Here is a 1,153,433-nt window from a genome sequence, read left to right on the forward strand (position 1 = left end):
ATGCTTTGCACACTGTCATGCTGGTTCCACACTGAAAATGCTTTATGCTCCATCTTTGCTCTCTCTTATCCACATCACCATCACGGTGGTACCAGATACCATCAGATCTGACTCAGGCACTCACTAAGAAGCAGCATGATAAGAGGATGGCAAAATCTTTCGATGAACCTCAGATTGTGCTTCAATGAGGGCACCTCTCAGGTAATTTTCAGACAGGATAAATTTCTTGGAGTGTAGGTCCTCTCTTTATCCTTTATAGGTTGTTTAGCAGTGGAGCAGTTTGGAATGTGACTGGATAAATAGAAGGCCAGTCATAAACTTAGTCCAGGGCTGAGATGTATTTATTATACACTTCCATCTTGAGGAGATGGACTTTGTTTCTCTCCTTTTGAAGAAACCAATTATATGATGGGAGAAATAATGGAAATACAGTTTTGTAACACAGAAAAACTCTCACAGCAGAACATCTGACAAAGCTCAGCTTCATACTTCAGTTCCTTGCCCTACGAATTTGCTATATTCGCCTTACTGAGGTATAGTCAGAAAGAAAATTATATGACAGCAGTAAAGCAAAGTCTAAAATCTATTATCACATTCTCTTATTTTTTAACAGAAGATACAAGTAAATTTATTCTTACTGTTCACATTCAATATGACACAGACCGTTTGCTCTCATAGGATAGAAACTATTTGGATATTTAGGAGGCTGCCCCGTGTTTAACAGCTTCACAGCCCTGCTGTGCTGTACTCAAGAGTTTATCCTGGAGGTCATTTGTTTCCCTTTGAATGACAGTGACATTATTGGGAGAGGCAGCTGAGCAATCTGTCCAGGCTCTTCTGTGTCACTGCTGAATCTAAGCCCTTCTCTATAATTCATAAAGATAAATTACCTATAATCTTTTTATTATTCTCTTGTCATTGAGTCAAGACAGGGATTTAGTGCTATTTTTATCAGTTTCTGACTGCTCTCCCTTCTTCTGCACACTTGGATAGCAGGCTGATTCAGTGAGACAGGGCAGAAAACTTTGCTGAATATGGCCATTTTAAAATCATCTTCACAAGGGAATCTCTAAGCTTCTAGGAAAGCTGCAGCATTAGTATCTCAGTCTCCATTCCACCTGCCTCCCTATTGCTTACTGACATAAAAACAAGCTAACTACAGAGTGGCTACAAAAATTGCTTAAGAGTGATTCAATATCATTAGCTTCAAACATGTATAGTGGTCAAAAGGCCCAGTGCTAGTCTATTACATGTCTCTAATTTTAGGGTGTAGGTGCATTTAATTCACTCTGTATTCTCCTCTTTGGAGCAATAGAGATATGCCCACCTGTAACAGCAGGTGCTCAGCTATCATGCTGAGGAATGCAGTATAGAAACCTAGAGAGGTTGGGTTTCATTTTACTATAGAACCAAATATGCCCATAGGGAGGAATCCACCTCTCTCCCCATTGGATTAGGGAGCAAGTCCCAGTGGCAGTTTTATTCAGCTGCTTATTTTGTATATATGCAGCAAGACACAAAATAACACAACTTCTAAGGTAATTTTAAACTAGGCATTTCCCTGAGACGACAACTTCACTCATTCATTTTTTGATGTGGTATTTGGTTTTTACAAGGTATTTGAACTCCATGTATTTACCCCTTCTGGTCACTTTTCAGTTGAGGTAGTTGTTTTCTGTTATCACTGACTACCAACAAAGCAATAAAAAATGCCAGCAGGTGGAAAAACATGCAGATAGTGGATATGACAGCAGCAAAACAGAATAGAGTGAAAAGCAGAAGGGATGAAAGCCAGTAGAGCACAACTCATTTGGGTGCTCAGTCCACAGCTCTCAGAAATCAGTAGTTTTTAGATGAGAGAAGAAAAGGAGGAAGAACAGCCTTGGTTGTCCCATGCATGATCTGTATTATCTGCCTGTCTTTAGCACAGAACATGTTAGAAAATGAGTTTAGAATGGAAAGGAGGAAAACTATCCAGTCCTACCTCTGTCCCATATGGCTCTCACATTCTGTATCCATACCTTGATAGATAGCAGCACCAGAGGGCTCTTTGATACATGCAGGATAAAGGGAATGTTTAGTGTCACTTGTCAGCATTACTCCTGATACAGTTGGCTGCATGCATTGATGAGAGGACAATTGTTTCTTCCATTAGGTTAACTACATGATGAGTCTGAAAGAACTTTTCTAAACAGAAGCAAGCTCTGTTTCACAAAAACTACTGCTGTGTGACTTATAAAAATTGTTTGAGAGAGATCTTGGTTTACTGATTAAATAATATTACTAGTCAAAGCTTTGATCAGTACAGAATTCCAAGGTGAGGAAAAGAATAACTGAGATAGAAAGGAAAGTGTGAGATCTACAGCAACGGAAAAGTTAGGAATGGGTGAGTTATTTGAGGGCCAAATCCTGTTCTTAGTTGCAGCAGAGGAAATCCAGAGTAATTCTGTTCAAATCAACAGTTACACTGGATTTACACTAGAAATCTACATGCAGAATGTTTGGTCTCCAAAACAGCAAATTGACTGTTTGGCTGGCAAATTAACCACCAGAGGGCACCCATGCAGTCCCATCAAAATATTGAACTGGACAGAAAAATTAATGTCACGATGTATAGGGGCCTATGAAATTCAAACAGAACGACTCCCTAGGCTCTAGACCAAATTGTGACTGGCTATAACACTTAACGACAGACAGATTTTGTATTCTATATGTATTGTTGCTTTGACAAGGATACCATGAAGCAAAATTGGGGCTTTTCTTCTCTTTAGACTGCATAGTGCCCTATAACTAGTCCCTTCATTTTTGTATGTTATGTTAGAATGAGAGCTCTGCCCTGTAAGATAGACAGCTACTAAAAGAAAACTTAATAAAAGTATGATTTCATGTGAAGATGAAGCCATGGTTTCCTACACCAAAGTTCAGTCACTTTGTTTTGGACTTATCATCATAGAAGCCTTACTTAAATACAATTAAAAGGTATGTTCAGTCTTAAATCAACTCTTCTGGTCCCAATGCAGTTGACGACGGAAATTTTGAAATATAAGTTTCTCTGAAATCAAATAAGTTCCTCAACTCAGAGCTTTCCATGAAGGCACATTTTCAGGGAAATCCAGTAAGAATTAATTCATTTTCCCTCACTACAGAATAGTCATCCAACTATTTGGCAATACACATCTCCTGACTCAGCATACCTACTAGATTCATTTTTTCCATATGATTTTAAAGTGACTCGGTCTATGCTAAAACACAAAAATAGTGACTACAGTTCTGAGGTTTTGAATTGCTATTGCAGCGCCCTATTTCCCAGAGAGTTTTGTCCTGTACTGATAGTAACAGTCATGCTTTTTTTTTTTTTCCTAACATGGCTGGGGAATCACAATCCTTAGGGATGTTAGTGATAGAAAGTTACTGTGAGTTTTCTCTCTCTCTCGGATCTTTCCAACATGTTGCTAAAAGACACTGTCACTAATTACACAGCTGAGCCTTTCCACTATACGAAATTGTTTTGCATGCAGCAGATTGACAGATACCTCATAGGAAATTCTGAAGGCCATCCCATCTTGTGTCAGATCTATTTACACTTTTCCCTCGTTCTTTATATGCATGAACACAGGATCTTGATGGCTTAAAGGGTGAATTCAGATGCTTTCTAAATAAATTAATACAAAAAGCTGTTCAAGATCCTAAATTATTATCAGGAAAAATGACTAGACTTGCAAACTACAAATGAATACATTTTAAAACAAAATATTTGATTGTTTCATTTCTACTGACATTCCAAGGATTCAGTTCAGGGTACAGTGTTTCTCTTGCCTCAGACTCACTGACTGCTTAAGGTGCATGAAGAAAGCAGCTCCCTGTTTTACGTGGTTTGTTAGTGATGCCATCAGCTATAACAAGTGAAATAGAACCCTGGAATCAACTCCTGGCTGAGTAGATCCTTACTCTTCTCAATCATGGCATACATCCCACATTGCCTCTCCCAAGCTGCCTTAGTTTAGGATATTAATCTCCTATTCCATATTATAAGTAGCTTTACTAGTTTTCTGCTGCAGCTCTGGCAGTTTTCTAAATGTCATGGGACATCAATGTCTTCAGTGCCTTCACTCTTCAGATTCTTTCACATGCTGGAACATGCCAGTATATTTCAATGGTTTAGGCATGGCCCACTTATAAAGAACAGGTGGTATCATTATTTATCTAGAGCCACATAGAAAGAAATATGCTCCCTGACCCCACAGAGATTAAATTCTAATGAAGGGTGATCGTCATGACATAGAAGAGCCATTCAGGAGAAGGAGAGAATTACTGATGAGCATGAAAGGGGGAGGATGGTATGAAGTGGTTGATTTTAAGGCGAGATCTGAAGAAGAGGGAGAGTGGTGGATGAGGACAGGGATGGGTTTCCAGGCAAAGTGAGCAGCATGATAGAACCAAGAAAGGTGATAAAAGGAGCCCTTCTGTTTAGAGAGGCATCACATGAGGCCAGTCCTGTCACAGAAGAGGAACTTCCTGCAATCAGCCCCATTCTCAAAATTCTAATCCAAAGTGAAATGGACCAAGCTAAGAGCAGGTACAATGCCATCCTACTATATGGTCATGAATAAAGGCATGTTGGAGGCCATGAATGTGCATCAAATTCTTTTTGCTGACGGCAAAATTCCCAGCTGGGAATACTGATGGGGCTGCGAGGCGTGTAGGGCTTTCAGAGGCACTAGAGTTCTGCACCCATGCCTGGAAAATCCATAATTTGGCTTACTTTTATTTTAAGCAAAAAAAAAGCATTCATGTATGTGCCAGTCTGTGGTCTTAGTGACCTGACTTACTATGGAGAGAGGCTTCTCAGCAGTGTCTATCCACTTTCTGCTGCTGTTGAGCCAAAGATAACAAGTTTTTGCCTTCCTCCATCCAACTTTCATCTGAACTAATGGACAGTTGTGAGGAACCATTTGCTCTGGTGTTGTGTACATGGTAAGAGCATGTGATCCGGAGTGTGAAAAGAGGCCTTGTTTAGCAGATTATTTCAGCAACTATACACCCTACTCTTCATTGGAAAATTGCCCTTGCACAAAGTATTTTTGCTAATATTAACTTAAGTTCCATTTCAGATGAATGGAGGGGAAAACTAGACGATCCCATAAATCCCACTGATCTTGTCAAAGCTGTCAGATTACCGCCTGATAAAGCTCCTAGCTCCTAATGATTACAGCCATCAACCAGAGAGGAAATGTATGTGGATAGGGCTTTCAGGGAGAGTGCCAGGGTTAGACATTGTTACACTGTTAATGTAGTATTATCTAGGGGCTCTTTGGCTTTAATGAAGGGTGAAGCTTTGATCAAAGTTCTTTCTTTAAAAAAAACAACAGCCAAAGATCTAGAGTTATACTCTACCCATTGTCCTATCACCAAGATTAATGCTGACTGCCAAATAGTAAAGGTTGTCTTTGGTTCCAGTTGCTGGTATTAGGAGTCCATGGAGAGAATGTCTCTTCACATATAAAAGATCCTATTGATTTCCTGTTACTGTTATCCCAAAATATGCACTGTGTGTCTATGGAGCAGTGACAGTCCTCCATCACTAGAATTATGGGAATAAAATGGTTACTGAATCTCTTCCTGTAAAATATAGTCTCTTTTTCTTCCAAAATTTGGCCGCCCCCCTGCGAATCTTTCACGTTATCTTTTTGAGCAAACTGATTTTTCATTTTCATTTTGTAGGTCTATTTTTAAAAAAATTTGGTTCATCTGTGATATGAAATTGTGTCTTTCTTAACTTTAGGTAAAGTCTGTTTTTCTGGAGCAATGTTATTGCCTCTGTCTCATAGACATAAAGTATGATTTTAAAATTCAGGACTTAAAAAGTAAAGACATTTGCATGTCACATGTCATTTCTTTGTGCAAGATACAGGCCCTGATTACTCCCTCCTTCCAGGCAGATCTTAGAGGATGTTGACAGCATTTTCAGCTGCATGCTGGTAAATATTGGGTTAATGCCTGGAATCAACATAGTGGAGGCTGATCAGAGAATTTCAACTGAATGCCTCTGTAGCAGAGGACACAGCTAGCAAAAAATAGCAGTCCAGGGAGGGATGATCTTCAAATTTGAAAAAGCAAATTAAATAAAATATTCTTTTCGCTCTTTGTGTTCCTCTGTGTTGCAGATGGAAGATTATGGAATCTTTTCATTTTAGTGATGAAAAAACAAGATGAATTCATATGTAACTGGTAGGATGCCAAAGCCAGAGATAGCACTCCTGAGGGAATGAGGGGCAGTAAGGAAGATAAAAGTTACAATTAACTGAGCTCCCTTTGGAGCGCTGGAGAATTCATCTGCCCCATCCCTCTGGCCAGACACTGTAGTCACCTTCCCTCCTCAGGCAGGTGGGGCATAGCTCAATGCATACACACTGTAGCTATTTCTTTTGCATTTCTTCTGCTCTTCAGGTGAGATGCCACCGTCCAAATGAGGAAGAATTAGTTTATCATTCAGAAAATACCCTCTTTGGTTCCCGACTAGGTCATATTGGTGTCCCTCGCTCCTGATCTGCAACTCACTCTCTCTCTCTCTCTCTCTCTCTCTCACACACACACACACACACACACACACGCTCTACTGTGCCATCGTCAGAGTTAGTAATATATATTTGCTCCACACAGTATAAAATGTTAAAAACTGGCCTGAAAACAGCAGTAAAAATTACTTTTTATGTCTCTGACACTTCTTTCTTTCTTTTTTAAACGTTTTATGTAAACACTTTTGAGATGCCCAATGGAATAATTTCTTATTTGCTATTTCATTCTGAAAAATTATAACTGCAGCAGGATGGTCCGCTTAGAGATTAGAAAATAAACAGCCGTAATCACACCTGCAGAAGACCAAATTGTGGAAGGGCCTTCATAATGGGCATCCAATGGCAACAGAAATAGCTGAGGCAACTGATAGGAAGCAAGAAAATCCTTATTAGTAATGTAGTCCTTGGAATATTTACATGCTTACTTATGGAAAAAATATTTTCATCTCACAAAAGTCAAAAGCAAAAGTTCTCCTTGAAAATATTCCAGGTGTGTAATAATTATCTGCTTTCTGTCACCCTGTGTGCCATCTCTTCTTGGCAGCAGGAGTGCAAGGCAAAGGGGCATTTCTGTGGTAAGCAAAAGATGTGAGGAGAAGAGAGACAGACTGAGGGCTGAAAGGCTTGGTATGTGTAAATAATAAGGATCCAACTTACTGATAGACCTCTTTGCAAACCAGAGCATCAATGGGGGACTTATCATAGTTAAGCTACTAATACCAGCTGTAACTTTTCCCTTTGTGAAACTATTTTCAGCCAGTGCATGGCCTGGTGCATTGCATGAAGAGGGACAAGAGGAGTCTACAATCTCTTCAAAGTTCTCCTTCCAGCATCAATTCTCTCCTAGAAATGAGATTGCTAGTGCAGTTTTGAGTATGTCAGAGGTGGTTTCTTCATCTTTAGTGTTACTAGCACGTCTGAAAAGTCCAGTAGCTCAATATGCACACAAGGTATCTGGGAAGGGAACTGTTGGCCTTTTGGTGACATCTGGCACCTGAAGCTCTGCTGATTTAGTAGTTTCCCACAAAAGTGCAATTTTTGCTGCAGTGTGGTATAAGCCAGTAAACCCATCAAGTGTCTTGAACATTTCAGCTGAATGGATTGACAGCCATAAAATGAACACTCGAATATACACTCAGATCTCTCTTTCTCCATTAAAACACTGCATTTAGCTGCAAGGAGCCTTTTTCAGACTCCATATAATTTATCATAAAACTAGCCTCATATTCTGCTTTGGAAGTGAGGAACATATATTTATTAATTGCTATGCAGATCTTATGTTCCATTTATAGCCCATAGGATTCTAGGATTTATTAATGGGTGAAAACTGGGCATTTGTGTTCACCTCCACACCCTCCATGTAACATTCAAAATTAGTCAGATTTATTCCTCCTGGGATTTACTGTCTTACCCCATGCTCCAACACAAACTGCCCCGCTCTGATTAGAAAAAATCTTCTACTCCATAGGAGTATTATCTGAGCATTATTGCAGTGTATTTTGTTTCCACTTGATAAATTACCTACACATTAGGTGCTCCATACAGTAGGTCCTGTAATTCTTGTTATATTTAAGGCACTTTGTGATACATGGGAGATAATTAACTTGCACCATTTTTAGTGCAAAAATATATGTTGATCTAGTCACATGACAAATGTAATCATTCAGAGTTTAAAATACTATTATTTAAAATTTATTTTCTTCTCAAAATGGTTTATGAAATTATCATAATTTGAATAATTCACAGCATAGTTAGACTATATTATATGTTGGTTCAGTTCCATATTTGGTGGTAACAGAGCTGAGATTGCAATTGCAGTTAAAATAAAAATTGAGTGACAGAAGAGATTTATTATAAATCCTTATTTTGGGAACTTGATAACTTTGCTGGTTTATATTAGGCTAAAATTCAGAATATACTCTGACTGTCTTGATGTATTTTTTCAGTTATTTTTATAAAATTCAGTACAAATCCATTAAATCATTTGTGAGTTTTAGAGCATTTTAAACTAAATCAAGTAAATGGTAAATCTCATAAAAATGAGGCACCAATAGTACTGGCTAGACAAAGAGAGGTATAGTTTCACCACACCATTCTGCCAATTTACCTCAGTCCTAATCTCCATTCCCCCCCTACACATACCCTATGCCCACTATTGCAGTCCACACTCTGCCAGGGCATGTCTTGACCTGCAGACTCCTACTATTCCAGTACTAGAACAACCTGTAGTATCTGGGAAAGGAGGAGGAGGTTTTTCAGTATTCAGCATCATTTTGCTAATTCCATATAGTTTCAAGAAATTTTACTACTCTTGCCACAGGAAACGGAATTTAAGGAAAAGACTTGGTGCTATTGCTGTCAGTCAGCCAATGGCCACTAGCCATGATCAACAATGGCTCTGCCAGCTCCAGAATCAGGGCATGTGCTGTCAAGTCAGCAGTGTTTGGAATACTCAGATATAGCCATATTTGGCTTCTGTATTAATCACTTATTCTGGCATCTAGGAGCTTTTTATGTTGCCAACTCTTTACTGTTTCTTCTGTTCTCCAGCTAGTGATATTATATATGACCCTTTGCACATACAGTTGCCTTTCAATAGCCTCCTTTTTCTCAAGACTTTGTCAGTCTTCAGTTCTTGCAGTTTTAGAGGAAGCATTAAATCTATACATTATTTTCACTGACTGTCGTGCTACTACTTATCTTCCTTGAATTAGCAAGAGAACACAGCACTAGGCAGCGGTCTGTTGATGAGCATTGAGGTGACGCAATCTGACTGTAGAAACTAAAAAAGGAGAAAAACTTTCATCAGTTAGTTGCCTCTAGTTGTTCAGTATTTTGTAGCTCTGTGTTATCATTTGTTGTGAATTATCTTGCTCATAGGTGAAACTCTTCAAAGTGCTTGATGTTAGGCTCATATGTAGCCCATGTGTCTCACAAGCATACAATAAAGAAATGTGAATGATTCATTTGTATACTTTGATCTTAATGTTCAGCCTGATTTCTCTCATCTTCCATAAACTATTTGTCAGTCAAAGTTTTAAGACATTGTATCTGGAGATTTCATCCTCAATCAAAAATACAAGATGGTTGCTGCCAAGACACATGAGGAGCAGCCTTTCTCCAACTTGGAAATATTTGGTGTGACATAAAATGTTCCAAGAAGACATGGACACAGGAGCTTTATAGATGAATAAGGTGACATTTTATTAAATAACTTATCCCTAATGAACTCTACATTTCTATTAGTACAAAGGATTCTGGAAGTACTTCCTCCAGGAAGTTACAGACATTGCTCATTAACATTGAGGAGTCCCTCAAAGCAGTCTTTCGCTTCAGTATTTGAGGTGTTGGCTCCAAATGTTCACTCCTGACAAATGTGCTATGAACCATTTAAGCATGTTTGCTGCAGATAAAATAGGAATATTGCCACTGAACATTCTAATTTGAAAGTATGAATCTGTGGAGATACTTTCCAATATATTAATACCTGCCTCATAACTTGTTTCCAACCATTCTATTTCTAAAAATAAATTACATTTCTTTCATAAACTGGCAGCTGATTAGCACAAGTGAAAAACAAGTCTTTTTTTTTTTTTTTAAGAGAGCCAGACAGACATAATGAAGCTTTCTCATAATGGATAGTGGATAACTGGTCCTCCTGCCCCAATGTCCATTGCACGAAACCAGGGGGCTAGATGAGTGATTGATTTATAATCATTTGATAAATGTGGGCTTTTGAAGTCAGTGCACAAGCAAGAAAAGTTAGAAATCCACAGAACTGGGAGTCAGACATTTTTCTCCAAATGCCATTGCACCAATTACTCCTGCCAAGGGGAGAACAGCATCTTCAGCATTTCTTAGTCATTGTTCCCTGTGTAGATCTTATTTTTAATGGGAATGCCTGCATGACCACTAGGGACGAAACGCTCAGAAAAATTCTGTCATTGGTTGAGGTATAATGGCCCTAAGAATCTAGTTCAGTAAACACGGGGTTCTTGTGTGCTATACTTTCCCAATGAAGTGCACACTTTGGGATTAATTAAATTCTTTTCTATCTGCATGCCACTGTAACCTTTCTTTTATGCATTTTAGGGATTGCACAATGTAAAAAGTCAAATCTATTATCTGCATGACTCTAAGGGAAAGAGCTGAGATAAAATTATGTATGTCCTTTAAATGAACAAGGTAGAAAACATTTAGTGTTGCATATTCATTTAGAACAAAATGCAGTTATAGAAGAATCAGGTTAAAAACCAGGAGGAAGCCAGGTAGGGTTAACCAACTGTTCCTACATACACCAAGGTGGTTGTGCCCTGTTGAGCAAACTTTGTTCTAGCCTAGCCTGAACTTTGTACGGGTTAAGCTGTGTAGTGATCTCACAGCCTGCAATTTCTTTCATCGTGCTCTCTATTGGGCATATTTCCTGTGGTTTGTTGTCAAATAACATTTTTTAAAGTATGTAAATTTTTTCAATCCATCAGTTGGATAAATAAGACACTCAGCCTGTTCAGGTCTTGGATTTGACACGTTTAAGTGTTATTATGAGCTAGTGGGGAGTGTCTTCTAGAGGCAGATTTTTTGAAAATTAATTCAGGTCTGTCTAACAAGACAATCCACTTAACAGCAGGATATCAAGAGAGGAAAGACAACTTTTGAAATGGTAATGAGAATGGTCCATTTCAGACAGTTAACAAGAAGGTGTGAGTAACAGTAGGGACACCATCAGATTAGGCCTGAATAAAGACTGGGAGTGGTTGGGTCATTACAAAACCTAAATCTATTTCCCCCAATACTAATTTCCCCTACTGTTACTTAAACCTTCTTGTCAACTGTCTGAAATGGACCACTGTCATTGCTACTTCAAAAGTTATCTTTCCTCCCTTGGTATCCTGCTGTTAAGTGAATTGTCTCGTTAGACCTCACACTTGGTAAGGCAACTTCCATCCCTTCATCTATTTATATCTGCTCCTGTATTTTCAACTCCATGCATCTGATGAAGTGGGTTCTAGCCCACGAAAGCTTATGCCCAAATAAATTTATTAGTCTCTCAGGTGCCACAAGTACTCCTCGTTGTTTTTGCTGATACAGACTAATACGGTTACCACTCTGAAACCTCAGGAAAAAGTGTCACAATGATGGTGATAGATAAATAACCTTCTCAACAAAAGAGCTCTAATTTCAAGGTCCTTAAGTAGCACAGGAAAGAAAGCAGTGTTTGCTAAGCAAACCAGTAACCACATGAACCAGGAAAAACATTTTAGTTCCAGATTTCTAAGAATATTACAGATAATGCGACATAATGTTTTTAAAATTTGAATCCCCTCACCCTGTAAATCCATTTTGATTCTGTACCTGGGATTTCTGATGATTAACCTGACTAAAATAGTTACTGCCAGATATTGCATTGCCATGAACAGGATCATGCTGTCACACATTGTAATTCAGATATAATTTAACTACCTTATCTACTGGTATTTATTTAACTCACCCCATTAGAAGTCTGTAACTGATAGAAAACACAGCCATTTGGATTTTGATGGGTGTCAGCATGTTTGAAGATATGAACCCAATCATGTTCTGACAGGATTCACCATAGGGGCTTATGCTGATTTTTCAAAGACAAATTAAGAAAGTTCTGCGGGCTATAACTCCTGACACTAATGATCACCAGTTGGGTTCACAGACAGACCTCACAGCATCAGTCCTGAAATGTGTCACTTTAGACAGTGGTTTATGTCCAACTAAACTCCTATTTAAATCAATGAAAATCTTTCTGTTGACTTCAGTGGGAATTTGATCAGGTCCTGATCTAGCTAGGATGCCTTCTCTGGTTGTGTGGAATCAGGAATGAAATCCCCTCCTAGCGTCTGTGGTTAAGACCTATGTTCATTCTGAGGCTTTTAACTGATTATGATTAATTAATTCTCCAGATGGATTAACTGTTAAGTTTATTATAAAGCTTTTAAAAATGCTTGGACAGGAAAAGATATTATACAAGTTTAAATTATAACACTTGGTCACAGGTTTCTCTGTGTGACCAGCAATGGCAGTTGAAAAGAGTCGTTATAAATATAAAAGTTAATTCTAATTTTAATAATTCCATCAGTTAAAATAACTAATTTTGTGCATAATTCTTATCTTTAACCGCACATGGTAAGTATGAGATCATCTCCCAATCCATGAAGTCAATAGAAGTTATTTTAAACAGATGTTTGTGGTTAGTGGAGCTGAATTAGTATTGTGTGACTAGCTCTTGGAGGATGCTGAAATGTTGCTGAGCATTATATAGAATTGCTTTTTTTAGCACCTCATGAAAGAGAAAGGTATGGTCATTCCGATCAAATTTTACAAATGTGCATACCAAGTTTTGCATAAAAGTAAACAATGTTAAAGTGAAGCACATATTTGTGTAGATATTAAGCTAAAGTTATGCTAAATTATTTTTAGAAGATATGGTACATTGTTTTCATGACAGAAACAGCCCTTTAGATAAATGTTAATATAGACAGTGCACATCACTTAAACAGTAAAAATGACAGTTCATAAGAATTTTTTTTCAATTTATAGTTCAATAAAGAAAAGTAGTCCATGTAGGTATATTTTGTCCATGCTCACAAAACCACTTTTATGATTTTGACAAGTTCACACTTCTGGTTTTACCTTTACACTGTCCCAGCCTGAAATATTTAACACTCTGTATCCGTAAATAATTGATGTGCCTGTCTTAGCAACTGAAGATCAGCAGCAAATTTTATTTTTGACAAGAGTAATAAGGTTCTTTTGCCTTCTTAGCTTTTTTATATTACATGCTAATTTTCACTGTGCTGTTAAGAACATGGGATTGACTTCTTCCAATTTAAAATAAAGAGATCTTCAGGGGAAAACTAGGATACCCTTTGGGCAATTCCAGCCATGGAGCATTACTATTTCTGCATTTCTGATGTCTGCTCTGAAATAATAATTGTAATGCTTAGGACAGTTTTAGACAAATCCACATCCACACAGTTGGAGGATATCTGTGTTCTCCTTGTTGAAGCAAAATATCTAACAAGTTCAGTTTGATTTACAAGAAACACTGCATGTGTGAACTGATGGAGAAGGGTGGTTCTATGTTTAATACACTGTGTTGGGACTCAGGAGCTTTGGGTTCAATCCTTCATCACAGACTCCCTGTGTGACTTCAGGCAAGTGATTTAGTCTCTGTGCCTCAGATGCCCATCTGTACCATGGGGATAATACTACATTTCCCTCCCCCATCAGCTGTTTTATATATTTTACTGTAATGTCTTCAGAGCAATAGCTCTTAATGTGTATTTCCGAAACAATGGGGCCCCTATCTGGGTTGGGAGCATTTAGGCACTGCTGTGATGTAACAACAGTTCCTAGTTTAAACACAGGAATTATATTATTTGTCAATTAAGTTCAAGTACTGCCTATGTGTATAGAATAGGTAACAGGCAAATCTGAACTACATGGCTAGACTACCATTGAGGAGGTTCTTTTATCAAGATAAATCTAGAGAGCAGAGCAAGAAAGTGTTGTATGTATGTCAGTTCTTTTGCACTATGGTTTTGGTTTATAATATGTGAGTCTACACTGTTTTTTCTTGCCTCTTCTATCTCATTTGTACTCTTCCCTCCCCTTCCATTTTTCTTTCTGTTCTTAACCTACTTCTCCTTTCTTTTCCTCTGTTCTTCTCTCTTCAATGTCTGAGGCCAATTTTTTTAAACTTGGGTACCTAATCCATATTTAGGCACATAAATAGAAGGTAGCCTCATTTTTCAGAGGTGCTGAGAAATCCTGGCTCTCACTATAATCAACAGGAGCTGCAGATGTTCAAAATAAGGACAGTAATTTAGATGCCTAAATAAAGATTTAGGAGCTTAACTTTAGGTGTTATATATTGAGTTTTGAACATTTTGCTCACAGGTACTTTTCCATGAGTGTTTAATTCAAATGCTCTTGGAGGACTGACTCAAACTAACCTGCAGAAAACAGTAAAAACAGTAACTTATACATGTTGAGATAGAAGAGTTGTAGAAAATCTCATTTTCCCAACATAAGGAAGAGGTTGATTACAATACAGAGTTTAAATTCATGTCTTAGACTGGGATTGAATAAACAATCTCTATGACATTTTTCTATTATCCCTTGGTTTTCCTTGCATAAACAGGGAGCTGTTCATTCAACACCACTGCTTCCATCAGCTATATGCCTGGAGCATAGGCATAATTCTCTAATATTCTAGGACCAACATAGCTACAACACTGCATAGGAGCATGAATGTTAGTTTTGTTTTTCTAAGGGACTTAATTTGTCCTCCAGTCCAAAGTATTTTGTTTAATGATGTAGGCTCAGGAGCATTGAGTCAGATTTGGCTCCACTGAAGACAAGGGAAGTTGCACTGTCTGTCCTCCCTAAATAGGATCACAGTAAAAATGGAAAAACCCCAAATGATAGATTACTGAGTTCTTCCTCTTGAAAAGGTAGGATATAATCCCCTTCAATAGGGGATCAACCCCATATTTATAGTTCCTAGTAATTTATATACTTTTCCAGCTCCTACAAGACAATTTTGGACTTTGATATTTAAGTTATTTGCATGACAGAGCCATATGCAGAGTATACACCTGTACGGAGCCCTAGAGAGGAAACATGTTTAGTTGTGTATTCACCCTGTCTTGCTAAAGTTGGGAAATGTGATTAAATACACAGAGAAAGTGCACTTTTAAAGTACCATGAAATGTAATGTTGTTTCAAAAAAAAGCCACCATGGATTTATACATTTACAGCGTTTGGTTAACTCTTTTACTCTATATCCAGATGAAAAGGCTAGTATTAATTCATTTAAAGGGAAAAGTAAAATGTTACATATAGTTTTATTGTAATCATATCATTTTTTAAATTAAGTAACTGTTCACTCTTTTAATTATTTGTAAGAACATTTGGCATCCTTAGTTTTAAATCACCTGAAAACTTTGCACACACAATACAAAAGAAAAAGGCTTCCACATTGTCAGTGTAGCCATTAAAACTGCATAAATCATTTTGATTTTTGATGCTTGCCATAGCAACTGTACCTGTGTGGTTTGTTGAATATCTATAGCAGGATGTTTGAATGCATTCTCTTCAGCTTTTCACTTCCGTATATAACTAATTGTGCCAAATCATCACATTAACCAAGCTAGTGCCACATCTAACATGGCATGATAATGAAGAAAGTATTTTAAAAACCTTTTCATACTTCGCTTTGCTCAAGAAGTTTTACAAGGAGAACAGATATTACATCGCTCCCACCCCAAAATCTGTATTACTCACCTGCTGGCAGTAAGAGCTTCTGACACATCAGAGTTCTTAATTCTTTGCAGCTTCAGATAAGTAGGTTTTCACATAGCTGCCCCATAAGGCTAAGACAAAGTCAAATCCCTTAACATGCATACACATCGGGTATTTTCTTAAAAGATACCTGAATATATAATTGTATTTAGAAATGTGACGATTGTGAACCTATGAGGTAGAAACTTGGCAGGATTAATTTTAAATGATAAAAGTCACTGGATAGCAAATTATTTAAATTCAAGCAATAGCTGTTTTATCTTGTTGCAAAATAAGTTACAAGGAAATAAATCATTTGTTGGCATTGTATTTGTGACTCTGGTGAAAACCTATGTTCATGTCACATTCAGAACACATTGCACAGGTCACATTGCAGACTATTCTTCTCTTCTGTTTTAGAGGAAGACACTCATCACTAGCATTCCCAGCTTTAGTCTTCTGTTCAAAGGTTGATTCAGTCATCAGTGAAAACAAACTAACAGGTCCTTTTAAAGAAGTTCCATCCTCCTGAGGATCTAAAGAAAAATATCCCTTTTGAGCATTTAGTCACACACCTAGAAGGAAACAACCGTTTCAATCTTCATTTGCATTGTACAGGCATTAGATGTGGTCCAGTTACACTGAGCTCTGCTTGAGAAGGCAGAAGTGCCAGTAATGTTCAAGCTTTAACAGAGATGAAGAGAAAACTCAGTCAGGCAAATAATATCTAGCTCTGCCAATGTATCTTCCCCTTTTTAAAAGGACAGAACAATTTACTTTGTTTCTGGAGAGATTCTAATAGCAAAAGTTCCCTAACATCAATTCTAGGGAGCTGGACCAGGAATTGATCCTTAGACCACTCTGCACCTAAATTGAGGCATAACTTGCAATGCCCAAATATAGAAATCTGCTCTTTGATCTTGGATATTCAGAGGCATAGTCTGCTGTACAGGGATGCCAAGCGTAGCTCTAGAGACACTCTTCGGAGCACGTGAGAAGCAGTAGTGATAGCTTTAGAAGGAAGCTGAACATCCTTCCCTTCTTTGCCAAAAGTAAGGATATCAAGTCTATGCATTTTAGGATGGAGAGGAACAGTAAAGTGCCAAACTGGGGTGGAATTATATATCTCAAGACTGAGAATCCCCTCTATAGAAAAAAGATGTAATTGGCAAAGTTCTTGGTTAAGGCACCACAAAGCTGAAAAGATGCAAATAAACTGCTGAAAACTTTCCTTACATTAAATCTTAAATACCATGTTTAACATGGAATCCTCTTTTCTCGGAAGGATTTACAGATATAATGTAACTATACAAGAATTTTTGTTAATCTAATAAGCCAACAGAAGCAGGTCGAATTGCATGCACTCCACTGGAACTCCCAAAACAATGCCTTAAATATTTATTTTAAAAAATTACAGAAAAAAATGCAGAAAAAAATCTGACTTGTAAGAATAATTCACTCTTTAGCTAGCACAAGTAGTTTCCGGTATCAATGTGTGTATACTTCTAAACAAAACATACTTTCCTACAAGTAGTTCAGAGCTCTCTCTGTTGAGTAAAAACCTACACACACTTTTATTAGATAAAAGGGGAAATAAAGCAGTGTAAAAAATGCAGTAAAACTGGTAGAAGGGATTGATCTAAAGCCTACTGAAATAAATTAAAAGACTTTCCTATTGACTTCATTGGGCTTTAGTTCAGACCCTAAGAAATAGGTGTTAAGAAGAGAAGGATAAATGTGAAAGGAAAAGAGCATTTTTTCATCCAATAATCAGAGTAGACTAAATGCCTTTACTCTTTTTTTTTTTAAACTGTTTTCTTCTGGTTCGACTGTGATTTGATTATGTCAAACCTGGAGTTCTTAATGTCCCATCTTGAAGACTGTTACTGCAAGGCAGGTTCAGTCTTGGTCTGAAAAATCTCAGACATATTGAATGATTAATCCAACTAAGTTTAAAAGAGGTTAGTCATATGCCAGTGCCCAGCCTCACCCACAAACATACAAAAATGGACAAGTGACATGACAAAAGAGTACATTGACTTTTTCCTGTTATTTTTTGACAAGAGAACTGTCCCTGAAAACAGCACTTATATAAATTTTGGGGAAAGTCTTCAGGACTGAAGACTTCTTCAAGGGGTGAATCTGAAGAAAAGGGCTCAGAAAACTGACTTCTTTTTCTTGTCATTAATAAATACTCTACAAAATAAGACTTCTCTAAGGGTGAGCTTTGCTTTCTCCATAAGCAAATATGACAAATTAGAGTAGTCTGTTAAAGTGCATGCCATGTTAGCAGTGCTTCTTCAAGCTGCATGCTGTGCCCAGTCTAACTTACTACAAGAAAGTTCAAAGCAGATGGACTCCACTAGTGAGAAAATGGGCTTTCATGGCTCAAGAAATATTTTTATGCTTCCTACAATTCAAGATCAGTAGTAGAGTATGATGCATTTTCCATTCTTGTAAAAGAGAACTAATGAGGAATTAATATCCATTAGTACTCACATTCAACCCTTGTCTTGCATAGCCTGATGATAAAGATCTACCCTAACTCTGGATACAAATTCATCCCCAGCTTGCTCAAGATAGACCGGTTTGTCTTTAATGTTTAATGGATTCAGGTCCACCATCTTCCCTTTGCTCCCATCCAGATGGCTGACTGGTTGAGTAAGGCTGAAGAAGAAATGGAGGGGGAAATTTGAGTTTGTTGTGCATTAGCTATAAGTGATTCATTCTGCATTAGATTTCTCTGTTTTCTAGCATATCTATTTATGACTGCCTTCCAGCATACCACTTCATGACCCTGCAGGTATATTTCACACAGCACCCCTTCATGTCCTTTGAGTTGTCACCCAAATGAAACTGGTTCAAACCATGTACCCCCTTCATGGGGCCTGATTTATTATGTCTTTCTACAAAGTATAACTCACTTTATTAGCTGCCCCAGTCCACCCCACTCTGTGTCCATATAAGAGTCCTGGTCAGCTCTAACCTCTGTTCAAGAAACCCTCTGCCACTTCCTGGAATGGGGGCTGTATTTCAAAATGGTAACTCAAAACATATCCTCCTTGGAGTTGGGTGGTAAGTAGTTAGACAGTCCCTCTGTCTCTCCTCAAACCAGGAGTACCCAGCTCTCCTTCTGGAGCAGAGTATTCATCAATGAAACAGTCATTCTGTCTCTTCTTACAGTAGGAGCCTCAGCTCTCGTCCTAGGGCTGGGTAAGTCAGGAAGTTATTTCCTGTTTCCTTAAAGCAGAAGTCTTCAGGTCTCATCGAGAGCTGATTTGCAATTTAGCCAGCTTTTCCTTCAGCTAGCCCCTTCCCCCTCCCCCACCCCCACCAGTCCTCAGATTGTTCAGCAAGTAGCCATCTCCAGTTATGTCGGTCCTCTTCTCCCAGCTCATCCCCCAATTGGTTGAGTGAGTAGGAGCCTTGCCCCTCCCATTCCGCAAGGCTCCTGGCCCCAGACCCTTAAAGATACAGTGATGGGATTTCCTCCCAAGCACCACTTATCCCTGGGATTGCATCTTTTCTATCAATATCTCCTATATGTGTATGTATATAGACAGATGGAGTGGGCTGACCCCTAGGAACCCTATGCTGAAGGGACAGACTACACCTTCACAAAGACGATTCTGGGATATCCGCTACCTAAGGAAACTTGTTTTCTGTTAATTTTCCAATGTCTTTGGTTGCTTTTATTTTAGCTCAGCAGTGTCTCGCTCATAAATTTGTTTCTTTAGATTTGTTTAAGATTGCCTGTTTAATTTGCCCTTTAAATAAGTTTGTTCAATTTAACTGAACAATAGCAATTCCAGTAGCATTTTCAACAATTATGCCTCAATATGTGTCAATATCCACAATATTTCTAAAGATTCTGTGGCTCTTTGCTACTCAGACATAGGCCAACAGATAAAAATGTGAGTTTCACACATGTAGAGATGACAGCCAATGAACATGCCAAAATCACTGTCCATGACAGTGAATAAGCATATCAGAATCAGTCTGAGACTAATAGCTCGCTTAGCAGTTATCACATGAAAAGAGGCACAATTTTATTCATACATTACAACAGTCTAGACCCCAGTGCAAAAAATCTAAAAGTAAAACGATGAACTACAGGTCTGTTGCATCTTACGCTGGGGTTACGTTCCACCATCAGCGCGTAAAGAAAACCGCGTATAGTCAGAATGACCCTTGAAAATCCCTTAAATCACCCATAAAGTACAATTTTGTGTATACAACCCTTTACAGTGCTATGTATTGTAGACAGCAATGTACAGTACATAACAGACTACATACGCAAAATATCATTTTACAGTATTTAATAATATGACAGAAGAATGAAATAATAAAAAATGAAAACAGTACAGTACTGTAAACCTGAACAGTCACCAGTCATCCTGGATATTCTTGCTAGTCTTGTACTGTACACACTACAGTGATTAGTCTTCTTCCCCTGACAACACTATTATTGAGTTGTCAGGGCTTGATGTCGATTCAGGAGAGGATGGGCCAAGCTTGGGTGATGGAGAGCGAGTCGTAGACGAAGAAGTAGTTGGCTCTGGTTCAGCTGGAGAAGTTGATTGTGTAGGCTCTGCTGCTGCTAGTTTTTTTTTCTTTAATAACATGGTGATTGGCAACTGTCGCTGTTGTCTTGAGCTCCTCAAACATTTCTTGGCACAGTCTCAAATCATCCGTAATACTACATGTGATTTTGAGGCTTCGTTCCATAGAGGAATCATATTCAGAAATTAAATCATTCAAGTGTTTTGCTGCTTGGAACACTTCCGAAAATTTATGAAGCTTCCAAGTTGCTGGCTCTTCCTGTTCGTCATCATCTCCGTTTTCTGTAGACAATTTTATCAGTTCCTCTAAACTCTTTGTTAGTCAAAGTTTTTCTATGGCCCTCAATTAATTCAATTTCTTCTGCGAGGATGCTGACGAAGCCATCACCACCCACTTGCCTGGCCACCTGAACAATGAGTTGCACTTCTTTATCAATGGTCAGGAAACCCTTAAAATCACTCTCACAGTCTTCCCACAGGTTTCTCCAACATGCATTGACTGTTTCAGGCTTGATTGCATCCATTGCCTGTTTAATATAAGCGACGCAATCAGCAATGTTGAAGGACTTCCAGCACTCCATCACATTAACATTGGGATCACTAGTCGTAGCGGTAAGGATCCGTGAGAATGTAAGCCTCGTGTATGTGGCCTTGAAACAGCTAATGACGCCTTGGTCGAGAGGTTGGAGGAGGTATTGTGGGGGAAGGGAAGATGACTTCAACGTCATTATGTGCAAACCGGGGTGCCGCAAGGTGGCCAGGAGCATTGTCTACGATCAGCAACACTTTAAAGTCAAGTCCTTTTTCTTCAAGGGACTGCTTGACCTCCAGAATGAAACACTTGTGGAACCAATCCAGAAATAATGCTGACATCACCCAAGCCTTTTTATTTGATTGCCAAAACACAGGCAGGAGATTTTTGTTCTCGCATTTTAGGGCATGGGGATTTGCAGCCCTGTAGAGCAAGCCCAGCTTTATTAAATGCCCAGCTGCATTGCCACAAAGCAACACAGTCACACGGTCTTTATCTGCTTTGAAGTCAGGGGCTTGTCTTTCTGATTTTGAAATGTAAGTGTGGGTGGGCATTTTTTTCCAGAAGAGCTCAGTCTCGTCAGCATTAAAAACTTGTTCTGGAAGATAGCTCCTTTCCTCTATGATTTTCTTTAATTGTTCGGGGGTAGGCTTTTGCTGCATCCTCATTGGCAGATGCAGCTTCACCAGTAGTCTGCCCATTTTTGAGGCTGAAGTGGCTCCTAAAACTGTTAAGCCAACCTTGGCTGGCTTTGAATTCCTTATCAGATGGCTGTCCCTCTTCGGTGGGAGGTTTGAACAGTGCATAGATGCTAAGAGCTTTTTCTCGCAACATGTTGCTATTGATAGGCACACGTTTACAGTTCATGTCTTCCAGCCATAAGTGAAATGCCTTTTCAGTCTTCACTAAAGTCTTATCACGCACTTGGCTCATCACCTTAGCAGTTACTGGAGCACTTGATGCCATGGCTTGATGAATTTGTCTCTCAAATCTTGATGGCATGGGTGCTAGATTTGTTGCGGCCGTATTTACACGTCATGTTGGCGATGGACATACTGTCTTTCAATAAGTCCAACACAGCCAGTTTTTCCTCCAGCGTTGGAACACATCGCTGTTTCTTCGGTTGAGCACCAGATGAAGTAGGTGCCTTGCGTTTAGGGGCCATGTTATACAGTATGAAAAATAAGTACTGTCTCTTTAAACAGTACAGGCACAGTAGAGTCTCACTCAGCGCAGCAAGATGCGCACAGTATCAGAGGCACAGGGGGACTGAGTAATGTAGTGGGAATAGCAGATTCGCTTCTCCCATCTCATATTAAATAGTGTGTCTGCCACTATTTTTTTTTTTGCCAACCCTCCAGGGTTATTATAGGGGAGAACCTTATCACAGTCCAAAAGACCTGCTGTTGCTGTCAAGTCCCCCGAAAAAAATTTCAATGGGAACAGCATATTCGCATCTCACGTTGGTGGAATCGCCAGGTTTTTGTTTTTTTTTCCTTTCTCCCAACCATGCAAAGCTGAAATCGCTCATGTTAAATGCGCGTAAGATGCGACAGACTTGAACAATGTTTGGCAACAGAACAGAATCCAAACATTACGGACATTTCTGACATTAATGGAATGATAGTAATAAACAGAACACTCCAATACCTAGATAGAAACCATGCAAGAAAAACTTTCTTTCAGATTAAAACAGTAAAAGTGCCCCACACTGAAAGAGAGCTCATCAAATGTAGTGTTCACACACTGTTTTACAGTAAAATATTTGACTACCCCAATGTCACCTTAGAACACTCCCTCTTTAAGCTGATGTGTGAAGTCAAGGATCAGTTGAAAGCAAGATCACCTGGTGTCATAAACAGATAAGTAAGAGTTAATGGAACAGAAGTACTTCATATCTCTTTTGCCTGGAAAGGGTTAACAAGATCAGTGAGCCTGGCTGTCACCTGACCAGAGGACCAATCAGGGGACAGGATACTTTCAAATCTTGAGGGAGGGAAGTTTTTGTGTGTGCTGTTAGTATCTGGTTGTTGTTCTCTCTGGGTTCTGAGAGTGACCAGACGTGCAACCAGGTTTCTCTCCAATACAGTCTCTTATATGTCCAGAATAGTAAGTACTAGGTAGATAAAGCGAGTTAGGCTTATGTTTGTTTTCTTTATTTGCAAATGTGTATTTGGCTAGAAGGAGTTCAAATTTGTATTTTGCTGAAAGGATTTTAATTTGTACTTGTATACTTAGGCTGGGAGGGTGTTCCCAGTGTTTATAGCTGAAAGACCCTGTAACATATTCCATCTTGAATATGCAAAGATAATGTTTACTGTTTTTTCTTTCTTTAATTAAAAGCTTTTCTTGTTTAAGAACCTGATTGTTTTTTTATTCTGGTGAGACCCCAGGGGACTGGGTCTGGATCCACCAGGGAACTGGTGGGGAGAAAGGAGGGAAGGGGGAGAGAAAGGTTAATTTTCTCTCTGTGTTAGGATTACTTTCTCTCTCAGGGAGAGTCTGGGAGGGGGAGAGAGAAGGAGGGGGGAAGGTGAATCTTCCTCTCTGTTTTAAGATTCAAGGAGTTTGAATCACAGTGATTTTCCAGGGTAACCCACGGAGGGGAAGCCTGGGAGAGGCAACGGTGAGGGAAAGGGTTTACTTTCCTTGTGTTAAGATCCAGAGGGACTGGGTCTCGGGGGTCCCCCGGCAAGGTTTTAGGAGGACCAGAGTGTACCAGGCACTGGAATTCCTGGTTGGTGGCAGCGCTACAAGTACTAAGCTGGTAATTGAGCTTAGAGGAATTCATGTTGGTACCCCATCTTTTGGACGCTAAGGTTCAGAGTGGGGGTTTATACCATGACACCTGGTCCTCACAAAAGCCAACAAGTAACTCAGCTGAACAGGGTCAGGGGAAAGAACCCAGAGCTAGATCCTCAGAATGACATTAGTGCCTAAATCCAAAATATAAGTGACAGTGAGACCTTCAAAACCCCAGCCTGGGTGCTGCCTAACTCTGTAGGCACTTACGTTCTCCTGCTGGAAAAGTCCCCTAGGTACCTTTTGCAAGTGAAAGTGTACATGGCCACCTTAGTCTAGGTGCCTCTCTCACATGTAGACCCCAGCAGGATTGTCAAACTAGGCACTGCCCCACCTCTCTTGCATGCAGGGCCCAATCTAGTAGATGCTGTCAGAGCACCCCTAACTCCACAGAAAACAGACAGAGGAGGAGGTGCTTCCCTTATAATTTCTATCCAAGAGGTTAGAGCACTCAGGATGAGGGAAACACACCTTCATTTCTCCTCTCTACCTGATGTGGAAAAGCTTAGGTCCCCCTTCATAGAAGGGCACCCTCACCAGTGGGCTATAGGGTATTCTGTAGTATGACTCGGTCTCTCCTGTGGAAGCTGTTTCACTGAGTATAAGTAATTAAATATTCATTAGAGCAGAGGGCCTTGAACTTGGATGTCCTATCATAATTGAGTGGTCTAATCCCTGGGCAATAGAGGCATTCTCACTTGCTCTCTGGGTCAGTGACTATTTAAATACTATACACAGTGGAATCACTTCATCAGGATAGACTGAAGTCCCATCCCCCTTTTGCCCAGTGGCTGCAGCACTCTTGTAGGAAAGCAGACTTATGTTCAAATCTCTATATCAGATGGATGGGAAACTGATCTTGGCTTTCACACATCCTGGAGGACTGCTTTAAGCACTGAGCTAAATATTATAAGGGGGAGCACCACCTCCTTTAGTAGTATTTCTTACAGAAGATGGCTTAGGGCACCTTCTCTAGTGGAGATTTAGGGCTTGTCTTCACTTAAAATGCTACAGCACAGACTAGTTATGCCAATGGGAGGAATTCTCCCACAGGCATAGATAATCCCTCTCATCAGAGACAGTAGCTAGGTTGATGGAAGAATTCTTCCATCAACATAGCACTGTCTACATGGGGACTTAGGTCAGCTTAACTATGCCACTCAGCGGTGAGGATTTTTCACACCCTAGAGTGATGTAGTTATGCTGCCCTAATTTTCTAGTATCAGAGGGGTAGCCGTGTTAGTCTGGATCTGTAAAAGCAGCAAAGAATCCTGTGGCACCTTATAGACTAACAGACGTTTTGGAGCATGAGCGTTCGTGGGTGAATACCCACTTCCTCAGATGCATGTAGTGGAAATATCCAGGGGCAGGTATATATATGCTAGCAAGCAAGCTAGAGATAACGAGGTCAGCTTGCCAACTACAGAACCAGTTTCTCCTCTCTTGGTTTTCACACCTCAACTGCTAGAACAGGGCCTCATCCTCCCTGATTGAACTGACCTCGTTATCTCTAGCTTGCTTGCTAGCATATATATACCTGCCCCTGGATATTTCCACTACATGCATCTGAGGAAGTGGGTATTCACCCACGAAAGCTCATGCTCCAAAACGTCTAATTTTCTAGTGTAGACCAGGCCTAAATTACCTAATTGCCTTTGAGAGATGAGTCTTATGCCACATCCCTCTCCTTGGCATTTCTTATTGGCTGGTTGAGGTGGCTCCCTACTTAGCAGGCTGGCTTTTGTAGATGCATTCTTAAGAACCTAACTCTCCCCCTGCACTGTATAGGGAGCCTAAGCACCTAACTCAGGGCTGTTGATTCCACTGGATGCCATGCTACCTGAAAGTTAGGCACTGAAAGCTGACCATTGCAACACCTAGGGCCCTTTGAGGATCTATCCTCCAGTGTAAATGCCTCTTAGGCAGATCACCTGGCAGTGTAGTCCTGTAGGTACTCTGGGGGAATTCTGCATCGTGTGTGTGGAATTAATGTTCTGCACAGAATTTCATGTTTTCTCTGCAGAATTGGGGTTGCAGGGCTGCTGGCCATTAGGGGCCGCTGGACTTTGCAGAGCCCAGCTCTCCAGATCACATTGAGCGGAGAGTCCAGCACTGCAGGGACGGAGGTTCTGCATGCTCTGACTGCCTGGCTTGATCCTCATCCACCTGGGGATGGGAGAGGGTCTGGGAGACCATGGTCTGGCAAAGGGTGAAGAACAGCAGAGCCACACTGCATCGCATTCCCTGGTGGTACAGTAAAGCAGCTGGGGGAAGTAAAAGCTCAGGGCATCCCCACAGCTTGGCTCTAGGGGAGGGATGTGTGCAGGTGTCTGGGCTCTGAGACGGGGAGGGAAGAACAGATGTCTGGACTCTGGGGGTGCCCTGTGACTGGGTTCTGAGGGGGAGGGAGGTGCCCCATAGTTGGGCTCTGGAGGTGGTGTAGAGGTCTGGGCTCTGGGGGGAAAAGAGGTCTTGGTGTTTAGGCTCTCAGGTGCCCCACGCAGCTTCGTCCAGCACCCACCAACTGTAACTGGCTTGTTGTAAGGGTTTCTTTAACTCTCTGCTCCTGGGGAAATCTTTTTGTTGGTGGTGTCTGTATTGCTGACAAAGTTGTTAACAGGTATTTCGAAATAAGTTACCAAAATAATTAAAACTGGAGTGATTATATTGGATTATTTTGACAAAGTATGAAAATATTAATGGATTTTTTTGTTCGTTTTTAAAAGTTTTTTTTAGGAAATTACATAAAATTACACTACAATTAATTTTGCAAAGTCAGCCACTCAAAAGCTAGGAAATGCTAGAATTAAGGTTGGCCCCTAAGTATTGTGATGCAGACTTTAATTACATGATCAAATTCTATGTTGCCCATAAGACCCCTGCCTCATTCAGTGCACAGGATGAATGGTACTCAGAGTATGAATTGAGACTGTATAGTGAATGAAAGGCTATTATCTGCTGTAGAAGTTAAAATATGTGACTTTAAAGAGGTAGGAGGACTGCAGGAAGAGAAAGAATGGTCTCATAGTTGAGGCAATTAAATGCCATGCTGCAAAACTGGATTCTATCTCTGCCTCTCCAACAGATTTCCTATGCGATACTGGGCAAATCACTTAAACCAAACTTGTCACAAGTAACCACTAATGGTGTGTTCTTCATTTTCGGGGTGCTGAACTTGAGGCACCTAAAACTTGGTTTATTGAATTGCTCGATACTCAGAGCTGCAGTTGAAGTCAATGGAAGTTGTGCTTTGAATATGTACAGAGCTATACAAATGCCAAGTACTTTAAAAAAAGAAAAGAAAAAAAAGCCCTAGATTTCTCAAATTCAGCACCCAAAAATACAGCACATCCTTTACAGGTTGGGCCATAAAAGGGATGTGCATCAGTTCTCCATCTGTAAAGCAGAGAACTTACCTCTGAGATGTTTAGTAAAGATAAAGTAATTTATGTGTGAAGCACTAAGCTACAATGCAGATAAGCGTCCATGACGAGAAAAGCTCAGGAGGAAAATAATAATCCTATAAGCGATGCAGGGTTTAATTGCAGTAAATTAGGCAAGGGCCACGCGCTGAATGCTGGTGAATGAAAATGAATACTGACCAACTCCCATTCAGAAAGCACTGTTCACCCTGTGCACTGACTGAGGCAGTGTCCTGTGGAAAAACAGTATATGATTAACGTAAGAACATAAGAGACTGCGGTCATGGGTCAGACAATGGTGTATCTAGCCCAGTATCCTGTTTCTGACAGTCACCTATACCAGAGCTTTATGGAGACTATACAGAAGAGAGAAATTGTGGAGTGATCCATGCTTGTGTTCCACTCCTGTTCCCAGGTTACGTAAGCCCCAATTTACGCAAATTCGCATTTGAGGGAAAAGTTCCGTAAGCCAGAAATAGGATTTTTGAGTTGCGGAAATTAGTGCGTAATGTACAGGTATAGGTTTCCAACTTATGCAAAATTTGAGTTATACAAGGCTTTCTGGAATGGAACGATTGCATAAATTGGGGAGCATCTGTATAGGTTTAGGGTGGCCTTGAGAATGGGATTGTGCCCTTGACTATCAATGCTAATGGCCACTGATGGACCAATCCTCCATGAACTTATCTAGTTTTTTTTTTTTTAAACCCAGTTATACTTCTGGCCTTCATAACAACCACTGACAATAAGTTCAACAGGTTAGTTTTGTACAAAACGACTTTTTCTTATTTGTATTAAACCTGTTGCTTATTAATTTCTATCAGGTAGTCCCAGGTTTTTGTATTGGGGGGAAGGGTAAATATCACTTATCTGTTCACTTTTTCCACATCACAATTTTATATACCTTCATCCTATTCCCACTTTACTCATCTCCTTTACAAGCTGAACATCTCCGATCTTCTTAATCTCTCTTCATGTGGAAGCTGCTCCATACCTTTAAACATCTGTGTTACCCTTCTCTGTATCTTTTCCAGTTCCACTATATCCTTTTAGAGACAGGGTAACCAGAACTGCAGTGATATTCCAGGTGTGGGCATATCATGGATTTATATAGTGGCATTATCGTATTCTTGCTGCAAAAAAGGCAAACATCATTCTGGGATGTATTAGCAGGAGTGCTGTCAGCAAGACAAGAGAAGCAATTCTTCTGCTCTACTCTGTGCTGATTAGGCCTCAACCAGAGTAGTGTGCAGTTCCAGGTGTCACATTTCAGGAAAGGTGGACAAATCAGAGAAAGTTGAGAAAAGGGATAAAAATGATTAAAGATCTAGAAAACATAACCTATGAAAAAATTAGGTTTGATACTAACAGATTTCAAGTACATAAAAGGTTGTTATAAGGAGAAGGGGTTGGGGAATTATTCTCCCTAACCTGTGAGGATAAGACAAGAAGCAATGGGCTTAAATTGCAGCCAGGGAGACTTAGGTTGGACATTAGGAAAAACTTCCTAACCTTCAAGGTGGTTAAGCACTGGAATAAATTGTCTAGGGAGGTTATGGATTTCCATCATTGGAGGTTTTTAAGAGCAGGTTAGACAAACACTTGTCAAAGATGGTCTAGAGCAGGGGTTCTCAAACGTCACTGCAACCCACTTTTAACAAAGATTACAACACAACCCCAGGAGGGGTACCAAATGCTGAGTTCAGCAGAGTCTCACCATGTTGGGTACGGGGGTGGTCAAAGCCCAAGCCCCACTGCCTCAGGTTGTGGTTGTGTGTGCAAATTCAAAGCCCCAGGGCCTATAACCTGAGTCCCACCAACCAGGGCAGCCCAACAAGTGTAAGGCCAAACCTGGGGTTGCAAAATGGGGTCACAACCCACTCTGGGGTCCTGCCCCCCCCAGTTTGCAAAGTGCTGGTCTAGATAATACTTAGTCCTGCCTCGAGCAGGGGCCGGGCCTGGCCTCCAGGACTGCTGCAGGCCCCTTGCCGGCCTAGGCCTTGGCTAGCCTGCTGCGCACAGACCTGCCCTTTTCAGAACAGATCCACCTGCCCCGCCGCGCTCTCCAGGCAGCAGCGCTAAGACAGGACCCCCCGTTTCCAGGGTGCCTCGCACCTACCAACAGCCACACTCAGCAGCCATTTTGTCCCCGTCCCCCTGCCCCCGCGAGCCGCGCTCCCCTCCGTCAGCGCGGCCCTAAGCGAGCCCGAGCGCGCTGGAGCTCTACGCCGCCCGCCCGCCTCGCTAGCAGGAGGCAGGGCCGGGCTCCGCAGGGGGCTGCGAACCGCCAGCCCGGAGCAGCGCGGCCAGGCCCGCGAGCACAGAGATACCTCCACCTCAGCGCGCCTCTTGGACTCGCCAATCAGGGCCTTTGTTTAGGGTTACGCGACGAGAAGGCGGTGACTGCCTGTTGGAGCCAATAGACAGAGCAGAAAGCCGAGGGACAGTTCTTCCAGTCTCGCCTCTCTCGACTCATTGATTGGCTACAAAGTCTGTCAGTTTAGCGTTATTCTTTTTCCGTTCGCTGGCAGAGCTGTCAGGGTTTTGTGTCCACCGTCAACGCCCGCTTCTTTTTCCCTATGATTGGCTTATAGAGCAGTCAATTAAACGATTCCGCTGCTTGATTGGTTATGGAAACTGTCAGTTAATGTCCTTTTTGACCTGTTCAGATCCGCCCTATGACTGGTGAGTGGCTGTAGAATGTGTCAGTGCAGTGTTTCTCTTCACTGATTGGTTTTGCGGGCTGTCAGTAGGGTCCTTTCTCGCGACATGGCCGCGCCCTGTTGTCGGTGATTGGCTGCAGGAAGTGTCAGTTTGTAGGCTCCCCCAATGGGCGGCCCGGGGTGTGTGCGGTGTGGCCGGCCCGGCGGCGGCGGCAGCGGGAGGAGGCGGCGGCGCGCGCCTGGATCCCGGTCGCGAGGAGGCGGAGGAGGATGTGGCGCGCGGAGGGGAAATGGCTGCCGAAAACAAGCCGGAAGGTGAGAGCGCGGCGGGGCCGGGCCTGTCCCCTCAGCCCGGCGGGGACCGGGGCGCATCCGCCCGGCAGGCTCCCAGCGCCGCGGCCGGCCGCGCAGCCCCGCGCCAGAAAGTTTGGCTGTGCCGAGCGGAGGGGGGCGCGGCCCAGTTCGGCCACGACGGGCGCCCCCGCGGGGCGGGGCAGGGTACCGGCCTCCCCAGCCCGCCGAGGGGCAGCGCAGCGCAGCGCAGCGCCCCGGCCTCTGCCGTGAGGGGAGCGAGTCTCGGGGACACCCGGCTCTTGTGCGCCTGGTGAGGGAAGGGCACCACGTCCCCCACCTCCGCCATCGGGCCGGGAGCACCCCACGGCGGGCACCCGGCCGGCCCCGGGCCTCCCCTGCGCCATGGGGGGAGGGGCGGCCACGGGCACCCCATCCCCCACTCCTCTGCTCCGCTCCATGGGGGGCGGCCACGGGTACCCCGTTCCCCCATTCCTTCCCTCCGCTCCATTGAGGTGGGGGGCGGCCACGGGCACCCCATCCCCCACTCCTTCCCTCCGCTCCATTGAGGTGGGGGGCGGCCACGGGTACCCTGTCCCCCACTCCTTCCCTCCGCTCCATTGAGATGGGGGGCGGCCACGGGTACCCCGTTCCCCCACTCCTTCCCTCCGCTCCATTGAGATGGGGGGTGGCCACGGGCACCCCATCCCCCACTCCTTCCCTCCGCTCCATGGGGGGCGGCCACGGGTACCCCGTTCCCCCATTCCTTCCCTCCGCTCCATTGAGGTGGGGGGCGGCCACGGGCACCCCATCCCCCACTCCTCTGCTCCGCTCCATGGGGGGCGGCCACGGGCACCCCATCCCCCACTCCTCTGCTCCGCTCCATGGGGGGCGGCCACGGGCACCCCGTCCCCCACTACTTTCCTCCGCTCCATTGAGATGGGGGGTGGCCACGGGCACCCCGTCCCCCACTCCTCTGCTCTGCTCCATGGGGGGTGGCCACGGGTACCCCATCCCCCATTCCTTCCCTCCACTCCATTAAGATGGGGGGTGGCCACGGGTACCCCGTTCCCCCACTCCTTCCCTCCGCTCCATTGAGATGGGGGGTGGCCACGGGCACCCCGTCCCCCATTCCTTCCCTCCGCTCCATTGAGGTGGGGGGTGGCCACGGGTACCCCGTTCACCCACTCCTTCCCTCCGCTCCATTGAGATGGGGGGTGGCCACGGGTACCCCGTCCCCCACTCCTTTCCTCCGCTCCATTGAGATGGGGGGTGGCCACGGGTACCCCGTCCCCCACTCCTTCCCTCCACTCCATTGAGATGGGGGGTGGCCACGGGTACCCCGTCCCCTCATTCCTCTCCTCCGCTCCATTGAGGTGGGGGGTGGCCACAGGTACCCCATCCCCCACTCCTTCCCTCCACTACATTGGGGTGGGGGGTGGCCACAGGTACCCCATCCCCCACTCCTCCTTTCTGCTCCATTGGATGTGGCCACGGGTACCCCGTTCCCCACTTCTCCTCTCCGCTCCATGGGGGTGGCCACAGATACCCCATCCCTCACTCCTCCTCTCCGCTCCATGGGGTGGGGGGTGGTCACGGGTACCCCGTCCCCCCATTCCTCTCTTCCGCTCCATGGGGTGGGGGGTGGTCACGGGTACCCCGTCCCCCCATTCCTCTCTTCCGCTCCATTGGGGTCAGGGGTGGCCACCGGTACCCCATCCCCCACTCCTTCCCTCCGCTCCATTGGGGTGGGGGGTGGCCACCGGTACCCCATCCCCCACTCCTTCCCTCCGCTCCATTGGGGTGGGGGGTGGCCACGGGTACCCCATCCCCCACTCCTCCTTTCCGCTCCATTGGATGTGGCCACCGGTACCCCGTTTCCCACTTCTCCTCTCCACTCCATGGGGGTGGGGGGTGGCCACGGGTACCCCGTCCCCCACTCCTCCTCTCCGCTCCATGGGGTGGGGGGTGGCCACGGGTACCCCGTCCCCCACTCCTCCTCTCCGCTCCATTGGGGGTGGCTACAGGTACCCCGTCCCCCACTCCTCCTCTCCGCTCCATGGGGGTGGGAGGTGCCCACAGGTACCCCGTCCCCCACTCCTCTCTGCTCCATTGGGGGTGGCTACGGGTACCCCGTCCCCCACTCCTCCTCTCCGCTCCATGGGGGTGGGAGGTGCCCACGGGTACCCCATCCCCCACTCCTCCGCTCCATGGAGGGGTGTCTGTGGTACCCCATCCCCCACTTTTCCACTCTGCTCCATGGGGGGGTGTACCCATGGGTACCCTGAGCTGCTCTGTTCCATGAGGGGGTGCCCACGGATACCCCATCCCCCACTCCTCCCCTCTGCTCCATGAGGGGGTGCCCACAGGTACCCCGTCCCCCACTCCTCCCCTCTGCTCCATGGGGGGGTGCCCACAGGTACCCTGTCCCCCACTCCTCCCCTCTGCTCCATGGGTGGGGGGAGGGTCTAGGCTGACCAGACAGCAAGCGTGCAGAATTAGGACAGGGGGCAGGGGGGTAATTGGAGCCTATATAAGAAAAAGATCCAAAAATTGGGACTGTCCCTATAAAATTGGCACATCTGGTCACTCTAGGGGGGCCAGCCAGGGGCACCCTGTCCTCCACTCCTCCCCTCTGTGCCATGGGGGGGCCGGCCAGGGGCACCCCAACCTTCACTCCTCCCCTCTGTGCCATGGGGGGGGCCGGCCAGGGGCACCCCAACCTCCACTCCTCCCCTCTGTGCCATGGGGGGGGCTGGCCAGGGGCATCCCATCCTCCACTCCTCTCCTCCGTGCCATGGGGGGGGCCGGCCAGGGGCATCCCATCCTCCACTCCTCCCCACCGTGCCATGGGGGGGGCCGGCCAGGGGCATCCCATCCTCCACTCCTCCCCACCGTGCCATGGGGGGGCCGGCCAAGGGCATCTCGTCCTCCACTCCTCCCCACCGTGCCATGGGGGGGTCGGCCAGGGGCACCCCACCCCTTCACCATGCCGAGGAGGATGGGCTGTGGATACCCCATCTGCATCCTCACCCCTATTCCCCTACGATGGGGGAAATCTTTGTCTAATAAACAATAATAATGTACATTCCCTAACCTCTTCTCTGAGGAGAGATTCTTGGGAAAGCATGTGTTCACCAGCCCTGGACAGGACATGTATACCACTTCACAATGAGGGAGTGGATGGCCGTACAGAATGAACTTCCTCACTTCACCATGTGAAAAAGTGTGGGATTCAGGTTCCACCACCATGGGGGAAGATGAGCTGGGCATCCTAACCCCACAGTGGGGGGAAGTGCAGAGCAACATTTGCTCCCAGCCCTGTGTGAGAAGATGACAGGCAATATATATGAGGCCCATGTAGGAAGGGGAGGATAGGGCAGGCACAGCTCCTGTTTCGGGTGCAAAAGAGAATGTGCACATGTACATACCCCTGTACAGGGGAAGGGCTGGGCATACGTGTGCCCTCCATTTGGGCCAAATAACAGAGCATGCTTTTGTGTGCACACACCTGTGGCAAAGGACAGGTCATGCATATGAACACTCTCCTGTTTGGGTGAGGGACTTATTTATGTTTTAACTATTTATTAAAATTAATCAATTCAAGTCTAGTTATTTATGCATATAACTGGCTTATATTAATGCGTTTTATTATTGTTGTTTTCTTCTCCTTCTCTTCCCTGATCCTTGTCATTGTGTGTTGCATCTTGTGTTTTACCTTGTATTGTACTCCTTGGGGTGGGAACTGTGTTTTTACTCTCTTCGGTATCGGTCACAGTGAGGCCCTAATTAAGGTGCTACTCTAATATAAATACTAAATAATCTGCGCATGTTTGTGCTTGGTAGTATCTGCTAATGGGAATGGTGTGGCATTTGGAAGGAACTTTCCTTCCAATCCCACCAACTGACATTGTATGTGCACACTCATTATACCCCCTCTGTAGGCAAAGTATAGCATTTCAGCCCTCAAGGGGATGGCCAAGTATGATGTGGTCAGTTCTCCACAATGTGGAGGGCAGGCCAATTAGAATTTGTGCATGTAAAGAAATGGTCTTGGCATATGTACACATTTTGAGGAAAAAGCAGATCGCCATATGGGGATGGGTCAGGACGTGTACTCCTGTCATGAGTTACAAGTCCTTTAGAGCAGTGACAACTGTTGATTTGTGCTTTGCTTCTCATAATGTGACCCTGCTCCCAGTTGGGACATCTGGGAGCTATCATAATATTCATAGCAATAATTATGTCCGCCTCGTGAGAAGGGGCAGGGCGTATGCCGCTCATGGGATGTAGAAAGCAGATGCTGTTCCTATGTTGTATAGTCCATGGGGAGGAGTCAGCAGATCATGCACTCTTTTCTCACTGAATGATGAAGGTTACCCGGTGGAATGAAAAGAGCAACTGTAGGAGGACCCTCCCATGTGAAAAGTGGTGCATCTCCCCTTATGCAAGTGCATGCACATTCTCCCCCCCACACACCCCTAGGGGGGAGGGACACCAGAAGTGCTGCAGTTCTTGTCCCCAGAAGTACTGCAATTAAAAGTGACTACATGATTGCTGAGAGGGTGAATATGTTCTCTGTACTGAATATACATTCTCTGTATATGTTGTTACTTATGTACACATATGCACTTGAGTTGGGGGTGCAGGAACCCTTTCTAAACTTTTAATATGTTCTTAATACACCTCACTCCATAGCAGGAGATTGTCATGTGCACTCTCCTTTCCAGCACAAGCAACTAAGAACAAAAATGCACATTCTCCTCCAGTAACTTGCATAATGAGTTGCGTGCATAGACCTTTACTGAGTAAAGCCCTGAGAGGAGAGCATGCTGATTACACACCCTGAGGAGTAGGCTACATGCTTCTCCCCAGCGCTGTTTAAAAAATGATGGTAAAGTCAATACATAGAAATCAAATAAATATGTCTCTCTTTTGGTTAATTAGGAAAGATAAATAACCTGTTTTTTGGGGATGCCAAATAGATAACATCATTTTTAGGAATTGGAACAGTTTAACTATTTTGTGAAAGGCAGTAGTGAAAAGGTATGCTGTCAAAGTTCCAGTCCTTTGGAAGGATTGTCTGTCCTGTCAGGTTTAGAGCTTCTGTTGTTTTATTATTGGAGCAAGCCAATAGGGGGTGATGAAAAGAAGTGGGCAAAGAGTGTGAATCCATAGAGTAGAAGGGGAAATATATTGGGCATAGAGAGAGACATGACAGTTATACCCTCTGATATAGAGAGATCATATTTTGAGAGAAAATAAAGAAGTGTTCAATAATACAATATTTCTGTATTGTCGCATTTTTTAGATTGTAGATTTATGCAAAGACAACTTAATTTTGCTATTGGATACCCCAAAAGAGATTGAAAGTTATGTGGATAACATCAAATAGTAGTTAACTTCATACTTAATCGCTTTTTGAAATTATTTTAGAAAAAAAACACAGTATATTTTACATATGAAGGAAAGAGTTAAAGCATACAAGTCTTTAGCTCAAAATTGTTCTATGTAATACGTTGTTGAAAAACAGAAGATCCAAGATAAGGATTTTTTTTTATGCATATCCACAAGGGGGTAGTGATGTACTGTCTAAGATATTTGTAGTAGAAGTGCTAGATAATCTTTTTTTGAAACACTTTAGATTTACAGATAAAGGTGGGGTATTTGCATGTTAACTTAATAAGATCTTCTTTTTAAAATGTTTATTGGCAAAATTCTTGAGTTTAACATGCTGCTTTTACATTTTGGAAAAATAACCATTTATTACTTTTGAATGGTGGAATGCACTTCCCACCACTGTGATTTACATATGCATATGTGATTGCCAGGATTTGAGTTCTAAATCAAAAGTGATTTTTTGATGTATTGTAATTTAAAACGTTGAGAAATACAAGTTGGAAGTTGGATCGAGCTGGGAACAGGCTTCGTGAAGTTGGTGCTGTGTTTCTAGATAAATTCATGGTGGATAGACCGACCAATGGCTGTCAGCCAGGATGGGCAGGGATAGTGTCCCTAGCTTCTGTGCACCCATTCCCAGCTTCTGGCAACAGGGGATGGATCACTTGATGATCACCAGTTCTGTTCATTCCCTCTGAAGCACCTGGCATTGGCCACTGTCAGAAATCAGGATAGTGGGCTAGATGGTGGCTTGGTCTGGCCTCATATGGCCATTCTTATGTTAGGTGTAGAATGTGAACACCTTACATAAAAAAGCCTTAAAGAGACATCTTGGAGTAAATTCATGTGAGCAGGTTTTTTTTTCCTGTTTTTTTTCATTGCATAGGTTTGTCAAAAACATGACATATTTGATACCAATTGTAATGTAATTGATCCACAGTGCCCAGAGGAGGAAAATAAATTGTGGTGCTAAAGCAGTATGCAGTATAATTTATTATTGTAGGAACCAAAGGCATCAAGAAGATTAGGACTGATAGTGCTAGGAGCTGTACAGATATACTACTATTCTTCTGTGACAGAACAATGAATGGTAATCCAGGTAGGGGCCTCCATTTTGCAGAGGAGGAAAGAGAAAAATAGTTTACCATTACAGGAAATAACAGGTTACAGCTTTCTTCCAAAGTGTAATATAAAACATTACATTTACTGTATCTAACTTAAACTTAATATCTGATAATATAAATTAAAATAATTTCATAAACCCTGCTGATTTGAGGCTATGGACAAAGTATATGCTTTGTGTTCAAGTCTACCTTGAGCAGACAGTGGTAAATACTCTTTACTTCATCACTTCTGACTCCTTAGTGCTCCATTTTCCCTGAGGAAAGTTGTCTTTATCTCTTTCAATAAATCTTAGCTAACTTAATGCGTGTCTTCTGGAATATTTTTTCCTTATATGCTACTGTAGCTTGGATTACTATCTTTTTGCTCTTTGTGTGTGCAGTACCTGGCACAATGGAGCCTCAATACACTACTGCAACATAAATATTAAATTACATAATACGTAAAATGAATAGGAGTGTGTTGTTAGCTTAATCTTTCGTTAATCTTTTTTGATGCTCCTGAATTCATTACTTCTGTCTGATGTGCTATGATCTAGAATAGACTGGGCTTTATTCTTTTCTCACTTACACTTGTGTAGATGATGAAGTCCACTGAAATAATAAAATCTAAACAATGTAAAACTGATGTAAATGAGAGGCGAATCAGACTCTATATCTTGACTTGAATATTAGAATTTCCTGTTTAGTAACCGTTAATTCATTTGTCCCCTTTCCCTTCAAGATTTTGTGTGGGTGTGTAGTAACATTTTTCCCACATACCCTGGTTTTACTATTGATAGTATGTAGTAGGTTTAGTAATTTCATATAGGCTAATAGTCATTAACTGTAAAGCTGTTGGAATGAATTGGGTTTTCATCTTGTCTGTATAGTGTGACTTTTTATTGTGTTTAGTACAGGTATCTTCTTTGATTTCTTATAGGCTGTTAAAATCTCTTCTGTTGAGATGAATGACCCACAAGGTCACTCATTCTTGTAACTTACTACTGTGTAAGAGCTAATGTAAATATCCTCTTTCATGTCTCATATTTGAACTTTTTGATTTTGATGTTGAAAATGAATGCCTTACTTTAGTCTGTATTATGCTGGTTAACTCCTATATCTGAGAATATATAATTAAGGTGGACTGAGAAGTCCATTCCAGGAACCCAAATGATTCTCAGTTAGTCAACAATTTGTGTACTTCTGACAGCAACTGTACGTTGTAATTCAGTGACTTGACCTACTTCTGTAATACATTTTTAAGGAGTCAAGGTATGAAATGTTCATTTATTAAATTCCTGAAATTTAAACTCTGCCTTTCAAAAGTTTAAATGTGAGCCCTTTAAAAACACAGTTGTATGAAGACAATTACAGCAGTGGTGCTGGTAGCCTGAGTATAGAACCCAAGTCTTATTCCCTTCTTTAAACTTTAAAATGATTTTTAATTATATATATATTGAATTAGTTGTGTCTGAAATAAGCTTTGTTGACAGCCTTGGTGGCTGAAATCCATGTCTGTACCACAGCACTGGTACAGCATCAGTATTACAAGCTTCTCCACACCGTGCTAACTTGAAAGGCCCTCTCCTGTGAAGATCAGAGGGCAATTCGTTCTATAGACCTCTTCTCATTCAGTTTTCCCTTGAGACTGATAGTAAGAATGGGACTGATGTGCAATTAGCTCATGTTATTAGTGAAAGAATGTTATCTGATAGCCCTTTGGAAGTGTACAATTGTCCACATCTGAAAACCATCACCATGGACATGCTTGTTAGTAAAAGAGAAGACACTGGTTGCCTTGGCGTGGAAACTGAGGAGCCCTCTGACTCAGATGTATTGTTTCTGGGGCAAGATTGAAGTATGCTGGAAGGGTGTGATCAGAATTCACTAAGTGCTTTGGTAATACAAATAATAAATAATAACATATTACAGCTGCTTCCTGTGCTGTATCTCTCCTATCGTTAAATGGAGAATTTGAGTCTCTAAATGTTAACATGGCACCTTCAACCAGCACTGAATTCACTTTAAAAAAAAACATGAACAGAGAACTGACAGCAAAACAAATATGTTTTTGTATTTGGTTATTCTTCTGAATAGTTGAGGAAATTGGCATATCCAAAATGCAGTAGAACAGTGGCTGTGTGTTAAATTTATCTGGCCTGTAATTAAACTAGTATTCTTACTCCTTGTCCCAGTTCAGTTATATTATCAAGGTGGTGATTATTGATTTTATAGCTATTAATTCAGGCAGGATCAGTAAATATGATTGTGATGGAGATATTATACTAGACAAAGTAACTCTTAGAATACTGTTACTTCCCTTACTGCCAGCTAAATGAATGTTTAGGAGAGTGGCTGCAGTAGTCAAAGGGTTTTCGCTTTTGAAGTATTTACTATGCAACCTAATATTTATATAAAAACATGAAAACAAAGAATACAGGGGCAATCAGAATCAGCAATGTTGTTAACGTGGATACAGATGATTGTGATAAAGGATTTTTTTTTTTAGGCAAGTGTCTTACAGTTTTGAAGTAATTTACTGCCAAATAGTTTCTTATAGTAACTGAACGTTTGTGTAGAAAAGTGTAGAATTATAGTTGGATAGTTACAGCCAAGAGGAGAACATCATCACTTGATCTTTCGTTGTTCTAGTATCACTTACTTTGGAATATGTTTCTTTTCAATATGTTGAACATTAGTTTTCTGACCAAGTTACCGTATATACTCAATCATAAGCTGGTTCATTTATAAGCTGACCCCCGCAAGATGGATAAGTAAAAAATGGAAATTTTTTATGACTCATAAGCCGATCCTATAATTCAGGGGTCGGCAAACTTTGGCTCCAGGGCTGTCAGGATAAGCCGCTGTCGGCTGAGACTGTTTGTTTACCTGGAGTGTCTGCAGGCATAGAGGTAAACCTAAGTAAACAAAGTGTCCTGGCAAGCCAACGGTTTACCCTGATGGGCTGTGACAGCACCTGGTGGGGAAATTTAGGAGGGGGGAAGGAGAAGCTGGGGGTCAGGGGAGTAACCCTTGTGACCACCACCAACATGACCCCATCCCATCCCATCCCTTCCCACCGTAGCCGAGGCAGGCCAAGTATATACGGTAATTTTACAGGCTATAAGATCATATTGTGATTACATTATTAAAAATATATTTCAAATATCTATTTTTAATCTTTTGTTAATGCTTTTGAAGTGATAAACACATGAATCTAACTGCCCTCTTGGTATAGAGATTGGATTATGGATAACAATTACTGTGGTTGCTGGACAGAACTGGTTTTGAATCAGTTGTCATTAAAATATTATAAATATCTGTTCTTCTGGAAGATCTGTTTACCACAATTAATTTAATGATTGCGGGCTGGGGGCTAGCCAGGGTGTCATTGGTGCATGGTCTTGTGCTGTGGCACTTGGGTTTACTGCTAGTCCACTGTAGCTGGTCTCTGAGGCCTTGGCTACATTGGCGCTTTACAGCACTGCAACTTTCTCACTCAGGGGTGTGAAAAAACACCCCCCGAGTGCTGCAAGATACAGCTCTGTAAAGCACCAGTGTAAACAGTGCCGCGCTCCCAGCGCTGCAAGCTAATCCCCATGAGGAGGTGGAGTACGTGCAGCGCTGGGAGAGCTCTCTCCCAGCACTGGCTCTGCAACCGCACTCAAACTTCAGAGCGCTTTGAAGTTTCGAGTGTAGCCAAGCCCTATGTGAGGCTTGTCTTTTTTCCTCATGCCTCTCACACAGGTGGATTGGGAAGATGGCAACCAGTGTGGTAAATAGTCAGTCTTCCAGTGTTAATACTTGTCAACAGGTTAGTTAAAATTTCAGAGTATTATTCTGTGTTTAAAGACTGTGGTGGATGCTTTTTGTAAATGCTTTCTGTAAATTTTGAAAACAAAAAAATAAGATTTTGTTCACTGTAATGTTAGGTTACAAAATACTTCTCTCTTGTCCTTGAAAGTATGACACAATGTTTTACTTCTTAAACAACCCTAGTTTATTATATACTTGTTCATGAATGCTAGGCTGCTGACTTTGATGGGTTTTTGTGTGTGTTTTCACTTAATTCACAAGACTGCCATCTTTACTTAAAATTAGACTGATGTTCTGAAAGAGTAGAGTTGAGCAGTCAGCTCAGTTCATTGTTTTTACCTCAGTTCTATCTGAATTTCAGTTTACAGTTTAATAACTACTTTGAAATTCAGATAAAATTCTAATGTAGAAACTGAACTTCTTTTCTTCTCTCTCCTGTCCCCTTCCCTTTCAGGCTTATTAACCATGTGATTTACAATCCAGGAAATGAAGTCACGCCACCTTTTCCAAAATATGGAAGACAATTAGAATTTACGTATGGGGACAATTCCTCTCACCCCATACAAAATTAGTTATGCCATGTCTACAGTAGAGCGCTTACAGCTGCACGATTTTCCCGTGCAGCTGTGCTACTGTAAGATTTTTCATGTAGCCACTTTATGTTGATGAGAGAGAGTTCTCCAGTTGACATAATTAAACTACACCCCAGCGAGTGGCGGTAGCTATGTTAGTGGGAGAGTGTCTCCCGGTGAAAAAGCGCTGTCCACACGGGTGCATCTGTCAGTGTAACTCGTGTCACTCAGGGGTGTGGGTTTTTTTCCACATCCCTAAGTGACATAAGTTATTCTAACAAAAGTGCTAGTGTAGACGTAACCTTAGTCTCGTAAGTGAGAATTGCATTGGAGAGGTAAAAAAAAAAAAAACCCTGCTAAGTTCTTCTTATAACTGAAGCTTTCCTATTTTCCTTTTGACCTGCTAGGTGTTAGAGAGGTGTTAACTTAATGTATGTGCTTCTCAGTCACTTCAGGCTGTTAGTTTTAAATATGCTCTTGTTGAGTGACTTTATATTGTAGTTAGATTTTTGAGATACTGTGAATAGAGCAGATTTAATCAGTTTTTGCTTTAAGGGATAACATCAACTTAAAATTTAGTCTATTTAAAAAAGTAGTTAAAAGTAGTTTCAGGTTCTGCATCTGCCCTTGAGTTCTCCTTTAAATGTCTGTGGTTTTACAGTCATCTTTTTTTAATGTTAAAAGTGTTTTTCTTTCCCCTACTACTGTATGAAAGACCATCCAGACAATAGGGGAAACAGATCCATTGATTGTACCAGAAAAACTGACTACAGTAGAACCTCACAGTTATGAACGCCAGAGTTACGAACTGACCAGTCAACCACACACTTCATTTGGAACTGGAAGTTCACAATCAGGCAGCAGCAGAAACCAAAAACAAACAAACAAAAACACAAATGCAGTACGGTACTGTTACATGTAAATTACTAAACAAAATAAAGGGAAAGCAGTATTTTTCTTCTGCACAGTAAAGTTTCAAAGCGTGTATTAAGTCAATGTTCAGTTGTAAACTTTTGAAAGAACAATCATAACATTTTGTTCAGAGGTGTTCATAACTCTGAGGCTTTACTGTATTTGCAAAGTGTTCACAAATGCATGAAATACACTAAAAATTAATGTTTTCTTCTCAGACCTTGGTTTTATAGTACTTCTACATGTAACTTTTAACAATAGTAGTTAAAAAGTTTCATTTTGAAATTTATCTCTGAGATCTGAAACTCTTGACCTCTCTTGGGTGGAGGCCTTCATCTCTCTCCCTCCTTCCTGGGGATTTTCCAGGCTCCACAGTTCCCTATCTACACTGTGAATTTCCCAGAGAGTCAGACTGCATAAGCAGGCCTGCTTTGCATTCTCCTTAGAGGCTATAAACTGTGTGATTGCCCACAGTTAAAAGTTACCACACAGCCCTTTCTAAGGGTACGTCTACACTACAGGGTAATTTCGAATTAACTTAAACCAGTTTTATAAAACAGATGTTATAAAGTCGATTGCACACGTCCATGCTAGGCACATTAATTCGGCGGTGTGTGTCCATGGTCCGAGGCTAGCATCGATTTCCGGAGCGTTGCACTGTGGGTAGCTATTCCGTAGCTATCCCACAGTTCCCGCAGTCTCCCCTGCCCCTTGGAATTCTGGGTTGAGATCCCAGTGCCTGATGGGGCAAAAATCATTGTCGCGGGTGGTTCTGGGTACAGCCTCACCCCTCCCTTCCTGAAAGCAGCAGACAACCATTTTGCGCCTTTTTTCCTGGGTGAACTGAAAGCAAATGCCATAGCACAGCAAGCATGGACCCTGCTCAGATCAATAGCGCAATTGTGGACGTTGTAAACACCTCACGCATTCTCGTGCAGTCTATGGTGAACCATGAACTGCAAAGGCAGGTGAGGAGGAGGCAGCTACGGCAGCATGGCGACGAGAGTGATGAGGACATGGACACTGATTTCTCCCTAACCACGGGTCCCCGCGCTTTGGAGCTCCTGCTGGTAATGGGGGAGGTTTTACCCATTGAACGCCGATTTTGGGCCCGGAAAACAAGCACAGACTGGTGGGACCGCATAGTTTTGCAGGTGTGGGACGATTCGCAGTGGCTGCGAAACTTTCGCATGCGTAAGAGCACTTTCTTTGAACTTTGTGACTTGCTTTCCCCTGCCCTGAAACGCCATAATACCAAGACGAGAGCAGCCCTCACAGTGGAGAAGCGATTGGCAATAGCCCTCTGGAAGCTTGCAATGCCAGACAACTACCGGTCAGTCAGGAATCAATTTGGAGTGGGAAAATCTACTGTGGGGGCTGCTGTGATGCAAGTAGCCAAAGCAATCATTAAGCTGCTGCTACGAAATGTTGTGACTCTGGGAAACGTGCAGGTCATAGTGGATGGCTTTACTGCAATGGGATTCCCTAACTGTGTGGGGGCGATAGATGGAACCCATATCCCTAACTTGGCACCAGGGCACCCAGTACATAAACCACGAGGGGTACTTTTCAGTGGTGCTGCAAGCACTGGTGGATCACAAGGGTCGTTTCACCAACATCCACGTTGGATGGCCAGGAAGGGTTCATGACGCTCGCGTCTTCAGAAGCACAGTTCTGTTTAAACGGCTGCAGCAAGGGACTTACTTTCCGGACCAGAAAATAACAGTTGGGAATGTTGAAATGCCTGTCGTTATCCTGGGTGACCCAGTCTACCCCTTGATGCCATGGGTCATGAAGCCATACACAGGCAGCCTGGACAGCGGTCAGGAGCTGTTCAACTACAGGCTGAGCAAGTGCAGGATGGTGGTAGAATGTTTATTTGGCCGTTTAAAGGCTCGCTGGCGAACGTTACTCGCTCGCTCAGACCTCAGCCAAACCAATGTCCCCTTTGTTATTGCTGCTTGCTGTGTGCTCCACAATCTCTGTAAGAGTAAGCGGGAGACCTTTATGGCGGGGTGGGAGGCTGAGGCAAATCACCTGGTCGCTGATTACGCGCAGCCAGACACCAGGGTGATTAGAAGAGCTCACCAGGAAGTGGTGCGCATCAGAGAAGTCTTGAAAACGAGTTTCATCACGGGCCAGGGTACGGTATGACTGCTGTTTGTTTCCCCTTCATGAACTTCCCGCCCTTTATTGACTCCTCCTGTAAGCAACCCACCCTCCCCATTTGATTACAGCTTGCTTATGGAAATAAAGTCACTATCGTTTAAAAAGCATGTATTCTTTCTTGAAAGTCATTCCCTGTAAGCAGCCCACACTCCCCCTTAGTTTAAAAAGCATGTAATTATAAAAAGAGGAAGAGAATTAACAAGGTATCCCGGGAGTGGTTTGAGAGGAGGATAGGAGGGAAGGAAAAGGCCATTAAGCACATTTCAATGTAATGACAGCCTTTTGGTTGGACTGTCCACGGGGGTGGAGTGGGCTGGTGCACAAAGCCTTCCCCCACGCGTTCTTACATTTCTGGGTGAGGAAGACATGGAACATGGTGAGCAATGAGGGTGGTTAAACATGGGCTGCAGCGGCACTCTGTGACCCCGCTGCTCCTCCTGAAGATCCACCAGACGTCAGAGGATGTCAGTTTGATCATGCAGCAGCTCCAGCGTTGCATCCCGCCACCGCTGACCTTCCTGCCGCCACCTCTCGAGCGTCTCTCCTATCCTCACATTCACTGGCATCTTTCCTGTACTTTGCTACCACGTCCTTCCACTCCCTCAGATGAGCTCTTTCATTGCGGGTTACTTCCATGATTTCTGAGAACATTTCATCTCGCGTCCTTTTCTTCCTCCGCCTTATCTGAGCTATCCTTGGGGATGGAGTAAGGAGGCTTGAAAAATGTGCAGCTGCATGAGTGGGGGAAAATGGGGAGAGAAGGATTATAAAAGATACATTTTACAGAACAATGGTTATACTCTTTCACAGTGAACAACACTATTCACCTTACATAGCACATGTGATTTCACTACAAGGTCTCATTTGGAATCTTTTAACATTGAGTGCCTGTGGCTGTGGTGTAACAGATCAACACAGACGCAGGTCTGGGCATCACAATTCAGCTTGCATGCTGTCATGGTAAGGCATACCTTCTACCTTTGCTGCTTCTTTCCTGTTAACAAGGAGCAGCAGACGCCAACCCCTCCCCCCCCAATCCAATTCTCTAGAATTGCTTTACCCCTCCCCCCACCGCATGGCTGGTATCATGGAAGATCACTGCTAATCACCAACCTTTCTCCCCCTCACCCCCATCGCATGGCTGGTAGCTGGGAAGATTCCTGCTGGCCAAACGCTAAAAAGCTCAGCGCTATCCTTCCTCCCCTGCCCCATCTCTCTGTCCCCTTACTTAAATTCCTTAATTTCAACCAGGTTACCGTGAACGATATCACTCTGCTGAGGATAACAGAGTGAGATAAAGAATGGATGTTTCTTGAATGCCTGCAGTCACCGGGACCATACGCAGCTAGGCTTTGTCATGCAATGATACCCGATTACTTGCTACATGCATGGTGTGGTAAAGTGTCCTACCATGGTGGACGGAACAAGGCTACCTTGCCCAGAAACCTTCTGCAAAGGCTTTTGGAGTACCTCCCGGAGCGCTTCATGGAGCTGTCCCTGGAGGATTTCCGCTCCATCCCCAGACATGTTAACAAACTTTTCCAGTAACTTTACTGGCTGCTAATGCATCCAGACCCCTCATGGCAAATCAATCATTAAAAAAACGCTTGCTTTTAAACCATGTTTTATATTTACAAAGGTACACTCACCAGAGGTCGCTTCCATAGCTTCAGTGTCTGGGCTAGTGGCTTGGGAGGGGTGGGAGGGTAATTCTGTCTGGGTCACAAAAAGCTCCTGGCTGCTGGGGAGAACGGAGTGCTGTGTGCTCTCTGCAGGCTCTTCCTCATCTTCACCCTCCGCTGAATCCTCATCCATGGGTGAGATTATTACCCCCACCTCGGAGTCCACGGACGGGGGGGGTAGTGGTGGCACAGCCCCCTAAAATTGCATGCAGCTCAGCGTAGAAGCGGCATGTTTTTGGCTCTGACCCTGATCTTCCCTTTGCTGCTTTGGTTTTCTGGTTGGCTTGTCTGAGCTTCTTCACTTTCACTCTGCACTGCACTGAGTCCCTGCTGTGGCCTCTCTCTATCATGGTCCTGGAAATTTTTTCAAAAGTTTTTTCATTTCGTCTTTTGGAACGGAGTTCTGTTAGCACTGAATCCTCTCCCCATATAGCGATCAGATCCAGTACCTCTCGTGCGGTCCACGCTGGAGCTCTTTTTCTATTCTCAGGAGACTGCATTGTTACCTGTGCTGATGAGCTCTGCGTGGTCACCTGTGCTGATAAGAGCTCCATGCTGGCCAACAGGAAATGCAATTCAAAAGTTCATGGGGCTTTTCCTGTATACCTGGCCAGTGCATTAGAGTTCAGATTCCTGTCCAGAGCGGTCACAGTGGTGCACTGTGGGATACCGCCCGGAGGCCAATAACTTCGATTTGCGGCCACACTAACCCTAAATCGATATGTTAATATCAATTTTAGCGTTACTCCTCTCGTCGGGGAGGAGTACAGAAATCGATTTAAAGAGCCCTTTAAATCGATATAAAGTGCATTGTAGTGTGGACGGGTACAGCGTTAAATCCATTTAACGCTGTTAAAATCTGTTTAACTGTTTAGAGTGGACCAGGCCTAAGCAAGGACATTTATTTTTAAGGTGAAAGTATTAGAGAAAACATATTAAAACAATCAATGAGCCTACACGCATGCTAGTAAGCTTACCAGAGATCATCCAAACCCAAACAAGGGCTCTGGTAGGATTCAGTCCTTCAAACCCCACCAAGTGGGGTGTTGCAGTGCTTTTGTTTTGTTTTTGAGGTCACAAGTTTATAACACCTGTTCAGAAGAACACTCATGAACTGTGCGTTGTTTTGTTTGTGCAGTTTGGGCCTTTGATATTTTCCCCATGAAACAGGTGATCGGCAGACAAAGATCTCCTCAAGCTGAAGGTTCAAAAGGCTGACCTGTGTCCTTCCCCTCTGGCTATGCTTTTGCTTACTCCTCCCCAGAGATGTCCCAGGAAACCCACTTAACTTAATTCCATAAGTATGGTCTTGTATGTCACATTGTTTCAGGTGTTCCTTTGAAGCTCATAACACTTCCCAGTGTTTACCTTGGTCATGTCTTCCCCAGTGGAAGTCAAATACAATTCCTTGATACATAAACTTTCCATTTTTTATACAATGGACTCCAAAGCTACTTGAACTTAATTCAGTAAGGTTTTTCACAGATATTGCCAGAAATTGCCCTGGATGTCACAGAATACATTTGTGAAATATTGTGGTTACAGGTGATTTCAATCAGTTTTTTGTTTTCAGTGTTTTTCTGTTTAAATTAAGAGTGCCTTCTGTTCAACACATTTTATTTTCTGTGTTTTTTTCTCAACTCTGCCTCACTCACCTTGTTTTCTTTTTCCTTCTCCTTCTTTTCCTTTCCTTCATCCTCCTTGTTGTGTATCTGCACTAAATTTAAAACATTTAGGGATGCCTATTGAGATTATGCTCTTCATTGCAAATACTCCTGCAGTTCTGTTCCTGAAGCACTGCTTGAGAAACCACTCCTCTCCCAACTCAGTATGCGTATGCTAAGGGTTTATTGGGGAAAACCTATGGGATCGGAAGATCAAAAGCAACATTGTATTTATTAATGGGGAGTTAATGCCTTTCACCTTCTTGTCCTTGAATGGATAACGACACCTTTCTCTCCTGATGGATTCTCCATTCAGATTGCTGAATCTGGAGTCTGTCTCTGTTTATTCACAGAGGAATTATTGACTAACGATTACAGTATAGGACTTGGAGTTATGAGAATAGATTTTCCTGAGTGACAAAAGGCAAAAAAGCATTTTGTTTTTTGTAGAGATTACGTTTTGCAAAACCTAAGACTAATAGAAATGTTTCCATGAATTTTTAAAACCAAATGAAACCAATTTACTGAAATCTTGGCAGCATGTTTTGCATTTTGTGTTGTGTGGAACCCTAAAAGAGCAGTTGATTAGCCCATTTTCTTTATTCAAGTTGGTAGTGAGTGCCAAATGGTTAAAATCTATTACTACAGACTACTGACCTCTTAACACTCTTAAAAAAATAATTTGTTTTAGAAAAGGTTAAAAATATTTTTGAAAAAAAAAAAATCTTCCAGTGCTCTTTTACCCCTGTGTGTGCTTCAGTTTCCTCATCTGTGAAATAAGTTAATGGTTCCCTTTCTTGCCAGAGTGTAAGGTCTGACTTGCTTTATTTTTTGTAAATGCTTTGAGATTTTTGGATAATTACTTGTACTACAGCAGCTTAGTAGAAGTACACACTACTGGAATATTAAGTATATTTATACAATTCATCCTGTTTGTTTTACCCCATTATTCCTAGTTATGTATCTTTCCTAAATAATGTCTCCTCCTCCTTGGTTTTAACACCTTTTAACTATTTGTAGGCTATTGGCTCTTATACAGTTGTCATTTAAGTAAAATATACATATTTAGTTCTTTTAATCTTCACAAGTCATTCCTTCCATTGTCCTGATAATTTTTGTCATTCTTCTCTGAACTCTCCTTCTAGTGAGTCATTTTATTGATCAAGAGTGCCCAGAAGAGACAATATTATTCCAAATGCAATTATTCCAACACTTTGTGAAGAGAGATTACTTATTTTGTGTTACAGTAGTGTCTTGGGGCCCCTGTCATGGATCAGAATTCTGTTGTGGTAGGTCCTATGAAAACACATCATAAAAAGATGGTCCCTCCCTCAGAGTTTTAAATTCAAGCTGAAGATGAGACAAGAGTGGACACTACAGATAGAGGGAGCACAAGAAATAACAGTCAGACAATACTTATTATCATAAAAAGAACAGAAAAATGGCCTTACTGGGTCAGACCAGTGGTCCATCTTGCCCATGATCCTGTCTTCCCTCAGTGACCAGTGCCAGGTGCTTCAGAGGGAATGAAATAGAACAAGGCAATCATTGAGTGATCCATCCACTGTTGTCTATTCCCAGCTTCTGGGCAGTCAAAGGCTAGGGACACCCTGAGCATGGAGTTGTATCCCTGACCATCTTGGCTAATAGTCATTGATGGACCTATCTTCTGTGAACTTATCTAATTCTTTTTTGAATCCAGTTATACTTTTGACCTTCACAACATCATCTGGCAGTGAGTTCCACAGGTTGACCATGTGTTGTGTGGAGTAGTACTTTTGTTTCTTTTAAACCTGCTGCCTATTAATTTCATTGGGTGTCTCCTAGTTCTTGTTATGTGAAGACTTAAATAATGTTTTTTGTTCACTTTGTCCATACTGTTAATAATTTATAGACCTCTATCCTATCCCCCCTTTGTTGTCTCTTTTCCAAGCTGACAAGTCCCATTCTTTATAATCTCTCCTCATAAGGACGCTGTTCTGTATCTTTAATCATCTTTGTTGCCCTTCTCTGTATCTGTTCCAATTCTAATGTCTTTTTTTTAAGTTGCAGTGATCAGAACTGCACACAGTATTCAAGATGTGAGCATGCAATGGATTTATATATTGGAGTTCTGATATTTACTGTCTTATCTATCCCTTTCCTAGTGGTTCCTAACATTTTTTTAGCTTTTTTGACTGCTGCTGTACATTGAGCAGATGTGGGGGATATGATAGAGGTATATAAAATCATGAGTGATGTGGAGAAAGTAGATAAGGAAAAGTTATTTACTTATGCCCATAATACAAGAACCAGGGGCCACCAAATGAAAATAATGGGCAGCAGGTTTAAAACAAATAAAAGGAAGTTCTTCTTCACACAGCGCACAGTCAACTTGTGGAACTCCTTGCCTGAGGAGGTTGTGAAGGCTAGAACTATAACAGGGTTTAAAAGAGAAGTGGATAAATTCATGGAGGTTGGGTAAGGAGTGGTATTCCTAGCCTCTGTTTGTCAGAGGGTGGAGATGGATGGCAGGAGAAGAGATCACTTGATGAGTTCCTGTTAGGTTCACTCCCTCTGGGGCACCCTGCATTGGCCACTGTGGGCAGACAGGATATTGGGTTACATGGACCATTGGTCTGACCCAGTATAGCCATTCTTATGTTTTCAGAGAACTATCTACAATGAGTCCAAGATATCTTACTTGAGTAGTAACAGCAAATTTAGATTCCATTATTTTTTGTGTAGATTTGGGATTGTTTTCCAATGTGCATTATTTTGCATTTATCAGCATTGAATTTCATCTGCCATTTTGTTGCCCAGTCACCCATTTTTGTGAAGCCCTGTCAGATTTATTTGTAGACTCTCGCATCTCCTCAGCTCTGTGTTTTCTGTGTGTCTAAATCCAAAACTGTATTGACATTTTTTGTTGCTTTATTGCTTTGCAAATGTGTTTTGTTTGCTGTCCACTATTACCTAGAGGTCTGTTTTTAGCATTATTGCTTTTCAGGTTTTTTCTTTCCACTGAGTTTTTGGAATTTTTTTTGCTTAAGTATTATTTTTATTTGTTCATCATGTTATTTTTTTACTCATGCTTTCCAGTTTACTAACTTGCTTTGCAATAGTTTTTTTCAATGGTGTTTTGCTGTTTCTTCATCTTTAGAGCCATCTAAAAATCCATGTAATGTACTTTTTAACTTCTAGGTAATTATTCATTTCAGGGATAGGACAAATGGAAAGTGATAACTGCAGTCTTAGTTGTCTGGGTTCTGGATCATGTTCTGGACTTTGCATAGCTTTAATATAAAGGTTGCAGTGACTTTCAAGGAACTAATTCCTTTAGGGAATTCTGGTGACAAATTATGATGTTAGAACTTGAATTAATTAGATAACTTGACTATGTCCTTATATTTGAGATAACTGTATGCTGGGTAAATAAACTCAGAGGCTGGAGTGTTTTTTAGGAAACCAACTTTGTGTTAAAGGTGTTTGTCCAATTCATAGGGAGCATTGCAAATTGTTTTGATTACACTATAATATACTCTTTCTGTCCTCTTGCCTGTGGCTTTTATTCTACATATTTCAGAACACTGACTCCCTCTGCTGCTTAGGGGAAGGATTGGTGGCTTCACCCATGACTAATTGTATGCTGTTTTAAATGCTTCAGTATTTTCCTGTTCTGAAGTTAATGGAAAACTGGATTTGGAGAGGGTATAATAACCTGACCAGTAATCAGGCTGCTGCTAAAGTTGAGATAGTATCTAAAATAATGTAATTTAAAGTTAGGGAATGGTTTAACTAAAGGTGAGATTTAAAAAAATAAAATAAATTATTTAGTTAAACTGATGCAGCTTTGTGCATGGATTAGTTTATATCCATAATTCACAGGTGAAAGTTCAATTGATATGACTGTATACATGTTTGTTTGCTGTACTTTACTTCAACTAAATTTGCTTTTAAACCGATTGAAGTTAAACCAAGTCAACTTCTTTGTAAACAGAGCTTATCTATTAATTGTTTGTGGCTTAACCTTCCTCTAGGGCAGGATGTTTGAGAAAAGTGGTTAAATGGGATAACAGAATAAGGGCTTGAGAAACAGAAGTAGCATTTTTGTCAGTATATGGCACTGTCCTTATGAGGACAGTAGCCAGACAGCACAAGAATTTGTGTACTTTCTACCTAGGAAGTAACTTGCAAATTAGATCCCTTTAGCCAGTCAGGATGTGAGGATTTGCCAAAATTCATTTGTGGGTTAGCAGCTGTCCAGCATGTCTGTTCTCTGAGACAATTCCATTTCAGTATAATTCCATTTAACTCACAGTGACCCACCAGTATGGATTCAAGACTGTGAAAGATTTAAAATAGCTGGAAAAAATTAAATAAAAGGCTTACTTTGGAACTGATTTGAAATTATCAAAATAGTTTGTATAGTGGGTGAGTGAGATTGAGAGAAAAAAAAACATAAACCTAACACATGCGAAACACATCTGTGCAATCATTTTCCTTTGCACACTTATTTACAAATGGTAAATATTTGCCAAATTCTTTGCCTAATTTTTTGTCTATTAAGATTGTGTTCTTTTAGGGCAGAGACCTTATCTTGATACATGTCTTTAAAGCATCAAGTACATTTTTGGCACAATGTAAATAATAAAAATAACCTCTGTTAAAACAATCATTGTCAAACTACTTATCTTACCTGAGTTGTCTGAAAATTCTAAAGTAGTCAATGCTTTTTTATGTCAGACAGGTGATTATTACTTTTGAAAAGTGTTCCTTAATATTTGATGAATAATGTTTCCACTGTTGCTTTCCCAAAGAGAGAATGGGTGCCATGCACTAGCAGGAGTAAATATTGAGCGACTGAGACCTCTTGGGGCCCAGCTTGAGCCCTGATTTGATCTCCAAGTATCTGCAAAAATAGTTGGTATAATCTGTCAACCTTAATAAAAGCTGTTTTATTTCAGGGGGCAATATCTCTGGACATATTTACTCAAATGACCTAAATTTTGGATCACTAACTTACCTCACGCACTTATGAGGCACACCAGATTTCAAGGAAATCTGAATAACCATGTGGAGTTGAGGGAACTAGGAACGTATTCCTTTAAATAGGAAAAGACAGTTAGCCTTTACTATATCAGAACTGGCGTGCCACCATAAAAAAATATATCTGGTGGACTGTACCTGGTAACTGTTATCTGACGGATAAGCTTACTAGCCAGGGAGAAAAATTCTGGGCTGCCTCCCCAAAAATCACACCCCAGCAATTTAAACATAAATTGGTTGTTTATTGCATACTGCATTTAATTGTAAAATGTCTGTCAAATTTCTTTTAAGTAAAATTTGAATAGCAAAAAAATTCTTGCATATGTTTCTCAACAAATATTAACAATATTGGTCAAATGATAGATTTACCAGATAGTATTTGAACAGGTATAAATCTGGTAGAACACCACCAAGTATTTGTCAAATTATTCTAGGAATATCTATGAAATTGATACAACAGTATATTAATTAAAAGTTATTTGACAAGTCCTTACTAGTTATATAGTTTGTTATACCTTCTTACCTTTCTTGTCTTTCCCATAAGTAAGTCATGTCATGTCTTGTCCTAAACTGTCTTGTCTGTTTCCTTTCTTCTTTCTTTGGCCGTTCACTCCCATCTTTTCTCTCTTTACTCTAGCCCACATTGTACTATACCTCCTCCAATACATTTTCCCTCTCCATTTTACCCCCCCCCCCCCAATTTCTCTATCGTATTACTTTTCTATCATATCCTATTAATGTCTTTATCTCTCACCTGGCCACCATAGGGTTTTGCAAGATATCTAGTAACCAAAAGACTAAACATACTAGCCACAGACTGACAGGGATTGGGGCAAACAATGTTTGTGCACAATACCCAAGTGGGAAGCCACCGCCCTTCAAAAGCAGGTCAGGGACTCTCATTTGGCTTGTAAACATCTGATAATTTTTGAACCACCCAATTCACCACCTCCTACTTCAGAACCTCCAGGCTGCTATGAAAATGAGAGTTTGAAGGACTCTTCTGTTTTACCCCTTCTCCAGACTCATGGCTAGTGAGGGGGGTGTGTGTATGTATACTACTTTGTTTTTTTGGCTGTGGTATTTACCCATACTCTTACCCACTCTCTCAAAGCCTCCTCCAGTGAACAATGCTGTTGACTTCTCTGCTGCTGCTCATAACCTTCCCAAGCAAGCAGCCTAATTAAACTGATCTGATTGTTGTGAATTTCACTGCTTCACCAGGTTCTGAGCAGAAATTCTGTAAACTGGCCAAATTTGGTTAGTTTTGGCTTTACCACGGCATAGGAAAACTGAGCAGCAGCAGAGATACTGGAACAGTTTATCTGCAGACTTAAGAAGGCAGTGTTACATCAGTTACACTCGTTCATGTTTGGAACATTATCTTTGCAATCAGAAGGACTACAGATTTCATTCTTTAAAAATAAAAGCTTAGTTTCTGGAGATCCTAATGGTTTTCACCCTGGAAAGCTTCCTACTTGTCCGGGGTGATTTAGCAAGTAGACCTTTTAAGCCTGTATGTTGGTGTGCAGGGTTATCAGTTATATTTATTAGCAGTACATATTCTGCAAAAGTTAAAAATAAGTAAAATAGCTTTTAAAAAAAGCAAGTTTAAATATATGAACTTATTATGCCTTTTTATATGATTATATCTTTTTACCTTGCAAAATACTAATACTGTGAAATATCTTGATGTTAGGTGGTTAGGTTATCTGCAATAGTTTGCAGATAGTTTGCTCAGAAAAGGTAACCTTGGTGTTAGAGGCCAGTTTGCTTTTTATAAGGGGCTATTTCTTTGATGGATGTGGTTTAAATATAGAAAGTGTTGTATCAACATGGCATCCAACATATGTATGCAGTCAAATAAACCCTTTTTTCCCATCTTTTATAAATAGTGTGTTTCTTTTCTGTTCACCAGCCCTTCAGTGTTTTAAGGGCAGACACAGTTATTACAGCAGTTATTCAGCTCTGCACCTTTTTTATTTTTGTGATTATGTTTAAGAACCTGTCACCTGTTTCAAATTTAAACAATAACCTTATGGTTCAAGGAGCTAAACATAAAGCTGATAAGTGCTGTTTTACTTGTATTATTTGATACCAAGTTACTGATCAAATTAGTTACCATGGAAATTTAGCAGTTTGAAACAATTATACTGAGTTTTCAGAAATAACCGCATATAGCGTTAGATATTAATATAATCAATATGATAGATTTGTGTCCAATAATTTTGTTTTGATTTATCTCAGGACTTCACAATTGGAAGAATGTAGATAGATTTGTTTGGGCTTAAGGAAGTCTTCATATCTATAGGGAATTCACAGATTTGAGTCTAAACTAATCCAAATTATTAAAATTTGGATAAATTATATAATAATATAATAATAATAATAATAATATGGAGATATACCTATCACATAGAACTGGAAGGGACCCTGAAAAATCATTGAGTTCAGCCCCCTGCCTTCACTAGCAGGACTAAGTACTGATTTTGCCCCAGATCCCTAAGTGGCCCCCCCTCAAGGATTGCTATCCCTCCCCCTACTGAGCTCTCTCTCCCCATTTACTGTGATTAAATGAAGTAATGTTGTAAAAATTCTCACTCTTTTTATAGTCAGTTTTTGGAAAATCAATGTCAAATGCTCAAAGATTCAGTTTTTAAGGTGAGCTTATTTTTTAAGGATGGGTCTTCAGAAGATTCTGAAGGATTTAGAACCACACATCCAACTGAGCATCAATGGGTTTTGTGCTCCTAAATACTGTAGGAAATCCTCTGAAAATCCCTGAATGTTACAGTGGTTCCAACACATAAAAACATTAACAGACATATGGGTTATTTTTCTTGTGAAGAAATATAAAATATTAATTTTTCAAGTAGGTGGGATAGCTCAGTAGTTTGAGCATTGGCCTGCTAAACCCAGGGTTGTGAGTTCAGTTCTTGAGGGGACCACCTAGGGATCTGGGGCAAAATCAGTACTTGGCCCTGCTAGTGAAGGAAGGGGGCTGAATTCGATGACCTTTCAGGGTCCCTTCCAGTTCTATGAGATAGATATATTTTCATATATTAATTAATATGTAGTCAACTGCTAATTACTTCAAACAGCAATGGTTAGATTTACCTTCACATATACCTAAGTACTATTACACTGATGGAAACTTCTGCAAGAATCGCTTTCTAGATAAATAAGGTTATCTCTTTATTTCAGTTTTATTCTAAAGACACCCATCCAAAAATCTGGATGCTCTTTACATACATTTTAAATACACAAATATGGTGATTAAATTTGACTGCAATGTTCAATTTTTGATATATGTTAAACAGCTTATTTGCAAAATTTTCCCTCCTTTTGCCTTCATACTGAGGTCCAGTTTCGAAACTGATCTTCTTTAAATTATATTTATTACTAGTTGAAAATTAAGTTTATAAAACATATATTTGTGAGTTTTATAGGCTTATTCTGTTTGTTTTTGTATAGTATAGAACTGTAGGCAATTCAGGAGTTGATCAACATGTATCCACCCGTTCTTGTATTCTGAAATTACACGTTGCACTGCAAACTCTGGCAGTTAAATTGTCTAGAGTTCCATATCCACTTTCTGGATCACAGACAATTTAAGAACCAGTAAAAAAGATGTGTTGGGAGGACAGGGGGGTAGTAGGAGAGAGGCTTATTGTGGTTTGCTCTTGTGTGCTTTAAAGTTTTATGATCCATGTTACCTCCCTTGAGAGGATGAAGTGCAAGGAGCATGAATGAGCCCATAAAATTGCAAAGGGTTTCTGGTGTATAATTAATACAGAACTTTCTATGAACTTCATATTAGTTTCACTTGGGCTTTTTTCTCACTAACAAATTTTTTTTGAACAAAGATAGTTTATAGAATTCAAATGTGCTGATTTTCTTATTGAATCATAACAAGAACTTGTAGGCTGTTTTATTATAATATATTTTCTTAGTTTTCTATAGAGGCTTTGTGTCTTAGGTTTTTGAGCAGTGGCCAGGTCTATACTAGGAGGCAAAAAAACTTTGTCAGTATAACTGCATCTAATACTGGGAGGGTTGGCTGGTGTAAAAAAATCATATCCTTGACTGGAAAAAATATGAAGCTAGTACGAACACTTATGCTGTATGGGGCAAAATTGTCTGGTGAAGCTTAACCCTCACTCTGGGAATTCTCTCTGTGCCATGAACTCTGAATTTGGGCTGATGATCACTTACTTGTGTCTCATTTCCTAATCTGTAAAAAAGGGGATATATGCTTACTTCATATTGGTGGTGTTTTGCTCGAGTTAACATTTCTGAAGTATTTTGAAGATGTAAAGCAGTATAGAAGTGTTGAATGTATCAGTAGCAATTTCATATTTAATAAATTGTCTGGTATTTGTTTTAAATTAGAACAGCAAAAAAATCTTGTTAGAAAGTTTGCAATGCCAAGATATGATTGTAAATGAATGAAAAATATTTGCCTGAGCAGTTAATCACTACTCTTCACTATGATTTCCTCAAATGAATATTAATCCATGATGAGTCTGACACCTTTTAATAACAGTACTATTCTGTGTTGCTGCCATTAAAAGTTGTTATGCAATTTAAAATAGTACTTTATGACTAAAAGTATTTTACATATCTTACTTTATTCAGGTGCAACAGAGGTGCATGCTTTGGTGCTACCTTTTAGCTAGCTATCAGCACTAGAATCCTGGTGGTGCAATGCTCCTGAGAAACTAGGTGTGATAACACTGAATGCTAGCAGCAGCAACCTGAGACCCAGTGATCCATGGGATAGCCCCCAACAGCAAGGGCTGATCTTGGGGTGTGCTTCGTAAGTCTTCATATAGCTCTATTAAGGGTGGAGAAAATAGCAGCTCCTCCAAATATCTTTGTATACAGGGTGGGGGACCAGCAGAAAATGAAGGGGGGTTACCTCAGGATGAGACGCAGAGATAAAGTTCTTGACACCTTAAATGACTGCTTTTTGAAGCAGCTGGTCCTGGAACCCAGAAGAGGAGAGACAATTCTTGATTTAATCCTAAGTGGAGCACAAGATCTGGTCCAAGAAGTGATTATAGCTGGATCGCTTGGTAATCCATAATATAATTAAATTTAACATCTCTGTGGCAGGGAAAACACCACAGCAGCCAAACACTTGTAGCATTTAATTTCAGAAAGGGGGACTACACAAAAATGAGGAGGTTAATTAAACAGAAATAAAAAGGTACAGCGAAAGTGAAATCCCTGTAAGCTGCATGGAAACTTTTTAAAAACACCATAATAGTGGCTTAACTTAAATGTATACCCCAAATTAAAAAACAGAGAACCAAAAAAGTACCACTGTGGCTAAACAACAAAATAAAAGAAGCAGTGAGAGACAAAAAAGCATCCTTTAAAAAGTGGAAGTTAAATCCTAGTGAGGAAAATAGGAGCATAAACTCTGGCAAATGGCATGTAAAAATATCATTAGGAAGGCTAAAAAAGAATTTGAAGAATAGCCAAAGACTTTAAAAGTAATAGCAATTTTTTTTTTAAGTACATCAGAAGTGGGAAGCCTACTAAACATCCAGTGCAGCCCCTGGAAGATCGAGATGCTAAAGTACTTTATGCAGGGGACTGGACTCAATGACCTCTCGAGGTCCCTTCTAGTCCTAGAATCTATTAATCTATAAAGGAGTGCTCAAGGACGATAAGGCCATTGCAGAGAAATGAAATTAATTATTTGCATCAGTTTTCACGGCTGAGGATGTGAGGAAATTCCAAACCTGAGCCATTTTTTTTAGGTGACAAATCAGGATCTATCCCAGCTTGAGGTGTCATTGAGGTTTTAGAACAAATTGATAAACTAAACAGTAATAAGTCACCAGGACCGAATGGTTTTCACCCAAGAATTGTGAAGAAACTCAAATGTGAAATTGCAGAACTACTAACTGTAGTGTGTAACCTATCATTTAAATCAGCTTCTGTACCAAATAACTGGAGGATAGCTAATGTGATTCCAATTTTTAAAAAGGGCTCCAGAGGTGATCCTGACAGTTACAGGCCAGTAAGCCTGATGTCAGTACCACGTAAAATGGTTGAAACTATAGTAAAGAACAAAATTGTCAGACACATAGATGAACATAATTTGTTGGGGAAAAGTCAACAGTCAGTTGCACACATACAAAATGGGAAATGACTGCCTAATGGGAGTACTGTGGAAAGGGATCTGGGGGTCATAGTGGACCACAAGCTAAATATGAGTCAACAGTATAATGCTATTGAAAAAAAAAAAGTGAACATCATTCTAGGATGTATTAGCAGGAGTGTTGCACACAAGACACAAGAAGTAATTCTTCTGCTCTATTCTGTGCTGATTAGGCCTCAGCTGGAGTATTGTGTCCAGTTTTGGGTGCCACATTTCAGGAAAGATGTGGAGAAATTGGAGAAAGTCCAGAGAAGAGCAACAAAAATTATTAAAGGCCTAGAAAACATGACCTATCAGGAAAGATTGGAAAAAAATGGGTTTCTTTAGTTTAGAAATGAGAAGACTGAGCGGGGGCATGATAGTTTTCAACTATGTAAAAAGTTGTTACAAGGAGGAGGGAGAAAAATTGTTCTTCTTGATAGGACAGGACAAGAAGCAATGGGCTTAAATTGCAGCAAGGGAGGTTTAGGTTGGACATTAGGAAAAGCTTCCTAACCTTCAGGGTAGTTAAGCACTGGAATAAATTGCCTAGGGAGTTTGTGGAATCTCCATCATTGGAGTTTAAGAGCAGGTTAGACAAACACCTGCCAGGGATGATCTAGATTAGTTTTTCTCAAACTTTTGTACTGGTAACTCCTTTCACATAGCAAGCCTCTGAGTCCCCTTACACATTAAAAACACTTCTAAATATATTTAATACTATTATAAATGCTGGAGGCAAAGCAGGGTTTGGGATGGAGGCTGACAGCTCGTGACACCCCCCCCATGTAATAACCTCATGACCCCTTGAGAGGTCCCGACCCCCAATTTGAGACCCCCTGGCCTAGATAATACTTAGTCCTGCCATGGGTGCAGGGGACTGGACTAGATGACCTCTCAAGGTCCCTTCCAGTTCTATGATTCTGTGGTTTTTGTAAAGGGAAATCATGCCTCACCATTCTACTAGAGGGTCAACAAGCATGTGGACAAGGGGGATCCAGTGAATATAGTGTACTTAGATTTTCAGAAAGCCTTTGACAAGGTCCCTCACAAAAGGCTCTTAAGCAGGGTTTCTCAAATTAGGAGTTGGCACCTCTCAGGGGGTCGCAACGGTATTATATGGGGGGGTCACGAGCTGTCAGCCCTCCACTCCAAGCCCCGCTTTGCCTCCAGCATTTATAATGGTGTTAAATATGTAAAAAAGTGTTTTTAATTTATGGGGGGGGGCTTGTACTCAGAGGCTTGCCATGTGAAAGTGAACACCAGTACAGAAGTTAAAGAACCACTGCTCTCAAGCAAAGTTAGCTGTCATGGGATAAGAGGGAAGGTCCTCTCATGAATTGGTAACTGGTTAAAAGATAGAAAACGAAGGGTAAGAATGGAGAGAGATAAATAGTGGTATCCCCAGGAGTCTGTACTGGGACCAGTCCTATTCAACATATTCATAAATGATCTGGAAAAAGGGGTAAACAGTGAGGTGACAACATTTGCAGATGATAAAAAACTACGTAAGATAGCTAAGTTCCAGGCAGACTGCGAAGATCTACAAAAGGATCTTACAAAACTCAGTGACTGGCCAACAAAATGGCAGATGAAATTCAATACTGATAAATGTAAAGTAATGCACATTGGAAAACATAATCCCAATTATACATATAAAATGATGGGGGTCTAAATTAGCTGTTACCACTCAAGAAAGAGATCTTGGAGTCATTGTAGATAGTTCTCTGAAAACATCCACGCAATGTGCAACGGCAGCAGTTAAAGCGAACAGAGAGTTGGAAATCATTAAGAAAGGGATTGATAATAAGGCAGAAAATATATTGCCTCTATATAAATCCATGTTATACCTACATCTTGAATACTGTGTGCAGATGTGGTTGCCCCATCTCAGAAAAGATAGATTGGACTTGGGAAAAAGTTCAGAAAAGGGCAACAAAAATGATTAAGGGTATGGAATGGCTGCCTTATGAGGAGAGATTAATAAAACTGGGACTTCTCAGCTTGGAAAAGAGATGACTAAGGGCGAATATGATATCTGTCTATAAAATCATGGTGTGGAGAAAGTAAATAAGGAAGTGTTATTTACTCCTTCTCATAACACAAACTAGGGGTCACCAAATGAAATTACTAGGCAGTGTTAAAACAAACAAAAGGAAGTATTTTTTCACACAATGCACACACAGTCAGCCTGTGGAATCCTTGCCAGAGGATGTTGTGAAGACCAAGACTAACAGGTTTCAGAAAAGAACTAAATAAGTTCATGGAGGATAGGTCCATCAATGGCCATTAGCCAAGATGAGCAGGGATGGTGTCCCTAGCCTCTCTTGCCAGAAGCTGGGAATGGGCAATAGGGGATGGATCACTTGATTACCTGTTCTGTTTATTCCCTCTGAGGTATCTGGATTGGCCACTCGCAGAAGACAGGATACTGGGCTAGATGGACCTTTTGTCTGACCAAGTATGGTCGTTCTTATATACTTATTTTCTTAATATGGTGCTTTGTTGCTGTCACAGTGTGCTTATGAACCTCAGCGTTATGAACACCAGAGGTATGAACTGAGCATTTGGAACCAGAAGTATGTAATCAGGTAGCCACCCACCCACACACACACACCCACACACACACAGACAGAGACAGAGACACCGTACAGTATTGTGTTAAATGTAAACTACTAAAAAAATTAAGAAAAAGTTTAGATTTTTTTTTGGCAAGGCAAGGAAATTGTTTGCTTGTTTTGTTTAAATTAAGATGGTTAAAAGCAGCATTTTTTTCTCCATAGTTAAGTTTCAAAGCTGTGTTAAGTCAATGTTCCTTCCTATGGACAAAGTAACATGTTTTCTGCTTTCATGCATTTCACAAATTGAACTGCCTAGCTGTGACAGCATTAGCTAATTTGCAACTGCATGGTTGTAACACAGTATTAGAAAGAGGACATTGTCCATTTGAAATAAAACCAAATTTTGTTGCTGCAGCAAGTAATCAGATTGTTTTTTTTTTTTTTTTACTTCAAAATGTACTTTGGGCTAGAAAATATGTGACTTACCTTTATGTCAAAAATAACTCTTTGAATTACTTGGTCTGTAGCTGAAAGGCCTTGTCCCAAACTCTCCCCTTTCCAGTCCCCTCTTCTCAGAGCACTAACAAGGCAGAGTTCTTAGGCATAGTTTAACGTGTATATTTGGACAGGGGGCACCTCCAGTCAAGCCAATGGGGCTGTGCATGGGGGCAAATTCTGTGCTGGTCCACAGGGGCGCCATTTCAGATTTTGGGGAGGAGGATCTTTAACTATGATTCCAAGGGCTACTTAGGCAACTGAAAACTATTTTTTTTTTTAAGATAACTTAGAAATTATCTGACTGGAGCATTGTATCTAATTCCCATATCGAGAAAGAAAATTAAATAAATACTAGACTCACTCAGCTCTAATACTAACATGATCTGATACCTTGTGACAAGTCACTTAAGGGACACTGGTTAGGTTTAAAATTGTAATGTATATTCTTTCTCAGATACACTTACTAAAATCAGAATGGACTATCATGATCATCTAGTCTGACACCTGCACGTTGCAGACCACAGAATCTCACCCACTCACTCGTGGTAAACCCCTAATCTTTGGCTGAGTTACTAAAGTCCTCAAATCATGGTTTAAAGACTTCAAGTTACAGAGAATTCACCATTTACACTAGTTTAAACCTGCAAGTGACCCATTGCCTCATGCTGCAGAGGATGTGAAAAACCACCAGGGTCTCTGCCAATCTGACCTGGGGGAAAATTCTTTCCTGACTACTCATATGGTGATCAGTTAGACTCTGCGGCCATGTCTACATCTAAAATTTTGCAGCGCTGGTTGTTACAGCTGTATTAGTACAGCTGTATAGGGCCAGCGCTGCAGAGTGGCCACACTTACAGCAACCAGCGCTGCAAGTGGTGTTAGATGTGGCCACACTGCAGCGCTGTTGGGCGGCTTCAAGGGGGGTTCGGCGAACGCGAGAGCAAACCGGGAAAGGAGACCAGCTTCGCCGCGGTTTGCTCTCGCGTTCCCCGAACCCCTCTGCAAACCGCAGGGAAGGAGACCTGCTTGCTCGGGGGTTCGGGGAACGAGAGAGCAAACCGGGAAAGGAGACCAGCTTCGCTGCGGTTTGCTCTCGCGTTCCCCGAACTCCCCCTGCAAACCGCAGGGAAGGAGACCTGCTTGCTCGGGGGTTCGGGGAACGAGAGAGCAAACCGGGAAAGGAGACCAGCTTCGCTGCGGTTTGCTCTCGCGTTCCCCGAACTCCCCCTGCAAACCGCAGGGAAGGAGACCTGCTTGCTCGGGGGTTCGGGGAACGCGAGAGCAAACCGGGAAAGGAGACCAGCTTCGCTGCGGTTTGCTCTCGCGTTCCCCGAACCACCCTGCAAACCGCAGGGAAGGAGACCTGCTTGCTCGGGGGTTCGGGGAACGAGATAGCAAACCGGGAAAGGAGACCAGCTTCGCCGCGGTTTGCTCTCGCGTTCCCCGAACCTCCCTGCAAACCGCAGGGAAGGAGACCTGCTTGTTCGGGGAACGCGAGAGCAAACCAGGGAAGGAGACCAGCTTCGCCGCGGTTTGCTCTCGCGTTCCCCGAACCACTCTGCAAACCGCAGGGAAGGAGACCTGCTTGTTCGGGGAACGCGAGAGCAAACCGGGAAAGGAGACCAGCTTCGCCGCGGTTTGCTCTCGCGTTCCCGGAACCACCCAGCAAACCTCAGGGAAGGAGACCTGCTTGCTCGGGGTTCGGGGAACGCGAGAGCAAGCCGGGGAAGGAGACCAGCTTGATTACCAGAGGCTTCCTAAGGTATGCTGGGATACCTGCTTATCCCACGGAGGTCAAGAAAAGCGCTGGTAAGTGTCTATACTTGATTACCAGCGCTGGATCACCAGCGCTGGATCCTCTACACCCGAGACAAAACGGGAGTACGGCCAGCGCTGCAAACAGGGAGTTGCAGCGCTGGTGGTGCCCTGCAGATGTGTACACCTCCTAAGTTGCAGCGCTGTAACTCCCTCACCAGCGCTGCAACTTTCTGATGTAGACAAAGCCTGAGAATGTGGGTAAGATCCACCAGTCACTCAGCTAATTCTCAGCATTTCCTGTTCTTTCCTGCCAGACCCGACTCTATTTTTCTTGGGCTTCTCTGCAACAGTGTTTTTCCCCAATCAGTTCTTAGTTCTTTACTTCCCATTTTATACTCTTAAATTGCTGTGGTTTTGTACGCATTTGTTTAATTTACTAATTGTTAGTAGAGTTTCAGATTTTACATAGATTTTTTTCCTAGTAAGACATTTCACTCTTAAAATGCTCATTTGTGCTGAAAAAGACAACTGCATGTATTCAAACAAAAGTGATAAGCAGTTGCCTGTGCTGATTTTGCCACCAATATCACCTTCTGATATACATTGAACTTTTACAAGTCATGAAAGCTGAAATGCTTCAAGTAGGGGATATACTTCTCAGGATTTGCAGATTGAAGTCAAGTGATTTAGGAGCACAAGTCCCATTAGGTCCTTTTGAAAATCCCAAGCGTATGTACCTAAATGTGAGTTTAGGAAACCTAACTTAAAGCTCCCATTTTTTGAGAATTTTGGCCTATGTATATTTTTAAAACAAGTGACTGACTTTGTTAGTGTATTGTCAATGCTGAAGAAATTTTGTTTTGAAGTGACAAATATTTTATATCACTAAGTTTGTAGCACAGATACAATTTTTGTTCCTGATACTGCAAACGTTTATGCACGTATTTAACTTCAAGTACATGAGTAGTCCCACTGAAGTTAATGGGACTATTCCTGTAGGTAAAATTACATACCTTCTTAAGCATTTATAGGTTCAAGGCCTTAATTTTCATTACTTGTGCATGTGACTTTGATTATTGTTTGTCAGTTAGTATCTCAAGGGGTGAATATACCCCATAGAATTTAGAGGGAGATTATCACAAGGAAAAGCTTTTTTTTTTTTTTTTCTTTTCTTTTGCTATTATCATAGTAGGTTCATGATCTGGTAGGGCAAGTTTTCCATTGTATTTATGGGATAACAAACCACTTTAACCTTACTGTAGGAGCTTACTCTGTGTGGCACAGAATGCCTTTTGCCATCAATTTCATGTTAACTTCGTCACAGTTCTTGTCAAAGTTGAATGGGTGAGATTTCTATTATCAATTAGATACAAAGAATTTTTTCATTATGTGGCATCTGCTAGGCTTAGAACTGCTGTCTAGCTTCTGCTACTGTGAGGCATCTTTACTTGATGGCTTAAAGTGTTTCTTTAGATCACAGGATAATAAATACTAAGGTAATAGGAGTGGGAATGCTAAAAGGTGAACTCATTTACCAAGTGAATATTGAGCTTAGGAGGAGATGAGGAAGCATGTATGTATCATTAAAGTAACACACTATTTATCGTTAGCTTCAGTGTCATTTGGTCAAATTTACCATTCAACATGGTTAAATCTGTTTTGGAGGTCATCAACTCTGAATGTCATCTCATGCAACAGTATTATTATTTGGATGGCTGGACCATTTTTAGGCCCTACCCTGAGATGGATTTTTCATTAGTAGTCAGTGTGGTAAAGCAGGATGGCAGCTACTTCTTCCACGCTGCTGATTACTTTGAACTGGTCTGGCTGAGTGGTTTTAAGGTTGACTGTAGCCATTTTTGGAGTTGTGAATGTGTACCTAATTATTAGTTATTCTTAAACTTTATTTTGGTTTACAGTGTGCTTATCAGATTTCCCAGTGCATGTGCAATATTCAAAAAAGCAATTTTAGAGTCTGGCTTATCAAATAGATTCTAACTTTCTCTCTTACCCCATTACTGAAAAGGAGAATTAACTTTAGACCCTTTCTAATATTCCCTCAAACAAAACCATGTGAAAATAAGCTCTGCAGTGTGCCTGTAGAGTCAAGGGTCCTGGTCTGAATGTGCCCTGTCAACAAGATGCCTTTTAATTTAAATCTGGGGGGTGCATAGTTGGTGGGCCCCATCTGATCTCCATTCACAGAGTATAATAGGAAGAGAAACACTTCATTTTAAAGTATGTGGATTTGAAGTGTTAGGATCTGAGGTCTATCAAGTATTTGTACCTAGTTGTTGCATAGGTTCAAAGCATCAAGTTGAATTAGTACCCTGCCAAACTTTGCCCCTCTCAGGGCTTGTCTACATCAGAAAGTTGCAGCGCTGGTGAGGGAGTTACAGCGCTGCAACTTTGAAGGTGTACACATCTGCAGGGCATCACCAGCGCTGCAACTCCCTGTTTGCAGCGCTGGCCGTACTCCCGTTTTGTCTCGGGTGTAGAGGATCCAGCGCTGGTGATCCAGCGCTGGTAATCCAATGTAAACACTTACCAGCGCTTTTCTTGACCTCCGTGGAAGGAGGAAGCCTCTGGTAATCAAGCTGGTCTCCTTCCCCAGCTTGCTCTCGCGTTCCCGGAACCCCTAGCAAGCAGGTCTCCTTCCCTGCGGTTTGCAGGGGGGTTCGGGAACGTGAGAGCAAACCGGGAAAGGAGACCAGCTTCGCCGCGGTTTGCTCTCGCGTTCCCCGAGCAAGCAGGTCTCCTTCCCTGCGGTTTGCAGGGGGGTTCGGGAATGCGAGAGCAAACCGCGGTGAAGCTGGTCTCCTTCCCCGGTTTGCTCTCGCGTTCCCTGAACCCCGAGCAAGCAGGTCTCCTTCCCTGTGGTTTGCAGAGGGGTTCGGGAATGCGAGAGCAAACCGGGGCGAAGCTGGTCTCCTTCCCCGGTTTGCTCTCGCGTTCCCCGAACCCCGAGCAAGCAGGTCTCCTTCCCTGCGGTTTGCAGAGGGGTTCGGGAATGCGAGAGCAAACCACGGCGAAGCTGGTCTCCTTCCCCGGTTTGCTCTCTCGTTCCCCGAACCCCGAGCAAGCAGGTCTCCTTCCCTGCGGTTTGCAGAGGAGTTCGGGGAACGCGAGAGCAAACCGCGGCGAAGCTGGTCTCCTTTCCCGGTTTGCTCTCGCGTTCCTCGAACCCCCCCTTGAAGCCGCCCAACAGCGCTGCAGTGTGGCCACATCTAACACCGCTTGCAGCGCTGGTTGCTGTAAGTGTGGCCACTCTGCAGCGCTGGCCCTATACAGCTGTACTAATACAGCTGTAACAACCAGCGCTGCAAAATTTTAGATGTAGACATGGCCTCAGATCGCTATTTGCAGAAGTCAGTTTCACCAGAAACTTTTTTCAGTCTTGAGAGAGTGGTTGTTCATCAAGGAAAACTTCAAGTATTTAAAGATTTTATTCTCTCATTTTATGCTTTGTAGGTTCTTAATAATTCCAATAGTTTTGGCTATATCCTTTTCCAAGTGAATTTGTACAGAAAACTGCATTAAATAAGATCTCAGAAGACATAGGACATACTGGATCCTGGAATAATATCAGACTGGGAAAATTCTTTCCTGTTTTGGCTTTGACGTTACAGCATGAACCAGTACCATCCAATTTCTTGTAGAAAAGAGCAAAATCGAAAGTGAAACCAATATTCATGCTAAGAGTTGCACTCAGATATGTTACCCTGAAAGGGCCATAAGAGCTGCTGTGTTACTCTGGAGATCAGCAGCTTATGTACATGGTTGCTAATTGCATGAATACAACCCATTAGAGTAGACATTTATTGTGGAGTTTATCATGAGACCTAATTAAAATCAAAAGATTCAGTGTATCTAGTTTGCTCTCTCAGTTGCACTTTGTCCTGATTGCAGGCCTAGTTGCACACTATTTCTTTTTTGCTCTCTCTGACTGCACCCTCTCAGGTATCTGGCCTTATGCCTTCAGCTTTCTGAGAGCTGGAATTTCTCAGTTTTCCCACTCTTGCCTTGGCCCCAGTACACTAGCTTCAGTACACTGTCTATTGACTGTGCTAACTCAGCAGGGCCAACTGGGTTTGATACCTGCAGTTCTTCCCTTTGCGAGTCTATGACCAGTATTAAGTATAATGGCCAGATGGTAGGGATGCCAACCCTCCAGGATTGGCCTGGAGTCTCCTGGGATTGGCATCGATCTTCCAGCAACTATTGAAATCAATCTGGGAGTATATTTAAATAGGATATTTAGAGAGAATGGCATTACGTTATCACGGGGGGGGGGAGGGAAGGGGAGGAGGGGAAATCTCCTGGAATAGCTTCAATCAGCATTGGCAGCCCTACCAGACAGCCTTGCATCAAAGAATTGTTTAATCTTAACAATAGGAATATAGCATAGTTTTAAAATCCTTTTCTCTATCTATCTATGTGCATGTCTCTTACCTAAAGCTCTACCATCCGGTGATGATCTAATTTGAGAGACACTAGTGGGTCCTGGATGTCAATCTAAACAGTTTCCTGACAGCAATTAATCTCCCTCTGGAAAAGAGTGTCTTTTTATCCAGTCTGAGTTCTTTTGTTGTTCTCAGTTCCCAGCGCTGCCCTGTGTGGCAAAATAGGTTTTGCACCTTGACTGGAGTCATGAGGTAGAATCCGCTCAGGCATTGTCTTTTAACTACTCTAAATTGTTTGCTGGGGATTTGCATAGCTTGAGTCATTTCCCCCTTCCTGCTTGTTTTCCCAAAAGTCCTGTTGATTTAACCCACTATAGTTATGTAGTAAATAGTAACCTGGCCAACATGCAGTAGTCATAAACTATTACAGAGCAGCTCATGTCTGTCACACGCATCACTGCATATCGTATAAAATAATCTGCTGTGCTTGCATGAGCAGTTGATCTAACAGGATGCAGATTGTTGTACTTCACATAAGAGAGCACAATCAAGCCTTAAAATCCTTGGGATATTCAGCTAGTAGCTTGCACCCAGGTTCTGCTTTCCAAAGTGATTTTTAAAATGCTCCTAATCTTGTATTTCTCATTTTACTTGTTATTCGGTTACTGTAGCTATATATTACTATACAGTAGGTTCTCAGCCATGTGTGTGTGTGTGTGTAACTTTCTATTGGTGGGGAGGTCCAGTTAGTTGGCCCATATTTGGGTGAGTGATGTTGCAACACCATGTGTCAGTTCACAGTACTGCTCATGGGATCACAATGCTACAACAAACATGCAGGTTAGTGTCTGAGGACCTCCTGGAGGAAGTGAGTCTCGGAGTGGTGGGGATTACTTACGCTGCCCTTGTGCATCTTTTCAGCTATTGTGTGGGGGTGGCCTCCCGGGTTAAAAACATACAAAAATGTTGAGTGGGTGTGTGACTGAAAAATAATTGAGGACCTCTATAAACACTTTGAAAATGACTTCCGGCATCATGTTGACTTCTATGTTATGAAAATAAAATGGACTGATATTTGAAACACAAATCTTTAGTATTTTATAAATATGGTCAATTTTTCAGACCCCACATACTTATGAGCCAAAGGCTGTTAGGAAGTTGATGTTGGTTTAAAAGGTACATAGAGTATATAAAAACATACAGAAATATATAAAATGATACATATTTTGACTATTCTCACCCTGTACAACATCTAGAAGAGAAGTGGTTGGGGTGTGATAGAACTAACAAAACTTGTGCCTGTTATTGTCCAGAGCACTTGACGGATGCTGTATCCTGCTCCTCTGTTAGTCTCAAACTTAGACAATCTAAAGACAGGCTCTTGCTTTGTGTATACAGTGTGCAGCACAAATGAGTTTGGATCTTTACTGGAGCCTTTAGAGGCTATTGCAAACAGATAATCATGAAAATCTTAATAGTACTGGGATTTCTACTAGAGTGTTGCCATGAATTCTGCTAATAAATTTGAAGACCCAACCCTTGTGGTTACTGGAGAAAAGTTAATTTTTGTCTCCCCATCACCCCTTTTCCCATTCTGCAGTCACTTGACTAATGCATGGGGCAAGACTTTCCATGACTCTACCCCAGTGCTAGCCCTCTGGGTACTCTGAGACCAGGCCTACACTAGAATCACAACATCAGCTGCGCTGCTGTAGTGTGTCTGGTGAAGAGACAATCTGCTGACGGGAGCAGGTCTCCTGCTGAAGTAGCACCAATGTGGACAAGTGCATAGATTGCTGTAACCTGCATCGCTTGGGGTGGGGGGAGGGGGAGGAGGTATCTTTTTCACATCCCTGAGTAATGTAAGTTAGATCAACTTAAGCAGTAGTATAGACCTGTCTTAAGGAACTGTGTGTGCTTTCCCAAGTGGCTGAAGAATAAAACTGACCTGATTGTGGTCAGATGATCTACTTCTCACAGAGATTTCAATAGTTAGTGGAAGTTGACGATTGAGTTTTTACTCTGCTGCAGCTTGGCAAAGTTGTTTCAGTAGCTGAAGAGATACTGGGAATGTCTGCAGATTTAAAGGCCAGGTATATACTAGAAGAGGTTTGCAGGAAAACCAAACTGGCAAATCCTCCCAGTGTAGATGCAGTTTATACTGGCAAAAAAGTGCTTTTTCCAGTGTAGCTTATATAACTTCCCTTAGTGAAATAATCTGTACCAGCAAACATGCAGTGTAGTTGTAGCCACGTCAGTCCCAGGATATTAGAAAGACAGTGTTTGAGATAGCAACAGAGAGTTGTATGGCACCTTATAGACTAACAGATGTATTGGAATATAAGCTTTTGTGGGTGAATACCCACTTCGTCAGACACGTGTTGAGATAATATCTTTCATTGGACCAACTTATGTTGGTGAAAGAGACAAGCTTTCAAGCTCTGCATCTTGTTTCTCTCGCTATACCAGCAAAAGCAGTTTTTTGCTGCTATAAAAATGTTGCCAGAAATGATACCCCAAGCAGCATTACTGTATTGCCACAATTCTAATGGATACCAGGCCTTAGAAAGCTGGCATTGCTTCAGTTTATATTCAGTTGGCATTCAGAAGGTTACCTTTTGTGATCATAAGGGATAGATATTTGATGTTTTTAAAATGAAATCTTAAATTCTCCCAAAGTTTATTGATTTTCCTACTGCCACTTGCCATGGAAAACTACCTGCTCCTCAGTGGCAAGTAGGCGAGTGGATTTTTCAGATCTTGTTAATTTGATTTTACTGTAACAATTTCCCCCCTCATGTTACATACATCATATGTATTCTTTTCCTTCTAGACGATCATGGGAACAGCAATGGCAGTCATGTAAAAATCTTTTTACCGAAGAAGCTGCTTGAATGTCTACCAAAATGTTCAAGTTTACCAAAAGAGAGGCACCGCTGGAACACTAATGAGGTAGCTAATTTTTTTTCTTTTAATAGCACTTTTCTTGGTGCTTATTGGCTGTTTTTCTTGTTCAAGAAAACTCAGGAAATATTGTAGGTGAAATTGTTAATATGGAAACCTGTGACCTTAGGTATCTAACAGAAGCTGACTTACTTTCTGAGAAGCTTGTGTTATTTAATGAGCCTTGAACTGTGCTTGTTTCAAAAAGAGAGAATGAGCATGCTGACTAATTTGGTAGGAGTCTGTTCTGTTTGTATACATTGCAGTATTTCTCAAAGGCGTGGTTAAATTCTACATGTGTCTGATTTAAATGTTCTTACTGTTATCAGGACTTAATGAAGATATGGCTTTGGTACTGTACTAAACGGTATTGTTTTGAAAATGTGAAATTACTGTTAAAATGGATAATGATAGACTTCCTAGCAGTAAAGCAATACTTATTCCTCCTTGCAAAATGAATTTGAGACTTAGCTAGCTTAGCAACTACTGAGAAACCCTTGTTAAGAGCAGTGGATGCAACTAATAAAGTGTTTCAGACCTGCAGTCCAGTTCTAAAAAGAAAGCAGGAGGTGATTCTCTGGCTGTGCCTGTGTAACTCTTATCAGAGGGGTAAGCCATGTTAGTCTGGATCTGTAAAAGCAGCAAAGAATCCTGTGGCACCTTATAGACTAACAGACGTTTTAAAGCATGAGCTTTCGTGGGTGAATACCCACTTCATCAGATGCATCTGACGAAGTGGGTGTTCACCCACGAAAGCTCATGCTCCAAAACGTCTGTTAGTCTATAAGGTGCCACAGGATTCTTTGCTGTGTAACTCTTATTAATCATAACAGGATTTTTGTGGTTGTTGTCAAGACAAGAAATGGACTCATTCCATTAATATTCAGTTGTTTAGGGGTACAAATTAAAACTTAAAATGCAGTCTGTGTGTAAACCATGACCTGTTGAGTCTCTTAGGCAGTAAGGGTGCAAGTTATATCTTAGTACCCTCAATATAATATTAGATATGAATTGGTTATTCACATAATACCTGTCATATTTATGGGAAGTCATTTTATAAGAAGTAGCAAGTTGTGGGGGAAAAAAATATTTTAGTGGATACCATAATTAAAATTTTTCTATCACTGTAATCAATTATTTGTATCAGACTTCAGAAGGTTTTAACTGAAAATGTACCGACAGAATGTACATGACAGCAGGTGGTCACTCAAGCACAAAAACAAAAATCTTAATTTGTAAAAATCTGTTTAGCAAAGTTGCTAACATTTATCACTTTTTGTCTCAAATCTAAATTTGATCTTGTAAATTGTAATTTACAAAATATTGTAATGAGATTAATTAGGTCAGAGTTTTTTTATTTTTTAAATGCCATCAAAAATTAAAAAATTTCTAGAGCAGTGCTCAGTATCATGCTTACATATGTGTTGTCTCACATGAATTTGGCTGTAATTTTGCAACTTAGTAACGAGATTTTTCTTTTTTAATTGACTTTCTTCTGTGATAGCATTTATATTTGCAACAAAGCATGAATTAGTAGCAATTCCTATGGTTTTAACAGAAGCTGGTTTTAGAGAAATATTTAGGCAGTACAACTCTTAATATGGCCGAAACAATAGAGCAGTATTTTATCTTGAACGAGCTTGGTGATTTCAGACACTTCTCTGGATGACAAAGCCATTAAAAAGTGTAAACTTTGTCTTTTTGTGTCGTGTCATTCATACAAGAATATCACAAAAATCTTCACATAATGCTGTCATTTGTGCACATAAATTGTAAACTTTAATTATATCTCATGCAGATAGCATCTATGGTTATAGGAATCCTGGGTAAAATTACACAGTAGTCAAGTTTGAGGGGGAAATGATTGAATATGGGGTGAACTATAAGGTGTGTGGAATATGATTTGTCTTTCTGGTGCTCTCGAGGTGTAATAGGCTAGGAGAAGAGATTGAGAGTATCGTCTGAATGTGGGGTATGTGTCAGTCAGTGTTGGAGCTGTGTTTAATTCTTTTAATAGTACTTGTGGTATAATTGATGCAAGTATGTCTTAAACTATTTGCCAATAAAATTAATTTTAGCTGCAATTACTGTAAGTGATTATGATAATCTTCTCAGCACTACATTGTCTGTGGAGAATCAGTTTAGCTTAGTCTTTTGAATGTGGACCTTGACACTGTCATCTGTACCTTTTTGTTACTTCTGAAAAGTTATTACCGCATACCATCACAAGTGATGTAACAATGAGATTCACTAGCAGCAGTCAAGGGACTAATTGTGGCATTGGATTAAGGCTCGTGGTTTCCATTAATTTCACTGTATATTGTACTGCTTTCAATTTATCTGTGAATGTAAATGGTTGACCTTTATGGGTGGTCATAGTGGCCTGGCCTGTATACCAAGAGAAGAGAATCTTCTGCCTAGATTAAGTTTAGCAGCATTAAATTTTCTTCAGCAGAACACAATCTTAAATATTGGTGTAGATGCACAAAATTATATACTAAGAATAATAAAATCAGTAGGATATGAAAACAATGAAAGTGGGGATCATGTCCCTTTTTCCATGACTGTGGTTCTTATTCTGAATTAAATAAACTTTGACATTATTGTATTTCTTGTTTAAGATTAACTGATTCTGTCACCAAACCTTAATTCCATATCATTGTATAAAATTGAGAGAGCATTGTGAATTGACAAGTACTTGGCACAACCAAAGATTCCTTTAGTCTGTTGTAGATTATCTTCTCCTGACTCTGTAACTGTATTTTTTGTACTGTTGCAAAACTACTTTGGGGATATTTAACTTAATTTTAAAGAGCGAAACACAGTTTCTCAGCTATTTAATGTTCAGTACATAGACAAACGTTTTTTTTTTAAACTGGGGTTTTGCAAAAAATGCAATAAACGGGTAGAGAAGTGGGGCATTTAAAAATGCTTAAAATTTTTTATTGAGATTTGATTTCAGATGATTCAGTTTTAACTAAAATGATGGAAATATTTTTGCTTATCAAAATCTCATCTATTTTTAAATCAACTTCATGGTGTTGTTATATTTCATAGTGAAGAAAGTGTTCCTTGTAAATTCTGTTTTTTACTAGAAATTGTGAAATCATCAGTTTAGCCAACCCATTTAATTATGGTTTTACATTTTTGAGATACTGAGACACTGTATATACATTGCTGTTTGGGATGGTGAAAGTGGGATTTCATATGAATTCTCAGTTAAGCCCAACGTAGCTATTTTTTAGAAAATGATTGAAACTGGATTTGAATAACAGTGTTTTTGACTATTAATATTTGTGAAGTAGAATTTCTGTTCCTCTTGTTTTTACTATACAAAGAGGCAATGTTTTCCCCTTCAAACTGATGTTTTTGTAGATGTGCTTGTTGTGTAAAGAGAGTTCCTCCACAATTAAAACTGAAGCTATTTTCCCATTATAAGACCAATTTTTTTAATACAATAAAATCCTGAAACGTCACACATTGTTATCCTTCGATAACTTTTTTGAGAAGTCTGGAAGAAATCAGAAAAGGAGGTTTAACGTTGTGATGCTCTGAAATTTTACCTAAAGTTCTGTTTCGGAGTATATTCATTTCCAAAATGGTTGGCCTAGAAACTCCTCCTCTTTCCACAGGGACATCAGCACTCAAGAGATGCTCCTGGGACTATGGATTGAAATAACTCTGAGCACCAGTTCTCACACCAGCTCAGGGCAGTTTTCTGAATTGTTGTTATGGTTATCACATTTGTCAGTGTGACACTGCACCCCATGAGGCTTTGTATATGTGAGATAACTGGAATATATGTTATGCTGCATATGCCATGTAACATCTCTCTGCAAAGGTTATGATCTACTGAATATATTCATCCTATTTATACGCATGTGTCATTTTTGTACTCAAAGTTATGAATATTGGCTTTATACTTGTTTAATTTTAAATAACCTCAGTGAAGCAGTTGGTCAGCTTCCTGAGAAAAGACTGTTCTCAGTAAGTGCCCAGTCAAGAAGCCCTTGAGCCAACAATGGACTTGGAGACGCCAGTCCACATCTGAGCTTTCCCAGGAATGTTGTTTGGCTGATAAGGAACTCAGTCATGCATGGACATGTGACTTGCCTATGTGACTCCAATACTCCATTTGGTAGCTGGATTCTACATGGGGGAGGGAGGGGTGTCCACTCACGAGAGTCTATTTAAATCCCTGGGAAATCCCTCCATTTTGTCTTCAGCTGGCTCAAGAGAGAGCCTCTCCACCCCAAATATTTCAGATGGCTCAGAGGACTTTTAAGGTGACACCATTTGAAAGAATAGATTTTTGTTTCCTTGATAGCTAGATAGATGTAGTGATGATACTTAACACCATTTTTCTTCATCAACATACTCAATTCAGAATTCTTTTGCTGTTCTTTTAATGCATTAATCAATTTAGAATGGATATGAATTAGTGTAAACTTAAACTGTGGTTATATTTTGAGCATTTATTTATGTATAGAAAGTGAGAGAGAATTATTGAGCCCTTAAAACCGGGTAATCTGGGAGAGAATATCTTCAGAGTGCACCAAAAGTATTCTGGTATTTTTATAATGTTTGAAAAGCATAGAGGCAACTTTTGTGGTTTTTTTGGCCTCTAAGTTACCAAAAATGGTTGCCTGTTTAAATTGTGGGTTTTTTGGGATGAAGACCATTTTGCTCTGTTTCTAATTTGAGATTCCTAGGGCACTTCCTGACCCTGAAAAATAAGAGTACTCGTGACCACCTATTCCACATAACCAGCTGTTAAAGCCAAAATCCTGTGAATGCTGCTCCAGTGTTTGATTCGTCAGCTTTCAGCTGCTTATTTTGTAGGTCTTTCTGGATTTAGTGTCTTGTGTTTTGTAATATTTTGTTATATTAGTCAAATTGCCTGTTGCTACATAATTTGCCAAGAGATTTTAAATGCTTTTAAGCTACATTTTCTAGTGCACAATAAATATATAGGAAAATCCATAAAAAAGTTGTTTGGGGAATTGGGAGAAAAAAGAAAGCCCTGATTAATATGCATCAGATAAAACACAGATCTAACGTAGACTTGGTATTTGTAATGTCTGTGTTTTAATAAACAAAAATACATGTAGGCCAGCTCTCACTGAACCTTAGCTATAACCACAATGCTACATATAACTACTTTCAGAGTTAGGTACTAGTCAAGATGAGTGGGAGCGACCGAATCTATCCCATTGTAACTTAAAATTCATCATAATCTTGGGGTAGGCAGTATTCTTAAATGGGATTTAGTCAAGATGTTGAAACACTGACAAAACAACAGTATGCTTCAGATATGAGGTATTTTTTACCATCTTTGATATAACTCAATTATGCCTTTTAACTAAAACTTAATGAAAAGTATGAAGTAGCTCAGATTGTTCCTTGTTATGTGTAGTTTGTTGAAACAGCAAGTTGGCTAGTGTTATAAAACCTTTTACATAGTTGTACAACAGCCAGTACTTACAGGACTGGAGTATTTTGACTACACAAACTAAATCAGCTCTGTAATCTCCTGAGAACAATGAGAATATTTATTTGACTAATTGCTTACTGCCTATGCAGTAAAGGCATGTAAAATGGCATTTGACAACGTCCAAGATATATTAAGGATAACTTAACATTGTATTCAGTATAGTCTTACGGTTTTTAAAGTTTAGTTTATCATGTAAAGTTAGGACTGCCACACGATTACAAAAATTAATCATGAGATTAAAAAAAAATTGAATTGACGATTTAATCGCACTAAACAATAATAAATTGCCCTTTAAATATTTTTGGATATTTTCTACATTTTCAAATATATTGATTTGAATTACAACACAGAATATAAAGTGTACAGTGCTCACTTTATATTTTTGATTACAAATATTTGCACTGTAAAAAAGATAAACAAAAGGAATAGTATTTTTCAGTTCCCCACATACAAGTACTGTAGTGTAATCTTTGTCATAAAAGTGCAATTTACAAATGCAGAAATTATTCTTTTACATAACTGCATTAAAAAATAAAGCAGTGTAAAACTTCAGAATTTACAAGCCCATGCAGTCCTCTTCTTGTTCAGCCAGTTGGTAAGACAAACAAGTTGGTTTACATTCACAGGAGATAATGCTGCCCCTTTCTTATTTAGAGTGTCACCTGAAAGTGAGAACAGGCATTTGAATGGAACCAGCATTGCAAGGTATTCTATTGTTTAACGGCGCAATTAAAACTGCGATTAATCGTGATTAAATTTTTTAATTGAGTTAATTTGTTTGAGTTAATTGCTTGAGTTAACTGCATTAATTGACAGCCCTGTGTAAAGTATTCCAAACTCTAACTTCTTATTGAATCAAGTAATCTACTGAGGTCCACTGTAGCCTTACGAGGAAGAAGTGGCTTCTAAAATATCAGTACCCAGGAGTGCTGTGCCTCTTGGCATGTAGAGTGTCTTCCTGTCTCTTCCTAGCAGAGCTCCTTAGGTTGACAGAAGCTGGGGATACCTGCTGTTAATCACAGAAACAGCTCTCTTGAAGCTGTCTTTGGAGTTGAATGCACCACAGAGAGAGTTATCTTCTTCAAGAGACGTCAGCCATAGACTGGCCATGTGTTCAAGAAACAGTGATATTTACAAGTACATATGTGCATCTTTCTTCAAGTAATACCAAAGACACTGTGCTATAAACTCTTGAATTTTTTGAATGCCAAACCAATTTGACTGTAAAGAATACTAATTTTCCCCCATAGAAATAGATTCCCCCAATTTCCTAACAAAATCCAGCAGTACCTCTCATATTTAACCTTTTCCTTCCTGCATGGTAAAGAACGTCACCTTATGTCACGTCTTTTCATCCCAGTGTTCAGGTGCTTCATGAATTACCACAACTCTGAAGATAATCTGGAGAAAGGGGTAAAAAGTGAGGTGGCAAAGTTTGCAGATGATATTAAACTGTTCAAGATAGTTAGGACCAAAGCAGATTGTGAAGAACTTCACTTAGCTTTGTGAGATCTTTTCGATTAGGCAACAGTACTTCCCAACATTGTGTCACGTAACTTTAATCTTCACAGTTATGTTCAAACATGTTAATTTTCTAGTGAAGCCAAGCCAATTGAAAGAGGAGATTCAAAACAGAATCCCAGTATACCTTGGGACTGGGAAAGAGACAAGAAATGCGATGCAGTTTCTGAGAAGGGAAAGACTGAAGGAAAGAACTCCTGCTGCTGGAGAGTGGGGGTGGGGGGTGGGGAAAGAATGGGCGGGGGGGGGGGGCAAACTGTATTTTGGCGCCTTCCGCTTAACAAGTCAGAATGGCGGGGAGGGGGAGCAGTATGTCACTACACTTCAATATCAAAACAATCCTCTAGACATCTTTGTCTAATAATAAAGGGACCATATTACCAATGTAAGCTGTGTCTATTTACTAGAGAACTGCATAAAACACTACTGTAGTAAATGCTGAAAAAAATCTCCAAAAATCTGTATGCATGTATGATAGAGCATTGAAGTAAGAAAAAATAAGCATTTCCCCCCACCCCCTGCTTTGCACCTGTGAGCTAGGCTTCAACTAAGAAGTCTTCAAAGGGAATTATCCTGCATGTTAATTGAAGAAAGTTAATTACAATCCCAATTTTTTTTTTATTTTTGGAGGCAAAGCTGAAGATGCTTTTAAAGATAACTCTAGTTAGCATTTTGCTGTTTTCCATGGCAAACTGCATTGCAAGAATCTGAGTCTGAATGACATTATTTATTGAGGGGAGTCTGGCTAGTTTTGTAATCTTTCTTGTCATAGACTTTGAGGCCAGACTTTGTGGGAAGCGGTGTGGGCCGAGGGATGTGCTGGCCACCACTTCTCGCAGCCCCCATTGACCTGGAGCGGCGAACTGCGGCCAGTGGGAGCCGCGATCAGCCGAACCTCCGGACGCGCCAGGTAAACAAATCAGCCCGGCCCGCCAGGGTGCTTTCCTTGACGAGCCTTGTGCCAAAGGTTGCCGATCCCTGATCTAGTCTGACCTTTTGCACATTGCAGGCTACAGAATCTTGCCTGCCTACTCCTGTAGTAGACCCCTGTCCTCTGGCTGGGATTCTGAAGTCCTCAAATCATGGTTTAAAGATGTCAAATTACATAGAATCCACCATTTACACTGGTTTAAATCTGCAAGTGACCCGTGCCCTATGCTGAAGAGGAAGGAAAAAAACCCTACAGGGACTCTCTGCTAATCTGACATGGGGGAAAATTCATTTCCTACCACAAATATGGCAGTCAGTTGGACCCTGGGCATTTTGGCAAGACCCAACAGCCAGGCTTCTCGGGAAGAATTCTCTATAATAACTCTGCCTTCCCCATCTAGTAGCCCATCACTGGCCATTGGGGATATTTGCTTTTAGCAGTCTCAGATCAGCTACATACCATCGTAGGCACTTTCATCATACCATCCCCTCCATAAAATTATCAAGTTCAATCTTGAAACTGGTTAGGTTTTTTGCCCCCACTACTCCCCTTGGAGTAGTGGATCTGCTTTTACAGATCCAGACTAACACGGCTACCCCTCTGATACTCCCCTTGGAAAGCTGTTCCAGAACTTGAGTCAGAAATTAGAAACCTTCATCTATTTTCAAGCCTAAACTTGTTGATGGCCAGTTTTATCCATTTTTTTTTCTTGTGCCAACATTGGTGCTTAACTTAAATAATTCCTCTCCCTCTAATGTATTTATAGAGAGCAAATATCTTGCCCCTCAGCCTGGGTTTGAGTAGGCTAAACAAGCCAAGCCCTTTGAGTTTCCTCTCCTAAGGTCAGTTTTCTATTCTTCTGGTCATCCTAATACTCTTTCTCTGCACCTGTTCCTGTTTGAATTCATCTTTCTTAAATATGGGAGACTAGAATTACACACACTATTCCTGATGAGATCTCCCCAGTGCCTTGTATAATGATACTAACGCTTCCCTATCTCTACTGAAAATGCCTCGTCTGATGCATCCTAAGATTGCATTAGTATTTTTCATGGCCGCATCACAATGGCTGCTCGTAGTCCTCCTGTGATCAACCAGTACACCCAGACCTTTCCAATCCTCTGTTGCTTCAAACTCATAAGTCCCTGGTTTATAGCAGAGGTTCTTGTTACTTGTCCCTAAGTGCATGACTTTGCACTATTAAGTGTCATCCCATTTCTATTACTCCAGTTTTCAGGATTGTTCAGATCTAGTATGATATTCCAGTCCTCCTCCATATTGGCAGTATCACCCAACTTGGTGTCATCTGCAGATTTTATTAGCGCACACTCACTTTTTGTGCCAAGGTCATTAATAAAAATGTTTGGTTTTAAGACTGATCCCTGAGGAGCTCCACTGATAACCTCCCACCAGCCTAAGAGTTCACTTTGAGCTTGAACCATTGTACAGTTGTCTCCCATTTAACCAGTTTCTTGTTCTTATATTAATCCACATCTTCTCCCATACTTAAGTTACTTGGAATGGTCAAGGCAGGCAAGAGATTTATCTATAATTTGTAAAGTAGTTGGATCTCAAATATTTGGTCATATCAAGCTTCAAATGAACACTCCTTCCTTAAATCCCAGACCACTTATCTTGGGGGCTAATTCTGTGTACTGCAAAACTGCACTTAAAGAAATTTATGTTAAATATCAGGGCTTCTTGGAGAATGTGAGTAAATAAAACTGGCTATCAAAAGATAATACTTAATGGGCATCCTTATTTGCCAAATGATTGCCCTTAGGACAAGAGCCTGTCTATTGAAAGTAGCCTTCTTTTGGACAGAATTCTGCAACAATGAGAAATGGAGCAGAAACCAGCTTTCCAACACTTCTCTGCTTCACTGACCTGAAGCAACCACCATGTGGCAGAGTAAGGCTTTGAAGAAGTTTTAAAGTCAGTAAAGTTTGAATGTCCATGAGCCTACTTGCTAAACTGTGGCCAGTTTCCTTTTGGAGACTTTATCTAGTCCTTCACGGACTCAAATTCTTTTCAGCCACTTGCTCTTGCTCCCTTCTCTCTTAAGAATATAAGACCATGGACAGATATTTCCATTTTCACTATCATGTTTCTTAAAGTGAACTTAAATCTATTGGTCTTTTATATCCCAAAACTTGTCAAGACACACTTTGCATGTGATTAGGACAATCACATTCTGTCTGCTTAATTAGAGACAGATTCTGATTCTGTTTCTAAAAGATGTAAAAAGATCAGAAGGTCTCCTTTTCAGTCATAGCCAAATTGATACCATTGTGTATCAGAGAAGCATATGTAGATGAAAGGCTGCCATGCTCATTTAGCCTCCTGTTTCATTCTGCAAGTGTATTTCCTACTCCTGGATGGAATGGGAAGCTTTGCCAGGCTGCTGAGTGATCCACAATCCACACATACTCACATTGTTATAATGTGTCATTAAGTGCTTTCTTGACTTTATCCATTACATTCTAGAACTGTAGACCAAGTCAGCCTATTTCTCCTTTTCACATGTGCCAATCTAGCGTGATTTTGTGATTGTTACTCATAGCCCATTTCCTAGGAGAGAGAGGAATTTCATTCCTACCTTGTAAATGGGTCTTCTACAAGGGTCCCAGCAATCCAGAAGCTTGTTCTATTGTGTGTTTTAGGTGCTAGCTGCAAAGGCAGTTAGCCTGTTCTGTTAAGGGAAGAGCTAGGTATAAAGCTGGACTTGAGTGGAACTATCACATTGACAAGGAGAGCCCATATTTTGGATTTGTGAACCCCCTTGCAAAAATTGGTCTACGTGGTAGGAACAAAACTTCCTTTACATGCCACAGGGTATTGGAATCTCTTGGATAGCATCTTCCCTGAAATTCATCAGAGGGGAAATAGGACAACGGAAGACTAATGATCTAAAAATGATATCAAGCAAAGGTTTATTTCCATTTACCCTGCATGTGTGAGAGTTGTCCTTCATGAAAGAAATTGAAGGTTTCTTCTAGATATTCTCCTTCTGAGCATCTTTCTGTGCAGCTTAATGGTTGACTTTGCAGTGCTTCTCATTGCTTCTGAAAACTGACAGTCTTGTGGCAACCCATGTGAGTACAGTGAAACTGCACAAAAGATCAGCCTTATTAGACAGCTTCCAAACTCTCAATGCCTTCCCCCCCAAAATCCTAACATGGTGTAAAACCCGTGCCACCTTCATTAGAGTAAATCCTATCAAGGAACTGACAAAAGTTGGTTACTTACAGGAGGTTGTATTGAAATTCTTCTGTGCTCTTCTAAATTTATGCCATACAAAATTTGCCGCTAATGGCTCTGCTGTATATTTCTGTCATGTTTACAAAATTGAGCAAATATCCAGAGCAGGCTTGCTGATTTCAAACAATTAAAACATTGTGTCTCTTGATTATCTTGAAACAAATAAAAGTATTAATAACTGATGTTTTATAATGCTGTCTTTGAAGTAAGGATTTGATAGGAAATTTTTCTTATCCTCTCCGTTATTAGCGTATGACCATGATGATGGTTGTATAGTGAAATTACTTTGAAAACAGATTGTTTTTGTAGTTGTGTGCAGCTAAGATATTGGAATCATGTGACCAAATTGAGCATTATTTAGAAACTACCTTGTCTTAAATATTGTAATCCCCCCAGTTCTTGAGCAATGAAATTACCTTTTGTACACTTATCACTGTACTTAAAAGTATTTACTTTTGTTATTTTGTGTTAGAGTTCACAACAAAGAATGGAATGTCTAAGATTCAGTGATATTTTGTTCTTTTAGAACAATAAAAAACCATACTGAGGCTGAGTGCTCTGCCAATTTAAAATTGCAAAATCAACTATAAATTTGCCAGTTCACCCTTTCTACAGCTAGCATCTCTAAAGATGAATAACACCTTAGCACTGTGTCCAGTACTTCTGACTCTCCTGTCTCACCTCCAAAGGAAAGGCAAAACACATGGATCATTGCAGCATACCCTAAAAATCAGTTAATCTGTTTTTTTTTCCCGGATAGGAGAGGATGACATTTTACGATTGAAGAACCTCTAATAAAATGTACAGAAAAAAATTAATCTCTTTTGTGATATGCTACAGTCAATTAACAGGCTTAGTTTACTAGTAATATGTGAGCGAGATACCTCTGAAATATAGGGTGTTTTTGTTTTTTAACTGTTACACAGTAAATATTTTTCATTAGTCTAATAGTCTTTAAAAGTTTTCTCCTACTGGTAAAAATGGAAAAGATCAGGTTTAGCAATGTCAGAGGGCAGGCCTCAAAAGACAGAGATTACAAATAATTCAGTCAGTTATCTGAAATAGGAAATTCTCTTTATATACAACACACAGGCTAAAAAATTAAATGACAACATAATACGTTAGAATTATGCCACTTCCTAAACTGGTTGACATCACCAGTTTTATTCACAAAATGAGAATCATTTTCCTGTTCTTTGCTTCCTTGACAACAGTTTTTAAGATGCTAAAGAATAGTAGCACCTTCCAATTAATGAAAGTGTATGGAAATGTTTTCTTTCTAAAAGTTAATTTAAAATGGAATTGATATCCAGATTTGTGAGAGTATTCATTTGGCCTTTCTTTTGTATTAGGTGTTTCTCTTATGAAAGTCTAGTTACTAACATACATTGAGATGATATTGTACGTGATTTACGAAGTAGTTAATCCACTTTCTGAATAAATTGATAAAGCTGACATATGTACAAGTGTGTTTGGGCAAAAGAATGATGTTCCACCAAAATAGCTATCTTTAAAAAAAAAAAGGGGGGGGGGAGGAGGTTTCATTACCATTTTGTAAATGCATGAAGTACCTGTTTTGCTAAAATTCTGCTAAAATGCTTGTACACTAAATGAAGAACTCTGGCTCTTTAAACTCTTTCTGTAGTAGTCTGAGGGTATGTCTGTACTACCCATTGGATCAGCAGGCAGCAGGGATCGATTTATCGTATCTAGTCTAGACTCGATAAATTGACCTCCGAGCGCTCTCCCGTTGACTCCTGCACTCCAGCACCATGAGAGGCGCAGGCAGAGTCAGTGGGAGAGCAGCAGCAGTCAACTCACTGCAGTGAAGACGCCATGATGAGTAGGTCTAAGTATGTCTACTTTAGCTACATTATTCACGTAGCTGAAGTTGTGTAACTCTAGATCGATTTCCTCCCTAAGTGTAAAAGCCTGAGAATAAAGCTTCCTACATCAGTAGGTATTACTGAGTCCTGGAGGTGCTAAAAATTTAGCCCCTTCCTTCAAATGTACCCATATGTAGTTCCATTGGTTTTAATGGGATTAGACAATTGCAAAAAAAAGAATGACTTGGACGATAACGTTTTGCAGTATTTGGCCCTTACTCTTTGTCTCTTGAATTCTTTCACAACTATAAAAAGTTAATTTGCAGAGGTGCATTATATGCTCCTTTTATATTTAAAATGAATGAATCTGCAGACTTGAAGTTGGAAAGAATAAATTGCTGTCCTTGTTCTAATGTGCAGGATTATAAATAACTCATTGATTATTTATGATTCATTGTGATGACATCTGATCAGTTTCAAGTTAATAGTGTTTAGTCTCTCTAAAGGGAGACAGGTTAAAAATCACTTTTAAAAAATTTCTCCAAAGGTAATTTTCATGCATTTGAAACTTAAATCTGAAATGTGCAGATAGCTTTTTTCATGCAAATGAAGCTGTATTGGCGGTGCATGGTATTTGTCAATTCTGTGTACCAGCTTGATGATGATGATGTACGCTTTCTGCCATTCATTTTACAAAAGAGTATAGTGTCTGATGGAGATATATGGCTGCTGTTTCTTCAGATGTGAATGTGTATCCTTGAAAGGATTGTCAGCATTAATGAAAACATTTCACTCTGCCAGTTTCCTGGTTTTAGTTACCATTATAACTTATACTCATATTACATAAATTGCCCCCTTTTCCCCTAGGCATGAGACTTGGTCCTTACAAGACGACTGTTTCTGTCTCAAAGGCTCCTGTTCACCTCCAATCCAGCAGTCTTTTTAACCAGCTTCCTGGTAATTTACATTAAATATCGGATTCCAATCTTCCATCAACCTGAATTAGGCTCCTGTGGTCCAGGAGTTCCTTTCCCTTTGATAACTTCCTCTGCTGTCTGTCTGCTTCTTAGCTAGCTTTTATATCACTGCAAGAGTGAAAGCTGGCTTGTAGCCAGCCAGTGGGAGCTTTAATTCTTGCAGTAGCCTTCTTTAAGGAATATGTTGTTCGTTTATTTTTCAAAGGGAGACTGAAACCTTATATATTGTTAAGATTGCTATGTATCAGCAAGAGCTGAAGAGACGGTATAGCCTATAGAAGGAGAGTTTCTTTCCAAAAGATTAGGAAGATATATATCTTTTTGTTATCATGACCATAACTTCATCTGAAAATATCAACAATGAAAAAATTGAAGGTTCATTAATAGGAAGTTGTGTGTGGGCAGAGCAAACTTCCTTATTTGTAATTCAGAGCTCATATAGCTCTGGACACACACCTGAATCCCCAGGATAAGAGTCAGGCTTTGCGCAACAAAATCTCTGTTACCATCTCTTTTGTTACATATGGATGCCATTCAGTATCTTAGGAGTTGATAGTCATGAACACTGTCTGTAGAAGTCAGTTCTGTCTCTGTGCTTGGAAGACAATGTTCAGGGAAAACAGTTAGTATTGGGGAAGGAAGTCACTTTGCAAAGTGCCAGAAACTTTGAAAACCCACAGAGTCATCATCAACATTAATGTCAACAGAACAGGATGTTGTGACTTGAAGGTGTAGACCTGGCTTGACATGAGTCACTGGGCTTTGGGGAGGCCTCATTTCTTGGGAGACCGGATTAGGGAGGTAAGTAGATCAGCAGCCTGGAAACAATGTCCGTGCTAACTAAGATAGGTAAATGCCCCATTAAGCTAAGAGACAGAATATCTCAACTAGCTAAGATAAATGGGAACATCAAGGGAACCTTTTATAATGGAAAAAATAGCAATGAACAAATAAGCCTGGAACTTAAGATGAGGTAAAGAGTAAGGCTGTGTCTACACTACGCAGATTTTAGTGACATGGCTGTGCTGCTACAGCCATGCTGTTAAAATGCGCACAGTGTAGCCACTGGTTTCAGAGTGGTAGCCATGTTAGTCTGTATCAACAAAAAGAACGAGGAGTACTTGTGGCACCGTAGAGTATTATTTGTCTGTTTTGAGAGAACTCTCCTGCCAACAAAAACTTCATCTCCGAGTGGCATTAGTGCTGTCGGTAGGAGAGCACTCCTGCCTACAAAGTGCAGTTCACACCAGCGCTTGTCATCAATAAAACGTTTGTCTTTCGGGGTGGGGGTGTATTTTTTTGAACACCTCTGAACGACAAAAGTTTTGTCTTTCACTTGCCAGTGTAGACAAATCCTAAATCATGTATAGACAAATTGTGCTGCATGGGGATTGGTTCCTAAGAAGTAATCAGGCCAGTCCCAAAATGTGTAAAGCAATGTGATGTGTAATTTCTCTGTAGCTTTGGATTTGTGTTATGCCCTGCCTCCACCCATTGTGTTTTGAGTCTGATCAACTCAGTATAGCTTTGCCGTAAGCCAAATAAAAATACTTGAGTGATGAAGTCTGGAGCTGAACTGAGTACTTGGAAAGCCAAGTAGAAAGAGTTCTCCAAGAGAATGCCAACACAGGCCTTTGACTAGAAATCACTATTCTTTTGAACCTTACAGCTAGGGCTGTCAAACGAGTAAAAAAATTAATCATGATTAATTGCGCAATTAAACAATAATAGAATACCATTTATTTAAATATTTTGGATGTAGTGCAATCTCTTTATCATGAAAGTAGAACTTACAAAGGTAGAATTATGTACAAAAAATAAGTACAATAAATAAAACAATGTAAAACTTCAGAGCCTTCAAGTCCACTCAGTCCTAATTCTTGTTCAACCAATTGCTCAGACAAACAAGTTTGTTTACATTTGAAGAGATAATGCTGCCTGCTTCTTGTTCACGTCACCTTAAAGTGAGAACAGGCATTCACATGACTCTGTTGCAGCCGGCATCACAAGATGCCATACGCTAAAGATTCATACGTATCTTCATGCTTCATCCACCATTATAGAGAACATGTGTCCATGCTGATGTTGGGTTCTGCTCGATAACGGACCGGCGCATGTTCATTTTCATAATCTGAGTCAGATGCTACCAGCAGAAGGCCGATTTTCTTTCTGGGTGGTTTGGGTTCTGTAGTTTCTTTATCGGAGTGTTTCTCTTTTAAGACTTCTGAAAGCATGCTCCACACCTCATACCTCTCAGGTTTTGGAAGACACTTCAGATTCTTAAACCTTGGGTCGAGTGCTGTAGCTATCTTTAGAAGTCTCACGTTAGTACCTTCTTCTCATTTTGTCAAATCTGCAGCGAAAGTGTTTTTAAAATGAACATGTGCTGAGTTGTCATCTGAAACTACTGAAATATATGACAGAATGCAGTAAAAGAGAGCATGAGACATACAATTCTCCCCCAAGGAGTTCAGTCAGAAATTCAGTGAATGCATTATTTTTTAACGAATGTTACCAGCGTGGAAGCATGTCCTCTAGAATGGCAGCTGAAGCATGAAGGGGCATACAAATGTTTAGCATATCTGGTACATAAATACCTAGCAATGCTGGCTACAAAAGTGCCATGCAAACGCCTGTTCTCACTTTCTGATGATCTTGTAAATAAAAGGTGGGCAGCATTATTTCCCATAAATGTAAACAAACAAGTTTGTCTTAGTGATTTGCTAAACAAGAAGTAAGACTGAGTGGACTTGTAGGCTCTAAAATTTTACATTGTTTTGTTTTTGAGTGCAGTTATGTAACAAGGAACCCTACATTTGTAGGTTGCGCTTTCATAATAGAGATTGCGCTACAGTACTTGTATGAGGTGAACTGAAAAATACTATTTCTTTTATCATGTTTACAGTTCAAATATTTGTAATAAAAATAATATAAAGTGAGCAGTGTACACTTCATATTCTGTATTGTAATTAAAATAAATGTATTTGAAAATGTAGACAAACATCAAAAATATTTAATACATTTCAATTGGTAGTCTATTGTTTAACAGTGCGATTAAAACTGCGATTAATCGCAATGATAGATTATCCCTCTTCTTGCTACACGGACAAGCAAGTCCTAAAAATCATAAAAGAATATACTCTAGAATCCGCAAAGATCTCTGAAGGACACATCTCACAGTGAAGTTCTCCAAGCAGTCCCCATATGAGCTCCTCTTAAATAGAGATCAACTGTTTACTGTTACAGTAAATAGAGCTTGTTCCCTACCACGAGAGATTCCAGTGAATTCATTCAGTTTTCTTTGTGTTACTCAAAAATGAGGCAGAAAAATGTGGGTATCCTGGCTCTGAAATACCTAAGCACATCTGCCAGGCCATGAAAATACAGAATGGAAGCCACCTGGCTAGCAACCAGTTGGGGGGCTAGCTTGAACTTTATCTGATGTTTGTAGACCCGAAGACAGCATCTTCACATGTTCTCATCTTTCTGTGGCTCAAAAATTTCCTCAGATTTGTCTGAAATTCAAAGTGCTACCAGTTTAAGTGTCTGCTCTTTGGTTTGGTGATCCTCCTCCTTCAAAGGTATTTACAAAAGATACACGTAGCCATAATTGTACTCCCAAGCATCCAGCACAGGCATATGTATCTATTGCTAGATTACATCCTCATCTGGGACTGCACGGATTAGCCACATAAGTGAAGACATCTGAGCGAACCCTGGCAAGCATTTCCTCTGCAGACAGAAAGACAGGAAGTTGCTATTAGTCTTAAGTCTCTGAGGATGAAGTATGCCCTTTTGGAGCCTCTTAGCTTGAAATATCCTAAGAAGGAGACAGGACCATGATAGTGTCTTACCTGAGGAGACAAGGAATGTAGGAAATCGGTATGAGTGAGATTATTCCAGTGGGCAGAGCAGAATACCTTGTGCATTGAGGTCATGCATGTCAGTCTTTGATTCATAAACTTACTGGCTGAGCCAGCAGTCCCAACAACTGTAGAATGACCGTAAACCATTTGTGAAACATATTCCTAATTGAATGAAATATCTTTAGTAAATCCTCTTGCATTAGCAGTATATACGAGTTATAAAATCTGTATATAGAGCATATGGATTAAATTAACTTTCAAGCAATATTTGAATGTGATATAATCACACAAGTAGCCAGATATACCAGATAATATAATATACTAGTTGGGAACTACTGGGTTGCTTGATGTCATCACCTGATAGGTAGAAGTGTCAATTAAATTGCAGAGAAAAAGAAATTGTGGAGGTCCTGTGTGCACAGATTGGTGCACCAAAAATATAGAAACATAATTTACAAGTACAAATTCAAATTTTTGTTTAGTTTGTAAAGGAGTCTTACCTTGATTTAAAAAAAAAATCACATTTTCAGTGGTATTTTTGTCATATGTAAAATAGTTAATCTGCACAACAGAAGAAGGTATATAAACTTTAGGTCCTTATTCATTTATATGTACATATAGAATAGTTATCTATAATTGGATTTCACAAAAAGTTACGCAACTACAGATCCTCCTGTTCAGCTGTTTTTCCCCTGAGTTGGTTTTATAGTGAGACTTTTGTACATACTTAGTTTAAATATGAATGCTCAGTAGAGACTGAAGCAGTGTGCCAATAGATTCAGTATCTTAATCTAGTCATAGAGAAATATTTATCTAGTGTTATTGATGTAATAAAAAGCATATACAGAAGTGGAATTAGATGCATTTTATAACAAGGTCATCAGTTGTAAAGTAAGAATGCAGTTTCTTAAAGGAAAGCTCTGCTGCTCCACAGGTTTGGTCTCTTTGGTGCATATTGCAAAGGAGCACCCTGGTCTGACATGATGTGAGTACTGAATTGAAAGTTAAACATAATTTGGGATGGATAAAATTATAGTTATCAACTAATTGCTCAGAAAACAAGTATAAATTTTGTCTGCTAATCAGGGGAGTGCCATTCCTTATTTTCATTATTTTATAGAGTACAATGAAGAGGTCATTTGAATGTGAGGGTATTTGTTTAATAAAACAATTCTGAACATGCCTGTCTCCTCTGGTATTACTTTCTGGCTCTAGTAATGTTTTTGTCAGTACAGTTTTGTGGGGAGGACTCGGGGTACCATTAAAAGCTATATACCATTATTAAAGTAAGCTGTCCCTAAATGGGTTTATGAATGTAGCCTACAGTTGGGATTTCTCTTCTATACTTTTAATAGTTGCTGTGCTCAATTGTTCAGTTTTAGGAGGATGAGAATTCCAAACAGAGATAGAAGGCAGTAGTAGAGAGATAAGATTGGCCACACGGTGAAAATTCAAAGATGGAAAATAAAATTTAAGAGTAACATCATAGAGTAGATAGCTAAATCACTTGGTATTAAAGAATTCACCCAACTGTAGAAATAAAGGGTATTGAGGAGGGAATCCTTTTTCTCACAAAGACCCGTGGAGCTGGAGCTCCTAGAAAAGATGTTGGCTCAGCCTCTTGCCTGATTCTTTTCTTGGTTTTCCATGTCTCTTTACTTTTTCCATCTGTTTTCTGTCCACCCGTATCTTTTATTTACTAAATTGTTCTCTACCTACTGCTCTGCGTTTTCTTTCCTTCTCCCACATGTCCCCAAAAACTTTCAATCCCTATCATACTCATAGAATGTAGAATCATAGAAGGTGAGGGTTGGAAGAGACCTCAGGAGGTCATCTAGTCCAACCCCGTGCTCAAAGCAGGACCAATCCCAACTAAATCATCCCAGCCAGGGCTTTGTCAAGCCAGGCCTTAAAAACCTCTAAGGATGGAAATTCTACCACCTCCCTAGGCAACCCATTCCAGTGCTTCACCATCCTAGTGAAATGTTTTTTCCTAATATCCAACCTAGACCTCCCCCACTGCAATTTGAGACCATTGCTCCTTGTTCTGTCACCTGCCACTACTGAGAACAACCGAGCTCCATCCTCTTTGGAACCTGCCTTCAGGTAGTTGAAGACTGCTATCAAATCCCCCCCTCACTCTTCTCTTCTGCATACTAAATAATCCCAGTTCCCCCAGCGTCTCCTCATAAGTCATGTGCCCCAGCGCCCTAATCATTTTCTTTGCCCTCTGCTGGACTCATTCCAATCTGTCCACATCATTCCTGTAGTGGGGGGTCCAAAACTGGACACAATACTCCAGATGTGGCCTCACCAGTGCCGAATAGAGGGGAATAATCACTTTCCTCGATCTTTTGGCAGTGCTCCTACTAATGCAGCCCAATATGCCATTAGCCTTCTTGGCAGCAAGACCACACTGCTGACTCATATCCAGTTTCTCGTCCACTGTAATCCCCAGGTTCTTTTCTGCGGAACTGCTGCTTAGCCAGTTGGCCCCCCGCCTGTAGCAGTGTATGGGATTCTTCTGTCTTAAGTTCAGTATTCTGCACTTGTCCTTGTTGAATCTCATCAGATTTCTTTTAGCCCAATCCTCCAGTTTGCCTAGGTCACTCTGGACCCTATCCTTACCTTACAGGGTATCTACCTCTCTCCCCAGCTTGGTGTCATCCACAAACTTGCTGAGAGTGAAATCCATCCCATCAAAAGATCTGCCTAAACAGGGCTGTAATTACATACCGTTTTTTAATGCCTTTTTTCCATTTTAGTAGTTTCATTTTTCCAAGTACTTGTTTTTTCCCCTTGATATTTTCCATGTAAAATAGTCACTGTGTGTGAGATTGAGAAGACAGGATTTTGATCACTTGTCAAATTAATAAAAACTGAGGATATTACATTTTGTAAGTGAACCAATTCATCTACACTTATATATGCTAGTCCCTTGCAAAAAGAGATTTAAATTGACTTTGTAAATTGACTTTGTTGGAAAACATTTTCCTTGTAAAATGCAGTGCAAAGTACAACTCACATTACACATTAATGCTGTGTTGAGTGCTGTGCATGTCAGAGGCCCAAGTATATGATGATGTAATAGTAGTTATTACCGCTTTTGTCCCTGTGGATCAGCAAGATACTTATTGTAATATTCAAGTTAAATTAATGCACCCTGGCAGTTTTCACGTACTTCAAAGAATGGGTTTACACATTAAAAATACTGAAATATTAAATACTTTTTTCTTTGATTGTGTTCTCTTTTGGTGGTACATTTTGGGAGTAGTAGTGTATTGGTGAAGAGGAATGAAGCCTGAAAATGTTATATTTTATGAAGAACAGAATAGGCTAATGAAAAAGTAACAGTTTTTTCTGAAGCATTTTTTTTGCTAGTTAAAATTTTCAGATACTTCTGTGCTAACTCAAAAATCGCTTTGAATTTTCTTTAACTTCATTTCTCAGCTGTGTGGGCCAAATAAGGAACGTGGTTTGGCTTTTTCAGTAAATCTTTTTTTTTTCTTTTTTTTTTTAATGTGCTCGTTGCTGAGAGCTTTCTCTTTGGCTGGGGCTCAGGCTTCTCATTCAGGCTTTCCCTTAGACTAACCATTATGGAGTTCTGCATGCCCGTAGTCTGATACATCATGTAATTGTAGTCTCTTATCAGACATGAAGAAGTGAACCAAAATAAGTCTTCTCCTCTTAAAGCTTTGTCAACAGATTACTATGGTCAGCAGCAGTTCCTGAGTTGGACCTCCACTTCTGTAAGAGGGGCCAGCTGGCAGGGCATTCTCTGGGAGAACCCCTCACTTTGAAACTCACTTATCTCTCTCCTTCTCCCTCCCTGCTTCCAGTTTGGCTTTCAGGGCATCTGGAAAGACCTTTCTGTCTTCTCCTATCTGTGAGGGATTGCGAGGACTGGTGGGAGATCGTAAATATCTAAAATACGTTTTCAGCTGCTGGGTTAAATGTTACGTATGAGAGGAAGGGGGTTCTTAGAATAATCTATATGTATAATTAACTATATGTTTTAAATGTGTCAGGAAGCATCCAGATCCTCCTTTTTGTGGAATAAGTATGCAAATCAAAATAAATGTCCAACTAATATTGCTAAGACAGACAAGATAGGTGAGGTAATATCACACTCCTTTCTAATAGCAGAACTCAGGATAGAGTGTGCTGCCTTGAAAGATTTTTCCTTTCTATTAACCCAAGACTTCTCAAGCTGCTTTCAAACCTAGTTTTTCTTTATGGTAGCATTATATCTTGAGATAATTAATCATTATTTGGGTAACAACCACCTTCCCTCTGTCTCATTCAGCTAAAAGCTGACAAAACATGACTACAAGAGTAATTTGAATCTTTTGAGTCAAACCATGAGTTGAAACTAGCATCTGTCAGAAGGGAAAAGCTAGGGCATTAATTCACTCTGCTGTCTAGTCCTATCAGCTATTTTTATACAAGTAAACTGCTGCTGGCTGGAAAACAATTTTTGGTGAAATTTTCATGTTATTTCCAAAAATGTGTACATGTGTGTGTATTAGAAATACATTTATAAAATGTAAATCAGTTAAAAATGCCTACATGCAAGTTCTTAAAGTTGATGTGCAAGTACATTTTCTTGTGGGGAATGATTGATTTTAGAATCTTACCATATGCAGTGTGTGTTGAATTTTCTAATTACAGGATATAAAAGCAAGTTCAGGCTAAGCCTACCGGTTATAGTTTGAAAGGAATACATGATCTGGCCTTGTGACTACTGCTTATGACCATGTAGGTAAAATCAATGCCTTTCAAGGCATTTCAGCCTCTTTCCTTTTTTCTCTTTTTTCTCTTTTTAATATAAAAAGGTGGTGGACTGGGTATTGGGATGAATCAGAATTGCCATATCAGCTGTCTTCTTTGGACATGCATGTGAGAAACAGATGTGATTGGTCAGCTGGTTTTGGAGGCACTATCTTGGCTGTATTACTAAAAGACAGGACTTGAAAATGTAACTGGACACCTGCTAGCTAGAGAAATATGCCTGTCAGCCATGGCCTGATATGGAGCATGATCGTGCTCAGGAGAGAGAGAAAAAGGGTCACTAGTGAGATTGACAAGCAACACCATCGTGATGAGCCTGGTGTCCTATCCTGGCTCTTTGGAGTGGGGAAGATGCTGGGATTCCCAAGTGGGCATCATCACTGGACCCTACTTGGGGTTTTGATCACAGATTCCTGCTATCCAGACACAGGTACAAAGGACATTTGAAGCATTGCTTCCCCACCAAAGCTGATAGTGTTACCAAGCATATTTGTGAATTTAAGTGCATCTTGTCAATTTCACTGATGCATACAAAGTTGAGAATAGTTGTTGAAAAACAAACTAAACATTGCCTAAAGATTTTTTTAAATTCAAAAACATTTTGCTACAAACTTTTCTAAAATAACTTATTTTGAAAATGTTGGAGGATTTTTTTTAACCATTTTTGGTTTTCAGTATCTTGGTTCAGCGTTTCCTCTTCTCGTTTTCTGTTTTTTCCATTTTTGTCACTGAAAAAGGAAATGAGGAAAACCAAAAAAGCCCAACAATGTTTTAGTTTAAAAGATTTTTTCACCAAATTAGCCTTTTCTCAAAAAGTCTTTTTTTAAAAAGTTTTCCTTCAAAAACATTAACTCCTGTAGTGAATAGCATCTGTGAAACAGACCTTTTGTTAATTTCACTGTGCCCAGAAAATAGTGGCTTAGCTTCCCACCTTCAGTATGCCCTAAAGAAAGGTTTTGTTTTGTTTTTTAGATTTCACTTTGAGTAGATTTTTTTCAATCCTTACTATGATGTACGTAACATTTTAAAGCAGCCTATGTTCTATTTTCAAAAGTGACCTACGCACTTAAAGTTCTATTCATATTGAATGGGCAAACTATTTTGATGAAAGTTATACGTATATAGAAATTATAGGATGTAAAGGGGTGGATTTTGGGATTTCTGGTCCATATTAGAAACTAACATATTTTAATTTGAATAATCAGTATCTGAACCTGGAAGTTCAGTGAAAAATTATCCTTAAAATTTACACTAACAACTCATAGCTACCTGAATATATTTTGCACCTTTGAAAACTTATTTCACTTATCTCATTAAGAAATAGTGCCATCTAAATTAGTTTAGAGCAGTAGTTTTCAACCTGTGGTCCACGGACACTTGGGGGTCCATAGACGATGTCTAAGATTTCCAAAGGGGTCCACACCTCCATTTGAAATATTTTAGAGGTCCACAAATGGAAAAATACTGAAAACTACTGATTTAGAGTAGTGGTTCTCAACCGTTCCAGACTGCTGTACCTCAGGAGTCTGATTTGTCTTGTGTACCCCAAGCTTCACCTCACTCAAAACCGACTTGCTTACAAAATCAGACATAAAAAATGAAAGTGTCATCGCACACTATTACTGAGAAATTTCTTGCGTTCTCATTTTTGCCATATAATGTACTAACTTCACTAGTGCTTTCTGTGTAGCCTATTGTAAAGCTTGGCAAATATCTAGATGAGTTGATGTACCCCCTGGAAGACCTCTGCATACCCCCAAGGGTATGCATACTCCTGGTTGAGAGCCACTGCTTAGAGGGTAGCTTTTATGGAGGTCAAGTCTATCCGTTTGTAACTGCTAATACTTGTTTCTTGCTTACTGCTTCAGAACTTCATTTCATTCTCAAGAAGATGGATTGGCTTAAAATCTTTCAGTTTAAAATAAATGCTGATTAATCAACCATTTCTTGTTAAATGGCAGGTGAATCAAATAACAAATATACCAATTATCATTTTAAATTGTGTGTACATTGGTTCACAAAAATATCCATAGCAGACTGTTCATTGTGATGTTAACTGCCCCCCTTCTTAAAAATTTATCATATAAATTTAATTTATACTTTTTGTTTGGAATCTGTGAGCAACTGGGGAATGTTACATATCCAGATACGTTTAATCATAGTACTTCATCTGAAGTGTTCATTTTTTTTCTCACAGTGATAGCACATCTACTGAGATGAGTCAGGAACTTTATCATCCTTATGCTACTTACCTGGGTTTTTACCTCACTGCAAAGAGTAGAATGCTATAAATAACATTGCCTCTAAAGGATTGTATGGCTTATACTGGCATTGTGATGGAGTATTGATTCTTTCTATAACGTTTAAAATTGCTTGTATGCCTTGTAGAAGTGAATACATATGATAGATTCAGTATGAGATGAGCATTCCAGTAGAAATGAAATAGTGGTTTACATTCCCATTTCAAGAGCTATGCAAAAACAAAAATAAAAAAAAACACGTCTTGTTTCTGAGAAACGGAGCCTTAAGCTACCAACCAATTTGTTTCCAATGCATGAAACGGCACGTTACTTTATTAAAGCCTAGTTTTGAGGAAAGCATCAGTTTTACTCTCATAAAGTTTTTCTTCATTGGTTGCTTTAAGCTAGCAGGATCTCCTTTTGTGCCCTTCTCATAAGATACATTTTGGCCTTGATCTGTTTTAATGTACAAATAGTTCGGAATTATATTCTAACAAGAGAAAATCAAATGTGAATTGAAACAGAGGGTTTATATAGAATTAACTTTAACATGGAAAATTGGAAGAGAGGTGGTTAAATTTTGATCATGAAGGAGTTTATTTGAAACTATTTAGTTATATCCCAATGAGTTAGAGATTACTTTAGCACCAGATTTAGCCAGTTGGTACTAATGAATACTATGACAGTAATCTAGAATTTGACACTTTCTCTAGCTGATTTTTCACTATGGTAAGAGAACTCATGTTTAATAACACATTTTTGTGGCACAATTAAAGAGAGAATTAAATAATTGCTGTAGAACATTAACTTTAAACTGAATTGTTTTGTTTCATTAGTGATCAGTTAGTTGTCCCTAGCTTGTTTTACCTAAAATTATATGTAAATTTTGATTGGATTTCTTGACTTAGATTTGTTCCAAATTTAAAATTATTTATCTCAAAGAAGTGAAAACCTCTTGAAACTTCTTATAGTAGGAAATGAAAAAAATATAGTGGACGAGAAACATGAATATAATCCTGTAAAGTTGCTGTTTTGCTTTTAAGACATGATGTAAACTTATCATTTCTGCGTAATTTCAGTAAGAGAATTAAGTTACTGCTTGTTGCTTGAGAGTGCATACCAAAGATTCTTTGTAGCTTCCATGTAATTGAAATTCTAGTGGGAAAGGCTTTTGTGTTGCAAATCACATTTAAAGGACTATTTTATTGTAGCGTTAACTGATACATTATGATTTTAGTATTTCTTGTATTTGTGTCAATAACTACATTATTTCTGTATTTATGCTGAACAAAAAAAAACTCTAAAAATATGGGAATAATTTTTACACTGAAAATGGATTTTAAACATATTTGTATCAAAACCCATTTGACAGTTATCTGTTTTTAAATAATGTGTTCCCTGATCAACATTATGAGCATGATTATAATTGCTACATTCTTTAACTTGGTGTCATATATTAAACAGTGGGATCATAAGTTGGCCTACCTGTGTTGCTTTAGTTTTCCTGACTTTTAATAAGAACATTTTGTAAGTTTAGGAGCAAAAACATTCTTAAATATTTCTTTGAATGGAAAGATTTGTATATAAGCCACTTTAGGCTGGGAAAAAAGGCAATGGCATTAAAGAGTAAAAATTGAGCTTAATAGCAACGTAAAGGTTACTACACGTTCAAACATCACATGGTTTACTGTATTCCGTTTGGAAAGAGGCTATTTTCAATAACTTTGATTTGATTCCATGAAAGGTATTAGTTTTACTTACTGTAGCTCCTTTGTTTTGCAGAGATCTTGATGCAGACGTCCTTTTGGATTTCTTTTTAATAATGTGTGACCCTTCACCTTTGATCCCTTGACCTGCATTACCTTGGTAACCATTTCATTTTTAATTTAATTTCATTTTTTAATTTTTGTGTGCAAGCTGTAACATTTCATCATCTTAAATTGTAACATTCTTTGACTTCCCCAAATATATAAATGTTCATTTTATCTATAAAGTTATATAATGCTGGGTTCATTTTTGTATTAAAATTCATTTCAGTTGTAAAAATAAAGTGTAAAAATCTCATTTTCATTTTCTTTAAGTTTAACAGTATGCATGTTTTTTGTATAGTGCATTACTTTTTCTACCCATGTCCTTAGAAAACTTAAAACTAACTTATTATTTGTTGTTTTTGTACTTCTTAAATGTTAACTTGCATTTCCTCAGTAGCTATCAGTATCAGTAGGAATTTCTCTGCATTTTGTCTGCTGTTTTCTTTCTATCCTACTCACATTTTAATAGTTTAAAATGCCATTGTGAGAACATTTAAAATATTATAAGGAACATAAAATAATAAAAAATTATACCATTTTTAATATTTCATTTATTCTGGAGGTTTTTTTCCTTTCACTTCTGCGGTAATATAAAAACAAGTAGTTAGTAAGTTGGGATATGATTACGGTTTTGGTTTCTCATCCCAGATATAAAGGCCAGCTATTTAAACAGTTGTCTGTTTAATCTAGTGATGCATTGGTACAATTGTGATGTTCTGATCTGACAGAGTTCAGAATTATCAGTACTAGAGGTGTCAGTATTATATGAACATCCTAAAGCCACAGTACTTTTTTGTTTTTTCTTTTTTCAAAAGATGCTGACATTTAAAGAAATTTGCATTCACTCCGGATACTAGCAATGCTTTTAGTAGGAATCTGTTTGTCTTATAAATTATCATATGAAATCTCTACTAAGCATGGTCCACTAAAGCACAGATTATTTTTTTTAAGTGTCTCTATTTTCTTCTCCAACATTTAATGCCGAAGTTTTAATTGCACACAGCTGAAGCTGCTGAATGAACACTGAAATGTACTTAAGTCCTCTCTGAGGTTTGTTGATACCTATAAAAGTTTATAATTAAAATTAGGGTTGAAGTGAGCTGTTTGAGCTCTTCCAAACTTGGCCATCCAAACTCACTGCTTTTGTCCATTTGGCCTGTGACTGTTGCTGAAATCTGTTGCTAAAAATGCAGACTATCATGAGAACCACCAAAGATGCTAAAACCATTACAGCATTTTCAAATCTGAAAAGTGAACCTGCAAAGGTGTCACTGTATTACAGATATGCTCCATATCTGTATTCCACTATACCTATTTACTTCAGAGAAGAAATAGTTTTACTGCTCTTTAATTCTGAAGGCATTGAAGAGCTAGTACAGCCCAGAGTGACTGAGCTGGATTCAGTTCTTTGTCCATCATCAACAGAATTGTTTACTTAAAATCCAGTTAGCTATGTGTGTGTTCAGCCGCATTACCTTAAATATGTTTCATATCCATCACTAAGAATGTTGAAAAAACTCATCTCCATTCTCAGAGTACAGGTTGGATTGGCAGAGATGGTAGTTAAAAAATAAAAATATTTTAACCTGTAGAATAGGTATGATCATTGAGACACAAAAATAGAATCCCTTGATGATTTTACCAGAGTGGTAGCCATGTTATTCTATATCCACAAATACAACGAGGAGTCCGGTGCCACCTTAAAGACTAACAGATTTATTTCTGCATAAGCTTTTGTGGGTAAAACCCCCCACTTCAGATGCCTTGATGATTTTAATCATTTTTCAGAATAGAACTGCACTTTGAAGTAGTAATAAAGTCTACTGCATTATTTCCTCAGTTTTAACACTTATTCTTGTGTCTTTTTACAATCCTAGTATTATGAGTTGAAATGGGAATGTTGGTTAAACTCCAGAAGAGAACTTCAGGTTCTCCACATCCCTCTCAGAAAACAGAGGACCCATCCTATTTTCTCCCTTTTCTCCCCATGGTAGCCTTAGTCATTCCAGAGCCAAGAAGCGCATAGTCTCTTAGCAGAAATTGTGTAAAGGAACCACAATTTTTATACGAACTTGTTGTGATGTTTTGGGTGTGTCTGTGACTGAAGGACACTTTCTGTGAGCAGCCTCTGCTACTTGACCTAGATATACACTTCAGTCAGTCAAATCAGCGTGACTTCTACTTGGAGTGCTTACATTCGACACAGATTACTCGTGATTTGGCTTTCATATCTGATGCCCAATTTGAGAGCAGTTTTGCAAGCCTTGTATTTGTTTTCCACAGACCCATCTTTTCTGGGGTTGTTACTGCTAATTTATCTCCCAAGTGTCCTTTATGTTGTGAATATTTGAAGGAGAAGGAAAGATTACTAATGTAGTAATTATAGCTCTGAGTAGTTTGACAGCATAGGTCCACACCCCCGTGTTCTTTCCCCACTTTGGAGTCTATACAGTAGGTTCTGATTCAATGGAAATGAACTGAAGTGAGATTGTCGCCAGTGCTTCTTGTATAATATGGAGTCCCTTCAAACGTGGTGTCATGAGAGAAAAGCATACATGCTTAAACAGTGCTGGTTTTCCTGAGGATTCTTGATCCAGCAGGCATGCCCGTGTAAAAGTGCAGATCTTTTTTCCTTCTGCTTGGAAAAACTACAGTAACTAAGTAGGTAATTTTTCTTCTGTTAAGTGTTTAAGATGCCCTCCTTTTCAGCATTTATTAAAACACATTTCCTGTGTAAGCTGGGAATGCTTTTACTAACCTCCAAGCAAGGCTGAATGCTGGAAGAAGAATTGATATTCTTTAAGGTAAATATGGAGATTTCTCATCCAGAAAATGCTGCTGCTGCCGCCACAGATGCTGCTGTAGGTTTTGACAGTGATGCTAATGAGTGGTGTGTAATAATAGTTCAAGATGAGAGGCTACCACACCGTGGAAAGCAATCCTTTGAACATGAATTCTATAACATGATAGCAGCAGTAAATGTGTTCTGTTCTGTTGTCTCATTGGAGTTCCCACAGATTGTTTCTTACCCCTCTGGATTCTCCTGAACAGATTTCACATTTTAGAGTTAAATCTTTTTGTACTTCCCTGCCTCTTATCCCCACACAATCACTTCCCATAAACTTTAATCCCCAGTACTGGAATGGCTTTTGTGGGTTTCAGTCATATCCCCACCTATCCAACTCAACAGGCAAGCTAGTGGTGCCTCTTGATTAGTATATCTTCTTTTCTTATGTCCTATTTGTTGAAGATTTCCTCCATGAGGGAGGATCACTTGACTGTTCATTAAGATTATCCTGTATTAAGAGGTCTGATCTGACTGTTTAAAATAAGGTGGGGTTGAGTGAGAGCCAGGATTTTAATTGTCCATAAGAGTTCACTATCTGCTGTCTCAATGTAGTGCTATTATTTTGTCTTAAGTTTAATGTTTCTTTTTGGACTATTTTATTTACATAAAAAGCCCAATAAGCATATCTTAACAAAGAAAGCTTACTCACAGGGCAGGTTTCCTTATTTTCTTTCAGTTCTAATTAAAATATGTGGGGCTGTATATGAATGACAAATGGAAAATTCAATCAGAAATTAAAATTACACTTACAGTTTTACTGCTGCAATAAATTTTTGAACTTCATGAAGGAAGGTTTTGATAGTATCTTTATAATAAAATGAAAATGCTTACCAACACCAGAGGTAATTTTTAATTCCGTTTTCACACTTGAATTGAACTTGTCATATGTATAATCTGAGATCCTCATGTGACAGTTTATTTTTGATTGATTATATGCTAAAATCAATCTTGTGCATCTTATTTTTGATTGATTTTTAGCAGATACAATCAATCTTGTATATCTTCAGAATTTCTATTGTTGAGAATGCAAAATAAACGTGTAGCACTTTTTGTTGAGGCTGTCCTTCCATTTGGAGAGTGAACTGGGGAGAACAAATGGCTTAAATAACATTGTAGTTTAATTTCAAGGGACCTGAGTATAAACCTTGTTTAAATCACAAATGAACAGCCACAAAGTAGTCTCATGTAGTTCCTACTAGACATGTTTACACCTAGATTGGCAGAAGTTATAGTGATGACAGTTATAGAAGTACCTAAAGAGGTAGTATTTTCTGGAAGAATGACTGGCAGGTCCGTAGTAAGATGCACTGGCATAGTTGTAGGAGTGCAGCAGGTTAGTTGTCTACCCACACTAACCCTGATTTTATCAGTGTTTCCCCTACGTTTTTGAAGAACCCATCATAGCTTCCAAAGCCATAGATAATTTCCCAGGGTAGAACAACGTAAGCTGGGACATTGTCAATTAATGAACACATTCAAAGGATTCCCTCCTCTTTCCACCACAGAAACCCAAAGCTCCTTGTGCTACACCTTCAGTCATGCTGCAAAGACACTGCAAAGCTCAACAAGTGAATTTTTGTCTGACCAATGTACTGGAGGGAATTTCGGAGTAGATAGTCCTCTACACAGAAGACTGTGCTCCAAGTATACAAATCTAGAATCTGTTTCTGAAATGCTGTAACCTACGCAATTGCATTGATAGGCTTTCTGCTTGTGCTCCTTCTTAAGACAGCAAGGACTCAGGTTATAATGGACTTTTAGATGAAAACCAGCACCTTAAATGCCCCTGAAAACAAATGGAAATCAGTGTAATCTTCAGGGCACAAATTAATATTCTCTTCTGTAAGAGACTGCTAAATAAGAGTACAGCAGTGTTGGCATTAGTTAAAGTAAAACCACGGATTAGGACCTCTCAGAATCCAACTTTGAATATTACTAATGTTATACTTTACTGAGTTGTCTTTTTTTTTTTTTTTTTTAAACACAGTTGGGCCCCTAAAGACGCTAATGCCGAGAAGCATTAGGTACTGTATTTATTATGATTAAGCTCTTAAGGAGTTGTCTTGTAGTAAAAATATAAAATATGCACACCTATGGAACTCTAAATTTTATCTGCATCAACAGCAAAATGAAAATTTTGCAATTTTAGTCTAATTTCATTTCTGTAACTCATGAAAATATAAGAAGAAAATTATTTTGCAATTTTTTATTATTTCTGCCAGGTGTTTTGGTGCACCATCTGCACAAAATCCTCAAGTATTTGAAAATTAGTGGGCATTTTGCATTGGGATAAGAGAATTGCTCGGTTCTTCAAATTTGAGTTCATTGCCTTTACTTTGGATTTATTACCAATATCTTCTTTACATTTGGTTTTATTGTTCAGTCTTGTCTCGGTATTAGTCGTTGAATTGTGAAGAGCATGGGAGAAGTAGATGTGTAATACTTGAAATTTTTTTTTTAAACTGACGTGTCCCCCTTTTTAATAAAATCACTTAAGAACTTAAACTCTTTGCTGGTGGGAGTTGGAAAGAAGAAACACTTCAAATAGTGTGATGACAGGGAACTTAAATTATTATACATAAGTCTCTACCATTTGAACAGAAGTAGAAGCTTCATAAGCTAGCAGTAGTACATTGTTATCCTCTAATGAAGCAGCCATTATAGGGGAATTTGATAGATTCTTCCATTGTAGTCCATACTCCTGTTAGAAAAAGTCTGTCTTAAGCATCTGAGGTATAAAGGAACCATGTTGGGCTCTTACAATCTGGTGCCTGGTTCTTTGGTGAGTTTTAAACCCAGGACCAAGACCTTCAGCATGGCATAGCTATCTGCCACTTGAGTTAAAGGAGTAGAGCTGTTAAATGGTAAAAGTAGTACATCTGGTACTTCTCTGCTGTCCCAATCTAAAGAGGACGTTGATACTGACGAAAAATATTTTCTCTGCACCTGTAGAAGAGATTTCTGCTGTCAAAAGCTGGTTTAGCACTTGAACTGGTTCTTAGGTGTCTTCTATCTGTTCAGTGGTTTGACCATCTTTAAAACTTAGCAGTAAACATGTATGACTTAATATTTTTGTACTTAATTTAAATGTTTCAATAGAAGTTTAAGCCTTAAAGTATATTGTCATAATTTCACATTTAATTTTAGATAGGATTTTAAAAAAACACATATTTAAATAAAAATCCGACTTTTTTAACAAAAGCATTGTTTTTTTCTCTCTCTCTTTCATTATCAGGAAGAGAAAAGTAATAAAATGTAACAATTGATTTGGCAATAGTCAGTTTTACAGCAAAGCAGGAACCCTATCCTGTCCTCCCTTTTTTGAGCAGAAGCTTTTTCTGGATCCTGTAAGATAGAACCTTATTTAATATCAGTCAAGCCAGTGTCTATATTATATAAAATGATTATATCAAATACTTTCACCAAAATTAGTTCTCAAGTGAACATTTTAAATTATTTTAATAATTTATTTTTATTAAAACACTACCAGGAAAGAATTTCAGTTAATAAAGTCAGTCGTCTCTCACATTCACACACACACATCCATCCAAGTATTTATGCTTAAAGATTTAAAGTCACTTCTCAATTTCTCTTGAAAATCATCATTAGAAATAACCATAAGCTACATTATCCTTAATGTTTAAATTTGCCATATTCTCCACTTATTTTAACTACATATCAGAAGCTTTCAAATTCCTCAGTAATGACTTCAGTTATTCAGTCTGTTTCTGTACTTGAGATACTGACAATTTTGGGTAATATCAGAGGTCACATATTATTTAAACAGTCTTGGTTGCAGTTGTGATGAAAAGTGCAGAGATCAGGCTTTACCTCTGAGCACTGGATAAATTAAGGTTAGGCTGAATTATCTTTCCTGGTTGATCTCTGCTTGCTAAAAAGAGGAGGAGGATGTTTCCTGTGCCTCTCACCTCTGTCTCCTCCCTCTCCATGTGGGCACCAAACCTCCTTGGGGAGGGTGCTGTGAAGGCAAGTAATTCACAAATGTTACTGGGACAATCTGGGCCTTTGTGACAAAACAATTACTATTGATAGGAAGGGAAGCACTTTTGAGTTCCAGTAACTAAAAAGTACAATATGTTCATTGTCTTTTGGGAATAGTTTGGATTGGAATTCTAGGTGCTGGGTTAATAGATTGATGACCCTGCGCAATGATATAAGATACATGACAAATGGACTGTATGGAAGACAAAAAGTTGAAATTGTAATATTGTTTAGGAACACCTGGATGGAAGCTGGCAAAATATGCTACTAATTCTTTCATTCTTCCTTTTATGATCAATTGTACCACCACTGATAAATTCAGGCAAGAGAGTTTCAGTCTCTGTTTGTCACCAGCAATCCTCTGTACTCTCCTTATGTCTGCTCACAATTCATCTACTTCGTTTTTATATATTTGCAATAAACACAATAAATATAAGTTGTAAATCCATTCAGCTGTGAGTAAAAACCATATAGAAATGTTTTAGGAAGCAAAATGAAATGGTGTTTCACCTGAGTTGAAGGGGAAAAAAGTAAACCTTCTTTAATTCTTATACTTAATTGATAGAATTGGTATAAACAAGGTTATTAAATTACCATAACTCAAGTAGATGACTTTTGTGTACAGCATAAGCCAGATATGCCCATTCTAAACACTCATTTCTCTGGGACAGAACCCTTTAAATTCTGTTACTATGTGTTGTTTGTCAGGGCACTGGGTCTAACAGATGGATTCTATCTGATTCTTTCTCAAAACAAAGCATAATATGTTAGGCTCAATTAGGACATCTTTTACTGAGCACTTCCTAATTCTGGTGATTTTCAGTTTTTTTGCTCATTAAAAAAAAAAAATCAAAGGTTTAAAACCAAAAGTTAATCTGGAAGACGGCTCAAACATAAATGTAAAGATTGAAACTAATTTATTTATTTATTTACAAAGGATACATGTTCTGGCTATTTCATTGAATAGCCGTTATATAAATGGATAGAGCTTCATGATTATTCTGTCTTGTTTTTTAATCTAGTAGTCATTAAATAAGAACACATCGCTCTTAAACTTGGCATCTAAAATCCTTGTCCATCCCATGTAATTCCCAAGGAGAATTCACCAATGGTCTTGTTAGTATGGATGCACATGCTGTTTCTTTGCATTATTTTCTGAGATCACATTTTTGGATAAAAGTCCACATCCAGCAGATAAGAAGGTTTACATTATATTGTGGTGGGGAGAGGTGTTGTCACTCACTTTTAAACTGTACAACTTGAGCCTTTTGGTGGGCCAAATAACCATGAGGTTTAGTTAATAGTGTGAAAGGATGGTGACAAATACTGATGTGTGAGGTTTGTCTTAGTAAAGGAATTGTATAATGAAAATCAAGCACTTCACCTATATTTATGAATTTTAAGTTAATTACAGCCCATTAGAGATAAATGGGTTTGGATTATATGATTATGTAAAATTGGAAGCTGCATCTACTCCACAGTGAATTTCTGCTCAGCAATAACCAGTTACCTTTTGGTAGCACTGTGTGCATCGACATTAATAATTTAAACTCATTCTCTGTACAGAAAAATGTTCACATTGCCTGGATGACATTTAACACAGTATTTAAACTGTCGTTAGAACCTTTACCTCATCTATATAGAACCTTTACCTGTGATATACAACTCCCCTCTATTCTCTTAAATAAAATAAAAATGAAAAAACATCTAAAATTAACAAGCAAAACACTAAGTAGAAACAGTATGAAAATATTTTACCAGTAAATCTGGGGCAAGAGCTGTCTTTTAAAGAAAGCCTATTAAACTTGGCAGTAAAAAGCTTTGGAAGGAGTTCTTTGGAAAATACTATAATTAAAAGATTTGTTCAAATGTGTTTTTTTTCCCCTTTTGAGGAGTTTAAAGAAATCCCTCCCTCCATAAATTGATTACCTCTCAACATGAGAACTCCTTGGCATTAAATACCAGTTAAGCTGCCACTGTGCTGATTTGAATGTTCCTTTGTGTTAAATGTAAAACAGGTTTTTAATCATATGATTTAGATGTTTTAATAGAAAGTAAATGTTTAACTTACTTTGGCTGCAGCTGAACCTTTATTTAATCCACAAGAACATTTACAATAAAGTGAGAACATGCCTTTATTTAAATAAAGCTTCATTGATGGGCTAGCTATTTTAAGCATTTCAGGATATACAGTCAAAAATAGGAATAATTTTTAAATAGAAATGACAGTTCACATTTACAGGTATGACTTGTATAATATTTTAAGCAGTGATCAAGCTCAGTTTGCAATATAAGGCCAGGCGAAAGGTAAAACTGAAATACTGTAATGGGTCAAAACACAGGGCTTTTAAGTGCCATATGGTTAGGTAAAACTGTTCTCTCTCCCCCACCCCCAAAGTGCCATTGGATTTTAAATGATTAGACATGGTCAGTGCCTCTGTTTGCTTCTGAATACCGTACTGGGACACTGGTTTAGTACTAACTTCAGGGGAAGAATGCCACCTTCTGAAGTGAAGCATGGGCATCTCTTTCTGAAGCATCCAGGTTTTCCTGGCAGAGCTTCAAGTGTTGAAACAGGCTTGACCTTATTTAGCTTGTGATCTCTTGATGCAAGATCACAGCTCAAGGTAATACAACTGCAGAGGATCAAGCTTATAGGGCAAAATTTCTCTATTGTTCCAAAGCTATTTTTTTCTTTAAAAAAATAGTGGGTGGGGAGAACTATCAGTGGCCTGTGGAAAAAAAATACTATAGAGGAATTCTGCCAATTCACTTCAATGTACTGTCTTTGCAGTTGCGCTGGGAATTAAGGATGCCAGATTTTCTTTTCCTGCTAACGTGGCAAAGTTTTATATACATTACCTACAATACAACATTCTCTGTTTCTTTGTACAAGTAGATCCATCAGATTGCTCAGGCTCCAGCAAATCTTTGCTCCTTCTAGAGGGGAGTTTTGCCCTAGAGACCCAATGGATAAGAAGATTGATGGGGCACTCAAAAATGTTTTTGATTACGCTGCTGCCTAGCTGGCCATGCATTCATTATATGCAGCTCATGCCCTAACAACATGGAGTGCACAGTTACAAGAGGAGCCCTCCATCTTTGTTTTAATTCCAGAATATTCAGAAAAGTTTTATCTGAGGGTAGTATCATTTGCAGTTTTTTATATATTTCCACCATCAGAAGACAGACTACTAGGCCTGTTAGTGTTTTAAGAAGTCAGTAGATTATAGGCCTCTGGAATTCTGTTCTGAAGAAGGCTAGAATGGCCATGTATGGCAGTGCTTTCAGATTAACATGTAACACTCATATCTTCAGTTTGCTTTTCCACAGCCACAACAAAAATTACAATGAAGGGGAGAAAGAGAGAGACAAGGGATTTATCATATGAGAAAATAAATCCAGCTGATTGTCTCAGGGCAGAAGAGAGGAAATTGAATTGCGTGGTTTTATTATGAGATTGGCAGTGAGGTGGGGATTGTAGCTGCTCAGCTACTGTGATGATGAGCAGTATAGACATGGAGTTGCAGACCTGGGAAATGCATCCAAACAAATCAGGGACTGGGGAAAGACCCCATGCAGTTCTGACATGGGTTACGCACACTGCTGAAGTTCATTGCCACTGAAGTCTGTAAAAAGGGAAGACAGATGATCATTTGTTTACAGGCACTGAGTCAAGTTGTTTCATGTCAGAGGTCAAAAGATAACTGTAACAGCCGGCAACTTATGCTGTGTGTGTGGCATATATATGTTCTAATGTGAATGTCTCTGGAAGGTTAGTGACCACGGGGCGTGATCTTGGCACACACTGTATCACAGGCCTCAGAGCGCTGCAGTGGTGCTAAAGCACAGGTTGAAAAGTGCATTTCTGCTGTTGAGTAAAACATTACTTCATACTCTTTTACTGCTGCATATCCTCACAGCCCTGTGAGATCAGCAGGTAGTGTTTAGAGGGTGCAGAGTGTAACCCATTTTTTTACAATTAATGGGTGTGTGATTGGGTGGGTAAAGTGAATTTTGGGAAAGCTGATAAGAGGGCCAGGCTCCAGAAATGAGAAGCGCCCTTATGCCTCAGATTGAAAAAGGAGGTATATTTAGAATTCCACAGAGCCACAAAGCAGCCTGCACTGGCTATAGTGTAGTTAACTGGAAACATAAACCACTACTTAGAAGAGATTAAGTGGCAACAAATTACAAACTTTTCAAATAGTTAACTGATTTATAAATTATTGACGTTTAGGTATAGGCATGGCTGCACCTTTCCATTCTTTGTCATTCCCTTGAATACAAACAGAGGAATAATGATATTCTAGCCCCCAAAGTATTTGGATCATTCATGTCTGAATCATTTCTGTTCTCTGTTTGGCTGCATTGATTTTTCAGTTTTGGATTTGTACTGTTTATCTTACTTTCAAGTCTGTAGGATTAAACTCTCTGACATTACTGCTTCAGACTGACGAATATTACTACCTTATTTCTAAAAACGTCTGGCTCCCAGTGATTGTAGAATCTGATTTTTTGGGGGAGGGAGAGGGAAGGGTAATCACATGGTAACTAAGTAGAAGGACCAGTTAAGTCTTTATGTGGGCACATTGGGAGTGGATATACCTTACCTGGAAAGAATACCAAATACTGTGTTGTGCAGTGTCTTCATTCTCTCTTTTTTTTTTCATTGTTATCAGCAAGATGTTTCTCCTTTTTCTACATGTCAGTGACTTTGAGGAATTGGGGGATAGCCCTGATTAACATTGTTTAAATAAAGCATTTGCTGAAATTTTATGACTGGTGCCTACAGTTTTAGTCACAGTTCTTTGCCAAGGTTTGCATTTAGAGATTATATGAATGTTATAATTAAAACCTTTTGTAGCTTAGGAGAGAAGGTTTGAAGCACTAGACCCTTTCCCAATAGAGATGTTTTTATTTGGAAATTACGATTGCTGTCCATTTCCTTCTCTAATGAACTTGTAAAGTGTTGTGTTTCAGCCCTATGGAGTGGATGGAGGATTCCCTTTTGAATTTATCAGCTGTGTTTGTTTCTTGAGACTTGTGGACACTTAACTTTTTTTTTCCCCATTTAAAAAGGCAACGCTGCCAAATTCTGGTTATGGAGCTATGAGTGTGGAACTGCTTTTATAGATCTGTATTGATTTTAGTTGGAGGTGATAGCAAAAGTGGATTGCTCAGCGTAACCCTCTTCACTCATTGGAAGGTCCCAAATCCATGACAACATCTTGATCTCTAGAGCCAGCAGATGGCTGGTGGAGTGAATTTGATTGTGCTGCTAGTGTGCCAGTGAACTGGCCAGGGATATTTTGTCACTTCTTAGGGCGACCAGGAGAGTCAGGCACCTTTACTACCACCTGCCCTTAATGTGAGGAAATCTTGTGTGTGCCTGCCAGTGGTCAGCTCCCTGACACCACCAGTCACAAACAGTGCAAGCACTCACCCCATGAGGGCTTAGGGTGACCAGGTGTCCCAATTTTATAGGGATAGTCCCGATATTTGGGTCTTTTTCTTATATAGGTTCCTATTACCCCCACCCCGCACTTGCTGTCTGGTCACCCTACGCGGGCTCCATTGTCCTGCCATAGGTTAGCAATAGGCACACACCAACCTCAATGTCTAATCTGCGTTCTGAGCTCTTTTTCCAAGGATTTTGTCAATTTTTCATTTTTGTGTAAGCCCCGTGCCCTCTTCCATCACTGAATAAATAATTTTATCTACAGTAACATTTAATGTAATTCTAGCTCTGCCTTACACAGAGCAGTTTTCACAGGGTGTTAATTTACATTTATGTAAAGCTTTATATCAAACTATTTCTAACTGCTTTACAAAAGGGTGGGTTAAATCCTCATGTTACAGATGGAGGACACATCCAAGCCCACCCAGTGAGTCAGTTTGAGAGTTTTGACTAAACCCCACAGATCCACTGCTATAACCACTAGACCTGTTGCTTTCCTTGTAAAAACAAATGGAGGGGACATTTTGCTTCCTGTTTGAGGCAGTGAAGCTGTTCTGAGATTAGGAGTCTAAACCTGTCTGTGAAACTTTGGAAATACTGGATCAACTCTTCAGTTTGTGTAGACTGACATAGGCCTACTGTCTTCTAATTTAATGTACTAATGTACACAGTCTAAGAATATGGCCCATTGTAATTCCTCAAGAAGCAAATATTGTTAAGAACACTAGCATGCTAGGTTATAAATTACTGAGGAGGAAGTCCAGGGCAAGTATAAATAGAAAATTTTTCAAGCTGGGAAGAGATTCCTTGTGTCAATTGCAGATCATGAGTGCTAATACATAGCTTTTTATTGTTTATATGAACTATCTAGATGATCAGATGCAAGTCAAGATTTGTAGCCTTGAAGCACAAGGAAAACTGCAATCAGCTTCTGAAGCATTTACAGTGTGTTCTCAATTAAGATGTGCTCCTGGGAGAGGGACACGTTCAGGGCAGCTGAATGAACAATAAGCAAGAAACAAAACAGAGGGAGTGTGACTGGGAAAAGGCTCTGGGCCTTGTGAGGAAGAGCTCCTAAACTGTGGCCTTGTTTTTAAAGGGACTAGGAGAAACAGAAACTGTGTGCAGGTGCAGAAAGTTACCCTATTGATTACTCAGGCTGTCATGCTAGGTGGGTCTCGTTAAATCTCACTCAGGCCTTGGCTACACTGGCACTTTACAGCGCTGCAACTTTCGTGCTCAGGGGTGTGAAAAAACACCCCCCGAGCGCTGCAAGATACAGCGCTGTAAAGCCTCAATGTAATCAGTAACGGATGTGGTTTACGTGCAGCGCTGGGAGAGCTCTCTCCCAGCGTTAGCGCTCTGACCACACTCACACTTCGGCAGCGCTTTGAAATTTCAAGTGTAGCCATACCCTCAGTGTAGGTAAGAGGCAGAAAAGTCCAGTGAAGGGAAAGCAAGAGGCAAGGATAGAAAGTCCTAGTAACAAGAGAAGCCTTTGCAACAGCTTGCTCAGAAGAAAGCTAGGGGCAAATTTCTGTTGATTTGTTTTGAAGTGCAGTCCTGCTTTCAAGACTGTTTAAGACACTGAGGAAGCTAAATAAAGACAAATACTGGAAAGCAGGTACGCTCCATAGTATTCTGCTCTGTTTGTGCTGTTGTGTTATGGGGTATGAAATGTGTCGTACTAGCTACAAAGTGTTGCAGGGTGCTAACAGGGTGAGTGATACTAGTGAAAATGAAAATCTGTTCAGTCATTCTGGTACGCTGCAATGAAAATAAAGGACACTACATCCCATAGCTAGGGGAATACAAGAGACCATGAATCATGTGGGTATCTGATTAGTATCCACTCTTGCTCATTGTGCAGCTGAAATTGCACTTTGGGGTTGGGGTAGGAGGTTAAAGTAAAATAGAATTAAAATTATTCCACATTTCAACATTGTACTTCAAAGTTAAAAATGACTTAATGTTGAAAAGACACCATTTTGTGGTGACCTGAACAGGGCTCTTCAAAGTGGGAAGAGAATTGTTAAAACTGACTCAGGCTATTTTTTGAAAAAGCAGAGAGGCTCTGGCATCTGCACTAGATATTGAAATTACATCTCTAGTCTTACCAAACAAATACATGTAAACAGGAGTAACCCCCCCGCCCCAAGAAATATTTTCATAGAAATTACTAAAAGGATCTATCAGGAACAAGTTCAAAATAACTTTTATTTTTAAGCACTAATGCATTGGAAAGTTATCAGGATCTCTCAGTTTTTCTTTTTTACTTTAACTTCAAAACTGGCTTTTCAGATCTGGATTTTAATGTGAAAAAATAAACTTGAGAGATGCATTCATTAACTTAATCCTATTTAATAGCTTTTATGTACAACCTACAGTTTCTATGTCCAGTCAGAATGACTGCAAATCAGAAAGTGTTATGTTGACTTAAAATGGTAACACAATTGTGAGTACATACAGTTAACAGTTCACAGAAATTTAAAATAACTTAAATAAATTCCTTGTGGTAAACCACTTGAAATTGTGCAACCTACAGTTAATTTTAAGTGGTGCTTCATGGTTTTAGAATGATGTCACATACATTGTGGAAACATGAGACACAAATATACTTTGTAAAGGAGTGGCCTTCAAAATTACAAAAGCTAAATGCTTTAATACAATGACCTGGGAGAAAAGACCTAATTTGAGTGAGTGTGTGTGTGTGTGTGTGTGTGTGTGTGTGTGTGTGTGTGTGTGTGTGTGTGTGTGTGTGTGTAGAGAGAGACACTGTGTGTGTGTGTGTGTGTGTGTGTGTGTGTGTGTGTGTGTGTGTGTGTGTGTGTACACAAAGCTTTTCTCATTAGTACAGAACTGTACTACAGTTCATTTGCTTAAGGCTCACATACAGTAAATGTAATTCTTCGTTTTAATTTATGTGTTAGCTTTCAAACATTTAAAACTATTATATTAATGCAGGTGATCATATCTGGATAGATTATGATGTTGCTATGTACAGGCTTGCACTGTAAGTTGTTGAGATCCAATTATGTAAGTGCTTGTGTGCTATAAATAGCTCATTAGTCTGAGAAGTTGATTCACCACACAGGCACTCTGCCTGTTTTTGTGCGTTCTGTAGTAAAAGTCTAGAGGATGGGTTTGTGAGAGTGTATTTGGGACAGATTAGCACTTGCTACATTTTGTGCCACTTGGAACAAAGGCCCTGATCCTGCAAATACTTAATGCATTTTGCTTACCTTTTGATTAGGTGAGTACTGCACAAATGTTTGCAGGATCGCAGACTAGGTATCTCCTTTTTTCACTCTGGTCTCTCTACCTTCTACCATGTCAACGTGTATACACCGAGTGACATCCCAACCCCAGTGCTCCAGGCCTGTGCCCCTTTCTCATTCGAGTCATTTCTGAAAGCACACTGCTTCTGTGAGCCTCTCAAATGGTAACTCCCATCATCATCAAATGCTGCCTTTCCATTCTTGCAACAGATAAGAGAGAACACAAGGCTACTTGCATGCAGAAAGTTAATGTAATCAAGGCCTAAATTACATTTTCTGTTGGTGCATTCTGTCTTACCTGTGCCAATCTTTGAGGCTTTGTCCACACTAGAAGATTTTGTCTCTGTTTAGAAGGTGTGTAGTATGGATGAAGCCGTAGTGTAGGCAGGATGCAGGCCTTTTTAATTCTTTATTACTTAACCTGCTTCTAATTGTAATGTAAAGCATTCCAGATTTCTCACTGATTTGTCCCCTAATGTACAAGAAGCTGAAATATCATTAAATTATAGGGCATCAGTGGATTGCTTGCTTTTTCCCCCTCTGCTTTACAAAACAAATACCAGAATATGTTTTATTAAATGCAAATCAACTTTTATGCATAATACTAAGAAAGCCAAAAAGATAAATTGTTTTATGATACATTGTTGCTTTCCTCTGACTTATATGTATATTATGCCCAGGTGCCTCTTAATTAAAAAAATGTCTTTGAGCTAAAACTTTTCCTAGCAGAATCAGACACCTGAAATCAGAGACAAGCACTGGAGCCCAGAGCTTCTCTAGTGTAGTTAACTGTGGAATGTTAATGTTTTAGTATTACATTTTGCTTTTTACAAATGGACTCCAGATCGGAACTGTCTTTCCTGTGGCTTTGTTTTTAGCAATGCAGTTTAGAAAGAATCCCATGAAACGTGCCTGTGCTGATCATCTCTCAAACACCTGAACGGATTGAAAATGTGACAGTTTCACCTCTCTGTGTATAAACAAAAAAGTTCATATTTGGTTGTGTTCTGCTAAGGTCAAGAAGAGGGAAAAATTGTGCTCTCATGGGTGACATGACACCTGTACCCTCTGTCCTAATTTAACATTCTCAAACTGCCTGAGGTAATGCACATGCTAATATCTTCACACCTCAACCCTCCCTTTAACTTGTCTACCTTTCAGGAGTTAGAACCTTCCTTTTTTTCCCATCAAGGTCCCTGCCTAGAACAGTAAAAATTTCTTTCTGGCTGTAACACGCTGGCATTTAAACCAGAAAGGCTAAAGCACAAAAAGTGTTACACCTAGCAAGGGACATAAAGGCAATAAGAAGATGTTCTTTAAACCATAAGGAGCAAAAGAAAGATGAAGGAAAGCATAGGCCCTCTACTAAGTGAGGAAGGAGAGCTAATAACTGATGATATCAAGAAAGTTGAGGGGTTTAAAGCCTATTTTGCATCAGTCTTCATTAAAAAGCTCAGTGGTGACCAGATACTCCACACAATATTAACGAGGGGGAAGGAATGCAAGCCAAAATAGGGAAAGAAGAGGTTAGTGCATTTTGGTAAGTTAGGTGTATTCAAGTCAGCAAGCTCTGATGAAAGTCATCCTAGGGTACTTAAAGAACTAGCTGAAGCGATCTCAGAAATGTTAGCACTTATCTTTGAGAACTCATGGAGGAGTGGTGAGGTCACAGAGGACTGGAGAAGGGCAAGCGTAGCACCTGTCTTTAAAAAAAGGAACAAAGAGGCCCCAGGGAATTATAGACCAGTGAGCCCTACTTTGATACCTAGAAAGATACTGGAACAAATTATTGCTTACAGACTTACTGTACACTCAGGGCCGTCCTTAGGCATAGGCAACATAGGCAGCTGCGTAGGGCACCTGAAAATTTGGGGCACCACTGGGTCTTAGTGTCCACCCTCTTGTTTTCCTATCGCTGTTCTGACCCTTCCTGCAGGCTCCCACAGATGGCTGCTCTAGCCTGGTGAGTCTTCCTTGGGAGGGAATCTAGTAGTTAAAAGTGAAAAAACCTCCAGCTTGCCAGACCTATTAGCACAATATTGAAACTGTTAAAGAGACATTCAAGGGGTAATAAAGCCATTTAACAGGCATTTGCCAACCCCAAGGTATATACTGACAGGTTTCAGAGTGGTAGTCCTGTTAGTCTGTATCAGCAAAAACAAGGACGAGTCCTTGTGTCACCTCAAAGACTAACAAATTATTTGGGCATAAGCTTTTGTGGACTAGAACCCATTTCATCAGATGTCCACGAAAGCTTATGCCCAAATAAATTTTTATACTGTCAGTTTCTGACTTTACTGACAAAAACAGTTGTGCATTAATGTAATATTTACACAGAACATGTCAGTCTACAGGACCTTAGTTTAAAATTTGCTTTAAAAATATTTCATGAGTGAGCTGGTGAAGATTATAAAATCACATTTCTAAAAAATGCTTGCATAGAGTTTTAGATGCACAATCATCTTTAACCTTAAATGTGTGGATCTTCACACATAGTTTTTTAAATAAATCCTTCAAAAGACTCCCTTATCTAAAATACACATTTTAATTACTATAGTTAAAAAAAAAATTGCTTCCAAGTCTTCCTGTCCTTTCTGTCCATCCCTTCACCACCCCTCCCCCCACTCCCCACTGAAGAGAGCCCTTAAAGGGACAACAGTCCTTCCCTTCCAGATAGCTGGACAAAGAGTTCCCTTTCTTTACTTCTGATTATCCGACAAACTAGTTTTAAAAGAACCCTCCAGCAAAATCAGTACCTTAGTAAGACAAAATCCTTGTTATACCTAAAATCTTTGGAAACATCTTTTTTTAAAGTTGGTGAAATTTCATAACCATGTCTCTTGTTATGGAGATCACACAAAGTAAATTACTGTTCCCTTTTTCTAAAAGCAATGAACATTGTTATGAACACACTAAACCTCTCTGATTAATTTAAAAGAATGTCTTTGTTTCAGTTAGTTAAATATGTAGTAATCTGGAATGCTGGTTTAAGATTTGAGTACATTTAAAATATAAATTCAACTTAGAAATACTGATGAAGAAAATGTAAAACAGAGAAGAGCTGCATCATGTATTCCATTATATGTAATGTTGTATTCAGCAGGAGAGCTGACTCACCCTTACTATGAAGTTTTTGCAAATAAATCTCTGACAAACTTCAGGGCATACCAAAAAACCTGTGACTGACATTTTTTATTCCCAAATTTTAGTGCTTTTAATTAGGTACTTTCTTCATGTCCATTCTGCATGAGGGAGAGTGCATGGAAGTCTCTGCTGGGAACTGTGACTCTCCGCCATCATGAGGCAGGCTGGGCATCTCATTATCCTTTGCTGTCAAGTCCCTCCTCCCCCTCCCCCACCAGGCTGTGAGCTTGGGCTGCCATCCGGCATAGGGGCACCAGTTTAATAATACTGCGTAGGGCCCCATAAATCCTAAGGACGGCTCTGTGTACACTGGGAGGATAATAGGTTTAAAAGGAACAGCCAGCATGGATTTTTCAAGAACAAATCGGGCCAAACCAACCTAATTTCCTCCTTTGACAGGGTTACTGACCTACTGGATAGGGGGAAGCAGCAGATGGAATGGACCTTGAAATTCCACAGCATGTACTTAGGCAGCCCAGCTATCCCTGGCCCATATCTGCTTGTTCAGAGTGCAGAAGAAAGGGGAATTGAAGACATACTCCAAATGAGGAGCCTCAATTATCAGTTATCAAGTGACATGATTACTAGGTGCCCAACTGATTCTCAGAGGTGTTCTCTCTGCTTGGGCACCCAGACTCACTCATCTTTGATAGGTTAGGTCTAAATTCTCCTAGTTCCTTGGCTCTGTAGTCCCTCTGCCTTCAGACTCTGCACAGCAACAGTGGGCCTCTGCTACAGGCATGGTGACTACCACCTACTTTTCTGGTCACACATGCTTCTATAGTAGCTGAAATGATCCCATGAGCTTATTTCTTCCTGTTTCCCCAAAACATGTCCTGACTCTTGACAGATCATTTGATTTCTGGGCAGACTGAGCCTCAGAATCAGCACCTGCCCAGCCAGCCATGTCCTGTCTTATTGGAAAATGACAGAAATAATGCTCCTGACTGGCTAGTGGCAACAGCTGACACTTAATGTGATTTAATGGAATCTTGTTCAGCAAGCTATTGGGGAAATCTTATCCACACGCCTAGTGAGATTGCAGCACCACAGAAAACAGGTCCTTCAATGACTATTAATTTTGTATGTTGTTAATCTGAAAGGGTGGGGAAAGCCCCAGTCACTCACTGAGCTGTAAGCAACATTCATTTATGTACATCTTAATTTAGAAGTAATTGCTTCTAGGGAGGTGCTGTAGAGACAGGGAAACCCTGAGGAGCTAGATTTTGGCTTGAGGGCTGATGTTTCAACTGCAGCAAGGAGTAGCCTTGGGAGGTTCTATGCCTCAGAGACCTCACATTGAGACAATTCCTCCTTGCTTACTGCTAGCCTGAACCAAAAGTTAATTAAATGTTCCCTCATGTACTGAGTTGGAAGTGGGGGAGCAAAGGCTCCACCCATTTCCCTCTCCTCCTGGACCACTTGTGCCAGCAAAGGAGTCAACAAATGAATAGCTCTGATTGCTCTTATGTGCCTGGACCTAAGATCTGGGTTAGTCCCTATGCAGATAAGGACGGTTCTGACTCTTCTTTACTCTCTCGCACAGACATGGAGTCAGAATCTAGCCCTAAGAAGCCCATAGTCCCTGAGTCAAGGTTGGGTAAGCACCTGACCCAGACTAACCCTTTTTGAATACTGTCTGAAGCATCTCCAATTGCTTTCCGCTTGATTCTTCATGTTAAGAAGCTATTAAAAGTCACAGTAAATGTATGAACCTGCTAAAATTTCCCTGATGATGGCATCCTAGAAATCACATTCACAGCTCACTTCCCTCTGGAATGAATGTGGTGGCTGGTTTTCAAAGCTCAGCTATTATGCAGTAGTTTGTAATGTTGTTCTGATAGGCATGTGCTTCCTAGCAGTTCACTGCCTTGTGTACAAACAATTTCGGATAAATTGCTGCTTTCATTAATATTTTGAATCACTTTCTCAGGCAAATATATTATTGTTGTAGTCCGAAAAATAAGCTAGATATATGCAGTAGCACAGCTCCCCATGGGGCCCAAAATAAAATTGTAAGAATTTGTGTGACTTAAGGTATCACTCTCATACCCTTTGATATAGTAGTAATGTAGTGTTGGAAAGTTAATTCTCTTAAAAACTGACTCTTCTGCTCCTAAGAAAAATTATGTATAACCACTGGCCTTAGCAGATCTGGAGTTATAAATAACCACGTGCCCATGCTTATTAGCAAAAAGGTCCACTACTAACTACTCCAGTAGTAGGTGTTATGGCAGGCAACAGGAAAATACATAAGGCAATGAGATGAAAAAATTGGAGAAATACATTTTTAAACTAAAGCTCTTGTCAAGCATTTAACAGACGAGTTTTCCTTTTGTTCCTGTGTACTTCAGTACTTGAATAATAAACTTTGTGAAATTAGTAATGTTACTGTATGAAAGCGTTTTGTTTTTTTTTAAATCTCAAATCCAATTATGTGTGTCCTGTTGTTGTACTGATCATTACCTATAATTGACCCTTTTTCATGGAACTCTTTATGCTGTAAAATGCTTTTAAACAGACCAACTTCCTGAAGTCCATTAAAAATTAAATTACAAACTGAAGTGAAATATTTGTGAAAAATTAATTCTGAAATTAAAAGTTTATTGCCTTTCAGTGCAGAAGAGGGGTCACATTGCTTGGGGTTCCTCATAAATAAATAGCTAGTGGTTGGAGTAGAGATACTGAAGAATAGTTTTCTACTGGTGGAGTGCACATGGAGATGGGTGTTCATGTTTTGTCAGTAATATAATATAGACCTTTACAGGATAAAAAAGAAATAGCCAGTTTCCTCTTAAGGGGTGTGTGAAAAGAATAATTTGGTCTCCAAAGCTGTCACAGCAATCAGAGTTTACTTATGATCAAATCATAAAGCTTTGTGGACGAAAATGGCACTGGAAAGCAACCAAAGTATTCTGGCATGTGGAAAACTCACTGACATTTGTGTCTGTGACAAAGTGGGGGATTTTCTTGTGTTTTCCTTGGTTTTCCAGTGGTTTGCATGCAGAGAGAGTGGGACTCAGTGTCCCTGGGTGTTACTGGTTTAACGAGGTGATGGGAGAGGGAGTTTGTTGTTACAGAGAACCGGAGAGGGAACTTGGGATCTGGAGGATGGATACCCCAGCAACTGGGGACCTGACGACCCGAGGACCCAGCTCAGGAGTTGCAGTGGGCTGTAAAAAGAGGACCCCATGACGTAACCAGCCAGTTTTAGCCAGAGGTGGGCTGAGAGGAGAGGAGGCCCAGGCGTCCCAGTTTACGACCCTGTTTATCTGGAGAGAAGACAATGGACAGAGGGAGCTTAAGGCTTGGGATATCGGAGGCCCAGCTGGGAAGCAGAGGGGCTCTGGGCTGGAGAGGGGGAGCAGGCAGAGCCCACCTGGATGCAGCGGAGACTTGGATGTGCTGTGCTGAGAGAGACCAGGCCTGAGGGCCCTGAGTTTCCTGTGCTGTGTTCAATGCTCAGTAAACCCTCTTGTTTTACGCTGGCTGAAAGTCACTCCAGTCTAGAGAACAGGGCTGCATCAACTCCTTTGAGGGAGGGGTAGAGGCCCTGGGGGTCCAGAGCAAGCAGACTCCCTGAGGGGGCCCATGGCGAGGGACAGACATGCTAAGGCTCAGAGAAGTGCAGCTCCAGGTGGTGGAGGGGCTCAACCCCGAGAGAGAGTGGACCCCTGGGAAAAGGGCTGTCTCACTGAAAGGGGCACTTCCCCACAGACTGCAGAGGGCCATGTGTGGGCTCGATCTGTGAGTCTGTGACAGTGTCATAATCTAGCGCTTCTTCCTGAGCAAATAAACACAAACGTGCATGTTAAACTGAATAACATCTAAACATTATGGATCAATTGAATACCAGTGTAATTCAATGGAGTTATAGCAGGGAGGTATTTGGACTGATCTGTCCAATTTTGTCATAGTTACTCAAGTATGGAGAGTTTTAGAGCACTCCTTCTGTTTGGCATATGCAGTCTGAACTTGTAAGAATGTGTTATTCATCACTTTAATCGGTGATCTGGTTGGGATGGACTCTGGGATTTTATTTTCTCATCCCATATTTACATTTCTTTCTCCACAGGAGAAGAATAATCCTGTAGGTTGAGATGTTCGAAGCCAGCTAGTGGATTTATTGAAATTTTATAGAAATGGTGTGACTAATTCCCTTGGTCAGAGTTGAAAATCTCCACTCTAATGCCTATTCCAAGTGAAACTTCATTTCCCACAATAGGAATTCCTTCCAGCCAACCCCACTGTTGTTAAGGAGCAGTGATGATGCCTTTGAAAGGAGAATGGTCCAGTTCTCCTTGGTTAGAGAGAAGTATTTGAGAGGTGAGGGATAAAGTGTAAAGAATGTGGAAGATCCTCCTGGCGGTGAGGAAGAAGACAGGAAGAGCTAACCCTTCCTGCAGGTTATATTCTCTAGTGATGTCTATCTGCGGCTCATAATCCAGCCCCCAGTTGCGAAGAAGGGCTGCAGAACCCATTAGTGTCTCAGGATAGGATATAAAAGAATAATACCCACCCTGTCTCCTCTCCTTGTTGAGCCATGCTTGTGGGCGCTTGAGTAGTTAGCATTTCAGGACTTTCCTATCTGCTGATAAACCATGTATGGTGCCTGTTTTGTAACTAGTCCTGTCCTGTCCTTGACCTAGGAAACAGGCTGTTCTGCTCTGTAATCTAAGTACAGTACTGTGTTCAAAGAATTGTGCTATCGTTTTGACTCCAGTAACATGCAGCACATGGAATCACAGCAGTTTTTTCTGATAATTTGCTTTCTAGTTTTAAACACTAAGCATCTTTGTCTGTATTTCTGTTACTGCTGCTAATTTGTTGGATTGTCCATTGAAGAAAGGAAACATTTGGAAACTATGATTTTTCTGCCTGTTTCTCATTATTCCCACCATAAGAAAGAAATCATTTTTTGACCGTAAATAAAATGTCAAGTAGCTGTAGGGTGCAGTACAAAGAACAAAATAAAATTTGTTCCATTTTAGACTTGTTCTACCCCTCTGATACAGAATATGAGGTTAGGCTGAAGTTACTGCAGGCAGTGTAATAACCTTGCCAATAATCTTTGTCATATAAATTAAAAAGTTATGCATTTTTAATTGATGTATTTAAATGAAGGTAAGTAAAACAAGATGATGATTTAAAATAGAAGAGCTCAGTATCCTGAACTAGGGAGAAAGGGCCCTTTTATTTGTGTTTCATGCATTTCCTCAGTTTGTGACATAAATATTTGAAAGGTTTTTGCATTGAATTAAAAAAAAAATCAAATGGTACTCAGTGTTTCTTCCTTCGACAAAAATGAAATCTCTTAGGCAGCATAATAAAACATACATTATTTGCCCAGAGCTATTCAAATCTCAGGTAAATAAACATATGCATTTTAGACAGTTTTTTTTCCCCCCAGAAGCTGTTCAGACGTCTCAAGTAAATATTTAAAATCTCTGGATTATTGTTTAGCTAGACTTTTATCTGCTTAGAGGACTTTTATTAATTTAAACCCATTTATTGTAACAATTTGATCCATACTGTCGATTAACATAACATTGTATTGCTACTAAAGAAAATATGAGAGAAGCAGATATTTATATGTCCATTCTTGACTTGTCCATTCTAATTGATTTCTTTTAATTGCTCATATTATGTCTTAGGACCAGTAAGGTTTCAAGGTATAAGAACACAGCAGTTGCACAAAACAAGTGTTAAACATTGTGTTTTTGTTTCTTTAAAATTGTTGAAAGGATTTTTATGTGGTTGGGAATTATGCCTAAAAGAAAAATGATTCTTATGCAGACATTCAGGCCAGAGTGAAATGAAACCCCATAAAGCAGGGGTTAATGGTTGAGGTTATGTGGCATACTTAGATGCTAGGGCTGCCTATGTGTTTTCCCAGTAGCTTGTATCAAAGTTCATTGATATTACTGTGTTCGGACTCAGCTCCCTGTTATTTTTCACAGTAAGCTTTTATTGACAGATAAGTGTGCTATATTTAATTTAGCAGCATTCAACCTCCTTAAAAATAGCACAAATATTGAGAAGTCATTGCTAAAAGTACTCAATCAATTTCAATGTAATTAAAAGGTATCAGATCAAAGCATAATTTGGTAAAGCACAATAATAACCACAGGTATGTAGATCAATGTGTAATGGTAAGGATTTTGGCTCTGGGCCTCACTGAAGGGCAGTGGGATAAAGAAGATAGAATCACATGTCAGAGGACAATGCCTGGTTTGCCATCTCTTTGGATAACCCAGTCTACTGGTTTTAAAGGATAGTCCTGAACCCCACAGGAATCCAGCTGTACTCTCATCTGCCTGCTTTTTATTTTGTCTGCATGTCTTTTCTAGCAGGAAAATCTCTCCATGCACGGGGCGCAGATACACCTTGCCCTGTCACATGCATCATCTGCATTTTAGAATCTTAAATTAGTCATTAAAAAAGTCTCTCCATCCCAATACTCCAGCATACGGGGCAAACCTGTGGATCTTGGATGCTTTAGGGAGATTAATATCTTCCGTTCAACGTTGTTTGTTTGTTTTAAACTCAGGGGCACAGAGCTGAGGTTGGGAGAAGAGGGAGTTTGAAATAAATAGAGGTTTATTGTACACAGAACTTGTGAGCCGTAACTATAATGTGCCATAACTTTATGGATTCACCCTTTGTGCTCAAGTGACCACAATCTCTTCGGAAGGCTGGGGTGAGTTTTTGTATAAACTAAAACCGTCCGTAGTCACTTTAATTTTTTTTCCCCAACAGAAAACCTGTAAAGGTTCTTGGTAGGTTTGCATGTTTTTTAGCCTTCTTTTTTATTTTGAGTTTTTCCACAGAGCATAACAGAAATAGTATGAGTAAAAAATACCTCTGAATAATCAGCTTGCTGGTAAGTAAGGTAGTCCCTTTGTTGTTCATAGATGTGTGTTAGTGAATAATCTTGAGCTTTTTGTTTTCCCACAAATGACACCATCTGCAACTCTGACAGTTTATTCATCAACAAAAACAATTTGGAGTTCAGTTTTTTTTTCTCTTTTGAAAAAAACCTAGCAGTGACTGTCCAGGGCGTTTGGTGTTTTATTCTTTTTATTGTGGCAGCCTCACATTTCTTAAAGATAACCTAAACTACACAGATACAAGTCTGGAATTATCTAGTTGGCTAACATAAGTCATCAGGGGCTTGCAAGATCCTCCTCCATTCTATAAACTGCCTATGTCACAAAGCGTTACAACTGCTGATAAAGTTTTGCTTAGGAGCTATTTTTATTAGTGTCTTGGGGACAGCTCCTCAGCTGGTGTCAAGCAGCATACTTTCATTAAATTGTGCTGATTGACACCAGCTGAGGATCAAATCATGGGTCTTTTCAATTGCCAGAATAGAAAAGATTTAGCTCAAAGGCAGAAATCACAAATCATACACAAACCGTTCCTTGGCTCCTAGAATGTTTTTCTTGGTGGCGCCTAGGCTGCTAATCTGTTTTGACACATTTTAAAACTCCTCTTTGGAGAATCAAGCAGTTGCTTAAAACAAAAAGCAGGATCTGAAATGTGTTTTTATGAATGAAATAAGAATTTTGTCTGATTTATATTTGAGCTGTAAAAAAATGATTCTACCGGAATCCTCTGCATTCTTCTACAGCATGTCACTGTCAAGAAGGTCATCCTGTCCCTTCAATCCATCTCACAGTATCTATGTTTACATAGCACTGCAGACAGGGTCATAAACTAGAGTGGAATATTTAATAAGGCACCATTTTAAAATTGACTTTTCATATCCTACTTTTATTGATTCCCAATTTTACCAACTCAAATTTCACTGGTATTTAGGAGCTGTACGTGCAGCACAAATTAGGGAATAGGCTTTTTTATTTTCCTGCAAACAACATTGTCGTTATAACTACTCTGCCTATAATAAAGCAAACGGTAATATGGTGTATTAGATGTTTAACAAGTGAAAAGATTCATCCTTGTTGCTATTGTACTCAGTGTCACCATAAACGGTAATCATTCTGTTATGAAAGTGACACCTAGAGAATGGAGAGGCTGTGTTTAATTTATACTTGCCCAGTCAGCATCTGTGCAAAACTGCTATCTTTTTAATTAAAACAAAAAATTAAAGTGAAATCCTTCTGTTACTGGTTCAACTATCCTTATGGCCAGTACACACAGGGGCAAAGCAACCTTCCTTAATATCACACACTCAGATGCTTCCAGCCTTATGTTGGAGGTACCTGCTCAAGAGGGTGAAAGAATATTTTAGTCCTATGTGTCTTCCCTGGGATTGTCCACAAGGGGCCAATACCCATTATTTATTGTTGTGGACACTTGCTCACTAGGAACTGGACTGGGTTCCTTCCAATTCATTTCATATCAGACACCCAACTGCCAGCAATTTGCAACCGTTACCAGTCAGGGTGGGATTTTAACCAGTAATCTGGAGGCAAAGGGATATTCCTCTCCTTTCCAGTTTCTTTTGGTTGCATCTTTCTTGTTTACTTGGATGGCTGAATTCATGGTTGTAAAAGACAAGGTATGATTCAGATCTCTGATGAAGAGGGTGACCAGATGTCCCGATTATACAGACACAGTCCCAATATTCAGGGCTTTGTCTTATACAGGCGCCCATTACGCTCCACCCTCTGTCCCAATTTTTCACAACTATCTGGTCACCCTACTGATGAAAAATGTTAGATCACAAAGCCCCTCAAACGGAAGTGAAGGAACAGAAAGGGACACCATGTCAAGTCAAGCACAAGGGTTTATTATGCACAGAGCTAGCAGAGTGTTGCTTTGCTTATTAGGCTCAGTGAGACGCTGCTAAGCAATTGATTACAATAGATTATATAGGGTGCTCATGGGTGGAGAGAAGCAAGGGGGTGAGAGTTCCCACTCCCCTGGATAGGTTCTAGCAGCAAGACAAGATTAGCACAATAAACCAATAGTCTAAAAGATTACATAATGACTCCACCCATAGCTCAGGTCAACATGTTGCTAATACACAGGTGTTTTCCCTCAAACCTTTCCTATTGCAATGTGTAGGTTAAATCCTGATTTTGGGTCCATAGGGATGAGGAAGCTCTTCCGGTTGGCCAACTGGTACATTCCTGGGGGTTTAAAGCAAAAGACAATGAAAAGTACACAACAATAGCGATTGTTTCGGCGTTCGCAGTTGTATTTCTGAGAAATAGAAGTGGCATCTGTGAAAGAGAGGATACATCTGTGAAAGGGAGGATGTCCTAACTGATACTAACATATCTAGTGAGGTAAATAGAAAGTTGCATAAACAGTGCCAAATTAAGTGTAAAGATTTAATAAGAAAAGCTAAAAAGGAGTTTGAAGAACAGCTAGCCAAAAACTCAAAAGGTAATAAAATGTTTAAGTACGTCGGAAGCAGGAAGCCTGCTAAACAACCAGTGGGGCCCCTGGACGATAGAGATACAAAGGATGATGAAGTCATTGTGGAGAAACTAAATGAATTCTTTGCTTCAGTCTTCATGGCTGAGGATGTTTGGAAGATTCTCAAACCTGAGCCGGCTTTTGTAGGTGACAAATCTGAGGAATTGTCACAGATTGAAGTGTCACTAGAAGAGGTTTTGGAATTAATTGATAAACTTAACAGTAACAAGTCACCAGGACCAGATGGTATTCATCCAAGAGTTCTGAAAGAACTCAAATGTGAAATTGCGGAACTGCTAACTGTGGTTTGTAACCTGTCCTTTAAATCTGCTTCTGTACCCAATGACTGGAAGATAGCTAATGTAACGCCAATATTTAAAAATGACTCTAGAGGTGATCCCGGTAATTACAGACCGGTAAATCTAACGTCAGTACTGGGCAAATTAGTTGAAACAATTGTAAAGAATAAAATTGTCAGACACAGAAGAACATAAATTGTTGGGCAAAAGTCAACGTGGTTTCTGTAAAGGGAAATTGTGTTTTACTAATCTATTAGAATTCTTTGAAGGGGTCAGCAAACATGAGAACAAGGGGGATCCAGTGGACATAGTGTACATAGATTTCCAGAAAGCCTTTGACAAGGTCCCTCACCAAAGGCTCTTACGTAAATTAAGCTGTCATGGGATAAGAGGGAAGATCCTTTTATGGATTGAGAACTGGTTAAAAGACGGGGAACAAAGGGTAAATTTTCAGAATGGAGAGGGGTGACTAGTGGTGTTCCCCAAGGGTCAGTCCTAGGACCAATCCTATTCAACTTATTCATAAATGATCTGGAGAACGGGGTAAAAAGTGAGGTGGCAAAGTTTGTAGATGATACTAAACTGCTCAAGATAGTTAAGACCAAAGCAGACTGTGAAGAACTTCACTTAGCTTTGTGAGATCTTTTTGATTAGGCAACAAAACGGCAAATGAAATTTAATGTGGATAAATGTCAAGTAATGCACATTGGGAAAAATAACCCCAACTATACATGCAATATGATGGGGGCTAAGTTAGCTTCAACTAATCAGGAAAAAGATCTTGGAGTCATCTTTGATAGTTCTCTGAAGATGTCCACGTAGTGTGCAGCGACAGTCAAAAAAGCAAACAGGATGTTAGGAATAATTAAAAAGGGGATAGAAAATAAGACTGAGAATATCTTATTGCCTTTCTGTAAATCCGTGGTATGCCCACATCTTGAATACTGCATACAGATTTGGTCTCCTCATCTCAAAAAAAGATATCCTGGCATTAGAAAAGTTCAGAGAAGCGCAACTAAAATGATTAGGGGTTTGGAAGGGTCCCATATAAGGAGAGATTAAAGAGGCTAGGATTTTTCAGCTTGGAAAAGAGGAGACTAAGGGGGGATATGATAGAGGTATATAAAATTATGAGTGATGTGGAGAAAGTGAATAAGGAAAAGTGATTTACTTTTCCTCATAATATAAGAACTAGGGGCCACCAAATGAAATTAATAAGCAGCAGGTTTAAAACAAATAAAAGGAGGTTCTTCTTCACACAGTGCACAGTCAACTTGTGGAACTCCTTGCCTGAGGAGGTTGTGAAGGCTAAGACTATAACAGTGTTTAAAAGAGAGCTGGATAAATTCATGGAGGTTAAGTCCATTAATGGCTGTTAGCCAAGAAGGGTAAGGAATGGTGTCCCTAGACTCTGTTTGTCAGAGGGTGGAGATGGATGGCAGGAAAGAGATCACTTGATGATTACCTATTCTGTTCACTCCCTCTGGTGCACCTGACATTGGCTACTGTCGGTAGACAGGATACTGGGCTGGATGGACCTTTGGTCTGACCCGGTACAGCCATTTCTTACGTTCTTACCACACGTTAGGTCTCTCCCTGAACCAGAGGGTTGGCATTTGTGTAGCGTGTCTGTATCTCCATCCTGCACCAGGGAGTAGACTTTGAGGCTCCTCTCAGTGCATTGTGTGCCTGTAACTCATGCTAAGCACACCCAGTTACTGCTCACCATCTGGAGTTATGCTGACTCTGCTTATCTAGTTGAAACAAAGCAAGGTTGTCTCCTCTTCACCCAGCTTTTCTTTAGCCATATATTGTCCATTGTTAGCTAGGCCTCATGCTGCAGACCAAGCTGTGGAAATTGGGCCTCTGTGAAAAATTCTTAACAGAGATTGTGGTCAAGATCTTACATACATATTATTAAGATTTTGGCCCTTTATGAAGCTGTGAAAATGCACCTACAGTTGCGGTACTAATTGATCCTGTGTGGCACTGCCCTTGTAAACACTTCTGTCCCCTTAATTATTTTGTTTTAGGTAAACTAGGGGAGATTTTCAAAGGTACAAAGGGCAGTTAAGCATTCAGCTTTCATTGAAAGTCATGTATATACACAGCCTGTAAACTTCCATTTGGAAGAATCACCAGCTGAACAGAGCCATGTTGAAGACCTGTGGCCCTCTAAGCTCAGTGTTCTCCCAGGATGGCTCTTCTAGGGCAATCGGGAGTGGCGCTCTTCTAAAGTTACATTTATTCCATAGAACATAGGGGATGAGGATATATGTAGTCCTGCTAATGGGACACTAATGCAGTCTTAAAAAGAGATCTTTTCCTGCCAGTCTGATGCAGTCAATTCCACCTCCTCTTCAGTTGACTCAACTTCAGTTCACTTTCAGCAGAAGCTGAATGCCTGATCCCAGAATCCCTTTCAAAGGCCCAGCCATATATGTTCTGTTTTGCTGTGACAATGATACAGTGTCCTACCTTTTGGCTGTGACCTGAGAAGCATTTGGGATAAGCACAGAATACAAGGTTGATTGTTTACAAGTATTGGTTGGGTGCCTTTTTGTGCTTTTTGTTTGTTTTTTTTTGCATCTCTTGTTGGTTCAGCTCATTTGATTTTGGCAAATGATTGTTTGCAAAGCCCTCTCTGTAGTATCTGTTTGTACCTTACATTGCTTGGATTAGAAGCAAATAACATTACCCAAATAAAGGAGTCCTGCTGTGGTGTGGTGTCTGGCACATTGACTAAGTGAGCTGTGATTCTTCTCTACAGGGTTTTATCTGGTGATCTCTATTTTATACCCTTAGATCCATATTCTGCTCCGATTGGTCTCCAGTTGCTGCCTGCATCCTAGACTTGTTTTCAAACCTCTGCATGGCGATGGTCTGCTTGTCCAACAAAGCTAATGCTTCAGCCGGTAGTTGCTGTACTTGGTTCTGTGCTACACAAAGGGCTTGTTGCACTTTATTTGTGCTTGGACACTTAAGCTTCATAGTCTCTTCACTTGGCAAGATAAAATGCTTTTTATCTATTATATTATTATTCACTTGGATTTTTTAAATGCAACTCTAGGCACCTATTCAGTGCTCTGGGTAAATGTCACATAATCGGCTCATAAATATGTCCACCTCTACCCACTGCCATCTCAACAGCCTTGGAGAAGACATGGGTGGAAAAGGTGGGCTTTGTAGTATTCCTTGCCATTTGTTTTATTGGGGTGTTCCCCAGACTTGGATCATCTCTGTGATAAACTAAGAGTTCTGGTATGTACGGCACTTGCTGGTGAGCTCCACTCTGCAAAGAGACACTCTGTGTTCCAGGACATAGTGCAGGATCTGGGTACTACCTGGGTGGTTGTTCTTCCTGGGGTACACAGGTATACTCCTGTCTTCCGGTACTGTGTGGTAGGTCCATTTAAAACTGCTCAGTGCACACTTGTCCAGGGAATGTAGTTATCCTGCTTCTGCTAAGCACAATACCTGGCTGCCGGCGAAACCAAGCTCCTTCTGCCCACTCTTCTGAAACAGTTTGTCTAGCTCCAACTGGCATTTGATACGAATTTGAGCCCACCTTTAGCTCCCATGAGGATGTACAGTAGGTCTGCCTCTAAAAGCTCCTCTGTGGTACAGATACAAAAGAGCATTGATGAGGAACAGGTATGAAATGAGAGAGACTGGAGAATTCAGGGACAAGGCCAATGTGACTCAAACAAAAGCTTCCACATTAGAATTTCTTTTTCATGACAAAGTTAAAGTCAATTAAACTTTCTGAAGATAGTGTTTTTAAAAACTTTTTAATGGAGGCTTATAAAGTGCCTATTCAGAGCTTTTCAGCTGCTTAGGCCTATTGGGTAAAGACCTACTTATACAGTTTGACTTTTAACATGTATGTACCTTAAATAATTTGCACCAAAAAAACCAAACCAAAGCAAAAAATTACCCAAGAGAGTCTAACAATCTGTCATGCAAGTAGAATTTAAATTAATTTCATGTTAGGAACACTTTAAAATGTATCCTGTTTTGTAAAGGGAGGTGTACTGTCACAGGGCCGGGTGGTAACTGTTCCCTTTTCTACAGTTCTGGTGTGACTTGCCAGAATGCTTCTCACACCTCAGTACAGGAAGGATTTAAACCAACTGGAGGAAGTTCAGGGAATAGCAAAAAGATACTGAAGAAAGAGCTAAATAGTGCTTTGCATGGCTTGCCTAAGCTATGCCTGGGGTGAGAGATGGGGAGTAACAGTTTAAGTATTTAAGAGGTGTAAACACTAAAATGGGAAATTAATTTTTGTTGGTCTTAGTATTAACTGTTTTATACAGAAATGCTTAAAATTGTTACACTCAGACAGAACCAAGTTCATAATCCATCTGTGTGTAACACCAAGTTTACATTGTTCCTGGCCCTCTATAGATGCAGTTAAATGGCAGGTGATGTTGATAAACGCTTGGCCACTGGATTTGGATCCATCCCACTTTTTCCGTTTTCATTTAGGCATTGACAGTGGGTTCTGCTCTGTAAATAAAGCTGTGGTTCCTGTTCACTATCTGAATTGTAGTTTATAACCTGTATATTTCATGAAACTAGCCCTCTGGTTCACCATGGACTGCAGTCCTCTCTGGTCATTTCTTAGAGTGGGGAGATAGAATTGCAGTGCATTATCTGTGTCAGTGATTTCTTTCAAATTAATAGTTATCTGCAGAATTGAATAAATTCAGATCTATTTTTGGGTAATCTTAATTCATATTCTCAAAAATTATGAGTAGAAAAATAAGCACTGCTTTATCTTTGGGGTGTGTTTTCTTTTTGCTCAAGTATCCTTTAGATTGAATTTTTATATTTTCCAAGAAAGGATGCTAATAAAGATGATCAAATTAAGATATGAAATGCCAGGAACCCAGTTCAACTGAGAAAGGAGAGGAGTTACTGTAAGACTTTCCCATTTACCATTTTCCATAATATGAATGATGAACATTTTACATATATCTGAAGGGAAATGATGCTGCTGATGCACTATGGGTTTGATCTGCAATTATTTGATTTATGGGCATATTAAAAACTTATTACATTTAATTTTCTGACTTGTAGTTACTGTAATTAATTTAATTTTTGAATTTGTGTGCGTGTATATATAAAATATAATTTTTTTGCATTGGTTTTGTTTTCTCTTTTTCAAGCGAAGTTGTGATGAAATCAAAACCTGCTCCCCTTGGGTGGATTTTTTTTCCAAAAAGGTCTTTATAGGCACCAGTCGCAATTACACTTGTGAACAAAGCTTCTACATGTAATTTTTCCAGATGAAATTGGTGTCAGCCAGTCCCACTGCTAGATGAATTTCCCTTACTGACTGACCAGTGAAAAATTGCCAAGCCAATCAGTGACTGGCTTATTCACAAGAATACTGTATTTTGTTTCTAAATTATGCGTGGCAGAGGCACAGAATGCATCCATTCTCTAAGCCAATAAAAATTCAGCATTTTAAAATAACACTCACAACTGCAACTTTCCTATACCAGCATTCGTCACAAACAGTGACAGAGCATACATCGTTAATCATTTGCTGTAATAGAAAAAAGTCATTGGAACAGAACATTGTTACAGGGTGAATGTCTCTCAGTTGCAAATAAATGCTTTGGTTTTCCTGCAATGTTTATATCTGAAAAATGCCCTGGCTTCAAAATGGCATTTACCTGGCATCAGGAGACCATTACCCTGAGACAATAGTCTGTTCTGTTGACAATCTCTTTTTTAATTGCTCACCAGGAAGCTTGGAATGTGCAGTGCTCTCTATACAGTCCTGCGGAGAAACGAGGGACTTCCTGTGTGCAGCAGAGGTCAAAAGCCAGAAGTTTGGTTAGGAGATAAATAACTTTATTATTGTCCTTGTCATGCTGTAATTTCACCCAATACAACGTGGTGGTCAACAATGGTAAAACATACATTTGAGCAAGTCGGAATGGTTCTGTTATTGCTTTACATGCTGTGGGTTTAGCAGGCAGTTTGCTCGGCAGTGTTTTGTACACAGCAGAAGTCCCAGTCCATGCACCAAGGAAACCTGCTCCAGAGCCCTGGTTGAGAACTACCCACCTACAGGTTGTTGATGTCACAATAAGAATAGGAAGGTCTATAGTTACTTGCTACACAGCGGGCACAACTTTATTGTATTTTTTTTCATATTGGGGAAAAATTCCAGATCTAAACACTACTACTTATACCTCATTTGTTTTTCAGAATTTTTCTTGAGACACTTGACCATGATAGAAGTACAGGTGATTACAGATTTGCTCAGACTTGACCATGATGCTGCATATGTCACATCACAATCAATTTCATTGCAATGACTATGAACTCTGTTCTGCAGGTTCAGACAGAAGGCTAGCTCAGAGACAACCAATCTCCAATCACAAATAGCTCACCTAATAGTAGAGGGAGAACATAAACTGCCAGCCAAATGAACTTATCTGTGGCACTGCAATAGATAATGTGAGTGCTGCTTTACAAAGAAAATGTAATTGAATCTGATCATCTCTTACTGAATTTTCCTGGATATTTTACCTTAAAATAATTTAATTTTTACCAAGATACTTCTTACAGTTTGCAGTGGGAACATGGGGTTAATCAGCTAAACTGTGCTTTTTAGGTAAACATTGAATAATTGTGCTAGCGTTTGCCACTGAAAAAAATTCAGGCCCATTTTTAAAATAGCAAATGTTAAAATCAGCTCTTTATCTGGCTGTTTGTGAAGAAATCCTTATTCATTACTTTTCAGTAGTAAATTGCAGAATGAAAACATTAGATCAATGTGAGATCACAACATTTATTCAAGAACACGTTAGTTTCTCTCTCTTCTAAAGATCTTAAAATTAAGTGTGTACGAGTAACTAATCTTGGTTTGAAACTGCATATTAGTGTTTGTTTCACTCCAGAAGATTAGGCATTTTATAGATGATGTTACTTGTTTTGAGCTGACAGTCATTTTTTCAAGGTTTTATGATTTGATAAGGTCTTGGTTTTGTTTGGCTTGTTGGTGTAGTATCTCCATTAGCTGTTTTGGCCTGAGAGGATAACCCTACTTACCTGAAAAATCATTTGAACATGGATGTAATCTAATTTCTGATTCTTTCCATATTGTCTCTTGTCAAAGGGTGGAATTTACAGACGTTCCATCCCATGAGAAGTCAGTGGGACTTGTGCTCCTAAATCATGCTTTTGAAAATCCCACCCCAGCACTTTGGGGAGCGGACTCTCTCTCTGTTATGGCATCCAGCACAATCAGATTTTGATCCTGACTGTGGCCTTCAGACACCACCTATTATAATTAACATAATATTAATAAAAAAGTTTACTGAGGGCTCTCAAGGCAGAAGAGTGGCTTCCAGAGCTTGTGCTAATGAACAGGCCACTATCACAATGATCCAGACAAGCATTGCCCCTGGGGAACAAACACCAGTCTGCCTAATTCATGATACCATGAGTTCTAAATACAGTGTGCTGTTAAGCAGGGTTTGGAGTTTCTCCTAAATAGTGTTACTAACCTGAAGCATAACAAAATGCTTTGCCACCAGTTTTATATCACTACAGAATGCTTTCATTCGGGTGGGGGAAAGGGGGCACCATGAAAATATTTACTGTCTTTGAGCTTGGGAGCTCCTAAGTGGAGGGGAAGGATAGCTCAGTGGCTTGAGCATTGGCCTGCTAAACCCAGGGTTGTGAGTTCAGCCCTCAAGGGACCTATTTAGGGATCAAGGTGGGGATCTGTCAGGGACAGTACTTAGTCCTGCTGGTGAAGGCAGGGGGCTGGATTCAATGACCTTTCAAGGTCCCTTCCAGTTCTATGACATAGGTATATCTCCATATGTAAGTGTTTGAATTTGGCCTTTTACAAGTTGAGATCTGTATGTTCTTTGACTCCTGTATTACTCACTTCCTTTGAAATGTGATGTGTACAAAACGGGAGTTTGCTAAGCTTCCACTGCCATTGGCCTCTGTTTGAAATTTAAACTTCTTTCTTAGCTGCTTTCTACTGCCTCTGCTTTAGTCTGAAGTATTCACAAGTAAAGATATGTGAGGAAATCTTATGCTATTATTTGAGAAAAAGGAATGTAAGAATGTAGGAAGTTAAAACATACTGAAGCAAACTAAGTTGCTTTAAGCCTGTACTGTCTAATTAGAACCTGTGCTATTTTAATTTTACGCTGTTGTATTCAGTTTTTAAAAATCTAAAAATAACACAAATGTAATGTGTGAACATAAGCACTTTACCAGAATGAAAGGCAGTGAAAGTGACCAATGGTCTTGTAGGTCCTGTCCAGCAGGTAAGTTGTTATAAGGGAGAAGTTATTGTGGATCTTCTTTCCAGAAGTTGGTTTGGTTGCTGCTGCCAGATGGTAGTTTATTAAAATTGAGTGTGGTGCTGGCCACATGAATTGGCAACAATCAAAATAAATTACTCTGGTATTGCTGTCTTGATGGTGATTGAACTAGAATCAGAACTTAAAGCAATGATGCATGTGTCCTGAAATAGACAAGGATTTGTACAGCATTCTCTCTGCACGGCTTCTCCTGGATTGTAAGCTCTTTGAAGAAGGTCCTGGTGTGTGGTGTGCATGTGTGTACAGTGCCTAGCATAGTGGGGCTGTAGGCACTCTCACAATACAAATAATAAGGTTTAATTTGTCAAGCCAACAAAGCTATTACCACTGAGCAATTGTGTCTAATTTCCCAACCTCAGAAATTGCCCCGTGAACTTAACCAGACTTGTTCTACCCCTTCTCTCAAAATATTCCTCCATCCTATTTGTCAACACAATGCTCCCATTGTAACTGTGCCTGGGATCTGTGAATGAAAGAAATACAAAGAGATTAAATCTAGCTTGTGTAAAGTACACAAGTGGCTACTTACTTAAAAAAATAAAAGTTGCAAAATCTCAGAAAGGTTTATGAAAAATATTTATTTGCAAATGATGGTAGAAATGGTTTGAGTTCCACTCAGTGTACAGTAGTGAATTGAAATATAGCATCACCTATGTATCATCAAAATAATAAAATATTATGAAACCAATAAGCTATGAGTTGCCCACTTGGCAGGTTAGAAGTAAAACCCTCCCTCCTTTACAAGGCCAAGTGACTCTTAATTCATCCCCTGAGATTTCATGTTAAAATGTGTTCACTGCCAGCTGACAAAAGAGTCAAGCCTAGATTTATTCCGCTGGCACCTGCAGTAAAAAAATGACGGATGAAGAAAATGTATTTAATTATCATTCACTGCCACATCTCTGTCTGCTTCAGTCTCAGTGCTGCAGCTGTTGGCATACATTTTATTTTAAAGTCAATGTGCTTATCTGGAGAAGAGCCTGATCTCCCTGAGTAAATTGACTTGTGGGAGAAAGAAAATGGTGAACTCTTTTAAGAAGCAGCTGAACAAATGCAGATTTGTATTATGTTCGCTCGCCTTAATTGTCTAATCCATTTGACTTTGTAGCAACTTCCTGCTTTGTGAGCAAAACATTTACAAGAAATAAAATTTAACATGTCCACTCTAAGCCCAAATAAATATATCGCTCATTCCTGTACAAACAGCTCAGGCTGTCTGTCTGATTTTGTCAACCTCAATTTGGGATACATTTCCTGGTGTGGAGTTGGGCTTTTCTGAGGGGTATGGCAGTTCTGGATATGGATATATATATATCATTGGATATGATAGTGATCAATGATCCATAAAATGTCTTTGGGAGGCCAGCTCGCTTTCCTAGAGGTCAGCCTCCAAAGAGTGGCATTTTCCTCTTAGTTCTTTGCTTGCAAATATCTTTTAAATAAATTCTCAAATCCTGGGAATGAAAAATATTCCTCCTTGGGGGCAGCCTTTTGTAGAATCCCGTAATCCCTGATTTTGCCATTCTGAGACTATCCCTGTAAAACTCTGCTTGAGTTGGATTGGTTTACAGTAGTTCAAAGTTATGCAATTTGTAACAAAAATACTTCCTATCAAAAATAGACAAAGCCTAATGATGATTCCCTTGAAGTTACCCTTATCAGAGTGGCCAGGTCCCATTGTACGCATTCATCTTACAAACACAATAGGATTATATTGCTTTGCAGAGGCTAATGTTGGGATTGAGGCAATAACTCACCTAGGAATTTTGGTTTTGGATAACTGGCAAGAGAATGTTGCAAAGTTCTATATGGAGAAAAATGTGGCATAGAGCAGAATTTTCAGACATGGGGTGTCTAAAATTTAGACACAAAATGCATAGTTAGACCCTGTCAGAGGGTGATTAGTCCTTTAGGGGAATTGGGCCCAGAGCCACGTGTGGCTAATCAGCTGCCTCCCAGCTGATGCTCTGAGTCCAGGGATTAGGAGAGAGCTTGAGTGTAGTTCAGTGGAGTTGTAAAACCTGCAGGTGGGCTCCTGAAGTAGTCCTTGGAGCAGGAAGAAGAATCCAGTTTGTATGTCACTTGCAGATAGTGGTTGCTGAGCGCAGTCGAGAAGGGAGCGGAGAGGCTCTCCTGGGCTGGACTCCCAGGCAGACGGCCTGTGGAGTGTAGCTCTGGAGAGGGTAGAAAGGCCTCTGCAGGACAGCCTGGGTCAGAGGGAAGGAGCATGACTGACAGATTGACCCTGTGTTTTATTATTAATAAATCACAAGTCCTGAAGAAAAGGGACTGGGATCCTGTGGCTGGAGAGCATTCTGTGGTGCTTGGGCCAGTGAATTAGCCACGGGCTTACAAGCATCCAAATCTGTGGCCTGATTTTCAGAGGCACTGAGCACCTGCATTTCAAATTGACTCTGAAAATCAGGCCATGAGGTTAGGTGCTGTGCTCTAGAACAGCTTGGCCTCGTTTCACAGCATTTGGACTCAGACCTGCTTTTCTAGATGATGGCTGAACGTACAGCAGCTCAACATGTAGCCCCTCAGACAGCACTGTAAACAGCCTTTCCAGACACCTTAGAATAGAGGTGCTGCCCTGCAAAGCTTTTGAGGAATGATCTGGAGTGAGTCATGTGGTTATTGGCCGCACCCATGCCAAGGACAGCATTCCAGGAGACCAAGCTACTCCAGCCTTCTCACAACTATCAAGCTAGTATGACAATATATCTTTTCAATGACCAGTGCTAACAAGTGTTGAGCCTAATGTGTAGTTCATAAAAGTTTGCCACTGACCTCTATGGCAATGGGACCAAGCCTACTATAGAAAACCTTAGGGAGCGCCTCCTTGCTAAGATGAAACCCCTGATGGCAGTGCTTAATTTGTGCCAGTTCAGCGCCCTGGCACTTCTTTCATTACGAATTAAGCCCTGCTTGATGAATTGTGTGTTCGTTCCCTCCCACTCCCTGTGCCAATGGAATCCCTTTTGGCTCTTTCCTTCTCTCCGACAGTCCCAAGGGAGGCTGCTGAGTGTCTCCAAAAGCCAACTCTTATCCCAGCCTCCTGACACCTCTGAGCCCATTTTCCACCTCCTGCAAAGCCATGCTGAAGTTGTATACTTTGCCTGCCAGAGTTTGCCATTGTTAGGTGTTAATTGTTTGTTCAGTTTCTCCATCTATGGAGGTTGGTTTCAGCCAGTCCTGTAATGACCCATTTAGTCCACCAGAGACAGTTACATGACACACACTGCATGTCTCCTCTGCTCCAGGAGCATTTAAACTCAATGTTGAGTCCAAGGGTAGGAATCCCTAGTCAGATAAATCACTGCCACGCATGCCATTCATAAAATATTACAGAAAATTTCTACTCCTCAGGCATCATCATCACCATCCTGGGGTCTGAGACCCCCTTTTCCTCTCCTTTCACCAACTGTACAGAATGTCTGCAAGCCTGATTGTCATTGTCTCCACTGACTTCCTTTGTTACAGCCCAGCCTGCTGAAATCCTCCTCCATGGCTTCATCTCTAATCCTGGCACTTCCGACACCGATCTCCTGGGCCTTCCCCAGTATGCAAGTGCAGAATACTGCTGACACTGCCTTGCACGCATGAAGAAGAGTCCCCCTGCCGTTCCTCTTGGCTCTGGGCTCATTCTAGGCGCCAGTGCCAGGTTGTCTTCCCTGGACTTGTCCCACCAGTTTTACAAACTTCGTCTCTCTCTTTCTGCTTCTGCTCCTCAATGCTCCCAGCCCAGCTCCTTTGTGACTTTGCTGGATTTTCACCAAAGCGGATGAAAAGGCCCCTATGCCATGCTCCCATCTGGAGCAACCTCTGGGTATCACTGAAATGGAGAGGCAAAGGAAACCCGGTAGTCTCTCCAGGAAATGTCTCTCCTCCATTGTGCTATGCCTCTGGTTCTCTAACCCTTCTCACTGGTTATTCAGCTGTGTGCAGATTTCTGGGATGCATTTCATTAATGTTGTATTAACGCTCCTCTTCTGTGCATCTTCTTACCCATTTCACTGCACACTCTTGTCTTTGTTCTTCCTTCCTTGCACACTCGTATGCCTGGAATTCCCTACCCCCATCCCAATGTGCCAGGTGCCCACCTCGTTTTTCAAATTTCTCCTCATTGCACCCCCTCCCTGCTTTCCCTTCCACAAAGCCACTGTCACCCACCCATCACCAAAAATATGCTAATCAGACAGTGTCCTTCTGGACACATCTCATGTTATCAGTCTGTTTATCTTACAGGCCCCAGGGAAGTGGGTACTGTCTTCTGTATCCTGCTGCAGTCAGGGCCAAGCACACTGGTAATAATTCCTTGTAAATAACTCTAATCTGGTCTCAGGGCTGCTGACAAGGCAACAAGCAAGAGAAGGGATCCCTTTCCTCTTAAGTCTTGTGTTCAGCGGAGGGAAATGGGACTTTCACTTTCAGCCTCTGTCACATTCAGCACCCTGAATTGTAACCTCATGTTTCTATCAGCTCAGTATTCACTGGAGAAGCTGTATATAGCTATTAAGGCAAGCTCCTCCTACATCTTTTTCCATTGTCTCATGGGCCTTGGTCCGTCAAAGACGACAAACTAAATATCCAGTTATAATTATCTCTGGATATACAGTACAGATCCCTTTACGCATGGATGTCGGGAGTCAAGCCATGATGACCACATGTTAACGGACCACAGGTTAAGATGGCCACGCTGAAAAAAGTGTCAATGATTCACTTAGGAAAAAAGCCATTATTTTCTGCTCTTTCTGGCTCCCATTTTTTTCTTTCGTATGAAGTCTGTCATTCGCCACAGATGAGTGATTTCGATATTTTCTGCATTTTGCTCCTCCATAAATCTGACAACAGTTTCTACAGCACTAAAGGCTTCTGTGGGCAAATTTTTGACCTTTTAAGCGACATCCGCGTCATCTTCATCATTTAGGCCTGCATTATTAAAATTCTCACCATCACTTTCGCGATCCAACGTAGCCTTACAGTCCGTTAATATTTCTTTCTCGGGCAGAAATTCTGAAGTCAGGCAATCTTCATCCATCTCCAGCCACTCAGTAATGATTTCCAGCAATGCATCCAAACTAAAATCTTTTATCATTTGAAAGAGAAGTTTATCTTTATCCTCTTTTGTCTGTGTGCGTGTTTGTAGGATGTCTTCTTCCGAAAATCCTTCAAAGTCTGGCTCTGAATCAGTGCCATTGCTGGAGTTTTCCGTGTCTGAGCCATCTTTGACAGAAAAGGCATCACCGAGAGCTGTCATCCAGCAATTTTCAATGGACTTTTGTTTTACTCCATCCCAAGCTTTTTTAACTAAATAAATTCCTTCACATTTAACTGTTTCAGGAATTCGGAAATGCCTGAAGACGTGAATGACACAATCGCTGAAATCAGCTCCTGTCAAGAATTGTTGTTAAAATTCTGAATAATGCCCTGGTCTAAAGATTTAATTTTTGATTTTGTGTTGAATGGTAGGTATAGCACTCAAATTTTTCCATTGCTCGATACCAGTGATTCAGCTGGAGGATGGGCTGGACAATTGTCAAGTATCACGTGTTAACGAGTCTTGCATGTTAAATAGGTTGCACTGGGAGGCAGAGCACTACCGTGCTTTAAGCAGATTCGTGCGTAAGCGGGTCTGTAGTGTATCCCCTTTTATCTCAGCTTACTATGACATATGGATAACACCAACAGCAGTAGTTATGAAGTGCAGGCAGATATAATTAAACAATCATATGGTAATAATTGGTTACAGTTGTTAAAAGATGAGCAGACATTTCATAAACAGAATTACAGATTGTATCAAGGTCAGAAAAGATGAAACACATCATTACGGGTTCATCATAGGAACTACAGCAGAAGGCATTCATAAGTCTGATTTCCAAATGAAGAAAGTTACACATTCCTCCCACATTAATTTTTATTAAGCATTTTATGTTTTAATACAAAACTACATACCATACTGTGCAAGTTTAGTATGTTTTATATGTGTAATATATTTTGCAGTTATTATATGGCCTGTGTTGGTTATGTGTTAATGGAAATCAGACATCTCAATTTAACATTAAAAAGAGATTAAGCCAATGATGAATTATCCCTAATGTACCTGCAGCTACAAGAATCTTTCCAGAGCAGTTGTGTGTCCTTTGAACTTAGTTATTGAGGAAGAGGTTAGTCTGGCAAATATGCTCCTTCAGCGCTGATGTGGCTATTCTGGCTATCTGTCTTGTGGTTCTGTCAAACATGCGGAGTCTGTGAATGCAGTGTAAGCAACTGATTCTTAGTAACCAGCTCAGATCAGGCAGGCATTTAGGTAGCTTTGCCAAGGTTTCTTACACAGCACTTTAGAAAGAATCCAGTCTCTCTCACTTTAAAAAACTCTTTGAACAGATTTTACAAGATATGGGGGATGCATTTTATATTGCATCAGATCCAATATGCTGTTTAATAGCTGGTTAGACCCATTTCTGACAATGATTGTACTTCTGTTGCCATTACTGAATTCAATAGCCATTACGACTCTCCCAAACAATTTCCTGGAATGAGCAAGCTGCTCAAGCAGCTACTAAACACCTAGATAAAAAAAGAAAAGGGAAAAAAATCCTAGGAGCAAGAAAACACTGAGGTTTTTCAATGGAGGCACAGAAATGTACATGGGATGCATGTCTTTGCAAAAGTGTAGCTGGGATACCTTCACTGTCCACTTGGGCGAGATGTGACAATGGGAAGGAGTTTTTGACTAATGTTTTCCACTGAAAAATGCTCATTTGTGGAAACCAAAACTGTTCACGACACAGGGACGGGTTCAACAAATTCCCCAACTCAAAAAAAAGTTGAAAAAAGTTTCAAAATTGTTGGGTTTTATTTTGACATTTTCAAAAGGAAAAACTTGTCTTTTCTGATGTGAAATGACTTCTTGTTTCTAAATTTAAGCTAATTCACTGATGCCTGGGTGAGAGAGATGGTGGGAGTGCTCTTGGAAGATAAAGGCCTTGAATGTCCCAATTCAGCCACTCTCATCACATGCTCCTCCCCCGCAACCGCAACAGACTGACCATCTTCTTCTCCCACAGCCCTCTGGGTGCCTCTTCCATTCTGTTCCTGTTATGTGAATGTGCTCCCCAAACTGGTCTGTGAGGCCAGAGCCCTCCAATCCCACCACAAGGCCCCCTCATTCTGTGACATCTGGGGTACTGGCCCACTAAAACATTCATCTCTTGCTTATTACTTTGAAAACCTTTTCTCCCCCATCCACTGCCCTCACCTTTGGAGAACAGCACATCCGTCTTGGTGCTGCCACTCCATTCCTCCATCTGCCTGCCCACCTGCTACCAGAGCTGATCTTCATGAAGGGCAGGGATCCTGTCTGTACACTGTGAGGGGCCACTACTGTAATTAACAACCTCTTGTCCTAACCTTTCCTACCGGCAAACTAGCAAGTTAGCAGAGGCTGTTGGAAATTACTCACTTCCCAATGGGCCGAACACCATCCCCAGCCGCACGTGGAGGAGAAGGGACTGACTCCAGCTGATCGGCTATTGCCTTGAGAATGGTCCCCACTTGGGGTTTGCACTGTGCCTGGGAGCCTGGCTTTGCTCTGCAACTTGGGTTTCAGTATCAATAGCCAGGGCCGCCCGGGGGGGGGGCAAGAGGGGCAATTTGCCCCAGACCCTGGGCTCCGCAGGGCCCCCCACGAGAGTTTTTCGGGGCCCCTGGAGCGGAGTCCTTCACTTGCTCGGGGGCCCCAGAAAACTCTTGTGGGGCCGGACCCAGGAGCTTCTTCCGCTCCTGGTCTTTGCTGGCGGGGGAGTCCTTCCGCTCCGGGGCGGAAGGACCCCCCACCATCGCATTACCGCCAAAGCGGGACCTGCCGCCGAAGTGCAACCTGGTCTTCGGCGGTAATTCGGCGGCGGGGGGCCCTTCCTTTCAGGGACTCGCCGCTGAAGTACCCTGAAGACCCGTGGCGGGGGCCCCCCACGACCGAATTACCGCCGAAGAGCGGGCTGCACTTCGGCTGCGGGTCCCGCTTCGGTAATTCGCTGGCAGGGTGCCCCCGCCGCTGGTCTTCGGGGCACTTCGGCAGCGGGTCCCTGAACAGAAGGACCCCCCGCCGCCGAACAGGGCCGGCTCTAGACATTTCGCCGTACGGGGGGCCCCCTGCCACTTGCCGGTCCCACGGCTCCGGTGGACCTCCCGCAAGCGTGCCTGCAGATGCTCCACCGGAGCCGCGGGACCAGTGGACCCTCCGCAAGCACGCCTGCGGGAGGTCCACCGGAGCCACCTGCCGCCAATGGCCCCAGGCCCCCGGAATCCTCTGGGCGGCCCTGTCAATAGCCCAGCACCGTGAATGTGCATCGAGGCTTCTCAGTCTCACGAGTGGCAACCAGCTTGGCATGGGAGCTGAAGCCTGGTGTCATGTCTGCCAGATCCCCAGTGACTGCCCTGCCTGCTGCTGCTTCCACCTTCCCGAGTGGTTTGGGATGGGGTTGGCAAAGGAGCTAATGGAGGTAGACACCTGGTTCCCACTGAAACTTGCTTGGACCATGTCTTGGGCCTGAGGAGTCTGTAAAAACTGCCCCAGTAGGGGGAAAGCTACAGGACTGACTGGGCAGCAAATGCAGAACATGAGCAAATGGAAAAGAACACAGGGACTTTACTTCCTTACCCCAAACTGCCAGTGAAAATTAGCAGCAGGGCTGGGATTAAAACTTGTGAAATCCTGGATCCAATTCCTGTGCTCAGGCCACCAGACTCTGCTGCCTTTGCATGTGTGTCCCCCGCTCAACACACTGCTTCCCAAAGGTACACAGATGCCTCACAAAAGTGATTATTTTAAAATCTTTATAACGGTTACCATTTGCAACTTGAAAAACAAAGATTTTACCCTTATTTATAGAAACTAATGATCTCTCCAAGAAGAGCTACATGGCGTTTGTCAGTGAATATGGTATGCACCCAGAGTATCAAGGGTATCTACTATCTACCGATATAGTACAGAATTGTGTGTTTTTATCTACGTATCCACTTCGTGTGTACGCGCGACGGAGAGGGTCTGGCATGACAGAGAAATCAACGGTAGGAGAATATGCTAAACTTCAGAGAAAGAAAAGAGGAATTCCTGTAGCTCTAAATCCATCATGTGTGTTCTGCTGTTCCTCTGATGATATATCTGTTTATCTTGCTATCCCTGTTGGGTTATCTGCACAGTTTTGTTTAGATAATGCAGTCAAAGACAGGACGTTCTTCAAAAGAGCACAAGAAGAGGGCTTCTGCTAAACAAAGATACATTGTTCACATCTAAACTTCTGTCATTTCGGAGATAGCTATGACTAATCTGGTCGCTATGATTAATCTGGTTACCCATTTTATCTTTAGAATTTATGATTAATTTAAATATGCTAAACTGATTGTTCACATCATAGTCTAAATGATAGGAAATGCTCCAGTGGGAAATCTGCAGGACTGGAGGAAAGTTCAGTTTATATTATAATTAGGGCCCTACGAAATTCACGGTCCACTTAGGTCAATTTCACAGTCATAGGATTTTTGAAATAGTAAATTTCATGATTTCAGCTATTTATATCTGAAATGTCACAGTGTTGTAATTGTAGGGGTCCTGACCCAAAAAGGTGTTGTGAAGAGGTCACAAGCTTATTGATGGGGGGTTACAGTACTGCAGCCCTGACTTCTGCGCTGCTGCTGGCAGTGGCGCTGCCTTCAGAGCTGGGCAGCTGGAGAGCAGTGGCTGCTGGACGGGAGCCCAGCTCTGAAGCAGTGCCATCACCAGCAGCAGCACAGAAGTAAGGATGGCATGGGATGGCATTGCCACCCTGACTGCTGTGCTGCTGCCTGCAGAACTGGGCCCTCAGCCAGCAGCTACTGCTTTTCGGCAACCCAGCTCTGAAGGCAGCAGTGCAGAAGTAATAGTGGCATGGTATGGTATTGCCACACTTACTTCAATGCTGCTGCTGGCAGGGTGCTCTGCCACCAGCCGCCTCTCTCCAGCCATGAGCCGCCACTCTCCCGCTTCCACTGCAGGCAGTGCAGAAGTAAGGGTGGCAATATCCAGGGCCAGCTGCCCCAAGCAGCGAAGAAAAAAAAAAAAGATAAATCCATGATCTGAGGCACTTTGATGACAGTTCTACCGTGCCACTTCATTCTTTGGCAGCAATTCGCCAGCTGGTCCTTCCCTCCGAGAGGGACTGAGGCAACCACTGTCGAATTGCTGCCGAAGAGCCGGACATGCCTCCCCTTTCCATTGGCCGCCCCAAGCACCTGCTTCCTGCGCTGGTGCCTGGAGCCAGCCCTGGCAATATCACGACCCCACTAAAATAACCTAGTGACCCCCGTTTGGATCAGGACCCCCAGTTTGAGAAACGCTGGTCTCCTCCATGAAATCTGTATAGTATAGGGTAATAAAAGCACACAAAAGACCAGATTTCACAGTGGAAGACCAGATTTCATGGTCCATGGTGAGTTTTTCATGGCCATGAATTTGGTAGGGCCATAATTATAATGCAGAACATGTATAATTAAAAGGAACAGTTTAACTGGCAATGTTAAATAAAATACCTTTACTTCAGCAAAGACATTTTAAGTTTAAAAAAAACCTGCAGAAATTTTGAATCTGGTCCAGTTTTTGACTGGCTTTCACGAGCCTCTGGTAGTGAGTGACATTCACTCCCAGAAATCCGGTTTGTCCTGTTTGCCGCCAGAAATATAGAGGCTCTATTAGACAATTGCTGTTTTTAGGCAGGAAGTTACATTTATAGATGTGACATTTATTGCTTTATAAAGGAAGCTGAAAGTAGTAATTTATACCATCTCAGGTAAGGATCCTTGCATGATGTAGCCAATTGACATTTACAGCTCTATTTTTGTATTAAGATACAAGGGCCTGGTAAGCCATTTTGCTTTTATCCATTTTCTAACACCCCACTCATTTTGTGAGCGCTCCATCGCATACATTGTGTCCTGTGCTGCGGGTTACTCTCCATGGAGAATATCAAGGGGACTGCGCTAGTCTTAAGATAAAAGGTGATTGTACTTGTATGGAAAGAGGATAGAAGAAGTGGTTTGACTTTGCTTGTCAGGGAGTATCAAACTATTGCTTAGGACGCAAGTGCAGTTGGTGAGACAAGCCCAAGGCTGGCAAAGCCCCTTTAGCTATTATTGCATTTTTGGCAATATTAGATTGATGGGAATGTTCTTTATCATGGTTAAGTTTAAGGCTGTGTGATTTCCCTTGGTGCCAGGGGGCTGAGGGTGTCATGCGATCTGTACTAAGCATTAAAACACTCCTGAACTCTTCCTTTCTCTCCTGCCCTGTAGCACATTCTCCAGTCCCGGCTGAATCGCTGGTTTCTGTCAGCAGCTGTTTTACAGGCATTTGTGCTCAGGGTGCTTGGGGAGGGAAAACATTCCATGAACAGGTACTGTAATAATGGAACACTTGAGCAGGAATATTTGTATTGTTACATTGATTATATTACACGTGTTCTGTGAAGAAGAGCCCTGTGCTCCTGCATGCCTGTCATCCAAGCCAGAAGAGAGGGGAGCTGTGGAACTGACTTGGTTTAAATTTAATCTGCAGTTTAGCTGTTAAAACGCAAACCTCTAGTGGTGTAGAGCAGCTAATCTCAGTATTGGCAAAGAATTCCCATGTGACTGTGTGTGATCGCTCAGGGGAGAGTTGTTGGTAACTCAGAGCTGACAGTACAGAGAGGATTTCCTGTATAGGATGCTGAATAGTTGAAAGGCTTCTGCCATTTAACAATTTAAATACTACTTAGAATATCGCAATACTTTTGCAAATTTAAAAATATCCCATTTAAAAATATATACTGCCAAGAAACTCCTGATCCCTGCTGTCAGGAGCTCAGGCACTTTGCCTGAGGAAGTGCTGCTGAGTTGGCCCAGCTTGAGATACTGCAGGTCAACTCCTACAATCGGTAGTTTAGCAAAACACATTTAGTGACTGTGGCATTTGCCTCTCTCAGATAACGGGTGACTCCACCTTACAACACTGAGCCTGAGAGAGTTTGTTCCTAGGGCTGTCTCCCATAGCTGAGACTGAAGTGGCTTGCTGCGTCCAGCAGGCGTTCACAGCGGCATTGAAAGTGCTGAGACTCAGCCTTGCTCAAGAGGAGAGAGGGATGGCAGCCTTGTTGAAGGAAGTGAGAAAGGTGACTTCGGTGTCTCTGTGCGCTATAAAACTGCTTCCCATCTAAGTGAGTGCTGCTTTCTGAAGACTGCAGCTCTTGTTAGTATTTCTGCAGTAGAGATTTTAATGTGCAAAGCTGAATTTTAAGTCCCCTCAATTGACTATTAAAATACAGGATTACACAATAAAATCACTGCTGCGCTGCTGCAGGAATACTTGCCAAAGAGGCAACGACACATTCCCTTCACTCAATGGAGTCTTTTGTCTGTACCCTTCCTCAGCTCAGCAAATCTTCTTGCTTTCTTGGACTAGGGTCAATATCATGGTGGTTTCAGGAGCTTCCAGGGATCAGTTTTAAAAATCAAGTTTTCCCTAGCAGGAAAGCAGCATAGTTAGGCTGATGTCACAGTCCTTGTTGTTTTGACTCGCTGCTTGATTTCTGCAAGTCATGGAGGTGATGAGAAACGGGAAGAGCCAATGAGAGCGTGTGATGGTGCATTAATTTATTCCAAGTGATCAATGATTGCACAGTCTTGAGCCATTGATCGCTCCTCTGTCTATCCATACGCCTGCAGTGCACTGTTACACTCCAATGACCCCAGTCCTGCCTGGTGACTGCTGCCAGCTCATGATGAAAAAGGCAAGAACTGAAAAGAGAATTTTAAGTTGAAAAAGTGATACAAAGGGAAAGGGTGAAACATCTGGGAAGCCATGAAAAGTCCTGACAAAGAACTTGAGGCACTGATACAGCCATGTGTGCAGGGTCTGCTTGAGGAGGGAGCAGGGCAGGGTAGTCGGTGGATGTGCTTATTCAGAGTGAAGTACCTCTTCTAATTTGTGGTGTGCCAGTGCAGAAGCCAAATAAATTTTAAACAGTTTTGCAAGGCCATTAATTTGTCTTGAAGCAATAATGGTTCTTGCAGCCTATTAGCCAGCTCCTGAGAGGATAATAGAAGTGGTTTTCCCAACTAGCTCCATAAAAGAAACTGCTTTGCATTCAGGGCCAGCTTTAGGCCGATTCCTCCAAATCGGGCCCTGCGCCTAAGGGGCCACGCGCCCTAAAGAAAAGCACTTCTAACTTAGGCACCTTTTTAATTTTTACTCACCCAGCAGCGCTCCGGTCTTCGGCAGCACTTTGGCAGCGGGTCCTTCACTTGCTCCGTGTCTTCGGTGGCTTTTTGGCAACGGGTCCTTCACTTGCTCAGGGTCTTCAGCGGCATTTCGGTGACTGGTCCTTCATTGCTGCGGAAGACCCAGAGTGAAAACCCAGAGCACCGCTGGGTGAGTCATCCCTGCCGGGGCCCTGTCAAAACTATTCGAATCGGGCCCCACACTTCCTAAAGCCAGTTCTGGTTGCCTTCCAAAGCCAGAAGGTATTTGAACCTTGCATTGTTTGACATCCATCCACTTCTTTGTCTTGTTTAAAGTACTACAGCCCTCTCTCACTGACTGCTAGGGAGGCGCTCAGCTGAGCAATGCAAGGGCCAGGCAGCCAAAACAAATGCTGTATTTGAACTGTGTTGCAACAACTGTGCAATTGGAGAACTACTAACTGTGGTATGTAACACATTGCTGGAACAAACCTATGGACCAGATGAATGGAAGGTAGCTAATGTAAAAGGGCTCCAGAGGTAATCCTGGAGTTACAGGCTGGTGACTCTAACTTCAGTACTGGACAAACTAGTAGAACTATAGTAAAGAATGGAATTATCAGACACGTAGATGAACACGATGTGTTGAGAAAGAGTTAACGTGGCCTTTGAGAAGGGGAATCATGCCTCAATAATCTATTAGAATTCTTTAAAGGTGTCAACAAGCATGTGCATAAGGGTGATCCAGTGGATATAGTGTATGTGGATTTTCAGAAAGCCTTTGACAAGGTCCATCACCAAAGGCTCTTAATGAAACTAAGTAGTCATGGGATAAGAGAGAAGATCCTCTCACAGATCGGTGACTGGTTAAAAGATTGGAAACAAGGGGTGGGAAGAAAGATCTTGGAATCAGCGCAATGCTCAGCAGTTGTCAAAAAGGTGAACAGAAGGTTCGAAACTATTAGGAAAGGGGTAAATAATAAAACATAAAATAATATAATGATACTATATATAAAATCCATGGTGTCCCCACACCCTGAATACTGTGTCCAGTTCTGGTCACCCAATCCTGAAAAGGATATAGTGGGACTGGAAAAAGTTCAGAGAATGGCAACAAAGGTGATTAAAGGTATGGAATGGTTTCCATCTGAGGAGAGACTAAAATAATTAAGGTTGTTCAGTTTAGAAAAGAAATGATGGAGGGCATGATAGAGGTCTATAAAATCATGACTATTGTGGAAAAAGTGAACAGAGTATTATTTACCCTTTCCCACAATACAGAAACCAGGGATCTCCTGGTGAAATTAATTGACAGCAGGTTTAGTACAATCATGAAGTACTTTCCTCACACAGTTAATCTGTGGAACTCATTGCTAGGGGATGTTGTGAAAGCCAAAAGTATAATTGAGTTCAAAAAAGAACTAGTTGAGTTCATGGAGGATTCATCTGTCAATGTCTATTAGCCAAGATGGTCAAGAACACAACCCCATTCTCTGGGAAACCCTAAACCTCTGACTGCCAGTAATCAAAAGGGGAAAATGGGGGAGGCTCACTCTGACTGCCCTGAAGTGATGGTACTAGCCAAGGTTGAAGATCGCATACTGGGCAAGATGGACCATTGGTTTGGCCCTGTCTGGCTGCTGTTATGTTTGTTCTGACTAGTCAACTTAGGGCATTTCAGAGCTCACTGGGTGTGTGTGTGTGTGTGTGCTGTATATGCCAGTTGTGGGAAATGGTTCTGCTTCTCACCAAAGGTCAGACTTGCCAAGTCAGAGCCCTTGTTCCCCAGCTCCCAGATACTTGGTCTGTTTTCATTCCCTCTTATGAAAAACTGACAGGCTTCAGCAACCTTGCGAGCTTCTGGGTGAAATCCTAGACTTGCTGAAGTCACTGTCGGAAGTTCCTTTGACTGAAATGGAGCCAGGATTTCCTTCTGTCCTAGAAATAGACCCTGGAAAAGCACCTAGAAAATCTGATCAAGATATCCTTAAAAACAGAGGGATCTGGAAAAGCCTGACCTGCGTGCGCACTCAGTCTTATTTTTTCTAACCAGCAGGGAGAGGAATGGTGGGTGCTTCAGCCAAGCTGACAGGATATGGGCTGAAAACCCAGAATCAAGCGACAGTGTGTCACACTGATTCTTCCAACACCTGAAAAGCAGACATCTCCACATACAGTGCTGTCCATCCCACTCAGAAATCCATGCCAACACATGGTTTTAGGTGATGGTAAACTGGAGTGTCTTAGGGCTGATTTACTTTAGAAAACTATAACCTGTTCAGCTAAAACGGATGCAAAGTATATGCACTCCCAAAGTATATGCACCTAAACCAGTTGGACCCTGCTTATATCAGGTTATCTTAATGTAAATCCAAATTAACCTAAATCGATATAAGTGAAGGTTAAGTCAGCTAAATGCATATGCGTTAGGGATTTGCACCAGTTTCGTTAGATCAATTGCATTAAACCAGTGCAACTTTTCCAGCGTAGACAAGCCCTTGCAGAAAGTGCTATAAAAAATTAGTTGTACTACCATCTCTATTTAGCCAACCCTAAATAATACTGAGTGAAGATTTCCTGCTATTGGTTGGTGGAAGTCCGAGGCAAAAGGCTTATCAAGACCAGCTGCTATGCTGATACTTTTTTAACCCCTTTGGGACAAGAGTTATTTTCCTGTGGGAAGCTCATTGCTACTAATGACTATGTTGGGGACTGGTAGTGTGAAGGGATTAATAAGACTCTGTAACTCTTAGGTAACGGAAGTATCCTGTCTGTGGAAACTGCCAAGGGACAAATGCTGTTTTTCATTGACATAATGCTGGTGCACATATTGTATGCAGGTTGTTGCATAATTCACTGCTGCTGTCTGGAGCTTACAGTAATTCACACATGGCCCTTTTCAAAAAATATAATTTTAATAAGCATGCATGTACTTAAAAATTCAATTGTTGGGGATGTTTATCCTCTGACTTTCGTGTCTCTACTTGTGTGTCCTTGTCAGCAGGGACAGCTGGCTACTTGTGGGCCCAGAGAAATGATTGGAGGAATCTCAGTAACAGGACTGGATAAAACACCATTACATACTTTTTTGTTGTGCTCTGCTTTGCATGGTTACCATCATTGTTCAGAGTTGTAGATGACTTTAAACAACTGCGCTCTGACTATGTTTAGATGCTGAAACTTTTTGATCTGCATGTTCTGAAAGGATATTCTTCTTTTCTTTCCTAGGTGAGAGCTCTTCATAGGCTACTGTATTGTCAAAGCCAAGGAGAGGCAAACAATCTTAGAAACATTGAAACAATATAATCTGATTTGTTTTGTTTAATTTATTCACTTTTTCAATCATTAGACTCTACAAAACTTTCATATGAATTGAAAAGTGCTCCTTTCCTGTCAGCGTCCATCTCCCCTTGCAGCACAGCCTTGTACACTAGACTATGGTAATTGCCGAACAAACCTGGTTACGTTATCTTCTTTTAAGTAAACCAGGCAATACTTTTTTACATGTCAGACAGAAATTCAGATCCCACCAGTGAAGGCTCTGAGACAGGCTATCAATGCTCACTTACCATCCAGAAGGGAGATGAGGCAAAGTCCATTAGTATGGGATAGGCGCTCTGACGCTAGGGTGATGAGTGCAAGGGAGATGCCTGAAAATTTAAAATAAAAATAATAAAAAAAATTGGACAAGCCCAGGGGAGGAAGATGAGGTGTTTGCACCTGAGAAGGAAAGGCATTTGTTTTTTTGTCTATGAAACAGCATGCGTGTATTACTGTTCCCTCACTCCCATTTTTTCCCTTCACCCACCTGTTCCATCCTTTTTTCAGCTAAGACTGTAAGGTCTTGAGGCAGAGATGCTCTTTTCCTATAGTCTGCACAGTGCCTGGCACGGCAGGGCTCTGAGATGATTTTGGGGCTCTGTCTGTACAACTTGTGAATTCTGGTTGATGATATGAGATTGTATCATGAAATTGCTGTATATTGGAAAGCCTCTGAATGTGTATCTACCATGAGCCGGCAAGACGGTGTCGTGTCCTCCTCAGACCAGGGACAATGAAAGTTAAATGTGGTGCTGTGAATGGACAATAGGTCTGCTAAGTGGGGCTGCTCAAGCTGGGAAAAGTTACTACTTCTTCTGTCTGGAGGAAGGGGGGTGAAAGGAGAGCAGTGGAAAGCGATCAAAACACCCAGCGAAGAAAGCCAAGCGTTGGTTGGGGATATATAAAAAGACTCAACATCACACAGGGGAACTTGGGGCACAAACACAGGAAGGGCAGGTAGGAAGAAGGAAGGGGTCAGACTAGTCAAGGACGGAAATGGGAAAGTGGGGAAGAGACTTAGGGAGAAGCAAGTCACCATCTAGGAGAGGCAGGAGGCTGGGGATCCTGCCTCCCTTGCTGAAAACAGATGGTCACCTGGGATCCAGAGGCTTAGGTCCACTCCCAACAGTCTGCCAGGCAGTGGGGACAGGGGAGGGGGATGTGAACTAACTGAATCTGTGACAGGCCCTCACTTTGTTGGGGCCCCAGAGCCCCCACTGTGATGCAATAATAGCAACTTTCCCCTAGGCAGGCCTTCCTCTTTGCCCTGGGGCTGGAGCAGGTGGGGGGACGGGCTGTTGGAAAAGGGAGGTTTCTCTCTTCTTGGGAGATACCAGAGGGGCTTTATTTTTAGTAAAATATTACAAATTTAAATGACTAATATGTACCTTTCAAGTAACTGGGGAATAGCTGCAGGTGTGATTCTGTCCCATAACAATGGGGTCTTGGTGGTGGTGTTCTGAGTCATTCCCGAATACCAAGGGAACATTATATTATATCCCAGTATTACAGCCGTAGACTGTGAACAGAAACAACCTATAAGGAGTTTCACTACAACTTTCAAAGTACAACAATGAATACATACATGTAAAGACAAGCAAAATTACCTTTCACTCAAAGACAGACACACGGGTCAATATCTTGTCACAGAGAATTACAAATTCCTCCTGTTGTACTACTACTGAATGTGCCTTGCCCCAGGGTAGTATGTTTGATAGGTTAGGAGATGGTTAGCAGCAGGCAATTCTTATTAGTCAACGTCAAAGTATCTATTTGTAAAATGTAGGTGTATTGTGGTTTTAATACAATTCCAAAATGGCTGCCCATGGGAAGATTCTCACTGGAAATATACCAGCAGGTTGCAATTGGGAAAATATTTCCAGCAGTTCAATAATGGAAAGTTGTCTTGCAAAGTGGAGACTAAAGATTTTCTGCAACTCTTGAGCACAGGGGAGACTTGGTAGAGGGGAGGGGTGTTTATCCCGTAGTTTTCCCTGGTAAAATGCAGCTCTTCTGGATTCCTCCTCTGAGCTCCAGCCCAATTGGGTATTAATATTAATTTGAGGTTCAGAACAACCAGTGCCTGTAGGTGTGTATGATGTACATGCATCATGCTTGAACTGTGCTTACTGGACTGGAGCTACAAGGCGGAATTGCAGAATGTACATAGCCATTAGAGAATAGAATAGCTTAGAAACCACTAGCAAGCACCCAAGGAGCCATGAAACATTCCACTGAGATGATAGGTTTTAGCTGGAGGTGGGAAGGAGCCCAGATAAAGCTGTAATGAAACAAGTAGGATTGAAAGTTCTGTTTGAATGAAGGTCTTTGGAAAGTCTGTGAAGGAGAAGGGAGGCCCTGCTGTGGATTCGAGGCTTCTGTAGAAGAGTGGGTAGCCACAGTGAGATGAGGCTGGTTAACCTCTGGAACAGACTTCCAAGGAAGGTTATAGAATCCCCATCACCGGAGGTATTTAAGAACAGGGAAGCTGTAGAATCCCCCTCAGCAGAAGTAGTTTGGACAAACACCTGTTGGGGATGGTCTGGGTTTACTTGGTTCTGCCACAGAGCAGGGGGCTGATCTTCATGACTTCTTGAGGCCACTACGTTTCCATCATTTCGTGATAAAAACAACATTTCCAAGGGCTCAGACCCAATGGACCTTTTAGCAGGCATCCATACATGTGGTCCAGGTTTGATTGTTTTTTGCAGCCACAGAAGACATTGGGCGTACAAATGGAAGAACCTGGATCTCTAATAACTTTGTCAGTCGCAGCCCAGCTGAAATGCTCTGCTCTGTGCCACGCCGCAGGCCTGGATTGCCTCCCCAGAAAGGGAAGCCGATCACTGTGAAAACTGCCCCCAAAGACCAGAGTCTGTCCAGTGTGTGTGATTTGCTGTAAATGAAAGCTGTTGCAATAGTGATTTGGCTGTTTCCTCTTCCAGAGATACTCTGTCAAGATGCTGCATTATTTTATCTCAATGGCTAGTATAAAAAAATCCCAAAGTACCCAGTTCCCTCTGCCCTTGAGAGAAAACAACATCTGAGATTTTAAACCGAGCAAATTCATATCGATGCAGTTCGGTGTTGCTTTTGAAATGCGTCAGTGGCTTTGCTGCTAGTGGAAGGTGCCAGGCGCTTCCTTTCAGCTCCAGGACAGGCAGAGCGCCTAGGCAGCACTGTCATAAACAGATAGCTAAGGGTTAATGTCTCTTTCACCTGAAGCACCTGACCAGAGGACCAATCAGGAAACAGGATTTTTTTTTCAACTCTGGGTGGAGGGAAGTTTGTGTCTGAGTCTTTGTCTGTCTGCCTGAGGCTCTCTCAGCTATGAGGAGTGATTTCTATTTCCTGCTCTCTAATCTTCTGTTTCCAAGTTGTGAGTACAGAGATCATGTATTTACATGTCTATAGTTGCTGGAGTGCTTTGATTTGTATTCTTTTTGAATAAGGCTGTTTATTCATATTTCTTTTAAGCAATTGACCCTGTATTTGTCACCTTAATACAGAGAGACCATTTGTATGTATTTTCTTTCTTTTTATATAAAGCTTTCTTTTAAGACCTGTTGGAGTTTTCTTTACTGGGAAACTTCAGGGAAATTGAGTCTGTACTCACCAGGGAATTGGTGGGAGGAAGAAGTCAGAGGGAGATCTGTGTGTGTTAAATTTATTCGCCTGATTTTGCATTCCCTCTGGGTGAGGGGGGAAAGAGAGATTAACTCTCGGTAATTCTGTTCTCCAGGACTGGAAAACGGGGATGGGGGAGTCCCTCTGTGTAGATTCACGGAGGTTGCTTCTGTGTATCTCTCCAGGAGCACTTGGAGGGGGGAAAGGAAAAAGGATTATTTTCCTTTGTTGTGAGACTCAAGGAATTTGGGTCTTGGGGTCCCCAGGGAAGGTTTTTTTCAGGTGGACCAGAGTGCCCCAAAACACTCTAATTTTTTGGGTGGTGGCAGCAAGTACCAGGTCCAAGCTAGTAACTAAGCTTGGAGGTTTTCATGCTAACCCCCATATTATGGACGCTAAGGTCCAAATCTGGGACTAAGATTTGACATGGTGGCAGAGGTGGGAGTTAATCTCTTTCCCCCCTCACCCAGAGGGAATGCAAAATCAGGCGAATAAATCTAACACACACAGATCTCCCTCTGACTTCTTCCTCCCACCAATTCCCTGGTGAGTACAGACTCAATTTCCCTGAAGTTTCCCAGTAAAGAAAACTCCAACAGGTCTTAAAAGAAAGCTTTATATAAAAAGAAAGAAAATACATACAAATGGTCTCTCTGTATTAAGGTGACAAATACAGGGTCAATTGCTTAAAAGAAATATGAATAAACAGTCTTATTCAAAAAGAATACAAATCAAAGCACTCCAGCAACTATAGACATGTAAATACATGATCTCTGTACTCACAACTTGGAAACAGAAGATTAGAGAGCAGGAAATAGAAATCACTCCTCATAGCTGAGAGAGCCTCAGGCAGACAGGCAAAGACTCAGACACAAACTTCCCTCCACCCAGAGTTGAAAAAAAAATCCTGTTTCCTGATTGGTCCTCTGGTCAGGTGCTTCAGGTGAAAGAGACATTAACCCTTAGCTATCTGTTTATGACAAGCACAAGTGCGGCTTGCTTGCCCTGCCTGGCCCACATGCCTGAATGATGACCTGGGGGGGTGGGATAGTTGCTACAGGGACAGGCCTGTTCAGTTTCTGTGATCCATTAAGCTCTTGGCTTCTCCTCAGATTGTCAACAGGAGCCAGTGATGATGGCCGCTTTGTGCTGTGTACACAAGTCCAACAGGAACTAGACTGAGATCCATCAACTGATTTCACGTCGGCCTTGCAGCCGTCAGACAGGAACAACTTGTGCATGCTACTGCTCCGAGCTGCATTAGCTCTGGTGAGCCACAGGCAAAGTGCTCAGTTCCCTTGGGGCAGCCACTCTCCCATAACCCATTCTTCTAAGAGACACAGTATGGGTCACACAGGCTGTGCAGTTATCACCTGAATGTGCCTGTATCCCCTTCACCAGGGCTGAACTCTACCCCTGTACAGAGGGATGGGAAGGGTTGAGCAGTGCCTAGTGTTCCATCTGTGCAGGCCTAGAGTTTGGGAAGGAAATATCATTCCCCCAAATCATATTTCAGGGTGCAAATGTAATTAGTAGCCACAGCACCTGGCAGGGGGCTGAAGTTTCCCATTATCATGCTGTGACTTTACTGTACTAATGGGCAGAATTTCTGATCAATGTACTTGTTCTAGACAATTGTTTGATTCATTACTTGTTAACACCGTCTTCGGCTGTGTCATACTTACTTTTTTGTTTACTGTTTGCTGTTCACAGTAATTACAGTATAGTTGTGAGATGAAAACATGACTAAATTATGACAGTGCTTGTGTAACAATCTCTTAGAACTGACAGGGAAGGCAACAGCTGCACAATTAGGCTATAAATTCTCTTAAATGAACTTGTCTGTGGAAATGGTACCTGTGTGGCCGTGTTTTGTAAGAGATAACTAGACTTAATGAGCTTGGTGAAGGAGCACCAAGAATAGCTTCATAAAAAAGAAACTTTGTTCTTTGTCATAAACCACTTGTTCTCTTATAAAAACAAAGGGCTCAGTGTTGGGCCATTAACTTTCTTGCTTTTGTTGTGGGACAACTGGCACCAGAGCATCCATTTGACAAGCATCAGGGATCTTTTCCCACTTCACTGTAATCTTCTCTTTGAGGGAAGCCAAACTCTAATCACAAAGTCACTATCGATGCAGAGGGAGATATGGATATAAAGTGGATTTATGCTGATGCAAACTCTGAAGTGGGCAATGATTTAGTTTAATCGCCAGAAGCTAAGGTGAAAGGGAAAGTGATAAAGCTCTAGAAATGTGAGTTTTAAATGCTACATATTTATTTTTAATTAAAAAGAGCAGTTTATACTTAATTGGTTATGCTATGTTTTCAACTCTGATTAGATTTTAAAAGCAATATTTCATGACTAAATTAAATGATGGTAATTTGAAGTTTTCATAAAATCTTTAAAAACTGATACAAATGCATTGAGAAGCTCTACTACAGTCCTGCAGCAAGCTACTCACATGCGTAAGAGTGCACAGGATTGGGCCCATAATGGCTGCTGATTGAATTTTTTTTAGAAATTCATTTCTCTGCATTTTCATGCTGTAAAAAGGTAAAGTTAGTGCTAGGGCCTCATTACCATTTGCACAGACTCCTTGTTCACAAAACAGCTTAAAAGAAGATAGAAGTTTTCCAATGGGAAGAAAACATTTCATTCTGGGCAGCCTCTTGACAACAGTCTAAACAAAAGCAATTTTAACAGTAATGCCAGCATTGTTTACACTTTGTGGAGTAAAGAAATCAAACACCTGGTGCTAGTTTAAGAAAAAAAAACTGTGTGTTTCTGTCAGAAAATGTTGATTTGTCACTATGTCTATTTTGACCAAATTCCATTTTGAAAAAAAAAATATTTTGACCTCATGAGAACAGAACATTTAGATTTTTAATTTCAAAATGTTTTATTTTATGCTATTATAAGTTACAATAGCAAATAGAGTAACTTGTGTATGCTTTTTCTGTATAGAAGGCCAGACACTGATTCCTCTCTTCCTCATCTCTGGCAGTGCCTTGCGGCACCTGAAGTCTTGCTGAATCAAATAGCGCCACTGCGCGTGTGGGAGGGGATCAGAATCTGGTAGCAGGTTTGTGGGCCTGGCAGATCAGTCTGAAGCAAAAAGTGGCGGATTTCCTCAGACTACCTGTGTCACCTTGGCAAGTGATTTACCTTCAGTCCCTTAGTATTAAAACTGGGAGATGATAGTTGTGAGGTCAGTATAATGTGAGGCTAAAATGACTTGGTAAAGCATGTAGGACAAGAAGTCATCAGCTTAATCTGCAACTAGGGAGGTTTAGGTTAGATATTGGGAGAAAAATTTCTAACGATAAGGGTAGTGAAGTACTGGAACATGCGTCCAAGGGAGGTTGTGGAATCCCCGTCACTGGAGGTTTTTAAGACCAGGTTGGACAAACACCTGTCAGGGATGGTCTGGGTTTACTCAGTCCTGCCACAGTGTAGCTGGCTAGACTTGGTGACCTCTTGAGGGCCTTTCCAGCCCTGCCTTTCTGTAATCCTGTGTTGGACTTGGATGGAAGGCAAAGTAGTTTTATTATAACACAGGATTCTCGGTGCCATCTCGCAATCAATCATACAGAGGTTGTGGCTACACAAGAGAGCTTACCGCTGTCCAGTGCAGCTACGCCGCTGTGAGCCCTGTAGTAAAGCTGCTTTAAGCTGATGGGAGAAAGCTCTTGCGTTGACTTACTTAATCCACCCCAAACAAGCAGTGGTAGCTATGGCAGTGGGAGAAGCTCTCCTGCTGACAGAGTGCTGTCCACACCAGCACTTAGGTCAGTATAACTTATGTCGCTTGGGGTGGGGGTGGGGGGGTTCTCACACCCTGGAGAAGCATAAATTATACCGACATATGTGGTAGAAAAGGACAAGTGATCTCCTTGTGTGTGGAACCCCAAAGCACACTGTGCTCCTCTGCTGCATATTGGCTTTGACTTTGTAAGTTTGTTATTAATAGGACTTGGACACTTTCTCAGGAAATAAGTGATAATGTAAAGATTGGGACTGTTCACATGGAGAAAAATCCTGCCCCTGAAATCAGCCCTGCTGTCTGCTCTTGAAGAGGTGATGTTCTGTGCATATCCCAATATATTGTTACAGACTTCCCCTCAGAGCAACCTGATTGTGGACAGCACGCTAATTTATGTGAGCATAACTCAAAAAAAGTGTACCTCTGTGTTTGGAGATAATCCACTTAGGTCATAATGAAATAGAAGGTGCGTGTGTGTAGAGATGCAATAATTCTTTCATGCAACACTTGCCACCTTTTCCGCTCCCTCTCCCCCTCCTAAAAACTGAGTTACCAGAGAGACCATCTTGTCCTTGTATTTTGCAAAATAAAAGCAAAGTACAAGGCTCCCACAATGCATGCGTCTGTCTGCAGGGAGGCAGCCAATTAGATTTTAAATTTCAAAATATTCCCAAAAGTTTCAGTACCTGAAGGGCACAGAGTCCCATGGCACACAGGACACACATCTGGACATTCATCAGATTGCTCTTCCTTTGTACCTTTCTTCTGCTGCTCACGGTCTGTGCACTGACCTGCCTGCACTCCAGATTTATGAGTATTGCACCGTAATCTTAAGCTGCTGTCCCATTATAGTGTGTCTTTCACCCAGAAAATCTGTTAACTGCACTGTTCTCTATGAACTTCGGCAAAACTTTGGTCATTAGAAGTAGTGCAATAAGCTAACAACAAAATGGATTTCTTAAACGTCTCCTTGAAGCATGTTGGCTTGAAGCAATGCCTGGAACAAATTCAGATTGGAAATATAGTGTAAATTTTTAACCAGGTAATTAACCGAGGGAACAATTTACCGAGTGTCGTGGTAGATTCTCCATCACTGACCATTTTAAAATCAAGATTGGATGTTTTGCTAAAAGTTCTGCTCTAGGGATTGTTTTGGGGAAGTTCTCTGGCCGTGCTATACAGGAGGTCAGACGAGATGATCACAATGGTTCTTTCTGGCCTTAGAATACACAATTCTGTGTTGTGCCCTAACCATTTTTTGTTCTGTGTCTTGCCAGTCAAGATGGAGGGACCAGGTGGCCAAATATAAACAACATTGCAACATTATTAACCCCTTAAAGATTTTGAATGTAGCATATTCTGTGTATGAGAGTTTTAAAATAATTATAGTAAAATTAAGCAGTTATTAGTATTCACGAAAAATGCTTGTGGCAGGCTTAGCACAAGTAATGAGAAGCCACCTGCAGTTCAAAGCAGTACTTGATAATGCTGTAATTAGATTTGAGATGCAAAAAAGCTCATTAAAATTAAATAACATATTTGTCACTGTTTTAAGAAGCACAGATTGCCTAGAACCATGCTGGTCTCTTGACCTTGAATATTTTGACATCGTCCTGGCTGTCAAGAATTCAAAAATAACATCAGCAATTCTTTAGAGAGTTCTGAAAGTGTGTTAATTCTTTATAAACTACAAGATGAACAAACTGATGTTTACTTGATCTTCATATCAGAATGTTTATACTATACCTGATATTCATTCTTATTGTCTGATAATGAACATTTTGTAGGATTTATTCCCAAACAAGGCTGGTTTTGCAGCTAGATTTGATGCAGAGCGGCTGCTTTGTCTCTTACTGGAGAATGGGTTACATGATAAGACATGCAGGTTGTGAATGTTGCTGGTATTTTGCTCTTATAGATGCATTTCTGCCCCAGGCAAGTGGTGTGCACAAGGCCTGTGCATCACTGGAGCCCTATGGTTTATAGCCTGTATGTCTACAAACCCCTGTGAATGGGTGAGCAGATATTTTCAGTGAGGTGGTAATTTCAGAGAAGTCAGGCAGTCACTGACTGAAGTGCCAGATGCTCATGCTGAAGACTGCTTTGCTCTGTAATGGTCCCACTGATTTCATTGGGACTGCTCGTGGGGTAACGTGCAACTTAACTAACATCAGGAAGAACTGGTCACTCAAGAGACCGAAACCTGCTGTTCCCTTCCTGCAGCCTCACGCTGATGGCCCTAATCAGTAATACCTGCCTGTACCCTTAGCTGGGTTGCTGTTTAAAAGACCCTTCTCTGCTACCAAAGAGTATCTGGTGAGTATCACTGAGCACCGCCTGGTCCCTCTCTTCACAAGGTGCCAAAAGATGACTGAGTCCCATTTCTGCAGCTGGCTCTTGCACCAAGATTCTCATGTTCCATTGGCACCAGTTTCCCAGGCGAGCAGAGTGGAGACTGCATCTGTGGCTGGGAGTCTCTGTGACTGTCCTCGCCTCTGGAGTCACCCTGGCATATTACAATTAGATGTCTATATCTGAATGTTTCCATCGTTTCTGATATTTATCCCCTTTCCACCTGTGCTTTCAGGGCCTGAGACCTAAACATCACTGGGCTCTGGAACTGCAGTTCCCATCTCTGAACCTGGTGTTTAACATCTGAGTACAGTGGCGTAGCTTTGTGGTGTACTGTACAGGGGAATAAAGACCCAATATCTGCCCCACGGAGCTTACAGTGCAAGCGGGATAAGAACTGACATGATGCAGGGGAAGGTGACTTTGGGCAAGGCGGGAGAAGTTCACGCAACATGAAGTGACTTTTATTTGTATTGCACAGGGCGTTGGTCCGGGGCTAAGGGACAGTTAGGGAGAGGTGGCTAGAAGGAGGGATGGGAATGAGCAGGAGGCTGCAGGGATTCCATTTCAGGCTTAGGGTCCAGTCTGGGAGAAAAATTGAAAAAGAGCAAGAAGGGAAGTGGAGTCAGCAGAGTGCCTGGCCTGCGCGGAGGTGCAGCAGATCTGCTGAAGAGTGAGCAGGAGCTGCAGTGTGCAGAGCCTTGAAGGTGAAGCCAAGGAGTGTGAATTTGACATGGAAGGAGATGCAGAGCCAGTGATAAGCATTGAGGGTCTAGAACTAATTATTTGAATGGATTTGCCACTGATTGAAATCCATACAATGTAAAAAGGACTGTGTATGTGTGTGTGTTTTGGTGTTTTGACTGTTCTAGCTTGTACAAAATCTCCTTACATTTACTGTGAGTTCTGCCTAGTAAGTGCCTGTCCCCTGTGAATACGGACCTAAAACTGAATAGAGGCTTGGGGAGAAATTGTTAGTTGGGAAGTGCAGATTTCAGGGCTGACAGGTTTTGCTATCACTAGGTCAGCCTCACCCTTCTCTGCATCCTCTGGGAACACTGAAGTCATTTCTTGTGTTACAAAATTACTATGATCTATATTAAACTCAATTGGAAATGCATTTTCAGATGTGTAATGAAAGCAACAGATTTTAATTCACAACAACGGGTGTTCTAGCTCCTATTGAAACATCCCTGAAAGTGAGAGGGTTCAAAGCTGCCTTCATCTTGGGATACAACGTGAAAAAGTGAAAACAAGTGTAAGCAAGATGGAGCTGTTGGTTGGTTTGTGTTTGTCCCGAGAACGTGACCTTTCTCTACTCACATGATCAACCTGTAAGGTGCAGGAGTTCATTGCATAGCAACAGCAAAGCTAAGGTGGTGAGGATTTCCCCATGGAAGCAGCGGACACACAGCGCAGAGAGAACCCATCTCTGAGGGGCATTTTGGTGCCATCCTGGACTGGAGAGTAAAAGTGCAAACAGTCAGCTTAGTTCCTGTCTGTGTGCTCATTGTGCTGTGTGACTGACTGTAAACTGGTAACAAAGGGACATTAGGGATTGCTTACTACCTGGGTTGGCTTCATGCCTTGTAAAAATCCTACTGCAAGGGCGTAACCTCTGTAGTGTCCTCCGGGGTCACTGCATGCTGAAGCTTTGAGAGAAATAAGGCTTCTCAGGACTTGGGAACAGGAGAGATTGGCATTTTTCTGGATGGCAAAGAGAATTCTCACCATATGGAATTTCCCAGGATGTCTCACCTGCAAATTGTTTACATATCTTCCAGCTCATGGTTAGAAGCTTTGTGCCCTCTCCTCTTCAGCTCAGAACCCTCGGTGCCCTGTCAGTTACTCCAGCAGGTATGCTTAGAGAATTCTCTTGATTTATGGCCTTAGCCTGGCAGACAGAAGTGACTTGCAGAGAAAGTGGAGACAAATCTATTCTACATGGCATTCTGACATCAGAAAAGGAAGGGCTGTGTCTCTCAGCTAGGAGAAAGCCTTCCCAACCTACACACAGGTTCCCTTTTTGCTGGAGGAGATCCTCCTGTTCATGTCTGCTGGGCTGACTCTTTTTATGGCACAACAGATAAGTATGTTTGCCAGCCTCTATTCAGGGGGGTTTGTCTCCTCCAGCTATTTTGCACACAGCTGATTTTGCTTTTCCTTTTATTTTTAGTGTTGAATCATCCAGTGTGGGGCAGCCCCAAATTTATCAACCCATGGTACTGGCTGCATGATGTTATTTAAGGAATGGAACTTACAGTTTAGCAGAAGCTTTGTTTGAAAAGCTTATTTGCAAGTTACAGATACACGCTAACAGTTTACATATTGGGGCTGAGACTTCTAGCCTTCTGGGATCTTGCAGGTGCCTCTGCAGAATGATCAGTTCAGATTTTCCTGTTAGAAATAGAATATAATTTTTGGGGGAAATGTATTTGCTTTTGACAGCTGCAGCACAGAATAACTAGAATGACCTGCAGTGTCATGGACTTAAGCGATTGAGAGAGATTGGGTGAGTTGAGTTTATTCTCCTTGGAAAAGAGACGATATTGTGATGACCTCTTCCACGTTTTTAACATTTCAAGCAGATTGATAAAATTGATCCAAGTAAATTCTTAACACTTCAAAGGACATGAAAGCAAGAGGACAGGACAATTTATAGATTGGAAGATTGGGTGCAGGAAAGCACTACGCCAGTGCTTCTTACACAAAAGGTAATAATAAATCTGGAGTCGGTTAATAGATGGAGGTGAAGGAGTCAAGAAGCCTCAGAGATTGATTCGGCTGCAATGTGCCAATGGCAGTGAGAGAGACAAAATAGTTCTTATAATGGACCGTATGGTGTACTCCACTTCCTAGTGCAGTTTGTGTGTGTAGGGATCGATGAAGAATTGCCAAATCAGATCAGACCTGTGTCCATCTAGTATTCTCCTCCTGGCACTGGCTAGTATCAGATGTTTCAGCGAAGATTGCAGAAACCTAGTGCTGGGCTATTAAGAAATAACCTTTCCAGAGGAGATGGTTCTTCCTAAACCCATCAAATAGAGTTCGTCTTATAGCCTGAAGCAGAAATGCTTGTATCCCTTAGAGAAGAAAATACTATCTAATGTAATTGTGGCTGTTCTCATTATCCTTACGATTCAGCCCTCTAGAATCTGTTTAAGCTCTTGGTTTCAGTGATATCTTATAGCAATGAGTTCCACAGGATAATTATGCATTATAAAAATGATTTATTTTATCAACATCAAATGTATTGATTTTCAGTTTGTTGTATGTCTTCTTGTTCTTGTGTTGCAAGAGAAGGTAAATAGAAGTGCTCTATTAAGCTCTTTGGTACCATTCATGATTCTGCATGCCTCAATCAGTAAGTATCTTAGCATGAGTATTTGAGGGTGTATCTGTGTGTAAAATCAGATTTTACTTCTTATAAAATCGCCCGTGGGTTGTGCTGTTGATTTAAGTTATTTAAAAATGGAGTTGGGTAACAATTTGTGGTTATTGGATTTAGGTTGTCTGAGTTAGATACTTCAGTCCCTTTTTAATTGGAAAAAAAGGAAGTATTTTAAAAGATGACTGGTAATTATTCTTTAGTATGGATATTTACCTGCCTTCCGATCCTGTTGGAGTCCTGAGGATTCCCTCCATTCCTCACTCTTCCTTCAAGGGAAAAATCTCTCTTCTTGGATCATCACTGGATGTTTCTTTATAAAGAATAATACAGGCTGTGGATGGTACTCTGCTGAAAGGTGCTAGGCTGAGCCCTGGCACCCAGAGTCTGTTTTTCTCCACAGAACAAACATGGCAAAGGCAGCTGCAGTACACGCTTCCCCATAACGCACTGTCAGTATGCCTCAGCCATGACCCTCTTATCTATTGAATGAGTCAGATCTCCTATGCTGGCCCCAGGGAATGCAGGGGCCTCCTCCTGGCCAATGGGGCAGATTGGGATGCAAAGGGAAATAGCAGGAAGGTGCGCACAGTCTGGCCCCATGTCCGAGCTGTTGCTGTGATTCTCAGCAGAAGGTCTATTGGCCTTTCCCGAGTTTGTGACTGTAGAGAGGGAGTGTGATTTACAAGAGGGTTTCTGTGTGACCTATAAACTCTTCTTTTTGGGGGTTGCCTGCATCTATTTTAAATGCCTCTAAATGGAGATTCTTTCTATAGAAAGTCATGTAGAAAGTTTTTTCTCTGACAGGGAACGTGACCTTTAAAACTTGAAGTACATGCCTGGAGAAATCAGAATTGCCAAAAAAAGACAACAGTGTATGACCTGCAGTTTCAGCTGCCTTGCATTGGTGAGCTTGTCTGCAGGAGCGAAGCAGTATTTAAATGTCTCCTGTTCCACTGGCTGTGCAGCTGCAAGAGTTGCCTGGGGACCCATCCCACAGATCCCATAATAAGGGTATTACCTTGGACTTGACACATGAAATGCTTCACCTTGTGAGAGGCTCGCAGGGGACTCAGAAGTATCTCTCCCTTCCTGTGCGGGAAACAAACTGGCAACAAATTGCATTGTGCGTGGGAATTTTGCTGCAGGCTTATTTAGCTTTTTATTTTAAATAGCAAACAATTGGCATGATATTGCCCTCCTGACTCCATCGCACGACATTGTGTCCTAAAGGGCAGCTCACATGGACACGTCTTTATAATGTAAAGGGCTCCCATCCAAAACCTCACCACAGGCCTGACAAGATGCTGCTAAGAAATACTGACATGTTCAAACTCCTCATGGGAATGTTGGGTTGGGGAAGGCAGTCAGTAAATCCAGATCAGCCCATTCACAGGGCAGGCACAGAGATAGCTCCAGTGCTTGACGCATGTAGTAACTAACCTCTGCTGGAATTTGCCGATGTGTCAGGTGGCACTGCGGAAGGGAAGAGATCTTACATGTCTCAGTGCTTGGATTCTGCTACAACTGCTCTTTGGGAGTAGAGGGACATACCTGTAAAGGACCAAGAGTTAAACCCATTCACCGCAGCTCTGTGCCTCCAAATGGCTGTGATTTTCTAAGCCTTGAGGAGTTTCTGGTGTTCATTTCCAGAGAGCAGTTATTTGTCACATAGTGAATTACCCAAAATTTGCAAGAAGAAAATGTTACTATTCATTTAGTAATTACATTTTGTTTGACATTATGTTTTGTTTGTTTTTTTCTCTATTTCTCCACAGGTAGGTCAATGCCCATAGACAGAAGCATCACTAGCATGACTGTTTTGATGAGAGAAAACTTGCAAACCTTTTCGGAGGCAAGTGTTCTGTTGCCTGCAATGAAGTGCAGAGAGCTTCCAGGATTGCATTAATTTTGGTTTAACTTCACCACTTTGTGTGTGTGTATGTGTGCATACAGGCCCATTTTTTGACAAATGAATTTACCTCACACATCTGCCATACAGTGTCTGCAAATCTGGCTTCTTAAAGATGGGTAAATCAAGTTTCTAGGCTGAGAAGTGATGGGAAGAACTGCTGTTTGAAACAGTATTACAGATGCTAACACGATGATTTACCTATATTGTATTTTACTTTTCAAACCTGATTTTAAATGCCAGTGTGAATTGGTTTTCAAAGCTAGCTCTGTTGTTTTGGGTTACTTGTTGGGACATGCCCCTGAGGTGGGCGGTTAGAATGTGAGATTGCACAGAAAGTGCTGAAGTTTAGAAGCACATGAAAGGGATTTTGCCCTTTGTCCTTTGGTTTATCCTTTCTAGAGATTGAGCAAACCCCAATATGATTATCATTTATTGCAGATTAAGCACATATGGTTCAACACGATGAACTCCATGGAGCCCCAGGTGTAGCAGGAAGAAATACTTCCAAGGGATAGCTTTTCTTTATTGCTTCTGCACAACTATCTTCTATTTCTATTTCAAGTAGATTTGCACATGGCTAATTTAAAACCCCAAAAGATTTTTTTTTCAAAAGAGAATAAAAGATTAGGCCAAGATGATGAATTTTATAATTCTTCTAAAGGTCATAAATATGCTGGCCATTGTATAGACCTTGCCGAGTCTCTGTGTATAGAGAAGCTACCCAAGGGATGGAGAAGCTTTGCTGCAAACGGGGGGTGAAGGGGAATTCCAGGATGAAAGGTGCTGTGCTCTGATCCTGTTTAAAAAATTAAAAATGGCTAATTTACAATGATGAGCGAGTCCTGACAACCATGAAACTCCCTGCTCTGACAACAAAAAGCATTTCATTCTCGCAGTTAGTGCAAAGCCATTTTCTGCCTAGTACCTGTGCTGGTGGCAGCATGACACAGCTGGGAAACTTGCTCTAGTTACCTATAAAGAGCTTTCCCAATATTCAAACGAACCTGCTCTGCTTAGTTACAATGCAATAATCACATTTAATTTAGATTTTGAATATATGGTATTGCCTTTGCACATGTTGCTTTTGGATTCTGGGACAGAATAAAGCCCCATTTAGTGTTCAGAGGGCCTACCACATACACAGACACTCTAGTCTGATTAGAAATGTAATGCTAACTATAATCATGTGTATGTATCTGCTTTGGATACACGTGTGTTATAGCACTCTCTCCTAGATGTGTTTATATTAAAGGCTGGTTTTTATTTTAATAACTGTCAAAAATAGGTTGCAGAGTAAAGGTAGTGGCCTAGGACTGCATATGAGGCACAAAGAGCACAAATGGGCTGGGCTTTGGAGGCAGAAAAGGAGAAACTTGAATTTGGTGTTTTTTTTATTTTGTGTGCTGTGCATTTGCAAAGTGCTGTGCATCTTGTGGAAGTGATGGTAGGACTGAGCCTCCAGTGTATAGGTGACAAGTAAAAGGGACATTTTATTAAGTAACAAAATACATTAAAAATAAAGCAAATGACAGGATTCAAAGTGAAAAGAGGAGAGTTTGTGACAAGTTGACAAGATCAATCAGTGCAGTGGGTTCTCTTCATAGCTAACATGGATTTCAGATCTGAATACATTTGTAGTTCTGCTGTGAATTTGTGCTAAGCAGAAAAGTGAATGTCCAGTGATATTTATCTCTATCTTTTCAATTTTCGATTAAATACAATAAAATGGGTTTTAAATGCCCCTGCTCACTTCAGCCTTAGAAATAATGTGTGAGACTCTAACACAGGGTCCATTAGCAAGACTTAATAATTTTCTAAAATTAATTTTTAATGATGAATTTGTCTTATTTTCAGATGTTATATAAAACATCCTTTGTTTAAAACACATTTCTTTCTCATCAATGTCATCATGAAGGAGAATCACGTTATTTCAGGATCTCTTAGTGAAATTGTTTATAGTTCAGCTGTTCCACGCTCACAAAATATTTTAGGCAGATGAATAATTGACTGTCACAATTAAATCAAAATTGTTTGGAAAATATTCCTGCCAAATGCCAGACACAAATGTAGGCTTCAAACAGGGTCTTTGAGTGACAGCCTCTTTGTAGGGTAAATAAGCCAAGCCAGCTATAGTGAGAACAGAAGGGAAGGTGCTCCCTTACCTGCTACTGTCTTTCCCGAAGGAGCTGTTTTTGAACTGAAATTACACACACAAACAGCATTACCTAGTAAACCCCTTCATGCTTTTCAGCAAAGGCTCAGTTTCCTGCATGCAATCAACACGCAATGGTGGTGGTGTTTAAGAATGGGCAAAAGGGTAGGGATGGGAAGAGTTGGGAGAATGACTTTGTGTTCTGCACTTGATGACTTGTTAGGGAATTGTTTTGAAGTGACTGTATTAACTGTGAGGGATGGAATCTGGAAAGTGAGCAGGTTTGGACGTCCTGGGTGGTGGGTGGGACAAGAGGCCAACAGAAAAGTGAATTTTTGTAGAGAATAAGGAGGAGAGGAAGGTCCGCAGAGCAAGAGTCAATGGAGCGTGCGCCGGGCAAAAGCCCAGTTTGGAGTACGCCGAGCTAATGTCTGTGTGAGGGCACATCTTTTGAGGCCCAGCTGCCTGCTGAGGTGAACTCCAATGCATGGAAAGAAATCCTTCTGGCCCCAAATCAGTGGCACATCTGATATCCCCTAACCCTCCCCAGAAGTGCAGAAGCCCTCCCAGAGTGAGGGTGAGGAAGGAAGTCAGCCTGTGTCATTTGCAGAGGGATATTACTCCAGGTTTAGATTTAGTTTTGACAGGTCTATCTCAGCCATGATGTTAACATAAAAGTGTAATCAGAGAGGCAGCATACTGCACTCATATTCAGAGCCTCCCTTCTGCGTTGCCCCTCTTGGAAGCCAACGTTGGAGGAGTTGTTGGGATGTCATTTCTGTGCAGTGTCTGCCAGTCGGGTTTGAACCCAGAATCTTCAGCCTCACAGCAAAGAGTGTAAGGAGTAACTCTTGTTAGTTTTAGCTGCTAAGAGTGGTAAGCCGTTCTCCTCAAGTGAACCTAGCAGAGGAGGGGGACAGAACACTCACTTTGACAGCGTGTACGTACAGTGTGGGCATAGGGCACATTTCTGTCGTCACTTTCCACTCACTTGATTCTAATTACGTTAATCCATGAGATGGGCATCATCCACATACAGAATGTGAACCTGACCAAGGTACATCAGTGAACTTAACCCAACTAAGTGCCCAGGTGCTGTAAATAATCATCTCCATAATGTGACTATGCAAACCTTACAGAAACCTGATTCGATTTGTAACATCAAGACATTACATCACTGTTAGTAACAAATGTTGTATTCTAAATATGCAAAATACTTCTACATTAACCTAAATAACACCAATAAATTCCAAAGCTTAGCATAAATCTGCAAACCGCTAATGGAAGGCCGTGCAGTTTGTTCCTCTTTGGAGCAGTCTGGAGTCATGCATAATGCAGTAGTGCAACCACTAACAGAAGCTCACACACAATCATTTACATTTCTTTTTATGTACCCGAGAAACTGATCTTTGAAGTGCTCCCTGACGGCCCCGGCAGCATCCTGAGGGAGCAGTCCAGTTCCCTCCTTCTGTCCACTGCAGACTACAGGGAGTGGAATAAGAACTGTCATGCTACTCCTCTGAATTTATGGTTTGTCATTATTTGGTGAGATGTTTCAGGCTTTGCCCACTTACGAATCCTCTCAGGGAGGCCGGGACCCTGCTGTGCAGTTGTATGTCAAAAGAGCAGAGCACATGAGATCTTGCAGACCTGCTAGGAGACTGTCATCCTCTGGTCAGAGCAAGCAATCCACCCAGGCCGCGGGAACAGCGCAGTCCCTGGCCTGCCCAGGCTCCGGTGCAGCAGGAACGTTACACCAGCATTCGGAAGGGGAGTCAAAGATGCTGTAGAGGCAAATAGCACTTTCTTCGTATAGAAGGAGCTATGTCTATGCCAAGTGTTCCTCGGTCCGTCTCGCTGAATTAAAACAAGCCCTGAATGATCATCCCCTGTGTCTCTTGACTGGACACTGTCTTAACTTTTATAGTATTTGCATTATTCCCAGAGATGCATTTAAAACTTGTATTTCTTATGAAAGCGAATTTCATATTGACTCCATTGCCCCGTGCCAGGAATGAGTGACGGGCCTGTCATTCAGTCTGTGCATAGCCATCAGTGTCCTGCTGGGAGTGTCTGCACCCCAGGGACCTTGCTGTTGGCCTTCAGTGTTCGGCTGTAACCACCAATCATTGCTCTTTTCTTTTCTTTCTTTTTTTTTTAAGTTAAAAATTAAAGCAAATTTCCATCATTCTTGGTCTATGACAGTGGGTCACTTTCCTACACAAGTATGATATTCTGCTGTGCGTGCCACAGGCCTCCAGTGCCAGGGTAGTAATGCGAGGGGAAGTATTGTCTGTGGCATCCCTGGTATGGGCTTATTCCTGTTGGGAAGGAGGTGACTTTGAGGGGAGATGACAGGAACATCAAAATTAAGAAATGGGATGGAGAGAAATTTGACACCCTGTGGGGAAGGAGACCAGGAACACAGTGTGGAAATTGGAAAGCCAGTGGGGAATCTGGGCAGAATGCCTGCATGCCAAGGGGCACAAACCACCTCTCTCTGTCATAGTCTTCACAAGATGAGTAGTTATGGAGTGAGTTAACATGGAAGGTGATTGAAGCAGAGGTATATGAGTTTCAAAGACTTCAGCTTTCATGTCTGAGAATGGGGAGATGTCTGGGTCTGGTTAAAATGGAGGAAGGAATCTATAAGAAGTTTTAAAGACTGACCTGTTAATGAGCTTGTAGTTAGATGACCTGAAACTATGTGTGTTCCCATGGTTTCTCAAATGCAATATGGGAAGGCTGGTTCTTCCAATCCTGGGTGCACTCAGAGGGTGAGAGTGATCTTGGCATCAGCCATAAAACTGAATGGAAACAGCCGACCCCATTGTGCACTATTCCTCAATAACAGAACATTCTAGGAGGTGGATTGATGAAAGCTCATGTCACTTCCTGAAGGCTGGTTGCAGTCTAGGGGTGCATCTACACAGGGATAAAAGCCCCGTGACTGGCCCAGATCAGCTGACTCAGGCCATGGGTCTGGCCAACATTCAAGCTCAGGCAGGACTCTGAGCTCTGTGACTCTTCCCCCTCACAGGGTCCCAGACATCTGCACAGCAGTTTTTCAGCCCCAGAGCTGAGCCCCACAAGCCCAAGTCAGCTGATGTGGGCTAGCTGCGGGGCTTTTATCCCCATGTAGACGTAGCCTGTGGGGCTTGTGTTCCTGATGAATCAGGCCCAAGCTTCTGTGCCTAATGTTTTCAGTGATTTCCTGCATTTGATGTTGCTCTCTCCTTTGTTGTGAACCTTGCTTTATATTTTCTTCTTCACTTGCGTTGCTGGAGATAGTTCTTGAACAGCTTTCTACATGCAGAGGAGAATGGTTTATTACAAAGTGCCCTGTGGTTTCTTTTCTGTTTTTAAGTCCCCTCTGAATATTTCCACTAGCTTTTCACATGTCTCTTTAGTTACTGTGCTCCTGTAACACTTCTCCTTCTGGGGAGTGTCAAAGGGTTAAAAAAGAGAGAGAGAGAGAAGACCTTGAAAGTAATTAATAGAACTGGTGAGAGTGTCTCCTGGAGAAGATAAGCACATAATGTGGGTTTTTTCTGTTTGCCTCCTCCTCACTCTTTGTGAGTAATTACATGTAGGTGTCTTGGGGTGGGAGTATTTATAGACACTCCACATTTTTGGAGTGTTGAAATTTTCCTTTTGTAGCACTCTCGTTATAAAAGGCAGTGAAAGTACAGTGTGTGCCAGGCACCCAGATTGCTTTTACTTTGTAGCAACTTTAATTAGAAATGACAATGGAATTTTAAAGGAATTTTAATATTGCTCAGATTTGTAAATAGAGCAATTACGGTAATTTTACTATTACTTTAGGGGTGTCTCAAAAGCCCCTTGATCCTTAAGATACTAGCTTTCTGGCTATATGAGGCTGGACCCCACTATTATAAGGTATTCAAAAGCAAACTATAAAGAAATCATAATTGGGCTTGTGGCTTTTTTTACTTGTTTGACGTAAGATCTGAAAATTTTTAATAAATGCCTTTCTACATTGTTTTCATTAATTCTCCAGCAAAAACATATAGAGTGTCCCTTTTGTGTTTGAAGGGCTGGGGCTATTGAGATTTTCACAGACAGCATTTTTCCTGCGTGTGTGTTAGACAGTGGAGTTTGATGAGTGTTTTAACAAGGCCTTGTCTATGCTGGGGGGACAAGCGTTGCGTTTACTGTATTTATGTTGGTGATATAAGTAGCATTCTGATATGGAACTTAGCAGACGGCAATTGCTGCTTGCACTCATCCCTGAGTCCCTCTCAGAATCAAAAGGTTAGCACAAGAGGGAAATTTAAAAAATGAATCTTTTCACTGGAAAGTAGAAAGGAAACCACTGTCACAGCTTTCAAAGGTACAAAGCCCTCTGCGTTTCCTATTTCCCTCAAGATGCCGTGCACACATGAAGCAGAAGAAGGTCCGTCCTCTCTGAAATATAGCTTTGATGAGCTGGAAACATTTTACGTGCAATTTTTGTAGATTCTATTATTTGGTGAGGGAAGGAGCTGCTTGAGGGAGCAAGAGGTGAAGTTATTGTAGATACCACTGAACTCAACACTAACAGATCACAGTAACTGCTGGTCTCTCCTATTCTGAACAGAGCAGCACCTGAGAGAATCTCCCAGATCACTCTTGTAACTGCTGGCGAATACTGACAGTATCGACAGTAAATAGTTTTAAGCCACTTGTCACCGTGGTATCTGAGCTCCTAATGGCAATAAGTCACTTTTTTATGAACGTTGGCTTTCTTTTGTCCCAGTCTCCCCTCCCCACCCCCCCCATCAGCTTGTTTGGAAGTCTCGGGTCAGTGTAGCAGTGTCTAGTAGTCTCAGAATGCAACACAACCCTGGTTAGTCAGCTGCCCTTAATTTCTGGCAGTTGTTGCATACTGTATTACAATGGCCCTGAACTGGGATTTTCACAGTCTACAATCTTTGAGAGGGTCTCGTAAAAACGTTAGCAAATGATGCCTTCAGAGGAGAAAGTGTTTATTGCTGTATCCTGTAGTTCCCCTCTCCTGATGTGTTCTTGTTTTCTGGGAACTGTAGGACAAGAAATAAATATGAATTTCTTTTAGCTTCAAGGAAAGGATGTCCCTGCAATCATATTGTCCTGAGGCCTGTCCCAAGGAGAGAAGCGGGAAACTTCATTTTACAGAAAGCCTTTTTACTTACAAACAACCTTTAAAAGCTCAAAGATCAAACACTGCTGTCTGTCTGTCTCTGTCTGAAACACAGTTTTGGGTTGGGATACACAGGCTTATTTGTTGTTTCATTAACAATTACGTGATATCTTTTCTTTTAAGATTCCCAGCACTATAATGAAACAACTTTAAAGGCTGCTCTGACTAATACTAACAAATGGTCACAAATTTGTGTTAAAAAAAAATTTGAGCTCAGACCTTTATTCCATCAGTTGGTAAGGGCTACAGACATTGCAGAGAACCCCTGTGTTAGGGAATATAGGAACTGCCATATATCATCAGACCAGTGATCCATCTAGTCCAATATCACACCTCTGACAGTGGCCAACACCAGATATTTCACAGGGAAGTGCAGGAAATCTTGTGATGGATAATTTTGAAATAATCTGTCAATGGCAGATTTTCTGTCTAACGCCAGTTTTCTCAGTTAGGTGGTGGTTAGTTTAAGCCAGGGGTGGGCAAACTACGACCTGTGGGCCAGATCCGGCCTGTCAGGGCTTTGGATCCGGCCCACGGGATTGCCACACCCATGGTGCCGCACGCTCTGTGTGCTGCCCTCGCCTGCAGGCACCAGCCCCCACAGCTCCCATTGGCTGGGAATGGGGAACTGCGGCCAATGGGAGCTTCGGGGGAGGTACCCACAGGCAAGGGCAGTGCACAGAGCCCTCTGCTCCCCCTCCCCCAGGGGCTGCAGGAACGTGGTGCCGTCCACTTCTGGGAGTGGCACGGGGCCCGGGCAGACAGGGAGCCTGTCTTAGCCCCACTTCACACTGCTGCCACCCTAGAGCTGCTCACCAGGCTGGAGTCTGCACCTCAAACTCCTGCACCCCAACCCTCTGCTGCACCCCTCCTGCACCCCAGCCCCCTGCCATGAGCCCCCTCCTGCGCCCCAACCTCTTGCCCTGAGCCCCCTTCTGCACCCTGCACTCCCTCCCGCACCCAACCCCCAGCCCTACATTCATGGCCCTGCATGCAATTTCCCCATCCAGGCCAAAAAGTTTGCCCACCCTTGTTTAAGCACTGGAAAGTTTAAGCCTTTTAAATATTTTTATCCTATCTGCTATAACTGTGGATATTCTCATTATCCACATAAATTTGGATCCTTTTGTGAATCCTGCTAAGATCATAAACTCATATATGTTAAGGCCAGAAGGGACCCTCAGGGTCATCTAGTCTGACCTCCTGCACATCACAGGCCACAGAACCTCACCCACCCATCCTGTCATATGCCCATAACCTCTGGCTTAGTTACTAAGTCCTTGTATCTTGATTTAAAGACTCCAGCTACAGAGCTCTTGGCCTTAATGATATCTTGTGGTAGTTCCATTGATTAATTATATCCCACGTAAAATAATTTTTGGTCTCTTTGCTACTAAAAGTTTTTAGTTTCAGGGGAAAAACCCTTCAAGCTTCAGAGATCTTCATGTTTCTTCCTCCAGCTTGAAGCAAAAGCCTAAAAGAGGCAGCTGTTTTATCCAAATAAAAACCTGGAACATGAGAAATAACACCCTGGTGTTTTTTTCCCAAAGTCTTCAAAGCATTCTGCTCCATCTCCCACTTTATATATTTAGTAAATGTATATGAAGGCTGCTAAATGCTGTCTAAAGCTACAAATTGATTGGAGTGTTTATTTTGGATTACATGAGCGTTGCTCAAGGTAATTGTTTTTCATTATGATGCTTACAAACAGGCTCTAAGAAATAGAAATTATTGCCGTTAAAGTGTGTGTGTATTTGTTAAAAGTTAAACTTTTATTCTCTTTATCAGCCTGTAAAGCTCTTTCCAGTAGCTTCCTGCTGGGGAGTAGGCTCTTTGCCCCATGCCATGTTCATCCCCTCACCTGCAGTTCTTGTAACCTGCACTATGCTGGGCTGTCACTCCCCCTTACATAAAACAGCCACACAAAGCAAGCTCTCCTGGGCAGGTTAGAGCAGGTCAGTGCAGCATTCAGATATTGAAGGAAGAATGCGTTCATCTTACTAATGCTAATATCTCCCCATTACGAAACTGAGTCAGTGGCCCACGGTGTATTAAACTGCTGTAGTTTCCTCATTTCATTCTTTTTAATTCCTCTTAATTCTTTGTTTTGTCTAGAATCCTGGAATTATGAGCTGGAATTTGCCACACAGTCCATTCCCTGCTGACCAGGCCTGGACTGTGGCAATCCCTACAACAGATCTTCTAGAGTTTTGTTTAGTCTAGTTTTAAATGATCCCATAATCTTCGTTCCTGTCTTTGGCACAGAGCAGTGGTTAGAATTCAGAAAAGGAATGACCTCCTTTTCATTAAATGATACTGACATTCTTTTGCCTTCAACATAAAATTCCTAACCAGTGATTAGGCGGAATATTAGAGGCAGATAAATGAGGAATTTAAATTCATTAAGATTTCCTTAATTTCTCTATTTTCAGGTTTCTTTGCAGTTTAATACATTATCTTGTACTGTGGCATCTGCTTTTGCTGATTCATTCAAACAAGCTCTAACCTTTAGTCAGAGACCCTGACAGTGATAGCTGTCAACAGACAAGGGCTTGCAGCCTGAACCAGGATTTGTAGGTGTGTGACATGAGGAAGGATGTTTCTCTGTGCATGAATTTAGGGCCCCCTTCACGATAAAGTGTACTGTGAGGATGAAGATGATGCACTGATTCTTCAAGGAGACACTGTGGATGTATTTTGACAGCTGATTAGCTGAGTGACATTGCTGAGAGCCTTGGAGAAGTCGTTGGTTTTCCCAACCAAGTGCCCTGACTGTAAATACCAAACAGACGAGGCTCTGAGCCTGGTGAAGAATAAGTCAGATGGAACTGGGCAGCAGCTGGCTGTGTGGGCCAGCTAGCGCAAGGAGAGAGTGCATGGCTAAGGAAAGGCTGCAAAAGCATATTCCAGGGGCTGCAATATCCCGTCCTCATGCATCTGTGGAGTCCTGGCTGGGCTGCATGCTGGGGATTTCTCTCCAGTGCTGCCACTGGAGCCTCATTGTCCCTGTAGCTGGTACATTGCCTAGCTGCAGGAGAAGGCCTGCATCATGGCTTTGTGCCAGCCCTGGCTTTGCATGACTCCAAGGCCCCTGCGCAGGAGGGGAAAGGCGGGAAGCCAGCCCCGAGCAAAGCTGCCTCTCTTTTGTGTAGCTGGAACTATCACTAACTGCCCTGGGTCAAAGCTGCAGAGGAGGGGCAGGATTTTTGGCCTTGGCCACTTTTTTGCTTACAAGCGCCCCTGCACCTCGGTGCAGCTCGGGTCCCACTGATATTCATGATTGCGAATGGCCAGGATAATACCTCTCCAGTGTGCTGCAGCCAGAATAGCCTTTGCTACCCACTGCGTCATGTGGGCTGCTCCTCCTTGAGTCTCGGCATCTGCTTCCACATCTGACTCCAACTCCACATCCTCTCTTAGTGCTGCTCCTGCTACTCTCCTGCTCATGCCTTGTCAGCCACCATCTCTGCCTGCCCTGCAGTTCCCTGGTCTTGCCTAGCAACACTGCACAATCCTGAGTGCTGAGTCCTGAATCCTCTACTTGGAGGACCTCCGGGCACCTGTGCTGACACTCTCCTATACAGGACACTTCTTTGACATAGCCTTTCATTGCTGAACGGTGCCCCACCACGCCTGTCTGTGCCTGGCCTGGGACCCTCAAACATGAAAGGCTCAGTGCAAGCCGAATGGCTGGAACTTGGGTTTGGATGCGTCTTCGCTGCTGACTCAACTCAGGTTATCGGCACCCAGGTTAGCTTAGCCCAGGTGTGTGCAGCCACCCAGCAAGGCCAGATTCAAGTGGTTAGATCCACACTGTGACTGCATTCCCCTTTGTGTGTCTCTAAGATGTCTGGGGTCATAGCCCGTGGCACTGGAGGACTATCAGCATGTAAGTGGGGCAGCCTGGGTTTTCACTGCAAAGTGGGTGGGTCACCAGCCTGAGGGTACACACCACTTGGGCTTCAGACTGTGCCCCAGCATGAGCCAGGCAGCTGAAGTCGAAAGCACAACCACACTCAGCCAGAGGGCTTTGTGGGTGGGCAGGAGCTGAGTTCGGGGAAGCGCTCAGGTCAGAGCCTGAGTTAACAAGGCCTTAGCCAGGGCTCCACATTAACTTCCGTTTCAGCCCTCCCATCTGTGCACACTGAGGCTCAGATCCCCTGAGCTGCTTGAGGCTGCAGCTCTGCTTCTGAGCTCAGCAGAAGCAGAGCAGATCGTGGTAACTGGGGTGGAGGATCAAAGTGCGGGAGCAAATGGATGGGGGCGGGAGGGGAGGGCAGCTGGTACTGTGCAATGGCTCTTGCATCAGAGGTTTCATTTGCAGGTATTTAGAGGGGAAACCTTTGCTCTGTGCACAGAGTGGCCCAGAAGCCCACGGTGTGGGTGAGGGGGACTGGTGGTGTGATGGGCAGGGATTGAATCTAGAAAATAATTGTAGGAGCAAGAGAGACCATTTGTTACCCTGGTAGTAAGTGATTGTGTCCAGGTGAGTATTCCCGAGTCCTGGAAAATTCCTTTGGTTAACTGTCCTGTCCAGCATCCATCTCACAACAGGCTCTGCGCTAGTAGCTGGGCAGCTCAGGTCTGAGAGGGTTCAGGGAAAGTACCTGCAGATGTAGGTGAGACTTGAAACAGGTGCTTTGTAGAACCGACCCAAGCTGCCCTCTCAGCTTTCCCATCCCCGGATATGGAGCTTTCTCGAACATAGAGTCTGACATAGGAAAGAGAAAATCCCAGGTTCTCTGGGACCATTACCTATCACACAGCCCCCACCCTGCTTCCCTCGCTGTACTGCAGGGTGCTGTGTGACCAGGAAAAGGGTCTTTGCAGAAATTAAAATAAGCCACATGCCTGGGGTCTGTCTCGCTAATCCTGTTCAGTGTTTTCCTTCTTGTTTCTTCAACTTCATGTTCTAAGTAGCTGTGTTTATGTTACATACATCACATTCCTTCCCTGAGCTAAAACAGAAGCAAAATAATGTTCATCGTTCACCCTGTCCAAGAGAGAGATGAACAGAAACAGCCCCAATATTTAGGGCTGAAATATTGCCCGATAAAATGTCCTCTCTAAATGAAGAAGGAAAGCCAGAGCTCATGCCGTCCTAACGGAAGAGCCCAGCAGAGGTTTTTAGCATGAGATGTGCTATGCTGCCCATCACTCTGCCCTGCCTGTCACTAATGGTTAGAACTTTATTCCTTTCTACTGGAAAGCGTCCTCAATTTGCTGACCCTTCCGATGGTCTGGAGTCGTGAAGGACTTTCACTCGGGCAATATACGTTAACTTTGATCTGCTTGGCCTCTAACCGAGAGTTCCATCACCTTCTGTCTCTTTGTTCTTTGTCTTCTGTCAGAACCATTCAGATCTATTCTGGGGCTTCAAGTGAGTCTGGCAGCTCCTAAGAAAGAAATCCATTTGATGTGTGTGGTTATGCTGAGAAATCTAATGGAAGAGCAAACCCTGGGTAAACATCCTCATTGTGCTGCTTGCTGAGATAGAGCAGCCTTTAGAATTTCAAGCCATAATTTGTATTCAAATGAAGGTCATTTGAAAGGTGTAACATAGTAAACAGCCATTATTTCATTTTGATAGTGGTACTAAAATTATAGTGTTGGTTGAATTATTTTAGTATAGGACCATTACCAGCTCCCTAAAACACTTCTAGGAATTTTTATATCAGTGCTGCAGTCCTGAAATTAGAGGAAAATTAAAAATCATGAGGCTGTGATGGTGTAATTTTTTGAGAGCATGTCTTGGTTTTTATAGTATTTTTCCTTTCTCCTTCACTTCTGCGCCAAAACAGAAATGTGTGTGCTTTGTCTGAGGTTGCCGTTGACATATTGCTGCTGCTGCTGTTCCTCACTCATTTTCTACCATGAGATGTCTCTGTTTTGAGTGCAAATTGTATTAGGATAGTGTTGTCATCCCTGCAGCTGGCACTGTATGGTGTGTTTTGCTGACCTACTCCTAGCAGCATCTGCATTGGGCTCTGGTACCGTTTGTCTGAGTGCAACACGTCTATTCTCATCAGCACCTCAAAAGTTATTGGTCTGCTCTACTTTCCATAATGCTTTTCCTAGTATAAGAAGAGGGCAGAGGGCTGGAGTGTTGCAGGGCAGGTATGAGTCAGGGAGAATCTGTCAATCTGCAAGCTCAGGCTCGGCTGGGAAGCGGAGTCCAAGCTATGGAGGATGTGGAGCAGAGATAGTCAATTATATTTTGTCAAGTTCCAAATTTCAAGGTATAGTCGAGGTTCAGATTCCAGAGAAAATCTTTTAAAAACTAACAGTGATGATGATAATAATAATAAGTAAGAAAGAAGATTTTGGTGTTCGTTCAAAAGCATCTGGTGGTCTGGATTTGGATCACAGATTGCCTATTGACTGCTACTGATTTGCAGTATGCTCTGTATTACAGTTCAGATCGCTACCTCAGAAGAGCATTCTCTTTTACTTTTCTGTCTTTCTGAAGGTACCAGAGCTTTGCTATCTTTGAGGACTGGGTTTTTCTCTGGTATTATATCTGCTGGGATGGAGGGGCTGTGAGTTTATCACATCTAAGCAGAGTTAGCCCTAGTCGGAGTACGGATGAGAAACCTCCAATGGAAACTGAGATGTTGCAGAAAGTGGCGGTGGTGATTCAGCAAGTGACACTCTTGCTTCTAAATCTGGGCTGAGTAGAGCTGTGCAGGGCCGGAACTTCATTTCACTGCCAGTTCCATGATTTGAAAATTTGATTTTGTTCTGAATTGACATGAAAGCAGATTTTCAAAATTTCCCGCAAAACAATTAAAAATGATCTTGGGTCATTTCACTTTGATTTAGACTTTTAAAATTTGTTTCAATACAAAATATTTTTCTAAATGAAATATCAAAATCGTCTGTTCCCCAAATGTGAAAATGGACCCTTGGAGTGCTATTTGAATGCTTTCTTTTGCAATTTTTGTCAATCAAATTTCATCAGAATTGACACATTCCCACAGAAGGTTTTTTTGACGAAATATCATTTCTGGTGGAAAATGCCCTGTCAGGAGATGTTTGGCTCGCTCTAGTACTGAGCAGTGGGTCGAAATGGTGCTGTGCTACAAGAGGTATTAATTCTGTTGTAAGGAAACCCAAAGCCTTGAGCACTAACAATCTCACGGCACTTTTCAGAAGAGCCATGGAGGAGCCAAGAGAGCTTGCAGGATCTGCAAGGTTATACATCCATCCATATTGTCAAGCATTTGGGTTTATAATTCTAACCCTGGTGGAGAGGACAAGCTGAGAGGCCTCGAGTCTCTTGTCTGTCCTGTAACCTTCAGCGATTACTTGGGGTGGGGAGTTAAGCTTCAGATGCCTCACATGGGAGGATGTGTGAAGAAAGACCCCAAGCCGTATTCAGTGGGATGTGTGTGTTTGGTGGGGTTGATCAGAACTGATGGCATGCATGGGGGGCAGAGTTTGTTTATTGGTGGGGAAATGAACGATATAAAATTAACAGGCACACAGTAAATGGATTAAATACTGGCTCAAAGTGTAACTGTAAATGAGAAATCACTGAGCGGGTCTGTTTCCAGTGGTTCACTCAGGGATTTGTTCTTGGCAAATCTCTTTAACATCTTTATCAGTCACCTGGAAGGATCATCACCTCTGATAACGGTTTCAGGTTTCACAAAATTGGGGGAGTGATAAATATTGAAGGTCGGTCACTGAGTCTGAGCAATCCAGATCACTTGGTAAACTGGGCACAAACAAACAATATGTTTTTTATTATGCTAAATGTAAATCTGTACATGTGGGAACAAAGAATAGAGTCCATCGGGGAACTATCCTGGGAAGCAGGAACTGAAAAACATTTGGGGGTTGTGGTGGAGATTGAGCCGAATGTGAGCTCCCAGTGTGATGCTGTGGCCAAAAGAGCTAATGCGATCCTGAGATGCATATACAGGGCAACCTTGCGTAGGTGTAGAGAGGTTATTTTACTTCTTTTTTTGGCACTGGTGCAACAGTTGCCAGAATACTGTCCCCCATTCTGCTGGCTACAATTTAAGAATCATGTTGATAAATTGGAAGGGGTTCGGAGAAGAGCCATAGGAATGATTAAAGAATTAGAAAACATGATTATGATGGTGGACTCAAGCTCAATCTAGTTGGCTTAACGAAGAGAAGGGTAAGGGGTGACTTGATTACAGTCTATAAATATCTACATGGGGAAGAAATAATTACAAATGGGCTCTTCAATCTAGCAGAGAAAGATATAACACAATCCAATGGCTGGAAGTTGAAGTTAGACAAATTCAGACTGGAAATAAGGTGCAAAGGAAAAGGCGGGCAAAGGGGGTAATTGCCCAGGGCACAGGCAACATGCGCTGCCCCCGCCCTGAACGCCAACTCCGCAACTCCCATTGGCTGGAAACTGTGGCCAGTGGGAGCTGCGGGGGAAGCACCTGTGGGCAGCAGCATGCAGAGACCCCCTGGGCCCCCCACCTAGGAGCCGCTGCCAGAAGGGTGTGCTCGTTGCTTTTGGGATCCATGCGACATAAGCGCCGATCCCTTCCTGCACCCCAATTGCCTTCCTCAGCCTAGAGCCTGCACCCTGCACCCAAACTCCCTCATGGAGCCCTCACCCTCTCCCGCACCCAAACTCCTTGCCCCAGCCTGGTGAAAGTGAGTGAAGGTGGGGGAGAGTGAGCGACAGAGGGAGGGGGGATGGAGTGAGCAGGCAGTCCTTGGGGAAGGGGCGAGGCAGGGGGCAGGGCAAGGGTCTTTGGGCTTGTGCAATTTGACAGTTGGCAACCCTACCAGGTGGGCATGTGGAAGCCCTGGCTGTGCCAGAAAAGCGAGCCCAGCAGTGCAGCTGGCAGCTCACTGGGCACCAGCCAGCGCAGGCGCAGCACTGCCTGAATGTCTGTGGCTTGTACATGCGTGGGAGCCCATTGACTGTTCTGCTCTGGGGTCTGGAATTGCTGTTGGCCGGCCTGGGAACAGTTTACCAAAGGTCATGCTGGATTCCCCATCACTGACCATTTTTAAATCAAGTTTGGGTGTTTTTCTGACACTAGGGATTATTGTGGGAAGGGATTATTGTGTTCTAGGGATTATTGTGGGAAGTTCTCCGGCCTGTGTTATACAGGAGGTCAGACTAGATGATCACAGCGGTCTTTGGTCTTAGAATTTAGGAATCTAAGGGTGACTGCATGGGTAGGCTTCATCTGGGCTGACAGGCTTAGGGTAAGTGCAGTCAGAGTTGACACCGAGGCCTCCTGCCAAGACACACGGGATATGATTCCGCTGACTCAGGCCTTGTCTGCACCGGACAGCTCACAGTGGCACAGCTGTACCAATGCAGTGCACTGCTGCAAGATCACGTGGGTAGCAGCTCTCTGCCAAAGGGGGAGGACTCTCCCATTGACATAATAAAACCACCCTCACGAGTGGCAGGAGCAGCTCTCCCACTAACATAGCGCTGTCCACTTGGGCAATTCTGTAATTTACATTGCTCGAGAGATGGTTTTTTCACACCGCAGCACCATAAGTTATACTGACAAAAGTGCTGGTATAGACAAGCCCTCAGGTTTGCAGGGCTCAGGCTGCAGGGCTATAAAACTGCTGTGTGGCCATGTGAGCTTGGGCTGGAGTCCCAGATCTGAGATCTTCCCCACCCAGGGCATCCCAGAGCCTGGGCTCCAGCCTGAGCCCAGACATCTACATTGTAGTTTTATAGCCCCACAGCCGGAGCGCTGCGAGCCTGAGTCGGCTGACATGGGTCAGCCGTGGGTGTTTAATTGCAGGGTAGACACACCCAATATGGGTTTATTTCTTGGCCTCAGTCACATGCATTTGCTCAGGAGTCTGAAGCTAATAATCTCATTACATGAGACAGGTCAATATTTGTTTGGGGCACTTCTCATCTCTTTATTGTACATCCTCTGTCGGTTTCCATCAATATACCCCTATAAATACATGGGGTGTATCAAGTGACTCAATGGAGATGGAACTGATCTCATTAGAGAGGATTTTGCCTTCTATTTTTATAATTATTATTTATGTGTGGGGAGGGTGTATGTGGCGGGGGTGGGGGAGATGTCTCCTGATAAATTTAAATAGAGCTAGAATTTTATTATTAGGCCTAATTATTATGAAAACCAACATTCAGGTAGCAAATGGTTGGTCCTGAATGTTTAGTGGATAAAAGGGCTTTAAAATAATCTTCACGAAAAGCTGAAGTCTTAAGGAAATCACAGTTTCCAATCTGAGAGCTGATTCATAGGGTTTAATTTCCCTGGCACATTCGTTTGCATCAATCATTTGAATGTCCAGCACCCTAACAGTAAAGCTCCATATGGCTGAATAATATGAAGAAGAATCAGGTTTCCATGATTCTGATTCCCAGAAACATCTGCCAAGACTAGGGATTTTCCTACTTTAAATCAGAGCCAGTTGCTCCATACTAGCCCAGGTGTACTGTCTGTAAATAGAAAGTGTGCGGGAACATTTCCAGTTCATTAATTTTAACCCTAAAAGATTTACATTAGCCATAACTGTTTAATAGAAATTCTGCCGTTACTTTCAGAGAAAAGAAAATATCGATTAATGGATGAGAGAAAAGATGATTGTTTCAAGAAGCATCCCAAAGTTAAGCAATACGGCAGCATCTGAAACATAGTTACTAATACCTCCTCTGTGTTATCTGTACAGCTCCTTACCCCCAAAAACAATTTAGAGTGTTTCAAAATAGGATGAACATTAAGGCAGTTGATGAACAAAACATACAGTGCAGGGGAAGGGAACTGCTTTGTGCAGCTTCTAATGTAAACCTAATTTAGATTTTCAATAAAAGAAGGTGCCATATCACCTTACTTCAGTGCTTTTCGTCATTATATTATGTTTAAGAAATACTTCATAGGGGAATAGATATGCACTTACAATCTCTCTGCATTTATTTTCTTTTAGGAATACATATGATAAAATTCCAAGTTAATAGAATGAAAATAATTTCTACAATAACAGTTCTCAGAAATCTCAGAATAACAAATCTCAGAATTGCCAGGGTGAAGGTGGCTAGACAGAGTAAGGCAATTATGTCTATTATTAGTAGCACAGTGGAAGGATTGATGTACAATGGGCTGCGCGTAAGCAGAAGCCTTCAGACGTGAACTAAATTTTAATAGTGAAATTCTCATAGATTATAGCTCCCTTCATTAACATTTTCACACATCGCTGACTAACAAATGAGGAAAAGGGCCTTCTGTACCCGTGGATTTATAATGCTCTGAATGCTCTCTATACCTCTGTGTATGTGCTGAAGCTTAAATCTTCCCCTAACCTATGACTGCTAGTGGATTAACTCTTTCTGAACCAAATGTTTTTTTCATTCAGAGCAGAAAATCTGTTCAGGAAAGAGAGTAATCTCTTCTCTAAAGACATTAAGAGCAAAGTAGGAGGTATGCTTTGTGCATGGCGGTGGTTACCTAATCTTGGCAGAAGGCTCTCTTTCACTTACGCTATTGATATTTGACAACCTGTGTTAGCAGCTCAAAGAGCCAAAGGCTGGTTAGTAAAGAGTTACTTGTGGCTTCAGCGTTAAAAACCATGAATTGCTGGTAGCCAAAGTGGAACTTTTCTCTCCGGTTCCTTGTGTGGCAGATTTGGATTTAGACATCGATTTTCATGAGGTGGTTGTTTCCAAAGATGTATTGCGTCCAAGCCCATATAAATTGGTTGAGTTGTGTAGAGAAACCCTTGCTATCAGAGCACGCTGCGCAGATCAGTTCAGCTTTGCTATTAGAGATGGAGACTTTAAGAGCCTAAAATTTGGCATCTAAAACTAGGGAGACCAGATGGCAAGTGTGAAAAATCGGGATGCGGGTGGGGGGTAATAGACGCCTATGTGAGCAAAACTCCAAATATTGGGACTGTCTCTCTAAAATTGGGACATCTGGTCACCCTGCTTAAAACCATACTGAGGCACCCAAACAAGTGGCTGATTTTCAGACATACTCTCAATTGTAGTGGGGACTGTGGGTGATCATCAGCTCTGTCCCTTGTTTAAATGTCTATGGGTTGAGGCATCAGACCCTTAGGCTCCCAAGTTAGAAAGTTATGGCCTTTAGGAATGGAATTCTTGTGGAATATGATAAAATATACAAAAGGGACAGATGGCTCAGGAATGGAGCTAGTGAGAGCTCATGTAACACTCTTGTCCTGTGGAGGGAGATTATGGAGCTATGTGGTTTTTGCTTTGGGGTGTAAGAGACCTGACAGCCCAGTAGAATGTAGCTCAGAAATGGGTCCCCAGGTTTAAGGGCTCTGAAGCAAACTCTAGTTATGGTACCTAACAGGGTGAGGAAGTTGTTTCATTACATTGGCCATTATCTTGATATCATATTCTATGGGTCTGTGATTTAAAAAAAAAATTGTGTGTGCAGTCACTGGGAAAGGGATAGCATCCAAATTGTTACCTGCATGTCAGGTGTGCCTCAGTGCCCTCCTAATCTTTCATAGAGAAGTGCAGTCCCTGGTGACTGTAGGTCCCAGCATGCAGTGCTCTATCTAGAAGTGTACCTCACTCCCATGAAATGCAACTCTGCAGCAAAATGCATGGATCCCCTTCCAAGGACAGTTTGTGTGCCTCTGTGTTCACAGAGGGGCTGGGGTTACCCAGGGCAGGCTGTAAGGCTGAGGATGAGAAGTTCTATGTATTATCTGAAGGAACAGACCCATTCAAAGAATGACACTTTTGCAGAAGGTGCTAGTCACTTAGGTATTAATGACTCTACTAAGGAGATATTTGAGGTTTTATGATAAGCAATGGGCGGGGGCATTTGAGCCAGAGCCTGGTGGATACATGAAGCATAAACAACGACAGGTTCTGTCTGCTGGGATATCACTTTGGACTTGCTCGTTTGTACACACTCATGGAGGAGCAGGAGCAATGGGGAGAAGAGTGATTTTGAAATCACTCACCCGTGGTTTCCTGAAATTGATAAATTATTCCTACACGTGGTTACAGTCAGAGCAGTTGTTCACCGAACAGAGCCCCAGGGAGGTATGTGGTCAAGGCGCTGTCACTGCCAAGATTCAAGGGCAAGGTGGAAGCACAGGGAATGTGTCTTGTGAAATGCAGGGCTCAGATGGCCTGTTCCAAGTATGTGCTCTGGGCCTGCTGTCTCCTCTGCAGGAGGTGACATTGCATCTCAGTGCAGCCCCAGTGCCTGGACTGAATGAAAAGATGAATTGTCTGTGTCATTTATCAGTCCCTGGAGAGCAAGAGTCGGGATTTCAGCCAGTTACAACACAGTGCAGTGATACCTCCCTCCCCACCAGGCTCCACTCATCCCTTCTGGAACTACTCAGCTTCTGCAGAAGCTGTGGGTACTGAATGTCCAGTCCCATCACATGGCTGCCATGAAGGCCTCTCTCTCCAGTCTTCCCAGCTAAAACCAGCCCAGTCCCTCAATTCATCCAACCCACACCTGGATGAAATTATGGAAGAGAGTGAGTGAAATTATACACCCCCTTGGCCACCAGAGAACCGAATTACTGCTCTGCTTCCCATCTGTGTTCTCCATGTGGTGTCTGCTTGTATAACCAGAGTCAAGCTCATGGTGTTGGAGTGCAGCTTGGTAAGTGGTTTCTGTGGTTGTCCATCACCTCAGTTCGGCTTCAGTATTTCCCTAGCAGCCCGAGCATCATATTGCATCGTGGGGTCCTTATTTCTTAAAAACAAAAGCTAGGCACTAATGGAAAAGAGTGTGTGTGTGTGTGTGTGTGTGTGTGTGTGTGTGTGTGTGTGTGTGTGTGTGTGTGTGTGTGTGTGTGTGTGTGTGATGTGCAGCATGTTGAATGGCCATGGCACTGAAATGCTTTGATAAGCTGGTGCTCACACAGTGCCGCGCATATTGTATCCATCAAGTGTTAAAAGTGCATCAGAAATGCGCCAGTTTCATTATACATAATCAGTTCCCACTGAAATGATCCTTTCAGTGCTGCATGCTGCAAATTAACAATCTGACTTATATACAATAAAAACCCAAGTATTGTACAAAGTAATACTTTTTAGGCGGTGGAGACACAGATGGAAATTCATTTAATGAACAGCACCCAGAATAGATTCTAAACTTTTTGCAATTACCCTGGAAAAACCGAGAAGACACAAAACAGCGCTTTGCAGTCTTCTGTGTGAGAGACTAAGACTTGTTGGAGCCTATTGCGGGGAAGGGGGATGGAAGCAGTTTGAAATAAATATCTGTTTCACGTAAATAATACCACAAGCCTTTTGCACATACACATGCTACAAATGAGGCTGTGTGCTCACATGTGTTGTCTAGCCGGGTTCAAACCTGCAATGTCTAGCTGGCAGCCGGTATCAAGCGGAGTGCCCCAAGGGTCGGTCCTGGGGCTGGTTTTGTTCAATATCTTCATTAATGATCTGGAGGATGGCGTGGACTGCACTCTCAGCAAGTTTGCAGATGACACTAAACTGGGAGGAGTGGTAGATACGCTGAAGGGTAGCGATAGGATACAGAGTGACCTAGACAAATTAGGGGATTGGGCCAAAAGAAACCTGATGGTTTCAGGTTCAACAAGGACAAATGCAGAGTCCTGCACTTAGAACAGAAGAATCCCATGCACTGCTACAGACTGGGGACTGAATGGCTAGGCAGCAGTTCTGCAGAAAAGGACCTAGGGGTTCCAGTGGACGAGAAGCTGGATATGAGTCAACAGTGTGCCCTTGTTGCCAAGAAGGCTAATGGGATTTTGGGCTGTATAAGTAGGGACATTGCCAGCAGATCGAGGGATGTGATCGTTCCCCTCTATTCTGCATTGGTGAGGCCTCATCTGGAGTACTGTGTCCAGTTTTGGGCCCCACACTACAAGAAGGATGTTGAATAATTGGAAAGAGTCCAGTGAAGAGCAACAAAAATGATTAGGGGGCTGGAGCACAGGACTTATGAGGAGAGGCTGAGGGAATTGGGATTGTTTAGTCTGCAGAAGAGAAGAATGAGGGGGGATTTGATAGCTGCTTTCAACTACCTGAAAGGGGGTTCCAAAGAGGATGGATCTAGACTGTTCTCAGTGGTGGCAGATGACAGAACAAGGAGCAATGGTCTCAAGTTGCAGTGGGGGAGGTCTAGGTTGGGTTTTAGGAAAAACTTTTTCACTAGGAGGGTGGTGAAGCACTGGAATGGGTTCCCTAGGGAGGTGGTGGAATCTCCTTCCTTGGAGGTTTTTAAGGCCTGACTTGACAAAGCCCTGGCTGGGATGATTTAGTTGGGGATTGGTCCTGCTTTGAGCAGGGGGTTGGACGAGATGACCTTCTGAGGTCCCTTCCAACTCTGATATTCTATGATTCAATATGCTGAATATGCACCACTCTCACTGATGGCAGGATCAGGCTCCAAATGCATCAAAAATACTTTTGTGTGTGGTTGTAACCACAGACATATTTATGTTCCAGCCATTACAATACAGTTTATTTAAGCAGAAGGAATTATGCATTTTTATGGAAGGAGAATAAAAACACAGGTGTTTTCTGAGTGTTTTTAATGAAAATCTTTATTGGTGATAAGCTGGTTCTTTCAATGAAGTGTAAGAATAGAGTGCAAATAAAAATTCCCTGAAATTATAAATCCTTAAAGATTTTGCTAAATATGTAGAATTTTCAGTTTTTAGCTGTACCTCCCTGGCTCTGCTCAGCCCCTTCATAGATTTTCCATCCCATGGTGCTTAACCTACACTTCTCTCATTACATGAAAAGTTCTCTAGTTACGTTAATATATATTGGAAAGAATGTGAACTCTAAAAAATGGTTTCAGAAAGTTTGCCACTTTAACTATGCGGAAACCCACACAAATGAGGCATGCAATTTGAAACGAATTGGGTCTGTAATATAAATTTTCTCTCTATGTCTCTGTACTGAGGAGTCAGCTTTTGCTCTACTGGCAATTTACATTTAAGCATCAGAACTTATTTGACAAAAAAAAATTTGAACTCCAAAATGTGATGATTAATAATGTTCTCAAAAAAGATGTTTCTCCAGACCGATTCTTCTTTTTCCTTCATATCAAACTGTTTTGTATTTTGAATATACAAATTAAACCAAAACAGCCTCTGCTTTGTGCAGAATTTGGGAGTGCAGTTGATTGCAGGGTAGATGACAGAATTTAAGTATCCAGCAGAAAATCCCAGCTAAATTCTGTTATTGAGCTCAGAATAATGCAGGTTAAAAGTCAGTTGCTGGGATAAAGAACCCTTTGAAAATGTGGTCCATAATCTCTCAAGGCCTAGCCCTTCAATGCTAGTCCAGACTATTGAATGTGAATCAATTCAGAGACCTGGGGAAAGTGAAGGGGGAGGCTGTATTACAGTTTCTGCTGAGTCAGTTTCACAAGGTTTGTTCCTTTGACTGTTTCCAGTAATGGCAATAGACAAGAGGATGGATACCTGCTCTGAAGCACTGGCCTCTTTGATCCTCGCAGACTAACTTGGGAGTTTTTCATGATGAGCTTGTGGGAAGCTTTGAAAAACAAAGCCGCCAATGCACAGATTTCTATTATGTGAACATAGTGTCACAGAAAGTCAAAAGGGCAGAAGAGTCTCAAAACGCTCCAGGCTCCAGCTTGGAGAGGCTCAGAACACCTCCCCCCGACCCAGCACTTGGGGGGTGGGGAGCTGAGCTGCTCCTCCAGGAGCAGTATTTCCTGTGTGTCTGCCTGCCTAACACTGAGCTCTCCAGTGTAGGCGTTCACACTGTGAATGCCCTTCTAGTAGTTGGCCAAGATGGCATCCTGCATGCTGCACCTCCTGGTCTTCAGACAGGTGAATGTTTTAGCCTGGCTCACGCAGGGCCGGTGCTTCCATTTAGGTGACCTAGGTGGTCGCCTAGGGCGCCAGGATTTGGGAGGGCGGCAGCAATTCGGCGGCAGGGGGTCTTTCCGCGCTCTGGGTTGTCATCGGCAATTCTGCGGCAGGTCCTTCACTCACTCCGGGACCTGCTGCCGAAGTGCCCCGAAGACTGGGAGCTTGGAAGGACCCCTCTTGCCGCAGAATTGCCACCAATGACCGGGAGCGTGGAAGGACCCCTGCCTAGGGCGCCAAAAACCCTGGCGCTGCTCCTGGGCTCACGTGTTCCCGTGGCTTCTCTGCTCTCCTATTCAGTAAGAGGGGGCACTTCATCATAGCCCAGTTTCTATAACTCTCTTCTTTGTATGAGCATATGGGCCAATGTTAATGAACAAATGTATGTGATTGCTGCTTAACTTACATACAATATAGAGTCACATTCACTACAAACTCTGTGTGTGTAAGTACTGTCTTAGTCCGAACGAGTGAGTGTCCACGTCTGGGCTATTTCCCTGTGCATCATGTTCAGCAAAAGTGAATACTGAAGATATGCAACAATATTCTGGCATCTGTCTCTTGGAACACAGATTGCAGATAAAGGTATGGAGAGAGGAATCGATTCCTTGGACTGCAGGGACTGCAGCTATTTTAGTGATGCTGAATACTGTACTGAAGTGTTGAATCAAGAAGGCATTGATTCAACACTTCAGTACAGTATTCAGCATCATTAAAGTAGCTCCCTACCTGCATTTGGCCCTGAGAGAAATAACTTGACTTCACTGCAGCCTATAAGAAAACTACCTCAGGGAAGTTGGTTCTACTGTATCTCACACCCTCGAGTCTTCTATTCCCATCAGTAATAGGTGGTATTGCCTTTGTGCCATTAGTTTGGTAATGGGACAGGGTGGAAAGTGGAGGCTTAATCAAAGAATACAGCAGGAATGCTGCAACAGAGCATGGTATTGCTGGAGTGTTGTGGGCTATTAGGCCTGGTCTATACTTAAAACTTAGGTCGACATAGCTACATTGCTCAGGGTTGAGGTAGCTATGCCCATCTAACCTTCTATGCAGATGCAGCTAGGTCAGCAGAAGGATGTTTCTATCAACTGGTTACCATCACTTGGGGAAGTGGTTTTCCTACCGCAATAGAAAACCTCCTTTCATTTCTCCAAACTGTGTCTACGCTACAGGGTTATGCCAACACAGCCATGCCACCTAGAAATGGTGTAATCCTTTTTTAGTTAATAAGGGACTCCCCAAATTGGTTCATGTCAAAATGTGTAGGGCCTGTGCAATTCCATCCCTACCAGGTGGAGTGCATCACATGGGCAGGAGCCACGAAGTAGTGCTCTTGAGACTGCTTCGGAGGACTTCTCAGGGGCATCTGACTTAAAAAAAAGAAGCCTAGTCTTGTTCTCTATTAATTCCACTGTAACAATTGCTGCAGCAGCCCCCCCCCCCGATACTGGGCTGATGAAGGGGGCTGGAGCATGCCCATGGGAACCAGTTAATATAGATGTGTTCAAGTGAAAAGTTAATTGATTTTAATAGCACAACAATCTGAGGTGGGAGGCAGCGGTTACTGAGACAGACGCTTCTCAAGTCTCCCAGGGCACCCCTATCAGCACTGCCTGCTTCAGAAGATTGCAAATCCTTGAAGGGCTTTAGTGGGCTTTCCTGGACTTGAAGTGATAGCGGGATAGAGAGACTTGCCCAGCTGTAGTGGGTATGAGTGCTAAGCCTTAAATACAAGGTGTTCACATAGGTCTTTCGAAAGGACAGTTTCAAACAGGGATAAGGGGAGAAAAAATATGCAGCTGGAATGGAATGCCATAGGAGATAAGTATCACAACCTGTTCCATATTTATTATGGGCAACAATTTGACTAACGGAGAATTTAGATTAATAACATTCAGCCTGGAGAAGTAATTTCCTTTGAGAAAGCGATTTACATGCACTCTGCCAAAAAGAGCCGTCACTGCTCTCTCTTGTCGTGTCAGCTCAAATAATGAAGTTGAAAATAACATGGAAGGTTAATAGGTCCTACTTATCTCCTTAGAGCCGAAAAGGAAGATTTACAGTGTGGAGTCTGTTTTGCATATTTCCGTTGGAAATTGAAAGGTTTTTTCACAGACAAGATTTATGAGAACTCGTGGTTAAAGGTATCTGTTCTGTTATTGCTCATCAGTGAGGCAGTAAACCACTTCATTTTGGTAGCTATTTCCATGGTTAGAAGGGAGCCAAGTTTCCTGGGTCACTGACCAGGGACTTTATTTGGATGCTGATGCTGTCATTCAAGTTATATTTATTTTTAATGGGTGATAACTACTTTAACTTTGGAAGCTCACACATTTATATTTAACTGTCACAGAGTGGTTAAAATGGGTGAAGAAATTGCATTCTTGCCCTGCGTCTCTTGCATATTAATGTAATGTACAGATGACTAACATGCCATCATCTTGGATGAACACATGTTTGAGAATCAGCATGGAGTTCAATAGCTTAGTGGTTTTCTTCTTTGTCTCCTGATCAACTTGCAGGGGCTCCTTACAGCTTTAGAGAAACTAATATTTGTTAAAAGCTGACTGTTTTCCTTTGAAAAGAGGCTCATGACTTCCATTTCTACTGGAGGTAAGCAAGGAATTGCATGTATGTGTATTAAATATGATGTGTGCATATACTCTGCCTTGTATGCAGATTGTGTGTTTGTGTGTGTACACACTCTACATGTGTCTGAAATACATATTTGTCTATATTTAGTCCATTATCTTTAGTTGCACACTTTGTATTGAAGTGGACAATTTATTTTCATAAATTTGGTTTCCTATCTAGACAGTCCACGGTGTTTGAACAATGATTTCTCTGAATTCTCAGATGTGACAGATTTATTAAAAAAAAATCCCTGCCCAAGATTTGCCATTTTTCTGATTACAAGGCATCCTGATGGACTGGCTGTTGTAGTCAAGATGAGGGATGATCCTAGTGTGGATAAGCATGTTGGCTGTGTGGGCAGAGAGGAAGGGAAGAATTACTGATTTATTGTGGAGAAATACAGAGGCTGGGTATCAGAGGAGGCTGAAGAGATGGCCCCCGGGTTACAGGCTGATCAATAGAGTTATCAATAGTACAGGAGCCCAGGAGCTTGGGTTTAGTGATGGTAAATTTGAGTTGACAATGACTGCATCCAAAGAGAGTCCCACTGTGATGCAAGAGTGGGGAGAAGTAGGTTTGTGAGTCACCAGCTGAGAGAGAATAGCTGAATCCGTGCAGGGGGTGAGGTTCAGAGACGAGGAGGCGGCGGTGGCGGCGGCAGCCAAGGGCAGAGTTGTGAGTGGAGGAATAGTCACTAACAGGAGGTGGGGGAGGAGCAGGGTGGGAGGATTGTCAAGGAGAGGGAGCTGCCTTCGGAGCTGGTGGAGGAGGAGAAATCAGAAGCGTGAAATGCTGTGGTGATTTGGGGATAATGAGGCTGGATTCTAGGCCCAAAGGCTTCAGCAGGCAGAGGCCATTCGAAACCTTGGCGAGAGCAAACAGAGAGAAGGGGGATTCTTGCCCTGGGTGCGGGAGGGAGAGTGAGTGACTGTGTGCGTCTGTGTGTGGACTGAACAGAATGGAGTCCTTCACCCGTGTCCTCTATCTGCTGGGCCGGCCTTCCCTTCCCTCTCCCACACAACTATAACCGGAGTGCCTCGCTACTGCGGGAGGGTTGCCTCACAAATAGGGTGACCAGACAGCAAATGTGAAAAATCAGTAGGGGGTGGTGGGGTAATAGGAGCCTATATAAGGAAAAGACCCAAAAATCGGGACTGTTCCTATAAATTCGGGACATCTGGTCACCCTACTAACAAATAGCCAAACGTACTGTCACTTCGCTGCGTATTGCCCGACTTCATTCTCTGACATGGCTTCGGCATCAGACCCCTTTTGCTATTTGTGGAGATACAGGACTGCAGTTCTTCTAATCCAGTGATTCTCAAACTTTTGTATTGGTGACCCCTTTCACACAGGAAGCCTGTGAGTGTGAAACCGCCCCTTATAAATTGAAAATATATTGTTTAACACTATTATAAATGCTGGAGGCGAAGTGGGGTTTGGGGATGGAGGCTGAGAGCTTGCGACTTCCCATGTAGTAATTTTGTGACCTCCTGAAAGGTCATGATCCCCATTTGAGAACCCCCTTTTTTATCCCAGCCTTAATGCATATTTTCCCTGACCTCAGGAGCGAGGTTATGGTTCTACATAGCTCTGGATTTATGTTACTGGTGAGCCTGACACAAGATACAGGTCTTTCTGCCTAATCTTTAGAGGCAGTTGTTTGTTGGGCTTTCTCTGGACTTCAGTACATTTTATTTAATACGAAGTTCTCTATCTAGAGTTCTGGATCCACCACATGATCACACATTTCCACAGCTTTAAGAGTATATTTGACACCCCATAACAGCGTGGTGTTCTTGCATTAAAAATGCCTGGTGATAACCCCTGTTACTTTCCTTGGGAGCAAGAGCTGCCAGACTGTATTGATGTGTCACCCAGAACCTGTTCCCTTAATTAAAAACAGTAATGACCTTGTGGTAACCAGTGAGGGTGCTTCTGCGTTACCTCAGGGTGATGCTGAAAATAACTCGAGGTTCCTCTGTAATTACACCATTTACTGAAACACGTCTTGCTGAGGCAATGGATGATAACGAGATGCACAGGAAGGAGAAATTCTCAGACATTAAAGCCTTGTCATTTCAAATTATTAATATTATTTTATTAAATTCCCAAGGGACTTGGGGCATGTTATGGACATTTTTATTTAAAAAAGCTAAGCTGTCTCTAAATTATGAGAACACAAAAAAGCTCTCAAATCTTTTTTTCCCCATTGCTTTCCCTGAACTTAAAGGCCAAAAATAAAATTAAATTGAAAGTTAGGGATTCTTGTAATTGGGGAGCATAAAATACATTAATTTCCAAAGGAATCACATAAGATGACATTCTATTGTTTTAGTTAATAGCAAAAATGGATTAGTCAGGAAAAAAAACGGAGGCTATATTGACAATTGCTCCTGTACTTAGCCCCGGTCTGCCAGTCTTGGTTTTCAGAAGCCGCCAATCTGTGTAAATCCCTGGGTCGGGGCGGGACAGGTTAATGATGGAACTTTAATCCTTTTGATGCTACTACCAGTAGGTATGCCAAAATCCTATGCTTCTCGTCATAGATGTTTTACATTTATATATACTACAGAGTTGCTGTTATAATTACTTAGGTGTGTGTGGCAAAGAGAAATGACAAGTCCCTCCTTAGAGGAGCTAGCAATCTAACTTAGATTTTGGACACAATAAACCTGTGGTGCAGCTAGGGGTTGGGAAGAGGAGGGGTTACAGTGAATATACAATGCTAAACAGCTGCATTAATCCAGCTCAATAGTTTCTCTTCTCATGCCGACAAGTGATTTTTCTTTCTCACAATTGAGGATTTTGGGGAGGGGAATGTTTGAATGCAGAGAAAGGAGCAATGAGGGAAAAGAGGGAATCAGAGGGGAGGATGAAGGTTGTAAGATTGGTGCTGGAGAGGAGAAGGGAGATGTCTGATTTGGAGATGGGACTAAAGGAGGGGAGCAGTGGGAAAGGGAATAGGGATGGTTTCAGGAGAGGAGGTGCTTGGATGCTGAGGTGGTGAATGTGGTGTGTATACATGGATGATTCAGTATCAGAGTCCCACTCAGCTGGTGATGATTTTGTCTTTAAAGAATCAAGCTGGGCCTGGGAGGAGGAGAGGAGATTGGAAGACAAGTTTCACAAGTTTATAGCTTTCCAATTAAATCTTTCAGGGAGGGGCCAGTCTTGTGCTCTGCACATTTCCACAGCCAACTCGTTCGTACATGTGAGAGGTGCAGTGGGTCTGTAATGCCATTTACTACATGTGTGAATGGGGTTGTGCCGGTCAGTGCTGGGCAGGAGAGAGTATCCCCATTACCCAAGGGATGGCATGAGTGGGTCTGTGCCACAAATGCACATTAAAGACAGGAGCTAGCTGCTCTCCCAAAAAGCTAGAAATTTGAAAGCATTCCCGCCCCTTGGAGATACTAACCTGGAGAGACTTCCTCCACCAGCTAATCCTAGCTCCAGGAACAATTCAAGTGAACAAACGCAGTGCCTGCAAACAAGGCCCTCTGCTTTCTGTGCAGTCTGTTGGCAATTAATTCCATGGTACACCTGTAAATAGGGTTCAGCTCCCAGCCTCCCATCACACAGTGCAAATCAATAAAGGGACAATAGGTAGCCTTGGACAATCCCCACAGATTTTCCTGTTACTATGACATCCCATTTCTTTGAATGGAAAGAGCCTTTATTCTTCATTGAAACACAGTTGACGTAACCTTCACCTCCCAGTAAATGCAGAGATGTTTCAGACATCACATTGGTGAGAGAAGCATTTCTTTAGTCTGTGTTTACAGGTATTAGAACGAGACTCCATTGAAATAGCAGACGTGCCTAGGCCACTTTATCACATGTGCTGAAGAGGTGAGCGCTGTCCTGCGCTTCCCATATTTGAAGCCAAATGCTTTTCTTCTGCTCCATGGCAGCCTGCCATTCCATACACCTCATTAGTGCCAGGTGTCTACAAGAGTTAGAATTGCCCCAGTCACCTGCAGTGGTTTTTAAAAATCCTTGTTCATTCCCTCAGAATCCAGAGTTGGGGGAAGGTGGAACAATAAACACTGACAACTTTATTAATGCAGAACCTGAGAAAACAGACACTGAAAGAAACCCAAACCAAAGGCAAGAAAATGTTACCACTCTCCACTTTGCCTGCTGCTCTGTTACCTGATGGATTTAATGCAGATTCTGAATGTGCTCAAACATAGATCTGCACCAAAACCAGTTTTTGAACTCCTGTCTATGTAATAAATACTCTCCTGGATGATTTATGCCAGGCCCTTCAGAAGATTCTCTGGCTCTCTGCTGCTGGAACTGAATCATACCCAACTTTTAAAAAAATAATCATTCCATCTTGATTATTTAAATTTCATAATACATTGGAGCCCACTTAAACGAATAACTCTAAAAGGGATAGAATTGCTAATAAATGTTCTGTCTAGCACAAACCGTAAAATATTCATTTAAGGCAGTTATTTCACATTACTGAATACGTGAAAAAAAATTAACTTTTTGCACAGCTTAAGGTACAATTCAATAATAATTCAAGCTATTTAATGAATGAAATATTTAACATAATCTGCATACATTAAATGACAGAATACAAGGTATAACAAATGTAGCACTGGAACTGAAGGATAAAACTGGGAGAAATAAATATAAATTGTTCAGTGTAAATCTGAAGAGAAAAGGCTTCCATGCACTATAAAATATATTGTGGGAAGGGAACTGATCTCCATTTCCAGGGCCTCTTGTCTCAGGATATTTTAGGAGGTGAGTTTTCGTAACTACGGGGCCCACTGCACAAGCAGAATCAGTGGTTAACCAGGGGTGATGGTCAATTAATAATAACCACTGCAATGTGTAAATCTCATGGCCTGGAACCTGAGGCCATTGGGAATAGCTGTGTCCAGTGGGCTTGTGATGGTCTAGAATGGGATGAGTAATGTCTATGGGAGAGTAGCACTCTAGATCTTCCCCTCAGAAGAGTTCATTTCTGCTTCTGTTGATTACCATACAAATCACTATGAAAGGTCACTCTAGTTTAATTAAAACACATCCTATTTAGGGTTTTGTGTGTGACTGTTTTTATTTTACTTTGTCAGTGTGTATATTTGGCCAGGAAAATTCCTAGCTCCAGCGCAATGAGGGAAAAATCCAGACTTGGGTGTGCTTGTAGTGTCATGCTCCAAAACGTCTGTTAGTCTATAAGGTGCCACAGGATTCTTTGCTGCTTTTACAGACCCAGACTAACACGGCTACCCCTCTGATACTTGTAGTATGTAGCACTGTCCAAGCCCAAGGCCTCGGAGCACCATTACCTTTGGGATATGGGAATTAATCCAGAGAGGTTATTGGCAGAAATTTCCTTGATGTCCTATATGTGGTTTCTGTGGCTCTTTTCTCTCCTTTTATGTGGAAGGGCCACGGAAAGCAGACCCCAGGATGTAATCTGTTTCTGTGTCGCTGAGTATGTTGTCAGTGTCAGCTGTGCTGTGTGGTTAATCCTTGCTGGGTATCACGATTGCTTACAGCAAATCCTGCTGGGAACCGAAGAGGAGAGCGCTCTGAGCTCCCCTACGTACACTGCTTGATTAGGGTTTTCTTAAAGCCTGCTGCAGAGATGAGATGTCTCTGAGTAGCTCCTTTTCTGGCGCATAATCAGGAGCCCTGGGCCTTGCTACAGCAGCACTTTACGTGCATTTGATTTATCTCCCAAACCGAGCTGAACTTGTGACCAAATATTCTGACTAAGTCACTGGCCAGTGAAAAGGCCTGTTAATGCACCAAGCCACACCTGGACTGATCAGCATTTGGATTTGACAGCGTCCTTTGCACAAAGTATGTGTTAGAGGTGGGGAGATGCTGTACCTTGGCACCCATGGCAGAAAGCCCTTTAAACTGGGCAGTCTGCACTGCTGCCTTAATCTCCTGGCTGTTGTAGGTGTCTGATTCTGGGGGGATCACTACCAGGGAATGCTTGAAAATAAATCTTCTTAGGCAAAGGCACAGAGGAAAGATGTACATTGAGATGGAGGCCAGAAAAGGCCCTTTACCTCTGATGGATTGTGTGTGAAATTCTGTGACCAATGTCCAGCGTATCAAGCCATGCAGGAGGCCAGGCATAAGAAAGCATATACTGACTGATGCAAAGGGCAGCGTGAGGGAGTATGGTTTTGAGGGGCTGAAAATCCACCTTCTTTAGACAGAGAGATGGGATTCTGGTCTTGCCATCCAAGGCCTGGTGTTTGTTTCCATAACTTGGGGCCAAGACCATCATCCGAGATAATAGCTGGTTGCTCCTTTCTGACTTGGGAGGGCAAGTCACTGCCTGTGCATTGGGTTTTGTCACAGTGCTAACTCTGGCGTGAGGAGGAGTTTTGGGAGGGGCGAGGAAACGGGATCAACGCTTTCTGTGAGTGTGTTGTCCATCTCTGGGTGTTTGACTTGACAAAGATGGGCCGTTTTCTGCCTTGCAATGTTTGTGGTGACATTGGAAGTGCTTTCCATCAGGTGTCTAAGGAACTGCTGTAAAATAGCCTGTCTTGCTGGCAGATGTGTGAAGCTGCAAACTACACATCTTTCCTACACAGCCTCTGGTGAGCTCGGTAACTGTTGTTTGACCACAGAAGATGAGAGGGGGCACTTCCAGGAGTTTACATATTTCAGAGTAAATATGTTCTGAAATCCAAAAGGCCCCTGCCCACCAGGGTATGTAAATCTTCGCATTAAGTAGTCTCATGAAAGGAAAAGTGCAGACAAACATAAAGATTCAACTAAGAACCAGATTTTGACAGAGCTTTGAAAGGAGCGCTGGCTTCTGCTTGAATGTGGAAATCAAGAGGGTATCAACTCTTCCTTTAAAATACAGCTTTTAAAATAAAGCCTGTTCCCGGAGTGCCGAGAGGTTTCAAGCTGCATGTTGGCCCAGTGACTCGCAGGAATGACCAGAGTGCTTTCCTTGCTGCTGCAGCCTGTCTCAGAGAGTATTTCAATCTGTTCATCTGTAATAGAACAGAAAAATTCCTGAAGGGTTCCCGCAACCTGCCTCAGCTCGGCACATACGGAAATCTGAATTGGAATTGATCCTTCAACTAGTCCTTGTGAAAGCTGCAAAGAACAGCTGTGGTTGGTGTGATGATATTATAAATAACTTTGGAGGCTGGAGGGTGTTTTGCAGTTCACTCAGCCGTGTACATTTTGGAGACAGGCTCTCCTTTTGTGGAAATCCCAATGCCCTGAAGTCAAGTGAACTCATTTTGCTCTGCGTCCTTTAGGCTTTTTCAGTGACAAAGCACAACACAGCAGGGCTGGTTCACAAACCTAGTGCTCCTCAAAACTGCTCTGGGAACAAAAGAAATCCAACGTGAGTTCTGCTGTACGTATACTAGGATGCAGCTCCCAGAGCTGAAGGTCTGTTTTATTGTGTGTTACTTCCACTGTGCTGTTACATAATGTATAAAAGGCAGAACTGATCATCACAATAACTCTGTGATATATGTAGATGTGCATATGTATAGGCTTGTGTAGCACGCATGCTGGTAACTGGGATGGCGGTGGCTGTCACTCACTGGAAGGCAAACAGGACAGTAAAAAAGTCAGATGTTGTGAAGTCATCCTTGGTCCCAAATTTTCCTTTTCCTCTCCCATTTCCTTTCTCTGTAAGTCACCTATCGCCACCTCTAGCATATTGTCAGAGTTGGTCCTAACTTTGACTGTAGCCTCTGTTGAAATCTTTTAATCACACATCGATCGTTTCCTGTCTCCTAAATCCTGACTCTCCAAACTTGACAGAATCCAGAATGCTGCAGCTAGAGTGCCCCCTTCTCTAGAACGCTAGCACTGCCCTATAGTAGAGCATATCTGTTTCTGAGGCACCTGTCACAGTGGTGACTGAGTACCAGCAATGTTATGTAAAGCAGCAAACAATCCATAGGCCTGTGTTCTGTAGCCTGTTCTCTTCCCGGAAGGAGCACGCATCGTTTGTGGTAGTGCTGCTGGAACATTTCATTAACTTGATGTCAGTGTGGAGCTGCGGGCTGTAATTATGGGAAGGCTTTTGCCCAGAGGCAGGCCTTGAATTTCATTCAGCAGGTGTGTCGGGGGCAGCAAGGGGTTCTCTCAGCTATGCTAGCTTCCTTTTCCTCTGCCGGCCCTTACGCTGGCTGGCTATCCAACTCTGAATCCAACTGAAAATGCTTCATGGACTGGAACCACAGAAAGGCCATCTGCTCCCTGCCAGCTGATGCTGCTTCTCTTTCTCCGCAGTCAGGGACACCCTCCATTTGGAATTCTCCCTCCTTTTCAAAGAACCTGCCGATCTCCCTCTTTAAATCTTGCCTAAAAATCTTCCTACTAAAACCAGCCAACAACTGATGTGCTCCCACTCCTCATGTTCTCCCCAGCCTTCCTCATGGTGATGCTCCCTCTGGTGAGCTCCCCTACACTATCACTTCTCCTTACAGTCCCTTCCTGGCAGCATGGAACATTTAAAACATTAGTATGTTTTGTGAGTGATCTTAACCGTTCCTGCTCCAGGGTATAAGCCAACTGGCCACTATCCCAGGGAGGGGGCTGGCTTTGATGGCCCCAAACCCTGAAACAGGATGGCAAGTCTATGTTCCCGAAGCACTCACTCTCACGCACTCCTTATGGACAAGCCCTGGAGAATTAGGCAAGCAGATTTCATCCCCATCCTGCTCTGAAAAGAACATACACATGTTGTACACAGGCCAAACTTGCTCTTCTCCTAGGGTTTGGCTTTAACTGGTAATGTCAACAATAATTGAACATAAACCTTGGCGTAAGCCTTCTCCTTGAGCTTGACTCTTCTTAGCGTTTTCCCTGCTTGATCTTTCTCTGTCTCAGACCCTAGTCAGGGAGGCTGGAACAATTTTTATAGCGTGGGTCCTGATGATGGAAGTCATGCATTTGGTGTTTGTTATTACTACTTCAATCCCGGGGTGCAGTAGCATCCTCGGCACCTCTAGTTCCAGCACCACTGACCCTAGGTCATTCTGTCCAGGGCGATACACAACCCTTCTTTTGTTTCCTAGTTAGAACTAACAAGATCCAACAGCTAACATGAGTCAGGAGCACATTGTAACTTCAAACAGACTTCAGGCATCTGACATCAGGATGACTCGAGAGGAACTGTGTCGAGTCTGGGAGTCTGCCATCTTGTGACAATTTCATAAACCTTAAACAAATAAAGTTCTGCAGATACTACTCCAAAAACCTGTAGGGCCAGAACATCAGTTGGTGTAAATCAGCCTAGCTCCATTGAAGTGAATGGTGCTACATCAATTTATATCAACTAAGGATCTGTCCCATAAACTTCAACAGAGGCCCTTTCTGTCAGGTTTGATTTTTAGCCATCCTATAGAATTCTACAGCAGGAATACGATTCTTTATGGCTCTTCTTCATTTTCCCCATTGCTGAAACACTGTTCCCCATTCACTTCCCCCTTTTTCCTTCTGGAAATTGCTCTCTGCATCTGTCTCATTTTATGATACTTTGTATGAGATGCTTTCTCTAAAAATGAACAGTTCTATGTTGCATAAATATTAAGGGGTCTGTTCCCTTGTTGGTCTGAGCCTTATAAACCATATTAGCAGCACTAATGGGTGCTGAGTTTGCATACTGTATCCCAGAAAGCAGAGACCCTTTAGCTAGCATTTCTGTAGAACAATTACAGAGTAAATTGGGGATGGGTTAAGACAGCAAAAACCACAGGAAAGGAAAATAAGAGATAAAACTTGATATTTTCTCCATACAAATAGTGAGAACATTAAAAGGCATTAGGTGACCATGCAATTTGTTCTCAGCAGGCAACTGCGGGAGGTGGCAGTTGCTTGTTTGTCTTTACCTATAAATTGCAGTTCATAATCAAAACAGTGGCAAGGCTGAATTCTCAATTATGCTCAATTAATATGGAATTTTCAGTTAATTTTCCCTACGTGAAGTACATTTTAGTAATTTATTAAATCTCTTTTCTCTTTTGTGTAAGTGGCCCGCACTCTGCAAACTGTCTAGTGAAATTAAAAGAATCCCAGGGAGAAAATGAAATCTATTTTTAAAATGATTTCCCAGTGACTGACACTGTATTCTATCTCTTGAAGTTTGGTGTGTATTTTTTTAACTTTCTGAAAGCTGTAACTTATTACCCTGGAACTCCTCATAAAGAATATAGATCTTGGCTTGTTTATGGTTCTCCTGATTGGACAAAAATCATCTGGAATTGGTTACTGGCTCCCATGCACTTACTTTAATCTCCTTGAGGTTAAAAATATTAACATCACTTACGGTGCCATTTTATCTGCAATAACTAGATCTAAGTTTTGATCCAGCGCCATAGATTGTTGCCATTGCAACTCACAACATGTTTGGCACTTGTACTTCCTCAACCACAAGCATCCCTCTGTCCTAAGGAATGAGTAGGAAAGGTAAATGCATTACTGTATTAAGCACATAGGGTGTAGAATGGACTCTCCTTTTAACTCTTACCTTGACTCTGAATAACGGTTTTTATACTAGATTGAGAGAGCAGAAAAATGTTCAAATGGTTAAATGCCTCCAAGCTTTTCGCCGCAGGGACTGTAATTTATAGCTTAATGTTGTTCAGGAAGGACTCTGAAAGACTCGGATTCTATTTTCAATTGTATTTCTTAGACCAAAAAATTAACTGCAGTAACAAAGAATAGAATCTGCACTAGTTTCGGCTGAAGAACACAGGAATTGCCAGACTGAATCAGACCTGAGGTTCCATTTAGTTCAGTGTCCTATTTCCAGCAGTGCCGGGTACCAGGTGCTTCAGAGAAAGGAGAAAGAACTCTGCAGTGGGCAGATGTAGGATAAGCTGTGCCCCCTACTAAATCCCATCCTGCTGTCTAACAGAGATTGGCTTAAGCCCTGATGCATGAGGTTTAATATCCCTTCTACAGAATTGTTACAATAACAATTACATAGTCCTGATATCCATAGAGATGCCTGGTCCCTTCTCTGACTCTAATGTTTTTGGCCTTGAGGCATTCTTGTGGCAGAGAGTTCCACAGTCTAATTATACATTGCATGAAAAAATATTTTCTTTAATCAGTTTTAAATTTCTCACTTTTAATTTCATTGGGTGTTCCCTTGGTCTTGTACTACGAGACAGGGAGAACGGAAGTTCATGATCCATCTTCTCTATTCCATTTATTCTTTTTATATTCTTTAATGATGTCTTCTCATTACTTGTCTCTTTAATGAGATGAACAATCTCAGTCTTCCCAATCTCTCTTCCTGGGGGAGTTTTCCCCCCCAGAACCTTGATCGTTCTGATCTCTCTTTTCTGATCACCTCTAGTTCTGCAATGTCCTTTTTGACATGGCGTGACCAGCACTGCACAGAGTATCCAGTTGAGGCCAAACCACTGACTTATATAAAGGCATTATATTCTCGTGACCATCCCCTTCTTTATCCATCTTAACATCATCTTTGCTCTTTTGACTGCAGCTGCACATTAAGCCGAGGTCTCCATTGAGCTGTCTCCAGTGATGCCCAAGTCTCTTTCCTGGGCTGATACAGTTCATTTAGAACTGTTAAGGTGTCTGAGTCATTTACAGTTTTCCCTCCAATGTGCATTGCTCTGCATTTATTAACAATTTCAATGCATCATGTTGCCCTTTCACTGAGCTTGTTTAAATCTCTCAGAAGTTCCTCTGTGGTCCTGACTAATCTAAATAACGATGTCCTCCGTAAATTTTGCTGCTCACTGCCCCCATTTCCAGATCATTAATAAATATATTAAGCAACATAGGACTTAGTATGCAATGTTGAACCCCCCTCCCCCGTTAGGGTATATTAGCTACTCAAGGGTGTATTGTGTACTAAATTGATGTCATCCTTATGCAAAAGACAGATGACTCTTTTCGGTGATAGAAGGAGTTTAAACTGTCAGACTTTCATGAAAATATTCTTTCTCTTGATATCTCTTGATACCAAACGTTTTCACTCCTGGGGAACTCAAGTTTCAAGAATAGAGAAAAATGCTTTGGTTGGGCAATACCCTCGGAGGTTTTTTATGGTCCCCTACACACCATACTTCCCTTTTGATGTTATATTTTGATGTGAACCAGTTCAACACGAGCTCTGTCCATTGTTTAATCACTAGGTGAAGGCCACATTGTGTTTGGGTAGTTGCTGGGAGTGGCGACAAGAAGCAATTGGACACTAACTGCAAAATCTCATGGTAATGTCCTCTATTCTATTGAATAAACTGGAATCTTGATCAGAGAATGTGAGATTTCATGGCAGACCTTGACCTTGTGATAAAACTGCAGATGCTGTGTGAAATTACTGTACGACCCACAGAATTTCACAGGTACTAACCAGCATTCAGGTTAGCACCTGCTAAATGTGACCATCAAGGTGTCTGCAGGAGTATATAATTTCTGTCAATAGGCTGGTATTTACCAAATAAAATTTACTCAATTTGTTTACCACAGAGAGTTCCCTTTTGAGCAGAGATGGCTGTTCTCATATATTTTACAGAAGAGATTTTAAATTCCCCCATTGTTAAACAAAGTATAAAAATGATTTTATGTATTTTAAATAATTAATGAAACTGGCATTAAAGAAATAATTTGTGCATGAAACAGACAGAGGAGTGTTACTTTAATGGGTATTCAATGGCCTTCTTCAGGGAGTGGATATGGAATAGGCTAAAGCAAGGTTTTTTGGTTTGTATTTTTTTATAGCTGTGTCTTGACAGCATGTTAATGTCAATATTACCCCTAAAAACACTTTGCTTTTATAACAGGCAATTTTGTTGTTGTTGAAAATACATTGTTTGAATTCAAAAGCAATTCATTCCAAGATCAAGGCTTTAAATTGGATCCAATTAGGACAAAGAGCTGCTAAAAAGGGCTTTTCAAACACCAATAGCTTAAAGGTTAAAATTCAATGAACTAAACACAAAGAACCATCAGAATGAGGCCTTCTAGGGACAGATGTATGAATGGGCTCGGTGAAAGCCAGTGCTTATAATCAGGTTTATACTTTAAAATATTATTGTTTAATGTGATTAACCAAACGTGTAACGATGCGTGAGTTTCAGTAAGGATGGTATTTCTGTGGCAAGACTTCTTCCCACAGTCATTTATGTATATTTGCAAACAGGTTTAATTATAACTTTTCCTGTCACATATAATAAAGCTGTGTGTGTGTGCACGAGAGAGTGTCTCGGTATATGACATTGTCTGTGAGGAAGAAAGGGGGGAGGGTGTGCACTTGTGCCAGTGCCTTAAAAATAAGCCCTCAACAAATTGTCTACTAAGTCACTAGTAGAAAATCTATCCTAATTGCCCCCTGTGCCTGCTGTGTACATGGAGCTTTTGGGAAGGGGGAGCCCCACTGCCTAGTGGAATTGGAGCAGGAAATGGCAGAAGGTGAGGAGACACCCGCTCCCCTGGCCCTGCTGTGACCGAACAGGAAGCAGTATGAGTGGAGGGGAGGGAGTCCCTGACTGGCAAAGGTGTGCTGGGCACCTGCGCTAAATGTGATGAATAAATTCTAGTGAGTTCTGGATCTGTCTTTGCCTTCTGGCTGTTGAGTCGTTGGGCTGCACGTTTTCAAGCTTTGCTCCGTAACCAGGTGAGCGAGAAACTTGCTCTCTTTTTTAGTGGAAGCTGAAAGTCAGGTGATTACTCAACTCCAGGAGCCGGGGCTTCAAGTGAACCACCAAACCTCACAAGAGTCGTGATTAAAATTGGAAGAGTTGTCAGCACTGGGCTGCTGGGGATGCTGTGCTCCTGGCCTTGCCGCGGTTGCTGGGGAATTGTGCCGCCAGACTCTCCCTCCCTCATTTGTCACTTGCAGCACGTGAGTCAGGCTGTGGGTAAGCTGCGGGCTGTTCCCCACTGCTGTGTGTTTGTGTGTTATGCCATGGTAGTTGCTGTGCTTGCTAGCCAGTCCTGGCCTCCTGCTTTGCTGTGAGCAGCCTGGCACTCCCCAGGTGGGTGGGTGGGTGGTGATTGTGGCCATGCTGCAGGCTCGCTACATCTCTCATTGAACTCTTCTCTATATTCAGCAAGAAATGCATTGGCATCCTTCTGTCTAAAGTTCGTTTTGTACATTGAGCTAATAAACAATGCTGCATGAGACTAATAACAACACATCGCACAACCTCCCAGCCACCTAGCCCTCCTGCAGAATCCTTCCAGGGCAATAAATCCCAGGCCAAATTGAATAGCTCTGAAATTTACGTGGGTAGTTTTGAAAATGGTAATGATGAATGGTATTCTAGCACTGCTCTGACAATGAAAAATGTGACAGTGATATCTCACAGGATGGAGCTGGGTCCCTGCTGAACTGGAACTGATCACCTGATCCTGTGAAGTCTCTCAGCGCTGGAACCATCAGGATGCTTGTACTTTTGTATGTTGCCAGAAGCATCAGTGGACAGATGTTTAGATGTGTTTTCTGACAATACCCAACATCTACCATTTAAAAATATAAAGAACCATGAAATAGTATGTAATGCTGAACTTTTGGAAAATATTAGTTCTATCAGCCCTCACTACACTGTTTAATATAACAGGAGGTAGCTGAAAACATGGCGTGCAGTTATTCTCTAGCTGTTGCTGTTTAAAATTGTGAAATGTCCTGGCAGTACAAAACAAGACATAGCCAAGAAAATGCTGGGTTCATTTACCCAGACACTTAGCCAGTAACTCAGACCAGTGTGTCAGGTGTGATGGGGCATCCTGTTGGAACAGTGGGAGTGAGCAAGCCAGCCCTGGTGAAAGAGACATTGAAGCAATGTTCCTATTAGGACTCCAGACTAAAATGAATTCTTGTCCCAGAGAGAAGCAGCAGCCAGGTCATCCTAGTTAGGAATGAGGATGGTATCGCTGTGGGCAGGTTTGTTTTAGTTTTGGAGACATGAACTAAAAATATGTTTTAGATCACCAGTGACAGACGGTTACATCCTTGTCTGTAGGAGACATCTGTCCACATCCCTAAACTTTTAGTAAGGAATGAATGAAGAGGCCAGGTGTTTTTATATATATAGAAAGTCCTAAATATTATCCCATGGTAAGCTTTGCATTAGCAGTCAGTGGACACTAATCTTATCAATGGAACAAAGGCAGGGAGGAGCGAAAAGAAATTCTATTTCTTTAAGTACTTGATTCATCCCAGTCTTGGTTTCCAAAGGATGCTTGCAAACTTGGAAGATTACCCTGAAATCTTCATATTCTGTGGGAGCTGCAGCTTGCTTTCTGAGCCCCCACCACTGTCCTGTATAAGCTCAGTTCCTTTTGTAAAGTGTGTGGGGATTAGTCTCACTATAGTAATTGGAGGTGGACGTGGAGGTTGTAGCCCGTGGGGATTTGCCTGTTTAGCCTCGAAGGGCTTCTACACCCATCACAATCTCCAACTGACTATTTCAAACCTAACTCTTTCATGCAGCAGTTCTTCCCCCCCAGAAATGTAGTATTTTAGGCATGCTGTCTGGTTAACCCTCCTTGGAGGGCAAGTCCAGGAAGCCTTGGGCAATTCATTTTAAAGGTTTGCTTGCCTAATGATACTCAGAATTGGAAAGATCTTGTGTTCCTTAAGTGCTTGTACCTTCTTCTTAGAAGTAAGGGTAGCAAAAATCTTTCCTGGTAAGTGAAATATGAATCACATCTCAGAGCTCTGAAAATAACTTGCAAAGAATTTATGGATCCCTGAAGTTCTTCTGGGTTTTATATTGTTTATTTTCCTTTCCAAAATAAAATAATTCACAGGTGGCTGGTGAGTTTTCAGTGTGGGTAATTCTGAATAAAAATGGATGGCAAGAAGAATTCCTTCTAGAGGGTCAGTTCCACTGTGACTACCTAAGACTAATGGTACTGGATTAATAATACAGGGCTGCTTTAATATTCACAGCCTGCTACTTATATAGGCCAGAAATATTTTCACTTTTATGTGCTGAACAAAATTGTAACGACAGGACAGTTTTATTGCAGCTGTGTGCATAATGGGTTGCACAGGAGCCAAACCTGTACATTAATCAGCATTTGCTGGCTATTTCCAGAGACTTGACCTATAGTTGCCATTGCTGCTAAAAATTCACTGATTTACTAGATTAAATTGGCATACAGATGCAGGAATTGTAAACCACAATCTAATAGCACTGGGTGGGACTCTGAAGCCTGCAATGAGCTTCAAGCTTAATTTTTGGGAGGCTTTTTCTTTCTAAACCTCAGATAAGGAACAGTGATCACAGGTAAAATATGGAGGAAAAACTTAATGAGCCATGGTGATTTAAAATGAAGAAAGAGAGCCAAACAGCTGAATTTACAATATGATTTGCTGGATTGTACCTAGGACATGAAATAATAAAGACTGGAGCTCCTTTTGCCACAAGGTACCAGGAATAATGTGTTCTTACTTATTAAACATGTTCTTTGCAACTTTTCTTCAAACTAGATTCAGTATATGTTGACTAAAGGCCATAACCAATAGAAACAGCAATGTATGGAGTTGAAGGAAGGTGTCTGGTGGTATACAGCAGAGATCAGCGTTAGGCTATAATTTTACTTTAACATCTTCTCTAGTGATCTGAAAGAGAGATTAAACTGTGCCTTAGTAAAATTCCCACCGAGGATATGAAATCAGGATGAGTTGTGAACGCCTGTTGAGACAAAGGAAACGTGAGGAGCCCTAGAGAATTAAGAAACGTAGGCAGACAATTAAATAAGAATCCGCTAAAAAATTCAGCTGAGGAAAAATAATCCAAAGCACCCATTCTTCATGGGAGGCAGAGAGCTGTGAAGTAGTGATGCTGAAACTGATGCCTGGGGTGCGATATGCTTGGAAGTAATAGAGGACAATGAAGCTTTGAGCTTTGTACATTGGCATCCCATCCCAGCAGGGATAAAGCCCTCTCTACCTGGTTATAGTGTGTTGCTTTCACTATGAGGCACCACACAGCAGAAAGATACTGAAAACTCATAACAGTTACCCGGGGGATGGAGAGATGGACTTAGATGGAAGGACTCAGCACTGAACACGTTTAGTGTCTCGGGAGGATACAATAAAACTACGTGTTCGTGACGGGGTGGGGGGAACTGAAATTGAAAAAGGGGAAAACATAGGGCAAAGATTTAGTGTTATTTCTGTTTTAATTGCATGGCAGATGCATGGATAGTCTGGTGATGGGGCCGTGTCGTTACCACTGCCTGCGCTATATCTGTTCTGCATCTAAATAGAGGCCTTCCGTTTCTAAGACTGCTCGGCACTTCACAGCAACATGGATGGAACTCAATAACAATTAAAAAAGCAAACCAGGCACCCCACTACTATAACTGGTACGATACTTGTTAACGTTGTGAACATTAGCATTAAAATGTTGCTTTGAAGATCAATAACAATACACATGTGGCATTTAAATATTTGTAATCAATGTAACAGCCTGAAAACATTCTTAGAGGGCCACTAGGTCTGGAGAAAGATGACAAATTAAACATTAGTTGTATTTTTTCCAATGATTTGGAGATCAATAGATGCCAGATTCTATTTTAGTTTCCGTTTAATGTTTTTATTCTTTACACTCATTTCTGTATCTTTTTTTAGCCTATCCTGATGCATATTTATATCAATTGGCAATCTGAGGATCCTGTTCATCCAGAGACACTGTAACAAAAAATAATAACTTTTCGTGTGTCAGATCTCAGGAGAAATGTATTTATTACCGGCAGGAAGGGGAGGGAGGATAGAAAGGAATTGGGAAGGGGAGAAGGAAGACATAAGAATCAGTTCTAGTCACATGTCAGAGTTTGAAAAGATTGTGGCACAGTGGTGTGATTTGTCAGGTGGAAAGAAACAGTAGGTGCTTTAACACTGATCACCAGAATATCATCACAGCCTGCAGTCTCATCTTAAATATGCATTGAGTGTACAGCAAAAAAACGGGAAAAAGACTATTGGGGCTGAAAGCTTTGCTACATCATGCAAAGACTTCAGCCATTTTCCTCTTTCCAGAATAATGGGCAATGAAAGGAAATATGATCTAGTCCAGTTAATTCAATAACCAACAGACATTTTCTTGCTTTTTGAGCTGTAAAATGCAAACTTTCTCACAGGACGTCTAGACTATCTGCTTCATCCTAATCCTACTATTCATGGGGAATTTCTTCTTTTGCATCAATTCTAAATAGAAAGTTCTTTATCAGAGTCTTTCATTTTGTGGCTACCACCTCCATGCCCCTTGTAAGCTGAACTGAATACAGCTTTCTTTCAAGAGGAACAGGGAAACTGAATGTATTTCTAGACTTTGTTCTCTCTGGTCACTAGCTGCTAGTCCTCTGTCTACTAGACGCAAGACTTATTTCCTAATTTTTTTTGTAATGGGATAATTTATAATGTTTTAGGTAAGAAGACCTTTTAGGTTATTGATATTATCTCACTGACACATCAGGTATTGGCTGAGATTTATCTGGATTAATTGGAGAGATGTTCAGAAAAGATAGTATGCCTGTTTGTTTTCTGTTTTAGTCACATAGTTTCATGATCAAGAAAAATGGCAGCAGAAGACCTTAAATTTTATTACAATGTCCACAGGGAACTTATGGTGGGTATGTTTGGATGTTAATTATCACAGCAACTAATTGAAGAACTTTCAGGTCTGAGCATCAAGGTCTCCTGAAGAGACTTTAATGAACAGGCAAAGCAGAGACTTGAAGAAGAGCTTTGTGTGGCTTGAAAGCTGTCTCTCTCTCTCTCTCTCTCTCACCAACAGAAGTTGGTGCAGTAAAAGATATCACCTCCCCCAGCTTGTCTCTCAGGCAGAGCAAAGTTATTTGTGGTCAAATGCTGGAGAATTGTGTTTCCCTCACTTCACTGAAACATTTGTTGCCCTACAAAAAGTTCACGAAGAAGCTTTCAGTGCCTCATAACTGATGGGCTTTTGAGGAGTAAATCATCCCAGCCAGATCCAACTATGGTAATTTACAAAGCAATATCAGAAGCCAATAATCCATAATGTGGCTATAGATCCTTTTGGTGTCTTCAGTATTTTAGAAAATGTTTGTTACTGTTTGGAATTACAGTAGCCTGCTCCATGATTTTGTTTATTACTTTTGTATACATTTTAATAGGCCTTTGCTAATGGCATGATGCTGCCGACACCAAGTGACACAAGCAGTTCCAGTGATACCAGGGGACAGTTCACATGACTGAAGGGTTTGTAGGCTCACACCCTTTTTACCATTTCCGAGTGCTGGGCTGAGTCAGTAATTCATGTGCACACTTAGACCATTTATAGTACACAGGTTATTTACTCACTACACCCATCTTCCTGTAACAAAAGTGTCCTGAATACAGTTTTGCATGACAGACTATAATAGTTCCTTTGGAGTCATTATGGTCTATCCTGTAAATAATAAATATTTTAAGAATTATCTTAATATGTGCATATACAATGGATTATAATGGGTCCTCCGATCCATTACATCGATCAGGAGCATACTGTAATATCCTTTTAAAAATAGTCTAAATACTCTTTAAATAGTGATTTGGAGTTTTTGCTCTCTCTGGGATGTATGAACTTTAGATTGCATCTGTTTTTTTAAATATTCTGTACAAAAACAAAAGAGAAATTAATCCATTAGCCAATAACTTAAAGTGATTCTTACTGCTTGACAAATAAACAGCGAGATTTGGAGTTTGAAAGATACTGTATTTAGTCATCACCTGGGTGGGCATGCAACACAGACACTCCAATAAATATCATCACACACTAATTATAACGGGGCTCATGTGCGTAAGTCCGTCTGAAGTCAGTGCAGGTTAGCTCTGTAATACCTGGGTGCAAGACAGCATGGAAAGCAAATATTTCAGCCCTCTCTCTGAATTTCCTTTCTTTGTGGCTTTGAGTCAGACCAGCATCATCACTCTCACGTAGTTTTTATCATGATTTAATGTGCATCTTTCTTTTAAGAAGCATTTTAATTCCCTCTTTGAAATAAAAAAAAGAAAACATAAATCACAGACAGAATCTTTTAACATTTACCTTTTAAAATGAATTCCTGTTGAGAGTCTCTTAAGCTAGATTTATATCTGATTTTGCATTGAACTGTGTCGTTATGTGGGACTGAAAAACTCTTATAAAATTAAGCATAATGTGAAAACATGCTGAAAAGACAGTTCTGCAGAAATATGGAACATTATTATGTTAAAGAATATTGTAGTGAAAAATATGCAGAAAGGAACAATTACTATGGACATTTTCCTCTTAATGATCTTTGTACAATTCTTTGGTGGAAAGGTTTGTTGGTGTCTCCTTATTGATAAATGCAAATTGAGAACACATTGATATTTTCAAATCATATGAAATCAGTACAAAGAATTAACCTTTTATTTGGAGCCAGACTAGCGGGAAGCCAGGGTGAGCTGGACTAGACATGCTGATGTTGGTACCCTAGAGAACTGGAAAGTTGCAGTCCAGATGAATGGGGATTTGATCGTGCTGACAACAAAGAAATGAGTATTTAAAAAAAAAATACTCAGCACAAATGCATCTTTATCTATTGATTCCTCCCCCAAACTCTGACACCTACACCCAGCAAAAAGGCTCTGTTGAACATTGCATTGATGAGCTGAAGCCTTCTTTTCCAGACAGTGCTTTATTTTGAACCAGCACTGCAACTTAATATGTAACAGTACCTGAGGGCTCTGGTCCGCTTCCTCTGATTTCTCCTTTTGCAGGGGGCAGTGAGAAACAAAGTCCTTGCTAGGAGGATTAAAATGAGAAAGCTTTCTCCAAGTGATCATGTGAGGAAGGAAATGACAACATTAACTTAGCCCGGAAGCATACTCTCAAGGAAGAAGGCTATATTGGTTTTAAAAGAGACCTAGTTTAGAGGGAAAGGGAAGGCAACTATAAAATATATATATAGCCAATGGAAGAAAGAGTAAACTGATAGCAACAAATATAAATCAGTAGCTTGGAACTGTAGAAAATTGATAAGGGAAGCAAAGGGACATAAGGAGAAATCTATGGCCAGCAAAGTTGAAGGACAATAAGAAGTTTTTAAAGTACAATAGGAACAAAAAGAATCCTGACAGTGGTATTGATTCATTAAAAGATGGAAATGGTAGAATTATAATAATAATGCAGAAAAGATGAAAGTGTTCAATAAATAGTTCTTTTCTGTATTTGGGGAAAAAACAATGATGTAGCTATGTCATATGATAACACTCTTTCCATTCCACTAGCATCTCAGAAGGATGTTAAACAACAGCTACTAAAGTTAGATATTTTAAAAGCAGCAGGTCCATATAACTTGCACCCAAGAGTTTTAGAAGGGCCGTCTGAGGTGCACACTGGACAATTAATGTTGATTTTTTTTTAAATAAATCTTGGAGCACTAGGGAAATTCCAGAAAAGTGGAAGAAAACTAATCTTGTGCCAATGTTTAAAAAGGGTAAACAGGATGACCTAGCTGCTTATAGGCCTATGTGTTTGACCTGGGCAAGATATGGAGTAGCTGATATAGAATTCAGTTAGTAAAGAATTAAAGAAGGGTGATATAATTAATACCTGTCAACATGGTTTTGTGGAAAATAGATCCTATCAAAGTAATTTGATTTTTTTATTAGATTACAAGTTTTCTTGATAAAGGGAATAGTGTAGATGACGTAATATACTTACACTTCTGTAAATCATTTAACTTGGTACTGAAAAACATTTGATTAAAAAGCTAGAATGATATAAAATTAGCATGGCATACATTAAATTAATTAACAACTGGCTAACTACTCCCAAAATTGTATTTTAAAAGGGAATCATCTAGTGTGTGTGTTTCTAGTCAGGTCCTGCAGGGATCTGTTTTTGGCCGATGTTATTTAACATTTTTATCAATGACCTGGAAGAAAACATATAAATGATCTCTGATAAGGTTTGCAGGTGCAACAAAGATTGGGGGAAAGGTAAATAATGAAGAGGACAGGTCACTGATACAGAGTGATCTGACTTGCTTGGTAAGCTAGGCTCAATCAAACAATATGCATTTTAATATGGCTACTACATGTTCTAGGAACAAAGAATGCAGCCCTACTTACAGAATGGGGGACTCTATCCTGGGAAGCAGTGACTGAAAAAGATTTGGGGGGTGGTAGTAGATAATCAGCTGAACAAGAACTCCCAGTGTGATGCTGTGTCCAGTAGTGGAGCTAATGCAGCTTGGGACGCATAAACAGGGGACTCAAGAGCAGGAACAGAGAGTTTATTTTCCATCTCTATTTGGCATTAGACTCATAGACTTTAAGGTCAGAAGGGACCATTTTGATCTTCTAGTCTGACCTTCTGCACAAGGCAGGCCACAGAATCTCACCCACCCACTCCTGTAACAAACACCTGACCTATGTCTGAGCTATTGAAGCCCTCAGCTTGTGGTTTCAAGGTGCAGAGAATCCTCCAGCAAGTGACCCGTGCCACAAGCTGCAGAGGAAGGCGAAAAACCTCCAGGGCCTCAGCCAATCTGCCCTGGAGGGAAATTCCTTCCTGATCCCAAATATGGCGATCAGCTAAACCCTGAGCATGTGAGCAAAACTCACCAGCCAGACACCCAAGACAGAATTCTCTGTAGTAACTCAGATCCCAACCTATCTAGTGATTAAGGTCAGCAAGAGTTATTTTAATTATATTACACTATTGTTGTGTTTATCCAGAGAATTAAATATTTTGATAGTAATTTAATAAAAACTGGTAAAAATAGAGAAATTCTGGTTCCCAGCATAATGCCGAAAAGGACAATTTTGGCAGCCATACTGGAGGTCTGAGTCGCTCCTAATGGCAGGTTTCTAGCTTTATTTATTATTTAGTTTTAGATCTTTTACCTGAGCTATGGCCTTGCCTTCTAGCTTGTTCTCTCCTTAAAAGTTTTCTTAGCCTGATTGTAGCTTCCCAACAGCTCTGTTGATGGAACCTCTCTGGGCACATGCAGATGCAATCCATATGGATTTTGTTACTGTGTAGCAGTGCTCGCTTTGTTCTGAATGAAGCTGTCAGCTTTCTTCCAACCAACCCTCTGGGATCTGGAGTGGCTATAGTTCCTTCCTTAGCATGGATATGGAGGAGAGAAGATTGTCTGCACATGTTATGTTTCTTATTCTGACCATCCATTTCTGCCATCTTATGTCTGGATGGTGGTGTGTTTTGACAGCAGAAGCAGAGGGCTAAGCCCACTGCACTCAGGGCCAGCGCTACCATTTAGGTGACCTAGGCAATGGCCTAGGGCGCCAGAATTTTTGGGGGGCGCTATTTTGCCGGGAGGGCGGCACGTGGGTCTGGTGGACCTACCGCAGTGATGCCGGCGGACGGGCCGCTGCTGGAAAGGCTCCGGTGGAGCTGCCGCACTCATTTCGGCGGACGGTGCACTGGTCTAAAGGCTCCGGCGGACCTACCGCAGTCATGCCTGCGGCAGGTCCACTGGAGCCTTTAGACCAGCGGACCACCCGCCGGCATCACTGCGGCAGCTCCACCGGAGCCTTTCCAGCAGCAGCCCATCCGCCGGCATGACTGCGGTCAGGGCTGGTGCAACCATTTAGGCGAACTAGGCGGTTGCCTAGGGCGCCAAGATTTGAAGGCGCCAAAAAGCGGCGCCCCCCAAACATTTTTTAAATGGTTGCAGCCGGTGCTGCTGGAGAGGTAGTCTGAGCTGCTCACGGCAGCAGCTGCCTGCAGCCTTCAGCCGAGAGCGCCCCCGGGGTCAGCGCGCCACCGTGGCAGCCCGGCAGCCCAGGGCGCCCCCGGGTCAGGGAGCCACCCTGGCAGCCCAGGGCGCCCCCGGGCTCAGCGTGCCGGCGCGGCAGCCCAGGGCGCCCCCGGGTCAGGGAGCCGCTGCGGCAGCCCGGCAGCCCAGGGCGCGCCCAGGGTCAGGGAGCCTCTGCGGCAGCCCGGCAGCCCAGGGCGCGCCCAGGGTCAGGGCGCTGCTGCGGCAGCCCAGAGGTTCGGGCTGATGGCGGCTGCGCTGACCCAGGGGAATCCCTGAGCTGCAGGCAGAGGCTCAGAATCCCTCTCCCTCCCGGAGCAGGGGCTCCAGCCTGTGCCATTTTTCTCGTTGCCGGCGGGGGCGCCGGTGGCTGGGCAGAGCTGCGCAGCTCTGCTTAGGGCATGTGGCAGGGGCCCTGCGACAGGGGCACAACACCAGGGCTTCGCTTCTGGAGGAAAGCCGCGGCTGCCCACTGGCTCAGCCTCCACGTCAGCCCCAGCGAGGGGCACGGAGAAGAAAAGAGCCTCAGCAGTGGTCTGGTGGAGCGGAGGAAGAAAGAGGACCCCAACACTCATGCACTGGGCAAGGTAAGCAGGTGCCTCCCCACAGGTCGGCCTCAGGTGCCTGTGCTCCTGACCCCTTGGTCCTTGGCTGGTCCCTGCTCCTGCTCCCCTTGTGCCTGGACAGCTGGAGAGAACAGCAGCCTGCAGAGCTGAGCTGCCCCAGTGCCCCCAGGCACCCCCTTGACCCCACCCCCCCCACAGCCCTAACCCCCAGTTCCGAGCCCAGTCCCTCTGAGCTGGAAACCGCCTCGACCCCATCCCCCCCACAGCCCTGACCCCCAGCTCCGAGCCCAGCCCCTCTGAGCTGGAAACCCCCTCGACCCCTCCCCCCCACAGCCCTGACCCCCAGCTCCGAGCCCAGCCCTCTGAGCTGGACACCCCCTTAACCCTATCTCCCCACATCCCTGAGCCCAGGCCCTGTGAGCTGGGCACCCCTGAACCCAGAGCCCAGCTCCCCACCCAGCCGTGGGCAACAACAGCACCACCCCCAGGCAACGACAGCCCATTGGTACCAACTATCACAATCACCCAGCAACTGCCCATTATGTAATTGCAAATGGATACAGACCATTACAGCTTTTAATGTTTTTAAATAATGTATTTAGTTTATTTTCAAATTATTACAAATTAATTTTTGAATGTATTTCACTAGTTATTCTTTACATTTCCTAATACATGTTACTATAGTATTGCAAATTTTTATGGAAGAGGCCCCCAATTTTGCTTTGCCCAAGGCCCCCTGAGTCCTCTGGGCAGCCCTGTCTGAGTTTTAAGCCCTGCTGCTGTGTTTTGCCTGCAACAGGCAGGCCTAAGCCTGTGAGTGACCCCCATAGCAGCTCCTGAAGAAGTGCTTGGGGGAATCATGCAGAAGGAGCGTGATATTTGTTTGAGTTCTCTCCTCATGGAGGCTATGCTCCACTTGGTGCAGGACAGCAGTCTCAGCAGGACTCTAAGCCCAGCACCTTGCCTCAGTTTGTAGATTTGTAGTGCACCCATCACCGCTACCCCTCACCAGTGTCCAAGAAGCAGTCAAAAAAGTTGGATGGACTGGTTAGGTTAGTTGTCATGCTGTTGCTTGGCCAGTGTAGAGACCACTGAATGCATAATATTCCTCTATGATGTTCTGTCCTGAGCAAAATTGGCATGTTTTGAGGTAGTGCCTGTGAGGGACAGGTGTCTGTTTATGTATCCAGCCATCATGTCTTAGGTCTTCTTGGTGGGGGAGCTTTTCCATCCTGCTTTCATTGGTGACATCTGTGATGCTCTGGTAGACATCTATGAAGACAATACTCAAACAGGATCATCTGGCAATACATCACGAGTTGATGCAAAGGCTCTTACAAAAGCCATTTCTAGTTTCAAGTTTCTTGTTTCTCTTGTTTTGTGGTATGACATATTGTTTGAGATCAACATAACTAGCAAACAACTTCAGGCAAAAGAATTTGATATATGCGATGCCATTAATCAACTTGGAGAAACCAAGACGTTTCTTGTGGGCCGCAGAAGTGACGCAGCCTTTGAGAAAACCTTGATAGATGCAGGTGAACTTGAGGAGGAGTTGGATGTACCGGCACTTTTTGAACCAGATCCAATCCGTATTAGAAAGAAGAGGAAGCAGTTCACATATGAAGCAGATGACGAACCTATTTATGATCCGGAAGAAAAATTCAAAGTGAACTTTTACTTTGCAGTCATTGACACAGCAATACATTCGGCTGAAGAAAGATTCACATTGATGCAGCAAATTAGTTCAGCATTTGGCTTCATATATGATGTTTAGAGTTTGCAAAATAAAACACCAAAGCAAATTATGGAACATTGCTTGAATCTGGAGAAAGCTTTGCAACATGGTGAATCCAAAGATATTGATGCCTTTGACTTGTGCAGTGAATTGCAAGCTAATGCAAGACGAGTCCAAAGGAGTTCATCACCGCAAGATGTATTGAACTTCATATGGGAAAATAAGCTGACAGATAGTGTCCCTAACACAGTTATTGCTCTTCGCATCCTCTTGACTCTCCCAGTTTCTGTGGCCAGTGGTGAGCGAAGCTTCTCGAAGCTCAAGTTGATAAAAACATATATGCGAACATCAATGTTGCAACAAAGACTTGTTGGGCTATCTACCTTGTCAACAGAACATGACATTGCTCACAGCATTGACTTGGAGGAACTTGTTTCTAAATTTGCTAAACTTAAAGCCTGGAAACATAAATTCTAAATTATAACATGTTACTCTGTGACTGTGTATTGTGTATAATGTATGTGATTTTGGGGGGGAGAGGAGGGCGCAAGATGGAAGTTTCGCCTAGGGCGCAAAATATCCTTGCACCAGCCCTGACTGCGGTAGGTCTACCGGACCCACGGGGGGCGGCGAAATGGCCATCCGCCTAGGGCGTCAGAAACCCTGGCGCCGCTCCTGACTGCACTGCAGAAATAGCTGGAGTGTTCTCTCTCCCAAACAGGCCACTAGGGGAGGTGCAGCACTCCCTTTGGCAGAGAAATCAATTCCTTCTCTACCTACATCAGGATCGGAACACCAGACCTCAGTGTGACCTCAGCTTGGCTGCGAATTCACTCATCAATAACGAACCAGAGGTGAGGCTGCTGCAAGAGAAGGCGTGCAGTGAAGTTTGTGACTTCAACTCCCTTAGCAAGTGCACCTCAAAATGGGAGACACACCCAGTCAGGTAGCAGCTAGGATTGCTTGGTCCAGTATTGGCTGGGGAACCAGTGTAGGGAATTGACCCTCAAGGGGGGCAGGGGGTGCTTTGCCTGGAATGTCTCAGCAGGTGCCTGCTGGAAATTCCTTATGGTTGTCCTGTTCATTCCTGGTCTTTTCTCCTCAAGATAGAGTTTTTTTGCTAAAGGAAGCAAAGTTTTTTTGCAAAAAGAACGAGTACTTGTGGTACCTTAGAGACTAACACATTTATTTGGGCATAAGCTTTTGCTAGCCCAGGAAAGCTTATGCCCAAATAAATGTGTTAGTCTCTGAGGTGTCACAAGTACTCCTTGTTATTTTTGCTGATACAGACTTAACACGACTACCACTCTGAAAGTTTTTCTGGAGATTTAAAACCTAATCTATAGGCCTTTTACAGCTTCAGATTTTAAAATACTACAGTACTGCTGAGCTGTAATTTAAGATTATGACATTAGCAATTAAAAAAAGATAATTATCACTACCCCACGGTATCTTGATGTGACTAATTTGAAGCCACTTGCTTGTGTTACACATGGAAGATGTTTTTGGGACAGATGGATCTTGGAGAAAGGTGAATATATTTCCTGTGCCTCTGGAGGGCTGTTTCAGCTGTTGGCAGAACAAACAGGAGAACAGCGATCTACAGGAAATGTTGCTCAGTCTTACATTAGCAATGGTTTAATGTATAAATTTTATTTTTTGAAATTCAAAAAGAGGAAAATTCTACAGTTTCTTAGCCAACTATTCTCAGCAGCAGACTGTAAAATAGCAATAACAAAACCTAATGTTTCCCAGAGCATAGTCAATCCCCACATTTCCAGACACCAAGAGTTTCCTACCATGTGTTATCAAACTATACATATAAATCTGCTGCAAAGTGCATCAGTGGAAGAATTAGGTTTTGTGAGGGGGTTAAAGAGAGACCCTGGAGGACCTTTGCCCCTAATAATATATGCATATATGTACATAATACACACCGAAGTGTGTGTGTGGGGGGATGTATGTATGTGTGTGTATAATTATTACAATGTGTGTGTTTGTACATTCACAAACATACATTCACATAGACTCACTGTTTGGTTAAATCAGTGTTGTTAGAATACTAATTTCAATTTCTGCAGTGTCTGGTGCATTGCCTTTGAGTTTTAGGCCCCAGTCTTGCAAATGCAAAAGAAAGTTATGTAATTTGACTCACATTGAAGTCAGCGGGAGTGCATGGGTGAAATTTACATGCATGCTTAAGTGTTTGCAAGATAAGGGCTTTACAGTGTTACCTGTATGACTAATGGTCAAATCCTGCAGCCAAAACTTGTATCTTGCCCTCTCTGACTTAATTCTGTTGTGCTCTGTAGGCCTGATTCTGATTTACATTAAGGCCACAGCACAACACTAACATGGCAAAGGAGCCTTAAGATGGAAGTAAATTATAGTTGCACACTGGTGTGAATGAGAATCAGACCATGTGACCCCAATGGGAATTTTGGCTGTTCAAGGAATGTCCAGCCAGGCCTTGCTATAATACTTAGGATTGGTTTATATATATATCTGTTTGGTTTTAAGTAAATTTATGTATAAAACTTACTTGAAAATGTGTACAATAGTTTCCTATAAATAGTAATCCCACATCTCTTTAAATCTGATACCACTGATGTGCTTATTGCTATTATTATTTTATTTTATTAATGAAAAGGGCTTTCTGAAAGTGGGGATACGAATAACAAATTTGAACATTATGGGAGCAAAGTCTTCGATTCTAGATATGAAATTGCCTTTCACAGAAGGCTGTGCCTATTCATATTGACAGAAGTTAATGTAAATAGATTTTCAGGTTTTCCTCTCTGTAGATTTCCTCTAATATCTGCTATTGGATTGTGCTGTTGATATGGGTTTGGCATTAAGCATTTCCTCACCTGTTACCAACTCTTGCTTTCCATTAAAAAATGTAAATCAAGTGACTTTGAATGCTTCCAATTTAGATTTTTGATAGAAAAAAAGTTAAACTCAGAGCATTTGCTGATGATGTGGTACTTAAACCTGAGTAAAGTAGGGAAAAAAAGATTACATCAGTAACACAGAAACTTCTGGCAGTATTGCTTCAGTTACTGGTGTTCCAACTTAAATTAACTTCACTGTATATTTAAAAAAAAATTTAAGCCAAAAAGGCTAAATGAAAAAGATTGAAAAAGACTAATATATGAGGTAGTGGCTAAAAGGTGCTTAATGACACAGCCTCATTCCCTTAACAACTGAGCAGGGATGCAGGAGACTTACAGACAAAAAAGAAAATTAAATTGAATTTCAGAATTACAATTTTACTTTTGTATTTTCTATTTTGAAGTTATTTGTATTTCTGCCTTATGTGCAACAAATAATTAAAACCTACTTTACTGTGTTTTTCTTGGTATCAAACTGTGAGTTAGCATTATGCTTTTAATTAAAAATGGGGTAGGAGATCCTCTGGCATGGTCCCAAAGTATTACGCAGTTACTATGTTAGGGCCTGATTCTCGGCTTTTCATGGGCTCTGGGTTCTGCCCATGTGAATCTGATTTCAAGATTGTGGCTTTTGGCTCTTCTGTGAAGGTCCCAGCATGTTCAACAGACCTACAGAATACCCAAGTACAAAAGTTTCATACTCTCTGGGATGGTTGATTTGCAGAGCTAAGTTAATATGGCCCAGGAAACGTTCATGAATGTGTAATTTTCCCATGAATTGTTTGGTAACTACCTCACTTCAGTTGGCCAAAGTTCCTTTTTCATGTTTGCTCTGGGCCCAGGCATGCAGCCCTTTCTCAGGCAAAACTCATTCATTTTTATTGAATTTACTGGAGGCTAAGGGAGGACCTTTATGAATTTCATGCTTTTTCTACATAGCAGTGGAGAGTCTTGTTATGCCTAGAAACCTATGTTAATGCATGATGAGTTATGGAAAATGTAACTGAAAAGAGGAATTGCAAAATTTCTCTGTGTAAAGTATGCCAAAATTGACTGTAGATGGGATGTAAGTCCTACAGAAGTGGATTAGAGAAATAAGTTTTACATTTCTCTAGCATTCTTCCTCAAGGATGCTAAAGTGCTTTCCATGCTTCACAAACTGATAATGCAAACTGTCTGGAGGAAGTGGTCACCTGTGAGGTGGAAAGCAGCAGTGCACATGGCAGTAGGCAGCAGTGTAGGTCAGGTAGTGAAGAAGAATCCTATATCCGATGGTATGTCAGGAGGAATTTAGATAAGTAGACCATAATTGCTCGAGTAGGAGAATGGACTTACTATATAGCTGGGTTTTGCATCATGGCTCTAAGTTATTAGGCCTCTATCGATTACTATGATAGATGTGTTGTGGGAAAAAAGTACAATGAATTAAACCTCTTAATAAAATAAACTATTCTAGTCCAAAAATCTAAGTATCTACCACAGTGAAGTTGACACAAACATATTCACATCTGGCTCCCCTTGAAAAATGAACAATGAAAAAGACTTTCATTTTTGACAGGATGAATGATGAAGAGTTCATGGATTCCAAGGCCTGATGGGACCACTGTGATCATCTACTCTGACCTCCTGTGTAATACAGGCCAGAGAATTTCTCCAAAATAATCCCTAGAGCAGATCTCTCGGAAAAATATCCAATCTTGATATAAAAATTGCCAATGATGGAGACTCTACCAAGACCCTTTTTAACTGTTCAAATGGTTAATTACAATCATTGTCAAAAATGTACAGGCGTGTCTCATCTTATGCTGGGGTTACGTTCTGCTGTCAACACGTAAAGCGAAAATCATGTATAGTCAAAATTATATTGAGTGTAATGGCTACAGGCACGGTATTGAAATTGTTATTTTTCTCTTTTATTTTGTTTTGTTTGCTGACTGCACAAAGCTGAGTTCGCGCATGTTAAATGCGTGTAAGATGAGACTCGCCTGTATACCTTTTTTCCATTCTGAATTTGGCTAGCTTCAACTTCCAGTCATTGGATTGTGTTAGTCCTTTCTCTGCTAGATTGAAGAGCCCATTATTAAATATTTTTTCTCCAAGTAGATAATTATAGACCATAATCAAGTCACCCCTTAGCCTTCTCTTTGTTAAGCTAAATAGATTGACCTCTTTGAGTCTGTCACCATAAGGCGGGTTTTCTAATCCTTCAGTCATTCTCATGGCTCTTATCTGAACCCTCTCCAATTCATTAACATCTTTCTTGAAATGTGGGCACCAGAACTGGACACAGTATTCCAGCAGTGGTTGCACTAGTTCCAAATACAGCGGGAAAAGAATTTCTCCGCTCCTACTTGAGATTCCCCTGTTTATACATCCCAGGATTGCATTAGCTCTTTTGGCCACAACATTACATTTGGGAGCTCATGTTCAGCTAATTATCCACTCCAAATCTTTTTCAGAGTCTGCTTCACAGGATCAAGTCCCACATCCTGTAAGTATGGCCTCCATTCTTTGTTCCTAGATGTGTACATTTTATTTTAGCCATATTAAAATACATACTGTTTACTGGTGATCAGTTTACCAAGGGATCCAGATTTGCTCTATTTCAGTGACCTGCCTTCATTATTTACCATGCCCCCAACTTTTGTGTTATCTGCAAACTTTATCAGTGATGATTTTATGTTTTCTTCCAGTTCATTGATAAAAATTTTATATAGAAAGGAATGTTGTAGAAAATGAAATACTCTTGTTTATATTTTTAGCAGTCTATAGCAGACTGGAGTCTCTTTACAGTGTTTGCCTATTGGGTCTCCAAAGTGCAGAGAGACTCTTTTAGTAGCTTTAGATTGATTAATTGTTCTAGTTTGAGTTATGTAAAAGAATTGATTTATTTTTACTAACTATTGTGAACATATCTACAGTACATTAATTAACATCCCTTATTGAATTATTTTTTCTCTTTTGCATATTTAGACTATTTTGTAGTGATTAAGCTGCTCTTCTAAACTAGCAATGGAGGCCTCGTCTGCAGCTCAAACGCTAACAACATGCAGCACGTGAAGAAATGATTTAGAATTCTTTTTTTGTATTTTTTAATATTCACAATAGGGGATGTCTGTAGTGCATCAAACTGTTTTCATGTGATGATTTATGGACAACTCCCAGAGACTTTGAATAAAGAATCGGCAGTATAGAATCATAGGACTGGAAGGACTTCAAGAGGTCTAAGTATTATCTAGACCATCCCTGACAGGTGTTTGTCTAACCTGCTCTTAAAAATCTCCAATGATGGAGATTCCACAAACTCCCTAGGCAATTTATTCCAGTGCTTAACCACCCTGACAATTAGGAAGTTTTTCCTAATGTCCAACCTAAACCTCCCTTGCTGCAATTTAAGCCCATTGCTTCTTGTTGTATCCTCAGAGGTTAAGAAGAACACATTTCCCCCTCCTCCTTTTAACAACCTTTATGTACTTGAAAACTGTTCTCATGTCCTCTCTGTCTTCTTTTTTCCAGACTAAAGAAACCCAACTTTTTCTATCTTCCTCATAGGTCATGTTTTCTAGAACTTTAATCATTTTTGTTGCTGTGCCCTTGACTTTCTCCAATTTGTCCACATCTTTCCTGAAACGTGGCACCCAGAACTGGACACAATACTCCAGCTGAGGCCTAATCAGTGTGGAGTAGAGTGGAAGAATTACTTCTCATGTCTTGCCTACAACACTCCTGCTAATACAGCCCAGAATGATGTTCATTTGTTTTACAACAGTGTTACACTGTTGACTCATATTTACTTTCTGGTCCACTGTGACCCCCAGATCCCTTTCTGCAATACTCCTTCCTAGGCAGTCATTTCCCGTTTTGTATGTGTGCAACTGATTATTCCTTCTGAAATGGAGCACTTTGCATTTGTCCTTATTGAATTTCATCCTATTTACTTCAGACCATTTCTCCAGTTTGTCCAGATCGTTTTGAATTTTAATCCTACCCTCCAAAGCACTTGCAACCCCTCCCAGCTTGGTATTGTCTGCAAACTTTATAAGTGTGCTCTCTATGCCATTATCTAAATCATGTATCCCTCAAAACAAATTGTTACTGAATATCCTTCAGGTTAGGACTTTTGTTTAAATGTAAAGCTAAAAACCATGCAAATCCCACTGGATATTGGCTTATGTAGGGCGTGATGCTGAAAACACTTAAGGATGTGAATAAATATGCTGTTGAGTAGTCCCCTCCGTTCAATGGGACCATTGGTAGGTGTGAGTGCTTGTCTAGGATCAGGTGTAATACTTGGCTCTGTGGGTGCAAGTAGTTAATTTATGTGGGGTGTGGGTGTATATTTAACAAAATTTAGTATACAATAGAACCTCAGAGTTACAAACTGACCAGTCAACCACACACCTCATTTGGAACCAGAAGTTCGTAATCAGGCAGCAGCAGAAACAAAAAAGAGAGGAAATACAGAACGTACACTACTCAAAAAATACAGGCAAAGCAACATTTTTCTTCTTCACAGTAAAGTTTCAGAGCTGTATTAAGTCAATGTTTAGTTGTTAACTTTTGAAAGAACAACCATAATGTTTTGTTCAAAATTACGAACAACCTCTATTCCTGAGGTGTTTGTAACTCTGGGGTTTGTTACCATGTGGTTAAACATTGCTGAGCAGAGCTTAGTTAACTGTGGTGTCTTTCAGCCGTTCTTTGTTTTGTTCTGTTGCAACTTGCTGGAGCTGTAACAAATTCTTTGTGGGTCACTATACAAATGTCAGAAATTGCCAGAAATGCTGACTCAAAAATTCCATGTTGGTAGCTGAATTTCCTCTAGTAAGGTATTTTAGACCTGAATTTCTGTAATACTGTCACAACATGAGAGAAAGTGAGTCACCCTGAGAGAACAGCACTCCTGGGTGCATAGTGAGTCATGCAGTAGAAGTAAAGGCCTTCTGTGATGTGTCCAGTTCGCATGCAGTTTGAGGAGGAGTGGAGGAGGTTTTCTGTCGCTGTACACTGCCCACAGGCTCTCTCTACTGTTTCATGACATTTGAGGAGATTTGCACCCCATACCTACTTTTTCTTTGAAGTTTTATGTAGGTTCCCCCTCCCCCCAGTATCATATTAGTGAATTGTTAGTCATTCTTGATTTTGCGGTTTAATTTCTCCCCACATTTTCTTGTGTTTTTAGTGCAAATCAGTTATGCCTTTCTTCCAGTGACTTCCCACCATCTCCAGTTCCAGAAGCAAAGCAGTTCATTTTTCCCTTCCTACATTATAAATGTTTGGGATGGAATGATAGGGGGCTAAACATAGTTTTAAGCAGTGACCACTATGCTGACCTGAAAGAAAGTCTTGTTAGCGTAGTTCCGACTCTGAACTGGGCTTTAGGAAATCTGATGGCTTAACAGCAACGTTTTCCTTTTAGTGATTTAGCCTCCCAAAAGAGGCTTTTAATAACAAGTTCAGCTTAAAGTGTGATTTTTAAAAATGATTTAGCCAGGTCTGAGGAAAGCCCATCGGCGGAGGTCAGAAGCCCTGTCCCAGCAGGCTCTTTGAAACATTTATAAGGGAATAATTAATTTTGAATTTTATGTTTGAATTTATTTTAAAAAATGCAGTTGTGCTTCCCCAAGGCAAGGTATATGATAGCCTGCCTGCTTTTCCGGAACACTTCTTTGTGCCAGCGAGAGAGAATGTTGAGCAGGTTGAGCTTCTCGCAAAGCCATGCTTTCCCCTGGATTTAGCGCAATCTCGATAGGGCACGTCTACTATGGGTGCTCCAGTGGCACAGCTGCAGCTCTGCTCTTGGAGCACCGTAGCGTAGTTGTTTCCTGCATTGATGGAACAGGATTGCCCATTGCTGGAGTTAATCCACCTCTCTAAGTAGGAGTAGCTAGGTCACAGATGAATTCTTCTGTCACCCTGGCTGCATCTACATTGGAGGTTCAGTTGGCTTAATTACAGTGCTCGGGTGATCTTTTGTTTCAGGCTCCTAAGTGATATTGCTTTGTCAATCTAAAATTTTAAGTGCAGACCAGGGCTTACTCTGCAGCAGCTTGGTTGGGGGATATTGAAGTTCTGTATCTGCCTCTTTCACATGTTGTCACGTGTTACTGCTTCTTCCTTCTCGTGGTGAACTGGAGAGGTGATGCAGGCAGCTGGCGATTCTTGACCATACTAATGCCATGAAGTGGCCTGGAGAAAGTGATTGTTAAAAGCAATATGTGTATTCCACAGAGCGAGGGCAGGACTATGTTACAGCAGGGTTCATGTTAAAGAGTGTACTGGGTTTGTTTATTGAGAGCCAGGAAGTTGTTAGAAAAAGTTCAATCTATGGCCAAGAGGATGAAAGACAATAAGAATTTTTTAAACAAGAACCAGTGACTGGAAATTGAAGTAAGCAAAGTTCAAAGAGGAAATAAGATGCAAATTTTAAAACCATTAACATAATTAACAATTGGAACAGCTTACCAAGAGAGGTGGTAAATTCTCTATTATTTGGAGTCTTTAAATCAATGCTGGATCTTTTCTAAAGGATATGCTCCAATTCCACCACAGGTGCTCGGGCTAGAAGCAAGAATCTCTGGGTGCAGTCTACTGGCAGTTCTTATGCAGGAGGTCAGACTAGACCATCTGTCCCACTATGTCAGCCGGGCATCCCCAGGGAAATCTGCACTGTCATGTGTCCCTTACCTCTAGCTAGTCCGTGCTTTTGTGGGTGGGGACATGCTGCACACTTTGGGATTATAATGGTCCCTTCTGTCCTGGAAATAGATGTTTGCATCTCTGGAAAAGTGTCTTCAGGAAGCTGCCCAATCACCATCCTCTCTCTCATCTTCTGATTGTATAGAGTGTCACTGTCACTCTGCCAAGGTCTAGAGCCCTCATGTTTAGGGCCCTTTCTGTCAGGATTCAGATCTGCGAGTCGTGTGAAGGGTGTGCTGGGCTCCTGCTGATTGTGCGTGTTGTGAAGTGCTGAGAAATGTTGTTACAGCTGCTCAGTGCTGCTGTTCTTGGTTCTCTGCTGATGGCCACATGAGTAGAGGACACGGCTTGCTGATTCAGCGGACCTCAATGTTACACATAAAGAGAGACCACAGGCTTGGTTTGGTGCCGAAGGCGCTTGGCCAGGTTCATTGTCGACAAAGAACAGTCCTAGCCCCCTGATAGGGGCAGGTACTCTAACACTAGGGTCATCAGATAGAAACTGTGAAAAAACAGGACAGGGGGTGGGGGGTAATAGGCACCTATATAAGAAAAAGTCCCAGAAAATGGGACTGTCCCTTTTAAAACGGGACATCTGGTATGCCCGCAACAAGGTACCCGTTTGGTCTGCACACCAGGATGCGGTCCCCTCAGTGAGTGCGAAGTTACCCCTTCTATAATTTCTCCTTTTATACATAGATACAAACCAGGTACACATTATGCTCCAGACTTTGCTAGTTACCACCTTTCTCCTTGTACCTGCTAGTTTGAACAAAACATCCATGTCCATTACCCTGTCGTTCCCTCCTTATCTTCAAGGGGTCAGTGTGTTCCTGTGCCATCTCCTAAGAATGTGTTCACATAGTTACTTGAGAACTCTGGGTGTTGTACCATCCTCTCCAGCCAAGAATGTCCTTACTTGGTTTGCCGATACCTAAGGTGCTGTTATTTTGCCAAGGCCAGGCCAACTCTGGTTCACAAGCCTTTGGTTCATACTATTAGTTATGTCTAGAGCTGCAGCAAGGTTTACAGTGGATGAAGTCCAAGTTTTCATGCTAAGCTTTTGGGGATCTATCATTTGTCTTGTATGCTATTGAGGCTACTTTTTTTATTTTATTTTATTTTTTACATTCATGGCATATATTGCAAGGCCTATTTATTCAGGTTTTCTTTGTGGCATATTGTAGTGTGTTTGAGGTTATTAGTTTTCTTGTGTACATTCACCAGTATTGCCTATCGGATTTTCTTTGTTGTTTTATTTTTTTTTAATAAGAAATGCAATAGGGTGTAAGCAAGTGCTGAGTTTTAAATAGAAAACCCCCAGACCCTGTAACTTCTCAACGGACGGAATTTAAAGAATATTAATTTTAGGAGTACTTGATGCAATGACATTATTGTGAAACTTCTTCACAGTCAGATGATTTCATCAGAACTTAGGATTTCTAAATGTCATTTTATAATGTCTAATTAAGGTATCAGTTTGAAGACATCATGTTATTTTAATTGAAACTGTAAGAGTAATCTTTTCAGTTTTTCCTGTTAAATTAAGAGCACAGACCTTTAACAGATGATTAATAAGACATTGTTATTAATGAAAACATCCTGCCATTTGAAATCTAGACTCTTGTCTTGTTGTGTAAATGGAAGGAATGAAACGTATATCTCTAAGACCAAATATATTTTTCATTTATTCTTATTTGGAGCCAGCTAGTAGTCTCAGTGCCATGAGTATGCCTCTTTTGGGAGATTTAAATTTGAAGGGATTGGGAATCTATTTTCTATTGGGCAAGACTTAATGAATGAATTGGTAGCTGTTAATAGACCAGTAGGTCATTTGATTTATCCCTTGTAAAACAAGGGAGAAAAAGGGAAAATAATAAAGAACATTTTGGACAGAGATAGATACTTTATCTGCTAGGCTAATAGGCCAACCGCTTTGGTTTGAGCCTCTAATGGATGTTTTCAGGCCTAGAAATAAATATGTTTTTATATCATGAAAAAAAGCACCAAATTAATAATGCAAAAGCTCCCATTTCATTCCTGTCCTCTCTGAGCCCTGGTCTACGCTACAAGATTAGGTCGAATTTAGCAGCATTACATTGATTTAACCCTGCACCCATCCATATGATGAAGCCATTTTTTTCGACTTAAAGGGCTCTTAAAATCGATTTCTGTACTCCTCCCCTGACGAGGTGATTAGTGCTGAAATTGACCTTGCTGGGTCGAATTTGGGGTAGTGTGGTCACAATTTGACGGTATTGGCCTTTGGGAGCTATCCCAGAGTGCTCCATTGTGACCGCTCTGGACAGCGCTTTCAACTCAGATGCACTGGCCAGGTAGACAGGAAAAGGCCCACAAACTTGTGAATCTTATTTCCTGTGTGGCCAGCATGGCAATCTGCAGTGAGTGCAGATCTCATCAGCAAAGATGACCATGATGGAGTCCCAGAATCACAAAAGAGCTCCAGTCTCGAATGGGAGGTACGGGATCTGCTTGCCATATGGAGAGGTGAATCTGTGCTATCAGAACTCTGTTCAAAAAGACTAAATGCCCAAACATTTGAAAAAATCTCCAAGGGCATGAAGGACAGAGGCTATAACCAGGACCCCCAGCAGTGCTGCGAGAAACTTAAGATGCTGAGCCAAGCCTACCAAAAAAACAGAGAGGCAAACGGCGGCTCTGGGTCAGAGCCCCAGACATACTGCTTCTATGATGAGCTGCATGCCATTCTAGGAGGTGCCCCTACAACTACCCCACCCCTGTGCTTTGACTCCGTCAATGGAATAGCATGCAACAGGGATGCGAGTTTTGATGTGAGTTTTGGGGATGGAGGAGGAGGTTGAAGATAGCTCACAGCAAGCAAGTGGAGAAACTGTTTTCCCCAACAGCCAGGAACTGTTTCTTACCCTGGACCTGGAGTCAGTACCCCCACAAACCCACCCAAGGCTGCCTCCCAGACCGCCAGGTGGAGAAGGGACCTCTGGTGAGTGTACCTTTGTAAATATTATACATGGTTTAAAAGCAAGTATATTTAATGATTAATTTACCCTGGCATTTGCAGCCAATACAGCTACTGGAAAAGTCTGTTAATGTGTCTGGGGATGGAGTGGAAATCCTCCAGGGACATCTCCATAAAGCTCTCCTGGATGTATTCCCAAAGCCTTTGCAAAAGGTTTCTGGGGAGGGCAGCCTTATTCCATCCTCCATGGTAGGACACTTTACCATGCCAGGCCAGTAGCACGTAGTCTGGAATCGTTGCATAGCAAAGCATGGCAGCGTATAGTCCTGGTGTTTGCTGGCATTCAAGCAACATCTCACCAGAAGACGGTGCAGTACGACTGCAGGCAGGACTGAATCTCCATGAGATGAAACTTAAAAAGAGAATGACCTGGAGTCACTCCTATTTATGTCCAGGCACCACTGACAGACCTCACGGAGGTCTGCCAGGAGCACCCATGTCTGCCCAGGCGCTCCGACAGACCTCACCAAGGTCAGCTAAAAGAGCCCCCAGGAAACAACAACAATGGTTACCAATTGTAATGTACTGTCTGCTGCCAAAAGGCAATGAGCTGCTGCTGTGTAGCAATGCAGTCCCACGTCTGCCAGCACCCAGGAGACATACGGTGATGGTGAGCTGAGCAGACTCCGTGCTTGCCATGGTATGGCATCTGCACGAGTAATCCAGGAAAAAAGGCTCAAAACGATTGTCTGCCATTGCCTTCATGGGGAGGGGGGCCTGACAACATGTACCCAGAACCACCCGTGACAATGTTTTTGACCCATCAGGCATTGGGTTCTCAACCCAGAATTCCAATGGGTGGCGGAGACTGCGGGAACTGTGGGATAGCTACCACAGTGCAACACTCTGGAAGTCGATGCAAGCCTCAGTACTGTGGACGCACTCTGCTGAGTTAATGGTCTTAAGTGGGGACACACACAATCGACTGTATACAATTGATTTCTAAAAAATCAACTTCTATAAATTCAACCTAATTTCGTAGTGTAGTCATACCCTGAGTCTCTATTCTCCTTGCCTGGCTGGCCAAGTCTCCTAGATCAGCATGTCTCAGACATGCTCTTGGATACCATATTTCTCTCAAGGGCGCTAGGTTTCTTTTCCTGTGATTCTTTCCCTGCCCTCTCTCCATAGAGGATTAGCAGCAACGGAGACCCTGGGAAATCAGAATATTTGTCATTTGCTGTTCTGTATGCTTTAGAAAGCGGCATCTAAATAATAAATCCTTGGAAGGGTGTTACACAGAAGCTAGGCTGGCTGATTGTTAAAGGGGCCAAGAATGGAATGTGGAGCCTTTTCTCATATAGGTGACTGGTTGAGATCTGCCCAGTTCAATACTATCTGAAAGTCACTGCTGTCTGATAGCCATCGGGCAGCATGACTTAGTTATCTAGGGGCCTGTGTCTGTCTGTCCTGCTAATTTAAGTGCCTAAACACTGCAGTGTCAACTATCCCATTCCTAGCGGGGCAGGACAGACCTCCACCACTGATATAATTTACTGGCCCCTAGCTGACTCTCTCAGTGGAGAGATCAGGGTCTGAATTAGGCCGGGGAACGACCTGTTCCTTTCTGATGAACCTTGGGCTCTCCATGTCAGGGGAAGCCTGCAGAGCGGAGCCAGTGTATGGGCACCACTTCTATCAATCAGGCACCCTTTGCCAGTGCTAAATGCTTTTAGAAAAGACCTTTATGCCCTGACACTGGACTTCAGCTACCAACACTGACCCTGCTGGTAGGTTATTGATCACCATTTTCCAAACAGCTCTGTAATCTGTATGGAGCTGAAACTCCCATTCATTCCTGAAAGATGATCTTTATGAGAGGGAATGAAGCACAGATTTTAGATTTTATAATTATCCTTTTTTTCCACCCAAGGGGATAAGGAAACTGGGGCTAGTGCAAGTTTCTGACACAGGGAATAAAGGCAAACAGAGCTCTTGTAGAATGCTACATACAGACCAATCATTGGTGTCTTTCTCTTCTAGGGAATGGAGTGAGTCTCAGTACAGCAATGACTGTAAATGATTCAATTAGAGTTAGCTTCAGATATTGATAATAAAATCTAGCTTCCATCTAATTAGGTAGAAGATTAGTTGGTGTACCCTTACTCAATTAGAAAAATACATTTAAAATGAAGTTTTAATTTATTTTTGTCTTTAATTCAGTCACAATGGGGAAGGGAATTCAGTAATTTGAATGCTGACTTTCAGGTACTTTGCATTACAAAACCAAATGAAATAACATTCTGCTATAATGTTTCATTGCTCTCAAATTTATAGGGAAAGTTAAAATGAATCCCACATTAGTATGTGGTCATATATAAAACAGCAGCAGCCAAGATCTTTGATAGGCAAATATCCTAGTTTGGGGTATTTGTAGAAGGACAGAAAAGGAAAGTAGGGCTGTTGAGTTCCTCTGCTGGTTTATAGAAAGAAAGAAGAAAGAGAGAGCATCTTTGCTTGGCAGCCGCTTTCTGTACGTTGTGAAATGATGGCAACATTGAATTGCATGATTTGAAATTTTATTACTGCCAGCCAGGATCTCTATTCATCTTTTTTTAATGTTTTTTCCCCTCCATTTTGTGCCATTTGTCAGAAGTTACCTGCTAAGAAAAATAGCCTCTTTTCTCTTCGCAAATAAAAGCTTTGCAGCTTGTTTTCAAATGCTAAGGATCTTAACCATTTAAAGCAACCAAAATTAATTGTAAATCTGCTGTTAGTTTCTGATTAGGAAAAAAATTACAGGAAATGTGTATTGCTAGACTTTAAGCAGTCAGGAACCTAGCTCCATTCTGTGCTTTGTGAAGTATTGACTTTGTTGTAGAATAATGTAATTTCTACAGAAATTTGTGTAATTTGGCTATGAGTGAGCTGTGCGCCTGAGTTTCACTGTCTGATTTGCAGGGTTTGTTAATCAAGAAAGGACTCTCCTTTCGTTTATGACATCACCGAGTGTGAGGGCATGCACTCCCCACACTAGCCTTGCAAGAGCTGAATTTGGCCAGGAGGGCCCAATCAACTAATTAGGATGCAAGCAGGGGCCATTTAAGTTAGAGGCAGCTGATTAAGGACAGGCTCACCTGTGCAGGAACAGGCAGGGCCTGTAGAATATCATGTAGCTGGCCACGAAGAGCAGGGCTGCTGGTGCTGGGAAAAGGCTGAACAAAGGGAGTGGGAGGCTGGCAAACCTGGGGAAAAGCCCAGGGAAACAGTGGCAAGAGGTAGGACTGTACAGGGACTGTGGCTCCTTGTTCAAGGGTCCCTGGGCTGGAACACAGAGTAGAGAGTGGGCCTGGGTTCCCCTCCCAAGCACTGGGGAGTGGCAAGGGCTTTGGAAGTGCCAGCCAGTCAGCAGGCCTGGGAAGAAGGTGAATCCTCTGAAGTAGGAGGACTGCAGTGACCTGGCCAGAGGGCCAAGCCACAGAGAGGAAGCTGTGGACGTGGGAGTGAGCAGGGGACAGCAGAGTGAGACAAGCCAGAAGACCCCACCAGACGGAGAGCGCAAGCTATCAGAGCTAATCCCCAGAATGGCCAGCAGGAAGCGCTGCTTGCAATGAGTGGACCCTGTGACCCAGGGGAACAATTCAAGTGAAAATTACTTGTGCCATTTAGTGTGGATGTGAAGGCAAAGAAAAGCAACCCCTCAGTTCTAGATGAGAGCCAGGAGAATCGATGGAAAACGTTTGAAAATCGGTGTAACATTTTTTGGCCCTACACTTCATCCCCCAAATGTATCAAGTCTGAAAAGCATTCCCAGAAGTCAGAAAGGTCCCTACTTATGAAATGTCAACAGGATGACACAGCTGAGTTCCGGAAGGAATGAGCAGCTTGTGGTTTAAGGTGCGCAGGAGACTGAGTTCTAATATTGGTTGGAGTGGATCAAATTTTCCATGCTGCTTTCCTTTGTGAGTGTCATCTTCTACATGCTGTTGGGTGATTTTCTGAACTCAAAAATGGTAACTTTTGTGTTTAACAAAAAAAAGTTATGAATATTTTGGCTAGTTATGTATCTTAAAAAAAAATACATAGACTAATGCAACAGTTCCCCTTCCCAGTGCTGCACTCAGCATCCAGAGTCATGAGATTAGTAGGCACAGAGCCCAGGTTTGGTAATCTTGCTGGAGAATGCATGTCTAGACAGATGAGGCATCAGAAATCCAGCAGGCAGCATTGAAGGCTAGAGAAGTTTGAACAGAGTAGTTCAGGTCCAGCTTGTCCCTCTTTGTTTGCTTAAATGTCTAATGCTGTTTTGGGGGGGGGGGGTTGTTTGTTTGTTTGTTTTTAAACCCTCTCTTTCTGGTGCTGAGAGTTAATGTTCTGCTGACATTTGTTCACAGAAATACAGCTTTGTTTTTATTATACCAGGGCCCTTCACCTGCATATGGTTAACGGTCTGTCAGTGATTCTTCATAAACATCCCTTCTGGGCTGAAAGTTGACAGTTAAGTTGAAATGGTAAGAGTGCAAACCCCACCTCTTAGAGGAGTTAGCCTGTTAGTCCAATGATCAGATGACTGAATACCCACTGTCCCCTCTGTTTTCATAGACTGGAGAGTGTTCAGTCTTTCTATTGCTATATGTATCTACGGGACTGATCTGTAAGGCCCTGATCTCACAAATACACACGCATGCTTTCTAGATGACAGTAATCCCATTGAGTTCTGTGAAGTTCTTCTTCTCATTTGCAAAGTTGAGCATGTACATAAGTGTTTGCAGGGTTGGGGCCTGAGTGATTTGAAACAGACTAGATGTCTATTGCAAGGGCCTCTGTTCCTCTGTGCTGGAGCTCTAGCTCCAACCCCTGCTCAGACACACTGGCTCCCTGGGCTAGGGAGCCTAATACTGGAGCTACGCGACACTGGAGGAGATCTAGGCTCACACTCTCATTCCACAGGCTAGCAAGGGGTTGGGGCTGCTAGCTTGCTGAGTATATATGGAGGTCTGTGGGTGCCATGCAGGAAATGTGCATGCCGTACTTTGTCACCAGTGTAACCAGCATTCTTCAAATTGCTAGTGAGAGCCAAAAGCGAGTGCGCACATTCCTTCCAGGAGAGTGTGTACAAATCTGGGCCTCAGTGTCTCACTAGAGGAGCTAATGTAACACCAACAGACTCAGGCCAAGTCCTGAGTTCTCTTTGTGGCAGCCTTTGAACCACTGTGCAAAATTTAACAGAGAATTATCTGTCTTAGGCTCTTTTGAAAGCCTGAGGCATAAATGCCCTATTCCCTTAGACCCTTTTGTAAATCTCAACCTGTATCCCTTCCTTTTCTGGGACTGTTAAAAGAACTGACAAAAAGTCTGCCATTCTCTGCTGAACTCTGGGTTATTCCATAGCGGGTGTCTACCTCCTCTGCAGGAGTGCTGTGAGGGTTAATTAGTTTTATGTTCAACAGTTTGTATGTTCACAGTGCTCTCTCAGGGTGCAGGATTATTATTAAGTATTACATAGTGGAGGGTTTCAAAGTCTTTGCCATAGCTCTGCTAGTCTAATATGAAATGGAAACCCCACAAATGGCTGTGGTTACCCTAGTTTCAGATTGTCAGTCAGTAGATCATAAACTTCTTCAGAGAGGATAAAGCCTTGTGGGCTTCTATATAAAGACAAGCTGGCTGAATTGAAATAGTTAGGGAACCAGCTTCTGGTCTCCCTGGAGGGCATAAACCACTTTCAAAATCACAGGGCTGTTGATAAATCCATAGAGATTTAGACTAGCCTTTGTGACACAACACACACAATTTTCTGTTTAACAGAAACCTGGTCCCTGAAGGAAAGGAACCAGAAGGGAGGCTCTTTGGGTTTCTGTTTGTTTGGGGTTTGGATTTTTGGTGCAATACTTTTTGCTAGAAGAACTTACACCAGAAATGAATTTGGCCCAGCACACCATTAAATTAGTCTTGTGTAGAGCCCTACAAGAGGCTTGTGCGCTGCCTAAATCTCTTAGCCCTGGCTTGCTAGGCTTTCTGATTTGTCTGTCTTCCAGCTAGTCAGGAACTCTTGCCAAGCTGCATCTCAGCCTGGCCCATCCTTGTGTGTTTTTTGTCACTACAAACTCTTTTCCATTGCCACCTGGCTACGTTGCTCTTCAGTACACATGGCATGCCTTGCTGGTCACAGCCTTCTTGTCATTACTACTCTCATTATTTCGGTGTTTAGCACTTTCCCCATCACTGTTGCATGATGCTCGCTCTGCACAGAGCATGTGTTAAAATTATCCACCTGCTGTGTCTTTGTCTTCATGAAAGATAGTTGTATTTCACATCACAATGTGGGTGTGTCAATATAATATATTGATAAACACATTATATCATTGTAACAGCTGGTATCTTCCGTTCCCTTGCTGGCACTCACATATGAATACCTATAGATCAGGTATTTTATCACTCTAGAAATAAAGGTACTGTCTATGCAGACTCTGCAACAGAAATAGCTGTAAATGAAAGGTCCGCTCAGGGTTGCAGTGTGAAAATGACGCATTTTGGTATGGGAATATGAAACAACAAACTGAAGTATGTTACAGCAGTGTGACAGGCAAGATTTAAAGTGACAACAGGAACCTAACAGCTCCCTTGACACCCCCACCCCCCAGCTCTTCCTTACTTTGTGCTGTAGGAATCAGATTTCTTATTTTGACTGAACTGACGTGAAAGCGAATTTTTCTCTCTCCCCTCAGTTGTGGTCTGTAAATGATCAGCTGTTGCAATTGGTTCAAAATAATTCTTTATTCGAAAAATGTTCAGCCCTAGAGATACAGCTCTGTATGATGGTAAAACGGAATCCAGGTGTGTGATGAAACCTGCCTAGCTGCTGTATTTCATCTTCTGCAGATGTTTGAGTTTGTGTTTTGGCCCTCAGGCTGCACTTGATGGTGACTGGCTGATGCACATTCCTTGCAGCAGAGGTATGGAGGGCTGTGGGCATTTCACAGCTAGGGTGCTGAACCCTGCCTGCTTCCCTAGGGGACAGGAATCCCCCATAGTTTGGCAGCCAGCAGGTCCCAAGAGTATAGGGGAAGGCTCATAGCATAGATGCTGGGCCCAGGGCATACCAGCCATGAGCAGGTTCCTTGCTGATGCTTTGGGATTGCTTACTAAATGGGGATTATTTTTGTCAGGGGCTATGAGGGAGTGACGAGGAAACGCTCAAAGGCCTGGTCCAAGCAGATGCTGCTGTTAAACTATCTAAAGATAGGGTCTGTAGGTCCTTTTTCATTCCCAACACCCGGGAAGTCTCTGTCTCTGTACGCTTGTAGCTCCGTGCTTTGTCAAAGCTGAAATGTCCGTGCCTCATGCTGGGTGATTGCCGCATTACTGCGGTGCAGCAAGGTGAGCTAAAGGGAGTTCCGGCCTTCGCTCTCAGTGCCCTGGCTCTTCGACAGCACGGAGCCAAGTTAAGTGAGTGCCACGCTGCTGAGGATTTATATGGAAATTGTTTCTATGCTTTGTATTGCTACAGCTGCCCACACCCTTTCCTGCCCATTCAGCATCGTGTGTTCCAGTGTCGTTTAGTAGCAGAGGCAAGGAAGTTGTGGCGTTTTCTGTCTGCATCTGGCAGCCTGGACTGCTCTGGGTGGAAGGAGCATCCCAAGTGAGTGACGCTCCCTGGGATGGTTATTACAATGAGGGAATTTTAATTAATAGAATATAAAAATGTCTTGCTGATGTCAGCGCAGACATGGAAGCAATGAAAAGCAGCCACAGTACTCCCCTGGAAATGGCCTTTGTTGCACATAAAAGTAAAATTAATAAGATGTAAGTGAACATAAAGTTATATATAACATTTCATCACCACAGACAGAAAGGCAAGAGGCCTAGTCCATAGCTCCTGAAACTCAGACTGCACTATTCCTAGCTTCACTAAGCTTTGCTTAGAAAATAAAACCATTTCAGCCTACAATACGGGGCAGGAGCAGTGACCCGCTCAGAGCCCCTGCCAGTCTGACCAATGCTGAGTTTTGCAGGCATGGTGCCTGATTAATAGGGAGATTGACGCACAACACACTTACAATAATTTGGTAAGTAATATGGAGCTGTTCATTAAAAACTACTTTACATCCATTTAATGATCATTCATAATCCTTATACAGTGGTTTTCAACCTTGAAAAGCTTTATATACATTAGCTGGTTGCCATACTGCAGCTCAGAGTTGGTTACTGAACTCCTCCCTCATCCTCCTCTTCAGTCAGAAAGAGAGAATCTTCCCAGGGAGTATCATCACCTTAGCCTGATCTAAATTCATCAGGAGTCAGCAGCCAATGGGAGAAATTTCAACCCAAATGATAGTTTTTGAGAGTAAAATTATATGCGATTGAAAATAGGGGTCTTGAATAAAACCCAGGAGTACTGCCTCCTACAGTACCAGATCATATCGCTTGTCCATGTAGTCTGGCAGCCTGGCTTTGGCATTGATAAATTGGACCATGAGTCTGTATAGTTCAGTATGCCACCTTCTGTGGTACCAGATTCGATCACTGGTCTATCTGTGCTAGCATCCTGCCTCCAGCTGTAGCCAATGAGGAAGACGTAAACCCACTTGTAATTAACCTCATTATGCAAAAACACCCCACACTGGAAAAACGTGTTCTTACCCCTGCTGATGATAATTCTTCACATAAGCATGAAGATCTAGAGCCCTTGTAATAGCTTCCTAACTAGTGCCACTGAAGGTGGCATTTCTTTTCATACACATGTCTTTGAAAAGTGTGTGGTCTAGTGTTCGTGTAATTCAGAGCTCTGTCTTAATTGACCCCACTGCCAAAGTGTGTGCAATGTCTGTGCACCGCTCAAGTCAGTTTTCAGAGTTCAGGAATACCTGAGTTTGTGTTCAGTGGTCTATTTCAGTGTATTATCTCCATATTCCTTTCTACCTGTAATATTTCTCACATAGGAATCTATTGCTACAATGTAGATTGAATGTTAGAATATATTTCAAGTTTTTATTGTTTCCCCGATCTCTACATGTGGCTTTAGCAATTGCATGATTTAATTTGGGAGTATTTATATGAAACTAGGATCTGTGGATGCAGGGCCACCCAGAGGATTCAGGGGGCCCGGAGTCTTTGGCAACGGGGGGCCCCCACCGCCGAATTGCCGGGTCCCGGAGCGGAAGAACCCCCCGCTGCCGAATTGCCGCCGAAGACCTGGAGTGGAAAAAGCTCTGGGGGTCCGGGCCCCACGAGAGTTTTTTGGGGCCCTCAGAGTGAGTGAAGGGCCCTGCTCCAGGGCCCTCGAAAAACTCTTGTGGGGGACTCCTGCAGGGCCTAGGGCAAATTGCCCCACTTGCTCCCGCTCCCCCTCCCCCTCGGGCGGCCCTGTGTAGATGAGAGAGACAAATTAGAAACTCCAGCCTGCATTCACCGTGCAATGGAATAAAAAGGGTCTATCTAATGTGCGTGTGGTTATTTTGTTTGGGACAGAGGCCATCAGCTTACATAGTGCAATGTAAAGGAACGCGAGTGAGGTAATCTCACTTCTACTGCATTCAGTTTTGTATTGAAATCTGACCTTTGAACAGCCTAGTTTAATACACTAAGGTCTACAGACAGGTTTTAGAAGATAGTTTCAAAATAAATGCCCCCATGCCTCTCTGCCTCCCCCCAAATCCTCTCATTATAGTCTGGATTTTGTTACGTTAGAATACCACATTAGGGAAATTTAAAGTTGGTGCTACCTCCTTGCAGAAGTGGCTCACTTTTCTAGCTCAGACTGCCACCAGTGCAAGTTTCTAGTTAAATGAGCATTTATATATTTTCTGCAAGACAGGTGTATTGATTGCCTACCTGTTTCTTTTGGAGAGTACAGTCAAAGTTTAGACTACAAAATTTGCTAGGAAACATTACAGTGACAAAAATAAAATTAAATAAGAATACTGCTAACCACAGGGGAAAATTGCATTTATATTATAAAAACCTGTGTGTTGTTGACAGATGTTCATAAAGCCTGACGCTAGCTTGACTCTAATTCTCTCCTGGCTAATGAGAAACCTTATTTGCTTCTCTCCCGCTTTCCATTTTCTCTGCAGCTTAACAAGTGTCATCTTTTTCTGTGGTTTCTGATTATTTTAGGCCAAATAACTGATCAAATTAAATTGCATTTCATTTTTTATTCTGATGCTGCTAAGCAAAGTAGCGAGAACTCCACCATCATGTGACATTCAGATCAGTTTGTGTTTGTAATATCCAGAATATTAGTGGCTGTGATAGTGCGCGGAAGCCCTCCACTCCCCCAGAGAAGACAGTGGTGGAAAATGAAAATGGCTGGAACTGAATTAAGAGGAAACCACAGGTAAAATTGACATGAATTTATATTTTAATGTCAGGCCGACAAGGGAGCTAGATACAGGAAGTCTGCTTTCTGGACAGTGGTGGCCTAGAAGGAGGCTTTCCAAGTTCATAATTTCTTTTGTTTAGAAGAGATCCCAGCCATCAGAAACAGTATAGTAAAATCCTCAAACACACACTTCCATTCCACACAAGGTAATTAATAGTCTGGAATTCAGGCTTATTTTTAAACTAACCATTTATTACAGTAGAACAAAGTAGATAATCTAAACTGACATGCATGTATATTATGTGATTCTATATTAGAAATGAAACGGAGGCCGATGGGAACCTGATACTTGTTGCTTTTTGGGAATAAAGCAGCATTTACTGAGTTGCAAAAGCCTGTTGGAAATGTGGTGAAGTTGGGGGGAAAGGAGCTGAAATTCAGGCTGAGTCTGAGCTGCATGGAATTCGATAGCCCTTTAGGCTTCATCTCTGTGACCAGAGAGTTAGTGAATTTTGCCGCAAATGACTCAGTTCTCCAGAGCCGGTGAAGCCCTGTCTGTGCTGCTGCGCCTAAGGAAGTGTTTAATCACAGTCAGAAATTGTAGAGTCAGGGTACCTGGGGGTTCAATTCTACCAGCCCAGACTCAGGATAACTCATGGCATGAAGGGAAGGGGTGTTCATGCCAAGGATTCTCTAAAGAGTTTCTATATCTGGATAGAAGCCCCTAAAAAAAGCACATGGGCAGAGCCCCCAAATGCTGTCCTCTTGTGGGATGGCGGATTCTTCTTGCTGTCCCATGACTGGCTCTAAAGGGAACTAACTTCCTTGGTGTTCATTTTGTATATAGTGAGCACAGCTGAGTTTGTAAATCAAGAAAAGAAAGAGGCATTTGCAGCTGCAGGAGAAAGGGACGCTTTACTAATTCAAAGAACGGGAACATCTGGTCCCCTTACCAAGGACCTGTAGACATTTCTCAGTCATTGCATCTTAAATGGACCATACCACTTGTTTGTGTAAAATGGGATTTATTTGTACCACCAGCTCTATCCAAACTGGAGCCAGCTTTTCCAATGAAGGATGTTAAAATCGTTGTTCCGTGGTAGTTTTGGTGAACAGCCAGTGTTGGCCTTCGTATCTGCCATACATCGTGGCACCAGTTATAGACTCAGGGCACAGCAGTGCAGAGGCACAGAGCCCATTGTGGGGGAGCTGTGTCAAAGGGCTTTGGAAGCTCTAGTGCTAATGTTTCCTTAGCAACATGAAGTTCCTGAAGTGTTTTGGTGTAATACTATCACCTTTCTAGTGTGGTGCTACTCAGGTGCCTGGCCTGTTTCTCTGTGGCCATGCAGGGCTGAAAGCTGGTATGGCAACACTCCACTGGCTGGACTCAGATGCAATATCAGATGGTGGCTAAAATGGATTCAAAACAAATAACCAGACAACTATACGTACAATATGATGGGGGCTAATTTAGCTACAACTTATCAGGAAAGAGACCTTGGAGTCATCCTGGATAGTTCTCTGAAGATGTCCACGCAGTGCGCAGAAGCGGTCAAAAAAGCAAACAGGATGTTAGGAATCATTAAAAAAGGGATAGAGAATAAGACAGAGAATATATTATTGCCCTTCTGTAAATCCATGGTATGCCCACATACAGATGTGGTCTCCTCATCTCAAAAAAGATATACTGGCATTAGAAAAGGTTCAGAAAAGGGCAATTAAAATGATTAGGGGTTTGGAACAGGTCCCATCTGAGGAGAGATTAAAGAGGCTAGGACTTTTCAGCTTGGAAAAGACTAAGGGGGGATAGGACAGAGGTTTTTAAAATCATGAGCGATGTGGAGAAAGTGAATAAGGAAAAGTGATTTACTTGTTCCCATAATATAAGAACTAGGGGCCACCAAATAAAATTAATGTGCAGCAGGTTTAAAACAAATAAAAGGAAGTTCATCTTCACACAGTGCATAGTCAACTTGTGGAACTCCTTGCCTGAGGAGGTTGTGAAGGCTGGGACTATAACAGTGTTTAAAAGAGAACTGGATAGATTCATGGAGGTTAAGTCCATTGATGGCTATTAGCCAGGATGGGTAAGGAATGGTGTCCCTAGCCAGAGGGTGGTGATGGATGGCAGGAGAGAGATCACTTGATCATTACCTGTTAGGTCCACTCTCTCTGGGACACCTGGCATTGGTCACTGTCAGCAGACGGGATACTGGGCTGGATGGATCTTTGGTCTGACCCAGTATGGCCGTTCTTATGTTATGTTCACTCTCATTTAGAAATGTTTGCTCTGCTGAATGGATCATCCAGTGTGTCTCCCTGCCAATGTCTTGTACCTCTTCCCTAGGATAATTATTCCACCCTCTTCTGGATCTCCCTGTCCAGGGAGTTTTCCTTAGTATCTACTTCAAATATTCCCCTTTGTGTTTTCACCCTTTAGTCTTGGCACTACTTCCCATTAGCCCTTTTCCTGTTGCTCTCAAATATATTTCTTCTCCCTCCTTGGTGCTGGTTTCTCAGGTATTTGCAGACAGCTTTTGTCTCCCCCTTCAGTTTTCTCATCGCCGAGGTGTATGTACCACGGCTGTTTGTCCTCTCACTTACACCACGTGACTCCCCTAACTTTCATGGAGCTCCTCTTGATTTATACTGGTGTCAATGGGAGGGGGATTGGCCCTACTGTATGAAGAGTTTAATATTTCCTCATGCCCAGAACCCCTGGACTCCATATCTTAGGCCACACCAAAGCTGTACAGAGAACTATTGCTTCCTTGCTCTGTCAAATTATGCCTCTGCGTTTGCAGCCTTGTCGTCTCTACAGGTGACAGCCTCAGTGCTCACATCTATATTAGTGTGTAAACCAAGGCTGACATGTAACATTAGCTCATCCCAGAGTGTGTGTAGCCGTGGGTGCTCCCGGAGCATATTCACAGAAGCACTTCTCATTCTCTTGTGCCTCCAGTGCTGATTGGAATATGGCAATTTCATTTTTGAGACTAATTGGTGTCCGGTGTATCCTGTCTGGAATCTGAAACCACGTTGCCCTGCTCTGCTGCTCTCCTGAATATTCTTCAGTAACCACTCTCAATTTTGGGGTGGGCTGTTTCATCTGATGGCAGCAGCTGGATACTATGCTGAAGGTTACACCATAAATGCCTACACTGAGAACTCTGTTCCTGTATCACCCTTGGGGCAGTGTTTAGCTTTGGAGATCATCTCCCTGAAGACAGGGGGGACTCATAGGCAGATCTGTAGGCTTCTCATGGCCTTTCTAAAATAGCTTATCCACTGCCAGTCCTTGTATCTCTGAGTAGGATGAAGTCCACAATCTGCTTGGAACTGTGGCGGGTTCCTTTCATCCCTGTCAAACATTCGGTATCCCTTCATTGATGCAAGAGGAAGGAAGACATATTTATTCTGAAGGAAATATATTCCCCTTAATGGGACTTGAGCAGACCAAACAGCTGTGCTCTGATGAGCTGGAACATGGTTGTGTTTCTTCCTGGCTTCAAATGACTGACTTCAACAGGTGCAGGGCTGAGCCCCACATAATCTGAGAATTAACACCTCGTTTGCTATGTACGGTGTCTGCCTAGGAGGCACTGTAAGGGGGGCAGCCCATCACGTTCGTTGTCTGCCCATTCTGTTTATACTGTCAGAGATGCAATAAGGCTCAGAGCGAAGAGCAAAACTACCTTCTGTTGCTCATCATGAGTTTTTCGCTCAAGGTGGATCCAAACTCTCTGGTTTTAGTCGCTCTATTTTATTAGTAAACTGTATGTCCTAAAGGATGTTGCAAAATGTAACATGAGTAAAGATTTGGCTTCACTCAGGACTTGCTTTAAATATTTCTTATTTGTTCTTTCTTTGTTGGCAAATTGGTAGCACAATATCAGAATAGTGAAGTCTAGCTTCCTGATCTCTTGCATGATATTCCCAGAGAATGCAGCTGCTGCTTCCAGGAAGTGTTGCATATTTTCAGTAACTAATACATGGAATGTTAGAGCAGGTCCTCTTGTTCAACTCTGGGTGATTTGTTATTATTAAATGTTTAAAAAAACAAACAAACAGCCAAGAGGCTGCAGTCACACAATACTAGTTTGGAAATGTATTTGTGGTTCTAGTTCTTTTGCCGTTGTAACCCCCTAGTCTGGCATCCTTATCTGGCACCTTGAAATTGTCTGATCACATTATAACTTCATGCTTCAGCTGACAGTATGCTCAGTACAAGACTACTGAGAGAAGTAAGGGCAAGCAAGAGCAATGTGAGATCCCATATCAACTCTCAGTAGGCAATACGAGTGTATATGGCATCTCGGCAAGGAATGGCTCAGGCAGAGCTTGCCCAGCTGCTGCGCTGTCTCTCCCTCACTGAGAACTCTGGATCAATCAAAGACATCCCTCCGTAGGCCTGTCAGTCTGGCACCTTGCACCAGCATTACATTCAGATTTTTTTTTTACCTGTTAAATAACAAGCAAGAAAACCCAAGAGAATAATGAGAGGCAGAGACGACATTACAACTTGTAATAAATTGCTCCCTGTAATCTCAAGTCTCCCAGTGATGGGTTCTGACAGCTACAAGGATTGTGTATAGATAACACAGCTTGACATAACTCCTGCTACTATTACTGTATTTCCATTAGCCGTTAAAGCCGGGAATTCAGGGGTTATAGATGCAGGTGTTTTCTGAGCCCAGTTGGGAGCAGCTCGGGGTTAGTCATTTGCCTTTTTGCTCTCATATCATGCATTCAGAATTCAGTGTGTACATGTATCAGTTCCTCTCAGGAAATAGTTTGCTAAGATAAATTTGCTGAATATGCTTGTTGGTTACTGTAGTGCTAGTGTTAAAGCACAGCTAATGAGATAGCTTGATCACTTCATACAGACCAGGAATTGCTGCTGAAGAGGCTACCAATGGCATCATCACTTGCACAGTCGACTGTGTGCCACATGCTACACAAGCGAGATATGAATCTGCCCTGGATTCCCTGACACATCGTAACTTCATCATCCACTCTAGGTCCTTGCTTCAGTAATGCATTTAGGCATTAATCCATCTTGGTTCATCAAAGTGCCTAGTGTTTGATTTACAGTACAGGTTCTGCACAAGAAAACATAAAATCATCACTGAGGAAGCCTGCACATGACAAAAGCTGGGGCAGTGGCCAATAATGAAGAAGACATGTCACTGATTCAGCGTAATCTAGATCAGTGGCTCTCAGCCTTTCCAAAATACTGAACCATTTCAGGACTCTGATTTGTCTTGCGTTCCCCCAAGTTTCACCTCACTTAAACTACTTGCTTACAAAAATCCAGAATGTCACAGTACACTGTTACTGAAAAATTGCTTACTTTCTCATTTTGTTCGTATGAAATTTTAGTTTTGTCCTTACTTCACTAGTGCTTTTTATGTAGCCTGTTGTAAAACTAGGCAAAAATCTAGATGAGTTGATGTATCCACTGGAAAACCTCTGTGTACCCCAGGGATGCATGTACTCCTGGTTGAGAATTGCTGATCAGCAGTTCTGAATCCTGGGGGGCTGTGAGCAGCTTTCAGGCGGTCTACCAAACTGGGCCAGCTTTAGACTCACTTGAGCCCAACGCAGAAAGCTGAAGACTTAGCAAATTAGCTTTGTGGGAACCCCAGGCAGTTGTCCTGCTTCTACCCCATAATGCTGGCCCTGGCTTTTGCATGCAGAAAAACAGTTGTGGCACAGGTGCGCTGTGAAGTTTTTATAGCATGTTGGGGGGCTCAGAAAAAGATTGAGAACCCCTACTATAGCACATCTCTAGGAGTGAGAGGGTGGCTTCATCTCTCTGGCCTATTCACTTGTTGGTCTCTGAGCCAGGGCCGGCTCCAGGCACCAGTGCAGGAAGCAGGTGCTTGGGGTGACCAGTGGAAAGGGGCAGCATGTCCAGGTCTTCGGTAATTCGGCAGTGGGTCCCTCATTCCCTCTGGAAAGGAAGGAGCGTCTGCTGAATTGCCGCCAAAGAATGAAGCGGTGCTGTTGAGCTGCCGCAGAAGTGCCGCCAATCATGGCTTTCTTTCTTTCTTTTCTTTATTTTTTCTTCACCACTTGGGGCAGAAAAAAGCTGAAGCCAGCCCTGCCATCAGCTATGTGCTTAAAACTGAAATATAACACCTGGAAGACTTCTCTGTCTACCAGAAACATACCTGGTTAAGGAACTATGTAGCTTTCCTTCAGACTTTGGGTGTGAGTGAGTGAGTGACTCTTGTACTGAACGGTTCTCGGAGCAGCTTTCCATTCACTTCATGAAGCTTCAACTTCTCCTGGGAGTCCATGTGGCCTCTGCGTGGCTGATCTGGCCCAGAATTCTGGCCCTTGAAGCTTCAACCCATTTCCTGACATTTTTGTCTAACCTGTAAACATCACATCACTCCCTGTCAGACTGAAGACTCTTTGCATTAATTGCCTTCCCTAGTAACCTGCTCCATAATGTTCTCACCCTTTGTGTCCTGCCAGAGTCCCACTTGTAACCCTGCTTGCTGTGACTTGTAGGATGGTGCTGCCTGTGGGCTCTGGATGAGGTCAGGGCCTTGGTGTGCTGGATGCTGCGCAGCCACAGCGGAAGACACGATCCCTGCCTGAATAACTTGTGCTCTGACTCCCCAGTTTACTGGCCGCCTCCCTACTGTGAAAAGTGAATCTCTTCCCACTTAATGGACCTTTTTAGCTCACCTCAAAGTCTCCTCTTCTTCCAGAGATCAGCAGCCTGACACCTTCAGTCACAGTTTTGATCCTGGCATTTGCCTCATATCCAAGGCAACAGTCTCCTCGTGGGACAGTCCATAGGACCAGACAGAACATGAGGGGTGAGATTCAAACAAGGTCCTCGTGCTCGTCTGTGTGTTTTGTATTCAGTCCTTCTGCTGATACAGGCTAGTACCCTATTTGCCTTTGTTACTGCAGCCATGTTGGGCTGATGCTTTAAAGGCTTATTACAGTCACAGTTTGGACTGACCGTGGTTATTAACAAGGGGCAGCTCTAGACTTTTTTCACCACCCCAAGCACGGCGGCATGCCCCAGGAGGTGCTCTGCCAGTCCTGCGGCACCGGTGGACCTCCCGCAGGTGTGCCTGTGAAACATCCGCTGGTCCCGCAGCTCCGGTGGACCTCCCACGGGACCAGCAGACCCTACGCAGGCATGCCTGCGGGAGGTCCACCGAAACTGCGGGGCCAGCGGACCCTCTGCAGGCACGCTGCCGAAGGCTGCCTCTCTGCCGCCCTCCCGGCGACCGGCAAAGCGCCCCCCGCAGCATGCCGCCCCAAGCATGTGCTTGGCGTGCTGGGGCCTGGAGCCGCCCCTGTTATTAACACTTTCTTCAGGGAGGGCATTGATATGTTCTCCAAGTTCCCACTTTCTTTTTTTCTTATTAACTGACTGTAACAATTAAGATTATGGGGATTGTTTTCTGCTGATGGCAGTTTGTAGTTGATTCAAAACTCTTCTTGTAATGTTTCTTTGAGGTTTTAGAAAGAATGTGGTGTGTGGGCCGAGGAGTTTAAAAAGGGATGAGTAATGCCTCAGGCCAAAGCCCAGTGTGGCAGAAACTTGTTTAGTCTCTGGAGGAACTCACCAAATACACCAGATGGAGAAACAGGTTTAGGAAGGGACAGCTGAGTGTGGAAGAGAGGAGACTGTTCCTTTGCTATTAGTCAGATGTTTGGAAACTTTGGGGCCCTTCTTTCTTCATACACTTTGCAATTAAGCAGAGAGCATGAATGCAGAAAACTGGATTTTGCAGGATTTGGGTCTTTCTCTTCTGACCTTGATGGTGACACGCTCTCTTTTGTTTGTAATCTTGGGCAAAGAGCAACTGACAAATGGTTTGATAGGAGACAAAGGCAAACAATAGACTCACTGGAAAGATACAATGAATAGGATTTAATTGAATTTTTTGTGAAGACATTGATTTGACCCTGTAGGACACATACAGTAAATCATTAAGGGAATTAATACATATTAAAGTGCAGTTTATATTATCACAGAACTTTTATTCTTGTTTTGTTTTTTAATTATTATTTCAATGACTTTGTTTTAAGTAGTGATGAATCTTTCATTTTTTACCTAAATAGGGCTAGTTTCACACGGCGATGTACTTTGCAGAGCAGCATATGAATACCACACATACATTAGTAGCAATGCTCATGCTGCAAAACTGAACACAGGCTGGTTTATACATTTCTAAAAAAATCTGTTAATAGCCAGCCATTAAACCCAAATGTTACAGTTCAACCTCGGTATCTTGCCTTTTCTCTTAGGCTCCTCCAGATCTCTCAGAGACTCTTGGATTTCTAAACTAACACAGCCTAAGAAAAGAGTTTTTGTTACAAAGAAATGTGTGAATTTAGTGCATTGGGGCAATTGGATCCATAAAATTAGGCCAAAAGATGGATCAAGAAGTAACTTAATAAAAGTTACTTGATTTTTTAAGGTGCTGAATGCCTGCTGGTCCCAGCTTCCACCGGACTTGTGGGTGTTCAGCACTTCTAAAAATCAGGCCTCTCCTACTTACTTGCCTAAAGATGGATTCGGGAGCCTGGCTGTAGGCCAGTCATATTTGGAAATTTTGGTCTGTGCAAAAAAGGTGATAGAGCTGACTGTAGCTGACTCATCCCTAGAGCAGGGAGGTGCTGTGATTGCTTTGACAAGTGCACCTTAGTACTGGTCCTTGGAGAACTCCTCCTGTTTCCCACTACCTCTCCCAGGAGAAACACACCTTGCCCTCCCTTTGCCTGTGTATTTTGATCCTGCAGCACCTCCTCCTGTTCCAGCCCTGGGCCTCTCTTGAGCAGGCACATCCCGTGCTGCCTTAATAGTGCTGAATGATGTGGCATGTATGTATGTGATGGGCACAAATAGGGCCACAGGTTTCCAAACGTTTCCAGTTGTGACTTACCCTAACTCTTGAACTGTTGTTATCCCTACCCCACAGAACCAGCTTCTGTATTCAGCAGCCCCTGCTTTCCCATAGCTTCCTTGGCCATTACAGTTTTGTAAACGTAACTTCAGTACTGGGCAAATTGGTTGAAACTATAGTCATAGGTGCTGGCTTCCTCCAGGCCTGGGAGGTGCTCAACGCCCAGGCTCTGCCCCTGCCCTACCCCTTCTTCTAAGTCCCCATCCTCGCCCCACCTCTTCCTGCTCAGTTCTGCCTCCTCCCTTGAGCATGTCCTGTCTCTTCCTCTGCCCCTCCCCCTCCTCCCAGAGCCTCCTGCACACCACAAAACAGCTGATTGCAGTGGGTGGGAGGCTCTGGGAAGGAGGGGGAGGAGTTGATCAGCAGGGCCCCTGGCAGAGAGGCAGCACTGGGGGAGAGGAGGGAGCTGGCTGCTGGTGGGTGCTAAGCACCTGCTAACTTTTTTCTGTGGGTGCTCCAGGCGCCTATGACTATAGTAAAGAACAGAATTATCAGAGACACAGATAAACACAGTATGTTGGAGAAGAGTCTACATGAATTTTGTAAAGGGAAATCATGCCTCACCAGTCTACTAGAATTCTTTGAGGGTGTCAGCAAATGTGGACAAGGGTGATCCAATGGATATAGTGTACTTAGACTTTCAGCAAGCCTTTGACAATATCCCTCGCCAAAGGCTCTTAAACAAAGTAAGCAGTCGTGGGATAAGAGGGATGGTCTTTTTGAGGATCAGTAAATGGTTAAAAGATTTGAAAACAAAGCTTAGGAATAAACGGTCAGTTTTCAGAATTGAGAGAGGTAAATAGTGGGGTCCTGTGAGGATCTATGCTGGGACCAGTTCTGTTCAACATATTCATAAATCATCTGGAAAAGGTGAAAAGTGAGGCGGCAAAGTTTGTGGATGATAGAAAATTACTGAAGATGGTTAAGTCCAAAGCTGACTGCAAAGAGCTACAAAGAGATCTCACAAAACTGGGTGGCTAGGCAAGAAAATTCAAAGAAATGCACATTAGGAAACATAATCCCAACTATACATACAAAATGAGGGGGTCTTAAATTAGCTGTTACCACTCAAGAAAAAGATCTTGTAGTCGGCATGACTAGTTCTTTGAAAACATCCACTCATGCAGCAGCAGTCAAGAAAGCGAGCAATGTTAGGAGCCATTAGGAAAGAGATTTTCTGTTTTTATTATCTATCAGAAAGCCACTATATAAATCTGTGGTATGCCCACACCTTGAATACTGCATGCAGTTCTGGTCACCTCATCTCATTAAAGATAAAGTACTGAAGAAGTGCAGAGAAGGGCAACAAAAACGATGAGGGATATGGAACAGCTTCCATATGAGGAAAGAGTAAAAAGACTGGGATTGGTCATCCTAGAAAAGAGATGACTCAGGGGAGATGATAGAGGTCTATAAAATCAGGAATGGTTTGGAGAAAGTGAATAAGATATCGCAAGAACCAGTGGCCATCCAATGAACTTAATAGTCTGGAGGCTTAAAACAAACATAAGGAAGTGCTACTTCACTCAATGCACAATCAACCAGGGGATGTTGCCAGGGGATGTTGTGAAGGCCAAAGGTGTAACTGGGTTTAAAAAAGAATTAGGTAAGTTCCTGGAGGATAGATCCATCAATGGCTATTAGCCAAGATGGTCAGGGTCATAGCCTCTGTCTCTGAGCGTGCTAGAGGCTGGGACTGGATGACAGGGGATGGATCACTGAATGATTGCCCTGTTCTGTTCATGCCTTCTGACGTACCTGGCGCTGGTCACTGTCGAACAACAGGATACTGGACTAGATGGAGAATTGGTCTGACCAAGTATGGCTATCCTTAAGTTCTTATGTACAGCAGTATTGTTGTGCCTGATGAATGTGCAATGCAGCTGGGTGAATGTCCCATTGCTACAGAACAGCGTGCGCGTGCTCTCAGTGGAAATCCTAAAAGAACAAATGGCACTTTTCTGCCTTCTACCTCTTCTGCTCAGTCCCTATGTTGATTTGGGTCTGTTCGTTCCCAAGAGTCTGAAGCTGCATAAGGAGGATTTTGGCTGTAGTCCTTAGGGCTGTATCTGTTGCCTTCGTTTTCTCTGAAGTCAGTTCCCTTTTGTTCTGGTGTCTGCACCGTCTTCAAAGCAGGTATAACTCAGCACCTGTGTAATGCTACAGGAACTGATTTTTTTCCAGTGTGATGGATAAGAGATTAGGTAATTATAGAAAGTAGAATATTCACAGAACTGGGGCCAAGCTGCCTTCTTAACACACTTGTAATTCCAGCCTCCTAACCTTGGTACTGTGCATTCAAATGTTTGCCTTCTCCCAGCGCTTGCTTATCCGTCAGGAACTGCAGTACTGCTCAGAGATAGAGATCACAGCTACAAACACCAAGGGTGACACACCACACCTTGCAAGTCCACAAGTGTTGTGACCTGTGAAATCCTCCTGCAAGGTTGTTTAGCTTGTCTGCTTCTCTCACTCAGGAAAGGCTCTTACTATCATGGCAGATTCCCGGTAGCCATTCCTTCCTGATCAGTGGGAGAGACAAAGTGAGCACCCAAGAGCTAAGCCACAGTAAGTGAACTTGGGCTGATAGGGAAGAGGGATAGCACAGAACAGAGATTGATCTACCTGCAAAGACTCCCTTGAGAATTGATTATTAACTCCTGACAGTAGCCTTATCTGTCCCAGACCTCTCTGCACCATACAGGAGGAGAATCTTGTTTTCCCTGTATCACCTCCAGCTCTCAGGCCTATTATACTGGGGTGCCATTAGGGAGGGGAAAGCCTCAAGGTCAGGAATTAGATAGTCAAGAGCCCAAAAGGTGCTAGAATTAAAAGCAGGTTCCATCTCTGGCCCTGACTAGAACTGCATGTGTCTGAGAAACACTTCTAGAGTCCTAAATGCCCAAGGAGGCGGGGAAGACAGACAAAGCTGGCAGGTAAGAGAAGGCACCAGCCAAGTTGTGCTGCCCCCCGCCACTGCATGGGAGGGGACACAAAGTAGGTGGCAGAGTGACCTCCATGGTGTTGTACACTCCGACCTTGCAGAACCCCTCCCTATTCATCTTCTGGGGCACAGGTTGGGAGGGCTGAGTCAGTCTGGGGCAGAACTCTTTGGGAGAGGAAATGCCTCCATCATCTTCCTTGCCTTCCCCTGTCCTTATCCCCTAGTATTTGAGCATTTGCTCACAGGTTTCCCCTGGTCTTTGTCAAAGCCTTATGGGACAGCTTGTGTGTTTGGTGAGGAGGAAATGCTTTACTGCTCCCATTCTGTTAGCTGATTCCTGTGCATAGGAGAGCCAGTCTGTTTCTGGGAGCTTTGTGCGTTCACCCTTGCTGTATAATCAGTAAGAAAACGCTTAGAGATGGAGGGTGAGAGGCTACTGCGTCCACAGCAGTGCCAAAGTAGGATTAAAAATCAGCCAAAAGAAAATAAGTCACAATCGCTGAAAGAAAGGTCTGAAGTGAGGATGCGGATGAGATTGATGATGAAGCATAGTTAACAAGTCTGTATATCTGGGAAGTACAACCAGTGCTGATGCCCAGCTTCCTAAGGAGATGAAAGCAAGAATTAAAAAGACGTGGAGCTTTTTTGAGACTGGCCAATATTTTGAAAAATGCCGAGATTTGCACATGTACCACGATAAAGTGAACCAAGTTACTGTGATGCCCACATAGTTATATGTTTCTGAAATCTGGCCAATGCTAGAAACCCACAGCAGGATACTTAAAGCATTCCATGAGATGCTTGCGGAGAATACTTGGTGTCCATTAAAGTAAGTATTGCCAATGTTTCAAAAGACTGACCAACAGGCTGTAGAGACAATGATTGAGGGAGACGGCTGAAGTGACTGGACATGTTGTACAGATAAAAAGAGAGAGTCCTAGACAAGCACTTGACTGGACACCACTTGGTGGAAGATGGAAAAGAGGAGGACAAAAGATTATATGTAAGAAAACCATTGAGAAGTTGTCAATATAATAGGAACAGATTCTAAAGCAGCAAGAGGCGTGGCATTGAACAGAGGGAGGTGGAAACACTGGGTTGCCTTGTCATAAATTACAAGAACATCTAATCCAATAATAATGGGAATGCAGAAAAATTCCATTTCCAGTAGGTGTTACACCACCATCTCCAAGCAGGATCTGCCTGCACATTTCTTTAGCTCAAAGAGCTGAACATGGCATCTACAGCCAGTGATGCTTTTCAAGCTGTATTTATGTTCAGTGTGATTGGATCAATTATTCTGCTAGGAAATCTGCTCTCCTTTCTTTATACTTACGTTGTTTACAACTTTGCCATTATACCCTTGGATAAAGACCCATCATGCAGTGCTTGGTACGGGATGTTAATATCTGTTTGTTTGTTTGTTTTACATCAGAATGAAATCGCAAAAACACCAACTATGATAAAAAATTAACACCTGACTAAAAGCCATAAAGAAAGCTAGGAAATTCGTTGTTAAAGCTGCCACTATGTAATTAGGATTGTTGAAGGGTGTAATTAGGAGCAATTGCTAAGGAATTAAGAAAATGTATTTTTTTAAGTTTAAATAGGCTAAATTTCCTAATGGTCATATGTGCTAAGAAGTGATCATCTCATTACTTGGGACACTTAAAACTGTGCCAGAGAAAGCACTAGCAAATATGATTTGGGTTCATTTATAATTCACCTCTTGCAGACAGACGGTTCTGTGGTCAGAAAGCAAAAAGTAAAACCATTCAGGAGAAGGCCAGGAAGCTTTGTAAGGAACAGTCCTGTGCTGGCTGGCCTGAGGCAAAAGCCTTTATTGTCCCGGATGATTTTGTTGATTTCAGTCAGGCCCTCTGCATAATTATGATTTTTTTTCATTTTTGATTTATTTGGTGTTAAACATTTAGGGTGAAACCTAGCAGCTTTCTGCTGATGACGCCCTGTTTGTAGCTCCATTAGATCTGGTACAGTGTCAACTAACAGTTCTGATTTGCAGACTGTATTAGGTACTTGCATGAACATTGTAATGCTCCAGGGCCACTTTTGAGATCAGCATCACAGTTCCAAAACAAAATCCAGTTGAAATCTATTGCATTTAGCAGAGTAAATATCCTACCTATAGTTCTCTGAAGCCTACCTGCAAATGGCATGTATCAGATGTTGTCCATGATACAATGGACATTTCTTTCCGTTCAAACCCCTACTGAAACGATGGCGTTTTGTGTAGTCAAAGTGTGTTGCAGCAAGCATATGATCTAGCATGGATGCCTACAAAGATTTAAAAAAATGTAAAACCAAGCATCTCCAGTGGATTAACTGAAAGCTGAGACCAGACACTATGTATGTTCTGCAGCTAGGCTGCAAACCCAGCTACCTGTTTTGCCTCCAAAACATGTTTCTCTCCAGGCTGCCAGAAATGATTAGTCCATTTTAAAGATTGACCATATGCAAAAGCTAACCCTGAACAGAAATGGCTTTACTAAGCGATCCAGAATTTAGGATTTTGTTTTTCAATTTCTGAATGACAAAAACAGCACTGATTTTAATAAATAATGTAAACAAATTGTAGTGGAGTTAACGACCTGCAACAATGCCAGCTTCTGGCTGAATGTGAGTTAAAGCCCCCTGTAAAAGGGGGGTTTAGAATGGAAACAGCTAAGCCTCTGGAGTCTTTTGTGGCTATTAATCACTTTAAGCAGTTAGTTTTTCCCTGTTTGGTGTGTGTTTCTTTTGAATGTGACAAAAAGAACATAAATTTCTCTCTCATAACATTGATTCTCTTTATAGTAACCTTTGAAGAGCAAAATCTCTTTGTGTGTTTGATATAATATATATTGCATCAAAAGCTACTCAGCAAGTTTTCTTTGACTATGTTTCAAGGAGCAGGCATGGCTCTCCCAATGCCATAGTAACATACTTTCACACTCCTATCTTTTATTGACTGGCTGCTGTTGGAAAGAAGGAAAAATAAGTTAAATATCTTTGTAGGTCCCCTTTTTATAATGACTGGCTGAAGGATTTTGGTAGCTGAGTGTGGGTTGGGGATGTGTAGAACTGGGTCCAGCTCCCCTGCCAGGCACAGGGAATAGCAGCATTTTGGGAGTGATAGTGGGAAATGTCTTCCTACCCACCTTGTCTGGAATATTGGCAGTCTGACTTGCCCTGAAGGCTCAGGTATCTACCTGCTTTAGAAAAAAGTGGCTAGGTCTGGCTGCAAGAGAAATTCAGTTAATACTTTACCCCAGTGCTAATTGTATGCCTTCAAATTGTCCGTCTGTTTTTGGGGGGCTGCTAGGTTTTTAGAGACTTGTGTGCAGGGCCCTGCACAAGGCTTTCAGACTCTAGTCTAAGCGATGCACAGGCCTTGTGCAGATTCTCTGCCCACAGCTGAGTTGCATGGTCAGTTAATAAGGATCCCAAAATGGCTCCAACATTTTCCTTTAAGCAGCTGCTGCAGCATGAGACGCTACCAAGGAGCCCCTGGCCTGGCATGTTTGTGTTTTGCCTACAGTGTTTTGTGTAATCTCGTCTAAAACATTGATTCCTCAGGCTTATTGTTTAACAATATTTCTAATAGCTGGGATTGGTCTGTTGGTATTTCAACATTTCTGGTAGAGTAAAGGCTTGGAGGGTGGAGCCTTTATTTTATGGGACTTCCTTTGACATTTCTTTTGTTTGTGTATCTGCTTTTGGAATTTAGTTTCTCTTGTAGATAATGGGATTCCATTCTGGGGTGTGAAGGAGCCAGTGAGTTGTCAGCTGGGAGAGGAGATAAGAGCTTTTGATCAATGGCTTCTGTTAGTTTGTATCATGGATGTATTAATGTTCAAATTTTGTCTCTGTTTTTATTAGTCTTATTGGATGTGGGGTTATGATGTAAAGTTGAGAGAGGGCTTTTTTAAACATGTTTGTCTTTGCTAGTGGCTGAGCTTCTGGGGCTGAGATATCTCCTTTCATTGTAGGCTGTTTGGAGTGTCTTTTAATGCCAGCAAATGATTCTAACACCTCTGCTGGCTGCTTGTGCAGCTAGAGTTCTTTAGTTAAATCACACCTGAGTTTCTTTTACCTGTCACTTGATTCACAGTAAAACAAGGGGTGCATGTAAAAGAAATAAGAGCCCTGGTAACGGGAGGCCTGTCTTTATTCACAGAACACAGATCCACAGCATGGGCAGCAGCGATATACACCACATCTGCCAATATGCCCCTAGGATATCTCCAAGGAGTGACAAGGGAGTTCAAAGTTCCTGAGCAGTCTGCTGAATGCCAGCTGCAGGAGGCCAGATAGTGGCAATTGTGCTGGTGGGTTTTTGTTATGTAGATGTGTATTACTGGAAACTGGGTTCAGACCCACCATCTCCTTTCACATAAGCCAATTAACAGCAGACTAAGGATCACTACTCACATGGGCCAGATGTTTTTCTCCTCTGCTAGCATATGATGCAGTGTGGGCACTGATGCTGTACGGCTTATGCATGAGATGACTTGCATGTGCATTGGTAGGGGGATGTTTATTCTTGTGTTGTATCCTTCTTAAATATATTTGTTTTGTTGTTTTGCTCCCCTCCACAAATGCCATGGGATGTAATAGAATCAGAGTGTTTGTGTATCTACATTAGAGTTTAGCCTAAAGTTTTCTGCCGCTGCACCAGTTGCGCTGACTCTCTCTGCATATTTCACTGATTCCAACAATGCATTTTGTCAGGGCATTCCTCTCTTTGGTTGGCTTTGTGCTGTGAACATCCATTCCAAATACTGCTGAGCATCACTGATTTCTTCTAGTTCTACAATTTGTGAGGTTGTAGACAAGAGGTTTCCCAGCTTCTTGTTACCAATGTAGTGACAGAAGTTGGCATGTAGGTGTCAAACTGTAATATGAATCTTTGCTTGTTTCTCTTCTACATAATGTAGAGTCGTTTGAATAGAATGACTCCCGGGCTCTTTGGTTGAGATATTCTCCTTAAATTAAATGTTACTTTGATTTTCTGTTTCATATTTGAATTTTGTTTGTGGCTAATAGATATGTTAGCTGCATTAAATAACTGAAAATGCGCTTTGTAAATACAATAGGAATCATTTACAAACTAGTACACGAGTTAGGTTTAATAGTAATCCTGTGTGTGATGTTTTCTGTCCTTTGTGACGTGCATACAGAATATTGCTTGAGATACCCTTGCCACATAATAAAATTATGAATGATATCATTGCAGAAATGTGCTGTGATGAAGTGATATCTGGCTGTGTGAAGATTTGAGGTATCAGGCTGTGGGTGCATGCGGAGAAAGTGAAATAGATTCAGTTAGATTGGGTGGGAGAAGTTACAGAATTTATATTGGACTAGACCATGGCATCTTATGTGACTTAGTAATGCCTTGATAAGTTTTTCTGGATAGTAAAACACTTCCATCCTGTGCCCCGCCAACACAGGGTCAGCAGTCATGTGGCACCCCTGAGCTGTGGCAAGGGCATGGGCACTGGGTCTGCTCTGCTGTTGTGGGTTGGTTTGCTTTTTTTTTTAGGATGTGAAACGTTTTCTGTTTGTGCAGTAATTGTTGTTTTAATGCTCTCTGGGGGATTAGTTCAAAACCCCCCCCACACACACACACCCGCCTGTGTGTGTGAGAGAGACCATTTAGGTAGTCCTCATTAATCTCTTCGCTTCTGGACTGAGCTTTGTCCTGGCACTGTAATCAATGCTCTGTTTGAATTAGCGAAAAGCCAGGCCATAGATTACCTAGAAAATTGGGCTGCATTGGGGATGCAGTGACCGCTTTGAGGAGCCTAGTGGTATTTTTGAGAGAACCACAGCGATGAGAGCTACTTTGGCCTTTGGTCTTGTTTTCCCAGTAGTCTGTTTCCAAACCAGCCCGCCAACTACCAACCTACCTTAGCTGACGCTTCCATGATGAAAGTACAGAATCCAGTTTCAAGTGGGCTTTATGAAGTGGCTACATTCTGATCTACTCCTCTTGGTTATAAAGATGAGCGTTCTGGGAAGGGGGGCTTTTCTGCGCTTTGCCCAAGTCCTGTTTTGTTATCCCATTTTTGCAGTTTGCATCCTCCTAATGAATAAGTCTTTGTAACTGTGGAGGCCTTAATTAGTGCATGAAGTGCAGCATGGAGACTTGATTGTCTCTCTGTTGTAGACTTTAATTTGTCCAGTTTTGTGAGATACCTTTGGAGAACAAGGAAAACTTATTTCCTCTGGATGAGGGAAATCAGCCTCTAATATGTTGTTAAGCACAAAGCCCCCGGGAACTCCTGTCCTAATGGATGTGAATCCTTCCTTTATCCTCTTATAAGAATTGAATTATACTTTCAGAATTGTCTAAAGATCTATCCCTCTGAGCCTGAATTGAGCTTTTGTCTTTCATATTATCACAGTGGGGATAAATGCTCCAAGGGGGTCTGAGTGACCATGCTGAAAAGACACACACTTCTTTGGTCATAGTTCTTCAGCACACTTGTCTGATGGCAGGATCCATCCCCATGAGCGGGTTTCAGAAATTCGTTGCATACCTGTGGACTTCAGTCTGCAAGAAAACCATGTAATGGGTTCTAGATTATGAAGAGATGCCTGACCTCTCCATAGTAAGAGGGAAGCAAGCCTCTTGTTTATAAGAACCAATTTGCATCTCCCACTTCTAACATAGTGAAGAGCAAATCACACTCTAACTGAAAAAGCTGTGTTGTGTGAAATCGTGTTTGGGTGGGAAGTGCTGCTTCCACTCCCATCGTTGTATGTAGTGTAGCTGAAGTTGTGTTGGTCCCAGGCTATTAGAGACACAAGGTGGGTGGGGTAATATCTTTTATGGGACCAACTTCTGTTGGGGAGAGAGACGAGTCAGGGTGGGACTTCAGACCCATTAGCTCCTCCATTCCACCTCCCCAAGTGAGTTTGTTGACACTAGTTTGCCACAGGGGCTCCCGCCTCTAAACTCTGATGTCCTCATACCTACAGGCACTGCTTTATGGCAGCATCGCCTCTGGGCAACTTCCCCTAGGCAAAATCCTAAACCTATCTGTGACCCACTGAACATACTTACTTTGGAGGGATCTAGAGTTTAAACCAGTTTGATCTATCTCTATATGAAGGCATTTGTTTCCTTAAGTGTCTGCATGTACAAACCATCTGCCAATAGCTTCTTTAGGATTCTGTACTAGAACAGACAATGAATCCAGATTCCAGAAGCTCTGCCTTCCTCCTCCAGTGTTTGTTGTTCCGTTCCATTCTAGGGCTCACTTTCCGTCCAAGTGTAGGATTTGGGTGCGCACTATAACCTCGTTTAAACCCCCTTGTTTTCAGTTTTTACAAATTTTTACATAAAATTTCCTGGGTTTTACAAAAAATATTATTCAGTTTTTACTGTTTTTTTTAAATGCAAATTTTAGACCACTCAAGTACATGAATATACTGATTGTTAGGAAAATTCAATATCTTCTATTAGGTAGATGTGTTTATGTTAATAATAAATTAGTCTAACTGTAAATAAGACTCTTGACGTAAGACAATGTAGTGGAAGACATACACAGGCGTGTGAACATACAGTTCATGAAATAAACCACAGCATTAAGCTGCTTTTACTTACGTTCTCCATTTATTACTTTTTTCTGTCATCCTCCCCATGATATTTGTTTATCCAGAAAACTGTGAAGTTTAATTTTTGTACTGATTTTTTTCAACTCTCCCGTCCCCACCCTCTAGCCTGAGTCCTGTGAACACAAGTCAGCTGGCCTGCACCAGCCACAGGTGTGTGGGGTGACCAGACAGGAAGTATGAAAAATCGGGATGAGGTGAGCGATAATAGGAGCCTATAATAAGAGAGAGACCCCAAAATTGGGACATCTTGTCACCCTACTCGTGTGTCTAATTCCAATGTAGACCTAACTTCCATCTTCGTTTAGTTGCACATTGTCAGAGTTTTAGAACTTGTGTGTGTTTCACTTATTCATCTGATTTGACTGGTTGGTAAAAGTGCAGCATTTGTTGCTTACCTCAAGATTGTGTCCAGTGTAGCTGTTCCAGTTATTAGATTTTGGGGGTTTGCATGACATTATTTTGACACTGCATTTTAAATGGCATCCGATCAAAAATAATGAGGGGGCATATTCAGGACCTCAGCACAGCTTTTTTCCCTTATTCGTGTATGAAGGCATTGCTAAAATCTACTGCAATAGTGATTGTTTTAAAAATACAGACCAATAATTGTTTGTAAAATGAGTCCTGCAATGGATTCTGGGAGAATTTATTTGTAGTGTAAACATGTTGGTTAGAAGTCATTAATATGACATTCACGCAACTCTAATAAAGTACCTAACACAGATCTGGCACCACTGAAATACTCCAAGGACATTAAGTATGAGTCTTAAAACCATGAGTATTGGAAACAAGATATTTTTACGTCTCGTTTGGGAGTAATATAATTGCATTTTGTGGCTCTAGCAGATGCTTGGGCCAGCTGGTTGGAGAGCATTGTTTTTTTCCCCCCTTAGCTTTGGTACCATACAGATAAACCCTTTATATAGAACTCTCATAAAGACCTTTTTTTTTATCATCTCATGGTTGACAGACCCATTTTTGTGTGTACATAATATTCTGGATTGTATAGACTGTAGACGCTTTTATTACAAAAGCACTGGAGAATAAACTACAAATGTTTGAGTCTAATTTGAGGCAATATAGCATTCAATCCGGCTTTACTGACCTTTCTGTCTCGCTACCGCTATCCAGATCTCCTTGAGAAGAAAAACATAAAGCTGATGGAGACTTAGTTAGGTATTTTTTGGAGAGAGATTATCAGTTGACACAGAGCTGCAGCAGTAAACACTTCTGAGTGTATCCTTGTGGATGGGGTGCCAGAGCAACGTTACCCCACGCTGTGTTGGATTGCAGGCTCTCTAGGGAACATTGAAGGGACTGAACAGCTCACTTCTGATGTGAAACTTACGTAATGAGGCTCCACATTTACGTATAAGCTTCCCAATGCTGGTCATCACCACCACATCTAAGCACTTAATATAATAAATAGTTTATTCTTCCGACTTCCCTGGGAGGCAGAAAAGTACCTGCACAAGAGCATACTAGAACGGTTGTGTTGGCACAAGCAGTGTTTTGTTTGTGCCGGGGCTGAGCCCCGGCCCCTCTGGGCTTGGCGATTCAGAGCACTGGCCCGTCTGGGCTTGCCGCATCAGTTATGAAAGTAAAATTGCTTCTGTCATTACAAATTAAGCACTGGGCACAAGACAGCATTGGAAGCTGTATAATTGTGAACTGTAGGCAGAGTTGGCTACAGCAGATTTTCACAGTGGCTTTGCCGTAAAGAAAAGTTGGAGAATATGGCTATTCCTGCCTTACACTGACCCTAATGGATTTGGGGTCAAACTTTGCTTAAACAGCATTTCATTTTCACGTGTCTAGTGCTGAATAGTTTGCCAAGAAAAATAGGAGCAGCTGGATTGGCTGGGTGCGTAGGTCAGCATGTTGCCCTGAATATGGGGCATTAATGAGAGAACATTACTAGTCGCACACTTGCCAACACTTCATGTTGCCAAAGCTGGATTCCAGGGGGAATATTTTATTTTTGCATGGTATTTTTGGACAGTCTAATTATGCAAATACTGTACTGTGAATCCTCTCCTTTTCCATGAGAGTTTTGTGCTTATGATCTTCCCAGCTTGTGCAACTTTAAAACAAATCCTTAATGGGATTTCCAGCTTTTTACTTAGTTAACTTGTGTCACAGTTGAGCCTTGCATCTCACTGTTCTGTAAAATAGTTGAGGTTATTTCATACATTTTTATGTCCAGTTCTGTCGTCATGCAGCTGAGATGTTCATTGGGCTAGTGCAGGTTAGAGTTTTGGGGCATGGTGAGACCTAGAGGCACCATTTGAGAGAACCTGGTGCTTGCATCCAGCCCATGAAAAGCTGTAATACTTGCGCTGTGTATATCCATGAAAAATTGTCTCTGCTGTCACGTTTATTCCTATACAAAGGCCCTTTTTAAATACTAATTTTTGATGCTGCATGTGTCAAATTGAACTGTTGTAATTAGTAAGTGGCAACCTCCCTCTTTTTTCCATTGAAAGTGGCTCCAGAGGATGGGAAACAAAAGGATCATTGTAGAGGCTGTTTTTAACAGCATACCAGTCGTGCCTTCTTTAAGTGTTTTTAGCCTGTGGCCCCCATGAGGTGTTTGTGAGACAAAAGAGACCGTGGGAAGCTGAGCCAGAAAGTGTGCAGGTTTTGAAGACGACAGTGTGTTTGGGGTCCAGAATGGCCTCACAAGCTGTGGATTCTGCTCTGCCTGCCGCATGGAGAATGTGGCTGCGGTAGAGTGGCTGGGTCACAGCCAGGAGGAAACTCAGGATTCCAGCATGTTTCATGTAGCGTCCTCGATCTCTGAATGCTGTACAGAGTTATGCCCTGATGTGAGACCAGAGAAGGTCTAGGCAGCCCCTAACCATAGGCATGTGAAGCTCTCCATCCAGGTTGGGGTTGGTGACTTGGGCAGAGGGTCAGGCCAGTTCCTATTTGCAGTTGTCCCACCCCTAAAGGAGTGATCAGCGACCTGACCAGGCTGATGGATGTGCAGCAGGTGATGCTGCACCAGTGCAGTGAACAGAAGACCCGAGAGCTCGAGGAAGAGAGATGGAAGGCAAAGACAGGTCACTTGTGGCTCAGGAACAACCAGGCACCTCCAGGCCTAGCTGGGAAAGGCAGGGAGTCATGAGAGAGTTTTTGTTACTTCAGAGCAACTATCTTTAAGACGCCCTTATTTACCCACAAGGAAATGTTCTCCTGGGTGTGTTTGTGGTAGAGCCAGCTTGACACTAGTGGCCGGCTGGATTTATGGCAAGTAACACAGCCTGACCTTCGCTCTTGTGGTTTGGTTAGATTTCTCCTCACTGGGCTCCAGTCAGAGTGGGGATTTATGAACCTGCATGTGCTGGTCACGTCTTCATTTTGTGTGAATCATTATCAGTCCCTTTTCTAATGCTGCCAATATAATTTAAAGAAACTGGAGTAAAAAATATCCCTCTAAACTTGTTGTAGCACATCCTGTATTGGGCTGGCAGGAACAGCAGTGATCATCAGAATATCTCTGAAAAGACATTTGCAGCTTTTTCTGCAGCCTGACTTGAATTGAGTGGTTTGAGCCTTTACTGGTATGGTAGTTATAGCCAGGATACAGCTCTGTGCTATATTAAACAGTCTCTCATGCAGCGCAGCCTATCAATCAGCAAGCAGGGAGGCATTGACATAATTTATAACAAAAAGCTAAAATAAAAATGTTCTTGTGGCTGGTTGGGATTTGAATCCAAGCCATGGAGATTAAATGATGCAAAGATAAAGTGTCTTTGCCTTCATGTTATTTTGCCTTGTTCATTCTAGCTCACTTTACACACCAGCCCTGTCGGTTTCCCAGACACTATGAAGTATGTTTTGAGCTGGGTTTGTTACTTGGGAAGGAGGTCAGTGCTAACAATCAGAATCCTGCAGGTTACTTTGAAGGGAGTATGCCCTGCAATGCCAATATTAGGGATAGATATTGTCTGGGTGCTGCTGTTTTTCTCTTTGACTATTGACAGCACAAATGACATGCTAAAAATGGCAGCTGGACTTCCTTGCCCTGTTGCCAATGCTCATGCTTCCATCTCAGCAAGCTGAAATGGGCACCCACTTTAAGCAACAAGTGGCTGCTGTAGAAGGAGAGGCTTTGACTGGGATCCCATATAACAATACCTCACACAGATAGTGCTTCTGGTCCACATATCTCAAATTGCTCTTCAGAAACAGGCATGTGGCATTGTTACTCCCAATTCACAGTTGAAGAAAGACGACTTGCCCAAAGTGACACAGCAAGTCAGTTTTGGAGCTGGGAGCAGAACGCAGTTCTCCTGACCCTCAGTCCAGCAGCTACTCAGACTTATTCCTTGAACTGTTCATGCATTGGGATGTGCAGTATCCTGTACTGCAAATCTGTTTGGGGAAACTGGTTTAATTGTGTGAATAAGAAATATATTATGAGAGAGAGACGTGGCCTGAGTCCAGGACAGGACACAAGCATCTCCTGAATTCTGTCTCTGTCTGGGGTGAGTCATGTAACCCTTCTGCACCACCCCGATTGGAAGATTGACATTTAGGAGTTATACCTGGACCATAAAGCTGTGCCGAGGGAGAGTATATTCATCAAAGCGAACCCTGTTAGCCCCATTCCAACACCATGCCCCTTTCCCTCTTCTGTTTGAAATGTCCCTTCCCCACCTCACTAGCCCTCTGCTAATCTGAGTCATTGCTGCTCTATAAACCCCCATTACATTCCCAGCCCAGATGGGGCTCCATGTTTGGTAGTCTCCACGCCTGCTGGTGGTTGGGCAGGAGCTCACAGCTGAGAGAGGCTGGATCCTCCCTCACCGGGGTGGTGCACACCCACCCTCCCTGCCAGACATAGTTTCTCTCTTTTAGTGAGGTATTTGTGTCTTTCAGTATTTCCAAACCCAAGCATGTGGGCTAGAATATTTTTCTTCTATTTTAAATGAATGCTAAGATTCTCTCTCATTCATATGATTCCAGGAGCTGGGGCTTTATGAAACACATCAAATACTGCGAGACTTGCTGTAAAATCATGAGTGTAGCCAACAGCGGTCCTGTTTCTATTCTGCACATTGGGAATAACATTGCACACAATTCTATGCAAATTATAATTATTAAACACAGTTCTAATGCCAATAATGTGGGGTAGAGGGTATAGACATGAGACACCGGGGAAGAAATGCCAAAGCAAAGCTGCTTTCCAACGCAGGAGGTTCTGCATGAGCAGTTTGTGTGTTTTTCTCTCAAGTTCTTGGAAATTTTTACAATGGTAATGTGGGATGTTGCTGGTTCCTAACAGACCTTGAATGGTCTCTTGAAATATGTGTTAACTACTTATGCTAAACAATCTGTTCCTCTGTGTATTTTGCTGTGACACCGAGTACCTTTCCCAGGCCTCAAGAAGAGCTCTGGGTAGCTTGAAAGACTGTCTGTCTCTGTCACCTACAGAAGTTGGTCCAATAAAAGATATTACCTCACTCACCTTGTCGGTTAGTAGGAGTCTAGACAGTCTTAGATATTCAGACATAATTTTGACATATTCCCAGAGGCAGAGTGCTGCAGCCAATATGTGGGAAATCTGCCATCTTCTATTTTAGCTTAGGAGCAATCACTAATTAGAGAGATTTGTACAAATCTAGTAGAGTGCTTGCCTCTTTAGGATGGAACTGTTCCCGGTGGCTGGATTGCTCTCTGGATGGTTTAATGACACTGATATATGAGGCGTTATACTATCTGCTGAGGGTGGCAGTGATGGGCTGGCACTGGAATGTGCATGGTGGTGTGGAGTGTTTAGGGTGGGACGTGCTCGATCTGGGTGAAAGCCAAATGAATGGGACTTCTGCAGTCTCTTCTGCTGGAGTAATACTTGCTGGGAAGAGGCTTTTGTGCTGGGTTAGAGCATGACAGGCTCTTTCTGGAGGGTTGTCTGGCCACATGCAGGTCCCCATAATGAGTCTACACACTCAGCAGTTCTAATGTTCGCTCTAGTATTGCTACTGCCAGTATGCTACAGTTGTAAATAATGAAGGATGAAGTGTTGCCAAGCATATTCCCTCAAGGAATGTTTCATTCCTTGCAGTAGTCTGTTACATCCTCTATTGAACTGAGGCTGTGAACCTGCTCCCTCTAAAGGACTGGTCAGAAACACTTCTTTCCTTCCTAAATCATCTTAACATCTTCCCTGCTAAGTCACCTGACCAATGGTAAGAATAGCCTACATTTTGTGAGCAAGAGATTTAAAAATAATAAAAGGAGATTTAGTTTTACACGTTGCATAATCAACTTGTTGAACTCTCAGTCACAAGATGTAGAATTCAAGAGCTGAGCAAGATTCTAAAAAGGATTAGATACTTATAAGACAATGAGATGATACACAATTGTATCAGGCATACTAAGATAAAATCTATTTCCAAGACATAAACCATCTACTAACTGACAAGGTTATGAAGAAACATCTTCTATGGGCAGGGTATTGCAAGGGGTTTCTTACACCTTCCCCTGCACTGGTGGACTCCTGGTCTGATCCAATATGGCAGTTCCTATGTTCTGACAAAACAGGAGAGGAATGGACTGGTAGGTCATATTTGAAGGTGGGGAGTGACAAATCCAGTGCTATTTGGAGATGCTGTGAGCTCAGTCTAGTGTCTTCCTCTCCATAAAATGCACATGTGCATAACTCCAACGCTAGTGCAGTGCTTTGAGTCTTCTAATTGAAAACTGATGCATAATTCCTATTCAGCAGCTTTTTCTCAGGCTTACCTGATTAGGGGTCCTATATAAGGAGCCAGGCACTCAGGCAGCGGCACAGACAGCTGCAGCGGCACAGGAGCCAGCGAACAGAGCTGCTAACGGGAGTTCCAGGGGGAGGTCACAGGGGAGACCAAGGCAGAGAAACCAGGAAGTCAGACAAGGGAAAGGGCAGGGGTCCAGTGCTCGTTGGTGGCCTGTGGTACGGTGTGAGGCGCGGACTGCCAGGCACAGAGGTGGAAGGGCATGATGGAGGCAGAGGCAGCAGGTAGAGACATGCTGAGGATGACCGGATGCAGTAGCTGTGGCATGTACATGGTCCTGGAGGGGGCACCTGAAAGGAGTTTTCTCTGCATGAAGTGCCGCCTGATAGAGCTGCTGGAAGAAAAGATAAGAGGACTGGAGATGCAGGTGGAAACTCTGGCTGAGTTTAGAAGGGGGTTTGAGCAGATGATGGAACACAGACATGATGAGGCACAGGGGATAAGCTCAGACGAGCGGATAGAAGCAGGACCAAAGGACTCTGAGGAGGGGCTGCTGGGTGAGGAAAGTGGACGGTGGAAGCATGTGACTAGGAGAACCAGGCAGAGGAAAAGACGGGCCAGCGATGGAGACATAGAACTCAGGAACAGGTTTGCTGAGTTGGGAAATGAAGATGGAGCACAGCAGGCTGCTAAAGGAGAGAGGGCAAGGAAAAAGAGATGAGCAGCTAGTCCTGCAGAAGGAGGGGAGGAGTCAATGGAGGCGGCACCAAGTATGAGCCCTAGGAGGATTGCAAGGGCGAATACAAATCGAGAGGACTTGCGGCAAGCTGGTGTGGGGGATAGACCGGAGAATCACACTGTCGCCAGGAAAAGGTAAGTCTACGTGATTGGAGACTCTTTACTGAGAAGAATAGACAGGCCTGTAACTAGACCTGATCGGGAGAACAGAAGGGTGTGCTGTCTGCCTGGGGCTAAGATACAGGATGTGGACCAGAGGCTGAATAGGATCCTAGCGGGAGCGGGAAAGAATCCGTTGATTGTCCTTCATGTGGGAACGAATGATACAGCTAGTTACTCGCTGGACTGTATCAAGGAGGATTATGCCAGACTGGGGACGACGCTCAAAGAAATCGAGGCTCAGGTGATCTTCAGTGAGATTCTGCCGGTTCCTGGAGCAGGGCGACGAAGGAGTGACAAGATTATGGCGATCAACAGATGGCTCAGGCATTGGTGTTACAAGGAGGGCTTTGGGATGTACGGTCATTGGGAAGCGTTTACGGACAGACAACTGTTCGCTCAGGATGGACTTCATCTAAGTAAGGAGAGAAATAGAATTCTGGGATGGAGGCTCGCCGACCTCATCAAGAGAGCTTTAAACTAGGAAGTTGGGGGAGATGGTTGAGAGATGTTCAGGAGATCTCTACGCTGGAATATAACCTGGAGAGGGAAGTGAACAAAGTGAGAGGAGATACCCTTGTGGACCAAAGAATTGATCCAAGGAGGAATAGTGGAGTAGAAACCAGATTAACGGGTGATGCTGGTGGTAGAAGGTCTGTGAACAACGGGGGAAAGAATGTCATTGACGCTAAACGCCAAAAATTAAAATGTCTGTACACTAATGCGAGGAGCCTAGGTAACAAGATGGAGGAACTGGAGCTACTGGTGCAGGAAGTGAAACCGGATATTATAGGGATAACAGAAACCTGGTGGAATAGTACTCATGACTGGAGTATAGGTATTGAAGGCTATGTGCTGTTTAGAAAAGACAGGAAGAAAGGCAAAGGTGGTGGAGTAGCCTTGTACATCAACGATGAGATTAACTGTAATGAAATAAGAAGCAATGGAATGGATAAGACAGAGTCTGTCTGGGCAAAAATCACACTGGGTAAAAAAGCAACTACAGCTTCCCCTGAGATAGTGCTTGGGGTGTGCTATAGACCGCCGGGATCTGATTTGGATATGGATAGAGACCTCTTTTAATGTCTTTAATGAAGTAAACACAAAGGGGAAATGTGTGATTATGGGAGACTTCAACTTCCCGGATATAGACTGGAGGACGAGTGCTTGCAAGAATAATAGGGGTCAGATTTTTCTGGATGTGATAGCGGATGGATTTCTTCATCAAGTAGTTGAAGTACCTACGAGAGGGGATGCCATTTTAGATTTGGTTTTCATGAGCAGTGAGGACCTCATAGAAGAAATGGTGGTAGGGGATAACCTTGGTTCGAGTGATCATGAGCTGATTCAGTTCAAACTAGATGGAAGGATAAACAAATGTAGATCTCGGATTAGGGTTTTCGATTTCTCGAGGGCTAATTTTAAAGAGTTAAGGAAATTAGTTAGGGAAGTGGATTGGATGGAGGAACTTGCGGATTTAAATGCGGAGGAGGCCTGGAATTACTTTAAGTCGCAGCTGCGGAAATTGTCGGAAGCCTGCATCCCAAGAAAGGGGAAAAAAACCATGGGCAGGAGTTGTAGGCCAAGCTGGATGAGCAAGCAACTCAGAGAGGGGATTACTTGGGGTACTGGTTGATAGCAGGATGACTATGAGTCGCCAATGTGATACGGCTGTTAAAAAAGCAAATGCGATTTTGGGATGCATCAGGCGGGGTATTTCCTGCAAGGATAAGGAGGTGTTAGTACCGTTATACAAGGGGTTGGTGAGACCCCATCTGGAATACTGTGTGCAGTTCTGGTGTCCCATGTTCAAGAAGGATGAATTCAAACTGGAACAGGTTCAGAGACGGGCTACAAGGATGATCCGAGGAATGGAAAACCTGCCTTATGAAAGGAGACTCAAAGAGCTTGGCTTGTTTAGCCTGGCCAAAAGAAGGCTGCGGGGGGATATGCTTGCTCTATATAAATATATCAGGGGGCTTAACGTTAGGGAGGGAGAGGAATTATTTAAGTTTAGTACTAATGTAGGCACGAGGACGAATGGGTATAAACTGGATATTAGGAAGTTTAGACTTGAAATTAGACGAAGGTTTCTAACCATTAGGGGAGTGAAGTTCTGGAACAGCCTTCCGAGGGAAGTAGTGGGGGCAAAAGACTTTCCTGGCTTTAAGACAAAGCTTGATAAGTATATGGAGGGGATGTTATGATAGGATCGTTAATTTGGGCAATTGATCTTGGATTACCACCAGATAAGTCTGCTCAGTAGTCTGCGGGGAGATGTTGGATGGGATGGGAACTGAGTTACAGCAGAGAATTCCTTCTTGGGTGCTGGCTGGTGACTCTTGCCCACATGCTCAGGGTTTAGCTGATCGCCATATTTGGGGTTGGGAAGGAATTTTCCTCCATGGCGGATTGGCAGGGGCCCTGGAGGTTTTTCGCCTTCCCCTGCAGCGTGGGGCACGGGTCGCTTGCTGGTAGTTTCTCTGCAGCTTGAGGTCTTCAAACCAATTTTGAGGATTTCAATAACTCGGTCCTGGGATAGGGGTTGTTATAAAATTGGATGGGTGGGGTTCTGTGGCCTGCCTTGTGCAGGAGGTCAGACTAGATGATCAGATTGGTCCCTTCTGACCTATGAGTCTATTAGGAGAAAGCAGAAAGCTTACAGGGAGTGGAAGAAAGGCGGGATTAGCAAGAGAAGCTACCTTGGTGATGTCAGAACATGTAGGGATAAAGTGAGGAAGGCTAAAAGCCGCATTGAACTGGACCTTACAAAGGGAATCAAAACCAATAGTAAAAGGTTCTACAGCCACATAAATAAGAAGAAAACAAAGAAAGAAGAAGTGGGGCCGCTATACACTGAGGATGGAATGGAGGTTAAGGACAACCTAGGCATGGCCCAATATCTAAATAAGTTCTTTGTCTCAGTTTTTAATAAGACTAGTGAGGAGTTTAGCAATGATGGAGGGATGATAAACAGGAATGTGGATATGGAGGTGGATATTACCGCGACTGAGGTAGAGGCCAAACTTGAACAGCTTGATGGGACAAAATCGGAGCGCCCGGACAATCTCCATCCGAGGATATTAAAGGAACTGGCACGTGAAATTGCGAGCCCGTTAGCGAGAATTTTTAAGCAATCGATAAACTCGGGGGTTGTGCCGTACGACTGGAGGATTGCTAACGTAGTCCCTATTTTTAAGAAAGGGAATAAAAGTGATCCGGGTAATTATAGGCCTGTTAGCTTGACGTCTGTAGTATGAAAGGTCTTGGAAAAAATTTTAAGGGAGAAAGTAGTCAAGGACATAGAGGTCAATGGTAATTGGGACGAATTGCAACATGGATTTACTAAAGGTAGATTGTGCCAAACCAATCTGATCTCCTTCTTTGAGTAGGTGACGGATTACTTAGATAAAGGAAATGCGGTAGATCTAATTTACCTCGATTTCAGTAAGGCGTTTGACACGGTTCCGCATGGGGAACTGTTAGTTAAATTGGAAAAGATGGGGATGAATATGAAAGTTGTAAGGTGGATAAGGAACTGGTTAAAGGGGAGACTCCAGCGGGTCGTACTGAAGGGTGAACTGTCAGGCTGGAAGGAGGTTACTAGTGGAGTCCCTCAAGGATCGGTTTTGGGACCGATCTTATTTAACCTTTTTATTACTGACCTTGGCACAAAGAGCGGGAATGTGCTAATAAAGTTTGCGGATGACACAAAGTTGGGGGGTATTGCTAACACGGAGAAGGACAGGGATACTATTCAGGAAGATCTGGACCACCTTGTAAACTGGAGTAAGAGTAATAGGATGAAATACAATAGTGAAAAGTGCAAGGTCATGCACTTAGGGATTAATAATAAGAATTTTAGATATACGTTGGGGACGCATCAGTTGGAAGCGACAGAGGAGGAGAAGGACCTTGGGGTATTGGTCGATAGCAGGATGACTATGAGCCGCCAATGTGATACGGCCGTTAAAAAAGCAAATGCGATTTTAGGATGCATCAGGCGAGGTATTTCCAGCAAGGATAAGGAGGTGTTAGTACCGTTATATAAGGCGCTGGTGAGACCCCATCTGGAATATTGTGTGCAGTTCTGGTGTCCCATGTTCAAGAAGGATGAATTCAAACTGGAACAGGTCCAGAGACGGGCTACTAGGATGATCCGAGGAATGGAAAACCTGCCTTATGAAAGGAGACTCAAAGAGCTTGGCTTGTTTAGCCTGGCCAAAAGAAGGCTGCGAGGGGATATGCTTGCTCTATATAAATATATCAGGGGGGTTAACGTTAGGGAGGGAGAGGAATTATTTAAGTTTAGTTCTAATGTAGGCACGAGGACGAATGGGTACAAACTGGATATTAGGAAGTTTAGACTTGAAATTAGACGAAGGTTTCTAACCATTAGGGCAGTGAAGTTTTGGAACAGCCTTCCGAGGGAAGTAGTGGGGGCAAAAGACTTATCTGGCTTCAAGACTAAGCTGGATAAGTATATGGAGGGGATGTTATGATAGGATAGTTTAATTTGGGCAATTGATCTTGGATTATCACCAGATAAGTCTGCTCAGTGGTCTGCGGGGAGATGTTGGATGGGATGGGAACTGAGTTACAGCAGAGAATTCCTTCTTGGGTACTGGCTGGTGAGTCTTGCCAACATGCTCAGGGTTTAGCTGATCGCCATATTTAGGGTTGGGAAGGAATTTTCTTCCAGGGCGGATTGGCAGGGGCCCTGGAGGTTTTTCGCCTTCTTCTGCAGCATGGGGCATGGGTCGCTCTGCAGTTTGAGGTCTTCAAACCAGTTTTGAGGATTTCAATAACTCAGTCTTGGATTAGGGGTTGTATAAAAGTGGATGGGTAGGGTTCTGTGGCCTGCCTTGTGCAGGAGGTCAGACAAGATGATCACATTGGTCCCTTCTGACCTATGAGTCTATGTGCATAACTCCAACGCTAGTGCAGTGCTTTGAGTCTTCTAATTGAAAACTGATGCATAATTCCTATTCAGCAGCTTTTTCTCAGGCTTAAGGAAGGTGATTTGGTGTTTTGTAGTAATTTGAAGCTTATGAAACACATATACCAACACCATCTTAATTTAACATACAGACTCTGCCAATTTCCTCGGAGCAAATCAGTTCTCATCTGGAAGTAATGGGTCGTATCATGCCTGCAAGTGGGAGCAATGACTTACGGTGATGTCACCCACTGGCTTTTCATGGAAATTATTAATTAATCCATAATTCTGTCTGCAGTGATGTTGTGTGTATAAATATTTAATTTCTCTTCGGGTGCCCACGTTTTCACCATCGTGCCCTATGCTTTCTGACTTAGCTCAGAGCTCGGAGGAGCTGCACAGTAGATGAAGTTATCTGAGGTTTCTGTGTGGTGAGAAAGGTTAATGTATTTCTCCTTTTTTCTTTTAATCTTTACACAGTTGGGCTTTGGGGGCTTGGGCCTTCGAATCCAAGTTGGCAAAATACAACTTCTCCTGCCTGGATGAAAGACTTAAAGGATGGCTCTGTCTCTGGCAGAGGCCTTCCTAACACAGAATGTTTGTGACTGTGACTAAGTGAAGACCAGTTGCCTGCTTCTGTTTTTAAATGAATGGTATTTGGGTTAAGAAGCCATTTCTCATGTTTTCTGTTTCAGGGCTGAAATATTTTGGTTCTCACTATAGATTGCCCTTTCCAGCCCAAGGCTTTCATTATAGCATGCCAAGTGGTACACAGAACACGTTTGAAACTGGATTTAAAGTCAAGGATCTAGCAGCAAAGGAAGGATCGACAGTATCCTACTTGAGGGTGGAGCAGATTTAGAGAAGTTCTGTTCTGTGAAACTTTCAAGTCTCCAAAACTACTATGCAAGTTAATTCTTTTTTGCACATTTTTCTTTTTCAGGAAATTGCAGCTTATTTAATAACATTTGAAAAGCATGAAGAATGGCTAACGACTTCCCCTAAAACAAGGTAACATTGCTAATATTGCAGCTTGTGAAAATGTACATTGATTTATTTTCACTGATGACTTGACTTGCTAATCAATTCATTGGGCACAAAGTGAAAACTCCAAGTCACGCTTGATAGCTTGTGACACTGAAGTCTCATTAATTGACTTAATGAGTGTTTTATTGAATGAAATCGGATTGATTAAAAACAGACCACCTGCAATCTTGACAGGTAAAAGTTTTAACCTGATGATTTAACATTTAATTGTATCCTTTCAGATGAATGCATTTAAAAGGCTTTGTTGAGTGAAGGTTGTAGGCTATTTATCTTGACTGTCACTAATCTGTTAGCCAGAAACTTAAAAAAAAAATCCCTTGCACTTTTCCTGTTTAAAATGCAGACTCTAAGTTTGTTTGTATTTTGGCATGTTTCTTGTTGGGGTTAAGTGTCTGGTGGCAAGGAGATCCCAATAAGCCAAATTAACAGGCATGTTTGCAGTTTATTAAGCAGTAAATGTCATGTATTCATCTAACTGCCATAAATGTTTAACTTCTGCAACCCGCTGGGAACTGATACAATAAATTAAAGACTGCAGATGTTTTCCTGTTGTGGAATCCTGATGATCATTTTATTATGTTGAGACATGAAGTTGCACTACTTGTGGCTGAAAACAAGAAAAGGAACTTGTGCTTACGGAGAGTGTATAAAGTTCTGGGGTGTTATCTAAAACCACATTTTTGCTTTTTCTAAAGTACAGCATCTTTCTCATTCACAGTGAATGGAGCAAGGGTTTATTAGTCAAAAGAGGGTTAGCTCAGCAGGACATGCTGAAGTTCTGTCTTTCTTGCTGTGTAGTTGGGAGAAACCCAGTGCATTTTCACACCTGTTCACAACTAGGCTGTTGGGTCACTGGTGTGAGAACACATTTTTGGAGGAATAATGAACTATTCAATGTTGTAAACCAGGTAAGACCTACCCCAAAATAATACAAGACGCTCTAGTGCTTTTCATGGGAGGAGGCCAGAGCAGCTGGAAGGGAAGCTTTCCTGCTTCTGGCCTCTGCAGTTCAATGTGCTCACAACTGCCTGGAGAGCAGCCCGACGATGCTTCACGCAGACAAGAGGGTACAGCCAGCGAGTGCCTTTTCCATCTCCCACTGGGGATGGCCCCAAGAAATGCAAATGCAGAGAGAGCTACAGCAGACACAGCACAAGATGAATCTTCAATAGTTTGTTGCTTGGTTTGGCATCATATTCCTTTGTAATTAGTAGGGGCAGAAATTATAGTAAGATACAAGAATGGTTATTGACCGTAACAAATAGTACAAATTAACTTGCTGAATGTTTAATAGCTCACATCTGAGGGGAGGATTTAGACAAAGGAGGATGATAGAGCAGTTAAAGAAAAGAGAAGGGTGGCTTTCTTTGGGAAGTTAGAAAACAACTTCTGTTAAACTTAGGACACTCTCCACCTCCCCACTTCTCTAACATTCAAGCTGCCTTAACATTCTCTTACATTATTAAACAAGTTCTTCATTAATCGTTATCAAAATGTGGTGTGTGTTAGGATTGAGAGGTGAGAGATTTCATGTGCTATTGCTTTTACAGGTGATGCACTCAGTTCCACTAGACTCAAATGTTTTACTACAATGGCTGATAGTTCAGGTTCTTGCTTTCAAGGAACTTTAGGTGCACACTGTGATAGGATCCCTGGGGTGCAGCCTGGGACTGTGGGACCTCTGTGCTCTTAACTCTCCAGCCTGGGCTGTCTCTCATAACGCTTTGCTGGTGACAAACAGCAAACCCCTCCAGGTGCTGTTACCACTCAGTACAACTGCATGTGGAGCCCCACACCCAGCTAGATTGTATGAATGTTCCCAGAGCCACCCATGAATTACACAGAGAAAGGCACCCCCCAAATCCCCCCCGCCAGCTTCCAGCCTTGTACCTCAGGACTATACCATCTTGCACTGCTCAAAACCCTTTCTTGAGCAATGCAATTTTGTTAATTGGGTCACCTCTTCCACAGTGGAATGTGGATATACACCAGCCTAAACCTGAGCAAATTTACCAAGCAATTCATGCAAACACACTGGTAAAGATAAACAGTAAAACAAATTTACTGATTACAAACGATAGATTATAAGTGATGGCAAAAAGTAGAGTGGTTACCAAAATATAAGAACAAGTCTAAACTCTCAACCCTATTAGACTGGGCAACATCTAGATTAAGCAGTTTTCCTCACCCCACTGGATATTGCAGTTCATAGGACACAGGTTTCATCTTTGAAACCTGGGCCAGTTTCCTCTGTTGGGTTCTTCAGTCTTCTGAATGTCCTTGTTGCTTGCAGCATAGATGGGAGCAGGAGAAAAGGCCAAGCATGTGGCCACCGTATTCTGTTTTATACCCTCAGTCCATGTGCTTGGAGAACACAAGTCCAAGCATGTCTGGTGGGTATTGCTGAGTCTCCAGGCCAGATTGAACAATTCCCCTGGTGTGGCCTTGTGCAGGTGAGTCACTGCATTGTAGTTCCCTTTCTGGACAATGGCTGTTGGTTATTCTCCTTACTATTGTCTTTGGGGGAGCTAGTACCTGGGCACTTTCCAAACCTATAGCATATTTTAGTGACAACCAAACAACACAATTCTCATATGTATTAATGATGTACATATTTAGATGGAACAATGGGTTTCAGCAGATCATAACCTTTCCCGTGGTACCTAACATGGCATGCTTTATTTGCAATATCACAATTATGAGTGATGAATATGGGGATTGCAGCGTGCTCCCCTGGGGTGCAGAGTGTGTCACACACTCTCCAGCCTAGATCGGGGTCTGTATTTTATCACTAGTGACAGGCATCTCATCTGCAGTCTCTGGGTGCTGCCACCTTTTTCTTGGGGCTGTGTAAACAGATTCTCATTCCACCCCTTGGCTTCAGAACAATAGGTAAAACGATTGCATTTGGAAAGGCTGCTTTCTGACCTGGGAGCTTGAGTTATAGAATTAATGCAAAAAGACGTCTCTTTGAGCTTTGCCAACTCAGCCTGTTGAGTGGTCAGAAAGCATATTAAGCAGAGTCAGGGGATATATACAGCACCATTAAATACATCAGAAATATGCATGTGTTTGTAGAAATGTTTTAAGACTTTAAGGGTTTGTTTAGTTTGCTAAAGGCAATTCATGAAAATAGCAATTTTCCTATTAATATTACAATATCCTACTCCTGTGTATTTATACTTGAAAGCATAATGTCCCATGAGGAGGAAAGTTGCAACGGCTGTTCAAGGACCTTCTTAAATTAGTTGTTGAGTTCATTTTGAAATTTTTTTAATATTGAAATTAATTGGTGCAGTTAAATGCTGAGTTCATACAAACAGGCCTCTTGGTATTAAAGAATTAATGACATCGATCCAGCACTGAACTGGAACATTCCCCATTCTTCGTTTGGTGCTGCAGGTGCTGCTAATTTCATCTTAGAAAATTAATAAAAATGAATTGCACCACTGACACTTATAGAGTTTCTTAATAAAATGATACATAGTGTGAGCTGAGGAATCGCTATGAAATGAATCACTGTAGTTGGCACTCATAGAGATGTTGGGTATGTGAGTTTCAGGAAGGGGCTGACCCCTGTCGGTGCTGCTTTCTGATGGTCTAACAATACAATTAGTCCTTATTGCATCCTAATTGTAAAGAGGGGCTTGGGAGCCGGCTGTTTTGATTCAGGAATGGGGTTCTATAACGTTTCTTTAGTGGGAAGCAACAGTGGGTGGTAATAAATATATGGGGAAAGGGGCTGGGAGTGGCTCTTCTGCAAAAGTAGTTTTCTGTCCACAAAAAGTTGTCTGTTGGATATTTTCCCTACAAGAAGTGTGGAGTGCAGGTTCCAAACTGCAGGCTGGGGCATGTGTGCATCAAGAAGAGAGTAACTTGGTGTCCTCTGCAGGTCCTTGGCCATGATGTGTCATGTTCAGTAGTGTCTCTGAAGACTGGAGTTCAAGATCATAGGGTTAAGACCTTGTGTGTTGAATATTCATGACAATATTTCATTACAATACAATAATGTCACATGACAAGCTAATTGCAAACTAATATTCATCCTGAAAGGTCGGTAATGGGATGTTGTGAATGGCAGAGATGAGACCCTTTGCAGAGTTGGCTCCAGCTAATGTTGTATGTTCACAAGGGAATGTGCAGAGGTAATTTGAAATATGCATGTGAATGATTTAGGAAGGTGCCGTGCCAGTTTGTCCTTTTTATAGGGTAGCACAGCTCTGCTGTCTGACACTAGAATGAAAGGCATGTTTATAACGGAAACCTAACACTTCTTTCACAGCTGGGGCATTTGCTCTGGCTGAAATGTGTTGAATGAGGGTTGGCCTGGGAAGAAATAATTCTACTGCACTAACATACAGGCTGGCAGAAGAGGGAGTGGCTCTGGGTTTCAGGCGGTATCTACATGCCTGGAATTTCAACATGGCTTAATATTTTCCAATTAATAATTCACTGAATTAATCTATAATAAGGATATTAAGAAGTTAAAACAACTGAGTTCCCTTCCCATGTTTACAAAGAAATGGTGCGCATGGATGTCCTAATGTTTGTATACTATCTCTATAATCTATGAGCAAGAAAGTGCCTTATGCATATCTATATTAACAGAATTATAATGACTGAAGAAGCAATGAGAAATCTTCCAAATAGTCATAGAGACACCTGATTTCTTTTTTTGAACGTATGACTCTCTGAATTTCACAAATCTCCTGGTAAAGTGACTTTCTAGTGCTCAATAAAAATTAAATGTCGGACAGCACTGTAGTTATTTGGTTTTGTAGAACGAAGACTTTGTTATTTTTGCAAAATATGCTAATAAACATACTGGAGATTAGTTTTAATTAATTAGTTATAATAAACAATGTATAAACATAAATTAACAAAGTACATTTAGTGAGGTAGTAACCTTGATGTTTTCTTGTAATCATATTTGCTTGCTTACTTGTTAATTTGCCAATTAATCCACAATGGGTCTTCTAGTCATTAGTGAGAATTAATAAAGTTCGACTGTAATGTAGCACTGCTAAAATCTTTGATGCTTCTAGATTTAAATGCAAATCATGGAAAATTACTAAACATTCCCATAGGAAATAGAATAAAATTATTTTCATTGTGAAAGGCACCCTGGTTTTCAGTGGCTCAGTGGATTTTCCAAACACAAACAATCTTGGTTTCTCCCTCAATACATTTTGTAACTACTGATTTTTCTAGTGCTTTTCATTTTCAAAGCATGTTAAAAACTTTAACCCTCATAACATCACTGGCTTCAGATCTCTCACGTCCCTGCCGAGTGCCCTAGCTACTGGGCTATTGGCTGTTCTGGGGTGAGTCTCGGCTGTTGACCGGGGATCCCATGCCTCACCTGCGAAACCTTCCCAATGAAAGCAGTAGCTCTTCCTGATTTGGCGCAAGACCTTGAATTTGGGTCTCCTACAGCCCAGGTAAGTGCCCCTATGACCAGATTATAAGAGTCAGTCTCTCTCTTCCCCATGGTCCAATGAATATTTATACAAATCAGAATAGCTCCAGTTGGGGGTAGGGGGAAGGAACGGGGCAGAGTGTGTGTGTAACAGACTGACTTTATAGCCTTGTGGTCAGGGTGCTCGTGTGGGATGTGGGAGATCGAAGTTCAAGTCTTTGCTTTGTCTGATTTTCGACCAGTGACTCGAATCTGCATCTGCCTGACCACTAGGCTGTTGACTGTTCTCAGATGGTGTCTCTCTCTCTGTGATTTTGACCAAAAATTTCATCCTAACAAAACTTTCCTCAACCCAGAACTGAGATGATTCCATGAAAAGTTTTAATTTCCATGAAAAAAGTGTAGTTCAAAAGTTCCCAACCAGCTCTTAGTATTACCCTTGTTTCCAGCATGAGGAAACTGAGGCAAAGAGAGGTTAAATGACTTACCACAGGCTCAAACAAATGGGACACTGGTAGAGTGGGAGATTAGAATTACAGGAGTTGCAGACCCATGCTCTGTGCGCTGGAGTTAGCTGTTCAGTCCACTAGACCACAGTTTCTCTATAAGGACTACAATTTGATTATTGAGAATTCAATAGTCTCTCTTCTTGCAACTGATAAATATAGATTTTACCATCTACATCTGTGCTTTGATGCAGGGTTATTTCTCTCTTTCTTGTTACATTTTGTAGCTTTGTGTTAACCACTTTTTCTTTGCTTGATATTACTTATTTTATCTTTTTTATAATACAAAAATTAATTGAAGTTATTAAACAGAAAAAGGAGTCTGACCTAAGCTTACAAGAAGATATTCAGAGTACAGGTATCTCCATTTGTCGTTATCTCAGACTTTTAAGTCCTAGATGTGGCCAGGCTTTGAAAAATGTGCCTGAACTTTTCAGCTCAACAATCTAAAATACAGATTCCTCAAGAAAATTTAGCTCTGAGTCACCTACCTCTTGTGAATTAAGCAAAACCCTGAACAATAGGCCTTAGTTAGCAGATCACTGTGCATGTTCGATTGGATTGTGGTCACATAAATTAGAAAAATCAAGTTCTACCAAATTAGAGTTTTCTGACGGAACTAGAGCTGCCTGAGAGGTGAGGACTGCAGAGGGGATGATTTCAGGTAGACCTGTTTGAACTGCAGGTAACAGTTGTACTTAATTTTTCAAAGACAATATGACAGATCCTGTGCTGATCCATGTGTTCAGATATGCTGTTAGGTACCTCCAGAACTCAGCATGGCCATGGCCATGAATGAAACCTAGAGTATTTCTGCAAATTCAGGCCCAGGTGTTACAATGGGCTACAGAGATAAACCAGGTGATACAGAATGAAATTACAGCCATTATAGCATAACTAATATTGAGATCCTGCAAATGTCTTCCTAGTTTAACCAAATTAAGGCCGCTTTAATTCTGAATGAGTGTGTCCACACAGAGCTTTAATGCAATTTGATAATCCACTTTAAATTCTCACCTTTAGTGAATTTGAATTAATTTTCCCGAGTGTTCCTGTGTACAGAAGCACTTCAGTAAACACATTCCTCAAACATTTGGTGCAGAGAAGATGGTGGGAGTAAGAGTAATTGCAGAAAAACTTACACTAACTACTCTGGGTGCAAAACTGCCTCTGGGAATACAGCCACGCTTTTGACTATTATGGGTGATCTTTCTGTTATGCTGCATTAGGGGCCTGCTGTGCAGTTAATATGGTCATAGTACAACGTTAGAGTATTTTGTTAGTATGTCTTGCAAATTCTTGTTATGACACAAAACCTACAATAATTGGCAAAGTCTCAAACCTGCCAGAATGGCTCCACGTTCCAATTCTAAGTGATTGTTTTGGCAGTCTGAGAATATGCCATTGTAGCAAAAACTGAAAATTAATTTTGAGAGCTAGTTTAAAAGATCTGGCAAAGTGTGCTTTTCAGTTACACAGTGTATGCTTGCCCATTTCACTTCTGCAGGAGTTGGGTTTCTCGCTGCCCCCTAGCCCGTGAGAATGTATGATTTAAACAAGCAGGCTGCTAAAACTCAGCACTAATGCCAAGTCTCGTTGAGTTTGGCAGTGGTATACATAAATTCACATGAGAAGGAGCTGTGCTTTGAATATCTCCCCCCCGCCCCCGAGTACTCTACACAAACCTACTTTTCTTCCTCATTGGCCACGTATGCATTATCATTGCACCTTGGTGTGTTTGCTATGAACAAAGACATTGATTGGGAATTAAGGGGGGCACTCATTCCTCTGGAAACAATCTGCCTCTTTGAAAAGTGTCTTTGTGTGTCTCTTGAGATGCTTAAATTCCTAGCATGCAGAAGCATAATGACTGAAGGCTAGAAAGGAGGGGTCTTGGATGACCAGTCTGTTCTTCCTGAATTAAAGGCACTTCTTTTTGCTAGCTCTGCTGACTGTCATGTTGAGGATTTCCCTTACTGAGACTCTGGTAATCCTGAAAGAATGGCTGTACTGGGATTTGCATTCTTGTGTAGTTCTTTCAGCACCTCACAGTCCTGTTCCTGAGTGGAGATTTCACTCATTAGCTCCTAGATGTTGCTTCACCCCCTTGTCAGCAAGCCCAGAGAGAGCACAATCTCACAGCTGGATTGCAAAGAAATAGTAGACACCAAACTGCTTGACTGAGGCACAATTCCAAACAGACAAGCCCTGATTTCTAAATTTAAGCACCATTAGAAGATGTGAATGTCCCATAAATGAACGCTTAAATTAACATTGTAGTCACCTACAACAGCCAGTTACTTGCTGAATTACCGATGTGAACGTTCCATTTGGGAGCTGAGTGTTCCCTTAAGGCCCTGCAAGTTGGAAAATTGTCCCTCCAATTTTTCTTTGCCCTCGTTGTGTGGCATCTCACCATTTCAAGTCTTATTTTCATTACTCCCACTTGAAAGACATTCTGCTATTGGGACGTGACTGAGAGTGAGGTGGGGAGGGCAGGCTCAGAGAATTCAAAACAATTGTGCTTTGGCTCTGGTACTCACAAAAATACGAGCTTACGGTTTTTTTTGTTTTTTTTTTTAAGCATTTCCTAATAAACGGTTGGCGCTGTGGTGAGCTGTACTCTGCATTAATGAGGGGTGGGGGGGTGTGGAGAAGGAAGGGGGAAATCCCAGTTGGAGATTCTCAGCCCAGGAAGGTGGCGCCTGGCATTTCTAGGCAGTGAGACTTGGCAGTGATTAATATTTCTGAAACTAAAAATGTTCAGTTACAATGTACTCATACAAATCAATAGCAATTTACATAGTGTCGCTATCTATTTGTGGTAATTTAGTTTTACTTCTGCTACCTGCTGGTTTATTTTTAGCATTTTAATTTCCCTCTGCTGGGTTAGGAAAACAAGCATAGCTTTTCATTTAATAAATAAGGACAGTAGAGAGTGTAGTGTTTCCTACTGATAAATTCTGACCTCATAAATCAAAAAGTTTTTGTAAGACTCCGTTCATAACAAATAAATACATTAAATAAGGCCTGGTCTGGTTTGTAAAGTGTTGTTGAAAATGGAGAATGTGCATTTCTCACGTGCATGCATGCGCACGTGAACAATTTATAATTTCCGACTGTTCAGAAGTAGTTGGAGGCTGGATTTTATTTCAGACTTTTATATAGTGCAGAGAGCTGTACAGAGAACATGGAGACATGATCCCTGCTCGTAAGAGTTTATAATCTAAAGGTGAAATTCCAGGGTTTCTGTGGGGTTTAAGTGGTGCATAGGCCCCATGCCAGCTCCTTGAATTTTGCTTTAAATGAAAGACCCAATGCAGGGAAATAGAACGTTGGGAAGGGAGAGGGAGTCTTATGCAAAATGTAATTTTTGGAGGGAAAGCAGGAAGGGGAGAGCTTTCGGGAGGTTTATGAAGGAGGTTATGGAGGAAATGTGCCATTGAGGATCAGTGAGGATATTCAGGCATTGGGAACAGCATGGGAAAAGGCCTGAAAATGAGGGATACAGTAGGGAACTGGAATAAAAGGGGCTCAGTGCCTGAGTGAGAGATGGTCTTTAAGGTGAATAATTGCCATACCAAATGGATGAACTGTCCCTGAGATACAGCACTGTCCACAATCTCCCAAAGGAACAAAATCTCCCATCTCTGTGTGTCTGTCTTTCACACTGCTTGGGTTGTGGTTAGACAGGGTTGCGTGGTGGTGGGGGCAGTACTGTTACAAGTGGCTTTGCATTTTGGTTGGGGAACGACCTCTTAAGGAGTTCACTGTGCCAGAGAGATTAGGTTTTGCAGTGCTGATTGGGGTTTTAAGGGATTGTGTTGCTGTTGATCCATGAGCTAATTTGATGGGATCTGGTTTTCAAGAGAAATCAAGCCAAAACCCTAATCAAATCCTCAGCCAGGAAGTGGAAAATAAATAGCTCTTCTTCCTGTGTTATTCAGATGGGAGTGAGTCTGTCTACACTACGCAGCTTTTAGCAACACGACTGTGTCGCTACAGCTGTACTGCTAAAAGTCACACACTCTAGTTGCTGTTTGTTGGCTCTCCTGCCTACAAACTTCCACGCCCACTGAGTGGGGTTAGCTTTGTTGGCAGGAAAGCATTCCTGCCGACAAAGCGCTGTTCACACCGATGTGTGTCCTTGGCAAAACTTTTGTCTTTCGGGAGTGTGTGGTGTGTGTGTTGTCGTTCAGAGATTTAAAAAAAAATTTGTCATTCAATTGTCAGTGTAGACAAAGCCTTGGAAGGGACTAGTTTTGACTTTATTTCTCTCGTGACTCCAGTAGCCAAAGCAAGCCATAGGGATTGTGCATTACAGAGACTGGTTTGAAATCACTTTTCCCTATTTTAAAACACTTTAGAATCAGCTTTTCTCTCCTCCCTTCTCCCAGTTATTTTGCAGACTCTGGAGCATTCAGGTTTGCTGTGAAATTCAATTCCATATGTAGAATATGGGCTTGTGCCTACGCTGAAGAGGAAGGTACTAGCCCACGGTAAGATTGAGAGTAGCAGGGCAAGACAATGTCATAGTTTCCTTTGCAATAAAACTGCCTCTAGGCACACATGCACAAAGCAATGCGAAATGGATTGTTCCCCACCACGAGTGACAACGCCATGATGAAATAGCAGCTGTCCTGTGTTGGGGAGCTGGAGAAAGGAGCCTTGCATTGTGATGCACAACAGAGGCCAGCTGGGCTCCTAACCCACAGCGAAGCTAGAACTTCCAAGCAGAGGGGCAGGGGACAGCCTAGTGACAGAGTGGCAGGGAGAGCGCACCCTGAGCATGTGAAAGATGGTGATTAGCAGATGCTGCTGTATTGAGTGTGTTCTCATGGGAAAATCTTGCAGTCTTCTCCCAGGCAAGACTCCCACTGTTCCTATATGTTATCCCAGACATAGAATTTTGCTGCAAGTAAGTAAAGTAAGAGGAAGAACATGGTAGTTAAGAAAACAGTCACTAGACACTTAATTTCCTAAGAGACAAGGTTAAATTTTAAAATAAACCTATCATGTGAAAGTAGGGAAATCCCAGAGTTTAAGGAACTACCATAACTCTAACCTCCCAAACAACATTCATTCTCTGTAGCAATGCAAGGCTCCTATCTCCTCCCCTTCCTTCCTTCCTTCTGTACACTCCTTGTAAGGTGTTTATTATTGGACTTAGGACTTTCAGAAGGCCCAGCTTTCCTTTGGCATCTTTGTTTTCATAATGGCTTGAAGGAATCTGCAGTCTGTAGCTACTCCTGTCTCGAAGGTGGAGAAGACTACTATCCCATGCTACTCATCCATGTAGGCACAAATGATACTGCGAGGTGTGATGCTGAGCAGATCAAGAGTGACTACAGGGCTCTGGGAGTACGGGTTAAGGAGTTTGGAGCGCAGGTGGTATTCTCTTCGATTCTTCCTGTTGAAGGTAGGGGTCCGGGCAGAAACAGATGCATCGTGGAGGTGAATGCCTGGCTGCGAGGATGGTGTCGCCAGGAGGGCTTTGGCTTCCTCGACCACGGGATGCTATTTGAGGAAGGACTGCTAGGAACAGATGGCGTTCACCTTTCGAAGCGGGGAAAGGCCTTATTTGCACACAGACTGGCTAACCTAGTAAGGAGGGCTTTAAACTAGGTTCGACGGGGACAGGTGAGCAAAGCCCACAGGTAAGTGGGGAACAAGACCTGGGAGATGGGTTGGAAACAGGAGGGAGCACGGGCTATAATGGCAGAGAGGAAGGAGGGTCAGGGCAAAGCTGGGAGGCGAGATCAAACCAGTATCTTAGATGCCTTTATACAAATGCAAGAAGTATGGGTAATAAGCAGGAAGAACTGGAAGTGCTAATAAATAAATACAACTATGACATTATTGGCATTACTGAAACTTGGTGGGATAATACACACGACTGGAATGTTGGTGTGGATGGGTATAGTTTGCTCAGGAAGGATAGACAGGGGAAAAAGGGAGGAGGTGTTGCCTTATATATTAAAAATGTACACACTTGGTCTGAGGTGGAGATGGACATAGGAGACAGAAGGGTGGAGAGTCTCTGGGTTAGGCTAAAAGGGGTAAAAAACACAGGTGATGTCGTGCTGGGAGTCTACTACAGGCCACCTAATCAGGCGGAAGAGGTGGATGAGGCTTTTTTCAAACAATTAACAAAATCATCCAAAGCCCAAGATTTGGTGGTGATGGGGGACTTCAACTACCCAGATATATGTTGGGAAAATAACACCGCGGGGCACAGACTATCCAATAAGTTCCTGGAATGCATTGCAGACAACTTTTTATTTCAGAAAGTTGAAAAAGCTACTAGGGGGGAAGCTGTTCTAGACTTGATCTTAACTAATAGGGAGGAACTTGTTGAGAATTTGAAAGTAGAAGGAAGCTTGGGTGAAAGTGATCATGAACTCATAGAATTTGCAATTCTAAGGAAAGGTAGAAGGGAGTACAGCAGAATAGAGACCATGGATTTCAGGAAGGCGGATTTTGGTAAGCTCAGAGAGCTGATAGGCAAGGTCCCATGGGAATTAAGACTGAGGGGAAAAACAACTGAGGAAAGTTGGCAGTTTTTCAAAGGGACGCTATTAAGGGCCCAAAAGCAAGTTATTCCGATGGTTAGGAAAGATAGAAAATGTGGCAAAAGACCACCTTGGCTTACCCTTGAGATCTTGCGGGACCTACAAAATAAAAAGGCATCATATAAAAAATGGAAACTAGGTCAGATCACGAAGGATGAATATAGGCAAATAACCCAGGAATGCAGAGGCAAGATTAGACAAGCAAAGGCACAAAATGAGCTCAAACTAGCTATGGGAATAAAGGGAAACAAGAAGACTTTTTATCAATACATTAGAAGCAAGAGGAAGACTAAGGACAGGGTAGGCCCACTGCTCAATGAGGAGGGGGGAACAGTAACGGGAGACTTGGAAATGGCAGAGATGCTTAATGACTTCTTTGTTTCGGTCTTCACTGAGAAGTCTGAAGGAATGTCTAGTATAGTGAATGCTTACGAGAAGAGGGTAGGTTTAGAAGAGAAAATAACGAAAGAGCAAGTAAAAAATCACTTAGAAAAGTTAAATGCCTGCAAGTCACCAGGGCCTGATGAAATGCATCCTAGAATACTCAAGGAGTTAATAGAAGAGGTATCTGAGCCTCTAGCTATTATCTTTGGGAAATCATGGGAGACGGGGGAGATTCCAGAAGACTGGAAGGGGGCAAATATAGTGCCCATCTATAAAAAGGGAAATAAAAACAAAAACAACCCAGGAAATTACAGACCTGTTAGTTTAACTTCTGTGCCAGGGAAGATAATGGAGCAGGTAATCAAAGGCATCATCTGCAAACACTTGGAAGGTGGTAAGGTAATAGGGAATAGCCAGCATGGATTTGTAAAGAACAAATCGTGTCAAACCAATCTGATAGCGTTCTTTGATAGGATAACGAGCCTTGTGGATAAGGGAGAAGCGGTGGATGTGATATACCTAGACTTTAGTAAGGCATTTGATACGGTCTCGCATGATATTCTTATAGATAAGCTAGGAAAGTACAACTTAGATGGGGCTACTATAAGGTGGGTGCATAACTGGCTGGATAACCGTACTCAGAGAGTAGTTGTTAATGGCTCCCAATCCTGCTGGAAAGGTATAACAAGTGGGGTTCCGCAGGGGTCTGTTTTGGGGCCGGTTCTGTTCAATATCTTCATCAACGATTTAGATGTTGGCATAGAAAGTACACTTATTAAGTTTGCGGATGATACCAAACTGGGAGGGATTGCAACTGCTTTGGAGGACAGGGTCAAAATTCAAAATGATCTGGACAAGTTGGAGAAATGGTCTGAGGTAAACAGGATGAAGTTTAATAAAGATAAATGCAAAGTGCTCCACTTAGGAAGGAACAATCAGTTTCACACATACAGAATGGGAAGAGACTGTCTAGGAAGAAGTATGGCAGAAAGAGATCTAGGGGTCATAGTGGACCACAAGCTTAATATGAGTCAACAGTGTGATACTGTTGCAAAAAAAGCAAACGTGATTCTGGGATGCATAAACAGGTGTGTTGTAAACAAGACACGAGAAGTCATTCTTCCGCTTTACTCTGCGCTGGTTAGGCCTCAACTGGAGTATTGTGTCCAGTTCTGGGCACCGCATTTCAAGAAAGATGTGGAGAAATTGGAGAGGGTCCAGAGAAGAGCAACAAGAATGATTAAAGGTCTTGAGAACATGACCTATGAAGGAAGGCTGAAGGAATTGGGTTTGTTTAGTTTGGAAAAGAGAAGACTGAGAGGGGACCTGATAGCAGTTTTCAGGTATCTAAAAGGGTGTCATCAGGAGGAGGGAGAAAACTTGTTCACGTTAGACTCTAATGATAGAACAAGAAACAATGGGCTTAAACTGCAGCAAGGGAGATTTAGGTTGGACATTAGGAAAAAGTTCCTAACTGTCAGGGTAGTTAAACACTGGAATAGATTGCCTAGGGAAGTTGTGGAATCTCCATCGCTGGAGATATTTAAGAGTAGGTTAGATAAATGTCTATCAGGGATGGTCTAGACAGTATTTGGTCCTGCCATGAGGGCAGGGGACTGGACTCGATGACCTCTCGAGGTCCCTTCCAGTCCTAGAGTCTATGAGTCTATGAGTCTATGAGTAAGACACTAACTGTACTTGTCCAGCCTGCGTGTGCATGGCAGAACATTGGCTTTCAAACTGGCTCTGTGCCCACACATCTCAAGTGCTCTGTTGCTGCCTAGCCATCATTCCTTTTCCTGTCAGGGCTTTGATTTCTCTTTGCAGATGTGCTAGCTCTGGCACTGTGGCACATGGATAATTGTTGGAATCTCAAAGAGAAGTGGGAAACAATGGCCCTCATTAAGTGATTTGTAGGGCTAATAATTTATAACATGACAGCATGTAGAAGCCACAGAAAAATATTCAGAGAGGGCAGGAATCTGCACAACTGCTATAGGACTAAGAGAGCAGGACTCTCACTTTACTGGTTCCTAAAGAGATGAAGCTCTTTGATACCAGTTGATAGGGCAGTCTCAGAGTTTCTGGTTTTTCTCAGAGCATTGCTATGAGGACAGAGCTAAGGATGAGTCCGCTAACTGAATGTCCCTATTTCAAATATTTGGATTTCATTCAGTCTAACTTAATCTTTCAGTTTTCTGAGTATTTAAGGTTGGTTTTCATTGAAGTCCTATTTTTTTCCCTTGACCTTCATTCTAGCTTAATGAACATTTTGTGTCTTGGAACTTCCTTAGTTATGATTTTGTTGTGAGCTTATGAATTTTTGAAATGTCTGTAGGCTGCCCTGGGAGACAGGCAGCCAAATTCCCCAGGGGAGGAATGTGGCTTGTCCAGCATACGTAGTCCCTGGCTCCCAAGTCTGTTCCTATATTTACAGGGAAGGCAAGAAAGCAACCTTAGCCAGAGATAGGCTTGTGTGTGTGTGGTGTTACACTTACCCCATACATACACATTACATAATCACATTGTTTCTGCTATTAGTTTTTATCAGAAAGTGCCATGGGGTTCTAAAGATGTTAAAATTTTGCAGCATATTAATTTTGTATTGAATAATTAATAGTAAAGTTAATTGATGAATTATTCAATTTTCAGGTAAAAATAGGGTAATAAATATTCATAACTTATTTTATTATGGGAATTTCCATTTCCTATATCATTAAAAGCAAGATTAACTAAGGTTGGTTTTAAATGAAGATTGAAAACAATTGTGCTTTAGAATTAATTTACAGTGTTAAGGTCATTACCTTGCAAGCACAGTCTCTAGCGCAGTCTGTGCTGAAGAGCTTGTGGTTTATTGCACTGGGTATATGTTGAAATGTTCTCAATTAGCTGAGTTGATTATTTTTAAATAAAAATAGTGTGATTTATACTTTAAAAACATTGTTTATTTTTTAAATCTTTTTTATTGTGAAAAGCTCAATGCACAGCAGAGCTAATCACATAACAATTACAGTGCAAAGGTCCTTCATGCAAAACACTCTGCCACTGGCCCTCTCAATTTATTAATTAGGGGGCTCTTAACTTGGCTGCTTCCACTCATTGCAGCTGGAGCAGTATGGCAGAGGGTGAGGGGTGGCTTCTCAAGCAGGAAGGTCTCGGACCCTGTATGCAGGTCTATATGCAGCCAAATTACCACTTTAAATTCTGGAGACCAGTTGGCAGCCAGGACAGGCCACAAAGCATTATAATATAATGCACTCTTGGCACATAGGACCACGTAATAAAAAGCCAGTGGCATTCTGCACTAATTTACTGGGCAGCATTGGTGGCTCCTGAGTCAACTATCATGGAAACAACTTTTGGAATTTCCTGACATTTGAATGCTTGCTGTTTCCCCTATAGCTGCCTGGAAAATAGCATTTCAGTTCTGTGACCATTTCTGAGATTTTTGGAAAATTTTCCATCCCAAATTGGGATAAAAAACAAACTTGAAATTTTACCTGGATCTAAATTTCTGCAATGTTTTGGAAACATCAAAACATGCTTCCAGCTGGTACGTTTTGGTGTTTTCTAAGCGAAATATGCTTCCTGGGCTCCCCAGCAGCCTGCTTAGCAGGATGCTGGGAAGTGTGTGTGTGGGAGCTGCAGAACTGAAAATGATTTTCCAAGGAAGAACTGAAATTTTCCCACAGAAAATTGAAATTTTGCAGGAAGTGAATTTCCTGATGGGAAAACTCCCAGTCAGTTCGAAGTTCCACCTCTGCTTTTGCATTCACACAGCTGTTTCGTGTTTGACATTGAAGTGCCGTATAATGTGGTCCCAAACTTTGCCCATAGAGCGGGGATCCCCAAACATATAGCCAGATATTTGATTGATTTATTAAGAACTTCACAGATATGCAGTGGCCAGGAATGATGCAAGTGTTACCTCTCTAAAAAATCCTAAGGGAAGAGTGAAACCTAATCTATTATTCAGAAGAGGGCTCCCTCTTACTCTTAATGAGAGGCTCTTCTCCACATGGGCAGAGATGCCGATTGTGAGTTTGTCTCACTCTCCAGCAGTTGCTGAGAAAATCTGCTTTTAATCTCCTCATTTGCTGCATTGTGCCGAGTCCTTTCTTTTTGTATCCTTTACAACATGGGTGGTTTTCCCCTTAGTGACTTTCATAAGCAGCAAGAAAATATAGTTCATTGTGCAAGGAAATTAGCATGTGTGGTTTTGTAAGGGCACATGGTGGCATAGAGGTGAGAGATCTAGGAAGGGGTGAGAAGGAAAGAGAGGTTAAAATGTGTAGCTTTGTATCCAAAGTCCTATTCTGGTTATTGCTCATCAAAATATTGTTGGAAACTAACTAAAGCCTCTTAGATACATTAGCAAGAGCTAAAAAGAGCCATATTCTCTCCTACTCCTCGCATGTGTTAAAGGGGTCGGGGTCATCAGCCTTTCCTCAAATCTGTTCTTGCCCCACCCACCTACATCGGCTGTAAAATCTGCTTTTCTGCTTGTGCTGCTAGAATTTTTGTTTTTGTTTTATGAAACTACACAAACTGCATATCTCTGTGTTTAGTTCAGGAAATGTGTGCAGTCAATTTCTTTTGAACTTGGGATAGTGCTTGACACCATCCCTGCTTATATGGCACTGCTCATCTTATACTTTTAAGATCTTGACCCTTTTTTCATATTGTTCTTTGTATTTCCAGGTCTTTTTTTCCCCTTGAAGAGGATAAACTGTACTGAGATGGTTTAATAGCCATTGATTTGTAATGATTTTTAGCCACCGTGGTCCAGAAGAGTTGAAAAGCCAATAATTAATCCTTTCAACAGCTCATCTCTTTTGTTTTAAAATGACCTAATAGCAGAATTGCTAGAGCAGTCAGAATGCCTGACCCAGATCAGTTCATTGTCTTCAACTATTTCCTTCAAATATGTTTGCCATGAATTATTCAGCAAGACAGCAGGTCAGAGCTTGTGCTACCGGAGAGCGTGTTTTATTTAATATTTAACTAGTAACTCAGGAGAATGGCATCATTGTTTTAGACAATACCTGCAAACTTAGCAGGATAATAAGATATCTATGTATCCTAAAAGGATGGGATTTAATTGGTGCAAATGCTGATATTTTAGTCTTTGTCTGAAGTGCTGTGTAAGGCAGTTCACTCTGCTTTTCATACGAGTTAATGGGTACAGCTGCTCATGAGTGTGCTTTTACTGTTCAGAAACAGAATATTAACTTCACCCATCCTCAGCGTATATCTCCTGTTTTCCTAATATTGCAGATACAGACACACTTTATCCCCGAAGAAAACATAAGGGTTGGGCCTCATGTTGTCTCCCCTACCTGATGACTTCTTCAGTGGGAGCAAGTGGGGTGGGTTGTATAGGTATCAATGAAAAAATTATAGTGTTACATTTGGATAAAATTGAAATTCAGAATGTGGACTGGTTCTGATTCTCCATAGATCAAATAATATGGGGGAAAGAACTTGGCAAGATTTCAAAGGCTGCTGTGTATGATGTGTGTGTTATCAGTAGGGTCTTACCAAATTCATGGTCCATTTTGGTCAATTTCAGAGTCATAGGATTTTTAAAATAGTAAATTTCATGATTTCAGCTATTTAAATCTGAAATTTCATGATGTTGTAACTGTAGGGATCCTGACCCCAAAATGATTTGTGAGGGGTTCACAAGGTTATTGAGGGGGGGAGGTTTCCAGTACTGCTACCCTTACTTCTGTGCTGCTGCTGCTGGTGGGGTGCTACCTTCAGAGCTGAGCAGCTGGAGAGCGGCAGCTGCTGGCCAGAAGCCCAGCTCTGAAGGCAGAGCTGCCACCAGCAGCAGCGCAGAAGTAAGAGTGGCATGGTATGGCATTGCCACCCTTAGTTCTGTGCTTTTACTGGGACAGGACACTGCCTTCAAAGCTGGGTACCCAGCCCACAACTGCCGCTCTTCGGGTGCCCAGCTCTGAAATCAGTGCAGAAATAAGAGTGGCAATAGTGTGACTCCCCTAAAATTATCTTGACTCCCCTACAACTCTCTTTTGGGTCAGGACCCCCAACTTGAGAGAGGCTGGTCTCCCCTGCAAAATCTGTATAGTATAGGGTAGAAGCACACAAAAGACCAGATTTCATGGTGGGAGACCAGATTTCACCATCCATGACCCATTTTTCATGGCGGTGAATTTAGTAGGGCCCTAGTTATCAGGGATTCATTAGAGCTCAGCTGAATAAGACATTGGCTGTTTCTGACCTGGTGAGAGTGAAGAGATGAATGTGAGGAGACTTCGCCGTATATTATGAATGATGGTTGTGGTGAAACATGACTGCTAGAACTAGATCTCTAAATTCCTAAAAAGAGTTAATGCTCTTGGATTAAAACACATAATAGAGACATGGGAGCATAGGACAAACCGAGGAGAGGGTTTCTCTTTCCGAGTATCAGAATCATCGAGTTTACAGAGAAAAGCTGTTCTCCAGGGAAACTCTGAAAATTGCAGAAGGACCAAGAAAACTCGTATTTGTTCGTGGTATTTAACATGCTAATAAAATTAAAGACTTTGTGGCATTTTAAATGCTTTACAGTTTAATTTATATTCTGGTATGGTAATGAAGAAGCAGCTTTTGTCCAGGAGCTGAGATATGCAAAAATAACCTTTAAGTTGCTCATAATTAACCTTTAATGATATTCTCTCACTTTACCAATATATTGTGTGCATCAGAAATGTAACATACAGTGAGAGTGGCTGCGGCTGCTTGTTGCATCCTACTGACCAGCAAAACATGGATGATTTAAAAAAAACCAAAATCCTTTTATTGAGGTTATTTATTTGCAACGTTTTTACTCCAAGAAATCTGGCTCTGAAATTTGAATGCTGATGATTGGAGCCAAGCATCTGAATTATTCTCCATTCTTCTATGATTAGCCAAGAGTGATCAAGACGCATAGATTCCATTATAAGGCGTGTTTTGTCAGAAATGTGGATAAACGGGCTTTTATGCAATGAATAGTTTAGAAAGTGTAACGTTTACCGTAAAGATGGTATCTCTATCTGTAAATTAAATTGTACTCTAGTTGCTCTGTAAACATGCACACAGAATTTTGGATTGGGAATAGAGTTTTGCAATACCATAACTGTTTGTATGTCAGGAACACAGTAAGAAATCTTTGATTGAAGGGAGCTGTGCATAATGGAGGGCCTGCTATTCAGATGTAGTTGAATACAAATTGATTTGTGTAACAAACTGTTTGTCAGAAGATGAAGAGCTAACTCCAGAGGCTGATTTTTATGCTGAAGAACAGCATTTGGTGTATGTAATAAACAGACTTTATCTTTGTGTGGAATGAAAAATAATTTGCTAACCCAGTAGTTTGTGTATTTCACAGAAACACATGCTGTTTATATGCACACTCTGCTGTGGTTATACGTTATAACCGTCTTTCACTGATTCCTTAAAGGGGCCCTTGCGTTAGCTCAGATTTAAGGAATTATGGAGTGAACTGTGTGTTCTCCTAAAGCATTCTAGCACTTGAGCTAGGAGGGACTTGGCTACCGTTTCTAGGCTCGCTAATCAGTCAAGGGCTTCTCTTGGTGCCCCACAAACAGAGCAACTTTCTAACCCGCCCTTGGATCCTTCCCCAAGCCTCTGAGCTCTACAGTCAGGATAGCAAGAAAGTGGCTAATTTTTTGTATTTGTCTATCAAAATGGAATCAAAGCAAGGGACTTAGGAGATAAAGACCAAAGCCACCTCTCCACTTCATAACAGCACATTCCCTAGAAAATGATACTGTCCTTAGAAGAAAGAATTGGAAAATAATTGTCTTATTGTGCCGCAGTTGAGCTCTAGAGCTATGGAAGTTATGAAGCTGAATCTTAAGCCAATCTGCATCTGTCCATCTGACTTAAATTCGCTCTGCAGCACAGATAATAAACTCTCTCTCTCTCAAAGTGTGAAATTCAGCCCTGTGTAGAGGTCCCTAGCCCTGTGCTGACTTCCTGCACGGTGGTGCATTTCACCGGGTGTGACTAATTCTGATAACAACCCAACAGTGGGTATGGTGTGATGGTAGCAAAGGGGAGACTTGCAAGAAACATGAATGGCAGTAGCAGCATGCTTCTCTGTTCTTCTGATTTCAGAAGTTGGATCTATTGGAGACTGAGCTCTACGGAATTAATCCAGATATTGAGCTCTGCCTGCGGTCAGTATTACTGTTGTGTGTATTATTGTAGGGCCTAGGAATCCAATCATGGGCCAGGTCCCATTGAACTAGGCACTTTACAAACCCACAACAAAGACAATCTCTGCTCTGAACAACTTGCAATCTAAGAAACTTGCTGTAGTAACAAGACTGCTGCTGTTATGTGTGCTTTTTAAATCTGAATCTTTTCAAAAATCACAGTATCCTCCATGGCTGAATGTGGGTCTCTCAATACTCGGTCCTCCCCCAGATTAGTTCTTCATATTCCCAAGAAGCTGCCAATTCAGAGTAATCCAGTTGGAAATTAACTTTCATTTGATATGCTAAGAGTTGTGACAGTTGTAAGTCTCTCTGATGTCAGAATAGTGTGTTTAATTGGATCAAATGCTCCATGGGGTGATAAGGCTTTATTGAGTCTCAAGTCTTTTGATGTTATCTAGGAAAACATTAAAATATCAGAAAGTCACATTTTTCTCATTAAGGCACCAGATAAATATTACACATTTCATAATGTTTGCAGAAGAAAGGTGACCAGCCTCCAGGAGAGATGTCAAGGATGAAACTGTTTTGTAGAAATTAACCAACTATTTGCAGCTTGCTTTCCAGGTTACACATAGCCAATTAGAGCTTTATATTTAGAGAAAAGGCCACTGATCGTGCCGGTGACGGCAGAGCAGCTAAGCAGTTTGATGCATGCTCAGAGCCTAGTGCCTGATATTGCTGGAGATAATAAACACATTGTCACTGAGAAGTTATTTCTTTCTAGTCTACTGAGCAAAATAGTGAAATGTCCAAATTTTACATATAAAGGAGGCATCCTTTTACATTTCTGTTATGTTGATGTGGAGCTGATGTGCAGCTGAGACATTCCAGATTGGTGTCACCACGAGGGCTGGGAAATATGAGCCTTTGTTTCCATTATTCGTATTTTTTTTGTGAAGTTATAATTGAATAGGCCAATACATGGGTGCATGTTATGGACCACTCCCCCAGGAACACAGTAGCCCTGTCTACCTCAGTTGCCTGTAAGGCTGATCTAAGGATGGAAAAACAGCGTTTGAAATGGGAGGTCAAAAAGCAGTCATGCTTTTCCCCAAAAGCATCATCTGCCACACCCACGTTCCCATCAATCCCCATTTGTTACACTCTTTGCCGTTTTTTCCCCCCCTCTGCCCCGGCTTTGCTCCATTTGGCAAGGGAATGCTAAGGGAAATTTATAAACTCCAGTCTACTAATTTGAACCACCCCAGAGGAATTGTTTGAGGCGATCCGAGAGGACAGAGGTACGCATACTAGATTGAAGGGAAGGAAGGGAAATTGAAGGCTGAATATGAAGAAATATAGCCCAGAGTGTGGTCTGTTGGGTTGTGGAATAGTGATCTTAACCCTATGTGTAGGGCTCTTTAAAAGTAGGCTGGACAAAGCACAGGAGGTGGGGTGCTGGAACAATGTGTAGAGTGAGGGTGCGGAGAGCCACTGAACCACACTGTAAACCTTTCATGCCAGGGAGTGTGCCAGCCCCCTCCACCCAGCATCTCTGGTTCCAGCACCTATGACCAGAGGAGACACTGAAGGCAGCAATCCTGTATTCCAGGAAGATGGAGTAGATAACCCAGTAGATCTTTTCCATTTCCATAGATTGACAGGCTTCTGTGCCATTGTTAATGTGCTCCAGTTTAGGTGCTGTATGTTGGATGTGACCCATTCGTGTAGTAGATCAGGTGTTTAAGGAATGGTCAACATGGTAGCCTACACCAGAACACTCTGTACATTTACTATTATGATAATACATTGCCACATCACAGGGGTTCTCAACTTCCTGGGGGCTGCAATCATTCTTCATTTTTCTCCCTTTCTGACCCTTTATTTAAAAAAAAAAAGAAAAAAAAAGGGTGGATCAACCTTGTGGTTGCAGAGAGACCCTTGGAAACATGAACCAAACATAACCGATGCAGCTATTCTGCCCAAATCTGCAGACACCCTGAAACAAGTGTGCTGGGGGCGTGAATGGCGCCCTTCATCTCAGTTAATCCCTATGATCTCTGCTATTCTGTGGCCAGAGTTTGGCACTTTCGAGATGCCACGGCTTTCAGCATTTCTGCTGTGGAATTTTCCATTTTACTGCAGCTTGGCACTGGCATTTTGTTTTGTCTCCCTGCCCTGGTGAGACCTGCTGGCAGCTGCCTTTTGCTCTCTGGCTTTGCCTTCTAGGGGGAGTTCATTGGGTTACAGTGTGCTTCCATGGATCTAGGCCACCCCCTTTCCTACCTGTTCTTCTTTCTTCAGTGGATCTGCTGCTTGCAGTCATGGGCAGTGGATGAAGCTTCTCCTGTCCCGCCTCTTCTGGCTGAGGCTACGATCCTGTTCTGCCCCATATAGTCTCTTCCCCCCCAAGGCCCCGCCCCCACTCATGCCTCCCTGTGGCCTTGAAACTGGAAAGCTTCGTGCCCCCGCTGTGGTTTCTCAGCCCCTGGGCCACGTCTGGGGAGATTTTTCTGCGGCCCCTAAATCCGCCGTTGCCCCCCCCCCAGCGGTGCAGGGTGTGGGAGCCTCTATTACATGTTGCTCATGCTTGCAGTGCATCTTCCCTCTCTGGCAGACTCCGACCAAAGCACACCCAGGAATGCTAGTCAGCTACCGTGACCTTCAGAGGAGAGTCGGGGTAGCTGGCGCCAGATTCCAAGGGGTGCATGCAGTGGTAAGGAGGCGGGAACACTGAGCCATTTGAGCCCAAGTATCCATCTTTACAGAGTAAACCCATGGAGTTCTTCAAGGAGAACCATGTGAGTTTACAAAATCAGAACACTATTTTATTATACGGCAATGCTGCTGAGCATCAGATTTGGTGTCCTTGAGAATAGCAAAAGCTTCCTAGCCTCAGATAATTGGGAAACACTGATTGCACACTGTGTATCAGATGTCATTAATGCTATATTGGTCTTTGCTGCTGCCAGTCAAAGCCACTCTCTTCCAGTGACTCAGTCAGCTGATGACAAATTTATGACATGGCTGAAGATGTTCAGGAATAGCTGTTCAGCAAAATTCAGGGGAGCCAGCTCTTCTCAATCTGAGTGAATGAAACCACAGATGTTGTCCTCTGCCCAACTTTGATCGCTTGTCCAGCCAGTGGGAATGATCTGTGCATGGGGATTGCCTGTTTCGCTATCCACCGAAAGGACGTGCTATGGGGGAAGCTTTTCAGCTAGCAATTCTTGCGGCTGGTTTGGATTGGCATTGCTGTGCAAACGCAGCAGCCTTGTGTATTCAGTCCAGCCCACTGCACTCCAAGCCATTTGAACACCTTTGTTCAGTTCACTGGGAAGTGTTGGAGGCATAGAGAATGCCAGGACGAGTCCTTGACAATCTGTGAACTTTAGTAAAGGGGAGCCCACTGAGGCAGGCCTCTGCACTGTTATGTGAAGAAACAGGCACTTGGCATCATCAGAGCTTGTTGGCTCTCTCCTGGCAGTGTTCTGGACTGCGTGTGTAGCTCAGAGACGAGGCAAGTGTTTTCTGTGGTTCTGCCCTGGCAGAATACTTCCCTGACCACCTTCTGCTTCCTCGGAGTGCTTCTTTCCAGTGGGGCAATGTGACATGGGTTCTTAATGTGGGGAGTGGGGTGTTATGATTCCTAACAAAAAGTTGGAGTTCATGACTACCCTGCCCTTCCCAGTTTGCTAAGTGCAGGAGAGGGAGATCGTGGCTAGAGGGGTAAGGGTCCAGGGTGCTCCCAGTCTGGAGAAGGATGGGACTCTGGCTGGATGAAAATAGCTGTTTCTCTGTTCTAGCTCTGGCTCATTGCTCTCTTTGATAGACGGTTCATTAAGGCATCTCCTTTTTGTTTCTTCTTGTTGTGGATTTTAAACTGCTCATTGATAGCTTGGCAGGATTTTCAAGGTGCAAGTTCTGCTGCTTTTCCTTTCATTCCTGCTGGGGAGCTGAATATTTAATGAATGACTCTGTATTTCAGTGGAGGGTTCTTTCCACTGCTGTCTCACCTGAACAGGTGAAAGATTGATGCATGTTTGTTGTATGGCTTCTCTCTTTGTTCCCAGGATAAGTGTAGGAGTCCTATAAACTTTTTATCAGAACTTGTCCTGTTGGAACTCAGAAGCCAATTGCTGCTTTAAGCGATAGAACCACCAATGTAATTTAAAGACCCGTAAGCAGCGACTTGCAAACATTTGATGGGAATGTGGGGAGCTAGAATGAGCAACTGTCCCCTACTGTGTTTACCTGGAGAGAAAACATTTATTTAGATATATTCACATATCACATCTGTTTTGTATTTAAATGGAAATATTTTCCAATGTTTGTAATGCCATGAATTGGGTTAAACATTTAAAAAGGTAATAACATAAAAAGGACACACAGAGTGCCTGCTACTCACTGGAGAGCAAGTGAAGCATGCACACAGCCTGGGCTGGCACTAATAGATTCGCTGTCTTCCCAGTCAATGGACCGGCTGGGCTCATAGTGAATTTATGAGGATTTTATTCCCAAGTTCTGACTTCCCCTTATCTCACACTGAATGCTGCATCTATGGGTGGGAGAAGGGGGAAGGAAAAAGGAAGAGATTTGCCAAACAAGTAACCCTGTCCATTGCACAGAAAGGAATACAGATAAAAGGTGCTCTGACACCATTTTTTTTACATTGGTGTAAATCCATGGGTGGCCGCTGTTGAGACATAAACTAGAGTAAGACAATGGACAATCAGGCCCATAATATTCGAAAAGGACTAGTTAGTAAAACTCCAGAAAGCTACCAGTCTTGTCTTCCCCACACGCTGCATAAACCTACACCAGCCACGTCTGAGGTGCTGTCTCCTGCTCGCTGCTACTTCAATTACCAAACAATAATCTCCTTATTAGTACTATAGAGCTGTCCCTGTAACTGGCTGGATTTCCAGAGCCCTTCACGGTGCGAAGTAGAGGAAAGAGGTCAGCTGCTCTTGCCATGCAACATTTTCCTTTTTTCTCTCCTCCACTTCCCTTCAGTAGGTGGCTGCTTGCCTGTCTGCCACCCCTGAAATGCTGGGGGCTGCCATCCTGAGAGAGCCCACATGGTATTTACTTTACAGTGTTGAGTGTTGGCAGATGCATGATTCAGTGGCCTGGCCTGGCCTTTGTGTCATAGGAGATTATTTTCTGTTGTCGCAGAGTACCGCAGTGCAAGATTCAAACAGCCCAAATAGTAAATCAAAATCAGGTGTGTGACACTAAAAAGAATATTAGACAAAGTCAAAGAAGGCCTGATCTGATATTGGCTGGCTGATATTTGTTATGCAAATGTCTTGTTTTCCCACAGATACACTCACCGTGGTGAGTCAGTCCCACTGGTTTACTCAGTAAATAGCCTGATGAGAGAAATGATGATGTAGGATGATGCATTCTAGCCTTTTCTCCTGTGCCAGGTTGCAGTCCAGTGGCAGTGGTCCTGGGGCACTTATTGCAGTCGTCTCCTGGCCCCATACTGCTGCTGCGTGATGCAAGGTAGCAGTGCAGAACTCTGCAACTTTTAACTGTGCCTGATGCTGTGGCTGCCTCTGCCTGTGTTTAATCTTCATTTGATAAAACAAGGTCCTTTTCCTGATGATGTAAATGTTGCCACTGGCTAAATCTCATCACCTGAACACAGAAGCTTTAGATTTGCCTAAATACGTTCCATTATCTAGCAATAATGAGCAAGTTGCCTTGTATTCGAACATGCTTTTTCATCCATTTTGGCTGGCAGAGGGTTACCCATGGGCTTCAGAGCTTGAGGGGAGCCTACACAGTCATTCTGAGGGAGTCAGTTTTTCCTCTGAACACATCCTCCTGGGGAGCAGTCCCTGTGGCTTTGGAGTGGAATGCAGTCTCCTAAAGTCATCCCCTCACGTCCCCTTTGTTGGCCAGCCATGGGAATGAAGGCCTCATGCCTGTGGCTCGGCCTCTGGACACACCTGCCAGCTTCTTCCTCTTTACACTCAGCTGTGGCCACAGAGAGACTGAATGACTCACACACAACCCCCCCCACCTCCCTCCCCTGCCCATTGGAGCATCCCTTTTGTAGAACCAGTGCCCCACATGTGGGTCTGAGCAGATAAGTCACAATGTAGCCACTTTCCTCCCAGTCTGAGTCTCACGGTCCTGGGGGGTGCCAGTTCACTTTCCCAGCACAAGCACTTGTGTTTTCACACTGAAATCCTGAAATCTTTCAAATCCCACTTCAAAAGTCACTTTTCATAGCCAGATTCCCAGTTCAACCCTTGGTTTTGGTCAGTCTGCTTCAGTTCTGCATTTCATCGCAGAGTGAGGGAGATGGAAGAGTTCTAGAAAAATACAAAGCAAAACAACTAGATTGTCAGCTTTTTCTCAGTGCTTGTCTACCGGGGGACACCCAGGAAAATTCATCTGAATTAACTAAAGGTGTGAATTTGAAGTGGATGCATTAAACCCCTGTGTGAACACCCTCTTCCAGAATTAAAGTGGCCTTAATTTTGTTTTAGTTGTAAATTATTCACTTGTGAAATAAACTAAACCAAATTAGGCCACTTTAATTCTGGAAGAGGGTGTTCACACAGGGGTTTAATGCATCCACTTCAAATTCACACCTTTAGTTAATTCAGATGAATTTTCCTGGGTGTCCCCCGGTAGACAAGGCTTGAGAAATAGCTGTCCCCAAATCAGCTCTGTCTCCTCCTTGCTCTCCAGATTTCAGTCTGTTGTTTGTCTGTCTAATTTCATAGGGCAAGGACATTGTCGTCTTCTATATCAACTGCCTTTTATTCCTGTGGTGCTATATCAGCAATAATAATAATAAACAATAACATATAACATATTCCATTATCCTAATGACTTATTTATCTGTATACCTACATATTCTTCTGCAGTCCCCTCCCTTCCCTATCTTGACAACTCCTAAGTCTTAGCCATGGTGCATAAATAGATGTTTCAAAATGTTGGTTTAAATTCCATATTCTGGCATTTGCCTTGAGATTCTGTGCTAACACTGTGTCCTGGATACCTTTGTTTTAAAATCCATAGACAACATTCTTTATTTTTTAAATACGTTACTTGCAAATTGCCAACTGTCTATTTGTTCCAGGTAATTGTGAACACAATTGGTAAAGTAAGCATCAAGTTGGGTTTAATTGCACACCTAATGGACAATGACTGATGAGGATAAAGCCCCAGCTGTGCTGCACCTTCACTTTGCAGAAGAGCTACCTTCCTTGCAGCAGGTTTACTCACTACACTGTACTTTAAAAAATGTTCCACAGTGAATATTTTCAGAGCTCCCTGTGCTTCCCATTTCCATTACCTGTTCAGTTCTGTCCCTTGTGCGTAGAATCTCCTGGGGCTTGTGAGCCATAACTCTAATTCTTATGACAAGTTGCACTCCCATTTTTATAAGTTATTAATTTCAAAGACATGCAAGCCTTGCTCAGGCTCAACAACAACAACAACAAAATAATTAATATCCCTGTCATAAAGTCACTATAAGACATTCGGGACTTCATTCTTGCATTCATTGCAGTGCTGCTTTTCTCTGTTTTATATCCAGAATTCTGAGAATTATTTTCAGTCACCAGAAATCTCTTCTATAAATCTCTGATCAACTCTTCAGGATCAGCCAGATTCTCAAGCTTGCATCTTGAATACATGTGTTTTGTGGGAAACTTTGCAGCTGTTCTGTAACCTTTCATAATGCAGCTTTCACTGTACTACTGTGCAATTTGTCTGTTTTGAAGGCTAGTGTGATCATAATATACTAATCATTTCATCAAGTCCAGAATAGCTTTAATGTCCTTGGCAATTGATCCTCTTCTAGTTTAGATTGGTGAATTATATAACATTTTAATAATATATTATAATTATGGAATCTATTAATCACTAAATGTCCTGTATCTTTTACTTCCATACAACACCAGAGCATGAATTTAAAGCGCACAACGTTGGATTATCTAGGCAATCAGTGTCAATGTTCACAATCATGATAGTTTAATTGAAGGAGAAGGCTTTCTTCAGATCCTTCTTGGAGCATCCCATATAATGTAATTCTGAGAGTGTTAAACTGCATTCCATTTTACAATTTGAAACTGGCCTTGTTTTACTACGAAGCCCTAAACAGTTTCTCACATGAAGACACTAAACTGTGAGCTAAGAAGAGACACAGAGGAAAAGTCCTGACTTTGTATATGCTTCTCATACCCACATAAGATGACAAGGCCCAAGTTGTTTCATAAGATCTATGGTACCTTTTATTTTTAATATTTCAGTGGCTCTGTTACACACACTAAGAACGATCTCTATCAAAACTGTTTCATTACAACTACTTACTAGACACAGCTGTTCACTGGAAGTGGCTGCCTCATGCAATTGTATTTAGGAACTTGCAGTTGGGTTAAATACTTAGTTTTTTGGATTCAGGATCTGAAACTGTGTTTTGTTGGCACTTTCACAGAAGGTTAGCTATTCACTTTGTTGCTTGTCTTTATTATACAAAAGAATCAGGGTCCCCAGCATACTGGGACATAGCCAAACTCTTTGAATCTGATGTGCCTGTTCGGACAGTACCTCAGAGCACCCCCACCCCCACCTTGGGCGCTCTGTCGATACAACTTCTGCTCTCAGCTGGTGGTGGTCTTGATCCAGGCACCCATCGTCCCTTCTTCACTTGCCACTGTATAGTTGCTTAGTCTGTTTGAAGAGCGTCCCACACATCCAATATGTCAATTCAGCACGTTGTGTGTAATCTGTTAGCTTTCGCTATGCTGTCTCTTGGCGCAAGTCCTCTGGCATTTGTTTTTGTGTATCTCCTTTTAAACTCTCCTTTTCTTTGGCTTTTTAAATTCCATCTTCTGTTATATTGAGCCTTTAAGTGGTTCAGTGCTGTTGTGTCTGCAGCACTATGGGACATTCTTACATGGATGAAAAGAGCTATGGAAGGAGTTGTGCACACCCATCCACCCATTCTGGGTCCAATAACTGGGTGACAAACCTGATATTTACCAGGGCTGGATTACAAATAGGGCAAAACTCCATTTTCAAGGTGTAGTATTTTGTTTTTAGAGAGATTCCTCTTTCCCCATTCACCAAGATGTCACATTCCTGCCTGTGGAAACACTTTCAGGTGTGTGCACACGCTGCAAGGTGCAAGCACAGATTCTCAAATCTGATCGGTCTTGGTTTGTTGGCGCTGAGGATTTTTTCACCCAGCTCTGAACATTACTGTTGCCCTGTATGTATTCCAAGCTGTATCAGTGTACAGCATCAATGGTTTTGGAGAGTGATAAGGCACAAAGAAGGAGGCTTTGTCCCAAGAAACTGTGTCTATGTGGATAAATTTTTCAGATCCAAATTGGATTTCTGCAGATCCAGGTGTTAAGAGGATCTTTGAGTCCCGAGAAACCTAGATTTAAAAAAATTTGCCAAGGATTTGTCTTAAAATTCTCCTTGGTTAGCATTCTTGCTATGTGCACTGTAACAATACTTTAATATAATTAAATATTAAATTCCATGTAGAATCTAGTGGGTAGGCAGATGTACTGGTATGTTAAACTTTATGTTGCTTGAAAATGGTTTTCAGGTACATCAGAGGGAGACCATCCAGCTGTAAAATTATCTGCTTTATGATGCTGCATCACAGCTTTGGTTTCCCTTTTAATTAAAAATGTACCTTAAAGTCTAGCATCCTCAGACAATCTTCACTATCACTTTTTGTTTTGTTTAATTTACTGACAGAATATAAAATGGCACAATTGTTCCATGAGCTTTTGGTGGTATTTACAGAGAAAATGCATTTTAATTCAAATAATTTTCGCATTTTGCTTGGTTGATCCAGTTTTTGGTTTTGGCCTTTTTGTGAGGTTGTGTGAAATGCCACAGCAGATCAGACCATTGATTAAAAACCAATCTGAGCTCCCAGCACAGGTGATGTAATGTGATCTCTGGCTGTGACGCTTTTAAGATATTGCCTTCCCTTCCCAGACCATCTGCATTTGAGGGATCAGGTGGCTCATAAGGACCAGGTTGTATCTATTCATAATGTTTGGAGAGACAGTGTGGTCCAGTGGATAGGGCATTGGGCTGGGACACAGTAGACCTTGATTCTCTACCCACATCTGCCACTGACCTGCTGTGTGACCCTGGGTATGTCACTTCACCTATCTGTGCTTGTTTCCCTTCCTAATCTTTGTTTCTCTTGTCTGTTTAAATGGTAAATTGTGGGGGGCATGAGCTATCTCTTGTAATGTGTCTTGCAGGGCACCTAGCACAATGGGGCTTTGATCTCAGTTGGGGCCCCTAGGTGCTATCATACTACTACTATATTTCATGATGCATCTATAATATTTGGCTTCGCACCTGAGTGGAATCCCTCAACCTTCCCCATAGGCTGTATCTGATAGAGAACCAGAACCTGTGACCAGGCCTGGGTGAGCTCATCTGCTGACGTCCGTAGGTGTTGCAGACACGTAGGTCTGGTCTTGCATATCCACAGAACATGAAGTTTTTTTTATTGCCTTTGTTTTACACGTTTAAATGAAAAATGAAGACAATTTTACAGAAACAGAAAACAATTTTAATGCAAAAAAGTCATCCAAATATTTTCGTTTAATAATGTTTGAGGACTGCTGGCTTTACCAATAATATTTAATGACACTTCTTTAGCCCCTTCCATCTGAGGCTCTGACTGCTTTAGGGTCCTAATGTTGACTCTAGGAAATGTTGTTGTTAGAAAGCTGGGTTTTCCCTGCCTCTCAGTGAGCCACATCAATGGGTCACATGGAGTGTCACAAAAACATCCTCCAAGGTCAGGCCAGAGTGAATGTTACATTATCCCCGAGCACAGGCGACAGCTGTAGTTGGGGAGCTAATTAGGAGGGAAGAGTGCAGGATGGGAGAAGCCACTAATTGGGCTTGATTCTGCTGCCTTTCCACTATGTAATGGTGTAACTCTATTGCTTTGATTGGAGTTGCATCTGATTCTCGCAGGTCTCAGTGAGAACAGAATTGAGCCCCTTAATATTTCTAAATCTCATTTTTTATAAATGTAAGATAATGATTATCTTAATGGGGACAAATAAGGCCACTTCCCCACATTAATTTGCAGAATTTTAATGAGGCTGTACCTGTTCTATAATTGCACTGTCTTGGAGTGCTAGTTAGCTGGTCAGATCTCTCCCTCAGTCCTGCTCATTTTGCAGTAAAATTTAAAAGCTCATGTTTGAGAAACATGGTGTTAAGTTGTACAATTGCACCTATACTTTATCATATGCTAGCAGGGTTGTTGACGCTGAGTGATACAGATGACAGAAGGGCACTCTATTTACAAGTGAAATTATGCTGTATATTTTAAGTCCTACTGTAAATATAAGTGACAGGCTAATGCATCACTTTGAGATACACTGGCAGAGACAGGCAGAGGTAGGATTAAACTCTTACATGCTGTAGTCTTATTTGCGGCCCTGTTTTTGTCATCTTGATAGAGATACTGGATTTTCCTGCTGTCCTCCTCACAAGCTCCTTTGCTCTGTTGCTCTAGTCCCCATCACCAGTTGAAGGACCAAGCTTGTGTCAAACCTTATCTCAGAGGAAGATCTTTAAATTCTTCTTTGGTTGTGCTCCCTATTCTTCCACCCTTGGGATCATACCCCTTTAATGGTTTACATCCTCTGACTTACTGGCCCCTAGAATTAGGTTGCATAGTAAAAGAGTGATGTCCAACGTCAGACACTTGGCTGGCATCTGAAGCAGCGCTGTGCAATATAGCACAATAACTGGGTGCTGCCTAGCAACTCTGGGAAACTTTATCTCCCATGGGTTCCATTAGGAAGTGGAGTTGCTGCTGTGGCACTGATGGATGAGCTGCAGCCTCTCAGAAATGTAGGCTGCTTGGGCTTTGACTGGGAGTCGTAGGTTGGTCCATCTAGGGTTATATTGTTCTCAGTCACCTCTTTATTCTGGAGCCATCATTTTCTTTCCAGAGCCTTTTAGCCCTTATGCATGCAGCCAGCAGCATTTCAGCACCAGCTGTTGCAATTTAGCTTTCTTTAAATCGTAATGCTGCTCTGTGACTGGTGGTGATCAGATACCCCCAAAACTCACCACTTCCTTAAACAAGGGCATCAGCTGTTCTGTTTTGTTCAACTGTAAAAGTTAGCACCAGAGAACCCACCTTCTCCAAAGCATTGCTTCAATGGCCCCGGTCTTGGTACATGTAAAGTTCTGAGAACCTTTATAGCCTCCATGACAAATTGTTTCTGGAACTACGGAGAGTGACTAGTAGCACTGGAGTTTCCAAAAGGAAAGGGCTGGCTTGGACCCCAGGCTGGCTTGAGCTGTGAGAGTGCAAGGAAAAGAGACTCCATTAGCTGTGAGCAGAGCTGAACTTGGGGGTTCTGTGCACACTCACATTGTAATGTTTCAGACCTCAGAAGTGGGCTGCCCTAGGGCAACATCTTAAACCTGGTTCCCTTAAGAGGACTTCAGAATTACATGTAGGTGAATGCTGGTCCTAGTAAGCTCGTATCATTCTTATTCTCAAGGTTGGGGCAGCTTTGAGTGATCTGTACTAATAAAGAATGAAGTAGAAAAACTGGCACATTTCAGATAAAAATACCATCATTACAGGAGATGGGGGGCATGGACTAGGTGCCTTTCATCTCCAAATCTGGCACAGGTGACCAGTGAAATGAGTTTGGAGTGGCTCAGCCAGGGAACACTTGTTTAACAGACTCCAGTTTGTGTTTGTAATGCTTGCTAGTGCTGCAGGAAAGCGTAGTGTCCCCTAAGATGCTCTGTGTCGGTTTGCAGAAAACTCGACACCCTTGCCATGCCCCCTGTCCTGCCTCTTCTTGGAGGCCCCGCCCCCTCTCACTCCATCCTCTCTTCCTCCCTTGCTCGCTCTCCCCCACCCTCGCTCACTCACCCATTTTTACTGGGCTGGGGCAGGGGGTTGGGGTGAAGGAGTGGGTGAGGGCTCCAGCTCGGGGTGTAGGCTCTGTGGTGGGGCCGGGGATGAGGGATTCAGGGTGTGGGAGGGGGCTCAGGGCTGGGGCAGGGGGTTGGGGCATGGGAGGAAGTTGGGGGTCTGGGTGGCGCTCACCTCGGGCAGCTCCCGGAAGTGACAACTTGTCCCTCTGGCTGCTAGGCGCAGGGGCATCCAGGGAGGCTCTGTGTGTTTCCCCCATCCTGCTCACCAGCTCCACAGCTCCCATTGGCCAGGAATGCAGCCAATGACAGGTGCGGGGGCGGCGCGTGCAGCTCCTGGCTGCCCCTACCCTAGGAGCCAGAGGGACATGTCGCCACTTCTGGGAGTGGTGCGGAGCCAGGTAGGGAGCCTGCCTGTGCCACAACTGGACTTTTAATGGTCTGGTGATGCTAATCGGAGCTGCCAGGGTCCCTCTTCAACCAGGTATTCTGGTTAAAAACCAGATGCCTGGCAACCTTAGGTTCTAACCAGGGGCGGCTCCAGGCACCAGCGCTCCAAGCGTGTGCCTGGGGCGGCAAGCCACGGGGGATGCTCTGCCGGTTGCTGCTAGGGCAGCAGGCAGGCTGCCTTCAGCGGCTTGCCTGCAGAGGGTCCGCTGGTCCCGCGGCTTCAGTGGACCTCCTGCAGGAAGTCCACCGAAGCCACGGGACCAGCAAACCCTCCGTGCTTGGGGCGGCAAAATGTCTAGAGCCGCCCCTAGTTCTAACCATAAAGACACTGGGGTATAGTGCAGGGAAAACTGGACTTTCTGTTGAGGAAAAGGAGCAGAGCTGCCCCAGAGTTTGAAAGGAGAAATAGAAGAGAGAAGGTGATACTTGAGAAGCTCTGGTGCTTCCTGACTTAGCAACCACCTGCCCTGCACAGGACTTGCCTCTGGCTACCGGAAGCAGCCTTTGCCTCTATGGACAAAGGATATTTATACTTCTTTAAACAGAAAATACCCACGTAGGCTTAGAATTTGTCTGTACCGGGAATGGTGTCCAATGCCAGGCAGTCAAATGCAGAGTAGCATCAGCGTGGCAATGGGCAGTGGGGACACTTTGTTTTAACGAGGTCAAAGTGCTTAATTTCGAGCCTTGCCCAGCATCTCTGCATGCTTCTGTCCTGCTCTGACACACTCCCCCTGCCTTTCACCCCCCTACAACAGGGACTGCGAGGGGGAGTCTCGAACGGGAGGCTTCTGCACTTTCTTATTCATATTACGTGAGACTCTGTATGCCTGCGCAATTTCATATTGCTGCCTCCCTGAACTCTAAGGGTTGTGTCAGGCTGCAGGACAGGAAACACCTTCAGAGCAGCTAAGAGAACAATTGGGCTATTACAGGGAGATGCTGCTTCCAGGTGCCAACAAAGTTAATGGCTCCTCTTGCCAAGGCTGAGACCCTAAAGGTCAAAAGACCCTAACTGATAAAAAAGTGCCCCTGGTGGAAAGGAAAGGTGGAAAGCGTTCAGCATGCTGTGAGCCTGACAGTGCAGGAGAGAGGCAGCATCTGCAGACAGCCAGGCCTCTGTAAGCAGGGTCTAAGCAGCTAGGAGTGTAGGTAAGATCCACATGGTTAAGCCTCTTTTGTTTTTAACCCATGTCTCTGACTGCTGTATTCCTGTGCTATTAATAGTCTGCAAGACTGCTGGAGAAGGCTATGTAGTCCCTGTGTAATAGCCACTAGTGTCAGCTCCTGGAGAGAGGTCAACAGCAGGGCCCACCCCTGCCAGACCTGCTGAAGTTCTCACAGCTGGTACCCAGGGGGCCACAACCCAGGTCCTGTCTCAGTTCTGTTAGCTGACTTTGTTTTATAGCCGCAGCACTGTTCTTAGACTTCTCCAGCTCCAAGGACTTTTGATCCTAATTCAGCTCCTGAACTTCTCTCCCTGCTGGCTGCTCAGTATCTACATGTGCAAATGGGATCTTAATAGTTAATTACCACAGATACAAATAAAGTTAAGAGATGAGGAAATGTGTGAAGGTCCTTTCAATTAAGAGAGACAGAAATTGTTTCACTAAAGTGTCTGGTCTAGGAGTATCTATTTAATTTGTTTAACTAGGTGGTCATTAATATTCTCTGTGAAACTGGTGCTGCAGATGCATGATTCATATCCAAAGTGGCCTTTAGTTTAAATGAAGCCAGACCACTAAGCTGTGGGATTGGAATACTTTCCTGCAGGCTCTTTGAACAAGGGTTTTAAATAGTCACTATGGAATGGCTTTAGAATGCCGGATGCAAATACCATTTTCTGATTGGCTGTCCGTAATGATGTCAGACCATTACCAAGAGCTGGGAATTGACTGGAGTTGTGTCCTGTGCTTGCTTGTTTGCTTGTTTTTTCATTCATTTCTAAGCTTTATTTTCATTGATTGTCTGAGTCACAGAGGTTTACGTTTGTTACAACGGAAACTGATGATACATGAGTCACACTTACAAAAGTGTGAGGTCCATTGCTTAACATAATGGACTACGTCTGTCTAGGATCTGCATGAGCTTTCACTGGCATGGGGCCCACTTCAGTGGAAAAGGGAGGAGAATGGAAATGGAAGGTAGCCAGAATCTGGCCAGCACTGGCCAGGAATGGGCTGTGCCAGTGCAGCCTGGGAATGCTCTGAATTCAGCCCTCTGTTCTGTGGAGCTCAGTGAGATTTAGAGTTGACTCCAATGGCAGAAGCCCTGGGGGAGAGAAATGTTGCTTGTCATTCCCCTGCTACCGCAGGTGAATCTCTCCAGGGACATGAGGGGCAAGGCTGGTGTAATTTGACCCAATGTTCAGATCCTAAATGTAAAGTAATTCCTAGGAGCTTTTCAAGATGCACATTTATTTTGCATTTATTGAATGGTTCTCGGCTCTCTCTCCTTGCACCTTGTATCACTTGCAGTGTGCTGTATAAGCTTGGAGAAGTCCCCAGCCTATTAAGACCCAGTTACATGAAATGTCCTTCTACATGGTCCTTCCTCTTATGAGTTTTTGGAGTGACTATACATTTTATATAGTCTGCCTATAACTCCAGTGCCTGAGACCAAAGGGCATCTGCTCAGCATGTAGGTCATAGAGTCAAAGAATGGAGAGAGAGCTACTAGAATATCTAACCTATTTCCCTGCCAAAGGAGGATTGCTTCCCGCAGCACCTTGATGAATGTCATGCCAGACTGCTGCCACTCAGGTAGAGAACAATATTTATGCCCCCCCACCCCCCAAAAAAAGTCAGTGAGTCAGCATTAAAAACAATTTTATATCCCTAAATATTTTTCTACATTTGATTTAATTTTGTGCCCATGTGTGTGATAAAATTAGAGCTGGGGAGCAGCCTGCTGCTGCAGAAAGTTGGTGCATTTTAACTCAGTGACTAAGTGTGAAAAATTGCAGCTATTGAACAACCAATTTGAAGCTTTTCAAATACTTGTCAGGTGTGAGATGCTGGTCATTTCCTAGGCAGTTATTACCATGAGACCAGGTGAACCTATTTGCTAAATTCTCACATAAATGCTTTCACTTCAGTATTAAAAAAACCAATGGCTAGGTAAAGTTTCCCTGCCCCTCTCCAACCATGACACTGTCACATTCTTGGAATGGAAAGGAGTGCAAAAGAAACCCTATGTTTCGGGAATATATAGGCTGGCAGGTCTGGCCTGAACAGTAATTGGCCTGAAATGACCAAAGTTGTGATTAATGTTCTGTCCGATGATCTGTATTTCTGCTTCCTCTCCCCAAAATACTTGGGAAAAACAGGCATTTTCCCTTGAGCTTTCCCTCTAAATTCAGCTATGCCAAGTCCAACACAGTGAGACAAATCTGGGATTGTGTAGCTCGTCAGCCTCCCACCTTGTTTGGGTGGGAATCTTCTGTTGCAGGGCAAGATGGTGAGCTGTTGATCTTAACCAGTGCCAGCAGTGAAACTGTCTTCCCAACTGGGATCCCACTGTATCAGTTCCTCTCTTCTGGAATTGCTGCAATGCAAGACTGCCATGCACCCCAAGGCCGAGGAAAGCAGAGCTAATTTGGGAGCCGGAGAAGCAGGGCAGGGGTGATGGCTGAAGAATAAAGTAAGTCCATAAAAGGGAGCAGGAAACATGTCACTTTCATGTATACTTCAACAAGCAATGTGATTGCTGTCCTGTGGAGCCACTGCGTTTGTGAGCAGTCCGCACGGTATGAACTAGCATCGTTAGTACATTTCAGGCTATCAAAGCTCAGGAAACTAATACTTCCGATGACCTGACAAAGTGACCTGCAGTATATGGAGATTTACATGCATATTGCCTGGTCCCCAAACGGACTGTCTGAAACTCCACAGACAGCATCCAGAAGCAAAGATGAGAGTGTTGCTGGAAAGCAGTGCTCCTATGGCCTTTCTAGAAGAGCAACTTCCAGAAAACTTCAGTTAATAGAGAAACTGTGACTTCTCCTGGCTGTATTTGTTCCTCCCCCTTTTTAATGCAATCAATTGTTTTCAGAGGACGCACTCTTCACCTCCAGTCTACTGTGATTGCTGAAAAACCAACCTTCGAATACACAGAAATAGCCTCGAGAATGACCTGTTTTGGTTAGTTCAGGAGAAGCTCCAGAAGAGAGATAGGAGTCTGAAAATGCACAGTGAATCTATCAACTCTCCTAAGAGTGTCAAAATGCAACTTATTGTGGAAACCACTTTTGTCCCATGCTTATGTCAGCCCTGGGTAATCTCTCTTGAACTAGAGTGTAATTTAATAAAATGGGAGATAAGGAATGAGTGTGTAAAAAGGGACTCTTAGCACCAATAATTCTTGTTGTGTCTCACTGCAGGTGACTTAACAAAGGCTTCAGTACACTCACAACAATTGCCCAGCTAGCGAGTCTGTTTTCAAAGCTTATGCACAGGGGTGAGGTGACAAGGATGGGACCCTTCCATTGCTCACTGCCTTCGCTGGATGGCAATTCTGAGTGCTGACGTGAAAATGAGCAAACCAAGCATCCCGTAATTAATGCGGATGCAGCAGCCAGCTTTCAGGGCTTGACACTGCAGAATAGAGCTGCAGATTATCTGGCTTATAAATAGGAGGTAAAGTCCTGAGCAAGACAGGGGAATGCAGAGGACTTTGGTCCTCCATTAACGTCTCCATTTAATGTGAGCACACCCTACCCTCCCCCACGCTTAGCCTCCATATACATCTGCACCAGAGCACAACAACCTTTTATTCCCTCGCTGGCAGTGTGCATGGATTTGCAAACTCGAGGCTGCTTCCTGGAGAGCAGGGGCTGCCTGGCCCAGCCGTTAGTGGGCATGTGTTTTACCCTGTCAGTGAGGGTCTGTGAGCCTAGCGCAGGAACCATGAAAGTGACTTCATTAAAATAGTAGTTATGAGATTATTGAAAACTGTTACTGCAGAGATGAACTGAGGCAGGGGCTGTGCTGTAGCACTCACTTCTCTCTGCGGCATAGGCAAGGTAATTTGTGTAGGAAAATACAGAGATGAAAAGTGATCATTTGACCAATTTTCAGAAATAATTTCTTCCACGTGAGATGCTGGTGGAGAACTGGCAAGCCTTGTCACTAGCTTCTTGGAAAAGTTCATATAAATATTGCTGAGTGCAAGTTGGGACAGTGCCATTGACATGCCTGGACAATATTAAACTTTAACGAGTCGCATCAAAGCATTGATTGTCAAATCCGTTTATGCACCGTTCACAGCTTGCTTGTGGATTCTGCTAGGGAAGTGTCCTGTCAACTTAGCTTTTGCAGGGTTCAGTGGCAGCACCAGAGCACATGAAATTATTTACTGCAGTCAGAGGGTGGCAAAGTTTTAGCTTTCCACTCCTCAGGCACTCAGACAGAAGACAGGTGTGTTATGTGAACTCCGTGCTAGGAACATGAATAGCTGTGTGTAGGTAATGACTGACATTTGACAACACCTTTTATCGTTTTTGACACACTTCGGGAGAACAAGTTCAATCAGGGCTTGTTCTTGTGGCAAAATCTTGTCTCTGTACCTCAAGTGTTGAAACTTCACCAAGGCTAGCAATGCCTTTTGTTCAGTGACGTGTGGAGATCTGTGGGGTGGAATAGGTACCCCATGCTTTAATCAAACAATGTTTGCTTATAAACAAAAGGAGATAGCTGATATATCTTCCCACTTCCTGGCGCACACATTTGAGGGCCATCCATGTTTTAGATATGTAGGCCAGGAACCTGACCACATAAGTGCAGCATAAAATGCATTTTTCCCTCTTATATTCAATCTTGCCACTAGTGTGCTGAAGCTGACCCTAGCTAGGCTAAATGGCAGTTAGAGAGAGCTCGTTTATGAAAAAGAAACAATTATTTTCAACTGATTCAGAACCATGGAGTTGTGCATATTGGTAACTTGTATTACCATAGGCTATTGTTACTCATATCTGGTTAAAAGGTCAGATGTACAGATCACAAGTAGAGATCTGCTAATAGAGTTAATTGAACTGTATCCAGGGCACAAGTTTGATTTATAAATGTTTTGGAATATTTTAAGCATGCAAACTTGCATAGCTATGCTCCTAATTGCTCTCCTTGCTTAAAATCCCAAGGTGACATTAACATTTAAAGTATTTCAAAGGTTGTGCTAGGATCTTGTGGGATTGTGTGACTTTGCTTCCCCCAAGAGTTAACACCAGACTACTTTAGTATAGGTCATATTATATAGCATTATTACACGCTGTCCTGAATAAGGAATGCAAATTTCTCTGCCCACCAGCATATTGGGTGACTCAACAAATGATCTGCCTAAATTACTGTGGTTTGTTTATAGTGAGAAAATTAATGCTACAGTACAAATGTTTACTGTATAACAGGATTTGAAAGCTGCTGGGAAAAGGTTGAAACTGTTGGGCCAGTTACCAAGAAAATACTTTTTTTTTTTGTAAAGGAGGATTTGGTTCACTGAATAACATACTGTCCTAGCCATCAAATGCTAAGAGGAAACATATCCTAGAGTCAAATTTTATTGTCTGTCTCCTTGTTTCTAGTTTGCAATATTTAAAGTGACAGATTATTAGAATTCTCAATGTTAAGCTAAGTTGGTGCAAAAGAGAGAAAACATGGGTCTGAAATATTCAGTGTTGTTTATGCCAGTTTCTTGTGTTTAATTTATCTCATGGATTCCCAAAAGCTCTTGTATTATTATTTGTACTACCTTAGTGGCCAGCACCAGGACTGCATTGTGTTAGGCACTGCACAAACACAGACCAAATGCAGTCATTCTACAGAATAGCAAAGAGTAAGAATCACTTGTTTTTGCTGGCGTTTGTGGTTAAGGCTAGTGATATAAAGAGTTCTTGATTAGGTTATACAGAGCTGACCAATGGGGATCCTGAGTCCTGTAACTTGAGAGACTCCAATTCCTGCCCCAAATTCTGTGGTCTAGGGATCTGATAATTTTAGTGACCCCCAATGACTTGGGGGGAGGGATAGCTCAGTGGTTTGAGCATTGGCCTGCTAAACCCAGGCTTGAGAGTTCAATCCTTGAGGGGGCCGCTTAGGGATCTAGGGCAAAAATTGGTCCTGCTAGTGAAGGCAGGGGGCTTTCAAGGTCCCTTCCAGTTCTAGGAGATTGATACATCTCCTATTATTATTATTATTATCCAAATATCTTTCCTCAAGGATTTGAGCTGATTTTTATTCCCCCCATCTGCTTTTATGATGATGTGGAAGAGTAATGTTCAACGTTCCTTAATGAACGCATGCACCAAGAGAAGGGAGAAGCTGAAGTTTTCTTTGTGTGACAATGAATTTCTGTTGAATTGTGCGAGATCTTCAGAATCATCCCTTCCCCCTTGTGCCCCCCTTGTCCTTGTGGTGGTCAGACAGTAGCACGACTGCTGTCTCTCACTGGGTCATAGAGAAAAGATTTTCCATGACTCTGATTTTCATATTGTTTTGTACTATAACCTTCCAACCCCTCACCTTTTTCATGCCAGTATTCATTAGGGACCGATGTGGATACAGATGAGAAATACAAATACCAGCACGCACACACATCCCAACGAGACAGGTTAGTTAAATAAATTTTTCTTCCAAGAATCACATGTAACCAGAACTGCATAGAACAGCTGTCAGACCTGTCTTATTCAGGAAGTATTTTTAATAACTTCTCTCTTCAATAAAAATAATAATGAACAAACCTCATTTTGTTCTGTGTCTTGTTTTGAAGTCATGAAGTTGAAAAGGTGGAAGGATTTTCTAATCGCTTCTACATTTGTTGTCCTCCTCCACCCTAGTGTACTAAACAGACTTTTCCAAATGCCACTCTGCACATCTGCTCTGCCATTCACCTTCTCTCTTTTTCTTTCCTTTTTTCTCTTCGTTTTTTTTTAAAGTAATCCAGCAGTGTGTGTGCATCAGTTTCATAACCTCAGAATTCAGGGGGGCTTACTCCAAAGAATTCCAGGTGCCAAACCAAAGTAGAGTAAAACCCTGTCAGGCAACTATCCACATAAGGTGCAAACTTGTTCAAAGAATAATTGAGAATAGAAAAGAAGTCAGTATGTTTCCTAAACACAGATGCTGATTTTTCAGAAGTGCTGAGCCAACACTAGCTCCTGGTGAAGTCACTGGGAGTTGCAGGTGCTCAGCACCCTTGGGAATCAGGCCATAAAACTTTCGTAAATGCATCTGTGTGTCATAGGAACGACTGTTTTGGGGTGCCTGACACTGTTGTACTGACCACCAAAGGAAAGGCCAGGTTCTGATGCTTTGAGTCCTGTTTGATTCCTCACCCTGTAGGTGGGCCCCATGGATTTTTATGGGAGTCTTTGTGCAGTCAGGTTTTACTTGTTGGACTGGAGATCCTCCGCTGGTAGAAATGGTCAGAACTTCACTGAGCTCAAAGCTGAGTGTGTGCAGCGTTGTGAGTGGAGGTGGCAGAATGTAGGCCAACGTGGTTAGGACACTCACAGAACTGGCTGTTCTGGATGCACTCAGGTTTGGCAGCTTTCCCCTCCCCTTTCCCATTGTAGTTGCTTGTAGCGATTCCTTGTCCTGGGTTATTGTAGAAAGACTTTTGCAAGGAGGGGAGTGCTCTGAAAATGGTCAGGTTGGGCTCCTACTTATCTGCGTGAGAGGGAATTGGTGTGACATAGAAAAGTGTTTGCTCCAGATGCTTTCGTGCTTTTGCTGGCTTGTTGCATTTGCAGGGCCACCGGAGGGGGGGAGGGGAGCAAGTGAGGCAATTTGCCCCGGGCCCCGCAGGGGCCCCCATGAGAATATAGTATTTTATAGTATTGCAACTTTGTTTTTGCTTCGCCCCAGGCCCCCTGAATCCTCTGGGCAGCCCTGTGCATTGGTGCCAAATGGCACTGTGAACTTAAATTAGTATTGGACAAGTTAGTACATTTTGGATATTATGTTTGATATTTGTTACTGTTAATTCTGTTTCCCACAATTCAAGAACCACTAATGCAGCGTGTTCTTTTGATTTCAGATAAAATGGCAGTCAGGGAAAGTGGTCTCAGACCTTTCTTCATTGTTGGTACAACTTGTAGCAATTTAATCTCTCCAAGATCCTGTAGGTGAGAATGGGAATATCAGTGCACAGTGTTACTATTGTTACTGTCTGTCTATTGAATTAGCTCTTTCCTGTGCCTTACTGCATCAGAATTAAGTCTATTGCCCGTCTCAGCTAGCTGTGGTCTGATACAGTATGGATTAATATTTCTCACATTGTCCTGCATTTTTTCTTTAAACCAAATATGTCTCCTTGTAGTAGATTACTGTCCTTTATAATATGGGATGTATTTCTCAGTCTCTTTAGAAGTCCTGCTTCATTAGCTTGGTGACTGTTTGGTAATTTGCAAAGTCACTTTCACAAGTTTTAATGCTGTCTGGTTGAGAGTCACAGTAATAAATGGTATTAGATCTTAATAGTGTTATGATTCTGTCTGAAGTGGACTAATTTTTTTCGTAATTAGCTCTGACCTCCAGTTAAGCCAGTGCCATGTAAAAGATTGTGGAGATTGTGTGCAGAGAGCGCAGAATGTTGCGATAATGTTGAAGGGCCCGAACTGGATCTTGCTCCCAGTGAGCCTGGACAGGTGAACAGTAACATGGCCTTTTCAGCCAGTTACAGAAGTGTGCTGCTTCCAATTTCATATGCAGCTCCCACTTGAGTAGACTACCTAGGTAAATGACAGGGGAAGGGAAAATTAGACAAAGGAGTAGGGTAGATCTCATTCAGTTGAGCAATTGCATGTACCCCCAGGCTGCTCTTCAGAAATGTGTGGGCAGCTGAGGAGAGTAGTCTATTCCAGGCAGCTTTATCTGGGGTGTCCAGGGCAGAGCACCCTCCTGTCAGGTTTACTGATTTAGCGCCAACTCTGAGACTGTTACTCGGATGGGGTAGGGGAGGTTCAAATCTAAAATCAAACAAAAAAATGAAACTGTCAGTGTTTGACCCTTAAACATCAGAGCTGGACTGGTGTTTTATAAGTTTCCATTCCTCTACCCTGATATAACACGAATTCGAATATAACGCAGTAAAGCAGTGCTCTGGAGGGGCAGGGCTGCACACTCTGGTGGTCAATATAATGCGGTTTCACCTATAACGTGGTAGGATTTTTTTGGCTCCCAAGGACAGCATTATATCAGGGTAGAGGTGTACTTGTCTGATCCAGCTTTTGGTTTCCATGTTACTTTTGTGCTGTAAACAATGGTGCTTTTCCAAAAGTTTGCAAAGATGTTCTAAGCAAAGATTAATGGCAAAATAGATTTTGACATTTTGATAAGAACCAGTTCATGTTCTATATTGTGAATTTTTTATTCTAAGCTGTTTTGAAAAGTCACTGTGAGCTTAAATCTTGTTTGTAAAATCTGCATATTGCATCAGTAGCAAGAACTGTATGAACTCAAAGGTCACTTCATATACACCTGAAACAATTTGGATGAATGCAGAGACATTGAATTAGAATAGTTTGCCAGACTTGCTGCCATTTGTGGGTGTTGTGATAGATACATAATGAATGTCTTGAACTTCTCAGCCTCTCCAGTATTTGGAATGTAAAAACATGGACCTTTAATGGAAATGTTTTATATTCATGAAAAAGACAAAGTTCCTGCTACTTAGAAAACTTGGTTGCAATGTGAGAATGAATGAATACATCAAGCACAGTGTGACTGTCTACTGTGAGAAAATATTAAAAATTGTATTTTAAATACTACAAGATGACTCTTAGTATCTTGGCACAAACCTGACAATTATCATGAATTTTCCCTTCCGTCCCCTGAGAGTTACAATCCAAGCTTTTGAAGAAACCTCCCACTGGACTGCTTGTCTGGACCAATATTAGTGAGACTAGTCTAGCCAGTAGGTGACATTGTGGGTAATCTTCCAGCAGAGTCAATATAAATTAAACACAGGAAATCATTCAGGGAGAAAGGGCTTGGAGAAGGAAGATAATCAGGAAAAGGTGTGGTTGCCATTGGTTTAAATTTAGGAAGCAACAGACAACAATATACTGTATGGGGAACAGAACTTGCTTTTGCAGAGCACATTTCAATAAGGAGTTGGGCACCAGGAGGGCAATGATCATGCAAAGCAGTCCAAATTTGTCTTTCCCAGTGCCATCAGCTATAGTTCACACACAATCTTGCACACTGAAACTGGTTTTATTGTAGAGAGGTCAGGGTCCTTAATTATATTTTATTTAAAATTGTGTCCTAGAGAGTATTAACCTCCACACTAGCAGTCCTTATTCAGAGGCCTTGGAATGGCTCTTCCTGTACTGCAGGATCTGGACTGCTGTCCTGGTGTAGGACTTCAGTCTGTAGCTTTCTGATCCAGTCATAGCTGTAAGAACAGAACAAGAATATAGAAGCTGAAAAACAAGTCTTCGTGTGTGTGTGCAGAATGCACTAATGCTGCACTTTCCCCTCTCATTCTTTCCTCCATCAGATTTCCCACTAACAAGAAAAGTAGTGGGAGATCTGACAATACGAGTGGGTAGGGCACTTGGAACTAGGGTTAGGGTTCCTATGGGTAGGGCTTCCTGCCCTAGGGTTAGGATTCCTAAGGGTAGGGCACTTGGAGCTAGGGTTAGGGTTCCTATGAGTAGGGCACTTGGAGTTTGGGTTAGGGTTCCTATGGGTAGGGCTTCCAGCCCTAGGGTTGGGGTTTCTAAGGGTAGGGCACTTGGAGCTAGGGTTAGGGTTTTTATGGGTAGGGCACTTGGAGCTAGGGTTAGGGTTCCTGTGGGTAGGGCACTTGGAGCTAGGGTTAGGGTTCCTATTGATAGGGCTTCCAGCCCTAGGGTTAGGGTTCCTAAGGGTAGGGCACTTGGAGCTAGGGTTAGGGTTCCTATGGGGAGGGCTTCCCGCCCTAGGGTTAGGGTTCCTATGGGTAGGGCACTTGGAGCTAGGATTAGGGTTCCTATGGGGAGGGCTTCCCGCCCTAGGGTTAGGGTTCCTAAGGGTAGGGCACTTGGAGCTAGGGTTAGGGTTCCTATGGGTAGAGAACTTGGAGCTAGGGTTAGGGTTCCTATGTGTAGGGCACTTGGGGTTAGGGATCCTATGGGGAGGGATTCCCGCTCTAGAGTTAGGGTTCCTAAGGGTAGGGCACTTGGAGCTAGTGTTAGGGTTCCGATGGGGAGGGCACCCCGCCCTAGGGTTTGGGTTCCTATGGGTAGGGCTTCCCACCCTAAGGTTAGGGTTCCTATGGGTAGGGCACTTGGAGTTCGGGTTAGGGTTCCTATGGGTAGGGCACTTGGAGCTAGGGTTAGGGTTCCTAAGGGTAGGGCACTTGGAGCTAGGGTTAGGGTTCCTATGGGTAGGGCACTTGGAGCTAGGGTTAGGGTTCCTATGGGTAGGGCACTTGGAGCTAGGGTTAGGGTTTTTATGGGTAGGGCTTTTGGAGCTAGGGTTAGAGTTCCAATGGATAGGGCTTCCCGCCCTAGGGTTAGGGTTCCCCCCAGGTTTCCTGCCCCATCCAACCCCCCACATTCCTTGACAGATTCCCCCGGATCCGTGCTCCATCCACCCTCCTTCCCTGCCCCCTGACTGCCCTCTACCTCCCCATCCAACCCCTGCTCCTTCCTGACTGCCCCCCCAGAATCGTTGCCGCCATTCAATCCCCCTGTTCCCTGCCCTCTGACCGCCCCGACACTAATCCACCCCCCAACTCCCCTGTCCTCTCTCCAACACCCCCTCTATGCTCTCTGCCCCCTTACCGTTCTACCTGGAGGTGGGGGCTGGGCTGGCCGCTCAGCCGGGGTTGGGACCGGAGCTGGGGTGCTTGGCTGGGGCCCTAGTCGGGTCGTCCAGCTGGCCAGAGTTGGGCCGGAGCCGCCCTGCCCGGCCGAGTGTCCCGGCTCCACCTCACCACTGAATACGACTGTTCATGTCAGATGGTCGTGAAGAAGTTCTGTTGCCAGGGAGTTAATATCAACGCAATTTCCTCCCATGTTTTCCCCAAATTGTTAGAACTTTCATGACGGGATTTACTAATTAAAAAAAAAAAAAGGTGGGGGGAGAGGTTGTTATAAGGGATTTTTTAGCACTGTCAAAGCCAAAAGAGTATTTCTGCTCATGGCCCCAAACCTATAGTATGGGATCGTCTTCTTTATGTATTGACAAAATACACAAAGAAGCTGACACCAGGCCAATCCCTTCTCCAACAGTGTGAATATACACAATTGCTAGAAATGTCTGCTGTGTAATCTGAATTCATTAGAAGTTTTGGCTAATTGACATTATCAGTCCATGCTGCTAGTTCATTTTAATTTTCCTTTTCAAAAGCTGTAGCATGTGGGATGTGCGACGTAGAATATTAATGCCCAGAAATGATGCAGCGTGTGATTCTGAAGTGGCATGAAAACCTGCCTAAAGAAATAAAGGTCACTAACAAAACAAATATGTACTGACCATGGCACTAGTTAACATAATTAGTTTTCATACAGAAGTGGAAACAGGAGAAAGACAGGGTAGGGGAAAGGGAACAAACTTGTTTTCAAAAAGCAATTATAATAGAGTAAAATATTTGTAAAAATTCTCATTAGATCTGTGAATGTTCCTTCTTCCAGCGTCAACATAATTTGCTAAAATTTAAATGAGAAAGCAGAAAAAGTACATGCAAATCATGGGGACTTTTTTCACTTTAAAATTCCGTACGTTTCAGTGAATGTGCACTAAGTCATTGAACTTTGCACGGAATGAATGATTGTGACACATACTTGCTCCAGTGTTAACTGTAGTACAGGTTCAGTGTAGAAACTGTGAACTCAGTTCTCTGAGGTGCATGGCAGCTTGCAACTCCCATTTAAGTCCGTGACCTGGAGGTGCTTAGTACCTCTTAGTAAAAGCTTAGCACGTCTCAGGAATAGGAGCTCAGACTACATAAATGCAGAGAGAAGAGTGTGTTCTTTTGAAATTGTGATTATAAATTAGTGTACCTCCTTTCCCTGTTTTGTGCAAATGTGCATCTGAATTAAGTGGCCAGTATATGGTTTCAATAGGAAATGGGTTGCAGCTATAAATTCTTGGCATTAGGTATATCAAAGGATGGGGACGGGCGTACACACACACACACACACACACACACACGTGTTATCTGTCAATGTATTTTTAGTGCACCAGTCACCATGATACCTAGTTATTTAATTTAGTGAGTAAATTAGAGGGACGAAGTTTCCCCATGCGTGCATACTCTGTGTGTGTGCTTTCCTGTTTCATTTAAAGTGATTCATTATTTTGGTAGTTGTAATTTTTATTATTATTGTTTTATTTATTTTTACATAGAAGAGGTTAAGGAAATTCTTGGTGTAACCTTGAACCAGAGCAGAATTCTTCTGGCAGAAACCTTCAGGTGTATACATATGGTTCTGGGGGTTCCCAGTTCTTTGCTGGCTAGCTGTTGCTTGCAAGTTTCAGGATCAAGTATCACGCCATCAATTAATTTTTTACTAAAGAGGTTTATCCACCCAACAGAGGGCCATGCATCATTTTGTCATTCTTTGTGCTGACTCGGCTCATTACTATTCCACTGTCAAAAATTGGCCTAGTGAATTCAAGCACAGAGAGAACTCACAAAGACAATATCTGGACTGGCTGTTCTGCTTCCGTCAGTCAATGTTGCAGAGTTGCACTTTCAATATTGGGCAATAGACAAGTGACAGTGGTTGAATTTGTTTAATAAAATGGCATTTGCGCTGCCTCAGTAGAACCATTCTGAATGAAAAACTGGCCCTTGAGCAGATGACCAAAGTCATCAGCCTCTGACTTTTTAAGAGGAGAACTCAGAAAGCCTCCTCAGGGCTTTGGAATGAAATGTGAATGCTAAATTACAGTGAACACAAGGGGTCTTTGGAATCCTAAACACCTTACCTCCAGGCATCAGTAGCCCAGGAGAGAGCAAGGTGCAGTTATACACATGTTCTGTTTCAGAGGAGCAGCCTTGTTAGTCTGTATCTGCAAAAAGAACAGGAGTACTTGTGGCACCTTAGAGGCTAACATTTATTTGAGCATAAGCTTTCGTGGGCTAAAACCCACTTTGTCAGATGCATGCAGTGGAAAATACAGTAGGAAGATATATATATACACACAGAGAACATGAACATGAACATTGGGTGTTACCATACACACTATAAGGAGAGTGATCAGTTAAGGTGAGCTATTACTAGCAGGAGAGGCAAAAAAACTTTTTGTAGTGGTAATCAAAATGGCCCATTCCCAGCAGTTGACAAGAAGGTGTGAGGATCCATAGAGGGGAAAAATAAACACAGGGAAATAGTTTTACTTTGTGTAATGACCCATCCACTCCCAGTCTTTATTCAAGCCTAATTTAATGGTGTCCAATTTGCAAATTAATTCCAATTCAGCAGTCTCTCTTTGGACTCTGTTTTTGAAGTTTTTTTGTTGTAATATTGTGACTTTTAGATCTGTAATCGAGTGACCAGGAAGACTGAAGTGTTCTCTAACTGGTTTTTGAATGTTATAATTCTTGACGTCTGATTTGTGTCTGTCTATTCTTTTACATAGAGACTGTTCTGAGGTCTAATTCTAGGCTCCCTAAATCTCCATGAAGAGGGAATGCTGACTCCTGTGTACAGCACAAAAAGATGTGGAAAAGACATGCTAAGGCTAACTTTAGCATGGTCTGTGCCCTTATAAGGGAAAACCCCAGTGCTCATTCACTAATGGAAGCTTAAACTTTGTGCACTTGATTTTATACCTAATATTTCTTCAGGATTTGGATAAATTTATCTGGATTGGTTGCAAACATTAGAATATCAACTTTAAACTAAGGAATTCTATACTGCTTTCCTGTATGGATCTAAAGAAGAGAGCTAGAAGAGAGGATAGTAAGCATATCTTTCTCGTATCTTATTTAATTAAATTTGTCTGTTCTATTTTTAACTCACCCATTCTGATGGATAACTATGTAAGGAGAAACAGTTTATTATTAAAGGAAGGTTGATAACCAAACCATTTTAAAACACAGAATCATTATTACACTTCCACACATCCAAAAGCCTTTTCACTATGAAGAAAACTTTAGGTGAAGTTAAATTAAAAAATTTTGAGCAACATTGCTGACTGTTAAAATGTCGATATTTATCCACAGTCATCACAGAATGGTATCTGGGATACTGCATCTTATATTCAGAATAGAAAATAACTATTATCTGGATAAACAACTTGGTAAATGAGAGATGAGATTATTAAATCTTGTTGCTCGGTCTGAACTATGTCTTGTGTTCCCAAAGGCGACTCTGTTTGGAGCTCTCCAATTTGGAATATCTTCCCATCATAATGCGAAGGTGTTTGTAAATATTTTACACTCTTAAGGATCAGTGAAGTGCTCCTGCTCACATGGAAGTCAATGGAGTTTTGATGTCTAATCTAATATTCCTATTCGTGTAGTATGAAAGCATCACTGGCGTCGGTGGGTGCTATATCACACCCCAAATGGGTCTAGTATTACAGCATTGCTGGGCGTCATGTTGGGGTCATTATCAGAGTGCTAGGTGTTCTGAGTGAATCCCCATATTTATTATAACTCTGTTCAACACATTTGGTAACCATGAGTTCACTTCCCACTGAAGAGCTTATAGTCTTTTAACTTTACTGCTCCTTCTGCTCTTGCAGCTATTAATCGCTGTCATAACATCTCTTGTTTTCAATGGACTTTCCAGCAATGTCACATCAGCTACTGCCGGTTCAGGGTGTTAATCTTGTATCCTTTTTCACTATGAGCATTATTTTATAAATGTCTAACGGGTTGCATTATCTTAGTAGTAGAAAAATCAATACAATAACTTAAGGTAGGTATAGTGTTATAATTGTAAGGTTAATATGGCTAATTAGTTAAACATAAAGCATTGTGTTCTGCTCCCAATGCTATTTAAATTACCAACAGGTAAATTACAACTCTCCTTGGACACACTTAAGTATGCTTACAAAATTGAGATACACATCCTGCATCTTTAGAGTTAAGAATACTTTTCCTTTTGCAACATCCACGCTCTTTTTAGATTTGTTCATCTCTCAGCGAGGTGAGGACTTTACTCGGGAAGAAAACCCATTCTGTAATGGGAGCACTATATTTAAGTGGGGACACACTCTTTCATTGCTTCCCCCAAGCAGACTTTATTTAAGACCTGAGTAATTTTTTGTTTAAACTGAGAACCATATGTCAATTTTCAGTTCTGATGATTTAAAACTTTTAATTTCATACATCACTTCATAGGTAACCATATATAAAGGGCAAAATAATTAGATACTTGTATTTTTATGTTTTCAAATCATATAATTCATATGAAAACTGACATTTAATCTTGTTTTCTTGCAACTGATTGAGTTTGACATGCTAGTGGTCTAGGAAAGTGAACACGGGATGTAATGATAATAAAACAAATACAACTTCTAACTTGTTAAAATAATTAGGAGAATTGCTGACTAAGTGTAGTAAATTGAAAAGTAGATTCAAAATGCATAGTTAGGATTTAATGGTACTGGATAATAAGCTATGTAGAAATAGGATAAAAAAGCAGCAGCTGACACAGTTTGAAGTCCTTAATATTTTTAGCCACCTTAGTAGAGTTCTGCAAATCTGTGGATATCTGCTTTATATCTGTGGATCAGATGTGGGGACCGATTTTGTATGCACACAGGGCTCTACACCTCAGTGTTTAGGGTAAGAGTGGGGCAAACCCTCTTGGGCTTTGGAAGGACTGGTAGGTGTCTTGCATTCACATAGCATGACATTCCCTGTCATTTAGAGCATTCAGTGCTAGACACTAGCAAGCTTGCTGTTGGAGTAAGCTGACTTTGATCTCATGGTGCAAATTCCACTCCCCCACCAAAAAAAAATTGTTTGAGAATCCTCTGAAATTTGATTAGAGCACTTCTAGAAGCTAGTGTTCATACCTGGTCAGGCTTTTATTGCCATGACAGGCGATTTATCTATTAACACAAGTCTCAACAGAAAAAGCTTTAGGAAGCTTTGCCTCTTTCCATTGCCAGACTAGGCTCAGGATTGTCCCAGTTTTAGGATTAAAGTACTAATATCTGTCCAGCCCAACTTGTAGATGTCATTCCACCTGTGTGTGTGAACCTGAATTATGAATCTGCGTGTGACAGAGAACTGTGCTTCTTGTCAGAGAAGTGAGTCCTGCATCAGGGTGAGAGTCTTCCTGCTCAGGCCTTTATTGGCTTTGGCTTTAATTGCACAAAAAGTGGTAGCAGCAGAAAATACAAAGAAAACCAAAATTATGCCCAGGTGTGCATTCCTCACAATAGATTCTTTAGATTCTGGAACCTTTGATAGGTCCTAGATCTCCTCATCATGAGTCAAGTTGCCTCGCACTACATAAAGACAAATGGGGAGAATTTAACAACCAATGTTCTGTAAGTTTGTGGCTGAGATAGTGTCTCCCTGCAGAACTGTCCCTTGGAGTGCAGAATTCGCCACCACAGGAAAACACTACCTGCTTCGTCTGCATTCTCAACATGCGCATCACAGGTACTTCTAGGTTCAGTGGCAGCTTTTCTCCTGTAAGAAGACCACCTTCTCCGCCCCTCTATTTGTTATGCCACTCATTTTAAGGAGGATTATTCTTGTTTGTCTCCAGAGAAATGTTGCTGGCCATTTTCCAGGCATCAGTTTTGAGGCATGGTCCATGCAAACAGAAGAGACCTATGTCATGCCCTGATAGTGACAAGGCTGAAGCCCATCTCAGTCTCTGTTGGTAGAAAGTTCCACAGCCAAGGGCCTGCCACCATGAATGACCTGGATCCTACGTGCTGATAGCTACAGAGTCAAGTACCACTCACTTGCCCAGAGTTCTCAACTGTGTGATTTCTGACTAGCCAGGCCACAGCCCACTAAGAGGTTTAAGGGTTAGTACCAGGACCTTGAGGTCCACCCCTAACTGGATGAAGAGCCATTGCAGCCTGCAGAGCACCATGTGTTTCTCTGTCATTGGTCTGTCTTCCTAGTAAGCCAGCTGCTGTGTGTTGTTCCAGGAATTCTTTTGTATTGTTTCCCTGGTTAACCCCATGGGGAGGTCATTCCCTCTCTTCCTCTGTGTGTGATACTTGCAGCTTGGAATTGTGCAACTTCAGTCTCCTGGCCTTTTATTCCCCAGTGTTTCAGGAGCAATAAACTAATTAAAATAAATAAATAAAAAGCAGCTGCCTGTGATTTGTGCCTGTTATGTGAGTGTGAGTGCACTCTGAGTTCATTGATCCTTAAATGGAGTCTCGGAGTTCTGCCTCTTGGAGTTGCTCAGGGGGTGAAATCCTGGCTTGGCTTCTTCCACTCTTTTCTACAATACCTTAACCACCAACATTATTTTTTTCTATCTTGTCATATTTTATCTTTTCCTTTTTCTTTTAGAAGCACAAGCAATAGGTTTCAGAGTGGTAGCTGTATTAGTCTGTATCAGCAAAAAGAATGAGGAGTACTTTTGGCATCTTAGAGACTAACACATTTATTTGGGCATAAGCTTTTGTGGGCTAAAACTCACTTAATCGGATATCCTGTTCTTCCCATATCCCAGGGCTCAGAGGGTGGGCAGGATCCTGTCAAAATAATGTGGCTTTTTTTAATCTTTAAGCTCTCTCTTCTATACCCACCAATGCCTAGGAACAACAGTGAATATTTAATAATCTTTTACATAAGTAGTTCCATCTCTTGGGAGATAAAATTAGATCTGCTTCTCCTGGCATATGAGAAACTGGAGGACATGTGAGAAGCGGGAGGATATCCATCATCTATCACCCAAGTGCTTGCTGTAACATCCTGAGATGAGTTAGAAGTGACATCTGCTTGAGGAGTCTCTTTAGGTGCAGTTGTGTAGTGTGACACTCTGAAGTCATACTATTTCTGGCTACTAAGAACAGATGGTAGCGATCTCTCATTAATGGATACAGTGGAAAGCCGAGGTATTAGATTACAAAAGATCTTTCCATCTGCCTGTGTTTGAAATTCAGGCTTGTATATGCATTTGGTCACAGTGTGGCCTGAAGTTAGTACATGGGCAGATAAACTGGTAAAGGTGTTGCATCTTTGTAAAGTTTATACAGCACTGTAGTATTTTCCCTTCTAGGCTTTAGAGATTCCTAAAGGTAGCACTGAAGTGGATTCTTGCCCATCAGAGCAGGGGACATGTCTCTGCTACCTTTAGGATGATCATTCCTAAGGTTTCTAGCTCCCTTGAGAATTTACTTTGGTTGATCCCATTGACAGTGAGCTGGACACCGTGAAACTCTGTTTTTATAGCTAAGTTGCATAAAAGTCCCAGTTCATTTCTAGAAATGTGCAATTTACAGTTTTGGATACAGTGAAACTCAGCTCATGGTGCCAGGCCAAGCTGAGGTGCTGAAGAAATTAATGGGAGTTTTTCCTTTGTCTTCACTGATGCCTAGGTTTGGCTCAATAAAGTTATATGGGTTTGAAATGACTTTGTTATAAGAGGTTCCAGTGTATTGAGTAAGGAATAGCTCATTGTCTTCGTGGCACTTTGAATTAATCAAGATTAAAATAGATACCATACAGTGATTGTTATATAAAACATCATAGAAATGCAGAAGAGCATGGGAACAATTCTAAATGCATCTTACCGTACAGTGCGTTTTCTTGAAGGATATAGAAAAGGAAGCCCTATGAGCACTATGTCTTCTGGTGACCAATTAATTAGAATTATGGGATTAACTAGTACTATACTATAGAGTAGTTATTAGACTGAAAATATATTTAGATTCCATGGCTGCAACTACAGTCCATAGTTGTCATCAAGCAGGAAAAATTATGCTTTAAAAATAAAAATACACTAAACTAATGTACTCCAGTTTAAGGAAATATTCATGAGAAAAGGTTAACAACCACAATGGAATTGTAATCAAATTTCTTCATTATTTCCATAAATCTAGTGTGCATAAAAATACACAAAGCCTTCCTTCAAATAGTCAAGGTTTACAAGAGACTTGTATGAAAAATAAAAGTCCTGTGTTAATGGAAGGTTTCTAAAATGAAAATAACAGTAAGGTTGAATTGAAAGCATATTACACAAATGGCAGTGGAGAATGCATGACAGGCAAATGTTACACACGTGCAATCAGATCTAATAATATCCACCATTAGGAGATTTTATTTTTGGCAAGGAGGTACCATGTATGACGATTTTTTTAAACAAAACACCTTCAGTTTCTTCTACAGTAGCATTGCTGGTGGTGGTAAGTGAAGGGCAGTAATTACCTAGCTGTAATATGATACCAGTTGCTGACAAAAGAAAGGGGGAAAAGGAATAAAGCAATGAACACCAGGTATTTAAAATACCATTCTCCCACAGTACGTTGCTTATACTGCAGCAAATATCTTAATATCCTTTGCGTACTGTACTAAATTTAGAAATGGTTAGTGTCACCTATGATCTTGGGAGGGATACATGAAATTTAAAAAAGATTCTTACTAATTTGCATGGTCTTAAATCAGGGCATGTTGCTTAAAAGTTAGTTCAAGATAAATTCATGTGAAAATCAGTAATTTCAACTAAACTGTTAATCTTAAATACACCCTACTATAATTTATGTAAGGTCGGAAATACTTTCCATTGAAAAGGTCTGGGAAAAGATGGGGGTTGGATGAAAACAAATTTGTTTATACTATAATAATCAGTCTTGCATAAAACCTATAGGTTGTTAGCAGCTTTATCATGAAATGCAGCTACTGATCCTAACATAAGTGAGGGACACTTAATAGTTCAAAATAACTCGAGTTGCTGTTTACATTTAGATTTGCTTATTTGATTGGAGTTTGTTTTGTTCCCTGTGGCCTGAATTTTTTTTGCAGGGGGAGGGGAAGGAAGGAGGAACGGGAAAGACAGAGAAGTTGTTGATTCATGTGAGAAATTCTTTTAATTTGTGACAACTTTCTATTCTGGTAATTGTATAAAATCAATAATTGAGATACAAGATGAATAACATTAAAACACTTGGAATAGTCTCATGGGTGCATAAAAATTAAATATTGGAGTAATATTCAATTTTTTTCTGTTTATAAGTCACCTTAACTCTTCAAGTAAGCAGTCTGCATACAGTATCTTGTCTGAACAGTTGGTCTTATCTGCATGATAACACAATTTCATTATGATGTTCATATATTCAGTATACAGGCAATTTGCCAAATAGGGTAGGCAGGGTGTTAAACCATAATCAGAATAAAAACAGAGAATGCAGAATATTTGAAAATATTTCCTGAGCCAAATTCTCAGCAAGTATCAGTCTATTGATGGACACCGAATTCAGACGTTTGTGTGTCAGCTTCCCTGAATTATGTTTCTGTATCTTTCTGTGCAGGGAGTATACTGAATATATCAGTATTAAGAATGCTGGTATTCTGAATAAATTGCAGCATAGACTTTAACTTATGACTTTAGAATGTGAAAATGGCAAAAGAGAGAGCGAGTCATTTTAGATTTAAAATACTTTTAGAAGAAGTCAAAGATATTGTCCAATCAGTCAGAAGTATGCCATGCTGAGACAGCTTTAGGTGCTGCTTGTGAACGTGTCTTGTGTGTTTTACACTCTGAAGTAAAAAATACTTGGATAACACATTGAACTGATGGATACCATCTTGTTTTTGTTTGATATAGATGCCAAATGATGTGCAGAGGTAAGATTTTGGGAAGCTGGCATGCAAGGTATCATATAGTTTTAGTTATGGCAAACAATAGAATATGTTTTTCATGATGTACATATGTCAGGCTAGTATCAGTATGTCACCCAAGATAAATATTTCATTATGTCAATCACTGTAAGAAAAATACAAATAAAATACATCCCCCTTTCATTTACTAAGACTAGTTTACTCTTAATTCTGCATGACACTGTGGGCCTTCGTATTTCACAGACCATAACTAGATTACCATGTTCTACTGGAATAGTTTGTGTTAATGAAGTCTGATTGGGAATGTAGAACAGATTTCCTCTAAAGAAGGCATTATGTAGTTATTTTCACTGTCTGGGATTCCAGTTAATTGCATTGTCATCATTAATTGATGTCACTAAATTGACATAAATAAATCGGTATCGTCTTGAGGTTAATTTTGAAGATGGGAGGGGGAGGGACTTAACTTTTTTGTGAAGTTCTGATACAGGCCTTGGTTCTGCCAGATACTTAAACATGTGCCTAAATTATAACCGATGAGTAATAGCCCCATTGAAATCAATGGACTGACTGGGACTGCTCATGTGTGGAGGTGTAGGCACATGCTGAATCCAGGCTGCAGTCCATAAAACAAGCAGCTTAACTCCTCTATTAACAGATAAATCCCTGAAGGGGGGGAGACTTTCTGTACGTTGTGAGACCCTCCCTTTTAGTTCCTTGTGGGTGCTGTGCCCGAACGTGTATGGAGACTTTGCCATGACAGCTGCTCAGTGTGGACTGCTATTGGGCCATGTGCTCCATCATATCTTGTAAGTTGTGATTGAAATCTTGTATCACTGTCTGAATAAAGATGCAGAGAAACTTCACACTGAGTTTTATGCCTATAAACAGCTGATAAGTCTCGGCTGGAGGCTAAAAACACCCACGCCTCTGAGCCTGATTTGTGACAGGTTGAACACCTCCTGTTCCGGGGTCAGCCCAGATTTATGTATATAATTAGTATTAATCAACAATCAAACAAGAGTTTGTGTGTAAATCAACATTTTTAATTAGGTTGCCACATTGCGTAAAATATTTTTGGACTGTGGAAAAAGAGCCACTGAAGGTTGGTTAGCAGCACTCTGTTCTCACCCAGCATTTTCATTAGTACTGTGCTCATTTTCATCAGCTTTTTGCTTTGCTAATCAAGGGACTATGACTTTGGCTTTCTACATTTGCATTTTGACAGGACTCCCAGACTGGAGCTTAAGTACTATGTAATGCCATGCACTGAAATAGGTTTCCCCAGTGCTAGTGGCTTGTGTGGAAGTAGTTTCCTTCATGGAGTTGAAGGGAAGTAAATAAATTGAGGTCAGGCAGATCCTGGCTGTGAACAACTGAAATGAAAGAAGCTGTCTTACTCCTGTCCGGCCTCCCTCACAATGAAGCCAGCAATAGTTACACTGGACTCTTAGCGGAGCTCAGCTGAGAAAGCCCATCACATCACACAGGGTTAAACAGAGCGCCCACCCCAAGCTCCCTAACTTGGCATGACCAGCCGGCTGCATTATCACCAGCTGAAGAGATGTCACCTCATTGACTTTCTTTTTCTTTCCAGCAGGGTCAGGTCAAATGTGTTTGTTCATTTTCTGACAGCTGCTTCTGCTGAGAGATTTTGTGCATAGCATTTGAATGCAGAACTTGTCCTTCTTTGGTTTTGTTTAGTCCCTGAATGCTTATTACCAAGCTCTCCTCTGCACTGCTCTGCAGTAGCCCAAGGTCCATCCACATTGGCATTGCTTTTTAAAACTAATTTTCAGGGGCTTGGAATGAGCTATGGAAGCTAGTAGACAGTGTCTGGGTGTACCGTTTCATATGGAGAGAGAGATGATTGCTCATATGGCCACAGTGAGACAGATATACATTAAAACCAATTGTCCTGAAATGCATCTGGCTGTTATCCGTTTCTCCAGACTGTGGCAGTTCATTCCTGTCCTGTGTTGGTGTGGTGTGCGGGACACCCAGCGCAGCATGTGTTCCCCACATCTGCCCACGCTGTGGCAAGCACTAAACGGGAATGCTTCCTGTATTCAGAAGGAGGCAAGGACTGTAGCGGTGAGTGATCCCTGTATTGTAGGCACATGGGTTAAGAGAGGCACAATCTGCACAAACATGGTTAGGCAGGCGGCATGTGCACATTCTCACTCTCCTTTTGGACACAGCCAAGTGCTGCCTTCAGACCTGGGTGGCCAGAGAGCCACCCTTACTTCTGCATAAAGTTTTACCTTTGCCCTGGGAAGGGGGTTATGGGGGATGGGGAGCTAAGGACAATTTTGGGGTGGCTGTAGCTCCCACAAGCCCTCCCTTAGCATCATGTCACCTGTGTCTGACTGTTAATTATAAATTACATTTTTCCCCCTGCTGATCTCAGTGTTCTGATTGATCTGCAGTTTAATGCAGCTCTTCAGCTGCTGAACAATCATGCCTTCTCTTGTCTGAGTCCCAGGGCTGCCTTAGGGAAAATTTGGTGCTCTTTCTATGGAGGCGGAGTGGGGCTGGATAGGCCGGAGCTGACAGGCAGAGCCCCATGTAAGCACCCTGCGAGTCCCTGACTGAACATGTGTGTGCTATCCATGTGCCTAGTGAGGTGTAGCTACCGGTTTCAGATGATTTGTGCGTGTGTCATGCTCTTTTCTGGATCTCACAGGAGAGCAGTAGGAGCAGAATTGCAGTGTCTCCCCTCCAGTTGGTTACATGGGGTAAGGCAGTAGGTTGGGGTTGGTCACAGACTATGCCTTTCTGCCATGCCACTCCATGAGCTGTATGTGGAGAATCTCCTACAGGCTCTGTTGATGCATCGGGCCCCACAAGCTAGTTACAGCTCTGTGCCCCGAGGGCTTCCTGAGATGAGGTTTGTTCCCATAGCATTGCCGTGCTCTTCTCTGGCACCGTTTAGCGTAGGCTTGTAAAGCACTTCTACAAATATTAACTCGCACAAACCCTCTGCACTACATAACCTCCCATATAGTACCGTCTCCTTTTACAGAAGGAAAAGATGAGGCACAAAGCTGTTGAATTACTATGTGACTTTGGGCAATGAGACAATGTCAGAGCTGGGAACAGAATCCAAGAGTCTGGGTTCTGTCCACCAAGCTATGCTCCTCCTGTGCTAACAGTAGGGGCATTTGGCTGCTCTTGGGGACTCAACTCCATCAGACAAAGCATTGATGGACCATTTTAGTCAGCACAGGCAGGGGGATGTTGTACCTGGCTTCTTTTTGTTTGCCAGAACCTGGGAATGGGCAACTTGCTGATTCCCTGCTCTGTTCACTCCCTCTGGGGCACCTGGCACTGGCCACTGTCGGAAGGCAGGATACTGGCCTGGATGGACCTTTGGTCTGACCCAGTCTGGCCATTCTGTTTCTCCAAACTGAAAACTGAGGTGTGTGACATCCTCCCTATATCTTGGGGACACTTGCACCCACTATCAAGTAAACAGCTGCTACAGTAACTAGATTTCTGTATGTAAATTGTAGTCCTAATTTATTTGTATCTTAAATTAGTATAAATTTAATGAAACGTTTATCACTAAAAGTTGGTTACAGAACAAATTCCAGGGAAATTTTGAAGTACTTTTCTTCCTTTATTTTTGTTTGATAAATGACAAAATGATGGCCTAGTAAAATATATCTCACTACATAAGGTTTTTAGTTATAAATGTGAGGGTGGGTTTATCACAGTAGTGGATTATTCCAAAAGTCTTGTTGAACTAATGTTTGAATTTCAGGTTGCCATTCGTTACTGTATCTCCTGTATAAATACTATCCCCAGATTTTTCCAAACCTACTACTCTGTTAATAATTGTGCAACAGAAAAATCAGGTTTCAGAGTGGAAGCCGCGTTAGTCTGTAGCAGCAAAAAGAATGAGGCGTCCTTGTGGCACCTTAGAGACTAACACATTTATTTGGGCATAAGCTTTCGTGAGCTAAAACCCACTTCATCAGATGCATGGAGTTGAAAATACAGTAGAAAGGGGTGTGTGTGTGTGTATGTGTACACACAACCTGAAAAGGTGGGGATTGCCATACCAACTCTAATGACACAAATCAATTAAAGTAGGCTATTAGCAGGAGGAAAACAAACTTTTGTAGTGATAATCAGAATGGCCCATTTCAAACAATTGACAAGAAGGTGTGAGTAACAGTAGAGAGAAAGTATCAGAGCGGTAGCCATGTTAGTCTGGATCTGTAAAAGCAGCAAAGAATCCTGTGGCACCTTATAGACTAACAGACGTTTTGGAGCATGAGCTTTTGTGGGTGAATACCCACTTTGTCAGATGCATGTAGTGGAAATTTCCAGGGGCAGGTATATATATGCAAGCAAGCTAGAGATAATGAGGTTAGTTCAATCAGGGAGGATGAGGCCCTGTTCTAGAAGTTGAGGTGTGAAAACCAAGGGAGGAGAAACTGGTTTTGTAGTTGGCAAGCCATTCACAGTCTTTGTTCAATCCTGAGCTGATGGTGTCAAATTTGCAAATGAACTGAAGCTCAGCAGTTTCTCTTTGAAGTCTGGTCTTGAAGTTTTTTTCACTGCAGGATGGCCACCTTAAGGTCTGCTATAGTGTGGCCAGGGAGGTTGAAGTGTTCTCCTACAGGTTTTTGTATATTGCCATTCCTAATATCTGATTTGTGTCCATTTATCCTTTTCCATAGAGACTGTCCAGTTTGGCCGATGTACTTAGCAGAGGGGCATTGCTGGCATATGATGGCGTATATTACATTGGTGGAGCTGAATGAACCGGTGATGGTGTGGCTGATCTGGTTAGGTCCTGTGATGGTGTCGCTGGTGTAGATATGTGGGCAGAGTTGGATGCCAGCAATGCCCCTCTGCTATGTACATCGGCCAAACTGGACAGTCTCTACGGAAAAGGATGAATGCTGCACTTCATGTACTTACAATACATTAAAAGACACTAAAGTTGCAGTATGCTTCACCAACTGCTCTCAATGGAATTTATGGATTTGCACACAATACCTCAATGGTGTAAAGAAATTTATACTATATTCAAATTGATGATTCTATCTAGTTCAGAGACTTCTCTTTGTAGAAAGATTATTGGAGCACTGGGGTCTAATTGTTGAGCTTCATTTTTGAAGGTTCTCCCTTTCTGTTTTGCTTTCTCCTTGAGCGATCTTGGAACTCCCTGTAATAATCACCTAAAGACTGTTGTTGAAGACTAATCCCAAACAATATTAACCATTCTTAACAGCATTTATTTTGCAAAGTGCTTTAGACATTTTTCAAGTTTGATTATAAAAAATGTGGTACTGTATGTCTTCCATGTAGAAGGAGGACACTTGAAGGCTCTAATACTGTAGCTAAAGATCTAAAAATATGCGGAAAGGATCATACAGAATCTTGTTTTGTGTTCTAGAAAAAGGGAAAACAATGGTGTAATTTTATGTAGAATGAGAATATTTTTGTCTTCTCTCCACTCCCCAAAAAAACCCATCCAGCACCCCTGGTTTTGTAGAAAAAAATGTTTCTTTGGAATCCAAACAATGCATCATAATAAGATACAGAGTTAAGCCTTGTTAAAATAAGTTTTTAAAAGTTAATTGGAGCCCTAGGTCCTTGAGATAATGACTTGTTTCCATGGAGAGAGCAATCAATAACTCGAAATGACTGTTAACACAAAGAGCGGGTTTGGAAACCCTGTAGCTAAATTTGAAAATATAGATCAAACAGGGACTCTCCTAGGTACACTAACAGATATTTGAGTGATTTATATGAAAACAATTTAAAGCATTCACTGGCTGTAAGAACTAATTTTCAATAAATCAAACAGCATCCCCATAGGAACAAGAAATAAATGAGGGCAAAAGAAATTGCTAAAGGTTGTTGAGCAATAAAGAGATGGGTTCTAGTTCTCTTAAAATTATATTTAAATGGACAAAGTTGATTTAACTGTCTTTTTTCATGTCTAGTACTAAGATTTAGGTCTATAGCATGCCATTATAACAAGAAATTATTCATCAGAAGACTGTTAGTATTTCATGTGCATTCCACTTAATGGCGATTTTAATATCCCAGCTTCAGTCCTAAATCGTTATGAAGAGGTTTCAATTGCTTGGTATACTGGGAAGTCCATAAAAATTGTTTCTAGAAAATTTTCAAATCTGATGTAAAGATACAATTATCAACATCTGATATTATCCAGTTATTGGAAAGAAAAAATGTCCATGATCCTATTGTTAGCCTGCACTACAGCTGCACTAAATGTGTAGCCGTGAGATCCTACAAGTTTCCAGAAGTATAGTCCTCGTTAGTGAGCCTAATGACAAGGTGCTAAAAACTAGTTCTGACATATTACTTCCTTAGAAAGAAAGGCGATTGCTTTTATGGTCATGTCAGGAAAAGGGAAGTACTTTGGTGTTACCTTTCTAAGCTGTAAACGCTTGGTGTAATTTTATTGGCAGAAAATAACATAGCAACTTACCAAAGTTCAGAATTACTCAAATAGCAGAGACTACGAAAACCTGACCATGATTTCTTAATTTTTCTTTGGAATGGTCCAGTTTTACAGTTTATTTACAATGACATAATCTCTGAAAATGGAATGTTGGCCCTCCAGTGTCATTGGGAGTTTTGCTATTGACTTCAGGGGGCCAGGACTTCATGTGGAGTGGAAGAAAAATAATGTGGGGGGAGGAGGAGAAAATTCAGATGATGAAACATTTTGTGTGAAGCACAAGTTTGCTGTGGAATTCCAAAATAAGGGATTTAGGGAGGAATTTTCAAAAGTGCTGAAGTAAATGAGCACAAGTCTGAATGTCAGCGGGACTTGTGCTCCTAAGGCTGTTTCTGAAAGTCCCATCCTTAAACAATTTCTACTTGATTTAGAATCTATATCGGAAATACCCTAGACAAAGGAACTCTTTGTATGCTCAGGGTGTGGTCCATTGAAGTTAATGATAATCTGTTTATTGACTTCAGTTTGCTTTCAGTTAGAGTCCTAGTGCTTAGTAACTTAAATGACTGAATACACCACAGCTCCCAGATCAGTGTGTCCTTGTTAAATAAACAAAACACATGGAATTTAGTCACATATCCAAAATGGTTAAAAATTACTATCCTAGAAACAGCAGAACATTTTCTAAGCTCTATAATGCAAAGTTTCTACACTGGTTGATGGTGTTCTTTCTCTAAATATCAGAGGGGTAGCCGTGTTAGTCTGGATCTGTAAAAGCAGCAAAGAGTCCTGTGACACCTTATAGACGAACAGACATATTGGAGCATGAGCTTCGTGGGTGAAATTCCCACTTCGTTGGATGCATGTCATTTCTCTAAATATGTTTATGTATGAAATAAGGTACCATGTTAAACATGATTGCTAGAGAAACATATCTGGTAAGAGAAGGCAGAAGCACAAGTCACAGATGGGTTTAGAAACTGCCCTGGTTTTGCTCGTACAAGTTCTGGTAATAAGTTGAGCTCGCTGGAAAATGGATTTTCTGTCTTGAGGGAAATTCTGAAAATTTAAAATTTTGTTTTGTTCCAAATCAGAACACATCAAACCTTTGTATTTCCTGCAAAAGGGCATATTCTGATTTGGGAACATACCGGAGCCATGGCCGCCTATCTTGGGTCTCCATGTTCCCCAGCACTGCTCCCTTTTCTTGTGTTGTACCCTAACGCTGTGAGATTTAAGTGGGGACAGAAACCCCTGGGCTGAGAATGGGAAGGATGTCGGGGGATGAAAATGTTGGGCTGACTATGGATGAGGGATAGGGGCTGATTCTCGGGCTGACAACAGGAGGGAAAACCCTTGCCACTGTAACAGCTCTTTCTGTTGACATTTTTGTGTTCCCACAAACATTTTGATTTCAACAAACAGAATTTTCCTGCAGAAAACTGTTCCATCAGAATGTTTTTTACCTGCTGTGTTAACAAGAGCATAGTTAGCAGGGGAGTTAATAGGCCCATAATATGGGGAGAGATTGTGTGATTCTTTTGTGCATTCACTGACTGGCATCAAAATGTGGCACCACTGGCACTGATTGCTTTTCTTTCCCTCAACCATGATTCTTTATTTAAAACTTTACAGAAAAATAAATATTTGCTGAAAAGGAAAGGCTATAAATTCCAGGGTCCCTGCACTGTTCCCTATTCTGTCTACTAGTTAAATCAAGGAGCAAATGCGCAAAGCAAAAAATAAAGTTGAAATTTACATTCTTTTCAGGAGCATCATAAAAATGGGACTTAAAATATAAATAAAACCTATTGATATGAATCAGTTTTATTATGAAACTGAAAGCCTGATCTGTAGCTGCTCCATCACACTTCACCTCCTATGTGTCTTGGAGGCTTTTGTGGAGATCCATAGGCAAAACTCTACACATACATTCATAGCTGCATGTAACCCCTGGGCGGATTTCATCCGGAAACCAGTTCTGTGATGGCTATAGATTTATCCCAGGATCCATGGCATTGCCAGGCGAATGATGAAATCTCTGAGCTGCTGCATCCTCCCATAGCAATTTGCTTCCCACTCACCTTGTGTTTGGACTTTAACTCATTTTTGACTAAGGTAAAGAAACAAAAGCACTAAATAAGGGTTGCTCCTCACTGGGTTTTCTTGGGGAGTGAGGTGGGATTGTGTCAATATAATTGCAGGATATAATATATAATGTTCCAAATCTTTGAAAGGATGGGCGGCAAAAAGTGGAAGACCTAATGGAACACAGAAACCCATGAAAAGTCTGGGGTGAGAACAAATCAAGGTCTTGGGGAACAACTGCTCTCTTCTCCCATAGCAAAGACACCCCTGTGTTTTCAGTGAAAATCTGCATTTGCTTACTGTAAGTGTAGAGAAATGGATGACTCTTAACTGTGAGGCATAGACCATGTCTCGACTCCTCATTGCTTCCTTTGTGGCTGCACCTCAGAGGCTTGCACACTGTTGCTAGTGCTGCTGTTTCTCCTGTGTTGTTTCTGAGTCGTACCAACAGTGAGACTCTCACCACAGGGTTTGGATCAATACAAAGTGTTCAGTTAAAGTGGAAAAACATCCAGCCTTTGCGAGACATTATTCTTCCCTACCGTCCCCTTGTATTGCACTTACGGAGTCATCGATTCTAAGGCTCAAAAGGACCATTGTGATCATCTAGTCTGACCTGTAGAACACAGGCCAGAGAATTTCCCAACAATAATTCCTAGAACAGAGCTTTTAGAAAAATATCCAAACTTGATTTAAAAATTGTCAATGATGGAGGACCACCACAACTCTTGGTAAGCTAGTCCAGTGGTTAATAACTCTAACAATTAAAAAAATTTACATAATATTTCCAGTCTGAACTTGTCTCATTTCAACTCCCAGCCATAGGAGCACGTTATACCTTTCTCTGCTAGACAGAAGAGCCCATTATTAAAGATTTGTTCGTGTAGGTACTTATAGACTCCAATCAAGTCACCCCATATCCTTCTGTATGTTAAGCTAACTAGATTGAGTTCCTTGAATCTATCACTATATGTATGTTTTCAAATCCTTTAATCATTCTCATGACTCTTTTCTGAACACTTTCCAATTTATCAATGACCTGATAACAGACGAATAGCCATACTGGATCAGACCAATGGTCCGCCAAGCCCAACAGTGGCCAGTGCCAGGTGCTTCAGAGGGAGTGAGAACAGAAGAAGGCAGATATTGAGTGATCCATCCCCTGTCATCCAGTCCCAACTTCTAGCACTCAGAGGTTTAGGGAACCCCAGAGCATGGGGTTATGTCCCTGAACATCTTGGCTAATAGCCATTGAGGGACCTGTCCTTCGTGAACCTAATTCTCTTTTGAACCCAGTTGTACTTTTGGCCTTCACAACATCTGCTGGAAATGAGTTCCACAGGTTGACTGTGTGTTGTATGAAGAAGTATACCTGCTTCCTATTAATTTCATTGAGTGACCCCCTGGTTCTTGTGTTATGTGAAGGGGTAAATAACACTTTTTCTTCACACCATGTACAATTTTATAAACCTCTATCATACTCTCTCCGTCATCTTTTTTCTAAGCTGAACAGACCCAGTCTTTTTAATCTCTCTGCGACGGGTTGGATCACAGAAACCCGCTTGGGGCTGCCAACTGATGTGCCAAGACTACTTCTGCCCCTGCTTTTCCTGCCAGCTTTGGACTCTAGAACCCTGCCTGGTTGTGCCGGCCACGCTTGCCAGCCACAAACACAGATCCAGGTCTGAACCGCATCCCACAAACTGCAAGCTTAACTGAAAGCAGCTTAAGAAGTGTTCCTGTCTTTAGCATTCAGATGCCCAACTCCCAATGGGGTCCAAACCCCAAATAAATCTGTTTTACCCCGTATAAAGCTTAAACAAGGTAAACTCAGAAATTGTTCACCCTCTATAACCCCCTACTGGTATTAATACATACTCTGGGTTCAATAATAAGTAAAGAGTGATTTTATTAAATACAGAAAGTAGGATTTAAGTGGTTCCAAGTAGTAACAGATAGAACAAAGTAAATTATCAAGCAAAATAAAATAAAATATACACGCCTATGCCTAATACAGTGAGAAAACTGAATACAGCCAAAACTTCACCCTCAGAGATGTTCCGGTAAGCTTCCTTTTACAGACTAGTCTCCTTCTAGTCTGGGTCCAGCAATCACTCACACCCCCTGTGGCTACTTCCCTTTGTTCCAGTTTCTTTCAGGTATTCTTTGGGGTGGAGAGGCTCTCTCTTGAACCAGCTGAAGACAAAATGAAGAGGTTTCCCGGGGGGTTAAATAGACTTTCTCTTGTGGGTGGAGACCCCCTGCTGTCTCCTATGCAAAGTCCAGCTCCAAGATGGAGTTTTGGAGTCATATGGACAAGTCACATGTCCATGCATGACTCAGTTTTTACAGGCAGCAGCCATTGCCCACATGCTATCTTGAGTGTCTCTGGGAAGACTTCTTAAGTGGATTGGAGCCTTCTGAGATCCATTGTTCATTAAGTATTTCTTGACTGGGCACTTAATTTGCACATTCCTTTCTCAAGAATGCTTTACTAAGACAACTTAAAAATCAAGCAAGTACACAGCCAATATTCATAACCTTGAATACAAAAATGATGCATGAATTCAAATAGGATGAATAGATTCAGTAGAGCATAACCTTTACAGAGATATGTTACATGGCATATGTAGCATCAAACATATTCCAGTTATGTCATATATACATTCATAAGCATATTTCCATAAATCCTAATGGGGTGCACTGTCTCACTCTCCTCACATGGGAGCTGTTCCATACCCAGAATAATTTTTGTTGGCTTTCTCTGCCTCTCTTCTAAAATGTCTTTTTTGAGATAAGGTGACCAAAATTGTGTGCAGTATTCAAAGTGTGGGCGTACCATAGATTTATATAGTGGCAGTCTAATATTTCTTTCTTATCTATTCCTTTCCTAATGGTTCCTAACTTTGTTAGTTTTTTGACTGCTGCTGTCCGTTGAGTGGATGTTTTCAGAGGACTATCCATGATGACTTTAAGATCTTTCTTGAGTGGTAACAGCTAATTTAGATCCCATCACTTTGTGTGCATAATTGGGATTATGTTTTCCTGTGTGCATTACTTTGCACTTAGAATCATAGAATCGTTGGACAGAAAGGGACCTTGAGAGGTCTTCTAGTCCAATCCCCTGCACTCATGGCAGGACTGAGTATTATCTAGACCATCCCTGATAGGTGTTTGTTGAACCTGTGACAATGACGGAAATTCTCCCTAAGATATTTATCCCAGTGCTTAACCACCCTGAGAAGTATTTTTTCCTAATGTCCAACCTAAACCACCCTTGCTGCAATTTAAGCCCATTGCTTCTTGTCCTATCCTCAGAGGTTAACGAGAACAATTTATCTCCCTCCTCCTTGTAACAACCTTTTATGTACTTGAAAGCTGTTGTCCTGTTCCCTTCATTCTTTTCTTCTCCAGACTAAACAAACCCAGTAGCCTTGTGTCTCTTGAGTGCTCCCTTTTTACCTTGATTGTCCATTGGCTTAGCTGATTATTTGGACAGGCTTCCAGCTTCTGATGTACTTTAAAAAGTTTTTACTGTTAGATTTTAAATCGTTTGCTAGTAGCTTTTCAAATTCTTTTTGGCCTGCCCAATTATGATTTTACACTTGACTTGAACATAAGAATGGCCATACTGGGTCAGACCAAAGGTTCATCTAACCCAGTATCCTGTCTTACAATAGTGGCCAATGCAGGTTCCCCAGAGGGAATGAACAGAACAGGGAATCATCAAGTGCTCCATTCCCTGTTGCCCATTCCCAGCTTCTGGCAAACAGAGGATAGAGATTCCATCCCTGCCCAGCCTGGCTAATACCCATTGATGGACCTGTCCTCCATGAATGTATCTAGTTCTTTTTTGAACCCTGTTTTAGTCTTGGCGTTCACAACATCCTCTGGCAAGGAGTTCCACAGGTTGACTGTGCATTGTGGGAAGAAATACTTCCTTTTGTTTGTTTTTAAACCTGCTGCCTATTAATTTCATTGGGTGACCCCTAATTCTTGTGTTATGAGAAGAAGTAAATAACACTTTCTTATTTACTTTCTCCATCCCAGTCATGATTTTATAGGCATCAATCATATCCCTCCTTAGTTGTCTCTTCCAAGCTGAAAAGGCCCAGTCTTATTAGTCTGTCCTCATATGGAAGCCATTCTATACCCCTAATAATTTTTGTTGCCCTTTTCTGAACCTTTTCCAATTCCAGTCTCTCTTTTGAGATGGGGCAATCACATCTGCATGCAGTATTCAAGATGTGGGCGTATCATGGATTTATATAGAGGCAATCTGATATTTTCTATCCCTTTCTTAATCACTTGCCAGAGTTTATCCTTCTTTCTATTTTCATCAGTAGGATTTGGCTCCCAATTTTTAAAGGATGCCATTTTGCCTCTAACTACCTCCTTTTTCTCTGCTGTTTAGCAATGGTGACTTTTTTTTTGGACATCGTTCTTGAATTGTGGGCACTAGAACGAGACACAGTATTCCAGCATCAATCACACCAGTGCCAAGTACAGAAGTAAAATAACCTCTCTACTCCTACTTGAGATATCCCTAGTTAAACATCCCAGGATCGCATTCGCTCTTTTGGCTACAGAATCACACATGTTCAGCTGATTATCGATTACAACCCCCAAATCTTTTTCTGAATGATTGGTTCCCAGGACAGAGTGCCCCATTCTGTGAGTATGGCCTACATTCTTTGTTCCTAGATGTATAGGTTTACATTTGGCTGTATTTAAAAACATATTGTTTGCTTGCACCCAGTTTACCAAGTAATCCAGATTGCTCTAAATGAGTGACCTGTCCTCTTCATTATTTACCACTACCTCCGTTTTTGTGCCATCTGCAAACTTTATCAATCATGATTTTGTTTTCTTTCAGGTCATTGATAAAAATACTAAATAGTGTAGGGCCTAGGGTGACCAGATGTCCTGATTTTATAGGGACAGTCCTGATTTTGGGTTTGTTTTTTTTCTTGTATAGGCTCCTATAGCCCCCACCCCCTGCCCTGATTTTTCACATTTGCTGTCTGGTCACCCTAGTAGGGCCAGGAACTTATCCCTATGGGACCTCACTGGAAACAGACCCACATGATGATTCCCCATTTACAGCTACATTTTGAGACCTATCAGTTTTTAATCCATTTGACATGTGCCATGTTGATTTTATATTGTTCTAGCTTTTTAATCAAAATATTGTGCAGTACCAAGCCAAATGACGTAATATACTTAAACTTGTCCAAGGCAACACTGTAGTATGTAAGAACCACTGCACAACTTGCTGCTAAAATACAATGGTCACATAGGGCCTGATTCAGGAAAGCATCTCTGTTTGGAACAGCATTTAAGCACATGCTCGTATCCCATTGAAGTCAGCAGGACTTAAGTGCTTTCCTAGATTTAAGCATGTATATAAGTGCTTTTAAGGATCAGGGCTATAATAAAGTACTTAAAAGACAGACCATATGAATGCCAAAAAACCTGTAACTTTACAGCAGTGGAACCTTTTAAAAAAATAGCAGTGACCAAAAGTAACTGGTTTCAGAAATTTATTCTGCCTGAAAATATCCCCAGCAGTTGGAGAATTGCTCAGCAGTTTTTTTACTGTACTTTGCATTGGACATTTCAGTATAAATTCTAAAAACAGATCTTACAAAAATGGTTTATTTTGCAGCACATAAACAGTCTTGTAACATGGCATAAATGTTAAATTTGTACTGATGTTAACTTCAGTCATTTTTTGCTAGAGCTGTAGGTAATTACACCCATACTTAATGAATAGCATTAGTTTTATTGATGAACACTGAGGCTACATGCTAGCAGGAGGAGGTAAGGCTTAAGTTTTACGGCCTACTGCTGCTTGAAAAAGCATCTAGACACCAATTAATGTTTCTTTGATGGGATTAGTCACTGCCTTAATTGCAACTTTGGATGGAATTGCTAAATCTGTTCTTTTAGACTAACTTTAAAAAATTATCAATATGGAATAAATTCCCTTTCATCTTAAATATAAAGACAAAAAATAGCCAGTGTATTTACATTTTTTGTGTGATTTATATCTGTCCCTAAATGGGTAAGAAGAGCATCATCACCGGAACCTTAGTTTCATTATATGCAGAACTCAATGAACAGGTTAGCTTCTGGCATACATAATTCAAACTTCCTTCTGCTGCTGTATAATAATCTCAGGATTAACTGAAGAGAGCAAAGTTTTTAACGGTGAGAAGTAATTCAGTTCCATGCAAGATGAAATACTGCCATGTCCTCAGCAGAGACTCTAAGTTCTGCGAATTTGTGTTAAGTTATTCGATTAGGTTATTTGTGGCTCTGCTGCAAGAGGCTGAACATAAATAAACCATGATTTTTTTCCCTTTAGGGTAAAAATATTTATTTTGGGGTGAGGGAGTGATTTTTATTTTGTATATACAGTATGCCAGTGGTATTCCTGTGAAAGGGAGCCCCACCATTCTGAGCCACGTGCCTCCGCCTCTCTGATTAAGGATGCCAAGGAAAAGTGAGTTTGTCTAAGCGTTATTTTTAAATGGATTATGGATTGTGCATATGGAAAAAGAGCTATGCTTTTAAAAAGCCATTTTCTACAGAGAAACTTAAATGAAAAGTTTGTTGGCATCGTATATTGAAATATGTGCAGCTACAATAGAATCCTGAGGATGCATCTACTGTAACGTGTGTTCATTTATTTGTGCAATATTGTAAGATGGAATTGTGTGCTCCTGTATTTAATTATCCCTGATTGAAAGTTGTGACTTCTGCAATCACTAAAATAGCTTCCTTGAGCAGTGAACACATATGCTGCCATTCAAATTGTTTGAAAGCATTTTTGTCCCTCCAAAATGATCCTTTATTTTATATATTTGTATCTGTTTAGGTAAAACTGTTCAATGTGCAGAATTTTGTTTCCTCTCTTAAAAAAGAGCAATAATATAAACAATCAGACTTTGGATTTCTCTCCCTTCTAAGAGGGAGAGGGCAACAGTTGAACCCAGGCTACGTGGAATTCTTAAGAGTTCGGATTCCTTGTTTATAAAAGTTTTAATTTTCTAAATATTTGCTTAGGGCCAGAAAACAGCCTGTCCTGTATGCCTGCATAGGAAAGTTGGAGGGCAGAAGGCAGCTCCTTACTCCTCCGAGAGAGCTGTCTGTACTGTGCCAGGTGCACAGGTGAACAAGTACCTCTGTGGGAAGTGCTGCATACCTCCCACCCCTGGCATGAAAGCAGGAGGGGGCAGGGAATGGGTATAGTCTAGGCTTCACCCCAATTTTCCCCTTTCGTCCCACTGGTTGGCACACTGAGGACATAAGTTGTGCCGGGTATAGAGCCAATGGAGGGTATTTCTCTTCCCTCCTCCACTCGCTCCCCGCCCCCACCCCCAGCAGGGAGGGACCAGGAAGACAGATTGTGGCTCTGAATCAGAGTTTCCCTCCCGTCTTCTCCTGAGGCCATGCAACAACATGCTGGTGAAGGGAAGGAATTGACAACGCTCTTCTGAATGACTGGGGCTGATGTAGCTGAACTTTCTTTTTTTAGCTTCAGTCTCAGGCTTGGAGCTATGGTACCAGCTTTGGATTTTAATCTTCTGAAGAAGCCAGTGGTACAGTGGGGAAGAATGTCAAGGCAAATGAAGACTTATGGAAGCCTGTTTCTCAATGGAGAAATAACTTCTGTCATTGGATGGTTTGTCTCTAAATACAAGAAATAAAAAAGATGCGATATTTCTAAAATCTTGTCAGTCAAACTATCACAATCAACGGTCACCAAGCATCCTTCTTCACTCTTCACATGAGAGCTGCCGTGCAAGAGCTTAGAAAAATCCACTGAGTACCGGAAAAAGAAATTAATGGGGTGGTTTACAGGAACCCTATCATCTGGAATGTTTGATAGCACTTAGATAGAGCAGAATTCTACAAGATAAAATGTTTCTCTTGGAACGCGACATCAGAAGGGTGTAGTGTGAATGGAAGGCACTTGGGAGCCCTTGATCCTGGCAGTCTTTGCGATTTCCAAATCGAGTCTTCCTGTCTTGTATGTTTTAATTCCTGCCTTTAGGACCTACGATCACGCCTTTCTTTGGGAGTGTAGCGAGGTGCAGTTTGATCCCTCTTGCTGCTGCCCCTGCTGCCCTCACAAAACCCATCAGGGACACCTCAGGTGGATGCAATCCCTCCCTGTATTTTATTTCTAGTTTTGTCCCACCACCAGTTTACTGTCTATGTACAGAGTTTTACAGCCAGACTTCACCAGCAACAGACCAGAGTCACCAGTCCTTCCCAGGTGATGGGCCTTTGCTGCTGGATGAGTTCCACAGGTCTCTGATATTGTCAGATGTGGCTGGGAAGTGGACCAAATGTGATTTCCAGCTAAATGAACCCGGTGACGTAACAAAAAAATGACGCTTTTAAGCAAATCTGCTGAGTATCAGAGATGAGGGAAATAACAGGACTGCACTATCCCCTTCAGATATCGCATGTACAATCCAGTGTGTTTGTGGTTGTCTTTTGTCCTTAATACAGACTAATTTCCTAACGTACTCAAAGTGCTAGATGGAGATCCCAGCCCTTCATGAGCATGGCGTCCTCACAGCTTTCTCTGGTCTAATCAACCACAGCAGAGTATTTTGAAGTATTTCTCAATCTTTTCCATATTATACACTGTTGCTTAGAACCAAAATGCTCTTGTGAACCCTCTTATCCCCCGCCCCCAAATCCACAATCACCCTGCAGCACAGGAGAGGGAGATTTTCAAAGGCACCAATGGGAGTTAGGCACCCAGCTCACCATGATATCGGAACACCTTCCAAACTTAAAAATGAACAGAAATAGAAAATAATACATGTGTGGAATGTGGTTTGAGTTAAACTGTTGGAATTTAAACTTTTTGTATTCTCTGTCAATTTATTTTAGCTGTGAAGCATTAAAATTTGTAGAGTAAACAGTAGGTTAATGGTAAGGGGTTTCAAAGAAGTATGTTTTCACTGTAGCTCAGACGTTATAGGTACCACCTATGGCCGTGGTATCTGAAATTGGGCATATGGTGACTAATTGCCACAGGCCATTGCAGCTTTCTTACTGTGAAGGCAAGTGAATCAATTAACCTGTAGTGGTGTTGCACCCACTTATGCTAAAGTCAGTGGAGTAGCATCTATTTACCCCATCACACATTATTTTCTGCAGTTTTTCAGAGCTTAGGTTTCTTTAGTAAAGTAATAGGTTGTGGCAAGGATGTTTTCTGTTGACTTCCTCATTCTTTCCCTTCTGCTAGAAGAAAATGGTAGTATTTGATTCTTCTGCCATTATTATGAGCCATCAACAACAGTGCTGAGGAGGTGCAAAGGCACAACAACAAAAACAGGCACATGTTTTGCACCAGTCTGAATGTTGAAAAGTAGAAATATGATTTGACATGTAGAATAATCAAAGCTGGCACATGCTATTTTGATTGCATGCTGTCACACGACAGGCTTTCAGCTACCAATCTAGTAGCACAGGGCCATGCTAATGGTATACAAACTACAGCTAAATAACAGACAATTTAACTTTGAGTTAACAAATAAAAAAGCAACTTCTTTACTAAGGCAAATAGGAGGAAAAGTTTAATTAGCTATTTGGAAGCAAATCAGTACTCTTATAGCTGGTGGAATATTTCAGGTAATAGAATAAGGACCTGGTTGAGGGTTGATGAGGAGAGAGAGTGCTGAACAGCCCACGCATTCCAGATCCTCTTGTTATTTGCTAAAGTTAAATATTTAGCGAATACTCAGACGGTAATGCTTCTATATTTAAGTGTATTGCTATTTCGGGAGAGCAAATGAAAACTGTATGGTAACTGGCACTTTCCCTTGTATCCCCGTCTCAGTCACTATGTGACTTGCTGCTCTGTTGAGAGCAGATTGGAAAGCTTAGCAGCACTGACAGATCTGCAGAGCTGGTGTCACTCCTGCGTGTATCTTGACAGTTAAACATATTGGTCCTGGCTTAGATGCCACTTCTTCTTGAAAACATTTACTCTGGTTTGGACACATACAGTATATGGTTTTAATATGTTTGTTATGACACTGTTAGAGAGCATACCGGAAGTTCTTTGAAGCTCAGACACAGCCCATGTACATTGTTTAATTTAGGGCTGATGCCAAAATGATTGATATTGGTTTGTAAATATCATTTTCATTTGTTCTACCTGTACAAACCCTGCTCTTGTGCAGTCTGATTTACGTTCTGTTCTCTAACATAGCAAAGAGCTATCCATAAATATTGAGAAGCTAGTCTAATGAATGAGATAAGGCTCCTCCTGTAAATTGTTTGGGATAGATACCAGCAGCGCCACCCAGAGGATTCAGGGGGCCTGAGGCAAAGCAATTTCAGGGGCCCTAAAAGTTGCAATACTATAGAATACTATATTCTCGTGGGGGCCCCTGCAGAGCCTGGGGCAAATTGCCCCACTTGCCTTTCCATCCTGAGCCCGACCCCGGCAGCCCTGGATACCAGTAACATCAGTCTGTCAGCATCATGGGGCAACATTTTTCTGGGTTCAGCTGTTGCGAAAAGGGGGTTCCAATGTATTGCTTTAGATACAAACTTGGGGATCTATTCTGCATGATCTTACTTATGTGAGTAATCCTATTGCCTTTAATAGGACAGTGAGGATTCCTCAGGCAAGGAAAGGTGTCTTAGCTCTCACTCACACATAGTCCTAGACTGCTTTTCAACTGTTGTGAGAACCCTGTTTTTCAGGACTAATGCGAGGAATTTGTCCTCTTCACTTATTTATAGTTTCTCCCTTTCATTCAAGTGGGATCCAAAGTTAGTGATTCAGTACAATGATTTTATTAAAAGCCCATCCCTCTTTTTTAGGACCTCCCTTGAAGGCTCCAGCTGTCAGATTCTAGTCAGTTTCTGCACCAGTAGTTATGGCCTTTGGGAATGGAAATTAATTTCCGTATCTTATCATGCAAAGATTGAGAAGAGAGCAGAGAGCCTCTTTCCCTCATCCCCCAAGCGTATGGTAGCTCCAGCTACAGAGAACAGGAATAAGAAATAATGCCATCCAGACTGTTAGCAGGAGTTCTTTCTCAGTACTATGCTTAGAAAGCCAGACTTTCAGGTTTTCCCTACGTAGTGTGTCTTAACTGAGTCTGCTTCTTGTAGATGAATAAGATATAAGAAGGTATTTCCTGCTTTACCATTGCCATAGTTAAGTTATGTGGTCAGCAAAGAGGATTTTCCTGCCTACGTGTTGGGTTAAAAACCATAGTGGAAAAACTTTCTGGCAAAGTCCAGTTCTGTCTTTATGTATTGTTCATGGATACCACTACAAGCAAAGCATCTCAGCAGAGAAATCAAATCAGACTCAGAATCAAGATATATTCACATTCCTCCTAGTATCATACAGAATAGGCTTTCCTGTTTTACAGAGAGAGTAAACTTTGACACCCAGCCTTCACCCTGACGGTATTTTTAAGGAGCATTGTGAAGGTTGGTAAGCCTAACATTTGTCCAAATAGCTTTGGTTTGGTTCACCTACAGCATCACCAGCCCCTCCATCTACCTGCTGGCTCCATTTTCCAAGACTTGGATTGTTGTAATTGTCACAATCCTTCTGGCTCACAGGAATGAAGCAGGCTGGGAGGCAGTGTGGCAGGACAGCCAGATATACCTGTATGCCGAGTTTGGAAGATCATACAATGGATGAACTGGGATTTAATTTATGCTTCAGCCATCGGTTTGATCTTGTTTGAAGTGGCTTCTGTCTTGTTCTGCGTGAGCTGGAGCTTACTGGAACATTCTCTGCCTCATTTTGGAAGAGCTGTTCATAGCGTTTCCTGGATCAGGAGGGAGGAGATTATTGCGGGGGTCGTTGATGCCTGTTGACTGCAATACGTCCCTTTATAAAAACCTGAGACCTAATTTTTATATTTGTATGGTAAAGAATTGAGCTGCTTTAAATACCTTTCACAGATGATTGAAATAATTGCAGGGTGGAATAGAAAATAATCAGTTTTAGACACCAGCCTTTCTAGAAGAAGGCTTTGGGGTGACCTTACTCTTTTTTTTTTGTCCCAGAAAACCAGAGTCATTGTTAGCTTTGCAATATTTACAGCATGCTCTCAGCCACTAGAGCAGCAAAATGTAGTTTTCCATTAAATGATATGTCTGACATTTACCAACATTTTATGTGACAATTTAGAAGAAACTGGTTGCATTAAACAGCCTTATTAATATTGCAGTAACATGATTAGGGGAACATCCTGGTCCATTAGACCAAAGGGGCTTTAATTGATGAGTTCAATAGGGTGGCTATGAAGTATCTATTGAACAAAATACCTTTACCACAATTCATATTGTATTTACTGTTCTAGTGTGTTTGTGTCTCATAAACACAGTAAGGCCACGTTTCTTTGGCTTTCATTATCCAAACACCAGAGTTCATTAAAAAAAAAAAGACTGAATATTAAAAATAGAAAATGGACATGTATAAATTAATTCCTGCCAACTTGGTTGTTGAGCTTGGATTTGGTCACATTTTGAAAGTATCCCTGATTCAATTTAGATCCCAGATCTATTGTCTCTGTTGCAGTTTATGCCACCAGTTTGTTTCATTATTCGTGGCATTTCGTGCATGCATTGTGGCAAACCCAGTAATGGAAGCAGCTTATAAAATGCAAATGGAGATGGACCCATCCCTTTGCAAAAGTGATAAATTGCTAGGAAAGTTACACCAAAGCGGTGGTGTCAAACCTGAAAAAAATAGATTTAACTTGAAGAATTCCCTGTAGTAGAAATCTTGGGAAATGTTGAAGAGCTCATTCACAAAATTATTTTGCTGAATTCCACTTGATTTTTATATACTTCAGTTATATCAGAGGGGTGTTGTGAAGCTAAATTAATGTTTGCTAAGCATGCTGAGATCCTTGGATGGAAGGTGCTACAAAAGTGCAGAGTATTACTACCTTACTAGGAATAAATGCAGAAGGGACATTTGCAGTATGTGTGTGTAATTCGTGAGGGTATTACAATAGAAATTTAGGTTTAAAGGAGAAGATTGAATTTAGGTAGTTTATGCCTGGAGTATAACACACCTACATTAAAATGGGTGTTAGTAGCTAGTAAAATGTTCTCTACATCCTCACTGTGTATTTTTTAATTTATAAAAGAATCCATTGCTGTGTCATCAGTGCATCAAGTCACAAAACAAGCTGGCAAACCTTGACGAACAATTTTGTGGTCCCTTGTTGGCTATCAAATCATGTTGAATTTATCAGGGGCATCATTATATTAAAACATTGAATAATAATAGAGAAAGCCCCTTAAAAATGAAAGTCCATGTATAATGAATAGAGCTGGTTGAAGATAGGAATTTCCATCCTGTGAGAAGTTCTGAGATTTTGAAATTTTGGATTTGTCCTGAAACAAGATAAAAATTCTAAATCTTGCAACTTTTTGGTTAAATAAAATATTATAAAATACTTATTTTTGATGTTATCAAAATGTTTTGTTTCAGTAAGATCAAAATGCTTTGTTCTAACTTTATCATTTTGATTTTTATGTTATAATTAATGTAACAGTTGAAAGGATAAAGGGCAGCATGTGTGGGAAGCTAGTGAGTAGTAGTTGTCGCGAGGACACGCTGAGGACATCAGCCTTAAGGGCTGTCAATCTGGAACCTTTCACAAGCATGGATGCACTTACTAAATGAGGTGCCATCCTGTCTATTGGACTCATTTGTATTAACGTATAAACTTTCCCATAGTAATGAAGATGAGTGTTTTCACCATTTCCTTTATTAATCACTTATTTAATCAGCTTTTGAATAAGGATCTGAAAAATTGCTCAGGAGTAAACATTGGTGAAACAGCCAGTTCTCTGCCTTGGTCTGGATACTGAGATTTAAAAGCCTGTTAGTTGCATATTAGTTAATATTTTTCAACATATGTTGTTGTTCCATTTTTTAGTATTTTTATCATGTAGTGTAAGTGCAGGTGTCTGGCAGAAAAAATGACCCAATACAGTTGAGAGATCCTTGAACTGAGGCTGCATTATGTGGAACATAGTATGCAGTGTTGGTCCCAGGATATTAGAGAGACAAGATGGGTGAGGTAATATATATTTTATTGGGCCAACTTCTGTTGGTGAGAGAGAAATACGTGTTAACTATTTATGCTAAACAATGTGTTCCACCTTCTGTATTTAGCTGGGGCACTCTGAGTACCTTTCCCAAGACCAGAAGAAGAGCCCTGTATAAGCTTCAGAGGGGTAGCTGTGTTAGTCTGGATCTGTAAAAGCAGCAGAGAATCCTGTGGCATCTTATAGACTAACAGACGTTTTGGAGCATGAGCTTTCGTGGGTGATGCATCCGACGAAGTGGGTATTCACCCACAAAAGCTCATGCTCCAAAACATCTGTTAGTCTATAAGGTGCCACAGGATTCTCTGCTGCTGTATAAGCTTGTCTCTCTCACCAACAGAAGTTGGTCCAGTAAAAGATATTAACCCACCCACCTTGTCTCTATGAAACACAGTGACATCCTTGTGGATTGTGTCAAATTTCTCTTTTTAAAGCCTATATAAGAAAAGGACCAGCAGTGTCTTTATCACCAATTTGGGAAGTAACACAGTTTGGACAAAATTAGCCCATGTGCCAAAATATCTATTTATCTGATAGCTGTAATAGAGAGAGAGAGAGAGAGGGAGACAGACATCTCAAATGTCATGCATGCCCATGATGGAGTGTTTTCTGCTTCATAATGATTCTTCCTATCCTCCTTCCCCCAGGCCACAAACAAGAAACCTGAGGAGACTTACAGGCAGCTTTTAAATGCCACAGAGTTATAAAAGAGAGGAAATCCATAGTTGTAACTTAAACTTCATCCTTAAAGTATTCTTTTCTATTTCAGTGTAAAGCAATAGTGTTATACAGAGCTGATATCCAAGCGCCTCCAAATGGGATCGGAATTAATGATCACATGCTCTTTGTTCATGAAGAACACCACTCTCCTCTATTCAGGGCTTCTCCCCTTTTTATAGCTTATGAAAAAAATATTGTGGGCTGTTCTTCTGTCCTTGGTACTGATGGATTGCTATGTGAAAGGGTGGTTCTTCCCTGATCAGAACAGGGCTCATTCTGATCTCTTGCATGAAGGACTTCTGCTGAGACCATCGCATACCATGGCTCACATAATGCTCACCCTAGGCTCTGATAACTACAGCATCCCTTTTGAGTGGCAGCTATCTTAGTGGGACTTGATGGCAAAGCCATCCAGTGGGGTTCTGCTCTTGGGCAAGGGTTTGCAGTAGATCTGATTGCAGGAGTGGAATGTTTTTGAATCGAGGGACTCCAGTGATCGTTTATGTAAAGTACTGTGCACATCTGTGGTGTTATTGAGTAATAATAAATAGAAATGCCATTTATGAAGTTTCAGCATTGTTGTTGTTCCTGCACTATTTGTTTCTAATACCGTTTATAGATCAGAAACAAAACAAAATCTTCTAAAAGATTTTTGCTGAGTGTGAAAATCTCCATCAGAACACATGGGATTGTTCCCTTCACCAGTTTTTAGCTCATCACTACATTTCTCACCTGCAGAACAAACAGCATTTGATATGGTTAATCCTCTTTGCTAAGAGATGACAGTTTTTGTTTGTTTGTATTAGATTATTAAGAAATTATTAGAATATGACAAGTCAGGAGTTGTTGTAAGGATGAATTGTCATTTCATGGACACAAGGCTTTTTCAGAATATATGTGAAACTTGTGTTACAAAGCAGTGGTTTCCTTCTGAAACTATCTCTGGTGCATTTTCTCATTCATTCAAGATAAGGGGAAAGGTCTGACCTGAAGCACACTAATGACTCTCAGAACTATGACTGCTCCTGCCTTTTAGTCTGTTGTGCCTAGGTATAAAATGTCCAAGAAAAATTCTGTTTGCTTTCTAACTGTGCTGTTAATGGAACAGAATAATTGTCAGCTTCATTAGAGAGTCTACTGCAGCCATCTTGGATTCCTTCCTTTTCTTATAGATGTAAGCAGAGTCAGGATGAGCTCTACCCTGACATCTGGGGGTGAATTATGGGGAGTGTGGAAAGGAATTTTAGGTATTTGCATTGGCACACCCACCCCGCCTAGCATAGTCCACGGCAGCCTGGGATGGTTATTTTGACAGCTCTGGGATCCCCAATTTCTTTGTTATTGGGGCAGGAGGAATAAAGTGTTGTCACCCTGATTATGTGAATGAGGAACTATGAGCCTGCTTTATGACAGAGATGTCTCAATATCAGTTAAGTAGCACTTGCTAGACAAGGGACATGGGTGCCAAAAGCCATTGAAATGAGAGAGGTTGGGGACTGGTGTGTGTACCTGATGGTATGGGCCCCTTTTGAGGGCCTGGAACACCAATTGCACATCCTCCTCTCTCCACTTTTGAAGAGTAGAGCTAATTTTGATTCCATTAGGAGTCCATCTAGAGGCTGCTGAGCTGAATTCACACTGGGCCAATGGTGCACCAGCACCAGGGCTTCCCTACTAAGAGCTGAAATCACCAAAAGAGCTAAGCTTACTGAGCTGAGATCACTGAGTGCTGTGTTAACTAATGGGGGAGCCTGAAGATCTATCGCTAAGTGGCTGGCAGAGCGGAGCAGTTTGCAGCGTGCTGGAGCAGCTCATGGAACAGTGAGCAGAGTGGAGTGGTTTGCAGGGATGGCTGGAGTGGCTCACGGGTCGGCTGGAGCAGCGGCACAGCTGGTGTAGTGGAGCTGGTCATGGTGAAGGCTGCAGCAGAACTCCACAGAGGTGGAGCAGTTGGCCCTGGCCAACGTAAGGTGCCCCTTAACACCCTGTGTGGGCTTCTCCTCCCCCCATTTCCACCCCGGCTGGGGGTAAAACTCTGCAGATAAACTTTTGAACTCTGGGGTGGCACTGACCAGAGACTTTTGGGTTGTTGGACTTTGGGGTGATTGGACTTAAGACCCTAAGGGGGAAAGGACATTGCCAGACGTACTTGGAGGTGGGTTTTTTGCTTATGGTTTGTGTTATAATCCTGTTTGTGGTATTTCTCCAATGTGATGCCACATTGTTTCCCTCCTTTATTAAAAGGATTTTGCTACACTCAGACTCCGTGCTTGCGAGTGGGGAAGTATTGCCTCCTAGAGGCGCCCGGGAGGGGTGGTATGTAATTGTCCCAGGTCACCGGCTGGGGGCTCGAGCCGGTTATGCATTGTGTTATTGAAACGGAACCCCTGGATACTGAACCCAGCCCTTGTTGCTGCCAACTCCGAGGGGCAGAAGGATTACATATATTCATCTTTCCTTCCTACCAGGTTAAAAATCCATGCTCCATTGAGTTCAATGGGAAAACTCCATTAATGTCTGTGGAGCCAGGATTTTATTCCATATTTTTATATCACGTCTATTACGGCACTTCGGTAACAGGCAATAAGATAGGCATTGATACTGTGATCTGGGCACACCTGATTGAAGGCAATGATGCCAGGAGCCAGAGATTTAGAAAAGTGTGTGAAGATTTCTCAGTCCTGGAGGGTCTGTCTTCGGGGTAAGTTCTCTACCTCAGAGTGGGGACTGTGAAACTTTGTATCTAGAGCATAAAGGAAACTTGAAATGACAAAAATAAGCATTATGAACAGGTGCCTGTCCCAAAGTGCTATCGGACAGTCTACACACTGTGCCGTGTCCCAGTTTCATCCTTTCCTGGGATTTGTTTTTATTAACACAGAAATTAAGAATAAAATCATGTCAAGTTTAACTGAAACATTCTCACCAGATGTGGCTCTTTCAGGCATCCTCCACCAGGACTGTTGAGCCCACTCTGTAGATCTCATGTGTGGAAAGCCATATGCATTAAATCTGGGGGAGTGGGGGTAATGAGGAGGGCTGGTCAAAAGGATTCTGACCAAACAAAACAAAGCTTCAAAGGATTTGAATATTTTCACCCCAAAAAGGTATCAATTGCAATTTTCCAGTTTTTGACAAAACAGTTCCAAATTAAAAGTTTCAATCCAATCAATTTAAAAAAAAAGTTTCAATTTGAATTGTATTAAATCTAAATGAAAAATATCTAGTTTTCTCCCTTCTCTCCCATTTTTCATTTAGAAGGAGGACTTTCAAAAAATGTCATAGGAAATAAAGATTTTTTTTTGTTTCATATGAAATTTTCTGGGTCAAAAAGTTCCGATTTTTCAGTGAGCTCAAGTATTGAGTAAACAGTCTGTGTGAGCCAGAAGAACCCACTTACTCTTATATTTTTCCTAGTAACCTGCTAAGAGGATGTGGTGTTACACACACTACTAGCATGGTTCATCCAGAGGTTATAATTATTTATAAAAAGACTGACTTTGTGGGCTGAGAACACCTGTGTGCTAGATTTAAGCCCAATACAAGGGAAAGCTACCACATTGTGAGCGCCTGAAAAACATTTTATTCAGATGAAAAATTAACAGCCCTGTATTATGGGCATTGCTCTGAGCAGCACAACTGTAGTAATTATAGATAATTTTTGTTTCACTTAATACATGCTTTCAGTATTTGCATATCATCAGGGTCAGTTTCCAGTGCCTCTCCACTTGAAGGGATACAATTAAATTACTTTATTCACTGCTGTCCTTTTGTATCTCTGGTTGATAAATGTATTCCTTGTGCATGACAGTAGTATGGAAAAAAGAAAAGAGGGCTTTCTGCTGGCCTGCGATTTGATTAATGACCCGCTCCAGAGGGGATAGTCCCACCTTTTCTTTTTATTAAGTGTACATTAGGGAGAATGACATCTGATATTAAATAATATATAATTAATAACTCAATATTCAGTAGCAATAAACAATCAATAATGCATAATTAATTCCCAACAAATGTAGGCAACCTATTTGTTTAAATATGTTATAAAAATATATCCGAACGCCTGTATTTTATGTAGTTATAGTAATTCCTGTCTCCCTGTTTTCTGCCTACTTGACCAGTGGTTTACAGCTATGTCTAAGGGATCCACAAAAGGTTGTCATTATCATAGAACAGTGGGTTTCAACCCATAGTCCGCGGATGCCTGTGGATCTGCAGATGACATCTAAGATTTCCAGAGGGATCTGCACCACCAGTTGACATTTTTTAGAAGTCCGCAAATGAAAAAGGTTGAAAACCACTGCTCTAGACAGACATGTTGATCAAAATTCAAGATTGCACATGACGGTAGGGGCTTGGAAATAAACTTACATTCTATATCATGGGGTAGCCGTGTTAGTCTGGATCTGTAAAAGCAGCAAAGAATCCTGTGGCACCTTATAGACTAGCAGACGTTTTGGAGCATGAGTTTTCGTGGGTGAATACCCACTTTGTCAGATGCAAGCTCATGCTCCAAAACGTCTGTTAGTCTATAAGGTGCCACAGGATTCTTTGCTGCTTTTACATTCTATATTTACACAACAGAATTGCAGATATTTGCTTTAAAATATTTTCCTTTTTCTACATTCCCTGTTTCCCACTCTGAAAATATACCAACCTTCTGTCCCCAACAGATCCTCAAACCTAGGAGGCTCTCCTTTGTATTTCAAATTTCAGCCTGCAGTCCATTTCCTAGTGGGAGAAATGTAGCGAGAGTGTGGGGAAGGTTTGTTTGGCTCTCAGTGCAGTATTCCAGGTCAGCCCTGCAGAGCACTAAGGGACCTTAAAGGATAAAAACATGTGGAAACAGAAACCGCTTTTCCATTAACCTCATTTGGCAACAGGCCCTCTGAACAGTATTATCCGGGCCCCACGCAGCACAGTAGGCCTCAGCTCAGCATCACCAGAGCATCCTGGGGGCCTGCATCTCACAGGCTGCACAAACCCCGTCTGCTCTGTCCCATCTCCCCTGCCCTCACGTTGGCTGCGCTCAGAGCAGCAGGTGCAATTCCTGCTGCTGGCCTCTGGGGAGTGCTGGTCTGCCTCCTCCAGCTCTGCTCTCTTCATGGCACCTAGGCACCGTAGAGCCCTCAGAGGGGAGGGTACTGTGGCTAGTAAGGAAATGATGGGAAGGGAGGAGGGCTGTTCCAGTCTCCCAGGGCCCTCACAGGCTTTGCACCCCACTGCCTCTCCCCACCTCAGGCTCCCAGAGCCCCCACAGGCCAAGGGCTCCTACTGCCTGCCCACCTGTCCCCCACTTTCCCCCTTTAGGCTCTGAGACTCCACTGGCCTTGCGCTCCCCTGACTTCCCCTCCCCAAGCTCTCAAAACCCATCAGGCCTCCTTATGTATGATTAAACATTCTGAGATGTGTATGTATATATAAATATATCCCTTTAAGGACCCATCTGATGTAACTAGAACATGAGAATAAAATTTCCACTTAAAAAATAATTAAACTCCAAGATTCCAAAATTTGACAGACCTTATGTCACAGCTGCTTATATAGTCAGCTAATTACATGCTCAACTATGGATCAGAATTATCAAGGCGATAAAAAGGAGATATTTTTGGTTTATCCGACATTAGTGAATACATTTCATTTCTAGATATTAACATGCACAAACAAAGAAATATTACCTAGTTTTAATAACTGTGATGCTTTCTATTGATGGAAAGCTGGCACAAATATAGTATACGTGTGTAGTTAAAAGCAAAAAGTAATTTTTGAATTACTGGTTTTCTGTAAATATAGTAATTGAGTAATTATTATCAGAACCATGTCAGGTTTTAAAATACTGAAAATCAGTTGTATGTGAAACATGACAAATACGTTCCCAGCATTCTTTTAATTAGCCTTACCCTATATCAGCAGTAAAACTGTAAGAGGAGCTAGAGCTTACAATATTTGTAGATTATTTAGGTTCATATTCTTTCCATTATGCAATAATATTAAAATACTATTTTATTATTTCCAGTATAGACTTTTATTTTAATGAAATGAAGATGGCTGTGGAGCTGCAAACTAGGAGCTAATCAAATAAAGTAAATTGGTGTTTCCATTATAGTGCTACCTATTATTGCTATGGTTCCAGGTGAAGAATAGAAAAAAGGAATTGCTTTTCATATCTGACCAAATGCAGCACAGGTTTAATTTATTTCCATTACAAACCTCCTATAAACATACACTAGAATAGTCCAGTAAGAAACTATGATCACAGAAGAATCTAAGTTCAGGTATGCAACTTTCTTCCTCCTAAAATCTCGAATATCCTATGAAAGTTTGAGCGGTATTCCTGAATATATGTATACAGGCAAAACCTTTAGATGAGATTGGATTTTGTAATATACCAATTGTGCATTCTGAGGATTTGTATCAGATCTTGATCTCTTCAGCCTTGCTGTAGCCATCAATTTATTACTCCTGGCTCTGTTTGTGTGAGACAGAGATAAGCACAGGAGACATACCTTCTCTGTTTTTTCTTACAAGAGAGAAATATAGGAACAATTTATATCAGGTTAAAATTGTTCCTCATTTTTATGAAGACACCCAAGAAACAGCTGTTTTCCATAGGCATTAAACCAACTTGAAACAGTGCTATCAAAGTCAGAGACTTTCCCAAGATTTGTAAAAGGCATTTTTTTGAAATAGAGAAAACGGGAACAGAAGGTTGTAACATACTAGATTTTTAACCAAACCATATTAGCTGTGTTGTCCTGTGATATCTTACTCTGTTCCGTGCTGTGTAATAGAAGGAAAGGGGTGTGTGTGTGTGTGTGTGTGTGTGTGTGTGTGTGTGTGTGTGTGTGTGTGTGTGTGTGTGTGTGTGTTAGTTAAAGAGCTTTTCTTTAGTTCAGCCTTGCAAAATCATCATGAAATTGTACTAGGCCAGGTACACAATCTGGTTACCCACTCATGCTTTAATAATGGTAATGAGAAAATGAATGATATTCTAACCACCCATCAAAAAATTACTCAGCCCAATCAAGTGGGTGTGTAGAACTTTTCATGACTGATTTCTATATTTAGTGTTTTGTGTAGTTCCTTGTGACAAAAGTAGCTGTAACAAAATCAAAGTCAAAATGACTCTCACCTTTCATCAGTTCAGCATATCAAATAAAAAAATACCATAAAAAAACTAAGATCATATTGATAGTGCTAGTGATAATCTGAGAAAGCAAGTAAACAGAAACATTTGGGCTGATGAAAAGGAATAATAAAATTGTTGTATGCACATTACAGATCATAAATAAGGCTACATTTATGTCATGGAGGTCATGGAAGTCACAAAATCCATGAGTTCCAGAGACCTCCATGACCTTTTCTGTTTCAGCCTCTGGGGCTGCAGGACTCTGGAGCTGGCAGCCAGGGGGATCCTTGCAGGGTTCTGGCGACAGCAGCTGCAGGTGACAGGGGGCCCCCTGAAAGGTTCCAGTGATAGTGTCACCTGTGGGGAGATAGACTTCCCAGGTGAGCAGCTGGGGGTGTCCTGTTTTCTCTTTGGGAAATAGGGTCACCCTTCAGCTCCGAACCCCACAGCTCCCAGCCACCCTGGTGGTGGGGGGAATCATGGAACCGCAGCAGCAAAAGTCACGGACAGGTCACGGCTTCTGTGTGTTTTTGTTTATTGCCCATGACCTATCCGTGACTTTTACTAAAAATAACCATGACAGAATCTTATCCTTAATCATAATTCCTCACTCTCACCCAGAGCCTTGCATGTACAGTGAACAGAAGGGCTGGTGGGACTGAAGCCCCGGACAGCCACGTATTAGAGCATTATCAGGGAAGGAGAGAAATTATTCAGTCACCCTGTGAAATCTGAGTGAGGAAGGAGCAGAACCCTTGCAGAGCCACCCAATCCACACCAATGTAACATTCCATTCAAAGGTCAAAAGGTGTCTCAGTGGTTTCTGATACATCTATCACTAGAAGTAAATCATCAGTCAAAGGTATTGATACCATCTCCATGCAATATCCTAATCTAAATCTGTCTTGCATAGGTTTTCCTATTTCACCATAGTATCTAAGTGCTGAAACCGAGCTGATCAGGACTGAGGAGTTTTATGGACTCCAGAAATGAGTGGAGCTGCCCCATCCCCACTTTCTTCGCCACCTGCCCTAAAAAGGTGGTGATTTGTGAGCCATGAGGCATACTTCAGCGGGTATGACAAACACCAGTCTTTGAGGTTTTGAAGAGAGTTTGAGTTGACAGGTGAAAAGACTAGAGCTGTGTAGAATAAATACTAACAACATATGTAATATCTTTACTGAATTAACCCAGCACTGTCTGCAGCTCTGTCAAATCAAGACTGTAGTTTCACTGACGCTAAAAGCTTAATTTTTCAGGTTGTGTAGCAATAGAGCATGGAAGCAACTTTAAGAATCCCTAGTTTTGGTCCACTCAAAGAGTGGTAGATTTGGTCTTGAGAATGATGCCAGATTTAATCCAGTTAATTATAATTGGATTATATCAAAATGTTCATAAAGCCCTTCAGCTGAGAGATAGTCGAGGTGAAAGCTTCCTGGTGACATCCAGCTCTGGCTCAGATTCTTAGGAGTGGAAACAGGTAGCAGTTATCCTGCTGCACAGTAAGATTAGCAGGAAGGAGCGTAAGGCGTTTGACATTATTCTGCTCAGTTGAGATCTTATTACAAGATGCCTGAGACACTTTGCTAGAAAGCTGATGGTGAAAAAATATTGTAGGTATGAAAATAGCCCTATGGCATATATGAAGAATGCTAGGAGATGGTCAGATGAAAAGGGCTGTGTAACTGCCAGCTGGTGGTATTATAGTAGTGGCTAAGTGATCATCGGGCTCCTTTCTTTTATATTTCTTTGCTGTTTCATTGGCCTTGGAAAGCACTCAGGTATCTTTTGTTAAGAATACAATTAATATTTTTGTATTTTAAATGTAAAATCATGTATTCATGCACTGTAAACACAGGATACAAAATCAGTACAAATGTCTAAGGTTCACCCTTTTCCTCCTATCCAGACCACCAAAATTCTCATCCAGGCCTTCCCCCCTCTGATCTTGATAACTGAAACCTCCTCCCTGGCTTCCCTATTCCCACTCTCTAGTCCATACAAGAGACAGCTCTGTGGATTGCCTTCCTTTTCCACTGCTCTGACCATATCACTACCTCTTTGAACCCTTCCACTGGGTCTAACTGTTTCACTGCATCACATTCGAGTTTCTTGTTTTCACCTTTGCGGCCATTCACAAATCTGCCTCTTTTTACTTATTCCTTCTTGTCACTTTATTGTGTTACTCTCTCTGCACCTCCTTCCATTCTGTCCTGTCTGCATGGAACATCCTCCCTGAACTGATGCATAAGTCTCCTTGCTTTCTTCTCCTTCAAACCTCTCCTCGAGACTCATCTCCGCTGAGATGCTTAAAATCAGCTAATGAATGATGTCTTGGGGCAGATAAGAATAGCTAGCACTTAGGAATTGTACATGTAGACCTGAAACTATAACCATCTCTTCTCCTGCCCTTTGTGTTACTGGTTTTCTTAGGGTTTGAACTCTTTTGGACAGAAACTTCATGTATGTTTGTACTGGGGCTAATTGTAGCCTCTGGGTGCTATCCAAGTATAAATATTAACAAAGAGTAATGCAGGTGTACAACAAAGTTGCTATGGAAACATTTCATGACCACGTGCTAGTCAGACTAGAAGCTCTTTGGGGCTGGGACTGTAACTTGTGTTTTGGCATCTACCTGGATGAGGCCTTTAGGTGCTACCAAGATGTGTGTTAAAATGTTAATAAAAGCCCAAGCAAACAAAGAAAAATATCAGAGAAATTGGAGATGCTCATCTCGATGCTCCAGCCCGTCTGAGTAGCACGTTAGAGAAGTATAGGTTTGCATAGTATTAATTATTCATAGCCCAGACTCTGGAACAGCCACCTCAGTTCTTAGCAACTTTGCATTTAGAGAATTGTGCACGGAGGCTGTACATGATCCTTTGTTTCAGGTGCTCACAGTAGCTTGGCCCAATACAAGGCACAAAGTCATGTTCCCCACTCCTTTTTTGCAAACGAGGTGGTGGTAGAATTTGGTTAGTGTATTTAGGTGTCACAGAACAAATGCCAATATGGTGAAATTATTGTTTGGCTTAAAAGTGACAGGGAACTTGGCTTCTAGGGAGTCTTGTCTCTATATTTATAAATAGAATTCAGTCGGGTTGCTTGGATATGGTAGGTTCATCTTCATGGTGAAAGAAATTTGAAGTAGTTTCTTGTCTGTTAGTTGTGTTCCATATGGTGGGTATGATTCTGTATACTTTGCGGGGCGTTATTTAGGGAAAGAGACGGGAGGCAGATTAGGTAATATTTCAGACTGAACGTGGCTTTACTTATCTACATGAAGGCGAGGGCCAGGTGCAGAAGCAGAGAACAGGTGTGTTGTTTTGTCACAGTCTCTCCCCACTGTTTATGCTCTTTGTTTTGACGTACAATAAAGACGAGGGTATTAGCTTAGTCTAGGTCATTTCAGCTGGGGTAAGGCTCAGAAGAAACATGTCAATACCATATGGTGCATAATGATGCCTTGAACTTAATTGAGTATTTAGTCCAGTGTTGGTGTGAATTATTATTAACCCTATTTACAACAATTACTGTTCTGTTACTGCATTATTCCTATGTAATAAAATACTGTTACATGTAACCACTTTCAAACAGTGGCACTCTGCATTTTTACAGAAACTGGAGTGTGACAATCTGAATAAGATGATATTCTTCTGTTTAGCTTGTTGCAATGGCTATGTGTGAAGCATAAAAGTGGGGGGAGAGGGGACGAAATTTTTCCAGCCGGTCTAAGTATTGCTTTTTTCACTTCTGGTGTGGCTTTGAAATCACAAGCCAATATTGTATAAAACAGACCACTTAATTTGGCTTGTTTAAAGAGCTTTCATGGCTGGGAGCTATATTGAAACTCTGCTGGCACTGAAAATGTTTAGTAGCATTTGTTAGTTCCAAATAATTCTTTGCTCCTTCTGAAAATACATGTGCCCAGACAGAAAAATGTTTTTTAAAATTGAATTCTGTAGAAATTGGTGTGAAGTATATTGTGACAATTTTTCCTCAGCGGTTTCTGTATGTTAATTTGTTTTGTTTATACAAGTTCAGGAGTTTTACTTTATCAAATGTCGCTGGCGAAAGCTTTTCTATGAAAGTTGTTTATTGCTGCTGCCGCTGCTAATGTTGTTGTATTTCTTTCTGTTCTTGGTGTTCCAAGCCAAATTACTGTGACTAATGTACCACTGTAAATTTTTGCAACCATCTACATTACTGATGTCTGCATGTGATGCATGGTGTCTTTTTAGTGATTTTTTTTTGTTACGGAAAAATGGCATTTCTGCTATATCAGTTTAGCATATGATGAAACATTTCAATAAAATATTGTAGTGTACCAAAAAGATATTAACTACTGTATATTGGACAAATAGTTACGGTTACCTATTGATATCCCAAAACTTCTATAGATGAGTCCTAAGTGGAAAATGTGTTCAGGTAGCTTTGAAGTTAAGATGATGAACACAAATGAAAGAGCTATTTTAGGTCTAACATTGATCTAAAGTGCATGCAATGAATACCATGTATTCTGATATAAATGAATGCCTTTTCTATTTATTTTTTGCTAACATATTCATTCAACTGCTGTTAAACCTTCTTATTACCTAATCCTGGTTGACGGATTAAAAGATGTGGTGGAAGTTCCTTTAAAACTAGATGAGACTGTGTACCATAAAATAACCAGTATCCTTTTTCTTTCACCTTCTTTTTCTCCTATTTTTAGAGCATAGCTCAGCCTACTGGTAATATATCATGGTCAGACAGTGGATAGTACTAACAGGTTATTTTTTTATAACTATCATTGACACATTTAATTCACTAGGTACAAAATCCCAAGTAAATTTTTGCAGACCATAAAACATAGTTAATCTGGTGAGTAGCAATCAAAGGTGAAAAATTATGTTAAGCCAAATGTAGGATATTGCTTTTCTGTAGAGACTTTGCGGTCTAAATATCTTTCATCATAAATTTTTCTAGTGTGTTTCTTTACGAAATTCATCCATTTCTTGTTTTCAGACCACAGAATGGTTCTATGATACTGTACAACAGGAAGAAGGTGAAATACAGGAAAGATGGATATTGCTGGAAAAAGAGGAAAGATGGGAAAACCACCAGAGAGGATCACATGAAACTGAAGGTCCAGGGAGTGGAGGTAGGAGAACAAAGGGTTTGCCTTTCAGGGGAAGGAGCAGTGAAAGAGCAGTGCTTCCATTAATTGCTCTTGTTAATGTAAAGTTGTAAATACTATATGTATATTTGCTGAATTCCTATTTTCCCCCTAAAAGCAGTATTATAGTTTTTTAGTAAAATCTAAATGTGGCTTCACTTCATCAGAATATAGTTAAGGAGTCAGAGTGTTGTTGAAGATATTGAAGTGTTGGAAAATGTTTTTCCAAGGTGCACTTTTGTATAGCAGTTGATTACAAAGGCATGCAAACATCTCAGGCATGGGTTGCTAATCATTTGCAAGTCGTCTCTCTCTTAGAAGTGGGTCAGCATCAGTGCCTTCACGTCTGCATGATGAATAGGCACTTACTACTTGGTGACTGTAACTTGACCTGATTTTACTCGAAGGACTTGATCTTCCTCCTAATGGAAACAGGAGTGGAATCTACACTGACTTCAGCAGAGGCAGGATTGGACCCTAATTCAAGGCATGTTTTGAAAGTGCTTCTTATTGTTCTGCTGTTCTTTGCTGAGCTGTTCAAAGTCCTGATGCTGATGTAGCTTATCAGTTCTCTCCTAGAATACCTATGTTTGTACTACACAGTGACTCCTTGGAGCAGTTGCCTCTTGAACCTTGCATCAGGAAAGGCTATTCAAGTGCATTAATATTCTGAATGGCAAAGTGGAGAAAAGATGCATTTATTTAAATCTCATTTTATTTTCTAATTTTGCCAAACGGGGAAGTGACCTTGGCTGCCCAAATAGTTGAGCCTCTATTACGCATGGTTTGCTTTGCATCGTTAAGCCCCTCAAAATACAAGACAGGTTTACCCCATGCTTAAGATCAAAATGAGGAAAGGGCTTAACACGCATCAAGGAAAACTCCATTCTAGGAAAGTGATTAGAGAATTGTGTGTGGACGGGGGCACGCTCCCACACACATGCATGTGTGTACATCCCTTTCCTAGAAAGATCATTCCTGATGGAGGCCTCATGAGTGTCATTAATATATTTAAATAACCTTTATTGATGGGATTGTTTGGTTGTTTTCAGTTTATACCATGTTCCTGTTCTAATAGACCCAATGCTGCTCTCCGCTATGTGGCTATAACTCCTATTGTACTTGATGGCAGTGTATAATCAGTGTCTCTAGGCCCATATAACAATGGTAAATCTATATTGATGTCCAAATCAAGTGCATTACAATAACCGCATCCAAAAGTGACAAAGGTCTAGAGTACCGTGGCATGGAATGGTCACAATCTTTTTGCCAAGTGCAAACTAAAAGAACTTTTGACCACTACAGCTGTCTGGCCATCTAGAAGTGATAAAGTTTAGTAAAAAAATGGGCAGTATATTACCTGCAACATTCCCTTTAATTGTTATACCAGTGAGCCCCCAAATTCAGCAAGACACTTAAACATTTGCTTAACATCAGGTATGTCAGTAATTCTGTTGATGTCATTGGGAGTATTCATGTGGGTAAAGTTAAGCACATGCTTAAATAATTTGCTGAAGCGGGCCCCTAACTAGCACCATCTCTCTTTTATCCAGATTGAGCATCAGACTGTTTTCTGCCATCCAAATCCCAATCTAGGCCAGAATTTGGGAAAGTTTAAAAACATTGCACCATCTGTGTCTGATGAAATAGAAATACAGCTGAGTATCATCAGCATAGTGATGGTACTACAGCCTAACCTAGTGTACTATCCTCTCCTGTTTTACTGTAGCCTTGAGATGTACTTTAGGAATGATGTGCTAAAGGAAAATGTCAGCGCAGATATTTTTTCTTCATCTGGTATTGTGTTGCAGAATTTACTGTTTACTGAATTTACAAGACCACTTGAGTTCAATGGATTACCCTACCATACTGAAGTTTCTTCTAGGCACTTTATTATTATTACATTTTGCAATACACATTATTGAGTTTATGATGTTTAAAATAGCATAAAATGGGTTTTGTTATATTACACCAGAGATGTAATTTTGCTCTGTAATTTTAATGTCGAATACCAATATTTTTTATTATGATGAGCAAAGAAAAGTTACTATACTAGAAATTCTGTAAACTCTTTGCTCAGGTTTTTCACGGCATGATTTAATTGATTGCAATGAACATTAAAATGCAGACTACCAAAAACAGTCACCATGAAGCCCTTCTAAAGAGCTGTGACCATTGATTAGGACACTCATGACTATAGATAGCAATTTGTCTTCAGCCATTTTTTAAAATAAAGAGTCTACTTCAGCTATTGAGTAGTCATAGAGTTTAAGGTCAGAAGGGACCCTTAGGTCATGTACTCTGACCTCCTTTACATCGTGGGCCATTAAATGTCACCCCAGTAACCTGTTCTGAGTGCAATAATTTGTTTGACTAAAGAATAGCCTCCAGAAAAGCCCTAGTCTTAACTTGGAAAGAGCAAGTGCTGGGACTCGACAATCCCCTTGTTACTTTTGTTCTAATGGTTAATGATCCTCACGGTTCTACTTTAACTTATTTTTAATTTGAATTTGTCTTGCTTCCACTTCTGACCATTGGTTCTTGTTCTGCCTTTCTCTGCTAGACTGAAGATCTCTTTAGCAGCCAGTATTTTCTATCCAATTATAGATTGTAATCCAGTTACCTCTCAATCTTCTTTTTGATAAGCTAAACAGAATGAGCTCTTTGCCTCTCACTTTGGATAAGGGCAGAGCCAGGGGTCACTGCTGTGGGTCTGGAGGGCTGATAAGTGTGGATGGAAGAGCAGGGGAAAGTTTTTCCAAGTTTCATATCAGGTAAACAAAGCAATGGGCAAGCATGGCCTTGGTTCTCAAAATCAAAATGGTGAAAGACTGATAGAAATGTGCTTGGCATAAGGGCTCATAATTGGCAGAACACTATTACCATCCAAAGATACCCATAAAGTGATTTGGAATTTCCCAGACTGAGTGACTAGGAACTAGACTGACCATCTATGTACGTTGATATCCTAGATTCCACAACAACTGTAGCTAGTTTCAGACAAGGATGCCTAAAGTCTGGATAAGTGAAGACACATGCAGCTATGTGAAAGAAAGGAAACTAGCCAAAGCAAGCTCTTCAAAAATGTGTCCAGAAAAAGGAAGCAGCAAAAATCTATATACAAGAGGATGAAAGGCAGTGTGTGAGGAGACAAAAAGAAATATAAAGAGAGGAATGTCAAAGATGCTCAAGAGGCTGCTGAAAGAGGTGAGACTAAAACACTTAATCAGCTCAACAAAGTCCTGACTGGCAAGTTTGTGTCAGCTGAAGTGTCTGTGAGGGATGACTAAGGAAAGACTTCAGCAACAGAACAAAAGAGCGACAGATGGTGCAATTTCAGGAGTTGCAAAAAAGACCAGTACAACACAAAGCACTGACTTAGACAAAGAAATGAGACACCTCCAGTTAGAGAACACAATGAGAGTTGGGCAAAACGTTTTCATAACATTTCGCATCACAAACATAGACGTGAAAGACTCAATGGAAATGTTAAAACTTGGAAAAGCTGCAGATGAAGCTCAAGTCACTAGGGAAGTGCTGAAAGCTTGCAATAATGAGACCATCAATGAAATCATTGAACTCGTCAACAAATATGGGAGCAGGAAAAGCCTCCAGAACAAAGGAAAATAGCATTCTAGTCAAAATACCAAAGAAAGGTGACCTAAAGCAATTGCTACAACTAGTGCAATGTTGCACTCTTTTCAGTGATAGGTTAAGTTTTCTTCTTAAGCAGAATAAAGGATGTGATTGAGGCAGAGTTAAAGGAAGAACATGATAAATTTCAATTGAGAGGGCCATATGTTGACCAGATTTTCACCCTATGAATAATGGAGGAGAACATTGAATGGCAAAAACAATTTATCATTAACTTCATAGATTTTAAGAAATCATTTGAAAACCTACATCATGATTGACTGAGGAACATATTGAAGCGGCATGCAAACAAAAATAATATAACCATGGCTTTGTATCAAGGTGCAGCATTCACAATTAAAGTAAATGCGGACTTGAGAGTATGGTTCAACGTAGACACTGGTGTCATACAAAAATGCATTTTTGCACTGCTACTGGGTGGTATTGGCATTGACTTCATTATGAGAAGAAGTGTAGATGGATATAACACAGGCATCAACAACAGTATACTAGATTTAGAATTTGCTGCTGACGTTGCTCTTTAAACTCATGCGAAGACTGAAAGACTGCAGCATTGCAAAAAAAAGGAAAAAACAAATCTAAAGAGAGGCCCAGCAACTCCCTACGCAAGCATTACTTTAGAAGGCAAAGGAATACAAGAAATGAGTGAATTTACATATGTTGACAGTAACATGCAAGCCAGTGGGGATGTCCAGAAAGAAATTATGTCACAAATTGGCAAGGTGACAGAGGGACATACCAGCTTAAAGAAGATTTGGTTATCAAAAATCGGCAACTTAAAGATCAATCACCGAATCTTCAATTCAAATGTTATTTCCATCTTAACATATGGATGTGAAAGCAGGCAATAAAGATACAGACAGACATCTAAAAGCCTTAGAAAGCAAATGCACTGGAAAAATACTAGCCATTACATGGAATGAATTTATTTGGAAATAAGGCATACCTTTTTAATGGTGAGAGTATTTAACTATTTTAACAGTTTACCAAGTGTCATGGTGGATTCTCCATCAATGACAATTGTAAAATCAAGTTTGGATGCTTTCTTAAAGATCTGCTCTAGAAATTATGCTGGGGCAGTTCTCTGCCCCATGCTATCCAGGAGATCAAACCAAATGATCACAATGCTCCCTTCTGACCTTAGATTGTATGAATAACAAAGGCCAAGTTCCATCAGATAGTTCAGTAACCCTTTATCTTTAAAGTTATCCAGAAAAGAGAATAGAAATATTTGGACATGTGTTAAGAATGAAACATGAGCATTGGTCATGGCAATCATGCCATTGGGCAGCGGGAGGAATGTGCCAAAAGATCTGACTGAAATAATCTCTTCATAGAACAATACTCAGAGAAGGAATTTAACAACATAGGGGGTATGCACAGCATGGCCAGAGATGGGATAGTTTTATTTGTGCCATGAGCCACTTCTGATGCAATGAGAAGGATTCAGATTCAGAATCAAATTAATCTTTCAAGTTCCTAAAGTTTCATATCCCTTCAGTAATGAAGAGCAACTTCACCCATAAAGGATGAAAATTCTTCTCCAAGGAGTCAGCACAATCAGAGCTGGATGTTGTTTAGGTCTCTACTTTGTACTAAAACAGAAGACTCTTTAGGTCTACAACCATTTAATCATGATTCACTTTGGGAATCCTGAATGTTTAAAAAAAAAAAAAGTCATTGCAAATAACATGGCTCAGACGATTAAATAGATTTCATCTAGGGCTTCCAGCAGATGCAGGATGCTCTTTCTACGTTTGATATACCAATAGTCTATTGTAATGCTTTATGTAGTTGTATATTGAACTCTATTAATAATTTCAAATAAGTCTGCTTCTGTATCAAACAGTGCTAGTTGTAGGAATTCATTAACTGGCTGTTTTGGCATATTTTATGTGTGAAACAGTGTTTTGTCTTGTGCAAGGTATTTTGATGCAGTATGTTTCCTTTTCATGCTCAAGCAGGAACTCAAACAGCCTTATCTATAGTCATCAATGATTATTTTTGAGGATGGATTTTTTTCCTTCTCAGATCATCAGCTAGACCACTTTCACTTCCTGGGCCGTGGCTCCTGGGTGGTTTCTAGGCAACTTGGCTGACAGTTGCCTTCCTCCACACTGCCTCATGTGTGCCATGGGAAGGGATAGCTCATCTCCTGACTACATGCATTTTGCCTGTTGATCTGTTCTCCAGGCTCCTAGCTTGCCAGCCTACACTTCTGGTTCCCTCACTCTCTGCCTGCAATCTGGACTCCAGTTCTGGCTCCCTGACCCCCTGCTGTCTACTTCCATGAAGCGGTGCAAGGGCTATGCATTTCACACTCGTAGGGAAAGCTGGAGAGCAGTAGGCAGAGCAGGGAGACTGAAAATATAACGTTTGGCACCTGTCTACAAAAAATGATGGATTCCACAACAGAAATGCTGAATTCCATGGGATCTTAAAAAAAGGCCAAATTCTGTGGCTCTGGAGTCCATAGGGCTTTGATTAAGATGAATGGGGAAGTTATGTGAAGCTGGCTAGTGTCTGTCAGTAGATATAACTACTTAGTATATACATCGGGTGTTTAGATTTTGTCTTAAGTGTAATGTTTACTTTGGAGTAGTGCCTGTTGGTGTGAGTACCAACACAGTGCAGGTAAATAGAATGTCCTGAAAATAGTTCTTTACAGTCCACATTCTGCCATCCTCCGTCCCTCTGTGAAGTTCCTTAGCCTGAAATCTGGCTGCTTTTACTGGGCCAGATCATCCCTTTATGGCATTGGTGGTGCAGGGCTGCCCAGAGTGGGGGGCAAGAGGGACAATTTCCCCTAGGTTCTTGAGAGTTTTTTGGGGCCCCTGGAGCAGGGCCCTTCACTCGCTCTGGGGGCCCCGGAAAACTCTCATGGGGCCCGGGCCCCTGGAGCTTCTTCCACTCCTGGTCTTCGCTGGCGAGGGGTCCTTCTGCTTCAGGGCAGAAGGACCCACCGCTGAAGTGCAGCCAGGTCTTTGGGGCACTTCAGCGGCGGGTCCAGAAATGGAGGGACCCCCCCACCACTGAATTACCACCAAAGCGGAGGCCCCCTGCTGCCGAAGACCCCAGGGCCCCAGAATCCTCTGGGTGGCCCTGTGGTGGTGGGGTGAGGAGAGAACACAAATTCCCATGCATTATTCCATGGTGGAGAAGGAAACAGGCAAAAGTCCAGGGGTCCTGCCCCAACCCTGAGGGATTAGCCGAGGGCTATATATATTGGGATACCCCAGTGCCTCCTCATTTATTGTGTCCCTTAGCTGAGTTCTTGGGGCAACAGGGATTCCCGCTGATTGCTTCTGCTTCCTCCAGGGACCTGAGGCTGCAGAGGGGCTTAGCAGGTTGCAGTCTATTTCTTGGGGACGCTCCTGTGGGGAACACTATATATTTGGTCCGCCTGGCCTCCCGCTCCGGTGCAAACCTCGCATCCTATAGCTGTGTAGCATCTGGAGCCCAGTGGGAAGGGATGAAGTGCTACAGGGGCCCCTGAGCCCTCTGCTACACACCCAGAGTGTCTTTGATACACGCCACTGGGCTGTATGTGCTTTGAAGTACTACCGGACTATGCATGGCAGAATAGGTTATAAGATCTTCTTATATATGTTCCCTCCTGTGCTCCTTAATTCTGCTCAGTAAAGCAGCATCATATGGATTACCATGCTTAATTTTTAATAACCCTTAGCAATTTTTAAGTATTTCTGTCAGGACACTTTTTCTCAAGATAAAATGGTTCAAATCTTGCCAGTGTTTCTAACGTAGTTGCTCCTTTTTTGCTTATTTTTGTTGCTCTGCACTGAACTCTCTCCAATTTAATTACCACCATTTTTTCTACTAGGCTGACTAAATCTAGACCTTGTACTACTGCAGATGTGATCTAATCAGTTCTTTAATAAAGATATAGAACAAGGTCCTTACTCATAGGCGATACCTATCTTTATACAAGTCTATTAGCCTTCTCCACTGCTCTTGCATGCTGGGCTGAATATTTAAATGTTGGATCTATGCAGCTTACAGCATTATTATATATGGTGCTATGGTTGTATTCCCTGATAAATGGAGGGAATATCTTCTCTATTAAGTGGGTAGAATTAAGTATCAATATTGCTATAATTTTTCCATTAGATGGCCTCAGTTTTGTGAGTCTTTGAGGCTCCCAAGCCTGCCTGATTTTTGGCAAGGGCTGTTCATATTTTCCCAATGTGGTAGCCAAAAAAAAAAAAAATGTAGCCACCCTAAGTAAGGAGGATGATTACTACCCATTTTATCCAATCCCTCTCCTTCCCTCTCTTTTATGGCAGGGGCATGACTCTATACTCATCCTGTAGTTGGAAAAGCACCTTCATTCCAAAGGACTGTAAAATCAGTTGCAACCCCTCTGCTTGCAAGTGATGTGTCCTGTATCTTCTAGTGGCTTTGGGAAATGCCTCACCTCCGGGATAATCCCAGGCCCACATCATCCAGCCCAAGCACTGAAAACAGCCTGACTCACTCCTTAACGAATCTCTTGTAGGACGATGTCTTGCTGCTGCCTGCTAGGTCATTTGGCTCACAATCTTAAACCCCAGTAACAACCTTCAGTCTGAATTGTAGACAAAGTTCGTCGTCATTTTTGTGACTTCTAAATGTTACCCACAGAAAATTAAATATTGTCTAAAGTTCTTGAATAATTACTAGTTTAACTCACAACATCTTTTGTTGTTTGAGGTATGGAGTTGTGGTCTTACGTTTGTGATCTCATTCCAATTAGAATGAGATGTTCTTTACTTGGACACTTAGATAACAGATTTTAAAAAGCTCCTTCTAAAGTTGGGATGATATTGTAGTTACCACATTAGGAATTAACAGGGCATGAAATAACTGTCTGCCTTGTGGCACGGCCAGATCATTTCAGGTCTGCTTGCAGTCAGAAGATAAATAGGTATCATACTTCTTGCTGATGGAAAAATACTTACAAAGAAGCCAGCCAAGAACATTGGTAGGATCCAAGTTAAGTTTTGAAAATGGCAGTTAATAGGCAAAAAGGAGAAACAAAATTGGCAATGAAATTACTGACCAGGCAAATTCTCAAAAAGGGTTTTATATTTAGTGTATTTTTATTATGAATTACTTCTTGAATGCCCTCAGCATGCTTTGTGCTGTGCTCATTTTAGCTTTTGGTTGAAGAAAAAATCTTTTGAAATGAGTTTAGATCAATTACTTATTTTCAGGGTGTTGATTAACACACTAGAGGAGAATTTGGTGCATATAGAGGATACAGGTAAAGCAACTTCAGTAAAGCTAGAAAATATAACAAAACTTGCTTAATTTCTTCTCTTGTATGTCAGGGTGATGGTGAATAATTCCATGAGTTTCCTAATCAAAAAGTTGTCCAGGTTATCATCATTGGTCACTGTTTCCTCCAGTTACTTTCTTGGTTAAACTGGTGCACTATCCTCTAGAAAATTCTGGGTAAACCAACAGTGAGAAGTTCACTTGGTCTTTCCCTAAATATCTCTTTTCAAGATCCAAATCCATAGTCCTTCTTTAATTTCTAATTTAGTTAGGATCCCTGGTGATATGTTACTAATCAATTCACATAATTAAAAAATTTAACTAATAAATTATAGTAAGTGGTGTGTTGAAATAGCAATAGCATATTTCCCGACTGACACTGCTCTAAATTTACAGATGGTTGGTTCAGTTAATGTATCTGCCTTTCCTTGTGCATGAATCTCTCTTGCTGTCTATAAATTGCATATACACCTGAATGCATAGTAAAATGTTGCTAAAATGAATGAGGTCATATGATCATAGTAATTCAGGAAGTGGTCTCCTAATAATTGGGAATTCTTCTGTCTTTTAATCTGCTAATAGGATCAAGGGCAAAGGGAGGAAAGAATGGGGAAAATGAGAGATGAGAGAGATACTGGAAATGTAGTGAGTACTACAGCATCCAAAAGAGAACAATTCTTGCATTTCTGAATCTCAGTGGAAATCCTGGCCCTAGGCAGATACTTCTCCAGGGCTTGATCTTTCGATGATGCACATCTGTTAGATAACTGGTGATGGAGCCGTGCTGAAGTCCAGGACACAATAATAACATTAAACAGTAGCAGAAGTTGAAAATCTACTTTGAGACCATTTGCTTGTATTATGCTGTGAGGCTACTTTCCATTCTGGTACCTCTGATTAACAGGATTATTGGAAACTAGAAGGGATAACTTAGACACTTGCCAAAGGGAGCAAGCTTCCCTTTGTTTTAAAATTATGAGACCCAAAAGAATGTAAGTAGAGTCAGTGGAGAAACTGACAAGGAAAAAGAAATAGAAACCCTGGAATTGCCAGAGTTTTTTCTGAGCTCACAAAGTCACTTGAATGGGTCTTACTGAGTAGTGAACTTTCTAATAGCCCACTGGGGACTTGGGGAAACCAACCAAATGCATTTTTATTTGTGACCTTAGCCAGTTTGAACCCAGGTCTGCAAAGATGATTAGTCAGTATATTAACCTCATGTCCCCTCCTGATTCCAAATGTAATTGGGAATGAATACTTTCTCCTGTCCTTAAATCACTTATGTCTGTGTACACATATAGGTATCTGAAGTGCCATGGAAGTTATGGCTCTGGAACAAAATGCTAACTCTGTGTAGCAGGAGTTTGCTACTAATATTTTTTTGCATTCCACTAGCTCTCTTCATCTGAGCTCTCAAAACACTTTCCAGTAATTAATTAGCTGAACAATGTACTTGTGAAGTAGGCAAGGGATATATAGTAATCATTTTACCCACTACTGAAATGCAGCCACCTCTGGGTTGATGGGAGCAGCTGTTTAACAGTTTACAACTATGCTATACAGATGTTTAGAACAATAAAAGAACAACACTAAATTCAGTTGAAACTACTGGGGAGGGATGAGTATGTAAGAAAGCAGAGCGTAATTACCCAAGCTGAAATTTTGCCAAGGGAATGGTATTGACCCCCAAATCTTACAAAAAGTTCAATGGGATTTTTTATTGTCATAGTTCAGAAATTCAGTGTAACATGAAAGATATCCCAGCTTTGGGGTGCCCCAAAAGGCCAGGCTGACAGAGAGAAGGGTGCCACTACTGAATTGCCAAGGTTGCTTTCAGCAGCACCTCGTGCTTACTGGGGGTTTCCCATCAAAGTATCAACCAAGTTTGATCTTGCTAGTTTGAGATTTGTTGGGACCATACATATATAGAGAGTGGACCATTATCCACCCAGGATGTGTTTTCATATATTACAATATGTTAAATTTTGTGATTTTCCTTTTTTAAAACTTGATTTGAGTTTTATTAAGCAAGAAACTCCCTTGTGGAGAGAGAGCTGCAGAATTCCAATTTTGTATGCAGAACTTGTATTTAATTATTATCATAACAGTCCCTTAACATTATTACAGATTAGCCCACAAGGACATGTATGGAAATTTTAGAGTATTCAAGTTCTATACAAACTCTGAAACATCAGTGTCAACATTCACAAAAGACTGCTTTAGCATTTGGGTCCAAACATGCAGCATATACATTACATGGGCTGTATCACGCTGCTGACACTAGCATCCTTTATTATTAAGAACAAACCACCTTTTTCTCTTAGTAAGTGAACAAATGGGCTTTTTCTGCAGTGTGTAAAACAGTCCTTCACTCAGTCTTAAACTATCGATTGTTTTTACATCTTTCAGTTCACTGCTATTGTCAGTACAATTTATTGCTAAATTATTCCTGGAGGGGGGAGCACCTTCTAAGATGAAATATTCAAGCAATGCTAATCTCAAGAACTATTTCTAGGATAGTCTGATCCAGTTCACTTTAGTTTACATGCGTTTTACTCACCGTCAGAGGTGCGCTATGTAGTCTGCCAACTAATTAGGATCACGTTGTTTAGTCAGGCTGCTTAATGCATTCCAGGAGAATAGCGGAGGAGCAGCTTGGAGCAGAAAATGGAGCTGAAGGTGAAAGACGTCTGATACTAATGTGCACACACACGTGCCTACCCACACATGCACAGTGTTGCAAACAAAAAACATTCAAACTCTACCCCAAAGGAGTGATAGGTTTTGCATGAACTTATTCTGGGCGGTTGCTATTAGGTGTTTTTTTTTAATCTCCTTTTATTTTTCTACTTCTGTTGGCTTAACTTTCATCTGATTTTTTCCTTTGCATATCCTCCGAACTTGACTGAGATGGGGTGGTTGCAGCCAGCTTTGATTCATAGTGGGGGAAGTAGCTTTTCCCTAGCTATGTCTTTGCAGTTTGTTCTTGTGATTCTAATTTCTGTCACAATGTAGTATTTTAGGGCTGTAGTGAACTGATCACAGAGCCCCCTCCATCGCAAAGCGTGCTTGCTCCTCTGCCATGTCAGCTACTCCTCTTGAAGAGATAAACAGGACTGAAGAGTGTGTTAATGCACGCATATGTTAGCATTTGAGTTTGGTTTGGGAAGGATCAAGATATGCAGGAATGAAAGACAGACACAGGGATGGATTTTAAGAAGCAGGCTGCAACTTTAATTTATCAACTGGGAGGCGTGCCAATGCCCTTCTCACATACCAGGCTCTTACCTGGGTCCAATGCAGAGTTACAAGGTTCCCACCATTTAACTAGAAGTTTGGGGTAGGGCCTCTTCAGCCTGTCCCTAGAACCCAGCTCACTTCTGAATCCTCTCCCACTCCTTTCCCTCCACCCCGTAAGGAGATTAAACGGTACCAAGGGAGGCCTTGGTCTTGGAAAATTTCAGGTCTCCCCTTCTCCTTTCAGGCACAATCCCAGGCCTTTTTGAGCCATTATCTGCATGGAGACCAGTGCGAGTTGCGGCAATCTGAACATTCCAATATTTACTATCTTGTAACATTTAAACTTCCGTTCTTTCTCCTTTAATGTAACTGTGCCCACCTAACGCTGCAACAAAGGTGAAAACCTACCACATCTCTGCCAGTTTGACCCAATGGAGAAAAATTCCTTCCTGATCCCCCGCCAACAAGACAATTGGTCAGACCTTCAGGATCCTGGAAGCTCAATATACTTCAACTACGGGGAGGCAGTGGGGCGGTTGTGTGGGGGGGTAGTGGGGAAGAGGAGGGAGCCAGGCAGCCATAAAGGCAAGATTGCTCTGAAAAGCGTAGAGAAGGTTTGAACTGAGGCCAGTCAATGAGAGGCAAAAAAACACCTCCCACACACTGATACGTGGAGGGGCAGGAAAAGGTTACAATGTGACAGCAAACTGAGATTCAAAGACAGCCTTCCTGCACTATCCTGGCATTTTCACATCTCTGCCCAGTGGCCGTGAGATGTCCTATCCACTGCCTCTCTGCTGCGTGGGGATGGCCTGTCTGGTGTCCTTGACGAAGAGATGCACCCCTGTGACCGGCGCAGGGACTGCGCTATCAGTTGTGTTCTGTTTAGGGCTGAGAACCTTGTCAGCCCGTAACAAATAACAAGCAGTACAGACTAGCTAGAACAGAGCAAAATGGAAAGTGGATTAAAATAGCAAGTGTAACTTGGGAATGGGAAAGTCTGTAGCAAGGGCATTTATTAACCATAGAGTCTTTTGAAAGGCACTTGGACACACTGAATTTAATAAAATCCCCATGGAATAGTTATAGTGAAGAGGACACATTATTTCTGCATGTTTAAGTATTTACGTGATAGTGGAAGAAAACTGGTGCCTGTTACTTTAATTTTTGCTGCTATAATTTACACCCATCTTCAGTGAGGGATTTGACAGGTAGATGCTTATTACAAATGTGTAAAAATGTTGATTCTTCATGAATTGATTATTTGGAATTTATTTGATTAAATATTCTAGGTGGTGTTTGATATACTGAACTTATGGTCATTACAGCATCTTAATGATTCATATCTCTATGGCAGTGTGAGGGAAATCAAAGAGCTAGTTTACAGTTTCTGAAGGAGAATATGGATTATTATTAAATCTGGAATGAGACTCCTGAGAATCAGTTCTGAAGGGAACAAACACATCAATAATTCCTCTTCTACATTGGGATCCTAATGTATTCACTTATAGTAACATAAATTCACAGCGAATGGTTGTGCTTTCTGACAGTTTTTCCTAACACACTATACACATGAAAGGTCTTTTTTTTTTTAAATCCTTCAGCAAATATATAACATGCCTAATCCTTTAGTTATGATAGCTTGTTTTACAGTTTATAACTTTTTAACAATAAAAAGCTTTCTTAATAGCTGGGTGTTTCAGAGCCTAAGATCCTGTAGAGATCAGAATGTTTTTTGTATGCATATGATCTTTTAGTGGGAATCTTAAAGGTATTTACTTTGTTTTCTTGGATGGGACCTATGATGGTTATTAAATCCACTGGGGTCCTCTGAGTAAAAGCCCAAAGAAGAACAGTATGCAAACTGTTACTAGGTTTTTAATTTGAGCAAATTATTGTGGGAAAGGTTGGTGACAAAGATGTGTAAACTACACTTTGTTAGGTAGAATTTCTAGTTAGTTATTTTAAACTCTAGAGATTTTTTTGTCTTGTTTTTGTTTTTGTTTTTTAATGCACTTTGACCAAAAGTGCATAACATTAAACAGTGCTACATCATAGGAAAGCCAGCTTTTCCTGCTGTAGCTAAACATCACTTTGGTAACACTTTAAGAAGAATGCTGGCAAATATGCTATTGCATGTGGCTGAGAACTTAGCAAAGTCTTCTTCCCAAAGAGATGGATGCAACAACATACTGGGCTTGATTCAGATTCCGCCTACACTGGCTTTATGTTGTTTAACTCTGAGGACTTCAGTGGAGTTCTTCCTCCTTTGCACAAGTGTGAGTGAGTCAGAATCAGACTAAGTGAATCCACTGTTATGTTTTTTAAAAAGGAAATGAAGAAATCCACAGGCTCCTTGTTTGTATGTTAACAATACAACGTACGGGGATTCGATATTTGTTTATTGATATTTGCGTGACATCTTAAATCCTTTGTTTTGTTTCCGGGTAGCGCAGACTGAAATGCACCTTCTTACCAGTATATTGCTGTATAATGTTCAATGTGCTGACAAAATACACACTGGACAAAGATAATTTAGCAATAATCTAAATTATTATTTACTTTCCTTAGAAATATTCTGGTCTGCCCTAACCAGAAATCAGGGTCTTCTCTACAAAATCTCCAAGTAGAACTTATATATGAAATTGGACATTTCTCACAAACTTGTATCTTTTGGAATACTGATGTAGAGCTTATGGCATCTATATACCCCAGATGCACTGGGTTATCAGAGTTGTTATTTTTAGTCACTGGAGTATGAGGAGAAAATAGATAGCAGGCAGCACTGAATGTCAAGACATTAACGCATCAGTCTTCAGACATTTTTGGTCCAGAAGAGCGAGTTACAGCCTGGGCACAGCCAGTATTCACAGAATTTCTCTCCCTAGCATGAATCTGCAGGGACTGGTATGTTAGGGTCTTTGTGGCATGATGCTTGTTTTGCATGGGTATTAAAAAAAAAAAATAGAGGATTGTATCATTTCTGTCATTCTGAAGCCTAGGCTGGCTTTCTCAATAAGTTCTCCTGATTTAGCAGAGGACTTAAGTGCATGCTGAATTTTAAGTATGTGTGTGATCTGTCTCTGTTCAGCAAAGCCGTTGCACACATTCTTAAATGCTATTGACTTAACTGGGACTTAAGTACGTGCTTAACTTTAAGCCTATGATTAAGTGTTTTTCTAAAAAAAAAATGATAGGATCATTTGTATTCTTAAAGTCAAGTATATGCTTAAGTGCTTTACTGAACTGGGACCCCATGCTACTGAGGAATTCATACCTAAGTGTTAGCTTTTCAGTGTAGAGCACCGTAGTTGAGATGAGCTTTTAAACTGTTTTCTAAAACAGATTAGTGAATGTTCACTGGAAATGTAAGACATTGCAGTATAGCGTTTACATCCCATTTTATTCAGTCTCCTATAAAAAGGCAATACCCAGTTTATACTAACTGGCTACCTGACAAAAGTTTGTTTTGTTTATGGATAGCAACTTAGTCTATAAAATTGTTACTTTGAGGCTTCCAGATGGAATCACTTGGTAAATGGAAGGAGCTTTAGAAGGAGGGAAATGAAAATGAATTCATGAAGAAATAAAGAATCTGTTTCTTATAGTTCCTTTTGCAAATAGTGCTTCCAATGACATATTGTGAATGGACTGAGTTATAACAAAACCAGAAATAAAAGAGAGCTCCAGGGTAGAAAGAACAATTGTTAAACTTACTTCAGCTGATATAATGCAAAGCAACGTTTTTTACACTCAATTAGTTCGCACATTGTGTTGGACACAAACCAGAATGTAGAACATTTTTTTATTTTGTTTTTACATGATTAAGGGAGGTGAGATGAAATAAATTCAGTACATTACCCTCTGTTCTTTCTTTTAGACGCTTTAATCTAGCTGTTGGTTTTTGCACGAGTTAGTGGGTTAAAGAATTTTTACTCTGGCTTAATCTATTCCTGATATAGGAAAACTTTTGAAACTAAAACAGAGCAGAGGTTCTTTTTTCAAAGCAATTTATTTCATTGTATCAACAACGTATTATGATGCACAAAGGTTTATGAAACAAGATTAAGAATCGGAATTTTTATATTGGTATGTTTTATTTCAAAATGTTTGTGTTTTGAATTTTAGTGAAGGATAAATAGTATGGTAGGCTAATAGCTGTTTGGAAAAATTTAAGCAGCAAAAAGTGTGTGACAGAGTATTTCAAGAAACTTCGTTAATTTATTGTGCTTAATGACCTTTCCTTACATTTTTAATGTTAATACAATAATGTTAATCACTATCATGTTTGATTGCTGCTATGACCATTTAATACATCTGAGTATAGTGACAATTTAAAAAAAAATGCATACCTTTTGATAAAATTATTCTCATTGCTGAGAATAAAAAAAGAACAAAACCAACCAACCAAACAAAAAACCCAGGATCCTTTGCTGTTCCAGGTTATGTGCCAGTAACCTGTCTGGAAAGAATATGGAGAAAAATGTTGTGTAACCACTTAAGGATTTTTATGATGAAATTTAAACAATAAGTGTTAGTATAGATCTGTGGATGATTTTAAACACCCGAGATCCATAAACATTTTATATATATGCAGTATGAACATTGTCAATTTAAGTAACTTATCTAGCAATATCTAATTTTTTTTACTTGTGGATTCAGTTGTGAATGAATTCCCAGATTTCAGCTTAAAAAAAAATTATATTTAGAGAAACAGAAGATCAGTAAATGCAACAGTTTTTTCCTTCTGTGTTTGGTGTTCTATAATGAAACTATTAATAAACAAAAGAGTAGGAACCTGCTGGGTAAAAATTCCAATTACATGTTTTACTCCAAAAAGCGCATCAAATAAATATTGCACTTTGTTATTTCTAGAAGATGCATCCGCTTTAGTTAATTTGCATAAATTATACAACTCATTATCTTTGTTTATAAAGCTTTAGCAAATTTTTGGCTCATGAATGCTAAGAAATCTGTTAAATTCAGTGCTATCTGCTTTACTACCTATTCACTTTTTAAATAATTTCCCCAAACGTAGCTGTGACAGTCCAGGGAGTGGTGCCCTTTACCAGTGATCAATGGGGTGCATTAAGTTTGACTTATGTTTCTTAAAATTTAAAAAAAAAAAAAAAGCTTATGCTTTTCTCTGTGCTTTTTTACAATTTGTTGTATTTCCATGACACACATGCAAGTTATTTTTATAGACCTAATAAGTATGATGTAAACACATGCACATTTATGTCATTGAGTTACAAAGGTTTAATACTGTTCATGCACTAAAAATATGGTCTATGTAGCTACACTGAAGATTTAAGTATATAGATTAAGATTTTAGTGGATGGGTTAATAAACAGTGCTTAACCTCCACCATTGTGTATGATTCTCATCACTTTAAGATATCTACCCTTAGTATTTACCTGATTGATAATATTTCTGGTGGCTTATATTTCACTGAACAAGTGTTTGGGATGTGTCTGGACTCTATTTAGATTTGGAACTGTGGTCAAAGGACAGGAACATTGGAATCCTATATAGTTGCAAAGACTTCCTTCTCAATTAAATAGTGTATATTTCTGCATTGACTAGACCATTCAGGATATCATCCTTAATACCGGTGGAGCAGTAAACACATTTTGAATGATTTATAATAGACTGTGAAGATTAATTATGAATTGTAATAGTAAAGAAAGTTACTGTGATGGATCTGTGAAGCTGAAATTATTCTCATTAGAGGAGCAGAGACAATATGATAGCTTGAATTTTGTGTGGAAATGCCGTTATTGCTAGGCCCTTGTGTGTCTGCAATCATGGTCTGAGTGTGCTGATGTGTTGCTCAGCTGCCTTCATTGACTGAGTTAACCTTTGTTGTAAGAACACATAAGAAGCCTTGTGGGAACAAACACATTTTTAACTGGTAGGTTGCTGTAAATCTGCTTGTTGTTTTTAATGAGGGCAGAGTCACAAACTGAGGTTGTAATGAATTCATATGTTCTAGGCTGGACTCTGGGGCACAATGTCTCAATCGTGGAGTAAATTTTGGGGAGCACAAGGATTCAAAACTTAATTCAGTTTGTTGATTTTCCACTGACAGGAGTGCAAAAATCCCTCCCCAAATCCAACAATAGTTAGCTGGTATACAATTTAGGTATTGTACAGCTGCAGAATGGATTTGACTTTGACTTTCCGGGCTATTGTAAGAGTGCTGACTCAGTCTTTTATTACTACATGATGGTTCTTGTTGGACTGTGCTCTCATTAGGCATTGAAACCACTTGGAGAGAACCATTGGGCTATGAATGCAAATTAACACAAACAATTCCAGTGTGAAGAATTCTTAAATTGTGCACTTCACCAACAGGCAAAGCTGTTCTCTTCTTCTCAGCCTCCCACGCCCCTTTTAAAAAGTCAGCTGTGAAAATCAAAGATAGTACAGGGAAATATTGTCAGGATCTAGGTTAGATTTAGAATTTACGTCTGGGTTTCAGGTTCAGATTCTATCTCATAGGATTTTGACCCCTTAATGGCACTGAACTTCTTATAGCTGATCCACCATCTTGAGCCAGAAGTGGTGAGAAAGGTACAAATGGACCATTGAACTTGGCTTATCATAAAGAGCAAAAGGGAAATGCGTTTAGCTAAAATGAAATGTGTGCCATTTTTTCGTTTAATCTTTAATTTAAAACAAAACAAAATGAGAAATTCAGAGCTAAAGCTGAAACTCTAAGCTTACCTCTCCTGTTGTGTTCAGCTTAAGAATAGAAGAATGGCCATACTGAGTCAGACCAATGGTGCATCTAGCCAAGTATCCCGTGGGCTAGAATGCTACTTTACAAATCCCTGGTATGCCTGCACCTTGAATAATGCATGCAGTTCTGGTCATCCCAACTCAAAAAAGGTATATTAGAACTGGAAAAGGTACAGAGAAGGGCAACCACAAATTATTAAGGGTATGAAACAGCTGCCACATGAAGAGAGATTAAAAGACTTGGACTTTTCAGACTGGAAAAGAGGGGACTAAGGAGTGGGGGGGATATGATAAGAAGTCTGTAAAATCCTGAATGGTGTGAAGAAAGTGAATAGGGAAGCGTTATTTGCCCCTTCACATAACAGAAGAATCAGGGATCACCTAATGGCAGTAATAGAGAGCATTTTTAAAAGAAATGAAAGGAAGTACTTCTGCCCACAATGCACGATCAACCGGTGGAACTTGTTGCCAGAGGATGTTGTGAAGGCCAAGACTATAACAGGATTCAAAAAAGAACTAGATAAGTTCATGGAGGATAGGTCCATCAATGGCTATTAGCCAGCATGGGCCGGGATGCAGAAGCATGCTCTGAAGTGTCCCTAGCCTCTGTTTGCCAGAAGCTGGGACTGGACAACAGGATATTTGCTGGATATCACTGGATATTTGCCCTGTTCTGTTCATTCCCTCTGATGCATTTGGCAATGGCCACTGGTCTGACTCAGTATGGACTTGCTTATGTTCTTATGTTAATAGAATTTGATCAGCTTTAACTTCATGGGGGAGAGGTATTGTTTGCTCTTACATTTTTCAGTATTCCTGCACTTTGAAACATATCCAGGAAGATTAATTTAAAAGTGCAAAGTGCTGAAGAGTTGTTTGGTTAAATTGTCAAATGATATTGGCGCATTGTCTTTTGGCTTCTATCTCCTCACAGTGTGATGTCCCAGGATGACAGAGATGCAAAGTATTTAGAATATGTTGGGCCCTTAGAGCTAGAAATCTTGTTCTTAAGATTAATTGTGGGTCTCACATTAAGCTTCTGTCTTCCATTATACAGGGGTTTTCCAGCTAGCTTTACAAGTTATTTACTAGGAAGTTTAGCTTTAAAATGTGCTATTTGTGGTTGCATTGAGAAATAGGTATACTGAGCACTGTAGTTTACTAATATAGCTTTTCTCTTGAATCAGAAAATGGCATGCCTTTGTCTGAACAACCCTCCAGTGCTCCTGTCCTTTGGATCTCCCAAAGGACCTTTACTTTTATTTTTAAAACAGGAGAGCTTTGTGAGGTAGCAAACATATTGTGTGTGTTTTCGCTGTAATAGGAATGGCTATAGAGGTAATATAGTGATTATATTCAGATGGCTTAGGTCTTGTATTCTTTAGATCTATAAGGCCAGGGGGCTTGCAGCTCCTGAAGCTGTCACAAGACATCCTACTAGAGCTGGGGCAGCTTTCTGGCAGAATATAAAGCAGCTTTGTATCGGGAAATGTGTGAAGCAGATGTTTGGTAAGTTTTGTGCATTTACAAAAGAACATGCATAAAATGTTCAGGTTTCAGCAAAGTTATTTTCTTTTGGCTACAAGCTAGCTGCGGGCCATGTTTTTCTCCCCAGTAGCCTGTTTTTAGTACTGCTGTTCATGTCCACATCATACTGGATTGGGAGCTAATGCAAGTTGTATCCTTTAATACAGGCAAAGCTAGGGCTTTTAGAACAGTTCTTTGGCTTACAAGGTCTCCAGGATGAAATGAATGCAGAACAGAAACATCCAGTGTAAATCATTTATCAAGTGGCTGTGGGCTAGTGGGGATAGCATAATAGGACCTAGAGAAGAAACGTCTTAATGTTGTTTTATTGCAGTGGCCTGAGGGAGAATTTGCACAGGTGAGAAGTAAGTATGGGAAGAGGGTGTTTTCATACCATCATGGAAGTTAGAGATGGAAGAACTGTCAGTGTATCTAATCCCATCTCCCCGGCCAACGTGCACGTACTCCCTGAAGCATGTTGTGCAATGTTTTATTCAGCCTAATTTTAAATGTCCCAACTGACTGAGCTACCACTACTTCTGGTGGGAGGTAATTCCACAGTCTAATAGATCTCGCCATCAGGAAACCTTTCCTGCTGCTCAGCCTAATTTGTTTCTTAATTTCATCCTGTTGCTTGGCATCCTCTCCAATAATGATTTGAAGTAGTAATTCCTGTAAGTTGATGTAGAGGAGAAGCTTGTTAAGGCCTGATATGTCAGAAAACATTCAGTAATCTTTTCTGGTGAAAATACGATATCTGTTCTGTTGCCAGGTTCACGCAGGAGGATTTGTTGCACAAGTGTTTGTTGTGCTAGTTGTTTGTCTTCAGGATGTTTTAACTTGTGTGACCAATAACTACAAAGTGTCATCAATTTCTGGAAAGGAGAATAGATGTAACCGGCTGATCTGGGATACTTCCTCACTAAATTAGATCTCAGTGAGAAAAATGAGCCCAGTGGTTAGAGCTGCTTGTTGTGTCCTGCATAATATTTGTGAGACAAAGGGGGAAAAATTGTTGTCAGGTGGAGGGCAGGGGTGGAGCAGCTGTCAGCTGAGTTTGAACAGTCACACCCAAGGACCAAAAAAAGAGCTCAACATGGAGCTGTGCGACTGAGGGAGACCTGGGAAGAGGATTTTAATGGTCAGCCACAGTAATGTGCTATGCTTGACTGTGGTCTATCTGGCCCTTAGGTTCTGGGCATGTTAGAAGTTGTGTAGTGCTTGGAGTACATTTATTAATATCACACTGTCTTTTAATGGCCCTAAGAACTTTGCAGTGCTTACTGCACATTTGTAATTATTATACTGTGTTTTTCACTGAATCTCTGAGTTCTGTGGTCCTATTTTATTGTAAGTAATATGTGCTTTGAGTAGTGTTAGGCATTCTGCAGTATCCGTTGTGAAGTAATAAAAACAATACAATGCAAACTTGGAAGGTGTCCATGGAGCTGTGTTGGGTTCTAGTGGGGTCTCTACCAAGTCTGGCATGCAGCTCGTTGTAAAGCAACTGGGGGGTGGCTCACACTAGATCAACCATAGGCCTCCCTGGCCTTGTGGTGTGTCTGCTGCTGTTAGTTTCCTTAATGCAGCAGTGCTGCTGATCCCAGTCATGGCCCTTTTCCTCCATCCCATGTGCAATCTTTTAGTAGGTGTCCATGGTTCCATGACTGGTCTGTAGCTGTTCCTGTATAGCCTCTTCTTCTCACAGGCCCTGGAGAGCCAATATCTCCCGTCTGTTCCAGGCAGGAGCAAGTCTGGAGTGCAGAGCCAACACATTTGGCTGGGCAGTTGTACACAGCAAGGGAGAGCTGCTAGCTGTGCTTGCCAAGCTGGGCAATCGGGAAAAGGCATTTAAAAAACACACTGGAACTTTAAAGGTGGGGATGGGGATGGCTTCTGCTCTCTGTGACTGCTGGGCAGTGGCTGAGTGGACGCTGTCAGGCATTGTGGGACAGCTGCTGGAAAACTTTTCAGATCGACAGAGGTCATGCAGCATCTGCGCTTGCACTGCATTGACCACAGTACATTGACTAAGGCTCAACGCTGTTCAGAAGGCAGGGTTACTGCATCACCATAACAGGCTGCTTGGGAGACAGATTTCAATTTAGACACATGCACAATGAGGTTGATGGAAGGCAACTTTTATATAACTTTGTGGTGCAGAACAGGCCTAAGGGACTTTGACCACAGAACAAGTTTTAGCCCTTATTTAAAAAACAACCAACTAAACACCAAACAACAATGATGTGAAAAGAGAAAATTAAAAGATCAGATATTGAACTGAGATGTAACAGTTTAAAAACTATGGAAGTGATTATTGCAATACAAAGGAATTCAGTTTGGCTTGACTGAGTAGAAATGGAGTCAGCATCCATTTTGGGTGGATACAAAGTAGAATGTAGGGAAATTCCATATAAATCAAGTGTAACTGTCTCTACAGTGCAAGGTGTAATAATCATGGTGTGGCACAGGTTTGCAATAATTGTTCAGGCAATTGCTTTGTAATTGACTGTATCATTTTTTTCCTGTTTATAAATAGAATGAATAAAGCCGAATCACATGAGGTAGGATTGCAATTCAAATTCCATTCATTAAAGGCTGAACATTTGTCATTTAGCATGTAAAGTTAGTTTCTATGTAAATTATTCCAAAAGGATCTCCATGGACTAATGACGTTAGTGTCTATGGATTGAAGTCATTTGAGTAATTGATACTACAACTGGATGGCATGCTTTGGAGGAAAAAAGAAGCTGGTGATGTAACTTGTACACTTCTCTGGCAGAATTGGCAGCGTGACTGCTAATGTGTTAGATGCATGAATACTACTATCAGGAATCCTCAATAACATGACTTGTTAGTTTCAGTTTAAAGATTCAGATTTCTTCTAGTTTCAGGTTTCTTTATGCTATAGATGTTGTTGTTAGCCAAAAAACAAAAAAGTTTGATCAATGTCGAGAATACTTACATCTTTCTATTAACAAGTCCTTCAGACTTTCATCCGCCTGGGCACCTGTTCCCTCTTTAATTGTAGCCTGAGATACAAGCACCAATTGTTAGGTGAAAATAATATTACTTCCAAGATCACAATTGAAAAAGTAAACCCTTTAGTTATTCAGAATATTTCAGTGTTCAGGTCTCTGAATTTACCTCAAGTTCTGAAGGTGAGTCCAACCAGCTTCAGCTATTTGTAAATTTCATGCATCCTAGTTGAATCCAGTCCCGGAAGGGAACATGAAAAACAGTTCATTAATTATTTAGATCGACATACAAAGAAGACTCCTGTGCACATCAGAGGGCACCCTGTGTTAGCTAGTCAGAATCCGATTCCATACCAGCCAGCAGCTTAACAAAGTCCATTTGTAAGAAAAGTAAATTCACTTAACCAGTCAGCAATTTAAATCAGTAAAATATATTCAGTCTGCCAAAGAGTTTCATACCTTTTGCCCTCTTCAGAGCGCTAGCAAATACAGAGTGTATTTGCAGCGCGTCCTATAGGACAATATACATAAGTGAAATTTGCTGTAATTTTGGTAGTTCCTAGGATTACCTTCTGTAAGTGAAAACTGAAGAGTTTAGTGAGTCCAGGAAGTAAAAGTGGAGGGAGAACCCTGCTGAAGAACCAAAATCCTTAACTACAAAGGGAGGAATTGGCTTCTGGGGTGGGCTACCTTGTGGAGGAATCTTGAGTCTAATCAGAGAGGGCTGAGTTCAGTGCTACTCATTCCACCATCTAGGAACCCTTGGAGCAACCTGAGTAGAAGGCCTGGACTGGCCTTTGTGTTCAGATGCGGGTGATTATTCTTGTATAGAATCCAATGTGTTTGTTAATAAAGTCAAACCCCAGGAAGAGAGTGAGTTTTGATCTTACACAGGGCTGTGAATTGTGTTTTTAGCGTAGATGGAAGGTCAACTGTTCACAGGGACATAGGAACAAACTGACTGTGGTGTATTTTAGGAAAGACAAGATTATCTCAAATCCAGAACAGGTATAAACAGGAAAGCTGAAGAACTTGTTACAACTCATAGACTCATAGACTCCTCAGCTCTTCCCTTAGATGAGTACAATGCATTCCTTGTGAATCATGTCTCTTAAGTGTGACCTATATAATACTCATTTTGATATAACAGTAATACTTTGCACATGCATAGTGCCTTTCATCTGAGAATCTCCAAGTACTTTACAGGCATCTGCTGTATACTACTATCAAAATAAGCTAAACAGTGTTTTAAAAAGTGTAAAGCTCTGTGAAGGCTGTGATAGTAACTGTGGAGGTTACTATCTGCTGAGAAGTTTCCAGGACAGTCACCTCCTAATCAAATCCCATGTTAGTAATATATTTAATCATAGAATAAACTTGTGTGGAAAATAAGACAAACCATGAAAGTAGATAAATTCATTTCTTTTAAAAGCCTTGAAACTATTCTTAATTTTTTTAATTGCGCAATTACTCACACTAAATATTAAAAATAATTTTAGGTTAAATGTAGGCTTGCAACATCAATATAATCACAGCAGCTTAATTTGGCATAAAATGTCTAATGAAATATTTTAATACAATTGTACATTCAGTTTACTAGTTTATTTCAATTTCATGGTGTATTAGTAGTTTTTATATTATAACAAACCCTTCCAGTTGATATTCGTGTTTACGGAAAAAGCCTGCTGTTAAGAGGCTGTCTTCTGCCTGGGGTTGTTGCCTGTTCTGGGTCTGACGTTCTGACAGCCCAACCCTCCATGTTTCTTGTTAGTCACAAAAACAAAGTTAAGATAAAAATCTTACTGATCATGGCAGGAGTTGCCCAGCTCCAGGGGCTTGGAAACATTTGCTTCTCAGATGCTAACTCCCGCTTTGGTGCAGGTGGGCACTGGGCAGGGACGAGGAAGAGGTAGAGCCTGGGTTCTGTCACCTCCGAACAGCAAGCTGGCCAGTGCAGCTGAGCTGCCATTGAGAGAGATGTAATTGTTGCCAGCCCTAAACTTGGCACAGATTATTTCTCCCTTGGAGCAAATGTGGAAACCAGGAACCAGATTGTGACTCTTGGTTTAGTCCTGGGGCAACGTAACCGTCTGCTACCCCTTCTTGAGGCGGATTGTAAAATAACACTCTTGTCTGTTGTGAAATTACTTTGTATAATTGCATACAAAATGGCAGCAACATCCATGACATCTTGTATAGCCACAGACAGCAACACAATACGAAGCAATTGCTGATTCACATTTGTGAAGAGGCATTGTTGCCTAATGAACAGAGCACTCAGCTGGCTGGGATTCAGGTGACCTGGACTCTGTTCCTGGCTCTGCTATTGGGCTGGTGCGAGGCCGTGGGCAAGCACTTTGCCGGTTTGTACATCATTTCCCCCATCTGTAAAATGGGAATAATGATACCAGTCTCCTTGGTGAACACTTTGAGATCTATGGATGTAAAGAACTGTATGAGAGCGTATCATTATTAGTGATTATTGGACTCTGTCAGGACTTCCCACCTTCTCCTGAGGGATCTGTTTTGAATTGGTAGGGCAATCTGGGATCATCTGTCCATGATGTACAATCATCACCTGCCCATATTACTCTTTCCCTTCCTTCCGTCTGTCTGTTTTGTCGTCATAGAGTGCAAGCCCTTTGGAGCTGAGGAAAGTATCTAGCAAATTGTGGGAACTACCAGATGGAGACCTGGTATCTCCAGTTAAATGAAGAAGGAACTTTCCCTAGAGCCAAATACAATGTCTTGCCTGGTTAAAGCACCTACAGTAGCAATGGCTAAAATTTGTCTGAACATTTTCCGTTAGAATTACCGTGCAATTAGAGATGAGGATGATAGTGGAAGATGGCATGTAGCATCTGGGGCCTTGTCTATACTACAGAGTTTTGTCGACAAAAGTTATGTCGACTCTCAAAAAGTGCTATAATAAAAATCAGTCCTGTCAGCAGACTGCATCAACACAGGGCACTAGCATCAACAGAGTGACAATGCACTGCAGATTACCTTTCCCACAGTCCAGCTCGACACCTTCTGCCACTAGGTCTTGTGGGAAGGCAAAGTGGATCATGGCACGTCTTAGGACTGGGCTCAGTGTCTCATGATGCATTGCTTTCTGTCCCAGCATTCCATTGGTTTCCAGCTTTTTTCCCTGGCATTTTTTCAACATCCCTTATTTGTTGTGCACCCGAGCATCGTGAGAAGGGATGGATCCCGCACTGCTCTCATATGCTCTGATAACTGTCATTAAGATGTCGCGGATGGCAGTGCAGTTAATCATGAAGTTCCTAACTGAAGAAGACTCCCAGTTGCCTGACATGCTGTGTGGTTTGGATAGGAGCAACTTTAGATTGCTTTTGACCTTTACAGAACAGCTGCAGAGGGTGAATCGTTGCTTTGGGGCTCAGGAAATAAGCACTGAATGGTGGGATTGTATCATCATGCAGGTGTGGGATGATGAGCAGTGGCTACAGAACTTTTGGATGCGGAAAGCCACTTTCTTGGAACTGTATGTGGAGCTCGCCTCTGCACTGCAGCACAAGGACACCAGAATGAGAGCTGCTCTATATCCTGAACCCACCTCTGCGCTACACAAACCACAGCCACTTACCAGGCGTCTCCTCTCCTGCTTCTTGCTCTCCAGAGAGCAACTGCTGAGGACTGACTAGACACCTCTGGAGTGGAGAACAGTTTCTGGCTGCCTGCCCACCGGGTGACCCCACTGGGAGCTCCCCATCATCATCTAACTGCACATCATCATCAATGACTTTGTCCTCCAGGTTAGGTCCTCTTTCTGCCCCCTCCAAGTCTGCTGAAGTATCCACGGGGCTCTTGACAGTGGCAGTGATGTCACCCCCGACAATACCATCCAGCTCCTATAGAACTGGCAGGCCTTAGGTGATGCACCGGAGCCTCGAGATCTGCCTGTAGGTATCAAAATTCCTACAGCTCAAGCACAGCTGGGACTGCGCAGCCTCCTCTCCCCATGTACTGAGCAGCTCCAGCAGCTCCACAGTGGTCCAAGCAGGAAAGCGATTGCTGGGATAACCTGCCATGGTCACCTGGGAAAATGCGATGAGACCTCTCCACGCCAAGCCAACAGGAAATGGAATTTCAAAAATTCCTGGGCTTCTAAGGGGGTGGGGCAAGTGGTTGTTTACCTGGCTGTAGGGTAGTGGAGTTCAAACTGATGACCAGAGTGGCCACAATGCCCATCGTGAGACACCTCCTGCACGCCAATTCAAGCAATAAAATCAAGCATGGTGTCTACACTGGCACTTTATCGACAAAAATTTTGCGCAAAAAGCCTTATGTCTTTCATCAGGGTAGTTTTATTTTGTCACCAAAACAGGGCATTTTTGCCACCAAAAGTCACCTTGCAGTATGTACGCATTCACTGTTTTGTCAACAGAGCTGTCTTTTGTCAACAAAATGTTGTAGTGTAGACAAGACGTAGGTATCATTAAAACCAGGGCTGGCCTTCTGACATTGTGACTTGCAAGCCAGAGAGAGATTTGCAACTTGTCTCTTTGTAGTCAGTAGTTATTATTGTGGATACCATTGAAAAGAGATCAACAAATTAGTGTGTTTTGTTAGGGATAAAGTAAGCATTTTCTAACTCGTACCTCAACGTATTTGTCTTCTAAAATCTGCCTTTTTTTTAAAAGTCAAAGGAATGGTCTTTTTCTTTTTCCATTCTGAAAAAAAAAACCAAACCATTTAATGTATTTCTTAATTATTTATACTATTTTTCTTATTAATTATAGTATAGGAAAGACCTCTATATATTGAAAATCCTTACTAAAGAAAATATTAGAACAAGAATACAAATTTTAAATGAGTCATTAATACACAACCTTGTATGCCCATCTTAAACCACGGGTTTGTGCCATGGGGGAGAATGTAAAGCACAAATACACAGTGACATTTATATTGACTCTTTCAGTTTGAAGAAATTTTAAATGAAATATGCTTTCCACCTGCACTATGAAAAATCCATTTATGGAAACAAAATCCAATAGGAGATCTGAAGATTGGAGGCCAGAAATGAAATATTTTGAGAATAAAATATATGGAGATTGGATTGTTCAATCTGTGGTCTCTGTTTAACGTGTCAAGGATTTGAGCTGAAGGTTGAGGTTGATTGGACTGAACTTTCTCTTGATAGTGTTTGCAAAACAATTTTTAAATCTTCGCAATTTAGAAAACTAAAGTTTTAAAAGAGCCACCCTAATTTATCAATCAGAGACAATAGTCTGCATTCACTTGGAGCCCCTTTAGACCAACCTCGGTATGCGGAGATACTTTTTATGAGAACATGTTGGCAAGGAATATGCCCTGAAAATCATGTCTTAATTTGGAAGATTTTCCTGAAGGATATTTTTATGCATCTGTAGATTTGTTCTCAGTAGAAATTGTTTTCCCCTAATTTAACACCAGAGAAAACCACAATTGTGGATTGTTTGACCAAACCAGTTAACTCGTTCTAGTAAAGTTAGTTTTTGAAATAAAAATTGATTCTTCACTGGTTCCATCTCTTTTATATGGATTTCATTGCTGTGGCCCTTATGTCACAAATCAGAATCAAATACAATTGACTATATGCAGCACCTTTCCTTGTGAATTTGTAGAAATCACATTACCGCAGTGTCCAGGCTGTGCATAGACGTGGCACTATGTGCTCAGCTCTAAAAAGTCTAAATAATGGATGTTACACTCTGTTTTTGCTTGTGAAGCAACTTACACTCCTGTTACTGCTGATAGCTTTGTAATTCCTGCCTAAAATCTCATTCTCAACACCTGTTGGAATACCTGATCCTGACAGGTTCCATTTTCTGTCTGGTGAGGAACCACGATACATTGTTTTTATTGCTGCATTTATCATGGGTAACAACTTTAGCATCCCTCCTTTCTTTTCTCTCTGTGACCTTCACTTGTTTAACTGTAACTCATTTGAAAGGCAAATATTCTCCACCAGCTAGTCAGTTTCTAAAGGACTATAAATGGAGGATAGTACTTTGACTAACATCCATTGCAGTTCCTCATAAGATTAGCAGGTTTTCTATTTTTGTGCGGAGCCACATGATCACACAGTGTCCAAATTATTAAACAGTTTGTGTTTTGTAATCTTATAATTACATTGTCAGCTGTAACTGAGTTAACTTTGACAGAAAATGCTGAGTTTCTGTATGTTGTACAACATTGTTACCTGAACTCTTTGTGTGATATCACTGTTTTTGTTTGGGTTTTTTGGGACATTTTAGGAATTAAAACACATTTTATTGTATACCTCTAACATGCCCGTTACAATAAAGATGACTTATCAATACCATGTGCCATCTACTTAATAACTGTCTAAACAGAACAGATGAATTAACATCCTGATTTCAGAGATTCCTCTTTGGAAGAGAGGGAGTTTGATTCTGATCTCATTGATAACAGTGCAAATCAGAAGTAAATGCAGTGAGATCAAAATCAGGTCCAGAGTCTTAAATGCTGTTGGGAATTTTTTGAAAAGCAAAAGTGACTCTTATTATTTGATGCACTTAGACTTCTGACTACACAGAACACAGTAGGAAGGAAGTCAGCTAGCATAATTCATGCATGTAATCTTAGGTCCTAGTCTTGCAAACAGCTCTTTGTGAGCACAGGAATCTACTGGCAGTGAACGGCTTGTATGACTGGGGTCTGAGTAGTTATGTTAAGATGAGGGCAACTTGTTATAGTTTCTTCATGTACAAGCAGCCATTAAGAAGTTGACTTTGTTTACCACATAGTTACCACATTCTAAGTAGAACAGAAAACTGGATTTCAACTATGTGGTAACATTTAGCAAATGCAGACTTTTTAATGGCAACCACTGTGTAGGATAATGTTTATTCAACTATCATACTGGCATGATATGAAAATTAATTAGTTTTTGTATGTTTTTGTATATTTTTGCACTTTTGAAATATAAAGCATTGTGTGCATGCTAACTATTGCCATGTTGCAGAAAATATATAAACTATGAAGGTCAGAGTGGAGCGATTGGAAAATTCTTAGTGGCTAAGGAATGCCATCTCCATAGAGAGAATAAAGAGAGACACTGAAAAAAAAATGTAATGATATTGCCTATATTTTCAAAAGGTCAGAGAGCCATTTGAATGCCGAGATGATTTTTACAGAGCTCTTGGGGACAGACTGCCTGGAAAATGTACATTTTTCTCTAACTGCTTGAAGAACTTTAAAAGATCCAAGTGTCTGATTTAAAAAACAAAACAAATGGGACTGTATAACTGTGCTTTTTTAAATTGGATATTGTGCATGCAAACTGACAATTGAGTCTGTCCATTTATTAATGTTAACATCCTATTTGCATGTGCAATTATAGAAGTTGTACTTACCAGTTAGCCCAAAATTGTGCGCAGATTCTTACATGCAAGTTTTAGACATGCATTTAAGACTGTAAATGCTTTGTACATAACAAATGAGGATGGACGCTGCGCATCTAAAGAGTGGATGTTAAAACTGTAATTGTCCTTTCAGCCTGCTGCTTTGTCAGTTGGTTATATACACTCTCACTTTAGTTGCAAAGTGTGTGCAAAATAATCAGTTCCTGGAAAATAACCTTGTTGTGAAAGTGTTAAATAAGCAGCTTAAACACAAAAGCACTAATGAGATGTTAGACCATGTTAACAAAGTTGACAGGCCTAGAGATGCTTTACATTCAGTGAATATGCTGAACTTGAAAACAAGATACAGACAGACATTTAACAAACTGAATATTCTATTTCTGGGAGTAAATTAGCTGGAACTTTTCTCATGGGAGTGCCTGTGAGCTGAGATTACTCAGCACTTTTCCAGGAGGCACTGGGCACCTTGCAGTATCATCCTTCAACCAAAACTTGGAAAAAATACATTGGAAGGGAGGAGAAATTAGCTGAATCAGAAACTGTTCTTTGGGTTTTCTTGACTCACTCTGGGATGGGCAGGGCAAAAGAGATTTTAATATACTAATTCCATAGCAAGAAAATACAAACAGCAATTTTAAATTTTATTATTTGGAAAAAAGGAAAACTAGTTCTTTCTCACTGCTTACTTGTCTGAGAAATATCTGGATATTAGGTTGCCCTTAACAATTGCTTAATCTTTGCAAAGTCTGGGAGTTTTATAATTGTATGGTAATATATTCATTCATTGCTGCGTTTTCATATTTCTACTGCCACCTTGTGGCTACCCAATATTAACATCACTCTGTTGTAGATCTAATTTTCTTGTTGTAGGGGGACTAATAAAGTTGATCATTAGAGTCTCCTGACTTGGGCAGCAAAGGTGTGACTGATTTGTTAGAATTCTTTAATCACCTCTTCTACTAGCCAGTGAACATTAGACCCATCTTCTGTCCTTTCCACTCCTTTGACACAAGCCTATTATCTGTCCATTCACACCATTTCTCTGTTGAGAGAGTCTCCTCCTTTGCTAGCCCCCCCAACTGCAATAAGTGTCATAATATCTCTGTCTCCATAACTCTTCATCTGATTTAAAATCTCGGCTGAAAAACAGCCCCTTCTCTTGCCCTGTGTTGTTCGTTCCTCTGTCCCTTTATAACTCACTATTTTATACTTTACTTAACTCTGAAGCTCAATAAAGTATTTATTACATGTTGATTTCTATAAGGGAGCACTCGTTTGAGTTTTGACTGTCTGACAGATCAGCCTGAACCTTTTGTGATTATTTAGTAGCTGAATTATCATGGCCTTTGGGACCCTTCCTAATGTAAATGAAAGCCGATTACTTCACTTAATATGGAATGTTGCAAACTTTTACAAAATGATATAAAAATACTGACTTTGCTATTGACATAAAATGTTCTACAGCAACAGAACAGGAAAAAAACCACCCCAATCTGGATGCGATATTCAGCGGTAATTGCAAGGTCATATTTGCTTAACTGTTGTTTGAATTCTGATAACAAGAAGGGGAAATCAGCCTGAAATCTGAGGATATAATGGTGCATTAAGCATCTTTCTGGAATTAGAATTTCTGACTGCAGAGTCTGAAGGCTAATCCTAGGACACTGACATGGTATTGCATCTGGCTATACCATGGGTCTCTTGGAGTCTATACAGTGCTACGTATGTGACAGTGATTGTCACTGGGAGAACTGCGTCATGAAACTGAGCACTTAACTCTTCCTGACCTTCATCAACATAGTGCAGTCTCTCAGGGCTCTGTTGCCACAAGTTACATTTCCAGAACTGCTTTCCCCTGTCTGCTTATAGCCAGTTCTTGTCACTTACTGCAACAAATATGGTATGTTATTCCATAAAAAGGCCCCATGTTACTAAGGACTGCAACATTTTACAGTACTATAAATATGTTTTTGAGGATTATGTCTTCTGTCTAACCTAAGTACATTCTATAATACTATGTGAGTGTTACTGTTTATGGTTGTACTTTGACTGCAATTTTTGTATTCCTGTTGTCATAAACAAATTATTAATAAAATGTAAGTGAAAAAATGTTTTATGCATAAAAATTGAAAGTTATTCATGAGATCTATGTAGTGCAAGTGCTGTGCTTGCTAATGTTATCTTTGCTTTATCTAGCTATGCAGTGTTCATAATATAAGCAGATTTGCTCCCTTCTTAATCACGATCAGGAAGGCTCACTGTTATCATAGTACATATGTATCCATATAGGATATAGTATGTTGCCCCCTGTGACCAAAGTGATGTCGACAGTGTGCCCTTGTTGCCAAGAAGGTTAATGGCATTTTGGGCTATATAAGTAGGGGCATTGCCAGCAGATCGAGGGACGTGATCATTCCCCTCTATTCGGCATTGCTGAGGCCTCAGCTGGAGTACCGTGTCCAGTTTTGGGCCCCACACTACAAGAAGGATGTGGAAAAATTGGAAAGAGTCCAGCGGAGGGCAACAAAAATGATTAGGGGGCTGGAGCACATGATTTATGAGGAGAGACTGAGGGAACTGGGATTATTTAGTCTGCAGAAGAGAAGAATGAGGGGGGATTTGATTGCTGCTTTCAAGTACTTGAAAGGGGGTTCCAAAGAGGATGGGTCTAGACTGTTCTTGGGGTGGCAGATGACAGAACAAGGAGTAATGGTCTCAAGTTGCAGTGGGGGAGGTTTAGGCTGGATATTAGGAAAAAACGTTTTCACTTGGAGAGTGGTGAAGCACTGGAATGGGTCACCTAGGGAGGTGGTGGAATCTCCTTCCTTAGAGGTTTTTAAGGTCAGGCTTGACAAAGCCCTGGCTGGGATGATTTAGTTGGGGGTTGGACTAGATACCTCTTGAGGTCCCTTCCAACCCTGAGATTCTATGATTCTGTGTATTTTTTATGCCTTTTCAACAAGAGGTGGCTCTGAGCTTCAGAAAGTGGAGTAAGTTAATTTTTCTTGTCACACCTGTCTCAGCTCCCTTTTCCCCCCAATTTTAAGTACAGGCATTTATCACAGGTTTTATTTATTCTTGTCTCATCCTATACAATTGTAAATTCCCACTCATTCAGCTTTTTTGTAGCTTTCTCATGGCTGTAGAAGGCAAACAATGCAGACTTTGATCATTAGAAAATAAATGTGTGTTATCAAGCATATCAACACTTTACTGGGATCTCCAGATTGGTTATTGTCTGGGAAAAGGATATTTACCTCCATGTTGATTTAAGAAATAAAGCTGCTATTCTTGATCAGTACCTGCTATTTTTAACTGAGCAAAAATTACTGTTATAGATTTCTTCTGTATTGCAAATGCAAAAGTGATTAGCAATATTGGTATATTTTCCCCCAACTCATTTTTGCCAGTGTCCTTTTTATAATGTACCTCAGCAGACTGTGACTTCTCGCTTTGTTGACATTCTTCCCATTACATTGGATTTCTAGATCAGCCTGTGTGTGACCTTTGTGGATCATGATGCCTGACAGACTGGCTCAGCATACTGTGACCATGGGTAATGAGGGAGAAATATCTGAAGCCCAAAACAATGGCTTGGGTTATGATCACTTGGGATTTTTTGATCCCTTGCCTCATTGTCTTTGCATCACAATAAAGAATATTGTGTGGCTTAGTCATTATTTACAAAGGGCTTTGAGATCCTCAGATGAAAATCATCTCTATTATGTGCAAATACAAATGGTATTTTGTTTTTCCCCCTTAGAATATGTTGATATATTTCTTCTGCTGTTGATGCTCATTTCTGCAGGATCACGAGTTGTGCAAGTCCAGGACTATTAGCTCTTCCTATTGGTTAATATTGACGTGGCTGAAGATGTCAGATGGGAACATTTTCTTTTTCCAATTGTGTTTTTTATAAAGAAAATACTTAGTTAATGAGGAATGTGTACGAAGGCAACTGTTCTAGAGTTGGGGAAGTTGTTCTTCTTCCTGCACATCTCATCGCCTTCTGATTGAGTTAGCTCTTCTCTCAGGAGGTTTTTAGCTCCTCCCTCAGGAGGGGTGTCATGTTTATGCAGCTCCCGACAAACACAACACTACCAAACTCTGCACTTGTGCACTCATGCTCCACAATAATTACTGCGTTAATTGATAGACAAGCAGCTGAAGCCTAAGAGCCAGGTGCTGTTCAGGGGAAGGTTTGAGCTTCCCAGGTTAAATGTCTGAAGTCCACCATTCTTCCCAGTGAGTTTGAGTGGGGATTGGGGGTCCATAGACTCACTTCAGAAATACTGGGCTATGTCTACCCCAGACGTCCCCAAACCAGTCACGGGGGGCGAATATTGACTTTGTTGCATTCTGCCAGTCTCTCATGAAGTTCCTGTGGTGGGAGGTGCGCTACGTTGCTGGGGGAGGAGGAACAGCTATCTGTCGTATACGTCCCCTGCCTCCTGAGTCTACTGAAATGGCCAGCTGTGAGTTAATGCTGTGAACCAGTAACTTCCCTTCCTGAATCTCGAGGTGGGATTTCTGTGCAGGCAGGTGGAAATGTCAGTGGATCTGTATTGCTGTGCCTAGGGAATTGCGTAAAGTTGCTTGTCCCGCTGTGGGTGTCCCTGGTGCCCCTGTTGCCAAACCCACGACCAGTCCCGTGGTGGTGTCAATGCCTTACCCTGACTCCTTAAGGGAAGATACCAAGCAGATTATTGTGATGTTTCATTGCCTCACGTTGGAAACTTGTGGATGGAGAACATGTGGCTGAGTGCATTCTGTTACAGGTTATAAACTAGTTAGCTGGTTTAATGATCATTGTGTACCTAAGTGACAGATATGCGAAGCACTTTTAGTATGTTCTGTATTTAAGAAAAAACTTTTCCTTGCTTGAAACATATTTACACTTTTAAGGAATTTGTTTAGACTTTAAGTACTTTTTCTACTACTGCATAATAATAATAATAGAGTAATTTTGTAATTAGCAAAAAATGTGCCATTTCCAGTAAGCTATCTTAGTTAGGAGAAGGAAAGCAAAATAATCTTTCTCTTTTAAGAAAAAAATATTTTATTTTTGGTGTGGGGGGTGGGAGGAGAGGTAGGGAGAATGCTTACTAAGCATTCTGAGTCCCTTTCAGATGGTGTGGTACAAAGCTAGGATCCTTCCCATATCTCCATGCACATGGCATCCTCGGTGGGGAGAGAAATCTCCTGAGCTCTGAGGCTTTTCAATATCTAATTTGTCATACTTTTCAATTAACACTTTTTGAACTACAGTAATGGTATAAAATATATGGAAAAATTTTGATTAAAACATGAAATCCGAAGGGTTATTAATGACTGGAGGGCATTGGAGCTTGGTGCTTACTGTGGGTTCTCTTGTCAATTTACAGCATTTAAAAACTACCACTGATTAAAATGATTCTATCTATAGCAATTTTATTTGCATAGTCTACGTAGCTTTCAAAGTAAATATTAATTCCATTATCCCATAAACTTTTATTTATCATGACAGCAAACCATAAAGTTCTCCTACTAGAATATAGCCACTAAATTGCATATCCTAGATCAGACAGAGCACACACATTGAATTCAAGCAGCATTACCTACCATACTTTGTCAGAAGTGCATACTATTTAACGATGAATCTTAGCCTAAGCGTATGCAGAAAATCTTCTTTCGCCATTATCCAGCCAAACAGAAATATGAGCAGAAGGCTGCACTTGCAGAACAACGGGCATAGGCCAGAACTGGAGAGCAAAGTGCACAGAGCCACCAGGCAGTAATTCACTGAAAGTGTTCCTTGCATACTATATGTTTGACTTTTTTAATTACCTAAATTACTCATTAAAAGTGCCTTATAATTGCCCGACTCTGTGGTATTGTGAGAATTGTAGGTTTTAATTATTCTTTTTTGTATGTAATGCAGTTGACTTGTGCAGGGTGATTATTTAAAAAGATGGATTTTTGTTAACTCTGGTGCTAAATGAAAATAGATGGCTGTATTTAGTAGAGGTGTGGACTATTGTTAGAATTTTAAAATTTTCCATAAATTATACAAGGAATTTAAATGGGAAGCACTGTCTACTTCCAACATGCTCTCACTTGCTTTGTTGCCACATTTTAAAAACAACTGTAGGAAACAGAAAGAGATGAGTGTTCGTCATTTTAGCTCCATAATGCCATGTCCAGAGGAGATTTCACATTCTTAATCTCTGCTCAGTCATTGTTTTGAGGCTTTCAGACAACCAAGATTGATAGAACTCTGAGACCTGTGTGATACCTACTTGTGTATTTTTAGTATTTGTTTTTTGTTTTTTTTTTGCAATTCAATTGTGTGCAAAGCTTTCCAGCAATCTTCCCTGTTCCATGTGTACTTTCCTTTTTCCATGCATCCCACCTTCCCTTTCTCCTGGACTCCTTGAAGGACACTGACTAAAACTTGAAGGGCTCTCAGGAGGGGTGAGGAAACTGAGGGAGGGTCTTGCATGCAGGTGTTTGTTTTTGCCTGTATCTGTTAGTGTGCTGCTTTTCTGTGAGTAAGGTGTGTGATTTAGAAGTTCCTTTGCAAAGTTGGCGTGTTACTTGCTCTCACTATCATATAGTCCCTTAAGAGTTAAACTATAAACCAGAGTCCCACAAGATCGAATCTTTTGGGGAAGATGCGCTTAAGCTATTTGGGAGACTTGGATGCTCATTGCTGGTCTTGAGGCCTAGAGCAGCTGGACCAGGGATTCCATTTCCTGAGAAATGGTACCAGGCAGGAAATCTAACCAGTGAGTATACCTGAGTGTCTGGATGCTGCTCTGACCCAGAGCACACAGGATCCAAAGGTTGGGGTCAATATAACTGCCTAGTGTCCATCCACAAAGAGAAACTCGGCCAAGGTTGTAATAACTATTTCCATACAGAAGGATAGGCAAGCAGTTTTGCTGGACCCGACAATAATTTCAATCAAAAAATGCATTGGCATGAAATGCATAGACAGTTGCTTCTTCTTTGTTGCCTATCTTATGCAATGTACCCTCCACTGGGAATTCCAGGTGAGTCTCATTTGGCGTGAGAAATCATAAATAATATGTCAAAGCCACAGTAGATGACATTAACTAGCCGCTAGTTGCACATTTTATAAATGTTACACAATCCTAAACAATTAATATGGAGCATTGAAAGCAATAAAATATGTAACTGTAGTATCCACTTTTGGAAGATCTTTAATATATAATTCACATGTCGTAAAGAAGAATGAGAGAAGGGCTGCACTTTTTTCTTTTTAAGGGCACCTAAGAAAAGCTGGTAATACAACACTTAAGAGAATCATGAGTTTAAAAGGATTCTAGTAGCCAGGGCCGTCCTTAGGATTTATGGGGTCCTACGCACTATTCTTGAACTAGTGCCCCATGCCTGACAGCAACCCAGGCTTGCAGCCTGCGGGAGAGAGGAGGGAGGGATGAGGCAGCAAAGGATACCGAGCTGCCTGGCTGGCCTCATGGCGGCGGAGAGTCACAGTTCCCCGACGAGACCCCTATACCCTCTCCCTCATGCAGAATGCGTGGCACTGACGCATTCGGCTCTGTGAATATGGCCCCTGCCTAAGGAGACTACAGTGCGCACTGGGTGTGTGGGAGACGACGCTCTCTTACTTGCTGTCATGGGCAGTGGGTGAAGCTGCTTCTTGGGGAGGCCAGCTCCTCCACCCCTGCTCTGCCCCTGGCCCCACCCACCCTCTCCCCACTGTCTCCCTCCTCTCTCCCTGCCCATCACCCCCTTCCAGCCAAATCTCTGAAACCAAATGAAGCAAATGACATTTAAAAAAACCACTCTTTTGGAATTTCTTTCTAAAGAAAATGGAGCATGTTTTCGACTGCATGCCAGAAGGTACCTAATTAAAAGCACTTAATTTGGGAATAAAAAATGTCAGTCACGGGTTTTTTGATGTACCCTGAAGTTTGTCAGAGATTTATTTGCAAAAACTTCGTAGTAAGGGGAAGTCAGCTGTCCTGCTGAATACAACATTAAATATTATGGAACACATGATGCAACTCTTCTCTAATTTACATTTTCTTAATCAGTATTTCTAAGCTGATTTTATATTTTAAATGTACTCTTAAGCCTTCATAAAGTAATCAGTCCAGATTATTACATATTTAACTCACTGAAACAAAGACATTATTTTACATTAATCAGTCACAGAGGTTTAGTGTGTTCATTACAACGTTCATTGCTTTTAGAAAAAGGGAAACTAATTTACTTTGTTATCTCCATAACAATAGACATGTTTATGAAATTTTAACAACTTTAAAAAATGTTTCCAAAGATTTTAGGCATAACAAAGGATTTTCTATCTTACTAAGGTACTGATTTTGCTGAAGGTTTCTCTTAAAACTAGTTCATCAAATAGTCAGAAGTAAAGAAAGGTGAACTCTTTGTCCAGCTATCTGGCAGGAAAGGGGTGTTGTCCCTTTAAGGGCTCTCTTCAGCAGGGGGACTTGTGGCACCTTAGAGACTAACAAATTTATTTCAGCAGGGGGGTGAAGGGAGAAAGGGATGAACAGAGAGACTTTGGAAGCAAGTTATTTTTACTATTTAAAATTAAAACATATGTTTTAGATAAGGAGGGTCCTTTGAAGGATTTATTCATTTAAACTCTATGTCTGAACATCCAAGCATTTAAGGCTAAAGATGAATACTCAGATTGTTCATCTAAAAATCTATTGAAGTATTTTTTAGAGATTTGATTTTATTGTCTTCAGCAACACACTAATGAAATATTTTTAAAGCAAATTTTAAACTAAGGTTCTGAGTAAATATTACAGTCACACACACAGTTTTTGTCAGTAAATTCAGAAATTGACAGTATATACCCCGGGTTAAATGCCTGTTGAATGGCTTCATTACCACTTGAATGGCTCTTTAACCGTTTCAGTGTTGTGCTTATTGGTCTTGCAGGCTGGAGGTTTTTTCACATTTAAGTTACTAGATCCTCTCCAGAGTAAAAAGAACAGAAGTACTTGTGGCACCTTAGAGACTAACAAATTTATCTGAGCATAAGCTTTCGTGGGCTACAGCCCACTTCATCTGATGCATGCAGTGGAAAATACAGTAGGAAGATATATATATACACAGAGAACATGAAACAATGGATGTTACAATACACATTATAAGGAGAGTGATCAGTTAAGGTGAGCTATTACCAGCAGGAGAGAAAAAAACTTTTTGTAGTGATAATCAAAATGGTCATTTGCAGCAGTTGACAAGAAGTTGTGAGGAATAGTGTGTGTGTGTGTGTGTGTGTGCGGGGGGGAGTGGAAATAAACACAGGGAAATAGTTTTACTTTGTGTAATGACCCATCCACTCCCAGTCTTCATACAAGCCTAATTTAATGGTGTCCATTTTGCAAATTAATTTCAATTCATCAGTCTCTAGTTGGAGTCTGTTTCTGAAATAAGAGTCACCAGGCTGCAGCAGCTAGTTGTGGGAGCCTTCAAGAAGGGTCAGAACAGGTATAGGAAGGGGGAGGGGTGGACACTAAGACCCAGGGGTGCCCCAAATTTTCAGAATCATCTCCTAGAACTCAGCCTTGTTCACTAATGCTCCATGGTGCATTCTCTCACTCCCCAGTTTTGTGCACCCTTCTCACAGATGCTTTTAATGATGTAAATGTGGGAGTATTCTCAAGTATTTTTCAAGCAGTGTAACAGAGTATATTGTATTTGTATTCAAGGTAATTTTAGACTTGATTTCTATTCTTATACTTAGAGAGAGGCAATAAAGACCACTGCATTATTGTTATAGCTATTTATACCAGGATATTGCTGTACGTGGTGCTTTCCAGTCATGTAAGAAAACAGTCTGGCTCTGAGGAGTTTACTATCTAAGGCTCTGATCTCTCAAACACTTTCCACCAGGCATAGTCCCTTTGAAGTCAGTGGGAATAGACACAGCACTATGCCCAGAAGGAAGTGTTTTGAGTGAGTTCTGATGAGAGAGGTTATTCTAGAATCATAGAATCTCAGGGTTGGAAGGGACCTCAAGAGGTCATCTAGTCCAACCTCTTGCTCAAAGCAGGACCAACCCCAACTAAATCATCCCAGCCAGGGCTTTGTCAAGCCGGGCCTTAAAAACCTCTAAGGAAGGAGATTCCACCACCTCCCTAGGGAACCCATTCCAGTGCTTCTAGTGAAATAGTTTTTCCTAAAATCCAACCTAAACCTCCCACACTACAACTTGAGACCATTGCTCCTTGTTCTGTCATCTGCCTCCACTGAGAACAGCCGAGGTCCATCCTCTTTGGAACCCCCTTCAGGTAGTTGAAAGCAGCGATCAAATCCCCCCTCATTCTTCTTTTCTGCAGACTAAATAATCCCAGTTCCCTCAGCCTCTCCTCGTAAGTCATGTGCCCCAGCCCCCTCATCATTTTTATTGCCCTCCTCTGGACTCCTTCCAATTTTTCCACATCCTTCTTATAGTGTGGGGCCCAAAACTGGACACAATACTCCAGGTGTGGTCTCACCAGTGCTGAATAGAGGGGAATAATCACTTCCCTTGATCTGCTGGAAATGCTCCTACTAATACAGCCCAAAATGCCGTTGGCCTTCTTGGTTGCAAGGGCACACTAATGACTCATATCCAGCTTCTCGTCCACTGTAATCCCCAGGTCCTTTTCTGCAGAACTGCTGCTTAGTCAGTCAGTCCCCAGCCTGTAGCAATGCATGGGATTTTTCTGTCCTGAGTGCAGGACTCTACACTTGTCCTTGTTGAACCTCATCAGATTTTTTTAGCCCAATCCTCCAGTTTGTCTAGGTCACTCTGGACCCTATCCCTACCCTCTAGCATATCTACCTCTCCCCCCCCCCAACATAGTGTCATTGCAAACTTGTGGAGGGTGCAATACATCCCATCATCCAGATCATTAAAGAATATGTTGAACAAAACTGGACCAGGACCAACCCCTAGGGCACACTGCTTGACCAGCTGCCAACTAGACACTGAGCCATTGATCACTACCTTTTGATCCAGATGATCTAGCCAACTTTCTATCCACCTTATAGTTTATTCATCCAATCCATATTTTTTTAACTTGCTGGAAAGAATACTGTGGGAGACGGTATCAAAAGCTTTGCTAAAGTCAAGCTATATCAAGTCCATCGCTTTCCTCGTATCCACAGAGCCAGTTATCTCCTCATAGAAGGCAGTTGGGTTGGTCAGGCATGACTTGCCCTTGATGAATCCATGTGGACTGTTCCTGATCACCTTCCTCTCCTCCAAGTGCTTCAAAATGGATTCCTTGAGGACCTGCTCCATGATTTTTCCAGGGATTGAGGTGAGGCTGACCAGTCTGTAGTTCCCCGGATTCTCCTTCTTCCCTTTTTTAAATATGGGCACTATATTTGCCTTTTTCCAATCATCCGGGACCTCCCCTGATCTCCATGAGTCTTCAAAGATAATGGCCAATGGCTCTGCAATCACATCTGCCAACTCCCTCAGCCCACTCGGATGCATTAGATACAGCCCCCTGGACTTGTGCTCGTCCAGCTTCTCTAAATAGTCCTTAACCTGTTCTTTAACCATGGAGGGCTGCTTACTTCCTCCCCATACTGTGTTGCCCAGTGCAGCAGTCTGGGAGCTGATCTTGTCTGTGAAGACTGATGCAAAAAAATCATTGAGTACTTCAGCTTTTTCCACCTCATTTGTCACTAGGTTGTCTTCCCCCATTCAGTAAGGGTCTCACACTTTCCCTGATCACCTTCTTGTTGTTAACATACCTGTAGAAACCCTCCTTGTTACCCTTCACATCTCTTGCTAGCTGCAACTCCAGTTGTGCTTTGGCTGTCCTGGTTACACCCCTGCATACTCAGGCAATGTTTTTATACTCCACCCTAGTCATCTGTCCATGTTTCCACTTCTTGTAAGATTCCTTTTTGTGTTTAAGCTCACTGAAGATTTCTCTGTTAAGCCAAGCTGGTCGCCCACCATATTTGCTATTCTTTCTGCACATCGGGATGGTTGGTTCCTCCGCCCTCAGTAAGGCTTCTTTAAAATACAGCCAGCTCTCCTGGACTACTCCTCCCCCCATATTAGCCTCTTGGGGGATCCTGCCCGTCAGTTCCCTGAGGGAGTCAAAGTATTCTTTTCTGAAGTCCAGGGTCTGTATTTTGCTGCTCTCCTTTCTTCCTTGTGTCAGGATCCTAAACTCGACCATCTCATGGTCACTGCTGCCCATGTTGCCACGCACTTCTGCCTCCCCTACCAATTCTTCCCTGTTTGTGAGCAGCAGGTCAGGAGGAGCATGGCCCCTAGTTGGTTCCTTCAGCACTTACACCAGGAAGTTGTCCCCAACACTCTCCAAAAACTTCCTGGATTGTCTGTGTACTGCTGTATTGCTCTCCCAGCAGATGTCAGGGTGATTGAAGTCTCCCATGAGAACTAGGGCCTGTGATCTGGAAACTTGTGTTAGTTGTCTGAAGAAAGCCTCATCTACCTCATCCTTCTGGTCCAGTGGTCTATAGCACATGCCCACCGTGACATCGCCTCTGTTGCACTCACCTCTAAACTTAATCCAAAGACTCTCAACAGGCTTTTCTCCAGTTTCATACTGGAGCTCTGAGCAGTCATACTGCTCCCTTACATACAGTGCAAGTCCTCCACCTTTTCTCCCCTGCCTGTCCTTCCTGGACCGTTTATACCCATCCATGACATTGCTCCAGTCATGTGAGTTACCCCACCAAGACTCTGTTATTCCAGTCACATCATAGTTCCTTGACTGTGCCATCACTTCCAGTTCTTCCTGTTTCTAGAGAAGGGGTGCTGTGAAGAAAGGCACAGAAACAGGAATGGGAGAAGAACCTTAAGGAGAGATGATTAGATAGTATAGGGAATGAGAAGAAGTGGTGTGGAAATAGGTGGTGAGATGTTGGTGGGGCAGAGCTGGATAGGGCCTTGAAGGTCAGGCCAAAGTGTTTGAACTTGAGGTGGAAAAAGACAGACAATGCCAAAGGGAAATGCAACCATATTTGTAACTACCTCAGTAGCCTGTGATCTTTGGTGGAGAAATTGCAAAATCTGGGAAGAAGGCTTAGAAATTCCTACAAAACCAGGTCCAGAATGCTTATATACCACCAGTTGTAGGACTGCTGAGAGATCGGAGAATCCTGTCAGCATACAAATAGCTGATACTTGAACTGTAAAAGCACCTTTGAAATTGCTCAGCTCTTGATTAAACAAAAAAAGCTCAAGAGGTCTGTAAATACTTAATGTTAATGTTAAATTATCAAAATCAAAGTGGTGTGTGTAATGGCTGTTGAAAGCCCATCTAGAAGGGCACATTGATTCATAAATTAATAGATGTTAATGCAAGAAGGGACCCTTCAGATAATCTAGCCTGTTCTCCCACATAACACAGGCCTGAAAATATCTCCCAGGGATTCTGACATGGAGCCCGTTCCCTCTTGTTGAGCTCGGCTGTATCTTTTAGGAAGGTGTCCAGTCTTGATTTAAAGACTTAGAGAATCTGCCACATCTTGAAGTTAAAAATTTGCATCTTATTTGCACCTGAATTGTCTAGCTTCCAGCTATTGGATCATCTTATGCTTTGTCTAGTAGAGTAAAGAGCCGTCTACTATTAGAAATATTCTCCTCAGGTAGGGACTTATACCCTGTGTTCAAGTTACCTCTTAACCTTCACTTGGATAAACTAAACAGGTGGAGTTTCTTAAATCTGTCTCCCAAAGGCAGGTTTTACAGACCTTCAGTCATTTTTGGAGATCTTATCTGAGCCTTTTCCAGTTTTTCAACATCCTTTTTAAAGTGTGAATCCCGGAAATGAGCACAGTACTCCTGGAATACTCTCTGTAATGTTGTGTAAAAAGGTAATAATTTCCCTACTTCTTACTCTATATTACCCTGTTTATGCATCCAAAGATTATATTAACTCTTTTACCTACTAGGGAGCACTGAGAGGTCATGTGTAGTTGGTAAGCCACTTTGACCCCAAGTCCTTCACTAAGTCCTTGCTTTTAAGAATATAGTCTCCTACCCTGTGAATGGGATCTGTGTTTGTTCCTAGATGTGTGACATCACATATGGGTGTGTTCAAATGAGTCCAGTTTACCAAACAATCCAGAATGCTTTGCAGAACTGACATGTTATTTACCACTCCACCAGTTTTTGCATTTGAGAAGCTAGAAAACCTGGTAAACACACAAGGTATCCCCTTAATAAATGGCCCTTTTGCTGATCCTGTGAATGTTAGTGCTGAGAGTCAAAACGTTTTAAGAGTATTTTGGGAAAATATTTGTGCTCAGATCAACTCCTTTGAACTTCAAATAGTTCATTCTCTTTGATTACAACTTTAACAGGCAATTGTATCTGTGCAGATGTACACAACTAGGCTGATGGGGTGTGTACTGGCAAATATTATATAGATAACCAACAACTGATAAAAACAAACCTTAGTGTGTTTGCAGTGAATCAATCTGATGAACATTTTCTTATGTAAAGACATTATTTCTAGGGTCATATCTGAACTTCAGAGGAACCTGCTAACATAAGAGACAAGCCCAAACTCACTGTTGACAATCAAAGGTGATCCTCCAGTGAAATAAACTCTTATAAAGGTTACAGGAAGATGCTTTGTTATGAGAAGAAGGGTCTTCTATGTCTAGAGTGCTAAGGTTCTCTTTCTAAAATCTTCACACTTAGATTTGGTCCTAGGGTTAAAAATTGTCTGACATACGTATTTATATTTTAAACTTATTTCATTTTCTCTGATAGTCCATTGTCTGCTGCAAACTAATTCTGGTAGATTACCAAAAAAGAATCATGATAGAATGTTTGCAAAGTGGGACAGAGTATTTATATCACAGTCAACAGGGCTGGAGAAGCTTTTACCTTATGTCAAAGGCAGGGCTCGTGATTTTATATAGAAAAGGTATAGGCTAAAGGTGCTGGAGGTCAGTCTGCAGTGCCAATGTGAATGGAGAACAAAGGACAATTACAGAATTTGTGATGGATGAACTATCAGCCTTTCCTGTATGGGGGAAATGAGGTATTGGAGAACAGCGTGAATCCAACATACTGCATGTCCAACTAGCTAAAAGGCAAAGAGGAAAGTGGTCATGTTATTGAGTGAATTCCCAACCTAAATGATCAGAAGTTGCTTGACATGCTGTATTTCAATATGATTTTATTTCAGTACAAATATACCCAGAAGCACTTGAAATTGGAGCAATACATGAGGGAAAATCTGAATGTCAAAAGGCCACTGACAGATTGTCTTTTGTGTTGTCAGAACTAGATATTTGACATTTGAAGGTTTGAGAGTTGAGCTCTGGTCAGTAGCATAAGTGAAGGCCATGCCCTATTCAGTCCCTCTGGCAAGAAACACAGATACTAGCTGAGACCGTCAGCTCAACATCCACAATAATCAGAATTTTAATTCAGATTTAGAGTATCTGTTAATAGGTCCATATATACTGGATCATTTCTCATCCTTCTAGATACAGCCACGTGATAGTTATTCCTTTTATTTATTATTTGTATTTGTATTCTAACGGCACCCAGAGGTCTGACTCAATGGTTGGTCCCCATTGTGCTAGGTTTTGCGCAAACACATAAGTACACACTCCGTTGCCCAAGGAGCTTATAATTTAGGAAGATAGGTGATATACAAAAGTTAGAGAAAGGAAAGCTGCCCTGAGCCTAGCTGTCATGTTTTGGCAGATTTATTGTAGGTGTTGCAGCAGAGGGGAGAGTCTGAGAGCATTGGATCTGCTGAGACTGCTCTTTCAGTGTTTATCATTTATTTTGAATTTTAATTTTTTAAGAAGACTGCTGCAGTTGTTATGCTGTATCCTGATAGTGTTCTGAGCCCAAACGCGCACTGGTTCTGTGTGTTGATCGTTCGTAGGTGCTGGAAAACTATTTTCTCACCAGATTGTATTTCCCTTTCTTGCACAAGCTGTTTTTTACAGAATCCTGTCACTCGTTCTCTAATTTCACCCAGGAATGGCCTTTTCTTGCAGTCCCCATTACTAAAAGCCCTTCTCTACACTTTGACTATGGAAACCTCTTTCCAGTCTTCCTGCTCTCCACTCGCCCTGTTCCAGCCTGTCTAAAACAGCCCTATCTCCATCACCTTCCTTCTTGGAATCCCTTCAATGGCTTCCTGGTCCTTTCTGTATCCAATTCAAGCTCACATGTACATCTTTGTCCTCTTTTTCTCTTGTTCCCTTCATTTCTCCTAGTCCTTACCAGTAAGGAGGGATGGCTCAGTGGTTTGAGCATTGGCCTGCTAAACTCAGGTTGTGAGTTCAATCCTTGAGGAGGCCACTTAGGGACCTGGGGCAAAATCAGTACTTGGTCCTGCTAGTGAAGGCAGGGGGCTGGACTCAATGACCTTTCAAAGTCCCTTCCAGTTCTATGAGATAGGTATATTTCCATATATAATAATAATCTCTCCAGACCTTCCTCCGAACTCCTGTCTTTTATCTTATCTTGCCTTTGTTTACCTTCTCTGTCATACTATGGAAACTCTTTGGGGGCGTAGGATATGCTGTACTCTTTGAGGAGTGTTGTGTATATTTATAGGACTATATAATGATTAAGAAGGGTGATGATAAAATGAAGGCTGATTTAGGCATGCTGTTTTGGCAGAGCAGTTATATTGCTATTAAGAATACATTTTGCTCCTAGTGTTATGAATTTCTTTCATAGAGTAAAAAGAGAGGCTTGTCATAAAGGTCTGAGACAGTTTTTATTGCAAGGAACTTACAATAACAAGCAAAGACCTTGAAAGGTGCCTCATCTTTACAGGCTTTATTTTTTATTATACCAGTTCCAAATCTGGATTTTAAAATATTTTTCTCTGAGTGTCTAAGTGTGGAGGGATTGTCCACACAAGGGAGAGGCAAATGGAGCAAGAAAGCAGCTGTTTATTCATGAGGACTGTGAACTACTACTACTTAGTAGAGAAGGGCTAGAGCAGGAACCCCAGAACCACATCCCTGTCCCCAGATCTTTGTGGGAGTACAGCATACACATGAGCTCAGCGTCGGGACTAGCCTCTCTAACGTTTTAAGTAGAAATAGTGAATCTGGACATTCTTATATTTTGGAGAATTTCAGATTCAGACCAGGTTGTGGCTGTGCTCCATAACCAAGGATTATTTCGGCTAGATAAAATATTAATGCGTAGATTGTGCCTGGTCCTGGCTGGTATCCTTTCTAGGAAGAGAGAGTTTCACTGCAACAGGAACATGCTGTTGAGACTGTGCAAACTTTCTTCGGTCTGGATAATTTGGGATTATAATTTTAAAATATGAATAATTGGCTGCATGCAGAGTGCGTTTTTGAGGCCGTGGAATTTGAATATGACTTGTCTCATTAAATTTAGTAACAGAGCAACAAGCTGCATTTGATCCCAAATACTTAAGTCAGGGTCTGGAATGGATTGATAAAGTGTTTTACAAAATCTGAATCATTACAACATTTTAAAATGTGGACCAAGTGGCACAGCGACTCAGTTGCAGTGAACATTCACTTCTGCTCTTTGGAGTTCCATTCCTTGCTTAAATCATAAGTGAAAACATGCATAATCTCAGACCTAGTCTCCATGTGTTACAAAACCAATACATAATATTACACAGCACAGGACTGTTAACAGTAATTTTCAAGAAAGGCACCCTAGCACATTGACTTCATGACAGAATTGTATTCCATCGTCATCAGATTCTACTCAGTCTATTCCTCTTTCTAGCCAATACTGTTCAGTCCTTCACTTGTGAACACAGACGCATTGAAACCAGGAAGACTTTGATCCTGCTTCCATTGATGTCAGACTGTGCAAATTTGAGTATATGTAGATTGAAAGGCTTGGAGATCTTGCTGTGAGCATCGTGGATCTGACCTGACTTTAGAAACCATCAGAATCGTTTAGATGCAGAACATGGAGGATAGCCCTTATGGACACACATGAAGGATCCTGGAAATAAAAGTGAACCCTGCCTGTGACTTTTCCCTGTGTAATTAATCTACAGTTGTAAGTCTGTCAGTTAGTTAAATGGGGAACAACATGTTTCTGACATTTCAGCTGCTTAGTTAAAATGTTTCCCCTGAGGTCATGACGAGCAAATGTTTCTCCTCTAGGGGTCCCCTGCCCACCTTAATAACCTAAGGAAACTGGGGTGGAGCTGTGATTATCATCCTGCCAGAAATAAAATGTGTGATGATTAAAAATATGGGTTCTCTGTTTTTAAAGGAAAAAGTCAATGCAGAAAACATTGGATAATTTGTTTAGAAGAGGTCATGGATATCTGAATTCTTGGAAAAATTAAGCTGAATGGCAGAGTAGAAAAAAATTGAAGTTCCTATGGCAGTATTTACAAACTGCTGCATTTGATTTGATCCCAAATACTTAAAGGAAGAATTTGTGCTTTTACTTTATTAGGTTTAATGCATGTTTTCTCACTTATCATTGCATACTGTATTGCACTGGATCTTTTGCATGCTTTATCCTGAGAAAATTTTTTGACGGTGCAACAATTCTGGGTATATTTGCATGTATGTTTATTACCTTAATCTGAGAGAGAAAGAGATGGATTCGCAAAGTTTTTAAATGATTTTATTTGAATTAAGAAGAAATCTTTATTATGCAAACTTGCAATGTGAGCAAAGCTACAGGCAGATGTTGTTGACTTCTTCTCAAAATTAGTCAAAACTGGAAAGGAGTTACCCATATTTCTGGAATTTCTTGGATGCATTCTTCAGCTGAGATATCAGCCAAAGTGGATTTCTGTGTGAAAGAATTATTACCTATGACAAATCTGAAAGAATGTGCATTATTTTCTGGCTGATCTAGAGAGTGGGAAGAATATTAACCCCAAAACCTAAATTGAATTTAAATTGGTAGCTTGTTTAAAATAGAAATGCTTAGGCTTTTTTCTTATATTAAAAAAAAAAGAAAGACATTTTGTTTAGAAATTGTCAGCCAACTACCAGGAAGTGTTGCCAGCCTGTCAGACTGATCAGGATAGGAGAGGAACACACTGTAATGTTATTTACTAAAGGAAAATCCCTGCTATCATTTCACCATCTCCAGTGTTAAAAAAGCCTAGTTCCATCTGTGACTTGAATGAATAAAGATCATGTGACATTGCACTCCATATGATTTTATGAATATATGCTAATGAGTGTGACTATAATGTAACTGGAATATGCTTCATGCAAAAGGTCTCTTGTAAGGGATCATTACAAAGCTTATGATCTACTGAATGTGATCATCCTATTTGATTGTATGTATCATTCTTGTGTCTGAAACTAGAAATATGAAACATAACTCTGAGGGCCTATTGTAATTATGCAAAGTGTGGGCTATTAATGGTGGTTTGGAATCTTGATGGCTCCCATCAACTAGGACAATTGGTTGCAAATAGCTCTGTTTACTTGCAAGCCTTCCTGTGAGTCAGACCAAGAAGAGTGAAGGCTGGGGGGGGGTCTCACAGAACATGTGATCATGTCACCTGGTACTGGAATCCATCTTAAACCTGGTGCTTTTCCATTTAGAAGGAGGGGTGTGGACCCAGAGAGACGAAAGGTTCCCACCTATGCCAAAAGATATAAAAGGGGGTGGAACAGAACAATGGGGGTTCCAGTCATGAGGAAATCCCTTAGTTACTACCTGAGCTGGAGGTAACAAGAACCGTATTAGGGGAAAGGATTGGGCCCAGACCAGGAAGGAGTCCAATCTGTGAAAGACGCTTATTGGAACATCTCTAAGGGTGAGATTTTATCTGTAATCAGTTTCTTAATGTATTAGGCTTAGACTTGTATGTTTTGTTTTATTTTGCTTGGTAGCTTACTTTGTTCTGTCTGTTATTACTTGGAACTGCATAAATCCTGCTTTTTATACTTTTGCTTATTAATTAACCCAGAGTAAGTAATGAATACCTGGGGAAGCAAACAGCTGTGCATATCTCTCTATCAGTGTTATAGAGGGTGGGTAATTTATAAGTTTGCCCTGTATAAGCTTTATACAGAGTAAAACAGATTCATTTGGGGTTTGGATCCCATTGAGAGCTGGGTGCTGGAGACAGGAGCGCTTCTTAAGCTGTTTTCAGTTAAGTCTGCAGATTTGAAGTGCATGGGTCGGACCCTGGGTCTGTTTTGGAGCAGACTGGCGTGTCTGGTTCAACAATGCAGAGTTCTGAAGGCCCAAACTGGCAGAGGAAGCGGGCTCAGGGGTAGTCTCAGCACATCAGGTGACAGACCCAAAGGGGTTTCTGTGACCCAACCCGTCACAGATCAGATCTGAGGCAGTTGATCATGAGACTTTAGTTGCTGAGCTATTCCCCTTCTCACACCTGCTCTATCTTGCAGAGAATCTGCATCAGACATAAGCTTTCACCTTTATTGAATGGGGCTGCAGACCTGTCAGATACTTGCTTTCCTATCCCATCCCTTTGGATTGCGGAGCTATTTCTGTGGAGGGATGAACCATGTTGGATGAAAAGAAGGAGAACCTCCTGCCCTTCATCTAAATTCAAATGGAGCTGTTTTTAAAGCTCTCAAATGTTCTGATTAATGTTATTCTCAGACCGCTATTTTACTTCAGTTTCACATGTCAAGGTTCTAGCCAAGGTCTAGAACTGGAAATGCATAAATCTTGGAGAGAGGTTTTAGAACAGTCTTTCCAACCACAATTGCCGTAGAAGTGCTGGATATTTTAGTCAAATTTTGCAATCCCGTGAGGTTTGGATACTTCAGATTAGCTTCAACTAAGCATCCAAACTGAAACTGAACTCTGAATTCTTTGAAGTTCCTCTTCATATTCTCTTCCGTTTGCTTAAGTTATCCAAGTTTTGTGAAATCACAGTTACTTCCATTGTGATTCACTTGTGATGTCATTATTAATTCTGGATATAACAGACCATCATGAATCAAGCAAGAGGAGAAAATGTCTTTTGTTTTCATACACAAATATGTTAGTCTTTAGTGGTGATGCGAAAGGAAAAACAGATTCAAAATGTTGGAGTGACATAGGGTTTAACCAAACAGGGTGTTTTTGAGTCTAACCTGATCAGCTGCAGGCTCTTTAAAACCTCCCACGCAGATCATAAAATCATAATTCGATTATGCTGTGTTCAGCTTTAACTTTCTCTATTGACTTTAACTTGACTTTAAATGTGTGTGACTAAATGAGAGGAACTTAAAATCGATGTCTCATGTTCACAGAAAATGGTGAAAATTCTTTAATATATAAATAGGAGTGTTCTGTGTTTCATATTATGAAGCCCAGTGAGGGTAGCTTGGGGAAACTGGAGGAGAACTGCTCCTTACAGCCTTTACTCCCAATGAGAGTCACAGGAGCAAAAGAAAGAATCAAATCTGCCTTCCCCATCTCAATTGGGAGTGTGTTTTCCAAACAACACTTGCAGCAGTGGCACCCAGTGAAGTATTTTGTGTGACCCTGGCAAGGAATTTCACTTTGTTGAGCTTCCGTTTTTCTGTCTGCAAAATGACGTTAATAAAATCGACCTGCATCACCAAGGTGTTCTGTGCTGTGTTGTCCTCAGATGGAAGGTGCTATACAGATTCCATCTTAAATTATTTTTATGTCATGTCAGCAAAAAAGGAATACATTGTAAATTGTTTGAAGAGACCATATCCTGCATGTGAAGGAAGGTGCCCTGACCAAATGTAACAATTCAAGAGATTAGTCAAGTAAACACATGAAATGATGTTTTTCTGTCGATACTGTATAGTTGTGCATGTGTTGTCTTTGTGCCATTCCTGGGATTTTGGCTAGGTGTCGAAGTTAATCAGTTCTTTTATTTGGTAGCTCATTCTGTGCATTCAAGTTGATTTCAGCATAATTTTCACACTGCAGATTTCAATTAGAATTGAAGACGTTTAATTACACCTAGGACAAGCACATAACTGCTCGAAAATATAAAGCAGTTATTTAAACATGTTGTTGATGTGCTAATTGGTTGTTAGGTATTGGGGCCACAGAAGCCATATGAGATTACAAGGATATTTTATATTGTCATTTTCTTTTGGCTGTTTTTCCTCAATATAAATGTTTAAACAGAAGCAGGTAGATCCTGAAACTTTATCTGCAGGGTAAATAGCATGGAGGAAATCCCTGCTTTGCTTTGCTTGTATGCTACTAGCTATGAACAGAAGTGACTCAGCTGGACTCAGTGATAACAGGCATTTAAGAAACTTGTTTAAAAAACTACTAGTGAGTGAATTTTTAGAACTTTGAAAGAAGCGAGATTGACAGAAGTGTTGTGTTTATCCACAGAACAGTCTTCGCAACCGCAGAGGAGGTGCAAGCTTGTCCTGGCACTGTGTCTGAAATTGAGCATGGAAGGATCACCTCTGGGTTTCTTAGGGATTCGTCTCCATGCTCATTCAGTATGGCCTCTTGATGAGACTGCCAAAACAAGCTTTCACATCACCTTACCTAAAAAGATATATTTCCATGATAGCATATATCAGAGATTTATAGATTCCAAGACCAGAAGGGACCATTGATACTCCAGTCTGACCTCCTGTATAACATAGGCCACAGACCTTCTGCAAATTGATTCCTAGAGCAGATCTTTTAGAAAACCATCCAATCTTGATTTAAAAATTGTCAGTGATGGAGGATCCGCCACAACCTTTGGTAAATTCACCATGACCCTTGGTAAATTACCCTCATTATCAAAAACTGAATGCCTTATTTCCTGTCTGAATTTGTATAGCTTCAGTTTCAACGTTGGATAACATTATACCTTTCCCTGCTAGACTGAAGAGCCAATTTTTGAATATTTGTCCTTATGTCGGTACTTGTGTACCATGATCAAGTCACCCCTTAACCTTCTCATTGTTCAGTTTAAATAGAATGAGCTCGAGTCTGTCAGTATAAGGCATATTTTCTAATCCTATAATCATTCTTGTGGATCTTCTCTGAACCCTCTCCAATGTGTCGACATCCTTCTTGAATTCTGGGCACCAGAACTGGACACACTATTCCAGCAACGGTTGCACCAGAGTCAAATATAGAGGTAAAAAAATCTCACTACTCCTACTTGACATTCCTCTATTTATGCGTCCCATGATCATATTCGCTCTTTTGGCCACAGTATCACACTGGGAGCTGATTCTTTTTGAGAATCACTGCTTCCCTGGATAGAATACCCCATTCGTAAATATGGCCTGCATTCTTTGTTCCTAGATGTATGTGTTTATATTTAGTCATATTAAAATGCATATGATTTCTTGGGCCTAGTTTACCAAGCGATCCAGATCACTCTCAATCAGTGACCTATCCTCTTCATATTTACCACTCCCTCAATTTTAAATGTTAAATAGCAGAATTCCAAGAACCAATCCCTGTGGGATTCCACTGGAAACATACCCACTTGATGACAATTCTGTTGTTTACAGTTACGTTTAGAGATTTAGCCATTTTTTCATCCGTTTAATGTGTGCCATGCTGATTTTATATCATCCTAGTTTTTAATCAAAATGTCAGGCGGTACCAAGTCAAACATCTTACAAAAATGTAAGTCTATTATGTCAACACTCTTTTATCAGTCTTTGGATGCAATGATTTATGTCCATTGTTGTCATAATATTTTAATGTTCTATGCTTAGGGATGTCCATTAATGAAAACAAAACATGAAGTGCTCAATGGGGAAAAATTCTGAGAAATGTGATATTTTATTTCCAATCAGATTTCTTTCTGAAATGTTCCAGTCTTCTATTTTAAGGTGAGAAGCAGAATTTGAGTCTTGCCGATTGTCTACATTATGGGGGTTAGTGCAGCTATCACAACTATGCCCCTGTAACCTCATAGTGTGGACGCACAGCACAGCAATGGATGCGGTTCTTCCATCACTGTAGGTAATTCCACCTCCCGAAGTGACCGGTAGATAGGTGGATGGAAGAACGCTTCTGTTGATCTACCTGCGTCTACACTGGGGATTTAGGTCGGCAGGGCTGCAGCACACAGGGATGTGGATTTGTCACATCGCTGAGACCCATAGCTATGTCAGCCTAAGACCAGGCCTTAGTGATGGCTCCTCTAGTGTTCAGTATTAGTTGTCTAGTTATGGCCTCATGATAGCATGTTGTTTTTTAGTATAGTATAGTTGCACTCCATGGGACGGATGTGAATTTATTAATTCCTCACTAGTTAGAAATTTCTACTGCCAACAGGCTGTGACATCATTATTGACTAAAAATGCAACCGTTCATCCTTTTGGACTGGAAAAAGAGCAAGGGAAATATGAAATAATTTGTTTTAAGCAGGATATCAGAGCCTAATGTCCTTCTTTTTGTCTGGTTCAATCTCATCTTTCACTCAGGATTTTGTGGGACTCAAGTTTTCCTGTGAGCACTTAATAAAATATAAATACTAATAATTGCCATGATTTTGATTTCACTTATGCTACTTTTACATTGATGTCTCTCGAGTGACTGGAAGGTTTATTCGTTATTTGTGCCAGGGTAAGTCAGACCAGATCTTATTTAAATATTCTGAAATAATGCAGAAGGAGCTGTAGATGGGAAGTCTTTAAGACCCTATTGCTTACCGATTGTAGTTCCAATCTTCACATTCCTGTGCCCTGGTAAAGCAGCGTTTCTGCTCAGGAACTTGGTACAACATGTTTATTTTATGAATGGCTTCGGTGTGGGGGGGGACCTGCCAGGATGCCATCCAGGAGACTGGTTTTATTATGTTTTGTCAGTAAACAAAAATATGGTACATTTAATACTTAAACAAATCCCATGGGATTTCTCTGATGAATGCAAAATGACAGTTATCACAACATTCTGTGTAACCCCAAGTTGGTATGTAGGAGCCTATTTTATTTTTAATTTGAACCCCACACAACCTGTTCTGGGAGAGATGAGCACAGATAATCTAGAGAGTTTACACTTGTATCTATCACATATATTGTTTTGTTATTTTAAGCATTCATGTCTTTTCTTTTTTAACTGTTATTAGTGTAATGCCAAAATTGCTCTTCACCTAATTTAGCTGCCAAGTGCAGATTGATAACATGGGGTTATTTAACTGATTTGCTAAATAGAGCTGCAAAATGACACACATGAGGGGTGACTTTACGTAACAGCAATATATCCTTTGTTTTTAGCAGATCCATTATTTAAGATCAGATTGATGTGCAATGTATTACTATCTTTAGTGTGACAAAAACAAGCCATAAAAAATACACATTATTAGGATTGTAAGCTCTGGAGCATGGCGGGCGAGTTTACATGTAATGATACATGGTGAATTGATTGTTAAGGCCATATTTTATTATACATTTGCAGACTGGTTTCTTAGCTGCAGTATTACACATCTGACCATCTTTTTATGCAAACACTTCTCTTTTGTGTGCAATACCTTTTGTCCCCTTGGGGCAACATGAACCTTCAAGATGTTAATTTAAATACATATACATTTACATACTTATAGTTTACTTGCATACATAAGATGTATTCTGCCATTTATAATTGCATTTTACAATGGAGCCCTGCATTTTAATTCATCAGCATCTCATTTAGTTTAAATTACAAGGGGATTCCTAACATGAGAGAGGAGTTTGCTACAGTACTGGATAAACAAACTGTCCCGCAAAAATCAGGATGGCTAAATCCAAGATCAAGTGAAACAAATGTGTAGCTCTTCTGCTCTTACCTCCAGTCCAGTAGAGCACAGGTTCGTGTTCCAGCCCATGAAACCTACATCATACCAAGACACTGGGGATTCAGTATGATTAAAAAAAAACTTTCTGATTAAGTGAAAGATGAGGTCATGTCTGATTTGTGGGCTAGAACTCCCATAGGGAGTCTTGATGTGCCAGGTGAGGAGATATTCTTGAATCTTAGAACCAGCGTTCTCTGTCAGAGAGCTACCACCTATCAGTAACTTCAGTAAATATATAAACATAATGTTGATCTCTAGTGGAACATGCAACCTGATGTATTTACATCTGGTGGTAAGTTTAAACAGCTTTAGACAACCTTTCCCTCTGATTCTGAATAAAGCATTCTTGTATCCTACTCAAAATTCTCTAGTCCTGTTTACATTGTAATAGGCATTGCTGTAGAATAGATTTTTTTTTAATTGCTTGTATATATCAGTAAGGAAAAAAGCAAAGCAGCCCAGCTGCATGTTTCTGTAGAAAGCCCTCTCCTCCAGCTAATCAGAAAATACAACTGTTATGGGCAAAATACCATGTAAATTTTAACCTGTCTGGTAGCCAAAGCAAAAATATGTGCAATTGGATGATTAATATGTCATACCAGGAAAAAATCGACATTAGAACTAAACGTTTCCAAAGGAGTCAGCTGGAAAAAAATGAGTAGCAAACAGAGAGAGACTACATCTCATTGCTCTGTGCCAGAAGATAAATTTCTGCTGTGTTTGTTGTGTGATTGTTAGGAAATTTAAACAAAACACATAACTGTCTCAAAATATTTGTCCAGAATTTGTTGGAATATAGGAATGGTTCTCCTCCACAAAGGAGCTTTGGTAAAATTGACTGACAGTCAGAAAACTCTAGAAACAAAGGGAATTGTAGGTAAGCTCTTTGGAGCTGTGTGGTAGCACTCTTTTTATTGTTTCCTTTTCTGCATGAAGGAAAAATCCTACCTGTTCCGTGTGTAATAAACAACTTTCTGTTTGGTAGTTAGTCCCTACGAAGGAGCTCCGTGTCGCTGCTAAAGGCGCAAAGGATCTGCTCATCCTTGCACGTAGTTAATATTAACGTTCTCTTGTGCAAAAGGTTCTTCGCATCACTGCTGATTTGTATAAGACAATAAAATGAGCCAAGTCAGCTACTGTAGCATTGCACAGACCAAACTGCCAGCTTTTTCCCTAGGGAAGTCTTTCATTTTCCTCTCCTAGCATTCCCAGGAGATACCTAATTAAAAACTACAGATGCAGTTTAAAAATACACTTGCCAGATGTTTGTTTAAAATGACCTATAACTGGCAGCAGAAATAGAAAAGGCCGAACATGTTCGATGCCATAATGTAACCTTTTTGTAGACTGTCATTCTGTATGTTAATGAAGCACAGCTGAATTTAAAAAGCCAGACCTGCCAAGCCATAAAACAAACTGCTTTGAAAGCAATGCATCAGTAATTCTTATCACCTGGCATCTGGAGCTCCTGTGAAAGCTGACTTTCTAACTAGAACATAGCATATCATGGCTTAGGAAGAAGCTCTGATTTTGCAATTTGCAAGCAATTTAGGCTGATGGATCTGCTTGCTGAAGCTAATACAGATCTGTTAAGACAAACAATTTTGTCTGCAAAATCTTGCTTTGAAACATTTCAGCATTGGTTTTACTAGTATCATATATTATGTTGAAATGCAATGTTGATAGATATCTAGATGCCAAACAAAGTTGCACAGGCTATTTAGTTAATCAGATATGTTTTAAAAAATGAAACTAAAGTTTTGAGTAGGATATAAAATTGCTATTGAAACTTTAATTTTCCTCTGGAAAAGCTGAGTGATTAGGAATATAGAATCTTTTAATCAGTTTTTTAAAGGAAATTGATTGTCTCTTCCTTACAATGACAATTTATAGACAGCAAACGTCTATTGGTGCACTTATTAAAGAAAACATACAGGTTAAATTACTGTTAAACTAGTAGCTAGCTGTCAATATATAAGGATTTCAAACTATTTTTGTGGCTAATGTGAGGGGAGCTTTTAGCTTTCAACCATATGAAATACCTGTTTTATTGCCTTGTGTTATGGTATATTTCCCCAATCTGAACCTTAGAGTCCAAAAGTTGGGGTACCAGCATGAATTCCTCTAAGCTTAATTACCAGCTTAGATCTGATAGCTGCCACCAATCAGGACTTGGAGTGCCTGATACACTCTGGTCCCCCCAGAACCTTCCCTGGGGACCCCCTGGATCTTAACACAAGGAAAGTAAACTCTTTCCCTCACCAGTGCCTCTCCCAGACTTCCCCTCCCTGGGTTACCCTGGAAGATTACCGTGATTCAAACTCCTTGAATCACAACACAGAGAAATCAGGTTTGTTCCCCCCCCTTCTCTTCCCCTCCAGGTGTTCCCTCCCTGGGCTCCTGGAGAGATAGAGAGATTCAAGCTCCGTGAATCTAAAACAAAGGGATTCCACCCTTCTCCCCTCCCTTCTCCTTCCCTGTTAAGTACAGACTCAATTCCCTTGAGCCTCAACAAGGGAAAAAAAATCAAACAGGTCTTAAAAAGCAAAACTTTTAATAAAAAGAGAGAAAAAAAAAAGGAAAAGTTGTCTCTGTAATTTAGATGGTAAAAGTTACAGGGTCTTTCAGCTTATAGACACTAGAAAGAAGCCTCCCCCCAGCAATATGCAATTTAAAATACTTCCAGCAAACTACACATTTGCAAATACAGAAAACAATCAAAAGACTATAACCTCCTGTTCTACTTAATACTCACTATTCTGAATATATAAGAGACTGTAGCAGGGAGATTGGCAAGAAACCTGGTTGCACATCTAGTCCCTTCCAGGACCCAGAGAGAACAAAGCCAAACCCAAAAAACACAAACAAAGGCTTCCCTCCACCGAGATTTGAAAGTATCTTGTCTCCTGATTGGTTCCCTGTTTGTTAACTCTTTACAGGTAAAAGAGACATTAACCCTTAAGTATCTGTTTATGACACTTTGTACCTTTTTTAAGCCTGTGGCTGACATATATTGATGTACCATATCTTGAATTAAGATACGTTGCTCGCACGTGGGAGACATGGAAATTGGGCACCAGGAATAAATTATTGCAGCTTTTCCTCAGAAAAAGACAGTTTAGACTCATGGAGGAGTACAAATAATATGCAAGTGTGTATGATAGCAAGAATTATGGGTTTATCATATTCTAATTCTGCCAATTAGTAAAGGGTAACATATTTGTAAGTACTACTATAGGTAGACAAGGTGCAATGTGTAGTTTGTCTCATTGCAGTGTTTTTCCCTTGAACTTTGTTAAAAAAAAGTCATTTCCTAATTTTTAGTAAATGAGTCACAAGCTGTTACCCAGAGATGTTGTTTATAAAAATCATGTAACAAACTATTCAATCATTTTCTTTCCTAAGCTTGTTCTTACAAGAAACTATATACAGACATGTGGTTTTATTGCCCTTTTATTACCTTATTAGAAGTGTGTTGATGTGTTCCCAAAAATAAATATAACAATAGTCCAGAACACCTACCTCTGCTTAATGTTTAATACGCTTGCGTACGTATTCATGCTTTTTATTAGGAATCATAAAGGCATCCAATTTGAAAATCTGAAAATATCCAATATTATTCCATATTTATATTGAGCGGCACAGTTCCTCCCAACATAGCTCTACTGTACAAAGCGTTCATAATAGAGGCTAATTGATCTGGGGAAATGCTGTCCACACAGACCAGTAAACAGTGTGGCAGCTGGAAGTATTAAGTGTTCATAATCACCTAAGGACCTTCTTTTGTCCATGTTTACTCTGATTCAGTAACCATGCCTGGATGAGGGTCTTGATCAGCAGCTACTCAAATTACATCACAGTTCAACCTCTTTTTCAATCAGCCATCTATGGGAAAGTGGCTACCTTTCGTTTAGTAGGTAAGAACTGCAAATTCACATTCAGAATTTTTACTCACATTCCTGCCACCTGTAGCTAGGTAGAGTGGGTGTGAAGGGGAAGCAGGAACACTCTATCACATGACATCACTCTCTGGATGTTGTTCTGGGCAGATCTAAATTGATGTGCTACCATTGCTCCTGGGAGTTTGTTTCAATATCCTGTACTTCAGGTTTACCAGCTTCCTGCATGCATCTGGAGCACTGGATTGGAGGGATCTTGAAAAAGTCTTGGTGTGACTCCATCAATTGCGTTAGTTACTGTTAAAAATAATAGTAGCTAGAAATTGCTAGGATTATGGGTCAGTAGGAAAATAAGGAGAGCAAGGCACGCTAAAGTAACAAGAGCTTTAAAATTCCAGTGGTCTTGTTGGGGAGTTTGTGTCCTGCAGGGTGAATTCTATTGAATGATCTTTAGTTCCTGAAATAAAAGCCACTCCTTTCCTGCTGGAATGGTGAGATTATACAGCCACAGGATTTTCTGCTCACTTCGTGGACATTCTTAGCACATCTCCAGCAGAACAGAAGACTTGGCAGGCTCTGCATCCAGAAGAACAAATAAGAAATGGTGGAACAAGAAGGCCTTGGGTGCTGAGAAGAGGTGGAAAGACTGATGTTCTGTTCTTCCCAGACAATGAGCAGTAGTCTACAGGGACTAAAGAGGAGCTACACTCTTTTCTTAAAGGGATGGATCATTCACAGATCTGACCTCATTATAAAACTGGCCACGTTTTCTCTCTGTACCCCTGCTTCCCGCCGCTGGTGTGTGTAGCTCCCATTCATGTTAATCAGGGCAGCACTCTGACCCTAAAGGGATACTTCCTGCTTTTTCCAACAGGATAAAGAATGTGTTAACTAAAGAACAGGTATATCATGTCTGGGCTACACTAATGCTGTAAGTTGATCTAAGTGATGCTAGTTCAGTTATGAAAGTTATGCAATGTAAGTCGATGTACCTTAGATTGATTTACAGGGGTGGCCACTCTATGCTATGTGGACGAGATGTGCTTCTACTGCCCCTTGGTAAGGTGCATTATGCACATGAACGAGAGAGCACTCTACCATCCATTTAGCATGCCTTCGCTAGACCTACTAAATCTATGCTGCTGCATCGATCGCAGTGGCGCTGATTTAGCCCGTACTGTAGACAAGGCCTCAGACTGAGTTGGTGCAAGGAGAGAAGGAATTAGGAAATGAAAGGAAGCAAAGTGCACGTGTGTTAAATCTAGAATGGAAGAGAATGGACACAAAGCATTGGGAACCATTTTCTTGGATGAGTTACTGACTCCAGTGCAGGAACAACAAATAAAAGGCTTGGGTCAGATTTCTAATTATCTGGCCACTTTAGGCGACTCATTATGTGGATTGGTGTAGGTTATCGTTCAGCATGTTGACAATTCTGCAACTCCCTTCATCCCTGTCTAGGGCAGTGGGGGACACAACCAGTGGGTGCAGTTTGTTGTGACAGAAGCAAAAGATCTGCCTCCTTAGTTCCCTAATTTCAGGAACAGTGCAGTAAACCTGCTTCTGGCCCATTTGGAAGGAGAGGGGGGTGGCTTCATCTGCCTACAAATGACAATATCTGTGGAAGTGCTGTGGTTGCCCTCAACTTTTCTTTCTATTTCATTGTGATGACGGAGGCTTCCTAATTTTCATGCTTTCTCCTTCAAAGTCATACCAAAGCAGCTGCCGTCAGGCATGAAGAGGTGACAGCAGCAGCTATCCATTCATGTTAGTTTAACACTATGTGCTGGCATGACATATGGATGAGTGAGTCCCTCACAATGAGTTTGTATGAAGAGTAGAAGTGCAGCAGTTTCACAATATGTTCTGGAACTTGTTTGTGTTTTTAGTATTGAACAGAGAGAGGTTTTGGAGATTAGCGGCAAAGTTGCACTCATTTTAGACCCTGACATGGATAGTCAAACCCTCAGCCCAATTCTCTCTGGCGTAATTGCTACACTCTTGAAACATGCCCCAAATTGTGGAAAAATTAGAAAGAGAACGCTGACTTTGTATCATTTCTGTAAAATTCATATTAGACCATTTTAAAATACTCATTATTTTGTAGCATTTTAACAGACTAAAGACCAAATAGGATCTTAAGTAAGAAGAGCAGGTTAGCACTGTTTTCTATTCTGTGTTATATTCACATTTCATGAGGCCTGAAACTAACCTGTTTTGTGACCTGTTACATGAAAAAGAATATACTGGACTATTTAAAATGGCAACATAATCTTAATCTAGCCCTGGGATCACACCTAGATATACTATCACGTGAGCAGGGGAGATTTCACTCTGATAGCGCATCTTCTTATGAACTTCATAGATAATGACAAATGTTAATTTGATTAACAAAAAATTTGAGTTGATCACTGACAAGTAAAATAGCATTGTTTGTGTTTGTGTGTAATAGGGAGCCTTATAATATGCTTGGACCAACTACCAATAGACACATTAGAAAGCAAAAGTTGAATACAATGTAAGGTGCTATATAGGAGGCCGTCCCTGTATGGCCAGTGCTGTGTATTGTGAAGGGTTTGCTCACAGGGCTGCAGGCTGGGAATGTGCTGCTTTATTCAGCTGCATCACAAAAAAATTGAATGGGGAGAAAACTGACGTGGACTAAGAGGAAGTCTGGAGGTGCGAAGCATGGCTCCATTCCCTAATACTCTGGGTAACTCCATTAACCGCATCACGACCACTTTACTGTACCGTGCAAAGCCCAGCAGGTGGGAGGCCATTTACACTCTGGAAAATGGGGAACAATAAACTGAAAGCATTGCAGACTCTTCAGAACCTAGCAACGCCCCACCCAAATGCAAACGGGGAATTGTTAACGTTGAAGTAATCCATACTAGCACATTGGGAAAACATATGGCTGTATTTGAACTGAACTGTTGCCCAGTTCCGAGTTGCCTTCTAGTAAATGGCTGTGAAAGAAATGCAACTGGTTTAGTACCGACAAGGAGTTTCCATCAAGACTTGTTTGCCAATAGTAGCCCAGCAAGAGACATGCTTTTCACGAATGTGTGATTGTTCTCTCCTCTCATAAATATCGTCTGCATGCACTATATTCAGGCAGCCTCAGTTCAGTAATTTGGTCGGAGTCCAGTGCCGCCTCTGCAGAATTTTAAATCGTGGCTGTCTCAGTCTGGGCTCTGTGCCCTCTCTGTGGAGTAAATAAGAAACTAAAAGGGGAAAATGCTGTGCCTCATATAGCAAAATGAAGTTAAAAATACAATAATGTCTATTATGAATTGTGGGAACTGTATAAAAGCAGAGAGGCCTTTTGGATACTAAGGTAGGAAATCCATTGTATGTAAAATGCTAATGAACATGGAATCTTAAGGCTTTATTCTGACCTCTCTTACACTGCTGTAACTCCATTAACTTCAGTGAAGTTTCTCCTAATTTCCCATGGTAGAGCTGAGATCAGAATCAGGTTCATAGTGTGCTGGTGTTCTGTTAACCCCTTCTCGTTTGTCTGCTTAGGTGTCCTGCTGCTATTCCTGGCCAAGACTTAGCTGTTCTGTTCAGCACCAGTGATTTACAGGGGGTGGCATGGTAAATTAAAGTCCCTGCCAGCTGCAGAGTTGGCTGCCTGGCTTTTGGTCCCCGCAGGCCTGCTGACGAGAAATCCCATCCCTATTAGGCTCTTTATGAACTGCTCTGATAAAAGCCACAATAAATTTATCTTCATTACAACTGCCAAGGCAGCACTTGAGGTGCCAGGTCCACAGCAGTGGAATCCTCTGCTAGAGGGAGCAATGATTTACCATGGCACCCACATGAGGAAAGACAGAGCAGGGTCTTCTTCGCCAGAAGACTTATGCAAGTACAAACACCAGAATTAAGCCTGTGACTTAAGGGCAGAATCTAGTGATTTTCCCATAGAACAGAAACATCCTTTTTCTGGCTACAGTGCAGTTTTGCTTGCACAGTTTCATCTGCACTCATCCTCTTCACCTATCAGTTATTTGGGATCACATACATTAACCTGGCATTCATTAAATCTTTTGCCCCTACAGAAAAGTTTTAGATGCAAGTTTTTTTGTATCTTGCAGTTTCCCTAAAGAATTACTGGTAACCTGATGGGTAAATTTCAGTGCTGTCTGTTTTCAATTTTCTTCAGCATTTTTAAGCGTGTGCACTCCTTTTCAGTCAAATAGCACTTCCAGTACTTTCTGTGCTTGTTTTAGTAAAACGTTCAATACCTGATGAAATGGAATTAACTTCTTCGGCCACAAGGAGGCAGCTCCCAGTAATTGTGAATAACCACCAAGATTCATGGGAGATGGATGTTTGAAGTACTTCAGCATAGTCAGCTAATGAAGGTGCTCATGCAGAGTAAAAACCTGCTGCCACATTCTCAAACTTTTGGACTAAGAGGGATTTTCTGGTGTGAGGACATGATACTAGGTTGGATTTAGGTCCATTTCCTATCAAAAGAAAGGAAATCTTTCAATTCTGCTTCAAGAAACTTGCTTAGGAAAAATTGTCTGTGTGAAGTATCCCTCCCTGTTGCCTAGATTTGTGATGATTATGCAAGTTTCAGGTGCTTGGGGCCTGCTTTAAAGTCCCAAATATGCATGAGGAGTTCCTTTTAACATGAATATACACCTCTATACCAAAGGAGCCTGCACATTGTCGCAGTATTTGTGAACGATGTTGAGAGGAGAATGTATTTGTTTTTCTTCTCTGGGTGAGTACCCCATTTTTTGCATCCTGCCTAGAGCCTGGCAGGTTTGCTGGGATGCATAATATAGTCTAGGAGACAAAATACTAATATCACATTATGCTCTGGGAGATCAAGCTTACATTGCCTTCTCTTTAAATATATATGTTATATCACAAGAAGCTGGAAAAGGCAGGGTTCGAAGGTAGAAACTTTTATCTGTGACTGTAGAAGGGGCAGCAGTTACTAACAGTTTGAGTTTAAAGTTGTAATCACTTATATTTCCAGCAGTGTAGTCAGCCATAGCTTTGTAGCTTCATTTCTTACCAAAAAGATGAACAATTGATCGTGTTTTGCTACAACATACTTCACCATCCTATAGAGCACAAGATATTTGCTGATGAAGTGCCTTTCATTAGAGTTCATTATGAATGTGACCTATTGCATGAAACAGAACAATGGGTCAAAGAGTCTTAAATGTTTGTAACATATTTTATTTGCATTTAATTTTTAAAATACGACATTCAATTTAATTAAATTGTTTATTATTTTACTACACCTTTAAGATTTTTGTTTTCCATTCAAACTTTTGCTGCCTTAGACTTTTGAGGATTTATTGAAGAATTCTTTTTCTCTCCAGGGCCTGGAGATATGAAAACACAGGAAGATAAATTTCCAGTGCAGGGGGTTAGCTGTACAACTTGCATCAATGCTAACAGGATTTGCCCTCCTAAATCCTCATGTGCTAACCTGCAGCTGCATTCCCTTAAAAAAGACTATGCATCATTAGAAATCACAAGACCCCATTCTGATATTAACAAGTGTTGATGCCCCTCTTCCATTACAATGCAGCAACAACTACAGAAGGAATAATTTCCTTGTGGGAAAGGAGTTTATGGCAGTGCTGCTTCTTTGTGATCCTCTTCCAGTCCACAGTTCTGATAAGTAAAGAGAGATTCCTTTGAAAATGTGTTATGAATTTGATTGTGATAAGAACAGTTTAGTCTTTGTACACAGGAGGCTGAGGGGCAAAACTTCTTGGAACCAAGGAGGCCAGAAAGAGTGTGATTTCATTTGTCCCATGAAAATAATTTGCATTTTTCTTGCATATCTTTCTTTGCTTTTCTCTTGCTCCTTCCTCTTTTTGAGCCCTTAAAATGGGATTTTCCCACCTCAGTAGATATTATCAATCAAACTCTGATATGCTATGTTAAGGCCTATGTTATGACTATCCTTTGAGCATAGTGATCTTGGTTTTAGTTTTATAAGCAATGCATCACATGACAATAGCCCTGTGGTTCTTGTCCTTCTGACCTCTACATACTGCTAAAATATTGTCCTATGGATATGAAATGAAAAGGGTACAACTTTATTTCTTCAAAGATCAGCCAGTCTAGCCCAGAGGTATAATAAAATTCCAAACTTTCCTTTTAGGAATCATCTTTTTGTAAGAAATATCTTTCAGAGTTAAATGGTAGATATACAATTGTGAAATAAAATATCAAGGCTCAGTGCCTTGAAGCTGTGTAGAGTTTTATGTTGTAGTGACTGCTCAGTTTCATTAGGAGGGCTACATGTTATAAAAGTGGTTTCTTTGCCCATGGAAGGCCGTCTGTGCAGAAGGAGTTTAAACATAAACGTACTGTGTCTAATCTTGCCACCAATCCTGTCACATTGGGAGCCTGCAAGGGCCCATGCTAGTATTCATTACAATGTGCCTGAAAGATGCTCACACAAATAATCAACTTGGTGCTGTCTGTCTTTAGGGTGACAACTCTTCCAAGATTCATCTCCATCCATTCTCCTAAGAAGTAGAACATAACTTGATTCGTTATTACACTGGAGCTCTAGTAAAGTCTCATCTGTTAGGGCAGTTCAGAGACAAATCCTGGCTTCTTGTTTGAATGGAATGTAGGATACATTGCATCAGACATGACCTCAGTATAACTTGGTAATCTGAACAAATGGACCGCCTGATTTAGGCTCCTAGATAAGAGATTGAAGTCCAGGACCTCCATAGTAGTATTCCCTGAAATGTTACCAGTTCCATGCGCAAGGCTAGCTAGACAGGCAACTGCAGGCAGACCGGTGCAAGGATGTTTCGCGCTCTAGGTGAAACTTCCACCTTGTGCCCCTGCCCTGAGGGCCCCCCCCGTGGCAGCTCCTCCCTCTGCCCTGAGGCGCCCCCCTTGAGGCAGCTCCCCACCCCCCACTCTGAGGCATCCCCCCGGCCCCAGCTCACCCCTGAAGTGAAGCAGCGATGGTTGCTCGGGGAGGAGGTCAGGCAGAGGTGAACTGCTTCACTTCTCCCACCTCCCAGGCTTGCGGTGCCAATCAGCTTAGGCGCCACAAGCCTGGGAGGCGGGAGAAGTGAAGCAGCCACGGTGTGCTTGGGGAGGAGGCGGAGCAGGGGTGAGCTGGGATGGGGAGTTCCCCTGCATGCCGCGTCCCCCCCTTACTTGCTGCAGGCAGCCCTCCCCATACTCCCCTGCCACAGCTCCCTCTGCCTAAATGCCGGTGGCAACTGGGGTGACCAAAGATCCGGCTGCTGCGGTCGCTGCCAAAGAAAATGGCGCCTACCAAATCCCAGTGGTGGTCGCCTAAATGGTTGCACCGGCCCTGACTGCAGGGTCTCAATGCATGGATGAGATGGTGGTGTAGGAGGAGGAGGGGTTTAGATTTATTAGGAACTGGGGAAACTTTTGGAAAAGTAGGAGCCTATGCAGGAAGGATAGGCTCCATCTAAACCAAAATGGAACTGGATTGCTGACACCCCAATTAAAAAAGGTGATAGATCAGTTTCCAGGGCCGATGAGAGCGGCGGGAAGCTGGCACAAATTATCGGGGCCCAGTGGTCTGGAAGGGGGCCCAGGGCCCGGCTTCCCTGACTTCGTCAGCCCTATTTAGCCGGTTTGCCTTCACCGGGGCCCGAACCTGTTCTCGGCGGCCCTGGCAGTTTTTAAACTAAGGGCTGGCGGAAAGCCAACAGGTGCGGAAGAGAATGTAATTAGGACAGAGACATCCCTTGGGGAGGATCTATTAATGGAGATTCTCTATATCTTAGTAAGGAGGAGAGGATGGAAGATGATAAAATTGGTGGGATCTGATGCAAAAAAGTCAAATGAAATGGTCTCATTCAATTAATGGCAGACAGCTAAAAAGTGACAATTTTTAAGTGCTTATATAGAAATGCTAGAAGTCTAAATACTAAGATGGATGAATTTGAGTGCATCATATAAAATTAGGATATTGATATTATAGGTATCACAGAAACTTGGTGGAATAATCACACAGTAATACCAGGGTACAAAATATATTGGAAAGACAGAATAGGATGTGTTGGTGGGAGAGTGGCACTATATATGAAAGAAAGCGTAGAATCAAATGAATTGAAAATCTCAAATGAACCAAACTGTACCATAGACTCTCTGTGGATAGTAATTCCATGCTCAAATAATAAGAATATAGTAGCAGGGAGGAACTACTGGCCACCTGATCAGGCTGGTGATAGTGACTGTGAAATGCTCAGGGAGATTGGAGAGGCTATAAAAACACAAAACCCAGTAATAATGGGGGATCTCAATTATCTCCATACATGTCACCTCAGGACAGGATGCAGAGAGAAAGTTTCTTGATTCCTTAAATGACTGCTTCTTGGAGCAGCTAGTCGTGGAACCTACAACGAGAGAGGAAGTTCATGATTTCGTCCTAAGTGGAGCACAAGATCTAGTCTGATGAATTACAACCGCAATTCAGAATAACCAGAACTCCCCTAACGTAGCCAAAAACAACAGTCTGGGCAAAGAAAGAATTGCCATGTCAACTTGTTCTTTGTCAGATACAGGCTAATATGCCTCTATCAAATGAAGTCTTGTTCTTCTCCCACCCCCATCAACCCAAATACTTAGCTGAACTCCGCTGCAAGATAAGCATAGAGCAGCTACCAGCTCAGACAAAGGGAGGCTCCCACTAAACCCACTTCTTGGAGCTACTGCTTGTAGATCAGGTGAGTTCCAGGCCAGATTTTGCCTGAAGTTATGCAGAGGATGAAGACAGAGTTCAGCAACCAGATGCTGAGCTCAGAGTTTTGTAAATCTGCTTTAGAATTTGGCCATCGGTTGGCAGGTAGAGAAACCACCTCTTAGATATGTGACAGTCGCAGAAGGAGACTGCTGCTATGAATGAAAAAATGCATTTAATGAAGTTGTTTTTCCACCACATTCCATTAAAAAATAAACAAACTCTCACCAAGTCATAAAGCATTTATTAATCAAAATTCTTAATGTTGACAAATGTAAAGCAATACTCACTGAACTCCAAATAATAAACACAAGAACAAAGATCAATAACATTGAACTACAGAATAGCAACTTTGGGAATGACTGCGAAGTGAACGGTGGATTTTGTCTTTTAGAAAAGCTGAGTAATAAGAAAAAGCAGTTTAAAGAGCCAACAGATTACTAAAACACACAGAAAATAGATGGAAATAATATTTGAATAGTTAGAGTAGATATTGCTTAGACTATTCTATCGGAACAAAATTAGATAGACACACATGCAAAATATCTTTTTATATCAAAAAATTCAAATGTTATTTCACTTAAGTAATAGCTAATGAAATTCTTTCAAGATTTCATAGGAAAAATGGATACCAGACTAAGCTCTGACATGCCAAGTACCATTTCTACAGGGAAGATTTTCGGGAACTGAGGCAGCAGTTCTTCAAGCAAAGAATGATATCGGTGTTGCCGAATTCTCCTGTAAATGGGTGAAATTACAGTAAAGTCAGTGAAACTGTGCTGATTCAGACCTGTGGAGAAATTAGCCCATGGAATAAGCTACCGGGGAAAACAATTGAATCAAAGAGTATAAATAAGCTCTGGAGTCATCTCAGTCAGTTTTCCAGTGAGGAGGAGATGGAGGGGAGGTTGCTGGAAGAAAAATAAAACATTCTATGAGCTGGTATGTTGCCTCTGAAGAGGCTTGTCCCTAAAATCTTTTTACATGTGTGTCAGTCCCCCCTGAAAGCTGGGCATCAGGAAGGCAAATGCCAATCCCATTGTGCCTGCAGTAGCTTCAGTGACCATTATGGCATCCTAACTGCTTATTAATAAGATATGAGGCCCCTAAAGGGAATTGCCAGCTTCTGTGAATGAAGATGAGGTATTTACAGGTTTCTAATCCATCTGTAGCTACTATGGGGTATGTTCTTCCAATGATGCAAAATACAATTACCGGAATTTTTACGGGGAGCTGTGTGTACATTGAAGGGAGTCTGTACCTCTAAACTGGTAAAGAAGAAGCATAAAGCCACTGTTTAAGCTAACTTCAGGGCTGATGAGTTCTTGAAGAACAAAAGCTCAGTAGATAGTGTTAGCAGAGACAGAACTTCAGGCTTGTGAAACTATGCTTATTGTTCTTTGCTTGTCTCTTTGCAGCAGAACTTGACCAATATTTAATTGAAAATAATAAAAACTCTAAAAATTAAGACACTAAGCAAATATTTTTCCTTAAAAATACATTGCTGCTTTTTTGAGAGGGCTTACTGCCCTGTTATTACAGGGTTAGTCCCTGAGCAGTGTGCCTGTGAAAATGGTACTGTCGATTTTATGGTTATTTTCTCTCAGTGGTTTACAGATCATATTTGCTGAGTTGACAGAAAAAGAAAGATGTTTTTCTTAACAGCTAGTGCTACAAATTCACCTGGGATCTGAGAGTCAAGATAGGTTCTTTCTGACTCAAACATTATAACTAGTGATAAATATTCAACAAGGGCAAATTCTTCCCTAGTTACACCTTTTGAAACCCAGTAAATTTCAGTATATAGCTGTCATTTAGGGAAGAATTAGGCTCTGCATTCAGGATTTAGAGCCTGATCCAAAGTTCACTGAAGTTGACAGAGGGACCACCATTGACTTTTGGATCTGATTTTTAGTTAATGAATCTGTTGATCACAAGTGAACCTCAGTAGAATCTAACTCTCTCTCTCAGCAGTGTCAGTTTTGCAAAACTAACAGGAGTAAAAGATAGTAAAGGCATTTGTGTCACAACTGATTCTGAATGTACTGTACTGAGGATATAGATCTGTTGCATAAAAAGTGCTTTTCATATCTAGGCCCAGCTACAGCAAGGTGCTATTTCTTCTAACCATCTGATTTGCAGCCCAATCAGTGTGGAGAGGAGTTGCTGCCTTTCCTGAAAACTATTGCACTTCAGTCGATCTCTTTAATAGAATAACAGAAATGTAGGGTGGGAAAGGACCTTGAGAAGTCATCAAGTCCAGCCCCCAAATAAACCTAGACCATCCCTGGCAGGTGTTTGCTCAACCTGTTCTTCAAAACCTCCAGTGATGAGGATTCCACAACCTCCCTTGGAAGCCTGTTCCAGAATGACCTGTATAGTTAGAAAGGTTTTCCTAATATCTAACCTAAATGTCCTTTGCTGCTCCAATTACTTCATGTCCTACCTTCAGTGGACAAGGAAAACAATTGATCACCATCCTCTTTATAACAGTCCTTAACATATTTGAACACACTTATCAGGTGTGTCCCCTCCACTTTGTCGTCTTTTCTCAAGATTAAAAGCCAGTTTTCTAAACCTTTTACCATTTCTGTTGGTCTCCCCTGGATTCTCTCCAATTTATTCACATCTTTCCTGAAGTGTGATTCCCAGAATTAAACACAGGACTCCAGCTGAGGCCTCACCAGTGCCAAGAGCAGGACAATTAACTCCCCTGTCTTACATGAAACATTCCTGTTAATACAGAATATTAGCCTTTTTTGCAATTGCATCACATTGTTGACTCTTACTCAATTTGTGTTCCACTATAATCCTCAGATCTTTTTCAGTAGTACTACCACCTACCCAGTTATTTCCCCATTTTACTGTTAAGTGAGGAGTTTTTTGTGTCTGGGAAGTCTGTTGAGCTCACTGAGTATGTAATAAGGTTTGAATTAAATTGTTGTGGATGGACATTTATATAAGCATGCAGTTTGTAAGTCCCTTATAGATCCAACAGGATGGAAGATAATTAATTGGCATCATAGTTAAAATGTTAAAGGAAAATGATCGGTACAATAGGCCAGATTTATCCTGAAGTCAATGGAATTGCCTGAAATTTCCATCTGAAATTGTAATTACGCCAAGGATAAATTTGGCCCACTGTATTTTTAAATAAAATAAAATGAAAAGTAGGTAACAGCCATTAGGAGAATAGGTGAGAAATGGGGTCTGATGTGCAAACAAGCCGTCTTTGTTAGTAAAAAATACACAACTGATTCAATGGCAAAAATAAATAGGAGGATTCAATGCTAATGGTCTGAAGGGGTTGGAAGCCTCCAGACTCAAATGTTAAGAGGTGGCAAAATATTTAATGTTCTTTATTGCTGGAAATGTTACACTTCCATTTACCTCATTTTAATTATGAATACTATTCCTCAGCACGGGGAATGAGTGGGGAATTACATCTACTAATGGTTAGAAGAAATAGTTTAGATTTTAGCTATTCTGTTATCTCACTCTCATTAGGACATCTCAGTGGCTTCTAGGAAAACCCATGTAGATGTGCAGACTATGGGGTATTTAATTTTAGGATCACTGTTAGCTGATAGTAGTATTTTAGTTTCAAGAGTATTCTTTATACTCAATCTCTCTGGAACAGTTACATATTAATCTTACTGGGAAATGAGGCTTTATTCTATTGTCTGTTGCCAAGCTCGAATCCTGTCATCTGCCTGTAGGTCTTACAGCAGTGGTGGCCCGCAGGGATGTGCTGGCCACTGCTTCCCACAGCTCCCATTGGCCAGGAATAGCGAACCAGGGCCACTGGGAGCTCCATGGGGCCATGCCTGTAGACAGTCGACATCAGCAAAATGTCTCCTGGCCTGCAATCAGATTACCGTGATGGGCCGCATGTGGGTTGCCTACCACTGTGTTATACCATTACCAGTTGTATTGGTTGGAATATGTTATAACCACACTGTGGGGTTTAGACAACAAATCCTAGCTGTGATATAACCTTAGTCATTAGTATTCTGTGCTTGGGCGTGTTGAAGACACTGTGGAATAGTGATAATTAGATAAAGCATCATTTAACGTCATCACCAATGTACTTTACATTTATTTATTCACCATTTTTCACCATAGTTAGCAAAACAGAAACTCTCTAAAGCATCCAATAAGTATACTATCCCATGGCTGTTACTTAATTACTGGTTTATGAGGATCATAATTCTTGTTATTGTAGCACAGGCTGTTTTCTGAGGGATCCACGGGAGGTGTCCATTAACTTGTCTGTCTTCCTTGTTCTTTTTGTTCACTGTTTATTTTGGCATCAGGATGTTGTAATTGCTGTTGCAATTTAGCAACTTACATACCCAGCATGCTACAGTTAAGTTGCAGCACATTCCCAAGCTCAAAGAGTCCAAGTGAGAGACCTTTGTTTTTTAACAGGATTATTTGTCTATGAAATGGGGGGGAAAAAGTGTTTACAGGTGCATGAGAAATAAATCCTATGTGTTCCCAATTCCCTCCTCCGCCCTGTTAGGGGCACTCTGCCACTGCACTCATCCAGCTGCAACATGGCATAGTTGTCACTAATGATAAGGACCATTTTCTAGTATGATCTTATGGTTCTTTATCTCTTTGTCTATGTTAGGGATGTTTTTGATTGGTTGGGGATTTTGGGTGGAAGGAGATAACCATGCTCTAAGTGCCATTCTTATAGAGGATGGTCAGATTTATCCAACGTTCTCTGGAAGTTTGTTCCATAGCTAGAATCCATCAAGAATGTTTTATTTCCTGTTCTCACCCACTTCCTCCTGGACTTTGTGAATCTAGTCCTTGCATAACTTCTTTGCCATGAAAAGGTGTGACTGAGGCTCTGGATCACCATGCCTGTTTCATAACTTATAACCACAGAATATAATTGTTGGGGGTTGTTCTTGTAGAAAATGCCTATTTGAAAGGTCAATACCAAAATGAGCTGGGGTAGAGATGTGCAAAGTGGTTTGTGAGGTGTGATATCTAAGCTAGGCAATTAAGCCTTTGAAAGGCAACTGCTAATCATTGCCAGGGGTCTTTGTATCAGTGGCCAATTTAGAGTTAGTGAGGCCCTGTGTGCAGCTTCATTTTCATTCTTTTTTTCTTCATCCTCTTACTATATTATAAGTAATAGGAAGTAAATGAAAATAAAGTGAGGTACCTTGATTGGGGCAGGGGTTGGGGTGCAGTAGGTGGTGTGGGGGTGCGGGCTCTGGGCTGGGGCAGAGGATTAGGGTGTGGGGGGGTAGGAGGGTGGCACTTACCTCTGGTGGCACAGCTCCCAAAGCGACGGGCACATCGCCCCTCCAGCAGCGGCTCCTAGGCAGGGGGGACAGGGGTCTTCATGTGACACTGCCCACAGGTACAGCCCCCGCAGCTCTCATTAGCCACAGTTCCTGACCAATGGGAGCTGTGGAGTCAGTGCTTGGGGTGGGGACAATGCACGGAGCTGCCTCCTCCACTACCAGGGGTATGCAGAGACGTACCAGCAGCTGGCCGCTTCCAGGAGCGGCATGGGGCCACCAGCCATGGCATGCGGGCAGCCTGCGTGCCTGAGACCTGCTGCGCTGCTGGCTGGGACTCAGGAGTGGGTTGTCAGATATTTGTCCTGAATTTTGGGGGGTCCCCCTGTCAGTGGGGGCCCCTTGTCGGTAGGAGTCCCGTGCCACCGCACGGTTTATTTCATGGTAAATCTGCTCCTGCTTTGTATTCTCAGAAATGTTGTAGAGAGAGAGCAGCAAGTGCAAACTCTGTTGTGTGCAAAGGTGGGTATAGAAAAGTGGTTTGGATGTGGAGGTAGCAGTCATGGGAGGGAGGGAGGATAGGTAATTTTAATAAAGAGGCTGGTTTAGTATAGATGAGCTGTGTGTACAATTCCTGTATGCTCGAAGCCCATAGTAACAGCACTGCTGTCCAGCTATAACCAGATATCAGATGTCTGTCAGCACCTGATCAGAGGGGGACTTACAGGAGAGACTTGGAGCAGGATACTGTGATGGTGACATAGGAGAAAGCAGGAAGGTGTTTTCAGGAGAAAAAGGTGATTGTGCTTGGAATCATGGACAGAGCAAAGGCAGGAATTGGCATCACATCTTTTTCACACAGTTCAGGATCTGAATTTTGTTTGGTGTATTTTGGATGCCAAAGTAGATGGAGCTCATTCTCAGAAAGATATTGTCACGGAGTGTGGGGATGTCAAGGCCCTGCACCCCTGGCTTCCTGCGATTCACCGTGACTCTCAGCCAGCCAGTAAAACAGAAGGTTTATTTAGATGACAGGAACACAGTCCAAAACAGGCCTTGCAGGTACACACAACAGGGCCCACTCAGTTAGGTCCATCTGGGGGGCCAGAGAGGCCAGAGCTGCTTTGGGAGACCAGAGCCTCATCTGGGCTCCCCTCCATTCTCCCAGCCAGCTCCAAACTGAAACTCCCCCCAGCTCCTCCCCCAGCCTTTATCCAGTTTCCCAGGCAGAGGTGTCACCTGGCCTCCAACCCCACCTTCCTGGGTTCTCATGTTACATGCCCAGGTATCCTCCGTCAAGGAAAGTCTCCCATCCCCAATGCAGACAATCCCAGCAAAACTCCCCAGGCCAACACTCTCCACTCAGCATTCAAAGAACACATTAAGAACATTCCCAGTTCGTCACAGATATGTATCCTAACTGCTGTCGTGTGTGACTGCTTCATCTTAAACATCAATTTGTCTTGGCTCAGTGTTGTCATGGTGCTAATTGCTATTGCAGAGGGGCTATGTCATTTCTTTGAAAGGAGTGTGTTTGATTTCCTAGAATTTTTATATGCAAAGATAGCATGTTTGTTGCTTCTGTTAGAATATCTTCTAGTAATTTTCACTGTACTCAGATGCTGGGATGTTTGTCTCATAGTTTCCTTATGACTAGCACGCACTATGCTAACCGATCTCAAAGTCAGAGAAGAACACAAATTCAAGAAAATAACACCTGCCAACATTAGCTTTTTCTCAGGGATCCATTGAAAGTTCATTAAACTTTTCACAGGCATCAATTCTAAGTGCTGAAAAATTGGTATAGTTTAGAAAATGCGTGGAGACTATGAAAGGTGTCTTTTGTGATCTCCCTGTAATGCTGTACAAGAGCTCAGAGGCTTCAGTCCATGCAGAGAGTTGGGGTTACAAAATATCTTGGATTTTTTAACTAGTACATTGGCATCCTATGCAAATATCCTTGTTTAAAAAAGGGCACTGTTTTAATGCTTGTATTCTGTTATCTCCTACTGCTGCTACATTACTACTTAGTATGAACTTAATGTACCTGCAATATTTTCTCTTGTTAATAGAATATAGAACCATAGACAATTAGGGTTTGAAGAGACCTCAGGAGGTCATCTAGTCCAACCCCTTGCTCAAAGCAGGACCAACCCCAAATAAACCATCCCAGCCAGGGCTTTGTCAAGCCAGGCCTTAAAAACCTCTAAAGATGGAGATTCCACCACCTCTCTAGGTAACCCATTCCAGTGCTTCATCGCCCTCCTAGTGAACATTTTTTTCCTAATATCCAACCTAGACCTCCCCCACTGCAACTTGAGACCTTTACTCCTCATTCTATCATCTGGTACCACTGAGAACAGTCTAGATCCATCCTCTTCGGAACCCCTTTTTAGGTAGTTGAAAGCAGTTATCAAATCCCACCTCACTCTTCTCTTCTGCAGACTAAACAATCCCAGTTCCCTCAGCCTCTCCTCTTAAGTCATGTGCTCCAGCCCCCTCATCATTTTTGTTGCCCTCCGCTGGACTCTCTTTTCAATTTGTTCACATCCCTTCTGTAGTGGGGGGCCCAAAACTGGATGCAATACTCTGATTTGGCCTCACCAGTGCCAAATAGAGGGGTCTAATCACATCCCTCAATCTGCTGGCAGTGCCCCTAGTAATACAGTCCAATATGCCATTAGACCTTTTGGCAACAACGGCACACTGCTGACTCATATCCAGCTTCTCGTCCACCGTAATTCCCAGGTCCTTTTCTGCAGAACTGCTTCTAGCCATTCGGTCCCCAGCCTGTAGCAGTGCATGGGATTCTTCCATCCTAAATGCAGGACTCTGCACTTGTACTTGTTGAACTTCATCAGATTTATTTTGGCCCAATACTCCTATTTGTCTAGGTCACTCTGGACTCTATCCCTATCCTCCCATGTATCTACCTCTCCCCCCAGCTTAGTGTCATCCGCGAACTTGCTGAGGGTGCAATCCATCCCATCAGCCAGATCATTAATGAAGATGTTGAACAAAACATATTCCTGGGGCACTCCGTTTGATACCGGCTGCCAATGAGCGGTTGAGCCGTTGATAACTACCTGTTGATCCCGACGATCTAGCCAGCTTTCTATCCACTTTATAATCCATTCATCCAATCCATACTTTTTTAACTTGCCGGCAAGAACACTGTGGGAGTCCATATCAAAAGCTTTGCTAAAGTCAAGGAATAACACGTCCACTGCTTTCCCCTCATTCACAGAGCCAGTTATCTCATCATAGAAGGCAATTAGATTAGTCAGGTATGACTTGCCCTTGATGATTCAATTTTGTCTGTTGTGATCACTTTTGTCTCCTCCAAGTGCTTCAAAATGGATTCCTTGAGGACCTGCTCCATGATTTTTCCAGGGATTGAGGTGAGGCTGACCAGTCTGTAGTTTCCTGGATTCTCCTTCTCTTTTTAAAAGATGGGCACTACATTAGCCTTTTTCCAATCACCCGAGACCTCCCCGATCGCCAGGAGTTTTAAAGATAATGGCCAGTGGCTCTGCAATCACATCAGCCAACTCCTTCAGCACCCTCGCATGCATTAGATCCGGACCCCTGGACTTGTGCTCGTCCAGCTTCTCTAAATAGTCCTTAACCTGTTCTTTAACCACTGAGGGCTGCTCACTTCCTCCCCATACTGTGTTGCCCAGTGCAGCAGTCTGGAACTGATCTTGTCTGTGAAGACCGAGGCAAAAAAATCATTGAGTGCTTCAGCTTTTTCCACCTCATTTGTCACTAGGTTGTCTTCCCCCATTCAGTAAGGGTCCCACATTTTCCCTGATCACCTTCTTGTTGTTAACATACCTGTAGAAACCCTCCTTGTTACCCTTCACATCCCTTGCTAGCTGCAACTCCAATTGTGCCTTGGCCTTCCTGATTACATCCCTGTGTGCTTGAGCAATATTTTTATACTCCCTAGTGATCTGTCCAAGTTTCCACTTGTTGTAAGCTTTCTTTTTGTGTTTAAGCTCACTGAAGATTTCTTTGTTAAGCCAAGCTAGCCACCTACCATATTTGCTATTCTTTCTGCACATCGGGATGGTTGGTTCCTGCGGTCTCAATAAGGCTTTTTTAAAATACAGCTAGCTCTCCTGGACTCCTCCTCCCGTCATATTAGCCTCCTGGGGGATCCTGCCCATCAGTTCCCTGAGGGAGTCAAAGTCTGCTTTTCTGAAGTCCAGGGTCCATATTCTGCTACTCTCCTTTCTTCCTTTTGCCAGGATCCTGAACTTGACCATCTCATGGTCACTGCTGCCCAAGTTGCCACCCACTTCTGCCTCACCTACCAATTCTTTCCTGTTTGTGAGCAGCAGGTCAAGAGGAGTTCAGCCCCTAGCTGGTTCCTTCAGCACTTACACCAGGAAGTTGTCCCCAAGAATCTCCAAAAACTTCCTGGATTGTCTGTGCACTGCTGTATTGCTCTCCTAGCAGATGTCAGGGTGATTGAAGTCCCCCATGAGAACTAGGGCCTGTGATCTGGAAAATCCTTCACCTTTTCTCCCCTGCCTGTCCTTCCTGAACAGTTTATACCCATCCATGACATTGCTCCAGTTATCTGAGTTACTCCACCAAGTATCTCTTACTCCATTCACATCATAGTTCCTCGACTGCATCAGCACTTCCAGTTTTTCCTGCTTGTTTTCCAGGGTTCTTGCGTTCATGTACGGGCACCTAAGATAACTAGCCGATTGCCCTGCTTTCTCAGTATGAATCAGGAGACCTCCCCTGTTGCACCCTCCTCATTGTATTTCCTCCTAGTATCCCACTTCCCCACTTACCTCTGGTCTTAGGTCGCCATCCCCCAGCAAACCTAGTTTAAAGCCCTGCTCACTGGGTTAGCAAGCCTGCCCGTGAAGATGCTCTTCCCTCTCTTTTGTTAGGAGGATCTCATCTCTTCCTAGCAATCCTTCTTCCTGGAACCACATCCCCTGGTCGAAGAATCCAAAGCCCTCTCTCTGACACCACTTGCGTAACTACACATTTACCTCCACAAGTCGATGGTCCCTACCTGGGCCTTTTCCTTCAACAAGGATGCATGAGAACACGGCTTGCACCTCAAACGCCTTCATTCTTCTTCCCAGAGCCGCATAGTCTACAGTGACCCGGTCAAGGTTATTCTTGGCAGCATCATTGGTGCCCACATAGAGAAATAGGAATGAGTAGCAGTCCGAGGGCTTGATCAATCTCAGCAGACACTCTGTCACATCCTGAATTCTAGCTCCAGGCAAGCAGCACACTTCTTGAGTCTCCTGGTCTGGGCAGCAGATGGATGACTCTGTCCCCCTTAGGAGGGAATCCCCCATCACCACCACCCATCTCCTCCTCTTGGGACTAGTGGTCATGGAACCCCCATCCCTAGGACAATGCATTCCATGCTTTTCGCTCGATGGGGTCGCCTCCTGATCCCTTCCCTCAGATGACTCTTCCAAACCATTTTCCACCTTAGTACCTGTGCAGAGAGCCTGAAAACAGTTTCTTACCTTTATCTGCATTGGGAGTACATGGGCTTCTCTTCTTCTTCTGGAGGTCTGTTGTGGACCATGTCTCCATGCAGTACCCAAGTTAGGTGGCATTTTAAAGTTGCCAGTTCATGCTGGTTAGGCAGTCTGCTTTCCTGGATTTGCAGTTTACTTAACCTTGCAAGCACTTAGTTATGGACTAAACTTGAAAATAAAGATTTTTAAATTTGATGTATTCCAGATTTAAGTAACAGGATCTCAACTCCATGAGCACTTTGCAGTTTGGCATGTAATCATTCAAAAGAAGGTAGGGTGTTATAGCACTTTTTGGAGCCTTTTTACTCCACATTTAGAGCTGTGAATAAATCCTTGTGTTGCAGGATAAAATGTGATTGTAGTATATTATTTGAGCTTGACATTTATGGCAAGTATAAACAGAGTGTTATTACTGCCGAATCATCAGGCTTAGATCAAGGAAAAATGGCAAGCTGAGAGAGCACACAAGTGAGAGGAGCTTTTATACAAAAGAGAACAAAGTGATATGCTCCAGCTTTTAATACTACCAGCTATAAACTAGAAAAGCGAAGAGCAGAAAATTGAAATCATCATGCAAGTGTCACGTCCAGAGGCATCCAAGACAGAAGTCTTTACTGATAAATATGTGGTGCTGGCTTAGGATATGATGGGCCAGCTCAGGATTTTTGGGGTGGGGGTGGGGGGAGCATTTAGTGTAGTAACCTTATTCAGTATTGATTCCCACCCATCAGGAACTCTGCTGTTACCCTTCAATCCTCTGTTCGGTATCTCTGTCTAATTAGACAGTAAAAAAGAAGTGCTGTTCACATTGGACCTGAGCCCTTGTGAAATGGCAGTAGGGGTCCTTCCTGACAGCTCCTTTGGCTAATTCTGATATAGGTCCCTCCTCAAATATCAGGCCTTAGGCATGCTATTGGGATGACCCCTCTCTTTCAAAGGTGATCTTTTTCAGTATCCAGGATATCATCCTTCCGTCATTTCAGCAATACAGTTCAATTGACTTCTGCCTCACAAGAAAGATTTGAGGGTCCTTATTTCCCAGTTAGACTCCTGTAATTCATGAGCTGCCTGTTTATGTAGGGTTGTGGGTTCTTCAGCATTCACTTGCTTATAAGTAAGGTCCAAGTACCGTGTTTCTAAATGAGTGATTGCAGTTTGGGTAGGCATACCTGTGCTAGCTTTAATCTTGGTAGCATGACTAAAAATAACAATGAACCCCAGCATAGGGTAGCAACATGAGTATATACCCAGTGTCCTGGGTGGTCTTGTACAGCCTTCATTTGAAGCCCATGCTGCCATGTCTTCACTGCTATTTTTAGCATTGCTAACTAGATTAAAGCTACCACAGGTATGGCTATCAGAGGTGTAATCACACCTGTGGCTGCAGTGAAGACACATCCTTAGTCTGTTGCACCTATTCCTATGGTTTTCCCAGCAAAAGACCCTCTGAGCTTTAGGAATATGCACAGTACCTCAACAATAACATTTACAAAAGTTGACTTTATAGATCCTTTTTTTCTGGTCACTTCCTTGTGGCAACTAAATTGTTGCATGTTATTTTCTGTCAATATTATTAGTTAAAGTCCTTGGAATTTATTGATCTAATAGCTCTCTAAATGGTCATTTTTGAAGCTGAGATTCCAAATGTCAAATTACTTACTCTTTTTAAATCTACACTGACATAATGTTTATTTGATGATGTCTTTCACAACTGACCCTGAGAGTGTCTCGGATGCTCTGGCAATGAGTACTACTAAACACACATGTTAGTATTGTGGCTGACTTGTGTGGTATTGAATAATTTTAAATAGTTTTTGTGATTTAAATAAAAACAATCATCACTGGACTCCTTGATACAGGAGTCTGAAGATTCCAAGAAGCTATTAGTCATCTGACCCCATAGTTAAATGTAGACTCCATACAACTCAGGCACCTTTCTTACCTTTTTCAACTTCTTGTGTAAGAGTTCAAATGGGGCTGATGCATCTAAATATCCATAAATGTCGTACACGTTGTTTGTGCAATCACATGCATCAGCTGCCACGTTCTAACAGGATAAGAAATGTCACTTTTAAATCTGAAAACACTGGAGTTAGTGTTTGCTTCTACACGTTCTTAGAGCATTACAGCATGTTCTGTAGGATCTATCTGGCTTGAAAAGTAACCCAGCTGCTCCTCTCAGTTTATATCTCTTTTTGACTGTGCTATTCTCAGTGACAACACCTTATTTGCTTTATTGAAGATCTAGTTACTTCTTCTTCTGTATAGAGCAATCCTCAGCACCTTCTGCTAGTGAGTGATTTGCCTTTAGGCTGCTGTCTCAGGCCATTCATTGTAAGAACATTTCTCCTGTGCTTCAGATACTACATTGCCTTCCCAGAAGTGGCAGATTGAGTTTAAAGTCCTTCTATTGACTTGTCAGTAGAGCTGATCGAAGAAAAAAAAAAAGAAATATTTCATTGGATTTTTGGGTGCTTTTTACCTTTTAAAAAAAATCTAGCCAAATTTAAAAACGAAATGTCATTTTGGAGTAAAAAAGACGGTTTGCCAAATTCATCCTGAATTCACCCATAGTTTTCATTTATCAGAAACTGCATGTTTTGCAAATAGAAATATCTGAAAAAATTTGCCCAGTTTTACTAGTCAGTGCTTTGCAAGTCCAACACCTTGTAGTGTATCTCCCTGACATTTTGATGACATAAATTCTGGCTCATCTCTTGAAATCCATGGATAGGATTTATGGTCTTGTTTTTGGATAGTAAGCAGACAAATGTCAGGGATTATGTTCCTCCATGGGTTTTGCTGTAAGAATGAGTTCTTTATTTCCAGGAGGCCTGCACCTACCCTGCAGCTAAGGAGGAGCAAACCTAAAATAGTTTCCTTAAGATTTGTACACAGCTGGTGACATGATTTAATGTGTTTTTTCTTTTTGTTATATTCACAGGTGTATTTAGATTTCTTCTCTCTGTATGAGTGCAGACAAGTCTTAACAACATTTTCTTGAATTGTACTATGAAAAATAGATTAACTAGTTAAAAGTTTAAAGTACTGTTGCTGAATGTGATTTAATCTGTTTTGATACTCATATGTGGATTTAGATTGCTTCTCTCTGTATTAATGCAGGAAAGTCTTAATGACATTTTCTTGAATTGCACTATGAAAAATAAAGATTAATTAACTGATTTAGAAGTTTAAAGTAATTGGGATGTCTTGGCTTCTCATTCAGCAACAAACATTTTAGGGGCATTGTTGATCTCCATTCTGTCTTATGAATATGCATTTTGTTTTAGTGATAAGGTAAAGAAAACTCAATTTCTAATGTATTTACTGTAGAGTTTTATGGGGAGTGGAATCCTTTGTTGGTTTCTGTACATGTAGTTAAAATCCCTGACTTGACAAATGAGATGTGACCTTGAAGTAAATTTGCCTATCATCTAGAAATCGTGCTAGCAGATATTAAAAATTGACTTCATTTATTTTGTGAGGAGTTGGGGCATGTCAAGCTGCTCATAATTAGTGATAAACTTATTTCTGCTTGACTACTTTTTACATTGTTTATATTTTTTATTGATGTACTCAAGCATATGTAGTATCATTCTAAAAAGGAAATGATCAGGTCATTTATAATGCAGTCTATGTTCTTCCAACTTGTTGCATGAATGTCCCTTAATATATCAGTAATATGATCCAGGTTTTATTTTGGTTTGACAGTCTTTAATCACACCTGCTAGACAGACTAATCATTTTTGAAACTAGTGAAAGAGATCACACCCATTCGTTTTCTCCAAGTAAAGTAATGGGAGATTCCTTAGTATAAACAGACAAAACACAGCACAATTGCATCTGCAGGACCTCAGCTATAACAAGCTGCTTGAGCTCTGATATGTATTTATTTCTTGTTACAACAAACAAGTAAAGAAAGGTACTCCAAATAGAATAAACTGTGAACAGAGGACTTTATTTTTGACTCTTTGACCCTGCATCTTAATGCCATATGTTTGTATGGTATGGCTTTGAAATAAACACAGTGGCAGTACTTGTATGTCATACAGTCATCAAAACACTGCTTTGATGTTGAACAACCATGCTAAATAACTTACTGAAATAGTTATTAAAATACTGAACAAATATGTTTGACTGTCAGTTTGAGAGGAGAGGTTAAGTGGGTGCCATCAAACCCCAGAATGTACAGGATTATCTTATATATCCATAGTCTGAGTAGCCCTTCCTATCTTTGAACTGAACATTTTGAGCTCCTAACTTCTCTCATTGCTAGTTTTCATTCACGTTGATTTTTTTTGTTAATTTAGCATATTGGTATCACGTCTAAGGAAAATAGAGGAAGAGCACTATGGGAGCAGGTTAGAGCACATCACATAAAAGTCTAAATCCCTTCCACGGCAGCACAAACAAATCCAAACTAACTGCCCTTCTATCTCTCTCAGGCTTCTCTGTAGTTCCCTTGTAGTCTCTACCTCAGGGCTTCCCCTGTAGGAGGCTAACTTGCCCCTGTCATGTTCTTCCTTCATTGTTTTCTGTTTGTTAAACCCTATCCCAGGGCTTCTCTCCACCAGAGACACCTGACCCACTACAGTCTCTTCCCACCTGAGCAACCTCAGTCTATTTGTAATACCTAGCTCTGCCTCCTCTGGCCAAGGGTCAGTCAGTCATCCCTCAGGTGTGGAGTGTGACTAATTGGGCTTCTGGCCTGGTCTTGCAGGTGCTTGGGGGTTAGGTCCCATCACAGGTACATTCATAGATACAGCAGGGGCTGGTTCTGCTACACATACCTGGGGTTCTTCACCTTTCTAAGGAAAGAGGCGGGAGACACGGTGGTATGGTAGAATGTGCAAGTAGGTGCATGGAGTGCAAAATGCCTTGTCAAATGACAGATTAATCAAAGTCCCGTCAGGCATTTCTGTTTCTGTATACTATTCTAAATCCACTCTATAGACTGGGGACAAGAGTATTTGTGTAAGTAAGTTTATGGAGAATGTGACAGGGTCATTTTTTTCTGATACATGAATCTGTGGCTCTTGGACAAGAACAACACAGGCCATTGTTAATAGGACTATGTCACTGAAAAGATTAAAATTTTCATTTGCTATATTTGTTATGCAACAGGAACAGTTTCACATGACCTAGACAATTATTTCATAGGGGGAAATCTCTGTCATTATTCTGTCTCATTCCTACATCTGTCATGTTCCTCCATAAGCTTTTCTCTTTGGTGCGCTAGATACAACCATGTTAAAAGGTCTCTCACTTATGATGGAGAAAACCAACTAGATTTCATGGTTGGTTCTGGAGCTGATTTTGGCCACGATAACAGATTGTCTGTAATAACTATTAGTATATTTATTTCTTTGTTAAAGTAGGACTTGTGAGAATGTGTGCTAGGTACTTAGCTAGAATACAGAAGGATGAGTCGGCAACTGCTAGTTGCAAAATGTCTTGTTAGGGCTGCAGCTGCTTTGCTGGGAAAAAAGCTCCTGTTAAAGGGCATCCCTGCACAGGGAATCAGGGAGAGACCAGGAAAAGTGCTCCTGGACTTGGGTTGGTTTGGTATTGTGCCTTTCACCACTGTATCACCAACTTTCTGTATCATATTTGCTTTGTGAATTTTATGGGCATTCACCAGCAAGGTATTGTGCACTGACTGGGGTCGATGAGGCTGAGTAAAAGAACCTAATTGGCATTTTCCATTTCTAATTCCTATGATTCTGTACATTCTGTACATTTCATACCAAGTTCAAGTGCTGTTGTCATCATGAACAGGTCTGACTATCAAAAGGAGGCAGCCAGACAACTCTCCAATACCAAATTCTACAGGCCACTTCCCTCAGATCCCACTGAGGAATACACTAAGAAACTACAGCATCTACTCAGGACACTCCCTACACTAACACCAGAAGAAATCAACATACCCCTAGAGCCCCGACCAGGGTTATTCTATCTACTACCCAAGATCCACAAACCCGGAAATCCTGGACGCCCCATCATCTCGGGCATTGGCACTCTCACTGAAGGACTGTCTGGATATATGGACTCTCTACTCAGACCCTATGCCACCAGCACTCCCAGCTATCTCCGCGACACCACTGATTTCCTGAGGAAACTACAATGCATTGGTGACCTCCCAGAAAACACCATCCTAGCCACCATGGATGTAGAGGCTCTCTACACAAACATCCCACACACAGATGGAATACAAGCTGTCAAGAACACCATCCCTGATGATGCCACAGCACAACTGGCTGCTGAGCTCTGTGCCTTTATACTTACACACAACTATTTCAAATTTGATGACAATATATATCTCCAGATCAGTGGCACTGCTATGGGCACCCGCATGGCCCCACAATATGCCAATATCTTCATGGCCGACCTGGAACAACGCTTCCTCAGCTCTCGTCCACTCACACCCCTTCTCTATCTACGCTACATTGATGACATCTTCATCATCTGGACCCATGGGAAGGAGACTCTGGAAAAATTCCACCATGATTTCAACAGCTTCCACCCCACCATCAACCTCAGCCTGGACCAATCTACACGGGAGGTCCACTTTCTTGACACCACGGTGCAAATAAGTGATGGTCACATTAACACCACCCTATATCGAAAACCCACCGACCGCTATGCCTACCTTCATGCCTCCAGCTTCCATCCCGGGCACATCACACGATCCATTGTCTACAGCCAAGCACTGAGGTACAACCGCATCTGCTCTAACCCCTCAGACAGAGACCAACACCTACAAAATCTCCACCAAGCATTCTCAAAACTACAATACCCGCATGAGGAAATAAGGAAACAGATCAACAGAGCCAGATGTGTACCCAGAAGCCTCCTACTGCAAGACAAACCCAAGAGAGAAACCAACAGGACTCCACTGGCCATCACATACAGCCCCCAGCTAAAACCCCTCCAACGCATCATCAAGGATCTACAACCCATCCTGGACAATGATCCCACACTTTCACAGGCCTTGGGTGGCAGGCCAATCCTTGCCCACAGACAACCTGCCAACCTGAAACATATTCTCACCAGTAACTGCACACCACACCATAATAACTCTAGCTCAGGAACCAATCCATGCAACAAACCTCGATGCCAACTCTGCCCACATATCTACACCAGCGACACCATCACAGGACCTAACCAGGTCAGCCACACCATCACTGGTTCATTCACCTGCACATCCACCAATGTAATATACGCCATCATATGCCAGCAATGCCCCTCTGCTATGTACATCGGCCAAACTGGACAGTCTCTACGGAAAAGGATAAATGGACACAAATCAGACATTAGGAATGGCAATATACAAAAACCTGTAGGAGAGCACTTCAACCTCCCTGGCCACACTATAGCAGACCTTAAGGTGGCCATCCTGCAGCAAAAAAACTTCAGGACCAGACTTCAAAGAGAAACTGCTGAGCTTCAGTTCATCTGCAAATTTGACACCATCAGCTCAGGATTGAACAAAGACTGTGAATGGCTTGCCAATTACAGAACCAGTTTCTCCTCTCTTGGTTTTCACACCTCAACTGCTAGAACAGGGCCTCATCCTCCCTGATTGAACTGACCTCGTTATCTCTAGCTTGCTTGCTAGCACACATATATATACCTGCCCCTGGATATTTCCATTACATGCATCTGAGGAAGTGGGTATTCACCCACGAAAGCTCATGCTCCAAAACGTCTGTTAGTCTATAAGGTGCCACAGGATTCTTTGCTGCTTTTACAGATCCAGACTAACACGGCTACCCTCTGATACTTGACAAGTTCAGTAAGTGGCTAAATGTTGGATGTGTTTATAAACTTGACCTAGCTCAGTAAAAATCTTGAAGCAGTGATGATATAATGAATTATTGCATCACTAATTAGCAATATCTGAACATTTTCTTGAATTAAACTCAGTCTTTCTTAGCCTTGTTGCTGTTTGAAGACAACATGTCTTAGTCAGATCCATTTCCTTTGTGAATTCTCTGTAATCTAAGCACTCCTTGAACCAGCGAAACTAGACATCGGAAAAACCTGTTAGGTGTAACTGTCTAGCTGGGCTATTTTCTTGGCCAAGGTTGGATTATGCCCTGCAGTATGTTTTCTAATGCTGTGCACAGTCTTACATGTCCCAAGTGATAAGGCTACCATCACTTCCCCAGAAGCCAATTTTATAGCCAAATAGATTTCGCTGTCTGGAAGCTTTTCTTGATATTCTGCTTTAATTGTCCTTTCCTCAGTTTCTTTCCATTACTTCTACTTATCTACAATCTTTCTGCTCTCCCCCAAATAATACCTTGCCTCCTTAGGTGTTTGATATCTTCACATACATATTGTTATTTCCATTATACTACTTATTCTCTTTCCTATAATAGAAATTTTTAGCCCAATACTGTATAGAGTCCAGAGCCCTTTTCTTGGACAGAAGGGGACGTCAGAAGAGCAGCAAGCTATTGCATTCTCTGTTTCTTTCTCCAAGTGCAAATTACACCTTCAGAAACTTCCTTTGAAAACTGTCATCCTCCAGCAGATGAGAAATTATATATTTTAAGGCATAAAGTAAAATGCTACAGAAACTTTCAAGCATAATAATAACCACCACCTTCATGGCTTACGGAACCAGGGGAATGAAAGGTGGAAATTTCCCTTTTAAATCATTACCCTCATGAAGGAGATTTTTCAACTCAGCAAACTAGGCTCAAAAGCTGGAGATGCAAGGCAGTGGGAGACACTTTTGTGCTTATGCTACGAGAGTGCCCAAAACTTCTGTATACTTTGGGGTGGGGGAATGTTACATCTCAGCTTTGTTTTACTCATAGTTCCTAAAGCATATGTATGGTGGGGTCCTCCCATAGCATATGAACAAAAGTGTTCCTCACTGCCTTGCATCTCCAGCATTGGAACTTTCCAGGAAAGCATCACGGGGGTTTTAAATACTCTGACATCACACTGGATGCTCTGACTTGGAGTGGCAATTGCAATTGTAAATTTCTTGCTCCATGAACAGAACTAACAGCACCAACATAAAAATGGCCATAGTAGGTCAGACCAATGGTCCATGTAACCCAATATCCTGTCTCTGTCAGCGACTGTTGTCAGATGCTTCAGAGGGAATTAACAGAACAGGGCAATTTTGAGCGATCCATCCCCTATCATCCAGTGCCAGCTTTTGGTAGGTGGAGGTTTAGAGTCACCCAGAGCATAGGGTTGCACCCCTGACCATCTTGGCTAATAGCCACTGATGGATCTATCCTCCAAGAACTTATTTAATTCTCTTTAGAACCCAGTTATACTTTCGGCCTTCACAACAGCCCCTGGCAACGAGTTCGTTGTGAAGAAATATTTCCTTCGGTTTGTTGCTATCATTGTCCGGTAGAATAGTCTCTTGGAAAATACAGAACAAGTAAAGGTGTCAGTTTCAAGATCTGCAAACCTCTGTCAATATGGCTTAGTATGGCAGCTCTTCATGATACTGTACCCAGACATAAGATATACTGTTTGCTCTTGGCACCCAGAAGAGGATCTTTTTTTGTAGTAGTTATTCTCTATGTATTAACTCATTATGATGTGGTCTGCTTAATAATTGTAGATTATCCTGGTCAAAGTTTCTCTCAAAAGATGCTTGTAAGCCAATATTTTATTTTGCTATTGAATCTCTTCTTTCTTTGTTTCCTGCAGCCATGCCACTTTCAGATGGGATCTCACAAGGTCCCATCACAAGCAAAGCAGGGTTGGGCCTGGTCAGTACTTATGCAGGAATTTACCAAGGAAAGCCTAGATACTGAAAGAAGTTGTCTTGGTTCTTCAGTAGGTGGCTCTTTTCCCTCAGGATGGGTGCTGAACTGGTGCTTCAAGGATGGTTGTGGGGCTTTTGTGCTTGTGCAGATGCTGTATTTTGAATGACATTTAAAACAGGTGTTGACCACTCACAGTTAATCCCAGTGTCCTGGTAAGATTCTACTTGGGGTAATTACGTGATGTCTCCTTAAATTCCTCTGGTAACTTCAGTTTGAAACCAAACTCTTCTTCACTTTTTGTCCTAAATTCTGTTGCTGTGTGCTGCTTAACAGCTTCTGTTTTCCACCTTGAAGATGGCTGCATTTCAGATCTGGATTATGGAATTCTTCCCCACAGTGCTAACACAATCTGAATTTTGTGTCTTTAGCAAATGGAATTAGTTACAACAACAATCTAAAATGCTTTCTTAGTGTACAGAAATACTGTACAGTGCTTGTCATTAAAAACTTTACATTTTTGCCTTTGGAGATAGATAATGTTACCAGAGTATTTGTATATTTCCTATTACAGTTAAATGCTATTATAATGGTAGTTTGTACAATGTTATTTATAGGCCCCAATTAGATATTATATTATTACCTACGGGCCCCCGGTATTTAAATGCCTAGCACAATTTTGATGCTTTGTAAATAATAATAAAAAATACATTAGTATCATTAAAGACATTTGTAAAGATGGTTCTGATCTTGCACCAGTGAAGTCAATGAGAGTTCTGCCGTTGATGTAATGGGTGCAGGATTAGGACCTATCCTGGCACCACTCTACCAGGAGATACAGATTTGACATGTCTCACCCAGGTGCTAATTGCAGTATTCAACTCTAAAAACAAAACTAGAGTTTTTCCAAGTTTCTTAAATGGTGTTACTACAAGTATTTTTGTTTTCTCAGGCAATTCAGCATAAGAGTTTATTGATTTAAAAATAAAGACACTAGAAGAACAGGCTACATAAAGTGCAATTTTTAGTGATGAAATTAGACTGTGATGTCCAGCCAGTTTAGCTGTTGGATCACTGAACTTTATCTGCAAATTACCCTCCTGAAATTGAAACTGGAGTCTGTTTATCTGCAAGCTGATCTATGCTTATCGTCTCCAGAAGTTAATTTTGGACCCAGCTGTATGTCGGTTTTGCTTCAATTTATGCAAAAAGTGACCTTTGTCTATATTTTCCCCCATTTCTGTCCTCCCTTTGCAATCTTTTCCTCTTCCAAAAAAAAAAAAAATGCTGACAGGAGATTTCTTCCTTGTCATTCTGGAGATAGTCAACAAATTCTATGGAGGGGTGACCTCCATTATGAGAGAGAAATCGGCATTTGGACAGAGCCCAAGCTCAGGCACCATAGTCCTCCTTTGACTGGCAAGGTGACATTGTATGTCATATCAGCATTCATGACCAGCTCCCTGCTCCTCAGAGAGTAATTATTTCTTTCAGAGCAAAAGGTCCAATTTGCTGTGAAGAACAGAGCCCCAGGTAAAATGAAAAGAGCCTGGCTGTAAGTTCCCTTGACATAAAAGAGGCACAAACCCGAACTTTACATCATAATAGCCATTCAATTTGATTTATTATGTTTGTTTTTACTTTTCTTCTGTCAGATTGTATTAGGATGTTTACACTTCAGTTTGCTCTGTGCACAGTTCGGTAGGCAAAGATTGCTAAATTACAGATGACACCAGTGCTGGGATCCTAACCCTCTGGCTCTGCTCAGGATACTTTTTATGCCAAATCTGCACCTTTTGGTACAGATTGTGGGATTTATTGCTTTGAACTCCTGCTAAACTAAACACACTAAAGACTCTTCAACTTTCTCTCAGCATTAGTATTAGAATTAGAGTAAAACTGTTGGGAGGGAACAAATGCAAATGTTATGAATGTGCTGGAGGACCAAAGGAATCCTGTAACAAAGTTTTCCAATCTAATTCAGGTAAAGATAAAGAAGTTGAATCTACGCAGCCAAGACTGCTGTTCAAAGTAATTTAAATTACATGCATTCAGTTCTGCGAGTGAGCTATGGTAATGCACTTTCTAGTCCTCCCCCCACCCCGATGAAACAGGTTCATGAACTCTGCTGAGATGCCCACAAATCCCTGAGAAGCTTATTCTGTGTTTATTGTCAGAACGGTAGATTCCTAATCTCAGCTAGATTAAACCCCTGGAGTGTGTTGCTCAGTTCATAATACATGGAAGCTTGGTGTGAGATTCTTAGTCTGTGATACACAAGCACTTGGCGCACAATCCTCTGTAGGTTATTGGCTGTAGGGGTCATATTAGTATTGTTTGTTCCACAGTGGTTTCAAAAGATCCCAAGGGGCTGGGGTGCCATTGTGTTAGGGTCAGTTCAAATACATATGATGACATGGTCCTTGCCCTGAAGAGTATACGGTCTAAGGCCCTGATCATCCTATCTGATTGTGCAGGCAGATTCACACCCACATGGGGTAGGGGACCACCCATGAAAGGCATTTTACAGGCTGGAGGCCTAAATTATCCAAGCATTTGGCATGTGAGAGTCAAGCACTTGTATACTTTGGGGGTGAGGTGTTATGTGTGGTCCTCGGCCTGAGAAATCATGCACAATAGCCTGTGTAGATTCTTAAAATCACACAGTGACGGGTGCCTCAGTATCTGAGACGAGATACGCTTAATGTTGTTAAAGAATATGATTTTATTAATCACATTTCTTCTGGGTTGTTGAGCTTCCCCTAAGGTGCCAAACCTGCCACCAAGATTATCTCCTGCACTGTAGCATGTTTTTCTGTGCATGTCAATATGGCGTAGAGTGAAGATTCTAGAACATTCCCATTCTGTCAGAGATGGGCACACAATCTTCTAATTGAACTACATAAACTTCTGGTTACAAGATTGCATGCTGTAACAATTAGGTCTTCCACAATCCTTTTCTCAACTTTATTTGATCCAATGTATTTGGAGAGAGAAAACTTGGAAGGCAATTGACTTAAACATGGAACAAATGCAGCCTGGTTATTATGGTGTATGCTAAATTTTAATGGCATTTAGAAAGTGTTTTGTTGGGTAGATAATAGAAGTAAACCTATCAAACCTCAACTATGTTCTGTTTTATAGTGCAGAACATTTTTGTGCTACAATCCAAAGGCTTTAAAATGTAATAAGGTACATTTGAACCCACGGGTTTTAAAATATATGTAAAAATGTGCATATAAAAAATAGAATAAAAGAATCCATTACAGCATAAGTAGAATTCAAGTGAAGAGATGCATTACCAGAAAAGCTTTTAACATTTCATGTGTCACAGATGATTATTTATTGACATGTATTATTGTGCAAAGATTAAAATATTGCAAAGTTAGGGGGGGAAATGCAGTCATGGAGAAGGTTTTATTTCTGTACTGTTTTACTCTGGTTTTTTACTCCTAAATACAATTGTCACAAAATCTACCAAATTGCATTATTAACTACTTCAGTGGAAAATTCCATAGAAATATCTCCTTCTTTTAGTGTAAAAATGTGAACTTGAAAAGTGATACATTTCATGAGTTTGAAATATTAGTTTACATTTCTGAACTGCTGTCTAATTCTAGTGCTGCTGCTGTCTAGTTTTCACTTAGTTTTATTTTCATTGTATTTCTTTTTAAAACATACTGTGCTTTTTTTTAGTATAGGTTTATAGTCCTTTCCTCTGTATGCCCTAATAAAGGTGTTCTCATGCATTTTCCGCAAACCGTTGCAGAGAATAAGCCAGTAAAACTCTTTCATTAACAGCAGTTGTTCTGCCCTATCACTGATTTTGGTGAGTGTTTCACTTTTCAGTGATGTCACTTCAAGGAAAACTTACAAAATTAAGAACCTGATTTTGATCTTGCTTCCAATGGGCATTTAGAGTCTTTATTTGCAGCATGGGAACATGGCTTAATAATGGGATCCTAGGTTCAGAATCAGCCTATGTCATTAGTCACCCTGCTATCCAGTTTGTGGTGGACACTGTCCACATCACAGTACTCCTCCCCCCACAGCTGGTATCAACTGGCCTCTCAGCACAATGTTGCCATTGCTACTGCCAAATAATAACAATACTCATGTGGCTTTCCACCCTGAAAGACGGTGAAAAGATTAACTGACCTTCACTGAGGAAGGAGGTCTGACTAGCCCTCTTTTACGGATGCATTAAGTGAATGGCTGGCAGAGTGTGGATTCCTGCTGCCATAACTCTAGTCCAACCTGCCATCTATGTGTAGTGACTACACAGGTTTGCGGTTAGTTAATTTTCAAAAACTGACTATTTTAAACTCTGCTGGCTTACCTCTGTCCCTTAGCTCTTGACTCCATTAAGGTGCTGAAAGCATTAGAAAACCCTTTTTATATAATACTAAGAATGACTGGCCTCCCATGCAGGTGTTTTAATAAAGAGGAAATGTATTTTTGAAGCTAATCTTGTGTAGGCTTCCTCCAAAGAATCTCTTTAGCATTCTGCAGAGGGCCTATTTCTGTGTAAATTGTTTTACTTGATGGATAGATGGTGACGGAAAGAGAGGGAAAAAAAAATAGGGGGAGGAGGGAAAGCAACTCTTGCTTCACAACAGTTACTAGCCTGATCTCTCTCTATTACGTTGAAACATATACAGGCTCATCTCAGACACACTGGACAACCAAAGGGTGCACATTCTGGGCTGTAATCCCTCTCCTTACATACAGATGGAATCCGTAGCCCAGCAGCAGCAGCAGAATGATGTCTTGATTTCCAATGTACAGTTGCTCTCATACATTCCGCATTGAGTGCTTTTTTTCCCTTACAAAATATCCATATGGCCTGCTTAGAGAATATTGTAAACAAAGTTTCAGGCAAAAGTCATTAGTTGCAAGAATTTTAATGTACAAAAGATAAACAACAATGTGACTGGCATCAGCAAAACCAAAGACTGTTGAACTGAGTTACTTTGAAAATGAAGTCACAGAAGCATTATTATTTAAAATAGAAGTAACAATCAAACAACTGGCAAACCATATAAATGCCCATGGAATAGGCACAAACCCTCTTGCTTTAGGGTTTAAAGCCAGTCTTTAACTACTAGGGACTGGGATGAGATCTTCATGAGGGGCAGATTGTTCTACCTCTACCTATTGCAAGGTTTCTTGAACCTTCCTGCAAAGCATCTGGTGCTGGCTACCTTCAGACACAGGATACAAGACTAGATGGACCGACTACATATCTGCTCCAGTGTAGAAATTATCTTCCACGTATACTAAAAATACTCCCACATCTGCACAGCCACACTCATTTACTAACACATTCCTGTGCAGTTTTTTACACATTTATCTTGATCCTTTTTAACATACCCACATGCACTCTCTCTCTTAATCCATGCTCAATTACACATACACAAGAGATATAATCATCCAGATTCAACAGAATGTGGTTATTATCTGAAAGAGGAAAGATAACCAAAAGATCCTTCTTTTAGATCTCTTTGCTTTTATCCCTAATGGGGAAAACTTCTAAATAATTTGGAAAGCAGTATTAATCTTTTGCGTTTGAAAAAGGAGCCTGCATCTTTAACAGAGCCTAGTTTTGAAGCATAACTCATGGAGTTCTACAAATACACCATCAATAGTGCAGCGGCTCATTGCATTGTCCTCAGTGCATGGAATCTTCATTATTTGCACTGTTGATAAAAGGCAGCATTTTTAGCAGATCTGCACTACTCCATTTAGCTGAGAACAATGATTTATTCCCCCCTCCGTAGTGGACATCCTCTGTTTCCTTGGGTAATAAAGAACTCCCAGACTGATGGGATGAATGGGAAAGAATGGCTGTCAAGGATGGGAAAAGAACAGTCCTAAAGGGAAAACTATGGAAAAAGCATTTTACTACAGGCTCTGTGACTTAAAAAAACAAAACCTACTACACAGGCTCCCAAACTAAACAATGGAGTCTAAACACTGCTAGAAAGCAGCTGCACTCTCTCACTCTGAGAGGCTTCAGTTGTGCGTGTATGTGTGTGTGGGGGGAGAGAGTGTGTTTGCATCTGCCTCTGCCTGCATGTACAGTTGTGCATGTGCGAGAGTGTGTGTGTCAGTGTGTGCAAAAGAGATGGGGAGAGAATGTACTTCTAGGCAGGAACACCACCTACCTGCTAGGCGTTCTTGCACAGATGCAACATTTTATTGTACTTTCCTCACCGACAGTGTTGTGGAATCAAGTAGCTAATGCCACATATCTCTTGTTGATGGAAAGTACTATATTAGTAGTGTATTATTATACTGTTAATGCTGGGTATTATTACTCGTCTTTTTATACTCTCCCCTGGTTCTCTGCGGCTGTCCATCTCTCTCTCTCTGCGTGTGCTCTGTAGCGTCTATGATGCGTTTCTATATTGCTGAGAGGGGCTAAATGAATTACATGGCTTTTTTAAAGGAATGGGGGTGGAATTCATGATGGATCTGAAAGCATGAACACTGTTGGCTGCTGGGATAAACTGCTAGGGAAGAGAGCTGAGTTGCTGTCCTTAGAAGTGTTTGTGGGGGCTAGATTCCAGCCACTGGTTCTTGTTATGCCTTTTTTTTGCTAGATTAAAGAGCCTTTTAATACTCAGTATTTTCTCCTCATTCAGGAATTTACATACTATAAATAAGTCACCACTCAATCTTTTTGATCAAACAGATCGAGCTCTTTAAGTCTCTCACTGTAAGGCACTTTCCAGCCCTCAAATATTTTTTGTGGCAGTTTTCTGAACCCTCTTCAAATTTTTAACATCCTTTTAAAAATGTGGGTACTGGAACGGTATGTACTTTTCCAGTATTGCTCTCACCAAGGCCATGTACAGAGGTAAAATCACCTCTTTACCCCTACTCGCTATTCTGCCGTTTATACATTTGAGGTTCACATAAGACATTTTTGCCACAGCTTTGCGCTGAGAGCTCATGTTCTGTTGTTTGTCCTCTATGACCCCTGAATCTTTTTCAGAGTCACTACTTTCCAAGATTCGGCCCCCCATTCTGTAAGTGTGGCCTGCATGCCTTGTTCCTAGACATATGACGTTGCATTTGGCTCTATTAAAACATATTTGGTTTGAATCGGTCCAGTTTACCAAGTGATCCAGAGCACTTTCTATGACTACCCTGTCCGCATCATTTCCAATTCCACAAATCTTTGTCATTGCAAATTTTGTCAGTAGTAATTTCATATCTACTCCCAGATCATTAATGAAAATGTTGAATAGCATTGGGTCTAGTACTGATGGCTGCAGAACCCCACATGAAACACCCCAATTCTATGATGATTCTTCCTATTTAATGATGATTCACCATCAACTGGGATCTGTCAGCCAGTTCACAGTCCATTTAATGTGTGCTTTATTGATATTGTATATTACAATTTTTTAATCAGAATGCCAAGCAGTCCTAAATCAAACACCTTACAAAAGTCTAAGTGTATTACCGCTTTGCAATTACCTTTATCAACCAACTTGTAATCTCCTCAAAGAACGAAATCAGGTTTGTTTGCCAAGACCTATTTTCCATAAAACCATGCTGACTCATATTAATTATATTCCTATCCTTTAATTCTTTATTAATTGGATCCCATATCAGCTTTTTCATTATTTTGCCTGGGATTGATGTCAGGCTAACTGGACTATTGCTACTAGCGTCATCCTGCTTGCCCTTTTTGAATAATGATGTTGTGGTGCAGATTACAGGGTAATTGCACACAATGGAACTCTTACGTGTAATTACCATGTTGTAACCTCCCTTTAGTTTAGAATGCAGAAATAATCACATATTTATTTGCTCTGTAATTACATGACAATGTACTCCCTATTAAATTAAGAGGTCAATAATTGCCACTTAAGTAATGATTTACAGGAGGTTTGAAAATGTGAGGGAATATCCACTGCTCCTAACCTCAGAACAGATTAATGACATATCAGCACAGTCTTGGGCAGAGACAGAGGGTTTATTGTTCCAAAGAAGGAAAAGACCATCAGAATTCAGTCTGACTTAACCTTTATAAAAGGTGAACACATTAAAGAGAAGGTCCTATAAGTGGCAAAATTCTAGCTAATATGTAAAATGAAGGTGTGTATGGGTTGACATTGAGGTACATTGGCAATGATGCATGTAACAGAGAAGACTGGAAATTTGAGGCATAAATACAGAACAGCACAAGGGTACATGCATAGAGTTGGGGGTATAGGAGTGTTCTTTCCTTGACTGCAGTAGCAGGGAATCCAGCAGGTCAAAACTGAGGTATGTTGATTAGATTTTGGGATGGCGTATGTGTCAACTGGACTAGTGAGAGGTTCTGAATGGAGGATTGAGGTGCATCTGCAGAGCTATAGAGAAAGCCAGCACTGTTACTCCCTAGCTTTCATGACAGGTATAGCCATTCAGAAATAAAATAAAGGGAATAAGCTAGAATAGAGGAGGCACCGTGTCAGCATCCAGTAAGAGAGTAGGGTAAGCATAGGTGGAAAGCTGCAAGATAGCTTATGTTAAGGAAAATATATAATTTAATGACAGGTTTCAGGTCCTCTTTGAGCTCAGTTGCTCTGGTTTGTGGATAGAGTTGACATTAGTTAGTCTTTTAATTATTTAGGGACAGATCCTGGATGGGTGTAAACTGTCATAGCTCTATTGATTTTAATGAAACCATGACAATTTACACTCCCTGAGGATCTGCCCCCTAGTTTGCTCTCGGATGTGAAAATCAGTAGACAGTAATTTCTATGGCTAGTTTCAAACTAGCAGTGAGAAATGAGGCATATTGTGAGGGATAAAAATGTCCCATTGATTTGTCAGAATTTGTACTGCTTGTTCTATATACCACAATAACGTTTAATGGATACTTCAGCCATCTCAACTGGTGAAAAAGAAATCATGCTTCAGATAGTCACTGTTGCTATGGAAACCACTGCGGTTAGACCCTCATGGCTGGGCGCTCTCTGTGAGATGGAGAGTTGGGGTTGTGTTACAACATCGGGAGGGAAAAGAAAACAACACACACAGCCTTCTAAAGTCTATAACGGGTGTTTAAAAACTGGTGTTTACTGCGTGCCTTTAGATTTGGACTGAGCATCTGGCCAGAGTCTCCAAGCGCTAGTTAGATACCAAGAGGAATTAAAAATACCCTTCCTTCCAAAATGCCTTGTGTACAGCAGAACCTTTCTTTTGAGTGTGGGTTAAATGAAAGATTACTCAGAGTGTGATGGTAAATAGTAAGTGAGGAATTCCAGGCAGAAGGACATAAATACAGATTTGCTCAGCCATCTAACATCCTGGCATTTCCTGCTATAATGGCCTTTTAATTGATTAGTCCAAATATAAAAGATTCATGTTGTCAGCTCCCTCCAAAGCTCTTCAGTTCCATGTCCGCTCAGAAGCAAACAAAAATGGCTGTCAATGGGTTTACAGCCACAGAGCATACAGGGGACGACAGAGCTGGGCACAGCAGGCTCTGGAGGAAGGGCAGAATTTCAGGACAACTAATCTAAAATGCAGAGTAAACATCCAGCAGTTGAAATCTCCAACTGTACAAATCAATGAATTGAAAATGCGTTGTACAAAATACGGTACGTGGGCAGCTGGCTCTGGCTCACAAATATACTTGTGTACTGTCCTTTACCATAGCAAATAATGTTAACACTGGGCTACAGGATCCTCCAACTAGTGAGCAATTTCAGTATGTTTAATGTCTGAGATGTTATTTCCATGCAGGGAAACCATCTTTTATGTGACCAGGAATCTGGCTGAGCTTGGATGTGCACAAAATTCAGAGCTAATTGATGCAGCACTGGTGCCCTTGTTTCTGCAGCACCTTTATGTGAGCTGGTTCACCTGAGTGTGAAAAGCTTTTCATCTGTTGGTAACAGAGTCAACTGTCTCTTAAATTTGGCACTTAGTTATTTTGCCAGTTGCCTGCGCAAGAGACTCACCACGTGATCAAACCAGAAAAAAAACAGAAGTTCCAGTTGTTAAAGTGTTTTCCTTCCTGTTGCTCCTTCCCCAGCACAGGTGGCGTTCGTTGCCTGAGGTTGCTGATAGATGAAGATTTTCATGGCTGCAGGCACCATCCTGATACTTTCATAGCTATGAGTCCCACCTTATAAATCCCACAGTGCCTACTGACCTCCTGACTGATTTTTCTCTTGGGTTGTCACAACAGATAGTTGGCTGGTTTTCTGTGTCTACAAAGGCTATAAAAATGTTCCAAGTAAATATGTCACTGGCAGATCATGTTTGAGAGCCTTTCAGGAGTCTGGCCCCTTCATCTCAATGCACAATGCAGCTTCTGCCAGAATTTATCAGCTGGACGCAGAAAGGAGAGGATAAGAAAATACTTGTTTCCTTGCAGATACTGATCTAAACCCTTTGGTAGAGAAGGATAACTTCATCATGTGTGAGCCTGCAGGTGGAGCCTCTGTATGAAGAGATTACCTGGGGGAAGGAGGCGAAGATTGTGTACAGATTACGTGGGGAGACGGGGACTTTGAGAACAGATTACATGGGAGTGGTGAGGGCTCTCTGCCCACCCACCACACAGCGTGTTGGGGGCTCTCTGTCTTCAGTTTATCTGGGAGGAAGGTTGGGATAGTTGAAAATCTTAATCTCCCCACCAGTTTTGCCGATGGCATTGTTCTATGAGAGAGTCCTGAAGTTAGGATGTAGGGTTCAGTCCATATCTAGCAGTGCTCTCGTTTCTATAATAAGAGGGGGCCTTCTGAGGCCAGGTCTCAATGTCCATAGAAATGTGATGGATCTCCTCCTGGTAGCAGAGTCAGCGAAATTTTTACTGAGTAGCAGGAGGTATTTCCAGAGAACAGTCAAGTAAACACACTAGGCACAATTCAGAGTTCATTTTCCTCTGAGACCTTTACTGAAATATTCTTCTGTTCCAGTCCCAGTCATGTAAAGGTGCCATTGGCTGCGCCTCCTTTAGTAGGCTGCAAACTCAGCCTGTTCCTTCAGATTCAGACAGGGTAGAAGTCCTCAGTCTGGAAGAATCTTTTTCTGAAATACAGGTAGTATTATTTTTTCCTCATCTTAGGAACCTAGCCATGCCCCATCCAAACCAGTGAACTCTGGAGTCAAAATTCCAACCCCTTCTCCTTTATACAGTCATTCTCCCACCATTTTTGGAAACTAACAAAAGATTTAACAGAGAGGAATTACAGTAATTTTCCAAAAACAAATAATCTTACATATGCATTTTTCCATCAAGGTCTGTGCTCCATGCTGTCACTCTCACTCTTTGCATCCACCATTCCCATAGCACACCCATCCACATGCCTCCCGTTTAGTCTATAGATGTTACTCAGATAGAACTTGAAGATCTGTCACATGGCTTTCCAGCCCTGCATCTCTCACTCTTCATTATGTAGAAAATAAGCATCTTCCATCAGAAGAGCATTCCTCAAATGCTGATTCAGGAAGCGCTGTAATGTCAATTGAAGTCAAAGTGTTGGACCTTTTTACGCACTGGAATTGTGCAGGTACAAAGCCTTCACTGTATCTATTTTGCCAGTTGGGGTTTACCCATCAAGAAGTCCCTTGGTTGCTCACATCAGGGAGACTAATTATTTGTTCATTGTTGAAAGATGGTCCCAATCCACAAGGTGTTGTTCCAAACTTTCCCAGAGTTCACTGGTGCTCTGGCCCAGCCCTAGAAGGGCTGCAATACAGTGCTGGAGCTAGAAGTTCTGTGGGTGATACAGTCTCTTGGCTTTTTATTATTCTAATTGTTCCTCTTGTTATTTAAGCAGCTGAGTCAACGTTTCCTCAGCATTTAAGAAAGTTAATAGGGGAGCTGAATAAATATTTTAAGGTCATGTAAGTGCTCATAGGAGGGTTGTTTATTTTTAGGCTTGTGTAATATGATTCCTGTGCTTTTCCATGCAGAACACTTCCCATTTGTGAAACTTTAGCATTCAAACTTAACATTCATAGTATTCATAAAATTTACTGTAGCCTCCAACAGGATTAATTTTGGGATAAATAATCAGCAAACTGGTGTGGGGTACCAAGTGTTCACGTATTAGCACACACTCAGGTGAAAAGCCTGTCAGAAATACACACAAGAAGAGAGATGCTTAGCTGCAGGGTAGTTTCCCACCCACACCTCAGAGGAAGTTACATTCCCCTCTGAATCAGCCTTTCTCAGGCCCAGGGCCTTTGAAAACAAAAATGTTGTATGAGTACTGTGGCTTCTGTGGAGCTTGGCTCGTTCCCCAGCATTCTCACTGCTGCTCAGTCTTGGCTATTTTCCATCTAATGAGGACTGCTGCACACTTCTCACTTGAGAAAAGGATATTTGTTCTCAGCTGCTAATTTCTCTTATAGAAAACCTGCTTTGGTGACCAAACTCTCCCAGTTGGTTTAAAAGAAGATGGAGGTACTAATAAAAATTAGTATCTCCCTCACTTGTAGCTTTTTCTTTAATACAAAGTGTCTCTCTCTCTTTGTAATCTGGTGCTAGATATTTTAATAATGTCATTTACAAGTTTGGAAGGCCCCTCTGTGTGAGATTCGTTTTTAGGCAGTGGTCAAAAAGTGACATGGCCCCTAATGGTTTGCTGTGTTGTTTTAGCTGTATTGGTCCCAGGGTGTAAGCGAGACAGGTGGATGAGGCACTATCTTATTGGGCTAACTTCTATTGGGTGGAACGTTCAAGCTTTTGAGCTTCACAGACTTGAAAGAAAGCTCCATATGGCTCAAAAGTGTGTACCTTTCACCAACAGAAGTTGGTCCACCTCACTTACCTTGTCTTTCTCATGATCCCGATTGACATTTTGTCTACTGCCTCTGGGACCTGGAAGTGGACACAAACACCTTCCAGTGAGGGTTGCTGGCTAGGCTTTCTCAGAGAAGATACATTAGTGGCCAAGGAGAAATTTCCCTGTAATTCCCACACATGAGTCTGCTAGGAGACATCTGCTGATGTTTCTCATCCTGTGCCTGGTCAGTGAAATTTAAATATTTGCAGACCCAGTTTCCAGAAGAATGAGGGGCAGATATTGGGAGTAGAGGAAGTAGGCTAGTCCATATCACTGTATGGCAGTTGCTCTGCATTTTACAATTTTTAGTCAATTTATTTATGAATCACAAAATGTGAAAATAAATGTAAACAAAAATATATAAACAGGGTTAATGTACCAGGTATCAGATTTTATCTGCTTGGGTCCTAATTCATTAACCTTTCGCTTGTGCAGGCATATGGTTATCTTTGATTTCTCTGTTTGGCCATATGGGTTTGTTGGCTGCATAGTATTTATCAGCGAGGAAGCAGCAAACTTGGCATCTGGGTGGTGTTCATCCAGCTACTTGAAATAGTTTTAAAAATATTGGCCTAGGGAGCCCACATTTATCCCACATTTTGACATGGAGGGGCACTTATACCGCATTCAACAGCTAAGCAATAGCCTCTTTTCTGTAGTGGACAGGTACCAGGGGGCATCACTGCTCAGGGTGAGGCAGTCTGTGGACACAGGTTGTTTATATAACTGATGCTTCCTTTACTGACACTTCACGTGTCTAATAGCCATCACTATCTTCACAATGTGTGCTTGTGATACTACTTCAGAATCTCTGACATTGGAGCAAAAGGGACTCCTCTGTATTATCATCATGCAAAGATGCCCAAAAGATGGAGAGGCTAGTACTGGTTAGAAGAATTGCCAAATGTCTTTGCAAGAGAAGATGCTCATATTTTCTTTACATTTTATTCAGTAAACACCATGCTTTCATCTCACACTGGCATTTTACTTTATATAGGTTGCTTCATTGCTGCAACCACCAACTCCCCCTCCCCCCCATTCCCCCCCAAACCCAAAAAACAACCCTGCAGAAATGCTCAGAGGGTCTAAGAGTTTGCCAGTTACACCTGAGGGTGGACGTGGGATGTACCTCACTATTGGGGGTTCAGAGGAGCCTTCTGCTAGGGGAACTGCCTACCTCAAGGTTTCTTGTACTTCACTCTTAAGTACCTGGCAATGGCCACTCATGGTGACAGGATACTGGACTAGATGGTCCAGTATAGCAATTGCTGTAGTTCTACCATCATTGCTTGAATCTTTTAGCTCACCAATAGGAGAGCAAAGACATAATGCCATATTATTCAACGGCATCCATAACATTTCCCTTCAGTCTTACATTTATGTTTGCAGTCTATGTAAAAATATTAGTTCCCATTGCTGCCCAGTTTTAGTAATGTCAGTATACTAAGATCTACCTTTCAGTATTGCATTTTACACACAATGCTGCTTTCTTTATATACTAGAGGATGTTCCAAAAATAGCCAGGTTTCAAAGAGGAGCTCACGGGCAATTTTGCTGTTGGCAGTGAAATAAATGTTTGTTGTGGTCTAGAGCAAAAAATGCAATGGATCCTTAATTGAAGTTCACTTTTAACATTCAAGGTATTTTTATTACAATTTGAAATCCATTGTGGTAGATGATTATCTTCAGAGATTAGCTTTCCTTTGGGACTTTACTTTTCTGGTAATGTAATTTCAGTGGCACCTTGGCTAATATTAGGGGGGCAGAGGTAAAGTGGGTCAGATGATGCAGCTTTGTTAGACACCACCTACTTTAGTATGTTCTGCTGCGTCATTATATCTGGTACTCCTGAAAAGGCCCATGAAAGCTTCCCTCCTCTTCCTCCTCCTCTGAAACAATTACTTTCCTTTATATTAATTTTTCCAATTCTACACAAAAAGCCTTACTGTATTCCTTTTTCCTCTTATGAAGCACAGAATTAACTAGGTATGGTTAGATTATAAAATGGTAAACACAAAATATGCATAGCTGAAAAGAGCAATTCTTAATCAGCTGTCATAACTTCAGTAAAAATAATGATAATTTAATTAATCATACAATGCCACTGCTAGTGATTGAATTTGTGGAGTTTAAGGAAATTAATATAAATTGTGTATTACACTCTTATTAAGAATACCAAATCCTAACACATTATGTTTTGACATGTCTATTATTTATATGCAAATATAGTCTTTTCTACAGAATTTCCTTGGAGATAAACATTTTATTAGAAAGTTAAGGAAGATTTCACAATGTATTAATAGAAGATAATCAACATGGATCTTGTGACTTTGGGAATATAATTGTAAGAAGTGTGCAGACTAGCTTTTATATCAACATGTAGCTTGTGACTTTGGGAATATAATTGTAAGAAGTGTGCAGACTAGCTTTTATATCATTATTGCTCTTTATTTGAAATGCATTCAGAATGAGATGTTACTTAGAAATATTGTATGCACTCTGTATAAAATCTGCATAATATGCACACACATTCTGTGTGTTTGAATGTTAGCTGAATTATGCCTATTTAATAAGAAATTATGCATAGGATTTTTTTACAATTATAAACCTCAATTTTTATTCAGTGGCCACACAAAACAGCCTTTCTTCGCTGCACGCTCATGGTAATGGTGATTAACAGTGATTTTAGTATAATGAATCCATTTCAGAGGTTATATACATTGGTCACCGGTAAAAAGTCAACATGTACTGTACCAGAGTACTGGGGATACAATTGTTTGCAATTCTGGATAGAAAGGAACTTGTATTAGCCTCAGACACTCTGTGGTAGCTGTTAGTACATTGACTTTTTAATGCAACTACTGCATTTCCAAACCAAACCAAACTGCAGAGTCCAATCTAGAGTTTGATTAGTAACTGAGATGGGTTGTGAAAATGGAAAGGGCAAAAGGCAATCTTTTTACCAATCATGAAATCTGCAGCAGTTGAGCAGCATCCTTGTTTTCTATGATTCACAACAAAGGAACATTTCAGTGATAAAAACAAACCATTGTTTGTTGCAATATTGTCTACATGTAAATAGAGAGGAGATGAAACATTCTTTATATAAAAATGGACAATTCTAGTTAGAACTTTGTCGTATTTGTAAATTTGCAGTGCTGGTGAATGGTACATGGCAGACTGCTCTGGAGAACGATGTGCTTTGTTTTGCCATAGAACAGGTGAATACGGTGTGTTTTAGGACACACTGAAATATTAGTTCCTAGCTGTTCAGGCTTTATAGTGATGGATTCATTTTTATTATATATATAGATTGCAAAAATAGATCTCTGCACATGTCATTTAGGACAATATGATCCACTTTAGGAGCAGGCTTCAAAGGTTACTTCTGGCCCTGTACTTTACAATACCTCTCTAAATTAGCCTCCCCCAAGGACAGAGTTACATGTATAGACATGATCTTTTGATGGATTATTTCTCTGGCATGTTGATTTACAAGTTGAATGTTTATAGCACGTTAAGTAAATGTCACAGAAGTATATATCTTTAAGAGTAATACTCTCAGTGACTGCAAAATGATAAACTATGAGATTGGACCCCCTACTTCCCCCTGCTGGATTTCAGTCAATATTTTATTGGTGCTTGTGGAATGAGAGCATGTTATGCTCACTCATGGCAAGGTCAAGCCCTGCTGAATTAGCATCTTTTTGTTCCAGACAGAAAAGAAGCCCCATTTTGTGAGGCTAAACATTTATTGTGGGGAAAGGAAATCAGATGAGCAGGTGGATTACAATAAAACAGATATCCATAATAGTTGCAAAAGAAATTCAGTCTTCTGCTAGAAATAACAATGCAATCAGCAGCATTTTAAGAGTGGTTATCAATTAAACCACAGTCAAAACCCTGACTTGTGTTGAGTACCACTTCCTCACATGGATAGTTCCAGTTGGCTTTGCATGATTGTGCAAAAATTGGTAGTTTCTTGAAGGAAACTGTAGACAGGGCTGGCTCCAGGCCCCAGCGCGCCAAGCGCGTGCTTGGGGCGGCATGCCGCGGGGGGCGCTCTGCCAGTCGCCAGGAGGGCGGCAGGCGGCTCTGGTGGACCTCCCGCAGGCGTGCTGCGGAGGGTCTGCTGGTCCCGCGGCTCCGGTGGAGCATCCGCAGGCACGCGTGCGGAAGGTCCACTGGAGCCGCGGGACCGGCAAGCGGCAGAGCGCCCCCAGTGGCGTGCCGCCGTGCTTGGGGCAGTGAAATGGCTAGAGCCGGCCCTGGCTGTAGATAGTGTTGGAAATTAATTTGAAGAGAGGCATGGGAAGAAATCAGTGGGAAGAGTCTAGTCTGTCAGGGTATCAAGCCTTCTGTTTGTAACACCTTCCAATTTTTCTAATTGTGTTGTTTTTGTAAAATTGTGGCATCTTAACAATTACCTGAAGAACACTTTGTTTCCTTACTTTACGTCTTTGTATGTCTCTTAATTACTGTGATTGAGCTTCAAACCTCAGTCAGGGTTCATGCATCCAATAATAGTAATACTTCTATAGTATTTCCTTAGCAAAACCCATTACCAATATTAAGTAATTATTTGGATACCAGTAAAAGAGCAGACTTGTATTGGTGTTCTACCTCTGAAACAAGACAATTACAGAGGTTCTTCAAATGTTACATATTTATCAATTATTAGTAAAGTTAAAAAACCTAACAATCTAACTGCACGTGACATAATTTATAAAAATATGTATTTGATAGGTCTTCCTCATTAGTTATTGTTGTCTTTGGTAAATAATTGAATTATATGCTTGATCTTTTCCTTTATTCTTCTAAAATGAGTAGATCAATCTGTACAGATATGCAGAGTTCACAGCAATATACAAAGTCTCATGCTTCTGAGTCAGTTAAACAATGTTTTTTGTAATCATTTTGTTAATTTTAATTTAAATTAATTTTACAGTAAATTTTAAATGTTTAAATCATACTTCACAAAGCTCAGTGAACCACAGTTAGCACTATATGACACACGCAATGTTTGTGAGCCAAAAACTAGAACTTCTCTTTCCATGCCCAGTTAATGAGGAGGATTGGAATTAAAACCCAACTTGGACTCGGCAGGTTTTGGAGAACTGACGGTCACTGCCAGTTGATGTTTTGTACTAGGTCTCTGAGGGACCGATTCTGGCTTCCTCACTGGATGCAGCTGCACTTGACATCTAGATTCCACTGCCACTTGTGCTTGTGTATATTTCCTGTGCACCAAAGAGTCTTAAGAAAGCCCACCTGGTGGAGAAGAACTATTGTTTTAACAGTGTTGGCAGGCTGCATCTTAGCATTATGTTTTTATGTATGTTCAACTTTCCTGTCTCAGTTGATGATGATAAAGGATACAGCATCATAGTTAGGAAATCAAGATAAATATGGCTCTGGAACGGAGAAGAATGCCCCAAGGCCCCTGTTTGCCTTTTTCACTGTGCAGATTGGTGCTTCTTTCCTTTTGTTTGTTTGCTAATAATAGAATGTTTAATCTTAGTTGGGCAACATCAACCAATATTACTTGAACAAATAAGTCGGCATAGATATTTGCTTTAGGCTTTTAACTTTCAGTTTGAATATATTTCAACTTTTTTGTTTGAATAGCTTCTCTATAGGGATATTCTGAATGTTTAAATTTCCTCATCACAAGTGAACTGTTGAGTGAAGTAAAATAGACATCTTGGGTAATAGCTCATAAGATCAACTCCTCTTTGCATGCAAAAGGATACACAATTTGTTAAATTGTATAGAAATATTGGACTTTTTCTGCTCTATTGATAGCATCATTATGACACTGGCAACATCACTGTATTTAAAGCTGAGTTGGCATTTGCAATCAAAACCCGGACACTGGGGCAGCTGGGGCACAGGGATCACGTCTTAGCCTCTATACAATTAAAATGTACTCAGTTTTGACACACACTCTCAGAAACTAAATATGGAAAAGACCGCCCATTAGCCTGTCTAGTCCAGCCCCAGGCAGTACACCTCTACCCCGATATAATGCGACCCGATATAACGCGAATTCGGATATAATGCAGTAAAGCAGCGCTCTGGTGGGGCGGGACTGCGCACTCCGGCAGGTCAAAGCAAGTTCGATATAACGCGGTTTCACCTATGACACAGTTATATCGAGGTAGAGCTGTATAGGATTGTTCTCTACATACATTCTCCAGTGCTTTATCCATTTGTCCTGATATTCAGGCTAGATTTTCCTTTCCTCATGTTCAGTCCATTACTCCCATTTATTGCACTTTGGGCCATTTTAAATGGTTCTCTTCGCCTCTCCCCCCGTGGTTAGTCCCATAGCTAATTATTCCATTAGCCCATTTGTTATTGTTTTCAGCCCAGATGCGATGTTTATTTCATACTAAAGATCATTCTAGTGAGTTTGGGAAGTTTATTAGTTAGGGTGCATCACCTAGATGTTTTTATTTTACTAAGTTCTAGACAAGAACTCCTTTGGTTCACAAAAAAAAAAAAAGGAGTATTAGAAATGGAAGAGAATTAAAGTGGGTATTACATAATGAAAAGGGCAGTCTATGGGCTGTAGAAAGGAATGGTATAACATGAAACTTGGAGTGTAGAAGGTTTGATCACAGGGACTCACTAAAAGGAAGCTCTTGCTGTATATAATTAACTGGATAAGCCCCTGTAAACTACCCAGATATTGTTCAAGGGTCTAGGAAACCCTGTGTGTAGGGAGGGAGTAGGAAACTCTGCAAGAAGATATTTCTCAACATGAGCTCAGCACATGGGGGACTGGAATAAAACTCTGTTGAAAATGACAGACAAATATAAGTATGAAAACAGTGACATAGGCTGCTACTTTGAGCTCTCCAATTCCTTGCAGACTTGAATGTTAGTATGCCAAATCTTATATTGCTTCTTCAGCCAAAACCCCATTTGGGAATTAACACTCACTTGGGAGTTTTGCCTGAGCCAGGGCCCAGAAGATTTAGATGAGTAAGAGTACAAAGAGATCAAGAACCTGATCCTGCTGTCAGTCACTAGGAGTTTTGTTGACTTCAGTGAGCGCAGGATCAGAAGCCAAGTTAGGATGTCAATGCAACAGTTATGTTAAAAAGTGGGCCCAATCCTGCAGACCTTGCATGCACACAGCTCCCATTTCTTTTGATAGCTTTTTTTTCCCATGTGCTTCAGTGTCAGAACTCTACAGTGCAAATCTCTAGCAATGGTGTCATAGTAAGAGAAGAAATGTTGAGTAGTCTGTAATCAGTATCCCTTTCTGAAAAAATGCTAAAGTATTCAACAAAGATTGTGCACCGTCTTGGAATAGCATGATTTCACTGCTTTAAAGACTGAGGGGCAAGTTTTGATTGTACTTCATCCATGCAACTTAATTGACTTCAACTGAGCTACTCCTAATTTGCACTGGTGTAACTGACATGCTCAAATAAATTTGTTAGTCTCTAAGGTGCCACAAGTACTCCTGTTCTTTTTGACATGAGAAACAGGCCCTTACAGGAATATTTTTATTAGGGTTGTGATCCAAGGTAAAATAAATTGATTCTGAGCTAACGTAACATGAAGGTTCAAGACAAACAGTTGAAAGCCAGTAAATCATTACTTAACTCAAGCTCATTCTGTTTACTGAGGGACTTTGCTCTGTGGTCTCCCCATCATGGAATTATCAAACAATTAAGATTTTTATATGACTGGTCAACTGCACCCCTGGAGACCCTTGGCTCAGCAGTTCAGTCTCTCAGCAGACTTCATTTCGTTGTGTTAGCTTGGATCTCAGCTTCAAAACAAAACACTTGCTGTCACTTCATTCATATATTCACATACCTATATATATTTACTCAAAAAGTTGAACCAACATAATCCGTCCAATGGACATGCATGAAGGAACTTGAAAAATGGATTTGCAAATACTGATAGTATTAAAATGGAGCCTATATACTGATGGGCAGGAGGCTACAATAGGGAAGAATTCTGCAGAGTCTTAAGGTCAAAAATGTGCTTAACAAGTTGGAATCTAGTTTGATGAAGTTCCTAGGTTTATCTGCCTTTCTGGAATATTATTTCCAACACACTCAGGCTTTAGTTTTTGCTATATTTTTTAAAATTTGAAATTAATATATAGAGAGTACTATTTTACTGTAACCATTTTGCCGTCATATTTACCTGGGATTATACTGTAAATCCGTACAGGTTCCCTTTTCAGAAGGGTAAAAGATTTCTGCATGATTTCTTGGTCTTGGCAAGCCTATGAATGAGGTCAGTATAGCTGAAAACGTCCCCCTTCCTTGTGGCTTTTCCATTAGTACAGCTGCTGTGGTGGCACAGCTGCCTCATCTGTTACTATGAGGGGAGGATGCAGAGGGTGGCTCTGTCCTTGGGAAAAGCTGTCTCATTAAATATGCCTGAGTAATCATTTGACAATTAATGGATGCATACAAGCCGGACAGGATAAAAATATATATCCATCTTTCACTCTTTGCTAATCTCTAACTGTTCTTACAGGTCGTCTGGAAAGTGAGATATTTAACTCAACATGAAGATTTTTTTAACCTTTTTAATACTGATACATTTGTTTTGACTTGGAACATTGCCGGGACTAATAATAATAATGACTTCTAATGATGGGACAATAGAAAAAGCTTGGGGGGAATATAACTCTGGGAATCTAGTCTCCTTCCAGCCTAGAGTAAAATAACTGTTAATTATGAGTGTTGCTCATAAATTGGTTCTGTGGTCTTATATAGAAACAAACAGATTACTAGGTTAAGGAGTTAGGTGTAATTTCTTCCTTTCCTTTTTTTTTCTTTTTAACTTTGAAAATCCATTTGATTCTTATTAATAAGTGTATCCAGATTAATTTCATTTTATATTTTTCCTTCAGCTTGACTGCAACTTCTATCTCTTGCCCTGCTGTATCATCAATTCTCCATCTTATTTCAGATCTTAGATGAAAAAATTGTTCTCCCTTGTGTATACAGCTCTCTATAAGTAATAAATAATTTCACACTCATTCTATTATTTTTCTCTACAACTGTACTATTGAATTCTGTAAACCAATTTCGGATACACAAAGTTTGTGAGAAAAACCTTGTGCTAAATGTAATTGTATTACATTATGTGGAAGGACCCATCCTTCCTGTCTTCCTTCATTTAGAAATCCCAAATTTTTCTGCATCTACTAAGTCTGGCATTTTAATAACAGCAGCATGGGTCATTCTGAACTATAATTGCTTTGGTGAGCTCTTGCCTGAGAGACCCTTGGGTTATCCGTGGCTCACAAACCAGTTTTGGCTGATGCCTTCTAGTTCAACAGATCGAGGCTGACAGCACCATGGGGGAGCCAATATCCTGCTGCCTCTGGCTTGTGGTCTACCTGCGCTTGAGAGGAGTGATTGTCCTAGAAATGATTCTGAAATATTCTCTTCCACGGCATGCCATCTGGTCAGGTCAATGCATTGCTCCCATGTAGAGAGAGAGAGTGAGACTAAGGGATAGACTAAAATACTTCCTCACATTTGCCTAATACTATGCTATGTAGGAGTTATCATTATCCTTATATAAAATATAATTAATAAACAATGGGCATACCTTGCTGCAGTGACTTACCTTGATTGGTCCCTTAAACATACCTGCAGCTACGAAACAGGCTGTAGATTAAGGATAGATCTGCATGGGCACATAGCTTGCAAGGTAATTTATCTTTCTTGCTATGCTATGTGAAGAGAGAGAATGAGCGTGGAAAAATGTGCAGCGGCAGTCTCTGTCACACCAGAGGTTCCGAAGGGTTTGCCAGTTTGTCTGAAGATGGCTGGGTTTTGAGTTTGTTAGTCATTTGGGAAGGTTTTCTAGAATTAGGGGGGAAATCTATCTTTTTAAGGCAAGAGTGTCTTCCGCTCCCTTTTGTTACAGATTGTGATACAGGAACTGGTGTCCCAATATGTATCTCAATTGAAAGGAAACATACATGATAAAAATGGGGGTATCTACCTTAAGTAGAAAATGCTTTTAGAGGAAAACAGTGTGCTCTTCAGATTGAACATCTCTAATTTCCTTCCATACCCCAGAAGCCTCAGGTGTCCCCACAGCCCCAGGCTTGGCCTGAGACATCAGGGCAGAGACCTGGCTAGATGAGACCAACAATTAAAATGAAAACAGAGATTTAAAAGAGCAACTGCAAGATTTCTTTTTAAAGTTAAGTGAGTTAACATAATATTTTATGCAGTATTTATTACCATCTACTATTTTATTATCTGTATAATAACTTTTATAGACGTATCTGTTGCCTTGCCTCCAGCCCTGAGATTTAATAACTGTTAACAGGGCACTTGCATAGCTCTGTTGCCTTATCCCACATTTTAAAGACTGATGCAATGCTAAAGGCAGTTTAGGATTCAAATTCCGCTGTAGGCTGCTCATGCCCTCTCTGTTACTGTGCACACGTTCAATTGCGGCATTCTGGTGCATGATGTTCTAACCTATGTAGGGGGGGGGTAAGTCGATTTATTTACCAGTTCTGTGCTACAGAATTCCTTTGTCTGACTTAAAGTATTTAAACAGACCATGAATTCATCTGCTTGCAAGAGACTACAGCTGGATTTTCTATAGGAACCCTCTAAACACTAAAAGTGGAAATTATAATAAGATTCACTTTCTTTTTTTTTCTCTTCTAGGAACTCAGTTCCAGTCTTTACCACAGGACAGTTATAGACACCTAGCAGTTTAAAATTTCTTTTTACTGAATAACACTCCAAAGACAAATCGTTATAGGACAGCAATTACAACGCGCCCTAGCTAGACTAACACCACTAACTAGAGATTTGTTATTTTCCTTTCCAATTAAAAATATAACACAGGGCCTAAACCCAAATATATTCTATATTATTTTGAACTTTACAAAATAAGTACAGGAATTAGGACTTCTGACAATCGGAGATCTTCTGCTCTCACAGAGGGTCACCCTGGGTATTATACTGGCAATTAGATAAAACATTTAGTTGTCTCACGTAACCAATTTTTCAGCATCCACAATATTGAGTGCGCCCAACTTAAAATAAGAAAAGCTAACAATTACTATGGCCGTGAGACTTGCATGCTGTCTGTGGTTCAATGATGTAATATGACTCATGAAGACATTTGGCTTCCAGTAAACTGTTTATGATGTTTTCCCAGTCTCAATCCCGCTGACTTCAGTAAAATTATACAAAATTGTTTTGCGATCCAACCCACAGATTCAGCCCCGGTGACCCCGGCAGCTCTATCTTCTCCCTGCTGAGTTGTGCTGAATCCGACTGATGTTCTATCAGTCAGAGCACAGGGCCTTGTGTCTCAGCAATAGATACAGTCACACACATACCTCTGCCCTACTTACTTCTAAGCTTGCTTCTTATAATTAGATGACCAAGGCAGCATCCTTTTAAGCAAGTAGCAGACTTCCCTATCGTTTTAACTATAATCCATTGCTATATTTTAAAAATATTTTCCTTTTTGGGGCTAAGGACTTTACAGGTACCTTAACATACAAATCCTGCAGACCAGTCAGGCCCAACTAACCTTTACAGTTACAGAAACTGTATTGAGAGCCACCCCCAGATTCAGTCTGGGTTACCCCTGGCAGCTCTATCTTCTCCCTGCAGAGCTGGACTAGATCTGACTGGTGCTCAAAAAATAGTTACTAGTTTTGTACCCCTGATAGAACTTGCTACTGCTTGGTCAGGCACGTCCAACTTCTAACTAAGGGTGTGTGTGTGTGTGAGAGAGAGAGAGACATGCAGAAATGTGCCCTTAATGAAAACACACCCGGCTGCTTCAAGACAGCTACTGAGCATGGTTAACACCTTCCTGCTCTCCCTGAAATGTGCTGAAATAGCAACTACTTGTCTGTAGTTACTCAAGCCTCTCTGCTGCCACCTTGCCTGAGAATGTTTCCATAGCAACTCAGAGCAAGTAGAAACAGCAATAAGGTTTTTGACTGAACGCTAGAGAATAAGGGGGGTAGGGAGGGTTACATGGTTACTACAGCCCACAGCAGGGCAGGCTCCATGCGCCAGACGGGAAAGCCTGTGCCTGGGGCGACACATTGTAAGGGGCAGCATTACAGCCAATCTTGGGGCAGCACATTCCAGCCGCCCTGCCATGGTTCTTTTTTTTTTTTTTTTTTTGCTTTGGCAGCCTGGTCTGCAGCTCTGGAGCCCCCAGCCGGCTCCCCGCGCTCCGCCAGTCCCAGCCCAGCTTGGGGTGGAAAAAAGCTAGAGCCGGCCCTGGTCCACAGCATCCCTGTCACAGATGGATCTGAGCCATGGCACCTTCAAAACCAAGCAGAAACATGTGTCTTCAAAATGTATTCAGAATTGTATTTTTAAGCTGTCATAAACCGTCATCCAGAAGAGTAGCAGAATTAATTGAAAAGGAAGTACTTCCTGCTTGAATGCTTGAAATAGATGAGATTTATTTGTTAACAAGCAAATGTGCTCATTATAATCTTTAGGCTTGGGTAGATTGTGTAGGATATCTGAAGCATGCATTGAACCATCTTCTTCCAAAATGACAGTATCAGGATGAGCAGGTTTAGCAATTTTTCAGTCGTTCCTATTTTGTTTTGTTTTCAAACGGCCAAGTCCCACCAATCTCTTCATATCACGGGCTGGGTAATGGTGCTTACATCATTCATAGACTAGTTATATTAGTACAAACAAGCCCTGGCTGCTCAATAAAAGCCTTTGATCACAACTGAGTGTGCAATTCAAATCTTGCATCAGGACTGTATGTTTCATGCAGAGATGTGTCCTGCTGGAATGTTTGTAACAGAGAAGAATAGTGGGGTATCTGCTAATTCTTTATGAACTCTTTGATCACTGTGGACAATCAGATGGAGAGAACCCTCGAGTCAGTAGGTCAATATTTTAGTGCTGAATGCTTTAGGTAAGTTCTCTTAAGCTGTCAGGGGAAAGAGGAAAGAGAGAAGGGCAGATTCAGGGCTTCCCCATCAAGTCAGCCTTCCTGTGTGTTCCTTTTTGGACAGCGTGTTATGTCACAAGACATTACTTGAGTTAGCAGAATGCAAGGGCAGATTAATAAGACTGTGAAGCTGTTGTTTACACATGTTGATAGATGCTGCTAGTCTGGCGGTCAATGCAATCAGCTGGTATGGTGCCAATATTGTCATTTTAAATCTGATTGAACTGAAGTTTCAGATATTTGGTGATATAGATATGGATGGGCAGTATAAATATAAAAATAAATCTATCATTCAGATCAGTGATGCCCCCCAACATCACACTTTGCTTGGTATCATCTGATCAGCCCAGCTAGGCTGCTGAGAACAATTTATATGAAGAGTTGGCATAAGCAAGCATGTGAGCGATATCCACTGCATGGCGAAAGCCGTGTGTCATTTGACTCAATATTGTCCCTGTCCAATCTATGGCATTCTCCAGGCAACTTTTCAAACACATTTTGGCTCAATAAAACACCACTTATAATTCCTCATTCTGTGAACCATGTTCTTTATTAACACACAATCCTGGTTGCCAGACAGCCCTGTATTGGTAATGGTTTAATACAAGATAATTTATATGGGCAACAAGCAAACCTCTCATGCTTAGCCAGTCCAAGTCCACTAGCATGAAGGATTAAATGTCTCTTTCCTAACAGCACTTGTAACGATGGCTACTGGTATCTGACCTTATTCAGAAAAATTCATGTAGACAAATTCTGATGAGAAATAAGGTGCAAGTTTATTAACAGTGTTGGTTATTAATCATTGAAACAAATTACCTTGGATTCTCTGTCACTTGCCATCTTTAAATCCAGACTGGACATGTTGCTATATATTAGTTCAACGGAAAGTTGAGGGCTGGATGCAGGAGCTGGGCGAGGTTCTGTAGCCTGTGTTATGCAAGAGGCCAGACTTGATGACCATAATGTCCATGAATTCTTCTCCCCTGCCTGCACCAAGGCCCTTCGCTAGTCAGCGAGTCTCTGTCACAGTATCTCAGAGTAACCTCCTGTGCAGTATGACTGTCTCTGTCCCTTTGCTGCCCTTCTTGGACCTGCATGGCTGTCTTTCATAGAGCTCCCCTTCAGCCTCCTAGTATAATTATTTATTTAAGTACATAAGTGCCTAGCAGCTAACCAAAACCAGGGTCTCCTTGTGCTAGGGCCCTTTGCAAATGCAGAGTAATAGACAGTCCCTGCCCTGGAGATCTTACAGTCTGCGTGAGTAAGACAAAGGGTGGGGGAAAGGGATAGAACATACAAGCAGAGTGATGATTTCATGGCTGAGTCTCCCAGTGCCCCCTTTTTCTCTCCTATGGCCAAGTCTGTCTCGAGCTTTTGTTTTAGCTCACAATGATCCAAACAGCCAGCCAGACAACAGAATGAATGGAATTCATTTGGAGCAGGACCCAAATGTTCTAGGGATTTAAATACAGCTGTTACTGCTTGCTTCACGCGGGGATGGTGCATTAGGATTTCCCTTTTTATTTTCCCATAGTTCCAAAACAGTTTCAATATTTTATAAGGAGTCAGTCCACACAGAATAGAGTAATTGATATAAGCAATTTCAGTTCCCTTTAATATAACAAATCTCAAGTGTGAAACCTCCTTGGTTGATTATCTGCATAAAATAAAGGTCTTTTTAGTATAACTAAGTTCTCAGTTCATTTTACAGTTGAGTCAAGTGAAAATATCATTACAGTGGGGAGAGCATTAAACTTTATACCTATTGAACCTGCCCGATTTTGAGAGAGAGAGAAGCAGGTTTCCTGGAAGTTGCCGCTGCAAACAACTTATTCTGGGATCTCTGTTTCTCCCGGAATCTTGTCTCTCTCCTCACTGCAATGCTGCGAGGATGGGATAAGTGGGAGCGCTAGTGCGGTGGGGACTAGCAGCAGCCATGGGGATTGCATCAGCTTGGAGTCAGGGAACATGTAAGCCATGAGGAATGGGCAGGCAAGAGAGAGCTGCCTGTGCCTGTGGGGCCAGCAATGGTTCATAAGAAATGTCATGACAAAGTAACTATTTCTCTGTACTAAATCACTGGCCTCACCTGCTACATTTATCATACAGGGCAGGACTTAAAAGTTATAGGTACTTAATACTACAGAGAACATATGTGGGAGAGAAAATACATCCTGCAGGAAATACCTGTGCTGCTAAATCTTGCCATGTTTGCCTGCACTAGAAAGGTGGTAACAGGAGAGGCTTTGAACTTCATCTTAAAAATGCACATTTTGCTTAAAAATATTGAATTACAAGCAATGCATTTAGTTTAAAGAACTACATTTTCTGGCTGGTTTTACTAAAAGTTTAGAGAGGAATTACACACAGGACAACTACCCATCTATGTGTTTCTCTTGCCAGTTTATTATCCAGTTAACTGTAATGGTATCGGTGCATTGGTCTGAGACTGAAACCACTTACAGACATGTAGCTAAATGAAGTATTAATTGACCTGCTGATGCACACAAATGGGGAGCATGCAATGTCTTTGGGTTTCTGCTGTACAAATGAGGCTAGAGCAGTGTCAATGTGTTTTCAGCACAGATTCTCAGAGAAGGCTCCAATTCTTGCAAAATTAAAAATTGCAAATAATATCTGCAGACATAGCAAAGACAATTAATATTAAAACATGTTGCACTTCCAATGTTCAGTACACGCTGGAACATGCCTGGAAACGCTCTCGGGTTGCCTACTTTTTCCATTCACTGCAGCCAAAACTCAATGTTGTTTAGCCATTCCCCATCCCATTTTCTGCAAAAATGGCTGCTTTCATGGAGTGAAATCAGAGCCACCAAATTAGACTGAGGTATTAGAATTGCAAGAGAGATTTGTCAAAAACCAGTGTTTTTGGTAGATAACCAAACCTTCCTGAGGTGAATCAATATAAAGACTTGCCAGAAGTCTTAATTGATAGTTTTATTTCACATGCTTAAGTGCAGAGCAAAATGTTACCAAACAAACACAATACAGGATCAGGGGGTTCTTGAGTCCCTATCAGCTCTTGAATGAGATTAGAAAACTAAACAATTTCACATCCAATATGATGCCACAAGTTAATGAAATTGTCCAGCAAATGCTTTGTAAGATCCTCACTGAGGCACTAGACGAGCATTGCATTTTCAGGAAGGAAGAGACTTTTATCTTCTCTGCTGTTAAATTGTTGGGATATGGGATTGGAGAAGACGTCAGCTCAGATCGTGCCCTGAGAGATCTTACTGTAACCTCAGCTCCAGAGCAGTTGAAAATCTTGGGGGTGTACAGGGTTAATAAACTTATTGGCCTGACCAGTTCCTGCTGCAATGCAGGCCTTGCTCTCCTTCTGTCTGTGTTATATTAGCTACCTGACAGGCTAGAGGGAATTCCGTGAGTTTGCTATCAGCTGCAGAGAGAGACAGATGTTCAGACCCAAGGTGACGCATAGCAGCAAATGCCTGCAGCAAGAAACTATTAATGCTACTAGTCAGAGAGAACCCCACAGTGCTCCATGCTGCAGCAAGACACAAAATAAATAACTGTTTGTCAGTCATTAGGGCTGGAATTGTTTTTCTGTTTAGGTGGAGAGCAGCAGTGGTGTTCCTCTAGTCTAAGCTATATTCCACCTACATTATTTACCTTTTAAGGATCCATCAAAATCCTCCAAAGATCTAAAAGTGAGTGGTGGTGATGATAAAACCTGGTACATGTCATTTTATTTTAATGCATCCAGGTTTCTGCATTAATTTTCTCTAACTCCATAGGAACGAAGGGATCTCCACCAGAAAAAAAGAGAGGGAGAAACCTTTGCCATATCTGGAAGTTTAATGTGTGGAGGGTGTCTCTCTCTTGCCTACTTCTCCCCAAGAAGATGCACTTGGACTGCAGCTGTACCAGGTTGTTTGGCAGAGCACAGGAAACTAACTCTCAAATTGGTGTAGGAACAGACCAGTAAGGCATAAATCAGTCCCTCTGCTTTCATTGACTTCAGTAGTTACACCCACTTATGGCAATGTTATATTTGGATGTGAGTTTAAAAGAAGATACTATTGTTTGTGAGGAAATGTACTCAATTCCAAGACATAAAAATGGAACGCCTACTTAGTTAAAAGTGAATAGTATGAAATAAATAAAGGTTTCCGATAGACAACTTTTATTTTATTGTTGCAGTATTGTAGCTCTCATCTTTGGACCCAGTATGAAGCCCTTCTCATTGATTTCAGCACATTTGGCATTGGTTCCTCTCAGGTAGACAGAATAACAAGAGTAGATGGATCATTGGCCTGTTTTGACATATTAGTTCTTATCAATAAATTTTAAAAGGAAATTTTGACTTATGGGAAGACTTAAAATGTGGGGAGTATTTTAAGGACGGCTGTGTGTCTCTAGGTAGGAAGCAGTATTGGGGACTCAGTAAATGGCTGGCTGTGTATTGTTTTGAAAATATTATGCAAAAATGTGCACTTTGACAAATGGATCTGCCAGTCCAAATACTACGAGAGGAACACTAATGCCCTTACCTCTTCTCCAGCAAGGAGAGAGACTGTGCAAGCATATCAGCATCTCCATGGAGAACAAATATTTCATCATGGGCTCTTCAGTCTAGCAGAAAAGTATAACATGATCCAAGGGCAGGAAGTTGAAGCTAGACAAATTCAGACTGGAAATAAAGCATACGTTTTTAACGGGGAGAGTAATTAACCATTGGAACAATTTACCAAGGGCCACGGGAGATTCTCCATCACTAACAATTTTTCAGTCATGATTGGATGTTTTTTCTAAAAGAATTATTTGAGGGATGTTCTTTGGCCTGTTTTCTACAGGAGATCAGTTTAGATGATCACAATGCCCTTGGAATCTATGAATCCGTGGAATCTCTGAATGTACCTTGGCACTGTCAAAGCCAAGGACACAGAACTTATCCTACAGAGACAGATGATGGAATAATGTTTAGATACAATTGAGGGCATTTGACCAAATGCTAGAAAGTTCATTTTAACTAATGTGGTTGAGATTATGATTTAGGATATTTTTTTTGCTGCCCAAGTAGCAGTTTTATTGCCAGAGTCCAGAGATAAACCAACAGATATGGGGCAAACTATCGAAAAGGCCTGAGTAAATTTACACTCCTGAGCTACTTTGGCACTTTAAAAAATGTTACCCATGAACAGCTATTATGTTACCATGTGGCTATGTTAAATCCACTTGAGAGACTGAATTCCCAAACATTTGTTCTTAGTTTAATAATTTATTGTTATTATTTATTCCTGTTTTATCTTATTTTTGGTACTTCTCCCCTCCCCTCTTGCTGTTAATTGGTTTCACGCACTTAGTATGTAGTGTTTTACAATGTAAGCTATTTGGAGCAGTGACTGTCATTCACTGTGTGTTTGTAGAATGCCTAGTATGATGGAGCCTGACTTGCTTGAGGCCGCTAGGTGCTACAACAATGAAAATAATAGTTAATATTTGAATAATGCAGTTTGAAGTTAAATAGTAATTTTCTTAAATATTTGGTAGCTTATATTAATAGTAAATTTAATATTTTCTTCTATAATAAGTTGGATGTAATGTTGTTAGGAGCCCTGCAGTGATGCTAGTTGCTAATTCAGTGTATATAATGTATAAGCGATTAGATCTTGGAGAAATGCATAGTTAGCTGTGATGCATTTCTTTTTGGAAATGGAGCATATCATTGAGAAAGCATGTTTCCCTGACTGTCTGACTGACAGGGCTGACGCTTCCATTTTGGCAGCCTAGGCAATCGCCTAGGGCACCAGGATTATTGGGGGGCGGCATGCAGCTTCGGTGGACCTGCCGCAGGCATTCCTGTGGACGGTCCGCTGCTCCCGCGGCTCCGGTGGACCTCCCACAGACACGCCTGCGGCAGCTCCTCTGGAGCTGTGGACCAGCGGACCCTCCGCAGGAATGCCTGCGGCAGGTCCACTGGAGCCATGGGAGCAGCGCGTGGGGTGATGAAATGGCCGTGCGCCTAGGACGCTAAAAACACTGGCGCTGGTCCTGCTGACTGAGAATCACTTTCTTACATGCAGCTTCTGTCCACATGCTATACTCATTAAAGTGGATAAAACATGATGAAATGCTAAAGCTTTATAGCCCCCTTATACCACTACATCAAATATTTGGTGGCTCTATAGCTGGTTTTCTGTAATTCAGAAAAGTATGAAACTGAAGTCCTGACCATTTGTAGTCATTAATGTTTTTAAAAAAACACAACCCTTAACCATTTTGGTCCTTCTGTCTACCTAAACACTACTTTGGTTATGTATTCTTCGTTTCCTTGTATTGTTGTACAGTATTTGAGCATTTTGGAATTATTGGCTGGAACATGCTTTATGTAAATGACACATCAGGATCTCTGTACCATTCCAACAGACGAGTGCATTCCTTACTACAGATTTGCTTTATTTATTTATTTGAGGATCTTAAGAAACTCTTATCAACTGTAGATAAGGTTCCAGGTGTTGGTTTGAGAGGATGGATGATCTTGTGGTTAAGGCACTGGGCTGAGGATCAGGAGATACCTTGTTTTGGCACAGACTTCTTGTGTGACCATGGGTAAATCACTTGATGTTTTCCTGGGTACAGGAAAGCAGCTTTGTTGAAATCAGTGGGATGTAAGCACCTGCTAAAAGTTAAGCATTTCACAGAATACATCTTTTGAGTCTCATCTACTCACTTATAAAATGGGGATTAAAATTCCTTTCTCCCATCCTTCGTCTGTCTCGTTTGGGCTGTTGAGATTGTAAGCAAACCTTCAACTCCATGGGTCTTCCCCTTAGACTGCAGGTTGTCAGACACTTCTGTGGGAAAGTAATGTATAGGGAAATCTCCATCTGATTGGCTTCTTTTCCTCTACCTTCTGTAGAGAGGCAGCCAGTCAGAGAGATTGCAGACTGTGGAGAAACTCTGCTTGGCAGCCCTTCTCCGGGAGGCACTTCAGGACAGCGACTGTCTCTTATAGTGTACGTGCAGTGCCTAGTATAATGCGGCCCAATGCTAATAAGTAATGGCCAGTTGTTTCCAGCATGAGCAGGCTTGGCATATGAACTAATCTGTGCCTTCTCGTATTTTCTGACTAATTCTGTCCTGTTTCAACACTTTTCAGAATAGGAGACCCAAAATGCAGTTCTGTGTCTGCATAGGGCTAGAGCAGGAGAGGGAGGAGGGAGCTATTAGATACACAGAGCTCTTCTTCTGCAAATAGACTTTGAGACCAGACTTGAGCTGGGCGAAATCAGATCTGCAAACAGGTGCCAGTTATACTCATAGAGTAGCTTTCATAATAAAAAGTCTCTCTTAAAAGTGAAAAAGACATGTTCCTTCCCGCAGAGTTTAGGTGAGTCAGTCTGAATGTTGTTTCAGTATTGAATCGAATCGAATAAATACAATTGGTATTGAACTCAAAGAAGCCTTCACTGCTGATCTGAAAGCTGTGTTGGCTCCGGGTACTGTAACAGGACAGGTAAATTACTGAGGAGGAAGCTCAGCTTCTCTGTAATTGTTTGCTATCTGCCTGGAAAGGACAAGGAGCTTTGAAGGGGGCAATAACTGTGAGGCTTTGTGTTTCTTACAAAGGACAGAGGATGTGGGTTTAGCTTTTTATCTTGCTTCTTGCCTTTCCTTTATGAAAAATATGAAGTCTGTATTACAATTGATTTAACGCTGAGCCTGGTGAGAGTGAACTTCCTTCCTTAAGGCAATATAGGTAAATGGAAACAGATGTGCTATTTTAAAACAAAACTGAACCAAGATTAAACTTTAACCATTCCAAAGTGCAGTACAGCAACGTGGTGAATTTGTTTGACAAAATTTAGTAAACAAAATGTTTACCTTAACTATATGAAGAAAAAGGTAGAATGGACCATTCATTTCAACCACAGCAGACAGAGGCAGCTAGGCATGATGAACAGAGAAAGTGACACGCAAGATAGGCTAATCAGGAAAAAGGAGTATTTGGGGGCAAAGGATCTTGTCTGTCTGTGGCTGGTGCATATCATCCCCAGTTTTATTGATCTCTGGGCCTTGAAATCTCTAAAGATCACTGGATTTAGGATTTCGTTTGTGCTGTAAAATCCATATGGCAGAATCTTCATGTCTACATTTGGTTTTTTGTTTGTATTAAATGCTTTCTTTAGTGATGTTAAACATCACTTGTGAATTGTGTATATTTTTAAAGTGTTTCCAAGAAAAAGGCTTAAAAATCCTTTCAGGTAGTATTTAAAACAAAGAGAAATTGTATCTACTGACAACATTTATGCCTTGGGATTGAAGATTTTTAAATAGATTTGTATCAGCTCAAGTTGGAGAACTTATAACCTGGTAGTCCCAGTATTTGTGACATTCTGCTGTGTTTCCATGGACAGAATTGTGATGCCATAAATAAGGGCACCCTGAAGGTTTCATACTCTTTAATGTCACTGAAACACAGACTCTGTGTAAAATATGTGGAAATGTCAGAAATATAACAAAATGCTTTGCAGGGACACATTTTTTTAGTTTGTTGTGCTCTGTTTTCAGAAGGAAATTTATTTTGAGTCTTGGAATACTTTGATTTTTAATTCAGTGTATTTTTTTCAAACTTTGTTTTATTGAGAATCAGTGACACATACTCACTGTAAAATTGGTTTTCCAAGAAGTTTATCTTGTTCCATTAGTCAGGAGAAAGGGACAGCCCTGGTTAAAACCAGATCTTTCAAATTCTTTGCTGTCTAAGCAATCAATAAGCATTCATAAGGGGCAGAGTCTGTGACCCGATGACAATAATTTCAGTCATTTTAAAGAAAGCACTCCATACTTCACTCTGGCATATGAGGTCTCAGTTTCTATCCCTTCACAACAAATGCTGAGGGCTAGGTGGAATGGCACTGGGTTAGGACTGGTGCACAGGCAATACCAGCTGAATCTCTTTTATGCAACCACTCAGCTTTTAGGGTTCCATGCCCTTAAAAAATGAGTTATTTATCCACATCCTGAGTTAATCATTGCATTGCTCCTGATGAAGACTTTCTGAATTGTCAGGAGAACAGAAGAAAACAGCAGCCTTAAACTCAAGTATCTGATTTCAGTGAGCAGGAATTCCAACCCACATCTCTCAATATCACAATATAAAAAGGGATTCCAAGGGCAAGATATGAGTGAGAAATTACAAGACTTCACATAGCTATGAATGTGTGCTGTAGACAGGCATTTTCTGATTAAATGCTTTTGTTGCTCTGTGCTACATATTTATTCTACATGTACATTTACTGAATATTGCTCTGTATCTTAGTCATATTTTGAGAATTAAGTATAATTTGAGAGGCACATAGGCTTTGTGCAGGACCTGTGATCAGGGTACATTTTACTGTGTAGGATCGCCAGGTAGCCAGAACCATGTACTTCAGCATCAGAGGACTGGAATGAACACTTAACTTGTCAGTTCAGATTCTCCTCACCACTATAGAACAAACAGGACCTCCTGCCCCAATCCAATGTCTGAACTCACATATGTGTGTCCTCTATGTTACTGCAACTGAGACCTGTGTGCCTACAGTTTGCCATTCTTCCAGATGAGACCCTAGCAGTGCTGAGTCTGTCTCAGCAAGGAACCCACACTGCCAGGCCAGGCTAGTTGGAGCTGTGGCCTGTACAGAGCCCATCTCAGTTGGGATTTGCTTCCCTGTGGCTGCGGTAATTGAGATTGGTCCTGCTTGAGAAGGGGGTTGGACTAGATGAGCTCCTGAAGTTTCTTCAAACCCTCATCTTCTATGATTCTATGAAACTCTGCAGCGATTGACATGCAAGGAGTTTATGATGCCCAGCACCTTACAAGTTCAAGTCCTTAGACTGCAAGTTCCTCTGAGCAACGATTTGCCTTTTGATTTGTATATAATGTGCCATCCATTCAGAGGGCGCATTAGAAGTAGAAAGTGGCTTCTCATCCTCAACCACTCAGAAATAAACTCACTGAATCACTCTGAGTGTTTATGGTGCAAAATTATGTTACTGGTTAATATATCCTTTTAAACGAACTTGTATAGTGATAGTAACTTTTTAAAGCCTTAATGTTACCGTTTATTACTTATCGATACGGGTTTGCATAAAAATAAAATGACAGATCTGTGCCACCGGAATCTTTAGCCTTAATTAGACTTTAGGTAGTGAAGAATGGCAGGGAGCAAACTTTTGGGAACTATGTCACAAGTGAGAGCATGAGATGGGATTAAGGGCCGCTTTGTATTTTTAAAGGAATACATACAAATGATTAGCTGAGTGTTCGGCCAGGTCCCAAATGAAGGCGAAGATCAATGGTGGAGGCTGAGCAGTAGATAAGCTTGAGTCTTGAGGAGTGATTTGGAAGTGGAGGAAGCATTGAGAAGTCATTCTAACATATGGTGTCCTGGCCCTACGCAGCTTGGGAGCTCCCATTCAGCAGATTGCATCAGGGAATCCCATTCCTTTGTATCAAGGAGCTCAAGGAGCACTGAGTGACTATATTCTCCAGCAAGGGCTACAGGAATATGCCCATGGACCAGTGTCTAAATATTTAATATATATAATTGGAGCTATACCTATCTCCTGGAACTGGAAGGGATCTTGAAAGGTCATAGAGTCCAGCCCCCTGCCTTCACTAGCAGGACCAAGTGCTGATTTTGCCCCAGATTCCCAAGTGGCCCCCTCAAGGATTGAACTCACAACCCTGGGTTTAGCAGGCCAATGCTGAAACCACTGAGCTATCCCTCTAAGTTGTCTTAGACTTGTAAATGCATTGTCTGGAATGTTTCCGATGCAGTTTGTTGTCTTGAGTGACTTTATTCATGGTACAGTAATAGACTAGGATGCTGTGAATAGGAGGCTCCAGGACATTTTTGCTGCATTTCAGGAGTATGTAGGGTAAGTACAAATAATTGGTACATGAAGATTTCAGGACTGCAATATGCGCACACAGGAAATTTTACCTTGCTCCTGATTTACACCAAACAAAGGTAAAAAACTGGTTTTCTTAAGGCAGAAAGAGCAGGCAGTGTGAGAGATCTGTGAATTATTTCCAAACTACATAATAATTGATTGGCTATCTAAGCCCCATTATACATTTCCCTATAAATGACATTAACGAAGTTCTTCCTGTCAGAGCCATCCTCTCATGGGGGCCTGGGAAAGCTTAACTGTGGTTCTTTCACTCCATGTTTTCACCTGAATAATACAACATCTTCATTAGCCACCCTAGTAATAATCTGCTACTGATTGAGATTAATAGAGAAAATATTTTCTGAACACTTTAGTACGCATTTTCATTAATCTATGTTCAGAAAATTAATCTTGTGGGGTGACCTGCAAAAGGTGTTAATTGCAGTTTCAGATATAAATCTATCAAAAGTTTGAAGAGATGCACTAACAACTGCAAAACAACAGCCAGATTTTCAGAAGGGAACCTCCATGTCATAGTCCTTCTGCTTTATGCCAATTAAAAAAAAATCTCCTCTAAACGAGGTGCAAACCTGGCTTTTTATGGGCCACAGAGATGTTTTATATTCCTGCCTATAGCAGCGTAGGAACTTTCAGTCACCAAATTATTTGCTTTATTCTACTGTATGAGTTGATGGATTTTAAACAAACAAAACAACCCAACAACACCCAAAGATAGTTTCTTCCCAGTAATGTGCAGTCCAGTGGCAAACGATTGCATGTTGAACTTTGAAAGGTGATTTTACTGGAGCTATGGCCAAATATGACTGCAGGCTGCAACCCATGAATGGTCACTAGTGCTAGGACTGTCTGCATATTGTTGAGAGCATGGAATGAGGGTGTTACCATTCGAATTCTGGGGAGGTCACAGTCAGGCTTAGCTCAAGATGATGGGGAAGCAAAAAATGAAGCCTATTCCCAAACCCAGCGCTCAGTTATAATTTCAGAAAAGCATTGCGAGTCTGTCCATGACAATGATGGACGCATCCAAGATCAGAAGAAGAAGGGAAAATACAGCTGAGCTGCTTGGGCCAAATTAAACACAGAGAATCATAGAATATTAGGGTTCGAAGAGATCTCAGGAGGTCATCTAGTCCAACATCCTGCTCAAAGCAGGACCATAAACATCTCCGCACTTAAGCATTTGCTTGCTTTGTGCATGTTTACGTTCTTGTAAAATTCTTATATTCAGGCTTAAACAAGATTTTTTTTCTCTCACCAGTGATTAAGGAGGTTGTTTTCTTTGTGTGCAGGGATTAAATGACTGTTGTAGCCCATGGCTGAACTGTGGGTTCAAAGTTAGTTTATAATCATAAAGAGATGATAAAGATATAATTTAGCAATGCAAGACACCTATAGGCCCAAGCCTATAAGACATTAGCTTAAGTGCTTATCATAAGGAAGTTAAGTTGGTAAATTAAGCATGAGTAAACTGACCAGCCATGACCCTAAATCACAAGATGGCACAAGATGTAATTTTGCAATAACAAATTCTGCATAAAATGCTGACAGGTAACCACAAAAAATTAGTTGATGCTACTTTGGATATTTTAGAATAGAAACATCAGCAGATGTTCAACAGCAAAATTGATATAATAACCAATTGACATACATGCTAATAAGTTTCAGATAATTAGCCTAGAGAATAACAACACCTCAATATTAGTAGTGAGGAAGTTAGTTATGGGCAAAGGAGGCCGAAAATATTTTTATGGAAATTCATGGCAGCCAAGAGATCTGATAACAGGCCTAACCACAACCTAGACTGTTGAGCTCATGACCCTTGGAATCATTTGGCGTGCCAGAGAGAGAATAGGACCCTCATGGATCACCTGCCTACTTCTAGATCTCCACCGGGATTGTATGAGTATGCATCTGCATGATGCTGGACACCAAGTTAGTATTGGATTACTGCCACATACTTGTTTGGATTTGATGCTTGCGTATTTACTAACTGCTAATAAAACTGTTACAATACAAAAGTTTTTCTCTGTGTGTTTTGCAGCTGTGCATGCTGGGGTTTCCAACTAGAATTTCCGTTTACAATCGCAATTCTAATAACTCTGGGCCTGATCTTGGAACTGAAATCTGTCAAACCTCAAGTATCAGAGGGGTAGCCGTGTTAGTCTGGATCTGTAAAAGCAGCAAAGAATCCTGTGGCACCTTATAGACTAACAGACGTTTTGGAGCATGAGCTTTCGTGGGTGAATACCCACTTCCTCAGATGCATGTAGTGGAAATTTCCAGGGGCAGGTATATATATGCTAGCAAGCAAGCTAGAGATAACGAGGTCAGTTCAATCAGGGAGGATGAGGCCCTGTTCTAGCAGTTGAGGTGTGAAAACCAAGAGAGGAGAAACTGGTTCTGTAGTTGGTTTTCACACCTCAACTGCTAGAACAGGGCCTCATCCTCCCTGATTGAACTGACCTCGTTATCTCTAGCTTGCTTGCTAGCATATATATACCTGCCCCTGGAAATTTCCACTACATGCATCTGAGGAAGTGGGTATTCACCCACGAAAGCTCATGCTCCAAAACGTCTGTTAGTCTATAAGGTGCCACAGGATTCTTTGCTGCTGTCAAACCTCAGCGTATTTTCTGGGAATTCTTAAGTAATCAATATAGTTAATACATGATCATTAGATCAGGCAAGATCCCTAATGATGCATTTTTCTCCTGGTTCACAGAGAACTTACTACAGAATTGATTTGTATTTTGTTATTCTCCAAGCTGACCATGAAGCTGCCAGATTTATATATTAAGCAGATATAGGCACATAGAAATACCCATAATTTGGACCGAGTAGGCTGTGTACATATTATCAAATACACTGTGCATGGAATATTCCTATGTTCATAGCTCAGGAGCTCAGCACAAACCTAAGTGGGGACAGCATTCCAGAGCACTCTGACTAGGAATTTAGTGTTATTGTTATGCTCTAATTTTCACACTGCAGCAGACTCTTGTTTGTGTGACTTGTTTTCAGACCACTGCCGCTAATGCATGATAAGGCAGAAGGTGCCTTTTCTGGTTCACATTACTTCTGGGCTCCCAGTTCCTGCAAGGTGGAGTTCACACAGGATAGTGGGCTCCCATCCATGTTCTGCAGGAAGAGAATCTGATATGGGGCACCCTTCACATAAGAGTTAGTGTCCATGAATGTGGAAAGGAATAGCAACTCCGTAGAGCATTGAGTTGTTCTGTGCTGAAGTTATGGAGAGGAAGATTATGATGATGTTATTACATAAGGGCCCATTACTCATGCTCCACCCTGGTGAGAATAATTCTTAGAAATAGATGTATCCTTTTTATTATAATATAATATATGGAGATATACCTATCTGATAGAACTGGAAGAGATGTTGAAAGGTCATTGAGTCCAATACCCTGTCTTCGCTAGCAGGACCAAGTACTGTCCCTCACAGTGCCCCCCCAGCCCTAAATGGTTCCCTCAAGGATTGAGCTCTCAACCCTGGGTTTAGCAGGCCGATGCTCAAACCACTGAGCTGTCCCTCTCCCATCTGCTATGAGTTCACACTTGAAGCCCATTCCACTCCAAAAGGAGTTTGTTACTTGTTAGTTAAGAGCACCATTGTTTCTTTTACTTTAATGTTCAGATGGCAGATCATGCGGGGTGTGTGTGTGAGAGATATGGCACAACTCAAGAAAGGATGGGGTAAATATGACACTTGGGGTACGTTTGTATGACTTAGTATATTGAACAGTATACCTATAGTATCTGTCCTGTGAAACCTGCACTCTGTTCTCCTTGGCAAGGTGGATTGTTAAAAATGTCTAGGCTGCATTAACATAGTACTAATATGCAGTATAGTCATTGCTGTGTTGGTCCCAGGCTATTAGCGAGACAAGGTGGGTGAGGTCCTGAGACCTGAAGAAGAGCTCTGTTTGGCTCGAAAGCTTCTCTCTCTCACCAACAAAAGCTTGTTATCTCACCCACCTTGTCTCTCTCGATACAAATAAGCAGTTCCAGTGAGTGGGCCTGATATATACCTACTTGTCACCAGTGCAACTCCATGGGTTCTAGGTTTACATGGTTGTGAGAACCGAATCAGACCCTCACATATTGCCTCATGTGTCCTTTATTCTTCTCATATGAATTAAACATGGAGTGATGTATTCCAGGTAACCAAACTCTATGCACCTTCTCCTGAGACCACATCAGAATGGGTGTTGGAGCTTCCCAAAAGGGGCTTGTATGGTATTGCAGGAAAGGACAGTGAGTCTCATGCTGGAAGTGAGTGTAGATGGTGAATATTCAGCATCAATTCTAAATGTGCTTTAAAGTCCTTTGGTGGCCCTTATTCTTGAGATTGTTTCTGGGACGGGGACTCGCTTTTCCCTTCCAACTCTTCTCTGCTTCCTCCTCACAAGTAAGCCTGGTTCTGAGCTGCTCCTAGGATACATGAAACCGGGGCGCTCTGGAAATCTGTACACTGAAGAGGGTGGTTCTTTGAGAAGGATTATTTGTTTACAATTACTGATAATGAAATCTGACGTGGAAGTGACACTGTACATGTCATGTGACCAGCCTGAGATGATGATTTACATGCACTGTTACTTATGAAAGTGCAGTTGGTAAATTCTTTGTGATTTGAAAATCTGCAGCCAATGTATTAGATAAAACTGATGAATTGAAGGGTTGAGGGAACAGGTTTGTGCACTCCCGAAGGACTCATTTTTAATCGTACTTTTTGTTATATTAACATACCATTTATCTTCGAATTCTCCAATTTGGGGAAGCTAGCAACACAGGATTTTCTTTTTCTTGAAATCCCAAACAAATGTGAGTTGGTTTCAGTGACTGAGGAAATATTGCTTTTTGATTTACTGCTGTAGCCAGCTTAAGTAAGACTCAGTACGTGGTCAATCTCAATGAAGTATTTTCACTTGACAGTAAAGAAGTATTTGAGTATGTATTCCTGCCTCTTCCCCGGGATGCTGATGAACTGCTCTTTACAAAAATGAAAATAAACAATACTTAAATTTACAAATGCCACAATCAATCTTCCTCTGAGCTATCATATGGTTGTTAAGGTTTGAATTATACAAATTACATGCAGAAGCACTAATCAGTTTTTGAAGTTACATTTTTATAATGGAAACAGGTAAAATTTAGAAAGGGCTTCAAGTGTGTATGCACAGGAAGACTTAATGCTGGCCTTGTAAGTGGATATTGCTCCTAGAGAATGAAATGTCATCATTTCAGTCCCGCTTAAACCTTTGTGATACAGCATGGCCAGAGGGCAGCAGGAGAGTGTTAGCAGGGAGCCTTATTCCCTGCAAGGGGAGGAAGGTTTGTTATAGATTAACTAGAGCACCTGAAGCCAATCAGAGCACCTGAAGCCAATTAGAGCACCAGCTCTGCTTCAGTCAGACAGTGTGGGAGTTGGAGCAGGAAGGTTTGGTTGGAGCAGAGAGCAGTTTGAAGGAGTTGGAGAAGAGAACAGTTTTGAAGAGAGACAAAAGGAAAGTTTGGAGGAGTGCTGCGGAGAGCTGAGAAATCCAAAAGAAACCCTAGGTAAGGGCACCTGGCTTGTGTAGAAGGAGGGCAAGAAGCCCCTTCACAAGCTGAAGGGCAGGAGAGGGAAGTAGCCCAGGGGAAGGAACCGCTAGTTCAAGAGGTTCACCACAAACCTCAGGGCCCCTGGGTTGGGACCTGGAGAAGAGGGTGGGCCCAGGTCCCTCCCTCTCCACTCCCCTCCTCAAGGACACTAGTGGGGTAATTAAAATACTGGTTCAGAGGCAAGCAATGGTGCCCTGAACCTTCCCCAAAGAAGAGAGAGTGCGAGACCCAGCATAACAGTACTGGCAATTTGCCACACCTTGAAAACAGAGCTTGAATTGGATTTAAGTAGCACTTACTTCTTGTGCAGTACTGCAGTGTGAGGTTTGTTTCACCCCTTTTGGAGTTGAGCACAGAGAGCCTTTGCATGCAGGATACTCAGCCTTTACAGGAGAGGGTGGATGAGGTCCTTCTACTCATGGTTACAGGAGCCAGTCTATTTGTCACGCACCTGGAAAGAGTAGGATTAGTGGAGAATCTCTACTTCTTGCAAAAATGTTGGGCCACCCATCAGGAATACCAGCCACAGCAGAACCCAGCAGATGTGCCCATAGATGCAAAGCAAATTAAAGTGCTTCTCAGAGCAGCTGCTTCTGGAGACAGGGCAGAGTGCAAGGACTGATAAGAGCAGCCTAGCATGTCAGTCTTGCCCCTGTCTTAAGTAAAGGGATAGCAAGGCTGGACTTTGTGACAGCCTTCAGGGTTCTGAAAAAGTAGTTTGGTTTGGGCTGCAGGATTGAGAAACCTAGCTGAGCGGTCCCAGCGAGGGCACTGTGAACGGAGCCTTTTGGACTAGAATGAGCAGAATAAATGACATATAAAGTTCAAAAGTTTATTTTATAAATTATAATTGCCCCCTCCCAATTGAAATTGGAAGCCTGAAAGTTAGGTTGGGATGAGGTAAGGCAAATTCCCTAGCGGCTGATGTCCTGCCAGCTGGGAGGAGGCATTTCACTAACTGTGATACCAGCATTCTGTTTGGCCAAACGTCTCTGAACTGCTGGGTTTTTAGAAGAAGTATCTAGGAGAAAGGCAGTTTGTTTTAATCCCCCAGCCAATCATATTTGACTTTCATCAGTGATTTTGTGGAACCTTATTCCAGATGCATAATAGCTAGTGCTTATCTGTGGCCATGGCAAGATCTTGAAGCCCAGAGAAACAGAAAGAGGCAGGTTCATTTCAATTTGAGCCGTGTAGTTCCATGGAGTATCAATTATCTAAACAGTGAGATCTAGGATAACTACAGTTTTATGTAGAAAGTGCAGACATGAGGCATTTTGACTCCTAGTCTGTTATCTGCTCCATAACTGTATTGATTCAATTGATACTCTTTGTTAGCATTTTCTGCCTTTTAGTTATAAAGTATAAGTGGTTGAAGAGGTGTGTGTATATATAAGATCCTATCTGTAGAAGAGTTTATAAGATGAACTTGTATGAAAGTTTTGGGTTAGGTAATCCATAATTAATCAGCATAGCTCACAGGTCCATTAGATACTAGTGGCAAGTTATTTCATATAAAATTAAATCCCTTCACTCCACACCTTTTATATGGGGGAGATTTCAGATTTGAATGCAGCGGTATTCTGCAGTTAATCATGTGTGTTTGGTTTGGATAGTTCTATTGTTTATATGACAGTAGCAGCCAAAGGCCCGATTAGGATCCCATTGTCCCACGTACTCTGCAGAGGTAGACTGAGTTCTAGCCCAGATGAGTTTACAATCCAAAAGTCAGATTGTGGCCTGGCTTGATAATGGCCATCTGGCATATAAGGGAGAGTTATACCCTCCCCTCATCGTTACTGCAGACATGAAGAAAAGAGCAGGGGCTGTGTGCAGTATTCTCTGCCTCACGTGCAGGTGGGTGAAGTAAAGAGGGATGGGGCAGGGCAAAGCCATGGCTCCCCCTCCCATTGCCCTGGCCAGCACAGTTTAGTCAGCATGAGATGGATGTCGCAATCTGCCCTGGTCACAAGGGGAAAGAAGGACAGTTACTTTCTTTGAGGTACAATCCCTTCCCTGGGTGGTGGCTGGCACTATGACTATTTATCGACTCTTACACAAGGCTGGGGTAAAGGAACAATATACCTTTAAGCAAGGTGCAGTTTAAGGCTCTGACACAGGAAAGCACTTGACTGTGTGCTTTGGTCCTACTGAAGCCAATAGGACTTTAATACTTACATAAAGGCAAGTTTGCAGTTAAGTTTTTTCTAAAATTTTTTTACAAATAGGGAATGAACTAGTTCTTGGTCCTTGATCTTTGCTTTCCCTCTCCCCCTCCCCATTTTATCAGGGCATGGGTCAGATTTTTGCTCCTCTCTGAGGTTGTTTTGTATTTTCCTTACTCAACATTATAAGTGTCATAATTATGAAATTGTCTTGAACAACTCTTCAAGAAACAGAGCAACAACTTACAGTATCACCAGTTCATTCACCTGCACATCCACCAATGTAATATACGCCATCATATGCCAGCAATGCCCCTCTGCTATGTACATCGGCCAAACTGGACAGTCTCTATGGAAAAGGATAAATGGACACAAATTAGATATTAGGAATGGCAATATACAAAAACCTGTAGGAGAACACTTCAGCCTCCCTGGCCACATTATAGCAGATCTTAAGGTGGCCATCCTGCAGTGAAAAAAACTTCAGGACCAGACTTCAAAGAGAAGCTGCCGAGCTTCAGTTCATCTGCAAATTTGACACCATCAGCTCAGGATTAAACAAAGACTGTGAATGGCTTGCCAACTACAAAACCAGTTTCTCCTCCCTTGGTTTTCACACCTCAGCTGCTAGAACAGGGCCTCATCCTCCCTGATTGAACTAACCTCGTTATCGCTAGCTTGCTTCTTGCTTGCATATATATACCTGCCCCTGGAAATTTTCACTACATGCATCCGACGAAGTGGGTATTCACCCACGAAAGCTCATGCTCCAAAACGTCTGTTAGTCTATAAGATGCCACAGGATTCTTTGCTGCTTTTACAGTATCTTAGACATAAAGTCATCCCAGGAAGACAAGAGAATGTTTTCTGAAATTCTGCTATTATTCATATGCCAGGATATACCACTACTATATATCTTGCAGTAGCAGATCTGTTCCAGCATTTATTATCTACCATGAAAATGAGCTTTCTAGTCTTTGATGAAAAATTAATACAAGTAAAATATCGACTTTTTTGCTGCTTATTGAATGTCAAAAAAGCTCAGTTCTGTTTGCTCATTGTGAACTTGAATTAACGTAGCCACGCTAATCTTGAGATTAATGCTTTGATGTTTGGATTTTTGGGACATGAATGAAATATTTAAAATTTTATTGTGAGCAATGTAAACTTGGCATTTCTACAACAGCTTGTCCAGAAAGACATTCTTCAATGCATACTTGTTGTAGTTCCTGCCATAGCTTGTGAACTATAGTGAGGGCTTAAGGATTTTAAATTGAAATGGTAAGATTGTGTTATTGGCATACAGAATAATTTGCTTTAAGATGTAGAAAAAGTATTTTATTCAGGGATCCATTGAAAGGAGGTTTGAAGGTCAGATCCTTCCAAGTTTTGAGCACATTTGGTATATTTTCAGAATTGCAAGGCTATTTCATAACCCTAAGTGGCTTGGCATGAGAAATATTTTTAGTGATGAACTGAATATTAATTTCTGAAGTCCCCTGCTTGGAATCCACTCAGGCTTTCCCCTCATTTCATCATGGTGTTTTACCCAAATATTTTTGTGGGATTAACATGTAAAATATGACTTCCTTGCAAATAATTTAAATTGACCACACAGGGAAGACTTTGGGTATTGATTATTAAATTCGAGAACATAATCGTTTCTTGTTCTAGAGGTAATCAAGAAATAGAAAGAGACCTGGACCAACACATTTTAAGTGGCTCACATGTACATTGAATGCAGTCATTTTTAGACTGTATCTGATGTATTCTTACATAAATTTCTATTCTTGTGGGTTAACGCTTTTACTAGCATGTGGACTGATTTTTTTTATTAAATTTGTAAAATAGTGCTTTCTTGCCTGATTCTGAGAGATGCATCATCACCTTGTGTAATCGGTGGAGTTGGGAACTTCTTGGAATAAAGCTCCATGCACTGTATTTGCACTATAGATTCTCATCATACCCAGCACTTGATGTTTTTTCAGTAGTGCAAATACATAAAGCAAATTCAATATGTAAGATAATATAGGATCAAACTAATAATAGAGAAAAAGTAGCATTAAAAAGAAAATGTTATAGCAAACCAGGTATATCTAGTAGAGGATAAATTGATACATTTACATACACTTCTTCATATGCAGGATCTTTGAAGTTCCCATGCCATAGAACTAGACCATTAGATCCAGGATCCTGCTCTCCCTGATGTTAATACATGATGTTTCACAGGCGAGAGTATTTTTTTAAGATAGCTGCCAGCTTGTACAATGCTGTGTAAATAGAGGAGGAATTCCTTCCTGAGCCCTGTGACAATCAGTTCATGCTTTGCAGCATGAGATTGTATTATTAGTAATGGACAAACTCCGGTAGTTTGAAGGTTCCGAGAGCCTTGCAAACTGCTTTTTTAATGTATTTGCTGCAAAACTAGGGCCAGGTCTTGTAAACCCTTTGTGCTCATGAGGATTCCATTGAAGCAGTTCTGGTCTCTGTTACACCTTTGTGAATTTGAAATAGTTTCATTAGCATCCATGGCAGGGTTTCACAAACTTCATTGCACTGTGACCCCCTTCTGACAGCAAAAATTACTGAACGACCCTGGGTAGGGGGACTGAAGCCTGAGCCTTGCTGCCCTGGGCAGAGGGGCCAAACCCAATGTCTGAGCCCCACTGCCTAGTGGGGCGCCTGCTGAAGCTTGAGGGCTTCAGCTCTGGGTAGTGGGGCTCTGACTTTGGCTAAATGGATCCTGTGAGGGAAAGTCCCACACCTGTGGCTTTCTTTTTCAGTGACAAATCTGAACACCTGTCCCAGATTGAGGTGTCAATAGAGGACATTTTGGAATAAATTGAGAAATTAAACAGTTAAGTCACCAGGACCAGATGGTATCACCCAAGGGTTCTGAAATGGCAGAACTACTAACTGTGGTATGGAACCTATCACTTAAATCAGCCTCTGTATCAGATGTCTGGAGGATAGCTAATGTGATGCCTATTTTTTAAAAGCCCAAAGAGGTGGTTGTAGCTATTACAGCCCAGTAAGCCTAACTTCAGTACCAGGCAAATTGGTTGAAATTATAGTAAAGAACAGAATTGTGAGGTACATGGATGAACACAATATGTTGGGGAAGAGCCAACATGCCTTATGTAAGGGAAATCATGCCCTGCCAATCTATTAGAATTCTTTAGGATTTAAACATGCATGTGAACAACAGTAGTGCAGCTGGCATAGTGTGCTTGGACTTTCAGAAAGTCCCTCACCAAAGGCTCTTAAGCAAGGCATGAAGTCATGAGATAAGAGGGAAGGTCCTCTCATGGATCAGTAACTGATTGAAAAATAGGAAACAAAGGGTAGGAATAACTGGTCAATTTTCACAATGGAAAAAGTCAAATTGCAGCACCTCCCGAAGGATCTATACTGCGACAAGTGCTATTAAGCATATTCAATAATTATCTGGAAAAAGGGGTAAACGGTGAGGTGCCACAGTTTGCAGATGATATAAAATTACTCAAAATTGTTAAGCCCAAAGATGAATGTGAAGAGTTACAAATGAATCTCTCAAAACTGGGTGACAGGGCAAGAAAATGGCAGATGGAAATTGAATGTTGATAAGTTCAAAGTAACGCACATTGGAAAACATAATCCCAACTATACATACAAAATAATGGTGTCTAATTTAGCTGTTACCACTCAAGAAAGCAGCTCTGGAGTTGTTATGAATAGTTCTCTGAAAACATCTGCTCAATATGTTTGTTAGGAAGCATTAGGAAAGGAATAGATAATAAAACAGAACATATCATAATGCCACCCTATAAATCCATGGTATACCCATACCTTGAATGCTGCCTGAAGTTCTGGTCACCTATCTAAAAAAATACATTAGAATCGGAAAAAGTATAGAGAGAGGCAACAAAAATGATTAGGGATCTGGTACAGCTTCCATAGGAGGAGAGATTAAGAAGACTGGGACTAGTTGGCTTAGAAAGAGATGACGACTACAGGGGGTATGATTGAGGTCTATAAAATCATGAATGCTGCACAGAAAGTGAATAGGAAAGTGTTATTTACCCTTTCACAGAACACAAGAACTAGGGAGTCACCCAGTCAGATTAACAGACAGCAGGTTTTAAACAAACATAAGGAAGTACTTCTTCGCACAGCGCGCAGTCAATCTATGGAACTTGTTGCCAGCAGATGTTGTGAAGGCCATAAGTATGGCTGGGTTTTAGATACATTCATGGGGGATTAGCTAAATTGGTCAAGGACACAACCCCATACTCTGAGTGTCCCTAAACCTTTGACTGCCAGAGTCTGGGACTGGGGGGATGGATCACTCTATAAATTGTCCTGTTCTGTTCGTTCCCTCTGAAGCATCTGGCACTGTCCACTGTCAAAAGACAAGATACTCAGCTAAAAGGACCGTTGGTCAGCAATTAATTTAGTCAAGAGACCCTTTGTTGTTTCATTATACCATATGTTAAAATCGAGTAACTAAACCTTTCATATTTTTGTATGCTATACTTCAATCACAACTCTGCTCCTCTAAACTAAATAATCCTATTTTGAACATATATAAATCTATGTAGACATCTAACCATCTTCATTAATCTCCTCTGAATTTTTTCAGTCTGAGCTATCTCTCTTATAGCTGAAGCAACCAAGGTATACGTTAGTAGTTAGTACAGATTTGTATCTGATTTTCCATTTATGCTGCTGACGTGATTAAAGGCTTCAAGTAAAACCTCAGTTAAATCCTGTCATACCTCAGGTCCGTTATTTTTTCTTCTATTAGGATTTCAGGCATTTCTTTGATATACTTTTTATTGTTGAGTTAGGAAGAAAACACTTGACTCATTTGCAACATTTGTATTATATTCTCTTTTTATAACAATTTCTAAAAGAGAATAAAATGTTTTCTGTATTGTGGCCATATTTCAGTTTGACTTTAATATGCTGCATGATTTTCCAGCTCATAGTTCTTCTAACCTTGTGACAGTCAAGAAATCTTCATACCTGAAAAAAGGTGCAGCTGCACAAGTTACTGGAGATGCAATATATTGTATGGGAAGGCTAATTACTTGCCTTCACTGGGATGCTCTGGCCTGGAGGTTTTACATTTCTTGCTTAAGTAACTGCGAGGGAGGGTTTGTGTTTGGCACATTTTCTCATGGGAAAAAAAGTAGCCTTTCATATGGCTCTTTATGTAATTCACTCACTCAGTGAGCTAGTTTTCTCCAGTCTAAGGATAGATGACCCTAGGTTTCGAAATTAAACTGCAAACTCTGAGTCTATCATTTGGCTTATACATTCTTTCCTCTGGGCATGATCCTGAGATATGCTAATTGCTTGCAATTGCTAATAATTTTACCTTGCATGAGGTATTGTATAATGTTTCATCCCAGACTGCTTATGCATAAGGCAGAATAGGTAGTCTGTTCTCTAACCACTTATCATATACAAATGTAAGATGTTGAAAAGCTAGTGAAGTAACAATCCTGATGCTTTCTGCATCTGACTGGATATATGTGCTGTTTGGGCTGTGATACACATATTTTGAGCCATCGGTGAATTTTCTTGTCACTTACTATAATTATCTTCCTCCTCTTAGTCTTGAATATTCTTTTGTATTATAATAACCTCAGAATGATTGATATTAGTTGTCAGTGCAACCAATTCTTCTCAAGCTGAGCTGTTCTGAAGCAGTCAGGCCTGATGATGTCACAGCTCTAATTGTGCCCTATTCTGTAGGTGTCCCAGGAGACCCTACATGTTCATTTTTAATGCTTCAGTGAGATGGATAATACATAGATCTTAAGGCCAGAAGGACCATTAGATCATCTAGTCTGTAGGGTGACCAGACAGTAAGTGTGAAAAATCAGGACAGGGGCTGGGGGGTAATAGGAGCCTATATAAGAAAACGACCCAAAAATCAGAACTGTCCCTATAAAATTGGGACATATGGTCACCCTACTAGTCTGCCTCCTGTATTCATCCAGTTACTTCATTACTGAGCTCAATAACTTGTGTTTTGGTTAAAGCATATCTTCCAGAGAGGCATCCAGTATAATTCACCATGGCTAATGATCCCCACTGTTAAAGCATGACTGAATTTGTCTAGCTTCAGCTTCCCAGCACTGGTTATTGTTATGCCTTTCTCTGCTACATGAGAGAGCCCCTTAATACCCAGTATTTCCCCCATGAAGGTACTTATACACTGTCATCAAGTCTTCTCTCAGTCTTCTTTTTGATCAACTAAACGGCATCGCACTGGGAATTCATGTTCAATTGCTTGTCCACTATGACCCCTGAATCCTTTTCAAAGTCACTGCTTTCCACGATACAGTCCCCCATTCTCTAGATATGGCCGGCATTCCTAATTCCTAGATGTGTAACTTTGCATTTGGCTGTATTAAAATGCATTTGATTTAAATTGGCCCAGTTTACCAAGTGATCCATATTGGCCTATATGACTGCCTTGTCGTCCTCATTATTTACCATCCCACCAGTCTGTCATCTGGACATTTTATCAGCAGTGATTTTTATATACTCACAGATTATTGATAAAAATGTTGAATGCTTTGGGCCTAGTACTGATATCTGCAGAAATCCACTAGAAACACCCTGTTAAATGATGATTCCCCCATGACGACTGCTTTTGCAGAGCTGTGAGTTAGCCAGATTTGGCAAACTGTCATAGATATTTTAAAACCATATTTCGTCTCCAGGGCTTCTCTTTCAGGAAGAAGCCATATGTTGGGAAGAGGAAAATGTGTAATGTGCTAGGTTGGCAGTGGAGTTTTCCCTCAGTGCACCACATTGCTAGAGCATGTGTCTGTCTGTCTGTCTGTGTGCGCACGCTGTGGGTGCTAGGCATTTGGGATAGGGTTACTTTGTGCACTGTGGTGTGGATGCCAGAGCCTTCGGTTCAAGCAGGGGTGAGAAAATCCTTAACTTAGGGTTAAAATGTAGTGGAGACACTCAAACCCAGGGTCCCCTGACATGGGTCAGCTGACTCAGGTCCCTCTCACCCTAGGCTCACATTGCTGTATAGACATACCCTCAGGGATCTTATAGTCCTTATTCACCCCAGCTCCTGCATAGTATCTGGAACATGCTTCGGTGTTTCACCTCTCCAGCTGATTTCACTTTCTGCTTCTGCTCCTATGTGATTGCTCTAATCAGCTGATCACATGGGCACTGGAGTCTGTGGACATGGACATTGGTTTCCATGCATTCACTACAGCTTTTATCTTTCCTTTCTAGAAGCTTCTGTACCAGATCAATAATTTCCACTTAGAGATTCAAGCTTTTATCTTTGGAGTTCCTGAATCTGTCTGCTGCTTAATTCATGCAGAGTTTTGCATGCCATCTCTTTATCAGCTTGACTACCATCACCTGAGTTAATCACTATACCACTGAAACGACCCTTGTTTTCAAAGTATCCATCAAATGAATGGATTTAAAGACATAGGTCAGAGAGAAAAAAGATTTGTAACAAGCTGGTACAATTTGTCCTCCCAGTGTTTTTAAACCTGGTGCTGAATGATTGTCCCTTTGCTTTTGTTGAAGATTATACATTTGGTCCTGTTTGAAATAAGTGTGTAAGTTTCTAAGTGCTGTCACTGTGCTTCCCTACTCCTGTGCTCATGCAGAAATCATGTTTGTGGAATTTACAGCCTTTAATTTTCTTTTTCTTTTGCAATAACAAACACAGATGTGTAATGGAAAGAAACATTATGATTTCGGTCCTTGGTTTCAAGTGGCTGCAAACCTTCTGTAAGATAGAGAACTTGTCATTTGCTAGGTTTCACTCAAATGTAACAAACATTTGCTGTCTCCCACAGAGTCCAGTATCTCTTGTTATCTCTGTCGAGGGCCCTTCATCTTTCCAGCAGACCAGAGGAGAATTATTTATTACATTCTTCATTACCTTCTGTGCAGAAAATGCCTAAGCAAATGCATTAGGGAGAGAGGCTGATGCCTGGCAGGCAGATTAAGAGAAGACTTTGCTTTACCTTGTTTGTTTGGCCATTTTTTTGCACACCAGATAAACCCTGGAGATTCGTATAGCCTTTTTCTCAAGTGTGTCTTAGGGGAGAAAGGCACAATATTAAACACCTTCCGTCCCTCATTCATATAATCAGGTAAAGTACGGAGAACGTAAATTGTCCTCACCACAGCAGTCCTAGGATGAAAAGGCCTCAAGATGCCCAATAGCCAGACTCAACAGGACTAACTAGGTCTCTGCTGGACAGCCCCATCACCACAGCACACGTGGGCCATCCTTTGAGTTGCTCACTGCTTCCCAGACACAGCACAGTCCAGTCACAAGTAATGGTTAAAAGGAGGATACAAGAAAAATCTTTTTTCACAGTTCAGCATTTTATGGGATAAACATTATGTCCAGCTGCATGGGCTGTTGTATTAATTTAGATGGAATAAAGGGCCCAAAGAGGTAAAGATGTTAACATGACTCTGAAATTGTCCAACATTAAGCGGTTTTAAATGAGGTTTGGGGTTTGATATACAGAAACCTCAGCCTGCTGAGTACCATGGTAAACACACCATGACCTTTTCTGAAAGATACAAAAAAGGAGGGGGAGAAGTTAAAGCATTTGAAATGTAAAGTATTAAGTAAGGCTTTTATTTAAAAAACATGTCTTGTTCCCTTTCCCTTTAGCTGGAGAGAGGTTTTTATAAGGAAAACCTGCTACTTGACAGTCTTAGATGGTAATAAGTGTCCATTTTGGGGAAAAGAGAAATAGTAATTTGAGATGGGCTGGTACAGTTGTTGAAGTCCAGTCTTGTTTTCTAAATGACGAAACACAGACAGGAGGGAAGAGAAAAAGAACTTCAAAGATAGAAAATGCAGATTCTGTCTCTGATGTTGACTTTCACTTGCAACCTGGCTGCTGGAGAAACATAGGTCTAGCACACAGCCTTACTAGTAGGTTAGATAAATGTCTATCAGGGATGGTCTAGACAGTATTTGGTCCTGCCATGAGGGCAGGGGACTGGACTTGATGACATCTCGAGATCCCTTCCAGTCCTAGAATCTATGAATCTACTAGCCACTCCAAGACCTGGCAAACTTATACTAGCATTGGGCAGTTCAGGGCATTGCATTTAGCTGCCTCTTTCTGGTCAGAGGCTCACATGCAGTCTTGGCTAGCTAAGCCAGACCCTTACTAGACAGAAGAGAGGCATAAGATATGGAAAGAAAAAAGTGTTGTGTGTTTCAGACAAAGTCTCATATCCCATCTGGCATTTGAGATTTAGCCAGAACCAGTGGAAGTGGTGGTGTCGTCTGTCGCTCTCTCTGGCTTGGTCTGGTTGGACACCTCTCAGGATGTGGGTGAAGAAGGCATGATTGTGTCACACTAGATCGTGGCAAGGAAACTCAGTCCTGGTGAAACTCAGCCAGAATCACAGTAGCCAGCTTTTCCTCTTAGTCTTTATCTGAGAACGCTAAAAGAGAGTGATGGACTATCTCATTCCTCCGTTAGTTTGTTTACGAATCAGGTCTAAATTGTGACACACCAATTTTGGTCCATTAATTTTTGGTCCCCTCTTTTCTTGTTTACCAGGCATGATTCTAACATAGTCTTTGAATTACATTAGTTGGCCTTTTTGTTTGGACTAATTCAGTCTGTCTTCCTTCTGCACCTTTTCCCATCAACATCTATTCTTGTAAGTTATTTTGACATTTTATGAACTTTAACTCACTTTTCACAGTTGAATGCACAGTTAGGGTAAAATCGTAGGCTGCTCTGATTCCTGCACACTGTGTATATATGGAGAAAAGCCAGTTGTTCCTTCCTCTAATCAACAAGGAGCTGCAGTTCAATCTCTCTGAAACCTCACAGTAGTGCCGGTATCCAGCACATCTCTGTACTCTAATTCCAGAGGAAGCTGCTGATTAGAAGTATCTCTGCTTATTGTATGCACATTTGGTCAACAATTAAACACATTTTGAACATGCTGTTGTGCACATAATATATGTGAATGTTTGTTGAAGTGCAAGAGCATATTGAGCTTCTGTGTTGTGTGATTATGCTGACTGCAGCATCACTAAGGTTTATACAGTTCACCCTTTGTACTGTATAGAGGACATTTTCTAGGATTCCATTTTCAGAGTTTACTTACTCTAATGTAGAGATTAATTTTGTTTTTCCATCTTCTACCTTCTCAACTGTCAGTGATGCATCCTAGTATCTTAACTATAACTGTATAGCTTAATTGTTTGCTTTCTTGATTGGTTCTTAACATTGTCTAACATTTCATGTAATTATTCATCGCTAGTCCATGGTTCTTGAAAATTGTATGTCATTTTATACTTACTCTGAGACATATTTATAACCATTGGTTTTGCATTTATCTGTGTTATATTTTACTTCAGAATCATGTAACCATTTCAGTATGTTAACATTCATCATTATTTGGAAAAAATAGCTTTCAGATTTTGTCGGAGAATCTTGGTAAGATGTTTAGGATCAAAGTGTGAGATTAAAGTGCAGAGATATGGCCTTCAACTGCCACAGATCTTTCCTGAGAAGGTTGTGAGGGTCCACACACATCAGTGTCCTAGGTCTCAAGGAAGAGAAAGATAGCTACCAAAGAATTAGACGAGGTCTCTGTACCATTGCAAACAGTACTGAGCAGCAGGATACTAGACAGCCAAAAATGGCTAGTCACAATAGCACTGCCTTATCTGGCCTAGGAACAAGTCCTTATATTATATTCACTGCCTTCAATTTTCTGACTGGAAAGTAGAGTATGAATATGCATTATGAAGTGCTTGATTAATTACACTACTCCGAGTGGATACATCTTTTAATGATTATTTCCTTTTTAATTAGAATTTATCTGTACGCCAGCCACAGACAACTGGATTATAAGAGTCACTTTTATCTGTCTTGTTTTAAAAAAAATGAAACAAAACCCAAAACCGGAAGGACAGATTATACAGTTAGCTTTAGTATGTATCCAGGGCTCTTCTGAAGCACAGCTACATTTTATTGATGGGTGAGGCGGTCTGGAGATAGTGTTCCTTTTCCTATTGTTCTCAGATAGGATTAGGAGGGCTTCAGGATGATGTATGCAGTCTTTGACTACCAAATTAGATGGTAATGCATCACTGCATTTTTTTTATTCACAAACAAGCTTTATGATGTCTCAAGCTGACTAAAGTCCAATTAATGAGTTCTTTACAACCTAAAAATACAGAGAATGAGTTTAGGTCTAACATAGACATTAGACCGGCCTTCTCTGACATTTTGATTAAGACACTAGAACAATACAAATTCAACATGGCACACATTAAATCAATTAAAAACTGGCTAGCTGATAGATCTCAAAGTGTAATTGTAAGCAGAGAATCATCATTGAGCTGGTGTGTTCTAGTGGGGTCCTTCAGGGATTGGTTCTTGACATTGTCAGAGAGCAATCAATCAGGATCACTTCGTAAGCTGTGTGAAAGCAAACAATATGCATTTCAGTATGGCCACGTATAAAGTCTCACATTTAGGAACAAACAGTGCAGGCCATATTGACAGGATGGGGAACTCTAACCTGAGAAGAAATGACTCTGAAAAAGACTTGGGGTCATGGTAGATAATCAGCTGAACTGAACATCCAGTTTGATGCTGTTATCAAAAGGGCTAATGTGATCATTTGAAGTATAAATATTGAATTAGAGTAGAGAGGTTATTACCTCTCAGTTTGGCACTAGTGCAACTGAAATAGCATGTCCAGTTCTGGTGTCCAAATTAAAGAAGGATGTCAAAAAATTGGAGAGGTTTCAGAGAAGAGCCATGAGAATGATTAAGGGATTGGAAACATACCTTAAAAACTCAAGGAGCTTGGTCTATTCTGCTTCTCAAAGAAGAGGTTAGGGGGTGACTTGATTATAGTTTGTAAGTATGTTCCCAGGGAACAGAAATTTGATACTAGAAGACTCTTAAATCTAGCAGAGAAAGATATAACAAGAACGTGGAAGGTTTAGACTAGAAATTAGGTGAAAAAGTACCCATAAAGATAATTAACCATTGGAACAATCTACCAAAGGTTATGGTGGATTCTCAATCACTAGAAACCTTTAAATCAAGATTGAACATATTTCTAAAAAATATGTTCTAGTTCAAAGATAAATTCAGGAAAGTCCGCTAGCCAGTGCTATGCAGGAGGTCAGACTAGATCATCAGTGGTCCCTTCTGGCTTTATAATCTATGATTCAGTAATTAGAGGAAGTATAGTATTTAAAAAAAAGGGAAAAATATCTAGGCCATTTTTGACAGATTATGGCATAGTTTAAAAGATATTTTGCAGTCAAATAATTGACGGTGACTATTAGCCCTGAAGAAAGAGTACCTTCTTTTCCTTTTTAACTTCGTGGGAATTCTGTAAACCTGTCAAGAATCTCAAGTACAATCTTTGCATCTTGTACTGTTTTGAGTGGGAAAGATTTGACATTTTTTTCTCCTTTTTAAATGCATCGGAGTGAGATTCCTTTTGTAGGGTTCTCACTCAGGCTCTGGTGATTAAGCACTTAAATTGATTAATCAAATTTCCTGTGATGAGAGCGACTGTCATTCATTAATCTGAGCAGGATTATAAATAAGAGATGGCAGATACAGGAGACCAACATGTTGACAGATACACATGCTGGTTTGAATACAAATTGCACTATTACATCTAGAGGGTTTTAGCTTTAGGCTGTCTAGGGATATTGCTTCCCTAAAGATAAAATTAGACTGAGATTAAAGTATCCCCATTTTAATAAATTTTGAGCAGGCAGCTACTGTAGGTGAGCATGTAGGTTTGCATACCAATTATTGTCTTTCAGTGATACAAGAAAATATCTGCTGGTTCTACAGCAGCATCAAGCTATGGAATTTGTTTTACTTACAGTTCATTGAAGATTTTTATGCGGCTAATTTTACTCATGTCAATCAGAATAGAATTCTGACAGGTGTTCAATGTGTTAATGCATGCAACAATTTACAAGCATTTCATAAAGTCTAAACACATTCCTATTATTCGAATACCCATTTTAACAATCCTCTCACACACACGTCAGCCAGACTGGTTCCAGCAATGTATTTGTCAGTGTTTGAGACCGAGGGGCTTAGGCATGAGCTGGCACCCGGTCTGCCAAAGTCATAGTGGGTCAGACCAATGGTCCATCTAGTCCAGTATCCTGTCTTCCGACAGTGGCCGATGCCCGATGCTTCAGAGGGAATGAACAGAGCAGGGTTGATTATCAAGTGACCCATGCCATCATACAGTCCCAGCTTCTGGCAGGCAGAGGCTTAGGGACACACAGAGCATGGTATTATGCCCTTGACCATCATGGTGAATAGCCATTGATGGACCTATTCTCCAAGAACTCATCCATTGTTTTTTTTAATAGTTCTACTTTTGGCCTGCACAACCATTGCTGGCTACAAGTTCCAAACAAGTTGACAGTGTGTTATGTGAAGAAGTACTTATGTTTATTTTAATCATGTTACCTATTAATTTCATTGGGTGACTACTGTTTCTTGTATTATGCGAAGGGGTAACTAACACTTCCCTATTCAGTTTCTCAACACCAGCCATGATTTTATAGACCTCTCTCATAACCCCCTCAGTCATCTTGTTCCATACCCCTAAGTTTTTTGTTACCTTCTAATGTACTTTTTCCAATTCTATTGTATCTTTTTTGAGGTGGGTGACTGGAACTGCATTCAGTATTCAAGACGTGGGGGGACCACGGGTTTACATAATGGCATTGTGATATTTTCTATCTTATCTATTTCTTTCCTAATGGTTCCTAACATGGTTAGCTTTTTTGATGGCCACTGTGCATTGAGCAGATATTTTCAGAGAACTATCCACAATGACTCCATGATCTCTTTCTTGAATGGTAACAGCTAATTTAAACTCCATTGTTTTGTATGTTTAGTTGGGTTGATGTTGTCCAATGCAATTATTTTGCCCTTACCAACTCTGAATTTCATCTATCATTTTGTTGCCAAGTCATCCAATTCAGTGAGATCTTTGTAACTCTTCACATTCATCTTTAGACTTAAAACCATCTTGAGTAATTTAGTATCATCTGTAAAAGCAGCAAAGAATCCTGTGACACCTTATAGACTAACAGACGTTTTGGAGCATGAGCTTTCGTGGGTGAATACCCACTTCTTCAGATGCCTGTGGTGGAAATTTCCAGGGGCAGGTATATATATGCTAGTAAGCAAGCTAGAGATAACGAGGTCAGTTCAATCAGGGAGGATGAGGCCCTGTTCTAGCAGCTGAGGTGTGAAAACCAAGAGAGGAGAAACTGGTTCTGTAGTTGGCAAGCCATTCACAGTCTTTGTTCAGTCCTGAGCTGATGGTGTCAAATACTTAGTATCATCTGCAGACTTTGCCACCGTCCTGCTTACTGGGTTTTCCAGATCGTTTATGAATATGTTGAACTGCACAGGTCCCAGTACAGATCCTTCATGGACTCCACTGTTTACTTCTTTCCACTGTATAAACTGGCCATTTATACCTACCCTTTGTCTTCTATCTTTTAACCAGTTACTGAGCCATGAGAGGACCTTCCCTCTTATCTCATGATTGCCTGCTTTGCTTAAGAGCCTTTGATGTGGGACCTTGTCAAAGCCTTTCTGGAAGTCTAAGTACACTGTATCTACTGGATCATCATTGTCCACATGCTTGTTTAAAGCCTAAATGAATTATAATTGATTGGTGAGGCATTATTTCCCTTTACAAAAGCCATGTTGACTCTTCTCCAGCATATAGTGTTCATCTATATGTCTGGTAATTCTATTCTTTACTATAGTTTTAACCAATTTGTCTGGTACTGAAGTCAGGCTTCCCAGCCGGTAATTGCTAGGGTCACCTCTGGTGCCTTTTTTAAAAATAGCCATTAAATTATCTATCCTCCAGACATTTGACTTCCATTGATTTCAGTCGGATTTAGGCACCTAAATCTGACACTCACCCATAGTATGTTTAGTGACTTTGCAAACCATTTCTTTCCTGAATGAGTGAATGCTGGGAAGTGAGGAATGCTGCAGAGCATGCTGAGATTAAAGCTATCATTTCTCATTGAACTGGTCTCATACATAGTTTTTATAAATATTTAAAGAACTCTTATTAAAAGAATTACTATCATAAAAATTTAGGAGTTTGATAAGTGACATCCAGAATGCTAGTATTTTATTTCAGTTTTTGAGAGGGAGATTAAAAACGAAAACTGCTCATAGTCACAAAAAGGTGTTAGTAATTGTGCATGGTTTTTAAAATGTTTGTTTTCTGCATTCTTGCTTTCCCAGCCTTTGTTTCTTCTCTGGTGTGCTGTTGTGTAGCAAGATTGCCTTTACTTCTGCCAGCAGAATACAGGGCTCTTGTCTACTGCTGGCAATGTTAACACCTGTCCGTCCTTCACTTTTGTGCTGCATGCCTGATGTACTTCCTCCACGTTAATGGACATGTATCCGAAAGCTTCCCCGCTTTCATCATGCTGCATCCTGGGACTCTGTCTCTTCATTGCCTCAGAGCACCTCTTACTGTTCGGTGATGGTGTGCTCCACCCACAGCAATTGCTCTTTCCTACATCATCTTCAGATTATAGATAAGTGTGTGAAAGCGACTTTGCCTATATTTGGAGAAATCCGGGGGGCACCCCACTGCTTGCCATTCTGTTAGCTGCAGAAAGAGACTCATTTCTTTGTTTGTCTGTTTCTAAGGATCAAAAGCCTTTCTCCTTGGCTGATTTAATCCGAGCCAGTTGTGGTGAATGGGGCATCAGCTAATGCCCATACCTGGACACCTCAGAAGAAAGGATGTGGCTACTATAGAATATAAACAGCCCACTAAAAAAAGAGCTGACCTTGAACTTTAATTTAGTATTGAGCTGCAGGTAAGGGATCAATGGGTAGGCTCAGCAGGATTCAATAGTGGGTAAGCGAATACTGTCACTGAATGCTATTAGTATTCTTATAGTGGAGGCCAATGTAAAGGAAAAGGCTAGAGAAGAGAGGGGTCTCTTTAAAAGGGGATGGGAAATACTAGAAAACCTGGTTGCTGAATTTTTTTAACCCTCACGACAATACCGAGAGGCATCTGCTCTTCTCTAGTGCAGGTGTAGAATTGGCAGTTTTGCTAGGTGGACTGCTAGCAGCTCTTACCAAAAAAATGGGAATAGTTGTTTAATGAGGTCCAATAACTGCCTAGGACGGATACTGCAGAAAAGGACCTGGGGGTTATCGTAGATCACAAAGTAAATATTAGTCAACAGTGTAATGCTATTACAAACCAAGTGAGCATCATTCTGAGATGTATCAGCAGGAAGGTTGTAAGCAAGACACGAGAAGTAATTCTTCCACTCTACTCTGCGCTGATAAGGCCTCAGCTATAGTGTTGTGTCCAATTCTGGGCACCACACTTCAGGAAAGATGTGGACAAATTAGAGAAAGTCCAGAGGAGAGCAACAAAAATGATTCAAGGTCTAGAAAACATGACTTACAAAGAGAGATTGAAAACATTGGGTTTGTTCAATCTGGAAGAAAGAAGACTGGGAGGGTGGTGCATGATAAGTATTCAAGTACATTAAAAGGTTGTTATAAAAAGGAGAGTGATGAATTGTTCTCCTTAACCACTGAGGACAGGACAAGTAGTAATGGGCTTAAATTGCAGCAAGGGCAATTTAAGTTAGACATTAGGAAAATCTTCCTTAACTCAGAGTAGTTAAGCACTGGAACAAATTACCTAGGGAGGTTGTGGTTTTTAAGTACTGGTTAGACAAACTTACTGACCCTCCTAGCGGCATACGACAATCTTCAGTATTTTGAGAGCCAAGGCATCTGCTGGGGCTAGGGGCGTCTGCAGAAGCCCCTAACCAGGGGTGAAAGTGGGCCGGTATGGCATACCGGTAAGAAGCTGGTACCGGCCTGTATGCAGCTGATGTTAAAGCGCTGCCGTGGCAGTGCTTTAATGTCGCTGACCTGTTCCCTTGCGTCCCCCCCCAGCTGCCAATGGGAAGGGCAAAAGTGGCAGCTGCCCAGGCTGGCGATTTAAAAGGGCCCAGGGCTCCTGGCTGCCCCTGTTGCTACCGCAGCAGCAGCCGGAGCCCTGGGCAGCACAGGTCGGGCAGCGTGGATGGGCTGTCTGGGGGAGGCTAACCCCCAAGTCCTGCCCCTTCCGCCCAAGGCCCCACCCCTTCTGGGGCCCAGGCTCCAGCCCCCCGTACTGGTAAGATTTTAATATTACTTTCACCCCTGCCTCTAACCTGCCACCCCGCTGCAGGGCAGAAGCCCCAAGCTCCCTTCACCCCAGTCTGGTAGGTGTAAATGGAGGGGAGGGCATGGGGGCTCAGCAAACCACACTTTAATTGTAAAAGAGCCACATGCGGCTCAGCCACCCCCAGTTTAGATAAATCTTAGACCTGTCTTGGTGCAGGGGACTGGGCTAGTTGACCTGTTGAGGCCCTTTCTAGTCCTACATTTCTATGATTCTATTACATGAACTGGGCAAGTGTTTAGATGTGTAGATTTAACCCATTTCATGACACTAATATTATTTTTCAATAATAGATGTTTGTAGCATTTGGTTTGTAGCAGGATCTGAAAGAAGCATGCACAGCTGTGGAATGAATTTTGGAAACCTGCACTGACTTTTCAGGAATATGCCAACTAAATACTATAGCACTAATGTCCCCAAAGATGTTGCTATCCTGTGAAAGCTCAAGTCCATGATGTTACTGTCCAGAACCATTGCTGCATTCACCTTTTCCCCTGTAGTTTTCTACATTGCTGCCATAAAAACCACCTCATTCTCTATCGGCCCTCAGCATCCAGGTGCTGCTGCCTAGAGTTAGTGCTGCTTTCACTATTACTCGGACATCCCTGGAACCAGTGTCTTATTCTATCTGATGTGCAGTAACATTTTTGAATTTGGGCTCTGCTGTGTAGGCAATTAAATTATTAACAAGGTTTAACCATTGAGCCTGTTTCAATAAGGAAAGTTGACGGGTTGAAAAAGAGATTCAGCACAGGATGAAGCAAAAGCAGACGGTCCCACAGTTTTGGAGCAGGATGGGTCACTGAGACTGGATCCTTTGCTGTGTACTGACAGCTAGAGCCTTGCAGGCGGCCTTGTTCTACCTGCCGTTCCTCTACATAGAGGGATCTGAGACTGTTCTCTGTTGATAGGGATCTGGTTGAATTAGTTGTACAACCTTTACTGTGTAATAGTCTGCTGTATATACTGCACAGGGGGAGCCCTCATTTTCTTCTATTGCAATTGCTTCCATAGCTGCACTAACTCAACACAACAGATCTGCTTCCTCTCCAGCACCCACAAACACTCACCACTAGGCATGCTGGTCTTCCCAAAACTTGAGGGATCTGCTTAATTTTCCAGTGTAAACCCAAGTGTGTGTGCCCTTGTTTTTTTATATTAGGCAGGGTCTCGCACCAGAACTGTCTGTTTCACCCTCAAGCATCTGGGCCCAAAAACTAACTGCAATTTTAAATGAATTTTCCAAGTCTATTCAAAGCACTTAGTGGTTATCCAGCTTGACTTGCTTATCCCCATCTGAGATGTGGTGTTCAAGTGACACGGGCTTGTGTTTTGGGGACTGAAAGTTCTGGCCCTTGTGTACCTTTTACACACTCCCTGAGGGCACCATTCACTGCCACTGATATGTTACAACGTCTCTTCCACGGAAATCTCTTCTCCATGCTTCCTGCCACAATTCCTGCCATCTTCTCTGCGTAATTACTGACCAAAGTGCCCCGTTAGGTGCCCATCCATCCATTCCACTCATGAGGTGTTTGATAACTGCAGTCCTAAGAATTTACACCAAACATTGTGACTGCTTTTAAGGTTACACAAGTGAAACTAAAGTGGCTCTAGTTTGTGATGGGCTGTAGTGCTCACAGGAACCCTTTCTTTGCTGAGAGCTAACACTTACCATTGGATGACACTTACCACTGTATTCTTATGTAAATGACACACTGGAAATAACATTCTCAGCCTTCAGTCCCAAGATCTCAGGCCTGTGCTTCAGCTAATGGAGCTGCCTCATTAGCTAAGCCAGTACAGGAAACAGTTACCCATGTGAGGAGATTTGACATTTATCCTGCCCCATGGAGGGGATTGGTACACAGAGAAACGAACCATCATATTGCCTTGGAGTGTTAGGTCACTGCATAGCTCATGGGTCGCTTTTAATGTGACAATGTGATTATTTTTGTAATATGTGCCAGAATTATTTGTGGAAGATGCTGAGAGGAGGAGCATTTCTGTCCCACTGTGAGAGAAATGAATGAAGAAATGGACTGCAATGTTTAGAAGCAGGATGAAAAAAGTTGGATGGTGACATGGATCAGTTGTGTAAATATATTGCCTTAAAACTAAACTAAAAGTGGTGTTCTGTATATGCTGGTGTAAATGGTCTCAGTGCTTGGGGCCTAATGGGCACCTACATAAGACATATCGGGACTGACCCTATAAAATTGGGACATCTGGTCACGCTAGTTACCATGCAGCTTTTCATGTCTGAAGTGACTTTCAAGTGACCACTGATGCACCAAACCAGCCACTCATTCATTTGAACTATGTTGTGGGCTCTGAGTTTGAGAGCCCCCTTTGGAGCCTGTTAGGAAGGCTTCTGCCCCTATAATGGGAGAAGTGATCAGTCAGATGTGACGCTAGCTTTCCAGTAAGACACAAACATTAGAAGTTTGAATCTTCTGAGACCTTGCCCTGGAAAATATTGCAGATAATGATACGTTCAGACTCTTTCTCCCCTTTATCACATGCTGCTTTCTTTACTGAATAGAGAGCACCAGAGAGAGTCTCCTCCGAGTGTTCTTTGCTTACAGAAAAGAATGAGACTGAGGACATATTATACCCTTGGCACTCACTTCGGGAAGCTTCTGGGATTGAATAGTTTGTTTTGAATTGTAAAGGAGCTAGGGATAAGAAATAGATACAGAATTTTTATGGTCTAGTAGAGAACTTTTTGTATGTGCTGCAAAAAAGAAAATGCAAATATCTATTAGCTAAGTATTAGGTTAAAACATTATTAGATAAACTTAATATTAGTTTTATGGCCCAGATACGTATTTGGCCCTATACAAGACACAAATGAAGATAGCTACCACATGGAAAACTCTCAATATAAAAGCCAGACCTAGAGAAACCAGGACTCTCTGGGAGACACCTAATTTAGATGGCTTCCATCTCTCACCCTCCCTTCAGTTCATTAGATTAGTGAAGCATCTGAAAGACACAGGACAATGCTCATAGATAAAATGAGTCTTTAGGAGGGATTTGAGGGTGGGGAGTGGTTGGGACCTGGTGCACAGGGACTAGGAGCTCATGTTCCTACATAGTTGGTGTGAAGATGAAAGTGGGAAAATGGAGAGGTGGAAAGACTTGTCTCAATAACACAGGGTGTGAGTGCAGATACAATAAAAGACAAGGTCTGAGATATAGAGTTGTGCAGAAACAACAGGGAATTCTTGTGGCACTTTAGAGACTAACACATTTATTTGGGCATAAGCTTTCGTGGGCTAAAACCCTTTTCATCAGATGCATGGAGTGGAACTGTTGGATATTTATACCTCCCTACTATATGTTCCACTCCATGCATCTGATGAAGTGGGTTTTAGCCCACGAAAGCTTATGCCCAAATAAATTTTAGTCTCTAAAGTGCCACAAGGACTCCTCTTGTTTTTGCTGATACAGACTAACACAGCTATCACTCTGAAACCTGAGAGTTGTGCCCGGCTTTGAATGCCACAGATTAGAAATTGGAACATGATGTAGTAAGCAAAGCAGGGAGGTGATTTTAGGGGGATTTGAAGCAGGGAAATGATATAATTTAGTTGGTTGACGCTTCATTTTTTTGCATTACAAAATGAGCACTATGTTATCTTCAGTTTTTAATTTGTAAAACAGTCTGTTCAACCCTTTTACAGCTATTTAAGATTCAAAGGACTGAATAGGCTTGATTCTGCTCTCTGTTATGCCTGTGCTACTCCATTGTAATCTGAATGAAAGCAGGATCTGGTCCTGTGTAGCATGGTTGTTAAAAATAGCATGTTGTTAGAATATAATGAAGCCTTTTCCCCAAACCTCTTCGGTGATAACTTGTGTGCAAGATTCCTCCTCTATGTCCAGCTTCAGCATGATGTCTTTGCCTGGGTCTGAATGCTTAGTCTGTGGGTCAAAGTTTTTGAAGCAACTAAGTCCTGTTTTCAAAAGTGACATAGGCACTTAGGAGCCAAAATCTTATTGAAAATCAGTGGGCTCTAGGTTCCCAAGCCACTTACCTAGTTCCGAAAGTTTTCCTTTGGGTCTCTTCTAAGCTGTAAGGTCCTTGGGGAAGGGCTACATCTAGGTCTGTGTTTTGTTACAGGACTGCTAGTGCTGACTAAATAAAGCCCAAGATTTTGAGACATGATTAGTTATTTTTGGAGCCCCAGTTTTTAGGGGTCTGATTTTTAGAGAGCTGGTGCTCAGTGCTTTCTGAAAATCAGGCTCCTTTAAGGTGTCTCAAGCTGGGTACCAAAAATCACTAGTCGCTTATGAGAACGTTCTCCAATTGTCTAATGTCCTCAGAAAAAAGTTCTGGTATGAGGGGGGAGTTAAAATCTACAGCAAGTGAACAAGGACACTTTGTGATCCCAAACTTCCATTATAGGAAATCAGGTTTGAAAAACAGTCCAACATTTCAAACATTCATATCAAACATTTCAAAAATTGCTTTCTAACAAGAGCAGAGGTAAATCGAACAATCTTTGATAACAAAAGCTGTCAATGCTGCCTAGGTCTTGTAACTGATTAAAAAAACCCAGAGCAAAACCCCATCTCGAATCTCAGACCAAACTGAATGTCCAAAACATACATAGTTCCCCTGACGCTAGTAGAAGTTGCTTCTTTCGGTAAATGAAATGCACGTGAAACTGGCCATGATGCAAATTAGAGTATCAACACATCTAAGCTTCCTTCAGTGGCTCAGCACTTAGGGTGTCTCTTCATGGTAAGGGAAGCTCATCCCTAGGGGAGAGGGCCAGCACAGGCTTTGGGCACCTCATAATTCCCTCCGAGATGGTCACAGGCCTTGTGCTGGCTCTCTGCACAGAAATAAGTATAATTATAGCCCCTGAATGAAAGTAAAAAGCAAAGTGAAAATCACTGTAAAGCCAAACCAATACATGTACCATGGGTCTGGACTTGTTCTACATTCCCACCACCATTCTCATTCATGGAAGTCATGAGTGCTCTGTATTCTCCAGGAGAATAAAGCTTTCCCACATGGGATTATAGTTTGGTCTGTCATCCTGTATCTTGAAGACTAAGGGCCTGATTTTCCACTGCCTTGAATCTCGTGTCAGTATTTTCACCTGAGTAAAGTGAGCACTGTGGGCCGCATTCAGCAAAGCGCTTAAGCATTTGAGTGATCTCATTCCTGCTCAGCAAAGCACTAAAGCATGTGCTCGAATCCCATTGACTTCCATGAGATTTAAAACCCTGCTCAAATGTTTTGCTGACTAGGGATGGGATCACTCATGTGCTGAAAGATACGCCTGTGCACTAATATTTTGCTGAAACAAGACCTCCTCTGAATAATCTTGAAAAACAAATGTAAACACATTTAATGTCTGTGTTTTGCTAAGACCAATAGTTCTGAGGACAGAGATGGGGCATGTTTAGCAATGTTTTTGTTGGAGGATGTGCTGTGTTGGGGAATTTGTGAATGCCTCTCTCTGTTATGACAGTATTTTGCTTATTAGAACAAAATAAAAATCTGAAGTGCAGCCTGGCTTCTCTCCTGTTGGGTTCCTTGCTGCTGCAGAGTTCAGCTGCTGTTACCCCACAATCTCCTAGGCAGGCAAACTGGGACTGATTGGTTTTTTTAAAAGAGTGTTTAGGCTGGTTTCCTAACATGTCCCCATCAACATCATATCTTTCTGCCCTACGATACATGTTAGAAAATTGTCTCTCCTGGTGTGCTCACTTGACTAAGCCTCCATCACCCCTTCCGCTTCCCCAGCCACAATCTAGCATTAAGGGGGAGGAAGTAAGATTGATGGCATTGGAATCCCTGTGCATGGTACTGGCAGCAAGTCAGGGGATTTTATAGCAGCACCTTGGCTTTTCTTACTGAATTTTGATTAATGGAGCAGGCTGGAACTGGTGAAGTCTCCCAGCTCTTTAGCTGACAGGAATAAACATAATCTGATGTTTAAATGGATTTGGAACGTGTCTGTGGTTTTAGCCTCTGTGTCCTGAAGGAAAGACCATCTGCTATGAGATAACCTGATCTCAGAGGGCACTTATTTCGTGTCTGTTTGAAAAGGCAGATGACACTTTATATAAAGTTTTGAGATTTTTCAGTGCTTGCTAATTTGGGGGGAAATAAGCACCTGATCCTAAACACCCACAGGTTTTTTTTGGTGTCCCGACTCTTTTAACCCTGCTCTGACCTTTCAGTTTCACTGAGAGAATTTCCTGGGTTCTCTTTACAAACACAGAAGAAAAATTGCTCGGAGGTTCAAAACAAAAATTTTACTGCAAACAGCCAGCGACTTGTGGTGAATATTGATAACTACTTGCACGCAGTCTGGGTAAATCAGTTTCAGGAAGACTGGATAGAGAGTGCATCTGCTGGGAAATAAGCACTTTAAAACTGCTGGGGCTTTTAAAATAGTAAAATACCATAAAATGTCAGTAAAAAAACTGGAATAATTGCTACATGTGCATATTTAAATAAATAAAGGGAACATTCAAGATAAATGCAAGAGAACAGATTTGTACTTTTTGATTTATTCCTCTGGAACTTGGGTTATTGTGTGAAAAGTTACGTGTTTCTTTTTCATCCTCTTCCCCAAGAAGAAGTGCTGATGTGTCCTTGCAAGCCCACACAGGCAGGTGGGATTAAATGATCCACAGGTTCCTAAGTGGTCCATGACATACAACTTTTACATTGTACCTGCAAGATTCTTTACAAAGCGATGCTGGTTAGGGCTGTGTTGGAATCTGACTCCTCGTATTTTAAATGAGCAGAATAATGACATAAAACCTGTTGCTTTCCCATTTATACATCCAAGGAAATTTGTACCACATGCAGTGTGCATGTCATTACACGGTTTAAAATACAGCATTCCCTCTTTCCCAAGCCTCTTATATAGCAGAGTAGATAATTTGCAGGGCTGAGGTTAAGAGCAGAACTTGATTGGACTCGGAGACTGTAATTAATTTAAGAGACACATATCTTTTCATTAAGAATAAAGTTAAATCCTCACTCGCTTCCTGGGAGGTTTGATCATGGCTGTGGTTGCTGCTTCTGCGAGGCAATACATTATCCCTGATGAAAATCTGTGGAGGAGCTCTGAAAATTTAGGTGTAATTACAGACGAATATACAGTGCAGTAGAGTTATTTAATGGATGTATGATTAGTTGCTAGGCCTAAGTACACACTGCTTAACAACATGAGGCCTAACAACAGCAATGATGGCTTTTCATCCAGCATGCCTGTCAGTATCACCAGCCATTAAAACAATTGTTACCCTGTTTTGTCTCTATTCCCTGTCTCTTATTTCTTAACCATTTGCCTTTTGTTCTTACCTGCAATTTTAACTTTCCACTGTGGGCCACAAAAGTGTTACTTTTAAAAGCTAATCTTAGAACAATTAGCGTCAACTACAGTGTCCAAAGAAATACAGAAGTATTTGCTCTACCTATCAAAAGGGCCAGTACAAAATGGAGCCTAGTGTGTCTCTGCAGATCTACGTAGTCGTTGGGACCCAAGGTTGTCGTTTCATTCTCTTCAAGGTGGGGAATGAGCTCTCAGTTTGCAGCAAGAACCGCTTGGCACAGGGCAGAGGCATTTTGCTTGTAGAAACTGGAGATTCAGAAGTGCAAGTACCTAGGAATGGCAGGGTGTAAGCCCTAGGTGTTAAATGCCAGTCTTGCAAAGAAACTTAACAAAGGCATTTTTAATTTTGAGTTTCTAATGGAATAAAAGACCAGAATATTCCCCTTTGATCTGTCTCACTGTACTTAGTGTCTCTTTATGTTTTATTGTTCCAGTACTGGTCAGTCCCCTTGGCAGAAGCTAACACCTCAATATAATTTATTCTCCTAGTGGGGGACCTGTAGACCTGGACTTCTAGGTGAATAGACTGTTGTGAATTACCTCCTGGGATGTGTGGCTTGAATTCTGTTATCTGGCCCATCTGTTTCGGGGCAGGCAGGGTTCTTTAGGAGTGCGGGATAACATGGGGCCACCCTATGCACAACCTGGTCAGAGAAGGGATCTCTTTCTTTTACACGTTCATTCATTGACTTCAGGAATCCTTTCAGAGGGAATTTCTCATCCTGTGTGGACAGGTTTGTGCAAAGTAGATTTTCTCATTTAACTGTTTTATGGATTTAACTTGCTTGCTAATCAGATTCCTTTATTTGGGGCATTTTAGTTGTGCCATGAGTGTGTTTCTTTGAAAAGACCATTTGTTTAGGGATTTCAGTGTAAATCCCATATTCTTAGGGGTTTGGTATGGGAAGCGTGCCCTTTTGCTAACAGGTTAATTCTTCTGTCTCTCTTCTTCTATCTGGGACAAACAAGAAAGCCCTGAGAAATTGGCTGTCAGGCAGAGTGGAGAGAGGGAGCCCCGAAGAAATTGCTTGTTGAATGGGAAGGAAGGCGATCTTCTGATTTTACATTTGCTGAAAGCTTGCTGCCTGGGAAAGAAGCCATGGCAGAAGAATTCATGCCAGGCTGTGAGTGAGAAGCTGGAGCTGTTTCCGTTCTCAGCTCTGGATAGGAGGCAGGAAACCCCCCATTTTCCCATTATTCTGCTCTGAATGTGTCCATGATGTGTGCAAATAGCAGGGATATTTAAAAGTTGAGGACTTATTCCAAAATAATTACCCAGGTGTATTTCTAACATTTTAGAGGTGCAGGTTTTATATGATTCGGTGTAACTTTTTATTAGGGGAATTGAGAATTGTGTGAAAATCTGAACAGAACCCATAAGGATTTTAGTTTTTAAAATATCAACAATTGTAATTTAGTGGGGAGAAGGATTTCAAAGCTTGTCCAGCCCTATTTTGAATTTCTGGTTCTCTTGCTTTTCCATTTTCATCCTCAAGGTGTTCTTGTTAAAGAAGAGCACCTCAGCGCTATCATATATATATTTTTGAATAAGACACAATAACATTAAAGAGCTCAGCATAAAAAAAATCCACAAACACTTTGATATTTTTCCAGTTTTCAGCACATTGGTAACATAATCTGTGAAATGCATTTAAAACGGGCAAGTCTATGTGCAGAAGTAGCTGTGTCTGTTGGAAAAGGGCCTTTTAAATCAACTGAATATTCATTAGTAAGATGTCGTGGACTCTACAAGTGTCTGACTCATCGGGAACAGCATACCGCTGGCATAGACAGAAGCTAGCTGTAGCTGAGCTTCTCTAAAGACATATACAAGTTTCATATCCAACAGGGACTCTACAGTGTTCTTCCTCTAACTGTGGACAGGGGATTCTGAGTGCGAAGACAATGACATCGTTTCTGCAAATTGTCAGGAGTTTAACCAATCTTTGAGCTAGATTAAGTTGCTTGCACAGAAGGCATTGACAAAATGATAGCTCCGCACACCCCTGTGTTATGGCAAAGAGTTTAGTATAGGAGAGGAAGGGTGAGACCTTGATTTTTGCATATTCAGACTCCTGAATTTCTGCTCCACCAGCAATCTCTGTTTCTGGCATGATATGGAGACTGCTGGCTTGTTCAGAGAATGGAGACATGCCAGCTTTAGCCCCGAACACTTCCCAGGTGTTAGCACACAAATTCATTGAATCTTCTTCTTTGGTTTCTCTTCCTCAGCAGCTATTAGGAGGATTAACCCCACCCTTTCACCAGCCTTCAGATGGGGAGAGCTGCAGAAAACTAGTCTGTACTGACAACTCTTTGGCCAGCAAAGTGTAACAGTCACAAGGAGGCAGTGTCTTTGCTAGCTGGGTCATTAGCACAGAGAGGAGTCTCCTGAGTTGACAGAAGTTTCAGGACAAAATCCTACATTTCCTGCACACCCAAAATTCCCAGCTAAGTCCATGAGAAATAATGGCAAGAGAAATAATGTCAGTCCCTTTTATGTGTAGTTATAACGGTGCCTCTGTAGGGTAATGGATAGGCTCCTTAGGCTCAGGTAGCTGATGGTTACGGGATTAACTTCTCAGCACCTTTAAAACATTCATTAGTTTATTCTAATTACATCCTTTGTGTCTCATCCCTGTTCTGCACTCTTCTGGCTTGTTTGCCCGACCTCCACCCTTAACACAACCCCTTCTGAGAGAGGACCCCTCTGCTGAGGGCTTTTGTCTAAGCGTTCATGCACACTTTGGGCTGGAGGTGCATGTATATGTGCTGACTTTTTGATAGTGTAGCATTACAAAGTAGAGGGATGGGATGGCCATCCTGAGTACAATCCCACCTGGGACCCTGGGTACTTAGCAGGTGCCTACTACTGGTGCTAGGGTGGCTATACTTCTCTTTTTAATGGACTAGTTCAATCAAAGCTAGTACGTGTGCATCTACCTGAGGTGGAAATTACACCTCCAGTTCAATGTGCAGGTATAGCCTGGGGTCTCTGAGTGGGGCTAGGGCTCCAGACAGCCGTCACCACTTCTCCTTACAGAGGCTGTTCTCTTTGGGGGACTCCGTGAGCAATTCCCCAAGCAGCAGCCTAAGACTTGCATTAAAAACAAGATTCATTGAAAATAGAAAGTGGTTGTAAAATAAAAGAAGCAATTTGAGGGAGGATGAGGCCCTGTTCTAGCAGTTGAGGTGTGAAAACCAAGAGAGGAGAAATTGGTTCTGTAGTTGGCAAGCCTCCCTGATTGAACTGACCTCGTTATCTCTAGCTTGCTTGCTAGCATATATATACCTGCCCCTGGATATTTCCACTACATGCATCTGAGGAAGTGGGTATTCACCCACGAAAGCTCATGCTCCAAAACGTCTGTTAGTCTATAAGGTGCCACAGGATTCTTTGCTGCTTTTACAGATCCAGACTAACACGGCTACCCCTCTGATACTTGACACACATCCTATTGTGCCTACTTTTTGCCAGTTCCTTGGGAGAATGAATTTTTATCTGTGATGTAACTTGTATTGAGGTGAGACGTGCATGCTGAATGGTGACTATAGACCATTCTGGACAGGACAGGAGGTGTTCCTGCTGAGCTGGTGTAGCTTTCTGGAAGTAGGAATCAGTCCCCTTTTCCTTTGATGCATCAGGCTGCAAGGGGGAACAGAATGCTTTCCTTGTCTTTACTGGAGTCAAAGAAGCATTTTTCCAACTCTGAACACAGAAAGAAGCAACTGAGAGGATTCCATTTAGCATTTCCCTTTAAAGACAAATTGCTGCCTATTCTTGCATTGAATTCATATCCGGAAGGCGACAAACTTCACATTTTAATATTTGTATCTGTTTTCAGAACAGAAATCAATAAGCTGTTGAAGTGACTTTTCCCTTCAGGTAGTTCAGAAATGTGGCTCCTTTCCTTCTAAAGATTTTGTAAACTTAAAAGAAAATAATGAAAAAAATGTTCCTCTCTGTCCAGCCCATTAATTCTGCATGCTCAGGACAGAATTAACCTTGGCAAGCCTTCTAGAGGAGAGAGTAATTCTAACCTTAAAAATCTGCTGATTAAAGCTGGTTTCAGGAATTCGATTTCACTTAATGCCTTGGCTGGGAGCCCAGCCCAGCATTAACATAGCCACAGACACACAGGCTTTGGCGTTTTTTACCTCTCCAATAAAAAAAGCCAGTGAAACCCCTTTTGCATGTTTTAAGCAAGAATTCATTTTAAGGACTCCTTTAACTAAGTGGATTGAGTATGTCATGGTTACCTAGCTCCTAAGGACAGCAGGGGATGTAATTCTGGCCTCCGCACAGCTAATTATATAGAGAAATGGTGGTAAATGTACACCACTGATCTCATTCTAGTCAGACACATGGCAAGCAGGTTTGGGGAATAGGAGATTGTGGGAGCTTGGCAAAGAGAAAGCATCAGATTCCCTATGAGGGAATCGAGAGAGGCCAGAAAAGGTGAGTTTGCACAGGTGCGATGGTATGGCTGCTGTTGCATAGCTGGTTAGTGTGAAGAGATTCACTGGTTGCTGTATGGGCCTTGTGGTTAATTAGCTTGGGTTCCTCAGTTCAGCAGATTGGTTTTTATAGGTAAGTAAGCACAGGCCTCCCAGAAGAGGGAGCCGTTCAAGAAAATAATTTTGAAAATAGGTATTCCCTGCATCCCTCTCATAGCCCACTTCAGCTCATCCAATCCTAGCCGAGTTGTCTGTGCTGCCCACTCTTCTCTGGCTCATGTCCCATGATCAGTGTTCATGTTCCAGCATCTACAGTCTGACATTCATCTGGAACGCAGTTAGAGGCTTGGCTGCACAGCACTCAGAGACAGGACCACAACGCGTCCAAGAAGGATTCCATGCAGCAAAAGAAGAGTGTGAGGCCTCCCCCCATACACACACACACCACACACGCTCTCACTCTTTTAGATAGAAACAAGGGACAAACATTAAGTAAACCTTCTTCCTGCCCTTGTTCCCAAGGGCACTTCCTACAACTAGACACCTGTGTTTAACCACAGTGATTTTTAATGTAAACGCTGGCGAGACGAGCATTCATAGGTTCTTAGGCTGGGTCCAGTACTGATCTCTCACTTTGCTTGCTGGCTGGCATGGAAACCGAGTGTAGCTGGCTTAACTTTATGGGCACCAGATCATCAAAAAAGCTTTGACATATTCTGTGCAGTGAGCCAAACTGAGTCTGGGAACCCAGGATTCTCCCTGGGTTAGCCTGGATAGCGTCTGAACGCTGGGGAGGTATGTGCGCTATGAAAGAACACAAAACAACATCCTGCCACTTAGGAGCCCAGCACAAATATCACTGGGATTCCTTTAGCCATAGGGCTACAGTGCAGCCATGTGCAAAAGCAGCAAGGAGCAAAGGGTTCTGATCTCCTCCCAGCTCCACTGCTTTCCCTGGAATTCTATCCAGTCACTGCTTTCCAGTGCTCTGTGGCATAAATTCCCCTCTTCTGGGCCTGCCCTTCTACCCTGCATACCCCTATAGAGAGGGGAGGCAACTGTGGCGCTTCACCCTTTCCTTGGCATAGAAACCCCATTGCACTCTGGTTTTAGCAAAATGCTCCGTTCCCAAAACCCCTGTTAGCAAAACTCTTCCATAAAGTTGCAGTAAGTGGAACACAGAGCACACAGTCTGCGAAAGTGTCCTTTGCTGTCTGATTGGCCTCTGGAACAGTGACAGCACTACAAAAGGCTGGAGTTTGCAATTCTGTTGCTGTGACCCATTGTTGTAAGTAAGGATTGGGTTGGGTTCATTGTTGCCCTTAAGGAAGACTGTCAAAGATCATAATTAAATCTCTCTGTCATTCAAGTGGATGATCTGTCCTCCTCCAATTGCTTTCTGGCTCTAACAACAAGCCTCAACCCTGAATGGTAGGACCCAGCATGGATGAGGTAAAGAGGAGTTTAGACTTCATCACCCATTCATCACTCATGCAGTCCTTGGAGTCTGTGCTGAGACTGGGGCAGGGGAGGGGGACGTTAGTGACAGGTTGGTCTTTTTGTGCTGTGCTGCTGCCTGTGCTCAAAGACCTGGTCTGGGGCCAACAGCACATTTAACATAGGCTATTGAGCACCCGTCCAATGGGAGCAGCTCTGAGTTACTACATCCTGGCCAGATCTGGACAAGTGACCGGTAGTTAGAGGCCAAGTCTTTCACAAAATTCTGATTTTATTCTGATGGGTTCACAAGGAATTTATGAAGCTCTGGAGTGAAAACGAGGTGGAACAGGGTAAGATTCACTAATGAAACTGTCATGTTTGCTTCCCAAAGGTGCTTACTGCAGCCTGAAATCAGCTCAGAGAAGGACTTTCCCAGTCCTTTGCAAATATTATTCATCTTTGTGCAAAGAGCAGTTGTGGAAGGAGTCCTGTGCTCTTTGGGTGCCTTTGCAATGCCCTGGTAATCGTTGCCTGATCTCACTGCATGGCAGCATGCCCAGAAGAACAAACTGTGTGACAAATGGGCAGGGAATTTCAGAAATACTACAGATGCATAATCCTGTTACAAATGCAACAATATGAAAAGCCACTAATTGTGTTAGGATTCAAACAGCACAAGCATGATGGCTTTAGTCCCAGTTGGGGGACACTGCTATAGTCTCCATTTGCCACAAGGTGCCTGGTACTTGCAACAGCAATCTCATTTTATGGGGAGCAAGCTGCCTCTCGCATTGAGTGACATACACAGTTCTTAGCTCTGGCCTCAGTCGCTGGCGATTATTTCATTTAAACCTACCTGTTCTGGGTGTAAAGTCTTCTGTGATCCCTGCAAGGAGTCAGCATGTCTGTCTGTCACAGGAGGGCTGGGTATAGCTCTCTCTAGAGCCTGTTTGGGGGTGAGCTCAAGGAGGCCATTTTGTTGGGTCCATACACTGCCCCTGTTGTAGGAAGCAAGGCCCCTATTTTGTTCAATAAGAACCCAGATAGAGAAAGACACTGACAGTACATTGCGTTATGCCTTCCCTGTAGGAGGCCAGGACATCCCAGAGAGACCTAAAGAAGCTGTGTTATCCTGACTGGAGTCTGTCTCTGGTAGATTGGGGTGGGGGTGTGACTGAATCTGAAGCAGACTTCTCAACTGGCAAACAGGCAGAATGTCTTCCATCCCCTGTACGCTTTCCTGAAATGGATGCCCTTGAACTGGGATAACAGCAACTGCTGGGAGACAGGGAGGGAGAATGACTGAGCTGCACAAGAAAGGATCAAGGAAAAGACATTTCTGACCTCTTGGGGTTGCCTGTCCCAGTCTCGCATTGCACTAGCACCTTCTCTCTTAAGTCAGGTGAACTCCTGGTCTCTGGTTTATGATGAGAACTTCTGTTATCTGTATTCTGACAGCGACCGCAATTTGCTAAGCACTGTCTATACATGGACCTGAAGGCTGATCGTACATATGTCTTTATTATTAAGATCTGCACATACAACAAATATGCCAATATCTTCACCAGCCTCCTTGCTGGACAAGTTGTGATTCTTGGTGGTGGTTCTTTAATATCCTTTGAAGCTGGGATGTTTGAGAAGCTGCCCCAAAGAAGAGTCAGCACATGTTCCTGGGTCTTGGAGAAATGGAAATGACTGTGTGAATAATTAACTCCTCTTCAGGGAGTGCAGTATTTCTGTGCAATCACATGAGTCAAGCTACATTGTTAGTGTTGGTAAAACAGAAAGCAACAAAGAAAAGGCTGATTAAAATATACTACGGTAAGCGAGGGACTTTCAGGCCTCCTTATATAAGAAAATATGCTTTCTGTGCACTGTTTTTTAGTTTATAAAAGTCCCGGTTGGTCAGTGTTCTCACTTTCACCTTGTAAGTAGGTTAGAGATTGGTGCCAAGGAATATTTTGCCTTTGACAAGATGCAAACTTCCTAGGCGTTTGGTCCTGGGGGACAGAACTTTTCATTTAGGAGTTGAAGGAAGTGTTCCCCTTGAAGCTGGCAGTAAATACACTGTTCTTGGGTGCACCCTTTGCCCACTGTTTATTATTAAATCATATTAATTACATTAGTGCCTAAAGCCCAGCCAAGAACAGGGCCCCATTGTGTTAGGTGCTGTGGAAACAGTGGGGCAGTCTGTCCTTGCCAGAAGAGTGTCCAGTCGCAAGAGACCAGACAGGCATGGGGTGGGAAGGGCTGGAACACACCAGCAGGGGCCTGCGTGATGGCAGCAAACGGCATGTCAGTGTCAGGATTTAGTGGTTTGTTTCTTTGGGGGGTTACTTAGGAGGGGATCAGCTACATGGAAAAACCAGGGAAGGAAGGGGCACGGTTGAGGGGGACAGGGCAGGGGAGAAGAGAGTAAGGGTGCAGGTGTGGAGAGACGCAAAGGTGAAGAGACCCAGGGGAGCAGGGTTGGAGCAAACGGACAATCAGCACAGAGTAGAGAAAGTCCAGTTAAACTGCAGGATGGTCTCCGAATGCCCAGTGGTCCCTGCTCTGGCTGGTTCTGGTTCTACCAGCTGGGGCTCTTGCTGGCTCCTCTCTGCAGTTCCCCCCCAGTGCTACATGCTGGGGTACCACCAGAGGTGGGTGGTGAGGTCTTTCCTACACTGTTCTGGGTCCAGGCAGGTGCGGGAGGAGGGAGACGGGGCGAGGCCCCAATTTACCACTTCTCTCAGCTTCCCTCCAGTGCAGACCCTGCTTTGGCTACTTCTAGTTATACTCCATCTCCTCCTCAGTGTTGTATCTCTTTGCAAGGCACATGGGACATCAGTTCCAAGAACTTTTACCATAGAAGGAATTAGAATACTCTGACCTGCTAGACACAGCATTCTAATCAACAGGGACATCTCCTACAGTTCATTTCTGTAAAGAATTTTTATATTTCAGGAAATATGAACAGGAAAAACTTTCATTGCCATTAAATATCCCTTTTAACTTTCAGATAATATTAATTAAAAGAGGAGTTCTTGTATTTTCAACTATTAGTAACTTTTCCAATAAAAGAAAATCCTTTGGTCTGAAATCCCACCTGGTTTGTCTATCAGCGCATTTAATTATTTTTTTGACTATTGAAAACTGATCAGAATTAATAACATGCCTTTTTAATGCCTTTTTAAAATGTGTAACTTGCCCTTACAGAGGAATGGACTTTTAAAGGTTTTAGTTGGCTTACAACAATGGAAGTAATAAAAAATTTGCAAATGCTGCACACACTGGTTAAAATTCACCCAAAAGCAAAGAGCAGCAGATTCCACTTAAGTCTTCATAAGTGACTGGCTCTCTCTACAGAGGGGCAAATTTAACCAGTGTGCAGAGTGATATTTCTATGTGCTTCCTATTGGAGGCAGTGCACATTAACCCATGTTTTCTAGCTGATATTATTTAACCTTTTAGCTACTGCTGAGCAATGTTCTCCTTTCATGACCTATCATTTGCCATCCTGGAAATCAGTAACAAACCAATGCAAGGGTCCCTGGCTTTATAAAACTCCCTATTAGCTCTAAATAAACTATTTCAGTATTATTTAAATTTTTAAAAATTATATTCGGTTTAGAATTTGCTGTTGTCCAGAAAACAAAAACTTGTAAGGCAACATACAGATGAGGAGAGAATCCCTTTTCCTCCTTTGTGTCCATGAAACGCTTGTCTTTCAGACAGAAGCCTTGTTTAAGTGGGGAAAATTTCTCTGATTATTCACACTTAAAACTTTACGTGAAGGGCACATAGGTTAGTCACTCGCTTGCTGTTTTCTTCACCCTTTTTGTCATATTATTTATCGGGTACCCTCAAAGTCTCTCAGGTCAGTGCTATCTAATTCAAGAAACGGTTACTAAAAGACTCTATAGTGCCACCTTCTGTCCAGATGTAAGCAAAGAGAGCCAGCATTTCATGAAATATGACTGAAAATCCAATTTTTCAGCTTTATTTCAGTAAATAGGGAGACACTTCCATTTCCTTATCTTCAATTCACTGTGATAAACTAATCATACTCAATTTGTTTAGTGTTAATGTGGCTATCATAAAAATAACTAAAAGTTATTGCTTCCATTGGATTGAAACTAACTTGGGACATCCACTCACACAGGGTCCGGAGGCTAAAAGTGGAGAAAGCACATATGACGCCATTCAGATTTACAAACTGACATTACCTTCAGGGGGCAAATCTAAAATGCAGCCTTTCCAAAGCAAGAAGAAAGGGATAAAGAGTAGGATTGACCACAAGTTAAAAAGCAGAAATCCATGTAGTGTTAATAGTACTTCTGTCCTCCTAATTGCCCAGCAGAGTTTGTATAGTTTCCTTGTGATGTTTCTGTACTGCTAGAACCAGGGAGTGATAGGGCCATATACCAATAATTCTTAGACCATATGATTTGTGACACAGGACAGTTGTTCTACAGCAGACACAAATGCCATCCATGGATAGTTCAGTGCTTGGAGTGGAAAATACAGTAGAGAGGTATAAATACACAGCATATGAAAAGATGGGAGTTGCCTTACCTAGTGGGGGGGTATCTCTCTACTGTATTTTTCACTCCATGCATCTGATGAAGTGGGTTTTAGCCCATGAAAGCTTATGCCCAAATAAATTTTAGTCTCTAAGGTGCCACAAGGACTCCTCGTCGTTTTTGCTGATACAGACTAATGTGGCTGCCACTCTGAAACCTATTTAGAGGATAGTTCATCTTTGTTGAATTGGTTCTGCATTTGCTTTGGTATTTTTATTAGTATTAAATTTTCTCATACTGTTTCCTGATCCTGGAAATTCTTGGGTTTTGTGTTATTACATTTAAAGGAGTCTGAAATTCTGTAGGGAATTTCACTAATCATTCATACTGACCCATGTGTTTTTTCATGTAGTAAATACCAAGCTTCTCCTTCAAAGCCATTCTCCTGTCAACGTACAGTAAAGAGCTTGAGAACTGGCACCTTTTTCCTTAAGCACCCAATGCTTCTCTCTCTCTCTTTGCAAGAGAGCAGCCAAGGAGGCCATGTCTGGATCAGGAGTCACGGGAATCTAATATATTTTCTAATACCCCACCTGTTGCCAGGAGATCTGAACACCTATGCTGTCTACTCCGGGAAGCCTGGTTTTATGGCATCCCTTCACGAAAGCCTCACAAAAGCTCCTTTGCAGGAGCGTGTAGAGATCTAGTAGGGAGAGGGCAGAGCTGGGCTGACAACTGTCTGCTGGATTCTCCCAACACTCTACTCCCCAAAAAACAATTTGGTGGACTAACCCAAGCAAGCTGCTTGAAGGCATTGCCTCAAGCAGATCTGCAGTTACTGTTGATTGAGGGCACTGCACGCCAAGGCTCTTGCATGCAGATCTGGACTATGATGGAAGAATTCCAAGGAAACCCCACAACATTCCACATTTGCACACGCCCTGTCTGGGAATAGAGGTTGCCAGTTAAAAATGCCTTTCATTGTTTTATTTTCTCAGCTTGTTCTGGACTAAAATTCATAACATGTCACTCACGCTGTAAATCCAAATTTACCATGTTATCAATTTTTTAGCTATTATTTCATTTTATGGTTAGTTTATTGACTTTGGAAATCCCCAGAAACAATAAAGCTTAAGATATTCTGGCTTTTATATTTATATCTTAAACATGATTTTTATACTTTTTTATCTGAAAATTCATTTAATGTTTATTGGAGTCTTCACTCATGTCGTCTTTATTCTAGCAATTGGATTTATTAAGATTTGTTTCTTCTGCTACAGCACATTCTCCTGCAGCTGTGTTAATTCTGAAACACAAAGGTATGATGTCACGGAGAAAGAGAGCTTCCTGCTGCCTGTGCTACCCCATAGCTCTGTGACGCAGGAAGGCCTGTAAGCCAAAGGAGCTAGTTCACTTCCAAACCACGCAAGTTAGAATAGCCAGGGTGACAACTGCATCTCGAGATTGGGTCTCATGTCGCACCTGTTGTGAGAGAAACAATTGCATGTTTTATGTATTTTGTAAGGCACCTTCACATTTATTTTTCTATACAACATTTGAATTTTCTTAACACTCTACTCAGATTTTGATAAGCAGGTTTATTAGGTGTGAGATACTTGTGCATCTTTAATTATGCAGACCAAGAGGTAATGGCACACCTAAAACCTTACACAGAGAAGTATGGGAACGGGGATTTCTTCATATCCACAAACTAAACAAAACGCATGCTAAAGGAGTCCCAATAGTCACCGCATCTTTGTTCTGTACTGATTTGTGTGCTGTAATCACAAAGCGTGACTATGATAGCACAGTAAATCAGTGTAACTATCCTGATTTATGCCAGGTGAGAAGCTGGCTTTCTGTGACCCACTGCTCAGTATCTTGGGATTCTCTAATGAAGAATCAGGTGTTTGAATTTCTCTCTTGCTCTCAGCAATACTTTGTAGATTTCTTTGTAGATACCTTTCATCTAAAGATCTCAAAATGCTTTACAAATGTTAATGAATGTCACCTCATGACACTTAGGTGACGTAGATGTTTCCCCTGCTGAATGACGCATAGTACTTCTAGCAGCACCTAGATGTTCCTTGAAGGGCTCCATTTCAAGTAGTGACCCAACCCTGCTGCTGAGAACTAGTGGGATCACAGTGCAGGGACAACATTGCCGCACACAGATCGACTCTCACAACATGAGTATTACCTGAAATTCTTCAAGTGGGTTTTTCGGAGCTGCACACTTTTCTTATAATAAATTGCATATTGTTTTAGATAATATCAATGAATCCCATGAGAAATTTGCAAAAAATTGTCTGGTTAAGGAGATTCAGAAGAGAATAAGGAGATAAGCAGAACAGTAAGCCTGAACGCTGCCGGACCTGGGCACTCATGCTGTCTAAGCATCTTAGAGCCCACTTAGAAGGAAATACTGTGGTTCAGGAAATTTCTAATATAAATCATAAGCAGCTTCATTTTAAGTTATAGGGATGTATTTTCTTCTGCCAGTTTCTGTGCAGTTTTTGGAACAATTGAAGATTATCTATTAAATGTAACCTAGATTCTGGTGCGTTGATCAATGAACGGACTAACATTCCGAATCCTTCTGACCACTGAGCACCTAAGGCTAAATCAAACTGGAATCCATTTAGTTAAAATTAATTTTAAAGCAATTCACTCCTTAATGAATTCAATAGCCTCATCTTTTGGTGGAGGAATGGGATTTTAATTGATTTGTCTAATCTCAGGTTAATATTAACCAATTTTTTTGACTAAGCAGGTACCACATGTGGTAATCTAAACCCTCTGTCTGTAATGAAGGCAGCGACAGAACGAAGGTTGGCTTTCTGTATGTGGAATTGCTCCATGACCTTTGCTAATAACCTAATGCCACTGCAAAATAAATGCCACCTGTGATACTTCAGCTTAAATGTAGAAGTTTTACTTTTGTGAAGTCTCTTTCTGTTTACATCCTTCATTTGGCTTCAGCTACATGAAAATAGAAGCTAAACCCATAAATATTTCCAGCCATTGCATTTCTGCAAAATACACCAGAAGGGGAATAAGCTACGAATCCATCGTGGAGGTCTCACTTCTGACCTTGTGATCAGGGACAAGGCATTTCAACGACTAGCTGGGGATCTGAGTGCAGGGTCATAATCTCTCTGGCCAGAATTGGAGCTACAGTGCCTTAATCTATAGGGCACTCAGAGTATGTGAATACTGTAATTAAAAACCTGCGGCTGGCCTTTGTCAGCGGACTTGGACTCATGGCGGTTGGGCGGGGCTGTTTAATTGTGGTGTAGACATTCGGATTTGGGCAGAAGCCCGGGCTCTGGGACCCCATGTGTGGCAAGGGTCCCAGAGCTCAGGCTCCATCCTGAGCCCAGATGTCTACACCACAATTAAACAGCCTCATAGGCCGAGCTCCTGAACCCAAATCAGTTGACACAGGCCAGACACAGGTGTTTAATTGCAGTGTAGACAAACCCTTAGAGCCCACATAGCATTGATCAGCATCCTTGTGTCAGTGAGCCCGTGGGGCCTGGATTTGGTGCACATAAGGTTATCACAGCACTATAAGGATTCTGAATAAATTGTTTGCATTGCCACTGTAGAGTTATACCAGTTTCTAATTCTGATTTCATATAAAGACTTCTCAAGAAATATTGATTGTTAAATGATTGCCTGGAAACTTTTTGGAACACCTCAGTTTTTTCCCCACCTGATAGGCTACCTCCTGAAATGAGAAGACCAGTTCTGAGTCAGCATAATGATACCTTAAAACCCCTTTAATACAACATGAGCCTGCAATGCATCCCAGAATCTCTGTTGGAGATTATCCTAAATAAACAGGATCTGTTTCTCTCCCATTCTGAATGGTGGGATTAAAATACTAAAATGTTTAGCTTTTCTTTGGATTATTTTTTTAGGGTTGGGTTTGGTTAGGTTGGTTTTTTGGGGGATTTGTTCATTTCTTATTTTTGTCAAATTTACCCTTTACATATTTGAAAAGCTTATTAATCTTCAGCATTTTTAAAATAACTATATGGTGGAAACTAGCAGCCCATAAAATCCTTTTTAATTCAAGTTGACCTTGTGAGTGATTATCTTGCACAGGAGAAACAACAGCCAGCCTCTTAGTACATTCACTGATAAGCATGCGTTTTTAATGCACACCTGAATCTGGCTTTTCTTTCACACTAATCATGTTATGGGGCATGCTAATGATGCCAAGCCTGGCAATCTTATTGTTTGCAAAGTATTTTCTTAGTTTGTGAAGGTGCCTGTGATGCTGAAGGATTATAAATCAAGATTTGTGAAACCTTTTGTATTGGGATAAAAGGGTCACAATTCCTGTATTAGAGAGATTATGCAAAGAGAGAATATGTCACAGTGCAGGGTGCTATCCAGGTTTTATTGACATGTAGATTGGCATTACTCAGGCATAATAGAGTGCTAAGTAAATTATTCAGGGCACCCAAACAAGTTCTGATAAAACCTGGATTCCACCCCTCTACGTAACATTAATAGTTATGCCGTGATATCCATATCTGGGAGAAAAAGGTATTAAAGAAAATTTGAACAAGATCTAACGATAGGATTTTGTAATACTCATTTGCTTGTCTTAGTTAATATAAGTTTTTAAAATATTACTGAGTTTTACTGTATTTAGGGACAGTTTTACAGATGGAAGGAAATTTTAAAATCAAGAAAAACAAATATAACCTGAAAGTTTTCTTTAATAGAAAATAGCTACATAACATAAGAACGGCCGTACCGGGTCAGACCAAAGGTCCATCTATCCCAGTATCTGTCTACCGACGTGGCCAATGCCAGGTGCCCCAGAGGGAGTGAAGCAACTTCCATGCTACAGCCCCCCATTTTAAAGCACACTAACCCAACAACTCCTTCTCCCAGCTCAGGGACCACTTAGCCCCCACTTTTCACACAGCAGACCCCTGAGAACGGGGCCACCTGGAAATCTTACATCTCCAGTGTTGTGGGGCACCTACTTGGACTATACCCATAATGCTTCTGTTGGAGCTGAGTAAAATGCCAGTGGAACTGAATCTAAGCCACAGGAAGAGTATTTATCTTCTTAAAACCAAAAAACATAATTCAGTGTGAACAGAATTCCCATTTTGTCCAGCCTTGCTTTCTAGATTCCCCTGAACTAAGTTCATGAATGGAAATACCAAAGGAAATGTTTGAGAGAGGCAGTGCTTCTGGGATGAATCTACTCAAGCAGGGAACTACCATTCCCATCAATGCTCTGACTACTGATTTATGATCCTCCAGGGTAGATATGAAGGCACATCCCCTTGCCCAGTCCAAATAGTAGGGAGTGAGCAGAAACTCTGTGGGAAGACCTTGACCCAGGAACTAATCTGGCACTTGGTGATGTGGTGGTTGTGTGGCAAGCCAGGAGCGCCAGGGAAGGTGGATGCACGGGGAACCACCAGGAAACTCTCTATTCTATTTTATTCTATTCTGTATCAGTTTGTATACCATAATATCTGAGCTTCTTCCAGTAATGCAGTTAGCAACATGACTTCACACTTGTCACATGTTGTTTATCTCATCCTCTCCCCAAAAGGAGAAGTCTGTGCATTGGAATGTCTTGTTTAAGTAATGTTTTATTATGATGATTGTTGTTGTTAAATAAACTATACCTGTTGCTAGGTATTTAGAGAAGGCAAGCTTAAAGAAATGTGCTTTGCACTTGGAGTGGAAAGGGGTGTGATTTGTGAAGGGCTCTGAGTTCCTGAGGGAGTTCATTCCGCAGTCTAGGACTGCATCTGGAGAAGGTTCTGTCTCCCACACAGATGAGCTTAACAGTCTTTATCCTTGACCTGCCAACAGTCTTTTAGGTATCTTGGGCCCAGGCCATGGAGTGCTTTGAAGTTAAGGACTAACACCTTGAATTTCATTCGCAATTCAATGGGAAGCCAGTGCAGAGTGGAGGTGTGATGTGCTCGCAGTACTTCGTGTTACCGAGGAGACGCACTGCAGGGTTTTGTACTAGTTGGAGTTTCTTAAGCTTCATGCACAGGTATATCACATTTCTGTAGTCCAGCTGAAAGGTGACGAAGGCATGAATATCTGATACCAGGTCTTCATCCACCAGGATGGGCCGGAGTGTCCTAGCCAACCAGAGATGGTAGAGAGTGTTACTCATGGCCATTGTGATGTGAAAGCTCCGTGTCAATGAAGAAGCAAGAGTATTCCTAGCCTACCAACTGAACTGACCAATTGTGGATGTGAACCTTCAATCAAAGGAGACTGCACCATGGTTGGAAACGTCTCAGAATACTTTGCTTTGTCCATCAGCATCACTTCTGTTTTGCTCAAGTTCAGTGAATAGAGCAGGCTGCAGCAGAATCCATGGAACTGCGTGTGAACTGAGTGTCACTGCTGGACATGGCTTGAAACTGGCAGCATTTGTGGGAAAGCAGCAAAGACTGGGCAAGGAGCCACTGTGGAGTGGTCCCTATCAGACACACCACCAACTGATCCTGGACTGGAAACCTCCAAGTTCCCATTTGCCTTTAATAGAAGACTGGACTAAAGAGGGCATCCCAAGCAGTAGGCCTGTAGAGCTCTAACCCTCAACTGGACTGCTCCCCGGGGCCCAAACAAGAAATGTTGTTTTTCACTTTGAGTTGTAACTGTTTAAGCTACTATTCCTAGGGTATTTGAACCTTCCCATTCTTGCCAGCCAAGGTAAAATACCAGTTTACTTTAGCCATGTGTCTGAGTGGTTAGTGGGATCCACCAGGGCTCATGCCTAGATTCTGGCCTACCATCGGAAGCACTCTGAGTGCTTGCCTTTGAGTTGCAGTACACCCGCACCGTATTGGTGCCTTTGAGGTTTGGTGTACCCCAGTGCTTAGCGGCTGTAATAATTACATGGGTGGCAGTATAATTTGCCCAGCTAGTGAATTTGATTGGCAGGGTTTGGGGGTAAGGTGCCGTAGTGACAAGGTATCAGAGTACTACTTGGTGGGCAGAAATTAACAACTCTGTTGACTGACGTTTTACCCCTGAGCCCCGAGAGCGGAAATAGGGCAGTGCAATCAGAGAGCTATGGCAGCCAATCTTCATGCCTGAAGCATAGAGAGGAGGTGGCCAAGGCTGTGCCAGCTGGATCAGCCATTCTGAGTGAGCTGCCTGACTAGATGGCTGGAAGAGGCCACCAAGTTGGATTTTTGGCCTGCTGCTGCAAGACAAAGCCCAGGGGGTGTTTGAAAGATGGACACACGATTCCCAAGGCAAATACATCTCTGTCAAGGCTGCCCTGCAACACTCTGTAGATCAAACCACAGGTGCAGAGTGGAACTGAGCAGCCTTCAGTGGCTGGGCACAATAAAAAGGAGACTCTCTCAGTGATTTTGGCCGTTTACCAATGCCTCACCACTTCCCAGACCGTGAAGACTAAATGCAGGATTCAGTGGCTCATATGGCTGAGAGAGAGATCTGGGTAGCACTTTAGAAGGAGAAACCTGAAAAGCTGGAAGAGGCCATTAGGGTTGCTGCAGAGCTAAAAGCAGCAGCAGAAGGGGGTCCAGGTGCATGGCACTGAACTGGAAGTTACGGCTGCTACAAGAAAACATAGGAATCAGACATCTGAGAGCTGATGGAGGGCATGAGAATGATGCAATGTGTTCTTAAGCAGCTGAAAGCAGGAAGGGAGCCCTTTAATCCTGAAAAAACTGGTGGAGAAGACAGGGACATAGGAAGCAACTAACTGTGACTGCCAGACAACTTCTGGTAGAAATGCCCACAGCAGGGTAGCTCCTGGAGTCAAGGAAACAACCAAGAGAAGGGCCAAGGCCAGGCTTGTCTGCAGATCAGTAAGCTCAAAATGAGAGACTCTAGCAGCCAATAAGCTTGGGCCCAAACGCTACACCATAGGCGAGATCAGTGGACGTGTATGTACAATTCTGGGCACAGGCTTCCATTGCACACTCATGATTGTGGGATTCGGTCACAAGGCAGACTGGGGCTGTCCAGGCTGCATACCAAATTCAGCTCAAAATCATGAGAATTTGGCAGGTGCTGGTGTGTGAGAGCCACTGGATGGAGCCTTCTACCGTGACTAGAACTTCAGGGGTGAAGGAGCCTGAGAGAGTGAGAAGAGGCAATGATTAAAAAAGGAATTAAAAATAAGCCCTGTAAAGAAGCTGATAACTTATTCAGTTCTGAGATTTATTTCACCATTACAGAGATGATGCAAATGTTCAGCGGGTGAATTTGCTTTATCTTAGTCCTTCAGTTTATGTCATGCAAGTGTTGCTAATATTTACATGGGGCTGCTCATTTTAAAATATTTATAACATATAGTTTCTAATAGTTTTAATATTTAAAATGTTTTGGCACTAAAGGGAGCTAAGCTTGTTTGCAAAAGCGATTAAAAGAACCCAAAGTGTAGTAACCAAAATCCAGGCGTCTGCAGCATTTGTGCTCTCTTCTCAGCTATTGTCATTCTTTGTAATCTTGGTGCAAAATCCCTCCCTTTAAACATAGCCAATTTATACATATGTATGTAGCTATTATTCATACCTTGACATCTGAACTGTAGCTGGAAGGCAGAAGCCAGTGCTAATTCTGTTGTATAGATCATCTGTCACAGAATACCACATCCCTTCTTCTCCCACCTGGCAGGCACTCACATCAGTTCCTTCTCGGGATTTGAGTGCTTTGCTGTTACAGCCTTCTTTTCTCTAACACAACATTGCACAGGGCAGAAACCCTGTTTTTCATTAATTGTTGAGAAACTAGGACTAGGATTCATATAGAACAAAGCTATATGCTGGGAGGTCTCATGTTGCAATTGTAGTTAAAGACAGATATTTACATTTTAACAAAATATGAAAATAATTAGGAAACTAGAATAAATTATCACAAGGTAGGTACCCCCAACTCCAGGTGTTAGAATCATTGCCTATTATTTCATGGCTTAGTGTCAGATCCATGGCGTTCTTACTTTATGGCAGCATGGCAGGAGCACAGTTCTATGGGTCAATATGGTTTCTTTTAGATTTTAGTGAGCCAATATGGATTCTTCTAAATTAATCCAGTTTCAGTTCTTCATCTTAACCAAGGATATAAACCAGGATTTATTTGCAAATGAAGAGAGATACCATTCAAGCTCATTCTCTCCTTATATCAGATGAATCAATAGACTGAGCTGGGGACTCTTCTTCTCATTGGACAGTGGGGCACACTTTGGGCCCAATCCTACACGTTGCTGAATATCCCTCCACTCCCATGACTCCACAGGAGGCACTCAGCAGCTGCAGGAGCAAGGCCATGGTTAGCCTGTTATGCTAATTCTACAGAAATTCTAGTTCTCATTTTGTGTGTCCCATTGAAGGGCCTTGGGTTTTGCCCAGATGTTAGATGTGTTAAAGAGAGTACTGCAAAGCACTTGGTCTCTTCTTGATGTTCATAAAAACCTTCCCATGTTGTTAGGATCAGGCAGAATGAGCTTTATGGTCTTAATGAACAGACTTGCATTTTCTCCGTGTGTCAGTGAGATGGGCTAAGCGTCAGGGAATCTGGAGCTTAGACACAGGGCAGGGAGTGTTCAACAGTATTTTTCAGTTCAAGATCTGATATTCTCTGACACTGCTGACTTACTCCCCTTTGGTTGGTATATTTATTTCAGACTGAAATAAGATTGTGCGTGCCTTTTATATGCAATTTCAGCACCATCCTTCCGCAAAACACAGCACCACAGAGGTGACTTTGAATATCTGCTGTAAAGAGGAAACTCTTTCTTGCCCTGACATTGCATTAAAGGGAAGCTGACAGGCTTTTATTCTCCTATCTTAAAGTTTCTTCTCATTTGATGGGAAATGTTCGCTGGATTCTGAATATCTCATTGTTGGATGACTCCATCCCTGAGTAAATAAAAAGAACAGCTTGAGGGTTATCCCCTCTGAAAACAATGTGGTGTGCTCCTCACCAGGTTCAGCACCATTACGTAACCAATGGATGTATTCTAGAGCTGTGCTGACAGTACTGATGGTGCTCCTGCTCAGATGTAGATGCTTTGATAAGACAGGGTGTTATGCAGATTGGAAATATTGTCTAATGCTTAGAGCTCCCGCCTTGTAGTCAGGACTCTTGGGTTCCATTCCTGGCTCTGCCCCTAATTCACTGTGTGACCTTGGACAAGTCATTTAATGGCTACGAAAATGACCATTGTCAGCAACTGTTACCTCCGAACCAGTACTGCACACTACTGAATTGCCCCTGTAGGAGGAAGAAAATTGTTTCCATCACCCTTACAGAAAATGAGGATCAGCCAAGTTTCAGTCTCACTTTTGGGAGTAGTGGTGGAAACCATTTTTTCTCCTTTTATACTAGCAGTAAAACTATTTTCATTACATGTGTGGGGGGCTCTTGCTGACAAGAGTTTCCCACTGTAAACTGGGCTAACCTCAATGAGTCAGTTCCTTATGCAGGGGACTATTAACCCTCAGATGTGAGAGTTAGTTAACATTTATCCAGCACTTTGAAGAAGTAAAGTGGTATATAATGGCTAAGTATTATTCTAGTCAACACAATCTGTAGAATAAAATGCAAAAATTAAAAATTAGTTTAAAAAAATCCACAACCAGGAGAAATTTGATTCTCCCTCCCCCACACACCTTTAACTGTAGAAATACTGATACTGCTGAGAGGCACACGACCATTCAAGGGACAATAGCTCATGAAATCTGCAAGCAGCTTGTCCAGTGGTTGCAATCTACCATTTAAGGAAAAACTGTCAGAACAAGACTCTTTTTTAGTAAGAGGGAGTGTAAAATCATACTCCCTCCCTCTCTCCATTAAAAGCCAAAGATGCTAGAAAAGAATATTGCTTTCTTAATCAATACATTTTGGACAGGAATTGTACAGGGATCTTTGAAATTAATTCAGCTTTGGTTGGTTAGTTGGTTTGTACTGGGTTTAGCTCACAACTGACAGCAATGTTAAAAGTTCTAGCATATTGGAAATCTGATTTTCTTGCAACCAAAATCCCTTAGCCTCATTGATTTCCATTCCCATACAAGTAGGATTCAAATCAACTTCATTAACAAAATGTCATTTTGGCATTTTATGTGTAAAATAATGTATTGTGAAATTTTTAAAGCCAAATCCACTGTTCTTTTTCTGTGGGATATGTTATGAAGGAGAGTTTTAAAAAAGAATAATCTTGAAACAAAAGATGGAAAAATACAGACCAAACCAGCTTCTTTGTTGCATGCCTGGAGTCATGGTAATACAGTACAGTGTTATTTGCTCTGACCTTGTCTAGATGTCTGAGCTTTGAGTAAATACAATAGCTTATCACTTAAGTGGTTATTAGGAGAATCTAGGTAGTTTAATAAGTGGTTTTGAAGGCAATGGCTCCAGCTTTGTGATGCTGATTTAGAAAATCAAGTCATTTGGTTTCAGTAACATATCTGGTAATGTATGTGCATCTCTGAGGGGTTTCTGTGTAGTGGAAGCCAAAGGAAATGGTCATGTAACATTTTTATTTATTTATTGCTTCACTCAACCCTCCCTAGTGCTTTGGGTGCAAGAACAATGTTCAACATAAGGAACCCTCTGAAGTACGCATAACCAAACCCCTCTCTTCACCCCAATCTCCACCCGCCAGCCCTACCCAGACCCTGCACGGAGAAGCACGTCTTGCAGCATGACCTGATTAACAAATGTGGACACTGGAAAGCCAGTGAAGGCAGGAATTGAGCTCTGGCACCAAGGATCCTCTCCTCACCTCACCAGTGCTGAAATCCTGGCCCAACTGAAGTCAATGGGATTTTACTGTTGAATTCAATGGGGCCAAAAGGTCTCCCAAGAACACCCTTCTTCTAGCTCCCTCCTGATTCACCCTGGGGGCCTGTGACATGAGGCTTTAGAGGGTTCTCTGGGCCATTGTGAATTTAAATGGCATGTTTTGGCCAGCTTATTGATTCCTGACCAATGGAATTTAGAACTGGAACTGACCCAGAGCCCCAGTGAGAGGTGTTAGTGAGGAGAGCTTGGTGAGGTTTTCACAGGGTTTTTACTCTGCTCTGTTAGTTGTAACTGAACAATGCCGTGCCTTCCCTGGCCTAGCTTCAAAAATTCCCAGTTATTGTAGGAACCTGACTGGAATTCTTTTCACAATTGGTTGTTCTCTATATTTTGGGTGAATTCAGTTCTTATGAAGATGAGGCATGAATAACTTTTCTGTGAGTCAGTCAGTGCAGGCAGATGTAGCACAACCTTTTTATAGAGCACTTTGCACCAGCAGGTTGCTTTCGCATCTCCCTCATTTTACAGAGGGGGAACTGAGTCACAGAGTCACAGAGTCACTTAGTGGAAGTGACTTGCCCAGGGTTACCCAGCAGGCCAGTGGTAGAATCAGAAATAGAGCTCACGTCTCCTGAATCGCAGTCCAGTGCTCTATCCACTATGCCACACTGCCTCCCTAATTGCCATCTCATGTTGATTGTTTCTACTTGAAATAATCTGAGAATTGTATGCCACAGGTTCTCAAAGTGTAAAGCAGGGAGGGGTGTAAAAATCTAGTTTATTAATGCTTTAAATCTGTATAAATGTTTATGAAGTACCATTCTAAAGTATAGGTGTAATTTGATCTGGTATTCTGTTTTACCAGCAAGATCTATTCAGGTATTGATTTTAGTAAATACCAACATAACATAGCATACAATGTACTGTAGATACCAGGCCAGTCTCTGGAGCAGGCTTACCTTTCTTCTAACCTTTGGTTAGTGTCTGAACAGTGATTTCCCTCAGTAATGCTGTATCTCCTTTTTCTCCCTAGTGTCTATACGGCTGTTATGTCCATTCGTCCATCATTCCCACTTTCCACAGAAGGTGCTACTGGCTTCTTCAGGTAAGGTGACGTGAGATTTCTCTCTTACTGTGTTTTGTTTTATAGAGATTTGTATGGCTCTGGCTTTTATTGCCTCTAAAAAGTGATGTATAACTTTCTCTGCTTTTTGTCTGAAAGTGATGTGGATGTCATCAAATTAATAAGTATCTATTCAGAGCTGTGAGATGATTTTTTTTCTCTTGATAACTGTTTAGCAACATAAAGGAGATAACAGTTTAAACATCCCCTACACACAGAGACAGCTAGTGAGAGTGAGATTTCTTAGTGTTTCCTGAAATGAGATGACGTTTTGGACATGAAGCTATTCACAGGCAGTGAGGAGCAAAGAATGCTGACTGTTACGTGAATATGGGATATCACAGGAGCGAAAGAAATCCTATGTTGATTATTAGGTTTTTGTCTGAAAATATTTCAGTGCAGAGTATGTGGCAAATCATAGTCCAGGAAAGTGGGGTTCAACCTTTGTCCTAGAACTCCTGTACAGTTTTCAAATATTTCATCTTACTGGTGTATTCTTAGTAAAGCCCCTTGGAAGTTTCCAGCTGAATTCTCATGACATTCCTACCATGTGCTGATACTAGTTTGCTGTTAGAGGGTTTTTGAGAACAGTTGGGCTGTGCATACTGGTTATTTATGGTAGGCTTGCACATGAGTGCTGGATTGTGTGTGATAGTCAAGGATTGCTGGCCGCCTTCTCCTGGTTCGTTATTGTTGGGTTGTTCAGAAGTGCTAGTTGGCACTAATTAATTTTCTTCTTTTTTGTGTGTTGTGTCTTTTAACAAGTCAGAATCTCAAGCTGCCTTGTAGCAGATTCTCTTCCTTCTCATCCAGTTTTCCCTCCCACAGTTTGCACATAATCTCTGTGCTTTTATAATTGTTTCATTCAGACCTTTGAACTTTATTTCCCCCCTTTAAATTTGCTTACTATAGATGAGTCGATAGAGTCTGGTAACAGCATATGATGAAAAAATATCATGGCAGCTTGAGCCCATATTCCACCTGCTTCAGACTGAAACCTAATGTAGCACCAGCTAGATCCATGCTACAGGAAAGAGCTATTGAACACTAGTGGGATTCACGGTGCATCAGCTCAGCAATAGATAATACATAGTGCTGCATTTCCTATAACTCACAAGAGTTTTGCCTTCTGTAGCTGGAAGGAACTGCAAAGAAGCCAGTGTTACTGTTGCTTAGCTGAAAGGATAGTACTTCTGCTTTGAGATCCACAGACCTTCCGTTCATGTCCTTTCAGGGACAGATACTCACTCACACAGTGCCCTTTAAATATACGTCCTGCGCGTGCAGTAGGATACAGCTGGCACTTGGTAGGAAGGGGAGAAGCCTTTTGTCTGTACTGCTAAAGGAGCTATTACAGGGTCACTGTTCAGTGCACTGGTCTGAACAAATTGCAAACTAAACTTAGTAAGAGTCCAGCGTACCTCAGGCAGCAGACAGCTGTTTGTTTTATTATTTAACTTCCGTCTCTGCTGGTGTCTGTGTGATGGATGATGTGACACCAGAATCCGATTGAAATTCTAAATTCGGTCAGAACTCTGTGCACAGCACCAGTGTTTGCATTCACTTCCCCCTGCTGTGCTTCCTTCTGCGGCATTCTGCGTTCCTTGGGTTACTTAGGTGCTCCCTCCTGGCAAAGGAGGGGCACAGTGGCAAGAGAAGCAGCCAGATCTGTCCCTGACGGCTCTCACCAGGGATGCTCTGGGGGTCTGGTGGGGTCGTTCCGTATCTTAGGTTTTCTTCTCAGCCCTTTAACTTATTCATCTCCTCTTCTTTATCTGCTCCTTTGTTGTTGTTCCCATTTGCCATTCACTGTCTGTTCCCCTTCCCGTAACTCCCAGAAACACAGGGAAATCTGCTGAAAGAAATTGCTATAAAGAGTGAGCAAGATAAATGTATGAGAATAAACCAGCAGCTTGAATGTAACAAATATAAAAAAGGCCATTTTCTATTAATGTCTCTGTATAGTGGCTTACCTCCCATAGTCCCATACAGTGCTAGTGAGCGAAGATATTACCGAGTTTACTCTGTGTTCAGAGGTGCTGTCATAAACAGATAAGTAAGAGTTAATAGAACAGAAGTACTTCATATCTCTTTCACCTGTAAAGGGTTAACAAGATCAGTGAGCCTCGCTGTCACCTGACCAGAGGACCAGTCAAGGGACAGGATACTTTCAAATCTTGAGGGAGGGAAGTTTTGTGTGTGCTGTTTAAATTTTGGTGGTTGTTCACTCTGGGGGCTCAGAGGGACCAGACGTGCAACCAGGTTTCTCTCCAGTCTCTCCGATACAGGTTCTTATAGATTCAAAATAGTAAGTACTAGGTAGATAAGGCGAGTTAGGCTTATGTTTGTTTTCTTTATTTGCAAATGTGTATTTGGCTGGAAGGAGTTCAAATTTGTATTTTGCTGAAAGGATTTTAATTTGTACTTGTATACTTAGGCTGGGAGGGTATTCCCAGTGTCTCTAGCTGAAAGACCCTGTAACATATTCCATCTTAAATTTGCAAAGATAATTTTTACTGTTTTTTCTTTCTTTAATTAAAAGCTTTTCTTGTTTAAGAACCTGATTGTTTTTTTATTCTGGTGAGACCCCAGGGTACTGGGTCTGGATCCACCAGGGAATTGGTGAGGAGAAAGGAGGGAAGGGGGAGAGAGAGGTTAATTTTCTCTCTGTGTCAGGATTACTTTCTCTCTCAGGGAAAGTCTGGGAGGGGGAGAGAGAAGGAGGGGGGAAGGTGGATTTTCCTCTCTGTTTTAAGATTCAAGAAGTTTGAATCACAGTGATCTTCCAGGGTAACCCAGGGAGGGGAAGCCTGGGAGAGGCAACGGTGAGGGAAAGGGTTTACTTTCCTTGTGTTAAGATCCAGAGGGACTGGGTCTTGGGGGTCCCTGGGCAAGGTTTTGGGGGGGACCAGAGCGTACCACGCACTGGAATTCCTGGTTGGTGGCAGCGCTACAAGTGCTAAGCTGGTAATCGAGCTTAGAGGAATTCATGCTGGTACCCCATCTTTTGGACACTAAGGTTCAGAGTGAGGAATTATACCATGGCAGGTGCATAGTTGTCAGCCGTGCTGTTACTGGTTCTGCGCATACCCTAAACCACAGACCGCTCCTGGAATAATTAGCATCCTCCATGCAGTCATTGACTCTTCCCCATTAGCACTCACCCTTCTCTCCTTCCAAATCAAATTGCCTGCTCTCCCCAAAGCCTGACAATCCCAGAGCTCTTCTCTGTCCCATTGCTCCAAAGGGTTTTTATTTTCCCTGTCTGTTTACACCAGCCCTGTGAACCCAACTCCAGTGCTTCGAGGTACCTAGAGCCTTACCAACTCACTGGAGTCCATTTCTATTTCATGAGTGTTTCATAGCAACTAAAAAATCTTGGGGAGGAGTCCTTGTCTTCCAGGAGAAATGCACAGATTAGGAACCTGAATACATCCTTTATCCTGTGCTTTGTAGACAATGACTCAGAATCCCAAGTACAAAACTCCAGTCCAAGATTTATCTGTGACTTCTGCAGGTGGAAGGTGCTAGCTAATGCAAGGTGCTATAGCATCATACTGTCACACTGAATGGGAAGGGGGCTAGGCTTTCCCAGCACATTGTTTGTCTTCTTGAAATAAGCAGAGCTTCCTAATTAAGGAAGGTAGGGCATGGTGAGTTTGACTGGATCATGGCCTTATCCCTCTCAAGCACCTCTGGGGCCCTGCAGGATTATTCCATGTCCAATACACTATTCGGTAGTTTTTCTCGTCCAGTTTCAAATGTCTCAAGCCATGAAGCTTCCATCATTGCCTTACAGAGACTATTTTACACCCTCACAGATCTCACTGTCAGGAAACTTCAATTCAGCCCTAATCTACCCACCTAACCAATTCCTGTTCCTTCTCAGTGTTTGCATCTTTCAGACACTTGTGCACAGTGTGTAGGTCCCCCTTTACTCACGGTTTGGCCAACCTATATTAGTTCATGTTTAGCTCCTTTCCTCATAGGTCAAACCCTTCAGCCCCTGAATCATTGTTCCCGTCTTTTTCTGTATTTCCAATACGTTCGTCTGCATATTTCTAGTGCTGAGTTACCCAGCATTGCAGACAGTATATTCTAGGTGCAGTCTTACCACCACCGCATAGAGAAGGGACTCACCTTCCCGGTCACCCAGGAAGCCACTGTGTATGCTACCCAAAATCGCCTTTGTTGTTTTGCTGCCCTATCATTAGCAAACTCATATCCAATTAGCTGTATACTAATACCACAGGTCTCTTTCAGCTTCACTGGGTACTGTGTTTCTCTCTCCCATTTAATAGGTGTGTGTGCTGACTTTTAGACAATCTTTCTTCAGTCTGATAATTGATTGGAATTGAAACAAGTGAACTGGAAGTACATTTCTTATTATCCTATTTATAAAATGTGATGCAGTTCATTTTGTTGTGAATGTTGTATGCTCTTATTCATAAACAAGGACACATTGTGCCTTCATTATATAAGGAATAGGAGTTTGTGATTCATTGAAGCATCTTCCAGATATAAATGGGCATCCTTCAATCATGCTCTCAAGGTTGTGCAACTCTGTAAAAGAAAGGAGTTAGCCAAGAATGGATGACCCTCATTCTAATAGCTGCACAGCGCTTCTCTTTAGCTCCAGGATGAATATAGGGACAAGCAAGATCAGAAAGAGAGATGTTATGATGCCAAGAGAAACTTTGATGAGTTGAGTCCTTTTTATCCCTATTTCAAAGTTAAGACAAGGAAGTCATTTTGGGGTTGGTATGTAAATGACTCCATAGCACTTCTACACCTCATTCATCATTTCCGATTTTAATCAATAGGCAAATATGTTTTTGGATTTGAAGGCTAAAAGTTAGGTGTCTAAATCCTTAGTAACTGGCCTGATTTTCAGAGAGGCCAAGCACCTGACTTCTGTTGCGGGTCAGCAGCCCTGAAAATCAGGCCCCAGAATAAGGTGTTCAAATGTGGAGTTAGTTGCCTGTCTTTAGGTTGCTGACAATGTTGGCGTCCTTCTCAGACAGTTTTTACATTTCCATTTTGATAGAAACCAACAGTTCATAACTGTGCAGCTATTTTCCTTTCTGTGTAGGTGCTGGGCTTCTCTCAATCTACAAATGGGATCATTGTCACTAGAACAGTTGTTTTAAATGGGAAATTAGATAACACGACTATCCCCTGCTCTTCAAGTTTAAACATAGTAACTTATCTATCTGTTAACTTTGATTGTAAGGATACTGCCAAAAGTTCCCCAATTTTTCATTTCTAGTGGGAAGTTTCTTCTCCAATTCTGCTGCTTCTTCTGAAGGGCCTGATGCTGTTTTCCATAAATCCATGTGCCTGCACACAAATAGTAAATCTCATAATGAAAGAAAACTTACTTAAACTAAGTATTTTTTAACCTTCAGCACATGCTTTTAAATAAACAGATATCGATGATAAGGACTTGATGGCTTAACAGGACTGGGAATAGGATACAAAGCTTTTCATTTCTAGTTCACAGGTTTAAATATGGTACAAGATGGTAACAATAAATCAAATACAAAACCATAGGCAACAAACATATGGGCTAAAGGAATATAAGAACTGCCATGTTGGTCAGAGCAATGGTCCATCTAGCCAAATATCCTATCTGTTAAAGTGGCCAGTACCAGAGCTTCAGGGGATAGAGGGACTGTCCAGAGCAGGACAGTTAGTGATCCACCCCATCTTTCCGTCCTGGCGTCTGGCAGTCACAGGTTTAGGGTCACCCCAAGCATGGGGTTTCACCCCTGACCATCTTGGCTTATAGCCATTTGGTGGACTGATCCTCCATGAATGTATCTAGTTCTTTTTTTAATCCAGTTATACTTTTGGCCTTCATAACATCCCATGGCAATGAATTCTACAGGTTAATTGTGCATTGTGTGAAAAAGTACTTCCTGTTCTTTGTTTTAAAGCTACTGTCTATTAATTTCATCGGGAGACCGCTGGTTTTTTGTATTGTGGGAAAGGGTAAATAACATTTTTCTATTCACTTTTTCTACACAATTAATGATTTTATAGACCTCTATCATATTGCCTCTGTTGTCTCTTCTAAACTGAACAGCCACGTAATATTGTTAGTCTCTCCTCATATGGAAGCCCTTCCATACCTTGATCATCTTTGTTGTCCTCTGAACTTTTTCCAGTTCCGCTATATCCTTTTTGAGATGGGGTTATCAGATACAGTATGCAAGGTGTGGGTGCACCATGGATTTATATAATAGCATTATGATATTTTCTGTTTGGTTTTCTATTCTTTTCCTAATGATTCCTAACATCTGGCCATTGAGATGAAGTTTTCAGAGAACTGTCCATGGTGACTCCAAGATCTCTTTCTTAGACTATGGAGGACTCACTTCCTGACAGTGAAACTTCCCGACAGTGAAACTTCCCAAATTTCCCAAGAGAAACAAATTCTGCAATAAGACTGAAGTAGAAAATTACAGGCCCATTAGCTTGACACTTCCAATACACAAAGTAATGGAAGCTATTTTGAGGAACAGGTTAAGTGGATACATGTACTAATTTAATAAAGGACAATTAGTATGGATTAGACTGAAAAGACCCTGCCCAACCACTTCATCTTCTGAAGGGATCACAGACAACTCTGATAATAGCTGTGCATGAGATGAGATGTCATTTATTTACATTCCCAGATAGTTTTGGATGAAGTTTTAAACAAGGCCTTTGCTCCCATTGTGGGTTGTTTTCAGATGTTGGTTTCAGTCTCAGAACTTGAAAACAGTGAAGACTGCTGAAAGAATGGTTTAAAAGGTTTTTAAACAAACTATTTCAGTGAAAAGCCCAGTGAGATTTCTTGGACCTGTAGTTAGTTCAGCAGTTTTTCACCTCCTGAAGTTCTGAGTCCAAGTTCTCACAAATTCTGGGTTCACACCCACAAAGGACATTAATCTGGAAGAGAGGTCTAATCTGTATCACTCATAAAAAATACAACAACATTATAAAACCACTTCAGCACACTTCAGATGTCTCATAGACTCATAGCCTTTAAGATCAGAAGGGACCATTATGATCATCTAGTCTGACCTCCTGAACAATGCAGGCCACACAATCTCACCCATCCACTTCTATAACAAACCCCTAACCTATGTCTGAGTTACTGAAGTCCTCAAATTGTGGTTTGAAGACCTCAAGCTGCAGAGAATCCTCCAGCAAGTGACCTGTGCCCCATGCTGCAGAGGAAGGCGAAAAACCTCCAGGGCCTCCCTAATCCGCTAGGGATTGGAAACCAAACAAGACTTAGAACCCATTCAGACTTGCTTTTCTCAATAATAAAAATGTGGGGCACATTCTAAGTTCTTCGTCACCTCTTGCAGGTGTATATTTGTGCTGGTTTTGCCAGGGCTGTGATGTTTTCATCACAGTTTTTGTTGCCATTAGTCAATACAATGACAGAAACAGGCTAGTGATCGATACAGGGATGAGCATCAGCGAAGCACAGGCCTTGTTCCAGCTTCTAGAGAAGCCTTTTGTTTGTAAGGGACCTTGGTGACTGCTGAGTGGGCTGACTCAGAGACAGGATCTGAATAGTTCATACTGGTCCCAACTGACAGTTCCCTCCATTCACAATTACTCTCATTAAAACGATCAGGTTCTGCAAAATTCTATCCTAGCTCCGCTCAGGAGAATCTTTTCATATAAATAACTTGCTTTCATTATGTAATATAAATTGCTTCTTACTGTTTATAAGCAGGCTGGGGCTTCATACTGCTGCCCCCAAAGGCAGAATCGACTGAAAGAGGCATTTGTGGCAATAACATATAATAAGATAAGATAAGATTAATCTGTTTGCAGATCTCTCAGAGGAGGGGAATTGATGCTAGACACAATTTTCTTTGTTTGTGGGGTAGGTACTCAATTCCCTTACCACCTTTTCATTCTGCAAAGGATGTCATACTGAGACCCATCCAGGCATTGATGGTGGATGGAGCTAACGTGCTGGAATTCTCCATGCCAAGTGGGGCTCTGATGATGACAGCGATGCTACCCGGAGGATAATTTGGGACCTGCTCTATTCTGACATTTTATAGCTTAATGCTGAATAGGTTAATGGGCCAACTAGTCCTTTGAACCATGGGGTTGCCAAGTCTAGGAGGGGAAAGAACTGCAGTTTATTGGCCAAGACATCTGGCTGTCAGTGGAAGGCAGCGCAACCTTAACCATCGGTCAGAAATATTTTAGCATGCTGCATACGTTTTAGAAACTGAATTACACTTTCACCAGAGGTATAGAAGTCTTGGCAGCCCCAGGGCAGTAGCTACTCATTCACCAACTCTTCTGTTGGCTCAGGTCAATAGAAAGCATGCTCATCACCATGGTCTGATTGCAGGGCATATAGGTTACTTATGAGCAATGGTGCATTCTTAAAGAAAGATTATTTTTTTCATAAAATACATACAGAAATTGTTCACATCTTTTTCCACCCATTCCACTTCCACACTCATTAACTATATACCACATGTCCACCTCCCATTTATACTCCCAAGGACTGCATACAGCACCACATTTTGAGCATTTTATTTTTTTCTTCTTTCACATTTTAATAGCATTTAATGCAGTGGTGGGCAACCTTCAGCCTGCGGGCCATATGCTGCCCATCAGAGTAATCTCCAGCAGGCTGCGAGCCAGTTTGTTTTCATTGACAGCCTGCAAGCATGACCGCCCACAGCTCTCAGTGGCTGTGGTTTGCCGTTCCCAGCCAATGGGAGCTGTGGGAAGCGGTGGCCAGCATGTCCCTGCAGCCTGCACCACTTCTCGCAGCTCCTGTTAGCCAGAAACAGTGAACCGCGACCACTGAGAGCTGTGGGCGGCCATGCCTGCAGACCGTCAATGTAAACAAACTGTCTTGCGGCCTGCCAGCGGATTACCCTGATGGGTTGCCCACTATTGATTGAATGGATTATTTTCATGCCACAAAGCAAGTATATAAACGGTAACATTTGGCATTCTCCAGTGCAGCAGTACTGGGTTGGGTTTTTTGAGCTGTCACACAACTCTGGCAAAGTTAGTTATTTTCATATTATTGGAAAAGGAGCCATAGAAGGGGTTATTTTGGGATATGGAGCCTATCATAGACTCATAGACTCTAGGACTGGAAGGGACCTCGAGAGGTCATCGAGTCCAGTCCCCTGCCCTCATGGCAGGACCAAATACTGTCTAGACCATCCCTAACAGACATTTATCTAACCTACTCTTAAATATCTCCAGAGATGGAGATTCCACAACCTCCCTAGGCAATTTATTCCAGTGTTTAACTACCCTGACAGTTAGGAACTTTTTCCTAATGTCCAACCTAAATCTCCCTTGCTGCAGTTTAAGCCCATTGCTTCTTGTTCTATCATTGGAGGCTAAGGTGAACAAGTTTTCTCCCTCCTCCTGATGACACCCTTTTAGATACCTGAAAACTGCTATCAGGTCCCCTCTCTGTCTTCTCTTTTCCAAACTAAACAAACCCAATTCCTTCAGCCTTCCTTTATAGGTCATGTTCTCAAGACCTTTAATCATTCTCGTTGCTCTTCTCTGGACCCTCTCCAATTTCTCCACATCTTTCTTGAAATGCGGTGCCCAGAACTGGACACAATACTCCAGTTGAGGCCTAACCAGCGCAGAGTAAAGCGGAAGAATGACTTCTCGTGTCTTGTTTACAACACACCTGTTAATGCATCCCAGAATCATGTTTGCTTTTTTTGCAACACAATCACACTGTTGACTCTTATTTAGCTTGTGGTCTACTATGACCCCTAGATCTCTTTCTGCCATACTCCTTCCTAGACAGTCTCTTCCCATTCTGTATGTGTGAAACTGATTGTTCCTTCCTAGGTGGAGCACTTTGCATTTATCTTTATTGAACTTCATCCTGTTTACCTCAGACCATTTCTCCAATTTGTCCAGATCATTTTGAATTTTGACCCTGTCCTCCAAAGCAGTTGCAATCCCTCCCAGTTTGGTATCGTCCGCAAACTTAATAAGCGTACTTTCTATGCCAACATCTAAATCGTTGATGAAGATATTGAACAGAACCGGTCCCAAAACAGACCCCTGCGGAACCCCACTTGTTATACCTTTCCAGCAGGATTGGGAGCCATTAACAACTACTCTCTGAGTACGGTTATCCAGCCAGTTATGCACCCACCTCATAGTAGCCCCATCTAAATTGTACTTTCCTAGTTTATCTATAAGAATATCATGCGAGACTGTATCAAATGCCTTACTAAAGTCTAGGTATATCACATCCACCGCTTCTCCCTTATCCACAAGGCTCGTTATCCTATCAAAGAACGCTATCAGATTAGTTTGACACGATTTGTTCTTTACAAATCCATGCTGGCTATTCCCTATCACCTTACCACCTTCCAAGTGTTTGCAGATGATTTCTTTAATTACCTGCTCCATTATCTTCCCTGGCACAGAAGTTAAACTAACTGGTCTGTAGTTTCCTGGGTTGTTTTTATTTCCCTTTTTATAGATGGGCACTATATTTGCCCCCTTCCAGTCTTCTGGAATCTCCCCCGTCTCCCATGATTTCCCAAAGATAATAGCTAGAGGCTCAGATACCTCTTCTATTAACTTCTTGAGTATTCTAGGATGCATTTCATCAGGCCCTGGTGACTTGCAGGCATCTAACTTTTCTAAGTGATTTTTTACTTGCTCTTTTTTTATTTTCTCTTCTAAACCTACCCTCTTCCCGTAAGCATTCACTATACTAGACATTCCTTCAGACATCTCAGTGAAGACCGAAACAAAGAAGTCATTAAGCATCTCTGCCATTTCCAAGTCTCCCGTTACTGTTTCCCCCTCCTCATAGAGCAGTGGGCCTACCCTGTCCTTAGTCTTCCTCTTGCTTCTAATGTATTGATAAAAAGTCTTCTTGTTTCCCTTTATTCCCATAGCTAGTTTGAGCTCATTTTGTGCCTTTGCCTTTCTAATCTTGCCTCTGCATTCCTGTGTTGTTTGCCTATATTCATCCTTCGTGATCTGACCTAGTTTCCATTTTTTATATGCCGCCTTTTTATTTTGTAGGTCATGCAAGATCTCAAGGGTAAGCCAAGGTGGTCTTTTGCCACATTTTCTATCTTTCCTAACCATCGGAATAACTTGCTTTTGGGCCCTTAATAGCGTCCCTTTGAAAAACTGCCAACTTTCCTCAGTTGTTTTTCCCCTCAGTCTTAATTCCCATGGGACCTTACCTATCAGCTCTCTGAGCTTACCAAAATCCGCCTTCCTGAAATCCATTGTCTCTGTTTTTCTGTACTCCCTTCTACCCTTCCTTAGAATTGCAAATTCTATGATTTCATGATCACTTTCACCCAAGCTTCCTTCTACTTTCAAATTCTCAACAAGTTCCTCCCTATTTGTTAAAATCAAGTCTAGAACAGCTTCCCCCCCTAGTAGCTTTTTCAACTTTCTGAAACAAAAAGTTGTCTGCAATGCAGTCCAGGAACTTATTGGATAGTCTGTGCCCCGCGGTGTTATTTTCCCAACATATATCTGGATAGTTGAAGTCCCTCATCACCACCAAATCTTGGGCTTTGGATGATTTTGTTAGTTGTTTGAAAAAAGCCTCATCCACCTCTTCCACCTGATTAGGTGGCCTGTAGTAGACTCCCAGCACGACATCACCCGTTTTTTTTACCCCTTTTAGCCTAACCCAGAGACTCTCCACACTTCCGTCTCCTATGTCCATCTCCACCTCAGTCCAAGTGTGTACATTTTTAATATATAAGGCAACACCTCCTCCCTTTTTCCCCTGTCTATCCTTCCTGAGCAAACTATACCCATCCACACCAACATTCCAGTCGTGTGTATTATCCCACCAAGTTTCAGTAATGCCAATAATGTCATAGTTGTATTTATTTATTAGCACTTCCAGTTCTTCCTGCTTATTACCCATCTCGGGGGTTTATCCTCAGGCCAGGTCAGTACCAGGTGATGGTTGTTCTGTGGCGCACAGTTTGTGAAATGAGTTGGTGGATCACAGTCCAGTTCCTGCTGTCCCTGTTGACCTCACAAAAAACACCATTAGGCAAACCCGCAGCCAAGCCAGGGCTGCTTGCTCTGCTGCTTGCGCTTGCCCAGCAGTGGGCGTTGTCCAGGATTCTCTGGTTGGTGCCCTCCTCTGACTCTGTTTTTGACCCTGTGACCCTCATCCTGTCCCTGTTTTTCCACAAATTCAGCTGAGACCTGGATCCATGACTCCTCCCCTTAAGCTGGGGAAGGGGCCTTTAGGGGTGGGCAGGCTTGCACCCCCCCCAACCCTGAGTGTCCCGATAGGTGCCCTGCAATGGAGCTGAGCTGAGTCACTACTCAGGCATGCAGGAACAGCTCAGCTGCATGGACTTACCCTTTCAGGGGAGCCTGCAGTGACTCAGCCTACCCCTGAGCCCAGCCTGAGTCAGATGACCCCCAGGCTCAGGTATTTCTCCAACCCTGCCAGAGCTGCAGATCAGTCTGTGAAACAGCACTGCTGCTGCCTTGCAACGTAGCAGACTCTCGAGACTCCGGCCTGTTCTTGCTCCTGTTCCTGGCCTGGCCCGAGCCCTGTTCCGATCTTGCCCTTGCCCTATGCTGACGTTGCTCCAGTCAAGTTACTGACCCTCTTCAGCCTTGCCTCTGCTTTCTGACTCTCCCTGCTCCCTCGAACTCTGACCACCTGGCTTTGACCTTTCACCTGTATCTGGACCGTGCTACGGTATTGACTTGGCTTGTCACTGGACTCTGACCATCCGGCTTGTCTGACGTGGCTTGTCCCTAGACTCCAGCTACGGTACTGATTCTGGCTTGTCTGTGGGCTCTGATCTCGGTTCTGAGCCCAGCCTGTCCATGGATCTCGATTCCAGTGACATCCTTGGCCGAGTCTCGACCCTATGTCCGACTTCAATCTCTGCTCCAACCACTAGAGCTGACTATCAGAGGTAGCACCTGACAAACAGTCTTTTGCTCTTCCTTCTTGGAATTCCCAGCATAAAGGCCTAGGTTTGAATGAGCCATGCAGGCTGAAGCCCCCCTTATGCATATGCATTACACTGCCATCTTCAGGTGTGTGCTTATATCCTGTATCTCTATTAAGATACTATTTATTATATGCACAGAGCCTACATACATGTGCAGTGCAGCCAATCTTCTCTCCAAAGAATGGTAAAAGTAATTTAAAAATCCACAATTGAGCTCTCTCCATACAAAGTGCAATTTTCAAAGACTGTCATCTAGACCAAATTCTAGCCAGGTTTGCAGGTTTGGCATTCCTTCACAAAAACTTTAGCTTCTGACTCCCAGCTATTTCAGCACAGGTGCTGTTTATAAAAGTTGCTTGAATTGTTTATAATGGAAAAAGCCTTGACATTCTCATATGGAACATGGTCCTGGAATACCTCCTTTTCCTGTTAGTCCCCCCCAAATACTATTTATTAGTTAGATGTATTTTTAAGGATTTTGAATGTTGGACAGTTGCTTTTCTGCGCTAGACGACAGTTGATCTAATTGCAGTAATGTCATGTGGAAAGGCAGGGCTTTCTTCTCTATTTGCGTTTGAGCTGGGAGTCTGACTTCAGGCTGCTGCAGCGTATTAGACTGATGCTGTAACATCTTTGAGAAGTTAGAAATGGGTGTTAATTTACGCAGGCAGCTTTAGTGTGTACTGTAGGGCTGAGTGACAGCAGCTCCTAACAAAAAGGTGGGTGATGTTCAATGAAATCACAGCCACAACAAACGGAGCACTTTCATCTGTCCGGGTATTTTCTTCCAGGGCCAGGCCAGCAGATTCATACTAATAAATGTTTTCAGCATTTGCTGTTGCCAAAGAGAAATTGCCCCAGCCTAATTTTCAGGAAACATCATTGTTGTTATAAGGTGGTGCTGGAGAGCTGCATGCAACAGCTGCTGATTACAGACAGTAAATGAATCTCCCTGTGTGGAATCTTCTGTTATCTCCTGAAGGATTCCCGCTTTTTTTCAGACCTTTTAAGCTTTCTTGATAATGCTGCATTTACACCCTTAATTTTTAAATAGGTTTTTGTAATTGTAAAACATACATTGTAGTTTCTCTGCCAAAGATATTTACCTTCCAGCCTCCCTGCACTGACAACCTCTCATTTACTTGTTGGATGCAAATGAATGAACCAGGACAAAACGTTATTTTACAACATTTTTTCATATTTTTTGTTTTAAAATTTTCTCATTCTAGTAGAATAAGTTCATGATTTGTACAAGGCACAGATAAAGCAATAAGGCTGATTGTGTTAATTCCCTTTAGTAATTGTGCTTGCTGTGGATGAATCTTTAATAGCACCTTAAAGGGATGCCAGTGCAAGCCCTTTAGACCGTTAATTTGCCATATCATTAGTTATGAACTAATTGGGAATGTCCTCCAGTGTCCAAGTATCTAACTTAAACCTCTACAAGAAAATAAAACAGAAAATTAAATGGAAACAGAAACTAATATTTGAGGTCCCAAATCAAGCCAATATCTTGTCCTTTTAACTTCCCATACATTGGCTCGGAACAGATGACACCTAGAAACACTTCCAAAAACTGTGTACATTTTGTTCACACTGTGGATTACACTGATGCACAAACAAGCAAAGTACACCAAAAGCAGCCATGTTGGTCCCTAGTGTACTGAAAACAAAGGAGAGCTGTCTCTGCAGTGCTACCCTGGCCCATTTCACAACATCCAGATAACATATAACATGCCCAATGGTCCAAAAACAATCTCAGAACCAAACTACCTATAACTTGATTTTTTTAAACAGAAAAAGCAATTAAAAAAAATCTACAGGCTATTGGAGATGAGTATTTCATTGTTACTCTAATTACTTTGGGGTAGTTGACATAGCTCTAGTGTTCATCTTTCTTCATGGTATCCAGTGAGGGAACCTGCCCCTGGAAAAAGCAGATATTCTGCAGTTCTTGCAAATTCTCAGCAAACAAATACAATTTCAGCCTAGATTGCTTTGAGACATTTTCTGTGTGCTCCTATGAAAGTTGCACCTAATTTAGACTTGGAAAGGAAAGCTATCTGAATACTGAAAAAGCTGATACTGCATGACAACGCTGCCTTCCTTCAGAAGACTTCTCTAGGCTCACATGCACTGAAGTGTCAAACCAGGTGCCACACAGAGTAGAATTTTTCTTTTTTTTTTTTGGCAGTACCTATTAGTTTAATAAAAGAAACAAATTCAGCTGTTTGCAGTTAGACAAATAAAGAAGCAGTATTGCTTACATCTTTTCTTGGGCATGAATAATGTCAGGTCCTCCTCAGGCTCATGAAAAGGTTTCAGCAGTTAGGTACTATAACTGAATTCATTGGCTTGTTTGACAGTAAAGGAATTGTGTAAGAACACAACTGCTGTGTATGTTTAGATTTTCAAAATGACACCAGATTTTCTGTCAATGGAAAACAAGTCTGTTTATATTCACTATGACTAATGCAGCAGGAAATTTAAATTCTTGGCCACAGTCAATTTTTAAACATTGGCATAGTTCAATAACAAATTATAGAATTCCCTTCTGTCTATTGGTAATTAGCACCCCAGGAATTTTAAATGCTGCTAGCTGCCAGGCTCCTATGGCTGCTGCTGTTTGCAAAGATTATTGGAAACACTCACCATCCTTTCCTGTTAATGCTGATGCATCTCCTGCCTTTTCCACTCTCACATGGCAAATCTACAGTCCCTGAGCTTGGTGGATACTCTAAATTGTTTGTTTTCCATCCTGACGCCAACAAATTAGTTTTTTCCATTAAATGAGATTTTCCTGATTTACTTTACTTTGATTATGTTAAAATGCTGTAAATGGAGGAAGTGACATTACAATATGGGTAAGGTCCCCATTTCTCTTAGACTCAGGGTCCACAGAGCCAAACTAGGCACATGAAGTCTGTGCTAAAGGGTCATTCTAAAAGATCTTGTGAACTTCACTATTGCTTAAATATTGTCTCTTTCTAGAAAGATAGTTCAAATTGGTGCCTTTTCTATAAGTGGTGACTTCACAATGTCTTAAATGGAGCTAACTTGTATATTTTATTTGCTTCCCTTTATTATTTCTCTCTCAAAACACTTTCCTCTTTTGCTTCAATAAGTGGATAAGAAAACAACTACAATCTTGATAAACAGAGGTCTGTGACCCATCATAGGGCAGAATACAGCTGACTTGACAAAAATATCCAGCAATAGAGCTGGAGAAAATACTGCAAAAGAGAAAATGAATTGTGAACATTCATTCAAATGAAATCTGCACATTTGCTCAGAGAATATTCATTATTTTATTCATCTTCTATTAACACTTGTAGGAGTGAGTTTTTGTTGTTAAACTTCTTTGTGGAAGGAGACAGTGTCATGAATACCTGTAAGAATGGGTATTCCTCCTGGAAGTGTTTACATAGCCATCTTGACCGGTCACACAGCACAGGCTACATCTTCACTACCCACCGTATCGGCGGGTAGCAATCAATTGCTCGGGGATCGATATATCACGTCTCATCTAGACACGATATATCGATCCCCGAATGCACTTATATCGATTCCGGACATCCACCAACCCGAACGGAGTTGCGGAGTTGACAGGGGGAGCTGTGGACATCAATCCCGCGCTGTGAGGATGGTGAGTAATTCGATCTTAGATACTTCGACTTCAGCTACATTATTTACATAGCTGAAGTTGCGTATCTGAGATTGATTTTCCCTCGTAGTGTAGACCAGCCCACAGACAGTGAATTAGAGCCAGTATTTGAAGGCAACATGTAGGCAGATGTCTCTTCCCATCAACTGTTCACTGAATAATTTCAAATAATGTGCCAATTTGTTAATGTCAGAATTTGTTCACAGGAAATTCACAAAGTGGTGGCAGGCTAATTCATTGAATTATAGGTGAGCAGACCATAGTGTGCCTAGCTCTGCCCAGCAGAAAGCAGAAGCCCCAGCAGTGGGTGGATTTATGAGCACTTGGCAGATAGTATCTAACCATGGGATGCAGTGATATGTCCAGTATGAAAGAACTTGTCGTGCTCAGTTTTGGAAGGGAGTAAGGCCCATGCTCTGGGTCACAGGGATGTTGCCTGCAGAGGAGTTGCACAATTCCAGAGTGCATTGCCAAAGAAATCTGTGGCTGGAGGAAGTCAAAGAAGTTTTGCCATTGGCAATGCAGATTTTTACAGCATTTTGTAGGAAATCTGTACAATTCATGTGCTCCCATTTGGGCACAATTTGTGTGGATCATATGTGCCAGCGTTGAGATGGTATAGTTTTGTCATGCTAGCTAGTGGATTAGAGAACATAATGTAAAATGTATGACAGATACCTGTGCAACCACAGGAAGTTCTGAAAAGTGAATGAGGAAAAATAGGCTCAGCAGCAATCTAGGAGCTCTATAACTTAGTATATAAAACAATCTCTGATGGACCTCTGCTCTTTGGCTGTTCACCATGGAAGCTGTAAAGAGCCACAAGATTTACTGCAGCACCTGCCACAACGGGGTAAGCTTAAGTGACATTCTAGGGCAATGTTGCACATCTGTAGCACCATACGGATGCTGCTATCGAGGTGGCTCTATCAGGAGCGGCGCCAGAGTTTTTGGCACCGTAGGCGGGAGTCCTTCCATGCTCCCTGTCGTTGGTGGCAATTCTGTGGCGGGGGGGTCCTTCCATGCTCCCGGTTTCTGGGCCCCTTCGGCGGTGGGTCCCGGAGCGAGTGAAGGGCCCGCTGCAGAATTGCCGACGACGACCCAGAGCGCCGAAGGACCCCCCGCCGCCGAATTGCCGCTGCAGGCGGTTAAATGCCGCCTTCCCAAATCTTGGTGCCCTAGGTGACCACCTAGGTTGCCTAAATGGAAGCGCCGGCCCTGGGCTCTATGTATTTTGCCGTCCCAAGCATGGCAGTCAGGCGGCTTTTGGCGGCATGCCTGTGGGGGTCTGCTGGTAACGCAGATTCGGCAGCTTGCCTGCAGGAGATCTGCCAGTCCTGCGCATTTGGTGTACCTGCCGCCTACGGGACCGGCAGACCTCCCGCAGGCATGTTGCCGAAGGCTCCCTGACTGCTGCCCCCACAGCGACCGGCAGGCTGCCCTCAGCCCCAGCTTGCTGCCCCAGGCACGCGCTTGGAGCGCTTGTGCCTGGAGCCGCCCCAGCTGCTGTTCTGAGCAGGCATAGCGTTTCCTATAAGAAGCAAGTGAAAGATTCTGAAGGAGAGATTCCAATAATCTAATCATCTACTAACAATATTAAAACAAAACTTCATTAAGTTGTGCACGTTTTAACCATCTGTACCTCTTAGACTATCTCTAAGCAGTATTTAAAATCAGACTCTAAAATTGTTTTTGTTTTTTTTTGCAATATATGTTCCTTTAAACTTTTTTCTGGATTTTCTTCTGATACTTGAATATGTAGGTGTTGTTATTGATGCCCACATTGTGCTACGTGTTTCCCAAACATAAAAGAAAGCATTGTCCCTTCCTGGAAGAGCTGCACGTCTGAATGCTGTAGGCAAAAGAGAATCAAGGCTTGTAAATCCAGTTCAGATGTTCTCTCATACACAGGCTGTGGCTGTCCTCAGAAATATTTCCTATTTCTGCTGTCACCTTTGCATCAGACGTCCCTACACATTATGGGCAGGAGGCAAAATAGCTCTTTCCTTTGAAAAAGAGTCCTGACAAATAAGCATCTCCTCATTGTCTCAGAGCTTTTGCCTTGCTGTATAAACAGCAGGTTCTTCCATTCTGTCCTAAGTAACAAAAGACCGTTTAGAAGTTTTGTTGTATATAAATTGGGAATATTAAAGCCTCATAAAAAATCTTGAGACTTTTTGCACAGTAACAGTTTTTATGTTTCATTGGGGTAAAATAGAAATGACTGGGCAATAAAGCATTAAAGAATCTGCACTGTATGTGAGCATGTTAAGTGTGTCCTACATTGTTGAAACAGTGACGTATTCATCTAGGCACTCAGCATAATGAGCCTTTGCGGTTTTTTGTTATAGGGATAAAAACTGTTGGCATTATACGAACACTTTTCCCCAAAGTGCGAGTTTTAACTTATATAATCAAATTATGAGTGTATTGTAGGATAACAAAGGAGGACACCAAGACACTAACTGGAAGCAGTGTGGTCTGGAGGTTTGAGCACACAATTGGGACTCAAGAGGCCTGGTTTCTATGCCCCATGCAGTGGATTTGTTGCGTGATCGTTGGCAAATTATATAAACAATCTGAGACTTGACTTTTTCCCCATCTGTGAAGCAGTGATGATAACTTCACTCACTTTGACTGAAGCATTTTGAGATCTGTTGTTGTTTATATTACCAATAGCATCCAAAGACCCCATCATTCTGGTGTTATTCAAACACACATCGAGGAACATTCCCTGCTCCTAAAAGTTCACAATCTAAGAAAATCTACAGATGAAAATATAAGTGCAAAGTATTATTATTGATTCCAATGCATTATTGGAGGCTTCAGGTATTAATGGAGTATGAATTCAGGTCTGAGTACTGAAACTATTAATTGACTAGGAGTAATAAGAAACTTCCCTTACGGGGAGGTTACTGCATAGCTACCCATTATGAAGTTTTCCACATATTATTTTGAAGCATCTAGAACTAGCATTTGTCACAGACAAGACACTGGGTTAGGTGGACCCCTGGACTGATGAAGTACAGTATAGCATTTCCTACGCTCCTAAAATGCTGTGAAAAGTGAAATCAGAGCCTGAGGTTTTACAAGTGTTGTCTTGTTCGTAATTTTTGGAATTTCTAAGGACTCTGAGTTCCTGGTTCTTGGGCATGCTGTTTAGACTGGCTAGTTCTGACTCAGCTTCTGGCTTTTCATTTTATAACTGTGCTGACCAAGTTGTATATGCTGATCCATTTGGTGCTCAGTGGGCTAGAAGCCTTACCAGTTGTCATTTGTTTCAAAATAGAGTTGTGTATGACATAAAACCTAGTATGCAATATCACTGTCCGTGTTCTCATGTTCCAGTTGTCTAGAAAATACTGCCATTGTGTTTTTATCTTCCACCTTATTCTGAATGGGAAAATTGCCTTTGTAGTTTTCATCTTTCCTCTTTATTCAAGACCAGCTATGAAAGTTGCCATTTCTTTACTCTGGCCAATCCTTGAAATCTGCGGTCATCTGTCATAATTTACAGGACTGACTGTTAAACCTGAAGATAAAGGGAAAAGACAGATGAAGCAGAGTGAGATATGTAGTTCCTCAGAGAAGGAAATTATTAATTAGTCTTATTATCCAGAACTTGTCAGTCTGCTAATCCTTCACTATGCAAAGTGCTTTATGCTTCCAATACTCTGTCAGCTTTGCTAAACAATTGCTTTGAATACAAAGACTAAGCAAAACAGTTTGGTTACCATCTTTATTTGTCACACCAAACAAATGCTGTTCTCTGTTCCATGTGTCAACTTTGAAAAGGCAGAGAGAAACTAAAATCTCCTTAATTTATATTCTAGATTATTTATAATTTGGGGCTTTTATCCAGTTATGCATGTTGTGTAATCTTCTGTTGACACTGCACCCCTAATAAAATAATCTTCTTTAAAGCAAAGGGGGTTTTGCTCTTTTTCAGAGAAAAAGGCAAAAGTTTGCCTCAAGGAAACATTTCCTTTTTTGCCTTTGAAAACAAAGAAAGAATCAAGAGTAAAATATGAGTCAGAACTTGAAAACAATGAAAAAATAAAACCAGCATCACCAGAACAGAGATACTTTATAGATCTCTCCTCTTTAAAATGGACTGCTTGTGAAACACCACTGCCAGCACTGCTCCAGAAGCTGGGCTCTGGAAATGGGTCCTTGGGAGCTCTAAATTAGAGACGTTCAATATTTGACATTTTCACTAGAACAAACTAAAAATGATGCAAAGATTGAAAATTGAAGGAAACAAGAAGTGAAAGGGAAGCAAAGGAGCTAAGCAGACAATAGTGAATTTGGTGCCCATAGTGAGTGGTGATCAGCACTACTCAGTATTATTTACGGTGTCTCATGCTTACTGTCCACTGCCCAGCTCTGTGCTGCATCATTACCCAAGTTCCCCACTTCCATCTCAGATCTTTCCCACACCCTGCTATTGCTGCCAGAGTTTGTTCACTGACTGTCTGAGATCAGTACAGGTGTTGACAATATTAACTTTTAGCCCAGCCAGTCTCACTTAGGTTCCCCACCTTTCTCTCTTGGCAGAACAGTGATAAATTCCCTATTTTCCTAGACCAACCTGGATTTTAAAGTCCTAGAAATGAAATCTAAGACTCCTCCACAATATGCTGCTGAAACATCTTTTACAGTTGTCATTAACATCAAAAAAATGAAAAGCAACCAATTTCTCTTTGAAAGCATTCAGCTGCTGCAGGTCTGCTATTTGTCATCTTCTCTTTCGATCATTTTCTGTGTCTCCCGGAGGCATGTCAGTGCAATCACATCTCTGCCATGAAAGAGGAGGAGAGAGGCCTACTGTCGCTGCCAACACTCATGATAGGCACTGAAAGTCACACACTGCGACAGCTGCTCTTGTTCTCTCTGACACTCTCTCCTGTTTACCTCCTTTAAACAGTCTCCTTTATTTTGCAGCTGTATGACCTGAATGCAGAGAGAGCTGCTGAGCCTCTGGGATGCACCCTAACCTTGACAGGCTTTACCTGACCCCTTGAATTCTGAATCTCACCAATGTTCACTGTAGCTGGAAACATTTGCAGTTTATGTAAGAAATGTGGCTTTATGTTTGTCTCTCAAGTATTCAAATATAGCTGTCGGTGCTCTTCCTACTGGTGAAGGTCCCAGCCTAACAGTGACCCTTTAATTCATGCTGAATCCCTGGCAGCCAGACTGTGCCCCACGGAGAGTGCATGCTTAAGCCAGACTGCCTTGATCAGGGGCAGGTGCTGTGGTGAGAGGTCCTACAGGAATCTTTGATAGATACATAGATAGAAAGATGCTCCACAGATAATAGCAGGCATCTTATGAACACAGGAGTGGCTTATGAACACACAAGGGCGGGCTTGGGGATGTCTCAGTCAAATTGAATTTCCTATTCCAGGGGTCCATGTCCAATAATCTCACAGTAATCTGTTGTTTTGACCTTTTCATGTGGGCAGCCATGCAAATCAGGAGAGATGAGAGTGAGCAATGAAGGGTGATATAGCAGTGAGCATCAGGCTGGAGCCCTTAATGCTCTATGGGCCACACTTTCTAACCCGGGTAAAATCTTTGTAATGAAAGTGCAGTATTGCTTTTGGGAGCTAGCTGGACTCTGCTTGAAACACCTTTGTAGCTTACCTCTCTTGAATTAAATTATTTTTGTCAAATATCTGCATTCTCTGATGCAATGATTCCCCCAGGGAATGAATTAATTTACTCCCCAATGGTTCACCTGTTCAAGAATGTTTAGACTCTCGTACAACTTTGTCATCTCCACCCATTTGACTAAAACTGAATTCCATCTGGCCAAGATATTTACCTGGTCATAAACTCCTTCCTTGAACTCATCTGTCTTATTCTGATGCTATTCTGTAAAACATATTCCCAAATCACCTTGCTTAGTTTTACAAAAGTAAGTTCCCGTGATGTATTTAGACTAAGAAATAACCTCACCTGAATATCACACTGCTCCATGCTGTCAGTATTCATGGAGATCTAGCAAACACTGTGCTGTCGGGTAGCTTCTCAGTAGTTATTTATTTTCACCCAAGTATTCTCTCCTGGAAACAGGGAAGCTTCATATGTCCCTCGCACGAAGTTTTCCCAGCTACCTTTTCCTCGAGCATTAGCCCATTCACCAATTCCAAATTCTCTTAAATTGGCTTAACTCTCAAAACCTTTTTAATCTGAGTGATGATTCCATGACCCTCCCTACAGGCTGACCTCCATAATCTTGACTTCTGGCCCTTTGACTCATTCAGAGAATTTCCTGACTGTTGCCAAGCTGGAATTTCACAATGCAAACCTGTGTGTCAGGAGCAATTTGTCATCTTCAGCTCTTCCGTTTTTTTACTCTTCAGTCTGTTCTTTTTCTGTAGAACTTTCTCACAGAAACAAACTGTGCTGGTTAAAATTGGAACTGCAGCTCAGACTGGGACACACCCTGCTCCTTTTATAAGTCAAGATATCGTCACAACACAAGATGAGTTTTGACACCTGCAGGATGAGTTAAATGGAGACTGCAGTGAAATCCTGCAATAAACCTCTGCTGACGTTCCAGTGAAGGAAAGACAGCAATGATTTGATTACCTAGAAGACTGGAAACATTTTAACAGGAATGTGCTTTATCTTTTGTCATGTTTTTATAAATTTACTAATATACTTGCTGCATTTTTCTGAGAATTTGGATAGTAAAGCTAAATGTATAGAGGGCAGCCTATATTCTGAGAGAGAAGTGCCAATGGCTCCATGATTAAAAAACAATTTCCAACCATTTTGAACATATAAACTTTATTTTAGCTGAGATTTCTGCTATTTTTGTATCACTCCCACCTTTTAAAAAAGAAAATCAAGGATTCATTCCCTAGATATATGAGAAGACTGAAATTAATGCAGGCAAACTAAAATGAAATCAAAGTCTTTAAGTTTTGCTTAAATAATCTCTTCTCATTTCTAGAAGAAGAGATGCATTTCCCAAACTGTTTTAGGACGTGTGCTGGTTTCTAATCAAGAGGAATTATTATAGGGGCAACATAAAAAAAATCCAAAACATGGACAATTCCTGCAAAATTGGAAAGCAGATTTTATGCTTTTGGCTCTTTGTGGAAACGATGTACCATTTGCACTTTACATCTGACTTGGGAGATTGAAAGCAGCATATCTGTCACTTTATAGTTGCTGTAATACTGCCATGTGCTATTGGCTCCGCTAATGTAACAAAGGATAGCAGCACATGACAGAACCAACAAAATGTTACTATGTAGCCATTTGTTTAAAATTCTGGCAGGTCTGATGTGACACTGGCCTTATGCAAACAGACGACTATTTGTCTATTTTCAGTAACTTATACCATGAGCACCTGCACTGTCTAAATCGTATTTTTCCTCAATAGCTATGAAGGGACAGGAAACAGGATTAGTTCAGCAATGTCGGGGCACCCTGCTGAGATGTGGTGTCTGCATGGGGCAGATTACAATTTTAAAGACTGTATCCAGGACTGGAAATGACGTTTGGGACCTGGTTGCTCACATGCACCTTCTACCTGCTTGTTGAGTGGGTCTCACATGCTGGGCTTGTGTATATTTTCAGATTCTGCTCTGCTTTCTGGATCTGTGATGCCATCACACAGTTCTTCTCTAATTGTAGGACAGCACATAGCTCCATTGGAAATGGAATCAAACTAAAGACTCCTATGCTTTTATTACTGTTCTCTTTATATTGAGGATTAGGCTTTTGGTGACATTTAAATTGAATCCTAATGCTATTCTGAAATATATAATACACTGAATTTATTTCACCTCAAGTTTGAGCTAATGGTTATTAAAATTATGCACCTCACTTAACAAATCTCTGCTTCCTAGAGCAGGATAGTTAGACTTAATGTGATGATTTTGCTGTTCTCAACTGCACACTGGCTGGGAGATTACTGTAGCAAACTTTAGATTGATGGATTTCTGAACATATTGTACTGTACACGCCACCTTCTCTGGAAAGAAATCATCTGGGATTGAGGTGCAGAGTTTGCAGTGAGTTAATGAAGGAGCTTCCAACCTGTATGTCTTCAGGGTCCTTATGCCCCTCAGTGCCCCTGTTGCAATGAAAGTTGGTGTTTACAAGCTAAAATTATATATTTACATGAATGTTTGTAAAATACTTTGTGTTATCACACCTGACTAATGTTGTGCATACCCCATTCTTCTCTCTGACCTGCAGGGTAATTGAGGAGAACGGACTGTTGATACTGAGTTTTTGGCACTGTCTAGCTCGGTTCATTGACAAATAAGGTCATATGGTCCCTGAAAGAGGTCATGTGATTGCCAAACAAAGGGCAAAGCCAACTGTGCTATAATAAAGAAAACTGATAACTCTTAGGGAATAAAGGTGCTGTCAGAGGCACTTTGCTGAGGAAATGTACTAGATTGAGTGAGGAAAGGAATTTCCTTCACCTCCTCACAGGCGATTATGCTGACGTGTTTAGTTCAGTTAGAGTAGATAAATCAGCTTCTCTGCCAGATGCTCTGACTGTGTTGCTGCACTCTTTGAATCCCATCACAGACTTCAGGTTCAAGCCTCTCATCTTTGTCCTGAAGGCCCTACACAGCTCCACTGCTATCTTCATCTCTGTTCTCATTGCCTCCTGTTCCCCTGTCACTCTTTCTGCTTCTCCTAAGCCGCATTCCTAACTGTCCTGACTCTCACTGCTGTTTAAATGTAAGGGAGAGTGTCCCAATTAGCTACTAGATTCACCTTGATGAGGAGAAGGAGAGAACAAAAATATCTAAATGTGTGAAGTGCTTTCCTGGGTCACAAAGATCCAGGAGGTCAGTGAAGTCCCACGGCCTGACTCTCCTTTATGTCCTCTTCAAACTGCATTACATTGCCAGAGAGGCATAAAAGGACCTTGGAGAATCAGACATGCCCCCCCCCCCCCCCCGTAAAATTTGTCTAGGTGTCAGACAGCTTTAGTATCCTCCCCCTTCTGTCAGCTTCACTTTTTTCCTGAGTCCCTATATGCTTGGATCATCTCCTTCCTATACGCAAGTCATGTTGTTTTCATTCAAATCCCAATTAAAAACACTCTTCTAATACAAAATCTTTCAGCAGTCATCTTTCCTGGATGTGGGCACTGCTTTGGTCTTGCACCATCACCCCGTACAATATAGTAGTCCCTGATTGCTTTGTGTATTTTTATTGATGTTTGAATGCCAAGGGAATTATCCATTTGGTTACCCAAACATCACTTGCGGAGGGAAGACTTCCCACCAGATGGCTGCCATGACACTTGCTGTTAAAAATACTTGACTAGAGTAAAAGCCTCTTATCTGCCATTTACTTTATTTTAGTATCAGATGGTGGGAAAGTCACCAGGTCTTCTGGCTCTAGCAGAACCTGTTCATTTGTTCTCTCATGTAATACATAAACAAATTGCCCTTTATTCACCTCTGACTGCCTCCTATATGTAAATTGGAACATTACTTAAATGTAATGTTGATTTGATATTCCACATCTCATGAGTAACATGAGCTTGTTAAGTATCTGCATCTGAGGAAGTGGGTATTCACCCACGAAAGCTCATGCTCCAAAACGTCTGTTAGTCTATAAGGTGCCACAGGATTCTTTGCTGCTTTTACATGAGCTTGTTAAATGTTGAGTTGCTATATCTGCTAGATGAGAATTGATAGCTTTAACTTGGAGTAGGCAGGTCGAGAACTTTTGGAGTTTGAACCTACAGACAGAAAGAAATGGATCTGTTTATTTCAAAGAGTAACAAAGTGCACCTGCATCAGGATTCTTGTACTAGCTTTTCATGTGTTGAACAGTGCTGTAAACACTTATTTGCAACCTTTTGGCTAAGCTTGACTGTGCAACATCAGTGTGAAATACGAGTCATCCTCTGCTTGGAGAATTCAGGCCTCCTCTTGAAAAAGGGTGAATTCAAATGCGAAAAGGTCAGAAAAATGGAGAATTGGTTTTATTTCCGTGCAGCAGCCTGGTTGTTATGATTCTATGACTCTTTTCTTTTTTTCTAATTTGAAGTATTTGTCAGAGACACCTACTGTGTTCAGACAGGTACCTCTTGTTAATTGATATCTCTTGCGATGTGAAAAGTGTGATTATTTTAAACTGAAATCCCACAAACTTTTTCTAGCCCCTGCCACTGCACTCCAACCACAGTGATAGCTTCCCTTTTGGTGAGCATCAGATGGAAATTATTTGAAGTGGATACATCAGATTCTGCCTTTTTTTCCCTTAGTGTTGCCAAATTCATTTCAGGAAAAGGCAGAACTGAACGAGAAATACGGTTGTGCTTCTCACTGGCACTAAGTGGTTACTAATGAATTCATGCAACTGAATGCGAAGACGAAGGAAGGTTCTGCCAGTCTGACATAAGTGCAAAGTTCATTAGCCAGCGCTTTCCATCTGCAATGGGCATCGGGAAAAAATAATAGATTCATAAAATATAATGCCAGAAGGGACCATAGCGATCATCTTGTCTGACTTCCTATATAACAAAGGCCATTGGACTTCTGCAAATTAATTCCTCTTTGAACTAGAGCAGATCTTTTTGAAAAACATCCAATATTGATTTAAAAATTTCCAGTGATGGAAAGTCCACCACAACCCTTAGTAAATTGTTCCATTGGTTAATTACTATCACTGTTTTAAAAAAGTGCTTTATTTCAAGTCTGAATCTGACTCGCTTCAAATTCAGGCTGTTGGATCTTCGTCTGCTAAATCAGAGAGCCCTCTGTTACCAATTACATGAGGAACAGAACAGGCTGTAATCAAATCATCCCTTAATCTTCTCTTCAACAAGCTAAATAGATTTAGCTCCTTGAGTCTTTCACTATAAAGTATGTTTACCAATCCTTTAATCATATATATGTGTAAGCGGGGGAATGGTCCCGCTATTGTGGGGAACTTTCCTGGCTTCTGCACTACCCCGGTAAAGCAGGCTAGCGAAAGGATCTGAGTCCTCGCTCCCACTTCCTTTACTCAGAGGCCTCCCTGCCCTTGAGGACTCCCCTTCCACTCTCCTGTCTGGCAGAATCCTCGTAACCCCAACAAGGCTGGGCCCAGGATTCCTGAGGGGTTCAACCCCCAACCCTGCTGTGGTCACCTAGGACAGGGGCTAGGGTGTCCCCACTCCGGGGTACTCTCTTTGCACTGCGCACCTCCCTGACCCACTGATCACATCATACAATTTAAAGCAAATACAAGTTATTTAATTAACACTTAATTAAAAAAAAGAATAAGGAAAAATGGAAAAGGTTAAAGGAAACACATCACCCTGCTCTGTGGCAGGGACCATCACAAACAGTGTCTCTGGAATGTCAGGGCAAGTCACAGTCTGTTCCTTGTAGGTCCCAGACCTCCTTCTCAGGCCCTGGCTGTGCTGCAGGGACACTGTGGGTTGGACACTTGCTCTGGCGGTGGCCACACACTCCCAGGCTCTGGGTGGCAGGTCCCTTCTCTCCAGTGTCACCCCCACCCTATCAGGGTGACGATCCCCCTCCAAGTCTGGCCTGCAGGGCCTCTTGGCTGAGTCGTCTCCCTGTGCTGGGCCCACTGCCCAGGGTCCCCCTCGCTCTCCCCAGCTGCTCCCTGCACCCGGCTCTGGACTGCTCCAGCCCCAGCTCCACACTGCCTCAGCATGGCTGCTGCTGCTGCTCTGCCTCCAGCTCCCTGGGCTGCTTCTCTGGCCTCCCTGGCTCCAGTTGTTACAGCTCTGCTCCCAGGGCAGGTCTGCTCTGCACGCTGCTTCTGTGTCTCTCTCTCAGCTCTCACCTGCTCCCTGGGCTGCCTCTCTGGCTCTGGTTGCTGCAGCTCTGCTCCCAGGGCAGGTCTGCTCTCTCTGGGCTGTGCTCTGGCTTTGGGGCTGCAGCTCTGCTCCCAGCGGCTTAGCTTGGGCCCCTGCTTTCTCCTTAACTCGGCCCCACTCCGTCTGACCTAGGCAATTCCAGCTCACAGGGAGGATGGGACCCACCCTGGCCTTCTGTCTCTTTGATTAGCCTGACCACCCTGTCAATCAGGCTGACCTGGAGCATTGGCCTTTCGCCATTGTTCCTGGGGACTGTCAGTCTCAGGGTCCTGATTTGCCATCGATCCCTCCCCTTTTAGTGCTGGTAGCTAGCAACCAAACACCCCCACCGAATGTTAGTAAGGGGATAACAGTCCCTTTACATATGGTTCTTCTACGAATCCTCTCCAGTTTGTCAACATCCTTCTTGCATTGTGGACGCTAGAACTAGACACAGTATTCCAGCACTCGTTGCACCGGTGCCAAATACAGAAGTCTTCCATCCTGTAAATATGACCTGCACTCTTGGCTCTTAGATGAATGATTTTATATTTAGCTGTATAGAAGCACATATCGTATGCTTATGCTCTGCTTACAAAGCGATTCAGATCACTTTGAATCAGTGACCTGTCCTCTTCATTATTTACCACTCCTTCAGTCATCATGTCATCTGCAAATTTTATTAGTGATGCTTTTATGTTTTCTTCCAGGTCATTGGAAGCATGCCCTGGAAAAAAACATAAAAGCATAGGACCAAGAACTGACTAGAAATGCACCTGCTCAGTGATGATTCCCCATTTACAATTACATTGTGAGACCTATCAGTAGCCAGGTTTTAATCCAATTAATGTGTGCCACATTGAATTTGTATCAATATAGTTTCTTAATCAAAATATCATGGTGTACCAAGTAAAATGCCTTACAGAATTCTAAGTATATTACATCAATGCCTTTAACTACGATCTCTTCAGAAAAAGATGTTAGTATAACAAGGTCTGTTGTCCATAAACGTGTTGATTAACATGAATTATATTGCTCTCCTTTAATTCTTTATTAATCAAGTCCCGTATTAGCCTCCCCTCCCTCCCCCCAGGATTGATGCCAGGCTAACTGGAGTAAAATTACCCAACTCATCCTCTTTAGCCTTTTTAACTATTGTCATGAGATCAGCTTTCTTCCTGGCATCTGGAACTTCCCAGTGTTTCAGGTCTTATGGAAAATCAGCAACAATGATCCAAAAAGCTCATATGCTACTTCTTTTAAAATGCTCAGATCCAAGTCATCCACACCTGCTTGTTTAAAAATATTGAGCTTAAGTAGCTGCAGTTTAACATCCCTCCTGAGTTACTGTTGGAATGGAAAGTATTTTATCATATGATATGAATACATCATGCAACTTTTCCCCCCAAACACACAACAGAAATATTTATTAAACACTTCTGCCTTTTCTGCATTATTATTGACAAATCTACCATTTCCATTTTTATGGACCAATACCACTGATAGGAATCCTTTTGTTCCCAAGGTATTTTTAAAACTTCTTGTAGTCCTTAACTTTGCTGGCCATCAATTTCTCCTTGTGTCCTTTTGCTTACCTTACCAATTTTCTACAATTTCTAGTTTCTGATTTATATTTATTACTATCAGCTCAACAGCAATAAATTGATGGGTGTTTTCACATCCCTGTAAGCTCGATTGATTTTTTTTTTTTTTACCAGTATAGTCGTCTTTCATGATTGTGTATTATGGGCATCTTGCAACAGTTCCCCATTATTAACATTTTCTGATTAAATTATTTCTTCCAACTCATAATTGTTTTTAGTTTGCTTGAAATTGGCCCTTTTAAAGCACCGAGTGTGTGTGTGTGTTACTTTATTCTGTTTGCACATAATACATATGATCAAGTTGTGATCACTTGCACCATTAATTTTTATCTATCAAGGTGAGGTCCTATAGAATATTTTCGAGTTAAGAAATTTTGATTTATAATTTTTGAAATGGGAGGATATTTTAGTACTAGCAGCATGAGACTTCTAGCATATGTCACTCAATTGAAGTCCTCCATGATAACACAGATTTTTTTCCCCACATATTATAAATCTGGTAATCCTGTTCTCATGTGTGATTTGGTGGCAGACACCAATTAGCACTCAATCTTGTGCTTTATCTATTAGTACATTGGTTTATAGGCATTCAAGATTATTTGCTTCTGAGTTGTCCATTACTCAGAAACAGGTAGTGCCGTTTTTGGCATTAAATGCCACTCCCCATCCCCGTTTTCCCACTCAAGCCTTCCTAAGCAGGGCATACCCATTGATTTTCACATTCCAGGCATACCAGTCTTCCCATCAGGTTTCAGTAGTACCAACTAGGTTGAATTTGTGCAAAATTCCAATTCCTCTTCTTTAATACCCAGGATTCTAGCATTGGTGTATAGACAATTAAAGAATTTTTTCTTTTCATGTCCATTAGTGCTATGATTACTTTTGTTTTCAACATCATGGCTTAGTTCTGAATGAGTGCTCAACTGGTCCCCCTTTTTGCTGTTAGTTTAATAACCTCCTGTCCCACTTAGTCTAACCAGCCAGTTCCCTAAAAGTTGGTTCCCCTTCTTCTGAGATGAAGACCCTTCAGACTCTACAGACCCTCCTCCCATACACACATGCTTAAAATGGAGCCTTAAAACTGTCTAGCTGCAAACTTGAAATTCTCTCTAGAAAGGGCCTGAACTTGAGACATAACACAACATTGGTAGAGTCATTATCAGATTCAGCAAAATAAATTAAATGTTCTTGCTTAACAATAAAAGTCAAGACCCCACATACTATCTCATCAACCATCCCTGGCCCTGTAATGCTGCATGTGTCACCCCCTCTCTGTGCAGTGTCCGTCAAATGAATGATGGTAAATTATGTGAGTCAAGGAAGGCAGATGAAGTTGATATCGAACAGCTCTCAGGCTGCCTCTTTGTTGCCACCTACAAATCTCCTTTATCATGCCACTGCTCCCTCAGCTCAGTTAATGAAGTTCTGTTTTTACCTTTCCCCCTCCCTCCATTGCTGCCACATGTGGAATGCCCTCCTTAAACTGGTTTGTAGGGAAACCACTCCTTCCTTGGTCAGATCACTCTTGAAGGTCCATATCTACAGCAACCCCTATACGAATTAACAAGACATTTTATTTGTTTTTAAAATTGCCTGGTGCTGTGTCCATGCTTTTGTTGAACGTCCACATAATCTTAAAAAGCGACAGAGTCCTGTGGTACCTTATAGACAAACAGAAGTATTGGAGCATGAGCTTTCGTGGGTGGATACCCACTTCGTAACCCCTGTCAGTCCTCCTCCATCCCACCCGACTTTTGTATCTCTCGTTCATTATGTCTTGTCTGAAGCTAGTTTGTGAACTTTGGAGCAGAGCAATTAAACATGACAGTCGGGCTGAGCTGGAGACACGTGAAAAGCCATGAGAGTAATTTGCTAGATGTGAGGGTCATAGTTGTATTTTGGCATGGAGATTATATGCCATGTAATCTAAAAAAGAGATGTTTACTTAATGCAAAGGAACTGCTTTCCATGATACTAACAGATCTTATAAAAGAATCTGAGAATTTTTAATGTCAAGCCGGGATACGTAAAGTGGCCTTTGTGTATGTTAGGGTATATATGATATACTACTCTTAGTGTAGATTGGTAAAGGCTATTAAAAATGCCCAAAGATCATGTTCTGCTCTCTAGAATTGTGTGTCCACCTGTGATGTTATGGGAGTAACATGTACAATACACCATAATCTGTTCTGTCTTTGTTCCTTTGCAGTCCTAATTATATGACTTTCAACACCTATACGAGGATATAAAAATCCCGTTAGGAATATGCATTCACTTGAATATTTGATCTCAAACACGAGACACTGTCTTGCTTTTGAATCTAGATATAAAGCCTGCCAGATTCAGGAAGAGAATGAACTCCAACCTCAGTCACCTTCATGCCAGTGCTGTTTTGTGCCAGGCTACAGTTTAGTCCTTTTTAAAGTGATTTGATGTTTCTGTTTAATGTCATAGTGAAAGGGCAAAAGCCTGAAGAGAATAGCAGTAATGGCTTTTTCTCTAGACCAGGCATCATACCTGAGGGCATAATTTTCTGAGTCAAGGAAAAAGTGTTAGACTTCCCTTATCATAAATTTGTTTCTGAGTTAAACATCAGCCAGTTTTGCTTCTGTTTCATGTGATAGTCTTCAGAAGGCACCAGTCCTTCTGCTGCATTGATTAGACTAGCAACCAGATTTATTAACTATCTGCAGTAAGGAAACCATGATTTACCGAGACTGAAGTTAAAATTCATTTTTTATCAGTCAGATCCTTCCAAAATGAGATGGTCTGAGATCATGAAATCAGGTTTCCCCAGAACATTCTATAGTAGCACAAACCAGCTCTATCAAATTAACTGTATCTGCGCCACCTTCCCCTTTTACAGCCATGTATTCAAAGCCATTTGGGGAGAGAGGGTGGAAATTATTTGGGATCCTCACCTTTCTGTACTGAGGGAAAAGAATATATTTAGCAAAGACCCATCTAATCTGGCGTCCTGTCTCTGGCAGCAACCCATACTAGATACTTCAGAATAAGACCTATCCTCCCCTGTAATGGTCCTCACTCAGATTTGCTTTCATAGAATATCAGGGTTGGAAGGGACCTCAGGAGGTCATGGGCAGATTTTTTTTTTCACACCATGCACAGTCAACCTGTGGAACTCCTTGCCAGAGGGTGTTGTGAAGGCCAAGACTATAACAGGGTTAAAAAAAGAACTAGATAAGTTCATGGAAGATAGGTCCATCCTATTAGCCAGGATGAGCAGGGATGGCGTCCCTAGCTTCTTTTGGCCAGAATCTGGGAATGGGCAACAGGGGATGGATCACTTGATGATCACCTGTTCTGTTCATTCCCTCTGGGGCACCTGGCATTGGCCACTGTTGGAAGACAGGATGCTGAGCTAGATGGACCTTTGGTCTGACCCAGCATGGCCATTATGTTCTTGTGATTTCTTCTTGACACTAGTGATAAGATTACGTGGTTGAGAGCACAGGCCCTTTTTCTGCTGCCCAGAGTGGCTGCATGGAAGTCTGGTCCTGTGTGTCACCACACAGCAGCATCCTCAACAAAGCGAGCTGCAGGAATGAGTCTCTAAGAGCCTGGCTACCTAGGAGAGTCTGGAAACAAAAGATGTTGCTGGACAGCAGCTGGATCGTGCCTCTTAATTCTCCATTACCCCCCCGGTAAATAACAACACATTGGCCTGTACAGCCGGCAAGACAATCATGCGTGCCCACAAAGAGAATACTAAATGTCCGAGGAATGTAGACGATCCTAGCTGGAACTTTGATATTCAGAAGATTGCAAATAAGGTTCTGAAAGGGACGTGTAGGCAACAGGAAGGTGTTCCGTCCACCTAGAGCCAAAAGGCGAAGTGTGACTCTAAGAATGGATAGACTTAAGGCAACAGTTATATCCATTGGTGATGGTAGATTTCAGTGCTAAAGATTCTGCTTCCTGGGATACCTCACAGCTTGTTGATGACATAAGGGGGATTTTGAAGGATGCTTAAGAAGAAGAATGTCCAAATGACCATCTCAAGATTTTTCCTGTCCTGCAGGCGAAGGCAGGCAGAAGGTAGAAGATTCTGGAGGTGAATCTTTGGCCACATAGAAGGTGAAATGTAGAGGATTTTGGTTTTGTAGAATGTTGGCCCAGCTTCTGTGGGGAGCGGGGTCTGTACAGTTTGGGTGGCCTTCATCTCAGTAGAAAGGAAACCAGTCTTCTAAGCGACTTGCTGGCTAAACTAGTCAGGACAGAAAGGTGTTAAGGGGTGAAAAAGGGAGGGTAAGATGGGCACTCATTTAGAACTAAATATTAGGTATTTCAGAAACCAAAGGCTTTAAAAATGAATATGTTTAAAACGAATAGTACAAGATCTCTACAAGGCAAAAATACTTAAGGGGAGATGTACTTAAAATGATTTCTAAGCAACTATGATATAACTGCTCCTATGTCCTTTTATCTTTAGCTTTGAAGTACTATAACTTGTAAAAAGAAGCTACTCATATGATTTTCTGGATGAAAGCCAACATTCTGATGGGCAGATGTTTCTCTGACTTCATTTATTTTCTCTGGTATGAAATAGCATAGAAAACGTAATGGGATCATCTCAGAGAAGCTTTTTTGCAGTAAGACAAAACTAAGTATTCTAGCAGAATCCTGCTGTTGTTTCAAATAACAGAATTCTTGCTTTTATGTATTTATCTGAAAGTATCACAAAACTTTTGTTTTTGTCCCATCATTCAAATTGACCCTTTGTTACAATGATAGGGCAGACACATGCTACTATCTACTGGGAGTTTATTTTGTAATATATTAATATACTAAGCTACCTTTCGGGAAACACTGTCACTTTGTAATTAAGTTGTTTTAAGATCAACATTTTTTGTGATTCCTTTCATGTCTTGCCGGCATTCTCTCCCTAGACCATGCTATCATGGAGAACAAATATTTAATAATGAGCTCTTCAATCTAGCAGAGAAAGGTCTAACATCATCCAATGGCTGGAAGTTGAAGCTGGACAAACTCAGATTGAAAATGTGTATGTTTTTCATAATGAAGGAAATTAGCCATTGTGTTTATTTATCAAGCATCATTGTGGATTCTTTGTCACTGGCAATTTTTGAAATCAAGATTGGATGTTTCTCTAAAAGAGCTGCTCTAAGAATTCTTTTGGGGAAGCTGTGTGGCATGTGTTATACTTGAGATCACACTAGATGAGCACAGTGGTGTCTTCTGGCCTTGGGATCTATGAATCTGAGAGAGGCAATTCAAATCAATTATTGAGATTTGCTGGGGTACGTTGCCAGGCTTTCAGACATGGACAAAAGATGGTCTTCTGGTTAGGGAATGAATTGGGACTTAGGACACATTTGGGTTCAATCCTGGCCCTGCCACAGACTTCCTGTGTGATCACTGTGCCTCAGTTCTCCAGCTGTTGTGAGATAAATTCACTGCTGTTTGTTAGGTGCTCTGTGGACATGGCCTAGACTTGACAGTTTGGTGATGGGGCCAAATGTTATAAGTAGAGAAAGAGCTGGAGAAAGAAACCTAATTCTACTTTTGAAGAAAACAGGACATTGCACTGGTCCTGGGAAGCACAGTTATAAATGGGCCCAGAGAGTTAAAGGTGTTAACATGACTTGCTTATTGAAGGGTTTTTAAAAGGTTTGGGATTTTGAGTACGGAGACCTTGGCCTGCTTAGTATCATGGCAAACACACGCCATACTTTTTAAATCTTTTATTAAAGATGCAGAGAAAAAGCAAAAAAGTTAAAAGTTTTTAACTCTAAAGTACCGGTAATATAAGGTTTTTTTCTTAAATGACATTTTTATTTCCGTTCCCTGTAATTGTAGATAGTTTTTCAAAGGATACCACCACCATCAATCCGTCTGGCAGTCTTTTAAGTGATCTTAAAGATGGTGGTAATAAATGTCCTTTTTGGAGAAAAGGTGAGAAGTTAGTTGAGATGGGCTGAGGCGGCTGCTGCTGCTGCTGCTGTTAAAGTTTGATTCCATTTTCTAAAAGACAAACCAGACACGCAAGGGGACAGGGAAAACCAGCAAAGACTGAAAATGCAGCTTCTGTCTGTGTTGCAGTCTCGCTGCTAGAGAAAAACTGGCCCAGCATATGGTCTGATCCGCCACTCTGAGACCTCCCAGACTTGTAACACTTTCGGTCTGTTCAGGGCATTGCTTTTAGCTTCCTCTCTGGTCGCAAGGTTACAACAGTGCTGCAAAATGTAAAATCTTGGTCAGCTAAGCCAGATTCTTATTAGACAGAAAGCAAAAGGAGGACGATAGAAAAGAGAAGAAATAAGGTCGGGGGGGAAGGACACATGAGGGCTGTGTCTGGGGCCAGGGGAGGGGGTGATGAAGTCTTGCACCCTCGGTGGTATTTGGGATTTAGTCAGAGCCCGTGGAGGTGGCAATGTCATCTGGTTCCTCTCTTCAGCCCAGTGTGGTCAGGTCATCTGTCAGAAACTTGACAACAAAAGCCCAATGGTATTAATGGTGGATCCCAGGCAATAGGGGTGGTAGCCAAGATAGTGAAGCTTGCACCTTCCAGATCTCAGCCAGCAGTTGGTGGTGGTGGTTAGCCATCTTGCAGGTAGTTTGTAATCCCATGTGTTTTCTTGCCTTTTTTTTTTTTTTTAACAACACCCCAAAGAGGAGTGATGGGCAGAATAGCCCCAACCTTTATTAACTGATTTACCAATTAGGCCTAATTTTTGACACACCCATTTTTGTTTATTAATTTTTGGTCCGACATTTCTTTTATTTACCAGGAATGATTTTTAACGGAGTTCTTGAATTATTAGTTGGTCTTTGTATTTGGACTAATTTAAGGGGTTTGGGGGGTTGTATATTTTTCCCTCTTTTTCTACTTTTTCCTATTAACATTTGTTGTTAGAGACTGTTGTGGTATTTTACAAACATTTACTTACAGTTAAGTTCACAATTAGGCTCAATTTGTAGACCCAATTATTACCACAGTGCTGCTCCTGGAAGCTGAGCTCAGATCCCCTGCCTAGAATTGCAGGGTGCTGCCTCGCATCGTCCTGCTCAGCAGTGCAATGTGCTGTCCCTGAGTGCAGAATTCAGATTCCTTGAGTAACATCCACTAAGCAACAGTCAGTGAATAAAACAACAAAAACCCCACACAGAAACTCTTACCCTCCCAGAAAAAAAAATTGTGCGTGAGCAGCCTACTTACCTAGGTTTCTGTAGAATGTTATGATGGCTAAAAGAAAATATATTGCTTAATGTTTATCTTGACTAGGGCATGAAGTCCCAGAGTTTCAGTTTAAAGGTACAACATCAAAAGAGTTAATTAAACCATCATTTGCAGCGGAGAATTGGACTTGTAAATGCTGAAGCTTCATCTAGGAAAACTTGAAATCTGTAGAGAAAAGAGACATGAGATTGTTGAATTATATACTATTGTCTGCAAAATAAACTACAAGGTACTATGTCTTGCATCAGACTATAAGGCTGGATTCAAAGCAGCAGATTTATTGGGCTGCTACTGAGGAATGAGAGATACAGGCCTGTAGATAATTGAAAAATCAAATCATTGTATCCGCCCACCTGACAAACTTCTCTCCTTGTGAGTGACAGAGGCTCCTGTTAATGTCCCAGCTACAAGGATTGCAAACACATCATTTCTCTCTGCTGCCATTTTATTTGTTATTTGTGATAATTGTCATCTATAATTCAGCAAACAATTGCAGTCATGTGTTGTTGTGCAGGGGACAGAGAAGGTTGCTGGGATTTTTAGTGTTCTTTATTAAATGAAAGCTCATTTCATTTACATTTTTCCTGCAATCCTTTAAAAGCCATTTGGGATAGATCCCACAGTAAATGAGGCAGCTTGCACTGCAGGCAGAAACTACATTTTGGCTTATTAATCACACAGAATGTTTCCCTTTTGTCTTTGCTAACCTCACTGGTGGCATTGCAGACATAACAGAGTCCAGTCTGAGCTCAATGCTGCTGCTTCACAGTTACAGCACATCTATAACGTAAGCACATAGGTGGTCCCCACATCCACAGGTCTTGCAGTTTATCACTAGTTGCAATTTTGGACTGATAAAATGTACCTCCATTTGGGGCCTCCTGCTTCTTACAAAAGTATCCACAGATTCAGGGGGTAGAAAGAGCTAGTGTTTCATCCACTGCAATGTTCTCTCCTTCCCTCAACCCTCCGTTGGGAAGAGTCGGGAGATTTGGTAATCCCTGTTGGAGGATTCCCACTCTCGAAACCCACAAGTGAATCTGATGCGAGTGACTGCAGTATCTGTGCTTGCCAGTGACTAAAGGGAGGTGAGTGGGAGGAACATTTTGTGTGGGTTTTTTCGGTGCCTAGTGCAATGGGGCTGGGGCTGCTAGGTGGGACTACAATACAAATTAATAATCATCATCCGTAGGGCTTGAGGTAGCACCCTGGACTCTCATCCTGATGGAAGAATTGAAAGAAAACCCCACCTGAAATACCCAATGCAGAAATAACGCACTTATAGAGAATTTGACCCTAGGGAAGTCTTTAGCTAAGGACAGTTTTACTATGTAAAGCATCTCAAGGTATAAGTTTATGTGAACTATAAATGACTACAGTGAGCAAATGTCCATTAATAATTTACTCGAGCTCTTAATCTGCCCACTGGAAAATACATTCTGGGACTTGGCAAGTGAGTTAAGTCACAGAGACACCTCAGTAAATGTGTTTAAAGTCCTTACATTTCACTTTTCCCCTTTTAATCCACAAATTAGTAATTGAGTCCTCAGCCATTTCAACTATTCTGAAAACTCGTGTGGGGAATGACACAGTTTATTGCGGATTAAATGAGTAATGTGTCAGATGTCAGCTTGTTGTTAACTATTTGTGATTCTGGTGTGCAGTCTCTCAAAAGAAGCTTGACTCTGTTTGTTTTGAAGCGCTGCACTGGGACAGGAGGGGCATGGAGGTTGGTTTTGATGGTGGGAAATAGAACTGCTGTTTTTCTCCAGTTTTTTAATTGTTTGAGCTTCAAGGCCAGGAAGTGCCTAGTGGGCAAGTGAGCAGAAGGTGATCTTAGAACTTACCTGATGGCTGCAACATAAATCAAAGCAACTTTGGGAGGTGGAGCCTGCACCACACACTGGTTGTTTTACTGAGTTATGTTGCTCAGGCTAACCAGGAGAATAGGAGTTGCTATCTGCTGGGAAAAGATATTCCTGTTTTCCCATGATCTCTGCCACTTATCCTTTCCCTACCTGGCCCTCAGTCTTAAGGTCAGAGAATGTCCATTCACCTGGTTATATTTCTCTGACTGGTGAATTTAAGCCAATTGACATGAGAGATTTGAATCAAGTGTGTGACCATCAGATATTCAGCAGTACACACCACGGGCCAGCCCCACCACTAGTGATAGCCATCAATTTCATAGCTGGCTTGCTGGAAATAATTTTCCTAATCAGTTTATTAAGATTTACCATGACTTAGTTTCCACAGAAGCATTCCTTTAATAGTTCAAAGGTCACTTGATGTTGGTTACATCCAAAATACAAATATAAGCATGTACCCCTGTATTCTATACCCTAGCAACAATACTGTTATAAGTACACCTCTACCCCGATATAACGCTGTCCTTGAGAGCCAAAAAATCTTACTGTGTTATAGGTAAAACTGCGTTATATCGAACTTGCTTTGATCCGCCAGAGTGCGCAGCCCTGCCCCCCCGGAGCACTGCTTTACTGCATTATGTCTGAATTCGTGTTATATCGGGTCACGTTATAGTGGGGTAGAGGTGTATTTGCTGAATATTCACAACTGGATCAGGCTTGGGAGACACCTTCCCATCATGGCTTGATTCCAGAGAGGTAAGGAAGAGCTCTGGCAAAGCACCCCTAGTAAACCTTGCTTTTCTATATACTATAACAAACAGGTGAAGTCATTGCTGGTTGTTAGACCTTTGCTAAAGTCAGGACCGGCTCTACTGTTTTTGCCGCGCCGCAGACTGGCGCTGGTGCTCTGCTTCCCCACCAGGCGGGGAGCTGCGGCTCCTCTTGAAACGGGAGGGAAGCCGCAGCCTCGTACCTGCTGGGGACAGAGAACGCAGGGGCTGCAGGCGCCGGTGCTCTCTGTCCCCGCCAGGCGGGGAGCCGTGGCTCCTCTTGAAGCGGGAGGGAAGCCGCGGCCCTGTGCCTGCCGGGGACAGAGAGCACAGGTGCCCGCAGCCCCGGAGTTCTCTGTCCCCGGCAGGCGGGAGGCCACAGCTCCTCTCCCCTGCTGGGCACTAGTCACCAGGGACACTAAGCGGTGCACCTCAATGCACCGCTTTGGGGACCACCTGAGTGATTTGAAACCCCACTATATCACAACCCTGCATTTAGCGTGATGGGATTTTTTGGACCCCAAAGGTCGCGGTATAGCGGGTTTTCACTGTAATTATATGCATCAGTCTTCACTATAGAGAATGGGAGGGAGATTCCCACACCGGAGCTCTTCTTTTTAGGTGACAGATCTGAAGAACCATCCCAGACTGAGATGTCAATAGAGAAGGTTTTGGAACAAGCTGGGAAGTTAAGCCGTAAATAGTGACCCGGTGCAGATGGTGTTCAGCCAAAGGTTCTGAAGAAACTCAAATATGAAATGGCAGAACTATTAACTGTAGTATGTAACCTAGGCTAGCATAATGCCAATTTTTAAAAAAGGCTCTAGAAGTGTTCATGGAAATTACAGGCCAGTAAGCCTGACTTCATTCCAGGCAAAGTGGTTGAAACTATAGAAAGAACAGAGTTGTCAGACACATAGATGAACATGATATGTTGAGGAACAATCAACGTGGCTTTTTTTTTTTTAAACAAATCATGCCTCATCAATCTGTTAGAATTCTTTGAGGGTTTCAACAAGCATGTAGGCAAGGGTTATGCAATGGATATAGTGTACTTGAACGTTCAGAAAGCCTTTGACAAGGCCCCTCACCAAAGCAATCAGTCTTCTCATAGATCAGTAACTGGTTAAATGTAAGTAACTGATTAATTAAGATAGATAAGTCCAAAGCCAACTGCAAAGAGTTACAAAGGAATTGCGAAAAACTGGGTGACTGGACAACAAAATGGCAGATGAAATTCAGTGTTGATAAATGCAAAATAATGCATGCAGGAAAGCATAATCCCAGCTATATGTACAAAATGAGGGCTTCTAAATTAGCTGTGACCACTCAAGAAAACATCTTGTAGTCATCTTGGCTAGGTCTCTGAAAACATATGCTTAATGTGCAGTGCAGTCAAAAAAGCTCACAGGATGTTAGGAACCATTAAGAAAGGGAGAGATGATAAGACGGAAAATATCATAATGCCACTCGATAAACCCATGGTATGCCCGCATACCTGAATACCGAGTGCAGTTCTGGCTGCCCCATCTTAAAAAACTGATATTAGAATTGGAAAAAATACAGAGGACAACAAAAATGATTAGGGGTATAGATCAGCTTCCCTACAAGTAGAGATTAAAAAGACTGGGACTGTTCAGCTTGGAAAAGAGACAGCTAAGTGGGAATATGCTAGAGGTCTATAAAATCATGGCTGGAGTGGAGAAAGTGAATAAGGAAGTGTTATTTACCCCTTCGCAACACAAGAACCAGATGTCACACAATGAAATTATAGGCAGCAGGTTTAAAACAAATATAGGGAAGTGCTTCTTCACATGATGCACAATCAACATGTGGAACTCGATGCCGGGGATGTTGTGAAGGTCAAAAGTACAACTGGGTTCAAGAAAGAAATAGATAATTTCAGGGAGGATATGTCCATCAGTGGCTATTATCCAAGATGCTCATGGACACAACCCTTTAAATGTCTGAGTGCCAGAAGCTGGCACTAGATGACAGGATCATTCAATAATTGCCCTGTTCTGCTTGTTCCCTCTTGTGCATCTGGTATTTGGCCACTGTCAAAAGACAGAATTCTGGGCTAGATGGTCCTTTGGCCTGACCCAGTATGGCCACTTTTATGTACTTATGCTAATATCCAAACTCAATTTTAAAACCATGATTCACTCAGATGTAACGTGGGCCTATAGTCCTACATGAACCAGGTGTGCTAGCATCAGACTGAAGATTTTGACTCATAAAGATAGCAATATGAAAGACTCCTTGGAATAATGATGTTCAGAAAAGTTCTAGTAATACCTTTTAGACAGGTATCCCTTCTACATGTTGGGATATATCATTGGAAAACTATCCAGACTTCTCTTGCTAATTATGGACCTGATTCTTCCACCTTTACCCCAAAGCATCTTACTCTGTAAACAGTTCCATTGACATCTGGAGTAAGGCAAGAGAAAGAGGCCATATTTATTTACATTTATGAAGGGTTTTCTCAAGAAATACAATTTTAGGGGGACTTTCTAAAATATCTCACATCTGTGGATTTTGCATCAGAGTCCTTATTGAAATTTTAGTCATATCAGTTTTCTCCCATGTATTTCTCTAGTTTTACACTGCACCTCCCAGTTGTACCTTAAACTCTGTCATGTAGATTTTTCCCCCTTAAATTAGAGAATATTCCATACTTCTCCAAAACCTATTGCTAAAACTTTACACACTGAAGTATTCTGGGGGAGTGTTTGGGTTATTTAGCTTGATTAGTTGTTATATGAGGTTAGATGTTCGGACAGCATCACAAAACAATTGTTTTCTTTCTGTAGTTATCATGAATTCTGTGTTTTCTTTAGCCATGTTACTATATTTTTTAAAATAAAACATAAATGTATACAATGCTTTCGGTCTGCAAACAGGAACCCCAGGGCTGCAGTGTGGTCATGGAAACATTCATCCCGATTCAGCCAAGTACTTAAGCACATACTAATACCCCACTGACTTTAAAAGTTAAGCATGTGCTTAAGTGCTTTGCTGAATCGTGGCCTTAGAAAGGGTTCTTCTCAGAATATCCATATCAGATATTTAATATTCCTGAGAACCACTGCTATTCTGAAACAGTACAGCCAAAGCCTGCCCAGTTCCTTGGGATTTGATCAGCATTAATCTCAATTAGGTTTTGCTCATCTCATGCTTACAATAATTAAAAACTAGATGTATCTGAGAATAAGAAACAAACTAAGCAGCAGATATGTTGCCTCATCTGTTCTTTTGGGGACTTGCCTTACATGCATCACATGAACTCTTGTAAAAGAAGGAGCTCATGTGAAAAATAAATTTCTTCCTCAGACCAAAGGAAGGAGGACAGAGCTGCTACATCAGTCTTGATGTGAGGGTTGAGTGAGGTGCAGAAATCAGCCCTGAACTCTTCCCACAGCATTTGGCGCCTGTACAAATAGCTTGAGTCTCAAATGCTGTTATTCTTTCAGTTTTATTGAACGTTAAATCCATCACCAAAATATGCAGAAAGAAAAATGAATGCAACATCTCTCAAGGTCACTTATGTGGATTGTTTCCGTGGATGTACTGTAGTGGCTTTGGGCTTTGTTGTAATAAAGCAGCATCAATTCAGGAAGCCATACATTTCACAGCATGAGCTCCAAATCGTAGAACAATGTTCCTCTTTTCACTGAAAAGTATAGTACAAATATACCTTATATATAACAGCCAATCAATTCAGTGAGGCACTCAGATTAAGGGAAATTATACTCATTACGGAATGTCTCCTCCTATCTGCCATGTACTAACCTGTACATTAGTACTTTCTTCTCAGAGCCCCAGTGACCAAGTGACACAGGAAGGAGTAGCCATACAAGTAGAACAAATTCTAGCATCTGTGGCACTCCTGCAGCTGAGAGCAATCCATGCATATGAACCCCATGTTCACAATAACATTTAATTTTTAACCCATTTAACTTTTATTTTCTTTCTTAACTTTATGCTGAGAAATTGGGCAAAATTTGGGGGAGAGGCAGAGGGAGGGAAGGGTACCATGTTTTGTGTCTCTTATATCTTCTCCGTTAACGTCAATTATTTGTATTGTCCAGTGTCGCCTCCCAACTCTATGGTGCCCAGTGTAGCTTTATAGTCACACATCAGATTTCCCAGTAAAAGTGAGCCTGCCTACAGGAAGCTTAGACTTAGATGTGACACCAAGTAGGAGATAGTTCTTGGAGAAAGGGGAGGCAGTTGTACCAGCAGCCCTTTTTGAAGATTGAACTGCACAAGGCTGTGGGCAGACAGCAGTGGAGTTGGCCAGCACAATCTCTGTGTGGAAACAGCTGCATTTCTGTCAGATATCTGGAACAAATGGGAAAATAAAAGTAAAATGAATGTGTTTTTCCTCCCAATTCTCTCTTCATTTACAACTTCACTTGCTTGTGCAGTTTCTAGACAGAAGATGCCTGTGAAGCAAGTGCTCCTTTGTCCCAACAACACAGCACTGTCTCTGCTAAAGGCTCCATAGGACATATCACAGGTCAACACATCGCACTGAGCAGCCTGGCAGCCCCAAGCCCGTACCGAAGAGCACTTTCCCCATTAAAGCTTGTGCAGCTCTAGTGTGCCCCACGGTACCTAAAAATCTGACCTAGAAATACCACAGTTTTGGAGGTACATGGACTCTGAGCTGTAGCAGTGGACTCTGCAAAGAATGGGACAGGGAAATGAGAGGCCAGAATGAAATGGAAGGTTTTAAACCTTAATCTCCCTCTAGTTCAAATCATCCTGTAAGGAGGGAGTCCAGGTTCCCATTTCTTCTTCCACTCTCCAAAGAAAAGGAAGCATTCACACACAAGACAACACTCTGAGTTATATGTCCACAAGAGAACCTTCTAAATAAGTAAAGCTGACATTTTAAAAAGCCATTTTCCCCAATCTGTTTGCATTTGCTTGAGCTTGACATGTACATATTTATCCATTGCTTAAGCCATTAATCAGGAAACAGGAGCTGAATAAACAGATCCTTGGGCATTCTTGGGTCTGGGCTGAGCTTTAGCATTTCCTCAAAAATGTTGCTTTCACTTTTCGCTTTTCAGTCAGCAATAATTTCAGTGCAAGGCATCAGTCTGATAAAAGGGTGGAAATGATTGTGTTTACAGAAGTAAATTATAAGCTCTGAGCTACTGTCTTTGGAGTAGAAGATGAAGGGAGAGGTCTAAACAGAGTGATTTGTTACTACCTATGTCCATTTAACTTCCTGATGGTCACCCTCTGAATTTTTGCCTTTATGTCACCGTGGGGAAACTGTCTGTGTATCTATGGAGAATTCATGGTAGGGTGGCATGATATAAAGGTTTTATCAGCATGAGAATGAGATGATTTTTACCCAGGAGCGGGTCATGTAGGTCATTCCAAGTGAATGACAAAACCTCTACACCTCACCTCACCATCATGCATTCTACATATGCCACATTGAACAGAACATTTTAGAAATGTTTTCAAGGGTTTTCAGAAAGGTTAGTAGAACTATTTTTCATTTTTCTCTGGCTATAAATCTGAGTGCCCTAGTTACTGAATGCAGCTGTGCAGATTTAGATGGAGAGAAAAATTATAACTCATAGATATTAGAAACCTAAAAAATTACCTAAAATAGCTTTTCTATGCATAATAAAATCTGATATCTTTCCAGGGCTAGAAGTGGCCAGTATGTGTTTGTTTAAACAACTGGGAATGTCCTCCCTCCAGGAATAGAAAGAATGTCAGCCATACTTACCAGATGGGGGACTGTATCCTGGGAAGCAGTGACTCTGAAAAAGATTTTTGGGGAAAGTGGTGGATAATCAGCTGAACATGATCTCCCAGTGTGATGCTTTGGCCAAAAGAGCTAATGAGATCCTGGGATCCGTGAACAGGGGAATCTTGAGTAGGAGTAGAGAGGTTCCTGTACCTCTGTATTTGGCACTTATGTGAGGTTCTTGGAATCCTGTGCTTAGTTCTGGTGTGCACAATTCAAAAAGCATGTTATTAAATTGGAGAGGGTTCAGAGAAGAGCCATGCAAATGATTAAAGGATTAGAAAACATGCCTTACAGTGAAAGACTCAAAGAGCCTGGTCTTTTTAGCTTAACAAAGAGAAGATTAAGGACTAACTTGATTATAGTATGTACATACCTATATGAGGAAGAAATTTTTAATAAGAATTATAGACCAGTCAGCTTAACATCAATACCTGGAAAGATTCTGGAACAAATTATTTAACTATCAGTCTCTAGAGGATTATATAATAGGGTTAAAAGGAATAGCCAGCATGGATCTGTCAAGAACAAATCATGCCAAAACAATTTAATTTCCTCCTTTGACAGGGTTACTGGTCAGGCGGATGGGGGAAACAGTAGACATGATATCTGTTGATTTTAGTAAGGCTTTTGACACAGTCCCACATGACATTCTCATAAGCAAACAAGGGAAATACAGTCTAGATGAAATTTCTATAATGTGAGTGTACAATTGGTTGAAAGATTGACCTCAAAGAATAGTTATCAATGGTTCGCTCTCATGCTGGGAGGGTGTATCTAGTGGGGTCCTACAGAGGTCAGTCCTGGCTCTGATACTATTCAATATCTTCATTAATGTGTTGTATAATGCAGTGGAGCATTTGCTTATAGAATTTGCGGCTGACACCAATTTGGGAGAGGTTGCAAAAACACGTTGAGACCAAGATTAGAATTGAAAAGGACCTTGATAAATTAGAGGATTGGTCTGAATTCAATAAGATGGAATTCAGAAAGATAAGTGTGAAGTATTTCACTTAAAGAAAAATCAAATGTGTAAGAACCAAATGAGGAATAACTAGCTAGGTGGTAGTACAGCTGAAAAGGATCTGGGGGTTATAGTGGACCACAAACTGAGTATGAGGTGTTACATTGTTGAAGTTGCAAACAATTCCAATATTCTATGGTGTATTAACAAGAGTATTTTATGTGAGATAGGGGAGGTAACTGTCCTGCTCTACTCAGCACTGGTGAGGCCTCAGCTTGGATTACTGTGTCCAATTGTGAGTGCTGCACTTTAGGAAAGGTGTGGACAAACTGGACAGAGTCCAGAGGAGAGCAACAGAAATGACAAAAGGTTTAGAAAACTTGACCTATGAGGAAAGTTTTAAAAAACTGGGCATGTTTAGTCTTGAGAAAAGAAGACTGAGGGGAACTTGATACGGTCTTCAAAGATGTTAAAGGCTGTTATGAAGATGATGGGAATCAATTGTTCTCCATATCCACTGAAGGTAGGACAATAAGTAAGAGTTTGAGCTGCAGGTTAGATATCAGGGGAAGTGTTCTAACTCTCGGGGTAGGTAAGCTTTGGAACAGGCTTTCAAGGGAGGTGGTAGAATTGCCACCATTGAGAGTTTTTAAGAAAAGGTTGGACACACACCTGTCAGGGATGGTCTAGGTTTACTTGGTGCTGCCTCAAGCAGTCATCAATTCCAGCCACCTGATCTAAGATCCCTTCCAGCCCTACATTTCTAAGATTCTAGTAGATGATGTTCAGTTCAGCTGAGCAGCCAAAAGCTTGTTGACTCCTGTGAACCTTTTGAAGCTGCCCCCTTACAGTGGCTTTCATGCAGCTCCGGGCACAGTTTCTCCCTGTGTTTCCTCTCTGACACTGAGCACCCCTGTATTCACAGGCTACACGCTATTGTAATAGTTTTTGTACAGAATATGCCTAATGAGGTATCATTTGAAATCTAATAACTCACTGATCAATAATAATCTTGCATCATGTATGTACATGATGGGTATTAAGAGGTATGGATGTATGCTGAATTTATAACTGAAGTGAGCGTGAACCAGTTATGTTGGGGGAGTTGTTAAGCAGGATTATCCAAAACAAAGAAAGTATGTTTATCTCAATTTACAAATAAGAATAAACAGACCCATCAAGCTAACAAGGGGTGGAGGCAAACTTCATACTAATAAGTGGGGGAGAAGACAGCATGATGTCTACACCCAACAGGAGAGAGAAGCTTGGCCTGAGTTTTCCTGTTCAGAAGAAATCATTTCGAAGATGTGCTGGTCTGTAAAGAAAGGGGGTCTAAACCTCAGGTGATAAGTTATTGAATCAACTGATTGTATACAATATTACTACATTATAAGCATGTATAAAGTAGTTTTTTTCTGAAAGCTTATTGACATACTGGTGATTAATATCATTGTGAGATGTATGTATTAGCGCTGTTTAAGGAATTATGAGTACTCATTGATCTTAGGCTGTATGGTCTGCTCCAACAGCAGGGAATGTCACAGCTCTCTACCTGTCTCCTGTGTAAATTAAGCAGGGGTGAATGAGAAACATGGAAGCTCCATTTACACAGAAATTATACAGAAGAATTGGAAGCCCATAGAAAGGCAAGAACAGAATGAGGTCATCCTGCCTCTTGAAATAAGTTAATTGAACTTTGGAAGATATAAGGAAAGACAGAAGCCAACTTTGGCATCCATCACTAGACAGACACAAGGGAACAGAGCCCTTGCAAGCTGAGTGAGAGAGTTCCTTCGACCAAGGGGGAGCTGAAGCATCTGGAACTGAGTATAGGTGAGAAACCTGCTTAAGCAAAGATCTTTCACCTAAGAAGACAAGAGAAGCCAGCACCTTGTACTTTTGTAAAAGGCCTTGATGGAGGGAAAGTCATCTATGGCTGGGAAAAAGAATGACTGGTGAGAGAAACCATGCTGAACAAAGTCTGTCTTGCTAGATTAAGTTTTAGATCTTAAGAAGCCTATTTTGTTTTGTTTTACTTGTAATTCTTTTTGTCTTCATTCCTTATACTTAAACTCACTTAGTCCTGTGTATATTTTGTTAATAAATTTATTTCACTTTTACCATAAACCAACTCAGTGCTGTGTTTAAAAGGGAGAGTGTATTCACCCTAGTTAAGTTAATATGAAGTGATGTGTTTTGTCTTTAGAGGAATAAATGAACCATATGTTTTCTCTGAGCTGTCCAGGAGAGGAGTGGACATTGCAAACCACACAGTTTGGGGAACATTCGGGATGGGGAGTATGTTGGGATCACCTTGCTTTTGTAACCAAGGCTGGTTGGAGCCAGGTGGTGGAGCTGTGGACAGGATGCTGGGGGCAGATCTGCTGGCCCTGGGCTGTCTGGTGCCCAGACACTCAGGGTATGACCTGCACGCTGGTAGGCTGGCTGGCAGCTACAGCAGCAAAGAACTTTGAGGCACCAGGGTTACAGGGCAGGTGGTCTGGCTTGCACTGCAGAATGTGACATCCTCCCAATGACCTCTGGCTCCCTCTGCCTTTGGAAATTTAGTGACTAGGTGTGACGAACTGGGAATGTTCTTAATGTTTGCTCTGAATACTGTGTTGGTGCCTCAGTGTGCCCATGGCAGTTCTTAAGTATCTGGCAGAGCAAAGGGCCAGTGCACCTAAATGCCTGACCCTCTGTCTCCTAGCAACTGATGGCCTGGGCCCCTCCTCTGCAAAGGTGCCAACTGAAGGTGTTGGAGAAAAAGAGATCAGGTGACCTCCTGGCCTGGGAAAAGAGCTGAGCAGAAAGGAGGGGCTGGAAGGGGTGGTTAGTCTGGAGCTGGCTGGGGTCGAGGAGTGAAGTGCAGATGTGAGGGGTCTGGCTCACTGCCCCCCAGAATGGACCCGGGTGAGGGGTCCGGTTCGCTGTATCTACAAGCTCTGTTTTAGACCCTGTTCCTGTCATCAAATAAACCTCTGTTTTACTGGCTGGCTGAGTCACGTCTGACTGCAAAGTGAGGGTGCAGGACCCTGTGGCTTCCCCAGGACCCCGCTGGGGCAGGCTCGCTGTGGGAAGCGCACGGAGGGGCAGAGGATGCTGAATGCTCCAAGGAGAGACCCAGGAGGTGAAGACGTGTGAGCTTTTTGCCCTGAACAAGTCTGCTCCAAGGGAGAGGAGGCTCCCCAAAGTCCTGACTGGCTTGGTGGGGAGCAGTTCCAGAGCATCGCGCGGTAACTCCGTGACACTAGGCCTGCACCATGCCCAGTTCCAGCCCAAAGCTCCTATTTCGGGGAAGGAAGAATAAGGAAAGGACTTGATTAAAAAGTGCATTTGTTTTTTTCTCTTGAATGATATTTGCAGTGAAAACTGCATGGAATTTATACTCCTTTCATATGATTTTGACTGGTTTTAGTACACAAGTTCTGAGTAGAAAATGTAGGCAATAAAAATTTGATGTGGTACTGTATATAGCTAAGCAGAATCTTTTTAAGAATTCCAACTCTGGAATATTTATTTTGTGTCTAGCTTCAGTTTTAGTGCCTATTTCTATTCTGCAGATGCCCTCTTTAGCCTGTTAACCAGTTTATAAAGAAATCATCAGCCTCTCTGACTCGTATTGAATCTGTCTGCATCACAGAGCAGGCATGAAATGTTTTGTCAATCACTGGGAGTGAAGTTTCCAGTGGAAACCACAGCTGCCTAGAGTTCTCCTTTAGTTCTGTCACCAAGAAAATCAGTGCTTTGTTTAAGCTTAATGAAGAGGCCAAAGGTCTTCAGGCTCACTTGAGCTAGGTGAATTAGGACCATACAGAATAAAATATTATCAAGTTGTTGTGCAGCTCTGTAGCTGACAAGAAGATGGTGCACTTGATTTATATTAAGTTGTGAAGTCTATTGAGAAATAGAAATAAATTTACTGAGTTTTAGTAGGGAAAGTGTAATAAATTTTGATTTATTATCCTCTGATGCTTGCACTTGCTTAGCATGCAAAACAAAACCGTGTAAGGACAAGAGAAAATGGAGCTGAAATGGCTAGCATGAAAATGTTTCTGTGGGTTTCTGTCTGGAGGCACAAGGACAATGTGCTGCTTGTCAGCACAAGCCTCTGCCCTGGATACATTTTCCTTTTAAACATACTATTAAATGAAATGCGTCTCTAAAAATGGTTTCCAGGCCCTCATACACAGACTGATTTCCTGATGCCTCCAGACTTCTTCTCATGAAACTATTCTTCAGCTGATACAGAAGCAAACTGAGTTTGCTTGGAGAGTTCTGCTCTACACTTGGGTGATTGGAGTGGTCCCCAGCTACCCATATGCTCATATGTAATCAGAACTGGCATGGACATAAATGTAACGAGAATCTTTTTTGATTACACAGTGGTGTTTTCAGTATGACCATTATTGTTTCCTTTGTCTTTGCTACACATCAATATACTCTTGAAGGACTTCTTCATGAAGACTCAATAATGTTAGCAAAGTGACATGCTAAGTGATATTGAAAATAGCATGCTGCAGTGGAGGGAACTTGCTGTGAAGGTAGCAAACAAAATCTGTGCACAATCGTAGGTTGATAGGTTCCAAAGACAGAAGGGACTATTGTGATCATCTAGTCCAGCAATGGCAAAGCTGTATAGCGTATGGGTCAGTGCAGTGCCTGAAATAAATTAATTTCTCTCATCATTATTTCACCTTAATGAAGTTGTTTTCTTTTTTGCACAATTATTATTTAGCTGTTGCTGTTACTGGGCACTTTTACTGAGGATGTGCACTTGGTCTCGGCAGGTTAAAATGAGATACCGAGGCCCATTTGGCTCTTATCTGTGCATTCCCCCTGTGGGATGTCTGTATCTTCTAGAGTAAAAGGGGACAGATTGTTTCCACTCTTGTGAAGCAGTGAAGACCCCACTTTGGGACAAGGAAGGGTTACAAGACATTGACTGTCTGTATAAAGCCTTCGTTCTTCAGCTTCATTTAGATATCTTGGAAGGCAGCTTATTGTTTGGATCTTTCCATACTTTGCCTGTCAGGCCCTGTGGTTTCCCCAGTGTGATTTCAAGACTCAGCTGATGGGTTGAGTCTGTAGAAGCCAAATAATTGTTTGAGGAATGTCAGGTCTTGGACATTGCCAGTGGTGGATACTGGGCTAGTGGGACCAGTATGGAAGCTTTAATGCTACATTTCTAAATATTAGAATAATGACTGACTGATTAGGAGCTGCTCTAAAACAATTATAAGGAATTGGTATATTCTGTATGTTTGTCTAGATAGTTCTAAGAGATTTTTATTGTATGAATATGTTGTTTTGGGGTAATAGCAGGCCATTGGAAAAAGCAAGCAGGAAGGGCAAACCAGTGATTCAAAATAAGACATTGCTCAACAAGCACTCAGATATTGTTACAAGACAATGGGTGGACATTGTTTCAATGCTCTGGCTCATCAAACTGGTTTTGGGCAGCAGATCCAAGCCCAAGAAAAACTGGGAACAAAGACTTGTGGTGGGATTAAAGATGCTCCCTAAAGGATGAAGAGCGAGAGAACTGAAGTGAAGAGACAGACCCAGTTAAGAGTCTGAAGTAAGATAGGGCTTTATATGAGATACACATGCATGTAGACTTCGTTTTAAAAAATCTAGGTCTGTTAAACTAATTGTCATTCAGGTGGGATGAAAAGTGAACAGGCTACCCCTGAACTTCATTATACCCACCTGTATCCATTGTGTCCTGTCCTTGAGCAGGAGCCTTTTGTATGGTGATCCAGTGGACAATAGCATAGGGTCAGTGGAGGTACGCTGATTTATACCAGCTCAAGATCTGGCCCGTTATGTCCCAGTGATAGTCAAATTGATACTGTCTGTCTGCAGAGGCAGCTGAACTTTTTAATTCCAGTTATTCCCATCTAGTCACTGTACTGGTGAGAACAATAAATTTTGCAACCTCAGCATCCACTTGCTGCTTAACTCATGTGCTGTAGAACTCAAGAAACACAGTGAGAATGCCTGAGTAAGGAGAAGTCCACAAACTCTTCACATCAAGTGCTGCCTTAGACGTTTATCTGGATTTTGGGAAAGAAGTTTGACAACTGTCCAGAAATTCTGTGGCATGCTGAGCTAAAACATCATTTTAGCATTTTAATTGAAAATTATAGAAAGGACACACATTATTATGCCTGGTGTAGACTTGAAACATGCACTCTGGGATGGATTCTACCCAACCCGGCAAATCAAACCAGCTCCTCTCTATAATTTGTTAACAGGAGTATGTTTTACAGTCACATGTTATTGTGAGGAAATCTGCTGAAATCTACAGCAGGCCTATTTCATCCCTCTTTTTGTAAAGTCTCTGTCTCCTCCTATGTGAAGCTCCAAAGGAGGGATTTGTTTACATGGCTCACTAGAAAAGAAAGAATCTTGCTTGACATAGAGACAGGCCAGATGTGCGAACATTTTCTAATTCATCATTCATTCTGTTTCTTGATCAGATGCTTACTTCCCCATTAAAGGTTCAGAGCTGTAAATTGCTTGCCAGTCACATTAATTAACAGTCTTCTAAGCCGTTGTGAATCACAGACAGGGATATGAAGTAGATATATTTTTATCACTTTTACAATACACAAACTGTAAGTTTAAGAATACTTGTACAGCATCTTTTAGCTGGGGAGCTCAACACGCCTGTGCGGTGGGTAAGTAGCAGCATCCCAATATTTAGGGTGAGTACCCTAAGACACATACAGATGAAGTGACTTGCTTTAGATTACACAGCTAGTGAGGGAGAACTATGATTAAAACCCTTTTCATTCCTGCACTCTTATTTTGTACCATGGGACCAAAGTCTTCCTATGTTTTGAATTGTAAGTGAATCTCACTTTATTGCACTATAATTTGTGAACATTATATTGTGGTAACTTGATTGAAACATGACTTTCCTTTCTAAAGGAAATAGAAATGGGCTGAGTGGAAGTTTGTATTTAAATTTACACTAACTTCTGAGCAGAAACCTCAATACCAATGCAGTGGCTCACCTCTCTTGAGAAGTAAAGCTGGTGGCGTTGGTAGGGTTGCCAACCCTCTAAGGTTGTCCTGCAGTCTCCAGGCATTGAAGATTAATCTTTAATTACAGATTGTCATGTGACGGAACCTCCAGGCAGATGTCCAATCAAAATTGGCAACCCTGGGTAGTTCAGAACTACCTTCCTAAAAAGGCAACTAATAGTGTAAGGGCTAGAAAGGGAACGGCTCTCACTCAAATAAAGGGAAAGTGGCAGCTTCTTTTTTTGCAGTCTAAATATCTTCTACTAGCCATTTTCCCATCCCAGATAACTGAACAAGTTCAGCTGTTAATGTAACAAAGTGAAAAGCATCACGATGGACGGATGAGAAATCAAGTACAGAACAATTCTCCAAACTTAAAAACCAAGTTTGGATCCATGTTTAGCATCTCAGGGTCACTGTAAACATTTTTAACAAGCTTCTGGTATAATGTACTGTAGGAAAACAGATTTTGTGGTCTTCAGCAGTAGACTCCACTGCATCCATGAGTTATTGTCTTTTCAATGCATTTTAACACAGAGCTGGAGGCTCAAAACATTGAGAGCTTTTTACTAACATTTAGTGATAAATTTTTGTCTCCTGTGAGTAAACAATCTGCTTCTTAGCCACTTTTTTTCAATTTAAACGAGAGTACATTGAAGCCCTCTTGCACAAACATCTATTTATGTCAAACAAAACTGTAGGGTTTGGGTTGTTTTGGTTTTTTTACTTTTAGTGTTCTCATATCAAATCCTCACTCAGAAAATACTGCTCTGAGGTGGGTGGAATGGCATGTTGCTGTATAAAATATACCTGTGCTTTTTTAAAGCCCGTGATTTTATGTTGTGGTGGGCTGGGATTTGGTGTAAGAACGAAAGATTGTGGCATCCTATTTGATTTCTCAATTGTTAGACTAGGCATCATAGCTCATGGACATTCAGACCATTTGTCCTTCTGGTTTACTCTTTCTGGATTATTGTCCATCAGTTATCAAATGAAACAGGGTTTCTGAATGGCTTATAAATTAGGGCCATGTTACCACAGCAGCCCGTAGTGCTGCTGTATTTTAGACAATATCAGTTTCTCTATTATAAACCTCATTTTTTAGAGGTTTATAGCTCAGCCACAAAAATTCACTGTGTGCTGGGATTTTGAAGCCACATCCCGGCCAGATAGAGGATTCCATCACATTTTTTTTAAATAAAAATGATTTTGTCCTTAGAGAGAGAGAGAGAGAACTCTTGTGTTTATAAAGTTTCATAAAAAACCCTATGTTAAAAGAAGGTTATTTATGTTGCAAAGTCAGACACTTGAAGGTTTGGAAGTACCAAATTTATGGTTGCTCATGCAGCCTTAACTCTTCCCCTTTGTATTTCTCTCCTGCACACTGGATGAGACAGGGCTCCTGTGAAAAAATGTGATTATGTAATTAATTGCTGTATCATAATGCATATGCACAAGGGAGACAAAGATTACAATTAAGCATTTCAGCACAGGCTTTGGGTGTTGGGGAGCTCCAGCCAGATATGGTGCCTCTATCAGTGGCAGATTAGCCACCAGGCCGAGGGGGCCCATGCCAAGGGGCCCTGGCAAAAATCCATCACTGGCGGCAGAAGCCCGGCACCCATGCTACTGGATGGGCAAGGTGAGGGTAGCTCCCATGCTGCAACACTGGATGGGGAAAGGCCCTGCCAGCGGCCCCTGATCCCGTCCTCAATAGCAGCTGCGGACAGGAGAAGCCCCTCCTCCCCATCCACAGGACCCTAACCCCATCTCCAGCAGCAACCACGGATGGGAAAGTCTTCCCCCCCTCCCAGCCCCAGATCCCAGCCCTGGCAAAAGCTGTGGGGTAGCAGGGCAAGTCCCCGCGCCCGACCCGCTCTCCAGAAGACATGCTGGACAGGAGAGCCCCAGCGCCCTAACCCTGGTCCCCACGCTGCAGCCCCAGAGCTGTGGCGTGGGGACAGAACTTTCCCAGTCTTGGAGCCACAGTAGGGTGAGTGCAGAAAGGAGGGTTGCGGGGCTGTAATGGGGGGTGGAATGGGGAGGACCCTGGGTGGAACAGGGGCGGGTCCCAGGGAAGGATCAATAAGTGGTGGGGCTGTGGATGGGGTCACAGGCAGAAGGAGTGGAACAGGGGTGGGGCACAGGCAGAAGGGGTTGGGAGGGGGCTCCCACATGCTCTGGCCCAGGGTCCCAGGAAAATTTTATCTGCCTCTGGCCCCTATGAAGGGGGAGGGGAGAGAATATGTGGTTTTCCCCCTACCTAAGATCAACATTCTGCTTCAAACAATGTAGGTGTGAGAACTTCTCAAAGAAAAGGCTGCAAGAATCTTTAGTAATGGAAAGTGTTAAGCTATATAAATATAGGCGTCCTCTCCAGGTCCCCCTATTTTATTGGTTGACGTTTTTTTCATAGCTTAAATAATGAGAAAAAAACTTCATGGTAAAGAATAGAATCTGAGAAGCTGGCAACTGGCTTTTGTTAGGCTAAAAACAATCAACTGTTGGCAATATTAACCCTAAGAGTGGCTCTTACCTATTGTAAGTTAGGTACAATGACTGCTGCCCAGTTCTACTACACAAAACCTCCTAAAATCTTATCTAGAGGACAGTTCTAATGTCCTGTATTAGATCTGTGATCTGCATGTTTACATGTCTTTGAATATATATTTATAGTATTCCTTTAAAAATATATGTAGATAAAATAATTATTTCCAAGATGAGTGTTAACTGTAGGTCTTACTTGCAGCTTGTCCCTGCTCCATTGCTGATTGCCCTGTCAAAACAAAATCCAAGACAAGTGAGAAAACGCAAGAGAAAAACACATTTTCCACAAAGTTGTTAGCACTTACAAGTAAATCAAATACCAAGAGATATTAGTGTCCCCATACAAGGCACGTCCACCAACAGGATGTGCATTTGTGTGTATACACATTCTGCATGCACCTCCATCAATAGAGAGATCCTGGCACCACACATACACCTGCACACACAAAGGAGGGGACACAAGGGAGGCTATTTACACACACTCCATTCAGATGTAAAGAATGAGAGAGAAACAATACTGCAAATTGGAGTTAAAGCCAACTATTGCTAATTAGTTCTTTTTTGGCTTGTATTTCAGTGAGTACTAGATATGTTTCATAGGATCGCTCATTATTGGGAGACTCCCTGCGATCCAAACATATACAAGGCTTGTGGAGGACAGAGAGAGAAATAGAAAGATGGGATCAGTCTTAACCTTTCTTTGTGTGATTTGCTTTATATGGGTCTTAACATTCTTCCATGTACTGTGTGTGTGCATCTGTATGTTAATGCATTTTAACTTTATTACTAGAATGCTGCATTAATTTTCCTCCTGAATTCTGCCTTGTAAGAAGCACCCTATAAAATTTCTTTTCAGGTGCTGCAGTAGCAAGAATATATTAACAATTGGTTTGTTTTATAAGTCATATTGAATTATAGTTTGCATGGAGCAAATTTCTACCATTTCTTTTCTCTTGTGCTACCCAGTATTTCTAAGCTAAGTCCAACCCTAAGTAACAACATATTGTTACAAGCATAATACATAGTGACAGTGGATTTCATAGTGTATAATGATATGATTCTTATACTAAATCTAACCCTTAATCTGTGAATGGAGATGGAATTATTTCAAGAGCACACCTGCATCCTCTTATTAAATACTCACTCACATCTTACATTTTTCTTCAAATTGTGTCCTTATGGGATATATGCACCTTTTATCACAGATTTTTGGTAGCAGTGCTCGTTTAGCCTGCACATGCACTCCAGACATCCTCATTTCTAATATCACGGATACGTAGAGCTGTGTGGGCAAACCACCCAACAGCCGGAGATAGAATGTTTAGCATGCTCACTTCTGCTTTGGTCTAGCTTAGCTTTGAATTCTCAGTTCTACTTTTAGTTTAGTTTAATTCTCTAATCAAATCTCCTTCGTTTATTTGGAAGTTTTCTTTTTAACACAGTGAGGACTGGGATGTGGGCAGCCTGTATGTGCCGGCCAGTTACCAAGTTGCAGTCAGGAGACCCAAAGTGGGGTGGGATTGAGCCAGGTCAGGATACCAGAGAGTCAAGATCCAGCACTAGGTTGCAAAAAGCAGGCAAATAGCAGAGTTGGGGACATACCAGGTCAGCAACAAGAGTCATGGGACTACAGCAAGGCAAGGTCTGGAGCAGAAGCAACCAGGTGCTCTGCATCATTGCTCATACAGCTCCCCGTAATGGCTTCCTAGTTTACATACAGCATCAGCCAATCAGTTGCTGCAGGGGGCTACGACTCAGGTCCTGCTGAGTGGTACTTCCTGGAGTGCCTACCTTCAGAGGGTCTTCCAGCCTAAGCTTCCAGTGGCAGACTTCCTGAGTTTTCATTTAACTACTCCCACAGTGGCAAGTTTAATCAAGGAATTGGTTAACCTTTTCCCGCTAATCAGAGAGCTGACTCCTGCATGGGGTTTGAACTTTGTCCTTCATTGTCTTATAAAACCGCCCTTTGAACCTCTAGCTAAGTGTTTTCTGCTGCACTTATTCATGAAAACGGCACGCCTACAGATCAGATGCTGCTGCTGTCATGGTAGTCCTTTCTTCAGTACTGGATCTAGTTCCAGCACTCCATTCTTCTTCAGGGGATACTGCCAGTGCTTCGGAGTCATCTGCAATGGAGCACCTATAAGGGACACTACTCAAAGAAGAAGGAGAGGTTATTCACCTTGTGCAGTAGCTGCACTTCTTTGAGATGTGTGTCCCTATCGGTGCCCCACTGTCCTTCCCCTCTGCTTTCAAGTTTCTTCTTGAGAGACATCGCAGTGGAGTCTGCCTAGAGCGTTACTCCTTTTGCCTGTTGTGAGGATATCTGGGTTTCGATCTCAGGGAAAGTTCTCTAAGCTGGGAGAGTTGAAGGCAATCCCTCTAGCTGATTTAGAAGTGTCGAAGAAGTGAAAAGGGCCAGCATGTGGCACTGAGAGAAGGTGGAAAGTATGTAAAATCTGAACTACATAGGCTCGATTAAAGGAAGAAAGGTGATGAATGGATAGAGTTACCTATTTATTTATAATGTGATATGACTACAAAACGAGCCATGTAGGTTCAGGCATGCCATCCAGAGCAGGTGCTGATAGTCCTGCTATATAAGGCTGTAATTTGACCCCCTCATAAGATACTATCTTCAGTTCATTATCAGAAAACTACTGGTAAATTGAAAAGAGTTCACAGAAGAGCAACAAAAATAAACAGGGTCTGGTAGGAAGAGGAATATAGGAAATGTCATTTTACATCAGACCTCTAGAACTTTTAAGAATTGATAGGACAAGTACTAGCAAATGTGCTTCAGGAAACAATTCTGTACTCGTAGGTAGACAGACTGGGCGCCTGAGATGAGTATTTTTCATCTATAATATTTATTATTGTGTTTATGCAATTCAAACAGCTTCTTCGATGTACTCAGCAAGATGCCATCTGCACCATGAATATTTTGCATTCCTGCTATGCTATGGACGGAATAGTTCCTATTTGTGTGATGTGAGATGAGACCTGTGAAAATTGTCTGAACCAACTAGAAACTAGCATACTGGACTTTATTTTAAAATACTAGCTTTAATGGACAACACTCTTCATTATCCTCTTGAAGAGACTATATTATCCAGCCCCTATCCAATGGGACCCTCCAAAATGTGGAAAGACGGACTGGAGCAATCATATTATCACTAACTTTCATCCTCCTTCAGCACAGACCTAGGGTCATGAAGAGCAGCTTTGCAGGGAATGTTAATTTTTATTTTTCAATACAGGACAATTTTCTGATACCCCACCAGCTGATAATCACCTACCTTCCTTTTCAGAAAGGTCACCTAACCATATCAATTGTCATGTACAATTGCAAAGTAATGCTATAGTTAAGACAGAATTAGAGAACCAAAATGAAAGCCTCCTTGTCCTGAGATATGTATTGGTCCCGCTGCTGACTAGTGACTCTTGCTATTTCTTGATCAGTGAAAACATAAATTCTGCCCTCCTTGGATATCCGATACAATTTCGCTAGAGCTGGTCCTATCAGTGAGCTGTACTCTGGATCTGTGCATGGTGCACTTTTTAAATCAAACTCAAGACAGAGGTGGCTTTAGTGGCTGTGACAGAAAGGGTTACACTTGAAAGTGGATGAGACTGCCTGACCCTCCTGGAAGAGTTTGTTCTTATAGATTTTCCTGTTAGATCTTTCTAACCCAGGTAGGTCCTGCAGAGCTTTTGCATTTCCACTCCTATCTGAGGACCCTGATTCAGAAAATAAGTAGCTACTATATAACTTGGCTGCAGGTATCTAATGTGCGCTTGAGACTGGAAAAACATTGAACACCCAGAGCATGCTGTAGGCTGTGTACTCTGCTCTGTCCGGTGCATAGATTCACATCTATGCTGCAGAGGCCATTTTCTCAGCGGTGACTTGCTTTTGGAAAGGTAGTAATGGACATATGTGCTGGAACTAGGGATGCTGGGGGATGCTTCTGCATCCCCTGGCTAGAATTAGTTTCCATCATGTACAGGGTTTACAGTTGGGTCAATGGCTCTCAGCGCAAACACATTGTTCCAGCATCCCTGGTAATGGGCCGGGGAAGTGATTTGCCCCTCAAAGTTACATGGCTCCCTCAAGACAGCACAACCCAAATGTTTTAGAGTTGCATTTTACGATCCACAGGGCAAGTCCTGGTATTTGATTCTTTCCTCTCCCTCACCTTCTTTACCATCCTCTGGGTTCATGTTATAAAGCTTCAGGAGTGCGTGGAAGCAATGCCAAGGGAGATATATGTAGCTGGTTGCTGAAAAACCAAGATTTCTTTTTTAAAAAAAGCAGGAAAAATATATTGTCTGCTTCTAAAACATATTTCCCTGTTATAAAGCACCAGTCTCCAAAAAGCTACTGCATCGGTAGCTAGTGAGAGAGACTGGATCAGTCTAGTGTGCGTATTAGGTGGTGTTACTTAGAGCCATGATCTTAAATAAGCTACAGAGTTTGGGATGCTTTTGCAACCTAAAATACTTGCATTGGCAAGAAATAAAGCAAAATGTGACATTTTAGATACATTGTTTTTATAGAGATAGTTTAACTAAATATAAACAAGGTATATCCAATGGCCCCAATCTAGAGATAGGAGAGGAAAATTAGGGACTCCAGTTACACCCTCTCCGGAATTGCCTCTCTGCATTGAATAAAAGCATCTCAACAAGAAGAGTTAATTGAGTCATATCAGAATTATTTGTAAATTTGGAAACTAATTTTATTTTCTCTTTGGAAAAACAAGTTTGAATAAAATCACATAACGCCAGCCCAAGAGGAGTGCCTCTGCTCCCGTATTCTGCTGCATCTCTGACCTTAGAGATGCTTATTTACTAGCTGTATAGCAAGAAGATTGAAATGCATCATTAGCAAGCAGCATTATGTGTTATCTGGAGAAGATCCTAAAAGAGTAAATTAAGAGAGAAACATCTGTTGCTTCCTCTCTTTGTTTTAGTGCTCAATCTGGTGCTAATTGTGGCCTCTCATGACCTTTTTATGTGTCCCCTCATCCTAAATATTAGACGTGTTTTATTCATTAACTTCTGATGTGTTGCAACCTTCTGGGTGAATTGGCTCAGAGATCCTCTGTGACATACAAAAGAGATTTGTTAATTTCTTCTTTTCCTTCACTCTGTCAGACAAGCTTTCAGAAATGGGGAAGACAGGGTATTGGGATCAGAGGCAGAGAGTACTGGAGCAAAGAGGGGATTGGTACTGTTGAGCATTTCTTCCCTAACCTCACACATACTCATCCTTTGTTGCAGAAGAATAGACATTGTTTTGAGTTTCTACAGAGTCCTGTGGGTGAAATCCTTCTCCTGGCTCTATGTACGAGTAGCCACCATTGGTGCAAGAAGGTGTCACAGGAATAGGGGTGGAGTTCCCTACCCAGACCCAATGAGTCTTAACTAGCTGCCAACGAGCCAGTCAGCTGCTGTTCCTCAGCCTGAGAATAGCAATTAGAAGGCATGTCAAAGGAAGGAGATGGTGCATCCCCAGCTGCTCCTGGATCACCAGGTAGCAGCCATGGAGAAGCATTTTCTCCAGATGACCAGAACAATGTGACCTTCTCTGTTTGATGCAAGACCTTGGCACACTGATCTAAGCCTTTATGGCCTCAAGATTACCCACTGCAAGGTGCTCTGCATGGGGCTGCACCATCCAGGAGCTATAATAGTACAGAATACAGCTGCTTGCTTATCAAACAGTGATGTCAGTACGGAGCATCTCACACTGCTGCTTCCTGGCCTGCACTGGTGCCTGGTCATCTCTAGGGGAAGCCATACACTGAGATAATCGGAGGTGTGCCTGCTGCAACTCCCCACACTTGCTCTCGGATAACACCAGTCTGCTGAGCTCTGGTCTCTTTGAGCAGGCTGGTTGCGGACATGCTGGCTGAGGTGATAGGTGGCGGAGCTCTTTAGATGGGTCGGAGAGTTTGAGCTGTAGTAGGTTTCCTAGCTGGTGGTTAGTATGTGGTGCAGGAGGGTAAAACATGCAGCAGATTTGGTTTAGCATTGATATTGGTAGGGTGTTCAGTGTCTGGGTTACGACACGTGATCACACAATTCAATTTCAAGGCCAACAGCCTTTTCAGGGTGTGTCCCTTTAAAGTTTTCTCGTGCTCTTTCTCTCACTTGCTCTTTCTCTTTAGAGCCGTTGTTCCACCTGTCTGCCATTTCTCTCGGCCCCTGGCACTAGGGAACAGCCTCAATTGCCCATACAAACCTTTCTCACCGAGATGTTATTAAGGAAGGAGGCATCAAGATTTTACTTTGAGACAAAAGCCACTTACATTTAAAATAAAGTACATCCCTTTGCTCTCCAAACAGACCCCTCTCTCCTCGTGCAGAATAGCCTAACCTCTTTCAATGCCACTTCTAAGTCAAGCTGATACACCTTCAAACTGACTAACCAGCCTGCTCCAAGTGGGTCTAGAGGAGACTCCTAAGTCTCCGTAGTAACTGGTCTGCCCAGGGAGGGAAGCAGCCTCAGAGGCTTGCCAGAGGGTGAGTATGAAGGCCTCCTTCCTCTGGAACCTCTCCAGACAGAACTAACTTACCAAGGAAGTGCGTGAATGCTGTGGTGACGGGATAGACAGACAGACCCTCTGCTGCCAAATGCCTTGTAACACAAGGCAGATGTAAAAAATTTGTTTTTCACAATTCTAAATGACGACACTAGGTGCCCAGCAGTAGAGAATCAGATCCTGAATCTCTAGGAGGTAGCTAGTTGAACCTCACATTCTGTGCCCCACATGGTCGAATCCAGCATCAGGCATTTCATTTCTCTGCTATCCCTCAATCTTCCGCCCAAGCACTTAGGAATTCCTTTAGATGATGATGGCCATGGTTCATCTTCCTGAAATAAAATGAAGGATTTATTCCATCTCGTCTGTAGAGATTATCCTACCTCTGGAAAATGGGCTTCTTATTTTCACATCACATCAAATAATAGCCTGAGACAGAAACAGAACAGAGCAAAAAGTGTATCAGATTGTGAAGGTAATATAGAGATGTTTCGTGTTGTCATAGCAAAGGAAGTTAAACAGTTGACATGGAGACAAGCGGAACAGTTATTGCTTCCTCCTTGTCCTGGTATTTCCAGGATTTGTGCAGTTCTAATGAATTCAGCAGAAGCTGCTGCTGCTGCTAGGCTTTTTCTTTCACAGTCATGGAAGGGTTCCCCTAATTTGCAAGGAAGGTGAGCAAGGGAATGGAAGGGTGGTTGTTTTCTTGAATGTGAAATCCCCATCTGACATGTTCAACTCTCCTGGTAGACTTTAGAGAGAGTGTTGATTTTGTAAGTCTGTGCCATTTAACACCAAGTTGCAGCAGCAGTCACAGTCACAGAGGGGTTTTGTTCAAGGCTTAAAACACTTGCTCAAATTAATGACCAAAAATGTCAGATGTGTCCAGAGCTAATTATTCATTAAATGTGTAATTAATGTGGGATGATCATGACATTTTAATATTATTAATTTTTATACTGGAATAGGAATTAAATTAGTCTGCAATCATAGAACCCAAGCGTTAACTCCACATTGGGGATGGTTGTGTTGGGTGGGGAAAGCGTTGGCCAGAGGTTGTGAGTTGAAACCTGTGAATGGAATTGCCTTGTTTTATGTGGATGTGTAAAATGGATTGCTTGGCACTGATGTAGAAGCAAGGAGCGTATGTTAACAGAGGAGACGTACTTCAGCCCTCCTGCATCTCATGAAGGCCAGATTTGAACCAGTTACAGGTGAAGAAGTTCTCTGATTATACATCAGCATTTTGAGGATGGCAGTGCTGATCATAGGACCAAATTAATGTTGGCATAGTAAGCAGAGAGGCTGCTGGATTTAAGAAACATGAGGAGTGAATTAACCTTTCTCCCTACTATAATGGGGTTCCTGTAACACGGAAAAGGAGAAAGGATGAAGCTTTGTGAAGAGATTTACCCTGCAGCTAGCTACTGTTGCTATAGTTCATTCTTTCTTAAACGGAAAGATACCGTCTTCATTACTCTTCATCTCTCACTCTTTAGAAGCCAAGTGTTGTTACAAAAATTCATGAAAAACATAACATGCTGTTGGCTTCAGAGAGCACAGAGAATACAAATCTGTTCTCTGGTATTGTAGACAGCAGACTCCTCATTAAATGTATGAGAAAAACGCTCAATGATCTCCCTGCTTGCTCTGGTAGCACTCAGACTTCAGGCTTTAGGAAGAATACTTCATGGTTCACAGCAACATGTCACACTGGTTTTTAATTTCTACTTGTTGTGCTGAACTTCTGCACTTCCAAGAATTTATCAAAATCATGACTTCTCCCCATTCCCTCCCCCCATCCTTCCGTTTTCTTGGGACCCATGATGAGCATGTCTGTAAGTGAAAAAGGGAAAATTAAGAAAAAGAATATTTGACTATGGCTGAAATGATAACCAGATGCTTGAATTGGAAACCCTCTCAAATCATCAGAACCTCATTTAGAACAGGATACGTCAGAGGTGCTTTGGTTGCTTCTATGATGAAGCAATCTCAATTCCTGTTGAGTTCAGTGTGAGAGAAGTTAAAAGAGCTGACACATCCGATGTGGGGGTAAGGGCTGTCTTGTCACAGTAATTCAACATAGAAGAACACCCTGTCCTTCATATTAGTCAGAAACTGTTCTCTAGAGAGCGGGCACGGTTAGTCATCGAAAAAGAGGCCTTAGCCATGAAGTGGGCTGTGCACACACTGAGGTATCCTCTGTAAGGAAACTCCTTTTCCCTGGTAACTGACCTGGCCCATCTATGAAGGCGGAACGCCACGAAGGACACCAACCAGCGTACCATATAATGCAATCCAGGTACAGCACCGAGTGGGACAAAAACAATAAAATGGTGCTTTTTTCCTCCTGGGGAGGAGTGTCCTAGTTTTACTATGAGTACCACAGTCCCATCTTGAGGGGGAGGGTATGTGACAAACCCTGCGCCAGGAAAGAAGGGGTTAAAGAACAGCTTTAGGCTCAGTCAGCCTTGCCCTGCCACCCTTGCCGGGCATGCCAAGCATGGAGGAGAAGCCCAGTTGAGAAGGACTAAGGCTTGTGAGCTGGACAGACCCCTCTCCACTAGCTACCAGGAGGGAGACCCCATCAAGGGAAGGCTGCTGACCCCTCTGAACCTGGGGACTAATTGAGGAAAAGAAGCCAGCGGACTGAGCCCTGTAGCTGGCCCTAGTGACAAGTCTGTCCATAGAGGAGAGCTGGGTGACTCCTGCCTTGAGGGACTGCCTGAACCCCAGCCCCAGGAGCAATACTGGGGAGACTATGTGAAATATACCTCAGCTACTGCTTTTGAGGATGGAAGCAGCTTTACAGAAGCTCCTCGGTAGCCAGCTGGGCAGAAGCTATTAGGAGCCACACATCGAAAGGGAATTGAAAGAGCAATCTGTAGCTGCCTCAAACAGGGTCCTGGGCTGGAACCCAGAGGAGAGGGCGGGTGGGCCTTGGCTTCCCTAGCTGGTCCCTAGACCAAGGGGAGAAGGGCAGACTTCCAGACTGCAAGAGGTCAAGAACGATGAGCCGCAGAGAAGGGCCTGGAGTAGAAGCTGCTAGACTTCGACTTTTTTTGTCTTATGGACTGGACTCTGAATGACCCCAAAAGGGGTGACACTCAAGTATGACTTAGCAGCCTGGACAGCCAGTCAGCAGAGCAATAGTGGAGAAAAACCCTGCAAGGCCACACCTAACTGCGAGGGGGCATCCTTTCTGCTGGGTCACTTTGACGCACTTCCATTTTAAGGGTTGTTCCCTGAGTCATCTTACCGTTCTTAGAACAAAACATGTCTTGAAAAATCAAGATCTTTATTAATACATAAGGAGGTGTTTGGGTGCAACAAAGCACTTATTTTCCATCCCAGTTTAACTCAGGTGCTACCATGTCCGTTCAATAGAAGATACATTGGTTGTGCATCTTGAGTTCTTACTGCAATAGGAATGTGGGGTTATCTGTCTGATATAAAGATATAGAGGCCCTAGCTTCTCCACCTGATGGTAAAGCTATTTGTTTATTTTATCAAGGCCGTTTGGGCCAAGGTGCTGTTCAGAGTGCTAGATCCTGCTTGCTCTTTCTCCATAGGAACATAGCAATGGTCATACCAGAACAGACTAGGGGCCCAGTATCTTGTGTGATACTGGCCAATGCCAGCTGCTTCAGAGACATAGGTAAGAATGCCTGTAACAGATAATTATGAAATCTCCTGGCAGGAGGGGAAGTTTCTTCCTAATCCTTTCTCAGTGGCTGGCTTATGCCCTAAAATCTGAGTGTTTCTGTTTCTTATCAGGTATTGGTTTTATCCTCTGTAATATAACTGTGGCTGATCCCATTATCAATTTAAAAGTCGAGTCCTTTTCTATTATTTATGTTAGAGTACCACCTAGAGACCCCGAGCAAAACTGGGGCCCCAAAGTATTGGCATCATATAGATGCACATAGTAAGAGACAGATGTTGCCCCACAGAGCGTGCAATCTAAACAGAGAAGACAGACAAACGGTGGGAGAAAATGAATATCATTATCTCCCTTTTACAGATGGTGAACTGAGCGTTAGTCAGAGAGAGTGATTAAGGGCCAGATTTTCAGGTGCCCAGCAGCCATGATGGGAGCCAGATTTTCCAGAGAGTTCAGCTCCCATCTTGGTACTTCAATAAAGTGCAGTTTTTCGGAAGTGCTCAGTGCCCAGAAACTCCTGCTGTAATGATAGAGTTTGAAAAGAGCTCACCCCCCAGCTTGCAGCCGAAGAGCTGAGCTTTTCTGAAAAGTTGACTGACTATTTTAGTGCTAAAGGGGAACTGAGGCTTTTTGCAAACCCAGCCCTGAGAGTGGATGCTGAGCTCTTTTTCAGATCTGCCTCAAATGACGTGCCCAAGGCCCCAAGGAAACCTGTGGCAGAGCCAGGAGTTGAACTTAGATCACCGAGGTCCCAGTTCAGTCCCTTAACCACAAAACCATCTTTCTTCTCTATGTAATTTTTAAATTCTACTCAGTCGTTGCCCTTAATGCTATCTTGTGGTAATGAATTCCAAAGGTTAAGTATACAGTGTGTAAAACCTGCATCGTTTTAAATTTGTTGCCTTTCCATTTCATTGCCTTTCCCTTTGTTCCTATCCACCCTTTCTCATAATACAGGAAACATCTTATTAACTCCTGTATGTCATTGATTATTTGTACACCTCTGTAATATGCCCCACCTTGTTCATCTCAATTTTAACCTAAACATCCCCAGTCTTTTCACTCTCTCCTCCGATGGCATTTTTACATGTATTTGTTCTTTTTAGTTACCCTTTTCTATAACCCCTCTGTTTCTTCTATATCCATTTTGAGAGGGGATGTTCAGAAATGAACCCAGTATTCTAGGCGAGGGCATTCCATTGATTTATATGAAAGCATTCTAATATTTTCAACATTGGCATTTTCTACTCCATTATTTATACATCCTAACATTTTGTTTGCTTTTTTGATGACTGCTGCATGTGGAGCAGAGGTTTAAACTGAGCAGTCCTCAATGATACCTAGGTCTTTTTCTTGAGTAACTATGGTTAATTTAAAGTCCAGTGATTTGTACAAGTAGTTGACATCATTCCTTTTAAATACCCTGCATTTGTCATCATGTTGCCCTTTCACATAGATTTGTCAGATTCATCTGAAAGAGTCTTGATTAACCTAAATAATTTTGTGTTATCTGCAGATTTTGCCAGCTAACAGTTCACCATCTTTTCCATATCATTAATAATAGTATTAAACAGCATCGGTCTTAGGCATGGAATCTTTAAGCATCTTGCTGTTAGCCATATGCCTTGTTTAAAATTGACCATTTAGCTTTCTGCCTTAGCTGGACAGTCCACAACAACAGTAATGTAAATTTTCCTACAAAAAATCTTTTTATCATTTTCCCAACCTGAAACTGGAATATCTCAGTCCTCTAGTAATGTGGCGTGGTACGAATGAGCCAAGCAAATTAGAGATGAGTGACCTTATGTGCTTGGTCAGCCAGTTCTCAGTATAAAGACAGAGAGTCTTGTCAGTGACAGAGAACAAATAATTATTTTCGCAAATGTTGATTTTTATGGCATGTTATTTTCGGAGAGTCGTGACGAGCCCTTAGCTGCTTATATAATGTTGCTTTAAACTTAGGGTTGGAGGATGCAAGAAATAAGGCTGCAGGCTCCTAAATACCAAGCCCAGTTGTCTTCATTAAAGTAACAATAAACTTGAAAAGAGCAAAGGCAAATACATTGGGTTCTGTTTATTATGAGACTGGCGGGTTTCTGGCTTTGTTGTCTTTTAATACACCAAGAACAGATGCAGGTTGACAAGTGGCATCAGCCAAGGGACATGGCTTTATAAGGTTCTGTTGAAAGAGGGCTTGGAAGTAGCCAGCTGAAATCTAATTTGTAGCCAAATGGAATAAATTGGAACTGATAGTTATTCAATTAATGGCATGGGCGGCAAGGTGAGGTCTCCTCTCAAAATAGCAGAATAAGGGTTTCTTGACAAGGAGGTTGGGGAAAACAGGGCACAGCACCAGGTTTTCAATCAAATTCAGCCATTAATCATCAGAGCAGCAGGAGGGAGATGTGATTACTGTAGAAAGAGTCAGCAGAATGGTTTAACTGAAAGCTTCGCTACAGTGCAATATGTGATAGAATCTAAAACCAAATCACTACTGGATACCCCACAGACTCTGCTTGGAGTAGAGTGCCCCAGGTTCAGGGTTGCACCAGCCAGTAATATAGGTATTGCCCCTGTGCGTCAATCAGGCCAAAAATAGTCTGCTCATGTGCATTGTCCCTTTCTCCTGGATGCACTTTATCAGCACTGATGGGTAAGCTCTCTGGAGGACCGAGATACATTTCACTGTCTTGGAGCCTGAAATTCCTCTTCATATGATTTAAATGGGGATCCTGCTAAGCTAGTTAGTTAGCTGAGTAGTCTGAAGTCTGTTGTTTCTGAGAGTCACATTTGATGGCCACCTACAGTGTCTTCAATCACGTTTCTTGGGTTCTGTTTGCATTAAATGTCTTTCAGGTCTTGAAAGATGGAATCATGAGGTTAATGCGTCTGACCCATTGTCCTGTCTCTCATTTAGTGAGAATATTTATGTATTCCTTTGGTTGGACTGAACCTATCTGCATGCATTTTCTTACAACAGCAGGAATATGGATTCTCTAACCATTGTAAAATTGGCAGTTTTTGTCTTGATCACTTTGTGCTGAGCCTTCAGAAGTATGGATGTTGAAGGTGAAAAACTATCAACTACTCAACTCCACTTCCAGTGAGCAATTGTGAAGCCCACATACCCAGGCGTAAGTTTCTCAGACAGGAGATCATTACAGCTGGCAGGGGCTGGCAGTGTAGTCACCAAGCTCCTTAGAGTGTTCTGCTCTGCTATGAGAACTCTGCCTGGGTATTCCCGCAGTTACCCTTGTTGCATATAAAGAAGACTAGAAACTTGCTGGTGGATATGAGGGCTATGCTTAGAAAGGCAGCAGGAGATTAAAGGCTTTCTCTGGCAGTTTAAAGAAATGTACAGGACAGTCATGGGGGAGCGAGCCAGACAGTGGGCAGGACTGTAGCTCTTCCAGAGGGAGGGAGCTGGCCGAGGGCTGGAGTGCAACACTGACCCAATATAGCCCACCCAGTCATTTAGAAATTGCGTCATGTCTCAAAAGCCATGAGATTGGCTTAAAAATCATGAGTTAAAAAAATATAGTTTGTGTTAATCCGTCCTTTTTATCCTGTGGAACCCAAATGCACAGGCCAGGGTGTTTCTACTTTTGCTATCTCCATGCAGACGAAGCCTCTCCTGTATCTCTCATGCTAATTTTAGAAACTCCTTTTATCCCTGAAGAGTTGGGTTTCCTTGCTGCAGGAGTTTGGCATGAATGGACAATTTCTGTGTCCTTTTATTGTTCTTCCTATACACAATGAGAGCGCAGAGTAGGAGGTTCATTAATATATTCACTAGCCTTCTAGAAGACTCCTATGGTACCATGTTTCAGATGTTTGTATAATATGCATAGTGATGAAGCTCCCATAGTGCTCTTCACCACAAGGAGACCAAGCAATATTGAAAGTTTTTTTTATCAAAAGAACAATTTCTCCCTATGCAAATGACTCAGTAATAATATTATCAGTGCAGCCTCAGGCATAGACAAGCTGAATGGAAGAGAAGCTGAGTTTATGGTTTTCAGCATAATGATTTTAAGCTTTATCAGTTCAGTATATAACTAGGAAAGAGAGACACATTTTACCTTGAATAATATGATTCTTTGGGTAGAGGAACAGACTTTCATTTAGGGATATGCCAAAAAAGTTACCTAACTAGTGAATTCTTAATTCAATGTCAGTGGCTAAAAACCTACTGGATCTTCTCTGTGCTCTTAGGTCATTATGTGGAGAGAACCTGAAAGGGCAACTGTTAGTACTGTGTGTGCCCTACTGTGTGTAGACCTGGTTCTCTCTGTGTTCCCCGCATGGAGCAAAGGTCTGAGTTTTCCCCTCACACATTCCAGCTTTCTGGGCTGCAAGAGTAGTCACTGTGAACTCCTTCCTGAAGCAGAGCTGCTTTGCGTACATGCTGTCTGTCATGCCCTTCATTCGGTGCCCAACCTCACTCTCGCTGAAGTTAATGGGAGTTCTGCCACAGCCTTCCGTGGGACCAGCATTTAGCTCACAGTGCAGGAAGCCTGGAGCTAGTCTGCTGCAAAAGACTCATTTAATATATTACCACTGGGATTTTAGCAGGTCCATGGAAGAGAACTCTGCTACTGTAAACTTCCTAATAGCAGCAGCGGCAGGAAGGGAGAGGCTTGCACAATGAAGCACCTCCCTGACTGAGCCCAAACTAACCAGCTATCTGCTAGAGCACAGGAAGAGGTCTTCCCTCCCGCACTCCTGGGCAAATCTCCAGCTCTGGCCAGGCTTTGGAGTTTTACACAGTTGTGTATTATTTGGCATTATTTGATACATTGCCTTATAATTGAAGACCGTGTTGTACTGCCCAGGCAACCTTACCGTTGTCAATTCCTGACTTTTCCATACATATCTGCACCCATAATGCTCTCCTAATGCAGGTTTTTAGGGCTATTTATTATTTTCATATATGTGTCTTATGAATTTTTTCACCATGTGAGTGTGTCCGTGCTCAAAACGTGTGTCCCCTGGGCAGGCCAAGGCAGGGCTACGTTTGTACAACCTTTGAGTCTGTTCCACATCGGAAGCCCCATGCCTCATGAAGGGATTAACCTGCAAAGTTTCTGAGACCCTCTTAGCTCTGCAGGCTCCTCTTGTTTCCATGGTGTTTACCACAGAAGCCATCTCATCACATGTGATAGATGCTTCTACTTCACCTGCCTTACAAACCTGTAATGGGCCTTTCCTTCAGAAAAAAATGGGTCACTTAAGCTTTAGACATGGAGATTCTTCTGGCAATGAACTAATGTGACTGAAAAGTTAACTTAAACTACATTGGCCCTGGTGTTTGCTCCAGCTGAATATTGCTCTGAGATCTGGAAGTGCAGTCATCACGCTGGCTTGTCAACATTGCGCCACTTGTATTGTTATTACTGGCTGCTTGAATTATGCACCAACCTCTAGTCTGTATGTGCTAGCACACTTCGCTCCACCAGACCTTTGACCAGATGCCATTATTGTTAAGTGTGCCTTGTGATAGATGAAACTAACTTATTACATCCCCTGTTGACGGATGCCCCATTCTCAGACAGGAATCAACACACAGTGCCAACTGGAAGGTCTGCTTGTATTCGAGGGAAGAATACCACTCCTGCAGACTGGGGTGTGACATCATAGCTGCTCTCTCAACCCCCGCTTTGCTACAGCAACTCTCATGTTCTTGGAGAAGAGTGCTACTGGCCCATTACCAGACACAAAGTATCAGTGCCACCGGAAGTGGAAGAATCAGTGGAAAAGAGAGTCTAACACAAAGTAAATGCAAGAGTTCGTCACGACACTTGTCTCCTTGTCCTCTTAATAATAGCTCCTCGACCAGCCTCAACAGGCTACTCTCTAGCTTGTCCAGAGTTGCTGCAACTATGTACAGACATGGCCTAGGTTCCTCCCCACTCTGTGACAGTAACTCATGTGGTGGAAGAAGGCTCAACCCAACATCTGGAGGGCAGTCAACACCACCTGGCCTCTCTTAATACAGAGGTTATCCTCTCATTACAGAACCTGGACATCAAGCTCTGATGTCTTCATAAGAGAAAAGACTGAAGGGTGCTTGGGATTCAACCGAATACAAACATGGTGGTCAACAACAATGAAACATGCATGAAACCTGGCCTGGGAATTGCATCCCAAATTTTAATATGAATACAGTCCAACATACTTCATAAAATCATGCTGTGACATTTGAGCAGAATATTTATGATCCTTTAATAAAAAGGAAATAATCTAAGGGTGAGATTTTACACAGTGACATTGATTTGATACATGTGGAGTCATTAGCAATTTGATGTTGTAGCTTTCTCACTATAAACTTCTGTGGAAGAAGAAAATTAATTTTTCTGTGCTGTCAAAAGTTCTCTAAGCAGTTCCTTTCCCTCCTGGATAACCAGATCGTAAATTCCCTGCACAAATGCATTGACCCCCATCTCTCTGGAGGATATAGTAGTTTAAGTTACATTCTAATTAAACTTGTGTTACAGAGGAGAAACGTAAAGAGTAATGTAAAATAATAGTGGCATACCTACATTGGTTTATAATGAGTATAAAACAAGACAGAAGCTAGTATAACAGAAGACTCCCAGAAGGGGGCATGGATTGGAAGGTTTGGTTAGGAGGACAAATCTTTTTAGCTTTTATGTGGAATAATTTTTTGCAAATAGGAATAAAAGAAAAATCGCAGGGAATATTCTCATTGTAACATCTTAAATATCTTGAGATGCCCCTGTGTGTGCAAGCACTGTATTATCTGGTGGGAGGCATAAGGGATTGCATCAGTGTGAGAAGTAGTAATTTCTCTTCCTAATTACAGTGTCTATTCTCTCTGAAGCCAGTAGCCACATGCACGATGGATCCCTCCACTGCTGTCACCCATGCCATTTATTTAGTGCAGTTAGAGACAATTTTCAGAGCATGTGACTATAAAGCACACCTGAGTAACAGATGAATCCACTCAGTTACTTACCTAGGTCTCTATCTCACTTAGATTAAAGTGTGTTCAAAGAGCAACATGAATTTGACTTACCAAATCCATCAGGTAGATTCTCTGTTCTTCCTGGCATGCTCCTGTCTGTCCAGCCATCTACATCAATTAGCCCCAATTCCACAGACTGGGAAGAAAAGCCCTTTTTCCTTCAGTCCAGCTCAGTGGCAAGTCCCTGGCAAACTCCCCCAGGGGTTCAGGCTTTCATACACAGATGTGCTCCAGTGATACTTCCACCCACATGATCAGGTATTCTCCAGTTATTGGGGGGGCTTCTCATCTCCAGAGCAAAGTCCAGGTCCAGTTGAACTGCAGCTGTGGAACCGGGGACCACAAGAATACAAATAATAAATAACAATTGTTTTCAGTCCTGATGTTGCAGGATGGGACACACAGGGAGGAGGCATGTTGCCCACCCCCAAAGGTGTGTGCATTGGGCAAATGACAAGCATGTGTAGTCATCTGTCTGTGGTATGGGGAAAGTAAAGGTTCTTAGGCAGCCTTCCCAGGGGTAGGTTCGAGATTAGGTGTAGATCCCGGTGCCTCTTGTCAGGAGAGTAGATATGAGCAAATTTCATTGCTTTCCATAAGGAAACTAACATGACTCATTATGGTTCATGGAGGTTTTCTTCAGTGTAAGGGTTTGCTCTGCAAAATACTAGGATTCCCTGAAACTCAGGCAAACAAAAACTTGCAGTTTTCACACAGCTTCAGTGTTGTTGAAAACAAAAGAGGGGATGAGGCACCAGCTGCTGTTTATGGTTCAGGATGGTGAACAGTAAAAGTGTTAACTGTTGTAAAAGTTGTGAAGAAAATCTTGTAAAGCCAGTTGTTAGAAAGACAAGAACTTTGTAAGGAATCAGGAAAAATAGGTAAAGGCTTTAAAATATGTTTTTCTTTTGGACAGACAGTCTATGCTCGATCATGATTCCAGGTTACTTACTGATAAGGTTTTAAACTTAAAGCAGATTTTTTCAAGACCTCCTGAGAAAAACTTACTAGAGATTTCAACCTATTTTAAGTCTATGAGGTTTGCGTGATAATTCCTTTAGGTCAGAACATGGATCTAAAATCTCTCTCAAGAATAATCCTTCAGAATTAGAACCCTTCCTGCAGCTGTATGGACACATGTGTAGCCATCTTGGTACTCTGGCCAGGCTCCTGCTTTCAGAAGAGGGTCCCATACCCACTTTCCAGAATCCTGTGATTGATGAGCTAACACTTCCAGATATTAGGAAGCCAGAAAAGTGCATGTGAAGACCAATGTTTATTTTCCTCATGGACCCGTCTGTGGTGTTCTTGCCATAATATCTGTGTGCTTCATAAACATGAATGCATTTATCTTCACCCCTGTGATGTGAGGTGGAATTATTGTTCCCATTTTGCAAACAGGGAACTGAGGCACAGCGAGTCAGGTTATAATTTTCAAATGCTCCGCTTACTTTGGGTATTCAGCTTGAGACACTTAGGCCCTGGTTTATGTCATATGTTCAAAGCCCAGCTCCAGTTTACTGCAGTTACAGTTGTGAGCACTCAGCACCTCAGGGCTCAGGTGTCTTAAACAGATCACCCAGAGAATGAGGAACGCACAGTTAGTGGCCACCTGTGAAGTTTTTAGAAGTGATTTGCCCAGCAAGACACAGGAACTCTGTGGCAGATGCAGGGATAGAATCCAATTCTCCAGGGCAGCATTCAGCTGCTTTGACCACAAGACCATTCTTTCTCTCCCTGCATTTGCCTGGCTCGTTCACTACACACCTTCCAGCTTCTTCAGCAAAGGAGGCAGGGGTCCCACAGAAAACAACATCGTTTATTACTCAACCTTATTTCATTCCCAGAGCATATCCATCCTGTGTACTGAATGAGGTGGAGTCCTGTGGAGAAATAGCATGTGATCATGTAATTAAAGACGACGTCATATGCATAAGGAGGGCTGAATTACAGTTAATTCTGGATTTCCTAACATTTCAATGTTTGACTTTATAACAATAACATTATTTAAACACAAGATTTGGATGTAATTTCCTCCATTTTTAAAAAAATCAACTGTACTCCTCCTGTCCTGTCCCCAGAATTCCATCTTGTGAGTCACAGGCAGAATAAGACCTTCAGATTCACTGTGCAGGCCTGTAACCCTTGAGCTAACAGAGTAACTGTTACCAGGAGTAGGCTGTTATCCTCTATATGGCTCAGTCTCTACAGAGGGATGAGACACATTTTGGCACTGGGTTTTCCAGCTATTTGCTGGACAGCGGAGGAATGTTGAGACTCGGGAATCCTGGGTTCAATTCCAGGTTCTGGAGGGGAGCGTGCTCAAGTGCTTTCAGACTGCGCTGTCCTTGGTATCCCTCTGCTCCTACACACTCGCAGGTCTTATCCCTGTGCCTGTCCTCTGCTCCTACACCCTTTCCCCACTAGCTCCTGTTCTCTTATCCCCCTGCTCTTGTCAGGTTGCTTCCCCCTTCTGCCACATGATTTTTTTCAGAATATCCAATTCATGAGAAATTTCAAAAAAATTGGTTTTGTTCCAACAAAATGCTGAAAATGTTGTGACCCCCAAATGCTGAGTTTTGGCCAGTCCTAGTGTCTTTGTGCAGTGATGAGCACTAAAAGGAAGGCTCATGTGGGTGGCGAAATGGAGCTTTGGAACATGGCCCCCATCTCAGTATTATACGTTTTAAGCATTGACTTTAAATGTTAGTCACAGGATTTAATCCTGTTTCTTCCCACTGTCCCCCTGCACTGAGTGCCTCCAAAACGCCAGACTGTACGTATACCTGAACAGGTAAAAGAGCCCCACTCCCCCAGGAGAAGCTGGGTACTAGCTCTGCATTTTACAGATGAGGAAACCGAAGCAGAGAGGTCACCCTGTAGCAATACTGCTTTGTAACGAGTCTGTGACAGCGCCTGGAATCTAACCCAAATCCCCCACTCACTCCTGTGCTTTGACTACAAGATGAGCATTCTCCAGTTGAGGGCTTGGCCTTACTTTAAGATGCCTCATAAAACCTAATACAGATTAAGTTTTGTTTTTAAAATAAAATAAGCAAGACTCCATTTTAAACCAAGCAACTGGCTTAAATCAAAATATTAATTGAATGGCAGGGCAGCTTCACAAGCGTAGGTGTCTGTCTTCCAAAAGACAGGCAAAATCTGAATCCTTGGCAGAGTTTGATCTTAATATGATGAAGAAGAAATGATGATAGTTTCCTTTTACTAGGTGTGATATTGACAGCAGGGGCTGAGATCTTGTAAGGGCTCAGGAGAACCCCAGGTGCTCTCTGGTGTTTAATATTGCATGATAGCCTGATGGTTTCTTGCTGACAAAACTTCTATAGTTCTTAATATCAGCCTGTCTGCATTCATCAGCTACAAAGCTTTTCTCTCCTGTTGGGCACTGGAATAGCACTAGAGAGCAAGTGGAGAAAATGTAGGAAGCTAATATGATCATCTTTTAATCTAATCTGCCATACACAGGAGGATCAGTTATGCTGTGATAACTGAAAGTTATGATGTAAAATAGAGAAACACTAGATGTCATTTTAGTGAGGCGGGAGGTAATATATTCCCAACCACATTGCTGGTCCAGCTGCAGCATTTGCAGTAAGCATGCTGGTTCCTCTTGCCTCTTCCCAGCCTGGTGGAGATGGTGTTTTAGGAGTGCATAGCATTATTGTTACTGTTTGTAAAGGGCTAGAACCTGCGGCACTTACTCACATGAAATGGTACTTTACTCCCAACCAGTCCATGGGGCTCAGTGCAATCCTGATCCTGAGATTCATCGAAGGTCAGGGACATCCATGTGCTCTTGTGTTTTCCCCAACAGTCATTGCCTCAAAGGCCAACTCACTTGCCAGTTTTGCAGCCCCTCATCCCATCTACCAAGGGAACATCTGGGAATTTCCTGTCTCCGAACTGGGGATATTCCATGTGCACTAGAGCGCTATTTAGCCCTAAACAACATAAATATCCCCTGCTTGTTAATACATCATCGGGCTTCCCTTTCTGGTGGACGAGGATTTGGCATGTTTACAGCCAGGCTTGTCGTAAAGGGCAATGCATTCCATACCACATGTGCGCTCCTTTATTGCCTTCTAGTTGTCTTCCCATCAAGCTCCATAAGCCTCAGTGTTGCTATAGCCTAAAGCGGTAGAGGAGTTTCTGAAAGAATGGACCCCCCCTAGACTGCAGTGAGCTGCCTAATGCAGTCATGGAATGGTTAGATTAGAGATGCAAAACTTGAAAGGTGATTTAGTGCCTATATAATTTTAGGTTACCCATTAAAGTATACTAATTCCCATCCATGCTCTGGGGTGCTCAGCATATGTCTGTCGAAGTAGCAGTCCTAGGGCCATGTATATGCTGTGCATTAGACTAGCCTCCTCATTTTAATGACTTCATCTAAAATAATGTGGCCCCTGGCATGCTAGGGAACATCACACTCAAGAGCTTAATCATAAACAAAGTAATGCAGCAGGGTTTCATTGGTACTGTAGGAGCTGGATTTGTACTGAACACTTTACCCAACATAAAAAAGAGACAAATGACATAAATGTGCCAGTGCTTAGCAGTGGGGCTTTGTGTGCCTAAAAAGGGGCACTCCATATGGAACTGAACTGGGGTAAGAACTAAAACAATTCTTTTGTGGCCATAAAGGAAATAGCCTTGTTGGCATCTGGTGGAGAGGAGTCAAGCCTGAGCAGCTGCCTTTTTTGCTGCACATTGAAAGTATCATCCAAATATCAGTATGTTACACAAATGACACCCGACCCTCCTATTGTGTTCCTCCCGGCTCAAAATGAAAAACATCACTGCTGTCTGGATTATTTTTATATTTTCATAGGTGGTGGGTTTCCCTGGCCATCTCCCGCCCCTCAGGGACAGCAGCCTTCTCATGGTGCTAGCTAATACAGTAAGTCTTGGAGGTTTAGGTTGGATATTAGGAAAAACTTTTTCACTAGGAGGGTGGTGAAGCACTGGAATGGGTTACCTAGGGAGGTGATGGAATCTCCTTCCATAGAGGTTTTCAAGGCCTGGCTTGACAAAGCCCTGAATGGGATGATTTAGTTGGGAATTGGTCCTGCTTTGAGCAGGGGGTTGGACTAGATGACCTCCTAAGGTCCCTTCCAACCCTGAGATTCTATTATTCCAGGTGGTAGGAGTCAGTGCTGCACTGCTGAACTGCAAACCCTGATGATGCAGCATATTTTTTGGTGGGAGAGGGAGGATAAAAGTAAAGTTATACATACCAGACTTTGTTTTTCTACCTTTTTGAGAATTCAGGTTGCATGGGCACCCATAAATCTGGCGTTTCCTAACTTTCAAGTGCTTGGATTTGCAACTTAAATAATGTTCATTTAATACAATTTGTGGTTGTGTACACACACACACACACACACACACACACACACACACACACACACACACACACACACACACACACACACACACACACACACACCCAAAGTTAAGAAATGACATATTTATGGCTGCCCATAATTTTAATTCTGAAAAAATGTAAAAACACATTCTATGTGTAACTTTCATTCCCTTCCCCCATCCCCCCAAAATTATGCATCAACAGTCGGTTTTGAACCCAGAACATTCAGCAATGCAGCACAAACACGATACACACTTTGACTACAGTACTAACTGCGTTATCTAGTAGCATAAGAAGGCTGCTATCCTGGAGGGGTATGAAAGAGACTGTATGAAAGAGGGTTCTGCAGGCCCTACATTCAGTCAGTACGCTGGTAAGTGTAGGAGAGACCTAAGGGAAATCAGAGAAACTAAGAGTTCAATTTTCTGAGCATTAATCTTAACAAACATCTTTGTTCAGGAAAAAAGTAGTTGGAAAATAAATAAATTAGACATATTGCTCAAAAACAGGCTGAGTGTGAGTGTCACCCTAGGAATGAGACCAGGGCCAAGAAGAACTTGTCGTCTTTTCAGTGTAAGTCTGAGTTAGCTAAGGGCTACTGTGTATGCCCTACTGGAAGCGATGAGCCCGGCTTCTTCATTTGTGATGGCTCCTCTCCTCCTTCCCTCTCCACCATGTTCCATGCCCCCACGCTGTACTGTTGACTACAGCTTTCTGAGTCACTTCAGAGTGAGAAGAATGTAAAGAATTTGACTTTATCTCATAATATTCTGATTAAAAAACTGGATTAAGAGCTGGGTAACTGAGAGATATCAAAAGTTGTTAATGGGGAATTATTAGCAAGTGGTGGTCCCAGATCTAGCATGTCCCTGTAAGGACTGGTTTGCAGGGTTATAAATAATGAGGAGGCAAATCACTGGTACAGAGTAATCTAGACCTTTTGACAAAGATCAAACAAACAACATGTGCTGTAGCAGAGCCACATGCAGAGCAAAGCAGTGTACAGACTTACAGCATCCTGGCTGGCAGTAACTCTGAAATGTCTTAGGGTTCATTGTCAGCGGAACACGAGCGCCCAGTTTGGTACTGCAGCAAAAATGCTAACAAGAAAGTGTGTCCAGGTCCAGTTCCCTCACTGTAAAGGGGACTTAGAAAAACTGGACAGGGTTCAGAGAAGAGCTGCAAGAACGACTGGATATCAGGAAAACATGCCTCACAGTGAAAGACTAAAGCAGCTTACTCTGTTCAGTTTTTCAGAGAGAAGGTTAAGAGGCGACTTCATTGTGATCTATAAGAACCTTCCAGGTGAGACGATCCCTGATACAAAAGGCTGTTTAACCTAGCAGACAAGGCAGGACAAGATCCAATACCTGGAAATTAGAGTCAGCAAAGTGCACACTAGAAATAAGATACACATTTTTAACAGTGAGGGTAATTAACCATTGGAGCAAATTACCAAGCGATGTGGTGCATTCTCCATCACTTTGAGTCCTTAAATCTGGATTGGGTTTAGACATGCTCTGCTTCAACCCCAAGTTATTGGCAGGAATCCTTGGGTGAGATTATATGGCCTGTATTATGCAGGAGGTCAAACAAGATGAGCATAATGGTCCCTTCTGGCCTTTAAATTCATAAATCTGTGAAAAACCCAAAGGTAGAAGAGGAAGCTGCTAAATGCTATGTGCCACTATAGACAATGGGAGCTGAAGGTTCTCGGGGTTCCTGGACCTACCCAGCTAAGAGATAATTGGTGTGTGTGTGCTATTCAAATTGCACATACAGAATGTGTTCAGTGATTTCTGAGGCAGTGGCACTGGGGAGCCTGTCAGCTGCAGAAAGCTGCACATTTCACCTCACTCAAGAAAGCATCCAGGAGATTTCAGTATTGTTTACTTTCGACAAACTGCCTGCTTAAAAAGAAAATATCCCAGCAAAAGTGAAGCCACCCGTTTGGAGTGACCCTGCAAAACAGAAGCTTTGTTGATAACTTTAGACTCTGGGTCAGAGATGCCAGATGGACAGTCTCTAGTGCCTGTGGTGAATGAGCCACCAACAGCCAGCCTGTATGCATAGGACCTGCCTATATGCGTGTGCTGAGTCATCTGGCAACTGCACCTTTGGAGAAGACATGTTAACACAAACTGCACTTTGTGTGGCTGGCAGAGAGAGATGGGCGGGGCGGGGAGGGGGGGGAATATGGGGCTGGGAGATATTTTAAAATGGAAAGACTATCAGGACTAGAAAAGATGAAAATCTGTTTTGCTCTCGCTGGATTCCTAGCTTCCTCCCCTCCAGCCAGCTGGCAGGACTTTGCTAAATATTTGAGATGGTAAAGGACTTAAACAGGATTACTTCTGGATATGAACAATTAGAATTGTAAATGAACTCTCATCTGAATGCTCTCCTGATACTGATTCTGCAGGGATATGTGACGCTCAGTGACAGTAAGGCTAAGAAAGTCAAGTGCAATGTAAGGAGAATCCTTTCGGGTACCTCGTTAGGTTGTAAAGCAGCTATGACCTCGTGTGAACCAGACCTGGTAAACTGTCCCTTCTGCACGGTCAGGAAAGCTGCATGAAGTTCTCTCACATGCCTCAGACTTGAGTTATTTGTCTTTATTGTAAGTGTAGTTAATAAATGAGGAAAATACAAAGTAGGTATGAACAAATATAAAATCAATCCCTTTAACAGTGTATCAGTGTTAATTAGTTACTGAGCTTTCTGTACAGTAAGCTATTTTATTAAGGTTTAGGGCACATTCTTTTTAACAGTATCAACTTCAAAATCTTTTGTTTCTCTAAAGTACGGTACAGTCTTTCAGTATTTAAGGAATACAAGTCAACTAATGTTAATGTAAAGGGACAAATCTATATTAAGGCAGCAAATGAATTTGCTGCACAATAAATGTAAAAATGTCCATTTAGCTATGCACATAAAACAAACCCTTGGCAAGTCACACAGCCACTCAGTAATCATGATTTATCCTCCTAACTGCCAGTGCTCCAAGTGCATGCAGCTGTGGACTGATGGGTAGGAGGAGAACACTGCCCTACAGCAGTTTGAGGGGTCCCACTCCCTGGAAATGAAGTGAATGGAGACAGTTCACACCTTCTTAGGAGTGAATCCTTCTTAGCCTGGGAGGGATCTCTTGTTATTGCACAAAGGGTGGTTCTATTATGCAGGGTCAAGGTGGGATTTGGAAAGCTCCATCAGAGGGTGCCAAGAAATCCAGCTGTGCTGTGGCTCCTTGTTTACCACTGTGCGGCAGGGATTTGGAGACTGGATTAGTGGGCATATGCGCTAACACGCATGTGCATGTTTGAAAAAGTTTCTTGTGACACTTTTATGAGATTGAAAGGCTCTAACCATTGGAATGAAATTAACCAGTGTGTGTTAAAAGCCTCCAGCCTAATGTTTTATGGTGGTTTTTATTTGTGTTTCACTGATGTGTTGAACTGATCAAAGTGACTGTCAGTGAATGATTAAATATGAAATCAGCTGCTTAGACACAAAGCAATCTCCCTGTCCCTTGCAGTGAAGGAGATATGTTTAGAGGGAAGGGACCACACAAAATGAAACATTCACCAGAACCTGAAATTGCTTCCCTTTCTGGAGCCAAGATGATCAGAAATTTGCTCCCTTTCTAGTTTCAAGAGGGAGAGATTGTCTAAAATGCTGTTTTCTCATAGCAGAGATCAGAGAAAGTTTAGCAGAAGCTTGGGGAGGGAGCTTCATTTCAGGAAAACAGCTGCCTTCAGTTTCCAGTAATACAAACACTACAACTTTAAGTGCCACATTTTTTGCAGAAGGAAAGGAAAAATCTGATGCACAGGAATATCCATCCAACCAAAAAGAGTTTAGCATCCCCATTGATTTCTAGGAGATATGGTGGAATCCTATTTGACTTAAACTAAGGAGCCACATAGCTTTCCACATGACTTCTGCTAGTTTATGATAACGACTTAAGGGTTCCATGTCTGTGTTGAAATTGCTTTCTGGACAGTTTAAGGTTAGACCTGGGCTATTTTATTGGCATTAACAAACATAGGAGACTACCAGTGCTGTTGACAGGGAGGATTTATTTATAAATATACATATGTTTATTTTTAAATTAACATTATAAATGATTTATGCTCTTCTCTGTTAAGAGTTGGTGCCCTGGAAGCACAGTGGGTTGCTCTGAGCAGAGCTTTTTTAATGTGTTTTTCCCCCCAGATCCTCTGTCCTGGGTTTACCTTCTGCTCCTCCTTTGTGTGCAGTTCTACTCAGAGACATTGTTAATTAGAGGGTGAGGGGAGAGAAGAAGCAGTAAAATATGCAAAACCTGCTTACCTTTCTCCGTCTGATCCTTGCACCAAGGGACATTTTCAACAGGTGTTTGTGTGAGGCTGGCCTCCGTTTCTTCCATGTTAGACTGAAGCCCGCATTGCTATACAGAAAGGATGTGAAGAATCCAGCATTGCCTTTTGCAGTTCTCTTTGACAGGTGGGGTGGATGTGTGTCCTGGGTTTCTACACACCAATATTCATGCTTTCTCTGTGGTAAAGTGGCTTTCAGGCAGAATGCTGGGTTTATGGCCTCACAAACCCAGCCCGAAAAAATTCTACAGGGGCCTTATGCCACCCATCCCATCCCAAAGTTTTATGGCAGTCCAGTGAGTCCGCATAGGCCTGCTTTCTGCTATTCCAAAATAACCACCCCGAGCAACAGCAAACCCATTATGTGATGGAGTTCAAGTGCCCCTGACAGAATCTTTTGCTTTTTCTGCCCTGCCCCAGACCTCTGCTGCAACCTACATGGTTTAAAGTAGTTTATAAAGAACAATGAGGCCAGAGGGCTGCATTTGACAGCAGCACAATGAATGATGTCAGCTAAGGTGTTTAGGCTGAAGCTTACCATATGCACAGTACAAAGGAATTTCCTTCATGGGAATATTTGATCTGACTAAAGGAAAAATACTTTCAGCAAGTCCCTGTGAATATCTAGTGATCTGTCTTGCTTCACTTTGTATTTGAAAATGTTCTGAAGTTGAGATGTCAATAAAAGAGAGCTTCATAAAACAATGCCAAAGAAGAAATTAAACCCTTTTATCTGGTTCCTAGCCAGTCCCCTGAGGTTCCTGAGACATAGGATAGGGGGACTGCAAGGTCATCTGGTGAGAGCTAGCTTTAAAAGGCTTTTTAAAAAAAAAAAATATTTGCATGAACAGTTAACTGGAGCAATCCGCAGAATGTTTATGGCTGGATTTTGGCTTCAGAATGGATTAAAAGTTTTTTTTTTAAAAATCCATCTACAAAATGCCTTGAACTTTAGTATTGTGTGCTCAAAATAATGTCAGTCTTTTAATGTTTGATGCATTGGGTGCCTGCAGGGGATCAAAGGATTTTGAAATGGCAGGAGAAGGGGAGGGTTACTGTGGACATTAACAAGAATCCTTTTGATCCATGAAAGGGGAACACCTGCTCACTACCAGGCAGAAATTTCAGTGTAAGCTAAAGAATTGTCAAGACAGTGTCATATCTTGAACAAAAGTTGGGAGCTGTTATACATAGCTTAAATATCAACAACACCCAAGCCACCTAAACAGCGTCGGGCAATCCAGCCTGCCTGGTACCTGAAAAGTGTGGGCTGCATGTCCAAAACCAGAACTGAGGCCTGCTTCAGTGTGATCTCCCGATCTCCTACTGACCAGCACTGGTACGCCTTACATTTCTGGTCCAGGTAACACCTCCTGGCTACTCGGTAACTTCACTTTCTCACTGGCTGGCAGAAGCCAGACTTAGCTAAGGTTAAATTTAGTTTATCAATGTAAACCCAATTTCCAACTTCCCCAAAAAAGAAACCAATCTCCTTGAATTTCCCAGTGCTATATTTTATCCCGGGGAAGAATTTTTCTGGGAAGCTTTTAAAAAAATCCGAAATGAAAGTGGGGGAACTACAAAATTAGATATCAAGAACCTGCAATAGGGTGTGTACGTACCCCCGGCCACAGGATGTGTATGTATCCCAGGCTGAGAAGGAGCTCTATAGTACAGGGATCTAAAAAAGAGGAAGAACTTTCTCTATCTAGCTCAACCCAGTTCAGCCTATGTGTGAAACAAGGCCAGGAAGCCAAAGGAGGGAGGATTAGAAAACTGACCACCTTGTTCACAACAGACATTGTAAATTAGGGACGGTTTGTTTTTATGCTGCTTAACGCAGGGCATCCTTTACAGCTTGGTCTTTTTGCACCAGGCTGGAGAAACCCCAATCCTGATTTCTCATATATAAGTCCTGGATAGAGAGATGCTCCTGGGCAGAGGAAAGTTTACCTTAAAGCTTCTGGACACTGTATTTTGTCTCATTTTTTTTCCTAGTGATATTGTGCAGAGCTAAGGTCATATGTAATTAATTCTGTGTAGCTCCACCATTCAGAATCTTTGAAATCAGAGACTTTGTAACCAGTGTTTGTCTTGATATTTGATACATTTGTTCATTCACTTTGTACCCTGTACTCTCATCATTAAACTACACTCACCTAGTCACCTTCCAGGTGACAAGCTCTCCTGGGATATTTTCTGAATACTAGATTCAGAGAGTAGTTTCAGGTCCCTAGCCCGTCACAGGAGTGAATGGTCAATCAGTAGAAAAATAAGTTGGGCAGATTTTAGTAATGTTGGTGTTTTTCCTCTGCTTTGAGGTCTCTGCCCCTTTTTTCCATAAGGTTCTCTCCGAGAGCTGCTTTGTATCTTATGCATGTTGGATACATGCGAGGTGCTGAGTGCCATGGTCTGGGCCTGTTCCTGATTCTTGAGAACAAGCTGAACTTCGCTGTCAGTTCTTGGCATCTCCTCTCTCCGTGTCAGTGGTACAGCAGAGTAATATCTGCTGATACAAAGCTCTGCATCTTGGTGTGTGACAAATCACTTTTTAATTGCTTGAAGGAAGAAATCCATTAGTCTTCCCGTTACGTGAGAATAATAATAGTAATCTGCGAAGCATGAGCTGGATGAAGTACGAATCTGTGGGCTCTGCTGCTGTTTGCAGTTTGTGTCAATGTCCGGGCCCAGAGTATTAAATTTCAATATGACAAAATGGAACTGTCTGACACCTTGGAGTGGTTTGCCTGCATGAATCACAAGGGGAACAAGTGCTATAGAAACAGGGAAGAGCGATTAAATGGGGCATTAATTCTCCAAATGAATTTATCACCTTTCATGAAAAATCCATCTCCTCTTAAACAAGTTCCGGTAATCAGTCTGCTCAGCAGCAGAGCAGAATAAAACCAAGTAGATTTGGACCCTTCTGGGCACAACATCCACCAGCTTCCTTGCATCTCATGGCTTCCCACGCAGAAAACCTCAGAGCATTTCTTCATGTTAAATTATCGTCCTCCATCTTCATTTAAACTTATTGCTATGAAAAAACGTTCAAAAGGTCTCTGCTGAGCTGTCAACAGCTGTGGTTTCACTGACTGCCTTGGCTGGAGTTGATGGACATTTCAGACAGATTTGGAGTTTCTTCAGGTATCTTTTATTGGAGGAATCCAGTTTATGGCAAAAACTGAATCCCCAAGTACCTCTGTGTTATTAAATTTGACATCCCTACTGCATCTAACTAAAGTATCATTAATACAGAACCCTGCTCCAGCAGATCTGTCAGTAAGATACAAATTCTCTTTCTGGGCTAGCAGCATAGATGATGCATTTGCAAATGTCCCTTAGTTAAAAAGAAGGGGATTAGGTCATGATGTTCCAAAGCTATTTTAAAAAGATGTTAAAGCCCCTGAATAATTTAGTTGTTTTGTCACTATTATTGTGTTTAACAAAAGAAAAACAATAAAGAATATTCTCCATGTGACTTTGATCCATGAGATACAGAAACTCCATTTTTAACAAGCATCTGCAATTGTAACAATCACTCTGCTTAGGATGAAGCTAGAAGCTCATTATGTTTTGAAATATAGGACAAATTACATTTTTAGCTGATTACCTTAAGTGATTAGGTTTATAATATCCCTGATTAGTCAGAAATTTAGGTGGAATCATGAATTGTAGATATAATTGACAACTAATTTTTCTTCTAAAGATGAATAGCACATTTCTTTTGAGACAATCAGTGTCCACTAGAATCTTCCTGTTATGGTGCTAGATGAAGTAGTTATGAAGTTCTAAACTGATTAAACTGGAGTCAAGTTGTGTGGGTCACCAGGAAACTATGAAATATTTAACCAGGTGATGTATGCCTAAGAAACCTCCTGGACACAATTTGAGATTCATGTGAGACCCGTAGGATATCACACATGCAGTTCGCTTTCCACATTACAGCAGCCAAGGACAGGCTAAAGGGAGAGCCAGTGCCCAGTATGCACTACGTGCACATTCCCATTGGCACCATTTGTCAAGCAAAGAGCCCCCAAATTTTCTTTTGGGGAAATAAAGTAAACACCTGGTGCTATTTTACTCTTTTGAGAACAAGAGAGTGAAGATCTCCTTTTATCTTGCTGTACCACGGTGACTTATGCTAGCCTGATACAACAGTGATCCAAAGCAGCAACCGATTACTATGGAACAGGCTCACATCTCAGAGACACCACTTGGTTAGTTTCTCTCTTAGCCTTCATCTCGCTAAGTTTTATTAGATCTCAAGGTTACGAATCTACATAAAAAACACACCACCATGATGTACTGCACCTTCTCTGCTTTCACCCTTTGTAAAGAATTCATGGTGTTCTCTGGGGGAGCATGTCCCTCTAGCATCCCAGTTGGAAGATTGAGGATTGAAAAAGATTTATATTCATTCTGAGTAATGGGAAATTATTTGACATAGACCTATTTAGAAGATCATGTTATTAAACTGATATAACGTTATCACTGTGCTTTCAAATTTATAACTTTGTTAAAAATAATTAAACCTTGGTACTGAGGTAGTTAACAAATTTAAGCTTACGATACAAACTATTAAGCAAAACAAGGACAGATTATCTGAATTGTATGCTATATTAATTAAAGAGTAAGATCATCAAATCAGATATATTGACCGTGGGGAGAATGATTTCAGAATTGAAGAGAGCTGTCAAAGGAGTATAGCTGCAAACCTCTAAAATGCCTGTACTATACTATGAGGTTCTTTTAACACCTCAAAGATTATATTGAAAGGGAAGACTTTATGCAAATGATGTAATTTAGCATTTGGTGATTGAATCACAGACGATAAAGATTTTGAGGGAACAATTAATAAGACAAATTGATGGGATTTGGGGGCCCCTATACAAAACAATTTCATTATCTCTTTTACCAGTAGTAAAAAATGAGCATTTAGCAAGAAAAGTTTACCCTCTTTATGCTTTTTACTAGGTGCTACTCATCTCACAATAACAGCCCATTGTCACACATGCCACACTCCAAGTCCCATATCGGACAACTGGCTTTTGCAGAGTTTGAGATGTTCTTGCCATAGGTAAACCCTACTAACACAAAACTTGGTGAAAATAATCACCAATATGTTACTCAAGTATCAGAGGGGTAGCCGTGTTAGTCTGGATCTGTAAAAGCAGCAAAGAATCCTGTGGCACCTTATAGACTAACAGACGTTTTGGAGCATGAGCTTTCGTGGGTGAATACCCACTTCCTCAGATGCATGTAGTGGAAATATCCAGGGGCAGGTATATATATGCTAGCAAGCAAGCTAGAGATAACGAGGTCAGTTCAATCAGGGAGGATGAGGCCCTGTTCTAGCAGTTGAGGTGTGAAAACCAAGAGAGGAGAAACTGGTTCTGTAATTGGCAAGCCATTCACAGTCTTTGTTCAATCCTGAGCTGATGGTGTCAAATTTGCAGATGAACTGAAGCTCAGCAGTTTCTCTTTGAAGTCTGGTCCTGAAGTTTTTTTGCTGCAGGATGGCCACCTTAAGGTCTGCTATAGTGTGGCCAGGGAGGTTGAAGTTTCCTCCTACAGGTTTTTGTATATTGCCATTCCTAAGATCTGATTTGTGTCCATTTATCCTTTTCTGTAGAGACTGTCCAGTTTGGCCGATGTACATAGAGGGGCATTGCTGGCATATGATGGCGTATATTACATTGGTGGATATGCAGGTGAATGAACCAGTGATGGTGTGGCTGATCTGGTTAGGTCCTGTGATGGTGTCGCTGGTGTAGATATGTGGGCAGAGTTGGCATCGAGGTTTGTTGCATGGATTGGTTCCTGAGCTAGAGTTATTATGGTGCGGTGTTCAGTTACTGGTGAGAATATGTTTCAGGTTGGCAGGTTGTCTGTGGGCAAGGACTGGCCTGCCACCCAAGGCCTGTGAAAGTGTGGGATCATTGTCCAGGATGGGCTGTAGATCCTTGATGATGCGTTGGAGGGGTTTTAGCTAGGGGCTGTATGTGATGGCCAGTGGAGTCCTGTTGGTTTCTTTCTTGGGTTTGTCTTGCAGTAGGAGGCTTCTGGGTACATGTCTGGCTCTGTTGATCTGTTTCCTTATTTCCTCGTGCGGGTATTGTAGTTTTGAGAATGCTTGGTGGAGATTTTGTAGGTGTTGGTCTCTGTCTGAGGGGTTGGAGCAGATGCGGTTGTACCTCAGTGCTTGGCTGTAGACAATGGATCGTGTGATGTGTCCGGGATGGAAGCTGGAGGCATGAAGGTAGGCATAGCGGTCGGTAGGTTTTTCATATAGGGTGGTGTTAATGTGACCATCACTTATTTGCACCGTGGTGTCAAGAAAGTGGATCTCCTGTGTGGATTGGTCCAGGCTGAGGTTGATGGTGGGGTGGAAGCTGTTGAAATCGTGGTGGAGAGCACTTCAACCTCCCTGGCCACACTATAGCAGACCTTAAGGTGGCCATCCTGCAGCAAAAAAACTTCAGGACCAGACTTCAAAGAGAAACTGCTGAGCTTCAGTTCATCTGCAAATTTGACATCATCAGCTCAGGATTGAACAAAGACTGTGAATGGCTTGCCAACTACAGAACCAGTTTCTCCTCTCTTGGTTTTCACACCTCAACTGCTAGAACAGGGCCTCATCCTCCCTGATTGAACTGACCTCGTTATCTCTAGCTTGCTTGCTAGCATATATATACCTGCCCCTGGAAATTTCCACCACATGCATCTGAAGAAGTGGGTATTCACCCACGAAAGCTCATGCTCCAAAACGTCTGTTAGTCTATAAGGTGCCACAGGATTCTTTGCTGCTTTTACAGATCCAGACTAACACGGCTACCCCTCTGATACTATTCAAAATGTCTTTCAGAAAAAGATTGCGCCATATTTTATCTTTTCTGAATGAGAAATGTGTTTTTCGGCTGTGGATTTTACCAGCTGCTAATAACCTTAATTAGCAATCCTTTATGTATAGATCTGGATTATAAATAGACCATTCAGAATTAAAATAAATACCAATTCAAAGGTCGGTAGAGACATGGGGAAAATACCTTCAGATGGCTTGTATCTTTACCTATCACAGATGTGAAAATGTTCGTTTCCTGATTAGATAGTCTTCTTTTCCCTGAGGGCAAATGGTTTCCTTGCTATTACATCTCTGAGAGGTATATTCCAAAGTCTCAGTTTAATCCAGAAAATACATCTTGATGCTGTATGGCATAATGCAGGACAAATCTGCCATGTACACGGCTAAATCATGCTCATTGGAACTAGATAACAATTTCCATGTTAAAAATGAGTGTTTGTGACCTTAAGAAATGGATGTAACCCAAGTGAATAGTATTGTATTTCTGATCTTCGGTAAGTGCTCCAGAAATTGTGCACATGGCATCCTCACAAATATATGTGTAGTAACAACGAACAGCACACCCCTAACAACACTATCATATCATATAACAGTGGTGGGTATCCAATAGGTAGGATCCTCTGGTATCTTCAGATAGTTTACACGGTTCTTTGTGAAGCTTACACTGAAACCTGCTGGAGGATCTTACAGTTAAGGCACTGGTCTGGGTGGGACTCAGGAGACTGGGGTGCAATTCTCAGCCCTGCAATAAATTCCCTGTGTAACCTTGAGCATATTACTTAATCTCTGGTTGCCTCATTTCCCCCATCTTCAAAATGGAGATAATGCTTCTCTACCTCACGGGTGTTGTGAAATACAGTAATGAATGATGGTGAGACATTTGAATTCTGTGGCGATGGGGCCATACAAATGTCTCACTAAATAGATGTATGGGTTTAGAGAGCCTGAGGCTGGAGGATACTATAAAGTTTTGTTGCCGCGGGTTTGAGATAACGACATTACCATTAAGATCTTCCCAAACAAGTGGCTATAAGAACACCCAGAGCATCTTTCAGGATTTTTATTTTTTTGTCCTCTATGGGGGAAAAAACCAGAATCCAAATCAGATCACAGCCCAACTCACTGGCTGGCAAAGAAAAATGCTGAATAACTCGGAAATGGGTTTTGTCCTTACAATTGCTGTAGCTTTGCCTTTTCATATTAAAACTATTGTTTCCTGGCAGCACAATCCAGAAAGCGTAGCAGATTGTACTTTATACAGATCAGCGTGGATCCATTTCCACAGATACTTGACTGTATTTTGAAACACATTTTGCTTTTTAGATATAGCTGAAAAGTGGGTTCAGTCAGCTGTGATCTTATTCCCATTCTTCCCATTGGTCTGGCATGGCTGCCTAGAGAAAGTAGTAGAGAAATGCACAGTTCTGCCACTGACAGTGAGAAAGTGACACCCAACATAGTATCGGGCAAAGAGAGCAGGGAAATGTCTGGGATGTCACCAAATCTTTCAGCAGAAATGTGTTGCCCTGAGGCTAGTGGGTACGTGCAGAGAGAATGGATGCAGTGTTGGTATAGATTCTGTTACTGATTGGGGACAATGCAGATTTGTTTTGCAACAGCATTCAGGTTCCCTTCAATGGATATTAGTATCAAGAGAACCGTCAGGGCGATTTCACTGCAGTGTCCTGCTTACTTTTCTCCACTTCAGTCATTTCCTTAATTTCCTTTCGAAATGTCATTAAGCTGTACGTTCAGGTTCTTCTACCTGTAATAACTTGTTGATGTCTGTGTCGTTGGTCAGTAAGACAGAATTAGGCAAGGTTAGGGGAGAGCATTAGGTGGTAGCTTCGCTCCTGGACTCTGTGTGGCATTGTTATTCAGTCAGCTCTGGTTATTTTCAAAGATGAGGCAAGAAAAATGAGTGGGCTGAAACCATCAGAATCTCCTGCTGCCTAAGAAATTATCATTCCATTGTGTAGCAAGTGCTTACAGAGACATTTCACTTCCAAAGTTCATAGGATGAAACAAGATTAAAGGGATAGTGTGTCAGGACCAAGAGCCCCAACATTTACTCTTCTGTAAAGATGATGTGATTCCATCATACTCCTCTCTTCGTCTCTAAAAGAACAAGGCTTTATATAGGATTCTCAGACCTGTACTGAAACAGCTGGGACACTGGGGTGCTGAGTGTCTGGGACTGTGCACCTCACAAAGCCCTGTCCGGTTCCTCCAGCTTGATCCCTGCAAGCAGGGATGGAATGGGAGTAGTTAAGGATCCAGAGACCTGATTCTCTCCTGCCTTGCACCTTGTGCGGTCATTTATGTCTGTGCAAATTGAGTATAAAAACATGATCCCTGGTGTGAGTGAGAAGAAAGTTCTGATTTGGTGTTTTACACTTACTTCACGCAGCAGTAAATTAGGGCATAAGGTCTATGTCATGGAGAAAATGTTCCCTGATTGCTGCATTCCTCAGCAGGATCTGGTATATTTGAATCCTTGCATGCTCATTGGAATAAATCTGGAAGTGCAGCATATGGTCATAGTTCAAATGACAGCTAGCAGGGAAGTCTCATTTCAGACCTCTCAGACATTTTCTCAAGAGTGACCTTCTCTTTGTTGCTTAGATTCATAGATTGTAAAGCCAAAAGGGACTATTGTGATCATCTAGTCTGATCTCCTGCACATCACAGGCCATAGAATCTCACCCACTCACTGCTGTACTAGACCCATAACCTCTGACCAAGTTACTGAAGCCCTCAAATCATCATTTAAAGACTTCAAGTTACAGAGAATCTGTTATAGAGTCCAGCCCTGAGGCTGGCCTGAGTGGAAGTTCAGTGCTGCACACCAATCTTGACTGAACATACAGACCTTAAGAATTTTATTTTAAAACAAAGGATTGAACAATATTTTCCCAACCTGATGCTGAAGACACTGGGAGGAATCTGGTTAATTAAAACCTAAACTCCTTGGCCATAGAGAAATATCAGAATAACACCAGGAGCTTTCATATAACTTAGGATCTATGGGCAGATCCATCTTGGGAGCAGTGGGAGGAGCAGGGAATCTATTTACAAGCCAGGGGCCAAATTCTCTTCTCAGTTACACCTGTTGACTTCAGTGGGGTTGCACTGGGATAACACAAGAGGAATTTACCCCCATGATGTAGGTGAAACACTGTTTGTGTTTTGAACATAGGTGCATCTTCATTAAAATGTTTGTTTCCTTGGATGGTCTGACTGTCACCAGCAATGCAACAAGCCAAGAGCCTTTCAGAATGAGCTGCAGGGCTGGGTACAATGGGTAACACTTTTTTACTTTTTCTGCATGTCCTCACTGATGAATCTTATCACTTAAAATGAATTAAAACACTTCAGTCCCAGACAAATAGATAAAGTCTCCAGCCCAGTGACAGAAATGAGATTTTAATTTGGATGGTTTTATTCAGTAAATGCCCCAAAACTGAGCACTTTTCAAAAGGAAACTGCAGATTTACTCTAACCCTTGGGGAGCAGAAGAAAGAGTTGTTTTTTTTAACAGTTCAAACACCGAAAGAAAATCTCTTCCTCTCTATAGAATCATTTTCCAAAGAAACTCTCCCCCCCCACACTCTTTGATATACCTGGTCTGATTTTTTTCCTGTGCTCTACAGTGGATTCCTGCCTAATACATTTATCATGATGAGTTGGTGGTGTTTTATTAAAGCTAAAAGTGGCAGGGTCCCTTAGCACTCTGTAATGAGAAGTGGAAATCCAAACCTTGATGTGGTACACCCAGCCTGCATTCTTGTCAAAGCAGATTATCACCGTCTTAAAAATGTCAGGGAAGAATTTGAACATGTACATTTGGCTCTTCCACTTTTAACTTCCTTTTCTGCTGCATCAGAATTCTATGTACCTCTAAGAGACTACACCATAAATATTATCCCTTTATAGATCACATGGGGCCCTCTCTAATTATGGGATATGCAGCGTGAACATGCCTTCCTTTCAGAAAGACATTAATGTTAGGGGCAAGGAGGAAAGGCATCAGATTCATTGCACCTCCTTTGACGGACTTGTTTCTTTCCTGCGATTGCAGAGCAATGTGATAGTCACTGTGTGTTCAGGCATGTTCAGAGTTACACCAGTGTAAAACTGGAGTAATGCAGTGGGGAATCAGGCCCACAGTTTGTAATTTCAGGAATTCCTGACTCTAGGTGCTCCATGGAACACTGGAGAGCATTGTCAGCAATTGTGAACAACCTCCTGACTTGGGTGTGTACTCCCAAACTCTTCACACCAAACAAGAAGGGTGTGAAGAGTTTAGGAGTAGATTTCCAAATTTATCCTTGAAAGGTTTGCTAGAACATCACCACAGGAAAAGAAAGAGAGAGAAGATTAAGCTCCATACCCTTTTGCTCCTTGTGCTAGTTAGTGTAATTGAACTGAAAGTTGGGACTTCTTTCTCCACAGCCATCCTCAATACACTAAAGATGAAATTCATCCCAATGCAGAGGACCAGCACAAGGGTTCTACATCCCTCAATCCCTAGGTAAAACTGGCATAGGCTTCCTGCAGTTCCTTTGCATGGGGTGAATTTCACCCTGATAACTCTGATTACATTTTCTGGCGTGTTGATTGTACATTGGTGCAGAATTTTATCTTGTTGCTTTGAACGGCTCTTAGACAAGTTTTTATGAGAGATTTAAGGGCCACACAGGAATGTTCCAATGAAAGGAACATTGTTCTCCATTGTCATTAGTCTTGTACCCTGGAAGGAGCTAGTAGATCTCACTGAAAGTAACATGGCACATTACTCTGATATTCAAGAGTGAAAGCTCCTCCTCTCCCCTTTCTTTCCACCTCGATGGTTAAAGGAAACATCCTCCTGACAGAAATAAATTACAATTAAGTAACCAGTGAACTATTGGAATGATCTACAGACCTGCCACATGGGAGAAGCAGTTACATGTCACTGAGCTGGACTCTCTTTTCTTGGGGAGTGCCAAAGGGATTCAGGAGAATGTATCAAATGCCTTCATCTAAAAGTCACAGCTGGAATTTTCCTGCTTTCAGTTCTAATTCTCACTGGTGCCAACTTGAATTCATAGATCTAGTTGCTGGTTCTTCCCCCTGTGCAGGTGGCAACCAGTTGGCCAGTTGGTAATGAATGATGCATCAGGTTAAAGGCTTCGGGGGATAGTTATACAGTCAAAAAGGTTACAAAAACTATTGTTAATGCCTAGACACTGAGGTAGAACTATAGCAAATTGATTAACTGACTAAATCATACAAACTTTGACTTACCTCTCAGAAGCTGAATGAATTAGTTGATTAGTTACAGAAAGTTGCTTTGCCACAGAAAGGCAGAGAAGGTCATTGGTTTTAGAAAATGACCCACGCAGCTGGCTGCCAGGATTCTGCCTTTGGCAGATGCCAATTCTGTCTGCCTTTCCTTACAATTTGAGGGTGAATGAGATCCATGTGAATGAGAGCATGTTCTGCAGACCGCAGTGCATGTGACCTTCCATTGCTTATCGGCATCTTTGCCCTGACACAGCTTAATTTATTTATTCATCATTCAGTTGTTTCCATTTCCTTCCCTCCTCCCTTTCTTTTTTATCTCTTCCTTTTATGTTGTGATGCATTGAAGGGAAATTGGTGCTTTCCCTTCTTGTTGTGCTCAAGTCGTGCTTTGTATTCTGTATGAAAGCACGTTCTCCACGTGCTACTTAAGGATGACCTGGACAAATAACTCTCTGGCCATGTGATTAAATGCGGTTATATATCCAAACAGTTCTTACCAATAACAATCTTCTTCTCTTAGAAGAAAACTGAAAACCTTGTCCGAATTATTGATGTGGACAGAAATATTCTGGGTTGGGGGCTGGGATAAGGGTTGGGATAATAGCCACAGGACATGATTTAATCAATAAAGCAAATTGGTTTAAGTGAAAATAGAACTGTGATTGCAAGCATGATTGAGAATAAAGTAATTGCAATCTGATGTGAACCTAATATAAATCCCAGTTTGCTTGGAATTATTACAATATATTATTTATTACATTAAAACTACAGTGTCGAGGGGTAGCTGTGTTAGTCTGTATCCACAAAAACGAGGAATCTGGTGACATCTTCAAGATTTAAGATTTATTTGGGCATAAGCTTTTGTGGGTTAAAAAAAGGAGGTTTTGCATCCTCCTAATGCGTAAGTCTTTGTAACTGTGGAGACTTTAGATAGTGCATGAAGTGCAGCATGGAGACTTGATTGTCTCTCTGTTGTAGACTTTAATTTGTCCGGTTTTGTGAGAGAGATTTTCTTTGTTCTCCAAAGGTATTTCCTCTGGATGAGGGAAATCAGCCTCTAATATGTCGTTAAGCAGAAAGCCCCCAGGAACTCCTATCCTAGTTGATGTGAATCCTTCCTTTATCCTCTTATAAGAATTGAATTATACTTCAGGTCTGGGAAATGTACTTAGGGTGTCACAGCAAAATACAAGGTGGAACAGATTGTTTAGCCTAAGTAGTTATTGGGAGTAGACCACATCCACCCTGACTGAATTGGCCTTGTCAACACTGGTTCCCGCTTGTAAGGTAACTCCCTTCTCTTCATATGCCAGTATATTTAGGCCTGTATTTGTAATTTTACTGCATGCATCTGAAGAAGTGGGGTGTTTTTTAACCATGAAAGCTTATGCCCAAATAAATCTGTTAGCCTTTAAGGTGCCACCAGATTCCTCATTATATTAAAGCTACAGTTTTTCCACTTACATTTTATTCATTTGTGATACATTTAACACCTTTTCCATGGTATATGTGCATACTCAAAAGGTACAGGTTAGATATGCTTTCACTGTTACACAGTTACTGTACTCATCCACACAATATTGTAATGGTATTTCTGTGTAGATTTATAAGAATAATTCTAATCTACACCATACATGGCATTAAATGGTGCAGTAACTCTGATTTTGGTTTGTTTTACTAGAAAGTAACTGCTGGTAACAGTCTGGAAATATCATGCTTTATCAACAGTTTTACATGGTTATGTTAACCTAAAATGGGTCTGAGTTTGAGCTTTCTACCTTAAGGGGAAAAAAAGTGAATTTGAGCACTGAAAGTGTGCTGCAAATTCAAATGGAAACTCAGCAAGAGGACTACAAAGAGAACTTGAGGGAGGATTCTAACACCCCGTCCAAATTTGCAGCTAAGTGCCTTCATCTGTATCAGCAAATGTAAAGCTTTCAAGGTTTGGGAGCAGAAGAATGCCAAAGCCAGTTGGGAAAGCTGGAGTTGTAAAGGGCACTGGGAAAACCCTTACATGGCTTCGAAATTGAATACTATAGACTGTGTCCCAATTTTGCTTTATTGAACTCAAGAACTGGAGAAGATGATAGCAAGGAGAGATGCTGTGTCAGAGGAATGGGAGGAGAGAGAATTTAATCTGATTGACTTTAGTGGGAGTTGAGAATGCTTGACATCTTTCAGGATCCAGAAAGTATCAAGACACCTGTAAAGTATCGACACACCATTAAACCAACAGTGATGGGCTAAAGGTGTGTGTAGGACTTCCTCCAAAATACATTTGGACAAGGGGCTGCTGGCTTTACATACGGTTGAAAAGGAAACATTTCAGAGACATTCCCTGCAAGAGAAAGCAGCTGGTGAACATCCACATTTCGGATTGCCAGCTCTGTGTAAGTTGCTGTTTTTTCTGAGTATAGTCAATTCCTTTGGAGTGCTGTCTCTGTTGCCGCTGCATTGTAAGCTCCCTGCTGGCTTTTTCTTAGGCACGTGATTTAAGTTGCCTGTTTTGGTTGGTTGCACTCCATTTTGATTGATTGCAGACCCTTTTCTGGGTAGCAGAATAGCTGTCAAGGTCTCAGAGAGGCATGGAACGCTCGAGTGCAACTGCAAGTTTTCTGTTCCCTTTGGGATCTTAGTATACCGTATATAATCAGGGGTTGGATAAATGGGGACTGACGGGATTAGCATTTGGGGGGTTGCTAGTTATACTCGTAGTTGCACTTCTGAAATGAGTTTCTACTTACAGTTTGTTCCAAAGGCAGTTGTGTAAAAGCCATCAGACTAAACTAGCTCCTTAGGGGGCAAAGCAACCCCCAGTTTATTTTAATGGGTTCTTGTCAAATAACTGATTGGAATAAATGAAAGAGCTCTTGGAGCCTGAATATTTCCTGTAAAGCTTTCCAATAAAGAACAGGATTGATTTGGAAATGTCACTTGTGATCTAAACACTTCAACAGTGAAAATATCAGGATCTAATTAGTAACAAACCATTTTTCTTTCATTTATTCTTAGGTTTTCTCAGTTCTTGATTTTCTACTTGGTGTTAAAACTAACCAAATTGGCCATAGAGTCATAGCCCTGGTCTACACTGGGGGGATGGGGGGGAAGAATTGATCGAAGTTACGCAACTTCAGCTGTGTGAATAATGTAGCTGAGGTCAACATACTTAGATCTGCTCAGCGCAGTGAGTCAACTGCTGGTGCTCCCTCGTTGACTCCGTGGAGTACAGGAGTCGATGGGAGAGCGCTTGGGGGTCGATTTATCGAATCTAAACAAGACACAGTAAATCACATCTAGACTAGATAAAGCTAGAAGGAACCAACAGATCATCCTGTCTGACCTCCTGTATACCACAGACCACTAGCACCACCCACATATTAAACCCATATCCCACACAGACCTGTGCAAACCGTCTGGATATTGCTGTTTCTGACATTCTGAATAAACTCATTCCAAGGAGCAAAGGAAATGCAGTGTCAACTCACTGATTCAAAATGCTTGGCCTGACAAGAGGCACCATCCTAGTAACATGTGCTATCTCCTTCACTTCCTTAGTGACTGGCTCCAGCTGTCAATGGGCCCCAAAGTCTCAAGCTGCAGAAAGTGCAAATTCTTTATTTGCTTCTATTTTCACTCATCCCTTGATCTCCCAAAATGCTGGGACTCAGTTATTTAGTCTCCTTGTTTTGTCTCATGCTGGGTGAAATTCACCCCAATGCAGAGATCCACCATGGAGTATGTACCATATAGCAAGGTGTAAGTTAAAAACATTAGTTAGGGAAATGGACTGGTCCGAAGAACTCAAGGATCTGAATGTGGAGGAGGCTTGGAATTACTTTAAGTCAAAGTTGCAGGAAATACCTATATCCCAAGAAAGGGGGGTGAGGGGGATTGTAAGGAAGAGTTGCAGACCAGATTGGATGTACAAGCATCTCGAACAGGTGATTAAGAAAAGAACAGCCCATAAGGAATAAAAGATGGGATGGATCAGCAAGGAAAGCTACCTCTTGGAGGTCAGAAAGAGCAGGGAAAAAATGAGAACTGTCAGAAGCCAAGTGAGTTGGGCTTGCAAAGGAAATAAAAACCTTTTACCATTGGTTTTATAGCCCAATAAATAAAAAGAAAACAGGGGAAGAAGTGGGACTGCTAATTACTGAGGATGGGGTGGAGACTAAAGATAATCTAGGTATGGCCCAGCATCTAAACACATGCTTTGTATCAGATTTTTAGAAGGGTGAACTTGTCAGGCTGGAAGGAGGGTACCAGTGGATTTCCTGAGGGATCGGTCTTAGGACCAGTCTTACTTAACATTTTTATTAATGACCTTGGCACAAAAAGTGGAAGTGTGCTAATAAAATTTGCAGATGACACAAAATTGGAAAGAATTGCCAATGTAGAGGAGCATCAGGGTATCATACAAGAAGTTTTGGACGACCTTGAAAACTGGAGTAAAAGAAATGGGATGAAATGTAATAGTGTAAAGTCATGCACATAAGGACTAACAACAAGATTTTTTGCTGTAAGCTGAGGACATATCAGTTGGAAGTGACATGAGAGGAGAAAGGTCTGGCTGTTCTGGTTGGTCACAGAATGACTATGAGCCTCCAATGTGATGCAGCCGTGGAAAAATGCTAATGCAGCCCTAGAATTCATGAGGCAAGCTATTTCCAGTAAAGATAAGGAAGCGTTAGTACCATTGTATAAAGTACTGGTGAGATCTCATCTGGACTACTGTGTGCAATTCTTGTCTCCCATGTTTAAGAGAGATGAATTCAAACCAGAACAAATCCAAAGGAGGTCTATTAGGATATTCAGAGGAAAGGAGAGCCTACTTTACAAGATGAGGTTTAAGGGACTTGGCTAGTTTAGCCTAACAAAATGAAGGATGAGGGGATACTTCAGAGGAATAAACACCATGGAGAGAGCGCAGTTATACCACCATTGGCCCTTAACTTACATAATGCTGACAGACACTGGTCAGCAGCAGCTGGGATCAAACCTGGGACCTTTGGAGCTTAATACACGACTCTTTACTGCATGAGCTAAAAGACACATCTCTGAGTCAAGACAATAGCAGGCTCATCAATCTTCAGTTGATCTAGGTGCCACTAGAGGGGGGCAGCATGCCACAGCAAGCAGGCAGGAGTTGCAGTCACACAAGAACAAATGGATGTAAACTGGCCGTCAGTATGTTTAGGCTTGAAATTAGACGAAGACTTCTGACCATCGGAGGAATGAAGTTCAGGACCAGCCTTTCAAGAAGAGTAGAGGGGGCAAAAAAATAAACTTGTTTTAATACTGAGCTTGATAGATTTATGGCAGGATGGTATGACGAGATTGCCCACGGTGGCACATACGGTGACCAGACAGCAAGTATGAAAAATCAGGATGGGGTGGGGGAGTAATAGGAACCTATATAAGAAAAAGACCTATAAATTGGGACTGTCCCTATAAAATCGGGACATCTGGTCACCCTGGGCACATGGTCCATCCATGACCACTATAAGCAAATATCTCCAATGTCTGGGGAGAGCTCTGAGTAACTGTAGAGAATTCTTTCCCATGTGTCTGTCTAGTGGTTCTAACTGATCGCCTTATTTGGGGTCAGGAAGAAATCCCCCCCCGCCCCCCCCGAGGTCAGATTGGCAGAGACCCTGGGGGGCGGTGTTGCCACCTTCTTCAGTATTGGATATTGGTCACTTGCTGGTGTGAACTAGAGTAAGTGGTAGTTTCTCTGTAACCTGAAGTCTTTACATCAAGATTTGAGGATGTCGGTAACTCAGAAATTCTGAACTCACTACTACAGGAACGGGTGGATGGTGTTCTGTGGCCTGTGATGTGCAGGGGGTCAGACTAGATTATCATGAAGGCCCCTTCTGGTCTTAAAGTCTATGAGTAAGTGGGAGTTAATTGAGGCATAGGCCTTATGCTGGCCCTGTGCAGGGAGGAAAATTTCATTGATGAGCAGAATTTGGAAAGTGTTGTGGTGAGCTTTGAGCCATGTTTCCAGGCAGGAGGGAGAGAGAGAGAGAGAGTGCGTGTGTGTGTGTGTGAGAGAGAGAGAATTTGTTGTGGTTTATTTTCTTGTAGTCTAGGTCCATGTGCTCTCCTGTTTCTTAACTAATGAGGGCTGTACAGTTTATTTTATCTTTTTCATAAGAGAAATGGACTGACAGTTGTAAACTCATCTTCCGGAGCATCATGAAGATTTCATAAATCTGGTGTCTGATTCAAGTGGTGATGATGATGCCATGTGAGCCGGCTTCTCTGTCCTTGTTAAATTCTGGTGCACAATACAAGGCCAGGTCATTCCACAAAGATAAAATAAAGCATGTAGTATGTCCATCAAAGAGAGTTGTGTAAGCAATGGCCCAATTTCCACAAGCCTCTAGAGAATGGCTTCCAGTATTCTTCACTTGAAAATAGTCAATAATTTCTGTGAAGAGTCCTTTTCTAGCTGGGCCACAGAGCTGAAAGACAGTTTTTAATAGAGTAGCAAATATGGTGTAACCTGATACCTGTAGGGGGGAGACATGCAGAGCTGGTCAATAGGGAAGAAGGTGGGAAGGAGCAAACTATTAGGCCATGGCAATACTCTCTCTGGCATTAGCATGAACCTTGAAAGAGTTATTGCAGATGCTCAGAAAAATAAGTCACATGAAAAGCTATTGCAAATGCTGATCTAGTCATTAAACTGTCCATATATGTATTCTACCACACTAGTACACTTCACTTCATTTTAATGACTTCCGACTGCTTGTCAAGCGGCTCAGAAACTTTTCTATTTAACTAATAGGAAGAAGGTGTGCTGGAGTTCTGTAGCATTCTCCTGTAAATCCAAAGTCTCCTGGAAAGGGAAAAGCCATTAATGTTGCCTGACGGTGCACTGCAGTAAAACAGCAGAGTCAGAATTAGAGAGTAATTGTGACAGTTCAGAAAACACAGTGACAGTTCAGAAACTGCGAAAAGCATATTTCCTCAGACTGTTTTCTGAAAGTCGTAATGCACATTTTAGTGTTAGGAGGGAAATCAAATAGCTCTGTGCATTTTGGGTAGCTCCCACTGAGTGTCACATGGCTTGAGTATCTCACTCCAGGGAGGGAGGGCACTACCATTTTCAGTTCAGCCACTTTCTATTTTTAACAATGTTTACAGGGTAGACTTTCAAACTAAGATTTCAGAATAGCTGAATGATCAAAACAGTCATGCAATAATGTCAGAATTGGAGCTGTAGAATTATTAGCTGCATGTGTCAGAATTGTATAATTATATAGGAATAATCTCAGCACACTAAACCTGCAAACCCATTAAGAGTTAATGTTAAAAACCATACAAGCATGTGTGTGTTCGTCTCTCTAACAAATTAATTCAGCTTTCTGACTCAGAAATCCCTCCCAGATTGGCAGAGCTGCCTCCGATTTACTCTAGGGAATTTATTAGCTTTTTAATTTAGTCTTCTATTTATAGAAAAACCAACAGGACTGTAGTTTGTTTAGAACTGCAGAAAAATGATGGTTTTGCTTGACACTCAGTTCCATACAAAATAGCAAGAAAATGTCTCATTTTAAAGAGCCCCATAACTGCTCATGGGGCTGGAGTGAGTGCTGTAAGGAAAAGGTCAGAAGTCACATTGTCTGAGTTTATGGATAATGAAGTTGCCCCATCCAAAAATAATAATATGCCTCTTTCTCATGTTTCAGATGGGGTGTCTTCAGGCAGACTGTGAAGCTGCCCCAAATCGATAGGCTTCCTTGATTTTTTTTCCCCACCTGAACAATGGAGGGTTCTCCCACTATGAGGGGTCCAGCAAGGGGCAGTGCAGCACCCCTCCTCTTCTACAACTGGAGGGAGAGTCTTCCTCCACTCCCTGTCTCTAGATTAAGAGAGTGCTACCTTCCCTTCCTCCCTTCCCCTCACTGGCAGGACTCACCTGCTGAATCTCAAGTGGGGGTAGCAGAAGATGATGGTGCCTGGCAGGATTGTTCAGGCTCCCTTCCAGGAAGTGGAATGAGAGAAGTGAAAAACTAAGGAAAATACCTTGTGCTCCCAGCATCACAGCTAAATACCTTTCCAAGACCTGAGGTTGATCTCTGTGGCTCAAAAGCTCTTCTCTCTCCCCAACAGAAGTTGGTCCAATAAAAGATATTCCCTCCCCCACCGTGTGTCTCTATGGAAAACAGAGGCAGGAAAAAGTGGGTGACAAATGGAGAAGAAGAATAAATATGGGAGAGACCGACAGATTCTGATCACCTTACTCTGCAGAAAGTCCCACTGCAGGCAATGACACAGCAGGTGGGGTACGGGTGTCCAGATGTGATCTACAGTGCATAAGCACCCAGAACAGTGGAGAGACCTGTACTAACATATTGCACTAAAATCCACAGTAGGGACCCTCCCTCGCAAATCCCTGAGTGCTCATCCCTGTGCAGGGACAGGAACCGTGGCCAGATACTTGCAACAAATAAGAAATGGAAAAAAAGAAATGGAAAAAATGATACATGCAGGTCAGACACACAGGTATCCCTGCACCATTTATGTGACAGTGACACACACGATATAAATTCCATTTGACCAGCTCCAGTCACTTGCTGCTCTAAGTCATCTCTACCTGGGTTTCTTTTGACATTTCAAGCCTCTGCATAGCTTTGAGATGGTCGCCATTTGAAAAGAAAAAAAAAACCTATTTCAACAACGTTTCCTTCTTTCCCCAAAAGTGTGTGTCGGGGAGTGAGAATGAAACTTGCTATATACAGTCCTGCAGCGATGAGTTTTAAGTCTAATCTCTTGCAAACTACCTCAGTTGGACTGCACCTGATTTATCTCACAGAAGAGCTGTAACCCATAGGTTGCACTGAAAGAGAATTGGCGAGCAGTCTGGGCCATGGCAGATCAGTTCTTAAAATAGAAAAGCTACCTTACATAATTTCTCTAGAAGTTTTCTAAACAATTATTCTGATATTTCTGTCACTCACATGCTTGTATGTGGTTATTAAGGCAACCTTGGAAACTAACAGTATTCTAAAATAACTTTCATTTAAGGGTTTATCTACATGGGGACACTTAGGAAACTTACTCCAAATTAACTTAATACATCACACCATCATGGATCTTGTTGATGTACTTAGCGCTAGTCTACATGGAGACACAAATTAATCTGAATTAACTTGCAGAGTGGATTTGTTTAAACCATACCAAACCCTGTGTGTATGGATGCTTTTATTCAGAATTAAAGTGGCCTTAATTCAATTTAACTTCCAAAGAGAATATTTGTATGTCTGTACACACATAATTTACTCTGAATATATGTGGGAATATCAAGCGCTTTTTTGGCCACATTACTCATTTTTCTTGTAACTCCATAAAACATCTGTGTGGATGCTTTTATTCAGATTTAAGGTAGCATTAATTTGGTTTAGTTTAATTCATTAAAACAAAGCAAGTTAACTTTAATTCTGAATAAGAGCAGTCCCACAAGGGTTTTATTTGGTTTAACAAATCCGCTTTTCTAGTTAATTCTAATTAACTTACCTAAATACATCAAACAAATGCATGATGGTGTGGTGTACTATTAAGATTTTGTCAACATTAATTTGGTATGACCTGCCTATCTTGCCTGAACTTTTCCCATTTGTGAATAATGTGGTCAGGAAAATTATTATATAACCCAGGGGTCAGCAGCCTTTCAGAAGTGCTGTGCTGAGTCTTCATTTATTCACTCTAATTTAAGGTTTCGCGTGCCAGTAATACATGTTAACGTTTTTAGAAGGTCTCTTTGTATGTCTATAATATATAACTAAACTATTGTTGTATGTAAAGTAAATAAGGCTTTTAAAATGTTTAAGCAGCTTCATTTAAAATTAAACTAAAATGCAGAACCTTCTGGACCAGTGGCCAGGACCTGGGCAGTGTGAGTGCCACTGAAAATCAGCTTGCATGCCACCTTTGGCACACGTGCCATAAGTTGCCTACCCCTGATATAACCACATGCGTACATTCTGTGTGTGTACACATATGATCAACTTCCCTGTGTTGCACCATGTATATCTAACCAACTCCTTCCCCTTCTCCTTTTCAAATACCCTTAGTCCTTTCAGGTGTGGGCGGTTTCTTATCTCAGGCTTTCAGAAATTAGCTCTTCCTTTGCTCAGAAATGTCGTGCTTTGCAGCCTATGTGGAGCTGTTATGAATTAGGGCCCCAGTGGAATGATTATTTCTCTAAATTCCCTTTCTCGTCCTAACTGCTCAGAAATGGGATAAGCTGGAGAAATGGCTGGGGAGTTGAACCTGACACCTCTGTAATGCTTAATTTTGGAGTTTAAATGAGTAAAAGAGAGAGACTCCAAGGTCTTTAAGGGAATATCCACCACCATTCTGCTGCTGTTGGTTTTTTGTTGTTTTAGAGAGAGTAATGCTGAATGGCAGGAACTCCCGGCTGAGGCCCAGAGAGTGAGCTCAGCCGTCACTGCCTCTTGATGTCAGGCTGCTGTTCCCTTTTGCTAGGAAACGCATCCACATGGATTCAGGGATGCTTGTTCCTCCCAAACTGCACATACAACAGTAACTCAATCCTTACTGAGTGACACACAGTGTAACACAAGGTGACAGAGTGACTGTGCTCTGATTCACGTTGCCTGTCTAGGAAGCTTACATCTGACCCAGTTCACTAGGTTTGTCTCTATGAGGTGCAATACCTGTTGAGAAAACATCATGTTTTCTTTCCTCTTTTAATCCAAACTGTTGAGATCAGCAATGGTCACTTATTGTCATATGGCAACACTAATATTCTCTGATACAGAGTAAGGCAGCAAAACAATAATTCCAAATTATAGAGTAAGTTTTAGCAGCTGTAGTCATTAAGTTAAAAGTCCCACTAATCAGTAGAGCCTTATTTGTAGGGCCCTACCAAATTCATGGTATATTTTGGTCAATTTCAGTCATACGATTTTAAAAATTGTAAATTTCATTATTTTAGCTATTTAAATCTAAAATTTCACGGTGTTGTCATTGTAGGGGTCCTGACCCAAAAAGGAGTTGGAGAGTGAGGGGGCTTGCAAGGTTATTGTAGGCTGGGTACGGTACTGCCACCCTTACTTCTGCGCTGCTGCTGGCAGTGTTGGCTGCTGGCCGGGAGCCCAGCTCTGAAGGCAGAGCCGCCACCAGCAGTGCAGAAGTAAAGATGGCGCAGGATGGTATTGCCACCCTTACTTCTGCACTGCTGCTGGCAGTGTTGGCTGCTGGCCGGGAGCCCAGCTCTGAAGGCAGAGCCGCCACCAGCAGTGCAGAAGAAAAGATGGCGCAGGATGGTATTGCCACCCTTACTTCTGCACTGCTGCTGGCAGTGTTGGCTGCTGGCCGGGAGCCCAGCTCTGAAGGCAGAGCCGCCACCACCAGCAGTGCAGAAGTATTGCCATCCTTACTCCTGCGCTGCTGCCTATGGAGCTGGGATCTCAGTCGGCAGCCACCACTGCCTGGCCACCTAGCTCTGAAGGCAGTGCAGAAATAAGTGTGGCAATACCATGAGCCTCCTAAAATAATCTTGTGACCCCCCTGCAACTTCATTTTGGGTCAGGACCCACAATTTGAGAAACACTGGTCTCCCCCATGAAATCTGTATAGTAAAAAGACCAGATTTCACTGTCCGTGACACATTTTTCAAGGCCATGAATTTGGGAGGGCCCTATTTATTTGGTTCTGATAATTTAATGGGATTTTTTTTTAAATTACAGAAAAGAATCATAATCCTGCAACAGTGTCTTACTTTTAGCTTTTCTTACATTAACTGTAGAGGAATTATTATTGAAAGCTTCTAATATTCCCTCCCCAAAAAGGGAGGGGAGCATTTTCAAAGGAAATAATATAAAACTTAGCTCTGCTGGGAGAGAAGGCAGGGAGCCTGGGGTGACGGAAACTGTTATGTTCCTGTTGTTAAAATAGCTCACTTAAATGTGCACCTAGTAGTTCTCCTTATTTAGTGCATTGAGAGACCTGGAGCCCTTCAGATACTTTGCAAAGCATAGTTCCATTTCAAGTCCTGCAAAATGGTAACTTCGCAATTTCAGAATTGTTTACAAAATTATGTTTCTATTTTGTAAACAGCTCCATTTATAATCCTGTGTCTTCCCTTCCATTTACTTGTGTTAACTGCTTTTTAAAGAGGCTGCATGTGCTGTTCACGAGACACTTTGTTTGTTCTCCAATAGTGTTGTTAGAACGCCACTGAACAGGCCCCAGAAACACTCCCCACGCAGGGTGTCTGGGACAACAGCCCTGACAGTATGTCTACACTGGTGTGACGGGGTGACTGCAGCATGGTTAAACATGGGGGCTTTAGGCTTCCTTTATGTTATGCCTGTTGAATGGTGACACGAGAGGGGGATACCATATTATGCTCAGGGTCTGGAAGGAGGCTATCATATTTGTGTCAGTGGAGCGGATATGGTTCCTATGTGGTATCTGTGCTGGTAGGGACAGGGCCCATATCCATGCCCAAGGGCATAGTTCCTCTATCTGTGCAGTCAGAGGTGGGGGGGGGGCAGGCCGTGCTCCCATATCTATGCTGGTGGGATGGCTTCTCTAGCAATGATGTCACTGGCAGAAAAAGCGACGCCATTTCCAGACTGTAGAGAAATTCATCATTCTCCAGCTGTCTGCATGCTCCAGCCCAAAATGAAATATTGAAAAGAAAGAATTGAGTTGACAAGGTCTGTGCCAGATGTTCATACAGATACTGTGGGTTGTTTTCTGTCCTACTGCCTCTATACTTGTAACTTCAACTAAATGTGCAAGAGTAACAACCCTCACCTGCACCTTAAGCATTGGTAAGTGAATGAAGTGTTTAGGTCACATGCCATACATCAGTCAAGCTCGTTTGAACCGGCAGCCCTTGAGAGGCCAAGGATAAAATGGGTAATGGAGCCCAGACTAGCCTCTGAGTTGTCAAGCTGACCTCTCCAGCTGCTGACCCTGAGGATCTCCACCTTAGAACCTCAGGCCAGGGACTTCCTGCTTAGCACCTGTCTCTGTCCTGAAATGCAGCGTTGGGTGGGGGAGGGCACAGATGTAAAAAGCATCTCAAGTGAGTTTGGTTGTTTTATGAGGGTGGGGGGATTAATTACATGTTTGATAAATAGGGTAATTCCCCCTTTTATGAGCTATTGATCATAGCAGGACTGTAAAGCACAGTTGTGTCTACCTGGCAATGTGGCTTGATCAGGTTTTAATGTGGACACTGAAACTGCGTTCTACAGTGTTTGAGTATTGATGGCAGGAAGCAGGTTTCTGCAAATCACGGAATGCACACTAAGTATCAGAGGGGTAGCCGTGTTAGTCTGGATCTGTAAAAGCGGCAAAGAATCCCGTGGCACCTTATAGACTAACAGACGTTTTGGAGCATGAGCTTTCATGGGTGAATACCCACTTCCTCAGATGCACACTGCCATTTGTTTACTTTGTGGGCCTCTGTCTCGGGCCCCTCAGGGAACATATGTCTTCAGAGAGTAAATCTGAGTGATTCCTGGAAAACCACATGTCAGTTTGATTGAAATGGCTGTGAAACCAGTAACAGTGACTGTAAGCAACAGGGGGAAATGTTAATGCTTTTCTCATGGGCGTAATTCAGCCTATGGATGGTGTGGGGCTCAGGTCACCAGCTGGGAGAAGACAGACAATATTCATGCAGTCTACGTCTGCTAGTGTAATCACAGAGAACGCTCATGTTTGAGAACTCACTTGTTGGGCAAGGCAAGACTGATTCATTGAGGGGGAAGCATTAGAAGGTGCTGTGTTGTGTAGCAGAGATTCTCTGCACTGGCTGTTAGCTCTGTAGCTGATGCTGTCAAAGAACCCCAATCCTGTGATGTGCCAAACATGGTAACTCTACAATTTATTCCCAAACTCCCACCGTGCCCTTCCCCCTAAAACCAAGGTGAAAATCTTGAATCCAGCCCCCAGACCCAGTGCCACTGATGTTGTACTAAATAAATAGGAATGCTGAGCTCTGCACCCAGCTCTCACTACAGTGTTATGTACCAAGTTAAGGCTATATTCTTTATAATACAAGACCCTCCTGTTTATCTGCCACACACCCAGTCACATTGTGTAGTCTCTGACCCAGATTGCAATCCACTGGTGAATTCTGAAAGGACATTTGTCGTCATTTTCCCATCTCATGCTGTTCTTTCTGCACTTCATTCTGCACAGTCTCCCAGTGAGATGTATAAACATTCAAAAAATGTTCTTCAGAGTCCTTACTCCTGTACTGTTTTTCTGGTGCAATTCTGACATAAGGCACCTTTACAGAGACAAGGTGGGGAAGGTAATACCCCTTATTGGACCAGCTTCCACTGGTGAGAAAGATGAACTTTCAAGGCACACTGGGCATGTCTACACAGCAAAGAGAGCCTGTGGCTGGCCCATGCCAGCTGACTCAGTCTTGCGAGGATCTGATTGCAGGGCTGTTTCATTGCTGTGTAGCCTTCTGGGCTCATGATGGAGCCCGAGCTCTGGGACTTCCCACCCAACCCACAGAGTCGTAGATCCCAGGCTCAAGTCCAAGCCCAGAAATCTGCACAGCGACGGAACAGCCCTGCAGCCCGAACCTGCAGGTGTCTAGCTGCTGTGTAGACAGACCCACAGACCCCTTCTTCAGATCTGGGAAAGGTGCTCCCAGCATCACAGCTAAGTGGAAGGTAGAACAGATAGCAAAAGTAGTTATCACATACTGTAAGGGGCCATTCAGGGAAGAGTGGCTCATGAACACTTCTTCAGTCATAGGACAAAAAGAGGGGGTTAGGAATGGGTTACAGATTGGATTTATGTCTGTAATCCACAATCCCCACCTCTTTGTGCTATGGCAGCAGAGGTGTTAATAGGCCACTCTGTCTTGAGTGGTCCCGTACACTATGTGCTGACTACTTCTGCTAAACAACTGGCTCCACCTTGTGTATTTAGCAGATCTGAAGAAGAGAAGTTGGTCCAGTAAAAGATATTACGTCACCCAGCTTGCCTCTCCAATATCCTGGGACCCACATGGCTACAACTACACTGCATATATATTGAGCCTTTGTCAACAGTAAATGAGTTCAGAGCATGAAGCCCTGATCCAAGACTTTACAAATGATTAGTGAACCAAGCTGCCTGGGAAGGAACAAGCATGATTCTTTAGATACTTTATAAAAGGGATTTTTTTAAAAATGTGTGTTGTCCCCTCACTGCCTTGTAAAGCATGTGATCTGTGGTTTCCAACAGCATGGCTGGGATGAACTGAGCTGTCACGTTGAGGCAATTGGTGAGAAGCTCACAATCTCCAAAACAACAAGGTGTCCGGTGGCCCCTTAAAGACTAACACATTTATTTGGGCATAAGCTTTTGTGGGTAAAAAACCTCACCACGAAAGCTTATGCCCAAATAAATCTGTTTCTTTAAGGTGCCACCAGACTCCTCGTTGTTTTTGTGGATACAAACTAACACGGCTACCTCCTAATACTTACCACAGTCCTACCCTTAGGAAATGAAGGTTGAAGTGATTAATTCTGAGAAGCATTTTCAGTTTATCTGGGTGAAAATTAATGTTCCAAATACAGATGTCTGTCCTCCCTTTGATACCTGTGCAATTTCATGTCAAGAGAACAGACTCCAGAGTAGAAACATACTTGGGTACACCGGCCAAACCTTTCTCCTATGTAGTTCACACGTGTGCAGCCAAATTTTCAGAAGCATTCACTAATGTTGTGTGCTCTGTTTGAGTGCTCAGCATGAGACAGCAGGTACCCGATTTCCAGAGGTGGTGAGCCCTCCAGTCTTTGTTGAATCAGGTTAATAGTATTTTTCTAGTTACAGCAGCCTTTTGTACTCTTATAGTGTCAGCCATCCAAGGGCTTAAGCATCTCCAAAAGGGAGTATATGATGTTATCCACATTTTCTAAGTGGGAATTCAGAGGCACAGAAAGGTTAGAGGGCTGCTGACGACTTAAAAACTTCTTCCTGAAAAGGTTTTAACTAGTGTCACAAGTAACATATGAGAATCTTCTTATTGAAGGAGATGAAAGAAGGAAGTTTCTTCTGTCTTTGCAGTTTATTTGCTGCATGTGACAGCACCTTGAGTGCAATCCCTTCCACCGTTCCCATTCTCTGTCCTGTTAGGCACTGATCCAGTAGCTTGTTGCATGTGGGCAGACTCCCACACAAAGTCCCCTTTTCATCAGTGAGGCTCTGTGTGGGTGCAGCATTCTGCCCAGGCACTGCCGGTGGTAGGATCAGGACCCTGGTCAGTGCTCCCCGTTGGGTGGGTCTGTCACACAGCAGCAGGGACAGAAAAAGCATATTTTAAAAACAAAGAAAGTGTGATTGTAAAACCAGCAAAATAGTGAAGCCCACCCGGGGAAGGGGTGATATCTGAACCTGTTTGTGACACATTTAAAAAAAACAGACTTGAGTTACAGTTGCGTGTTCTCGTAGTGACTTGCTCACTGACACGCAGTGACTTGGAGGAACCTAGGGGAGTGGACACGAGGGGCCAGTTTTCAGAGGCACTGAGCACCAAGGTGCACCCAAGGTGCTGTCCACTTTTGCAAACTTGTTCACAGGAGGCTTGATTTTCACATTTCACTTACGCCAGTGCAAATCTAAGTAACTCCATTGACGTCAATGGGACTGCTCATATGCTTAAAGCTCCCAGTCAGTACATTGACCTCCAGTCAGTAAGGGGCAGATTGTGATACTCGGAATAATAGCATGTACCAGAAACCGTCCCACTGAAGTCAATGGGGCTTCCCCTGTTATGGATTACGCCGGGAGGGGCAAAGGCTAACTACACAGTGTCGTGAGGGGTGAATTGGTGAGGGAAGAGTGAACACCAGCCTTTGTGTCACTATAAAGAGCATTCAGCAAACAATAAAAACACAATATAACAAACATTCCAATCTGGCCATCTGCCATCTGTTTCCTCTGCCTCTTTATTCCAATGTTCTTGTCTTTATTACAAACATCCATGCAGTTTCAGGGTAAGTAAATTCTGAGTGCTCACATTACTAGGTTCTGCTGCTTTAGCCATTTTTTTAAAAGGAATATACATTAGACAACTGTTGTTCAGCATATCTTACGGTATTTTGCCTGGGTTTGAAAATGTAAAATTACTAAGCTGTTTAATTCAGCACTTTCTACATAGTTTGAAAACATAACTCTGATTGTGGCTTCTTGTAGCAGTAGTGTGGAAAAATCATTGCAGTTTGGATAATTTAAGCTCTGTTTGTTGCCAGTGTGATAGAAGTTCTATATCTGTGGCATTCATCTAACAAGTTAGCTGAATTGCTTTGCACTCCTGTATAGTGCAGGACCTGCATCTGGACGTTTGTGAGCTCCTTTCTGACGAGTTACCTGTATTCATCTGACAAGTTGCTGTAATTCCTCTGTCATATCACCTACGCTTCCCAGAAATGTTGTCTCCTTCCTTTCTGGGATGGCACCTGCCATTGAAAAGATAGCTGAGTTCTGCTATGTTACTAAGACATCTTATCTAACTTGCACATAGACTCTATGCAGGTGAAGAATTACTTTATTTTCCTTCAATTAATTGTTAACCTTAAATATCTCCCCTAAATCCTTGCTGGTTTATTGGTACTTCATTTTTTTAAAATTCTCTCAGAAAATGAGTGTAGCTGCTAGGTATTAATGTTACCATCTGGTTTGTTTACAGGAAGTCTGGGAATAACTTTGGCTATGGTACGTCTTCCTCATGGCACCGATATGGTATTTAGCAAGAAACAAGGGATTCCAGTTGTTTCTTCCATCTCCTACTTAGTGCCCATCTCTATTCTCCATTGTGTTTCTAACCCTCACAATGAGGACAATAAAATCTGTTCTTTATATTCAAATGAACGCACATGGCTCCCATTGTACCACCAACATCTTTCCAGACTGACACATCCATCCCAGGAACAAGCTATGTTTTTAAGAAACTTTTTTTCCCCAGGGTAGGTAGAAGGGAAGCTCTGAGTCTAACTTCTCGAAACTTTCAAGAATATTTTCCGTTTTTCAGATCTCAAGCATCAGGGCAGGAGTTGATTTCCACATGCCTCAGGGAGGGAACTTCCTTTCACTGTGTCTAGCATTGCACTAAAGCAGGGGTCCCCAACGCAGTGCCCGCAGGCACCATGGTGCTCGCCGGGGCGTCTAAGCGCGCCCATGTACTGGCCAGCGGATGAGCATCCGCCGAAATGCCGCTGACCAGCTGCATCATCCAGAGGCGTCGCCTCCGATTTTCGGCGGTATTTCAGCAGTGACGCCTCTGGATGATGCTACTTGTTGGTGGCATTTCGGCAGTGACGCCTATTAACATTGCTGCTTGGCGGAATTTCGGCGGATGCTCGTCCACTGCCACGGTCCTCCGTGGCTCGTCGTCTGAAAAAGGTTGGAGACCACTGCACTAAAGCATCAGGAATTGGCCACTACTGGAGTTGGAATACCAGATGTGATATATTCTCATAATTTATTGATTTGTTTGTTCTGCCCTGACAATGTGCTTAGTGCTGTAGTCAGCAGAGAAATAAAGGTTCCTGGCTCCCAATAGCTTATAGTATAAAGACAGATCATGGCAAGACAAAACACAGTGGGAAAGTAAGAGGTGGGATCATGTACAGCTTTTGTTGTTCCTCCCTTGGTATAATATCTATAGACTTGTTTCTTGAGGACATCATGGAAGAACTGCATTTTGAAGCAGCATGAGAGCTAGGAAAAAGCAGTGATTAGGTGAGCCAGGAAGGTCATTCATTCTACATATAAGCAGCAGCATACACAAAGGAATGGGGAAGGAAAGACATGAGGCGTCAGAGCTTCCCTGCTGACCAATATGGTTCCCCCGGTGCCATGGTTCCCTTCCAGGAAGAAAGACTCAGGAAGTTTCATTGATTCATTTTTGTGGAAAATGTAGCTTTTCACTCCACCTAACAGCAGTCTGACACCCAGGAGCGTTGGGAAGACAATACGTTTTATTTCTTAGCTCCATTGACATGAACTGTGCCAAGGTGACATTAAGACTTCTGTCACATAACTGTGGTTAGTATCCTCTGATTCCATTGGTTACTTTTACAAACGTTTTCTGGAAGATCTTTCCCCCTGGGCATTTGCCCTGTCCTACTTGAAACTTCCAGCTCCCTTGGCTACAGGAGATTTGGTTCTCTCACTCTCACAAAGTCTTGGCATTTGAGGAGGTGAGTGGTGAGACTGCCCTGATTAAAGTTTAATGAGACGTGGTATTATCGAAGGCCCTTTAGAGTCTGTGCTGCATTCATCAGTGGATGTCTCAGCGGGTTTTGCGTGGGTGAGTCCCATCTCTCCTAACACAAGGTCAGCCTCTCTTACAGCCTGCACATGGTGAGTATGTGACTCAGGCCGAGGGGGGGAAATGGGAAGGGAATTAATTTCATCTCCAGCAGCTGGAGCAGGGGTTCCCTTTTAGTTGTTATTTGCATACTTTAGCCATTGGAATTGAATTTGTGCCCATTAAAACTAAATTAGTGCTGCCTGGAATTTCAAATAGGCTCTGGCAGAGCAGCCCTATTAACTCTATCACAGCCCTCTCTCCAGATCCTCTGTCCCTGAAACACAGACACACAATTTGTGCTGGAATCAGCTGCAAGATTCTGATTATTTTAATGTTTTGAGAATAATTGGAGTGTTGGTGTTAATGATAATATATTTTCAGGGGTTGAAAGCCAGCATAGTGCAGCTCAGAACTGGTTTAACTTTCTGTGCTTTACAGCAGACATGATGTAAATGAGTAAATAATCAACTTGCTTTACAGGCCTTTTAGCTTTATCAGCCACAATTCTGTCAATTTGTCCCCACTCTCATCTTTTAAAATCTTTGTTTCTCTCACCAGATTGTTCATGTTAACCACCCCCTCCATTCTCTACTGAGCCAGAATCAGTAATAAAAACAACCCTCCCATATAATAAAAGTCTATGGAATTTAATAGAACCGATAGCATTGTATGGAAGTCAAATAGGGTTCTGTAGAAATTACTCTCAAATGCTATAGATTCAATATAGAACAAAATATTTTCTATAGGTTTTTTAACCCTCCTGTAGAATTCATTAGCAAGGTTATAGTCTTTATTCTAAGATTTAGTCTGGTTTTTAAAAATGTATAGAAAAATACTTTTCTAATCAATTCTGTAGGATTTTCCATAAGGGTGATTTCAAACTGTAGTCACCAGTCAAACAATAAGTTTTTTCTGTACATCTGGCGTGGGGTGTTCTCATTTATGGTGGATTTTTTTGAAGATAGCATGTCATTTATTTTGAGAGGGACCTTTCTGGAGGAGAGAGCCGTACATCCCTTTATTCAGGGTGATCTTTGCAGCAGTCACAAATTGGGGAGTCTGCTGTTTGCTCACTCTCATTCTCTTAATGGGGAGGATCTTTCCTAGTTTCCTCAGTTTAAGAAAAAACAATTGTGTGTCTAAGTAATCATTAAAAGGTAAGAAAAGATGTTCTCTGCATGTAACAGAGAACATAGCTCCCTCTGGTACCCACTTAAGAATATTGAGGTTAATGGGCAGAAGGCACAATGTTAATATACACTTAGAAGTGTAAGGGAGAGGGAAATCCCTTCCTGAAAAAAGTAGCTACAAACAGTTCAGTGCCTTTTTGTGTCTTGGCTCTGACTGCCTTGATTTCTTTTGCTGAAGGCAGCACAGTCCCATTCAGAGGGCTCTTGATTTCAGTGTGTCACAGTTCAGAGACCTCTGTCTGCGTCCCTGCTCCCTTTCTTCCCTGGCTACTAGCTGAAGAGACTAATGTGAAGGAAATCAGGAGGTTTTTTTCTTAGGAAAGCGCTCATCTTCTGGTTGATACTAAGACGTGTTTCATGCAGTGACAATACAACCAGTTACTATAGAGTCTGCATGTCTATGCCCTGGTTCTGAGCAGAGGAGATGCTCCATATGAAGTGAGACAGGCCCTCGGCAGAACAGCACACATAGCTGGCAGTGTAGGAAGGAGAAGCAACCTCCCCTCCTCCCAGTTACCTGGAAAGAGTTGTGACTTGACTTACACCTTTCTATTTCCTGCGAAAGGTAGGGCTTTCACTAGTGCCTTCCAGTTTTTGGTGGTCTCTTGCTGCAGTTTTAGCTTCTTCCCCAGGTCATTTTTGATAGCTTTCAGTTCTGCTTCTGTTGTACTTTTCCAAGTTGTCTTTGGTCTATCACCACCTCTTGCCCTGGGATTCCAGTCCAATGCCTGTCTTGTTGTGATGTTCATTTCTAACCATCTCCATTTTCATTCCATAATGTCCTGTCCTATCAATTTCTGATTTGTCCTATCCAGACCTCTTCATTTGTGATATTTGTTTCTGGCCACCTGATGTTGAGGATTTGTCTAAAGCAGCTGTTTGTTTGTAAAAACTTGATGTTTAGATAGCAAGGTCTTGTTAAGTCTCCAAGTTTCAGCAACATATGGTAAGACAGAGTTTAAATGGTGTAAAAATATTCAAAGTTTAGTTCACAGGGCAAAGTTTCCATTTTTCCTGGTTGGCTTTGGGGTTGCGAAGGCATGTCTGGCTTTGACTATTCTGCCTTTAACGTCTTCATCTGTTCCACTTGTTTTGCTTATGATGCTGGCAAGATATGTGCAGTGTCGAACCTCTTCTTTGTCAGTCCTAGAAAATGTTATTGGTGTTTTGCGTGTATTGATTCTCATGGTTTTAGTTTTCTCAGAGTTGATTTTTCAGCCCTGCTAACTGCACAAGTCTGGAGATCATTTGTTTTCGCTTGCATATCTCTGTGGGTATGGGACAGCAGATTGATGTCATATGCGAAGTCGAAGCCTTCAGGTTTGTGTGCGAAAGACCATTGTATACCACTTGGTTGTTCTGTGATCTTTCTCATTACCCAATCTATTACCAGTAGGAAGGTCATGGGTGACATAAGACATCCTTGACTGATGCCAGTAGTTAACTCAAATGGCTTAGTTTGCTGTTGTGTATTACTTGGTATGTCATATTTTCATGGAAGCTCTGAAAGTGTGGAAAGAGCTGTAAGGGGATTTATTTCTATTTTGGTATTTTAACTACAGAATTTTCCAAACTTAAACATTAATCTGGAAATATATAACTGATCCTTTTTATAAAATGACCTTGAGGGACAAGAAATGCATTCTTCTGAGTAGTTTGGAATCCAAGAACCTCCTGACTTTTCAGTTTGTTTTCACATCTTCTTGTTTGTTCGTTTGTTTGTGATTTTTTTTCTAAGGGCATTTATATAGAAATGGGAACTTTATTTCTTAGGATTCATCTGCTGCTTATTCTTCCCCTGGTGCCTACCTATCATTTGTGATAGCACAATCTTCTCCATAGCAGCTGACTAAAATGTCATGGATAGAAGACAATGGTGTTTGTTCAGTGTGGAATTAGCAGAAAGAAGAGATCAAAACTGACCAAGCAAAGAACTTGTTTTTGTTTTCATGCACATGCCCTCAACCATGAAAGCTGGGGCAGGAAGAGGAGACAGCTGAGTATTGTACATTGAGGATGAACAAGAAGTTTTCAGAGTTTTCTAGGGAACATCAGTGATGCACTACCAAAGCTGGGCAGGTGAAGACTGGTGGTGTTATCCTGCCAATATTACTCAGAGGCATAAACAAGGAATCGATGTTTTAATTTTTAAATCACATTCATGTCTACAGTTTCAAGCAGAAATCCTGAGACAGTACCTAAAATGCTATATCTGTGGTCCCTCTGAGCAGAATGCAGCTGTGTGTGTGCAGAGGGCTGTGTTGATCAGTTCAGGTAAAAGTGGAGAAGGTTGCAAATATTTCTTAATCCTTAAAACACTGAATCTACTAATCTACTTGTGCCCTGATTTCTCCCTCTTGTGTAGCACAAGTGCGCTAGCCTTCCCCAAACCACTGACTTCTCCATGTCCCCTGACAAGCAGCCACAGTTTCTTAGCTTTCCCTCGGGCAACCTCCATATTGACCCAGACCCATCTTCCCTTCACCCCACTTCCCGATTTCATTCTAGCTATTGCTTCCCCTTTATCATTGTCAACAGGAGCTACTGCCTAGCTGCCTGTTCCCTCCCATACTCTGGACAGCCCATTTTTTGCCCTTGGAAATCATCTGTTGTCACTGATGTGCTCAACTTAACCAGTCTCCCAGATGCTGAGTTAGTGGAACCTTTCAGCCTACCTCCTGTTGGCTAGGACCTTCCCAACACAGCCCCTGACCACACTGACCTGCAGGCTGCTGGAACATTCCCTCCCCTACAAAGCCCAAAGACTGCACGACTGGGCCCTTAGAGATTTTTTACCAGCATGTGGGGCTGTGTGCCTGCTAGCCCAATGGTTTTGGAGTTTCAAGAAGGAGAATGAAGGGGGCCTCTGCATTTTGGAATATTAATCATATAGGTTTTGTTTGTCCAGCACCAGTACCCAAGTAAAACCTGAGTGCTCCAAACTTGACATGTGGCGTGAAGATGAGAACTTTGGTGCACAGACCAAACATTTTAGGAAATAAGGGTGGATGATCTGAATCAAGATTCTTCCTTTGCCTTAGTGTCTTCAGGAGTGTAGGATGCTCTCCCTTAGCGTCTCTGGCATTTGAATCTGTATTTAAGAGAAGCCAGGAGAAGCTGAATAAAGGAGAGGGTTATGCAGCATATGACGGACTGATAAACAGAATTCTTTAAAGTTTGATTTAAAGTGGGCAGCATAACTCTTATGTAATTCCTCTGAATCCAAGTAATGCTGCTTGCAAATGGATGTTGAGAATTATTCAGAGGAACATGACTCTCAGCTTGTCATCTAAACTATGGTAATATTCCTTCAAAGGAGGCACATTTGCAAACATTATTAATTATCTGGGGAACAGTTCAGTGTTGAAACTGAATTAAGGGGGAATGGCTTATATGTGGCTTAGGTTTTGATTGAGAGATGGATTATAATGTCCTAGAACAAACGGATTTTCTTCCCCATTACAGACCTGGCAGTGAAATGTATGGAATGAGTATCACTCTGCAATGCACTTCCTCTGGAGCAATTCACCAGAAAAAAAATTACAGAAGGGATTGGCTGGATGCTAAGGAGCCCTCAGAACTGTTCCTGGATGGCTGGCTAATCAGAAATAGCTCTAGATTTGTATCTAAGAATCAGCCTTTTTGTTTCCAAGAAAGGCACTGTCCGCTTAGCTGCATTAAACAAACAGATGCAGCTAGCAGGAGCTTCAGAGGGAGTTTAGAGAGGATGTGTGAGAGGCTTTCCTTCCAACTCCAGCTCTGTGTGTGATTTTTAAGATGGCCAGTGGCGAAACAGTGGTGGTGACCTGCAATGGAAATGTGATGTTTTCTTTCCTGCTTGAAGTCAGAGGGGATTTCCCATGCATATAGTGCAAGTTGGTCGCTGTGCTGGAGGAAAAGAGCATTGGATTGGAGGGGCAAGTACAGACACTACTGAGAATGAGAGAAGCTGATCTGGGAAACATCAATTTCCCAGGCGCACAGGGAAAAGGAGCTGGCCACCAATGAACTGGAGAGAGAGGAAGTCAGAGAGGGGACCTGTCAGTTCATAACCACTAGAGACAAGGTGGCATTCCACACAGCTGGAGATAGACGAGGATGGGCAGGCTGTGGCCACCAGAGAGAAAGGGGCCAGGAGGAATTCCACATAGCTAGAAATATCTAATCAATGCAAGGTTCTCAGCATGGAAACTGAAAAATGCCTCAAGATCTAGCTGGTCCAAGGGAACAGAGATATATAGGACACACCTGTGGATGGCAGCTTGGCCCAAGCTGTAAGAAAATCAAGCTTGCCCTCAAAGAGTTCTCCAACTGCCGAACAAAGACAGACACTCTTTGTTGGGGATTCAGTACTCAAAAGAATTGAAAGAACATTCTGCAAGGGACAGCAGGATGGTTTGCTGCTTTCCCGGAGCCAGGACACAAGATGCCATCCTAAGATTGGATAGGCTTCTGAAGTTGACAAGCAAGGATCCATTGGTGATGACTCATGTAGGCTCTAATGATGCTGCATCATGGAATATCTCTCAAATAATAGATGACTTCAGGGAATGTGGAAGTGTGCTGAAGACACAGTCCAAGCGATCTTCTTTGAGATCCTTCCCTGTCCCACGAGTAAAAGAAAACAGAAGGCAAAAGATTCTGGAATGAACCCTCTGGCTAGGCGAGTTGTGTAGCTGGAGGATTTTTGGTTTTGTGGAACATTGGTCCATCTTCTCTGGGAGTGGGGGCCATATAATTTGCATGGCCTCCACGTCAGTAGAAAGGGAACCAATCTCCTTAGGAACAGGCTGGCCAGAGTAGTCAGGACAGCATTAAACTAATAACAAACAGAGAGAGTAAAAAGAGAGAAGATATGTGTATTCGTTTAGCATAGAATTGAGATTTTTTTAGAACAAAATTAGTCAAGAAAAAGGACATGAACATTACCCATGCACCAGTGCAGGAGCCTGAGTAACAAGCAAGAGATGAGGATATATTCAGTCTAGTTGTTATGAATGAAAACTGATGGGTTGATTCGCATAACTAGAATGTTAAAATCAATGGTTATAATCTATTTAAAAGAAGGATCAAATGAGCAAAAGGGGAGAGGGAGTAGCAATCTCTGTCAAAAATGGCATTTAAACACAAGGTCATACCAAATAAATACAGTGATAAGGGAGAGGCCAAGGCACTCAGCTAAACAAAGAGGCCACCTAGTTCAGACAACATTCAAGGCCTCTCTAACCGCTCATGGTGATACATGAATGAGACTCCCTTCCTAACCAAGCAGGCCGTTCCTCCTCTCCTGTCTCTAGCAATCTTGCTGTCCTATGTCAGTGTGTCAGGCTGGTGGTGTTAGCTCTTAAACCAAGGACATATAAATACAAACTAAAGAGAGAGAAATATTTCAAGACTGTTTGTTTTTGGGGAAACTTTCTCCTGGCCCAGGGGACCTCATCGCCTGGTAGGGCGCAGCCTGAAAAGTCCTTGGTGCTGGTCCCTGGGACCCCAAAGCCTCCTGGGGCACAGCCTGAATGGCTCTTGGTGCTGTTTGGAAAAGGCACTTGTAGGGCTCTGCCGACAGCCACAACTGAAATTTACAAGAATTCTAACAATGCGGCTTCGAGCCGCTGCTGCTCCTGTTTCTATGGCAACGGATGTCGGAGCAATGAAAATGGGGCAAAAGGCTTTAAAATAATCCCAGTGATTGATGTCCTGCCTGTGAATCTGAGGTGGTTGGTGGGAGTGATGACATGCCTGGGTGAATTATGGGCACTTCTGGGCGCATGGATTGCACTGTTGAAGTCTCATAAATATCTGTCAGTGTGAACTTTCGGCAGTGCCCCTTGCCCCATCACGCTGGCCTCTCCTTGTGCACTAAAGGACTCTGAGCCCTTCTTGAGGCCCTGAGATACCAGGATAATGAGCCCAGATGTGAGCCCAGACAGACACACCCGGGGGTAGGAGCCTCTAGTATGAAGAATGTGGAATGTCATTTTGTTGCTTTAAGGAGAAGGGCAGCCCAGTGGAGAATGGTGGTGCTCTAGCTGCCTTTCCAGTTGTTCCCCACTAGGGAAGCTGCTCTCATGCTTGCAGAGGCCAATGTAAAAGGCCACTTAGGATAGTGGTCAAGGGACCCTTTCCTCTGTCTTTCCACACTGTAGGCCACTGGACATTTAAGGCTTGAATCGCCTCTCACTCATTGCAGCATTGCCAGTCCCTTGTGTTCGATAACCATGAGTCAGCCCCAACCAGTTTGGCTTTAAAATCATGTATGGCGCCCCCTAGCCACCTGGTTACCTCCTTTATCGCCAAGCTCCATACATGTTTTGATGGACGGCCCTGGGTTCTTCTGGATCCCGCCTCTCACTCAACAAGGTGTAACTTTTTTTATTTTCTTCCCATATGAATTCATTTATTTTCCTGTCAGGGTCACCAGGACAGCTTGGAAGGGAAATTCTAGCTTCAGGGTAACCTCCACTTATCAGATAGTTAGAGACTCTGAAGAAATATCACAAACAGACATTCAGCACAGTAATTATATTAAACAGAAATAAAATATGACATAAGACGGCAAAACACTACTCTCAAGGTCGCCGGTGCCCACGCTGATAATACCCGTGAATTCTCCTAGTCACGTGACCTGATGTAGCAAATATAAAATTAGAGTCCCATTGGTACACACATCTTGTTGGGGCCCTTGTTGACCTCTGACCACGATCTCTTCTGTGTAGCAGTTACAGCTTGGCTCAAACAACTCACGCATGGGATAACGTGGAAGGGCCCTCTGCTGGCTTAACAGGCAGTAGGTAATAAAATCCCCAGATCCCCCTGCCTTGAGATCACAGTTCAGGGAGTGGGATCTCCCATGCCATTTCCCTAAAGGATGGTTACTCCAACTCCATGACAGATCCTCAGGTTCATAGGTAGCTCTGGACTTCTCAGTCACTGCAGAGGGCTGATGATCACTGCGGGCAGGAGTCAGGCTGCTGCTCCTCCTAGGATTTTCCCTCACCAAAGGGATTCAGGTCTCTGGGTGCAGAGTACAATCACTCTTCTAAAATCAGCAAAGAATCCTGTGGCACCTTATAGACTAACAGACGTTTTGGAGCATGAAACTAAAACTCTATCTTTACTCTCTTCCTCCAGCCCTCAGACACACCCAGCAGCCAGGAGCCCTGAGGTAGCAGCCAGCACAGCAGGTCCATGGGGTGACTGATCTCACCTACGGAGCTGGAGGGCTAACTCAGCCTGGATGGGGTGGGGGTAGTTTTCCCAACAAAACTACAGACTGGGAGTCATCTTGAAGAGGGAAAGGCCACCCCAAGCTGAGGGACTTTGCTTCCAGGTACCCAGAGCCAGTTCTCAGAGGGATCCTACATGCAGAACTGGACCTCACAAGCCCCCACAGCCAGTCCTGCCCTTTCTGTGGCTGGCTCAAGACTGCTCCAAAAATGGCTTCTCCCCATTCCAGAGCTCCATGGGAGGTTATGTGACTTCCTATGGGTCAAGCTAACTCTTCTTCCTGGGCTTTCACGGGTCATTCATGTGACTCTGCCCCGTCTTTTCTCTCAGACACTGTTCCTCCCCTGAGTAGGCGCCCTGCTATCCTCCCCGCGCTGACAGGGCCCTGTTTCTCCAAACAGTGGCTCTCCTCTGGGCTGTCCAGCAGACTCTGAGTCATCCCTTAGCCCCCCTTTCTTCCAGGGACAGCACCCCTCCCTGAGGTTCAAGTGCCCAGAGCCCCAAGAACCCAGGTCAGCTCCTCATGAGATTTTTAAAAAGAACAAATGTTGAGTTCTGTCTCTGCCGTTTTGTGTTTCAGCTTTTAAGATTTATGGTTTCAGACTTTGCTCCACAATATTGAAGGCTAGAAATTTACTCTTTTTTTTTAAATAGAAGCTGAAACTCCCATGTAATTCCAGGACTCCGGGAGTTGGAGCTGTGAGGAAGTTGCCAAACATTGCGAGATTCACAATAAACTCAACAGAGTTGGCAAAGCTACTTACATCCCTCTTACGCCTGTGGAAACCCATTGATCTCAGTGGAGTTAACCTGGCTTACAAAAGCAAGCTAGGAGAATCAGGCCCTTTATCTCTCTAGGGAGCACATTATCCCTGCATGCCTTCTGCCACAGACTCTCTGGGTATGTCTCAGACACAGGTAAAGATGTATCTTTTCTGTTTGTCCTTTAGGATATTGCATGGTCTTGCTGTTTGAGTCTGCAAAGCATTAGGTGCATCACCAGCCAAGGTTACTGCTGTTTAGATGAGTACATAATATTGATCATTCACTTTAGTCAGGGTTAAAAAAGCCTTTTGCTCACACGCTAACCTGCTAATTCACCTGCTTGAGAAGAGAAATTGTCCAATAAGTTTCTCAAACATCCTAAAGAAGCAACCACTCCCCCTCCTCACCTTCCTTGCTCCCCTGAAAACTCTGTAAATTGCATCTCACCTCATTCTTCCTTTCCTTGTGCTCTCCCTAAGGCACCAGCCAAGCAAGTGTGTTGTTGTGCTGTGTTCTGCCTGTGAGTTTGCCTTACTTTGCCTTGTCTTCTGGGGCTCAACAAAGGCATGTTCTGCCTGCCAGGTGAGAACAGATGTAACTGGGAGGTGTCCACGCGATTTCCACTCAGCAGAGCTGTTTTGGGAAAGGGAATGTTTCTCTTCAGCTTGACACTTTGCTGTGATGCCTGCCATGCCAATTCTCAGGATTACCACAAGGTCCCCTAAACACAGGGAAGCTGGTGTGTGGTGCGATTTTCTTCCTCACGCTGGGGGCAATGGGTCTGCTGCATGAGGAGCAGCTCCCTTCATATAGTACTTCAGCAATGCCAACTGCTTCCCATGCTGCAATACAGGGGAGAGCCAGCATGAATCTGTAGAGATTCTGATCTGCAATCAGCTGCCAGACCCAATATCAGACGGGCATGCAGCTAAGAAAGGGCCAGCAAGGCTGCCCACATTATAGGCAGTAAAGAGCAAGGAACCCTGTAAATAGCCTGGACCTCAGGAGGGTCTAGGTATAGGACTTGCGTGAGAGAGAAGGGCTACATTCGTGGGGTCCAGTCAGAGAGACAGGGCTAAGGGGACACGGCAGAGCCAATGTCAGACAGTAGTTATAGTCTAGCATTGGCTATATTGTAACTAGCTAGTTCTGGCTCAGTTTGTCCCCCTAGGAATCATTTAAGGCCTGGGCTGGAATGAGATCAGGCACCTGTGAGTCTTTGGTAGGTAAGAGGAGCTCGTGTGACGCACAGAGGAGAATGAAAAGTCAGACCAAATTCAAGTCTCAGGCTTGCTCCACTAAGGAGAATAACCTGTGCAAAATAAGCCCAAAGAACAGCGTAGTAGTAGCCATAAGGAGTAAGAACACCAGACCCCCTTGCAGGGAATTTAGCCCAGGTTCATTTTGGCCTAGGGCCTCCTTCCCCTCTGAATTCTGCATGAGAAAGTCCTCAACTCTTTGAAAAGAGTGTCCACATCCCCGACAAAAATACACAGGGCCAGTTTCTGGCCTGCATTCAAGATCCACTCAGCAAGGGGAGGGGAGATGGTGTCAGGAGCTGGTTACAGCTCCCCAATCCTGTGGGCTCGTCTGCACCAGCCCTGGAGAGAGTTAGGGTAGCTTAAGGGGTGTTGTAACTTACACCACTGCACCACTGTGCCAATGAGGAGAACCATAGTGGAGTTCTATTTCAATACATTACCTATGCTCGGGTGGGGAACCCCCTGCACCAGATTCATACCAGCATGTGGTCTGCTCTAACAGGGTACTGACATGGGAATGCAGCTGTGGGGGAAGGATGGTGCAGGGAACTGAGATGGGGGTTCAGAAGACAGATGGGGGGTGGGCCAGTCTTGGAAGTTGTGAGTTTAATAACAATACATAGTTGCTACATTGAGATTTTCACCTTGAAAATATTTACAAACCAGATCCATGGGTGACACCGTTGCTTGCACCAGAGCTCAATCTGGTCTATAAATTAACCTGCCCCAAACCCCTGTGCAGTCAGTAAAGTGTCCATTAAAATAAATCCTCCCATAATGATTGACAGTCAGTGTAAGCTATGGTGTTGTGGACAATTACTGTAGAATGCAGTCATGTTTTTGTAAGGGTATTGTCCCTATTTACAGTGACTGACACACACAAAGATTGTGACTGGCACAAAGTTATACAGGGTGACTCAGTGGCAGAGCAGCGAATAGGGCTCAGGTTTACCTGTCTCTCAGTCCTGTGCTCATAGGACTTACTGAAAAACATACTGCAGAACAAACCATGTGAAAGATTAGTCTCTTCTGTGGTTCCCATGGATTTTGAAAATACAGTCAACTGGTATTCACCATTGTGCTCTGCAGTGGGCTGGTAATGGGACTCAAAGGGATTTCAGGGGATTTATCATAGAAATAGCATCCTTCTTTGGCTCTTGAATTGCTGCTGTCATTAGAATGTAAGTTTTGTTTTCATTCTAATATGGCACAAGCCTCAGCAACTTTTGTAGCTTTCTTGCTGCCTGTGAGGAGCCTGCGATAATGTTCTTTGAATTGCTAAGCAACCGCAGCCCATTCTCTCACATGGAGCAAATTGAAACATTGATTTATCTATTTGTTTTGCAACTAGCACTAGCGGCTTCATTACTTCATTCCCTAGGGACACCCTCCTACACACTAGGATTGGAAATTAACTCTTTTTACCGAAGAACGTACATGGATTTGTTTTTAATTTGAAGAGAATCCAGAAACACTAGTGCTTTCTGGCTAGGTGTGTGCGTGCGTGTGTGCACGTGCACCAGAAAGAAAGCAGGGAGTCTCCACTTTGCTTGGCTGCGTGCTGCCTGCAGTGTTAATTTGTGCCAAGTACAGGTATGTGGTTTATGCTCATCACACCTTTACCACAGCACCTCCAAATCCAACTAGTGACTAGGGGACACACGGAGAGATGCACACACAAAGCCAGAGTCAGTAGCGATGTAAACAGTGATTTGAGATGCACCTCAAATGCAAGTGACAAAGTCCAGTGACCCAAATCTCTGGGTGTGCACAACAAGGGGCAAGTTAAAGCAAGGAGAGGAACTGTTCTGATGCTGCCAAATTTTGTGCAGCTCCACATGTGATGTTTTTACAAATTGTTTAATGAATTAATTTACAAACTTGCAAATAATTTGGGTATAACCATAAACCTCAGCATTAGAAAAGTCTATGGATTTAGTGCTCGTGAATGGCATCGGAGTGACAGCTGTACGTAACTACAAGCTACATGCTTCTGCATATGACCTAGGTCTGATTTTTGCAGGGATGGATCTTGCTGTAGGGGCAACATGGATAGTTCAGTCTTCATGACGCAGGAATCTCTCGGGTGAGTCGACCAGTTAAAAGCCTGGTGGCGAATTTGTCATGGGGGAGCTGGAACTGAGACTTGCCAGATTCATCTCAGATGAGAGACACCAAACATCCATAGATGGGGTCAGCTCTTAATCCCTATTGAATTGATCTGGATTAAAACTAGTGACCTGCCAGTGTAATGTAGCCCATTAGTAGTATCTTGAGACATCCAGTTGACCAATTACTACTAACTTAAAAGGGGCCTCTCTCTCTCTCCCTCTCCATCCATCCACCCACCCACCAAAAAAATGTTCAAAAATGATAACGTTTCAAATCAAGGATTCAAACATTAGAAAATGCATGGATTAATGCCTGCCTCCTTGTGCTCATTGATTATGATACAGTCTTTAATTACATGGTCACTTTGTTTTCCAGCATAGGACTTCTGCAGGGTTTGAATGCAGGACGGTCAGTGCCTCAGCACCGAATTTTTTACTTGAGATAAAGGAATAACGTGTATCAGAAGTCAGCTGTTGTTCTGCATGTGAACCAGCCCCAAGAGGGGACCTGGCACATGCTTTGCCAGTGTGTTACACTACTGTGTGTGGGTGAGCAATGGAATATTGGGTTTCAGGATTCCTGGGCTCTATTCCTGATTCTGGGAGCAGAGGGTGGTATACAGAAGTGATTAGAAACAGCAGAGCCAAGAATAGATTTGGCCCATTCATTCTGAAAGCCAATTCAGCTCAGTGGATGGGTCTGTCATATTAGAGAGCTGGGTTCCATTCCCAGCTGTGCCGGAAATGCGTTTATGCAAACTGTCAGATACCGTATTTGTAAAATGGGGGAAGCTAGTTTCCTGCCTCCTAGGATAGGGGTCTGAGGGTGCACATGCTGAGCAGGAGATTTTACCTGAGTGGACAGGCATGACAGGGCTGCCAAAGCTGAAGTGTCCCATGAGATGCATGGCACTTGGCAGGTCTGCTGTTACACCGTCCTGCTATTGCTTTTCCCGCTGCAGTCTTTCCTACCCACTGTTTCATTTACACCACTTTGATCTAAAAAGAAGATGAGATGTTTCAGTCAGTACTATGTAGCAGCTGCCCTTAATGATTTTTTAAAAAATAGACTATTTCAACAATTCTATTAGGTCATCGTAGTGCATGTTATAGATGTGCTTATTATTAAATACTACTGACGTGTCATTAGATAATGTAAACATAATATACAAATTTTAAAAAACAAATTTCAAAATGAAATGTAAAGTTTCCCAAAACAAACATTATTTTCCCCTCAGGAATTTTTGTAGAAATTAACATTTTTTTTTCTAAACTTCATTTTAGACAAAAATGGCATTTTTATCACAAAACATTTAACAACATATTTCTGATTAGCGCTACTCTTTACCTAACCTACATTTGTCCATGGAGTTTGGGCACTCGTTTTATTAATTTCTGAAGATTTCCATAAGCAGATTTTGGCTCAGTGCATTGAAACAGGCCCCGCCCAAGACCTGGGAGATGGGTTGGAAACAGGAGGGAGCACGGGCTATAATGGCAGAGAGGAAGGAGGGTCAGGGCAAAGCTGGGAGGCAAGATCAAACCAGTATCTTAGATGCCTATATACAAATGCAAGTAGTATGGGTAATAAGCAGGAAGAACTGGAAGTGCTAATAAATAAATACAACTATGACATTATTGGCATTACTGAAACTTGATGGGATAATACACACGACTGGAATGTTGGTGTGGATGGGTATAGTTTGCTCAGGAAGGATAGACAGGGGAAAAAGGGAGGAGGTGTTGCCTTATATATTAAAAATGTACACACTTGGACTGAGGTGGAGATGGACATAGGAGACGGAAGTGTGGAGAGTCTCTGGGTTAGGCTAAAAGGGGTAAAAAACACGGGTGATGTCGTGCTGGGAGTCTACTACAGGCCACCTAATCAGGTGGAAGAGGTGGATGAGGCTTTTTTCAAACAACTAACAAAATCATCCAGAGCCCAAGATTTGGTGGTGATGGGGGACTTCAACTATCCAGATATATGTTGGGAAAATAACACCGCGGGGCACAGACTATCTAATAAGTTCCTGGACTGCATTGCAGACAACTTTTTATTTCAGAAAGTTGAAAAAGCTACTGGGGGGAAGCTGTTCTAGACTTGATTTTAACAAATAGGGAGGAACTTGTTGAGAATTTGAAAGTAGAAGGAAGCTTGGGTGGAAGTGATCATGAAATCATAGAATTTGCAATTCTAAGGAAGGGTAGAAGGGAGTACAGCAGAATAGAGACAATGGATTTCAGGAAGGCGGATTTTGGTAAGCTCAGAGAGCTGATAGGTAAGTTCCCATGGGAATTAAGACTGAGGGAAAAAACAACTGAGGAAAGTTGGCAGTTTTTCAAAGGGATGCTATTAAGGGCCCAAAAGCAAGCTATTCCGATGGTTAGGAAACATAGAAAATGTGGCAAAAGACCACCTTGGCTTAACCACGAGATCTTGCATGACCTACAAAATAAAAAGGCGTCATATAAAAAATGGAAACTAGGTCAGATTACAAAGGATGAATATAGGCAAATAACACAGGAATGTAGAGGCAAGATTAGAAAAGCAAAGGCACAAAATGAGCTCAAACTAGCTATGGGAATAAAGGGAAACAAGAAGACTTTTTATCAATACATTAGAAGCAAGAGGAAGACCAAGGACAGGGTAGGCCCACTGCTCAATGAGGAGGGGGAAACAGTAACGGGAGACTTGGAAATGGCAGAGATGCTTAATGACTTCTTTGTTTCGGTCTTCACTGAGAAGTCTGAAGGAATGTCTAGTATAGTGAATGCTTACGGGAAGAGGGTAGATTTAGAAGAGAAAATAAAAAAAGAGCAAGTAAAAAATCACTTAGAAAAGTTAGATGCCTGCAAGTCACCAGGGCCTGATTAAATGCATCCTAGAATACTCAAGGAATTAATAGAAGAGGTATCTGAGCCTCTAGCTATTATCTTTGGGAAATCATGGGAGACGGGGGAGATTCCAGAAGACTGGAAGGGGGCAAATATAGTGCCCATCTATAAAAAGGGAAATAAAAACAACCCAGGAAACTACAGACCAGTTAGTTTAACTTCTGTGCCAGGGAAGATAATGGAGCAGGTAATTAAAGAAATCATCTGCAAACACTTGGAAGGTGGTAAGGTGATAGGGAATAGCCAGCATGGATTTGTAAAGAACAAATCATGTCAAACTAATCTGATAGCGTTCTTTGATAGGATAACGAGTCTTGTGGATAAGGGAGAAGCGGTGGATGCGATATACCTAGACTTTAGAAAGGCATTTGATACAGTCTCGCATGATATTCTTATAGATAAACTAGGAAAGTACAATTTAGATGGGGCTACTATAAGGTGGGTGCATAACTGGCTGGATAACCGTACTCAGAGAGTAGTTGTTAATGGCTCCCAATCCTGCTGGAAAGGTATAACAAGTGGGGTTCCGCAGGGGTCTGTTTTGGGACCGGTTCTGTTCAATATCTTCATCAACGATTTAGATGTTGGCATAGAAAGTACGCTTATTAAGTTTGCGGACGATACCAAACTGGGAGGGATTGCAACTGCTTTGGAGGACAGGGTCAAAATTCAAAATGATCTGGACAAATTGGAGAAATGGTCTGAGGTAAACAGGATGAAGTTCAATAAAGATAAATGCGAAGTGCTCCACCTAGGAAGGAACAATCAGTTTCACACATACAGAATGGGAAGAGACTGTCTAGGAAGGAGTATGGCAGAAAGAGATCTAGGGGTCATAGTAGACCACAAGCTTAATATGAGTCAACAGTGTGATACTGTTGCAAAAAAAGCAAACGTGATTCTGGGATGCATTAACAGGTGTGTTGTAAACAAAACACGAGAAGTCATTCTTCCGCTTTACTCTGCGCTGGTTAGGCCTCACCTGGAGTATTGTGTCCAGTTCTGGGCACCGCATTTCAAGAAAGATGTGGAGAAATTGGAGAGGGTCCAGAGAAGAGCAACAAGAATGATTAAAGGTCTTGAGAACGTGACCTATGAAGGAAGGCTGAAGGAATTGGGTTTGTTTAGTTTGGGAAAGAGAAGACTGATAGGGAACATGAAAGCAGTTTTCAGGTATCTAAAAGGGTGTCATCAGGAGGAGGGAGAAAACTTGTTCACCTTAGCCTCCAATGATAGAACAAGAAGCAATGGGCTTAAACTGCAGCAAGGGAGATTTAGGCTGGACATTAGGAAAAAGTTCCTAACTGTCAGGGTAGTTAAACACTGGAATAGATTGCCTAGGGAAGTTGTGGAATCTCCATCTCTGGAGATATTTAAGAGTAGGTTAGATAAATGTCTATTAGGGATGGTCTAGACAGTATTTGGTCCTGCCATGAGGGCAGGGGACTGGACTCGATGACCTCTCAAGGTCCCTTCCAGTCCTAGAGTCTATGAGTCTATGAGTGAGTAGAAGGTGTAGAGTGCTTCTCTTACAATGAAAAGGATGCTGCACAACAATGGCTCCTAGATGTCATGTCCCTTCGCAATGACTTTTTCCTTTTTTTAACTGGCATCTGGACTCAAATCTCTTAGCTCCAAAAACCATGTGGCAGCATAACTAAGAACCTGTCTTGTTCTTCACAGGATTCTGTAGCTGAGCTCTGTGCCCTGTTCCCCATTGGTCTCACTGGACCAAATTGTTCCTCTGCTACGTAAAATCCTTGGGACAGGGGTGGGGGAGGAAAACACAGAAGATTCCGTGGAGAGGGGTCCAGATTGTAGGAACTTTCCAGGTAATTCCGCTTGAGCTTGGCAAAAGGAACAATGTATGATCCCTTCAGCCCTGCTCTTAGCATGACCCCTCTCCCCCGACACTCTGGAGGGTTTGGGAGAGGGCGGATATGATGCCATGGAGACAGATGATGCCTCCTTCCACCCATGGAGCCAAATCTGTAGGCAAGGGGGAGCCTCTGCTTGTGGTCCTGGAAAACCAACTCCCCTGCACTGAGTACTGGTTCCCAGCTAGAAGTGGGGCCTGAGTGCCAGCTCCTTCCCTGCCCATTGATAGCTTTGTGGCAGGAGAATGACTACTCCATCAATATGAAGGGAACCCGTAATAAGCAAGAAATATGGAGAGTGAAGAAAGTGGTAGAAGGACAACAAGTGTGATGAATCAGATTTAATAAACTAGCAGATAAGAGGCTCTATTGATTGGATCCTCTGGAACTCACACTGTGTCAACAAACAAAAGGAATAATTGCTCATTAAACCCAAATCAGGAGCCCGATTATTTTCAAATAATCTCCAGGAAAGTAGCAGTAATTAATAGTCTTTAAACTGCAAGCTGGTGCTGCTCATCCTCAGATTACCTCTTGGTCTAGCTGTGCGTTCCAGCTCTCAGGCTGCACTCCCAATGGCCATTTCTCACATGTGAAATGCATTATTAAAATGCACTTAAGAAAAACAGCAGCAAATACCTTCCCTTCGAAGAGCTGGCTGCCTCTGCTGCATCAGACAGTGAGCTGCTGAATGAAAAGAAACGATGAAGTGTGAGGTTATTTAGAGACTCACTTTGGCAGGGCAGGATGTGCTTAAAATGAAGATGTTGCTGACTAATAGAAAAAGAAAAGAGAGAGCAGAGATAAAGAAAAGTGTGGAATGCCCTGGGTCATCAGTACTTGTGGTGTGAGCTAATTGTATCTGCTTACACTTTTCATAACCAGAGACCTTAGCAGAGGAAGGTGCCAAGAGACAGCAGATCTGAGTTGTTTGATCACTGGACTGGGAACCAAATGTTATCCCTCGTACAGACTGCCTCTGTGACATGGAGGAAGTTGACTCACTTCTCTGTTTCCTGTCTATGCAATGGGATGACAAAATGCACTGTCTCACGGAGGGGCTTTGCCTTCTGGCTTGCTAATGTCTATGCAGAGTTTGGAAATTGTAAATGTAGTTGTCATCTTCTCTCTGGGTCATAAGAATGGTGTGATGGAAGCAAATCTGAAGATCCAATATATGCTGGGGTTTAGTGTTATTTAGAGCTGTTTCATGTAGTGACGGTAGATGGTGCATGGTGTGTCCATCTCTGAGTCTTGAGGAGATGAAGTTCAGGTTTCTGTGACACAAGGCTGAGAACTTCCATGCCCGAAATGCTACGGCTGGGACATCCAGTAATTCGAGTAGAGGGCTCACAAGGAACCATCCAACTATTTCATCTGAGGATACAGGAAGTAATTATTCAAATACATTTTATTTAATTCAAACTATGGTCATTTTCTTAACTTTTACTACAGGCTTTCTAGTGGGTCAGACTCACTGCAGCATAATCGCACCTCAGCATGAGGGCACCTGCTGGCAAAAGAATGATAAAGCCTCTGGGACACTCTGTGAGTCCAAGGATTCAGCTGGCTGAACAATTCTAAGGGCTCGTACAACAACCAAAACAATGAGCAGGCAATATTCCAACTGGGCCTTTTGTACTGAAAGCTAGTGCCCCTGAAGGAGAGCTGAGACTGCCTTCCCTCCATCAGTTATTTTTTAATTTAAATTAAAAATCCCTGTTTTAATTAACATTGTGTCCTATCACAGGGTGCTGACACTTAGTGTAGCGCAGAGGGGCTGAGTGTCAGAGGACAGCTCTCACCTACCAAAGGTGGAAGAAGTGATGAGATATCCCACTTGCTGCTTTCATGAGAACATGCGAATGTTACACAGCATCATAGATTCCAAGGCTAGAAGGGACTGCTGTGATCATCTAGTCTGACCTCCTGTATAATACAGGCCACAGAACTTCCCCAGAATAATTCACAGCAGTTGCTAGGTTGTTGGGGAAGTTCTCTTCATGTTGTGTTAATCACAGGGTCCTGGGACTCACCTACCTGAGATGCTGAAGAGATGAGCCTCTCTCTGACCTACATAGTGAAGTAGCATTCTCATGCAGTGTGTAGAGTTTCTAGCTGTGACCCACCCCCAAAAAAGAGAGACCATTTTTACTGTCCATCTAGTCAGTTATCTGAGTTTGAATTCCAGCTGAGAAGCTGGGACAGCAGAATATGTATAAGCACTGCACAGCTGCATTCTAAATCAAAACAATCAAGTTTAAATTTCTGTTTTATTCTTCACCGTAAACGTGCCTAAAGTGGGTTAGTGGATCAGAGCAGATTCACTCGGTATTATTTATGGAATGCTTCCTTTCAGCTCTTGTTGCTTGACTGGATGCTGATAAACAAGACTCCATGTTCTAGCAGCCTTCTTTTCTCTGTCTCTTTTTAACTACAGGAATTCCATCTCCCCTGTCCCCTTCTCTGCTGAAATCTGTACGTGGATATTACTATACAAACTGCCCACCGTGGCCAAGATCTGTGAATGGCAATGCAAGTGCCCTTTCCCCAGTTCTGAGCACACCCAATGCCAGAGTCCCTCATTCTACTGTCAGTGTCAGAATGTGGGCAGTGACACAACATATTCATGTGCACACACACATGCACAGCTGTTGTCTGAGCATGGACAATGTTCTGTTCTGGGGAAATCCATTCATCCCTCACATCCTCTCTTTACTGCTGAAATGGCCTTTATTTTTTATGGAAAACAGCAAGAATGTCAGGGCACTTACCAAATACTGCCTGTACAGGGTGTTTTCAGTAGCTTCAGAATGGTTTTGCATGCCCTCTGCTGGAAAAGCACCAGACAGTCAGGACCCCTCAGGGGCAGAGAAGGACAGACTTCAGGGGACATTTCACATGCAGACAATTCTCATACCCACACATACCCTCCTAGCGTTCTTGGAGGCCTCTCTCTTGATACTGGTGCCTGCTTCTCTGAGCTATCCCCATGTTCAGTATCCTCTGTGGGACTCTTCCCTCTCTGTTCCACGTCCCTGATTTATGTATGTATTGGTTTAGATTTCAGACTTGAACAAAGGGCACCTATACAGTGCTCTTGGTCTGTGATGTACATCAGAGAGAGAATGTAAAAACCAACCAAAGAAGCAGCACTCTTTCCTCTCAGCCTCCTATGCATCTTTTCATCACCAATCATGTGTCCAATGCAGCGTAAAGTCCCCATCACACTTCCATCCCCTCTTGCATTGCAACCTTTGAAAGGGTAGAAACTTCAGCTGGATGCATGTTATCTCTCCCCGTCTGTGTTTAGAAAGTTGTCACGTGAAATGTGTGTGAAGTATCATTTTCAGTAAAAATTAACACATCAGCCCAACTGATTCTGTCTTTCACTATAGATACAGACACCTACTATTTGGAGTGTCGGGGCACATTGGTTTTGGTACTTTGGGTCCCTTTTTTGATCTGATAAGTGTGTGAGTTTTACTTCTATACTGTTTGAGGTCTGAGAGGCTGATTTCCCCATCTCCCATTAATGTTTTAAGGATTTGGGGGATATATTGATATTTTCTGAAGATAAACTGCCAGGAATTGGGGAAATGTTATAAAATGGTGGCCCATATTCTTGTTCTTTTATCTGACTCTGAGCCTTATCAGGGCTTTAAAAAATATATGTGATAAAGCTCTTCCGAAGCAGTCAGAGCAATAATGCATCCTCTGTGAATGTATGCTAAGAAGCATCTCCCGCTCCTTAAATAAGAAGTAAACAGTCACTTCACTCAGAATCAGAAGAGCTGTGTCCTGGAAGGGGAAATGGGGGCTCCTCCATATCACACTGGATTTGAAGCATATGGGGGGGAGGTTTAGGTGCAGCGCTCTCCTCCTGTGGAGCTGCATGGAAAGTGGGTCAGGTCCTCCCACAGTATTACCACCGGTTAGCTCCCAACACTCCCTAAATAAAGTATTCAGAGTAGATTTGTGCAAATAACTTACTTTTTTTCATTTGCTGGCTGTTCCAAAAAATCAAAAAAAAAATTGATTGGACCTGAACTGAAAGTGTAATTTTCAGAATTTTTAGCAAAACACAAAGGAAATGAAAGGCTAGACTAACAAAACAGGAGGAGGAGGAGATAATGCTGCCCCACCCCACCCCCATTATACCAAATAGCTCAGTGATTAGGGCACTCAGCTGGGTTGTTAGGAGGCTTGGATTCAAATCCTTGCTCCAGATTAATCCTCAGCCTAAAGGGTATTATGGATGCATCTCTCCTGCTGAAGCTGTTCCATGTTGTATAACTGTATATTCATTGGGGCAGGGACTGGATCCAGGGTGCCCTAATCCCCAGGCTACTGAGTCATTCTCTTGCTGGCCCACTGACTAGTCATGAATGTTATACAAAACGGAACAGCGTGAACAGGAGAGATTGAGAGACACCCGCGCCAGGACGGGCACTGGTAGTCTCGTGAGTCAGTCCCATCCCATCATGAAAGGGCTGGTGGGGTTTTGCTAGGAGAGGTGTAAGGTGTTTGCAATTTAGTGGCAAGTTGGGAGTGATGTCAGGAAGGTAGTTCTGGCCCTGAATCTGTACAGAGGGTGAAAAGCTGGGCTCACTGCAGCCAGCCACTGTTTTGTCAGTGTTTCTATTAGTGGGCAGTAGAGTTTAAAAAGCAAACAAGATGTTAGCATGCATACAGAATGAGAAGGAGAATAATATGGAAAATATTATAGTACCACTATATAAATTAATGGTGCAGCCTCATCTGAAATGCTATGAGGAGTACTGATGACTCTACCTCAAAAAGCATACTGCAGAATTAGAGGGTTCAGAGAGGTACAATAAGAATGATTAGAAGTACGGAAAACCTTTTTCTGAAGAGAGATTGAAAATACTGGGATTGTTTACCTTAGCAACAAGAAGAATAAGCAGAGACATGATAAATATATAAAATAACTTATGTGCTAGAGGCGCTATATGGGAGCATTTGTTTTTCCTATCTCATAAAACAAGAACAAAGGGACATCAAATGAAGTTAAGAGGTGGCAAATTCAAAAATTAAAAGGAAATGTTTTTTCACACAATGTATATAATTAGACTGTAGAATTCACTGCCAAAGAATGTCATTTAGGCCAAGTATATAGTAAGATTCAAGCAGGGATCGGACCTATATATAGATAACAAGACTATCTAGAGCCATAATAATTAATGCTAATAACAATACTATTGGAAGGTGGTAAAACCTCATACTACAGGATTTAAATAAATCTCTAGTTATCAGGTATTAGGGGGGCAGATTTTTTCACATTTGCCAGCTGTGAAGTTTTGTGAACCTTCAATTGAGGCATCTGGTGCTGTACATTGAGAGAGACAGGACGATGGAGCAGAGGGACTTTGGATTTGATGCAATCTGGCATTTCCTATGTTCCTGTATTAGGAATCACCGCATTCCAGGTGATTTAACTCCACTACAGACCTGTGGCAATGAGGAAATCAGAAGATGTACAGAGGTGACCGATGTAGTGCAGGCAATGTGTGATGCAAAGCGGAGATGGACAGGTCATGTAGTCCACAGGCAAGACCATAGTTGGACAACCCGCATCAGTGACTGGGTCCCCAGAGACCACGTGCGACTGCTGGGAAGACCAAAAATACACTGGGCTAATCCCATGACAAAACGCTTTGGCCAGAAATGGAAAGAAAGTGCTCTCAACAAAATGGAATGGTGTGGCACTGACTTGCGGTTGTGGAGGGAGGGACGAGGACAAGCTGGACAAAGGTGTGACAGACATGTGCCTAGTGACTATGCAAGAAGGGGACACTGTTGGCTTATATCCAACTTCTCACCCACTGTAACCCCCAGGGGCTTTTCTGCAGAACTGCTGCCTAGCCATTCAGTCCCTAGTCTGTAGCAGTGCATGGGATTCTTCCATCCTAAGTGCAGGACTCTGCATTTCTCCTTGTTGAGCCTCATCACATTTCTTTAGGCCCAATCCTCTAACTTGTCTAGGTCCCTCTGTATCCTATCCCTACCCTCCAGCGTATCTACCACTCCTCCTAGTTCAGTGTCATCTACAAACTTGCTGAGAGTGCAGTCCACGCCATCCTCCAGATCATTAATGAAGATACTGAACAAAACCGGCCCCAGGACTGACTCTTGGGGCACTCCGCTTGATACCGGCTGCCAGCTAGACATGGAGCCGTTGATCACTACCTGTTGAGCCCGATGATCTAGCCAGCTTTCTAGCCACCTTATAGTCCATTTATCCAGCCCATACTACTTTAACTTGCCAACAAGAATACTGTGGGAGACCGTATCAAAAGCTTGGTGAATCCATGCTAACTGATCCTGATCACTTTCCTCTCCTCTAAGTGCTTCAGAATTGATTCCTTGAGGACCTGGCTCCATGATTTTTCCAGGGACTGAGGTGAGGCTGACTGGCCTATAATTCCCCGGATCCTCCTTCTTCTCTTTTTTAAAGATGGGCACTACATTAGCCTTTTTCCAGTCATCTGGGACCTCCCCCGATCGCTACAAGTTTTCAAAGATAATGGCCAATGGCTCTGCAATTACATCAACCAACTCCTTTAGCACCCTCGGATGCAGCGTATCCAGCCCCATGGACATGTGCTCATCCAGCTTTTCTAAATAGTCCTGAACCACTTCTTTCTCCACAGAGGGCTACCAAATTGTGTGCTGTTTTTTCTTATGTGGCCCGATGTCCACTAGAGACTGAATGAGTTCACTAACTTACAGCTGCAGTGAACTATGCAAATCTAATTCAAGGAGTCAGCGCTAAGGAGTCTTCCGCTTCCTTGGCATTCTGCCAATAAAAGCTCAGCTAATCCTGAACTGGCACCAATGAATTGCTCTGAGAAACTTGAATAAGCCCCATAGAAGGTCCAGCCACACTGGCCTTTTCCTTGCAGCTTGTCACCATGGTTCACTGTGTGGTATTGGGTTATCATGCTGGAAACAGACAATAGGTTGGAACTACCCAGTCAGACTCTCTCTGAGGCCAGCACATGAACATGGCTTCCCTAATTTATCACAACAAGTGTGTATTTTTCTGGGCTGCAGTGGTGATTCCACCAGGTATGCTCAAAATCCCTCATGCAGGAATTCAGATCATTGGTAGCTCTAGAGGGATACTTGCAGCAGGGTCAAGGGCTGGGGAGATTTCCTATGTTAATGCCTCTGCCTATTAGGGAAAGGTGCGGGATTGAGACCCCCAGAAATGAAAGTCCATCAGATGTTAGGACGGGAGTAGCAGACAGCAGCAGTGCTATTCTCCTGCACACCCCCACTGCCTATGCCAACATGCCTCCTGTCTGACCTGAAGGGAGCCCCTCACCCCCTTAAGAATGAGAGAGTAGACCAGCATCAAAGCGCATTTCACACTGGCCACTGAAGTAAAGGTCTCTTCTAATGACCTAGGAATGAAGGCTGAAACTCAGAGCCTTTTTTAAAAAAACTTGGTGCATTTCCCCCTGTGATTGGCTGGAATGTTTTACTGGTGTTTGTAGCTGGTGATACCTCCTTTGAGATTATTAATACTCTTTTAGCACGTGGGCAGGTGCAGAGAGTAATGTATGATACCTACTGGCAGGGCAGGTGCAGGCTCCCTGGCATTGATTGCCTGGTACTCTCAGCCGCAGCCAGGGGAATCACATCTTTCAGTTTTGATGGCCTTAGACCATCAGACAGAAAGGTTATACTTATACTTCATGTGATAATGAATAAAAAGCCTAAATCTGGCCCGTGAAATGAATGAGTTCTCTCTAAAGTGCTTCAATATTGGGATGCATATAAATCAGATTATTCTGTGTGGGGTAAATTTCCACCACTGGGTTAGCAGCTTTTCCTAAATATTAACTGTGTACGATTCCAAACTGAATACCCTTCAGAGTTATTTAAGAGGTTATCATGTTTCCACTTTGAATATATGTTTCTAAATTATACATTAAACTTCTCAGGGTGAGTAATGCCTCACAGCTTCCCCATGTCAGACTTAATGTTACTTATTCGACTGCAGCTTCATGTTTACATGGGGAAGGCGAACACGCTTCTTTTCTCTTCCATTTATCTTCACATTCAGTGCTAGGACAGAAACAAAGCCTGAGACATGTAACCATTATTTGTGTTCTCTGATGTTTCCGAGGCTTGGCACACACTAACAATTGGCATGTTACTGCTCAAGTCGCTTTGCCACCTGTCCTATCCCTGCTCTGGCTTTTGGGTTCTGATCTAGTTTTATCTGATAACACTGCTCTACAGCCAAAATGCTTCTGAAATAAATGTAGTCCAACTTTACTAATTCTGGGTCACTGAGAACGAAAATGATGCTTAAAATTGTTGATTGGCTCTAGTTTTCAAGATATGCTATTGGGTCAGTATATATGACTCTTGACTTGGGAATGGGGGAGGATAAGTGAGTTATAAAGGGAAGGGATCTCAATTTAAACCAGAAATGACTAAAATACATCTTTGACTGGATCTATGAATAAATCTATGACTGGGTTTGGACAGTACTTGCTTTTTAGGCAAAACAATGAATTATGCAATCTGAAGCTGGTATTGCGTCATACATGATATGAATTGCATCATGTTATTCCTAGAAGTCATGGATGATGCAATCATAACGAAGCTTACATCACTCTGCTGAACAAATTGCCCTATATCAGCTCTAGAAATCATACAGTGTCGTGCTCTCTTATTTGTCAGTGTTTGATTTTGCAAAGGGACACATTTCTGTTTAGCCAAAGTGAGCAGAGATGCCTTGTACTTGTGTGAACAGTGCAGATAACTTCTGCTATGTTTGTGATGAAGTGACTTTTGCATCACAAAAGCACAGTATAACCACTATGGTTAAGAAAGCCTATCAACTTTATTTTGGCTGCAAAATTGGAGATCAGGACAAGAGGTGGGCCCTACACATATGCTGCAACACTTGTGCAACAAATCTTTGCCAGTGGTTGAACAGGAAAAGGAAATCTATGCCTTTTGCAGTGCCAATGATATAGAGAGAGCCAACAGATCATACCAGCAATTGTTACTTCTGCATGGTGCTTCCAGTTGGGAAAGGTGTGTCGAAGAAAAAGTGGACTGTGCATTCTCCAAACATTCCATCAGCGATACGCCCAGTACCCCACGGAGAAGGACTGCCGGTTCCTGATGCACCAGAATCATTCTCACTTGAGTCAGACGAGGAAGAGGATGAAACTTCTGATCCTGAACCATCAATGTCACAGGACCCACATTTTCTCCCATCCTCCTCCTCTGAACCACACCTCATAACACAAGGTGAACTGAATGAGCTTGTCAGGGATTTGGAACTACCCAAGAGTAAGGCAGAGCTGTTGGGCTCCAGACTACAGCAGTGAAATCTCCTGGGAGGCTATCGGGGCAAATGGAGCCCATCAGTGCTTGCAGACTGTTGCTGGACAGTGACAAGAGATGCTCCATTTAATGAATACAAGAGACAAGCCAAGAAGCGCCAAATAGACACTGAATAGGACTAAACTATGTACATAATAGTTTTTTGCCTTTTGTTTCATAATACATTTTATTTATATAACCCTTTTGCTGATTTTTAAAGTGTTACATAAACAGGACAGGTGAAATATTATCATGTAAAGCAACCATAAACACATGAAAAGACCTAGGTTTACAATTTATGATTAAAACTCTACTATCTACACAATATACATAGACATAAAATGTAAAAACTTAAATATCTTAGAAACAGTAGCCAATCAGTTGTTTTAATTGTCATGTTTGAATTCAGCACATCAAAATACATAATAAATAGCACATTTGATCTCTGAAGCAGACGACTTCTCAAAAATTGTAGACCAGTGTAATTTGTCTTAGGGGAATCAGAGTTATTTCTAATATTTTGGAACTAACCAGCTCTGTATCCCAAGACTCAAAGGCCCTGGTTCTCCTCTCACCATCCCTGGTGTGAATCAGGGGTAATTCCGCTGAAGTTATTTGAGTTACGTGAGCATAAATATGGTGTATATGCGAAGAGAATCAGGCCCAAACCTTTCTCTTGTGTGGAAGCAACAGAAATTCTCTGCATTAGAAGTAAAGAAGTGGAGATAGGGAGAGCAGAACTGTTGTCATCACAAAGTTCTCCTCTCTTAAGAGTAGTAATTTGGGGTGAATTTCAGATGAGTTTTTTTGTCCTTCTGATACTTTATTTCTGAAGCACAGACATGGTATATATTTTGTGAAAGCTTGTTTTATGTTTCGGTGATCTGAGCATTGCAGTTAGAGCCAGAGTCTTCAGCGTGCAGTAGCCGCTTTGCACCGCAAGGGTCTGCTCTGGCACTGCATGAAGATGGCACCATTTGGGGAAGTACAATGTGGAATGTAAGCCTCCTTTACACACATTCTGTGCAGCACCCCAGAGTCTGGGCTATCATTGGCAGAATTTTTTCTACCTTTGAAAATTCAATCTAATTGCAAACTGGTATTGAAAGGCCTGTTGGGGGATTAAGAAAGGACCCAGCCCCTTGGACAACTGCCATGAATTTGCCAGCTCCATAAGGGAGGCAACTGATTTACACTAAACATTAGTGTGCTAAGCCAGAGTGCTGCAGTGAAATGTTACCTTCTTCTTGGAGATGGTTGTCCCTGTGTCCTTTTTCTGGAGCTGGAAGGAGTGGTGCAGCCACATTGTGTGGGGAGTATTGGGTTTGGGGCTAGGGCAGTTATGCCACTCAGCTAACAATGGCAGCTGGGTCAGGCTGCAAGATCCATGCGTGATTTCTGGAGAAGGAGATGAAAGAAATCCCTGATAGTATTTACCTAACCCAATCCTGTGCTTGGCTATCAGCAGAAAGAGTTTGCATGAATTTTACTCAAGGTGGTGATGGCTGAGTGGGGCTGGGGAAAGCTGTGCTTGAGTGGGCTTTTCTTCTGTTCTCATTCCAGACATGCTGAGCTTGGAACTGAGTAAATGCTAGTATCTGGCATCTGGATGATGGACTGTTGGCATATCTCACTCTGTCTGTTGCTAGCAGCATCTCTAGCAGCTGCATTTGGCACAAGCCTTGGCAGTTTGTGGTCATTGGTCCTTGTCCAAGGCAGGATCCTATGTATTTGTACTGTTCCCATCATCATTAGCATAAACTAAACTGTGCCCCACATCCTGAAAAACAAAAAAGGGTAGGTACAGCCTGATCATGCAAAGCATTCATGGGGAAAGACAAGAACAAAGCCGGTGAATCCAGACAAATGCTTTAAGACCCTCATCCAGTTCCATATACAGCATGAGACTTAGGGTATGTCTGCACTATGAAATTAGGTCGGTTTTATAGAAGTCGATTTTTAGAATTGATTTTATACAGTTGATTGCGTATGTCCCCAATAAGCGCATTAAGTTGGCAGAGTGCATCCTCACTACTGTGGCTAGCATCGACTTACGGAGCGGTGCACTGTGGGTAGCTATCCCACAGTTCCCGCAGTCTCCTCCGCCCATTGGAATTCTGGGTTAAGCTCCCAATGCCTGATGGGGCAAAACATTGTTGCGGGTGGTTTTGGGTCCATGTTGTCAGTCACACCTCCCTCCGTGAAAGCAACGGCAGACAATCGTTCCGCGCCTTTTTTCCTGGGTTACCCTTGCAGACACCATATCATGGCAAGCATGGAGTCTGCTCAGCTCACTGTCACCGCTGCTGTTGTGGGCAAGTCTACTATGAGGGCTGCTGTGATCCAAGTAGCCAATGCAATCACTGATGTTCTGTTATCAAGGGTAGTGACTCTGGGAAATGTGTGGGCCTTTTTAGATTTTAGATGCATCATATTCCTGTCCTTTGTCGCTGGTGAGGAAGTCTTGCAGCCGTACATTCCAGTCTGGTTGGCACTGTAACACCCCATAGCACTTCTGTAACACACATGTAACAGCTCCAGGGCTCTTGCTCTTTTGCCTTGTCTGCGGTTTTTTGGAACGTCTTCCCTGCCCGATTCCTAGCAACCTCCAGGGCATGGTGTATACAGCTCCACCACTTCCCCTACAGCTCTGCTCTCCTGCTGCCCAGCAATGAGCTCGAGGGATCTGTTCTGGTCCTCCTGGGTGCTGCTGGCAGACATGGTACTGCTGCTCTGGGAGTACTCCTTGGAATCCTCCTCAGTGAGGTTGATCAGGGACGCCTGGAGAGACATGGCCGTCCTCCTCTTAGAGCACTGAATGGGAGCTAGAGACTCCAGGTCATTCTTTTCTTTAAGTTTTGTCTCATGGAGATTCAGTCCTGCCTGGAATATCTTGCAAGCTGGAGGCTTCTGCCTCAGGCTTCTCTCCCAGCTGGCAGCACTGTGCGGTCACACCTACCCCAGGAGGAGGGAGCAATATGGTCTACTTACTGGACCTTGTTGCATGGTAATTCTGTTTTGGGAGTCATTCTGATACTTTTATTGTGTGGGAGCAGAACTGTGCTTAACCTGTCCCACATGAGGGGGTCACTCTCAGCTGAAAGGACCTCGTTAAGCCAGAAGCTTGAATGCCAGCCCCCTGTGAAAGGAAGAGGGGTAGAGACAGGTGTCCCATCCAGGAAGTGTGGACTCTCCCTGAGGGTCCCCAGTCTGGTTTAACTGGCTACTCTCCGCTGTCCTACTGTTCAAAGACATTGCAAAACAGGCTTCATTAGGAGCCTTTTGTTATGTTAAGTACTCAGTGAGGGCTGAAACCACTTGTCCTGGGACAGTGTTTCTGTCCAGCCTGCTGAGAGCTAAAAATCACTGAGACTGACCTACAGAGGTAACAGCAGAGAGGCAAGTAGCAACATGAGGTGACTGACAGGCGGACAGTGAAAGTGGCGATCAGATGGTGATCCGTCATCAGGGTGGCCAGGAACAGTGGCTGGCAGGGCGGCCAGGCGGTGAAGAGCAGTGGCCAGTGAGGTAGCCAGCCAGAGCAAATGCTCAGATGGTGGAGCAAGCCAGGTGTCTTCTTCCCTGAATGGGAGGTGAACTCACACAGATGCACTTCTAGACACCGGGTCCTCACTGACCAAGGACAACCACTGCGAGTAGGGTATGGTAAGGGAGCAGAGAGGGCACAGTTAAGGAACTTTTGGTTATAGAACTCAAGAACATGAGGTAAAAGACTCTGCCCCACGCACTCTGGGGTGGGTGTCCTGCTCACGGTTTTAGGTTTATGTATCCTGCTTGTGGCATTTTCCCTAATTAATGTTGGGTGACTTCCCAGCTTTCATTAAAAGTTTCTTTGGTACACTCAGACTCTGTGCTTGCAAGTGGGGAATTATTGCCTTTCAGAGGCACCCATGGGTAGTGTGTAATTTTCCCAGGTTACCGGGTGGGGGCTCGAGTTGGTTCTGTGTTGTACTGTTGAAAAGGAATCTCTAGATATTGAACCCAGCCCTGGTTGCTCATATCATCCTCATTTGTTTACCCCAGGGAAAAATCCTTGGAAAGCATTCTATTTGCTTAGGTTCATTCTTCTTTTCTGTATGACCCAGACACTTAGCTGCAGATTAATCTGGCACTCCTCAGTGGATTGGCCAAGTGTAGAAGTCTGCTGTTGGGGGGAGGGGGTTCACCCCTCTCTGGGACGGCTGGGAGCCAGGTCGCCTCACTACCGGGGGTGACAACAACAGTTCAGGACTCAGGCCCTCAGACCAGGGCTGAGCAAGTAGTTCAGTTTATCAAGCCCAGGCCCTGGATCAGGGTGGGGAAACAAACACTGGTGCAGGGCTCAGACCCTCAGGTAGGGGCTGAGCAAGCAGTTCAGTTTATAGAAGGTAAGAGGCCCAGGCTTCTGGGCCTGAGCGTTGGGGCAAGGGGGAGACTGCCACCCGTGGCAGGGGGGATGCAGGCCGCCCACTCCTCTGCATCCCAGCCCAGGGCCCTAACAGCGGCAGGCAACCTGTGTCAGTGGGGATCCTGGCCGCAACACACTGACATTGGCTCTGGTTCTGCTGCAGCCAGACTAGGGTCGGCTGCCCCCGGGCTACGTCCAGACTCCTCCTGGGGTCGTCCTCTGCAGGGTCCAGGTGCATGGTTTTGCCCCAGTCGGGGCTGGAGGGTAGGTCCGGCAGCTCCTCGGGGTAGCGAGCACGGGGAAGCTCCGGCGGCTCCGCGGGGTAGCGAGCGCGGGGAAGCTCCGGCAGCTCCTCGGGGTAGCGAGCACGGGGAAGCTCCGGCGGCTCCTCGGGGTAGCGAGCGCGGGGAAGCTCCGGCGGCTCCGGGGGGTAGCGAGCGGCGGGAAGCTCCGGCGGCTCCTCGGGGGTAGCGGCCGCGGGGAGACTCCGCAGCTCCTCGGGGTAGCGAGCGCGGGGAAGCTCCGGCGGCTCCTCGGGGTAGCGAGCGCGGGGAAGCTCCGGCGGCTCCGTGGGGTAGCGAGCGCGGGGAAGCTCCGGCGGCTCCTCGGGGTAGCGAGCGCGGGGAAGCTCCGGCGGCTCCGTGGGGTAGCGAGCGCGGGGAAGCTCCGGCGGCTCCTCGGGGTAGCGAGCGCGGGGAAGCTCCGGCGGCTCCTCGGGGTAGCGAGCGCGGGGAAGCTCCGGCGGCTCCTCGGGGTAGCGAGCGCGGGGAAGCTCCGGCGGCTCCTCGGGGTAGTGAGCGCGGGGAAGCTCCGGCGGCTCCTCGGGGTAGCGAGCGCGGGGAAGCTCCGGCGGCTCCTCGGGGTAGCGAGCGCGGGGAAGCTCCGGCGGCTCCGTGGGGTAGCGAGCGCGGGGAAGCTCCGGCGGCTCCGTGGGGTAGCGAGCGCGGGGAAGCTCCGGCGGCTCCTCGGGGTAGCGAGCGCGGGGAAGCTCCGGCAGCTCCTCGGGGTAGCGAGCACGGGGAAGTTCGGGCCACTCTGGGTGGCTACCCTGGGTTGCAGGAGTCTCCCAGTCCCAAGCTCCCGGAAGGACGGGGCCTCACTGAGCTCGGAGGGGCCGCCTTTATACTTCCGGGTCGGTGCTTGACCCTTTGCGGGCGGGCTCAGAGCTCTGTAGCTCTACCCAGTCCGGCCTCCGGCTGGGCTCTTCGTCCTCCGGGGCGGCTGGGAGCCAGGCCGCCTTATTACACCAAGCTATTCAGTATATATGAAAAAAGATCCTCAAAAGGCTTTTCGTACAAAAAAATGATCACAGCGATTTAGTATCTCTGTAAGTGTTGTCTTTAGTTGACAAGAGGCTGATAGGGTGTTTGTTGTGATTTTAGGTGCTAGAGATCTCCAAATGTGTTGCCTTCCCCCCACCCCCCCGCCACTATATCTGGAGACTGATGGTGTTTGGTTAAGTGCAGCTTTAAAATTGAAAACCAAGCAATTTACCTTCAATGGCTCTTCAGAATTTTGTGCGACAAGACACAGTTAAGAAGAGAGAGATTCCTTTCCATTTTAAGTGCTACATATTAACGCTGGTTTCCTCAGTGAGAGCAGTGGGTTTAGCTGTTGGAATTCAGCTCCTGCTCTCACCCTACAAAAACGGCTTCTTTTCTCTTAAGTACTCATGGTGAGCTCGTTTCTAGGGCTACATCAATTTGTTCTGTAATGTTGGTATTACACAAAGATGGGAAGGAAGAAATGCCTAACTCTAGCTTTCTGTCTTCCAGCCTCCTCGTGATGTGCTTCCTTTTTTATTTCTTGTACTGGGTTTTAAATAATTCAGTCCCAAGAAACCTAGTGAAGTTCTCTGTGTTCCAATATTGCTGCTGTCTACCTGTGGTCTATCTGCTTCTTTGTCCCCATTACTTTAATATACAGATGGTTTGTAGTTCTGATGCTGTTTCAAGCACTATTTGCATTATGTTGAACTTCATTTTCCTCTGATGTATAAATGATTTGATCCATTTTGTAGGGTGCAGTGCAGCTCACTAGCCACGCTCTCACTATTTTTCCTTTGCTGTTTCCCTTTGTAGAAGTTAGTAGTGTGTGAATCAATACTGCTGTTTCACTAAATGCACCATTCAGACCTCAGAATCTGAGCATTATCTTCTTAGCTGCAGCATGTTCCTACTATTTGTGTCACCCCAGCACCTTGTTATGTTTACATTTCTATGACAAAACACTGTATGTTTTCAGCAAAATTAATCAGTGTAATTATGTATGATTTTCAATGTCAGGTTCAGCTCAAATGCTGATTTGGAATGGTGATTAGCCCCATCAAAGTCAATGAGAACGGAGAGCTAATCTGATTGTGCCTCAGACTGGTTTTTAAGGTTTTGAAAGATGCCATTTCTCTCCATTTATGAATTTAACTTTTGCTGTGAAACCCCCAGTATTAACACTGAATTGAGATACTATTGTGATCGCATTTAAACTAGGCTGCTGTGCATTGGTTTGTTTTAAGTCGTTGTCTCTTTGCTCTTGTTTGCGCAGGCTGCCATTATTCAAACAAGATAAAGCTGTGCCGTGTGATGTGATTTGCAGCATTTCTGCACCTTTCTGTTTGGCTAATGTTACATGAAGTGAAATCTTGAAATTAAGCTTCAATCTATTCTCTGGTCCCTGAGCCTTCAGCTTCTACATTCTCCTAAAAAACTGTCACCCATTCTTGTTGCAATATATGTAAACACTAGAGTTTCTTGAAATAGCATCCACCAACTGAAATGCCTGCCTGAGCATTCCTCTCTCATTGCAGCCCCTGCCATAAAGTCATTGCACATTTGCAAGGATTAACCATGCTTGACAGGCTGTGGTCATAAGAGGACAGAGAGTGGAATGAGTACTGAAACTTAATATGCTCATCATCACATCAGTAGCTATCATCTGCAAGTTGCTGTATTGGAGCTTGCTTGTAAGTCACTAAACTACAAATTGGGAACAGTGCATAAAAATCCTAGACAGAAACAAAAAAACAATTCAGGAGCTGGAGCACCCGAAAATGAGATGACTCTGAAAGCTACAAATAGAAGGGAGCCAGATCGGCACAAGGTCTAACAGAGCATGCACCAGGAAGCCCTGACTCCCAAGGCTGCATTAGCAGAGCTTTTCATGGGCGTTGCTTGACAGCAAGCCAGGAAGGGAATGCACTTGTGTGTGGCCATATGGTCATCCACACAATCCATTGTGCCTGACAGATTTACGGTAGGTGAATGGATTAACTGGGTGGAAAGTGAGCAAAAGCAGGAGCTGATACAGGGTGTTCCAGTGGAAAACCAGACGGCTGGCAAACTTAATTGTCAATCTTCTAGAACTGAGTTCAGTGGAGCTACACTGATTTACACCAGCTGAGGATGCTACACAGTAAAATGGGGTTTAACCCAGATCCCCGCAGTATCTCACTAGATACCTTCCCCTGCTTCAGGACATAGCCATTTATCATTACCATTTGTTTATGATTTTCCATCCACTTTTCAATCCATATAACCTTGTTCATATCCAAGTCATTTTCAACTGATTGTGTGATGCCTCATAGCAAATACTTCCCAGTATCTCCATATAGTACAACTACTGGGTAACTTCATCTGTTTATTTTGTGATTCTATTAAAAAAGAAAATCAAGCTTGTCTGGCACAACTTGTAAACGTGGGGCTGTGGCAGAATGAGGCCATATGTTCAGTACCGGTGTTTGTTTATGTACAGTGCAGTGATAGTCATATCCAAAACAATGGTTTTGTTTAAAGGGAACGTTAATATGGGAGGTAGGGAGCATTCTAAAGTAGAGCACTGGGGAAGCTGTTCAATGTGTTCTCGACTGATAGACCTGCAGTGCTACACTGGCTAGTGAACATATGGGCAAACAGCTGGTCCCTAAAAGACCTTTTCTATACTGGGCAAAAGCATCGCCATCGGAAACACATTCACTAAAACAATGCTGAACATAAGTATGAACAAGGGGTGTCGTGTTTAAAAACACATTCACTGTTTGTGCTTCTCTCTCAGCTAAAACATGTTAATATGTTTTCTTACACGAGTGTGCCCTAGGGTCAGCCATCAGTTGCTGACACTTTTTTAAAAGGATTGTACTTACACACACCAAGGGCAAATTCATGTTTACCCCTGGTGCTCTAGTTAAAGCATTTTCTGACCTGATGCATTTCCCAGCATAGATAATGCCCAGCAGAACTTTCTTCTGAACAGCTCTCTTGAAATCCGAGTGTATACTAACTCATCTGCTGCTTGCCATCTAAGGCAACTAACTACAGTACCAGGCTTCCTATCAGCCATGGAGCTCCCAAACAGGCAAGATCCAGAGGCAAGGGCATGGTTCCAAGACTGATCATTCTACTTTTACTGCCAGGAACCTTCCCCTAGAGAAAGTTCTGTTGTGGAAGCAAATTCTTTCCTCCCCTTCCCTAGACTTACCTCCAATCTGGGATCCATTTCTCACCCCAAATGCACACGTACAGCCCTGTGTCACTGGGAGTGAGCCCTCAGCTGAGGAACAGTGGGTCGGATGCACTTCCAAGCTCATTAATACAATTAGACAGTGGGAGCACATCAGAGTGAGAAACAGGCTTTCCCTCTCCCCATGTTAAATGTGCATCTTCTTTAGCACTCCTGACCCCTTGTCCCAGAAGTAAAATACTAGACCAAGAGAATGACAGGTGCCTTTAAATCTTGTCTCCTGAAAGGGTTTTACAACCACTAGCCAATTAAAAGGGGAAGGGTATGTGAACTTGTCCTGGTATCAACAGAGAACAGACTTCATACTCCCTTTGAAGCCAACTCTTCTGTATTTCAGCCGAGAGGAATTTGAACTCATGGAGAACTACTTAGCCTCCTTACTTTAGCATGTTTTTTTCCTGTGAAGCTCTTCAGAGCAGGGAGCACTTTAAAGATGACAGGATTCAAGAGAGATTAATTTGTTATTGTAGTCCTTTGGAAAGTGCAGTTGCGCAGAAACGAAGCTCCTGGGTCATAACGAAATTCAGATCAATTAAAACAATTTACTTCATTGCTAATGATTTCAGACCATTGTAATTTATTGGTGAGTAAATGACTTAAAAAGTAACTGCACAGAGGGAATTTTAACAAGTTCTTAGATAAATTAAGTCTAGAATTTGGTAACAGATTTTTATTGTAAAACATTTAAAGTAGGCCTGTCACACAACTTTAAGGCTTCAGAGTTTCAGAAAACAGTTACAACTTCTGATCAGTTCTTCAGTGTCCAAAGAAATGCAAATAATAAGGGTAGTTATTGGGCTGGACTTGTAAACAGCCAACAAGTTAAAAACAACCCTTGTTCCTTGCAGAAGTTGAGTATCTGATCTCCTCACTCCTTCCCTGGCAACTGGAAGCAACACAAGTTGTGTGTGACTGACACTTTTACGTCATAGAGTAAATTACATTTAGGGGGTTTTGATTTGTAATATTCACTAGTGCTTCCTGACATAATGATTTTTGACATTATTAGATGGCATTGAAGTGACTTCAGGCTTTGTTGAGCCTTAATCAGGACTGACCAGAAAATTCCAGTACTGAACCTTATTCCCTGAGAAACTGTATTGAGGAAGTTTATCCTGACTTTGTTATACTTACTGAAGTTTCTTCCTAACCCACTGTTGTTGATGCTGGCTGAGTCATTTGCATGCTGAATCATTCTACAAGGAGCCTGAATCTGACTCATTCTGTGGGTATGTCTATCCTGCAATTAAACACCCAGGGCTGGTCCGTGCCAGCTGACAAAGGCTCTCAGGGCTTGTACTAAGGGGCGGTCTAATTGCGGTGTAGGCATTTGGGCTTGGGCTGGAGCCTGAGTTCTAGGATCCTGCAAAGTGGGAGGATCCCAGATAATGGGAAAGTTCCTGAATGAAGAATTTAAAAACTTTAAAATATAAATATATTAAACGCAGCAAGTTTTTAATGCATGAAAGTCAAACTCAGTGAAGTGCAGGAGCTGCACTAGACCCTATAAGCAAAACCGCAAAGTATCAAAAGCAAGTGGCAGTCCCACCAGCTCCAAATCCTCCTCAGGCCGCTCCAGGTCCGGGCCGCCCCTTGGCTCGGCAGCAGGGTCGGCGGGCAACAGCAAGCAGGACGTGTCCATCTCCTTCCCTGGCTCGGCCTCCACTGGTCTAGGGGCTTTGTCTTTTATACTTCTTGCCCCGCCTCTCAACTTTCAATGGGAGGACTGGGCCTGGACTCCACTCAAATGAGCAGAGAGAGTGGTCCCTCTCCCTCTGGCTTGGAGGACACCGCCTTACTACAGTCTTTAATTATTTCCTTTATTAGTTCAGTTGAAGAAATAGTTTTCCTCATGGCTAGCAACTTTCATTGCTGCATTACAGTGGACTGTGGTGCTCCTACCACTCTGTGTGTATCACCTCCCTTTATAGTGATTTTTTTCCCATGAGTAGCCTCATGACTTACAACTATGTTTCTGGGAAATTACAAAGGAACGTGTGGTGGTTGTAGTACAGTAGAGCACTGGAGAATGTTGGCAACTGAGACTGCCTGTGCACGTCACAGACTGCCCTATGTGAGGTCATGGTACAAAGACAGAGGCAAAATCACACTTTGGGTTTATTCAAAAGACAGCAGTATCCCAGTCAAAAGATCAGGGCCTGTCAAATAGAGTCAGATTCACCTCAATTAACCGGCTAAACCAAATGACAATGCTTCATTTCTTTTACTTGGCACCAATTTCAGTATTTACTTAAAAATTGTAGTTTGCTATCTCTAGCTACCTGCAAGAAGTGTGAGGCATCAGGCTATGTCGCAGGGCAGCATAACAATGAGGTGCTGAAGCACTGTTGACGTGTCAGGGCTTCACATAATGGGCTTAAGGTTAAGACAGGGCTTCTCAAACTGTTTCCCAGTGTGAACTGCATCTTAATAAAGAGATCAGCTCATACACATCTCAGCTCCCATATACAGTCACATGGACTCTTTCTCCCATTATTTGTCAGATAACATGTCTGTGGCATCTAGAGCAACTGCTTACATGGAAAAGTGATATTAGGAAGTTGATATATTTTTAGTCCTTGTAATGCAGACTGTAAGAGCCAGCACCATGTAAATAGCCAGCTCTCCACAGATGACCACAAGTTGCAAGTTGAGAACCACTGGTTCAAGTGTCAAAGGTGAAGAGAAGCCCACGGTGCGTCGCTGAGAGAATTGCAAAACCAAATTGGTAGATTGTTCTGCCATGTATCTTTAGCAGAGGTATAAAATCATCATTAACAGAGAATAGATGGGATCAGCATTTTGAGGATTTTGGATGGAAAGCCACTATATTTATGTAGGGATTAACATTATAGTTCGGCATGGCGGTTAAAGAACATTTAATGAGCAATTATTTCCTCTGGTGTTAAATAATAATTATTGGGTGCAGGTTATTTTTGTAGCTATCTTTTGAAATAGTCCTTTTATAGAGGGATTTAGCAAAGAACATAAAGCTTAATTTTAAGAATCAGTGCTAGTTTTCTCAGGGTCACTTACCGTATGGACAGCCCTGATACAGCTTCAATTTGCCCACTTGGTAAAATTGGCTGTCACATGCCAGGGACAGCCAGATTTGTCAAGCCCCCACACAGTTTTCCTTTATTAGTTCTATTGGTTTTATTGCCTTTCTGAAGCTCTAAGGGTTGATGGTTGTTTAGTAACAAGCACCTGGAAAATCATTCAAGTTGACAGTGCACTTTTAGATTCCATTTTTTCCTTGTTTCTGTATCTATAAAAAAGAATGACTAGATGACACAGTGAACTTGGTGGGGAATTTGTGATACTGAAAATAATGTCTGCCTTTCACTGTAGTCCAAATATCATACAAATGCAATAATATATTCACTTGGGATAATTGTATGTGTAATTCTGCAAACCTCAGCTATTTGAGGTGTGTTTAATACCTTCTTGTCTTGCATGTAACAGCAATATCATTTCTGTGAAATGTGAGGATTTCAGACTCGGTGATGGGCTGGGATCAGAAACACTTATCCTGCCCATACAACATCAAAATGATGGTTGGGGCTGGCAAGCTTGGCAGCGATGATGTGATAGATGCATTCCTGGGATCCACCAAGGTCTGGATCTTGCCTTGTTCATTGTGTTACGTGCAGTTAGCACCATGCCGGAGAACAAAAGAAAAAAACACAGGAAAGGGAAAAGGGTCTTGCAGCGTCTCCTTCATATACATGCCCTTTTCAACCAAACAACTGGGGTGTACAATAGTAGGGAAATGAATCAATGACAGCCTCACAAATCCTATTGAGGAGAAGAATGAACTCTGGCAAGTGTTAACAGTATAATTAGATAGGCCAAGAAAGAATTGGAAAAGCAACTAGCAAAAGACACACAACCAACAAGTACCAAAAATGTAAAGTACATCAGAAGCAAGAAGTCTGTCAGACAATTGGTGGGGTCACTGGAGACTATCAGAGTGCTCAAGGAGCACTCAGGGAAGACAAGACTGTTGAAGAGAAGCTGAATTAATTCTTTGCATCAGTCTTCGCTGAAGAAGATGTGAGGGAGTTTCCCACACTGTGCCATTCTTTTTAGGTGACAAATCTGAGGACCTATCCTAAACTGAGGTGTCAATAGAGGAGGTTTTGAAACAGATTGGAACAAACTGATTAATTAAACAGTAATAAATCACCAGAACCAGATGGTATTCACCCAAGAGTTCTGAAGGAGCTCAAATATGAAATTGCAGAATTACCTACTATGGAATATAACCTATCTTTTAAATCAACCTCTGTACCAGTTTTCTGGAAGATAGCAATGTAATGTGGATTTTTTTTTAAAAGGCTCCAGAAGAGATCCTGGAAATTACAGGCCAGTAAAGCCTTACTTCAGTACCAGGCAAATTGGTTGAAACTATAGCGAAGAGAAGAATTATCAGGCACATCGATGAACACAGCATGTGGGAAGAGTCAAACACAGCTTTTGTAAAGGGAAATCAAGCCTCACCAGTCTGTTTGAATTCTTTGAGGGTGTCAGCAAGTATGTGGACAAAGGTGATCCAGTTAATACAGCGTACTTGAACTTTCAGAGATCCTTTGACAAGGTCCCACACCAAAAGCAAAGTAAGGAGCCTGGGATAAGAAGGAAGGTCTTCTCCTGGATAAATACCTGGTTAAAATGGGGCCAAAATTATAAAGGGTTCAAAATAAGATTTAGATAAGTTAATGGAGAATAGGTCCATCAATGGCTATTAGCTAAGAGGGTTAGGCATCCAACTCCATGCTCTGGTTTTCCCTTAAACCTCTAACTGCCAGAAGCAGGGACTGGACTACAGGGGATGGATCACTCAGTAATTACCCGTTCTGTTCATTTCCTCTGAAGCATCTGGCACCATCCACTGTTGGAAGACAGCATACTGGGCTAGATGGACCATTGGACTGAACCAGTATGGACTTGCTTATGTTCACATGTGAGAAGGTTTTGGATATAGTTTATTTGGATATAGTTTAGTTTATTAGCCTACCAACCAGCAGACTGACTTGAGAAGGAAATAAGCACCAATTGTTCGAGAGAGAGATCTAGCATTAATTTATTAAGTCTTGGCTACCTTTCTGATCACTTACATACTTCCAGGTGTAAGTCAGAGGGGTAGGTTTACATGGAGGCAAGTTTTCCAGATTCATACAGTATTGAATACGTTGAAGTGCAGTATGCATTGAGGGTCCTTCTGACTGTAACAACAATAATCTTATCTTGAAGCATGAGGAAGAAAAGATCAGAGCCAGCTATAGTAGGGGATCTTCCCTGACAGTTGTAGGTGTTTCATCATTAAATAGCCTCTGCATATCCAGAGAGAGACTGAGTTTTTTCACGTAATACTTTCCCTATAAGCAAAGCCCCAAGGTATCAAAAGCAAGTGGCATAAGTATTTTTGCTGCTTCTGGCATCAAAAGTGTGGCTTACTCTTTTACAGATCCCATTAGTATTCCCTGATGTGATAGAAAGAGAGTATGTGTCATGGAAAGTATTTCCCCTTCAAGTTCACAGAGGAGCAGGAGGAATAGGATGACATGGTCTTGAGAGTACAGTGTCAATTCTGCCCTCAAGATGTGAATCAAGACAAGCTGCTAACTCAGTTCTCTGATTCTAGCGTTTAAGGACACATTAGTAGTCTAGTGAGTTTTTGCTATGTAACTGCAGGAGAACATTCAGTTTTATATTCACTTTGCATTTTACACTTTTCAAGAAAACTGGATATCGGAAAAGTGACGATATTGGGCTTATCCCAGCATTACTACTTCTGACTTCCCAAGTAACCGTTTCAAATGGATGGCGAACATTAACTAAGCTGGCAATATGATCTCAGTGGGTTGAGGTGAACATAACAGCTGTGCTTGCCAGCAGCAGCGTGTAAAGATTTTTGTTGTTACAGAAACCTCTGAAGCAGATAACACATGGAATTCCAGTGAGTTGAAACTCCTGCTTTATCTGATGTTTCTGCAGTTTCCTTTCACCTTGAAGCCAGAGGAGAATATTTCTGGCTCTGGGGGAGTAGACAAAGTAGCACTGGCTCTTTATATGTCACTTGCACCTGTAAGACAAGAAGCCATTCACAGCCATGTTTAAGTGGTGAGAGAAGCCCAATATGTTTGTAGAGAGCCTCCATTCTGTATACCCTGGATGATGTTAGTGCTATAAACCTTTGCTTTTTGCCCTCTCTGGCAATATCATAGTGCAGTGATTCATGACTGCACACATACAGACACTTATGGTTGACAGCTACCGGTATATAAAAGGTATCTGCGATAGAATGCATGACCTGTCACTCCAAAAGCACAGATCTTTGTCCGGTGAGCTAAAAGAGCATCTCAGCCAGGAAAAGGAGATGATGAAACATGTAAGAATGCCTGGCCTATATTCCGGTACCTTGCTATAGAGTGCGTTCTGTTGTGTGTCTATATACACAGGACAGTTCTTTGCAAGTAGTTAACCTTACCGAAAAAAAGAGCAAGTGCTGAATTCTGCTCTCGATTACACCTGTATAGCCTTTATGTGTTGAATTGAGTTGCACAGGTACACCAAGAGCAGAATTTGTCCCTCTGAAAGGAAATTTGAAAAGTTTGTGATCCAAACGGAACACGGGTAAATGATGATCCACCTTACGAAGAGGAAGGGTCCAGCAATAGCAGGGAGATTAGATGTTACATAAGGACAAATGTAACTGTAGCTTCAGTAATGTGACAAATCTAACAATAGATACTCAGATCAATTCTCTTGCTTTTATCTTTTCTTGAGGCTCGGCATGATGAAAAGTGACCTATATCTAGGGCTGATAAATGGCCAGAAACTTGCTGTATCTACTTTCTTTTGATATTCTTAAACAATTACTGCTGCTACGTTGCAAATTCATGGTCAAGGAGCTTAAGTGCTTAGTGGAACTTCCCAGTCAAGCGTTAAGGGTACTGGGTTGACCTGCCCTTGGGTTACCTCACCAGTAAGAGTAAATACACTTTACAATGTAAGTGGAAGCAGCAGCATTTTCTGTTATGGTGGTACATCAAGTTTCTCTTTTTTCCTTGTGTTCTGGGGTATTATCTGGTATCTGCTACAGACCATCAGATCACAGAGTGTATCTGAAATGTATAGGGAAAAAAACGCTGTGTGATCATCGGGGACTTCAATTTCAATGACATATGCTGGAGATCTTATGCTGCCTGTAATAAAACATCCTTGAAATTTCTAAAGAGTATAGATGACTATTTCTTAACAAGTGTTGCATCCAACAAATGGAATCCTACATTAGACCTTGTCTTGAAAGATAAAGAGGAACTGATCATAGAGCTAAAAATTAATGGTAGCTTAGGTACAAGTGATCATGATTTGATTACATTTATAAGATGGAAACAGACTGAAGTCCAGACTAATAATATACAGATTTGGTGCTTTAAAAGGGCCAATTTCACAAAGCTGAAAACATGAGCCAAATCAGGTGATAAGAAGAATTTCATCATAAAAATGTGAATGGTAATTGGGAATTGTTTAAGAATACTTTACTAGAAGCCCCAAAAAACAAAATCCTACAATCGAGGAAGGAGTCCATATTGGTTAAAAACCCAACCTGGTTTAGAGGGGAAGTAAAGGCAGATCTCTATATATTATATATACATGCACAACAAATTGAAAAAATACGATGATGATAGTAATTAATATAAATCAGAAGCTTGGAATTGTAGAAAATTGATAAGGGAAGCAAAGTGACACAAGGAGAAATTTGTGGCCAACAGAATTAAGAACAATAAGAAGGTGTTTTTAAAGTATGTTAGAAACCATAAGAATTGTAACAATGGTGTGTTCATCCATAGAATGGTAGAATTATCAATAATAATGCAGAAAAAACAGAAGTGTTCCAAAAAAAATTCTATTCTGTATTTGGGGGGAAAAAGGGTGACGAGTTATATGATAACACTCTTTCCATTCCTTAGCATCTCAGGAAGATGTTAAACAACAGTTACTAAAGTTAGACGTTTTAAAATCAACAGCCCTGAATACCTTGCATCCAATAATTTTAAAATAGCTAGTAGAGGAGCTCGTTGGACCATTAATGTTGATTTTTACTAAGTCTTGGAACACTGAAGACTTCCAGAAGATTGGAATAAAGCTAATGTGTTAATACATAAAAAGAGTAAAAGGGATGACCCAGGTAATTATAGACTCATCACTCTGACATCAATCTGGGGCAAGATAATGGAACATCTGATACAGGACTGAATTAATCAAGAATTAAAGGAGGTAATATTATTGCCAATCAACGTGGGTTTATAGAAGATGGGGTCTATCAAAGTAAGTGAGTATTTTTTTTTTATTGAGGCTACAAGTTTGATTGCTAAAGGAAATAGTGCTAATGTAATATACTTAGACTTCTGTAAGGCATTTGACTTGGTACCACACAACATTTTGATTAGAAAACTAGAGCAATATAAAATCCACATGGCACACATTAAATCGATTAAAAACTGGCTGATTGATAGATCTCAAACTGTAACTGTAAATGGGGAATCATCACTGAGCAACCGTGTTTCTAGTGGAGTCCCACAGGGATCTATTCTTGGGCCTACGCTAAGGATGTTTTTATCAATGACCTTGAAGAAAATATAAAATCATCACTGATAAAGTTTGCAGATGACACAAATTGGGAGTGGCAAATAATGAAAAGGAGAGGTCACTGATAAAGAGTGATCTGAATTGCTTTTTAAACTAGGTGAAAGGAAACAATATGCCATTTAACATGGCCAAATGTAAATGTGTACGTCTGGGAATAAAAAACGTAGGCCATACTTACAGGATAGGCGGAAGCAGTGGCTTTGAAAAAGATTTTTTTGAGGGGGTGAGGGGTGTGGATAATGAGCTGAACGTGAGATCCCAGTGCAATGCTGTGGCCTGAAGGGTTAATGCAGTTCCTTGATGCATAAATGGGGAAACTTGAGTGGGAGTAGAGAGGTTATTTTACCTCTGTATTTGGCTCTGGAATAATGTGTCCATTTCTGGTGCCCACAATTCAAGACGGATGTTGATAAATTAGGGTTCAGAAAAGAGCCATGACAATGATTAAAGGATTAGAAAACTTGCCTAATAGTGATGGACTCAAGGAGCTCAGTTTGTTTAGTTTCAAAAGAAGGCTAAGGGGTGACTTGATTGCAGTCTATAAATATCTACCTAGGGAAGAAATATTTGATAATGAGCTCTTCAGTCTAGCCGAGAAAGGTATAATATGCTCCAGTGGCTGGAAGTTGAAGCTAGACACGTTCAGACTGCAATAAGGCATACATTTTTAACAGTGAGGGTAATTAATCTTTGAAACAATTTATCAGGGTTGGTGGTAGATTCTTCATCACTAGCAATTTTTAAATCAAGACTGGGTTTTTCCCCAAAAGATCTGCTCTAGGAATTATTTTGGGGAAGATTTGTGGCATGTGTTGTACAGGAGGTCAGATTAGATGATCACAGTAGTCCATTCTGGCCTTGGAATCTAGGAATCGGTGTCCAAGTTCTGCAGGGGTGAACTTTTAATTCTTACTCCTAATATTTCTCTTTGTCTCTGAAGTCCTGAAGGACTTGTAACTATGAGAAAGAGAATCTGTACAATGATGTATTTACAGATTTGAAACATGTTTAAGCTGCAGAAGAAAAACTAGTTTTTCCTTGTAGAATGTTCCAGAAGACTTTTGTCCCCATTTGTCTCCCATGTTCTGTGCACTGAAGAAAAGTGTGAAAGAACAGTATGTTTGGAAGGGCACAAAAAGGCACTGAGACCCTGACAATCAGGAGAGCAGCCAGTCTCTGGCCTTCTTGTTTGAGATAGAAAGCCTTCAGGATGCCAGCTGGCTGCAACCTCCATACCATCAATGCCTGGAGCACTCCTTAGCACTTTCTCAGTTATGTAAATTGATTTGGTTGTGGTATGTTTTTAAGGGAAACCTGTTCTTGGTTCTCAGTGCAATAGAAGGCGACTGAATGTGCAGCCAGTGCAATGTAAGGAGGAGTCTTCTGGCTCCTGGAATTTCTGTTGTTCTAACCTAGTGGTTAAAAGGAGGGATGGTTTGCATGTTTTCTTTAAACAGGAGAGGTCAGTTAGTTGGTCAGAGAATATTGATAGATGTAATTGTTTCTGGGCTTGCTAAGAAACAACAGTTGTTTGCTAAGAAACAGCTGGGATAGCTGTTTATTCCTTGGAGTAACCTATTTCTTAGATGTTACTTTTGATTCAGAGTATGCTGAAGCCTAAAGGAACCCTTTGATCTATAGTCAGTTTCCTCGATGTTCACTGACTTCAGAAGTTCTTCTGTTTAAAATTTAAACATTACCATGCTAAGCTCTTGGTGTGCTGGTTGTGGTTAGATGTTCGGCTGCGTGTATTCTCCCTGTGTGCTGCCCCAGCTCTGCGCAGACAGCTGACACAGCAGATCTCGAGCAAATCACCCAATGACCACAAGATCCATTAAGGTACAAAGGTGCCAGACTAGGTTTATTGTCAACAAAGCACGGTAATAGCATCTGGCAGACTCTACAAGGATGCTAAGATGTATGCCCATAAGGGACACGGTTCAGTGAATGGCGGGACTTTCCATCCCCTCCTTGGTCAGACAAAGATACTTCCTCTGACATACATCTTTATACCCTGATACAAACAAGTTACATACTGCCTCTGACATAATTAGTTACTGCCCCCTGACATGGCTATTTGTTACCCATCACCTTGAACATGTTGGTTCAATCAAAACATCTCTATTATGTACTGTCATCCTGACCTTATCTTTTAGGAGGGGTCAGTGTGTTCCTTTTATCCTTGGGGAATGTTTTTGTACCATTCGTGATATTGGGATGTTCTGGTACCACTTGATAGCGGGATGCGTTTGTGTGAGCACTCTGTGCCTAGCACTTCTTAGGAATGTGTATTTCTGCAATATCAGCCCTGTTCTTGCCAGAGTCTGTGAGCAGGTCCTGCCTCATACCAGGCCTCTGATACAAGGGCTTATGTCTCAGGCTCTCTTACCATTACACTGGTTACTGCTCCAGTTCTGGGTTGTGTCATAGGTTAGCTGTGCATGTTGTTCCTTAAGTAGCTGATCAGTCAAAGAAAAAATGACTCGTGTTGTTTAATGGTTGAGTCTGCAGCTGTTACTGTAGTAAGGCATGGAATTAGGACTTGCCCCTTTACCCCTGGGATGTCACCTGGTGTGCTGGGATGCCACTGAGGCAGACTATTCTGTCAGCCTTAGCCCCCTTTTACCTGGTCTTGCGGGGCTAGGCTCCCTCGCGTTTTCCAGCCAAGCTCACAGGCAGGGCCACACCCAGCTGCACAGAGAGACCGAAATCCGCTCTGGGAAGGCTCATCTTAAGGAGCTTGCCACAGCACCCAGATGTCCACCCTCCCTTGGAGTACAAACCCAGAATTATATGAAATTCACCTCTTCCCTCTATGTGGAGGGCGGTATGCACAACTCCTCTGCCCCCCAGTTAGAAATCACATAAACTGAGTTATATTGTAAACCAGAAATAAATTTATTAAGTATAACAGGTGTATTTTAAGTAGTTAAGAAGGTAGCAGACATAACAAGGCAGATTACTAAGGCCACGTCCAGACTAGGAATTAAAATCGATTTTAGATACGCAACTTCAGCTACGAGAATAACGTAGCTGAAGTCGAATTTCTAAAATCGAGGTACTCACCAGTCTGGACGGCGCTCCATCGATGTCCGCGGCTCTCCGTGTCGATTCCGGAACTCCGTTCGGATTGATGGAGTTCCGGAATCGATGTAAGCGCGCTCGGGGATCGATACACCGCGTCCAGACTAGACGCGATATATCGATCCCCGAGCAATCGATTTTAACCCGCCGATGCCGCGGGTTAGTCTGGACGAGGGCTAAGAAAATAAAACAGCACGTAAACTAAGGTTAATACACTAAAGAAACTGGTTACATGTAAGTTCTCACCCTAAATGTGTTCTTCACAGGCCAGACACCCTTCCAGCCTGAGTGCAGTTTCTTCCCACAGTTCAGTCTTAGTTGTTTCCAGCTGTCATCTAGGGTGAGCAGGGGAGAATTGAAGACTGGGATTACCTCACTCCCCACTCTTACATAGGATTTGCATAAGGCGGGAGTTCTTTGTTTCCTAGTCTCCCCGCCCCCCCAGCTTCTCGTGAAAAAGTACAGAATTCAAGCTGGGTTCCGGTATCAGGTGACATGGTCACATGCCTCTGTAAGGCCCCTGTAGCCATGCTTCACACGCTGACCGACATGCTTGCAGGAAGGCTAAGCTCTTTTACAATCCATTGTCTCTTGCTGATGGGCCGTCAGCACTGTTGGGCTTTCTCATTGTTGTACCTGAAGGGTTAGCAGGGGGTGCCACCCAAAGTAACATAGTTGAAATACAGATACATAGTCAATATTCATAATTTCAGATACAAAAATGATACATGCATACAAATAGGATAGTCAGAATCAGTAAATTACAACCTTTCCAATGATGCTTACAAGTGTTATCTTGCATAAAGCATGTCTTAGCAGGGCCGGCTCCAGCGTTTTTGCCGCCTCAAGTGGGGGGAGTCGCGACTGGCAGCACTTTGGCAGCAGCTCCACCGCCGCTGCTTCATTCTTCGGCAGCAGGTCCTTCCCTCTGAGAGAGACCAAGGGACCAGCTGGCAAATTGCCACTGAGGACCCAGATGTGCTGCCCCTTTCCATTGGCCACCTCAAGCACCTGCTTGCTGCGCTGGTGCCTGGAGCCAGCCCTGTGTCTTAGTTATGTCGTATTTCTGTCACAAGCATATTTTCATAAAGAATATGGAGGATAATGTCACAGCCCCAACTAACACCATGTCATTTCTCCGAAGATTTCCAGAACTGCCTTTACATTCCACTTAAAACAACCTGTAAGACTGTCTGTAATACTGCTGTGTGGTGACTCTCAGTAACCAGTTATAGGGAGTGAAGTGGTTATCAGCCAGAGCTAGTTGGTGCATCCACAAACAAAGGATTCGGGGTTTGTCACAGCTTTTTGTGATCGTGGGAAGCCCCTGTTTGCACAGGAGGTAGTCAGTGTCAAATGAGCAGAGCTAATCCTGGGACACTGTAGCCCAGCCATGCAGTTCTGAGCAGAAGCAGCGATAGATGGGCTGGGACGCACATGCCATCGTTTATGTAGAAATAGTTTGACGTTCTTTCTGCTGCCCGTGTTCTGGAGTAGAATGAACACTGGTTTTTGAAGTAACAAGCTTCTTTCTATGTACAGGGTTCAGTCAAATTGCTTATCTCTCTAACCAGACCCAGAGGGCTCTCCATTTTGAAGGAGAAAAATACATGGTCATGCCTGCAGATTTGTCTCTAAATCAGGTATTTTTCAGGAGAGGTCAGAAACTCTTTAATTTCATATATCAGAGGGGTAGCCATGTTAGTCTGGATCTGTGTCTGACGAAGTGGGTATTCACCCACGCAAGCTCATGCTCCAATACTTCTGTTAGTCTATAAGGTGCCACAGGACTCTTTGTTGCTTTTTAATTTCATAGTACGTTCTGGTAATGATGATAGCAAAAGGCCAGAGAGAAACTGACTCATCTACACAAACACGCAGCTCTCAAAAGCAGAGAATAGCAGTTCACAGACAATGCGGAAGAGAGTTCCTGTGTGGCTAGCAGATATTGTAATGCATGTGAGACTGACACACAGGCCTCTAAATGTCCTGAGTTTTGTTAGTCGGGCTAGAATCACAGGCAGCACTGCACAACTGGCATGCTAAGCCTCCTAAGAGGCTTCTGATAGATTCGCTTGCTCTCTGTTTAAAAATCTAATTGGTTGTAGCTTCTACTTTTACCATCCATTTGACCTGAGCCCAAGGGCTAAACAAAAGCTCACCTTGTTCTGCTTAAATAATACAGGTACTGAGGTATCGGCATCCTGTCATGTGCTAGAAGATTACCAGGCTGCTCCCATACAGCAGCTCTGAGGCTGCAAAATGTGCCGAAGGGCAGGTGCTTTTCCTGGGCTGGCCTAATGACATCAACTCTTGCTAACTACAAATAGTAACCGTACCTCCAGATAGCAGCTGGGCTCCGTGCACTAATTCCGGGGCCTGATGCAGGATAGGATTCTTTTAGCAGCTTCAGCATTTCCCTCTTTCGGTGCCCCAAAGCCAGTTTCATTCACTACATGCTTTCCCACACCGGGAAGCAAGTTAGGATAAATTCCACTGCGGAGTAGGGAGAGACCGTGACCTGTAAAGGAAAATGTGAGCAGTAAGTGAAAGTTCATAAAGGCCTCCTGCATGCTGCCTCAGCTCCGCTTTCGGGGTTAAAACAAAAAGCACATTTTCTCCGGTGGCAGATATAGAGAACAAATTTAGCATTGGGATTCCATTAGCCTTTTTTCTTTCTGCAAAACCACCTTGTGGGCGAAGTGGTGCAGATCTCTAGGGAGTTGAGTTTGGCTACTGATGCTGTTTGCTGAGAATTATATTTTCTCCTGGGTGCACACACATAACACCAGCGTCCTGTTGATGCCAATGGGAGTTAAACACCTTCACTGAAGTGAATAAAGAGCCTTGATCATTTATAAATTTACCTGTTTATTGCCTGATTCTGCAGCTGGTTTCCACACACAATTCCCAAGGGCTTCAGGGGAGGAATCCTCATCATGAGACACTGTGGAGTCTGTAGTTGAGAATGTAGCACAAACAAACAAAGAGGTACTTCTTAGGAATATAAAATTGGTTTTTAGTAGGGTTTGTGGCCCAGCTATTCGGCAAGGCGGAATATAGCAGCACAGAGCAGATAGTTTAGAGGGTTATTTCATTAGCTCTCTTTTTTTAATGTGAATTTCAGTACTAATGAATGGTGTAGGATTGATAACCTCCTGACCAGCATAGACCCCTCTTGGAATCAGTCACCGTGACTCACTCAGTTGCTGATCTCTCTGCTGAGAGAGAAAGTAAAAACCGGTGCTACACAATCACTATGTCTCACATTGTCTAAAGCTGCTGTGTCATACTTGTGTTAGCATGATGTGTGTGTGTATAAGAGGAATGTGTGTTAGTGCACAAGAGGGAGCGAATATGGGAAGTCCTTCAACAAGGACAAGTGCAGAGTCCTGCACTTAGGACAGAAGAATCCCATTCACTGCTACAGACTAGGGACCGAATAGCTAGGCAGCAATTCTGCAGAAAAGGACCTAGAGGTTACAGTGGATGAGAAGCTGGGTATGAGTCGACAGTGTGCCCTTGTTGCCAAGAAGGCTAATGGCATTTTGGGCTGTATAAGTAGGAACATTACCAGCAGATCAAAGGACGTGATCATTCCCCTCTATTTGGCATTGGTGAGGCCTCATCTGGAGTATTGTGTCCAGTTTTGGGCCCCACACTGCGAGAAGGATGTGGAAAAATTGGAAAGAGTCCAGCAGAGGGCAACAAAAATGATTAGGGGATTGGAGCACATGACTTATGAGGAGAGGCTGAGGGAACTGGGATTGTTTAGTCTGCAGAAGAAAAGAATGGGAGAGGATTTGATAGCTGCTTTCAACTACCTGAAAGGGGGTTCCAAAGAGGATGGATCTAGACTGTTCTCAGTGGTACCTGATGACAGAATAAGGAGTCATGGTCTCAAGTTGCAGTGGGGGAGGTTTAGGTTGGATATTAGGAAAAACTTTTTCACTGGGAGGGTGGTGAAGCACTGGAATGGATTATCTAGGAAGGTGGTGGAATCTCCTTCCTTAGAGGTTTTTAAGGTCAGGCTTGACAAAGCCCTGGCTGGGATGATTTAGTTGGGAATTGGTCTTGCTTTGAGCAGGGGGTTGGACTAGATGACCTCCTGAGGTCCCTTCCTACCCTGAGATTCTATGTTTCTATATGGGAAGAGTATTTATATTTATTTATCACATTAGCGTCTAGCTGAGATAGTCAGTACACATTCAAAAAGAACAATCCTGTATATGGCTTATATTATTGAGTATAGTATCAGAGGGGTAGTCGTGTTAGTCTGGGTCTCTAAAAAGTGACAAAGAATCCTGTGGCACCTTATAGACTAACAGACGTATTGGAGCATAAGCTTTCATGGGTGAATACCCACTTCGTCAGACACCTGTCCTGTATATGGCTTACATTATGGAGTATGTTTGCTTCTGTGAGAGGAGAGCGGTAGTGTTTGTTAGAATTCTTATAACCAGTAAGAAATTGGAGCAGGATTATGAGATGGATATGACAGGGGCACGCATACAATAACTCTCATTTTCATTAACTAGCAGCATCAGCCTCTCTGTTCTTGCATTGCTAAGGAGAGAAGGTCAATTGCTTCAAGCTTTGGCACGAAATCAGCATTCCTGTTGCTCTCTTGATCATTTTGGTGTCAGGGCACCTCATTTCCAACTAATTGAAATAGCATATTTTTCTGGTGACAGTGCAACATCCTCAGCCTCAGTTGTGTCATCTGTGAGACTAATTAATAGATACCAAGCAGGGGACTTTGATCCTTCACCCTTCAGGAGAGGGCTTGAGAGCTCTGAAGTTACTTCCCTTCAGTAAGATTTTCAAACTATTTTCACCACTAGTATCTCAAATGTAACCTTTCATCAATAATGATGATAGAATATTGATTAAGCACTAATACTGGATGAAGCAGTCTTCATCGTGGGATAAATGACCATGTTAGAAGATTAAACTGCCTGAGGTAAACCTGGGGGCACTTGACGTTCAGAAGGTCAATTAATAATTTGAGGAGTATGGCTGCCATTTAGACTCCTGAACACCCAAATCGCATTCTGTACAAAGACAGAGTGTGGACTCTATATTGTTAGGTATATGCAAAGGTCATTGACATGCTACTGACCACAGGGGAATGATTTTTCACATTTGTTAATTCACCTCCAAGAAGCCCTTGCTAAAGTCTCCGGAATAAAAGACTTTTAGAACCAAGCAGTTAGAGAAGGGGGTTTGGTTCAGGAAAGGATATTTCTGTTAGAAAGTGATCAACAAAAGTACTGGTTTGCCAGCAAGAGTGGGAAAGGTTTCCTGTTTCTACAAGTTCAGTTTTCAGTGGACCTCTGCTTGACCTGAGGAATTAAGAAACTAAAAGCCAGTTTGAGCCAAGACCTTTTCATCATACTCCATCTGGACAAGGCCTCCACAGCTGTATATGCCAAGAGGTGACATTTCCTTTCACATGAAACAACAGAGGCGTAACTCCATAACCTGGATGGATGTCAGATGAGCTCAGAAAATCTACAGCAGAAACTATAAATGACAGAGCCCCCAGAGATAGGGTAAATAAAACAAAATAAAATAAAAAGACTGTTTTACCATGCATTTTACAATGAACATCAAATATTAAACAGCGTTTATCTGATGTATCCCCAAGCACATCTTCCCAGCAGGCAACAGACTGACATTCACATCCTTTTCAGTAACCTTGAACCCCACAGTCCAGTGCTTACTGTACAGTGTTGCAAGCAGTAATATGAGAATGAATGAGAATGTTGGGAATAGATTGCATCCTGGCATGGGGATAAGTAACCAATCAAAAATACAGAGAACAAAAACATGGTTGTGAGACTTAATAGAGGTCACTAATCTGACTAAGGCATCATCCAAAATAACAAAAACAGGAAGCAGCCATTGGAGTAATAGAAAAAAAATCTTTTTCTGTGGCACCTTTCTTATTGTCCTGGGTGCTCAGATACCATAGCGACGGGCTCAATATATGAATCCGAATAGAACATCATAGCCCACAAGGCAAGCTTGTTAAGGCTAAAGTATGGATTTATTTCAACACCTACTGTAGATGGCATCCTAAGAGACTAGCCTGCCAAAAATAACATGCACTTTGATGAACTTAGTGACCTTTTCTCACTGCCAAATGTGGTGCTCTCTGCTGTGAAGTATTCGGTCTCCTGGAGCAAAGCGTGTCCCAGCGCAATTGCCTCAGCAGCCCCCCATGGCTAATATAAGAGCTGTTTCTTAGACAACTTAGTCTCTTAAATGATGCAGACATTTTGACCAAAGGGTTTTCTATAGCTGAGCGTAGATGGAGTGTATGCACAATTGTCCTGCTCTTCTCAGCACTGAGGAGGCGTCAGCTGGAGCACTGTGTCCAGTTCTGAGCACCACACTTTAGGAAAGATGTGGACAAACTGGAGTGAGTCCAGAGGAGAGCAACAAAAATGATAAAAGGCTTAGAAAACCTGACCTGGTTAAAAAATTGGGTATGTTTAGTCTTGAGAAAAGAAGGTTGCAGATGACCTGATAACAATCTTCACATATGTGAAGAGCTGTTATAAAGAGGACAGTGATCAGTTGTTCTCCATGTCCACTGAAAGTAGGACAGGAAGCAATGGGCTTAATCTGCAGCAAGGGAGATTTAAGTTAGATGTTAGGGAAGTTAAGCTCTGGAACAGGCTTTCAGGGGAGGTTGTGGAATCCCTGTCATCGGAGGTTTATAGGTACAGGGTAGGCACACACCTGTGAGGGGTGGGCTAGGTTTTGTTGGTCCTGCCATATTGCAATGGCAAGACTTAATGACTTCTTGAGGTCCCTTTCAGCTCTACATTTCTGTGATAATGCTGGACATGGCACATGGGCAGTTCGGGAGTGAGTTAGACAAGGAAGGCTTTCTGCTATTACTGATGTTTCACAAAGCCCCCTTTTACTCGTAACAGTGTGTCAGTAATTCAGAGATATTTCACTAATATATGGTCCAACTCTGGGCAGGGAATCCATGGTACCATCTGAATGGCTGAAAGCTGTTCATCTTCAGAAAGGAGAACACACGCACCATCCCACAGTCTTACCCGCGTACACCCGTATGTCTACACTACCCACCGGATCGGCAGGTAGTGATTGATCTATCGGGGATTGATGTATCGCGTCTCGTCTAGATACATCGCTCCCTGAACGCGCCCCCCCTCGACTCTGAAACTCCACCAGGGCAAGAGGCGGAAGCGGAATCAACGGGGAACGGGGGCCATTGATCCCACGCCACAAGGACGTGAAGTAAGTCAATCTAAGTCGATCTAAGATACGTTGACGTCAGCTACACTATTCTCATAGCTGGAGTTGTGTGTTTTAGATCGATCCCCCCCTCGCCTCCCAGTGTAGACCAGGCCTCAGTCACACACGGTCTTACACACTAACACACACATACTGCACTGCGTTTTTGTGCTATGCCATCAGGCTAGGAACTGTTTTTACTGTATTTGATATACAGAGAAATAGCTTAAAGCCTGACAGAGCTTAAAGAGCAAGACTGAGCCACAGCAGGTCTCTGAGCTTATCATGGGCTCAAGATACTTTCTTCTGAGTTTCTCTTATTCTGCCCTTGGAAATGACACCTTCCTATTTCTTGGCCAAACTATACCACCAGCAATAAAAAAATAGAAGCAAAGCATCTTTAGCTACATTTTTGGTCATAACGTCTCGCAATATATTAAAATATAAAGATTAACAACATTCCTGAGACAAACTAAAACACTAGCGTATTAGAGAAGAGATTGCACAAATCGAATTCAAAGTGGGATTTCAAGCAGTGCATTCTGTTGATATAAACCTTGAGAGCACTTGGTGAATGTCAGCAGAGCTTTGAAATTAAAATCTATCTCATTTCATAGCATCTATTGTTGCATCTATGGCTTCGGTTAGTTGAGGAAGATAGAAGCCACTTGGGGCATGCTTTATAATGTTGGCATTTCTAAGAGATGATGAGGACAGAAGTGTTTTGCATTTAGCTCTGTCTCTCTGAACCTGTTTGAAATGCAAAGACAGAATTTTGTTATAAAGTGACAAAGAGAGAAGATTCTGTCTCTGCGAGCAATGAAAACAAAAGCAGAGTCCTTGTAGATGTGGACCAAGGGGGCTGTGGTTTAGGTTCACTTAAAAATGAGACAGAAAGCGGTAGCAAATCTTTTACAAAATAACACTGAATGAAAAATGAGGTTTACATCATTTTCATCATATACAATACCTAGTGATTTACATTGACATACCCATCAACTGTAAATGATTAACTCATGTATTTGTAATTGCTGTCTGGCTGTATGCGTAAACCAACATTTTGAATCTGTTTATACAACTATGGAAGTATAATATGTCAATGTTAGTGTAAGTGTGTGAAAGTTATGCCACCTAATTTGTTCTATATTTCTGTCAGGTCTCAAAAGCTAAGCAGGATCCAATTGAGTCAGTATTTGGTTGGGAAATCTTGAAAGAACACCTGTAGTAAGTCCAAAAGAAAGAGATATTGGGGATTCATTGGGTGCCACTTTTCCTTCTGAGTCGGCACTGAATCACTGCTCCTTTGCAGTGTTGGTGACATTGTGCTGCTGGATATGCTGTCTTTTGGAGGCAGTGCAAACTGCTGTCATTAAAAAATCAGAGAAATTTTCAAGAGCTTCATGATGTTAATCCTATTGCCTGGTCAAATTTTAGTCTGGGAGATTGCATTCTGCCTCCCAGAATTCCCCTGTTTTGGTGGACAAGAGATTCTTCACTCCTTGCCCTGTGTGGTGTTAAACAGTTGCTGTGTTTCATCCCAGAATTAGCTGCATTTCAATGGTAAATTAATACCTATGTGCAATATAGTTTGTATCACTTCGTAAATTCTTTGGAATCCTATGAAATGAAAAGCACTATATAAACTTAAGACTTTTTAAAATGTCGTGGGAGTTCACCTGATATTGGCTAATTTACACCCCTTTACTCGTTCAGAGATTGACACTACTCTGTAAGTGATACCATTATGCTGAACTTGGTATAGAAACTTAGATAGATAGCCAATCTTTAAAGGTACATCTGTGTCATATTTACATATTCATTGACAGCATGTATATTCAAGTATTATAATGCAACTAGTTTGCACACACATTTAAACTTAATTTGTCATGCAGTGCACCCAATAGTGATTCTCACAGAAATCCAAAGAAACCCTTAACAATTCCTTCAGAACCATTATATAAAGAATCCTAAGCCCTCTGCACACTGAGTTTTAAAAATTGGATTCGGTGGTTGGATAGCCTCAGAGAGGCACTGACACAAGGAGGAGAGAAGGGAAGGCATGGCAGAGGGAGGGAGAATGTGAATGCTGAAACTGGAAGGACAAGAAAACGAGATTCATTGGGTGACAATTTACTTGGTCTCGCTGCTATGTGAATGGGAGATGCAGTACTGTTCAGTTTCCCAAATCTCACACGTATCTGGGGAGAGGGATATTTAAATTGCTAGTTGCAGGGATTGCGCATGTTCAAGCTACAGCACGTATGTGTTCTCAGGAGCTCAGCATCCTTTCCCATCCAAAATTCCTCTTTGCTTGTCCAATCAGTTTTGGCAGCTGAATACATATGTGGCTGTGCTAAGAGGGGAAATTGTGCACTTCCAGACACACTTATTGTATGTCTAATTGGTGGTGTGGCCTCCAGAGATGTGAGTAGACTTGTAAATTCCAAATAGCCTGGAACATATAGTTGAATAGAGAGTGCCTGGTAGGGCACTGGCTTGTGGCAGAGAATGTTTGCTGAAAAATATAGGCAGTGGAGATCCTGGTGAGTATTCCAGGTGTACATGGTAATAAGTTTGATTTCCTGATCAGGGATAACTAAATTGGGTTGACAAACTTGAAAATAAGGTCTGAATTAAAATTCTGAGAGTTCTGGGTGAACTGGGGAGAAGACAGTTGAGAGATACAACATTGACTCTGGCCTACTAAGACTAACTACAGCTAGTGACACCAAATAAAGTGCCTCTGCTCAGAGGCTACCACTTAAAAGTTCTTAGTTTCTGCCCAGCAAAGAACACTGTTAATTGTTCTATAAAATGTTTATAAAAGTTCAATTTGCACATAGTGCAAAGTAAAAGCCATATAAAATGCTTTCCTGTAGACCAGTGATCTCTAAAGTGGGGTGCGCAAGAGGATCCTTCGGGATGCGTGGCAGGAGGAGCGTCGCTGGAGCAGCGCTGCTGCTTTGACAGTTTGGCCGGGAGCAGGGAGTGCGTTCTCAAAAATTTTTTACTGATGGGGTGCCCGATCGAAAAAGTTTGGAGACCACAGCTGTAGACAAGAAAGAGTGCACAATAAAGAATAACTTATACAGGAACTGTTGGTTTTTGAGTTATTCACTATATAAATTCAGTAAAGGGCCCAGAAGAGACTCATAAGATAATTTTCAGTTAGTATGGCAAATAAATAAATAAAAATGTAAGACTTATAGGCTTTTTTGTTTTGGAGGGCCTTATCCAAATCAATGAGGAAAAGCAATATTGTGCTTAAGTATTTTGCATACGAATTTCTTAGAGAGAATCATCCAAGAACTACATAGTCTAGAAATAAGACACCAAAGACATCTGTACATCACTGGAACACCAAGATTTTATCATGCGGTTCTACTATGAACAACTCCTCTGTGAAAATGGCATTGTAGGATCCCAGGTTTACGCTTCAATTATTTCCAGAACCAGTTTGCCCAGTTTAGAAGTAAAAGGACTGTTTTGCAAAGTGCCAGCCCCACAAACTCAGCCTGGGATCTGACAGTAAGGCACTGCTGTTTGTAAGATAGGTACATAGGAGTTGCTGGATAAGACTAGAGCTGGTTGGATATTTTCTGACAGAATATTTTTTGTTGGAAAATGCTGATTAATCAAAATCTAAATACTTCAGAAGAATGTCTTTCGAACCTGCTGATGGCTTCTGGTTTCCTGTCAGCTTGCCCATTTTGCAGACTGCCACAGAGCCAGGATCCTAGGAGCCCTGGCTGGAGGGAGGGCTCTCAGGGACAGGTCTCCCTGCTCTGAGTGGAGAACAAAATAACCGAGATGGGCTCAGAAGGGTCAGATAAATCATTCACTTCTGCTGCATTCCATTAGCTTCTCTGACTAGTTCTGGGAAATTTAAACAAATGGAACCTTTCTCCTAGAAAAACGACTTTGAAATCTTTTTCCCATGCAGGAGTTCAATAGTGGAGTGTTAGAACATAGTCCAGCAGGGAGCAAAATGTCTCACCTGGTTTTAACTATACTGGATATTATAAGCTCAGTAAAAGTCTTATAAATACAAGAAGCCTTCCCCATCATTTTCCCTCCCCCTTGTCCTACTGGATTCCATGCTGCTCATGTCTCTGGCATTTGCACTGGGCACTAATGTGGGTTCTGCTCTTCTCCTTAGCAAAGCCTTCTTGCTTTTCTCCTAGTCTTGGCTCCTGCGCACAGTATTGGCAGCATAATGCATATATCTCCTTCACTTTACATGCTTCTGCTGGAAGTTTCATAGAATCTCAGGGTTGAAAGGGACCTCAGGAGGTCATCTCGTCCAACCCCCTGTTCAAAGCAGGACCAATCCCCAACTAAATCATCCCAGCCAGGGCTTTGTCAATCCGGGCCTTAAAAATCTCTAAGGAAGGAGATTCCAGCACCTCCCTAGGGAACCCATTCTAGTGCTTCACCCCCTCCTAGTGAAAAAGTTTTTCCTAATATCCAACCTAAACCTCCCCCACTGCAACTTGAGACCATTGATCCTTGTTCTGTCATCTGCTACCACTGAGAACAGTCTAGATCCATCCTCTTTGGAACTCCCTTTCTGGTAGTTGAAAGCAGCTATCAAATCCCCCTTCATTCTTCTCTTCTGCAGACTAAACAGTCCCAGAAGTTTATGACTGATTCCAGCAGTTTCCTTTGGTATTTTATAGTGCTTTCTTAATTTACTGCTTTTTTATGACAATAGTAAAAGGCCACACATCAGGGAATGCCATCAAAATTGAAGGAAACTTCCTCTCTGTCAGCTCAAGTTGAGCATTGTAATTTACATGAGAACCTTTTGGATTAGGGTGTTTACCTCCCATGGAACAAGTTCCTTCTCCCATTATGACTATGAGATAAAATACTTTTCAGTTTCTTAAGATATTAAATTAGCATAGACTCTGTCTTATTGCAAATGTCAATGTGAAGCCAGCTCCATTATCAGGATTTCAGTTTAAGAGCATCCATTTTTCTTGGAAGGGCATATATTTTATCTCTGCCTTTTCCTTTGTTTAGATTTTGTTGTGAGATCTGCAGTTTAAACTGATGCCGGTTTATTCTATTAATCATAGAAAGTTTTTTGTATATGAAAACAGAAATGTGTGTCCTCATTCGTCTCAAGAACTACATACATGGGTTGGTTTTTTTTAATGGAAATAATCAGCCTTTCCTCCCTCACCACCTCAATCTTCCAAGCTTCACAGGATGAAAACCAGTAGCTGCGTGATTGCTGCCAAGGTTGTCTACAAGCCGTAGACAAAGCGCCATTAAAAATCCAACTCTATTCCTCTCCCTTTTTGTTTACCTCTATACAGTACATATTCTCTGTGGTATGCTCCATGCACGTCTGGCGGGATGCTGAGTGAAATGGGGAATGAACAAAGCTGGGTAATGTATAGCAGAAATGTTCTTTATTCATTCAGGGTGATCCTCAGCCTTCCATTCCAGAGAGGGTCACAGACCGTGGTGCTGACCTTTCCTGACGCGTTCAGTAAGCATATGTCTGTCTGGACTGAAGAAACTGTTGTTGCTTTGCTTCCATAAGTTGAGTCCCAGATACTAGAACAGGGAGTGGTGTCCCCACATAAATGTTTTGGCACAAAGGTAGTTCTTTGGATAATTCACATGTAGCAGCACTGCTCATCAACGGGCAAAACTATCTTTATTCCTGGCACTGTGTGCAGGGCTCCCACAGCCCCAATTATAGCTATAGCTCCATGGATGTTTTTCAAAGCTTGTGCAAAATGATTGCAGAGTATTAATGTAATTCACCCTGAAAAGTCCTTTCGCTCTCATCCGACCCCTCAGAAAAAGGTGCCCAGTTGTATATTGACCATGATAAGAGATGGCCATGTCTGTGAAAGGACTGAGTCCTTCGACACCCACACCATGGGAACAAGTCTTGCTAACTGCTTCACACCCACCCCTTCCTTACACTGGCTCCAGTCCCACTGCCTCAACTGGCTGCATTCCTTCCAGACCTTCAGTCTGGAATGAAAAATTTTCTCTGAAGTATTTAGAAAGGACCTATGACTTTGGTAGCCTAGAGACATTTATAAACAGAAGCACATAAAGAGATTTTTCTCTTCACTCTCTCTCTGTATTCTGTAAATTGTATGAGAGCATTCTGCAGTACTGGGAGTTGCTTGCTGCTACCGTTGCTATGGGCCTCAGACAGCCTGAATGACAGTTAGACTCTGTGGGTATCAAGTCATACAGCCTCCATCTCAGCACCACCTGCTGAGCCAGGCATTCCACATGAACAAAGCCCTTAGACTTTACAGTTCCAAATCATGGCCAAAATGTCTAGTCACTGTCAGCTGCCTGTGTAAGTTAAAGTTTCCTACTGGGGATAGTGACACAGGTTAACAGAACTTTCCATTATCATCACAGATTTATGAAATTGTTATAAACACCATAAAATTTTCAGTAGTGATTGGATCATACAGGCCACTACAGACGCATATTTTTCAAGTGTCTGAAAATATGTGTGTAAGTGACATGCACACTGAGTGGAATCTGATTGTATATCCAGATGTATTGAGAGGAATGTGCAGTGTAAGCAGGACCCACCCCGTTCAAAAAGTGGAGAGAAGAGATACTTAAAGTCGCTAAAGAAGATTTTTGTTAGTAACGCTACTGCTGTGACTGGGACCATTTCCTAGGTATAGTCTGCATGGTAAAATGTTGCTTTCTGTTTCAGAGATTCAGAGACTAAGCAGAAAGCAAAGGATATCAATATATATATGACAGTTTCAGCCAATTAGGACAAATGGCTCTTTTCTAGTCTTTCAACAAGACAAGTTCCTTGGGAGAATTATTCTTAGCATGCCTGTGTCATGTACATTGATGAAAGGCAGTAAATATACCACATCCGTGCTGCTAACCTATCATATTTACTCAAGAAGAATACCCTTGCTGCCAGGCCAGCGACAGAGAGTGTCTGTCTGTCTATCAGTACTCATATGACCTCCAGCACTGTAGTATCTGAGTACCTGACCAACTAACAGTCACGTAGATTCATAAATCATAGAGCCATAGGGCTTTTCTATGTAAAATAGTCCATACATCCCACTCAATAACTTTTCAGGGAGACAGCTGTTATTATTTTTATTATTTATTATTATTTTTATTTGTATTACCATAGATCCTAATCAAGGGCCAGGACCCTGCTGTGCTGGACACTGTACAAACAAGACTGTGCCCCCAAGAGTTTACAGTCTAAAGACCAGAGACGATGGATGGGTACAGAGAGGCCAATAGGGGAGTACAAGGAAACACTGAGACAATATTGGGCCATGTAATAGATTGTGGTCTCAGTGCACCAGCAGTCCAGCTGATGTGTGTGCTACCATTACCCGCTGTTGGGTGGATGGATATCAGGCTTGGGTACAAAGAAAGGCTCCCTCAGTGATCCCCTGACTTTTCTCTTGGCTGGTACTACTCATTAATTTGAAATGTTTGCGTTGTCTTTGGTCATGGCAGCTCAAATCACTGCTACATCCCGGAGACCACCTTGGGCCTTCTCCAAGTTGTTTAGGAGAGTCCCCTGGCATTTCCCAATGTGAGTTAAATGCCAGCCATTCTCATTTTCACCACCTCTCATTTCTCATGGGTAGTTTTAAATCATTTGTCAGGGTTTCAAATCTTATTTATATTTCCTCCTGGTGTATTTATACTTAAGGTGAAGGTGATTTTGAGGTAAAGACAAAAGCAGCTTTTAATCAGACACTGTAGATGTTAAACCCTCTGCAATCTGGGCCTGACAGTAGTATCTCCTTCATGATGTGGATGCCCTTAGGATCACCTGCTTGCTCTGCAGTGAGGCTGAATGAACTGTTCCTGTCTAGATCTGTTTCCAGTATCTCAACAGAAACAGAAAAGTTTTGAGGGGCAGAGAAAGATTTAAAGACCATTTCCTTATTGCATTCTCCTAAGGCTGTCATGTTTGAGGCTGTGCCGTTAGGTACTCTTCGTATCTTATCTGCAGGAGGTGCCTTTATAGCCATAAAGGACAAGGTATTAGAGAGTGGGGTTTGATTCATGTTAGTATTCAGAATGTCTTTCCAGGCAGGTTGCAGGGACAACTTGGTATTTCAGGCAAGGACACTGCTTTGCAGCCTTCTTGTTTAGGTAGGTGAGAAAGAAAAGCATAAAAAGCATCTGGAATTTGTCTGTGTCATTAATATAACAGGTACAGTCCAGGCAGAGTTAACCTGGAAGCTTCTTCCCCATACTATCAGCCAACCCCAGAAGCTACTGGAGGATGAAAAAAGATAGAGGGATTAAGAAAGAAAATAACAAAAGGAAAAACTGTATTTTCTAATCCAAACCTTGCCCTGCAGTGTCTCTGTAACCCCTAGTCATTCTTTTGAGACATAAAATGTAGAGCACTACAATTACGTTAGTGATTACACTTTATCTTTTTCTACCAAGGTATTAAAGAGGAACTGGGGAGCACATTAAAAAAACATAGAGCCCTATTTAATCATGATTCCCTCTAAAACAATTGCAGGAAATCTCACTGTTATAATTGCATGATCATAAAAATCAGTGTTAAGCTTTTCAAGCTTTGCACAATTCATCATTTGCCTGGTTTGCAGTCTGGAGCTATGTCAGTTTAGTGAGCCTTGGATTATTTGGGTCTTTAACTGCACTTCATAGAGGAGCACCCCCTGGCTGCAGTAATGCTACAGGGAGAGCAACAATGGTCCAAACTTTGATGCTCCTCCCTGATTTAAATGAGCCTTTGATATTACAAACCAAACCACACCGCAAATGCCTTACAGCACCTTCTTCTACTAAGGCTCTGAAAATCTCAAAATCCCAACTTCTGGGCCAGACAGTCCACATACAAGCCCACAGATTGCTGGGTCTGCGGGGCTTATTGACAAAGACATAGACATGGTGGAGTTACCTGCTCCTCTTACTGCTTTCTAGGTAATACCTGCATTGCAGAGCTGAAACATGCTGACCTCTGCTACTTGCTTCCCAAACCCAGAGGGACACTAATCAGGAGACCACATACCTTGTTCTGCAGCACAGACACACCCAGGCTATTTACAGATGTACTAGGGCAGTCTCCGGAGGCACAAGAGGGCAGAGGCATAAGGAATGAATGTGTCACAGCAGAAAGCAGTTGCATCATGAAATGTCACCCCTGCTTGGGGCATGTTACACTTCTGTACGTTCCCCCCTTTTCTGTTTTGGGGACCACTGATTTGCCCACAATCTTCCCTTGGTAGTTTTATTCCAGGTGTTGCAGTTCTCTTTCCTAACTCCGCACAACTTCTCCCTGGTGTTGCTATCATGGAGATGTTCACTTTTTAAACTAAATGGCAAGAAGATACTGTCTTGAAATAATAACAACAACCAAATACATGGTTTCCCCTTTCAGCACCCTACTATAAAAAATTGTTCCAGCGCCTCTGTCTAGGATCCCATATGGCCCTTGTCACTGGAAGTATCTGATCCCCAGGCATCTTCCTTCCTGAATATGGAGCCTGCCATCTCCTCTAATCCTGAGATTCAAGGTCCTGAACTTGTGCGGTTTGGTCCTACACCTGATGCATTGCCTTTCTAATCCTCTTAGCCATGTTTAGTATTTAAGCAATTTGTAGTTAGAAACTGACTCCACCCAGCTTGTTTGCTGATCAGCTCGTCATATTCCTCAGTAGAACACATATCCCTGAAACAAAGGTTCGTTTGCTTTGCGTTTTCCCTTGACTGTGTTGTGCAGGGGTAATTCCCATTCGTGTTTAGAGGAGTCTGTCTCTCCCACCACCCTCAGTTATATTTCCTTAATTATTCTAATTCATATTGAAAATCTGTTTGCGGTGAACTCACTGTGTTTGACGGCAATGCAGGATTCTTCGTCCGTAGTCTGAGCTTGGAGCCTCTAGCAGTTTGATCATGAAGGGAACTTTTAGAACTCTATTTGTGGTATCAGAATCACTTCCATGGCAACAGACTGAGCTGTCACTGCACTGAAGGATGCGTTAGTGAGACAAGAGATTCTCTTACCTTTCATTAATAGCCAAGAGAGGGAAAATACCAACAATTCACGAAAGGGGAACCAAAGTAAATGTACATCAGATATTCTATAAATGTTACTCCACGCAGTAAAGAAGCAAGAGCTGAGTTAGAGATAAATAATTAGCTGAGCGGAAGATAAAGTTATAAAGGGAGGCAGTTGCAGTTTCTCATGCGCTTAATCCTTAGGAATTAAAACCAGAGGCAAATGGCTGTGGAAACTATTCGTACTCCTCTTTCATCCCTCCAGCTTTTTCTTCTCTGTTGTATGGACAGTCATAATTTAGTGGACACTAATCTCAGGAGCTTCGTAAAGCTGGTGAGATACAAATAGGAGATTTGATTTACTAAATGTTTAATTAGAACATTTTTATAAGAATATAAGAACAGCCATACAAGGTCAGATCAAGGGTCCATCCAGCCCAGTATCCTGTCTGCCGACAGTGGCCACTGCCAGGTGCCCCGAGGGAATGAAAAGACAATGAAATGAGTCTCAATGACAGCAAAAGAGATATTAGACTCCATTAAATGCCCAGTGGCTGCATAGCTCAGGCATGGTAATGCCCTTTTGTCTCTATGTAACTTAGTGACCTGCCCCTGGTGATAGTAAGTGAAAGTTCAGTGGCCTTTATGAAACGACCTGGAAATCTCAGTCTAGTTCCTCAGGACACCTGTAATTGGCCCCCAAATTTCACTCTCATCGAGGGGCCAAGCACTGAATGGGCTGTAGACCATGAACTTCCCTCTTACTCCTAAATGTAGCCCTCTCTGTGTCGTGAGAACCACAGTCCAAAACTTGCATTGTGGGTGTCCTATACTTTTTCTGGGCTAAAAGGGGGGCCTCTGTTCCGACTGATACGCACTTAACACAGATGTCACATTGACAGGCGCCCCATGGCGCCTCAGTAAATAATCATGATGTTTGCTTTTCTGAAACAAAAAAAGCATCTCACAGAAAGCTAGGGATTCCACACATGCACCAGCAGGGTGGGCTTAGCCATCTCACACCCACAGGGCCCCTGGCAGATCAGGAAATGAAGCAGGTGGGCTTACGGCTTCTGAAGAACACAAAGAATAAGCTCATGAAAGCCACAGTCCAAGGGTTCTGGGTAAAAATATCAAAAACAGATGCTGGAATTACTGGTTTCATAATCTGTAAAAGCCTGTAGGTGTTTTGTGGCTTTTCACAATGTAGCTCTAGCAGCTACAGATACAGCCAAGGCAATGATAGTGTTAAAACCAGAAGGAATGAAGCAGTTAAAAGTTAGTACCACCTACAGAAGAGAACCCACAAATCTTCCTTTCTGCTGAGTCTATTTGGCAAACTTGGGGAAGGAAGAGACAATATCTTATCAGGATTCCTTGGTTCCTCAGAGCTGCTTGAAGCCTCTGTGACACAGATGGGCAGCCTTAATATGGGTCTCTGGGAAGATTGTTTCATGGGTCTCCGAATTATTGCAAAAAGCCAACAGAGGTGAATATTTAGAGATTTATTAATACATTAAAGCTACATGTTTAATATATCTTTCTGTTCTGATGACCCCAGTTGTCCTTTGCTCCTGAGAAATTTTTTGAAAGAAAATAAGATTCCACTTTCTCTGTTAATGCAATTTGAGACACAAGATGGAATTTTAATTCAGAGATCTTTACAACCTAAAGTTAAATCCTTAGTCTGATTTTAATTAAGAAATCTCATGGTGATGCTGGCTAGATTGTAATGCCAGAGAAGCTTGTGAGAGCTTCTGGGATGAATTGAGCCCTTAGAAGCCAAGAATGGCTGCACAAGCGTATATTCTCCTCCCAAATCCAATTTACAAACAGCTAATCTGACTCCTTTCCCAGCAGCTCAACATTCCCATAACACCCCATGCTCTGCAGCCCACCTGCTCCCAGATCTTCCTTGCCAGCAGGAATTATCTTTCCTGTTGTCAGCTGTGGAACCCTCCTGCTACCCCAGTTTGACAAGCACCTGGCTTGATCTCTTGTTTCTAGTTAAAATGCTGCATATAATACATGCAGGATCCAGCCCTCCACCCCAACAGTAAACCCTGAGTCTACTTCCCAAACACCTCTGACTCCACCCAGCCATTGGAACGCCCTCCAAGCACTCAGTTCCCAATCTCCCACCCAGCTTCAGAGTCCCCTTCTCTGCGTTCCACCACAGCAGAGCCTCCCCGTCTACCTTTCCTCCTAGGCCTCTGAACACTCCCACTTTTCTGGTGCTCAGCTGACCTCTTTCAGCTATGGATGACTGGGATGTGGCTGCTCTGAGTTATGGCTATCTTTCTTTTTGTTGTTGCAGCCACTGTCATCAAATGTGCTCAGCCCAAAATAATTTCAGGCACTAGTACGTATCTATAAGGTAAACCTGAGATGTTTTGGCTTTGATTGTTATCATGAGAGACTAATATATTCCAATACTACAGCTGCCAGGTTGGCTAGCAATAGCATTACCTCAATTAGAAATTAGTTCAGGGATAAAGATGATACTGGGATTCATACCAATAATCTTGTCCACAGCCAGCGCTTTGCTAGTTGAAAGGAGAAATCCCATTACTTCAGTGTGTGTGTGTATTTGTGCACTGTCTATTCTGTGGCCCAGATTCTACTTTTGATTAGACCATTATAAATCCAGAGTAACCGTTGTGACTTCACTGGACTTATTCCAGATTTACACCACCAGAAATTATGGCAGAATGTGACTCTGTCTGTGTCTGTATTATATATTGAAAGATAATGGAATTTTTTGCCAGGATGTCTGTGTGCAGTATCCTACCATCAATTTAGTGTTTGTATCACCCAAACTCTAGGAGGCCTTTTAGAATAACCATCTACAAAAACTGTAGAAACTTTCCTTTTTTATGCTGTGTTTCCCAGGTGACATTCTGTGAGGTATTAATCCTACCACCACAGTGGTGTATGTGAAATACTTTCAATCTTCGCAGAAACCTGATTGCACCTTTCACCCTTTTGAATGATCTGAGGAATATAAAGCAAACCTCATAAATGAATTGTTGCCAAAAAACCGTCTAGTAACTCGGACAGATAGTGAAAGGAATAGAAAGTTGTACTTTTCAACAAATAAATTCAGTTATTCATAGCAAGTGGGAGAAATTATAGAACAATTTCCACCTCTGAGTAGTTTCTAACCATTGGATTTATAGACTCTTGAAAATGGCAATGATTGTATTTCCTAATAACCCATTGTGCACAAAGGGCAACCCTAATAGCTCATTTGCACCAGCCTTTTAGTGAGAGAACTGGTCATCTGAATGTCCTTTATTACAAGCTTCCCCTAGCCCAACAGCCTGGCCATTTCAGGATGATGGGAAATGGTAGTTTTTCTTTGACATGTCTGCACCCTGGGATCTAGTAGACTCTGTTGCCTGCTTTGCAAATGATGTTTTTAGTTTATATTTGTTACCACAAACAGGGACTTTGAGGCATGAGTGCCCCTCAAAAAAAACCAACTGTTTGTTAGTCCACATGGGGCAGCTAAAGACCTCTGTCTATATCCAGGAGATCAACAGACTTATTCCCACTGATAGGTAAGAATAGGTCTGAACTTTGCTAAGCAGCAGAGCAGACTTGGGCACTTTCCTGTAACCATGGTGTCACAGAGTCCCTGGGCGATGCTCTGGAACTGCTCCCCACCAAGCCAGGCAGGACTTTGGGGAGCCTCCTCTCCCTTGGAGCAGACTTGTTCAGGGCAAGAAGCTCACACGTCTTCACCTCCTGGGTCTCTCCTTGGAGCATTCAGCATCCTCTACCCCTCCGTGCGCTTCCCACAGCGAGTCCACCCCGGCGGGGTCCTGGGAAGCCACAGGGTCCTGCCCCGCCACTTCGCAGTCAGACGTGACTCTCAGCCAGCCAGTAAAACAGAGGTTTATTCGATGACAGGAACAGGGTCTAAAACAGAGCTTGTAGATACAGCGAACAGGACCCCTCGGCCGGGTCCATTCTGGGGGGCCATGAACCAGACCCCCCACGTCTGCACTTCACTCCTCGACCCCCGCCAGCTCCAGACTAACCACCCCTTCCAGCCCCACCTCTCTGCTCATCTCCTTTCCCGGGCCAGGAGGTCACCTGATCCCTTTGTCTCCAACACCTTCAGCTGGCACCTTTGCAGAGGAGGGGCCCAGGCCATCAGTTGCTAGGAGACAGAGGGTCAGGCATTTAGGTGCACTGGCCCTTTACTCTGCCAGATACTTAAGAACTGCCATGGGGACACTGAGGCACCAACACAGTATTCAGAGCAAACTTTAAGAACATTCCTAGTTCGTCACACATGGGTACTATCTAGAAATCTAATAACACACACTGTTTCATTGTTCATGTAGGAGCAAATCCTGCCCTCTTCTCCATGGGTATGGAGAATTCCTTACAGCAGAGTCAATGCAATACTTACTGTGTGTAAGATAAGTTTTAGGGAGGCTGCACAGAGTGTGCTTACTGTCTGCATGGCACAGAGCTAATCTCCGCAGGACACTTGCATACACTTGCACAGGAGGGATGGGGGGCAGGGTAAAGAGGATGCACTGTCTACATTGCAGCACAATGGGAGAGGGGGTGCAGAAAGTGCAGAGGCTATTTTAGCCTCAGTGTCACAGTCACGAGCACAGAGAAGATGCACCACTGTTCTGCCGCCTAGGGGAGGAAGGAGGCCAGTGGCCAACCTGTGGCCTGATTCACAGAATTGGGCACTTAACACATGATGGATTTCCAAGATTAACTCTTTCTGCTCTCCAGTACTGAACTAACCATCCCAGTATTGCCACAGGATCTTCCTGGGGCTAGAGTCTGGGGCTGATGTTGCAGGGGTGAGGAGGAGTGAGTTTAGCAGGTTACCAAAATTACATTTGCATCCTCCACACTCCTCTACCCCATACATCAGTAGGGAGTAAACCCCAAACTCAACTGCGTCATTAAAGCTGCAGGTTGAAGCTAAATGGCTTTACAAAATATGACTAAACGCTGATAACAGAGAATTTAAAGAGAGAATTAGGCTGTAAAAGCTCAAGGAAGATCATGCTGGGCTGCAGGAGATCATTAAGTAAAATTTATGATTTAAAAATAGTAAAGATCCAGAAAAGGGCAATGAAAATAATTAGAGGCACCTGAGGGGAGGGGCTGTGTTTTTATGAGGAGAACTTTAAAAGCCTCTGGACTATTTGGTTTGGAAAGTAATAGGAGGTAGGATAGAGCCATAACAATGAAGGGAATAGAGAAACCAGTCTGGATTGCTAACTACCCTTCCATATAATACAGTATCGCAGGTCTGATAGGGCAATGAATATAATTAAAAAGCACCAGAACTTTTTATTCGATGAATTATTAATTTGTGGGATTTATTGCTGCACGAGTCACTATTTGTCTCAATAGAAACAAGATTCAGATGAGACTCAGATGTTCAAAAAAACAAGAATAGAATCTACAGTGGTGCTGGTTAAAATAAAACTAGAGGGGCTGTAATCCTCACTTTTCATGGTATAACTGATCCAAGCTGATCACAGCTCAGGTCTAGAAGAAATACTCTCTACCTGTAGTACTTAGATGCACTGTGCTGGGCCACTGCCATCCTCTGCAGCACCTGGTATGGTGGAGTTATGATGCTGTACTGCTGGAGACCAGGGCTGGCTCCAGCTTTTTTGCCGCCCCATGCGGCGAAGGGAAAAAAAAAAGACAAAAAGGACAAACCCAATTGAGCTGCCACCGATGTGCCGCTGAAGAGAAACAGAGGGACTGAAGGACCTGCCACCAAATTGCCGCTGAAGATCCGGATGCGTCGCCCCAGCAACTGATGGACTTTCTATTGGCTGCCCCAGGCACCTGCTTCCTTCGCTGGTGCCTGGAGCCGGCCTTGTGGAGACAGACCATTGTTCTGCCTGCTATGGCATTTCCTATGTGTTAGACTGAGCCTAGGAATGCTCCCCTGTATGTCAGTGGGAGCAAGACTGCACCCAGAAACAGGTTGGTGTGAAATCAACTAGAGAACAATTGCCCCTCCTTGCTTAGCCATTTTTGTCTTTTTCGCATTGTCCCCCATCGTCTTCACTGCCAGCAATGCTAGTCTTGGCACACCATGGATCCATTCCTTCCAGGCCTGTCTCTGTGCTTTATCCTGCATTGCTCTTTACAAACACCCTTACAGAGCTAGTCCACAAAGCTCACTAACCTCCTAGGATAAAAGTGCCTCCTGGAGAACGCTTCTAGTGTAATGCCTGTAGGGAATGCACTGGCTAAAAACGGCCAGGTAAAGGAGTGATGATGAAATAGGATAACAGTAGCATAGGATAGTGCCGTATCAGAGTGTAACCCTCATTGCCTGACTGCTCCTTCCACCTGCCGTTGTTTGTCTGTCTCTGTTTTACATTGTAAGTCCTTCAGAGCAGGAGCTATTCTGTACCACTTCCTGTGTTTTTACAGTGCTTCATGGATTATGGGCACTACTGGGAACAAATAATTATTTCTGGTAGAGACTAAAATGACAGGAATGCCATGCTCTTGTATTGAGGATGAAGGTAAATGGCTGGTGTTCCTGTAGGCTGATGCTATCTTTGATTTGAGGTTTTTTTCTGCAGGTGGCTGGGGTGAAATCTGCTGGTGTTCATCCTCTTAGAAGGTAGCATTTATTCCCCTTCCTAATTCTAGTGGTGGGTTGAAATGCAAGACCTTTCTCCTCACTCAGAGGTTATTTCCCCAGAAACTATCACCAACCCTGATCATTTGTAATGCAGAAGCCAGCTGCTGGTGTGGCTCCAAGCCTTGACCTGATTGTCATTGCTGGGGAGTGAAGCACAGTCTCTCAGTATTTGACATTCTCACGAGCTGCACATGTTGCATACTACGGCTGCCCAGAGATGAGCTTTGATTTTCCCTTTCTCGCGCTCTTTATTTTTAATTGCCGTTGTTGTTGTTGTGGTCATTGCCTTTTCTGTCTGACGACTGGAGACCTCCCCTCATATGGAGCTTCCAAACTGTAAGTCTGTCTGGTGGGAAGCAAACATAGGGCTATTGTTGCAGGTGAAAAAATATTTCCCTCCCCTCTCTGCCAGGCTTCTGATAGAAAAGCGATGAAGTGCTGGAATACCCATCATTTCTTCGTTCCATAATATATCATCCCCTTTTGCGGCTTTGTGGCTCTTTTTTATGTGCCTTTGCCCCCGCACTGTTTATTAAAATCTGGGTGCAGGAAAAGCTTTGCAATTGTGCATAAATAGTGCTAATATGAAAAATATCATCATAAAATGGGCTGGTGGAACAAACAATCACTGATTTACTTTGCTAATTTAAATTGTATGTAACGGTTAGCATTGGGAGGCTATGCCTCTCCTCCAGCAACCATGCTGGGAGGTCTGCAGCACCATTACGCGCTATTATTAGTTTCTGGATAATGTATACATTTTCACTATAATACAAGCCTTTCTCCTTCATTTTTCATGAGAACTGGCATTAGATTAATGACTAAGCCACAGAAGCAACGTAACGCCATGCCAGTCTGATTTATTGACCACTTAGCGTTGATGAAGCTGCAAACAAGAGTCAAACAGATGTTGCAGCTGCATTTTTCTATATCAAAACTAACAGCCTTTTGCATTTTTAACCGTTTCTTGTAATGTGCTCCTGCTTTTACCACAAAACGAGGGATATTGCCACAAATTACCCTTCCCTTCCCCAGAGGGCCCCCATCTGGAACTGCAGAGACGGCGGCAGTGTGTGTGCAAGGCTCCCAGTTGCCAGGCAGACTTAGTGTATGACATGGCAAGTGGCAGAGGCTTTGTGACTCCAGTGAGTGGAAAGCTGTGTGGAGTTGCTGACATACATAGCGTTAAGATCAGTGAATATGCTGTGCTATGTATCTATTTCTAGAGCCTTCTACATTCCTATTGATGGCTGGCCACAGTTTTATGTAAGATTTCCTTGTAGACTAGAGGTAAGGCTTCTTAGATGTACATGGCAGGTCTCTTTTCTGGCTGAACCCTGGTGTGTTTCCTGCAGGTGGAAAACAGTTTTCCTGAAGTTCTGTAAGTAGTGAAATGGTCAGAAATCAACCCCTTGGTCCTGGAAGGAAGAGGAGCCTGGGATTTTTTCATCCTCATAAACAATCTACAGTTCATTTGGCTCAAAGAGAGCCAAAGCACCGTGTGCCCATCCACTCTCATTGGTGCTAGTGGTGATTTTGGTCTTCGTCACATTCCTTCTTGCCACTGATATTTAGCACTTTACAATGTAAACCACAGAAAAACAAAAGAGAATGTAGCTCCTTGGCTTGATATTAACAACTTGAGAACTGATCGGGTTTAATTTGCAGTATATGTGGGAGAAGCATAAGAAGGGAGGGAATTGCTTCAGAAAGGACAAGGAAGTTGTGAGTGTACAGACAGTGACTCAGGTTTCAAAGCTTCTTGTTACACAACACAAGGTTCTGAAGAGCTTCTCTGGGAAAAAGAAACCTGCCACATCTTGGAAGCTAAACTTCACTAATGACTGAAACTTGACATTTAGTTTCTGATGGTAGCAATAAAGTAGTTCCAGCTCCCAGCCATAATACAGATTAAATTATTAGGGATAAATGCAGTACTGCACTATACATCAATCATGCCTAGCAGCTAGTGCACGGTCTGATCCCTCTATTGGTGCAGTTGCCTTTTCATCCTCAGACTAATGGCTTCTTGTTTTTGACTTGTCAAAAGTTATTTCTAAATCAAGTTGCATTCACTTCACCAGAGTCTCTCCTCCATTCCCATTGCTGTCAATGGAAAATTACCATGCAGCATTCAACATTACAAACGCTTCTCACTTACCTTCATAGACTCCTAGGTTCATAGATTCCTATGCCAGAAGGGATCATTGTGATCATCTAGTCTGACCTCCTGTATAACATAAGCCATAGAACTTCCCCCAAAACAATTTCCAGAGTATATCTTTAAGAAAAACATCCAACCCTGATTTAAAAATTGTCTATGATGGAGAATCCACCACAACCCTTGGTAAATTTTATAAATGGTTAATTAACGCTCACTGTTAAATATTTATGCCTTATCTCCAGCCTGAATTTGTCTAGCTTCAACTTCAAGCCATTGGATCGTGTTACATCTTTCTCTGCTAGATTGAAGAGCTCATAATCAAATATTTTTCTCTAAATAAGTTCTTATAGGGTATCTCTACACAGCAATTCCACAGCTGGCCTGTGTCAGCTAACTCAGGCTTGCAGGGCTTGGGCTAAGGGGCTGTTTAATTACAGTGTAGATGTTTGGGGTCAGGCTGGAGCCTGGGCTCTGGGACCCTACAAAGGGGTAGCATTTTCATATGATATGATTACATCATGCATTTTTCCCAAATACAAGACAGAAATATTTATTGAACGCTTCTGCTTTTTCTGCATTATTGATAATTCTACCATTTCCATCTAGAAATTGACCAATGCCATTGTCAGGATTCATTTTGTTCTTAACATACTTTAAAAACTCCTCCTTATTGTCCTCAACTCTGCTGGCCATAGAGTTCTTCTTGTGTATCTTGGCTTCCCTTATCAATTTTCTACAATTCTGAACTTCTGACTTATATTCATTACTATAAACTTCCCTTTTTTTCCATTTGTTATATTTTATTTTTGTATAGCTGCCGCCACCTCCTCTGTGAACCAGGTCAGGTTTTTAACCAATATGGTCTTCTTCTTTGATTATGGCTTTTGGGGCTTCTAGTGAAGTGTTCTTAAACAATTCCCAGTTATCATTCACATGTTTCTGATTAATTTATTTCTTCTAGCTGATTTGGCTCATAATTGTTTTCAGCCTTGTGAAACTGGCTCTTTTAAAGCACCAAATATAGATATATAGTGGTTTGGACTTTATTCTGTTTGCACATTATAAATGATCCTTTGTACCTAAGCGATCACTAACTTTTCATTCTGTGGTCAGTTCCTCTTTTTCTGTGAAGATGCAACCAACAAGGGGGTTTATAACATTTTTTCAGTTAGGAAATTGTGATTTATAATCTCTAGGAATTCTAAGGATGTGTAAGCACTGGCTGCAGAACACCTCCAGCACATGACCCTCAAACTGAAGTCCTCCTTATTCACACCACTTTTTACCTACACATTAATGATAGGTGCATAAAGAATCAATCAACCTGTTTCCAAGTGTGATTTGAAGGTGTGTAGGCTAATGCTCCATCTTGTGCTTTATCTGTTAGGACATTGATCCATAAGCATTCAAGTTCATTTTCTTCTGAGTTATCAGTGACTCAGAAACAGGTAATGCCACTTTTGACATAGAGTGCCACTCCCCTTCCCATTTTGCCCTCTTACTCCTTCCTAAATATAACCATTGATGTTAACATTTCAATAGTGCATCATCCGACCAATTTTCAGTAATAGCAACTAGATCGACTTTATGCTCATAAATTCAAATTCCTCTTGTTTATTACCCAGGCTCCTAGCATTGTTGTTATTCAATTCAATAATTTCTTCTCTTCATGTCATAGAATCATAGAATATCAGGGTTGGAAGGGACCTCAGGAGATCATCTAGTCCAACCCCTGCTCAAAGCAGGACCTATTCCCAACCAAATCATCCCAGCCAGGGCTTTGTCCAGCCTGACCTTAAAAACCTCTAAGGAAGGAGATTCCACCAGCTCCCTAGGTAACCCATTCCAGTGCTTCACCACTCTCTGAGTGAAAAAGTTTTTCCCAGTATCCAACCTAAACCTCCCCCACTGCAACTTGAGACCATTACTCCTTGTTCTGACATCTGCTACCACTGAGAACAGTCTAGATCCATCCTCTTTGGAACCCCCTTTCAGGTAGTTGAAAGCAGCTATCAAATCCCTCCTCATTCTTCTCTTCTGCAGACTAAACAATCCCAGTTCCCTCAACCTCTCCTTATAAGTCATGTGTTCCAGCCCCCTAATCATTTTTCTTGCTGTTCGCTAGACTCTCTCCAATTTTTCCACATCCTTCTTGTAGTGTGGGGCCCAAAACTGGACACAGTTCTCCAGATGAGGTCTCACCAATGCCGAATGGAGGGGAATGATCATATCCCTCGATCTGCTGGCAATGTTCCTACTTATACAGCCCAAAATGCCCATAACCTTCTTGGCAACAAGGGCACACTGTTGATTCATATCCAGTTTCTCATCCACTGTAACCCTTAGTTTCTTTTCTGCAGAACTGCTGCCTAGCCATTCAATCCCTAGTCTGTAGCGGTGAATGGGATTCTTCCATCCTAAGTGCAGGACTCTGCACTTGTCCTTGTTGAACCTCATCACATTTCTTTTGGTCCAGTCCTCTAATTTGTCTCAATCCCTCTGTATCCTATCCCTACCCTCCAGCGTATCTACCGCTTCTCCCAGTTTAATGTCATCTGCAAACTTTCTCAGAGTGCAGTCCACCATCCTCCAGATCATTAATGAAGATATTGAACAAAACCAGCCCCAGGACCAACTCCTGGGGCACTCCGCTTGATACTGGCTGCCACCTAGACATGGAGCCATTGATCACTACCCATTGAGCCCAACGATCTAGCCAGCTTTCTGTCCACCTTATAGTCCATTCTTCCAGCCCATACTTCTTTAACTTGCCAGCAAGAATACTGTGGGAGACTGTATCAAAAGCTTTGCTAAAGTCAAGGAATAACACATCCACTTCTTTCCGCTCATCCACAGAGCCAGTTATCTCATCATAGAAGGCAATTAGGTTAGTCAGGCATGAGTTGCCCTTGATGAATCCATGCTAACTGATCCTGATCACTTTCCTCTCCTCTAAGTGCTTCAGAATTGATTCCTTGAGGACCTGCTCCATAATTTTTCCAGAGACTGAGATGAGTCAGACGGGCCTGTAGTTCCCCGGATCCTTCTCCTTCCCTTTTTTAAAGATGGGCACTACATTAGCCTTTTTCCAGTCATCCGGGACCTTTCCCAATCGCCAGGAGTTTTCAAAGATAATGGCCAATGGCTCTGCAATCACATCCGCCAACTCCTTTAGCACCCCTCGGATGCAGCACATCCGGCTCCATGGACTTGTGCTCGTCCAGCTTTTCTAACTAGTCCTAAACCACTTCTTTCTCCACAGAGGGCTGGTCACCTCCTCCCCATGCTGTGCTGCCCAGTGCAGCAGTCTGGAAGCTGACCTTGTTCGTGAAGACAGAGGCAACAAAAGCATTGAGTACATTAGCTTTTTCCACATCCTCTGTCACTAGGTTGCCTCCCTCATTCAGTAAGGGGCCCACACTTTCCTTGACCACCACCTTGTTGCTAACATACCTGAAGAAACCCTTCTTGTTACTCTTAACATCTCTTGCTAGATGCAACTCTGTGTGATTTGGCCTTCATGATTTCACTCCTGCATGCCTGAGCAATAGTTTTATACTTCTTCCTGGTCTTTTGTCCAGTCTTCCACTTCTTGTAAGCTTCTTTTTTGTGTTTAAGATCAGCAAGGATTTTACTGTTAGGCCAAGCTAGTCGCCTGCCATATTTAGTATTCTTTCTACATATCAGGATGGTTTGTTCCTGCAGCCTCAATAAGAATTCTTTAAAATACAGCCAGCTCTCCTGGACTCCATTCTCCTTCATGTTATTCTCCTGGTGGACCCTGACCATCAGTTCCCTGAGGAAGTCAACGTGCTTTTCTGAAGTCCAGGGCCATTCTGCTGCTCTCCTTTCTTCGTTGTGTCAGGATCCTGAACTTGACCATCTCATGATCGCTGCCTCCCAGGTTCCCATCCACTTCTCCTTCCCCTACTAATTCTTCCCTGTTTGTGAGCAACAGGTCAAGGAGAGCCCTGCCCCTAGTTGGTTCCTCCAGCACTTGCACCAGGAAATTGTCCCCTACACTTTCCAAAAACTTCCTGGATTGTCTGTGCACCGCTGTATTGCTCTCCCAGGAGATGTAGGGGTATTGAAGTCCCCCGTGAGAATGAGGGCCTGCAATCTAGTAACTTCTGTTAGCTGCTGGAAGAAAGCCTCATCCGCCTCATCCTCCTGGTCTGGTGGTTTATAGCAGACTCTCACCATGACATCACCCTCGTTGCTCACACTTCTAAACTTAATTCATGTAAATTTAATGTCCTTTGATTCCTTGATTGATTTTTATCCTCAGTATTTGATCCTGTGCTAAATGAGTGCTCCTGTCTTTCCCTTTTTTTATCTTTCCCTTTTGTTATTACTTTAATGCCTCCTAATATCTCTAGCCAACCTCTCTCCAAGGAGATCGGTTCCTTCTACTGAGGTGGAGGCCATCCAAACTAAATAGCCCCATTTCCTCAGGGAAGGTGAACCAATGACCAACAAAACCAAAACCCGTCACAACGCACCACTTACTTAGCCAGCAATTCATTTCCAGATCTTCTGTCTTCCTTCACTCAGGAGGCAGGAAGGATCTCCTAGATCACTTGAACATTATTCTTCTTCAGCACACTTCTGATTTCCCTGAATTTATCTGCTATCTGTGAGATATGAGCCATTACCAATAGGTGCTTGTGGTTTAACAGTCGTTCTGCTACTTGGCTTTTGGGTGGGTTTGTTCCTTGCAGTTTCAGGAGCTTTGAGTGAGGATTTGATTAGCTGCTGAGGTTTAATTTTTGTAATTCCCTTTTGTCGTTGTTGTTTTCCTCCTCAAACATGAGTGTCTTAAAGGGTTAATTCTAACCTAGCTGGATTTTAGGCCAGTGGAATTCTCCACACTTGGATGTAAGCTTGTCATAGGAGACCTCTCTAGCACCACTATGGCATTCGTTTCAGAAGAGGCATGAAATAAACATGGTACTTTATGTTCAGCTGAAGTTGCTGTATATTAAGCAGATTGTAGGTGGCTTGTGTTAGCTGCCATTGGCCCATGACATTCTCTCCACCTCCAGCTGTCTAAGATCTGAACACATAAAACACTCACTGAGATTGCTACAGTTTATTGTTCAAAGGGATTTTATTTTCTCAAATCCCAAGTCTCTTGTAATTATGAAAACTAAATCATGCTAAACCAATACATTCTCCAGCATTTTCTGCTAACATTGTTCATTACACAGCCTCAGACGTGCTGTTTCCCTGGCAAGTCAGCTAACCACACACATAATCAGGATCCAAAGTGGAAGAGGTTCAGGCATCCCAGTGGTACTGACACATGGCTCTCCTGTGCATCTGGTAAGGATGCTGCTGCTAGTAGTGAGCTGAGGAATTAGAGCAAATATTTTCGATATTGCTGCAGACAATAAAAATGCCATGGCACTGTTCCAGAACAAAACAGGAAGCTTAGTTTGGATGGTAGATGGCACTGTCTTATCCCTTTCTTGTAGATGGAATCCAAATTTTCAAAAGAAATGTGAATATAAATTTAAGGAAGGGGAAAATATGGTTGTTCCTATCAATTCCTTTAGCTGGGGTAATTGATATAACAATATGTTAATCCATGACTAAGAGGATTAATGATGGAACATGGGTGGTGGTGTCTTCAGTATAATGTCGATGCCCAGTTTCACATCACCGTCTCATCCATTGGTTGGGATAGCTGAATGATTCACTCAGTGCGTGAAATGGGGCTTGGAGGAGGATTATCTGATCAAGACTCAACCCAGACAAGTCTGATGAAGCTTCCAGGTTGAGGAAGCAACTGGAGGAAATAGCCTGGACTTCATTGGGGAAGTATCCATGGCAAGTGTTCACAAACTGAGGCTCTCACTGGCCCTCCTGGTGTTTCTGGATATCCTGGTAGCACCCGTGGCTAAAAGCTGTCTCCCTCCCTCTGTGCTTGGCAGGAAGAGTGGATCCTTAACTTAGGAAGCACATTACACCTGGATTCTGAAGTCTGCTTTGGCTACCAGTTCATTTCCAGGTGTGTGTGTATGTCCCTAAAACCTCAAATGGTTTGGGCCCTAGATGCCCCTGTTTGTGGGATGCTGTAGCAATTGAGGTTACCTGGGACTGTTTGAGCTGACATTTCCTTGGTTTAGCCATGAAAGGAGCAGGAGGGAACATGTTCTCCATGAAGGGAGCATGACTCACTCTCGCCACTGTTCAGTCTGTCAGACCCCCAAGACTGCTGACTTTCCATCTGTTTTCTGGGACTTTGGAGAGAATTTAGCTTAGGAGGGCAGTGTGGTTATTGAGGTAGTTAATGATTACTGTTTATGGAAAGCCCAGATGGGTTAAAGAGAGAAGAGGTTATCATTTATTAATAATTTATTTTGTAAGGTTGAGTTTTGTACGTGTGCCTCGATCACTGAGTTAGGGCCATTTAAAACAATAACTCTGAATGTTAATTGCGTGTCTTGGGCGCTTTTTTCAGCCCTTAGTTCTCCTTAAATTGTATAAATCGGTGCTACCTAGTTTGTGGCTTGAGAGCTGTGTGCGGCTCACAGAGGCTCCCACATACAACTCCCATGGAGTCCTTTGGTTTGCTGGAAACTCCTGTCTCTGCTGGCGACGCTGTGGTAGAGCAGTGATCACAGGACCGCATCTTGCCTGGCACCCAGTGACCACACTTACCCTGGCAGGCTTGACCCATTTGTTATGTGGGGGCAGTGTCAGTGCACAGTGAAGCTGCATGAGGATGCCACTCCACTATGACTTTGTGGATCCCAGCAGTTTCCATACGGTGACAGAGTGATTCTTCATCTCTTTGAGGCTGAGAGTCAGCGAGAGAGCTGCCAGGTAAACATCCATCCCTGAATCTCTCCTGACATCTGTGGTGCCCTGAGAGCTCCTTGTTTGTCGTTTGATTTTTGATAGATGGCTGACAACAGACTGAGACACTCCTTTAGGAAAGCCTGTACCCTATGGCCTGATTCTGATCTCACTGTCTGTAGGGAAGACAGTTGAGTTACAATGCTGTAAAACCAGAGAAAGCAAGAACCAGGTCCATAGGCACCTGATGGTGATTAATCTTTCATGGCAGGTTAATCTCCATCAAGAGCTGGTGGCACAGATTGAGATTCCTCTGTTCATTAGAAAGAAGATCCCACAACAGGATGCACAGTCCATTTTATTTGCATTCCTTTCAGTGGCACCTCCCAGCCCGTTTGTCATTGGTTCAAAATGACAGGTTAGTCTAGTTAGTTGTATGACCATCACAACAGTATATCTGAGGATCACTGACACTGTTATAACGATCACATACAGCTGATAGAGCAGCTCTCAATAGCTACTAAATGCCTAGGGAAAAAACAGTAAAACTTTCCATTGATAACTAACTGCATAAAATTGCCTTCAAGTGATTTATGATAAAAATCACCCCAAATGTTCAAAAGAGACGGAAACCTTGAAATCAGCAGCTGGTTGGGCAGCAGGTCATTAAAATATTAACCAGGTTTGTAGGCTGAGATGCTTGAATGCAGCAGATATCAGAATCAGTCACTATCTATCTAAAGAGACCTTTCTGCTCTCGTTCTGCAGGGCAGAGCTTTGGTGATAAAACCTTCACTGAATTATTGGCATGTAGCTTGGATCCCAAAACACTGGTGTGCATTTATATCTTATCTACATTTCATCAGCTGTCCTAGTGCTTACCTGAAGGTCCACCAGTCTTGAGGTGACTTGTCATTATTCTAAAAACAAGCCTCCTTGACCCACATTCCAGCTTCCCAGAGTGCTCAGCCGCAGCATGCTTCCAATACTCTCTGAAGCTGGAACGTTGTGAATTGCAGTGGTGGCTCGTGTGGCTGTCTTCACCATAGCATCATTGTACCCAGCTGGATCCCTCTCATCTTGTGATGTGTCTGATTTCACTGGTACTTGATGCTCTAGTGGTGATGCTACTTGGGGAGAATATCACAGAGAAACAAACTGTGTGCAGTGCAAGTACAGATCACACATGACCCTTTCCTGACAGTATGGCTTGATGTATGTGAATCTTGAGTCTAACAGCTGTGCCAATATATCTCTGCCACCTAACAGAGTTGCACACACACAGGAACATAGACAGTAATCATGGATGTGGCTTGTCATACACCAACCAATAACTTGATAGACACACAGCCTGTCAGCACACAGCTAGTGACTAAGGGTGAGATTTTTTTCAGACGTGTTCAGCATTGACCGAAGTCTGCTCCTGTTTAAGTCAATGGAAGTTTGATTGTATAACACAAATTTTAAAGCATTTAAAAATTCGTCATTCCAAAACAAAAAATTGAAACATTTCATTCCAAAAATGTTGATATGTCCCCTTTTTCTTCCCAAATGAAAATTTGCCAGAATTAGCTTAATTTCACAAAGTGCTTCCATTTTAATGAAACCACATATTACGATGGAATATGGTTCAGTCAAAATTTCTGCAGTCAGCTCTAAGCCTGGGTAGCACAAGAGATAGTAAAGCACAGAGACTTTCACTGCTATGTCACTGGCTCATATCTGGCACAGCTGATTGGTGACTGAAAGTCATCTTTTAACAGGGCTGTTCTCAGTGGCTACACGAATTACAGTAGTGACCTTAGTCCCAACTCTGTTGGACAGGTGGCATTCTTGTTTGCTGTCTCAGCAAAATGTCAGGAAATTAATAGTGCGATATCTTGAGTATCTGCAAGATATCACAAGCCTGCAAGATTCTTGCCCATCAGAGGGATGAGAGCTTATTTACTTCATGGTCCATTTTCAGGGCAGGTTCATTAGTAAATTGTCATTTTGGTACTGGAGTCTATTTGTTGCTCTCATTCTTTCTTCTCTGTTCAGTAGGAAATTGACTCCCATTAGTACAGCCTTTGCAAACGTGTGTCAGTTTGTGTTCCTGCTCCAATTTGGAGCTGGTCTCTAACAGCATTAATGAAACATTAGAGTTTTAATTAGACCATTATCCTATTTATTTTTATAAATAATTCCAAAGTAGTCATTAAAGTTTGTGAACTTAGGAGTAAATGACTTTAGGGAAAGAAATCAAGTTTTCAGTCTTATTATCTATTGTACAATCTCCCTGGGACATTGTGGGGAAACTGCAAGGGTTGTTTGTGGTATTATTAAGATGATTCATTTACCCACATTGTAATAAACATTCTGTTAAGTTTCCTAGTTGGAAAGTCTGTGTCACTGCGGCAGAACTGCAGTGCATCAAAGAGGAGTTGCATTTTCTTTCTTTCCCTCAGTTCCTATGGGAAGAATATGAGCTGAGAAAATGGATGGAGCATTAAACAAACCTGCAGGAGTGGGTACCCTGTAGTTGTTCAAAAAACTCCTTAACAGAAGCTCTGCAGAGTTGTTCTCTGTTCTGATTCCAGATTTCTTCAGCTTGATCTTTTCATCACAAGCATGCAAGATTCTTCAAAAGGCAAGAAATTACAGGCCTGACTGAAAGGAAGCTATGCTCAGGGGTGCTATGTAATATTGTCAGTTGCCTTGACTTTCTCCCTCCATTTTCCTGCAAATTTACTGAAAGTGTGGCTCTTATTGATGTTCTCGTGTATATTTCCATATATTTCAAATACTCTAATGTGAACCAAAACTGATCAAAGCATATGATCGAGCACATGATTCATGCCTCTTAAACCAAAGCAAATTCTGTGGCAGTTGTGACTGGTGCTTGGAGGAGTCTGCGGCTGTTGATACTGTAGTGTGTTGAAAAGGATTTGTACTAAGCAAACAAAGATAACAGTGAGACTGCAAGCAAAGGGACTCACAAGGGAGGCTGCTGTGTGCAAAGAACTCTATCTCATGTGTTGTCATTTGCAACCTCTTATAGAATGGCTGTGGTCTCAGGGAATTAATGTACAAAATGGGAATGAATTCTGACTTTTTTTTCTGAGATTGAATTTTGAATAAATAACAGGGTGAAGATAAAGCTACCTACCCCCAAGAAGGAAAGAAGACAGAAGTGGCCCCAGGTATTTATAATCTTTGTTCTCCTGTTCTCCCTACAGAACCCTGACATTGTATTGGTCCACTACCTGAATGTACCTGCCATAGAGGACTGTGGAAAACCATGTGGCCCCATCCTGTGCTCAATAAACACAGACAAGAAGGAGTGGGCGAAATGGACGAAAGAGGAACTCATTGGACAGCTCAAACCGATGTGTGAGTACTTGAGGATTTCCAGCTGCACTGGGCAAAAGGGGGCTTGTTTTCTGTATGTTCCTGGAGAAACACCAAGTGTGGGAGCTGTTGCAGACAGCGATCTGGCTCGGCCTATTTAAACATCGAACGTACTATGCACATGGCAGGATAAAGGACAATCTGGAGGCTATTTCCCTACATTTAGATGTTTTATGTCCAGCTAGTCTGAGGCCTGCCTGGGCTTCCCTTTCTGCAGGTGCAGCTTGCGTCCACAAATTCTGTACCCATAAAATGAATTGCAGGCACTAACTGAGCACTCATTCCTTGAACTACATGATCTGCACCCACGGTGAGATTTGGGCCTGCAGTTCAATTATACAATTAGTGCCCACCTAAGGGAATGGTGCCTTTTGATAACTTCCTCCAAGTTCTCCTTCGTAGTAACACTGTTTTGGTCAAAACTGCCTGGCCTGGGCACAGTATCTTCTGATAATTCACAAAATAGACTTGGATACAAATTTTACAAAATTGAGAGGAAACAAGTCCCAGGTGTCTTGGAAACTTCAGACTCTTTCCCATTTTGTGCTCCCCTAGGGAACTGCACTTTTGAAAGCCTGCTCCCTGTGCTGGGGCATTTCAGATGCTTGCTTAAGGTATTTTGGGGAAAAGGTTCCGGATGTTTCAAAGTGCAGTGTCTGTGCAGACCTTTGGTGTTCAGGCTTTTCCGGACGGGGTCACAGATATTAACCTACAGCCTTGTGACCTCTCCATTACAAATCCTCTGTCCAAAGCACCCTGTCCCACCCCCTCTTACCATCTATCCCCACTTGTGCCTGGTGTGCCTGGTGTGATCTCAGTCTTCCCCACCTGAGGAACCCTTCAGAAAGGCATCCCAGACCTTCCCAAAAGTATCTGGTCCTGTCCCCCTCTCCTCACAGTTTATCCTAGATACAAAATTCACCCGTTACCTTGCCTCCCTGCCCCTACCAACAGGGACCTAGTAACTATCTCTGAACCCTTACAGTTCCCCTAGTTTACAGGTGTCTTTCCCCGAGAGCTACTCAGCATTTGAAGTGTTTTACCTACATGATTGACGTGGATTGCTGTTGCATGCAGATAGCTTTTATTGAACTGACTTTAATTTTATCAGCAAGGAGCCCCATGCAGATGCATCTTTCAGGTGCAAATTTTCTGATGTAAACAGCTATTAAAATAAGAGAGATTCCCATTCCCTCAGTTATCTGCACTGAAAAATATTTGAGTCAAATTCGTTGGTGATCGAACCGCATTGATTTCAGCCCTATGACACTTGAGATGAACTTGTCCCATAATCTATTGCTCATCTCCATTGGAGACTTTGGTTTGAAACTCGTTTTGACCTTGCAAGCTCCATTGTAGAATTCTGACATCTCTCCTTCTTGCCAGCTGAACAATAACTAGAAACGATTGTTTTGGGATGAGTGTCAGTAACTATTTTTCAGACTTCTGCAAGCTAAGGCAAGAGCTGCTTAGGAGGCTTGCAGTGGTACAGAGAAGTATGCCCTGCACACAGGCAGCTCCATGGAACTTCTGCAGCACTGGAATTGCCCTGAAGTACATTATCTTCTTCAATGGCTACAATTGAAAGGAAAGTGCCATCAAGTAGAACCCGACATGTTTTTAACAAGTGCTGTTGCCATTTGCTGGTAACTAATGTTCACTGGAGTTGAGAGGTTCTGTCCTGTAAATATGGGCTGAGGGATATTTTCTCACCTGTCACCCTAACAAGTGGAGGTTGAGTCACAGTCTGTGCACAGGGGTGCAAGCCGATTTCCTGTCTAGTACAGTTACTAATGATTGCAATGGGTAGGAGTCTAGTGAAGGGACAGTAATACTCTGACAGCTTCATGGGGGACGAAAGGAGTTAGAGGGTACTCAGCAAAGCTGGGATGGAGGTCGATTTGGGGCTGGCACTGGGAAGTTCATTTTCAGTAGTTTGTGATGAGACTTTTAATTTTCTCTGAAGTAAAATCTGGCAAAAGTTCTTAGCCCAAGTACAAAGTAGTAATGATAAATTAGTAAATACTTTTCTGACTGGGCCTTTGTGTTCATCCATAAATTTGCCCTGTTATTGAATAAGAGAGTCCCGAGCTGGTAGATAAAGTGTGGGGATTGTCTTGAGAGGCAGCGTGCTCTGGAGGGAAGAGCACGAGAGTGCAATCGGGAGGACTTGGGTTCGGATCCTGGCTCTGTGGCCTCACGAAGTCACTTCACCAGTGGGGATAATGCTCATTGTGATGTCATGCATGTAAAGCGCTGTAGGAATTAAGTGCCACTCCACTGAATTCATTGGGTGAGCAGAGTGATCGATGTATTTGCAGCAGTGTGACTCTAACCCAAGTGCTCAGGTCAGGTGGGTCCACTCGTCTAGTCCACAGTGCCCTGAAGGAGGTAACCTGCCATACACTCTGCACAGATACAGCCACACTTGGCTGAAGGGCCCAGTAGGAATAGGCTGTAACTACCTCGCTGGGCAAACTGCTTTGCTGTGGCAGGCTGCTGTCCAACGTCAGGAAGGGCACCCACCATTTGAGCAATCAGGCTAAAAAAACAGGGATGCTTTTTTTAGTGTTAGAATATTATAACACCACTATCAGGAAAGACTTAATTTGGAAAGACAGTACAGTACAGAATAGGCATAGAGGGTCAAATTCTGCTCTCCATTACTCTCGTGTGAATCAGGAGTAACTCCACTGGCTTCAGGTAGCTCTTGATTCTCCTTGGTGTTACAGAGCAAGTTCTGTCACTTCATGCAGATAATCTGTCTATCAGACAGTACCTCACACAGACAAATGTCTGAGTCATTCAGATTCAGCTGGAAATGTTTCTCTCTTTCCCATTGAGATCATAAATTTCTCCTTTCTCAATAATAGAACAGCAGAGATTCTGTTTAGATTGTATCAGGACTAGAAAGCCTAGGGACTAACTCAGCATCACTGAGGACTCTTCTTTTTCTTTAATTAAGGAAATTAAATACAGAAATCTCTGGCAAGGGAACTGAGAGAGATCAGCTCTGTTTTTTTTTCTTTCTTTTTTGTGGTTTGTGTCTTTTCAGTCCTGATTCACCCCTTTAGCAGGGTATTGCAAGGGTCTACGGTTAAGTGTATGATCGTGAATACAATTTGCACTGCACTATATCTGTGATGTACAATTTAAACTTCTCCTGCTAGCATAGGTTACGATGTTTCATGTAGACTTGTGTTTTGTGTGTTCTGCAAACTTCTAAATGCAGAGAGATCAGGTCAGTGGGAATCCCAGCTACCATGGCACAATGTTCTTATCTTCAGATATTTACACTGATAAATTGTATGCTCTGTGCCACCCACAAGTATATTTCACAGGGTGCTGAACCAGATGTCACTTGAGAAGATTACATTCTGTCCCATTCTGAGGAGTATATGTCCCAATATACATATAAATAATTTGTTTGCAATCAGAGAAATTAGGTATAAGGCAGAACCATAGAGGAGAAAATGAATTCAACAACCATAATACTGAAACTAAGCACTAATGTCTGACTCCACAGGTGCCCATTCCACTATTTTTATTCCTCCAATGGGGTGCTGATGTCCTGACAGACCCAAAACAATCAGAAGGAAAATGTATGCTAAACATGAAACAAAAGATGCAGATTTATGGCTTAGCCATCAGGGATATCCCTTCCTAGCGAAAGTGGGCACACAGTGATCTTACCTGGTCAGCATCATTATTGACTTTAAGATTGTGCAATTTCTTCATTACTTTCCAAACCCTCTGAGACCATTTTGTTACTGTGGAGAGGACAGGCAGTTGGGGTCTCAGCAGTCCATATCAGGTGGGACGCAGATCTCTGCAGTGCTTCGGCACTATACCTATGAGAATAGAGACCAAAAAAGAATATATGAGGGTTTGTAAATGAGTGGTCTTGTCCCAGGTGCCCCCTCATGGCAGCCCTGCAAGTGGCCACTCACCTCAGTTTCCCTTCTGAGTCCCCCAGTAACTCCATATGAGCTTATAGCCTAGTCCATAATCCATAGTTTATCAAAACACAGTGAAAAAGTCTATAACATAACAATCACAAAACATAGTCCATATCTCTCTCGCACACACACACACACGTGAATGTAATCTTTAAAAACCAGCTTTGTTCTCACCATATCTGGGCTCTTTCTCGGTCCTTCTCTGTCCCTCTGCATCCCAGAAGGAAGACAGCCACCCTGGCCCTTCCTTCTGGGATGCAGCTCCACTCTATACAGCAGAACTCCCACAGCCTCTCTGCTGGGACCATCTTTGCAAGGGGAGAATCCATCACTCTCTCTGGCCCTCTCATGGTTCCTTTGGGGTCCAGCTCTCTGGCAAGAAGACACCAGTGGGTAAACTGCTCCACAGCTGCTCTCTAGCTTAGAGCCAGCAGGCATCTCCTTCTGCTTCTCTCTGGCCTTCAGCCCTTTCCAGTCCTGGCTCTCTGGCTTGGGAATGTCAGCCAGCAAACCCCTCTTGCTGCTGTTCTGCCCTCAGCCCTCTCCCAGGAGATGTCTTCTCACTTTGGCACCTCTTATCTCCCGCTCTTCCTGACTGAACTAGTCTGTTCTGACTTTCCTGGTCACTTTCGCATCAGGACTCTTACAGCCCTGAGGAGCTGCCCCACTGTCTTAATTGGTCCAGCTAGGAGCACCTGGACTGGAACAGGAGAGTTGAGTCCAGTTTCATTTAATGGGCCAGCTACCCCATTACAGGGGTCATGGGAAGAAAAAGGGCCACGATGCCCTTAATAAGTTCCTATATAGTCAGTGCAAACACTGAACCTAGTGTGAGTGCCAGTCAGCCCACCTTATAGCTACTGCTTCCTTTCATACTCCAAAGAGACAGGAATGTGCTAAGTTGCTCATTTGACCCAGTTCCTTCCCTTTCTTTGCTTTCTTTTCCTTTGTCTCACAAAGCTAGCTGGAGAGGCCACAAATTACAGAATGGAAAGACTAGATATGCTAACCAGAAGACTCCAGGAACTGATTAAATTGCACTGAAATTCAAGGTGTGGCTGAGATCAGACTAAAATCTTAATACCTAACAAACAGGGAATGTGGCAGCCTGTTCAAAAATCTGCAGTGCATCAAGAAAATTATGTGAAAACTACGACAAACTAGCCATAAATCGAATAATACTTTGCACTTTTATGTCTCAGGAGGGAAAAGTGAAGTTCTACATGATTATTTAGTGTGTATGCATATACACGTCTCTGCTTATGGATGCACATCCTGGGAAACGCATCCTTGGAAATGTAGCTAAAATAAAAGCTATTGATTCCGATCAGACTTGGAAAACATAGAGGGCCCAGCTAACTATGTTCAGGGAATGTAGAGGGGTACTTGTTGCCAAGACATCAGAGTTGGCTCCAAAATTGAGTATGCCATGAAATTTTGATGCCAAACCCATTAACTTTATCACATTTTCACATAAATCATAGTCTTTCAAAGAATTCACAGTTTGATTTCCTGATGTTTCCAAATTCTTCTGCCCGAAAGCAGATTTGTCAGTGATTTAATCAAAATGTTGTGCATAGTATCAGTGGTGAAGTGAGAGTCAAATTTGCAAGCAGTCACCTTTTTACCTGTTGCATAATGCAGATCTTATTGTTCTATTCCTTTGAAACTCAAGCTTCTGTGATGAGCTTTGATTTTATTAAATCCCACGTTTAAAACAGCACTGATATGACAGAGCATGGCTGTACTCGGAAGTCTGAAGTTTAATTACTGAGACTATGTACCATCTCCACAGGGACGTTTTAGGTAGGATTTTATAGTACCTGTAACTATGATTTTACTTCAGAGTTATGAAGTGAAATCACACTGGGGAGAACTCTCCTTCCTAAGAAAGAGGGCTGTTCCAGATCATAGACAAGTGGAAAAAGAACATTACAATTATGCTTGATGACTCTGTAATGGACATTAGATGGTTACCTGTTGGCCGTTTAATACTGAGCTCTACATAGCTGACCCTGTTCAGCCCCTACCCTGTGGGTAAAGAAGGTGCTGGGGAAATCAGAGTGCACTCATGCAAACTAAAGAAGAGTCAATGCTCCTGCAGCTAGAGGCTGGAAACTTGTCCTCTTGAGGGATATGTGCCCAGGGAGTGGCAAACAAAGTGGCAGATGGCTGCTGGAGAGCGAAGGAGAGGGGTAGAGAACATCAGCCAGAGCAATGAATCATTTTCCCTGAAGTGCCCTGTAGGAGGGTGTTTGCTCAGGCTCAGTCTTTCTGTAATTGACTTGGTTCCTCTCTCTTCCCTGTGTGACGTTCCTACATTCAGTCAGGGCATCCGCAAGGGCAAGAACTAAAGGTGTTGCTTCGGTACACACAAACTCCCAGCCCTGGACTTCACATCAGCTGTCTGATTCCAGGGACACACTGTGACTTTGGCCACTGCGAAAAGATCCTTCTCACTGGCCCCTTAACAAGCCCTCTCTCAACAAAGAGCTCCATACAAAACTGCAGAAATGCTCCTCTCCTTCTTCTGTATCCATGCTTGAATCTTAAGGTTATGGATGAAAAATGGCCCTTTCAGTACCACCCAGCAGCTCCGAGAGCTTTGTGGAAACATCATTAACTTGTTTTAATCTAGTTAGTCTGTGAACTAATCAAGAGATTGAAATTAACCCATCTGAACATCCATGAAGGGTAAATACTCGCTTGGAAATGCTCTGAGGATTTTATTTCCATTTAAATCTCCAACTGATTTCCCTTACTAAAATTACTGAGATGAGACTGTACACACTGAAATAATCAAGCTGACTTCAGTTTTTATTATTTGGGATCCCGGGCCTAGTTCTGATAGTTGAGTCATCTGCATTCGCAGCTGGACACTCATGTTAGCTCCTGGTTGTTCAGTCAAACTGGATTATCCTTAGTGATGTGTTAGGTCTCAACCCAGTGACTGTCTCAATATTTCCCTCTGGATTATATCACTTTGCAGAATCTCATTAAGATAAATGCAGGCAAGTTTGGTGGGGGTGGATCCACTGTTCAAAATCTTTAGGTGGATGAATCCATCTAGAGTTGGGAAATCAGAAATACAGGTGCTGTTCATATCATTTAAAAATTCTGGTATTAAAACTGCAATGAAATGTTGTTATAGCAGATATAAGGACATATTCTAAACTATATACTAAAGTCACTGTGTTGGTGATAACACAGCTGTTGTATCTTAGAGATGGCAAAGTACAAATTGGTCTCCTGAACTGAAAGTGTCCCATGGAATGTTTTGCTTCTGAAGAGACCTGTAGGAATGGAACCCCTGTAAGACATTTATACAGAATGAGACTTATCACATCTCAGGAGATTTCTCTGGGAGTTTTGTTTCTGAGACACCTGTAAGTCATTTCTGCATGTCTGTGATGAAGCCTGGCCCTCAACTTGGCATTGCCCTGAATCGTTTTCCTCTTGTGCCCTATTATCCTTGATTTGAGGATTTTCTGAACAGATCAGCAGATGTCTTTAGAGGCATCTGGTGGTACAGACAAAATGCTGGGGCAGAATTCAACACAGCAGAACTCTGTATATATACACACCATATGATCATCAAATCATGGGCCTGCTCAGCAGTGGGGAGTTCTCCAAATTCTCCTCCCTTTTTTGGCTTCCCCTCTCTCTCAGCCAGCAAATCATGACCTGAAGGCTTGCAGCTGGTGATTTCTGCATTCTGATCCTTGTTTCATGTCCACTATAACTAAGTACTAAAATGTGATCTCTAAAATCAGATGTTTCTATCCCTTAGCTGACTATTGTGGTGATAATTAATAACACTGCCTTCACACAGTCACTGCTGGAGGAACTGCAGGCTGTACATGGAGCTGGTGAAACTTGTTTGAGCATGAAAAGATCCCACTGTTATATAATCAAACACACAAATGTAGTGCTCATCCCCACATCCACCCCTTCTTTCTGGACATGCTCAATTCTGGCTCTGTAAATGAAACATCCCAATGCTTTTGGTAGTGACCTGGGACCCACCACAGGCTGTACTGTCTGTGCTATCACATCTGTGGCGGGGCCAGATCGTGGGACTACCGGTGTCAGAGTTGAAGATTAAATAAAAAGCTTCCCATTAAATTCAGGTTCAAAACTAGATAATTCTGACAGCCAATGAGAATCTATTTTCTGTGGACATCCATTCTGCTGAGGTATTCCCATTTCCTCTTGGTCACTACATTTTATGAGGGTACAATATTTAAAGAGCCACCATCAAGTATTTAGGCCTCAAATGTAGGCTTTCTTCAATTGATCAAGAGGGTGGTCTTGCGGTATTACAAAACTCTATACAAATAGAAATTTTTTCATGCTTAAAAAACCCCAGATCTATTAAAAATAGAGTATGAGGGCATTTGAAACGTCCCCAGCTGCTGTGCTGGAAATCTGAAATGCAGCTACAAAGGACTCTTTCTGAAGAACAAGAAAGTGACCATAAACAGAATGTAAAGTATCACAGAACTGATATTTTTGGTTGGCCTAAGTCTTACCTGTTTGTTATTGTAATTAAATTTGTATTGTTTTTTCCTAAAAATACTTGTTATTCTGTTCCACATAGGTTCTTATGCTATCCTCATTCCTGTAGAATCTGAGCTCCTTCCAACAGTGTGACTAATATCTGTCACATGCTTGTTCTTTTATTGTCTCCCCGGGGGAGATGTATGCAGTGAAGTGTTTTATTTTGGAATATTTTTAATCTAATATATATACATATGAAGCTGTCTGTGTATGTTAGAGAAGCAAGGCCAAAGACGTGTTCCTTTTACTTGGAGCAGAAGATGAGGGCTGTGAACTGCTGAGGCAGTTCATTCCACAGTCTGGGATCAGTCCCCAAGGAAGCTCTGTCTCATGCACAGACAAGCTTTCCCCATATTGTAGAAAGTTCCCTTGTCCCAGAGGAGTGAAATTGGTGACCACAGACTTCATCCCAGAGTTTTAGGCAATCTTTTAGATACAGGCTAGCTATATTACAGTGTAATAAACCTAATATATAAAAGTGGGTGTTAATAATAATGAAGCAATACCACCAAGAATACTAGACCAAACAGTCCCCAAAACAGACAAATATTAGCCCACTATCAGTTATTGCAAAGTCTTTGGGACATGGGTGCCAGTATTATTTCTTTAGTTTGAGTACTGACCATATTTGGAAAGACTTAAAAATATTCCTGTTTCTTGTTAGCCTTGCATTCTGGATTGTGGACTGCTATTGAATACAGAGTGTTCCCCAGATGGTTTCCTAGATAATTCTAGCTACAGATGCTTATAAATTAGCTGTTGATTTGGATTATGTCCTGAGTTCATGATGGCTTCACTCAGTAAAACACAGATGGGACCTTTTGAAAGAGCTGGTGGAAAATATTCAATGTGTGATGTTTGTGCTATGAGGTGTGTTCAAAGAGGGTGAGACGTATAGGTGTTGTGGTTCTTTCACTCTTCTTGTTTGTCCTCAACGGCTGAACAAGAAAGCCTGATGTTTTCAGTGAAACACACTTTTTATTAATAATATTTTAACAAACCTGTCTTCTGGCAGTATGTTGTTAAAAAGCATTGGCCACTGAAAATGTTACCAAAAAGTTATTGTCTAAAGAAAATCCACTAAAACAATCTCTGACATTCTTCATTCAGTTCTGGTATTACCTAGGTACAATACCTCATTTGACAATTAGCTCACGTTAGTTCCCATGTGCCTAGTACTTATTGGACACTTACGCATCCCGTGACTAATGAACAATTACTGTGTTGGGGAGTCTTGTTTTCTCTTAATTATTCAGGTCAAAGACCAAAACATCCACTTTTGGGGGGTTGGGATTTTTATTCTTGGACTATAATCTTGATGATTATAGAATATCATGAAGCAAACTCAACAAAGGCATTCATTTCCCATGAAAGCAAGGAAGAAACCATTTTCTAATCAGTTAGTGCCACCTGGTGGCCAGTGGCAAAAAATCTCCCTTTGGCTGGAAAGGACATTAATGGGACATTGTGCTGTTTGGAAACACCTTAAGGAAAGGCTCCCCAAAAGGTTTAATAAAATAGTGTGTGAGATAAACACCAAATGCCTAACTCTGCTCTGTTAGGCCACTGCAGTTCAGAGGGTTTGCATCAGGGTAACTGAGAGCAGAATTTGGTCTCATTTGTCTAGGGAGTCCATATTTCTTGAGGGTTACCGTTCCTGTCTGCTGGTGTCACTTTGACTGCAGAGATTTGAAAACCAATAGAATTCTGTCAATCCTTTTATAATTTACATAGCTTTTATTGTTTTTAATTTATGGAACAATATTTTAATATTAGGATTAATATAGGATCCTCTAGCTTAGACCTTGAAGAATTTGTGGAGCTAAAGGTGGAAGAGGCCTGGAATTATGTCAAGGCAAAGTTGCAGAAACTATCAGAAGCCTGCATCCCAAGAAAGGGGAAAAAAATCATAGGCAGGAGTTTTAGACCAAGCTGGATGAGCAAGCATCTCAGAGAGGTGATTAAGAAAAAGCAGAAAGCCTACAAGGAGTGGAAGATGGGAGTGATCAGCAAGGAAAGCTGCCTTATTGAGGTCAGAACATGTAGGGATAAAGTGAGAAAGGCCAAAAGCCATGTAGAGTTGGACCTTGCAAAGGGAATTAAAACCAATAGTAAAAGGTTCTATAGCCATGTAAATAAGAAGAAAAGAAAGAAAGAAAGAAAGAAAGTGGGACTGATAAACACTGAGGATGGAGTGGAGGTTAAGGATAATCTAGGCATGGCCCAGTATCTAAACAAATACTTTACCTCAGTCTTTAATGAGGCTAATGAGGAGCTTAGGGATAATGGTAGGATGACAAGTGGGAATGAGGATATGGAGGTAGATATTACCACATCCGAGGTAGAAGCCAAACTCAAACAGCTTAATGGGACTAAATGGGGGGGCCAAGATAATCTTTATCGAAGAATATTAAAGGAACTGGCACATGAAATTGCAAGCCCATTAACAAGAATTTTTAATAATCTGCAAACTCAGGGGATGTACCGTATGACTGGAGAATTGCTAACATAGTTCCTATTTTTAAGAAAGGAAAAAAAAGTGATCCAGGTAACTACAGACCTGTTAGTTTGACATCTGTAGTATGCAAGGTCTTGTAAAAAAATTTGAAGGAGAAAGTAGCTAAGGACATTGAGGTCAGTGGTAATTGGGACAAAATACAACATGGTTTTACAAAAGGTAGATTGTGCCAAACCAATCTGATCTCCTTTTCTGAGAAGGTAACAGATTTTTTAGACAAAGGAAATGCAGTGGATCTAATTTACCTCGATTTCAGTAAGGCATTTGATACAGTTCCACATGGGAAATTATTAGCTAAATGGAAAAGATGGGGATCAATATGAAAATTGAAAGTTGGATAAGGAACTGGTTAAAGGGGAGATGGATCGTACTGAAAGGTGAACTGTCAGGCTGGAAGGAGGTTACTAGTGGAGTTCCTCAGGGATTGGTTTTGGGACCAATCTTATTTAACCTTTTTATTACTGACCTTGGCACAAAAAGTGGGAATGTGCTAATAAAGTTTGCAGATGACACAAAGCTGGGGGGTATTGCTAACACAGAGAAGGACCGGGATAGCATACAGGAAGATCTGGATGACCTTGTAAACTGGAGTAATAGTAATAGGATGAAATTTAATAGTGAAAAGTGCAAGGTCATGCACTTAGGGATTAATAATAAGAATTTTAGTTATAAATTGGGGACACATCAGTTGGAAGTAACGGAGGAGGAGAAGGACCTCATCGTATTGGTTGATCACAGGATGACTCTGAGCCGCCAATGCGATATGGCCATTAAAAAAGCTAATGCGGTTTTAGGATGCATCAGGCGAGGTATTTCCGGTAGAGATAAGGAGGTTAGTACTGTTATACAAGGCACTGGTGAGACCTCATCTGGAATACTGTGTGCAGTTCTGGTGCCCCATGTTTAAGAAGGATGAATTCAAACTGGAACAGGTTCAGAGAAGGGCTACTAGGATGATCCGAGGAATGGAAAACCTGTCTTATGAAAGGAGATTCAAAGAGCTTGGCTTGTTTAGCTTAACCAAAAGAAGACTGACGGGAGATATGATTGGCTCTCTACAAATAATAAGGGAGTAATAAATACCAGGGAGGGAGAGGAATTATTTAATCTCAGTACCAATGTGGACACAAGAACAAATGGATATTTACTGGCCCTCAGGAAGTTTAGACTTGAAATTAGACGAAAGTTTCTAACCATCAGAGGAGTGAAGTTCTGGAACAGCCTCCCAAGGGGAGCAGTGGGGGCAAAAAGACATATCTGGATTCAAGACTAAGGTTGCTAAGTTTATGGAGGGGATGGTATGATGGGATAGCCTAATTTTGGCAATTAATTGATCTTTGACTATTAGCGGTAAATATGCCCAACGGCCTGTGATGGGATGTTAGATGGGGTGGGATTTGAGTTACTACAGAGAATTCTTTCCTGGGTGTCTGGCTGGTGAGTCTTGCCCACTTGCTTGGGGTTTAGCTGATCGCCATATTTGGGCTTGGGAAGGAATTTCCCTCCAGGGCAGATTGGCAGAGGCCCTGGGGGGTTTTCGCCTTCCTCCGCAGTTTGGGGCATGGATCACTTGCTGGAGGATTCTCTGGACCTCGAAGTCTTTAAACCATGATTTGAGGACTTCAGTAGCTCAGACATAGGTTAGGGGTTTGATACAGGATGGGTGGGTGAGATTCTGTGGCCTGCGTTGTGCAGGAGGTCAGAGTAGACGATCATAATGGTCCCTTCTGACCTTAAAGTCTATGATTCTGTTCTTGGGGTAGTTTCAGATCTAGCCTCTACGGTCAGGGCAATACCCAACAGCTCCATAGGTGTAAAGGCGGAATTGTCACAGATGCTATGGTGATTTGGGCCTATTGCTAAAACCAGTTGAGGAAGTCCATTTCTTCCAGAATCCAGACCTCCTTTGGTTTGATTTAGCTAGTCATGGACTCCTCTCTTATTATAATTTATGTCCTCTATCTATGCGGCTCAGGGTCCCAAAGGCAAGGCATTTCTTCCCTGCCTGGCTTTGCTGCTATGATTAAACATCAGAACCTGGCTGTCTAGTAATGGGGCAACTTCTCACTTCTGCTGATGCTGTGTTTATATTTGTGCTAGACTGTGAAGGAGAAGGGGCTTAGAAACTGGATCAGGGGAAGGAGGAAGACATACCAAAGCATTTTATAATATTCAAAATCAACATGTTGTCCAGTCAGTAGTTCACGTGTGTATTCAGCATCAGTGAAAATACAGGGGAGAGAGCAAGATTGAAAAGTTGTGCGTTGTATGGTGTGTGCAAAGCTATATCTCACAACAGAATGATGAGCATTAAGAACATAAGAGTGGTCATACTGGATCAGATCAATAGTCCTATCTTCTGACAGTGACCAGTTCCAGGTGCATCAGATGGAATGAACAGAATAGGGCAATTATTGATTTGTTTCATCTTCTGTCGTCTAGTCCCACTTTCTGGCAACACCCAGAGCATGAGCTTGCATCCCTGGTGCTCTTGGCTAATAGCCATTGATGGACCTGTTCTCTGTGAACTTATCTAATTCTTTTTTTAAGCCGATTATGCTTTTAGTGTTCACAACATCACCTGGCAACAATTTCCACAGGGTGACTGGACTGTACGAAGTAGTACTTCCTTTGTTTATTTTAAATCGGCTGACTATTAATTTCATTGGGTGAAGCCTGGTTTGTGTATTATGTGAAGGGTAAATAACACTTCCTTATTCACTTTCTCCACACCATTATGATTTTATGAACCTCTTTTACATTGCCCCTGAGTCATCTCTTTTCTAATCTGAACAGTCCTAGTCTTTTTAATCTCTCCTCATATGGAAGCTGTTCCATACCCCAATCATTTTAGCTGCCCTTCTCTTTACTTTTTCCAACTCTTATGCATCTTTTTGGAGATGGGGTGACCAGACCTGCAGGCAGTATTTAAGGGATGGGCATACCATGGATTTATATAGCAGTATTGTCTATATATCAGTCGTATTATCTATCCTTTTCCTAAAGGTTCCTAACATGTTACTTGTACACACCATTCATTTATATTAGGAGTGTGTCAAGCCCATGAAACATGTGTAGTGTTGGAAAACCCTGGTTTTTTCAGTGAAAACATATAGCATTTTGACTGTGTACGTGGGCCTGTTTGGCCCAAGAGCAGTGGGTACTTGCGCATTGTATCTGCTGGCACAGCCAGAATGAGTTTTGCTCTCAGTTCCTGGATACAATCATGCAGAGTTGTTTGCTCTCCTTTGCTGAATCTTGGGGAAAATCCTTTTCCAAGGGAGGTTTCAAGGGGTAGCTGCTATGGGCCTGATTCTGCTCTCAGTCATGCCTGGCTCAATCAGGAGTAACTCCACTGAGATTGCACTGAAGTAAAACTGGTGTAGGTGAGATGAATAAGGCCCAGCACTGGCTGCTGGAGAGCTCCAACTCAGCTTCCTAGAGCAGCTCTCCCCAGCCATAGAGTAAAGGTGGGCATTCCCTAACGGAAGTACTTTAAAAGCAAGGAGTTGATGGAAGTGGTAAAGTCTCTTCAGCTGAGGGAATTGTACAGGTGACAACAAAATAAATAAATGGGTTTGTTCCTTGTTATTTAATAAAATGTTGGTTTTCTGCTCACTTGCTCTCCCCTCTTTCTCCCCTTTTATTAACTCTCTCTCTGCTCTTATTGGACATCTCCTTGTACGGCTCAGAGAGGTGGATCAGGTGCTTTCTCAGCCCTTAACTGAAGGAGGGGGATTTTGAACCATTAACAAAACACCTTTTCTTCCAGCTGTTAGTCAGGAATTTGAGTTAACACCAGCTAACTCAGGCAGGCATGGTTTGGGACAGAATTTTCAAAAGAACTCAGAAACAAGCAGCTGGCATTGTTCTCAATGGGGTGGCAGAGAGGGAATTCCATTGTTCTCAGTAAGGCAGCAAGGGGTATTCCTGGACGCTGAGCTCTTGAAAATCTGCTTCCTGGAGCAGACAGCACTGGAAATTTTCCTCTTAACCTGAGTTTCAAGACACAAAGAGTTAAAATGCGCCATGCCTGGGTGGCACAGAAGAGGCGCTCTGTCCATTCCTCCTTGTCTGAGTTGTTGGGACCAATCCACCTGATGACACTCTCCTCCCTACATTCAATGCTGATCAGAAGCACATTTGTTATTCTTGTGCCAGCTGGAGCAGTCACTGATGAGAGAAATAGCACTCTAGCAACTGAGCTGAGACCAGCGAAATCATTCCACCCGATAGTGAGAGACGGGCTTATTCGGACTGGTTTTGCTCTCATTTGTCTTTGCTGAGAGATACAGTGCAATAATCCATACTGGAGGTCGGAATGAGCCACCGAGATCAGGTCTGGTCCTGAACTGCCCCAAAATCTTTCCAGGGCCCCAGTTTTATTTTAAGTTTGTCACTAAATGAGGCTTTTAAAAATATTAAAATGTTCATTCTGCTGTAATGACACATGCTGCTATGAGGAAAGCCCATAGATTCAGCATCAACAGCTTGGAGTACATTGCTACTGCTCATGGTAGTCAGCCATTGCATCCAACTTCCCTCTTTCCTCTGTGATCCTGACACATAGGGCAAAGAGAGGTTGGAGACTATACCCTGTGATGCTGGCAGCTAGCGGAGGGGCGTAGCCACTTGTGACATTCACTACTTGATGTAGGCATGGTGGGAGCATGAACGAGTGATGACTGTGCTGGGAGCACCAGGGCCCCTCATAGTTGTCACTGGCACATGCACAGAATATCCTACTAGCAACAGTAAATGCCAGGGTCATGGTGCCATACATGGAAATAGAAGAAGCCATGAGATTAAGCTTGATGGTTTATTTGGGGTTCTTGGATAGAGCAGGAGATGGGCTTATGAGAAAAGGGAATACGTGTCTGACTATAAGGAGAGAGAATGGTGAGCAGGTGGGAGGTGGATTCCACCAGTGTGATTGCACTAGAGCGAAAGGTGGATGACTACGTACAGTTCAATGACCTGAAGAGGTATTAGTCCATCTTGTGCTTGAGTGCAGCTGTGGGGATTTCAGAGAGATCTTTGGCTTCCTCCTTCAGATGTGCTGGGGGCTTTTTTCTTGGGAGGGGTGGGAAAGAAGTTTCACTTTAAAAAATGTTTTTATAGAAAGCTACAAAATATGTAGGGTAGCATGACACCAGTTGAGACCTAAATGATCCTTGGCCTCTGTGTCACAATGAAAAGGTGCGTAATCCCCCTTTCTGTGCTGGCTTAGTACCTGTATGATGTGTGAACAGGAGAGGGGCACCTCACAGACTTCAGACGGTTCCAAAGTTTCTGTGGCATGGGCTCATTTTGTGGTGCTCCTGGTAGGTGCCCAATTCTGCCTGGTGTACCAAAGACTACAGCTACTTGGCAATGCCTCCCGTGAGACAAGAGGCTAACCACACTAAGGCTATGGTGACCACCTTGAATTCACAGATAATTCAGACTCACATGAACAAGTTAAACAATAACGATAAACTTTCTATAAAGGTCTGATTAAAGAAAAGTATATAGCCAATAGGAATATTCTCTGATTAAAATGACTGGCGATATTAATAATACTTTTTTATTGCTAAAAACTATGCTGGCAAACATGCTAGGTCACGTGACCACAGGCCTGCCAACAGGGAGGAGGGCAATTGCCCAGGGGCCCAGGCAATTTTAAAGGGCCTGGGGACCTCCGGCTGCTGCCACTACCAATCCTTTTCCTCTCTAATGTCCCCAGTGAGATATCACACCAACTTTATCTCGTCTTAAATGCCAGTCTGGCATTCCTTGAAAAATGCCCTTGTGCTGTGTATGTCTGAGAAGCAGATATGAAAGTTGACTGGCTGTCCGAGAATATGAAGTTTGGTCAATCGTGAAATACTAGCTAAGTAGTTAAAGTTTTGTTCGCTTCTTGTGAACTAAGTGTTAGAACATTTGTTCTGTCCCTGCCAACTGAGCTTTAGCAAACCAGATATGAAATTCTGAGTATTGAGAAAGGGACTGGCTCAATGATAACAACTTTGTCCTGATTTACATTGATAGAAACAAGAAGTCTTAGTAAGAGTTACATTTTATTATAGGTGAGTATCCTGTAGATTGCTTAGGAGAACAATTTAAGGCCAGGATCTTAGGTGCTGTTCTCTGGGCAGTTCTTGAACTTCCAGTGTTAAATGTAAAAGTTGCCATAGCACTCAGTAAAGCTGCACAAGTCTCAGTTCCCTAACTTGCCCTCTTGGGCTAGCAATTATCAGGCTTTGTCCCTTCTTGACAGACGGGAAGAATGCACATCCCCCAGGGGTCCATGCTGCTCTTTGAGCTAGGTTATAAGAAGCAGTGCAAAGGTATGTGATGAGCACCTTTCCGTTGCCCCATGCCAGTGAGACAGCAAACACATCCTCTCTGTGGTGAACTCAGGTTTCATGCCACTCTGCCACCAGCACAGATAGTGTGGGGATGCATCAGGAGCACTGGCAGCCTGACTGGCAACACAGGTACTTCAACAAGCAGTTCCAAAAAGGTTGCAGTATGTGCTGGTGCTGCAGATATCATGCTTGTAAGTCTGCAGCGATTTCCTCTTTACTTGGTATGGGCTGATCATCTTATCATAAGAATAAACGTCCCTTCCATAACAGGTCACAACCAGAGCAAGACAGGGTGCAAACACTTGGCTTTGATGACATCCTCCTGGTAGTTGGAATCCCTGGTCATACACCTGAAAGGCACATTTAAGTAGTTTAAAAGCCAGACATTTAGGGTGTTAGATCAGGTTTTATCAAACAGCAGAACATGTTCCAGAATGAGGATTTGGGAGCGTTCTTACCTGCAGTAAACAGAGATCTAGCCTTGTTTATTACAAACTGTCAACCTTTTTCTGGTGGCTATTTGATAAGTGCCAGCAGCGTACTCAACACTTGTCAGAGCAAAAATAAAAATAGTCCCTTCCCTGAAGCAATTACAGTTTAAAGGACAGATGGGCAGAATGCACTCTGAGAAACCCAGACAGGAAGAGAGTTTAGCTATGTAATGAGAGAGGTTCCAGATCTAAATAACTTATGATGTTGTGGCAGAGGGGAGATTTAACATGGAGTTAGTATTTGGTAGCATTGTAGAAGTGAGTGCTCAGGTGGGATTTGAATCAGGAAAGGGTGGGGGCCTGTGGTGAGCAAGAGGAAACCAGTAGTGCATTCAAAGGGGGTGACATAGTCAGAATGAAAGGTGAAGGTAATTTTAGCAGCTGGATTTTGGATGGCCCCAAGGAGAGATGTTGCTCAAAGAGGCCAGAGAGGAAGAGGTTGCAGTAATCAAAAGGGGATATGATCAGTGCATGGATTAATGTTTTATCTCTCAGGACAGAAAGAAATAGGTGGGTTTTCAATCTTTGTGGGGAGGACGTTGTAAGATTTGGGACGGCATGGATGTGTGGGGAGGGGACAGAGGCATGAAAGGCCACTGCAATGGTCTCAAACCTAGGTGTGTACTGGGGATGGGGAGTGGCTTGGTGGCATAGTCAACAGCAGCAAAGGAAGGTGGAAGTTGCCAGGATTTAGGGTGAAACTAGGAAGCTAAGTTCTGTCCCTATTTAAGTTTCCTTTGACTTCTGACCTTCTTTTTTGCTAGTTATTTGTTTCATAATTCACTTCCCTGTGCTGCTGCTGATCAAAGAAAGTCCTGACAGTGCTAATGAATGGGTAGCTATTGAATCAATACTGGAAGGTCATTTTGATTCTCTCCTTCCCCACAACAGAAAAGACAGATGCTTGGAGGAGTGACCCCTCCCTCTTCCAGAACAGACCTGAGGCATTTCTGCTAGCTTCTCCATTTGCAGTGCTTAATGATGAACTTTCCACCAGCCCTAGTTCTCTGTTTCTCAAAACACCACTCCCTTATACATCTTTAGCCACTTGAATTCCACAGGTTTCTAACATGCTGTACAGAGGCTGTGTCAGGGAACAGGACACTCACCACGGAAAGGACACATTTCACAACAGCCCTTTTTGGAGGGGAAGGGAAGAATATTAGAGTTGTTTGCAGGATTTATTTAAAGTATAAATAAGTGCAGAAGGAATCTGCATAGAAATTAGAATTAAAATACTTTGCAGCATTTAGCTGCTTCCTTTTTGATTTCCACATTCTGACCTTAAATTTAATCAAATATGCTTTTTAAATGGTTTAACTTTTTAAGCCTTTAAGAAAGGGGAGGGACATGTGTTGTTTTTTATTAACCTTTCTTTCGCAATGCACTTTTTTCCCTATAGAAATCTCCTTTCCCACTGATTCATTATGTGTCAGGAAGCCGAGCGTGACATGTTAAAAACCATCTTGATAGTATTTGATATTCAGTACTAACAGCTCACCATCTAATAGGAGTTTTTTCTTTAAAGGGGGAGGGAGACAATCTGCATATTGGATGTGCCAAGACAGTAGGTAATTTAAATTAGGCATCCAGAAATTCTCTGCTTTCAATCTGTCACCCTTCACTGGCTTTTCATTTTATAACCTTCATAACAGAAGAGGGAGTATAAGCACCAGAAGAGTCACAGCACACTGATAGAGTCTGGAGCTGGAACCTTGCTCAATCAGCAAGTGCAAAGCTAGAGATGGAACTTTTCCACTAAATGCCACCTGTTGGCAGAAGCCTGAAGCCTCATTGGCTCCTCCAAGAACTAAAGATCAGAAAATACAGCCAATGAGATCACTGAGAAGTGCAATCGCAGAGAAACATGTAGCCTCTTGATATGCAGAACCGGCGCTAGGGGTTTTAGCGCCCTAGGCGCACAGCAATTTCGCCACCCCGCGCCCTGGTCCCGCGGCTCCGGTGGAGCTGCTGCAGTGGTGCCTGCGGGAGGTCCACCGGAGCCGCGGGAGCAGCCGACCATCCGCAGACACGACTGCGGCAGCTCCACAGGAGCCGGGGACCAACGGACCCTCCGCAGGCACCACTGCGGCAGCTCCACTGGAGCCGCCTGCCGCCCCCTCTGGCAAAATGCCACCCACCAATAATCCTGGCGCCCTAGGCGATTGCCTAGGCCGCCTAAATGAAAGCGCCGGCCCTGTTGATATGATGATGTCAGACTATGAAATGTGGATGTTCCCCAGGAAAGCTCAGTGTTTGGAGATCTCACTTGGGAATGCTACAGATATGTTCAAGATCAAAAGCTTCAGCTCCTGCCTGCTTCCTGCAATAGATCCATGTTGTGAGTTTAATATCATGGAAGAACCTGAAATAGTAGGCTACCATATGTATCCAGCTATAAAGCTGTCTGTGTTCCTTAGCTTGCAGCTCACAACTTGCTTGATTCAGGCTTCAGACAAATCATTATCTATACATAAATCATGAGACATGATTCAGGTATCAGACTTGTGCCCTGTAATACCTTGCTTATCACCAGATTTAGCAGCAGGGAGCAACCCTGACATAGTTCTGTAAAGCAGACCTTTCTGTGGGCAGCAGTATACATCCACTTCACTGCCATTGCAAGGAATTGTGGGAGAAACTGAAAATATCTCACTGCAAAATAAATTTCTCAATATAACTGCAGAGCAGGAACTTTATATAATGTAGAAAAAATCTCAGACATCGAGGCATACAAGTTTACCTGTACCTGAACAATTGACTGATCAAAGGCCACTCACAGGCTCAGGTTCAGTGTAGTTCGGGCCACCTTTTGGGTGCTGGATCTGTTAATAAACAAACAGAAATCAACATTGGTCCTGGTACAGAGAACAGAGCTTATTGGGGTAGTGCTTGACTCTGCCAAGTCCTACCTTCCTGAGGCCAAGTTCATAACTATGTCTGATCTAATTGCCCAGGTCATAGCTCACCCACTTACAACTGCCCAGGTGTGCTTCAAGCTGTTAGGTCATATAGCAGCAAACTCCTGACATCGGAAACCCCTTATATGGTGTTCTTCAAGGATAAGGTCCAGCTGCACCCCCACCCAGCTTTCCTACCAAAGATAGTGTAGCAATTCCATAACAATCAGGAAATTTTTCTGCCTGTCTTCTTTCCAAAGCATCACACAGCACTGATAAGGAACATCAGTTCCGTACATTAGAGGTTAGGCGGGCCCTGGCCTTTTGTATCAAGAGGACCAAGCCCTTCTGCAAGTCTGCACAACTTTTTGTTGCAGTAGCGGAAAGGGTGAAAAGACTAACAGTGTCATCCCAAAGAAGCTTGTCCTGGATAAGTGCCTGCATCTAAGCTTGCTACAAACAGGCCAAAGTTCCGCCTGTGGTGATTGTGACTGCTCATTCCACGAGAGCCCAGGCTTCATCAGCAGCATTCCTCATGCAGATACCAATCCAAGATTTCTGCAGAGCTGAAACATGGTCATCGGTTCATACCTTCATGTCCCACTACATCATCACCCAACAGTTTCAATGCCAGTTTTGGGAGAGCAGTGTTGCAATCAACATGTCCATGAACTCCGAGCCCACCTCCGGGGACACTGCTTGAGAGTCACCTAGCATTGAGTGAACATGAGAAAGCACTCAAAGAAAAAATTGGTTAATAACCTTCTGTGACTGTTGTTCTTTGAGATGTATTGCTTGTGTCCATTCCATTTCTCTCTCTCTCTCTCTCTCTCTCTCTCACACACACACGCGCGCGCGCTATCTCTCTGTTGGAGTTACCGGCAAGAAGGAACTGAAAGGTGTGGAGCTGGCAGCAACCCCTATACCAGCGCATGTGCACAGGGATCCAGGGGGCACTAGGGCTGGTCCAATGGACAGCATTAAGGGGGAAAATCCCCGGCAACTCGCACACTTAGCTTGGAATGGACATGAGCAGCACATCTTGAAGAACAACAGTTATGGAAGGTTAGAGTCATCATTTTTTCTGTTTAAAAAATTTTTTTTCTGGACTTGTCATTTCCCCATTTGGGGTATTTCTGTTCACAGTACCAAGGTATGCCCTGGTCATCAACTTTCAAGCATTGTGCAACTTTCTCCAGACCTATGTTCGTGAGTGACCCACACAGTAGCTGCCGGAACTGCTTGGGAGAGCCACATGTGAATGACAGGTGTCAGATTCGCAGGGAGTTCAAGCCTAGGACAAAGAAGAATAGGGAGGGTAGGCTGAAATTCCAGCTGATGGAGGCAGTGCTCAGGCCACGGTTGGAGCCATTCTGGTCTGACTTTGTGCTGAGTGTTGCGGCTTCCATGAGAAGTGCAACTTCAGGGTTAGCAGAATCCTGGCACCATTCTCCCTCATCTTTACTGAGGAAGAAGTAAGGGGCTTCCAGATAGGCACCTGCCAGGGGAAGATATCTTCCCCCAAGTCTTGTAAGAGGATAGAGGAGTCCAGCGAGTGCACCTGAAACTAAGCACTCGTCCTTCAAATTTATGCGTAAACTGGCAGTCAACTTCAGTGCTGCAAGGGACACCATCAACTTCTTTGGCACCACAAGAGACTATCTTGGTGCTAGTTACCCCAGAGGTATTGTGGTGGCAAGAAGCCTATTTTGCCTCTCATTGCTGGGGTCTCTGTCCTTCCAAGAGTCCAGTCTCTTGGCACCACTGCCAGTGATTCCACCTTGGGTACTGCATTTTCCTGCTTCCTGGACGGGCAGTCTCTCAATACCATCCAAGGAGAAGCCTGCAGAGTGTGTGTGTGAGTGTGTGTGTGTGTGTGTATGTATGTATGTATACATACATACATACATAAAATGAAACTGTGGCTCTTTTGGATAATGTTGATCACTAATTTGGCTCCTGAACCGCTGAGATCCGAGTATCACTGCATTATGTGCTCTCCCAAGGTTTTGAGTACCTCTATAGTCATCCACCACCAGCCTCATTAGTTGTGACATCAGTTAATGAGAAACGGTGTTCAGGGTTCCAGCCTGTCAACCCCAGATCAAAGGACGCTAAAAAGATGGACTTATCTGGCAGAAAGATGTATTCGACAGGGCTTTGCAGCTGCATATCACTAACCAACAGGCTCTGCTGGGGCAGTATGATTTTAATTTATGGGGCTCTGTGGAAAAGTTCAGAGAGCTGTTTCCAGAGAATACTAGACAGGAGTTTCCTTTCTTCGTCAATAAGGGCAGACTAGTCACGAGAACATCACTGCAGGAAGGGCTGGATGCAGCCCACCGAAGCAGCTAGAAGCATGGCTGAAACACTGAGGTATGGCATTTAGTTTCATCACGGTACATCTGTCTGCTATGCCAGTGTTCCATCCTCAGGTGGACAGTCACTCTGTTCTGTCCAATGACATCATGTCCATAGGGTTTTTAAAGATCTTAGTCAAATTGTACTCTCAAGGGCAAGAGCCCAGTTCCCCTGTGGAATCTAAACCTAGTATTGTCGTTTGAACCGCTGGCTACCAGTTCTCAGCTGTTTCTGTCAGTGAAGTTGGCTTTTCTGTGGTCATTTCCTTGCACAGAAGAGTTGGGGAGCTGGGAGGATTAATGTTGGGACCTCCATATATGATCTTAAGGACAAGGTTTGCCTGCACCCTCATCCAAAGTTCCTCCCAAAGGTGGTTTTCTCTTTCCACATCAACCAGCCTACTTATTTGTCTGTTCTCTGCCCAAAATGACACATAAGCAAGGAGAAAGATCCTTGGCATTTTATCCAGCTAGAACCAGACACTTTTGTGAATCTTTCCAGCTGTTCATAGCAGTGGCTGATAGAGTAAGAGGTCAATCAGTCTCCACTCATAGAATTTCTTCCTGGATCGCCTCCTGTATATGCATGTTCTATGATTTGGCTAATGTCACTCTGAGTTACAGCTCATTCGATGAGGTCACAATCCAATTGGTGGCCTTTCTGGCACAAGCTTCAGCTGCAGATATGTGTAAAGCAGCAGCCTGGTCCTCAGTCCACGTTTGCCTCCCACTATGCTGTGGCTCAGGACTCCAGAGATGATGCTAGAGTGGGACAAGTTGTTCTTGGATCTTTATTGAAATAGACTCTGATCCCACATCCTTTTTACAGCTTAAGAGTCACCATGAGTGGAATGAACATGACAATCAGTGGAAGAAGAAAATCAGTTACTAACCTGTTCCGTAATTGTTGTTCTTCGAGATGTGTTGCACATGTGCGTTCCAGGACCCACTGCCTTATCTCTCTCCATCAGAGTTATGGTAAGAAGGAACACAGGGGGCTAGGGGTGGCTCCCCTCTTTATACCTGCACACAGTGGCATGCACCAGCAGAGGGAGCTTGAAGAAGTTTCTGTCGGCTGTGCTCTGGGTGCACAGATACCAAAAGTGGAATGGGCATGTGCAACACATCTGGAAGAACAACAGATACAAAAAAGGTTAGTAACGGTTATTTCTCCATGTCCACTGAAGGTAGGACAGTAAGTAATGGGATTAATCTGCAACAAGGGAGATTTGGGTTAGGTATTAGGAAAACTTTATAACTAGAAGTATAGTTATCTAACAGGTTACCAAAGGAGGTTGTGGAATCTCTGTCATTGGAGGTTTTTAAGAGCAAAATCAAACAGTGTCAGGGATGGTCTTGGTGTACTTGGTCCTGTCTTAGTGTAGGGGGGTGGGCTAGGGATGACCTCTTAAGGTCCCTTCTGCCTGACATTTATATGATTCTATTAATTCAGTGATTCCAGGTTAAGGCTATGGGGGCTTGAATCTGCAAGGAACCTTCTTTGGTGGAGTGTCCCAGAGTGCTCGGCACCTTTAAGGACAAGACCCAGTGCTTGAAACAAAAATTGCAGAAGCTGAATGGACAAAGTTAAGGGGGAAAGACTGTGATTCACCTTGCAAATGATCTTGCCAACATACAGGGCTTCTGAGAATCTAAAAACACATTCTAGAGCACACAAGGGACATTAAACAAAAAATATATAGCAGAAGAAGGCATAGAGAAGTACTAGAGGAGATAAAATGAAAATAACTTTTGTAAAATAGCTTTCTCTAGCATATTTCACTGAAAGTAGCTTCTCATTTTGTTAGGTTGAAAAAAGCTATTTTATATGAGATTCTGCACCTGAAAAATTCCGGGATGAAGCGATAATTCGAAGAGTTAGCTTCTATGTCAACAATTCAGCCCTCCCATTGGCCTGACTAGCACACTAGCCAAGGGAAGCTGCCCTCAACTTTTCTACAAATGGCTTAAAATTTCCTATTGCATTAGTAAATTGTTGGATGGTGATTTTATATAAAACTATTTAACTCCACTTTCACATTATGCAGTCAAATGATAGCAGAATGCTGCTCTAAAACCTGCGCAGTTACTCAAATCAAACACAGCTACTGTCATCCCCCATCTTTGCAGCTTACTAGTTTCTAATAAATGTTAAATACACTGTCAGAGTTTTCACCACTATTTTTTTTATCACTCACCTTGTTTAATGACCCCCTGCCAACAAGAAACTGAAATCCATTTCCTGCTGAAATCTTTTTTCTCTTTGGTGTGTGTTCACTGGTTTATTATTGAAAACTTGCTCATGGCATTAGGAAGAAACCATCTGTACAAATGCCATGGAGTTTGCAGACAGATGAATGCAGAGAAGGTGGGTAAAATTTGCAACTTCATTCCCTGGACCAGGTCTTTGTTACATAGTTGTTGTTGTTGTTGTTGGGTAGTACACTGGTGTTGGGAGTTTTAAGGTATTTAAATAAATATCTTACTAGGCAATTATCTTCGCCAGTTCTTCTGGAGCGGAAGAAGTTGTACCGTACATTCATTTTCTCTCTCTCTCTCTCTCTCTCTCTCTCTCTCTCTCTCTCTCTCTCTCTCTCTCTGTGAGTAGTTAAAAAGAGAGCTAGGCAAATACCACACTAGCAACTCTGGAACACAAGAGGCTCCTATAGAGATATCTGAGAGGTGGTGAGGCATTAGAGAAGGGGGCTTTAAGTCAGGGTCCCTTGGTTATATGCCTGGCTCTGCCACTAACTTTCTGTATTACCTTGGGTAAGTCACTTAACCACTGGGGCTCACTTTTTAAAAATGGGAGTAATTATACCTACCTCACAGGCTGGTTGCATGTTAAAGCACTTTGAGAACCTTGAATTGAAGGGAGTAGAAAATAGTAAAGTATTATTAATTAATATTGTTCTTTACTAATATGCTGCCGATCTAACAGCACTGTGAAGCAGAAGAATAGCTCACACGTGTTTTTGGGGATAGCTCTTGATGATTTGCTGCTGTGTTCTGACTAGCCTCCGATGGATGTTTTCTGCTGTTCTCTCCACAGTTCATGGCATTAAGTGGACATGCAGCAATGGGAACAGCAGTTCAGGGTTCTCTGTGGAGCAGCTTGTACAACAGATCCTTGATAGTCATCAGACCAAACCACAGCCTCGGACGCACAATTGTCTCTGCACCGGCAACTTGGGTGAGTAGCTGATTACAGTAGAGAGCAGACAACAGGGCTTAAGTCCCCTTCCAAATCAAAACTCAAATTCATACCAAGAAGCCCATCTGCATCCAGAGATCCACTTCAATTTCTGATTTCCTATGAATGGAAGTTGTGAGCCACTGCTAAGAAACCACTGCTGATGTCTTCAAATAAGACAACACAGAGAAGGCTAAATGGGATCTTCACATATTTTTCTGTAGTTCAACAGGGCGGCCCTATTTGGCAGCTGATTACACTCTCTAAGGTGACTGCTGATCTCATTCTAGGTGTTTCCTGGAAAGGATTTTCCATGCTTCTGAATGTGGATTTGGGAGACCTACTATGTTACTAAATATTTGCCGCGTGAGAATTAACCTTTTAACAAAGTAAAATGACCCTTATTTGATGGAATAAAAACCCCACCGGGCAGCTGAGTAAAAGTCTCTGGGCAAATCCATAAATAAGATGTTATCTGCTATGAAATGCCGAACTTCTTTCCATTTCCTTTTTATCTTCACGATCTCTCAGATTGCAGCTTTAATCTAAGCTCAGCGTATTTTCTGTTGTTACCTAACCATTAAAAATATTTTGCCACAAATTTTGAGATACGGTTAATCCAGGAGTAACTGATGAAGCCTCAAACATATTAAAGATGCAACATGGGGTTTTGAAAAATATGGAGACTGTAACATGCGAGCTCTCAGAATTCATCAGTTCCCTCTACTGGCGGCTTCCTCTAGAAAGCATGTTGTGTCCTGCAGCTTGCTCAAATTGTGTTACTGACACTTTCTGGGCACCACAAGCCTTACACTGCACTGTGTGCCCATAGGGCATTTCAGGTGGTTAATTACAAGATAACAAAGACTGAAAATAGTCATCTAGTTTTTTTAGTGTTGATGGAAATAGTGAATGAAATTTCCTTCCTGTTGAGAAGAGTTCTGCTTGGCTGAGATTGCCTGAAACAGCTAGGAAAGGTACATCCTCTCTAGTGTTAGCGCTTTATAATAAGAAGTGAGAATCTGAGTGATTCACTTTTCCAACTCATCTGCTTCATCCCTACCCCTTTTTGCTACTTTGGTCAAATAAAATGTACAATAAATTAATTAGTCCTTAGAAAAATGTGTCAAAGAAAAATACCAGCTGTGTTTCAGGTTTTTTTCTCCAGTCTTATACAATCAAGATTTAAGTAAGACTGATGACCTCTGAAATACCTAGGTTTGGAATATAATTCAACCCCTAAGGGTCAGCACTTGATCCAGGCTTGCAAATCTGAACATGAATTATTTTATTCTTCCCTTTGATGTTTTGTCTTATGCTAAGTCTGCTGTTTGCTTTGTAATGTACCAGTATCACTTTGCTTTACAGCAGCTTGCATCTCCAACTTATTACAGTCCCACTCAAAGATAGCAACTTGGAAGCCTCTCTCTAGTTCTTGTTCAGCTCTGTTCCTAAGAGAATGGAGAGATTTACTATTGCATTTAGTTTCAAAAGATCTGTTCTGAACTATTTTAGGTGACCTGATTCAGATCTTGTACATATAATAGAGAGGTTCCCCTTCAAGGGCAAGGAACAAAAAGATTTAGCAAATTATAGCAGCTATGCAGCCACTTTATGATACCCAGAAGAAGGAAGTTGTAATTGTAGCCATTAGCTATGAGGAGAAGGTCTCTTTACCCATTAGGTCATTATACTGTACAATAATTAAGGTTCTTATCTCATTCTGGGAAAACTGAATCAATTAGAGGAAGAAATATCAAAGAATCATGGGCCTTTCTTCTCAGAAAAAGCAGTCCCAGTGCCAGATTTTGTGGTGAAAAGACAGTCGCCAAGAGAATCATTTACTCCAGCCAGCTTAATTTTGCAGCTTCTGGAAATAAGTGATACTCATCCCATGGCAGGCAAATAAAGGCATGACTGGGATAACCTCCTATCCAGAATTGCTTTCTGGTGACCTTTCCTCACTGGTTTTTCATCCTGTCTGGTACTAATCACCAGTGCACAAAGCCTCTCAAGCTCCAAAATGTTTTAGCTGTCAGCCTGTGAACTGAATGCAACAGATATGAAGTGCTACATATTATAGTACTTTTGGGAGGGGAAAGCTTTCTCTGTTCTAATTTACTTTCTCTTAATAATTTGGCCAACAACTGTATTTGGACAAGATAATAAGAAAAATAACATAGATGGCTGGATGATGTAGGGAATGGAAGTCGGATATGGAGTCTTTCAGCTCTATATCATCATTTGGCACTCAATCCACATGAGTAGATACCAAGCCATCTGACAGAGTGAGCCATCTGAAATGAGTATGTGTTGCTTGTATTGGAGGGAGGTTTGGGAGTCTTTTCCTAGTTCCTAATGGAATGTGGCCCACATCTCACCATCCATCACCACAGCTGGCAGTAATAGGGGCCTGTCTCAACACTGAGACTTGAGAAAATACTGAACAACCCCAAGAGTGGGCACAGAGCCTGAACACACTCATTTCTAGAGGGGGTCTGATCAGGTCGGGGTAAAGCTGGCAGTGTGTGCTGTGTGTTTTTTGAAGGAAGGGGAAGGTGGTGTGGCTTGCTGTCATTGCACATAGTGTATCTCTTCATGGATGTAAAAGGAAGTTCAGTTTTCAGAGCTGTCAATCTGACATTGGCAAGAAATTAACGTTATTTAAAATCTGTCTCTCACACACTCCCATTCTCTCTCTCTCTCTCTCTCTCTCTCTCACACACACACACACACACACACACACACATACACACACACTCTCTCTCTCTCTTGCTCTCAAGTACAGTTATCCCATGCCATAAATGAAAATAGCACAATTAATGTTATCTTCATTGATTAGTTTGTTAATTACACACATTGTTTGTGTTTTGGAACAGGAGCAGGTAGCAGTGTGCATCACAAGTGTAACAGTGCCAAACATCGCATCATTTCACCAAAGGTCGAACCAAGGACAGGTGGGTACAGCACTCACTCAGAGGTACAAAATAATGATGTCTCTGAAGGCAAGAATGAGCACAGTCATGGAAAGACCTCCAGCCGGGAGAAGAGGAATGGCAAAGTGGCAAAACCTGTGTTGCTCCATCAAAACAGTACTGAGGTCTCTTCCACCAATCAGGTGGAAGTTCCTGACACTACCCAGAATTCTCCTGTGTCCATCAGCAGTGGATTAAATAGTGACCCTGATATGGCTGATAGCCCAGTAGTCACTGGTGTCTCCAGCATGGCTGTTGCCTCGGTGATGGGAAGTTTATCGCAAAGTGCCACAGTATTTATGTCAGAAGTCACCAGTGAAGCCGTGTATACCATGTCACCCACCACTGGCCCAAATCAACACCTCCTATCCTCAGATGCTGCTGCACAAGGACTGGTACTAGCTGTGAGCTCAGATGGCCACAAGTTTGCTTTTCCTACACCAGGCAGTTCAGAGAGCTTGTCTATGTTGACCACCAATGTCTCTGACGAGCTTGTGCTCTCTACAACTCTGGATGGTAGCAGAAAAATTCCAGAAACCACCATGAATTTTGACCCAGACTGTTTTCTTAATAATCCCAAGCAGGGACAGACTTATGGTGGAGGAGGCCTAAAAGGAGACAGCATTAGTACCAACATAAGACAGTCACCCACGACAGAACGTGGGTTCAATTTCAGTGCAGCCCTAACTAAAGAGATTAAAACTGAGGACACTTCTTTTGAACAACAGATGTCCAAAGAAGCGTTTTCCTCCACTTCTGCATCTAATTCTCTCAGCCTTACTACAGGGTCAGGTCTGCTTCCATCTGGAGGCGGGCTGAGCCCAAGTACCACCTTGGAGCAAATGGACTTCAGTGCCATTGACTCCAACAAGGACTATTCTTCCAGTTTCAACCAGACAGTCCAGAGTCCTCATGTTCACCAGACCCCTTCCCCTAGCTTCTTTCTGCAGGATGCCAGCAAACCTCTCCCTCTTGAACAAAACACCCATAACAACTTGAATGACACAAGTGGCTCTTTTGTGAACACTTTAGGAATCCCCAATGTGAAAACAGAATCCTCCCAAACAACCTCTAATTGCAATGGCACAGTGGAAACTAGAATAGAGTCCACCTCTTCTCTCCAGCTCATGCAGTTCCAAGCAAACTTCCAGGCTATGACTGCAGAAGCTGAAGTTCCCATGGAGACCTCCCAGCAGGCAGAAGGGAATGAAAATCTTCTTAAATCAGGGGATCTTCAAGCCTGTAACTCAGAGCACTACATGCAGCCCGAGGCCAATGGTGGTATCAGGAATGGGAATAATCTCCCTATTCTCCAAGGAAATATGGTACAAGGACTCTACCCAGTGGCCCATCCCAGCTTAAACAACTCCTCCAACATGGAGCTTAATTTGGACCATTTTGACATCTCCTTCAGCAACCAGTTTTCAGATCTTATTAATGATTTCATATCAGTAGAAGGTGGGAGTAATGCCATCTATGGGCACCAGCTGGTGTCCAGTGACAGTGCTGGGCTATCTCAGCCTGAAGATGGCAACAGAGCAACCTACAACCAGGCTGAAATGTGCATTCCTTGCTGCAGCCCTCAGCAAGCTAGCATGCAGCTCAGCAGTGCCGAGAATGGAACCAGTACCATGGCATACATGCATGTTGCTGAGGTGGTCTCAGCAGCCGCAGCACAAGGCACCTTGGGGATGTTGCAGCAGAGCGGGCGCTTATTCATGGTGACAGATTACTCACCAGAGTGGTCTTACCCTGAGGTAAGCTTCCAGTTTTTATTCATTAACATTTACTCCTCCATCTTTAATTCCTTAGTTAATAAGGGCTCCAGGAACCTTCTTGTTTAAACTTTGACAAGGCTTTTAAATATCTCCTCTTAGAAATAAGAGCATTTGAGGTCATTTTCATGTCTGAGTGATCTTTTTATTAAGCACCTCATTACCCTGACAAGGCTTCTTTCCTCACTTACAAAGCATCAGAACACAAAGGTTTTGTTTCACTATAAAACAAAGTATCTCCAATGTGATGCCTTCCCAGTGTTGCCTAGTTTATTTAGAAAAGTTGTGTATACTGCACATTGAACCTGACACTTAAATCTGCAATTGGTTTTAATGTTGCCATTAGCTAAATATCCGGCCAGGAGTTCTTTATTAGGTTCAGTACTTAACTTGGTTCCATACCTTATACCAGTGGTTCCCAAACTTGTTCCGCCGCTTGTGCAGGGAAAACCCCTGGCGGGCCGGGCCGGTTTGTTTACCTGCCGCATCCGCAGATTCGGCTGATCGCGGCTCCCAGTGGCTGCGGTTCGCTGCTCCAGGCCAATGGGAGCTGCTGGAAGCGGCGCAGGCCGAGGGACATACTGGCTGCCACTTCCAGCAGCTCCCATTGGCCTGGAGCAGCGAACCGTGGCCACTGGGAGCTGTGATCAGCCGAACCTGCGGACATGGCAGGTAAACAAACCGGCCCGGCCCGCCAGGGGCTTTCCCTGCACAAGCGGCAGAACAAATTTGGGAACCACTGCCTTATACGGATACAATCACTTGCACCACAGATTGGAAATGCCAGCACACAAACTCCTGTTTACATGAAAAACCGTACTGTTGGATGAAAAATATTCAGCCTTGACCATTATAATGAATAGACGTGATCAAATAGGATCAAGTGTAAAGAGAAATTGTCCTTTAGTAGTATCTGAAGCCTAGACTTAGAAAATTTTCTTATGGGCTCATTATTGGGATAAATGCAGCAGTTCAAGAAAAAATCAGCTGTGTTATAATTGTTCAGAACTCTCTGAATTGTATGTCAATTATTGCATGTCCATTGTTTCTGTGATCTAAAACCACTAGAGTGCATCTAGACTCTGAAATCTCTTGATATGGAACTGTGAGTGGGCAGGAGGGAACACATCTGGGGCAAGGAGCAGAGTAGTTTACCTAGCTTTCAGTGAAATGACCATCTGATGACTCCAAGACAAAACTGTTAAGGGAACAGGTAATGGATTACTTTCCTAAAGCCTTAGAAACGCACCTGTCGGGTACAAAGGAATTCAGTATAATACAACAGCATTCATCCTTCAGAAAAGGAGGAGCTTTATGATCACAGACTGTGCGAGTGGTCAGTCAACATTAAATAGATGGCTACTTTGGGGAACTGTCACATTCCATTCAGTCACACTTCTTAACCCTGCCAGATCCCTCCTGAGAACAGCTGATAGTGGCAATCCAGCTACAGATCAGTGTACGGCTTACGTGCATAATACAAATGTAATCAACCACTTACTACAGTTCAGCCCTAATGCTGTACAGTACATCACAAACGTTGCTAGGGAAATCTGGAACTTTCTAGAATAGGAGATGGATGGCTGTCAAGGCCTGAGGCCACAGTGGGGGTTTGGAATAACTCTATTTCTGGGATAAACTAATCAGCAATTGGTCATTGATTACCTACCATGTTCTGTTAGTGGTAATTTACCATCAACTGGTCCCCAGAGAGAGATTGGAAATTCAGCATGTTTGTATCTGGATGTTGGGTTTTTTTATTCTCTGAGAATCATCCCTCATAGCATGATAAAAAGCTGATGTGGCAGGGCCTGTGTTGAATATTACCGGTATTTTTAAAAAACTGGTTATTTATTGGTTTAATACTGTACAAAAGCACGATAACATGTTGTGTAGCAACTAAACCCCTCTGAAAATCAATGCCAAAAAATAAAAGCATCTGTCCTTTTGTTTCTCTTTAACCAACAGGTAAATAGCTCAGCTTCCAAGGGAAGTGTTTCCTTTCCACACTAACCAAACAGTAACAGAGTTTGGCAGGCCTGGCAGACGGGTCCAAAAATACATTGTCCCTCCCTTGTAAGCACCATCATCATGTTCCCACTGTGCATTTTACCAAAACAGAATCTGGGGTTCTTCACAGTGTGAATGGAGCCTGCCTTGCACAGGAGATGCTAGGGGGCAGGTTGGAGATGCCATGCTGTGGTGCAGGCAGGAGCAAGAGGCAAGGCCCATGCAGTTATGCCAGAGGTAATAACATCAAGTGAATCTGAGAGTCAGTACTGCTACCTAGTGTGGTGAGACCTACACTTGCACAGCTCACCTGCCTTAGCTTCATGAACGTTTATTACTGAAGAGCCCAATGATCCTTAGCCATAAACTTTAGTGGCGGACAGAGAGACTACCTGAAACTCTGAGCCTGCTCAGAGAATTATTCTACATTGTTCAAAAGACCCTCTTGTAATATATTGTTACTGCGTTTCTGAATCTTCATTTTCTTTTTGTTATTTCCTTTGATGTTAGGCTTGTCCTTTTTGTTTTTTGGCTCTGAACTGGCCCTTTTCCTTCATTTTGATTTCATTTTCTTTGTCTTTGACTTGATTTCCCCATCCTTTAGCTCAGGACTGACCTGAGGAGCCAATTAGCCATTCAGAATATCTTGACAAAAGTGACCAAACAGACTGTTCTCTTCTGCACCTTTGGATTTGTCAATAGTGTTACTGTACATCTCATTGTAGACCCCAGTTTGCACCATATGAGGTCTTGGTCTATGGAGAGGAAGCTCATTCTCGTTGACTTCTGCAGCAACAGCCTGCAAAGCTGTCTGATGAGCCGGGACTTTTAGATGCAGAGTGTAACCACTGTCTGAGCTAACTTTGTTTTCATCTGCCATAAGTTCCATGCTCTTGGTGGCTGTCAGATCTTTTACATTTGCTGCTGAATCCATTGCTAAGATTACAGTTTTCAGGGAGCTGTTCCTCCTAGCACCTGGTGGCAAGGTGGGATTTTTTTCTCAGAACGACAGTGATCAGACATCGGCAGCTCTGTCATTGTGTCTAGTGTGAGCCTCTTCTTTTTCCAGTTTTTTTTCTACAGAGGAATTTCATTCATTCTTTTTCTCTTGCTGTCGCCAGGTTCTGTTCTCTCGATGGAAGTGAGAACAAGGGGAAAGTAGCTTCTGGCACTGTCATGTTGTGCCAGGCAGGAGCAGGGCACACACAGAGGCCCATGTGGTCACACCACAGGAAATGCTTCAGTAATAAACCCAGAGTGAGCAATAGTCAGCACAACTGTCAAGCATAGTAGATCTACAAGCCTAACTCTAAGGGTATGTCTACACTGCTGTGTAAGCCCAGGTTAGTAGAAATCGAGTTTGCAGACCTCAGGTTTGTTAACCTAGGGCTTGAGCATCACATCTACATTCATTTGTAACCCCAGGTTAGGAATTGTTGAACCCTGAGTCAACCTAGAGCTCCAGCATTATACAGGCCTGAGTCTAACCATCCATATCCCAGACCGTGCCCTTCCAAAATGTGGCCACTCTAACCCTTTGTTTACAAGTGCAGTGTGGGAAAACTTGACAACCCAGAGGACAAATAAGGGCACCTGTGGGATTGTGGAATACTTTCAGTGGACTCCCAGAGCACGAGTCCAGTGGGACTGTGTTTACACTGCCAACCAATAGGTCTCGAACCCTGGGTTCTGGCTTGACTCAAGATCGGACCCTCTACCCCTGTGGGATCCTGAGGCCCTGAGTCCAAGCAGAGGCGGCTCTAGCTTTTTTGCCACCCCAAGCATGGCAGGCAAGCTGCCTTCGGCGGCTTGCCTGCAGGAGGTCCCCGGTCCCGCGGATTCGGAAGCTTGCCTGCGGGAGGTCCGCCAGTCCTGCGGCTTCGGCATACCCATGCCGAATTGCCTCCGAATCCGCGGGACCAGCGGGCCTCTCACAAGCAAGCCGCCGAAAGCTGACTGACTGCCGCCCTCACAGGGACCGGCAGGGCATCCCCACGGCTTGCCACCCCAGGCACGCGTTTGGAGCGCCGGTGCCTGTAGCTGCCGCTGGGTCCAAGCCCTGGTTAGTATGTAGATGGAAGGACAGTTAGGGTTGAGCCTGAGCTTACGTTGAATAGTAGACATATCCTAAGTGCCTGCCAGCTACCCCTGCACAGGCAGTAGGAACAATCCCGGTCTTGTGCTCCCTGTCTGTGATCTCTCCTGTCCTGGCAACAGTGCTAATAACCACAGTATCTCTAAGGGCTCCCACTGAGGAACCGCAACCCTGAGCACCATGCCAAGGACTCATCATATAGAGTACATGAATAACATTGAAATGCTTCTCAGACCGTTCTCCACTTTGTGTGTTCTGAGAGTTTCCTCCATTCTTTCAGTTCAAGTCCTTCATGCCCTGATCTATGTGTCCCCTTGCTTTTCATTTTTTCCAGTAGGATTTCTGTGGATTTCATATCTCAGAATGTACATTGTTCACCTTTGTCTGAGCTGGAGAAGGGCCAACATTCTTCTCTGCACCTGCTCTCCATACTGGCAGACTGACTCTTCTCTCGGCTTACGTAGAGGGCCTAGAAGCTCAGAAAACTCATCTCTTTTTCGTTGCAAATCCTTCTTTTTATGCTGCTGTCATGGAAACCTTTTTGTTATTTAATTGATTCACTAAACCACTAGTCATCTCTCTTCCTCTCAGAATTTGGTGTTATTTTCCTTTGAATGATTCTCTAGGTCTGATTATTCTATGGCCAGAATCACTGGGGACCAGTTTTCAAATATAATGTTGGATCCAGGATTTCTTCTTAATTGGCTAGAGCCAAAGCTGGAGTCTATGGTCACAAATCTTGATTCCCAAGCAGCTCAAAACATCACCTCAGATGTTAATTTTCTTTACTGATATACAATATTTGTTATATACAATGTTGAGATATGGAGAGAATTTTTTTCTTGCATTTGTACCCACTGGGAATAGGTCCCAAATTGCTATTTTATTGCTCCTGTGCTGCTTTTCTTGTGTTCCAGATTTGTAGGGATTCCTCAGAGTTCACCTTCTGCAATAGTTCCAGCACAAAGCTGCCAAGAATATCTGTTTCTTCTGTTTCTGAGGGCATTTGGAAAGGCCCAAGCCAGAATTTGTGTTAGTTCATGTAGCCATGGTGGCATTATTCTTCTAAGAAAGCCTTGTTGGGTTTTCTTCGTTTTAGACAGGTTTTTCTGAGGGTCACACAGACAGGTGTTCTGTGTGATCCTGGAACTGGGCCCAGATCACTATCCCATTTAACAAAGAACCACTCAGAAGTGCATCTTAATGCTGTCCTTTGTGGTGAACTTTACGTTTTTGCTTTCTGGTGTTCTGGCTGCCATAATCACATCATAAAAATATTACATACTTTGCATTTCACATTTATCAGCAACCCATTAGCAAGTTTTCATTGTGAAATAATCAAAGAGTGAGAAAAGCCATAAAATTAACTTTCTGCATCTGCAAAACACACTCTGCTTTGGTGCTTTAGGAACCTAAGAATCTAGGATTGTTGGGTTCATCACAATAATCATTTTCGTTTCGTTTTACCATTCAGTTTGCAATTAATATTTGCTTGAAAGTGAGTTTCCACAGACACTGAAATGACTGTGCTTCAGTGTGTGTAGTAGGATTTGCCTTGTTTGGATTCTCAGTGGAGCTGGAAGAGTTGCCAAGGTGAAAATCATTTTTTCCTGAACACAAATTGCCTGCAACAAGTTTTCATAATAAATGTTTCTGTTGGCATAACACAATAGAAAAAATGCGTTGCTGTCAGAGCCCTTGCTTCATAGCTTCAGTGAGATTAGTCACCCATGAAGGGAACTCTTTAAACATCGGATAAACTCAAACCCTAATGCTAATAAAAAGTGTAAACAAGTATCTTTTATTTTCTTATGGCCTGTGTCCCCCTCCTGGGGATTTGATGATCCATCTTGTTCGTCCCTTTTTATTCCCCAGTTCCTCTTTCACAGGTACCTTCTTCCAAAGCTCTCTGAAGTTGGGGAACGACTCCCACTGATTTCCATGGGTTTAGATTGAGGCCTCAGGGAGGAAGTATTGAGATATCACTGTCAAGTGTGTCAGTCTCAGGCTGTTTGTTGGGGATATTATTACAGTCATAGAAAACCCTCACATTCTTCTTTCCTTTTTCTACTGTCATTGTTTGTTTTAAACATGATTCTCCTGTAGTTACCAACAGCCCAGCAGTAACACAACCAGAGACAATGAAGAGTCATGTAGAAAACATATTGCAAAGTTCAGTTCAGGTGGATTAATGGACCAGTTACATTATTTTAGCTGAGTTTAAAATCCTCCAAAGTCACTTTCTGTCAATCCAAACGTATGTACATGAGCTCCTAGCATTTCAGTTACTCTTTGGTGTGTTCAGAAGTGACATGGCTAGAGTTGGTTTGGCCTGTTCTACAAACATTTTGAGGGGAAATCTCAGAACATGAGAGTCAGGGAAACCCCCAGAGTGAACTGCGCAGATGCTTTCTGTTTAGACTGGCAGCAGGGCCCAGCAGAGAAGCTTCTGAGCTCTTTAGCCATACCCATCAGTGTAGGCCAAGAGCTGTTGAAAGGGCTGAACTCATCTGAACCAGAAGAAAGGTCCTGTGTCAAGCCAGGCTTACTTCATCATCTCTAAATATGAATTCACGTTATTGCTAGTGCTTAATTTGTGCTGGAGCCCTGGCACCTCTAGCTTGGCAGTTAATAGCCCTGGCACCTCTGGGCTTGCTGCACCAGTTATGAAAGTAAAAAAAATTGATTGAGCCCCAGCACCTCTTTCATTAAAAATTAAGCCCTGGTTATTAAGGTACTGTCCTTACCTGCAGTTTTTTGTGAGCTCTGTTAAGAATGAAGCCAGAGCTTCTGTCATTCTGCTGGGCAGCTGGAAGAACACGCAAAGTTGATGATCGAAACAATCCCTCTTTTGAACAGCACTTAGAGAGGGAAAACTTAGGGGACTTAACAACACATGTAAACAGAGGACATGTAAACAGAGACTCAGGATAGACAGGGATGATGGTGCCTTGTTTGTGCCCTGAGTGATCTCTGATGATGCAGGAAGGATTGAGACTCAGACATGTAGGAAAGGCTGCTGTGATCCCATCACCACTCTGTTATAAAATACTCTTTTGCTGTAATTAACTTAAGAAAATCAAAAAACTTCTGACATGAAAAACCATTTAGATCTTAGCAGCCACCAGCCAGCTGCAGCAGCGGGTAAGATGCATCGCTCTGGTAGTTCAAAGTGCCCTAGGGAACCCTTCTCCACTGTAAATGCTGTCTGTTCTGTCCATGCTGAAAAGGGAAATTGTAAAGCAAAGGCAATGGTAGGTGTTCTCATTTACCCAGAATGCCCTTCCAGCTATCAGCTGTGTCCCAGCGGTGCCAGTGTCTGGGCTTTGGATTCAAAACGGAAATAGCTAGCTATGCTTGTGGACAAGCAGAATCCCCTGTCCCTGCTGAGCTAGATAGCCACTCAACTTGTGTCCTGCTGTGTCGTATGTAACCTCGATTATAGGCTCCTTGCAACAGGGACTATGCCTTATCCTCTCAGTAATGCGCGTTCTACAGTTGTGGTGCTGAATACAAATACTATATAGTAACCAAGCACCTTTAAACCGTCTTAGAGAGTCTCTCCTGCAGTTTGCCACTGGAGGGCAGCACAGGAACAGCTAAATAAAGCAGTGTCTCCTTGGAAAACAAATGCAACCCTGCCTATGCATCTGATTACTAAAGAGCTCTTCTGATTTTTACACGAGGCTGTTCCTTGTCCCTGCCTCCGTGTGAGAGGGCTGGGAGATACAGATACTCCCAGTTTCTGTTCACTGGAACCCAAAGACTCTGAAGAGAATCTCTCTTTAAAAACACAGTCTCTCTTTAAAAACTGAAGAAGGACTTGGGGATTTTTTATAGATGGTCATTGACCCCTGGCTCAAGCAGCAGGCCGCTGTATGTGTTCTGCTCCCAACATGCAAGATCTCTATAGACCCTTCTCTAATACAACACAGGTAACGTTGTGCTGCATGCTGCTACCTTAAACCTAAAGCTGGAGTGGATGGAACTTTGTTGCTCTGTATTTGCCAGCTGTTTTAAAAATAAGCAGAGTTAGGACAGGCTGGTGCCTGAATGGGAGATTTCTAAAGGAAAAGGGGTTTTATAGAACATGCATCTTTTGTGTAATAGACTTGCACAGAAGCTTCAGCCTTCGGCTATGAGAGATAGAGTAAATTCTCCTCCAGTTTGATAGGAAGTCCAGCTGCTTTAGGCTACAGGGATCCATGCATCATTTGTTTGCTGGAATTCTCCTCATCAAAGTAATCCTTCATCTGACTGATCTGAAAACCTTTCTCAGAAATGCTGCTAGTGATTATTTTAAAAGCAAAGATTAAGTGCAGGCAACTTCAGTGCAGTATTGCTAAGGCTGAGAATGCAAAAGCATAAGAATCGGGAAATTCAAAAGTTAAGGTTCACACAGCAACCTACTTTTAAGCATATCACTCCTAGGACATCTGTATTTGTTTGGGTGACTGTTAGATGGCTGCCTTACTATATTTCTACAATGTATTATTACTTGTTATGTGTATTGGGGCAGTACCTAGCTGTCCTCATCACAGACCAGGACCTGCTCTGTTGGGTGCTGTGCAAACCCCACAAAACCACAGTCCCTGCCCCCAAAGAGTTTACAAGGTGACCCCTTGCAGTTGCTAGAGGAACTTGAACTTTTGACTGTTATATGTAAAGTGCTGAAACCACCATCTAACTGGAAGAAGCTATTGCAATGTCATTTTCTCTAGAACTCAGCTAAATCTTGCCCATCACAACCACCTCTCGGAAGAATATTTTTCCTTAGGTTGATTAGTAACACGTTTCTAGATCTGATTCAGATCCAGTCTCCCACCTTTACAATCAAATTTTGCCTCATCTGCACATGAAAGGCTTCTGTGGCCCTGAGACAGGAGGAGACATTGTTGCCAGGCTAAGAGCATGGTGCAGTACACCTAATGGCCACTGGATGTCACTGTTGCAGCTCACAACTGGAGCCAAACCCGGATCCCTGTTTCAACAGCTGGGAGGCTGATTTGGATGCGGGGAACGTTACTGTGAGGGTCCAAGTGCTTGGTGTGGCCTGCTCCATGGGCGTTTGGAACCTGTGGTGAGGTGACAAACAGGCTGGCAGGACACGGGCTAAGGAATTGTGCTTAGCTGAGTGATGGGGTGCGCTGCCCGTCTGGTTGTGAAACACCCGAGCAGAGCCAACAGTAAAGCCCATTTTCCAGTCGTGGACACGAACAAGGAGGGTTTATGTGGCTAGGAGAGGGGCTTCAGCTGGTGCTTGCAAACCTACTTGGCCCAGAAGGAAGAGGAAAGGAATGACTGGGCCTAAGCTGTGAAGAGATGCTGTTGCCCAGCTTATGCCCTCAACAGGGAACCCTGTTTGCTGCTGCTGAGGGAATGTGGAGGTGGTACGGCCCCTCCCAGAGGGGAGTGCTATTTGTGGCCCATTTTAGAGCGTGTGTGATGGAGCGTGAGCTTAGTCTGGGGCTGCAGGGTCAACAGAGGAGGTGCTTCCCACCGGAGCACAGGAGGATGCAGAGAAGATGCTCCCCTGGAGGTCAGTATGCACTTTGCTTCGCTTTGTTTCTGGTTGCTGTAGTAGTTACACAGTAACTGCTCCTTCCTGTGGGTTCCAGTGGAGTTGTCAGAGACGTGGTCATGAGGGGCCATTACTGGGTCCCCACTGCAGCACTGTGTGCATTGAGGATGAGGGAAGCAGACATCCTAGAGGAGGTATTTAAACGTGCTGAATGCACATAAGGCATCAGTAGTAAACCTTCAGCCCTGGCCTGGGCCAGGCCACAATGACCCCTTAACATGTTTGAGCTTGTATAGCCAGACTGGGCCCTTTAAAGGGGCCCATGTATTTTATTGCCACTAACACCAAAGGGGAAGAAAAGAAAAGCAGACTGTGTGCATGGCTCAGGACAGTGAGTGTGCTCTGGCTGCCTTCATTCAGGGGGGTCTGGCTGTCAGCTCCCAGCATCCATGACCTGTGGCTGTCTGCTGTATGTCCTTCCTCTACACTCTTGGCTCCTGGGATCCACTCACCACCCATATGGATTGTGACCTGATAAACCTGTGCCCTGGGTCTCTCCTCAGGGGTCCCACAAACCCTAAATCGTTTCTTGGGAAATAAAATAAATAACTATAAGGGAAGGAAGCAAAGTTGGGAACAAGACAGCTAATGATGCAAGTGGTTTTCTCTCAAAGGATTCTGGGATGATTGATGCAGAGAGGTCTGCAAAAGAAGTAACTCCTCCCACAGCCTCACGTGAGCCCCCTACCCTCTTGGCTCAGCAGAAGAGCAAAGATGGGAAAGCAGGTGATTTGATTTTGTGGATGGAGGGATGTCATAGAGTTGGATATTGAACTACTGAAAATGTGTGTGCAGGGGGCAAGGAAAGGCGTGTTTCTGGGAAAGGTGAGAATGTGAATGCAAGAGATTCTGACACACAGGTGAGTTCTTAAGTGCTCTCCAGGACTAAGAAAAGAGAAGAGGAGTCAAGATTCCCCTTCCCCTTTCCTTCTGCTCTTCTGCTCCCTGCTCCACTCACTTCCCTTTGGCCTGCTTCGCACTTATTCCACTGAGATATGCCACACTGACACTTTAGTCCTGTCTTTGATGTCATTCTTTCCTGGGCAGAATGAGCTAGTGGGTGTGTGTGGAGGTGGAGGGGCCTCTGGAGTCACTAAGCCTAAACTGGAGGAGTATGAGAATACACAGTGTGTTTTCTAAAGACCACATTATTTCCAAGATTCTTGGTGTTCTCAAGCGGTGATCCAAGGGGCACAGCTATTTGGGTGCCCTTGGTAACACATGTGCCATTGCTCCTTTAATTGAACCTTAAATTCAGAATGTCTGGAAATTTAGAGCTTTTATATAGAGAGAAAACCGAAACATTCTTCAAAGAGATGAATGGGTGGGCTGGATTACTGAAAGGCAAGGTGAATTTTTGTTTTGCAATTTTCAGTTGTAACTCCAGATTAATGACATTTCTTGCCTGAGAACTTCCTTAGGGTTTTTAAAACATTGAAGATTTGCTCAATGAGGGAACCTAGTAAAATTAGGTTTCTAGCTTTCTACATGAGATGTATTATTATTCCAGTTTATAGCTGACAAAAATGAGAGACGGAGAAAGAGCACTGACTCAAGCAAGTCATTTGGCACCTGTTGTGCTGAATCTGGGCCTACCCTCAGTTTTCCTATTTGTAAATTTGTAAAAAAGCAGTACAGTGCTTGCCAAATACTCCCCTGGCACAAACTACTCCCTTTCAGGCTGAAGCCATTACAAATAAACTTGAGGAATAAATGCAAGAAGCAAGCTCGCCCCCAGACACTTTGACTAGACATTTCCAGAAAAATGTTACATAAGAACAGCCATACTGGTTTAGTCCAATGGTCCATCTAGTCCAGTATGCATCTTCCAACAGTGGCTGGTGCCAGATGCTTCAGAGGGAATTAACAGAACAAGGCAATTTATCAAGTGATCCATCCCATTGTCCAGTCCAAGCTTCTGGCAGTCAGAGGATTAACGATATCCAGAGCCAGGGATTGTATCCCTCACCCTCTTGACTAATAGCCATTGATGGACCTGTCCTCCATGAACCTACCTAATTCTCATTTTGAACTCAGTTATACTTTTGGTGCCCTTTGTCATCTCTTATCCATGCTGAACAGTCCCAGTCTTTATAATCTCTCCCCATAAGGAAGCTGCTCTGTACTCCAATCATTTTTGTTGCCCTTCTCTGTACTTTTTCTAATTCTAATATATTTTTTGAGGTGGGGTGACAAGTTGTGGATGTATCATGGTGTGATGAATTGGAGAAACTGCCCACCAGCATGGTGGTCATCTCACACGGCCCTGGGCTGGGACCTGGTGAAGTGGGAGGGCCTAGGACCTCCTAGCCCAGGGGTTCTCAAACTAGGGGTCCCGAGGTTACTCCATGGGGGGGTCACAAGCTGTCAGCCTCCACCCCAAACTCCTCTTTGCCTCCAGCATTTATAATGGTGTTAAATATATAAAGAAATTATAAGGGGGGTCGCACTCAGAGGCTTGCTATGTGGAAGGGATCAACAGTACAGTAATTTGAGAACCACTGTCCTAGCTCCACTGCCTGAAAGACTGAGGCACCTTGACCAGGGAAACAAGGGGCCATCAAGTATGCCAACCACTAGGCCACCTGGACCTCCAAGCACTTTGTTACATATGGATTTATATAGCAGCATTATGATATTTTCTGTTTCATTGGCTATCCCTTTTCTAATAGTTCCTTAGATTCTGCTAGCTTTTTAGACTGCCACTACAAATTGAGCAGACATTTTCAGAGAACTATCCATACTGACTCCAAGATCTCTTCTTGAGTGGTAACAGCTAATTTAGACCCATCATTTTGTATGTATAGGTGGAATCATGTTTTCCAATGTGCATTACTTTGAATTTATCTACACTGAATTTCATCTGCCATTTTCTTGCCTAGTTGCCCAGTTTTGTAAGATCCCTTTGTAACTCTTCACAGTCAGCTTTGGACTTAACTATCTTGAGTAATTTTATGTCATCAGCAAACTTTTCCACCTCCCTGTTTACCCCTTTTTCCAGATCATTTAGGAACAGCCCTGGTCTCAGTATAGAATTTCAGCAGACCCTGCTATTTACTTTTCTCCACTCTGAAAAATTACAATTTATCTCTACTCTTTGTTTCCTAGCCTTTACTAGTTACTGATCCATGAGGGGACCTTCCCACTTATCCCTTGACTGACTACTTTGCTTAAGAGACTTTGGTAAGGGACCTTGTCGAAGGCTTTCTGAAAGTCCAAGTATACTGTATCCACTGGATCCCCCTTGTCCATAAGTTTATTGATGCCATCAAAGAATTTGAATAGATTAGCGATACATGATTTCCCTTTGCAAAAGCCGTGTTGACTCTTCCCCAATATAACATGTTCATCTCTGTGTCTGATAATTCTGTTCTTTGCTGTCATTTCAACCACTTTGCCTAGTGCTGAAGTTAGGCTTGCCAGGCTGTAATTTTCAGGATCACCTCTGGAGCCTTTTTTAAAAATAGGCGTTACATTAGCTAGCCACCAGTCATCTGGTGCAGAAGCTGATTTAAGCGATAGGTTACATCCCACAGTTAGTAGTTCTGCAATTTCATATTTGAATTCCTTTAAAACACTTGAATGAATACCATCTGGTCCTGGTGACTAACTTTTTAATGTATCGCTTTGTTCTAAAAGCTCCTCTATTGACACCTCAGTCTGGGACACTTCCTCAGATTTCTCACCTAAAAGGAATGGCTCGGGCATAGGATTTTCCCTCACATCCTCTGCAATGAAGACCAATGCAGAGAATTAATTTAGCTTCTCCGCAATGGCCTTGTGTCTTCCTGGAGTGCTCTTTTAGCAGTGTGCTCATCCAGTGGCCCAGCTGATGCTTCTAGCATAAGTCCACAGCAATGCCATTTCCAGCAGATTGGTTTTGGTTTGGCAAAGTAAGGGGTCGCAATGGGAAGCTTATGTCAGCCTGAACCATGTCACAGACTAGGCTCCCCATCGGTATTTCAGGAACCCTGGTCTTCAACTCCACTTTCTTCTATTGGGAAGGAAACCCTTCTCATAAGAAAAATGTCTGGATGCAGCAGATTTAAAGATACTTGCTACCCAGCACTCCAGACAGGTCATCAGGTGGCAGTGACACCCTGATTTTGTTAGATCATCTCAACTTTTGGATGGGCTCCCCGTCCCCTAAATATAACCTTGCATTATTTTATCTACTGGATAGATGTGAGATACTTTGCAAGCTGAATATCCAAGAGGAGGGAATTCTCCTTTCTGCCCTCTTCCCATATGCCTGTCCAAGCTGTTCCCCTGGAAGTGTAGGACCTCCAGCAGAGGTGCAGCTGAGGAACAGACCCAGCGCGGTTCCCTCAGGGCAGCTGGGAAGCATTGAGCTCCTGAACCAAAAGGACCAGGGAGAGAAGAGCCTTTCTTGAGGCCTGAGCCACAGGCAGTTGGCTCCCTCTACTGATTTGCCAGCACAGCATCCCTGAAACAGACAGAGATCCAAAACTGAAACTCAAGCACAGTGTTTCCACTCCTGGGTCACCAGGAGACTCCGCCTCTGGCACCAGAGACAACCGTTGTGCTCTGCTGGCCATGGCAGATGCATGGAGAGAGCTATGTTCTGTCGTTGCCAGAGGATCTGTTACCTCAAACGCAAGGACACTGAGAGCTAGGGAGTGGGGGATGTTTGAATGAAAAATACTTTTGGATCAAGCCCTGCCTGGCCCCATGGCCTAGGATAGCTGGGGAAGTTGCCTGCTCTCTGCATGGCAGAGCAGTGCTACTGTGCACTTGCAAGAGCTGTTTAGATGCTTAGAACAGGGGCTTGGGAATCCAGACTCCTGGGTTCCAGTCCCAGCTGTAGCAGGGGCGTTTGGTTTGGTGGGTTACAGTGCTGGGAGCAGGGACCGTGACTTTATTCTGCGTTTCTAGAGCACCTTGCATGCGCTCCATGACTGAGGCTCCAAGGTGCTACTGCGATATAGATAATAATACATCAGCCTCTTCGGTCCTATTACAAACTTTGCCACTTACTCTGTTTGTCCTTGGACACATCTCTTCCTCCCTGTGCCTCAGTTTCCTTATTTGTACAATGAGTCTGATACTCATTGATATACTGATGTGTCTTAAAGGGAGTTGTGATGCTGAATTAATCAATGTGCGTAAAGTACTTCAAGGTTCTAGGCTGAAAGGACCTGCAGAAGGGCAGAGCCGTGTTGTTACTGGGGCTTAATAGGAGCATGTCTGAAACAGAAGTCCAGGCTGCCTGAAGCCCACCTGTTCATGGAGGAAGAGCTGGTTTGCTTTGCTGAGCCATTCTCATTTAGTGCTATGTGTGGTGCACACCTGTTACATTTTATATACACAACCTCCAATGTCATTGGCAGGTGCTTCAAACTGCAGCTCATTTGGTGCCACAAAAAACAACTCCGTGTCCCAGAAGCCGTTTGTTCTCTGCAGAGTTGCCCGTAAAGCTGTCCTTTTCACTAGCAGCAGTATCTGTGAAGGGCTCAGTGTGGCTTTTCTCTGGGCAGAGCTAATACAGTGTGGTTGAAAGAACAACACTGGTGCCTCCTTTCACTTGTGTGCATTACAAGGCCACATCATTAACTTGGATTTTCCCTCCCCCATCAGATGTGTGGCATAGACACAGTGCTCTCTGGAGCCTTCACAGGGAAAGCGGAAAGGTCTGAAATAGGCTGGACCCAAATTTCTAAAGTCACTGGTGGGACACACCACTGCAGCATATTTATTTGTTTGTGTGTCTAGATACTTACACAACACCATCTCTGTGGAATCCAAGTGTCTTAGTATCTGTGTCCTTCCTTATCCAGCTAGATCCCTAGTTCTAGGTCCGATGGAAGCTGTTGGTGATTTGCACCCATGTCCCTGCCCCATAAAGGAGCCAGATTTCATTTATCCTCCCCCCAGTCCACTCGAACTCCATGATCTACCCTCAGTTCTGGTGTGTGGCACGGCTTAGGATGTGACGTGTTGTGGGCTCTGCTGTGTTTGTTGGGTGACCTTCCACTATCATTAGGAGGGACTCAAGACTTCCCTATTGTTTCTGCAAAATAGATGGTGGCAGTCAGGGCAGCCAGTGCTTAAAGTAGTTTGAAAAAGGTGGGAGTCCATCATTTTCTACAGAAATGAAAGCAAATCACATCTGCCTGTCCCCCCCAATATCAGTTCTGCCTCCAGCCCCACTTCTACTTCTCCTGCAGCTCCAGGGGTTCTTCACATCCTTCTCCTAGGTCTGTGGGGACTGCACTGGGGTCCCCGCTCCCCTTCACAGTGTTGCAGGGAGGGAAAGAGAGAAGAAGGGGAAAGGAGCAGAAAAGCCTTCCCCTTACGCACAGGAGGGGAAGGAGGGAGCAGAACTACCCTCAGCATCTGTGCTCTGTTTGCTCCCGCCTCACTCCCTCAGCATCTCTGATTGGCTGCTTTCACCTCAGGAGGCAGGGCAAAAAAGAAAGCTGCCAGTCAGAGGGGTTCCCTCCCCATCCCCTAGGCAAGGCTGAAATGTGTGCTGCTCAGCCGCCTGACTTGAGTTGTAGAAGTTTTGTTTGCATGTCTGCAACCCATTTCAACCAGGCACACATTAAGCGCTGAAGGCAGCAGCATGCAGTGCAGAGTCTGTTGTGGTCAATGCAGTGAAGCACAGCACATGGTTATACCTTTTGGGAGAGGGGTGCAGGAGGAGCAAAGAGAAGGAAAGTTGCTAGGGAATAACCCTGCACCCCAGGATGAGATTTAGAGGCCCAAGGGTACTCTAGACAATCTGATCATGACACTATAAAGGCCTGAGGCAATGAGGCCCTTGCTAACCCATGCAGTGACATAACCAGGGCAATGTCAGTTGCAGAGACACTTAGCTAGTGACTTGGCAACACTGAGAGTCAGCACTGGATGTCAGCCTGTATTGCAGGTTCCTGCTTCCTGGCCCTGGTTTTCTGTTGTCTCTCATGATGCTATTTTTGGCCCATGGTTCCAAGTTTAAGTGCATGCACCAGTCTGGGGAATGCTTCCTTTGTAATGCTATTTCTTCTCTTTCCTGTCCTTTTCCTTGTAGGGAGGAGTGAAAGTCCTAATCACAGGCCCCTGGCAGGAAGCCAGCAATAACTACAGCTGTCTGTTTGATCAGATCTCAGTGCCTGCGTCTTTAATTCAGCCAGGGGTGCTACGCTGTTACTGCCCAGGTAAGGTATGCCCATCTCATGCAGCTGGTGATATAATGGCTGGACTCAGCTCAGCCAGCCGGGCAGCGAGTATCAGGGCTATGAACCTAACCATGGGTTACTCAGCAGAGAGCTGCGTCAACGTATGTGTTTACCCAGCTTACTGAAATGAATAGGAGAAATAATGGAGACTTAGTAAAAGCAGCAAAGAATCCTGTGGCACCTTATAGACTAACAGATGTTTTGGAGCATGAGCTTTCGTGGGTGAATACCCACTTCGTCAGATGCATGACACTTAGTAAATGTTCTGGGGAGCAGCAGCTGGAAGGTGGGGCTGACGGAGAGGATGTACACCTAGGTCACATTGCACAGCAGTCACAATAGCTGTGGACTTGTAGCTATAGCTGTGGAGTTGTACATATAGTGCAGCAGTTCTGTGAACAATCCTCTGAGCCCAGCACAGCTCTCTGGCCCTCACTGCTAGCCACAGCAAGTCCTGGCCAGTGTACAATGTGATGGGCCTGATGTGATAGTTGACTTGTCAGTGAAATGGGGGTGATCTAGCAGGGCGATGCTTGCAAAAGTGGTGCCATTAAGGCCTGGCACTGATCCATCACGTTCTGACTCCACAAGTATTGCTGCTTCATCTCTCGATGTGGGGCCTTCTCTGAGTCTCGCCCGTACAGCCTGGCTTTCTTCTCTGCAGCAAGCCACGGTGTGTATGCACAGCACACTGGCTGGGTGTATATGCACAGCACGCTAGCTTGCTGTGCACCAGCTGACCATGTAGACCAGCACTAAAGTCATGGTGACCTCAGCTGCTTCCTCTCCTCCAGATGCTCACCTTCCCTGCCATTGGTAGCCATCCTTGATGCATCTCTCACTTTCTCACCCAACTGTCTCCATCTCGTGGCACCAAGCTGTGTGTGAACTAGTAAGATGGCGAATTCTGTGGATCAGGGAACTGTCTCCTCCTGCATCATTATAGCACTTCACTCATATTATAACTAAAAGATAAGTTTCTCCCAAAAGACTGGGGTCTTCTGCTTCTTGTGCTGCAAATGGGCAGACATCCTGACTCACTCTAAGGGGAGAGGCCAGTGAGGATGATTTCCCTACATCCTTCCCTGATGTGTTACATGGTAGACTGTGTGTCATTGCAGGGTATGCCTCAAACTAACATATCATGGGGCAGGAGGAATGAAGAAAACCAGAGACTCTGTGCACTTGGAATGGAGTTAGGGTACTGGTATCTCAGTCCTGGGATTCATCCAGGGCAGTTTCCCCCATTTCTGCATTGCAGATTGTGCCCCCTTCAGCTGGAATTGCCTTTACCTTTGATGAACTCATTGCATCTCCCTCTGGCTCTAACAAGTGACAAAGCTGGATGAACAAACTGGAAAATCAGAGTATGATTTAATCAGAAAAACAGAATGGTTAATCCTAGAACACAACTACTTTCACGTCAAGTTGGGGAGCTTTAAAGGAAAATAACAGAGATACAGACAAATAAATTGAATACAAATAATAAAAAAGTTAATTAGAATAGAGCAAATCCATGTTTTAAACCCTAACAGCAGAGTGCAGATTTAATATATGCTGCAACATGTCCAAACCACCCAAGCAGGCACTGTTTATAGTGATTAGACAAGTATTGCTTTTTCAGGGTAAGAGATCAAGAAGAAAAAAAGAAAAATATTCAGCAAGTGAAAAGACACAAAAGATATTAAGATCATTGATTGATTAAGAAATATAGTGTAGCAAAGCAAGTGACTGCAGAAGGAAATAGAAAACTGGCATAGCTAGAATGGCAATGGCAATACACTTTTGTCATTAGAGAGCTATTTTCTAAAAGAATATTTAAAACCACATTGGGCCCAGGTAGTGCTTACTCAGACAGAACTCCCAGTGAAGTACATGGACAGAGTGTGCCTGTCCTTCATGAGCCTGGACAGAGAACTGACCTCCATGTTTCTAGTAAAACCAGGAAGATTATCAGGATCAGCCCCTTTCTCCAGACCTATTGCCCAATCAGCTGTGGAGCTTCAGCCCTCAGCATCGTTCTTTCCACTTTTATAAGCAGTTTGTTCTTATTTAAAGTTTCTATATAAGTTTTATATGTAATAATAGCGAATAGAATACCAAGGAAGCTCTCCTCACGTGTTGTGATGCAGTAGGGACTGTCTGTGTGGGGAGTGGGAGAGCAGGGGAGGACTTTAGGGGATGGACGATGCCAGGGCCTGTAACCTGAGCTAGGTAAGGGAGGGGAAAGGTCAACACCTTTGCCCAGGAAGGAGGACAAAGGAAGGGAGTGGCAGGAGGGAAGCAGTTTGAGTTTGGGCTTGGGGCTGTGTGGGTGGAATTCAGGGTATCCTAGCTAGGATCCAAGCACCCTGAAAGCCCAGAAGGACTCGGTGGAGGGGTCCTGACTGTGCCTGCAAGCTCTGCTGTAGTCTGTGTTCCTGTTGTCCAATAAACCTTCTGTTTTACTGGCTGGCCGAGAGTCACTGTGGGTCCCAGGAAGAGGGGTGCAGGGCCGGACTCCCCCACACTCCGTGACATGTGTATAACGCTATTTCTGTTAATACAACAGAGACGCATCCCAGAGTATCCATAGGAGAGCTTCCTTGTATTGTATGGGCTGCACCACTCTCTGTGTTGTGCCATAGATTATTCGAACAGCACTTCGGAGAGTTGATGTGCATTATTAAACTCATATCCCAGGTTTCATTTAGAAGCCTTGAATTAATTAGTTTTAAAATAACATCTTGTTTTTTTCCTTTTAGCATAGAACATTAAACACTAACTGGAACCAGGAGCTCCACTTACTGTCCTTTTACATCTCCCATGGAGATGTCAAAGAGAAGTTACAAAAACTATGGTCTTAATCGGGTATGGCACTTTCAGAGGCTTTGTATAGCCTTACCCTGGAGCTTAGTATTTGGCTTGATGTGCATGAAAAAACAACTTCACTGTAGCGTCAGAGGAAAGTTTGTGATAAAAAAATACTGAGTTATTTATTAATCTTTTAATCAGTCCAACATACGTGTAATCTGTGTCAATCTGCCAATGGAGTCTGCAGTCTATAGCATATCGTCAGGTTAGATAAACCTGATAAACATCTCTGACTTTTCAGCTGTGCAAAGCACAGAAACATTGTTCTCAGATGCCCTTTCTGCTCTTGCTCTCTCCCTTTGCATATGAAAAGAGCTGTAGAACAAAACTGAATCATGCATTCCTGCAGAGAAATCCCTGTTCTTACCACTTGTTCTCTGTTTTTAGCTCATGATACCGGGCTTGTGACTCTGCAAGTTGCCTTCAACAATCAGATCATCTCCAACTCTGTGGTGTTTGAATATAAAGCTAGAGCTCTACCAACCCTGCCTTCCTCCCAGCATGACTGGCTGTCCTTGGATGGTAAGGAGTATATTCAGTGTCCCTTAACAAAGTTTACCACATGTGGGAACAGTGGGGTAAAGAGAGCAGCTCCTCATGTGGGGGTGGGGAAAGGAGGTGTCTCTTCGCTGTACGGAGTTTCTCTTGCTCAGTGTTTCAATATAACTCCATTTCAGAGAACATTTGCTGAAATTTCTCAGTTTCTTTTTGGTGTGAACAAAATATTTAGCTGGGGAGCCTGCTGTGGCCCAAAGTTTGATCCATTCAGGGCGGGGGTAGGGGGGTGGAAATCCTTCCTGTGTAATAGAAAACTGACTGTCCCAGAGAAAGGGGCCTGACTGGTCACACAGTCAGGGCCAGCCCCAGGCATGCTGCTCCTTCTGTCAGAACTCTGAGCTTTGTCTTGTCAGGAAACATTCTAAAATGTCCCTGGAGCGGGGTGATCACCCCACTCTGGCCTAGAAGGGCTTAAAGCAGCCTGGGAGAGGGCTGGGGCAGAGAAAAGCTGGGCTGATGGGAAAGCAGCCACAGGTGTAGCCAGTGCAATCAGGGCCCAACTGGCCCTTATAGGAGGGCAGTGAGCCAGAAGTAGGTACAGTCTCTCTCTAGCTTTGAGAGGGAGGGACCTGGCTGCAGGGAGCTGAGAGAAGGTGTCTGGAATGGAGCAGGGCTGGGGAAGGCCAAGGGAGCTGGGGAGCTCCAGCCTGGAACACACACCCCCCGCCGCCCCAGCTGTGGCCTAGTGGAAGGCCAAGTAGGTACTGGGGTTGCAGAGGGCAGCCCACGGGTAGGCAGAAGCAGCAGATCCAACCACCCCTTGCCTATGATGAGTGGCTTTTACACTGCAGTCTGCCCCAGTGAGCGGGGGCTAGATGGTGACAGGCAGTAGCCCACGACTGAGGCAAAGTGGGGATAGAGGGTGGGGCGTTCTCTGGGGAGGGGAGACCCAGATCTGTGGGGTATTACCTGGGGGGGCAGGACCCCAGGTAAAAGGGCACCGGGGTCTAGAAGCAACACAGGGGCCAGCGGCAGCGGGAGACTGGCCTGCAGAAGGCGCTCCAGAGACTGGAAGAGCTAATTCACCGAGACATCCAGCAAGAAGCGCTGCAGGGGTGAGTCCCACCCTGTCACAGTCCCATTGTTCCCCCTTTCTGCATAAAAAAAGTTTTTGTGTAACTAATTCAGTGGTTTACAACCATTTGTTTTCATTTGTGGACCCCTAAAAAATTTCAAATTGAGGTATGGACCCCTTTGGAAATCTTAGATATAGTCGGCAGACCCCAGATTGAAAACCACTGAACTAAACAAAATACAGATGGGAAGATGGTGAGTCAGTGCCTGGAGAGAGACTCTCCAAGAGCAAGGCAGGGCTGATCCACACCTTCTGAATGCATTCAGGACCCGCAGCCCTGATGGATACAATCTGTGGTATTTATGGTGTCAAATTTTACTTTAAAATCGTGATTTATTAAACAGCGCAGACATAGATTATGCCAAGCAACTGAGAGTCTCAGATGCCATTGCAGTCTAATTCTCATGGGCCTGCACAACATCTGTGAGCAGGGACGAGGTACACGTTCTCTGCATGTATGGTTAAAGGACATGCTTTTCTTCTCAAAGATTCTAAGATGCTGCCTCGTCCCCCATTCTTAGTGGGAATGGGGTGCAAACTATAAAATCATTAGTTACTAGCCAGGTAGTCTGAAGCTGAGTCCATCTCTCCTGCCCTGATTTGACTGATCACAATAGAATGTGGTTACATTTTGCTAGATATCAGAGCTGATAAATTATTGGCAACCTCAGTGGGAACATGTGCTTTTCCCTTAATATTTAGCTGGTAATTCTGTGCCCCTCAAAAATTCTTTGAAAAGAGACTGATTGCAATAGAACAGGGTTGTAAGAAGGATAGAAAGGGAAGCAGGGGAGTTCTCTACTCTCAAGGGTTCAGCATTCCTGCCAGGGAGAACTGAGTTGCCACATAAAATACATGCTGCCAGCAGGTGTAAAACCTGTTGAGGAAGAGAAGAGATTTTCAGCTGCTGTTGAATGCACCCAGGAGGCAAGTGATCCAGTGACTGGTTTCAGTTATTTTTGTAAAACACTGACTGCTGGAAGCTTGTTGGTCTTCTCTTCAGCTAAGCGTTAGACAAGTTGCCAACATTAACTAACCGGACAGCCACTTCATTTCTCTTTCTGTCTGTGATTGCCAAGGAGATGTGCCTTCTAGCTCAGACCCTGGAGACCTAGGGAAAGTAACTGATTTGTGGTAGCAACCTTGACAGTCTGGAAAGAGACCATGGAAAGGTTACCATTTTTTCATCTCTTAGTTCAAGAGAGAGTCTTGATTTGCTAGGCACTGCAACGTATTCTGTCCAGTTTTAGAAAAAGTCCTAACATCACTGTTTGTTGATCCATTCATTTGATGATTTTTGTATTCTCATAAAATCCACTGGGCAAATCTGATTTAGCAAAATCCCCACTATTCAGAGAACCAGTAGCTAATAAAGAGAGAGAACTGATGTAAGTTATATAAAAGAAGTCAAGGGAGAAGTAGCTTGTACGTACGCATTATATGCCATATTGGAGACTGGAACATGGGAAATAATGGGTTAATGAACTGGTTCTGTTAACTCTTTAGTCCAGTGGTTTTCAACATTTTTTCATTTGCGGACCCCTAAAAAATTTTGAATGGAGGTGTGGACCCCTTTGGAAGTGTTAGACATACTCTACAGACCTCCAGGGGTCCATGGAGCACAGGTTAAAAACCATTGTTTTAGTCAATTAACCTCATACTATTCTGTCTGTCTGGTAAAGATGTGGCAATCATTACACAATAGTTGCTTTTGGAAATTGACCTTAGGGGCATCTTTATTGGCTATTATTTTAAAAAATGAGTTGTTATAATTAAAACAGTCTGAAGTAGAATATGTTTACTAGTGTGATTGGATGTATAATACATTCCCATTGGACATAACTAATTAGAACTGTTTCAACTCAAACTTTATCAGGTTCTTTCTTTATGGTGTATGATGAGTCTGAGCTTGATTAGATGAGACACTCAGATGAGGCAAGTTGCCTAGCTCTGGTGTCTTGTAATGGCAGAGCATATAGCACCTAGAGACTATTGTGGTTGATGCATTACAAATATCTCAGACAGATAAAAATGAATGCAAGAGAAAGCTCAGTAGAAACCACTTTAGGTTGCTTTCTGAGAGAGTGATATGTACGTATGTGCTGCATTTGAGCCAGAAAAGCCAAGAAAAGATAATTCCTCTGAACCTGTGTGTGTATGGGGGGGATTTTGGTGGTCTATTACATTATCTTTCTATGATTCCCCATTATTATAGCAGTGTACTGGTCACAAGTTCTGTCTACATACCTACCTACCTGTGATGAGTTGCGCCCCTCCCCCTTTCTGGGGTGCCACCTGATGTACTGGGGTATCACTGAGCCCGCCTGTTCCACCAGCCTGGGCTCCCTCACCCAGTCCTGCTGAGCCAGGCCCTTAAGCCTCCTCCAGCACATACAGGTAGGGACACACCCAGCTGCAGAAAGACACGGACACTGAAATCAGCACTGCCTGGGAAGGCTTCAGCTAAGGAATTGCGCAGCATGCAAGTGCATTCTCCCTCTGGAGAGTAAACCCCAAAATTGCATTGTCTTGCGCTGCACAGAGACCTCTACAGCATGAGCTCATTGAAATTCGCCCCCTCCCTCAATGTGGAAAGAGAGATTCACAGCTCCTCCCCCCCCATTATGAATTACATAAACTGGGTTTAAAACAAAAAAGTTTAAAAAGTACAAGAGGTAGATTTTAAATGACTATAAAGGATAGGCAACAGATTAAAGGATATTGCCTTAGTAAATAAACAAAAACCGCAAACTGAGGTTAACACACTAGATAGGTAGGATATAAATTAGCAAATTCTCACCCTGAGTGATAAACAGGCTCGCAGACTCTCAAGAGTCCTTGGCTTTCCCAGGTTTTCATACACAAGCTAAAGATCCTTCTAGCCTGGGACCATCTCTTCCCACAGTTCATTCCTTGCCCTTCAGGTGTGTTGTTGCAGGGAGAGTGAGGTACCTTCATGATGTCATTGTCTCCCTTTTATATCTTCTCCCCACTTGCTAGAAAACTCTTTTGCTGTGACCTGGGTCAAACAGTTCCCATTGTGTAGTGCTATCTCTGAGAGATTTCTGTTGTCCACAGATTCTGGGGTAATCCTTGTGCTTGTGTGCATTTCCTCAATAAGCCATTAACATTGTTTGGCCTTTTTTCTGTTGTACCTGAAAAGCTGCTTGTGGGTGTTCCCAACGTCACAATATTTTTCAGTAACACATACATAGCAAAACTTCATAACTGCACATACAGAAAAGATACATGCATACAAATAGGATAATCATATTCAGTAAATCATAACCATCACAGTGATACCTCACTTGCATATAACACATCTTAGTTATGCCATATCTGTATCATAACACTACCTGTATGAAGAATATGGGGTGTATGGTCACACAGTGTACTGGTCACAAGCTCTGTCTACCTACCTACCCACCCACATCACCAAACTATCTGAGTGCTCATGGTTTCAGTTTCTCATAACTTTCTGATTTTGGGGGGGAGCCTACATTTTCGAGGTCTTGTCTGTACCTACAAGCAACTTTTGGGAAGTCCTGGCATTACTGGATCAACCATTTTTGAGCATGGTGTGCATGTGGAAAAATCACTTTTTCTGTTATCAAAATACAGTCATGCTTATGACCTTTCCATGTAGAGCTCTATCAGCAAAACAGTTTGGGGCCGGGTAATAGCCCTTGATGAGGAGCCATGTGTAACCATGTGCCAGAGGAGGAAACTGAGTTTGATTTTACCATGTTCTAAACATTTGAAAACCATGCAATCAGCATGTGCTGTAGATGTGTTTCACTGAGCTGGAAAAGGGTGCCTGTTACATATGGGTGGCTGCACTATACAAGGAGAGATTTGTAGGCATCAGGCTATCACTGGTGCTGATAAACTCAGGTAAGGGGTTGTTTCCTCAGGATTTTGCCATGTGGCAGAAGACTCTGTAGGGTCATGGAAGGTGTGAGGAAAAGAAGGAACCCCACTGTGCTGCACAGGAGGAGCATTTAGTGTCCTCGGCAGCTCGGATCGTGCTCATTTGTTCTGTCTGAAATGGACATCACTGTGCATGTTACTTCTTGCTGATTGGTGGTGCAGCCTTTCCTTTTTGTCTGCTCTGTCTGATTCTCTTAGCTGAGTTAATCGTCTCTCTTCCTTGGCAGGGTGAGTCATATATTTCTGATGCACACACACAATTTGTTTATGGGCTTGTCATGTTGTATCTGTTGGCTGCTCTTTTGTGTTTTGCTAAGTTATTGTCATTACGTTGAAATGTGTGGAAAGATCCTGTCTCAGGGGTTCCCATAGTGTGAAATCCCTTCACCCAAGTTTAAGGGGCACCTAGTGCTAAGAGCCCTATAATAGCTGCAGGGCAGGTTCTGGAAGCAATATTATCGTCGTTAAGTATACTGTCCTAACACTCCAAGGCTCCATCAGAATCATGGGCCCATGGCAATGGGAGTTGTACAAACAGAAAAGCAGAAAAATCACTGCCTCAGAGAGCTTAGGCCCAGGTTTTACATGTATTTAGGCATTACTCCACTCAGCATTGCAAGGCCTCATGGTTTAGGAGTATGTCTACATTGCAGCTGGCCGTGAGTCTCCCAGGATGAGTAGACAGACTCTGACTAGCTCGGCGCGAGCTAGAGGACTGAAACCAGCAGTCAGGATGTTGCAGTGGGTGGCAGCTCAAGCTGTCAAGCTCACCAGACCCCCTAGGCCTGAGTTTGGGTGGCTAGTTTGAGTCTCTACTGGAGCTGCAACATCTACACTGTTAGTTTTAGTACGCTAACTCGAACTGAGCTAGCATGAGCCTGTCTGTCTGGGCCAGGAGGCACACTCCGAGCTGCAGTGGAGACAGACCCTTTGTCTGATTTTCAAAAGTGTCTTAGGCTCCTAAATCCCATTGACTTTTACCTGGAAGAGCAGATGGGGGTATTCACCCACGATGGAGCAAGCTGATCATAGGTCAAAGAAGGACCTGCTCAGTAGCACTCAACCTTCATACTATAATCGAATCCCTTATGTACATGCTGGTTGCTAAGATTGTGCATCTGTTTTCTTTCTTAGATGGGCTTATTGTCTTCATTTAATTTTAACCAGCAGGTCAGATTTTGGGGAGCTAGGATGGGAGACCCAAATGAGTTAATGCTACTTCAGCTGATTGCCCCTTTTGTTGCAGTGGAAGTTAAATTACTGAAGACTGTGGAGAGCTAAAGATGGGAAGAGGGGATGTTGAGTTCCTTCAGAGGCTGAGCATTTAACTTCATTACCTTTTAAACTGTCCTGCTGGTACATCACTCCTGTGGCTGTATCAGTAGATCCAAGGTTAGTGAGAAAGGACCTGGGCAGGGCAAAGGGAAGAAACTTGGCACAGGGGAGGAGGCTCTTGCTGGAAATAGTCCCCAGGGCAGGGCCAGACCTGGAGTCAGGGCTAAACCTAAATAAGGATATGATGAAAAGACGTGCAGAGACAAGAGGACAGGGTCAGGAGGGAGATGGATAGAAATGAGCTGCAGTTATTACACTAAGACTAAGAGTATCTAGTTCAGTTTCTCGCTAGCATCTCAGCTGAAGAGTTTGGGTCCTGAGGCCAAGAATGGAAAGAGGGCAGATGGCAGGGTCTGAGCACTTTGCTACAGCAAAGGACAGATCCATTCAGTTCAAACAAAACAAGAAATTCTAAAACCTCTTATAGATATTCCAGCTTTTCTGCTGATTCCAGCACATGATCTGAGTGAGGTTATTAGAGTTAGTCTTACTAATCAAAGGTCTCCATTCTGACTGTTGTACTTTTAACAAAAGTTAATTTATACGGCTCACATAATCTTTGCTGAATTATAATTACAGAAAAGTGACAGCTCTGGCTGGCTTCCTTCTGAATGTGAGCTGTGTTTGTCAAACTACGAAATACTAGGTCTGAGTTTCTACATGTGCCAGATTTTGAATGTATTTGATGCGAAGGAATTAACCTGGGAATGAAGGTTCCCAGCATCCCCGGCACACCACTTTGCTTATGTGCATAGAGAGGTAGAACTGTTGAGTGATAAAAGTTCTCTGGACTGGCTGAGAAGTAGTTATCCAATCAGTTTCTTGATATTCCATGTTTTGACCAGTCATTAAGAAATGACTGTTTAACCATGGATTAGTCAGAATGAGCCTAATTAACTTGCAGCAGTGGTCAGCATACCCATTTACATGGCTGACACTATGCAAGAGCAAATATATACTTTGGCCTCAGGCTTAGTAAAACTGAGAGACTAGCGAGGAGAAATGGAAATTGTGAATCAGGGGACCTGAAAGGAGAAAATTTGCCAGGGAGAAAACACACCTAGAATGGAAGCTTGGGCAAAACTCGCCTTCATTGGCATGTACATGGATTTAAAGCTCATGAAACCAGGAGACAAATTGCTCTGGAAAGAGCTAGGAAGAGTGGGAAGGAGGATTTGGAGCCTTTAATACCTACTGCACATATTTGTAACTAAGCACTATACTGCACAAATTCTAATTTACTTTGTTTAATAGTCCACAGTATTGGCACTCCTTTATCTGCACAATTTGTGTCCTGGATCCCCGGGCCTCACTTTCTTGTAGTGCATACACATCTTCCAGTGTTGGGCACTGCGACACGTGTCCTAACACAGGGTACCTACTTGGACAACAGTTCACAGCAGTTTAGGGCAGGGAGGTGAAGAATACCACATCCATCTGAAACTGCAAGGGGGATATAGGTTGGCAGATTCTTTATCAGGAAAGTGGCTGGGACACTAGTATTGTAACAGTCCATCTATACTAAAGATGGGTGTCAGCAACAAACTCCAGTGGTCTCCTCTCCTCAGATGGAATTAATCAGCTTAGCTGCTAGATTAGAAAGAGCAAAATCATTTCCAACACCGTAACGTTATGGACCATTATGTGTTTATCAGGATACGCAGAGTAAAAGTGCGGAGTCCCTTTCTTTTATTTCTTATGGGTTTTTTAAACTAATTCAGCGCATGTTTATCTGAAGTCTCTCTATCAAGTGCATGGAGTAATTTTGTGAATGTGCCAATGTCTCAGGGCAAGTGAAACCCTCAAGGGCTTGTCTACATCAGAAAGTTGCAGCGCTGGTGAGGGAGTTACAGCGCTGCAACTTAGGAGGTGTACACATCTGCAGGGCATCACCAGCGCTGCAACTCCCTGTTTGCAGCGCTGGCCGTACTCCCGTTTTGTCTCGGGTGTAGAGGATCCAGCGCTGGTGATCCAGCGCTGGTAATCCAATGTAAACACTTACCAGCGCTTTTCTTGACCTCCGTGGAAGGAGGAAGCCTCTGGTAATCAAGCTGGTCTCCTTTCCCGGTTTGCTCTCTCGTTCCCCGAACCCCGAGCAAGCGGTTCTCCTTCCCTGCGGTTTGCAGGGTGGCTCCGGGAACGAGAGAGCAAACCGCGGCGAAGCTGGTCTCCTTTCCCGGTTTGCTCTCTCGTTCCCGGAACCCCGAGCAAGCAGGTCTCCTTCCCTGCGGTTTGCAGGGTGGCTCCGGGAACGCGAGAGCAAACCGCGGCGAAGCTGGTCTCCTTCCCCGGTTTGCTCTCGCGTTCCCGGAACCCCCCTTGAAGCCGCCCAACAGCGCTGCAGTGTGGCCACATCTAACACCACTTGCAGCGCTGGTTGCTGTAAGTGTGGCCACTCTGCAGCGCTGGCCCTATACAGCTGTACTAATACAGCTGTAACAACCAGCGCTGCAAAATTTTAGATGTAGACATGGCCCAAGACACCTCCCATAGCAAATTAGACCAAAAAACAAATGCACAGAGAACTGGGACATCCCACCCTATACCTCCTCCCCAAAACAGGCATCCTTGTACAGACAATCCTCATGTTCAAAATAATCTCAAGGAAAACATAGTCATCTTGTCCTGGAGTATTTAGGGAAGATTCTCTGTTAGTGATGAGGAACGGTGCTCCTGGGTTGCTCCTACTATTCGTATTAAACCAGAGACATCTTTGCATATAGGAACCATTCAGTTCACTGGTGTTAGAAAATCCTGATCTGCCAAGCAGTGCTTGGGATAATGCCTGTAGTTGTCTTTGCGAGCAGGAGCTGCTGTGATGAAAAGCTCAGTCCCCTGCAGCCATTAATCATCTTTTCATTACAGAGAGGGGCAGGGAAAAAATGAAAAATCCTCTGCTCAGTTCCCTGGGAATACTAGTGAATTTAGATGGCAGAGGGGTGGAAAATGGCCACTCTGACTGGGAATGCAGTTTCCTTTGTCCTGTAGCTTGTCTATGAGCCCAGGGTGCTGACTAGTGGGCAAACTCCCAATTAGAACTCCTTATGAAGTGGAAGTGTGTGAGATGTGGAGTTGGGGGCGGAGGACGTGGAGGAGGGGGATTGCAGCAGAGAACAAACTAGGGCACTGCTAACAGCAAAAAAAAAAAAGAAAAAAAAAAAAAGCTGCAATGCAGAGACCCTTCAGGGAAAAAGATTGAATAATTACGCTAACCATGGCATATCAGAGGCCACTGCCTTCCTGCACAATACTCTGAATGCAGCAAAACACCAGTTTATTTAAAAGGCCAGCAACTTTTCCCAGGGCTTAGAAGAGCAAATGCCAGCTTACTGTAATAAGGTCTAAATCCATGTGGATTCATTCCATGGATAGAACAGATCTGTGATTTCCTCTACATGTTCTTTTCTCTGTTTGCCTTAATTGTACTGTTCTAAATCCTAGCCCTGCTGTCAACTGCATAGACTTGGGGGGGAAAGATTTCAAGGGGAATTTGTAACTTGCAAATATTCACTTAGTTTTAAACTTTTGATTTGAAATTAATTAATGCAGAGGAACATTTTGGTTTACGCTACATTGTTTAGCACCCTTAATGATTCCTGCTACAGATACCACTGGAGGAAGAAGGCAGGGTTAATAAAATCTCTCATATTCCAAGTAAGCTCACCAAAGGGGAAGTCCATTTCCAACTTAGTCACACAAGGATCTCAGGTGTGAGCAATTATTCGTATAATATAGCTCTTACTAGCAGTTTTAGAATGGCTATATATAAACAACACAGTTTTAGGTTTCATATATTATATATATTTCTATTTTAGGTTTTATATATAGAGATTTTAAGGGATTATAAGAAATAGCATACAGATCACAGTTGGTTACCTCATAGACTCATAGGTCAGAAGGGACCAATATGATCATCTAGTCTGACCTGCACAAGGCAGGCCACAGAACCCTACCCAAGAAATAAAACAAATTTGCAATCTGAGTTCTATTAACTAGACAGGATTTGAATCAAGCAGTTTACAGATCCTCCATACACAGGTTGGAACTCCTTTCCAGGATGGGAGAATCCTCCCCCATTCAAAGTCTTTATCCTCCAGATGTGATTCCAGGTGTTGAGTTGGGGAGGAGGGGGAAATAGGAGTGAAGCCAAGTGATGATGTCACTTCCCCATTTTATCGCTTCTTCCAGCTTACTGGAAGGATCCTTTGCTGTGATGTGAGTCCAGCAGCCTCCATTGTGTACATGCTCTCTGAGAGGTTTCCATTGTATGGTTCCTGGGGTAATCCTTGTTAGTGTGTGTATTCCTCTTAATGGGCCATCTATACTAGAGATTTTCAAACTTTTTTCCTCGTGACCCATTTGAAGAAAATTGTTGATGCCCCTGACCCAACAGAATTATATCCGTTGACTAGAGTTTTCACAAAATCATAATATTGCAAAACATTCCAGCTTAACCCACTTTACATAACTAACGACTAGCCTTAGTAAGCCTATGATAAGGAGTGTGGGAGAAGGCAGAGGGTGAGGCATGAGGGTGAGGGCTCTAGGGTGGAGCTGGGATCAGGGGCTCAGGGCTGGGGCAGAGTGTTGGGATGTGGGGGGGTGAGGGCTCTGGCTGGGGGTGCAAGCTCTGGGGTGGGGCCAGGGATGAGCAGTTTGGGGTGCAGGCAGGCTGTCCCCGGGCTGGGGCCAGAGGACTTCCCCTAGCCCTCTCCCCACCAGCAGCAGCTAGCTCCAGGGAAGGGGCCTCTCTTTCTCCCTTCTGGCAGGCAGCAGGGAGCTCCGGGGGAAGGGTCCCTCTCTCCCCGCTGGAAGCAGCAAGCTCCGGGGACAGGGGAGAGGCCCACAGCAGCCCTGCAAGACCCAAATTGCTCCCCTCCCAGTTCCAACTCCTCCACCACTCTCTCTCCAGGTCCCTGCTGAGCGGCCCTTTAGAGCTGCTGCATGGCAACAGTCGTTATAATTTGAATCAGCAAGGCGACTCAGCGCCTGACATTCCACAACCCAGTACTGAGTCGCGACCTGTACTTTGAAAAACACTGATCTACACTATCTGGTGTCTTCATCATTGTACCTGAAAGGCTGCGTATGGGTGTTCCCAACCTTACAATATATTTCAGTAACACATACATCGCAAAACTTCGTAACTTTGCATCATAATTTTGTACAAAACACATCATATCACCCTGGGTAGATGTGGGAGGTGCCAGGGTGTTGCTTTAGGGTACAGAGTGTCAAACTTGCAAACGTAGGAAGTCATGATCCCTGACCCATGAAACTTACAAAAACAATCAGGACTGTCTGAGTCAGATGCATTACATAAGGGACATGATGCAGGGTTTTCTTTTAAATCAACTTTTGGTGCATTAATATTTAAAGGTTTTATCGATCAAGTGTTTGTTTTGATTAAAAAATGAATTATTCAATTTAAAGAACCCACAAGATTTTTGGAAGGTGGTGGAATCTCCATCATTGGGGATTTTTAAGAGCATGTTGGACAAACAGCTATCAAAAATGGTCTAGATAATCCTTAGTCCTGCTAGGAGTGCAGGGGACTTGACTAGATGACCTCTCAAGGTCCCTTCCAGTTCTATAATTCTAAGATACTAAAGTGCTATAGATAAAGAAACAGATGTGTTAAACTCTTCCCAGTATATGGCCTAGAACAAACCGTAGGCAGAGGCACAGCTGTTGTGTAGCTGAAGAGAAGAGGTAAGAAACTATTTATTTCTTTGGAGGTGATCTATTTTGCTCATAACAGTGTAACTAAAGATGAGAGAACTGACACTCTTTGAGGACAAAGCCACCTTTGTCCTGCACAATATCCTTATCCATGTGTTGACATTTGGAATTTGTTCCAATGTTGCAGGATTTTGATTTGATGATTAAAAAACAGCTGCCTTCTGCACTTGACTGGGCCCTAGTTCTAGGACAGCAGTCCCCAAACTTTTGAGGACCACACTCCCTTACCCCTGTCTCTGCCGCCCCCAAGCTAGGAGCAGGGCTGTGGGGCGGGCAGGGGAGATGCAGACGGGGTAAAGGGGCTACAGCTACAGCTGGAGGTGGGAGCGGAGACAATTTTTCCTTGTCTGTATCAGTCCTGGCTTCCTCCTGAGATAGCTACACATCAAGACTGCAACATGCGTTCAGTCATTAGGACACTGATGTTCCATTACAAAGGCCTTCTTCAGCCATGCTCGGGACGGAGGGCTTAGCCTCTAGCTTTTCTGTGCAGGCTCCCCTCAGTCTGACACCCTGGCAGTGCTGATGCTTGCTTTCACTCTGTGATATGAGCGTTGACATTTCCCAGACACCTTTATAGTGGTTATATTTTGCCTATGTCTGAAGTTAGCAACGGAACTTGGGAAACACTGAAATGCCTCCATTTGTCTGTGCAGTGTCACTAAACTGTCTCCTACAGCAGGACTGTGGCGTTGGCAAAGAACAGAATTACAAACCCCTTGTTTACAGGCAGCTCAACAGGCCATCAGTTCCCCAAAAGAAGGGGCTAGTCCTAGAACACAGTTAAAACAGGGGATGACACTCACACCACATGGGGAAAAGGAAAGGACCAATTTCCTCCCAGCTGGGCATCTTGTACTCTTCTCCTACCCCTATGTAGGGGAGTGTGGCAGGACCCCTTTGCTTCTGCCTCTGCTAGGCTCACGAAGTCACTCGAGACCCTGGGTTTTGTGACCAGTGGTGTACCTTATTCTTAGGCTTGTTCCCACCACTGTTTCACCACATACAAATAGCCTTTTATCATCTGCAGACAGGAGGGAAGAGTTACCACCCTGCTTCCATTCTCTGCCTTTTCTCCTGCCCTCCGCCGGCCTCCCCCCCTGAGACTTTTATGCAGTCCCAGGCTAACTAGGTAGCACCTGTCTCCACCTCCCCAATTAGGGTCAGGTTATCCTCAGCCAACTCTAAATTGTTCCCCTAAGGAGGAGCTGGTGTGACTGAGGGCTGAATCTGTCACCCTTTACCCAGCACCCTGTCACACCCTAGGTAACCAATCCCTGTGCAGGAGAACAAGATTGAAAGTGAATGTGGTGGAAAAGAAAGCGACTATGTGCATTTGTGCCTGAGAGACCATGAAAGTGTGCTAGGTAGCACTGCTCATGGGGTAGCTGACGCAGCACTCTGTGGTAGCAACTTTGACATTTCTTAGCCAAGCTGGTGTGGCATTACATAGCTTGATAATAGTGCTTTGTGTAATGTGTCTGGCAATAACACTGGTGAATGTTCACCTCAGTATTCATTCAGGAACTGCTTCTCTCAGTAATATGTTTGCACTCTTGGAATTCAGATGGCATTGCCTTGTGGAGCATGTATGTACAGCATTGAGCGGTTTCTCTGAAAGCAAGAATATACACTGAATATATACTGAGCATATAACCCTATCTTGGCCCTTGGGGATGGTTATGGGTCCCTACAAAGTGTTTTGGGGTCTGGAATAATGGTAACCTCTGAGTCTGCTGTTTTGACTCTTAACTGATTACAGATATTCTAGATTCAGAATTCCTGCTCCCTTTATACAATGGAGTAACCCTGCTCCTCTGTTGCCCAGTGAACTTTGGTTTGACACACAAACCTACTATCTGTCTAACACATTTGAAATGAGCAGTTGCTTTTGTGCTGTCAGAGTCTGTGCTCCTCTCTTTACGTGGACGGATGCAAATTTCACTTTATACTTCTAAATCTTAAATTTTGTAGTTAAAGATTTATATATTGGTGCATCTTATGCACTTGCTGAAAATTTGACATCTGTATAACAGGGATGCCCCTTATAGGAATGTGTATATTTTATGTAAATATTGCTTTTTGTTATGGAGCTATTGTTAGCTGTAGTATGCACAGGAGAGTCATATAAAATATTAAGTTTAAAACAGCAACTTTTTGTATTCATGCCATTCTGCTTGGTATTTCCATTTTATGTCAGGTCAGTCGGCGTGGATGCTCAGTGTTTATTTTTCTGCTAAAATCTGTATTGTCTCTTTCATTCTTGTTTTGTTTGTGATCTTTTGGGGGCATGCGGCATGATAAGGGTTTTTTTGGATATTTTTATATTATTTATTTTAATGTTGCTTTCACTGAGTTTTCTGAGTTGACTTTTTTTCTGTTTTTCTAAGCAAAGGCTATGTGGCAGAATTGCGGCATGGAGTATTTCATTTTGTGTCCTGGATTTTGTCTTGTGAGTTTGTTTTGCTTCATATTCAGACATGATTTTGTCTGGAAAGTCTGTGTTTATTCTGTGACTGATGATTAAAACATGCTACACTATTTAGAAAGGAATCTTTGCTGGAGCTGATCACATTCATCCTGTCCTTATTGGTAATTTCTTTTGGGATTAACTGATGTGCTCCACATCACATTCCTTGGAATTTGCCCGTAGGAGCTTAATTATGTCAGGAGATACCTAACATAGATCAGCTCTGTACCACAAGCACAATCCTGCTTCCACTGAAGCCAGTGGGAGTAATGTCATTGATATCACTGGGAGCAGGATGAGATTCTAAATGCCTAAGGAGATAGACATAGTACAATAATCAAATGTAAGTATGTATTGCTGTGCCAGTTTCTGTAAATGTGTTTGGGGAGTATGAAGGTGAACAGGAATAATTTACTGTGGTTATTTTTAAAGCACCAAAGAGATTGTCATCTCCTCTTTGTGAATCATTCTCACTCACTCAAGCATGTCATGTAAATGCAAAATTGTATGATAAGAATTATCAACAAATACTTTCTCCAGAGATCCAGTGAATGCAGGCGGCCTGTGCATGGGAGGCGAAAGCAGACAGGACGAGGGAAACGCGATAAGAAGTTGGATTTTGTGTGTTTCCTTCAAAAGCAAAAATCTGCCAGTTTTACTTTTAAGGTTTTAAGCGGAGTGTGAGACTTTCTGCTGACAGTAATACAATGTGTGACACCAAAAATGCTTTTTCTGTGAGGGTTCAATTGTTTGTGGGAGCGATATTGTCCAAAGAGTCAGTCTATACTAAGGACACTTTATGAAAACATCCCACTAGTGTTAGCAACTAAAGGATTTTTTAGAAAATGTCCTTAGTGTAGACAGGGCCTGGGGAGGCAAGGCTGCAGGAACCTGAAGTGCTTTCCTGGCTGAGCCCCTTAGTCTTACTAAATTTTACACTAAAATGTTTGGGGAAAAAATCTTCTGAGTTTTTAAGCTATAAACAACTGTTTCCTTGTTACCTGTTTGTAGATTAAATCGGCCAGCTACTTTTTTAAAACAACTTTCTCCTTAGCCCAAGGTCTGGCTAAATCAAGTGATTTTCTCTGTTCAGTACGGTGTCTCATAGTAATAATCCCAGAAGCACAGGAAGCTCTCTCTCACTAGGACTGGTAGCTGGGGCAACCTACTGTCACAGGGGGTGAATCATCCTTTTCATATTTAAAAGGGAACTGGATAAATTCATGGTGGCTAAGTCCATAAATGGCTATTAGCCAGGAAGGGTAAAGAATGGTGTCCCTAGACTCTGTTCGTCAGAGGATGGAGATGGATGGCAGGAGAGAGATCACTTGATCATTGCCTGTTAGCTTCACTCCCTCTGGGGCACCTGGCATTGGCCACTGTCGGCAGACAGATATTGGGCTAGATGGACCTTTGGTCTGAGCTGGTACGGCCGTTCTTATGTTCTTATAAGCAACATTTGAGGGGCCTGATGACTCAGCTCTACAGAAGTCATAAAGAGAGACAGTCACTCACAGCTCTGTAGGGCACAGAAATAAGATCATGAGACATTTTAGAAAATGTTCATTCAGCATGACATACTCGCCCTTCCTTTGCTTTCTCCAAAATCACATTTAATAAGATAAAATAAACCAATGTTGTTGTTAATCCCAGTACTACCTTACACATATATAGGCTTCCCAGCCATAGAACTCAAAGAGCATCACTGCTCAGAAGGTTGAATATCAGATCAAATGAAATCAGTTGAAAGCATTGTTTGTGTTCACCTTTCTGGGTAGTTTATGCTCCTCTCCAGTTGTGTTGGTGATGGCTGTTCAGTAGAGCAGATCTGAGGGTGGCTGTGCAGAAATAGGAGAGGGTGGGAATTTGATGGAAAGAACGAGGTTCTGCCATGCCCTCCTTTTATCCTAATGATGGGGAAGCTCCTCTGTCTTGAGTGTGTGGGGCTGAGGGGTTCAGAGGCTGTGGAGGAGGGCATGCTGAGGATGAGTCTGGCATTGTCTCTCATGAAGTGGCAAGAGAAAATAATGCTGACTCTGCTGGCATTATTTTAGGCATTGTCTACATACCCAAAAATTGGAGTTGTAATTCACTCCACAACTGATAATAACAGTGAAAGCTGTAGTGTAGACAAGATGCAGTTGGTCAGATGACATGATGGTGCAAACACCTACATCCTGTTTACGCTATGTAGTGTTACTACCACTTATGGTGAACTGTGTGTCCAATTTTTGCTAGTGGAGGTACAGCCTCACACTGATTCCTCCTCCATGTGGATTTGGAGCAGCAGCCACTGGGGAGGGGTCTGCTGCATGGAGCATTTTAGAGACTGTAAACAAAACCCTCAGGCCTCTGTAGGTGCCCTGGGATTCACAGATTTCCCCAGAGTCCTAAGACATCTCTAGGTTTGGAGGGGCCTCTGCCCACTCTACAGGGAAGCAAACTGTGCTTCCCATCCTGCCCGGCTGAGTAGGAGGGAACTAGCTGAGCTGAAATTCACTAATTTTCCTGGTCTGACATGAGGGATGGTGTGGGGCATATGTGTTCTCCTCTTTCACTTAGAGTCATAAAGTCTTAGAGTTTAAGGCCAGAAGGGACCACTAGATCAGTCTGACCTCCTGTGTATCCCAGGTCACCAACACGACCCAGCACTCACACGTGCAATACTACTTCTCTTCTTTCCTATTTACTCCTCTTTCCCTCATTTTTAAATCATTCACCCTGGTGTTTTAAATAAAGAGGCAGGCCTATTCACAAATATCCAGACACCTATTCATACACACTTCACATAGTAGATGATTAACTGATGACATATAAAATTGTTGACCAAGTTGAGTGTATTTAATGGCTGGTACCAGTTGACATATGCATTACTAAGATTTATGTCTTTTTAGAAAAAACCAAGTTAGTGTCAGTGTGACTTTTCTTAAGTAAATATGATCATGCCTGACATGAAATACATTTTGCTGCAGTGTCAGAGCAGTAGCTGTGTTCATTTGTATCCACAAAATCAACGAGGAGTCCGGTGGCACCTTAAAGACTAACAGATTTATTTGGGCATAAGCTTTTGTGAGTAAAAAACCAAGTCTGTTAGTCTTTAAGGTGCCACCGGACTTCGCGTTGATTTTGCTGCAGTTAATGCAGGTTGAGTATGAGTAATCATTAGAAACTAAGTTTGAGGAGAGGTAGGAATTCATTGTCTTATCTCTTTAGTATGTAAAAGCTCTTACGAGACTGGCCACTTCACAACATGTTTCTTGGAACTAGTTTAGCAGTTTGAGTGATACCCCACTACAGCACATTCATGGTCACAGTCTTAATGACCTGGGTAATAACTAAACATTATTATAACAAACAACAGATTAGGGGAATTACGAGGGCATTTCAATGTTGATTTATTTATTCAAGCAAGTAGATTCCATTCAAACAACAAATACCATTTTAGCATTGATTTTATTAAAAGTAAGTACTATTGCTAGCTCTGCATCTTTGTGCTTTTACTATCCTCCTACCAACAGGGGTATCTGTGTCCTCAGTTATTTCAAAGATCCATGCACATTCTGAAAGAAGCAATTTACAATAATGGTGATTTTCCCAGATAGATCTTGCAGGAAAAATAAATTAACATAGAGATTAGATGGTTCTTCCTTTCTTTTACTCTACTGATAACAAATAAAAATACTTGGATGACACCAGTTGCATAAGCACCATATCCAAGAGAGACCCCTTCCACATCACAGTCCTTTGTCATTTGGTCCCTTATTTGTGATGTGCTAATTCAGGGGTGGGAAAACTACGGCAAATTGGAGACTGATCCTGCTTTACTTTGGGGCTGAATTTGGCCTGAATTGAGTACTTGAGCTATAACAAGAAACTGTCAGAAAAAGGAAAATTTCTTCTTTCCCATTTTCCACTGTGCGCCGGATGCTAGAAAAGAGAAGTAGAATTGCACAGGAAGGGAAGCCTCAAGTGGGACCATGTATTTCATCTCCAAGTGTTTATTAAAATCATAAATCTCCTGCAGGATTGCACTAGGATAATCACCACTGTGAGCTGACACATGGAATAACAAAATCCAGGTCTAGTTTAAATCATCTTTAAGAGCTTCAGAGAGCTGGTACAGGAGAGTTTAGTTTGCCTTTTTCCTTTTCACTTGAAGAACTTGTCTGTCTGTCTGTCTCTACTGTCACCCCCACTATCTGTAATTTAGGCATTATTAAACATGTAGTCTGAAGTGAGTTGTCATTATGTGAACACTTTTAGTTAACTAAGGGTGGATCTACACTACAGCTGGGATCGACGCTCTGAGATTGATCCACTGGCAGTTGATTTAGCGGGTCCAGGAAAGGCAGCAGATCGCTCTCCAGTCGACCCCTGTACTCTACCCCCGACGAGAAGAGTTAGGTGAGTCGATGGGAGAGTTTCTTCCGTCAACCCCCTATAGTGTAGACCTCACAGTAAGTTGACTTAAAGTAGGTCGACTAGTTGCATAGTGTAGGTTGATTTACCGCGGTAGTGTAGACATAGCCTTAGACGTCATAAAAATTACGATTAGCAAGTCTCAGACTTTCACAGTGATGGCCCACGTTCCCTCCCACCCACTGTACATTAAAACAATCTCACATGGAAAAGGAGGAGTTAGGAAAGTATTGTATTTTTATCTGTCCTGAATATGATTTAGCAGCCCCTATCATATTAACAGCCAGATCTCCACACTACACAACGTGAGAACTACTGCTTTCAAAAACTGTCAGGAAATTTTCCATTAGCTTAAACTAATGGTTTCCAAAGAAACATGGTTTGTGTTTTTGGAAACCATTGGACTTATATTGTTTGCTCTCAGTTCTAACAACTTTATTACCTAAGAAAATAGAAACTAAATGAGCTGCTGGGACTAACTCTGGTATTTTATGTAGAAGCACTTTCTATCTCCCCCCTCAGGTGAGCCCACTAATGGGTATCATGCCACATATTGACTGTTTCTACAGAAGCACAAATTATATTGCTGAGTACCTAAAACTGACAATCCCTGCATTTGGTGGTGATCTCATTTTAAGCGTGTGTATGGGACCTAATACAAAGCCCACTGAAGTTAATGGGATTCTTTCCATTAACTTCAGTGGGCTTTGGATCAGGTCCCTAGAGACAATGGCCAGGTACCACCTAAAACTTAGCTATGTCACTCAAGGGAGTAGAAAATTCACACACACACCCCCGCGAGAGACTTAGTTAAGCTGATGTAAGCTCCGTGCAGACACTGCTAGGTCGACGGAAGAATTATTCCATTGCCCTACTGCCTCTCAAGGGGATGGATTCATTACAGTGATGGAAAAAAGCTTTCCATCACTGTGGTAAGTGTTTACCCTACAGCAGCACAGCTGCAGTTGTAGCACTTGTTGTGTAGACATACCCTAACACTCCTGTTTATCTAGCAGTATCTGCAGTATGATCCTTCTTTCTATCTGAGATGGATGAGATATTTTCAAAATGTACAGGGAAGGAAGTTAGTAAACACTTTAATTTGTGGTTTTTAGAAGTGAAATACAATACAGCTACGAAGAACCACACATAGAGACTCATACACTAAGACAGCAAGACTGAAGAGTTCCAAGATATATATGAGGTATTGTAGGAAGAAGGTGTCACAGTTTGGGGTAACTACACCTGTATATTCCCCTTTTGTGGTCCAGCAAGGGCACCCATTCATAGGCTTCCAGCTTCCTAGCCATCATCTCTCTTGGGCAAAGACAGTGTCTTTCTCCCTCCTGACTGGAGCATTCCTAGGCAGGTTGCTCAGTTCCCTGCCTACACTGTGAATTCCCCAGCAAGTCAAACTGCCTCAGCAGACCTGCAAAAAGAACAGGAGTACTTGTGGCACCTTAGAAACTAACAAATTTATGCTTTGCCTTCTCCTCAGAGGCTGCAAACACTGTAAGGTAGAACCTCAGAGTTACGAACACCTCCAGAATGGATGTTATTTGCAACTCTGAAATGTTTGTAACTCTGAACAAAACATTATGGTTGTTCGTTCAAAAGTTTACAACCGAACATTGATTTAATACAGCTTTGAAACTTTACTAAGAAGAAGAAAAATGCTGCTTTCCCTTTATTTTTTTAGTAGTTTATGTTTAACACAGCACTGTACTGTATTTTTTTTGTGCCTCTTAAATGACAGATGAAAATGGGTAATATAGCCCCAATCCTGCAAACATTTATGCATATGTTAACTGATTAAGACTAGATAAAATAATAGTCTCGTCTGGCCTGAAACTCTATGAATCTGTGAAACTTTACTACCATTCTTCTCAGTAAAGTTAAATATGTGGATGTCTGCAGGAGTGGGACCTCTACATCCTTATGTCCTCCACAGGCAGTGCTGCCTTCCAGCACTTCACTTTAGATCCTATTCTGCAGCTCAGTATCACTCGCTCTTAGAAAACTTTTCCTGATCTTCAGCCTGAATTTCCCCTTTCTTCATTTCATTGTATTCCATATAGCATCTTATACCATGCTTATCACTGTAGTATCTAAGGACTTTCTGATAGTGCATGATGCAATGGATTACACACCTAAGCTTGGGGCTTTTTCTCTCCTCAGAGGAGAAGCGCGTGGAGTGGAGTGTCCTGTTTTGGCAGGGTTTAAGGGTTGAATTTTTTAAAATGTATATGTTGCTATTTATATGTTAGAGCAGTTAAGGGCAAAGAATTGCACCTTCCACTTGGAGTAGAAGGTGATGAGGTTGGTGATGGCCTTTAGTTCCTGGGGGAGTTCATTCCACACTCGTGGCCCAGCCCCTGAGAATGTTTTGTTTCTCACTGTTCTGTCTTCCTCCTGTTACTCTAGTTCTATCTCTTTTTCCTGCTTGGGGTTTGCACCCTCTTTGAGATAAGCCCCACCTCAGCTCTCCTTCAGCCCAGCAATAAAGCCCTGGCTCTTAGTTTCCCAAAATCAATTTTTGTTGCGCTACCTATGATCAGGGAGTGATAGGAGTGCGAGATGGAGATGCTGTATGTGGGTCAGTATGATGACAGCACCAGCTTGGGATCTTCCCTTGCTCACACAGTTGGGGATGGTGTCTATAGCGCCTATCCCACTGTAAGAGCTGTGTGTGGACTTAGCTAGGAGCTTGAGCAGATAACCGTTGTGAAAACAGGCCATGGGAGAATTGAGGGGAGTTCATGGAGTTTAAGGTCCCCGGCCTCTGCACTACGGTGAGTCAGGGGGGACCTGGCTATTGCATAATCACAATGTGTAGTATAGATGGGACTTTAATCAGTTCCTGGCTACCCCAGCTTCGTCCCTGACTATTGGTGGGCTGTGCAGACAGATAAAGTCGGAGTTTCCCATGGGTACAGCAGGTGGAGCAGCACATGCAGCTCTAGTCTACACCATACGTATCCCCTGTCCCTTCACTCCACAGGGCTGTTCCTATTGCTTGAATGTCTGCACTCCAAAAAAAGGGGTATTCTTAACCAGGGCCGGCTCCAGGCCCCAGTGCGCCAAGCGCATGCTTGGGGCGGCATGCCGCAGGGGCACTCTGCCAGTTGCCGGGAGGGCGGCAGGCGGCTCCGGTGGACCTGTCGCAGGCGTGCCTGCGGAGGGTCCGCTGGTCCCGCGGCTCTGGTGGAGCATCCGCAGGCACGCCTACCGGAGGTCCACGGGACTGGCGAGTGGCAGAGCGCCCCCCTGCGGCGTGCCCCTGTGCTTGAGGCTGCAACGTGGCTAGAGCCGGCCCTGTTCTTAACTCAGGTCGGGGTGAAAGTCATGTACTGGTACTGGTACTGCCGGAGTCCTGAGGGGGGGCGTGACCTCAACTGGAAGAGGCGGGGCCTCTCAAGATTTAAAGGCCCTGGGGCACCAGTTGTGAACCCCAGGGCCTTTAAGTCAACCCTAAGGCTCCCAGCTGCAGAAGTGGCTGGGAGCTCCCGGGGCCCTCAGGCAAATTAAAGGGCCTGGGGCTCTGTGAAGGACCCTGCTCCGGGGCCCAGGAAAAACACTCATGGGGGCCCCCCCGGGGCACATTGGCCCACTTGGCCCCCCCCTTCCCCTCTGGGCAGCCCTGATCTACTGGAAAACACTTCTCGCCCCCCCCCCCCGCACCCCTCCTTCCAGCAGCTCCGGAGCTGCCGGCGGGGCTTAGGCCCCCCCTTACAAACACGCTTTCCCCGGCCGTGTAGACACAGCGCCCTGTGCCCCGTAGCAAGCGGCCGGGGATGGCCGGGCGCTACGGGCCCAGCGCCAGGGTTTGTCATAACGCGGCGGGGCCGGCGGCTGCATTGCGGGCTCCGCGCGGCGGGGCCGGGCCGCGGCTGTTTCCCTGGGCACGTGCGCGGCGGCCGGGCCGGGCATGGGGCGGCCGGGGGCTCGGCGCGGCGCGGGGCGGGGGCAGCGCGGGGCTCTGCGGCAGGGCTGGTGCAGCGGGGGGAGCAGCGCGCCCCTCCCCAGCCCGCCGCGGCTGCTCCCGGAGGTAGGTGCGCTCGGCGCGGCTCCTGCAGCCGCCAGCCCCGGCTCGGGGGGCTGGTCCCGACCCCCGCTCTGCGGCGGCTGGAGCGTTAGGCGGACACTGGCTGGAGTCTCCGGGGAGACCCGGGACCGCTGCTCTGTCCGGAGCAGCTTCGGGACTAGCGGTGCGGGGCGCGGGGCCCGCGCGGAGCTCGCCGGGGCTGGCTTGGGCACTGAACGTGACAGCTGCCTAGGAACCGCCCGCGGCCGCCTCCCGCTGGGTGCCCGGCGCCCGCCGAGTCCGGCCCCGACAAGGGACTCGGGGAACGAGCGGACGCGGAGAGAGGCCGGATCGGGGCCAGGGCCCGATCCCTGCGAGCGGAGCCACTTCACTGGCGCGGCAGTTTCCTGCCCAGGAGCTTCAGCCAAACTTCTCCTGCTTTGCGGAGCTTTTCTCTTTCCTCCCCCGGGGAGCGGGGTGCAACGGCCGAGCCGAGCTGCTCCCCTGGGAGGGACAAAGCCACCTGTGCTGGCAGGCGGCGGGGTCCTGGCCCTAAAGCGCCCAGCGCCGAGCACAGAGAAGCTGGTCCGGACTCTCGCTGTGGTCCCCGGCTTACCCCGACTGTAAACACCGGAGTTTACCAGGGCCTGTGAGAGGTGATGTCACTGTTCCAGCTCTGGGTTGGCTTGAGCAGCTCACATGAGCGTTTGGCTGGGGATGCATGAAGCCAGCCAAGGAGGAAATGGGAGGCAGGGTTTGGCCAGCTGCGATTTTCAGGATCATTGTAGCTGTCTCGTCATGAGACAGTGGGAAGCTGCAGCTCCCACTAGCTCCCTTTGTGATTTATTTTTGAGATATTTTTGTGGAAGGAGGAAGTGGTGTTTTAGTTCATGTTTTCCTTGTAGGACAGCTGGATTTACAGCTGTAGATGGTGTTATTTGCATTTCACCTGATTTCGTTGCACTGCTACCCATGCATTTTAGCAGGGGAATGAAATTCCTTCTTGCAGAGTACAATTTAATGGTGGTGGGGTGTAGAGGCAGAAGGGATAGATGCTGTGTGCTTTCGGTCTGCTACATCTGCATGCTTATGAAAATCTCCCAAGGATGGTGGTGCTGCTGGGTTAGTTCCATTGTTGTAGATTTCATGTTGGTTAGTTAAGAATATAACCTAAGGGTGTTTAAGAAGTCTCATTTATCTATAGCTATCTATGTGTAACAGTGAAATTTTTGGTATAAAAGTTAAATTACCATCGAGAGTTGAAATAAAAACTAAATTTGTTGTGGGACCATAGGTGAAAGTATACAACAAAGTCATGTATTCATTCTCAGATTGTACCATGCAGATTTTAAGTTCCATTGTTCTGTATTAGTCCTCTTGCATTTTTTATTCCTTTTTTAAGTTGCTAGTATTTCCGCAACACATTTGTTGTGGGAATGCCCTTGGGCTCTTGTCTTTAAGAATATTTCCTTACCCACAAACACAAATGGACCTGAAGCTTTCATCCTGAACTAGTAATGCTGCTACAGATCACTTTATTAGGGAACACACATTGTTTAAATACTTTTAACTTGCAATATTATTTGATATGGGTTCTTATTTAAATAATATGAGCTAGAAAAAGCTGCCTCAAACACCAGTATGGGAGATATCCAGTAGTCACTAAGACATGCCGCCTATATGTTTAGTAGTTTGTATCATTTTTGTTTATATAGCAATGCCAAAGTTTGAAATAATGAAAGTAGTGTTTTCACTACATTTAAATGTGTAGCAGTTTAATGGCTTTTCTTGAGTGCATGGATGAATCCTTAATACATGATGGTGCATTCAGACATTTTGTCTGTTCAAAGATTGTTTTTTGTTTAATGCTGCTTGAAAGTCTTCTGAATTCTGAGGTGTTTAGCTAGCAGCATTTGTGGTTTTCATATTAATAATTAGGGGTGTGTGTGTATCGGGAGGAGGTATTAGTTTATCAAAATTAGAACAAGATCTGTATAGGGAGAGAGAGACTCTGTGTTTGCAACCTTCTTTGTTTATTATCCAAAATAATGTAAAGACCATCTCTGGAAGGAGGCAAGTGTTTATGTTCTCATTGCATGTTCTCATTGCATTTGTGTAAGAAAACAAAAATTGTACAAGAGAACTTCAGTGTCAAATGATAGTGGGTAACCATGAGCATCTGTGTTCTTCTTTTGCGTGAATAGGATTACAAGGAAACCTCGTGTATATTTTAAATATTTTTTGCAGGCCTGGCCCTTGCTGTTTTGTTGAGTCACTGCTGGTCTCACATTTTTAAAGGACTCCGTCCTACTTTGGTGTTTTCATACATTGATATTGTTCACTGAATAGTTATACTTTGTGAAACTTGTACAAAATTAATAGAAAAGATTCCCTTTCTCCAATAAATGTAGAGCTTCACAATTTATTTAAATTGTTTTTAGGACTTTAAGACCTGCAATGAATAGAGCTAGAAATTTGGGATTTCCGTCTGTAATAAAATTGCTCCTTACAAACCACTTCTATTTGAGAATGAAGCTTAAATTTCAAGAGATTAATAGAAAAATTGGTCAAAGTATTTTAATGACTTCACACAACATATTGTAGAAGTTAGTTGGTAAATTTTGTCAAGCGTAAAACTGTGCAGAGGACTCCTGATTTAAATATTTATATTATTGTTGCACCCATGGGCCCTAATGTGAAATAAAGAGCCCTGGAGGAGAAGACGGAGCACCTGTAGCTGTGTGGAGCTGCCATGACAATCACACAACAGCCTAATACACAAAAGAAAGTTCACTGCAAATGTGAATAACTGAGTTGAGTGCTCTGGAAAACTTAAACTGAAAGCTGTAAATAAGAGATGAAATCCTGGTCCCATTGACTTCAGTGGGGGTTTCACCCAAGGAGTTTACTCATTCAGCCTATAATAAATTCAGGGCAAACTTCATCTCAGGCTCTGTAACCCAATGCAAACATCAACTTTTGGTGTTAAACAGATTATTTTATATAATAGATTATTCATTCCCTTTCAAAATATTTCAAAGTATAAAAAGTTAGTGCCTGACTATTATGCTCTAGAAACATCCAAAGCACTAAAAGGATAGGGCTGAGTAATATCCCTCACACAGTTTGGTACACTAAAATAGAAGTGTTTATCAAAGCTACAAGCTGAATATGGAGAAGTCTCCTAGTAAGACACAGACCTCCAGCCTCTGCATTTGTGCTGGTTTTAAGTACTTGATCATCCTCCTGAAATAGCTAGGCAGCCAGAGTTTTATTTTTATTGAATAGTCAATCCTCTTCTTTTAGTCTTAGGCCCAGATTTGTAGAGGTATTTAGGCATTACTGCACTCCAGTGTCGCAACTCCTAGCAGATTTAGGAGCCTAAATCTCATTTTCAGAAGTCAACAGTTGATAGTATTTAGTCTCCCAAGTGCCTAAATCCCTTTTGATGATGAGATTTAGGTTCCTAAATCAGCTAGGCCTTGCATCATTGAGTGCAGCAACTCCTAAAATCTGAGCCTTAGTGCAGTGCTTTAAGGTGTAAATAGGTTGAAGCTGTAGCAGGTACCTGCTTACAGCAGCTATGAACAGCACAACTAAACTTCTCTTCATTACGTGGTGTAAGCTGAAGGGCTGACCATCACACTTCGGACAATGGCTGAGTTCCGGTTCCTTTGCCCAGGGCTTTTCATAGAATCATAGAAATGTAGGGTCGAAGGGACCTGGAGGGTCATTAAGTCCAGCCCCCTGCACTGTGGCAGGACCAAGTAGACCTAGGCCATCCCTGACAGGTTTTTTGTCCAATCTGTTCTTAAAAACCTCCCGATGATGAGGATTCCACAACCTCCCTTGGAATCCTGTTCCCGAATTACCTGTATAGTTAGAGAGTTTTTCCTATTAGCTAACCTAAATGCAAAGTACTTCACCTAGAAAGGAAAAATCAAATGCACAACTACAAAATGGGGAATAATTGTCTAGGTGGTAGTATGCTGAAAAGAGTCTCGGGGTTACAGTAGACCACAAACTGAATATGGTTCGTCAATGTGATGCAATTGCAAAAAAGGCTAATATGTTTCTGGGGTGTATTAATAGAAGTGTTATATGTAAGACATAGGATGTAATTGTCCCATTCTGCTCAGCACTGGTGAGGTCCCAGTTGCAGTATTGTGTCCAATTCTGGGCATCACAATTTAGGAAGAATGTGCAACAAGCCAGCCTCAGCAAGATCTGTGGTCTGAATTCAGCAAGATAAAAATTCAATAAAGACAAACAAAAAATTCCAAAGGTGAGCAACAAAAAAGATAAGAGTTTAGAAAACCTCACCTGCAAGGAAAGGTTGAAAAAACTGGACATGTTTAGTCTTGAGAAAAGAAGACTGAAGGACAGCCTGATAAGTCTTGCAATATCTTATGGGCTGTTATAAAGAGGACAGTGAACAGTTGTTCTCCATGTCCACTGATCAATTTCATCCTCATAGGCTTTTAAAAATCCACAGTTTCAGATATTTACATCCGAAATTTCATGGTTATAACCATGGGGTCCTGATCAAAAGAGTGTTGTGGGTGTGGGGAGCGGGGGTGATGTTGCACCCTTATGTCTGCGCTGCGGCTGATGGAGGCATTGCCTTCAGAGCTGGACAGCCACAGAGCAGCGGGGCATGGTATACGGGATTATCACTTTTGGGGCAGGAGCAGGGCCGGCCTTACGAGCGGGTGACTGCCCAAGGGTTCGTGGTCAGGGAGGCGCTGTGGTCCCCCACCCTCCAGCCAGTCCAAGGCACTTTAAATGCCTGTGTGCTGGACCGAGAGCCGGGGAGGGCAGAGCTGAGGGCAAGGGTGCCAAACCTTTGTAGAAGTGGAGGGGGTCACTGTACAGGCAGTAGCCACAGAGCTTCTTACAGCCGAGGGAGGTCATCTAGTCCAGTCCCCTGCACTCATGGCAGGATAGAGTATTATCTAGACCAGTGCTTCTCAAAGTCGGGCCACTGCTTGTGCAGGGAAGGGCAGCCAGCTAGCCCATCCCTCAGCCTGCGCTGCTGTCCACAGCTCCCATTGGCCTGGAGCGGCAAACCTTGGCCAGTGGGAGCCACGATCGGCTGAACCTGCAGATGCAACAGGTAAACCAACCGGCCCAGCCCACCAGGGGCTTGCACCGCGACCGGCTTTGAGAAGCACTGATCTAGACCATCCCTGACAGGTGTTTGCTAATCTGCTCTTAAAAATCTCCAGTGATGCAGATTCCACAACCTCCCTAGGCAATTTATTCCAGTGCTTAACCACCCTGACAGGAACTTTTTCCTAATGTCCAACCTAAACCTCCCTTGCTGCAATTTGAGCCCATTGCTTCTTGTCCTATCCTCAGAGGTTAAGAAGAGCAGTTTTTCTTCCTCCTTGTATTTACTTGAAAACTCATATCATGTCCCCTCTCAGTCTTCTCTTCTCCAGACTAAACAAACACAATTTTTTTCAATATTCCCTCATAGGTCATGTTTTTTAGACCTTTAATAATGTTTAGTTGCTCTTCTCTGGACTTTTTTCAATTTGTCCACATCTTTCCTGAAATGTAACACCCAGAACTGGACACAATACTCCAGTTGAAGACTAATCAGTGCGGTATAGAACGGAAGAATTACTTCTCATGGCTTGCTTACAACCGTCCTGATAATACATCCCAGAATAATGTTTGCTGTTTTTTTGCAACAGCGTCACGCTGTTCACTCATATTTAACTTGTGATGCACTATGATCCCCAGATCCCTTTCTGCAGTACTCCTTCCTAGGCAGTCATTTCCCATTCTCAGCCTTCTTCATAACATGGATCATATCTTAATGAGTGTCTGTCAGCCAACCTTCATCCAGTTCACAGTTCCACAGAATCCCTGTAGCAACTACAGCAATTGCTTTTAAACGGACGAGTAACATTAGAAAAGTTTTTAAAGTGTTTTAGCAACAGGAAGGATGTGACCAGCTCTTTTCAGGCACTGGAATAGGCAGTTTGACAGTAATGTACTTTCACCATCTTACCTGATCCCAGTGCTTACTGCAGCGCTTTAATGTGGCTTGTGTGGTTACAGCAGAGCACTGGGTTCTCCCAGCGCTCATAATAAAACCACCTCCACCAGAGGTGTGTTTTCATGCCCCTGAGCGAGAAAGTTGCAGCGCCTGTAAATTGCCAGTGTAGACAAGCCCTTACTCTGGAGAGGATCTAGTAACTTAAAAGTGAAAAAGGCTGCCAGACCTATAAGCACAACATTGAAACAGTTAAAGAGCCATTCAGGTGGTAATGAAGCCATTCAACAGACATTTGCCAAACCCAGGGTATATACTGTCAGTTTCTGAGGGTATGTCTACACTTACAGTTTTGCAGTGCTGGTAGTTACAGCTGTGTTAGTACAGCTGTATAGAGCCAGCGCTGCAGAGTGGCCACACTTACAGCAACCAGCGCTGCAGTGTGGCCACATTCACAGCACTTGCAGCGCTGTTGGGAGTGGTGCATTGTGGGCAGCTATCCCACAGAGCACCTCGTCCCATTTCGGGGCTGTGGCTTGTGGGAAGGGGAAGGAAGTGTGAGTGTCTTTCCGCTTCCTGTTCCAACGCCCCGTGGTGCTTTGCTACACATTCCTAGCAGTTTGGCGGCATTGTGATTCTACAGCGCTTTTTCTGCGATTTTTGTTATAAATGGAGCCTGAGCAGCTGACGACCTTATTGATGAATGTTGCCAGCACATCGCGCTTGGCGGTGGAGCTATTCCTTCAGCTGCAAAATGAGAGTGAGAGTGACTGACAGTGAGGAGTCAGACGATGATATTGAATCGCCTCACTGTGAAGACAGTAAATTGCTTGTGGCAGTAACAGACGTGCTCAGCTCCGTGGACCGGCGCGTTTGGGCTCAGGAAACCAGCACTCAGTGGTGGGATCACATCATCCTGCAATCCTGGGATGACGAGCAGTGGCTGCAGAACTTTCGGATGAGAAAAGCCACTTTCATGGGACTGTGTGCTGAGCTCGCCCCTACCCTGCGGCGCAGGGACACGAGATTGAGAGCTGCCCTGCCAGTGGAGAAGCGGGTGGCTATTGCAATCTGGAAGCTGGCAACTCCAGACTGCTTCAGATCGGTGGCGAACCAGTTTGGAGTGGGAAAGTCTACCGTTGGAATGGTGCTGATGCAAGTTTGCACAGCCATTAATCGCACCCTGCTAAGAAGAACCGTAATGTGCAGGACATTGTGGATAGCTTTGCAGAAATGGGTTTCCCTAACTGTGGAGGGGCAATAGATGGGACGCATATTCCTATTCTGTCACCACCCCACCTGGCATCAGAGTACGTTAATCGCAAGGGGTATTTCTCCGTGGTTCTGCAAGCGCTTGTGGATCACCGTGGGCGTCTCACTGACATTTACTCAGGATGGCCTGGAAAGATGCACGATGCACACATCTTTAGGAACAGTTTCCTGTTCAGGAGGCTGAGGGCCGGGACTTTTTTCCCAGACCGCAAGATCACAGTAGGGGACGTCGAAATGCCCACTGTGATCCTTGGAGACCCCGCTTACCCCTTAATGCCCTGGCTCATGAAACCATATACAGGGAAGCTTGACAGGAGCAAGGACCGGTTCAACTACAGGCTGAGCCGGTGCAGAATGACTGTGGAGTGTGCTTTTGGCCGTTTGAAAGCACGCTGGCGCTGTCTTTATGGGAAGCTAGATTTGGTGGAAAGCAGCATCACCGCTGTTATATCCGCGTGCTGTACCCTCCATAATATTTGTGAAGGGAAGGGTGAAACATTCAGTGAGGAATGGACCTCCGAGGTTCGACGTCTAGAAGATGAGTTTGCTCAGCCAGAGAGCAGGGCTAATAGGGAGGCCCAGGAAAGGGCTTCAAGGATTAGGGATGCTTTAAGGGAGCAATTTGATGCTGAGCCAACAGTAATGTTTGATGCATTTGATGTGCTTTGCATTACCTTGGTGCATAATATTTACCACTTCCAGCAACAATATAACGTAGTGAAATAGAAAAAAAAACTTTATTCAACATACAGTACATAACAGGCAAGGGGGTTGGGGTGGTGGACTGTACCTTCACAGGTTTGAATATGTCCTATTTTGATCACTATTCAATGTCTGCTGCACTTCAGGATTACTATGCTGCAGAATAATGGGGGTGGAGTGAACAGGGTAAGAATTATAGTTATCAGGGCTGGTAGGTGACCTTACAGGTGTTGGGGGCAGCTGGGGATAATAAGGAACTGGCTGCTGGAGAAAGTTGTTTTGTGGAAATACTGGGGAACAAGGAAGAGGGCTTTGGGAGGGCTGTGGATTACCACGGTACATATTTGTCTGCATGGCTGCAATAGACTCGAAAGACTCAGTTTGGCGAGCCAGGAGGCTTATCATCTGCTTTGTGGTTTTTTTGGAAGACAATTCCTTTCTCCTGCTTTCTGTTTGCCTCCATTCATGTACACTCTTTCTCCATTCATGTAAACTCTTTCTCCATTCATATACACTGCTTCTCCATTCATAGGTCTTCTCTCTCCATTCCTGTGTCTTCCTACTTTCTCTGTTGTAGTGGCTCATAACAGATTTCATCAATTCCTCTTTTGATTTTCTAGGATTCCGTCTCAAGTTCTGCAACCTACGTGAGGCCGGTGATCCGGCTGCAGTAGTCAAGGTCACTAGAAAAAAGAGAGATAGAACCATGTAATACACAGAGGCTACATTGTTTATTATCACACGTTGAAGGACTTTTTAGACTTTTGGTAGCATCCTTCTCACATACCTCACATAACACAGAGAGGGCAGGCAAGCTAAGTCATAGCGAGCAATGGGGTGAGTGGTTTTGCCCCGATTTCCCCTTGGGAGTGGGAATTGACCAGTGGGTCACTGGGGTTTATCAGCAATGGGTACAGGAGGTAGCTGGTGTCCTGAAGAGGGGACAGTAGTGAACAGGAAGGTGGTGAGCTAGCTGCTTGGGGGGGGGGGTTGTTCTCTGGTCCGCGTTCACACTGTCCTGCTGGTGGGGGGGGGAAGCAACGCGGTGCTGGATGCCTGCTTGGAGGGGGGGTGGGAAACACCGGAGCACACCGCGGTGCTGGATGCCTGCTTGAAGGGGGGGTGGGGAACACCAGAGCACACCGCGGTGCTGGATGCCTGCTTGAAGGGGGGGTGGGGAACACTGGAGCACACTGCGGTGCTGGATGCCTGCTTGGAGGGGGGCTGGGGAACACCGGAGCACACCGTGGTGCTGGATGCCTGCTTGGAGGGGGGGTGGGGAACACCGGAGCACACCGCGGTGCTGGATGCCTGCTTGGAGGGGGGGGTGGGGAAACACAGGAGCGCACCGCGTGGCTGCCTATGTGCTGGGGGGGGGTGTTAAAAACAGAGCGCCATGGGCTGGGGAAACGCGAACCTGGCGCCCTGCACTCAATTATCCCTTAACTCTCAACAGGGTTTCCTACTGCCAGACATATCACTGCTGCATGTTACCTGGGAAGAGAGGGAGGGTCTTCTACAGGAATATGGATACTGCCCTGGCCCCTATGCAGCTTGCCTGTGTGCAGCCATGGTCCCCCCACCCCTCGCTGCACAGTGGATCGGACGAGTTAGCCTGACCGGGACAGGGACCACGGTGGCTCTCCCGATCAATTTGAGAAAGCAAATTACAAACGCTCTTGCAGCAACATTTCAAGAGATTACCGAGGCAGATTACAGAGACGTGATAGAGCAAATCAATGGGCTATTCCACTTTTAGGCATGCATGCAGGCAGCCATAACCAAAATCCTCCTCTCCCAAAACATAAACATCTACTTACCCCGAGCACGATCCTCAGCTTCTTCCTCAACATCAACTTCCAGCTGCTGCGACTGGCTAGCCTCCTCCTGGCTTGAGAAGAGCTCCTGGCTTCATGTGTACTGGGACTCCGGGGTGTCTCCCTCCACGCCAGTAGCCTCACTGTCGCCGTCCTCTACAACCTCCCCCACTTCTCCCTGCTCTGAACTCTCCATCATGCTCCTAGGATTGGCAGTGGTGTCACACCCAAGTATGGCATCCAGCTCCTTGTAAAAATGGCAGGTTGTGGGGGCAGCTCCTGAGTGGCGATTTCCCTCACGGGCTTTGCAGTAAGCACTCTCAGCTCTTTAATTTTGACCCTGCACTGCAACGCGTCCCGTTCATGGCCCCTTCTCATCAAGGACTGCGATATCTGCCCATAGGTATCATAATTTCTCCTTCTGGAACGCAGCTGTGCTTGCACAGCCTCCTCTCCCCAAACACTAATGAGGTCCTGCAGCTCTGCATTGGTCCATGCTGGGGCTCATTTGGTGCGTGGAGGCATGGTCGCTGAGTGATTGATTGATTAATTGCACTCCACACCTGGCTGAGCAAACAGGAAGGGGATTTTTAAAATTCCCGGGGCATTTAAAGGAGGGGTCAGGTGAGCCCAGGGTAGTGGAGTTTGCATGATTACCAGAGAGGCTTCTAAGGTATGCTGGGATACCTGCTTATGCCACGGAGGTCAATAAAAACGCTGGTGAGTGTCTACACTTGCTGACCAGCGCTGGTGATCCAGCGCTGGATCCTCTACACCCGAGGCTCGACCAGGTGTACGGCCAGCGCTGCAAACAGGGAGTTGCAGCGCTGGCCGTGCTGTGCAAGTGTGTACACATCCTAAGTTGCATCGCTGTAACCTCTGTAGTGTAGACAAGGCCTGAATTTACTGACAAAACCAGTTGTGCATGACTGTAATATTTACACAGAACATATTAGTCTACAGGGCCTTAGTTTAAAATTTGCTTTAAAATATTTCATTAGTGAGTTGGTGAAGTTATAAAATCACATCTCTTAAAAAATCCTTGCATAGATTTTTAGATGCACAATCCTCTTTAGCCTTACATGCTGGGATCTTCAGACATACAGTTTTTTAAATAAATCCTTCAAAAGACCACGCTTATCTAAAATACACATTTTACTTTTAATTACTGTAGTAAAAAAAAACTTGCTTCCAGTCTTCCTGTCCTTTCTGTCCATCCCTTACTCCTTTCACCTCCACCCCACACCGCCCAGTTGAAGAGAGCCCTTAAAGGGACAACACCTTTTTCTTGCCAGATAGGTGGACAAAAAGTTTACTTTTCTTTACTTCTGACTATCTGATGAACTAGTTTTAAGAGAACCTTCCAGCAAAATCAGTACCTTAGTGAGATATAAAATCCTTTGTTATACCTAAAATCTTTGGAAACTTAAAAGAAAAAGTTGGTGAAATTCCATAAATGTGTCTTGTTATGGAGATCACACAAAGTAAATTAGTTTCCCTTTTTCTGAAAGCAATGAACATTGTTATGAACACACTAAACCTCTGTGACTGATTAATTTAAAATAATGTCTTTGTTTCAGTGAATTAAATATGAAGTAATCTGGACTGATTACTTTATGAAGGCTTAAGAGTACATTTAAAATATAAAATCAGCTTAGAAATGCTGATTAAGAAAATGTAAAACAGAGAAGAGCTGCATCATGTATTCCATAATATTTAATGTTGTATTCAGCAAGACTGCTGACTCACCCTTACTACAAAGTTTTTTGCAAATAAATCTCTGATACTGCGTAGGGCCCAAAAAATGTTAAGGGCGGCCCTGTTCTCTTCTGAATCAAAAACCAAGATTCTCTTATCATGCTCAACAGTAGAAGAAATAGGTCATTATATATTTACTGTCTAATGGTGAAGTCAGATTATTTCTGTAAAATACCTGCACAGCCCCACTTGGCTATGGGGTCACATTCCTAGAGCACCTTCTAGTGTGAAAGGAACTGATCACCTACTAAGAAGTTCCAGTGAGACAAGTTTCACTGCATTCTCCAGGTCCTGTTTTTTGGCCTCATTCTCCTAGAACTACATTCATTCACCAAAGGCTCAATCCTGCGAGCCTTTAAGTGCCTCAAACTCCCATTAGAGACAATAGGAGCAGAAGCAGTTCAGCATCTTGTAGATTTCAACCCCAATGTGTGTATTTGATCCAAGAGTTAAGCAGTTGCTCTCAGGATATCTAGAGTCCAACAAAGAATGTAGTGAGAAGGGATGAAAATGCATGAAAAGAATGTGAATCAGAGCAGACATATGGTGTCAGAACTCCTCAAGGATCTCAGATACATTGGGATGTATCTGCCATGTACATTGGCCAAACTGAACAGTGTCGACGCAAAAGAATAAATGGACACAAATCAGACATCAAGAATTGTAACATGCAAAAACTAGTAGTAGAGCACATCAGTCTCCCTGGACACCCAATAACAGACTGAAGTGGCCATTCTTCAACAACAAAACTTCAAAAACAGACTTCAACGAGAAACTGCAGAACTGGAATTAATTTGCAAACTTGACCCCATCAAATTAGGCCTGAATAAAGACTGGGAGTGGCTAGGTCACTACAAAAAATAATTTTCCCTCTGTTGTTCACTCTTTGTCAGCTGTTGAGAATGGGCCATATCCACCCTAATTGAATTGGCCTCATTAGCACTGACCCCCCACTTGGTAAGGCAACGCTCATCTTTTCATGTGCTATATATTTATTCCTTACTGTATTTTCCACTACGTGCATCTGATGAAGTGGGTTATATCCCATGAAAGCTTATGCCCAAATAAATGTTAGTCTCTAAGGTGACACAAGGGCTCCTCGTTGTTTTTACTGATACAGACTAACACAGCTGCCACTCTGAAACCAGACACATTAGGGTTTCCAGCAGATAAAGCAAGCTGTCAGTGAAAAGCTCATTAGGGCAGGACTGTCTCTCATGTATGTTTACAACACCTAGCACAATGGGCCACTAGGCCTGGTGCAATACTCATAAATAATGGAAAGTAATTTCAGACCACTTTTGTCAAGGTTAAAGAAAATAAGTGCTTCAGCAGAGAGACTAAACTTCCCGAAAATACAGGAGAGAGCTAGCAGTGTCCAGCGCTGGGGTGTATGAGGAGATGGGGGGAACTGACTCCATTTCGGTTTTATTTATTTCAGAAAATGGGTGCCACTTCAGCATTTAGATACCAGAGTGATAGCTTAAATACCTTGGATAAACAACTGGTATCCCAAATAGAGACTCAATTACATGTTGACTGAAACTGCTGAACCCCTAACTGGACAGGAGACACTGTGATCCAGAGAGAGAATGAACCCTGGCATTCACTCATTAAAAAAGAGAACATGCAAAAATTCCCCTGCCTGGAACCAAGCCCAGAAGGAAAGAGGACCAGGAAGGGACACGCATGCTGCAGTCTTTTGCACTGTGGCTTGGAAGGATTCAGGTTTAATCTGTAAATGTTGAGAAATGTTGTAGAATCATGGAATAGTTGGGTTGGAAGAGACCTCAGGAGGTCCTCTAGTCCAACCCCCGGCTCAAAGCAGGACCAACACCAACTAAATCAGGGGTAGGCAACCTTTGGCATGCATCCCAAAGGCGGCACCCGAGCTGATTTTCAGTGGCACTCACACTTCCCAGGTCCTGGCCACCGGTCTGGGGGGGATCTGCATTTTAATTTAATTTTAAATGAAGCTGCTTAAACATTTTGAAAACCTTATTTACTTTATATACAACAGTAGTTTTAGTTATATATTATAGACTTATAGAAAGAGACCTTCTAAAAATGTTAACATGTATTACTGGCACGCGAAACCTTAAATCAGAATGAATAAATGAAGACTCGGCACACCACTTCTGAAAAGTTGCCGTCGACCCCTGAACTAAATCATCCCAGCAATGTCTCTTACACTGTTCACATACAAACCAACCAATTTCCATTGATGATAATTGAAATGTATAGGTAGGCCAAGTAAGACAAATTCTTCTTGAGAACTTACTAGATTCTGATTTAAGGCTATTTACTATGTATATTTTGACATGTAATGTTGACAGTTTGTTTTAACTGTTTGTTATAAAGCTTTAACTTTTTGAATTGCGATGGTTACTGTCATTACATAATTATTGTCTGACACCCCCCTCCCCAATTGTCTGACTCCCTCTCCCATCACTTCCTGCAATTCTGAAAATTAAAATTGATAAAAATTGAAAAAATGATTAAAAATAAGCATCTGTATCCATCAAAATTATATATTAAAAAAAAATCAAATTCTGCCAAGCCTAGCTATAAGCAGTGAAACTTAGAATATGGTGTGATGGAAAACAATACCCATGTGAGATGCTGAGAGCACGGAGACTCTATTGGACCAAAGAGAGCGCACAGATTTATTTGAGTTTTCGGGAACCTTAGACAGGGAAGATACAAAATGTAATTGTTCTCATCGTTTTCCATTGAGGTAAGTGCATGTATTGCTCTGCAGTACTATTAAGCCCATGAGGAGCTCTCTTTAATATGCCAAGACTTTGACAGTAAATCATCCCTGTCAGAGAACTTTATGGGACTTTATAATCTGTAGTCTGCTCTAGTTTTTCCAGAAGAATGATAAACCACAGTGAGGACAGATTTGACAAAGGAGAACTTGGTATGTCAGTGCCGTTTCCCACATAAAGTGGAGAGGTTGGAGAATAGGTGTTTTAGGACTGTAATGACTGTTGTGAGATGATACACTAAGTTCCTTGCTTCTCTTTCAAAATTTTAGCCAGATGTCTCATTGAGATGTGTGAGAGCAGTGGAAGAACTCAGTTTGCCTTTGTTAAAAGACTAAAAAGTTTAAAGTCCAAAAACTAAGACCTAGGATGCACTAAAGAGGCTTGGGGAGTGTTAGCTATCAAGCCTGTCCCTGCCTGCCTGCCTTTGCTGTGTTCTCAAAGAGATACATGGCTGCCTGAGTAGCTATACTCAGAACTGCATGGTGATATAATAGATGCATAGCTTCACTTATCAGCTTAATGTGTGTGCTGTTGGGTTTTTGTACTGTGAGATGTTTAGTCCTGTGATATTCCAGGAGAATAACAGACCTGAGCATGGTCTCCAAGTTCTTAGTGCCCACTGAGCAGGCAACTCTACAGAAACATCTGAAGTGATGAAGACAGGAGAGGTTTTTAATAGCAAAATAGGAAATGGCACAAGATTGGTGGACTTGAGCGTCTGGAGTGATGCAAAGTGTTGTGGCAGATCCTATCAGGCGGCATCACTCATGAAGAAATGCAGGATACATTATGTTAAATGTTGACAAAATTGTCTTTAACTTCGACTCTTTCCTGTGTTTGTATTTGTGCTTCACGGCTTTGATATTTTTTTGAAGGGGAGGCGGGACAGTAAAGGTTTTCATCAGAGCTCCAAATAAAATGCCTAATGATTGAGCATTACTGCTTAACTCCTTTGCATCTCTCTGCTTGGTAATATTTTGACTAAATGTCTCACAACTGTATCTGAAGGGTCAGCAGAACAGGACCAGTTTTTATCATCTTTTGGGACTTCCCTCCAACTATCTTATATTTTTCTGTATCCATTGTGAAGATTAGGATTGAAATCATGGCTCTGGGGAATCTTATTCCTTGTTGAGATTACTTATTTATGGATCTCTGTTGTATTTGATACAGTACAAAAACAGATACATCTGTATCCCAAACATTTTGAGGTCTGCCAAACAAATCTTCAGTACTTGGGTCATCAATAAATAAAAGAACCTGTATGAGCAGAAAATGTGATGTTTTCTGTTTTCTTGCTGATTTTTAATAGGTGCTGTTGTATCTACCTTTTTTACATATAGAAGAGTTTAAAATGGTTGAGAAATACACTGGTTTAAAGCTAAATTAGGTACAAGAAGAGGAGAAGTTATGTCTGGTTAGTTACAGTGAGCAGGGCAGAGCTTTTTACCCAAAGCAATGTGTTCTCTTGGTATCTTTCAATGAATGCATACTTGCTACTGCTTATTATCTGTGGAAACTTTGCCTTTTCCTGAGCCTGTTCAGCTTGAAGACATTAAAGAGGAAAGAAAAATACTTAAACATTCATTTCTGTGTTATAGATGTTATTATTGTTACACTTAACATTGGATGAATTGTGTTTATAACAAACCACTAGTGAAGTTGAGACAGACTTCCACAATCAAAGTAGTTCAAAGTTAAGAGGAACTACTGTTATCGTGGTGCCTAGGATTTGCATATTGTCCTGTACAATATATTACATGAAATCTCACAAATTTGTTAGGCCCCTGCAGAACTGGGATAAAATATATAATTTAGGGGTACAGCATCACCCTTCCTTTTTTTTTTTTTTTTAATGCAGCTTCCAAATTGCAGGAAGCAGCACCGGTCTGGCAAAGTGGTCAGCATAGTCAAACATGTGAGGTGAGACTTCCTGGTATATGTCATCTTGCTGGACCCAATCTTCTTTTAAAATTGTCAGATTGAGGTTGCAAAGATGCATTAAAGGTAAAACTTGTAGAAATCTAGATTTTTATTTTAAAAATTTTATGTTTTATTACTGGGTTGAAAAAATAATTTGATAAGTTTGTGGAGGATGGTCTATCCGTGGCTGTTATCCAAGATGGTCAGGAACACAACCCCATTCTCTAGGCAATCCTTAAACCTCTGACTGCCAGCAGCTGGGACTGGACATCAGGGGATGGATCACTGGATATTTGCCCTGCTCCGTTCATTCTCCCTCAAGCATCTGGCTCCAGCCACTGTCAGTAGACAGGATGCTGGGCTAGATGAACCATTGGTCGGGTCCAGTATGGCTGTTCTTATGTTCTTATTTTATGCTATAATTAGGAATATGATGAGTTCCATTAGGCTGTCTTGGGTGCACTGAGGATACGGAATGCGAGAGGCGGCTATCACAACGGTTCTTGAGTCAGTTGTCTCCTCCTAAAACAGAAGTACACACAAGGTCCTCCATGGAATACAAACAGGAAATCTGTGTCCTGTAAGGCAGGTAATACTAAAGCTCTGCTTAGGTGTAGGGACAATGTCCCTCCAAGCACAACGGCATCCGTCTCCCAATGCAGGTAGTTAGCAGCCTTTCATTTCCTTCCTGTTGTCAGGAGGAAATCACTGGTCTCAGTGCTCCTTCCCTTCCTGCCGTGACTGACTTTTCTTTTTTTTACATAACTGGCACCTTCCGTTGCAGAGCAGCGAATTGCTGCACCCTTCTGTGCTGAGATTCCTAGAGCTCGGCAGCTGGGTGCCTGCCGCCTGCGTACAGTCAGGAGATGGGCTGCTGACCTTTGAGACTGCAGAAGGCAAGAAGCCCACATGGCAGGTTGATCAGACTGTACTGGAACCTTGATTCTTAACAAGCCATTTCAATCTGTCTGTGGCCACATGAACCTGCTGCCTGATTAGAACGACATTACACATAAGGCATTTTGAAATTTCCACTAAGTAGGAGTTTTATTATGGCTATTGAAATGGCAAAATTATTCCTCTGGAAGAATGACTGTGTGGAGGATAGCACCCAGGGTTCTCTGTTAACTATTAATAATACCTAGTGGACATTGTTTCATATCAATATTGCCAGTGACCTAGAGCTACAGGAAGTGGAATTAAACCTTCCAGTTGTACTCAGGAAATTTAATGCTTCTGGGTTGCCAACCAACCGACCAGTATTTTGTAGCCATTGATGAACACAAGTAGCCAGAGCCCTGTGAGACACTAAAAAGAACAGTATCAGAGGGGTAACCTTGTTAGTCTGGATCTGTAAAAAGCAACACAGAGTCCTGTGGCACCTTCTAGACTAAGAAACCTATAAGAGCATAGCAGTCACCTTGGCCAGGAGAAACGGCGGCTCTGATGGCACATCCCTCTACACAGTATTCTCTCAGGACACAGTTATGCTCAGGCCACATCCAAAATTCATCTCAAAGGTAACCTCCCTGTTCCACATGAACCAATTGATTCACCTTCCGATTTTCTACCACAAGCCTCACTGCGACAACAGGGAGGCTGTATTACACACAGCAGAGGTCAGGAGAGCCCTAACTTTTTACCTGGATGGGACAAAGGTTTCTGGAAGTCTCCTATGCTTTTCCTCTCTATTACGTAAAGATCCAGGTGCACAGCAGTATCAGCCCAGAGGCTCTCTAAGTGGATCTTGAACTGCATTAGACAATGTTATTAGGTTCGCAGTATGACCCCTCCAGACAGTATTTGCACACAATCCATGAAGTCAATCTCCTCATCCGTTGCCTTCTCCAAGAATGTCCCTATCTCAGAAACCAGTAGCGTGGTGACATAGGTGTCAATCCACACCTTTGCAGAACACTGTGATCACTGGGGACTCCGCCTCTAATGCCATCTTCGGCTCCACAGTACTGTCATCTGTAACTGACCCTCCAGTAGGGATACTGCTCGGGAGTCACCCACAATGGAGCACCCATAGGGACACTCCTCCAAGAAGTTGTTGTTCACCTTGTGCAGTAACGATGGTTCTTCAAGATGTGTGCCCCTATGAGAGTTCCACAACCCAGACTCCTCCCCTCTGCTTTGGAGTTCTTGCCAATGACTCTGCTGTAGAGAAGGAATTGAGGGGGGTTAGTCTGCATATGCTGACTAGCTTTGTGGCGGGGCACTAGGGGAGACAGCGCATGTACAGGCCTAATGGACACTGCTACCGAAGTTCTCCAATCAGCAGTGCAGGGACACAAGCAACCTTGCAGTGGAGAACCCACAGAGAGAGAGACATCTCAAAGAACCATCCTTACTGCACAAGGCGAGTAACTTCTTCATCAGGATACAGTGCTACAATCCATATTTCAAGCTCCTGATAAGTCAAACTGTGGCCATGAGCTGTGCAAATGTTGCATGCCCCTGTGAAGCACTGTCCAGAGATTTGAGTAGAGGCCGCTTGGGAAACCTGGATACTAGAGATTGCCGTTTGCTCTCTGTGGGTATGTCTACACTACAAAGAAAAACCCATGGCTGGCCCATGGCAACAAACTTGGCCTTGCGGGGCTCAGACCACAGGGCTGTGGCATTGCTGTGTAGACTTCCAGGCTCAGGCTGGAGCCCGAGCTCTGGATCCCTCCCACTCTGCAGGACACTCATGGGTGTCCAGTTGCTGTATATACGTACGCTGTGAGACCTGGGAAAAGCCACTTCCTCTCTGTGTCCGTTTTCCCATCTGTATAATGGGGATAATGATAGTGACTGCCCTCCCCCTTGATAAAGTTCTTGCAGTCCGCAGGTGAAAGATATTATGGAAGAGCCAAGTATCCTTATCTGATGGATCAGGAAAGGGATGGGTTAGGATCAGTTTTTTTTTTAAAAACGCAGGATAAGTTCTTGAAGGATAGTGTAGAACCTAGGATAATTAGCTGCATGCAGAAAAGCCCAGGGCTCAAATTGCTATTTTTGACAAACCAGTCATGTAAAAATACATTTCTGTTGAAACTCCAATACAGGGTGAGATCTTCAGGATCAGAATAACCTGATCCAGCTTTCACCTGAACAGTTGATTCATGCAGTTGTCTGTAGGATTAGACCGTAATCCTTCTGTACAGCTACATGCAGGGAGCAAGGGCGTGATTTGTCAAAGCTGTCTGCGCTAAGTTGTTCAACACTTTGCTTTTTAAATGTTTTCCTGTGTTGAATGGCTGTTACTTTCTCCCATTTGGAATTGGAGGCTCAGAGAAATGCTACTAAAATGATGTTCATGAGACTGTTCGTTGAGCAGTTAATAAAATGAATGTGCTGGCTGTACAGCCAGAGGGAGTGGTGTTAAACATGCAGACAGTGGAAAGCTGTTAACCTCTGCAGCAAATATGTGGCTCTCTGGCTCTTAGCAAGTTACAGACATAGCTGTGTTTGACACAGAGATGTGGTGAGAAGGAGCTGGCTCAATGATGTCAGGTAGTTTCAATCTCTGCAGTGTACGTGCTCTGCATGGAAATGGGGGAGGAGGAGGAAATGACATGGACTGCACTGCAGCACACTGCAGCACTGCCAGAACAAAGCCTTGTTGGAAAAACACTACCTAAGGAGAGGCTGTGCGTTGACCACTGTTTGGGAGCAGGGTGTGGAAATGTCACCTGCTTCTTTGAGAAGTTTGTCTCTTCATTTGGAGAGGCAAGGCAGGGGAGGGAGTATCTTTTACTGGACCTACTTCTGTTGGAGATGGGCTTTTGAGCTACCCAAAGCAAAGAGAGAAACTCCGAATGTCACAACTAAACAAAGGTGAAACAGATTGTTTAGCACAAGTAACTAGCAAATTGTAAGAGAGCAATCAAGGTGAAGTGACCAGTTAATCTGTCTGCAGTCATAGGACAAAAGAGGGGACTAGCGGGTTACAGATTGTTGTCATAAGCTGTAAATCCAGTGGCTTATTTAGGACCATGATCTTTAGGCTTTGTCTACACCGCCACTTTACAGTGCCACAACTTTCTCAGGGGTGTGAAAAAATATCCCCCGAGCGCTGAACTTTCAGCGCTGTAAAGTGGCAGTGTAGACAGTGCACCAGCACTGGGAGCCACTCCCCTGGTGGAGGTGGGCTTTTTACGGCGCTGGAGCGTTGGTGCCACGACTACACATCTACGTTAAAGTGGCAGCGCTTTAACATTGCTAATGAAGACCTGCCCTTAGTGTCTAGCAAAGTTATGAATTTAAGCTCCGAAGCTAGGTGTGCAGATTTCCTTCGAGGATGAGGACTGAGAGGTCAGATACTCATGAAAAGTGTTTGCCCACAGGGGATATGGTTTTTATCTTTTATCATTTTTCTGTGTGAGCGTAGTGCTTTCATCCACATAGTTGTTGCCGGGGCATTTAGTGCACTGGATGAGGTACACCACATGTTGTGATAAGCATGTGTAGGACCACATGGGTCTTGAAAGCTTTGGTGGGGGGGCATTGATCATTGTAGCAGTGGAGTTATGTCTGCAGGTTTTCCATCTGTTGTTATGGAAGAGCCTGGTGCCACTTTGAGTTGGTGGGTCTCCTCATGTAACTGCCTGCCAGCCTCAGCGCCAGAGGCCTTGGAATGATCTGAACAATGACATTATTAGTGAGGCTCCAATTTTCTATTGGCAAATGAAACCAATGAATGGGCTCATCACTATCTTAAAAACCTCTCAACCCTCTGAAATAGGGTTGGAGGTGACTGACCTCCCACACTCATTAGCAGCAGAGATACTTTGTAAATTGATCTTACACTATTAATTAGTATGTAAAGCTGAATTCAAATATCCCTGCAGGAGAGAGTCTGGTCTGGCAGAAGGGGTCAGGTGAGTTCTTTATCTGCTGTCAAACTTCAGGTAATTTCTAGTGACAGGTAAAAGCGTGATATAAATTCATGGGAGCTGCCCTCTGACCCCAGTAATATTCTGTCTCCAGTTAATGGCCTGCAAGTGGTCTTGGGTTCAGCATAGCACATAAGTTTGTGTCTCAGGTTTGATTTCCTAATGAAGAATCTTGCATAGCTGTATCTTATGGAATTCCTGTCCCGTGCCAGGAAACTCAGCAGGTAAAGCATACCTGACATTTCACTGGCAAATGATTAGAGAAACACCATATTTGCCACCTTTCAGATTACAGGAATATTCCCTCTAAATCTGTACATTTTAGAAAAGAGCAGTGCAATTCTGAGATACCTTACTCCTCACCATGTGTCCCAAGGAAGCTCATTACTCTAGTGCCAGCGGCTAGAATTGCGCTGTGGGGATGATTTTATTATTTACTGTATGTATTGCAGAATCCTCGAGGAGTCCCAGACGTGGATCAGGGCCTCAGTGTGCTAGACACTGTGCAAGAGAACAAAAAGATGGTTTCAGTATTACAGCACCGGAGACTACCAGTGAAATTGCTCTAGAGCAAGGCAGTGCTGCATCCAGTGGTGCCCAAGTACCATAGGCTGCAAAGCTAAGGGGGGCCACAGCCTGACCACTTTTAGCAATGATCCTGTAAAAGCAGCAAAGAATCCAGTGGCACCTTATAGACTAACAGACGTTTTGGAGCATGAGCTTTCGTGGGTGAATACCCACTTCCTCAGATGCATGTAGTGGAAATATCCAGGGGCAGGTATATATATGCAGGCAAGCTAGAGATAACGAGGTCAGTTCAATCAGGGAGGATGAGGCCCTGTTCTAGCAGTTGAGGTGTGAACACCAAGGGAGGAGAAACTGGTTCTGTAGTTGGCAAGCCATTCGCAGTCTCTGTTCAATCCTGAGCTGATGGTGTCAAATTTGCAGATGAACTGAAGCTCGGCAGCTTCTCTTTGATCCTGTACTAACTCAGCGCAGAGTATTCCTACAGCTGCACAGTCGCACCACCACCGATACTTGACTCGGCCATCCCTCTGTACCGAGGAAGGGGTGGCTGGGCCAGATATCAGGGAGTGGCATTGCGACCTAGTGCACAGGGTCACAGAATCAGACCTTTTAATTTATGATCTGCCACAGGAAGCCACGTTGTCTGGTTCCTAAAGCCCAGCTAGAATAATGATCAGCTAGGACGGGGCAGCATGGGAGTCAGACACTGCATTTCTGGAGGCTGGGTTCTGACTGGCTTGATCTTCTGTAAGCACCTTGCATACTTTTTAATCCTGGGACCTGAGTCTCTGGGTTGTAGGGCTGGCTCCTGCTCTTTGTTTCCACGGGCTCATTTTTGCCCAGAAAGGCCTAAGCCTGTAAAAGCTCCTGGGGAAGAAGAGAAGCTAGCCTGGCTGCTTCCTTTTGGGGCCACTGCTACATAAGAGGGGAAGAAACGGGAGTCCCCTTACCACAGGATGATCTAGAGAGATGGCTTCCCTGCCAGTTAGTTGCCTGTACAATAGGAGGGGAAGGGGAGAAGCAAGAGACAGGCAGAGGAAGAGAGAATGGAGCACGTGGGAATGTGATGAGGTGAAGTGCAAAATCCAGCCATGTGACTTTCTTTTCAACAAGCACAAAATGTTTATTGCATTAAAGCCAAGTTAAAAATGTACAGGTCCCCCAATCCCTCCTTCACCCTGCCAGGGTCAATTCCCCACAATGGCAATTGCTGTTGGTGCCACACGTTTCTGGTGCCATCACATGCGGGTCCATGGGTCATTCTTGCCATCGGGATGCGCTTGTGCAGTGGCAGTCTGAGGACCCTGGCCTCATCATTGGAAGTAACAGTAGCAAAGTGCAGGCTGCCCTGACTGTTCCTGCAGCCTCCTGGCTGACATCCACAATCTGTCAGTTTAATAAAAATAATAATCACCTTTGGCTCTAGACACCTGAACACGTGGTTAGGATTACAGCAGAATCCCAGCAGTATTAAAGTTCATTCTTATAGGCGCTTGCCCAACCAGCCACCTACAAAAAAGCTCTTTTCTATCCTTCAGTCATTCTGGAAAGCACATTATCAGCCCTCTCCAAATACCTTCTCAAGAAAGTAGCCTTTTGAGTGTGCCAGAAGATCAAACCAAGGGGGAAGGAGGTTCCAGAATCCTGGAGCCCTCACAGAGAATGCAGTCTCCTCTCTTAAGGAGGGAGATCCAGCTCATGTGCCTCTGCTGCTCATGCAGAACATAAATCCCTTCCCTGGCAATTTACTGCTTCCCTTCTTAGCACCATGTCTAAAAATCCCCTAGGCTTCATGAAAGATCAGATTTAATGTGAGTCAGGAAGAAATAGTCGCTAATCACTTCTGTCCTTGATGCAACTACATAACTTCCATTGAGGCCAGAACAGAGCCTAGCAGCTAATGCAGGAAGGTCCAGAAAACTCTGAATGACCTCTGACCTTGTGCACTACAGATATACTGATGCACAATCAATGAGAGTCTTGAGAGGGAGACCAGTCTGTATAGACATTCAGTTGACCAGAGCTATCCACCTCTTCTCCCTGTACTGATTTGACCTGGATACGGGGCACAGGATAGGTTTATCTTAATAATCTTGGTAAAGCAACATGCTTATGTTGGCTTCCATCTCTTAGATCATAAGACCAGCCATACTGGGCCAGACCAATGGGCCATCTAGCCCAGTATCCTGTCTTTCGATAGTGGCCAGTGCTCCTTCAAAGGGAATGAACAGAACAGGGCAACTTTGAGTGATCCATCCACTGCTGTCCAGTTCCAGCTTCTGGCAGTCAAAGGTTTAGAGACACCCGGAGCCAGGACTGGCGCTAGGGGTTTGAGCGCCCTAGGCAGACGGCAATTTCGCTGCCCCGGGCGCTAGTCCCGCGGCTCCGCTGGAGCTGCCGCAGTGGTGCCTGCAGAGGGTCCGGTGCTCCGTGGCTTCGGTGGAGCTGCGCGAGCAGCCGACCCCGTCCGCCCGCAGGCACGACTGCAGCAGCTCCACCGGAGCCGTGGACCAGCAGACCCTCCGCAGGCACCACTGCGGCAGCTCCACCGAAGCCACCTGCCGTCCCCTCCGGCAAAACGGCGCCCACCATTTATTCTGGCACCCTAGGCGATTGCCTAGGCTGCCTAAATGGTAGCGCCGGCCCTGCCCGGAGCATGGGGTCATGTCCTGACCATCTTGGCTAATATCCATTGATAGACCTATCCTCCATGAACTTATCTAATTCTCTTTTGAACCCAGTTATACTTCTGGCCTTCACAACATCCCCTGGTAGTGAGTTCTACAGGTTTATTGTACGTTGTATGAAGAAGTACTTCTTTGTTTTTGTTTTAAGCCTGCTGCCTATTAATTTCATTGGCAGACTCCTGGTTCTTTTGTTGTGTGAAAAGGTAAATAATATGTTCCATGATTTTAGCCCTAGTAGCTGCTTCGTCATACTGGTTTGCAGTTCAGGAGGAGGAGAGTAACCAGTGGTGCCTGCCGGTTCCCATAGAGATCAAACCTAAGTAAAATAAGCATTTTATAAAGACTCGTTGATGTGCCCAGATGCTATCCACGTAGTTGGCAGCTCCCACCAGCCTGGGGGAGTGGAGGAAGTTCGTCTACTGCCTGACTTTTCAATAGCATTTAAAGTAAGTTACTGACCCCTTATGAGTTTGCAGGTAACTAGCACATTTTATGGGCTTTGTCCATGTTAATTTCCGAGAGCTGGGATCTGGGTCTAGGCCTAGGAAGAAGGGAATGTGCTCCTGTATGGCTTCTTGTTCCAAGAGAAGTAAAAAGCCCGAGGGAATCTTGTTCCTGTAGCAGTCATTCACTCATGGTTCTCACCAGGTAAATCATGTCTTTGTAAAATGGGGATGATGGCAGAGCTGCCCAAAGCCAGCTGTTGCAGGGAAGGGGGTCAGCTCGATAGGAAGCCATAAGATTTTGGAGATGGGAAGCGAAGGTGAAGCCATATCTGTCTCTTACATATTTCACATATAACTATTGTAGATTAGTCATAAAATATCAGCACCTTCTCTTCCCCACCACTTGAGGAAGCCAAGACACTGAATTGTTTGATACTTGAACATAACAAGCAGAAAGTAGCAAGGAGGTGCCCTTATACTCTTGTGATCTAGAGCAGGGCAACTCCACTCCACAGCCCCCACCTGAACAGGAGGTGAGCGCTGAGTGCAGCATGAGGACTGCCCAGAGTTCTTTCAGGAAATCTCCAGTTCTGACCATCTTTAATCTTTACTTCCTTTTGCTTTGGAGATGTTCACCAGCTTCCCTGATCACACAGTCTGTCTGAGACAGGGAATTATTCCAGGATCTCGCTTCTGACAGTATGAATTACAAAACAGAGCTTGCCTTCCGCGCATCTCCAACTGATGCCAGGTTCCATTTGTGATTTTGTGCAGGAGGTCACCAAAAGCTTGCATTTGTCTTCCATGGAAATGTCATAACTCTGTCTGTTTTGACCTAGATAATCAGTTCAGGATGTCAATCCTGGAACGACTTGAGCAGATGGAAAGGAGAATGGCCGAGATGACGGGATCCCAGCAGCACAAGCAAGGAGTAGGAGGCGGGGGCAACGGGAGCGGGAATGGAGGAACCCAGACGCAAGTATGAGTCCTTTGTCACTGAGTCAGTTTTGCTTTATACGCGTTCCTTCTGGAATTAGCTTTTTGGAGGGTGAGGGAGATATCTTTTAAACACCATTTGCTTCTTGAGAGCCTTTTAATTACAACCTCCTCTCAAAATCACCATATTTTCCATCCCTATAAATAGTGGTTTGCACTTCTTTTAGGGATTGATTGTGAATCCATTAAGAGATGCATCTCTCTGGTCCATGGAAGCCTGCTATAGGGACATAGAAACCCAAATTCCGTAGCCTTCCTTTGGAGATGGGCACACAGCAAAGAATAAAGATGACCTAGCATTGGCTGGCCCAACAGATGCAAGAAGAGACTTTGGAAGCAAGAGGCTTCTGTCAGTGTGAAACTCAGGAAACGTCTAAATATTTCACACCTGTTAGTGATACCTGATTCCCTTGTTACATACTAGTTGAATGGTAGAATGACAGCTTAGCTCCTGCTGGGGACCATGTAGAACTGCTGCTGAAGGTTGGAAAAGGCACCCAGGGCAGGTAGTTGTTTGATGTGTGCTTGTAACAGAGGGTGCAAGCTGCTATACACAACCACACTGGCTTCATAAATTATCTGGACTAACTATTGTCTATGTGATTAATCAGAATGATAAATCACTCTGTTAGTAATATAGTGCAGTGTAATATGAAAGAACCACATTTCTCATACATTTCCATAGTTATTTAATAAATATCCTAGAACAGAAATACACCATCTCCAACATCTGTACTGGCCTTGGTCCCAGGAGCCAAGCAGCCAGGCAGTTTCTGTCATGCCAGGGACAGCAGCAGGATAGGCTGTAGTGGTATCAAACAGCAACAATAACCCACTAGCAGGTAGACACTCATCCCCCTCTAGGGTGCCCGTTCTCCTCCTCCCTCCCACCCCAAACAGGTCTGCCTCTCCCAGTCAGATCTGGGAGCTCTCCACAAGCCAACAGCTAGGTTCACTCTGCCTCCCTAGCCAGCATAGCACTCCCGCTGAGCAGGTCCATTTCTTAATGTCCACTGAAACAGCTCCTGCCTTTAAAGCAAAGAAGCAGTTATGATACTGGTGCCTGCTGAGCAGAGGCCACTTTCTGCTGTGTTACACACCAGTGCAAGTCAGGTCAGTGGGGTGGCACAAATGTAATTGAGCATAACTTACTCCAGAGGACTTATCGCTGGCTGGTAGACTTAAGTGTCTCGGTATCCATACGCTTTTTGTGAAGCTAAAGGCTGAACCAAGGCAAAGTTTTATTATTAATGAAGACAGAGCTATCAGCTGCGCAGCTTTTAAGTTGGATATATTGTTGTAGCTTGTATCGAAAGACTTGTACACAGTGATCCTGAGTTAACTGATTGGCCTGTAATAGGGGCATGCTTCGGTGTCTTGGACTAACAGGGAAGCTGAGGTGTTTAAGTGAAATATCTTCTTTGTAGGGTTCATTATTTCTCATAAGACCTTTTTTTCTGCTTCCTAGTATTTCTGTTCAAATGTGCATTTCCCTACAGGTCATCTGTTGCTCTGAAGTAGCATTTTGGGTTAATTATATCCATTACTATTAAAACATCCCTTCCCAGTAACTGGCATGGGAGGGTGTTGATTTCACTAATTCTCATCTGAAAAATACCTAAATACGAAATTGCATAAATACCTGTTTTAAAAGGTCTATAACTAACTAGCTACACAGTATAACATAATGACTCCCAGAGGAACTCTTCAAATCTCTTGAGTTAACTCTTGCACTTCTAGAAAGGAATTTCTTTTGTCTTTTCAGTGTGAACTCCTTTAAGGAAGAGAACTAGCGCATGCTATGTACTTGGGCTGTCACACAGTGACAAAGCCAGGAGGTTAAATTAAAGCTCACCTTGCACCCTGAACACTCCCAGTTGTGTTTAGGAATGGACAGTGTAGCAGGTCAGTGTGTGCTGCTGCAATACTTAGGCACAGTGGGGCACATTACAAAACAAGTGTGGACATTAGCAGAAGGTCTGGCCTTTGAGCAAGAGGGTTCCCTTTGAGTTCAGGGTTTTTAAAATTTTAAACTTTACATTTTGTTTATATTTACTTGACAGTCAAAAGCACCTTTGATTCACAAGGGTCCAAAGCAATTTACAAACATAACTACTGCAATACAAACCAGAAATGGGGATCAGTACATCCACCCTGGGAATTCATTCACCCTGAGGGGTCAAACGTGGCTGCTGTTTAACGGCACACAGCAACGTGATAGTTTAGGGTCGGAAGTGAAGAGCACTGTAGGAACCACAGCAGATAAAGCTGCTGGGGAACTTAATGCAACCAGAGAAGTTGCCAGAGGTGGAATTTGACCATTGCTCTGGAGCTAACCGCTTTAGTTATGCACAAAAATGCCATGGGATTGTTACAGTCCAGAAATAGGCAGGAGCTGGCTTTATATCTCATTCTGAAAACTGCACCTCCTACAGCTGCCTAACATCAGAGCTGTTGCACTGGTTCAGTACTTGCTCAGATGGAAGAGTCACCTATTGATTCATCAGTATGCTATCTGCAGTATTTCCTAGGACTTCTCCCATCTAAATATTGACATAGTCCAATGAGACAGGAGGGGATTAGCATGGGGCGGGGGATGGAGGAGGTTCGCTCGCCACATAAAAAGAGCTCCATTAGCACTTGTAACTTGGAGTCTGTTTTAAAATGTACCTGAGGATGAGGAGCATAGCAGCAATGGGGGACCCTCGGGGAGGGAGAGAAGTGCCCAGCTGGCGAGATGTGCTGGAACAGAAATCCAGGCCCTAAGCATATAGGACTGGGCAGTTCCATTTCAGAGTCTCTGGTCTGTGAGGGACATCCAGCATTTATAGCTCTGATTGAGTCAGCACTGCACCCATTATTCAGCTCCTGTCTTTGGAAGCACATTCCAGCCTACAGAACAGATAAACCAGGGAAGGGGCTGGCAGGAAACTCATTGGTAATAATTGCATATTTAGGGGTCTGTCACCTGATAATCACTGAGAAAATCAAAGACATTAGCTAGTCTAGGAGTTCTGGGTGACCAGAGAGAACGGTGCCTTGGGTAGCAGTGAAGAAGCAACTCATAACTGGAGTTTTTTGAACTCAGCGCACAGTATCTGGGCTTTTTAATTGTTCAGACTCCTAGATCTCTGTGGCTTCAGAGACCTCAAAGTCACAGTATCTGTTGGCACTGCTAAAGTTATTCTGTGGGCAGTAACGCACACTTTACCTCCTGTTAAGAGGACCTTTTGTGATTTAATTCTTCTTAGGGGTGCGATACAAGTGACTGAAGTCATCTTTATCCACAGATATGTCAGAACATCTGCAATTCTGCTTCCCTAGAATCTTTCTGCACAGCTGTTGACCAGCCATGGCTCATGGCTTTTGGTCATTGCTGCTGTTCCCTGTTTAAGTACTCTTTCCAGGTCTGGTTCTGAGAGGCACTGGCTTTGGTGGGAGTGGAGTGACCAGCATCTCCTCCTAGGCTCAAGTGGTCCATGAGAAGGGCACCCTCTTGTTCCCAGTATACCACTTGTTTTGCAATGACCTCCCTAATGTGGAAAGTTACCCTATAGAGTTGACTGTAAGTACAGGTTAGTGCAAATAAACGAAAGAACCTGTCAGCTTTTGTCTTGTTCCTCATGTCACATTCATCCCCTTCTGTCACTTCCCTATCACTCATTATTTTTAAAAGCAAATGCCCACAATGGCCTAACAAGTCCTGCCCTGTGCAGGATGTGAGTCCAAGCCACCCTCCCAGATGACAGCTTCTGAGATGTGCATATTGCTTGCAGTGTGTGTCTGGGGCCGGGACGTTGGGCAGCTGCTTTGAGAGCCGTGTAGTGGTGGTGTGTGAGAAGATGATGAGTCGTGCCTGTTGGACAAAGTCCAAACACCTGATCCATTCCAAGACTTTCCGAGGAATGACCTTGCTACATCTTGCTGCTGCTCAGGGCTATGCAACACTGATCCAGACCCTCATCAAATGGCGGTAAGACCCAATGCTTCAGACTTCTGACTTGTCAACGTAGAGGCTGCAGGAAGCAGGTATAAACTCTGGTTGGCCTGAGTTTCTGGGTCTCTCTGGCACTTTGCAGAGGATGCTGCCTGTTGCAACTTGCTCCAGGCCCCCGTTGTGCATGGGTACCAGTCTGTTGTGAGTGGACCCAACCGCTGGATTCCACCTGCTTCTAAGCCCCCTGACCAGTCATTGTTCCTAACGCTGGGGCTCTCTGGTGCACTCCCAGGACCATCCCCCATGTCTGACACCATTCTTGGGCAGTTGGGTCCTGCAGTACAATCGGAACCAGTGCTCCAGCCCTCCTGAGACACCCAACTGGTTTCATCCATTCTCTGAGATCTACCTTACTGTGGATGCTCTGAGCCTCTCAATTAATGCCTTTGGGGACAACATGGCAGGCAAGTAAGGAGATCAGTTTTAGGAAAGGGGTTTCTTAATGAGAGAAACTTTACTCTTGAAAGCACTGAGGAGTTACAGATTATTGGAAAAAACAGTCCTGAACTCCTGCCCTCTCTCTCCTCCAGCCCTTTCTTCTGACATGGCAATCATGACCTCCCTTCACACAGCAGATTCCCCCTTAAATGTAGTCTCTGACCTCTTTGGCCACATGTCCAGGTTGAGAAACTCCAGCCTCTACTCCCATCCAAGCTACTGTGTAGAGAATTAAATGTTCCTAGGGTTGGCCTGCCTTTGAGAGACAACCAGTTGATGGGCCTGTGTTGCTCTGTGTTAGCTTCATAGATGACATCATTTAACTAGGTGTCAAGCCCCCACTACGATATGGATGCTCTAATCCACAACAGAGATTACAATAATGTGGGGCCCCTGGAACAAAATGGCATTCACAAAACAAGATGGAGTTCATCTTTTCCACAGACAAATCCCCAGTCTGTCACACAGCTTTCTTCTCTGATTTTAGGGGATAAAATTACCCCTTGTTGTGGTTTCCCAGGGCCGAGTGCCTCAGCCTTTTACATGGAAGCTAGTAACGTGCTTCGGTTGACATGTCTGAGCTGGCATTGTGCTCACCTGGGAAGTGAAAGATCTGGATACTTGTTACATTAGCGGTATAAGTTTGATGTTTTCACTGCTGGCCTGTGTCCATCTTCCACTTCATAAACAGAAGCTGGTTTAAACTTGACTTACTGTGGATCCCAATAAACCCTCTAAATTATCCTTATCCATTTGTTCTGGAGCCACTCTTTCCCTTCCCCTCTTTGTGCTGTTAAGTGTTTCACTTAATTTAGCCCTTTTTTTTGTGAGCAGCCTGTAGGGGTGTGCATGCAGTATAAAATAACAGCCTAAGTGTTTGTCACCAGAGTTTATGGGAGCTGAAGGCCCCAGTCTGTGAGGCAGATCCTGAACTCTTTGTCTAAATACTTATTGGCCCTTATCACGGTAATATCCGAATGCTGCAGAATCATTAATGGCGTTATAGGCAGCACTGCTGTGACATAAGGAAGGGTTATGCCCATTTTTCAGGTGGGAAACAGAGGCATGAGGTAGGTCATGTGACTTGTCTAGGGTCACCCAGGAGATCTGGGGTTGAGCTTGGAATGGAACCCATGTTTTCATCCCAGTCCAGTGCCCTATCCGCTAGCCCATCCTCCTCCCTCACCCAGGCCACCGGCGATAGCAAGTGTGCATTGCAGGCATGCAGGTGTGTTCAGTGCTGCTTCTTGTGGTCAGGCCTCAGGGTGTAAAGCTGTGGCTTTGTGTAAGGATCGTAACCAAGCTGCAGAACATCATTTCTGCTCTCATTGCCTGTGCAGCACCAAGCATGCAGACAGCATTGATTTGGAACTGGAAGTTGACCCTTTGAACGTGGATCACTTCTCCTGCACTCCACTGGTAAGTAACAGAGCATTCTTTCTGTGCCGGTGACTCAGTCCACCGAGACGGTAGAACGATCCTCCGTGGGGGTGGGGGTGGGGGTGGGGGTGGGGGTGATGAGCTCCTTCTTTGCTGCTGTTCCCAGTCCTCTTGAACTTTTGCAGTCTGATGGAGTAGATGTATCCTGCATACTGCTGCGCTGTATAAATAACAACATGACTCTAGCAAGTCTTAAATTGTTTTGCTCTCAGAAAAACCAAAATAGTTATCCCAATTTTTTGAGAAGTGTGGGGTGGGTTTTCTTATTTCCAGATCTCTTCTTTTGCCCAAGCATCTCTGCTTTGCTGCCTTGAGGAAAAAGAACTTATGTCTTTTTTTACTAGTTGGTCTGTTTACATGTTTTCCAGTTTGTGGAGGTCTCAGTCATCCTATTGTGTCAAAGCCAGTGAACTCACAGTTACATTTCCTGATAACCTAGAAAATCCCAAATCATCCAACATGCCTGGAACCAAGAATAGGTCCAAATGAAAACTAATTCCCAAAGCCAGGTGGTAACTTTTTAGATGAGCATATCTCCTGTGAGAAGTGGAGTGATGCTCCTAGGGCTGACAAGGTATGTGAGGTAATATCTTTAATTGCACCAACTTCTGTTGCTTGTCTGTCTCACTTTCCGAGCTAACACAAAGCTCTTGTTCAGGTGACATGTGTAAGCTCAAAAGCTGGTCTCTCTCACCAACGGAAGTTAGTCCGATAAAAGATATTACCTCCCCCACCTTGTGTCTCTAATATCTTGGGACCAACACGGTTACGACGACTGTCAGAGCTGGACTACCCACAGTTTGTTCACTGATATAACTAGGTTCAGAATCCATGTAGTTCAATCAGTGCAGCCCCCTAATGTGCACTGCTTTGACTAAACTGATTTACAGTAACACTTCTAGTCACACCCATATAACTCTTACAGAATGTGTAGACAGTGTCTTAGCAAATAATTTTGTAACTCTTGGTTCTTCTGGGATGCTGCTGCCCAAGATGCCAAGCGCTGTGTACAGTATTTTTCTCTTCTTATTTTTAAAAACAATTATTCAAGTCTTAAGTGTGTTAATCATTGATATAAGCTGAAAAGTTAGAATGGACAACTGTAAGCAGTGATTCAAGGCCATAGTGAAGAAGTAAGTTTATGGGCCAGAGTCAACTCTGGTATAAGAAGGCGCCATTTCTTGGGGTTCAGTGTGGTCAAACCTCTTACACTAGGGTTGAGCTGGTCCTGTACCTGCTGGCTTGTTTAGACAGGTGCATGTGCATATGTGCTCAACCATCTCTTTAGTTAGTAGACAGACAGGAATAAGCTTTCATAAAGCTGTAATGTGCACAGTTGCACTCTCTGTGACATTGACAACAAGCAGTCTTTGAGTGCAAAGATGCTACTGCCAACCTTAATGAGACACCAGGTCAGGTTCCTTTATTGATACTCATTTGTATTCTCTTAGCTCACACACTATATTAGGCACTGTCTCAGACATTGAGTTTTAAAACTTGCCCATTTGTTATGGTCCCGAGAATACTTTCTTACTAAGAACTGTGTAGTTGCTGGCATCTTGTAACTTTTGTACAGAGGTCGTTCTAGGTTCCTGCTTCTCTAACATTGTCCTAAATGTTTGATTTTTGCATGATTATTAAATACAAAATCTAACAAGTCCCAGCTGTCCATGAGCCTGCCTCACAGTTTGCTTCTGATTGACCGTTTCCTACCTTGTCACAGCTCATTGATCCCCTTTGTGAGCAGAGTTCCAAAGCAAGCATGGCATGGCTGATGTCTCCCCAGCTGGCCACTTGGTCCTTTGAAAGCCAAATACAAAATTCATGTGAAGTGTAAGGACCCCTGCATTTCACCCTTTCCTAGCTTTAATCCTGCTGCTCACATGCTCATCTGTCTATAATTCATGTGTATGCAGTTGAGCTCTTCTGCCTCTGCAGCATCGTTAAGATTTATGCCTGTAGGAAAGTTTCACTTATTGCTCAATAAGAAAATTTCACCTTAATTTATTATAGCTGGACAGGCAACTACTTCTTCAGGAGGTAGAGAGTAGGACTTGTCTAATCCTCCATAATGACCTCTTATTCAGATGGGACACTTACAAAAGCTCTCCTTTGGTGCTGAAGCATTTGCCAAGCTGTGCTGATAAGAGCTGTTTGTCAGTGATCTGAAAGGAGAACAAGAGAGTGAAGCACCTACAGATGTGTCAGCTGTCCTTTTCTCTTTCAGATGTGGGCGTGTGCACTGGGCCACATGGATGCAGCCATTGTGCTGTATAAGTGGGATCGCAGGGCCATCTCTATTCCTGATTCTCTTGGGAGACTGCCACTGGCTATTGCTCGGTCTCGGGGTCACGTGAAGTTGGCAGAGTGTCTGGAGCAGCTACAGCGAGATGAGCAAGTTCAGCTTGGGCAAAATCCCAGAATTCACTGCCCTTCGAGTGGGGAGTCCAGCACTGAGAGCTGGGTTGCCCAGTGGCAAAGTGAAATGATTACTTCTCAAGAACCTCAGAAGGGTGTCACTGTTATGTCCAGTTCAAATACAGGTAAAAACAAAAATAACCTGACTCTAGGTTTCTCTGTGCTAACACACGACGTGCAGGGTATGTCTACCACTGCAGCTGAGAGGTGTGATTCCCTGTGCAGGTAAACAGACTCACGCTAACTCAAGCACAGCTCGTATGCTAAAAGTAGCAGTGTGTATGTTGTGGAATAGGCAGTGGCTTAGGCTAGCCTCCCAAGTCCAAATCTGCCCAATTCCCTGGTTCTGAACTCATGTGGGTAGCCCAAGCTGCTGTCCATGCCGCAGTGTCCACACTGCTATCTTTGGCATGCAGCTAAAGCCGAGCTAGTGTGAGTCTGTCTGCCCATGCCAAGAATCACAACTCCCAGCCGCAGTGTAGACATACTCATAGTGGCCTGGAGCAGGCAGTTTACTTGGGGGATGTGGAGGGGATGTTAAGTGAAGCTGTTCTATCTCTGCCCTGTTTCTTTGCTCCCAGCTCCCTGTCTCTCTCTCGCATTCCCTGTATTCTCAGTATCATTGGCAAGTGTAAAAATGTGTAGAAAGGTACAAAATCCTAGCTATTTGGAAAGCAATAGGGGTAGTTCAGCTTAGCATCCTCCCAGGATGACAGTCACTTCTGCATGTCCCAAGGCATGGTCTGAACTGTTACCTGCACTCCTGGGAGGAGGGAGGTGTTATAGATGACAAGAGCACTCTCAACAGTTATCACATCAATTGTTCAGTCCTGACTGATGGTTTCTTTGCTTCCAGAGTTAAGACGACCAAGGTCTGAGCCCTCCAACTACTACAGCAGTGAGAGTCAGAAAGATTACCCAGCACCCAAAAAACATAAACTGAACCCTGAGTATTTCCAGGCACGGCAAGAGAAGCTGCTTTCCACAGCACTGAGCCTGGAACAGCCAAGTGTCAGGAAGCAGAGTTCCAGCTCCAAGCAATCCATCTCTGAGACAATCAGCCCCAGTGAAGGGATAAGGGACTATGGCAGGGAGCTCTCCCAGCACATCCCAGAAGTTGCTGGGTATCGGGGCTCTGGTGGCCAGGCAGGAGTCAAGTGGAACCCAAAAGACGTTTATATTGGTGTGTCTGCGGTGCAGGTGACAGGAAGCCAGAAGGGGCTTGCGTTGGGGAAGGACATCGTAGCCCACCGGCTGCGTCAACGAGAGCAGATGAATGTGCTGATGATGGCTGACAGGGAGATCGTGGATGGGGAGCTGCTTTCCTTCAGGGACAGTGTGGAGAATGAGGACTGCTTACAGCACATGGATGACCTGCAGGTAAACATATCTAACATGGCTGCAAGGCCAGATGAGGCAAATACATCCCTCAGTGTCAGCCTCTGAGACTGCACCTGACTGACCTGTGTGCTGTGGTGGGAGGTGTTCTTGCAGCTATAGGGCCCCCAAAGCATGCTTTGCAGAAGTTCATGGCTCTTGCTAACTGCACATTCCCCTCTAACAGTAAGTGATGTCCTTTCAGTCATGCTGTGAGAGTGACGGTTAGCATGAATTGTTGTGCATTGCATTACACTGTATTAGTTGGACAGTCTGCTCCCTTGAAAAGTTCTGCCAGCTATAATGGAATTTTCCATCTTGAAATGAATGGAACCAAAGCAGAGGAATGTGCTAAGGGTCCCTGCTCTGGGTAGCCAGTGCTGTGCTATCTTCTATACAGAAGGGCAGCAGAGAGGTGGGGATGGTTCTTGCCTTTTTACCTGTTTGAAAGGTTTCTTGTCCACCTCAAGCTAGGCTGTGTGAAGCTTGAGAGCTGACTGTGCTCTGAACTCAGCACTTCCCATCAGTCACTCCAAGGAAGTGCTGTTTCTATGTAGTGGGCAGTAAATTCATGGTCCTAAGGAAAAGGCAGAGTCTGTTGGCATCACCACTAATGTAGATGGCAGGTACTTTCCGAGGCCTCGCCACCGCTCATTCCATCCCTCTCCTTCCATTGCTTGTTCTCCCACATCCTCGCCCATTTTCACTGGGCTGGGCAGGGGTTTGGGTTGAGGGAGGGGGTGAGGGCTCGAGAGTGGGGCCAGAAATGAGGGGTTTGGAATGTGGTATGGGCTCTGGGTTGGAGCTGGGGGAATAGGGTATGGGAGGGGGTATGGGCTGTGGGCTGGGGCCAGAAATGAGCGATTCAGGGGACGGGGGCAGGGCTCTGAGCTGAGGAAGGGGATTGGGGTTCTGGGGTGGGGCACAGGGTGTGAGCTCTGGGAGGGAGTTTGGGTGCAGGAGGGGATTCTAACCTGGGGCAAGGGGTTGGGGTGCAGGAGAAGTTTAGGAGTGCAGACTGTGGGTGGCGCTCCTGGAAGTGGCCAGCATTTCCCTCCGGGTCCTAAGCGGAGGCACAGCCAGGCGGGTCTGCGCACGGTCCCTATCAATGGTTTGCGGCCAATGGGACCTGCAGAGCTGGCACTCGGAGCGGGGACAGCACACGGAGCCCTCATGGCCACACCTTCACCTAGGAGCCGGAGGGAAATGCTGGCCACTTCCGGGAGCTACGCGGAGCCAGGACAGCCAGTGAACCTGCCTCAGCCCTCCTGCACTGCCAACTGGACTTTTTAGCAGTGCTGATCGTAGCCACCCAGATCCCTTTTCGATTGAGCATTCCAGTCAAAAACCGGCTGCCTGGCAACCCTAGGAGGTGGAAGAAGCATTCTAGGTCTGTACAAGTGGAGGAGACACAAGAGATGCCAGTGCTGTAGCTGAGCTCCTGCAGAGATTCCAGGTGGTCACACCTCCTTCCTAAGTGGATTACTTTGCATATGTTATTATTGAAATAGGATGAAAGTCAATAAGGACAAATGTAAAATACTCCATTTAGGAAGGAACAATCAGTTGCACACGTACAAAATGGGAAATGACTGCCTAGGAAGGAGCACTGCAGAAGGGGATCTGGCGGTCATAGTGCATCACAAGCTAAATATGAGTCAATAGTGTAACACTTGCAAAAAAAGAAAACTTCTTTCTGGGATGTATTGGCAGGAGTGTTGTAGGCAAGAGACGAGAAGTAATTCTTCCACTGTACTCCGTGCTGATTAGGCCTCAACTGGAGTATTGTGTCCAGTTCTGGGTGCCACATTTCAGGAAAGATATGGACCAATTAAAAAAAGTCCAGAGAAGAGCAACAAAAATGATTAAAGATCTAGAAAACATGACCTACGAGGGAAGATTGGAAAAAATTGGGTTTGTTTAGTCTGGAGAAGAGAAGACTGAGATGGGACATAACAGTTTTCAAGTGCATAAAAGGTTGTTACAAGGAGGACGGAGAAAAATCATTCTTATTAACCTCAGAGAATAGGACAAGAAGCAATGGACTTAAATTGCAGCAAGGGAGGTTTTGGTTGGACATTCGGAAAAACTTCTTGTCAGGATGGTTAAGCGCTGGAATAAATTGCCTGGGGAGATTGTGGAATCTCTGTCATTGGAGATTTTTAAGAACAGATTAGACAAACTCTTTTCAAGGATGGTCTAGATAACACTTAGTCCTGCCATGAGTGCAGGGGACCTCTCGAAGTCCCGCTCAGTCCTATGGTTCCATGATCTACAGATGCAGGCTATTCTGATGCAGTTCTGCTCAGACAGCTTGCATTTTGAGTGCTGGAACTACGGACTAATGTCCTTGTTCATGCAACAGGGGTGTAACCGCTTGGCTGCTGAACACCTTTGAGTTCACATGTGCATGATACCAACCCTGCACCACCACTGAAGAAGCATTGCGGCAATGAGCAACTACAATGCCTATGCAGAGCTGAAGGTGGTGCCCATGGGCTGAAGAGGAAATCACTGCAGCGTGAAGGAAAAGGCGTTCCAGATCTGAGGAGGAAAGGGAGAGACTATATGGATAGTGTTTTGGGAAGTGAAATATACAAGATATGGGGTAGAGGAGAAAATAATACCCAGCAAAAAAAAGAAGGTGGGGAAAGGAGAGAAATAAGTAGCTTAATTTTTAGGAGAGGAAGATTATATATATTTTCTGATCTAACGAGGGGTGGTAAGTGAAGTGGCAGCCAAGAGAGCAGAGCCTCAGAAATATACTCACCCACTACATCTGGAGATTCTTCCACACAGCCAAAGTCATAAAGGGAAACAAAACCCTTGCAAAACAGGGATGGATCTGCTTGGTCAGGGGTCCCCAACACGGTGCCTGCGGGCGCATCTAAATGCGCCCGCATCCTGCCCGGCAGTCGAGCATCTGCCGAAATGCCTCTGAATTTCTGCAGCATTTCAGCGATGACGCCGCTTGCCGCAGAAATTCAGTGTCATTTCAGCGGATGCTCGACCACCGCCACAATCCTTCGTCTGAAAGGTTGGGGACCACTGTGGTTGGTGTTTGCAAAGGATGCATTCATGTTTCTGGAACTGCCTTGGGTTCTAAATTATTTGAACCTCCCAGATCCAACAACTGTACAGGCCCTAGTCATAGGAACAGAGGTGTCGTGCTAAATGTTGCCAACCAAATATTTAACATTGGGAGTGATGTCCCAAACCTGCATCATAGGCTGTTTTCACTACAGGAGAGGATCACCTGATGCTTGGAAGCATTCCAATACAGTAGTGTTAGATACTATATAGAAACCAGAGAGAAAGGAGTCAAGTCTAGCAAAAGGAAGAGTGAAATACAAAACATGAATATTTATTTCTAAATTAAAAAATACCTAAGGGAGCAATAAGGGAAGAAATATAGAGGGAGACCCCCACCAGTCTGGGAAGTTAATTGGAATGGGGCTGGAGGTAAAGTGGCACAAACTGCATGAACTCTGAATTTGTGTTCTCTTCCACTGTCTCATTCATGGGAACACAGGTATGTTCTGGGTACTGGATCAGCCTTAGAAAGTATGCAGCAGTGACGCTAAATGAAGTTTTAATACTCTCGGTCTCCTGTCTCTCCTCCATCAGTCAGAAAAAAGGCCTCAGTCTGTGGAGGTCTCTAGAATTGTAAAGGAGAATCCATGCCTGTTAAATTTCTATCCCTCTTTGTTGCTGACAGCATAACCAGTGCAAACCACTTTCTCTCTTTCCTTAATGATCACAAGTTATTCACAGTCCCTTCACAGGCATCCAGCACTGGCCTTTGGGTCTGGAAAAACTGTAACTCAGTCATAAGGCTATGTTTACACTACCATTTATAGCGGTATAACTTATGTCACTCGGGGCGTGAATAAGCCACCCCCCAAGCGACATAAGTTACACTGATTTAAGCGCCGGTGTGGACAGCCCTCTGTTAACAAAGCTACTGCCGCTCGTTGGGTGGATTAATTATTGTGTCAATGGGAGAGCTCTCTCCTGTCAGCATAGAGCAGCTATGCTGGAGATCTTACAGCGGCGCAGCTGCATCAGTGCCACTGTGCTGCTGTCAGCTCTCTAGTGTAAACACAGCCTTAGATTGAAGCCAGTGGCTTTTTTGCCTGAATGAGCTATTCAGGATCAGGTCCAGTGAGTAACCCTCACTTGCCACACACCTGGGCAGCCCTTATCCTCATCCTCAGGTAAAGCTGTGAATTGTTTCACCACAAAGTTGTTGGCAGGAAGTTGGCAAACATTGCTCTTATCTGCCCCTTCCCAGGTGAACATGATGACACTTGCAGAGCACATCATTGAAGCAACGCCTGACAGGATCAAGCGGGAGAATTTTGTGCCAATGGAGTCACCGCTGGTGGAGAGGACAGAGAGTGCTGCCATTAGCACCACGATGAGCTGGCTGGCCAGTTATCTTGCTGATGTGAATCATATACCAAGTGCTGCACAGATAAGGTCAGCAACACTAACCACAAGACAGGCTTGGGCATGTCCCCGTTCCACTGCAGATTTGCTGGTCTGATATTGTGTGTGTATGTGTGTGTGTATGTGTGTGTGTGCTCTTTGACCTTTGGTTTTGCTTTTTTATTGGGTTTAATGCAGGTAATTCTAGGACAGGCACACTTGGTCTCGCACATGCAAACATCAAGCAATATAAACAACTGCCTTCACGCTTTCCTTTGTTAGGTATAACTGTAAATTGACGGAAAAGTGCAAACCTCTGCAATAAAACAGATGCTTTCAGATCAACAGATTCTTGTTTGAGACCACAAGGAAAGTGCAGCTGGTTAAACAACAGAGTCTGTTTGGCTCTACATCTGTAATTATTCTGTACCCCGACTGCTTGGGTGCCAATAGCGTGCCTGATATACCATGTCTCAGAGGCAACCACTGTAGGTGCTTCAGCGGGTTGGCCTTGAAGGGGCTAGATATGGTGGGTCCCAGAAACCACTCAGGCACATGGCTAAGGGAGTGTTTTTATTAGGGCTGGCAGGAAAGGGGAAAGGTTGCAAATACACTAGGTACAGAGGATTAAACAGTTATACAGTAGAACCTCAGAGTTACAAACTGACCAGTCAACCACACACCTCATTTGGAACTGGAAGTAAGTAATCAGGCAGCAGCAGAGACCCAAAAAAAAAAAAAAAAAGGCAAATACAGTGCAGTGCTGTGTTAAACGTAAACTATTAAAAAATAAAGAGAAAGCAGCATTTTTGTTCTGCACAGTAAAGTTTCAAAGCTATGTTAAGTCAATGTTCAGTTGTAAACTTTTGATAGAACAACCATAATGTTTTGCCCCTTTTTATGGTACTGAGTATGGGGAGGCTCTTGGATGACATCCCAGAGGATGTTAGGAAGAGTTCCTTTTAACTTCATGTTATACTGCAAAGCTCCCCTCCCCTCACTGGGGCTGGCAGGAGAGGGGAAAGAACACATTTTCCCAAAATATGGCTCGGAAGATAAACCCCAGCACTGGTCACAAAGGCAGAAGCCAAGTGCCAAAACAAAAGTAGGATGGAGGGTTTTAGTGTCTGTCTGTAATCCATGGCAAGTGCCTAGTGACAGGTGTTTTAAAAATGCTGATGGATTCAGCTACAGAATCCTCCAGATCTGACCCAGTCATGATTGTCAGGGTATGATGATTAGCAATATTAATCCTACACACTCACTGATTTTGCAGATAACTTCTGTAGACTGTCTGTTCTAAATAGTCTGTCTGTTCTAAATAGTAACTTCCATCGTAATTTCACACACTGAAGATGAACTCAACCGCTGCAGATGTCAGGAGAATTTTTGTGTCTTGTTAGAGGCTACGGGAAGACTTCTCTTGGGAAAGCAAGGCGACATTAATGCCTTGCCCTCTGCATCAGAAAGGAAGTGAGCAGCGTAACATCCCACAAGAGTTGCACGCCTGTCTCACTTTACCCAATTTCTTATGTCCTATGACATTCCCCTTTGGGAGCTGCTGGGATTCTTGCCTTTTATTATAAATGGTATGTGCAATAACCTGAGCTTCTGAAGTTGGATCACAGTGCAGAGTGTAGCTAGGCCGTGAACCTTGGGGCCTCCAGCAACACAAAGAAATAGAAGACAAGGCAGCCCTAATGAAACTCATTTCATAGCACTGGAGTCAGAAACTCCAGATCATTCAAAAAGATTAAAATGGACTTTAGTCTGTTGTTAAATCCTAATCTGAATGTAACAGTCCTTATCTGAACAGCAAAGAAATTAACTCCACTTATTTTAGAGCTGCCCAATTCCCAGGAGAGACCGCAGGGCTATTGACAGTGAGAGAAGCTCAGCCACCTCTGAGAGTTTCTGCCTCTGCATTTGTATCTCTGACTGATCCACAAATATTTCTGAGATTAAAAACTAGAAATCAAGTTACTGGAACAAATTGAGCTCTTTAATTCTTCCCAGATGCGCACTCTGTGTTTGGGCACAGTTATATCTGCATGGCAGAGCTGTAACTAGACATTTTATCCTCCAGGGCATGCAAACATATTTGTACCCCCTGCCAGGGTTATTTTGGCATGTCTCTGCCCCATTTTTCTGCCCCCCACAGCTTTGCGCCCTGAGCAGCTGCCCCACTTGCCTGCTCTGGTTATGGCCCAGTTGCATGGAAAGCGCTGAAGCAGTTGTGCTGTTCACATGGTGAGTTCATGGCAAACAAATAGCAGAATTCAAGATCGACCTGAGACTTTGAATTCCCAGAATACTATGCATTAGAAGATGAGTGGAGAAAACCTTTCCAGCCTTGGTACCAAATCTAAACTTAGGAGAAAAAGTAAATTGACCCATGGTAGACGCCTGCTCTGCTCAGGGTGGAAAGATCAACTCCTTTTTAAGGGTTTCAATAAAGACAAATTTGTTGCTTGTTTTGAAAAATCCTTTCACACAAACCTTTTTATAATGACAAAATAATAATTAGAAAAAAAACAGAGAAATTACACTGTAATATACGCAGAGCATTCAGTTCACTGTGAGCTAAATCCATTCTTGGGAGGAATCAGTGGAGTTACACCAGAGGTTAATTTGCTCTGTGCTGTTTAAAGATGGAGGTGAAACCATCCTACACAGGAGTCATGTAAAAGGTGAGGGAGGCAAAAATATCACAGATCATGGAACAGAATCCCAAGGCCAGTGTTCAGCCTGCAAATTCCACTGCAGCCAGGTGCATTCAGCATGTCACAGGGCATGGACCTCCCGGGGCTTTGGGTGGTGCAGTGTCATTTGGAGAGGTAACTTTGCCCTTGCACATAAAAATGTAATAAGCTACTAGTCATGCCAGTCCTGCTTCTCTGTGACAAAGTGTTCCTTGTGTGCCTCTCGTTTCAGAAGTCTATACGGTGAACCCCTGACCCCTTCCTCAAACACCAGCTTGAGCCCAGTAGGCTCACCAGTCAGTGAAATACCTTTTGAGAAACCCAGCCTTCCTTCAGCCGCAGATTGGTCAGAATTTCTGAGTGCATCCACCAGCGAAAGGGTAGAAAATGAGTTTGCACAGTTAACTCTGTCTGATCATGAGCAAAGAGAACTCTATGAAGCAGCCAAACTTGTCCAGACAGTGTTCAGGAAATACAAAGTAAGTAGCAGGAGCATCCCGCCTCTTTGCCTTGGGTGTGTGGAAGTAGACTCCATTAGAAAATCAAATGTAGACTATATATTTCTTAGACAAAATAATTCTCCCAGTGTGTCTTGTGTAACCCTGTTAATTCTTACCCTGGCACTCTCATGCTGCTGAAATTTGTCTAACAAGCTAGCAAAGGGAGACAAGTCCATATTTTAGTATGTGGTGATGCTTCCTCTGCAACAGTCTAGCAATCCACAAAGCATAGCAGAAAAGTACACATCAAAGTGTTTGTTCAGCTGCCTGTTTTCATTCTCTCCTGCAAACTGTCATACTCATTGTTTGTAGATTGGGGGGTGTTCCATCATCTTCATAAATTACTAATAGAAACCCCTTCTTTAGAAAAAGGAGGGTGCTGCGATGGTAAATGGGAACCGGGGGTCATACTCAGGCTGCAGAGAGCCATTACCTCTCATCCTCTCTCTTGTTTGTTCAGTGCGATTTTATGCTGACTCGTAACTTCTTCACTTTTTGTTACAGGGCCGTCCTCTCCGAGAACAGCAGGAAGTGGCGGCTGCTGTCATTCAGCGTTGTTACAGAAAATACAAACAGGTAAGCGAAGAATTGAGTTTCTGTGAAATAATGTGCACCTGTGAATACTGGCAGCAGATTCTACATATATTGGGAACTGGCGCAAAGAGAGAACCTCCAAAGTGTGCTTTTTAATATGCAGTGATAAATATGCAGAATGTGTTATGATTAAGCTCAAAAGTGCAGAAAAATCACATTGTAAATCTAATTTCACAAGCTGTTTCCTTGAGAAGATTTTAATTTCTGTATTTTCCCTGGTTTGTTATATATAGTATTACCAAATAGTCCTGCAACTTATCTCTCGATGACGTGGTCTGAAACTAAAGCAACTGTGTGTGTATAGCTGCACATCTGGAGTGAGGAACAAGCTGTATTTCATATTTACCTGTATATTAATATATTATTATTTATCAAAGTGATTACATTGTACTCTTACTAGTTGCTTTCCAAATTTCATTGTGAAATTTAAGATGGTTTTGTGCTTAAGACGAGTTGGACTGCAGAGGGGGAGGGGAAAAACACATGTCAAATTTTAAAAATATGAAAAATCCAGTTTTTCACTTGCTAGAATTTGTCCTGGGACTGAAACCTTTCCACACACTTTCATCTGGAGCCAAGTTTTAGGCTGAGTCTTCAGACCCGGAAATAAGTTTTTGGTTGTTTTTTTTAATGGGAACAATGAGCCCATTAGCACCAGTTCAAACACACTTCTCCCCCCAGCTCAGACTGACTGACATCTGGGATGACAATATTGAAGAGGCCCTTACATAACATTCAATTAGAAACATTTATTTGGGAAAAGCTAACTAGTGTTGGATCACCGTAGAGTGACGTTCTGGAGCGATGCTTCGTATAATCATAGTGTGAATTCCCTTTCAAATATTGCTCCACAAGGTTTGTTGTGGACCCCGGAACCATTTCTTTTGGGAGAAGATGGTCTGGTCAGGTGTTTGTTTTTTGTTTCTCAGTTCTTTATTTGCAGCTCTAACGTTAACTTTGTATTTTCTGTTTTTCCCCTAAGCTTACTTGGATAGCCTTGAAGGTAATGAATCAACAAACACTGCCTTGGAAACTGTTCCCTTTGAGTTACAAACTTTCACATTCAATACAAACCAGGAAAACCTGGTATTCAGTGAAATAATTTGATGATGCCCAGCAGTGAATGTATGTGTCAGCTAGACTGCTCTGTGACAAACACAAATCCCCATTGTAGAACAGAGATGGCGTTGTGTTACCAGAAACACATCACATTAATATAGAAGCACACTTAATATTTCTAAATACACTTATTGAGTAGTGAAGGGCTGAGATGAGGAGACTCTATCAATGCTAATTCTTAATCAAGAAACATTTTGCTCTGAAGCTGTTCTTAACATTATCTTTATAAGCAACAAGAACCTTTACTGTCCGCAGTGCTCTGGATCATTAAATTGCTCCCAGTGCTGCTGGGATCTGTTAGGTTTCATTATTTGCCTCCATGGTCATAGACAACATGAGGGAATATTGATCTGAACAGCCACGCAAACAATGACATCAATGCTTTGTCTGTATCCATGAGTATTTTTAATTTTCAGCTTTAAAAACCTGTGCACTGAATTCCCAGTTACAGTGCAACTTGTGTGTTACTGCTAATACAGTAATGTCCTGTTAGAATTGTCCTGTGACAATATTGTGTGAGCGTAACAGCCTGTCTCCTACCTGTGCAGCACCCTGACCATGGCAGTAATCAGTATCAGTTCAGTGTTTTCCAATGCTTTCAGGGTACCTAAGACACAAGAGTGCATGTTGTTCTTTCGGGGGAGATTTAACGTAATATGAAGATGGGTGTGTCCTCCTAGAACTGTTCTTCCACCCCCAGCTTCCTCCTTCACCAAAGACTTCATATTGGGCCAAAGCACTATTTTGTCAAGGAAGGTGAATGTGTCTGTCATCATTCTGCTAGACTGGCTGGAGATACTCACTTGACTGAAGCTAACTACTGTTTCCCTTGTTCAGCCTGAAGGGAGGGGGAGGGTGTGTGTGTGTGTGTGGGGGTTAGGCTGGACAAAGATTTTTAATGCATAGGCAACAAGACAAGTTTGGATGCAGACCTGAGTGATATCTAGAGCTGTGAGTCTCTCATCTCATATAACTTATTACTGTGTTAAATCCCTGTATTAGTTACATCAATGACTGCAGGTTTAGACAGACATAGCTAGAGTGTCACTGTTCCACCTTTGGCCCTTTGTTCAGGGTGTTGTAACTCAGCCACAGAAGTCCTCTCTGGGCTCAGAATTGGAAAAGAAAAGATCAGCCTGAGAGTGAATTATTTTTAAATAGCTAATTTAAAACCAAACTTTGGTTCATCTAATTATTAAGAGCTTATTTAAAAAAATAAAAAATGACAACAAAATGTACCAGCAACCAACAACTGCTTCAGTTCCAAAGAGTGAAATTTGGTAAATGTTGGTGTTACTCCATGATATGATGGGTTTGTTTGTTTTTTAAGAAGGGAGAACTCTCTGAAGCATGATATAAAACTGTCAGATATAGAGATGGCTGCTGCCCATGTGTCACATCTCTCCTGTAATTAGATGAGCAGTGAGTCAAAGGCTGACAAACTGTCTGGGGATATTTAACACTTTGACATATTCTTCAAAAGAAGACCAGCGCACATTAAAAGTCTGCTCTACACATCAGTTCAACATGCTAAATGTGGCCTTCACATATTAGTTCAGGTCTGCATTTACCACTTAGAAAGTAAATTGTGTGCAATTTTAAATATTCCTGAATGCAGATGACTTCCATGTACCAGGGAGGGCCATCTTGCATTGGTTATTTTGAAGGGAGAAAATGTAAAAGCAATTCTTGCCTTTAGAGAGTTGCTTCCTCCCCTCGTTACTGACTGTTCTGCAGAAGGCTGGGTAATATGTCTTTTATTATGCAAGGTAAACCTTATTATAGAAATCTGTTCAACAGAATGCAATAGCTGAGAGCAGTGTAGTACAACTTCCATGTTCATTTAATAGACCAGGCCATTGATGTTGGGCTGTGTACAGTACAGGGAGCTAATCCATGAGGTTCTGAATGAGGAGCATTCTGCCCATGTTTAGCAATCTTTCACACAGGAACTAGCCAGAAATAAAGCGCATCAATTGTTCAGGCATGTCTCAGAAAGACCCTAATGGAAAGCACCTCTTCATTGGTTAAGTTTTACAGATAGAAGGTTAAAGGCATAAAAGATTGCTGGTCTGGAAATAACCCGGTACTGGAGGGGGATTTTTAGTGTATGTGAGCACTAGTGCAAATTTGCAAATTCATTGCATGGGGTTATAACTTCATAAGAGAAATATCACTCTCATTTATAATGATTAAAGGAGTACTCTTAAATAGTTTAGGCCCAAAATTAGGCTTGGTTTAATACAAATGATTCTGAGAAAATCTTAGTAGTATCAAAAATTATTTCAGTCAAAATATTGTTTTTATTTGGATGTAAACAATATGAGCAACCCAAATATTGTCTTCATTACGTGACCAGCGTGAACTGCAAATGGCATGAACACTGAAAAGCAAAATAGTTTTTAAATGATCTGTTTAAAAGTGACATTTTTATAACTGAGAAGTATTAGAGACAATGTTTTTTTCAACATACTTTGTGCATTTATCAGCACTTTGTGTTTAGTAGGTTACGTTGTTTTTCCTTTATAGTCTGCTAGCTAGACATAGTCCCCTCTTGTTTGTGCAAGTTTTGACACAGCAACAGCTGTGTGCAGAAGAACCAGAGACCTTTATTCATCTCATGGCATTTGGCATCTTGTAATGGTGAATGTTGCTGTACCTATTTAAGAGTAAATATCAGTTCATCTGCAGTTGGATTACTTATGTACTAAAATGTATGTGCACTAGAAATATAAGTACCTACTACTGTAGACTGGACACAGGATCAGAACAGGTGTTCATGACTCAAAAATTAAAACATCTGTGCCATGTCTATATTAGTACTTACACCATTGTTACCAATTAGAAATATAAATAAATGAATTCCCCCAGCACAACTCCACAATTGCTGGCAGAGGTTGTACTATAGGTACTAATTTTTCTACTGTAGACTAGACCCTAGAACTGCACTAGTTTGTCACCGGGCTATATTTCAGACAGTTTCCTGGCACTGAGAAGATACTAAGTTTGGCCTAGTCATAGCAACAAGGAGAGAGAGCATCCTCCCCCATCACATTCCGGTGGGGCGAGAGTCTTGGAAGCCTGCTTTCTGCTGGAATGCCTTAGCCTCTTTTTGTCTCCCTTGCAGTATGCACTTTATAAAAAGATGACACAAGCTGCCATCCTCATCCAGAGCAAATTCCGAAGCTATTATGAGCAGAAAAAATTCCAGCAGAGCCGCCGAGCCGCCGTGCTCATCCAGCAGTACTATCGCAGCTACAAAGAATGTGGGAAGAGGAGACGACAAAGTCGAGCAGCTGCCATTGTACAACAGAAACTTAGGTGGGTCTGTGGTAAAGAGCTGAAAATGTACTCTGCTAGGAGAGAGAGGAGGAGAGCTAAGTTAGCATGTCTCAGTCACACTGAGATGTCCTGCAAGAACAGAAGTGCAGGAATAACCTAGTCTTCTAATAGTTATTCTTGTTGATGCAGTTTGTGACTCATGGACACTGGCATTACAAGGGAAAAGCCCAAAGCACAAAATAAATAAAATTGGATGATGATGCTTTTGAAATGAGAGCAGCATCCTGATTTCCGAATGGAGATCCCCACAGCAGGATTAGCTAATGGGAACATAGTAGCATGTGTGCTAGTTCTGTGGGCTTTGAGGTTCCTCCATGAGTCTGTTAAAGAACAGTTCACTCAGTTTATTCTCTCATCTTGGATTGCAAATGGCCTCATACAGAAAGCAAATTAATCAGCATCTTAGGGACTCTAGACAGCATTACCAGCAATGCATAAAAATCAATTTTAAAATTAAGGAGCTGATATACACATCAAAGGAGCATTTAAGGGACAGTAAATGCAGGTGATAAGAATTTTACTCTCCAACAAATGAGATGAGGCAGAGGAAAATGTAATAAAGGTAGCATGTAAGGTTCTTAAGGGCTTCTACTGTTTGTATGTTGGTATCTAACACAGCCCTGGACTATGCCACATTGCACAGGTAAGCCAGGTGAGAAATGCACAGTACACAAAGGATGATTATTCTCCTGTTTAGTACCCTTTCTCCTCAGTACTGCCCGTGCCCTGATGTTCCTTTGTCTGGGTTTAGAAGCAGTCTGCTCACCAAGAAGCAGGATCAGGCTGCTCGCAAGATCATGCGGTTTTTACGACGCTGCCGTCACAGGTATGACATCACTTTTATACGGATTTTCTGTACCTATCAGTTCTAGGCCATCCCCAGAGCATTGCAATGAGTTCACTATAAGAACCTGAATAGAACAGATTAGAATCACTGCAAATCTCCCTCATCATCAAGGAACAAAGCCGAGCTGCTTACAAAGAAAACTAGGAAAAAATCTCCAGATTGGGACTGTCACTAAGACACATTCAGCTGCATTGCACGTAGGGTAAAAGGCTGTGATAAATGGAAGCAGAACAAAGAAACTCTTAGTTATACTCCATTACTGAAGTTGGCTTTAGTGAAGTTGGGCTTGAGGAGCCCTGGAGGAGAGTTCAGCTGAATGATTGATCCCCCCCCCCCCCCCGACTATATCCTGTTTCACAGACTTTTCATTGCACCTTAGCCTCATAGTGCACCGTGTCACAGCATCCACTATACCTTGGAAGCATTTCTGTTTAAGACACAGATATACATGTAGTGGAGTCACAATGGATGAATCTGTTTATAATCTAGATAAGTTGAGCCACACAGCCCTCTAGGAGGGGAGACACTCAACAGCAAGCAAGTCAGTGCATATGTCAGCCACACCACATGTCTAAATAAACATTAAATTGGGGAATATATACACAAGGCAAGAGGGGTTTCCTAACAGTACCAGGAACGTGGGACAACACTGATTCGATTGTTTGCCTGCAACATGTGGCAGCTGCAGCTCCCGTAACAGTACTCTACTGTGTTGAGGTGACTTGCTTTCATGAGTTAATGAAAGGATCTTGTTTGTGATTAACTTGTCAGCCAAAACATTGTCTTGACTAGTAGAAATGAATTCAGAGCTTTCTGCATATGCCTCCTCCATAATAACCACACACTTATCTTGCCCAGTAAGATAAGGTAAAATACTTGAAAGCTAGTCAAACCAAAGAATGTTTAGTTTAGGCCAATGCTGGTTTAGCAAACTAAACTGAAACGGAGGGAAGTACATGGTGTTACTAGTATTTTGGTATAAGGTTTTAGAAATAGTCATTTTTGTATGAGGTCAGAGATACAGACTAGGATGAGGCTGGTGTAGCCCAAGCAGTGGGCAGACAATTTGCCCTGCAGGTTCATGTGGCGAGCAGCAGATGCAGCCCGAGAGAGGAGCTACTCTAGGTTTCTAAACTAGTGCCAAGTGCTCTTGATATTGACACAGCATTTTGTCAGGGGATGGCTGGCTTGTCCCTCACTACAACAAGGCAGGCAGAAGTGAACTCAAACGTTCACCTGATCATTCTTCATACAGGTCTACCCCCCATAGAACAGGTACAGAACTCAGAAACTGTAGATCCCCTCAGATCCCTTAGAAGGCAGGGCAGTCCACATTGAAGCTTTGTGCCCCCTTCCCTATGGCCAATGGAGCAGAGCTGCCAGAGACTCTTGTATTTGGCTGACTTTGACACCCCATAAGCGTACTTGCACATACAAAAAAGGTCCCCTAAAATTATCCACAGTGCAGAATCTCCCACCAGTGAGCCAAATACGTGGACTACACCACCATTCCCAGGCTTTTCAATAGGCCAGTCTCTTTTCTGACCTATCTGATGTGCAGTTTTGGCAGCTTCTCCTGTCCTTGACCCTTCTCCTTCTGTCAGCCTCTCCTCAGTTGCCCATTTCCTTAAAGTAAGACTCTGCGCGCTCATATGTACCTCAGGCCCATGAAGGAGTAGACCTTTCCTATGCCTTTGGCTCAATTCCTTGCAGTACCTAGTCAGATGGGGTCACTATAGCTGTGTAGAGACAGAGGGAATTAGGGGAAAAAAAGCAAGGAGGGGAGGGAAATTGACTGTGACCAAGAGAATAAATCTCTTCCTGCCTCAGGCACTTTGGCTGTAGCTCACTGCTCTGTACTCATGTACCATCTTGAGAGCAATTCTTTCTCTGAGTTCAGAGGGCAAATGCACTGTTTTGCAAGAGATCAGAGTTGTTTTGGAATGAATCCCTAATTCTTGGCTGGAATTAAACAAAAATAAATTCTTGTCTCCTATTTCCAAGGAAGAGCTGATCATAAATCCTAAATTACCATGCTCCCCTTCTAAACTGAAAATGTGCCCACATCCTTTGTGTGCTATGTACGTGTTTCTACTGCAGAATGTGCATGTGCTTTACTTGGGCAATTGCAAAGGTTTAACATGGATATTTTCTTATTACTAATCTTATCATTTGCAAAAGATTTTTACCTTGAGGCATCGTGGCATTGGAGAAAATTACAAACAAAAGTTTCAAAATCTCATTACTCAATGAAGCAGCATAAGGATTCCACATAAAAACTGTGGTCTGAAAAGGTCACACAAAGAATGGCACAGTGGATGTTGGGTATTTTTTGTGTTGAATTTGGGAATGTACCAGATTTATTAATAAAATTATTAGAGTAAATTTGATTGTATTCCCTTAAAAATGTAAAAGTGAGCACACCAATAGGAGAAGGCTCCTAGGTCCAGTGCCAATTTCAGGGGGTGAACCAGTACGTTCTGAAGTCTAGACTTGACTTACTGCTCTGGATGTTCTGGGTGGTGGGGTGGGAAATGTGACTAGCAGCACCTCCATCTCTCTAAAATGACATGACGGAGCTACTTCTTTCGCCTCTGAAAATTCGCATCAGCACACAAGATAGTGTGATGATTGATGCACTATGAATACCTTAGAGAGAGAGAAAAGAGTGATAGGAAGGAACAGAGAGAGAACTTAGCAGCATAAGAAAAGTGAGACTTGTTAGAAATAGGGGAGGGGAAAAAAGCAGAAGAAAGCAAGCCAGTCCTTGGCACAGACCAATCAAACTAAGTGTAAAGCCAGTGATTTCTTCAGCTGCAGAAGTTTTTAAACGTGTAACTTGTGAGTGACCATTTGCTAATTCTACATTTTTAAAATTTGCTTTAACCTAGTTCTGTTGGCCACATCTAGATATTTGAACTGGATACTGGAAATAATTCTTGCTAAGAGATTATTCTGTTCCCTTTATGCAAGATTCAGTTATGTGCTCTCCTTGGGCTTTCTCCTGGTAACTATTTCACTGATACTTTGTCTAAATCTGTTTAAGTTAGTTATGAAAAGCCCCTTTCTGTCCATATCCAAAACAGCTCTAAGGTACCCCTCGTGGTTTGTTAGATCTACTTATTGGCTCAGATCTTCAGTGGAGCAAGGCTGATTTATACTGGCTGAGGGTCTGACCCAGTGTGTTTAAGAACTGTGCTAGCTGGAGCTTCCTGTATTCATGAACTTTCACTTACTGCAATATCAGAGACAACAGTTCAGATGCCACTGGGTCAGTTCATGAGACCTACAGTTGGTTTGGTTACCTTGGTAACTGATACATGAACGTTGCATAGGATAGAAAGAGAGAAATGTGAGTTTCAATTAAGTGTGCATTGTTGGATGAAGACAGGATTTTTTGGAGCTGGGGCTTATCTCTGCTAAGATATATGCATCTGAATATGGGCAAACATCATGTAGACAAAAATAGACCCTCATTAACAAATTCTGTACACTCATCTGTGACAGTAACTCTTAAGGTAGGAGATGCAGAGATTACTATAGATCTTGGAAAAATATCTATTTGTCCATCTGTTACATATCCCCCGGAATGTGAAGGAAAACATGCTACCCTATCATGCTATCAGCATGTCTCACCTTGAAAGGGTTTATTATAGAGCATGAGACAGAACAGGCCTTTCAAGAGATGCACAGCTGAATAGTTCTGAATGTGGATAATGCTCAGGCCTGTTAGCCAGTGACTGACTCTTAGTTTTAAGTCTAAAAGTTGCAGTAATACCTTCTGCTTGTTGACCTGCCCTCCAGCACAGTGTCCATATGTGAGACCAGAATTAAAGGCTTGCAGATTTCATGACTCACCAACCATCCTCAGCTAGTCAATGGTTCATAAATAATATTGATTTAGAGCTACAGGGAAAGGTGGAACCAATGTCAGTTCTAACTGGGCCTGGCTTAACCGAATCGACACCCACTTGCAATCCACACAGTCAGCTTTCAGTAAACTGATAACATTCTATTTCCTTTAGTTTATATTTAAAATTTGTCTTCTTGAGATATCTCTGTAGTATTGCTAGACTGTGATTATCATCTGGATTATAGTCCTGCTGTAGCCAGTGAAATTAGGACTGAGATAGAAGACAGCCTATCATGCAAGGGAAGATAGGTTGGGGCTGGAAATGCCACCAGAACAACTATCTGTTTTCATTTTACTTTGTATTGCACTTTACTATCCTAAAATGTTCTGAACTCTGATCTGCTGCTGCCTGGTGAAGAGAGAAATACTTTGTCTTCCCTCCATTGAAGTGAAACTATTGTAAGGTTTCTTTGATGCCATGTGTATGCTAATAGCTCTTTGGTATTGTTTTGCTATCTGAAGCCCTCTGGTGGACCATAGGCTGTACAAAAGGGTGAGTTAGCTGCCTGCTAGCCAGTTTCTCTCTCTCTTCCATTTTAAATATTTTGCTTTCTGCTTGCTTGCATGGGGCTGCAGCCTAGATATGCCAGTAAGTTTCACATCCATTAATTATATGAAACAAAATACTGTATAAACTAACCCTATTGCAATTACTAACACTGCTGCTTTTCACAACAGGACAGAACTCTGCAGTAGATGTTACAAATGCATGAATAAGTGGAAAAAAAGGACTTTTATATCCATCACTGGGCATGCTTAGAAAGTGGTATTGGTGGGAACTTTACAGTATCCAAAATGGCTGTTAACAGGTTTTTTTAAACTTGAATGGGTCTGCACTGGCATTTGCTAAATGAGTAATGACTTCCTTCATAATTAAAATGTTGCAGCATTAATATTAGATTTTAGCATAATCTTAGCGAGCTCCTAAATTGTTTTAGCCTACACTAGATGGGTTTCCTTTTGTATTTTCTGACTGAGCTGTAGGGATGAAAAGGAGCTCTCCTCACTGTTTCCAAAATGGTTGGGCTTTAGTTTTCCTCTTCCTAGGAAGCAGTATTAGGTAAGTTACACACCTGGCTGCCCTGCCAGAGCCAGCTCACAGGTTTTTTTCTTTCTCAGCTGATATTTAAAATGAGAAAGAAGTGAAAATAGAAGGGAGAAGCTGGTGGTGTTATAATTATCTGAATAAGAGAGCTGCAGTTGTACAGGTCCCCTGTGCAGGGACAGAAATTTTCATCAAGCCAGTGATACAACAAACTGGGTGCTGTCCATGAAAAGGCAAAAATGAGGCTGAGATTTGTTACCACAGTGGAAGAACGACAATCATTATGTTCCTGTAATGCAGAGGAGTACTGCTTTCAAACAATGTGTGTATAAAAGCACCCAGCAAGACAATGCAGAGGACAAAACGCTATTTTTCTTAGGCAAAAAGCTGCAGTGGGCATATTTTATAAATGTCTAGTGGGAAGGTTAATTAGACAGTTGCACACACATATCTTATAAACTAAGTGTCACTGTAAATTGCCCTCTACCAGTGGCAAGGTAATTTTTTGTGAATTAACCCTAACTTCTGCCTGCTATTACTGAGTCTGGTGTGGCCCCGTCTCTTATTGACTTACTAACTGATCCTAAAAAAAAAATCTAGTTATTGAAATTTTTGCAGAATCCTGAGACTTCTGGCACTTGCAAATGTCTTTTCATTCACGTTCATAGGAAGAGTCATTTGATTTCTTTCCTCATTAAATCTGAAGTAAGAATCCTATGAAATGGAGTTCTAAACCCAGGTGTACCAAAATCCCTTCATTGTGCCATTTCTCTGAATCTGACTTCTCTGATGTGATACCTTGATGAAGGAAGGAGAATCTTGGTGCCATTCACAGACAGTTTCAGATACTGTTACTCTGCAAAGCTATCATCCAGCACAGTTTGGTTTATTCTCCGGAAATGAAGTCCAGTTCACAGTGAAGTGCTTTACACATCTTGCAGGCTAATTAGAGAAAGCATGCAGTATTAGTATAGCCTTTTCCCTGCCATACTCCCTACTAAAGGATTATTAGTCCATTGTTGTTTGCTATTCTAATGCTCTTTGCAGACTGAAGCTGGGATTTTCAGACATGAGAGTTGGGTGTTTAGCTCCTCACAGCCCCTTTGAAAATATTAGCCTAAGCTATTCATACTGAAAAGGAGAACTCACAATAAATTGTTTTTAGAACCACACATCTGTTTTCAACATATCAGCATTCACCAATTGCAAGGATGAATAATATAAGTAAAGATGATGAGCTTTTCCTTTACGCAGAAATATATTTAAATTGCCGTGTGGGGGGGTGAGTGTGGGTGTGTGCGTGCACGCAAACCACAAGTTGGTCTCACTTTCTCTCTGGAAAATAAAATAATTTCCTTGTCATGTGCTCAGCAGGAGAGACTAAAGCAAAGCACCAGGCACTCCATCCTCCTATTAGAGTTGGGAACAGAATCCTGCCTTCTAAGGCCTGATTGTGTGTTGCATTGGTGTAAAATGTCACAAATCAGAATAGCATCATTTTATATTCACTTTACACTGGTGTAAACGACTGCACCTGGTGTAGGACAATAAGATTCAAACCCCCAGTCTCCTGTTCTAGAAGGGAGTCTGTGGAGAACTTAGAGCAGAACGTAGGCATCCTGACTCCCAGTGTCCTCACAGTGTCACTGCTGCCTGACAGTTTTCTGAACAGCTACCAGGATGCTCCGTTACAAGCTTGTCAGTTTCACTCTGCTCCTTCTGAAGGCTTTTGTTGAGCAGTAGTGGAAGAGGCTAAGGAAAGGAGACTCCTTTCCCCTCTCCCAGCAGGAACTAAACACTGCATCTGTGTTTCTGAAGATGCTCAGTATTTTCCAAAGAAACAGCAAACTTAGGAGAAAAGAATCTAAAAGTTGAGTTTGGGAAGAAACAGGGAGGTGGCTTTGCCCTTCCTCCCAGTGCTGGGAAGTGAAGAGGGTTCTAGACTTATCATATGGAAAAGGGTCCAGAGACAGCACCCTAATTGGAATCCTACTAGCTGGAAGCTGGGACACTGTTTCTTACCAATATGCTGTCCTGTCCTGAATTAAATGGGGGACCTCGCCATTTTTCCTATTTAATGTCTGTTTAACTGAGTTAATAGGCATGGGGCTGGTAGGTATTGGGCCTGTGCAGGTGTTTGTAGCTACATATCGGTATTCTGCTTGCCACAAAGACCTGTGTTACGAGACTGCAGTGAAGATGAGCATAATTGCAAATTAACAATTCATTATTCAAACAGCTATGCTGCTTCCCCTCCAAACTCCTCTCCCACCATCAGTTTTGCTGCTGCCTTTCACAGTCCTCATCCGCTTCAGTGAATTGCTCTTTAACTCCCCTGTCCCCCCATACAATTAGTAGTTACCACTCCAGTCCTCTGCTGCTTCCCTTGTCACCTTCTGCCTTTTCCCTTCACCTGCAGACAAGAAGCAGCATAGGTTACCTGCTAAATTCACTTGCTCAACTATTGCAGAATGCATAAGAGGCTCTCATGCAAACTGCACTTCTTCCTATAGGACAGGCTATGAAGCTCTGAAAGATTTCTTTCCAGCTTCCCAGCTTTGCATGCAGGTAACAGAACAAAAGTACTGGATTTGTAGCTGAAATTCTTAACATTTACTCACTTTTGTTCTGAAATAATAAAATGATGAGACTTACACTTTAATGTCTCAGAATGAGCCAGTCAGGTTCAAAGCTGAACAGAAAAGCGTGAGAGGGCACACGTTAGGAATAGAGGAGAGAACAAAGAAATTGTGCCATCGTGCCTTTCCTAAAAGAATACATGCATGCTGCAGTCTCAAGATTACTTGCAATCGATACATCTTTCATGGTCTGCACTCTTAAGAGCCCGCGGAGAGGACTCTATAGGTGAGACTTTTGCATTTTAGAAACTTGATAGTTTCCTGAATGCTTGTGATGTAATAATAAACGTTCTGTAAACAAATAGCATCAGAATGAAGTGCCCTCTATTCTTCTTTATTCTTTTGTCAAGATCCACATATGGAAACTTGAAATTGGAGCGTTTGCTAGGTTTCTTCTTTGCGAGATGTCCCTGTGGGTGCTCCACTCCAGGTGAAGGTGCGTCCCTGCACGTTTGCTCTGAGAGTTTTGCAGCAGTGCCCGTACGTGTCGTGCATGCACGGTGCCTGCCTCGCGCACCGTTGGCTCCTCAATAGTGTGTGTGCGAACAGGACTCTTCTGTTCCTTCTCAACCATCCCCAGCCTGAGACGGAGCTCAGCAGTCCCATTGAAAACCTTCATTTTTTCCAAATAGATAGTAGTTTAAATCAGTAAATTAGGTTAGTTTAGATAAGTTACGTTTCAGTTGTTACCCTTTCGGCCTGTTTCAAAAAAAGAAAAATTATATCCTGTAGCTTAGTTAGAGGTAGTTAGGAAAATGCCTGGTTTGCCAGGTTTTAAAAGATGCATGGTGTGCAGAGAGGGCAATGCCTATCTCAGATGGACATGCTCAATGTGTCCATTATCTGGGGGAATCTAATATTCCCCAGAAATGTGGCCATTGCAATAAACTGAAAGCTAGGGCAGATAAAGATAGACCTGAGGCTTACACTCATCTTAATGGAAAAGTCCCTCAGATCCAGATCAGCCTCTGACCCTGAACAGGAATCTTCTTCTTGCCAAAGGTCACCAGTCTCCTCACCGCCTAGATCAGTGGTGGGCAACCTACGGCCCATCAGGGTAATCTGATTACGGGCTGAGACACATTTTGCTGATATTGATCATCCATAGGCATGGCCCCGCAGCTCCCAGTGGCCACGGTTCACCATTCCAAGCCAATGAGAGCTGCAGAAAGTGGTAGCCAGCATGTTCCTGCAACCCACTGCTTCCCACAGCTCCCCCTGGCCTGGCTCCTCTAAGGACAAATAAAATGGTGAAAAAGTAGGCAGCTTCCTCACCTCACAGAGAGCAGACCACTGCAAAATGTTTGCTGACCAAATTGCTCTCATTGGTGCCAGCTGCTTCGTGGCCCAGCACCGTCTGTGCGGCAGCCACAGCCGACACCAGCCGCTCAGGTGCCAAGGTTAATGGCTCTAAGTTGCCTGCTACCACCACAGCACCATCAATAGCACCAAAGGAGACAGTACCAACACCCACTCCTAATCCCATGCTGCAGGCTAATGCTTCTACCACAACAGCGCCACCTCAGTTTACTTCAGCACTGACTCCGCGCACTGCCCTTGGAACTGATGCTCTTAGCACCATTCCGTTTCCTGCATCATAAAGATTTGGTGGTCTCCCCAACTCCAGAATCCCCTCTATTAGTCACCAATGTCTCACTGAGGTCACCAGTACTGCACCATTAGCTCTCTCCAATACCATCACTGTTTTCCAGGGATGAAGGTAATAAGGTTGAAGGGTATTCTCCTCACACCATTCTTCCCTAGTTGGGACTCTGATTATTGCTGGACCACTGCAGTCCTCATTCTCATGATCTACCACCTTGTATGGTCGCTCGTGGATGGGACCACCAGTGTCCTTCCGCGGTCACTGGCCATACTGGAGTCCCTGGGGTCCCTATAGAAGGAACCATAGCAGGTGCCACAGTCTACGTAGGGAAGACACCAGACCTTCACCTACACCTTTGGAGGCTGTAGCGGTGGACAGAAGGGAGGAGTCCATGATTCAATAACAAGAGAACACGGCTCCAGACACCTCCCCAACCAATAATAATTCATCTCCTCACCAGACAAGGCTATTATGCCTCCACCGCCAACCACTGCAAAAAACTTTATCCACTTTCAGGACCTGTTCAAAAGAGTGGCTAATGAGCTTAAGATTGCTCTGGAGGAAGTGTTGGAAACTCAGCATGACTTAACCGATATCTTGCAGATATCTGCCTCCTCCAAGATAGCTTTGCCCATTAATAGAGTCATCATGGAACCTGCCAAGACAGCGCAGCAAACTCCAGCTACAATACCCCCAACCTGAAAGACGATGGTCCAAAAACATTATGTTCCCTTGATCTGCGGTCCTCTTTTCACACCCAGCACCAAACTCGCTGGTAGTGAAAGCGGCCAATCAAAGGAGCAAACAACAACACTTTTGGTCCACTCCTTCTGATAAGGAGAGTAAGACGCTGGATCTGTTTGGCCGCAAGGTATACTCTTCTTCCACACTACAATTTCGAGTGGTGAATTACACAGCATTACTTGCCAAATATGACCACAGGAATTATGGCAAATTTATGGAATTTATTAATAACATTCCTGAGGGAAAAGAGACGACAATTCAAATGTCTGGTCTCTGAAGGACAGATGATTTCACACTTGGCTCTATAGGCCACACTGGATGCTGCTGATACAGCTGCCAGGTCCACTGCTACAGCTGTAGTCATCAACTGTATCAACAACCTAGATACCCATCTTACACACAGCATCACCAAAGACGATACAACCAACAAAAATAATAGAGGCAGAGACCACAGCGACAACATCCTCCACCACCAGCGGTATCTCAACCTCGTTCCTCCAATAAGCAAATTTGAAGTCTTGGTTGAGGGTCAGGAAGACCTCTCACCCGTTTCAGCACTTACACCATCCATCCAGCTTTTTGGAGACCTTTTGCTCCCATTCTATCCCAATTGGGTGGCTATCATCACAGACAAATTGGCCCTGGAAATCATCAGATTGGGCTATACCATTCCTTTCCTGTCTATACCCTCCTCTCCACCCTCCCACTCCCTCTTCAGGGACCCCTCTCACAAACACTTGCACACCCTCCGTGTTAGGAGAGCACTGTCTTTTTACTTGGACAGGACCAAGCCATCTAGAGTCTCACTGAAGCTTTTTATCTCCACAGTATCAAGTTCTAAGGGTAACTCCATATCCACTCAAAGTATCTCTAGATGGATATCCAGATGCATTCAATTATGCTATCAATTAAAAGGCATACAACCTCCAGCAGGGATGAAGATGCACTCTACCAGATCCATATTGGCATCAGTAGCATTCCTGTACAACGTTCCCATTACATTTACAAGGCCGCCACCTGGGCCTCTGAACATACCTTTGCTAAACATTCTGCTGTCATGCAAGGCCCTCAGGCAGATACTTGACTTGGGTGAACTGTGCTATCAGTTGCTTTTCTGCCAACTCCAAAGCCCCTACCATCCTAGGCGAGTACTGCTCTTCAGTCACCTGGAGTGGAGCGCCCACAGGGACATCTCTCTTGAAGAAGAGAAGGTTACTCACCTTGTGCAGTAACTGAGGTTCTTAGAGATGAGTGTCCCTGTGGGTGCTCCACTACCTACCCACCTCCCTTCTACTTCGGAGTTAGGGGCAGACTCCAGGGTAGAAAAGGAACTGAGGAGTCTGGATCACGTATGTGCTATTGAGGCGCCAACAGCGTGCTAGGTAGGCACTGCGCATGAGCAACCTGTACTGGCACTGCTACAAAACTTTCTGAGCAAAGGCTCAGGGACGCTCCTTCACCTGGAGTAGAGCACCCACAGGGACACTCATCTTGAAGAACCTTAGTTATTGCACAGGGTGAGTAACCTTCTCATCACATTCAATAATGAAAATAAAGACCCAGATAATTTTGAAGGGAGAAAGATTCGGGGGACAGATCATTGATTTCAGTGGAGCTATGGCAAGTTATACCAGCTGAGGATCTGCCCTTGGGATTTTAGTGTGGTGCTCTGCAGCGGCTAGAGGGTTCAGTGCTACCTGTGAATGGAATTTATTTAACATAAGCATTCTCTTGTTATTGTTGCAGTTTAAATGGATTGTAGGGCATATCAGAAACTACAGGAAACAATTTCTGAAGGTGCAGTACATGTGCAGGTTTCTCCATAGGCTATACACTGTAGGATGGATGGGATTGAAATCTCTTGCAGTTACTCACTGGTATGAAATATTTAAATAGCTTGATTATATGACCAAAAAGCAGCCAGGAACATCAATCGCTTTGCTTTTATTTGAATAGTATATGATTTCACTGTCTCTCTGCATCACAGTCTGATATATAGTAAAACACCGATTCCTCAAATGTTTAAAAAAAGTGGTCTGAAGTTTCACTGTAAGTAGCTGAAATTAATGAGAAATTGTCTAAATTAAATATTCTGTTCTATTACAAGAATGTATGGGGAGCACAATTTAACACTTCCCACCTTTTAATGTACAGCAGACATGAGTGGATTTTTTTGTCCATTTCCCATTCAATGCTCATCTCTACCTCTACCACTAAGATCTACAGTGATAGTTCTTAGCCGACATGATTTTCCAGATAAAACAAAGGAATCTGCTTATACTATAGATGTAAATGGCTTCATGTTATTATATAAATTAAATAAAATATAACAATCCCTGACATCTGAGATAGTAAGGAAGCAGCAGATGTTCAGAGATTTTTCTTAAGACCTACCTTTAATATGACACATATAAGGAACTAACCACTACGTGATGTCTAGTTTGAGGTGCACAGGGGAGACTTGGTATTTCATTTATAATAACAGAGGAAAAAATATATTGCAAATGGATATAGATATGTAAAAATGGTCCACATTTGATTGTGTTCCCTCTGCCTCATATGTCAGTTGTCTTGTTATTTTTGAGGCAGTGACTGTGTCTTTGTACACATTTGCATGGTGCCTAGCTCAGTGGGGCCCAATCCTTGATTGGGACCTTTGGGCTCCGCTGTAATACAAATAATTAAAGAATGTGAATCAGGGAAGTACAGCCAGTGACTAATGACTTTAAATCAACCAGTTTTTCAGTGAATAATGGGTTATGTGCACAAGGGGAGTGTAAATACATCTTAGCATGATGCATCAGAAATCATTCCAAGTGCCCAGTTCTAATTTCACAACAAACCAGTTTCTGCTTCTTACTCTCTTAACCTGTACTACTATTATTTCTGTATATTTGGAAAATGTAAGTGGTGAGCTGCTGCAAGGTGTATCACCTGCGACTTTGCTGAAGCATAAGAGACTGTACAACTAGTACTCATTCTTTATTGCTGTAAATGTGCATGTATCAACATGCACACAAACGCTGTGTGTGCATGTACACACCACACAGTGCAGCAACACTTGTACACACACTGGATTAAAAACATTAATTGCAATTAATCACACTGTTAAATAATAGAATACCAATTGCAATTTATTAAATATTTTTGGATGTTTTTCTACATTTTCAACTATATTGATTTTTATTATAACACAGAATACAAAGTATACAGTGCTCACTTTATATTATTTTTATTACAAATATTTGCGCTGTAAAAATGATAAATATTATTTTTCAGTTCACCTCATACAAGTACTGTAGTTCAATCTCTATCATTAAAGTGTAATTTACAAATATAGATGGGTTTTTTTGTTTCATAACTGCACTCAAAAACAAAACAATGTAAAACTTTAGAGCCTACAAGTCCACTCAGTCCTACTTCTTGTTCAGCCAATCGCTGAGAAAAACAAGTTTGTTTAAATTTATGGGAGATACTGCTGCCTGCTTCTTATTTACAATGCCACCTGAAAGTGAGAACAGGCGTTCACATGGCACTATTGTAGCTGGCATTGCAAGGTATTTACGTGCCAGATATGCTAAACATTCGTATGCCCCTTCATGCTTCAGCCACCATTCCAAAGGACATGCTTCCGTGCTGATAATGTTCGTTAAAAACATAGTGCATTAATTAAATTTGTGACTGAACTCTTTGGGGGAGAATTGTATGTCCCGTGGTCTGTGTTTTACCCACATTCCGCCATATATTTCATGTTATAGCAGTCTCAGATAGACTCATAGACTTTAAGGTCAGAAGGGACCATTATGATCATATAGTCTGACCTCCTGCACAACGCAGGCCACAGAATCTCACCCACCCACTCCTGTAACAAACCCCTAACCTATGTCTGAGTTACTGAAGTCCTCAAATCGTGGTTTAAAGACCTCAAGGTGCAGAGAATCCTCCAGCAAGTGAACTGTGCCCCATCCTGCAGAGGAAGGCAAAAAAACCTCCAGGGCCTCTGCCAATCTGCCCTGGAGGAAAATTCCTTCCCAACTCCAAATATGGTGATCAGTTAAACCCTGAGATGATGACCCAGCACATGTTGTTTGATCTATTAACACTGTCACTGCAGATTTCACAAAATGCAAAGAATGTACCAATGTGAGATTTCTAAAAATAGCTACAGCACTCGACCTAAAGTTTAAGAATCTGAAGTGCCGTCCAAAATCTGCGAGGAATGAGGTGTGGAGCGTGCTTTCAGAAAAACTCGAACCACCAAAAAAAAAAAAATTAACCTTCTGCTGGTGGCGTCCGACTCAGATGATGAAAATGAACATGCATCAGTCTGCTCTCCTTTGGATTGTTATCGAAAGGAACCCGTCATCAGCATGGATGCACATCCTCTGGAATGGTGCATGAAGGGACATCTGAATCTTTAGCGCATCTGGCACATAAATATCTTGCAACGCTGATTACAACAGTGCCATGCAAACGCGTGTTCTCACTTTCACGTGACATTGTAAACAAGAAGCGGGCACCACTATCTCCCGCAAATGTAACCAAACTTGTTTGTCTGAGTTACTGGCTGAAGTAGGACTGAGTAGACTTGTAGGCTCTAAAGTTTTACATTTTATTTTTTAGTGCAGTGGTTTTTTTGCACATAATTCGACATTTGTTAGTTCAATTTTCATGATAAAGAGATTGCACTACAGTACTTGTATTAGGTTAAAACTCGTACTATTTTTTTTTGTTTTTTATAGTGCAAATCTTTGTATTAAAAATAGAAAGTGAGCACTGTAAACTTTGTATTCTGTGTTGTAACTGAAATCAATATATTGGAAAATGTATAATACATCAAAAAATATTTAAATAAATGGTATTATATTATTTAACAGCTTGATTAATTGTGATTATTTTTTAATCACTTGACGGCCCTAATTTTTAGTTTATATTATGATGTTTCAATATTTAAAAAAAAAAAAAAAGAAAGGCAAAGGGAAGAAGGTGTTCTCCCAAAGAATTACCTGGATTAAATATAACAGATTTTCCAGAGCAGGTTGAGATTTTTTGGGTGGGATTTATGTAAGAAAGCTGCAGATCTCAAAGGGCCTTATTTAGTCACTATTAATTGGCTACATTACTGCAGCAGTGATAACATGCTATTTCAGAAGGAACTGGTGGTAATAACGTACAATTAGTAGCTCCTTTCATCCCAAAGGAACCTTGGAGAGATTTCAGCTATGCTGAATCTCTGTTGCTCTCTCCTAAACATATAAAAGGTTGACCTGCTCCTTTGTTTAAACTTCCTATTAACCTCCCACATGCAAGTTTTGTTCAGAATACAGATGCAGAGTGCAGCTACAAGACACTCACAGAGAGATGTGACCCCTTCTCCCATAACTCTGAGGAGCTGGTATTCATAACAATCAGGTCTTCCTGAACTGCTGTACTGGTTAAATTACTGTCTGCTTACAACAAAGGTTCTAGCCTGTTTTCTTGGGCAGAACAAGCAAGGTTACTATAGGAAACAAGCAATAATAAAAGGAATAAATTCATTTATGGCAGCAGCTTTTTAAAAACTTCATCCCATTGGTTATGTGTGGGTCTCTGCTTTTGGGAGGGTATATGTACCATGTGATGTCAATTACTCTGGTAAGTACAACTTCTTTATTTCATATCTGAATGACCAACCGCATAAAATGTACTCTGTTGCTCTCTGCAGGCCAGTCCTTCCCCCAGCAGTTCAGATACAGCCTCTCCCACTCTTGTGCACCAAGGTTCTTTTAATAAAAGCAGGAAATGTATGATATGGAGCAGCCATTGCATTAAATACCCAATTTCTTATGTGTCTTGTAGTAACATTAAGAATGGGCGAAATGTTAGGGGGAGGGGGCAAAGCCCTCTCCTGAGTAATCCAGTGTAAGGATAATGGGAGAAAAATGTCATGTGGGGCGGGTGTCAAGGTGGCTGCAATGAAAGTTTCCAAAGTAATTTTGTTTCGTTTACCTTTTGCAGGGGCTGAATGTTTTTGGAGCACAAATGTGTGTGTTAAATTGCAGGCCCCATGCTCTGGGGTGTCATTCTTATTGGGCCTTTCTGTCTTTTTTGTTTTGCAATCCAAATGAGATATCTGGAAAAAGGCAAGAGCTCCCATTTCCTAAATTTCACACAAGCCAATTCAGCTCTCAGAGCAACAGGTAACTGACTAAAAAGCCTTCTGTGGCTCTAATTCACCCTGTCCTTTATATTACTGACCTCCAGCATTGCCAGAACTTTTTTGCTGTAAACTCACTGACTCATTGAACATTTCCCTGGCTGGGCATTATAGAGTAATTTTTATGAAACAGCTTTGCCTTACGCTTTACCCATGAAGCTATCGTTTGCTGTAACTTTTCTAAGTGGGCCTAATTCATTTGCTCACAAATTCTCATTTGAAATTTGAGGGAAATACAATATTAACTGCTGCTGGCTTTTAGGGCTGTTGCTTACTACATTGCTTCAGCGCATAACAATGCAACTTCCTTAATGGTATTTGAATAAGTAATAAAATCCAAAGGTCATGAGAACTGCCTAGCTGGGGCACTTTAGGAGCTGTAGGTTTGTTTGTGATCTTTACACTTCACAGGGTCACAGCTCAAAAGCTCTGTTCTTCACATTTAAAAGGACCTCACAGTTAACTTACTAGAACACCATAAAGGGGGGCAGTGATACTCCCTGTCACCCTGGTTTACTCAATCCAGCTGCCCTTCACTCACTAGTGAAGAATGACCCTGTACCTGAAGGTGGCCAGCATGGCCTCTGGCCAAAATGTGTGATTCAGAGGTCTCCAGTGGAGCCTTTGACACTGGGGCCCTACCTCACACAGATACACGAGAAAATAAATTCACCTTCTTCTCAATTCTGTGCACCTTTCACATGGGCCAATGCAACAGCATAACAGCTCTTCTTGATGAAGGCTACATGTGGGGCAGCGCTCCAGTGCCTCAGACTAGAGTTCACATTTCAGCACCAGCAGGACTTCACTTGAACAGCCCTGTCAGCCACATCACAGCACTAAAAGGCACTTTCAAAAGTGCCCTTAACTAATGAGAATGTACATATAGAGCTGAGACAAGCTACAGCCCACACCTAAAACTTTGGCCTTGTGCTACTTCTGCCCATGGCTGCCCTGACTTAAGGTGCAGACACAGTGTCAGTATTCGGAGTCTGCTCAGATCTAGATGAATGATCCACACGGAGAGCAGTCATTTTCTGGGGTAAATGCTGCCTTCATTTTATAAAAATCTGGTGCAATTTTTTACTCCTGGCAGGTTGCTAATGCTGGCAAAAAAAGGGAGCCTCCACAGACCTCAGCCCCCTTCCCCACCTGAAATTGAAAGTGGAAAGAGATGAAACAAGATGCAGAGAATGTCTTGGCTAGTTGCAGTAAGGCAGCGCCAGCTGTCGCGCTGTGTGAGCAGCACTGCTATTATGAATTTCTATTTCCAGGGGTTATAATTTGTCCAGGAATCCATCTTGGAATCACATTGTTTCAATTTTGAAATTTTAGTTTGTACTTCTTTTACACTGAGTGCTACTAAATGGAAGATAGCTGGCCTGTTCTCCTATTCTAGCTTATATCACTAAAAACATCACCAAATAAAACTGGCACTGATCAAGAAATGATTTTTGTTTAATTATGGAAGTATTAAACTGGAGTAAAGGCTGCTGCTGGGGACAAGAGTAACTACTTTCCAGGAGGGTTTCTAAAGGACTTGCATTGTGCACTTTTTAGGCAAGACTTCTGAATGAACTACTGGACAAAAAATAATCAGTTGAAGAACATTAACTCAAGTTCACTTGAGAGCAATTCAGAGCTATTTGGTTCATTACATATTTAAAATTCTATATAAGAAAAACATGTATATGTTTTGTCTCAAACATAATTTTAAAAACAGCTCAGAATGGATCTAAAGAAGACCTTGACTGATTGTTTCTTTATTCTTGCACTTGGCACAGGGCTGGAGAAAAGAGAGATCTTTGTGCCATCTCTGTTCCACCCAAACTCACAGGCCCGCCCAGTCCCACTATAAAAAAGAGCAGCCTCAGAGGTGCTTCAGTTTACATTTTAGCTGCACTGAGCCAGCCAAGAACAGCCAGAGCCTACTCCACTAGAGCCAGACCCCTTTTACTGAGGAGCAAGGAAGAGCACAGGCAGAGCCATTCTAGTAGCTCTATGTCAGCCAAGGGAACCCCCTTGTATTGGGATATTTCACTTAGGCCCTGCTTTTCTAAGTCTGACTTAAAGATAAAACATCATCCTTTGATTTAATCATCTTGATTGCTGTCTGTGTTACCACAACTTTGACACTGTTTAGGCATATTCTTTGTATTAACATGCAGTACATTATAAAAATAAATGACTACCGGTACAAACATACACTCTCCTATCCCCTTTCCCTCCCCGCTCACCTGCACACACAGCTATTGACTGTGTGGGAAAATTTAGCAAATTCAAAAAGTATTAACTGGCATCATGTTTAAGTCATTTTCCAAATACTGTGGAATATAAGGTTGTGAAGCACATGCGGTCTGTGAATGTAATTGTGCACACTGCAGCATCTTTCACTGATGAACAAGCCATTGTTTTGTATTTCATATATGGGAAACTCAGGAATGGTATGTTCTTATGTTTAAGCAACAATCAACACTGCAGTTCCAAAATTTGTACAAGCCTACAAACCTAGTAACTAGTACAGGACTCATTTGACCAAGAAAGGTGTTGCATATTTGTGAACAGGATCTGTACTAGTGCAAATATTGAATGCTACAGTAATCAACTTGTATTAGCATGCATATTCCAGTTAAACAGGTATGCACCAGTACAGATGTTGCATGTCCTAGGTTGAAGTTGCCAGCAAAGCATGTCTTGCATTTTTCCAGCAAAAGTGTGCTCTGTTAGTGTAGAACTTGCATGCTGAAGTGCTAGACATGGATACAGCATGTATCAGTAAGAGCCACAGCTTACCAATCGTGCATGTTCTCAATGAGACCTATAGTAATAACAGGTGAATTTTATATTACAGTAAGAGGTGCAACTGAAAAATGCACAAGTTGCACTACCTGTCCTGCATCGTAGGTGATATCTTTTGTATATGTGTGATTAGTCTCCCCGCCCAAGTTCTCCTCTGCTCCGCCTCCTCCCCAAGCACACTATCACCGCTCCACTTCTCCCGCCTCCCAGGCTTGCAGCACCAATCAGCTGTTTGGTGCCACAAGCCTGGGAGGGAGAGAAGCAGAGCGGGGTGGCATGCTCAGGGGAGGAGGAGGAGCAGAGGTGAGCTGGGGCAGGGAGTGGTTCCCCTGCATCCCGTGCCCTCCCTTACTTGCTGCAGGCGGCCCTCCCCGTGCCTCCCTGCCCCAGGTCCCTCCACTCCCCTCCACCAAATGCTAGCGCCCTAGGTGACCGCCTAGGTGGCGTAATGGGTTGCACAGGCCCTGCTTACAGATGTGAAACTTGAAATACTTTTTTAAGCACCTCTGAATCTATCCCCTTGTAGTGTCTCTAGGTCAATTTGCTTAAGTAGTTAATATACTAACAACTGCGGATGTGCTCTGCTAAATCCTTCTATTTTGGGTCATAATCACAACCTTTTGGGGGAAAACTACCCTCAGAATAACTGAGCAAGGACATGCAGAGTCAGACATGTTTTTTTCACATAGATGTGTTTCTGTATATAGTAGCTTATTCCAATACACACTGCATCTGACATCAGATTTAACATGCTGTTCATTCTGAACTGGAGTTAATGCATTTTGATGGTTCATAGAAATGAGTCTATGACTAGCTAGAATGTATAAAATTATTTTACTAAGTAGTGTATATTGTAATAAAAAATAGTCAAAAGCATATAGGTTATATAGTCCTAAAGAGCTACTTCAACTCCAGTACAAAAAAAACTATGCAGCTTTTTTGTGACATTGAGTGCTTTGTTTGACCAAGAGTTAGATTGAGCTATACATAGTGGAGACAAAAGCAGAGGTATACAGAACTGCATTAACAACTCATTCCCTCCCTAATGATGACTGGGACCCCAAACTCCCTCCCTTGAAGCTGGGTTCATTACTAAGCAACTTGATAAAGCCTTGACAGTATGATAGCCTAGATCAATTCTGGATGTCTGCAGTTGTTCATTTAGTCACTTTAAGGAAGCCTCGGTGAAGAGACATAGCAACAAAAATCAAGAGTATGTTAGCCAAGTAGTGGCCTTAATGGGTTTCCAGGCATGACATACGTCATTTAATTTTTTTAGTTTTAAATTTCCCATACTTTCATAGTTTTACTTAACTAATATACTACAGCTTTATTAATAAGCACCTAGATCCAATGGTGATAGGTGCTACCTAAATCAATGATTTCACTTCCATTTCTAAAGTTCTTGCAACTGTAACATCTGCATGCTCTTTACAGAGTTAGTACTCCATGGAGAGACTGTGTCCCTGACTGGGGATTATGAAGATACAAATAAATATATCCTACAAGTAACCAGACTATGCAGATGCTGATAGTCAGACTGAGACAATAAATTGAAGTAACATATCTGCTTACACTGATGCCAGTATAAAGTCCATACACACATGTAAATTTAAGTAGAACTTTGCCATGGAAGTCTGGAATAAATCTGTTCTCTCCACAATGCTGGATGCAGCAGCATCTGCCCATGTTCAGTGAAAAAGGGGCAGCACAGAAAGTGCATGTTGCTCAAATTATCTGGTACATGAGGCAGCAGCAGAAAAGCAATTGATGAAAAACACTCATAAAAGACAATTAATTAGATAAGATGATTTGATAGTAGGATGAATTTGGGTATTAAATAAAGATGTCCAGAAATGGGTTGCAAAAGGTGAATTCTTCCTTCTGAATGAGTTTTTTTCTCCCCTTCCCTGGCTCCCAATTGTTTACTATATCAGGAGGTTCTTTCTTATTTGTACTCCTGAATTTTCTTAAGGTGATGGCTACTTCATACTGGAAGTTGTAGCAAGGGATCCCTTTAACTTTTGCCTGTTGAAATTCTTTTGGAATAGAAATGTTATAGAGGGCCTTTTTATTGTTTCAGAGTGAAAGAATTGAAAAAGGCCAAGGAACTTGAAGATACACAGCAGCATCCCGTAGCAATGTGACATTGCTTTTCAGACTGTTTTCATTTTCTGTTTTTAGCAGAGACATGCAACAACAACAAAAAAACCCACTGCAGTTCTGGGAATCTCAGCTGCAGGATTTTAACAGTAATGTTTTGGTCATTGCATTTGCACTTTCATGGACAACTTTTAATTTGTTCAGCAAGACATCTTGGAACTTAATCTTCTGTTGGATCAAGGGAAAAAAGACACCAGGAGGAATTTGTGAGTTGCTTCATTCTCTCCAAAAGAAGCGATTAATTATCCTTTTCATATAGGGCTGCATTAAAACGTGTGGAACTGTACAAATATTATACCAAAAATATTGTTAAGAAAAGGTGGGAATGCACAAGCAACACAAGAATGCTATTCCTGCACCTGTCAATCATCTCCAAGAAACTGAAGCTTCAAGAGTCAGTGGAGGGGCTTAGATCAGTAAATCTTTATTGGGCACATGCATTCTCACTTCCTTTGCACTTCTGTCCTCTCTTTTTATTTGAATCTCTCTACAGCACACTTAATGCAACTTTTTAAATCTGCAGGTTTTTAATACATCCCCTGGAAATTTACAGAGTGGGTTGGCATATGAGGCAAACGGGTAATGCATGGGAAATAAAGAGAGCAGCTTGAGCAAGTTTTTAAAAGTTCCTTTTTTGGTATTTTTTCTAGAACCTGCAAGTATTTCAATTGTCATGTACTTATTCTCATATTCAGCACTTTATTTTCTGGCCTTACTTTTATTTACTTAAAACAGTTTGTAATGTATGTAGTGCTCTTTTTTTTTTAAACAGTAATTTGTTGTTCTGAGCAGTCACATACATATGTTGCCTGGACATTTATACCACCTAAAGAGCAGAGTGGTGCTCCATCCTGGCCAGTAAATTTCTTATTTTGGCTATTTCATCAAAATCTGGGCAGTTTCTGTATATATAGAAGGTAGAAATGGAAAATGAGAAATAATATTTGAAAGGGAATATATTGATTAATTACTAAATATTTTATTCACAAAGGGTCAATAACTTGGCAAGATAAAATTATTATTTGTATAGTTTTGTCTGAGCGAAAAGAGTGTGGATGTATTGTTTGTACATATTGTATATATTAAAACAGAGATGTGCATGAATTCAAGAAAAAAGAAATGAAAAAAGCAAAGCATTAGTGGCTATGGTCTGTAAAATGAAACAAAAACTTTATTTCACTATAAGAAACTTTATTTTAAATGTTCATTAGAAGAACATTTTGCTAAAGCATGACTAAACTGCAAAAAAAAATAAAAAGAGCTACTGTATTTAGACTTAGGAAAAAAGGCAGAGTAACTTTACTAAAAAAGGATATGTTTACATTTGATTTTGGCTACCAGGACTTTTATTTTATTTTATTTTAATTTAATTTTTTGCCAATGGTGCCAAGTAATGTGAATGCTAATATTGCTTAAGAAAATTAAGTTACTTTTGCAAAGCAGATAATCATAAGAATACAAAAACGTATCTAGCTTAACACCATACACTCACTCCAATAAAGAACACTTAGAATGAACATAAACTGAAAAAAGAAATAGTATGAAAGTAGAAAATATGTTTCACATTTTCATATCTCCTGCTGGAAGTCAGAAAATGTAATAAAAATGCACAAAAATTTAAAAAAAATAAAAAGTAAAACTTAAAAGATGCAAACTGGTCTTGTAGGGGTGTCATGGTATATTGCTATTTCCACATAGTGAGGAGCCAAAGAAATCAAATACTTTTAAAATTGAAATACTTATTAAAAATTGTCATGAAGTTTAGACAATAGGGCCTGATCTTAATTACACTAGTATATATCAGGAGTAAATCTCCTGAAGTCAATGCAGTTACTCTGGATTTACACAAGTGTAGCTGAAATCAGAAATTGCTTCTGTGACTTTATGTTGCTAGTACCAGTTTAAAATTTCCAAATAGTTGGTGTAAATTTTACATGGTTAGTTTTGGAATAGTTGCTCTACTTGATCCTGGCCACCAACTAAAATGTTTCAACTCCAGGCTTTTTGTGAAGCCTAAAAATATTCACAAATGAGAAGCTTTTAAACTGGTGTCTTTAAAAGAAGGGTAAACGCAAAGATTGTGGCAAAAAACTGGGGTCAGTGCTCTTGGTGCCTTTTCTATAATTGTAGCTGGTTTTTAATTACTTCCTTTCACTGCCAGCATTGAATTACAATATATGCGCTATATAGCTCTTTACCAGAACTCTGTACATTTGTGAACTGCTGCTTTATGACCTGATTCAATTAAAAAAAAAATTGTCTGGCTCCCACACTGTGGCAGCCTCATAATTTCCGTATATTTTATTGAAATGGAACCTTACACATTAACTATTCCACACACAAATAATGGGAACGGAATTTGAAAATAAACTTCTTTGGAATGAACTGGAATGCTCTGTATTAATACTGGAAATACTCTGACATTTTGAAATATAAATGTTTGTCCCATTGACTGGCATTATGACAAATATAATTGGTCTTTTCCTAACAAGAGTAATGACCTCAGTGAAAACATTTTAACCCCTTATATTTGTACTTAAATTTTCAGTATAATACAGAGCTATTTCAAGTTACCCTTCCAGATCCATGGGCCTGGTGGTGTATCTACTGATAAAGACCCTGATACAGCAAAATATTTACACACATTCTTAATGTTAGCCATATGAGTAGTTCCATTAACTTAATGGGACTACTCACATGCTTAAAGTTAAGTATATCCGTGAGTACTTTGCTGAACAGGGTTGTAACCTTTCAGTGAATGTGACCACTAAAAATGCTCTCCCATTGAAAAAGCTTTTTTGCTTACCTGTTTCTTGACTGTGGAACTTATTTCTGATAGAAGATACGTAAGTGCAGCTTTCTTGGATAATCGGGATTCCCAAGTGCCAGGAGCAGGACCTTCTTCTGCCTCCTGAATATGGAATTGCTCCTTTGTGTAACACATTTGACCTAAGTAATACTGTGTGAAAGAAATAAAGAATATAACATGAACTCCCTATATGGTTGCACGCTTACAGCAGTTCCACACAGTAGTTGGTGCCCAACAGGGGGTCCCCAAGACTTGCATGTAAAACTAGTATAGATGTCTCTTTTTTGTAAGTTTTATTTTTGTAACTGTGCATGTAAAGCATCACTGAATCAATGGATCTGTTGAAGAACTCAGCTGCTGGAACCATGCAAAATGTTTTGAATTGCCCTTAAAATATGGAAAATGTTTTCTGAATGCTTTATATTCTTTCTGCTGTAAATTAAAAACAAAAAATTTCCCCATACTAAGTGTATTTCTTTTAACATTTTCTCTTCCATTTTAATCAAGAAGGAGCTGAAGATTCCTCAAGTAATTTTATATATATCCTTGTAAAGTATGGATCTCTGTCACACATTTAGAAGACCTACTTGTAAACTCACATAGTCTCTTAACTGACTGAATTTCAAAGGCAGACATAATTTTTTAAACAAATTCTGCTTCTAGTGTGTGTACAGCTCTCCTTGGACTCAGTGGGATCCATGTACTCATGTGAGAGGAGAATGTGGTCCTTAAAATCTATAGTTAACAACTATTTCAAAAGAGGGAAGCTAGGAAATAGGAAACACACTTATCTAATCAAAATTATCAACAAGAGTGAAAAACTGGAAGTCACTTGGACCTCTCAGCCTGAGTATTGATGATGTATATTATATAGTCACAGACCTGACTTTTTTCTGTGGTTTTTAATGTATGCTCTTCATCAGGCTTATTTCATGGAAGGGACCAAAATAATTTCTAGACCACATATTTTAGAAAAACATCCAATCTTGATTTTAAAATGGTCAGAGATCTAGAATCCACCACAACCCTTAGTAAATGTTCCAGTACACCAGTACATTTCAGAGCTATATTTGCATTTCAAGTAGTAAAACTGACTCAGCCTTCAGATTCAGGCCTTCATGATAACCCCAAGGTGCATTATAATTACTCAGAAATGCACTGCCTATCACAGCTTATTGTTTTAGTTTAAGATGTTCTAAGTTCAGCTCAAAGACTCTCATCATAGTGTTCGGCACCTACCACATGGGAGACTCAGGTACAACTCAGTGGTTCCGGCGTCTTGCTTCCGAGTCTGGCAGCAGGAGGCAAATGCTGTGTGAGGCTCCTTTTCCCTTTTTTACTTTCCTTATCCCAGGGGAAAAGAAATGTTCTTATGACAGTTAAACCAGATTTTACAGCAGAAAGGTAACCAGTTTCTCTGAATCTGGGCTCCCCTCTTGTTCACGTCACAAATGACAATTTTTAGCAAGATGGATGCAATTCACAGAAGCTTAGAAAATCCAACTGTATTTAAATTTGTGGGGCAAATTCCTCCCCTCTCTAGCACAGTGGTGGGCAATGTGCGGTCCATATGGGTAATGCAGCCACTGGGAGCTGCGGGCGGCAATGTAAACACTGTCTAGTGGCCCGCCAGTGGATTACCCTGACGGGCCGTGTGCGGGCCACAACTTGCCCACCACTGCGCTAGCTCCTCTAAAGCTAATAAAATTCAGCAGAGCCTTATGCTGAGATTAGAATCTATCATAATTTATTTTAAATACTTCATGAAATGCCTGGAATAAATCATCATACAAATACATTTGTGAATTATTTGAGCAAACGTGTAAGATGATAGAATACCAGTAAAAAAGATGTCTAATTTTTTGGAAAATAACTCAAAATTGAGCAAATAAATTATTCAATTTATATTATGAAAAATTCCACTAGAGATGAATTTGGCCATTTTTCCCAAGTATCAGAGTCATACTGAGAAGTGCAATTCTGTGTGCACTTACAAAATGCTGACCAGGGGAATAGTGAGTTTTCCATTAAACAACAATGCTTCTTCAGAAAAAAACAATGAAATGTTATATCCAGGAAGATTATAAATGCACAATTTTATAACTGAATAAAATAAAACAGAAAAAACAGAACACAAAGTAGGAAGAAATATTTGACCAGCGCCTATCCCAGTGGGGCCCCAATCCTGATCAAGACCTCTAGACACAACTGTAACACAAATATATAATAAAATACATTTCATCTAGCTATTTTCAACTTTCTGAGAGCACAATACTTTCTGTACTTCTTAAATAAGGTACTCTCTGTGAAGGCAGAGACTAAGTCCCAAGTTTCCAACAGAATCCATGAGGCAGTGTCTAATAAATTCCAAAACTCTACACAGAGGGACAGAATAAAAAGTAATTTTAAAAGTTCCATGAGGCCTTTAGAAACAAAATCCAAAAAGTCTGAATACTGCAAACAGATGTGGTCTCATCTCAAAAAAGATATACTAGCATTTGAAAAGGTTCAGAGAAGGGCAACTAAAATGATTAGGGGTTTGGAACGGGTCCCATATGAGGAGAGATTAAAGAGGCTAGGACTTTTTAGCTTGGAAAAGAGGAGACTAAGGGGGGATATGACAGAGGTCTATAAAATCATGATGTGGAGAAAGTGAATAAGAAAAAGTTATTTACTTGTTCCCATAATATAAGAACTAGGGGCCACCAAATGAAATTAATGGGCAGCAGGTTTAAAACAAAAGGAAGTTCCTCACACAGCACACAGTCAACTGTGGAACTCCTTGCCTGAGGAGGTTGTGAAGGCTAGGACTATAACAGGGTTTAGAAGAGAACTGGATAAATTCATGGAGGTTAAGGCCATTAATGGTTATTAGCCAGAATGGTAAGGAATGGTGTTCCTAGCCTCTGTTTGTCAGAGGGTGGTGATGCATGAATTAGGAGAGAGATCACTTGATCATTACCTGTTAGGTTCATTCCCTCTGGAGCACCTGGCATTGGCCACTGTCAGTAGACAGGATACTGGACTGGATGGACCTTTGGTCTGACCCAGTATGGCCCTTCTTATGTTCTTAAGTCACATTTAATAACAATGCAGAATTAATTTCTGGTTAATGCATTTAACAGGCATATATATGGCTTTGAACCAGAGCTGGATACTGTTGTAATATAGTAAATAATTCTTCCTGTCTTTATAAAGCTATTAGAGCACACACACACAAAAATCTGTTGTGTAAAAGTGTGTGTCATTAATCTCATGATTAACCCATTCAACATATGATAGTAATCAGAGTAAGAACAGTTCCAGGTCAGAGTGTGGCATTTGGATTCTACATTTACCCTAAATTTGCCAACCACCATAGGGGGAATGCAGGGTCCAGTCATGTGTCCATTATAGTAAAGAAAGCTTTGCCATTAACATCACCAGAAACAGAAGCAGGCCCTTAATGATGCAGTGAATGAGACTTCGGCAACTTTGAACATTTTACCCCATTACAATCCATATCCAGCACAAAAAAAATGTAGAGGTCAATAATAAAAACTACAATTAGTTTGTCCCAGAAAGTGAATGAGTTAAAGTCCCAAACTCATCCCTCACTTCCTGAGCTGACAGTCTGGGTTCACTCCGGGGAATTGCACAGTCAAGCTCATGAGTGGTAGCTGGACTCCCTTAGTCAGCACTGACCAATTTTTTGAGGTAGTGGCCTGAAGTTGAGGGATGCCACATGCCTTTCAGCTAGAATCAGAATTTGATTTTATGTTACTATTTGCATATTGTCGTTAGCTCCAAAACACTTTAGAAAGTCAATGACAATACAGGAGTGTATCAGCAACTTGACTGGCCATGCTCCAGATTTTGTGTGTCACTTCACTTGTCTGTCCCTTAGCCTCTTCAGCTATAAAACAAGGGTGCTAATACTGCGCAATGGGGTGTTTAAGCTTACTCAATTAAATATAAAGCACTTTTGGATCCCCAGATAGAACGTAGACAGGAAACAAAACAATCTTTGCTTACTCATGCTGTGCACTAGCCTTCTCTATGAAACTGTTCTCTTACTGATATTGCCCCATCCTTCCTCCTCTACCATTCTCTTATTAACATCTCCTTGTGTCGTGTTAAAAATTAGTCTGTAAGCTCCTTGAGGCAGGAATCATCTTTTGACTGAATTAGGAGGCGCCTAGTACACTAGTAGGTGCTGTCAAAATAAATAATGGTGATTGTGCTCAGCCAATCTCTCAGTCTCATATAACGCCTAGAATATTAGCTTTCTTGAGTGAAGAATTAGGGGACAGTATCCCAGAATTATCCCTTACTCTTTCTTAAAAAAATGACTGAAACAAACCAGCTCAAATAGACAACAAAAAAGCACCCACCTTGTTTACTGTCTGTTTTAAATAACCTAGTAATGAAAAGCTTACAGTGAAGTCAAAAGCTTGATAGAATGCAAAAAAAAAAAAAAAAAAAAAAACTGATAAAAGAGCATGAAAAATCCTGAAGTTATATGTTTCGTGGATCACAAAATCATAGAAATGTAGGATTGGAAAGGACCTCAAGAAGTCATCAAGTCCAGTCCCCTGCGTTGTGGCAGGACCAAGTTAATCTAGACCATCACTGAAAGGTGTTTCCGGGGCTTAACTTTTCTAATAGTCAGAAAGTTTTTCCTAACATCTAATTTAAATCTCCTTTGCTGCAAACTAAGACCATTACTTTTTGTCCTACCTTCAGTGGAGCTGGAGATCGATTACTGTCCTCTTTATAGCATGCCGTAACATACTGGAAGCCTATTACCAGGCTTTCCCCCTCAATCTTCTTTTCTCAAGACTAAACGTGTCCAGTTTTTTGTTTTTTTAATCCTTTTCTAATAGGGGAGGTTTTCTAAACCTTTTATCATTTTTGTTGCTGTCCTCTGGATGCTTTCCAGTTTTGTCCACATCTTTCCTAAACTGTAGTGCCCAGAATTGGACACAGCAGTGCCAAGTAGAGCGGGAAAATTACCTCCTATCATCTTACATACAACATTCCTGTTAATATACCCCAGAATCATATTAGCCTTTTGGCAGCTGGATCATATTGACAACATACTCAGTTTGTGGTCCACTATAACCCCCAGATCCTTTTCAGCAGTACTACCACCTAGACAGTTATTCCCCATTTTGTAGTTGTGCATATAGGATAGGATGTGCTCTTAGAATGTAAAAGTCTTCTTTTGACTGCAATGAGGATTGAAGTCCTGTCAGCACCCTTTTTGTAAGGTGAGTGATTACTCAGTTACACGAACTGGGATGAATCTTAGTCCAGTAGGGTAGCCTAGCATTTATAGGCACATCCAATCAGTTGGAATGACTAAATAAACAGATACAATAGATCAAGAGAAGACTTAGCTCTGAATTAGACAGTTGGCAAAGAATAATTCATATGATGAATTAACAAAGTGGGAGAACTTCAGCCAGTATCCTGGAATGAAGACAGATGCCTACCAACAGCACAAGCATCATGAACAATCTCTTCATTTGCTGTTTTGAGAAGATTCAGGCCAGGAGAAAATTTTGCTGTTGTGACTCGTCAGTAAATTAACAGTTGTTGCTAGTGCTTTCTTTAGAGGCATGTCCACCAACAGCTGCCGTACTGGGAGAGGATGGAGTCAGGGCCTGACTGTTGGAAATAAAAGAGGTAAGAAAATGGTTTAGGCATCAGCATGATGTAAGGTTCAGGTGCATAGCTGTGCAAAGGCCAGTGTCACTGTAGCATAACTCTGTCCCCCCCCTCTGTGCCCATGAGGCCTCACTGCATCTGTTGGCACTTCCTAGTAGCCATGCCTCAGAAATGACCTGGAGCAGCTAGATGGAAGATGTCAAGCCTGGCCTCCAGTAGGAGGTATGGCGGGATTCAGGTTGCCTTGGTATGGCTCTCAGTCCCCCTTCCCCACCATCCAGAGTAACTTTTATAGCCCTAAGCAAAAGCCATTTATGGATTATGGAGACTGCCCGATAGGCCAAGCACCCACAGAAGGCTTAGAGGAGGCAATAGGTGCGACATGGCACTTTGGAGCTAATTCAGTATGGATTTATTTTCAGAGCGCCAGAGAGTGACAGGTTTCTCATAGGAACATGCAGAAATCCACCCTGCCACAAAAATACACAGCGAAGAGTCCTGTGGCACCTTATAGACTAACAGACTATTGGAGCATGAGCTTTCATGGGTGAATACCTGGTTCATTATCCCACGAAGTGGGTATTCACCCACAAAAGCTCATGCTCCAATACATCTGTTAGTACATAAGGTGCCACAGGATTCTTTGCTGCTTCTACAAATCCAGACTAACACGGCTACCCCTCTGATAAAAAATACACAGTCACCTGCCCTGGAAACCTGCCTCACCCTATCCCTAGTGAGGTACAGGTATCTGCCCCCTCCCCAGGGGCACACAGGAACCTGCCCCCCACTCCAGGATGCACAGGAACCAGGACACAAAGGAATCTGCCCCCCCCTCCAGGGACACACAGGAATCTGCCCCCCAACCTGTTCCTCCCCCCTCCAGGGACACTCAGGAACTCCCCCTCCCAACCTGTCCCTCCCACCTCCAGGGACACAGAGGAACCTGTGTCCCCCCCCTCCAGGGACACTCAGGAACTCCCCCTCCCAACCTGTCCCTCCCCCATCCAGGGACACAGAGGAACCTGTCGTCCCCCCCCTCCAGGAACACTCAGGAACTCCCCCTCCCAACCTGTCCCCCCCCTCCAGGGACACAGAGGAACCTGTCTCCCCCCACCCTCCAGGGACACTCAGGAACTCCCCCTCCCAATCTGTCCCTCCCCCCTCCAGGGACACAGAGCAACCTGTCCCCCCACCCCCGAGGGACACTCAGGAACTCCCCCTCCCAACTGTCCCTCCCCCCTCCAGGGACACAGAGGAACCTGTCTCCCCCCCCCACCAGGGACACTCAGGAACTCCCCCTCCCAACCTGTCCCTCCCCCCTCCAGGGACACAGAGGAACCTGTTCCTCCCCCCTCCAGGGACACTCAGGAACTCCCCCTCCCAAACTGTGCCCCCCCCTCCAGGGACACAGAGGAACCTGTCTCCCCCCCCTCCAGGGACACTCAGGAACTCCCCCTCCCAAACTGTCCCCCCCCCCTCCAGGGACACAGAGGAACCTGTCTCCCCCCCCACCAGGGACACTCAGGAACTCCCCCTCCCAACCTGTCCCTCCCCCCTCCAGGGACACAGAGGAACCTGTTCCTCCCCCCTCCAGGGACACTCAGGAACTCCCCCTCCCAAACTGTCCCCCCCCCCCTCCAGGGACACAGAGGAACCTGTCTCCCCCCCCTCCAGGGACACTCAGGAACTCCCCCTCCCAACCTGTCCCCCCCCCCTCCAGGGACACAGAGGAACCTGTCTCCCCCCCCCCTCCAGGGACACTCAGGAACTCCCCCTCCCAACCTGTCCCTCCCCCCTCCAGGGACACAGAGGAACCTGTCTCCCCCCCCTCCAGGAACACTCAGGAACTCCCCCTCCCAACCTGTCCCTCCCACCTCCAGGGACACAGAGGAACCTGTCTCCCCCCCCTCCAGGGACGCTCAGGAACTCCCCCTCCCAACCTGTGTCCCCCCCCCCCTCCAGGGACACAGAGGAACCTGTCTCCCCCCCCTCCAGGGACACTCAGGAACTCCCCCTCCCAACCTGTCCCCCCCCCTCCAGGGACACAGAGGAACCTGTCTCCCCCCCCTCCAGGGACACAGAGGAACTCCCCCTCCCAACCTGTCCCCCCCCCTCCAGGGACACAGAGGAACCTACCCCTCAGCCCCGCCCCAACACACCTCCCCCAGCAGAAGCGGGCCGGCAGAAGCGCACGCGCCGTTATCCAAGCGGGCGCGCGGCGGGCGCGGGAACGGGCGGGGGGCGGGGCCTGGCCAATCCCCGCCCCTGGACCGTCACATCCCCGAAGCCGACTGCGCGAGCGGTGGCGGTTTCCGGTTGGGGGCTAGTCGCACAGCGTCGATCTGCGTTGCCGGGCGGTTCCCCCAGCCCCCCTCGGAGCCTCGCGCCTGCCGCCGCCATGTGAGTGCGGGTCCCGGAGCGGCTCCGCGCCAGCTGCTGCCGGGTCGGGCTGTGGGCGCCGGGAGCGTCCCCGTGACAGGCCAGGCCTGGGCGTGTCCCCGGGCCGCTGCTCCGTGCACGGGCCGGGCCCAACGGTCACGTTCTGCGCCCTGTGGGCAGGAGCCGCGGTATCCCGCGGCATTGCCCGCGCTGCTGCCGGGCCGGGCGCGCCTCTCTGCGCCGCGGCTGGGGGCCGGAGCCCGGGCGGGCCCAGGTCACTACTGCGCTGCAGGCGGTGTGTGCACGGGGCCCGCTGCTGTGGGGACGTAGCGGTACAGCTGGAGTCGGCTCTGCTCACCAGCGTGTGACTCATGGTCCTCCCGCCGCGGCCGGGCTCTGCTTTCTAAGCTGGCAGCTGCTGTCATTCACTTGTGATCTGTATCTGTTCCTCCTACCGCATTACCTGCATTTCCCTCGGCGTCTCTTACAGGAGTGACCCTTGAGTCACAAGGGGTTTACTAGGTCACCTCCTTGCTGTGTGCCTCTTAAGGGTGATGGTAGATTTGACTTCTGTAAGGGCTGCCTTTACAGAGTAGGAAGGAGTGAAATACCAATGGCATTAGATCGTTTAACTTTCTGTGGGCAGTGTGGTTGGGGATTTTTTTTCTTGTCAAATGACAAGACCTTTTTTTAAACGGTTTAGCACCAGTGAAAGAAATCTGGGAATTTATATACTCCTGCTTGTTCACAAAATTGGTAAATCATGCATTGTGACTCTTACAGACAGCTTGATGCTGTTAAATGACTTCTGTGCTAGCCAGTTCATATTAGACTGACAACAATTAAGCAAAATGTTCTTTATTTCTACGTTGTAGTGTGCAGGGATGGTAAGCTCTGTGATTCTGCTTAGACTCCAGTGTTTTAGAAATGAACATAGGCACTCTTCTGAGCCATTCGCTAGCGATTCAGGGAGCTTTTTAAAATATACTGGCAAAAAAAAAGCCTTTTATTTCTTTGGCCTCACCAGTTGGGGGGGAGGGGGAGGTATTGTGGGATTGTTTATTTCCTTTTGGTTTTGTACTGTTTTATTTTACAAACTAAAGGAACCTGGTAATTTGGTGCTCTTTTTAAAAGATGGCATATATTGTGATGGAGTATTCATTCTCTAAGTTGGCTACCAGAGGGTGTTTATAGTGACAATAGTACTTTAAGCAGTGAAAACAGTATTAAAAGCATTTTAAAATAAGAGCGAATCAGGGGATAGTTAAAAGATTTCTCCTAAAATAGATGCTACAACAAACATGATCTTGGTCCAGAAGGGACCATTCTGATCATCTATCTGACTTCCTGCATTGGACTATCCAAAGAACTGCATCAAGTCCATAATTTCTGTTGGAGCTATAGCATAAGAATGATCACACTGGGTCAGACCTATGGTCCATTTAACCCAATATCCTGTCTTTTGACAGTGGCCAGTGGCAGATGCTGCAGGGAATGAACAGAACAGGGCAACTGCAAGTGATCCATTCCCAGCTTCTAGAGGTTGGAGGTTTAAGGACACCTGGAGCATAGAGTTCTGTCCCTGACCATATTGGCTAATACCCGTTGATGGACCTATCCTCCCTGAACTTACCTGATCCTTTTTGGAACCCAGTTAGACTTTTGGCCTTCAAAACATCCCCTGGCAATGAGTACTACAGGTGGAGTGTGCACTGTGTGAAAAAGTATTTCCTCTTGTTTAAAACCCGCTGAATATTAATTGCATTGTGTGACCCCTGGTTCTTGTGTTGTGTGAAGGGATAAATAACACATCCTTATTCACTTTCTCCATATTATTCATCATTTTATAGACCTGTCATATCTCCCATAGAATCATAGAACTGGACAGGACCTCTAGAGGTCATCTAGTCTCATAGACTTCAAGGTCAAAAGGGACCATTATGATCATCTAGTCTGACCTCTTGCACAATGCAGACCACAGAATCTCACCCATCCACTCCTGTAACAAACCCCTAACCTATATCTGAGTTTTTGAAGTCCTCAAATTGTGGTTTGAAGACCTCCAAGCTGCAGCGAATCCTCCAGCAAGTGACCCATGCCCCATGCTGCAGAGGAAGTTGAAAAACCTCCAGGGCCTCTGCCAATCTGCCCTAGAGGAAAATTCCTTTCCGACCCCAGATATGGCGATCAGTTAAACCCTGAGCATGTGGGCAAAACTCATCAGCCAGCAGTCCAGTCCCCTTCACTCATGGCAGGACTAAGTATTATCTAGACCATTCCTGACAGGTATTTGTCTAACCTGCTCTTAAAAATCTCCAATAATGGAGATTCCATAACCTCCCTAGGCAATTTATTCCAATGCTTAACCACCTTGACAGGAACTTTTTCCTAATGTCCAACCTAAACCTCCCTTGCTGCAATTTGAGCCCATTGCTTCTTGTCCTATCCTCAGAGGTTAAGAAGAGCAGTTTTTCTTCCTCCTTGTAACAATCTTGTATTTACTTGATTATTCTTATCATGTCCTCTCTGTCATCTTTTTTTCCAGACTAAACAAACCCAGTTTTTTTCAATCTTCCCTCATAGGTCATGTTTTCTAGACCTTTAATCTTTTTTTTTGCTCTTCTCTAGACTCCAATTTGTCAACATCCTTACTGAAATGTGGTGCCCAGAACTGGACTCAATACTCCAGTTGAGGCCTAATCAGTGCGGAGTGGAATAGAAGAATTAATTTGTGTCTTGCTTACAACACCTCTGCTAAGACATCCCAGAATGATGTTTGCTTTTTTTTTTTTTTGCAATTGGGTTGCACTGTTGACTCATTGAGCTTGTGGTCCACTATGACTGTATTCCTTCCTAGGCAGTCATTTCCTATTTTGTATGTGTGCGAACTGATTGTTCCTTCCTAAATGGAGTACTTTGCATCTGTCCTTATTGAATTTCATCCTATTTACTTGAGACCATTTCTCCATTTTGTCCAGATCATTTTGAATTTTAATCCTATCCTCGAAAGCACTTGCAACATGTCCCAGCTTGGTATCATCCGCAAATTTTATCTAAATCATTAATGAAGCTATTGAACAGAACTGATCACTGTGGGACTCCACTCATTATGCCCTTCCAGCATGACTGTGAACCACTGATAACTACTCCCTGGGAATGGTTTTCGAACCAGTTTGGCACCCATGTTATAGTTGCTTCATCTCGGTTGCATTTCCCTAGTTTGTTTATGAAAAGGTCACGTGAGACAATATCAAAACTTTACTAAAGTCAAAATATCACTTCTACTGCTCCCCCCATCCCCAAGGCTTGTTACCCTGTCAAAGAACGCTATCAGGTTGGTTTGACACGATTTGTTTTTGACAAATCCATGCTGACTGTTACTTATCACCTTATCTTCTAGATGTTTACAAATTGATTGCTTCATTATTTGCTCCATTATTTGCTCCATTATCTTTCTGGGTTCAGAAGTTAAACTGACTGGTCTGTAATTCCGTGAGTTGTCCTTGTTTCCCTTTTTATAGATTGGCACTATATTTGCCCTTTTCCAGTCATCTGGAAACTCTCCCATCTTCTATGACTCTTCAAAGATAATCACTAATGGCTCAGATATTTCCTCAGTCAGCCCCCTGAGTATTCAAGGATGCATTTCATCAGGCCCTGGTGACTTCAAGACATCCAATTTGTCCAAGTAACTTTTAACTTGTTCTTTCGCTGTTTTAGCCTCTTCTGATCCTACCTCATTTTTACTGACATTCACTACGTTAGATGTCAAATCACTACTAACCTTCTTGGTGAAAACTGAGACAAAAGTCATGAAGTACCTTTGCCATTTCCACATTTTCTGTTATTTTTCCCCCCCTCATTGAGTAATGGGCCTACCTTGTCCTTGGTCTTCCTCTTGCTTCTAATGTATTTGTAGAATGTTTTCTTGTTTCCTTTTTGTGTCTCTAGGTAGTTTGATTTCATTTTGTGCCTTGGCCTTTTTAATTTTGTCCCTACCTACTTGTATTATTTGTTTATATTCATCCTTTGTAATTTGACCTGGTTAAAAAGATAGGAAACAAAGGGTAGGTAAATGGTCAGTTTTCAGAATGGAGAGAGGTAAATAGTGGTCCACCAGGGGTCTGTTCTGGGACCAGTCCTAGGCCTTGGCTACAGTGGCGCTTTACAGCACTGCAACTTTCTCGTTCGGGGTTTGAAAAAAACACCCCTCTGAGCTCTGCAAGATACAGCGCTGTAAATCACCAGTGTAAACAGTGCCGCAGCGCTGGGAGCGCGGCTCCCCATGAGGAGGTGGAGTACATGCAGCGCTGGGAGAGCTCGCGCGACCACACTCACACTTCAAAGCACTGCCGTGGCAGCACTCCCACGGCAGAGCTTTGAAGTTTCGAGTGTAGCCATACCCCTAGTCAACATATTCATAAATGATCTGGAAAAAGGGGTAAACAGTGAGGTGGCAGTAATTTTTTATCATCTGCAAATTTTAAAGATAGTTGAGAACCAGGCAGACTGTGTGAAGAGCTACAAAAGGATCTCTCAAAACTGGGTGACTGGGCAACAAAATGGCAAATAAAATTTCATGTTGATAAATGCAAAGTAATGCACATTGGAAAGCATAATACCAACTATATATATAAAATGATGGGGTCAAAATTAGCTGTTACCACTCAAAGAGATCTTGGAGTGTTTGTGGATAGTTCTCTGAAAACATCCACTCAGTGTGCAGCGACAGTCAAAAAACGAACAGAATGCTGGGACAAATTAAGAAGGGAATAAATAATAGGACAGAAAATGTGTTGCCTCATGTAAATCCATGGTACTCCCACATATTGAATTCTGTGTGCAGATGTGGTTTCCCCATCTCAAAAAAAAAAAAGATATGATGGAATTGGAAAAGGTTCAGAAAAGGGCAACAAAAAGGGCACCCGCATGGCCCCACAATATGCCAATATTTTTATGGCCGACCTGCAACAACGCTTCCTCAGCTCTCATCCCCTCACGCCCTTTCTCTACCTATGCTACATTGATGACATCTTCATCATCTGGACCCATGGGAAGGAGACTCTGGAAAAATTCCACCACGATTTCAACAGCTTCCACCCCACCACCAACCTTAGCCTGGACCAATCTACACGAGAGGTCTACTTCCTAAATACCACGGTGCAAATAAGTGATGGTCACATTAACACCACCCTGTACCGAAAACCTACCGACCGCTATGCCTACCTTCATGCCTCCAGCTTCCATCCTGGGCACATCACACGATCCATTGTCTATAGCCAAGCACTGAGGTACAACTGCATCTGCTCCAACCCCTCAGACAGAGACCAACACCTACAAAATCTCCACCAAGCATTCTCAAAACTACAATACCTGCACAAAGAAATAAGGAAACAGATCAACAGAGCCAGACATGTACCCAGAAGCCTCCTACTGCAAGACAAACCCAAGAAAGAAACCAACAGGACTCCACTGGCCATCACATACAGTCCCCAGCTAAAACCCTTCCAACGCATCATCAGGGATCTACAACCCATCCTGGACAATGATCCCACACTTTCATAGGCCTTGGATGGCAGGCCAGTCCTCGCCCACAGACAACCTGCCTTCCTGAAACATATTCTCACCAGTAACTGCACTCCGCACCATAGTAACTCTAGCTCAGGAACCAATCCATGCAACAAACCTCGATGCCAACTCTGCGCGCACATCTACACCAACGACACCATCACAGGACCTAACCAAATCAGCTACACCATCGGCAGTTCATTCACCTGCACGTCCACCAATGTAATATACGCCATCATATGCCAGCAATGCCCCTCTATGTACATCGGCCAAACTGGACAGTCTCTACGGAAAAGGATAAATGGACACAAATCAGATCTTAGGAATGGCAATATACAAAAACCTGGAGGAGGACACTTCAGCCTCCCTGGCCACACTATAGCAGACCTTAAGGTGACCATCCTGCAGCAAAAAAAACTTCAGGACCAGACTTCAAAGAGAAACTGCTGAGCTTCTATTCATCTGCAAATTTTAACACCATCAGCTCAGTATTAAACAAAGACTGCGAATGGCTTGCCAACTACAAAACCAGTTTCTCCTCCCTTGGTTTTCACACCTCAACTGCTAGAACAGGGCCTCATCCTCCCTGACTGAACTAACCTCGTTATCTCTAGCTTGCTTGCATATATATACCTGCCCCTGGAAATTTCCACTGCATGCATCTGACGAAGTGGATATTCACCCAGGAAAGCTCATGCTCCAAAACGTCTTTTAGTCTATAAGGTGCCACAGGATTCTTTGCTGCTTTTACAAAAATTATTAGTGGTATGGAACGGCTTCTGTATGAGGAGAGTTTAATAAGACTGGGACTTCTCATCTTGGAAAAGAGACTGCTAAGGGGAGATGCAATTGAGGTCTAAGATCATGACTGGTATAGAGAAAGTAGATAAGGAAGTGTTGTTTACTACTTAAAACACAAGAATTGGGGTCACCAAATGAAACTACTAGGCAGAGATTTAAAACAAATAAAAGGAAGTATTTCTTTACACAATGCATAGTCAACCTGTGGAACTCCTTGCCAGAGGAAGTTGTGAAGGCCAAGACCATAAAAGGATTCAAAAAAGTAGTAGATAAATTCATGGAGGATAGGTCCACCAATGGCTATTAGCCAGGATGGGCAGGAATAGTGTCCCTAGCCTCTGTTTGCCAGAAGCTAGGACACCATTCCTGCCCATCCTGGGGCACCACCTGGCACTGCCCACTGTCAGAAGACAGGATATTGGGCTAGATGGACTTTTGGTCTGACCTAGTAAGGCCGTTCTTATGTATGATCTAGTTTCCACTTTTTGTAGGACTCTTGATTTTTACATCATTGAAGATCTCCTGGTTAAGCCAGGGTGGTCTCTTTCCATACTTCCTGTCTTTCCTATGTAGTGGGATAGCTTGCTTTTGTGCCCTTAATGTCTCTTTGAAAAACTGCCAACTGTCTTCTCTCTTTCCCCTTAGACTTGCTGACTCTGAGTTTGCTAAAGCCTGCCTTCTTGAAATCCATTGTATTTATTTATGCTGTTCTCCCTCCATGATTCTAAGGCAGAAGTGGGCAAACTGCAGCCCGCAGGACCCTCCTGCCAGGCCCTTGAGCTCCTGGCGTGGGAGGCTGCCCCCGGCCCCTCCCCTGCTGTTCCCACCCACCACCACCACAGACTCCACTCGCTCTGACGTAGTGCTCTGGGCAGCGGGGCTGCGAGATCCTGGGGCAGCATGGCTGCAGAGCCTGGCCTGTCCCGGTGCTCTGAGCTGCATGGTGGCATGGCTGGCTCTGGCCGGGCTGCACAGCTGTAGCGCCACCAGCCACTGGTGCTCCAGGCAGTATAGTAAGGGGGCAGGGAGCAGAGGGGGTTGTCTAGAGGGCAGGGAAGTTCGGAGGGGCAGTCAGGAATGAGAGAAGGGGTTGGATGGGACGGCAGTGGGCAATCAGGTGGTAAGGGGACAGGGAGTGAGGGGGGTAGATGGGACAGAGGTCCCGGGGGGCCCATCAGGGAGCAGGGGGGTTGGATGAGGCAGGAGTCCCGGAAGAGGGGGTGTCAGGGGGCGAGAAGTGGGGAGGGGGTGGCAGTGGGCCATGCCTAGTTATTTGGGGAGGCACAGCCTCCCCTAACCAGCCCTCCATACAATTTCTGAAACCTGATGCGGCCCTCAGGCCAGAAAGTTTGCCTGCCCCTGTTCTAAAAAATGGTAGAACTCTCTCTCTATAATTTCATGATCGCTTTCAGTCAGCTTTGAAAAGATGACTAGTCCCAGTCTTTTTTTTGTCTTTCCTCATATGAAAGCTGTTACATATCTCCTGATCATTTTTGTTGCCCTTCTCTGTACATTTTCCAATTCTAATATATCCTTTTTTGAGATGGGGTGACAGTAACTGCATGCAGTATTCAAGATGTGGGCATACCGTGGATTTACATAGCAGCATTATGATATTTTTTTTCTTACTCTTTATCACTTTCCTAATGCTTACTCACATGGTTAGCTTTTTTTGACTGCACATTAAGCAGATGTTTTCAGAGAACTGTCAATGATGATTCCAAGATCTTTCTTGAGTAGTAAGAGCTAACTTAGACCTCATCATTTTGCATATATAATTGAAATTGTTTTCCAATATGTTTATCAACATTGAATGTCATCTGCCATTTTCTTGCCCATTTATCCAGTTTAGTGAGATCCCGTTGTAACTCTTCAGTCAGCTTTGGGTCGTCTGCAGACTTTGCCACCTCACTGTTCCCTCGTTTTCCATATAATTTATTAATATGTTGAACAGCTCTGATCCCAGTACAGATCCTTGAAGGACCGTGCTATTTACCACTTTCTATTGTGAAAACTGACCATTTATTCCTACCCTACAGCTGAGACCCAGTTGGTGTCCTGTCTGATGTCCTATTGAGAATTGTGTTCATAATCAATATTGAAAGGTGGTACAGCAAGCAAACGATAAAAAGCCAAAATACAGGATATATTGTAGATCAGGGGTTCTCAGCCTTTTTCTTTCTGAGGCCCACCCAACATGTTGTTAAAACACCATGGCTCACGTGTGCCACAGCAACTGTTTTCTGTATATAAAAGCCAGGAACAATGTCAGGGACAATTGCCCGAGTCCCCATGCCACAGTGGGCTCCCACCAAGCGAAGTGGCTTTGACTTCAGCCCCATGCAGTGGTGCTTTGGCTTTCTGTCCTGGGCCTCACAAGTCTAATGCTGGCCATGGTTGGTGGACCCCCTGAAACCTGCCTGTGGTCCCCCCCAGGGGCCCCAGACCCCTGCTTGAGAACCACTGTTGTAGGTGTCTTATGTGTACAAACTGCAAATGTGCCTGTTCTTCTTCCTCCGTTGAGGGTACACAAGACAGGTCAGACTCCTGAAAGGGGTACAGTAGTCTGGAAAGGTTGAGTCCCACTGCTCTACAGGGCTTCTTTCACCTTCTTCTGAAACATCTGGTATTGGCCACTGCCTCTCTATTCTGTGGGGAACTTTTAGGAGAACAAGCCATATGTGTGTGTTGCATGCTTCCAGTAACTGACACAATCTTTTTCTGAGTTCAGTAGCTTCCAAAAAGAATTTAAATTCCCAAATTCAACAAAGGGAAAAAAGTGCACACAAGCTGATGTGCTTTTTTTTATTGGAAAGAAGGAGGGGGCGGAATCCCTAAACCCATGTTCTTGGTCAATCAAGAGCAACTATACACCATGCCCTGAACTGTAGTGCCGCTCTTCTCTCTCCCACCTGCTTCTCTGCTCTCCAGTGTCATTGCAGCCATTCATTGGTGGCAAGTCTGGAACACTGTCTGAATTTTATGGCTAAAGCTTGCTGCTGAAGCTTCGCTCCTCCACTGCAAAAGAAATCTAACTTTCTTCTGATGTATTTTAGCTCCTTGGGAATGTCCCGCCTTTTTTTATGACAATTGGTGTTTACATTTATTTTCACTGGTTTGTGTACCCTTTGTTTGCAAATTACCAGGCATACTTCTAGGTCGTGTATATAAATGTAATTAACAATATGATATCATAGTGTAACTGTCTCTACATTTCAGGTCAACAAGTGGCCCTGGAAGCTCAAGTAATGCCTCTGGCAGTAATCGTCGCCTTCAGCAGACACAACACCAAGTAGATGAGGTATGGCTCTTGTATAGAGCAGCTTTACCATTCCTTTGACCTTGGAAAACCTGACAGAGGGAAGACATATGGAAGTGTTGTGTGGGCAAAGTTTAAAGTTGTCTGCTTCAGTGTATGAACCAAAAGCTAGAATGTCTTCATTTGTCCCTCTTGTGATCTGAACTATCATCCCTGAGACTCATTGTAGGAAACCTGTGATACTTTACAGGTGTTGACCTGTTCCTGCAAAGATGAATATCTTGTGAGCCAATGTGTTAGCTACACAACTTCAGTTGGTTTCTGACAGAGAATGAGCTTTGCTATTTGGAAATCCACAGTTGCCGGGGGTTTCTAGTTGTGTATCAAAACTATGGCAAAACTTCTTGTGTGAGCCAAAAAACATCCTTGTCTGAGAGGCTTATTTCTTTCTGGCTGGATAGGGTAGCACATAACTTCCTTTTCAGAAGTCATAGGTGCATTGTACAGCAACTCCTCGCTTAACATTATACATATGTTCCTGAAAAATGCTACTTAAGTGAATCCAATTTCCCCATAAGAATTAATGTAAATGGGGGAGGGGGGTTAAGTTTTCTCTGATGAAAAAAATTTCCCTGGAAGACTATATTTTATATAATTTTATATAATACAGTCATCCACACAGTATACATTTTAAACAAACAATGTAATACTGTACACAGCGATGATGATTGTGAAGCTGGGTTGAGGTGGTCTAGTCAGAGGGTGGGATATTTCCCAGGGAATGCCTTACTTCTAAATGATGAACTAGCACTCGGATGAACCCTCAAAGGTTAACATGTTGTTGTTAATGTAGCCTCGCACACTACAAGGCAGCACGAATGGAGGGAGGGGAGACAGTGTGGTGTTGTGTGAGAGAGAGAGACACAAGCATTGCCCTTTTAAGTACACTGACCCCACTCTAAGTACACTGCCTTTTTAAGTAGATCAGCAAGTTGAAACAGCAGCTGCTGCCAGCAAGCTCCCTCTGTCCTGAGCCCTGTCATGTCCCATCCCCCCTTCACTGTGGAGATAGGGTACAAGAGTGTGAGGAAGGGGGCACCATGACATTAGCATGCCTCTTCTCTTCTTTCCCCCCTCCCCCCCACTGCACAGCAAGCAGGAGGTTCCCGAGGGCAACTCCAAGGCAGAGGGCAGGAATAGCACATGGCAGTGCGGGAAGGGACAGCTTCCACACAGGGATCTTAGGGGGACTGCCGGTCGCCCCTGGTTCCAAGCCCCCACCAGATAGCTCCAACAGGCTGCTCTTTCTGCAAGCAGTGGACAAAGCAGATGGCTGCCAAACAATGTTATAAGGGAGCATTGCACAACTTTAAACGAGCATATTCTCTAATTGATCAGCAATGTAACAATGTTAACTGGGACAATGTTCAGTGAGGAGTTACGATGGTGTTCTAATGCCAGCTGTGGCTTCTATAACTGAGTTTTTCATACACAGTTCTGACCCTTCTCTAACATGCTAGATTATTAGTGGAATGCTTTTGTTTCAATAGGAGTAAGTTTATAAACAAAGTTTCTGATATTGAAACCCCAAGGCAGGCACTGGGAATCTCCAACTCAATTACTTTGACCTGGTCTACACTAGAGGGGAGAGGAGGGTCGATCTAAGTTACACAACTTCAGCTATGTGAATAATGTAGCTGAAGTTGACGTACTTAGAACAGCTTACCTTGGTGTCTTCACTACAGTGAGTCGACTGGTGCCGCTCTCCCGTCGACTCTGCCTGCGCCTCTCATCGAGCTGATGTATAGGAATGGACAGGAGAGCGCTCAGGGATCGATTTATCATGTCTAGACTAGAAATGATAAATTGATCCCCCCCGGATCGATCTCTGCCCACCTGTCTGACCAGTAGTGAAGACATACCCTAAGTTCCACAAGTCTTTTAACTAATATAAGAACCTAAGTTCAATATTGTCTACTCTTAATCAAAAAGGCAATATCTTCTGCCTTATTTAAACACAAACTTTTGAATGATGTTAATGTTATAAGAGATGTTTGTCAGGATCTGCTAAATGCTTAGTGTTCAAAGGGATGAACATTTAATGAATGAATAACTTACTGTGACTATTAAATCACTGTAGGTGGTTGACATCATGAGGGTGAATGTAGACAAGGTGTTGGAACGAGATCAGAAGCTGTCGGAGTTGGATGACCGTGCTGACGCACTGCAGGCAGGAGCTTCCCAATTTGAGACCAGTGCTGCCAAGCTGAAAAGAAAGTATTGGTGGAAGAATTGTAAGGTAACCATGACTCAAGTATTTCCAATACAAATTCATGTTACTAAGAGCTATAAGTAGCTGAATACTACATAAAGGGGAAGAAATCCAGGTGACTCTAACCATGAAAACATATGGCCAATTTCTGCAGCCTTTACTCATGGTGAATAGTATTTAAGATTAGAATATCTGGTCCTTAATGAGCATCTGGCTTAGTGAAGTAGATGAACTGCCCCAAAGTTGGGTGGCCTGGCCACATTCCTTTACACAGAACGTTCTCCAGGACAAAAATGTGGTCAAGGATAAACAAATGTACTAATTTAAGGTGTTGGATTTCTAGGAGAAAGAAATTCAGTGATATGGATTGAATGATGACAACACAGACACAGCCCTACAAAGAACCTTTAGTCTCTTAGTCATGTCTGTTAATTACAGGGAAGTCTGGGAGCACACTCTTTATTTGCTGCAAAGCCAAGACAGAGTGTAAAACGTTAATTGTAAGGCAGGGGAGCAGTAGTTGGGTCTAGAGAATCAGCCCTCCTTTTTAAAAAATATCTAAGTGAGTCGTTTGTACGAAATGATGTGCTTTTTTGACAGATGTGGGCAATATTGATAGCAGTTGTTCTCATCATTATCATCATCATCATTGGTAAGTGTTGAGCTAAAACGCTGTTTTGTCAATAGGACTAGCATACGTGGGGCATAAGACTGTAAGTCAAATGCAAAAAGTTGTTAATGTAATGCTCTCTGGGTGTGACTGCTAGTTCATAGGTCATAATATTCAAAAGTTAAGGTTCACACAGCAACGCTAACTTAGCCGTATTGCATGCTTGACATATGCAGTAGTCCAAAGTAGTACTTTACGTTCAAACATTAATTTAGCAGCATTATCTGTGATGTGGTGAAGTTACAGCTTCTGTGGGAACCTTAACTGTTGAATCTCAGGCTTCTGCGCACTGAGTAGAAATGGGATCCCTCGGGAGACTGGGACCCACTGAGTCCCAGTCCCAGCTTTGCCAGTGACTGTGAGAGTGACCAGGTCTCTTGACCACTTCTTTGCCTCCATTTCTCAATCTTTAAAAGGGGGATAATGGCACATACCTCACAAGGGTTACCGAAGAGTAACATGAAGTGCGTTGAGAACCTTAGATGACAGAGCTGTGGACATATACACTTATCAAATTCATCTTTCATAGTATTTCTACATTTATTCATCCTTTAGACTCCAGGTTCAATAGCCTTATGTCACTTTTCTTTCTTGCAAAGCAATCTGGCCCTCTTCTATTGAATCATACCCTTTTCCTAATCCCAGAATGGGTACTCCAGCCAATCAGTCTCCCCTTGCTGTCTTCCAGCCCAGAAGTCAGGCAAAACCAAACAACAACAAAAGTAGGGAAGCTTCATATGAGGTTCCTCTTCCAATCCTCGAAAGTGCTTAGATAGCAAGGTAGTTGGGCCAGGTCTACACTGTAAACTTAACATAGTTATATCCGTGTTGTGCAGGGGTGTGAAAAATCCACACCTGTGAGCGACGCAGTTATACCTGCCTAACCCCTAGTATAGACAGTGCTATGTTGACAAGAGAGCTTTTCCCTTCAACATAGCTACCACCTCTCATGGAAGTGGATTAACTATGACAATGGGAGACGCTCTCCCATCATTGTAGTATTGTCTGTCTGTCTTCAGTGAAATGCTACAGTCCAGGCAAGAGCTTTAATCTGCCTAGCCTCATTTGAGTGCAGGAAACCCCACTGACTTCATGCACTAGCTTTCCTGCTGGAGCAGAAGCCTGGGGGAGAAGGAGGACAGGCAGTTCTCAAGGATTCATCACCAATGAACAAGCTGTTTAAACAGAAGTATATTGCAGTAGAAGTTTTAAGAGGAAAGAAATTCATGCACCCTTCTTTGATATCCAGATTTTACTTTTCCCAACTTCTGAATGTTGCCAGATGTACCCTTATGTATATGATAGCCACAAGCCCATTATTGTAACTGGTAACGAACCTGTAAGTACAAATGCAAGTGAAGATGTTTCTGGTGTATGCAAGGAAGACTGTGAGCTCATACTCTGCCATAGTAGAGCCAGTGAGCTTATAACTAGTTGCACTGCCTGGTGTTCAGCTCTTTGAATTTGTGGTGTAGCTGCTCCAAAGCTTTCCAGCAGGATTCATTTACTCTCTAGCTCAGACAGCGTATTCATTTCTCACCTTTTGGCCTGTTTGTAACACAATCTACAGCAACTAATTGTGATACTACAAACAGAATTGTGACCATAGGTGAGAAATACCCAGTACATTAATTCTAAAAGTCAGTCCTGTGCAAGAATGAAACTTGCCCTATGGTAAAACAAACACAGGAAATTTAGAATTTCCTTATGTTGAATACTTGGAGTGTTCAGTAGCTCAAGTCTTTAAGTTGCAGGATTGTTTTATGCCTCTTTGATGTGGGAGGGTGAGGGGAAGAGAACTTTTCCAATCCTTATTTTTCTGTTATAGTCTGGAATGTGTCCCCGTGAGTTACAAGAAGAAATGCAAACCAGCGGAAGCCATCTCTCTCCTTCAAACCTGCTGTATTCTCAAGCTTGCACCTACTGATGTATAAAACAAAATTATTTTGATTAGTCATGTGTTTAACTTTCTTTGGTTTATAGAAAATGTGCCTTTATTTAAAAGTTACACTCCTAATTTTAAAATGCTAATAAGCACAGCCCACACCTTGCACAGTGCCTTGGTAATCTTGAGTATGAGCTGGTGAAGAGGATTTCATGTTTGCATTTGAGAATCTAGAAGCAATGTATTGCTGCCAGTGACTACTGCATTCTAGATAAATGTGAAGAGTGTTTGGATATCTGTCCTCTTCACTGTCTCTTCTGTGCCCCAATTTAAAAGTGTCTTTTCTAACACATTACTGAAGGGGTGGGAACCAAATCTTAAATTTGTGCCTTCTTGGAAGAAACTTTTAACACCTCTGCCATTTGAACAGACTTTGCCTGCCTTGTCTTATTCCATTAATGCCTTCGGACTAGTTGTGGAAGAGCCTGCCACCCTTGTAAACACTACTTGTCGTTCACTGTTTTATGAATATGCAGTTAAATTCTATTATTGAAGCTCTAAAGATTTGATCACTGAACCATTAGTGCTGCCCTGTGGCATTTGTGATTAAAGATGTCTTTTAAGGTGTTTACATTATCTTCAAAAGACAGTCTGTCACTTTTGGTGCCAGTTTAATCTGAAAGAGTACCTTTAAAAATGTTTAGTGTTTGTCATGTAGACACTAAAGTTGGCTTTGTTTGGGGTTTTTGTCTTTTGCTAAAAAGTAGTTCAGTGAAGGCTTTTCTCTGCAATCCAGCAAGATGTTTCCAGTGTAGAATCAGTGCCAAATGTAGTTTAAAATTTTATATGTATTTATATGTAATCTGTTCATATTACTTCACAAACTGTCTTCCCTCTAAACTAGTCCTCAGAGTGAGTGTTCCCTTAGGACTTCAGGAAAGGCTGGTAACAAATACTGTTGCCTCGTCCCTTTTATCGCCAGACTTTTTAGGTATGGGTGACTGCTCTCCATGAGGAGGGAAAAAAATAACTTGGTACTTCACCCATTGAGTCACCACTGTGTGTACTCTGTCTAATCTGCCTGTTTCTAATTTCTTCCCAGTCCTTGTTTCTACTTCCTCTGTATAGTTTTCCTTTCTCTTGTCTCTTTTCCTCCCTTACGTTTCGGGGTAGATTTGCAAGTAGCTACACTGTAATTGATTCACAAACCTAATTGACATAGCCTACTTCTTTGAGTGTTGGATGTTGCTTTAGCTGTTGAATTATGAGCCAGACTCTTGATGGACAACTACCAGAAAGATGTGACAAAGCACTCGGAGGGTGGCTAAGCCCAGTGATGGATCTGCTCTCTAAGCACCTGAGAAGAAATATTGATCTCTTTACCCCAAAGTACAGGATGCTTTAGAATGGTTTTTTTGATAGTGAAAAGTTGCTCTGTTGGCTTATAATTAACTGTCTACGGCCTTGCCTGTTTTTTTGAGGATGAAGAGGGAGAGAGGGGCAAGGATTTCTGTGCCTACTGAAGTACTTTAATTTCTGCTCTACCTTCATCATTGCAGTGACTAAATGTACAAAGTCTCTTAGAAAAATAACTCTACTGTATGAATGCACCATGGACCAGTAACGAAGCTGACTATACAAACTGAAATCTTATTAACTCACAATTAAGAAATTTTTTACTATTATCTTTATGTGCAGCTTTTAAAGAAATATCAACTCTGTCTACTAGTTCCTGTACTTTCAGAGGTTTCTAAGTGTACGTCCTCAGGAGGGCATGTGTCCCTGCATTGTGCTGGCAAAGATGCCTTTGTAACATTTAATAAAGTGGCTTTTGAAACTCCCTCGTGTGTGTGTGTGTGTGGTGGGAGGGGGGCGTTAGGAAGAAAGGTCTCTGCTGCCTTAAGCTGCTGAGGAGGGCGGCTGCGCCTCCTGCGGGGTGGATGTTGAGGGCAGAGTGGGCCAAGGGCGGTTTCCGAGCTGGGTCAGGTTGTAGCCTCGGATCCCTGCCTGGTGACATGGGGCGGGGCAGCTGGGTGCTGAGGTGGTTGCGGTGTGAGCCCCAGCCAGTAGCGTCCAGCTGATGTTCTAGCCCCTTGGGAGTTGGGGGAGGGACTTCCTGACAGCTGCTTTCCCCTGCTGCCCAAGTGAGTCCACCAGGCTCCACCTGGACTCGCATTGCACTGTGGGAACACTGGGCGGCTGGCCTGGGGCCCCATGGGAGGAGGAGGCAGGGCCTACTCACATTGGGATGGGTGAGAGTGGCTGGGCGGAGGCAGCGCATGGGCCCCCAGGAAGGGGGAGAGACCCTGCTAGCGGCTTGAGCCAAGGGAGTGAGGGGGAGGGCCTGAGCTTGGGGGGCTATAGCTGCTGGACTGAGGGCAAGGGCTGTAACTCTCCAACCTTGGGGGCTCAGTGACCTCCCCCTCCGGGCTGGGGCAGAGGTGAGGAGATGGGGCTCTAACCCCTCCTCCCATTCTGGTGTGGAAGAGGGGGGGCTCTATAACCCTCTTTTGGAGCAGGAGAGATGCTAAGACTTTATTTCCCCTCTTCCCCCCCCCCCCCCCCAGGTTAGGGAACTGTATAATCCTCCAGATTTGGAGAGAGGAGCGAAGAGGTGTTTGGTGGGGGCAGATTATGTAGCCCCCAGGACTGAAAGAGGTTTTGGAGGATGGGGAACTCTGTAGTTCTCTGGTCTGAGGAGGAGCAAGAGGAGTGGGTTTCAAAGGAAAGGAGTATGTAATGCCACCAAGCTGACCCCCTGGACTACAAGGGAAGAGGGGTGTGAGCAGGGTATTATACCAAGCTGAGTGATTGTGAATAATAGATTTTTTTGGTTTGGGGGCCTAACAGAAAAATCCAAACAACATTTGGTTCAGTTTGAACTGAAAATGGACTTCAGTTTTTTTTCACCAACCTTCTCATGGAGCATAGGCCCATGAGTGGCCATTAGCCAGGATGGACAGGGATGGTGTCCTTAGCCTTTTGTTTGCCAGAAACTAGAAATGGGCGACAGGATGGATCACTTGATTCCCTGTTCTGTTCATTTCCTCTGACATACTTGTCATCGGCCACTGTCAGAAGACAATACTGGGCTAGATGGACCTTTCTTATGTTCTTAACCAAACCCAACATAAGTTTCAAGTCAAACAAAATGTTTTGTTTGACCTGAAAGGAATGGATTGTTTGTTTAGTCTCAGGTTATTTTCAGGTTGGCTTGGGATTTTTTTGTTTCACGTCCAGGACAGCATTCCTTGAAAAGACAACTGATACAAAATGAATCTCTTACCTATAAGCCTAAATTTGGGCTCCAGAACCTCTCACCTGCCTTTCTCTATGTGATTGGTACACCGTACCATGTTCACCAGCACCTCCCCAGCACTCCACATATGCATGTCCTAGATGGCTTGAGAGATCCTCAACCTTTGTACCTGGCAGGCACTTGCCCATGCAGTTCTAGTCTGGTATCCATCCTACAACAGTGATCTATCCCAGATGCTTCTAAGAGCTGACGCTTCACCTGCCTTGTATTTTCCCCCAAAAATGCATATCTGTACTTTTACAAGTGTGTATCTTGGCGTAAGGAAAAAATTTCCCACCCCAGCTGGTGAGCACCTTACGTCCTGATCCATGAGCAGTAGTCCTTGTAATTTTTTTATCAAGTCATGAATTAGCCCCCATCTGATTGTGCAATTTATAGCATTGCTAATTTGATTTGAAATTCCCCTGTTAGCAGGTCTGTGTTTGGACAGATGAGTCACATGCTGCTCCTATTAGTGTTTATACTGGGTTCACATGTAATGTCTTGCTTTAAAAAATGTGCCCCTCCTGGGCCAAAATATAATGATTTATTGTCCTTTGCAATAAATAATAAAGCTCAGATGTTCTTCATAGTGACTCCTATGCAACTGAAATCCCCAACACCCATGTTGGGGTTTAAATATAGAATTTGGATAATAGGCAATGGACTTATATTACAGCAAGGGAGGTTTAGGTTGGACTTTAGGGAAAACTTCCTAACTGTCCGAGTAGTTAAGCACTGAAATAAATTGCCTAGGGAGGTAGTGAAATTGCTGTCATTGGCAATTTTTAAAAGCAGGTTAGACAAGCACATGCCATGGATGGTCTTGATAATACTTAGTCCTACCTCATTGCAGGTAACTGGACTAGAAGACTGCTTGTGGTCCCTTCCAGTCCTACGATTCTATGCATTAGTCTTCTGAATCCTGCATGTCTCTTTTTTGTGTGCTGTGGATCCGCAAGCCTGACAATCATGTAAATTGTATAGTGTTCTGTGCCAAGGCATTCAGCCTTGTGTGGCCATTGGGTAGAGTGGTTCATCACTCCCTTTTAGGTAAGAGCAGAGCGTGTCCCGTTAATGTTATGTGATGTGTGTATGAAATGGATTAAACCAGGGGTAGGCAACCTGTGGCACAGCATGTGAGCTGATTTTCAGGGGCATTCACACTGTGCGGGTCCTGGTCATTGGTCTGGGGGGGGCTCTGCATTTTAGTTTAATTTTAAATGAAGCTTCTTACACATTTTTAAAACCTTATTTACTTTACATACAACAGTGTAGTTATATATTATAGACTTATAGAAAGAGACCTAAAAACTTTAAAATGTATTACTGGCATGTGAAACCTTCAATTAGAGTGAATAAATGAAGACTTGGCACAGCACTTCTGAAAAGTTGCTGACCCCTGGATTAAGCTTTCAGAATAGGTCCTGTACTTCTTGCTATCAGTTCTGGTTTGGGCTTGGCTGTTCATTGCTGCGTGATCACCTTCTTAGCACTACAGGGAGGATGAAAGATTGATTCAGTGTTTGAGGGATAGCTTAGTGGTTTGACCATTGGCCAGCTTAAACCCAGGGTTGTGAGTTCAATCCTTGAGGGGGCCATTTAGGGATCTGGGGCAAAATCAGTACTTGGTTCTGCTAGTGAAGGCAGGGGACTGGACTCAATGACTTTCAAGGCCCCTTCCAGTTCTATGAGATAGGTATAGCTCCATATATTTTAGCAGGGGAGGGATAGCTCAGTGGTTTGAGCATTTGCCTGCTAAACCCAGGGTTTTGAGTTCAGTCCTTGAAGGGGCAGATCCACTTAGGGATCTGGAGCAAAAATCCATCAGGACTGGTCCTTTTTTGAGCAGGGGGTTGGACTAGTTGACCTTCTGGGCAGGACCGGAGCTAGGGGTTTGAACGCCCTAGGCGGACGGCAATTTCGCCGCCCTGCGCACTGGTGCCACGGCTCCCCTGGAGCTGCTGCAGTGGTGCCTGTGGAGGATCCAGTGCTCCGTGGCTCCAGTGGAGTTGCCACAGTCATGCCTGCGGGAGGTCTATTGGAGCTGCGCGAGCAGCCGAACGTCCGCAGGCACGACTGCGGCAGCTCCATTGGAGCTGTGAACCAGCGGACCCTCCACAGGCACCACTGTGGCAGCTCCACCGGAGCCACCTGCTGCCCCCTCCGGCAAAACGGCGCCCACCAATTATTCTGGCGCCCTAGGCGATTGCAGTTATATCTGAACGCACCCCAAAAAACACAGTAAGTTTAACTGCAAATCAGCAGTGTCCTTCATCCATTCGGATTTGGGAAACGCAAGAATAACAAGTGCAGAAAAAAATATTTCTTTTCCCCTTTGCCAAATGTAGTCAAGGTCTCCTTCAGAATCCCTTAGTTCTCTCAAACCACAAAAAGGTTTGTCATTTCTTGAGACAGCTTTGGTAAAATAGCTCCAAACCTGGGGAAGCAGTGTAGTTCTGGATGGCTTCTCTTTAGTTCATATTTGTACTTCAGGAATAAATTATTTCTACCTGCTTTGTTCCTGATATACACCATGTGCTGTGCTCCCTGGCTTTGCTTGAAAGAATGAAGGTTTCTTGAGATTATTTCAATACTACTGGAGAGAGTGGTAGAGAGAGATGAAAGTGTCTTGAGTTTTCAGTGACGTCACATCGCGATGTTGGTAGTGAGGGCCAGGTCCTGGTTACAGCAACTTCTGTGTGGTCGGAAACCAGCATGTTCCTTGAGTAGGCTGGTGTCCACAATGGGCCCGATTTGGAATCATGTGCTCCATTGTGTTACTGTGTTAGCAGTAGGAAGTCAGGAACAAACTTACAGAATGAGGAATTGTGATGCCTTGAATAAAATAAGATTTTGAACCTAGCACTCTAGTTTGAGCACAGATTTCTGAAGCTTTGTCTCAACCAATAATTTTGTACACTTATGTCACTGCTGTTGTGCTTTGAAGGAAATTACTTTTAAGAAATGCCTGTTTTCTAGGACACATTTGTGACTATATTTTCCTTGCTTTCTGGGCAGATGGTGCATCTCTCTCTGAGCAAGCAGCCTCCATTCTGAATTGTAAGAAGAAATTTTTGGACTCCCCCCAGTTTGTGGTGCTGCTGGCCTCTCAAGATGTCAGTGTGTTCTAAACACACACTATCCAGTTCCACCTCCCACTCTGGAGCATGGAAACTCAAGCAGGTGACTTGGCTGCAGCAGAGTTTATCCTTATTATTGGCCATTAAGGCCATGCTGAACTCCAGTGTGAAATGGTCTTTCTTACATTTAAGCTGAAATTGATCTCCAGTGGTGCATCTAGTCTATCCCTCTGCGCTGGGGCAGGATTGACTTTATTCCAATACCTTTCTCACTGTGTTAATTGGTCTTTTCTGGGGATGGATGAAAATCTGGCGTTTGTGTTGATTCTCTTTAATCTTATTAGCATCCATCATTACCATTGATCAGGAAAGGAAGAATGGCCTTGGGGGAAAAAGAGGTATCTCTATTTTATAGGTTGAAAACTTTGGCACAAAAGGACTGATCTGCCCAGGGTCATGCTGGAAATCTGTGTCAGAGCTAGGAATTTTCTAAAGCACCTATGCTCCCCGTATCTATACTAGGCCATCTGACTCCGAGAGATTCATGGAATAGTGATGCTTTCTAGCAAGTGCACACTGGGCATAACTTTGAAACTATCTTTTGTTGTTGTTGTTGTTGTTGTTACATTCCCAGTGTATCAGACTGGGTCCCCTAGGCTCCACTTCTTTCAGCTTAACCCAAAGAGAAAAATTGCTGGAAGGTATTGTCATAGCATTAACTTCTCGCTAAAATTATTTTACTAAATTCTATGTATGAAACACCCCAGTAAACACACACTTTAATTCTTGATATTAGAAATCCAATACAATCCCTTCAACCAGAGTTTGAGCTTGGGCAAGCTACTGCCTTATAAATTTGTTCTGTGCAGCATTTTTCAGCATTCCTGTAGTCAGCAGTCATGTAAAATATCTGACTGTTGGCACCAATGCATTAATCCTTTTAACTTTTCCTCAGGGGAGATAAAGACCAAGAACAATAAATGCTTTATTATACCTTCTGGATCACTCCATACTTGGTCCACGTGTGCAGCTCTCGCCATGTGGCAGCAGAATCATGCTGCCTAACTTTGGCTGAGAAAAGTCACTCTAGCTATGAAGGCAAGTCAGGAGAGTTCCAGTTAAAAACAAACCAATAGTGAAATCCAATAGATGTATTTGAAAGCCTGTTTTCTTTGTTTAAAAATTATACTTGTGCAGACACCAGATAGTGTACGTCTTCCCTTCAAGGACCTGCGTTGTTACCACTCAAGAAAGGGCTCTTGGAGCCATCATTGATAGTTCTCTGAAAACATCACCTCAGTATGCAGCAGCAGTCAAAAAAGCTAACAGAATGTGAGAAACCATTAGGAAAGGGATAGATATTAAGAAAAAATATAATGCCACTATATAAATTCATGGTACACACACACCTTGAGTACTACATGCATTTATGGTCACCCCCCAGCTCAAAAAAGATATATTAGAATTAGAAAAAGTACAGAGAAGGGCAACAAGAATGATCAGAAGGTATGTAACAGCTTTCATATGAGGAGAGAGAAAAAAGACGGGGAGTGGTCATCTTGGAAAAAAGATGGCTGCTGGGAGATATGAAACAGGTCTATAAAATCATGAATAATATGGAGAAAGTGAATAAGGGAGTGTTTTTTATCCCTTCACACAATACAAGAACCAGGGGTCACCCAATGAACTTAATAGGCAGCAGATTTAAAACAAACAAAAGGAAGTATTTCTTCACACAACACACAGTCAACCTGTGTCCTGTCCATGACTTTTACTAAAAATATCCCTAACTAAAGCTTAGGTGGTGGGGAGGGGGGCACTCCCATAGAACCTGCTGCTCTGCGGGGAGGCTCTTGAGTACACTGTTGCTCTTGGGGTTGGGGCATTCCAGAACCCCTCTGCAGCTGGGGTAGGGCAGCCTGGGGTCCCACTACTGCTGGGGAGGGCGGCCTGGGGCCCCGCCGCTGCCACTGCTGCTGGGGAGGGCGGCCCGGGGTCCCAACGCTGCTGCTGGGAGGCGGGCCGGAGCCTCACCGCCACTGCTTCTCCAGGCAGGAGGCGGAAACCTGGGGCCCCACTGCTGCTCCGGGCAGGGAGCAGTGGCCCAGGGCCCCACCACCACTGCTGCTGCTGGGGAGGGGGCAGCCTGGGGCACTGCCACTGCTCCTAGATCGTTGCTCCAGGGCAGCACCCGAGCCCAGCTGCCTGGGGCTGCCTGAGTGGCAGCCAGTATGTCTGGTCCTGGAGCCACCCCAGCTGCTTGGGAAGCCCTAGGATCAGTTGCACGTGCCACTGGAGAAGTCACGTGAGGTCCCGGAAAGTCGTGGAATCTGTGACTTCCGTGACCTCCATGAAGGACTCACAGCCTTAGAAATGATATATGTGGATCTCGCTAACAGGATGGGCTAGTACGAATGTGCTTGCTCAGTCTCTGCCCTTTGTAGTGAGTGGCATTATGTCTGGATTTCAAAGCAGTCACTTTGTTGGGTTACCTTCCTCAGGATTTGATTGGAACATCCATCTTGATATATTTGCACCCAGAAGATCACCCCTTTATGGTTGCCATTCATCAGAAGAGCAAGGCCTTAATACTTGTAGGGACTTTCTACAATTTTATAATATCCTTTCAGACTTGTGTTGGTCTCTAGCCTGGTCAACAATGTGGTGAATTCAAGCATCTCATTTAAATTTAAAATGTTTATTCTTAATCTGCTTTGATAGATCCCAAGCCTTGACATAGCAGTTTTATGACGTAAAAACAATCCTCTCTGATTTCCATGCAGTCCTGAAGTTTGCAGGCCAGCCTCCATTTGAGCATTTGCCCATAAGATTTTGTACTCAGAATGGAGATTGTTATGTTGGATACCAGATGATGCAGTTTTGTGAACCCCTGGAGCAGGAAAGTCGTGTTCATCATTGGCCGGCACAAAGTCCAGACGTAAGTCAGTTGTGGAACTGAACCCCCTCAGAGACTTTCTATTTCCCACTAAACTCTCTGCATAGCAAAACCACTTTCTTTACTATATCAGAGTGCCACAACTAGTAATGCACTGGAGAGCAGCCAGCTGGTATGTGTGCTTCTGCCCAGTTCTCAAAAGAGAGAGCCTGGGTTAGCAAAGGAGCATAGTAGTAATGAAATATTGGACAAATATATGGTTGGTTTCCCATAATAAATGGCTTTCAGGATACGTACTGACTTGCCAGAGTTACCTTTCATTTCAAAATCTCTATTGGGTGTTAATTTTTCTCTCATGCGTGAGAAAAGTGCGGAGGAGTAGATCCTATGCAACCTTTATTCGTGCTAGTGCGCTGGCTGCCATTCCAGACCTGGGTCCCTGCACGCAGTCCCAGTGGGGCACCTAATTCTTCCTTTTCTTGTCATGGGCCCTAATTGAATAGAAACTGTCACTTCACCAAGTTGTTTGTTGGTTTAATGAAGCAAATGCCTGCAACAGGTAAGAGAAGTCACACACACATTTAATTTGCAACATTTTCCAAGTTTGACCCAACTCATGTTGGCAAAAGCTCGTTGTCTACTCCTCTCCCTCAGATAAAACTGACTGCACTGACTGCCAGCAATAAGAGTCCCTGAAACTCCTTCCTAAATACTTTATTCTGGTGACTACAGGTAGATGTTTTCAGCCAATCAGAGTACTCTCTACCCCTGATTATTCTTGCTGACTAAGCTGGCGAGGACATCAACCTGAGGTGACCAAATAAGGGGTCCCTGCATGCTCATTCATGCCTCCAGACAAAAACACTTCAGGCTGTCACACGTTAATTATCTATCTATCTGTCTATATCAGGGGGTTTTATAGCATCCATCATGGTATCCATGCATGTACTACACAGACTAAAATTATTGCCAGTGAATGTTCTTAAAGGTTAGCTATAAAAACTGAATTTTGATTTAACACTTTGGAGACTGAGGCAGAGGCACAGATACATTCCCCAATAACTTATATGCTTAGCGTTTTGGAAAGACCTGCTGGTAGATGCTTAGCAGTACAAGCCTCAGATGTATTTCAGCAACTGTTGTTTTCAAAGCCAAATCATCTGTCTTTCAGTCTTAAAAATTAATTTAAATTTTAAAAAAATGTATTAGTAAGTCAAGAATCATCCTAGTCCATTAAAATGTCAGTGGGCTGGAGAGTTGGTTTTTAAATTTGGAAAATGAATATGGCAGCTGTCACGGCAGAAAGAGGGAGAGATGTTATCCTCTGGAATGGCACAGTTTTCAGACCTAAATGTGTTTTGTACAAATATTTAAAATGGTGATGCCCCTGTAAAACAATAGGGCCATTGGAAGGAACTGTCACTTTCTTTCTGGGTAGTAATAATCCCTTGCCTGAATTGTTTCTGATATTTTCCCTCCTAGTGTACTCGTTTGAGGACGATAATAGCACCTCATAAAGCAGCAAAGTTAATATCATTCCCTAAAAATCTGCTCTGTAATCTTGTTTATATAGATCTTTCTTTAACTAAATTAGGTTTGACTTGACATTAAACTTCCATTGGTATTTCACAGGAGCCCTCTGAATGAAGATGTTTTTGCTGCAAGAAGCAAAGAGATGAGCAGTGTCAATAAAGAGATAAGAGAATTGCAGGGACAAATGTACAAGCTTCTCTTGCAGGTAAAGAGGATGAAGGAAAATCTGAAAGTCTCACAAAATAATGAAGATTCTTCGCTTACATCTCTGGAGTCACTTGAAATTTTGTGTTGCTAACTGCTTATCTCTTTTTACTGTTAGCTCTAAGACAATGAATTCTGCCTTTTTTACAGCCAGTTCATAGCAATGATTCTAATGGTTATGGAAGTCTTGGTGGCAATGGGTCTTAGGAACGTTACATCAGCATAGCGTCCTCTAGTGACTCCAGTGGGAATTGTGCTGAGGAAATACAGCAGAACTAGTAAGTCTATCAATGTGACATTGCCCAGGTAACAATAGAAATATAATAATAAAACTGAAAATTCTCACTGCAGACATATTCCATGCATTGTGAAATTATATTGAAGTGGGAAGATACAACAAAGCAAATCAAGTGCTTGAGTTTAATATACTTGGATTGGGCCAACATACACAATTTTTAAGTTGCCAGAGTAAGCATTTACCTGACTGGAATTGTCAGATACCTCAAACAAAGTTATCACGTGAAGTAAATTACAGACATACAATGATATACAGTGACTTCTTTCAGAGAACTGGCAGACTTGACAAAATAATGGGGAAACCATGTTAAAAAGAAATGGCATCTAGGGTTAAAACAAATGTGCAGGATACCCCTAGCAGAATACATATGTGAACAGACAATCTTCTGTGAATACAAATTTTAAATATAGTTTCCTCCTAAACAATATCCTGGGTAAATCATTAACTTGTTCTACCCTTTCATCTCTGAAGGCTTATATCAATTCAAGAAAATCATTCAAAAGCTGAGATTGTAGACTTTACCATAGTGAATCTGAGTGACAAAAGTCAAGACACACCAAGCTCAGGCTGACAAGTCCATCCCTCTATGCTAGGTTGGACTGAGGTACCTTAGCACATTATTGTTCTTGTATTTGCTTGTGTTTACTCATGTTTCCTCAGTCTGACTCCTGTAATTTTCTCACACCCCCAGATAACATTGCAGCAGGTCTGTGCCAATGTGAACCGAATAAAGAATCAGTCAACAGCTGCATACTAAGTCACAGAGCAAACTGCAGAACAGAAAGGATCCAGTCATAGATACTGTACTGCAGGGAAGTGAGTTAATGGAACCCTGATCCCTAGATGAAGTGTGAATTCCCCATGATCTGTAGTCCTGCCTTTTAGACTTGAGTGGCATACTGGCTCCAACAGCTTTGTATTAGAAATTCTTACATCGTGTAAAATAGATCTAAGTGTTTGCTGTTCTAACCTATGTTACTGGAGAAGCAGTCTGTGGTTATAAAATGCTTGTGCAAAAGCACTGTGCAAATACATAAGAAAACATGGTCCCTACCCCAAAGAGCTTACACTCTAAGATTAAAATCCTCCACTAACGTGTTTAGAAATTTGAAGTCTTGTTTCATTACTAAAGTTAAATTAAACTTCTAGGTGTGTTGACAGCAAGATTCTACTATGAATTGTGAGACCCAGCATTAAGCCCGCTGTGAACAGTGACTTGTGCATAGCCTCAATGAGGAGAGCGCATATCCTGTGATCACTGTGCTACCTTTTAAGCTAACTTGTTTTAACATCAATACTATCAGTAGCCATAGTTTCTCTTGGTTTAGAGGTCAGATGTTGTGATTTGTAAATAGAGATGGCAAGCAGTAACTAAGGCTACTTTTACAATTGGCAGCATTTGAAAAACTAATTTATAAACCTAGTTATGTGATGGAAAGGCTTAGTATCTGGGGTTTCCACCCCATCACCAAGGATACTTCTGTTAGCCTGTTGGTGTTAGGGTGGGAACTGAGCAAAATTATCTTAACCATAATGATAGAAATGGACTGTTTGTGCATTGTCTCCTTTGTGTTCACTATATCAGAGGGGTAGCCATGTTAGTCTGGATCTGTAAAAAAGCAACAAAGAGTCCTGTGGCATCTTCTAGACTAACAGATGTATCGGAGCATAAGCTTTTGTGGGTGAATATCCACTTCATCAGACGCATGTGTTCACTAAGATCTTCTGGGGTGGATGTTTCATCTTAAGCTTGTAATTTTTTTCTTGTAGACAATACATTGTTTCAGAAAAATGTGTTCTCATTTGAGCTCACAGAATTAGTTAATTTATGGGAGTGATACTATCACAGGCCATGTACCCTCATAAAGACTTACTTAGGGGGCAGCTAAAAGATGCTTTTGGAAGACAAAGTTGTTTTTTTTCTTTTGTAGGCAAGCAGAACATTGCTTCATATATTCTCCAAGCACTGAGAAGTAACATCACTGAAGGCCTAGAGAGTTCATCCTGTTATGATTCAAGGAAGATACAACATGTTCTATCCTACCAGCAGATCAGCTGTGTGGACAGTATCATCAGGTGGTAAACTTGCTCTAGAATTATTTTGGGGAAGTTCTACAGTCTGTGTTATGCAGGAGGTCAGACTAGATGGTCACAATGGTTTGGTCAGGCGTTTGAATCTATGAACATTATAGCATTCTGTTAGCACAGGAGAATCAAAAAGTAAAAGTGTCAAGAAATGTACAAGTCTTGTTTCATGGCCAAAGTACAGTAAATGTAAAAAGTAAACAGCATGAACAGTTAGTCACAATTATTCTTAAGTATTTAAACTATTTTTTTAAAATCAGTATCTTATACTACTAATAGGTGCCTGAGCAACCGTCAAATAAAGATGAGAATTCTCTGACAAACTTGGAACTTTCCCTTATAGAATTGACTAGTCTGTATCAGGCTAAAATATAGTTAATGCAAATCCCAATGTTAGTGATGCATCGTCGGAGCCTGCCATATGCTTGTTTTGGCCAGGATTATAAAAGGAAAGGTGGTGCAAAGGAGACTCACAGGGAACAGTCCTTTCAGCTCCCAGCTGGCTGTAGCTGGGCTGGCCTCTAGGGTGTATTTCCCAGTCATTTGAGTTGATTTGTACTGGTTTTGAATTGGTGCTTTTGAGAATAAAGCCAGCCCTGAAGACAGGGAAGTGAAGAGTCCAGCAGTTGGGACTTTGTTTTTCCTTCCCCTTCTAGTGGGTTCCCCACACCCTGCGGCTTACAATTAGTTTGAAAAACCAAGCACTCAGCTATTGGAATTATGTGATGTTTATCATCTACTTGCCTCCTTGTGCATATGCATTCTGTATTGTATATAGCATATTCATTGTCAAATAATACAAGATATAATTCAAACTGGAATCTCTTCTATAACCTTAGTACTGTGAACACTGTACTTAGCTATGTTACTGAAAATATGACTGCATCCTCTGCTAAATAGTCACGCTTGTGGTTTGGTATAGACTATAGTATCTAAAATAATAAGATATTGTCACCTTACTTCTGAGGTTGAGTTCATGTCTGTCTGAGCAGATGGAGTAGAAATTGCTTCCATGATTATAGCTTTATAGGAACTGCACTAGATGTGCACTTATGCTATAATATGAAAATGTGGTCATACAGTATCATTCCGGGCTAGATCTCTCGTGTCTGACCTTGCTTCCATTTATAAAGCTGGACTGGCTGGTACAACCGCAGGTGATACAAGCTCAGATAGCACTTGCACCGTTAGTTCCAGTGCAGGATGGACAGGAACCTAGTGCTGTCACTGGGGCATTCCTATGCACCTCAGTCTCCGTGGGTGGGATATCATCACTCGGATGCTGTTGTGTGAATATACTTGAGTTGTGACTTTTATGTTGTCTCTCTCTCCCTCTGCAATGTCACATGAACCCACTCAGTAGCTCAGATGAGATTGTTTGTTTGTTTTCTGAATGATCATTCATTGAAAGGGGGAGCAAACCCCAGGATGTCAGGCTAAAGAGTCACTTGTTTTCCTTCTCTTTTGTAGAAGTGACTGCAATAGAAGATGCCACTCTGGGGTGTGAACAAATTGAGCTGCCTCCTCTGAATGCTCAGAGTCCCACTCTGGGGTGTGAACAAATTGAGCTGCCTCCTCTGAATGCTCAGAGTCCCACTGTGCTGCTTGAGGAATTGAAGCAAGTTGGACTAACAAAGGAGGTTTTGTCAGCCTACAATCTGAAAGAGGAGCAGAACTACACTGACGGGCTCCACCAGAGGATATTCTCCTCTCTGTATAAGTCCTGTCTCTAGCAAGGGAGCAGAAGCAACAGTGGATTTTCCGCTGGTCAAAGTAGGCACCAGTTGTTCTGTGTGGTAAGTGAATTAGTAATTGAGTCTAGTTCTGCATCTTGTGACCTAATCAATATCTTACTAGTACTGCAAATTCAAGCAGGATGTTTTCTTCTAACTGCTGGGGCTTAATAGTAGTCACAGCACAGAAGTCTCTACCCAGTCCTAGATACTGCTATCCTGGACTTGTATCAGGACATGTAACTCTTACAATAAATGCTGCAAAAGGCCACACAGCAGTGTAATGCCTCCTATTACTAGAACTCCAATACGCTGAAAAAATAGGTCGGGGTAAGCCTAGGAGAGCAGTCAGAGGGGCTGATGGGATATAGAAGAGGACTGTCTGGGCCTGCTAGCAAAAATTTTCCTACCTTGACTGGAGAAACTGTCCAGGGCGCATATTCTGCTAAATTAACTCTCTGAATGTGTTGCATATTCTGCATTATTTCTCTGAAGGCCTGTCTCTGTCTCTCCAGACCTGCTGCTTCAGTGAGTGACTATTTTTCTCTCTTTTAGGAGACTCCCCTTCAAAGCAGACCAGCCCAGTTAGCTGTAGAAGAGGCAAATGTAGGAAACTCAAGCGCCAGAACCCACTAGAGCCCTCATACAAGCATTCATCTAATAGAAATGATCTTCCACACAGGAAGAGAACAGCTTCTGGGAAACAGTTCTGCTCTCCCTCTGAAGCAGTGGTTCCCAAACTTGTTCCGCTGCTTGTTCAGGGAAAGCCCCTGCTGGGCCTGGCTGGTTTGTTTACCTGCCACATCTGCAGGTTCGGCTGATTGCAGCTCTCACTGGCCATGGTTCGCTGCTCCAGGCCAATTGGAGCTGCTGGAAGCGGCGTGGGCCAAGGGACATACTGGCCACCACTTCCAGCAACTCCTATTGGCCTGGAGCAGCGAACCGTGGCCACTGGGAGCCGCAATCAGCCGAACCTGCAGACGCGGCAGGTAAACAAACCAGCCCGGCCCAGCAGGGGCTTTCCCTGAACAAGCAGCGACCCAAGTTTGGGAACCACTGCTCTAAAGCATCACATCTGAAACCCTCCAGTGGGACCTTCTCTCGTTCCTTGTCCCTTCTCATCCATTCTTACCTGTGTCTGGTTTTCCTATCCCCTTCATGACCCCTATAGGAGGTGATTGTGCCACCCAGTCAGTAAGACCTGAGTCCATATCATCACATCTGCCCTACAACATGCAACCCCTTTCAGCCTTCCCTTTTCCATACAAGGGCACATTTATGGCCATGTTCTGCCACAGTTTCCCCATGTATACTCAGATACCTTAGCCTTTCTTTCTTGCTCAGTATGCTTGCTCCTTCTCTTTAAATCCATGCTCTACAATGCCCCCAGGTCCTCTCTTCAGTATACCATCAAACCCTGTGGCACAGCCCTCTCCAATAGCTACACCCAAGTCTGTTGAAGAGCAGCAAGAGACCCAGAGTGACCAGTCACCACTGTTCAGTAGCTTCAGCTGAACCTGCTTCAAGAGAAGCTGCCAAACCTTTGGAACCTCCCAGTGGAGCTGGAGCCGAAGCACATGTGGAAATGAAATGTGTAGGTAATACCAGGTATTAAATGCAAACAAGGAGCCCTGTAGGAAACCTGACTTTTGTGGGATTTGATCTTTGTTACATGCAAAACTGGATGTTAAAATAAACTGTTGTGTTTATGCTAATGTTTGCCCAACATTGCTATAAATGGAAAGTACCCCAGTGGTGTTTCTATGACGTGGTGAGAATTCATCAAAAAGAGAAACTGGGGGGTAACTCCACATTTGCATTAAACTTTATTACAAATCACCGTTTGACTAACTTTTACTTGAATTGAATCTGTGATCAGCTGTGGCTGAATTTATGCATACAATTTTAAATGTATTTTAAATAGGTGTTCTGTTTTTTATAAATAAACTGGAAAACATCCTGTGAAGACCTTCTAGACGTGTGTTCTTGTTTTTATTGTTTTTGTGGGGCTTTTAGAAAAATAGTCCCTTACTCTATTCTTTGTAAATGTTATTACACACTTAACTGGAGGGAGTGACTACAGTAAAGATGGTCACATAGCATCAAGCTGTTATATTTTTCTGCCTCACTTTGTACTTTTCACCAATGCCAATGAATGTTGTTTGCCATTTAACACAATTACAAAGTGGCAGGATGGAATCATATTTGCCAAGTATAAAAGCTTTTTGGGTTCAGCATGCAGAATTTCAAACTTGTGTGTGTATTGGATGAGTCAGAAAGACAGGTAAGTGTGGAAAGCAGCCTGAGAACTCCCCAGGCCCAAAGTGTCCAAGTTCCCTATCTCCAGAGAAAGAACAGTTTGTGCAGCTGCAGTGGCAGCTTCCTCAAGTGGGCCCTGTATCTGGAAGGAACCCCATCTTCAGGGTGGAGCAGGGATTTCATTCTTCATAGTATCATAGAAAGTGATTACTGACAGGAGCCTCGAATAGAATACAACAATTTCTATACCCTCCATCGAGAAACATTTTCTAAGTGGATTGATCTTTTCCTAGTTCTGGATCTTTAGACAAAACCTCTCATCCAAAGGGAATCAGTGACATCAGTAGTAGCTAGAGAAGTCTAAAGGAAAAAGGCAAAATCTATTACACTTCCTTCAACGACAAGACAAATGTTTTTATTGCAATTTCATTAAAATCAGAAGTGGAAAAAACAATTCTTGTTAAACATTCAACTGAATAGGCTCCTGGTGCTGCAGCTTTTGCAGTTCCACTAAATGTCGAGATCTTGTTTTAGCTATAATAAGTTTTTTCTTGCCTGCCTATTCAATGGAGGTTTTGAACACACGTCTAAAAGGAGCATGTTCTTCTGTGAGCACAGTCATGCCACCACTCTGTTTCATCTAGTTGAAATCTGTTCCATAGGCAACAGACTGTAAGTCCTTCGCTATGTGGTTCATCCAGGACTGTCTACAGCTCTTCCTGATGGAGCCAGTATACTAGCTGTGTGCAAACCACACACTGGCGCACTTGTCACAGCCCTCTGTCACTAAAGATAGGCTGAGAAAGACTTAAAGGCTTGCCTGGGAGCAAGACTCCCATGATGCTTTGCAGTTAAGATAGAACTAGCTTTAGAGTGGAATTTTACTGAGAAGTAACACACAGCCTATTTTAAAAACTGTTGTAGGAGATATTTTAGCAGTGTACTAACTGCAAGATATGAAATGAATTCCAGTGGAACAGGGAACCTTGCAAATAGTCTAAGATAAGGACCAGAATTATACTCAGTAAGGAACATAAAAGTGTAATTGCCCCTAAATTGTAAGGGAAGTAATACCATCTGCAGACTGGATCCTGGCTGTAATACCATCCAGCTGCAGCTGTTGGTAACTGCATGCCTATCAGAATTAACTAACTGTTAATCAGTAAATCCAACCAAAACTCACTTCTCCAAGGTTTGTTGTTGTTAAACTAATCCAGACTCAAGAGAACCCCTCACGCAACATATAACCAATAATTGATTCAAATTATAACTGATTATCAATCGGTTGATTATTGAGAAATTATTAATGATCAATTATTAGTTATTAATGGTGCCCAAGCTGGGAAGATACATGTTATGATAATATATGTTTGTGTTTGCTGGTAAATTGCTGCTACTCCTTCATTATCAGTCTGACAATATTATATGCCTGCTTTCAATAGCAGCCTTTCTCCAGTAGGTCCATGCTCCAGCTCACAGCTGAAACTCTCTCCTATTGCTTTGGCAGGAAAGTGTTGGAATACAACCATGAGGCTTTTAATTCCTATCCTAATAATCTGTGCAGTGGGGAAATCCCCAAGGGCAGGACTAGTCTACAGAACTGAATAGAGAAGGATATAATTTCCTACTGCAAGGGCCAAGGTCCTGAGAGTGAAGCACTGAATGTTTGTGCCAATATCACTAGCTTTAAAATCCTGTCGCTTCTCTTATCCTGCATCCTTTGAAGGACACAATATTTGACTTATGAAGTGGCAGGAAATGAGAGAGTTCATGAATGAACTCTGCCTTGCCAAACTGTCAGATGAGGACTAATTTTTACTCTGTCCAGAAGATTTAAGATGGCTGCATTGTACATCCAACTGCTCAACATTTGTAAGCACATTTTTCATTGCTGTAGCTGGTTCCATCTGTCATAAGCATCATGAAAAGTGAACAAGATTTATTTGACCTGTAGGCTGCGTTTTAAGCAACCTAGTCAGAGATTTATGAGGTACATCAATGAGATCAATGTAACATGTATCCCTACTAGCTGTAGCTTTAACCCAAGATTTACTGGAGCTTTAGTTGCGCCTTTTATACAAAGCATCTACTAAAGAAGGCAGGGCTCCCTGAAATCTTTCCACTGGACTCTCAGGCAACACCCACAGTGCCCACACCCAAAGGCAACTTGGACTTTGTGCTCTGAAGACACAGACAAAAGCACAGCCAAGAAATAGCTTTCAGCTGAAAAAAACATTCTGGGTACTAACATGCAAATAAATTGTACAAGAAACCTCACTGGCTATAATGGAACAAGATGTGGCTGTGGGACACTACCATAGCTTGGGTCCTAAGTGTTCTAAACAGTGGCCCCTTCTTCCTAACCCAGTCGAAGTTGTCAAGACATGCCTTAATGCCCAAAACCTGCACATTGAATCACTAGCATCAAGGGGCTGAAGGTCAAAGCTAACTTTCATCCTAGTGGGCTCAGTTTGGATACTACAGGGAAAACCATAGCAAAGCTCCAGTAGGGTTTTTCTGTGGGATAATTCCTGCCTTAAGGAAGGGCCTGAGTTTTGGAGTGCTCGTCCTGTTTACTAATAAGATTACATAGCACTTTTCATCCTCAAGGTTCACTTCATGGCACTTCATACACACTGCCCATGAGGGCTCCTGAAATGCAGCCCTGTGCAGGGCCACCCAGGGCGGGGGAGGGCGGGGGGAACAAGTGGGGCAATTTGCCCCGGGCCCCGCAGGGCCCACCCCGAGAATATAGTATTCTATAGTATTGCAACTTTTTTTTATGGAAGGGGCCCCTGAAATTGCTTTGCCCCTCTGGGCGGCCCTGGACCTGTGCAGTGCATCAATAGCATTATGTATTGTTTGTATTGCAGACATATCGAAATCTTAGACACGCTCCAGACTAGAGCCAAACTCTTCCCAAAGAGCTTAGTGAGATGAAGGGGAACGGATATAATACATAAATATAGTGATCTGGAGGGTGGCAGGGACATGTTTTCTTAGCCCCAGGAGTTATTTTAATGTGGTTTTTGAACAGTGCTCCCAAGGGAGTGAATTAAATGAGGCAAAGGTAGAGAACAGATGGACAAAATAACATCATGAAAGTCATTTCAGCCAGACAGGCGCCTGGACTCAGGCATGGCAATTATGATGACAGGAAAAGCCCAAAGATCTATTGAAACGTGTGTCATCAGCCTGAGGAATGGATGTGAAATGAGTTCAGGTGGGAGATGGGACCAGTGTCTGTTCACATTTTATATGCAGGGCAATGGAGAACCAGGAGCTTCTAGCTTTCCCCGTGAACACCCAAGACATTCCCCCTCAGCTGCAGCATCTAGAACCTCCAGAGGAAATTGTGGAGGAAGCGGAGTGTGGCACTGAGGAAGAGGTGATTCTGAGAACCAACACCTCCTCCTCCTACCTAGATGAGGTTGTCAGGCCTCCACCACTAGCGCTGGCTTATAATTTACAGCTTTTTCAGGACCTAGCAAAGCAAGTTGCAGATACCGTTGGAAGACGTCAAGGACACCCATCACAAGCTCCTTGACTTATTACACTCCTCCTCGTCCTCTAAAATAGCCCTCCCTATTAATGACACTCCCTTGGATCCTGCAAAAACCACACGGCAGACCTCAGCATCAGTGGCACCTACCTTGCCTCTGATGAAGTGGGTTATATCCCACGAAAGTTTATGCCCAAATACATTTGTTTCTAAGGTGCCACAAGGACGCTCATTGTTTTTACTGGCACCTACCTGCAAGCAAACCAATTAAAAAAAAAAGTCCCAGCTACGGAGAGAGAATTCCTCTTCTCCCACCTGCCCCCAAACTCCAGTGTCATGGGAAACTGTGAACACTTGGGGCCATCAGCTTCAAATGAGGTTCACTCCCTATGACAGGGATTGGAAACATTTGGACCTATTTGGTAGGAAAGCTTATTCCTTGGTTACGCTACAGTTTCAAATCACTAAATATCAAGCCTTAACTTTGAAATATGACTGTCAGCTATTCAAAACTTAGCAACTATATTGCTCAGCTTCCTGAGTCACAGAGTGAACAGTTCAAAGCTGTCAGCCAGAAGGGACAGCTATTAGCCAAGACAGCGCTACAGTCTGTCCTCAATGCAACCGACACAGTGACCTGGTCCATCTCCATAGCGATGGTTATGTGATATGCATCACGGTTACACCTTTCAGGCTTCCCTAAAGAGGTGCAATTGACTGTCGATGACCTTCCCTGTGAAGGCACCAAGCTCTTTGTAGCAAAGTCAGATGCCTCTCTTCATATCCTAAAAGACCATTGGGCTGCTTGCCGCTCATTGGGATCTATACACCTGGACAAAAGAGAAAATTTGGTCTGCAGCCCCAACACAAGCCACTCACCTGACACCTGATGGAGCACTAATGCAAACTTTAGAGGAAGAAATCTAAATTTCCTAGCCAAAAATCATCTGGCCCATCTCTAAACACCAATTTTGACATGTTGGTCGAAGCATTGAGAAACCACTACCCCCAACCACTATAGCTGACCACTGCTTCCTACGCATTTGGTTACTGCCTTGCAAAGTTCTACAGCAGCTGGAAACGCATAACATTGGAACAAGAGGTCCTGGAAGTTGTTCACAATAGCTATTCCATCCATTTTATCTCCCTATCTCCTCCGTTAGGGATACTGCTTGGGAGTCACCCACAGTGGAGCACCCATGAGGCTGCTGCTTGAAGACATAGTAGTTGTTAATCACCTTGTGCAGTAACAATTGTTCTTTGAGATGTTTCCCTCTATGGGTGTTCCACAACTCTCTACGTCCGAGTTGTTGTCAATGACTCTGCAGTAGAGAAGAAACAGGGGGTGGTGGTGTAGCCTGTGTGCTCTGGCTAGCCTTGTGGCAGGGCACGAGGAGAGAAAGTGCCTGTGCAGGCATAACAGACACTGCTACCAAAGTTCACTGATCAGCAGGGCAGAGATGCAAGCACACCTGCAGTGGAGCACCCATAGAGAGAGACATCGCAAAGAACCATTGTTACTGCACGAGGTGAGTAACTTCTTCTCACCTTAGGGTTTGCACAGTACTTTTCTCTATATAACACCTGGTACAGGTGACAAGCCTTATAAGAAGACAAATGCATGGGAGCAGTTCTCTAGAAGATCTTTCGCTAACAGGCTTCCCTGCTGTGACAATTGGAGAACCACCCATGTAATTCAGTGAATCCTGCCACTGACAAGGCTGGTTGTGTCCCCAGACAAAGCCTCTCCAGCCCTTTTGTAATCAGCAGCATGGGGGTGAGCTGGGGGCGGGGGGCTCTCATGCAAGTCAGCTATTGTGTTATACAAAATCCTGCAGAGTCAGACCTGAAATGAGGCACCATCCTAATGCCTCTCGCCAGTGAATGCCCCTTACATCCCCAGTGTGCTGGGCAGGGGTTAGAGCTTGTGCTGGATGAGTGAAAGGAGAGAGGCCTGGAAGGCAAAGAAATTGCCTGCTGTAAGAAATTGCTCTGTTTTCTAACATGCATTATTAGGTCAGGCTCCCTTGTCCCCCACCTTTTCATCAGTTCTCCTCAGCTCACTCCCATCCTCACCACTTCGGGTAGTCTGTTCCCCCTCAGATTATTCCTTTTGGGGGTGATCCATATAATTATTGTCTCTCTTTGCTATTACTGATCTGTTACTATATTAACACATTTGGAGATACAATTTGTATGAAAGACTATGTAAATTAGTGTGGCATAGTGCTGGTTCATCCATCTCTCTGCTTAGAGAGACGATCCTATAGAATTCCTAATTTCCCAGACTGGTCCCTCACCATCCATCCGTTTTCCCCTTCTTGCCCCATCACTTAGTACCCAAGAGAAATGGAATCTCTGAAGGAAAATAACTCATTGCTCACGGGTTATTTGCAAAACATAGAGGATTTATTAATCTCCAAACAGCGTGGAATGTAGAGTTAAGAGTCAGCATCACATTTCTTTATTCTCCTCATGTCAAAACAAGCAAATCTATGTACATTTTTCCAAGACAGTTATTAACATCTTTATAAATTAAGCAGCCAGGACCAGGAAAGAGTTTGTTCCCCACCCCACCGCCCCCGGCTACACACAGTATTTCCAGAAGCACTCAGAGAGGTTCCCACGTCTTTTATTCTGTTTCCTGTCTTTGGCCAGCAGGCGGCTCAGCAAAGCAATTCGAGGGTGACTTCCATAGAAAGCCTAAAATCAAGCAACAGCTGCAGGTTAGTGAGTGGGAAATCGAATTAATCCTCTGAAAAATGCTTACAATGAGATGCAGTCTCTCTGTCATCTCTGACCAGGCCCTGTAGCCCCATGTTCTGACTACCCTGGGAAGACAGATAGCCCAATATGCATCTGTGATCCAAAATGCTAATCAAACTCCCTGCCTTAATCTTTAAAGGATCAATATATGGTAAATAGTAATGATTTTGTATAATCAATTAGCCCATTATCATTGTGCTAATGTTGCACATGTTGCAGTGGGAAAAGTGATATACTTATTGACTCTCACCCATATCCATACACACTCTTTAGCCAGTCCTGTAGAGGCTGGAACTGGCCTTTTAATTGGAAGGCAGTTTTTCAGGAGAGGGCTGGAATTTTAAAGTTATGCTGAAATGCTTCAATTTCTGCCAAATCTGCCAAATCACACTATAGCAGACCTTAAGGTGGCCATCCTGCAGCAAAAAAACTTCAGGACCAGATTTCAAAGAGAAACTGCTGAGCTTCAGTTCATCTGCAAATTTGACACCATCAGCTCAGGATTGAACAAAGACTGTGAATGGCTTGCCAACTACAGAACCAGTTTCTCCTCTCTTGGTTTTCACACCTCAACTGCTAGAACAGGGCCTCATCCTCCCTGATTGAATTGACCTCGTTATCTCTAGCTTGCTTGCTAGCATATATATACCTGCCCCTGCATATTTCCACCACATGCATCTGAAGACGTGGGTATTCACCCACGAAAGCTCATGCTCCAAAACGTCTGTTAGTCTATAATGTGCCACAGGATTCTTTGCTGCTTTTGCCAAATCTGTGTTACTATAGCCTTGAAAATACTTTTAAAATTATGCAAATTAGCAGTTTTCTGTCATCATCTTTCAATATCCTTTTTCTGCTACAGAAAGATGGGTCATACTTTGATCTAAACTATTTTTAAGTTAAATGGGACTTTAAAGGGTGTCTTATTATCCACTTCTCCTTAATCTAAAATGTGGGTTTCCAGTTTCTTATTTTGACAATAGCTAGTCATTCATTTACCTCTTTCACATTTTCCCCTGGATTGTAACTGCTAGGGCTGAGACCTGGAAAAACAAGTATGAAATGCTTCTTAGTTTAGAAATGGAGAGACTATGCATGTCATTTCTGATTGCCAAAATAGAACCCACAGAGGTAAAACAGACATTAAGAAGATCAAATACCAACTGTTCCTTCTGATGTAGGGTCAGTCCTTGTCATAGCACATTATTCCTGATGGATGTATGATAGTGGGGCTGCAGCACTACTTAATCTTACCTGTAAGGAACCTCTCTCCTGCATAAGTCATTGTATCATGACATTTATGGCTGTAGATTCTGCATTTTCTGAAAATGCTGCTGCATTTCAACAGATTGTGATATTTGCATGGCTCAGTTACTCACTCCCAGACCAAGTCCCTGTCTTGCCTAGAGGAGTTCCTTGCATTTTAGTCATCGACAGCCACTCAACATCAGTATGAAGTTCAGCAGACTTTTTTTCAGACACACTGACTTAGAGGGCTGCAACTTCCTTTCACTGTTAATGAGTTCTTAATGTAATTGTACCTGATGGTTCTTTGATTCTCCCCCCGACTTAAAATGTTCCTGCTGGTGGGATTTGGGTTCTCTGCAGACAGTGAACTTCAGCTGCTTTGACAATGTGCACCGTCCAGGCAGATTCATATTGCAAGATGTTTTTTATTTCTTGCTGCTCAAAGCAAGTGAATTTTCAGAAGGGACCCTTAGTATTCTGTACCTTGGAAAAATTCTGTGTGTAAAGTGCATGGGAGAGCTTTACCTTCTTTGCTGGGAGTGTCCTCAGTTTGTGCTCCCAGGAGCCTTGGCAGAGTCTGAAGCAGAGAAGCTTTCCCCAAGCTGTCCAATCGCTCCACGTTTAATCGTGTATCTTCATCTGCTGTTGGTAGAAGAAGACATCAGAGTCTGTATGGGATGACACCTCCCTGTTTCCTTTGGGTAACAACCATTCAGTCAACTGGCTCCTGAACAGGCCTGTGGGCCCCACGTTTTGAAGATGTCAGAAGGCACCAGCAGTTAATCACTGACCTTTATTTAATGAATGAGAAAAAGGTGGTGATTGCCTCTTTGGGCACCTGAGTCACCCTCCTGATGTTACATCTGTACAGTCTCTGTTCTCACTGCTCTAACAGATCTGCCCAATTCGGCCCAGGAAGTCACCCATTGGTTTGGGGCCCTGGGTATCTACAGCCCCAAGCACAGAAACTACTGCTGTTCGGGATGTCTGCAATGCTAAAAGAAACACAATGTGAAAGTGGCAGTCTGCCAAATGATTACATGGAGCAGCATGTGGCTACTGCTCAGATGAACTGGACAGGCTACCAAAACAAGATCTGACAGTCTGAAAGGAAAGAGAGGTGAGATTTAACAAGATAATGATTTCTAGAACTTTGTGACACCATTTCAGGAGAACCTACATGAATACAAACTGGGGTCTTTTAGCACCCTGAAATAGCTGGCTGATTTAGAGACAATATAATGGACATAGGTATTACTTATCTGCTTTTGATTTCCCCACAAACCCCTTCTTTTATTTAAATTAAATTTAAAACATTGTAATGAAAACAAAATATCCGAGGGAGGGGAGATTTTTAAAAAATCCTTGGCCATAAGTGAATACTGTAGTTTGCCTAGTAACTATGCAGAGAAACAGTTGCAGAGGTCACTGGGAAGTTTCAGAAATGTCTTTGTATGACAAGCTGTTACCTCCATGTGCATTATGCTGAGACATTTCACACGGTTATTCTAATATACTTTGCCTCTCCCTAGCAATGCTGATATACACGTTTGGTTTGAGATAAAAATATAGATTCCTAATTTTTGTCTTTTGGTCTCTAGAGGGTGCTTTTTAATTAATAGAGAAGATTTAATAAGCTTAATGCATGCCTCCAAACAAATGCAGTTGATATTACTGGTTACTGCCAGCTCGTCCATCTCATCATACGGTGAATGATGTCTGGATTGAATGACAGCTGGCTGTAAACTGACTGCAATTATACAGTAGAAGGTTTGTAAAGACACTTGTTTAAATTTTGGACTTACGAATATTTAGAAAAACACTTTAGTGTCTATCAGACTTTGTAAACGAATATAGCAGCAGTGTCTCCAACAAAAGACCATGAATTACTTAAGTAGAGGGCAGGTGGGCACAGTCCCTTCTTCATGCACAGCTTTCTGACCTGCAGCACTCCCTGATTTTCCAGTCCTGAGCCCTGGCTCAAAGTTCGGTTCATACACTTCAATCCTGACTATATGGTATCCTCTCTATTCCATTTTTGGACCACTTATCCTGTTTTACCTATGCCCCTCAGTCCTGACCTACCGTACCTCTACTTTTCTAAACCTTGGATTCCCCAAGCAGAAACTTCTTCTCTTTGTAAACTGAATGAAGTCTCCTTAATGTGAGCAACTCTCTACCAGGATACTAAATGTGAAATGGCTAGACTCATTTTCATTGCTGACTTAAGCCAAAATTGGACTGTTCTCAACTCCAAGCTGGGAATGGTTACTGCATTAATTTCTGCAGTACCGCTCCCACTTCTTCTAGATATTTTTTAATTATAAAAATAATGAGTAAGCCATCTTAAAGTACAGCCAGAGGAACTGGCCATGCAGCCAGGCGATTCTAAATGGAGAATCAAATGTCAGCTAGCTCACATTTCATGTTGCAGGGTTCAGAGAGCTTGCATTCAGGATCTGAAGGCAATAGCAAGGGATATTTAGGGCACCCAACCTCTCCATTTTCTGAGGACTTACACGGAACTGTTGATTCCAATTGTGCCTCTAGCATCATGAAGAAACACCTGCTTTTTGCCACAGCTGAAGAACACAGATGAGAAAAGGTCCTTTCTGAAAGAATTTCTCGGTTACTCATTCAACATTACTGTCCAGTGCCCTACTAAGCTCCTGACCTCCAAAAGCAAAAAAAGTCTTACCTGAGAGCTGATAGGACACCTCCCTGGAGTCGATAATGGGGAGAGACAAGAGAGGACATGAGAGGCTGATAATAAAGAGACAGCAGAATACCAGCCTATGCATTGTTGCTGCGTGAATATAATTCGTCTTTGTTGACCCCGTCGTGCAGAACCGCTATCTGACTGGCGCGTCTCCTCCCAATTTCACCCATTATATAGCCACGCATGACCTCATCAATATCATCATCCAAAAAAAAAAATCCAGTGAATTTATTGCCCATTGATTCTAAATGGAAACCACTTTGCATTGATGTCATTTTTCAAGGTAACAGTTCATAGCCAATAAATTTACTGTCTCATTGCATGGTGTACAAAGTGGATATTATATCAAACCAGGCACAGTAAGTTTATAAATCTGGCATAAAAAATAACTTCCAGTTATAAATCATGAGTTAATGAAAGGGTCAGACATTGGTTGAAATGACCAGGGCAGTGAGATGGCTGATTTATGAGCCTTAGCAAGCGTGACGCAGAGCGTCTGATATGAAATGTTTTGGTTTTTTGCCTTTTGTGAGTTGGATGGATGAGTTGTCATGTTGTGTTAGGGGTTCTCGTGCCAGGAGAGTAAGAAGAGAGGAGATTAAAACTTCCATCCAGTTGTTTAATTTACAAAGAAAAGCTGAGCTGAGTTCAAGATGCTGGTGTTTTTCCCATAGATTTCATGTCTGTTTAATTTTTCCCATTTGCAAAGGCCTTTTCCAGTATTGCCCTAGAGAATTGCCTTGGCAGCAGGAGCATAACTTTGATCTTTCTTTACGGTTAAGTGGAGACTCACTCAATACATATAAACTAGTTTGGGAAGTGTTAAATGTAGCTCTTTTACTAGCATGTGAGCAGCACTGACCTCCTTTCTAGCTTACCTACCACCTATTTACCTCCTCTAAAGAAATGTACTTGATCTTGTATTAGATAATGTGCTACTCTCTAGCTGGCTATCTTTTTTTCTTTTTAAAGCTAACATTGTGGGTACCATGCAAAACAAGCAGCCTTGTGACATTATTCTTGGTGTTCCTGCATCCATTCATCTACCTTGTCTCACATCACCTCTCCTTGCAATCATACCTGTCTTTTCCTTCTAGATTATGAACTCCTCTGGGACGGAGTCAGGTGTTCATTCAAGCATCACACATCCCGTATACAGATATTAATGTCATAAACTGACATATATTTATGCGGTGAACCTTTGGTTCAGGTGATGTTGAGAACATGAGCTTGCATTCAGGTCTACAAAAATGGCCATCCCAGTTCAGGAACACTGTCCCTGAACATAGTTTTCCTGCTCTAGAAAAACAAAGTGAGCTCTGATCAGTTGATACTTGGACTTTTCAGTTTCCTTTTGTCTTTAGTAATGAGGTTGATCTTTCATATTGTAGCTTCTGGAGTTATCTGAAAATTATCTGTAACTGGAATTCACCAGATGACAAAATAAAAAACAGATCAATCACATCTGCATCAGCTTGAGATACAGGTCATCTGTCCAAGATGCAAGGACGTATTGAGCAGCACAGAGATCATATTAGAAGGCAAACACATTAAGGAAGTATAAGCGTTCGTTTACCTGTGCAGCACTGTACTAGCCAACAGTGACCTCAAGAAAAAGTGATATCATGGATTGGAAAGCCATCCACACCATTCTCTAAAATTAACAGTGTACAGAAATCAAAGCTATAAATACCAAAACAAAACTGTGAATGTTCAACTCAGATGTTATTGATCTCAATGCTAAGTTATGGCAGCAAGAACTGGAGATCTATGTTAGATTGCAAACTAGAAGCCTTTGAAAATAAGTGCTTGAGAAAAATTCTGTACATTGGTTGGACAGACTTCATCACCAGCAACGAGATCTGATAAATCGCTAACCAGCAGTTCATCTCCCCTATAATAGAAGAAAGCAATGGACAGATTTGGTGCATACACACAAGGTGCCAACATACAGACTCCCACATGAAGCTGCCAAGTGCAAATCAACTGGTGTGAGGAAACATGAGCACCCAAGAGAAACCTTAAGAAGAACCCTTTGCAGGGAGGACAGAAGAATTGATCTCAACACCATAGAGCAGATGGAAGCGGTAGCTAACTGCAGAGATGGATGGAAGAGAGTTTCCATCCTATGCACCAACACTGGCACAAGAAGGATGGGGACATTCCATGTAAGGCATGTCTTACATACATTGAGCTACATCTGTAGTAGCCTGTGAGTAGGTGCATATAGGAGCCATATATCAATTTGTAAGGAATCCTGTGGCACTTTATAGACTAACAGATGTTTTGGAGCATGAGTTTTCATGGGTGAATACCCACATCTTCAGATGCATGTAGTGGAAATTTCCAGGGGCAGGTATATATATGCAAGCAAGCTAGAGATAATGAGGTTAGTTCAATCAGGGAGGATGAGACCCTGTTCTAGTAGTTGAGGTGTGAAAACCAAGGGAGGAGAAACTGGTTCTGTAGTTGGCAAGCCATTCACAGTCTTTGTTTAATCCTGAGCTGATGGTGTCAAATTTGCAGATGAACTGAAGCTCAGCAGTTTCTCTTTGAAGTCTGGTCCTGAAGTTTTTTTCACTGCAGGATGGCCAGCTTAAGGTCTGCTATAGTGTGGCCAGGGAGGTTGACGTGTTCTCCTACAGGTTTTTGTATATTGCCATTCCTAATATCTGATTTGTGTCCATTTACCCTTTTCCGTAGAGACTGTCCAGTTTGGCCGATGTACATAGCAGAGGGGCATTGCTGGCATATGATGGCGTATATTACATTGGTGGAGGTACATTGGTGGAGGTGGAGGTCCTTCTGCAAGACAAACCCAAGAAAGAAACCAACAGGACTCCACTGGCCATCACATACAGTCCCCAGCTAAAACCCCTCCAACGCATCATCAGGGATATACAACCCATCCTGGACAATGATCCCTCACTTTCACAGGCCTTGGGTAGCAGGCCAGTCCTCGCCCACAGACAACCTGCCAACCTGAAACATATTCTCACCAGTAACTGCACACTGCACCATAGGAACTCTAGCTCAGGAACCAATCCATGCAACAAACCTCGATGCCAACTCTGCCCACATATCTACACCAGCGACACCATCACAGGACCTAACCAGATCAGCCACACCATCACCGGTTCATTCACCTGCACCTCCACCAATGTAATATACGCCTCATATGCCAGCAATGCCCCTCTGCTATGTACATCGGCCAAACTGGACAGTCTCTACGGAAAAGGGTAAATGGACACAAATCAGATATTAGGAATGGCAATATACAAAAACCTGTAGGAGAACACGTCAACCTCCCTGGCCACACTATAGCAGACCTTAAGGTGGCCATCCTGCAGTGAAAAAAACTTCAGGACCAGACTTCAAAGAGAAACTGCTGAGCTTCAGTTCATCTGCAAATTTGACACCGTCAGCTCAGGATTAAACAAAGACTGTGAATGGCTTGCCAACTACAGAATCAGTTTCTTCTCCCTTGGTTTTCACACCTCAACTACTAGAACAGGGCCTCATCCTCCCTGATTGAACTAACCTTATTATCTCTAGCTTGCTTGCATATATATATACTTGCCCCTGGAAATTTCCACTACATGCATCTGACGAAGTGGGTATTCACCCACGAAAGCTCATGCTCCAAAACGTCTGTTAGTCTATAAGGTGCCACAGGATTCTTTGCTGCTTTTACAGATCCAGACTAACATGGCTACCCCTCTGATAATCAATTTGTAAAACATCTGATGTAGATGCCTCAACTATGTGACCCATTTCGTACTTCCTGGACGTGTCTTTGTTTGTTTGGGTGGGTGAGTGAGATAGAAAAGAGTTTGACAAAACTAAATTAACAAATTCATGTACTCTTCTCCCCCTCTACAGGGAATGCAAGTGGCTGAGGGAACTCTTCCCTCCATTTGTGACTCATGCACCTTTTCATTCCAAGATTGCAAACAGCAATTAGGTCTGATTTTTGCTGCATGACCTCATTGTTTAAGATGGTGCTGACTGCTCAGTACAAACACTTCTCCTTCAGTGAGCTATCAATGACAAAGGCATCATCAACATTCACTCAACACATCCTCTAAGGAAAGCTAATGAAGGAAGCACTCTACATAAGCAATTTTTGTCCTTTGTCTTCCCACCAGGAAGAGTGCAGCCTCTTACAGCAATCATGAAGTGCGTCATGTAGAAATCGGGCATCTTGCCCATATCTTATTGCTTTCTACTCAGGTCTTGCATTTGTCACCTATAAACTCTCCTTTGCTGGGGTACCAAAGGCATTCAAGAGCAGGGTGCACGTCATCATGCAAAGCAACTCCTCTAATGAGGGTACAAAAACCCAAGCATGTGGCTGGCAAAAGTGGATGTGAAATGTCAGTTTGAAAATTTGGGGGATTCTTTATAGGAGAGTTTTTAAGCTTTTCCAAAACCATTATTCAAAACAAAAATATTCTCTGAATCCTTACTATGTTGGTAGATTTAGCTTCCAGGGGCAATACTTGGCTGTGAGATAACAAGGAACTTTGATTGTTGTTGTTATTGTTATTTGATTACAGTTTGATTATTGAACTTCTTGTGGAATAACAAGGAAGAGTAACCACATTACTGTACTTTCAATATTTAAAAATAATCTTTACTGACCAGGAGGAACCATTGTAAACGAGTTAATTTATACTGTTGACCAGTTTTGATTCAAACTATAAATTACTAAGGAGATGTGGAATCTCTGTGTCTGGAGGTTTTAAAGAGCAGGTAAGACAAACACCTGTCAGGGATGGTCTAGGAAATACTTAGCCCTACCTCAGTGCAGGGGACTGGACTAGATGACTTCTCAAGGTCCCTTCCAATCCTACATTTCTAGGATTATTAAATCCTTTGATAAGTCGCTGATCTGGGATGGTCACTTGTTACCAGATGTCCCGATTTTATAGGGACAGTTCTGATTTTTGGGTCTTTTTCTTATATAGGCTCCTATTGCCCCCCTACCCCGTCCCGATTTTTCACACTTGCTATCTGGTCACCCTTTCACGTGTTCAAGTCACAAACACTAAGTTGTATTTCCTGTCAATTATATTTCCATCCATACACAGTATCCATATAATGTTGTAAACCTGAGCATACAAAAAGAAGTAGTAAAGGAACTGAGATACTGAAACTTACAAGATTAAACAAAAACCTAACCATAACATGGACACTTCCTGTTAACTTTCCTTTTTCTTAGCTGCTTGTTAGCCCATTGCATAGGCAGTAACAGTAATATGGCATGTGTGGCGTGTTCTGTGTATAACCAAATAGTATTTCTACTTTTTGAATCTGAGAGAAAAGTTGTAAGAGATGAAAGTAGGCTTGGCTCTTAGCTGGGTTGCCGAAAGGCATGCATATGAGTGCATGTTTATGTGAGTGAAGATGGCAAGGAATTAAAGGCTTCTGCAGATTGTTTTTTTTTTTTTTGGCAGATAAATGGGAAACAGTCCCCAGGACCTGGGCTAGTACCAGATCCCAGCTGCCAAACACTGCTCCTTTGTAGGGCAGTTTCTACCCATTCTGAGAATATCCTCTTTGAAGCAAGCCCTGCTGGGCTGGCACACAGTATTCTGGGTTTATTCTCTCCAAGTGAAGCCTTACAAACTGGCCCTTTTTTTCCTTGTCCGCCCAACACTAGAGAATTAACAACTAAACCTTCACATGTTCAACATGAAGGACATTAAATCTGGCATGACTGGAGCTTGGAAATGTTACACATCAGCCACCTATGGGATTCAGATTCTATATTATGCATCTACTGGAATACAGTCCTCAGGCTCAGAATAAGGCTATTTTTGTCCCATGGGAATTAAACTTGTTCCACACAAAATATCATGGAGCCAACTGGGAAATTATAGTTTATTTTTGAAAAGTAAAATGGAGAAACAATACAATTGGCAGAAGGGATAAGCAAAGGGAATCCCTTTCATTCCCCAAGTGCCCTCAGATTATCTGCTTTAACCCAGGTGAGAGAGTCTGGCCTGAGGAAAGAGTCTTGAACCAAACCAAAAGACCAACAGTAAATTCCCCAGCAGCAAAAAAGTGAATGGTCAGAGTTACTCATAGGAAACTAAAAAAAAACATAATATTTTACTGAAGTAACTTCTCTTGCCTAAACCTGGGTCTCTCTATAGCTGCAAAAACATAGACAATTCCTAAGAATTTTCCTTTCTGTCATGTTACTCATCATGTTCTGTGCTGAATGACTGCTGCAATTATAGCATAAGAACATAAGAACAGCCGTACCGGGTCAGACCAAAGTCCATCTAGCCCAGTATCTGTATACCGACAGTGGCCAATGCCAGGTGCCCCAGAGGGAGTGAACCTAATAGGCAATGATCAAGTGATCTCTCTCCTGCCATCCATCTCCATTTGCTGATGAACAGAGACTAGGGACACCGTTCTTTACCCTTCCTGTCTAATAGCCATTTATGGACTTAGCCACTGTGAATTTATCCAGTTCCCTTTTAATCATTGTTATAGTCCCAGCCTTCACAACCTCCTCAGGTAAGGAGTTCCACAAGTTGACTGTGCGCTGTGTGAAGAAGAACTTCCTTTTATTTGTTTTAAACCTGCTACCTATTAATTTCATTTGGTGACCCCTAGTTCTTGTATTATGGGAATAAGTAAATAACTTTTCCTTATCCACTTTCTCCACATCACTCATGATTTTATATACCTCTATCATATCCCCCCTTAGTCTCCTCTTTTCCAAGCTGAAGAGGCCTAGCCTCTTTAATCTTTCCTCATATAGGACCCTCTCCAAACCCCTAATCATTTTAGTTGCCTTTTTTTGAACCTTTTCTAGTGCTAGAATATCTTTTTTGAGGTGAGGAGACCACATCTGTACACAGTATTCGAGATGTGGGTGTACCATGGATTTATATAAGGGCAATAATATATTCTCAGTCTTATTCTCTATCCCCTTTTTAATGATTCCTAACATCCTGTTTGCTTTTTTGACCGCCTCTGCGCACTGCGTGGACATCTTCAGAGAACTATCCACGATGACGCCAAGATCTTTTTCCTGACTCATTGTAGATAAATTAGCCCCCATCATATTGTATGTATAGTTGGGATTATTTTTTCCAATGTGCATTACTTTACATTTATCCACATTAAATTTCATTTGCCATTTTGTTGCCCAATCACTTAGTTTTGTGAGATTTTTTGTGAGATCATTCTTCACAATCTGCTTTGGTCTTAACTATATTGAGTAGTTTAGTATCATCTGCAAACTTTGTCACCTCACTCTTTACCCCTTCCTCCAGATCATTTTTGAATAAATTGAATAGGATTGGTCTTAGGACTGACTCTTGGGGAACACAAGTAGTTACCTCTCTCCATTCTGAGAATTTACCATTAATTCCTACCCTTTGTTCCCTGTCTTTTAGCCAGTTCTCAATCCATGAAAGGACTTTCCCTTTTATCCCATGACAGCGTAATTTACATAAGAGCGTTTGGTGAGGAAACTTGTCAAAGGCTTTCTGGAAATCTAAGTACACTATGTCCACCGGATCCCTCTTGTCTACGTTTGTTGACCCCTTCAAAGAACTCCAATAGATTAGTAAGACACGATTTCCCTTTACAGAAACCATGTTGACTACTGCTCAACAGTTTGTTTTTCTATGTGTCTGACAATTTTATCCTTAACTATTGTTTCGACTGATTTGCCCAGTACTGACATTAGACTTACTGGTCTGTAATTGCCGGGATCAACTCTAGAGCCCTTTTTAAATATTGGCGTTACATTAGCTAACTTCTAGTCATTGGGTACAGAAGCTGATTTAAAGGACAGGTTACAAACCTTAGTTAATAGTTCTGCAACTTCACATTTGAGTTCTTTCAGAACTCTTGAGTGAATGCCATCTGGTCCCGGTGACTTGTTAAATGTTGAGTTTATCAATTAATTCCAAAACCTCCTCTAGTGACACTTCAATCTGTGACAGTTCCTCAGATTTCTCACCTACAAAAGCCAGCTAGGTTTGGGAATCTCCCTAACATCCTCAGCCGTGCAGACTGAAGCAAAGAATCCATTTAGTTTCTCCGCAATGACTTTATCGTCTCTAAGCGCTCCTTTTGTATTTCGATCATCAAGGGGCCCCACTGGTTGTTTAGCAGGCTTCCTGCTTCTGATGTACTTAAAAAACATTTTGTTATTAAATTTGGTGTTTTTGGCTAGCCGTTCTTCAAACTCCCCTTTGGCTTTTTTTATTACACTCTTGCACTTAAGCTGGCAGTGTTTGTGCTCCTTTCTATTTGCCTCACTAGGATTTGACTTCCACTTTTTAAAGGAAGTCTTTTTATCTCTCACTGCATCTTTTACATGGTTGTTAAGCCACGGCGGCTCTTTTTTAGTTCTTTTACTGTGTTTCTTAATTTGGGGTATACATTGAAGTTGGGCCTCTATTATGGTGTCTTTAAAAAGGGCCCATGCAACTTGCAGGGATTTCACTTTAGTCACTGTACCTTTTAACTTTTGTTTAACTAACCCCCTCATTTCTGTATAGTTCCCTCTTTTGAAATTAAATGCCACAGTGTTGGGCTATTGAGGTGTTCTCCCCCCCACAGAGATGTTGAATGCTATTGTATTATGGTCACTATTTCCAAGAGGTCCTGCTATAGTTACCTCTTGGACCAGCTCCTGTGCTCCACTCAGGATTAAATCTAGAGTTGCCTCTCGCCTTGTGGGTTCCTGTACCAGCTGCTCCATGAAGCAGTCATTTAAAGTATCGAGAAAGTTTATCTCTGCATTTCGTCCTGAAGTGAAATGTTCCCAGTCAGTGTGGGGATAACTGAAATCCCCCACTATTATTGGGTTCTTAATTTTGATAGCATCTCTAATTTCACTTAGCATTTCATATCACTATTACTGTCCTGGTCAGATAGTCGATAATAGATCCTTAATGTTATATTTTTATTAGAGCATGACATTTCTATCCATAGCGATTCTATGGAACATGTGGATTCGCTTAAAAGATTTTTACTTCATTTGAATCTACATTTTCTTTCACATATAGTGCCACTCCTCCTCCTGCATGACCTGTTCTGTCCTTCCAATATATTTTGTATCCCAGAATGATTGTGTCCCATTAATTGCTCTAAGTCCACCAGGTTTCTGTAATGCCTATTATATCAATATCCTCCTTTATCACAAGGCACTCTAGTTCACCCATCTTATTATTTAGACTTCTAGCATTTGTGTACAAGCACTTTAAAAACTTGTACCTGTTTATTTGTCTGCCCTTTTCTGAAGTGCCAGATTCTTTTTTATGTGACTGTTTATCATCTGATCCGGCCCTTTCATTATCCTCTTCCGTCCTCCGTTCCTGACTATAACCTGGAGATTCCCTATCATCAGACTCTCCCCTAAGAGAAGTCTGTGTCCGATCCACATGCTCTTCTGCAGCAGTCAGCTTTCCCCTATCTCCTAGTTTAAAAACTGCTCTACAACCTTTTTAATGTTTAGTGCCAGCAGTCTGGTTCCACTTTGGTTTAGGTGGAGCCCATCTCTCCTGTATAGGCTCCCCCCATCCCAAAAGTTTCCCCAATTTCTAATGAACGTAACTCCTCCTCTCTACACCATCGTCTCATCCACACATTGAGACTCTGAAGCTCTGCCTGACAACCTGGCCCTGCGCCTGGAACTGGGAGCATTTCTGAGAATGCCACCATAGAGGTCCTGGATTTCAGTCTCTTCCCTAGCAGCCTAAATTTGGCTGCCAAGACATCTCTCCTACCCTTCCCTACGTCACTGGTACCTACATGTACCACGACCACCGGCTCCTCCCCAGCACTACACATAAGTCTGTCTAGATGCCTCGAGAGATTCGCAACCTTTGCACCAGGTAGGCAAGTCACCATACGGTTCTCCCGGTCATCACAAACCCAGCTATTTATGTTTCTAATGATTGAATCTCCCATTACGAACACCTGCCTTTTCCTAGCAACTGGAGTTCCCTCCCCCGGAGAGGTAACCTCAGTGTGAGAGGCAACCCCAGCACCATCTGGAAGGAGGGTCCCAACTATGGGAAGGTTTCCCTCTGCTCCCATTGACTGCTCTGCTCCCCTGGGCCTTTCTTCCTCCTCAACAGCGCAGGGGCTCTCTGACCCGAGGTGGGACAATTCCTCAGTGTCCCGGAAAGCCTCATCAACATACCTCTCTGCCTCTCTTAGCTCCTCCAGTTCCGCCACCCTGGCCTCCAAAGTCCGTACGTGGTCTCTGAGGGCCAGGAGCTCCTTGCACCGACAGCACACATACGCCGCCCGCCCACCAGGCAGGTAATCATACATGCTACACTCAGTGAATTTTCATCACTGCAGTGTCTGAGCACCAGAAGAATTTAGACCAATTTAGTCATCTCTGTTTCTGCAGATGGATGGGTTTTGTACCAGGTGCCTTTGTCTATATGTTAACAATTTTGGGGGGTGCTAGCAACAGTGCAAGTGCTAGTGTAGACAGGCCACTGGCATTTTTACCACAGAATTGAGTGCTGATACCAATCTCTTTTGTTATGAGGAAATGTTATGTTATGCTGCAGAGAAAAATCAAGTGCATTCAGACTGAATGGACAGACCTGGGTGCCTGTACTCTGACCCTTGATCTGCTGGTGGTGGATAAAGATCAGGAGTCCATATTGATCATGTTGAATCTATTGCCTGCCTTTTATTCTTCTAATCACAGTTGTTGTTATCTGGATTGCCGTATCACTTGGTGGCACTCATTTGGAATCAGGGCCTCATTGTGCTAGGCACTACTCAAATATATACAATGAAAAGATGCTCCCTGCCCAAAGAGTTTACAATCTAATTGGTAGTGTTGCTTCACCTGCAAACCCACCCATTCAGGAGAGGAAACGTTGCCGTTTGGTTACTTCATTCCTATCTCTTAGAGAGATCTCTGAGTGTAGTTTTGGTCAGTTCTGTCCCAAAGCTGTTCTTCTGCAGGGCTCCATCTCATGTCCTTGTCATTTGGTGAGCATATGGGGCTCCTAGGAAGGTTAGTAAAGAGGCATGGGCTGCAGTGCTGTCAGTAAACCCACCTATATACTTGTATGTCATCTGACCCGGCCAGAGCTATCAAGTGCTTTACCCACTGTTTGGTAGAGAGTGAGTCACAGATGAGAGGTATTTGGATGAAGTTCAATCTGGGGGATTTGGGGAAGCACTTACATAACTTCTTTTGTTGAGTGTTTGCCTGTCACTAGCTTTATAATCTGGAAGTGCTGTTGGATCCCCAACTGCTATTCTTTGGCTCATATAGAAGCCTTGACAAGGACAGCTCACTTCCACTTCCAGCTAGCCAAATAGCTATAACCATGTCTCTCCGATGCAAACCTTGTTACTGTGATCTATGCTCAGCATGTCTGCAATGCTCCCAACACCTTAGATCAACCTGTAAACTGAAGATGATGCAAAACACTGAAGCTGGTTTATTCAGTGGAGTTTCTGGTTGGGAGTACAGCACCTGGTATACAGGCTTCACACCGGATGCCTGAGGATTTCTAGCTAGAATTTAAGTTGTTGTTTTGGCCTGCTGCCTCTCCCCTGTGCCACACAGCGCAATTGTGAGAAGCCAGGGTTCTTACACTGGTACTCCTTTAGTATGGAAAACAAACACTTAGCAGGGTGCTGTCTTGGAGGCGCACTGAACTCTGGAGTTCATTCCTGCTACTATCCAAAATAGCCCAAATCTGTTGCCCTTCTGGGCACACTGTGAAGTCCTTCTTTATCCCTAAGATTTAGGAGGGGGAGGAGTTTGCAGGGAGAGCTGGTAGTGGTAGATGGCTTTTACCTCTGTTGGTTGTGTGGGAGCTGCTGGATTTACTTCTGTTTGTAGTAGTGTGATTGAATTTTTTAACATATGGCTAAGGTGCCTGGAGCCGTGAAGGGGCACTTTGTACAATTAGTGTATAAATTCCAAGAAAACAAAATCTCTTCCCTTCCCTCTCTTGTCCTGTTTTTAGCTAAGTCTTTCTTGTACTTTGTATCCCTAATAGAGATTGGAGGTTTAGTATCCCTTCCAACATTTGTATTGTCACCTTCTTCATGTGGCTGATGTAAATGTAGAGCAACAATTATAATTTTACAGTTAGATGGTTAAGTCAGATAATTGTGTCTGGAGTAGCAGAGCGTGTTGCTGTGATGCCTCCTTCATATTTGTGAAGTGGTCATTGAATTGTTATATGTTCCCTGGTCTGTTCTGGGTGACCACAGTTGCAAGCAAGTATCTGCATCTGCCATAGTTTGTGCAGATATGGTTTAGGGTTGCCCATGAGGGTCGTGGGAGATCAAAGCCAGAGATCTTTATTATCATTAACTATTATAACTCTAGATATTTCTTGTTACTCATATGAATATCCAGTCTCTTCTACATCACATCCTGTTGTCAAAGTTCTGCCATGGCTTCTTACCAAACCCTTCTTTTTGTCTCCTTCATTCACTTTAGCCTCTTTTCCTTCCTCCACATTTGGAATGGCAACACCCACTAAATGCCCTCACTTTTCCTTCTTTAAATCACCCCATGTGATCTAAGAATAATATTGACACACAACTCTTCTTTCTGCTACTTGTGTCAGCTGTTTGATATTCACTTCTGCCTTTAGTGTGTACAATTTTGTGGGAAGAGATTTTGTTACATGCAGTTTTCCTTATGTAAAATATGTCATAAATAAATGACATCTGACATTCACTCATAGCTGATTGGTGTGGGTGTGAAAGGAAGGGAAATTCCTCTCTGGCCCATGTGGCAACCAGCTCAAAATCTGAAGGATGAAATAGCATTATTGTCTCTTTAGCCTACAGATCTATGCATTGTTTTTGGCTAAACTATCCAGCTGTTAAAGCCCTGACCCCCTGATTCACAGAGGTTACCTACATGCTGAGTGAACTGATATAGGAAAAAGTGTTTGGTTGCACAATTTCTGCCAGAGTTTAGCTGAACTACTGTTTTGCCTTTATAATTCCAGTAGCTGGGATGTTCTTTTCAGTAAAATGCACTTGTTAATTTTGTTACATGTTTTCCATGCAAACAGGGCAAAAAAGTGTTTCTTATAAAACATATCTACAGAACTCTGCATAGTCTGGTTACCAGCACTGTGAAAACCACCCTATTATATCAAGTGCTTTATCCCAACCCCTCTCTAACCCATAGCCCAAAGGGGACACCAGAAAAGTGATCATGCCAGACGTTGAAAATTATGGGGATTATTTAAAAATTTTCTATAACCCGAAGTTAATGATTTTGGTCACTAGAGGCTGGGAAGGAGCAAAGGCCCTTCTGCCTGTGAGCCTCCCCCAGGCCCCAGCAGCATTTCTTCATGTCTGCCCCAGGTAAGGTTGCCAATTCTGACTGAAGCTATTCCAGGAGATTTTTTTTTCCAACATGACATAATGTCATTTTCTTAAAATATCCTATTAAAATGCCCCAGATTGCTTTTACTAGTCACCAGGAGATCGATGCTGATTCTGGGAGATTCCAGGCCAATCCTGGAGGGTTGGCAACCCTACCTCCAGGACACCCGCTGAGCGCTGCCAGGCTCCCTTCCCCCAGACAACTGGGTCCCCGCAGAGCTCTCCCCTGCCCCTGCCCACTCGGCACTGGCCAGAGCAGGAAGTGCATCTCCCAGCCAGGACTGGCCCCTAGCCACTGCATGGAGGAGGTGCTGGGCGGCCCCCACAGAGCAAGCCGGAGCTGCAGCTGTGGTGGCGGGAGCGTGGCTGAGGGGCCCCAGGTGGGGCAGTGCTCACTGTAGCCCGCCTGCCCAGTAACAGAAGCCCTCGTGGGCCGGAGCCAAGCTGCAAGCTGCAGGCGCCAGCTCCCCTGTGGACAGAGAGACACACACTGAGTGCTACGGGTACCTACAGACATGCAGGACAGACACACACACAGATACTGACAGACACACAGGAACCTACAGACACCCAGGGCAGACACACAGAAGTACCTGCAGACATGCAGGACAAACAGATGCTCAGGCACCTATAGAAACCCAGGACAGACACACACTGGTACCTACAGACACGCAGACAAACAGACGCACAGGTACCTACAGACATGCAAGATAAATACACACAGGTACATACAGACACAGAGAGATACGGAGACATTCAGATGCAACCACAGATACATGGAGACAGCTGCATAAATAGACATAAGTACAGACACACAAACACACACACAGAGGGATACCTTCTGTTATTGTTTGCACTGTTGTTATAGCTGTGTTGGTCCCAGGATATTAGAGAGATGAGGTGGATGAGGTAATATCTTTTATTGGACCAAGAGCATGTCTCTCTTGCCAACAAGAGCCATGTAGAGCTCTTCTTCAGGTCTGGGAAAGGTACTCCCAGCATCATAGCTAAATATACAAGGTGGAAAATGTTGTTTAGGATAAGTAGTAACATATTTTGTAAGAGAGCATTCAAGGTGAAGTGCCAGTTAACATCTCTGCAGATATAGGACAAAAAAGGGAGGTTAGTGGGTTTCAGATTGATGTACTAAACCAGTGTTTCTTAACCAGGGGTACATGCACCCCTGGGGGTACACAGAAGTCTTCTAGAGGGCACATCATCTCATCTAAATATTTGCCTAGTTTTACGGGGGGCTAAGTAAAAAGAACTGGTGAAATCAGTACAAACTAAAATTTCATAGTGACAGTGACTTGTTTATACTGCTCTATATAATATACACTGAAATGTTAGTGCAATATTTATATTCCAATTGATTTCATTTATAATTATATGGTAAAAAGTAAGCAATTTTTCAGAAAGAATGTTCTGTGATAATAGTATTTTTATGTCTGATTTTGTAAGCAAGTAGTTTTTAAGTGAGGTGTAACTTGGGTACACATAAGACAAATTAGATTCCTGAAAGGGGTACAGTAGTCTGGAAAGGTTGAAAGCCACTGTACTAAACCATAAATTCAGTGTTGCGATTAAGTCTATGATTTTTAGTGTCTCTCAAAAATTTGAATTTAAGCTCTGCGGTTCATCTTTTGATAGCGTTGTACAGTTTTCTTTTGCGGATGAGGACCGAGAAGTCATAAGAACGGCCATACTGGGTCAGACCAAAGGTCCATCAAGCCCAGTAGCCTGTCCTCTGACAGTGGCCAATGGCAGGTGCCGCAAAGGGAATGAACAGAACAGGTAATCATCAAGTGATCCATCCCCTGTTGCCCTTTCCCAGCTTCTGGCAAACAGAGGCTAGGGACACCATTCCTGCCCATCCTGGCTAATAGCCATTAGTGGACCTATCCTGCATGAATCTTTCTAGCTCCCTTTTGAACCCCGTTATAGTATTGGACTTCACAACACTCTCTGGCAAGGAGTTCCAGAGGTTGATAGTATGTGTTTGTTTTAAAGCTGCTACCTATTAATTTCATTTGGAGGCCCCTTATTCTTGTATTATGAGAAGGAGTAAATAACACTTCCCTATTTACTTTCTCTATACCACTCATGATTTTATAGATCTCTAGCATATCCCCCCCTTAATCACCTCTTTTCGAAGCTGAAAAGTCCCAGTCTTATTATTCTCTCCTCATGTGGAAGCCATTCTATACCCCTAATCATTTTTGTTGCCCTTTTCTGAACCTTTTCCAATTCCAATGTATCTTTTTTGAGATGGGGTGACCATATCTGCACACATTATTCAAGGTATGGGCATACCATGGATTTATATAGAGGCAATATGATATTTTCTGTCTTGTTATCTATCCCTTTCTTGATGATTCCCAACATTCTGTTTGCTTTTTTGACTGCTCCTGCACATTGAGTGGATGATTTCAGAGAACTGTCCACAATGACTCCAAGATCTGTTTCTTGAGTGGTAACAGCTAATTTAGACCCCATCATTGTATATGTATAGTTGGAATTATGTTTTCCAATGTGCATAACTTTGCATTTATCAACATTAAATTTCATCTTCCATTTTGTTGCTCAGTCACTCAGTTTTGTGAGATCCTTTTGTAGCTCTTCACAGTCTGCCTGGGTCTTAACTATCTTGAGTAGTTTTGTATCATCTGCAAATTTTGCCACCTCACTGTTTGCCCTTTTTCCAGCTCATTTATGAATATGTTACATAGGCCTGGGCCCAGTACAGATACTTGGAGGACACCACTATTTACCTCTCTCCATTCTGAAAACTGACCATTTATTCCTACCCTTTGTTTCCTATCTTTTAACCAGTTATCAGTCCATGAGAGAACCTTCCATCTTATCCCATGACAGCTTATTTTGCTTAAGAGCCTTTGGTGAGGGACCTTGTCAGAGGCTTTCTGAAAATCTAAATATACTATGTCCACTGGATCCCTCTTGTCCACATGCTTGTTGACCCTCCTCAAAGAAGTCTAGTAGATTGGTGAGGCATGATTTCCCTTTACAAAAATCATGTTGACTATGGGGGAAAGGATAGTACGGTGGTTTGACAATTGGCCTGCTAAACCCAGGGTTGTGAGTTCAATCCTTAAGGGGGTCATTTAAGGAACTGGGGTAAAAATCTGTCTGGGGATCAGTCCTGCTTTGAGCAGGGGGTTAGACTAGATGACCTTCTGAGGTTCCTTCCAACCTTAATCTTCTATGATTCCCAACAAATTATGTTCATCTGTGTGTCTGACAATTTTGGTTTTTACAATAGTGTCAACCAATTTGCCCAGTACTGAAGAGAGGCTTACTAGCCTGTGGTTGCCACAGTCACCTCTGGAGCTTTTTTAAAAATTGGCTTCACATTAGCTATCCTCCAGTCATTTGATACAGAAGCTGATTTAAATGATAGGTTACATATGACAGTTGGTAGTCTGGCAATTTCACATTTGAGTTTCTTCAGAACTCTTGGGTGAATCCCATCAGGTCCTGGAGACTTATTAGTTTATCAATTTGTTCCCAGGGCCACCCAGAGGCGGGGGGGGGGGGGGGCAGTGGGACAATTTGCCCCAGGGCCACAGATCTTGTGGGGGAAGGATGACGTGCAAGGTATTAAAGGTGCTCGCTTACTTTATGGTTTACATCTCCCATATGCAGTAATTTTCACTATTTTTGTCCCCCTCCAATCCATTGCCTAAGGGTGACCTTTCTCTAGGGGAAAAATGTTGAAAGGTGACAGCTTAAGTTTGTTTATAAGCTAAGTTGTAGCACTTCTGCACATCTCCCTGATCATTTCCTTTGTGGTGAGTAACCTTATGTTACAGTTTTGTAGCTATCATCTGTGGTTGGGCCTCATTCCAGCAAATAATCTGGGGCACAACAGAAATTAATTGATTTCCAAGACTTCATAAACTCACGTGGCCCTGGATGACATACATATGCTATATAGTCAAGTAACTATGTATAATTCTTTTAATTGTCAGCTCTCTAGCAGTCTCTTCTCTCCTGTATATCATCAGTCTTGAAGTCCTAGTGGAGTTCGTGTTCAGATGGCGTTTAGACGAATGCACACAAAGAGCGCCTGGAAATCTGTCAGTATTTGGATCTACTCTCCCTGGAGCAAGGGGACTGGAGTGCTCTGTTTCCAGCAAGGGGGCAGTGCACAGAGCCCCTGAGCTTGACTGTCAAATGTTGATGTGTCTGGGATACCAGGTTTGAGCACCAGACCTGGGATTTCTCCAGCTTAGGTCTTGTGGTGAAGCAAGAGCTTGTTGTAGCAAGTTGCACATAGGCCGTCTTGTTTGAAGTACAGCTGTTTCCATGAAAGTATAGGGGGTCCGAAATAGTGATTTTGATGAAAAGAAGTTACATTTCATGTTAGAGGCATCTGTACCTGGCTGACTATTTGGAATATCCTGGCTTTTATGTCTTCTTCTCTTTGAGCAGTGTAGCTGTCTGAAAGATTGTCTCTCCAAACTGCTTCCAGTTGTTCTTTGCCTGTCTGTTCTGTGCTCAGGGCCGGTGCAAGGAAATTTCGTGCTCTAGGTGAAACGTCTACCTTGCGCCCTCCCCCATCCCTGAGCCCCTGCCCTGCGGCTCCTCCCCCGGCAGCTCCCTACCCTCTGCCCTGAGGCCCTCCCAGCTCACCCGTGCTCCACCTCCACCCCGAGCACGCTGTGGCTGCTTCATTTCTCCCGCCTCCCAGGCTTGCGGCGCCAATCAGCTTAAGCGCTGCAAGCCTGGGATGCGGGAGAAGTGAAGCAGCCATGTCGTGCTTGGGGAGAAGGCGGGGCGGGGTGACCTGGGGCAGGGAGTTCCCCTGGGTGCCGGCCCTCCCCTTACTTGCTGCAGGCAGCCCTCCCCACGCTCCCCTGCCCCAGCTCCCTCCGCCTAAATGCTGGCGGCAACCAGGGCAGTCGAAGATCTGGCCACCGCGGTCGCTGCCAAAGAAAATGCCGCCCCCCAAATCCTAGTGCCCTAGGTGACCACCTAGGTCACCTAAATGGTTGCACCAGCCCTGTCTGTGCTCATTCCTGTTTTGATGAGATGTCACTCTAAACCCACAGAGCAGTATGCAGAACTATTCCTTGAATGTAATTGTTTCATCTGTGGGGGAATGGGATAGCATGGATTCTGACGACATTCATAACAAATTATAAAATGAAGGAGCCAAACAAGTGCCTTTGAAGCTGTTGTTTTGCAGGGTTCAAATTCTCCTTAATTAAGTACCTCTCCTTCATGTCCAGGTACCCTTCTCCTGTACTGCAATTGGCCCTCACTTTGTCAGTATAAATACAAATTACATGCTGTTTTTTAACTATCCGCCTCATTATATAGACATACTTTCTCTGTAACTCAGCAGAGAGGCTCTCCTATGTCTATACAAATAGCTGTTTTGGTGTGATCCTGCAAGTAGAAACGACCATACAAAATTCCAGTTCTCCTACTTTTCAGTACGTACATTTGAGTAAATACAGTTAAAATGTGTTTTGAAGTACTCATTTGAACAGGTGTTTTTTTCCATTCTCCTAGAGGCAATTTGCCAGAATTGCTTATAAACCAGATCAGAAAGCAGTACCACATAGCCCTAGTCAGAAGGCCCTAACATCAGCATGGAGTGAGATGATCTTTAAATACCAACAAAAAGTCAGTGCAATGTATAATGTTGTCTTCTGCAGCACAGATTTTCCGTGAACAGAGACACCTGACTTAATTGCAGCTGCCTTCTTATTAGCCTGCTCATTAGCTAGTGTTGAGCTTTATTTATGCCAGGGTGCTAAAGGGAAGCTAACAGCTCTCCCCTTACTGTGCCAGGTGATCATAGAAACCTTATATATGCCTTAAAAACTATCAAAGTCTAGTGAAATCCTTGGAGTTCATTAACTTCTTCTCTAGTCTTTCACTTGGTGTTACGTAAACAGTGCAGGTACAGCTAATCAAACACATAGTTAAGAGTAAAGCTGGGGAGTGCTATTACCTGGGTTTTCAAACATACCTCATTTCTGACTGAGATGGTGTTAGCTGTGGCTGACAGACTGCATTTTTAGAGAGGGTGTTACTGGATGAACTTCTGAAAACTCTTCATTTCGCTAAGTCCTTGTCTATATTACTGAGTTTTGTCAACAAAACAGTGGATGTGTACATACTGCGATTCGACTTTTGCCAGCAAAAATACCATTTGGATGACAAAATAAAACCACCTTGATGAGAGATGCAAGGGTTTTTGCACAAAATTTTTGTCGACAGAGTGCTAGTGTAGACAGGAGGCTTGATTTTATTGCTTTAATTGGCCTCCAGGAGGTGTCCCACAATGCCCATCGTGACCACTCTGGTCACCAGTTTGAACTCCACTGCCCTACAGCCAGGTAAACAACCATCTGCCCCACCCCCTTAGAAGCCCTGGAAAATTTTGAAGTTCCATTTTTTTGTTGGCTCGGCGTGGAGAGGTCTCATTGCATCTTCCCAGGTGACCATGGCGGGTTATAGCAGGAAACGCTCTTCTGCTTGGACCACTGTGGAGCTGCTGGAACTGCTCAGTATTTGGGGAGAGGAGACTGTGCAATCCCAGCTGTGTGTGAGCCTTAGGAATTTTGATACCTACAGGCAGATTTCTTTAGGTTTGTGTGAAAAGAGCTGTGACTGGGACACGCTGCAGTGTAGAGTGACGATAAAGGAGCTGAGGCAGGTACACCATAAGACGAGGGAAGCAAACCGTCGTTCCAGTGCTGCACCTAAGACCTGCCACTTCTATAAGGAGCTGGCCACTATTCTCAGTGACAACCTCACCACAACTGCCAAGAGCCCTGTGGATATTTCGTCAGGCCTGGAGGTGGCGGAAAGAGGACCTAACCCAGAGGATGAAGTCATTGATGAAGAGGTGGAGTTAGATGATGTGGAGCTCCTGGCAGGTATCTAGCCAGTCTCAGCAGTTGCTTTTTGGCAATAAGAAGCAGGAGAGGCGATGCCTGGTAAGTGGCTGTGGTTTGTGTGTCACAGAGGTGGGTTCAGGGTATAGAACTATACATGTCTGGTTGTGTTTCTGTGTCCTGGATATTTCCCTGTGCAGCTAATCAGTTCGGTGGAACAGGGTGTTGCTGCACACCAAGATCTCATGGGAATCCTCCAGAGAGAGCTCTAGGAAAGTTTCCTGGAGGTACTCAGCAATCCTCTCCCAAAGGTTCCTTTGCAGAGCTGCTCTGTTCCTTCCCCATGGTAGGAAACTTTCCTGCACCATTTGGCAATCATTTGTGCAAGGACCAAAGTGGCACACAGGCGAGCAGCATAGGGACCAGGGCAGAAGCCATAAGCATGTACTAGATGTACCCTCGCTTCCCTGCTTACTCTCAGCAGTGAGATATCTGCTACAATGATCTCTGCCTATGGAAAAGTGTGAGAGAATTTTAGAATTTTTTTCCCTAGTTGGCTGCACCGCAACCCTTGCAGAGTGCTCTTTTCCCCATGTAGAGCGCCCCCTCCCCTAGCCAACACTCACCAGGCTTTGGGTGTTTGTCGAGATGTGCGGTTGCCAAGAGTCAGTGAGAAAGGGATTGTTCGGTTCTAATAAAGAAAAATGGTCATGGTAGCTTCTTGCAGCCTCTGCCCCATAACAGGGAGGGCTGGCAGTGTTCTTCCCTTGCATTCTGTCTGCCTCTAAATGAGGATTAGTAAAAATGAAGAATTTCCAATTACAAGTAGCTTAGTGAAGCAAAGGGAGAGAGTGCCTCCTCTTTTGACAGCAAGCTGGGTGGGGATGCATGCTTTACTCACTAAATTGGACTATGTTCCTCATTAATTTTTTGTTTTAACCTTTTTGATCTGCAGGTTGTCGAGGTTTTGCTCTCCTTGAAGACGGTGCACTGGGTCACTGTCTGCAGGCACAAGAGAGTAAGAGCTGGAATCCATGGTAGGGAACAGAGCAGAAGCAGTTCTGCCATGGCAATCCTTATCCCTTCTGTCCCCCTCTGATCTATTTCCAGGGGTGAAAGTAAGGCAGTATGGGCCAGTACGGCATACCGGTAAAAGGCAGCCGCCTGTACCAGCCCGTACCGCTGACGTTAATGTCGCTGCCCCTTCCCCCCACCCCCGCCTCCAACGGGGGGGGGGGGGGGGCAAAAGAAGTAGCTGCCCTGGGGCTGCGATTTAAAAGGGCCCAGGGATTTGGCTGCTGCTGCTGCTACTTCAGCAGAGCTAGCCAGAGCCCTGGGCCCTTTAATTGCTGCTGGAGCCCCAGGCAGTGTGGGCCAGGGAGCTCAGATGGACTGGCTAGGGGACGGTGACTCCCCCCAACCCTGCCCCTTCCACCCGAGGCCCTGCCCCTTTGGGGGCGGGGGAATGGGGGACAGAGTGTCCCTGTACCGAAAGAGCTCCATTTTACTTTCACCACTGCCTATTTCCAGGTTTCGTATGTGTTTCCTGCCTGCTTTTTCGACAGACTCTGAAGAGCAGTGGAAGGGTGAAGCTGCTCCAGTGTGCATTTCCTCCAGTCCAGCTAGTTGCTGCAGAATAAAGCAGTTTGTTAACCCTCCCACAGTTGATTTTAGAGGACGAATGTGAGGCAGTCTGTAGCATCCCAGACCTTGGACAAGAGCCACTGACTGATTAAAGAGGCCTCCTGATGGTCACTGGAATGTATCTGTCCTATGTACCCTAAGCAGCAGATGAATGGCACATAGAGGCTGATTTTAATTTTGCATTTCACTATCCAAGTACATAATCCCTTTAATCCTTCACTCCATGGATGATGTTTTTTGTTGCTGTTAATTAAATGAAGTCTATACAGCCTCAGTGACTCAAATTTTAGGACAAATCTGTGCTCTTAACGAGAGGCAGGCTGGCCCAGGTCTTCTCAGGCAACATGACATTTAAAGGGACACTTTCAAGGTTATTGCAAAGATGAATTGGCCTTTCCTGGCAGCCATTCATGCAGAAGCTTCCCTTCGCCATTCCGGAAGTGGATTCTTATTTATCAAATAATTCTTAGTACTACAACAAATACTAAGTCCTCCCTATGATGTAAACTGCAGGGCTGATAGTGACTGGAGTGGAAACCCTGCCTCCTTGAAAGGGAGAAGATAAACAAGAGTAGGGACTGAACCAGGGTGAAGAAAGAAGGTATTTGTACATCAGTTTATTTATCATGGGGCACACAGCAAACTGAACTTTACCTGCTGTATCAAGGATGCAAGCATTAGCAGGAGTGAATTTGGATTAGAAGGACAGGGATACATCCACTCCTGGAATTTTGAAGGGGAGAGTTACAGGACAGGATCACTCCCCAAGAAGTCAGTGTTTGGCCTCCTATCCTTATCCCTTTAATAAATATGTGTTTTTTTTAACTAAAGCTTTTAACATAGACAACACCAAATGGAGGCTATTAAAATGGGGCTGGAAAATCTTAACAGGGGAAGGCCCACAGAAATGAGGTGTGGGAGGCTTCCCACAGCTCAGGTGTGGGGAGAATGAGTAAGAACAGTATTGTAGCTAGAAGGATGTATTGTCCTGCTGGGGCCTAGTCTGAGCAGCAATGGCAGATATTGGGTTGTGACTGGCCAGTCTTTTTCTTTTAGTTTTGTAATAATGGAATTAAGTTTTACCTTTCTTTACTTTTAGATTTTTATAAATAGGCCACAGGGTGAGCTCTGTGCATAGTCATTATATAAAAACCTAGCTGGGATGATGCACAGGGAGAGCGTTGTCTCTAAGGCAGCTAGGACACAAGATGTGTAGGTTGATCTAGAAATTAGGAGGGACATGTGGTTGTCTTCAGGGAATATTAACTTTTAGTCTTGTGTCACAGAGGCATAAGCAACATATTTTTATTTGGGGGGTGGTAGAGTTTTGTCCACATTTAATAAGGTGAAATAAATGGATTTCTGTTCCAAACTCAGTGTTTCCTTTATTTATTAATGCAATCCCTAATTGTGTGCGCGGAGACGGGGCAGGAGCCAAACCAGCCACTAAGCCCCCGGTTGTCTCCACCCATTATTATTATTATCTAGCACACTGGTGTTGTGATCCATGACTAGGGCTTGCAGGTGCTACGGTAATACAAAATCATCATAGTTGTTGGTGTTCTTATCTAAATCTAGATTTGGAAGTTGGCTCATAATGTCAAACTTTTGCTTCCTTAACCACTTGTCAATGGAAAGTAATGAGTGTTCCCTGAGCCTCTCTAGGAAAGTGACTTTCAGTTTTAGCACTGTGAAACCACTGTCCAAAAACCAGCTTTCACTTGAATATCCCTACAGTTAGTGGTAGACCACAGCTTGGAGGAAAAATGCAGGGCAGCAAATGATGTTCTGCTATAAGGAATATATTTAAAAACATAAAGTGACTAGTTTAAGGGCAGATAAGGTTAGCCTGGAAGAGAGGTTAGAAATCTCTCTTAAACTATTAGTTTAAGCCAAGAAACTGAAAGACAGAGAAGAAAATCAATCTCAAGTGTCTAGCTGAGGGGTCTGTTCTCCTGACAATAGTGAAGACTAAAATTCCTGTCTTAAATTCCATGGAACCGCCTTGAACATGCTCAATCAGCTTGTTATGTTTAAAAAGACAAGATCTAACAATAGTTAGTTTGTTTTTAGTGAGATGTATTTATTTTTTCGCAAGAAGTGAGTGATTTTTTTCCAGAGGGAGTTGGGTGACAGGAGTTGCATGTGTTAATTGTGGCCACTGTGATTATGTATGATTTTTCCTTTTCTTGACTTGTATATACATGGGATGGTTCTTATATGATTCAATATAAAAAGCTTCTTTTCCTCCACTCTTCATATTTCATATTGTGACTCAGAAGGCAATTGTATTTGGCTTTTTTGGTGGGATTGTAACTTATGAGACAACAGAATTCAAGACATCTGGTATTGAACTGAAATGCTTCTGCCCCTGTGTGATGAAGGACTCACCCCCCCCGCCCCCCGCCTCTTGTATATTCCCTTCTTTTTTAGGATCACTGTCTGTTTCACACTCTGATTTAAGAAAGTGAAGTTGGGCTTTAGAGATTTGTGTACATTTTCTTCAGCGTGAACTTGTTTTTTTTCAACTCCAGTTCAGGTGGCTCTGGGTTTGGAACAACAATCTTGTAAATGATACTAAAAACTTAGTGTTTAAAAGTGCTTAAACTACTTAGGAATCTAAGTAAAATTTTTAAAAGTTCTTAGCTCCTTAGTCACTTAAGCACTTTTGAAAATTTTTTAGAAATTTTTTTGGTCTAATTTATGGCATACCATGTTTGTATTTCACTATACATCTATTGTTCGTTCTGTACACCATGCAGGCTCGCCAGAGATTAAGAGTGAATCTGGCATCCGAGTGTCCATCACTTTCAAAACTGAGACTTAACTGCTTTTGAAAATTTTACCTTTTATCTTGAGAGATCAGTATTGGCAACATTTCAGTTATATTCTCGCCACTTCACCCCCACGCTCACCAACCACTCACCCCTACGGCACCGACTTCTCCTCTGCCAGGTGGGTGCTCGCTCACTTCACACTCAAGCATCCGCCCCCATTCCACCTCCTTCCCCCAAGTCCCCACTCCTGTCCTGCCTCTCTTCCCCCTTGTGAGCCATGTCCCCGCTCCTTCCCCCCCTCCCAGTGCTTCCTGCCATCTAACAGTGCTTAGCACTTTCCAGGAGGGACGGGGGAGGAGCAGGAATGTGGCGTACTGGGGGACGCGGGAGGGGAGGAGGCAAGGAGGTGGTAGCTCAGCTGCAATTTGTCCCCGTGGGAGCTCCCATGGAGCACTCATGAAGTTGGCACCTCCCTCCCGCTTGCCTCCTTACCTGAATATTGGGACAAATGGTGTCCCAATCGTACATTGATCGGAACAAAGGGTTAAATATCAGGACACTCCCAATTTGATTGGGACATCTGGTCACACTAAGTGCGCTGCACGTTCAGAGCACTGTACAGACATTAACTAAACCTCACACCACCCTGTCATGTGTGGAATACATTAGTGTATTCAAAGATTTACTCTGCAGCTTGTTTAGGTGGGTGGAGGATGTGTGGGGGATGAGGACAGTAGAAGTTATTAATAGATTTTGTGGTTTGCTTATGAATCAGTCTTTTTCTTGAGTATGTTCCTTCCACGTGAGTAACTCTCTTGGGTGACTATTCATAGACTCATAGACTCATACGTTTAAGACTGTTATTACTATAGAATCATAGAATATCAGGGTTGGAAGGGACCTCAGGAGGTCATCTAGTCCAACCCCCCCGCTCAAACCAGGACCAATTCCCAAGTAAATCATCTCAGCCAGGGCTTTGTAAAGCCTTACCTTAAAAACCTCTAAGGAAGGAGATTCCACCACCTCCCTAGGTAACCCATTCCAGTGCTTCACCACTCTCTGAGTGAAAAAGTTTTACCTAATATCCCACCTAAATCTTCCCCACTGCAACTTGAGACCATGACTCCTTGTTCTGTCATCTGCTACCACTGAGAACAGTCTAGATCCATTCTCTTTGGAACCCTCTTTCAGATAATTGAAAGCAGCTATCAAATCCCCTCTCATTCTTCTCTTCTGCAAACTAAATAATCCCACTTCCCTCAGCCTCTCCTCATAAATCATGTGCTCCAGCCCCTTAATCATTTTTGTTGCCCTCCACTGGACTCTTTCCAATTTTTCCACATCCTTCTTGTAGTGTGGGGCCCAAAACTGGACACAGTACTCCAGATGAGGCCTCACCAATGTCGAATAGAAGGGAATCATCATGTCCCTCCATCTGCTGGCAACGCCTCTACTTACATACCCAAAATGCCATTAGCCTTCTTGGCAACAAGGGCACACTGTCGACTCATATCCAGCTTCTTGTCCACTGTACCCCTAGGTCCTTTTCTGCAGAACTGCTTCCTAGCCATTTGGTAGTCCCAGGACCGACCCTTGGGGCACTCTGCTTGAAACCAGCTGCCAACTAGACATGGAGCCATTGATCACTACCCGTTGAGCCCAATGATCTAGCCAGTTTTCTATCCACCTTATAGTTCATTCACCCAGCCCATACGTCTTTAACTTGCTGGCAAGAATACTGTGGGAGTCCATATCAAAAGCTTTGCTAAAGTCAAGGAATAACACGTCCACTGCTTTCCCCTCATACACAGAGCCAGTTATCTCGTCGTAGAAGGCAATTAGGTTAGCCAGGCATGACTTGCCCTTGGTGAATAAGTACAAGCCTTTATGGCAATGGCTGCATACATAGAAAAATATTGTGTAAAATAATGTGTCCAATATCCATAGTTTAGTTGCTATGAAAGGAATGAAGTAAAGACCACAGTACATTCAAGGAGAATTATTTTTTGAATTATTTGCTCTTTTATTCTAGCATGCTGAAATTGCAGAAATTTTCTTGGTTCTTTTGATATTTTCACTGTAGCTGCTGCCATTCTCTGCATTTGAGCTGTTCCGCGAATGCCTTTAACTTTAACCTGCCTAATTTGCTTGCTTGTTTGCTAGTTTTTGTCCCTCTTAAAAATACAAAATAAATAAAATATTTCCTCCTCTCCTTGCTCTAAGAAAATGATTCCTCGCTTACGCACAGCAAATTGTAGAATCCTATATAGACTGGACTGGTGGCATAGAAACATAAGAGCGGGTTGATCTGGATCTGCTCTCTTGGCCTTAATCAAGCAGCTTCTTCAAGTTAGGAGGAGGAGAGCCATGTAGAAAATCATGCCAATCCCAACGGTTGTCTGTCTTTGTGAAGAACAAGGCTGTTGTGAACATTTGTTTATATCTGCTGTGTAACCCTTACTATTCTTCACTTTATATTTGCATGTATATTCAAGGGCATGCCAAACTTTCATGTCATTGGTGCAACCAAAGAGCAATCGACAGTGAGGAAAAGGATTATTGCTTCAATCCTAGCACTAATAGAAACAGCCCAAATGCAGCTGATGGCAGGGGAGGATGGTGCAAACCAAAACAATACCATAGCTGGAAATATTCAAAAGAGCTTCTCAGTAACATTAATTGAGACTGTGCTAGAAATGACACCTGAAACATGCTTAGGGAAAGCTGCCGTTACACTAGACACCAAGCACCATTCAGGAAAGCCTTTCTGAAGAGGACTAGAGCCTGTGAAACAGCTCTGTGGAGAGGCTCCAGAAACTCTCCTTGCGGCGGAGACGGGGAGATTGGGTTCAACTGCAGTAGGACAAGGAATCAGAGAACACAAGGAGAAAAGGTACCTAGGAGACATTTCTCTAAATGTCCTGGGGAAAGCCAGCTCAGACATTGAGGACTGTCCTGAACACAGCTCCAGGGACAGAAGGTAGATCTCACACTCAGAGCCGTCCCTTGGGTAGGGTGAATCGGGGCGATCACGCTGGGCCCCACACTTTGGGGGGGTCCCTGCGGGCCAGTGCAATTGGCCAGTGCTATTGGTCCCAGAAGAGATTAATCCATCACTTCTTCCCTGGCCCTCCTGCTCCGGGATCTGCGCTTTGGGGGTCCCCGCGGGCCGGGGCGATAGGCCAGCATGGTTGGTCCCAGAAGAGATTAATCTGTCACTTCTGCCTTGGGCCCTGTGCTCCCCGAGGGATGGCCATGTTCACAGTAGAGCCAAAATTGGGTCTGTCACTCACGTCTCCCCTTTAGGAAAGGAAACCCTGGTCTAAGATCAGGTACTAGTAATTAGACGAATTGGAGTTTAACTTTATATGGGCTTGCTTATTAGAAAATGCAGCCTACAAGTATAACTAATGCTATGCATACAAAAACACAATGGTAAAAGAGTTTGACCAGCAAATAGTGTATCCCAATGGGAATAATAATTTTACTGTTTATTATTATTCATATATTTGTATTACAGCAGCACCAACAAATCATCAGAATTAGAAACGGAAAATGCCATTTAATACGCTCTTGTAGACTATTCCCCTTCAGCCATGTTAGGATTATTCCCTATGTATATTCTTTGTCTAGTCCTGTTTAAAATGTACCAAGTGATGATGCTTTTGCCACTTACTACGATAGACAACTCCACAGCATAATAGATCTCAGTGGCAGGATTTTCCTTTTAGTCATCACATGTTCAGTAGCAGGGGGAGCGTATTGGGCTTTGGGAACCCTATAGTGAAGCAGAATGTCTTGAGGAACTGAGTTAAGTGGAGAGTGAGGGAAGGAAATCAAGTAAAAAACTTCCTTTTCTTTAATTAGAGGAACAAGAAAATCATCAGCGCTTCTCTCACTGCTCTTCTTGATTGATGGAGGGCCAGTCCTGTTTCGCTGTGTTTATAAAAGCTTTTGAGGGAGTCAACGGATGCTAAATTTGGAAAGCCAAATACAGTGTTTGTTTTGGAAGGGAGAATTTTTCCGAAGGCTGTTTGACTTGTGTTACTTCTCTTTGGCACCTTTCCCCAGTTTTGTCATTGCTGATTATTCTTTGATCCAGCATGCTGAGATTGGGAAGTCTTGGGATTCCCATTAGCAACAGCTTCCTTTTTGGCCAGCTCTGCTTTTCTGATGGACCCACCTCAGGTCTCTTTCAATCATGTTTGATACTTGTGATTTTGCAGTTCTGTTCAGATGAGAATCCCCAGCAGCCTTGCAGCACTAACCCCCTGAAATGGCAGATGGCAGAACTAGAACTTGGGAATCAGGAGCAGTTCCTACAAGAAGAAGAACTGGCTTGGAGACTGAAGGAGGAGGAGTAGACTCATGCCATAGGTGAACCTTGAGCAGAAAGGGAGCACATTAGACCCTAGCAGAGGTTTTTCTCAAATTGGAAGTTCTAATTTGATTATATTTTTCTAGGGGATTGTGTACTACACACAATCCTATCTCCATTATCTAAAGTACACATGCCCCTGAGTCCATATACAGGCCACCTTGACAGGCTACTGGTTAAAACAACTTCAGTATCTCAGAATATTAAGATCTGGTTTTAATAAAACCAAAAAAAGTCACTTTGCATAGAAATAGCATAGATTGCGCTCTTTGCGCCTTAGAACTGTTGCTGCTGCCTGCTTTCCATTAGTATCTCTTACTATTGATTCTCAACAAACTTTGTAATCTATTCTGCAGAGAGGAAGGAGGAACCAGGAATGCAATGACAACCATTGACCAGCCCAGGTGGCTCAGGATGAGGTAACAGGCTAGATGCAGGCTGTTCACATTTCCCTCATTTGTTTTTCTTAGCAGTTAGAAAATGTCTTCCTGACCCAAGTGTGTGTGTATAATGTGGCAGATATCAGGGCAAAATTCCAGGACTGTGGAAGAAGGAGGTGGCTTGTCCTTAAAAATACTTCAAAAAAGGGGAAGCTCACGCCTTTCTTTAGCTTCCAAAGCCAATGCAACTTCATGGCCCAGTTGTTGGCATCAGAACAAATAAGCACCAAGCTCTTGAAGACGTATTTGTTGCCCCTGTAACATGCTGTCACTTCCTGGATGAGTCAGGCAGGAGATTAGGAAAGTGAAAGCCACACATCCAGACCCCGTGGTAACTGCAGTAATAGGGCAAAACACACAGCACAATGTGACTGTAAAATGGTGTTGGAATAAGATGTGAAATCTTGTAATGGTTGCCCAAATCTGGGGCTGGCTTGATATGCAACTTGTTCCTGGCTGTCCTGGCAGCAGCAGTTGCCAAGTATCTGTCTTATTGTTCTCTGTTATTTGTATTATTGTAGAACCAGGAGTCCTAGTTCTAGACCAGGATCCCATAGTGCAGGGGTGGCCAACCTGTGGCTCCGGAGCCACGCGCAGCTCTTCAGAAGTCAATATGCGGCTCCTTGTACAGGCACCGACTCCGGGGCTGGAGCAACAGGCGCCAACTTTCCAATGTGCCGGGGGTGCTCACTGCTCAACCCCTGGCTCTGCCACAGGCCCTGCCCCCACTGCCCCCCTTCCCGCACCCTCCCCTCAGCCTGCCATGCCCTCGCTCCTCTCCCCTCCCCCCCCAGCCTCCTGCACGCCACAAAACAGCTGATCGGGAGGTGCAGGGACGGAGGGGGAGGCTGGGCAGCCAGTGGGTGGGAGGTGCTGGGATCGGGAGGGGGAGCTCAGGGGAGGCTGCTGATGTATTACTGTGGCTCTTTGGCAATGTACTTTGGTAAATTCTGGCTCCTGCTCAGGCTCAGGCTGGCCACCCCTGCCGCAGTGCTATATGTTGTACAAACACAGAATAAGAAGATGGTCCTGCTCCAGGCAGCTTACAGTCCAAGGCAATAGACAGACAGACACCGACTGACTGGAGACTACAAGAAACAGAGAGACAGGATTGGTCAGCATGATAAGCAGTGTTCTCAGCACACCAGGAGCCTAACCATTGTCAAGTTTTTGTAGGCCTCACACAACCAAGTAGAGTGTTAAGGGAGGATTCTGAAGAAGGTTGGATGAGTTAGTTTTACAAGTGTTTACCAAGAGCTTCTCCCAAGTGTACAAATCAGTATGGGAGATAACAAAAACGCTTATTTGAAAAGTTTATCAAGTGAGCGATAGTGGCCAATTGGAGGCAGGAGCTGACTCTGAGAGATGATAGCTAGGAAAGGGATAGGTTGTGAAAGGTCTGGAAAGTGAGGACAAACAGCTTATGTTTGATGCAGTAGAGATGAGGGAGCCAGTATAGGGATGCAGAGATAGGGGAGACATGGTCAAAGTGACAGGCTAGGAAAATGATCATTGCATCAATATTCCAAATGGATATCAGTGGGGCAAGACTGCATTTGTCAAGGCTAGAGAAAAGGATTAAAGTATGTTGCAGTAGTTGAGACACAAGATGATGAAAGCCTAGACAAGAGGTTTTTAGCTGTGTGGATGGATAGAAAAGGCTGTATCTTAGAGAGATCACACAGAAAGAATCTGCAAGATTTACACACAGCCTGAGTGCGAGGACCTAGTGAGAGCTCTGAGTCAAAGATGTCACTGAGGTTACAGGCTTCAGTGTCTGGTGGAATGGTGGTGTTATCCACAGTGATTCAGAAAGCGGGGAGGAAAATTAAGAGCTCTGTTTTAGTGTGCTTAGTTGAGTTGATGGCTACACATCCACAGGGAGATGTCAGAGAGGCTGAGATTTTAGTTTGGAGAGAAGGACATAAGTCTGGGCTAGAGAGGTAGATCTGTGAGTCATCTCCATAGAGATGGTAGTTGAATTTATGTTTGTAGAAAAGATTATTTTCCCTTGGGAAGCAGCTTATGTCCTTTCCTTTCAGATCCAGAGCTCACTATGGTTACTTATGTATTGTCATCTCAAGGTTAGTTGGGTGCAGTGCTGCCTGGATGGGGCTTCACACTTAAACTAGTTGGAAGTAGTAGCTAGTGAAGAATCAGCTCCCCACTTATCAAGCAATGTGTTTCCTGCTAAGAGCACATCACATGTTAGCTCTGCCAGGTGCATTGGCTGCCAGGTGACTTCCGATTTGATGCTATTGGCTTTGATCTAAAAAGCCCTAAATGGTTTGGATCCTACCTGCCTCAGCCCTCCTCATGTGATGAACCAGTAGTTGCAGTTGCCCAAGACATCCAGGCTAACAGCCTCCTGGTGTAAATGGGATCAAACTAGTGGCAGGGTGTTTCTCAGTGAGAAGTCCTTGACTCTATAACTCACTTCGCACCTTGGGTCACCAAAGCCTGAGTTTGGTGACTTTATGCCAAAAGTCATGTTCCTGTTGGGGTGAGGTTTTCAGAAGTTTGTTTGTTTTATAGCTGTCCATGAAATCCTGTTTAATGCACCTTGACCTGTGGTAGATGCAAGACTGCCTATCTGTTGTAGGCAGTAGTTAAAGACAATCCCCTAGTGTTTGCATGTCTGCATCTCTGTCCATGATGCTACTGGGCCTTTAAAACCATGTTTATGTGCTCAGTGAGAACTAACATTCTCTTACATCCTGTCTCATGACACTCCAGGAGATTGCTAGATATATGCAGAATCAGGAACTGAAAGCCTAGTGGAGATCCCATGAGACAAACCTGGAGACAGAGAACAGTGATGAGGGAAGCAACTTATCTGAGCAAAGGAGAAGCAAGGACAAGAAGGTAACATGTTAAGTATCTACCACTTGGACAAAATACTCCAGGTCGCAAGAAGACCTAGCTAATGAGACTGAAGACAGTACATACAGTCCTCTGTGCTTTTATAATTACAGCAAACAAAGTAACTTGGAAATCTGTCCCAAGGGTTCTATCCTATCTGTCCCAAAAATATTTTTGTAAGCCAAGTGCTAGAAACAAAATTCCCCTAAGGGCTTACTGACCAGAGAAGAGGAGACGCCTGACAGATCAGGGCATCAAAACAAGCTGTGGAGGTTGCTATAGGAAAAATATAAATTAAAAATAAGCAAAATGCTTGAAAGTTTCTCTGCTCCTCACCAGTTCAAAAATAAAATAACCAATCCCCTTCATTTCCTACAAAGCAATCTCCATATTCTGGCAAGCCCTGGTTTTCGTTTTGCAGCTCCAGTGCACAGTTGACACAATTACCTGCACAGCTGTTCACAGTAATCACAAAGATGTAATTCACATAATCTAGTGCTGTCCATGCCAAGTGGAGTTGAGCTTCAGTGCTTTATGCATTGGAAGAATTGGTGATGTTCTGTTCTAAAGGAGCTCATGTGAATATATTATCAGCTGATGGAACCAAAGACTCAGGCAGAAGGGACCCAGCAGGAGAGTGGGGTAGGAAAAAACGAGGAATTAAGAGAAACTTCAGCCAAATAAGGAGCTGTTAATGCTTACTGCTGACCCTTTTCTCTCTGAGGTCTAGTGAGGAATCCAAGCAACTGACCTCTGTTCAAAGTTCTCCAGATGTACTGAAGCAGCAAAGAATGGCGTGTGTTTCTTTGAGCTGTGGCATGCATCTAATTGTCTGGTTCAATAAGTAGACACTGGACACTTCTTACATGGATCTGGAGGAGAGAATAGGAATTTAATTGGTCAGCCTGGTTAATGGCTACAAATTTATTTTGATAACTCAAATTCTCCTATTCCTGAAAAATTCTGTTTCAAATTAAAACCTTAAATTGATGCCAGCCATTGAACTATGCCACCCTAATAACCTTCAGGTTAGAGGGAGGGCTGTTTAACACCCATAACATTTAAAGGTCTAATGTGGATGTCATGGTAGTAGACAGAGAGGTGATTGCAGCTGAGATCATAAGGCTGAGTGTGCTTGTAGCCTCTTGCACACACTTGCTCTCTAGCTGTGGTGGTTAGCTAACAAGCTCGCTGGTCTGAGTGATACCACCCCCGGAAAGGAAAGATTTCATCACATAGTGCTATTGGGCAGACACCTACCAGAGGATCAAAACACCCACATTGAGGTAGCAGTGGTGTAAAGCAGCCTGCAGCAATTTCCATTATGCAGTCAGTGGCTGAAATGAATTCTAATATTAGCTGTGGGATGAAAGAATGGTAAACTCTATTTATTTGAATTAACTTAGAGGCCTTAATTCAGAATCAGCTCCCAATTTTCAGACCCCTTTAGACTCTGTCAAAGTTGCTAACATTATTAGAGTTGAGTAATTCCTCTGAATTACATTAAGGTTAGTTTCAAGAAAAGTCCCATAATGTATTTACCTTGTAAGGAAAAACTATTCTTTGTTGTATCATTACTTGGGAATGGTAGGGGATCTTTCCCTATTCCCTGCTTTGTTTGAGATGAGATCAGACGATGTGAATTTCAGCTGCTGAATTACAAGTTCCTTAAATGAATAAATAACAAATGAAGTTGGTCCAATAAAAGATATTACCTCACCCACCTTGTGTCTGAATAAAAAATGAAACTATAATGCTGGCAGCCAAATGTGGCACAGGACAAGGAGTGTCTACTCTGAGCATCCAGGGGATTGTCCAGGGCAATGTTGTTAGTAGCCATGTGATCTAAAATGAACAGACAGAACATATGACACATGCCAGTGATGACCATGGTTTGCTCCTGGGAATGATGCACTTTTGGATCTGGGGTAGCATGTGCTTATGATCCTTTGCCTTTTTAATAACAGGAAGCCAAGTCATACAACTGTGTGGCAGAAGGGAAGGAGTATCGTTAGCACAAAAGACAGTCTGCACCCAGTGCCTTTGCTTATTGTACTGTGCTGCTGTTTGGTGTATCTCGAGGGACTCAATAACGCTGACTTTTTTTCCAGTACATCAGAAATAACAGATGCGGCTGAAATGAAATTCTTTGCTAGCTCTCAGCCTTCAGCTCATCAGGGAGGCAGCACGGGCTGCATTCTTACTCTAGTTCAACTCCTGACTTGATGTGTGGTGTGAGACAAGTCTTGAACCTCTTAGTATCCGTTCCACTAGCTATAAAGTGGGGATAATAATCCATCTCTCACTGGGATGTCATGACAATTAATTAGCTAACATTTATAAAACACAGTATAAGTAACATAGGGTCAAAAGCTTACCTTCAAAGTGTGGGCAGGTTACAATTCAAATATAATGGTGTGTTCCTAATACCAGTGGGGGGATTTCATGAATCTACACAGAATTGTAAGAACCAGATTATTCAAACTTGGTCTCACTATAGATCTTATAACCTTCCTCCTTGGTCAATGTACACCACAGAGCTGCCTGTCTTCTGTCTTATAGATCAAGTTAGCATAAACTCTTGTTATTGTCTTAATATAAAGAGGTATGGTTAGATGCTGAGGTACTTGGATCCCCAGTCAGAGGTCAGACCCTGGAAAGTTCAGACTTCCCAGCCCAAGGAGGCAGAATAGACAGAACAAAGTAGGGTTTTTTTTATTTTCAGACTAGTAATCTCTTATACATATATATTCTGGACTATTTTAAGGCCTTGTATACTTGTGAAGGAGTAAAGTTTTAGAGCCTTGTGAAGAAGAATTATTTTCCAGCTAGTTAAATGCTCTCTCCCTACCACAGTCTCTTTTCATTCAATGGGATCTCAGGTTCATAACAGTTCAAAGGGCAGTTTGAGGAAATAAAGACCAAGATATTCAACGATTTTCCCAGTACTTTCCCTAGTTAAGCTAATGTACAATGTTGATGTATGAGTCACTCAATGTAGATAAAAGACAAAGAAATACATGCTACTATGTGTCCAATACTTAAAGTTGCAGCTGAAATGTGTCCTTGTAAACTCCATCTGAATGTTGTTAGGGGACAAATCCAAATCTTGGTATACCAGCATTCCAATTTCAGGAGACACTTCGGAATTCTGAATCAGCAAAATTCACCTTAAATAAAATAATCTATATTATAACCCACCACAAAACAACCTGAATGCACTAATAGGGACATACATAGGACATGGTAATAAGATACCCCTGAATGTTCTTCTAGGAGGTATGAGGTGGGAGTAAGAGTTACTCTCGCTGTAAGAGAGGACTGAAATGGAACAGTACAAGTTTCAGATCAAGGTTGCCCAGATAAGAAATGACTAGCTGTCTTAGTTCTGTAAACATGTAAGCTCAGAAACTGTCTTCAGACATTTGAAGAAGAAAACTTACAAATATGAAATCCTAAAGATCCAAATAAAAAGGCAAAAGTATGTAAATCTGCTGTAACTTTCAATGTTTTAACCGGCAACAGTTTCTCAAAATACTGCTGAAGATTTGGAACCAACTTTTAAGTGAAAAAAGAACCACCAGCTGAAGTGTTTGCATTGTGCTCCCAAGGTAACAATACCTAGCCATGCTTAGCTCCACAAGCTAATGCTTAATAAAACCATCTGTCCTCTCACATTCCAGTCCATGCAGCTGTGGTGTTGGAAAAAAATTTGAAAATATCAGAGAGAGACTCCATTACCTATATAAAGTGAAATCTGAGCCCTCATTAATCTAATATTCCCAATATCCCACATGTGCCATAGTTTGTGGTAGGTCCACTTATGTATAAAGTCCATGCTCACAGGTCTCTTATGATAGGGTTCCTCATCAGCCCTGGATTGCTAATGTACATTTTGCAAATTTGAAGAAATTATATATGGGGAAACAGGAACTCTGCCTGTAAACAATGACTTGACAAAAATTGGAGGAGTGATGATGAGGATAGATGATTGATACAGCGCAATCTGGACCACTTGGTAACTGTGCAAGCAAACAAAATATCTGCTTTAATATGATTAAAGGTAAATGTATATATTTAGGAATAAAGAATGTAGGCCATACTTACAGAATGGGGGGAATGCTACCCTGAGAAGCAGTGACTCTGAAAATGATGTGTGGGCTGTGGTGGATAATCAGCTGAAAATGAATTCAATGCTGTGGCCAAAAGAGCTAATGCAATCCTGAGATGTATAAACAGGGGACTCTTGAGTAGGAGTTGAGAGGTTATTTTACTTCTGTATTGGGTGTGACCACTGCAGGAATACTATATTCAGTTCTAGTGCCATTAATTCAAGAAGGATGTTGATAAATTTGGAGAGGGATCAGAGAAGAGCCACAAGAATGATTTCAATGGTTAGAAAACCTGCCTTATCACGATAGACGCAAAGAGCTCAATTCTATTTAGCTTAATAAGGAGAAGGTTAAGGTGTGACTTAATTACAATCTATAGGTCCCTACAAGGGGAACAAATATTTAATAATGGGCTTTCTGATCTACCAGAGAAAGGTATTATCATATGTGTCAATGAAAGTTGAAGCTAGAAAAAATTCAAATTGAAAAATAAAGTATAAATTTTAACAGCATAATTAACCATTGGAACAATTTATGAAGGGTCATGGTGGATACTCTATCACCGGCAATTTTTAAATCAAGCTTGGATGTTTTTCTAAAAGATTTGCTGTAGAAATGATTTTGGGTTAGTTCTGTGTTGTACAGGAGCTCAGACTAGATGATCATCGTGGTCCCCTTCTGGTCTTGGAATCTCTCCCATTCTTTCCAATAACACTTTTAAAATGAGGAATTTACACCTGTAACCCGACACCTAGTGACTCAGCTTAGTCCTCCAGCCATTTCTATTACAACTGGAGTTATTCATTCTATTCCTTCTTTTTGCAGCTGCCCAGTCACACATTGTCCCAGTTGATGGCCATTGGACCTGCCTTTATTCACTGACCAAATGTCAGCCTGAAAAGCTAGGACATCAAAAATCCAGGGACAAGGAGGAAGGTTGTAAGCAGCAGTGAATCCTAGAGCCTTCACCTACAGCCTATTTCTTCTAGCAACAACAAAATATATTTCTTCCCCATAACTGTGAGTTGAATGACGACTCCTTCTTTCTGGCTTAATTACCAATGGCTAGATTTACATAATGCAATTCCTTCCCTGTTCAAGGTTTGCTTTATTACTTTGGTGGAGCCTTTTACTGAACTCAGGTGGATGCACAGTGCTATTCCTCTGTGTTAATGAATGGACAGTTTATCAACATAGTTGCTGTATATTAAAATTCAGTTTTAGATGAAAGTTTAACTCTGAGAGAAGTAATTTGTCATGTTGTTGTAAATACAATCAGGGATGAACCCAAGTCTGCATGCCACTTTTTTCCAGGAACTTTAGGGAGCAAATAGTTTCAAACAATTAGATGTGCCATCATGAATTACCGAGTCAAACTGTGATGATACTATTGTGGTTGAAATTCAACTGTACAGGATATTACTTGTTTACCTGCCGATGGGATTAGATCTGAATTCCTTATTTCATCTTGTTAGAATTAAGACTTCAGCACAGCTGCAGTGAGACTAGAAGTGTGCAAACTAATTGCTTTTCCTCAATACCGCTTGGATAAACTTATCTCATTTTTTTCAGAAGAGGAGAAAATAATGGCTTGAAAATATTTTCCAGAAAGTATTGAAGAAACTAAACTTGAAAAGATGTGAACAATAGCTTCACATTTCTCTTGAAGACTGTTATGTAAGTTGAGGAACTGCAAACTTCTCTGACATGCTGCAAGGGAATGGAGCTTTTCAGCTGTGTCTACTGTATACATGATGATAAATGGGAGTTGTTCAAAAGCACGATTATTTCACAAGAACATGTGCTTCTCTGGGATCTAGAGTGGGAACAGGCCATTCATTGTGAACATATTAAAGGCAGGTATTACTGGAATATGTTCTAGGAAGTACATGAGCCCATGGCTAAGACTTTAATATTTTATAAAGACACTTCACAGATCACTATTGATTATTCAAATACTGTAAAAGTTTTGAAATATGTTAAATAGATTTGCTACAGACATTATTCACTTGAGATGACCTTATTTCCTATAGAGTTGTTTTTGATATGGAGCATATTGAAGTGCAAAGCACATTGTTTATAGACTCATAGACTTTAAGGTCAGAAGGGACCATTATGATAATCTAATCTGACCTCCTGCACAACTCAGGCCACAGAATCTCACCCCCCACTCCTGTAACAAACCCGTAACCTATGTCTGAGTTACTGAAGTCCTCAAATAGTCATTTAAAGACCTCAAGGTGCAGAGAATCCTCCAGCAAGTGACCGGTGCCCCACGCTGCAGAGGAAGGCAAAAAATCTCCAGGGCCTCTGCCGGGAGGGCTCCGTGCTGCTCCGGTTGGCGGGGAGGGAAGGACGGGGGCTGCCCTGCCGAGTTTGCTGCAGGGCGCTCCTCTGCTCTGCACCCCGCCCCCTACAGGGTGGCTGGAGCAGCGAACAAAAAAAAAAAACCTGCGGGGGCGGCAAAAGCGATGAAGCAAAACAAACAAACAAAAGGATTGGGCAGAAGCCACCCTTTGGAATCTGCAGCCCCAAGCACGAGCTTGCTCGGCTGGTGCCTGGAGCCGTCCCCGCCTCTGATATATTTGTAGAGAGCAATCATATCCCCCCTCAGCCTTCTTTTGGTTAGGCTAAACAAGCCAAGCTCTTTAAGTCTCCTTTCATAAGACAGGTTTTCCATTCCTCGGATCATCCTAGTAGCCCGTCTCTGAACCTGTTCCAGTTTGAAGTCATCCTTCTTAAACATGAGAGACCAGAACTGCACACAGTATTCCAGAGGAGGTCTCACCAGTGCCTTGTATAATGGTATTAACACCTTCTTATTTTTACTGGAAATACCTTGCCTGATGTATCCTAAAACCACATTAGCTTTTTTAATGGCCATATCACATTGGGGGGCTCATAGTTATCCTGTGATCAACCGATACTCCGAGGTCCTTCTCCTCCTGTTACTTTCAACTGATGCGTCCCCAATTTATAATCAAAATTCTTGTTATTAATCCCTAAATGCATGACCTTGCACTTTTCACTATTAAATTTCATCCTATTACTATTGCTCCAGTTTGCAAGGTCATTCAGATCTTCCTGTATGCTATCCCAGTCCTTCTTTGTCTTAGCAATACCTCCCAGCTTTGTGTCATCCGCAAACTTTATTAGCACATTCCCACTTTTTGTGCCAAGATCAGTAATAAAAAGAATAAAATTGGTCCCAAAACCAATCCCTGAGAAACTCCACTAGTAACCTCCTTCCAGCCTGACAGTTCACCTTTCAGTACGACCCGTTGTAGTCCCCCATTTAACCAGTTCCTTATCCACCTTTCAATTTTCATATTGATCCCCATCTTTTCCAATTTAACTAATAATTTCCCATGTGGAACTGTATCAAATACCTTACTGAAATTGAGGTAAATTAGATCCACTCTGTTTTCTGTCTAAACAAATCTGTTACCTTCTCAAAGAAGGAGATCAGGTTGGTTTGGCATGATCTACCTTTTGTAAAACCATGTTGTATTTTGTCCCAATTACCACTGATGTCCTTAACTACTTTCTCTTTCAAAATTTTTTCCAAGACTTTGCATACTACAGATGTCAAACTAACAGGCCTATAGTTACTCGGATCACTTTTTTTCCCTTTCTTAAAAATAGGAACTATGTTAGCAATTCTCCAGTCGTACGGTACATCCCGAGTTTACTGATTCATTAAAAATTCTTGCTAATGGGCTTGCAATTTCATGTGCCAGTTCCTTTAATATTCTTGGATGAAGATTATCTGGGCCCTCCGATTTTGTCCCATTAAGCTGTTTGAGCGTGGCTTCTACTTTGGATGTGGTAATATCTACCTCCATATCCTCATTCCCATTTATCATCCTACTATTATCCCTAAGCTCTTCATTAGCCTCATTAAAAACTGAGGCAAAGTACAGTGAAACCCCACTATAACGCGATGTTTGGGGTCCAAAAACTTCCATCGCGCTAAATGTGGGGTCACGGTATAGCTGGGTTTCAAATCAGTCAGTTTGTCAGTGGTCCCCAATGCAGTGCATTGATGTGCACTGCCTAGTGCTCCTAGTGCCCAGTGGGGAGAAGAGCCGAGGCCCGCCCACCTGCCATGGACAGAGAACTCCGAGGCTGCAGGTGCCGGTGCTCTCTGTCCCCGGCAGGCGCAGGGCTGCAGCTTCTCTCCCCTGCCATGGTGTTGGGGACCACTGGTACAGTACTGTATTATGCCTTAAAGGGGAGCCAAACTATGATCGTGTTATATGCGATTTTGCATTATAGCGGGGCGCGTTATTGTGAGGTTTGACTGTATTTGTTTAGATATTGGGCCATGCCTAGATTATCCTTAACCTCCACTCCATCCTCAGTGTTTAGCAGTCCCACTTCTTCTTTCTTTGTTTTCTTATTTATATGGCTATAGAACCTTTTACTATTGGTTTTAATTCCCTTTGCACGGTCCAACTCTACATGGCTTTTGGCCTTTCTCACTTTATCCCTACATGTTCTGACCTCAATAAGACAGCTTTCCTTGCTGATCACTCCCATCTTCCACTCCTTGTTGGCTTACTGCTTTTTCTTAATCACCTCTCTGAGATGCTTGCTCATCCAGTTTGGTCTAAAACTCCTATGATTTTTTTCCCCTTTCTTGGGATGCAGGCTTCTGATAGTTTCTGCAACTTTGCCTTGAAGTAATTCCAGGCCTCCTCCGTGTTTAGATCCACAAAATTGGTGCTAATGTTTTTAGTTTTACATTTTCGTGTGTGTTAATTTTCTGCTTCTTGCACCTTTCATAAAAGGCAGTAGCACAGGCTGCTGTTCAGCAGTTCTGTTGGCAAATAAGAACTGTGACCCATGTAGCGTTCTGAACCTTCCTTTGCATTTGTACCATGTGTTAATTTCAGTGTATTTCAAGCTCTTTTTATAAACCTACCTGTAGATGTATGCATTATGCCCTTCATATTCCAAGTTAAATAAAACAGCAGTTTTTAAAATAGAAGTTAGCCAAAAAAGGCTCACAGCTGAACTCCTTGGCCACTTGTTTCTTTTACTGGCTCTAGCTTTCATTCTTTTCCATAGCACCAGAATTGACTGACTAAATGCCCCCCATACTAGCCTTTAATTTACTGGAAGGATACTTATGTCACATAAAGTAAGCATAAGTAATTTCTATGAAGGTTTATTCCTAGAAATACTTTCTACTAGAATCTGCCCCCTTAGCTGTCCTAGCCCCGTTCAGTCAATTTACTAGCTGAGGATGTGCCCCATGGACTTTACATTTCAGTTCATTGGAATTTTATATGGAGCTTAAATGCTCAGCATAACATACAAGACACAAATTAGGTGTGAGAAGTAAATGTCATTAATGCCAAATCAATCATACGTGGAAATGAGCTCTGTGAGCCCAAAAGCTTCTCTCTCTCACCAACAGAAGTGGGTCCAATAAAAGGTATTACCCCACCCACCTTGTCTCCAAAAATCAATCCATCAAACAGATTGGAAAAAGTACTGTAGTGTGTGTGCAGGAAAAGAAAGGAAAAGGAAATAAGAATGTCAAGTTCCTGAAGATATGCAGATTCTGTCTGAGAATGAAACTCCAACTGATGCAAGTGTTTCCAGGGAAAATACCACTGCTGAGGTTCTAGATTAGAAACTGATCACAGGGTAATCTGTGACATTTGAACTTCTTACAAGAGCCAAATGTTCATTTATAAATAGGGTGGTAGATTTTTTCATTCCTTGGTCATTACATCTTAAAACCTGCAACTATTACTTTATGTAAGGGTCACTTATTCTCCTGTTTGAAAACACATTAATTGAGGAGAAAAAAATGTAGGAAAAGTTATTTATTTTTTAAAAAATCTTATTTAAAGAAATGTAAATATGTAACTTTACAGGCAGGGCTTCAGTTCCAGACCCTTCTTTTCTTACATTTTGCTTTGTAATAAATTATATACAAATTTGATCAAAACCACTGAGCATGGGTTTGGTGAAAAATTACTGCCATGTAAGGCTTCTGTTGCATGGAGGGAGTGACTGGGCTCTCATTCATCTGCCAGAAGAAATGCACCTTGCCTAGTTTAAAAAACACACCCACCAACACCAGTCTTTACATGACATGTTGACTTTCATTATATTTTTGAATAACACAATGAAAAAATATAATATACATTTATGGTGCTGTAAAAGGGTACAACTATCACTGCCAATGCCATGACTAAAACATACACATTCCTATTCTTATTCAAATGAAAAGCAATAGTGACTGATCAAGACAAGTATCAGAGGGGTAGCCGTGTTAGTCTGGATCTGTAAAAATGGCAAAGTGTCCTGTGGCACCTTATAGACTACCAGATGTATTGGAGCATGAGCTTTTGAGGGTGAATACCCACTTCGTTGGATGCGTCCGACGAAGTGGGTATTCACCCACAAAAGCTCATGCTCCAATACATCTGATCAAGACAGATATTTTCATGTCAGAAAGTGTATTTCCAACCTCATAGTTCTACCTATGAAATTAATAACATAGTAAGTTCTATTTTGCATGTACCGTATTTAACATATCCAAAAATCAGAGGATAATATTCTAAGATCAAAAGGATGATATAGTCCAGTTGCACTAATCACATGGTCTCAGACCAAATTAACTTGTCACAGTGTATCCAAGGGGTGGGGCAAACTTTTAGACCCAAGGGCCACATCTGGGTATGGAAATTGTATGGCGGACCATGAATGCTCATGAAATTGGAGGTTAGGGTGCGGGAGGGGATGAGGGCTCTGGCTAGGAGTGCAGGTCTGTGGTGGGTCCAGCAAAGAGGAGTTCAGTGTGTGGGAAGGGCTCTGGGCTGGGGTAGGGGACTGGGGTACCGGGAGGGCTTTAGGGTGGGGCTGGGGATGAGGGTTTTGGGTGCAGAAGGGTGTTCCAGGCTTAGACCAAGGGGTTTAGAGGGCAGGAGGGGGGACCAGGGCTGGGGCAGGGGGTTGGGGCATGGGAGGGGGTCGGGGTACAGGCTCCAGGCAGTGCTTACCTCAAGCAGCTCCCAGAAGCAGCAGCATGTCCCCCCCTCTGGATTCTACACGGACGTGCAGACAGGCAGCTCTGCATGCTGCCCCATCCACAGGTGCCACCCCTGAAGCTCCCATTGGCTGGGAACCACAGCCAATGGGAGTTGCAGGGGTGGTACTCAGGGTAGGGGGGCAACATATGGAGCCCCTTGGCTTCCCCTATGTGTAGCAAGGGGAAGGGGGACAGGCCCCACGCCACACAGCTCTGGAAGCAGTGGCAAGCCCCTGGCCCTGCTCCCCAACAGGAGCGCTCGAACGGGGCAAGTCCTGGATCCTGCTCCCCGGGTTGGATTAAAATGTCTGAAGGGCCAGATGCAGCCCCTGGGCTGTAGTTTGCCCACCCTAGTGTGGCCACTCCACCTACAAAGCCAATCAATGTAACAGCTATTTGGAAAGCACAGAAAAGGTGTTCTGAGGTATTTGACAACCCTGACTTACCATATTCCTTTTAACTTCTAACTAAACTGAATTAGGAAAGCATTCTGTAGGGCAGGATATAGAAGTTCATTCTGGGAGTTGAAATAGTATCGGTCTAGGTTTTTACACCACACCCATTAGTGTGATAGCTGAGCACGAATTAGGAGGGGCTATAGTTCCAGACATAAAAAGAGCTTGTACGCTGACTGCCTGCACTGTACCTAGCTGTAGTCAGTGTTTAGTCTGTAACTCAGGAACATTAATCTCACTCCCAAACTTTAATATGTAAGCTATAGCATAGACATCTTCTACTAGAGGTAACAGAAGATCAGTTTGGCTTGTGGCTCCTGTATTATTGATGCTTTTTAGTCTCTAGGGCAAATCATAATATATTAGAAATATTAGTCCCAGCATATGAAAAAAAGTTAGCAAGTTTGCTTTCATTTTAAAGATGCTGCCCAGAGAGTTTAGTTAGAATTTGAGATGTTGACAAGGGCTAATTTTTAAAAAGAGTTTATTTTTTTTTAAAAAAAAAAAACCAACTCTTCTGTCTGTAGGACAGTGATGTAGTGAGAAAGACCTGGTTCTTCCACCACTGACTGCATTGTTCAGTCCATAAGTTTTAAAATTCACTTAACCTACTTCTACTCCCCCCTCCTCCCCACCCAATTATGTAACTGGGCTCTGGTCCTGTGCTCTGAAAGGAAAGGAAACCACAATTGGCTTTCTTAGAAAGTCCAGTTTCTAATGCACCAAGGAATCCCTGAATAGTTTGGATTTGCTACAGTCATCACAGTCTCCTTGTTCTTCCTCTGGAAAGCGGCAGCTGCAGGCATCTTCCTCCTGAGTCGCTTGCTCAGGCCTTACCTTCACTAAACAGAAAGAGATGATTAACTTGAATTGCATTTTTTATCATTCATATGTCATTTTCCCTCAGCAATGACTGCATGGTGTTAACAAGTTATTCAGAATTGTTCAGGTTATTTGACCTGAAATTGCCTTTTTCTCCAAAGATATTTCCTAGTAAGTTAGTCTATTGTGCTTTGCTTTCCCCAATGCACAGGAGGCTCTCATTGTGAGGAGAGCTGGCAGCATGGAATCTCCAGACTTCAGAGAACAATACTGCTTTCCTTTGTAGATTGAAACACCACTATTGGCACCAAATAGGTTTCATACGTGGATTTATTCTAATCCATATATTAGTGGCAAGGTTGATTTTGCTCATAAAACAGGGCTTTGGAGTGGAGCCTGGAGCTGGAGCGCAGAGCAGCTGTGAAGCAGTGAAGCTGCAGGTTTTTGCCTGGAGCTGGAGCGGAGCCAGAGCACAGCTCCAAATTCCTGCTCGTAAACCAGTTTCTTTAAGGAAATTTCTACTAATGGAGATAACCAGCAGAGATTTAGAATAATAGAAAATCAGGGTTGGACGGGACCTCAGAAGGTCATCTAGTCCAACCCCCTGCTCAAGCAGAATTAATTCCCAGTTAAATCATCCCAGCCAGGGCTTTGTCAAGCCTGACCTTAAAAATCTCTTAGGAAGGGGATTCCATCACCTCCCTAGGTAAACCATTCCAGTGCTTCACCACTCTCCGAGTGAAAAAGTTTTTATCCAATATCCAACCTAAACCTCCGCCACTGCAACTTGAGACCATGACTCCTTGTTCTGTCATCTGCTACCACTGAGAACAGTCTAGATCCATCCTCTTTGGAACCCCCTTTCAGGTAGTTGAAAGCAGCTATCAAATCCCCCCTCATTCCTCTCTTCTGCAGACTAAACAATCCCACTTCCCTCAGCCTCTCCTCATAAGTCATGTGTTCCAGCCCCTAATCATTTTTGTTGCCCTCCACTGGACTCTTTCCAATTTTTCCACATCCTTCTTGTAGTGTGGGGACCAAAACTGGACATAGTACTCCAGATGAGGCCTCACCAATGTCAAATAAAGGGGAATCATCATGTCCCTCCATCTGCTGGCAGCGCCTCTACTTACATACCCAAAATGCCATTAGCCTTCTTGGCAACAAGGGCACACTGTTGACTCATATCCAGTTTCTCATCCACTGTAACCCCTAGGTCCTTTTCTGCAGAACTGCTTCCTAGCCATTCGGTCCCTAGTCTGTAGCAGTGCATGGAATTCTTCCGTCCTAAGTGCAGGACTCTGCACTTGTCCTTGTTGAACCTCATCAGATTTCTTTTGGCCCAATCCTCTAATTTGTCTAGGTCCTTCTGCATCCTATCCCTACCCTCCAGCGTATCTACCACTCCTCCCAATTTAGTGTCATCTGCAAACTTGCTGAGAGTGTAGTCCATGCCATCCTCCAGATTGTTACTGAAGATATTGAACAAAACTGGCCCCAGGACCGACCCTTGGGGCACTCTGCTTGATACCAGCTGCCAACTAGACATAGAGACCTTGATCACTACCCATTGAGCCTGACGATCTAGCCATCTTATAGTCCATTCATCCAGCCCATATTTCTCTAACTTGCTGGCAAGTTATATACATAAATATACAGAGTCAACTGCTGTTTGACTACAACAGAACATGTACATGGTTAATTCTACTTTTCTTACCCATCCCATGAACATCTCATGGTTGAAATATCTGATTTTATTTTCAGCTGATAGTTCAAAGTGTGTGCGTGTGTATGTGTATATGCATAAACACACACAATTTAGTGCCAACATGGTAACATAGTGTACACAGGTTCTGTACTCCAAAGACCTTACAATTTGAATGGACAAACAATATAAACAAAGGAATAGGTAGCAGAACACAGGGAGATTGTGGAATCAAGAGGAAGCAGAAGAGTGTCACCCTTCAATCTGTTTAAATTTTATGTTTTGGATTTTCAGCTAACATGTTAACTCCTCTCTCTGCAGGGAGGGTTTATAAGCTTTTTGGAGGAAATCCATTTTCAGGAAGGAAATGAAGGGGAGGACTGAAACTTGCCAGATCAAGTCAAGGACGAAGTTCCAGCTGCAGGAAGCTTCACAGGAAAGGGTGTGGACAAAAGGATGGGTTTCCTTCCCTTTTCTTCCTTCCATGTCACTTGTGAGACACATTAAAAGATTAGCCAAGACACACTCCACAATACCTCCAGGGTGCATAAATACATAGAACCATGAGATACTAATTAAACCATGGAGGGAGTAGTCTTAGCATGTTGTGACTGGCATTCTGTTGGGAGTTCAAAACTCAGATTGAGGTGGCATGTAACATACTGTGTTCTTAGCTCATGCCTGTCTAAGTAAACATGTCCTTCCCCATACAGAAGCAGAGATACTGAGGAAGATAGGAGGTTTCTCTACCATTGTGCAGGTGATGTCCCACTGGTACACCTAAGAGTGTCATTTCCTGGGAACTTCCTGTGGTTTCATTTGTTGTCGGTCTTAGTCAGGTAGGAACCTGTCAAATATTGTATCTTTACAAAATTGTGTCACCTCTAGAGCAGGGTCACACTTTTTGGCCAAATAGTTTAGTTTCCAAAAAATGCTGTTTCGATGAACCTGCAACTATTCATGAATTTCCTAGCTAAAACTAATTGGGTCAAAAACTTTTTCAGCGCCAGTGTCAGAAACGCATGTGTGTCTGTATGTCGTCCTCCTAACCTTTTGCCCAGTGGTCAGGGGACTTGACACACCATTTTGATCATGCAGAGAGATGATTCAAGTTTTCATAGCCTACCTCCCAAGTGAGTGCCTTAATCACCAGGCTATAAAGTTATTTGCATTTTCTCTTTGGCCCAATGAATATTTAAGTAGTTAATATGAAGTGAAACAACTTCAACAGAAGAGACTGAGAGCAACCTACACAGAATAGCCTATAGCCTGGTGCTTCAGATGCTCATTTGGGAGGGAGATGTGAGTCTGAGTCCCTGCTCCACAGTGTGGATTCAAATGTGGTTCTCCTCCATCCCAGGCAAGTGCACTAAATCACTGGGATAAAGGTTAAAAGGGGACAGACATGGATGGAGACACACACTTTTTCTGACTGAAATGAAACAGATGATCCAAAATAGACTCTTCCAATTTGCATACAAAGTCTGAATATTTTCTGAACGGAACCAATTTTTTGTTTTGATTTTTAATTTGCTGGCTGACTCCAAAAAAATAAATTACTCACCGAGCTCCAGTCACTACCAAATTCCAAAGGGCCACGGGAGACCTCCTTTGTAACATTTCGAAAGCTAATTTCCTCCCAATAGCCTGATTTTTTTTTAAATAATAATAAAAAACTAAAACCTGATTTTCTTTTCACAGTATAGTGACTGATGTTCAAAGAACACATTTTTAAGTTCAACTATGCTGCTAGCTTTCAACGAAACTCTGAAATCTGGATTCTTGCCTGCTTGCCAACCACTAGGAAAAGGAAGTTTGTAGGTAGCATGTCTTACTTTTCTTGAACATAGCAGGTAGTTTCTTTTTGTCGCAGATGCTGAAGCACACATACAAAGGCAGCAGAAACATTATGCATACCACCACGGCCACAGTAACAGCGATCCCAATGGTGACCACCTGAAGATCCTTCCCTAAGAAGCAAAAATATTCCTTAAAAAATGATTGCAGAGCAAAGCTCCCCTGCAATGGAAGCAGCTGGATTATTTGTCCCTAAACAACAAGAGCTACTTTTGTTTTTGCTTTTACTGCTCAGAGTTGCTGCTGCTGTGAGACTGGAGACAAATAAAAGGACCCTTAAGTTCAGTTATAAGCACGAGAGCTATAGTTTATTTAATTCCAAGGCAAGCTATAACTATTTCACTCTAGCGAGGAATTATTATGTAATAACTCACCTTGTACATGGACAGGGACTATGATGGAAATGGGGGATGGAGTCCTAGTTTCTGAAGCTTGTTCGCAAACCACATCACTCCTATTAGTCCCATTCACCAGGACCTTATCTGGAAGGCATCTTAAATATGTTAAAAAAAAAAAAGTATGAAAATGAATTAAACCCCAACCCAAAAGCTATATCACTTGTTTTTTAAAAAAGTACTTACTTTGTCCATTGTCTGCAGGGACCATTGGTCTGATTGTTAAATGTCCCACTGGGACAAGTTTGGCAAGCTTTGAAAAAATACAAAGAGTTACCATTTATATAAACTGAAGTTTAACATGGTGCAAGACACATTATTGTACAGCTGAGCAAAAGTAATTTAGCATTTCTTTATCAATGTTCATCATCAATGGCTTGTATAAACACAAATGTAAGGATTGGTAAAGGTCTTACATTAACTAAGTCAATATTTTAATAAGTGGCTTTCTCTGTAAACAAGTTGCTCGAGGCCCCTGAACTTGAGCTGACAGGACTAATTCTGTTAATATATTTCCAGTCAACTATCCAATTATGAGCTGTGCCCCAAGACCAAATTGTCTCTATTCTTGTTATTCCAGAGTTCTGCAAGTATCTTTTCTTTGTCACTGGTAAACATAGGCCTTGGTCCTTTGGGATAAGGTCCTACTAAATTCACAGCCATGAAAAATGCGTCATGGACCGTGAAATCTGATCTCCCACCATGAAATCTGGTCTTTTGTGTACTTTTACCCTATACTATACAGATTTCACAGGGGAGACCAGGCTCTCTCAAACTGGGGATCCTAACCAAAAAGGGATTTACAGGGGGGTCATGGTATTGCCACCTTCACTTCGACTGCCCTCAGAGCTAGACAGCTGGAGAGCAGCTGCTGTTGGCCAGGCACGCAGCTCTGAGGGCAGCGCACCTGCCAGCAGCAGTGCAGAAGACAGCGCCGTTCTCCAGCAGCAGCACATAAGTAAGGGTAGCAGTACCAAACCCCACCCCCAGCTACAATAACCTTGTGACCCCATCACCCCAACTCCATTTTCGGTCAGGACCCCTACAGTTACAGCACCCTGAAATTTCAGATTTAAATAGGATTTTAAAAATTTTGTGATTTCAGCTATGACCATGAAATTGACCAACTTGGACTGAATTTGGTAGGGCCCTACCTATGTTAATGGAGTTTTACTGAGCTAATGAACCAGCAAATAATACAATAAGGCCCCAATTCTGCAAACAGTCACTTGGACTTTTCTACTATTATTGGCACCTTAACAGTTTTACATAGAGTAACAGGACAAAGGCCGCCATACCTTCTTCAAGAGGTTCCTGACCTACGCCACAGTTTTCTACACATTTAGAACAGTCTTTTCCAATACAGCGATGCCCATCCTTACATGCACATTCTGCATCCATTGTTGGAGAACACTCCCTTTTATATTTGAATTTCCCTGTAGAGCAAAAACAGATATCCCATATTGACACCCATTCCGCTAAGAATCTGGGACAGAAATGAGCTCATCCTAAAACATCGTAACAGGGCTGTGATGAGCAGAGGGACCTCCTGCCTGATTTTCTTCAGAGGATTCAAGCTGAGAGTGCAGGCCAGAAAAGTAAAATGGATGCACCAAACTGATTTTCACTTTTAAAAAAAAGTTAACTTAAGAACAGCCGTACCGGGTCAGACCAAAAGGTCCATCTAGCTCAGTATCTGTCTACCGACAGTGGCCAATGCCAGGTGCCCCAGAGGGAGTGAACTTAACAGAAAATGATCAAGTGATCTCTCTCCTGCCATCCATCTCCATCCTCTGACAAACAGAGGCTAAGGACACCATTCCTTACCCATCCTGGCTAATAGCCATTCATGGTGGTGAAGTCCATAAATTTATCCAGTTCTCTTTAAAACACTGTTATAGTCCTAGCCTTCACAACCTCCTCAGGTAACGAGTTCCACAAGCTGACTGTACCCTACGTGAAGAAGAACTTCCTTTTATTTGTTTTAAATCTGCTGCTTATGAATTTCATTTGGTGACCCCTAGTTCTTGTATTATGGGAATAAGTAAATAACTTTTCCTTATCCACTTTCTCCACATCACACATGCTTTTATATACCTCTATCATATCCCCCCTTAGTCTCCTCTTTCCCAAGCTGAAGAGGCCTAGCCTCTTTAATCTTTCCTCATATGGGACCCTCTCCAAACCCCTAATCATTTTACTTGCCCTTTTCTGAACCTTTTCTAGTGCCAGTATTTTTTTTTTCCTTTTTAGTAATACAAGGGTATCCAAACTGAGCCCAGTTGAGGGCTTTATTACAAAAGCCCTTATGACAGCTAAGGACCAAATTTTTGCTTACATACTTATTACAGTCACAAAAATACAGCCATGCACTTCTGACTCACACAAAAAACAAGAGCTGTGGTATATTAACATATCTACCTTTCCACAATTTTATTTCCAAGTGAAACTTTGCATGGGGGGAGGGGGGAACAGCATACAGAGATATGCGGTTTAAAAGGCCCATGGATCTAGAGATTATTAATCATGTACCAACAGTGCGCTTAGCTTAGCTTCCAAGGCTGAACAATTCCATTTACAGTTCAACGTCTATGTATACTACACAATGCTATGCTCACACACCTACTAGATCAGGGATGGGCAAACTACAGCCTATGGGTCGCATCTGGCCTGCCAGTCATTTTAATCCGGCCCTCAAGCTCCTGCTGGGGAGCAGGGTCTGGTGTTTGCCCCTCTCAGGGGGTGGGGAGGGAAGCAGGGTCAGGGGCGCTCCACATGGCTCCCGGAAGCAGCGACGTCTTCCCCGCTCCAGCTTTGATGTGTAGGGGCAGCTAGGGGGCTCTCCTCCACACACTGCCCCCGCCCCAAGCACCACCCCGCAGCCCCCATTGGCCAGGAACTGCGGCCAATGGGAGTTGCAGGGGCAGCACCTGCAAATGGGAGAGCATGCAGCAGAGCCTCCTGGCTGCACCTCTGTGGAGGAGGTGGAAGGGGAACATGCCGCTGCTTCATGGAGCTGCTTGAGGTAAGCACCCCGGGCCGTCCTTACTCATACGCAAAGTACGCAGCTGCGTAGGGCACCAAATTTCCTGGTGCCCTGCACAGCTTCATACTGCTCCAGCCCCTGTCCCCCTCTTCACACTCCTGCTCTGCCCCAGCCCAGCCCCCACTCCACCCCTTCCCCAAAGCCCCTACCCTGCTCCACCTCTTAGGACTGCAGCAGGGCCAGGCTTGCACTCACCATCAGGGGGAAGTGCAGGGACCCAGCCCCAGCTGCATCATGAGGGAGTGCTGGGGGTGGTTCCCCCACCAGCCCACCCCCATGGCTATGTAGGACCCCTGAATAGCTAGGGATGGCCCTGTAAGCGCCACCCGGAGCCTGCACCTCCTGAACCACCCCCCTGCCCCAGCCCTGATCCCCCTCCTGCTCTCTGCACACCCCAAGCCCAGTCTGGAGCATCCTCCTGCACCTAAAACCCCTCAGCCCCAGCCCCACCCCAGAGCCTGCACCCCAAGCTGGAACCGTCACCTTCCCCAGGCCTCTGCCCCAATCCTGATCCCCCCTCCTGCCCTCCAAACCCCTCGGTCCCAGCGGAGAGCCCGCTCCCGCACCCTGAACTCCTCATTTCTGGCCCCACCCTGCAGAACCTCAACCCCAGTTTTGTGAGCATTCATTGCCCGCCATACAATTTCCATACCCAGATGTGGCCTGAGGGTCAAAGAGTCCCCCCCAGACAGACCGGTCTGGGCAGTAATTCAGGCAGCCGGGGCTATAGAAAGCGGCGGGGCGGGGCGGGGCGGGACAGCACTTACCTTCACACCTGCGGCACCTGGTGCAGCTCTCCCGGGCACTGACAGTGGCGGAGAAAGTGCCCCTGGGGCAGGCGAGACAAACTTCGTCCGGGCTCTTCCCACAGTCCGCGCAGCCGAGGAACTTGCCTGCGAAGGAGCCAGAGAGATTGTCTAGCTCCAGCCGCGAGAAGCGGGCCGCTGCCGCCCGGCCCGGCCCCCTCCCCGGCCCGGAGCACTTACCGGGCGAGCAGAGCTGGGGGAGCGCGGACGTCAGGGCCGCCGAAGCCAGGCTCAGCAGCAGCAGCAGCGCCGCCGTCGCCGCCAGAGGAGAGTGGTCGCGTCCCATGGGCTCCGCGGCGAGAGGCTGCTCCGGGGCGGGGCGGGGCGTCTCCCTGCGTCTGAAAGGCAACACAGCGGCCTGAGCCAGGCCGCACCCCGGCCCGGCCCCAGGCAACCCGCCGGGAGAGCCCGGAATGACTCCGGAGGGAGCCAGCCGCCCTCCGAGCCGGGCCTTACCTGCGAAACGGCCGCGCCTCCTTCCCGGCCGAGCGCCTCATGGACTGTGCCTGCGCCGGGCTCGGAGCGGCCCTTGTCTGACCGCCCCCAGCGCGCTGAGTCACCGGCCGCCGGGGGCGGCTGGCGGGAAACCCCCACGCGCCCCTAGAGCGCGAGGCCGGGGTCGCACCCCGCCCACACGCGAGGCCGCGCGCTAGTGAGGGTCTTGTGCGGCACCCGTCTGCGCCCCGCCGCCCGGGCCACCCGCGGATCTCAGCGCTCCGCTCGCCTTCCTGGCACTGCGGCACGGGCAGAAGTCTGACCTCCCGGGGGATTTTCACATGAACCCGCCTCAGCGCCAATGGGGTTTTTGTAAAATTCCCAAGAGTGGCCCATCTATACAGAGGAAGGGCCCAAAGGCAGGAGACTCAGACACTATGTCCTCTGGCTTCAGCTCACCACACCTCACCCTACTGTTATTTGTAGTATCAGAGCACCTGGGAGTCCCAGTCGTAGACCAAGTCCCCATTGTGCTAGGTACTGGGCCCTTTTTATTTTGTTTTGTAATCTCTGCTGTTGACAAACTGGCTCTCCCATACTCTGTGCCCCTAGGACGCTTCCCTAAACGTGAGAACAGGAGGTATCCTGGCTTAACTAAAAGCTACAACCTTGCCACACTCTGAAGTACTTGCCCAGATGCATTTACATATATTAGCCAATAGTTTTAAAAATCTGTTCCTAAAGATAGGTTCCTAAATACATATTCAATAATTCATTGATGTAAACATTCATTAACTCAGCTTTAAGGGTGCCTCGTGGTATCGTGTGCCTTCTACAATATCAAGTTCAGCAAAACTCAAAACTTCTGAAGACAAGGAAATGCAGAGTGAAGGTATGTGCCCATTAACCTTATCTCTGCCTCCCTGGAGCTGGCAATAGCTCCTGGAAATCATCTGTGTACATGACAGGTGCATTTGCTATATTAGGTATAGTTGTATTGACTAGTGAAAGGATTAGTTGTAATGTTATATGAAGTGATCTGGGAGGGTGTGTGTTTGAGCCCCTTTCCTAATCTATGTCTGTGTGATCAATGGAAAGAACTACATGTGTACCTTGAGAGACTCAGTATGCGTTACTTCAGCTGTGTTGTGCAGGTTGTTAGTAGAAGGGCCCAGGGGTCTCTGTGCCGGGAACTGTCAGCAGTTGGATGAGAGATGAGTGTGGTCTGTGATTTTAATGAAGGGTAAGTGCATATAATGTTAGATGGCATTGTAGGTAAGGGTGAAAGTGTTGTAAAATGCACCCGATGTGGTGATCTTTCAATGGAGTAGGTTAAGTGTTTGAGGGTAGAGCAGGTGTAGATAGCTCCTGTACAATGTACAGGCAAGCCTGTGAGTATGTGTATTATCGATATCGCGTAGCATCGCTCGGAGATGGCAGAGATAAAGTTGCATGGGTGTTAAACTTTGCGTTGTCTGGTTTTCAAAACCTTAAGAAAGAGTTCTGCTGAACTCGACAATCTGGAAGGGCATGAGACACCAGGCAACTTTAACTCAGCATTAGTTACATTTTTTGTCAATGAGTTTCTAGTGTTCATTTTGTTTTGTTTTTTTAACAGAGAACCCCTAACCCTAACCCTAGGAGTTAGTGATCATTTAGGCAGTTGTAATTATGTAGGTGTGCAGTTCAAACACTACTGTGGCCAGGTAACAGTAGTAGTAGTAATAATAATAATAATAATACCTAGCTCTTTCATAGCTCTTTTTTCATCAGTAGGTCTCAAAGCATTTTACCAAGGAGGGAAACATCATTATCACCATTGTACAGATGGAAAAACTGAGGTACAGAGAGATGAAAGGGCTCTACATAGCCATCTGCAGCATAGGAAGCTCATAGAGATGTGAAGTTGCTCATTCATCTCAATGTGATGTTCTCAGCTGAATGAGAATGTTCCAGGTAGCAAGTATCAGAGGGGTAGCCGTGTTAGTCTGGATCTGTAAAAGCAGCAAAGAGTCCTGTGGCACCTTATAGACTAACAGACGTTTTGGAGCATGAGCTTTCGTGGGTGAATACCCACTTCCTCAGATGCATGTAGTGGAAATATCCAGGGGCAGGAATATATATGCTAGCAAGCAAGCTAGAGATAACGAGGTTAGTTCAGTCAGGGAGGATGAGGCCCTGTTCTAGCAGTTGAGGTGTGAAAACCAAGGGAGGAGAAACTGGTTTTGTAATAGGCAAGCCATTCACAGTCTTTGTTTAATCCTGATTAATGAATGGCTTGCCAATTACAAAACCAGTTTCTCCTCCCTTGGTTTTCACACCTCAACTGCTAGAACAGGGCCTCATCCTCCCTGATTGAACTACCTCATTATCTCTAGCTTGCCTGCATATATTTATATATACCTGCCCCTGGAAATTTCCACTACATGCATCTGACGAAGTGGGTATTCACCCACGAAAGCTCATGCTCCAAAACGTCTGTTAGTCTATAAGGTGCCACAGGATTCTTTGTTGCTTCCACTTATCTCAGTGTTGTTCTCATATCTACTCCCCCATGCCAGTGCTTGAGAACCTGCGAATGCATCAGGCATGCCCATTCTCAACTACTGACCCCCGTCTCAGCAATGTGTTTTTGGTGCATGCTCCCAGCATGCCTGTTCTTACTAGGAGGCAGAGCTTCCCCAGATACTAGCTCACATAAGGGGACAGGAAGAGGGGCTCAGAGCCCTTTAGAGCAAAAAGGGCCCCCAGCTCCTGATTATCACATGAGGGACTAGGGAAAGGGGCTCTGACCCTAAGTGGGACGGAGCCCCCCAGATACTTACTATTGCATGGTGGCAAGGTTCCCCAAGATCCCAGCACACATACAGGAGGCGAGAATGTGAGGCTGACAGGTACCCTTTGCCCCAAACCCTTCTTCTCTTCCTGCCACTCACCTTCATGTCCACTCCTCCCAGTGTCCCACCTCTACCCTCCCACTTCCTCTGACAAGAGCCCCCAATCCCAAATTTGGATCACTATGTTGAGGAAGAGCCAAAATGGCTTTTGTAAAGGGATAATGTGGATAAGGATGATCCATTGGATATAGTACACTTGGACTTTCGGGAAAGCCTTTGACAAGGTCCCTCACCAAAGGCTCTTAAGCAGATTATGCAGTCATAGGATAAGAGAGAAGCTCCTTTCATGGACTAGTAACTGGTTAAAAGATAGGAAACAAATGGTAGGAATTAACAGTCAGTTTTCAGAATGGAGGGAGGTAAATAGCGGGGTCTCCAAAGATTTGTACTGGGACCAGTGCTGTTCAGCATATTCAAAAATGATCTCTCAAAGGGGTAAACAGTGAGGTGACAAAGTTAGCAGACAATACAAAATTACTCAAAATAGTTAAGAGACAAGGTTGGGGAGGTAAAACTTTTTATTGGACCAACTTCTGTTGGTGAGAGAGACGAGCTTTTGAGCTACCCAGAGCTCAACCTCAGGTTTGGAATAGGTACTTAAAGTGTAACAGCTAAATATGAGGTTGAACAGATTGTTCAGTCTAAAGATGACTGGCAAGAGTTCCAAAGGGATCTCCCAAAAGTGGATGACTGGCCAAGAATGGGCCAATGAAATTCATCGTTGATAAAAGCAAAGTAATGCACATTGGAAAACATAATCGCAACTAAACATACAAAATGATGGGGCCTAAATTAGCTATTACTGCTCAATAAATAATCCGTTAGTCTTTAAGGTGCCACCAGACTCCTTGTTGTTTTTGCTCCATAAAGAGATCTTGGAGTCATTATGGATAGTTCTCTGAAAACATCCGCTCAATGTGGAGCGGCAGTCAAAAAAGCTAACAATGTTAGGAACCATTAGGAAAGGAACAGATAATAAGATAGAAAATATCATAATGTCACTATATCAATCCATGGTATGCCCATGACTTAAGTACTGCATGCAGTTCTGGTCAGGGATGGCCTTACAGGTGGGCGCCGTGGTCAGGGAGGTGTCATGTGAGTGCAGTAAGCTGTCGGGCCTGGGCTGCCAGAGTGGAGGATGAGTGCAGGCGAACCAAGGGCTGGGGGTGGGTAATGCCACTTGGAGCTGCCAGCCTGGTGGGGATGTACAGCCAGCAGGGCTTGCTCCTTCTTGCGGGCATAGGTAGTGGCCGCACACCTGCTGTCCTGCTTGGTGTTTGGGGATGTATGACCAGAGGAGTCCCCTGGCTCAGCAACACCTCATTATGCAGCCTGTCTGGCTCTGGGGCCAGGAGCTGGTCCTCACACCTGGGACCCCACACTGTAGTTCGCAAACTCAAAGAAAGGGTGCCAAAATACAAATTCGCCCAGGGCACCATTTTTCCTAAGGCCAGCCCTGGTTTTGGTCACCTCAACTCAAAAAAGATGTCCTAGAATTAGAAACATTACAGAGAAGGGCAACAGAAATTATTAGGGGTATGGAACAGCTTTCATATGAGGAGAGATTAATAAGACTGGGAATTTTTATTTTAGAAGAGAGATGATGGGGGGGAGAAATATGATAAAGGTCTATAAAATCATGAATGGTGTGAAGAAAGTGAATAAGGAAGTGTTATTTACCTCTTCACATAACATGAAAACCAGGGGTCATCCAATTAAATGAATAGGCAGCAGTTTTAAAACAAAGAAGTATTTCTTCATACAACACATAGTCAACCTGTGGAATTCCTCACCAAAGGATGTTGTGAAGGCCAAGACTATAACAGTATTTAAAAGTGAATTAGATAAGTTCACGGAGGATAGGTCCATCAATGGCTATTTGCTAAAATGGTCAGCAACGAAACCCCAAGCTCTGGGTGTCCCTAAACCTCTGAGTGCTAGTAATTGTGACGGAATGACAGAGTTTGGCTCTCTCAATAAAGTGCCCTGTTCTGTTCACTCCCTCTGAAGCACTGGCCACTTTTAGAAGACAGGATACTGGGCTAGATGGACCATTGGTCTGACCCAGTATGGCCATTCTTATGTTTTTATACTAACCTTACCCCATATCCCACAGGAGTCACAGCAACTTTTAAGGATATCTGAGGAAAATGTGGATTTTAGAGCACTTAGAAGTCACCTGTTAACCAGAAAAAAGTCCTTAAGCACATCCTTAAATCCCATAGTTATAGTCAGGAGTGGCTCTATGTATTTTGCCGCCCCAAGTACGGCAATCAGGCAGCTTTCGGTGGCATGCCAGCGGGAGGTCCACTGGTAAAGTGGATTCGGCGGCATGCCTGCAGGAGGTCCGCCGGCCTGTGCCTTCGATGTACCCGCCGCTGAATTACCGCTGAACCTCCCGCAGGCATGCTGCTGAAGGCAGCCTGACAGCCGCCCTGAGAACAACTGGCACGCCACCCCCTATGGCTTGCCGCCCCAGGCACGCACTTGCTGCGCTGGTGCCCGGAGCCACCCCTGGTTACAGTTAAGGATAAGTGCTTTGCTGAATCCAGGTTTATGTGGTTTGCCCAATATTAAATAGCAAATTATAGCTGTAGAACAGCCAAGAATAGAATCTCTCTCTCGAGTATCAGCTCGGTATCTTAACCAGAAGTATACCCCTCCTCGAAATATTTGCAGGAAATAGGAAGAAGTAATAAATGATCATAGATTAAATAACACTTTAATGATGTTGAAGTGTTTCATGGTATAAATCTACCTTCCATCTCTTGATTTTGTGATAAAGTCAAATGGGGTTTTTTTCTAATTTTCACAGTGGATTTCTGTTGCTTCATATTCTCTGTACTTTACATGCTCTTAAATATCAATATAAATATAACAGGGGACTTTTTTATTATTATTCATTTCCAGGCACTACCTGATGTGACCCAAAAAGAATTAGCTATTCTTTCTTAATTAAATTATCCAAGTGTATGATACTTTTGATAGTGAAATGTCAATCATTCCTCTGTCCAGTGAAGCATGCTATTGTGCTGAAGATGTGAAGGACCTTTATCCAAGCTTAATTTTAAAATATTTTCTGTAATTTGAACCTGTTTGCAAATGCCCTTCTTACTATATCATTTACAGTGACAAATCAGGAACAAAGGTATAACATTATGCCTGAGATTTTTCAAAGACTCAAGGCATTTGGATAATCAGTTCCCATTAATAGTAATTGGGCATCCAAATTCATTAGGTGGCTTTGAAAATACACATTTTTAATAACCAGATGCATGTATAACCTGTATATATAGAGTACTGCCAAAATAAAGTAGCTCCAGGGAAGAACAAGGTACGATATGCTACATGTCGCTTATAGTTAATACATGGAGTGTTTTGCTATGAGTGTTTAGCAGATTGTGCAGACTGGGAAATCCCATGAACTGCATCACAGAAATTCAGCTGTGGGAGTGTTAATCACTGTATAGGTTGCTAACAACCCCCATAACATTAAAATTATCACCATGAATTCTAATCTGTCCTCAAATGAAAAAAAGTGAATACGTCAGAACTATGTTGAATTTAACTACAACTAATCTCAATTTCTGAATGACATTTTGTGGGCTGCAATGTGACCCTTCATGCAGAAGTGAAGCAGCTGACTTCCCATCACTAGATTTAGCACATTTTTCTATGCAAGGCAGCAGTATGGCAGACTTACGTGCACTGTGACAGCAGAAGAAAATCTAATAAGATTGATTGTATTAATTATATTTACATATTAACTAAAGATAGTTATTACAGAACCATCACTGTTCATCATGTTTAGATTTACAGATTTTGTATAGCTTAATATGAATACTAATCATAATTTACACTTACTAGTGCTCTATGTCAGAATTTATTCTGAGCAATAATACTTTCCAATTACATAGTGCTCTTTAAGTTAAATTCTGCCCTTATTTTCAATGGGGTTGGTCCAATAAAAGATCTCTCACCTATCTTGCCTCAATCAATGTGGTGTAAGTCTGTGCGGAACTTGGTCCTATATCTTGACAATCCTAAGCATTAGCCAACTGAAAAGAAAACTTCAAAGTGCTGTATAAATATTAACTAACTAGAAATTTTTCAAGTCATTGGTTTTCTGGGAAGCTTTTTAGCAAGTTCACTCTTCTTTTAAGGAACTGAGAAAGGGGATGCTCCTTAGAATTCCTGAGCTAAAGTAAAAAAGTTTATTTAGCAAGTCTTCTCTCTCATAAAACAAGCACCTGATTACACATGCAACAATTTAGATCCATCATGTTGTTTGTTTTCAACTCTTATTCTGAGCTCAATTAATGGTTTTCAGACTATTGATCAACTAGAAGATGAAAGGGATGCCACAGGATAATAATGGAATACTTACAGAAATACTTTAACTGAAGAGAGGAGAAAGTCTGCTTCAGAACAGAAGAAACATTAGCATCCTCGAGAGGGGTGGATAATGCTATATTGATACCTTCTCTGGAAGGGAGGAATAGCACTATCCTTATATTAATTCCTCTGTAGGGAGATTAGTACTGTCCCCTATTAATCCCTTGCTGGAGTGTGTTTGGAGGGATGGGTTAATACTGATCCTATTGATGCCAGCTCCAGGGCTGTGCATACCGATCCCCTACGGATTGGGATGGTGGTGCTGACCGATAATGATGCCAACTTGGGGGCAGTACATACTGATCCCCTATGGATTGGGGGTAGTGCTGATACTGATGCTCACTGGTGGGCACTGTGGACTGATCCCTATGGATCCTGGAGGGGTTGGTGCTCATTGATGCCAACTTGGGGGCAGTGCATACCGATCCTTTACGGATTGGGGGCAGGGGTAGTGCTGACCCATAATGATGCCAACGCGGGGGCGGTGTGTACTGGGCCCCTGTGGCTTGGGGGGGTATAGGACACTATTGATCCCAATTCGGGGGCCGTTCGGACCGCTCTTCTACGGATCCTGGGGGGGCGAGGGTGGGATTAGGGCCGCGGGAGGGGAGGGGTGACGCCCCCTGCACGTCCCCGCCCCTCAGCGGAGCCGCTCTCTGGTGGCTTGCGGCATCCCCTCGCGAGGCGGCCCGCCTACTGCAGCCCCCATTGGGTCACGGCCGAGCGGCCCCCACCCCGCCTTTGCAGAGCCCGCCCTGACTCAGCGCTGACCATCAGCAGAGGTCGGGGCCGCTGCTGCGCAGGCGGTGTGACGCCTGCCGAGCGTGACGTCACCGACGCCCCCTCCCCCTCAGGCGCGGGAGAGGCTCGAAGTGCTGCTTGTCAGCGACCTCTCTCCGGCTCAAGGTCACGACCGTCTGTCACAGGAGCCCGCCGTTATCGCCCGCGTCGGTAAAGGTCACGAGCCTGCAGTGCCGCGTCACGCGTGGTGCCCGGGCCCAGGCGTCCACCTGGGGCGTCTCAAAGCCCCCTCAGTCTGCCCCTCCCCCCGCGCCAGCTGGGTGTGAGGCCCAGGCCAGGGGCGACCCGCTGCTCCCCCCCCCCCGCCATCTGTGTAGGTCCCTCCCTGGCAGCACTGCCCGTGCCGGGGCTTACACCTCTCGCTGATGCAGCTCTCCTGGCTGGAGGGGTCAGTGCACAGGAGCTGGGTGCCTGTGGAAAGTGACGCTAAAGCCCAGCGTGTGGAGCAATAAATCAGGATCTTACCCCTATGTGCACCCGGCCCTGGTTGGCAATCCAAATAGTGCTGGTTAGAGCCATGCATGGCTTGGAAAGGTGTCACCCTCCTTTGCCAGGGTAACCACCTACCAGCATCCAGTAACATTTCTCCCCCTTATACCAGTTTATGTTAAATTCTCATTTCTTTTCTTTTAATGTTGGCATGAATGCTGGTATGCATTTAATACAAGGTTTTCACTGTTTTCATGGAATACTTTTGATATGGGTTTGAGGAGCTTAGGGTTTTAGGTGTTTTATGTAATGTCTCAGTCTCTTTGAAGGCCTTCCACAACTTTTGAAGACTGTTTCCTTACCATGCAAATAGAAATAGCCCCTTTTCAGGAAGCCTATTAGAAATACATCACTCACAAAGCATAACTATGAAATATTAAAATCAATATTTATATACCAGATACAGTTCATAGAATCATAAAATATCAGGGTTGGAAGGGACCTCAGGAGATCATCTAGTCCAACCCCCTGCTCAAAGCAGGACCAACCCCAACTAAATCATCCCAGCCAGGGCTTTGTCAAGCCTGACCTTAAAAAACTCTTAGGAAGGAGATTCCACCACCTCCCTAGGGAACCCATTCCAGTGCTTCACCACCTTCCTAGTGAAAAAGTTTTTCTTAATATCCAACCTAAACTTCCCCCACTGCAACTTGAGACCATTACTCCTTGTTCTGTCATCTGCGAACAGTCTAGATCTATCCTCTTTGGAACCCCCTTTCAGGTAGTTGAAAGCAGCTATCAAATCCCCCCTCATTCTTCTCTTCTGCAGACTAAACAATCCCACTTCCCTCAGCCTCTCCTCATAAGTCATGTGCTCTAGTCCCCTAATCATTTTTGTTGCCCTCCACTGGACTCTTTCCAATTTTTCCACATCCTTCTTGTAGTGTGGGGCCCAAAACTGGACACAGTACTCCAGAGGAGGCCTCACCAGTGTCGAATAGAGGGGAATCATCATGTCCCTCCATCTGCTGGCAACGCCTCTACTTACATACCCAAAATGCCATTAGCCTTCTTGGCAACAAGGGCACACTGTAAACTCATATCCAGCTTCTTGTCCACTGTACCCCTAGGTCCTTTTCTGCAGAACTGCTTGGTAGCCATTCAGTCCCTAGTCTGTAGCAGTGCATGGGATTCTTCCATCCTAAGTGCAGGACTCTGCACTTGTCCATGTTGAACCTCATTAGATTTCTTTTCAGAGCCGTAACGAGGAATTTTTGCGCCCAAGGCAAGGGCCAACTCCAGGCTCTTTGGTGGCAATTCGGTGGCGGGTCCCTGAGTTGGAGGGAAGGACCTGCCGCCAAATTGCTGCCGCTGCTTCATTCATTCTTCGGTGGCAATTCAGCAGCAGGTCCCTGCGCCCCTCTGCTTTGTACGCCCAAGGCAAGTGCCTCACTCACTCGCCCTTGTTACGGCACTCTTTCTTTTGGCCCAATCCTCTAATTTATCTAGGTCCCTCTGTATCCTATCCCTACCCTTCAGCATATCTACCACTCCTCCCAGTTTAGTGTCATCTGCAAACTTGCTGAGACTGCAGTCCATGCCATCCTCCAGATCATTAATAAAGATATTGAACAATACCAGCCCCAGGACCAACCCTTGGGGCACTCTGCTTGATAGCAGCTGCCAACTAGACATGGAGCCATTGATCACTACCCATTGAGCCCGGTGATCTAGCCAGTTTTCTATCCACTTTACAGTTCATTCATCCAGCCCATACTTCTTTAACTTGCTGGAAAGAAACTGTGGGAGACCATATCAAAAGCTTTGCTAAAGTCAAGGAATAACATGTCCATTCTTTCCACTCATCCACAGTTATCTCATCATAGAAGGCAATTAGGTTAGTCAGGCATGACTTGCCCTTGGTGAATCCATGCTGACTGTTCCTGATCACTTTCCTCTCCTCTAAGTGCTTCAGAATTGATTCCTTGAGGACCTGCTCCATGATTTGTCCAGGGACTGAGGTGAGGCTGACTGGCCTGTAGTTCCCTGGATCCTTCTCCTTCCCTTTTTTAAAGATGGGCACTACATTAGCCTTTTTCCAGTCATCCGGGACCTCCCCCAATCGCCATGAATTTTCAAAGATTATGACCAATGGCTCTACAATCACATCCGCCAACTCCTTTAGCACCCCTCGGATGCAGCACATCCGGCTCCATGGACTTGTGCTCGTCCAGCTTTTCTAAATAGTCCTAAACCACTTCTTTCTCCACAGAGGGCTGGTCACCTCCTCCCCATGCTGTGCTGCCCAGTGCAGTAGTCTGGAAGCAGACCTTGTTCGTGAAGACAGAGGCAAAAAAAGCATTGAGTACATTAGCTTTTCCCACATTCTCTGTCACTAGGTTGCCTCCCTCATTCACTAGGGGCCCCAAACTTTCCTTGACTTTCTCCTTGTTGCTAACATACCTGAAGAAACCCTTCTTGTTACTTGTAACATCCCTTGGTAGCTGCAACTCCAAGTGTGATTTGGCCTTCCTGATTTCACTCCTGCATGCCTGAGCAATATTTTTATACTCCTCCCTGGTCATTTGTCCAATCTTCCGCTTCTTGTAAGCTTCTTTTGTGTTTAAGATCAGCAAGGATTTTACTGTTAAGCCAAGCTGGTTGCCTGCCATATTTACTATTCTTTCTACATATTGGGATGGTTTGTTCCTGCAACCTCAATAAGGATTCTTTAAAATACAGCCAGTTCTCCTGGGCTCCTTTCCCCGTCATGTTATTCTCCCAGGGGATTCCACCCATCAGTTCCCTGAGGGAATTCATATTAGGAAAGGTGGGCATTGTCAGATAGAGTTCTGTTTATTTAGATAGGCTTATCCTTGGTTGTTCTTTGTGCACCTTGTGTTTATTGTCTCATTGGGTCTCTCATTTTTAGTTCTAACTGGGAAAGGAGTTATTTTGTGTGATTCGCTTGATGGCTGAGGGGTTTGTCTTTTTGGCACATTCTCTGATAAAGGTTAGCTGTATGTTGACAAGCATATTAAGTTAAAAAGAGAAAATACTATATGTTGTTTCTCATTTCCCCTAATTTCTGTGTACATATACATGAAATATAATAATAATAGTCATAGTTAATATTGAGCCTGGTAAGTTCTTTATTCTTTGCATTTATTTTATTGTGCTGTGCTGTCTGTTCATAGGTACCTTTACATTTTAGTAAATAAAATAAATGTTATCGTCATTAGGGAAAGAGGATTTTCAAACCGACATAATTACGACTGATATAAGCATCAGTAAAATACGTCCTCACTTCTGAGCAAAGGGGTGAAATATTTTCATTCCTTGTGCCAAATGTGTCTTAATTTGTCCTTTCTCCTCCTCGCAGTGTTTTATCCCTAGATGTAATCTTCTGTTTATATTCAGGCACTCGTTTTGATTCTTGTACATGGAAATATTGGTGATTTGGAAACGTTTAGTACTTAAAAGTCAGGTTTCCTTATTACTTTCCTGTCTGCTGTGTTTTGGCAAGAAATGGGTTAAGAAGAAGAGCATGTCCTTTAGGGGGTGGTGTAGGGCTGTTCCATTTATCCCGGAGGGAGGACAGAGAACTTCGAGCAGACATTATCTATATTGTACTATTTTAAAACAAAATGCTAAATTACCAAACGCATCTGTCAGAGCCCGACAAGGGAGGGGACGGTCTGGGGGATGTGCACTAGCAAGCGGCAGCCTGCAAACCCTGCGACAGCAGCGCCCTTCCGGCGGCCAAGAAAAGGCCCCTCCGGAGGGAAGCGGGTTCCGCCTGCCTGCCTGCCTGCCCCGTAGGTAAGGAGCTGCCGGGGGGTTGCGCGCTCCCAGGCCGGGCCGGAGCTTTCCCTTGGTTTCCTTCTCCGCGTTATTGCCGCAGCTACTGACCCCGCGCCGCTGCAGGCCGGGAGTGAGGCAGGCGGCCCAGAGCCCGCGGGACGCCAGGGGTGAGCCGGAATCCCGGCTGCTAAGGGCCCTGGAGCCTGACCCAGCAGTGCGTGTGTCGGGGGCCCGTGGGAGTGTCGGCTGGCTGCACGGCCCGCCCGCCTGCCTGCCGAGACCGTGTACGTTCAGTCTGACCCTCTGTACTTTCACCCGCACGCCTGTGGCTACAAATCTCTTTAATATCTCCTCTTGCTGGCACTGTGGTCTCCATCACTCTGCAGTATAATTTTGTGCTATTCCTCTTCCTATTTTTTGTTTGTACATTCTGAAAAATAATCTTGTGCATTCAAATGCCTCATCCCCTACATTTAAAAATAGCAGTTGAGACAGAAATATTCTGTCTAGTTTGGCTGAGTTCATAAGCCACTAAAATGTATTTATGTTCTGGCTCACATATAGTATTTTTCCCATCTGCATTTGGGTTCCTGTCTTAAAAAGACGCCATCTTGTTCCCATATTTCCAGGGGCTGCCTTTCCTATTTGCTTCAGTCAGCAGTCATTGGTCCCAGAAATGTGCATTTACCCATATAGGGAGGATGATCTTAATGTACTGGCTGCCACTGGAATAGTAGGACGTGCCTGCACAAAATTGGCACCATGAGACTACAGAGGGAGCAGGATAATAGATTTATTTGCCATGCGTAGTCATCCTGTTCTGAGTAACTTGGCTCTGCAATCTCCATGAATAATAATTTATTTTTATTCTGGTAGCACCCACAATGTGCTAGGCACTGTACACAAATGCCTTCAGAGGAGGGCATAGAGGTTACTCTAGAGCATTTGCAGTCTCTGAAGATAAGAAATTTATAAATGGCAGAGAGGAGGAATACAAACAAAATGTGGACAGCTTCTATATTTGTCGTGTGTGTGTATATACATGAACCATGCTTGACAACTCTTCAGCCTATTTGTTATTAGTTAGCCAATTTCTCATGAAAATGAGTTTTGCAGATTCTTATGACTCTTGAAGAAAAGTATCAACTCTTTTATTTTAGTACTCCCTTATTGACGCAGTGCCTGGAAGTTCTTGCTATGACTACATGAGGCAGTTTACTTGCTCAGTGGATTTGGTACTTAATTGGCAGAAAATAAAACTCCATAACAAATTAGGAGTTACTATACTAGATTAGACCAGAGGTCCATTTACTGTAATTTAGCATCGTGTCTCTTGACGGGTGGATACCCAATACTGTACTTCAGAGGAAGGTGCAGTAGACAGTTATTCCCTAAATCTCCCTATAGGGGAAGCTTTTCTTAATCCCATTAACTGGTGGCTGGTTTATGCCCTGAAACAGAAGGAATATGAGGGATATAAAACCTGTCTTTTTTTTGACCATTCTTATGCATATAAACAAATCTTAAAAATATTATACTAAACTGTTGGCCTCAGTGGTATCTTATGATAGTGAATTCCGTAGCAGAAGTATTCAATGTGTATTTTTAAAAGTATTTTTATAGGCTCCTGTGAAAAGAGGTAATGGTAGTTAAGTCCAGAGTAGAGAAAGAGACAATTCTTTGGCCACGACTTTTGTGAATGTGTACAGAATATGGCTTGTGGCTCACTAATTGCTGCTACTGCTGAAGAAACCGAGTAAAGCAGAGAACAGTAAAATTACATTTAGCAAATCCTATTCCCCTAGCCTCCATATTTGTCTAGGTGACTGTGAGTAACACTTTTTTCTTATAAAGAATGCCCAGACTATATGTACATTTTTTGGGTGGAAACCCCCTTACTGGAAAAAAATCCTTACTAAACAGAGTGGGTGAGTTGTGAAATGCCTCCATTCCCAGTGGTCATCAGTGTTGCCATCTTACAAGTGACTTTTGGGTCATCAGAAAGTTGTGTTTAACAAAAGATTTGTCCCATAAACATAAATTTAATATGTAGTTTATGTGCCACTTAATATTCTTCATTTAGATTCTCTTGAAAATCTGGCTGCCCATTTAGTCTTAAATATCTATTTTGGAGCCTAATTTTTTAAAAGAATCTTCCTTTGTTCTGTTCAGTCACTTCAGGGCAGTTTCCCCACCCTCCTCCCCACAGAGATTGGGAAATGCCAGAAAACATATTAATCAGACATGTGAAGACATGGCTAGAATCGTTACAAATCACAGGAAACTCCTCCTGCAGCATGCTGTCCAGAAACTAAATACCAAATATTAGATTTTAAAGAATTTAACTAGAATTTAAACCCTTCTAATAAGAGTTGTAAACAAGACCGCAGGTGGGAGTCAATAATCTCTCTCCCCATCTCTGTGGGTGTGCACTCTGAAAGCAAATCTGATGTTCACTTTAAACATTAATACTGGCAAATATATATTATGTAACATTCTTGATTAGACCAGGCTTCTCTTTCCAACTCTGGACTGATGCACTGTATCCTGTTGGACAAGTTGTTTAACCCTTTGTGCCGTAGTTTCTCTGTGTAAAATAATGGTGGCATAATTCACAGAATTGTGACTGTCTTGAGATCCTTTCAATTAAACATGGTACAGAAGTGCAAAACAGTATTATTCTGTGGGGCATTTTGCTATTGGGCAGCATTTGAATAAGGCACAAGAATTGCCTCTCTAAGAAGAGGCTTTTATTGTAAATAATCTGTTTGAAACAAAATGATCTAGGTCCTTCATAAATTTCTTATGCAGTATGGTAGAAATAATGGCTTCTTACAAAACTCAATCACCACCTCATGATGAAATCTATGGCAGTGGTTCTCAACCAGGGATCCGGGACCCCCTGGAGGGCCTTGAGCAGGTTTCAAGGGGGCCTCCAAGCAGGGCCAGCATTAGACTCGCTGGGACCCAGGGGAGAAAGCCAAAGCCCCAGCCCCACTGCATGAGGCTGAAGCCCAGGACCCTGATCCCCGCCACCCAGAGTGGGAGCTGAACGGTGTAGCTTTGTGGGGGGCCGTGTGGCATGGGGCCCAGGCAAGTGCCCTGCTTGTTACCCCCTAACATTGGCCCTGGCATGCAGAAAATCAGTTATTGTGGCATAGATGTGCTGTGGAGTTTTTATAGCGTGTTATGCGTGCAGGAGGGCTCAGAGAGAAAAAGGTTGAGAACCTCTGGTCTAGTGAATTCGCCCTCTTAACAGTTTCTCTTTGTTCCTTGAGCAGACTATTTGCTCTTTGGACTCTAGAAGCTTCAGTGCAGCGGTGGGGCCCGGTGAAAATCAGAAGTACACCTTAAAGCTGTTAAAACATGGCCTCAAAAAGAGCCTTAGTGATTCTGGCTAAAGGAGCAGAGGAGATGGAAACGGTTATCCCCACTGATGTTATGAGAAGGGCTGGAGTGAGTATGAAAACCACTAGAACTTTTTATGACCATTTATTGAAACCAAAAGTATTCTCACCTTGAATCAGTCCTCAGGGATGGAGAGATTGTTTGTTTTATTCAATGGCCTCCTGGATGAACATGCATCTGGGCTCTTTTTTCTTTGTGGCGTGAAAGACAAATGCTCACTCATCCACAAGTACTAATTGCTGCAGAATATGAATTCATAGATTCAATAGGCCATAAAATGTACCTTTTAGAAGAAGCATCCAATCTTGATTTAGAAATTATCAGTGATGGAGACTCAACCATTGGAACAATTTACCAAGGGTTGTGGTGAATTACTCTCATTGGAAGTAAGGCATAAATTTATATCCATCTGAATCTGGTTAGCTCCACCTTCCAGATATTGGATTGTGTTACATCTTTTTCTGATAGATTGAGGAGCCCATTATCAGATATTTTTCCCCAAGTACGTACTTACAGATTGCAGTCAAATCACACCTTAACCTTCTCTTTGTTAAGATAGATTCAAGTAGCTCAATCTATTTTTCACTATAAAGCATCTTTTCTAATCCTTTAATTGTTCTTGTGGGTCTACTCTGAGCCCTCTCCAATTTATCAACATTCTCTTGACTTGTGGACACTAGAACTGGACACAGTATTCCAGCAATAGTCACAGCAGTGCCAAATACAGATGTAAAATAACCTCTCTACTCTTGCTCAAGATTCCTCTGTTTATGCATCCAAAGATTGCATTAACCCTTTTGACCACAGTGTTGCACTGGGTGGGATTATCCACTACAGCCCCAATATCTTTTTCAGAGTTGCTGCTTCCCAGGTTGGAGTCTCCCATTGTGTAAGTATGGCCACATTCTTTGTTCCTAGATGTGTTCGTTTACATTTAGCCATATTAAAATGAATGTGTTCCAAACAATATAAAGACATTTAAGTTGTGAACCTAGCAGTGACTAGGGCAGGTATTTAGGTGTCTATCATCCCCTCAAAATATGTGCAACTCATGTGTTAGTGGAGAGAGTTTTCTCTTTTGGGGGGAAGACTAGACCCCTTTACACATCAAGCTAATGACCTTGATCATCTCACTCAAATCTCTCCTTGAAGCTCTGCTTTCATCTAGCAGTCTGTCACTTATAGAGTGCTCCCAATTTATCACCTGTGCACCTGCAAGTATAGGCAATAATCTGATCTTGATCAGGTGCAAGAGTGATAAATAAGATTTAAATTCTCACTTTGCAGTTTTTAATGACCAGAACCCCAAATCTGTGCACATGAAACAGCCAAAATAAAATTCTACCTTTCCCCTTCTTTTTCATCCCATTAATTTGTTCACTCCCTTCTCCTGGTGCTCCTTGGGCACAGATCTTTCCTTATTTTATACCTACAGATTTCTGTGCACATCTATGGAACTGTGACCAAGTAGCTGAGAGTAAGGAGTCTGGAGCTGAATAAACAGATTTAGAGAGTGTCCTGGGCACCAGGACCAAAGAGATAACGGATCATTTAGCAGCCTCCTTAATCTGACACTACTTTAATCTAGAAATTTGTGGAATGCTGGATTATGTGATACATCTGTTGACCTTCCAGATTCAAATAACTAATCTTACTGCAAGTACTTCTCATTTAATTTTACTTTTGAGGTAGAAAACTTTTGGTTTTAGTCTGATTCTCTACAGCTTCTGCTATTGCTTGGTTTAAATAATCTTTTAAACAAAATACACCTCTGCATACAACTTCAGAATTGTCATCTGCATCCCCTTAAAGCAGTGCATTTTCCTGTTGTAATGGTATCTGTTTTTCTGTCAGATCAAAGTGACTATTGCAGGTTTAACAGGAAAAGATCCAGTGCAGTGTAGCCGAGATGTCTTCATTTGTCCTGATGCCAGTCTAGAAGATGCCAGAAAAGAGGTTTGTCATACTGACTTAGCATAACGCTTTACAGGACCTTCTTCACAGGTTCACAGTGGAGTTGGAAGATTATTAGTAACGCCCAGTTTGACTGATTGCAGCAGCATTGCACAAACCCAGGGACACATAATTTAATTCTCTCCCTTCTAGTGTTGTCCTCCAACAAAGTATCTTAGTTTTGCATAATTTTTAACATTCTGTCCAGGTATTTGACTTGGTAAAATGTTTAACTCCAAAATTACTGTAAATGTTATCCAGACTCTCTGACAAAATAGCATAATTTGGAACAACAGAAAGTTTCTGTTCAGGAAGGAAGTGCTGCTTAGGGAGCTTTGCAGCATAGCACCTATCATCACATTGTAGAGCTGTCAGTCCCACTCTGGAGCACTTAAACTCCCCCATCCACAAAGACTTATTTGTGTAGGCAAAGTTTGCTTCAAAACAAGTTTCTCCAGCAGTTCTTGGCCTGGTGTATAGAAAATGAAACAGTGTTTTTCTAGTAGCTCCATTAGGTGAAATATTTTGGTCGCTCATCAGATTTCCTTTTGTGTAAAGAGCCTTTCAGAAGCAGAAAAATTAGAATTCTTCTGCTTCTCATTTTAGTATGTTTTAACAGTCATAAAGACAAACTCCTGTGTGAACTTGCATGCTCTTCTCCTGTAGAATTCTGCTAAGTAAGCATTTCTTTCTTTGTTTAGGGGCCTTATGATGTGGTGGTCCTGCCAGGTGGTAACCTAGGAGCTCAAAATTTGTCAGAGGTAAAATCATAAAACCTGAAGATAATTCGAAGGCCTGCCCATATATCTATAAGTGTTGCTTATATTCTCCTGCTACTGCAGCAAATTCAATCCAACATTTAAAACAAACAAACAAAAACATGGTAAGCGGTGCAGCTGCAGTCTTAACCGGAGTTATCCTGTGTAAGAATGGGGAAGTACTCTGTTATATACATTTGTAGTATGGAGATGCAATGTGTTGTTGTAAATGATTATTGAACAGGATATAAAGTATTTTGATGCCATAAGAAGTTAGGAATTGCCATACTGGATCCAATTTAAGGTTCATCTAGTCTGGTATCCTGTCTAGCAGTGGCCAGTAGCATCTCCTTTAGTGGAAGGTATAAAAACTAGGGCTGTTGATTAATCACAGTTAACTTGCGTGATTTAACTTAAAAAAAATTGCGATTAATCATCTTTTTAATTGCACTGTTAAATAATAGAATACCAATTGAAATATGTTGGATGTTTTTCTACGTTTCCAAATATATTGATTTCAGTTACAACACAGAATACAAAGTGTACAGTGCTCACTTTCTATTATTATTTTTATTACAAATACTTGTATCTGAATCAGATGATGAAAGTGAACGTGTCAATCTGCACTGCTTTGGATCGTTATTGAGCAGAACCCATCGTCAGCATGGACACGTCCTCTGGAATGGTGGTTGAAGCATGAAGGGACATATGAATCTTCAGTGCATCTGGCATGTAACTGTCTTGCAACACTGGCTACAACAGTGCCATGCGAATGCCTGTTCTCACTTTCAGGTGACATTGTAAACTAGAAGCAGGCAGCATTATTGTTTGTCTGAGCGATTGGCTGAACAAGAAGTAGAACTGAGTGCACTTGTAGGCTCTAAAGTTCTACATTGTTTTATTTTTGAATGCAGTTATTTTTTGTACATAATTCTACATTTGTACATTCAACTTTCATGATAAAGAGATTGCACTACAGTACTTGTATGAGGTGAATTGAAAAATACTATTTTTTTTACAGCACAAATATCTGTAATAAATATAAAGTGAGCCCTGTACTCTTGTGTTCTGTGTTGTAATTGAAATCAATATATTTGAAAATGTAGAAAACATGCACAAATATTTACATGGTATTCTATTATTGTTTAACAGTACAATTAATAGCAATTAATTTTTTTAATCACTTGACAGCCCTAATAAAAAACCCTCATTAAGTAGATGTGGAATAATTTAACCTAGCAAATTGATCTCGTTGTCTCTTATAGTTAACAATTGGCTTAAGCCCTGAAGCATGAAGTTTAATAGAACTTCCAAAATGTTACTTATGTTGATAACTCTTAATATCCAGTCTCATTTTGAATCATGTTGAGTTCTTGGCTTCAGCTACTTCCTGTGGCAAAAGTTCAATCACATGTTGTGGGAAAAAGTATTTCCTTTTTATTGGTTTTGGATTTTTCACCTTTTGATTGACTGTTCCTTGTCTCATAACACTAAAATAAAAATTCCTGATCTACTTCCTCTACATAATTAACTATTTTCTGTATTTATTACAGACACTGCAGCATGATTTGTGGGTGGGATTTTTTGTTTTTAAATAATTACTTAATGTTACATTATTTCTTTGTGCAGTCTCCTGCTGTGAAAGACATTTTAGTGGACCAGGAGAACAGAAAAGGCCTAATTGCTGCTATTTGTGCAGGTACAGTAATGAACTATGTTGTATTGTCACCTACGTGGCTGCTTTCAAGGACTGTCTGGGCAGCTACCTCCTTTAGCAAACTCTTTTTCAGTGCTGTTGTGTCACAGTAGCTCAGTAGCAAGAGTAAATGTAACATGCATAAAATTCAAATGGAGGGGGGAGAAGAGCTATAATCTAACATGAGGCGCTCTGTAAAACAGCGTGAAGCTTAACTGCAAGTTGCCAACACTCTTGATGCCGCCTCTTGTCAAAGTTACTGGTGTGGGGTTAGCTGCTGTAAAATACAAAGTGAAATGTAATATATAGGGTTCTACCAAATTCACAGCCATGGAAAAACACATCACAGCCATGAAATCTGGTCTTTTGTGTACTTTTTACCCTATACTATACAGATTTCATGGGGGAAACCAGTGTTTCCCAAACTGGGGGTCCCAACCCAAAAGCGGGTCACTGGGGAGTCGCAGGGTTATTGTAGGGCAGTCATTGTATTGTCAACCTTACTCTTGCACTGCCTTCAGAGTTGGGTTATCAGAGAGCAGCAGCTATTGGCCAGGCACCCAGCTCTGAAGGCTGTGCCATGCCAGCAGAAGCACAGAAGTAAGGGTGGCAATACCATACCATGCCATTCTTACTTCTGCGCTGCTGCTGGCAGTGGCTCTGCCTTCGGAGCTGGGCTCCCAGCCAGGAGTAGCTGCTGTCCAGCTGCCGAGCTCTGAAGAAAGCTCTGCTGCCAGCAGCAGCACAGAAGTAAGGGTGGCAATACCATGACACCCCCTACAATAACCTTATAAACTCCCCACAACACCATTTTGGGTGTTGGGACCTTTTTGGGACCTCTACAGTTACAATACCATGAACTTTCAGATTTAAATATCTGAAATTGTGAAATTTAGGATTTTTAAAAATCCTACGACCATGAAATTGACCAAAATGGACCGTGAATTTGGTAAGTTGCTGGCAATATATTAGGGTGTTCTATAAAATATGTGCTTATGCTGGGAGTCTCTCTGCTAGGAGCTATTTGCTGGCAGTACACAGTTAATAAAAATTGCTTAGACAAAATAATGTGGCCCTCTGTTGCCCTTTAGTTTTGGAAGAAAAATTGTTAATATAAGATTACAGGTTCACCATTCCTCATCCAATGGCAGTAGTAATGAGAATTATTCTGGCCTGGCATGGCTGCCTAGACAGATTGCATGACCAGGTATCTTATTCATTGCTTTATAAAGTGTTTTGAGATGTCTGGGGTATGAAAAGTAATATAAGCAAGTGCCAGCTCTACTAGCTGGACTCTAGCTGAAGTGGTGGTCAGGAGAAGGCTTTGATAAGTAATTTCCTTCTGCCCATTGACATGTATAAAATGTATGTATTTAGTGTAGTCATATGCATTTTTGGAATGCTTCTTTCACTTTTGTTTATGATACACCTTTGTTCTTTTGAGTACTGTGGAAGTATAGAATGTCATTTAATTTGCTATCACTAGATTTATCTGATGCCTTAGCCCAGGGATCTGCAGAGTTTTGAATTTCCTCACACTTGAGGGATAGTGGTTTTCTGTTTATCCTCCTGCTTTTGCTACAAACAATCAATATGAATTTTCAACAGTTCTTTAAAGGAAACCTTTCATGATAATGGAAGTTCACTTGAAAAGAGTCACTGATTTAATTATAACTGTTTGCAAAGCAAATTTCTAGCTGAATAACACAAAAGTTGTTTCTTTCCTGGAACTGGCCCATGAATGAGTCAAACTTGAACAACAAACAGAAACTGGTAAATTAGGCAAATATTATTTTCTGGAATTCCCATAATGTTTTTTTCCAGGTCATTTGTTATATAACTTTCTGCCACATTCCTTCCTCAATTCAGTTCAAATGGGAAGTGTTATCTCCTCTTCTAAATGCTGTTATTACAAATAAAAAAGTTACAGCTGCTAGCCCATGATTTGGCTAAGATATTGTATGTTAATACCCTTCCTTGGACACTTGGCACACAGATGACTCAACTGTGAGGTTTTCCCCAGAATATTTGTAATTAATCCTTATTAAGCAGCTCTCTCTTTAGTGTCACATTCTGTCTCTTTTCCCAAGTTAAGCAGATATCCTAACAGTATGACTGACTTGTTGTAGAAGACGGGAGTCAAATACAGTGATCACTTCATCTGCAAGACAGTAGTTTTTATTCAAAGATTTAGAACTAAATAACTTTATGGTTTTTGATATACATTCTCTCCCATGGCAGATTGATTTTGTTTAAAGGAAATGTAGGACACCATGTACCTGTATCTCTCTGTTGGGGCCTTGCATTTGCTCTTTTGTAGTTCTCATGTGGGCCTGGACTGTGTTTGCATCCATGCTAGGCCCCTCCTGGGATTTTGTGAGGCTCATTCTTTGAATGTTTGTTGAAAAGTTCTTGTCTCCAATTGAGTTTACACTAGTGACAGGCTCACTTTGTATTACTTGCAGGTCCCACTGCCCTGATGGCACATGGAATAGGGTTTGGGAGGAAAGTTACAACACACCCTTTGGCCAAAGATAAAATGATGAAAGGAGGTAGGTATAACTATTAAAAGGCAAATGAAGGTGTTAAACTTAATGTTTGTCTATCCTGAATACTGTGGAGGAAATGGATCTACAGACCCATGCCCTTCAGTATTAACGCTGGCCAGAAAGAAGGGCAGTGGGGGAGGAGACAGAACACTTCTAGGAGCATTTTCCTCTCCTACTTGAGGCCTGCCAGCTCTCCCCTTTCTGAATTCTTTACCTAAAAAAACCCCAGCAACCAAACTGAAATGGTACCCTTCTTACCTTCCAGAAACCCTAGCTGTCAAAGGGTGATATTTTTCTCATGTAGCAAAGTGCTGGGATTTGGGGAAAGCATGTCATGTACGTTTCTCATTGCACTTTCTCACCACTATATGGAAGGAGTGGAAGAGAGTGTAGGAGAAAAGGGGAAATATGGAAGTGGGAAGAGTATCTACCACTTCCCTCCCAGAGGGAGCTTGAAAATCTCCTAACAGCAAGTTTATAGAGGCATTCTGTGATTTCTGTACATACCCTGAGAATTAAGAGGCACACTAAATCTTTCTCAGAGTTGATGGTTTTTGTTATCAGGGTATATGTTGGTTTGGGGTAAGTATAAACTTATAAGACATTAAAAAGCAACAGAGTCCTGTGGCACCTTATAGACTAACAGACGTATTGGAGCATGAGCTTTCGTTGGTGAATACCCACTTCGTCACATGCATCTGATGAAGTGGGTATTCACCCATGAAAGGTCATGCTCCAATACGTCTGTTGGTCTATAAGGTGCCACAGGACCCTTTGTCGCTTTTTACAGATCCAGACTAACACGGCTACCCCTCTGATACTTTTATTAGACTTTGTTACTCTGAGATAGTCTTTTTTTTGTTTTGTTTTCCTTATTAACTAGTGTTGCAAATCCATACATCACTATAGCGCTGATTAAAATATTACCTGGTGTCCTGTCTAAGTACAGTAAGTTACAGTCATGGTCAATTTGAACCATGTCCCTTCCTCCTCCTAGAATAGGGTCCGGGTAAGGTCATAGTCTTCCATTTGGCACTAGCTGCTGGCTTCTCCAACCTGGGATTCGTTTCCAAGGTGAGGCTTAGTGGCACATTTTCACCTGGACCCAGTAATGGCCACTAATTCCTAAACTCTTAAGAATAATGGCTTATGCTGGAAAGATGGCCTGCTTTTTGCCAACATTCAGTATGGACTTTGAACACAAGATATACATCCCTTTCACCTCATTGCCTTGCAGCATCAAAACCATTCCCTTCACAGACAGTATGAAGTGGATACGTGAACCTTTGTGAGGGATTGCAGATTTAAATGGAAATCACTGTAGCATACTCTGTTGTGTAATATAATGAATTTCCAAGAGTGTCTAAAAGTATAGTTTAATACGTCAGAGCTTTCACAAAAAGCTGATAGGTTTGCAAGCCACAGACATTAATTAATGAAGCACATACTGTCTTAATTAGCAGTACAATTGTTATTAGCTGTCGGAGGAGAAGGAGAGGGGTTTACTGTGAGGTTTTTATCGTTGTTTTTTCTTAAAGCACTGACCATAAGCATGTGATTGGGAGAGATTCTCAGCTTTTATTTAAAAAAAATCCTAAGCCTCATGATAATAAAGAAAAGCTTTAAAGATTTGACAGTCAGAAGTTAGAACACAAAATGTATTTTTAAAAAATCTCATAATTTTAGTGGACCTGACTGATGATTTTTGAACACTTGGGGCTAACAGTACTGAGTAGTACAGCGGGTCTGGAAGAATTTGCCAAATTGCTACTGGAGTTGTGCATGAGCTGCATCAACCTGAACATTTTCTTTGTTCTGTTTTCCTCTTTAAGAACACTACAAGTACTCTGAAAACCGTGTGGAAAAGGATGGGAACTTTCTCACCAGCCGTGGTCCTGGCACCAGCTTTGAGTTTGGCCTGGCTATTGTTGAAATACTGATGGGGAAGGAAGTGGCTGATCAAGTGAAGGCTCCTCTTATATTGAAAGATTAGTACAGATCTCTTGATGAAGGGAAAGAGAAGGAGAACACAAATTGAGATGGAAAGTTTCTTGTTTCTCTTCTTAAGAATAACCAAAAAGAGATTTTATGCAGAACATAGATCTGTGAGGTGAACTCGTTTAGCACAACATTGATGTGACTAGCAGTCACACTTACATTAGGAACTGGAATAATACACAGGCCAATGGGTTTTGTTCTTAAAGAAGCTGACTTAAATGGATCTGGTAGCTAATGAAACTTCTGCACTAGAAAGATCTGTGAATGTAAACAATAGTGTTATCTGTTTAATAGTTTTTGTTCATTTGATTCTGAAGCTTGTTTGCTTGCTTAAATAAAAAGGAAAGGAAATCTGTTAAAAAGTGGATTGCTGCTTGTGTTTTGTTTCATTTTTGAAACTATGCCAGAATTTCTCTTACCAGTTTGGTTAGTAATGTTGTGATCTTAATTTCCATAAAAATTTAAACCTAGAAATGTGGGCATTCTTGTGAAATCTTTCTTGTGTCACAGTTCTTGTGACATCCTGATAAATGCCAGATTAAATTGTTTATCCTCATGTTGGGCACTTTTACAATAAAACACCACTTATTTTTATATTTTTGACAATATATTGAGTAAATAAAGAAGTCATAGTTAAATCAGGCCCCATGTGAACTATTATTTATTTATTTTTAAATGTGTAAAAGACTGTTGGTAGGTACCTGCTATCAGAAATATCTCTCTTTCATGGCATCCCTGAGTTCTTTCAGATAGTGGCTTGTTTAGGATGCTGTTTGCATCTGCCCAAGACTTCACTTTCTTTATAAAAACAAAAAAAGTTATTGTTTATCACAATGCTGCATTTATAGTGACAGCTGCTAAAATCATATTTATTAATAAAGGAATAAAAATAAGGGGGTTAATGCTCAGACCTTGCACCACTGTTGGCGAGATTCAGTCCTGCTTATATCAGAAACCTTTGCTGGCTACTGTTCTAGTCCCAACTGAAGGTCTGCCTTAACTAGGTGGCAACACATAGCCTGATGACAGCATGTGTGGGGAGGAGTTTTGTAGATTAGGGACTTGATTCTGCCTGTAACTCCCTGAGTCCAGGGACATTGCTTCTGATACACACTAATATAACTGAATGCATAATAGGGCCCTAGGTCCAACATGTAATGGCAGAGCTGTGTAGAAATGGTTGCCCCAAAGAGGTCTGCCTTATAATCTTTTGCTTTTAAATGAGAAACAAATTAATTCAAACAACTTCTGTACAGTAGAAAGGGAATATATTTGTTTAATGCTCAAACTATGTACCTGATCAAATTCAGTAAAATCAAGAAAGCTGCAGGCTCTACAAATGCTGAAGTCTCTCGCTGAGGCTGAGAGTTTGGTTTTTAGAATCAATGCTTGTATGGTAATTCTAGTGTTCTCTAATATGCACACTTTTTGTTGCTCTTCTTGGTGAAAGTAGCAATGGCAAAACTAACTAAGAACCTCCTACACTTGTCATATTTGTAAGGTTGCAGCTAAATGATCCTTTCACGTGTGCTATTCAGTCAGAGTGACTTAGTTAATAAAATGTTAAAATAAAATTTGTCAAATGTTTTGTGCAATGTTTCTGAACAATGTGCACAAAGAGTCCTAGATCAGATTCTCCCATGTCTTTACCCCCCAACATAGTTATAGAGCGCAGTCATATACTTCCTTGGCCTCAACATGCTTGTTCTTTTGCTTACCACTGGACAATTATTTCTAATTATACCTCATTGCACTACCCTAAATAATTTTGCTCCCTTATGGTGTTTTACACCTGTCAGATTCTTGTAGATGGTTGTGTCTCATTTAATGTTTATCTTTGTCTCTGTTTGGCAGTAAGGGGCATGCACTGGAATCAAATGATTAACAATTGTGCAAGGCCACACTTGCTGTTCTTAGGGGTTAGCTTTGGGTCTGTGTTCAGATTCTCTGGAGATGTACAGCATTCAGTGCTGAAGGTCGTCCTTAATCCTAACTCTTGCTAGTGTCCAATCCAGTTTTTTTTAATGGCCAACAGCGGAGGGAAATATCTTTGTGGGATCCAAACATCAATAATAATCTAAGTGTAGACAAGTCAAACTGACATTTTAAAATGGGATTTTTCTGCAAGGAGGGGAAGCACGTCCAGCATGCTGTGCTTCCTGTGACAAGCTCTGTGAGTCTCAACACTACTGAATGCCAGTGAGGCTAAAAATCAATATGAGCACTGACAGGGTGCATCTTACCGGTTTGGGTCTGATTTGTAATTGTATAAATAGCATTCAGTCTTCGGATTTAATAAAGGAATTTATGGTTAAATTATTGTCATGCTACTTCCCTGCATAAATAATAATGCCAGCATTGGTTAAAACATCAGCTAAACATGAGTAGTGTATCTGAGCCAGATGTGCTTAGTCTCTATGTAAAATTGGGTAACCTTTAAAAAAACAATATATAGCACCATGGAAACTCAGATGGTTGGGTAGTGAGACCCTTGACCTCTCTGTGCAGAACACAGCGTATCAGCCATGTTTAACAAATATACGCCTTTCATGCCACTGAATATTCTTGATACAATTTGCTATTCCATTGAAAATGGTCACAAGGGCAGAAGCATTTCTTATCAACAGTGGAATTAATTGGAAGCACAACAAATAGTTCGTCCTTCATTTTTTCACTAAATCTCTAATACTTTAAATATAAAAGGCATTTGGGCTTTTCAGCTTAGTTTTTCCCATAAGAAAGCCGTTGCTAGACCATCACTAGCACTTTAAAATGACAAAGTAAATAAAATATCGGGAATGAAAGTTAAATTCATGGTGAGAGTGTCTGCATTACTGTAGTATGGGAATAGACTCCTAGATCTGGACTATTGTAAAGCAGAAATTAAAATCAACACATTGTCTCTGGAGCCATCAGCTCTTCAGCACCATATAGTTACTTACCAGCAGTTAACTGTTGTGTGCTGAGAGTATTACTGCCACAAAGCCACAGTGACCCTCCCTTCACCCATCTAGGTTAGAGTCCAGCTCCAAATGCTGCTTTTGGAACTAGAGAAGAACTATAAGATGGTTAGCGGGCATGGGCTATTTATACCTTAAGCCTATGGACTACAGGACGCAATGTTATGTGTACATCAGGGCAGTGGTTTGCAATCAGGGGTACATGCATCCTGCAGGGTACACAGGGGTACATCAGCTTATCTAGATATTTGCCTAGTTTTACAATGTTACATAAAAAGCACTAGCAAAGTCAGTACAAACTAAAATTTCATACAGACTAACTTATTTATGCTACTCTATATACAATATATTGAAATGTACATACAATATTTATATTCCAATTGATTTATTTTATAACTATATGGTAAAAATTAGAAAGTCAGTAAATTTTCAGTAATAGCGTGCTGGGATGCTTTCATATTTTTATGTCTGCTTTTGTAAGCAGGTAGTTTTTAAAGTGAAACATATCAGATTCCTGAAAGGGGTACAGTAGTCTGGAAAAGTTGAGAGCCACTGATTTATACCGCTCTATATACTATACGCTGAAATGTAAGTAGAATATTTGTATTCCAATTGGTTTATTTTATAAATATATGCTAAGCAAGTTGTTTTTAAGTGAGGTGAAACTGGGGTGGGGGTGGTACACAAGACAAATCAGACTCCTGAAAGGTACAGTAATCTGGAAAGATTGAGAGCCACTGCTTCCGCTTCAGGGCACAAGCCAGCCACTAACAGGTTAGAAATGCCCCCCCCCCACACCCACCCTAATCAAGAGGTTAGTCCTTTATTGTCCATGATGAAGTTTCTTGTGCCTTCCTCTGACCTTGGCATAATCAGACACAAGCCCAGGAGGTCCATGTAGGTCAGTTTCCTATCGGATTGGCAATCACTACGTTCCTAAATGTGAATGGGTTAAGGATGCTTAAAATGCCAACGCTGTTGGCTACTGTTGAGCAGTTTGAATAACTACAGAGATTTTTTTTTTTTTAAATGAAACCACCTCTCATAACAGCTTTTGTTCGGCAGATTCATTACACAGATGCATTGAGTGGGTATCCAGGAGCATTTCACTGTTTGAAGACAGTGGAAACACCAGAATGTTTGAATAGTCAGAAGAAAACAACATTAGCAAGTATTGCTAGTTTTTTTCCTGCTACTTTCAGTCACAGATACTGAACATTTGTCACTCTCATACAATTTATTTAAAAGCCATTTTAGTTGCCTTCTTGCATCTTTGTTATTGAATAAATAGCCCAAGACATTAGCAGCAACAGCCTGAAGATGTGACACAGAGTGACAAACACCTCAAAAGATGTGGCTGTGCAAAGATACGAATACCAAAGTTACGGATTGACTGGTCAGCCAGACACCATGCGAAACCAGCAGTAACCAGTCAGGCAGCAGCAGAGACAAAAAACGTAAATATTGTATTGTAAGTGCCTATATTGCATCTGAAAGTTGGCACAGCTGGGCTGCCTGTCCCCACCCCTAGCCCTACCCCTCCGCACAGGGCACCCACTCACAGCTAGGAAGTGAAGCTGCTCAGATTCCCAGGCAAAGCTGTGTCCTGCTGCCAGCTCAAGGCAGCTCGAGCAGGAGCAGGAGCAGCACTGGTGTCCGCACTGCTTTCCTGTAAGCTGTGGGTGCTATTTGCACCACCCCCACCCGACCCCTGGCTGGGGGAGCAGAGGGTGTTGTTTTCACACACCCTACCTCTGCTGGTAGGAGGGACAAACTGTTTTCACTCCTCCAACCCCCTCCACACTGGCCGGAAGTGAACACAGGCTTGCCTGGGCCAGGGAATGAAGCAGCTAGCAAGGCCGCTGCATAGCTGCCTCTGGAACCTGGCCCAGAGTGTGAACTGCTGGAGCCGGAACTGCCTTTTGTGTAGTTACAAACATTTCAGAGTTACAGACAACCTCCATTTCCAAGGTTGCTGTAACTCTGAGGTTCTACCATACCGCATCAGTCCCTTGTGCTGTTGCACCTAAGTATATGGAAATTCACTCCATGTCTGGAGGTCTCTGCCATCCCTGGGCCCTGTGTACATAATGCTACAATTGAAAGCCTTGTGGCACTTCTACTGTTTGCAGACGCAAAGAGTTAAAGGGGGTTGGCTCATTTAGGAGATTGAAGACAGATGGAAAGACCCTTTTACTGGAGTGCAATGAACAGATACCATCCATTAATCTCACCAAGTGCTGTGTCTAAAAGATAATTCTCCTGGCGTGGAGACTAAGAGGCTTGGGTTGCTGGTTCTTGCAGCCTTAAAACTCTTGATATAAAACTGAGGGCCATCAAATAGCAAGACTGACCTGGACTGACTTTGCACTGTTTTTGCTTTTATGAAATGCACTGTTGAGCCAATTCCAGTTCATAGAGGTCAGATATTCTCCTCCAGGGCTGGCCTTAGGGGGTGGGTCACCCGGGTCAGGGGTGCCGTGGTCAAGGAGGCGCCATGCAGCAGTGGAGAGGTGCGCACTGTTGGTGTGCCCCCCGGATCCCTCCTCACCGCGCTCAGGTTCTGTGGCTCCCAGGAGTGTGAGCCGCCACTACCCCTCCCGCAGCTCCCCCGGCTCCGGCTGCCTCAGCACTCTGGACGTGGAGCCAGCATCTGACCAGTATGGGCATGGTAAGGGGAGTATTGGGGGGGCAGTCAGGGAGAGGATTGGATGGGTTGGGAGTTCTGGGGGGTCTTGTCGGGGGCAAGGAGTGGTTGGCATGAGGCATGGGAATCCCCGGTGTGGGGGTGTGGATAAGGGTTGGAGCAGTCAGGGGACAGGTAGGGGGTAGAGTCTTAGGGGGGCAGTTAGGGTGGGGGGAGGTCTCAGGAGGGGGCAGTCAGGGGACAAGGAGCGGGGGGGTTGGGGGTTCTGACTGGGGCAATGGGGGTGGGAAGTGGGAGAGAGTGGATAGGGGCAGGGCTAGGGCAGGGCTCTCCCCTCTTTTTTGATTGTTGAAATATGGTAACTCTAGGCGAGGGGGGAACGGGGGGGTGCATGGGGGCTGGTGCCCGCATACATCCACTGCAGCCTGCAGGAGCCTCTGTGGGGGGCGGGGGCACCAGGACACAGCCTAGGCAGGAGGGGCGGGGAGGGGAGAGAGCAGCTGTTCCCCGCTAGTGGCAGCACCGCCACCTTTGCAGGGCTGCTGCCCCCTTCACCGTGCCAGCTTCTCCATGGCTGGGGCTTGCCGCCGTCGCAAGCAGGACACTCTGGTTCTCCACTGCCTCCAGAAGGCGGCTCCTCCCTGTCAAGCTGCTGAAGCGGCAAAGCCAGTGAGTGGACTCGTGGGGCAAGGGGGCTGTACACCCTCCAAGGGAGTTCGGGGGCAGGGAGGGGAGAACCTGGTCTGGGGAGCAGCCCCTGGGCATGGCTGGCTCCTGGGCAGGCTGGCCCCTGGAGTCTATAAAGGCTCGTTGGGATTTGCCCCTCAATGTGCCGGGGGTTGGGGGCAAGGTGGAAGTTTTGCCTAGGGCGCAAAATATCCTTGCACCTGCCCTGCCCCAGGGGGTGCGTGCACCCCAGGTTAAGAACCACTCCACTAAACTGATAAGATCTGCATTTTATTTTAAGTTTAAATGAAGCTTCTTAAACATTTACACAAAACTTGTTTATTTTACATACAACAATTGTTTATAGACTTATAGAGAGAGAGAGAGACCGTCTAAAAATGTTGAAATGTTATTACCGGCACGCAAAACTTAAATTAGAGTGAATAAATGAATGCTCAGCACACAACTTCAGAAAGGTTGCCGACCCCTGGTGTAGATGGTGATAGTGTCATGCCACCTTGTGGGATATGATAGTTACAGCAACACTGCAATAGCATAAATGACCTTCAGGATGCATCCCCAATGACATGTTAGCCTAACTGTGGTACACCCACTGGCTATGCAGGACTTCCACTGGAATCCTGCACTTTCCGGTGCAAAAGGCGTATGTGTTAATGTTTGATCTTTCTTTATAAAACGAAGTATTGTATTTAAAAAATAAGTACAATAAATATCTAGTCATTGCCCTATCTTCCTGAAAGGGTGGGAGGGCTTGCAACTTGGGGATCCGCTTAGACAGAGTATAGGTAGTTTGCACATTTATTTCAAAGTAGTCTTGAATGCTGGAGTATTAGAATGCTCTGTGCAGGGCAGGCTAACTTAAAAACAACATTCATTGCGTAAAGGTGAGTAATTCCATTATCTTATTAAAACAAAGCCACATGACTGATCAGAATCAAATAGTGTTTTAACCTGTGGCTAACTGTTTGAACTCACAGCTTCCAACTTGAAGATGGGCTAGAAAATGCATCAGACCAGCCCCACTTCTGCTCAAGCAACAGCTTCACATCTTTCTTCAGTTGGGCTTTGTCTTAGATTCCTTACATTGACTAGCTTTAATTCAGCTGGGTTTAGTCAGCAAAGAATCCTGTGGCACCTTATAGACTCACAGACGTTTTGGAGCATGAGCTTTCGTGGGTGAATACCCACTTTGTCAGATGCATGTAGTGGAAATTTCCAAGGGCAGGTATATATATATGCAGGCAAGCTAGAGATAATAAGGTAGTTCAATTAGGGAGGATGAGGCCCTGGTCTAGCAGTTGAGGTGTGAAAACCAAGAGAGGAGAAACTGGTTTTGTAATTGGCAAGCCATTCACAGTCTTTGTTTAATCCTGAGCTGATGGTGTCAAATTTGCAGATGAACTGAAGCTTGGCAGTTTCTCTTTGAAGTCTGGGTCCTGAAGTTTTTTTGCTGCAGGATGGCCACCTTAAGGTCTGCTATAGTGTGGCCAGGGAGGTTGAAGTGTCCTCCTACAGGTTTTTGTATATTGCCATTCCTAATATCTGATTTGCGTCCGTTTATCCTTTTCCATAGCGACTGTCCAGTTTGGCCGATGTACATAGCAGAGGGGCATCGCTGGCATATGATGGCATATATTATATTGGTGGAGGTGCAGGTGAATGAACCGGTGATGGTGTGGCTGATCTGGTTAGGTCCTGTGATGGTGTCGCTGGTGTAGATATGTGGGCAGAGTTGGCATTGAGGTTTGTTGCATGGATTGGTTCCTGAGCTAGAGTTACTATGGTGCAGTGTGCAGTTACTGGTGAGAATATGTTTCAGGTTGGCAGGTTGCCTGTGGGCAAGGACTGGACTGCCATCCAAGGCCTATGAAAGTGTGGGATCACTGTCCAGGATGGGTTGTAGATCCCTGATGATGCGTTGGAGGGGTTTTAGCTGGGGACTGTATGTGATGGCCAGTGGAGTTCTGTTGGTTTCTTTCTTGGGTTTGTCTTGCAGTAGGAGGCTTCTGGGTACACATCTGGCTCTGTTGATCTGTTTCCTTATTTCCTCGTGCGGGTATTGTAGTTTTGAGAATGCTTGGTGGAGATTTTGTAGGTGTTGGTCTCTGTCTGAGGGGTTAGAGCAGATGCAGTTGTACCTCAGTGCTTGGCTATAGACAATGGATCGTGTGATGTGCCCGGGATGGAAGCTGGAGGCATGAAGGTAGGCATAGCGGTCAGTAGGTTTTTGGTATAGGGTGGTGGTAATGTGACCATCACTTATGTGCACCGTGGTGTCTAGGAAGTGGACCTCCCATGTAGATTCGTCCAGGCTGAAGTTGATGGTTGGGTGGAAGCTGTTGAAATCGTGGTGGAATTTTTCCAGAGTCTCCTTCCTATGGGTCCAGATGATGAAGATGTCATCAATGTAGCGTAGGTAGAGAAGGGGCATGAGTGGACGAGAGCTGAGGAAGTGTTGTTCCAGGTCGGCCATAAAATATTGGCATATTGTGGGGCCATGCGGGTGCCCATAGTGGTGCCACTGATCTGGAGATATATATTGTCATCAAATTTGAAATAGTTGTGTGTGAGGATAAAGGCACAGAGCTCAGGAGCCAGTTGTGCTGTGGCATCATCAGGGATACTGTTCCTGAAAGAGACTTCAAAGAGAAACTGCTGAGCTTCAGTTCATCTTCAAATTTGACACCATCAGCTCAGGATTAAACAAAGACTGTGAATGGCTTGCCAATTACAAAACCAGTTTCTTCTCCCTTGGTTTTCACACCTCAACTGCTAGAACAGGGCCTCATCCTCCCTGATTTAATTACCTCATTATCTCTAGCTTGCCTGCAGATATATATATATATATACCTGCCCCTGGAAATTTCCACTACATGCATCTGACAAAGTGGGTATTCATCCACGAAAGCTCATGCTCCAAAATGTCTGTTAGTCTATAAGGTGCCACAGGATTCTTTGCTGCTTTTACAGATCCAAACTAACACGGCTACCCCTCTGATACTGGGTTTAGTCGTCAATGGAGATAAATCATTGGCACAGGGGTGTTCCTGGGGAAGGTTAGCACAGGCAGGGCATCACTGAAATGGCCCATTGGCAGCTAGCATAACACAAACAGCCCTGGGGGGGTACACTCATTCATGCTGGGCATGGCCCTGTGGCCAGATGGCCCAAGGATTGGGGGGAATGCAGAGATGATTTGAAACCAGTTTTATACCCCTCCCATACATGCTGGACAGTGTACCCTGCCTATGACTCAGCATCTGGGTCAGTCGGTGTGTGCCAGGCAAAGCTTTGATAGAGTCATGACAAAAGTCCCAGGCTTTTCCTGAGGATTTACGGCAGCATGTTTGTGGCACTTGCATGCAACACACGCTCAGAATGTTTTTGGAGTAGGGGGCCTGAGCAATAAAACCCCATCTAACGGTAATGGCTGAACCTTTGCTCTAACTGGTTTTGCAGTGAGCCTGGAAAATAGTGGGCAAAATATTTACCAAAGAGAAAAGGGGTTTTCTGCAAATGAAAGCAGTATGGGCTATTTTAATCCTCTTGTAAGTACAACAGAATCCATCAGGGTGTGCTCCTCCAGCATCATCTCTGCCCTGGGTCATGAGGCCTGTGGCGGTGGAAAGGTCTCCGTCAATGCTCTGGAATTATGCTGAGTTTACATCATACTAGATCATTGTCAATTCATACTGTTTAAGCCTGGATGCAACTTACACAGCAAGGATTCCTCTTACAAAGTACTGAATTCTGTCAGTCTCTGCCCTGGTGAACACATGCTTGGCTGTGTGACCAGGATACAGGCAACATTTTCTTGACTAACTTGTCAACATGATAGACGACAAAAGCCTGATAAATCACCAGGTGCAACCTATTATGCTTATAGCCTTGTGCATTCTCTGAACTGTCACATCAGCCACTAAATGATCATGCCCAAATTGCAAGGCAATGAGTAACACTGCTGAGGTCACTCACACTAGTCTCCCCCTTATGCCTTAGAATGCAAAGAAGAATGCTTGAACTGGCAAGGGGACTATCAGCAAGGATGCCACATATCCCATCTATAAGGGTTTCATGAAAAAAAATGTGGAGAAAATGTAGTGCTATCTTTAATTTTTCTGAGCATAGCCCATGTTGTATGTTAGGATGTCCTCCTCACCCCAGTGTGAGAGAGTTGCATATACCACGGGTTGGCAACCTCTGGCATGCAGCTCGCCAGGGTAAGCACCCTGGTGGGCTGGGCCAGTTTGTTTTTCTGCCATGTCATCAGGTTCGGCAGACCGCGGCTCTCACTGGCCATGGTTCGCCGTCCCAGGCCAATGGGGGCAGTGGGAAGCCGCAGCCAGTACTCGGCCCGTGGCACTTCCTGCCGCCCCCATTTGCCTGGGACAGCAAACCGGGGCCAGTGAGAGCCGTGGTCTGCGAACCTGCCGACGTGGCAGATAAATAAACTGGCCCAGCTCGCCAGGGTGCTTACCCTAGCGAGCTGCATGCCAGAGGTTGCCGACGCCTGGTATATACCATCACTTATTGTGAGAGGAGGAAGGGTGCAGTGAAAGAAAGATGGTCCAGAAAAGAGTTATACTAAGGACACTGTTAGAGCCCAGAATAAAAGATTGGTAACAACACGTAGGTGGTAATATGTTTTGGGATCAAAGGGAAGCTGCAGACTTTAAGCACAGAAGTGCCTCACATTGCCTGGATCATTTTGTGTAAAAATGAATAGTGTCAGTGCTGCCAGAGTTTTGATGACAGTTGCTATCTGAGATTTGAAGCAGCTAACACCTTTGCAAAATTAACCACAGCTAGATTTACTGCAGCCCCGTGTTTAAGTAATACAACATTTTATGAGCAACCGGAGGTGTGGCTTTCATGTATGACTCACAAAAAAAAAAAAGTTTGTGTGGATGAAAATAGACGTTTTGGGCAGGGATTTAAGCAAGGCCAGAATTACAATGCCAGATGGGGCTGGGAGGGGGGAGAGGGTTAACACCTCTTTCAGTCTATACAAAGGCTAATCACAATATTACTAGTTAGAATTCTTTGCAATTATATTTGACCAATATTAAGTACATATATAATTAAAACTCAACACTAATTTCCTGTGGAAATGAAAGCTGCCAAAAACAGTCATTCAGCTACCATGTTTTGTTAATACTACCACTTTTATAAAATGTTATCAGGAAATGAACACAATGCTTCCAGTAAATGAGTCCATTTTACATAGAACACGCCTGTAAAAGACTGGCAATTGAGACAAAGTGAAGACCACAACATCTTTTGCTATCCTGTTTAAGCCTTTTCCTCTTGACATTTGCCTGCGGGAGACAAGCATTCATCTTGTGCTGCAAGCTGCAAAGGGACATGGTGCCCGTACTCCCAGTTGTCTTTGTGTAGCCAGCTGTTGTCTCTTCTCTTAGTTTATAAACTCTTTGGGGGCAGGAACAGTCTTTTTGTTCTGTATTTGTGCATAATCTAGCATTGGAGGGGCTAGGGGTTGTGGTCTAGGACCAGGACTTTTAGGCACTATGGTAATATAAATAATTATTAATCCACTAGAAAGAAACACACCATGACCAAGCTTTTAGCCTCTGTATAACCCTGAATTCTTGACTAGTATATGATATGTATACCACAGGAATCTGCCACCAATTAGTGTATGTGCCCATCCAAAATGGAATCTTTGGGTAAAGTGTCATTACTCTGTCATTTCAAACCTGGATTTGCATCACCAAATCTTTACACAGAAATATAACTGAGGTTGATACAAGAAAATGTGAACTCGAGGTATGGAGGCCTGTGGTAATTGCACTTCAATGGGACTAGGGCCTGTTGCCACTTAGGAATTCCTGGGAACACTAGGTGGTTGCTGCTAGTTGTTAATGGTGCTGTAAATTTTTAAGGTGTTGCAGAAAGTTTAGAACAATGTCAGTCAGCACTCCCAAAATTTGATTTACTTTCTGCTTTAGCTCCATTTCATGATGTTAAAAAAACCTCTAAAACCACTGGTGTAAGGTGCCTAAACATTATGACGATGTATACGATATCCTGGGCAGGAATTCACAGCAGCATTTGCTTTATGACAAATATACAGTTGGGAAAGGGCTCAACTTAAGTGAGAGCAATGTCACCAGGCAGGCAACCCAGTCTTCCTCATAGATGAGACAGGGATTCTGGAGGAATAGTGGAAGCATTTATTATCTCTCAACTATAGATATGGAGTTTAGAAATATGTTAAATCACCTCTAATCCATCTGAGAGGAGCCAGTGCAGGAGAGTTCCCTTTTCTGGTTTCAAATCCATCAAGCAGTGAGCCTTCCACAACATCCACTGGGAGATTATTGTACAGCACATAAGTATGTATCCATATAGAACAGTGGTCCCCAACCTTTCGCGTCTGGCAGGCACTAGACAATGAGCCACAGAGGACCATGGGGGTGGACAAGGAGCCAGTGAAATGCCACCAAGCGGCAGCGCCAAAATACCACTAACAAGCAGCATCATCCAGAGGCATTGCTGCCAAAAATCTGGATGCTGCTGCTCGTCAGCTGATGCTTGTCCACCAGCCAGTACATGACTGTACACAGATGCCTCAGTGGGCACCACATTGGGGACCTCTGAAATAGAAGACCTTTTACAGGGTAACCCCACCTCTTGAGCTATTGAAGAAGGTGTGATTGGTATTGATACATACTCCTATATTCCTCTCCTTCCATTCTAAAATGCACCTCTCTCTAATCTGTGTACTCCTGAACTGTTAAGAAGATCGTATTTCTAGGCATGTCTACTTTGCCAGCTGCTTGTCCTGACCAGACCTCCCCATTGAGCAAGGGGCTTCTTCTTACACAGTACTGATCTCTGCCCTGGTGAACACATGCTGCACAACCCCTGCACATTCAAACATATGTTCAGAAGCTCTTATCAAGGCATCACATCTTGCTTGTGCAAGTCTTATGTGCCAGTGGATGAACAGAAGAACCTCTGCTGGCTGGAACCTGCAGAGCTGCCTGTGTAGCAGAGAGGCTGATTACTGATGGGGGAGCTGGAAACATGACTTGCGATCCACCCAGGATTTATCCCTGAAAATACAGGAATCCTATGCAGTCCAGAAATGTACACAAGATTTTCCTGCTTCCTTGGCCAGTGCCCTCCAAAATTTGCTGCCAGGGAGAAGCATTAAGCCATGGAATAGGTACAGGTACCTGAGGAAACCCTAGCATAAGGCTTTTTAAAGGGAAAGTGGTCAGAGCACTGGAAAGCATCCTGTATAGAACAATCCTCCACTGTCCTTGATAAAATGACAAAAGCCTATTAGCTCACACAGTTCAGCTCCAAGGGCTATGCTTCAGTTGACAAAACAGAATGGTAGCGGTTCAGGAGAGAAAGGGTTTGCACTATCATGGAAAGACACCAGTGATGTAAATTTAGAGTCACAGAGGCTTGTAGTGTGCAATTCCTGTTAAAGCCAAGAGGAATTAGGTGACAAACCTTGCAAAACTTTGGAAAAAAATTTTTTGGGGGGGGGGGGGAGAGTGAAAGGAAGATTAGAGAGTTCAGATGCACAAAAATTAGGAACTTCCCAAACTTCTCATTATTAAGCAAGTGTAACAGGCCCATACACAGACTGCCTCCAGCTTGGGGAGGAAAATTGACATGGCTACACAAACAGGAGACATGTCAGCCCAGAGAATAAAGGACTTCTCTGCCTCCCCCATTCTTTCCCTCACCCCCAAAAAACAAAGTTTAAGCACCTGAAAATGAACATGCTTCTGCCACCATAATAAAAAGTTTATGGCTACCAAGAAGGGCACCACATAACATTATGGTGGCCCCGAAGTTCACACTTTGTTTGATTAAAATTCAGCATCCTCCCTCTGAAGTTATTTCTCAGAGATGTGATGCTCAGAGAATGATATGATTACATAGGCAGAATAAAAAGTTTTAAGTAGAGGAGGCTAGAGGGAGCAGATTTTTTTAGCCACATTGGAAGCAAAAAGGTTTCAGCACACTAGTGGTTCAGTTCATTATCTCCAGTCATGTTCTTTGCAATAAATCAGCACTGAGCATATATGACTAGGAGTTCCTGCAATACAGATATTCTTCCAAAAAGAGGTCATGGAACATTTCTGGAATTGGACTATTTACTATTATTCATGAATGCAGCAAGGCAAAAAAACCGAACACCACAACTTTTCCAGGGCATGGACTGGATTTTGTTAAATCCATAGTGACAGTTTAAAATGCAGTTAGCATGAAGGTCTGCAGGTACTAGCCCCTAGTGCTTGAAGAATGACAACTTGCAAAGAACTTCTCTTTTCACAGTGCTCATCCTCTTACTAATGAGAATTAGTGGACAATGATTACTAGCAACTTAAAAGCTCAATAACTGCTCCAGCTTTACTCCATCTAAATAAAAATCTCTTGCCCCCTATAAAACTAGAATTACTGATGCCTGGGCTACCCCTCTCATAAAGTAAGTTAAGGTCACACTGTTAGTGTGCTGGACACGTTAGGTCATTATTAGACCAAGTCTCTGTCCTGAGGAACTCAGGAGTCAAAAAAGAGTAGCACAGTCAAAGACAGGTATAAACAAACTACAGCAGTGTTATGAGTGAACAGAGATATCTGCTTCTTAATTTGAGTTTTAGTTTTGTATTTTGTTCATCTGAGAAACCTCTGCAAAAGGCAGAGCTAAGGTCTCAAACCTTTCAGAAGCAGAGAGCTTTAAGGAGAGACTTGAAAGAGAAGGTGAAGGCATGACAGATTGAGTTAGGGAGGGGTTTCCAGGCATCCGGGGCCACATGGAACGAGGCCTGGAGACAAGAGTGGGAGGAGGACATGAAGGGGGTGGTTAGTCATGCAGCTTGGGTGGAGCAGACAGGGTGAGGGGGTGAAGCAAAAGGAGAAACACTTCTAGTGAAGTGACACCCATTAGGCTACAGCATGGCAGATAATCAGCACTGAAAACAGGCAACAGTTTAGTGTTGGAGCTGGTTTGTCAGCTACTGCTGGAAGATACGTGAGAATGTGTGGTGTGTTCAGGCACGTGATGAAATACAGCTCCACTTTAATGACAGGCTGTAGCAGCAATATCTAAATCCATACTCTACTTAAGAGGAATTCACAAAAGCCCCAGTGCTCTTATAGACTGTATGAAACCCAACCACAGAAATACTGCTGAGATGATGTATTCCAGAAGAGCTCAAACTAGCAGGGGAACAGGCTCACCTGGGTGGGTCCAGAGCAAATAGGACTGGAAAAAGAGGCAATTGGCTACCTGAAAGGCACTTACCTTTCCTCTGGGCTTCTACAGCAAGTAGCTCAGTGGTTTGAGCATTGGCCTGCTAAACCCAGGGTTGCAAGTTCAATCCTTGAGATGGCCATTTAGGGATGGGAGGAATCTGTCTGGGGATTGGTCCTGCTTTGAGCAGGGGGTTGCACTAGATGACCTACTGAGGTCTCTTCCAACCCCCATATTCTAATAAAACCCTCACTGCAGAGGGCTCTGAGGACAGCACAAGCCCACTGACCCACATTTCTCTTCTCTGCTCCACTGGTACTCAATGAGCCTGCTGGTACATATGCAGCTAGCCTGATGGCACCAACAACTCTGAGCAGGTTAAATGAGATTGTGGTAAAATCATTATGCCAGAGCTACCGCAATGGTGGGAATTTAAGAGCTTCACTGAGGTGTAGCCTAGAGAGGTCTAACAGTAAGAGCTAAATAATTAGCTTTTGTTGCAAAAATAGAGCCCTGGGTGTGGGAATTCAGTGGATATGGAACCCATGCTTGCCTACTTCACAGGGTCATTTGGACTTAATAGCTAAAGAGCTTACATTACAAGATCATTAAGTCAGGGACTTATCTGCATGCTTGTCTATTCACCACTGTTATGTACTCTCTAATATCTTTTCAGGGCTTATGCACCAGGTGAGTATTGTGTTGTATAAACAATGCTGCCAGCTTCTTTCCTATTGAAAAGGAAAATTAGTTTGATTACAGAGCTGTACTTTATTTCACCTAGAAAAAAAAGTCATCCCTGCCCCTACCTTCCCTCTGTCCACTTTTGGACTTTTTAGCCTCGGAGCTTTTCAGGTCAGGAACACTGCTGAGCTCTTGCGTATTCACACAGTGGGTAGCATATTGTGGGTGCTACTGGAAACAATCAATAGGTTTATTGATCTTGATAGTCTGTGTATCATGAGTTTATGGCACATCTTATTGGCCAACATGATAAGTTGGCCACCTTAAAATAGGCTGGCAAAGCTACACAATAAAACAAGAACAGAAGATGGTATGTAATGTGAATGAGTAAACACTGCTGTAGGAACCTTAAGATTAGATCAAGAATTGCAAAAGTTAACTGTGAAGCCTTAAAATGTTGTATTAACATTGTCTGCATTTACACAAATTTTCCTTTTAGAAAAACCACACTGAAAACTAAAATGCATGAGACTTTTAAACCACAAATAAAATCAAGAAACATTACATGTATCATAAATAAGTATTATAACTTTATTAAATTCAAGACATAGCAATATTCAAAATAAAACAAAGTGAATAAAATCCTTTTGTTCAATACTGTACACAATGCAGAAATATCAGTGCATTTTCTATAGCATGTATTTCACCTTCATTTAGTTTGCACTAAAAACATAAGTAAGCTTTAAAATAGCTCAAATATCTCATTCAGCAGTTTAAACTGTAAACAGCTTGTTCACTTCTACTAGGAGGAGAGCATTATAGCAATGGACCTCCATTAATGAGCACCTCTTCTCTTGTGCTTATCTATAAAAGGATAAATATGTGGAAGTATGCACAAGAAACAGCTAATGCACAAGTGTTGCATCTCCCTGGACCTAAATGGAACAGTGAGGCAGACTACGGGGGAAAAAAACTGAAACAAAGAAGCAGTACTTGAAGCAAAAGGTAGATGTGACTGACATGGTTCGTAAATGGAATCATGTTTAAATCTCCCCCGCCCCGCCCAAAAACAAAACAAACCACCACACAACCAGAAAATACTGAATAGAAACTAGAACACAAGACCAGCTTGTGTTGTGTTTCCTGTTTATAATACAGTCATAAGTTTGTATACTAGATAAGGATGTAGTCATTGCTGACCATTTACTAGCAATTGTGGATAGATCTTTCCCCTGTCAGTTTTAGGACACTAACATGCATTCCTTGGACCCCTTAAGGAGAGAACAATGGGTGAAGGTTAGCAGTAGCTGGTCCAAGTCTCTGCTAGGTAATTCTGCCATGTGCCTGTTAGTGGGTGAAAGAATCCAAGAGGCACCATAAAAAAGCAGAAGTCTAACCCCTGTTGGAAGCTACTTCACTAAATTCTACTTATATCCTATTAGGTTTTCAAAATATTGGAGATATTAAAAAGACCACCATAGTCTAAACACTTTCCAATACACTTCCAACTCTTAAGTAGATGTCAACTTCCTTCTAGCCGGGTTAGCACATCCTAGCGAAAGAGAACAGGGTTTGTTCCCAGCAATGCCATCTTCAGCAAAAGATTTTAAAATGCCAAGCCTATCATTTTGGAAATGCCTGTGATATAACAAAAATACTGTACTGCACTTTCTTCCCTGATTTCGGTTTTAGACATCGAAACTGGATTTTTTTCTTAATATGCCTTTACAAAATATATTACTCTAGGATAGCATATAACTGGCCAACGTAGCTATGGTTACTCCATGTGTTTGTATACAGTCTTCAATTATACAGACCAAGACAGGCTTAGTCCAGACAAACAATTCAGAGATACGCAGCATAAGATGACTTTACCATTAATACTCCACTTTTCTGCTGAAACGGGAAGCATTTTATTACTTCATTATTTGAGAATCTTTCTTTGGATCTCAAAAACTTAGCAACATTGTTAAGAACTACTCCATCCTAAGCAACTATTGTGAATCACGTTCCAAGAATCTATGGAGAAACCACATAAGACAGGTGTTTTCGTTTCACGTGACCAACCATGTCCATTCTAGCTTTTGAGTCCTCCTTTGCTGTGGCAGCAGCTGTGATGCAGTCACCAGACCAGGACTTCATTTCTGCGCTTGCGCTGATTTCTTCTGCTTCTCTGAAGAGCTTCTCATACTTGTCCAGATATGAAGGCCTTTCAGGCAGCAGATAGTAGTGTGTTGAACTGGCCTTCTTACCATTTTCAATAATGGGAAGAATGCAAGGGACCCTGTTCGCAGATCCATCACTGTTTTGTCTTTGTAGAGCTTTGCTGCTGACATACTTAGGATCAGGGGCAAAGCTTTGTGTGGGGGGCATGACCCCATTGAGGTACAATGGCAGACTTTTAGGGCTTGGTGTACGGGAATTGCTCCGTGATAAAGGTTCTCTTGGGGGCACTTTGGGAGGCCTGTCTTCATCGCTGTATGCACTAGAAGCAACTTCTGCTGACCACCTTCTATAATCCGGTTTGAGTGCCCTAGGAGGTATAGGAACCCTAGGGGGGACCTCTGGTTTGTCTTCATCAGAATTGGGAGAAGCCCTATTTAAGTGGCTAGATAGCCTCACTACTGGTTTATTAAATGATCCAGCTGGTCCTGAATGAGACCTGCGTAAACGGCGATGCTGCTGTTCTGGAGGAGGACACAGGGTTTGTGTACATCCATTTAGGTTAGTTGTAGAGTTGGCATCTTCTGATTTCAGTCCTGCTGGGGCATCAAAATAGGCATAATTGATCTGTCCACAGCCTCTAAAGCTCCGTCTACTTGGAGCACTGGATTTAAAAGCAGAAAGTCCATAATCATCTAACAAAAAGTCAGTCTCTGAACTCGTTAAGAATTCCACCTCTCTATCGAGATCTGGAGAGGGGCCTTCAAAAATAGGCAGTGGCGGTAGTGGCCTAGAGCTGCGGTCATTGGAAGATGCAGAAGAAAATTGAGGTGGCCCATTCTTTGTTGGTGTATGAGGAGGCATCTCCTCAGAAACACAGCCCACAGTTACTGACAGTTTGCTAAAACTAGGAACAAGATCTTCATGCTTTGAACTAAGCTTCTCACTTTTGGGACTAAGAGGAGATAGGCTGGATTTCTGAGGTGGGACCCTGCCACAGCTTTCAGTAAAGCAGGAGCCATTTGTTGGTACAGGGTTTGAAATGTGCCCTAGGAGGGGAAAATAAAGTTAAGAATGTCTGTCTACATCCCCACCACCATGAATTCATGGCAGATGATCTTGCCATTCATTTGCCCCCAATTCAGCACTCGGAAAAATGCACCCTTAATACCTTAATTAACAAAAGACTCTTAACTACAGTAATCCTGAAACACCTGCATAATATATTTATGAACAGCCAGCTGTTGTCCCCTACATATAGCTTGCTTTACACAGCACATCACATGCATCCTCAGATTACTCCTAGAGGGATTCTGTGAGACAGCACCCACAGAAGATGCCCCCAGCTCCTCCTCCTGTAGATTTCCTGTGTTTCCCTGCAGAAAACAGCAGGGAAGCAAAGGAAAGCTATGCATGGGGGAGGGTGACAATGGTTGCAGTTTGGGAGGGGATTGCACCCCTCCAGAGGTGAGGCATAGGGGCACACAGGGTTACATGCCACTGCCCCACCCCTCATTCTGAAAGCACAGAGCTCCCCAGCTGAAGGAGGCCCTGTCTCAGCTCTGATGACTCCACAGCTGAATGCTGCCTCCTGTGTCCTAGTGCCAGTCATGCTCCTCTTCTGTGTGCTGGGAGCCTTCCTGCTTTCTATTATGTGCAACCGCATGTGGTATCCCCTTGGCAGCAGCTGGGGCTCCCCCTATAAGCAGGCCCATTGAACCCTCACCCTGACAAGCCCTACCACCCTAAACTCGGATCCCTCCAATGAATCTCCCATACCCAGATCTCCACCCCACTGATCCCTCACTAGCTGCACCTGGACTCCCACCCCATCAAGCCCCATCTCCCCACACCCAAACCCCCCACTGAGCCCCAACTACCTTCACCTGGCTCTTCTGCAGAGTCCCATTGCCCCTGCAACCAGAATACTTAAACAAACCTGTTCATTCAGATCTCCTACTAAGCCACCCACGCCCAGATTGCCCCACAAACCTTGGATCTGGATCCCTCCACATTAAATCCCTCCACACTTGGATCCCACTAGGCTGAGCCTGCCCATCCACACCTGGAGGACCTGTCACAGATGGAAAGGGCCCTGCGGCAGGTCCAGTCCTTGCACTGTGTCAAGGTCAGGTGCAGCCTCACTGCTGAGTTTCTGTACTGGGGGGAGGTGGAGGCTTCAGGGTGATCTCCCACCTCAGTGCGCCTCCTGTGTGCCCCACTGCCATGCCAGAGCCATATTTATTTATTGACAAATAAAATTTGCTGAATTTTGCAGAATTTTAAAATATTGTATGCATAATTTTTTGGCACAGAATTCCCTCAGGAGTATCAAAGGGAGAATATTCAGTATATATAGGGCTTATATTATAGCAGTGCTCCAGTTAAATAAGACAATTAGAGACCCATGCCACAACTTACATTAAAACAGGGCTGTGTCTCCAGGGTAGATGTTTTAAACAGGCAGTTGAATTGCCCCAACCACTGTGCAACTACTTCCACTGAGTTCTATCCCTGTAAGCAGGTTTTGCTAAATATTTGACACAACTTCTTACACTAAATATTTTCCTCAGAACAAATAAAAGTATATTAACTAGATGATCTCTTGAGGTCCCTTCCAACCCTATCAATCTATGAAGATACTAGGCAAAAATTCAGAAATGCACTGGAAGGAACTAAAGTAGTGTTTACATTCTGTCACTAGAGGGCAGCCTGGTATCTAAATTCAGAAAGTCTCTCCTACCGCAGATAAAAGGGCCAGATTTTCTCCAAAACCACTTCCACTAAACAGTTTACATCAATACATCTCAAAATCTTCAGTGTACATACCAACAGATGTACAATTTTGCTGTGCTGATGGATTCAGATTATATGGCATCGCTATAGGTTCCACGTTAAAAAAAGTCCTGAAAAGAAAAAAATTTTCTGAGTAAGTGAACCAGTTATTGGGTCCACCTATGTCATATGCTTGGTAAGAACTCTCAAATCCATTTGCAAGGTTTATTCCCCCCTACCCCACTTACTTTTCAAACCCATTGTGGCTGCTCCAGCAGGTTTTCAGACTCCCTATGCCTTGGCCATTATGGAGAAAACCAGTCTTTAATGGACCTCTCATCTCCTGAGCAGCAACTCCTGCTGTTGACATTGTGCCTTGCTCCACAATGTCTCCAAACTTTAGAAATCCACAGTTCTTGCCAGGTATCCTGCAGCTTTCATTCCCTTCAGAGGAGAGGAGGGTGTAAGTACCACTAAGCAAACATGAGTGAGTCTCCCATTTTAAAATGCCACCCAACTCTCTGAATTACAGTGACTCCTTTGTGTGAGGGCCTCTCTGGCCCAAACACCCGCTGAAAAGAAGGAAATATTTCACACATCAAAAGTGTTTCCTGTTCTGTTTCTGTGAATGTAAAAACAAATCCAACAATTAGAATAAGTTCTGTAAGAGTTCATTTTGGGGGAAAACATCAATCCAAAGATTTTCAAGTTTCAGCAAAAACAGGTGATGAATAGAAGTTTTATACCAGCAAATTTAAGACCTTGTACACATACTGAGTTACTCAGACACCAATTTTACCAAAACATACAAATCTTTGTATAACATTGTATTAGACAAACCTCCGTCTGTATTACTGTGATAAGGAGTCACTTTGCCAAGAGTTTTAACCTAAAAGGAAGCTGAAGCACAATAGCCTGGCTTCAAATCTAATCTTGTCAAAGACTCATTCTAATAGACTGAATATAAAGTGACTGCTTAAATCAAAGGTTTGATCAATCCACAAGCTTTTCAGATAAGATTATATTGAATAATTAATCACTTTAAGTGTTAGCTACTAGAAATTAAATTTGTTGGTCTCACAGTTTCCTCCTAGCATGTATCCCATAACAGTTCTAAGCTATGGGGTTAAGCAAATCTAAACAAAATGGAGTCATCTTTTTCTACAAAGCCTGTTTTGAATGTGTGCACAGTAGTTTAGTAGGCACATTCACACTGGGAAACAGGGTGTTCTGACAAACACTTGAATTTCAATTAGAAACTGTAATATATGGAATATGCTGCTTTAGAAGGTTTTGCTTGTGTGAACCCATCTACTCTCCTCCCAATTTCTGAAAGATCAGCCGTAAATTCTGGGCAGTGGAGAAACTGCAACTCAGTGGAACAAAACTCCATAAAGTGAGGAGGATTAAATATAACAAGGCAGGAGAACCTCAGTTTCTTCACCTGAATAGAGACTGATTTAAAATAAATAAATTTAAAAAGTAAACCAATTTAAAATTAAATTTGAAATTATAACAACTTAAAAGGCATACATTAAGTAAAACCTATTAACCTGAATAAAATGTATGTTAAGCTGCTTAAATAAACTTGCATAGCTACACAGTGTATCCTCCTGGTTAGCAAGTACCACCACATTTAGCGTAAAGGCTATATTTAGTTCCAAAATCAACATGTTTGAATGGTTACCAACCAATAAGATTAAAATTTTCTTTAAGAAATACATGGATATGTAATTCCGGAAAGTGATTAAAGCCATTCTATTACCTGATAGCTAGCAAATGAGATAAAGATACTCATGTATCTTTAAAGTATTAACCTCTCATTCTTTCAGTTGTACAAGCACAGACAGAGCTATCCACTATGGGGCTGAGACTGAAGTAGGACACTGATCCTCAAACTCAGTTTCATGTAGCATTAAAGACAGACATCAATCCATACCACACTGGGCAAGTGTCCTAAACTAGAAATGTTTGTTCCAACTGGTGTATGGCTGCTTATGTCATGAAGATGTGTCAACATTTTAAGTCTTCATTTGTTGCCTAGAGGACAGGTAAGGGCTCAATTTACTAGCTACTTCACACTTGTTAAGTTGTTAGAAGTGGCAAGAATTTGAAAATGCAGTTTAAAAATAATCCTTAGGCTAAAATACTAAGAATGAATCCAAGCATTCACACTAAGTTGAAAACACTGGGGTAAATCAAATCTATTGTGCTTACACGAACTGGCAAGACCATAGAGAAAGCGTCTGTTGCAGAATAAAAAAACCAAGATGAAATAGGAAGGAGACTGGTGTTTAAATACTTTGAAAGCATATGTAGAATAGAGTGCTTGCTCTGACTACATGAAAAAGCCTGCAGGGATTCTAAGAGGACCAGCCTCCACCTGCTCCCATGCCAAAACCACTAGTAGTAGTGTGTGTGTGTGTGTACCTCCTAAAATGCTGTCTAAATCTCAGCTTTCAGAGTGATTGTGCAATTATTGCCTGCTCTGAAATCCCCTTGGAGTTTTAAGCTTCCATTTCAATAGACACTTAAATATTATACTCAAAAAGGTACTTCTCATTGTTTCCATCACCTAGTTTTCTGAATTAAAAAAATAAAGACAAGTTGTGCATTCATAAAGCCTTCTCACTTCTAACAATAATCTCTTTGTGAATTCACAAAAGGTGACCTGCCTCTACGTTTCAATAGGGAAATGTGAATGGACTGTTATGAAACTGTCCCAGCCTCCTATGTTCTTGAAGTGGGAATAGGAGGGGAAGTAGGAAAGGGCAACATAACTGTATGTTCTTTACTACCAAGTCAGTTTTACCTTTTTGCACCCTGGGTTTAAAGAGTTTGTGCTACTATTTTAAAATATGCAGCAAGCTGCTTAGCATTGTGAACTTGAAGCTTAGTAAAGAGCAAATCCTGAGAATCTATAAGAGACAGCTGCATTAACTTTTGCTTTTGGATAGTACACTCTCAGTAAGGTTACTGACGAATACAACTGAAAGTCAGTATTGTTCATAAATCCATGAACATCAATTTGCAGAAGAAACTCATTTTACAGAGAAGGTAGGGTTATCCTGAGACAGTTATTGGGTTTGTGGATTAGCAAAGATTTAATAAAATATTGTACTGTCAAATCACATGACAATTTAATTCATTTTACAAAATATAATACAATATACTATCCATAACATAAATAAAGCTAAACTGCACTTATCGAAGTAACCAAACTACCATTTCCTTGGTTTATGATGTTTGTTGTGCAAATGAGTTAGCTAGCATGTTTGGTTTTCACAATGGGTTCCCGAGTTATGCTGATAAACCCTACTTGCATAGACTAAAGTGATAAGATATACAAATTTTCTTGAAGTCCTCACAGGCATGTATCTAGTCAAGAAGCTAAGTTACTATAAAGGAAAACTACAACTAGCTCTTGCTTCAGTCACTAAACTTGGGAGACCCAAGCTAAAGCAATGCAGAATAATGCGTTTGTAGCAGTTTGGTTAGCAATGTAACTGTACAAGGAGAGAATTAAATTTAAAAACATTTTTCCCAGACCATATTGCCACAAGTATAATTATTTGGATGTTACGACAGCATGTAATATATGGCATGCCCTATGTAGATTTTTTAGCTCTCCTTCTGAAAAATACATCTATGCACATACTACAATTACATTGCAGCTACAATATTTGTTTTTCATATCTGACCAGAAATTAAAATGTGAATTTCCATTTCTCAGCTCCAACTCAATCTATTGTTGTGATCTTGCAGAATGTTTTATCAGCCATTTTTTCTGAAAGCTACAGAACATTTAGATACCTCAGTTATTTATTTATTGGCATTTCTGTCAGGCAATCACCATCACAATACTCAAATGACTCCTGGGTGAATTCCGTGCCACTCTGCGTGCACAGAATTCATGTCCTACAGATTTTTGCTTCCCCACAGAAAAATGACTGACAGGGAAGCTGCAAGAGCAGTCACGCACCACTCCCTAGCAGCGCAGGTACAACATTTCGGGCACCCAGAGAAGCCGGCTGAGAGGTAAACCACCATAGGACTGAGCCAGTAGCTCCTACCCTGAGCCAGGTCAGCTGCTAGTCCTAGCTTGGATGGAGGCAGGAGAGGACAGGACTCTCTTCCCCTGCAAGTAGCAGCCAGGGCAGTGTCAGACCAACCTCCAGAAACCTCCCCCAGCTGCAGGAAACATCCTCCCGTGCTTCCTGCCCCCATCACTCCTCAGCTGCAGGGGGAGAGGTCACTGTACAGGGAGCTGCTCCCACATCTACTCAACCCCTGTGCATCCAGACCTCTCATACTCAGACTTCCCTGCCAAGCCTCATCTGGTACATCCAGAACCCTGCAGGCCCTCCATGCCCAAACCTCACCCTGCTGAACCTCAACCCCTGCATCTGGAGCCCTCTGAACCCAGACTTCCAGCCTCCAGACCCTCATCCCTGCACCCAGATCACCCCCCACTGAGCTCCCTGCACTCAAACCATCAACCTGAGCCCCCACATCCAGACCCCCACACCACTGACCAACAACTGTACTCAGATCCCACCTCACCAAGCCCCATTCCTCCAGCACACAGATTCCCCCCTACTGAGACCCCTACACCCAGACCCCTCCACTGAGCCCCAAAAACCTTCATCTGCAAGCCTCTGTAGAGTCCCATCGCTCCTGCACCAGGAACTTCCCCAATGAGCCTCTGTGCATCCAGATCCCCCCACTGAACTGCCTGCAGACAAACTGTCCCACATGGAATCCTCTCACCCCACAGTGAACCCCTCCACATTTGGATCCTACCTGATTGAGCCTACCTGCCCCACACCTGGTGCAGACAAGCATGGTCCCTGGGTGTTTCTAGGGCAGGCCCTGGCCTTGTGCTGTGTCAGGGTCAGATACAGCCTCACCACTGAATTGTGTTCTAGGGGTGGGATGGCTGCAGGGTGATCTTTCACCTTCATGCAGCCAGTGGCCTTGCTCCCTACTGCCATGCTGGAGCCTCTGCATTTGACAAATAAAACTTGTCAAATTTTAAAATATTGTGCACAGAGTTATTAAATTTTGTCACCACAGAATTCCTCAGGAGTATCAAAGTATTCTGATATGCACAGGAGGTCAAACTATGCCTTAAGTATGCAGCACACGTAATGGAATTGGATGCAATTTGCAGTGAAAATTGTTGAATGCCAACAAAAAAACCTGGACAGGGATTACATTCTGTGATGCTACCTGCTGAAGGGATAAAAGATCATGCTTTATGACAATGGTCCCCAACCTTTTCTTCTGGCGGGCACCAGATGAAGGACCATGGTGGCGGTCAAGCATCTGCCGAAATGCCACCAAATTTCGGCAGCGACACCTCGATGAGGTCACTTATCAGCAGCAAGTGGCGTCATCGACGTGTGTCACTGCCAAAATGCTGTTGAATTTCAACGGATGCTCGACCACCGTCTAGGACTTGGGCGTGCACATTTAGATGCCCCCGCAGGCACCACGTTGGGGACCCCGCTCTATGACATAAAGAGTTAAAAGCTACATCCATCTACTATACATTCTCAGAAGGAAAAAATTGCTACTTTAAAAGCAGTAAGAACACATGTTCTTAACCTAGTTTTGCTCACCTTGCCACTACATATCATTAACGAATCTCAGAAGCAATTCATAGGAGGGGCACATTTTTGTCATACAAGTCATCCGTTCAGTTTAGCTCTTCCTTATTTGACAATATGATGTCATTTCCTCCTATAATATACTTTTAGAAGGAGATTTCTGTTAATTTGGAATGATAGCTAACCCTTTGTGCTGTTTTTAACATTTAACCATTTTAGATCCTAAGTAGAAAGCCTATTGAGGTTACTATTTAATCTACTTCCTGAAACTCATGGCATACTGTAATTAATTAGGCTTTGAAAGTCTAGTTTCTCCAGTGGTCATTATATAATGCCAAGAAACCCACATCCGGCAAACAATCCTAACAACATGACTTGTTTGAAACCATTTGTTTTACACATAATTGTATCTTATTTGTAGAGCACCATAAGTGTCCTCAGTGCTTTTCAGAGCAATAAGACAGTTTCTAATCCACAGCTGTGATCTAAGTCACAGACTAAAAATTCAATCCTTTATTTGGATTTTTCAACCATGAGCATCAATCTTTAGGAACATTATATAAACAAAACAGACTTAAAATATATTGGATAACCCTAAAAAGCTTCATGGACAAATTATATTTTAGGGCAAGATTTGAGTGAAGAGAGTGGTAGCTTGGTGCACACAGACAGGAAGACTGTTCAAAGCATAAAGGGCAGCAGGCAGGGTGAAGATGACAAAGGAACAAATAGCTTGAAAAAAGATGGACAATAGGTAGAAATAAAAGCAGAGATTGGAAGAAGGGAAGTTGTGCAGAAGCTTAAAGTTGTCGCAGAAGGAGAACAGCTAAAGCAACTAGAACAGCTCTGAGAGAAAGTGATTTTTGGATGGACTGAAGGGATTTTTCTATTTGCCATCTACAGGGGACTTAGCCCAGGTTTTAACTGTACTTAATTCAGTGATCCAAAACACAGTATTTCAGGGAACTTCTAAATTGGGGACTAAAAACTAACAATTAAGTAGCGAAATGAGCGCCCTGCCTGTTTGTCAGATTTCAGCCTCATGCTCAGCCCTGGTATCCAGCAGTGGTTCCCAACTACTCTATCATTTTCAGGAGTCTGATTCTGGCTCTGGGCAGTGCGACTTTCGCTTGAGCCCCAGGAGGCAGAGCTTGGGCTTCAGCATGTACCTTAGCTTCATGGGACCCCTGCTTGCCACCCCCTAATGCAGGCCCTGCACTTGCAACCGCCCTAAACCCACCCTCTGGTTGAAAAAACATTGATATTGTAGATACAGGCAGTGACTTCTTTATACTGCTCTACGAATTTTTAGCTTGTACTGACTTTGCTAATGCTTTTTATGTAGCCTGTTGTAAAACTAGGCAAATATCTAGATGAGCTGACATACCTCCTGGAAGACCTCTACTGCCACCCCCACTCCACTAACGGGGTATGTGTACCCCTGGCTGACAACCACTGGTATATAGTATCATGCAGTCTTACAGTGGATACAGGCAGCTCACATTTAAAAAAATAAAAGATAACACAACTGGCTCAAATTATGCCAACATCTAAATAACTATACTAAATTTGATAAATTCCACATTACTGTACCAGAAATTCAGAATTAAGACTTTTCACTTCTACAATACCTCATGTGCTGGGAAGGAGGGAAGGGTTCGGGTCAGGGTCAAGGTGAGGGTCTTGCATCAAAATTTCAGTTTCCTCTCTCCAAAAGAAAGGTGTTAACTAAGCCCTAAAGAAACCTGTCAGCTTTCTGTCTGGGGCACACTTGATGAAAGCTTATTAGATTATTTGTATTTCAAAGACAACTTGCAAAAGACAGAAAAATGGGTTTTGTGGCCTTTTTAGCTTCTTTATGGTACATAAAGAAGGCCTGACTGAGAGGCTTGGTTAAAATATTCTGCTTGTTTTTTTACATGAGAAATGCAGACCACATCTGCCCTGGAGAACTCTATGATGGTGGTAGAACTATTAACAACATCAAGAGAGACTAAAAGAGCAGACTTCAGTTTGGCTATTTAAATTGTAGGTTTGTTGTTTGTTTTTGCTACTACCTATTTTAACTCCCATGTCTATTCAGTACTGAAGACAAAGGCTGTCTTTGTTAAAGATTCACACTCTCCTCTTCCTCCCCTTTCCCCCGCCTCTTCAATTAATGCGTATGAGCTCACAATAACCACCCGAGGCAAGCCCCCACTCCCCTGCCTTCCTGTGCCAAGATTAAGAAAGTAGATCCAGCATTCACAATCTTTTCAAAAGGTAGAGGCTGTCTACATTGGCAACTAAAGAACAAAACAGTGTTAAAAACCCACCCCCCAAAGACAAAAGTTTTGCCAATAGCGCTTTGTCCACAGGAGAACTCTTCAGCAGGAACACCGACTTTTCATTGTGCCGGGGGGGGGGGGTACTGAACTCCCCCACCCCCCAGGCACTGCCCTCACCCTGCCCACACTCCAGCCCTTCTCTCAAGCCCACCCCCCATCCCCACCTCTTCCAGACCCTTCCCCCGAGTGCACCATGTTCTCCATCCTTTCCCCTCCCCCAACAGCTGATTGCAGAGGCAGGAGGCATAAGGAAGGAGGGAGAGGCGCTGATTCCTGGTGCCTGGCAGTGGGCAGGAGGCACTGCAGGGAGGGAAGGGGAACGTGCCGATATGGGGGCTGTTGGTAGGTGCTCCGTACCCATTTTTTCCCTGTCGGTGCTCCAGCCAGAGAGCACCCACGGAGTCTGTGCCTATGGGTGGGACAGCTCTCTCCTGGCAACAATCAGCAACTACACTGCACACATTTTAGTGGCACAGCTGTAGCAGCATAGTCAAGAAGAACACTGGGAGCTGGTGGAAGGAGTGCCTCCTAACACTGGTGTGCATCCTTCAAACACTGTACCATGGAATGACAAAGATTCAAAAATCTGCCAGTGACCTTGTCCCACAGAGCCTTTGCCATCCAATATACCATCCTTACCTGCAGACTAGAAATAACAGTATAATTTAGCCATGATCTATTAAGAACTCTTGAGCTGTAGATAAGTTCCATGAGACCACTGAAGTTTCAAAGTCACTATACACCGTTCATATTGTGCAATTAGAGTAGTGTGCATTCGCAGGAAGTGTACAGAATGAAGATATATGTTATACATAAAGTGTACAGTGCTGTCTTTGGTTTTGACCATTACAAACAGGCTATTGGGGGGGGGGGAGGAAGCCATGAGCATATTAAGGGCTAGAGTGATTAAGAAAATTTCAGCCATCTTAAATTAGTATGCAAAAAGCAGCATCTGAACCCACAAAATGCCTTCAGTTAAAGGTTAACAAATCAACTAGAAAGAAAAAGTTGCTACTACCCACTCTGATGGTTCAGTCCGGGGGGGGGGGAATTATGACAGAGTTATAACTCCTGAAAACAGAAGTGTGTAATGGAAATACTAGACCTATAAGTAGCCACATTAAAGTGTGCTGCAATAAGTTAGACAGTAAATGTGTGACGTGTAACTAGTTTTAACAAAAAAAAAAAATTCCAAAGATACCTTCCTTTCTATGGTGCTTACAAAGTGTACATGTTGATGCAGACTTTTAAACTATACATTTGTTTTCTCTGTAACTTCTACAGCTTGGTGATAGAGTAAAGCTGTACCTGCAATTTCAGTGACAAGCTTTCAAAGAAACAAAAATAAATTATCTTCTTCTGGCTCAGTTTCTTCATTCCTAACACAAGATTGTGTTAATGTGCCAACAACATTTTAGGATGAAGAATGGGGACCTCAATGTTGGTGCAATACTTAAGCACATTGAAGTCACTGAGTACTGATGTGAGTAAAGTTGTACATACATACATGTTTGTAGGATCATGGCTTAAAATTGGAACATATATTATGTATTTTACTGCTTGGCAAAATTAATGTAATTAAATTCCCTGGAGCATGCTCAAATAGCACTACAACATTTAGTAGGAGACCAGGTTAAATAATAAACAGGAAAATGTCTCCCCATCCCATTCTAAAATCCAAATATTTAGTTAACCACTGCACTTAATAAATAAGAAGTTAGCATAATAATTATGGCTGAGAGAAGAAGGGTAGACAGGATACAAGTGTTGTCTTTTCTGGATCAACACAAGTAAAAAAAGTCACTAATTTTTGGACCCAAAACACCTTGTCTTCAGATACTGGCAGGTGACTCAAAAGTTAGGTGATTCTGTAACTTCGTTTGTCCTATAACATGTCATTACAAACTCAATAGTTTTTCCTTCAGGACCACTGTGACTAGTCTGAAATAAGGTAAACAATTAATGGTGAAGACTGACTAAAAGACTTCCCTTGCCTTCCAGAGAACTTGGAGCTAAAGTTTTAGTCACAGGCCCTAAGCTGTGCTATGATCCTAGTATCTGTAAACTGAACTTAGGGAAGTGCTTAAAGCAGGGGTTCCCAAACTGTGGGTCAGGACCCTAAAGTGCATCATGAACTCACTTTAATGGGGTCCCTGGGGCTAGTGTTAGATTTGCTGAGGTCTAAGGCCAAGGCCTGAGGGCTACGGCCCTGGGCAGGAGGCTAAAGTTACATGCCCCCTGCCCAGGGCTGAAGCCCTTGGGCTTCAGCTTCGGCCCACCAGCCCAGGGCGGCGGGGCTCGGGCTCCAGTCCTCCTGCCTGAGGCCACGTAGTAATTGATGTTGTCAGGAGCGGGTCACGGTACAATGACGTTTGAGAACCACCGACTTAAAGTACAACTTAAAAAAAAAAGGTTAGAGCTCCGGCACCTCTAGCTAGAGCCTAAGCCCTAGGACGCAGTCCAGTCTGTGTGGGGCCAAACCCGCTCTGCTAGAACCGGGACAAAAACAGTCACTGACCCGCAGCGCCGAGCGCCGTCCGTGTCCAGGAGCCAGGAAACAGCCGGGCACTTGGGGCTTCAGCCGCCCCTGCCCTCACCAGGCAGCTGCCTGGCCGCCAGTCCCGCCCCACCCGGCTGGCAGGTGCACCTGAAAACACCCAGACGCCTCCGCACAGCTGCGGCCCCAGCCCGAGCCACGGGTGCGTGACTCACGCGCCAGTCACGGTCCCGCCGCCCCCGGGCGCTGCTCTGCCGGCGCCGCGGCTCGCCCCCTCCCAGCGCTGGCATCGACCGGCCAACGCGGCAGCCCCCGCCAGCCGCGGGAGTGCGAGGCGCCTTCGCTCGGCTGCCCGCGGAGGCTCCGGGGAGCCGCGACTGCTGGGTGCGGCGGCCGCAGGCAAAGCCAGGCTGGAGGAGCCGGAGGCCCCAGCGCCTCACCGTAGGGCCCGGCTGCCATGGCAACGAGCGCTCCGAGAGCGTTGCCTAGGGCAGTGGCGGCCGAGCCCAGGGTCGCTGGTGGGGCCGCCCCGCGGGGGGCAGCTCCCGGGTCAGCCCGGCAGCCCCGGGAATCACTCACCCAGACGGCGCCCCGGCTCCGCATATCCCTGCCCGCCTTGGGGAACACTGCGCGTGCGCCACACTCCAGCCCCGCTAGCACGATCCCAGTAAATCCTGCCCGCGCGGGGCTCGCTGCCGCCTTTCATAGGCTGGTGGGCGCGGCCAACCCTGTAGACCACGCCCCTAGCCGGGCCGCGCTCGCTCCCCCCACCCCGCCATCACCGGCTTCAGAGATAAGCCTTAAAGGGGCAATGGCCAGCTGGCGCGCGAGAGACAGGACACGTCGGTGTGGGGTCCGCCAGTGGCACGTGCAGCTGTGCAGGCGGAGCGTTGCTCTAGCAACGGCTCCTGGCGTGCAGGCTGCCGCGTAATCTGGCCTTATTCCTCCCGCTCCAGCACTGTCCTGCTTGCATGGCCTGCCTCTGTGCAGCCGCCTGCACAGCCAGCCCATGGGTGCCACTGCTGTGCAAGGGACTAATGCTCAGAGCACTGCCCTGCTGTGGTCTGTGCCTATGGGGCTAGATGCAGGATGGCCTAGTGGGTAGGGGAGAAGAGGGGGGGTTCAATTCACTGCTTTGCCACAGAAGCCAGGTGACCTTGGGCAAGTCACCAGGGCTGATGAGAGGGGGGAAGTCAGTACAAATTACCAGGACCTGGCAGTTTGGAAGGGGTGTGACTTCCCCAACTTTGTCTGCCCCCTTTAGCCAGTCTGCCCTTGTTGGGGGGCCCCCAAAATTTTTTTTCACCAGGGCCCAAACCCACTCTCAATGGCCCTGCAAGTTACTTAGCCTCTCTGTGCCTCAGTTCCCCATCTGTGAAGCAGGGTTAACAGTGCCCAATCTGACAGGTGTTGAGTGACCACACGGTAGCTTATGGAATGCTCAGCTGCAGCATTAATGAGGATAAAGACAGATATATAGAATGCTCCACATTTGTTCATAAAAACGTATTTCAAAAGTTTGACCCTGTTAACACACACAATTGTAGGACTGGAAGGGACCTAGAGAGGTCATCTAGTCCAGTCCCCTGCACTCATGGCAGGACTAAGTATTATCTAGACTATCCTTTACAGATGCTTGTCTAACCTGCTTTTAAAAATCTCCAATGACAGATTCCACAACCTCCTTAGGCAACTTATTCCAGCGCTTAACTGCCCTGACTGGAAGTTTTTCCTAATGTCCAACCTAAGCCACCCTTGCTGCAATTTAAGCCCATTGCTTCTTGTCCTATCAGAGGTTAAGGAGAACAGTTTTTCTCCCTCCTCCTTGTAACAACCTTTCATTACTTGAAAAGTTATCATGTCTCCTCTTGGTCTTCTCTTCTCCAGACTGAATAAACTCAAATTTTTCAATCTTCCCTAACAGGTCACATTTTCTAATAATTTTTGTGGACAAATTCAGAATCAATAGTATGTTGACAACTCCCATCTTAACATTTGTCTTTCTACAGATATGACCAAGATCTCATAACGCCTTGAAGAAAAATAGATTAACAGATTTTAAGGCTAGAAGAGACCATTAGGATAATTCCATCTGAACTGTATAACACAGACCATAGTACCTAATGCCCCAAAAATCTGCTTCAGTCCCACAACTTCTGCTTGAGCTACAGAGAGCATATCTTTTAGAAAAGTCTCTAGCCTTGATTAAAAGACTTAAATAAATGGATGAAAAGCAGCTGACTCAAGCCTAAACCAGGGAAGACAGAATTGATATTGGTAGGAAGAGACAGACATTCTGGAGAGGTGACTGAAACCTTGTCCTCAATAGAGGATAAAATTCTAAGTCATCTACACATCAAGGAGGTGTGCATCATACTGTACTCTTCTCTGTTGCTGGACAACAGAGACTGAAACAGTGATGAGGATGACCTTCTCCCATCTCCAGGTGGCCAGAATATTCTGCCCTTTGAGAAAATGACCTTTCCATCATGATCAATGTCTTTCCTCTGTTCCAGTTTAGATTTCTGGTGGTGAAAATGAAGGCATTATGGACATTCAACATGTATAACATATAGCCACTGGCAAATTAAGAGACTGAGAGCACATCACTCCAAGCACCACATGATCCACTGGCTCCCTATTTATTTCTGGGTCCACTTTCTATTAACGTCATACCAAATTGAAAGCTTATGCTCAAATAAATGGGTTAGTCTCTAAGGTGCCACAAGTACTCCTGTTCTTTTTGCAAATTGAAATCTATAAATCCCCTAAAACACATTTTGCTACCTTCACACTGTGTAGTACCTTAGTATTGCTTTCAATGGCATTACTTAATGTGAATAAGGGGACAAAAGTAGGCTGTGGTATTAGAGATTGCCTCTTCAGCTGCTATCCACTGAGAACATTGCATTCTGGAAGAACTTTGCAATTGACAGAGCCAAGATGAGACTCTTGGGACCCTGGAACAGAGTTTTCTTGATGGTCATTTAGATTGCAATCTCTGTAGGGTGGGAATTTTTTTTATTTTATGTTTGTATAGTGGCAGCACAATGTGGCCCCAATCCTAACTGGAGCAATAGCACTATAATATAAATAAGAAGTAGTAAGAAGATTCCTTACAGTGGAACTCATAACTGCAGGAGATCAAACTGAGTGTTTTCAGAACACAATGCAATTTTTGGAGAAAATGTCCCACTGTCCTCTATAACTACAATTTTTTTTCACATGACCAGATACTGAGAATAAGGTGGGAAAAAATTAGGAAGACAACGAATAGAGAAAAAGAAAATGAAAGAAGCATGGAGGGTCAGGTCTCTTTGGAGAGGGTAAGGATTGGAGAGGGTCAGGTCTCTTTGGACAACTTTAGCTCCTAGATATCATGGCATATCCTTTATTCAGTTACTACAAGCCATGGCCATGGGAATGCTAGAAATAGAAAGATAACTAGTATCACATTAGCAAAATATACACGCAGGAAAAATGGATAGAGCAAGACGAACAAAGTAGAGACTTTCTAATTTAACAGTCTCGGCTATCATTTTTAATTTTCTTCCTTTGGGAAGTCAACTAAGTTCCAAGGGGAAACTGCATCGTTTGTTGCAGCAGGTGATGGTTTATTGGACCAGGCCTTAAATCTAGGTTTTTTCTTTTTTCTGAAGAGGCAAGTGAGTAGCTGACTGAACTACTGTGCAAGCTCATTTCAGGAAAAGCTGTATGAGAAGGGGATGTTTCATGAAACCCAGGGAACAGAAGGCTCAGTTGTTCCACTTTGAGGATTTTTCTTCATTTACGCTATCCCCTTGATGTGCCTAGCACACCTTGATTGTCCATTGACACTAATAAAGGTAGTTAATCCTGCTTTAGACTAGATAAACTGTTGGTCTCCTAGCAGATTGGCATGCATGCAACTTGGGGGTACTTTGAGAGAGGCTGGATATTTTAAGAAAACACCATCTTCAATTTCTTGAATTGACCTTGGTTTACAATTTCCTCTACTCAGCTGCAGTTTATAAAGTCATATTTTACAATCAGCAGCCTTCAATAGCTGCTAATGTCCTGAGAATTGTCCCCTAGGGCAACATTAGCTGCGACTTTTCTGAACATAAGAACTAAAATGATTAAAGTTTCTAAATTTCAGGTTTAGTAATAATGCTCTTCTATTTCAATAGCTCCTTTCATCCACTAGGATCCCAAAGTACTTTACAAATCTGGGTGTGATCCTGCAGTCCTTACTCAGGAAAATCTGTTGAAAGGCACCATACTTAGAAATCACTTCTCTGGGCTTGTCTACATCAGAAAGTTGCAGCGCTGGTGAGGGAGTTACAGCGCTGCAACTTTGAAGGTGTACACATCTGCAGGGCACCACCAGCGCTGCAACTCCCTGTTTGCAGCGCTGGCCGTACTCCCGTTTTGTCTCGGGTGTAGAGGATCCAGCGCTGGTGATCCAGCGCTGGTAATCCAATGTAGACAGTTACCAGCGCTTTTCTTGACCTCCGTGGAAGGAGGAAGCCTCTGGTAATCAAGCTGGTTTCCTTTCCCGGTTTGCTCTCTCGGTCCCGGAGCCAGCCAGCAAACCGCAGGGAAGGAGACCTGCTTGCTCGGGGTTCCGGGACCGAGAGAGCAAACCGGGAACGCCGCGGTTTGCTCTCTCGGTCCCGGAGCCAGCCAGCAAACCGCAGGGAAGGAGACCTGCTTGCTCGGGGTTCCAGGACCGAGAGAGCAAACCGGGAACGCCGCGGTTTGCTCTCTCGGTCCCGGAGCCACCCAGCAAACCGCAGGGAAGGAGACCTGCTTGCTCGGGGTTCCGGGACCGAGAGAGCAAACCGCGGCGAAGCTGGTTTCCTTTCCCGGTTTGCTCTCTCGGTCCCGGAACCCCGAGCAAGCAGGTCTCCTTCCCTGCGGTTTGCTGGCTGGCTCCGGGACCGAGAGAGCAAACCGCGGCGTTCCCGGTTTGCTCTCTCGGTCCCGGAACCCCGAGCAAGCAGGTCTCCTTCCCTGCGGTTTGCTGGCTGGCTCCGGGACCGAGAGAGCAAACCGCGGCGTTCCCGGTTTGCTCTCTCGGTCCCAGAACCCCGAGCAAGCAGGTCTCCTTCCCTGCGGTTTGCTGGCTGGCTCCGGGACCGAGAGAGCAAACCGCGGCGTTCCCGGTTTGCTCTCTCGGTCCCGGAACCCCGAGCAAGCAGGTCTCCTTCCCTGCGGTTTGCTGGCTGGCTCCGGGACCGAGAGAGCAAACCGCAGCGAAGCTGGTTTCCTTTCCCGGTTTGCTCTCTCGTCCCGGAACCCCCCTTGAAGCCGCCCAACAGCGCTGCAGTGTGGCCACATCTAACACCACTTGCAGCGCTGGTTGCTGTAAGTGTGGCCACTCTGCAGCGCTGGCCCTATACAGCTGTACTAATACAGCTGTAACAACCAGCGCTGCAAAATTTTAGATGTAGACATGGCCTAAGTCACTGTAGGAAACACAGCAACACTACATAACATGGTAGGGCAGAGAATGAAGGACAACACAATATCCAGTTGAAATTCACAGAGAATTTTGATGGGCAAAATAATCTAGGTTAAACAACTGTTGTTGTTTTTTTTAAACAAAAAGTACCACATCAGTTTTAATGATCCCAGGTGGCCAGGACCTAAGTTTTATGTCTCATCTAAGAAATACTGTTAAAGGGTTTTTAATATTGCAATAGGGTGTTTTGAAATATTTTGACATTTATAATTACTATTCACAACTGAATCCACATTAATCAACAATGCTAGAGAAAGATGGTACAGTAAATGTTTAAAGAGGTTATTAAAGAAATAGATCAAATAATTCTCAAACTTCTTGCAGGTTGTTTGAGTTAACACTTTTCATTATGAACTAGTTTGTATGTTTCCAGCTGGTTTATGAGTATACACACACACACACACACACACACACTTACAGAAAGGTCCTCTGGAATTTAATGGACTATATATGGAAAGAAAATTATATCCCTTCTACAGATTTCTATGAAATAATTAACAAACCTAAATTAAGGTTAGCATTTTATATTAAGTTCTGTAGGTAGTTCTAAAGTCGTTTCTGTAGAACCTATTACATTTTTATAGAATTCTATTTGTTAAACCCTACTAAATTCTACAGGATTTTTTTAAAATAAAAGTACGGAGAGCAACAGATATGATTTGAAGTTTATGTGCTTATCTCTTTCATTCATAAGGCTGTGGGAAGGGACAGTGCCCCCCTCCCAACTTGATAAATTGGAATAAATATTAAATGAAAAGCCATGTGTTAAAAATACCCTTACACTGTTTCTGTGCCACAGCTATATGCTTAACTGAGATGACAACTGTCACCTAAATTAGAAGGCATCACCAAAGACATATGTGTAACTATTTTGCTACCTCCAAACCTGGCTGCTCCTCTCTCATGATCGGTCCTTGAATCCTCTGTTCAGTGAGGTCTGTCCCAACAGACAGAAAGCAGTTTGTATTTCTCAAATTGTCTTTCTATCATTTGCTTCCACTGTAGCTTCAGTTCTCTGCTTTTCCTTTCAGGCTTATTTCTTTACTCAAATCCAGTTCCTGACTTCTTCCTAGTGAATATTGCCAGATACCAAACACATATTTCCTGGAATTCTCTCTAGTTCCTAATTTTACTTCCAGAACTGTTTTTTCTTTTCTGTGTTCAACTTTATAACCATTATTAGTTATTATGAGGAAATGCAGAGATTATGTATTGATGGCTCTGTAGATTCATATTACCCAAAAAATCCAAGAAAGTAATTTCTGTAAGTTTCATTGCAAAAACAGTTAGTATTTCTGCCCTCTAAAAATACTTAAACTATTTACTCAGCATCTTTCCAGAAACCTGTATTGTGACTCATTAATTAAGCCACCAGGGTGTGCTCACTCTCCCTTCTAAGTAATGGCAAATGCTTCATTAGGAGATTCAAGAAATTCCAATCCCAAGGCCCACAATGCAATGGAATATATATACAATGTAATGTGTCTGTCCATCCAATCTAGAGGGGAATGTTATATTTCTCTTTACTGACCTCATCACAAAGGGGATGGGACATTTGTGAATTTCATATGCTTTGTTCATAGTAACAGTTACTTTATCTTTGGAAAAACTGATTTTGTTCACTTAGAATAATTTGCTTTTTTCTCTATGGAATACAAATAATTTTGAAGGGTCCTCTGTTTTCTTCATGCTACTGAGACATTGAAAATGAGAAGTTTAAACTGTGGTCAGTAACCCAACAAGGGCCTAAACTCATGGGACTTAAGTACGTTGAGGATGCTCTCATTAAGGTCTGTCTCCTTTCTCCCTCTTTCAGTGATAGTGAGGAAAGCTTTGGTTTTCTTTAACTGTAAGAAGAAATAACCTAAGGGTTTTATTCTCAACTAATTTTCGGAAACTCTATGCTCATAAAGGTTTAATCAGTTAAACTTCCCTATACTGTGTTTCTTTTGTTCATGGAATGAGCTCTTTATTAAGGAATTGGAAGAAATCCAAGGCTTAAAATGTCTAGTTAACTAATCAGCATCATAACAGTTACCAACCAGGAATGTAAATCTTAACTGTGTTGGGGCCACAGTATGTAAAAGTGATTTTATTTTTGGGAGGAGTTAGGAATCTCGAGCACTCAGGACCTCCTGGGCTTTACCTACATAGTAACTTGCTGAAAACTGAACTAGTTTCGGCTGGTACACCCTGCTGTATGTTTCATACATATCTATTGACTTTTTGAATGAGTGGTATGCTGCCTAATTTTACATTTAACAATGAATAAGCCCTTACCTTCTGTACATGCAGCAGGTGAGCTAAGGGAGGAAACCATCCTAAACTGTTTATTTTGTTAATTTGCCATACACTGAGTGATGCCATAACAGAACACACTATTTGTTTTTAATGGTATGAAAAGGAAAATGCATGTCACCGGACCCCATCTGTTCCAGGGTTTTTGACAGTTCTGGCTTCACTGCCATGTAAAGGCTACCCTTGGGAGCCTTCCACTATCATTGTAGTAGCTTGCTTGGACACCCCTTCCCAAAGTTTCATGCAATGATAAATCCATACTGACATGGGAAGTTTTGTTGGAATTCTCAAGAATGTTGTAAAAGCAGAAAAGAGTCCTGTGGCACCTTATAGATTAACAGACGTAAAGGAGCATGAGCTTTCGTGGGTGATTACCTACTTCGTCGAATGCAAGAATGTTGTGTCAATGTTCTTACATGGCACAACTGGGATGTCTGTGTAGACAGACCCAATGGAACAATAATAATTAATGACATTGCGTTTCTACAGCACCTTTCATCTGAGGACCTCAAAGTGCTTTACAAATATTAATGAATTAGATATTAGTAGTGATGGCATTTGGAAAGCAGTGTGCAGTAAAACTATTTCAGCAAATAACAGGTTGGCCATTTCCTTGTATAAAGGCAAATGCTGCACTCCTAGTACCAAATGTATGTGAGGGTATAAAAGATAGCACTCACAAAATGGTATCCACCAGCAAGTGCTGCTAGCTTCTATCTGATCCAGAGAAAACTCCAAATAGTAAAATATACCTCCTGGAGGTAAGAGTGTCTGATCTCCTTTTGTAATATAAAGGCAAAAGGAATGATGAAACCAACTCTACTGTGCAAATCTGCAGTTGGTTTCTCTTTTGTTATCTTCCCTTTGGGGCATCCTATATAGCAGGGGTTGGCAACCTTTCAGCAGTGGTGTGCCGAGTCTTCATTTAATCACTCTTATTTAAGGCTTCGTGTGCCAGTAATACATTTTAACATTTTTAGAAGGTCTCTTTCTATAAGTCTATAAAATATAACTAAACTATTGTTGTATGTAAAGTAAATAAAGGTTTTTTAAATGTTTAAGATGCTTCATTTAAAATTAAATTAAAATGCAGAGCCGCCCCCCCCAGGATCGGTGGCCAGGACCCAGGCATTGTGAATGCCATTGAAAATCATCTTACATGCTGTCTTCAGCACACATGCCATAGGTTGCCTACCCCTGCCGTATAGCTTTCCTTCAACGGAAATAGACCTCCTCCTTGGACTCTCATTCTTATTGGTGGATGGCTCTCTCATAGTCCTTATCACATAGGTCTGCTGCTATGGCACCATATAAATAAAGTTATTGGGGGGGGAGGGTTTTTATCAAGTTAGTTGAATGCATGTCAGAAATAAAGAATTTCTCTAAAGATGGGTGTATGCACAAGCAAGTGAACGGTTTTACTTTATGGAAAGAGAGAAAACATGGAAAATTAAAGATGAGACCTAACAGAGAGAAAAATAGCAGTGAGGCAAGGCATTCAGTTGTGTTTGTGCACTGCACTATGGTGAGGTGCAGAGGGGGTCGGTATGCTGCACTGAGGTGAGATTCTGCAGGGCACTGCATTGCATGGGGTCAGTTGTATTACAGGAAATGTAGTCAGTGATAGTACATTGCAGCAAGGTTTGAGCACTGCAGGAATTGTATTCTATTTACTGCTGGTGCACTGCACTTGGATGGCAAATAATTCTGTTATGAATGGAGCATTGCACTAAGGTGTGGTGAACTACACTGGGGACTGTGAGGTTACTACATGTTTCTGTTGAAGGGGATTTGAGTTATCTGAAAATCACTGCTAGGAATTAACCCCACCCAACCCCCAGTCTGCATATATGCATTAGGCAAAGAGTTGTAATGTGTACTTGCCTTGCATGTGGCACTAATAGCTCAGAGTGCTATTATCACAGACCAGTGCAAATAGAACATCTTTTAACTTCAGACTGTTGATTTTACCCCCAAACCCATTTCTGCAGTATCCTGGGAATACTCACTGTTTCATTTTTTAATCCTTGATAGTGTCTGAGCACCTTTGGCCCAGCAAAGGAGCATTGTGCTTGCTCCTGGATACATCCCTGCAAGGTCTCCATCCATACCTTTACGTGGTGTTAGATGCTGCTTGTATTATTCAAACTGGGAGCACTGGCTGTTGGGAGTCTGAAAGGACAGGAAACAGGAAGGAGGAGGGAGGAGTTGAGAAGGCAGAGTGAGAGTTACAGAGGGTGCAGCTGCAGCTTGGTAAAGAGGTTTGCAGTGTAAAAATCAAGTCCTGTTGAAGCTTGTTAGTACCTTGCCTGGTTGATACAACACTTTGGTGATGAGGATGGATCTTCTGCCTCTGAAGCCACCTGTGCCCTTTCTGCAAAGCCCAGGTGAGCCTCCAATTGCTTTTACTGCCTGGATCCATGTTTGAGACTTATCTGCTTGCAATCAGTGCTACAGAGATTTCTGAAGAAAGAAAGTGTGCTCTGCTAATCCACTGCCTTGGAGCAGAAGGGCAGAATGTATTTTGTACTTTTTCCCTTCCAGGTGATAAATAAGAGACTGCACTCAGTGCATTAGAGAACTTTTTTGTGCCAAAAGTGAATGTAGTAGTTAATCGCTACAGATTTCGCCAGCGTGAGCAGAAATCAGGGGAGATTAAAATGCAATATATTGCTTCCCTGAGGAGTCTGATTGTAACTTGTGATTTTGGGAATATGGCAGATGAGATGATTAGAGACCAGGTCATTGAGAAAACACCCATGTTTCGTGTAAGAGAACACTTACTTCTAGAACCACAATTTACACTAGAAAAAGCAATAACCATTGCTACTCAGATTAAGTCAGCTACAGCTGTAGCCAAAATAATGAGCAGGGATACAGGGGGCACAGTCCAGGCTGTGACTCCTTTGCAGAAAAAAGTTCACTATCGCTGCAGACAAACAATTGCAAAAGGAAGACTAATAAAAAGTCACTGAATCAGCAAATGCAAAATACAGTAAAAGAGTGCTTTCGCTGTGGATCCCCACAACATCTTGCAGTGTACACAGGATATCCAGCAAAAGTAGCTCAGTGCAATAATTGCAGAAAGATTGGGCATTTTGCTAAAGTATGTGCAGTAGCCAGTTCAAGCAACAGGTGCATGCAGTTCAAATACCAGATGTTCCTGTGCTGGGTGTGGACAAAATCACTACTGCACATATTCCAGAACAGATAAAGTGCACTGTAAACGTTTCCTCCATACCCTCAGGCAAATCACACTCTATTCAGTTAATGTTGGACACTGGCTCAGCGGTATCTATACTACCTGATTCCATCTATTTGCATTACTTTAAAGATGTGCCTCTTACTGAACCCAAACTTCAGTTGGTGTGCTGTTTGAAAAAACATATGCCAGTACATGGCTGCTGCCAGCAATAGTTACTTTTGGTGATTGCTGTGTAACTGCAGAGTTCTACATTGTCCACAAAAGCACTCCTATCCTTGGCAGAGATTTATTGGCTGCTTTAAATCTCGGTAGTTAATGGACGAATTGATCTTCCTGAGTAAAGCACTCTTGCAGTACACACACCAGTTTCAGCTGGGACCCAACACCAGGTTGAGGAGAAACTCGGCTGTGCTTATGGGGTTTATGCATAAAGTTAAAATGTGGAATAATGTGATGCCTGTATAACAAATTACGGCCAGGGATGGACTCTCAAACTGAAGGGTAAAGAATGGTGTCCCTAGCCTCTGTTCATCAGAGGATGGAGATGGATGGCAGGAGAGAGATCACTTGATCATTGCCTGTTAGCTTCACTCCTCTGGGGCACCTGGCATTGGCCACTGTCCGTAGACAGATACTGGGCTAGATGGACCTTTGGTCTGACCCAGTACGGCCATTCTTATCTTATCTTAAGCACTCGTAAAATCCCATGTCACTTGCCAAATGCATGATAAGACAGTAGTGATATGTACCCCTCCGTTACAGCCTGTTCCTCTTCCTGAATCTGCATGGGAAAAAGTGGTGACTGACATTGTAGGACCCTTTGATACTGCTCCAGTTGACTGTCGTTATGCCATCACTTTAATAGACTATTTCAGTAAATGGCCTGAGGTAGCGTTTACATAGCAAATTCTTCTGCTACAATAATTAAGTTCCTCTCTTCAGTTTTTAGCACGGAAGGTAACCCTAAAGAACTGGTTTCACATAATGCTAGTCAATTTACTTCCCTAGAGTTTGAAACTTTTCTAGCAGAGAGGAACATTTTACACAGAAGGTCATCCCTATATTACCCTCAAGACAATGGGGAAACTGAACAGTATAGCAGAAGTTTGAAAGAGAGTTTGCAAACAGCTAAACCAGAAGGGCAATTGTGGATACCCTTCACTACTCCGAGAGGTCTTCCGCGAGACCTCTCCGGGCTGCCGGTCTTCTACCAAGACCTCCTCCGGACCTGGAAGCTCTTTTCAACGACCAGGTCCGTGACGGCCACCGTGGGGGTTGACCTCCTCGCGGAGCCCCTGCTACACAATCCCCAGCTTCGTGTGCAGGTGGCGGAGTCCCCCACGGTGTGCCAGAGGTTGGTCTTGGCGGGAGTCACCAGGGTCGGAGACCTCCTGGACTACGACCGGGGAGACTGGCTGGATCCCCTGACGCTCGCTCAGCGCATGGGGCTCTCCAGACCTCGTACTCCCCAGCGCGTACTTCAGGAGGTGAAGGCCGCTTTACTGCCCGCTGCTCGGGCTTACCTCGACCGGGTCCTGCGAGAGGGCATGCCCCGCCCACACTCCACCCCAGGCCCCGTGGACATTTTTATCGGGCCCCTGCCCCGTGGACCCAATCGGCCCCCTCACCCTTTCACTGCCAGCCGGCTGCATGATCTGCAGCCGGTTTTGTTCCAGACCGCGCCACGGAAACATCTGTACTCGCTCGTGCTCCATACCCTTCACTACCTCACCCTCGCATCCCGTCCCGATACCAAATGGCAGGACCTCCTGCCGCCTCTCGAGGCTGAGGAGCCCCGGTGGGCCAGCCTGTACTCTGCCCTGGTCCCGAGGCCCGCTGGGGATATCAGTTGGAGGCTCCTTCACGGAGCCGTGAGCACGGGCGTGTACTTGGCGCGGTTCACATCTGTCCCTAGCACCTGCCCTTTCTGTGGGGAGAAGGAGACCTTGGCGCACGTTTATTTGGAGTGCGCCAGGTTGCAGCCCCTGTTCCGGCTCCTCCTGAATATTTTCCTGCATTTTTGGTTGCACTTTTCCCCTCACCTTTTTATCTACACGCTCCCCATCCGTGGCCCCACGAAGTCGCGGGATCTCCTTCTCAACCTCCTCTTGGCCCTGGCCAAACTGGCCATCTACAACACCAGGGAGAGGAGGTTGGCCGACGGGATTTCCTGCGACTGTAGGGCCTATTTCCGTTCCTCCGTCTGCTCACGCATCCGGGCTGAGTTCCTCTGGGCGGCGTCCACTGGCTCCCTTGACGCCTTCGAGGAGCAGTGGGCGTTGTCCGGGGTTCTCTGCTCGGTGTCCCCATCGGGTTCCCTTCGTTTAGCCCTATGACCTCACTCCCGATCCTGTTTTTTTCATTAGTTGTCCCCCGTAATTATTTGGTGTCCCAGACCTGTGGGTCCTCCCCTTAGGCTGGGGGAGGCCCTTTAGAAGTGGGCGGACTTCGCCCGCCCACCCCCGCTGGATGCCAATAGGACCCTTCACTACTAATTTCTTGCAAGCATACCGGGCTACATGACATGCCACAACGCAAAGATCACCCGCAGAGTTACTGCATGGGAAACAGATGAATACTAAACTGAACATTGCTAGATTCTTAAAGGCACGACCTGATGCCCCAAATGAGGATGATGTAAGAAAAACAGTTGAACAGAACCAAGCAAAGTATAAGGCTTTCACAGACAAGCGGCAGGGTGCTAAGGAACCAAAGTTTGACTGTGGTTCCTTCGTTAGAATATGAAAACCTGGAATCTTATGCAAAGGGGATCATAAATTCACAGCTCCTCTTAAAATCATAGGTGTAAAGTCCTTCTTCTCTATCGACTTTCCGATGAGTGGGTATGGAATGCTTCTTGTCTTGCACTTGCCTATGCACCAAGAGGAAATTATGCCAACACCCAGTCTGCACTGGATGACTTCACCATAGAACGAACACAACAAGGCATTGCACTGGAACTGGGGCTTGAGAGACGGCATATCAGATCCAAACGACCACCTGCCTGGACTAGAGACTATGTTATGTAGTATCTACAGTGTTTTCAATGTAATATTTTTGCCAACAGTATAGTGTCTTGTTTCATATTTGTTCCTGTGGTTAGAACAATGTTTATTTTATTTGGGAAAGTATCTTAAAAGAGGAGGGAATGTGGTGTTTAGATGTGCTTGTAATTATTAGAACTGGGAGCACTGGCTGTTGGGAGTCTGAAAGGACAGGAAACAGGAAGGAGGAGGGAGGAGTTGAGGCGAAGTGAGTTACAGAGGGTGCAGCTGCAGCTTGGTAAAGAGGTTTGCAGTGTAAAAATCAAGTCCTGTTGAAGCTTGTTAGTACCTTGCCTGGTTGATACAACACTTTATCAGTGGGTCCACTCTCCTTTCTGAGCCACTTTAGAAGATAGTTAGGAACTGACTGGGTATGGCCTTAAATTTCTTTCTGCTATTGGGCCTGCAATATCTTTAACAAAGTCCTGATTACAGGTTTGTGGCAGTGGGCTTTGGGGACTGTTTTCCATTTTACTGGATCATGACATTTAGTGATGACACCACTTATTGTTGGAACATATAAGAGAGTATTTAGTAGTGATAGTAATAGTGTCCACTCTTTCTGAGTCACCATGGTGATTACTATGCTTACGAATTTGCGTGTTCAGATGACAAAGTAAAAAACTGTTGTCTCTACCCCATTTTTGCAATGTAAAAATACTTCAGGACTCTTATCTTCCTCATAACTCTATACACTTATAAACCATTTATCACCATATTATCTAATTCTGTTAGGGGCAAACCCAATGGTTATATATACTCCATATTTCTATAATTTCTCCGTCTCATGAACTCTGCATTAAGTATGTGAACAACATGGTTTGTTAATGCTGCTAATGACAGTTTCTGATTAGCAGTTTGATAGTGTAGAAGGAAGCTTTACATTTCATATCTGGGTTATTCTGCAGTTACAGGGAAGCTCGCCTTTTAGCTAAAATTCACAGGCCATTTTATTATTACAAAAACTGGGAATATCCTGGACTCTCACTTCTGCTGAAGAGAATGACAACATCCCTGACCCGAAGTGTTGTAATTGCTGAAGATAGTAGAAACACTGTTTCTGACGCTCTACTTTGATTAGCCATGCTCCAGATTCATTACATCACAGTCAAATCGTTGCTGTTTATTCCCTAATTTTTACTTTCCTGACTCACTAATGGGGCAGATCTTTTCCATTTTCTAAGTACTGGCTGTAAGCAGAATTTTCGTGCTACACTTCTAGTCATTTCTGATGTCTCATGAATCTGAACAGCATTCTTAAGAGTGTTTGAAAAATATGCTAAAATCTCTTTTAAGATTGTGACATGATGAATTAAAGCCAATCTTTCTACCAGATTATAGTTCTTTAACATAGGAAGTAGAAAGCTTTATATTTCTGATCTCATTTCCCTTTTTAAATATAGGATGTCACATATATCTTATTGCACATTAATTCTGTGGATAATAATTTCCTTTGTGACCAAGCCTCTCTAAATAGTCATCTCCTTGTTTTGCAATACTGGCTGCTATAACATTTCTGAGCCTTGCATGGTTTGTTCATAGGAGATGTTGTCCCCGAACAGGGACTTGGTTTTATTTCTGAATCTTGGTAAGTGTGAATTATGGCTGGTTACTTCCTTAAGCAAAGATAAGCAGCTTAGCCATTCTTTACTCTTTCTTCACCTTCTTTTTAATGACAAGGAACGCTGCCCATGGTAAGTCATCAGTGAAGAAAATTAATGAGAAATTGTCCCAATGATAAGAAATGGATACAATTTGTTCCCTGAGTACAGTTATGCTGCAACCCTTGGCACCTTTATCTATATTACCAGCCATGCACACAGACACTTTTACATTTCATTTGAAGATCCTTTTGCAGCGTAAACATGTTGTCTTTTTAGTTATTTTACATGGTCCCGTATAGGTTTTTTAACAAGAACAGAATCAAACCCAATATGGGACAATATAGCACAACCTTTCCCGTCATCTAATAGGTAATACTGGCCCAACTCTGAAACCCACCTTTTTTATTGTTCATCAGCCTGAAACCACACCCATTTGTCTTAGCCTCAGACCTCAAAAGAAAAGAAAATGAGCCAGCTCACATACCTCTACCATAAACAAAATAAGACTGTTATAATACAGAGGATGAATTGTCTGTATCCAATTCAGGGTTTCTGTTTTAGTCCCATATTTGGGCAGCACCATCAGCCAGGATGGTGGAACAAGTCAAGACATCTGGAGCAAAATCAATAAAGCCAGGAACACCTTCAGGAGCTTAAATACAGTCTGGAAATCATCAAAATACAACACCAGAACCAAACTCAATATTTATCAGAGCTGTGTACTGTACTTTCAACACTACTTTATAGTGCAAAGTCAGGGAATGAGAAAGTATGACATGTCCAAACTGTCTTCATTCCATACAATTTGCCTCAGAAAAATCCTCTGTATCTTTTGCCCCAGAACAATCTCAAACCAAGATCTGTTTACACAGCACAGGCAAGAGGATCTGAGCACCATCATTGCAAGAGTAGCAATAAGATGGACACCTGAAGGCAGGTAAAAACTAGGTCGCTCGAAAACATGCCGAAGAGCTGTGGAAGCTGACCTGAAAAACCTGGGGCGGAGCTGAAAGGCTTGCCAGAAACAGACAGGAGTGAAGGAGCTTCATCACTGCCCTAAACGCCAGAGGTGTAATAGGAACATGATGATGATGATTCTATTGAGGTTCCTATACTGCATGTTTCAGTGGAGTATCCTAATGCCAATGGTCTCCAGATTTCATAAAATCCAAAGAATGCCTTTCTAGAGCAGAGCTCCCAGGCATACAGAAGGGAGTCCAGCATAGCAGATCTGCTCATGGACATTGATGGTGGAGAGATGTATTTGGCTGTTAGGTACCATGGTGATGGGAGGCGCATAAGAACCTGAACAGAACAGAGCAGAGCCGTAACAAGGAATTTTTGCACCTGAGGCAAGAGCCGGGCTCTTTAGCAGCAATTCGGTGGCGGGTCCCTGAGCCTCTCTTAGAGAGAAGGACCTGCTGCCAAATTGCTGCCAAAGAATGAATGAAGCAACGGCAGCAATTCGGCAGCAGATCCTTCCCTCCGAGAGGGACTCAGGGACCCGCCACAGAATTGCCGCTGAAGAAGCAGCGGCGGTAGAACTGCCGCCGAAGTGCTGCCGATCGTGGTAGAGCTCACCCCTCAGCTTTGCACGCCCAAGGCAAGTGCCTCACTTGCCTCCCCCCTTGTTACGGCACTGGAACAAAGTATACAGATAGTAAGATACACTCCCTAATCACATACAGGTCCAAGCTTATACTGCTCCGAAGTAAGGGAGATCAAACAAGGGCACCAGTATTATATTGAGGGAAATCATGACATACAAACACAGGTAAATACATCTCAATGGAACAGCTGTAGTGGTGGCAGGCCATGGTGTGCCATAATGGGGGGCTTCGAACACCATGGAGCAGTGGTGGGTGGAGGAAGTTACTGTAGCCATGCAAGAGAGATGACTGTGGACCTAGCCAATTGGTCTGTGAACTATGCACATCCATAGGCCAATAACCTGGCACACAGAGAGTGCAGGTGCCCCTGGCTGTGCCCAGAGCCTGTAGCAATGGCAATAAGACTGGCTGTGCCAGTGTGCTGCTGAAACTTACCTTCACACAGAGCCCATAAGTCAGGCTTTGCATGTATGACTAATATTTCCCCATAATGGTCTTTAAGGTGTTCAGATAATCTGGATCAGCTGACACATCATATTCAGCAGTTGGTCCACAGAATTGAGTTCTGATACAGTACAAGCTTGCTGCCCAAAGGCTACATGGTTTGTGTGAGCTCTCTTATACTATGCACCTTGATTACATCTCAGATGTTTGATACTCATTAGTATTCTGTTACAGCGGACAATCTCTCTCCACACAGATCCTCCCATCATCTTCGGGTTTTATCACCAGATACAGATCTAACCGACCCCTTATATACAATTCAAGTCAGGCCTCTGTTTAAACCAGGTGTTTTCTTGCCTAAAGCGGACCCTGCTTGTTTCACAGATTAGAGAGCCAATATTTTAACAAGTAAGTGGGCAGGATCAGCAGAAAGTGGCACTGATGACATTAGTTTCCTTTTAGGATTAGGAGTAACTGTCTCTGTATTTAAGGAACATGTATACTTCACTGGCCCAGTGTAAGTGCATCCACAAGAATCCGACATGCATTGGGCAGAATCAGCAGGCTGCATTTCCAGTCTATCTATCCAGAAAACCCACAAAACAGAGGCAATACCTGGGTCAGGGAAGAAGGTTAAATTAGAGAGCAGCATAGGCAATTGTCTAGACAACAAATACAGACACACTTTAAAAGCCAGTCCATGTCAGGGAGTGGAGAATTTAGATTAAAAAGTAATTCTATTGATATGCTGCCTGGCTGGGTAATCACAGACTCAGACTTTTTCAGTCCTGGCATAAGCATTAACTCAAAGCAACAAAACAAAAAAGGACACAAAGAGCAAGATTTAGATTATGTGAACAGCCTAGACCAGAATGGAGCTTTATAAATTATCTGCAGCCTGTTGCAAAAAGATGGCTCTTGCATGTGATCTGAAAGGAGAGAGCTTCACAATCATTTTAAACTCTTCTAGGAGAGAATTTTGCAGTCATGGTCCAGACTCTGCCTCTGTTTCCTGATCTCTCAAGTCTCAATAGTTTTGTCTCTCAAAAAGTGAAGCTGTTGTAGGAGGTCATGGCTGTAAGGAGTCAGTCCCTGCAGTAACCTAGGCCTATCCCACAGAGAACCATGAAAATTTTTCAGCAAAAGGACTATGAATTTGGTCAGATATTGGATGGGGAGTCAGTAAAGCAAGTAGATGACCAAAATAATCTGATGCTTAGCAAGTGCACTGCAGTATGGTGCACTAGGAGAAGCCCTAAATCCATTGAATTCATCTGGAGGCAGTGTATTATGATAGCCAAGCCTAGGAGTCTCAGATCTGTATATTACATTGTGGCCATTGGTGGCTCCAGGCACCAGCGCAGCAAGTGCGCGCCTGGGGTGGCAAGCTGGGCGGGGGTGGCCTGCCAGTTGCTGTGAGGGCAGCTCGCCTGCAGGCTGGTGACGGAGATTCTACGGCATGCCTGCAGGAGGTCCGCTGGTCCCACAGCTTCGGCAGTAATTCGGCGGCGGGGACGCTGAATGCATGGCACCATCAGACCTCCCACGGGCATGCCGACGAATCTCCATGACCAGCGGACGGCCCACAGGCGAGCCACCGAAAGCCTCCTGACTGCCGTGCTTGGGGCGGCAAAAAGCATAGAGCCGCCCCATGATGGGGCACAGACTCCTGGCTAGCTATAAAGGAAAAGAGCATTTCCAGTTTGGGCATCTGGGACGGGCATGAGCAGCGCATCTAATAGGCAGGGGAAGGCTGTGCCTCCCCAAACAGCCCCACATGGAGAGGGTGGGCCTGGGTCTCACTACCCTAGTCACAACCTGCCCTGGATGAGTACCCCAGTACTACTCACTGGCCACTAGTCCATACTGCCCTAATAGCAAAGGCTGGGTTATAGACTCTGGCCAGTAGGCCATACTGCCCCAATAGCAAGGGCCTGGCTACTGACCAAGCCCACAGGGCCACTCAGCCCCGAGACTGGGGGCAGTTCTACAGACTAACGGTGTGCTGTAATGCACCTCTCCATTGCCCCCAAAGGGTTATGAGGTGTATCAGCCCTGTGGCAGCATCGCACATTACCAATGAGGACCCCCAGAGTTGCAAAAACTATTTTCATAACTGGATAGCAGACTTGACTGAAAGTGCAGTGATGGTGCTAGCCAGATCTACTCCATGCAGCTTGTGTTGTTCATTTATAAAGTGCCATCAATGCACATGGCATGGTAAACTATGTTTAATAAACAGCATATAGAGTTTATAGCCTAATTGAACAGCAGCTGCAAGGGCATGATAAACAATAAACCAGGATAAACACAGGATGCTCAATGGGCATTATAGCCAGACAGTATCATGGATTAGGGGGGATTTAAAAAAGCTGTTTGAAAGAAAGAAGGAATGGGGCATGGCAGACATTAATTGGGAGAATGGTCCAGGTGCATAGAGCAGCATGAAAGAAGACATGAAGTTGGGAATGGATAAAGGAGCCAAAAGACATGGACAGGTGAGAAGCATGGGGGAAGTATAGTAAGCAGGAGAAGGTGTCAGAGGAGAGGAGGCCAAGATAATTCTCATTGTTTTATACAGAAGTAGTTGAGTGATTTACTCAAGGGCAGTGGCACAGCCAAAAATAGAACCCAGAAGTCCTGACTCCTCTTCCCTATTCTAATCACTAGACCACACTCCCTTCCTTAATTAATTAACAGTCAGAGGGACAATAGAAGTTTGAGTGCTAGAATTTGTCTGGTGAAGCCCATTGGCTCCTTCCTGGACTGAGTCTATTGAGATGGTCTCTGGGTATTTCATATTCTGCAGTGAGGAACAGAACAGATTATTATTAATGAAGTGAAGCAAACTATCAGGGGTGGCGTAGTGCCATTTTTGTGCCTAGGCATGAAGAATAATGTTGTCCTTAAATGCAGAGGGGCCAGTTTCAACCTTGCAGAGTGTACTAACTTGCTGAGCATCGATTTCCTATCCCTTCCTCATTATCTCCTTTGTCCTCCATGCTTCCTCCTCATACTCCTCCTCCACTCTTGAGCACATATAGACACTGGAGGAGCAACTTGGTACTTATTTCTTATAGGTTAACAATGAGGAATTCTCTCCCTGGGTGACTGATTTCCAAGCAGTCTTGGGTATTTCTCTTTAAAGCATAATTAGTCTATATTTGTTTTCCCCTATCTGATTGGCACTTTCTATTCTAATAAACCAACACCCACAAATTATGCAGCCAAATGGCCCTTTCAGTTAGTGCAAATCATCATTTACAGTCCAACAAACGTAGCTGATTATGCAAACCTGCAGTACATCCATAAAGCTTCTATCTTATGTTATGCAATGGTGAATCATGAAGGAAATGCAGAGTGTAATTAAGAACAGTGATGCAGAGATATTATCAGTGTGAAGCTAGAATCAAAGCTTAAGTGATAATAATTTATATTAAATATTAATAATCTGTATTAAATGTTTATTTCTATGTGTTATTTTCAGAAATTACTCAGATGATAAGCTGTCTGCTCCACAAATGCCAGACTCGTGTTTGGACAGGCTAAAAAAAACTCCTGAAAATAAGTTGAACAGAGAGTCCACTATTGAAATAGTCAGGGGAATTGAAGTGGATAATTAAGTCTAATAATTTGGTACATGGGCTATTTCTAATCTTGGTGCCAAGTAACATTGTTCTTGTTCTTTCTGAGAGCACCAGGCTCAGCACTAATACTTCCAGGAAATTGTGCTGTGATATAAGACCTAGAAATACACCAGAAATATATCATCTTCTGTGCAGCAGGAAGTGAGTTGGATAAGTGTTTTAAATTTACCTCAAGACTAGGCCCTCACATGAAAGGAAACCTCTGTCTCTCTTTCCCTTCTCTTTTCTTTTTTTAAATCCAGCTGGTATAATTTTAACAATAACCTTATGCACACACAGAACAGGCCTCTGAAAATATTTCTGCTGTGTTTAGGGCAGGGCTAAGGAGAGCTAGTTAGTATATATCCATAAGACTATACTGCCCATTCAATGGTGTATATTTCATGGTGCTCATCATTACTGAGGAGTAACTGGAGTGCTATCTATTAGTTTGACTAGAATCCATGTTTAATCTGAAGACAAAAGCAGGAACAGAACTATCTACAACGAAAGTGACACCAACCCAATATTAATTATCAAAACAAATGAATGTCTAACTAGTAAACCGTGGCCAGAGTTAAAGCTATGGGTTAGTTGTTTGGGAGAGGCCTGGAGATATGTGGAGGATGAATGGAGGACTTGTTAGTGGAGGACTTGTCAGATGAGGACTTGTTAGTGGAGTGCAATGTGGTTGAAGATGAGCGGACTCACCCCTGTGGCGCCTCCTGCTGGTGTCTTCCAGGAATTAGCTCAATTCAGCTCTGGAGCCCTGCAAGCCGGTGATCCACCTGTCTGGCCCCCGTGTCCCTCCCTGAACCCGGAGCCCTTTTACATGGGGTGCTGCCCCCTGGCAGTAACCCCTTTCTCTCAGGGTCTCCCTTCACCGCGGAACTCCCACCCTCTATCCCCACCTCACTTCAGTGTATGGCTACCGCCAGTCATTGTCTAGCCCCACGCCGTGGGGCAGACTGCAGTATCTGCCTACTCATCACTGGTAGGGAGGGTTTGGACCTGCTGTTCACGTATCCGGGCGGAGATCCTCTGGGCAGCGTCCACTGGCTCCCTTGACGCCTTTGAGGAGCAGTGGGCGCTGTCCGGCGTTCTCTGCTCAGTGTCCCCATCAGGCTCCCTTCTTATGACCCTTTGACTGCACTCCTGTCTCTGTTCTTTTATTAGTTGTCCCCCGAAATCAGTGGGGTTCTGAGGTCCTGTAGATCCTCCCCTCAGGGTGAGGGGGGAATCCTTTAGCATTGGGCGGGCTTCCGCCCTCCCACTTCCCAGAAACCCAATAGATACAGTAGTGTTGAGCGGAGCCCCTGCTACACAATCCCCAGCTCCGTGTGCAGGTGGTGGAGTCCCCTGCGGTGCGCCAGAGGTTGGTCCTGGCAGAGGCTACCACGGTCGGAGACCTCCTGGACTACGACCGGGGAGACTGACTGGATCCCCTGATGCTCGCTCAGCGTATGGGGCTCTCCAGACCTTGTACTCCCCGGCGCGTACTACAGGAGGTGGAGGCTGCTTTGCCTCCTGCTGCTTGGGCCTACCGCGACTGGGTCCCGCGAGAGGGCACGCCCCGCCCACCCACCACCCCTAGCCCTCCGGACCTTCTCATCGGGCCCCTGCCCCGTGGACCTGACCGGTCCCCCCGCCCCTACTCCGCAAGCCAGCTGCACGATCTGCAGCCGGTCTGCTTCCAAACCGCGCCAAGGAAGCATCTCTACATGCTCGTGCTCCACACCCTTCACTTCCTCACCCTTGTGTCCTGCCCCGACACAAAGTGGTGGGACCTCCTGCCACCTCTGGAGGGTGAGGAGCCACGGTGGGCCAGCCTATACTCCACCCTGGTCCTGAGGCTTGCCGGGGATATCAGCTGGTGTCTCCTTCATGTGGCCATGAGCACGGGTGTGTATATGGTGCGATTTACCCCTGTCCCAGACACCTGCCCCTTCTGCGGCACGAGGGAGGCCCTGGCTCACATTTACTTAGAGTGTGCCACATTGCAGCCCCTATACCGGCTCCTCACAAATATACTGTTGCGTTTCTGGCTGCACTTTTCCCCTCACCTCCTTCTCTATGCACTCCCTATCCGTGGCCCCACAAAGTCATGGGACCTCCTGGTCAACCTCCTCCTAGCCCTGGCTAAAACAGCCGACAACACAACCAGGGAGAGGAGGTTGGCCAATGGAGACCCCTGTGACTGTGGGGCTTGTTTCCGATCCTCTGTCCGTTCACATATCCGGGCAGAGTTCCTTTGGGTGGTGTCCACCGGCTCCCTTGACATCTTCAAGGAGCAATGGGCGCTGTTTGGGGTTCTCTGATCGGTGTCCCTTCTTTTGACCCTCTGACTGCACTCCTATCCCTGTTCTTTTATTAGTTGTACCCCAAACTCAGTTGGGTTTTGAGGTCCTGTAGATCCTCCGCTTACGCTGGAGGGGGGGATCCTTTAGCAGTGGGCGGGCTTCCGCCTGCCCACTTCCCAGAACCCAATAGGTACAGTGGTGTTGAATGACTTAACTTCTTATCTTCTTGATTTTTATGGTTTGGGTTGGTGAGCTGTGCAATTTAGCAACCTTAGACCAAATTTAGGAAAGATTTTTTTTATATGGAAAATAAGCATTAAATTTAAAGTAAATATAGGACTAAACTTTCCATAGCTATAGAAGTCATTTTTCCAACTATTACAAGTAAATGCATGTGAATGTTTCTATAATTTCCCCCATTATCTAAATTGGTTGGTTATGATTTCAAAGTTGCTCATTTGGGAGAAAGCAAACCCTGCTCCTTTCAAACTGCTGTGCAGTAGAATCTCAGAGTTACGAACTGACCAGTCAACCACACACCTCATTTGGAACCAGAAGTACATAATCAAGGAGCAGCATAGACAAAAAAGCAAATACAGTACAGTTCTGTGTTAAATGTAAACTACTAACAAAAAAAAGGAAAGCAGCATTTTTCTTCTGCATAGTAAAGTTTCAAAGCTGTAGTAAGTCAATGTCCAGTTGTAAACTTTTGAAAGAACAACCATAATGTTTTGTTCAAAATTACGAACAACCTCTATTCCCGAGGTGTTCATAACTCTGAGGTACTACTATACTTTTATTTTAAAAATTGTTTAGCTTTCCTCTGTGAAGGACTTCTACTTTGACCAGCAGAGTCTGTCCTTCCAGGAAAAAAACTGGAGTGTTTTAGGCTACGTCTATACTGCATTGTAATTGATAAAACTTTTTTCGGTCAGGGGAGTGAAAAAAACAAACACCCCAGACCCACAAAAGCATTACTGATAAAACGTGCCAGTGCATACAGTGCTTTGTTTGTAGGGAGATTACTGATGAACCCAGGGAGCTAAGCAGCACATACCTCCTTCTCAGCTGCCCTGGAACCTGCATGGCACCTAATAAGCAAAAACTTCCCCTGCAAATCCTGCAACTGGTGTCTGGCAGCTGCAGGTGCACCAGAAGAGGCTTAGCTTTTTTTTAACGTGGAGTTTTTGTAGGTATTTGCAACTCTCGTATCTGTCACTAACTAGAACTGAACTGAGCAGATGGCAAGGAATGACCATGTCTCTCCACTGCTGAGAGAGATATGATAATGGTTATCTTTAATATCTTGGAAAGGATGTTTAATATGTTCAATTAGTTGTTTAATAAGGTGTTTATGAAGTAAATCACTGGCTTTAAAATAAGATCCAATGTGGAGCATATGAACTATTGACCCTTGGACTCCATCTCTGAGAGTGGACTTGTTTACCACCAAGATACAGGCTCAAACCAGTCAAAACCAGTTTTTCCCGCCAAAACCAGCCCTCAGCGTTCCATCTCCTCAGAACTTTTCCCGCCATAAAAATGATATAAGGACTTGTTCAGTGCCTGCGCGGGGCTGTCCACCCCAGCGACAGTACGTACATGGTCGGGTCTCACAGTGCTCCAGAGCTGGAGAGTGAAGAATACCATCGGTCCCGCAGTGAGATTGAGAGAAAGGAGGCCTGTCACCACCATTCCTGCCATCCTGCACTCCTAGTGTCCATCATCCCACAGGGTCTCCTTGCTAGCAACGAAATCCAACAGTCGTCTGGACTCCCCAGTGCTCCTCCTCAAAGGCTCTAAATCAGCCAGAGAGTGGAAGGTCCTGGGCATCACCCCTATACATGCTATCCACTGCACCTGAACAGTAGGAAAAGGTTTCTTTATTGGGGCATCATTTATTGTTTTCCAGTTTCTAAGGGAGGGTTTATGGGCCTGAGCTTTAAGCTCCCAAAGCCAGTCACTATTTCATTGTATTAATTAAGTTGGCATTTTCCCCTATTCCTGCCAGTTTTCTGTACCTTTACCCTGAATACACTTACCTTTGTTTGTGCCAAATCACCTTGTCTCCTCTTTATATTTACACCACACAAGGAGGGAGGCTAAATCCACTGGTGATAAATACAGGAGGGAGTCGAGTTTGTATCTTCTGAGAAAAGGGGCTTTCCTTTCCTATTTCTCCCTTACCAAGTTTTCCTTTGAAGCATTGCCTTATTCCCCTTGAGGTAACAATGGTGTAGTGCAGAACTGTCAGACTAGGTCTGTACGCCGCACACTGTCCCCTGTAGGATCGTTGCAACCTGTGGGATCCAAGTGTAACTGAGAGCTAGTCTTGTAAAATCACCCGTGTGTGTCACTTGTATAATCAGTTATTGTTGTTATTATTTACATACAACTGGGCATGTTCCCTGCTATGAGAAGCTTACATGCTGGAATACACACAAGGATCAGAACAGCAGCTTGGCTCAGTGAGAGTCTGGAGAGTTTACTGGTGAGAAGTGTAGGGTACCATAGGGAGGAGTCCTGGAGAAGACAGAGGGCTCTTATTGGATAGGAAGTGGGAGACTGCTTCAAGTGTAGGAGGCATCATGGAGGAAAGTGCAAAACCAAGAGTGGAAGGCAGATGAAAGGTGCAGTAAAAGGAGAGAGAACTGGGCAAGTGAAGGAAGGAGGAAGATGAAAGCAGAGTAGATGCAGAAGTGATGAGGCTTTGTATAGCTTTGAAGATGCGGCTGGGGATGTTTGGATCCACTGTTCTAAAAGACAGGAAATCAAGGAAGTGAAAAGGCAGCCAGAGAAGCAGGAGAGGAAGATTACTTTTACAATTGATTTTGTGTAGGCTGGAGGGGCGTAGGAGGAGGTAGGGAGGAGCAGGTTCAAACCTACAGATATCAAGATAGAGATGATCAGGACATGGACAAAGATTTCTGCAGAAGCCAGCTCTCTGCTGCAAATTCCAGATATCCTGCTGGAAATTCATTTCAAATCCCAGCTCAGTCTCTCATTTAACAAGGGACCTGAACAGAAGACCCAGTACAGCATGTGCATATGTGGTTTTGGGTAGGACACGTCCTCTGTTTAAATATCTGTAAACAACTGCACTATTGTTACTTTTAGAAAGGTCTCTTCTAAAAGTGAAGAGCTGTGGAATTAAAACTGGCACCACCAGTTTCCTCAGCATGAGTAAAGTAATTATTTTATTTCAGAAATAAGCAGCTGACTTAACAGAGAGCAAGGGACAAGGATTCAGTAAGGTCTGGGATTTATAGACAAGGGATTTCACTAGTGCCAGGACAAGCTGTTGGGATCATTCAGAGACAGGCTATATGTATCCTCCATGCTCTGCTTCTCTGAAACAGTCTCTGTGCTGAGGGAACTAAGCATGACAGACTGTTGCTGCTTCTAAGACAAGTTTGTAAAATAACAGTTCACAGAAGATCACAGTAAATCTATCTGTTAATTACATAGACATTCCATTGTCTTAGAATTGCTGAAACCTGGACAAATTTGAAGTTTGCAAAGTCACCAGAAGCTTTATAAAAACGTGGGAGAGTTGATTACTGGCAGTACTGGTTGCATTTTATTCGGTTACTTAAGGATCTTGATGTGTATGACTATAGCTCATAGCCTGATAATTGTTCAAACAGTTTGCTTCACTAGATTCACACTGGATGTTTAGTTACCTAAATCATATATTATTTCTGCTCCCTGACTGGAGGGCTGAAATATTAAAAGCATAATAATGAATAGTAAATAGCATACACATATATACAGTGAATACTGTTGTTCAAACAGATATTTGTATAAACATGAGCCTTCCCAAACATTCATGTGAACAAAACTCCATTCACATACATTTGTAATAACAAGGATTCATGGACACAGTGAAACAGAACAGCCATTTAGCTCTTACCAACACTGTCTTTTGCAAATCAGTGGAATACTGCAATTGTTGCCATTTCTTCCACTGATCTGGGTCCCTTTTTATTCTGCCACAAGACATGTTGGCAGATCCTGATTTCTGGAGAGCTGGGTGTGATGCTGACAACTTAGCTCAGAGCAAGTGTGTGGGTAGAATTGCACTGTTCATTTTTATTTGCTATTTGCAAATTTCAAAATTAGCTGCCACAAATAACACCTGCTACCAAGAGAACTTCAAGCCATAGAACCCTAGAATTTTCTAGTTGGCGAGCTATCAGGATGGTTAGGGAGATATGTACTTTTATATAAATATCTGCAATCACCAATTGCAGTATAAAAATAAGCCTGTCAGGAAAGCGTTTAAAAGATTTATGTAAAATACTGCAGTCTTGTTTTCATTCTTTTCAAGGTTAGAATCCCATTAAGTCAATGGAGTTGCACTAGTGTAGCTGAGTTCAGAGGTTTGCTCACTGGACTTGGTTGAATAAGGACTGCAGGACTTGGCTCATATGATTATCATTTTTAGTATCAACTGAATTTGTTATATAAATGTTAGCAAGTTTAATATTGTGCCCGAAAGTGTTTTTGCAGATAGCAGAGAGGCACTCCTAAAGGAGGATGTTTACTCAGACACAGAATGGGGATTGGACACCCTTTCCAAGATATTAAAGATAACCATTAAGTCCTTCACTGTGGGGTTGAGTTTGTTTTTGGCCATTGTTTGTGTTTTCAACCATCCACTTACACAGATTCAAAAACGTTCTCTGAAATGGGTGAACTTAAAGTGTACAAAAAATATCAGGCACTCCAAAATCATTAGATTGACTTAAATATCATCAGATTTAAAAAAAAAATGCCCATAATATAATATATTAGGTTCCCTAGTTGCCTTTAGTTTTGAGCTTTGAGGGCTGGAAACAATATATTAAAAAGGAAATCTGATATTCTCACAAAACCACAGAATTCCAGGTGCTCTGACTGAAAGAAAAACATCAAATATTAGGTATCAGAGGGGTAGTCGTGTTAGTCTGGATCTGTAAAAAGCAACAAAGAGTCCCATGGCATCTTAAAGACTAACAGATGTATTGGAACACAAGCTTTTGTGGGTGATTATCCACTTTGTCAGACGCATCAAATATCAAATATTAGGAAACTTGTGATGAAATCATGAAAGGTGGCAACATTGCAAATAGTTTTTGAAATGCAGCACTATGCACCAGTCTAATAAGAGGGAAAATAACAAGAGTTATGGTGTATGAACTCAGTCAAATAGGTTGCAACTTAGAAATTATTTTAGTTTTGTATTGAAAGCTATTGTCACCTTGATCACCTTGCTCGATCAGTCCTTCAACCCTCATATAGATTGCACCGATCACAACACATCTTCCATTCTTCTCTTATCCTGGCCATTCTTCTCCATGTGTGGCCATGTCTTTTCACGATAAAATCTTCCCATCTCTCTGGAGGTTGGTCGAGTGGTCATTTCAGTTCCTGTGGGTACCACTCAGCGGCAGCTGTAGTTTATTAATTGTCAGTGAGCCTAGTTATATGCCTGGCCCATTGCATTTTACTGTACCTGCTTCCCACAATGATGTCCTGCAATCCACTCTGCTGTCTGATCACTTCACTGGGGACTCAATCATAGATTGAAAGAAGAATTCTTGGGATTTCAATCTGGGACCAAAACTTATTGTATTGAGATGAAAAGTGAGGTAAAGTCTAACATACTGATTACGAAGTTTAACACCTTGGCTGACAATCTCACAACGTTATAACTAGAGGATCTCCAGTTACACAGCAACTGATCTAGACACAGTATGGTGGGTCATGTCACAGATTTCCAGAGGAGTGGGGAAGAATAAGTGATGCTGCTGTAGAAAGAGACAGAGAACTCAGTGCAGTGTAAGGGTCCATCTTGCTGAACTGATGGTAATTCAGGTCAGGCCCAGCTCGCTGCCCATACGGGCACTCCAGTTTTGATTTTATTCAGCTAATTTTTAAATTGCCTTTTCGCTCTCTATGTTCAGTCCCATGGCAACTGAACTTTGCACTGGATGTTTGGATGCTCCTGAAGCAAAGAACCTGATCTCCAGTCTTGGAGGAGGTTGAGTCAGGAGAGAAATAGCAGACTGAGCATTTGGTCAAAGGTGAGGGAACTGCAGGGACCCGCCTCAAAGGAAACTGGCATAGTCCTGGGTGGCCAGAAAAGTGTGCAGCATGTCCCACTTTCTGACTCATAGCTTGGCAAGGATTCTATTGACTGCATTGGCTGGAAAGCATGATGTGAGTTGTGTTCAGCTAGGGAGGAAAATATTAATTCTTCGTTGCTAAGATTTCAAACGTGTGCAATTAATTCTGGCAACACAAGAGGAAGTGATGTGGTTAAGTGAAGGTGCTGCATGTGGTGTGACAGTTACAAGTGCAACCTCAAGCAGGCCTCTGCCAGCAGATCCTGTATTTCAGGTTGGGCTGGAATCCGGGGAGGCTGCTTCTTTTTAAAAGTACTTTAGATCTAGCTGCCCTCCCTCCAGAAGAGGCTCTTTTGGAAAACAAATGTGTGTATGAAAGAGAGTGAGCTTGATGGCCTGGCCATGACCCATACAGTAGCCTGGCCATGAAATAGTTGAGGTCCAGTCTATACTTCAGGTTGGACCCATGCTATAACTGGGTTAGGGAAAACTGTGGTGTAATCATGTTCCCTGATGTTATTGCACTTGTGCTGTGGACAGACCCAGGGCATTTACAAAGGTACAAAGACTCTCATTGCCCTGTGTGGCTGCCAGCCCACCCCAGAGGTGAGAATCTGCTATGCTCTCTGTGCTGATGACCATACAAAAGGTCTCTTTGCATATTACCACTCCCACAGATTTTTCTTCCAGAAGGATGAGTCCTGGACCTAATCCCTACTTGATACTTTATATATTTCCACCTTTCCAGACCAGGGTCATAGTATATATGTATAATTAGTGCACCAGTCACCATGGTATCTAGGCCCCAGAGTTCCTGGAGGAATTTCCTGCCTTACAGATAAGAGAACAAACTGGTTTGCAAATCAATATTCCAATCAGTTAAAATCCTGTTTGACACGCATAATGACAGAGTGTAATCTAAAATATTGTTATTCAGGCTTTGATACTTCCTTAGGCTACTTTCCCTCCCACCAATCAGCTCTCCCAACTCATCCACAGAGATTCTCCTGCTTTGGAAACTTGTCCTTACCCAGCCATAGCACTGCTTGTGTCAGCTGCCCAGACTCTTGCAGAGGCTTATAGGAGGAAAGGTGACAGTTAAATGAACTTTTTCTGGGTTAGGAAGGGCATTGGGAGAACTCTTCTGGCCTTTTCTATGGTGCTGCTCACTGCAGCTGATTCAGCACCTTCCTTGAAAGATTCAGAGGTAATGTTTTCAGTTCAAGAAAGTTTGAGCAACAGCCCAGTTTGCTTTACCAGTGTCTGTAGCAAATGCACTGCAGCAGTGAGCTTCCCATAGTACAGAGGGTGTTCTGATTGCAAAGCTGACAGTGGCTTGAACTCATTACATTATATAGAAGAGCGCATTATTCCTTCAGCAGGATTGAGACCTAAAGGACTGAATACTTGCTGCAGCATTGTTTGCTGGTGAACAGGATTGGGAGTTTAGGAGGATTATGTAATTCCTTTCCTTTTTCACGGATACATTGTAAAGAACAGTTATTGCCTGTCCAGAGCTTTGAAGATGCAGTATGCTGCCAGTGATCTAAGTAGTGACACCAGTACAGAAAACTTCCTGCAGATCTGTGCTCCAGTGGGTCTCTTTACTGGATTATGAAACAAGATGGAACTTTTATAATATGTGTTCTCTTTTGTTGCACAACACGGGGCAAAAGGGCCACAGTTGGTCGTAACTCTCTATTTGTCACTTCTTTGCAGACAGACTGTCACTCACATCTGTGCTAAACTGGCTGAGTGCTCACGCAGGGCTTGCTGGACTAGATGGAACCAGGCTTTGGTCCAGAATTACAATTCCTATATTTAGTCTACCAGTAATGAACTTTTCTTCTCTGTCTGTGCTTTTAACAGTAACTGACATTTTTTAACATGCCTCTTATAGAAAAGTGGTGCAGGTCTCTGCTGTGTGTAATTAGAACTGAGTATATGCACTTCAGGGCTTTCAAAGTGGGGAAGAGTCCAACAAGAGTTCTCTTTGCTGCTTGCATTGATTATCACAGATATTTGTGTTTTAATCTGTAAATTTCTACCCCACAGCTCAGTCTCTCTTTCATTTGATCTTTGAGAATTGATGATGATGAAACTGTAACATTAAAATAATTTCCCTGGCTCCAGACTCTGACTACACCATAAAAGAGGAAGCAGTTGCTCAAGGAGAGGCCTTATCAGTAACAATGCAGATGACACCCACAAAAGGAGACACTTCCTGTATGTTGCTTTCTGAATAAATACTTCTTTAATCTGCAGAAGTAAGAAAGTCCTTTACTGTGTCTGATTGCTTCTTATAGCATTCTGAGTAACTTTAGACCATACAGAATTTTGTTCTTCATCTGCACCAGTCTAGAAAAGCAGAGCCCAAATCCCGTGGGATATGAAATGAGCTAATGGGATCAAAGGAAAATTGGAAGCATTTATTTAGCTATTCAAGATACTTTGAACAAATAATTTCAGTTTCCTGTTAACATGCCAGCAACCTCTAGGGGATTGTATTTTATGCAAGAAACAGACAGGGAGGCTGCTGAGTGCTTTGTTGCTTTATCAGAATTTAATGACGGTGAAGCACTATACTAGTATCAGGTTCCTCCAGCCCCTCAGAATCTAAGAAATGGAGGATTCTGGGAAAGTTTCTCCCGTGCATCTGCATCAAGAAAGGAAAATACTAAGCCCTAGAGACCAGACTGCATGGATTGATCTGTAAAGTTGAACATTAATAAGAATCAAGTTAACAAAATGGGTCCCCAGGAAAGAGAGACCAATTCTTTAAAGTTACCAGTGCGGAAAATAAATTGAGAGACATGTAAAAGAGAAATATAAACCAAAGAAGAGCAGAGTCCAGGTGAAGGAGGAAGCCGCAGTCTTCACAGGCCTCCTTTCTTTCCGGGGTAGGAGGTGATGGATGCAGTCCTTTAGATACTGATCAGAAGGGAATTCACTTTCCCATCTGTTTTCTATTCTCCCTTGTTAGTTTTTTCTCCCACGGTTCTGTAGCAAATACCGGATCTTAGCGCCTACAGTACTGTGCAGGAACTGCAGCTTTACTCATGTGTGACTCACAGGATACTGCAAACCACCTACTGTAACAGCTGGCCAGATGTCACTGCAAAGAGCTACAGAGCATAAACTGGGTCTTAATGACATTTAGATTTATTCAGAAGCAAAACAAACTGCCTGCTGCCTTCATGAGCCTAGAGTTTGCATTTTAAACCCATGAGGCATGGTTTTTCTTTGTTTTCTTAAGATGCTTTTAATTCACTGTACAAACATTAGAAAACCATCAGCACAAAACTTAAGCCCTGGCACAGGCAAACTCTCAACTACATAATTAGTAATATACTAGCAAGGGCCTTCTCTAAATGTCCTTATCTCCACATCACAAGCATCAGCATATAGGATCAGATCTCCGGAAGAGTGTGACTTCATAGGCCAGTTCTGTGGGGCCAGGGAAAAGCACAGTTTGTTTCACACCTCTGCACTTGCCAGCTTTTAAGAAATAACTAAAAACACAAGGAAGCAGGAATTTAGCTAATGCTGAGACTTTCCAGCCCTTTTCAAGGTGAGCAGTTTATATGGTGAGAACTTGCCTAAGGTCAGCACCAGCTCTACATTTCTATGATTACTCTGCTGGGACTGCGGGAGCTTTAGGTTTATATAGACAGAAGGAATCCCCTGTTATTCTCACTAAGTTCCTTTAAAGCTTAAGCAGCCCAGGTACAGGGATTCCTTGCTTGTTCATGTGATGAGCTTCAGTTATATTCCATAAATGAGTTTTCAAGCCCCTTTGAGGCTGTGCACAGGTTGGCCAAGAGATCCCAGCCATTTCCCTAAAGAATGGCACACCATTAATGAAGGGAAAGGTAGCAGCCACTCAGTGTGAAAGGCCTTTGGGACCCATTTGTCTTCCTTGCTGTTTACAAAATGGGGTATATGATGCTGTAGGTTCTCAAGCAGATTTTTCTCTGTTTCTTTAGACTGTAACGATGGTCTTGAGCAGCAAATGATGATTTTTCAGTTCTGAGCACAGAATGCAAAGAGTGATTCACTAACACTATGGAGACTCTCAGTAACTATGTGCAGTTGGGACAGAGACAGCCTGGTAAACATTGGGAAGAATAGAGGGGGGAAAAATAGCATTGCTCTTCTAGCATCTCTGTTCCTGAAGCTGTGAGGAGCCAGAGAGAACAAGGGAGTGGGCAGAAGCAGATTCTAATTCCACTTCCCCAATAAGAGAGTGAAGTTAAGTGACCCTACATGTCACATTGAGGCATTAGAAAGCTTATATAGGCGAGTATCCCAGTGCTTGGCCCATGGGAAGTGTCACTTAATTCCTTACTAATCCTGGAAAGCGATGGGAGGACAAGCCGCCATGGGACTTCTGCCCTGGTCTTCTTTAGCCACATGCAGCTCCTTAGGTGAATGATTAGAAAAATGTGTGAGAGAAGCAAATTATCACAACTGGAGTGTGATTATGATCATTGGTATATGCTGATCACAAGGACCAATGTGAGCTCTCAGAGGCAGAGCTAAACTGTCTGCCTAGGCATATTACCGCATTGCAAACACTGTAACAGGAAATCCTCATTAAAGCCAGTGCCTGAACTCTCCAGTTCTACTGGAATTTGAAGAGGAATACTGGAGTGCAATTCACAAAGAATCAGATCCATGCAATGCAGGTCCCATGGCTGAGGGTTCTGTTTGTCCTGATTACATGTTACACATCCTTCTCCATTCTGTCTTATGTGTATGACCCCATTTGCACAGAGTTACCTTATACTAGAGATTTTGTGGCAGGATGCACATTGGAGGGACAGGACTGCTCCGATCTGCATGGGAATTTGCTGTAGGCTCACCTCTGTTTCCTGATTGCCTCTGGTTTCACATGCTCATTATCTTAGGATCTAATGCAGAAAGATGCAGCCCCAATAAGACTGACAGAGCCATCTGATCCTTTCATATAATGGTTGCTGAGATGTAATTTTATTACTGACTTTACGTTCCATAGTTTCATACTTCTTTGGCATATCAAATGAGATATTACATGTGCAGTGGGTTGGATATGCTAATTATAAACTGAACAGTGCTCAACTGGCAGAACTGCTCAGTGATTCTAGCTGGAATAATTTTCAACCCAGTGCTTGGTAAATACTTAGTTTGTGTAAAACCGTTGCTTCGCTCAGAGACTGCACTCAGGGCATCAGGCCACTTATTCTTGGGAATTAAATTCCCCCATGCTCTTGTCTCACTGGTGGGTCCCATACACAGCCTGTGCAATTTTATTGACCTCTACCCTTCAAACATATCAACCTTTATATAAGTATTGGCTGAAGCCATTTCTATCTAGAGAGATAAAATAGAAGACACGTTCCTGTATGTTTTTCAATGTCTTAAGTGTCAGTTACTTCTAACTGCAGCAGATTGCCTGCAAATTGCACCAGGTCATGGGGTTTTAGTTCTGCTAGAAATTCTCTGACTGAGGAGTTTAATTAAGCACAAAGTAAAGAAAGCCAGAGCAAAGTGAAACTTGGATGTGGTGTTTGAACTTTGTATAGAACACTATAAATATGTTCACAGTTGGCATTCTTCTGTAGGAGACAGAAGGAAAAAGGTGGGTGTGTTCCCTTAACACCCAAACCCTCCATCCATATGGAGTATATCCATAGACTACATTTAGAAGAGCTCTAAAAACCAGGACTGACCACCCCCCAGCCAGCACAGTCTGTATGCCCTATATGCTTCCCGCCTCAGAAGAGGGAGCCTGCAGCTTTCAGAATGATCATCCAGGATGCTGTTGTTAGATGAGCTCTATGTAAGCTTGAAAGCTTGTCTATCTCATCAACAGAAGTTGGTCCAATAAAAGAACATAAGAATGGCCGTACCGGGTCAGACCAAAGGTCCATCTAGCCCAGTATCTGTCTACCGACAGTGGCCAATGCCAGGTGCCCCAGAGGGAGTGAAGCTAACAGGCAATGATCAAGTGATCTCTCTCCTGCCATACATCTCCATCTTCTGGTGAACAGAGGCTAGGGACACTATTCTTTACCCTTCCTGGCTAATAGCCATTTATGGACTTAGCCACCATGAATTTATCCAGTTCCCTTTCAAACATTGTTATAGTCCCAGCCTTCACAACCTCCTCAGGTAAGGAGTTCCACAAGTTGACTGTGCGCTGTGTGAAGAAGAACTTCCTTTTATTTGTTTTAAACCTGCTACCTATTAATTTCATTTGGTGACACCTAGTTCTTGTATTATGGGAATAAGTAAATAACTTTTCCTTATCCACTTTCTCCACATCACTCATGATTTTATATCTCTATCATATCCCCTCTTAGTCTCCTCTTTTCCAAGCTGAAGAGGCCTAGCCTCTTTAATCTTTCCTCATATGGGACCCTCTCCAAACCCCTAATCATTTTAGTTGCCCTTTTCTGAATCTTTTCTAGTGCTAGAATATCTTTTTTGAGGTGAGGAGACTACATCTGTACACAGTATTCGAGATGTGGGCATACCATGGATTTATATAAGGGCAATAATATATTCTCAGTCTTATTCTCTATCCGCTTTTTAATGATTCCTAACATCCTGTTTGCTTTTTTGACCGCCTCTGCGCACTGCGTGGACATCTTCAGGGAACTATCCATGATGACGCCAAGATCTTTTTCCTGACTCGTTGTAGCTAAATTAGCCCCCATCATATTGTGTATATAGTTGGGGTTATTTTTTCCAATGTGCAAAGATAACCCTTCATCCACATTGTCTCTCTAACATCTAGGATATATAAATAGTATATGAATCTATTGGAGGCACATAGCCTCTTCTCTTGCTTCTGAGTCTACAAGGAAGCTGCATGCATTTCATTTCCCTCTTCCAGAACAAACATGAAGGTTACTGCTGTCCATTCAGACAGAACACCAGAAGTAGCTAGTTCAGATTTATTACACATTACATCATTTTATTGCAGCAATTGACTCATTAGATCAGTTTATTTAGCAATTAAACAATATTAAATAAGGAAACTGTATTAGCTATACCAGCCCAGGCCCAGGTGACAGCACAGCCTACTCCCTTTTCTAATCAGCACCCTGATACATTTAACTCCACTGCCAGAGACAGGGTGACTTTAAATGTCTGTAACCTTTATTATTATAATTATTATTTATTTGTATTTATTTATTTGTATTATGGTAGAAGCCCCCATCAGGGCTCAAGATGCCATTGTGCTCAGTGCTGTACAAAAAGAGCGAAAGAGGTGGTCCCTGCCTGTCACAGGGCAGGACTCCTCCCTGTGGCGCCTCCTGTTGGTCAACCAGGGAATTAGTGTTTCCAGCTTCCGGAGCGCCCTCTGCAGGCCGGTGTCCCGCTTGCCGCTGGGCCCCGGTGTCCCTTTCAGGCCAGGGTGCTGCCCCCTGGCAGTACCCTCACAGATCTGAGTCTTCCCTCCCCAAGGAACCCCCACCCTCTATCCCCACCTCGCCTCAGTCTATGGCCACTACCAGTCATCATCTAGCCTCCAGCTCACTGGGGCAAACTGCAGTGTAAGTGCCACTCATCACCGGCAAGGGGGATTTGGACTTGCTGCCTTTACCTGCCCTTGGGCTGCCCCTCTACAACCCCAGTACCCTTTTTGGCCTTTAACAAGGCCAGGAGCCTGGGGGTTTCTAGGCCAGAGCTCCCCAGCTTCTCTGGCCTTCCCCCGGCCCTGTTCCGGTCTCGGTGCCCTACTTAGCTCCTAACAGTCAAGCTTCTCCACATCTAGGGAGAGATTCTCTGTGTGCACCTAGCCCACTGCCCTCTTATAAGGGCCAGCTGGGCCCTGATTGGGGTGTGGCTGCATCTGTGGCTAGTTCCCCAATCAGCTGAGGCTTGCAGCTCTTCCTAGCAGCAGCCTTCTCACAGCTTCAGCCCTCTCCCAGGGATGATTTCAAGCCCTTCTGGACAGGAGCAGGTGACCACCCCACTATACTGCCCCAAAAAGCTTACCATCTAAGTAATAATAAATAATATCATTGAATGAACCTGGATTTTAAGGCAGCAGGCTTTATATGAACTTTGCACTGGTCCAGAGCCTATCCACTCCTATTCCTAAACTCTGCTATTGCATCTTTCTCCTGACTTGCTGCTACTCCACTTCTGACCCTGATGCCTAGTTCTGCCAAAGCACCTTAACCCTGCCCAGCAAAACCCCTTCTGCTCCACTTCCACTGCACTAATCACTGGCAGTTGTACCTGATACCAGAAAGAGTTTTCTGATGTGTATGAAAAACCATGGAAGGAGATACTGAACTCACTACACCCCTTTCATTTGTGAGTTACCGCCTCACTTCAGAGAATGCAGTCAGGTTTAGTAAACTCATGGGTCATTGATAAGGCTACGATTTTTTCAAAGAGGTTGCGGAAGTCACAGACTCCCTGACTTCCAGCAATTTCCATGAATTCAGGCCTGTAGGCCAGGACTGGGTGGCAGGGGGACCCAGGAGCTCCAAGTCGCTGTGGGTGGCAGGGGTACCCTGAAGCTCCCAGTCGCCACGGGTGGCAGAGGTACCATGAAGCTTCCCGAGTAGTGGTGGTACCCCGGAGCTCTGAGCTGCCAAGGACAATGAGGCCCCCAGAGTTCCAAGCCACTGTGGGTGCCTGATGTCCTTCAAAGCTCCCAGCTACCAAGACCCCACAGCCGGTGTAGGTGTGGTGTGGGGACCCTGCAACTGGGCTCCCCAGTCCGTGAATTTTTCTTTATTGCCTGTGACCTGTCCGTGACTTTTACTAAAAATATCCCTGACAAAATCTTAGCCTTAGTCTGAGTCCCCACTCCTTGCCTATGTCTGTAGTTGTATATGAATGGTTTGGAGTGTCCTTATAGACCCCACTAGTACCCTCCGGATGCAATAGAAAGGAGAACTGGGTATGCAAGGACAGAGAAGATGTTGCCGAAAACATTTTAAAGAAAGAGATTGTATTTTTATGGATTAGAAAACACATTATCTTTTAGAATCTTATTTCGAGTGACTGTTTGTGTAGTAAACCCTGGAATATCTGCAAAGCAACATGCTGTGGATGCTGAACAGGAAAATGACTTTCCCGCATTGGCTTGTCTCTAATTATAAGGGCGCGTATCCTGCAGTCTTTTTTCACTGTTTCAGAATGCTTCATTCTTCTGTGTGCACTACAGATAAACAGATAAAAATAATTCTAGTCATCACTGAGTTTCACACAACTACTTGGTCTCTTCTAGGCATTTCTTCACAACTGAGTCTTTTCAGAAACAGATCGCAGTCTGTAATAGTAATAAACACACATATTATAAGAGGGGCAGTTATTTAGGGGGTGCATATTTGAAGAGATGTATAGTTGGCATATGCATAGGCATCAAAATACAAAAGCCTAGTGCCATGTCAAATAAATACAATACAGCTACACAATTAAGCTGAAGTTTTAGGGCCAAATTTTCATATAGGCATTGATGCAGAATAATTTAATAACAATCCTTCTCACATAGAGCAATTTATATTTTCACAGCACTCTGTAGGTAGAAACTGAGTTACAAGATGTGCAAATGTCCATTTTACAATCACAAAAGGATGACGGCACCAAACTGGCAGGTGCACCTTGAGATGTTTGTTCAAAAGCTGGTCCCTCTTTGAGCTTGACTATTATGGCATAGCTGACACACAGTCTTTAAATAGCAGGCAGCTTTAAAGAGCCTGGTCCCTTGAGGTTACCAGCATGAGAAAGCAGGTCCTTACACAGCTTGCAACTGAACATAGCTTATGCCACCCATCATAACATACGTGTCTGCAAAATCATGGGAGGGATGCTCACTCCTGAGATAAAGATAATATCCTTTCCTTTTGAATTCTGACTAGCAATACACAGACTGAGTTAATTCTGAGCAAATAAAACTCATTCTTCGTCCCATTCTGAACTGAACACCCTTTCCCTGCATCTCTCCAGCTCCTAATAGCTGGGTAGCAGGACATTTCCATTTCCCCACCACTAAGTGACTTCTACAGCTGGCAATGAAGCTACCTTCACCTCCACACCCCATAGGAAACAGACACTCACTTGGCCTCTCTACAGTTGGAGGATAAAGTCTCCTGTCTAATAGGGTTGATTTTGGTCAGCTGAAACAACATCAACCTGGTTCAGTCTCTTGGCTGAGAGCTGGGAAGCTCTACTCTCTGCATGAAATCCTGGCCCCATTTAAGTCAATAGGAGTTTTATCATTAACGCCACTGAGGCCAGGATTTCATTCTCTCCCCACCCAACAGGGATTGTTCAGGCCTGGCAGGGCTTCCTCTGAACACATCTAAGTTCAGGGTTAGAAGTTGGAACTTTGTGCTGCAGACTCCCTGGTGCATAAATGTCACACAGCTGCATCAGGTGATTGTCCCCACTCTGCCAAGCTGTAAGCTACCATTGCCAGGCCGACAGCTGCCACCAAGACATGCTTGCTCTGTTAGTTTTTTAATCACTGTTATGGTGCACCCTGATATCCCCTATGTCTATTTTTGCCATTTAATTATGGATACCCTTCAAATCCTGATGGTGCGTGGTTCCATCCTGTTAATACTTGCAAATACAATAACCGTGGTTTAGCTCCATGGCCCAGCAACATTAGGGGAGGTCAGAACTGTAGTGAAAGGAAGGCCTCAGAATGGTGTGAGTTAGCATACTTAGTTCAGAAGTGAGTCCGTCCAGGTATGTTTAGAGGACACTTGCATTAGTGTAAATTTCACCTTCTTCTGACCCACTGATGTTTGTTACACCAGCTCAGACCCTCTCATATACCAATCTGTAACTTACAACCTCACCTATGTGTGATAAATGGGTATATGTCTAAGTGATTCTGCATTGGTGTCTGTCAGGATAGAGTTGCAGCCAGGAAAAGGCCAGCTCAGGAGCAGGATGAAGGCATAAGTAGGTGTAAGTTATGTACATGCTGTCATGGTATAATTCCCCACGCTGAACCTTAGCGTCCTAAAGATGGGTACCAGCATGAATTCCTCTAAGCTCAATTACCAGCTTAGTACTTGTAGCGCTGCCACCAACCAGGAATTCCAGTGCCTGGTACACTCTGGTCCCCCCAAAACCTTGCCTGGGGACCCCCAAGACCCAGACCCTCTGGATCTTAACACAAGGAAAGTAAACCCTTTCCCTCACCGTTGCCTCTCCCAGGCTTCCCCTCCCTGGGCTACCCTGGAAGATCACTGTGATTCAAACTCCTTGAATCTTAAAACAGAAGGAAAATCCACCTTCCCACCTCCTTCTCTCTCCCCCTCCCAGACTCTTCCTGAGAGAGAAAGTAATCCTAACACAGAGAGAAAATTAACCTCTCTCTTCCCCTTCCCTCCTTTCTCCCCACCAGTTCCCTGGTGGATCCAGACCCAGTCCCCTGGGGTCTCACCAGAATAAAAAAACAATCAGGTTCTTAAACAAGAAAAGCTTTTAATTAAAGAAAGAAAAAACACTAAAAATTATCTTTGTAAATTTAAGATGGAATATGTTACAGGGTCTTTCAGCTATAGACACTGGGAATACCCTCCCAGCCTAAGTCTACAAGTACAAATTAAAATCCTTTCAGCAAAATACAAATTTGAACTCCTTCTAGCCAAATACACATTTGCAAATAAAGAAAACAAACATAAGCCTAACTTGCCTTATCTACCTAGTGCTCACTATTCTGGACATATAAGAAACTGTATCAGAGAGATTGGAGAGAAACGTGGTTGCACGTCTAGTCACTCTCAGAACCCAGAGAGAACAACAACTAAATTCTAACAGCACACACAAAAACTTCCCTCCCTCAAGATTTGAAAGTATCCTGTCCCCTGATTGGTCCTCTGGTCAGGTGACAGCCAGGCTCACTGATCTTGTTAACTCTTTACAGGCAAAAGAGATATGAAGTACTTCTGTTCTATTAACTCTTACTTATCTGTTTATGACACATGCATCTTCACTTCAGTTTTCCATGTATTACACCTGTAGGTGTAAGTCATCTCCGTGCAGTTCCCACTGTCTGCAAAGGGCCAGGGCCATGAGGATCTGCAAGATAGGGGCTCTTGCAGAACAAGGGATAGCCTCTGTATTTATATTTCCTTAATCTACAGTAAATCACTTAGGCTGAGAGTCTATATTTGCTTTTTGTGTGCAAATACGTGAAAGCAGGGAAAGGGGGTTCTTTCACTGACACCTATGTTACACTGCTCCCCATCCCTGCATTAGCTGCTTTGCTTGCAACACCCTCCTGTGCCAGTCCTTTGGGGTGACTTATGTCTACATAGACTCATGTATGATGGGTCAAAAGCTGCCTGCTTATGGTACCAAAATGAGACATCACTTGCAGTAAATTGGAGTGATGTGAAATAGGGTTTAAGTTATACGTGGAGAAGAGGGTCCGCATCCAGGATGCTAAACTGGTGTAGTTAACATGCTGAGGGGTTGGAAGAAGGTGGACATTACAGCAGATAGCCTCAGTAATATCTGGTCATATGTGCCTATTGTTGAGAGACAAGGGACTATTAAACTCCAGCTCCCTACTGTATTACATGCTTTGGGGTTCCACACAATAAAAGACACTAGAGAAAACTACACCTCCTCTCCTAATTCTAACACAATGTACCTGTGTCTTTGTCAGATAGTGTCTTTCTTTTGATTGGAGAGAGAAATGCTGTTGAACAAGAGCCTGCTGCCTGTCAACCCCAAAGGAACGGCACTGATGATTCATTTACATTAATCTCTCTACCTTTTGCACTCTGAATTCATGCAGACAATGCAGGCAAAATTTTTCCTCTGCTGCCTGCCCTACCCTACCCTTGCACTCCTAGACACTAGCCTGTTTTCAAAACAGTCTCAGTCATGCCTTTAGCTATTAATTTTCAAAGAGCCATAAGGGAGTTATGACCCTTTTTCTGCTACCATGTGAACAAGTTAGTTCACAGCAATGTTTCCTTATATTTTAGAAAGAGGATGTTCTCTTAGCAGTGCTACTGAGTGAAAGGTAAAGTGGGCCTCAACAGGGGCAAGATCTATGAAAAAACTCATATCTTCTGAAGTACCATTTAAGCCTCTGAAGCCTGAACTGTCCCATCATATGAACAAGACCAGATTAATCTTTTGCGGGCCCTGGCACCTGGACCGTGGCCCCACCCACTTGGCCCTCTTTCCCCCGAGGCTCTGCCTGTTGCTTTTGCATGGGGGGAGAGGGAGGAGAGAAGTGAGCAGGGAGTGAGAGGGGAAGGGGGCAGAGAGGACTGAGCAGTGGGCAGGCCCTGGGGAGAAGAGGTCAAGTGGGGACAAAGCCTTGGGGCTGAATGTGGTCAGAGCAGCGGGGTGGGGTGGGGCCACAGTCCAGGTGCCTGGACCCCTTCTGCACGTGGGCACAGCCGCTTTGGCACCATTGTCGTGATACTGCATATAAATCCTACTTGCATGGCGATAATTTCCCACTGCATTTGATGATAATTAATAAGGTTGAATATCTTCTCAGAGAGAAATTCTATGCTGTGTGTGTATGTACGTTTGTGTGTGTGAGAGAGAGAGTATATGCTGTGAATGTGTGAGTGAGGACCATATTGTGAAATCCTTACCCTGGTAAGAGTCTCTTGGAAGTGAATGGGAATTTTCTCTGAGTAAGAACTTCAGCATTTGACTCTGCATTTTTGGACATGCACATGATTCACAGTAACTGGGGAGAGCATTGGTCTATGAATAGCAGGATCTTTGTTCTCTGGGTTTATTTGACTTAGAGTTGCCAGCCCTCCAGGATTGTCCAGGAGTCTCCAGGAATTAAAGATATAATCTTTAATTAAAGATTATGTCATCTGATGAAACTTCCAGGAATACATCCAACCAAAATTGGCAGCTCTATTTTTACCACATCCCAATGATGTGAATGGGATGCCTGCCCTACAGGGTGCACATGGGTGCCTCTTTGGAGTTCATTAGAAAAGCTCTTTGGGTTTCAGTGAGAATACGTATATGTAGTGCAGTGCTGTAACAAGGGCAAGGCGAGTGAGGCACTTGCCTTGGGCACACAAAGCCGGGGGTGGGGTGGGGCGGGAGAAAGTGGTGGAGAGGGAAAAAAGCTGCTGGCACTGAGATATTTATAACCCAGGTGATCTCCACCCCGGCCCTCTGCCACCCCCCCCCATGCCTCCCCTGAGTGTCTCCTGGCCCGACTTGCTCCCCCCTTCCCTTCCCCACGCCAGAGCAGAGAGTCCCTGTCTTTCCCCTGCAGAAACTGCTGCCGTAGGGTCCTAGTGCCCTCCAACTCGACTGCCAGGGCAGACTGAGTCTGAGCCTGCCCTTCCCTCTCACACCCTTTCATTTTCCAATGGGACCCTCCAGCAGCACAGGGGGGGCCCCACTGCCCACAGTCACCACTCCTGCCTCATGCTGGGCAATGAGGTAGCCCCATCCCTCACTCCCAGTGAAGCTACAGTCAGGGGCAACAGCAGGGGAGGAGGCGCATGCAGCGCCCCCCCCGGCACCTACTACGGGGGAGGTGAGGGTGATTCCTGGACCTGAGAGGGGCCGTAGGAGCACATGCAGTGACAGTGGTGGGGGTGAGTGTGCTGCTGGGGGGGAGGCAGGAAAGGGGGGCTCCTCCCCCAGAGCTTGCTGCTGCTGCTGGCAGGGAAAGGCCTGAGGGGGGTTTCTCCTCTCTGGCCCCTGTCCCGGAGCAGCCTGCCTGCACCCCAAACTCATCCCCAGCCCTGCCCCACACCAGAGCCCACACCCCCAGTCACAGATTTCACTCCCCCACCACACCCTCAACCTTGCCTGAGCCCTGAGCCCCTGCAGCACCCCAAATACCTCATCTCCAGTTCCAGCCAGAGCCATCACCCTCCACACCCCAACCCTCTGCCCCACCCCTGAGCCCCTCCCACACCCCAAACCTCCCATTCCCAGCCCCAGTCAGAGCCCTCACTCCTATTCTCGCCCTGAGCCCCTCCCACACTCCAAACCCCTCATCTGCAGCCACAATCCACAGCCCTCACCCCTGCATCCCATCCCTCTGCACCTCTCCCATCCCCAAACTCCCTCCCAGAGCCTGCATCCCAATCCTCTGCCCCAGCCTAGGGTCTGCACCCCAGACCTCCTCCCTCACTCACACTCCCTCTCAAAGCCTTGGGTGGGTGGGGGGGTGGAGTTTGGGTGGGGACGGGTTCTGGGCACCACCAAAATTTCTACAAACCTGCCACCACTGATCCTGCCCTGCAAACCTGAACTCCCAGCATCTCACGACACATACTGATACCTAGTGACCACTGCTGATATCCAGCACCTCCGTCCTCTCTTAACCTGTGAGTCCCTCTCTGAATTGGAACGGGACTGGAACCAAAGGCCATCTTGGAAACAACATTACCAGCCCAAGCAGTCAAATCTCATTAGTCAACCCCCCAAAATCACAGGCTCTAATGCCGCCGATTCATTCATTCTTCCACGGCAATTCAGCAGCAGGCCCTTCCCTCCAAGAGGGACTGACGGACCCGCCGCCGAATTGCTGCTGAAGAGCTGCCCCTGGGGAAGGGTGCAATTTTATATTCTTGACTCAGGTGCAAAAATAGCTAGTTATGGCTCTGATGTAGTGTGAAGAATCTGGACTGGCCACTGAGAAGCATTGCTGTTGGTTGTTACATTAAAAGAAACCTGATTGTGCCAGGACTTTGTTCCTCATGTGTTATGTATGAGGCACTGACAAAGGAACATATGGGCTACAGTAGCTGGGCGCAACAGAGAGGCAGCAGAGTGGAGATGCAGTCTTCCTTCTGCATGTTCTTGAAAATATTTTGGCTTCAGCTGCACTCTGACAGTTACTATATTTAATGTGCAGGTATTTGGGGTAGGGATGTGAGACTTTAACAACTATTGTTATGATCAATGTTCTGAGTAGCTGTGTAGTTTACAGGGATTATTTGTTGCTCTTCAATCTTTTCTCTCTCTGCTGGCTGAAGCATTTATATCCCATTATCTGCTTTCTATTTAGCTGTCAGGGGGATTTTTGATAGCATCCCGAAGACCTAGCAGTCTCTCACTGGAGGAGGATTGGTCATTTCCTTTCTATAAAGGATAGGTTCATTGGATCAAGTGACTATTAAGCACCCACACTAGCTGCCTGGAGAGTAGGAGGAAAATGAAGAAACTGGTTCCTGTTTGACTCTCAGTCTGAGCCTGTTTCCTAACCCAGCTAATTAGAGGCATGCTCCCAGAATTTCTGAGTCAAGCACAGCAATGATACACATCTGGGCTATGCTGCTTCTGCTGAATCCCAGAGCTGCTGCAAGTTTGTGATTTCGAGGAGAAAAAATCTTTTATGCTTTTAAACAAAAGAAAAAGTCTACACTAAACGTGGAGCATTCCTTAGCAATTTTGCATTACATTCTTTTAACACATGCAGAAAATATTTTCTTGCAGACAAGTTTAAGTCTTGAAACATCTATTCGCCAGGGCAGGATTTTCCCTTCTGAATTCACTGTGACCTACTTCACTATAGGAGAACCTTGTCTGCAAACTTGTTTAAATGCAATTCAAATCTAGTTCTCAGTAACTTAGTCTGTAGTAGTTTAAAGGGCAGGGTTCAAAAACAGTTGACGTGTCTGTGTTGAACTGGCACCTCTCTGAAACTAAAGAGAACAGGAGTACTTGTGGCACCTTAGAGACTGACAAATTTATTTGAGCATAAGCTTTTATGGGCTACAGCCCACTTCATCAGATGCATGCAGTGGAAAATACAGTAGGAAGATATATATACACAGAGGACATGAAAAAAATGGGTGTTGCTATACTAACTATAGCGAGAGAAATCAGTTAAGGTGAGCTATTATCAGCAGGAGGAAAAAAAAACTTTTGTAGTGATAATCAGGATGGCCCATTTCCAACAGTTGACAAGAAGGTGTGAGTAACAGTAGGGGAAAAATTAGCATGGGGAAATAGGTTTTACTTTGTGTAATGACCCATCTACTCTCAGTCTTTATTCAAGCCTAATTTAATGGTGTCCAGTTTGCAAATTAATTCCAATTCTGCAGTTTCTCATTGGAGTCTGGTTTTGAAGTTTTTTCGTTGGAGTATTGTGAGTTTGAGGTCTGTAATCATGTGACCAGGGAGGTTGAATTGTTCTCCAACTGGTTTTTGAATGTTATAATTCTTGATGTCTGATTTGTGTCCATTTATTCTTTTGAGTAGACACTGTCTGGTTTGGCCAAGTACATGGCAGAGGGGCATTGCTGGCACATATCACATTGGTAAATGTGCAGGTGAACAAGCCTCTGATAGTGTGGCTGATCTGATTAGGTCCTATGATGGTGTCCCCTGAATAGATATGTAGACAGAGCTGGCAACAGGCTTTGTTGCAAGGATAGGTTCCTGGGTTCATGTTTTTGTTGTGTGGTGTCTGGTTGCTGGTGAGTATTTGTTTCAGGTTGTGGGGCTGTCTATAAGCGAGGACTGGCCTGTCTCCAAAGATCTGTGAGAGTGATGGATCATCCTTCAGGATAGGTTGTAGATCTTTGATGATGCGCAGGAGAGGTTTTAGTTGGGGGCTGAAGGTGACAGCTAGTGGCATTCTGTTACTTTCTTTATTAGGCCTGTCTTGTAATGACTTCTGGGTACTCTTCTGGCTCTGTCAATCTGTTTCTTCACTTCAGCAGGTGGGTATTGTAGTTGTAAGAATGCTTGATAGAGATCTTGTAGGTGTTTGTCTCTGTCTGAGGGGTTGGAGCAAATGTGGTTGTATCTTAGAGCTTGGCTGTAGACAATGGATCATGCAGTATGGTCTGGATGAAAGCTGGAGGCACGTAAGTAAGTATAGCGGTCAGAAGGTTTCTGGTATAGGGTGGTGTTCATGTGACCATCGCTTATTAGCATAGTAGTGTCCAGGAAGTGGCTCTCTTGTGTGGACTGGTCCAGGCTGAGGTTGATGGTGGGATGGAAATTGTTGAAGTCATGGTGGAATTCCTCAAGGGCTTCTTTTCCATGGGTCCAGATAATGAAGATGTCATCAATGTAGCGCAAGTAGATTGGGGGGGTCTTAGGGGACGAGAGTGGAGGAAGCGTTGTTCTAAGTCAGCCATAAAACTGTTGGCGTGCTGTGGGGCCATGCAGGTACTCATAGCAGTGCTGCTGACTTGAAGGTATACATTTTCCCCAAATGTGTAATAGTTGTGAGTAAGGACAAAGTCACGAAGTTCAGTCGTGAGGTTTGCTGTGACATTATCGGGGATACTATTCCTGACGGTTTGTTGTCCATCTTTGTGTGGAATGTGGGTGTAGAGGGCTTCCACATCCATAGTGGCCAGGATGGTGTTTTCTGGAAGATCACCAATGGATTGTAGTTTCCTCAGGAAGTCAGTGGTGTCTTGAAGATATCTGGGAGTGCTGGTAGCGTAGGGCCTGAGGAGAGAGTCTACATAGCCAAACAATCCTGCTGTCAGGGTGCCAATGCCTGAGATGATGGGGCGTCCAGGATTTCCAGGTTTATGGATCTTGGGTAGCAGATAGAATACCCCCTGGTTGGAGTTCTAGGGGTGTGTCTGTGCAAATTTGTTCTTGTGCTTTTTCAGGGAGTTTCTTGATGGTGTAGTTTCCTCTCGTGAATATTCCAACTTATTCACGATGACGACAGCACCTCCTTTGTCAACCTTTTTTATTATGATGTCAGAGTTGTTCCTGAGGTTGTGGATGGCATTGTGTTCTGCACAGCTGAGGTTATGGGGCAAGTGATGCTGCTTTTCCACAATTTCAGCCCGTGCACGTCAGCGGAAGCACTCTATGTAGAAGTCCAGTCTGTTGTGTCGACCTTCAGGAGGAGTCGATGCAGAATCCTTCTTTTTGTAGTGTTGGTAGGAAGATTTCTGTAGGATAGTATGCTGTTCATAGGTGTGTTGGAAATATTCCTTGAGTCGGAGATGTCAAAAGTAGGATGATAGGTCACCACAGAACTGTATCATGTTCGTGGGGGTAGTGGGGCAGGAGAGCCCCCGAGATAGGACAGAGTCTTCTGCTGGGCTAAGAGTATAACTGGATAGATTAACAATATTGTTGGGTGGGTTAAGGGAACCACTGTTGTGGCCCCTTGTGGAATGTAGTAGTTTAGATAGTTTAGGGTCCTTTTTCCTTTGTAGAGAAACAAAGTGTGTGTTGTAAATGGCTTGTCTAGTTTTTGTAAAGTCCAGCCACGATGAAGTTTGTGTGGAAGGTTGGTTTTTTATGAGAGTATCCAGTTTTGAGAGCTTATTCTTGATCTTTCCCTATTTGCTGTATAGGATGTTGATCAGGTTGTTCCGCAGTTTCTTTGAGAGTGTGTGGCACAATCTGTCAGCATAGTCCGTGTGGTATGTAGACTGTAATGGACTTTTTTACCTTCAGTCCTTTTGGTATGATGTCCATCTGTTTGTATTTGGAAAGGAATATTGTGTCTGTACAAGTTTTTTTATTCTCCAGAATCTCAGATTTTATTAAAAAAGTAAGTGTCTAATTATTATTGTTGTGAAGAAAGCCTAAAAAATATGAACCAAGTGCAGCCAAAGCAGAGATGTCTGCCTGAGTCTGCAGTGAGCCTAGTATAGCAGCTCAGACAGGTGTGAACTGCCCTGTTCAGCTCAGCAAGCAGTCAAGAACGTAAACATTTAAATTATCATCACTGGGCAGCTGAGTTAACTATTTCATGCCTCATATGTGACAGGATTGTGAGGGTCACAGATCTACACATTTTACTGCAAGTGATGTCTCATTTTGATACCATAAGCAGGCAGCATTTGGGAGACACCACCAAAGAGAAAATAAGGCCAAAGAGCCTGCTAGAATGCCTGAGTATGTTCAAGCTCAAGGAGCTTGTGCAGCCAAGTGGTAACACAATTATATTTTAAATAGCTGCACAAGCCGCTGTGATTGGCATCTGATTTTGATGATTCACATGGGCACAGTTTAAAAAAGTACCACTTGTTTAGCTCCAATCTATCCCCTGTGAAAGATCTGGTATGCATAAGCCGCTGTCAGAAAAGGCTTTTAAAATATTTTCTAAACAAAATGGAAGACTCGCTTAGCCAATGTTGCCCAAGCCTGGTTAGAACAAAAGCTGGCCCCATGTCAGAGCAGTTGTTAAGCAGACTTGTTTTCATAATGAAGACAGGGCTTCAGTCTTCTCAAAGCGAGGTGGAAGCAGGGCCGCCCGGGGCGGGGGGAGGGCAAGTGGGGCAATTTGCCCCAGGCCCCGGGCCCTGCAGGGGCCCCCACAAGAATATAATATTCTATAGTTTTGCAACTTTTTTTTATGGAAGAGGCCCATGAAATTGCTTTGCCTCAGGCCCCCTGAATCCTCTGAGGAGACCTGGAAGCTGACTCTTAACAAGAATTATAGGCCTCATTGTTTAGTCTAGTCCAGGGGTTCTCAAACTGGGGGTCGTGACCCCTCAATGGATTGTGAGGTTATCTGGGGGGGTCACGAGGTGTCAGCCTCCACCGCAAACCCCGCTTCACCTCCAGCATTTATAATAGCATTAAATATAAAAAAGTGTTTTTTTAATTTATAAGTGGGGCGGAGGTCGCACTCAGAGGCTTGCTGTGTGAAAGGGGTCACCACTACAAAAGTTTGAGAACCACTGGTCTATTCCATACAATGTGAGGAGTCAGCGCAGCTCAACAGAACCCAGATGCACTGGGATATCAGAGAGAGTGATAGTGCATTTTAATTGAGCTCCCAGATGCAGGTGGAAAAGTCAGAATAGACATTTTCTCTTGACCCTTTGCCAGCCTTGTCTTTGGCAAGTTACTGGCCTCATACATGATAATCTTCTGTAGTTCTCCCAGTTACTGGGCACTATCCATTACTATTTGTCTTACACAATAATTATACTCCAGGGTTAGAATGAAAAATTTCCCTGGACAAGGCCTGCTATTGCATCAGAGTTGAGGCTCCTTGTCTATGAACATTCTGGCAGAGCCATGCAAGCAGTTGACTGCAGTAACCTCTTACCCATTAAAAAAAGCCAACACTACACTGCAAATTAAAATTGATCATTCCTCAGCATGTAGCAACTGCAGATTCTGATAGATGAGGGAAAATAATACTGCATTACTGGGGGAAACCAAATACTTCAGAGAAATTTTGAATTGCTTGTTCTATCCATTCAAAAGCTGCTGCTCTGGAAAAAGACAGTATGAAGACATTTGATTATCTTAAAGACAACAGCCTTCTGTGTGTGTTTGTGTATGTATGTGTTTGAGAGAGAGAGAGAGAGAGCTACCATTGATGTTGTTAAGAGTAAGGTATAGGATTCATTAAGGGGAGATGGCGTGCTACAAAGTGAAAGGTTATGGCGGCTACCCTGTTAAATACATTGACCATGTTTGTTTGCACCAGTGGTTAAATGCGAATGAAAAATGGCTTGAGAATATTCCTTCCACAGCCTGATATAAGGAAAATCTAAATAAAAGGTGCCGTGTCCCTTAGATCCTGGCAGCAGGTATTGCTTTGCTAATCTTCCACAGGGTAAATCTCAGACAGGGCTTGGGCTCTAGCACAGCACAATGACATGCACGGTGGTGACTCTATGGTTTTTGCCGCCCCAAGCACGGCAGTCAGGCGGCTTTCGGCAGGTCACCTGCGGGCCATCTACTGGTCATGGAGATTCGTCGGCATGCCTGCGGGAGGTCCGACGGTGCCGCGCATTCAGCGTCCCCGTCGCTGAATTACCACTGCAGCCGTGGGACCAGCGGACCTCCCGCAGACATGCCGCCAAATCTCCGTGACCAGCCCGCAGGCAAGCCGCCCTCAGAGCAACTGGCAGGCCGACCCCCCCCAGCTTGCTGCCCCAGGCACGCGCTTGGTGCACTGGTGCCTGGAGCCGTCCCTGGACATGCAGGCCTTGGTGTCTCCCTGTGGGACTGTCCAGAGATAGGAGGCCTCTGAGACTCGTTAACATGCTATGTTTTTTTCTGTGAATCCTGCCCCTCTGGATTATTTGACAGTGTGCCAAATCACAACATGCTGGGAAATACTATTTCAGCATTTGTTTTGTGTTAGGGGAGCAGATTGACAAGATCATTGATGGCATTTTCTGTGTCAATTTGCACTTGTGCCTATACTGTTCAATTTCATGTCCATTTGCCTTCAGCAGCAAACACACCCATTTGAACAAGGAAGCCATCTTAAGAGCATTGCTCAGTAGGTCAGCTGTGGCTATAATTGTAGCATCTACTTTTAAACCAGATGTTTTCTGGTGATTCATGCTGAAAAATGTAGCCAAACTTGGCAGTTTAACAAATATTGTCAAACACGAGTTTTGAAAACTGTGTCATATTACACCAATACCACATTGTGGTTACTAGAAGCAAGATGGTAAAAATATGCTAATTAGTGGCATATGTGAGTTAGTACAGTAAAAGATCCCAGAAACGTCAGAATTTAGGGCACTAAAGCTTTTCCTCCATGAGTCATAACTGTCTTTTATAATTTGAAAACCAGTTTATGAATCATTCATGAAAACTCCTGCTCTTATTTGGCTAGATGAGGGTTCAGTCCTATGTCAGCTTCTGATGGGCTGTGACAGCTGCACCTGGCTCCTCCTTCCTGCGAGCAGGAAATAACCTTATCTGAAAATTATAAAAAAAAGTCTATTTTACAGTCATGCCCATGCTCATCCAGCTGCTTCTGGGCATGCATTAATGATTAAATGAATTGCACAACACACTGTGTCCTCATGATTAAGAGACTGCCTTTCCTGTCCAGATTTCATCCATGGGTTACGATGAACAACCAGACTAGTTATGGCCTCTGGAACAGCTTTCTGACCAGAGAGTCAAACTCTCCGGGAGAAATGCAGTTTACGTAGAACTTGCTTATTGATCGTGAACTGATTGTGTACTGTAAAGTACTAGCAAAGTATGTGCTGTCTACAACTTCTACGTAGAAGGGACGATACTCAACCTACTATTGCAATACTCAACACAGAGAAAATGATCTAACACTGAATATTTCTTTATTAATACTCAGATCAGTTACAGTAAAAAACAAACTGTAAGAACATGAGGAAACTTTTAATATCTATTAACAATATATCTGTAAAGTTATTTTACCAAGCACTTCTCAATTACTTATGAAACACTGGATACCTTCCATCCTTGCAATATACAATTTTGAGAGGATTTATGTTTACAGACATAAGCTGGAGCCTTCACTTAGTATCATGACACCAGTGAATTATTACTTTTATGTAAAACAACAAGTGTTAATTGCTTATTTATTTTAATTAATTTATAAAACCAAATATGGACATTTATGCAGCACATGTATGAACCAGCCCCCCACCCCACCTTCTCTCATTACATAACACATTTATCTCTTTATATTTTCTTTCAATTTGTTTGCATTTTACAAAGCACATTTTTAAATTTAACAAAGAAATAAGATTTAGAAACAGCATTAGCCTTGGTATGAAGCCCAATGACTGGAAGATGTCCTGGAAAGTCCATATGGCTGGAGTCATCTAAGCAAGTCATTTCCCAATCTTCTGATTGCCCATCTCCAGTAAATGAACCACTTTCCAATTTCTATCAGCTCTTTTTAAAAAATCACATTAAGGAAAGGAGCCAGCATCTTTTCTGTAGCCCATGACTGTTAATGAATCATGAATGAGGGAAAGGTGCACTTACAAAAACATCTGTAGGAGCACTGGGTGTTGAAGAAAGGTACAGAGGGTGGATGTATCATGGAAAATCAAGGGAAGGGTATTGGGGAGTCAAACAGGAATAGGAGACCATGGGACAAATGAAGAAACCTAGATCAGGGCATAGGGAGCATGGGAAAAGGGAGTGTATGAAGTTGGTGTTGAAGAGCTTCAAAACACTAGATAACTGCAGAGAATGCTTGATGAGCTCCTGGAAGTCATTGGAGGATTTGGAATTTACTTTTCTATGCACCAAGCATCACATCCCTGTGACTCTGAGGTGTTTGCTAGAGCTGAGGTTCTTAAATTGCTCCATAGAGAAAGCTGGGTAGTCACACTCTGCTGTCTCCTCCTCTTCATTTCCAAATGCACTTCATCATCATCAAGACAAACCCAAAAGGGACGTAACCTCCTTGCAGATCGAGCATCACTTGAATTGATCTCTAGCTAGGTACTTAAAATGGTCAGTCTGGATATTCAGTCTACCTCAGTCATTGGTGAGCTTAGCACACCTTCAAAGCTTTTGGCAATAGTATGATTGTTGACTGCATAGCGGCTTTCCTTGGCAAATGCACTTCATAATTCATTGGTCTAGTAATATATCCATACCAAGAAAGTTGGTAAAATTAAATCAGTGCTAACAGAGATGGTTGCTGGGTTTGGCTATGAATATCCTCATTGCTGATCTTGTCCTACCTCTTAATATGGAGCAGCTGACAAAAACAATGCAAACCAAAAATGTCAATTTGTTGTTCTTTAGTGTTTCTTAGCACCCATGTTTCACTGCCTTTCAAGAGAATTGGTATAATAGTGGTTCTATATATCCACAGCATTGTAGTAAACCTGATGTCTTGACATCTCCACAGAAGCTGCAGAAGGACCCAGAATGTGGTGCAGAAGCTACTATATGAATGTCCACATCTTTTGAACATATCCCAGCCCTGTCTATGATGCTACCCAAGTACTTAACAGCTGCTACCTGTGCGATATCCTCTTTGGACAGGTTACTACTGAACAGGTTGTAATCTAGCATTGGATGCTGCTTGACGGTAATGGTCAGGGACTTAGTTTTATCCAGATTAATAACCTGAACAATGCATGCCGCTTCTTTCCTGACCAGATCAGCCATCAGCTCCGGCAGTCACCCAGCTGAGCGAACAAGGCAATGTCATTAATGCATTTCAGGGCTCAGAATAAAATGGTGTTCAGTTTATTGCCACCAATGGCTGCCTCCTCAAAATTATTCATCAACCAATACATGCCAATACTGAACAACAGTGGTGCTGAAACACAGCCTTGAGGAACTCCTGTGGGGACAGAAACCATGCCATGTACCATTGACTTGAACACCACTTTCTGTTCCATTATAGAGCTCTTTTATAAATGACACTATCTTTGGATGGATGCCAACTTGACACATCGGATCCCATAAACTCGCTCCATGCAGTGACTCCAAGGCCTGAGGAAAGCCTGTGAGTGCTTTGTATGGTGTATTAAATTCACCCTTCTTCTCAAAAAGCTCTTTCAAGGAAAAGATTTGGTCGATAGTGGAACGGCTGTGTCTAAAGGTGCACTAAGCCACACTTTGCCATGAAGTGCAATACTGATTCCAGACATTACCTCAGAAATAAAGATTTTCCCTGGGACCAACAACAGTGCAATACCTGCCTATTCCTGTTCTTCTGTCCCATACTAAACTTCCTGAGCATATTTGCCCAGGTGGCATTATCCTTTCTTATCTGTGCATTAATGTTGCTCACTGTTATGAGAACGTCTTGTATCAAGATTTCATTATCAATTGTCTGCAGTTGCTGATAAAAATTATCTGTAGCTGCATCATTGATCTTGGCGTTGGTCGGATCATACACAGAGATGATGGCATGATGCCTGCAGCCAGTACACAATCAGACACTGAAATTTCTCATTAATCATGTGCCAATTCTACAATTCTTGTCTGCCACTGGGTGAGAGTACCACGATCTACACTTGCTCAAGCAATCTAGCAGGGTTGCCGGAGAACAAAAATGTATAGTCCTCAACTTTGTTTTCTACACTTTCTGGCCAGTGCACCTCAGATAAGCCACAGATATTGATGTTCAGGATTTTCAATTGCCTGATGAGGCGGATAGCTTAAGCAATTTTGGACAATGTTTGGACATGCCAGGCACCAATTTTACATTTACCGCTAACATACAGAATACCGAGATTGCTTTTTCACAAGTTTTCAATGATCATTTCTCCCTCAGTTACAGAAACAAACTCTTGGCCATTTTGACTTCAAGAGCAATTAACCAGATTATCACAGGTGATTGGCTTAATTAGAAACACCCTTCTGAAATAAACCCATTGATCCTGGAGGACATTTCCAGATCCTAAATTGCATTAAAAGCTAAAGATAGATTATTTGTTTCCTGAATGTGAGTTTTCCATGTAAGTAATTGATGCAGGTGCTACAGTGATGTAACTATCAGCGGGAGGGTAGCTGAGTCTGTGGTGTCCCAAATGGGAGGGGCTGTTACTCCATGACAATCTCTCAGCTGGGATGTGGTCCATAGCTCAAATGAGTTTGAGAATTCCTGTGCTAGAACGCTTTGGGGTTTCTGCAGATCCTTCACAAAGCTGAATTTATACTTGTTCTGTTCTACTACAGATGACTCTGCAGAGAAAATTATTCCCAAATTCCCTTTCTTGTCTTGTCCAGAAGATCAGGAACAATTTCCTGATGGGGAGGAGCTCATCTGGGTCATTGATGCTGCCTTTTGCAATAACATCTACCTGCCCGTCCATATTAGGCAATGTGACCAGCCTGAGAGGCATTCCTTTTTCATTCAGTGTCACTGAGCTGTAAGTGACTCAGTTCTGATATATTATTTACACTGTACTTTTATACATACAGCCAGTCACACTGAACATACCCCTGTACATAAAACAGAGGGCTTGGCCTTCTATTTTGTGCATAAATTACTGGTAGCATATTTTAAAGAGCAATATGGAGATTTCTATTTACATTCTGTACTAGCTGAAAAGCTGCCTCCCTTCCAAATCTCTTGATTGGTCTAGTATAATCCCTATGCCATCAGTTAGGACTGGCTGTCTGAGAACGGTTTAACTGTGCCACAGGCAGGTGGTTTTCTGAGTCAGCTGGAGAAAAGTTGAGATGTACACTTCATGTTGTGCACAAACTTTAGAGACTCAACAAGTCTGAGACAATAACCTTGATGCAAAATGTAAATTCCAAACCCAATTGCTTCATCTTTGTGACATGAGCTTACAAATTCTAACAAGAGACAAGGGCTGAGGACTTGGAGAGGAACATGAAAGCTGGAGGAACCCAGTGTGACTGGCCAGGACTCCAGGAGCCCTTAGATACAAACCTGCAAGAGAGAGATGCCCCTAACTCACAATCCAAATAGTTTTCTATGTATGCTTAATTTGCATATCTTGCCTATTTCAGAACTGAGCACAACCCTTGAGAAGCTTGTAATTTTACCAGTTGTGTGCCAAATCCTGATGACATGGAAGTTAAATGGTAATTCTTTCACCAACTTCAATGGGACCAGGATCCGACTAGATCTGTAGTCCCAGAATTATGCACTGGTCATTTCCCTGCATGCATGTGGCCTCCAAGACTTAAATCTATCACAGAACAAACAAGAACAATGGTTCCATTATGGTTCCATCACATGAATGAGAGTTTTCCTCTTCCAGTTTCAGAATTTCTCTCTGTGTGTAACAGCAGTAACCCCACTTTGAGCTGTGAAGAGATATGCTCGGTGAAATAGATCAAATTCCCTGAACTGGAGAGATCTGATATCAGTTACTGGCATCCTGATCTCTTGGGATCCTGCGACTGACTGATTTCTGAACTGCTCTGCACTGGATATCTGAGGAGGGACAAAGTCTGCCAGCTACTGCAACTTTATCGGCCAGGGGATGTACAGGAGACTTTCAACTCCTGTTCCTCCTGTCTGGAATGTCAATGGGCGGACTTCAAAGCACCCTTAGTTGTCACACTCCTGGTCGGCCATACAGGTGAATTTGTATTTTGGTGCCCTTCCTGTGAGTTTGAGCATGCGGCACAGGGAGGATCAGCTCCTGGCCTCAGGGCCTGGCCAGGCTGCACAGGGAGAGTTTCTGAGCCCAGGGGCTCCCCAGCCGCATACCCCTTGACCACCTAGCTGGAGGACAGCAGATGCATGGCCACCAACCCTGCCCACAGGAAGGGGTGACCCAGGGGCTGGCCTGCTGGCTCTGCCAGGGCAAGCCCTGCTGCCTGCACTTCCCCCCCAGGCTGGCAGCTCCAGGTGGTATCACCAGCCCCCCACCTAGCTGGCCAGGTGCTCCAGCCCTAAACTCGCTCGCATTCACAGGCCCACCAGCTTCTGGCACTCAACAGCACCCCCTGACCATGGCGCTCTGGGCATACACACACACGCACACACACCCCACCCACCCATAGGGTCGGCCCTGCCCTGGTTAATACCCAGCTTCAGTGAGACACAAGTGGGCCTTTGGAGAAGAGTGCAAATGACAGCACTAATAGATTATAGCAACCTCTATCCTGAGGCAGTGCCCCATTCAGACTGTGATCAAGGAATTAGTCCAGATTTCACTAGAGTTGGACTCCCTACTGAGAGCATCACAGAGCGAAGAACAAACTTCTTCTTCTACCTAACACAGAAGGTTTGGGATCCTCAAGCTAAAATCAGTTCCTGCTTCTGTTTATTACTCCAGACAGATGGCTCAGTTGAGATTTTTAATAACCCCCCCAAAAGTATATTGCATAACTTAATGATGACAGACACAGAACACGGGGACTGGTGCTTCTCCCTTGCTGCCTCTTTGTGATTCAGGACATTCCACACACTGGCAAAATCTGAAAGTTGTCTCCTGTACTTCAGCTAAACTAAGTTAACTGAAGGTGAATGGAAGGTTTCTTTTGGTCTCTGTAGAGCCCAACTGCAAGTTAATCATCACATTTAAAGTCTTTTGTACAGCACATTTACAAATGATAAATTATATTTTTCTTCCTCCTGTCTACTCCATACAGTCATTCACAGCCCACTATACATTCTGGGTTCTCACCACCATGCTGAATCATACATTTTCAAATTGCTGGAGAATCACTGCTAGAAATTACACAGTTCCAGTCTGTCTAATAACTACATACTGTATTCTCAGAAACAGCTTACAAACCATGCTGTGAGGTCGTCCGTAAACTAAATTCAATTATTCTCTCATGAGTTCAGTTGAGAGAGAGAGAGACACACACACACACACACACCCTTTCTGATCCATGTGAATAGACTAGTTGTCCAAGCAGTTTGGCTTTGCTCATGTGACTGCACAAACAAACAGGCAGCTAGATGAATGTTTCAAGTTCTGCAGGAGCAAAAAGTAATTAATTATCTCATAACCAGTAGGTATGCCATGGAGTCCCATTCTCATTGAGCCTCTGTTGCTGGTCTCACTTGCACTTGGTAGATGTTTGTAAATTCCACTGGGAAGGAGTCAGAATTTCTGCAGGTAGAATTTTAACCATTGTGACTGGCCAGGGGAAAGTTTTATCTCTGGTTGTAAAAAACTTTGCATGTTAATAGCTTTTATCTTTGCTAAAAACATTTTTTCAAGTGTGGCCAAAAGGTCAGCCCTAAGGGGCAATTCCAAGAGGTTAGAGTTTCTCCATTAACAAGCCCTTTGGCCCAGCTAAAAAGGGGAAGGATTGAAAAAATATCCCCATAATTCCCCTTTACATAGTCTTGTCAGAACAGTTTCAGATTTCTGAGATTTCTACAGGAGTGCAGAACTAGGCTGAAAGAACTGTCTGAGTGTTAATTTACTACCTGATGCCTCAGCGTCTTGGAAAAGACTGGAAAGCAATGGTCTCCTGCTGGAGTCTTGGCCAGAGGTGAATAGATGAATGAAAAAGGCTTTGCTCTGCATTTGGGCCTCTCTGGCCTTTCACTTCCTGTTCGGTTGTGAAACAAAAAAGTAAACATTTAACTGAATGTGGTAGCCTGGGACAATCGGCCTTTTTGTGGGATGAATGCCAGTCTCGTCTCTCCCATCAGCATTGCCAGTGAAGAAGATTTATGCAGGATCTGCTGCAGAAGAAAGCCATGCTCTGTATAGGGCAAGACCTGCATCTAGTCAGAAACACAAGTGGTGTGTTGTTGGGTCCCTGGTAATGTCCTGTATGAAGTAGGATTGTTACATGGGATGTGCAGATCTCTCACAGTCAGAAAGCAGAAGGACTCTCAAGTACTTACTTAATTTTCAGTATAGAGTATTTTGAGTGAGTTTTTAAGTCACCAACATTACCACGAGGTTTGACTCCAGAGTAAACCGTGGAAGCAGTTAGACTTCAGCCGTCACCGTTATTGGGATAACTGTACCTGTAGCTCTGACTCCTTCTGGTGGTCCGACCAAGAGCGCCACCTTTTCAGGTCTCATGACTCAAACCATCACCTGGCTCAGCATGGAATCATGTGATTCTCTCACTTTCAGACTGGCGATGCCTGGCACTCCCCTGGTACAAACCATGAAAGTCTCAGCAGATTTGACTTGGGCTCAGAAGCTGCAGTTCTGTTCCTTTTGGGGCAATGACAGTAGTAATCAAAGTACCATTTATTTAGGACAAAAGCATTTAAGACAAAATATATCTTAAACACAATAAAACAGACTGTACAAATATCTAGCTTTATCCTAAGGCTTGCCATTCTCTGGATCTGGGAAGGCCCAATTTCTTTAGACTCCCTCTGCAGAGTCTCCCTCTGTGTCAGCATGTCCCACTAGACAGCTTTGGACATGTAACTCTCCATCCTCAGAGGGCTTTGAACTCTTTAGTCTCCTGGGAAAACAAGCTTGCTGCTTCCTTGGAGATAGGAGGTAAAGTCCTTGAAACTGGTAGTTTTGTCCACGGTCTTTCAAGTGCCTACAGCCCCACCCCTTTCTGCCCCTTCCCCAGGGCCTGCCCCTGTTCCACCCAGGGTCTTCCCCATCTCCCACACCCCCACTGCAGCCCCACAACCCCTTTTGCTCCTTTCTGCACCCACCCCAAGGCAGCTCCAAGACCAGAGAAGCTTTCACTCCATATGTTTTATAGAAATATGCTAATGAATGTGAATATAATGTAACTGGAATATGCTTCATGCAAAAGGTCTCTTGTAAGGTATCATTACAAAGCTTATGATCTACTGAATGTGTTCATCCTATTTATATGTATGTATCACTCTTGTATTTAAAACTAGAAATATGAAATAACTGAGGTCCTATTGTAATTATGCAAAGTGTGGGCCATTAATGGTGGTCTAGAATCTTGATGGTTTCCATTGACTAGGACAACTGGTTGTAAATGGCTCTGTTTACTTGCAAACCTCCTTGAGTACATGCGGGTCATCCCTGGAAGGATGAAGAATGAGGTCTTACAGTGACCATGTCACATGATACTGGAATCCATCTTAAATCTGGTACTCTTCTATTTGGGGGGGGGGGGAACCCAGAGAGACAAAAGATTCCTACCTTGTGCCAAAAGATATAAAAGGGGGTGGAACAGAACAAAAGGGGTCCCAGTCATGAGAAAGCCCCTGCTTTTCACCCAAAATGCCTGTTGGAACTAACAAGGACTGTACCAGGGGAAAGGATTGGGCCCAGACTAGGAAGGCGTCTAGTCTGTGAAATAAGCTTATTGGAACATTTCTGAGGGTGAGATTTACCTATAAACATTTTCTTAATGTATTAGTCTTAGACTTGCATGTTTTGTTTTATTTTGCTTGGTAACTTACTTTGTTCTGTCTGTTATTACTTGGAACCACTTAATGGGGGGGGGGAACTTGTTGAGAATTTGAAAGTGAAAGGCAGCTTGGGTGAAAGTGATCATGAAAAAATAGAATTCACAATTCTGAGGAAGGGTAGAAGGGAGTACAGCAAAATAGAGACAATGGATTTCAGGAAGACGGATTTTGGTAAGCTCAGAGAGCTGACAGGTAAGGTCCCACAGGAATCAAGACTGAGGCCACGTCTACACTACAGCATAAAATCGAAATTATTAAAACCGGTTTTATATAACTGGTTTTATAAAATCGATTTTACGCGTCCACACTAGGGCACATTAATTCGGTGGTGTGCGTCCATAGTCCTAGGCTACCATCGATTTCCGGAGCAGTGCACTCTGGGTAGCTCAGTAAAAGAATGAGACCAATAACTTCGATTTCCATCCACACTAACCCTAAATCGAGATAGTAATATCGATTTTAGGGTTACTCCTTGTTGGGGAGGAGTACAGAAATCGATTTTAAGAGCCCTTAAAATCGATTTAAAGTGCCTTGTAGTGTGGATGGGTACAGCGTCCCCGTCCACTGAGGAGGAGTTGGCAGTTTTCAAAGGGACACTATTAAGGGCCCAAAAGCAAGCTATTCTGCTGGGTAGGAAAGATAGAAAATGTGGCAAAAGACCACCTTGGCTTAACCATGAGATCTTGCATGATCTAAAAAATAAAAAGGAGTCATATAAAAATGTAAACTAGGACAAATTACAAAGGATGAATATAGGCAAACAACACAGGAATGCAGGGGAAAGATTAGAAAGGCAAAGGCACAAAATGAGCTCAAACTAACCGCAAGAATAAAGGGAAACAAGAAGACTTTTTATCAATACATTAGAAGCAAGAGGAAGACCAAGGACAGGGCAGGCCCACTGCTCAGGGAGGAGGGAGAAACAGTAACAGGATGCTTGGAAATGGCAGAGATGCTTAATGACTTCTTTGTTTTGGTCTTCACTGATTAATCTGAAGGAATGCCTAACATAGTGAATGCTAATGGGAAGGTGGTAGGTTTAGAAGATAAAAAAAAAAGAACAAGTTAAAAATCTCTTAGAAAAGTTAGATTCCTGCAAGTCACCGGGGCCTGATGAAATGCACCCTAGAATACTCAAGGAGCTAATAAAGGAGGTATCTGACCTCTAGTTATTATCTTTGGAAAATAATGGGAGACAAATATAGTGCCCATCTATAAAAAGGGAAATAAAAACAACCCAGGAAACTACAGACCAGCTAGTTTAACTTCTGTGCCAGGGAAGATAATGGAGTAAGTGGTTAAGGAAATCATCTGCAAACACTTGGAAGGTGGAAAAGTGATAGGGAATAGCCAGCATGGATTTGTAAAGAACAAATCATGTCAGATCAATCTGATAGCTTTCTTTGATAGGATAATGAGTCTTGTGGATAAGGGAGAAGCGGTGGATGTGGTATACCTAGACTTTAGTAAGGCATTTGATACGGTCTCGCATGATATTCTTATCAATAAACTAGGCAAATACAACTTAGATGGGAGTACTATAAGGTAGGTGCATAACTGGCTGGATAACCGTACTCAGAGTAGTTATAAATGGTTCCCAATCCTGCTGGAAAGGTATAACAAGTGGGGTTCCGCAGGGGTCTGTTTTGGGACCGGCTCTGTTCAATATCTTCATCAACGACTTAGATATTGGCATAGAAAGTACGCTTATTAAATTTGCAGATGATACCAAACTGGGAGGGATTGCAACTACTTTGGAGGATAGGGTCATAATTCAAAATGATCTGGACAAATTGGAGAAATGGTCTGAGGTAAACAGGATGAAGTTTAATAAAGACAAATGCAAAGTGCTCCGTTTAGGAAGGAACAGTTTCACACATACAGAATGGGAAGAGACGGTCTAGGAAGGAGTATGGCAGAAAGGGATCTAGGGGTTATAGTGAACCACAAACTAAATATGAGTCAACAGTGATGCTGTTGCAAAAAAAAAATAGCAAACATGATTCTGGGATGCATTAACAGGTGGGTTGTGAGCAAGACATGAGAAGTCATTCTTCCAGTCTACCCTGCACTGGTTAGGCCTCAACTGGAGAATTGTGTCCAGTTTTGGGCACCACACTTCAAGAAAGATTTGGAGAGGGTCTAGAGAAGAGCAACAAGAATGATTAAAGATCCTGAGAACATGACCTATGAAGGAAGGCTGAAACAATTGGGTTTATTTAGTTTGGAAAACAGAAGACTGAGAGGAGACATGACAGCAGTTTTCAGGTATCTCAAAGGGTGTCATAAGGGGGAGGAAGAAAACTTGTTCGTCTTAGCCCCTAAGGATAGAGCAAGAAGCAATGGGCTTAAACTGCAGCAAGGGAAGTTTAGGTTAGACATTAGGAAAAAGTTCCTGCAGGGTGATTAAATACTGGAATAAACTGCCTAGGGAGGTTGTGGAATCTCCATCTCTGGAGATATTTAAGAGTAGGTTAGATAAATGTCTAGCAGGGATGGTCTAGACAGTATCTGGACTTGCCATGAAGGCAGGGGACTGGACTCAATGACCTCTTGAGGTCTCTTCCAGTCCTAGAATCTATGAAATCCTACTTTTTATACTTAATAAAATCCCTTTTGTTTATTAATTAACCCAGAGCAAGTGACTAATACCTGGGGGACCAAACAGCTGTGAATATCTCTCTATCAGTGTTATAGAGGGTGGACAATTTCTGAGTTTACCCTGTATAAGCTTTATACAGAATAAAAGATTCTTCTTCGAGTGCCTGCTCATATCGATTCCAATTAGGTGTGCATGCGCTGCATGCACGTTCGTCGGAAGATTTTTACCCTTGGAGTGGCACCGTTATGGCGCTGGATATATACCCCTGCCGACCCAACGGCCCTTCAGTTCCTTCTTACTGCCCGTGATGGTCGTTGGAACAGTGGAGTGCGGCTTTGCTGATCTCCACATCCCTAGCTACTCATAGTTCTTTGCTGTTTACTGTGTGTATAGTTCGAGTTCTTGTAGTTATAGTTAGTATTAGTTGTTGTCTTTATAGTTAGTGTATATAGTTTAAGGGGGAATTGGGGATTAGCCCCTTTCCTCCACCCCAGTGTGGGCCCATGCCCAAGGCACCGGGATTCAAACCGTGCTCGGTGTGCCAAAAGCCGATGCCAATAGGGGATCCCCATGACTCCTGCCTCAAGTGCCTAGGAGAATCCCATCTTGCTGATAAGTGCCGCATCTGCAAGCCGTTTAAACCAAGGATGAAGAAGGAGCGGGACTTTCGATTGAAACAGCTCCTCATGGAGTTGGCACTTAGTCCTGCAGCGTCGGTACCGAGCACCCAACAGACTGCTTCTGTAAGGAGCGCCCCTCCAGCCCCGGACCGCTCCAGTACTGAGAAGGAGTCCCAGCACCGACTCTTGCCGGCACCGACATCTGCTTGGCACTGCCTCCTGTCCCCAAGACCCGGGAAGCAACAAAGTGCTCCAACTTCAGCTCCACGGAAGGAGCACTCTTCCAAGACAGTTTGTCCGGCACCGTCATCTGCCATGGCACCATCGACTGTGGCACCACAGATTGCGGCTCCGCCAAGCGCGGCACCGTCGATTTTGATCCCACCAGGGGTCATTGAGTCCGGTGCCTGACAGCTCCCCTGCTCATGCTGTGGTTGAGCTTGCCGTCCCTTCTACGCCGGAGACCTTCTCCATGGCAAGGGAGCTCATCGCAATGACGGAGTCAACGTGGCCTCAACCCCCAGCACCGCTGGTGCGGGTCATACAATCCATCGGCAAGCCGGCCTTAGTAAGGCCACCTTCCGTTGGTCCACCAGAGAGATGTCGTTCAAGATCACGGTCTGGCAGATGCTCTCGATCATGCTGTTCCCGCTCCCTGCGCCACTCGCAGTCCCAGCACTGCTCTCCATCGCGGTACCGGTCACACACTCTGCACCGTTTGACATCTCGTTCGCTGGACAGATACTCCTGGTACCGATTTGACTCACGGCACCAATCTCAGCACCGTGTATCCCGCAGTCACTCCAGATGAAGGGACTAGAGATCTCGGTTGACCTCCCAGCACTGGTATGGTAGAAGGTCCCGGTCTCGCTTGCGGTACCGTTATAGCTCCCGGTACCGCTCCCCGGTACCGCCCGGGGCTCGAGTGTCGAGAACAGTGGCGCCCTCTCAGGGTCTATCAGCACCGCCGTGGCCTTCGAGGCACACATCGGTCTCATCGCAGGCTGATACCGCATCCTACCATCAGGAGCGTGACTCTGACGTCCCCAGCCACATATTCCCAGAGAGACAGAGCCACGAGCAAGGGCCTCATCACTGTCCTTCTGGACACCGTGGGCATACCACCAAACCCAAGGTGCACCATCAGTGGCTCAACGGTCGGCCCTGTCAGAACACCGGGTTCCAGATGCGACAATAAGCCGTGCCCCTCCTACAGGCACGGATGAGGCTCCAATACCATCTGCAGTCACCAAGGTTCCACCTGATGCAGATGATGCCCCTCAAGTACAGGAGCCACCACAGGACCCTTTGGTCCCGGACCTCTCCTCCTCCTCCTAGCCTGATGAGGCAGTGGTGGGGACATCCTCCTCAGGCCCTCAACCAATTGATCTCAGGGCCCATCAAGACCTTTTGAGGCGAGTGGCTCAGAATATGAACTTACAGGTGGAGGAGGTCCCTGAAATAGAGGACCCGGTCGTGGATATCCTATCGACTGATGCACCTACTAGAGTTGCTCTTCCGTTCATCCGCACCATACAGGCTAATGCGGATACCATTTGGCAATCCCCATCTTCAATTCCACCTACAGCAAGGGGAGTAGACAGGAAATATATGGTCCCCTCAAAGGGGTATGAATTACTCTACACTCACCCACCTCCTTGCTCTCTGGTTGTCCAGTCGGTGAATGAAAGGGAGCGTCATGGCCAGCAAGCCCCGGCTCCTAAGTCAAAGGAGGCTAGGCGTATGGACCTCCTAGGCCACAAAATATACTTGGCCGGGGGCCTCCAACTTAGGATGGCAAACCAACAAGCCCTCCTAAGTAGGTATAACTTTAACACTTGGGTGTCCTTGGGGAAGTTTACGGAGCTTCTTCCCCAGGAGTCTTGTCAAGAATTCACCGCCCTACTTGAGGGGGGTAAAAAGGTAGCAAGAACCTCCCTCCAGGCCTCTCTGGATGCAGCGGACTCTGCAGCCAGAACTCTGGCATGAGGCATATCTCCTGGCTCCAGGTATCAGGCCTTCCCCCTGAATTGCAACAAACCATTCAGGATTTACCCTTCGAAGGCCAAGGCCTTTTCTCAGACAAGACTGACCCCAAGATGCAATGTCTGAAGGACAATCAGGTTATAATGCGCTCGCTGGGTATGCATACGCCAGTGACCCAACACAGGACCTTCCGGCCCCAGCCACACCATCCTTATGCCCAGCCTAGGCCGTGTCAGGACGTTACCAGAATGCGTGGCAGGGGGAATCACTGGAGACAATCTGGCCCTCAAGGAGCTCAAAATCAGGCACCCCCTAAACCACCAGCGAGGCCCAAGCAGAACTTTTGATGGGACGCCCGAGGATGGCCCACCAGTTACCCTATTGGATCCTTCTCCCTTTTTCAACCCCTCTCCCAATTCCTCCCTGCCTGGTCCCAGTTAACTTCAGATTGTTGGGTCCTGCGCACGATGGAAGGAGGATACCACCTCCAGTTTGCTTTAACCCCACCTTCCCACCCTCCCTACCCATCCCTCTTCAGGGACCCCTCTCACGAGCAATTCCTTTTACAAGAGTCCAGTCGCTCCTAGCCATGGGAGCCATAGAGGAGGAGCCAGAGGACATGAGAGCCAAGGGGTTCTATTGCCACTACTTCTTAATCCCCAAGGCAAAGGGAGGTCTACCACCGATCCTAGACCTGCGAGAACTCAACAAATTCATGACAAAACTGAAGTTCCACATAGTATCCCTGGGGACCATTATCCCGTCCCTGGATCCGGGAGACTGGTATGCCACGCTCAATATGAAGGACGCGTATTTCCACATCGCAGTCTATCCACCACGCAGATGATACCTCCGTTTTGTGGTCAACCATCAACACTTTCATCACTGTACTTCCGTTTGGACTTTCTACAGCTCCACGTGTCTTCACAAAATGCATGGCTGTAGTCGCCGCCTCCCTCTGGTGTCGTCGGGTATACGTCTACCCGTATCTTGACGATTGGCTCATTTGAGGGACTTCTCAGTTGCAAGTATCACAGCATCTGAGCATCATCACAGACCTCTTCGGGAGCCCGGGCCTCATGATCAACACAGAAAAGTCTACTTTGACACCCACGCAAAGAATAGACTTCATCGGAGCGGTTCTGGACTCCAATCTGGCCAGAGCCTGCCTCCCGCAGTCGCGTTTTCAAGCAATGGCTTCAATAATCTGAAGTCTTCAAACCTTCCCGACAACATCGGTGCGCATCTGCCTCAGCTTAGTAGGTCACATGGCCTCCTGCACCTTCGTGACCAAGTACGCCAGGCTACGCCTCCGTCCCTTCCAAACGTAGCTAGCTTCAATATACCAACCACGCAGACACAGCCTGGACTCGGTGCTCACTATCCCCAGGAAGGTTCTGGGCTCCCTAACCTGGTGGCTAGATCCCCACTCTAGTCTGTGCAGGGATGCCATTCCACCCACCACAACCCTCGATGGCCCTGACCACGGACGCGTCATCTCTGGGTTGAGGTGCCCACCTCAGGGGCCTTTGCACTCAAGGCCTCCGATCACCCCCAGAACTGGCCTTACACATCAATGTGGGGGAGCTGAGAGCAGTCCGTCTAGCATGCCAGGTGTTTTGAGACCATCTCCAAGGCCATTATGTGTCAGTATTCACGGATAAGCCAACGGCCATGTTTTACATAAACAAGCAGGGCGGAGCATGCTCCTCTCTCCTTTGTCAAGAAGCCGTCCACCTCTGGAACTTTTGCATAGCCCACTTGATCGAATTGGTAGCGTCTTTTCTCCCAGGAGTCCAGAACACTCTGGCGGATCACCTCAGCAGATCCTTCCTGTCTCACGTGTGGTCGATTCGTCTGGACGTCATCCATTCTGTTTTCCGGAAGTGAGGGTTTCCCCACGTAGACCTCTTTGCCTCCTGAGAGAGCAGGAAATGCCAGGTGTTCTGCTCCTTCCAGTGATGCTCCCCGGGCTCCCTCTCAGACGCATTCCTGATCCCGTGGAAGAGGCACCTACTTTATGCCTTCCCACTGTTTCCGCTCATCCACAGAATCCTACTCCAGCTCCTCAGGGACAGCACCCACCTGATCCTGATTGCTCCAGCGTGGCCAAGGCAGCACTGGTACACCATATTGTTCGACCTCTCAGTGGCAGACCCGATCCCCCTGCCACTCTGGCCGGACCTCATAACACAGGACTTCAGCAGGCTTCACCATCTGGACCTGCAGTCCCTTCATCTCACAGCATGGTTGCTGTGTGGTTGAGCCAGTCTGAGCTGCGTTGCTCTGCCTTGGTTCAACAGGTGCTCTTGGGCAGCAGGAAACCTTCCACTAAGATGACATACCTCGCCAAGTGGAAGTGTTTCTCCTGCTGGTGCGCTCAGCGTAACTTAGTCCTCAGATAGGTGTCCGTTCCTATTGTCCTGGACTACCTCTGGTCCCTAAAAGAGCAGGGCCTAGCAGCCTCTTCCATAAAGGTGCATCTGGCAGCCATTTCCGCCTTCCACCCAGGGGAAAATGACCGATCAATCTTCTCTCACCCTATAGTTTCAAGGTTCCTCAAGGGATTGGAGCGTTTGTATCCTCAAGTCAGACGCCCAACCCTAACTGGGATCTAAACCTGGTGCTAGCCAAGCTTATGGGTACTCCTTTCGAGCCACTGGCCACCTGCTCGCTGTACCTTTCCTGGAAGACAGCCTTCCTTGTCGCTATTACTTCAGCAAGACGAGTATCTGAGCTGTGGGCTTTGACAGCGGACCCCCTGTATATGGTATTCCTTAAGGACAAGGTACAGCTGTGAGCACACCCCTCTTTCCTCCCTAAGGTGGTGTCCACCTTTCATGTCAATCAAGACATCTTCCTCCCAGTCTTCTTCCCAAAGCTGCACCCATCGCGTCGGGAACAACAGTTACACACCCTGGACATCCACAGGGCTCTCGCCTTTTATATCGAGAGAACCAAACCCTTCCGAAGGTCACCTCAGCTCTTTGTAGCTGTGGCAGACCGGATGAAAGGCCTACCGGTCTCTTCTGAACGAATTTCATCTTGGGTGACGTCCTGCATCCACACATGCTATCAATTGGCTCACTTTCCGGCTAGCCACCTCACCACCCATTCTACTCAGGCGCAAGCTTCATCTGCTGCTTTCCTGGTCCATGTCCTCATCCAGGAAATATGTCGGGCAGCTACCTGGACATTGATTCACATCTTTGCCTCACATTATGCATTGGTTCAACAGTCCAGAGATGATGCAGCATTTGGCTCAGCGGTTTTGCATTCTGCAACATCTTACTCCAACCCCACTGCCTAGGTAAGGCTTGGGAATCACCTAATTGGAACCGATATGAGCAAGCACTAGAAGAAGAAAAGACGGTTACTCACCTTTGTAACTGTTGTTCTTCAAGATGTGTTGCTCATATCCATTCCAAACCCACCTCCTTCCCCTCTGTCGGAGTAGCCGGCAAGAAGGAACTGAAGGGCCGTTGGGTCGGCAGGGGTATATATCCAGCACCATAACGGCGCCACTCCAGGCGGCGACCCAGCCGACCCACCGAGTGTTGCTAGGGTAAAAATCTTCAGATGAATGTGCATGCGTTGCGTGCACACCTAATTGGAATCGATATGAGCAACATATCTCAAAGAACAACAGTTAGAAAGGTGAGTAACCGTCTTTTTTTGTGGGGGTTGGATCCCACTGGGAACTGGGTGTCTGGAGACAGCTGACCTGCCGAGTAGTTTTTGGTTAAAGTCTGCAGCTTTGGGGGCATGGACCAGACCTGGGTCTATGTTGCAGCAGGCTAGCATGTCTGGCTCAACAAGGCAGGGTTCTGGAGTCCCAGGCTGTCAGGGGAAACAGGGTCAGAAGTAATTTCAGCACATTAGGCAACAGTCCCAATTAAGTGACAACCCATCACACTGCCCCCCCCACACTGCAGCCCCACAACCCCTTTTGCTGCTTTCTGCACCCACCCCACTGCAGCCCAAGACCGGAGAAGCTCTCTCCCCATGCCACGGCCCCGGGGCTTCAGTGGAGAGTGAAAGCTCTTCCAGCCTAGGGCCACAGCGGGGTCCAAATGCTAGGGCTTCCCCTGACACCCCCATGCTTCTGCAGGGCACCAAAGTCAGAGCGCTGGGGCTTCTCCCGCCTCGCCCACTTGGTGCTTCTGCTGGAGAGCGGATGGGGAACGGGGGCTTGTTCTCCCCCCCTGCAGCTTGTCAGGGATGGGGTTGGGGGCCACTGCTGGGGGGGCTTCCCCTGTCCCGCACTGTCTGCCAGGGAGGGGGTCAGAGGCCGCTGGAGCCTCCCATCCCATGGCTGCTGCGGAGGATGGGGTCAGGGTTGGGGAGCGCTGTAGAGGAAGGGGGCTTCCACCATCCCATTTATGCTGGCGGGGAGCAGCTGGGAAGAGGGGACTTCCGCTGCCCAGCACTGCTGCTGCAGAGCAAGGTTGGGGTGTGGCTGCTTCCCCCACCCTGCCCCGCCCACCTGGCGGCCAAGGCTCTGGGCTTCCTCTGGCAGGGGCAGATTTTTCCCAGGGGAAAAAAATCAGGCCAGGTTATCACAATTTTCTCTTCTAGACTTAAATAAAACAGTCAGAAAACAGTGTGGAGAATTTTGTTAAAATAATTATATCTTTGTTCAATAGGCTGATCCTGAATGTAATAAATTTTATTCTTTAAAATAAATTAAAATGTATATTGAAAGCCTCTGAGCTCAAAATCAGAAATTAAAGGCAGGACATGACATGAGCCTCAGGTTTAGTAAAAGACAGTTAATATGTAACCAATGGATCCCCATTCATTGAGAACAACATGGTATTTCCTCAGTTCTGCATTGTTTCATCACTCACATCTCCTCCCCCTTGGCCAAGCAAGGGGCTGGAGCCACATGTTACATAACCAAATTGATACTGATGCAACATTAACATTATAGAACCATGTGACCAAGGCAAGATCTCTAGGTCCAAATGTGTCTTAATATTCATCCCTTATAGATAATTTGCTGTAGGAAAAGTCAGATAATATCTATACACTAGCAATAGCTGTATAATTATTATGATTCATGAATACAGGTTTTTGAAAACACACACACAGGCACCAGGAACTTCTCCTAGTTTGAATAGCTTAACTCTTTGGGTATGTCTACACTGCAGGTAGACACCTGAGGTTGGCTTAGGTCAGATGACTTGGTCTCCTGGGACTCAGGCTAGGGAGCTACTTAATTGTGGTGTAGACATTTGGGCTTGGGCTGAGGTCCAGGACCCTGCAAGGTGGGTGGATCCCACAGCTCTCTGCAATGGACAGTTGCTGAGAAGGATCTGTCCTCAGTGCTCTGTGTTCTCCATCACTGGAAAATTTTTGAAAGCAAGATAGGATGTTTTTCTAAAAAATATGCACTAGTTCAAATAAGAATTATTTCTGGGAAGTCCTGTGGCCTGCGTTATACAGATCAGACTAGATGATCTTAGTCGTCTCTTTGGTTTTACAATGTATGAAATACCACAGGTCAGTTTTAATTTTTCCAGCAGAACATGGGAAATCCTGGTCATTGAAAGAGTGAGAGTTCACCAGGTAACATGGGCTTTGAGGAGGAATGAAACCTTGAATCGGACCCAGTATCCCATGGGGAATCATTGCAGAGTACAGCATTGTGGGAGTGGAACCTGGACTACTTTGGGGTGCAGGGACACTTGTCATAAATAACAGGTTTGTCACCCAGCTGACTACTTAAGAAACTTGATTTGAGTTTGAACTTGGGAAGCCCCCACAGAGACTAGCTAGGCATTAGTACAGACAAGCATAATTTAAATCATAGGAGTATAAAACAGAGTACAAGAAGTACAGCAAAATGACTCCCTGGATCATGCACAGGTTCAGCCTAAGGCTGTACAAGATAAAGCAATCTCTCAATGTTGACATGCTTAAAACTTTCTAATGGCCTCCATAAACAAAGATGGAAGAAACAGTGGAGCACACCACAAGAGGAAAGGACATCTTGGGCTGACGCATACCCAATTATTTCTAGTGTCCCATTTGTGAACATTCATGCATCAGGTATAAAGCCCTTTTTCCATATCCATCATTTACATATTTACTTAAGTCTCAGCCCCTCATCCATAGATAATGACAGGTTTCAGAGTAGCAGCCGTGTTAGTCTGTATGTGCAAAAAGAACAGGAGTACTTGTGGCACCTTAGAGACTAACAAATTTATTTGAGCATAAGCTTTCATGGGCTACAGCCCACTTCATCGGATGCTGAAGTGGGCTCTAGCCCACAAAAGCTTATGCTCAAATAAATTTGTTAGTCTCTAAGGTGCCACAAGTACTCCTGTTCCTTATCCATATATAACTTTCTGGGTATCTGAGATTCCAATTGCTGACAAACTCGTTGTGTCAATCCCACGTTAATACATTTCCCAGTCTTTCCAATACATTAATGTGGTTAACCTCATGGTTAGACATACTAAAAATTCCCCCCAAATTGGTTAATTCTTTATCACAAGCTACATATTGCAAAATACTGCTAAATTTTATAACCTTAGGTTAAGCAGTTTGCTACTTAGGCTAACTATTAAAACTACCAATCGGCCCACTAGGCCTCAGCTTATTGTCAAGCCTACCTTCGTTATTATACAAATTCTTATATTTCCCTACCTCCTTTACAGCTTTAATAGCTTTTGTTTTGCTATCTTAAAGCATTTTAATATGCTTTGTCACATAATATGTAATTTAATCTTGCACCCTAAAATCAGGTCAGGGGTTACAGGTCAACAGATGTGTTGTTTTGTAGACTGAATGCCGACTGAACCAAATAATTTCAACATTGTCAACAGTTTTATCATTGTTAACCATAAATATTTATTTGTAGCCTTTTCACTCAGAAAAGGGATTTGGTGAAATTAAAGAAAAGTAGGTTCCTATTAAGTTTACATCACATGTAATGATGAGCCAGATAACATTTCTCTAAGTAAATGCTCCTATATGCTATAATGACTCTGGGCCAGATGCCAGAATTGTAAGCTGTAAGCATTATATAAGTAAGCTTGATTCCATAAACCTGAAGTCATAATCATTGCTGGTTTCATTTCACACTTCAGTGTTACTGTTCTCTATGCAGTATAGACAAATCTTGATTTTACTAAAATTTCAGCAGATATCAGAATATTTGTAACATCTACAGAACATGTGATTGCTGGTTATAGGGCAAGGTGACAGAGGCATTTAAAAAAAGATATTATTGTTGTTTGTAAAATTGGAGTTTGCAAAATCAGAGTTGGGGTGAGATTTTCAACCCCACTGTGTATCTGTGTGCTGGGTAAGACAGCTGGAGCGATGTAAAGGGAGTAGAAAAGCCTTTGATACAGCCAGGAAAGAATTCCCCAGCATAGGAACTAAGACGACAGCTGCAGGATGTCTTTCAAGGACCCCACCCTTCCCCAGCAAGCGCTGGCACAGGTGGTATGCAGGGAACATACCTGAGGAGAGAGGGTTATATCTGGAGGAGAGTCTGCAGATAGTCCTGTGGAGACTGTGCAGTACTGTGTCCCACAGGAAACCAGGAACAGGCTGGATAACTTTGGCAGCCCTAAGTTTTGCTCGGGGCTGTGCGAGTCCCCAGAGCAGCCCAGAACTTGAAGGGAGGTTACAAAGGTGGTTTAAAGCTACTTCAACCCCACTCTTCCCCTCCTCCTGAACTGTGAGGTCTGTGCTAAGCCTTTTACAAGTGCAGCACAGAATCTCAATGGTAATCTCTGAAAGAGCCCCTGGGTTCTGTGACGTGCCCTTTAATATCATGCTGCCAACTGAAATAACTCTAGCTCTAAACACCTCTACGGAGATACTGAATGGGCTGCACAATGAGACTTCACAAGAGACTTGGAATTTGGAACCAGTTTTTCTTAGACTATTAACAGAATTGCGACTGCTCAGAAATCTTAACTGCCAAATGTTGTTAACATCTTTAGAATTCCTGGTAACAATCCTTCTTAGTTTTTTTTTTTTTCATCTAACTCAAGTTTAACACTAACTTTTGAGTTCCTGGGGAATCACGAGTTATGGCTGAGATTTGGAAATCTAGAGGAAATTTGGTATCATATGCAGGTACACATTTTTCATTACTTATCTATGGACTACACCGGTTAGCAGGAAAAAAAATGTTAACTTGATGGGCTCAATTCCAGTCTTTGTGACACACTCTTTCTGTACTAATATGTCTTACTTAATTATCATGCTAAGGAATTTTTGGATGTAAAAGAAAAATCAAAGAAAAGGAATGACCAGGATGAATAATGATCTACGGTAATTTGTGAAAACATGAAAGAGCTGGAGGAGAATACATAGAGGTGATCCTATACTATTTGGAATACTCCCTTCTCTCACTGCAGTAGTGCACAGTGAGTACAATGACCAGATGTAGGTGTATGGATAATAAGGCCCATCACTGATGTGACAGTTATCAGTTCATTTGGCAACATTACCTTATGCTAGCCATTTGCAGCATTAGTAAATTGGTGTTAATTTTTCTCATAACATGTTCCACTCCTCACAAATATTGTGTATTATAAATCTGAGAGGTTTAAAAAAAAATTTAGTAGCCAGAAATACCCCCAAACCACATATCCTTGGTGTATAATTCAAGTTATGCCACTTAGTGGTCTATTTAACATAAATTTGGGGATGAAATATTATTTCATTGAAGACAATGTTGAGAATACAGTAAATAAAAAGTTTAAATGAACTGTACCAACCAGTTTAGAACTGACATAAAATTTCCAAACCAAAAAACATACAGTATATATCTGGATTGAGTCCAAAATACCTTCCCCTCCAAACTGGTTTAGGTCGGACAGACAGGATATTCTATAGAGCAACAGATCATGTGATTAAAGAGATCGAACAAACATATGGTGTATCATTAACAAAACGCCAGACTGCATTTCATAGTGCTCTTTTGTGATTAGTAGCCCATGCAATTTGCTTTAAAAAAAAAACAAAAACAACAAACAAACAAAAAAAACCATACCCACAAGGACAAAGGTTCACTCTGTTCAAAATATACCCAATAATCAAAAAAAGAACAAATGAAACCATTTTTGTATAGCAATGCCAGAGAGCTACCCATCACTGAAATATAACTGCAAAGAACCTAGTGTAAACCTCTACGCTATGAGAAAGAGTTTAGACAAGTTTTGTGCCTGATTCCCCCACCCCCTAGTTCTGCTGATGTCCTTCAGTCCTGACTCTCAGACTCCCCAGACACATACCTTTGCCAATGCCCCTCTATCCAGGTTCCGTATTTTAGCCCACACAACTTGACCAATGCCCTTCAATCCTAAATCACAGCGCCCTGCTATTCCTGTCTCGGGGCCCTTCTGCATTCTGCCAATACCTGTCAATCCCCATCTGCAGCCCTTCCAGATAACCCAGTCCATGGACTCTATTGAGCAGACTGCCATTCAACTAGGCTGTAGGGTGATCTGGATTAATATACTGTAGACACAAGGATGAGACACCGCCCCAAAACACTCACTTATTTTGTGATCTGAGCCAAGAATTGAGCCATTCTCCAGAGATGAAAGGCGAGTCCCTCATCCTCTACCACTATTTTTAGATAATTTTACAATGCTCAGAATATGAGGTAAACGCCTTTCATCTAAAACTTTTGCCTAGAACAAATGGCTGCTGCTGGCTGGATAGCTGTGGCCTTTTAAGGACTGCTCTGACTTGAAGACTGGGGCACCAATGGGTTTGGAGACTGCTCAGGTTGAAGGGAAGATGGCATTTGGAGAATTTGGGAGTACTTTATGGCCAGCTGGTTGGCACCTGATTTTGAGTGAAGATCAGACAGATGAGGTTGAGATGTCTTGGCTGGCAGCTCAACAGGAGGAGAGTGGAAAATCCTGGATAACCTAGGCAGTAATTCAAAAAAGGGGAAGACCCTATTCTTGGAGCATTTAGGGGTATTATGACACAGAGACTCATTTGTGGTTCACTACTCTGACAACAATTCTTGTCAGGTCTGACATACTCCTTACACTCAAAAAGTTGCATGTAATATATCATTGGAAAACTAATAGTTCACTGATCATTAATATTCTTATGTGCTGTATATATGTGGTGTGTACAAAGAATTATGTTCTTAAAATGTGTTTGGCAAGCAATGCATCAGCACAATCTGCTTTGACAAAGGAATGGGTTTTTGCTCGTCTGACCAGTCTGGTCAACAGGCAGAAACAATAAAGGTACATTCACATGAAAGATAAACAAAACCATCAGACTAGTAACTGGGGGAGATAGCCTCTTAACTGTAAAGGCAGAGGGCAGAACTTCAAATGATAAGCAATTGAAGCAACATTGCCATATAGATGTGTATCAAGTATGGTCTTTTATGAAAGCTAATGACACACTGCTGATTGAGATATTGTGAAATGTCTGCATTAACACTATAGGAGGAATTATGGCTACTCACTGATATTATGCTTTAAAGGCTGACCATACACATGGAGAAACAGGTTCTCTCTCAGACAGGAGAGAGGGCAGCTATCTACCTGTCTCCAATGTAAATTGACCCATGTGGAATTAAAACAATGGAAGCCCAATTTTCATATGAATCAGCAAGGGGATTAAGGTCCGTAGGAAAGGAAGAACAGCAGGAAGCTTTCCTCCATCTTGAAATAGAGACAATGAAAGTTGGAGCAATATCAGAGAGGCAAAAAGACAATGAAAGGGGCAAGAACTTGTGAAATCACAGAACTTTTGATCTTTCAACCCAGGGGACTGAAGTCTCTGGATACTCTAGAGTTTAGTATCAGAGGGGTAGCCATGTTAGTCTGGATCTGTAAAAGCAGCAAAGAATCCTGTGGCACCTTATAGACTAACAGACGTTTTGGAGCATGAGCTTTCGTGGGTGAATACCCACTTCCTCAGATGCATGTAGTGGAAATTTCCAGGGGCAGGTATATATATGCAGGCAAGCTAGAGATAATGAGGTAGTTCAATCAGGGAGGATGAGGCCCCACACCTCAACTGCTAGAACAGGGCCTCAACCTCCCTGATTGAACTACCTCATTATCTCTAGCTTGCCTGCATATATATACCTGCCCCTGGAAATTTCCACTACATGCATCTGATGAAGTGGGTATTCACCCACGAAAGCTCATGCTCCAAAACATCTGTTAGTTAGTCTATAAGGTGCCACAGGATTCTTTGCTGCTTTTCTAGAGTTTAGGTGTGAAATCTTCTTAGGCAAAGATTGTAACTTGCTGAAATTATGTTTTAGTCTTAGAAGCATAGTTACTTTTGTTTGCTTGTAATCCTTTTTATCTTTATTCCTTATACTTGGTATCACTTAATCTTAAATCCTTTTGTTAAATACTCTTGTTTTACTTTTACCATAAACCAGTTCAGTGCTGTAATTTAAATGTGTTTGTCAAACCCCAGTTTAAATAGACTATACACTGTAGCTCATTAATTTAAGGGGCAACAAACTTAACTTCTGTGAGTGTTCCGGGAGAGGGCTGGCCATTACAAGCAGCCATCTCTGGGACACTCAGGAGTTGGGGTTCACTTTTTGTTACCTGCAAGGCAAGGTTTGGATGGGCAGAGTCCTGAAGAGTTTACTGACAAGGCAGACAAGTTGGTGTGACAGGGAGTTGCTACACAGCAAAACTCTTACTTGCTGAGGCTGAGAATAGCTCACAATTCTGGGAACCTCAGCAAATTGTCACATGGGCAGATGGTTTTGGAGAAATTCAGGACTCTGAAGATATTGGGGTCACTCTGAAAAAGTAACCGGGTGATGAAAGCCAGGGTGTGACCTGCATGCTTGTTTTCTGGCTGTTATTGCTGAGCCACAACAGCGCAGTATATTTAAGGCACCCAGAGTTACAAGGTAAGGGAGCGACAGAACTCCTTACTAGTCTGGGTTGACCCCCAAAGTGTCACAGACATATCACACCAGGAGGCCTGAAGACACTTGTGAATCTTTAATGCTCAAAGTTTAGGAGATTCAGAGAAAAAAAATCATGTGGAAAAATGGTATATTCCATGTTGTGATCCTACGTACAACCTTTCCAAAAGGGGCAGCATGATCAAATGAAACTTAGCTTCAATGTCTCAATCGAGAAGGGGAGAAAGTGAGGTGCAGACTGTACTCAGAGTTGTTCTAGCACAGAAAGCAGCATGTGTTGTTCCAGTCACATTGAGGTGTCAGAAGATCTTTGAGGGTATGTCTACACTGGCAAGTTTCTGCACCAGAAATTATACCACTTTTATTAAAACGCTGGAATTAAACCGCTGTTACATGTCAACACTGTGCTCCTTGTGATGTTGGAGCACAGCCAAATTAGCAGACTCTTGCAATGGCAAAGACAGCAGTTCATTGTGGTAGCTATTCCACTGTGCAACTGGCCACAGGATACTTTGGGAAGGGTTTGCAATGCCTCATGGGGCAGGCACAGTATCACATGATGCAGGTTTCCCAATCCTGTTGTTCCATGGGCATTCTACTACATTGACAGCTGCTTTTCAACTGAAGAGGGGGCAGAGGGAAGAGAGTGTGTGATGGGGGCGCATGGGGGGGAGAGAGACTGTGTGTTTTGGGGGACAGAGTGTGTGTCAGCATGCTGTCTTGTAAGTTCAGTCAGTGTCAGGAAGAAGCCAGTCCCGAGGTAGGGGGCAGGGGAAACCCTGACATCAGCTCTTGCCTCCCTCCCTGGGCTTGTTGCACAGCACTCTCTCTTACACGCGCACTCACACACACCCCCACACCTGCCTCTGTGTTCAACAGCATGAGCATTCCACATGAATGGTTTGCTGTGTATCCCAGAGCAGATCAGCACAGCACCCAACAGCTGTCAGAAAAGGTGCTGTGGCAGGGCAGGGGTGAAACCCCTTGAATGCCCTGCTAAAATGCTGGCTAAGCCCTGCTGTTGGGCAGAGAGGCCAGGGGCAGAGGTGCAAAGCAGCCAGCAGGGAGCCCAGCTGCAGGCCCTAACGAAGGCTGGCTCACTGCAATAGACTGAGCTAAGCAGTGACAGCTGGGCTGAAGGCTGGGTGGGCTATAAAAGCCCTGAACCAAACTCAGTCGGAGGCTAGCCTGTGAGGGGACAGGAGGCTACAGCTCTGTCTCTCCACCACAGGAAGGGAGCCTCAAGGGCCAAGAGACCCTGGAACAGGTTGGAAAGGAGATAACTGTTGGGGAATAAAGGGGACTGCATGGTGGCACTAAAATAAAGAACAAGGGTGAAACACCAGAAAAAGGTGTGAGAATGCTTATTTTATCAGCCTTAGCACAGGGCGAGAAGGTGGAAACCTGTGCAGACCCTGTGACAGGTGCTTTGAAAGGGAAGATGTGCATGTCTCCAGGGCAGCTGAGTTCAAAACAATGACCAGAACGCTCACTTGAGGCATTATGGGACAGCTCCAGAGGCCAGTTACAGCACAGAAAGCAATCAGGTGTTCACACTGACAATAGAGTGCTGGAGCCTCTACACAAATAGCCTTATGATTCTCGTCTAGGTGGTTTTTTGCAGCGCTGCAACTGAGGAGTTTCTGCACACAAAGTGGCTTGGCAGTGTGTACCTGTCTGCAGTTTGAGCGCAAAAAGCTGCTTTACTGCACAGAAACTTGCTGGTGTAGATAAGTCCTGAATAGCAAAGGTGCGGCTATGTGAGACTGCAGCTTGCTGGCAATACCAGTGCTTCTCCATCAGACACCACTAGCTGTCTTACCTTCCCTTGCTGTTAGTTGGCACATAGCACCCTATTTCTTGCTGACTCCAAACTGTAAGGTATTTTCCGATCCTTCCTCATTAACTAAAATATCTAACTACAGAAGCAGGGATTTTCTAAGGCACTTGGGGGATTGCATTGTTTTGGATTAGAAGATATTTTTCTATTGAGCAGCATGTATCAAAGCTCCAAATGAAGTGCCTGCCCCAGAAATGTTGTGAGTGAGTTGACAGCATTAATCATAAGCTGCAGAACCAGGAAAGCTGGGGTGGCAACATGATTATTATTTGAATAACTTCCTACCCATCAGCAGGTCAACCTAGTGAGCAGCTGCAGCTCAGAGCAAAAGCTTGTTAACTTCTAGCCAGCAAATAGCTCTGAAAGTGGAACATGTAATGAAAGGCTTAATTTCATCAGCCTATTGTACTGTCTATATGTGAAATCTGGTATTCAATTTCAAGTAATTATCAGTGTTTCAGTTTCCTGGAGCCTTCCGTTTACATATTTGTGTTAGGTCAGCTAACTTGTTCCATAAATACTGGAAATGCCTTATGAATCTCAAGAGTTTGCAACATTAACGCAGAGTTTAAATATTATTAAATCTCAGGAAAGGTGATGCTTTACAATAAACTTCAGATCTGTAACTTTATCATATAGAGTTAAGATTCAATAATTCTCCCTTTCAGTCTTAACCGAAGAGTCTGTGACCAGGTGTCAAACGCACACAGTTCCCTTACAAACACAAGGTTTCCTTCAACAGTGGCAATAAAAAAAAGTTATAACAGATGCTCCTAACTGGGGGAGGGGAGGGGAAGAGAGGGAAGCCTGGTTCCTGTAGCATTTAAAGCCCCTCATGAGCTTGAAGCCTCATTAGTAAGGGGTTACTAATTACTATTTACTAAGGTAAATGTTACTGAGTGGGTAAAGGATCAGTTCTTGCTCTGCAGCTGATTGCAGATGCAAAAACTGAAGTCTAAGGGATCAGTTTGTTTGTTTTGTGGTTAGAGAAGAAAGAAATAATCAAAAAAGTGAAATATTTAAACAAACAATGAATGGACTCCCTGGATATAAAAATCAACCCAGGGAGGGAACATGAAACAAATTTCACAGGCCTTGCTTTGAGCCCAGAACACATATTTCTACACAGTGTGAGGAGGAAATTAGAGAATATAAAGATGTTTAAATATACAAAAAAATCTTCTTCTACAGTATAGTGGCTACCAAGTGACCGCTTTTATTTATCTCATTCAAATACCTTCCTAAAACTGACTCCCAGAGACTACCCAGTAATAAAGCACCAAGCCCAGAACACAGAATTTACTTCTAAAAATAATTCATTGCTGCATGAGTTTTGCCCTTCACCAGTGTCCCTTGTATGTAGGACTGTATTGTCTGTGTTTTAGATTAAGCTCCTTAGGGCCAGGACTCTAGATTTCTGAACAAAAATAAATAATGGCGACTCCCTGCTGCAATGCAAGACAATGACTGACAGAGAATCTACACAGCTAAGGCTTTAGCTGTGAAGTGGTTAAAATGGCCAGAACGTGTTATGCAGAACATGATAGGGCTTGTGTGTCAGAAAAATTCGAGCAAAATTTAGAGATGGAGCCAATAATTAGAAATTCTTGTTCAGCTCCAGAAAAGTGATTATTGATTGAACCGGGTGAATTTTAATGAACAAAACAGTGAACAGCAAGTTGTTTAACAGCAGCCTTGAATTTTGAAAGGATGAAAGATTCTACACTGACCTGAAAAGAAACTGAACATCTATGCAATAGAAATTTGGGAAGTGTATTTTTTAGCCTTGGCTAGGACAATTAATTACTGTCACTTCCCTCTCCCACCCAAAAAAATCCGTCAAAATCACACATCAAAGGCAATTCATAGCAGACACATAACAGGGAGGCAAATCATGACTCCATGGAGTCAATTGCCCTAGAAACTGTGCTGCATGTGACCTTTATGAGAAAATTCTCAGAAGTTTCACAACAAAACTGCAAATAGAAACTCTCTGTGACCTATTTACTAACCAGGGGCATAGATTAGATGTGAACTGATGAAAGATGTGCCATATTTGCTAAGGTAAATATTTTGACAAGTTTTCTGCACAAATTCAGCATGGTTAGTTCAGGTGACTTTAGCCTGCTGAAACATTACATCACTGTTTCTTCTCCATGGATAGCATGATGAAATCTCGAAGAATGAGGCAGGAGCTGTTTACATGGGAGGGCATGAAGAATTTTGCTATAGTTTCATAATACCTACACAATGACAGTTGTCAACATTCATCCCTAGTGCAACTTCATTGACATGAATGGATGAATTTGGCCCTAAGGGTCAAATTCATGATACCAGAATCTTCTCTTTGTTCTGATATTGACTCCAGAGTTGAAGTAGAGAGAATCCAGTAGGGTGCCAAAGGTATAGTAGGAGGCATGTACAGGGGAAAGATATCCTCAGTCAAAGCTGAGATATAGAGACCAGGATTGAGGCATTTACTAAGACCCTAACAGACAAAGTTTTATAGACAATTACTGTTTTAATCAGTAAGCTGCAAGAATCAGACTTAGACCCTGAGTAATGACCCTACAAATTACAAAAACAGCCAGCCAGACACCACAGAGAGACTCCTTTTTCCCCCCCATCTTTATTATTATGGGATGCACACTCTTAGTCTTCTCCAAAAAACCCTCTCAAACAAGGAGATTTTGCAGCACACCTAGAAAGTCACCAAATTCAGATTATTTTGAACCAAGGGAGGGGAGCCGTTTTCAGAGTCTGAGCCTTTCTATAGTGAGGGGGATACAGCTCAGGCACCTCTAATGACTGCAGGCTGTAGCAATATGGCACAAGGATAGGCGATCACTTCATTCAACTGCCTATAAAGAGAGTGTTAAACCTTATAGGAAATGCTATTTAGAGCCAATTATAACCTGACTGATCTTCAACTTCATCTAGGCATTCTAAAATACAGTGCTTTGTCCTCCATGATGGAGATTTTGAACATAACATAACATAAGAACGGCCATACCGGGTCAGACCAAAGGTCCATCTAGGCCAGTATCTGTCTACTGACAGTGGCCAATGCCAGGTGCCCCAGAGGGAGTGAAGCTAACAGGCAATGATCAAGTGATCTCTCTCCTGCCATCCATCTCCATCCTCTGATGAACAGAGGCTAGGGACACCATTTTTTACCCTTCCTGGCTAATAGCCATTTATGGACCTAGCCACTGTGAATTTATCCAGTTCCCTTTTAAACATTGTTATAGTCCCAGCCTTCACAACCTCCTCAGGTAAGGAGTTCCACAAGTTGACTGTGCGCTGTGTGAAGAAGAACTTCCTTTTATTTGTTTTAAACCTGCTACCTATTAATTTCATTTGGTGACCCCTAGTTCTTGTATATTATGGGAATAAGTAAATAACTTTTCCTTATCCACTTTCTCCACATCACTCATGATTTTATATACCTCCATCATATCCCCCCCTTAGTCTCCTCTTTTCCAAGCTGAAGAGGCCTAGCCTCTTTAATCTTTCCTCGTATGGGACCCTCTCCAAACCCCTAATCATTTTAGTTGCCCTTTTCTGAACCTCTTCTAGTGCTAAAATATATTTTTTGAGGTGAGGAGACCACATCTGTACACAGTATTCGAGATGTGGGCGTACCATGGATTTATATAAGGGCAATAATATATTCTCAGTCTTATTCTCTATCCCCTTTTAAATGATTCCTAACATCTTGTTTGCTTTTTTGACCGCCTCTGCACACTGCGTGGACATCTTCAGAGAACTATCCACGATGACGCCAAGATCTTTTTCCTGACTCGTTGTAGCTAAATTAGCCCCCATCATATTGTGTGTATAGTTGGGATTATTTTTTCCAGTGTGCATTACTTTACATTTGTCCACATTAAATTTCATTTGCCATTTTGTTGCCCAATCACTTAGTTTTATGAGATCTTTTTGAAGTTCTTCACAATCTGCTTTGGTCTTAACTATCTTGAGTAGTTTAGTATCATCTGCAAACTTTGCCACTTCACTCTTTACCCCTTTTTCCAGATCATTTATGAATAAATTATATAGGATTGGTCCTAGGACTGACCCTTGTGGAATACCACTAGTTACCCCTCTCCATTCTGAGAATTTACCATTAATTCCTACCCTTTGTTCCCTGTCTTTTAGCCAGTTCTCAGTCCAGGAAAGGACCTTCCCTTTTATCCCATGACAGCTTAATTTACGTAAGAGCCTTTGGTGAGGGACCTTGTCAAAGGCTTTCTGGAAATCTAAGTACACTATGTCCACTGGATCGCCCTTGTCCACATGTCTGTTGACCCCTTCAAAGAACTCTAATAGATTAGTAAGACACGATTTCTCTTTACAGAAACCATGTTGACTATTGCTCAACAGCTTATGTTTTTCTACGTGTCTGACAATTTTATTCTTAAACTATTGTTCTTCTTCGAGTGCTTGCTCATATCGATTCCAATTAGGTGTGCACGCGCCGTGTGCATATTCGTCGGAAGTTTTTTACCCAAGCAACACTCAGTGGGTCGGCTGGGCGCCCCCTGGCATGGCGCCGCTATGGCATCGAGTATATACCCCTGCCGACCTATCCGCTCCTCAGTTCCTTCTTACCGCCCGTGTCAGTCGTTGGAACAGTGGAGCGCGGCTTAGCTGATCTCCACCTCCCTAGCTATTCACTCGTTCTAATACTTATTGTGTATATAGTTTATTCTCTGTAGTTCTAGTTAATACTTTTAATACCTTTTTGTAAACGTAGTTAATGTATATAGTTCAGAGGGTTGGGAATTAGCCCTTTCCCTCACCTGGTGTCCAGGCCCATGCCTGGCTCACCGGGTTTCAAACCGTGCTCGGCTTGCCACAGGCCGATGCCCACAGGAGACCCTCACGACTCCTGTCTCAAGTGCTTGGGGGAATCCCACCTCGCAGACAAGTGCCGGATCTGCAAATCCTTCAAGCTGTGGACAAAAAAGGAGCGGGACTTTTGCCTCAAGCAGCTCCTAATGGAGGCAGCCCTCACTCCTCCACCTTCGGCACCGGGTGCCGGTCAGTCCGCACTGGGGAGAAGTGCCTCGTCAGCACCGGAGTGCACCAGCACCACAAAGGCATCTTGGCACCAACTGGCACCGGCCCAGAAACCTGCCTGGCACCGCTCCCTCTCCCTGCGAGCCAAGAAGTTGAAAGCTGCTGCGGTTTCACTATCTGCACCGCAGTCTGAGCAGTAGCCTAAGTCGAGCCGCCCGGCACCAGTAGCTGCCACGGCACCGACAATCTCAGAACCATTGATTCTGGCCTCACAAGGGCTGTCGAGTCCGGTGCCTGACAGCTCCCCAGCACATGCCTCAGTAGAGCTCATCGTTCCCACCATGCCAGAGACATTTTCTACGGCGAGGGAACTGATTGCATTAACCAAGCCCACCCTGCCTCAACCCCTGGCACTGCCGGTGTGGGTTATTCAATCAACAGGCAAGGCTGCCATGGTAAGACCATCCTCGATCGGCACTGCCGAGAGGCACCACTCAAGATCGAGGTCCTGCCAGCGTTCTCGATCTTGGCACCGATCCCGTTCCCGACGCCGCTTGCAGTCCCGGTACCGATCTCCTTCTCGGTACCGGTCGTACTCGCGGCACCACTCGAGATCCCACTTGCCGGCCCGATACTCCAGCCGCCAATCCAGCTCCCGACGCAGACGCTCTCATCATAGAGCTTCAAGATCCCGGTCGACCTCCCGGCATCACGCCGGTCACAGGTCCTGGTCCTACTCCCAGTATGGAACCCAGTACCACTCTCCAGTGTGGCACGGAGAACAGCTCGCTGGACGCAGGGCTCCTCCCCAAACAGTCTCTGCTCTGCCATGGCCATCGCGGCATGGGTCTGTCTCATCGCACACCGATAGTGCCTCCTACTGGGATTCGGATTTACACAGCCGAGTTCTACATGAGGCTCCAGGTCCAGACCAAGGTCCTCAACAGTGGTCCTTTTGGACACCTTGGGCATATCACCAGGCCCAAGGTGAACCCACGGTACCATCATGCTCTGCCCCGTTGGAACATCCCGCACCAGAGGCCACTGTTAGCCGCCCTGCTCCAGCGGGTACAGACGGATCTCCTTTGGCACCAGACCCTCAGGTCCTCCCAGACCCTGACGTGCCTCCTGACCACAAGTCCATACATGAGCCACTCGTCCCTGGTCTGTCATCTTCCTCTTCCCCAGATGAGGCGGTAGCCGGCACATCCTCATCAGGCCCGCCCCCTATTGACCTCCGAGCTCACCAGGACCTTCTGAGGTGAGTCGCCTTAAATATCAATCTACAGGTGGAGGAAGTCCCAGAGGTTGAAGACCCTGTGATAGACATCCTGTCAGCGAATGCGCCAACTCGTGTGGCTTTACCGTTCATCCGCTCCATACAAGCCAAAGCGGACACCATCTGGCAATCCCCGGCGTCTATCCCCCCCCACGGCCAGAGGGGTGGAACGAAAGTACGTGGTGCCCTCCAAGGGGTATGAGTACTTATATACCCACCCTCCCCCATGCTCTCTGGTGGTCCAATCCATGAATGAGCGGGAACGCCATGGCCAGCAAGCCCCAGCCCCAAAATCAAGGGAGGCTAGACGTATGGACCTGTTTGGGGGCCTCCAACTCAGGGTGGTGAACCAACAGGCCCTGCTTAGCAGATATAATTATAATACCTGGCAGGCAGTGGACAAGTTCACTGAACTGGTCCCACAGGACTCCTGCCAGGAATTCCAGGCCTTTCTGGAGGAAGAAACGAAAGTTGCACAGACCTCCCTCCAGGCCTCACTCGACGCTGCCGATTCGGCAGCCAGAACTGTGGCCTCTGGAATCACGATGAGACTGATATCGTGGGTGCAAGTGTCAGGCCTACCTCCTGAACTGTAGCACACCATCCAAGATCTGCCATTTGAAGGCCAGGGCCTCTTCTCTCAGAAAACAGACCCTAGGCTGCAGAGTCTCAAGGACAATCGAGTGATTATGCGTTCCCTCGGGATGCATACCCCACAGACCCAGCGAAGGTCCTTCCATAGCCAGCCTCAGCGCCCTTACCCCCCACCCAGGCCATGACAAGACTTTGGCAGAAGGTGCTGTCATGGTAACCGCAGACAGCGGTCTGGACCCCAAGGGGGCCACAATAAAGGTCCCGCCAAACCAACGATGGGCCCCAAACTGAACTTTTGAAGGTGCACCCGAGAGCAGAGCACCAGTCCTTCCCCAGGATCCTTTTCAGTTTGGCAACCGCCTTTCCTCCTTCCTCCCTGCGTGGACCCAATTAACCTCGGATCGTTGGGTCCTACGCACGGTAGAATTTGGATACCACTTCCAATTCATTTCGCCCCCTTCCTCCCACTCCCCTTCCCCGTCCCTTTTCAGGGACCCCTCTCACTAGCAATTCCTCTGGCAAGAGGTTCGAACGCTCCTCTCGATCGGAGCTATAAAGGAGGTACTGGAGGAATTAAGGGGCAAGGGTTTTTCTTCCCGATATTTCCTAATCCCCAAGGCAAAAGGAGGCCTCCAGCCTATCCTGGACCTGTGAGGACTCAACATGTTCATGAAAAAGTTGAAGTTCCGCATGGTATCCCTGGGGACCATCATCCCATCCCTGGACCCCAGAAACTGGTACGCTGCTCTCGACATGAAGGACGCATATTTCCACATCGCCATTTACCCACCGTACAGACGGTACCTACGGTTTATGGTGAACCACCAATATTTTCAATTTGTGGTCCTTCCGTTTGGCCTCTCCACAGCCCCTCGCGTGTTCACGAAGTGTATGGCTGTAGTGGCCGCCTCCCTCCGTTGTCAAATACGTCTTTCCTTACCTAGACGACTGGTTTATTCGAGGGACCTTCGAGGCCCAAGTCACCAGGCATGTGGGCATCATCAAGGACCTATTCAGCCGATTAGGCCTGATGATCAATCTAGAAAAATCTACTCTAGTGCCCACACAAAGAATAGAGTTTATTGGGGCCATTCTAGACTCCAAACTCGCAAGAGCCTGCTTACCACTACCCTGATTTCAGGCAATAGTTTCAATTATAAAAAGCCTGCAAGGCTTTCCGATGACCTCGGCTCACAACTGTCTCAGCCTCCTCAGTCACATGGCCGCATGCACCTTTGTAACCAAACACGCCAAACTACGCCTGCGTCCCCTTCAAACCTGGCTCGCCTCAGTTTACTGCCCAGGCACAGATGCAGTAGACATAGTGGTCATCATTCCTCAGAGCATTCTACACTCCCTCGACTGGTGGCTAACACCCTTCCTGGTGTGTGCAGGACTGCTGTTCCATCCAGTGCAGCCCTCAGTGTCCCTAATGACGGACGCATCATCTCTCGGCTGAGGGGCTCACCTAGGCCATCTTCGCACGCAAGGCCTCTGGTCATCTCAAGAGCTGGCGCTGCACATAAATGTCCGAGAGCTGAGAGCAGTCCGCCTGGCATGCCAGGCATTCCAGCAACATCTACAGGGTCGTTGTATTTCAGTGCTTATGGACAACACAACGGCGATGCACTACATAAACAAGCAGGGAGGGACTCGATCCTCCCCCTTTGTCAGGAGGCTATCCAACTGTGGGAATTTTGCATAGCCCACTCAATAGACCTTGTGGCGTCTTTTCTCTCAGGGGTTCGGAACACTCTGGCAGATCAACTCAGCAGATCTTTTCTGTCTCACGAGTGGTCAATTCGTCTGGACATTATACATTCTGTTTTCCGGAAGTAGGGCTTTCCCCACATAGACCTCTTCACTTCTCGCAAGAACAGGAAATGCCAGAGGTTCTACACCTTTCAAGGTCTCGCCCTGGGCTCGATATCAGACGCCTTCCTAATCCCATGGAAGAGCCAGCTGCTTTATGCCTTTCCACCCTTCCCACTGGTGCACAAAGTTCTCCTAAAGCTCCGCAGGGACAAGGCTCACCTGATCCTGGTCGCCCCTGCATGGCCCCGACAACATTGGTACACCACGTTGCTCGACCTCTCGATAGCCGACCCAATCTCCCTGCCTCTTCATCAAGATCTTATAACTCAGGACTATGGCAGGCTTCACCACCCAGAGCTGCAGTCCCTTCATCTCACAGTGTGGCTCCTGCATGGTTAAACCAATCGGAGTTACGTTGCTCTGCCCCAGTGCAAGTACTCCTCCTGGGTAGCAGAAAACCTTCCACTCAGTCTACATACTTGGCCAAGTGGAAGCGATTTTCCTGCTGGTGTCAAACAGTGAATGCCACACCCACGGAGGTTCCCATCCCCACTATACTGGACTACCTCTGGTATCTTAAACAGCAAGGTCTCGCTACCTCTTCATTGCGAGTGCACTTGGCAGCTATTTCTACTTTCCACCCAGGAGAAGGTAGTCACTCTGTCTTCTCCCACCCTATGGTTTCGAGGTTCCTCAAGGGTCTGGAGCGTCTATACCCCCTAGTACGCCACCCCGCCCCTTCCTGGGACCTCAATCTTGTCCTGACGAGGCTTACGTCTCCTCCATTTGAGCCATTGGCAACCTGCTTGCTCCTATATCTATCATGGAAAACAGCCTTCCTTGTAGCCATCACATCGGCTAGAAGAGTCTCTGAGCTTCGGGCTCTGATGGTGGACCCACCGTATATGGTGTTCCACAAAGACAAGGTGCAGTTGCATCCACATCCAGCGTTCCTCCCCAAAATAGTTTCGGCCTTCCATCTCAATCAAGACATATTCCTCCCGGTCTTCTTTCCCAAACCGCATGCATCCCGTCGGGAGCAGCAGTTACATTCCCTCGACGTCCATAGGGTGCTCACCTTTTATATTGACCGAACGAAGCCCTTCCGCAAAATGCCCCAACTCTTCGTTGCAGTGGCAGACCGGATGCAAGGCCTACCCATCTCTTCTCAGAAGATTTCGTCCTGGGTAACGATGTGCATCCATACTCGCTATGATCTAGCTCATATTTCTCCGGGTCATATTACCGCACATTCTACCAGGGCTCAGGCCTCGACGGCTGCCTTCTTAGCTCGAGTACCTATCCAGGAGATATGTCGAGTAGCTACTTGGTCTTCAGTGCACACCTTTGCGTCCCATTATGCCTTGGTACAACAATCCAGAAATGATGCAGCCTTCGCCTCAGCGGTTCTGCATTCTGCAGTATCTCACTCCGACCCCACCGCCTAGGTAAGGCTTGGGATTCACCTAATTGGAATCGATATGAGCAAGCACTCGAAGAAGAAAAGATGGTTACTCACCTTTGTAACTGTTGTTCTTCGAGACGTGTTGCTCATATCCATTCCAAAACCCGCCCTCCTTCCCCACTGTCGAAGTAGCCGACAAGAAGGAACTGAGGAGCGGATGGGTCGGCAGGGGTATATATTCGGTGCCATAGCGGCGCCACGCCAGGGGGCGCCCAGCCGACCCACCGAGTGTTGCTAGGGTAAAAACTTCCGATGAACATGCACGTGGCGCACGCACACCTAATTGGAATGGATATGAGCAACACATCTCAAAGAACAACAGTTACAAAGGTGAGTAACCATCTTTTTTGACTAATTTGCTTTCTTGTTCGTATCTGGGAAATTCATGGATCTGAATATCATCCTCATTCATCTAAAAATCTTCAAAATAAGTTTCCCAAGTCATTCCTTTAAACAGGATTCTAAATTTATTAAAAGGGAAATCGAGACAGGGCCTGCTTACATTTTTTTTGTGCTGCCTTGCAGTGCTAATGAACTCATAGGACAACTGTGGGAGGCTTTGCCTTTTGGCACACACACAATAAATAAATAAATAAATAAAAATCTCCTATAAGAGGAAGTGGCAGGCCTTTTCTCATAGAGCCCATTGGCTGCAGACACAATCTATGCACACCACATTGTTACCCAATGGGAACACAGACAATAGCACAACATTATTATACGTACTTTAAAGTGTATTCATGCTTTACTATTTTATTTTTGTATAGCTTCTCCCATATTACTCAGAAAATTAAAAGCCAGATTCCAAGGGATATCTAATCTTGCCCTATAGGGTCATAATTTGACATTCTTAAGGCTATTGAGCTCGTACACTAATCTGTGCAAAGCTATTCACACACAAATATACTTTATATTTTTGACATTTTGGGGATAAGCCAAACATTCTGGCTTTTACTTTTTATCATGTTTTCCCAAAACACTTAGGCATCTCACTCTTTTCTCCTTGCAGTGAAAACTACATCCTGAATTCTTCTGTGTGATAGTGATTCCACTAAATCAAAAAGATTACTCTGATCTAACCAGTGGAACTGAAAATAGAATTTGTATGAAGCACAAAGCCATAGATTGAAGGCAATTGTGCTGATGGGATTGCAGGAGACAGGTGACTAGTAAGATAAAGCAAAACCCACTGGCTGCCATTGACCTCATTGGATTTAGCGCAGTTATACTTCTAGAGAGCAAATTGTTTTCATTTTCTTTTTTTAAAAAAGCCTAACAGTGCCAGTTCTAAACATGATGGACAGGACTTCATAGCAAGATCATGTGTTCTTTCTCGATATCTGACCAGTTTTTCTTTGGCATTCACATAATGTGAATACAAATGTTCTGGTTTGATCTCTCAGTCAGCTGTTTCTCCCTCCAAACCAAACTACCCTATCATGGATCAACTGCAGGTCAGTAGTATGATTAGGATGATCAGATAGCAGGAGGGAAAAATTGGGACAGTGGGTAGAAGGAGTAATAAGAGCCCATATTAAAAAAAGCCCCAAATATCAGGACTGTCCCTATAAAATCGGGACATCTGGTCACCTTACATACGATGAACCACCCTTCAACCATGATTATGTGTTCCTGGGAGGGTAATAATGGTAAATAACCTTGTAAAATCCCAACCTAAAATAACTTTCTTCCTGATCCTGTTGCATCCCTCAGTGGCGACAGGACAGCATAGACTTACTTGAATGAGACACATTTTAGGAACAGAGTTCAGGAACACACTCCCATACAGCCTTCATTGTTCCCTCTCCTTATCTTCTTGGCCAGAAGGAAACTGCTGGGATGAAAGTCAGATGAGTAGGCACCAGCTGTGTCTGAAGCTGTTGCTGTTATGCTCCAATGGGTCAGGTTGTCAATGATGTTATGTAAATGACACAATTAGCCCATGTCTCTCCAGAGCGAAGTGACTTGTCTGAGGCCCACTTACTTTACAGCATACAAGCCTGAGGTAGGCAGTGACCTAGGGCTTGGCTACACTGGCACTTTACAGCGCTGCAACTTTCGCGCTCAGGGGTGTGAAAAAACACCCCCCTGAGCGCTGCAAGATGCAGCGCTGTAAAGCCTCAGTGTGATCAGTGCTGCAAGCTACACCCGTAAGGGATGTGGTTTACATGCAGCGCTGGGAGACCTCTCTCCCAGTGCTGGCGCTGCGACCACACTCACACTTCAAAGCGCCGCCCCGGCAGTGCTTTGAAGTATCAAGTGTAGCCATACCCCTATTCTGTTATCTAGCTTGTCAATTTCACTGACAGAGACATGAGCTTGTGCTTTACTAACCTATTCATTCCAGTTAAGACACAGACATATCGAACCAAAGAAAAGTCACATGTGCAATCAAAATATTTTCCTAAGTCTGTCATCTGTTCCTGTTTACCAGTGATTTCTAAAACAAAAGAACCTTTTTTTCAGAGAATGAATCAGTAGTAAATAAGGAATCAGCCTTTTCAGGAAGCTTCTCATTTATATACTGGCTGTTTTCCTAAAACAAACAAAAAAAAACACTTTAAATTTATAAGCAAATCCCTTGCTGCCAGAAGGGGATTTCCCCCCCCCACACACACACACTGTAAAATTTCTTTTTTTTTTTAGATGAATTTCCCAAAAACGGATACTTTTGTAGAAACTAATCAGAGAACTCATTTCCTAACACAGTTTTTGCACATGCTCACCAAAGGCTCTTATGCAAAGTAAGCTGCCACGAGATAAGAGGGAAGGTCCTCTCATGGATTGGTAACTGGTTAAAAGATAGGAAACAAAGGATAGGTAAATGGTCAGTTTTCAGAATGGAGAGAGGTAAGTAGTGGTGTCCACCAGGGGTCTGTTCTGGGACCAGTCCTAGTCAACATATTCATAAATGATCTGGAAAAAGGGGTAAACAGTGAGGTGGCAAAATTTGCAGACGATACAAAATTGCTAAGGATAGTTAAGACCCAGGCAGACTGTGAAGAGCTACAAAAGGATCTCACAAAACTGGGTAACTGGGCAACAAAATTGCAGGTGAAATTTAATGTTGATAAATGCAAAGTAATGCACATTGGAAAGCATAATCCCAACTATATATAATTAGCTGTTACCACTCAAGAAAGAGATCTTGGAGTCATTGTGGATAGTTCTCTGAAAACATTCACTCAATGTGCACTGGCAGCCAAAAAAGCGAACAGAATGCTGGGAATAATTAAGAAGGGGATAGAAAATAGGACAGAAAATATCATGTTGCCTCTTTATAAATCCATGGTATGCCCACATCTTGAATACTGTGTGCAGATGTGGTCACCCCATCTCAAAAAAGATATATTAGAATTGGAATAGGTTCAGAAAAGGGCAACAAAAATTATTAGGGGTATGGAACAGCTTCCGTATGAGGAGAGATTAATAAGACACGGACTTTTCAGCTTGGAAAAAAGAGACTGCTAAGGGGAGATATGATTGAGGTCTATAAAGTCTTGACTGGTGTAGAGAAAGTAGATAAGGAAGTGCTATTTACTACTTCTCATAACACAAGAACTATGGGTCACCAAATGAAATTAATAGGCAGCAGGTGTAAAAAACAAACAAAAGGAAGCATTTCTTCACACAACACACAGTCAACCTGTGGAACTCTTTGCCAGAGGATGTTGTGAAAGCCAAGACCATAACAGGATTCAAAAAAGACCTAGATAAATTCATGGATGATAGGTCCATCAATGGCTATTAGCCAAGATGCTCAGGAATGGGGTCCCTAGCCTCTGTTTGACAGAAGCTGGGAAGGAGTGACAGGGAATGGATCACTTGATGATCATCTGGTCTGTTCCTTCCCTCTGGGGCACCTGGAAGACAGGATACTGGGCTAGATGGACCTTTGGTCTGACCCAGTATGGCCATTCTTATGTTCTTATACACATGTGATTCTAAGAGTTAAAAGTATCAGAGGGGTAGCCATGTTAGTCTGGATCTGTAAAAGCAGCAAAGAATCCTGTGGCACCTTATAGACTAACAGACGTTTTGGAGCATGAGATTTCGTGGGTGAATACCCACTTCCTCAGATGCATGTCATGACATGCATCTGAGGAAGTGGGTATTCACCCACGAAAGCTCATGCTCCAAAACGTCTGTTAGTCTATAAGGTGCCACAGGATTCTTTGCTGCTTTTAAGAGTTAAAAGGCCTTCAATTTCCATATCACATACATATCCCTATAGATTAGAGTTTCAGGAGGAATATTTCACTGGAAATTGATCAGGCAGATGCAGTTCAAGAATTTTTAAAATCTCCATTCAATATGGTTTTGACAAAAGACAGAAGTCACAATTCATTCAATATGGTTTTGTAATTTCTGCAGCAAGAAGTCAGGAAATCACTTTTAGGCTACTCCTTCTGCAATGGCAATCTTGAACAAAATGTTTCTATCTATCTGTCCCAGTTACAAGGTTAGCTGCACCTCTATCACTCATCTGGGCTCTCTGAGCACACACCCTCAAGTTCCAAGCCCTGAGCCCAGGGCCGTCCTTAGGCACAGGCAGAATAGGCAACGGCTAGGGCCTCACACTGCCTGGGGGCACCATTCTCCAGGCAGCCCAGACATTGTAGAAGCAGGGCTGCTGGGTCCTAGAGAGAGCCGAATGCAGCACAGTCTGAGGAATGGGATTGGCTGCTGGGGTCTCTGGGAAGGGGAGGGAGTGGGGGTTGGGAAAGGAGCTCACCTGTGAGTGTGACTCTTTCCCCCCGGCTGAGGTCAGGTGAGGTTGTGGCTCTGGAACCAGTATCCTTTGTTGTCTCCCATAACATCCACTCTTCTCCCCCCTGCCCCACGGAGCACCCCCTCCTTTCTCCCTCCTCCCCAGGAGCATCCCTCTCTCTCTCCTCCCTCCCCTCCACCAGGGCTAGGTTGGGTGAAGTGCTGGGAGGGAGGGGAGACTGGCTGGCTGCTTGCTGAGGAACGAAAGTGAAAGTAACTCACTTCCTGGGCAGGCAGCCAGAATTGGAGTGTCACACTGCCTATATAAGACAAAGCCCCAAATATCGGGACTGGCCCTATAAAATCAGGACATCTGGATCTGGCCATCCTAGCTGGGGAGCGCCTCTCCCCCAGGCTGGCAGCTGCCAGCAATCCATCTCATCCAGGGAGAGCTGCACAGGGCAGGATGAGCTGCTGTGGCTCCATGGGTGCCCTGTCCCTGAGATCAGATGCTGTGCTAACTTCACCATGGTCCATAAGGCTGGTGGTGGTGCCCATTGGCGTGTGATTGGACCTGAGGGTTTGCTGCTGCTGTTGCCACTCTGCACCCCAAGAGGTGGATTTTGGGGTCCTGCAGTTTGCCACCTATCTCCTCCTCTACTGCAGCTGTTGGACCAGCAGGCTAGGGGGTGAGCCAAGCATGAAAGCAGTACTGTGTTGCCATTTAGATTGTCATTTAACAACTTTGTTTGCCAAAAATTCTTGCTAACAATCCTGAATCCAATTTCAATATTTAAAAAAAAAAATCAATATCTTAACCAAAAACAGAAAATTAAGTTGTTGACAATTATTAGTGACAGGTTTGGTTTGAGGCAGGGAGTGGGCCAGTTTCCATCAGAGAAACAAAAAATGTTGACTGACTTTCCTATAGCCTGTTACTCCTGATAAGAGCCCTCCAACAACTGTAATATGCTCATCTCCTTACTAGTGTATAAAGCAGGGGTCGGCAACCTACGGCACACGTGTCAAAGGTGGCAGGTGAGCTGATTTTTGATGGTATGCAGCAGTAGGCTGAGCGGCTCAGCCCATCACTGCTCTGGGGTTCCGGCTGCTGCCCTATTGCCAGCTGGGATACCAGCCATCGGCCCCACTCAGCACCTGCTGCTGGCCTGGGGACCCCCAAGGAACCCCAGGCTGGCAGTGGGCTGAGCAGGCCAGCTGAACCACTCAACCTGCTGTCAGCCTGGGGTTCCATTCACTCAGCCGTCAGCGGGCTGTGTGGGCTGGTGGCGGGCTGAGCGGGCTGGTGGCGGGCTGAGCAGGGCCGGTGGGGGGGTGAGTGGCTCAGTCTGCTGCCAGTCTGGGGTGCCAGCAGCACTCAGCCTACTGCTACTCCGGGGTTCCGGCTGCCGGCCCCTTGCCAGTCAGGAGCTCAGCCACCAGCGCCACTCTGCCTCCTGCCAGCCTGGGTGAGCAGAATCCCAGGCTGGTAGCGGGCTGAGGGGGGGTTGGCGGCCGGGATCCTGGCTGGCAGGAGTTGGTGGTCAGAACCCCAGACCAGCAGCAGGCTGAGCAGAGCCTGGGATCCTTGTCTAGGGTTCCAGCCACCAGCCCGCTGCCGGTTTGGGGTTTCATTTACTCAGCTGGCAGTGGCCTGAGCAGGACTGGTGGCCAAGACCTCAGATAATAACAATAGTTTATTTATATAATATAGACATAGAGAGAAACCTTCTACAAACATTAAAATGTATCACTGGCACGAGAAACCTTAAATTACAGTGAACTTGGCACACCACTTCTGAAAGGTTGTTGACTCCTGGTATAGAGTGACCATATGTTGTACAAAGATTCTCCTGCCTTTTTTTTTTCCTTGTGAGTCAGTATAACTTTTGCCAGCCCAGAAGTTGGGCAGCCAATGTTTTACGTTTTCACAATGTTTTCTCCAACTTTCATAAAGTAAATACATAGTTAATATGAGTTAAAAAGGCCAGGGACACTTTGTGAAAAATCTGTACAGCAGATCATGCTAGAGCTGTGAAAATGTCAGTTTTTGATGGAACTTTAGAGGCAGTGATTTATCATGTATTTTATCATCATGTGAATGTGCTGCTATTGCTAATGTCTTTCCAAACAAAAATAAGGCACAACAGGACTTCTGTAACATTTCTGTGCTACCTTAATCTAGATGAGATGATTCTGTGCTGACTTCATTTTGGTCACTTTGCGCTTTACCTAGGAGTAAAACTAGGGTTATATTTTCCCACTGTTTGGAAACCCAGCTTATTAAACTGGATAATGCCATTGATCTATTTACAGTATAAAGTTGATATAGAGTTGTAACTAACGTTAAGACTGATGCCCATTATACATTTAAAACTAGAAAGTGGCTTTGTAAAAATGACATGGGTTTCCAACTCTACTGTGTCTCAGTCTTCGCACTAGCTCAAGTTAACAGGCTCACGGCTGTCCTATATTAGCTATTTTAAATAATATTTCTGATAATAACAATAATTTAAACAGTTATTTCTTTAAAAAACACCCTTATAAATTATGTCCTATCGAAAACAATCTTCTGGGTCACAAAAAAGAAAACGGAAAAATGAAATAGGATTAGCTGTAGAAGCACAGAATGGTTCTATACTTAAGTTTGTACGTCATGAAAACAACGAAGTTGATCAAGATCATCATGTAACTTCCCAAGAAAATTTTTATGCAGATGAAGCTCAAGAAACGCAAGAACACACAGAACAATCATTTGAAACAGATGCAGACACAAAACAAGAAATTAAAACAGTTGAAACTGTACTAGCATGGGATATAGATGACATTGGCACATGGCCACAATCTTTAAACAACGAATACTGTGACATTATACTTGAGAAAGGCCCTGTGAGAATAAAAGGTCTTGAATATCCTAAAGACATTAGAGGTAGGAAATTCACAAAAAACAATTACTACAAAAGACTTTCTAATGGTGAAATTGTCAACAGACGGTGGCTTGTGTACTCTAAATGCAAGGATGCTGTATTTTGTTTCCCATGCAAGATTTTCAATAGTTGCAATTTTAAGATAGCAACCATGGGTATTAATGATTGGAAAAATCTTAGTCACATATTACCACAACATGAAAAGGCACAATACCACATTGAAAGTATGCACAAATGGTGTGAGCTGAGTGTAAGGTTAAAAAATCAGACAACTCTTGATGCCCAAAATCAAAGATTGCTGGAGTCAGAAAAACAGCATTGGCGTCGTGTTCTTGAACGTTTATTATCTATTGTTGAATATCTATCAACAAACAATCTTGCTTTTAGAGGAAGCGTTGAGAAATTATTCCAGCCCCAAAATGGATTTTTTTTTGGGCCTTGTACAACTGCTGGGAAGATTTGACACAGTGATGAGTGAACATCTCCGAAGAGTAACTGAAAATGAAATACATGACCACTATTTGGGACCAAGAATTCAAAATGAACTGATCATGCTAATGAGTAATAAAGTGAGAGACAAAATTGTTTCATTGGTTACTTTGG

The 1,153,433-nt window shown here is 42.8% G+C and overlaps 7 protein-coding genes and 2 long non-coding RNA genes across 25 annotated transcripts; 6 read left to right on the plus strand and 3 right to left on the minus strand.

The window, feature by feature from the left end:
• Positions 1–30,079: 30,079 nt before the first annotated feature.
• CAMTA1 (calmodulin binding transcription activator 1) lies at positions 30,080–895,877 on the plus strand. 12 transcript variants are annotated; one of them, XM_030537782.1, is made up of 24 exons: positions 30,080–30,186; positions 70,716–70,834; positions 274,694–274,761; positions 367,465–367,600; positions 549,686–549,757; positions 747,976–748,129; positions 774,338–774,478; positions 777,358–779,210; positions 795,951–796,077; positions 799,339–799,473; positions 848,141–848,280; positions 852,074–852,270; positions 854,073–854,151; positions 856,400–856,715; positions 857,447–857,970; positions 862,262–862,449; positions 865,333–865,579; positions 866,105–866,176; positions 867,177–867,197; positions 870,441–870,634; positions 871,407–871,481; positions 875,878–875,908; positions 887,447–887,628; positions 892,528–895,877. In XM_030537782.1, exons 1-24 carry the CDS (start codon positions 30,162–30,164, stop codon positions 892,589–892,591), a joined length of 5,160 nt encoding a protein of 1,719 aa, XP_030393642.1. In that variant the 5' UTR covers positions 30,080–30,161; the 3' UTR covers positions 892,592–895,877. The 12 variants fall into 12 exon arrangements, with proteins under 12 accessions (XP_030393642.1, XP_030393643.1, XP_030393645.1 ...); XM_030537783.1 differs by having other exon boundaries at positions 871,410–871,481; XM_030537785.1 differs by lacking the exon at positions 887,447–887,628.
• Positions 895,878–903,335: 7,458 nt separating this feature from the next.
• On the plus strand, positions 903,336–919,746 carry VAMP3 (vesicle associated membrane protein 3). Its single transcript, XM_030537392.1, has 5 exons — positions 903,336–903,471; positions 913,039–913,120; positions 915,219–915,377; positions 915,951–916,002; positions 917,849–919,746. Coding segments are annotated over exons 1-5 (315 nt in total). The 5' UTR covers positions 903,336–903,469; the 3' UTR covers positions 917,869–919,746.
• Positions 919,747–924,224: 4,478 nt separating this feature from the next.
• Positions 924,225–933,684, plus strand: PER3 (period circadian regulator 3). Its single transcript, XM_030537908.1, is given in 13 exon segments — positions 924,225–924,233; positions 924,236–924,389; positions 924,631–924,684; positions 926,735–926,863; positions 927,070–927,136; positions 927,138–927,224; positions 928,815–928,920; positions 929,070–929,183; positions 929,315–929,329; positions 929,909–929,952; positions 929,954–930,033; positions 931,149–931,415; positions 932,701–933,684. Coding segments are annotated over 13 exon segments (1,632 nt in total). The 3' UTR covers positions 933,207–933,684.
• A 7,622-nt stretch (positions 933,685–941,306) lies between these two features.
• Positions 941,307–945,714, minus strand: UTS2 (urotensin 2). The gene is given in 5 exon segments (XM_030537391.1): positions 941,307–941,499; positions 942,562–942,605; positions 943,336–943,452; positions 945,509–945,620; positions 945,622–945,714. Coding segments are annotated over 5 exon segments (483 nt in total). The 3' UTR covers positions 941,307–941,382.
• A 28,786-nt stretch (positions 945,715–974,500) lies between these two features.
• On the minus strand, positions 974,501–998,717 carry TNFRSF9 (TNF receptor superfamily member 9). Of its 3 annotated transcripts, none has more exons than XR_003997041.1 (10): positions 998,588–998,717; positions 998,312–998,469; positions 998,093–998,218; positions 995,578–995,715; positions 994,466–994,532; positions 994,259–994,377; positions 993,863–993,997; positions 979,607–981,052; positions 978,634–978,754; positions 974,501–974,585 (listed from the first exon to the last, which is right to left on the minus strand). XR_003997041.1 is itself a non-coding variant. In XM_030537256.1 (8 exons), the coding sequence occupies exons 1-8, from the start codon at positions 998,626–998,628 to the stop codon at positions 990,215–990,217; spliced, it is 912 nt and encodes a 303-aa protein (XP_030393116.1). In that variant the 5' UTR covers positions 998,629–998,698; the 3' UTR covers positions 989,968–990,214. The 3 variants fall into 3 exon arrangements, 1 of the variants encoding a protein (XP_030393116.1); XR_003997040.1 differs by lacking the exon at positions 974,501–974,585 and adding an exon at positions 974,993–975,355; XM_030537256.1 differs by lacking the exons at positions 974,501–974,585; positions 978,634–978,754; positions 979,607–981,052 and adding an exon at positions 989,968–990,342 and having other exon boundaries at positions 998,588–998,698.
• On the plus strand, positions 974,944–983,995 carry LOC115636764. Its single transcript, XR_003997042.1, has 4 exons — positions 974,944–974,999; positions 977,757–977,885; positions 982,820–983,014; positions 983,567–983,995. It is a non-coding gene; the product is annotated as an uncharacterized LOC115636764 (long non-coding RNA).
• Positions 998,718–999,140: 423 nt separating the features above from the next.
• Positions 999,141–1,023,624, plus strand: PARK7 (Parkinsonism associated deglycase). Of its 4 annotated transcripts, none has more exons than XM_030537258.1 (7): positions 999,141–999,458; positions 1,014,177–1,014,351; positions 1,016,158–1,016,259; positions 1,016,958–1,017,017; positions 1,018,644–1,018,713; positions 1,021,176–1,021,262; positions 1,023,092–1,023,624. In XM_030537258.1, the coding sequence occupies exons 2-7, from the start codon at positions 1,014,262–1,014,264 to the stop codon at positions 1,023,250–1,023,252; spliced, it is 570 nt and encodes a 189-aa protein (XP_030393118.1). In that variant the 5' UTR covers positions 999,141–999,458; positions 1,014,177–1,014,261; the 3' UTR covers positions 1,023,253–1,023,624. The 4 variants fall into 4 exon arrangements, with proteins under 4 accessions (XP_030393118.1, XP_030393121.1, XP_030393117.1 ...); XM_030537261.1 differs by lacking the exon at positions 999,141–999,458 and adding an exon at positions 1,006,754–1,006,812; XM_030537257.1 differs by lacking the exon at positions 999,141–999,458 and adding an exon at positions 1,010,814–1,010,913.
• Positions 1,023,625–1,040,042: 16,418 nt separating this feature from the next.
• Positions 1,040,043–1,055,519, minus strand: ERRFI1 (ERBB receptor feedback inhibitor 1). The gene is made up of 4 exons (XM_030537631.1): positions 1,055,430–1,055,519; positions 1,044,663–1,044,858; positions 1,044,469–1,044,545; positions 1,040,043–1,042,688 (listed from the first exon to the last, which is right to left on the minus strand). Exons 2-4 carry the CDS (start codon positions 1,044,782–1,044,784, stop codon positions 1,041,496–1,041,498), a joined length of 1,392 nt encoding a protein of 463 aa, XP_030393491.1. The 5' UTR covers positions 1,044,785–1,044,858; positions 1,055,430–1,055,519; the 3' UTR covers positions 1,040,043–1,041,495.
• On the plus strand, positions 1,051,421–1,059,123 carry LOC115636915. The gene is made up of 3 exons (XR_003997102.1): positions 1,051,421–1,052,054; positions 1,053,638–1,053,836; positions 1,058,510–1,059,123. It is a non-coding gene; the product is annotated as an uncharacterized LOC115636915 (long non-coding RNA).
• Positions 1,059,124–1,153,433: the final 94,310 nt, after the last annotated feature.

The sequence above is a fragment of the Gopherus evgoodei genome, chromosome 18 (genome assembly GCF_007399415.2).
Source record: "Gopherus evgoodei ecotype Sinaloan lineage chromosome 18, rGopEvg1_v1.p, whole genome shotgun sequence".
NCBI classification, from domain to species: Eukaryota; Metazoa; Chordata; order Testudines; family Testudinidae; genus Gopherus; species Gopherus evgoodei.

Excerpts from the sequence above, each read along its gene's own strand:
- CAMTA1 (XM_030537782.1), top strand. The coding sequence starts at position 30,162 with ATGGCTGCCGAAAACAAGCCGGAAG. Across the intron at positions 274,762-367,464 it reads ACGACTTCCCCTAAAACAAG|ACCACAGAATGGTTCTATGA; the intron begins GTAACATTGCTA and ends TCTTGTTTTCAG. Across the intron at positions 367,601-549,685 it reads TGAAGGTCCAGGGAGTGGAG|TGTCTATACGGCTGTTATGT; the intron begins GTAGGAGAACAA and ends TTTTCTCCCTAG.
- VAMP3 (XM_030537392.1), top strand. Across the intron at positions 913,121-915,218 it reads CACAACACCAAGTAGATGAG|GTGGTTGACATCATGAGGGT; the intron begins GTATGGCTCTTG and ends AAATCACTGTAG. Across the intron at positions 916,003-917,848 it reads CATTATCATCATCATCATTG|TCTGGAATGTGTCCCCGTGA; the intron begins GTAAGTGTTGAG and ends TTTCTGTTATAG.
- TNFRSF9 (XM_030537256.1), bottom strand. The coding sequence starts at position 998,628 with ATGAGGCGCTCGGCCGGGAAGGAGGCGCGGCCGTTTCGCAG. Across the intron at positions 995,716-998,092 it reads CAGGTGCCGCAGGTGTGAAG|GGAAATTCAAATATAAAAGG; the intron begins GTAAGTGCTGTC and ends TTTGCTCTACAG. Across the intron at positions 994,378-994,465 it reads CCCTGCAGACAATGGACAAA|ATGCCTTCCAGATAAGGTCC; the intron begins GTAAGTACTTTT and ends AACATATTTAAG.
- PARK7 (XM_030537258.1), top strand. The coding sequence starts at position 1,014,262 with ATGGCCTCAAAAAGAGCCTTAGTGATTCTGGCTAAAGGAGCAGAGGAG. Across the intron at positions 1,017,018-1,018,643 it reads GAGCTCAAAATTTGTCAGAG|TCTCCTGCTGTGAAAGACAT; the intron begins GTAAAATCATAA and ends TTCTTTGTGCAG. Across the intron at positions 1,021,263-1,023,091 it reads AGATAAAATGATGAAAGGAG|AACACTACAAGTACTCTGAA; the intron begins GTAGGTATAACT and ends TTCCTCTTTAAG.
- ERRFI1 (XM_030537631.1), bottom strand. The coding sequence starts at position 1,044,784 with ATGTCAACAGCAGGAGTTGCTGCTCAGGAGATGAGAGGTCCATTAAAG. Across the intron at positions 1,044,546-1,044,662 it reads AGCCACAATGGGTTTGAAAA|GACTTTTTTTAACGTGGAAC; the intron begins GTAAGTGGGGTA and ends TTTTCTTTTCAG. Across the intron at positions 1,042,689-1,044,468 it reads GCAAAATTGTACATCTGTTG|GGCACATTTCAAACCCTGTA; the intron begins GTATGTACACTG and ends TTCCCCTCCTAG.